At 41.6% G+C, this 1,153,433-nt stretch overlaps 4 protein-coding genes and 1 pseudogene across 26 annotated transcripts; 2 read left to right on the forward strand and 3 right to left on the reverse strand.

Moving 5' to 3' along the window:
- Positions 1 to 298: 298 nt before the first annotated feature.
- CREM (cAMP responsive element modulator) lies at positions 299 to 68,561 on the reverse strand. Of its 8 annotated transcripts, none has more exons than XM_060097656.1 (8): positions 68,369 to 68,561; positions 60,871 to 60,967; positions 50,389 to 50,512; positions 29,729 to 29,826; positions 29,447 to 29,589; positions 20,934 to 21,122; positions 4,757 to 4,913; positions 299 to 1,225 (listed from the first exon to the last, which is right to left on the reverse strand). In XM_060097656.1, the coding sequence occupies exons 2-8, from the start codon at positions 60,906 to 60,908 to the stop codon at positions 1,081 to 1,083; spliced, it is 894 nt and encodes a 297-aa protein (XP_059953639.1). In that variant the 5' UTR covers positions 60,909 to 60,967; positions 68,369 to 68,561; the 3' UTR covers positions 299 to 1,080. The 8 variants fall into 8 exon arrangements, with proteins under 8 accessions (XP_059953639.1, XP_059953641.1, XP_059953643.1 ...); XM_060097655.1 differs by having other exon boundaries at positions 1,132 to 1,641; XM_060097653.1 differs by lacking the exons at positions 50,389 to 50,512; positions 60,871 to 60,967; positions 68,369 to 68,561 and adding exons at positions 9,394 to 9,429; positions 32,574 to 32,720; positions 38,405 to 38,482 and having other exon boundaries at positions 1,132 to 1,641.
- A 38,472-nt stretch (positions 68,562 to 107,033) lies between these two features.
- On the forward strand, positions 107,034 to 187,091 carry CUL2 (cullin 2). Of its 3 annotated transcripts, none has more exons than XM_060097664.1 (21): positions 107,034 to 107,192; positions 121,208 to 121,348; positions 129,194 to 129,296; positions 137,067 to 137,161; positions 143,715 to 143,820; positions 148,062 to 148,144; positions 157,511 to 157,607; positions 157,704 to 157,814; positions 160,583 to 160,745; positions 165,640 to 165,764; positions 167,915 to 168,022; positions 168,747 to 168,806; positions 169,949 to 170,077; positions 170,179 to 170,265; positions 171,264 to 171,416; positions 171,700 to 171,777; positions 177,102 to 177,168; positions 180,994 to 181,196; positions 183,311 to 183,412; positions 185,678 to 185,794; positions 186,537 to 187,091. In XM_060097664.1, the coding sequence occupies exons 2-21, from the start codon at positions 121,230 to 121,232 to the stop codon at positions 186,666 to 186,668; spliced, it is 2,238 nt and encodes a 745-aa protein (XP_059953647.1). In that variant the 5' UTR covers positions 107,034 to 107,192; positions 121,208 to 121,229; the 3' UTR covers positions 186,669 to 187,091. The 3 variants fall into 3 exon arrangements, with proteins under 3 accessions (XP_059953647.1, XP_059953645.1, XP_059953646.1); XM_060097662.1 differs by lacking the exon at positions 107,034 to 107,192 and adding an exon at positions 107,266 to 107,461; XM_060097663.1 differs by lacking the exon at positions 107,034 to 107,192 and adding an exon at positions 107,266 to 107,406.
- A 38,177-nt stretch (positions 187,092 to 225,268) lies between these two features.
- Positions 225,269 to 226,496, reverse strand: LOC132488213 (ester hydrolase C11orf54 homolog). The gene is given in 2 exon segments (XM_060096152.1): positions 225,269 to 226,219; positions 226,275 to 226,496. Coding segments are annotated over 2 exon segments (1,173 nt in total).
- A 102,544-nt stretch (positions 226,497 to 329,040) lies between these two features.
- On the forward strand, positions 329,041 to 963,522 carry PARD3 (par-3 family cell polarity regulator). Of its 14 annotated transcripts, none has more exons than XM_060097665.1 (25): positions 329,041 to 329,210; positions 439,768 to 439,869; positions 574,171 to 574,351; positions 610,075 to 610,253; positions 629,028 to 629,159; positions 668,338 to 668,429; positions 670,607 to 670,690; positions 682,518 to 682,643; positions 683,787 to 684,166; positions 688,285 to 688,424; positions 691,055 to 691,183; positions 693,537 to 693,575; positions 706,025 to 706,213; positions 707,517 to 707,687; positions 717,454 to 717,613; positions 724,208 to 724,397; positions 729,030 to 729,181; positions 730,242 to 730,286; positions 736,993 to 737,220; positions 752,336 to 752,567; positions 783,145 to 783,255; positions 803,101 to 803,343; positions 943,669 to 943,789; positions 953,690 to 953,817; positions 961,249 to 963,522. In XM_060097665.1, the coding sequence occupies exons 1-25, from the start codon at positions 329,091 to 329,093 to the stop codon at positions 961,643 to 961,645; spliced, it is 4,071 nt and encodes a 1,356-aa protein (XP_059953648.1). In that variant the 5' UTR covers positions 329,041 to 329,090; the 3' UTR covers positions 961,646 to 963,522. The 14 variants fall into 14 exon arrangements, with proteins under 14 accessions (XP_059953648.1, XP_059953649.1, XP_059953656.1 ...); XM_060097666.1 differs by having other exon boundaries at positions 729,030 to 729,178; XM_060097673.1 differs by having other exon boundaries at positions 729,030 to 729,091.
- On the reverse strand, positions 542,064 to 542,553 carry LOC132487692 (deoxyuridine 5'-triphosphate nucleotidohydrolase, mitochondrial-like; annotated as a pseudogene).
- Positions 963,523 to 1,153,433: the final 189,911 nt, after the last annotated feature.

The following is a 1,153,433-nucleotide window of genomic DNA, read 5'->3' on the forward strand; positions in this document are numbered from 1 at the left end:
GCTCGCTGCAACTAGAGAAAGCCCGCGCGCAGCAACGAAGACCAATGCAGCCAAAAATAAATAAATAAATTTATAAAAAACAAAAAACAAAACTCCTGTGGTTGTTAGCCAAAACTCAAAATAGAGGGCCACCAGCAGGTCTCCAGACCATCTGCAGAAAGGCCTACTCCATCGTACCAGCTGAACCTCTCAGAGCTGCTCTTCCGTGTAAAAGCCCTGGGGCCGAGCTTCTGACGAGATAGCAGACAGAGCACTGCAGAGATCACGACCCGCCGTGGAAGTCGGCAGTGGACCCCCTTGAAGGTATGCAAATACGACTCTAACTTAAACCTTTAAATCAGGACAGATAGTAAACTGTGCGTTAATGTTCATCATGGAATAGCAAACCGACACTAAAAACTTCTGCAAGATCTTTTATGTTACACAAGAGTAAAAACTGTAGTATATGTTCAGATAGTTAAATGAGCACCAAACACTACAAAGTGTAACCAACATGGCTCTATTAAAAACTCTCTTCAACTATGGCATTCAAGGACAGCAATACAATATTTTCTTTACAAAGCAACCAATATAAAAATCTGCAAATGCCATAAGTTCATTTATAGGCTATTATTTTCACATAGGCATGTCATTAGATTCTTTCAATTCTTTCAGTTCTTTCCTGAGGTATTTTTTGTGGTTTACTTTTATTGTACTGCTGGATGCATTATCTTTGATCATCCTTTCCTAAAATGATTTTTAAAGACCTGCAAAAAATTTTTATTGCATAGGACACTGTTCATGACACAGAGATCGGGAACTGCAAATATGTGGCACTGGAACAAGCCTTACAAATGTTGCATTTTAAGAATTTGTTACATACTACTTTTTTTTTTTTTTTTACAGTTTGCCTCTTTTAAAAAATTGAAGTTACAGCTAAGAGTTAACTACGTACAGTGAAGCAGTTTGGGAATGTTAGAGATTAGAAAACACGATGAATGATAAACGGAAAAAAAAGCCATAATTCTTGCCGGCTTTATATTGTATTGCCTTCAAAAGCAACTGTACATATTGCAATCAGTTCATAGTTAAATATTTCTACTAATCTGTTTTAGGAGAGCAAATGTCTTTCAAGGTTTCCAGTTCCTCTATGAGCTTCCTGTTCTGAACTTCTAGCACTGCAACTCGACTCTCCAGACTTCTAACATATTCTCTCTTTCGACGTCGACATTCTTTAGCAGCTTCCCTATAAGAGAGTAGAAGCAAAAGGGCAAAAACAAAACATTTTTTTTCACATGCATGCTACTGACAGGAAGGCTGAAGTAAGCTTGGTAAATGTGATCATGGCGTTCCAAATCCTGGGACAACATTCCCAATGCGATTCCAAACCCTAAGCCAAACTGGGTTCTGAAGGGTCACAAGAGTCCCTTCCACAAGTCCACATGGCAATTAGTAAGACAGCTGCATCTCCTGCCTTGATTAGAGCTCTGGGCAAACAAGGCCCAAGTCAAAGACAGTCACTCTGCTTTACGGCAGTAAAGATCTTTGAGGGCCTTGAGTTCCTCAATGAGAGTCTTGTTCTGGTTTTCAAGCACAGCCACACGGTTTTCAAGACATTTGACATATTCTTTCTTCTTCCTGCGACACTCCCGGGCAGCTTCCCTGGAACCAACACAAGGCAAATGACAACAGGAACAACCTCTCAGCACAATCCAGAGCAGCTCGTGAGCGTCTGCCCCCCAGACTCAACCACCGGTCAGTCCTTGGGGATGTCTGCACGGAGCCGAACAACAGTTGTAACCGAGCACATGCCTCGTTGGGAGGTTCCCCTAAGACAGCAGGAACGACGGCAGAGCACAACAGTTCGCCCGGCATCTGTTGTAAAGGGTGTTTTCTTAGGGCACACGTCCCATGGTCACAGGGACCAGCAAGATTTTCAGTAACCAAAACGATAGGACCACATCCCCAAGTGGAATTTCTACAAAAACATTTACAGATCTTTTCAATTCTCTTAATTATTTTTGTCCACCAAAAGCCACATATTCCATCACAATGAGTTACCTTTATTTGATCAAAGAGGATTAGAAAAATTAATCCTTAGAAACCAGTGTCAGCACTGGAGATTTTAATTCTTCAAGACTAAATCTCAGTAAAACAAGATCAATCGTGACTGCAAGCCAACAGTTTGTCGGCTAGAAAACAACATGGATAAGAATAACAATAAACAAATCATGCACATTTTCATAAACCAAAATGGAAGGGACTCTGCTTCTGAAAACTAAGGAAGGAGAGAAGAGAGGGTACAGAATACAACCCTCAATAATTCAGATAACTTAAACCCAGAAATGTGAGACCACCACAACTGAAATCATGGAAAGGACGTGAGAGATGCATCTGCTAACCAGGATTTAAAGCACTGCAGACACGCCTGGAGAAAGGCCAGACCAGCAGCCAAAGCAACAAACACAAACAAACAGAGTAGCTGAGTTAGTCATTTTCACACATAACCCCGCCAAAAAACAATGGACACGGCCAACATTTTTCTTTCTTTCTCCTTCTTTTCAGGGTGGGAGGGGATGGCTACTACATCATTGAACTCATCTAGAGAATATACCCTCTGATAACAGCTTTATTTTGGAATGTTCCTTTGAGAATAACTGCCTTTGGGGTACCCATCATATCAAAAAGCCTACACTGAAACAGGTAATTCAAATATATATAAGCAAAAGTTGTGTTGAACATCTAATCGCCAGTTACTGTAATGCCAGTTAGCACTGCTGCAATTCTGGACTAGGAGTGACACATGCAACACATGTGGCCAATTCTGTTTTATTTTTAGGATAGTTGATGCTCACTAACAACTGGTTATCTGTGTTTTCTCTGTAGGAAGCAAGGGTCAGCAGAAGAGAGCCCTTGAAATCCCAACGAACTGCAGGAAAAGATCGAGCCCTACTCCCCAGCCAAGAACAAAGCCATCACCCTGTGAACTTGAAAGGTTCTCAGACTTCTCAACTGGTTAACAGAAAAATTAACAGTGTAAAAGTGAACACAATCTGATAAACATAGATGAATTTAATCTAAATGATGCACACGGCAACACCAAGAATAAATCCAAGCACACTTATACATTTGCCAGTTTGGGAACACAATTCAACTCTTCCACAAAGAAACTAAAATACATTTCTGAACACCAAGGTTTTTGTGATTAAATCATTATATTAAATTCTAGGTCTGGAAGGAAGATAGATAGTCATTTTACAAAACAAGTTACTACTAAATGAAATTTTAAATGTCGAATAGCGGTGTTGTGGGATGTCTAATGTTTCAAGTTTAATTTACCAAGCTGTGCTATTTCTTGTGAGTATGGATACTTTGTGTCTCATGCGCCTGCATGCATGTTACCAGAGTCAAAATATTCCAGGCACAAAGCTTTGGATGGCCACACCAGTAGGTGGTACATTCCTAAGTAGTCTCGGCTAAGGAAAACACCTGTTTCTTCTATTAATAGTTAGCTCCATTTTCAGGCCTTGCATTTGTCTGGATATACACTTAGCATGGAAAGGAAGTACATGGCAAAGAGGAAAAGCTGACAAGGTTGTTAAAGAAATAACAACTGTAGCTGGATTGGCAGAAATACAATTAAGTATCTATTATGAATGCCAGCCAAAGAATTTAGCTGAGAGAATGTATAAGAGGTCTTTGACATTAATAAGTAAATCCTACATACTCTCCATAAAGCTAAATCTGCAGCTGACACTGGGGTCTCTTTGAGGTGACCTGGTGTTAGTGCAGTGTGAGCTCTGGGGAAGGACGGCCTGACTGCAGTTCCAGGTTCTGTTCAGTTTGGGCTGTGTGATCTTAATAAGCTTGTTACCTGACCTTTCTGAACCTCAGTTCCTCATCTGTAAAGTAAGGGAGAATAACCAGACCTACTCTCATGTGAAAGCTATGTGTGAGTTAAAAAAATGGTAGAAACAAGCACTGAAAACTTGCTCAGCAGACACTGAGCAACCGAAGAGCCATTTATCATCTGCTTTTCTCTTGTCCTGCTCTGAAAGTGAAATTTGGAAGCTAAAATAGACCCTTCTCAGAATCCCGTGCACCTAGGGACTCTCTTGATTATTTATAGCCAATGAAATGTGTAAGAACACGTGAGAAAATGAGAGGGAACTGGAAGCGTATGTACGATAGGAGGCATCTCTATGCGGTGGGGCTGTGGGTAATTTTAATTCTTCCTCTTGCTTTGTACTTGCCCCCAGCTAGAATTTTTCAGAATAGATTGTACTTGGGTATAATAGAGAAAAAACAAGATTATTCTTGGGTATAATAGAGAAAAAACAAAGTTACAAAATAGATAAAAGAAAATTACATGTAAAAGACTTAGAAAATTCTGAACTCACACTCAGATTTATTTTGCTCACAAAGAAGCTAAAAATTATACTTACCACCTACTTCACAAAGTAAATACCAAGTACAAACTTAATCTTTATTTGTAATAAAGTCCTTCCATTATCATTTAAAAAATGAGTGTATCTTTTAGACATTACCCTAAAACACATGAGGATGTACCGCCTGCTGATGAAACAGTTTCATGCCTGGAACTCTGACTAGAATAGAAGACTTACTTATCAGCACATGCAGAGCACAAGCCCACATAAAATGCCACACAACATGTAACTTGGGAGAAATAGCTGAGGAAAAGTTAATTTTTTAAAAGCCCCAGAGAAATAAATTATATGTCCCCTAAGTGGTTGCGGTTTCTAGTGAAACATCTTACCTATTTTTCATTAGCCTCAGCTCTCGTTTGCGTGTTGCTTCCTCTGCTAGTTGCTGGGGACTGTGCAGGCTTCCCGGCGAGGCAGCCATCATTACTCCCTGTGGCAAAGCAGTAGTTGGAGCTCGGATCTGGTAAGTCGGCATGTCACCAGTGGTGGCTGCAATGAAACAAAATATCACATGTTATATAAACAACTTATGACTTGATATTTTACGTAAAATTAACCTGGAAATAACATACTTCTTTTTACATGTTTTTTTTTTTAAGTATTTATTTATTTATTTATCTATTTATTTATTCATCCATTTTTGGCTGCGTTGGGTCTTCCTTGTTGTGCGTGGGCTTTCTCCAGTTGTGGTGAGCAGGGGCCACTCTTTGATGTGGTGCGCAGGCTTCTCATTGTGGTGGCTTCTCTCGCTGTGGGGCATAGTCTCTAGGCATGCAGGCTTTAGTAGTTGTGGCTCACAGGCTCAGTAGTTGTGGCCCACAGGCTTAGTAGCTCTGCGGCATGTGGGATCCTCCTGGACCAGGGCCCGAACCCATGTCCCCTGCATTGGCAGGCAGACTCTCAACCACTGCGCCACCAGGGAAGTCCCCTTTTTACATGTTTTAAGAGGTGAGCTTGCTAATGTTTGAGATGATTATTCTGAGCATTATACAAATTTTAGGTATCAAAGATCCCTTCAGCATTTGGAACAATGATACTCAGCATGCTCTATACATCTAATTGAAAGGTTTTTATCAAAGGCTAAAGTAGAGAGGCTTTTCAACTGATAGTTCATTTAGCCTAAAATCAGTGGTGTGCTGATAAATATTTAACCAGCGGCTCTCTAGGGGGGGAAAAAAAAAGCCCTGGTCCGTAGTGTTTATCATTCCCATGATGTAAATTTCACCATGGCCAATTTCAAGCTACCGATATGACTTCACTAAATGTAGAGTGGGAAAGACATACAACAGTAAGTAGCACACCATACAGACAAAATAGATGTAAATAACCTCAAGAGCATAGATACAATGATTAGAAATGATGAGTTTTAAGTATTTATTAATGTTGTTTTGAATGTAATTTGTTAAATATATATGTATTTATGTCTTTAGTTTTTAATAATGGCTGTTTCTGCAACCAGTTCATAAAACTCCTGAAAACTTAATAATTGCCTCCAGCAAATGAGTGGGAGCTGGCCCTAGCACACCACTGCAAACCTTTTAATGAAGAAGAACATCTCCACCCTCTGAATACCCCAGCTAAGAGATTTTCCTAAACCCTGCAGCATGCCTGCAACAGTTCCTGAATGTCTTTAAATGCAAGTCTTATTAACAGGTGATGACTGAGGTACTGGAAGGAAAATACTAGCTTACTGTATTTTCAGCTTAAAAACAAGGACAAAATAAGAAACAGGAAAGCTCTACTTAAAACTGGTTTCTCTAGGGAAGGATAATTTTTGTCTTTCTTAGGTTTCTTGGGATAATAATACATTTCTAAGTATTCATTTTTTAAAACACATTTTCTAATTATAGTATAATCACAGTTAAATGACAGATTTAAATATTTATTTAGTATTCAGATTGAATACTAAAAGTAAGTCCTCAAAGTGTAATAATTGAATTTCAAAATTTGTCTATCTACTGCAATAAACACAGGTTCCTAGGAAGGACAGATGGCTTTAAGTGATTAAACATGTTTCTGCCACCAATGTGTCAACTTTGAGAATGTATGGTCCAGAATTAATTTGACGTTTTGATGAGATATTACAAAATACATGCTCTCTCAAAGCTAACTGCAAGAAAAAGGTTAAAAAAAGTTATCAAATCCTATAAAAATTGGTCTGATCTGTATGCCAATCAAAATATGAAATGAATGCATCACTGTTGTATGTCATTGAAATGTATTATACCTATTGAGTAAGAAACAAAATTTTACCCAAAGGGAAACAAAGACTTTTTTCATTTAAGTAGAATATTATCACTGAAAATAGCCAAGCAGTTTAAAATGTGAATCAAAAACTGATCTATGTGCTTCTTTTGGGTAAATGCCAGGTTTCTTCCCTCTAGGGCTCAAGAGTTAGGTGAAAGAATAAAAATATGGCTTTGGGTGAAGATCACTCAAGGTCTTCATAAGGTTTACAAAAATACCATTTATAAGGTTCTTCCTTCTATATATAATTTAATAAACAATGGTGATAAACAGTAACTGTGATAGATATAATGATCACCAGCAAAATCTCTATTAATAAACTTGGGGAAAATCCTAAATTTGTTTTCATGACTATTTAAAATACTGTACACACATATGTCTCATTAGGTGTCATAGAAATTTTTGAAATATTTAAGAAGATAACTTTAAAAATCAGTTGTAAACTGTTAACTTACTAAAGGTTTTTAAAAAAATATTTTAATCATATTGCCAGAGGAGCTAGAACGGTGCACAGAACAACATGGTTCTCTCCTTTTCTCTTTATCCACATCAAGGGAAGGTGGCTATGGGATAATAAAGGTTAAACAATGGAACCCTCTGGAGGCGACAGAGGCTTTCTAAAATTGGAACAATGGCCAGCAACGAAGAAGAAGTCCATGTGTCGTCATGCTGACATTTGCAGGCAGCAGGGATGCAGACCTTGGTCTAGGGTGGCTCTTGGCAAACACTGCTCACAAAGAGTGCAATACAATGAACAGAAAGGTACAGAGGGGTGTGCTGTGCTTGTTCGAGTTTTGTGTGTATCTGCTATGTTTTGTACTGTAAGTTAGAGCAGAGTGCTTGAGTAACCATTTTTTCAAAAAAGGAAAAAGTGGGGGTGGGCAGGCATACTTTGCAGGTGAAAAATAAAGTTCATTCACTGGTCTTAAAACCAGAAATGGTTCTAAACTTGTGCCGATTTCCAAAAGCTGAAACTACCCTGCAAGGACCAAACTTGGCACCATGAAGAAGAATGGCACTTTCCAAAGAAGTACTCTTAAAACATTTTGAGCAATAGCTCAGGAAAACATATCACTTTAAAATGATAACTTGGAAGGGAATGATATATTTGGATGTATTAGTTCTGGATGCTAGCCAACAAACTGGGTTTTATTACAAGTTTTCAGACATAGTATATATTCATTTTATCTCCTTCAACAAAAATCAGTTTGCAGCTCATTAGTTCAAGCCAGAAACAGGAATTAGTATAAATTAGTAGGAATTTGTATAAATTTCTGTAATATCCCAACAAATCTATATGACGGTCCTATTCTAATGGTCACTGAATAAGTATCAGTGCATGAATTCCATATATTCAAATATGATCACGTTAGCAAGCATGTTAATAAGATAATGGGCAAAGAGAATCTCTTGTTTTGAGGAAATCCAAATGTCAAAAAGTTTCACTTTTGAAACAAGTTATCAAAACGTTTTTATCTTAGCTTTAGTTTCCAGTGTTATGGATGCAGTGGTGATTTAAAGCAGGTTAGCTATTGAGGATCACAGTTCAGAGAACCGTACTACATTCTTTGATGACACATTCTTTTTTTTTTTTTTGGTTGTGCTAGGTCTTAGTTGCGGCTTGCAGGCTCCTTAGTTGTGGCATACATGTGGGATCTAGTTCCCCGACCAGGGATCGAACCCAGGCCCCCTGCATTGGGAGCGTGGAGTCCCATCCACTGCACCACCGGGGAAGTCCCCTGATGACACATTCTGATCCCTGTACTCTTATAAAGGCCAATTCCTGTTCCATCTTAACTACTGAAAGTGTCCAAATTATTTTTTACGCTAGGATTTCACTGTATAAATTATTTCTGAAAATAAATGGGCCATCAGTGGGGGCTTCAAACTCATGACTGAAGAATAAGAAAAATATATTTATACATTAATTTTATTCTAAGGCAGCAAACTTTAAAGGCAAGTCAGGGATTTTTTTTTTTTTTTTTGCTGTACGCGGGCCCCTCACTGCTGTGGCCTCTCCCGTTGCGGAGCACAGGCTCCGGACACACAGGCTTCACGGCCATGGCTCGCGGGCCCAGCCGCTCCGCGGCATGTGGGATCTTCCGGGATCGGGGCACGAACCCGCGTCCCCCGCATCGGCAGGCGGACTCTCAACCACTGCGCCACCATGGAAGCCCAGGGATATCTTTTTTACCCTAGACTCTAGCACAGTCCTTGGCATATAATGGGTGCTTTGTGAGTTTACATGTGCACCACAAAGTAAATTTTGAACTTCTCAAGGTTTTGCTAAAGCCCACTGCCATTTAGAATGTTTAAAATAAGCAATAGCTTATTTTAAATAACAATAGCTATAGCTATTGTTATTATAGCTAAGTCTTTAACACTAAGCCATGGAAAGCCCCATAAGCTGCCATGTATTTATTCAAACTGGCCTTTCTTGATAAAAGGCATTATTTCTTAAGTCTTCCCTTAAATATTACTTATCTACCCTGGCATTTTAGAAACAGAGGAGTTGTAATTACAGTGTGACTCCAACTATCTAACTCCTGACATGAAAAAAAAAATGTTTAGGTTTAGTGTCAATATTTCATGGGAAAGAAAATTCCTAGGACTCTCAACTCTGGTCAGTAACTTCATACCTCTCTTTGCAAGCTTTAAACACAGTACAGCAGAAAAAGCATGGGATTTGGAGTCTGGGTTCTAGTCCAGCTGTGCCACTTACCAGTCATGTGACTTGGGGCAAGCTCAGTTTCCTCATCTGTAAAATGGGGATACATGATCTCATTTAATACTCACAATAAACCCTGTAATGTATGTCAAAGTGTCTAGCACAGTGCCTGGCACATGGTAGGCTTTCATCAAATGTTAGTTCCCTTCCTCTTTCCTTCCTTAAGTTCTGAAGGACAGTGTTCCAAATTATGCTTATACTGTATAATTAAAAGATATATAACAACCATATTTTCCCCTGGAGTTTCCCTTCTAACAAACCTAGGTAATAGAATGACTGAAACATATGGCTCTTATTCCTTATTTTGTTTAAAAAATATGCCCCTTTTAAAATTTCTACTATATTTTATTATATCCCTTTAGAGAATAAATCATTAAAAGATAATATAAAATGTTCTTTTTAATGTGCATAATCATTTAAAAGAGAACCTCGAAGATGGAGGATCACAAAGAAACACAATACAATCTCATCAGACTGGTAATAAGAAAACTGAAAACCTCACAAGTAAAAGGTGTTTGTTTCTTTCTAACCAAGAAAGAAACAAGAAACTCAGCCAAATGCCTATCTTGATAGCTTCCAAAGTGAAACAATTTATCAACACCCCAAATGATGGTGATATTACTTGCTTATTGGTTTATTGAGATCTCTGAGCACATCAGCTGAATAGAAACGTTTTTCTATGTGCAGTTCCTCCCTTCATATGTCATTTTGCTCTACGTCACTAATCCCAAACACACTGAAGTAACAAGCAATGGAGGTGACTTAGGAGCCGTACTTGGTAGCAGGGGCTTCTTTCCCTGGCTCCAGCAAACCAAGGACATCTTCACTTTTCCTTTTGATCCTCTCCTCCCCGCCACCACACCAGTACTCAAAATGCCCAAATCAGGCTTGTCCTCGCCTGGTGTCTCACACTGTCAAAAACTTTCCCTCCTCCATTGCTCCACTTTTTCCAGGAAAATGAAATCCTATAAATGTAACTAAGTACTGATCATTCTCAAATTTGCTACAACTACTATAACAGACAGACCATGTGGAATTAAGCCAGTATTATTTTTTATTTTAAGTTACACATATAAGGGACCTTCCTGAGTTGTTTATTAAGTGAAACTCTGAAAGTGACAAAAAAAAAGTCTATGTAAAAAGATGAAATTATGAATATTGAAATTTAAAGTTCTCTATAATAGCAAATATATGTTCTATTGTCCTATGAAAGTAATAATAAATATTCTAGAAAAAATCCATTTTGACTACTTAACATGATGCTAACTTCATTTTGCATGTTTTATAAGCAGTGTGTAGTATGCTACTATAACTCATCTAACCGTAGCATTAATTTATCAATGTCAGGTGGATTTTGAGCACCAATGTAATATGTTGTGAAGAGAACCAGACAAGGAGTCTGAAAACCCAAACGGGTTCACCACTTGCTAGCTTTGTGAGCTACGAGAGCCATTACCCACTCCGATCCCTGTTCAGTTACATGCAAATGAGTGTAACAATATCTGTGCTAAGTGCCTCAGTGAGAATGCATGGAAAGTGCTTCTCCTCTCCGGTATTTAAACATGGTTTCTTCATTGAGGCTTGCCCTGATCATTTAACCCATATTACTGCTTCCTGTGGGTCTCTCATGATCTGACAGCTTCTTTGATAGCACTCACCCCATAAGTGATTTTTTTAATTTTAAAGTTTATGTAAATGCAAAGCATCATCATAATTATTTTACTAGGCAACATATTCATATAGGCATATAAAACTGGACAAAGTGAAACAATTATCTCAAACTATATTTCATTAAAAAATTTTCAGAAACAGTGAGGAAATAACACAGTGGCAATTTCAGTATACCTTCCACACAGGTTTGGAGTTTTATAGAAACTTAAGGTAGATGAGTGACTTGCTTTCATTTCCAACATGATTATAACTTGCTTCGCTACCAACTTCAAGAAGCTGTTATAACTTGATCCAAAACATTCCTTTACGCGAGAATTTCCAAATAAAAACCTTTTCCAGCAGCCTCTTTTCACAAAGGTAAAATGCATCCTTATTCTCATGCATCAAATATTAACTAAGATACTGTTTTCCAAATTTGAATAAGTTGCAATGTTTGTTTTTTAACAATTCAGAAATCCAGGCTGAATACAATTCATCAGAGTTTTTTAGACTTGGAGACTAAAGGGTATGGAATTAGGCTCCTAAACACAATCAGCTTATGAACAAAGCCAAGAACTATTTCTAATAAAACTTTAAACTATACCCAACAGAATCAATAATATAATTCTATAAACCAAAGATATTCACTTTCACATTCGATTCCATGATCCTATAAGCAAATGCTCCTAAAACCTTTACCAGGCCAGTCATTATTTTGGAGCCTGATTTTTGTCCAGATCAGCTTTTCAAACTATAAGTTGTAGACCATGAGTAATTCAGGAATTAATTTCATGGGTCAAGAATAGCTTTAAAAAAAGAATGGGAAAAAAAAAAAAGAATGGAATAGACAAGTATGAGTACGTCACACAGAGTAAGGATAAGCACTATTTTTGAAACTTGTTTTATATAAATGTACTTGTTTTATATAAATACACACACACACACACACACACACACACGGTCTACGGCATCATGCTGTAAAATGTGGGTCACAGTCAAAAAGTTTGCAAGTCAAATATCTAGCTCAATCCACTTGGTTCGCAATCCACATGGGGAGGGGGCGGAACTGGGACTCCAAAGGTGGGCCCCAAAACTGCTCTACTACACCTTGAAAAGGTCCCTTAAATCTTATGCTCTTTGGGCTCCTCGAAAAAGCAAATAAAATATGCTTTCCATTTTCAAATAGCATTTTAAATAGAACTGATTCTGTGAGAACTGGCCAGATTTCCAAAAATAATGATTTCCAAAGGCACAATGAGGTCTTGCGAAAAAAGTGACATTTAAAAAATTTCAACATTCTGAAAAATTTAAACTAGAATGGGTAAATCATGTATAAGCATTATGGGTAAAACTGTGAAAAAAATATTTTCAAGGATAGTGGTATGTTCACTCTGTAAACAAACGCATAAAAATGTTCATTTATTTTCAAGCAATGGTTAAACATTTATGTAAATTTTTACTTTAAAATTTAATATTTAAATATATTCTGGGTATTCTCAAATCATTTATTTTTTGTTATAATTCTCTCTCATGTTTGGTCATGAAAATTGGAATTAAAGGCTTAGTAAAGAAAGATGTAAGGGTGGGAGGGAGGGAGACAACAAGAGGGAAGAGATATGGGGACATACGTCTATGTATAACTGATTCACTTTGTTATAAAGCAGAAACTAACATACCATTGTACAGCAATTATACTCCAATAAAGATGTTTTAAAAAAGAAAAAAGAAAAAAGAAAGATATAAACCAACTAATAATTTTTAGAAAATACATGTATGCACAAAAATGCCTTTTGGTTCTAAGAATCATATGACATGCAGTATCTGAGATTATTTTAAGTCCATCTATATCTTACAATAAATCTGTTATCTGAGGGCTTCTGCATTCTATAGCCCCTCTAAAACCTCACGAAAACTTCTTTGAGAAAAACAATTTAACACAGGCTTTACTTGCTCAAGACAATGGAATGTTCCCATCCGGAAGAGAGCCGAGACCCACTAAGTGAAGAGCTAAGGTGTGGTGAAGCTGTTTACAGTCACCCACTCTTCAGGAATTCAACTGCGAGCTTAGCACCGGGCTGGCACTCAACTGCCGGTAACTAAGTCACCAGCATTACCTGTAACTGAGGGCACCACCCCCGGGAAGAACTGCAGGTGGGGCGGGTGGGTGCGGGTCGGCACGGAAAGATGCGCACTCCCCGGACCCGGCGCTAGCGGGCACTCCGGCCCCGCCAGGCACACACTTACCTCGAGCGGAACGTTAAGGCGAGGCTCACGGGACGTGCTAGGGGTCTACGGGCGCCGGCGGAGAGGGTGGCAGCCCCCACCTGCGTGCGGCCGGGCGGAAAGAACTGAGTCAATCACAGCGTGACTCGGGCTGACGTCAGCATGCTGCTTGCCTGCAGTTTAACTTTCCACTGCCCGCCGCACCGATTCCAGGAAATGTAATGACGTCGGCCCTTTGAACCCGGTTAGCTGAGAAGCAGACCATTTTAAACAGGACGGAAGGAACAAACACCCCTGACGCGCTGTGTTTCCTATTCTGTCCTGCAGCTACATTTGAACACAGCAAGAAAATCGGAAGCGTACTTTTTTTTTTTTTTTAACAACTCGAACAGAATGTGTGTTTGACTTGCAGCTGCACTGGATCTGCAACAGGTTGCAGATGAATCAACAGCTTATTTTAGTAGAGCAAATGGAGACGAGGTGCGGGGGGGAGAGAGAGAGAGAGAGAGAGAGAGAGAGAGGATACAGCCTTGGTCGGAGGAAGCAGCACAGTACTGAGCAAAGAAGCGGTTACACTCAGATGCCTTCACAGAGTGCCGAGTATATTCGGTTACAGATTAGAAGGAACGTCTTACTCCTCAGCTACTAGAAAGTTAATACTTTTTGAAGCACTCAGGGGTTCCTAAATAGTTTTTCTAAACTTCAAAAACAATCTTGCAGAATTTCAATCCCTCTTTAAAATTCTTACCTGTTTCGTCTCCAGTTACAGCCATGATGGGCTTCTGCATACAGAACTGTCTTGCTTCCCCTATCACAGGACCACATAAAGTGTTCCAAACCAGCAAGCATGTGCAGGGTAAGTAGGAGTACTGACATCACAATGACCTCACTAGCTATCACTGCCATCAATTTGCTTTGTCACAGACGAGTTCACTGAAACCAAACCCTATAAAAACCCTTCCTGTAATAAATCATCTCAATGTTCTTGTTTCTCATTTTTACATAAAAATCGAGTTGGGCTCTGGCAAAAAATACATCTCATTAGCATTAAAAGTTACATGGCTATTTCTTATGGGGCTATTTTTAAATTTTTGTTCTGTCCAAGGTTTCTAAGTAACCAAAGTAGGCATAAAGCTTATATATTTTTCATAACTCATAGGAGAAAAAACACAGATTAAAAACAACTGACAATCAACCCAGAAAAATGCTGTGAAACACACAGAAATGTATTTCAGACACTTCTAAATTCACCAAGAAATACCCAGCCACCTTAGTCTACTTGACACATTTTTATTTGCTACAATGACATAAAATCCAGCTGTTTCTAAGATGACATAGAATTTGCTAATTTCACTTGAAGGGCACACATACTGAAATTTTTAAAATTCACTGTGCCAAAAGCAGTAAGTATTATATAGCATTCCTCCATAAAAACTATGGAACCACATGAATTTGCTGATATTTAACATTTTGGGGCCACAGAAACAACAATTTCATGTGGCTCAATCTAATGCACTATTTTGCTCAATTAAAATCCCTTGAAAGAATTTTGTGATTTAAAATATTCATAAATAAATCACAGTTACTATTCATAAAATTTAAAAAATATATCCAGGGCTTCCCTGGTGGTGCAGTGGTTGAGAGTCTGCCTGCCAATGCAGGGGACACGGGTTCGTGCCCCGATCCGGGAAGATCCCACATGCCGCGGAGTGGCTAGGCCCGTGAGCCATGGCCGCTGAGCCTGCGCGTCTGGAGCCTGTGCTCTGCAGTGGGAGAGGCCACAACAGTGAGAGGCCCGTGTACCGCAAAAAAAAAAAAAAAAAAAAAAAAATATATATATATATATATATATATATATATCTCCAGTTTCATTTGGATCACTTAAAGAAGGTTCAGCACATGAAGAGCTGGATCACTATTGGAAATTTAACGATTACTAAGTTAGACCAAAGAGCGGCACATGTTCAACAGTAAAACAGACCACAGCCCAGGGGAAAAATGATCTGCATCTCTACTGTACAAAAAGAAGTGACATGTCACTGATCTTGTATCTTGATCAATGGGTTTACAAAGCCCATTCCCTGTATGATTAGGATCCAAACCATTCTTATGTCAGTGAAAGGGCATTCCACCACATTCTTGCCTTATTCAATGAAGTACCTCTAGTAAGGCAGGGACTTCACATTCAGAGGCTTAGGAGGCAAAACATGAGGGAGGATCCATGTTTCCAGTAATTCTCCAGGGCACATGAACTGAAGACATCCTGGCTAAGTAAAAAAGTCTGGGGACCAATGGAGAGTCCATGAAGGATTCTTTTCCATCCCAGCCACACCTAAGGGCTTGGTTCCAAGACTACTAGCCAACTTTATTTCAAATTTGAGAAAGTTCAAATTGATTTTAATCTCAACATTTCTTTACGGACTTCCCTGGTGGCACAGTGGTTAAGAATCCACCTGCAGGGCTTCCCTGGTGGCGCAGTGGTTGAGGGTCTGCCTGCCGATGCAGGGGACACGGGTTCATGCCCCGGTCTGGGAAGATCCCACATGCCGTGGAGCGGCTGGGCCTGTGAGCCATGGCCGCTGAGCCTGCGCGTCCGGAGCTTGTGCTCCGCAACGGGAGAGGCCACAACAGTGAGAGGCCTGCATATCACAAAAAAAAAAAAAAAAAAAAAAAAAAAGAATCCACCTGCCAATGCAGGGGACACGGGTTCAAGCCCTGGTCCAGGAAGATCCCACATGCCGCAGAGCAACTAAACCCGTGCGCCACAACTACTGAGCCTGCACTCTAGAGCCTATGAGTCACAACTACTGAAGCCCGCACGCTCTAGGGCCTGCATACCACAACTGCTGAGCCCGCATGCTGCAACTACTGAAGCTTGTGCGCCTAGAGCCCGTGCTCCACAACAAGAGAAGCCACCGCGATGAGAAGCCCGCGCACTGCAACGAAGAGTAGCCCCCGCTCGCTGCAACTAAAGAAAGCCTGCAGCAACGAAGACCCAATGCAGCCAAAAACAAATAAATAAAAAACCCAAAAAACCCACATTTCTTTAAATTGGCTCTTAAGTGCTCAATAACTATTAGTGGTAAAAAAGGGTAAAGGAAGGAAAGGAAGAAGGGGGGTTGGTTGCTTGGCTGACTACTGCTATTGGTACGGTTTTAATAAATCCCCTGGACCAGATAAACTCGGTTAATCAGCACACAGGAATAGTAACATTTTCACAGAGGGAGTGTATTTCACTGTCATTCACTACATGGTTATTGAACATTTATCATACGCTAGGGACTGTGCTAGGGACTAAAGATCCCTGTCCAAACAGAAGTCACCATGTGGGCAGGACACAGAGAGTCACAATACGGTGGGATACATGCCCTAAGAAGGTGCAGGGGTCACACCAGCCAGATTTGGAAGGTAGAGGAAGGCTTCCTAAGGAAGTGCTATCCCACATGAAACCTGGGTAATGCACACGATTGTGGAGGTGTTCCTGTCAGGGCACAAGGCTCTGCATGAGGCCTCTAGAGCGGAGAGGGGCCATGGCATCAGAGGAAATGAAAGAAATTCTGCACAAAAGAGGGAGAAGTTGAGGGAGAAGCCTAGTAACGGAAGTAAAGCCTGGATTAAACAGAGGTATGGTCTTTGTTAGGGATTCTGACTTTGTCTAACAAGTAACAGGCATTCACTGAAGGATTTTGAGCAGGAAGTTGATGCAATTACATGCATATGAATTTTAGAAGCCCCACCCCTAAGTGTAGAAGTGAGCGCACAATGGGGAAAGGGAAATGCTGGAGGCAGAGACTTTGTTTTTAAGAAATAGTAGTAGCTCCCAGAATCACTGGGAGGCATCAACAAAGGGAGCCTAGCTAAACTTTCAGGAGCAACTCCCCAAAAACCAGGCCAAAAAGGGAGCTGCTGCTGTCTCTGGCATGATCAGGAAAATCAGGATGCTCTTCCACAGCTACCAGCTTCCTCCGGGCAGCCACCCGGCAGGGACTAGGGATCATGGTAACACAGGTCAGAGGGCATGGCAGCCGGAACGAGGACTGTGACGGTAGGGGTGGAGAGGACTGGAGAGACGTGTGCTACAGGAAGAAGAATGGATGGAGAAGGGGTGGGAGAGTGATGGGTGACACCCAGGTTTCTGCATGAAGCAACAGGATGGAGAGTTACTGAAACAGGGTAACAAAAGGAGAACTGGGGTGGGAAAAATGGATGTGGGGTTTTGGACTTCAGGCGTCGGAGATGTGTGCCATGGGCAGGGATGAGGTCATCCAGGGAGGGCAATCAAGCCAGGTGGAACCGAGTACCAACACCAGCACCTACAAGCTGGGCAGAGGCGACTGGAAGAAGGGGTACAAGCATCCAGGAAGTGAAGGAAGCAGAGGTCGGTAGTGCTAAATGCTGTGGAGGGATGGATCAAGATGAGGGCAGAGAGAAACTGCTGTGGCCTTTCAAGGGGATGACAGGGTGGGAGGCGGACAGAGTAAGACAAGAACACTCACAGACCCCGCTATGTTTAACAAAAAACTAGAACACCTGGCCACCATTATTTTTAAGATGGAGAAGGTGAAGAGAAAAGAAAAGGCAAGGAGAAAGAACAAAAGGAATAAAGATTGGAAAGGAAAAAACAAACATCTTACTTGTATTTGATACAAACATTCATGTAGTATCACAGGGAGATTCACCAAGATTCAGCATATTATTAGAAGTAATTAGAATTTAGAAAGGTTCATAGATAAAAGGTAAACTTAAAAAGGTCAATACTTCTCTATACCAGGAACAACCAGAAAATGTAACAGAAAGCTACCACTCATAATAGCAAAACAAACAAACAAACAAAAACCCCAAAAAACAAAACCCGAATGGGTTAAACATTTTAAAACTAACTAAACAAAAAGTATGAGAGACCCCCATAGAGAAAATTTTAAACTGTTAAAAGAAGTTAAGATCTGGATAAGTGAAGACAGTCTGTGCTCTGTTGGTGGGAATGTAAATTGGTGCAGCCACTATGGAAAACAGTATGGAGGGTCCTCAAAAAATTAAAAATAGAACTACCATATGATCCAGCAATCCCACTTCTGGGTATTTATCTGAAGAAAATAAAAACACTAATTCAAAAAGATATCTACACCTCCACGTTCACTGCAGCAATATTTACAGTAGCCAAAACGTGGAAACAATCTAAGTGTGTCTTTCGACAGATGAATGGATAAAGATGTGGTGTATATATTATACAATGCAATTTTAATCAGCTATAAAAAAGAAGGAAATTCTGCCGTTTGTGACAACATAGATGGACCCTGAGAGCAGCATTATGTTAAATGAAATCTGTCAGAGAAAGACAAATACTGTATATCACTTATATGTGGAATATAAACAAACAAACAAACAAACAATCCCAAACTCATAGACACAGAGAACAGATTGGTGGTTGCCAAAGGTTGGGAATGAGGGGTGAGCAAAAAGGGTGAAAGGGGTGTCAAAAGGTACAAACTTCCAGACATAAAATAAATAAGTCCCAGGGATGTAATAATGTACAGCATGGCGACCACAGTAAACAATAATGTGTTGCATATTTGAAAGGTGCTAAGAGTAAATCTTAAAAGTCCTCATCATAAGAAAAAAAATTTGTAACTATATATGGTTAAGGATGTTAACTAGACTTACTGTGGTGATCACTTATTGTGACTATACAAATGTCAAGTCATTATGTTGTACACCTGAAACTAATAAAATGTTATGTGTCAATTACACCACAATAAAAAAAGACTTCAGTTCTCCCTAAATTAATGTATAAATTCAATGTAATCTCATCATTGGTTTTATTATTATATTACGTTATTATTATTTGGGAACTCAAACTTATTCCAAATGCATATGAGAGAACAATAGTTCACAAAAGATAAAACGGCGCTAAAACAAGTTAAAACGACAAAAAAGGGGCACCTGTTCTGTGACAACAAAACTAGTGTGGTGCTGGCACGCAGAACAGAGAATGCTGAGACAGATCGGTGCTGCATGAGGCCTACTTACTGCACAGTTAAGAATGCCCATAAATCAATGGGCAAAGGACAAACCGTTAGCAGGGAAAACTGGCTCCATATGCGGGGAAAAAATAAAAATGGGTTCCCACTCAACACTATACACAGAGGTGGACTGCAGGTAGATTAAGGACATAATGTGAAAGGTAAAACCGTAAAGCTAACAGGATCAATGCAGAAAAATATCTTTGTGACTTATGGAAGAAAAAGAGTTCTTAAAACCCCCAAACTATAAAACTTATGTATGTATTATCGATGCAAAACACGAAACATTTTAAAAAACTCTCCTTCTTAAAGTATCAGTAGTTTTTAGTAGATTTTCCATATAAAAAAATAAAATTGGAAGAAATGAGCATTCTTTATGATTTTTCATAAAAAATGTATTTCATATTTAGACATATAGGGTTCATGAGTACTGGGGAAAAAGAATGGGTACTTTAAATTTATATTTAAAAGAAAACATTAAAGCACTGGGTAAGTACTATGGATTTTTTTTTTACTCCATAAATGTCACCACTTTGGCTCTTCATACACTTTTTTTTTTTTTTTTTTTTTTTTTTTGCGGTATGTGGGCCTCTCACTGTTGTGGCCTCTCCCGTTGTGGAGCACGGGCTCCGGACACGCAGGCCCAGTGACCATGGCTCACGGGCCCAGCTGCTCCACGGCATATGGGATCCTCCCGGACCGGGGCACGAACCCGCGTCCCCTGCATCGGCAGGCGGACTCTCAACCACTGCACCACCAGGGAAGCCCCATACATTTTTATTATAGTCCATATAATACCTAAGAGTAAAGCTCCCCAAATACCTAAGAGTAAAGCTAATTATCAAGAGATTCATCAATTATAATCTGCTTTTTTCTATACTTGCGAGACTTTCAAACTAAAAGAACTGATATTACTTCCTTTGAAATTAGTGCAAATAGACCAAGGGGAATAGAATTAAACTAAAACACAGGATTTTTGAAAGTTGTATTGAACACATTATAGTTATTTGAGCACAAATGAATGAAATTAAAATAATGTATAATTCAATTTTAACTGAAATCTTAGGTTACCCTAAAAAGTTAGGGCTACATCCCAACTGCTTTATTTCACTACTCAGCTTTCATTAAAAGGTAGAACAGGTACCTCAGAATTCAAATATACTAAGAATGGTCTAAAGAAAGAACAAAGCCAGCATTTGTTTTGAAATGAGATGTCTAGAAAGCAGACTTGAGTGTAACAACTGGGGAAAACCCCAAATTCAGTGCCTCAAGGACTGGATACTTAAATCTTCCTACACTAGGTACTAAAAACATACTTAGTACATTTCTAACCCCCAAATGAAGAATATTTACTTAATTAAAAACTTCATTCATGTTTTCAACTCCTTTTTTCTATTATGCTACTCTGAATTTAACTTTTCTTTAGAGCCAATAAAATCTGCTAAAAATTGAAAATTGTACAATTTATTTAACTTATTGTTTGATATACTAAAATATTTCTTCTCCAAGCCTTTTTAAGTCCTCCCTCCCTCCCCCGAAAATCTACCTCCTGTATATTTCAGAAAACTATGAAATCACCACTAAATGGAGTGCTATAGTAACCCATGGGTATTCTAAATGTATTAGGTGAATGACATATACCTTGAACCACCACCTGGCTGCCTGGGACAAAGAACTGCTGTGTGCCATCTGCTGACTGTGCTGCGTACTGTACAATTGTAGCACCTGGCGGAGGAGCTCCTGAATTTGTCATTGTTAATGCCTTCAGTCCCTGAACACCATCAGATCCTGGGTTAGAAATCTGGATTGCTCCATCTTGGGATATAGCAACTTAACAGAAAAAGAAAAGAAAAATTAGAGAATTTCAAGATTCATTTTTAATAATCCAATATAGGAAGAATATATTCTGGATCTATTTACTACCAAAGCTTCTCATTCTCAAGTTACCCTTAACTCTCTATGCTGAATTGGTAAGGGGCTCCTCCTTCATGGGGCAACACTCTGAAAAAGCTCAAAACACTTGAAAATATCTTATATTCAGAACTGTTTGAAATACACAGAACTCATGGAGTTGTCCTCCTCTCTGGCATCCATCCAACTGAATTATTTAAGAAGAAGAGTGGAGATCAGACAGGGAGAAAGTCCAGGTTTTGATTTTCTCCAGTCTTTCATATATTTTTAGTTATAGATAAACAACATTCTTCTAACATTTAAGAAATGGTCAGTTAAATTCCATTGAGCATTATGATTACAATGAATTTATAATTTGTTCAGGTAACTACTTGTCTAATTTATCATCAAAAGAAAGTAGCTTTTAATGAAATATACAGTATATAGCTTTAAAACATATTTATTAAAATATACATTTCTATATATTTATATACTTATTAAAACCTATATATATTTTTAGACTTGAGGTTTTAAAGCTCAAGTCTACAAAACTGTAACCTTTGCAATTTTGACTATGTCAGGAGAATCCTGAAATATAAAATGTTAAGTTGGAAAGAACCTTAAAAGGTAACTGTATTGAAAGACTTTGTGCTACATTTACCTCTACAAAGTGTCTTGAACTGTAGCTAATGGCCACAAATATGAGGTAGACTTCCTTTAAATACTGAGACTTGCCAGCCATGTTTAAAAATTAACTTATTAACAGAAAGTTTCAAAAGAATAATTGATCAAATGTTATGTTTTTAAATTTCACTCTAATGGACAAATAAGTACTATTTAAAATATCTGAGAGTTCTATATATTTTAACATAAAGATGACAACTCCATGATTTAATTTAAACACTAGAGGTTAAGTGGAACAAGGGCTATTCTTTAAAAAAATCACATATAAACCAGCTAGTTAGACTTTACAATGAAGATAAAAATGACACATAATCAGAATAACGCAACACCTATAATTCAATGTAAATGCCTTACAGGAATGCTGTAGTAGTGTCTAAAATATTGTCTGAATATTTCTGAGTCATTCCCTAATTTTGTAACAGCATCTAAGCAAAGGTGACAATCTGATCGAATAAAACTATCAGAACTATTGGTAAGATTAACAACCACCACCACAACAAATCTTCAGTTCTAGGGCCAACAGAGAAAGATGGGTTAACATTTTTAAAAGATTTCAACACAGAGGCGCTGTCTGGTTTTAGTTTGTTGGCAGGCTGCTATACGATTGACAGAAACTAAAGAATCAGTTACCAAAATGTCAACAGCGCTGTGGTTGAGAAACTCTGAAGTAACCTCACTTTATTTGTCTCGCTCATCTAGAGCATTATATTCCGTACACATTTTAAAAACAAGATTTCACCATGACTCTCCAAAGATTTCAAGGTCTCAGGACTCACCCCTTAATAATAAAAGGGTTTGAAAGAAGTCTGAAAAAGAAGAGATATTGCTTCCTTGGATCTTCATGGCTGGACATGAATGAATTTCATATGTTATCATATATTTGAATGAATATTTTCAGTTGATAGTTTGTTGTCAAAGAAACAATGCTTTAGAAAGAACAGACATAGGCAGTGTAACCACAGTGCTAAGAAGCACAAAGCCTAGCATACAGCAGGCACTCAATAAATATGATGAATGAATGGCTATCATTTCAAGACAGAATATATAAAAATGACTTAAGCCACGTGTGAATCCATAAGAGTTAAATGAAGTATGGTTTCAAATTATAATTACAGAACTTAATTTTCCATATTGACAATTACTGAGCTTTTGAACTAGTAAAAAATCTGAGTAATTGCTTCAAAGGATAAGAACCATGAAATAGGTAGATAAAAATCCTTACTGTCTTCTTTTCATACTTCATTTTTTTCAATTTTTTTTTCATTGTTTCCCCATAGTTCCAACCAAACTTCTTTGCTTTCATACTGTGCAAAGCTGATATATCAAGAATCTGTTCCTCTTATCATTTTATTTTCTGGTCATCATATAATTAGATGTGGAAAACAAAAGACAAACACGCACACAGAAGCTGGCTCTAGGGGGAAAATGTTTCTACTGATGAGTCTTGTCGTTTAGCCTAACATTTCTTAAACCAAAGGCACTCTTGATTTTGGCACTATCAAATGACAGTGGACCCTCCCATGTAAAAATGTAGCCTCTCAATTGACAATATTCCCAATGCGTGAAGATTTCCCAATGCTTCAGGATATGAGAAATAGGCTGTGTGTGTGTGTGTGTGTGTGTGTGTATTCAAAAGATTTGAGGAGGAAACTTTTTAGGTTACAAAATATTCAAGGATAGCGTAATCTTTTTTAATAAATACACATCAATATAAATTAAATAGCAGGAAAAACTAAAATGAAATTAACTGAATGAGTTTAGTCATGTCTTGTTTTAGCTTATTATTTTTTTTAACTTATGGAACTTTTCTAGCGAACATAAAAGGTGAAAGAATTTTGTGTCATTTATTTTCCCTACCCACTCATTCCAAACCTTTTTCTGTATCTGGAGTATTTTAAAACAAATCTCAGACATCATATCTGGCAAATCATTTTAAAGTAAAATCACTGGCCCATATCAAGGCCATTAGCAACCACTGAAAATAAAACACCTTTGTATTTCCTACTAATTTTACCTTGGGGACCTAGGTTTTATTAATGCTTTCTTGGACTGATGCATGCAACTGAGGCATAAAAGCTTACACATATGGCCACTTTGTTGTTTGTAATGAAGAGTCCACACAAGTCTATGAATACTGATTAGGATTCAAACAGAAGTAAAAGTGGTTTATTATTTTAGAGTATATGCACATTTATTTTCCTCTTTTAAATAATCCTAATAACATTACAGCTTGATGAAATAATCTAAATTGAATTAAAACTGAACAAATAGATTATATAGTCAATTAAATTCTACTTCAATGTCCATTATTAACTGATTCAAGCCTGATAGTATGTTATCTGCTCATAGTAGTGAGGGGTAGAGGTTGAGCTCTGTTGTCCTAGTTGCTCTGGGACGTACCTAACTTTCTGTCCCGTAATGTCTCAGGTGAGCTATACTCCATAATTAAGTAGGTCGCTCTATATGCACAGACTGAATGTTGAACACACTGACCTTATGTTAAAAAAGAATTTGTCTAGAGAGAGTGTAATTCGTTAATTAACTAAGTATTTTTCTACTAAGTTAGTTTTAGTGGTTACACAAATGTCTTCATACACATTCTATACAGTTATGATATTTAGCCTCAAATCAGAATTAACCCAAGTATGGTCTCCCCATCCCCAACTTACCACATACAATGGTAACCAGGATGCTATCATATCAACTAGTCTAGGCAATAAATTCTTTAAAAATTCCTGGTATAAAAAATTGTGTTTAAAAAAATCTGCTACTTCTACTACTCATTGCCATTGAGCACTTCTCTCCTAGAGCGATTAATATCACTGAAGCAAGGAAAATACTACTTATAGGATGAAAATTCAAGAGTTTTGAATAAAAAATTTTTTTAATTAAAAAAAAGTTCATGACCAAATGAGGAAGGAGCAGAATTTATTTAAATTAAGATTTTATCTGACCTCTTTTCATGTGATGCTAACATCTTTTTAACCCTAAACCTGTATATATGAGATAATTCAAACACATAAACATGTAAATGTTTAATTACTTATGATTTAAAACCATCTTTATTCCATATTGCAATAAAAGGATTCATAAATAAAACTTCATCGAATGAACTTTAAAAAGGAATGGCAGACCTTATTCCAGTGAATTCTTAGATTGAAATTCAAAAAGTGAGCACAAAACAGAAGCTGTGAGTACCTGTGCCTTAAAGCCAAGAGGTGCCTACCTCTTGAATAAAGACTAAAGAATAAATGCTAAAGAAGAATAAAGACTAAAACAGCCTCCTGCTATAACAAGAACAGCAACACCAAGGTTAAAGAGCCAGATTTACATCCAGTAGATACCGTCCTAAGTTTGCTTTTAAAGGTAACTTGGGAACATGTAAGTCACTCCTAAGAGCAGTAAATGCAACTGCATTTACTTTAGAATGTGCAAGCCTATCGCACAAATTCCTCTTACAAAGAAATGGAATTGGTGTTTATTCATTTGAGTCTCCTGAGAATTCTGAATTCTTCAAGCAATCCACAAAGTTCACAGATACCTTTCTTCATATGGTGGATTTAGGATTGACCCACTTACCTATGGTGTATAAGATGCCAGTAAAGATGAGTTAATAGAGATTCACTCTACCAAGATTCCTAGTAAAATAAAGTAGGAGCAAGCAAAGAGACAGGGATATTTAGGAAAAAATAATTTGAAGTCTTAGGTGACAGTCCTTAATTGGTAAGGGAAGAAGTAGGGTAAAGTAGACGGGGGATTAAAAAAAACCCCAAAAAACCGTCTTTAGAGAAAATTTAATGAACTAAGAAGCTTCAAACATTTAAATTTCTTTACCTGCAATAGCACATATAGAAGAACCACAACTTCTACTGTTTGTGAATTCACTCCCATTTAATGCATGTCTTGAATGTCATGCAGCAAGTTAACATTCTTTGCTAATTCTAAGACTATCTGAACCACTATCGTTCAGAAATATTCTCTTGAGACAAAACAGGTTTTCTTTGACCAGAATGACTTAATTGGCATACAGCAAACCTATCACTAAGATCTGTACTTCCAGCAAAGTTTTGCAAGCGGAGGTCACTTTCTTGGTGTTACAATAATGAATCCCTGCCTATTTTAAGTTATTTTCCCTACTCCGGGAAATAGCCTGTTCTAACTTTCACTTCTTATCTTTGTGATTAAAAAAAATAAGTTGAAATAATAAGGCCCACTTCCATCATATCTCTCACTTTCAACTACTAAAAATGTGACTACCTGTATATGAGAAAACCTGAATTTTTATTTTACTTCAAGTTTGACTCACAAAGTTGAACACTCCTTTTACAGTTCTTTTGTTTTTAACTCCAACTCACTACAGCAAATTAAAAATAAAAGATCTAAAACAATAATTTTTGAAAAAAAAGAAACAAAGTAAAGTTTGGGAGAAAGTCATCCATGGATAAAAGTTGAAGAATGATTTGAAATTTTTTTTACAATAAAAGGCTATAAAAGGGTCTCAAAAATAGGTACATGCAAATACACAGAAAATCTCCAGAAATTCTAGTAAAATAAACTCTATTCTAAAAACCAAAGGACACCAGTAATTGTTTCTATTTCTAGATATTTAAGAATATTTAATCATTAATTTCTGTTAAGTTATTGCTAGTAAGAAATGGTTGATGAAAATGGATCTTGTATGTATAAATATACATTTAAAGCAAATGTCTTCTAAAGAAAAGTTTAAATGTTAGTATGCACTTTTCAAATGAAAGAATTATCAACATAAACAAGTGTCACTAATTATCATTTTTAACATAGGCAATATCCCTTCTTTTGAACCAATAAAATGGCAATTCTTAACCTGTGGACAGCACAGGTAGGACAACCACAACTTCTTATTAAAATAACTGCCAGGATCATACTGTATGGGTCCAAATTAAGAAAGCTAAGTAAGAAATTGTCCGTGACTTCTGATGTGGCAAATAGAGAAATGTCTAACTTCTAAACATTCGATTTTCTAGTTCTCAACCAGAACTCCTGACTCCACTCCCGCACACCCACATACCCCACACCCAAGGTAGTGACACTTACATCGAGCCCCCAGCTGCAAGCACGTGCTAAGAGCACAAGAAATAAAGGCTTTGATGCTGGCTGGGGGGAACAGTTGAACGACTGGGAGTGAGACGCTACCACAGCTGGCTTACATTTCTCTGTTTCATGTCAAAAGCAGCATGTCTCTCTTCCCCAACAGGTAAAATCTGTTATCTTCTTTTGTCCTCACATTAACCTCCGAGTTTGGCAATCTAGTAGTATTCACACTTCAAAGACTAAAAACTTGAGATTCGAAACTATCTCACTGTGATCCAGGTAGTAACTGGCAGGACCAGGTGCCACCTTCCCCACGTCATCTCCAGCTTCAACATCGTCTCCAAATTCTCAGCTAATAATCTAGGCAAATTCACCACAGCATCATCGCGCATGTCACTTATAACGAGATCAATTCCTAAGCAGCATCAGGATATGCCAGAGAAATGTTTCAGATGACAGACAGCATCTTAGGTCACCCTCCAAACTTTAAGATGTCTTAGCATTATTTCAGCAGTAATTTCCAACCTTTTCATGACACAAAACAGAAAATGATAATAGGTGTACAGCCCACTGCTCAAGGCCAGAGCTGACCAGCCAGGAGGTTCCAGCAGCTCCAAGCCCTGCCCAGCCACACCAGTCCTAAAACTCCCACCATCTACTCCCAGTGGGTCAGACAAAAAAGGCACAGAAATCAGCAAAGTAATAAAAGAGAAATGAAGGTGAAAACCTCAAGGTCTAACTTTGACAGACCATGGGGAGTTTTCTTTTCCTAATGTCAACTTTGGACATATTCATTCAGCGCCCTGTACAGGGTGTGGACAAATTATACGCCAGTTCTGTCAGGTATCAGCGTAGGAGCTACCCAAAGAACAGGAATCGCCAGAGCAGAATTCGTTTAATACTGTAAATCTACCACCATTAAAAGAAAAACTCTAAAAAACTAATGACCAAGGCTTCCCCATAGATTATAGCTTGCTTTAGCATCCAGGTCATAAGTTAAGACTTGAGATCTTTTGTAGGTATTGTTACTTTTTAAAGGGAAAACAGAAACTACACCTAAAATCTTAACACTGTACTTGGATCAACACAGTAATTAACGTCACACGTATTCCTGTACCTAACTAGCTTGTTTAAAAAAAAAAAAAAAAAACCTTTGTTTCTGTCCTTTTTCTCTCTTTTCCTCCCCACTTTTCTTTCTAGCTCTCATTTTAAACTGAAGTATTTTTATATATAAAACATTCTTGATTTGGGAAAAGACTAGTGCTTTAACTGAAGCAAAAAGCACAGAATTAACAGCCCATTAAAATGCACAAGACTAAATGTGAATGTATCTGTTTATTTACAGCTTTCGGTACTTAAAATTTTAAATAAAATGATCTGTCCAATTGCTTTAGTTTAAAAAAATCATTTTTCCATTCTCTTCTAGAAAAAGCTGCAGCACAAATTAACACAGTAGAGAGTAGTGAAAAGAGAATTACATTTAAAACATAGTTTAGAAAACATATGCACCTCTTTTAGATTATTAAGTATAAAATGTAATTGTTGGGGCTTCCCTGGTGGCGCAGTGGTTGAGAATCTGCCTGCTAATGCAGGGGACACGGGTTCGAGCCCTGGTCTGGGAGGATCCCACATGCCACGGAGCAACTGGGCCCGTGAGCCACAACTACTGAGCCTGCGCGTCTGGAGCCTGTGCTCCGCAACAAGAGAGGCCGCGATAGTGAGAGGCCCGCGCACTGCGATGAAGAGTGGCCCCCGCTTGCCACAACTAGAGAAAGCCCTCGCACAGAAACGAAGACCCAACACAGCAAAAATAAATAAATTAATTAATAAACTCCTACCCCCAACATCTTTAAAAAAAAAAAAAAAAGACCTCACTTATAAAAAAAAAAATGTAATTGTTGGTAACAAAAGCCAACAATAATGAAATACAGACATTTATATCTTATTATGTTCACATGTATCATAGAGACAAAAACAGTAAGTTTTAAACTTTTACTAGATATGAATATACACATATAAATAAGAAAAACCCTCCCTTTATCTTTACCCCAAAGTTTTCTTCTATTTTCAGTAAAAAAATTTTTTTACTTTTCAGAAGTATATGACAGGGCTTCCCTGGTGGCGCAGTGGTTCAGAGTCCGCCTGCCAATGCAGGGGACACGGGTTTGTGCCCCGGTCCGGGAAGATCCCACATGCAGTGGAGCGGCTGGGCCCGTGAGCCATGGCCGCTGAGCCTGCGCGTCCAGAGCCCGTGCTCCGCAACGGGAGAGGCCGCAACAGTGAGAGGCCCGCGTACCACCAACCCCTGCCCCCCCGAAAAAAAGTATATGACAACTGTCAGTACAAATCTCTCACTTCTTTAACATGTACTTTTCACACTATGATACACAGTTTAGGTATCATGATGCATTTTAAAATGGGTCAGTTTAGTGTCAAAACCTGAGATGCTTCAAGGAAACTAGAGAGACTTAAAGTTAGCAGTACGTCATATGGAATTGCAGCATACATACTGTATTGCCCCGTGCTAGTCTGATATATGCTAGTTGGCACTGCCATAGCAGCGATATTAGGTGACGTTCCTTCTTCCTCGGATTGTTCTTCTTCAATCTTGGGAACACCAGGCACATCAGAGGAAAGTGCATTCAGTATTTTTCTAAAATATAATTTAACAATATAAATAATTAAGATACATGAATGAGATTTAAAACAGAACAGCTATAATGGGAGAATCTGATGTATAATTATTCTCTTTTTTTGGAAAAAGTATCATTACAGTAGGAAACTTAACTTACCTGTAAGAGGGTCTTCGTGAAAGGATTCCTCTGCGTTTATGAAAATCAATTACACTTTCTGATTCTGCAGACTCATCTGTCTCTGCAATTGTTGCTACCTATAACACAAGAGTTCCTGAAATGCATCATAAAATCCATGGTATCTCGTTCATTCACAACACGGTGCTTAAGGGTCTCTCTGTGTGCAGCACTAAGCCAGGCGCTGGGGACAGAACACACCAAGACGCACTAACCACGCTCACAACCTGGCGCAGAGGAAGAGGAAGAGCAGACAACACTCAGCTGTAGAACGAGCCTGTGTGCAAAGGATGGCACAGATAACATATACTGCAGAAATGCAAATGAGTGTCAGGCAGCCTTCAGGAAAGCACTCAGTGTAAGATACACAAGACCTAAGATCCAACCCTGAAAATATCTCATAAATCCAGCAGGGGGTGAGCTAGCGAGTGACAGAGGCAGAAAACAATACCACTGCTGACTTACGCTGGTTCTTCAAATTAGACATTAGATAGGTCCAAAGAAGAAAGAATATTTAAGCAGGTAAACACGTGGGTAACAAGCCTGGTTAAAGTTACAAGAAGTAGGTGGGGTGGGCTTGATGGCAGTAGGTCTTGAAGGTCAAAATAAGGAATTTCTCCTTAAAAGAAAGATCAGAGTTTTAAATACAATTTCATTTTTTCAAGTAATAGTATAATAACAAATAGTAAAGAAAGTCAGGAAACTAAAATAATGAATCTCTCTACAACATGACTGCTCTCAATATATTCAGCCATCTATCATAGGGGCTAGGATAGTTCTGAGTTTGCAAAACTCACTTTACTTAATATTACAATTATATGGGAATTTGATTTGGGCACAGTCAAAAAAGCTTATTAAAATACCAACAATGGGGCTTCCCTGGTGGCGCAGTGGTTGAGAGTCCGCCTGCCGATGCAGGGGATACGGGTTCGTGCCCCGGTCTGGGAAGATCCCACATGCCGCGGAGAGGCTGGGCCCGTGAGCCATGGCCGCTGGGCCTGTGCGTCCGGAGCCTGTGCTCCGCAATGGGGGAGGCCACAACAGTGAGAGGCCCGCGTACACCAAAAAAAAAAAAAAATACCAACAATGCAGGCAGGAATATATACTTCCCAAGGCACACGGATGTACATATTTGTTCACCTACACGTATGACCATGCATCTCTGGTGATGAACACCCTACACATAAGCACACTCATCCATGAGGAGAACTTATTAGAGAAACTGTCGCTGCAAATCAGACAACCATATATCATCACCAAATATTTATCACTTTAAAGTGGGCTTCCACACATCTCTCGTACAATCGTAACAACTCCCTTATGCGAGGTAAGCTATTATTTTAGAAAGTGAAAACTGAAATTCATCATTCAACAGGTAGGAATTCTAACACAAGGTCCACAGACACCTATCTCTACAAAGATACTCATATCATCCATTTAACAAAATCCAAAAGAGCCTACTGATTATGAGATCTCTTCTTCCAGTACCAGCAAGGTTAAAACTAAGTAGAAATATTGATATCTGCACCCCAATAAAAGCCATAATACAATAAGGAGAGTGGAAAGACGTCCTTGCTTTATAATTAGGGTCAGAAAGAGTCAGAAAGTCCTGGAATCAAAGTTCATTGCAGGAAAGGAAAAAAAAAAAAAGACAATACTGAGAATCACTCTTACATTTTTGAAAGACACAGGAGAGACACCCGTGCTGAAAAGATAACCAAGCTTTTAACGCATGTGGATTTATTACTTCAAGTGTCATGTTGCAACTCTCACCCTTATTCTGCAACAAACTGGATTCAAATATGCAGGAAAAGGATAAGACTGATTAAGTATAAGAAACTACATTTTCCTCAGAGATCTTTTTGTCATCAATTAGGTTCAAATAATTTCAACATTTTAAAGGACAAAAACAAACTGACCTTAAAAAGGAACAAACATAAATTCAGTAGAAAGGTATGCTTTTAAAAATTCATACTTAATAATTTACATCTGTTGATGCAAAGAAATGTTTTAGCTTCAAGAAATGTTAAGAATTTATGACCAACTTTGATGACAATAAATAACAAAACACATCTCTGGATCACAACCACAACGCTAACCACATCTAAAAAACCCAAGGTTTAATCTGATGTATAAACGTAACACCAAGTAACAATAATATCATGTCACACATATTGAATTAACAATAAACATAAATTTCTACACTCTAATGTGAGTACTGGTGAAAACAGCATCAGTACTACAATATTTACATTACCATGTTTATCAGACATCTCTAAAGAATCCTCAAAATACTTTTAAGCATCTTTGGAGAGCATTGCTAAACAAATCTAAGTCTGAGCAGAGAGCAACAACTTAAAGGAGAATGACTCAATCTGTATATTAAGAGCTGACAATAAAACTACAACTCGAGTCAAATCTATGTATCTAGCAGGGCACAAGGCACTTCACATATAAAAAGGAAATTCATCTAAATGTTTAATAACAAGATTTGAGCATCAAAGCTACACAAAGAAAATGAGGGTAAATGAATTAGTAAAAAAAAAAAAAAAAAGCTCAAGAAAGTCCAAGACAGGGGCTTCCCTGGTGGCACAGTGGTTGAGAGTCCGCCTGCCAATGCAGGGGACACGGGTTCGTGCCCCGGTCCGGGAAGATCCCACATGCCACGGAGCGGCTGGGCCCGTGAGCCATGGCCGCTGAGCCTGCGCGTCCGGAGCCTGTGCTCCGCAACGGGAGAGGCCACAACAGAGAGAGGCCCGCGTACCGGAAAAAAAAAAAAAAAAAAAGAAAGAAAGTCCAAGACAAATCATCTGGGAAGGAAGCTAACCTGAACAGTTTGTATTTGTGGTGACTGAATAATGGATGGCTGTAGTGTCTGAAATACTCCCTGGACATGTACAGTTTGGCCTGAAGGTAACTGTACTAGAGTTAGAGCTGGGGAGCCTCTTCCAGTGCCTGACCGAGCTACAGAAACCTGCAAAAATGATCATCATTGAGGATTAAGGCTGGACCTTTTCTTGGTTCTTTACGTTTTTCTTAAAGAAATACCATTCACTATTATGACTGGCCTATTTTTCCTGCTTCTAAGAAATGACAAGCAAGCCAGGGTACTTACCATTAGGAGATGGTTACTGTCCTGAAACAGTCATTCCCTGATGTGATAGATATTAAGTGGCTAAGAATGTTCCAAGCACAAAGTTCTAAAGCAGTTAAACTACCTCACTAATGACCTCACAACTACTAACTGTGAAGCCTTATTTAGGCCAGAGTATAAACCACCCTCCCTAACTTCTTAAGAGAAATCGGAGACAGAACTTAAAGATGGTAAATTATTTTTTAATAAATGAAACTTCTGACATATGATATTATAGTATTACTCCAGACACAAGCTAATGCCTTGTCTCTATACTGATGAAAACTGCGGTCACTTTTATGCCCTAACAGTCACAAAAAGGGCACAGGCCAAAGAAATTCCAAGACCTCTCATGGCCCTCACACCTCCGAACCAGAAAAAGCTCATGCCTTGGAGCCTATGTGGCCCTGGCACACTTCTTTCCCCCCAACTTGAGCATCCAGAGGGGCCAGAACCATCACTTGGCTTGCACAGACAGGAGATAACAGCCATTTACCAGCTACCTTGGGTGCTTTTGACAAAGATCCCTACCAGTAAAACACAATAAAACCTTCACTTCTCTGGACTCAAAACCTGCCAAGTTTCTAATTAGTACACAACTGTCCTAGAGGCCAGTGTAATCTCACAAACTTTGCCTCACTTTACTAAGTTTCACTATTCATTATGACTTAACTCAGAACACCGAAGACTTTGGACATGAAAGAAGCTACTAGTTTCTATCATGAGTGGTGGCAGACCACAGAATCTAAAACAAATTTTGAAGAAAGCTTCCGTTGGACCTCACTTTAAGGAAAACCAATCATTTCCAATCTACTTACTCTAATACTTTAAAAAGAATTATTAAAAACTGGGTTTATAACAAATAATTAGATTTATTTAAAACATCATTCTCTGAGAAGGCAAACTTCTTCAGCAATCCAAAAGTAAAAACTCTTCTATCCATGCAAGAGAACCTACGCGGAGAGCATTGAACTAGGTGCCCTAGGGTGGAAAGCAGAATTGCTAAAACCAACGCCTAAGAAACAACAGCACACAAACAGTACAGAACTAATTGCTCCATTGTCCAGGTAATGAAAACCACAGGAGCACAGAACAGAAAGATCAGTATGGGCCTGAACAACAAATAGAGGCCTTGTGTAGAAGCTGCTGATTGAGCTGGGCCTTGCTGTGGCCTGGGTAACAGCTGGACAGAAAAGTGAGAAACCGGGCCGGAGACGCCCAACATGTAGCCCACGGGGCAAATTCAGCCCACCTGATCCTGGAGTTTTATTGCCTACTTTAGATTTTAGGGGAAAGAAAAAGGGCATTCCATAATGGAGCCAGCAGATTTAACAACCAGCAGTTTAAAAACCACTACATTTACTCTACAAATGTTCCCTGCATGAATTATAAAAAAGGATCCATCTCTTTGTGAACCAATTGCCAAAAGGTACTCCTTTGCCAAATGACCAATTCTCAAACTTTTTAGTCTCAGGACACCTTTCCACTCTTAAAAATTATTGATGACCTCAAATAACTTTTGTTTATGTGATTTATATCCAGCAGGATGCTGTAAACGCACAACCAGCTCCTGGGAAGGGAGAATGCTATGGGTAACTTTTGCAGATTTCTGTAATTTAAATACTCCTACTGTGGCAGATTTCAAGCTACCAACGGGTGACACTGAACAAAAAGCTGGAAAAAGATGTACACAATCGGCTCTCACAAGCCAGCTCAGCCCACTGTTGGTTATATGTACTGATATTTACCACATTAGAAATTAAAACTGAGAAATGTTTAAAATACTTAGTAACTCACTTCAAAATAACAATAATGCCGGGCCTCCCTGGTGGCGCAGTGGTTGAGAGTCCGCCTGCCGATGCAGGGGATATGGGTTCGTGCCCCGGTCTGGGAGGATCCCATATGCCGCGGAGCAGCTGGGCCCGTGAGCCATGGCCGCTGGGCCTGCGCATCCGGAGCCTGTGCTCCGCAACGGGAGAGGCCACAACAGTGAGAGGCCCGCATACCGCAAAAACAAAACAAAACAAAACAAAACAAACAAAAAAAAAAACAATAATGCCATTACATGCTAACATAAATAACATTTTATGAAGACTACTTTCCAAGACAAAATAATTAATGACAAGAGTGTCAATGTTTTACATTTTTACAAATTCTTTTAATGTCTGGTTTAACTTAAAACAGCTGGATTTTCATACCTATTTCTGCACTGAATCTGTTGCAATATGTTATTTTAATCGGTATGTGAATAAAATATGCCTCTTACACATGTATGATTAGAAAAGGAGGAGTATTTCAATGGCTTTTTCAGAGAAATGTGGGTATTCTTCTTTGATACTACACCAAAACTCAGCAAGTGGTTTTTCTTAAAGGTTAGTGGCCATGTGGAATCTGAAAACTTAGTTACGTTAAAATCCATTCATCTATATTATACTTACACATCGATCTATCTTATACTCTTTAGCCAGGCATGATTTTGTAACGTTATGCGGTAGTTATTTGGAAAATACTGGCTCATTGAGTTAAGCAGATCTCCCAAATGCTGACACATTTCATGATACACTATCAGAAAATCACATTCATTAAAATCAACATCAACTTCATCAGAAAACTATAAATACTGGGAAGCTATCAAGCTCAAAATGGCAGATGGAGATTTTCCAAAATTCAAAACTGCTGCTTAAAAGCCTGAATTCTATCATTGGCAATAAATACTGTTAATTGTTTTCCTTGACATGACAAGCTTACTTCATTTTTGTTTGAATTTTTGAATTTCATTTTATTTATTTTTTTATACAGCAGGTTCTTATTAGTTATCCATTTTATACACATCAGTGTATACATGTCAATCCCAATCGCCCAATTCATCACACCACCCCCTCCCGCCTCACCCCCCCACCACACCCCCCTCGGTGTCCATACGTTTGTTCTCTACACCTGTGTCTCTATTTCTGCCCTGCAAACCAGTTCATCTGTACCATTTTTCTAGATTCCACATACATGCGTTAATATACCATATTTGTTTTTCTCTTTCTGACTTAACTTCACTCTGTATGACAGTCTCTAGATTCATCCACTCATTTTCTTTTGAGAAAATGTTTTTCAAATACTCAAGTTTGAACAGTCATAGTTTGACTATTTGTCATTATTTCAAGAAAAATGATGTCCTGTTTGGGGGGGGAATGCAGCTAGTTCTTCTTGCCTCTCATTCAATAACTCAAGTGTTTTTTTCTCAAGATCACCGTTGGTCTTCAGTACGCAGCAGAAATGCTTTCAGTGAATGTCCCACTTCCACAGCACAGAATATTAAAACAACATGTACTCGAGGGTCAAGATTTAATACAATTGGTAATATTTGCTGATTCATCAGGGACAGTCTTAAGTGAAACTGACATTTTTAAAAAAAACTGCAAGTTAATGTAGTGAAGACCACAATGACTACTAACACAGTTTGGCACCACTACCACTGACTTGATCGTGCTAAAGTGCCAACAGTTTTACCCCCCAACTGTTTTTGCACCATCAGGGCAAATGCCAATACAGAGAAAAAAAGAAAATAAATCTTAGTATTACTGTGAAAATAGGTTTGTCATCCCAAACTTCCAGGCATGATTGTGTAACACCATGTGGGAGTTATTTGGAAAATACTGGGTCCTTGGGGTCTCCTCCAGGCTTCCCTGTACCACATTTTGAAAACTACTGCTCTATCCTCACGCAGCCCCTAGGTAGGCCCTGCTCACAGCTCAGAGCGCAGAGTGCTGAAGCAGGGGACAATTTCAGCTCCACCACAGCAGCACAGCCAAAACCCACCATATATAGTAACCCTGATAGAGCATTTGTATCGCAGAGATTGAGCAAAACAGAATATACATTATACCCAAGAGTATTACTAGTATTCCTACAGACTGGACCTGTGCCTTGAGATGGAAGATAGTGCCACATTCACTTTCATGGGGAAATGACCAGCTTCAAAGAAATTAGATATTTTGAAGAACTGAAGAACAACTCAAGAAAGATTCATGGGGTTTTGATAAGTATAAATCGTGCTTTAAGTTGCTCTAATTGTCTTTCGAGTGTAATTTTCAGGACTTCAAATTATTAAACAACGCTCTATCAAAACGGCTTAGTGAGACGAAAACCTGCTGTAGAAAGGGAGCTGTACCCACTAGTACAAAACTGTATTCCTAGAATTCTGGAGATGAGTTATACAAATCTGTAACTACAGTGAAAACTCTTAACCTCTGAACTCTGGGTAGTACAAAAAGCTCATGAGACAACTCTTTAGTTAAACTGTTGAAATAGAGGCTGAGAAGCAGCACAAGTGACATACCCTAGAGTCACAATTCCAATGTATCCTTAAAAAACAACAACACTCTTAGATCTAGAGAACCTGTCAGGCATTCTACATTCTTACTGGTTTTGCAAAACTGATCTGTGACTAGCATTAAGCTTATAACTAATTGTACTATTAGAGTTAACAGGATAAGCATCATCATTCATAGGAAAAAAATTCACGTGGCTCCCTACCTTTAACATCTTAACATTATTATTATTCTATTGATCACATGAGCCACAAGTAAATACAGGGTGCCCTTGAAGTAGGATGTGGTCCACAGATGGCACAGAAGGAACTCAGGCAATGATTCAAGAACGTGCATGGTAGCCCCAAAGCCAAAAATGGGTAAATAAAGAAGCATCTTTTTGTTTTGTGCAAGGTGGCAGATTCAGTTTTAGGCAGGCTAGGGTGAAAGCAATGGGAGGAAACCAGGTGGAAATGTTTAGTAGGCAAGGAGAATTATGGGACTGATGCTTGGGTTAGAGCTCAGGAAATAAAGATGTGAGATACACTGACAAAAAGCAACCTATAAAGACTAATATACTTACTTTATTCACAATGTGCAAATAGAATTCTAAAGAAGCTCTGGAAAGAGAAGGGAATTAAGTCTCTCCTAAGGGACACTACTGATAGAGACACAAATTTTAGTTCACTTGAACTAAAATATGCATACTTCACGTAGAAACAGATCTTTCTTATAAACATCATATACTCATTCCAAAACTCTTTAAGAAGTAAATCTCACAGAAACAAGTCATACTTATGAATTAACTCATTCTTCTGTTCACTTAACAAATGTTTATTGGAAGCCTGCCTCGTGGACCAGTCTACACAGCAGGGATATAGCAGTGAACACGAAAAGTCTGCTCTCCTCAATCAGGAGACAGAAAACAGATGAAGAGACAAAAACACAATTTGGGGTGGTGCTAAATTCTCAAAACAAAAAAGGGTAACTGATGAGGTGGCGGGAGGGTGGAAGGAAGCTACTTAAGGTATACCTACTGTATAAAGAAAAGTGGGAAAGGAAGCCATGGGAAGATCTATATTCATCACATTCCAACAACCAAGCAGGCAACTGCTCAAAAAACAAGCACACAAAATGGATGTATTTGATATTTCATAATTTTTATACCTCTTTTTATGAGGCTCTAAAAGTGTGTATAATGAACTCATAGTAGACACAGTTTACCTTTTCTTCCTGATCCCCTGAAGAATAATCCTCTTCTATAGGATGCCTGAAACATATGTTATGCTGATGCCACCACATCTACCGAAAACCCCACTATAGACAATAGTTAATCTGAAGAAATAAATTAAGATGATGCAATTGACAGCCTTGCTTGGCTTTGCAATTTAAAAAACTCTAGTAACGACACATAACTGGGAAAACCTCACATTGTTGTAACACAGCATTTGATTAGCACTTAGTGGACTTGCTCCAATCTGTAGCTAGTTTCCCTTATGACGGGGTTTATGATGTCACAGTGCAGCTGCAAATGTCACAGAGCCACTGAGCCTGTATATAAGACAGTTAATAAAGGATGAAAAAATGTGAATTCATGGAATAGCAGACTTCACTATCAACTCTGCTGCCTGAAAAGTCAGATCTATATATTACCTATCTTAATTCCAAGGACTACAATGAAAACCCAATTAACACTCTACGTGAGAAGCTGGAAAACTATACTGATTTCTGTGTATTAAGACAGGATTCTCAACAGTCTGTTTCTTCTATGGAAAAAAGAAGTGTTTAAAGAATATTTCAAATATTTTAAGGCTGAAAACAGGAAAATAATATTTTAAATGTGAACACTTTAATAAAGACACAAAATATTTCACTTCATTTTTAAAAAATGTTGTATTTACTTGTGCTAAAGGAAGACAAACACAAAAGGAAAAATGTAGAATTGGTATCATTTTAGTGTCTTTAGTGTTTTTCTTTCCCATATTGAGGTTCTTCTTTTTTTTTTTTAAACAGTGTGGCTAACAAATTGCCAAAATCAATGGAGTTAAATTTTACCTTGTGAATATCAACTGAAAACACTGATACAGAGGTGGCCACATAAGACTGATATTTTTATATCTACTATGTTAAAATTGTTAGAACTGTAATATGATCCTTGAATCCTTTGTGTGTGAGGCATGAAGAAATACTATCTGAAATCTATAATCTGAATTTAAAAAGGGAGAAGTGGATTCTGTTTCTGGTACTGTAATTATAAATGGCCAAATATTATGTCTCTTTAAAAAAATTCCCCTCTTGAAAGTAAAGCAAATGTTGGAATCAAGTCATTCTTAATTATATAGACTGATAATACTTCCAATAAGCAGTGGTGATCACTGTGATGATCAGTGATGACAAAATTAGGGGTAATTATGCTTTGAAAAACAATGTCCTAGTGAAATTTTTCCCTAGCTAATCCTTATAATTTCCTATTTATAGTACTTGGAGCATCATTTTATATTCTAACCAATACTAGATGTTTTACTTGTATTTATAAAGACTATGAACACATACATGGATCTTTATAGAAGTCAAAAATCCTTTAGCTCTAGATGTTTAAAAATCAATCTTATATCTTGGTTTCAGTAAGACAAACTAAAACTGATCAAAATTTTCTAGCCAATTGCATTACAAAGTAGTAAATGTACATAGTGAAGTAAGTTGCAGTGAGATCCTGAGCCAAAGATGGCATTTACCCAGCAGATGTCTTACAAGGGCAAACATTGGACTCTTAACAATGATACACATCATTTCTAGTAATGAATAGGAAATGCACATGCCAAAAGCCAGAAGCTACAGAATGAATGCCTAAAACCACTTATTATCCAAACTACATATCAATCTATTTCTGACCAAAATCAACTCAGGAATGTCTATGTGGGAAACTGCAATTCACTTGAATTATTCTACCTTAATTCTTCTACCAATCACTTGGTATAAGTCCTAAAGAGTACTGACTAAGCAAAAGCAACCTTAAAAAATAGTAATAATAAACAAAATGTGGTATACACATACAAAGGACGAAGGAATTCCTATCACATACTGTAGAGCTGAACCTTCAGGACATTACGCTAAGTGAAATAAGCCAGTCACAAAAAGACAAATATTGATGATTCCACCTATATGAGGTATCTAAAAGTAGTCAAGGGCCTCCCTGGTGGCGCAGTGGTTAAGAGTCCGCCTGCCGATGCAGGGGATACGGGTTCGTGCCCCGGTCTGGGAGGATCCCATATGCCGTGGAGCGGCTGGGCCCGTGAGCCATGGCCGCTGGGCCTGCGCGTCCGGAGCCTGTGCTCCGCAACGGGAGAGGCCGCAACAGTGAGAGGCCCGCGTACCGCAAAAAAAATAAATAAATAAATAAATAAAAGTAGTCAAATTCACAGAAACCAAAAGTAGAATGGTGGTTACCAGGGGCTGAGGGGAGGAGTAAAAAGGGAGTTGCTATTTAATGGGTATAGGGTTTTAGATTTGCAAGATGAAAAAGTTCTAGAGATCTGTTTCACAACAATGTGAATATGCCTAACACTACTGAACTGTACACCTGAACTTAAGACTGCAGATCTTATGTATGTTTTTTTCCACGCATAAAAAATAGCAATAACTATTGCCCCACATTTGGTGGATATGATAATTAACTGACTTATTGCCAGGAAGATACTCAATAAATTGATTTTACCAAAGGCAATGAGACTGACTTCCCCATCAGTTTATAAGACATAATTCTAAAGCTCTGGGTGTTCCCGTACTCTTGGCACCAGAATTACTGCTCAAGACATAGACTAGCTATTGGTGCCAGGATTTATATGGACCACTTACTAATACATCAAAATGGATAAAATTTAACTTTTCTATGCTCTTCATATATCCAAGGTCAGAAGCTGAGTTGGGACCTAAACATGATACTATCTTATCTGCCACTAAATAATGAAGGAGTAACAGTATACTGTATTATACAATAGTTACTGCATAGTACTGTGCATATATATATAGTATTATATATACAGTAGCTAGATGTTGCATATATTTATGATTACTCTTTGCTAACTATGCTTTTTCCCAGGTAATGCTCTCTGAAATGGTCTGGTTCAACACTGAGTACCTACGTATTACAAGTAATAGAAATGTTTAATGAAATCTAAAGCCAGGTGCCTAGGTTCTGCCTTTTATTAACTGTGTGACCTATGACAAGTTATTCACCCTCTCTGTACCTTAGTTTCCTCAACTGCAAAAGAGAATGAAGAAAAACAGTACCTTTCTACAGAGCTGCTGTGAGAGCTGAGCTATATGTGTAAAGCATGGAACAGTGTCTGGCACATACTGAATTTTCAATAAACGCTCACTCTTGTTTTTTTTTTTTTTTTTTTTTTTTTTGGCGGTATGCGGGCCTCTCACTGCTGTGGCCTCTCCCGTTGCGGAGCACAGGCTCCGGACGCGCGGGCCCAGCGGCCATGGCTCACGGGCCCAGCCGCTCCGCGGCACATGGGATCCTCCCGGACCGGGGCACGAACCCGCATCCCCTGCATCGGCAGGCAGACTCTCAACCACTGCGCCACCAGGGAGGCCCCTCACTCTTGTTATTTTTATTATTGTTACATTTCATTTAAATAATTTAGTCAAGAATGTAAAGCTTAATTTACATGTATTGATATTAATCCTTTGATTCGGAAAGATTAAAATATTTTAAGAAATATTCCTCAAAAGTAAGGTAGAGAAAGAAGAATCAAGGATTGGCATAAAAGTAGAAGTCAAAATCTGAATCAGTGACAAAACATGGCCAGACCAAATTGCATCCTTAAGTTTTTTCAGTTTTAGTCCAAAGGTCAGTTTATAAATAGAAAAGTCTAAGAACTTAGCTCCTAAAAAAACAGTATAATGAAACTTGGTCTCACCATGAAATCGAAAATCTAGTAATAAATTTTAGTTTAGATTTTCAGAGCCAAAATGTTGTGAAGGAATGCTTGCAACGTCTTAAAATTTCTAAAATAAATCCGAAGTACAAAAATTTAGTATAAATAAAATTTGGTATATATAAAATATACCAATTTAAATACATTCGTGACATTATATCAGAACTTTGCTTATAAAACAACTACATATCAGCTTTTCTTCTCTATACCCACTGGAGGCCTATTTAAGCATAAATAGATTTATATTACTTTAGAATGAATTTTTGATACAATATATTCTTATAAATTTATTTATTTTTGGCTGTGTTGGGTCTTTGTTGCTGCACGCGGGCTTTCTCTAGTTGTGGTGAGTGGGGGCTACTCTTTGTTGCGGTGCGCGGGTGACTCATCACGGTGGCTTTTCTTATTGTGGGGCACAGGCTCTAGGCGCGAGGCTTCAGTAGTTCTGGCACGCAGGCTCAGTAGTTGTGGCTTGCGGGCTCTAGAGCACAGGCTCAGTAGCTGTGGTGCACGGGCTTAGTTGCTCCACAGCATGTGGGATCTTCCCGGACCAGGACTCGAACCCATGTCCCCTGCACTGGCAGGTGGATTCTTAACCACTGTGCCACCAGGGAAGTCCTGATACGATATATTTTTATACTAGCATAAGCCACTTCATCTCAAAGCCTGGCCACTACTATTCTAACCATATGAGGTTACTATAATGAATAAAGCAAACGTTTATTGAACATGGACTTTGGGTCAAGCACGGTATTTGGGCTTCACATAAGTCATCTCATTTAATGGTCAACCGATGAAATTAGTATTTCAATTATTTTAGGTAAAGAATCAAAGAATTCAGTCTAATAAGTATTTACTTAAAACTATGTATAAAAATAAAGAAAATAATTGTGTCTTTAGTCTTAATCTACTTCACTCCATTACTTATAAGTAAACAAATGACTACTACACTTAATTCAAACTGTGTGTACAGGTATAAGTTAGGGCTCTTTTTCCTTATACCAAGTACAAAGCAGTAAACAAGCCCTTAGAAAAGGTAAAACTAGAAAGTTCTGAGGACCTGGGAGACCAACTTACACTGGCAGTACCTATCATGGTATATTAACATATTTGATATCAAATAAATACCTTTTTGTGTGTGTGTGTGGTACGCGGGCCTCTCACTGTTGTGGCCTCTCCTGTTGTGGAGCACAGACTCCAGACGTGCAGGCTCAGCGGCCATGGCTCACGGGCCTAGCCGCTCCGTGGCACGTGGGATCTTCCCGGACAGGGCCACGAACCCGTGTCCCTTGCATCGGCAGGTGGACTCTCAACCACTGCGCCACCAGGGAAGGCCCCCATTATTTTTTAAAAGGTATTTAAAGAGAGGTCTATTGCTTTATAAACATACCTACTGAAAGGCAAATGTCTTTTCTGAACTACTTCTGCTTGCACCATTGTCATCTAATATTGTCTCTACTTAGTATTTTCAACCCCATAACCAGGCTTTTCTCTTCTATGCCTTTTTGGAGAATGACATGTTATATCTCTGATAGGGCTCAGAAAACTCACATTTCTGAAGATCACTATTAAGATGTTGTCCTCACTATCAATGAAGTGAAAATTTCCCAAAGCCTCTGTGTTTTCCAAATGTAATTCCTTTAATAGTTTGGGGTTTACAAAGGTTACAGTAGCAAAAAAATGAAATAAGGCAAAGTAAATAATCTCTGAATCTTATTCAAAGAAGGAATTATAAAAATTAATGCTCCATTTTTAAAATTTCAATGTCTAGTCTATTTTTGTTTTTGTTTTTTTTATACATAATATAAAATTTACCATCTTAACCATTTTTAAGTGTACCGTTCAGTAGTAAGTATATTCACACTGCTGTGAAACAGATCTCCAGAACATTTTCATCCTGCAAATCTGAAACTATACCTCTTAAACAACAGCCCCCTTGTATCTCCTCCCCCCAACCTACTCTTTAACTAGAAGAAAAGTCAGAGAAAAGGATAAAGAGAATAACTGTTTACTCTCAGTTATTTTGACATTACCACTAGCGACAAACTACCTGTTACTAAAACTAAGAAGGAAGACTTGAACATCAAACAAAAAGTACCCAAATCTCATAGAAAATCAACACAAATGACAGAAAATCTCTAACAGTCTCTCAAACACTAAAACAGATTTGTATGCATTTTTTTCTGATTATAAGGTGTATAAAAACAAAACCTTTTTCTGAAATTTGACTTTGACCGCTTTATACCTACTGAAATTACCTTTGAAACACTGATTTTCATTCAAAGAAAAGTATCATTTAACACACTGGGATGAAAACACAGAGTATATTCTAAAGCCAAAAGCCAATCTTTAAAGAAATCTATTAGCTATTATATACAAAGTTATCAAAATATGAGTACAGATTATATAACAAATTCTTATTCAAATTGAATAAAATGGTGACTAATATTAACAGTTCACAAATTATTTTTACTTATATCCCTTCAACCCTGAATTACCTTCAAGAATGAGTTACATTTCAAAGCAGTACATTTTCTTGAATTAGTTGACTAAGCAACAACAAAGATTTAGCATTTACTGAAAAAAATTCACTTCTATTTTTTTCCTCCTAACTTTTGTTAATTTTTAGAGCTAATTCTAAGTGAATACAAATATTATGTTCAAAAAATTTAAATTAGGGCAATTAAAAATAACCAGGGGGCCTCCCTGGTGGCGCAGTGGTTGAGAGTCCGCCTGCCGATGCAGGGGACACGGGTTCGTGCCCCGATCCCGGAGGATCCCACATGCCGCGGAGCGGCTGGGCCCGCGAGCCATGGCCGCGGGGCCTGTGTGTCCGGAGCCTGTGCTCCGCAACGGGAGAGGCCACAGCAGTGAGAGGCCCGCGTACAGCAAAAAAAAAAAAAAAAAAAAAAAAAAAAAAAAAAAAAACCAGGGGAAGGAATACATAAAATTAAGGAGCAATAGAAAGTCAACAATAAAATGAAAAATTTTATTTCAAAATCTTAAGAGGAACTTTTTCTCTTTCAGTAAGAGCCCCTCAAGTCAGGGAATCAGCATATTGAGGTTTAAAAAACAAGATTCAATTAAACACTGAGCTTGGACTTCCCTGGTGGCGTAGTGGTTAAGAATCTGTCTGCCACTGCGGGGGACACGGGTTCAATCCCTGGTCTGGGGAGATTCCACACGCCGTGGAGCAACTAAGCCCGTGTGCCACAACTGCTAGGCCTGTGCTCTAGAGCCCATGAGCCGCAGCTACTGAGGCCGCGTGCCGCAACTACTGAAGCCCATGTGCCTAGAGCCCATGCTTAACAACAGAAGCCACCACAGTGAGAAGCCCGAGCACCGCAACAAAGAGTAGCCCCCCCGCACCAGAACTAGAGAAAGCCTGCGTGCAGCAATGAAGGTCCAATGCAGCCAGAAAAGAGCCAAGACAAAACACTGAACTTGAACTAGATGTACTCAGCCGACAGTAAGTATACCAAATCAACCTAACATGATACAGACCAACTTTAGTATACAAATATGATGTTGTTGACCAATTATCAATAGCAAATGTTGCTTGTATGTTGCTTGTTTTGTTTTGTTTTCTGATAGCCATCCATATTCTTCCTGGTCCTACTTAGGACCAAGAAGATGGATTTTTGGCACAGCTGGCCAAAACAATGAGAAATGCCATTCCAATTTTCCACCAGTTTGAAACAGAAAACACACAAGTCATACACTGAAACCTATCCCTTGTTAAATCATTCCTACTCCAATCCCTCACTGCATGCCAGGCCTGCTTTCTTCTAAGACGCTTCTTTATGTACTGTTTGCATTTACAGCAGAGAGGATAAGAAAGGAGGTTAGCAGAGTATAATCTCTGAACAACATTCCCTAGTGGCTTCCTCTGCTCCACAGAGTCTCCTTGTTTCCAAAAATACAGAGGTTCTCGGAAAGGTTAAATTTTATATTAGAATTAACTCTCTCGAGGCACTACGCTGACCCTGATAATCTCGAGTTTCCTTCCAGCTCTATGACCCCTGTGATTCTGCTCCTTTCACCTTTCCTTCCTATCTTTGCTGAAACTTTGAGAACTGGCCATTTACAAAGTAGGGTTATTTATCTTTCCAACTCGAGGTGTCATACTCGGGCCACAGGCTGCATCAGCAGCTATAAGGCATGAAGCTCCAGATAGCACATCCTCTCCTGAGGCTCCATCTGGATTACCGCGCTCACCCTGCGTTTCATGGCAGCATTATCAATTCCCAAGAAATGTGGAACAAGAAAAGTTCAAGGTGCTACCACTGTTGCCTTCAGAGTAGATTACACATTTGTGAGATGAATGGGGAAATGTGAGCATGGAGTGCATATTATACCAAGGAATTATGCTCGATTTTATTAGGTATGATCATGACATTTGGTTATATAGGAAAATGTCCATAACCTCTTAAGAGCTGCATACCCAGAAGAAAGTAGGAATGACATGACGTGATGTCTGAGATGTGTAGAGCTGCTTAAAATTCTTCAACAAAAAGAAAAAAAAGATAAATGAAGCCAATGCTACCAAGTCTTAATAATTTTTAAGTTTCTACATATATATGCGGGAGAATTATTCTACTCTTGTATATGTTTGAAATCTTTCATCACAAAAGAAATGATAACTTCCCATTACCCATTTAAGGATTATATTATTTCCAAAGGCTGTAAGTATGATTTTAAAAACTACCTGTACATACAGTAATTTTGCTTTTCACCGTTTTAGCTTTGGGAAAGGGTTTCCTCCTGGCTTGGTTATATAAAATAGACTCTTCCATTCACCACCAGGAGTTTTTCCAGCGGGGAAGAGTGGGGAGGGGGGTAGAATCTAGTCTTATATATGTATCAACACATACACTTACCAGACAAGATTCCAGCTTCAATTAAAAAAAAAAATCTACTTAAAAACTAAGTCAGGCCAGAAGAAATCCAAGTCACAGTACTCAACCTCGATGATCTGCCACTCCAGCCTCTAGCCCTTTGACACTGTCACCACATGACTTCTATTCACTATTGGATACAGTTAGAAGGGAAAGGCTCCACTGATATCTGGGAAGTTATAAAACAGAAAAACTGAAAACTGAGAACTCCAGCCTCCCTCAATCAGTCAGCAGAGCAGAGGTGTGAGGGCCAAGAGCAAGCTCAAGTTTTCAGATCTTCATAACTGGGACAATTTTCAGTGTTAACTTGATTAACAGAAGCTCTGGAAAGGCCAGGATACTCAAAACTACCACTATCAAATGACCAGAGGCAAAGGATCAAACCCGCTGAACCTTCCGGTTACACCCTTTGTTCCGACACTACTTAATGATAATTAGACCATGTAAAAAGGAAAGTAACTGTTATAAATTCCTCTTTATACAAACCTGAACTTAAGTCTAAAACATCTGGGAATTCACAATCCTCTAGTTTAAATGAAGTAAGTGGCAAGTACATACAATGACATTGGGAATTATTCAGAAGAGTCAGTCACTTTTAGCACACATTATAGGCTTAATAAAATTTCAGTTTGATTTCCTAATCCTTCTATTATATAATATTGCATAATAATGAATACTCATAAATAAACAGCTTCAGGCATCACAAGAATCTAAATTAATAATTACGTTTAGAAAATTCTGACTGCTAAGAACTGTGTCCTAATTCTGCAAAATACCATGATCCATAGAGGATTTATGGCCCCATATCCATGGAGGATAACTCTTAGTTAACCAAAAGAATCAATGACTCAGCATACAGATTTCTTCTTAATCTCTTAACATTCCTAGTATGTGAAAGACAAAAACCATAATTTATTTTTTGATCAACTATTTTAAATATAGAGAAAACAGAATAACATAGCAGGTCTATGAACTTGCTATCCAGATTTAATGACTATCAACATTTGATATATTTGAGATTTTTAAGGAAGTAATAAACATTGTAAATGTAAACCACAGCCTTTTTCTAGTTCTGTGATTCAGGCTTCTCACAGGTCTCTATCCCCCACTTCTATTTTACTTAACACTCCCAGCTTTCTCACACCCCAGTTCTCACTCCTTTGTTTCACAGACCTATCTTTATCTATTATTTCACAGAAAAACTTCTTGAAGAATTTATACTTCCAATTTCCTCTCCCTCTTATTTATTCTCTAACCTACTAAAGCTCGGTTTCTGTTCACTGGACTCCTATTCAATTCCAAAACCTCATAAATCCAAGGTTATTTTATGGACTTCATATTACTTGACCTCTTTAGCAACTTCTGACTGAGGCTCACAGGGCTGGGTGTCACCCAAGCTGAAGGTCCTCAGAACTGCCAACTATCACTGTTAGACAATGGAGATCTGTTGTTTTGACTGTGCAGGCCCAGAAGGCCAGAGGAAACTGCATGTGTGGAGGACAGGAAACCAGTACCTAAAGGGAGAGAAGTGGCGGCAGAAGGAAGATTTGCTTTCAACTACCACCTCAGCAAAAGGGCAGAATTATAGACCAAGAATCATAGTTATAAAAACTCTAGAACACCTCAAATTCACCAAAAGATATATGTGCATTCTCTTCTATTTTCACAGACAAAAAGACTAAAGGATAAACACCAAAATGCTAACAACAATTAAATTTCTGGATGTTAAGACTATAGTTAGCTTTAATTTTCTTCTAATAATACACATTTTGTCAATTCTGTACAATGAACATGCATTTTTTTAATAAGAAAAAGGCTGCTTTCTTAAAAAATAATGAAGGTCTGAATGCCTGTTTTCCGGGGTAACAAAGAAGGGTGTTGCCATGGAGATGTAGCTCCACAAAGCACTTGTGAGGAGAAAACCCCAGGGAGCAAGTGGGTGTCGGGAACTTGAAAGAGGAAAGAAAAGCAGGCTGGGTGCATGGGTGTCTTGGGAAAATAGAGGTCTCACAGGAGCCAGTCTGGCCGGAGACAACCCAGGAGGTGCCTGGAGCTCCAGAGGGCTCTCCAGGCAGCCATCCGGTCCTTTCTATTCTCCCTTCAAGATACTGCAGGAGTCTCTCCACTGCTCGCACCCCACATTACCATGATGCCACTCAAATGGTGTCCACCCCCCCGCCCCCCGCCCCGCTCCCAGCTCGCGGACGTCCCCATCCAACCTGCACACACTCGCTGGTGTCTTAAAACACGGTGAACATTGGAAAATGTCTCAGGAACATTTAGAACACAGGATGGTCCACACTCCCAAATGTTTACAACCCTCTGCTTACCCTGACCAGCTCAACTTCCCAGGCCAGACACGCGGCTCCACTTGGCCTCAACGCTGCAGCTCCCACCCCGATCCTCTGCCTTTGTACATTCTTCCCTGGCCTAGAATACGCTTCCCTCTCCTCCACCCGTCAACCTCTACTCACGCTTTGTGTCCCGCTCAAAAGTAAAATCCTCTACAAAGCACTCCTGGTCAACCAGCTGCTCCCCCTCTGCACGCCTCAATCATTCCTATGTAACATCTCACAGTACTTCTTTTTTTTTTTTTTTTTAACATTTTTATTGGAGTATAATTGCTTTACAATGTTGTGTAAGTTTCTGCTGTATAACAAAGTGAATCAACTCTATGTATACACATATCCCCATATCTCTTCCCTCTTGCATCTCCCTCCCACCCCACAATACTTCTTACACAGCGAGAATTACCCCTCAAACACCTCTACCCCACTAAACAGTGAGATGTCAAGGCCAGGATATACATACCCCACACATCTAGAATAGTGCCTAGATACAGGAAGGATTCAATAAGTATTTGATGAACTAAATAAATGTGATTGTTTTTACTACATATTTTTATAGATATCTAAAAATAAAGTTAAGAGCTGAAAAACAAACACTAACTCATATCGGTGGTCTCTAAATGAAACTAATTCAAAGTTTAAGACCTAACTAAAAAGAAAGTAAAGATTAAACCAAATATACACTGGACAAATGGCAAGATTTCTGCCATCTTTATAGCTAAGAATATAAAACTACTGAATAATTCAATGTGGAATTACTGACCTTCTCGAATAATAAATTGAGGATTACATACTATGGAGGGGGTTTTGTTTTTCCTTTACATAGTGTCTGTTACAATGCAAAAGTAATTCAAACACGTATCTTCTCTTCGAAGTCAAATCAGTAAGAATGGCTGATAACCGGGGAATAGGGGAAACTTAAGACCAAGTGCAAGAAAACAGAATCTGCACACAATTCTCATTCCCATACAGGCTAATTTTCATTGGTGCCTGCCTGTTGCCTACAGTAAGTTTACCTGAGCTAAAGTGGGGATTGAATTTTGACCAGTCTGCTTCTGCATGCGAGCAGATTTGCTCTCTGCCACAGAATGTGGTATACTTCCATCCTGCTGAGAGTCAATTGTTTCCATGGTCATTTGTCTGGAAAGACAATAAAAAGGAAGAAGTGTTAAGGCCCTATCTGAAATATCTGTTTTCACTTGGCTTTCTGATTGATATTCATTTCTATCATCCAACTGTACTACTTTATATTTTCAAGAAATAGACTCAGTGGCAGAGTCCTAACTCTCCAAACTTAAAGGCACCTTCTCTGCTCACTGGGTATGAACATTACCAAGGGAGCACTACAAAATGTTCCATGGAATTAGTTTATTTAAAAAATTTTTTAATCTTATAATAAAGCCTCCTTGATAATTATTTTAAGCCCTCTAGCATAAATTAGTGATAAAGTTAGGTTTTATATTTGACATGAAGTTTAAATATTCTATGACTCTCACGGCCTAATAAACCTGCTTTACATTATGATGTAATATGAAAGAACTTCCACATTGTCTAAATTAAATGTGTTACAATATAAAGATGTGTCTGCTTTGCCAGCACTAAGTAGTTTCTGATAAAAAAGCCTGTCAAATTGAATCACTCAGAGTTGACCACTTGTCCTGCAGCTCTCCCTTTACTTAAAGAGGAGAATCTAATTTTTCCAGGAAAAACTTATGCAATAATCTTTTTGCCTATAATTTCAATTTAAGTTAATGATTTCTATATAGACTCTTTCTAGATAGATGGTAAACCATATTATAATGTTACCCTACTACTAGAAAATATAAAATGCAAACAAAATAAGCAAAATCAAATTTTAAAAACTTATAGGAACTACTCCCTGCTATTGTACATCTTTTCAGTTGTCAATAATATAGTGTGTTCTTTTCACCTTAGTAGTCTAAATATATATCCAAAAAGTATGCAGGTAACTTAGAACTTTGAATTGACATGTCCAGATCTTTTTTCCCAGATTTAATTAGTAACAAGATCCTACAGATCCTTCATCTACTTAATACCTTCTTTTGCATTTCAACAAACATTACCTGAATCCAAGTCTTCTGTTCTCAAAGCTGTCTGCTGTAGTCTGTACACCTAGAATTACTTCTCCCTATTCAGACATTTTAATACTTACAACTGAACATGACGATTTAGAGCAATTATAAAAATAAAAATCTAGAGTCTACTATGAAAAAATGTCTTTCCCTCAACATTCCCCAATTCCTTTATCTCTTTTCTTATTATTTCCCAGCATGGACTCTCCAATTCTAGGTAAGTAGAGGCCATCCCCCTGCAAAAACTGCCAATTCCTGCGGTTCTACTTTTGCTGTGAGCAGTTCCCAAAGAGAATACCTAGAACATTTAATTCTGCAAGATATGAAAAGGTATTATCTGAGAAAAGAGGGTAAGGGGGAAACGCTTAGTTAGAGTTTGAAATAGCCGGGATTAAAAGGGTTTCTTTGCTGCAGAACTTTCTCAGAAGCTTAAATATTTCAGTGTGACTTGAGAAGGGTGGAGGCTGCAGATCCAATAGGCAGCATTTTCCAAAAGCGTCTGACTCTCCTAGACCCTCTTCCCACAAAGCAAGTCCTATAGCAGAAGTGTTTGGGGAAGAACTTGAGAAATGTTGTCTTATGCTATTTCTTGCACCATTATTAAAAGCTCTCTTTAGGGGATTCCCTGGTGGCGCAGTGGCTGAGAGTCCGCCTGCTGATGCAGGGGACGTGGGTTCGTGCCCCAGTCCGGGAAGATCCCACATGCTGTGGAGCGGCTGGGCCCGTGAGCCATGGCCGCTGAGCCTGCGCCTCTGGAGCCTGTGCTCCGCAACGGGAGAGGCCACAACAGTGAGAGGCCCGTGTACCGCAAAAAAAAAAAAAAGGCTCTCTTTAGGCTCTGCTAAGAACTTGAGTCTCCACTCAAACACTACATGCTGAAAGGTCTTCCCCACTTCAGAAACATTCCTTTAGCACCATCTACAATACATGACAGGCCCTGAGAATACAAAAGTTAAGTCACAATCCTTGCCCTGAAGGAAATCATTCACCACTTGGGCCTTGGTTTCTCAAAGTATAGTCCTCGCACAACCTGTATCAGAATTAACAAATACACTTGTAAAGACAAAAAAAAGGCAGATTCCCAGACTCAACCCCAAATCTACTGATTCAAACTTTCTGAGGGGTCTAATTTTTTATATCCAAGAGATTCTGATATATATTAAAATTTGAGAAAAACTTAGCTTATTGGTAAATTCTATCAGTTAGACCAGTAATGAACACTTCTTAAACTGTGTGAAGGATGTTATGTACGAAATGCTTTGGAAAACACAGGAAGGAATGTTGAAGTCGGCCTGAGGATGGGGCCATGTGAGTTGTATACTGAAGGATGAGAAGCATTTCACCAGGTAGAAAAGGACAGGAGGACCATGAGAGGAAGGAAAATACGGAGCATGTCTGGAAAATAGAGTAGCCGACTACAGTAGGGAATGTGGTGAGGCGTGGGGGAGCCTATCTACATCTAGGGGGGAAAAGGCAGAGCAGACAGGTGAAAGTATGGCCAGAAAGGCAGGGGGGATCCAGACTAAGAACTGCTTTTAATACTCTGGAGAGAAGAAATGACCACGTCACGCAGATGCTCCTTTACTCTAGCTCCTTCAGCATCTACACTGTACAACGTTTCAACTATTTGATATCTTAGAATTCAGTCAAGAACGAGACAATAACCAAGAGTTCCCTGTTCACAGGCAAAACAAATGGCCCAAAGTTCGTAAACTGAAACTTCTAAAATGAGGAGTACCTAGTTGGTACTCTAAACCCATTCAATTTAATTTTAAATACAATTCTCATTTATCTGGTTTCTAAACATACTGGATATAAGAAGTGACAGCTGGAAATAGCTGGTAAGAGGAGGAGAAAATATACAGAATATAATAAACAGGTCAAGAATTCCAAGTGTGACTGTGGGTGGGAATGTAAGTTGGTGCAGCCATTGTGAAAATGGCGTGGAGGGTCCTCAGAACACTCAAAAGAGAGCCGCCACATGACCCAGCAATCCCTCTACTGGGTGTATATCCAACCCCCCACACTAATTCAAAAAGACACATGCACCCCAGTGTTCACAGCAGCACTGTTTACAACTGCCAAGATATGGAAGCAACCTAAGTGTCCATCAACAGATGAGTGGATAAACAAGATGTGGTCTGTATACACAGGGGAATGCTACTCAGCCATAAAAAATGGAATTTTGCCATTTTCAGTAACATGGATGGACTTGGAGGGTATTATGTTAAGTGAAATCAGTCAGACAGAGAAGGACAAATACTCCATGATATCACATATATGTGGAATCTAAAAAATACAACAAACTAGTGAATATAACAAAAAAGAAACAGACTCACAGATATATTGAACAAACTAGTGGTTACCAGTGGGAAGAGGGAAGGGGGAGGGACAGGATAGGGGGAGGGGATTAAGAGGTACAAACTATTAGGTATAAAATAAGCTACAATGATATACTGTACAACACAAGAAATATAGCCAATATTTTATAATAAGTAAAAATGGAGAACCTTTAAAGATTGTGAACCACTGTATTTGTACACCTGTAACTTATATAATATTGTACATCAACTATACTTTAATAAAATTTTTTTTTTTTTTTTTTTTTTTCTTTTTGCGGTATGTGGGCCTCTCACTGTTGTGGCCTCTCCCGTTGCGGAGCACAGGCTCCGGACGCGCAGGCCCATCGGCCATGGCTCACGGGCCCAGCCGCTCCGCGGCATATGGGATCCTCCCAGACCGGGGCACGAACCCGTATCCCCTGCATCGGCAGGCGGACTCTCAACCACTTGCGCCACCAGGGAGGCCCCCTTTAATAAAATTTTTAAAAATTATTTTTAAAAAAAGTAATTCCAAGTGTGTAGCAATTTGGGCCCATACAGAGTAAAGTCTCCTAGTTCTTTATATTCAGGAAATTGAAGAATTTATTAGTTAAAATTCAATAACTGATATTTACAATAACTATCCTGAGTCATTAAGAAAGAAAATAATTATACTTTGTATAATTTAAGGAAATAGGAGTATACATAATAGAATCTAGGAAGACTCCCACCAAAAAAAGCACTAATGCTTAAAAAGGTAAAACTGGGCTTCCCTGGTGGCACAGTGGTTGAGAATCCGCCTGCCGATGCAGGGGACACGGGTTCGTGCCCCGGTCTGGGAAGATCCCACATGCCGCGGAGCGGCTGGGCCCGTGAGCCATGGCCGCTAAGCCTGTGCGTCCGGAGCCTGTGCTCCGCAACAGGAGAGGCCACAACAGTGAGAGGCCCGTGTACCGCAAAAAAAAAAAAAAAAAAAGGTAAACCTAAGCTATTCAGAAGTTGTTTTCTGAGATACAATGAAAGACTTCATAAGTTATTAAACATTTCAAAATGTTTTACACATGAAAGTGTTTTATACACACTATTTCATGCACTCACGTTCACTGTTCCCTTTTTTTCCTGGGTATTCCCCAGAGTTCAATCCTTTGCCCTTTTACTTTTTTCAGTCTACATACTATGGCTTCCTCAATCCTATATGCATTTGACTCCCAAATCTGTATTTGTGCTTCCCCCACCTAGTGAGCAACTTAACCTGGAGTTTTCACAGACACCTATCCCTTCCCTTATATTCCTTCTTTCAGTCAAGGGCATCACTATCCATTCAAGCTCCAAAGTTAGAATCATGTGTCTGTATGTGAGTCAGTACCACACCAACTACCAAAAAACCCATATAGCTAAATACCAGCCAGATCAGGATGCCATGAGGCCCTGAGCCTCCTAGTGAAGAAAGGCAGAAATGGAAGGTTAGCAGCACCACCCTCCCCCCCGCACCCCGTTCATCCTCCCTGCCACACTTGGCATCATCCACTAACCTCCTATCCCAGCACTGGACCAAGCAGCTGCACTGCTCCTCCTCACAACTGCTACCGTCCACTCACACATCACAGTAAGGTCCCCTGTAAGCCATGACTAAACTGCAATGCCCCTTCACCTATGCCAGAATCATATCCATTAACATCTCACGTTCTGGTTTCCCCAGCCACTGTCAAAGATACAAGCTCCTCCCACATTTCATTTTCACTCGCATAACCAGTGCTTCCTTTCCCCCCATAATAACAGTTGCTCGCTCCTGTTCTCCTCCGAAGCCTTTGCAATGTGCTGTCTGGAACTCCCAAAGCCCCCCACACCCCGCCTCAAGAGGGCGCTGTTTGTCTTCCCACACTGAATCAAGATCCCAATGTTGACCTGGCATCCTCACTGATCCCCACTATTTCCCAGCTGTGCTTCCTCTGCTCCTTCATAAAAACTCTTGTTCACGGAGCCTCAAGGTAGTTGGGTGTACCATCCTACACTACTCATCCATATGATAATCATCAGCTTCTACTTTCAAGGATTGACACTGAAGACTTTGGCACCTGACTTAAAAAAGCTTTCCTCTACACCATTCTGTGTTATGTTCCACCCTCAAAACAAAGGACCCATCCCTCACCCTGATGCCTCGGTTTAATGACTTCCTTCCCTCCCCTACAGCCTTCTACCTGAGGGGCTGGACGTACACTGGACCTTGTCAGTGTCCAAAACTGCTCCACCTCTGAAATAATTAATTCTGACATCCACACTAACAATATCCTATCCTCCCAGCTCACACCCACCCTCAATTACTCCCATCACGCCTGTATTTCCACCACACTGATCTCTAGACCACTACTTTCTCCCTTTCAATCAGCCTCCTCCTTTCTTCACATCCCGTCCTACTCAGCTTAGAATCCATAGTTTCTCATTTTAACTGTTGTTTCCCAATACCCTAAATTCCCTTGTCCCTTTTCCTTCTGTTTTATCTGCTTAGTAAATACCAATCTCAGATAAAACCTATTCTGTGTCCTCTATGCCTGCACCAATGAACAATACTGAAAAAAATTTAAAAAGAGAATATTATTAAGGCTACTGAATCCAGTTTTCAACCTCAAATAAGCAGCAATCTTACTGCTTCCTTGGAAGCTTACTCTCCCATTCTCTGCTACTGTTTCAATTCTCCCTCTTCTCAAATCCCTGAGCTCACCTACTATCACATTCCACATAAGACCTTGCCTCCTGCTTCAGATGAGAACCCCCTCAACTTCCTGCCACCAAATCAACAAATCCACTTATATCTACACCTGCATTTTCCCTTGCTTCCAACTCCCCAGACTTAAATTCCTGTCTGTCCTTGGGATCCCTCTTCATTAGGCTATGGGGGCATTACACTAACAATTACCCTCTGCCCTCCCCAATGGCTTCCTCCTGCCAAGATTTAAGCTTGTTCAAGTCTCCCCAACTACACACACACACACACACACACACACACACAACCACTGAACGAGAAGTCATTCTCTAGCTGCTCTCTCAAACCTCTCTTCTTCCTCTCACTGCTAAGCTACTTTAAAGAACTGCCAACACTATCTCCATTTCTTCACCTCCCACCTACTCCCAGACAACCCCTAACTGGCTTCTGCCTCACGAAGACTTCTCTAGTAAGGGTAATCTATCTCAGTCACTGAATCCAATGTTCATTTTAAGTCCTATCTTGTCTGTTCCCTCAGCAGCACTCAAAACTGCTGACATCTCCCTTCTTGGGACTCTACCTTGAGGTCACAATACTGATTTTCTGCTCTCATCCGATTCTCTGACAATTTCTCCCTAAGCTCCTTTGCCAATTCCTTCTCCTACTCGGTGTTAACCTTCAACACTGCATTCTTCAGGACTCTGGTTAGCTTTCTGGCCTCACTCTCAAATCTCTCCCTGTGTAATATCATCCATTTCTCTAGATTCAAGCACCAGCTGTGTAAGCTTATGACTCTCAGATCTAGATCTCTGGCCCAGAGGTCTCTCTTGAATTCCAGAATCATACAGCCAAGTGCCTATTTAACATCTCCAAATAGATGTCCTGCAGGTACCTCAAACTCAATGGGTCCAAAACTAACTCCTTTTCTTTCTCCACAAACATGTTCCTTCTCTGAGTTTCGTACCTCAGGAAATGGGGCCCCACCTTCAATCCATCTGCTCCAGTGGAAACCTGAGTGTCGTCCTGAAACCCTCTCCCTTCCACTCCCTACAGCGTCACCACCAGGTGGGATGATTCTACCTTCTAAAGAACAATTCAGTCCTCTTCTCTGCCACCACTGTCCTGCCAACACTTATCTTTCTGAAACTTATTTCTGCTTAAACCTCTTCAGGAGCTTCCTATTGACTACAGGATAAAACCCAAACTTCTCACAATAATCCTAACTACAACTATCATTTGTCGAGTGCTTACCATGTGGTAAATGCCTACTAGTTTTCATTCTTAACAACTTTATAAGGGCAATATAGCTAGTTCTGCTTTTAGAGGTGAGGAAAAGGAGACATAAAGAGGTTAAGAATCTGATTTTACCACAAAGGTACTGAGTGGCAAAGCCAGGTTTCGAACTAAGGTCTTTTTCAAAGTTCATATTCTCAATTACCAAACCAAACTGCCATTCAATTTCTTTCACAGTGTGACCTCATTTTATCTTTACAGCCTCATCTCCAGTCACCCCATTCCTTCCCACACGCTGCATTCCAGCCTCCTTATGAGCCATCTTTTGGTCAAATACACATCTTATTCCCCCAGTTCTAAGCTTTTATATCTGCTCTTCCCCGTTCCTGGGATGCCCTTCACTCCTTCTCTGTCCAACAGGCGCATTTCTACTCGTTCTGCAAAGCCTGGCTCAAGGACACCATCTTTCAAAGCCTATTCTAATAGCCTTGGGCTCAAATACTCTGTTCTGAGTTCCCAAAGCATCTTGTGCAATCCCCTCCATTTCAGCACTTATCTAGCATATACCACATCTGTCCACAAAGTACTAGCACAGTGTGTGCAACAGAGACCACATCTTAGATTTCAATGGATTCCCAGTGCCTAGTACAGAATCTACCATAATCATTAAATAAGCCAATTAATCAACTATTCTGGAAGACTATGCAACTGTTAGGTGTTACTAAAATGATAAAAATAAGGTTCAGAGAGATTAAGTGACTTTCTACAGAGCACACAACAGACGGCATGATAGAGGGTGAACAAGAGGTCTTGTGACTGTGACCTCAGGGGTCCTTCCACAGCCAGTGCCCTGAGCAGTAGTCCCGTTTAGACACATCTTAAAAAATGCTGTGCTTTTGAGTATGCTGCACCTGTTGTCACAATCTTCATTCAGACATGCTTTGTCTTTCCCACTAGGATGTAGAGACTCTAATCTTATCCCATTTTATTCTCCTGGAGTGCCTCGTACAGTGCCCAGTACATGTCATTCAGTAAAAGTTTGATACTAAATCAATTTATTTGAAGGTAAAAATCATCTACAGAAGAGTAAGGTCAGCACTACCAATTTACACACCCTGTCATTTTCAACTAAGTTCATTCTGCTGATCTATATCCAACTGTTCTCCAGTACCACCGCCTAAACCCACTAAAAACCAACCCAGGCCAGGACTCAGGGCCGAAGATTCAATTAACACTTAAGTGCTCAGCATGGGTCAAGCACTGTACTGGGTATTTTCAAACACTAACTCAGCAGGAAATACGGGACCCAGACCTCAGCTGGAAATGATGTACATCAACACTAACATCTGTAATTCAGCCTCAGTAGTCCTGATGGAATTTATTTAAAAAGTGTAAGAGAAAGATCCATTTTAATCTTGCATTGTTCACTTAAATACTTTATAGTGAAAATTAAAGAGGTGTACATACAATATTTCCCCCCAAATCTCACTTTTTGTAACAAATTTTAATCATAGTTATACTAGTATTAATAGAGTAATCTATAAATTAATTATGTAATATTTTAATCTTAAACAAATCCAAATTAGACAGAAAAAGACCAATTAGGAAATATAAATTACAGAATATTTAAAAATAAAAACATATGGGATAAAACAATAAAAAAAAATAAAACAAATTAAAAAGTCCATTAAGCACCATAAGCTAACAGTAAGCAAAATACTGGCAAACATTCAGTTCCACAATTCTAAAGAACAGATAAGGATTTGCTAAAATGGGCATATTTAAATTTATAAATGATTCATGGAAGTAGCAACATTCTTTTCTTATGAAAGCTAAATATTTCTTCTGAAATCTTTTTTATATTATTGGCAAACCATTTTCTTCTTCAACAGAAAAGTAAATGTTATCCCAATATTTTCTGAATATATTGGGATTCAGTTCAATAAATGTTAATATAACTAATGTTTTAAAAGAATAGGATCCATCCAGTAGCACAAGTTTCAAAGACTTCCAGGGTGAACTACTTTTAGGGGTTGGGGGTAGAATTGTATTTGTTTGCTTACTCTGTTATTTTCTAGGCCTTTAGTAGAACATCTATGTCATACTGCAAAAACTCCCGAAAATACTGAACTACAACAAACAGTACAGTACTGTCTGTATATGATTTGTATAATATACATTCAAGAAATGAATACAAAGGAATATATCTGTAAAAATGATATTTACAATTATAGAAATATTGAGGTAATTAATGACCAAAGTTATTTCGGTATACCTATGTTTCAAGAACACACAAGATATTTAAATAGAAGAAAAAAACAGAAGAAAAAGGAAAAACATTTTAAAGAAATGCTATCGTAAGTACCCAGGAAAGTGTTCATAAAAGATAGGAACAAAGAAGAGAAAAGGAATACAGACCAAAAATATCTAAATGAAAAATAAGACAAAGGCAGTTTCCTAATTATAATTAAAGTGTACAATGAACTAATAACTTCTAAAATCTTACTTAGTTGTATCCAACTTGCAAAGACAAATTACACTGCAGAGCGACTATATTTACCCTTGTAAAAATTTTCACCTCTTTTAAAAATAGGATCCAGCAGCAAAAGGAAAAATTATTAAAGTTGTTTCTATTATCTATTTTTAAATAGTTTTACCAAAACTGTCAAAGAAAATTCATTTTCTTTTTGACGCTAGACCCAACTGATGAACCAGAATGTCTCTGAAAGTAACTAAAAGAAAACTTGAAAAATAGTATTTGGATTTCTGTAAAACGCTTGGTAGAGACTTCCCTTTGTTTTACAACTTCAGGTACAAATGTAAGCAGAAAAACGAAAACTCTGTCCACATCCTTAAGTACAATCTCCTTTCTGACTGGAAAGACCAGTGCTTAGAATGAGCTGCCCGTGAATGTCCGCCTATCCTCTGCATTGCCTCACACAGCACATGGTGGAAGAGAAACTCCCTAATTGAGTAGCTGAGCAATTTGGGTACATATTATTATATTTTTCATTATAATGTGTATATATACATATACACATACACATATATATGTATGGTACATATACACCATTAATTTATCCATCATTTTAACTTTAAGCTCTCTAAGTAGAACTTTAAAAAGAATAGAAAAATAATATATCCACCTACCTTAGATTTGTTTTAATATATTTTTTTTCCTGCCACATTTTCTCATTAAGACATTTGTAGTCAATGCTTTGCTCCTTCGTTTTCTTCTTTATTTATCCTGCAGTAAAATTATAATGTCGAGTTGGCAGATCATAAGATTTTATTTAAAAAAAATTAAAATCTCTCACAACGACACCAGAATACCCCAATTTCCATAAAACAAAAAAAAACCCCAGCATAGAAAGGTGAAAACAACTCTGTATTTTTTTCAAACTTACTTCTATTCAATTTCCTTATCTTCTTAGGAAAAAATTCAAAAAAAATTAAATCATGTACTACTTACCATTTTCCACTGAAGAGAGTGCAGTGCTGCCTAAATCACTTCACACACACTACAAATTGCTCATAAGTATCAGCTCTATTTTAAAATAATAATTACTTAATAAACTGAATGAATCTATCATTTTCTCAAATTTCATTCCACTGAAACAAATTTGTCAACTATTTTTCATTTACCGTAACTTCAAAACTGGGTTTTGTCAAAGAATTTTAACTGCAAACAAAATAGTAACCGTTCCTTTAAAATCTCCTCTGATAGCCTTTAATACATTAAAAAAACTGTTTTAGACACTCTAGCAATTAAACCCCATTTTTTTTTTTTACTAATATCTCTTTAAAATACACATTTGACATGCTGAATGAAGTAAAGGTGGCAAAGAAAAAGACAAAAGGAGAGCAGTGAGACCTCAATTTGTTTTAGATTTGAAAGGACCAACACCCGCATCCCTAAGTTCCTTCCAGGCGTCTATGCCAGCAACAGAGGTGCTTGGCAACAAACATGCTATTTCCGGGGTTCCCTCCTAAGTGGTCCCTCTAAAATGATGTCACACCATCCCACCCAATTTGGAAACTGAGTCAGCAGGCAGGTGTGCTGCAACTTACTACGGGCACCAGGACAATGGTTACTGTTACCACCTGCCCCCACCCAACCATAGGGACAATGAGGAAAGGTAAGGCACTCGAACCGGGCAACCTACAACATGAACAAGAAACAAGGCTGGTGACACTCCTTCAGATTAAACCTTATTCTGTATTATAGGACACTGGCATTTTACATGGGGACATCTTATCTTCCATAACAACTGTGTAACCATGAGGGCAGGGGCTACTGATTTATTAAACAGTGATTGGCACCCAAGATACCCCAGCCTTTGTGCTTGGCACCAAGACACAGATAACAAGATGTCCCTGATCTCCAGCAGCTTGGGTTCTAATGAGGGAGACAGATGTTTAAACAAGGAATAATGATAATATCATCTGAATGATAATGATGAGCACGGCACCATATAAGAAGAGAGAAGTAACTCCCAATTTCTCCTGGAAATACCATATTCTTTGGTTTAATTTCTGAGTAAGTAATACATTATGATTCAGAACTCAAGAAGTAGAAAAAGGTATTTGGTGAAGTCTGGGAACAGCCACCCATTTCCTCTTCCCAGAGGCTGCCAGCATTGAAGACAGTCTCAGCTTCCTGCCACCCCGTCACAAGACATCAAGAGAGCAAATGACTAGCCTCACAACAGAATAATGACCATCAGATAAACCTGATCCTGACTCAGGCTCATCTGAGAATTATTTCATTCCAACTACTCTCTAAGAAGTCATCACTGATTGATCGCCTGCTTGCCAAATCTTCAAGAATGATCTTTAGTCCCTATCCTCCTTAACATGCCTACAGCATTTCCCACTCCCCAAATTTCGCCCTCCTTGAACTCTTCAGGACACCGCGTTCATGTTTCCCTTCCAAGTTATCCAGTCCTTAGCCTTAGTCTCCTCTGGTCCACTCTTTAAGTACTGGTATTCCCAGGCTTCCAGTCACAAACACCTCCACACTCTCCCCCTAGGCTGCCTCATCCCCCCTTGATGTGTCTCAAATCTCACCTCCAGCCTGGACCTCTCTCTCCTGAGCTCTAGCCTGTATGTATCTGCCTATTTGACATCTCTTAACAGTTTCTTCAGAGATCCTCAAGTCTAATATGTTTAAAACTAACCTCAACTCCCTTGCTCTGCATCTCACCTCTTGCTGTACTTTTATCTCGACTGGGGAGTGACATCCCCATCGGCTCAGCCACCCTATCCAGGAGTCCTCTCTCTTCATTCCCCACTTCCCTTGTCCCCAGTTCCTGAGGTGGCAACGCAGTCTACTGGTCGTAGCATAGCAGTGTACGATATAAACAGCGTGGCACTGGAGGTTGATCTGGGTGTTAACTTGAGTTCTACCCCTTATTAGCTATAGTTTTTGCAAGAAAGGCAAAATAAAGACCCCACTGCAATTAGCACGGTCAAAACACAAAGAAAAGAACGTGGAATAAAGGGAAGTACACCTCTAATGGAAGCAGGAAGAGAAAGAACACAGAAAAGTATAATCTGTTTCTTGAGTTCTGGATGAAGAAAGGTTTTAGCTCTTTGGGAAAGTAGAATATCCTCAGAGGTTAACTATGATTTAAGTAGCAATAGCAAGTAAGGTTTGAAAGAAAGTAGGAGAAGAATATGAAGCTTATATTGTAAAGCTGGTCCTCCTCAACCAAGTCAATTAAGAAACTGGGAAAAGGCAGGCTAGCTAGGAGAGAGAAGTACAGTTGACCCTTGAACAACACAGGTTTGAAACAGTATGGGTCCACTTATATTCGAATTCTTTTCAATAAATATATTGGAGGGACTTCCCTGGTAGTCCAGTGGTAAAGCATCCACCTTCCAATGCAAGAGACATGAGTTCAATCCCTGGTCAGGGAACTAAGATCCCACGTGTCATTGGGGGCACCTAAGCCCACACACCACAACTAGAGAGAGAAAACCCACATGCCGCAACTAGAGAGAAGCCCACACACCACAACGATAGATCCAGCACAACTCAACAAAGGTCCTGCGTGCTGCAACCAAGACCCGATGCAGCAAAAATAAATAAAAACAAACAAACAAATAAATAAAAATAAATATATTGGAAAATTTTTTGGAGATTTGCAATAAGTTGAAAAACTCACAGATGAAACTCATAGCCTATAATTATTGAAAAAAGAAAAAGGTATGTCATGAAAGTGTAAAATATATGTAGATACTAGTCTATCCTTACACAGGCATAAGGTGATATTTAGTATAAAATAATGTGTTAGTTTTCTTACTGTTTTATAAGTTTGCTTTCAAAGAACTACATTACTGTACAGTATTCCTCTCTCTCATAATTGGAGGAACTGCAAATCAGCTATCATCACAGGTAAGTGGTTTTTTAAAAAAAAATAACAATGTTTCCAATACTGTATTATGAATATGACTGTAATACTGTATGCCATAAATTTCTACAATGATTCATTCATTAGTGTTTGGACTAGGCTACCGTGAAGCAATCATATCAATTACACTAGGCAATCATATTGCTGCTTCTTCACTATTAATGTATGAATCGTTATACCTATAAATAAATACAGATTTCTTTTTCACATTATCTTTTCATTTTTGATGTCAAGTGTCAGTAATACATATTACATCTGCAGTGTTTTATATCATATGACAATACTGATGTAAGTACAAATGATTCATCTCATAAACTTATGGTATTGATAAATACAGTACAGTACTGTAAATGTATTTCTCTTCCTTATGATTTTCTTTTCTCTCGCTTACTTTACTGTGAGAATACAGTATATAATACATATAACATACAAAACATGTTTTAACTGACTGTTTACATTATTGGTAAGGTTTCTGGTCAATAGCAGGCTATTAGTAGTTAAGTTTTGGGGGAGTCAAAAGTTATACAGGGATATTCAACTGAGAAGCAGTCGGCGCCCCTAACTCCCATGTTGCTCAAGAGTCAACTGTAATTACAAAAAGCTAGGTATGTGAAGTTGAGAGGGATGCGCCTATGGTTATTATGCATTTTAAGGGAAGGAGATGAGTACAGGAAAAACAAAGCAATACAGTAGTAACAGGAAATTATGCCACTTTCAAAGTTTTGTAATCTTTGTGAAGTAAAGTTAGAATAACTTTCAAATAACCATTTTTACACTTTTGTGTAAAAACAGAAGTGGCCAGGAACAGTTCTTCTAAATAATTATTTGAAACACTTGTAAATACTGTCTTTACTATTTTGAATATGAATCATACAGAAAATCAGGCAGCGTTCTAATACAGATTCAAGGCCACTCCAGTTTAATTGCTTCCGATACCCATTATTATTTAAAAAGAAATCTAAACTCTTTACTAAAATCACCAGAGGATTAACTATTCAAGCATCTCTTTTCGGTTCATTCCCCACCTAGTGCCTGCTTTTGTCTATTTCAGTCAATGAACAGCAGAATCCGCTGCTAAGGAGGAAATGAAAAATGAAATTCAAATAGTCATGGCCTACCTCCACCTCTCCAAGCACACCCCGCCAGGCTGAGCCCCCGCCCCATTTCATGAAGGGAAACATAACTTTCAATCTATCGGGGAAGTTATTTGCTTGGCTAATCATTGTAGGGCTTTTCTTTCAACAGAACACTCCATTACCGCACTTTAAGTACATTTCAAAACATTTATTTACACATAAAGTACAACTGCATCGACTACTAACTAGCAAATCTGGGAAAGAGTATATAAGACACAGGAATTAGCTAAGGTTCACAGAAACGAATTTCAACGTTATAATAGTTCCTAGGTTGGTCCTATCTTGTGTATATGAACAAAACTAGTACCTAAGTGTAGAAACATGCCTAAATAAGTTCAATTTAACTCCTCCATCAATTTTAAGAGGTGCAAAAGCATCCCAAGTGTCTTTATGCGTGATATATAGTTGCCCCAATTCCAGAGCTGGAAGCTTTCATCATAATCAATGCTAGGATATAAATTCCTAAGCATTTCTAGGCAAAAAAATAATTTTTGTGCTACCAATGCAAAAAAAGAGGCTGTTTGAGAATATGAACAAAACTCTATGACATTTGACATTCTGAGTTAGGATGGTCTAATTTTAAATCTGCTGAGTTAAAAAAACAAAAACAAAAACTTCACTAAGATAACCTTGAAGAAACTGAGTTTGTTTTCTGGAATTCTCAAAAGTAAACAATGTCAGAATCACATGAACCCCACTGTTAAAATTTCACAGGGTTTCATTTTGACATTTGATTGGTCTGGTTGTACTTTTCTGTTCAGAAAGTATGCATGAAGATGCTTCCCATTTGGGGAGAACTGAGAGACTTCAAAAGAGCCTCACAAAAAGTTGCTAGTAAGGTTTTCTTGGAGGCAAGCATCCTTCTTCACCAGTGAGTTATTTAAACAGTCCTAAATAACATACTAGCTCATGCCTTCCCTCAAAATTGTTTCACATATACCTTGCCAGTAATTTCCCATAACACTCCTGGGAAGGTCAGTCAAGATTTGCAAACTAGATATTTTTTTAAATTGCTATAACTGTATTATACCAATAAGACTTGGCTTGTCTTCATGAGTAATATTAAGATAAATCCCAGCTAATGTCATCCTTAGGTTTTCCTCTTCATTCTCCCTTATTGGCTACTGGATATCCTACAGCATCATTAAAAGAAAACCCATGAATGAGAGATTTACTTTTAAGAACAGGGCACACTTTATTGTGTGATTCCCATGGTAAAAAGTATTTTAAATACCCTGTGCTCTTTAAAATGAAATTAACAAAATGATTTTAAATGTTTACTTCTACATATGTATAATGGATGAGAAACACTTTCCTTGAAATCTATATTTTTACAATGTATATACTTGTACTGATAATATTGAAATTGTATTCAATACACACACTGCTATTATCAAAGGTGACTTTTATATATATCGACATCTGTTCAATAAAGTAGAAATACTTAACAGAATTCAAAGACATTTCAGGCTTATTTCCTTAATGACCAATACTGATTGCATGTCAAAACATCAATGGTTCAACTGTTAAGTGTTTGCATTGTTCAGTTTTATGTTTAAAAGTCTACCTAAATGGGACTAGACATTTAAGCACTTTCCAATAGACTACCCACTTCAACAATAAACCTGAGTTACTTTTCTGGCCGAATATTAACCTGTAGAGAATACCAGGTTGGGGAAAACAGGTATATACGTCTATACTGGTAAAGATTCAGTCAGGATTCCTTACGTATGTTAACAACCTGAAACTCTTCCTTACTTTTCATGAAATGTGCATAATTTTAAACATGATTTCATATTTTAATCATGCAGTGATTTGCACCAATAGGAAACTAGAGTAGTCTATGGAGTCTGGAGTTTGTTAAACTCACCCAATTTCAGTAAACTGCTGGGACAATGTGAAAACAAAAAGACTAAAGAGCTCCTTTGTGTTTACACATTTAATAAAAATTTATTCATACATTCTTATAAAATGTGTACACAAAACATCCGTGTAATTACAACTTCACACTCACCAAAGCGACTCCAGGTTGAACAGCCAGTCACTGGGCAAGCATTTGCTTACACTGAACTATTCACAGATGCACCAAAAATGTTTGTGTCATTACCAACATTTAACATGACAATGCTTTCAGTGTTTACTCATCCAGGATCAAATCCACTGAAAAGCTGCGTTTGGATCAATAAGCAGCTTTTTAAACATCAGTATCTTAATACTTAGCATAAATTGGCCAAAACACATTGTTTGCAATTTGACTTTCTTTGGGGGAAAAAAAGTTCCTTTAAGTTCAAAGTTTCAAAGACTACGACTTTGAAGGGAAAGCTGCTTGTTATCCAAAAGTAGGATCGAGACTAGGAGAAACACATGGTACCCACAGGGAAAAAACTAGAGAACACGAATTATTCATGTAATCTAACACAGTCTTCACACTGGACCTCTAGCCCTGCGCATCTCGGTTTGTGTTTGTTTCCAGGGAGGGCGGCTGCACTCCCAGCAGCCCGGCGAATTAGGCAGGAAAGGAAAAGTTGTTCGGAAGCCGCTCCGGTGAGCCGCCCGGTTACAGAGCCTTCAGTGCGGACCGAGGCTGGTCCCGCGGGTCAGCATCGCTCTGACCCCGGCCAGCCGGCCGCCCCTTCCCGAGCCACGCAGGGAGCGTGAAGAGGCTCACACTCGGGACCGTGTCCGGGTCCCGGCGGGGACCGCGGGGAAGACGTCCGAGGACGCGCGTCCCTCTCAGTTCGCGCTCCGGCTCCGGGGGCCTTGCCGGGCTGGCTGGTCCCGGCGCAAAGGGGACGCGGGGCACAAGGGCGGCGCGCCTTCCAGCAGCGCCGCGGCAGCGCCCCGCTCGCTCGGTCTCGGGCCGCGAGGACCGGGAGGCGGCGGCTCTGACGAGCGACGGGAGAGGACGGAGCCACGTCGCCTGCCTGTCCGGCGGCCTCCGCTCCCTCGGAGCCGGAGAGGTGGCCCCTCGGAAAGCGCCCGTCGGGTGCGCGGGGCAAACAGCGGGAACGGCCGGGGCTAACCGCTCCGCCCTGCCCCCGCTCCGGCGCCCCCGCCTCAGGCTCCGCCAGCCCTGCCGGCCGGCGCGCCACTTACCCAACGCGAAGCGATTTACGTAGTGGGCCTCGTCACTGCTTACGGACGCAAGGAGGTGGGACGACGAGCCCCACCGGGACCGGCGCCGGCCCACGTCGCCCCACGTCAGCACTGATGTGGCCACCGCGGCCTACCCGCCGAGCGCGACCCAACGCGGCGTCGCAGCCGCCCGCCCGCGTCCTCGAGTCCGCCCGCCCGCCGGCCCCTGCCAGTGGAACGCCGCGTGAATCCACGCTCGAACCCCGCCCCCTACCGGCCGCCGGGGGCAGTGCGGCGCCGACAATCCAACAATTGAATGGAACGGGGCGGGAGAGGGGGGGTTGAGGGGCGGGGCTGAGGGTGGACTGGGGGCGGGGTCTGAGGTGGGGGAGGAGGAGGTCGGGGCCTGAGGATGGAGAGGAGGAGCGTTGCTGGGGGCGGGGCCTGAGGGTCGGGGGCGAGAAGGAGTTGGGTCTGAGAACGGGGGAGGAGGGGCCAGGGGCGAGGCCGGGAGGAGGAAGTAGGCTGGTTGGGGAGGGAGACCGCGTCGGGGGCGGGGCCTAAGGGGCGGGCGGGGAAACCGGAAGCTGTCCTGTGGCCTCTGCTCCCGGAAACCAATCGATTGGAAAGTGAACTAACCTAGGTTGCGGCGGTGTCCTGCGTGGAAGTCGCTTCACCTAGGGGCGTCCCCAGCTGCCAGCCGAGGCCAGCGAGCGCATCCTGCGGACCCCACCTCAACGCCGCCGGCCGCAGGGCCCGGAGGCCGCGCCCGCTGCCAACCTCCGGCGACCCTGTCTGTGCGTCAGTGTCACGGAGACACAGCGGGGTCCCCACTTGGTAATGTGGCAGAGGAGGGAGAAAGGCTTTTTGATAACAAGCAAAAGCCCCCGCCTGGAAGAGGGGAGAGTTTCGTTTTCGTCCAGCTGGAAACCCGGGGCTTTCCAGTAAGAGGGGCGGCCCCGGCCGGTAGAACGGTCACCAGTTGTACACCAGGAAGCCGGTTATAACGGTGACCCAACGCCCGACCTTCGGTTTTCAGGAGTGGGTCACACCGAGAACCACCGTCAAAGACACTACTTGAAAAGTTGCCGAGTAAAGAAAATAAAAGCATAATCCACGTAGTGCAGGTGGAGGAGGGCAGCTTTGTGAAATACTAGAATCCCAGTGGAGTTCTCCCAGTAGGGGAAAACCCTGAACTGTTCAGTGCTAGATTACGGCCAATCCGAACTACTGGCAGCTGTAATGCGTACTAGCTGAGATAAGAGGATAAACACCTGGTAAATTTACATCCTCCTTTCCACATTGGCAGAGTTTTGACATTCCTCCTTCCGGGGCGATAGCTGATGCCTGTCTCCACCTCCTTGTAAGAATGAATTTCTTAATGAGGAACACTGAGAAACTAATGAAAAAGTTAAATTTAAAAATTAACCAAGTCCTTTTGTGTGTGTGCTGAGGTAGGGCTGTCACAGAATATTTATTCGTAAGTAATCAATACAGCTCATGTTAGCTCAGAAAAAAAAGAGTCGTTAGAAGGAAAGAGAAGAAAAAAAGACCAGATTGCTAAACCTGAAAAATCATAACATTCGTTTTAATCAAGGGTGACCATGTGCTGGATGAATAGATTTTTAGCTTCGAGTGATTTAGGGGAAGTTGTGATCACTCTCCTTCCCAAAACATTGTTCTCCACGTACTTGTTTATTCCTAAATTTCTTTAACAAAGTATACATTCTTATAGGTAGAATCCATTCGATAAAGGTCTTAAAATGCAAGTATGAGTGCTAAGTCAATGTATACTAAGATGTAAATGTCATACACAATCCTTGAGAGCAGGCGGAGAGTACCTGCTCTTCTTGAGGACAGGAGAGAGTACCTGGGGTCTGAAGAGAGAGGGCAGGAGATAGCAGGAAAGGTACACGTAGTCACCTATTGCTGGTATGACAAATTCACACAAACTTAGTGGCTTAAAACACAAATTTATTATCTAGAAGTTCTATGGGCTAAAATCAAGGGGTTGGCTCCAGGGAAGAGTCCATTTCCTTGCCTTTTCCAGCTTCTAGAGGCCACCCACATCCCTTGGCTCGCGGCCCTTTTCCTCCCTCTTCAAAGCCAGCAACAGCTGGTTGAGTTCTTATGCGGCCATCTCTCTGATTCTCTCTCATACCTCTCTCTTCCACTTATATGAACCCTTGTGATTACAGTGGGTCCACCTTGAGAATCCAGGATAATCTCCATCTCAAAATCAAGTGATTAGCAACCTTATTTCCCCCTTTACCATGTAACCTAACATATTCGACAGGTTATAGGGATTAGGATGTGGACATCTTTGGAGGGGCCATTATTCTGCCAGCACACAAGGATTCCAAAAGAGGCTTGAGCTCCTGAGACAAATCACCTGCTTCTCAGGGTCATCCCTTGTAAAGAATTCAAGCATTTGATTGGAAATGCCAGTAACTGATTTTTCAGTTTCTCATATTTATACTTCAAGATTATAGTAAAATCTAAAATGGTTACCAGGGATACAGAAGAGGAGCACGGTTATATTCTCATTTTGTGTGATCAGCCACTGTAGTGTTAACAAGTGTCTTCGTAATTTGCACTGAGTAGGACCTAGTCTAAATGCCAGCTTTGTTCAAATCTAATTTTCATAGATGATTTAAAGGGGAATTGTATCCACAACAATTATCCCTGTCACAGAATAGGAATTCATATCAGGCCACAAGAATCAAAGCCATGCAATTTCTTGTTTTCAAAGTATTTTTAACTCTTTTCCCTATACTACCAATATTTCACTCCTAATGTGTTTGTTTTACTAATTTACTGCAGAATAGAATTAGAAAACAGATTTACTTTAAAATAATTTACACAATCCCTTTCTATTCAAGCTTTAGGCTTTAAGACTCTGACAAATACAGTGTGCCAATTAAAATATTTGAGCATGGTAAAACAAGTCCATGTAATAGGTACTTGACTTATGATTCTCTAATTTGCTGTTTGGCAAGAAATGTTTCACTCTACTAGAAAGTTAACAGTTCTAGGGTCCAACATAGAAAATATCCTTTTACGTGTGGGTGTGTGTACTTTGTTTTTTGAGTTTGGTAAACTTAAACTTCCAGAGCTAATGGGCTCTGAACTCAGCAGAATATTTAGAACGACTGTTAAAGGATGAATATTATAATACAAACTCAGGCCACTGAATTCTTTAAAACTATAAGATTATTTATAGCCATTAGATTATCCTGTCTCATTTTTAAAATAATAAATATATAATGAAAATCTACTTTCAAATATTTTTCTAGAGTTTTTTAATTGACAACAAATTCAGTTGCCTGCCAGCTGTTTCCACACAGAATTATATTGTAGCTATTGTCAGAGAGAACAGTAAGGACTGGAAAACTCTGAAGCTTGGCTAAAAAAAATTTTTTTTTAAATATTTTTAGCCTGGCCGCATGGCATGCGGGATTTTAGTTCCCTGACCAGGGATCAAACCCATGCCCCCTGCAGCGGAAGCGCAGAGTCCTAACCACTGGATGGCCAGGGAATTCCCTGAAGCTTGGCTAAAACTGACCTCTGTTCAACCCTGGAAATCGCAGGATAGGATTTGATAGAATTGCTGTAAAGACTTGGTTTGCTTTTCCTGAATATTTTTTGGTAGAATAATGATAATAATTAGCATTTCTCTTATTTTTATATTTTTGGGTATGTAGACAAGATGCCAGAGGAACACCAGCATGGTAAAGACATCAGTCATAATTCACAGAGCATATGAACTGCTTTTTAACTACTTTATCATTTTAATTATTTAAAAAATTTGAAACTAGTCCCAGAATTAAATCCAATGACTATTATATAAGACCCTTCAAAAGAATTGAGCCCCATTTTACAAGAGGGTTAAAATAAAACAGTGACTCCTGTAACAGAGAGCTCATTCCAACAACCGTTTGGTCAGGGACTAAATTCCATTGCATGGACATGGCAGCTATCAAAACTCAGAAGTCAAGGTGAGCCAAACTGAATACACGTGTCAAGAGCTGGAGAAAAAGCATCAAGTTGGATTGACTCAAATGTTAAGACAGATAATTGATCAGACCAAAAAGAGGGAACACAAGACCAGGTTAACACAGGGGAAGAGGCGTCAGTGCCATAACTTGAAATCAGGTACTCCAGAATCCTAACTCAGATTGTTGCAAAGGGGATTACATGTGGAGAGAAGGAGAGAACAGGAGGGAAAAAGTAAAAGGGTAGGAGGCTGTTTATATGTATACCCAGCCCCCTTCAAGTCCTTAAGAACTAGAGCAAGGAAGAAGCCAAGTATGAGGAAGAGAGATTGTCATTGTTAATCTATTTCATATTGGAAAAGAGCTCTGTGCCACATTTTTGCTCTGTGACCATAACCCTTCTCCCAGCCTACTTTTCTTTAGCTGTAGAAGAGGGATCATAATACTGACCCCAGTAGGTATTTGTGGAGAATAAATTAACTAATAAATAATGTAAAGCTTTAGTACAATACATATCACATCGTAAACACTCAATAAATATTAGCTATCATTATTACTTTATGTAGTTATACCCATAAAATAGTAGAAATGGTAGTAGAGACATTCAAAAATCATCTAGTAAAGTTTAGCACCCTAATACATGTACTTCTTACATTTTGACCTTAACAACCTGTGAAAATCAGATCCATAAGACTAGCCAGTTGTACACGGCCAGATCTCACCACCCTTGAGTCCGAAAAAGATTCTCATCTTGACCAAACTCTAGCCAGGCTCCTCTGAGCCTTCTTCTCAGCTAGGCTCTACCAACTTAGTTTCTAACAGCTGAAGGCCTTATCCCCAGGATGACCCCAGCCCCCCTTAGGGTACCTGCCTGAGAAAACTCAGAGCTGCCAAAAGAATTCACAGCTAGTTCCAGCTACACCTCAAGACAGAGACCCTGTATTCCTAGGAGCTTCCATAAGCACCACTTAACACACCCAAACAGGTCCACATGACCTAACCCTGCCTTCCAGCTTCTTACAATTGATCATTTCCCTGACTCTACTGAGCCCTGTTCAGCCCCCTCCCTATTCTTCCATTCTCCCTTTAAAACACCCAGTCACCTCTCTACAAATTGAAGTTGAGTTCAGTTTACGCTGGGCTCTTTTACTTATTGCTAGAGTAGATAGGTGATTAAAACCACTTTCACTAGTGTCGGCTTTGTTTATCTGACGAGTCACAGGAAGCCATTAAATCATTCAATATCCTTGACTGACACCACCGATGACAGGCTGGGAAACGGTGTGACCTCCCTTCCTTTTCTTCTATGACTTTCTTCACTGGAGAGATATTTCATACCTGCCACACTCCCATTCCACCCTGAGTGCTCACATTACAGTTAGGTCCACCACGGGCTGCAGTATTCTCCCTCTGTCATGCTGTGCCTTCCGCTTCAAGCCCTCATCTGTGCCTTTTTCTTACACCTCCACACCTGTGCCTCCCTCTTGCACCCCACACCTGTGCCTTCCTGTTATTCCCCCCATTGCCACATCTGTGACCACACCCCATCCCCACACTCTCACGCTGTAGTTTCTCCTTTTTTTCTTTTTGACTACCACTTAGTTGCTAGAGGAAAAAAACAAAAACAACTTTCTTCCTTACCTTCTCTGATTTTATTTCATTTAGAAAGCCAGAACATGAGTCTCATCATGCCCCTGGGGCGTAAGGGTAGATGTGGTAATACAACTATACCAAGGAAAAAGAAAGTTTCAAGTTTTAAAGTAAAATTCGGCTAAAAAAAGAGTCTATGCTCTCAACCTTTAAAGATCTCTTTAATGTGCATAGAAGTTCGGTTGAGAATTGCCACAAAAGCCTCAATTGATGACCTAAATGTTTCCCTAATTAAACTATCCTCCATCTTCAGCATGCAAAATAAAATTTTAAATTACTTCTACTGTAACTTTCTTCTATTTGTTAATTACAAATAATGCAGAAGTATCGTATAATAAGAATCACAGATATAGAGAACAAACTAATGGTTAGTAACGGGGAGGGGAGGCAATATAGGAGTAGGGGATTTAATAAAAAGGGTTATTATGGGATTATACGAAACCATGTGTGTGAAAATTTGAAAACTGTAAAGCACTATAGAATTTAAAGAATCTTTCACTCAATAAAAAAAATTAATTTTTTTCAAAAAGGGAGAGACATTGGTGGTGAATTACTCTCTCCAGGCAAGCAACTAGTCACCCTGAAAAAAAGCCTTATTTTTTTTGTAAATTATCTCTTCTTTTTTCCCCCTTTTAAAAACATTTTATTTTTAATTAATTTTAGACTTACAGAAAGGTTGCAAAAATAGTACCAAGAGTTTCCTTATATCTCCACTCCACTTCTGAATGTTAACATCTTAAATAGCCACAGTGCCATGATCAAGAACAGGAAATCAACATTTGTACACTATTATTAACTGTAGAATTTACTTGAAATTCACCAATTTTCTCCCTAATGTCTTTTTTTGTCCCCAGATCCTATCCATGATCACACAAGGTATTTAGTTTTCATTTCCTTTAATCTCCTCCAGTCTGTATCAGCTCCTCAGTCTTTCCTTATCTTTCATGACCTTGACACTTTCAAAGAGTACTGAAATGATCCCTTCTTTGAGTACCATAATAATACACTCATAAATACCACTAAGAATATTACAACTAAATGAAAACAAATGTAAGATTTTAAAATATACACCCATATTTCATGATTTATAGAAGGAAAATAATATATATCAGAGGCTTTCCAATTGATCTTGGTACATTGATTCTGATATATCAAACATACAGACGTGGCACAAATAGTTCAAGGAAATTTCATATCCTCTCTACCCAGGCTCAACAGGTGTTTACATTGTGCCCCATTTCAGTTTTATTCTCTCTCTCCATTTTCCTCCACTCCTTCTCCTATTATTTATCTATCAATGATCTATATATCTGTCTATCATCTATCTATCACCACCCCCAATGCCATTTAAGATTAAGTATATTAGTTTCTTGAGTTGCCATACCAAATTACCATTTAGTGGTTTAAAACTCAACTTGAGACACTTCCCTGGTGGTGCAGTGGTTAAGAATCCCCCTGACAATGCAGGGGACATGGGTTCGAGCCCTGGTTGGGGAAGATCCCACATGCCAGAGAGCAACTAAGCCCATACATCACAACTACTGAGCCTGTGCTCTAGAGCCTGCGAGCCACAAGTTTTGAAGCCTGCGTGCCTAGAGCCTGTGCTCTGCAGCAAGAGAAGCCACGGCAATGAGAAGCCCACACACCGCAACGAAGAGTAGCCCCTGCTCGCCACAACTAGAGAAAGCCCGCACTCAGCAAAGAAGACCCAACGCAGCCGAAAATAAATAAAATAAAAAATAAATTAATTAAAAAAAACCCAAAACTCAACTTGATAGTTTAAAATAATAGAAATTTATTCTCTCACAGTTCTGGAGGGTAGAAGTCCAAAATGAAGGTCTCGGCAGTATTGTGTTCCCTACAGAGGTTCTAGAGGAGAACCCATTGCCTCTTGTAGTTTTCGGTGGCACCAGCATTCCTTGCCTTGTGATGGCATCATTCCAGTTTCTTCCACCTTAGTCACATTGCTGCTGCTGCTTTTTTTTTTTTTTCTTTGCGGTACGCGGGCCTCTCACTGTTGTGGCCTCTCCCGTTGCGGAGCACAGGCTCCGGACGCGCAGGCTCAGCACCCATGGCTCACGGGCCCAGCCGCTCCACGGCATGCGGGATCTTCCCGGACTGGGACATGAACCCGTGTCCCCTGCATCAGCAGGTGGACTCACAACCACTGCGCCACCAGGGAAGCCCTGAACTAACTCTTTTTTTTTTTTTTTTTTTTTTTTTTTTTTGTGGTACACAGACCTCTCACTGTTGTGGCCTCTCCCGTTGCGGGGCACAGACTCCGGACGTGAAGGCTCAGCGGCCATGGCTCACGGGCCCAGCCGCTCCACGGCATGTGGGATCCTCCCGGACCGGGGCACGAACTCGTATCCCCTGCATCGGCAGGCGGACTCTCAACCACTGCGCCACCAGGAAAGCCCCTGAACTAACTCTTGACTCGTGAAAATCAAGATAGGATGGATTTGTCATGCTCTCAGTTCCTGGACGAGCCACTGCAGGCCCTTTGCACATGCCCATGCCATTCCCTCTGACTGTAATGCTTTTCCCTTTCTTTTGCCTAGTTAATTTCTATTCTACCTTCAGGGCTTAGCTCATTGTATCTTCTTCAGTGAAGCTTCCCTTTACTTGGCACACTGGATTCAGCCCCTTTAACCATTTATATGCTTTCATTTTACTTAGACTTCTCTTTGGTAGCACTTATAATTTTAACCATTTATATGCTTTCATTTTACTTAGACTTCTCTTTGGTAGCACTTATAATTTTAATTAAGTAATTATGTCAACGTGTATTTAAAGCCTATCTCCCGTGCCAGAATATAAACTCCATGATGACATCTGTCTTCTTCAACACTGTTTCCCTAATAACTTCTGAATTATTCCTCAAACTCAAAAATAGGAAGAAATGATATTATGGGTGATGCATTAAGTAGCTCCCAACACAGTTGCATATTAGGCTCTTAAATACCTGTTTGTTTGCTTTTCTTCTACTTATTCAGTTGAGGGCCATGTGCTAGCGATGGTTAATAACTGTTTTCTAAAAAGATGAGGACTAAGATCCTATTATCCAATGAACAGGAAAAAATGTTTAAAAAGCACTTGAAGTGAGAGATTAGCCAGTGTGTCTCTGTAAAACACAAGGGAAATGATATCCATATTATTTTGTATTTAAAATGCCTTATTTTTATGCATGCTCTATCAATAATAAGTACTTTAACTAGAATTTACCAAGTTCTTGCTCTTCATAAATTGACAGCCTCTTATTTTGTAGGTTATAGTGCCATCATGTGGATACTTCATTTTCCTAAAATAAAATGTAACATTTTTGTAACAGAGACTAGAAAACTGATTGGGAAACCCAGCCATTCCCACACCCAGGCACAACAACTTATAATTCAGTACTGGTTCCTAAGACTGGCTGTGTATAGATTCACTTGGGGACTTCTGAATCTGAGTTGTAAGCGTGCAGAATTTGGAAGCATTCATTTAAATGGTAAAAGAAGCCTTACAAGAAGATGTGGCACATACATACAATGGAATATTAGCCATAAAAAGAAATGAAATTGAGTTTAGTGAGGTGGATGGACCTAGAGTCTGTCATACAGAGTAAAGTAAGTTAGAGAAAAACAAATACCGTAGGCTAACACATATATATAGAATCTAAAAAAAAAAAAAAAAAAAAAAAAGGTTCTGATGAACCTAGGGGCAGGACAGAAATAAAGATGCAGACGCAGAGAATGGACTTGAGGACACGGGGAGGAGGAAGGGTAAGCTGGGACAAAGTAAGAGAGTAACACTGACATATATACACTAGCAAATGTAAAATAGATAGCTAGTGGGAAGCAACCGCATAGCACAGGGAGATCAGCTCGGTGCTTTGTGACCACCTAGAGGGGTGGGATAGGGAGGGTGGGAGGGAGGTGCAAGAGGGAGGGGATGTTGGGATATACATATGCATATAGCTGATTCACTTTGTTATACAGCAGAAACTAACACAACATTGTAAAGCAATTATACTCCAATAAACATGTTTAAAAAAAAAAAGAAAGAAAGAAAGAAAAAAAGGAAACCTTACAAATACAGCAGCTTGAAGATTCATGCAGTCCCTATGGATGGTCAGGTTTTTTTTTTTAACTTACGTTTATTGGCTTATTGTAAAGGATACAGATGAATAGCTAGACGAAGCTAGATGAAGAAGTACATAGGTCTGGAACGGTCCCAAGTGCAGGAGCTTCTGTCCCTTAGAGTTGGGGTGTGCCGCCCCCCCAGCACATGGATGTGTTCACCAACCTGGAAGCTCTCAGAATCCCATAGTTTGGAGATTTTAAGGAGGCTGAATCATGCAGGTAAACACCAGCTCCCTTTCCTCCCTGGAAGTTGAAAGTTCCAAGCTTCAAATCATGGCTTGGTCTTTCGGGTGACCAGACCCCATCCTGAAGCTATCCAGGAGGCCACCAAGAGTTACTTCATTAGAACAAAAGATGTTTCTACTTTTTATGGCTGAGTAATATTCCATTGTATTGGGTTGGCCAAAAAGTTCGTTCAGGTTTTTCTGTACCACCTTACTGAAAAACACGAACGAACTTTTGGCCAGCCCAGTATATATGTACCACATCTTCTTTATCTATTCCTCTGTTGATGGACATTTAGGTTGCTTCCATGTCCTAGCTATTGATATATATACACTATTGATACTATGTATAAAATAGATAACTAATAAGAACCTACTGTATAGCACAGGGAACTCTACTCAGTGCTCTGTGGTGATCTAAATGGGAAGGAAATCCAAAAAAGAGGGGATATATGTGTATGTATAGCTGACTCACTTTGCTGTACAGCAGAAACTAACAGAACATTGTAAAGCAACTATACTCTGATGAAAATTAATTTTTAAAAAAAGATGCATCTATCACTCAGGAAATTCCAAGGGACTTAGGAGCTCTGTGTCAGGAACCAGGGGCAGTGACCATATATATATTTATTATTATGTTACAATTAACCATTCTGTAGGTGCACTGAGGTATCTCACTGTCATTATTTTTTGCATTTCCCCAGTGACTAAGGATGTTAAGTTGAGTAATGTTTCATGTGCTCATTTTCCCTCTCTATATCTTTGGTGAAGTGTCTTTGCTCATTTTTTAATTGGTTTTTAAATTTTCTTACTATTGACCTTTGAGAATTATTTACACATTCTGGATGAAAGTCCTTATTATGTGTGTGTTTTGCAAGTACTTCCTCCCTGTCTCAGCTTGTATCTTTATTATCCTAATAATGGATTTTGAAGAGAAGTTTTTAACTTTGATGAAATCCAGTCTATTAATTTGTTATTTTATGGATCAAGCCTTCAGTGTCATACCTAAGAAATCTTTGCCTAAAGAACAAAGATTTTTCTTGTATGTTTTCTTCTGGAAGAATAATAATTTCAGGTTTTACTGACCAGGTTTTTTAAATTTCCTTTATTTATGGTTAGGAGGCTGTGAAAAAGAAATCATGGGCCAAAGTCTTTTTCTCATGTTCTGAAAAGGCAATATCCAAAGGTAATACTCTTTACATTAATATCCATTTTAATATAAAGAGTAAACAGAATCATCTCAGACTTGCCCAGGAGAGCAATAAAGTCTAAGGAAAAGTTTTCTTTATCTCAGCACATGGCAAACTCATTGCTTAGGCCAAAAATCTGATTATAATCCCTGAGGTTTTTCTTTCTCTCACTTAGAAGTGGCAAACCCATTCATGCTACCTCTAAAATAATTCCTTAATCCATCCACTTCTCACTATCTTCTATGCTAAAAGCCCTAATCCAAGACACTAGCATCTCTTGCTGAGACATTGCGATAATATCCTAACTGGTCTCTCTGTTTCCATTCTTGCCCCCTGCTACGGACTGAACTGTGTCTCCCCACTCAAATTCATATGTCGATGTCCCAACCCCCATTACCTCTGAATGTAATCATGTTTGCAGATAAGGTCTTTAAAGATGTGATTAAATTAAAATGAGGCCCTTAGCACGGGGACCTAATCCTATATGACTGGTATTCTCATAAGAAGAGGGAGAGATCCCAGGAGTGTGTGCACAGAGGGGTGAACGTGTGAAGAGACAGGAAGCCATCTGCAAGCCAAGGAGAAGGGCCTGGAACAGATGCTCCCTTTATGGCCCTCAGAGGAAACCAACCCACCAGCTCCTTGATCTTGGATTTCCGGCCTCCAAAACTGTGAGACAACAAATTTCTGTTGTTTAAGGCAACCCAGTTGTATATTTGTTGAGGCAGCCTTAGAAATCCAATACACCCTTCTACAACCTAGTGAATTTTCAAAATATGGCAAACCAAATCATATTGTTACCCATGCTTAAAAGCCTCCAGAGATTTCCCAATGTGGTTAAAATGAAATCTAAACTTCTTACCATAGCGTACAAGGTCCTACAAGACCTGGTCTTTGTCTTCCTTTTCAATTTCATGCTGTTATACTCTCCTCTTTGCTCGCTATGCTCTGATCATACTGGCTGTCTTTCTAGTCCACAAACACACCAAACTCATCTCTTCTTCAGGCTTTTTTCATTTGCTGTTTCCTCTGCCTGGAAATCTTGTTCTGTAGACCATTGTGTGACTGGCACCTTCTCTGTTCAGAGAGGGCTTTGCTAATTGTCTTAGCTGACACATTACCCCCATCACTTTATTCCATTACTGTGTTTAATTTCCTTTATTAATTGCTAGATTTAAATGATCTTTTTCATTTGTTTACCTGGTTATTATCTGCCTCTCCTCACTAGAATGTAAGTTCATTGAGGCCGGGACCCTATGAATGCTGTGCCTGGCACCTAGAACATTACATGACACATAGTAGGTATGCAATAACAGCACAGTGAGTCAGTGAATGAAAGAAGGATGTGTAAATATGTGTATAATTTGGCCTGGCTGAAGTGTTTAGGTGTTTTTTTTTAATTAATTCAATAAATATTGACCACCTTTGTGACAACTGACAAGTTCTAAGGAGACTCAGGCAGTCCTATGGAGAGGCCACATGGACCACATGGAAACAAGGCCTCCTCCCAGCAGTCATGGAGGGACTGAGGCCTTTTGCCAACAGGAACGCGGGTGAGCCCAGAAGCAGATCCTCCAGCCAGTCAGCCCTTCAGTGACTGGAGCCTAGGCCAGTATCTTGCTGAAATCTCATGAGAAACTCCAAGCAAGAACCATTCAGCCAAGCCCTTCTGAAATGCCTGACTCACAGAACCTGAGAGAAAATAAATATTTAGTCTTTTAAGCCAGTGAGTTTGGGGATAATTTGTTGCACAGCAACAGATAACTGATAAATTCACAAACCTGGAATCTAGGATTCATCCTTGATAACTTTCTTCTCCTTCAATTCCAACGTCAAAGCCATCTACCCATCTCCCAAATCTTCCATTTCTCCCTGTCTTTCCCTCCACTATCCTAGTCAGTTCCCTCTTAGGCAAGTGCAATAATTTTTAAACTGTTCAGAGTGCATCCATTTTGGCCTCCCTTTAGTTCTCCATGTGGAGGCTAAAGTGTTCTCTTCCAAACACACAAATCTCATGAACTCCTCACTTCCCCCTAAATAGTTACAATGACCTATGATAAGTGCTAAATTCAAGGTAATCTCAGAGATTACAAGTACACAAAAAGGAGCAACAAACTTATTGCGAGTAGGAATCAGGTCTCCTACTTTTTTATTAATAATTTTTCAATAGATAATATATGAACATGGTACATAATTTTGATGACACAAGAGGGCATACCATGAAAAGTACAACTCTCTCCTGTCTCTATGCCCCCAGGTCTCTCCAGAGGCTACACTTATGTAGTTTTTGAATATATCTTTCTAGATGTACTTTATAAATATCTATTGGCAATTATGGGAAGTGCTTGAAGTAACCTACCCTTGTCTCTAAAATCTTGACCTTCAGCCTGCTTTCAAACCCATTTCCTATAAATTCCTTTTCAGGTCATAACCACTCTGCTTTCAAAACCATGTAAAGGCAATGCAGATATATTTTATCCTTTTTCTTTATTGCCCGAAGGATTTATAATGATAAGGGCAATCCCACACATTTTGATTTAGCCTTCAGCACTCTAACCCTTTAATTCTTTGTTTCAATAATTGTTGAGGATATATTTTTTTCCTCATCTTTCATAACTTTCTCATCTTTCATGAGACATATAAAATACATTGTCTCATGCCAACATCTCATTTTGCGTGTGAAATTTTTTTTCTTATACTGTTTGTTGTTGTTGTTGTTTTTAATTTAAGGAGGCTGCTTCTTTCAGGATCCAGGTTCATGGCTTTTCATAAAGCTTGTGACTAACATTAATTGTACTCCCTTTATTGGATAAAATTATTTAATTTTTTTGTAACCTAAATCCAGGCCATCACACTTAACCCTTGTTAAATGTCATGCTGTTTGTTTCATTTCTGGAACCTGAGTATATCTTTAAGAATCTTGATTCTGCAATGACCTACAAATTGAATTAATTTGACATTGATTTATTGAGTGCCTAGTATTTGCACATTACTATGTTTTCCTAAAATTTCACCTATCTTTAGCACAACTAAGAACTAGAAAAGAAGGCCAGCAATCCCTTCTTCCCCACCACACCAAGGTTCTAGGCAACCAAGAAAAATGAGGAGTCAAAAAGACTGAGAAAGCAAAAAGGGCAGGAAATAAAAGAGAAGGAGGCCAGAAAGCCAAGAGGCTATGCTCAATGGAAAAAGTAAAGAAATGTCTTGCACCACCTTCTGGGGTGTGTGTTTCGTAAATGTGTATGTATGTTTGTGTCATAGTAACATTGTTTTTGTATAGCTAATAGACTGTATTTAAGCTCTTCCAGATGTCAGAGAGAGAAATGATTTACCATAACGTTAATGAATCTTGAATTTCCTTTCCAAGGCCCTCTGTGGGGCTCTAACGTTTTTTTAATTTGTAATTTTATATTCTTTTTCTTAAAAATGACCCTTCCAATCCCAGAGCTGGTGAGGTTACATTTTACCGTGAAGTTTTAGAGTAAATAGAGGGGGAAGGATGAATAGGGGACAGAATATGAGGTCAATGTTAGTTCAGACAGGCTGAATGAAAATGTTTTGAGTCAAGTAGATTTTCTGTGGGACTACCCGGAAGTCTCATTGGTTTCTGGCTTAGATCATTTGCAAAAATCCAACAGATTAGACACTGAATGAAAAAATATCAAGAGAGCTTTTCATATTGACTAGAGAGCTTTTCATATTGATTTAACAACTAGTTCTTTCCCTTAATAGATAGCATTATTCACTTTAGGTTTTATGGAATTTCAGCAATTTGGACTGGAAATAATGTTGAATGTCACCTAGTTCAAGTTTCTTATTTTATTACTGAGGCACAGACATTTAAATGACTTGTGTGATGTTACACCTACAAAACAGATCTCCTGTTTCTTGTGCTCTATTATGTCTACTCCCTCTAATTAGAAACTATTCCCTTTGGTGTGCTAAAATGAGAGCAATAAGCTGAACACTAGCTGTGCTACTACCAATGTCAAAAGCTGCTGCTCTATTCAACATCCATTTTTGATAAAAACTCTCCAGAGGGCTTCCCTGGTGGCGCAGTGGTTGAGAGTCCGCCTGCCAATGCAGGAGACACGGGTTCATGCCCCGGTCCGGGAAGATCCCAAATGCCGCGGAGCGGCTGGGCCCATGAGCCATGGCCGCTGAGCCTGCGCATCCGGAGCCTGTGCTCCGCAACGGGAGAGGCCACAACAGTGAGAGGCCCACGTACCGCAAAAAAACAAACAAAAAAACCCCCAAAAAACTCTCCAGAAATTGGGCATAGAGGGAATTTACCTCAACATAATAAAGGCCATATATGACAAACCCACAGCTAACATCATACTCAACAGTGAAAAGCTGAAAGCATTTCCTCTAAGGTCAGGAACAAGACAAGGATGCCCACTCTTGCCTCTTTTATTCAACATAGTTTTGGAAGTCCCAGCCACGGCAATCAGAGAAGAAAAAGAAATAAAAGGAATCCAAATAGGAAAAGAAGAAGAAAAACTGTCACTGTTTGCAGATGACATGACACTATACATAGAAAATGCTAAAGACACTACCAATTGTCAATTGGGGGAGACAGACATTAAATAAACAATCATGCAAATAATTACTTGATTATACTTGTGATAAGGGTTATAAAGAAAAGTACAAAAAATTATAAGGACGTGAAACAGGAACCCGATCATGTCTAAGGAGCAGGTTGGCTCTCCTGAACAAGAAACTTTTAAGCTAAATCTTGAAGGATGGTAGAAGTTATCTTGGGGAAGAGTCAGTACAGAACTGTTCTGGGCAAGGGATGCTTGTGGAAAGGCTCTGCATTATGAAGGAGTTTGGCATCTGAGGAAGTGCAAGAGCACCAATGTGGCTGGAGCATGGTACACACAGAGAGAGCAACCAAGGCTGGAAAATGAGGCAGGTGCCAGAGCACAAAGTTTCTTTTATTTTGCTGTATGCGGGCCTCTCACTGTTGTGGCCTTTCCCATTGCGGAGCACAGGCTCCGGACGTGCAGGCTCAGCGGCCATGGCTCACGGGCCCAGCAGCTCCACGGCATGTGGGATCTTCCCGGACCGGGGCACGAATCCATGTCCCCTGCATTGGCAAGGGGACTCTCAATCACTGCGCCATCAGGGAAGCCCACAAAGTCTCTTTTTAACTACTGTCTAGGAATTATAAGCTCCTCAGGTTAACTGGCTCATGCTAACCAGATTCACCTGAGGCCCATTTCCAATCAGAAAATTAATTTAATAATTGATTCCAAAGCTTACTTCCGAAATCAAGAACATTAGATTGCTAAATAAGAATATAGAATTAGACAAACGTCTGCTGTGGAAATACATAGACCCATATGGCCCAGTAATTTCCCATTTATTCAAATCATTCATTCATGCAATTAACATTTACTGAGTGTCCCATTAGACATGTTTCTGCCTTCTTATATATTCTCTAGTGTTTTGCATAGAGTAGTTGTTCAATAGCTTTTCAATCTAGTGTTGGCAGATTTTCCCCATGGGTCTCTCACATTTCTGCTCATCTTGCAGACAGAGGCACTGACTACTTTTGCTGTAGAGGATGTTATCAAGGATGTTGTATAGCAAACAGTCCATTATAAAGCCACTGCTTATTGAAGATTTGAGATTCCTAATCTCAGGGTTCCTGAGATATAACACAAACCCACTATGCACTCAGCGATCACCTGGGCTGCTTCATGTCACCCCTGTGGCACTTGTTGGGAGGGACATGGGAAACTCGTGTGAGCATGAAGCTCATGCTTCCTGCTGTGATGATATACATAACAAAGTCCTTTGTCTCTGACCCAGGAGTTTTTGTGTTTTCTGACAGCATCCATGAAACTGTGGCAACTTATCTGCTTCCTAATATAAATTCTCTGATCCTTCACAGTGCCTGACATATAGTAAGGATGACCTACATGTGAATAGGTATGTTACAGTATGAAAGGGAAGGTGTTCATATAGAAGTATGAATAGCAATACTAGCTCAGCTTGATGGTAGTGGTAGGAGGTTGGGAGAATACAGTCTTGTAGGATGAATAAAACTTTCACTCCTAGAGAAGAGTAAAGATATTCCTGAGAGAGGGAATATCTTTATTCCCAAATGCAGAGAGTCATTAAAGGGCCTGATGTGTCTAGAAATAGTTAAAAGTTTAGTAACAGGATAAATTGGGTCGGTAGCAGGAGATAATATTGGAAAGTATTAGCCCATTAAAAGCAGGTATTCCAAAACTATCAAATATGTTGTAATTGCACTGTTTTCTGACCTTATTTTCAAAATTAAATTTGCACTCAGGGAGGTAAACTTGCATCTCTGAGCAAACTTTGACTGTTCTGGACTAGTTTCAAATTCAGGTAGTGTTAATCTTTTCTAATAAACGAGACTGTTTAAATGTATAAATATGCTTGCTTTTTAAAAACCTTGTAAAACACATTAAACAAATAAATATTGGATTTTTGGACTTCTGTTTATGTCTCTTCCTACATAAAATTTATTGTTCATAATGTATATATATACTTCTAACACTTTGCAAAATGTTTGAAAAATGTCTATTCTAAGATCAAGTGCTATAGCTTAAGTTATTTTTCTTTTCAAATATCAATCGTCACCTTTATACTTTATATATTCTTTCCTAGCACAGATAGGTAAACCCTATACATAGAATTGTGAAATGTGGAATCTAAAAGTAAACTTAGGACTCTTCTAGTCTAGTACTCTCTGTATGCTGGATTTAATTATTCTACCACTAAAGGTGAAAAATAATTTTCTTAATTAATAAAAAGCATTACACTAGGAGACATAATATTTCAATTTTCTGTTTTTCTTCCCACAAATTTTTACACAATTTGTGCTTTCTGTTTTTAAAAATGGAATTGAGGAGGCAGTTCAACACGGTGGCTTAGGAAGATCCTGAACTCACCTCCTCCCACAGACACACCAAATCCCCAGCTACATATGGAACCCCTCTGAAAAAGCTCTGAAAACTAGCTGAATAGCTCCTGCACAACAAAGGATAAAAGGAACACATTGAGATGGGCAGGAGAGGCAAATACTCCACCCACAGTGTGGTGACCCACAATCGGGAAGGATCTCACAAGGATGGAGCTTCTCCCTAAGGAGCAAGGGGTTCACACCCCACATCAGACACCACAGCCCTTGGGACCAGTATCAGAGAGATGAGCCACCAGAACATCTGGCTTTGAAAACCAATGGGACTTACCTCCAGGAGGCCCAAAAGGCTGTAGGGAGTTGAGACTCTGCTCCTAAAGGGTTCAAGTGCAAACTCACTCACCTTGGGACCCAGTGCAAAAGCAGTGATTTGAAATCACCTAGACCATATGTGAAGGAGATTCATTTGCTTATCATAAATCGTCTGTCACTGGGGCAAGGGCCTGTTGGGACTCTCTCTGGGGACAGAGGCACTGGTGGGTGCCATTTTTGCACTCTTGCTCTACCTTGCTAGTGCCAGCAATGTGCCCCACCCTGGTGCTCTACTGCGGCACCTCTAAAGCTGGTGTGGTGCACGGAGTCCACCCAGGGGATGCCCCTTGAGTGACTGCCTCTGGTGTTGGTGGGAGGGGCTTGCGTTTATGGACCCCATGGGACTAAAACAATCAGAGAGACAATTCTTGGCATGCTACCACCCCCAGGGCATGGCACAGATAGCAGATAGCAGACTGAAACACACCCTCATTCTTCCTGTGAAAAAGGCCTATTTACTTGTCCTGGAGCCTCAGCCTGATGAGCAGGTTTACCACACATCTAGAGGCTACAGAGGTGCTATCAAAGAACAGAGGCCATCTTTGTGCTCTACCCTGGCCTTGCTACAGCTCACCAGTACCTCCCAGAAAGAAGTTTATACATTTGTCTGGAGTCCCAGATTTTGCAACTTTGCCAAGATGACACCTCAGTATCACGTTGTCTGGAGGCCAGCAGGGTTTACAATTGCAGTCCCACAGGGCTGTATATATTTTCATACTTTAAAGGATGCTGCCAGAGGGTGACTTCCAATCAGCCTAAGGTGCAAAATAAGATTCAGTCTATGCTCATGGATTGGAAGAATTAATAGTTAAAATGTTCATACTACCCAAAGCAATCCATAGATTTAATGCAATCCCTGTCAAAATTCCAATGGCATTTTTCACAGGAACAGCACAAATAATCCTAAAATTTCTATGGAACTGACAAAGATCCCAAATAGCCAAAGGAATCTTGAGAAAGAAGAACAAAGCTGGAGGCATCATGTGTTGTGATTTCAAACTATGTTACAAAGCTACAGGAATCAAAATGGTATGGTATTGGCATAAAAACAGACACATAGATCAGTGGAACAGCATAGAGAGGCCAGAAATAAACAACAAAGGAAACAAGAATATACAATGGGGAAAGGACAGCCTTTCTATAAATGGTGTTGGGGATAAACAACAAGGTCATACTGTATAGCACAGGGAACTATATTCAATATTCTGTGACAAACCATAATGGAAAAGAATATATATATATACACACACACACACATATATATAACTGAGTCACTTTGCTGTACAGAAGAAATTAACACAACATTGTAAATCAACTATTCTTCAATAAAGTTAAAAAAATGGGGTTGGGAAAACTGGAAGGCTACATGCAAAAGGATGAAATTAGACTACTATCTTACAGCACACACAAAAATTAACTCAAAATGGATTAAAGACTTGAACGTAAGACCTAAAACCATAGAACTCCTAGAAGAAAGCATAAGCCGGGGTGCTTCCCTGCTGGTCTAGTGGTTAAGATTCTGCCCTTCCAATACAGGGGGCATGGGTTCGATCCCTGGTCGGGGAACTAGGATCGCACATGCTGCAGTGCAGCCAAAAATAAAGAAAGAAAGAAGAAAGTATAAGCTGTAAGTTCCTTGACATCCGTCTTGGCGATGTTTTTTTTTGGATCTGACTTCAACAGCAAGGGCAACAAAAGCAAAAATAAACAAGTGGGACTTCATCAAACTAAAAAGCTCCTGCACAACAAAGGAAAAGGCAACCTACTGAATGGGAGAAGATATTTGTAAATCACATATCTGTTAAGGGGTTAATATCCAAAATATATAAAGAATTCATACAACTCAATAAGAAAAAAAAATCCAATTTAAAATAGGCAGAGAATCTGAATAGACATTTTTCCAAAGAAGAGATACAGATGGCCAACAGGCACATGAAAGGATGCTCAACATCACTACTCATCAGAGAAATAAAAAACCAAACCACATGGAGATATCACCTCACACCTGCTGTCATGGCTAGTAACAAAAAAACAAGAAATAACAAGTGTTGGTAAAGATGTGAAGAAAAGGGAATGCTCGTGCACTGACGGTGGGAATGTGAAATGGCGCAGCCACTGTAGAAAACAGTATGGCTGTTTTCTAAATAGTATGGTTTCCTAAAAAAATTAAAAATAAAACCAGCATATGATCCAGTAATTCCACTTCTGGGTATGAATCTGAAGAAAATGAAAGTTCTAATTCAAAAAGATGTATGCACATCTATGTTCATTGCAGCATTATTTACAATAGCCAAGATATGGTAACAACCTAAGTGTCCATCAATGGATGAATGGATAAAGAAGATGTGGGTATGTACACAATGGAATATAATTCAGCCATAAAAAAGAATGAAAGTTTGCCATTTGTGACAACAGTGATGGACCTTGAGGGCAATATGCTGGGTGAAATAAATCAAATGGAGAATGACAAAAACCAAATGACTTCACTTACATGAGGAATCTAAAAACAAAACAAATGAACAAACAAAACAAAACTCATAGATACAGGGAAGAGATTGGTGGTTGCCATAGAGGAGGGTGGTGAGTGTGGGCAAAAAGAAGGAGGTCAAGAGGTACAAACTTCCAGTTATAAAATAAATAAGTCATGGGGATGTAATATACAGCATGGTGACTATAGTCAATAATATTGTATTGCATATTTGAATGTTGCCAAGAGAAAAAAAATTGCAACTTTGTGTGGTGTCAGATGGTAACTACACTTATTGTGGTGATCATTTCACAGTGTATACAAATATCAAACCATTATGTTGTACACCTGAAACTAATATAATGTTATATGTCAATTACAACTCAATACAAAAATAAACGTATTAGCGCTAAATTAGTACTTTCCCATGACTTAATTAGAAGATAGTAAGATAATTGAATAGAGAATAACATTGCCACTATATGATTCAATATCACTTAATGTCTTGTCCATGTGCTTTTAAACTTACTTAGCATACAACTCATGGTATGTATTCTGCACGTTTCTGAAAAAACTGGGACTCACCGATGACCAATGATGAAGAGGTTCAGTGGGAGAGATGAGGGTAAATACTCACAATACACTCGCACACTTGGGACACTTGTTTCTATACTTTTTGCCATCTGGGCCATGGAACGTGTGAGTATCCTACTCCTTACTTGGTTCTGAAATTCACTGTAGAGTTTATGGAAATTGAAGAAAATATTTTTAGAGTGGTTTTCTACCCTTCCTGCACCTTCGCTTATGATGAGGAACAAGTGAGGAATAAATAATGCAGAGTAAGAAGAAAAAAGTGATTACATGTAGCAGTAAATCAGTAAGTATTTACAAATTTCCATAATGGACTCAGAATTGTCCTGGCACTATGGGGGGTCTGTAAATATCCATCATCATTCACCTGAGGGTGCTTGTAATCTAGTTGCAGAAGAAAGCTGACAAAATTGGTAGAGACCAATAGGAATGTTTGTGTTGCATTGCACATCACAGTCTATAAAAGTTATGAAAGATCAAAGGTGAGGAGATTCAATAGACCTAGAAGGGGAGGCTTCTGGAGGAACTGAGAATGTTGTCGAGTCTTCGTGGGAAAGAAGGAAATCCTGCCATTTGTGATGACTTGGATGAAACTTGAGGGCATTATGCTAAGTGAAATAAGTGAGACAGAGAAAGAAATACTGTGTGATCTCCACTTATATGTGGAATCTAAAATGTCTGAACTCATAGAAACAGAGAGTAGAGTGGTGGTTACCAGGGGCAGGGGGAAGGGGAAATGGGGAAATGTTGGTCAAAGGGTACAAACTTCCAGTTATAAGACGAATATGTTCTGGAGGTCTAATGTACAACGCGGTGATTATAGTTAACAATACTGCCTATATACTTGAAAGCTGATAAAACAGTAGATCTTAAATATTCCCACTACAAAAAGGAAATGTTAATTATGAGGTGATGGACATGTTAGCTAAGCTACGGTGATAATCATTTCACAATATGTAAGTGTATCAAATTAACACATTGTACACCTTAACCTCTTACAAGGTTATGTGTCAGTTATATCTCAATAAAGCTGAAAAAAGTAATATAAGAAAAATATGCAAAAATTTTTTAAAGAATAGAATCTACATAAGATAGCATCTGGGGCTCCCCTGGTGGCGCAGTGGTAGAGAGTCCGCCTGCTGATGCAGGGGACACGGGTTTGTGCCCCAATCCGGGAAAATCCCACATGCCATGGAGCGGCTAGGCCCGTGAGCCATGGCCGATGGGCCTGCGCGTCCGGAGCCTGTGCTCCACAACGGGAGAGGCCACAACAGTGAGAAGCCCGCATACCGCAAAAAACAAAAAAAACAAAACAACAACAACAACAACAAAAAGATAGCATCTGAATTAGGATAAAACTACATATCAACTGTTAAAATTGTAAAAAGTAATCATTTTATGATATTCCTTTAGGAATATCTTGACTTCCAGGTACTGTATCTCTTACACAAGTTTAACTTCTCCAACTCCTGACTTTCATGGATGAGGAACACGAGACTTCCTTGAAGGTTATGAGAGCTGCTCAGATGGAAGACTGAAAACTGTGTTCTGAATACATTCCCTGCTTCCCACTACCCAGAAGTCCTCTTCTCTCATTTCCTCTTTCTCCTCCTTGTCACTACCAGGTACCCATCCACACAGATAGGCATTGTCCTTCTCTCCTGTTCTTTTCTGGGGTAGATTGGTCAGAAATGACTGGGTAAACTGGAGGAAAACTTAAATGAGAAAGAACTTGGACAAGAACCCATGGTGACGTGGAAAGAAGCAGAGTGATATAAAGGAGTAATATGAGAGAGCTTGTCGGGGTGATGGAGCTCTTCTGAATCCTGATGGTGGGGCTGGCTATACTGTTCTGAACGTTGTTAAAACTGATAGAAATGTACATCTCTCCCCCAATCAATTTTACTGCATGATAACAAAATAAAAACAAATTAAAAAGTGTGAAACAGTGTAAGGAGGTCAGACTTCTTGTCTTTCCTATCTTCCTAAACAGTCATAAGGGAAATGTGATGAGAATCTAGGCTACAAAGTGGCTACTTGTTAGAAATATTCAATAGTATAGGTAAAAAGACCCACTACACTTACACATGGGCTGATTTCTAAGACTACATACATATTGTATGAATATGTATATGTTTCACTTTTTCTCTTTTTTTTTTTACCAGCAAAATACATCTTTTTCGAAGCAAGAGGTTGTTAACTTTTTTTTTAGGCACGTGTGATATGTGAATATTTTTATTAAATGATAAACCATTGTGCAATTTTCAGTATATTATTAGTCTTATTTGCTGACCTGTAGGGATCTAGATAAGCAAACCGTAAGGTTAAAAGGGTCAATGTTTTTTTTTCTTACTGGACTCATATTCTATTTGCTGGCTCTTAACCTTGCCACACCTAAATATCCTATCTTAGAAATCCCGTTGCATAATCTTGCATAGTTCCTATCTCCAACATTGGTGCTGAGCAGACTAAGCACTTAGGACGCACTGGGCACAACTTAACTCTATTGATTGACCTCCTTCCTTTGCCCAGAGATTGTGACTTTACCAGTTACCTTTTCACTAAATTAGCTTCCTTCTAGACTTGCCACATTTGATTTGCTCTGCGCTCTTTACCCCTTTCTCCTAGAATGGGATAGTCCACATTTCTTATTTTTATTAAGTTACAAGTTTTCCCATCGTCTCTGTTATCATACTTATTTGGGTGGATCATGACTCATGTTCTACTCTAGTGACACACATTTTTTTGTATTTAATTAAAATTTTATTAATTAGATTTTTTAACATCTTTATTGGAGTATAATTGCTTTAAAATGGTGTGTTAGTTTCTGCTTTATAACAAAGTGAATCAGCTATACATATACATACATCCCCATATCTCCTCCCTTTTGCGTCTCCCTCCCACCCTCCCCTATCCCACCCCTCTAGGTGGTCACAAAGCACCGAGCTGATCTCCCTGTGCTATGCAGCTGCTTCCCACTAGCTATCTATTTTTCATTTGGTAGTATATATAAGTCCATGCCACTTTCTTACTTTGTCCCAGCTTACCCTTCCCCCTCCCCATGTCTTCAAGTCCATTCTCTACATCTGTATCTTTATTCCTGTCCTGTCCCTAGGTTTTTCAGAACCTTTTTTTTTTTTTTAGATTCCATATATATGTGTTAGCATATGGTATCTGTTTTCCTCCTTCTGACTTACTTCATTCTGAATGACAGACTCTAGGTCCATCCACCTCACTACAAATAACTCAATTTTGTTTCTTTGAATGGCAGAGTAATATTCCATTGTATATATGTGCCACATCTTCTTTATCCATTCATCTGTTGATGGACACTTAGGTTGCTTCCATGTCGTGGCTATTGGAAATAGAGCTGCAGTGAACATTGTGGTACATGACTCTTTTTGAATTATGGTTTTCTCTGGCTATATATGCCCAGCAGTGGGATTGCTGGGTCACATGGTGGTTCTATTTTTAGTTTTTTAAGGAACCTCCATACTGTTCTCCATAATATCTGTATCAGTTTACATTCCCACCAACAGTGCAAGAAGGTTCCCTTTTCTCCACACCTTCTCCAGCATTTATTGTTTGTAGATTTTTTGATGATGGCCATTCTGACTGGTGTGAGGTGACACCTCATTTGTAGTTTTGATTTGCATTTCTCTAATAATTAGTGATGCTGAGCATCCTTTCATGGACACACATTTTTTTTTTTTTTTTCTTTTTGCGGTATGCGGGCCTCTCACTGTTGTGGCCTCTCCCGTTGCGGAGCACAGGCTCCGGACGCGCAGGCCCAGCGGCCATGGCCCACGGGCCCAGCCGCTCCGCGGCACATGGGATCCTCCCAGACCGGGGCACGAACCCGCGTCCCCTGCATCGGCAGGCGGACTCTCAACCACTGCGCCACCAGGGAGGCCCCATATTTTTAATATATATAACAGTTGAGAAAAATGTCATCTCTCATTCTTTCATATATCACATATTATTTATTGTAAGCCTTTACTCAGATTCACTCTCTCTTCCCAACTCTGGGAAATCAACTTCTAAATGCACTGTCTCAGATAGTGAACTTTATGGGTATTTCTTTTTTTTAAAATTTTATTGAAGTACAGTTGATTTACAATGTTGTGGGGTGTTTCTTTGAAATGAGCTCTCTTTCGACACAGCTTTGATCTTCTTAAATTACCTGTCTGAATGTGACTGCAAAGAAATATAAAGGATTCATAGGTAATTTTTTTTTTAATTTAAAAGAGGAGGACTTCCCTGAGGGCACAGTGGTTCAGAATCCGCCTGCCAAAGAAGGGGACATGGGTTCGAGCCCTAGTCCCGGGAGATCCCACATGCCACAGAGCAGCTAAGCCTGTGTGCCACAACTACTGAGCCTGAGTGCCCTAGAGCCCGTGCTCCCCAACAAGAGAAGCCACCGCAATGCAAAGCCCGCGCACTGCAAGGAAGAGTAGCCCCCGCTCACTGCAACTAGAGAAAGCCCGTGCACAGCAACGAGGACCCAACGCAGCGAAAAATAAATAAATAAATTTATATAAAATAAATAAATAAAAGAGGATACTTTTCCTTTTCTTTTAAAATAGCTTTCAACCAGAATTGTCTAGGAGAGGCATAGATGTAAACTTTGCATCTGGTTCCACCTTCCCACATGGAAAATTCTCATGGGCTCTCAGCTTTTCTGACTAGAGACCTTGGACTTTTTCTTTTTTTAAGTGTACAGTTAAATGACATTTTTAAAAATTAACAGACATTATTTTTTCGAATAGTTTTAGATTTACACAGAAATTGAGCAGGTAATAGAGTTCCCACATCCCCTCTCCCTTCACCCCCAGTTTTCCCTATTAACATGTTACATTGAGAGGGCACATTTGTTACAATTAATGATTGTATTTTGATACATTATTATATATCCATATAATCCATATGTTTCAAATTTCCTTAGTTTTTACCTGATGTCCTTTTAATTTTTTTTCTTTCTTTTTTTTTTTTTTTTTGGCTGCACTGCATGGCATGTTGGATCCTAGTTCCTAGACCAGAGATCGAACCTGCGTCCTCTGCACTGAAAGCACAGAGTCTTAACCACTGGACTGCCAGGGAAGTCCCCCTAATGTCCTTTTTCTGTTCCAGGATCCTCTCCAGAAACCCCATATTACATTCAGCAGTCATGTTTCCTCTTGGCTGTGACAGTTTCTCAGACTTATCTTGTTTTTGCTTGTTTGTTTTTGTTTTTCTGTTTTTTTCTTTCAGATTTATTGAGATAGGGCTTATCTTGTTTTTGATGACCTTGACAGTTTTGAGGAGTGCTGGTCAGGTATTTTGTAGAATGCCCCTCTACTGGAATTTTTCTCATGATTAGACTGGAATTTTAAGTTTTGGGGAGGAAGATCACAGGTGTAAAGTGCCAGTCTCATCTCATCACATCAAGGGGACATACTATCAGCAGTGAGTTATCATTTTTAATGTTGACCTTAATCTTCTGGCTGATGTGACATTTGTCAGGTTTCTCCACTGTAAAGTTACTCTTTTAAATTCCCTTTTTGTACTGTATTCTTTGGAAGGAAGTCACTTTTCCTGGTCTATACTTAAGCAGTGGGCACTTATGCTCCCCTTCCTTTAGATGGAATACCTACATAATTTATTTGGAATTCTCCTGCACGAGATTGTTTCTTCTCTCTCACGTAATACTTTATTCAGTCATTCATTTATATTAGTATGGACCCATGGATATTTACTGTATTCTGTGGGCTATAATCTTTGACTCCTTTATTTTCTTGCTCACATTATTCTAGCTTTGGCCGATGGGAGCTCTTTCGGTCAGCTCCTGTGCCCTTTGACATACTCCTATCAGTGTGGATGTTTTTATTTTTGAGCACTTCCTTACTTTCTTACACTACACTACAAGATGTCAGGCTCATCTTGTACATTTCCTGCCCTAGGCCTAAGTCAGATGCTCCTCCAAAGATGAACCTTGCACTTTTATAAGCACAAAACAGCTCCTTAATTAGCTATTCCAAACATAAAAACTGTTCTTCAATCTCTTTTTCTTTTTTAGTTTACTAGAAACAAAAGATGGAAAAATGTTTTAATAAATGATGCAGCCATGAAATGCAAATTTCCAGTAAAGGTTTAAGAAAAGATGATTCAGATTTAGTATGTAGATTATAAAAATGAGACAAGGGGCTTCCCTGGCAGCGCAGTGGTTGAGAGTCCACCTACCGATGCAGGGGACACGGGCTCGTGCCCCGGTCCGGGAGGATCCCACATGATGCGGAGCAGCTGGGCCCGTGAGTCATGGCCGCTGAGCCTGTGCGTCCGGAGCCTGTGCTCTGCAGCGGGAGAGACCACAACAGTGAGAGGCCCGCGTACCACAAAAAAGAAAAAAGAGACAAATTATTTGAAATCATAAGTCCCAGAGAAACCAGGGATCTTTGGGTTTCATGTCTATAAAGGAAGCTTAGAAGGAGAGAAAATGATTCTTGTTGGGCTCCTCACATAGTAGGTACTATTTGCAGATTATGAAATGAACTTGGAAAATTTTGAAAGAGGAAACTATGTCCACTCACAAGTGGAAAATGAATAGAAATAGACATACTTTGTTTACTGAGTTATGTAATGACAGTTTAAGGTATTCTACTTAAAATGTTTTTCATTAATTTATCTCTTTAAATATTAATTTATAAGTTACTTTACCTGTCTAAGGATTATTTAAGTGTTCTCATAAGGACCAAAATCAGAAAGATTTTGAAGTGAAGAGAGTTGGCTACAAAGTAGCATATCTATTGTTATATGATCTGATTTGTGTAAACATATTTAATCATATTCATAAAAAATCTTGAGGAATATTTATCAACTTAAACATGGTTATCTATTTCTGTAATATTGTTAGTTTTTTTTTTTTTTACAAAAAAGCATTTATTACTTTTGAAATTGGAAAAAAGTAAAGGAATTCAGTAAACATTACAGAAAGCCAAAATACATTTTTAAAGTAATATATGTAGCTTTTGCTAAAAAGTAAAAGAAGGAGAGGACTCAGAGATGAACTAGGGTTTGAGGTTTGGTTTGGAGGTAAAGGTCAAGTATTGCTTAAAGCAGTGCCTTGAAGGATTGACTAGAAAGGAAACTTTTTTTTTCTGGAATGATGAAGTAATCTCAATTTAATATTAGGGCTTTATATGCTATAACTTTTTTAGAAATGTAATTTCCCTATTACCCAGGTTGGGTAAGATATAAATTCTAGAAAGGTCTCTAGCATTTAGAATGGAGGAGTGTTACAGTGATTCATATTTGGCATTCTCTGTGTTAATCCACACCTCCAGCTAGAGTTTGCAAGGAAAATGGTGAGAGCAGAGGTGCTTCATGAGTTCAGGGCAACTGTTCTCCAAATTCTGGTCCCTGGACCACTTTACACTCTTAAATATTATTGAGGAACTCAAAGAGCTATGTTTATGTGGGTGATATCTAGCACTAGTTCCCATATTAGAGTTCAAAACAGAAATTAAAAACACTTAATTATTAATTTTAAAAAACTAACACATTTTAACATAAACTGCATGTCTTTATGAAAAATAATCACATTTTCCAAAATAAAAGAAATTCTTTGAGTTTTCATTCTTTTAGTGAGAAAAATGGCACTGCTTTCTGTTTTTGTGTTTCTCTTTAACATCTGGCTTAATAAAAGATAGCTAGATTCCCTACGATTGAGGTATATGAAGAAAATAGGAGGTCTTAGGAGAAGAATTTAATAGTCTTCTTGGGTAATTGTGGATATTCTTCTCTGATACTACAGAAAATTTGACAGGTGGACATTTCTTCAAGGTTAGTTGCAATCAAAATCTGAAACCATATCAGGTAATGTTTTGTATTCTGTTTTTTATATATGTATAAACACAGACACACACACCCCTATCTATCCATTGGTCTGCCTTTCACTTCGAATCAATCTTTAAACCATGCATGATTTTGAAATGTCCTGCATTGGTCATTTGGAAAATATTGGTTCACTGTGTCATGTACATCTTCCATATGTTGAGATATCTCATCATACAGTATCAAAAAATCACAACCATTAATAGTGCTACAATCTCATCAGAAAAGTCTTTAAGATGTCAAGCTCATGGCAGTGATAGAAGACATTTTCACGTATTGAGGTATGGTGAAAACATTCTGGCTTATACATGATTTGGCTTGAACTTTAGACTAACTAGAACAGGCTGTCTTGGAGATTGGTTCAAGATGGCGTAGTAGAAGGATGTGCTCTCACTCCCTCTTGTGAGAACACTGGGAATCACAACTAACTGCTGAACAATCATCCACAGGAAGACACCGGAACTAACTAAAAAAGATACTCCACATCCAAAGACAAAGGAGAAGCCACAGTGAGATGGTGGGAGGGGTGCAACCACAATAAAATCAAATCCCATAAGTGCTGGGTGGGTGACTCACAAACTGGAGAACACTTATACCACAGAAATCCACCCACTGGAGTGAAGGTTCTGAGCCCCACGTCAGGCTTCCCAACCTGGGGGTCCGGCCATGGGAGGAAGAATTCCTAGAGAATCAGACTTTGAAGGCTACTGGGATATGATTGCAGGACTTCGACAGGACTGGGGGAAATGGAGACTCCACTCTTGGAGGGCACACACAAGGTAGTGTGTGCATCAGGACCCGGGGGGAGGAGCAGTGGCCCCATAGGAGACTGAACCAGACCTACCTGCTAGTGTTGGAGGGTCTCCTGTGGAGGCGGGGGTGGCTGTGTCTCACCATGGGGACAAGGACATTGGCAGCAGAAGTTCTGGGAAGTACTCCTTGGTGTGAGCCCTCCCAAAGTCTGCCATTAGCCCCACGAAAGAGCTGTATAGGCTCCAGTGTTGGGTCGCCTCAGGCTAAACAACCAACTGGGAGGGAACCCAGCCCCACCCATCAGCAGTCAAGCAGATTAAAGTTTTACTGAGCTCTGCCCACCAGAGCAACAGCCAGCTCTACCCACCACCAGTCCCTCCCATCAGGAAACTTGCACAAGCCTCTTAGATAGCCTCATCCACCAGAGGGCAGGCAGCAGAAGCAAGAAGAACTACAATCCTGCAGCCTGTGAAACAAAAACCACATTCACAGAAAGATAGACAAGATGAAAAGGCAGAGGGCTATGTATCAGATGAAGGAACAAGATAAAACCCCAGAAAAACTACTAAATGAAGTGGAGATAGTCAACCTTCCAGAAAAAGTATTCAGAATAATGATAGTGAAGATGATCCAGAACCTCAGAAAAAGAATGGAAGCAAAGATCAAGAAGATGCAAGAAATGTTTAACAAAGACCTAGAAGAATTAAAGAACAAACCAACAGAGATGAACAACACAATAACTGAAATGAAAAACACACTAGAAGGAATCAATAACAGAATAACTGAGGCAGAAGAACAGATAAGTGACCTGGAAGAGAGAAGAGTGGAATTCACTGCCGTGGAACAGAATAAAGAAAAAAGAATGAAAGAAATGAGGACAATCTAAGAGACCTCTGGGACAACATTAAACGCAACAACATTCGCATTATAGGGGTCTCAGAAGGAGAAGAGAGAGAGAAAGGACCCGAGAAAATATTTGAAGAGATTATAGTCAAAAACTTCCCTAACATGGAAAAGGAAATAGCCACCCAAATCCAGGAAGCGCAGAGAGTCCCATACAGGATAAATGCAAGGAGAAACATGCCGAGACACATAGTAATCAAATTGGCAAAAATTAAAGACAAAGAAAAATTATTGAAAGCAGCAAGGAAAAAATGACAAATAACATACAAGGGAACTCCCATAAGGTTAACAGCTGATTTCTCAGCAGAAAATCTACAAGCCAGAAGGTAGTGGCATGATATACTTAAAGTGATGAAAGGGAAAAACCTACAACCAAGATTACTCTACCCAGCAAGGATCTCATTCAGATTCAATGGAGAAATCAAAAGCTTTACAGACAAGCAAAAGCTAAGAGAATTCAGCACCACTAAACCAGCTCTACAACAAATGCTAAAGGAACTTCTCTAAGTGGGAAAAACAAGAGAAGAAAAGGACCTACAAAAACAAATCCAAAACAATTAAGAAAATGGTAAGAGGAACATACATATCGATAATTACCTTAAACATGAATGGATTAAATGTTCCAACCAAAAGACACAGGCTGGCTGAATGGATACAAAAACAAGACCCATATATATGCTGTCTACAAGAGACCCACTTCAGACCTAGGGACACATACAGACTGAAAGTGAGGGGATGGAAAAAGATATTCCATGCAAATGGAAATCAAAAGAAAACTAGAGTAGCAATACTCATATCAGATAAAATAGACTTTATTTTATTTTTATTTTTAAAAAATTATTTATTTATTTATTTTTGGCTGTGTTTGGTCTTTGTTGCTGGGAGTGGGCTTTCTCTAGTTGCGGCGAGTGGGGGCTACTCGTCATTGCAGTGCGCAGGCTTCTCATAGCAGTGGATTCTCTTGTTGCAGAGCATGGGCTCTGGGTGTGCGGGCTTCAGTAGTTGTGGCACGTGGGCTCAGTAGTTGTGGTTCACAGGCTCTAGAGCGCAGGCTCAGTAGTTGTGGTGCACGGGATTACTTGCTCCATGGCATGTGGGATCTTCCCACACCAGGGCTCGAACCCGTGTCCCCTGCATTGGCAGGCGTATTCTTTACCACTGCACAATCAGGGAAGCCCTTAAAATAGATTTTAAAATAAAGAATGTTACAAGAGACAAGGAAGGACACTACATAATGATCAAGGAATCAATCCAAGAAGAAGATATAACAATTATAAATATATATGCACCGAACATAGGAGCACCTCAATACATAAGGCAACTGCTAACAGCTCTAAAAGAGGAAATCAACAGTAACACAATAATAGTGGGTGACGTTAACACCTCACTTACACCAATGGGCAGATCATCCAAACAGAAAATTAATAAGGAAACACAAGCTTTAAATGACACAATAGACCACATAGATTTAATTGATATTTATAGGACATTCCATTCAAAAGTAGAAGATTACACTTTCTTCTCAAGTGCACGTGGAACATTCTCCAGGATAGGTCACATCTTGGATCACAAATCAAGCCTCAGGAAATTTAAGAAAATTGAAATCATATTAAGCATCTTTTCTGACCACAATGCTATGAGATTAGAAATCAATTACAGGGAAAAAAACGTAAAAAACACAAACACATGGAGGCTAAACCATACGTTACTAAATAACCAAGAGATCACTGAAGAAATCAAAGAGGAAATCAAAAAAATACCTAGAGACAAACGACAATGAAAGCACGACGATTCAAAACTTATGGGATGCAGCAAAAGCAGTTCTAAGAGGGAAGTTTATAGCAATACAAGCATACATCAAGAAACAGCAAACATCTCAAATAAACAATCTAACCTTACACCTAAAGGAACTGGAGAAAGAAGAACAAACAAAACCCAAAGTTAGCAGAAGGAAAGAAATCATAAAGATCAGAGCAGAAATAAATGAAATAAAAACAAAGAAAACAATAGGAAAGATCAATAAAACTAAAAGCTGGTTCTTTGAGAAGAGAAACAAAATTGATAAACCATTAGCCAGACTCATCGAGAAAAAGAGGGAGAGGACTCAAATCAATAAAATTAGAAATGAAAAAGGAGAAGTTACAACAGACACTGCAGAAATACAAAGCATCCTAAGAGACTACTAAAAGCAACTCTATGCCAATAAAATAGACTACCTGGAAGAAATCGACAAATTCTTAGAAAGGTGTAACCTTCCAAGACTGAACCAGGAAGAAATAGAAAATATGAACAGACCAATCACAAGTAATGAAATTGAAACTGTGATAAAAATCTTCCAACAAAAGTCCAGGACCAGATGGCTTAACAGGTGAATTCTATCAAACATTTAGAGAAGAGCTAACACCCATCCTTCTCAAACTCTCCCAAAAGACTTCAGAGGAAGGAACACTCCCAAACTCATTCTATGAGGCCATCATCACCCTGATACCAAAACCAGACAAAGATACTACAAAAAAACAAAATTACAGACCAATATCACTGATGAATATAGATGCAAAAAGCCTCAACAAAATACTAGGAAACAGAATCCAACAACACATTAAAAGGTTCATACACCATGATCAAGCGGAATTTATCCAAGGAATGCAAAGATTCTTCAATATATGCAAATCAATCAATGTGATACACCATATTAACTAATTGAAGAAGAAAAACCATATGATCATCTCAATAGATGCCAAAAAAGCTTTTGACAAAATTCAATACCCATTTATGATAAAAACTCTCCAGAAAGTGGGCATAGAGGGAACCTACTTTAACATAATAAAGGCCATATACGACAAACCCACAGCAAACATCATTCTCAATGGTGAAAAACTGAAAGCATTTCCTCTAAGATCAGGAACAAGACAAGGATGTCCACTCTCACCATTATTATTCAACATAGTTTTGGAAGTCCTAGACACAGCAATCAGAGAAGAAAAAGAAATAAAAGTAATCCAAATCAGAAAAGAAGAAGTAAAACTGTTACTGTTTGCAGATGACATGATACTATATATAGAGAATCCTAAAGATGCCACCAGAAAACTACTAGAGCTAAACATTGAATTTGGTAAAGTTGCAGGATACAAAATTAATGCACAGAAATCTCTTGCATTCCTATACACTAACAATGAAAGATCAGAAACAGAAATTAAGGAAACAATCCCATTTACCATTGCAAGAAAAAGAATAAAAGACCTAGGAATAAACCTACCTAGGGAGACAAAAGACCTGTATGCAGAAAAGTATAAGACACTCATGAAAGAAATTAAAGATGATACAAACACATGGAAAGATATACCACGTTCTTGGATTGGAAGAATCAATATTGTGAAAATGACTATACTGCCCAAAGCAATCTACAGATTCAATGCAATCCCTATCAATTTACCAATGGCATTTTTTACAGAACTAGAACAAAAAATCTTAAAATTTGTATGGTGACACAAAGCACCCCAAATAGCCAAAGCAGTCTTGAGGGAAAAAAACGGAGCTGGAGGAATCAGACTCCCTGACTTCAGACTATACTGCGAAGCTACAGTAATCAAGACAATATGGTACTGGCATAAAAACAGAAATCTAGATGAATGGAACAGGATAGAAAGCTCAGAGATAAACCCATGCACCTATGGTCAACTAATCTATGACAAAGGAGGCAAGGATATACAATGGAGAAAAGACAGTCTCTTCAGTAAGTGGTGCTGGAAAAACTGGACAGCTACATGTAAAAGGATGAAATTAGAACGCTCCCTAACACCATACACAAAAATAAACTCAAAATGGATTAGAGACCTAAATGCAAGACTGGACACTATAAAACTCTTAGAGGAAAACACAGGAAGAACACTCTTTGACATAAATCACAGCAAGATCTTTTTTTTTTTTTTTTTTTTTTGTGGTACGTGGGCCTCTCACTGTTGTGGCCTCTCCCGTTGCGGAGCACAGGCTGCGGACGCGCAGGCTCAGCGGCCATGGCTCACGGGCCCAGCCGCTCCGTGGCATGTGGGATCTTCCCGGACTGGGGCACGAACCCGCGTCCCCTGCATCGGCAGGCAGACGCTCAACCACTGCGCCACCAGGGAAGCCCAGCAAGATCTTTTTTGATCTACCTCCTAGAGTAATGGAAATAAAAACAAAAATAAACAAATAGGACCTAATGAAACTTAAAAGCTTTTACACAGCAAAGGAAACCATAAATAAGACGAAAAGACAACCCTCAGAATGGGAGAAAATATTTGCAAAGGAGTCAACAGACAAAGGATTAATCTCCAAAATATATAAACAGCTCATGCAGCTCAATATTAAAAAAACAAACAACACAATCCAAAAATGGGCAGAGGACCTAAATAGACATTTCTCCAAAGAAGACATACAGATGGCCAAGAAGCACATGAAAAGTTGCTCAACATCACTAATTATTAGAGAAATGCAAATCAAAACTACAATGAGTTATCACCTCACACCAGTTAGAATGGGCATCATCAGAAAATCTACAAACAACAAATGCTGGAGAGGGTGTGGTGAAAAGGGAACCCTCTTGTACACTTGGTGGGAATGTGAATTGATACAGCCACTATGGAGAACAGGATGGAGGTTCCTTAAAAAACTAAAAATAGAATTACCATATGACCCAGCAATCCCACTACTGGGCATATACCCAGAGAAAACCATAATTCAAAAAGACACATGCACCCCAATGTTCATTGCAGCACTATTTACAATAGCCAGGTCATAGAAGCAACCTAAATGCCCATCAACAGACAAATGGATAGAGAAGATGTGGTACATATATACAATGGAATATTACTCAGCCATAAAAAGGAACAAAATTGGGTCATTTGTAGAGACGTGGATGGATCTAGAGACTGTCATACAGAGTGAAGTAAGTCAGAAAGAAAAACAAATATCGTATATTAACGCATATATGTGGAACCAAAAAAATGGTACAGATGAACTGGTTTGCAGGGCAGAAATAGAGACACAGATGTAGAGAACAAACATATGACACCAAGGGGGGAAAGGGGTGGTGGTGGGATGGTTTGGGAGAATGGGATTGACATGTATAGACTAATATGTATAAAATGGATAACTAATAAGAACCTGCTGTATAAAAAATAAATTAAATAAAATTCAAAAATTCAAAAGAAAAAAAGAAATGTATATGTACAATTTGTCATTTCTACTTGTATGATATTTTTGCCATGCTTATTTAAAAACAATAAACTCAGATTTCAATCTTAAAAAAAAAAAAGAACAGCCTGTCTTATGACCAGTGAAACATACATTGTACATCTGCTTTAACCATTAAAGAAAAGAATGCATTAAAAAAATCAAAATGGAGTAACTGTGGTTCAGGCATTCAAAATGGAGCCAGGTTGCCATTGTGGGTATGGTTTCAGACATATTATTGTAGCACTGAGAACTTGAATTTTCTGAATCAAGGACACCACCAGCAGTTCTCAAAACAATATCTTCTAGGAGCTGACAGCTGCAACCTTATGGTCTCAAGGTCTCCCCTTTGAACTCTGCAACCGTTTTGGACCCCAACCAAGTCTTACCTAACAAGCATCCTTACTTTTTGCTAGCTCCAATCCTAAGTCTTCACAAACAACTTAGGTAACTTTGTGGGTTTTGCCCATATCAGCTTCCCCCATTTTTGAGCCTGGAGGAACACAATTCAGGTGCTTCTGGAAGCTGTTTCTCCCGGACTATAGTTCTCAGTTTGGCTGGAAGAAAACTCTTTTCTATTCTGATTATAGATTGTTTATTGATTATTTCCATTGACAGTGTTGACACAAATTTTCGAAATTTCACTGGGAAGCTACATCTTATCATTGGCAACAAATACTGTCAGTTGTTTTGCTTGAAGTGTTAGGCTCACTTTATTCATTTTGGAGAAATGTGTCAATGCCCAAGTCAGAGTAACATTAGTTTTTCTGTCAACTGCTCTTTCAAGGAAAAATGGCACTCCATGAAAAACAGCTAGTTCAGCTCCCAAGTCAGCCGCTCAAGTGTTTTTCTTCAAGACGACCATTGTTACTTTGGTATACAGCAAAAGTGCGTGTGAGCTTCACGTTTTTTCCCTCACAATGTTAGAAAGACGTGTACTCAGGATTGAACTTTAAAAAACTCATATTTTTTACTACTTCATCCAGGATATTCCTAAATTTAAAAAAGAAAAACAAACTGGGAGAGTATGGGAGCAATGCAACGACCAGCGGGATAGTTTTGTACTACCCTCTTTTTTTTTTCTCGTCCAGCCACCGGGCTTGGGGGGAATCTTAGTTCCTCCACCGGGAATCGAACGTAAGCCCACGGTAGTGAAAGCGTCGAGTCCTAACCATGGGACCGCCAGGGAATTCCCTGTGCCACCCTCTTGACTCCTGCTGAGGCGATGTCAGCTGTGTTATGTGAACCCAGAAAAAAAGACAAAGAACATGTCATTTACAACGAAGATTGTTGTTGTTGTTGTTGTTGTTTGCGGTACGCGGGCCTCTCACTGTTGTGGCCTCTCCCGTTGCGGAGCACAGGCTCCGGACGCACAGGCCCAGCGGCCATGGCTCACGGGCCCAGCTGCTCCGTGGCATGTGGGATCCTCCCGGACCGGGGCACCAAGCCGTGTCCCCTGCATCGGCAGGCAGGCTCTCAACCACTGCGCCACCAGGGAAGCCCCGAAGATTGTTTTTAACATTGGGACCCCTAAAAAGCTCTTGGAGATTTCCAGAGGTCTGGGGATCACACTTAGAATTGCTGAATTAGAAGGAGAACATGTGAGAAAACAGGTCATATAATGGAATTGAATTTAGCATATAATAATAACTTTCTTAAAAGAAGGGCTGCGGACTTCAAGTGCAGCGAGAGGCAGATTAGAAGAGGAGAAAGACCGGTGGGACTTATCAGGATTTTAAGTGGGCCCTAAAGGACTGGTCCAAATAGTTTGAAGAAAAGAGTGTTGGAAGGGAAAGGCTTGCTCAGAACGCACAAAGAAGACTAGACTCTGACTTCTGAGATCTTGTAGATACGAAAGGCTGATAAGGAATAAAGCCAGGCTTTTGTTCCGTGCGGTGTTGTGTGTACTAGGAGGTGATGCGTGCGTCTGCCCTTTTGTCAACATCACCCTTAGAAATTGTATGCGAGGAAACCCTTGGACTGACAGGTGCGGAGAGGCGGAGAGTTGGGGTCACGGCTGTGAAGAGACGGGCCTCTACTGAAAATACACATTTGTGTCTCAGAATGGCTACAGATAAAAACCTACTACAAAAGGAATATGTCCGAGGAAACTAATTTTGCTAAGACATATTGATCTTTTGAAAAGCCCATAGAAGTAGGTGGCAAGGAGATGGTGGTGTATCAGAACATCCACATAGTTCTGAAAGAACTCAAGGGATAAATCCTTGTGTTGAGACCACTTTTCTGACACACTGTTATCAGCAGTCCCTAACTTGGGGGTCCCCGGTCCCCTGCTCAGCGAACAGCGAGGGCTCGTGGGCACCTGGAGCCACTCGCAGTCGCTCGGAGAACGGGTCCCGCGGCCTTCCGCGATCGCACAAGAGCGGCCCTCGGCACTCGCCGTACGCGGACTCTACCATCGCCGGCGCAGGGGGATCGGAGGCCGCGGAAGAGGATCCCCGAGGGCGTGTCGGGAAAGCCGGGCATCGGAGGACAGTTGTTTCACAGCTCGCATAGCCCGCCCGCCCTTCTCCCCTCTCCGCTTCCCACAGCGCCGTCCCATCCGGGAGCTCGGCCGTGTTCCCGCGGCGGCAGGTGAGCGCCCGGCCGCGGCCCCGGCCCGGCCCCCCCCCTTCTCGGCGGTGGCGGCGGCCGGCGGGGAGGCGCCTGCGCGCAGTAATGGCAGCGCGGTGAGCAGGGACAGAGCTGACAGCCGCCGCCGCCCACCCTCCTCGCCGGGCTTCGTCCTGCGCGCCCTCGGGCTGTCTCCCACCCCTGGCCCCTGCCCCGCGTCCCGCCTCTGCAGCAGGTAACCCGCTGAAGGCCCGGAGCCGGCTGAGAGCACCGGGAAACTTCCCTTCCCGGTTAGTGGGTGGCGGGGCTGGGGTGGGGAGAGGAGTTGGGGGCACGGAGGGGGAGGGGAGGGATGGAGGGGCGGCTGGGGACCGGGTGTCCTGTGGGTGACCCCGGCTCCAGGATCGCCATCCCCGGAGCCCGGCCGCCCCCGGACTGCATCCCGGGCCTCCCAAGCCGGTCTTGGCCGCCCCTCCCTCGGCCTCATTTTCCTCCTAGGGAGGGAAGGTGCGAGTGCGTGTTCTCTGCTTATTTACGTCCTCACGCGGGCACAGAGCTCTGTGTGCTTGCTGGGGGCGGGGGGGGGGGCGGCGGCATCAGTCTCTTATATCCTTACTACGAGTGTTTTCACTTTTGTTTCCGTAGACAGCGAAGATTGATAGCTCTGGGGAGTAGTGTCCTATGTGCATGCTAGACCTGTCTCACCACTTAGGGTTTGGTGAAATTAGATCCTTAGACTCTCTTAAGAGCACTTAGTTACACACCAGGGAGTCTGCACCATTCCCCATCACCCCGCAAATACGTGCATGTACATAAAACATTTGCGAGTTGCAAGCTGTTGTTACCGTTAAATCCTCTCCTTTCCCCAGGGATTACTATTACCAGTTGAAGGACAGTGCCTTGGAAGTTAAAATTTTGATAGTAAGATAAAAACTATTAACATTCGCTACAGGCTGTTTGACTTTACAGTGTAAGCATCTTTGAACTAGACGTGTTCCCAAATCTACACTCATAGTAAGGTATGGGAAATAATCACTTAGTTCTCATTTACTACCGACTACGTAATAGGCATTTAAAAACACTCAAAAGACTGCTCCCTCCTTTTTACAATCTCACAGTTCTTTCCAAGAGAGACAGTTGAACAAATTGTTTATATTTTGCCTCTTTTGCCCAAATATAGTGTTTGGAAGACCCTTCCAAAAGAGTCAGAGATGAAATAGCAGATGTACACAGTGTTTTGAGTTAATCCCCCCCGCCCCAGATGCTGTTTATAAGTTGGGGGAACATCTCTGTAGTGTGCATGCACAAAGTATGTGAAAAATACCTTTTCTATGTCTTTGAGTGTTCACATGCATCTGAAATACTCTTACTTCACTCTCCACCCTTTGGTGATTTTTTCAATGTTTTATGTGGAAAGGTAGTTTATTCATGTTTTTTTATTGTCACCAGTCTGTCACTAAATTAAATGCTGTGGACCTTCTTTAAAGTCAGTTTTGCCTTGTCTAACAGTTCAATATTTATTAAGCACCTGATTCGTATGCCAAGCATTACTGGAAGCATTAGGGATACAACCATAAACAAGACACATGAAATTTCTGCTTTCCTGGAGCTTCAATTCTGGGAGGTAAGGGAAAGTCGGAAAGTAATTAAGAAATAAAAGCAATTTCAGAGAATCATAAGTGCTATAAAGGAAGTAAAATAGGGAGTTGTGGTAGTGACTGGGGCAGACTGCTTCAGATGCTGTGGTCAGGAAAGACCCGTGTGAGGTGACTTTTGACCTGATATCTGAAAAGTGGGAAGGATTTAGCCTTTGGAAGTCTGAGGGAAGAGTGTTCCTGTCTGAGGGAACAGTAAATGGAAGTCCCTAGAGGTGGTTTCAAGCTTGGGTTCGGCAAATTGAAAGAAACTCAGTGAAGGTGGGCTGGGACCCTCGTGAGAGAGAAGAGGTTAGGTGGTAGCCAGGGGTCAGGTCATGTGAGGTCTGTTATCCAGAGGAGTTTGTTTGGCTTTTATTCTTAAAGTACATTGAAAAGCTATTCCCTTTTTGTGAAGCTGGGAGTGATATGGTCTGGTTTACAATCTGACTGTGAAGGAGATTGGATAAGAGGAGAATAGGGATACCAGTGAGAAGTCTGTGGCAGATTTGAGTAGTGACTGGAGTCAAGTAAAAAAGATGTTGAGATATATTTTATAGTTAAAAGTAGTGATTTGGCATGGTTGGATGGGAATGCAGTTGGTTGGGACAGGGGTGGCTCCTGGGTTTGGGGCTTCACCTGGGGCATGGTGATGCCACGTATTGAGATGGGGAAGAAGTGAGGGAAGCAGGTTGTTATATGGGGATAGGGTTGGAGGGGACATATTACATAGGACCTGTTAGATGTTCATGTGGAGTTGAGAAGCAGGCAGTTGGATATACACGTCTGGACTTCAGTGGAGAGGTTAGGGAGTCCTTCATTCATTCAGCAAATATTTTTCAAGTACTAGCTGTGGACTAGGTGGTGGGGATGTATAGTAGTGAAAAAATAGAAAAAATCTCTGCCTTCGTCAGATTTAAATTCTAGTGAGAGAAAGAGATGGGGAGTCATCCGCCCTTATCTGTTGGTTTATTATAATTATGTTTGGATAGAAACTACATTCACCTGGTTCAGAATTTGAAATGTTTGATGGGATATAGAATGAAAATCTCCTCTATTTCTTGTCCCTGCAGTTTTTGTCAAGGCCAGATATGTTAGTGGTTTCTTACTCATCTTTCCAAAGGTATATTTTGTGCACATGTAGGCAAATGTGTGTAGATTCTTCTCCCCACTCGGCAAAAGCGGCAGCATACTTTCCTTGCTTTGACACCTTGTATTTTTAAGAGTATTAAATAGTATTTAAAAGTTATGAAGCAGTATGAGACCACCTAAAGAAAGAAAGTAGAAAGAAGAGGAGACAGTCCGGGGGCACTGCAACATTTTCTGATTTGGTCCCTGCCCTCTTTGAGTTTGGGACCTGCAAATGTGGAGTTGTTTAAAGAGCTGTTATTTTTGTGAGGCTTTTTACAGAAGTTTGCACTGTGTGTGTGTGTGTGTGTGTGTGTGTGTGTGTTTCACCTTATCTGCCTGTTTTGTTTATATGCTAAAATAATGTTTGATTATGATTGAAAGCAGCGTTTTCATATATGTACTGTCAGTTAAATTCAAGTAAATTAATGACAAGATCAAGCCCTTGAATGTTAATATTTCGAAGAAGTTTGCCTGATGTTAAATCTTAGTAAAACAAGCAGAAATTTGGAATGTTATCATGAGACATAACAAGTTATTGATACTTGAGATGTATGACTGAATTCTCCCTCAGTAACCAGTTAATAATCAAACTATCTGTTCAGAGTGATCTGGCTCTTTGCCTGGGTTTGAATCTTAACAGTAATGTTTCTATTGCATTGCAGATGTTAACATAATCCTTGTGTTATTATCTTAAAGAATACAGACCTTCCCCAATTTGCGATGGTTTGACTTACAAGTTTTCAACTTTATGATGGTACAAAAGTGATATGCATTCAGTAGAAACCATACTTTGAATTTTGATCTTTTCTTGGGCTAGCAATATGGAGTATGATCATCTCATGATGCTGGGCAGTGAGCCTCAGATCCCAGTCAGCCTAGCAATTATGAGGGTGAACAACCAATATACTTACAATCATTCTGTGCCCATACAACCATTCTGCTTTTCACTTTCAGTACAGTAGTCAAAAAATTACATGAGATATTCAACACTTTATTATAAAGTAGGCTTTGTGTTAGATCATTTTGCCCAACCGTGGACTCATGTAAGTGTCCTGAGCACGTTTAAGGTAGGCTAGGCTAAGCTATGATGTTCGTAGGTTAGGTATATTAAATGCATTTCAACCTAACGATATTTTTAACTTCCGATGGGTTTAGTGGGATGTAACCTGATCTTAGGTTGAAGAAGATCTGTATATAGATTCAAACTATGTTACTACTGTGTATTTGGAAAGGCCTGTTGGAGATACTAGAACAGTGAAGTTCCTTTGATTCTTAAAAATTTTGAGACAATGAGTAGTGTTAAGATCATGATATTAGCATCTGCAACAACTTTTGGGTGCAGTTAAACCCTGTTGATTGACCTGGAGGAGGGGAGATGGAATATTCTGTAAGTTGCTTTAAGCTTTGTTATTTGGAAGAATTAAAAAATCCAGACTTATTGTGTTCTCTACTGAATTTATAATACTTTTTATATTGGTTGGCATTTTGATTTTTAGTTAGCTCTCTTTAGCCAGATAACTTCTTATGTAAATTGATCTACCTCTTTTTTTTCTGAGATTGTTCTTGATTTATGAACTGTTTTGTTCAGTTTGATTCTTGTGGTTATTTTTGTTATTGTTACCTTCTTTTTTTTCTTTTTTGTCTGAGATAAGTAAGCAGCTAGCTTCTAGGTTGGAGAAATATAATCTTTGGTAGAAAAAATTTAATATTTCTTTTTGAAGCAATAGACACTAATTACTATGAAACGTGTGGTGAACGTATTAAGCCTACTTAAACTCTGTGAATGTATAGATGTTAATGTCCTATTTGAAGATTTTAGTTATCCAAGGGATTTTCATTTATATACTTTAACATTGTAAATGATGTTACTGTTGTTATTTAATCATTGGATTATAGCCTGATTGTGTATGTGTCGGAATTTTTCATCAGTCAGGCTAATAGTTCATCATTTTTGTTTCTCTTATCATCTGTATGCTTCTTGAAGGCAGCATCTCTAGTACCTGGTAGAGAGAGGTCTGAATATTGTAAATACTTAATAAATATCTATTAACTCAATGACTTAAGTCCTGTTCCAATGTAGGTTGCTTTTCAAATAGTGAAATGTTGGATTTACCCTGTATAGATATTCCTTGAATTTCTCAGCTTTGTTTTACTTCAGTTGAAAAAAAGTACAGGATACTTAAAATTTTATTTATTTATTTAGTTAGTTTTGGCTGCACTGTGCAGCATGTGGAATTTTTGAATCTGTGCCCCCTGCAGTGGAAGTGTGGAGTCTTAACCCCTGGACCACCAGGGAAGTCCCCCCAATTTTTTAAAATGTTGGAGTAATTTTAGGCTTACAGAGAAGTTGCACAGATAGTACAGAGAGCCCAAGTATACTTTTCCCCCAGCTTTTTTTTTTTTTGCGGTAAGCGGGCCTCTCACTGTTGTGGTCTCTCCTGCTGCAGAGCACAGGCTCCGGACGCGCAGGCTCAGCGGCCATGGCTCACGGGCCCAGCCGCTCCGCGGCACATGGGATCCTCCCGGACCGGGGCACGAACCCGTGTCGCCTGCATCGGCAGGGGAAGCCCCTCCCCCAGCTTTTTGTAATGTTAACAGCTTACATAACCAGAGCACAATGATCAAAATGAGGAAAATTAACATTGTTACAATACTGGAATTGTTACAGTCAACTGGAAACATGGCAGAGGTATTTTGTGATTCTATTAAATATATTAAAAACGAAATTTCTGGGCTTCCCTGGTGGCGCAGTGGTTGAGAGTCCGCCTGCCGATGCAGGGGACACGGGTTCGTGCCCCGGTCCGGGAGGATCCCACATACCGCGGAGCGGCTGGGCCCGTGAGCCATGGCCGCTGGGCCTGTGTGTCCGGAGCCTGTGCTCCGCAACGGGAGAGGCCACAACAGTGAGAGGCCCGTGTACCGCAAAAAAAAAAAAAAGATAATTGATAGATAATAAGGATTGTAAGTTAAAAGTCTTTGAAGACTTGTAAGCAGAGGGTATGATATTATCAGACTTGCACTTTTGGAAAGCTTACATTGGCCACAGTATTTGGAATGTACCAAGGGGGCCAAAGAGGATACAGGTGGCTCATTCAGGCGGCAGTAGTTGGGTGAGAGGTGGTGTTTTGGATCAGGGTCATGTCAGTGGGAATGGGAAGCAGTGGTTGGATTCAAGAAATGGTTAGAAGACAGGGTTGACAGACTTACTGACTGATTTGAAGAAGAGAGTAAGAGAGGAATCAAGAATGATTCATAAAAGTTCTACCTTAAGGAGCTAGATGTATGATAATATTTATTAAGATGTGAAATATTGGAAATGGATGGACATGTTGAGTTTGAGGGGTCAGGTTTATTGAGGTATAACTTACACATAGTAAAATTCACCCTAAAAAGATACACAGTTATTCAAATTTTGACAAATTTATATGGTCCCATAACCACCACCACAATCAAGATATAGAATATTTTATCACCCCAGAAGTTTCCTATTTGCTCCTTTGTAGTCCATCCTGAGTCTCTGACAACCAGTGATCTGATGTATGTCCTTATATTTTTGCCTTTTTCAGCAACCATACAATACGTAGCCTAATGAGTCTGTCTGCTTTCACTTGGCATAATGCTTTTGAGAATCATCCATTGTTGTCCACATATTAGTGATTTGTTCCATTTTAATGCTGAATAGTACACCATTGTGTGAAAGCACCACATTTTGTTTTCCATTCACTAGTTGATGGCACATTTGGGTTTCTGGGTTTTGGTAGTTATGAATAAAGGTGCTCTAAAAGTTTGTGTTTAGGTTTTTCTGTAAATGTATGTCTTCATTTCTCATCTATAAATAGCCAGGAATGGGATTGCTGGGTCACATGGGAAGTGTATGCTTAGTTTTAATAGAAACTGCCTAAGTAGTTATTCCATTTTAAATTCCCACCTGCAGCAAATGAGAGTTTCGGTTGCTCCATGTCCTCATCTGCATTTGATACTGTCAGAAGTTTTGAGCCATTCTAATAAGTGTATAGTGGTATCTTGTTGAAGTTTTAATATGCCTTTCTCTAATGACTAATGATGTTGAGCATCTTTTTATGTGCTTACTTGTTATCAGTATTTCTGAACTGTCCATTTGGGTCTTTTGGCCATTTATTAATTGAGTTGTATGTTTTCTTTTGATTGAGCTTTGAGAGTTCTTTATATATTCTAAGTACTAGTCCTGTGTGTGTGTGTGTGTGTGTGTGTGTATCCATCCTGTATCAGATAAATATTTTACAAATATATTCTCCTACACTGTGGCTTTTCTTTCTTTTTAAAATTTTTTTATTGAGGTATAGTTGATATATAGCATTATATTAGTTTCAGGTGGACAACGTAATGATTCGATATTTGTATATATTACAAATGATCCCTATAGTAAATGTAGTTAATATCTGTCACCATACATAGTTAGAAATTTTTTTTTCTTGTGATGAAAACTTTTAAGATTTACTCTTTTAACAAGCTCAAGTATGCAATTTGGTATTATTAACAGTAGTCACCATGTTATACGTTACATCCCCATGACTTATTTTTTTTTTTTTTTTTTTTTTTGCTGTACGCGGGCCTCTCACCGCTGTGGCCTCTCCCGTTGCGGAGCACAGGCTCCGGACACACAGGCCCCGCGGCCATGGCTCGCGGGCCCAGCCGCTCCGCGGCATGTGGGATCCTCCGGGATCGGGGCACGAACCCGTGTCCCCTGCATCGGCAGGCGGACTCTCAACCACTGCGCCACCAGGGAGGCCCCCCATGACTTATTTTATAACTAGAAGTTTATACCTTTTGACCTCTTTCTCCCCTTTCACACACACCCAGACTCCCTCCCTCTGGCATTCATCAGTCTGTTCTCTGTACTTATGGGTTCAGTTTTTTGTTTTGTTCCATGCAAGTTTTATCATTGTTTTTTCTATTTCTGTGAAAAATGCCATTTGAATTTTGATAGGGATTGCACTGAATCTGTAGATTGTTTTAGGCAATATGGGCATTTCAACAAAAATAGTTCTTCCAATCCATGAGCACAGATATCTTTCCTTTTATCTTTTATTTGTATTGTCTTTGGTTTTTTTCCATTAATGTCTTATGGTTTTCAGTGTACAGGTCTTTCACCTCCTTGGTTAAATTTATTCCTGGATATCATATTCTTTTTGAATAAATCCCAGTTGATCATGGTATATGATCCTTTTAGTGTATCATTGAATTTGGCTTGCTAAATTTTTTTGAAGATTTTTGCATCTGTGTTCATCAGGAATATTAGCCTGTAATTTTCTTCTCTTGTGGTGTCCTTGTCTGATTTTGGTAGTCTTGATAATGCTGGCCTTGTAAAATGAGTTTGGGAGTATCTCCACCCTTTTTTTCTCTTGGAGAGAACCATCCTGGAGCCCTTTGTTCTGTGTCTGTGTAGACAGGTTGTTTTCAAAATCTGTAAAGCTGCTGTTCTGAAAAATTCCTGTTCCTCTCTCCTGTGTTAGCTCCCTCTGTTTGTGGGATCCCAAGTCTTTCTTGGTTTGTTCCATTTCCTCCTGATAGAGGATATCTTCCAATAGATTCCTGAGTAAAATGACTTCATGGGAAGTAAATTATTTGATACCACTCTTGATAGAGAATTCTAGGTGGTTAGTCATTTTCCCTGAGAATTTTGAAGGCATTGCTTTATATTACCTTCCAGCTTCCAGTGTTGCTCTTGTAAATCTAAAGACTTTATAATTTATATAGTCATTTTTTCTTTTCTGAAAACTTACGGAATCTTTTCTTTACCCCCAGTGTTTTAATGTGTCAAAAATAGGTGCCTTGTTATTTATTTTTAAAATCAAATATTCTGGGTATTCGGTATGCCCTTTTAAGTTGGAAAACTAATGTTCATTAGTTCTGGGATATTTTTTCTTTGATAATTACCTCTCATTCTAATTTTCTAGAATGCATATTAATTGAATGTTAGACCTTTTGGATTAATACTACTTTTTTTTAAGCTTTCTGATTTCTTTTATGTGCTTCCCCCTCCCCCCCCATATTTATGGAACTGTTAATGATGGTGATGGTGAAGATTTTTTTTTACCCTTTTACTTTGGAAAATTGCAAACATATACAGAAAATGTATATTATAATAATCCCTCATGTACTTATCACTCATTCTCAACAATTATCAATTCATAAGCAAGCTGTTTAATTTTTTTTTTTTTTTTTTTTTTTTTTTTGCGGTACGTGGGCCTCTCACTGTTGTGGCCTCTCCCGTTGCGGAGCACAGGCTCCGGATGCGCAGGCTCAGCGGCCATGGCTTACGGGCCCAGCCGCTCCGCGGCACATGGGATCCTCCCGGACCGGGGCACGAACCAGCATCCCCCGCATCAGCAGGTGGACTCCCAACCACTGCGCCACCAGGGAAGCCCCAAGCTGTTTAATTTTGAAGCAGATCTCAGACATCATTTATTACATCCATAAATATTTTGGCATGTGTCTCTGACAGATAAGGACTCTCAGTTTTAAAGCTCTCATAATTATTGTTATAAAAATTATTTTTTAAAGTCATCAAATATCCCATCAGTTTATAAATTTCCAGGGTTATCATAAATATAATTTTTAAAAAGAGCTTAAATCTAGATCCAAATAAGATCAGTCACACTGTGGTAGATGAATGTGCCTTTTTAGTCTATTTTAGTTCAGTTTCCATTCCACATATATCTCTCTCCCACTTTCATTTTCTTTTCTCTCTTTTCCTCTTATGTGTGTGCATAGTTTATTGAAGAAATCTGATTATCCAGTAGTTTCCTGCAGTCTGGATTTTGCTGACTTGCAGGTTGATGGTTAGTAATGCTTATATATATAATATGTATAGCATAGGAGGAATTCAGAAGGTATTTAGTAAACAGTAGTTAAAGATAATGATAATAGTGTAATTTTCTTCTCTTATCAACTAATATAGCAGTTGTAACTTAAATTGTGTTATTAGTATCTTTAGAAGAAAACCTTGTTAATGTCAATGTAAAAAGAGCTTACTAATTCATAAAAAAAACTATTTAACTTAAAATTACTGATATTAAACTACGCACTTCAATTTTGGAGGACTCATCACATATCATATCAAACTTAGTAGAATGAATCCAGATACAGCCAAACAATGAAATGCTATTAAGATTAAAGAAACCCTTGTGTATTAAAATGGAATACTTTCCCAAATATACTGTTAAGTGAATATATTGCTAAGTAAGCAGTGTAATGCCATTTATGTAAAACAAGTAGAAAAAGACCATCTCTATATTCATTTATGTAAAAGGGGGGAATAACAATATATATGTATATAATACCCCCAGACACATATAATATATGCCTCTGGTGATGGGAGCTGGTGACTAGAGCATGGGAGTGAGAGGGAGACTGAGATTTCAGAATTTGCAACCATGTAAATATACCTTTTCTCCCTCCCCTCCACGTTAAATTGCTCCAAAGTTTTTGATACGATTATTTCACCTGAAATGTCTAACAGCTTTATTGAGTTATGCTTCACATACCATTTCAGTGTACTCTTGAACTGTACAATTCAGTGGTTTTTAGCGCATTCACAGGGTTGTACAGACATGATGACAATCAATACTAGAACATTTTCATCACCTAATTAGCAGTCACTTCCCATTTTTCTCCAAGTCCTCTAGCCCTGTGCAATCACTAAAATACTTCCTGTGTCTGTGGATTTGCCTATTCTGGTTATTTCATATACGTAAGTGGAATCCTAAAATATGTGGTCTTTTGTGACCAACTCTGTTCACATAGTGTGTTTTCAAGGTTCGTCTGTATTGTAGCATCTATCAGTACTCCTCTCTTGTATTACAGAATAATAATCTGTTGTATGGATGTACTGCATTTTATTTATCCATTTATTGCTTGATAGACATTTGAGTTATTTCAACTTTTTTGGCCTTTATGAATAATGCTGCTCTGAACATTTGCGTCCAGGTTTTTTTTTTTTTTTTTTTTTTTTGTGGTACGCGGGCCTCTCACTGTTGTGGCCTCTCCCATTGCGGAGCACAGGCTCTGGACGCGCAGGCTCAGCGGCCATGGCTCACGGGACCAGCCGCTCCATGGCATGTGGGATCTTCCTGGACCGAGGCACGAACCCGTGTCCCCTGCATCGGCAGGCGGACTCTCAACCACTGCGCCACCAGGGAAGCCCCGCGTCCAGGTTTTTGTGTGGACATGTTTTCTCTTGCATAGGAGTGGAATTGCTGGGTCATATGGTAACTATGTTTATATAAATCACTTTTGTGATTATTTAACTTACTATTATTGACAGCCATGCATACTTAGAAATGGTGCTCTAAGTGAGAAAATCTAATCTAGGAGTCATTTTCAAATGTAATGAAAATTTTGTAAATGTTGTTGTCATAAAATATTGTCATAATGTTATCTGGAAACATAAGTAAACATGAATTTTTATTTTTCAATTTTTTTTTTATTTGGAGCCTGTGATTTATTTTTAGGGGCCATAGGCACAGTACCTGTGTGCCAAAGTGTTAAAAACCCTAACATTGCATGAATGGACCCAGAAGAAAGCTAGAGGAAACTGTAGTAATGTGAGATTTGAACTTTGCAGGTGCTCAGTAGGACATAGTCTCACTGACTGGGGATGGAAGTAGTCCTGACAGGACACCAGGTGTAGGACATGATGTGGCACAGGAATGAAAACGAGACTCATATGTATTCTTGTGAGTTGTCTGACAGTTTGGGAAGTGGAGAAGAACAGTGTGGTGGTCGTGGTCTTGTTTCTTTCTTTGCCCTCTTTCACATCCTTACATAAATTCTCCATGAGTAAATGATCATTTAAACAATTGAAATAAAATGAAGGCTTCTCTCACCTTGGTGTCCACATTTTCCACCCATCTAAGAATGGATTATCACTGCACATAAACCCATTCTATCAGAAATCTGTTGGTCTCAGCAGAGAAGTCAATGCCAGTCTGATTCTGCTAAAACTTCAATAAAGCTAAAAGGTAATCTGTGCAACCATTAAAATAATTTATAAGCAGGGTGTGTAGTATGATTCCATTTTTATAAGGGGAGGAAACGAATGTGAAGCAGACAGTGGCAGCTTTTTGATAGACAGTTACAAAATAGTCCCTACCTTGAAGAAACACTCAGATAATCACAGTTGAGCATGGTTTAATCCTCTAATAGAGGTTAAACATAGAGTTCTCAAGTAATGCATAAGAGGGCACCTTACCTAGCTTAAGTGGGCCCAGAAAATTTCTTGAAAGCAGATATTCTGGGCCAAGGCTGAACTATCAGTAGGAGTTAGGAGAATGGGTGGAAAGGGGGAGGCAAGGAGAAGAGACGAATTTTAGGTACAAAAAACAATGAGGATAAAAGGCAGGGTGTGTGAATCAGCCTGTTGTGTTCAGTGACCTCTAAGCAGAGAAGTTACCAGATTATGATGTCAAGGAAGGGAGTCCCATGAGAAGAGCAAGGTGGAGAGGTGCTTTAGTCCAAGGTCAAACCATGGAAGCTTGGTGGGCCATGTTGCCAATGAGCTTAAACCGGATGCTGTCTATAGTGGACAATCACAAACAGCTTTCAGTACCAGAGTGACATGGTCAGCTCTGTGGTTTACATAGGTTATTTTTGTTTCTGAGTGCCAGATCCAAGAGTCTAACCTTCTTGAAGGTCAAGAACTTTGTTTATTGACCACTGTATCCTCAGCCTAGTACAACGCCTGGCATGTATCTAAGTATTCACTAAGGATGTTAGTAAGGCAGTATAGTTGTATATCGCAGTTGAGGGCAGGGGTTACAGCGTGGGTCTGAATAGCTCCATGACCTTAAGCAAGTTTCTTAATCACTCTGTGATCAGTTTTCTTATCTAGAAAATGGGGAGAACATTGGGCCCTACCTAATCAGTTTGTTGGGAGGATTAAGTGAATTTGTATAAAGCACTTAGGTTTGTGTTTGGCTTATAGTAAGTACTGTGTAAATATTAACAGTTGTTAGTATTTCTTTGATAAAGATTAATACAAACTGGAACTGCTGAGGGCCTGATCTCAGAGCATTCATAAGGTTGCACAGGAATGGATGGATTTAAGAAATATTGAGTAACACAGTTAGATAGGATGTGTGAATAAGGGTGAGACGGAGTTAAGGTTAATTTTAATTTTCTGATTTAGAGCTAGAGCTTTAGGTTTCCCCCTTCCCCCAGTACACACACACACACACACACACACACACACACACACACACACACAGGAACTACTGCTAATCCATTCTCGGTAGTTAGAGGAAGTTTAAGGCTTGTAGGTGGAGTCCCTGGTATGTTGAAGAAAGAGGGTTGATTTAGTGTGGCACACCCTCTTTTGGGTTTTTGTTTGGCTTCTCTGATTCTTTTTCTTCTCTTCCTTGGACTCCTCTTGAGTTCTTTTCTTCACAAGACAGAAACGTAAGAAGGGCCCAGGGCCACCTCCAGTTTGTGGGCCGGGACCATGCAGCTGGTCTCCTCCCCTTGTCTCTTTTTTCCTTTCTCTCTATGCATTTTCCCCTTCTCCCCACTGTCTCCCTACCTCCTTTTTTTTTTTACCACAGCGGGACACAGGAGGAAGAATGTTTCCTCCTTGTTTGGCCCTGGCTACAGACTAGCTTGGTGCTTCACAGTCCTAGTAACGAGGGAAAACTTTGGGGAGGATGTGAAGGCATGTGCCGGAAAAGTGCTCCCTTGTGCAATTAAATTTAACTTTAAGAGGTTTCTCTTTTTAATTCTCTTCTTCTGGTGTGATATTGAAAAGGATTTGGAGTCTAGTTAAACTGATGCTCCAGGAAAATAAACCCTTTAATTGTCTTGTGTTTTCTCATATATGACCTCAGTCTCCAGTTTAAGGAGTGCAAACCACAAGGATTTGGAGCCAAAACCTTTTTATTGAGTATCTCTTGTGCATTTCTCATGATGGAAGTTAACTTTTTGGCTCATTAGGTCCCAGCTTCTTTCTCTCAGCAAATTAAATGAGGCTTCTCAATCTTTGGACCACCCTGGGTTATAAATAATTTGTGCTAAAAGCTTTTTATTTCCTAGAGTTTGCAGTGAATGCACATATTCTGTGGAATTCCTTGTCTGGACAGTCATGAAAAGATGGCAGCCAGTGTTTATTGTTCTCACCACGTGCCAGGTTCTGGTCTCACCCCTTCCGTGCAGCATGCTGTCTAGTTATGTGGTGCTTTAGAAACAAGTACCTGACCTTGTAGAATTCATGCTAACGTTACCGTTGTTTTTAATTAACAGATTTCAACACTAAACTTGCACAATGTCTTTGAAACCAAGAGTAGTGGATTTTGATGAAACCTGGAACAAACTCCTCACGACAATCAAAGCTGTGGTCATGTTGGAGTACGTGGAGAGAGCAACATGGAACGACCGCTTCTCGTATCCTTCCAGGGGCATGGACACCTGCACTGGTCAGCATGCTAGGTTCATAAGCTTGTTGAAAAGTGACACCAGGTTTAAGCTTTCCTAAGTGGAAGAACAGGCCAGTGTGACTATTTTCATATATATTATTGTTCCCATTTCCAAGTTCATTGCCTGTATGTGACAGTCAACAATCTTTGATAACCTTTTGCTCAACAAATACTCTGCTGAGCACTTAGTGTATGTCAGGCACTACTTTAGGCTCTGGGAGTACATTTGTGAACGAAACAGAATACTTTCCCTTCATTCTGCTAAAGGAAATAGATATTAAACATGTGTAAAGCACAAAACCTGATGCCAGCGCTTCCAATAACAGGTTACATCCCGTGGGGGGAAGTAAAGCAAAGCGAGGGCATGAGCGTGGTTGGAGTGCATGTGCGCGCGCCTCTCTAGATGGTGGTCAAGGAAGGCCTCCTTGAGGATGGCGAGGATGGCAAGGATGGCGAGGATGGCGATACTTGAGCAGAGGCTGGAACAGAGGGAGGGAGCAGGTCACACAGAAACCTGGGGGGGAGTGTTCCAAGCAGAGAGCAGACAGCAAACTCAGTGGCTATGAGATGGAAACGTTTCTTATTTGGGTTTTCTACATTTGTGAATTGGGGGTTTTATATGAAAATATAAATTTGTGGTTTCCCTAGGACAGTCTGAAACCTGCTGTCCTGCATTCCTACATGACAGCAATCTTTTTTTAAAAAAATACATATATATGTATATATATATATGCACACACACATACACACACTGTACATGATATGTATAATGTATGTATATTATTATAACATTATTAATAATATTATTATATATATACATTATATATGTAAAAAACACAGTGCAACCTCCAGCACCCAGGATATATACTCTGGCACCAAAGAAAAAAACCACAGTATTACAATACTGTAGTTTCTTAGTATTGGGGAGGTTAAAGGGGTCTCTAGGAACCCTCAGCCACAGGTAGCTGGAGCAGAGTGGTGGGTGGCAGCCTCATCAACTCTGCCCAGTGTTTGCCCGGGGCCACGGCTGGGAGGGCCTGAGGACGGCCTGTGCCCTGGCAGACTCCTGACCCGCCTCCGTCTTCCACCACAGGGACCACCACACACACCACATTCCAGGGCGAAGAAAGGGCATAGGGTCGAGGCCTGGTCTCTGGGTCTAAGTGCCATGGCAGTGCCCCAGGGCCCTAAAGGAGGCCTTGTGGACTGGGTGGATACTGTAGGAACCAGAGATTCTTTCCCCACAAAGGGAAGGTGAGATGTGAAGGTATTATTACCAGAGTGCGCATGGAGGTTCCGAGTCCTCTCGCACTGTGCCGCCCTCTCCAGCAGTGTCCTGGGGCTGAAGCATGGCTGCCCTCACTGTGCGAGGCTTGTATTCTCTAGAAAAGCTTGGATTTCATAAGACTGATTCAGCTTGTTCTCAGTGCCTAACCTAATTGTCAATATTAAACTGAATGTTGATGCAAGAACAGTGAAGTTCTTTGAATTCATTACAATTGCAGTTGTCAGTAAGAAACATTTGTTAGGGTACCTATGTTCTAGGCACTACAGATACAGAAAATGATGGTAACATTTCTAGAAGGCTTCAGAGTTTGCAAAGATCTTTTATATTTTTAATATAAAAACAAGCCTATAAGATCAGTGGGGCAGATATAATAGATGAGGAAACTGATACTCAGAGGTGAAGGGACTTGCCCCGGGTTATGCAGGTAGTCATTCACGGAGCACAGACTTGCATACAAGATGTCTAACATCTAATTTCCTGTACTTTCCGTCGTATCTAGATGATAATTGTTATGGAGTCTGCCTTTGAAGAGCTTATTTTTGAATTAGTCTCTTAAATTTTTTTTTTTTTTTTTTTTTTTTTTTTCGGTATGCGGGCCTCTCACTGTTGTGGCCTCCCCCGTTGCGGAGCACAGGCTCCGGACGCGCAGGCTCCGGACGCACAGGCTCAGCGGCCATGGCTCACGGGCCCAGCCGCCCCGCGGCATATGGGATCCTCCCAGACCGGGGCACGAACCCGTATCCCCCGCATCGGCAGGCGGACTCTCAACCACTTGCGCCACCAGGGAGGCCCAGTCTCTTAAATTTTTTTTGTGAAACATCATGAATTGTTTTTGGTGGGAATCAGTAAAAACTGAGAAAGGGTTTGTGTGTTAATGAGGTTGGGCTAGGCACATACTCAGGTACTTTTAACGCTGTTTTAACTAAAATAATGAGCAGAGAGAGGAGAGAAGGAGTTGGTCATAGAAGATTACAAGAGAAGAGAAAATGAGCCTAAGGTAAAGAAAATAGAGTCATTAAATGTGTTCTTATTCTTCTACAGAATATATAGTTAATTGCTGGTTTATAAATGGTTTTGAGATAGCTGACTTCCTTTGAAAGTGCCCCTTCAGTTACTGATATTTCTAAGATGTTTATTGTTTGATCCATCTAAGATGGTTCAGTTACTCTTTACCTGATCATGAGTTTTCTCCTCCTCCCCTGAAATAAAAAGTACCTACAGAAACAGTAAACTGAGGAGTGGAATATCATTTTAAATTTTATTATGAAAAATAAAGGAATGGAATATCATTTTAAATTTTATTGTGAAAAAAGTAGCATTTTATTATGGTTTTATTTATTATGTAAAGTTCCTAGTTGTTCTAAAGCCAGATTCCCTCCTTTTCCCTATTATTTTGCCCTAGAATATAAGGTTGACATCTGATACTCAGATATTTTAGGTAGAAATTTTAGAGGCTATAAATCTTTAATATTTTGAAACTGGAAAAAAGCCCTCCCTACAAATTGTTCACCACCATATATTAGTGTTTGATCTTTTACAAAGCATTTTTTGAAGTGTATGAAATATAATACATATGTAAGTAAGATATACATGTAGAGTTGAGCAAATTATAAGGCAGACACCTGCATTATCACCACACAGGTTAAGAACCAGAACACTGCTGGCATCTACCAATCTTCCCCCACCAGCTGCCCCTCTCAGTTCACAAGCCTGCTCCTTTCCCTTGGAGGTAACTACTACATATTCTCTTGTTTTTTAAAGAACAGCATAATTGCTTATATATACAACCTTAAACAATATTGGTTAATTGTGTTTTGAACTTTTTATAAATGGAATCATACTGTGTACATTCTTTTGTGTCATAATTTTGTCTTTCAACATATAATGCATGTGATTAATTTGTTACAGATGATCTTGTAAAATATATATTATTAGCCCACTTTACAGTTGAGAATATAGTGACCCAAGAGGGTTAAGATGACTTCCTGATATTGTAGGCTAGATGCTGAGATAAAAATGCTCAAGCCTCCTTACACCCTTGAAATGGGTATCAAAGAAGCCTGGTGTGCCAGCCAAAGTGTTTAACATGTGTAAGTGTGGAACTTAGTGAACCCCTGTCTACAACATTTTTACTAAATATAACCTCTGTAAGGGCACAGATACCTGTCTGTTCTGTTCACTGCTGTATTCCCAGTATCTGGTACATATAGACACCTAGCAAATATTTGATGAGTGAATAGCTACTGTCAACTGAATGCCATGAAGTATACTGTACAGATGAAAGAAGTAGCATTAATATTTAGCTAGTTCTCTTATTGTGTTGATAAGAGGGCTCTTAACCCTCATCCTTCATAAATGTACTGGGTCCAGTTATGTATGCAAGGCATTCTGGTTGATAGGTAATGTAAATAGAAGACATCAGTGTTTTCTTTTGATGCATAACAAATTACTACAAATGTAGTGGCTTAAATTTAGTGTTTCTCTCTTTTATTATCTCCCAGTTCTGTAGGTCAGAGTCCATGGTGTGACTAGGTTCCCTGCTCAGGATCTCACAAGGCTGAAATCGGGGTTGGCTGGCTGTGTTCTCATCTAGAGCTCAGGGTCCACTTTTAAGCTCATTCTTGTTATTTGGTAGAATTCAATTCCTTGCAGCTATAGGACTGAGGTCCCGGTTTCCAATTGACTTTTGGCTGGGAGCTGCTCTCATTGACTTACGGTCCCTCTCCAGTTGTTGCTTGTGACCCCCTTCCATCTTCACAGCCAGCAGTGGCAAGTCAAGCCTTTCCCCTTCTGCAGCTGGCACAGGGGGCAGGGGCTGGTAGGCATCTGCCTTTGAAGGGCTCATGCGATTAGATTAGGCCCATCAGGGAAGTCTAGGATAATCTTCCTATTTTAGAGCCAACTGATTAGTAATCATAAGTGCAGCTGCTAAGTCTCCTTGCCATGTAAAGTAACTGGGTGTGCTTTCTCATATTCACAGTCCCAGGGGTTAGGGAGGGAAGTCTTGAGAGGCCATTTTTAGAATTCTGCCTAACACAAGTAATAATGATGCTCTATAACAGAAGCTCTGTGACAGCTTAGGTGCAGTCTAGGGTCGTTTGGGACTTACCCTTTAAGAGGTATATCAAATGCTTATGATTTGATAGAGGCTAGGTGTAGATGTACATTTACTATTTGCTTCCCTGGGTTGGAGTTCTTTGGTTCTTTTGGTTTACGGTTGACCCTTGAACAACACAGGTTTGAACTGCACAGGTCTGCCCATACTCAGATCTTTTTCAATAAGTATACTGTCGGTCCTGTAACCACGGATATGGAGGGCTGACTGTAAGGGGCTTGAGCATCCTCGGATTTTGGTATCCACAGGGGGTACTGGAACCAATCCTCTGTGGATACTGAGGGACAAGTGTACTTGTATTCATGGTTTTCTGCCTTTTGGTAGCTGTTAAGACAATTCCCGAACCCCAGCAGTGTAATATAGACGGTCTCCTACTTAAGGACAAGATAGATTCTAGTGAATAAATGGTTTTATGTTTAAGTCCATAGTGACTCAGTGAGGGGTTATTTAAGATTGCTTCCCTGAATGTAATTCTCCCAGATAGGAAAACCTGGCTCTAAAACTATTGTCCTTATTTCAAATACATATTCTATGAGGAGTCTTTTTCAAACATAGAACAATTTTGACTGCATTGAAAAATGTTGAGGTGGGAAATCTCCATCCTTGATGATCTTCACAAGTGTTAGAAGGATGACCTCTTAGTAACCTTGGCATCTACACTTAGCAGCCCATCAGTCTTTCTTAGATTGTGTGGATTGGAAAAGGTTGTATCTGTAGTCATCCCTGGTTGGTGCATCAGTAGCAGTTTCACTCCCTTCTTCTAAATTAAGTCAGAGTTCTTTTATTTAATGAGTCATTTTTTTATCCTTGCTTGCTAATTGATGATTTTATAGATACTGCATTTTTTACATGTCACATTTTTATTTTTTCTCTTAAGAAATGTCAATAAAATTTTTCATTTTTTATAGTTTTGTTTTGTCAGTTCTTTTCTGATCATTATTTTACCATTTTCAATTTTAAGGTCATCTTTACTTTTATTCCCATTGCAAAACATTGTTTTTGACCCACTATGCAGTAGAGTTAATAGTGTTAAAACTAAAAATTAAGCCCAAGCATAGGAAGCATCTTGAACTAAAATAAGTAATTTGCTGCTGACCAGCACTGCCTTTTGGTCGTAACAGAATTCAGAGCGCTTGCTCCTGAACACATTTTGTTTCTGACTTTGAGAATTTGTAAGTGGAAAGTTCATACATACAGGTATCTTTCTATTCCAGCTCCCAGAAAAGATGACTTGGAGAAGAGAGTGTTTAAATCTAATTCTGACCACCTACATTATTTCTCATTTTTCGACTTTTAAAGCATCTTGTCTATAACCAGATCATAACTGAATGCTAGAGGGTTGGAAAGTGCTCCTCTTGGGTGCTCTTCCCAAGGCCTAACCATTTCCAGAGTGGTTGGGTATTTGAACAGGTTAAAGAAAAAGAACATATTTAGGTATATCTTTTAGGCCGTTGAGTGAAATTATGCAGTGAGACTCCAAACTATGCTGAGTTAAAATATTCATTTAAAAAATTTATTAAGGTGGACTCCATTAAAAGCAATACATGAGTACATTCTCACTGAGGGAGAGTCAAACAATATATAAGTCCTGTCTGTGGAGTGAAATGGGAAAGTCTCCCTGGATTCCTACCTTGCACAGATCCTTTTCCCTCAGCCGAGAGAAGGGAAGCCCTGTTAGGTGAATTTTGCTGGTCATTTTTGTTTACATATACATGCAGTGGCTATATTGAGACATTAACTTCGTTGATGTAAAACATTTGAGCACATAATTAGCATATCATGTTGAAATTATGGTACTGAATTGCTGATTTTTCAGTATCAAGTAAGTTGTGTATTCTAGAAATGTGTGTATATGGCTTAAGGGAAGATGAGAGGAGCAAATATCATCATCATGTTGGATGGAAGTTCTGGAAGTAGGTATTCAGAACTTAAAGATAATAAATGTATCACTTCTGATTGTTGATCTAGAGCCTGGCCAAATTTAGTCATTTAAAAAAATTTTGTTTTTTCTTTTTTTCTTTTTTTTGGCAGTGCTGTGTGGCTTGTGGGATCTTAGTTCCCTGACCAGGGATTGAACCCAGGCCCATGGCAGTGAAAACTCCGAGTCTTAACCACTGGACTTCCAGGGAATTAAAAAAATTTTAATTTAATTTAAATTTAAGTATGATATACATGCTGACTGGTGAATGTAGAGGTGAATTCTCACAAAGTGAGCACACCTGTGTACCCAGTAAACAGAGTGGTCCTACCAACCAGGAACCTCTGTTGCCCAGTCGCTGAAGTTAACTGCTGTCCTGGCTTCTACAACACCTAATTCTGACAACCCTTTTACATCTAGTTTTACTAGGATAGGCTTGTGATCTGTTAAGATTCAAATTATGTCATGAACTAGGACTTTTTTTTCTAAAGGCATTTTTAGCTGAAACCTGGAGGGACCCCAGGCTGATCCGGGAGCTCAGGTAATACCTTACTTGGAAGCTCCTTCTCCATTGATGCCTTGTTCCCTCTCCCCTCCACCAAACCATGTCAATTCTCTATAGAATTTGTGTCCAGATAAATTAAAAATTTTTTCTTTCTTAGGTAGTGTATATTCAAGTCTCTCTTTGTAATACAGGTGAATATTTTTTGTGTTATTGCTGAAAAATAGTTCTTATATCTATACTATTTTATTTAATCTTCCAGTCTATAAAGGTTCATTATGATATCTAAGTTGATTTAAAATAACTTAATAGTTTCTTTTTTTTTAACATCTTTATTGGAGTATAATTGCTTTAATGGTGTGTTAGTTTCTGCTTTATAACAAAGTGAATCAGCTATACATATACGTACATCCCCATATCTCCTCCCTCTTGTGTTTCCCTCCCACCCTCCCGATCCCTAAAATAACTTAATAGTTTCTTATTGTAACTTTTTTTTCTATAAAGAAACCTGGCACAGTGATATTACACTATTTGGGTGATATTTTTGCTTCACCATGTTCGTTTCTTAAATATATAAATAAAATTTTAAATATTTAATACAATAGTAATTGAACAAATATATATACATGGATACATGGAGATATTTTATTGGTTACTAATTACAATTAAACAATGAAAGAATTTGGAGGGAACATAGGAAAGTCTGACTGAGGCCTCCCAGACAATGACATCACGTGGAGAGGGCTGCTTGCTCTTTTTGGGGTGAGGATACAAGGTAAAGAGTCAGAGCATGTGAGGTTGATTTCCCACCTCCCTTCTATCACCAATGTGTTGGGTAAGTGTCTTTCATTCTGTGTATGTATCTATATAATCCTAAACTTCAAAAATGAAATAAGGATTTTTCATTTTTTAATGCCAGACTTGAGTTAAATCTCATTTGTTTTAAAGTAGTATCTTCAATGAATATGAAAACCTTAACAATTTAACTAGAGATATCTATGCTTTATGTGTGGCCTATCCTGAACCCCTTGGAGAAAGACTTTATACAGAAACTAAGATTTTTTTGGAAAATCACGTACGGCATTTGCACAAGGTAAGGATTGATATATACATGATGTAAATGTGTTTATGGCTACATAGTTACTTGACTAGTTCACTGTTTTCCAGTGCAGAACTTGTATCAGGTTAAGGTTATTTGTTTTGTTTTCCTAATTAGCATTTTTCTAATATGTATATAAGAGCTTTGGGTCAAGCTCTGTGTTGTTAGGTTCTCCAAGGGAAGTCAGTTTAGTTGCTCCAGATCATACAACTAGTAAGTTAAAGAGTAGGGTTTCAAATCAAGATGTGTTCAACTTGAAATCAAGTGCTTACATATCCTCTGGATGGTGTTTATAGAACCAAGTTTTCTTTTACTGTTGCTTCCCACCTCTTGGTGAATCTCTGTCTTTATATTCAACATTGTAGCTGCCTCTTCATATCCTATATAAGGTCTTTAAGAACCTAGAATTAAAAAGGAGAATGGTAAATTAAAAAGTATGGTAGAAAGTCTCTGTGACCAGTTATGTTGGTCAGTGTGCCATGTGCATGAGGGCAACATCACCGACTTGATCTGTGTATAGCAGTGAATGAATTTTGTCATATTTGGCTACACGCAGCATTTCTGACTTATTTTGGATTACTGATCTTATCAGGAACTGGAAGAGATCATTTATTCTTTGAACTAGAAACTTGACTACCTTCTTTTTTCCCCCCAGTATTTTATTTTATTGTATTTATTTTTTAAACTTTTTATTTTATATTAGAGTATAGCCAATTAACAATGTTGTGATAGTTTCAGGTGCACAGCAAAGCGACTCAGCCATACATATACATGTATCCATTCTCCCCCAAACTCCCCTCCCATCCAGGCTGCCATATAACATTGAGTAGAGTTCCCTGCACTATACAGTAGGTCCCTGTTGGTTATCCATTTATTTTATTTATTTATTTTATACATCCTTATTGGAGTATAGTTGCTTCACAACGCCGTGTTAGTTACTGTTGTACAACAAAGTGGATCAGCCACATGCATACGTATATCCCCATATCCCCTCCCTCTTGTGTCTTCCTCCCACCCTCCCTATCCCACCCCTCTAGGTCATCGCAAAGCGCCGAGCTAATCTCCCTGTGCTATGCTGCTGCTTCCCACTAGCTATCTGTTTTTATATATATGTCGATGCTACTCTTGCTTCACCCCAGCTTCCCCCTCCCTCAATGGTGTGTCCTCAAGTCCATTCTCTATGTCTGCGTCTTCATTCCTGCCCTGCCACTAGGTTCATCAGTACCATTTAAAAAAAAAATTCCATATATATGCGTTAACATATAGTATTTGTTTTTCTCTTCCTGACTGACTTCACTCTGTATGACAGACTCTAGGTCTATCCACCTCACTACAAATAACTCAATTTCATTTCTTTTTATGGCTGAGTAGTATTCCATTGTATATATGTGCCACATCTTCTTTATCCATTCATCTGTCGATGGACACTTAGGTTTCTTCCATGTCCTGGCTATTGTAAATAGTGCTGCGATGAACATTGGGGTACATGTCTCATTTTGAATTATGGTTTTCTCAGGGTATATGCCCAGTAGTGGGATTGCTGGGTCATATGGTAGTTCTATTTTTAGTTTTTTAAGGAACCTCCATACTGTTCTCCATAGTGGCTGTATCAATTTACATTCCCACCAACAGTGCAGGAGGGTTCCCTTTTCACCACACCCTCTCCAGCATTTATTGTTTCTAGATTTTTTTTTTTTTTTTCTTTTTGCGGTATGCGGGCCTCTCACTGTTGTGGCCTCTCCCGTTGCGGAGCACAGGCTCCGGATGCGCAGGCCCAGCGGCCATGGCTCACGGGCCCAGCCGCTCCGCGGCATATGGGATCCTCCCAGACCGGGGCACGAACCCGTATCCCCTGCATCGGCAGGCGGACTCTCAACCACTGCGCCACCAGGGAGGCCCTGTTTCTAGATTTTTTGATAAGGACCATTCTGACCGGTGTGAGGTGATACCTCATTGTAGTTTTGATTTGCATTTCTCTAATAGTGATGTTGGGCATCTTTTCATGTGCCTTTTGGCCATCTGTATGTCTTCTTTGGTAAAATGTCTATGTAGGTCTTCTGCCTATTTCTTTATTGGGTTGTTTGCTCTTTTGATATTGAGCTCCATGTGCTGTTTGTATAGTTTGGAGACTAATCTTTGTCCGTTGCTTCATTTGCAAATATTTTCTCCCATTCTGAGGGTTGTCTTTTCATCCAGTTTATGGTCTCCTTTGCTGTGCAAAAGCTTTTAACTAGGTCCCATTTGTTTATTTTTGTTTTTTCATTACTCTAGGAGGTGGGTCAAAAAAAGGTCTTGATGTGGTTTATGTCAGAGAGTGTTTTTCCTGTATTTTCCTCTAAGAGTTTTATAGTATCTGGTCTTACATTTAGGTCTTTAACCCATTTGGAGTTTATTTTTGTGTATGGTGTTAGGTAGTATTCTAATTTTATTCTTTTACATGTAGCTGTCCACTTTTCCCACCACCACTTATTGAAGAGGCTGTCTTTTCTCCATTGTGTGGTCTTGCCTCCTTTGTCGTAAATTAGGTGACCATATGTGCATGTGTTCATCTCTGGGCTTTCTATCCTGTTCCATTGATCTATATTTCTGTTTTTGTGCCAGTACCATACTGTCTTGATTACTGTAGCTTTGTAGTATAGTTTGAAGTCAGGGAGCCTGATTCCTCCAGCTCCGTTTTTCTTTCTCAAGATTGCTTTGGCTATATGAAGCCACCATCACCCTGATACCAAAACCAGAAAGAGATATCACAAAAAAAGAAAATTATAGACCAATATCACTGATGAACATAGATGCAAAAATCCTCAACAAAATACTAGCAAACAGAATCCAACAACATATTAAAAGGATCATACACCGTGATCAAGTGGAATTTATCCCAGGAGTGCAAGGATTCTTCAATATACGCAAATCAATCAATGCTATACACCAAATTAACAACTTAAGGAATAAAAACCATACGATCATCTCAGTAGATGCAGGAAAAGCTTTTGACAAAATTCAACACCCATTTATGATAAAAACTCTCCAGAAAATGGGCATAGAGGGAACCTACCTCAACATAATAAAGGCCATATATGGCAAACCCATAGTAAACATCATGCTCAATGGTGAAAAACTGAAAGCATTTCCTCTAAGATCAGGAACAAGACAAGGATGTCCACTCTCACCGCTATTATTCAACATAGTTTTGGAAGTCCTAGCCACGGCACTCAGAGAAGAAAAAGAAATAAAAGGAATACAAATTGGAAAAGAAGAAGTAAAACTGTCACTGTTTGCAGATGACATGATACTATACATAGAGAATCCTAAAGATGCCACCAGAAAACTACTAGAACTAATTAATGAATTTGGTAAGGTTGCAGGATACAAAATGAATGCACAGAAATCTCTGGCATTCCTATATACTAACAATGAAAAATCAGAAAGAGAAATTAAGGAAACACTCCCATTTACCATTGCAACAAAAAGAATAAAATACCTAGGAATAAACCTACTTAAGGAAGTGAAACACTTTTAATCAGAAAACTGTAAAACACTGATGACAGAAATCAAAGGTGACATAAACAGATGGAGAAATATACCATGTTCTTGGATTGGAAGAATCAATATTGTGAAAAAGACCCAAAGCAATCTACAGATTCTGTGCAATCCCTATCAAACTACCAATGGTATTCTTCGCAGAATTAGAACAAAGAATTTTATGATTTGTATGGAAACACAAAAGAACCCAAATAGCCAAAGGTTATCCATTTAAATTATATCAGTGTGTACATGTCTATCCCACACTCCCTAACTATCACTTTCCCCCCTCCTTCCCCCCTGGTAACCATAAGTTCCTTCTATAAGTCTGTGGAAACTTGACTACCTTTTGTTAGCCCTGTGACCCTGGGCAACTCACCTAACCTACCTTGTAGATTGAACTTCATGTTCCTTTATCTGTAAAATGGAGATAAAGTAACACAGTCTGTGTAATAATATGTCTAATCCCGTACATGACTAGGAGTAGATCTTTTTCAAATGGTAATACCCCATAAGTAGAGCACAATTGATCGTGTGATATTTCCCTTATAACATTTGAAGAAAAGCTCAGTTTTTCAAAGCCTGTTTTATCTATCTGTTTATTTTATTTTATTTTGTTTTCATTGAAATATAGTTGACGTACAATATTTTGTAAGCTCAGATTTTCAGAGCCGATTTTATCTGTTTATTTTATTTTCATTGAAATATAGTTGACATACAATACTTTGTTAGTTTCAGGTGAACTACATAGTGATTCAACATTTACATACATTATGAAATGATCACCAAATTAAGTCTAGTTACCATCTGTCCTTATACAAAGTTATTACAATCTTGACCATATTCCTCGCACTCTATGTTACATCCCCATGACTTATTTATTTTCTAACTGGAAGTTTGTACCTCTTAATCCCTTTCACCTTTTTGGCCCCCTACTCCAGCCTTCTCCCCTCTGGCAACCACCTGTTTGTTCTCTGTATCTCTGAGTCGGTGTCTGTTTTGTTTTGCTAGTTCGTTTGTTTTTCAGATTACACATATGAGTGAGATCATGTGGTATTTGTCTTTCTCTGTGTGACTTATTTCACTTAGCATGATACCCTCTGGGTTCATCCATGTTGTTGCAAATGGTGAGATTTCATTCTTTATATGGCTGAGTAATATCCCATTGTATATATATATATACCACATCTTCTTTATCCATTTGTCTATTGTTGGACACTTAGGTTGCTTATGTATCTTGGCTGTTGTAAGTAATGCTGCTATAACTGCTATGAACATTGGGGTGCATGTATCTTTTTGAATTAATGTTTTTTTTTTCTTCAGGTAAATACCCAGGAGTGGAATTGCTGGCTCACATGGTAGTTCTGTTTTTAATTTTTTGAGGAACACCCTGTTTTCCATAGTGGCTGCACCCATTTACAGTCCCATCAGTAGTGCATGAGGGTTCCCTTTTCTTTTTTTTTTTTTTTTTCTTTTTGCGGTATGCGGGCCTCTCACTGTTGTGGCTTCTCCCGTTGCGGAGCACAGGCTCCGGACGCGCAGGCCCAGCGGCCATGGCTCACGGGCCCAGCCGCTCCGCAGCATATGGGATCCTCCCAGACCGGGGCACGAACCCGTATCCCCTGCATCGGCAGGCGGACTCTTAACCACTGCGCCACCAGGGAGGCCCGAGGGTTCCCTTTTCTATAGATCCTTGCCAGCACTTGCTATTTCTTGACTTTATTTATTTATTTATTTTTGGCTGCGTTGGGTCTTCATTGCTGCACACGGGCTTTCTCTAGTTGCAGCGAGCGGGGGGCTACTCTTCGTTGCGGTGCGTGGGCTTCTCATTGTGGTGGCTTCTCTTGTTGTGGAGCACGGGCTCTAGGCACGTGGGCTTCAGTATTTGTGGCACGTGGGCTCAGTAGTTGTGGCACACGGGTTTAGTTGCTCCACGGCAAGTGGGATCTTCCCCGACCAGGACTCGAACCCGTGTCCCCTGCACTGTCAGGCGGATTCTTAACCACTGCACCACCAGGGAAGTCCTATTTCTTGACTTTTGATGATAACCATTCTGACAGGTGTGAGGTTATATAGCTCATTCTGGTTTTGATTTGCAGGAAGTGCTCTACTTTTTATTATATATTCCAGATACATTTTAGCGTTCTAGTATGTACATTTATCAGTTTATGAAAGTGGTTTTAATAACAAGTAATTTAACTTAGTCTTAACATTTTTCATATGTTAGTTTTGAAGTTAAAGTTCTGCTGTTGTGAGCTGGTTAGCTTTGGTTATAATATACTAGATAACTGTGTGAGTCATTTATAAATTTTGCAATTTTATATTTTAGCATAGGTTGTAAGTGTGATTTTTAAAAACTTTTTATTTTGAAATAATTTTAAGGTTATAGAAAAGTTGCAAAAATAATACAAAGACTTCTCAAATACTTTTTACCTAGCTTCTTAATATTAACATCTTGCATAACAGTGGTACAATTATTAAAACCAAGAAATTAACATTGGTATAATTGTGTGATTGAAAAATTACAATTGTGAAGTAGTTTTATGAAAGTTTAGAATACTTATATAATTGTATACCATATTTTCTCTCAAGTCCAGTTACAAAAAAAGAAGTTGGCTATTATGTAGATGACAAAGTAAATTGTTAATATAGCCAACAGAACTGAAAAGTTTCACCTGTGAGAACTTTTAAAATTACTAAAGTATTACATTATGTTGTAGATCATTTAGAACATACTGATGAGGAAAAAGAAAATAAACATCACCCATAACATACCTCCAGAATTAACCACTGTTAATACTTTTGATATATCTATTTTTAAATATATCTTTTTTGGATACATATTAACAAAAATATAATTTGATATATGTCTTTTGCATATTTTTGTTTTGTGTAGACTTCCGTTTTTTATTAGAAAATGAAGTCATGTTGTATACTTTATAATGTGCTTTTTACTTTTAATAATGTTGTAGGTCTCTTTCTTTGTCATTAAATAGACTTTTGTAATTCTGGCAATGATTGTAACATTTTTCATATTGTGGAGATACTGTGATTTGTTTAAATATTCCTATATTGCTGGGCATATAGATTATTTCCAGTTCATAAAGTTGTGATTATAAACAATACTTCCATGAACACCCTTGTAGCTAAATTATTCTTGTGTTACCAAGTTTTTTTATAGGATAAGTCCCTAGATGTGGAATTACTGGGTCATAAGTCATGAACATTTCCCTCCATATCTGTGTGTTCCGAATTAGTGGATATGGAGGCCCGGCTGTAGGGACTTGAGCATCTGCGGATTTTGGTATCCATGGTGGGATCTTGGTAACAGTCCCCACTGATGTTGGAACAACCGTAGTAAGAAATTGTTCCTAGATTTATATTCTATCCAACCAGCAGCAGTAGTTCCTAAGTGGGCCCTATTCCCCAGCATTATTAATAGTGGTTGCGATTTTTAATTTATTTACCATATGATAGGCAAAAAAGTACTATTTATAGGCTATTCCTATCATCCTGAGACTTAATTGGTAAAACTCCCAAGTTTAAAAGTATAGCTTTCATCAAGAGTTAATTGGATGAGTATTGAGGTCATGTCTTGCCTAAGGTCACACGGATGGTTGATGGAAGAACCGAAGTAAGAGCAGCGGTGGCCTCGGGAATGTCTGTCCTGTCTAGTGGATTTTTATTGTTAGACTGGATTTCCATTAAAATTAACTGTTTAAACATCAACCCTCAGATTTCAGTTTGATTTTCATTTTTCAAAAAATGGTAGGTTTTTATTAAATAAATATAATATAACTTATTTGGGGAATATGGAAAATGTGTCAATTTTCATAAGTAGTCTTATTCACAAAAGTGAATAATATGAGGTGATGACATAACTACAGGCTGATCAAAAGTGATGGATGTGAGGAAACACTATAGAATTACATTTTTGTTTTAATCTGATCTAATATTCTAGCCCAAAGAACAGCATCAAACCATTACATTTTGTTTTTTTATCTTAGAGAATGAAACATTTACTCTCTAGTATGGCTGCTTCACTTTCATATCTAAGATTCACATTTTTTTTCTAGCTCTTTAATTGTTACTAAAGGTAGTTTAAAATAAGAATATAATTTGTAAATATATAGTGCTTGAATTATGTCACTTATTTAAGAACATTAGTTTTTGATAAATTTCATAGCTTACAAATGAAAATGATTAGTGCTTTCTGAGGAAAAAATATTTTTCTTCTTTTTCTAGAGAGTTCTGGAGTCTGAAGAGCAAGTGCTTGTTATGTATCATAGGTACTGGGAGGAATACAGCAAGGGTGCCGACTATATGGACTGCTTGTATAGGTAAGTACACTTTTAGACTCTCGGCAGTCTAAACAGTAGTGCCTGCATTTGGTAATTGCAGGAGTTTTTTGTTTGTTTTTACTACCTGCTGCCCGTGAAAATGAGCAGAACTAAAGCATTACCTGATGTATGGACTTTTCTCTGCTATGGGGAAAGGTCTGTAGTGTGGGTCACGTGGGTATTTGGGAGCCAGGCAGTGTATGGAAACTTATTTTGTGAAAACGAAAACTATATTTGATGGCATAGCTCTGTTTCTTCAGTTGTGTGGGACTGTGTAACACACATTAAATCTTGACAGATCCGAAGTGAAACCTCAGCTTGGATGAAACTTTTAGTGAATCTAAGCTCGTGCCCCACTCCAGCCTGCTCTTGTTTGACTCTAGGATTCAGCATTTTATGTTTCATGGAAGTACCTGGCAGTTTTCTCTTGACGTTCTCCCGCCCTCTCCTCTAGACGTGCTGAATTACCGGCAGTGTTGTGATGCCTTGTGGTTTCACATCATCCCGCCTTTCCTTGTGCTATTCTGTCTGTCTGGATTGCTTTTCTTCCTTTCCCTGAATGACTAGTTCCCATTCCCCACTCTGAACTCCCCTCTCCTTGCCTCAGTCTCCTGCTTAGATCTTTGGTGTTAACTGCCACTCATGCATGTTCCTGTGGCACCCTGGGCTGGTCCTCTCTAACTCATTCACGTAGACGGTGGAAATAAGTACAGTACCTAGGTACACAGGCAGAGACCCATTTGTTGAAGGACAGTGGATAAATAGGGAATAGTGCTGTTAAGCACCTGGGCCTTGTGGCCTGTGATGGTTGCAGTGATAATTTTGCCCTGTGCATTGTGGCTTGGGCCACAGATGAATCCCTGCCTCAGTTTCTTGCTGGAAAAGAGGAATAGAGCTAGGTCTCAAAGCGTTTCCTGCACAGGTACATGGGGCCAAGGCATGGTCGCCTTGGTGTGTCTGTCCTTCTTTGCTTTACTGGTTCATATTCCCTTTGGTTTTTATAACAACACTGGACTTTACTAGATGTAAGCTGCCTATGTTAGAAACTGGAACTCACTTCTAAATGGCCAGTAGCTCTATTTCCTCTTAGAAGAGCAAAATATAATAAAACCAGAAACCAGCAATTGCTAACACGGGCAAGGTTTGCTGGGGCTTTGGCTTTTACAGAACATTTTTGCCATCCATTAAACATCCTGACATTTGATTTCCCCCCTCCATCCACCAAAGTGGCCTAGTCATAAATAGAACTTTAAGAATTCCTTAGCTAAACCGTGGGGGAGAGAGGGGGGTTTTAAGGATCATAGTGAGAGCCACACGCGTGTCTTTGTCACTGCTGAGAAGCTGGGGCCACGGGTACATGGATGACAAAACAGAGTGCTTCGACTGTGTGCCGTGCAGTGGATCCCTCATTAGCTGAGATACTTCAGTAAAGATGCCAGTTGTTTTTCTGTTCTTTCTTAGTTTTCTGGGGCACCGTTCTCTTGGTTCTCCTGCACCTCTCTTTACCAAAATCAATTTGGTATTATTGAAAGTAGTACTATAAATTGGTATTGTTGATGAGCTTTTATTAAATTTTGCAATATATATGATATATACACATATGTGTGCGTATATATAAAGCCATATGAGGTAGTTGGTTTTTTACAATGGAGGAAAACTAAGGGTCAGAGAGGTCAAGATCCCTGAGCTGGAAAAATTACAAGGGCAGAATTTAAACCCAGATCAGTCTGAATAAATCCATTTAACTTCTTCATTCTACCTAGCCTCACTCTAGGGAGTCATTGTAGTCACTTACGTAGGTTCTATTCTCATCCTTTAGCTACACTCTGCGTTCTTTCTAGGATGATCTCTATTACTCCTGGTTTTAACTACAACCTGTATATTGATAACCACCAAAATAAATGTTTATTGCAGGTGGTCTAAGTTTCAGAGGAATATTCTTACCTAGATGCCTGTACCTCCGGGATGTTCCATGGGTACATTGTACTACTGCAGATGTTCACAACTGAGCTTGTTATCTTTTACACACACGCTGCCCAGTAATACTCATTTTGGTTAATGGTAGTCCTGGACATCCAGATGTATATGCCGGAAGTCTGTTATCCTTCACCTAGGGTTATCTTCTCTACCTGACCCCTCTTGGTCAGATCCTCCAAATGTCTCTTAAATTTATTATTTCCTTTGCAGTGCTATTATAGTATTGTAGTTCAAGCTTTTTATTGTTTCTGACCTGGACTATTATTGATAACATCCCTGTAACCAGTCTCCCAGCCTTTGATTTCTAATTTATTCTATTTAGTAAACTTCTCAAGTGCAAATTTGATCACCGTCCGAAATCATTTAGTAACTTTGCACTGTCTGTAGTAAAGACTTAGAACCCATGGCTCATGGGATTCACTTATAGAGTGTTTTGTTTGACCTCTGTGGGGTTGGCTTCATGTGACTGATTTATTTAATTATATTGGTAGACTGGGTGGTGAGATCCTTCTCATAGAGGGCACATTTGGCAGTAATTAGATAAAAACTGCTTGATAGTCTTTACTTGTTGGGTAGTAGGTTATCCAGGCTATCTCTTGTTATTAATCTTAGTCTATAAGGAAATCTGTGTGAAGAAATGTAAAGGAAAAAAAATCAGTTTTATTTCAAAGCATTTTTCAGTATTATTGTTTTGAAGTAATTTCTAGCCTTTACTCTGATTGATTTATAAGATGGATGGATATGCATTAGCATAGGTGACTTAAGGATTCCAATTTTAAAGAAAAATAATGATGCTCCTACCCCACCTTTCCTGTCGCTACATATCTGTTTAGGCCCTGCGTGCAGGCCCTTGAAGTGGGGTACTTAAAGTATTAGCTTGAGAACTAACGACTCTTGAAATCCAGTAGGTATTAGCGTGGGAACAGTTCTTATAATGGATTTTTTTTTGTGTGTGTGTGTGTGTGTGTGGTACGCGGGCCTCTCACCGCTGCGGCCCCTCCCGCCACGGAGCACAGGCTCCGGACGCGCAGGCTCAGCGGCCATGGCCCACGGGCCCAGCCGCTCCTTGGCACGCGGGATCCTCCCGGACCGGGGCATGAACCCTCACCCCCTGCACCGGCAGGCGGACTCCCAACCACTGTGCCACCAGGGAAGCCCATAATGGATTTTTTTAAAGATAGATTGAAATGCCTGATTTCTTAGAGGCTTCACAGTTACCTTAGGCTATTAGTTCTTGTTAGTTAATACTGTTGTGTTACTGTTGATACTCCAGAAAAGCAAAGGATACTTATCAATCACTTTGTTGCCAGAATGAATTATAAAAACATGTACTACTGGGCCTCCCTGGTGGCGCAAGTGGTTGAGAGTCCGCCTGCCGATGCAGGGGATACGGGTTCGTGCCCCAGTCTGGGAGGATCCCATATGCCGCGGAGCGGCTGGGCCCGTGAGCCATGGCCGCTGAGCCTGCGCGTCCGGAGCCTGTGCTCCGCAACGGGGGAGACCACAGCAGTGAGAGGCCCGCATACCGCAAAAAAAAAAAAAAAAAAACAAAACAAAACAAAAAAAAAAAAACATGTACTACTGCATGAGTTAGACCTGAGCAGAACAGTCAGGTATTGACTGTGTGGTAGAGTATCGACTATTTAAAGAAATTATTGAAAGCTATTCTACTTTACGATTTCCTAGAATATATATCTTTATTTAAAAACAAATGTGTGGTTAAAAAATCTGATTGTAAAATACTACAGTGACTTAGAAATTAAGAATGGTGTTTGAATCAAAACGAAAAATTATGCTACTTACATTTTAAATTATATCTATAAATTATTTTAAAAGCTTCTCTATCAAGCTTAAACTGTCAAGAGTAGAAATCTGTAATGAGAAGAATATAGATAATGAAAGTTAGTTTAAAATTTATTCCATGCTGGAAAGAGAACAGTGGCTTGTCCTATCAGATATAAAACGTATAAAGCTCCACTAAAACAGTGTATTGGCTGTGGAATATACACACAGATCTCTAGTGAATCCAGGCTTCTGCAGATCTAGCAGCTACTCTTCAGAGTCAGCAAACTCCTACGCTGAGAAGTTTACACTTACTGTATAGGAATAAGGGGGCTGCTGAATAGGGAGTTGATATCCTGAAAGCAGAATTTTTAGGTGAATTGGATATGCCAGAAATGGGAAATAGAGATCAGTCATGAGAGTGTTGCACATGATCCAAGCAGAGAGTCAACGAATGGCATTGAAAGTGAAAAGGAAAATAATGGGAGGAGGTGAGGAATAGTGTAGGAGGACAGGAGGACCAGCTGATTAAAGGAGGTAAACGGAAGGATGAGATAAGTGATGCTAATGTTTTAGGTAGGATTACTGGGATGGCCATGGTACAGTGACCAGAAAAGGAATGGTTTGGAGCAAAGGGTCTTATAGAAAGGCACATGTAATGGTGCAGATATGACTAAGTTCCCCCTGCTCAGCACTTTGCACTGTTGAAATGTTATAGTTGTTTATGTTTTGATGTCCTACCAGATGGGTAAGCTCTCTGGGCAGAGCCTACATGTTTGTTTTTCGTTTTTCTATCCTCAGTGCCTTGTGGTACCTGGCATGCAGTACGCACTTGGTCAGTACTTGCTGAATGAGAGTGGGAGACCTCGTGAGTTTTCTGGCCCAGCTCTGCCACTTAGTAGCTGATGGACCTTTGCCGAGTTCTTTAAGCTGTCTAAGCTGCAATTTTCTTACACGTAAAATGAGGATCCTAATAGTACCACATATATCTACCTCCTAGTATTCAGCCAGCTGCAATGCCTACGCCTGTCTCTGACACACGATAGGCGCTCCATAAGTGTCAGTGATTACTTTTATTTCCTGACATTCATGCTTTTGTGATCTGGCTCCAGGCTGCTTTTCCAAGTTTGTGTTCTAATGTTAGCTTTTGCCATCCGTGCTGCTGGAACGTTACCCGTTTATTCATTTCGTAATTCGGAGAAGTATTTTTCGAGGACTGCCTATCTGCCTGCCACTGTTCTGGACACTGTCTGCCAGACCTCATATTCTAGAGAGGAGGTGGATGTACAAAACCAGTAGACAAAGAAAAGAACAGGATTATTTCACATAGTAGCAAGTGCTGTGAAGGAAACAGTTATGTATTAGATAGTTACTTCATTGGGGGTGGGAAGTGAAGGTTAGTTTGGTTTGGGATCAGATCAGGCCTGAGAGAGGTGTGTTTGAGCCAAGACCAGAGTGACAGAGGCCAGAGGTGAAACGCCCTACCCCAGGGAGTCTGTTTCAGGTAAAGCAGCCGTTTCTCTCCAGCTCTTGCTTCCGTCTCTCAGTCCTGTTCCCCTTTTCTCAGCTGGAAGGCGTGGTGGAAGCACAGCAGGAAATTATTAGGGTTACAGTAAGAATGGAAGGGAAAGCTAAATGACATTTTGAAGGAAATGACTTTGTAACCAGTGGACAGAAGAGACTAAAATGTCACATGGAGCACCAAGGTTGTAAGCCCTGGAATCCAGAGCTTGAAGTGAGTGAATGTGGGAGGGAACTTGTGTAAGTGGTGGTGGCCGTAGCGCTTTATTATTTTTCATCGTCTGCTAGGATTGTCAGTGGAGTTATGCAATTGAAATTTTTGTTTTCTTTGCTTGCAGTTTCAGTTGTCTAAACATTCAGCAGACCTTTCATTTTGATTCAGTGAACGTGGGAAAGTGTGTGTTTTAACACAGAGATTTTGTGGTTGTTGCCTAAATACTTGTATTGTCAATAGCTATTTTCACCTTGGCAGAAGCCGTCAAATGAATAGTTTTAGGTGTTGAGCATTAAAGGCCTTGTGGTGAAATCTGGGATGGTGAAAAGTGATGCTTGAATATTTCACGCCTTTGTACACATTTTATTTAATCTTAGAACTCTTTATTCATCTTAGTAGTTCTTAGAGTTCATCACAGTTATTAGTCTTTCTTTATAAAGCTGTTTACCCCTAGTAGACAAAGTGATCTTGAATCTGTCAGTTTTGCCCATACTTCTTACGGTAACAATCTATTGCATTTTCTCACCTACTGATTGTGATTTTTTTGTTTGTTTGTTTAAAAATGAAAAGTTACATATTTAATGGTGATAAAATGTAGAGAACTTTCTTGACTTTGATCTTTTAACCATTTTCTGTTTAATTCTTTGCAAAGTGAACTTGGATTATTTAACAAGAAGAATCTGGGAATGAGCAAATTAGACTGTAGAGGGTTGACCCTTGGATAGGAGCTGTTGGGCTATAAGAGTATTGGAAAGTTTGAGAACAAAACCCCTGAGTTTTTTTAAGTGAGACTGTGGTAATAGGTTTTTTTTTTTTTTTTGCTACTCTAGAGGTCTTACTCTTTGTCTCTTAGGACCTAGCAAAGGGAGTTGGGCTGGTAATTTTTATCTTTTTTTAAAATTATATTTCTAATTTATATATAATTAGTTTCTTTTGGATGTATTACTGAACTATTTTACAGTTGATTATAACCCTAAAATTATTGCTCTAAAGTTGCACGTTACTTGTTTTCCTACTGATTTTGACATAGTGTCTATTGATATTACATTTGTTTTTCAGGTATCTCAACACCCAGTTTATTAAAAAGAATAAATTGACAGAAGCTGACCTTCAGTATGGTTATGGTGGTGTAGATATGAATGAACCACTTATGGAAATAGGAGAGGTAGGACATTCTTTAAGTGACTGGCAAACATAAGAGTGCTTTTATATACTGAGGAAATTTGATTCACTGTCCTTTTCTTAAGGACACTGAGTGGACTATCTCAAAATTGTCAAGATTTAAAACATCCTAGGGAATAATTCCCTGGCGGTCCAGTGGTTAAGACTCTGTGCTTCCAATGCAGGGGAGGTGGGTTCGATCCCTTGTCGGGGAACTAAGTTCCTGAAAGCTGCGTGACCAAAGGGGGAAAAAAAAAATCCTGAATGTTAAGTAAATGAAATACTGTCACGATTTCCTAAGAATCTTCAGATAGATGAGAAGAACAGAAAAGATGTGATGAGTATTATTTTAATAGTTAAATTAATGATGGATGAATGACAGAAGGTTAATAGTTCTGCTGTATGAAAAATCTCATAAAAAGTATTTAGAAAATGTTGAGACTCTTATGGTTGAAAAGTGTGAAGGACATGGACTTAAAAGAGAACCTAAAAGAGAGGAAATAGAAATTTGTGGATGCGACAAATTTATTTTAACTTTAAAAAGTAATTAAAGAAATTCAGAGTAAAACAATAAAGTGTGCAGTTCAACCAATTCACTCAAATTTTTGAGGTACAGTTCAGATTTAAATGTGGAAAATTATAATAATATATATAACATATACTGACTATGCAAGAAGTACTCTAGTGCAGTGTTTTTAAAAATTTATTTATTTGTTTGTTTGTTTATTTATTTATGGCTGTGTTGGGTCTTCGTTTCTGTGCGAGGGCTTTCTCTAGTTGTGGCAAGTGGGGCCCACTCTTCATCACGGTGTGCGGGCCTCTCACTATCGTGGCCTCTCTTGTTGCGGAGCACAGGCTCCAGACGTGCAGGCTCGGTACTTGTGGCTCACGGGCCTAGTTGCTCCGCGGCATGTGGGATCTTCACAGACCAGGGCTCGAACCCGTGTCCCCTGCATTAGCAGGCAGATTCTCAACCACTGTGCCACCAGGGAAGCCCTAGTGCAGTGTTTTTTTATTCATGTCGTACATATTTATCGAGTAGCCAGACATTGGGGATACAATGGTGAACAGACAGAAGGTCCGCTCTCCTCATGGGGAAGCAGATGCCAACAAAGTAAAGAAATTAATGTTAAATTTTGATGGGTGTCAGTGAAGGAAATAAACAACTAAGATGCAGCATTAGTAGAAATTTAAATTAGAATAACCCCTTTAGAAAGAAATTAATCAGTGTCTTTCAGTAGACTTTAAAATGTTCAATACCTGTTGACCAGGTAATCCCACGTCTGGTAATTTGTACTGCAAAACTAATACGGAAAAAAAGGTTTAAACGTTTAAAAGTATTCCTTGCAGTCATTAATAAGGGTGACTAATGGGCTAATGGTCTAAATTTCCAATATCCAATAAAAATCACACATAGAAGACTATATACAATATGGTTTTGTTATAAAAGTAGGCAAAGGGATAAATTAGTAGAAAACAGTTCATAGAAACATTAACAAAGGGGAAAATGGATTTTGAAAACATTTGGACACGACATTATATGTTTAATAGGAATAAAGCTGTAGAGGGGAAAGGATGTAGAGAAACAGATCAGTGGGAAATACCAGAACCTTAATAGCAGTTGCTTTAGTTTGTAGGATTATAAGTGAATGTTTTATTTTATAATCGTTCCTTATCACTAACACCATCATGCCCACTCCTCTTCCCAGAGGAAATCACTATAAACAATTAGATTTATATATTTTCTGAATTTTACCTGTGCTTTTACATATAAATATATATATATATACGCACACATAATAGTTTTGACATCAGAGCATATATAAAATTCTGCAACTTGTATTAATTGCCTTTTTAAAAAGTAGGGCTATCAAATAATTATTAATTATTTATTAAACTATTCCCCTTAGTTTTCATTTTTTTGTTGTCACAAACAATACTGTGTGAACATCATTGTTCATTTGTTCACTTATTAAATATTTTTTGAATCCCTCTGTGTGCTAGACACTGTACTATATGCTGGGAATATGGTAATGAGTAAAGTAAACAGAAATCTTACAATCATGGAGTTACATTTGTGTATATATCTGCTTGTACATGAGCAGAAATTTTCATGGAGTGAGTACCAGGAAGTGGATTTTCTGGGTCAAAGCACAGCCTGAACTTTGATAGCCCTGCCACCTTGCCTTTCAAAGGCTTTACCAGTTTGCCCTCCTACTACAGCTATAAAATCCCATTTTCTTATGTATTATCTTCTTTGTGCTAATTAAAAAGAAAAAGAAGGCAAAACCTGAAGAATGTTCCTTGTGGGAAAACAGATGCTCTTACTTATTTTTATAAAATTACCAGTAGATCAGAAAAAAGTTATCCCAGGGAAACAGTAGAGAGGCTAAAAACAGAATCATAACTGTGTGGATGCAGCTACGTTGGAAACAGGAGAAATCAATTTTTTTTTTCTTTAGGAGCAATCAGTTTTTGATACTGGAATAACTTGTACTCTGTATGAGAAAAATATATTGGAGTTTAAAGGCTTTCATGTGAAGGCAAAACTTGAAAACTTTGGAAGGCAGCATAGGAGCACACATATCTCCTCAAGGTTGACCTTAGGGAGCGAAAGAGTTCTTAAAAGACACAAGAATGCAAACAATAACGGAAAAGATTGATAAATTTGAGCACATTAAAATAGAATATATTTTTACTTTAAAAATGCTGTAAAGAAATTCAAAAGTCAAGTCACAAACTATGACAAAGTGCGATATGTTAAACTGTCAAGGGATTAATTTCCATGATATATAAAGAACTACGAGGTCGCATTGAGAACAAGACAAACATTAATGGAATAATGGGCAAAAGAGATGAATGGACAGTTTACAGAGAAAAAGGAAAACTGAAATGCACAAAAATCATAAAAAGATGCCCAGCCTTATTCAGGAAATTACCAGTTAAAACCTGAAGGAGGTCCATTTTATGTCCATCACATTGGCAAAGTCTGACCGGAGCCTGGCAATAGCAGTTGTTGTCAGGATGTTGGCTTCAAGTGTAAAATGGAAAACCAGTTGGCTTTGTTTAGTAAAGCTGCACGCATGCCTGCTCCTGTCGGCCAGTGTCTCCACTTGTAGGTGTGTGTCAGGGAACCGCTTGCTTATGACCACCAGAAGGTGAATGCAGGAACAGCTGCAGTTTCTCAGTGGCAAAAGCTGGGATCACAAACAGTGTCATCAGCAGTAGAAAGTAAAAGTTGATCATAGTGTCTTCATACAAGACGATACTATATAGCAGTGCCAATGATTGAACTATAAACTCTTTATCAATTTGGTTGGATTTCAATAACAAAGTTACAGTTAAAAAATTATACATAAGGAATAAGATTAAAAAATAACAATAAATAAATAAAATTAAAAAATAACAACAAAACAAACCAAAGCAAAAATCATACATGGAAGAGCATACAATGTGATTTTGTTATCAAGGTCAGAAACAGTCAACTTCAGGACTTCCCTGGTGGTCCAGTGGTTAGGACTCCGCACTTCCATTGCAGGGGGCACAGGTTTGATAACTTGGTCGGGGAACTAAGATCCCACATGCCACGTGGTGCGGCCAAAAAAAAAGAAATAGTCAACTTCAAAAATATCATATGGGGATAGTTACACACTTGGTAGAGCTGTAAGGAAGGGAATGATTTAACACAAAACGCAGGATAGTGATAATCTCTGAGGGGAAAGAAAGGAGGAGGACATTTGGGGCAACAGTAATGGTGAAGTCGTATTTCTTAAATTGGGTGTTGAATACAGGTATGTTTATTTTATTTTTCTTTAAATTGACTTATTCTTTTATGTTTGTATGAGAGGTGTTATAATTTCAAAAACCAGCCAACAGCCAAATCACATTATTTTATTTAACATAACTCCTTTGTTTCCATTATAGTTTTGGTGTCTATAGCCCTTCCCGAATATTGGGCATTTAACAATCAATAAATTAAGGTTTTATAAAAATCAGTTATTTCTGTAAGATTTTCAATTAATGATAAAAACTTAATTCTGTTCTTTGTACAAGTCTGATATGATAGTCATTGTCATTTTAAATTAGAAATTTATTTTCCTTATATTCAATTTTTATTTGAATTTTGAAGTACAGTTATAAATACTTCATTTGATGGGTGTTTTTACTTTTAAAAGAAGTCTTGAACAAACGTTTAAATCAAATACTAAGTAATTCAGCCTTGATGATTTTCATTTTTCCTGGCAGCTAGCATTGGATATGTGGAGGAAATTGATGGTTGAACCACTTCAGACCATCCTCATCCGAATGCTCCTCCGAGAAATCAAAAAGTGAGTATTGACATTGATCTTCTTGAGTCAGTTCTAATTTGCTGTTTGAAATGGTCTAAAATAGTGAACAGTTGCATGGCTGTCAACTGCACATAGGCCTCATTTTACTGTAACAAGCCTCATTTTCCATTCTAATGCCAATATTTTAAAATCGTTTTATAATCTTTTGGTTTTGGGGGGCAGATTTCACTATGACCTAATATGCTTAGTAAATAAGTCCCTGAAGGAAATGACTTGTTTTGTAATCCTGAAACGTCTTGGATCTTGTAGGCAGTGCTGAGTTGTTTGAACATATTCTCAGCTGAAACCCTGATGACAATAACCTACTCCGGAAAACAGATTATTCCAGTTGTTGGTCACCTTAATAATCAGTTAACTTGTGAGGTAAATTTATGAGAAAAGGGCTTCCCACTGTCCTCATGGCCCAGAGTGGTTGACTCTTTACCTGACTGCTGTGTGAATAAGGTTTGGCACCAAGTAAGTTATCCTGTGGAGTCCAGAGTAGAACATTCTTGGTCAGCTCTGGCCTAGAAGGTTCTTAGTAGACCTCAGCTCTGGGGAATCAGAAACTGAAATCGCTCACACAGATAAATTTTAGGTGACGGAACTACTGTGAAAGGAATCCTGTAGACCAGTGAATTGCTGTGTGATAATGGCCACTCCCTCTGAAACTGCTTTCATTAAGAAGACCCAAATATGGAGTTTTTTATGTGAGGAAAAAAAGCAGAGCGTTGTTCTTACTATGGGGCTCCTAGTAAGAAATAAGAGGTTAAGAAAAAAAGCCACAAAAGGAGAGACTATTTTAATATTTAATGTTAACACCAAATAGAAAATACATGGTAGGAGTTAGTAACTTGGTTTTTAAAAATTGTCACTCACGCTTTTCATGATTCTACTGTTTCCAAAGGTGATGAGAGAGAGGAAAGGCAGTAGTGAAGCAGTAGGGTGGAACAGTTTTCTTCCTTCCTCTTTCTCCACTGAACTATGACTGACTAAAGAACATTTCCAGCGAGACTTACAGGCTCTAGTATAATTTCCTTTGCTAAGAAATATTAGCTTTCTTCTTGACTTGGAATTCAGCTATTTTACATGAAAAGTATAATGAAAATATTGTTATAATTTTCTAAATGCACTTTTAATGAAATGTCTCTTTTAATATAATTTTGATCCAACCTAGTAAATTTTCCTTAAGTGTGATTGTTAGCTTGTTAAAAATGAATTTTATGAAAAATTAAAGAAAATATAACTGAGAAAAATAATACAACAGTAGGATACTAATTCTGGAAAAGACATAGGGACTATATGTTTAGAGACATTAGGGCAACTTGTTTTGGTTTTGTTAAAATCAGTTTCCATTAAAGTATTATTCAACATGCTTTACTAATACCTCATTTATTTTTTATGTCTACTCTATGAGGTAGGTATTATCTTACATTTTACAGCTAAGGGTACTAAGGCTTAATAATAATAATAAAATATGGAAACTGTGTACCAAGCAGTGATCTAAAAACTTTACGTATGAATCCCATTTAAGCTTCACCCTAGGTGATTGGTACAATTTACCATTTTACAGTTGTGTTGCTCTATTCAGCTCCCATCTTCTTAATTCCAGAGATTCAAATCTGGAATTTTTAACTCTAAGTCCGTTATGCCTGTCATTTCAATCCACAGAATGTTTCTTCCACTCCTAGCTCCAGTACTTTAGCTGAATGATGAATATATTTTGGTTTTATAACGCTTTGAGTATTCTAGTGTTTTCACACGTATTTTCTTTATTTGATCCCAAGGAGGCCAGGCAGGTTTTATTTATAAGTAAGCAAATTGAACTTCAATAAGGAAAAATGACTTACTGAACTTGATGTAGGTAGGAAAGAGACTCCATGTGTTTTAAGTTTCCAATTTGGGTCTTTCGGCTACATTGCTTTAACATCTATTTACCCCTTGTCATGTGAGATATCATGGACAGATAGGGTGACAATAAAGCATGATGAGAGAGTGGTAAATTGCCCAGAGCACTGGGAAAAGTAGATTGAAAAAGGTGAGATGAAGTGGAGAGGATTATACAGTGAAAAGATTTCAGAGCAAGGACAAATGACATGCCAGCAATCCCTAACAGATAGATGTGGTTTTATTCCTGCCTAGATAGGTCTCCCTTAGTGCTAACATTATTTAATGTAGTCTGAGAGGTTAATTTTTATCATAATAATCAAGAGTTGCTAAAAGAAAAGACATGTGTCTTTCCTAGTTCTTAAATACATTTAGTACTTGGTACACTGTTTACCCTTGGACGTCAACATTTTTTAGATACTGCTGCTTTAAAACTGTTCCCAGGGTTTTACGTTTGTTTTGCCCTGTGATTCTTAAGCACTTGTCCTTTAGCTAAAATGCTTGCTTCCACCACTCAGGTGCTTATCTGATACTAATGATACAGCTCTTTTCCTACAACTTGGGTTAGATAATCCCTACCTCAGTTAATTGTTCTTTATTTTACCCAAGTAATATACTTTCTCCATCTTTTCACTGTGTGCTCTTAGCTTCATCAGTAGATGAATTAATTTGGTTAGCACCTTTAGGAAAAGAGTAGTTCCTAATGTGACTTTGGTTGTGCAGAGGTATATTTTATGCTGCACCATCACCTACATCTCTAGGAGTTTTTGTATAGAATCACACATAGAACTGTCCTTCCTTTTCTTATTGTAAGAGAAATATACAGATCATAAAAATTCCCCAACTCACAGGTAGTGTGTTGATCTTCTTGGAAGATTTCAGAAAGTTGAGGGCCATCTCAGCCTTGAAAGAGGTAAAGTTATCTGTCAAGTTAATGGAGGACTTGTGAAATCAAAATGTTCTGCTAAGTGAAAATTCTTACTAGGCATGAATGCTGAAATGCTCAGTAAACTGTAATACAATTTCATGACTTTTGAAAAAAGTTGTAATTGGGTGGAGTGGGGTTTCTGTAGATCAGAAAAGATGGTCTAAAAAGGCCACAGGCAGGAAAACAAGACAGCAACATAAAGTGACATAAAAGGCTAAACGACCATGTATCCTCTGCTTTTAAGGTACAGACTAGGTCCAGGCTCTTTTTTTGATTAATTGTATTCTATAAAGTTGGCTTCTTTTGAGGTATGTAAACGCTACAGGAATAATCCCAGCTTCATGCATTTTAGAGAAACTGTTTCAGTGAAGTACTAGATTTAAAAGTGGAATGTAGGTTGCAGAAATTTTTTGTTTGCTTAAGAGAGTCAATGAAACAATTGTTAAATTTTTTTTTCATGGTATCATGAAATCTGTACACATAAAATTTAATTGATAATCCAAAAGTAAAAGTGCTCCTCCTATATAAGGAAGAAAGAAACAAGTGATGTAATCATAGGTTGTGTGTCTGCCTGTTTTTCACAGTGTCTGCTTCACTAAGGAAAGATAAAAGTAATTCTATTCATATAATAACTTGTCTTTTATAATAAAATAGTAGAATTGCCAATTGGGACTTTCAGTGTAGTAACAACCTAACATTGTTTTTAATTTTAATAAATAAAATGCTGTAACTTTGTGGATCTACATGTTACAATGTAAGAATATGAAATTAGAGAGAAGAAAGTAGATACATTTTTAAATGCAGGTAAAAGGAATTGCTTAGATGCTTAAAGATACTGTTGAAAACACAGACTTTTTAATGCTAAATGGATTCAGAATTGCTTTCCTTTTTTCCAGTAGCTCTGCTTTCTAGTGTCAAGTAGTCTTTGAACAAAAATAGAAACTTTAATTTTTTAATTTAAAAAAATTTTTTAAAATATATTTTATTTATTTATTTTTGGCTACATTGGGTCTTAGTTGCTGTGCGCGGGCTTTCTCTCTAGTTGCGGCGAATGGGGTCTACTCTTCGTTGCGGTGGGCAGACTTCTCATTGCAGTGGCTTCTCTTATTGCGGAGCACAGGCTCTAGGCGTGCAGGCTTCAGTAGTTGTGGTGCCTGGGCTCAGTAGTGGCGCACAGGCTTAGTTGCTCCGTGGCCTGTGGGATTTTCCCAGACCAGGGCTCGAACCCATGTCCCCTGCATTGGCAGGTGGATTCTTAACCACTGTGCCACCAGGGAAACCCCAAAATAAAAACTTTAAATAAAATGTTTTCTTCCCCTTTGAATTAGGAACAATCTATAACATAGGCTGCTGTGGCTGATTTGTGTTTTCTCTGACATGTTCATATATTTGTTATTCTATTTCTTAACTGTGAAGAAATTATAGATTTCATTGAGGAAAAATATCTTGGATAAAAATAAAATTTAATGTAGTAGTTTTTATTGTTTTGTATCTCAGTTTCTGAGAGATGTTTTAAATTTCCCAGCTCATTTTAGATTTATGGATTTTCATCCGTGCAGTTGTTAGTTTTTGTTTTATGAATTTTGAGGCTCTGTTGTTAGTTGAATAAATATCAGGATTATTCTGTTCATGGTTAATTGTTTTTATTGTTATGTAGTAACTTTTTCTATCTTGTGCTCTTTTTCCATATTCTGTCACATATTAATATTGTTATAACAGTTTTCTTTTGGACTTTCGGGGATTTTGCTGTGTGTGTGTATCATTTTAGTGTGAAATTAAATATAGATACAGGAGGCCATACAACACAAATGTACAGCTTAATGAATTATTATAAGGTGAATGTGCTTGTTACTGCCACCCAGGTTAAGGACTAGAACCATGCCAGCCTCCCCTGAGACCCTTGTGTGTGTCCCACTCCTCCTTTTCTCCCATAGTAACCACTACCCAACTTTTGAGGCAATCACTTTCTTCTATTTCCTTATGGTTTTTCCACCCATGTGTGCATTCCTAGACTCTGTAGTTTAGTCTTGTCTATCCTAAAAAAACCTGCTCCAGACTGCACCCAGACTGCGCCCAAACTGCGCCAGACTGAGCCCAGACTGAGCTAGACTGCGCCCAGACTGCACCCAGACTGTGCCAGACTGCACCCTGATAGCTCCCAGACTGCCCCCAAACTGCGTCAAACTGCCCTCAGACTGCACCAGACTGCCCCCAGACTGCGCCAGACTGCCCCCAGACTTTTAATCTAATACATCTTTTAAATCTTTTAATCAATAGGTTTCTCCTCCGTCCTTTTTTTTTTTTTTTTAAACTTGTAACTTATTTGTTCCTGAATCCTGGCCATTTGATCTTTAGACTTTACCACCGTCTGGATTTTGTGGATTGCATGCATGAGGCCCATTTATACGTGTTTCTTTGTCCTCTGTTTCCTGTAAATTGGCAGTTCAGTGTTTTACTCAGACTCAGGTTGGTTCTTGCCGGCAAAACCATAGATATTTTGATCTTTGGTAATGTCTGATTTTTCACTCTTTTTTTGATGTAAGCAGCCACTGATACTAAATGCTGACATCTTTTAATATATTGGGGTTTGTAAAACGATGCCACCTTAATTCTGTCATTCGGTTTTCATTTTTTAACTTGAAAAATTTTATAAAAATATTCTTACCCTTATCTACTATTTGGTTATCATATAGGACGGGTGAAATAACTGCTTGTTTCTTTTCTTTTCTTTACCCAGTTGTCAGGATAATGAGTTGGTTTGCTGTCATGTTCAAAAAGTGGCCAATTAGCTTTTTTTTTCCAACATACTGTGGTGAAACTTATAGACTTAAATATATTTGATTTGTTCCTATTCATTGTCTAACTTTATTAAAGTTTAAATAGCCTCTCTTTGGTTAGTGGTGCCAGAGTCCTTTTGAAGTGACCCTAGTCATCACTGATAACTTTCTTGCTATCTACTATGCCAGTGTATTCCAGCCTTATCTTGTACATTTTCTTCCCCAGACCTGGTACCAGCTACTCAGTGAAAAACTTAGTTGCAAATACACAAATGATATGTAAATGCATTCTTGAAAAACTTTGAGTGTTCCAGATCCTTTCCTCAGTCTTACTCTCCACAGAGGTAATCCCTGTTATCATTCGGTTAACTGTCTTTTCAAACCTTTTCCTATGAATTTTTATATCTATGTAGAGAAATAAATATGATACAGAATACAATACAGAATATTGTTTTGTTTTCTTTTTTTAAGTATAGAATTTTTTCTTTTTTTCTAACTTCTGAAAATCATTTATGACGTACTTCTTTTAAAAGTCAATTTTATATCTTGATAATTTTTCTATGTTTGTACGTAGCGATCTTCCTCATTCTTCCTAAACTCTATATAATATTTGGTATGGCCCCACCTCATTTTTTAAACTCTTCTCCTAGTAATGTCTATTAGGTTGTTTCCAGTTTTTCCATTACTACAACTCTTTGGTTCTGTCATGCACAGGTGCAGATGTTTGGAGCCATAGAGTATGTGCATTTAGAATTAATGTTGCCCTCTGTAAAGTACCTGTTCTTCCAAAGGCAGAGTATGGGAACCCGTTTCCCTACTACTCATCAAGTCTTGCCTGTCTGAAGGTGAACTGTTTCCTTGATTTCCCAGTGCCTCCTGAGGTGCTCTGGGGTTGGGGCCAAGCAGTCTGGGCGCAGTCTGGCGGCAGTCTGGAGCGGTCTGGGCGCAGGCGCTTCCCTTCCTCGTGGCACCACACTCACGGCTCCTGCAGGGACACGCAGAGCAGCTAGTCTGCTGATGACCTTGCTGGTTTTGTGCCAGCCCGCTCTCAGTAGCACCACTTCTTGCCCGCCCTCCTTCACTATCTTCCACCCCCTCCTTTTAGCAGTTCTTTCTCTTGTGCATTTTGGTCCGTAATTTTGTTTTTCTGTGCTATCTAGTCTTCATTCTCTTTTTTTCAATTTCTACAGGTCCAAGGGCTACAGCCAACAACGGAGTGTTAAAAAGTATCCTTCCTGTCACTTCTCAGATTTGGAGTGAGAGCAGGAGGCTGCATTTAATTTGTTGGAACCATATTCTCATTTTAATCCTAGGGGGTGAATGGGAGCTTCACCAAGAGATTAATTTACCCATTGTCACATATCAGAATCAGGACTTTTGAGAGTTCCAGCCTCACTTTTAGTGACCACCACAAACGTGGTCTGCTCTCTAAAAGACCTTGGTTTTAAAATCACAGTTAGTGCTTTCTTTGGTCTCTTAGCTTTCTTCTCCTCTCTAATTTATTGAAAATACTTCCATTTTGCGCCTACCTGTACTTAAAATACTAGCTTATTGATGGTTTACTCATGTACCAGGCACTGTGCTACATACTTTCTTGGATTATGCGTAATCTTTACCATATCCTCGTGAGAGTAGGTACATTTCTTACCCCCACTTTACAGAAGGGGACATCTCTGAGTACTAAAGGTTAATAAGCACCTGCACAAGGTGACATATTAATGCAGCCAGAACTTGAACCTAGGTAGTCTGACTCCAAAATCCTGGTCTTAGGGGCTACAATAAACTATTCCTATTAGTTCCCGTCCTCCCAGCTGAGTGATTTCATTATGATTGTTGTAGGCATTTTCCACTTAGTTCTGTCAAGATCAAATAATGAGCCATATTCTAAAAATTCTTCATATTCTTTTCTCAAGGCTCGTCTCTTGGGATCACTGTTCTTAGATGAGACCAGAGCTTATTCAGATAACCAGCTTAGTCATTGCTTTTATATAGTACTAACTTAGCATCATTTCAGTTTATTTTCATTATCTGTCAGCCTAATAGAAATAAATTACAATGATTTTCTATTGTACCTTTTGTGCAGTTATCAAAGTGTATGGTGAATTGAATAATTATGCCTAAGAGTTTCTGAGTTCAGATGTTCTTCTTACAGGAGAGGACAATTTAGTTATTAAGCAGTAGGAATGTCAATGTTCTTTCTGGGCACTACCTTACCTGATTCCAGCTTCTCTGGGCCTTTTGGGGTCAGAAACAAATAGCAGGAGTGCTGAGAATAGCAGCAGTGGACGTTTTCCTGGTGCTGAGCAGGGACAGTAGGATTTGGTCATGAAAATAATTTTAGGTAACCTGATTTTCCAAATACCTAGATATTTCTCACTTTTGACTGATTTTCATTTGGTCCCAGACAAAGTTAAAAGGCAAAAAGTGATGCGCTCCAAATCAGTGGAATAGGTTATATCATTATTTCAGCAGATTTAATTTGGGCTTAAGAGGGAAGGTCAGCAGAGGAAAGGAGCTCACCATGTGTCACCTTGTATGAACTCGTCGTTCTTATATCAAAATGTAGACTTTGTAACTACATTTCTGTGACTGTCAGAAGGACTGTAGCCATGTTAATTCAAACACAACAAACTTTTCCCAGAATATCCAGATAATTAATGGGAGACGGAACGAGGATTAGAGGGAGGCAGAGGCAGGGAGGGACACTGATATATAAAGGTAATTGCCACAATACTTCTCTTAACTGTTAGAAAATCTTTATATCCCAGTACGAAAACCAGAAGATTTTACTAGGAAATGATGATAATATATTTTTCTGTTGCTTTCTTTGTAAAATAATTATTAATTCAAAGAAAAAAACTGTTTTAAAGTGAGGTGGAGGATTACCATGGAAAGGTAAACCTTTGACTGTATAGTGGTTTGATTTGAGCATTATTACTGGAGTCAGAAACTTCCAGCATAGAGCCAGACCATTTTACTGTGGCTTTAGGCCCACTCTTATTTTTTTTCCTATTTCTGTAATTATAAAAGCCAAAATTCACCTACATTTCTTATTGTGATTAAGACTTGCATCACAGTAGTACCCTTGACTAAGTAGGAACTTATCAAAATGTCACAGGAATAATTGAGATGATTTGAGATCCCTTTGTAACTGTAACAGAATATAGAAATATTAAAACATATCTCACTAAATTTCTAAGTAGAGAAATACCTTTGTGCTTAGATGAAAGCAACTCAGTGGCTCTAGCAGACCTCTTAGAGAGAGAGCAACAGTTATTAGTCATTTCAATGAGCGATATATTGTGTTAGAGTGTACCTTTGAGGAATGAGTCTCATCAGATTACTGTAGGCATACTTGTGATGCTTCAAAGACTGCATTCTCAGACCACATCCTCTAGTAATAGAGTTTGTGGTGAGTGAAATTCAAATATTCTTAACCACTGGTATTTAAAGTCTTGAATTGATGGGCTCATAGCTACTCTATTAAAATTGAAGAAGTATCATCTTAGTGTCAACATAGTATCTTTAATTTTACAATTAAGCTTTTCTGTTGTTTATTGAAATGACATCTAATGTGTACATAAACTATCATAAATATTAATTCAGCTGCAATATGAAAAATCATTTTTAAGTATCATGTGCATTGACCTTTAAAACGCTTTATACATAATGTGATTAGACCAATAGAATAAGCAGCCATATTGTGGCATACTTTGGTGTATTTCCAGAGATATTTGTATTCTTAAGAATGTTTTGTGTTATACCTTGTTTTAGTGATCGTGGTGGAGAAGACCCAAACCAGAAAGTAATCCATGGGGTTATTAACTCCTTTGTTCATGTTGAACAGTATAAGAAAAAATTCCCCTTAAAGGTAAAAAGCCTCCTTTAAAAACATAAATAATTAGACCTTTAATTTCTTAAGTTGCCTGTTCTAATTTTTAAAATATGATTTAATTGATTTATTTAGTTTTATCAGGAAATCTTTGAGTCTCCCTTCCTGACTGAAACAGGAGAGTACTACAAACAAGAAGCTTCAAATTTATTACAAGAATCAAACTGCTCACAGTATATGGAAAAGGTAAGAAAACATTATGTTAACTACATCATCTATTATATATCAGGCATGGTTTTATTTAATATTAGTTATCTTAGTTAATATATTTTTTTGGTGGAAAAAGTTCTGTTTTTTTGATCATTACGCTGAGTTATAGTTAATGTACAACACCTATTGATAAATCATTGTTCCTGCTATGGCATTTTCCATAGCAAAGGTGCTATTCCAGTTTTCCTTGTGGTTGATGCTTTCTGATAAAATCCTGATTGCTGGATTTGCTTGTCTTTAAAATTAATATATATTCATATTCTTGGCAAAATAAACTATATTTTGTGCTTAGTAGATAAGGGAATAGGATAAGTACAAAAGCTAGGGGTTGGGGTTTTTATCTTCCTCTAAAATGGAAGGAAAAAAATAGTAAAAATATAATAATTCTAGATACTTGGTCTTTTTGGTCTGTTAAGTTTGTGGAAGGCTGAGAAAAACCTCCACGAGAAATTTTAATCATTAAGCCAACACATTGATAACCATATTTATAATTCCATGTATATCTTCTCAGTAAAAGAATAGTGAGATTATAAATTCAGTCATCAGGTAAGATGTTAGAAATTTTAACTAGATTGTTTCATCGGCACTGTTGGATTTCAAGCATTTTATTATCAGATGATTTTTGTTAGTTTGTTTACCTTTAAGAAAGGTAAAATGGGGACTTCCCTGGTGGCGCAGTGGTTAAGACTCCACACTCCCAATGTAGGGGGCCTGGGTTCGATCCCTGGTTGGGGAACTAGATCCCACATGCATGCCACAACTAAGAGTTCACATGCTGCAACTAAGGAGCCCGCCTGCCGCGACTACTACCCAGTGCAACCAAATAAATAAATAAATAAATTTTTTTTTAAAAAAGGTAAAATGTTTCAAGTGGAATAGCTGTAGTGAGGCTTCCATAGGCCATAGGTCAGGAAATATCAGTACTTACTGATATGATACAATGGTGAATATTCCACAAAGCCCAGGTCCAGAAGTCTGAGTTGTTTAATGCTTTTCATGCTTTGTCACTCTTTAGCTCTGGGACCTTGAGGAAGTTATCTAGGACATTTTCCTCCATTAAGTGCAGGCTACACTAAGTCAGTGGGTCTTAGCACTTAGCCCTTTTTACATCTTAGACTCTTGTTAAAGGTTCTAGATCCAGTCCTGAGAAGTGCACACAGAATATCAGGGATACATACTCTCCTCGTTATATCTGGCTCTCAAAAACAGACTGTTGGCAAACAATAGAAACAACCCAAATGCCTTTCAGGAGTTGAAAAGACAGGCAAAATGTGTATACATACAATGGAATATCATTCAGCCTTAAAAAGGAATAAAGTTCTGACACATGCTACAACATGGATTAACTTTGAGAATATTATGTTGAGTGAAATAAGCCAGACACAAGAGGACAAACATCGTATGGTTCCACTTATATAAAATATCTAGAATAGACAAAGTCATAGAGACAGAAAGTATTATAGATTAGAAGTTATTGGGAGGGGAGGATAGGGAGTTATAGCTTAGTGGTTACACAGTTTCTGTTTGGTGTAATGAAAATGTTTTGGAAATAGTTGCACAACATTGTGAATATAATTAATGCTACTGAATTGTACGTTTAAAAATGGTTAAAATGACAAATTTTATGTTACATATATTTTACCACAATGTAAAAAAACTAATAATGTAATATACCAAAAACCACTGAATTGTATACTTTAAATGGGTGAATCATATGATATGTAAACTAGATCTCAAACTATTAAAAGGAAGGCCATTGGAGATTATATTTGGAAAATAACATTTATAAGAATAGGTCATTTAATTAACAGACAATTCATATGGCCTTCCTACTTCCCTTTCTGTATCTTTCCTCTAGTTTTGGCTTTCTCTGCCAGCTACAGGTGGTTTATTTGAAGCCCTGCATTGAGGCACTCCAAACTTAATCTACTTTTTATTGATATGCACACTGCCCCCTGTCGTTTTCATTATTTTATTTTTTTCCTTTTCTCATCCTCCCTTGCCTCCCTCAGACCCACATTCTAATTCCTTTTTTATTTAGTTAGTCCATAAACAGGTTAAAGTCATGTTTGTATACTAAACATGGCTAGGTCTGTTTTTCTTTTGAGGTAGAAATTAGCCAGATTCTCTGGCTATTATCTTTATTATCTGGTTCTTGTTGATGTTAACCAGTGTATTGTTTGTACCTCAGTGGTTTTTTTATAGGATAAGCTTTAATAAAGGTCTTGATTGAAATATTTGACTATGACTAAATTTTTTTTACTTAAAAAAATTTAATGGAATATTTAATGTGATAGTTACTATCATGTACATACTGTTTATGTTTTGTAAGATGAATCAACATAAAGTAATTAGCTTAATCTACATGATCCAGTTGATGTAAATTACTTTTTAGTTTGATAGTTAACTATCCATTAAGCGACCACCTATTCCGGTTTTTAATGATCTTTACCCATGTTTCCTATTGCATATATAGGTTGTCTATATGTAAGATGATTGGGGTCAATAAATGAGGGCAAAATGCAGACCATTTAACTTTTCATAAGACCGTGCTGTTCATAAGACAGTGCTGAAATGTCGGTGACATCTAGTAGCTTAATAAAATTTTGAAATGACTTATGGAATGAGAGTTTAAATTAGTTATATAATTCTTACTTGTAAGTTACTTTGCCATGTAAGTTACTTATTGATATTACAGGTGTTTTCTCATAGTAGTTTCTGACTGTAAGAATATATTTCTAAAGGTTCTAGGTAGATTAAAAGATGAAGAAATTCGATGTCGAAAATACTTAAATCCAAGTTCATATACTAAAGTAATTCATGAATGTCAGCAACGAATGGTAGCAGACCACTTACAGTTCTTACATGCAGAATGTCATAATATCATCCGACAAGAGAAAAAAAATGGTAAGTGATACCAAACATCAACGTGAATAGAAATTAAATTATAAACCCACTTTTTACATCATGTTCCAGCTACCTTAGACTTCAAACATATTTAAGTAATAGTCTCTAAAATATTCGATATGCCTTTTTACAGATATTAATAATCTATTTTAAAAGATTGTTTTGGAAAAGTATATTTTCAAACTGCATTCTAAAGTCAAAAGAAAAACTGGGAAAATATGTTTGCACATTTTTTTTTTTTTTTTTTTTTGCAGTACGCGGGCCTCTCACTGTTGTGGCCTCTCCCGTTGCGGAGCACAGGCTCCGGACGCGCAAGCTCAGCGGCCATGGCTCACGGGCCCAGCCGCTCCGCGGCATATGGGATCCTCCCAGACCGGGGCACGAACCCGTATCCCCTGCATCGGCAGGCGGAGTCTCAACCACTGCGCCACCAGGGAGGCCCTGTTTGCACATTTTAAAAAATCACAGAGGCTAATTTCCTGAATACATTAAGAGTTTCTAGTAAATAAGAGGAGAAAAGACGAAGAACATGAAAAGGAAATATAAATAGATTTTAAATATATAAAGATGCTCAGTCTCACTCAAAATAGGGGAAATACAAAATGAAAATACAATGAAATGTTAACAATAAGCAGTGAATAAAATGGAATTTTTTAGAAAAAAGCAATAAGGATTTTTAAAAAGCAGGGAATAAATGTAACAAGATATGTGTCAGACCTACACAGAAAACCAAACATTCTTGAAAGCAACATTGATTTATAGATCCAGGGCAATCTTCTCAAAACCCAAGATTTTTTTTTAAACTCTGAAACTCTTAAAGTTATACTTACTCTTCAAGACAATTTTGAAGAGTGTGATGCGAAAACTTTGCAGGATAGCATGACTTGTAAAAACCACAGTAATTAGGAATATGAGGCGTCGGTGCAAGGATAGGCAAAGAGACCAATGGAATAAAATAAAAAGCTGAGAAATAACCCATGCATATGTAGATACTTCATTTAAGACTAAGGCAGCCCTGCAGAGCAGTGGGTGAAGGATAGTGTTTTGAACGCACAGGTCCGTTGGATATCCATGTGGGAAAAAAGTGAAATTTGATCTGTACCTCAAACACCATATACAAAATCGATCAATTCATTTTGGGCTTTTGATCTCAATGTAAAGCAGTAACACTTCCAGAAGATAATATAGGAGAATAACTTCATGACCTTGGAGGTAGAGAAAAGTATTTTAAATAAGACACAGAAAGCACTAACCACAAGGAAAGATTAATCAAGTTGACTACTTTATCATTAAAAACTTTGGATCATTAAAAAACCATTAAGACCATTGGATCATCAAAATAGCCTCACAATGACAGTCAGGACAAAGGAGCCAAGAATACACAATGGGGAAAGGACAATCTCTTTAATAAATGTTTTTGAAAAAACTGGACAGCCACATGCAAAAGAATGAAACTGGACCACTGTCTTATACCATACATAAAAATTAACTCAAAATGAATTAAACACTTGAACCTAAGACCTGAAACCATAAAACTCCTAGAAAAAAACAAAGGCGATAAGCTCCTTGACATCCGTCTTGGTGATGATTTTTTGAATCTGACACCAAAAGCAAAGGCAACAAAAGCAAAAATAAACAAGTGGGACTCCATCAAACTAAAAAGCTTCTGCACAGCAAAGGAAACCATCAGCAAAATGAAAAGGTGACCAACTGAATGGGAGAAAATATTTGCAAATCATTTATCTGATAAGGGGTTAATATCCAAAATATATAAAAGACTCATACAACTCAATAGCAGAAAGACATTAAAAAATGAGAAGATCAGGGCTTCCCTGGTGGCGCAGTGGTTGAGAGTCTGCCTGCCGATGCAGGGGACACGGGTTCATGCCCTGGTCCGGGAGGATCCCACATGCTGCGGAGCAGCTGGGCCCGTGAGCCATGGCCACTGAGCCTGCGCGTCCAGAGCCTGTGCTCCGCAACGGGAGAGGCCACAACAGTGAGAGGCCTGTGTACTGCAAAAAAAAAAAAAAGAAAAGAAAAGATCTGAACAGACATTTTTTCTAAAGAAGACTTACAGATGGCCAGCAGGTACATGAAAAGGTGCTCAACATTATTAATCATCAGGGAAATGCAACTCCAAACCCCAGTGAGATATCACCTCACACCTGTTAGCATGGCTGTTATCAAAAAGGCTAGAAATAACAGATGTTGGTGAGGATGTGAAGAAAAGGGAACCATCGTGTACAGTTGGTGGGATAAAAATTAAAACTATCATGTGATCTAGCAATTCTACTTCCAGGCATTTATCCAAAGAAAACAAAAACACTAACCCCCCAAAATATATGAACCCTGTTCATATATGTTCATTGCAGCATTATTTACAATAAGCAAGATAAGGAAACAACCTAAGTGTCCACTGATAGGTGAATGGATGAAAATAAACACACACACACACATACACACAGGAATATCAGTCAGCCATTAAAAAAAAAAAAGAAATCTGCTATTTTGCAACAACATGGATCGACCTCGAGGGCATTGTGCTAAGTGAAATAAGTCAGACAGAGAAAGACAAATATCGTGTGATCTCACTTATACATGGAATCTAAAAAACAAAACACATGAACTCATCGATACGGAGAAGAGCTTGGTGGTTGCCAGAGTCAGTGGCGATGGGTGAAGGGAGTCAAAAGGTTTAATAACTTCCAGTTATTAAAAAAGTAAGTCATGGGGATGTAATATTGTATAGCATGATGACTATAGGTAGTAATACCATGTTGCATATTTGAAAGTTGCTAAGAGAGTATGATTTTAAAAGTTCTTGCAGATATCGTATAATAACGCTTATGTGTAATCTAGAAAAATGGTATAGATGATTTTATTTACAAAGCAGAAATAGAGACACAGAGATATAGATACCAAGGGAGAAAGGGGTATGGTGGGAGGAATTGGGAGACTGGGATTGACATTATTGATACTATGTATAAAATAGACAACTGATGAGAACATACTGTAAAGCACAGGGAACTCTACCTAATGTGCTGTGGTAACCTAAATGGGAGGGAAGTCCGAAAGGGAGGGGATACCTATATGTGTATGGCTGATTCATTTCTTGTGCAGTGGAAGCTAACACAACATTGTAAAGCAACCATACTCCAATAAAAATTAATAAAATAAATAAAATAAAAAAGTTCTCATCACAAGAAAAAATTTGTAAATATGTATGGTGACAGATGTTAACTGATTGTGGTGATCAGTCTGCAGTATATACCAATATCATTATGTTATAAACCTGGAACTAATATATGTCAATTATACCTCAAAAAGAAAAAGAAAAGGCTGTCATATGGTTATATATTTGCAATCCCAGAAAAAGGTTTATGTCCAAAATATAAAATAGTCAAGAAGTTTGAACAGGCACTGCAGAATAGAGGTTATCCAAATGGCCAATAAACATATAAAAAAGGCTCTCAATCTCACTACAACAGAGGAATGCAAATTAAAACCAAACTAAGGTATCAGTACTTAATCACATTTTGATATAAAATGAAAAAGACTGAAAATAATAAGTGTGTGGAAGCGTATAGAGTAACAGGAACTTGTTATACGTTGGACCTAGAGTATAAATCAATGCAACCACCTTGAAACACTGCCAGTGAGTGACTGCTAATGCTGAGCAAACACATCTCTTACGGTCCAGCTGTTGCTCTCGTAGGTGTTTCCCCGCCAACCCAAAATGCGTGCACACATGCACAAAAAGACATGCACAAGCATGCTCACAGCAACATTGTTTGTAATAGCTCCAAACTGGAAACAGCTCAGATGTCCAGTAACAGCAGAATGAATTAAAGTACCGCATATTCACACAATGAAATATTATAGGAGAGTGAAAAGGAACACATTATAGCTGCATACAGCACAGGTGAGCCTTATGAACATGTTGAACCAAAGAAACCAAACATGAAAGAATTGTATGATTTCATTTGTATAAATGGTTCAAAACAGGCAAACCGAACCTGTGGTCTGGTTTAGTTTAGTAAGTAACTAATCTGTCACGACAGTGATTACTGTTGCCGAAGAACAGGATGGGTAGTGATTGGGAAGAGGTATGAAGGGGACTTCTGAGTGGAGGTCATGTCTCTTTCTCACTGTGGGTGGTGATAACTTTGGGAGGGGGCTTCACTCATGATAATTCATTGAGATATACACTTACTATTTGTACATTTTTCTGTATGTGTGTTACACTTCAGTAAAAAGTTTAAAATAAAAACCACTACACTGAGATATCATTTTCCACCTCTCAGTGCAAAGATCAAAACATTTGTTGGCAAGGGAGCTCCTGGCCACTGGGAGCTCTATCTAGAAGGTCCTTCTACAAGACTAAGCTTTTCATGGCAGTCCCACTTCTAGGGATTTATACTGCAGATATTCTTGCCCATATACAGGATTATTCATTGTAACATTATAATATCAAGAGATTGGAAACAACCAAATTCCCATCAATTGTTAAGTAATTGTTGTAATGTAGCCATACAATGGAGTGCTAAGCAGTTGTAAAATATGAGGAAATGCTTTGTGTACTGATGTAAAAAGATCTCTAAGTTAAAATGTTGTTTATAGTGCGTGAAATACACTACACTATTTGTATAAAAAGGGGCAGAGGGAAGAAGAGCGTATTTGCTTGAATGCGTAGGAAGCAGCTTTGAGAAGATACTAAGCAACCACAACATTGTTTTCCCAGGGGAAGAGGCTGGGGTGATTGGGAGAAAGGTGTGGGGATCCGGCTCTGCATACTCTTCTGTAATTCTGCATTTGGAACCATATATTACCTATTATATTGGAAACATTTTAAAACTATTTGGAAATTTAATAATAAATTTCTTTTTCCCCTCAGACATGGCAAATATGTATGTCTTACTCCGTGCTGTGTCCACTGGTTTACCTCATATGATTCAGGAGCTGCAAAATCATATCCATGATGAGGGCCTTAGAGCAACCAGTAATCTTACTCAGGAAAATGTGAGTTACATAAGGAACTGGAAAATTTTTCTCTTAATCAGATTATCATGGAGTTTTTCTTTTGACTTTACTGTTTAAAAGCATGAAAGAAAAGTCCTACCATGCCAATAAATGAAACGTCTTTATTAAAATGTTCAGGGCTTCCCTGGTGGCGCAGTGGTTGAGAGTCCGCCTGCCAAGGCAGGGAACACGGGTTCGTGCCCCGGTCCGGGAGGATCCCACATGCCGCGGAGCGGCTGGGCCCGTGAGCCATGGCCGCTGGGCCTGCGCGTCCGGAGCCTGTGCTCCGCAGCGGGAGGGGCCGCAGCGGTGAGAGGCCCGCGTAACGCCAAAAAAAAAAAAAAAAAAAAAAAAAAAAAAAATGTTCAAACCTAGAAGTTGTTGGACACATTTTGGAATTATCAGTTATTAGAAAATCAATGAATAAGATAAACTTCTTCCTACACACTGTCGTGTTCATTTAGCAATTGTTAATTAATTTCTCACAGAAAAGTATGTTTGCTGTTTCTTTTTTTTAAATTAATAATTAATTTTTGGCTGCGTTGGGTCTTCGTTGCTGCACGCTGGCTTTCTCTAGTTGCGGCGAGCAGGGGCTACTCTTCGTTGCGGTGCGCAGGCTTCTCATTGCGGTGGCTTCTCTTGTTGCAGAGCACGGGCTCTAGGCGTGCGGGCTTCAGTAGTTGCAGCGCATGGGCTCAGTAGTTGTGGCTCGCGGGCTCCAGAGCGCAGGCTCAGTAGTTGTGGCTCACGGGCTTAGTTGCTCCGCGGCATGTGGGATCTTCCTGGACCAGGGCTTGAACCCATGTCCCCCTGCATCAGCAGGCAGATTCTTAACCACTGCGCCGCCATGGAAGTCCCTGTTTGCTCTTTCTAAATAGTCTTGTTTCTGTGTAACTGGCATTAATGTTTAGTTAGTTGTAGTGGTAATGGTATTAATCAGTGATAATATAGACAACTTACAATTTGATTTCCTTTTACATGCCCTGGATTTGATAGCCCGGGAAGCAAATTTGGATTAAAACTATCTTCCCTAAATATATGCTTACTACCCAAAATACCCAGCAGTGACCTTCATATCCTTACTCCCCATCTTAGGAGTTCCCTGCCATTTAAATTACTGTTTACAATAAGGTGTCTCCTATCAAAGTGTGCTCCTATTGTCAAATTTTGTTGGACCAACTTCTTTGTTTTTACTAGTGATGGTTGACAAATAAGATAGACATGACATCGCATGTCACTTCTCTTTCCTATGTAGAGCTGTTTGCTCCTCCTGTAATGCAGTGATCTGTGTATAGACCGCATTGTTCAGGAGCATTTATTAAATGCTGATCTCCTTAGTTGTAGATTTATTTGTCTTTGGCAGATAATTCTTAGATGTTATGTCCTGCCACAGTAATGCATAAACTTTCCCATTTTTTGTAAAACTATTAATTTATATTGCTTAGATCTAATAGCCTGTATTATTTATTAGGTTTCTTAGTTTATATTAGTTTTATAGATTCAGGGTGTGGAATGAAATTGGGCATAGAGGCATAGAGTTTGGTGTCAAGGCCTGGGAGATGCAAATACAAGAGAATGCGTTTGTAGGAGACTCACATAGTTTTAGCTGACTTAGAAGTCTTAGGTCTAACTTCATAGTTATCTCCATTAAGAATGAAAACTCACTTTTGCACTACTAGGTATTTCTTCTCTCTGAGATGTGGGGAACTGTACTGCCCAACTCTAGGGGTCTCAGTTTTCACAGATAATGGCTTTTTAACTTCTCTCTCTCTCAGCCTTCAGTGCCTTTGAAGGCCGTTTTTATTTACATAATCCTCTATGAAAGGGATAGGCCTGGTAGTTCTGAGATTGTATCTTGTTACACTTAAGATACAGAATTCCAGCACCAGAGAGAAGTGTTTTTTTCCATGGGTTCTTCTGGCAGAGGAACTACAGTCCTGCATTTCCAGTGTTGAATGACAGCTAATTTCAACATCAAAGTTTTAGATTTTTAAGACCGTCTTAGCTAAAAACATTTTTTGAGGGTGTGTGTCGTGTGTAACATTATTTGCTTAGGGAAAACTTTACTCTTAAACGACTCTTCACTAAGCCAGATTATACCCTTGAACTTCTTAAAATGTGGTTTTGTACTTCGTATTTCATATTTTTAGATGCCAACACTATTTGTGGAGTCAGTTCTGGAAGTACATGGTAAATTTGTTCAGCTTATCAACACTGTTTTGAATGGTGATCAGCACTTTATGAGTGCATTGGATAAGGTAACTTTTTAATACCTATATTCTTATCTATATATAATTTTCTTCATTTAATCATTATTCTTTAAGGTAGTTTCAGAATTAGGGCTTCTAATTGTGAGATTTCTAAGCTGGAGATGGAGATTCACCTTAACCAACCAATTTCATAGTGAAAGTCAAAATAGAAGTGTGTTACGTAACTTTTAAGTGAGCAGTTGAATGATTGAATTGAATGCTTGAATTATATGGGAATTGAATTTCCCATGATTTTGCTATAAAAGGAGACTTGTTAATACACTAGTATGTTCTGAAAAATGCATGTATAATTTTAATATTCTTTAGTGCTCATTTTTCCTTTGAATATAATACTTAGGCTATAATGAATAATATTTGAAAGAAAAGTATTATATTTTACAAATTTTAAATTTAAATTTGCCTACATGGTTGTTGTAAGATTTTTTAAAATATAGCCTTATTTTATGTGTGTTCAAATATCATTAATGAGTTATGAAGAGTATCTTTCAGTAGGAACAGGATTATATATAATCATTATATAATTACCATGAGGGACACAGCGAGAGGAGTTTACCCTGTGTTAGATATGACAACAGTATTAACAAACTACCCCCAAAATGCCATGTTTTATGTGGGGTAGTAATTTTTGGATGTACAGATTATAGCATATATAGAGCCAGCTGTGTTTTTACCCTATTAATGGTGGCTAATTCCTGATTTGTCTTCTCTGTAGGCCCTTACATCAGTTGTAAATTACAGAGAACCCAAGTCTGTTTGCAAAGCACCTGAATTGGTAAGTTTGATGGTTGCATAAGTGTAAACATATGAAAAGTCAGCATTAGAAAATGCAAACTGAGGTGAATGTCAAATTAATTTGTTTTTGTAGCATCTTTTTTTTTTTTTTTTTTTTTTTTTCTTTTTGCGGTATGCGGGCCTCTCACTGTTGTGGTCTCTCTCGTTGCGGAGCACAGGCTCCGGATGCGCAGGCCCAGCGGCCATGGCTCACGGGCCCAGCCGCTCCGCGGCATATGGGATCCTCCCAGACCGGGGCACGAACCCGTATCCCCTGCATCGGCAGGCGGACTCTTAACCACTGCGCCACCAGGGAGGCCCTGTAGCATCTTTTTAAAAAGTAGTTGAAATTAATTATTAAAAATAAAAACATCAATACTGTATATCATTTGGCTTTTATTTAAGGAATGCAGTAGGTCATCTCTGTAGCCTTTTCTTAAGAAATAATTGAAGGAGAAAATATTCCATTTTACAATGTTTAGGTTTGAAAGTATGACTGTTTTAAAATAATTTGCATTACTTTACATGGAGATTTTATTTTATCTGAGATCTAAAGGGAATTTGATGAAAAACGTTTGATAACCTTTAAAGGAAACTTGCTTACAAGGTTGTGAGATTTTTAAAAAGTACTCATGTAATGTCAGAAATGACAGAACTGCTCAAAACTCACCTAGGTGTTCCATCAAAACTTAATTACTGGGCTTCCCTGGTGGCACAGTGGTTGAGAGTCCACCTGCCAATGCAGGGGACACGGGTTCGTGCCCTGGTCCGGGAAGATCCCACATGCCACGGAGCAGCTGGGCCCGTGAGCCATGGCTGCTGAGCGTCCAGAGCCTGTGCTCTGCAACGGGAGAGGCCACAACAGTGAGAGGCCCGCGTACCGCAAAAAAAAGAAACAAAACAAAAAACTTGATTACTTATATGATTGCTGTATTGATCATTCAGGGTTGATTAGATTTTTTACTGTTTATAGTTTTCGAAACATTTCCCTGATGACATGTTTCAAGTTCTTTAGTGCATGTCCATGATTATTAAAACATAAGCGTGAGAATGGCAAAGACCGTGATCTTATTTTGTGTTGTCGCCACTGTGCCTCCTTTGAGAAGGGCCCTCTGTAAGCATTACTGTCAATTTCTATTTGAGCTCGCTAAGTACTGTGACAACTTGCTGAAGAAATCAGCCAAGGGGATGACAGAGAATGAAGTAGAGGACAAGCTCACGAGCTTTATTACTGTCTTCAAATATATCGACGATAAGGATGTTTTTCAAAAGGTAAGTTGTGAATCGAGAGGTTTTATGTGTCAGCTTTGATTTATGTTTGAACTTTAAATCATCAGAAAGGAAGTAATCTTTAAAAATATTTTTTAATGTAGTTCTACGCAAGAATGCTGGCGAAACGTTTAATTCATGGGTTATCCATGTCTATGGATTCTGAAGAAGCCATGATCAATAAATTAAAGGTACTGTAGGCCTTTGATATGATAATGTCCTAGAAATTATTCCACTAGCACACAAAGATGTTCATTGTAGCAATATGAGTAATAACAGGAAATAATTCATCAACAGTTGACTGGTTAAATGTAAAGTGGTGTAGTCTCATGGTGGGATATGCAAATGCTGTGTTAAAGGGCAAAGTCTCCCTATATGTTGATATAGAATCATCCACAAGATAAAGTGTTAACTTTACAAAAAACTTGTATTACGTATAAATGAACACGCCTAAAATATTCCTTTAAGTACAAGTTTTGTGGAGTGCATTTGAATTTCAGTTCACTTTTATGTCATTTTAGCTTACACACTGATGAGATAAGCAGTTGCTAATTTTTTTATCCTGAGTTATTCAGTAGTTGATAATTTTCCTGTATGGTATACATTGAATATGTGGTCCTTTTAAAATATACCAAAAATAACTTTCCCTTTAATTTTTAGAGGTAATGTTAACAAAAAGCTTTTTATATCCCAAGATTAGAAATCCAAATTTTCTGACCTGGTGATGACAGAGTTTTGAATAATTTCGAAGAAATAGATTTCTTCATTACTCAGTTAATAGTGTTAAAAATCTGCCTCAGTACCCTCCTTTTTAACAAATATTCCCAGTTATCTTTCATGTGTATTTGATACTATCTGTAAACCTTATAAGGTATCTTACATTCAGTAATGGAGCATTTTGTAGTGTTGAACTGATATACAGATTTATAGAAAAGTTCTTGTCTTAAAGGGAAATTTGTTGTTTCATAAATATTTGTTTTCATTCACTTATTTAATCTGCATTTTAAAAAGAAGGAATTTTTGAAAGGTTTTGAATAGCTGCTTTGGGTCATGAATAATACAGGCCTTTGGTGTAAGTGTACAAGCAGGACCTTTGACCATAGACCTAGCAGTAGCAAAGCATTCTTAATAATCAGTATGGTTTATTTTTATTTTTAAGTCATATGTTTTTTAAAACTTTCTTTTACAGCAAGCCTGTGGTTATGAATTTACCAGCAAGCTACATCGGATGTACACAGATATGAGTGTCAGTGCAGATCTCAACAATAAGTTCAACAATTTTATCAAAAATCAAGACACAGTAATAGATTTGGGAATTAGTTTTCAAATATATGTTCTACAGGTATGAATATGTGTTTCATTGTGAGCATTTACTAATCATTTCAAATACTCTGATACAAACGATTAATAGATTGATGCCTGATTACCTTTCTTTCAATCAGAATATTATAGCTTCTAAAGTTATATGTTATATTGATCTGGAATGAACCGTGCCTTGATAGTAATGCTGGTGGGTTTTATCAACATTTTGAGGAAGGAGAAAAAGGTGCTTTAGTTGCTTAAATCATTTTATAAACATTTACTTTCAAGTGAGATGTTTAACTATTTGACTTTTCTCCTTCTAGGCTGGTGCATGGCCTCTTACTCAGGCTCCTTCATCTACATTTGCGATTCCCCAGGAATTGGAAAAAAGTGTACAGATGGCAAGTTGGCAGAAAATATATTGGAAGACCTAAGGAATTTTAATAATTATCTTCACGTTATATCACTTTAAATATTTCTCCGAAGTCTTGAGGGCTCACGTGATATAAAAATATGGGCTTCCCTGGTGGCACAGTGGTTGAGAGTCCGCCTGCCGATGCAGGGGACATGGGTTTGTGCCCCGGTCTGGGAAGATCCCACATGCCGTGGAGCGGCTAGGCCCGTGAGCCATGGCCACTGAGCCTGCGCATCCGGAGCCTGTGCTCCGCAACAGGAGAGGCCACAACAGTGAGAGGCCCGCATATCGCAAAAAAAAAAAAAAAAAAAAAAAAAAAAAAAAATTCACAGGGCTTCCCTGGTGGCTCAGTGGTTGAGTGTCCACCTGCCGATGCAGGGGACACGGGTTTGTGCCCCGGTCTGGGAAGATCCCACATGCCGCGGAGCGGCTGGGCCTGTGAGCCATGGCCGCTGAGCCTGCATGTCCGGAGCCTGTGCTCCGCAACGGGAGAGGCCACAACAGTGAGAGGCCCGTGTACTGCAAAAAAAAAAAAAAAAAAAAAAAAAAAAAAAATATATATATATATATATATATATATATTCACAAATTATTGTTATTCTGCCTTGTAGGAAGACTGTAAATTATTGTAGTTTCTAATATTAAAACTAAAATGCTAAGGTTGTCAGTTCTTTGTCAAAGCATGTCTCTTATTCTTAGTAAACCTGTTATCTGTCTTAAGTAGTTCTAAATTACAAAGATTTTGATATTATAAGAAAGTTTAGAATCCAGTACTTAAAACAGTCATTTTCTAATTTTTCTTTTGAATATTGAGCCATCTTTATAATTCATTTATCCCTTATAATAGTTATTTTTATTCTGGGCTGTAATTTAGGTAAATATATGTAGAATGTGAAATATTCTAGAAAAAATAGGTTGAAGCTGGAAAATTCAAGTAAAAATGGCTTTAAAGTGTGACTGAATAGAAACCATAGACTTCTTACCCAGAGCTTTTAAAGAGACTGTGGAGACTACATCTTTAACAGCTGTTGAGATGTAACTTGTACCATACGGCTTTGTCATGTAGTCCTGTAGTCATTGTATCAGGCTGCCGTAACAAAATACCACAGCCTGGACGGCTTATGAATGACAGAGATTGATTTCTTATGGTTCTGGAGGCTGGAAGTCTGAGGCCAGGGTGCCATCACGGTGGGATGAGGGCCTAAGGTGACAGACTTCTTGCTGTGTCCTCACATGGTGGAAGGGGCTAGGGATCTCTGGGGGGTCTCTTTTATAAGAGCACTAATGCCATAGATGAGGGCTCTATCCTCATGATCTAAGCACCTCCCAAAGGCCCCACCTTCTAAAAGCATCACATTGGGCGTCAGGATTTCAACATGAATTTGGGGAGACACAAACATTCAGGCCACAGCACTCTACAGTTCACTCAAAGTGTACACTTTCATTGGTTTTCAGTATATTCACAGAGCTTTGCAACCACCAGCACCATTTTAGAACTTTTTAATTACACTAAAAGAAACCCCCTACGTATCAGTAGTCACTCCTCACCTTCCCCGACTCCCTCCCCTCTCCCTAGCGCTAGGCAATCTGCTTTCTTTCTCTAGATTTGCCTGTTCTGGACATCTCATGTAGAGCTATGTCACACGTGGTCTTCTGTGACTGCCTTCATTCACTTTGCAGAAGAATGTCAAGGTCCATCCATGTTTGAGTCTGTGCCAGTAGTCCATTCCTTTTCATTGCCAAATAATATTCCATTGTATGGAGACACCACATTTTATTTATCCATTCATCAGCTGTTGGACGTTTGGGCTGTTTTGACTTTTGGGTGTGTACGTAATGCTGCTATGAACATTCATGTACAGGTTTTTGAGTGGATGAACATGTTTTCGTTTCTCTTGAAGCTGACCCTTTTTGATTCTCTAACTCACCAAAGGAGGCTTATCTTTTAATAGTCTTTTACTTGGGCAGTAACTTGAGGTTGTGAACCAGTGAGTTATGCATATGTTTATGAAGTTTAAAATGAAAATGGTATTTCATTACACTGTTTACTAGAGATGTTCACAGTGTGTAGTTTGAATCATTACATTATGTATGCATGTTATTTTTGCTTCTTTCAAAATAAGGATTGTAAATCAAGTAACACAGTGTAAGCTCTGGAATCATAACTCCTGATTTTAAATGTCTGCTCTTCCGTTTACTGTGCTCTGTGACTTTGGGCAAATAACTTCCGAATTTTTTGTTAACTGATAATACTACTACTCAGAGTGTTAATATGAAGATGAAATATGCAAAGCGCTTAGTCTGGTGTATAAGAAGTACTCAATAAATGCTGAAAGTAGAAGTAATAGTTAATAGTGATCGTAGTGGTAATAGCAGAGTAGCCAGGTAGATTTCAAGATACCATGCATAAGGTGGACTTTCCGAATAGGAGTCTAATTTAGGACTTTGTGCGTCTTTGAAAAGGCTTGATAGTGCAAACCATCTTAGAAACTTCATGAAGAAGAGCATTTGTTTGGATGGGCAGAATATGATCCCAGGGCAGGGGATGGGGTAACCAGGTGTATAGCACTTTGATGTATTTGTGACCAGGCAAGAGAAAGAAAACTGACCCCTCACCTTTGACAGTCTTAAACCTTATTTCTTCTTCTGCTTTTCCAATCGAAATTAAGGGACAGGATGGGGGCTGGCAGAACTAAAATCTCCTTTAAGTTTGTTATTATTCTCTTTCTCCTTGAAATAATTATTTTCCAGTAATTATTGGAGTACTGGAATCAACCCCTTAAACTTTTATTTATTAACATATGACCTTCCCCAGGTTCCAGTGTCCTCATTTACAAACAGGAAGTGGGTTTCTTTCTGACTATAAATTATGGTTCCAAGCATATCATTCCCTCAGTTTGGACTTTCTCTAATTACCAGTAGAGGGAGTTTGTCCTTACATTTCTCCTGATAAATCCAAGTTTTCAGTCACATAAGAATGAAAATCCGTGTATTTAATAGTGTACATTTTTTCACATGTAAATTAATTCCTTTTGCTTTAATGGTCATCAGTATATGTCCCATCTTTCCCTTAAATATAGCTGTTTATCAGAAATCACATCCATTTTACATGTATCTTAAAACTATGGAAATTAAGCTTTAATTGAAAGCAATTTTTTTTGGAGACTTCCCTGGCGGTCCAGTGGTTGAGACTTTGCCTTCCAGTCGGGGCAGGTGGGGACGCGGGTCGATCCCTGGGTGGGGAGCTAGGATCCCACATGCCTCGGGGCAAAAAAACCAGAACATAAAACAGAAGCGGTAGTGTAACAAATTCAGTAAAGACTTTAAAAATGGTCCACGTCAGAAAATCTTTTTAAAAAAGTAATTTATTTTGCATATTAGACCAGTATATCTTAAATCTACCTTTGTACCTGGTCCACAAACCTGAATAATAACTAAAGAAATATAAGGTCATGTATATTAGTACAGCTCTCTGTTTGAAATGAATACGCTCATCAAATATGAAACGTTCATTTTTAAGGCCCCTTGAGTTTCAATTAATGCCTCAAATGGTATTTGAAAGATGCTCTCTGTTAGCCTATTATAACTATTAAGCCTGACTTTAAAATGAGCAGTTTAGTCAAGGTATATTTATTACTAATAAACTTTGATAACACAGTTATTTAATAGTATCATTAAGCAAGATGTTACAACTTTTGTATTTTAATACCAGATGAATTGATACTACTCTCATTTGGAACTGAATCTTTTTGTTCTTGACTAGCTATGGATATGAGAATCTTTATAATTAGATTTCAAATTTAAGGATAAAGGAATGCTTTCTTTGGCATATTGATATCATCATCAATAAAACTTTAATGATAGTACTAGTTGCTAGGGCTATAAAGAGGTAAAGCATGTGCTTTCAGAGCTTGGAATATACATCCTAAAGCTAGTTTTGCACTTACATAATTTATAAAGAGCATTTTAAAGTTTGGTTTTCTCAGTTTCAAAAATTTTATTTTGCTTTTGTCCATAACTTCCTTATAAATGTTTCATAATTACAAATTGTATAGTAGTAATTGAATTTTATTGACACCCAGGGAGATTATTAGAGCATACCTCTGGGATCCTTTTATGACATACTTTGATTTTTTCTTTGTCTAGATTAGGACCAGGCAGAAAATCATAAGTATTCCAGGTGCCAGTTATTTCCTATTTATCATGCCAAGGGGCTGGTGAATTTGCTCATAGAGGAGAATGCTGCACCATTGGAGGGAAAAAATGTTCAAGTTTCAGCTTCCCAGGACTATCTTGGAATAAATTGCTAAAAGAATTCACTAATTCTCCTGGCTGGCAGCTGTGAACTTTTGTTGTAAGGAGTGGGCATAGTGCAGCTTACAGGTCAAATGTTGCTGATTGCTTTATTTAAACTTCATTTTGAAAGTACAGAAAGTAAAGTACTTTCTGTACTTTCAAAATGTAAAGTAAAGTTTGAAGTACAGATAAAAGCTTTAGGTATATTACATATGGCTCGTTATGCTAAAAGTATGTCCTGAATTCTGAATTGTGATATGATGAATATATTTATTTTTCAGTTTTATATGGAAGTTGAGTTCTTACCTTTTTTACATTTCAGTATCATTTTCTCGCTGTAGATTATGTACTAGCTCTTTAGAAGATATGAACTCTATTTTTTGGACTGATGTCCTACATTCAATCTGAGGGAGGAATTTTTAAAATTTTAAAGCTGTGTTAATAGAATGTTAAATTTAATTTTTCACAATAATGTCAACAAAAGATACAAAGACAGGCCTCTGAAGCTTTTCTTGTATTAGTGTTTGACTGTATGTGGAAGTTAAATCGTGGATGTCATTTTTGGAGTGACCACTGATATTATTCAACCCGTCCGTTCAGCTAGGGTATATGTTAGCAAATAGGAGACTAGAAATGAAGGTTTGATTTATATTTTCATGTTGAAATGTATATGGTAGTGGTTTTGGTCAGGGATTTTATTTATAAAGTCCAAATTGATATCATTCAAAATGATAATTTCTGAATTTATACAAAAAGTTAAATTTGCAGGGCTGTGGTTTGGTGGAAAGAACCACAGACAGGGTTTTAAGTGAAAAGAGCTGGCCTGATATTTATATGATCTTTTTCAGGAACTTGCATAGATGTGTTTTCTCATCTGTAAAACGAGTAAATATACCAGATGGGCTCTAATGTCTTCTCTAACATGAATTTTTTTACTTTTTTAGTGTAGTGATAGCCAAGTAAGTTAGGTTGTAGTAGCTGAAAATAATTTGATTCCTTTTTTCTTTTTTACAGTTTGAATTATTTTACAGCCAGCATTTCAGTGGAAGGAAACTTACATGGTTACATTATCTTTGTACAGGTAAAATGCATTTAATTATATCTAGTTTAATGAAATTTACCTGATATGATTATGTTAAAAATTTGGAAAGCGATTTCATAGGCCCTAATTATAGTTGTTGTTGTTTTCCTGATGTTAGTTTTTAACGTTTTCTTCTTCATCTACCTTTCTGGTTACCATTAAAGCAACTAATAATGAAGTTCAAGTGAAGCACTTTTTTTTTTAATTTGTATTCCTTTTATTATGAGTAAAGTTGAGCACGTTTTTATATGGTTAAAGCAAGTGCAGCGTTTTTAATAGTGTTTTATAATTATACTACTTATAAGGAGTTTCTGAATTTTATAATGGTTTCCTACATTTCTGTAACAAACCACTTTTTATAGATATTAGGAATTTTATTTAGAAACCCAGACTTGATAAAACATATCTTAAAAACCTCTTGTCTCTAGATATGGCAGATATCCTCAAAACTTTCATTAACTATTATAGCATCACAAGGAGACCTAACCATTTGATTTTTATTTGTGGTACTGTAGTGAACGGCAGTAGTAAACGCTTTTTCCAGAATGTCCCAGTTAACTTCCAGTACTTTCCAGTTTTAGAAAAGTTTAATCAAAATCTAATCATTTCCTTAGCTTCCTCCTGGAACAGTGGGGTCTACTAATTGGAAAGTAGGATTAATACTTTGAGTGATTGGAGCCTGTATTTAATTTCTCTAAGCTGCCTGAAGATGTTAGCCAAAGCAAACACTCAGAATTTCTCTACTTTTGCTAAAGCTATGCTTTGAAAAGTACATTGAATCAACTTTCTCTTTGTATAAGAGGGAAAGGATGGCCATGTATGTTAATGTCTCTTAGAAATGATACAAGAAAATCTGATTAGTTGCCATACCTTTATTTAGGAAATTCACTCACCTAAGAGAAATTTCATCTAAGTAGTTTCTCGTAAGTACCATTTATTTGACTACTTTGTATTTGGAATATGATGTCTCATTGTGTTAGTAATACATATTAGTACATAATAATTAGTACATAGTAATACATATCTTTACAAGTTTATCTTTATTGAACAAATTGGGCATTTTAATTTTTTCAGTAGTTTGTGAAATAAAGAGATGTTCATTGATATTCTTAGTAAGTGGTCGCTTAGTAGTTGGCCTTTAATTTTACATCTATTGTGAATTTTTTATATTCTCATTTAGTAAATATAATTGATTTTAAGGAGAAAAACATTGCTGGACCAGTGTTTTAATGTACTTGGATTAAGTTTACTTTTACTTCCCCTATATCTATCTTGGGGAGTTTAAACTCCTTTGCATTACCTCAGCAATAATCAGTCTGTCTCCTAAAGTAGTTTTAATGAGGGATTTACTATTTTGGTGTTTGGCAACTAGTTATATATTCAGATTAAGATATTATTGGTGAGAATACTTCTTCGGTGGTCCTGTGTACTTGTGTTGCATTACATCAGAAGGCACATGGTGTCAGACTGTCCTACTGTGAGAGACAGTAAAGTGGTCACTTGGTTGAGGTGATGTTTCCATTGTGAGGAGACTGTTTCCCCTTTTCAATTAGCAGGTGATCTGAGGGGCGACACTTAGGTCCCAAATGAATACCATCTTCCAGGAACAACTGTATCTGATGGTTGTAGCACCCACTGGTGATCATTGCTTCCTGGTTGCAGATCAGTGATACTCTGTCATGCACTCAGCATTTAGTAGCTGACGCTCTTCTGTAAAAAAAAACTTTCCCTTAGAGACTAGGTTGCTGATAGGTAGTAGAGGAGTAACGTGGATTAAAGTCTTGTGAGAGTTCTGCCTACTTCTTATTTCTGGTAATTGTTAATTACCACTTCAATTATGGTTGTCTGATTTTTCAAGTATGTATGTATTAGAGTGTTTTATTCTAGTTTGGAGTTTCTTAAAGTTTGTCAACCTATTCTGAAGGTTAAATGACCTCTCTGTCATTTTCCTTTTCTGTGTACACAGCAGTAATTAAGTGAATCATCCAGATTTGGGATTTCCTTCCTTGCCCCACATGTCCCTCCACCCCTTCCCCAGTACTTCCAGCCATGAGCTGAGTAGTAAGAGAATGGTGCTGAAAAAAAGTAGAAAGAGGTCCATGTACCCCGACACCGATAATTTATTGAAAAATAGCAAGCAAAAGTCATAAAACAAAACTGACAAGTTTTCCTGTTTTTAAGGGTTGCAGAGTGGATTTGATGTCAGTAAATGATACTTAGACCCCTTACTTGCATTGTCTCCTAATGCTCTTTGGGATCTTGTGGCAGAAGACTCATTCTGTTTCCAAACCCATGGTAGTACATTGCAACATCTAGCTAGGTGATGGTCCTAGCTTAATCATATAGGTGCTTGAGGCATTATCTTATACTTGTGTCTGGGATATGATTAAGCAGTCATTGCACAAATGGTGTAATGCAGTTTACATGATTTTTTTTTTTTTTTGCCTCTCACCGCGTTTCCTAAACTTTAATGTTGAGATGAGGCTCTTAAAGTGCTCTTTATACTAATTGTTAGTAGGGCAGTCCTAATGACTGTAGTCTACTTAAACTCTACATGAGTTGGATATTCCAATTAATTAAACTTCCTTTCATGAAAATTCAGAGATTAGGAATTTTTTCTCTAGGTGTTCCTATCCAAATAATTTTGAAAAATATTTCTGAATACCAGTTTTAAAAAAAATAAGTCGAGGCATAATGCAAGTTAGAATAAGCATCTGTGTGGTCATAGTAAGCTGGAGAATTGACTTATATCCTTTAAAGTCTTTAATTACATAATGAATTAAATATATATTATTAAATAATAAAAGAAGCACACAATCTTGATCAGAGTTACTAATTACCACTAACAGGGAGAATGCAGCCTCTGGGGTAAGTTCATGTAAAATACAGCTTCCTTGAGTGAAAATACAGAGCCCTAAAACCAGATCTCATGCTGATATAGTTTATAATTCATTAACAGTCAAATAATGTAGGATGTGTGTGTGTGCTTGTGTAGGAGAGAGAAAGAGAAATAACAATCACTAAACCACAACTTTATTCTTTAGGAAGCAGTTCTTTGACTTGCATTAACTGTTTTTACATGTTGCAAGTGCATAACTGTTTGACACACTGTTTGTTAACAAGCTCTTCAGTGTGCTGCCCCCTGGGATGGGTAGAACTGTAGTTGGCCTAAGCCTGATGTATCTTTCTAGCTCTCAGGGTAGTGCTGGGTCCAGAACATCGTTATTCCATCAACTATTTCAACAAAATAATGCATCTGCCTGTTTGTCTCTCTTCCCATTTGTGTTTGTTCCTAGAGAATTACTGGGGAGAAAAACATTATTTATGAAACAAAATAGCATTGTTATATTTTGGCAGAAATTAACGGTTTAGACACTTTAGTACAGGTGTCCTCCTGTATGCTTGAACCTTCGCTGGGGTAGACCAGATACACACGTAGGAGGCAGTTGCTGGTAGCAGGCTGTCATGCTCTCCCTTTGTCTGTCTGTTTCTCCTCCTACCTCCACCTCCTCTTACTTTTTTTCTGCCCAAGTCTTAGCCTTCCTATTACTATTTAAAGACATTGTTTGAGCTTACTGGTAATGTTATGATAGCTTAACCATGATTTATACTACATACTCAAAACTAAGAGCTGTCCCCTGCATCCCCCCTACCCCCACAAACAGATGATTACATTGCTGGCAGGAATAGCTTTGCAACAATTTAACCAGGAGTTCTTGGTTCACTCTTTCAGTAGAAAATATCTGAAATAAGTATTACTGAGGTAATTTTGGAATGCTTCATTTGAATGATGAGTTTATTGTCACAATTTTGTTTTAATTGTAGGTGAAGTTAAAATGAACTATTTGGGCAAACCATACGTAGCTATGGTTACGACATACCAAATGGCGGTTCTTCTTGCCTTTAACAACAGTGAAACCGTCAGCTATAAAGAACTTCAAGACAGCACTCAGATGAACGAAAAGGAACTGACAAAAACAATCAAATCATTACTCGATGTGAAAATGATTAACCATGATTCAGAAAAGGTATGGGGTAATAGTTCAAGGAATTTAAGCATTATAAATACTAAAGCTTTTTCATGGGATGTTTGCAGTTTTAAAAGTAAGGTTATAATTGTTAATGCCCTTTGTTCTTTGAGAAGCACTCAAATCAGCTCCATTACTTCAGGCTTCTTATGGCCAAGAACTTGAGGTGTCACAGAGAAGGCTGTCTAAGTTGGTACTCGTGTGCCCTTTATAAATTGATTTTATTTGATTTTATTTGTCCTATACTGTGACAGTTTACTGAAAAATTATTAAAGAGTTGACAGCAGAAGGATTCTGGTTAATTGAGGTTTTAAAACTGTAGTCTGTCCTAAGTCTTGCTGGGGTTTTTTCCCCCATATGTTTAGTTAATATTTAATTACATGGTTCTGTGATAGGAAATGACAGCCTGTTGATATCTATTTATACACATATTTAATATGTGTAACTCCATCTCAGGTGCTGTCACTCTCATGTCCCTGAATTTCAGGACTCAACTAACCCCCATATATATATATATATATATATTTTTTAAATTAATTTGTTTATTTTTGGCTGCATTGGGTCTTCATTGCTGTGTGTGGGCTTTCTCTAGTTGTGGTGAGCAGGGGCTACTCTTCATTGAGGTGCGGGGGCTTCTCATTGCGGTGGCTTCTTTTGTTGCGGAGCACGGGCTCTAGGTGCACGGGCTTCAGTAGTGCTTAGTTGCTCCGCGGCATGTGGGATCCTCCCGGACCGGGGCACAAACCCGTGTCCCCTGCATCAGCAGGCGGACTCTCAACCACTGTGCCACCAGGGAAGCCCCATATGTTTTTAATATCTGTCCTGAGAATTAGCAAGCTGATAGTATATTCCTTTTTTTATTTATAACTTTTTTTTCTAGTAACATGTTTTTGTTTTTAAAGTATGTCTTGGATATTTAAATGGTTAAAAAAGCAACAGATATGGGTTAAATCTCCTGCTTCAGATTATTGTGCCCATAAGAAAAAAGTCTTGTAAAAGTTGCTTCGTTTTAATTTTGGTTCATGGCCTACGACTTCTCTCATGAGTTCATTTTGCTAATGATGACTTTTGTAGCCTATAATTGAACAGCTCTAAATGGCATATCTGCTGAAATTCAAATCAAGCTTTTCTTAATTTTGAGAAACGATTAATTTTTCTGACTTCAGAAACTTAACAGAATATTAAGTTCTTAATATTAAGGTTTTAATTAAGGCAATTAATTATAAGTAAAAGTTTTTAAGTTTAAAATTTTAAGTTTAAATTTTTAAGCTTAAGTGCCTAAAAAGTTAAGTATTTTTCTAAAGCATGTTATTTTTACTGCTCAGAAATGTACAAAATAAATATTGATAGGTTGTTTGCACATTAAATTTTAATTATGAAGCTGGCATTCTTTAATAGAGTTTCTTTGGTTATTATTGAGAAAGTGCCATCTGCCAAGTGCTTCGTGGTCCTGCTGGCGGACAGTTTCCACCGTATGACATGCGTGGCTTTCTTAAGCCCAATAGAGCTTAAGAGCCAAAAATTGGCTTATCAACTTCCACTTGAGAAAAGTCCACTCGCTTCTGGCAGAGTGAATAAAACGGGCATTGAGGGGTGATGTCAGAATCACACCAGGGTGGTGAGGAAGTGATGCTTGTGTGCCATTGGAACCAGCTGGCTTCTCTAGTCAGGTTATTTTAATGGTATTTTGTTACTGCAGCATTCAAAAAAAATTTTTTTTGGTTGTTTGGTTTTTCAAAATGTGATGGAAAAATTATGAGCCTCGCTATTTCATAAAAATTAAAATGTTAAATTCTGTTTAAGCCAATGAGCTTGACTCTCGTCAGATTTATCTGGTGGTAATGTATTAAACAGTTGGGCCAGAAAATAGCTTTATTCTAAATCTAAGCTGATTAAAATTCTATCAAGCATAAATTAGGAAAGAATTGTTTTTTCCTTCATTGTTTGACAGAAGACAATTATTTTTCTCTTAAATAATATTTATAATGGAAAAGATTACAAGAGTTGAGTCTTTTTTCCTTGGTCATTATTTAATTTCATGGCATATTATTTGCAGCAATTGTTATTTAGTGATTTTATTTTTATAAATGTAAATGAATTATTTTTAATTGTAGGAAGACATTGATGCAGAATCTTCATTTTCATTAAATATGAACTTTAGCAGTAAAAGAACAAAATTTAAAATTACTACATCAATGCAGAAAGACACACCACAGGTAAGTGCTTTCTAACGTCATTTCTTTTGGAAATATTTAAGCATTGGACTTTACAAGTGGTAACATTGAGACCAATGCAGAACTTTTCATATCAAAATTATGATACATCTTCTCTGGTTTATTTTTTGCATCGACTAACCTTATAAACAGTATTTTAGATTTTAAAAACAGTAGTATAATGAGTATCTTAGGAAAAAGCTGTCGTAGTTTAGTCATATTTGCTCTTTTGTTTTCGTTTTTTTCTCCCAGTTTTAATAATTGTCACACAGCACAGTATAAGTTTAAGCAGTACAGCATAATGGTTTGACTTACCTACATCATGAAATGATTATCACAGTAAGTTTAGTGAACATCCATCATCTCATATAGATACAAAATTAAATAAATAAGAAAAAAACTTTTCCTTGTGATGAGAACTTGTAGGATTTCCTCTCAACAGCGTTCATAGATAACACAGAGCAGCATTAATTGTATTTATCATGTTTACATTCCATCTCTAATCATCATTTATCTTATAATTGAGAGTTTGTACCTTCTGACCCCCTTCATCCAATTTCCCCTCTCCCCACCCCCACCCCCTGCCTCTGGTAACCACAAATCTGATCTCTTTTTCTGTGAGTTTGTTTGTTTTTGAAGTATAATTGACACTGTGTTAGTTCCTGTTACACAACATAGTGATTCAATATTTCTGTACATTTCAAAATGATCACCATGACCAGTCTAGTTACAATGTGTCACCATACAAAGATATTACATAAATTACCCCACACTGTACATTCCATACCCATGACTCATTTATTTTGCCACTGGAAGTTTATACCTCTTAATCTCCCTCACCTATTTTTCTCTTCCCCTCATCTCCCTTCCTTCTGGCAACCACCTGTTTATTCTCTGTATCTGTAATTCTGTTTCTGTTTTGCTGTGTTCATTCATTTGTTTTGTTTTTTAGATTTCACATATATGTGAAATCATACAGTATATGTCTTGGTGTGACTTATTTCACTCGGCATAATACCCTCTAGGCCCATCTATGTTGTCACAAATGGCAAGATTTCATTCTTTTTTTATGGCTGAGTAATATACCACTGTGTATATATATCACATCTTCTTTATCCATTCATCTATTGATGGGCTTTAGGTTGCTTCCATATCTTTGCTATTGTAAATAATGCCACAATGAACATAGTCATATTTGCTCTTAAACTGTATTAAAATATATGGATTTGTTTTGTATTTCTAAACATTTCTACCTTGAATAGTAATATAATCTCATATTTTTCATTTGTAAAACAAGGGAAGGTTTTACAACACATTTTTCAAAGAAAAGTTGTAGAAAATGCTTCTCAAACTTTCCTGTGCAAAGGAACCACCTGGGGATGGTGTTAAAATTCAAATTGTGAGCTTGTTAGTCTGGAGTGGGGTCCAACCCCGGGTGAGCCAGTTTGCACAGTGAACATCTGCTGTTGCTTGTTTTACCTCAGCAGCAGTTGTTCTGGGGCAGCCTGTTCATATCACTGAAGTTTCCTGATTGCCTCCTATGCGCCACCCTGACCTTGGGCCCGGGGCAGGATGTGAAGGTATCAGAGATGCCAGGCCAGGGACTTACTCCCCCATGGGAGACAAATATTAATCAATTGCTGTTAAATTTGAACGCTAAAATGTTCAAGATCTCATTTTCCTGTAGGCTAATGATAATAATTTGTAATATGGATTGTATTTTCTCTTTTAAAAGCTGTTATGAGATCCCTACTGATGTGGCATTGCCTGCTTGTGCCTCTCCTGCACTGTCTTTCCTTGAGCTCCATGCAGAGAGGCCCTTCTGGCCCATCCTTGCTGGCTTCTCTGCTGGAGTCAAATGGAGCCCTTCACAGCTCTTGCCCTTGAAGCCTGCTCCAGTGTGCACTTGGAGCCAGTTACTAAAGTCTACAAGCTTTGTGGTATAAGTTTTTACTCATTGATAGGACAGCGGTCTTGAAAACTATTACTCTGTGTCACTTAAGTTCTCCTTTATTGACTACTTACACTGAGTACAATTTACAATAGTGTTCATTTAAAAAAAAATAACCTTCCAACGTTAAGTTAAGAAATTATACATAACTCACTGTAAATATTCTTTTGGTAATGGTTATGTTATATTGGGCACATAATCATATAATTTGATTCTCCGTATTGATTGGAGATTTATTTAAACTCACAAACAAAATGAGTTAAAAACAAGTGCAGTGACTTAATGTCTCATTGGCTTTTTTTGTCCTTGTAAAATAGGAAATGGAGCAGACAAGAAGTGCTGTAGATGAAGATCGGAAAATGTACCTCCAAGCTGCTATAGTTCGAATCATGAAAGCACGAAAAGTACTTCGGCATAATGCCCTTATTCAGGAGGTAAAAGGGGGAAAAGTCCTCAAGACTTGGGGCAGAGGGTATTAGGATTAGGAATGTTTCTTTGTGAAGATGTTACAGAAATAATACAACTCCCAAATAACACGAAGAAATGCTTCATTACTTAATGAGAACAGTACCCACTTAAAATTTCAGTATTAAATTCATGTTTGAATTTAGAGGTCTAAGCCTCACCGATTCAGTCTTGTGTCCAGTTATTGAAGGACATGGACCACATCACACACTCACTCGTTCCATGAATACACGAGCATCTACCATGTGTGGAGCACTGAGCAGCTCAGGATGTGGCTCCTGGTGTTTTGGAGTTCAGTCTAGTAGGGAAGAAACGCGTTATTGAAATAATACGGGAGTAAATATAAAATTACACTCACATGCAACAAAGAAAAGGTATACAGTAGCATGAGAATGTGTATAAAGGTCTTGACTTGGGGGTGTGGCGGAAAGCTTTCCTGAGCAGGTGTTACTTCAACTAAGAGCTGAAAGTTGAGTAGGGGTTAAGTGGAAGCTTGAGGGGTGTATATGAGTAGTTAGATAGATGAATTAGTTTATGGTTTAATTTAGTTATATATGACTGTTATTAGATTTTGCTGTATCCGTGTTCTTCACAGTTTTTATCCCTTCACAACATAAAGGTTGGGCTTTTTCCTTAGTTTGCATAAAAAGTTATTTGCTCCAGTGCCCTCCTGGTGAGAAGAACACTTAAACATCCATGTCTCTCCCACAGGTGATTAGCCAGTCAAGAGCTCGGTTTAACCCTAGTATCAGCATGATTAAGAAGTGTATTGAAGTTCTGATAGACAAACAGTACATCGAACGCAGCCAGGCGTCAGCAGATGAGTACAGCTACGTAGCGTGACGCGCGCTCCCCCAGTGTGGATGTGAGAAGGTCATTGCCATCGCCATCCGGTGTGTCCTGTGGGAGAAAGCAGGCCTGTGCCTCCATAATTTGGCCATTTGGCAGCCCCTGTTTCTCTGCTGTTTACAACATCACCAGTGCCACGTCATGAGCGTCAGAGAAAATGCCTAGAGATATTTCAAGCTCATGTCATTATGACATTTCTTAAAACTTTATTAAAAAAGAATGAATGAAGTATTGCTGAAATGTGGGAATTTGGCTGGGTACCATGCTTTTTCTCCCCTTCACGTTTGCAGTTGATGTTTTTTTTTTTTTTAATGTATCTTAAAGGACATAAGATAAAAAACTTAAATATTGTAATATGACAGATAACCTAATAATTGTATCTACATTAAAATGACAGACATGATATTGCTGCTTGTCAAATAAAAAAATAAAGAAATAGAATGCCTTTTTTATGTGGATGGAATATCACAAAATAATACATATAAATGTCCCTGAGTTTTCAAAGCAGCTCATGCAGCTTTAGTTGCATTTGTATCTGAACAGTGTAATTCACTTATACTCCTATTTAAATCCTACATGAAAAACGTCTAGATTGTTGTTTTTGAATGCATAAAGATGCATTCAGCATAAAGAATGTTTTATTTTTATGGATTAGAACTACATTGGATTTGAGTGTTTTGAATAGTGAGGATTTAATTCCATCAAGAGTTTCTGGTGGTGTCCTGCTGCAGCTCAGAACCAAAAGTGAGGGGAATGTGTGTGACCTCACATCTGGCTCAGAAAGAGTTGTCATTCAAAGGCTGTCTTACTTCTGTTTCCACAGTACGTCAGTTCTAATGTAGACTGATGCCCCGCCTCTGCTGCTTCCCCTTATTCCTTCCTGTGGGTTGTAGGTGATCTTGTGTTCCTGGTGTATTCCTCCCATACTCCTGCCTGCCTGTTACCCTTCCACCCCCTACCACGCTCACACTAGAGTCACTCTCCGACGTCACAGGTGTTCTTCGCAGTGCATAACCTAAATACCTTTCTTTTTTTTGGTTTTTTAATCTGTGTGATGCGTTACACCAGCTGCCACTTGCATAGACATGAAAGTCCATTATTTTATTATATATATATCAACAGCACCATTAGAATGCTCTGGTCTATTTTCATATTTATTATCTATCTACCCTTCCCCCACCACAACACACACATACAAGTTTTTTTAAGCTGAGATATTTTAAAGTATATCCTACATGAATCATTTCACTTACAATACTTCAGTTTATGTCTCTAACAGAAAAGGCCTTTAAAAAAAAAACACAACCACAGTTACTTTATTACACTTAACAAATAAACAATAACTTCATATCATTTAATATAGGGTCCATATACAAATTTCTCTTATTGCTGCAAAAATGGCTTTTTCAGTTAGTTTGTTTGATTGCACTTTTTCTAACTCATGTTTCTTAAGTGTTTAAAAAATCTACTGAGCTTTTAATGACTTCTATACTGTATTTCTCATTTTCCCTTTTTTCCCCCAGAGAGAAAATAATGGCAAACCGTATAATATTGTACGTCCACTGTCAAAAAAACAAACCTTTGTTTTGATAACTTGTCGATAAAGTTTTCCAAATTGATTCCTTTTTTTCTTAAATATTTATAAATGTTAAATTAAGTCGTATCCTGATATCTAATTGTCAAGAAAATATATTGAAAAATGGACAAAATACTTGTGCCGAGGTCGACGGAAATGACTGACAGGAGTTGTTGTCCCACCCTTTTCCCCATTGCACCTGAAAGGAGACATGTTGGAGACATGCTTGTCATGCGCTTCCCCGAGCCCCCTCCCGAGAGGGGGCGGTGAGTAGGATGGGTGTAGCGCATTTTCTGCGGGGGAGCAGGAGGTTGGGAAGAGCTGAGGCTGTCTGGTGGGGTCAGGCAGTGGACGTCACGGCGCCAAACCTTGGCACACAGCTCTGTGCGTGGAGCGTGGTGCTGTGGGCAGGAGGGATCGGAGCGACAGAAGGGCAAGGCGAGGGAGGAGAGGAATGGCTCTCGACGCTGTAGCTTAGAAAACGAAAGGAATGTGACCAAAACTTTCAGAAGCTAAAAGAGAAATCTTGAAGACTGAGGTGGTTAACATGTGAGCCAGGGATGTATTTTACAGCCAAACAATGTGCAGCTCTTGTCAACACTTTGCTCTTTCCCTTCGAAACCAGATATTTTCATTGCTGCTGGAGGTGCAGGTTTATTCTAGGGTTTGCTCCAATACTTTACGACAATTGCCTTAATATAAACAAAAGGATAGACACTCTGGGGTTTGTGTTTTACTTTATAACTTACGACCTTGATAGGATTTTATAACCTGTGTATGCTATAATGCTATAACATTCCTGTTAATTGTTTTTAAACCCTTATTGAAGGCAGACTGTGGCTGGTGCTTCCACATCTTGTTTGATCTTCAGACAATCCTGTTAAATAGGCAGCGTTCCTCTCTTTTCACAGGTGAGGAAACTAAATGTAGAGTGTTTTCCAGGAGTCATTGCCAGAAACTGCAGAACTTGAATTTAAAACCCAGGCAGGGGCTTCCCTGGTGGCGCAGTGGTTGAGAGTCCGCCTGCCGATGCAGGGGACGTGGGTTCGTGCCCCGGTCCGGGAAGATCCCACATGCCACGGAGCGGCTGGGTCCGCGAGCCATGGCCGCTGAGCCTGCGCGTCCGGAGGCTGTGCTCCGCAACCGGAGAGGCCACAGCAGGGAGAGGCCCGCATACTACAAAAAAAACCCAGGCAGGACTGTGGACCTAATAAATACAGTCTATTTATATAGAGTAGCCTGTGAATTAGATAGAAATAACTTCATGTTTTACATGAAGAATAGTTTTTCCTGACTTTTCAGAATAAAAGTTTGTGTCTAGTTAATTTGCGATATAATAAACACTTTCTATTTTAGTTTCTTAAGGTACTTATTTAAGCTGTAAATATACATGGTTAAGTGACTTGGCTCAAAACTGATTCATGGCAGAGAGTACTTGTGAATTTAATATTTTACATTCACATGCACAAGTATAGAACATTTATTTCAAGTGCATATGTTAAATGCAAGCCTGTTTTCAATCAGAAGTTTTTGAGCTCTATGGCAGCAGTGGGTAATTTATTGAGCTCTTAATTTTTGGTCCCTAGGACAGATTCTTGGTTGAGCAAGGTCAGAGTAAAGATGTGAGCTTTTAAAATACTACTCCTGAAGGCAGTTGTAAATGCGCCGTAGCTAAATGAGTGGAAATTAATACAGAAAGGCTCACTGGTTGAGGATTGGTATGTTCATGGAGCATGCCTTAGGCTGAAGCAATTAAATCAGGCAATCCTAGGTGAGACATAAGCCCCATTGGTTGGAGTTCGTTAAAGGTGGGCTTCACTGATGGGCAGGAATGATTTTGACTTGCTGTGACTGTGCCCCCTGGGAAATAAAAGGTTTTCCTCCCCAGCCTTCATCCAGTGTTCAGGCAGTACCCCTTCCTTTGTCACCTAACAGCCATGCCCTGGGGCCAGGTCTTGTGTGGGTACCATTGCTGCAACCATCAGCAGCCAAGATACGGTCTGTGCCCACGTGGAGCGTTTAGACTTGAGACAGTCGGACGTGAACATGCCATTCCAAGTGTAAGTGCTCGCGAAGGGAACTCCTGGCTCTCGGAGGAGGTCTTGTAAGAGAAGTTGAAAGACAGAAAAAGGCAGGAGAGTGCAGGGGCAACATCATGGATCCCGAGCGGATCCAGAATACCTGTGTGCCTGAGCGGCTGGTGTTTACATGGGTGAACTCCATTTGCGTGAAAAGAAAAAAGATGATGGTCATGTTTTCTTAGGTGGTGGGTGCATGAATATTCCTTTAATTATGGTGTGTAGTGTGTATATTTCTATTTTTGGTGTTCGTGAACTGTTTCAGAGTATTTGCAAAGTTCAGTGGGAAATGGCTACGCTGCTTTCGTGTGCAGAATGGACTCTGGAGGGAGGGCGGAACTCAGTCGTGTGAACGCAGGAGGCCTGGGCAGGAGCGGCAGTTAGGAGAGGAGCAGTGGCGCCCTCTAGAGGGGGCAGTGGGTAGAGCTAACCCCACTTACCAGTGAGTTGGGTGAGCGAGAAGGGTGAGTGAGATGACCCCAGACTCTTTCTTGGCTGTCACAGTGATGCCATCCAGTGAGATGGGGGACCTGGACGGGGCCAGGGTGGAGAAGGAGCGGGTGAGCTCGGTTCCAGGCACCTCGCACGCGACGTGCCTGTCGTGCCTGTGAGATAACCCAGTGGAGCTGGCGGTTGTTGAACGGGCCTGGTGCTCCACCTTGTAGATGCTCTGAACCTGAACCTCAGAATCCAATCCTGGAGGCTGCTTAATCCATTCTCACTCCCCTGACTCTTTAGCCCTTGAATTAATGTCCAGGATAAATGCAACTAGAGAGTAAAAGACCTGTACTACCACACGAATACAGTACATACGTATTAAATCATGAAAACAAGAATGAACAGGGATGAGAATATCTAGTTGTTTATACACGTTCTAGGGTTTGTCTTCCTAGAACTTCCGACGGTGGTCTTTGTCATCCTACTTGGAGGCGAGGACACGTTTGTAGAAGTAGCAACATTGAGCCATAAGTCAAAGTGCCATATGATTATTTCTTCTGTTCACAATCTTTGTTAGTGTTAGGCAGTTACCTAGAAGGAGGAATATCCCCGGGTTTTGCATTCTCCCGGCAACTTGAACGGTACTGTTTTTCAGCAAAAGGAAGAAACCTTTGAGAACCAACTTGTGGAAAAGAACTTGAATAAGAAAGGCAGGGTTTTTTCAGTTTTCGTTTATTGTTTTCTTTTTTCTCCATTGTTTACTATTTCTAGTTACAGTAATTGAAGCATTGCAGCCTGTGTTGAGGTTCCCAGCCCTGGGGAGAGGGGTAAAGCGAGTGGGTTGCTAATTTTATCCTCTGTGGCCAGATCAGTATTTTCCTTGGAAGAACTTTGGTGTTGCAGGAAAACGATGGAAATGTTCTGTGACTTTTATAACCGCCCTGTTTAGGTATCATTACAGGGCAGTACTGCCCCAGCACAGCACTTGATCCTATGCTGAGAACCTGACCTTCTCAGTGTGGGTGGGTTTCATTAGTTTGTCTTCTGGGGTAGAAAGGATAGACACAGAGAAGCAAAGATCTACTTTTAGCAGAAATAAGCTGGTTTAACATAAACTGTACCTAACATGTGGCTCAAGGAGGTCGCTGATGCAACGGAAGTACTCTGACAAAGGAAAAGCTGAATGCTGAATAGAAAAAAAAAAAAGCCGTTTTAGCATTTTAGTCATACACTGCTGAGGTGACTAAATTCAAATCAATGCCGTGCATGGAGGAAATTTCTGAGACGCCTTGTTCAGACAGTACGTTTAAAAATAACCATCTCTCGGTGGTAGCAGCCAAGGAAGAGGTGGCTCTCCAGCCACCTGTAGAAATGGTAAACTGGAAATGCGTGGTGTAGGAAGGGACGGGGAAGGGGGGCAGGAAAGGAGGGGGATGCCGTCACTGCTTGGACACCACCTGCTCCACCTGGGTTGGGGCCACCCCGGGCACTGCTCCACAAAGCAGGGCCAGAGGCACTCAGGCGGAGGAAGAGGTGTCCACAGCCTGACCCCGCCTTCTCTGCCCTCTTCCACACTGGCATCGGCCCGTGTCCAAACAGAGAGAGCCGGTTTGCATTCCTTCACGAGGCCAGCCTTGATCTGGAGAAGTCAATCAGGCTCACTGCTGACCCAGTCATTTATTTTTATTTATTTATTTATTTATTTATTTATTTTAAACATTGAAGGTTTTGTTTTTGTTTTTATGTTTGGCTGTGTTGGATCTTCGTTTCTGTGCGAGGGCTTTCTCCAGTTGTGGCGAGCGGGGGCCACTCTTCATCGCGGTGCGCGGGCCTCTCACTGTCGCGGCCTCTCTTGTTGCAGAGCACAAGCTCCAGATGCGCAGGCTCAGTAGTTGTGGCTCACGGGCCTAGTTGCTCCGCGGCATGTGGGATCTTCCCAGACCAGGGCTTGAACCCGTGTCCCCTGCATTGGCAGGCAGATTCTCAACCACTGCGCCACCAGGGAAGCCCCTGACCCAGTCATTTAAATCCCAGCTGACTCGATCCCAAAGCTCTGGCACCAGTTGGAGTTCCCAAAAGTGACCAATCTGGGATTCTCTGGGAAGCCGAGCTAAAGGACCAGGCAGCTGGCTAATGCATCTTTGCCTCTGCCAGACCATCAGTCCCCCCAGGGGTGACTCATAAAGGGGCAAGGATGGGGCCAACTCAGGGAGCTCAGGGGGCTCAGTGGAGCACTGTGCTGCGGTTTCTGAAAAAACACTTGAGAGATGCGAGGTGTGATGTGAACTCACAGGATTAGGGTCAGTCCTCTTCTGCCTGAAGGGCTTACTTTGTTAACTGTTTTGCAGTGGGTGTGTATGTTCATTTTAATGAGACTCGTCTAATACCCTGTATTTAGTTACATATTGATTGTCGTTTGCTCTCAATTACTGCCCCAGGTTGGATAGTGTTCCCCCAAAACTGCATGTCCACCCAGAACCTGTGAATGTGACCTTATTTGGAAATAGGGTCTTTGCAGTTGTAATAAGGTGAGGTCACACTGGGTTGGTGTGGGCCCTGGTACAGTGATGGGGTCCTTATAAGAAAAGGGAGATTTGGGCACAGACACACAGGAGAGACAGCCACATGACGATAGAGGCAGAGATTGGAGTGATGTAGCCACAAGCATCAGAAATAACCAGTAGAGACCAGGAAGAGGCAAGGAAGGGTCCTCTGGAGCCTTCAGAGAGAGGCCAACTCTGCCGACACCTTGGGTTTGGGCTATTAGCCTCCAGAACTGTGAGAGAATAAATTTTGCTATTTTAAGCCACCAGGTTTATGGTACTTTGTTATGGCAGTCCTAGAAAACGTATACAGTTCCCTTTATATGCTTTTAAAATGGGTGTGCTTAAATTTTTGTGGGTTTTTATATTTTAAGTATTTTATACTTTAATTAGGAGATTACACTTCGGTATAAAAATCAACTAAATACAGATTTTTCTGATTTTTCCTTAAAAAGACATGGAGAAATAGCTCCCAAAGAATCACCATTTACCAGATGAAGAATATATAGACTAACAAGTCAAATGCCCACCTTGCATGTACGATTGGTCAGCGTATTTGGAGAGAGAAGCTTGTCCTTAAATCTTATTCAGTCCACCAGAGACTGCTCTGCCCCCTGGACAGAGCTTTTCCTTCTATTTCTGCTGTATCTTCCTGCAAGTGCTCACCACCAACCCCACACGAACCAGGAGAACATGGGGAAGGCTCGGGGCAACCCAAGTCTGCGGTCAGAACTATTCAAGAAGACCTGTGCTAATGGTGAGTATGTAGCATCTTGTCTGCATGTAAAGTATGAAACGCATGATAAGGACACTCACAAAGAAGAAACGCTCTGGTCAGATCCCAGCATCTGGATCAGCAGATTACTAGTTATCTGCTGAAAAAAGCAAGCAGTTTTCCAGTAAGCAGTCTTCTTGCTGGTTCTTCCTCTTCTCCCCAGTCTCTTAATGTACAAGTGTCTCAGACTTTCTTTTCTCTATCAACTCTGGTGATCTCACCCAGTGCAATGGCTTAAATGCCAACAGCATCCAAAATCATAACATCGAGTCCAGGCCTCTCTCCCACACTCCAATGGCCAACTCAGTCTCCATACCTGGATGGCCAGTGGGCGTCTCTGACTGAGCACATCCACAGCTGAATTCCCAGGCCTCCTCCGGCTGCCCCGCACGTGTGCTACTTACAACCTTGCCTGGCTTAGTTGATGGCAACTCCTTCCTTCCAGTTTCTCAGGCCAAAACCTTGGAGGTTTCTTTACTCACCTCTTCTTTCACAGCCCACATGTTGGCTCTGCTTTCAGAACCTATTCAGAGTCTGGCAGGCGGGTTGCCTGAGACAAGGACGGGATGCAGCAGAGACGCAGCAGGCAGTAGCTGCAGTCTGCACCCCGAGATGGCTGCAGGCTGAAGATGAGCGAACGCTGCCATCAGGAAAGGCGTCGGCGGACATCAGGGCCCGGCCACCGAGCCTGGACCGTACAAGCCGAGGACAGGGTTTCCATAACAGGTATCTGAGCATGGGGCAGGCGGAGAACCCATGTCCACCCCCTGCCGAGAGGTAATTCTTTACAACTTCCTTCCTTAACCCAAGAGGAGCCTGAGAGTCTCAGAAACAGGAGCACGTTCCCGCAGCAGACGTGGACACCAGACAGGCCCGAGCCAGCAGTGTGGACCAGATCCCTCTTCTACTACCGCAGGGACTGCTCTGGAGGCTGGAACAAGGCTGCGCCTGCAAAGGAGGTCAAGAGGCCCCGGTTTGGAGAGACTTTGAGAGAGCGGGTGGAGGAAGAGGTTGCCATGGGGGCCCGTTTCTGAAACATTCGATTCCAGCAAGGAGGCCAGACAGTGTGCATGGTGAGGGCCAGGGACAGCAGCTTCCAGGCCTTGTGTCTCAGGGGCCTCAGTAGGATCCACGGTTGGAGCTGGATCAGGCCCTAAGGGCCAAGTGGGTAAACTACTCACCCTGTAAGCCTGAAGGGCATCACCATGTCCTCAGGTGGCCTCTCCCATCAGCCCCTGCTTTCCTGGCTCCCGGCTTCCCAAGTCTCCCCAACTGCACACACTGCACTCCATCCCCAGGCCGCACGCGCTCTGCCGGACCCTCCCGGGGCCAGCTGGCCATGGGCCCCGCGAAGCAGCCTCAGGCCACGGCTCCTTTTGCTTCTCCTTTCTACCCTCGCATCTCATCCCACTGGCCAAGGCCTTCGGGCCGGGCTTTAACCAAGGGTGGGTCTGCTCCCTTCCCCCGAGCTGCTCCTAAGACTGGGCCTTGTCCAGAACCCGGGTGGTGATGTGGCCCTGCTGAGCCCCACTCCCACCCCCAGAGCTGTTACGGTCCTTGGAGGAAGGACCTTCGAGATGCTGTCTTGCACCCCCGGCTGTGGGGCCTCTCCCGCCCAGGAACCCCTGGTCCTGGGACTGCCCAGAGGGTGCTGAGTCCCCTGCGTTCTCTCACCCTGGGCTTGGGGTGCCTGGAAGCCGTTGCCGTGTCGGTTTTCTGTCCCCTGGTGCACCACTCTCCACAGGTTTCTCCCCTATCGAGCTTGCTTCTTTGTGCCTCATGCCCAAGCCCCCCTCTTGGTTCCAGCTTGGTTCTCTGGAGCAGCAGAGGACACAAGTAATCCCCTGCTGCGCGGTAACTCTTCACAACTTCCCTGCTGCAAGCTAAGCACCCTCGCTTATGCTGGTCTCCATACCGAGCTCCATGATGGCGTGCACTTTGCTGGGAGGCACCACCCGCGGGGACCAGACTAAGTGTTCAAGTGCTCAGAGCTGAGGAGGCTCACCACCTGCCTCTGAGGACTTGGGGCGAAGCAGGAGTCTACGTAAGACAAAGGTTTGCTTTTGAGTCCAGGCCCTAGTTACGTTTTTGGTGTAAATGCAATTCCTTTACGCTCAGCAGCAACACCCAGGGTGGCCCCTCGATTCTCAGCTCAAGTCCATGTTCTCGATGCTCCCATAGACCAAGTGAGGGGATCCTCCAGGCTCTCTGGAGGGACAAGAAAGGCTACCTGCTCTTTTTCTGGAGGGAAGAGTACTGAGGGCATCTTCCCTGACCCTGGGCTGCAATTGCTGGGGCAACAAGAAAGTGGTCTGCGGAGGCAAGCTGCCTACAGGCCGCTGTGCTGCTGTGCGCTGAGGGGTCTGCGAACGTCTCAGGCCAAACCTCCTTCCAAACATGACCCTGACCTCAGTGGCTAAAATTCCTCTATTTGGGGCTCCTTTGGGTTTGGTTGTGCAAACTGGTGTTCTGGGTGGGCTCCCAGGTTTCGAACGCCTCTGCTTTTCCACCAGACAAACCAGCAAGAGGCCTTTCTCTCTGTGCAAAGGGGTTGGGTCACAGGTCTCGAGCTCTGGTTGGAAGGAGACAGTCGGAAGGGCCCTGGAAGTGGGAGGGTCAGCCCAGGAGACTGGGAAAGGCAGGGCCATGGGGAGGAAGTGGGATTTGGAAGACAAATGTTTCCCACTGTGCCCTCCTGGAGATCTCTCTCCCCCTCTGGTGGTGTGAGTTCTGGCAGATAGAGGGTTTCCTAGGAAGTAACATGGATGGCAGCACTTTGTCATGTTGTGACAACTGGTGTGTGTGTGTGTCCGTGTGCACATGCGTGTGCATGTGTATGTGTATTACGTGTGTATGAGTGCAAACACACGTATAGATGCATGTCTGCATGTGTACACGCATGTGTTCTGTACACGTGTGTACATGTGTGTATGTGTATTGTGCGTGGGTGTTGTGCATGTGTATGTGTGCGCATGTGTGTGTGTGTGTGCATGCCTGCACGTGCACTGCAGGCTGCAGAAGCTGAAGCTCTGGGCCCTCACCTGTCAGGAGGCTGAACTGCAGACATCTAAAAAAATAATAATTTTGCTAGCTGCCTGAAATGACCCTGACCAGGTTACGTAGTACCTCTTGCTGAAAAATAACTGGAGCATTGTTGTGAGGATGAAATGAGACAGCTTCTCTGAGTGCCATTCACTGGGCCTGACATATTAATTTAAGTGTTTGATAAATACTATGTGCCTGCCACCAGCACCAATAAGAATCAGTACTCTAAATATTTCTCTCTTCTCTCTGCAGCCGAAGAATAAGTCCTTTCATGGGCGTCGTCATGGCTGCTTGCCCCTGGATGACAACAGCAAGCTCATGGCAGGCTTTCTTTCCTAACCCCTTTCAGCCACCAACTCCCTTTCAGATGCAGCAGAAGCTGAGGCCAGCAGGCGGGTGAAGCTGGCAGGCCTCCTGCTTTGCCCCCAGCTTCCTTTCCTGGGCAGAAGGTGAGTGGGACCAGCAGAAGGGAGCCCTTGGCCATGACCAGAGCTCTAAATCTGGAGAGAGAGAGGAGCTGGGGAAGACCCGTGTGCTTAACCCGTCTCCCAGGCAGCGGTCCCCCATCCCTGAGTCTGCGGAGGGTTCATTCTGCAGCGGGGGAGCCCAGACAGCAGAGCTGCCCTGTTCCCTGTCAGCCTGCGGCTGCCATAGCACCTGACACAGGGCAGCCAACGGTGGACCTTTCACTACTCTTGGGATTGCAAAAGTGTCCCCTGAGTGGGTCTGGACCCCAAGAGTATATAGAGCCATGAGTGAGCAAAGGAAAGGAACAGCCTGCCAGAAGGGATCTGGCCTGTGGAAAAGTAAGAATCAGCAGAGACATTCAACCAGTTGAAACAAAAGTAATAAAAAGTAAAATTGAAGAGAATTACAGCATAAAAATACTTTGTGGAAACAAGAAACATGACTCTTGCATTTAAAATTTCAATTGATGAATCGAAGTAGAGGACGATTGAGACCTGAATTAGTGGCCCAGAAGATTCAGTGAAAAAAAAGTCTCAAAATGTAGAACAGGGCTTCCCTGGTGGCGCAGTGGTTAAGAATCTACCTGCCAATGCAGGGGACACGGGTTTCGAGCCCTCGTCCGGGAAGATCCTACATGCCTCGGAGCAACGAAGCTTGTGCACCACAACTACTGAGCCTGCGCTCTAGAGCCCGCAAGCCAAAAGTACTGAAGCCCGCGTGCCTAGAGCCCGTGCTCCGCAACAAGAGAAGCCACCGCAATGAGAAGCCCGCGCACCGCAACTAAGAGTGGCCCCCGTTCGCTGCAACTAGGGAAAGCCCACGTGCAGCAATGAAGACCCAGCGCAGCCAAAAAATGTAGAACAAAATTACAAACAGATGGAAATATTAAAGGAAGAGATAACATACTTGAAAGTTAGATCCAGAAGACCTTACATGTGGATAGTAAAATTCCCAGAAAGGTAAAAGAACCAGGTAGAGGAGAAGCAATAATTAAAATAATAATAATAATAATAATAAATTCCTGTGTGCTAAAAAAAGACTTGAGTGCTCAAAGTGAATAAATTTACCAGATCCCAGTCTGGATTAATAAAACAGCCACTTACGGAATATCCTAGTAAAATTTCTGAATTCCAAGAGAAAAGAGAAAAATCTTTCATACTCTGGACTAAAAGGAAAAGAATCAGCATGGCACTGGATTTGTCTTCTAGAACACTGAAAGCTAGAAATGGTGGAATAACATTTAAAACTACTGAGAGAAAAGCAGCCAAGATTACTGTACAACTATTATGGTAAAAGACAAATATTCAATATTATGCAAAGATTCAGAGAATAAATCATAATCTACTTCCATTTGATGAAAATATTATACTTGAGGACTCTAATCAAACTACAAATAAAGCAGAAAAAACCTGAAGATTGGAGTGATGGGCAATGAGCTTTGCAGTGTGTGTGTTGTGATATATGTAAAATGATAGCGTGGTCAGGAATGTGTAACATAAGTGCTAGATAAGGATCTTGGAATAGAAACGATTCTACAAGCAAAACTGTGAGAATAACCGGGAACTAAAAGCATTAAACTACCTGATCGTGCAGTGGCCTGTGTGTTCCATCTGGGTCCAGGAACCTGTAGGGTAGTTGTAACGTTCTCAAGCTTCCTTCTTTTTTTTTTTTTTTTTTTTGCGGTAAGCAGGCCTCCCACTGCTGTGGCCTCTCCCGTTGCGGAGCACAGGCTCCGGACGCACAGGCTCAGCAGCCATGGCTCACGGGCCCAGCCGCTCCACGGCATGTGGGATCTTCCTGGACCAGGGCACGAACCCGTGTCCCCTGCACCGGCAGGCAGACCCTCAACCACTGCGCCACCAGGGAAGCCCTCAAGCTTCCTTCTTAATGAGGTAATGGAGTGCCATGGTGGAGAGACATTGTTTGCTCTGTGTTTTGTTTTTACATACAGTGGTAGAGAAATACTTGTCCCTGTGTACCAGGTGTAGGATGGTATCCACTAGAAAAATGGAAAATTATGGTAGAACTTTGCATTTCTCAAGTCAGCTAAGGACTGACAAAAATGCACACCTGCTCCTTGCCTCATCTCCACTCCCCAGCCCCACATCCTGGAAGGTCTCCATTTCCTTGGCTAAGGATACAGAAACTTGAAGAGACCACACAGGACCAGAGAAGTTGTGTGTTTTGGTGTAGCTGGAATCCTGGATCTGAGAGGCTTAGTTCTGTTATGCTTCACAGTCCTATATTTTTAGGACTTGCAATTCTGTTCAGGGAGAATTTATACAAACAACCCTAATACTTCCATTTCAGGAGTGAACACAAACATGCAGATCTGCTGGTTCTTCAGCCCAATTCAGAGCCGTCAAGGCCTTGTCTCTGGAGCTGGAGTGGGAGTCAGAGTCAGTGTCCAGGCACCCTGAGTGGCCCCTCAGCATCCATCTTTCCAGTAGGAAAGCAGCTTGCCTGTAAATCTCCTAACTAACAAGAAGGAAAAGGGAGACGGGAAGGAGAATGTGATCACATCAGCAAACTCAAGGAAAAGAGAAGAAACAACAGTATAAAGTAAATAGTAAACAAAGTAGTATGTAAGGTTTAAAATCTATAATCTTTGTTACACTAAGTGTGCATAGGCTGAGTTCCCTATTATATTAAAAGACAGAAATCGTAACCTATATGTTGTTTATAAGAAGCACACAAACCAATCAAGATAGGATGAAAATGAAGGAATAGGCAAAGTGATCCAGGCAAATACAGGGAGGAAAAATCCCAGAAGTGGCAATATTAACCTTAGACAAAGTAGTGTTTAAGATTACTAATACAAAACAAAATAGAAAGAGGCCTTATAATGAAGGCAGACTTTATGAAAAAAATGTAATCAGTATAAATCTGTATTCACCAATCAACATAGCAGCTAAATGTATAAAGCAAAAGTGATTAGGAATGCAAAGAGAATGTTGTAAAAGTGTGATTGTAGTTGAAGATTTAAGAAATAAACTTCTTTTTTTTTTTTTTTTTTTGCGGTTGCGAGCCTCTCACTGTTGTGGCCTCTCGCGTGGCGGAGCACAGGCTCCGGATGCGCAGGCTCAGCAGCCATGGCTCAAGGGCCCAGGCGCTCTGCGGCATGTGGGATCTTCCCGGTCCGGGGCACGAACCCGTGTCCCCTGCATCGGCAGGCGGACTCTCAACCACGGCGCCACCAGGGAAGCCCAAGAAATAAACTTCTTTTAAAGGAAATTTCCAAACATACATAGAAGAGGAGAGAATTACACTATGTTATAAAAGTGTTATGACTCCTGTGTTTTCATCACCCAGCTTCAAAAATTATCAACATGGTGCCAATTATGATAGGAGATTTTAATGTATCAATCTCAGAATGGCCAACCTATTAGATAAAAAAGTCATGTAAAAACAGAGAAATTGAACAAGATAATCAACGAATACAGTTTAATAGATACGCAGTTTTATATACAGAGAACTTTGCATTCAAGAAATACACTAGTCCCCCTTTATCTGTCAGGGATACATTCCAAGACCCCCAGTGGATGCCTGAAACCATGGACAATGCCAAACTCTATATATGCTATGTTTTCTCCTATACATACATACATACCTATGATAAAGTTTAATTTATAAATTAGGCACAGTAAGAGATTAATAACAATAAGCAGTAGTAAAATAGAAAAATTATAACAATATACTATAATAAGAGTTATGTAAATGTGGTCCCTCATTCTCAAAATGCCTTACTGTACAAATTTAATGCCTTTTCCATGTTAACTAAGCACTTATCACACACTGTGGCTGTAACTTTTGCAGTTTGAGTTTCAACAGCAAAACTAGCATGAATTTGTTTTTTCTTCTTCTCAATTTCATCGATAGAAGATTCATTATCTCAGCAACCTCAGCATACGGTTTTATTTCCTTATTACATCAAGAACTTTTGCCTTTTCACTTACTGAAGCATTTGCAGCTTCTCTTTGGCATATTCGCATGGCCAGCCTCACTCCTCTTGCATTTTGGGGTCAATATTAAGTAGAATAAGGGTTATTAGAATAAAAACATTTTGATACCATGACAGTCAGTCTGATAATTGAGTCAGCTAATGACCAAGAAACAGACATTTCTCCAAAGAAGAAATACAAATGGTCAATAAGTGCATGAAAAACATACCCATTATCATTAGTCATTAGGGAAATGCAAATCAACCAACAAAAAGCTACCACTTCATACCCACTAGGATGGCTGTAAGAACTAGTGTGAGCAAAGATGTGGAGAAATGAGAATCCTTTGCTGGTGGGAAGATAATAAAATGGTGCAGCTGCTCTGGTAAATGTGTCAGTTCCTCAAAAATGTAAACATAAAATATGATGCAGCAATTCCCTCTTGGGTATATACTCAGCAGAGTTGAAAACTTATATTCATACAAAAAGTTGTATACAAGTATTTATAGTCACATTGTTCGTAATACCAAAAAGTGGAGCAACAACCCAAATATCCATCATCTGAAGAGTGGAAAAATAAAATGTAGTGTATCCATACAATGGAATGTCATTCAGCCACAAAAAGGGATGGAATTCTGATATATGCCACATACAACATGGATGAACCTTGAATGCAGATGCAAAGTAAAAGAAGCCAGTCCTGTAAGACCACATAGTGTATGATTCCATTTATGTGAAATGTCCAGAATAGACAAATCCATAGAGACAGAAAGTAGATAAATTGTTGCTGTGGGCTGGGAAGAGGGGGATGTGGAGTGAACGCTACTGGCTATGGAGTTTCTTTTTGAAATGATAAAAATCTTCCATTCATAAGGGTGATATTTGCACAACATTGTGAATATATTATAAACCACTTAATTATATACTTTAAATGGTGAATTTTATGGTATGTGAACTATATATATCTCAGTAAAAGTTAAATATATGTATATTTCACATATAGATATTTATGGAAAAGATCAATGACAGAGAAAACCTTAATTTTAAAAAGCAGAAAGTTTACTGGCTACGTTATCTGATCATAGCAATTCAATTAGATAGATAAGAGATAATAAAAGTACACATTACAAAGATGGCCAAAATTATATTTAAAACTTGAAAGTTGGGCCTCCCTGGTGGCGCAGTGGTTGAGAGTCCGCCTGCCGATGCAGGGGATACGGGTTCGTGCCCCGGTCTGGGAGGATCCCATATGCCGCGGAGCGGCTGGGCCCGTGAGCCATGGCCGCTGGGCCTGCGCGTCCGGAGCCTGTGCTCCGCAACGGGAGAGGCCACAGCAGTGAGAGGCCCGCGTACCGCAAAAAAAAAAAAAAAAAAAAAAAAACTTGAAAGTTAAGAAACAGTCTCCACCATTTTGATCCAGTAATACGAAGTGCTGGTGAGGATGTGGAGCTACTGGAATGCTCATACATTGCTGGTGGGAATGCAAAATAGTACAGACACTGGGGAAAACTGTTTGACCATTTTTATAAAGTTAAACACAAACCTACCATATGACCCAGCAATCCCACTTCTGGATATTCACCTAAGTAAAACGAAAACCTATGTTCACACGAAAACTGCTATGGGGATATTTTTAGCAGCTTTATTGATAATTGCTGAGACCTGAAAACAACCCAAATGTCCGTCAACTGCTGCCTAGATAAACTGGTACATGCATACAATGGGAAACTGCTTGGCAATAAAAAGAAATGAACTATTGATACATGCAGCAGTGTACATGAATCTCAAATGTATCATGTTAAGTGAGAGAAGCCAGACTCAAAAGGTTCACATTCTAGGATTCCATTTATATGATGTTCTAGAAAAGGAAAAACAACAGGGATGGAGAACAGATCAGTGATGGCCAGGGTCTAAGACTCGGTTGAGAGTTTGACTGCAAAGTGGTAACACAGAGGAATAACGTCGGGGGCAGGGGAAGTGTGATGGACCTGTTAGTATCTCCACTGTTGTGGTTGTGAGATGGCATTTGTCAGAATGTATAGAACTGTAATTAAAAAGAGTCAATTTTACTGAATGTAAATTTGAAAAGAAAGAAAGAAGAATATCCTTCAAAATAACCCTTGGAACAAAAAAAACAAAACAAACAAAACCCACCAAAAATCAAAATTAACGTTTCTTTAACACTCTGTGCCAAAATATACAGGGTGTAGTTAAAGCTATATTCCAAAGAAAAGTTATAGCCTTAAATCCCTTCTTAAGAACAGTTCATTCCAATGTTATTTAAACTATTCCAGGCCATAAAAATAGTTCATTCATTCATGAGTCCTGCATCATTTACATCAAAACCTGATAGACGAATCCAATAATGAAGTTATAAATCAATCTCCCTTATAAATAGAGCTGCAAAAAATTTTAAGTAAAATATTAGCAAACTGACTCAAGCAACATATCAAAAATTGATAAATTCTGATTAGGAATGCAAGGTTGATTCAATATCAGGAAATCTATTGATATAATTCAATCACAAATTCAGAATACCACTAAAATCCTTATCTATAATCATACCAACAGATGCAGAAGAGTCATTTATAATAATCAGCATTTATTTTTTTTAAAAAACTAAATAGCCATAGAATGAAAGAAAATGACTTGTGCATAATTATACCAGATTCACTGGAGTGAAGAACAAAAATCAAAACAAAAACTAAGAAAAAAGCTGTGTCTATTACTGATAATATCTTACACTTTCATGGCTCTTCATTCTTGTCAAAACACTTTCAGAAACATCCTCCCACTGTTCTCAAAACTCTGTGAAGCCCGAGTTTGAGAACAAACTTTAGTGGTGCTGTGCTTCATTTTTCCCGTTTGGAAAAGAAGACTTGATCTAAGTGATGCCTGAGACCCACGCGGTGATGGACCCACTTCTGGCTGAAGTCACCAAGTCAGAGCAGCAGAGGACGCAGAGACCCGCGGTATCCAGCTCCACTTCCTTCCCTGTGCCTCGTGGAGAAACCAGGGCCTGAGTCCTCCTCATTCCAGGCAAGTACAGGCTCTGGACCCCCAGCTGTGGGGCTATGTTTTTGTTGCCATTTTGGAAGAAGAAAATTGAGAAAAACCATCCTGTTTAGAGTTTGCCCTTTTGGGGTGGGGGAGAATGAATTTTCATTGTAATTTCAAACATGCAAAAATGTTGGAAGCGTAGCACAAAGAACCCTGTTATGCTCCCTCTCAGATGCACCAATTATTTACATTTTGCTCAATTTGCTCAATTTGGTTTATTTGAGCAATAAATTACTCTATTACTCTATTTATGTAAACATTCTTCTTCCTGAACTGATAGAGAATAAGTTGCTGATCCTGTACCCCTTTTGCCCCTAAATACTTGAGTGTGTTCTCTTGCATAACCAGAGGGCAATCAGAAGCAGGAGACATTTATACACCACCACTAGCTAGTAACAATCCCGATTTACATTTCATATTTTTCTTATCTGGAATCAAAGCCCAGATCATGCAGTATCATTTCTCTTCAGTCTATTTCAATGTGGAAACATTTCTCAATATTCATTGTCCTTTGTGAGCTTATGGAAGAGCAGGAGGCAGTTCTATAGAATTTCTCCGAGAAGGAGAGAAGCATCCCCGACACCCAGGCACTGGCAGACCCCGCCAGTTGGGCCCTGGTGCTGCTCTGAGCAGCCGGCACCCACAGGAAGGGATCAGTGTTCTGCTGAAGCCCAGCGATATCACAGAACCCCAGGGCCACTCTGTGACCATGCTGGATCATGACAAAAACAAAACCACCTTATGACCACGTCTCAACACAGAGAAAACACGACCATTGCCAAAGCTGCAAAGTACCAGACACCCGCTCTGGCTAATAAGTGACAGCTGCTCTAGCCTGCCCTCCCCATAGACAGGATTAAGACGTCTGGGCATAACTTACCCCTGTGTCTCAACAGTAACCAACCCAGAGCAAAGCCCATGCCCTTAAACCCTCCTCCATACCACCTGTCCCAAATCCCATAGGTCCTCCTAACATGCTTTGATAGGATGAAGAATAAGGCTGGCTTGTCCAAACACAGGGATGCTGCTGGCCATCTTTGATTGATCCTCCCATCTGGGGCTGGTTTGGGGTTTCCTTGTGATTAGACAAAGAAGCTGACACATCTAGGATGGACACTGACTGAATTTTAGAAAATAACTTGGCCTGGGTGGCTTTTCAACAACAAGTTGAATACATTTTCCTTAAATGTGATCCGAGAGATCAAGGGGTCCCAGTTGTGGGCCAGAGGGGCCCTGCAGTCACTTTGGCCATCCTCAGACAATTCTCCAAATTATTGTGGAGTGTCTTATTGTCCCAGAAAGTAAGGATGCTTTCCCGGACAGGTAGTAGAAATGGCAGTTCCTCAGTCAGAACTGGCTCCTTTTCTCTGAAATGCTTGTTCATATCCTTTGCCTATTTTCTATTGGGCTGTGTTTTCTTACTTATTGATTTCTAGGAGATCTTTATGTATATTTGATAGTAATCTTTCATCAGTGATATTTATGGCAATACCTTCTTCCAGTTTGTAATTTGTCTTTTCACTTTCTTTAGGGTGTCTTCTATTTGTTTGTTTTTTAAATTGTGTTTTTTTTAATTTTTTACTTTTTATCGTGGAAAATTTCAAACACATAAGAGTCGAAAGTATAATATAATGAATCCCCAAATACCTGGATTTTAACAATACACCAGTTTTTAACAATTATCAATGAGTGACTGAAGGTATTTTTTGTTTGTTTTTTTGTTTTGTTTTGTTTTGTTTTGCAGTACGCGGGCCTCTCACTGTTGTGGCCTCTCCCGTTGTGGAGCACAGGCTCCGGACGCACAGGCTCAGCGGCCGTGGCTCACAGGCCCAGCAGCTCCGCGGCATGTGGGATCTTCCCAGACTGGGGCACGAACCCGTGTCCCCTGCATCGGCAGGCGGACTCTCAACCACTGCGCCACCAGGGAAGCCCTGAAGGTATTTTTGATGAAAAAAAGTTATTAATTTTAGGTAGTCAAGTTTATCGGTATTTTATCATTAGAGATTCTTTGGTCTTATTTCTTTTTAAAATAAATAGTATCTTTTGGGATAATTTTAGATTTACGGAAGAGTTGCAAGGATGGTAAGTGCAGAGTTCCCGTCTCCCCTGACCAGTTTCCATTTTCCTTAATGTTATCCTACATTACCATGGGACATCGTTAAAATTAAGACACCAACACTGGTGCATTACTATTAACTAAACACCAGACTCTGTTTGGATTTTGCTGATTTTTCCATTCACAGCCTTTTCTGTTCCAGGACCTCACGCAGGAAACCACAGTGCATCTGTTTGTCACATCTCTTAATCTGCTCCAGGACCATTTCTCCGGCTTTCTTTACTTTTCATGCCCTGACACTTTTGAGGAGTAGTAGTCAAGTATTTTGTAGATAAGGCCTTATTTAAAAATTAGTCCTTACTTGCAGGCTAGAAGAAGTCACCTATGTTTTCTTCTAAAAGTTAAAATTTTTTCTCTTGACATTCAAGTTCTTTATCTATTCAGGATTTACTTGTATAGTGAGGATCCATGTTCACTTCTTTTTCCATAGAGATAACCTATTTTTTGTCATTGAGCAGTTTCTCTTTTCCCCAAGGATGTGCCATGACCCCTAGGTCATATTTTAATGTTCTTCTTTTGCATGGTTCTGTTTCAGGCTATTTCATTCCATTGGTCACTTTGCCTGTCTGCCAGTAACACAGTTGCCTTAATTACTCTAGCTTTATCCTGAGTCTTTGTGTTTGGCAGAGGTAGCCTTTTCTCTCTCATCTTCTTCTTCAGAAGTGTCTTGGATAGTCTTTGCTCTTCCTCGTACATTTGTCATGTTTCATAAAAATGAACACATAAATTCTATTGTGAACTTTGATGGGGGTTGCATTAATGCTATAGATCATTATGTGAATTATGACACTTTTAGGTTAAACTTTCCTGCCCATCAACATATAATATCATTCCCTTTATTTGGGTCTTCTTTAATGTTTTTCAATAAAGGTATACAACTTACTGTGTATAGGGCTTGCATATCTTTTATTAGATTTATTTCTAGTTTCATTAAGGTTTTTGTTACTATTAAATGGTGTCTTCTTAAAATGAAATTTTCTAATTGGTTGTTGCTAGTGAGTACAATAAAACTGTCATTTATATGTTTATATATATATCATCTTGCCAAACTCTCTTTCCTTTTTATATCTAGTAATTCATTTGTTAATTCCTTTTAGTTTCCTATGAAGACAATCATATCATCATAAAATATTATAATTTTATTTCCTCCCTTTCAGTCCTTATGACTTGAATTTCTTTTTCTTGTCTTATTGTGCTGGCTGGGACATGTTGAATGGACATGGTAATAGTGGACATTGTTGCCTTCTTTCTGACTTTATAGGACACTATTCCTACTGTTTCTTTAAAATCAAAGTTATACTTGACTCATGAAATGAATTGAGGAGTAAACTTTTTTCTTTATTCTAGATATGTCTTTATAAAATTAGAATAATCTATTCCTCGAATAGGTTGACTTGCCTGTAAGACAAACTGGGCTTGGTGTTTTCTTTAATGGGAAAGAGCCCATTTCTGACATACATCATGTTTAGAAAGTCACTAATTTTTCAAATGAAAACCTACTTATGACATTTATTTTTCCAGTAAAAAAGACTCTCCTTATCTATCTATCTATCTATCTATCTATCATGAAACCTTTGTAGTAGCTGACTCTGATGTGTGGCTTTTGGGTTAAATATTAGCTGAACACTTTTGAAGGGCAAGTTTCTGATTAAAGAAACCGATTTCTTAAGTGCATTTTAAATAAACACACACACATTTACATCATATTGTTCTTACCAAAATACTTTTGTGAAAATGACGGTGTTTTAAAATAAATTAATTCTCTGTGTGTGGATTGTTAAATATCTCTTTTGTGATTCCAGGCTGACTTCTTTTTGACACTACATTCATGTCTCATCATGTCCCTCCTGACTTGCTAAAACATGATTACCTGGAAAGGAAGTTCTCCTAGGAACAGAGATTAGTTCTGTGAGAAAGAGGAAGACAGACAGGCATCCATAGCAAGCCTGGGCATGTTTCTTAGGTCTCCTTTAAGATTCAGTCCTTGAAGAATGGATTGAACTCTTGCTCCCACAGATAAGATCAACTTTTCAGAGGAAATGTCAAAAATTTAAGAAATAAGAACAAAGCTTTTATTAATCATACCTTCACTCACATAGCTGTTTTGAATGCCTCCAATGTGCAAGGTACCATAGTTGACACTAAGGATACAAGGAATAAATATGAAGCAGTTCTTGCCCTCAAGCAACTCACAGTCTAACAGTATTAAGTTGATAATTAAATATGCACAGGGTATTGTGGAAGGTGAAAGTGTGTGTTCAAAGACAGCTTCCTGGGGGAAATGATGCTCCAGAGTAGGAACTAAGCCTACAGATGGTCCACAGTACAGAATCAACACTTCGTTTTCAGTAAACAATGAATGATGTCTCTCTTCTACTACTAGGTCTGAGTTGAACTACCTAACACCCCAATTGCCTTACTGAAGCCAGCAAAAAAGCCAGACAATATGTTTAAAAAACATAGTCTTCCTAAAAGCATCAAAGAACTAAACAGATAGTGAAGAGTTACAAGGACAGGATGTGGGATGAGATAGGAATCCAGGGAACGAAGTCCAGTATTGGGACTGCTTTTGCCTAGAGGACACTTTTTGACCCAGAAGAGGTGGGTGAGTGGCTGGCAGCACAGGGATCGCCTTCCAGGGCTAGGAGGAATAGACTCAGAGATACTCTAAGGTGCAGTTAACTAGACAGAAACTGTAAAATCACAATACCTGTTATGTTCATGGAGATAAGCCAAATTTTAAAATTTTAGCAAAATATTATTTTTTAAAAATGACATTGCATATGTGAAAAAGAACTGCATCTGTCTGGATCCAGACAGAAAGTCAACCCCAGATAGGCTGTGCACTAAATGTGAAAGGTAAAACAATGAAACTTTTAGAAGATGAATAACATAGAAGAATATTTTCCTGACCTTGCATTAACACTATTTTTTTTTTTAAAAAAGATCAATACATTTGCCTACATTAAAATTAGGAACTTCTGTTCATGAAAAGACACTAGGGGGAGAGTAGAAAGGCCAGCACAGACTGGGAAAAAATGCTTGCAGCCTGTCTAGCTGACAAAGCAGCTTCTATCTAGAGTATTTAAAGAGGTGCTGCCAATCAATAAGAAAAGGACAGATAACCCAGCAGAAAAATTGGCAAGAGAATGAACTTTACAAAAACAGAAATCCAGAGGGTTAATAAACATATGAGAGGACGCTCAATCGCTTTAGTAATCAAGGAACTTAAAATTAAAATCACAATAATATACCACTACCCACCTACAGAATGGCTAAAATTTTAGAAACTGACTTCCAGGATGTGAAGCTACTGAAAAATTCATGCATTACTGGTGGCAGTAAATTAGAGCAATCACTTTAGGAAACTGATGGCTGTCTCCTAAAATTGAAAATACATATACATACCCTGTGACCCAGCAATTCTACTCCTACCTTTATACCCCCCACATATGCTCCTAGGAATTAACAGAGATGTGTCCGAATGTGCACAGCGGCATTGTTTCAAATAGCCCAAGACTGGAAAGAACCCAAGTGTCCATCCACAGCAGAATGAGTAGGTGGTGGTGTATTCGCGTACGAAATGCAAAGAGAGTTGTCTTCGCTGGAAGCCATGATGACAACGTGGATGGAGGGGCTCAAGTAACCGCGAAATGATGCGGAGGAGCAGACCCCGAGCTACAGAAGGGTGAACGCGCCCCTGGAGACGCCCCCAGACCTGAAGTCCTGTCTGCTTCCACCTCCCCCACCCCTTCTCCTTCTTGCAGTAAACGGGGTGTTTCTTTCCCCATCTGCCCCAGGCTCTGGATCCCTCTCACTGTAAAAAAATTATTTATTTATTTATTTATTTATTTTTGGCTACGTTGAGTCTTTGTTGCTGCGCACGGGATTCCTCTAGTTGCAGTGAGGGGGGGGGGGCTACTCTTGCCGTGTGCGGGCTTCTCGCTGCGGTGGCTTCTCTTGTTGTGGAGCACGGGCTCTAGGCGCACGGGCTTCCGTCGTTGTGACTCGTGGGCTTCAGTAGTCGTGGCTCGTGGGCTCTAGAGCCCAGGCTCAGTAGTTGTGGTGCAAGGGCTTAGTTGCTCCGCGGCATGTGGGATCTTCCCGCACCGGGGCGTGAACCCGTGTCCCCTGCATGGGCAGGTGGATTCTTAACCACTGCGCCGCCAGGGAAGAACCCCCCCCCCGCCCCCCCCCCCACACTTCTGAATCTTTAACTCTTCCCCTCCTCTCCCCGCCTCCTTACCTCGGCAGCCCTCTGTCACTGTTACCTCCCTGCTGAAATGGACGCTCCCTGTGGGCAAGGCACCCATCTGCCTGGACCACCCCATGCGGCGGGGGGTTCAGAGGGCCTGGGCACACCGAGGAGGCTCCGTGACCCGTGTCTGAGGGCTGCACGGTCCCACCGCTGCCTCGACTGGCAACGTGGTGCTTGGCAGGGCCCTTCCTCTTTGCTGGGTTCCCATCTCTTTGCCTGTGAATGAGCTCTCCTCCAGAGCTCCATGGCCCTCTGATCTTGGCCCTGGGCCCTAGGACCTGTGACCTGGAGTGCTGTGAACTGGAGGGCGAGGGGAACAGTCTCCCCACCCTGGTTCCTCCACCTCGTTCTCAGAGGAGGTGCTGGGATGCGAAGCAGAAGGCAGGGGGGCGTCAGCTCAGTTAAGCTGTGTGCCAGGGTCTGTGATAGGCTTCCCATATTTCCCCCTGTCTTTTATTTATTTATTTATTTACCTATTTATTTATGCAGATCAGGAAGTATATTAGTTGGCTGGGGCTGCCTGAACCAAATACAGAGACTGGGCAGCTTAAACAATAGAAATGTACTGTCTTTCTGTTCTGGAGGTGGGAAGTCTGAGATCAAGGTGCCAGTAGGGTTGGTTCCTCCTGAAGCTGTGAGGGAGAATCTGCTCCAGACCTCATTACCTGGCTTGTGGATGGTCATCTTCATTCACTGTCTTCCCGTCATCTTCCCTTTGTGTGTGTCTGTCTATGTGTCCAAATTTCCCTTTTTAATAAGAACACAGTCCTATGGGATTGGGACCCACTTAATGGTCTCATTTAAACTTGATTGCTTCTTTTTTTTTAAATTAATTTTTATTGGAGTATAGTTGCCTTACAGTGTTGTGTTAGCTTCTACTGCAAAATGAATCAGCTATATATATATACATATATCCCCTCTTTTTTGGATTGCCTTCCCATTTAGGTCACCACAGTGCATTAAGTAGAGTTCCCTGTGCTGTACAGTAGGTTCTCATTAGTTGTCTATTTTATACATAGTATCAATAGGGTATATATGTCAATCCCAATCTCCCAATTCCTCCCACCACCCTCTGTATTTTTTTAAAACTTTTATTTTTTAAATATTTATTTATTTATGGCCGTGCCATGCAGGCATGCGGGATCTCAGTGCCCCGACCAGGGATCGAACCCATGCCCCCTGCAGTGGAAGCATGGAATCTTAACCACTGGACTGCCAGGGAAGTCCCCCATCCTCTATTTTAAAAATAATTTAATTCTCAAATCAACCCCCTATGGTGGTTTTTACAGAGAGTGAGCTGAGGTTTAGAAAAGGTGAGTCAGGTCCCCGCCTTCCCCTCGCCCGGCTGCCTCCGCGGGACATGTGCCGGGACCAGCATCAGCCTCTATCCCGAGTCTGAACCTGGCTTCTACTTCCTGAGGCTCTGAGGCCTTGAGCAGGTGGCTGAGCCTCTCTGAGCCTCAATGTAAGTTAGGGAACTGGGTAGGACGCCCCCTCCCTGCTGGCTGGCGTCAACAGGCCCGGGGGGAGCTGAGGGGCAGGGTTGGGGGCTGGGAGTTGGGGTGCATGGCAGTCTCGGCCCTGTCCCGTGGCCAAGTTCGAGGGGAACTGGAGCAGGGGGGGCCTCACCTGCGCTGGAACCTCGGGGAAGATGGGAGTCCGGGGGTCTGCAGTGCCTTTCCTAACCCCTGAGTGGCCACCACAGGACATATAATGTAGGACATTCCTACAGGGCACTGGACACTCCAGAATCCCTCTCCTCTGACCCTCAGGCCCATTTCTATCACCTTTTCTAGTTCCACCTCAGGCCACACCTGTCTCTTGAGTTCAGAAGAGGCTGGAATCTTCCCAAGGTCTCTGTCACCCATCTCTCCTCTCACGGCCTCTCAGCTGTCACCTCCTTACCGTCTCCTTCCTTCTCATGTCCTCACACTGTCCTCTCAGCCGCTACAGATCAAAATCCTGCTCAGTCTTCAAAGCCATCTCTGCTGATCTCTTCAATCCGAGCTGAAAGCTGAAAACTCTTTGCTGGAAAGCCTCCGATGCCCCTTTTCCGCGGTGCGGGAACCATCTGTGTTCTGTCATTCTGTGGGTTTCTCTGTTTGCACACAGCTGACGGGGAACTCCTTGAGGGCTTTGTCCCTGTTGCCCCTCAGCCTGGCCTCCGACCTGCCTGAGGGAGCAGCACATGAGCGACCACAGAGCTGGTCCTTCTCTCCATGTCTGGATCCCCCTCCACGGCCGAGCAGCCTTCAACTGCATCGAAGCTTCCCTCCCTGCCCTTTGCTGCCGCCCCTCAATGTTTCTACTAATCACTCCCCTCTTTTCTTCTCACGGCCCAGTGCCCCTCACACAGAGCCGGGGCTCCGGCCAGGAGGCCGCGGAGGTGGCCAAGTGCCATCCTGGCAGCTTCCAAGCTTCTCCCACTGCCCTGCAGTTCCCCAGGCCCGCAGGTGAGCACCTGGAGCCCGTTCAGACGTCTCATCTGGAAGATGTTCGCTCTTACCAGTGGGGCGCCCAAAACTGCTTTCTCTCCTGTGCTTTAGAGAAGACCTTGCGGACCTTCTCTCTTCTCCTGTTTGGTCCTTCATTTCTCCAGGCAGAAGGTGCCATCTGGAGGGGACAAGGACACATCTTGGTCTCTGGGAACCTGCCCAGGAGGCGGTGCCCAGAACGCTGGCCTCTGCTCAGGCTGGGGATATCAGCAGCTCGCTTCCTCACTGCCTCCAACCCGATGTTGAAAGAGAAATGCTCCACTAGAAAGAGTTGCCTTGAGGCTGAGTTATGGGAGCTTTCTGGCAGTGCCAGGCTGGCCTGTGGTCACTGCAGGCTCCTACAAGTAGTAAAAGTTGACGGTAAGGAGAGTAAGACAAGGAAGCATGTTTCTTATTCCAGGAGGGGATGGGAGGGTATCTAACGGCTGCAGAGCATTCGTGAAAATGTCTGGATTCTCATCTCGGTTCATGGGGCTGGGGTCTGACTCCAAACATCTCCCAAGGCCTCGTCCCTGGTCCTGCTCTATTCAGGGTCTACCAACCAGCATCTGTGAATCTTTGCTCCTTGACAGAAGGAGGAATCCTAAACTCAGGGCATCAGCCTCTGTCCCAGGCCAGAGGTCACGACCTTAACAGTAAGTATGGTTTTGCCGATCCTTCCTGCCCTCAGGGTCTTCTCACAGGTTTGACCCTATTTACCCCACTGAACCCCAGGCCTGCCTGATTCTCCTTTATTTCACAAACCTTCTTGGCTCTGAACTTGGTTTCCCCAGTGAATGCTCATTTCAACTCAACAAACATTCCTTGAGCTTCCAAGAGAGCTGCAGTCTCTGCCTTCAAGGAACCTTTAACTCTGTAGTGAAAATAAGACAGTTCCACAAAAATCAAAATGTAGGTTGTGGTGTTTCAGCAGATGGAGAAGCAAAGTACTACTGGAGCCGAGAGGAGGTTAGTTCCAAATGAGTACAGGGAAAAAGAGGAAGGCAGGTCTGGGAAGGCTTCTTGGAAGAGGTGGCATTGAGCTGGGCTTGAAGGCTTCAGGAAGTCCAGATGGGTGGAGGAGGACACTGGGAAAAAGGAGGGTGTGCTTGGGGAATCACCAGCATTCTACTATGGCTCAAGTACAAGTTGAGGGAGAAAGAGAGAGACAGAGACACAGAGACAGAGAGAGATTATCAAAGGAAGGTTGAAATGATGTCATTGACGGTCTTCAGGTCAAGCTTAGAAGCTTAAACTTTTGTAGAAGAGGGGAAACCAGAGAAGAATTTTGAATCGAGAAATGCCCAAGACTCAGTCTGGAAGCCATTCTTTTCCCCAATCAGTCAGCATATCTACATCCGTAACCTCTTTAAGAATTCATCCTTCTCTCTCCATCCGTAGGGTCACCACAGCCTCTGTTCACGCCACCATCTTCTCTCACCTGGATTGACGCAGCAACGCCCTAACTAGTTTTCCAGTCTCCAGACTCCCCTCCACTCTGTCCACTCCTAATGTAGTCCTCCTCCAGCAGCCAACTTGGTCATTGTCAAAGTGCAGATCCAGCTGTGCCCATTTCCTGCTTTGTGACTTGCAAGAGCTTCACGTTATCCTTGGGATAAAGCCAACATTCCTTTCATAGGACCCACCTGTCCCTTCCTGCCTCTTGCCATTCCTGCTGCCTTACTAACTGATCTCTAATTCTGCAGTCCCTTTCTCCACAGGAATGCCCCCTCCGCTCATCACCTGGCTTGACCCCATGGGTCTCTGGGTCAAGTTCAGCCCTGGTGCCCGTCTCCTGGGGACCCGGCTCTGTCTCCCACCTCCTCTGGCTTCAGCTCCCCAGCTTCCTGTTGTTTTAACACTTATGGCGCAGCGTTGATCTATTATTTTCCCCTGGTCTCTGATTTTTTTTTTTTTTTTTTTTTTTTGCGGTACGTGGGCCTCTCACTGTTGTGGCCTCTCCCATTGCGGAGCACAGGCTCCAGACGTGCAGGCTCAGCGGCCATGGCTCATGGGCCCAGCCGCTCCGCGGCATGTGGGATCTTCCCGGACCGGGGCACGAACCCGTGTCCCCCGCATCGGCAGGCGGACGCTCAACCACTGCGCCACCAGGGAAGCCCCAGTCTCTGATTTTTGATCGGATCTGTGTTCCCACAGAGCAGGTGCTTGGAGCTCAAAAAAAAAAAAGTATTCTCAGAAGGATGAGTAAGTGTTCACTTCCTCCCTGGATTGATTGGCCTCTCCTGCCCACAAGCCCCACGCCCTCTGGACAAATTATTTGCTCCTGTTTCTTCTTCTCTTCTTCTCCTTGTCTTTCTATCCAAAGAGGTAACTATAGTGCCGTAGGAAGAGGACACATAAAGCTGTTTACGAATAACACCTCTGTGAAAATTCTGGAGTGAAAGGCCCAACGGTTAGCAGTGGTGGCCTCTGAGGAGCAGGGCAGGAGATGATAGTGCATTCTTTCCATTTTCTCTAATTTCTTAAATTGATCGTATTTTGTAATGGGGAAATACTCTTTTTTTCCTTTTTTTTTTTTTTAGTTAGAAAGACTGAAAGAGCTTGGTTTCAGGCAACTGTCTAAAACAAGAAAAGCAGAAAAAACCATATATTTATAAAATCTCTCTCGAAGGACATATAATAAATGGACAATGTCAATCACCTCCTCGGAGGGGAGCTAGGAGGCCAGGGCCTGGGGAGACAAACTCTTCACCGTACCCCTAAGTACCTTTTGGATTTTGAACCACGTGCAAAACATAGTGTGATTACAAAGAACTGAGTTTGACTTTTAACCCTCAGGTAACCGAGGGAACCTCACTTTCCCCATCTGTGAAATGGAGAGAAAACAGATGCGAATTCACAGGGTGGCTGCAGGGAGTGGGTTGCACGGCCGGGCTCTGGGGCGCCACCCAGAGGCAGGCTGAGGCCTCTGCCCTCCGATCCCCTAGTGCTCCCTCCCTCTCACCCCTGCTTGTCCTCCAGATGAAGCTGTCAAGGCCGAACTGTGTCTGCCAACATATCTCCCCGGGAGTTGCCTGCCTTGGCTCCCTGCCTGTTGGAAAACAGCTAATAGCATGGAGCAAAAGCCACCCTTGGAGGCTCTGGGCATCTCAAACAGCCAGACAGCTCTTTGTGTTTTCTCAGGTTCTCAGCTTGCCAACTAGTTCCACACATGAGAAATATTTTGGGTCAGCACTGCAGTTTCAACCACACAGATGCGTTTTGTTTCATGACTACTTCCTTATAATAGCTCTGGGAAAAACTGCGCTGGGCCCCGTCCCAAACCACGTTCCTGGCATGGCCAGCTACATTCAAGATGGTGTCTTTGGGTAGAATCATAAAAGAAGTTGAGATCTCCTGCAACTCACTAGGATTTGGTCTGGAAAAAAGGACTGTTTGGGTAGAGTTTCTAAAGGGCTGTCATCACCACGACCTTCAAGCTGTTTGAGGGAGGAAGAGGAGCTTAATTTGCTATGTTTCTGCCTGTTCAGATATCCCTGCTTTTCTCTGCAGCCCTGTGGAGTTTTTTCTCCTGTATGTGGATATTTATTGAGTGTTGATGAGAAATGTGATGCTGAAGGAGGTGCTGTCTTTGTTGCCTGGGATAGGGCTGCCAGATTTGGCAAATAAAAATACAGGGCACAGTTTAAATCAAAATTCCAGATAAACAATGAATCTTTTTTTTAGTATGTCCTGTGCAATATTTGGGACATGCTTACATTAAAGATTTTTCATTGTTGTAGTCTAAGGATGTCCCATGTAATATTTGCATACTTATACTAAAAATTACTCATTGTTGATCTGAAATTCAGATTTAACTGGGTGTCCTGTATTCTATCTGACAAGCTTGCCTGTGAACGACACAGACGAATCCTCCTTAGCTCCACAGGGGAGACCAGAGGCCCACTGCTCTTGCTCACAGGCTGGTCCTATACTTAAAAGCAGCCCTCCAGGGCCTCCCTGGTGGCGCAAGTGGTTGAGAGTCCGCCTGCCGATGCGGGGGATACGGGTTCGTGCCCCGGTCTGGGAGGATCCCATATGCCGCGGGGTGGCTGGGCCCGTGAGCCATGGCCGCTGAGCCTGCGCGTCCGGAGCCTGCGCGTCCGGAGCCTGTGCTCCGCAGCGGGGGAGGCCACAACAGTGAGAGGCCCGCATACCGCAAAAAAAAAAAAAAAAAAAGCAGCCCTCCAGGTGGGAGGGAGGCTCAAGAGGGAGGGGATATGGGGATATATGTGTACATATATAGCTGATTCACTTTGTTATACAGCAGAAACTAACACACCATTGTAAAGCAATTATACTCCAATAAAGGTGTGAAAACAAATAAATAAATAAAGCAGCCCTCCACCCTAGGCCACAGGCTCAGAACCCAAATGGGCCGGGCCCAGCGTGCTTGCTTGGTCCCCACGTCCTCCTGAGCACTTCTCCTCCCCCTGCCCAGGATCCACGTCCAGGATGGGATCCGCTCTCCTGGTTCCCATGACTCAGGCTCTCCCCAGATTTGTTCTGTCCTCTTTAGAGAGATCCACCCATTGCCTTGGTGTGAGGATCAGCTCGGAGAGGAATCTAGTAGAAATGCTATCAGTCCAGAGGCCCGAGTTCCACTGAGACCCTGTATCGGAAGATGTGATTGGATTCCAGAGGTGGGTGTAGACGTGTATCCGTGCTGAATTCCACCCAACACCATCTGCTGTGGGGCAGGTGGTGACTGGGGTGCCTTTCCTGCTCTTTCATTCTGGTCCAGTAGGTGAATCCCCAGTCTGGGCCGGAGTCCTCAGAGGGAACTGTGTCACCTGAGAAAATAGGATTCAAACTCACTTCTGAGTCACTTCATGATGCCAGATGCCCTGCTAGCTCCCAGAGACCTATACCCAATTGTGACTTTCTGCACAATTGTGACTTTCTGCACAATTGTGACTTGGACTGCTTTCCGGCACGGCCCTGATCTTCCTTCCAATGAGAGGCCGTGTGAAAGGGGCCATCAAGCCCTGCTGGTCAGCACGTGGTGTGCAAGATGCTGCTTGTGGCTTAGTGAGGCCTAACAGGACACTCCACATCGTGTTAGCCAGAGGCCATGAAATACCACATCTGTGCTGGCTGCTGGGGCTGCTGAATGAGGTACCACACCATATATTGTCTCTCGGTTCTGGAGGCTGGAAGTCCAACTCCGGGTGCCGGAAGGGCCAGGCTTCCTCTGACACCAGCTGCGAGGCCTCCCCAGCTTCTGGTGGTTGCTGGCTATCCTCGGTGTTCCTTGGCCTGCAGACCCATCACTCCAACCCTCCCCCTTCATTTGGTCCTCTCCCTGTGTCCTGTCACCAGATGCTGCCCATGACATGTATTTTAACAAAAACTGCTAGTTGCTAATAGATAAAAATAGAAAAGTTGACACCAAAAAATCTGGATTTGAGTAGGTAACAGTGACCAGTGTGCCAGCTTTGCTAGAGTGCCTACTAAAAAAAGATTCATTTTTTAATCTGGAATTTTGATTTAACCCGTGCCCTGTGACTGTCTTGTCACACACACGAGTGTAAATGAATTCATCATACCCTTTTCTGAGAGTAAACACAGAGAAAGGTGGGGGACACGGGATGGGGCACTCGAGGTCGGAGGTGAGAGGGGACACCTCTATCCGGGGCAGGATGAGGGGAACCGAGCCCCTCAGCACCTGGGGGTGCTCCACGGGCGGAGTGGACCTCAGATCCTGCCAGTGCAGGCCCGGCAGTGATGCTGATGCTCAGAGCAGCACCCTCACTCCTCGGCCTCTGCACCGCCCTCAGTCCAGCCTCTCAAGGTCCCCTCCTTCTCTGGAACTTTCCTCGGGCAACAGAAAGTTTTTCCATGGGATATTTTGGAGGTTTTTTTAATCACCTGTACACGTTTTGGCTAAGGTGGTGTTTTTTGTGACTCCCAGCCATGCCTACTTCGATCTGGTTTCTCGTGGTTTCCGGGACAGTCCTCGCCCCGGACCCCGAGGCAATCAGAGCTCTGATTTTCAGGAATATTTTTCACCTGCACGATTCTGCACCCCTTAGAGCCTCTGCTGAGGAGAGTTCTACAAATGCCGTCCTCATTCATTTTTGTTTATACAGCACAGCAGGAGGCATCTGTCCACATCCTTGTTCCAAGGCAACACATAGCTAAAATTTCACTCCTTAGTTTACCCCCAATTTTGAATTTCTTGGTTGAGGACCATCACTTTCTTAATTTTTAAAACATCTTTCACCACTGACACATAGCATTTGGCTTTTTTAAGGGCTATTTTTGACAAAGCTACTAATCTTTTAAAAACAATTTAAGTACTATATATACACACAAGCTAAAGGTTCTATCCCTGATGAGTTGGAACAATAATAAGAATGCGCTGAGTTTCAGCTGCTGGGAGGTCAGCAAGGTGGGGTCCCTGGGAGTCCCAAGGTTCTGGGTCCACACTGGGTGAGATGCACCCACACGAGCCTATGAGCCACACGTTGCTGTCTGTGTGCTGGAGAGGGGTGGCCAGAGCTCAGAGCCCAAGGAGCTTGTCCAAGGTCACTCAGCTACTACAGGGCAGAGCAAGACTCTGTTCCCTCACAGCAGAGCTGATTATTCACAGCCTCTGGCCAGGTGACCACACGCCTCATGCCTCCCACTCAGGGGAGTCTGGGAAGAAACACTCTCCTATAGAGGGTGGGGAGCAGGGTGGGGAGGGAGTTAAGAAGACACACCTTTATTTGTTTGTGGATTATTCAACTTTGATCCAGGGCCAATTTATTACCTTGGTAATTCTTAAGAAGCAAGCAAGAAAATTTAAAAATCGATTGATCCATCCATACGAATAAATATTTGAAGCCTAAGAGAAAATGAAAGAAATGGAGGCTTAGCAAAACATTATTCCATGTCATTGACTTTTATAATCTTTTTTTTGGTTTTTTGCTGCATTGGGTCTTCGTTGCTGCGCGCGGGCTTTCTCTGGTTGCGGCGAGCTGGGGATACTCTTCGTTGCGGTGTGCGGGCTTCTCATTGCGGTGGCTTCTTTTGTTGCGGAGCACGGGCTCTAGGCATGTGGGCTTCAGTAGTTGCGGCACGCGGGCCCAGTAGTTGTGGTTCCCAGGCTCTAGAGTGCAGGCTCAGTAGTTGTGGCGCATGGGCTTAGTTGCTCCGCGACATGTGGGATCTTCCTGTACCCGGGCTCAAACCCGTGTCCCCTGCATTGGCAGGTGGATTCTTAACCACTGCGCCACCACTCAATCTTTTGAGAATAGTTGTAAATCAATAGATGTTGAGAGTCTGTGGTGTTGGCTTGGCTGCCATCATCTTGTTGGAACAGAATTCAGTTCTAGATTTTGTCTCCTGTGTATCACTGCTGACCTTACGAATTTTGGGGGGTGTATTTTGTAAATTTTCATACCTGAAGGATGGCAAGCCCCTTCAGAACACAAACTACGTTCGCATTGCACCTTTATCATCTGTTCTCTGGGGCATCTTGGGCAAAGTCCGTAAACATTCTCATCTTGGGTCTGAGAACAATAGATCTTTTTTTGCTCAGAAAACTAAACAACTGGAAAACAGTTAAGACATAAAAGTCACATGAGAAGTACATGGCTTAACTCAACGGTCAGTATTTACATAGTTAATATAAAGTGGATCATTAACATATAAATATATTTGGAGAATGAAAGAGGAAAAAATAGAAGTAGGTAGTTGCGTTAAGTTCACAAAAATCCTGTGAAAAAACTGGCTCTAAAGTTAATATGTACCAGAATCATCGACTAAAATGGTTCCAGCGTTGCCACTGGGAGTGGGGCTTAGGGTGGGGCTGCTGTTTTTCATTAGGAACCCATAATCCTTTATTGTCAGGGTTCTTAGTTGAGATGACAGAATCCACTCTAGCTTTTTTCTTAAGAAAACAGGAGTTTAAGGAGTAGCTGGAGCTCCAGGAATCACGGGGAGATGTGAAGAGGCTGGGTTTCTACAGTGGTTCCACACTGGGCTGCAGAAACGGCCACTGCCTGGACGCCCACTGCCCTGCTGAGAGCAGCAGCCTCCTCGCCATGAGGAGGCGAGGCTCCAGGTCAAAGGTGTGGGAGGTCAGCCAATGGGCAGAACCCACGTCCCACGGTCCGGAGTGGTGCTGAGAACCAGCAAGGCTGAAACACTGCTGGGAAGCCGGGTTTTTATGACATGGAACTGTTCAAACAAATTTTATTTTTTGAAGCCAAGCATACATATTACTTTGATGAAAATAAAAAAAACTAAAAAAGAGAAGGGCTTTGTGAGCTGGAAGTAGAGCCAGCTTCTAGGCTTGTCAAGTACTTTTAATAGGATGAGTTGGCATTTTCACGTGGTAGGTGGAAAGTTATTTGAAGGTTGGTTTTTAGCTCACTTCATCTTAAGGGATGCGGTGTAGCCCTCTTGCTGGCTGTAGTCAAGTACAGGGGAGGCCATGAGCCTGGTCCTTACCCAGGAAAGAAAGGCATTTGCAAAGCCAGTGCCTCTCCCCCGGTTTTTTTTTTTTTTTTTTTTTGCTGTACGCGGGCCTCTCACTGCTGTGGCCTCTCCCGTTGCGGAGCACAGGCTCCGGACACACAGGCTCCGCGGCCATGGCTCGCGGGCCCAGCCGCTCCGCGGCATGTGGGATCTTCCGGGATCGGGGCACGAACCCGTGTCCCCTGCATCGGCAGGCGGACTCTCAACCACTGCGCCACCAGGGAAGCCCTCTCCCCCGGTTTTGTTCCGAGCTCCTGACCTCCCCCCTTCCCCAGTCCCCTTAAGATCGGCATGTGAAACTTGATTATCCTAAAGCAGTCATCTGAAATCGCACTGTGTCAGGTCAGATGGCTGACTGAGCCTGGCCAGGGACAGGTGTCCATGGAGGAGGGAGGAAGTGGACACTCCAAGGGGCGTATTTATAGCAATTGGAGTTAAAAATACAACCAGCCTGGTCCCAAAGCCTGGGCCGGACGCGATGGCGTGGACCTCTGTGGTGAGTGAACCTCACAGGGCCGAGGAGCAGAGTGGGGTGGGGAGGAAGGCCCCTTGCCACAGAAAGCCCCAAGAGACGGCTCGCCCAGAGGTCTGTGATGCCGTGAACACAGGCCCCGGGAGGTGACTAGTCACCAGCAACCCGTCTCTTCCCACGTCTGGCTTCCTCGCCAGCTAGAGCTTAGATTGTGGAACACCGAGGGGAGCTGCAGGAACGCATTGATGAAATCTGCAGGGCAGGGGAGGACCTTCCAAAGAGCTTCACATTTAATCACGGTGTTTTCCCCCCAAGTTTTACTGAGATATAGTTGACATATAACATTGTCTTAGTTTGAGGTGTACAGCATAATGATTTGCTATATGTATATTTATGTATCGAGGAATGATCATGGTGGTAAGTTTTGGTAACAGCCATCACCTCACACAGTTACTCTTTTTTTTTAAATTTTTTTTATTTTTTATTTTTTTATTTTTTGCTTTATAACAAATTTAATCAGTTATACATATACATATGTTCCCATATCCCCTCCCTTTTGCGTCTGCCTCCCACCCTCCCTATCCCACCCCTCCAAGCGGTCACAAAGCACCGAGCTGATCTCCCTGTGCTATGCGGCTGCTTCCCACTAGCTATCTACCTTACGTTTGGTAGTGTATATATGTCCATGCCGCTCTTTCACTTTGTCACAGCTTACCCTTCCCCCTCCTCATATCCTCAAGTCCATTCTCTAGTAGGTCTGTGTCTTTATTCCTGTCTTACCCCTATGTTCTTCATGACATTTTTTTTTCTTAAATTCCATATATATGTGTCAGCATACAGTATTTGTCTTTCTCTTTCTGACTTACTTCACTCTGTATGACAGACTCTACGTCCATCCACCTCATTACAAATAGCTCAATTTCATTTCTTTTTATGGCTGAGTAATATTCCATTGTATATATGTGCCACATCTTCTTTACCCATTCATCTGATGATGGACACTTAGGTTGTTTCCATCTCCGGGCTATTGTAAATAGGGCTGCTATGAACATTTTGGTACATGACTCTTTCTGAATTATGGTTTTCTCAGGGTATATGCCCAGTAGTGGGATTGCTGGGTCATATGGTAGCTCTATTTGTAGTTTTTTAAGGAACCTCCATACCGTTCTCCATAGTGGCTGTACCAATTCACATTCCCACCAGCAGTGCAAGAGTGTTCCTTTTTTTCCACACCCTCTCCAGCATTTATTGTTTCTAGATTTTTTGATGATGGCCATTCTGACTGGTGTGAGATGATATCTCATTGTAGTTTTGATTTGCATTTCTCTAATGAGCAAAGATGTTGAGCATCCTTTCATGTGTTTGTTGGCAGTCTGTATATCTTCTGTGGAGAAATGTCTATTTAGGTCTTCTGCCCATTTTTGGATTGGGTTGTTTGTTTTTTTGTTATTGAGCTGCATGAGCTGCTTATAAATTTTGGAGATTAATCCTTTGTCAGTTGCTTCATTTGCAAATATTTTCTCCCATTCTGAGGGTTGTCTTTTGGTCTTGTTTATGGTTTCCTTTGCTGTGCAAAAGCTTTTAAGTTTCATTAGGTCCCATGTGTTTATTTTTGTCTTTATTTCCATTTCTCTAGGAGGTGGGTCAAAAAGGATCTTGCTGTGATTTATGTCATAGAGTGTTCTGCCTATGTTTTCCTCTAAGAGTTTGATAGTCACACAGTTACTCTTTATTCACAAGTTGACTGATTGGCAAGTCTGTCACTGATGTACATTGTGTTGTATCTATTGAAATGTGCTTCTGGAAAGAGATGGAACATTGGGGAAAACTGCTTTTGTGGTGAAAACATTGTTGCAAATTACAAAAACCACTTTTTTTAAATGAATGTAAAATTTTTATTCATTTCTTTTGGTACAAACTAGAGTTTATTTAAAAATAATATTTAGGAATTTATACTCACAGGACATGTTATAGTTAACTTCCAAAGACAAAAAATATTTCGTGACAATTTATTATATGCTTAGTATTATAAAGCTCCTAAATCTGAACAGTGTTGGCATTACAAGATTAAAGAGTTGTTTTTGGCTAATGATTATTATAGGAAAACACTGAAGAAAATTTCAACCATTACAATCGGTAAAGGTATAATTTTATAGTTCATGAAGGACAGTAGTCATATTTAGCAATAGCCTCATTTATAGAGTATATTCACCTCGAGGTTGTCTTTTGATGCTGTTTCTTTTCAATTCTCTTCTTGCAAATAACCAACAAGGCAGAAACTGCTTCCAACTGACAGTCCAAACAAAGGAGGAATCATGGCTAACTGTCTGGTTGCTAATGTTTGTTAAAGGCAAATTGCAAACTTCTGAGTATGGTTCAACATCACCAAAAGGAGTAAAGTTGCTCCCTCTGACCACCTTATTCCATGAAAAGAGTGTACTTTGACTTCTAAAATGGATTTCAAAAATTCAGTAGAAAGATTTAACAACTATCAACATTTCCAACACTGATTTTTCTAATACCCAGAAACATCCACTGAGCAGTTGTAAGACTAATTTGAAAAACTGAATACTATTATACAAATGTAAATTATTACTATTAGCTAGTAGGAATAATCACTTGATTCTTAATCCTGTTTTTATTTAATTATAAACATAAGACTGATTTTTAGAATAAAAAGAATGAAGAGCATCTCCATCATGTGTCTTTGTTCCCAATAATCCCTTTCAGATAGATCTGTGAAGTAATACAGAGCACAGTGTCGACATACCTTTCATTTCAAAGGCCAAAAAAAATGGGCCTTAAATAGTGAGATCACTTCTGTTAGGCCTTATATTAGTATCAATTAGTGAGTTAATCAGTCAAACGAGTATCAGTTGATTTAATCTCGCCCAAATGAATGGGTCTCTGTTGGTTGATCAATGCAATAGAGAAACTCTGCAGGTAAGAAGTACCCAAGATATTCCACTGTGTCTGGAGTGGTGTCATAATGGTAGTGCCCACCTTCTTCATGATGACTGAAACAATGAGTGTGCTCCAACCACAAATCAAACCCTGGGTCTCTGGAGATAAAAACTGGCAAACCAAAGGAGGCTTCATCTCAAAAACGTAACCATTTATTCAAGTCTTCATCAGAGTTCAATGGGCAGGAAGAAAATTCTGCTGGCATAATGTGAATCTTCACTTTTCTCTTCTGAATCACGAAGGTACCTCCCATTCCTACAGGCTTATCTCCATAATGTTTTTCAAGAGTCTGTCTCATACAAGTCACAAACTTAAGTTTTCCAGTTCTTCTTTTGGCTTTCACCTCAATGACCTTTCCAGGTTGGCCTTCACTGGCAAAAAGAATAGCCAGTAATGCACACCCCAAATCATGATATTTCTCACTGTATTTCTCTAGTAGGCACCCTCCCTCTGCCGAGGTAACAGGAGCAAAGTAACTTCCATTCACAGGAGGTTTGTGTTCACTTTCTGTTTGAACAACTGGCATAAACTCAGAATTGAATCCAAGAGTCTGAAATGGGCCTGCTCCTGCTCCAAGAACAAAAGCTCCAGGAAGCTGGATTTCTTTTGCGATTTTATTTAGATCATAAACTTTTTTTTTATTTATAAGAGGCAATAAGTAAGGCGCACCTCCTACTTCTGCAATTCTAGTTTTCCCACAGATACCTTTTACGGGAAAGGTAAATGTCTCCTTAGTCAAATTAGGGCAATCAACTACAGACACCTGGACATCAGCAAAGTTATCCGATAGCAGCTGAACTCCAAACTCTGGAACTCCTCGCTCCAGCAGCTCTCCTTTCACGTGTTGCCCCTCCCTTCTGCGCAGGTCCTAAGCAGAGGCCCCGCCCCACGCTTGTACGCCCCCTGCTTAGGCCCTCCCCCACGCTCCAAAGTCCCCGAAACCGCTTTCTGAAGGAAGGAAGATGGCGGCTGGGAGAGGCGGGGAGCGGGCCTCTGCCCGCTTGCGGGGACCCAGTGCAGAGCGGGTCCCGCGTGAGGCCAGGGACGCGGATGCAGACCTCTGGGGCCTGTCGCAGGCCTGGATTAACTGACACACGTGGCAGAGAGACGCCAGCTCCCAGGTACTGCCCGCCACCGTCCACCATCTAGGGAATGCGGCCGGGGAGCCCCTCACGCACTGCCCTGGGAGCGGGACGGGTCTGAGAAGAGGAGAAACATGCAGGGATGAGGCCTGACCAGGGAGCGCCCGGGGGTCCCACATGTGAAATCTAGAAAAAGATGGGTGTTTTTTTTTTTTTTCAAGAGAGAAAGAGCTGGGAAGACGCACAGTAACAGGAGACCCGAGTGTGAGCGGACATGTGCCTCCTTCCCTGCCTCCTGCACACGCTGCTGGGTTGATTACTCACCGTGGCTGGGTCGTGGGGGGGGTGTCAGGCTTTGCCCTGGGGAGTTGGGCAATTACAGTTCTGAGTGTTGAAAAAAATAGTCTCATTGCGCCCATGGGCACCTCTGGATGCTCAGAGGGAAAGGAGTCAGCAGGGTCCTCCTCGTCAAGCTGCCCAGAGACCCTGACTAAAGGGGAGAATTATGTGTATTGAACTCCCTGCGTTCTCTCCCCCTTTACTCCTACCCACCCCTACTTCCTAGACCCCAAAGCAAAAAACAACACAAGAGTGACAACGGTGGCCAGCTTACAGATAGAGAGCTGTGCAAAAAATCCAAACTAGATTTTCAAGTCCACCCTGTTTATGCGACTTTCCAAGTGGTTAAGTCAGTGATTCCCAGCCCCGGTTTTAGGACACCCCCAGGTGTCTTCATGCCAAGGGCGATCGTGAAATTCCCAAAATAAAATGGTTTTAAGTCCCTGCACTTTAAACTAAGCTCACACCTTGTACTCGTTACAAGCACACACTTTCAGAGCGAAAGAGGTTGTGAAATCCAACAACAGTCTGATTCCAACAGACCGGCCACAGCAATCAAAATACCACTTTGTATTTGGGTAATGCTTTGCGGCTTTGAGAGCACTTTCTGATTCCTGGGTTAGTGACTAAACGTATGAATTAATACAAAAGATGACTGTTCTAGCCTCCACATTGCACTAGAGGTAGGAACGGAGACGGGCCCTTCCTCTGGCACGAAGCTATCGCTATGTAGCTCATCTGTGAAGTTTCAGTCTGTCAGCGGCTGGTGGAGGTGCTGTTTGGAAAAAGGCTGGTGGCCCAGGCCTGGGCGGCAGTGGCATTGCTTGGGCCAGGCAAACAGGGCTCTGCGGGGCCCGGGGTCATGGTCAAAGAGAAGGAAGGGCAGGCAGCTTCAGGCTGGCTTTCCCACTGGGCCGAGCAAGGCTGGAAGTTCTGGGGGCAGCGGCGTGGGCAGCTGGCCAGGTTATCAATGAGCTCATGAGCAGCAAGGCCCAGGCTGAAATCTGGGTCCATTTCTTCCAGAGCTCACTCCCCTGCCAGCCTGCGGAGATGCCTCTCGGTCGAATTCCTAGAACTGAGTTGTGTTCAGAGAAACTAGGGTCTGCTTACGTGGGGCTGCCTGCATCCTAACAGGTTGATATTTATTTTAAAGCAACACCATGGAAATTGAAGAACAGAGAGCAAACTTGGTTTTAAAGAAAATAAATATGAGACAAAAACTGAGAGAAACATTATGTGTCACGGAAACACAATTCAAAGAGGTTCAGAAGGCCTGAAGCAAGCAGAGCTTCTTCCTCGACTCCGACCTCTGGCCTCACCCTGTTCAGCACCGGCCTACCTGTTCACTACCCCCTGAGGGGCTGACGTGCTGTCTGCTTGTGGTTTTGATGCCTCGTGGGCAGGATGGCTCAGGGCCCTTCTCTGGAGAGGGACAACTCATTGAGAAAATGGCCAAGGGCAGAGAAGCAGCTCCGAAGGCTGATAAGACCAGCCAGGAAGAGTTAGGCTGTAATTAGTGGGGTTTGGGTATCTGTCTCCAGAAATCTAGCCCAACAGGTACACTGAGTGTTTAAAGAATGAACTAAAGTTAAAAACATAAAAATGCACATTATATGTGTGTTGTGAATGACATTCACACGCACTGTGTACAACTGTACTGAATGCAGTTTTCCAGTCCACACGTGAAACAATGTGGCAGATTAATAATTTTGGCAATCATATTAGCTGTAGATAACCAACACATAAACTCACATGCTACTGTAATTTGGCAGTTTATTTGTATTTTAGGGAGTCACAACTAACGCTGCATAAGTACATCAAGGTTCACTTTATCAATTCAGGGACTGACTGTTGTATTATTTTATATTTCACTCTGAAAGATAGAATTAAAACATCTTTAGGGTAGAAAAACGTATTTCAGAAAAAACTTTATTTCCTTTTTAAATTGACCATATCTGGCTATATACTTTTTAACTTATTTCAGTATTTTTACCATGGGTAGTTAGATCTAAGCAACAAAAAGGAATTGTCATTTCCCAGGATACAGTATACATGATAGAAAATGACTGTCCTTCTGTATTCACACTGACACAGACAATTACAAAAGGGGCAGTCTGGGATCTACTTTATTTTCTGCAGTTGTCATAAAAAGCAAATGTCTATTTTCACTTGGGAAATGGGATACATTATAAAAATCAGGTCAAAAGATGCAGACAGTTGTCACTGTTTATATGTAGCTTTAAACCCTGGAGAATGTTCTTAATGTTTTATTTCCCGTTCATTTAGTAGCTTCCATGACTAGGTTTGGGTGCAAGGAAATTTCTGGACATTTACTTCATAAAAAATCATGCACCACATATTCTTAGTATACACTTTCAGTAGTCAGGCATAGTCTCCAGATTTCGATTTTTCTAAAGTCCTGGCAGTTTGCTATACGTCAGTGATATTTGTTCATGCTTTATATACTATTTTATGATGATTCAGGCAGATTCAGGTTATAAGTATCTTTAGGAGAACTGCATCCTTTGTTTATTACAGAATATAGACAATGCTGCATGAATAATTTCTAGCCTAAATGGATGGCAACCGCATACTTCTACTTGCTGAGGCCAAACTTTCAGAATCATTTTTGATTCCTCTCACATTCTATATCCAAATCCACCAGACAGTGCTTTTGACGCAACCTGTGGAATATATCCAGAATCTTCCCAGGGCTCACAGCTTCCCCTGCCATCCTGGAGTGAGGCCCCGTATTTGGGCACTGTCCTCCTGTCTGGTCGTCCTGCCCCGGCCCTGGTCCTCTTTCAGTCTGTTTTCTGCTCAGCAGGCAGAGTGTCCCTTTTAGAGCATGAGTCAGATCTTGTCACTGTCCCAGCCCTGCCATGGCCCACCTCTCTCAGAGGGAGAGTCAAAGTCCCCACGATGGTCAGCCAGGCCCACACTCCTCGCCCCCAGCTCCACACTCAGCACCAGCCACACTGCCCTCTCCACCCTGCCTCCAGGCCTTTGCTCTCCCTTTCCGGATAGTCACTTGGCTGGTTCCTTCACCTCCTTCAAGTATCGGCCTAAATCTCGAAGCCTGGTGTGAATACTCCCATTTAGGATGGGAAACCGTCCTGTCACAAACCCGTTCCCCCAAACAGTGCTGATCTCCCCATGCCACACTCCTCCTCTTTCCGTAGCCCTTATCTGTCACCCTTAGCAAATGGTAGAACTTGCCTATTTATTACGGTTATTGTCTGTTTTCTCCCTAAACTGGAATGTACATTCTGGAAGGCAGGGATCTGTTCTGTTCACTGATGCATCCCCAACTTGATAAATACCTGTTTATTTCAAGCATCCAGAGGCACTTGATAAATACCTGTTGGAGGCATCAGTGGGATGCCTCAGTCTGCTTAACGGAGCAGCACCACATGGTCGCTCTGGTGAAGGCCTGTAGGGCTGCAGGCCATCCTCCCTGCGCTGGGCTATGGCTCAGTCACGTCTTACCTGGAGAAGGACCAGGGCCCAGCCTCCTTGGAGCTGAGTCTGCTGTCTTATAGATGGATTCATGGAGTGCCTGCTTTCCTTTTCCTTTTTAGCACCTTTAATTATCCTGAAAAACAATTTGAGTGTGATGGTAAATTAAAACATGTTTCTAACATGAGTAATTTATTCTGATGTATGTGCTCTTCCAGGTTTGCAGGCAGGGCTGACCTCGTGAGTAGACCACCCATGTAGTCTTGTGCAGTTGGAAGGGTCTGAGGAAGGCCAGCTTGCCCCCAAATATCTTCCTTCTGGTGGCGTGGTCCACCAGGAGGTTAATGGGCTGGAGGGACAGTTATTGAAGTTTGTGATGACTCCCACCTGGGGGAGGCAAGTCTTGATTGTTCACTTGGTTAGTGAAATCCTAAATGGTGAGAAATGGTATGGAAATGCATTAGGGAATGAGTTAAAGCTGGAAGCATGAGAATGCATATTAGAGCAATGGCTTGTTGACGGCATGTCTGACGTTCACAGTGCAGTTTTCCTTTAATGCCCTTCAGAATGGAACTTCAGCGTCTGCCTCGGTCAGGATGGGGCGGGAGGCTGCGTGGTGGTCCCTGGGCCAACCTGCCTGTGTTCCCTGAGGAGAGCTGGCTGGCTGTCAGCTGAGGCTCAGTTCAGAGAAGGAACGCCTTAGAACAGCAGTCACCTACCAGACAAATAGCAAAAGCTCTGGGCACCTGGTGACAAAGATGAGCACGGCAGTTTTTGTTTGAAGGATTTTCCCGGATCTTTCTGATCTATCCACCTGGAAGTTAATGCGAATGAATGCCGACCATTAGTCTGGACCAAAGGGTCTTCAGCCTTCCTCGGGAGCATTCGGGGCTGGCAGCTTTCCTACCAGACACACGATCCACTCTCACACCAATGAGGAAGGGAACAGCCTTGGGCCCTGAAGCCTGCGGCTACTCAGACACGAGGCCTCGGAGGCCCCGGGTGAGGAAAACAGGTCCCGCAGCATCTGTGACCGTAGTGCACAGACCGTCACCTTCTTTTCTCCCCACTGCAGTCAGGAAAGTGCATGGTCTGGAAGTGCACACAGTGAAAGAGGGGACACCCTGTTTGTACTGCGCACATCTGCGGTTTCCGAAGTGTAGGCTTGTCCACAAGTGTAACTTCTGCTACAACGCAACGTCTTTCTGCTGCTTCTCCCTGCTTGCAGCTGGGAGGCCTGGCAGGGACCGCCACTGGGCCTTTATTAGGTGCGTCTCACCAGGGCGCACGGGCATGGCCTCTGTTCTGAAGTCGCTAAAGCATTAGCGCAGGCCGTGGGTCCAGCCCTCGGCCCATCGCAGGACTGTCCGGCTCGCTTTCCAGAGGGCGGAAGTCCCTGTCCTGCTTCCCAGTGTCCACCAGGCCACAGGTTGTCTGATCGAGGAGCTTCCATCTCCAGACAGGCCTGGACCTGGGGGGCGGAGCCGTGGCAGGATAAGGAGGAGCCTGGAAGGCGCAGGGCCTGGGGAGAGGTGGAGCCTGGGCTGGATAGAGTGTGTCCTGGGTAGGGCCTGAACTCGGAGGGGCGAGGTCTCAACTTGGGCGGAGCCCGAGGTGGGGCAAGGTAGGCGGGACCTGAAGTCCCCACCCGGGTTGGGTGGGGCCTAGGAAGGGGTGGGGCCTGAACTGGGAAGGGTGGGCCCTGGGTGGAGACTGGATTGGGAGGGGCGGGGTCCTGGGTGGGCGGGGTCAGCCTCCCCTTGTTGGCTCAGGTCCCTCTAGGCAAAGCTCCCAGTCTGATCTGGAAGGGTTTCCTTGTGGAGCGATTGCAGGAAGGGTGATTGCAGAAAGGTGCTCTAGCCTTCTTGTGTTTGTCCTGTTCCTACCCTACACCCAGGGATAAGCTAACTGGTTCAAACAAACGGAGAAATGTGCCCCATCAGCGGCTCCAAGCGTTTTTCCCGGACCAGGCTCCTGGCCATTAGAGTAGGTGAGACAGACACAGGCCCCTTAGGAATGAGCTGCCTTACAGGTGAGATGAACTGTGACCTTCCACGAATCAAAATGCTTTTCAGTGGTTTTATGGTTTAAAAAGAAATACAAGATTATTGCTTAAAAAAATCAAAATAATGCTGTTGTATATGGAGTAAAAAGTGAAATCCTTCTTTATATTTCTTGCCCTCCACTCCCACTGTCCACATGCAACACTGTTGTAAGCACTGTTGAAAGGTTTGGTGCACCTTTCTGGAGGTTTTCCTGTCCATTAAGTGTGAGTGCACACACAATCCACATTAAACATACACATGATATATATTTTTTCTTTTTCTTATGTACATAGGGCTGTAGCTTACATACTCAAAACGAAAGCACTGCATCCGGAGGGTGTTCCTAGCAGTATATTTGATCCATCTCATTCTTTTCAACCAGGGCATACCATTCCACAGTATGGGTGCAATCATGAAAACATTTGGTGGCTGTATTAGTTTCCTGGGGCTGCCATTAAAAGAACTTACCACAGTCTTGGTGGCTTAAAACCACAGAAGTTTGTTCTCTCACAATTCTGCAGTCTAGAAGTCCAAAATCAAGGTGTCAGCAAGACTATGCTCCCGCAGGGCTCTGGGGGAAGATCCTTCCTTGCCTCTTCCAGTACTGGGGGCTCTAGGAAATCCTTGGTGTTCCTTGGCCTGCAACTGCATCAATCCATTCTCTGCCTCCATCTTCATATGGCCTTCTCTGTGCATCTTCTGCTCGTTTTATAAGGACATTGAATTTGGGGCCCATCTTCTTAACTAATTGCATCTGCAAAGACTCTGTTTCCAAATAAGGTCACATTCTGAGGTTCTGGGTGGACACGACTTTTGGGGGACCACTATTCAACTCACTGTGGTAACCATAGGTCTTGATGCCTTCATTTTACTGCCCATTGTCTGTGTCCCAGTCCAGACCCAGATGGAAGAGTCATAAGGGCCCATTCCTGAAGAACTTTCCATTCATCCCATGAACAGCAATGGACTGAGCGCCTGCTATGTGCTAGGCACCTAGATTAGAATAAGCTGTGGGCAAGACCGAGGCTGTGGCCTCACACAGTGCACTTGCTCTGTGACAAGGGCTATGTCTGTCGTCAGAGAATCCCCATGCCTAACACAGTGCCTGGAGCTTAATAACTAAGGGTTCAGTTAACGAATGAGTGAATGGATAAATGAGAGATACTGACAAACAAGCAGATAATAATAATACGTAGTGAGTGGTATGATACCGCGAGAGGGGCAAAGTACAGGGCAGCCAGAAGAGCAGCTGTAATCTAGACTTTGGGCGTTAGGGATGCTTTCTTGGATGAAATAACTCCTAAGTTGGGACCTTACTGGAGTTAGTTAGGCAGAGTGTGGGGTCGGAGTGGGTGGAATGTTCTAGGCAGAGGAAAGGGTGGCTTGGCAGCTGGTGTTGAAACAGGTGTAGAGAATCAGAAGCCATTAGCAGCTCAGGATGGGTCCTGAGCCATCTCCGCGAGGGACAGTGGTAAAGAAAAAGCTGCAGGGCCCTCTAGAACAGTCTGTCTAATAGAACCTTCTGCAGTGAGGGAAGTGCTCTAGATCTGGTCCATCCAAGGTGGCGGCCATAGCCACATGTGGCTAGTGAGCACCTGAAATGAGGCTAATGTAACTGAGGAACCGAACGCTTAATTTTATTAAATTTTTAAGAATTTAAATATAAGTAGCTACGTGTGCCAGGAGTTCTTGTATGAGCAAAGCAGCTCTAGATCCTAATATCCTAACTTAATCCAAAATCACAGTTTTGTCCATGAATTCAACTTCTTCCTGCACTACTAAGTCCTTTGCTAGAGTTATCTACCGTCGGGGAGCCAAACGGATCTGAGCTCTGCCTGCTGTCCAGGTTAACAGAGGCCACGTCAGGAGCTGGGTGGCAGAGGCAAAGCCAGGGCTCAGATCTGAAATGCAGTTCACATTTCTGAAACGTCTGCGGTAATCTAGACACACATGACCATTCTTTGAAACACACACTGTTACTTTTAATTTAAAAAACTATGTGTAAATATGTACCAACAGTGGGAAAGGCCCATTGCCTCTGGGTAGAGTCAACTGAGGATCAGAGGTCAGGAGGTCAGGGGGCAGGAGAGTTTCTTTTCACAAAATGCCCTTTTCTACTGTTAGATTTAATATGAGCACATGCTATCATTAAAAGTCAACCAAGAAAGCAAAACCAATGGTTTTTAGTGGTAAACAGTGGCTACTACAAAACGAAGGGAATTAGAATTCCCCTTGGCTCCGGGAGCCAGCCGAGCAAGGTCTAAAGTCAGTGAGATTTACTTGATGCACTTACTGTAGATGAGATTTTAAAAGCTCACCATTTCCCAGACACAGTGCTTCCTAGCTGTTGTCTGGAGAGGGGCAAGGAGGCTCCCCAGATTCCATAAGAAGCAGGCAACCTAAAATGTACCCCATGCCAAACAAGCCATGAGTTGTGCCATGTTTAACCTGTAACTGGGTGATGGAGAGTGAAGCACAACTGAGAAAATGTGGTCACAAGGAGAAGTCAGGACACGGGTTTGCTGGGCAACTCCAGGGATATGTCAGAAGCGGCTGCACCAGCAGGCTGACTCGGTCCTCCGGCTGCAGCCGGACAGCCACGGCCATAAGGACCGGAAAAGGGGATACTTTAAGGATATCGGGTCTCCTTTGTTCTGTCTTTATATCCAGTAAGTAGCGTTCTTACCTTCCTTTGCATTTCGTAGTGCGTTTTCCCACTGGGGAGAAACAGTGCTGACTGGTTGAAACAAGTATGCTCATGATACACAGGAGTGAATGCGTTGACGCTCTGCAGCGCCACAGCCAGTCCTCTGTGAACTTGGATTTCGGGGGCCACCGTCACATATGGAAGCAACACAGGCTTGGAATGAGAGGAACCCAGCTCCCATTCTCAGCTTCTCCCCTCATAAGTGTGTGATCTTGACCTTATTACTTAACCTCTGAGCTTCAGCTTCTCCTGTGCAAGATGGAAATGAGCTTGGGTAAAAATCGAGAAAATACGGGCAAGGCACTTGAGATAATGTCATGTGATAGACATTCGATAGATGGTTCTCTCTCGCTCTCCCATGTATAAATGAACATATCAAACCATACATATATGACACACAGTCCCCCTCAGGGAGCTGGACGGGACTCCAGCTACACACACAACCTCTAAGCTCCCCCAGAGTCCGTCGGCCAGCTCCGTCGAGTTTATTTGGGTTTGGGACATCAGATCAAGCTCTGAAGACAGGAGCCTGGATCTAGGCAAAGTCTGCCACCGGCTGGATCTGTGACTGAGCAAGTGACAGAGCCTGCCTGGGCCTCAGAGTCCTCATCTGTCAAATCATGGCGACACCTGAGCAAGAAAGAGCAACATTGCAAACCACAAAGAATAAAAGGTGGGAGTAATGGCAGAGGAAAAGGACTCAAGCCAAAGACGGTGACACTTGCGTCGTCGTCCCCTGAATCCTTCTTTCCTATATGCTGACTGATGACGCTGCCCCCGAGCCCTAGCCTTCGGTGGCTGCGTCTGAGCAAGTGCACTTGGTGGGATGGAAAGGGCCCCTGGAGGCTGTGCAGTCAGGCGGGGTCGGGGCGGGGTTTGTGCCTGGCGGGGAAGCTCCATTCAGGTTGCCTCTGTCATGTTTGACAATGATTTTCCCTGAATGAAAGACCCTTAAAAGAAAACATTTTCTGGCATGTAGTGAAATTTTAATAACTCTGTATTTTGTGTCAGAAGCAAGATGTAAATGTTACTGGATCACAAGGGAAAACTCAGTTCTGTTTTACTCATTCACACAACCCAGTGAAGAGTGTACAACGGAAAGGACTTGGATGGGTGTGATTCACCCTTCTTTCCCAAAGTAGGATAAGCAACAAGGCCATGTCGGAATGGACAGTGGTCATGGAGGCACATAACACTCATGTCCAGATACTGTTGGGAGGCGGTAAGATGCTCTGATATGGGTTCAGCAGGGGCTGGAAGCCAATAGCATTTGGAGAGAGGAGGGTCTGAACAATAAGGCTGTTTTTTCTCCCTGAGTCAGTGAAGACTAAAACCATGAGCTTCAGAAATTGCCTTCTTGGGCTGAGTCCCCACTCCTCCTTCCAGAACTTAGACAAAGACCTCAACTCTGTTCTCAGCTTCCCCACCTGTAGCTTAAGGGCATCCTTCATCATTCTCACAGGGTTGTTCTGAGGATTAACTCAGTGAGTAGCCGTAGAGTCTGGCCCTTAGTGCTCGTGAAGGTCAGCATCGTGCAGAAGAAGCAGAGGAATGGGGTGGCGGGGCGCGGTGAGCCAGACGGAGCCTAAGAGGCAAAGTTCGCTTTTGAGCAAAAGCCCAGTCACGGGCGGGGAGGCTGACACAGCTTCTGGTGTTCAATCAGGGAGAGAAGGTTTAATCAGTAATCGCCTAGTGAGAGAGGAAAAACTGTAGGTTATTGTCATCCTCCCTCCCTCTCCTGAACATACAAGTGCAACATTAATGACGTCCCCCAGAAAGGAATCCCCCTTTGACCCACACGCCCCTTCAGTTACTAACCCTCTGTCCTCCGTCCACTCCTGACTCCAGGGAAGGTCCCGCCGTCTCTCCTCCATCCACGGCAGGACTCCAGGCTGCCTCTTACACCATCCTCCTGTGCTTTCTCTTGTTCTCTCTTGCACTTGCTCCATCAGGCTTCACTCCACAAAGGCTACCAATATCAGGGTCCCCAGTGACCTTCGTGGGGCTACATCAACCCGCAATTCTTAGTCTTCCCCTTTCTTGACCGATTTGCGGCTCTTGTCACATTTGACCAATTCCTCCTCATTACACGATTGTTCTCAGTTGGCTTGGGGGACACCACACTCCCTTGGTTTTCTCCTCTGTCCCTGACTGCTGCTTTGGAGTCTCCTGTGCCGTTCCTCCTCACCCCCAAACTCTGCCCGTTGCGGTGCTCGGGGTATCATGGGTCCTCTTCACTTCTGGTGATCTCATTAGTCTCCTGGCCACCGGTAGGGTGAGGTCTCCCACATTCAGATCTCCGGCCCAGACCAGCTCCCTTAACTCCAAGTTTATGTCCAACACCCCAGGTGAACAGGCATCTCAAGCCTCCAACTCTTTTTTTTTTTGACATGGGAATACCAACTTCATTTTGTCCAGGAAGGATGTTAAAAGAAAAAAAAAAGACTTTACTATTTAGAATCACCTTCATTTCACAAGACGAAGGACATGTTAACATTTTAAAAATAGAAAGGGCATAATCTCAGAATCAAGCCTCCAACTCTTGCTCTTTCCCCCAAAACTTGCTGCTCGTATGGCTTCTTATTTCAGCAAATGACAACTTCATGCTTTTGGTTGCTGCTCGGTACTGAATTGCGCCCCCCAAATTCATATGTTGAAGCCCTAAGCCCCCATGTGACTGTATTAGAGAGAGGGCCCTACGGCGAATTAAGGTTAAATGAGGTTGTAAAGGTGGAGCCCTGATCCCATAGAACTGGTGTCCTTGTAAGAAGAGGAAGAGACACAGAGATCTGTCAGCAAATTCTGTCTTCAAAATACATCCAGACTTTATCTGCCACTCATAACCAGCAGGGTTCAGGCTGTCGGATTATTGCAGCAACCTCTTAGCTCATCTTCCTGTGCTAGTAGGAAGGAAGGTGCCATCCACCTGGTACCTGAAAAGCTTTCCTTGGGAATGTGGGGAGTTTTCATTCTTCTGAGGTTGGAATAATCCTCGGAGGAACAATATGTGGGGTTCAAACAGTCCCTGTGGTCTCCTTGGGACTTACCGTTAGGAAAAAAGGAAAGTTACCCGGAAAAGCAGTGGTTCCAGTGTCTGGCCAGGGTCGGCGTGGGCCCGCTGAGAGCGCTTGCCTATGATGCGGGTCACAGCCAGCTTGGCCTTGGCCCCTACATCCTCCGCCAAGCCCGCTCTAACCCCAGGAGGGAGTCTGACACTCACAATGCAGCCAAGAACTGTTACTGGAACTCCATGTTCTGAGGGCTCCTGCAGAGACCGCTGACAATTTTTGCTTCAGAGTACGCTCTTCCAGGAAAAACCTTCTACAGAACACATTTAAAATCACATCAAGTCACAAAAAGATATTCTTTCTGACAAAGAGGCAGGAGGAGCCAGGGGCTGCCTGACCTTTGGCGAGGGGTCAGCCTGGGCCTGCCTGCACCTACGTGCTTTGGTGCAGGAATTACCCCTGGCGGCTTCTTCCTCGAAGGCCAGAAAGCCCAGAGCGCTGAGTGTGCTAAGCCCACTGCCTCCCAGTTCCTGGTGGGCGCTGGTTACAGGGAGGCAAGGGGTCTCTGAGTTGGGCTCCTGCCAGCTGGGACTATGAGAGCTGATTGCCTTCAGAGCGCTTCTCTTGTTGAATGTTTGTGCTCATTCCTTAAAACGTCCTGCAACAGGCGGTTAAGAACCGGTGACTTCAAAGTGAAATGAAAGGCATAAGAGAAAGCATCCTGGGTGTTGTATAGCAACCATCTTCAAGAAACACGAAGCACTTCACATCAGGGGATGTCTTGACATACGGTCCCCAGACTCCGGAGGCCCAGGTTGCCTTCGGTCCCTTGCCATGGGATGCTGGGTGGATATAAATGATTTCTCGTCTCTAATAAAGTACTTAAAATGGCCACAATGGTACATGCATCTGGTTAAAAAGTGCCAGCAGCGCAAAGGCTTCGTGAAGGACCACAGGCTTTTCTTCAGCTGTCTCTCCCCTCCCACCACCCCTCCTCCTCTCTTGGTTTTTATCAGGGGACTTTTAGTTTTACACCGTCATGGTTCATATCCACGTTTGCCTCTAGAAACACAATGAAATGTGGTGCTCTGTCTGTAGATTTATTCCAAATGTTTCAAACATGTAAACAGTGTTTGATATGCAAATGTTAAGGTCTTTTAAGATCTTTAGGCTCTAACTCTCTGAGGCCTGGGTCCCTGTGTGATTACCAAAGAAAACCCTGGCTTGGTCCATTCAGTTATCTTCCAATCGTCCCCTTTGGGGTGGCAGGAACCATGCAGGCAGCAGCAGATCCCATCATGTAAAGACTTCATTCTGCACGGATCTGCATGGCTCCAGACCAGGTTTGCAAGGCACACGCAGATGTTGTGCAATTACCTGAGGTAATTACTGACTAGTCTTGCTGGCCGCCTTGCAATAAAATCAGGGAGAAGGGCTCCACAGCTCAACTCCATTAGGTCACCCGAAGGCCCAGTATCTTCTTCTGAGCGTGAGTTTAGGACAGGAGAGCTGGCAAAGATGGAAATACAGGCTTCTGTGTAGCTGTCAGGTCCTGTTGACATCACCCTGCAGAAGCTGCAAAAATAAAATAGAATGAACTAAAAGTGAAAAGATTTCCCAAAGCCTTTGACAGAAAAAGTACTTTTTAATCAGATGCAGAAATCCTCAGCAAACAGCGGTGCTGAAGCAGCCACACTCAGGCCACAGCACGGCGACGGCCCACGAAGCAGGACCTGCTTTCAGTGTCAGAGACTGTGGACCCGGGTGGACCCAGGTTTGGTTCTTGGCTTTGTTCCTTATGAGCTGTTGGGTCCTGTTAACTTACTTCCTCTCTGTAAGCCTGTTTCCTAAAGTGTAGGGGTACCTGCCTTACCCTTCCTGTGGGATGGTGAACCTCCACGCCCAGCAGGCTGTGCACGGCTGGTCACCACCACCCACCTCCCGTTCCCAGGAGAGGTTCCTGTCTTCGCTCTGGTCCATCCTGTTTCAGGCAGGGTTGAGCCAACACCTGAAGACGGACCTCATCTTCAAATGCATATTGTTTTAATCATCTTTATTGGAGTCTAATTGCTTTACATTGTTGTGTTAGTTGCTGCCATATAACAAAGTGAATCAGCTCTACATATACATAGATTCCCATAACCCCTCCCTCTTGCACCTCCCTGCAACCCTCCTTATCCCACCCCTCTAGGTGGTCACAAGGCACCGAGCTGATCTCCCTGTGCTATGCGGCTGCTTCCCACTAGCTATCTATTTTACATTTGGTAGTGTATATATGTCCATGCCTCTCTCTCGCTTCGTCCCAGCTTACCCTTCCCCCTCTCCGTGTCCTCAAGTGTGTTCTCTACGTCTGCGTCTTTATTCCTGTCCTGCCCTTAGGTTCGTCAGAACCGTTTTCTTTTTTTTAGATTCCATATATATGTGTTAGCATATGGTATTTGTTTTTCTCTTTCTGACTTCACTCTGTATGACAGACTCTAGGTCCATCCACCTCACTACAAATAACTCATTTTCATTTCTTTTTATGGCTGAGTAATATTCTATTGTATATATGTGCCTCATCTTCTTTATCCATTCATCTGTTGATGGACACTTAGGTTGCTTCCATGTCCTGGCTATTGTAAATAGTGCTGCAGTGAACACTGTGGTACATGACACTTTTTTTAAAAATAAATTTATTTATTTTTATTTTTCGCTGCGTTGGCTCTTCATTGCTGCGTGCGGGCTTTTCCTAGTTGTGGCGAGCGGGGGCTACTCTTCGTTGTGGTGTGCGGGCTTCTCATTGCAGGGGCTTCTCTTGTTGTGAAGCACGGGCTCTAGGCACACAGGCTTCAGTAGTTGTACGCGGGCTCAGTAGTTGTGGCTTGCGGGCTCTAGAGCACAGTCTCAGTAGCTATGACGCCTGAGCTTAGTTGCTCCACGGCATGTGGGATCTTCCCGAACCAGGGCTTGAGCCTGTGTCTCCTGCATTGGCAGGCAGATTCTTAACCACTGCGCCACCAGGGAAGCCCACATGACTGTATTTGAATTATGGTTTTCTCAGGGTGTATGCCCAGTAGTGGGATTGCTGGGTTGATTGGTAGTTCTATTTTTAGTTTTTTAAGGAACCTCCATACTGTTCTCCATAGTGGCTGGATCAGTTTACATTCCCACCAGCAGTGCAAGAGAGTTCCCTTTTCTCCACAACCTCTCCAGCATTTATTGTTTGTAGATTTTTTGATGATGGCCATTCTGACGGGTGTGAGGTGACACCTCATTGTAGTTTTGATTTGCATTTCTCTAATGATTAGTGATGTTGAGCATCCTTTCATTTGTTTGTTGGCAATCTGTATATCTTCTTTGGAGAAATGTCTATTTAGGCCTTCTCTCCAGTTTTGGATTTGGTTGTTTGTTTTTTTGATATTGAGCTGCATGAGCTGTTTGTATATTTTGGAGATTAATCCTTTGTCAGCTGCTTTGTTTCCAAATATTTTCTCCCATTCTGAGGGTTGTCTTTTCGTCTTGTTTAAGTTTTCCTTTGCTGTGCAAAAGCTTTTAAGTTTCATTAGGTCCCATTTGTTTATTTCTGTTTTTATTTCCACTTCTCTAGGAGGTGGGTCCAAAAGGATCTTGCTGTGATTTATGTCATAGAGTGTTCTGCCTATGTTTTCCTCTAAGAGTTTTAGAGTGTCTGGCCTTACATTTAGGTCTTTAATCCATTTTGAGTTTATTTTTGTATATGGTGTTAGGGAGTGTTCTAATTGCATTCTTTTACATGTAGCTGTCCAGTTTTCCCAGCACCACTTTTGAAGAGGCTGTCTTTTCTCCATTGGATATTCTTGCCTCCTTTATCAAAGGTAAGGTGACCATATGTGTGTGGGTTTATATCTGGGCTCTCTATCCTGTTCCATTGATCTATATTTCTGTTTTTGTGCCAGTACCATACTGTCTTGATTACTGTAGCTTTGTAGTATAGTCTGAAGTCAGGGAGCCTGATTCCTCCAGCTCCGTTTTTCGTTCTCAAGATTGCTTTGGCTATTCACGGTCTTTTGTGTTTCCGTACAAATTGTGAAATTTTTTTGTTCTAGTTCTGTGAAAAATGCTGTTGGTAGTTTGATAGGGATTGCATTGAATCTGTGGACTGCTTTGGGGAGTATAGTCATTTTCACAGTGTTGATTCTTTCAGTCCAAGAACATGGTATATCTCTCCATCTGTTTGTATCATCTTTAATTTCTTTCACAGTGTCTTATAGTTTTCTGCATGCAGGTCTTTTATCTCCTTAGGTAGGTTTGTTCCTAGGTATTTTATTCGTTTTGTTGCAGTGGTAAATGGGAGTGTTTCCTTAATTTCTGTTTCAGATTTTTCATCATTAGTGTATAGGAATGAAAGAGATTTCTGTGCATTAATTTTGCATCCTGCTACTTTGCCAGATTCATTGATTAGCTCAAGTAGTTTTCTGGTAGCATCTTTAGGATTCTCTATGTATAGCATCATGTCATCTGCAAACAGTGACAGTTTTACTTCTTTTTGATTTGGATCTCTTTTATTTCTTTTTCATCTCTGATTGCTGTGGCTAAAACTTCCAGAACTATATTGAATAATAGTGGTGAGACTGGGCAACCTTGTCTTGTTCCTGATCTTAGTGGAAATAATATCAGTTTTTCACCATTGAGAACAGTGTTGGCTGTGAGTTTGTCATATATGGCCTTTATTATGTTGAGGTAAGTTCCCTCTGTGCCTACTTTCTGGAGAGTTTTTATCATAAATGGGTGTTGAATTTTGTTGAAAGATTTTTCTGCATCTGTTGAGATGATCGTATGGTTTTTATCCTTCAGTTTGTTAATATGGTGTACCACATTGATTGATTCGTGTATATTGAAGAATCCTTGCATTCCTTGGACAAACCCCACTTGCTCATGGTGTATGTTCCTTTTAATGTGCTGCTGGATTCTGTTTGCTAGTATTTTGTTGAGGGCTTTTGCATCTATGTTCATCAGTGATATTGGCCTGTAGTTTTCTTTTTTTGTAACATCTTTGTCTGGTTTTGGTATCAGGGTGATGTTGGCCTCATAGAATGAGTTTGGGAGTGTTCCTCCCTCTGCAATCTTTTGCAAGAGTTTGAGAGGGATAGGTTTTAGCTCTTCTCTAAATGTTTGATAGAATTCCCCTGTGAATCCATCAGGTCCTGGGCTTTTGTTTGTTGGAAGTCTTTTTTTAAATTTAGTTTTTAGTTTTTGGCTGTGTTGGGTCTTCATTGCTGCACGTGGGCTTCCTCTACTTGCGGCGAGCGGGGGCTTCTCTTCATTGCGGTGTGCGGGCTTCTTATTGCGGGGACTTCTGTTGTGGAGCACGGACTCTAGGTGCGTGGGCTTCAGTAGTTGTGGCACGCGGGCTCAGTAGTTGTGGCTTGCAGGCTCTAGAGCGCAGGCTCAGTAGTCGTGGTACACTGGCTTAGTTGCTCCATGGCATGTGGGATCTTCCCAGACCATGGCTTGAACCCATGTCCCCTGCATTGGCAGGCGGACTCTTAACCACTGCACCACCAGGGAAGCACCTGTTGGAAGATTTTTAATCACAGTTTCAGTTTCAGTGCCTGTGATGGGTCTGTTTATATTTTCTATTTCTTCCTGGTTTAGTCTCAGAAGGTTGTGCTTTTCTTAGAATTTGTCTTTTTCTTCCAGGTTGTCCATTTTATTGGCATATAGTTGCTTGTAGTAATCGCTCATGATCCTTTGTATTTCTGCAGTATCAGTTGTTACTTCTCCTTTTTCATTTCTGATTCTGTTGATTTGAGTCTTCTCCCTTTTTTTCTTGATGAGTCTGGCTAATGGTTTATCAATTTTGTTTATCTTCTCAAAGAACCAGCTTTTAGTTTTATTGATCTTTGCTATTGTTTTCTTTGTTTCTATTTCATTTATTTCTGCTCTGATCTTTATGATTTCTTTCCTTCTGCTAACTTTGGTGTTATTTTTGTTCTTCTTTCTCTAATTGTTTTAGGTGTAAGGTTAGGTTTTTTATTAGAGATGTTTCTTGTTTCTTGAGGTAGGACTGTATTGCTATAAACTTCCCTCTTAGAACTGCTTTTGCTGCATCCCATAGGCTTTGGGCCATCGTGTTTTCATTGTCATTTGTTTCTAGGTATTTTTTGATTTCCTTTTTGATTTCTTCAGTGATCTCTTGGTTATTTAGTAGTGTATTGTTTAGCCTCCATGTGTTTGTAATTTTTACAGTTTTTTTCCTGTAATTGATACGTAGTCTCATAGCATTGTGGTCAAAAAGATACTTGATACGATTTCAATTTTCTTACATTTACCAAGGCTTGATTTGTGACCCAAGATATGATCTATCCTGGAGAGTGCTCCATGAGCACTTGAGAAGAAAGTGTATTCTGGTGTTTTTGGATGGAATGTCCTATAAATATCAATTAAGTCCATCTTGTTTAATGTATCATTTAAAACTTGTGTTTCCTTATTTATTTTCATTTTGGTTGGTCTGTCCATTGGTGAAAGGGGGGTGTTAAAGTCCCCCACTATTATTGTGTTACTGTTGATTTCCTCTTTTATAGCTATTAGCAGTTGCCTTATGTATTGAGGTGCTCCTATGTTGGGTGCGTATATATTTATAATTGTTATATCTTCTTCTTGGATTGATCCCTTTATCATTATGTAGTGTCCTTCTTTGTCTCTTGTAATAGTCTTTATTTTAAAGTCTGTTTTGTCTTATATGAGAATTGCTACTCCAGCTTTCTTTTGGTTTCCATTTGCATGGAATATCTTTTTCCGTCCCCTCACTTTCAGTGTGTATGTGTCCCTAGGTCTGAAGTGTGTCTCTTGTAGACAGCATATATACAGGTCTTGTTTTTGTATCCATTCAGCCAGTCTATGTCTTTGGCTGGAGCATTTAATCCATTTACATTTAAGGTAATTATCGATATGAAATATGAAATATGAATATTTGTAGTACCATTTTCTTCATTGTTTTGGGTTTGTTATTGTAGGTCTTTTCCTTCTCTTGTGTTTCCTGCCTAGAGAAGTTCCTTTAGCGTTTGTTGTAAAGCTGGTTTGGTGGTGCTGAATTCTCTCAGCTTTTCCTTGCCTGTAAAGGTTTTAATTTCTCTGTCGAATCTGAATGAGATCCTGCTGGGTAGAGTAATCTTGGTTGTAGGTTTTTCCCTTTCATCACTTTAAATATGTCCTGCCCCTCCCTTCTGGCTTGCAGAGTTTCTGCTGAAAGATCAGCTGTTAACCTTGTGGGGATTCCCGTGTATGTTATTTGTTGCTTTCCCCTTGCTGCTTTAATATTTTTTCTTTGTATTTAATTTTTGATATTTTGATTAATATGTGTCTTGATGTGTTTCTCCTTGGATTTATCTTGTACGGGACTCTCAGTGCTTCCTGGACTTGATTGACTATTTCCTTTCCTATATTGGCGACGTTTTCAACTATAATCTCTTCAAATATTTTCTCAGTCCCTTTCTTTTTCTATTCTTCTTCTGGGACCCCTATAATTTGAATGTTGGTGTGTTTAATGTTTTCCCAGAGGTCTCTGACTGTCCCCAGTTCTTTTCATTCTTTTTTCTTTATTCTGCTCTGCGGTAGTTACCTCCACTATTTTACCTTCCAGGTCATTATCCGTTCTTCTGCCTCAGTTATTCTGCTATTGATTCATTCTAGAGAATTTTTAATTTCATTTATTGTGTTGTTCATCATTGTTTGTTTGCTCTTTAGTTCTTCTAGGTCCTTGTTAAACATTTCTTGTATTTTCTCCATTCTATTTCCAAGATTTTGGATCATCTTTACTATCATTACTCTGAATTGTTTTTCATGTAGTCTGCCTATTTCCTCTTCATTTGTTAGGTCTGGTGGGTTTTTACCTTGCTCCTTCATCTGCTGTGTATTTCTCTGTCTTCTCATTTTGCTTAACTTACTGTGTTTGGGGTCTCCTTTTCACAGGCTGCAGGTTCATAGATCCCATTGTTTTTGGTGTCTGCCCCCAGTGGCTAAGGTTGGTTAAGTGGGTTGTGTAGGCTTCCTGGTGGATGGGACTGGTGCCTGTGTTCTGGTGGTTGAGACTGGATCTTGTCTTTCTGGTGGGCAGGACCGCGTCCAGTGGGGTGTTTTGGGATGTCTGTGAACTTAGTATGATTTTAGGCAGCCTCTTTGCTAATGGGTGGTGTTGTGTTCCTGTCTTGCTAGTTGTTTGGCATGGGGTGTGCAGCACTGGAGCTTGCTGGTTGTTGAGTGGAGCTGGGTCTTATTGAGCCAGAGATCTCTGGGAGAGCAGAGATGTGGGGCCAGGAGGTCTCTGGTGGTCCAGTGTCCTGAACTTGGCTTTCCCACCTCAGAGGCTCAGGCCTGATACCAGGCTGAAGCACCAAGACCCTGTCAGCCACACGGCTCAAGTCACCTTTGCCAGCAGAAGCCTTATTTCCGCTCTCCTATCAAGGAAGCCAGCCATTCCCAGATTAGGAAAAAAATCTTTATGCCCGTGGCCCAAATGAATATTTTTTTAAACTAAAGTCATTCTTTTAATATATATATATAATTTATTTTTTTGGCCACACAGCACAGTTTGCAGGATCTTAGTTCACAGCCAGGGATTGAACCCGTGACCCCTGCAGTGAAAGTGCAGAGTCCTAACCACTGGAGTGCCAGGTAATTTCCCCCAATGCATATTTAAAACTAGAGTTTCTAGGAAGAATTCCCGCTGTCTCTCCATTCTGTTTTGCCGACTGGGATTTTTAAGTTTCAAGATATTTTACCTTTCCCAGGTGGGCTACAGATAATATCATACTTTAACATTTCTTGACAGGCAATACCATAAGCATTTAAAGATATGTGTCTTAATCTCAGCCAATGTGAGCCTAAGTGAGTCGGAGGGAGATGGAATTGATAAAAATTCTGGTATTTTATGATTATCTAATAAGATGGAGATCCCAGAATGTGTGTATGGGTTCCAAATGAGGAAGCGTAATACCTGCACGGACCTCATTTTAGTGCCGGCATTAGTATCTTGGCCAAGTTTTTAAAAGGTGTCCATAAATAAGAAAACCTTTATAAGATCCTTCCAGTTTCTATTGAGTGTGTATAAGTACATAGAAGTGATACTAGAGAAAATACAGCTATCTCAGCCACTAAAATTTGCGTGTGTGTGTGTACATACATATTTCCATTTAAAACCCAGTGAAAATAATTGAAATAAAAGAACATTCTGGTTAGGTATCAATGTAGACAAAAAGTACACTGAATTACACCATCATTGCTAAGTAAATAGTGCAATTCAGAATTAATAAGTGATAAAATTACTCCCTTTCTTTTTAACTCACTTGATGTTTTAAAGTTCTGTTTCTATTACAAACTCACTGAAATACTCAGAGAAAACTCTCAAGGCATCTTCAAGCTGACTTTTTTATAGCAACTAAATCCAGGCACTGGGTTGTTCTGGCCTTTTCGGTAAGTTTCCTTTTATGACAATAGCTACATATCTCTTTTTTTCCTTAATAAACTCTTTATCTAGACATTTTTATTTATTTATTTACTTTTGGCTGCACCATGCGGCTTGTGGGATCTTAGTTCCCCGACCAGGGATTGAACCAGGGCCCGGGCAGAGAAAGCACTGAGTCCTAACCACCACCATGGAATTCCCTAGTAATTTTTAGATTTACAGAATTATTAGAAGGATAGCACATAGAGTTCCACACACCCTTTGCTTAGTTTCCTCTATTATGACCATCTTATATTAGTGTGATATATTTGTAACAAATGGTGAACCCATATTGATATATTAACATTTGAGTCCACACTTCAGATTCCCTTATTTTTAAACTAATGTCTTTTTTCTGTTCCAGTGTCCCATCAGATACCATACTATATTACTTGTCATGTCTCCTCAGGCTCCTCTTGGCTGTTACCTTTTTCAGACTTTCCTTGTTTTTCTTGACCTTGACAGTTTTGAGGAGTATGGGTATGGTGTTTTGTGGAATAGCCCTCTATTAGGATTTGCCTGATATCTTTCTCACAATTAGACTGGGGTCCTGGGTCCTGGAGTGGAAGGTAAAGTGCATTTCTCATCACATCATACCAAGGTATGTGCTCCCGACATGAATTATCACCAGTGATGTTACCCTTGGTCATCTGGCATGAGGTAGTGTGTATCAGGTTTTACCACTGTAAATTTACTTTTTTCCCTTCCCTTTGTATCCTTTTTTTATTTTTATCAAAGGAAAAACATCTTTCTCCTCACTAAACTCATCCATAGCATTAACTTTGTACCCATGGAGATTTAGGATACTAAAGTTTCCTTAAGGATTTAAGTCTCTGGAAATCCCTGAGAGCGATCTTTTAAAAATACTGATAGTGAGTCTGTTCATACCTTCTGTCTAGGATCTCATGGGTAGTAGTGGTCGTACTTTGGTAGGAGCACAGTGGGAAAAGATTTCTCAACATAAACATCCACGAGTGTGGAAGATACGCATTCTTGTGACTCCTTAAGGTTACAGTTTAGCATTGTCATTTTCTCCCTGTGTTGCATATAAGTTCTCCCACTTTAAAAAGAAACAATTCATTCTCTGCAGTAATCAAAATACGTTATTTAAATAGCCTTCTGTGTTCTCCTATATTCAATATATCTTCTGGCTAACGGCTGTGGAAAACTTAGCATATTTCCTCTCTTATCTGTGGTAACTAGATTATCTGGTGCAGCCCAGCATTTGCACTCTCTGCAGCCCAGCAGTTTCTGAGAGTGGAGCCAGGTCAGATGAAAGAAGCAACAGGAAGGTGTTTGGGAAGTATCCTATGGCTGCATCCCATGTCCATCCTGTCCAGCTGTGGTTAAAGCAGAAAGGGATTTAGTATAGGGTATTGGCTGGCTGAAAGGAGCACTGGGAGGACAGAAGAAGCAGACTCTGGCCTGAGCTGCCAGCTCCCACATTCCAGCAGTGGGTGTGAGGGAGTCATCGGTCCAACCGCATCAGAAAGCTGCCTGCAGAACTGGGAGGCCTCCCCTGGAGCGGTTGGCACCGGATCCACCCAGTTCGGCTGCAGTGCACGCTGGCAGGCTGGAGGCCCTGTGCCCTGCCTCTACCCCACCTAATTCCATTCTAAATTCAAGTCTTGCATGAGTGCACCCAGTTAGCATCACCTGAATCTCACGTAGAACCCTAGCTGCTCAGGAGCTCATGAAGTGACCTTTCCTGTCCTGGCTCCCAAGACAGGAAGTACATTAGAGTGAGGCTGGAACACAAACATAGCGAGTAAATCCCCAGTCACACCCCATAGCCCTACTAGCATTGCTCCTCTGACGGGTAGGGTAGCGTCACTCCCAGGGCCAGTGAGGGGAGGTGCTGGTACGTTCCATCAAGCCCAGAAGACTCCACTTGAGAAATGGAAGGTGGGAGCTGACAAGCGGAGTGAGTTACGCAGCCGAGACCTTAGGTGCAGTCCCAAAGGGTGAAGTGCGGAGCGAAGGGCTGAGCGTCGGGGTCCCCATGCAGTGGGAATCTAAATCAAGAGAAGGGGCAGACAGTATGTGTTCATTTCCACATGGCCTGGGATTAATTGGTAATGGCTTCTTGGAGCACCAGATTAAGAATTTTTAGGTTCAATGGAGAAGCAAGTTGTGATGTACTAGGAATATCTGCTGTAGGCACAGGTAGGGGTGACTTGAGTGTAAAGTGTTGACCATCTTTTTCATGACGGTCTCAGGACATCAGCAACAAGAAGTGAGTGTAGGAAACTCAAGCTCTTGCTTCTTGTGTCCAAGAAGAAAGAGGGTGGGGTGGTCGGAGGTCCTGAGAGCTGGAGGTGGTTAGAGGTCCCTCACTCAGAGAGAGAGAGAGAGAGAGAGCAAGCAAGATGGCAGCACAAGGTCCTTCCTGGCCTGGAGGACGGCTGTACATTTAACTTTACAAGGAACACCATGAATGCAATACAAAATAATATGCAACTATTCATCTTGAAGTTAGCAGTGAAAGCATTTTTTTTTTTTTTTTTGGCAAAGGGATAACCAAACTATGTTTAAGTGTACACGAAAAGGAGTGCTGGTACTCGACTTAAATAATGGAAATATCCGTCCTGAGTTGACTCCTAGTCTCAAATGATGTCAGCAGATGATGCAGCCACGTCCTCTCCAGCCTCACACCCTGACAGCAGCAGGGGGCTCCGCAGGGCTTGCCCCACACCCTCTTGAACAGCTGTAGACTGTGGCTCAGCGAGGCCGGGATTCCACACACTCCCATTGTACTTTCCAGTTCCATTAAGGAAAAGAACAATAGGAATTACAGATGTTTTAGACAGCTGCACAAAACGACCGAAATGAAAGGAGGCCAGAAGTGGCTCCACAGAAATTAACTCTCAGTAATTGCCGAGCACAATTAGTGGCTGAATATTTCCAAATTGTTTTAGGATGCTTGAAAGGTTGTTCTCTAAAGTTGCTCAGACAACCCACTATCAACCTTATTTTTCCTTCCTATTTTTTTCTCTCACTTTTCTCCGCTTTTTCTGTCTTCACTCCTATATTATATGACCACGATTGAAGGGGCTGGCACCAGATCCACCCGGTTTGGGGTGACAATACAGTACAAAATACCATTTTCATTTCAAAATATACAATGCCATTTTCATATGGCATACTTGGGACCTGCTTGGGGCAAAAAAAGTGAAACTGTATAAGTATATTAAAAAGCATGTAAGGAAAAACATGAAACTTCCTCCCCATACTCATCCCCAGAAGCAACTACTGTTAATAGAGGCATACTTGCAAAAAATCTTGTCTACAAAGAATAAAGCTTTTTGTTCTTTCCTGTGGCTATAGAATTTACCTTGTCCTCTCAAAGAAAAATTTCCTCAATCTGTTTGTTATATTAACCAACAACCCAGTAAGTGAGAGAATGCTTTTTAAAAAATCAGATTCACTTCTGTCTACCTATTATCTATCTATCTGTCTATCTATCTGTCATCTGCGTACAGTACACATACACACAGACATATAGATATGTATAATACAACCTTTAAAATGATCTAACAAACATTTTTTATGAGGATAGAAGCAATTATTAAAATCATAGCATATTATTACAACTACTGTTACCAGTTATACTCAGGGTTCCTCGTGCCTGGGTCACCATTGCTCACAGGATCCCCATCACTCATGGCCCTAAGGAAGCACCCATCAACTCAGGCTCCCTAGGAAGTCTTTCCATGTCTCTTGATGACATTATTATTGCTGCCTGCTCCAGTACCTACCTCTTCATAACGTGTTTATTACTTAAACAAATAATGATTTAAATTTGATGAAAATTTGCTCTTGAACTACATTTTAACGATGGCTCCAGGGTGTGAGTGATGGGCAGTAAGTCAGGCTTAGTGTGTTGTCCAGGACGACCCCCCAAGCCCGAGTGAGGCCATTAGGCGTGAGCTCCCTGTGCGGTCTCTCTCGTAGCCTGGAGTCTTGTCTGTTTTCTATAAAATTCAGAGTGCATTTCCAAAGCCCTGAAAATGAATAACAGCACACAGCGAAATCTCTGAAAGTGCCTCTGTGGATCACAAATCTAATTAGAGTCCAGTCAGCCCTGCCTGTCCCCAGACGCCCCACATGTCCAGTGTTTCTCTCCCCACTGACTGGGGGCGCCCACGCGGCAGCCCACCCGGTGCCCTGACCTCCCGCATCTGCTCACGTCCTTCCCCAGCGCCACGGTCACGCCTGCCTCTGGGTCAGAGGAAGAGCATCTCGAAAGCTTGAGGGCCTGTTTCTTAGAAATGGAAATTGGTCTTCTTGGCCTAATATTTTACTAAAACGTTTGTTCTTATATATTTTGTTAAGAGAAGGCTCCTTTATTCGTTGAAACGTTTACTTTGTGGCCAGTGCAGACAGTTGTCAACTGTCAGCTTTGGCCTTGGTAGCTGCTCTGCCCTCTGCATACCCGGGAAGCTGGGAGCAGTTCTGGCTCCTTCCTTGACATCCGTGCACTCAGGGGGTCAGTTCTAACCCAGAGCAAATGGCCATGGAGCCTCATCATGGAATCGCCTCTGCTTGCTCTGGGCCCACTATTAATACTGGTGTTAAAGAAAAGGCAGAATAAGAAACGAACTTACGGTGCAAGGGGAAACATCTAGTTGTTTTGCTTAAAGAAAAAGAAGTTGGTGAGATGGAACTAAATCCAGATTTTCTTCTGCAGTGTTCAAGAATAGACTTTAGAATCTCTGTCTCTTTCTTTTTCTTCGAACAGGTATCCCAACAGTTTCTTGTCAGATCCCATTTTCCACGTGATCACCTGACATCCTGTAACAGATCAGGGTTCTTGTAGGATAGACTTTTCCTAATAAGCTAAGTTGTTTTTTTTTTTAAACAAAATAAAGGGTTACCGGCTTCCTCCTCTGTCCGTAGCAGATAATTCCATGTATTTTAGTTGAAAATCTGTGAGTCTTTAGGACTCAAATTTCTGTGAAAGTATCTTTCTACCTGTGTGCGTTGAGACATTCAGCCAAACGTGGATGGCCCGGGGATGAGGGAGGCCTGGAGGCCCATCCTGGGCTCACATCAACCAACACAGATGAAGACGGGGCTGGGGAAAGGGAATCGTACCTGAGAGACACATTGAAGATGGAGCTGACACAGTTAGCATCTGACAGGGCAGTGGGTGAGGGCGGCCTGGGCCTGGGTGACCAGCGTGTCTGTCACAGCACTGACCCAGCACCAGGGCGCCTTTATCAGATTCCACCCCACTCACCAGGATGTCATACATCACGAAATGACAGGGCTGGGATGAGACCAGCCTTTCTCAGATGAGCCCAGCCCTCCTCTCAGGCCGCCACGCACCCTAGAGAAGGCCCTCAGCACCGCAGTCGCCCCCCACTTCTGCCTGCCCTCCCTGCTTGCTATTGACATTTCCCCTGCTGTATGGGCTCCCCGCACCCGTCATGCTGCAGACTCTGCCCCAGTGAGGTGGCCGGGGACCTCCACGTGGCTAAATGGGGCAGATGCTTTTGTGGTGTCCTCTTGAATGACTCCGGCGTCACTGGTGGAGGTGGCCCTCCTCGCAGACCTCTCCCCTCGACTCAGTTCCCAAGGCCGAGTCTCTGCCTCTGTGCCCACTCCTTCCTGCCTGTCTGTTGGCAGCTTCTTCTCCAAGCTCAGCGCCAGGCTATCTTCTCTCCTCTCTTCACCCTCATCCCCCAGTGGATTTTATCTGCTTCCTCAGCTTCGGATGCTGTCAGCACACTGCCAAGGCCCCAGTGTGTGTCCCCAGCCTCTTCCAGCCAGCTGCCCCCTCCACCTCTCTGCGTGGCTGTCTCGTGGACACTTCAGACGTAATGCGCCCCACATCTGGCTCCTTGCCTCTCCCCCTCACCCTGAGATCTGCCCCCTTGGGTGTCTTCATTTCTCATAATGTCACTGAAGGAATTGTTTGGTTTTTCTACAACTTTTTATTTTATATTGGAGTATAGTTGATGAACAATGCTGTGTTAGTTTCAGGTGTACAACAAAGTGATTCAGTTATACATACACATGTATCTATTCTTTTTCAAATTCTTTTCCCAGCTAGGTTGTTAAATAATATTGAGGAGAGTTCCCTGTGCTAGACCGTGGGTCCTTGTTGGTTATCCATCTTAAATATAGCAACGTGTACATGTCAATCCCAAACTCCCTAACTATCCCTTCCCCCCTTCCCCACAATAACCATAAGTTCGTTCTCTAAGTCTGTGAGACTGTTTCTGTTTTGTAAATAAGTTCATCTGTATCATTTTCTTTTTAGATTCCCCATATAAGCGATATCATACGACATTTGTCTTTCTCTGTCTGACTTACTTCACTCAGTATGATAATCTCTGAGCTATTCAATTAAGTTGACAATTAAGAGTTGTTCTTAATATCTTCCTCTCCCCTTATCCAGTCTGTTAACATGTCCACTGAGTCCACTTCCAAAATCCACCTTGTCCTGGTCCGCCCTGTCCACTCCCACCACTACCCTCGCAGCCCAAGAAACCATTTCTCTCTGGGAGGGCTGCGTGAGCATCCTGACTGGGCTCCATCTGGTCTCTCTACCACACTCCAAGCTGGTCTTTACAGAGCAACCAGAGCCACCACTCAGGGGGCCAATCTAAGCACGCACCAGTGTTTCAAGGACCTGTTGTGTGCCCCTCCTGCGTGAGCAGCCTCCTTGGAGCCACTGTCCCTGGGCTCACCACGCTCGTGCCCCCTTCTAGTCCCTCACTCCCCACGTCCTCCCTGCCTCACAGTCTTTGCACGGGCTGTTCCCTATGCCCACGACTCTCTTCCCCACACTCTCTGCCTGGCCAGCCATTCTTCATCCTTCAAGTCTCAGTTTAACAACAGAGAGCTGTCCCTAACTCTCTGCCACCCCCCACCTGATCCCCATGTCATCTCTCAGCACACCTTTTACTTTTTCTTGGTACCTCTCCTCACATTTAGCAATTATATACTTACTTACGTGATTTTTGGGTTTACTGTCTGTTTCCCTCATTACTTCTTATGCTTTGTTCATGTTCTTGTTTGCTATATCCTGGCACATAACAGGGACTCAAAATTTTGCTACACGCATGTGTGAATAAATGATTGCTAATGGTTTAGAATAAATGATTTCACTCCAAGTCTCTAGGAATAATATCATTTGTCTGAATAGGTGACATGGCTGTTCATGTCAAAGTCAGTTTTGTTAGAATAGCTCTACCCATGTGGGATGGTTATCTGCTATTTCAGAGACACATTCTTCCAAAATTACCGATTCATACTTACCTCCAAATGGTTAGTCTCTTGTTCTAATAGCCACCAACCCCACTTTTTCTTTTTTTTAATTTTTGGCTGTGCTGCGCAGCTTGAGGGATTTTAGTTCCCCAAGCAGGGATTGAACCCGTGCCCTTGGTAGTGAAAGCACGGAGTCCTAACCACTGGACCACCATGGAATTCCCCCAATTGCCCTTTTAAATCCAGAAACCCGTGGAATGGCAAGTAGACTCCTGGGCTTATTGTCAACCACATGTTTAAACCACGGTTGCCTACCTATTACCTTTCTTGTCATCTTTAGTTTTCCTTTTCTAATGAAACTATTTCTTACAGTTTTCAGTAAGAAACAAACAAACAGAAAGTCCCCTAAGAAGCAGTAAAAAGACAAAACCCAAAAACACGAGAAACACCTGCCCACAACAGTAAAAGCCTTATTACTTGGATCATTCTAACCGATTTGTGTGCTTCCTGACAACACACATTTTAGGGACATCCTGGCCTCCAACTCCCTGTGGTGGTTCTGAGCACGTCTGTGATATGAGTGTCAGCGTCAAGCAGATTGAGGTACAGCCTGAATTTACAGAGCCTCACGTCACTTATTTAAGCCAACACCCTTGATTACAGTTGGACGGAACCTAGAGAGAAGAGCTGGCCCTGGCTAAGTGGGGACTCAGGGCTGGCAGGGAGGCCACCATCACCAACATGGAGGACGCCACAGTCACATAAGCAGAGGTCCCATTTCAGGGACGGTTATGCTTCTCTGCAGAGGCCAGCTCGCCGAGAAGTTTTCCCCTCCATGTGAAGGTGGTTGAAGAGAACCAGGGTTTCAGGACCACAAATCAGGAAACCCATCATTTTATTTATCTTCAACCAGGGTTATTTTCTCCCAGCAAGTGGTCAGGGTCCTGGGCTCTGGCCTGAGCTGGGTTGCAGTAGCTGGTCCCTGAAGCTTCAGGGCAGGAACTGAAGAACAAATGACACTGTCCAGGGACAGGAAGAATGAGACACCTGGTACATCCTCCAAGATGGGTACATAAATAAGGGTTGTGTGTTCAGGAGGGTGGCCAGGTGCAGAGGCTGGAGAAGCCCCTGGGGTATTGGGGCAGAAGTGGAGCCTGTTTGCCCAGGACGCTGGCTGGCAGTCACCTCTCTGGGAGCCTTCCAGCAGTTTCAGTGTTGGTTGTCATCACCATCACCACCTTGTTCCCTCTGCCTGGCACAGTGTCCTCCACTTGGGAAGGAGGATAGTAGATCACGTCACTCTTCAGGGGGCTGTTCCTCTGATGGGCTAGTCACTGTGCTGTTGTTGCACCTGTTGGAATGTGTGCAAAAGTTCTGTGTCCCTGGTACTAGAACCACAGCAGGAACCGAAGGAAGGACTAGTCGAGGGATAGAGTTGGCTGTGAACATCACCGGACAGCACGCTTCACCTTGCTGCTGCAGGCTGCTCAGAACGTAGACGACCGCCGCGTGAGCAGCGTCTGGGCCAAGGTGGGAACGTGGCCAGATCTGCTTTCGCTGCCTGATCTATTCGCTCCTGAAAAAAGGCTGCTATTGGTCAAGGCTGAATCAGCTTCCTGCCACGCACATGCCAACAATCCACGTCTTAGAAGCCATGGGCCAGCAGGACTGACCCACTGTTTAGCCTGTTGATCAGGAATTCTGAAGAGCAGGCAGGCGACCACAACTTTGCCTACAATGGGTGCATTTAAAAGCGGGAGGCTGCAAATCTATGGACCCTGGAAACTGCTCAGAGAGTGTGTTCGGGTGAAATGAGAGTCCTCCCAGCCCCGGCCGTCTGGCTGTCTACTGCCCACGCGGTAACAGCTCATCGAGTATTTATCAGGGCACCTTCATCTCCGTCTGGTGTGCTCCGAGGAGCTACTGGAATAGCAAATGCCTTTTTGGCTGGTTAGACTCTTCCAATGAATCCCAGCAGAAAACTGGAAAGCAAGTGCTGTTTCTCCTTCCTCCTAGCCTTTGTCAGAACACAGCTGCCTTTGCTGAGGACTTGGGTTTCAATCTCTGGTTGAAGAACTAAGATGCCGCAAGGCATGGCCATTAAAAGAAAAAAAAAAAAAAAGATACACCTGCCCTGCTATTCAACACTGCCCCACTATCCAAGCCAGAGTCCACCTGCCCCCAATCCCTGCCCCACAGCCCCACCAAATGTGGGGATTCCACCATTAAAGATCTTTCTCTGGGGTTGCTTAGTGACTTCGGGACAGGTGCCTTAAAAACACCAGTGTGTGGCCAAAAGAGGGTAACAGTAAACCCAATTTTTGTTAGTCCAAATTCTGGAGACGCAGGGGAGGGAGCAGGAATGGGGAATGGGGAAAGCTTAGGCATGTATGTTCCCATGTGAAGAGCGGCAACAGGAGACAAAATGCTGGTGAGAAGACAGCGAGAAAGACCTTGGGGTGGTGGTGGGTCTCCCCACAGATAAAGCTCTGGCTTAAAGTTGTCTAAGGCCTCTAAACCCCACACCAGAGGACTGGCAGACTCCTAGAAAGGCCGTTGTTCCTATGATGTAATTCACCGTTTAAAAGATTCTGTTGGGTCTATTTCAGTTGAATCCAGCCGCACATCTGTTTGCTGTTAAAAGTGTCATCTCCATCCTAATGTTCTTCAGCTTGAAGGAAATAAATTCTGGGTATTGAAGGCAGATAAACTGGGATGGCTCATGTACAATTGCCTTGGCTCAAGTTCAAGGGCATTATGACTCTTGGCCTAATAAAACGCATGGGTTGTTTTCAGCTACTATAATAAGATGCCGGTTTTCCATTTAGTCTCCTATAAAGAAATTAGAAATTGAACATCTTTATTTCCTTCAGAATTTTTATATAAGGTTTAATTATATGGTGCCTACCATATTTTCAAAAATGAGTCACCATCCTGTCTAGCTGTTGGATTCCTCCAAGTGTAGAAACGAATAGGGTCAATGTTACTTGCCATTTGTACACCAGCAGGGTGTATGCTCAGTGGGGTCAACAGCAAGGAAAAAGACGTGATTGCTCTTTTGGCCAGTTTGACAATATTGACCTTGTTCTGCTGATCTGAAACCACACATGGGAAAACAAATAGGGAAGAGTTTTGGCTTTGATACTTGGTGCCCAAGGACAGTGACTGATAAGAAAAATTCCGGTACCCTTTCTTCAAAAATACTTTTAAAAGGAGTTTTGCAATGCAAGTGCCCATCTTCCCATGGAGGGTGATGCCCTGGGGCCCGCCCAGCTCAGTGCTGTCTCTAGCGGTCCCCACCTGGGCCTGCGAGGGCTGGACAGGCCCCCCGTGGGTAGCTCCTAGCAGCTGGTCCTCTCTCATCAGCATGTATGGACATGGGCCTTGAACACCAGCAGTGTGTGCTCATGGGGAGGAGGCACTAGATTTCCTGAGCTGGAAGTTTCACTCTTATCATCCAGTGCCTGTTGACAGCTGTTAAGTGCCGAGCACTTTCTAGGCATCATGGACATGACTGTGAACACGAGAGAAATGTTCCTGCCTCGTGGCGCTTACATTTCAGTGAGAAGACAAACAATAAACAAGTAAAGTAAGCAGACAGGTGTGAGTACTATGGAGGAAACGAAGGTTTAGTGAAGGGACGGGGGGTGTGAGCATCGTCTAGCATAGCAGCCAGTGGGGTTGTTTGCGTGGGTGTAACCATTTGTCCAGCCTGGCTTTTGACGAGCAGGGCTCCCCACACTGCCCTTCCCTGCCTCTGGCCGTCACAGGAGCCTGGGGGATGCTAAGAGCTTGAAGGAGATCAGTTTCTTTTGGACTGGAGGGATGCTGACTTGAAGGGTGCAGGGGAAGGTACAGGGTAGAGTGGTGTAGGACATGGTACCTGGGACATCCTATGTCTTGTAACATCAGAGGACGCAGTGACGTTGGTGGCCATAATTATGCATATTTTCCATAAGATAATAGTCTCCATGAATCTCAGAGAGAGTGACCCCATGGAAAGGCAAAATGGGTCCATTTTAAACCTAATCCCATTCCCACACCACAGTACAGCTGTGATTATTGTGCTAGTAAATGCTTAACAGCAAGCTCTCTAAAAAAAAAAAGTTTGTATATGTAAAGATTTTATTATAAACTTTACCAACATAAAGAATGTATAGCACACAATTTACAGATAATAATGAAATATTCAATTTTTCTTTTTCTTTTTTTTGGGGGGCCACATCGTGCAGCTTATGGGATTTTAGTTTCCCGACCAGGGATTGAACCCCGGCCCTTGGCCATGAGAGCGCAGAGTCCTAACCACTGGACAGCCAGGGAATTCCCATGAAATATACAATTTTAACAATACAGCTGACCCTTGAACAACAGAGAGGTTAAGGGCGCCAACCCCTGCACAGTGGCAAGTCCAAGTATAACTTTGCCGTCGGCCCTCTGTTTCTGCGGTCCTGCATCAACTAACTGTGGATACAACTAACTGAGTAGTATTGTAGCACATAATTTAGTGAAAAAAAGCCATGTCTAAGTGAACCAGTGCAGTTTAAACCCTTACTGTTCAAGAGTCAACGGTATTTACAATTTTTATTGTAAATTCCATATAGCCAATTAATTCTCACAGAATGGCTTCATTGATTTTTTTTAAAATTTCATTTCTTTTTTAAAAAAATGTATTTATTTTATTTATTTATTTTTGGCTGTGTTGGGTCTTCGTTGCTGCGCTCAGGCTGGGCTTTCCCTAGTTGCAGCGAGCGGGGCCTACTCTTTGTTGCGGTGCGCGGGCTTCTCATTGCGGTGATTTCTCTTGTTGTGGAGCACGGGCTCTGGGCATGCGGGCTTCAGTAGTTGTGGCTCGTGGGCTCTAGAGCACAGGCTCAGTAGTTGTGGCACATAGGCTTAGTTGCTCCGCGGCATGTGGGATCTTCCCGGAACAGGGATGGAACCCGTGTCCCCTGCATTGGCAGGTGGATTCTTAACCACTGCGCCACCAGGGAAGTCTGGCTTCATTGATTTTTGTCAAACTCGGTGTCCATAGGCAACCTAAGGTTACAACTAGAGAACAAGTGTGGTTCCATCAGCCATGTTGGTTGATATTTTCCTTTAAGTGAACAAGTTAAGATGAAAGTGAAACAAGCAAGATGTGTGTCATAACTTCACTCACTGGTTCACCAACAACACGAGTGACTGATTTGCTGAACTGGATAATGGTTTTTGAAAACTGAAAAATATTTCCTGAATTTTCTGTGCTTTTGGCAATGTAGCAGTTTTTTCTATTACTTCCTTAAGTCTAGACAATCAACAAAACAAAACAATCAAATCAAGCCCTGATTTGTAGTATCTGCCAATTTCCGAGGTGTAAATACTCCCACAGTGGCTGATTTCAAGCTGCCCAGTGTCCTCATTGAACTTGAAGATGAGAAGGGACATGTATTCCACTGTATATGATTTCCACCATGTGGATATAAGAAATATAAATAGCTTCAAGAGCACAGACAATAATAAAATGTAAAATAATTAGGAAGTGATGAATTTTGAGTATTTATTACCATCATGATGCTCATGAAAACTGATACAAACATGATTCCATCTAATTCAACTTTCAGGAAAAGAGCCCAAATCCAGCTTCTTCTCACCATATCCACTAGTATGACCATGGTTCAAGCATGGTCGTCTTTTGTTGGCATTATTTCACTCACATACTGCTATGGACTAAATTGCTTTTTTTTTTTTTTTGGCTGCACCGCACAGCTTGTGGCATCTAAGTTCCCCAAGCAGGGATTGAACCCAAGCCCCTAGCAGTGAAAGCGTGGAGTCTTTCCACTGGACTGCCAGGGAATTCCCATGGACTGAGTTGTACCCCACCAAAATATATACATAAGTTAAATCACTAGCCCCCAGTGTGACTGTATTTGGAGGCGGGACTTTTAAAAAGAAGTTTAAATTAAGGTTAAATGGAAGGGACCCTAATCCAATATGACTGGCATCCTTATAAGAAGAGGAACAGACACCAGACATGTGAGGACACAGAAGAAAAGCCCTGGGAGACACAGAGAAGGCAGCTTTCTGCATGCCAATGAGAGAGGCCTCAGGAGAAACCAAGCTTGCCAACTGGATCTTGGACTTCTAGCCTCTGGAACTGTGAGAAGATAAATGTCTGTTGTTTAAGCCGCCCAGTCTAAGGCAGCCCTAGCAAATGAATACAACTCCTGACGGGTCTCCCTGCCTCCGTCCATGCCCCCAAAAGTCTGCTTGTAATACAGCAGCAGCCTGAGCCTGTTGAAACGTGATCATGGCATGCCTCGCCTCTGCTGAAATCCTGTCGGTTTCTCATGCAGCTCAAGCCACAGCCCATGTCCTCACGCTGGCCACAGTCTGGTATCATTTGGCCCCTGCTCTCTCCTTGACCTCATCTCCTAAGTCTTCCCTTTTCTTGCATGACTCCAACCGCCATGGCCTCTTTGCTCCTTCCCAAACGGGCCAGGCACGTTCCTGTCTTAGGCCCTTCGTGATGGTCCTTTTGCCCTGAACAGATATGAGCACGACTCACCCACGTGTCTCCCTCTCCTCCAGGGCACTCCATCCTCTGGGTCAGGCCTTCTGACCAAACAACGTAAAACAGCAAACTGTACCCTCAGTTCAACAGTCTATCCCCTTATCCATCTTGTCTTCATAATTCTTACTACCTTCTGACATTCGATACATTTGTTTCTTTATTGTTTATTGTCCGAATTTGTTTATTGAATGAACAAACAAATGAATGAAATTTCTTAATGTTCTTTCTACTTGTAAGTACCCTGCTGTGATCTGATTTTATTCCAAAGGACTGCAGCTGGGAGTCTTAGGAGCCTGTTTAAGAAAAGGAATGAAGTCAGAAGATGAGGCTCTGTGAGTTTCGGTGGGTTTGATGAGATTATGAGGCTGTTAGGACCAGGGAAGTAGCAAAAGATAACAGATCATGAAAATGGGGACCTCATCACTGCCTTCCTTATTTTTAAGTCAGAAGGGCACACGCCACTTGACGCAGTGCTCCCAACTTTGAGTAGGAATGGATGTACGTGAGTTGCATATCATTAACATGAACTGGGGTGCCAGCTGCCACTGGCTATAATTAAAGTGGAGCATTATGGCATTATAATTCTGTTAATGCAAAACCATCTTGCAGTGGGAACCAGTGAAGGAAGAATCTCATTAAATGCAAGTACTCAATTCCTTAAAACTCCCTCAAATGCTGTATACTGTGTGCCCAGGAGATGAGGGTGGAAATGCACCTCCTTTGATGTATGGTACAGAGAAGCAGCTGCGCAGAGCGAAACAAAGCTTCCACACGTCCATCAGATGTCCAGCGCTGGTAGAAAATGCGGGGGGGGATGCACAGAAGACACAGCTGTACTCCTGAGCGGTGGGCATTTAGCGACATCTAAGGGGGCTTCTTTGCCTCTTAAGTTCATTAGTCTCTTGATAAGACTGTGCAGTGATTAGCAGGCAGATCTGACTTCTCAGGAAAATGGAATGAGAACAAAGTGCTTGGGGGAAGGGGCTCTTTCCTGGGGCAGCTGTGAAGTCCTATCAGGAGGCAAACAACTGATGACACAAAAGGAGAGCAGCTGCAGGGGAGCCTCTAGGGGGTGGGGGTCACTCTCCCAGACAGCCACCAACCTGGCAGGCCGGAAAGGCAGGGCTCCGGGTCGAGCTGCCAGGTGACAGCTGTAGCTGCAGCCCCAGCAGACCCCACAGGGCCACCTTCCAGGCCGGAAGCTGGAGAGATGTGGATGGCGGCCCCGATTCAGCTGTTTGGGGTAATTCCAAGCATTTGGCGTCACATCTGGTGTCAGTGATTTGGTTACTGTTTTACACATTTCATTTCACATTGGGTATTAAGGGATGAAGCCAGTCATCCACCAAGGCAGTGAGTGTGGAAAAAGAGCCCACTTCTGAGCAAGTCCTTAGGTCACAAGGTTAATCCACTCCTGTGGCTCCTGTAAAAACCGCTAACTGAAGCGTGGCTCAAGTCTGGGAACGCAGGCAGCATCCTTGCCTTGGTCATTACCGCATCCTCACGGACATTCATTCAGCGCCTGGCCCAACTGCGTTTCTGTGGATGCTACCTTGTACTGGGACAGCTTTTTTTTTTTTTTTTTTCTCCAGAAATGACTGTCAGAACATTAAGTTTTTAGTGTCACTCGCCCACGATTGAGTATTGGCTCTGTGAAGAGGAACTCTCTAATGCATAAATCGGGTGTAAGAGTGAACAGCTGGGTAAAGAGTCATGTGAGGTGCTGTGGTTATTACTAGACCACAAGTGGGAACGGCTTGGGCAGGAGCGACCTTTAACCCTATAAGCAGTAGGCCTCAGTGTAAAGAACACAGCATTTGGGCTTGAACCTGGGTCGTGTCCAGGTTCTGCCTCTTGCAAACTGTGTGGCGGAATCAGGGTCCCCACCAGCAAACGGGGACAGCACGCACCTCAGATGGTTATTTGAGGTTGAGTGAGGGGGGGTATGTGAACGAGATGGACGATCTGTCCACTTAGTGCCAACCGTGGGCATCCCTGGTGCTAGGGACCTGGGGCTCCTGGGGAATCCCTGTTGCCACCCAAGCTCCGCCCACATCCCGGCCCCCCATGCATCCCTGCTCTCCCCACTCATCTTCCTGCCACCTCCACGCCTTATCTTGATCTCCCATATCCTTTTTCTTCTTTTTTTTTGGCCATTCCTGGCAGCTTGTGGGATCTTAATTCCAGACCAGGGATCGAACCCCAGGCCCTCGGCTTTGGCCGTGAAAGCACGGAATCTTAACCACTGGACCGCCAGGGAATTCCCTTGGTTTCCCATCTCGTGGCCACCTTCCAGATCCGACTGTCACTGAGTTTTAGCTGCAGCCGTCCCCCGGGTCGAGGTGTCACTGATTTCCTCTGAATTTCACACTCAGGAGGGACAGCGTGCCCATCTCTAACTGCCCTGTGCATCAGTCGGTCTCCCTGAGTGGATTTTTAACCCCAAGGGTGGAAACTGCTCCAACTGTTTGTCTGGTCCAAGTGGCCAGTGGGGAGGCTCAAGGAGCACCTGAGCACCTGCTTTTTCTGGTCACAGGACAGAAAAGGGGGTGTTGACATTATATCATAGTTTTGCAGGGTTTCCTGTTAGTCTTACCCAACTTGGAATTAAGGTGACTGCCTTTGATAAGGTGGTAGGACCATCACCCCCTGGACAGAAGCGGAGGAGAACCCCAGGCTGGCAGATGCAGGGACCGGGGACCCAGGGGAGGTGGGTCCTTCCCGGGCTCAGCAAGCCCAGCATGCCGTCCGCATCTGAGCATCTGCAGAGCTCCCTCAGGACTGGGGAGTGGGCCAGGAGAAGCCAGAGAGTGCTTGTGTTTCCATCAACAAGGGACTTATTATGACTTTTCTTCTAATTCTAAAATATCTATTAAGCTTCCACAATGAGTCAAATACTATTTACAGGGTATCTAATAAGATGGTTCTTGCTCTCAGAGACAGTTTTGAAAGCACGGTAATCACAGTTTTTTAGATAGTAAAGAAAAATTTTTTCCTGGCTTCTGAACGGCTGGGCCCGCCCGTGCTGGCGTTTCCAGCTGGGTGGACCCATAGGGGCTGCTCTTGGTGAAGTGGGCAAGTGGACAGTGCCGGCCTTTCCCACCCAGGTCCAGCTCTCAGGTGCCTCTCCCCCGGGAGTGAGTGCCCCGCTGCTCACGGGAGCCTCCACTGCTGTCCAGAACAAGCCCTTTCTTCCCCCAGGGAGCTCGGCACAGCCATCTCTCTCCAGACCCCCTCTTGGGTCATGTTCTAAATGAAGTATCTTTTTCACTACTAGGATGGTCCATACAAAATTTAGGGCAACAATGGTCAAATATCAGCAATCTCATAGAGTTCACCTAATAGATGTCAGATTGAAAGAAGCAGATAAATTATTTTAGTTAATAGCTTAAGGGAGCATAGACGTGATAGGAACCCAGACTCAGGAGTCAGATAGGCCTGAGTTCAAACCCTGGTGCTGCCCCCCTGGCTGTCCAACACGGGTCACTGTTTCCCTCTGTTATCAAATGAAGGTAACAATACCGACCTCAAATGTTTGGTGTGATGGTTAAAATTCACAACCCAGAAGAATGCTCTTACTAACTGATGGGCATTTACGGGTGAGCCTCGATGATACGTTGGTAACAGAGCACATCTTAGGTGGTGTGTCCTTTGTCTGTTTGGAAGGCCTGCTGAATGCTGAGTGCACCCCACATGCCCAGCACTGATCAAAGTGGTTGACATGTATTAATATGCGGAACTCAATAACAACCCTGCAAGGTAGATACTATTATTATTGTTCCCATTTTACAGAGAAGGAAATGGAGGCTCAGAGAGGTGAGGTAACTTGCCCAAAGACACACAGCTAGAGAGGAACAGATCTGGGTTTCAAATCCATGCGGTCTGCCTCCAGAGTCCACGCATGTAATCTCCTTGTACCTGGTTTCTCTCTGGGTCCTATAATCGACTCGGATAAGAACTGGATTTCAAAAGACTATCTTATTAAAAAGTGGGCAAAGGACCTGAACAGACATCTCAGCAAAGAAGATACACAGATGGCAAGTAAGCACATGAAAAAGTGCTGAACATCACGTCATGAGGGAATTGCAAAATGAAACAATGAGATACCATTACACACCCTTTAGAATGGCTAAAATCCAAAACCCTGACAACAGAGGCTGGTGACGATGTGGAGCAACAGGAACTCTCACTTATTGTTAGTGAGAAGGCAAAATAGTGCAGCTACTTTGGAAGACAGTTTAGCAGTTTCTTACAAAACTAAACATACTCTTACCATACGATCCAGCAGTCACACTCCTTGATATTTATCCCAATGAAATGAAAACTTGTGTTCACACAAAGACCTGTACACAAATAGTAGCTTTATTCATAATTGCCAAAACTTGGAAACAATGAAGATGTTCTTCAGTAGGTGAATGGATAAATAAACCATGGCACATCCTGACAATGGAATACTATTCAGCGCTAAAAACAAATGAGCTATCAAGCCATGAAAAGACAGGGAAGAACCTTAAATGTGTATTACCAAGTGAAAGAAGCCAATCTAAAAGGATTACATAGGGAATTCCCTGGCGGTCCAGTGGTTAGGACTTGGCGCTTTCACTGCCAGGGCCCGGGTTCAATCCCTGGTTGGAGAACTAAGATCCCGCAAGCCGTGCGGTTTGGCCAAAATAAAAAGATAAAAATAAAAAAATGAAAGGACTACATACTGTGTGTTTCGAACTCTGCGGCATTCAGGAAAAAAATCTGTGAAGACAGTGGAAGATCAGTGATTGCCAAGGGTTGGGCGGAGGTGGCGCACAGAGGACTTTCAGGGCAGTGAAGCCAACTGCAGCAGTAGGTATCTGTCATTGTACACACAGACGTAGGATGCCAGGAGTGAACCCAATGTAAACTGCGGGCTTTGGGTGATAACGTCGGTGTAGTTCGTCAGTTGTAACAAATGTACCATCTGGTACAGGATGTTGATAGTGGGGCAGGCAGAGCACGTCCTGCGGGGACGGGTGTGCGGGAACTCTGTATCTTCTGCTCAGTTCTGCTATGAATCTAAAACTGCTCTAAAAAATAAATCCTAGGTAAAAAAAAAAAAAAAAGAAAAAAAAAAGAAAAGACTGTCTTTGGGGGCCAAAGAAGACTTTGAACTAACCCTCCCTTTAAGCCCTTCTAGGATCTAACTTCAGCACTCAGAAAGAAAAAAAAATCCCTAACTTCAACTCAGAGTTCACCAGACCAACACAACACCTTGTCAAAGGTATGCGCGTGTGTGTAAGGGAGAATTCCATGATAACACAGCGTCTGGGAACATGCAGCTGAGAGATGAGGACGTTTCTAGACATTCGAGTTGCTGGAAGAGCTTCCTGGTAGTCTGGGCTCGGGGTTTGCAGGACAAGGCTCTTAATGAATGAGGTCTTCGACTTATTTGTGAACAAATGGTGTATGGGCTCATGTCAGGCACCACCTGTGCATGAGTCAGAAGCACTTAAAAAAAATCCATGCTGTTAGTGAAATCAAGAAATCCAACACATGCAGAAACATCAGTGCTGTGTCACCCAGAGGCCATCCTCAGACACATGTGAAGTGGAACTAATAAACGCAGGTGCTGAAATAGTCATTCTGTCCTGGTTTTCTTTCTTGTGTTACAGTCTCAAAACTCAGAGCATGTATAAGTCTGCTCAACACATTGATTTGGACTCATGATTTTGGGGCCTGAGCAGAACTGGGCCAAGCTTTAAAAAAAACTCGGATTGGAAGAAAACTTGAAAATACCACTTGCTCTGTAGACAGGGGGTGGTTTCATGGTGCGGTCTCTCCTTGCCATCAAATACTACTTCTGTTCTACTTGGACTACACAAGGGGAGAACCGGCTAGAAGGCTTATAGGCTGAAGTTTTCAAGTTCTGTCTGTAAGAATCTGAGAGCATGTACCTAATAAGTCTGCTGAGTAAAAGCTCTTTTGTTGTCTGTGCAGGAATCCTGGTCTGCAGTGAGAGTAGAGGAAACTCACTTTTTTATCTTCTGGATTTCTGTCTTCTTTAAAGGGTACTTCTTCTGGATCCTTCTCCCCTTGTGAGGTGGTCACACATTGTAGCAATAAACTCACTATCCAGGACCCACCTTTGCTTTTTGCTTAGAGCAGACAAAAGAACACCCCCCAAAATTCTGAGGGCTTTTTCTGGTTTTATTATTGCTTTAGATGTAAATTACTTGGGGCTCAACTTTTGCTTCCATTCTTATCCACGTTGTACTAGACAGTTTTCCATGCGGGCAGGTTTAGTGTTCCCTAAGGACCAGTGATATCCTGTTCCCTGACTAACTAGTTTTGGAACGGAAAAGAATGGGTAGAAATAACTCATCATCTTTTGACTTCTTCAAAAAGTACTTACTGTCAGTGAGACTGGCCTTCCTCTGGTACAGAGAGTCATTTGCACCTCAAAGGGTTCATAGCCGGCAGGTTGAGAACATTCTATTAGGGCACAAAGGAGACTTTCCTACATATTCTCTAACAGGAAAAGTATAACAAGTTTTCAGTCTGCCCTAAAGGGGCAAGTAGACATCATTAAGGTGGTTTTCCTGAAAATTAGAGTACTCTTTATCTATGACTCTACTTAAGAGATGCTCAAGGAAATGGTTACATTTGAACTGCTTGATCATCTATCTACTCAAAATTGTCAACAAAATGATTTTTTTAAGAGTCCGGGTCATGTTTTCTGTGTGCATTTCTCTATTATGCTAGGGTATTAGGACAGATGGAGACTAATTTGAAAATACATTAAGATGAAACAAGATGATCATTTTTCATCGACATAGGAAATGCGTAGCCCTTTCACTCCTCCGAAGCATCCCACGAGCCAACCCCTCCTGTATGAGGCCAGGTGCTCAGCCATCGGGGAGGAGGCTGAACTAACACAAAGGTCCCGATTCCAGCCTGTGGTTCATGATGACAACGCCTGTCACTGTCCCTGTGAGTCCACTCTGAGGAGTTAATTAATTGTCAGCCAAACAGCCTCCGTTGGTGGCTGGAATGAAATTTGGAAGTTGATCCGTCGAGATAGTCGTCTCAACGGTCACCTTTCCTCGAAGCTCACAGTTGTGATGCCTCTTCGCCAGGGTTCACATCTAGATATTACGTGGCCCCTACCACTTGGTGGCACGGGCAGAGCCCCCTAAGTCCCTTCTGGCTGAGACCAGCCTGGAGCAAGGGGCTGGCACTTGCTGGGCCGGCAGGGCCGGGGGTCCTCTGCGCGTTGCCCAGTGCAGGCGGAGAGCTCTCGCCCCCGACTCTGCTGACTCCAGGGACCGGCTGCTCCAGACACACCGTGCGCCCTCACTGTCGTTCTCCTCTGAACACTCTGCCTTCCCCAGAACCACGTGCCTCACACTGCAGTGTTTGGTGTTGGTTCTGAGTTGGGCTGTTGGCGCTGAGTCAGCAACCACTGCTTTCTGTTTCCCGGTGGTGCTGCAGCCCCTCTTTTCTGCTCACTTGTTTCCACCTCCAGACACGATGTGCAGAGAGCAAGAGCTGGGCACTCGGCAGATGCTTAGTAAACACAGACTGATCGATTGGTTGATCAACTGGTTGACTGATTGAGTGGGTGACTAATTGGTTGATTGGAGCTCCCTGCTCTTTGCTTAGGTCATGGCAATGCATCCCCCTAAGGACGGGGTTATAGGCAACGTGCATCTGAGGGGTGGGCTGGGCTGCAACCGGCTTAGTCTCAGAAACCTCTTCCTCCAAGACGTCCAGCTCAGAGAGACTCACATATGCATGATTAAATCCAGAGGAGCATCAAAACGCTCAAAGCCTCAGGACTGAAAAGTGGTGGGGGAAGAGAGTTCCTTTGTGGTGGGCCCAGCCTGTTTTCTTCTCTGGCTCAGGGCCCTCTGCAACCAAACTAAAACAAGTGCTGGAGGCCTGCTGGCTTCTGGCTGAATGCACTAGTCAGAAATATGGTCAAATTTCCCCCCTCTGAGCTTCATAGCCCCTGCTTCAAGGGAGCTAGCAACTGTATACATTCGAACAGCACAGGGAAAGGTTGACTCCACTTGTATTTTTGACATTGCAATGTTTATTTTTGTCTGTAGGTTTAACCTGGAACAATGGGGATCTGAATTTATTATAAGCCAGTGACATTTTTAGCTGCCATCCCTATAGTGCAAGCTGACTCTGTATGTGTATGGGTTATGAGTTTTGAATTTACTGTGCCTGGCAAAAATAATTATGCATAGAAATGTTCCTTATTTTAAACTCTTCTTATATAGTAAAAGACAATTTGGTCAGACTAATTGCTAAATTAAGCTTGTCCCTAATCAAGCTCAGCTGATTAATTTTAAAGGTTTTTGACGATTGACATTTTAGGAGTGTTTAACCAGACTGATAAGTGCTCTTAAAATAGAAATCTTATGATAACCACACTCTAAGCTGGATAAGTAAAAATATGCAATGGACACCCCACCCATTAGCCACAAAGAGAAAAATTATAGCCTATACATACACATACATGTGGTATATATATATATATATATATATATATCTCCTTTTAGCTGAAATCCTATAATTTATTGTATATGATTATAGAACAGGAACAAATAAGGAAAAGGTTTAGGCTCTGATGAAATTTTAGCATTATGTTGGAATGGCTCGTGGTAGCATGTATAAATAAAGTTTAAGAGAACCCCCCCACCCCATCCCGATATATAAGCAATGCAGATATACACACTCTGTTTTCAAACGAATAAATTTAGATGCTCAGGGCTTCACCTCTAATAGCCAAGGCCTTCTTTAGCTATAAAAATATGGTTCTTTCCAGGAGATTTCAAAATTCGCTTCACATATACCTGAAAAACACGAATGCACAATTGGCAGGTTTTCTTTATGGGATAATAAAATGCTCTGTTCTCTAACCTCTCATTTTTATCATTGGCAGGAATGTGACTGTACTCTAACCCAAAAGACATCTGTTAGCAATTTGCAGTCTCTGAGTGGCCCATGGTTTTATAGGAGCTTCATCTAAAACTCTGATTCATTTGTTAAGAAGTCAGCTAACTGAAGTGGGGTGGGGCAGCCATTCCTGCACTGGGATGGGGGAGGGTCTGGTTGGAGTCTGGGCTAAGCAGAGGCTCACAGCTTGGGGCTGATCAGCCCCGGGTATCTGGGCTGCCCCAGGGCAGGCAGTGGTGGGCGGCGGCACTGCCCACCGTGGGCCTGAGGTTGGTTGCTGAGAATCTGGTCTCTTGCCTTGCCATCCTGTTTTCTGTAATGTGCTCTTACTTTCACAGAGGGGTCTATTCCGAGTTGACACAAGCATGTTTCTCAAGTCATAAAATCGGAAAACACACACTCGCACCCTGGAACTAATGGAAAAGCTCACCCTTGGATTCACACAGACACGGGTCCAAATCCAGATTCCTAGCTCTGTGACCTTAGGGAAGTAATGACTTTTCTCGTTATTTAGAAAGTGAACATGATAATGGCAACCTCGATGGAGATGAAGTGATCTATGTCATGTTCTGGGAGCAGAAAAGAGCATCATTTTGTAAGGCCAGGCGCCCCACCCTGCCACTGTATTTCTGTTAATCAGATCTGTTTTAGGCCCTGGTGTTTGCACAAAGCAGGTCAGCCCCCTCACGCTGGCTTAGCCTCTACCTCTCTCCTGGTGGCTCTGTCCAGTAAGGAGCCCCTGTTGCCCACTCTCCAGGGCAAACACTTCAGTTTCCTGTAGCTCTTTCTTCTAGTATTTACCTTCATATTTCTCAAACAGTGCCCTTACTCTGCTATTTCTCAGTTCATCAAGTTTAGACATTTTCTCTTGACTTCTGATTCTCACAGCTGAGCATTTCTCTATAATGTACCACCCACTTTCTCCCTCCCCCATGCAGTGGTTGTATCTTGAGAGAGGACTGTATTGATGCAAACTAGTATATAGAGAATGGATACACAACAAGGTCCTACTGTATAGCACAGGGAACTATATTCAATATCCTGTGATAAACCATAATGGAAAAAAATGAAAAAGAATATATATGTATAACTGAATCACTTTGCTGTACAGCAGAACTTAACATTGTTAAATCAACTATATTTCAATAAATTTTTTTTTTTTTTTTTTAAAGAGAGGGCTGGGGACTTCCCTGGTGGCACAGTGGTTAAGAATCCACCTCCAATACAGGGGACATTGGTTTGAGCCCTGGTCCAGGAAGATCCCACATGGCATGGAGCAACTAAGCCCATGCGCTGCAACTACTGAGCCTGTGCCTTAGAGCCCGCAAGCCACAACTAGGGACCCCATGTGCCACAACTACTGAAGCCCAGGCACCTAGAGCCTGTGCTCCACAACAAAGGGAAGCCGCTGCAATGAGAAACACGCGCACCACAACAAAGGGTAACCCCTGCTCTCCACAACTAGAGAAAGCCTGCGTGCAGCAAAGAAGACCCAACTCGGCCAAACATAAAAATTAATTAATTAATTAATTTAAAAAAGACTTCAAAAAGGGAGAAGACTCAAATCAACAGAATTAGAAATGAAAAAGGAGAAGTAACAACTGACACTGCAGAAATACAAAGGATCGTGAGAGATTACTACACGCAACTATATGCCAATAAAATGGACAACCTGGAAGAAATGGACAAATTCTTAGAAATGCACAACCTTCCGAGACTGAACCAAGAAGAAATAGAAATTATGAACAGACCAATCACAAGCACTGAATTTGAAACTGTGATTAAAAATCTTCCAACAAACAAAAGCCAAGGACCAGATGGCTTCACAGGCGAATTCTATCAAACATTTAGAGAAGAGCTAACACCTATCCTTCTCAAACTCTTCCAAACTATAGCAGAGGGAGGAACACTCCCAAACTCATCCTACAGGCCACCATCACTCTGATACCAAAACCGGACAAAGATGTCACAAAGAAAGAAAACTACAGGCCAATATCACTGATGAACGTAGATGCAAAAATCCTCAACAAAATACTAGCAAACAGAATCCAACAGCACATTTAAAGGATCATACACTATGATCAAGTGGGATTTATCCCAGGAATGCAAGGATTCTTCAATATATGCAAATCAATCAACGTGATACACCATATTAACAAATTAAAGGAGAAAAACCATATGATCATCTCAATAGATGCAGAGAAAGATTTTTGACAAAATTCAACACCCATTTATGATCAAAACTCTCCAGAAAGTAGGCATAGAGAGAACTTTCCTCAACATAATAAAGGCCATATATGACAAACCCACAGCCAACACCATCCTCAATGGTGAAAAAGTGAAACCATTTCCACTAAGATCAGGAACAAGACAAGGTTGCCCACTCTCACCACTATTATTCAACATAGTTTTGGAAGTTTTAGCTGCAGCAATTGGAGGAGAAAAAGAAATAAAAGGAATCCAAATCGGAAAAGAAGAAGTAAAGCTGTCACTGTTTGCAGATGACATGATACTATACATAGAGAATCCTAAAGATGCTACCAGAAAACCACTAGCACTAATCAGTGAATTTGGTAAAGTAGCAGGATACAAAATGCACAGAAATCTCTTGCATTCCTATACACTAATGATGAAAAATCTGAAAGTGAAATTAAGAAAACATTCCCATTTACCACTGCAACAAAAAGAATAAAATATCTAGGAATAAACGTACCTAAGGAGACAAAAGACCTGTACTCAGAAAATTATAAGACACTGATGAAAGAAATTAAAGATGATGCAAATAGATGGAGAGATATATCATGTTCTTGGATTGGAAGAATCAACATTGTGAAAATGACTCTACTACCCAAAGCAATCTACAGATTCAATGCAATCCCTATTAAACTACCACTGGCATTTTCCACAGAACTAGAACAAAAAATTTCACAATTTGTATGGAAACACAAAAGACCCCGAATAGCCAAAGCAATCTTGAGAACGAAAAACGGAGCTGGAGGAATCAGGCTCCCTGACTTCAGACTATACTACAAAGCTACAGTAATCAAGACAGTATGGAACTGGCACAAAAACAGAAATATAGATCAATGGAACAGGATAGAGAGCCCAGAGATAAACCCACGCACATATGGTCACCTTACCTTTGATAAAGGAGGCAAGAATATACAGTGGAGAAAAGACAGCCTCTTCAATAAGTGGTGCTGGGAAAACTAGACAGCTACATGTAAAAGAATGAAATTAGAACACTCCTTAACACCATACACAAAAATAAACTCAAAATGGATTAAAGACCTAAATGTAAGGCCAGACACTCTAAAACTCTTAGAGGAAAACATAGGCAGAACACTCTATGACATAAATCACAGCCAGATCCTTTTTTGACCCAGCTGCTAGAGAAATGGAAATAAAAACAAAAACAAATGGGACCTAATGAAACTTCAAAGCTTTTGCACAGCAAAGGAAAACTTAAACAAGATGAAAAGACAGCCCTCAGAATGGGAGAAAATATTTGCAAATGAAGCAACTGACAAAGAATTAATCTCCAAAACATACAAGCAACTCGTGTAGCTCAATATCAAAAAAACAAACAACCAAAATCCAAAAATGGGCAGAAGACCTAAATAGACATTTCTCCAGAGAAGATATACAGATTGCCAACAAACAAATGAAAGGATGCTCAACATCACTAATCATTAGAGAAATGCAAATCAAAACTACAATGAGTTATCACCTCACACCGGTCAGAATGGCCATCATCAAAAAATCTAGAAACAATAAATGCTGGAGAGGGTGTGGAGAAAAGGGAACCCTCTTGCACTGTTGGTGGGAATGTAAATTGATCCAGCCACTATGGAGAACAGTATGGAGGTTCCTTAAAAAACTAAAAATAGAACTACCATATGACCCAGCAATCCCACTACTGGGCATATACCCTGAGAAAACCATAATCCAAAAAGAGTCATGTACCACAATGTTCATTGCAGCTCTATTTACAATAGTCAGGATATGGAAGCAACCTAAGTGTCCATTGACAGATGAATGGATAAAGAAGATGTGGCACATATATACAATGGAATATTACTCAGCCATAAAAAGGAATGAAACTGAGTTATTTGTAGTGAGGTGGATGGACCTAGAGACTGTCATACAGAGTGAAGTAAGTCAGAAAGAGAAAAACAAATACCCTATGCTAACACATATATATGGAATCTAAAAATGGTCAAAAGAACCTAGGGGCAAGATGGGAATAAAGATGCAGACCTAGTAGAGAATGGACTTGAGGACACGGGGATGGGGAAGGGTAAGCTGTGACAAAGCGAGGGAGTAGCATGGACATATATACACTACTAAACGTGAAATAGATAGCTAGTGGGAAGCAGCCACATAGCACAGGGAGATCAGCTCTGCTTTGTGACCACCTAGAGGGGTGGGATAGGGAGGGTGGGAGGGAGGGAGATGCAAGAGGGAAGAGATATGGTGACATATGTATATGTATAACATTCACTTTGTTATAAAGCAGAAACTAACACACCATTGTAAAGCAATTATACTCCAATAAAGATATTAAAAAAAAAGACTTCAGCATGGATGCTGTGATATTGTGTGCATGCTAGTTAGTTCAGTTTATAAATAAATAAAAAAGAGAGGGCTGTATTAATAGTGTCAGCATTATTAGGACCTTTTTTTTTTTTTTTTTTTTTTTTTTGCGTTACGCGGACCTCTCACTGTTGTGGCCTCTCCCGTTGTGGAGCACAGGCTCCGGACGCGCAGGCTCAGCGGCCATGGCTCACGGGCCCAGCCGCTTCGCGTCATGTGGGATCTTCCAGGACCGGGGCACGAACCTGTATCCCCTGCATCGGCAGGCGGACTCTCAACCACTGCACCACCAGGGAAGCCCTATTAGGACCTTGTAAATACTGTCTGCTGCTGAGCCATAGAATGTGCTATAATTACGTTTCCTTTCTTACACGACATTTCCCTCTTTCCTGGAATGAATAATCAATGTTTTGTCTTTTTTTTTTTTGCTTTTTTATAAACTTAATTTGATCCACAAGCTTCATCTAAGATATTATAAACGTTTTAGTATTATTTTTCCAATAGTGAATAAGCTAGTTGATGAATCAATTCCATTCCTCCTGCCCTTCCCCCTCCAACCCCCTGGAAACCCCCTCCTGGACCTCTTCACTCTCCTGTTGCCATCTGTACTGTCCTGGACAAAGCTGTCCTCATAGAAACTACCTTTACTGTTTACTGCTCTCCTTTGAATCCCACTTCCTGGGTTGCTTTTCTTCTTCATCTGTGCTCTTGATTTGGAGGGGGAAATCCTTCCTTCTTGAGAAAGAATGTAGGGGAGGCAAATTTGAGTCCGTGCAAAACTCGTATTGGAGACTTTTCTCAGATGCTCTTTGCTCCTTGCCTATCCGTCCGTATTTGAGAGGGAGATGTTCAGGATGCTCTTTGGAAGCTCTCTATGCTGATGTAGCTTGTCTGCTCAGGAACTTCCACGTTGAATGATTAGGTGGCCATTTCATTGGCCCCAAAGTCAACATGTTCAGGGTGTTAGGAGAAGATTCTTGCAGTCCCAGCCCCGCCCCCCTCCCGCCCCTTTCCTTGGGGGCCAGAGGGCAACCTGCTGGGATTCTGGAAGCAGATTAGGAATGAAGGGAGTCAACTTGAAGAATTTCACTTAATAATCCTATGTTCAAGCCCCAGGCTCACCCTGCTTTCTCTCTATTTCCTTCTGGTCTCTTGGCATTTGGGGTGGTAAGGAGGGTGCCTGGGTGGGGTGGGCAGGTGCCTGATTTCTCGGCGTGGGGGAGTGAACTCCACCTCCCACCTCCCTGTCGTCAGTTCTGAGCCTTCCCAGGTCCCGCGGAAAAAATCGGTGCTCTCTTTAGCATCCCCTCTGCAAACCAAACTATTGATCCCGCCTCTCCTCTTTCACTCTGCAAATTAGCCGCCCCTCCACTCTTGGCTCTCAGAAATGTGTTCAAATCGTTCATCTTCTGATGTCTCCTCTACCAATATCTTTACCCTTATGGTTTTATATATTTTTTATTTTGAAGGGAAAGGAGATACATGTACATGGCTAATTCATCACATTTAACCAGGAGTCCCAGACCTGTCCATTTTGCTGAAGAAATTTCACCAGCACTGGTGACAGGAGGGAAGAGCAGAGGTTCCTCCACTTCTGGGTGGTGAGGCCGTCCCAGCTGAAGCAGGACGACATTTTGTTTCTGAACCCTGTTGTATCTTTTAGGCCTTCCCCCCTTCGGTCAGCCACATTCTGGCTTTGGGCAAAGATGATACAGCAGAAAGGCAGAGAAAAGTCTTTGGACTCACACTTTCTTCACTTGAGATCCGTGGACTGGTTGGGGGGCGGGGAGTCTGTGGTTAGAATGTGAGTGAAGTTGGATGGGAGCAATACCACATCTCTGTTTTCAGTAGCCTCTAGTTGAAATTCAATTATGAATGCTGCAACAAACCACAGAGGTAAGTAATGGCAATATTTGTGACTTCATTACCAATAAAAATCATAGATGTTTTCATATCACAAGACAGTAGTTGCAGGTGCCTCTAATGATCATTTACACTCATTGGAAATTGTGGTACTCATCAGACCTGTTGGTCTTATTTTTTTAATGGGTTAAAATAGAAGCATTATGTAACAACTTCATTTCTTTTTTTTTTTGGTGGCACCACGCAGCTTGCAAGATCTCAGTTCCACAACCAGGGATTGAACCTGGGCCCCAGCAGTGAAAGCCCAGAATCCTAAACACTAGGCCAGCAGGGAACTCCCCTTAAATGTTTTGATAAATATATTTCCATATATTTGGCTTATTTTGTAATCCAATGCATTATGTTTTTGCAATTACAACATTTTCTGAGAAGTGGTCCATAGGCTTCACCAGACCCCCAAAAGTTTAAGAATCCTGCTTCAGAGTTTCAAATGCTTAGCATTCAAGGCTGCAAGAGTCTAGGCTCTGAAGGGACCCAGAGCATGGAGGATACATGAGGATGCAAGAGGGACAGGGGCTCCAATCAGAAAGTATATTTCTATAATCAAAGAAATTAAAAAGCGTTACATAAAAGTGTTGTATTTCTTACCTACCTGAGTTATCAAATGCAATTTACATCCAATACACATGATGAGTGACTTTGGTTAAAACTGCACAGACCTGAAGATGTCTTTTTGCTACAGACTTGTTTTTTCTTTTCTTTTTTTTTTTTCTTTGCAGTGAACAAAATGAACAAGAAAGAGCACCAGATTGGCCACAGAAGACCTAGGTTCTGGTTTCAGATGGATGGCCTCCTGGAATCACCCAACCTCAGCTGGGAAACTGGACCGGGTGCCTTTCAAAGGCCTTCCATCTCTCTGGACATGTGAGATTTAAAAGTTTTCCTGTCTGGGTTTCAGAATCTTCTGAGAAATAGAAAGATAATGCGTAAATGAACCATGAGCATACTGTGAACCTCAAAATGCCTTGATTCTTGCAAGGAAATAGATTGGAGCTTTCTGACATTTTTTTCAGAGGGAATAAATCTTGATCTCCTTTGATAACTGCCCCACATGCTGTGTGCTGAGTATTTGACCAATGAATATCTTTTGACTCTTTGAGAAGCAAAATCTTAGTTTTATTTATATTAGTTTAGACTAGTTCCTGTAGGAGACGTAACTCTGGGAGAGGTCTACAAGTTTAGTGAGGTGGGCAGCACGTTCCCATCTCCCGTATTACTGCACTGAAACATCTGCCTTCAACTGTCTAGACTGTTGCCTACAAGTGGCAGCGGTATTTCTGCTTTCAAAACCCACCTTTCCCATCCCTCCCTCCCTCCCTCCCCCCTTCCTTCCTTCCTTCCTTCCTTCCTTCGGTTCGTCTGTATCAGTTTAGAATGATTTTGGATGCAAGTAACAGAAAACCCCTAAACTGTCTAACTCAACTGTCTAAAATAATTAGGGAATGTGTTCCTTGGCCTAACGAGAGGTCTAGAGGAGGGTGGCTTTGGGGCTGGCTCATTCATTGGCTCCACACTGTCACCAGAGGTCCCCATTCTTTCCTCCCTTCCAGCCTCAGTGAGAACTCTGGCTACTCACCTTGTGTTCACAAGATAATCACGGTAGGTCCGAGCCTCACATCCAGATATGGCAACACGGACAGAAGAAAAATGATCGTTCCTTCACTTGTGACTCTTTTTATAAACAAGAAGATGTTTCTTGGAATTCCCTCCCCATCCCCAGAAGACCTCCCCTTATATCACAAATGGCCAGAAATGGGCACAGGGACATCCCTAGATAAATCACTGCCAAGGGGAATGGAACCATTAGGACTGGCTTATCCAAGAGTCACAGAGGAGAAGCCCAGATACTGTGACAAAAGTAGGGCTCTCTCGAGAATTCCCTGGTGGTCCAGTGGTTAGGACTCTGAGCTTCCACAGCAGGGGGCACCGGTTCGAACCCTGGTCAGGGAACTATGATCCTTCAAGCCCTGTGGTCAAAAAAAAAAAAAGAAAGAAAGAAGAAGAAAGGAAGAAAGAAAGGAAGGAAGAAAAGAAGAAAGAAAGAAGTAGGGCTCTCTTGGCAAAGAAGAAATGGGGAGTGGTGGTGGTAGCCAAGCAGCAGTGCATTACACCGGCTGACAGTTTTGTCCTTGTTAAGATGATATGAATGGATTTTTTTTTAATTGCTCCACTTCCTCAGAGAGAGTGAGCGCCTCAACCCCTGTTATTTCACAAGTCTCCTGAGGCACGTGCTGAGCCTCTGGTTCCATCCTAGGGGCGAGAGAGCTGCCCTGGGGGCTCCCGCTGGCCACTGGCCGTGCTGTGTGGTCTGACACCGGTCTCTTGCTTTTTGCCACGCTTTAGGCACCCTGACCAGCTTGTGAGCTGGGACTTTCGCTCCACTGCTGTTGCAGGTCAGGATCCCATGCCCCACCCCCCGACCAAGATTCTTCATAGATGGGTCTCATGGGAACCAGGTTTATCCTAAACCACGTGGTCCCCCATGTTTGTAGTTGCACACTTGGGATCTTCCAGTGGAACGAAATCGATTTTAGTCATGTTTGTTCTTATGGCTTAAACTCAGGTGAACATTTATCTCAAGTTTGTTGATGTGATGCAGAAGGCAGCGCTTAGGATACATATCCACCCATCCTAAAGTGTCTTTGGATTTCCTTACAGAGGTGGCGCGAGCCATCAAAATACTCAGAAATCAAGCAATTCCTGTTGTTTCAAAATGGAATTTTCCTCCTGTCACGCCCTGGATGTTCTGATGGGACTGTACTTCCAGCTTATGGCCAGCGAGATTTTGAAAACTGATCTTCTAACACAGTCTCCTGTTTTTCTAATTCGCATGTCTTCCTTCTTCTGCCCGCAGTGGCAGAGGTTGCTGCCCCATCCCAGGAAAAGCCCTGGGCAAGCTGGCTTTCTCTCTGTGTCTGGCTGACGTGGCCAAGAGTCTGCCTCCTGAAATCTGTCCTAAAATCCTGGTACAGCTGAGATCCAAGAAGAGGTTATAGTCTGTTCGGAAGAACACAGGGCTGCAAAGCTCCCAGTTCTTTGCTTTTCTACCTTGTTTGTGTCTATAAACCTGAACATTTTTTTCCCCTGAGAATCCCCTTGTCCCCTTCACTCCCTGCTTCTAACACAAGTCGTTCTGTGCCTGGGGCTGCATACACAGCCCCCAGCCCCCAGGGGAGAGGAAGGATGAACAGAATAAACTAAAAAGCAAACCAACTAACCAGAGCTTAACCAACCTGGGGGAAGAAAAATACTCAACTCCAACCTTCCACGTGGAGATTGTACACCTCTCACAAAAATTAAATCAAAATGGATCATAGCCCTAAATGTAAAATGCAAAATTATGAAACTCCTAGAAGAAGACAACATAGGAGAAAATATAGATGACCTTGGGTTTGGGCATGATTTTTAGATACAACACTAAAAGCACTATACAAAAAAAAAAATTTGGTAAGTTGGACTGCATTAAAATTTTAAACTTCTGTTTAGAGAAAGACGCTATTAGAAGAATGAAAAGATAAGCTATGCTCTGGGAGGAAATCTTTGCAAAACATACTGATAAAGGAGCAGTATCCAAAATACATAAACTCTTAAAACGCAACATTAAGAAAGCATGCAGGGCTTCCCTGGTGGCGCAGTGGTTGAGAGTCCGCCTGCCGATGCAGGGGACACGGGTTCGTGCCCCGATCCCGGAAGATCCCACATGCCGCGGAGCGGCTGGGCCCGCGAGCCATGGCTGCGGAGCCTGTGAGTCCGGAGCCTGTGCTCCGCAACGGGAGAGGCCACAGCAGTGAGAGGCCCGCGTACAGCCAAAAAAAAAAAAAAAAAAAAAAAAAAGAAAGCATGCAACCCAATTTAATAAAAGGCAAAAGATCTTAACAGACACCTCACCAAAGAAGATATATAGATGGCAAATAAGCATATGAAAAGATACTGTACATCATATGTCATCAGGGAATTGAAAATGAAAACTACAATGACTTACCACTGCACAACTATTTCAGTGGCCAAAATTCAAAACACTGACAATGCTGGCGAGGATGTGGAGCAACAGCAACTCTCATTCATTGCTGGTGGGAATGCAGAATGGTGCAGCCACTTTGGAAGCCAGTTTGGCAGCTTCTCACAAAACTAAACCTACTCTTGCCATATGATTTAGCAATCACGCTCCTTGGTATTTACCCAAAGGAGTTGAAAACTTAAGCCCACTCAAAAACCTGAACGTGGATGTTTATAGCAGCTTTAATTATAATTGCTCAAACTCGGAAGCAACCAAGATGTGCTTTAGTAAATGAATGGACAAATAAACTGTGCTACGTCCAGACAATGGAATATTATTCAGGGCTAAAAAGAAACTAGCTGTCAAGTAACGAAAAGACATGGAGGATTCTTAAGTGCATATTACGTAGTGAAAGAAGCCCATCTGAAAAGGCTACAGGCTGTGTGACTCCCAACTACATAACCTTCTGGAAAAAGGCAAAACTGTGTAGACAATTAAAAGATTGATGGTTGCCAGGGGGGTGGGAGGGAAAGAGGAACAAGAAGGTGGAGCACAGGGAATGTTTAGAGCTGGGAAACTATTCTGTACTATTATGAAATGTTTACACACCAAACATCTGCCAAAACCCATAGAATGTAGAACAGAAAGAGTGAACCCTAATATAAACTATGGACTTTAGTTAATAATAATGCATCAATACTAGTTCATCAGTTGTAACAAATGTACCACACTCACACAAGATGTAAATAATAGAGTGGGGGTGGGGTGGGTGGGAAGGAGTTTGTGAAAATGCTCTGTACTTTGTGATCAATCTTCTGTAAACCTAGGACCGCTCTTAAAAAAGAAAGCTTATTAATTAAAAAAAACAGTTTAGGTGTGGGTTCATTTATCTACATGTCGATCCTTACTGCAATACCACACTTGACTACTTAGCTCTAAGCTAAGTCTTGAAATCAGATAGTGTGGTTAAGTCTGAAACTGAATCGGAGATGTTACCACCTTCAAAGTTGTATCTGGAGAGACAGATAGATAGATAATAAATAGATAGATAGCAGATTGGTAGATAGAGATAGAGGCAGAAGCACCAAGACTTTGAGTCAGAAAGCACATCTTTATTTACTTATTTAGGAATAATAGTGACCAGAGTGGCATCACAGTGTTGGTCCCCACGAGTGATATGATGTGAGCCAAGTAGATCCTGAACATTTGGTGAGATGGTACCACAGAAATATAGAAGCAGGAATATCTACCCCTGCCTTAGAGGCAGAGAGAGAGAGAGAGAGTTTATCTTTTCCTTATTTGGGGGAGGAAAGGAAGGTCCCTGCTCCAGAGTGTTAGCCGCCAGCTTTGTGGGGGATCAGAAGTTTCACCGCCCTTCGAGTGGGAGCAGATGGCTTTATCGTGAAGGCAGCAGGTGGATCAGGTTTAACACCCACAGCATGTGAAGAGCAAATGTTTCTGGGCTATCAGAGCAGACCTCATCTTTATAGCACGTTGATTTCTGTTGCTTAGGAGGCAGGACTGTGCAAAAACACTGAGAAATCCCGGAATTACTGCCTTGCACAACATAAATTCTCTAACTTTATTCTTTTTCAAGTGGTTTTGGCTATTCTTGTCCCTTTATATTTCTATATAAATTTTAAAATCATCTTGTTGATTTCTTTTTTAAAAAAAGTATATTAGAATTATAAATGGGATGGTGTTTAATCTACAGGTCAATTTAGGGAAGATTGGCATTTCAATGTTGGGTTTTTCCATATACGAACATGGGGTATCTCTCAGTTTGTGTAGGTCTTGAGTAATTTCCCTTTGCTGTGTTTTGCAGTTTTCCACATACAAAAGACGTGTGTCTTTCATATATTTCTTTAATTTTATTCTTAAGTAGTTTTTGATGCTCTTTTATAGTTTTATAGATTGATGTTATTTTATTTTATTTTATTTTATTTTTTTTGCGGTACGCGGGCCTCTCACCGCTGTGGCCTCTCCCGTTGTGGAGCACAGGCTCCGGACGTGCAGGCTCAGCAGCCATGGCTCACAGGCCTAGCCGTTCTGCGGCATGTGGGATCTTCCCGGACCGGGGCTCGAACCCAAGTCCCCTGCATCGGCAGGCGGACTCTTAACCACTGCGCCACCAGGGAAGCCCGATGTTATTTCATAGTTATAAAGATTTCAGTTTCTAATTATTCATTGGCAATCAATAGTAATACAATTGATTTTTGAAAACTGACCTGTATCTTGTAACCTTAATAAATTCACTTACTAATCTGGTTGAATTTTAAAAATAGATTTCTGGCGTTTTTTTCCTTTTCAGTCTCTATGTCTTTTATTTCTTTTTTTGTGCCTTATATCACTGGCTAGGATCACTAATAACATGGAGAAGTGGTGAGAATGAATATCCTTGCCTTGTTCCTGGTCTTAGGTGGAAAGGAGTAAGCTTCTTCCTACTGAGTGTAATATCAGCTGCAGGTGTGCCATAGATGCCCTTCGTCAGGTTGAAGTCAGTTCCTTTCTAGTACTAGTTTGCTGAGAGTTTTGATTTATTATTATTTTTTAAATCATGAGTTGGTGTTGAATTTAATCAAATACTTTTTCTGCATCAATTGAAATGGTTATGTGGTTTTACCATTTATTCAATTAAAATGATGACTTATATTGATTAATTTTTGGATATTAACCAAACTTGAACTTCTAGGATAAACCCCACTTGGGCATAATGTATTATCCTTTTTATATATTGTTGGATTCAATTTGTGAATATTTTGTTAAGAGGACTTATGTCTATATTCATGAAGGACATTAGTCTGCAGTTCTTGTTTCTTATGACATTTCTGTCTGGTTTTGGAATCAGACCTTTTGTGTACCCCGGCATTTACCAATATTTAACATTGCCATTGTTCTTCGTTCTGTTTTGAGGACCAGTTTCATTAGATTTCTCTTCAGTCTAAAAAAGTTCTTTTATCGTGTCTTATAGTGTAGTTCTGACTATGATGGATTCTCTTGGTTTTATTCTATCTGAAAAAGTCTTTATTTCACCTTCATTCTTTTTTTTTTTTTTTTTTTTTTTTTTTTTTTTTCTTTTTGCGGTATGCGGGCCTCTCACTGTTGTGGCCTCTCCCGTTGCGGAGCACAGGCTCCGGATGCGCAGGCCCAGCGGCCATGGCTCACGGGCCCAGCCGCTCCGCGGCATATGGGATCCTCCCAGACCGGGGCACGAACCCGTATCCCCTGCATCGGCAGGCGGACTCTCAACCACTGCGCCACCAGGGAGGCCCCTCACCTTCATTCTTAAAGGATGTTTTCACTGAGTATAGCATTCTGGGCTGACAGGATTGTCTTTCAGCACTTTAAAGATCCTGTTCCATTTTCTCCTGGCCTTCAGGGTTTCTGATGAGAAGTCGGTATTGATGGAATTGATATTCCTCTGTATGTGATATGTTGTTTTTCTCTTGCTGCTTTCAAGACACTGTTCTTTATTTTTGGTTTTTAACAGTTTGACTTAGATGTAACTCATAAGCTTCTTTGTGTTTATCCTGCTTGGTGTTTGTTCATCATTATGTGTTTAATCAAATTTGGGGAAATTTTTGGCCTTTATTTCTTCAAATGTTTTTTTTTCTGCCCATTCTCTCTCCTCTCCCTTTAGTATTCCAGTGACACAAATATTAGACCACTTGATATCATTTAACTAGTCCTTGAGCTTCTGTTCAAATTTTTAAAAAATTTTGTCTTTTCTGTTTTCTTCATTTTGGATCATGTCAATTGACTTATCTTGCATTTCGATTAGTCTTTAGTATGTCTATTGAGCTAAGTGTATTCCTGTGAAATTTTTATTTCAGAAATTGTGGGGAGTTTTTTGTTGTTGTTCTAGAATTTCCTTTTAGTTTTCTTTTTTTTTTTTTTTTTTTTTTTTTTGCTGTACGCGGGCCTCTCACTGCTGTGGCCTCTCCCGTTGCAGAGCACAGGCTCCGGACACACAGGCTCCGCGGCCATGGCTCGCGGGCCCAGCCGCTCCGCGGCATGTGGGATCTTCCGGGATCGGGGCACGAACCCGTGTCCCCTGCATCGGCAGGCGGACTCTCAACCACTGCGCCACCAGGGAAGCCCTAGTTTTCTTTTTTTAATGTGTCTGTATCTCTGATGAGATTCCCTGTTTTTCTGCTGAGATTTTCATTTGTTGAAAGCATGTTTCTTTCACTTCACTGACAATAGTTACAATACCCACTTCAAAATCCTGCCTGTGGGGTCCAACTTGGGTTCATGTGGGGATATGGCTTCATTGCTTTTCTTTTCTCTTGAGAATGAATTCCATTTTCTTGGTTCTTCATATGACAGGTAATTTTGGATTGATCCTGGACATTATGAATGTTAAGTTGTAGAGATTCTTGATTCTGCTATTTTTCTCCAAAGAGTGTTTTTCATATGTGTTCACAGGAGGGTTTTGTGTGAAAACTCATTTTTTCGATGTGAATTCTAGTCTCAGTCTAGATCTTATTTCCTTAGCTGAGCTGTCTTAAGCCTGTTTCACATACATGTGGCTCAGGGTCTGTCAGAGACACGGGCAGGTAGAGGTGGAGGGTCTGACCTCTTGAGTTTCTCCCTCCTGGGGCCCCTCCCCTCCTTCAGCATTCATGGTTTCCTGGCTTCACTCTTCCGGTTCACTGTCTTTATTTTTCTTGTTTCCCAGGGCAGAAAACCTGCGGGGTTTTCCATGTTTGCCACCAGTGCTGCTGTGCATGCTGCATGGACCACACTTAGCCACTGGCAAAAAGATACAGAGATGGGAATTTACTTGTATGGCTCCCGATCTCACCTTCCCCAGTAAATGTGCACCACCCCACCCCGGGGGTCAGCTTCTGTTCACTCTCCAGTACTTCTTTTCTCTCCTCCTCCCCCTCCCCCTCCCCTCCCCCTCCCCCTCCCCCTCCCTCTCCTTCTCCTTCTTCTTCTTCTCTTCTTTTTACTTTTTGGCCACACCACATGGCATGAGGGATCTTAGTTCCCCAACCAGGGATTGAACCTGCGTCCCCCGTGGTGGAAGTGTGGAGTCTCAACTGCTGGACTGCCAGGGAAGTCCCTCTCCAGTACTTCTTGCTTCATGTTCAGGTTTTATAGTCGTTTCCTGTAGCGGGGTGGGGGGCTCGTCTGGTTGTGTTCTAGTCCATCAAATCCAGAGGCAGAATCTTTTTTAGGGGAGAAGACATTCTATTGATATTTTGCTATAGAAATAGCTACAGAAGGCTGGAGGACCGAAGGGTGCAGCTGCCGTCTCCCTCTGCGCAGGTCACTACGGTACCCACGGGAGCCTGGTAATGACCAGCGGGAGAGAGGACACCTGAATGCCACCTAGTGTGAGGAGTCTGATGGGAGAGAGAGAAAGAGAGAAAGAAAGAAGGAAAGAAAGAAAAGGCAGAATTTTGATAGCAGTTTTGATATCAGAATGGATATGATTAGACTTTAAATACCCAAAACAGAGACTTCCTGCTGTTAGCTGAAAGTTACTGTGGGATCTGTGTGACCCTGTTCACTTGGGTAGGGAAAAATACTTCAAGTAGGTAAATTTCTTTGAGACTTCACATATCTAAAAATGTCATTATTCTTCTTCACAAATGATTGACAGTTTGACTGGGTAGACCCTTAACCCCTGAGTCTCTACTTTTATTATGGAACAATATTTACAATGAAAAAAAACAAATAAATGGATAAAGAAATAAAGGTATAGAAATAAGAAAGTTCTAGGAGGTTTCTCTATCCATTCAAGCAATGGACTTTTTTGGCTTTTGTTGAGGTTGTGAGTGTGCGTCTGGAGTGACCGTGCAGTATTTGTCTGAAAGCACTTCTTAGGAAAATCACCTTTCTCTCACTTGTGGGTCTGATCGATCATGGTGTCCTTCTCCATCTGACCACAGGGATAAGCATGGGGGCTCAAGCAAGGCCAGTCACATTTCTGTTGTGTAGTTAATAATAGATCTGCCTGGCTATCTTCTGTTGTCCTCTCCAGACACGTCCTTGCCCTGCGTTCACCTGCCCGCTGTCCTGGGAGGCTCCCTGATCCATCCGCCTCCCACTGGACTGAGCCTCTGGGGCGCTGCCTGGAGATCAGTGAGAGGGCCGGGCAGAGGCCAGACTGCGTGGCTTCACTGTGCCCCCCCAAATGCCACAGCTCCTGTAAGAAGGGCCTCTCCACACAGCTCCCCACTCCAGCTCCTCCAGATTGCTTCTTTCTCCTGCCTCTTCTGGCCTGGGAATAATATGTCCTGTGGTTTGTAGCACCAAGGACAGCACTAGCTTGTGCTGGTTTCCTTAAAACCTGTACTCACCACCGTAAATGACCCCTTTATTAAATTATCTCACATAGCCTAATTTAGAGTGTGCAATTTGCTTCCTGCTAGGACTTTGGTGGATACACTCTTTCGAAACCCTTAAAGGAGGTGAGGCCGGAATTTCTAGTCGCCACCAGCCAGGCAAGCAGAAACAGAGCCACGAGGTGGAGATGAGCCTGATAACATCCTCTGAGCATCTGGACTCAGCTTGGTCTGCAGCTAGCTGTATCCCAGTCTTCCCAGAAGTATCAACTAACAAATTCTCTTTTTAAAAAATTAATCTAATTGGTACAGGATCCATGGAATTTATGTGGAGCCTGCTGGCTGGCTGTGAAGCACAGGGATGTAGTTCTCATCTTGACTTGGTACTGTGTGGCCATGCCAAGTTATTGATTCTTGATTTTGTTATCTTCATCACAGCTACATATTCACCTGCCCCTACTAGCCTATCTTGTGGTATATTGAAATAAGATCTTCAGAGCACAATATAAATTCTTATTTTGTGCCCAGCTTATTGGCAGTGCAGTTCAAGGTTTAAAAAAAAAATCATTGGAAGGAATATGTATCATATTCCCTCAAGAGATCTAGAACATTACATAGAAATTTCATGTATGCATCCCTGTGCTGGTGATTCTGAAGCCTAGGGTCAGAGGACTTATTTTAAAAAAATGGAAAATGCTCTTCATCCGGGTCCCTGGGAGACTCCTTGGAGCTGGGTAGATCTTTGCTGTCGGCCTGTGGCAGACCCCATGATTTGCTTACTCGGTATCTCCCACTTCCTCCTTGCTAACAGAGCTCTGATTTTGTTGAGAAACCAGTAAGTCCAGCGCCAGGTTATAGGCATCAGAGACCTAATCTAACTGCTACCATCAATGTTTCCTACTACTCTGGTCTCCCTGAAAGCTGGGGTGGCCATATGCCCCGGATCTGGCCAGTGGCACCAAAGTGGAGGTCTCAGGGTGGTGAAAACAGGGTTGCTCAACCCTGGCACTTCTGAAGTTTTGAACCAGACAGTTCTTTGTTGTGGGGAAGCCATCCTGTGCACTGTAGAATATTTAGCATCATCCCTAGTCCCTACCCACTAGATGTCAATAGCACCATCTTAACTGTGACAACCACTAATATCTCCAGACATTGTTAAATATCTCCTAGGTAGTAAAATCACCTCCACTTGAGAACTACTGTTTTAGAGGCAAGATCGTGCGTTGCTGATAAAAGGGAACCAGTGTGTCTGGTCCCTCCTTCTCTGTCCTCCCTCCTATCTTGGACAAGGGTGTGAGCATTGTAGCTGCGAGAGCCATCCTGCAGCCATGAGCGAAAGGCCAGACATTTCCTCCAAAACCACTGCTGCTTAACAGCAACCACCTAGTATGTGTTTATGTCACTACAGCCAGATTTTCTGAACTTTTAACCAGATACATTCCTAATTTGATGGTGCACATAGTGGGCCTGGACAGGCATGCTCTCTACGCAGCACTGGAGGTGGAAGCATGTAAGATCAAGATGTAGAACTCAGTTGTATTCCTCTATACTAGCAAGAGACAATTAGAAATTGAAATGAAAAAATACCATGTACAATAACATGGGAGAATATTTAATACTTGAAAATAAACCTGACAAAAGATGTGCAAGATGTGTACTCCAAAAACAATCAAACCTTGCTGAGAGAAAAGACTTCAATAAACAGAGAGAGAAACCATGAGGTCTGAAAATTCAGAATTGGTCAAATGTCAGTTCTCCTCAAACTGATCTACAGGTTCAATGTAATCCCAGCAAAAATTCCAATAGGCGCTTTTGAAAATGTAAATTGACACTCCCACAAGGTGGGAGAAGAGTCAGTATGCATGTAGACCCCAGACTGGTTGCAACCAGAAGGTTGACAATGCTGACTCCCAATCACCTCACCACCAACCAATCAGAAGAATGTCTACGAGATGACCACGCCCTCTTTGAACCATTACTATAAAACTCCTCACTACCCGCTCCAGGTTGGGACACACAATTTTGAGAGGCACGAGCCCACTGTGTCCCCCTTTGCCTGGTAAAGCAATAAAGCTGTTCTTTTCTACTTCAAAAAAATATATATATATAAATTGACAGGCTGACTGTGAAATTTTATAAAAATGTAAAGGAGGGCTTCCCTGGTGGTGCAGTGGTTGGGAGTCCGCCTGCCGATTCAGGGGACGCGGGTTTGTGCCCCGATCCGGGAGGATCCCGCGTGCCGCGGAGCGGCTGGGCCCGTGGGCCGTGGCCGCTGGGCCTGAGCGTCCAGAGCCTGTGCTCCGCAGCGGGAGAGGCCGCAACGGTGAGAGGCCTGCGTACCGCAAAAAAAAAAAAAAAAAATGTAAAGGAGCAACAGGAAGCAAAACAATATTGAAGAAAAGGATAGGTTGGAGTACTTACACTACCTCCTTTCAGGTTTATTACCAGGTAATCAAGGCAATGTGGTGTTGATATAAAGACAGACACATAGGGCTTCCCTGGTGGCGCAGTGGTTGAGAGTCCGCCTGCCGATGCAGGGGATACGGGTTTGTGCCCCGGTCTGGGAAGATCCCACATGCCGTGGAGAGGCTGGGCCCGTGAGCCATGGCTGCTGGGCCTGTGCGTCCGGAGCCTGTGCTCCGCAATGGGGGAGGCCACAACAGTGAGAGGCCCACGTACAGCGAAAAAAAAAAAAAAAGACAGACACATAAACCCCTGCCACTGAAGAGAGAGTCCAGATACAGATCCACGTGTATATGATTAGTTGATTTTTGACAAAGGTGCCAATTTAATTCAATGGGAGATGGATAGTACTTTCAACAAATGGTGCTAGAACAATTGGACATCCATGTGGCAAAAAAAGAACCTCAATCTTAACTCATGCCATACACAAAAATTAAGTTGAAATCCATCGTAGACTTACCTATAAAAGCTAACACTATCAAACTTCTAGAAGAAAACAGAAGAAAATCACTACTTAGTTGGGGTAGGCAGATTCCTTAGGCAGGGAAAAAGCACAAACACAAAGGAGAATTCATAAATTGTACCTCATCAACATTAAAATCTTCCGTTCCTTGAAAGACGAAAATTAAATGGCAATCCATAGAGAGAAGAAAATATTTGCAGCTCATACATATGAGAAAGAACAAATATCTAGCATATATAAAGGAGTCTTACAACTCAATACTGAGAAGAAAAAACACTCCTAAATTAAAAATGGGCAAAAGATTTAAACTGACACTTCATAAGAAAGACATGGGAATTGCCAATAAGTACATGAAAACATGCTCAGTATCATTAGGCATCAGAGGAATGTAAATTAAACCACAATGAAGTACCTCTACACACGCACTAGAATGGCTGAAACGAAAAGAACTGACCAAATCAAACGCTGATGAGACTGGAAACACAGGAACACTCATACCCTGATGGTGGGAATGTAAAATATGGTATAACCATTTTGGGAAACAGTTGTGCAATTTCTTATAAAGCTAAGAATACACTTATCATATCATCCAGCAATTCCAGTCCTAGGCATTTACCAAGAAAAGTAAAAACATGTCCACAGAGACTTTTACATGAATAGTCCCAGCCATTCTATTCATAATAGTAAAAGACTGGAAACAACGCCAATATCTATCAACTGGTGAATGGACACACAAATTGTGGTACACCCATACAACGGGATGCTACTCAGCAACAGAATGTAAAAATCTACTGACATACAACAGCATGCATTAGTCTTACACATACACTGAGCAAAAAAGCAGTGAGACACAGGGAATATATATGATTACATTTACAAGAAATTCTAGAAGAGGGAAAACCAATCTCTAGTTGCCATCTGGGCATGTGTTGGGGTGAGGGGTGTTTTGCAAAGGGGCAGGAGGAAACTTTCTGGAGTAATGGAAATATTCTGTATCTTGATTGTGGTGGTGATGGATGCACAGATGTATAAATTTGTCAAAACTCAGCTATGTGCACAGTTTAAATGGGTGCGTTTCTTATACATTGTTGACTTAAGAAAGATGACCAGGACTGGTCTTTCTGCTGTATGGTAAGCTACAGGGGAGACTCTTCCCCTGAAGCAATAGTGGGGGTCAGGGGTTGGTTGTGGTTTCCTAGTTCTATGACGAAATAAGTCTTCCTTGTTAGGGAGACATAGGAGAAGGTTGATCTGACTGCTGATCTAACCACATTTTCTCACTGTCAGTATTAAAGAGATAGCTTCTGGGCTTCCCTGGTGGCGCAGTGGTTGAGAGTCCGCCTGCCGATGCAGGGGACATGGGTTTGTGCCCCGGTCCGGGAAGATCCCACATGCCGCGGAGCGGCTGGGCCCGTGAGCCATGACCACTGGGCCTGCGCGTCCGGAGCCTGTGCTCCGCAACGGGAGAGGCCACAACAGTGAGAGGCCTGCGTACCGCAAAAAAAAAAAAAAAAAAAAAAAAAAAAAAAAAAAAGAGATAGCTTCTGAAGCATGATACAGCTTACTGATTTCAACATTTACTTATTTCTGTCCCCATGTGTCACCCCCCTCACCCGTGTTATAATTAAGCTTTCATCTGCTTTTCTCATTGTGCCTGACACATCGTAGGTGTCAGTTAAGATATAACAGATGCCCAGCTGTCATCTTCTGTGTCTTATTTCTCAGCTGGTTCCAGTCTCAGAAGGGAAAGATGGAATTGTTTTTTATCTGTCTCCTAAAACTCTAACAGTCCTCTCCTTCTATTGAAAATCATAACACTAGCACAATAATAAACCATAAATTGGCCATAAATAAACATTTATTGGCTGTTTACTATGTGCCAGGTTTACTACACATGAAAATGCTTATAAAATGGCATATCTTTCTCATAATAATGCTCATAATAACTCAGTGAAATGTGTACCATTTTCATTTGCCTTTTGGAGTGGATAAGATTTAGGCAGAGAGAGGTTAAGTAACTCACCCACAGTCACACAGTTAGTAGGTGGCAGAACTGGGTTTTGAATCCAAGTAATCTGATTCCAAAATGTTGGCCTCACCCACCACTGCTTCCATTCTTGTCTGGCTCTAGTCCATTCTTCACACAGCAGCCTGAGCAATTTTTTTTAAGGTAGATTTTATCAGGTCAGTTCTCTGCTGTAATTCCTCCAGTAGATCCCCATCACCCTTAGGGGAAAAACAAAAACAAAACAAAACAAAACAAAATCCCCTTGATATGGTTCATAAGACCCTGCCACAACCTTTTCAGCCTCATTGGAGCCGTTTTCTCCTCACTTACTCTCCCTGGGCCGTACTCATCAGGCACATCACATGGCTTCCTGCCTCAGGACCTTTGCACACGCTGTGTTCGTTACACGGAAGGCTCTCCCCACACCTCTGGTTCTTCAGGCTGTGTTGAAATACCACATTTTTAGAGAGGCTTCTCTAAGCCCTTCTTCCCCAAAGCCAATGGTATCTCCCTTTTATTGTCTCACTTTTTTTTTTTTTTTTTTTTTTGTGGCACGTGGGCCTGTCCCTGTTGTGGTCTCTCCCGTTGTGGAGCACAGGCTCCGGACGCGCAGGCTCAGCGGCCATGGCTCACGGGCCCAGCTGCTCCGCAGCATGTGGGATCTTCCCGGACCGGGGCACGGACCCGTGTCCCCTGCATCGGCAGGCGGACTCTCAACCACTGCGCCACCAGGGAAGCCCCCATTGTCTCACTTTAACCTGTATTTTATAGCCATGGCACTTACCACATTTTGAAATTGTTTTCCTTTCCTGTGTGTAACTGGTACAACCTGCTTCACCAGCTTGGGGTGAAAAATAAATCACAGTGCTTCATTTTCAAGTCAGAACTGGCTCTGGTTTCCACGAGCCAGATTTCCAGGAAGCTTACACCCTTCCTGGGGTTGTGGGTATGTTCTTTTCCCATCAAGTTGCCCAATAACTTCAGGGGTTTACTCACCTCGAAGGGGCCAGTCCAGACCCCAAACACCTCGACAGGAGTGAGCTGGAGCCTCTGATGAGTTCAGGAGTTCGTGCCCTTATTTTAAATGGTTGTGCTCCTTGTTGAGAACTGACCCGTGCACTGCCCCCGGTCCACCTTTGTTGGCCGAGCTCACATTTTGGGGCTCACCATGTGGTGGCGGGGTGTCCGATGTGGCTCTGGGGCTCAGCTCCAGTGTCCCATCCCTGCCCAGTGGCCATGGGGTTCCTGGCTCTACACCAGGCTCTGTAGCTGGCGCTGCCCCTCCGTGGTACATTGGAAACTGGGTTCAGGGGTGATCCCTGAGGACTCCAGCCTGCTGCAGGGTAGACCGCTTACACTCCAGAGTCCCCCATGGGATCCAGCTGCACATCCTCCCTCCTTGTGGTCCTGCTTCCCCTCAGCCCACACCCCAGAACCGCGTACTGATGAATCCTCGCGTCTCAGGGTCGGTGGCGGCGGGAGGGGACCTGAGACCCGCTCCCCCACGATGAGCTGCCTGCGCACCCTTGACAGTCTCGCTGCCAGCTGATCACTGAAGCCATCTTATCCAGGCTGTACAACCTGCACCCACTGTCATGGTCTCCTTCCCTTTCATCCCGGGGAGGCCTGGCCCCTGTCTGAGTCACCCCCTCCCCTGCTTGCCTGGAGGGTTAGGAGAAGCAGCTTCTGTTGGGCGTACTCAGACACGGGCCTTCCATCCCCTAGCTCTAAAGCAAGGTTTGTGCTCTCCTCCTGCTACCAAGAAGGACCACTCAAGTAAGCCTTTCCAACACAAAGACAATTTGCTCCTGAAAAATTGAGAACTTTCCTAGATAGAAGCTGTGAGAAACTTTTACATGGAAGCTCATTTTTGATTTAAAAAAAAAAAAGCCTCCATCCTACTGAGTGTTTCCTCACTGCATGTCTGTCTCCTGTTGAAGCCTCGGGACCTCAGCTTCTGTGAACCCACTACTGGCACATGGCGGGCAGCCAATCAGCATTTGCTGAATGAATGAATATATCACCAACTCCTGAAAAAAGTCATGCCTGTCAGGAAACCAGGACAAGAGTTCAAGAACCAAAGGATTAGCGTGGAATTATCTAATCACCTTATGAAAAGCTGATCATGGGTAGATATGTTTGTGTCTATATACATGTAATTTTATCCAAGTTTTCTTTTTTATTTCAAGAAGGGCCGCTTCTTTTTTTTTTTTTTTGCTGTACATGGGCCTCTCACTGTTGTGGCCTCTCCTGTTGCGGAGCACAGGCTCCAGACACGCAGGCTCAGCGGCCATGGCTCACGGGCCCAGCCGCTCCGCGGCATGTGGGATCTTCCCTGACCGGGGCACGAACCCATGTCCCCTGCATCGGCAGGCGGACTCTCAACCACTGCGCCACCAGGGAAGCCCTGGGCCGCTTCTTTTTATTTGGAAACTTTCAAGTGAGATTTCAGGCATTCACCATGGTGTGAATATAAACAAGAAATAGAATATAACGAACACCAGGGAACTCACCACAAAGTTTAAGAAATAAACCCAAACTAAAGTACAGTTGCAGCCACTTGGGTATCCCTCCTCACTTTTCCTCCCACCAGAGGTAACATTGTCCTAATTTGGAGAAACTTCCACAGCCCTAGAAGCCACAGCCCAACACAGAGGTGATCTTTCCCCTCCCCCTCCAGCCACAGGGGATCCAACCCAGGTGGATGCTCCACACACCTGGGCCAGTCAGCTGCTGCTTCTCAGGAGTTTAGACTCGAGAGCCTGAGCTAGTTTCCTGTGATGAACAAAACTGACGCGTCATGCAAAGTTGACGGGCTTAGACTTATTTTGGGTGTGGCCACAATGAGCCTTGAGAGGGAAGAAGAGTGTGTAGCATGGAGGAATTTAAAGACTGAGCAGATGCTCAGAGAAGTGAGGGGAAGGGGGAAGGGGAAAGGGAGAGATGGGGAGGTAAAGAGAGGGATGGGGGAGAGGGAGAGGGGGAAGAGAAGAGGGGAGGGGGAGGGGGAGAGTCTTGTGCCCTATTTCAAAGTAGTTTCCACTTCCCTGTTCCACACCTCCCAGACCTGTCTGCTTTTCCTAATTGTGATCTGTGACAGTCCTTTATAACCTTCCCATGATTTCCATTTTACTTGACCTAGTTTGGATGGATTCTATTACTTTTTTTAATAAATATATTTATTGTATTTATTTATTTTTGGCTGCATTGGGTCTTTGTTGCTGTGTGCCGGCTTTCTCTAGTTGCAGCGAGCGGGGGCTACTCTTTGTTGCGGTGCACGGGCTTCTCAAAGCGGTGGCTTCTCGTGGAGCACGGGCTCTAGGCACGTGGGCTTCAGTAGTTGTGGCACGGGGGCTCAGTAGTTGTGGCTCACGGGCTCTAGAACGCAGGCTCAGTAGTTGTGGCACGCGGGCTTAGTTGCTCCGCGGCATGTGGGACCTTCCCGGACCAGGGCTCAAACCCGTGTCCCCTGCATTGGCAGGCGGATTCTTAACCACTGTGCCACCAGGGAAGCCCCAATATTACTTTTTTTTTTTTTTTTTTTTTTTTTGCAGTAGGTGGGCCTCTCACTGTTGTGGCCTCTCCCGTTGCGGAGCACAGGCTCCGGACGTGCAGGCTCAGTGGCCATGGCTCACGGGCCCAGCCGCTCTGTGGCATGTGGGATCTTCCTGGACCGGGGCACGAACCCGTGTCCCCTGCATCGGCAGGCAGACTCTCAACCACTGTGCCACCAGGGAAGCCCTCCCAATATTACTTTTAACTAAGTAATTCTTAAGATAAACTTTCCCCACAGAAAGAAGAAATATGATTCACCCAGTACAAGTGGACGAAGTTCCTAGGATCATAGAATTTGATTGATTGATTTATACAACAGATATTTATTGGGCTTTATGTGAATCTTTGCTCCAAACTTCCAGTTGGGGTGATCAATCCACTTGGTTTGCCAGGATTTTCCCAGTTTGGGTACTGAAAGTCCTGTGTACTGGGAACCACCTCGGTCTCTGCAAACTGGGACCCTGAGCCACCCTACTTCAGTGTGCCATCTTGGTCTTCTAGTTGTTCACACTGCACAGGCATTTGGCTAGACTTTAATGGCTGGAAAGTTCTTTGTGCTAAGTTTATTCCATCTTCATATAGTTTCTACTGCCATATTCTGCTCTGGATCTTCTCTGGTAAGACATGTTGTTCCAGTGTTAACATTTATTCCTTCCTGGCCAGGCATGAGCTATAATTTATGCCTGGATTGGTTACCCATGGCCTACCCCAGAGCAGGCAAAACTTAGGGTACTTCCCAGGCTCCAACAATCCCATGGCGCTGTGCCTGTGCTAGTCTCTTCCTTGGGAGGAACGTCTGAGAACCCCTTTCTCTGGCCAAGTGATCCCAAAGCACTACCCATACATGTGCCCCCGAATACGGCATCCTTTCACCAAACACATCCATCGAACCTCTGGTGCCAATACAAGAAGGGGAGATGGGTCCTGGATTCCAACGAATATAATACAAGGTCCTGAGCACCAAATTCTATAAGACAGACGGGTCAGATGCTAATGGGATTGGGAGGAAGCAGTGAGGACAGGCAGCTGGGGGAGTCAGTCACTTCAGATTAAAGCTCGGGCTGAAAAAGCAACTGCTCAATTGCAGTTTTCTAAACTAGCAGACCGAGCACACTGACCTCACTGTGAAGAGTGACCAACTTGAACAGGTCAAACTTTTGGAGAGTATTTTTGTTTCATTTTCAAGTCAAAGCACTTAGAGACCTCTGCCTGAACTGCCTTCGCTCAGGAGGTGCATGACCTACTCCCTAATTTAAGGAGGTGTCTTTTTTTGTTTTTTTTTAATGTTATTGAAGTATAGTTGATTTACAACATTGTGTTCATTTCTGCTGTACAGCAAAGTGATTCAGTGTACATATATACATAATACATTCTTTTTCATATACTTTTCCATTATGGTTTATCACAGGATATTGAATATAGTTCCCAGTGCTAGACAGTAGGACCTTGTTGTTTATCCATTCTCTATATAATATTTGCATCTGCTAATCCCAAACTCCCAGTCCATCCCTCCCCCAGTCCCTCTTGACAGCCCCAAGTCTGTTCTTTATGTCTGTGAGTCTGCATCTGTTTCATAGATAGGTTCATTCGTGTCATATTTTAGATTCCACATATAAGTGATATCATATGGTATTTGTCTTTCTCTTTTTGACTTACTTCACTTAGTATGATAATCTCTAGGTCCATCCAGGTTGCTGCAAATGGCAGTATTTCATTCTTTTTTATGGCTGAGTAGTATTCCATTGTATATATATCCCACATCTTCTTTATCCATTCATCTGTCGATGGACATTTAGGTTGTTTCCATGGCTTGGCTATTGTGAATAGTGCCGCTATGAACATAGAGGTGCACGTATCTTTGTGAATTAGAGTTTTCTCTGGATATATGCCCAGGAGTGGGATCGCTGGATCATATGGCAACTCTCTTTTCAGGTTTTTGAGGAACCTCCATACTGTTTTCCATAGTGGCTGCACCAACTTACATTCCTACCAACAGTGTAGGAGGGTTCCCTTTTCTAAGGAGGCGTCTACTTAAGCGCCGCCTTCGTTGAGGCCTCCTCAGCCTACCCTATCCAAATAGCACCCCAGTCATCGTTGTCTATTTTTCTTCTTAGCATTTATCATCACCTATTACATATTTTTTTGTTTGTTCATTTAATCTCTTCCTCATCTCTCATTAGGACGTAAGCTCCATGAGAGCAGAGGTGTTATGTATTTTATGCTTTGCTGTATCTATAGAACAATAGAAGATGCTCAGTACATGTTTGTGATGGTTGGGGTTGGTTGATGATGGTTGGTGTTCCAAGTCAAGTCTTTGTCCTGAAAACCAGTTTTTCAGACCTCCAGACCTCCAGAGTTTCTTTGAGGATCAAAAGAAATACTGTATACGAAGAAGTTCCTTTTAAGCCGTAAGTTGTATGTAAGGCTCTTATTATGATCTCCCAACTGCCCGAGGCTGTCTCTATATAGACACTTGTCCATCCTGTCCTCCACGGACTGTCCAAGCAGAAACATTGCTAGTTATCTGCATCGATCTCTGCTCAAAAGACTCAGTTTCCCCCGAATTTATTTTATATTATTATTATTTTTTTTTTTTTCTTTTTTTGCGGTATGTGGGCCTCTCACTGTTGTGGCCTCTCCCGTTGCGGAGCACAGGCTCCGGATGCGCAGGCCCAGCGGCCATGGCTCACGGGCCCAGCCGCTCCGCGGCATGTGGGATCCTCCCAGACCGGGGCACGAACCCGTATCCCCTGCATCGGCAGGCGGACTCTTAACCACTGCGCCACCAGGGAGGCCCTATTTTATATTATTTTAGCCTATTTTAATATGGGCATTTAGCAGAACAAATGTACTTTTCTATTATTCTGCATTATCATATTATAATTCCTTAAGGGAATGTTATTTGCTTTGGAAAACTGCCTAGTTTTTCATTATCCTCATCTTTGTTGGTGTAATTTCTTTGTCCAGTTTGCTCTGTTTATAAATATATTTATTACTTTGGCTCATTTTTACCCGTCATCCCATCCCTAATCTCCACAGCATGATCGCGATACAAGTTTTAGGAATATTTTTCCCTTACTCACCATTATTTCTTCATTCATTCAGTCATTTATTCATTCAACAAACAAAGTGCCCACTATGTGCCGTAGTGGACCGAGGGTAACACAGCAAACCGAGCAGATTTAAAACAAAGAGCTGTGGAAGAAACTAAAGCAGGGAAGGAGGATAAAAGATTGAACTGTCAGGGGTTTCAACGTTGGGATGGCCGGGCCGCGCCCACTGAGAAGGTGGCATTTTGTAAAGACTTGGAGGCATCAGGGGACAGTTCTAGAATTGCTGTCTTGCAGAGTATGTCACCTAAATTACACCCTCTGCTATATTAAGTGTGGTTTGCGTATCACTGTGCTAGAGTCGAGCTGGGCCTGTGTAACGTTATCCACCCAGGCTGCTGCGAGCCCCAGGGCTACACCCCAGGACTCCACCGGCATTTTGTTCTCAGGAGTTTTAAGTATCCAGTGATTGGTCTAGCACCTTGCCTGCATGAATACTATTTTGCTGTTTTCTCTTATAGTTCTTAGAGATGGGAGTGCTTTTCCCCCAACAATGAACGCACAACTTCATCTTGTGTGTCTGCTTCCCGTATTGCATGTGTTTCATGTTTTTCTTTTTCAAATACTTGAAAACAGAATAAAGAGATCCACACATTGTAGACATTTGGCTATAAAACCATCCATTACTCTGAGCGTGCACCACAGGAACTCTATGAATTATTAAGTTGATTATATGACACTGAATTTTGTCAACTTTTTGATACTCCTTACATTTCACCTCAGCATGACCCCTGAATAGGATCAGGATGTTTTGAAAATCTAGATTAAACAGCACTCATTTTCTAACCAAAATCAAACTAAGCTTACTTTCCCTTTACCCCAGAGAATATGGTCAAACTGCCATAGAATCTACATGGCTTTTAAAAGTTTGGGACAGAAAAAACCACTAAAAGCCCTTTTTGCTTTTGGTTTTGTTTTGCACTCTTCATATTCTTTTATTATTGTTTTTGCCTGTGGCAGATGAACAACATCTCAATAAAGACAGTCACCCCCAACCCACCATGTGAGGTGGGGTGTTGGGGGGATTGACACTGAGGGCCCCCAACCCACTTCATTGCTTGGTAACTTTGACCTTGGCCAAATGCCATCACGTCTCTGAACCCCAGTTTCTTCTTTCATGATGTAATACTGTTCCTCCTTCTCACAGGGCTACTGTAAGCCCAGGGAAACCAGTGGTCCCAGCAGAGACAGACAGAACTCAGGCCCTGGTGGGTCACTGGAACCCCTCTCCTAATGCCAGGGTCCTTCCTGAGGGCCTCATCTCTACCTCCCCACTTCCTACTTTGCTTTCAGTCACCAAACCTCCCCACCCCCATGCTTCCACAGATAACATCATCTCCATGTGGAGGCTCTGTGGAAACCACAAAGAGAAATCGTAGTGTCAGGGATAATTAACACTGTATTGGTTTTTTTAAAAAAATTCTTTCCTGAACTGCATTAATTTTTCCCCATTATCAGTTTCAGTTTTCCAAAAACTTATAGAAATTTTCAGTATTTGTTGGTAAAGAACTACTGCTTGCTAATTACTGTTGAAATTTTTCTTATTTTTTTAATTTAAAAAAAATGTATATATTTTATTTATTTATTTTTGGCTGCGTTGGGTCTTTGTTGCTGCATACGGGCTTTCTCTAGTTGTGGCGAGCAGGGCTACTCTTCATGGCGGTGCCCGGGCTTCTCATTGCGGTGGTGTCTCTTGTTGCGGAGCATGGGCTCTAGGCACATGGACTTCAGTAGTTGTAGCACGTGGGCTCTAGAGCACAGGCTCAGTAGTTGTGGCGCACAGGCTTAGTTGCTGCATTGCATGTGGGATCTTCCCAGACCAGGGCTCAAACCCACGTCCCCTGCATTGGCAGGCGGATTCTTTTTTTTTTTTTTTTTAACATCTTTATTGGAGTATAATTGCTTTAAAATGTTGTGTTGCTTTCTGGTGTATAACAAAGTGAATCAGCTATATGTATACATATATCCCCATATCCCCTCCCTCTTGCGCCTCCCTCCCACCCTCCCTATCCCACCCCTCTAGGTGGTCACAAAGCATCGAGCTGATCTCCCTGTGCTATGCGGCTGCTTCCCACTAGCTATCTGTTTTATGTTTGGTAATGTACATATGTCAATGCCACTCTCTCACTTCGTCCTAGCTTACCCTTCCCACTCCCCGTGTCTTCAAGTCCATTCTCTACGTCTGGCAGGCGGATTCTTAACCACTGTGCCACCAGGGAAGCCCCGAAATTTTTCTTTCTAGCCAACACCTAGTGAATATCTGCCTTTCTGCTACCATGATCACATTGCCAATCAAATTTAACCTGTGGAATACCCAAACATAGAGATAACTAGCACTTGTACATTATCAAGTGTTTTAACAAGTCAGCAAATGGATCAAATCCTTGTAGGTGGCAATATTTAGTTTGGGATTTGCTCTGTCTTCATGGCACTTTAGTTACTATGATCCTGGGGAATTTTCTAGACAAAAAATGCTCCCTGTTTTCAAATTCGTCAATCCATGTCTTGTCAGTGGTTGTGTGTATACTTCTATTGTCTGTAAATAAAGAATATAGTAAGGGGAAGCATTTGGGACAAGACATAGGCTTTCATGTAAAAATAATCAGCTTGAAGCGTTTAACTTGAAATGAGGATTAAGCACACTTAGACAACTGTCTCAAATGGTAATGAAGTGTTTTGTTTTATTTTTAAATGTCATTTTGTCTTAATGCAAACTCAAGGTCCTCCTGTGGAGTACTTTCATTTAGCAGGAAAGCAAGACCAGACATGAATTAATGCTCTCCTCTGAGCACCTACTCTTTCTCTATTCTGAGCTCTTCAAAATTCAAGGTGCTTCTTTTTTTCAGAGTAAGATTAATTCTGTTTTATTTTATTTCTTAATTGAAATATGGTTGATTTACAATGTTGCGTTAGTTTCAGGCGTACAGCAAACTGAATCGGTTATACATATACATATATCCAGTTTTTTTTAGATTCTTTTCCCATATAGGCCACTACAGGGTACTGAGTAGAGTTCCCTGTGCTGTACAGTAGGTCTTTATTAGCTCTCTGGTTTACATACAGTAGTGTGTCAATGTCAATCCCAATCTCCCAGTTTATCCGTCTGCCCCACCCCTTACCCCCTGGTAACCATAAGTTTGTTTTCTACATCTGTAACTCTACTTCTGTTTTGTAGATAAAGTTCATTTGCACCTTTTTTTTAGATTCCAAATATAAGTGATATCATAGGATATTTGTCTGTCTCTTTCTGAGTTACTTCACTTAGTGTGATAATCTCTATCTCTGAGTCCATCTATGTTGCTGCAAATGGCATTATTTTATTCCTTTTTATGGCTGAGTAGTATTCCATTGTATATATGTTCCACATCTTGTTTATCCTTTCCTCTGTTGATGGACATTTAGGTTGCTTCCATGCCTTGGCTATTGTAAATGGCACTGCAGTGAACATTGGGGTGCATATATCCTTTCAAACCGTGGTTTCCTCTGAATATATGCCCAGGAGTGGGATTGCTAGGTCATATGGTAGCTCTATTTTTAGTTTTTTAAGTAACCTTCATACTGTTCTCCATCGTGGGAGCCACCTTCTCTTTAATGCCCACACTATGCAGTTAAAGCAAGTGTTTAGAGAAACCATTTCCTGTAGTTTCTTGTCGCTCACAGCTCACAAATATTAAGCTCTTCCTTCTACCTACAGACTATCCCAGGCTGTTTGTATCGTTTCTGAACCCATCTGTTCTAACCTGTACTCGCCGCTGCTATTTAGAATACAGATGTTAATTACCTCTTTAACATTTCCCAGCTCCTTGCTAGAAGCCTGAAATGCCCCCAAGCATCTATTAGGTTCTCAATACCCATGCCTTTCCTCTTTCCTTTCGCAGCAACCGAACTCTTCCCTCCCATCAACTCTGCTTAGAGGGGCATGGATTTGCCCTCCAGGCAGAAGTACAGACCTGACGTTTCATCTGTCTGCACTGAAGTCCCAACTAAGGTAGACCTTCTCCCTCTAAGTTGAACAAAATAATCTGAATTCTAAACATCTTAAACATCTCGTTAACAGGATGAGTTCAAACATGTCAGAGAGGCTCCTTCCCACCCCAAGTCTGTCCAGCTTGTTTGGAAGCTATGGTTTCCCTCTGTGATGTACAACCCTGGCTGTGTTTATTCCCCTACTGGGCAGTCCATGGGTGAAGGCTGGTGCTTTATTACGGTTTGTTTTCATCTGTGGGTCCTATCATCTTTTCTCTCTGATTATAAACTCGCTAAGGGACCTGACATTAATTCTGAGATTGTTATTGGTTTGTCAACTGATTTTTTTCCTTGTTTCTTGTTTAAGGTTCAGAAAGTTGCCACTATAATGAATGAAACGCAGCTTCCAACGGGCCTCTGAGAGCACAGAGAAACCCTATTTATCAATAGAATGAAAACATCACTTTAAATCGTTATTGAGAATGACTCAGTCCTACCCCTTGAAAATAATTCATTTTAGTAGAAATTATTTGTAATCTGATGAGTCTTCTAGAACTTTGTACTAATTATAATGCCTCATTTTATTACCAAAAGCTTTAGGAGGAAGAGTGCCTTACAGTTGCAAAGAATGGAATTTTTTTCAGGTCAGTGAGTTCTTTAAGTTTATTACTTTACTTACTTCTAGTAGTGATAATTGGACTGAAAAGGAAATAAGTCAGAAAACAGTGGAAAAAGAAGAGAGCACAGTGCCAGGCAAGAATAGATTCTCAACAAATGTTTGCTGAATAAATTGAATGAAAAGGAGAAAAGGGAAATTTAAAAACAGAGTTACAATGGGCAGGATCTAAGAGCTCCTGGGATCATATTCAATTAAAAACATTCAAACCATCCCATTGTGAGCATGTGTATGATTTTTGTCATGGGGAAAACATGCCTCTTTTTTGAATAAAATTCTAGAGAACAAAAAGGGGGGAAAAGAACTTCCCTGGTGGCACAGTGGTTAAGAATCCGCCTGCCAATGCAGGGGACACGGGTTCGAGCCCTGGTCCGGGAAGATCCCACGTGCCGCGGAGCAACTAAGCCCGTGCGCCACAACTACTGAGCCTGTGCTCTGGAGCCCGTGAGCCACAACTACTGAGCCCTCGTGCCACAACTGAAGCCCGCCTGTCTAGAGCCCGTGCTCCGCAACAAGAGAAGCCACCGCAATGAGAAGCCCACGCACTGCATGGAAGAGTAGCCCCCGCGCGCCACGACTAGAGAAAGCCCGCGCGCAGCAATGAAGACCCAACGCAGCCCCCCCCAAAATTAATTAATTAATTAAAAAGAAAAAAATGGGGGGTAGGAGATGAATGTCAAGAGAAGTTGAATGAGATGAACAGAAGATGAAGGCAAAGAGGCAACACGAATGAGTCTGGTAAAAGGAAAGCTAACAGAAATGATGCAACTTCGCTCACGTTTCTGTTTTTCTTTCTTCTTATTCCCTTTCCTTCTTTCTAGTGTTTATACTCAGAATTCCAAAGGGAGATTTAAGAGCAATTTGGAAGTATGTTAAGTAAGGCAACACCAGGTGGCAAATAGCAATTTAATTCTCCTTGCCAACAGGGCTAAAGCCTTAGTGTGCTTTTTATTAGAAGGGCCTGGTGGGAGGAAGAGGGGAGGGAGTGGGAGGGAGGAAAAAGCCATGAAGTGCCCTGTGATGAAGGCTGCGCAGAGACTGATAGAGCTCGGATAAGAAATCTCTTACTACACGCCTGAATTCCCCTTTTCATCCTGCCGCCCGCTAGAGAACTGGGTATACAGGCCTTTAAGACATTTTCTCTGCAGCACATATTTGCACGGGAGTTGTGTGTTGACACCGTGTGGCTTTGGATTTCAGGGAGCAGGCTGATGCCTCTCAGGACATGTAGGTACAGACGGCAGGGCTGCCACACTAGCTGGTTTCAGTGGCAGCTCCAATAGTCCTATCTGCCCTCCAAACTGAGTCAAGGGCGGTACTTTTCATTTTGAAAATAGGATGAGGGGTCTGCTTCTGAGATCTTTCCTATAGTTATGTCCTATTTAGTTTTTGTCTGATGGAAAAATGGGATTTTCTGGAACCTTATACAAACTATTTAGATTGTGATACATATATGTCATTTAAGATAAACCAGTAGATCTGGCCGTTGCTATTGCTCTTACTTCAGCTTCCGTTCCCATCAGCCTCTTCATCCCCTTTCCCACTGTGGAGGTTGCTGAAGTTCTGTCTTCATTCTGGCTGGGAGGGTGGGGGAAGCCCAAACCCAGCCTACTGACCTGAATCAGAAGGAAGGAAGGTCCCTCTTTTTTTTTTTTTAAGTCACACACTCTTCCCCTTTGTGAAGATCAGTAAGTGTGAATGGAAGAGGCAGGTAGGAAGTTTTGTTCCCCAAGGGAGCTGAACATAAAGAGAGAACCGTTTGGATGCATCGAGGTGAATGTCATGAGCTCGGGGCCCTGTCTGACCAGACCCTCCATCATGAAACAGGAAGTGGTCTGCCCAGAGCAGCCAGACACATCCAGAAAGGCGGGCCCTGCTTTCCCTCTCCCCTCTGCCCCGTGGACAAACGGGCTGTATGGGTACGGTGCAGGGAGGGCACCCTCGGGTGTGAGGACAGTCTGTCTCCCCGTGTGTTTCTGGGGAGCAGCCTTGTCAGGCTTTAGACTCTGGGTCTGCAGATCTCACACTAATCGGAATTTTCCTTTAAAAAAAAGCAAGGTTGTGGTAGACAATATTAAGACTGTAAATGTAGTTCTCAATAGAGAACTTTTCAGTTCTTTCCCATTTTTTTTGTTTGTTTTTGTTTTGTTTTGTTTTTGTGGTATGCGGGCCTCTCACTGTTGTGGCCTCTCCCGTTGCGGAGCACAGCCTCCGGACGCACAGGCTCAGCGGCCATGGCTCACGGGCCCAGCCGCTCCGCGGCATGTGGGATCTTCCTGGACCGGGGCATGAACCCGTGTCCCCTGCCTCAGCAGGCGGACTCTCAACCACTGCGCCACCAGGGAAGCCCCTGTTTTGTTTTTTTGTTACAAAGTTAAGGTCCGGGGCACTAACTGGGGATCAAACTGGGGGTTTGTTCAGTTTGCTCGTCTGTAATTGGGGCTGTCATGACGGTTGCAAGGGTTGAACTAATTCACTTAAAGCGCTTATAATGCTTGTCTCATAGCCAGCATCAGATGCATCTAACATTAATCTCTTATTATTACTATCATTCACTTGCCATGAGGTTTAAAACCTCTTGCTTTGCAGGTCGTACAACACTCTGTTGAGGGAGGGTAGAAATCATTCCACATTTTCCTAGAGATTTGTTTTCGGGACCTCAAGTTTATTTCCCTAAAGCTCTAAAATAGCAGGAACTTTTGCATTTTATTGAGTTGGCCCAGAGGTCTAGATTCACATTGTACTACAACCTTCCAAGGCTCCCTTCTTGTCAGATGCCCAAGGATCTGGTCCTCACACACAACGCCAAACAGAGAATGAAGGTAGCTTTCAGATGGTTCAGGTTAGTGAGATTTATCTGGGAAATTGTTTCAAAGCCCTGGGAATTTGCCCTGGGAAAAGAACTATTTTCTACTTTCCCAGAACACGAGGTCTCGGAACTGTAATTTATCCATAAAGAAAAGGAAAAGAAAAACTCCAGCTTTCAATCATTTATCCATTCATCACATACTGATGTTTATTGAGAACTTACTATGTCATTTGCTAGGAGTTGGATGGCCAAAGATGAACAAGTTGTAATCAGTTTTGAGGAACTTAAAATTAGTGATGGAAGAAGCTGTACGAATGTAAGAACATGGCGATGCGAGCAGGCGATATCGTTGCTTGGAGGATGAGTTGGAGTTTGTCAAGGCGAAAATGGGAGAGAAGGCCATTCTAGAAAGATGGCATATAGTGTGTTAGATGGACCATCAGCCAGCCAAGACCCTGGATTACTGAGCAGGTCCACCCTTCCCCCACTCCTCCCCAGGCACATTGCTCAGGGCTCAATAAAAGATGAGAGCGTTGGTCACCCACAACTCTGGTGTTCAGGCCCACAGTAGGCCACTAACTCATTTCCAAGAGGGACCACCAAGCCTATGAGGCCCCAGGTACTTATGAACCAGCTTGCCCGAGTGGAGGTCATGGTGTAAACGCAGACAGCTGGAGGGGAGGGTGAGCCCGAGGGTCTGGCCCAGGGCAGTGCAGGAGACTGGAGGCGAGGGGGTGCAGGCGCGGGGCTTGTGAAGCGCCTTTGACGTCTTTCCAGGGTGTTGCTTTCTACTTTACCCTGCAGGTGACGGTGAGCTGGTAGACTGTCTGCACACCTTTGCAGTGTGGAGAACATCAAGAAGGAAAGAGGCTGAGACAGGAGTTGATGTTTAGTTAGGATGCTAGAGCGGTGCTTCCGGGGACCCTTAAGGTCTGAGGGAAGACAGTGCTTGTGGGGATGACAGGAAAGGTTGGTAGAACCTGGAGCTGTTTCTGGACTAGAAATGGCAGGATCTTGCAATGCTGGATGAGGCAAGGAAGGAGGATGGTGCTCGAGGGACACCCGGCTGGAGTCGTCCTGTTGGTTTCGGGGGTCTGGGTGTGGATCAGGAAGCAGCTTTCCGAGCAGCACTGAGCTGACACTTCTCATGGGTTTGTGCCATCAGTACTTACAGCAGCCTGGGGCAGGGGGGATCCCCAATGTGAGAGGGGGACAGGGACACAGAAGGGTGGGGTGACTCCCTACGTTTATACAACAAGAGGCCGAGCCACATCCAGGACTCATGTCCACACATCTCTCTCTTTTTTTTTTTCTTTTTTTGCGGTACACGGGCCTCTCACTGTTGTGGCCTCTCCCGTTGCGGAGCACAGGCTCCGGACGCGCAGGCCCAGCGGCCATGGCTCACGGGCCCAGCCGCTCCGCGGCACATGGGATCCTCCCAGACCGGGGCACGAACCCGTATCCCCTGCATCGGCAGGCGGACTCTCAACCACTGCGCCACCAGGGAGGCCCTCCACACATCTCTTGCTCGTCATCACCATGTATGTTTGCTGCCTTTCCAGAACGAGGAGGTGTAACTCCAGTTTGAATGTCTGAATTGTTCCAGGATTTTGGAGGACAGGGTGGGCAGATCCCTTCCTCCAGGCAAATGACTCACTGGAGGGAAGCCAGTGGGGGAGAGAAAAGGGCCCGACAGGAGGGGATGTGAGTGTCCAGCCCACGCTGTCCTGGGGGCTGGTACAGAAGTGCTGAATCGAGCAGGTGGTAAAAAAGAAAGGCCTGCTTCCCGGTTGGCTGCATAAGACGCTGAGGAGCAGGTGGTGAGGGGCAGAACACACGGCCGCCTCAGGGGGACTGGAGGCCCGAGGCCCAGGGTGGATCTGTGGGCTGTACAGCCCTTGTCAGTGTGCTTGGAGATGGAGGAATCACTGGGGATGGTTTCAGGGGCCAGACAGATGAAAATGAGGTCTCCTTTGTAGCAGCAAAGAGGGTTCACTTCTCAAACAGACCTACGACACTCCTGGGCTTCTGTGAACCACTGGGGCTCCTGTCTGCAAGACGTTGGTTCTTAAACTCTGCCAGTGGACAAGGTCATGGACATAGTACTTTGCTACTGTGACCCTATTTCCCCCTCAGGCAAGTGCACACAGCACAGGCCATGCAATAAATAGTAACAATGACAGCAACACCTGTGCAACGCTTGCCCTGCCCCAGGTGTGGCACTAAGTGTTTATTACATGCCCGATCTTACTTAACCCAGAATAATACCCAGAGGTCAGCACCATTACGGTCCTATCCTCCACATGAGAGAATGGGACAAGAGCTATCCCTGCATCTGTCCTGAGTTAAAAGGTTAGGAACCAAGGATCCTACAAGCTTACTTACTGTGATCATCAGCCTTTTCTTACTGAATTAAAAAGCCCAGTCTGAACACATCTTACACAAATCCTCAGGCTAAAGTGTTCTCCTTTTCTTCTTCAATTTCAACTTTGTTTTCTCAGCTGACAAGATTGTGGGCGAAGTGACATCACCATCTGATCCGCATCTAAAAACATTTTGGCTAAGTTCAAAAAACAGAGATCTTGAACGTGCTCCCTTAATTACATTTGACCATTTGAGCAGCTGCGTGAAAACCCCGGGTAGCCAGCCTGTTCTGCAATTTGTTTTGAAAACAAGCTTTTCCGTCTCTCAGCGGCGAGGATTCTGTGTATAGGGTGTACACTGTGAATCACAGTTTCAAAGGAAGACGACAAACACAGCTCTCAGCCAAGCAATTTGTAAAACTGGATTGCTGACAGAAACCCAGGAAGCAGCAGGAAAACAACCAAACACAAAGACACAGTCAAGCGCCTGGATATGAGCTGGAGCAACCACGTGGAAGGAGCCCCAGGGTGAAGGGAAGACGGGGAACAGAGACCCCGAGGGGCTGAGAGCACGGGGTCTGGGCCCAGGATGCCCGGCTCGCCTGTTTGGTACCCCAGCTGCCTTTGACTGCTCCTAACGTGTGTTCAGTTCACCGAGGGAACAGGGAATGAATGTTTCTTCAATTAGATTCACAGGTTTTATTTCATTTATTTATTTATTTTTAGAAGTTTCCACATTCTTTTTTTTTTTAATTTAATTTAATGTAATTTTATTATTTGGCTTCATTGGGTCTTTGTTGTGGCACACGGGATCTTTGCTGTGGCCTGCAGGCTTCTCTCTAGCTGCGGCGCACAGGCTCAGTTGCCCGCGGCTTGTGGGATCTTAGTTCCCCCACCAGGGATTGAACCCATGTCCCCTGCATTAGAAGGCGGATTCTTAACCACTGGATCACCAGGGAAGTCCCAGATTCGCAGGTTTTTTAATAGTCATGAACTCAGTCAGTCCACATCTCTTTAGTGATTACTTTCATGGATTTTGTGGTCTTTTTCTTTAATAATAACAGTAATAACAACAACAACAACAGCTAACACCTACTGAGCTTTCCACCTTCAACATGTGTCAGAGTCTCTCCGTCCTCACTTGAATGTAAGCTCCATGAGGGCAGAGGAGTCTCTCCTATCTGTTCAGTGATGTAGCTACAGTTCCTGGAATAGTGCCGGGCACACAGTAGACGCTCGCTAGGTGTTTGGTGACTGAATGGATGGATGAACAAACATACTCCTGTTGCACAGTGGCAGGTAGTACTCTAAGGGCTTCACTGGTCCATTTAGACTTCATCATTGTTCTGTGCAGTAGGCATTTGTTATTCTTCCTATTTTACACATGAGCCGACTGAGTCCCAGACGTGACTTAGCTTGTCCAAGGTCACGGGGCTGAAAGGGGCAGAGGCAGAAAAGGACCCGGGCAGTCCAACCCCAGAGTCCCCTTCTCCATACTGTTGGTCTTCAAGCTTCATTCACTCACTTTTAGTTTTTCCTACGTCTCCCTACGTTTAATTCCCTATAATGCTCTTCTAACAGGCCAAACTACTTTATACCAAAGCTTTCTTTACACACAAAAGAAAACTTTATTTTGCTCTTTTGAAAGCATACAGTATTGAATAGTCTTATTGCTTATGCCAAAGGGCCTTGAGTTAGTTTAGATGTAGAAGAAATTAAGACTGGAGAATGGAAATATGACCTCAAGGAGAACCTTAAATTTATATTTTCTTTTAAGAGATAATATAAACTATTATGATTTTTTTCATAGAAAGATCTTTATACTCAAGTTTTCTCTATGGAACAGTATAAAAAAATCATTTCTTAGAAGTAATATGAGACAAAGTTACCCAGGTCATAAATTATAAGTCTAAGTTTGTAATCCCTAAATTTTATATAGCCTTACTAATTCTTGAGGGCAATTTTCTCTCTTTAAGACAATGAGATAGATGAAAATGATACTATGTTCAGAGAAGTACAGGCTCACCACCAAAGAGATAGATAAAAACATATTATTTATCTCTCTCCTGGGCATATAACCGGGGAAAACTCTGATTCGAAAAGATACATGCACCCCAGTGTTCATAGCAGCACTGTTTAAATAGCCAAGACATGGAATGATATAAATGAGCTTATTTACAAAACAGAAACAGACTCTCAGACTTAGAAAACAAACTTATGGTTACCAAAGGGTGGTGGGGGGGGGGTGGGGAGGAGGGGAAGAGATAAATTAGGAGTTTGGGATGGACATATACACACTACTAGATATAAAATAGATAAACAACAAGGACCTATTGTATAGTACAGGGAACTATATTCAATATCTTATAATAACATATAATGGAAAAGAATCTGAAAAAGAATATATATATATTTATATGTATATATAACTGAATCACTTGGCTGTACACCTAAAACTAACACAACTTTGTAAATTAATTATACCTCAATTTAAAAAATGGTTAAGAAAACATATTATTTAACTACAATTGCAGCCTGTGCTGAGCTATATTTTTTCATGATAGATACTCCTTATATATTGGATATGTTTAGGTTTACTTGCTCAGGCAAAGGACAATCAAGGAAGATGTCTGTTTTAGCACTGTATACTGTTGAATTTGCTGATGGAAATTTTTCAGTTTAATTTTGCACTTAGGATTAATTGACAGCATTAAAGCTTCTTACGTGATAAAGCTCCACCCTCCACTTTCTCCAGCGATGTCCTGTCACCTCCTAACCCTGGTGCCCGTGCCAGTTGATGAAAATCATGCTCCAGCCATCACCAGCCCCCCAGATATTCATTCCTTTCGTATTTTGGAAAAGGGTGGTAAGGGGAGGTAGAAAAACTTTGCTGAGGGTGTGGCCATCTCCTTTAGGTGTTTCTTGGGTTTCTGACTACAATCCAGTGGAACCTGGAGGTGAAGATATAACATTAAACCCAGCCCTTCATTGGTAGTAATTTTTGTGACACCCATTCCTCACAAAAAGTTCATAAATTTAGAGCCATAGACTCTTAAGAGAGATCTTAATAATCATTTTGTACAACTCTCAGGTAATTCAGAAATCGTATATTTGCTAAGTCCTTACTGAATTATATTAGCAGAAGACTAACGTTACAATTGCGAGTTTCAAGTTATTTTTTTTTTAAGTTTCTGCAGAGATATTAACTGATAGCTTTATGGGGATTCCCTTGTATATGACTCTTTTTCTCTTGCTGCCTTTAAAATTCTCTCTTTTGCCATTTTTAAATTAAGTAATTCATTAATTAATTTTTGGCTGTGTTGGGTCTTCGTTTCTGTGCAAGGGCTTTCTCTAGTTGTGGCAAGCGGGGGCCACTCTTTATCGCGGTGCGCGGGCCTCTCACTGTCGCGGCCTCTCATTGCGGAGCACAAGCTCCAGACGCGCAGGCTCAGTAGTTGTGGCGCACGGGCCTAGTTGCTCCGCGGTGTGTGGGATCTTCCCAGACCAGGACTCGAGCCCGTGTCCCCTGCATTGGCAGGCAGACTCTCAACCACTGCGCCACCAGGGAAGCCCCCTCAAGTTCTTTTTAAAAATATTATTTTTCCTATTGGAAAATGTTTTATGATAAACATGGAAAATATGGCTCTATAATTTTTGTGTATCTCAAATTTAGCTGAGTTAGTGGAAACAGTCTTTATGGAATTAGATGAAGCCTCTCTCTTTTTTGGACAACCTCTCCATTTGACTTGACTAGGCTTCTCAGGCAACGCAAATGTGAAATCTGAATCATATTCGAATGTGTGGGAAAATACACCATGAAATTGTCAGATCCCAAAGCCCATTGCCACCCTACATACCAAATTAGAAGGATCTCTCCCAAGAGAAAGCAGTTCATCTCTTACTTTCATTTTTCAAACAAGGATCATGAACCATGGTTGAATATTTGTCTCACTCTAAGAGAGGCTCTTCAGCAGTTTTCTTTTTGCAATTGTAGAAGTTTCTTCCTTTGTAAATGTAGACACTGGGAAAACAAAAGCAAACATTTTCTTGCCAATTTTCATAAGTCTTAGTTCTGTCAGCTTTTCTTGTTAAAAACATTAGATTTTTATCTTTGATTTATTTTATGCTCCTTTGATTGGGTCTGAGGATATTTCAGTGGGTGCAGACTTCAAATTTTCTAATCCAGATCTCCACATCTTTAATTTTTATGGGGAAAACCCGTGTTCCTCTTCTGCATTTCCCCCAATTAATTCGACAAATCATGCCCTCCTCTAAGGAACATTTCCAAATATCTGCTGAGATCTCTTCTCCTCCACATCCCCAGGGTCCTCGGAAGGGCCGTCCCAGCACCTCCCCACAGCACATATTCACTGACCTAAGATTCATCCCCTCTCCCAGCCTCCAACCACCTTTCAGCTTTTCTTGGGGGGATTTTTGATCATTGAAAATAAATACCTCCAAATATGTATAACCTCAATAGGGATTATATTACAGCACCATAATGCACAATTTTAAAGCTGACTGAAGTGATGCAGTTGTTTTAAAAGGAGACCCATGGTAATGAGGTGACAATAATATTGCTCATTTATTTTCCAAAACTCCTTAGAAAATGAATCTACATAGTCACACTTTATAGATACTGTACTTTGCGATCACATAATGTAGCCGTGACTCTATCAACATCATTCAGCAAAGCTGGTGATGATAAAAGCTAAGGACATGATTCCATTCTATACAGGTTAGAACAAGTTTAATTTACCCATCTGTGTATATTATTCATTTTAAATTAATTTAAGGTGTTTTTCCTTTTGCAGCCTTTCAGATAGGGACACCATCTGCCACCATATAGAATCTATAGAATCTGAGTGGGGAAATATTCTTGATTCTTCCCTTTTTCTCACCCTTTCAACCCAACAAATCTCAAGGCTTTCTGATTATAACTGCAGAGTATTTCTCATCTTTGTCCGCCATTTGAAGATTAGAAAGGAAGAAATAAACCTCTTATTATTTATTGATGATATGCTTGTCTACCTAGAAAACCCAAAAGACTATATAGAAAAATTATGAAAATCAGTAAGAGTTTGGCTAGGCTGCTGAATACAAAATCAATGCACAAATGACAATTGCATTTTTATACACCAGCAAAAGTCGTTACAAAGTATAATTTTGAAAAAAGATGCCATTTACAGTAGCAGCAAAAGTATAAAGGAGCAAGGGAGAAATCTTCCAAAGTGAGCAAGCTCTTTATGAAAACAGCACTTTGTGGACTGACATTAAAGAAGGACAAAAAAAGTGGAAAGAAGTATTATATTCATAGAAGGAAAGCGTCAATATCAGCTGCTCCTATATTGACTCAAATTCAAATACATTAAAAATAAAAATGTTTGCTCGTGGTAAGACACATCTAGATCCCACACGCATGCCGCAACTGAAAGTTCGCGTGCCACAGCTAAGACCCGGCGCAACCTAAATAAATAAATAAAGTAGAAAATAAAAAGTAAAGTTTAAAAAAAGCAAAGAGAGCAGCAGAGAAATGGGAGCACTTTCTGGAGGGAGATGGGTGGGGGGGACCAAGGAAGATGCTGGGGTTTTTGTTTTTTGTTCCAGGTGTGAGACTGGAACTTGTCTGTGTGCTAATGGGAATGATTTAATACAGGGGGAACTACTGATGAAAATTTCGGGGACTAAAGTTCTCAAGACAAGAGAGGATAAGGAATATAGAATTTGGATTATTGTCAACCAGAGTGTTACTAAAAATTTATTTTGAAAAAAATCAAAGGCATTCCCCCATCTCTGGACTATAAAATAAATATTAATAACGATAATGACAATGGTGAAGTAAGAACTGTTTTTATCGTGCACCTTCTATAAGTCAGAGACTCTGCCACTTTCTTTATCATTCTGAAAACACCCAGATGAAAAAGTTATTATTTTTTTAGAAATGTTTACAAGTGAAGAGGTTGAGTCTCAAGAGAGTTTCATTGGCTTGCGATGAATAGGTGACAGGTGATGAATAGGTCACAGATCTAGGATCCAAATCCAGACTTGTTAATGCCCAGGTGCTCTGATTGCCCAACGATGCTCAGATCTGGGTTTTGCAAGCCCCCCTCCCCACGGCTCTCCACCCTTGTGCTTCCCCAAACCCCACAGGCCCTGAGGTGCTGCTACCACGGAACAAGATGTATGATGATTGCCAAGATGCTGGGAACCTGTCTCATGGTTCTATTTAGAAGCTGCTCCATTTTTTCCCATTTGAAATTGTTACGTTTTCTCTCCCAGGACCAAAATGGTTACCACTGTTAATGCAAGAGCTATTTTCGCATACCAGCCATTGCCTGAAAACAAAAAGTCCCTTGGGAATAAATATGACCTGTTCAGGACAAGTTCTAGCAAGCTGTGTTTAAGGTTATTTGTATTTTCCAAAGGCTTCTTATTTCGAGTTCATAAATAAATGTGTGTGTTTGTACTGCAATCTTCTGGAGATCAAGAATTGTGTTTTTCACTGTTTATATTTCCTTTATATATATATTATATATATATATATATATATTTCCTATATATATATATTTCCTAAGAGCTTGGTATGCAGAAAATGTGTTCAGTAGTGGAACTGCTGTCTGGTTGATGGCAAGTGTTTGTGGAAAGCTCAGACTCTTACTGAGTTTCCTCCTATCTAGGTCATGAAGAGCTCCAGGGAATGAGAACTTTATTGGATCGGACCCTTGATCGAAAAAGCCTTTCTTCCATTTTTAACATCAACCTGGGGAATGGTCGATTGATTGCTAAACTTTGAAAATCTTCCACTGTGCTTCCACTGCAGAGGGAGCAGGTTCGATCCCTGGTTGGGGAACTAAGATCCCGCATGCCGCATGGTGTGGCCAAAAAAATTTTTTTTAATTAAAAATTTATATTAATAAGGTTTAGATTAGGTCACATTATAATATGAACTGAGTCTTAGAATAAACCAATGAATTATTTATTTGGGGAGGGGGTGAATTTTCTGACACAACCGTACAATCCAGCATCCTTTGCTTCACGGCTGATTTTACAGTCTGACCGTGAAAAGAACTGTTTTTACAAAATATCCCCGAGCTTTGTCAGTTTTCCAAGGGCCCTTCTTAATCCTTTGATGTTCGAACCAATTTTTTCTGAAGCCCTGTCCTCATCACCCTTGTGGGCTTTCTTCTGTCTTCAGCAGTCTAACCTGAGTAGACCTTCCCTGGTCCACAGCGCTGGCTGTGACGGGGGTGGCTGTCCAACATCGTTTCCATGAAAACCCACCTATGTCATGGGATTGCAGTTTTGCTCTGTGCACACCTGCACCGGATGTTTACCACCTCAGACGGTCAGATCGTTAACGACTTAGGACCTCGATGACCTGGACGGCCATGGAGACATGGCCATTGAGCAGAAAGAGACATCATAGTGGTTGTGCCTGGAGCTCCATCAGTGGCCTGTTTTGGTGGTTGTTTCTCTAAGCTATGTAATTCTGGAGCTAAGATAAAAACATCCTGATTTGCCCATCCAAAGAGTGAAAAGAATTAGAAGGATTTGAAGTATTTGCTCTTAACTTTCTCTCCCACTTCATCCCATTCAGGTCTCTTGATGTTCCATATGTCGCTAGAATAACATCCTCCCTCCTGCTTCAACCCCAGTTCAATTAACCCCACTTACTAACATTTCCTACCCAACCACTCTTTCTCCCGACCCCAAGCAATGGGAGGAAAGAGAGGAAGCTTGGAAGGGCCTGGAGTGTAAAAGTGCTTCTCCAAGAGGCATTTGGGCTATTAAACAACAAGGAGATGGATTTAGGCCCTGAGAAAAGGTAGGAGGATTGCACCTTTAGCCCCCATCCCATAACTGAAATTCTCAGCACACCTCAGGGACCAAAGCGTAGCTCTGTGCAGCAGCTGCTCGAATTATAGCCCTTCAGGGAAAGCCGTCATGCTCTCTCCAAACTTCCCCTCCATCACCTCACCCACCGAATCACTGCCACCCAGCTCAGGCCCAGAGCCGCCACCTCCACTGCTTTGCCAAGGCCTGCACTGAGGTTAGATGACCATCCTCTTCTAGAGTACTGTCTTAAACCACAGTGGAATCCCTTTACGTCTGTACACTATAATAATCTACGTTAATGAGACGAATCTACTTGTACTGACACGAAAATCTGCCCGAGATATATTAAGTGAACAAAAACTTGCAAAATTGTATCCATAATAGAACATTTTGTTAAAATATTTGTATTGACATATATATTAGTTCATGGAACTGGATGTTAAAACTGAAGATTCAATAGAATTGACACGGTAGGATAGATGTCAGATACCACGTGGAGTGTGACACAGGTCACCCTGGGGGAATCTTCAAAGTAAATACTGAAAACTGATTCTGGGACCCTTGAATCCTGTCGCCCATTTTGAGAATATAAGCAAGTGGAGATACATTGGGAGGAAATGTATTTGAAGAGTTCTGCTACTGGGGGCCAGGAGCCAGGAAGTGCTTGGCCCTTCATCTGGAGCCCAGAGAGGATGGGATTCTACAGACACTTGTAGAGCTGGGTTTGTGTCTCTCGGAGTTGGGGAACCCCATGGATTGGTGCCTGATTCACGCGTGACAAAGCAAAAGTGGCTTGTGGCAGGGCAGAGAGTGGCTGGCTGCGTTTGAGAAGCAGCCACGCTCCCATGGATCCGTGTGCATGGACACGGAATGCATGACTATTTCTTCTAGATCCTGGGCCACGAGGGAGAGAGAGCCAGTCTGCAGCCACTTAGAGTCTATCTAAGTCCAGAAAGGGGGCTGGGGAGGGCCAGGGCCTCCATCAGAGAGAGTCTGAGTGAGGAGTGGATCCTGAGACCTGAGGACTGAACTGGGTAGGATCCAGTTGAAGAGGCATCCCCCTGGCCTGGGGGCCTAGCAGGGGACCCCCAAGATGGCCCCAAAACACCCTGGAAAGGAGATGTCAGCTCGAAGCATTTTTCTGCCCAGAGTGGCAGCCAGCAGCTGAGTAAGGAGGTCCGAGTCTCCCCTCACCTGTCTTCACCACACTTGACCAAGCCAGCAAGCAGGGAAGAGGAGAAAAGTAAGAAAACCAGATGATCACTTGCAGGAAAGGAAGTCTCTCCTTCTAACGAAGCCTGAATTGATGAATAAAATCTTGGACTGGATACCTAGTTTCTGATTTGCTACTGTGTTTTGTGATTGCACAAAAGTCTAGTTGCTAAAAACTGAACGAGAAAATTGAGGGGCCTGTCAAGTGTTTAGCCAGTGGCAGGGGAAGATTTCCCCACTGAATCAACTTTAAAGGGCTACAGGGAAACAAAAATACACGGACGTTTTTCTCACACCCCTTTATTGTGCTTCATGGAAAGACCGGTTTCGTAAACAAGGTAAGATGTCCGGGAAGTGGACACACCAGCCCCGGTTATCTCTAGGGGGTGGGGACAGGAAGTTGTTCTCTTTTTCTCTTATCTGTTTCCACTATGTTTGAATTATGGAAGCAGAGCATGGTGACTTTTGTAATCAGAAAAGCCATGATGAGGAATGTGCCCATCTAAAATATGAGGAGGAAAAAATCATCTCCATGAGTAAAAAAAAAAAAATAGGGCGAGAAAGAGAGCAAGCTGAAAAACAAAATGCCAATCGTCATAGCTAACATTTGTAGACGGCATTCCATTTTCCAAAATATTTTCATTGTAATGATCTCATTTGATTGTTACAGCAACCCTGGAGATGTGTATTTGAATTATTCACATTGTGCAGATGTAGAAACAGAAACAGTCATAGTGGTTGGTTACTTCGCTTGGCCAACAACGCTGCTAGTGATGAGAAGGCTCAAGTTCAAGACTTCTGGCTGTAAGTCCCATAAGGATATTAAGTTGTCAGGAAGCATCCTCCCAGCCCATTCCCCGCGGAGGGCACGTGGTCCCCTGGTGGCCATGACACAATAAAGCCACGTTGACGCAGCCTGCATTGACCGTACTTTTCCGAACTATATTCCACTTTCCTCTCTAAACACTGGAATCTCTATGTGTTTAACCCCTCACTTTCCCCCACCTTCAAACTGATATTCTTGCCGAATTCCATGCCTATCAATGACTCCATCATTTTTCCAGGATCACAGTCTCAGACTTCAGTTTCCTTTGATTTCTCCATCTCATTTTATTCCATACTTGGTTATTTTCAAGTCTTTTAGTTTCTCTCCTAAAGGAACTCAGATCTGTTCCATAATCCATTTGCATGGATTGGACCTCCCCGCCCCCCCTTGGTTCAGACATTTAATTTCCTGTGTGGCTCACTCACTGCCGATCATCCATTTTAAAAATTACCCTTTTCTGGAAGCTTTGTCTGACCACCTCTGGCCACTGAGGCTTCAGCCTTTGTGTTCCCATGGCAAACTACACACCGTGTTATAATGGCCTGTTTATATCATCAATCTCCGGCTCTCTCCCTCTCAAGTAGAAGGACATCCTTGAGGGTCGAGGTTACTTCTTACCTTTTATCACCATCATTTAGCACTGTGCTTGGCAAAATACTAATTTCCCAATAAAAGTTGAATGAGTGAATGAATAAATTTTTCACAAAAGGACATCTCTGGAGCACATGAAATCTGGGTGTCAGAAGTGGGAGGAGGGAAGCTGGGTGTCAGGAGAGGGAGGGAGATGGCCAAGGGAGGCACCAGGACCCTGGGCTGTGACCCAGTCACGCTGAGAAAGAGGAGAGGGTGCAGGCCCTGGGGAAAGCTAGCTGCTTCAGCCTACACATCCCCACGTATCGGACTCTGGGCAGTTTTCGGGGAAGGCAGCAGGGGTGAGCTGCAGGGGTGTGGTGGAGACACTCCAGAGGCACTGACCACGAGTCACTGAGCGGTCGTGCCTGGGAGGGCAGCAGAGGGAGCCCAGGCCCAGGCAGCTGCCCAGGGAGATGCTGTCCACTCAGGGTGAGGTGTTAATCCTAAGTCCTAACTGCAGGGGGGGGGCACTGCCCCCCGGAATCACCGCTTGTTGCCGTTTTGCTAGGATGCTGAGGCAGGGAGGCCATCCCAGCTGATCTGACTCCTTTCCGCAACCCACACTGGTACTCCAGATCCTTCAAAAACTCCTCACTGACCACTGAATAAAAGAGAGGTTTTAGCATAAAAGGCCACCCATTACTGGGTCCCCCAACACACCTTTCACCCTTTATCTCTAGCCACTCACTTCCAAGAATCCCCCACTTCCACAGGGACTGGCTGCTCATCACTGCTTCGCCCAAAGCCTTGTGTCATCTTGCCTCCCTGCTCCTGCTCAGTGGGACCCCCTTCCTGGATTACATGGGAGTCACCCTTAGGGTGCAGGCGGGAATGTCTCCATGCTATCTCTGGACTGAGCAGAGACCCAGGGCAGCAAAAGGAGGCTGTGCATACATGTGTGCACACGCATGCACGCTCACACACACACACACACACACAGATTGTAACAGCCCCTAGCATGTCCAAAGCAAGAATGTCAAAGGAAAAGCCATGGGAACCTGTGCATTACTTAGCATCCTAGGTGATTCTTAGCATCAGGCTAAGGTCTTAAGGAGAAACTTAGAATTTTAAGGTAATTTAAAATAAAATTCAAAGACCTTTTTGTGTAGATGTATTAGTTTTCTCTTGTTAGATGACAAATTGTTACAAGCTTAGTGGCTTAAAACAACACCTATTTATTAACTCACAGTTTCTGTGGGTCAGGGGTCTTGTCATGGCTGAGCTGGGTCCTCTGCTCAAGCTCTCACAGGCTGCTTTCAAGGTGTCAGCCTGGCTATGATCTCATCTGGAGGCTCAATTAGGGAAGAAACTGCTTCCAAGCTCATTTTAAAAAAATTTAAGATTTATTTTCTTTATCTTTTTGGCTGCATTAGGTCTTAGTTGCGGCATGTGGGATCTTTTGTTGCAGCGTGCTGGCTTCTCTCTAGTTGTGGCGTGCTGGTTTGCTCTCTCTAGCTGTGGCTCCACACCGTGTGGGCTCTGTAGTTGTGGCATGCGGGCTTAGTTGCCCCGTGGCATGTGGGATCTTTGTTCCCCAACTATGGATCGAACCCGCATCCCCTGCATTGGAAGGCGGATCCTTTACCACTGGACCACCAGGGAAGTCCCCAAGCTCATTTGTTGTTGGCAGAATTCACTTCCCAGTGGCTGTATGATGGAGACCTTGGCTCTGAGGGCACCCCCAGCTCCCGGCCAGATGGCCCTCTCTGTGGGCCATTCACAGCATGGGCAGCAGGAGAGTCCCCCTTGAGTGTGCTGGGTGGAGTCTTATAGGATGGAATGTCATCATTGGAGTGGCATCCCATCAGGTTTGCCGAAGCCTGTTGATCAGAAGCAAGTCACAGGTTCTGCCCCCATGCATGGGGAAGGGATTATACAGGGTGTAATTCACTGGGGTTGCCTCATAGAGCACCTGCCACAATAGATTAGGACATGGACGCTCTGAGAGATTATCTTGTCAAGGTCCCAGAAGAACGAGAGGCAAACGTGGAAGGAGAAGTCCTATCTCTTGCTTCCAGCCAAGCGTTCCTTCTATTCTACACCGTCTCCTGTCTTCTGATCACCGTGCATTGCTTTAAACCACAGTCAGCAAACTTCTCCTGTAAGTAGCCAGATAGTAAATATTTAAGATTTTCTGGGCCATATGGTCTCTGTTGCAACAGCTCACCTCTGCTGATGGAGCACAGAAGCCATAGATAATATGCAGCGAGTGAGCGTGCCTGAGTTCCAATAAATCTTTATTTATGGGCACTGAAATTTGATTTCATCGCATTTTCACATTAGAAAATATTATTCTTGTTTTAATCTTTTTTTTCTCAAACACTGAAAAATGAAAGAACCGTTCTTAGGTCACAGGCCACGCAAACAGGTGGTTGGTCAGATTTTGCCTGTGGATCAATGGACAGCTGTGCTTTCACAAGGACGCACCTGCTCTGCCAGGGAGAGCCAGACCCACTCAGTTGGTGTATCCGCCTGTGGTACCCAGCCCACAGTCAGCATCTGCTCTTTTCAAAATAACAGTAACTTAGGAACCATCATGACATCTACCTCACAAGGCTGAACTCTGAAGTGAAGATGATGCCACAAAGCCACCAGGTGACAAGGGTCCTGCTGGTCACTAGTGACTGAGAGGTACTTAACAAACCATACTGAGCATCTGTGTGGACTGAGCACTACTGCAGACGTGAAGAGTTTCTGCTTGAATGAAGATTACATTCCTTCGGAAGAGACAGGCAGTGAATTAATAAACAGGTAACTGGGTAATGTGTCAGATGGAGAAAAATAAGGCGGGGGGGTGGGCAGAGAGGGACAGGGCAGAGCTATTGTCATTCCATGTCGGGGGTCAGGAAATGCAACAGTGACAATGGGCAGAGGCCCTTAGGATGTGAGGGAGGAAACCAAGCAGATCCTGGGGCGAAGGGCATTCTAGCCGAGGGAACAGCAAGTGTGAAGGCCCCGAGGAAGGGGGGTCTCAGCCAGGTTAAGGGTCAACAAGGCCCACGGGGCAGAGTGGACAGGGAAGGAGGAGAAGAGCTTCGGGGATGCTGGGTGGGTCACGGAGACCTTGGAAATCACCGTCAGGGCTTCGGTTTTGCCTGTGCGCAAAATGGAAGGCACTGTGGGGCTCCAAACAGGGAAACGACAGGGTCCGGCTGACAAAACACATACGACGTTGTTTTGTCAGCACAGAGACTACTTCCTTCTGTGGGTTCCGGGTCCAGGATGGGACCCACTGCATCGTGCTCCGCCCGGGGGAACCTCCCCATCTGGAACAAGTGTGTAGCCTCTGCTGAGAGGCTGAGCAGATGACATTCCACAGCACAGAGCGAGCTTTTGAAATTGAAGCCCTAGCTTAACCGAGTAACTTGACAGAGGAGGGGAGGATGAGTCAGCCATCTAACAGCAGGGACAGGAGCAGCAGGGCTGGGTGCACGCTGGTCCAGCACACCTGGATTACTGCACAGAACGCCAGGGCCTGGGCACTGGATCTCATCAAAGAGCAGCCTCACTGCCACTCACCTTCTGACATGAGCAGGTCTGGCTCGGAGGGAGGAGGACGTCCCTCCCTCAGCTGGATGGGGTTGGGGGCCCCTGGGTGGGTCTCAGGCTGGTAACCGCCACCCAGAGGCCCTCTGAGAAGGCCCCACATGGTTGTTTAATTCCAAAACAGTGATGCAGTTCAAGCTTCTCCGTCACGCAGCCTTATTGTTTCAGGATTGGAGAATTTCAGGCATTTAATCTTGACAAGGTCAAGAAAAACTATATTGTTCCAATTATCAACCACAGTGCATTTTTTCTCTTTACTGAATGAAACTGCTCAGCCACATTTGCTAAAAAGTCTTTAAAAGCTGATTCACATCCCCTGACCAGAAGTCCTTTAGAGCTAGATTTATCTGTGCCTTGGTGTGAAGCTTTATGTGAATTCATTTCATCCTTTCCCTTTTAATCATCCAAGGTTAAGTGTCCTCTGGGTGAGAATTTCTCTTCTTAAGAAATGATTAAAATCATTGCCTTGATCTGCTCCCATTCCCACTTCATTTTCTCCAAGTTTTTTTTAGAAACTTGGGTCACAAAAAATGACCCAAGTACATTATGCCTCTAGTAGAACCAGGCCCACCTTGGAGAGAAGGCAGAATGGTCTACCCCGCTACGAATCCCGATTCAGACGAGGCATTTCACTACCTACGCCTCTGGTTTCCCCCAACACAGAAGGACAGCACTCTAGGCCTCGCTGGAGAACTTGACCCTGAACTTTGCCCTCAAAGATTCAGCTGAAAGAACCTCAGGTGGAAACACCTCTCCACACCACCGGCCGCTCCGATCTGCCTTGGGTCAAGTGGCCACTAGGAAGTAAGTGGCTCAGACTGCTTTGCTTGACCCTCCTGCAGATTTGTCTCCAATAGTTGGGTTTTAACATCACCAACTGTGCTGTCTTCACCCTGCTCTGTGCCCTGCTGGGCTGGCCTTCGAGGACTTGATCGACAAGTTCCCTCGTTCTTAGGCTTTGGAGCCTAGGAGGGAGAGAGGCATTTGACTAGGGACCTGGGCTCTGCCGGGTGGGTCATGATGTTGGACGGATGGATGGAAGGATGCAGGTGACGGCTTTCTTCAAGGAACCCGGGCCTCTCACTGCACTCCGTGGTTGGGTGACACGGGGACATGCTGAAGTGGTGATCTCAGCCTGGACTCCAGCTTCTCCAAGCAGGACAGTGCTGACATAGCTTCCAGGCATTGCTAGGGACTGGAACAGGACAGCAAGAATGTGGTGGATACTTTGGTGACTGTAGCTGATGGACTGGTTGAGGGTGATCTGGAGTATTTTGAAGGTGAGGACTTGGAGGCACCTGGTTGGGACATGAAAGTCAATACCACCCCATCTGAAATCACAAGCTGGTGATTCAGGTGCCTTACGGATCTCACCAGCCTTGAAAGTGAAGACACAGCGTTGGATGCGAGGGGAAAGGAGATGGGCCCACCCTGTCCTGTGCAATTTTCTTCTGTTTTGAACCAGGTCGTTCGGAGTACTTTTCATGACTGATGACAGTTTTCAGTAGGTTAGGGGGATTATTAAGGCTCCTCCTCTCTCTTTTCCTTTCCTCTTTTTTTCCCTTTCTTTCATTGGCTGTTACTCTCACCCATACAATTTATATGAGCTCAAAGCTTCAATAGAAAAACCACTGTTTTTAGACTTATATTTAATGTTGTACAACAGAGAAACTCTGTGGAGCCTAAGTGCTGTTCTTATTTTTCTCAATCTGCCTTTTATCCTAAGCACAGCTGTACTATTACAAGATTCATATCTATGTCAAGGAACCGTCTTTCCCCCATCCCTCTGTGTTTATTCACTCATTCATCAAACACTTACTGAGTAACTAGCGTGCGTCCAGCCTTGGGAGAACAATTCTGGGGAAGTGCTGTGAGTTATACCACCTCTGCCCTCAGAGAGCTCAGTCCATTTGTGAGTAAGTTTCTCGACAGTGCATGTGGCTTCCAGCCATTGGCAGTCCAATCCTCCAGAGTTGTGCCGTCCAATATGGCAGCCAAGAGCCACATGTAGCCACTGAGCTCTCACAAGGTCAGACATGTGCTAGTTATTCAGTGTTTGCCAAACGAGTGAATGCGTGAGTGAATGCGTATGGAGGGCAGGTTCAGAGTGAGACATGCTGTTCATTTAAACTACACATGGGGTCATGAAGAATTAGTAGGCAAAAAAAAAAAGTATGAAAAAATGTTGTTTACTAGACCCTTGGTTCTGTCTAAAACTTCCATAAGACATTCGGTCTATGCCAAAAGGTTCTCGATATTTGGTCATTTTTGGTCCTATCCAAAACATCCATGGAGACATCTGGCCCATGCCAAAAGGTTCTTGATATTTGGTCCTTTCCAAAACCATTTGGCATGGACCAATTATGCTCATGGATGTTTTGGACAGGACCAAATGTCCTGCAAGGAAAATATTCATTAGTATTTTTAAAAAGTTGATTATATGTTGAAATGATAATAGGATATACTGGCTTGAATAAAATGTATTATTAAAATGAACTTCATCTGTGGCTGGCTACTAGAAGACTTAAAGTTACAAATGTGGTTCTCTTGATGTTTCTCTTGGACAGCTTCGCTCTAGATGGCCTGCTTCCACCTCCTCCTCTTTCCTCTCTTCCAGGAGTGAGCACTTCCTCTGGGTACCACCACCATTCCTGATGTGTAGCGCCTATTATACTCTAGTGGCTGACCGTTCACGTCTGAAACTTTTTCCAGACTGGGCACCTCTTGAAGGAGGAACTTACTATCCAGCCTGCAGTGCAGTGCTTGGTATAAAATAGGTGGACAATAATTATTTGGTGAATACTGATCCAATTCTCCTATTAGACTAAACTTGTGTGAGGCTAGGCGTACAAGATTGTTAACATGGTCTTAAGTATAATATTGAGTAGGCATTCAATATGTGTGTGAAACATTTCAGGGATAATTTTAATTTCTAAAGTACAACTGAATTTTAAAAACTCCTATAAATATTTTCTTTATTCCTAATTATTAAAACTTTTAAGGGTAAGATGCTAGGTAATACAGTACTGTTCCCACACACATGGGGTGTGTATTTATTTCACTGTGCACATGAATGCTGCTGGATATAGTTAAATTTATAGTCCATGTGGTCCATTTGCAAAATAGACACGAAGCCCAGCTGGATTCTAATTAATTCTCAGGATTCACTGGTGTTTTCAAAGCCAATGTAATCAATCAATTATAAAGGAGAAGTACAATATAAGATGTCATAATTGTTTTACTCAAAGTATGCAGAATTTAAGACAATAAACACACCAGAAGATATTTATGTAACATTTGACCCTTGTCTTTGATGATTTTGCTTCTCACTGGGACTGGGTTCGATTTTACGCTCATCTCAGGCCAGAAGCAATTTGGTCAAGCTGAACACTTTGTAGATGTGAAGGTAGCCTGGCCCTAACGCACCTTTATGGTTAGATGTTAGGTGCGTATATTAGTGAAAACAGATTCATTATTTGTGAATTTGACCCAAGACACCAAAGTGTCTGGTGTCTTAAATTAACACAGCATTAGTTTTCCATCAGTTATTAATATAAAGGGAATCACTGCATCTAGATAAACTAGGTAGATTTAAATAAAGCTTAAAGGCTTTATCTAGTTAGTTAAATAGACATTATAATTATTAATCTTATGATCATATTTTTGAAAAACTGTCTAACCCCTTATTAACTTTTTTTTTTGAATGTTGAGCCTTCTTTTATTTTTTTTAAAATTTTTGGCTGTGTTGGGTCTTCGTTTCTGTGCGTGGGCTTTCTCTAGTTTCGGCGAGTGGGGGCCACTCTTCATCGCGGTGCGCGGGCCTCTCACTGTCATGGCCTCTCTTGTTGCGGAGCACAGGCTCCAGACGCGCAGGCTCAGTCGTTGTGGCTCACGGGCCTAGTTGCTCCGCGGCATGTGGAATCTTCCCAAACCAGGGCTCGAACCCGTGTCCCCTGCATTAGCAGGCAGATTCTCAACCACTGTGCCACCAGAGAAGCCCTAAATAGACATTATAATTATTAATCTTGTGATCATATTTTTGAAAAACTGTCTAACCCTTTATTAACTATTGAATAGTGGAAGGAATTGATGTAAGTAAAGTGGTACAGGGGTACCCGGATGCTGCTTCTTTTGTGAAGGCAGGCCTCCCTCCTCTGTACTGCTGTAAACACTTTGCTGGCACTTAATATTTAATGTCTTGAATTACAGTTATTGGAGTAGCTATCTTATTCTAAAATCTGTATTTTTCTTACTCACTTTGAAAATTCTGCTTTCCCCATGGAAGTTCTTCTCTAACTGCATGTGGAATCGAATTAAAGTGAAGTGAGTACAGGCCTGAGAGTCATGAGCCCTGGTCCAGACACTGAACAGCTGTATCACGTCTAGCAATTTCTCTGAGTCTTGGGCTCTGCCCAACCCCCCACCCCCGGTTCTCTCTTCCCCCTCAGCATCCTCCTTTGCTGTCTGGTCCTGACTTTGTTACCCTTCACCTACACTATGGTAACTGGACTTTACTAAACTACACACTCCCATGCGGCAGCATGTACTAAGTGTCTTAAAACAGTATTTTTTTAATCCTCATTATTTAATCTTCATAATCATCAGTCCCACTTTTCAGCAGATGAAACTGAGGCTAGAAGGAGATTGAATGCCATGCCTAAGGCACTAGTAAATGGTAGAATCAGGATCCGAACCTACATCCCAGCAACATCTGATTTCCTCTGGCTCTGCCTAAACTTGCCTTTCAATCAGAACTATTTTCAGAAAGCCCTACTCTAAACTAGAACACTCCTCCCTCCCCAAAGCATTAATACAGAAACAACATCTGTAATTATCAGTACTTGTTATTGTGGGTCCAAGTATTAATACAAGAAGCAAGAAGCCCTCAGCAAGATGTGTTGTCTTCGCTGTCACAAACTTAATTATTGGGTAGAAAAGTTGAACGTGGCCGCTAAACAGAAGAGGAGTATGAGAGCTTTCTCCGTGAAATGTGTGGAAAGAAACCTGGGGTCTCTTTCTGGGTCTGCCTCAAGCTTTCTCTGTGGCCTTGGGCAAGTGATTTCAACACTCCTTAGCATCCTGGGGTAAGGTGGGATATTGACACACAGTGCCTACTTATTGCACTGTTTCGCCAGGGCAACGGATTGTATTGGTCAAGTCCTGTAGATGAGCGGAAGTACAATGTTTTATATGACAAAACGCAGTATACCTGGGGCAGGGAAAGTGCAGGGATCCTGGAAAAGATGAATCTGTCCTGTTTCCTTAGTTTAAAAAGGGAGGTGGACGGTCACCAGCTCTTCCGGCTCTACCTGCTGAAGTTCTCCTTGAGCCCACGGAGCTGTTGATTGCTTTCACACACCCTAGAAACGCTGGCAAAAATGAATCCACTATCGTTTGGGACGACGTTGGGCCGGCGACAACCCTCCGCTGACATTTGCCATTCTTTCAACACAATGACACATAGTTGTAAGGATCACCAAGATTCCTGCCCTAACTGAGACAGAGGAGCGTCAGTTACTTTTCTTGACTCGGTCTCCGTTCCTCTAAACGGTCGCCTGTCCCCATGCAGGTAACTCCTTGCGGAGTTGCTTTCCTCTCCGCGGCTGAGGTGGCAGCGTTCAGCGCCGGCCTTCTCAGTGTATTGTTCATAACTTTGCGTTAAGATTGCTTGGGTTGCAGAATTTTAAGAAATAAAACGATGTGAGTTGCTGATGTTTGAGCTGCACTCGTTGAAGCGGGTGGGTCACCCGGGGTCACAGGAGCTTCAAGGTCAGTAGTGGCCTCGGGAGAAAGGCCTCCCCGCAGAGCAGCCCCCTCATTTCTGCTGGTAACGCGTAGGCTGGCCTCCGGGGGCGGGAGCGGAGGGAACCGGGCGGGAGCACCCAGCCCTCCGGGGCGCGAGAAGTCTGCCGCGGTTCCGCCCGAGCCCCTCCAGCCCGAGGAGGGGGGTTCACAGCGACAAAGGAAGGAGGGCTCCAGAGAGGCTGCGGGAGGTCGGGGGCTGCGGCGCCCTGGCTGGGGGTCGGAGGGCTGGCAGGGAGCGGGCGGAGGGAGACGTCCGCGCGCTCCGCCCCGCGCCCCGCGCCAGGTCGCCGCGTGTGCACAGTGTTGTGGGCCCGCCGCGCCCCTCCCCTCCCGTCCCCTCCCCTCCCGTCCGCTCCCCTCCCCTCCCCTCAGCTCTCCTCCCCTCCCCTCTGCGTCCCTCCCCTCCTCTCTGCTCTCCTCCCCTCCCCTCCCCTCAGCTCTCCTCCCCTCCCCTCTGCGTCCCTGCCCTCCTCTCCCCTCCCCGCGCCTCCTCCCCGTCCCTCCCCTAGCCGCCGTCCCCTCCCCCGCGGCCCGGAGCGAGCGCCGCGCCAGCGCCACACTGCCCTGCTGCCGAGCGCGACGACACGCCGAACAGGTGGCCGGAGGCTGCGGCGCCGCGCGGGCACAGGCGGGCGAGCCCCGGGCCAGGCGAGGCGAGGCGAGGCGAGGGCGGCGGGCCGGGCATGCGAGCCGAGCTGGTCCCCGGCCTCGGCCCCTAGCCTCGCGCCCGCGCCCGCGCCGCGCCCCGCGCCCCGCGTACAGCCGCCCCGGCCCGGGGCGCTCCGGCCTCTCCGGCCGCGGTCACCGAGGGGCGCGGGCCGGCCCGCGGCGGCGGCGGCGGCGGCATGAAAGTGACCGTGTGCTTCGGGAGGACCCGGGTGGTCGTGCCGTGCGGGGACGGCCACATGAAAGTTTTCAGCCTCATCCAGCAAGCGGTGACCCGCTACCGGAAGGCCATCGCCAAGGTGAGGGGCCGGGGGCGCAGGCGGGGGCGGGCGGCCCGGGGGGCGGAGGAGGGGAGGAGGAGCGGGAGGAGGGAAGGCGCCGGGATCAATATGGCGCTTCCTGGAAGGGGAGGAGGAGGCGGAGGCGGGGAAAGGGAGCGCGCGGCGGCCGGCCCGGCCTGCGCCCCCCGCTCGGGCTGCGGGCCGCAAACTTCCGCGCGCCCGGCCCCGGGGCCCCGGCCCCTGCCTCTCCCTCGGGTCCCGGCCGCCAGCGCCCCGAGCCTCCCGGGAGCCGAGCCCGAGCCGCGCCGGGGCGCGCGGAGCCGGGCCGAGCGCCTGTTCCCGGCCGCGGGTTGCGGCCCCGGCTCCCCGCCCAGGCCCGCGGGCGGAGGCCGGGCGAGGGAACTTTCCTGGTGGAGCAGAGTTCGCTCCGCGCGCTGCGAGAGTGGCTGGCTCGCTTGTGCCTCTGGGCCCCCGCCGGGCAGTGGGAGCCCCTCGTGCGTGCCAGGCGGGGGTCCCGGGCGGATGGGGGCGCGGCGCGGGGACCGACCCGCTCCCACTGGCTCGCGATCGTCGCTGGAGCCCAGCACCTCGGTGACCGAGAGGCGCCGGAGCACGGCTCCTTGAAGGAGCACAGCCCCTAAATCCGTCACCGAATATCGAGTTTTCCTGCAGGCACGTCGCGTTGACCTGTCTGCCACGAGCTCCATGTGGAGCCGGGGCCGCGCGCGGCCGGGGCCTGGAGTTGAGTAGCTTTCCCTTTTTCCCCGTGGAGTGATAACATTGTCTCCACTTCACTGCATTCCTGTACAATGTGTCAGAAGTGAAAAGGCATCTTGTTAAATTGTTTTATCGTCTGTGTCTGTTTGACAACAGCCCACGCCTCCCAAGTTTCTCCCCAGCACCTGAGGATATTTCCTTTGCGGCAGAGTAACGTTTGGTGGAAAGCATGTTCACTTTCAGAATTTCCTTTTTGTCCCCAATCTTGGAGTGGTTTGCGTCCTGGGGGTTTGGGGGGTCACAGGTGAGAGGGACGGTGGCTTTGGCAAGCCTGATTGAGCGTAGACAGGGTGCTGGGGTGACATTCTCCAAAGTCTCAGAAATTAAGAGGGGAAAAATACTTTTTACACTGTTGTTTTTAGTATAGAGAAAAATAGCATAAATTTGGCCTTTTAAAGATAATCTTGGGAACGTTTAAGAACCTGACACAATGATGGAAGATGTTGACTTTACTTAACGGCTCTAAAATGTTCTTTACAGTTGGTTGAACTCATTGAAAATCAAATAAAATTAGTGGAAATTGGGCACCTGTTTATCTTGAACCACTGTCAAGGGGGAAAACCCCTCTAAACCCATGTTTAGCATTTTAAAGCACTGTTTATGAATGACAGTTTGTGATCTAAATGTTCTATATCAATAAGTCAGGTTGCATATGTACTCAGGAAACCAACAAAATAAATCGTGCAAGGAAAGAGAAATACAGTAATATATACTCTGCAGTGTGTCCAGGTTCCTGAGTAGGGAGGGGTGATCGACATTTCTTTGCTTACATGCTTAATTTAAAATTTACATGCTTAAAATTAGTCATTTACATGCTTAAAATTAGTCATATTTCATTATGCACATGATGCATGTTGGTCGAACAGCTTGTTTGGGAGATACAAATGTAGTTGTTTGAGTCATTTGTATGTTCCACAGAAATTCTTAAGCGTTTGCCATGTCCAAGGCATTGTTCTGGGTGCTGGACACCTGCGGGACCCACTGGCTGCTTGTGGAAATTGGACTGTGGGAGTTTAGGAAAGGGTCTCCACAGTCCTCCAAGTGAGGGCGTTTGGACTGGCGAGTCGTGGTGCAGTGGGAAGAAGACAGGCCTCTGGGGTGTCTTCTAGATGGAGTTGAGAGGTATCGCTGAGAGAGCTGGACTTTGTTTTTAGGTATCAGTGGTGGTGGTTTCACAGTGACTGGGGAGCAGGAAAGGAAGCACAAGTTTTTGCAGGGTGCCTGGGAAGGCACCCCAAGAGGAGCACAACAGCTGAGTTGTGAAGGGTAGGCATGAGATTGATTACTTTTTCTGGTGGAGAAGGAAGGAAGGAAGGGTGATTCTCAGAGAGTGAGGGTATTGTTGGAGTTGGAGATAAATGACTCAGAGATGATTCAGGGGTTTCCAAAATTATTTAAGTTCTCTTTACGTGCAACTCACAGTTCAGCAGGTAAGTTTTAAAATGGGCTTTGTGGTCTACAAAGTTCACTCATTGGATCACAAGACTGTTGACTCTCACCTCTGGCACGAGCTGGAGTTTATTCCAGGTCCATTTGTATTTTTTCCTCTTAAATGATTAGGTAATGGCTAAGATTAAACTTCAGTCACTCTTCCCATTTCTCCCACCCTGTTTAAAATGATTATGAAGCAAACACTTATTAACACTTGTTTTAACTTTTATTCTCTTATCTCTTCCTTACCCCTTACTGTTGAATAGAACAAGATAAATTTTGTATGAAGAATTGGGTAACTGGGTAGCTGTAGAGTGGTGTTTGGTTGCTAGGTGACATGTGCCATGATGAACTCCCATCTGGTGGGGAAAAATGGGGGAAGATCATGTTTATGGCTTTGTATAAAAACCAGATAAGCTGGGGAAAAAAAGAAAAGAAAAAAAAAAAGAAAAAGAAAAGAAAAAGGAAAGAGAAAGAAAGATGCCAAGCCACTAAGACTTTCTCTGCAGAGAGCATTTTGTGGTGTGATGGGGCTAATTTTTTGGCATTATACTTGAGCTGTTTTCAGGTTAAGCAAATCAGTTTTTCTGGGCAGTGGAGTGGCATGACTTAATATCAGAAATGTCCTCAATAAGCAGATATTTGAAGGCTTACACTTATTCATAGCATTTTTTTTTCTCCAGTGAAAAAATAGTTTTCTGTTTATGATCACTGATGGGTGAAAATGCTTTGGCTGTTCTTCTCCATCCACCCATCCTCATCCAGACCTTCTCTAAGGAGGGTGCTCTGCTGGACACTGAGGACTATGTTACATGGACTTGCTGTGTATGTGACCCTTCTTCTCCTACCTGTGGCCTGACTCATCCATGATCCCCAATGGACACAGCGTGCAGAGCATCAACTGCCGGGACTCTGTAGTGTGGTGACTTGGCTTCTCAGGGCTTTGCCTGCTCCTTAATTCCGAGTGGATTGGGACTGGCTCTGAGAGTTCCCATTTTTCCTGCTGTGCATACCAGCTCTGGTTAGGAGAAAGATAAGAAAACCTCCATGCTTTTTTTTTTTTTTTTTTAATTGTTAATTTGTTGAAGGGCTACTGTATGCAAAATGTCATGCTCTATGAAGAAATGTAAGGCTAAATTCTTGCACTGTGGAAGAATGTAATCTGGGAGATGGTGAATATATTAAAGTATAAACAACAGTAGGCAGTAGCATTAATTAGCAACAGGGTGGTACATACAGACAGTAGTTGCTTCTGGATTTCAGAGACGGGAGTGGTCATTATGGCCTGGGGGGTTTGCCTTGGGCTTAGTATGTGGGAAGGCTGGCCTGGATTTAGGACGGTGCTTCCTAACTGGTTAGTGGGGTGACCTCCAGAAGCACCTGCCTGGCCCAGGTGTCCCAGTCTGTAGGGCTTCGGTAGGGTCCAGGCGTGTGAATCTGGAGAGTTGCTGCCATTCTGAGGCGTGGGAGAGAGGCGTTGCAGGTGAGCATCAGGGCTAGTTTGGCTCCTATGCTGCCTTCCTGTCGGATGGTGGGGCAGGACCAAGCTGAGGATGACTGGCAACGCTGGGGCAAGACACTGTTACTTCCTGCAGTCTGATGGTCCGGGGAGGACTGGGGTGTTTGGGCAGGACAAGTGCTCCTCTGGGAGGAGGATCACCAGGGTTGCGTTCATCCACAGAAACACTGCTGATTGCTGAGGAGTGGAGGGAAGACGGGGTAAAGGCAGAAGTGAGGGTGGGGGGTGGCTGGAGCCTCTTAGCTCACTGCCACCCCCCTGCCACCCATAGCCCTCTTCTGGCAGGGGGAGCTTTGGATTGGGTTTGGAGACCTAGCTGTTTTCCCTGTTGAACCTTGGGCACGCCAACCCTACAGAGCCTCATTTCCTCCCCTCTAAAACGGGTTACTCCCTTGCAGGGTTCCCGTGAGTACTGAGGGGATGATGAATGGGAAGCTCCTCAGCACTGCCTTGGATCCCTAATGGGTTTTACTGGGTGGATGGTTTTACTGCCTGCGAGGCTTTCCCAAGCAGTCTGCTCTTCCTGTTTGGGTTTTTCCTCTTTGCTTAAGAAGAAAGTGTGTAATTTAATTAAAGAATAGGTAGAAATGGTAATATTTGCCTAAGCAGCACCACAATCAGAGGAGCAAATTTGTGTGTGTGTGTGTGGTGTGTATGAAGCAGGGAACGTAAACGTTGTGGATATTGGCTTCACCCTAGGTGGCGTTCTGGACCTGTGGTTTTGGGGCCACTGCCTCTGTCCCTTGAGCATGGAAGAGTTATGTGAGAGTTATTTAATAGCAATTTGTTGTTATTAAAAAAAATAACAAATTTATGGGCAGTAACTTTTGAAAATGTGCTTTCCTTTTTTTGGGGGGGGAGGAGGACTGTTGATTACTAAAATCGTGTAAATCTTGGTTTTTATGACAAATCTTGTGGTTGGTGTGAGATTTCTCATGAACAGATGGATGACTGCATGTTACACATTCACGAGCTTATGGAAACTTTTAGGAAAATAGATTGTTGCAGAATTCGAATGACCATATTTTTGAATAGTGAAACGAAATAAATCTTATTATTTCATTAACATCTTCCCGCCTTCCCTTTCAGAAAGGAAAAAAATAAACAAACATGTCTGAAAGGCTGATCTTTCTAACATGCGACTCTCCGTGTACTCTTCTGCTTAAGGGCCTCGACACCCGCTTTCCCCAGAGGCCAAGGTCTGCCGCCTCAGCAGGGCCTGCCCCTTGCAGGACCCCTCTTGCCTCCAGCCTCTCCCTCCCCAGACCCCCTACCCCACCCCTACCCACTTGGCCTTGCTTGCACTTTGCTGCCTTTGCTCTGGCATTTTCTGTTTCTCCCACCTGGACCATTTGCTCACTTCCTGTCTACTCATCTCTGGAGCCCCAGCTCAGTTCAAGCTGGCCCTGCATCCCAAGGCGGCCTGAGGTTCTCCCCGCTGGGCGCTTGTCTCCGGAGCTTCCTGCACCTGGAGGAACGTACTTTGCTGTGGGTGCTTCCGTGTGTTTGTTTCGGAACAGAACTGTGCCCCTTCTCCTCCAGGTAAGGTGCTTGAAGGTGATGGCCCTACCTCGGTCTTACCTGTATGGCTAGTATCTGCCACGTAGTCATCTTACAAGTTGAGTAGATGGACGAAGTTGAGAACAAATACACGGCACGTATTCTCACACAAAAAGTGCACGTTTGCTTCGGAGACTGTGTAATTTTAAGGACTTCAAGGTTTGGTATGTTTGGCATAGTAGTACAAAGAGATTGTCATTGAAACTCAGATTTAGTGTGACTTTGGAGTATCTGAAAGTTATTCTTTTGTGTCGGCTGTTTTCAGGGAGTTTGGTCCCTTTTTCAGACTGAGCAGAGCGATCAGTCCTGGGGTTTGCATTGGGCCTGGGTCAAGGCAGGTGGCCAGGGCAGTGCGGGAATCTGGCCCTGAAACACACCTATGCTGCGTCTGGCGCCTCTAAAACTGTCAGCTGGGACCCATGGGTAAATTCCAGGAGTAAACAGAAATGTTTAGGATCTGAGAGTCACAGGGAGAGTCTGGCGATGGGAGGTGCTTCTTGGTTCACGGTGAATGCTGGTGAACTAGGTGCGGAGGTGAGGTTCAAAGCCCCATTTGCACAGAATCCCCGCCCGTCCTTTGAGGTTTGTACCTCCCTGTAGAGCTGGATGCAGGTGGGTGATGGCAGACACTTGAAAGATGAACAGAGCCTTCTGCATTTTTTCAAAGATGGAAAGAAATATGTACAATTGGTCCAGGAAGGTGCTTTCCACAAGTGGAGGTGCTTTTCCACGGGGTGGAGGTGGGTGGCTAGGCCCACACAGGGGGCTTTCCTCCTGCTCAGCCACTCACGCAGCAGTCCTGGCTGCCACCAAGGTCAATGGCAGTAGAGCAGGGACTCAGGAAATTTATACATTTTACCGATTTTTGGTATCTTTTCTGTTTTACATGGAAAATAGAAAAATCTTTATGAAAAGAAATGCAGAGCTCTGTGAACATAGTAGAAAGGTGATTATTTTTTGTCTTTCAGTCATTATTTTATCCTGTTGAAATTTTTTTTCCATTTGGAAGGATTATGTAAAAATGCCTTTCTTTCATGGCTCTGTGTCTTCCTGTGTCTGACCTGCCATCTGTATGTGGTTCTTGTCGTTAAATATTACTTTTGTCTATTCTTTTTTCCTCCATCAACTCATGTTGGAACTTAGAAATAAAATTTCCAGCTTCATTCCAAGTGACTTGAAATGTGAATTATTTAATTTTTTTCTCTCAGAAATAGCTCATACAGACATACACACACGAGAAATGAAAACACATGTCTAGGGCCTCCCTGGTGGCGCAGTGGTTGAGAGTCCGCCTGCCGATGCAGGGGATACGGGTTCGTGCCCCGGTCTGGGAGGATCCCATGTGCCGCGGAGCGGCTGGGCCCGTGAGCCATGGCCGCTGGGCCTGCGCATCCGGAGCCTGCACATCCGGGGCCTGTGCTCCGCAACGGGGGAGGCCACAACGGTGAGAGGCCCGCATACCACAAAAAAAAAAAAAAAAAAAAAAAAAAAAAAAAAAAAAACACATGTCTACACAAAAAACATGTACCTGAATGTTCATGGCAACATTATTCATAACAGCCAAAAAATAGAACAAGCCAAGTCTTCAACTGAACAGAATGTGGTGTATCCATACATTAGAATATTATTAAGCCGTAAAAATGAAGTTAGGATACATGCCTCGCTGTAGATGCACCTTGTAAACATTATTCTATGTGAAGGAAGCCAGTCATAAAGACCCACATAGTGTATGAGTCCCTATATACGAAATGACCAAAGTAGGCAAATCTATAGATATAGAAAGTAGAGTAGTGGTCGCCAGGGCTTGGGGGTTGAGGGTAATGGTGAGTGACTCTTTGTGGGGATGGGGTTCGTCTTTGGGGTGATGAAAATGTTCTAAATTTAGATAGTGGTAATGGTTGTATGCCTCTGTGAATATACTAAACATCATTGAATTGTATACTTTAAATGGGTGAATTTTATGGAATACTATTATGTCTTAGTAAAGATGTTAAAAAAATAGACTACATAAGCCACTATGAGCAAAGCTCCATTTTTATGTATTTTATAGTTCTGAGAGTCCCGTAAAACATGGCACTTTTCTGTGTTTTTCTGTGTCAGAGATACTCAAAAACCTCAAATGAAGACTGGCTATTTTTAGGAGTTTTCCATACAATGTGTGAACCTGCTTTCTCAAGCCTGCTTACTCTATCCTGGTGCTGTCTGCTAAGCCCCCGACTGCTGAGGCTCCAAGTCCCCTGGTCCCCCCTTTAAAGGCTTCACCAACTAACCGTTCACCTGTTCTGCCTTGTTCTCCCTCAGCCAGAGATTCCTTCCTCCCCAGCTCACCAGCTGCCCTGGCAGTTGATTCAGATACCCTAAGATGTCCATTGTGGAAGAGCTTCTCCAGTTTTTGGTTCTGGACAGTAGGTTTGAGCTTTGGCAAATCTCACAAGCTCTGTGAGCACCAGTTTTCCCATCTTCATCTTCTCATAATCAGAAGTTCTGGGATGGGCTCCTGATGTCTGTTTCCCGGTGACAGCCACCCCGAGTCTGCATGGTTGGTTGTCTGCCTGTGGGACCATGAGGCATGAGTGGTGTGCAGTGGCTTTTCAGAGGCGCAGACAGGGTAGATCTCTACTCCATCCGCCCTCCCTGTGAGAATGTTTTGCTTCTCTTACTTTGAAATGATGGGCTTGGCCCCCAGGTCAAACATACTGTTTGAAAGTTAGTATGTATTTCGCCTGGACTGTCCCTCAGAATTCCTTACTGTCATAAGATAAGTATCTTTTAAAATAAAATTACATGGTCAGAGGTAACTTAATAAGACTATTCATTTTGTGAAGCGAAACTAAATGTATGCTTCTGCACGGTTCTAAATGGTTGGTATATGTGTACATATACACGCACATATATATTCATGAACTTGGTATTTCTATGGTGGTATAAATTTAAGTGGTTTTAGAGATGACAGGTCAATATTATTCCCACTTTTAATGTTCTTTAATATACAGAAACAGTAAGACTTAATTTTTTGGAACCCAGATTTATTTTTTTCTGGTGTGTAGTTTTTCTTGTTATTGTATTACATCCTTGTATGATAGGGTTTCTGTTTCTGAAAAGGCCTCTTTGAGATATTCTACAATAAAAATCAGTGTTTCCTTCTCAATGTTTATTTCAGAAAACAAGTCACTGTATATCAAAAACCTAAAATTGCTGAATACTGAAAATATGTGGTATTAACAGATGAAAAACACAAAAAAGAGAGTGCCATTTCTGTGTAAGTGGTTGATATGAGAATGGGCTTTTTTGTTCTAGTTCTTTTAAGTATACAGTAAAAACTGGGAAAGTTTTTTCATGTTCGTGTTTAAATTTTTTTCTAAATCTAATATTGAACCCAGAATTAAAAAGCCATTTCCCAGTGACCACACAAAGGCATTTCAGATGTATCATTTGTAATTCTGAAATCCAGTGTGCAAAGTCATATGTGAATAATAGTTAGCCAGGTTCCTGCCCAGCAGGGTTATACGCTAACCTGAGATTCTCTCATCCCAGCCAGCAGCACCTGCAGAAGAACGAGGTGGAACGTGCAGGATATTGGTTCCTGGTGTACCACCGCACAGGATATGACTAATCACAAATCCATGAAAGTTGAGTGTAGGATTTGGAATCTTTACCACTTTGTTAGAGATCTGGAAAAAACCTTTCAGACAAATCAAGAGGATCTCTAAGTGAAAGTGCCTCATTTGGATTGATAACTCTTTAGACAACTGCATCTGGAAGATGGTGGCATTTCAGCATTTGTACTGCCTGAGGAATATGAAATGAGTCATATTTTCAGTTATGAAGGCACATACTATCAGGGATATTTTTTTCAAGGAAACCTGGAAAGCTGATAAAACCCTGAACTTTTTATGGTGGAGTCAGTTTTATCTTTTGTATTTTATGACCCACTTGTTAAAAACACAGATGTTTGCAAAAACACAATTAGCTGGAAGTGGAAAGTTTGGTGGTGGGTGTTTTTTTTCCCTCCTGGGAGGCAGACACATCAGTGTGACACACTCTGGGCCAGGATTCAGAAGAGCAGATTGCATCATTTGTGTGTCTGAGGGCAAGAACGGCAGCTTCTGGAAGGATCCTTGGCTTCTAATACCACGTCCTTCATGGGGTTGTTGTGAGGGTATGAAGAGAGAACGTAAAAAAGCATTGTAGGAAGTAAAACGGAGTAAAGGTGAACTGTACTGTTCTTTCGTTTTTGCGAAGAACGGTTGCCAGTGACTAAGGCTCACTTGAGTAAATGCTTCTAAATTGTTTCTTCTCATCCTCCTTAGAATTGCTCTAGATGTGGGAAATGGAATGTTTGGTAAAAAAAGTTCTCCCTTAAAAAAGTTTCGAAAACTTTCTTCTGCAGTTTGAGAAATAAAATCCCAGTGACATTGATTTAGATGCTCCAAAGGTGTCCATAGTGGAAGAGCTTTTCTAGTTTTTGGTTTTGGCCACAGTAGTTTTGAACTTTGGCAAGTCCCACCAGCTCTGTGAGCCTTAGTTTTCTCATCTGTAATTTGGGAATGTTTTATTTTGTGGGCAGTAATGAAGATCAAGGGATTTAATGTAGATAATCCCCCTGCCATATTATAGACTCTTAGTCAATTTTAGATCTTTTTCTTTGTCTCAAGTTTTACACATAGATTAGGCACACTTTTAATGGCTAATTCATAAAGTCAACTTGATTTTTATTTGATGTATGATACCAGTTGTCATTTTTCAAGATGATTTGTTAAAGAGTTACTACTTTCTTCATAAAAGTACTATAGAAATTCCAGTTTTAGTATTTACTAATAAATCAATTGGAAATAGGGAAAAAGAATGTTCTGATAACCCAGTAGTTAAAGCTGATCCTTTTACAGATAAAGAAGTGTGTTTGTCTATCTTAACTGTGTTGCTTTTTCTACTACTAGCCCTTGTTATTTTCTAAAATAATTGTGGCTGCCATACTGCTAGATGAATGGAGATGGAAAACTTCTTTGCTGTATTTACAGTATTTTAAAAGGCACTGGTTACACATTTTTCCATTAAAAAATGTTTTGAAACTTGGAAAGAGTAAAACTAGAAATTGTAGATACTATTGATATTTATAAAATGTACAGATGTTTTAAAGACCTTTAGCTTTTAATTACTAGTAGTAGTTCTGAGAATACCCTGGAGCTCAAAGAGATAATGAGTTATAAAATAAAATGGGAAAGTCGACATTTTTTTAAAATTTAATTTTATTTATTTCTTTATACAGCAGGTTCTTATTAGTTGTCCATTTTATACATATTAGTGTATATATGTCAATCCCAATCTCCCAATTCATCACACCACCACCTGAAAGTCGACATTTTTTGACCCCTCTAATCCTTTATTATATAGGCCTCTATAATTCACGTGCCCACTTCTTTAGATAACAAAGATAGATGGATAACACTTCTTTACTCCTCTGGATCATTAAGATGGTGATTCTGGGCAGCTGCATCAGCAGTCAGTGAACACAGAGCATCTTTTGCTTGGGTAGGTAGTTGTAAGGGTTGGCAGATTGATGCGACTTGTAATACCTTAGTTCAGCTAAAGGCACCCAATGCCAGTCACCTGAAGACTTCACCCAAGAAGAATTGACCTGTGTATCATCCTGAACCCAGGAGTGGAATCCAGGAGGCTTGCTCTGGGTGTGGCCGTAGTACCCTGTCAGTCTTGCCAAGTCATCACAACTCAGCTGGCTTTGTGCTCAAGGGGACCACCTCTTCTCATATACCTCTTCCCCACCACAATATTGAGAGTCGTCTTCCTGTCTTTGAGGACTTTAAACCTCTTATTAGTTAAAGGAATGCTTCCTCCCTCTCTGCATATGTTCTTAGGGAAGTTGCTAGGTAGTGATTAAAACCATAAAGCTTATCTAGTTGTGCAACATCCATATTTTGACTTTGATCCCTTCCCGTATTTGTTTGTAAACACCGTGTCACGTGAGTGCATTTGAAATCCAAAGCTTTTGTTTCAAATACAGGACATGAAAAAGAGATGCAGCAGCATGGGAGATTGGAATTTATACATATCTTTTCCATTCACAATTTCCTGTGTTTTTGTGCTTTGTAATGAAAGTGATGAATGGTGCTTTCAAAACCTTTCCAGAATACCCCAGCATTTTATAACGAAACTGTAGAGAAGTAACTCTGGGAGAGTTCCCCCCAACCCCAGCTTTATTGAAGTATAATTGACAAATAAAATTGTAGCATATTTAAAGCGTATACCATGATTTGATACATGTATACATTGTGCAGACTTTCCCCACCATCGAGTTAACTAACACATCCATCACCTCGCATATTTCTTTCTTTATGCTTGCTGCGAACATTTAAGTTTTACTCTTTTACCTGGGAGAGTTTTAGACAGATCCGCTTTGATAGGTGGTTGGTGTGGGATTTTAATCTAAAGCAGAGGAGTTTTTGGTCCTGGGCTGCTTTTCCACCTACGAGGAGGGAGGCTGCTTCCTCTACAGATCCAGGGGAGGAGTATTTTCAGGTCAGTCTTTGCTTTTGGTGTCAATAAGCTTTTTAGGTCAGGATGGATGATCGAAAGCTCTTGCACAAGAGGTGCTGTATCAAGGGCATTACTTTTCTGCCTATCAGGTTGGAGAGCTGCTGAGAAAGTACCTTTAACAGTGATCCCCATCATGTCTTCTCAGTCCTAATTCACTGAGGAGTTTCTGACAGGCAGGAGGGGAACCAGGACACAATGGTATCTGCAGATAGAAGCATTGATACCCTTATCATCAAGAGTCACGGTTAGCGCTTTGGGACATTTTGTGCATCAGGCCCTAGGTGCTGGGCTCGTGCTCCCAGTGTATTCCTTAATCCCTTGGGGTGGTAGTGATGCAACTCCGAGTTTACGGGTGAGGACGCTTGGGCTAAATTGGATTAAGAAAGTGGCAAAAAATTGTACATCTGATGTGACCCCTGTGGCTGGAGAGTCTGTGCTGTTCCAGAAGAAAGACTAAACAGTGCCCATCAGAGGGGACAGGTTGTTTTCTGACCCGGGTTTCCTTGAGTGGCTCATGCGCATAAGGAAGAAGTGCACCTTGAGGATGACAGAGTCGGTTGGGTCGAGGAGGCTCCTGTGTGCTTGGCTAGATGTCGAAGCCCCTTGCTGCTCAGGTGTGGTCTGTGGACCAGCAGCACCGGCTTTGCTTGGAAGCTTGTTAGAAATAGAGAATCATGGATCCCATCCCAGACTCTCTCAGAATCTGCATTTTGGCCAGATCCCCGGATGGTTCCAGAGCAGTTGCTCTCAACCCTGGCTGCAGGGTTTTAAGAACCAGATGCCCAGGCTCCCCACGAGCCACGGGAATCAGATCTCCAGGCCGGGGTGGATACTTATATTGCTTCGAAGCTCCTTGGGTGTTCTCTGTGCCGCCAGGGTGGAGAACCTCTGGTTTAGAGTAGCCTCCAGGCCTTTTGGAGTTGTTGTGTTATGTGACCTGGGACCTGCTGCCTTGTAGCTGTGCGTGGAAATTTCCAGAACACAAGTTGAGAGGATCAGCCAGGGTGCTCACAGGCTTGTCACTTAAGTGACAATGGCCCAATCTGTACATTTTCATTTCTTTTGAAGTCACTCACTTCTTTTTTTTTTTTTTTTTTTTTGCGGTAGGCGGGCCTCTCACTGTTGTGGCCTCTCCCGTTGCAGAGCACAGGCTCTGGACACGCAGGCTCAGCGGCCATGGCTCACGGGCTCATGCTCCGCGGCATGTGGGATCTTCCCGGACCGGGGCACGAACCTGTGTCCCCTGCATTGGCAGGCGGACTCTCAACCACTGCGCCACCAGGGAATCCCCCCCCTTTTAAAAAATTTTTTTTACTTTATATTGGAGTATAGTTGATTAACAATGTTGTGTTAGTTTCCAGGTGTACAGCAAAGTGATTCAATTATATGTATAAAAGCATCTGTTCTTTTTCAAAATGAAGTCACTCACTTTAATGTCTGTTAATTTTTGAGTTTTATTTGTGCACACAGTTGACAGCACCCGTATTAAGTATTCCTTAGGTTTTAGCCGTTAACTCTTAAGGATGTCTAGTCTGAGTTTAATAACATAAATGAGTTAAAGGGTCCAGGAGGAGCCGTAAAAAGCATGTGGGATAGAAATGCGGTGGGAAAGGAAAGGTCATATTGAGTAAAATATGTGAGTTTCGGTGTGAGTCACATGATGTCCTCTGGGTGCCTGTGATGTGTAGAGGCAGGGCAACTAAGATTTTTGGTTTTGGGTAAAGCAGGCTTGTGAGCAGTGGACTGAATGCTCGTTTTGCTGGAGTTTCTTTTCAAGCTTGTTTGTGGCTGAGCCTCCTGTGTAGGAGAGAAGGCATGCTTCATCAGGCCAGTGGGGCGTCCCTCTCACACACTTCCACACTCAGCTTGTTGGAATATTCCCGTCGAACAGTCCCCGTCCCCACACCAGAGAGTGAGGCCAAACATGTGTCTCTGGCCCGAGGCCTCGGGAACCTGAACATGGTTCAGAGGATATGCCTGCCCGGATCCGTTTTATTAACTTTGACACGGCATAATTGTTTTTGTTTCTCCTGGCATCATGGCTCGTTATACCCTACATTTTTATACATTTCCTCTGTTACTCAAAGTAGGGAAAAGAGGACAGATGACCAGCTGTCATTCTTTTTTTAAAAAATTAATTTAATTAATTAATTTATTTTTGGCTGTGTTGCGTCTTCGTTGCTGCGCCCAGGCTTGCTCTAGTTGTGGCAAGCAGGAGCTACTCTTCATTGCGGTGCACGGGCTTCTCATTGCGGCGGCTTTCTTGCTGTGGAGCACAGGCTCTAGGCACGCGGGCTCAGTAGTTGTGGCGCACAGGCTTAGTTGCTCCGCGGCATGTGGGATCTTCCCGGACCAGGGCTCGAACCCATGTCTCCTGCATTGGCAGGCGGATTCTTAACCACTGTGCCACCAGGGGAGCACCCAGCTGTCATTCTTCACATGGAATTTGCCAACCGACCTTCATTTGGATCATTTGCACGTGGGGCTGAGCTCCCGTGTTGCGGTGCAGGGAAGACCCAGCACAGGGCTCACTGGCAAGAGGTGATTAAGACAGGACATCATTTCCTCAAGGGAGCTTTCAGAGCTGCAAAGTGCAGTTCTCGGTAATAACATTTAAAACATTGTCTTCGGGGCTTCCCTGGTGGCGCAGTGGTTGGGAGTCCACCTGCCGATGCAGGGGACATGGGTTTGTGCCCTGGTCTGGGAGGATCCCATATGCCGCGGAGCGGCTGGGCCCGTGGACCATGGCTGCCGAGCCTGCACATCCGGGGCCTGTGCTCCGCAACGGGAGAGGCCACAACAGTGAGAGGCCCGCGTGCAGCAAAAACAAACAAACAAAAAAACAGAAACAAAAACAAAAAAACATTGTCTTCAAAGATGCTGCAGCTATAAGAACTTACCAGTACTGAATTTTACAGACCTGTTAGAAATTACTGTAGTTAAAGGTGTAATGTGTCTGGGAGCCGTGCCCACGTGAGAATGTTTTTCTTATTTAGCAGTTTCAAATAGCACTTAACCATAAGTTGGTTAATAAAAATGTTGCTTGAAAATTTGTTTGTCTAGGTATTGCTGCTTAACAAACCATCCAGAACTTCATGACTTAAATCAACAACTAATTATGTCTCATGATTTAGTGGGTCAGGGTTTGGGCAGGGCTCAGCCCGATGGTTCTTCTGCTTCACTTGGGGTTACTCAGGGGTATTCAGCTGGCAGGTGATCTGGTCTGGGGGCACCTAGATGGTTGCATTCACATGTCTGGTGCTGGTGGGGGTGGTAGAAGCTTGGGGTTCGCTGGGACTGTTGACCAGAGCATCGTGTCATTTCGTCTCCATCATGGAGGGCTCAGGGCTCTTGGAGTCAGGAGAGGAAGCTGTCACTCTCTAAAGACCTAGACCTGGAAGCCAGCACAGAATCATTATCCCTGTCTTCTCTGTGCCAAACTGGTCACTAAGCAGCCAGGATTCCTGGGCAGGGGATGCTGGCTGCACTTCTCAAAGCCAGGAGTGTCCAGGAACTTGTGAACTTGTGACCATCTTTATTCTGCTGTCAGTGTAGGTGTGTGTGTGTGTGTGTGTGTGTGTGTGTGTTGCATGTAACATCAAACATTTAGTCTTTTTATTGTTTTGTGTCATGTTTTAAAATTCTCCTTTTCTTGATCTGGGCACGGTAATAAAATGTATGTCCTGAACCTTCAAAGCTGAAAACCTAAGAAGGAGTTGGAGTTCCTACTTCATGAGTCCAAAGACCTGACAGCTTTTCCAGGCTGTACTGCAGAAAGAGATAATGATAATAACACCTTACGTTTATGTGGCATCTTCTCTAAGAGGTTCAAAGTGGCTGGGCCACTCATGATTCCTTTACTGGAATGTCCTGTGAGATAAATTAGCCATATACCCTCAAGTTCATGTGCCGATGAGGAAATGAAGTAATTCCATCAGTCTGCTAATGAATAGTATTCAGAATGCAGCTCTTCCAATGTTCTACATACTGATTAGAACTTGAGTATGAGTTTACCTTTCTTAGATAGGATTCTGGAAAATGGTGGAGACTGACTTTTGAACAACTGGTAATATTTTGAATTATATGCTGTTTGCCAAAAAGTGTCATGTTTAAAAAAGAGGTAGTTATTTTTCTAACGTGGATTTTTTGGGGGTGGAAGCTTATGGGTGTTGCGTCACTGGGGTGTTTCATTATCATGAGTTAAATTCTCTGTGCTCAGCAGAGACAGGCAGACAGTAGATGAGGTGAAGGTGGCTGCCCCCTCGTGAGTGTGTGTTGTGGACTGAGTGTGGCCTTGGAAGTGGGAGACGCTTGTCCCCTGTGGTGTCCATTCCTGAGTCCTCCCATCGTGGGAGCATCTCCTTGTGATTATGGGTGATTAAATGGAGTTTTCAAGGGTGGTTTAACCATATGTTAAGCTCATTTTATTCATGCTGTTGAGTGCCTAACCTTTGGGTAATATGCGGCTACACCGTAATGATCTAAATGTGGTATTGCTTACATTCATTCGGTTTTGCTTAAAATGAGACACTTTACGTATAATTGATAGGTATCAGGCTTTGGGAATAAAGCTCTCCAGCCACCACTTGTTAAGAGCATCTCCTGGTTCATGACCTCCCCCTGCCATGTGCGGTGACCCACCCTGCATGTTCCCAGCAGGGAAACTCCCCAAGGACAGCTTTCATCACAACACTCTCCAGCACAGGGAAGTCCACGGGGTCAGCAGGGCCTTCCAGGTAAAAACAACATATATCGGCCTGAAAACGGCCCCCTGCCTACCTTTCGCCTTGATCTCCCACCACCTCTCTTCACTCTGCCCGTCATGACAGAACGGACTCTCATGTTTCCCCAGAGTTGTGCTGTTTCCCGGTTCCCTGGCCTGGAGTCCTCTTGCCTTCGTTTCCCCTCTCACCGTGGTCCTCCCATTGTTTCCTCTGTACCGTTGCCGGAGCTGTAAGCTGTGCCTTTCTGCTCTGATAGATTTAGGGGCTCCCCGTTGCCCCAGGACTGTCTCCCTCCCACACCCAGGGGCATCAAGGCTCTGCCCTGGGCTTCTCCTCGCCTGGCACCACATGCAGCTGCCCGGGCCCTGCAGGGTCATCTCTGCCACGGCCCTAGGCACGGCCCCAAAGGTGTCCTCCCCCCACCCCCGAAACCCAGAGAGATCCAAAACTAGACACATCGTGTTACAGGGCTATAAAATGTAACTAATGCAAGCATGTTCTTTTTGAAAGGAAGTTACCACAATTATTTCAACTGTTATTACATTAAAAAAAAATCAATTTATCTATTTATTTTTGGCTGCGTTGGGTCTTCTTTGTTGCGCGTGGGCTTTCTCTAGCTGCAGAGAGCTGGGGCTACTCTTCATTGCGGTGCGCGGGCTTCTCATTGTGGTGGCTTCTCTTGTTGTGGAGCACGGGCTCTAGGTGGGCGGGCTTCAGTGGTTGCAGCACGCGGGTTCTAGTTGTGGCTCACGGGCTCTAGAGCGCAGGCTCAGTAGTTGTGACGCACAGGCTTTGTTGCTCCGCGGCATGTGGGATCTTCCCGGACCAGGGCTCGAACCCGTGTCCCCTGCATTCGCAGGCGGATTCTTAACCACTGCGTCACCAGGGAAGTCCCTATTACATGTTTTATTACTTGTGAATAATTAGAAGAGGATGCACTTTTAAGAGACCATACGCTGATACCATCAAGAAGGGTTTCTTGCATGTTCCTTCTGCAGTGTGGTGCTGGTTCCAGCAACCCATCTCCTCGAGGAATCTGTGGTGCTGTCCGCCCTCCCCTGCTGACAGCCGTGGCTTGACACGCTGGATTTACTGTGCTCAGATGTCACCGTAAAGATCACGGGTGGATATGCACGTTCCAGGGGTTGGGTGACTTTTCCATAAAGTGGATAAAGGAGGGGGAAGTGTGTCCTTTGTGGAAAAACAGGGTCCTTGGAAACTGCACGGCAACTATGACTAAAGCTGGAGTTAATTAAGAAATACTCCTCTGGCGGCAAGGAGCCACTTTTTTTAAAAAAAATAATTAAACCTGAATGAATATTAAGATGTGTTTTTTTGCATTTGCTTTGCGCTGAGGAGTGGAGTCTGTGAAGCACTGATAGTGGGAGAACAGGTGCTGCTGTATTAATGACAGTTTTTGAATCGAGTGAGGAAAGTGAACTGGCAGCCTGAGCTGGGTATTTGAAATGTTCATCTTTCCTTACTTGGGAGAATTGGCAAGACCTTCTGGACTCCGTTTTGTCATCACCGATCTCCTCAGCCTAGTGTTGGGCAGAGCAGGAGGTCCATGCAGAGTGAGTCGTGCACAGGCACCTTCCACGAGGCTGAGCTTCCGGCCTGATGGATCGGGACATTTAGGTGATGGGTCAGGGGCAGTTAGATGATGGATGGGTCAGAGGTAGTTAGCTGGTGGGTCAGGGGCAGTTAGACGAAGCTGCCAAAGCAGGAGGTGAAGGCGCAATCCACGTGTAGCCCAGGGCAGCTTGGAGCTGCTGCCCTTGAGTGAGTCTCGGTCAGGTCAGTGTGCCGGCTCCCCGGGAGGTGCCAAGGGCCCCTGACGGGGTGAGGTGAAGGATGAAGTGTGCTGACCCGTCCCTCATTCCTGTCTCTTCCCGAGAAGGCTGGAGCCCCACTGGGCTCCCAGCCCACCTTCTCGAGGAGGGTGCCGGCCCCTGTCCCTGCTCCAGGGCGCGGCCCGTGGTGGGCTCGTGGGCTCGGGCGCTCAGGGGCTTGGCGGGCGTCGGTTCGGGGTGTCAGGGCCGCCCAGGCTGAGCTCAGGGTACTCTGGCCTGGCAGGTGGTCTCCTGCATGACAGCTGCTCACTCAGAGGTGCAGGAGACTGCAGAGTGACAGTGTCTGTGTGGCTGGATTTAGGAATGGTCATCAAGGAAGAAAATCGTGTTTTGTATTTTGTCCTGTGTAACTGAACCGAGGAAGAGCGTGTTAGAGGTGAGTTAGGCCCTCAGTTTGCTTTCTTTCTCCCAGTGGGATGATTTTCTGTTTTATGATGCTCTCAAACTATCAACCACAGTGTGTGCGTCTGTGTGTGGCCTGTGTCCAAGTGTGTCCGTGGATCTGTGAGCACCACGTATGTGTCCACGCGGGAGGCTGGGATGGAGGGTAGTCACTGTACTGAGTTCTCTAGTGAAAGACTCGGGACTTAGTTTACAGTCCTAGGCTGGCTTTTGGTGTCTCCCAGGGAGTAAAAGAAATGCAGTCAGTTTTTGTGTGGTTCATTACATCTTTAAAAATCCATTTAGACTGGGGTACATTGCTGGAATATTTAGAAACCAATTTACAGAAAGCTTCATTATTTTTATTTTCAGTTTGTTTGTATTAACTCAGCTCTAACTTGATTTTTCCTGCTCCATTTCCAAACTTCTCATTTACGTACAAGTGCTGCATTGCGCGAACACTGGTTCTGCACAGGGTGGAGCCTCTGAGGCCCCTCTCGGCCCCTCAGCTCATCTGCGCGGGTGCTCTGTGCTCTCGCCTGTGAAGTAATTTCAGCATCGTTCCCCCCCTTGTTTATGCATCAGCATCATTACTGTGTCTGGCTCCTTGGGGATCTGACTGATTGGTAAATTCGTGCTGGCAGAGGAAGTGGAAGACAATGCACAAGTGTTTTATTTAAACAAACACTCGACCATTTATTTTATTGGATTTTGGCCTTTGAAGGAGAACACCACAAGTAATCCTATTACAGCCTAGAAACTGCTCGCTCACACCAGATTACAGGCTTCAGAGTGTGTTGCTGTGCCTTTGGAAGCACATAAGTCTTTAATAAATGAGGCAATTTCCAGATTCATCAATAATTAACCAGGAATATGACAAGTTTTATCCCAACCCAAGCTGCAGAGTGTTTGAGACAATCTGCCTCTGCAGATGCAATCTCTCTGTAGCTCATGGTTCAGCATCTGGGAACGCAGGATTCTTCCTCAGAGGTGCTGGTTTGAGCTGGTGTGATGAATGTTTTCTTGAAAAATGTTCAGCATTAATTGTTTACAAGAGCATAGATACTTATTATAGGGAATTTGGGATATACAGGTGATTTTGTAGAACATAATAAGTCACCTACATTCTCGCCAGAATGATCTAAAATTTGAGTATTTCTTTTCAGTCTGAATTTCTGTATGTTTGTGTGTATGTAAATACAGATGCTTTTTTTTTTTTTTTTTTTTTTCTTTTTTTTTTTTTGCGGTATGCGGGCCTCTCACTGTTGTGGCCTCTCCCGTTGCGGAGCACAGGCTCCGGACGCGCAGGCCCAGCGGCCATGGCTCACGGGCCCAGCCGCTCCGCGGCATATGGGATCCTCCCAGACCGGGGCACGAACCCGTATCCCCTGCATCGGCAGGCGGACTCTTAACCACTGCGCCACCAGGGAGGCCCTGTAAATACAGATGCTTTTTAAAAATAGTTGAAATCATGATGTATGATTGTTCCTACTTCGTTTACTTGCTATGTTCGCATTTTCCCATATCTTTTTTTTTGGCTGCGCTGTGTGGCATGCAGGATCTTAGTTTCCTGACTGGGGATCGAGCCCACGCCCCCTGCAGTGGAAGCGCGGAGTCTTAAGCACTGGACCGCCAGGGAAGTCCTTCCCCTGTCTTTTAAAAATTGTCATAATAAAATTTAAAGGCTATATAGAATTACATTGTGTGGATATATACATATTTATCTAACTATTTGCCTAGTGTTGGAAATTCGTTGCCCTATTTTTCACCATTTAAAAATATTGTAACAATCAGCACATAAAATTTGGTCTATGGTTTGGATTATTTATTTAAATTAGGTGTATAGTTTTTTGGGGGGTAGGAAGTCATGAACTTTTTTTTTTTTTTTTTGCGGTATGCGGGCCTCTCACTGTTGTGGCCTCCCCCGTTGCGGAGCACAGGCTCCGGACGCGCAGGCTCCGGACGCGCAGGCTCAGCGGCCATGGCTCACGGGCCCAGCCGCTCCGCGGCATATGGGATCCTCCCAGACCGGGGCACGAACCCGTATCCCCTGCATCGGCAGGCGGACTCTCAACCACTTGCGCCACCAGGGAGGCCCAGTCATGAACTTTTTTAAGGCTCTCAGTTTATGCATTTTGCCACTTTGCTCTCCAGAAGTTGTACCAGTGCACACATGGCCAGCCTGGGAGGTTCTTCCTGCCTCTGCCAGGGAGACCTCCTGGGTCAGTGGGTGACAAACTCACACTCACAGCTGTGGGCCCAGGAATGAGGTCCGCAGCCTCATTTTGATCGTCCGTTAGCTGGGCTGTAAGACCTGCACCTTCTCTTTGAAGATTGAATGAGAGACACGTATGTAAAGGGTGTGTCCATGAGCTTGTCCACTGTCGGCATCTGGTGCTTGGTCGTTGTGGAGGAGGTGCCTGATCTTACGTGCAGGGTTTAGATTCTTCCATGTTACTGGAGCAGGGCAGTGGCTTGGGAGGTGAGAGGTAACCACGGCAACTCGTCCCCCACTTTCAGGGAGACACACAAAGTGCTTCTCCGACCTGGGATTCTGTGTAAAACAGTTTGACAACCAATGTTTCATATTAAAAAAATAAAACAAACCAAAGCAGCTTTTTCTCCTGAGGATGCTATGTGAGTGGAATGCAAAGGTGTCCTTGTGTGTAGATAATTTCTGGCCCTTCCACACGGCCCCCCTGCGGTGCTTAGTCAGTGCACGTCAGGTGCCCCTCTGCCCTGTGCTTTGGGTGTGGGATGACATTTTCTACAACTTTCCTGCTAGCCTGACTGGGTTATGGCTGTGAAGTTTGTCTTTTCTCCACTTTAAGACTTACACGTTTCCTTTGCCTCTGTGGTCTTCAAGGATTCCTTCTATCTTGCCTGAGATACAAAAATGCCAAGTATCTGCACCATTGTTCATCCTGCTGCCTACCTGCTCCCAGATCTTACTTAGATCAGTTGTAAAGCACATCTGGTTTTAGCAGTTACCTGCCCACTCACCTTCTCACTGAGATGAGTTATCTGAGCAACACTCGTCTTCTGTTCAGATTCTGCTGCTGGAATTATAAGTGTTTCGTCCTTTTCTTTTGAGTGTGTCACGTCTCCCCATAATATGTGAAGAAGGTGTCCTTGTTACTGTTGCGTTTGGATTAGTCTGTACCGCTTCAGTACTCTTCATATGAACTGGGTTTTATCTTTGTATTCTTGAGGTATGTAACAGATTTATAAGGATTTGTGTTAAGTTTCCTAGGATTGAAAAAGTTGGGAAAGACCCAGTAGTTTTTTTTTTTTTTTTTTTTTTTTTGCGGTATGCGGGCCTCTCACTGTTGTGGCCTCCCCCGTTGCGGAGCACAGGCTCCGGACGCGCAGGCTCCGAACGCGCAGGCTCAGCGGCCATGGCTCACGGGCCCAGCCGCTCCGCGGCATATGGGATCCTCCCAGACCGGGGCACGAACCCGTATCCCCTGCATCGGCAGGCGGACTCTCAACCACTTGCGCCACCAGGGAGGCCCGACCCAGTAGTTTTTCAGTTACTTGACTCTGAGATGGATGTGGTGCTAGTTTTTGGACTAACTGCTTTTGAGAACTTTTTAGAAGGCTTGCAGCTGTGTGTCCCACTTTTGGGTGTTTGAACCCCCTGAAATAATGAGGCACAGTAGTCACTTTTTCACTGAAGTCTGCGTGACATCTTTGAACTTCTGAAAAGAAATCTATGCGTACATATTGGAAAAGAAATAGACATAGGACCCTAAAACCCATTTTTAAGTTTTTAATATGGCAGTGAGTGTCAGAAATGGGTAGATTTTAGGTGGATCTTTCGGGCGTGTTATTTGAATGGGGTTGGATCGGTGCGTGGCTGTTCTGCGCCATCAGACACTGGCAGGCGCCTCTTCCCTTTATAATCCCCAGATGTAACGGGATGCCTTTGTAGTTACTTCCAACTGCCATTCATAAAACTGCTGGCCAGTCCTCCCGGGTGGCAGTGGCGGTTGTAGTGCCTTTCAGACTGTCAGAGGACGTCTGCCATCCCCTCGTAGCCCACTTGCGCTTCCCTTGCGAGGCTCACACCGCTCAGACCAGTGGGGTGTTGTTTGTTGACTTGGGCTCTTCCAGCATCGAATGCTCTGCCATCACTTGGCCACGTTTAGTCAGTGATTATGGGTCAGAGCTATGGCCAGAACCAAAAATGGTTGCCAGAAAGAGTCAGTTGGATTATCCCAAACTGCTATCGGAGTATGGATTTCAAAGTGCAGAATTAAGGAAGTAAGGAGAAACCTGTTAAAAATCATGGATTTAGTTGTCTGGGGTCTCAAAACATAGCTATGTGATACTTGGGCAAGTTTTTGGAGACTGAGGTCATTTGAGATTGGAAAAACCATTCATTTTTAAAAGGATAAAATCATTCTTCTTTTGTGTATTTAAGTAAAAATGTAACCTAACATCCCAGGTAGCTTTGCTATGTGGACTGAAAGATTAACAGCATTTTTATGAAGCTCTAGCCATTATCTTCTAGTATGAAACACTTTAATATTCCTATAAATGAATTTAAATAAATTCCAGTGTCCACTTTAACCACTTCCAGCAATTCTAAGGCAACGAGGAAGCTTAGTTGGTGATTGGATTTCTGACACCAGCTTTTCAAAGAGGACATTGATGTGAAGATTGAGAGGAATGAATACTAGGAATTATTACTATTGTAATGCTTTTAATAAGAGGGTTTCAATGCCCATGGACAGTTATGTTCCCACTTGACTGTGTGGGAAAGTTCAGGATGCATTCCCAGTTCCACAAGATTACATAGAGACAGAAAAAGAAAAGGGAAGAAAATCTTTAAAAAAGTACATTTGAGGGACTTCCCTGGTGGTCCGGTGGTTAAGAATCTGTCTTGCAATGCAGGGATCACCGGTTCAATCCCTGGTCAGAAAACCAAGATCCTACGTGCCGTGGGGCAACTAAGCCCGCGCACCGCAACTACTGAGCCCACACGCTACAACTAGAGAGAAGGCTGCGCACTGCAATGAAGAGCCCACGTGCCGCAACTAAGACCCGATGCAGTCAAAAAATTAAAAAAAAAAAAAAGTACATCTGAAAATACCAGGAGAATGCTCATCTCCACTTAGACCTGCTCTTTTTTTTTTTTTTTTTCTTGCGGTACACGGGCCTCTCACTGTTGTGGCCTTCCCGCTGCGGAGCACAGGCTCCAGACGTGCAGGGTCAGCGGCCATGGCTCACGGGCCCAGCCGCTCCGTGGCATGTGGGATTCTCCTGGACCGGGGCATGAACCCGTGTCCCCCGCATCGGCAGGTGGACTCTCAACCACTGCGCCACCAGGGAAGCCCAGACCTGCCCTTTTGTTAGCATCCAGATCTTCACTGGACAAAGTGAAACATGCTAAAACACTTCAGTCCTTTTCTCCTGCCATCTCACAGGGAGCTAGCGTTTTCTTCCCTTAGTTTGTATTATTTATTATTTATGTATTTGTTTGTTTCTGGCTGTGCTGCACCGCTCGTGGGATCTTAGTTACCCGAGGAGGGGTTGAACCCGGGCCCTGGCAGTGAAAGCGCCAAGTCCTAACCACTGGATCTCCAGGGAACTGCCCCCTTAATTTTTATATCTTGCTATTTATATTGTATGGCTTGGACTACTATTAACTTTTTAGAATACTTACTTTAAATATTAGAATGATGGTTACAAAAACTGTAGCAGTTTCAGAAACCACTTATAAAATGCACATTTTATATATAGCATGCTTCCAAGTAGTTAAAGGAATGCATTAGATGATTTGGAAACATACTAAACCAATAACAGTTTGTTTTAGAGTGATGAAATATGGTGGTTTCCCCTTTTTTTTTATTCTAAAAATTTTATAATGTGGTTGTATGTTTGTGATAAACTAAAACTATATACTCTCTTGCTTTTATTTTAAATGTCCTGGAAGACTTATTATAGTTTTAAATAATATGCACCCTGAGGCAATTATTCTACATAAAAAGTTGATATCAATCAAATATCTAAAAGTCCAAGTAAATGTACATTAGAGAGAACATTTAAAAACCGAAATTTCTAGATGGGAGTTACATCAGTCCCAAATTAAAGCTTTGTAACTATTGTCCCTTGGATTAAAATAAATTCAACTTTAATCAAATCTTAAGTTTTAGCACACTGACAAAGGTGGTATTTTAAAAATGTTTTAAACTAAATGAAATTTAAATGCTTACTTTCAGTCCTTCTTGGAATAAAGCTGTCATGTAGGGGGAACCCAAGTGAACCTTTGTAATTCCTTGGGTAAAGGTGACACCACCGATGTGTTGGGGCGGTAATTCCAAGTACTGCAGGTCTTCTGAGCAGCCAGAAGTGAAGTGGCCAGCTATTAAGTGTGTTGATGTCATTGTTAGAATTGCAGGTAATTAAAAAGAACAGATGTAGGGCTCATCTCAACACTGGAGGTTATGAAAGATGGATCTCCTCAAGGAAGACCTTCCTGTGTGCCCCAGGGTTGGTTGAGCACCTCTGGCTCTCTCGGAGGGTGTTGGGGTCCTCCTTCAAGATTCCATGGTAGCCTTTCTACAACTTTTCTCCAGCGCTCAGTGGAGGAGGCTGGGTGTAGCCTCTGCTCTGCTAGGACTTCTTGGGATCTTCTGTGAGCACACAGGCAGGTCTTCTCACGCTGCTTGATCAGAATGGGTTTGGGTTGCACCCTGGCCTTAAACTGGGCCTCCGTAATTTGTTGGAGGCTTCTGCTATGATGCAGTTGGGTCCAGAAAATAGTTGGGATGATATATGAGGGAAAATTATATGGTGATAATGGAGTCAGGGTGTATTCCCTTCCTCTGTTCTCTTTACAAGTTAAAAATGTCTAAAAAGTATAGCAGGCGTGTCACAATTTTTCAGTAGGTGCCAGATTTAGGCATCAACTTTTAGAGTGCTTAAGTGCTGTGAAAAGAGAATTCCATTAAGTATACAGTTTTGTTTTTCTAAAAAGTTCAAAAACATCTCCACTGCTGTCTTGTGATTGCTGGGACCATGCAGTTCAGTCCCAGGTGTGCAGTGTGGCTCCTATGCTCCCCTGGTCCAGGAGCTGGCTCCCCCCAGTAGAACTGTGAGCTCCAGGCCAGGGGTGATGCTTTGTTTCCTTTACACTTTGTGAGTATGGACCTTGCTGAGAAATTAATTTGTGTCCGACTCCCCTCTCCACACTTCTCCTCCTAGAAACCCTTGTTTATTCAAATAACTGAAGTTAAATGCCTTATAGGAAAAGGCATGGTGTATTTAGAGAATCGGATTCACCTTTGTTTAAACATTCTATTACAGGATCACACCAACCTTTTCCTAAAAACACCACCAGAGGTTTTCGCCTGTTTTCCTTTTGCATCACGTACTAGCAATGAAAGAAAGCCGAAATCTGGTAGGCCTCTTTATTCTGCTCTTTTTTTTTTTTTTTCTGAATATGGAAACCACCAGAAACCAATAAAAAAGAATAGGAAGTGACTGGAGAGCAGACAGGAAATACCAGTTTCCCTAGCGAAGGACCGCAGCTCATCCAGAGCCTGAGGTCGGGGTCAGAGGGGCGAGGGAAATAGCACAGAGGGCGTCTCTGCTACCCGACCCACCCGCAGCATCTGCAGCTGTGCAGCCTCTCGGAGACGCTCGGCGTCACCCAGATTCCTAGATGGATGCTCCTGTGAGCCTCTGCACATGTGGGCGCTCTGGGGGCTGGTCGGGGAGGGGTGCCCCAGGTCCCCAAAAGGGCAGAGCTTGGCTGCTGTGCTGGAACGGGAAAGCTTGGGATGGGAAATTCATCTGCCCCCCAGGTTCAAGAAAAGTACAGAGAAAACGGAAGTACTTCCCTTCAAATACAGGAAATCCCCAGTTGCTTTTATGTTTCCCCTCACGGCTGTGTGAAATAATATCTTGCAATTTAGCCTTAATATTGAGTTTCAGCTGCTTTCACTGTGTAGCATCCCGAGGGTTGGTTTTCAGTATTTCCTTATTACACTGTACTGTATGTCTCGTCTGCACTGATGATTGTTCTTTGTTAGTTTAGAAGTCCTGTTTTACCCAGAGACACAGAACAGAAAAATAACAGCAATTTTGAATTGCAGCTCTTCCCGTTCTCATTTTAAAAAATACGGCTTCTATAAAAACGGAGGAAAGACGGGGCGTGCTGTTGTCCCTGGGGATAAAATAGGCAGGAGACCGAGGACAACTCCGTTTCCACTTAGTAATGATTTTATTAATGAATCCCCGTAGAGTTTTAACAGCAGAGCAGGATTTCCTCCTATTGTGATTCTTGATGACCTCCAAGATATAATTCTTTAGGATAGCACTCATGTGACCTCTTTCTGATTACAGGCTTGTAATAATTAGATGTTTATCCCCAGAAAAAAAATGCCATAAAATTTTATTACTTGTGCAAGGGAAATGCTTGTGTACCTTATCATGTAAATTGTTATCCTATAGTCTACATCATTCCAAAAATGTATTGAGAAGGCTGTTGACCAAGAGTTCTCCCATAAACCAGTTCTTGGACTTACAGAGAATACCTTCAAAGTGCCTGACAAATTGTACCCACACTTCCATTGTTGAATAGCATCTGGGTCTGGGGGGAGAAATGGAAAACCAGGGACGTATCTGGTGATTGGTTTTTAAGGTTAGGTTAGGTCAAGGGCAAAATAAATATTTTATAAAATATGTATCAGCAACTTTAAAACCATTCACATAAAAGACGCAGAGTCAAAATAAACTTCACAGTGTTTCCGTGGGGATAACCTGCAGGTGTAAGGCATCTCCTGTGCCAAGAAAATAATGGAGAGAAGACATGGAGAGTGTGATGGGGAATGTTGATTCCATGTGTCACTCGGTGGCATCCGTGTCACCGTTTGCTGATTTCTAAGCATATGGATCCTCAGCTATAAGGGACCCAAGAAAACCACCGAGGAATTTGCCCCTGTATACGAGTTTCTCTGAAATGGGCACATCTTCCGGAAAGTGCCAAGTGAGAGAGCTGTGTTGGATTTTTTCACGTGTGAATCTCATCTGGATAGTATTTGCAGTTTTACATGACACATGATTGAAATGTTACAACAGGTGAGTGTCTCCTACTGCTTGCACTGTCTGCAGGTCACTTCATGGAAGTAGTGAATCCAGTGGGTTCTTGTAGCAAATTCAGGAACGGTTGATCTCCGCATAGTTGCTTTATTTTATATGGGTGGTGGCTGTAACTTTATATATATCGATGTGGATTGATTACATGTACTGTCGATGCTATGGGGCGCTAGGTTACTCTTAAGTCAGAATCCGACACCTTTGTCAATTAGCTGTTATTTGGCCACATCCCTTGTGAGCAGAAATGCTGGTTGACCTGCCTCACGTTAAGGCAATGTGAGGGGCCAAACAACAGATGCATTTTTACCAAGGACGCACTAAGGAAAATCACACTAGGTCTTTTAAACAGCAAGCTCTTCATTAAAAATATGATTTGACATTTACATCAGTTCAGCATACGTACAATTCCCCATGTAGGTAGTAGAATAGAATGTAGGGCAGCACAGATCCTAAGAAGTCACTTTTAAATATGAAAGCCTCTGAGCAGTGTAGACCTGTTCTGCACCAAATGTTTGCCTGGGGATCACGCCTGTGGTGATGCACTCAGTGCCATTCACAGCAGCCAGTTCTAAATGTTAAAAACTCTTATTGGGGGGCTTCCCTGGTGGTGCAGTGGTTGAGAGTCCACCTGCCGATGCAGGGGACACGGGTTCGTGCCCCGGTGCGGGAGGATCCCACATGCCGCCGAGCGGCTGGGCCCGTGAGCCATGGCCGCTGAGCCTGCGCGTCCGGAGCCTGTGCTCTTATTGGAAAAGCTCTGTTGGCCTGATACCTGCTTCTTTTTCACCCTTGGCAATTCACGTTGCTTGTTGTTCAGCAAGACAGGCGAGTCTTTTTTTTTTTTTTTTTTTTTAGATATTGGGGGTAGGAGTTTATTAATTTATTTTATTTTTATTTTTGTTGTGTTGGGTCTTCGTTTCTCTGCGAGGGCTTTCTCTAGTTGTGGCAAGCGGGGGCCACTCTTCATCGCGGTGCGCGGGCCTCTCACTACCGCGGCCTTTCTTGTTGCGGAGCACAGGCTCCAGGCGCGCAGGCTCAGTAGTTGTGGCTCACGGGCCTAGTTGCTCCGCGGCATGTGGGATCCTCCCAGACCAGGGCTCGAACCCACGTCCCCTGCATCGGCAGGCGGACTCTCAACCACTGCACCACCAGGGAAGCCCAAGACAGGCGAGTCTTTTCCCCTCCATCTGTGATACCCAGGCCTAGAAGCTCAAAACCCAACATAAGGTTGAGGCAGCACAGAGACACTGCTACCTGCCAGACACGTGGATCTGAACCAGCTGCTGTCTTACGTTTGTCTTTGGCCAAGGGGCGCAGAATCGGACCTGGAGGTCACCTGGTGCTCTCTCCCTCCCTCACTGCCCACTTACGGGGGACACCTGGAGACCCCACCGGCTTACAAGTACGGTCCAAAGTGCCACACGTGTGGTTTTGACCAGGTTCAACGCCCAAGGACATTTACCATCCATTCACAGTTTCACCATCTAATATAATAATAGCAATTTGGGAAATTTAAAAAATACTTGGTTGACATTTGGCAACCATAGCATAAAAAACAAGACTAGTTTCATGAATGCGGCCCAAGCGGTCCCAGGGTAGGTCACGGTGTCCCTGGCTGATGCTCAGAGTTTACTGGAATCTGCTGCTCCCCCTCCACTCCCCAGCTCCATCTGAGGGAGAAGGGAGACGCTTTGGAGGCATGTGGATATGGGGTTTGGAACCATTTCTTAGCTGTGGGACCTCAGACAAGTTACTCAACCACTGAGTTGCAGCTTTTTCTTTTTTTTTTTTTTGAAGGGCACGGCGCTCCCTCCCTTGGAAGGATGTTGGAGAATAAAGCTCTAGCTCAGAGCCTATCTGGTCTCCTGCATCCTTGGGGAGACAGTGCTGCTCATCTTAATTTTCTGATCTCTTTCCTGGTCCCATGACCATTCTTCAGAGAATCAGTCATTGGTTGATTAATTAAGACATGAGCATCTCTTACTGAGTTTGTGGTGCTAGTGATGTGAAGATGCCCTCTCAGAGCCCCCAGTCCAGTGGGAAACAGCGGCAGCAGGGTGGGAAATGGGGTAGAGATCCAAGCACCATGTGTCGTGGGAACCCAGGGAGGGTCACCTTCGCTCTTCCCAGGCTGAGGGCAAGTAAGAGCCCATTCAGAGAAGGTGACGTTGAAAGTGGATTTGGGGGAGTCCACCAGGGGGAGAGGGACTGACCGTGGAGGGAAGGGGCTTATTGTCAAGCAGAGGAATTTGGACCTGCCTCCATGAGCATTTGAAGGTTCTAAAGTGGGGGAAATTACACGAAATTACTGAAAATGCTTTGGAAATGTTCTTACTTTAAATTTTTTTGGAGGGAGAGAGAAGCTATTGTTTTTTTGCTCAGTGTTGTTCCTTCTCTAGCTTGAAATTCTGTTATAAAAGACCAAGAAGAAATACAATTGGTTAGTAGTAGCCTACGTTCTCTGCACTGTAGCCTGTGTCTGTTCTGTGCTCCAAATATAGCTTAATTTCCTCCTTTAGTTACTTAAAAGAAAATTGTTCCTGCACTTCAGCTAATTCTTGGGTTTATCTTCCTGACAGAGTTCTTTGTGGTTTATAGCACATTTCTGTTTCCTCCTTGGTCATGTGCCTGCCCCTCCAGTTTTTTTTTTTTAGCATTAAATTAAATTAATTAATTAATTTATTTTTGGCTGCGTTGGGTCTTCGTCACAGTGCGCGGGCTTCTCACTGCGGTGGCTTCTCTTGTTGCGGAGCATGGGCTCTAGGAGCGCGGGCTTCGGTAGTTGTGGTGCACAGGCTTCGTTGCTCCACAGCATGTGGGATCTTCCCGGACCAGGGATCAAACCCGTGTCCCCTGCATCGGCAGGCGGATTCTTAACCACTGCACCAGCAGGGAAGTCCCCCCTCCTGTTTTTAGATATGTTGTTTTAAAAACTGAACTACCCAGTTAGATTAATTGCTTTGCATAATGCTGTGTTATCTTTCTCAGATTGTCATACTTTAGTGTCCCCAGAGCTGCAAAAACAGTGATCTCTTTTAGATGAGTAATGTGTTCTTCTTGGAGTTTTCAAAATTAGGTCTAGAGATGGTATCTGCTGCTGTGCTTCTTATTCCCTTGTCTTGTTATTTATTACTAGTTTCAAAACTGGATTCTCACTTTCTTCCAGGGCTTTTGACTGCCTGACTAATGAGTTCCTGTTTGGTCCAAATTATGGGTGAATTTGATTTTCTTCATACTTTTCCAACATTTCTACAATGAACTACATTTATTTTGTTAAAGAACAAAGTGTTATTAATTACAAAGAATGAAACTGAGGATGATAGCTTCTCTTACTGCTTCTTCAGAGGCAGGTCAAGAGTTCTTATGACATGCTCTTAAAATTCCAGAGTGATACTTGGAGGTTTCCCTCACATCTTGATTCTGTGCAAATCTGTGGTTAAAAATAAGAAAGTTATACATGTTTTATATGTATAAAACTTGGTTTCTCTGGATAGTAAGTGGCAAATGCTCATAGCAGTGCTTTGTCTATTTTGCTTCCCTCTTATTTGCACCCAAATTTCTTCATACTCCTGCAAGTACATCCAGCATTTCCTCTTGTAATACATTTTCTGAACAAAGGGTACCTTTAACTGGCAGACTTGCATTCCATTGTCTCTCCAGTCTTGATCCTGCAAAGAAATGTGTTCTTTTCGCTGGTCAGTCTTGGTCTAATGGCACATAAAGGTTAGAGTACTGCTGTATTTTGAGCAGGTTCTCTGTCACATAATCTTGAACAACTGGGTACTGTGCTACTTCTTTCTATGTTGTATCAGTCTCCAGAAGAAAGGGATTTTGGAGTTTAAAAAAATTCCTTTTTCCCTCAAAGTACGTTTTCTTTATCTGGTTGGCACTTGTCTTCAAAGCAGTGATTTTCAAAGCATAATTTCTGACAATGAAGATCTTGGGTTTCATATACTTTCATTTTTAAAAAACTAAGTAAAAATTTAATAGTTACTGAAATTTGTTATCTGTAAATGAAAAATTAGTGTGAGATTTGAGTTCAGTATTTTAAAGTATGGATGTCACTTAGTACTTGGCAAGGCTGCAAAACAGCGACAGGTATGTACATGCAGGTGATTTTAATTCAAGTAATAAAACTCGAGAAGGAAGTTATATCAGCATAAGATCAGTGTGGTCTTTGAGTTGGTTGTGGTTTTCAGTGGCTGCTTTTTTTTTTGCTTTTAAATTATAAATTAGTTCATTTGGTATCATCATTATCAATTTACAGTGGCATTGTGTCATGTACATTTAACTTATGCTAATTTAACTATAAATATTTGCTTAAAGATAATTAACAGTATATATATATATATTTTTTTTCCATGCAACATTTTCCTAAACAAGTCAGACTTGTGTTTACCAGACTTCTGGTGTTCAACCAAAGAAATAGCAGTCTCTTCCAACACTACAGGAAAAACTGGCAGCATTGGCCTTTGTGGGAGAAAATGCAATACTCAGAAACCCATATACGTGCTGTACTGTGTAGTCTATTTACGTAATTTTCAGGGATAATTTTGTCTTAACCTTAGCCTTGATCTTAGAAGCCCTGCATAAAAGGTGATGCCATGCGGTTTGCTGTGAATTCTTTGGCCAGATCTACAGGGTGTAGTGATACGCTTTATTATCAGCAGCATTGGGGGATTATAATTTTTTAATAATGAGAATTTAAGTTAGGTATGCTTTGTTGTTCAAGCATGACCCAATGTCAGTAGATGTGTATTTTCACCCTCCATTTGTTTGTACAGTGACAGTCCATTTTTGTCATTGACTTTGTTCTCTGTTGGGAAGTAGTAATGGTTGAGAATTGTGAGCTGTGTTAAATAAACTGGAGAGCCACTGGTTTAAAGCAAAGCAGTCTTTCCTTCCCAGAGGTGGGAGTCTCTGGGAGTAGTGATGTGTTGTTCACTTCTGAACATTCATCCAACTGACCAGTGATAGAATTAAGTCCCTATTATTCTTCTTCTAGTACGAAAGGCTTCTCACTGAAAACGCAAGGCACTTACGGGGCACTTTGACTCCATCAAATTAATGAGAAGAACATTGAGAGCCCAATGGATGCTTGGCCAAATGACTCAAATGAGCAGTTTACAAAGGAGAGAACTAACTAGTAAAAAGCCATGGAAAAACACTGAATATACCTACTCTTCACAGACTCACAAATTAAAATATTATCATTTATCTTATTAAGTTGGTGAAACAAAAAATGCATAACATACCCCATGCTGCAAAGTCATAGTGACCTGGTGCGTTTGGACCACCACGTTGCTGGTGCTCTTGTGAAAAAGTGTACATCTCCTTTGAAAAGCACTTTGGCAAGATTATCAATATCTACAAAAATGTTCTTACCCTTTCATTCAGTTCCTGGAATATTGTTCTCTGGGAAATTGTTTATCCCTAGGAAATTGAAATTATGGGTGAGAATTTTCAGCCAGCATTACTTAAATTCTGAAATCCTCAGAATGACTTCAAAGGTCCAACAGCAGGAAAATCGTTATGTAAGCCATGGTTTATCCATTAGAAGAAATGATATGTAGCCATTAAACGTATACAGAGACTTTATAGCAAAGTGAAAAAAGGTTATGCTAGGTTAAGTGAAAAAAAGGTACAAAATTAAATGTACCCTACAATTAGAACAATGTTAAATACGCTATAACTAAGGTAAAACCCAGATGTTATTTGTTGAAGGGTAGAGAGTTTATAGATGCATTTTCTGTTTTTTTGGTTTATAATTAAGAGCTTCATCAAAGTAAAGAGAAAATTAAAGAATTAGATAAGGCTATGGTAGGATGAAAATGAAATGCTGGGATGATTTTATTTTGAATCCAAGGGAATGTGTCAGCTCCTTTGGTGTGCCGCCTGGTTCTGCTAGCAATTCATTTGCTGTGTAAGTGGATATTGCTTTCCTAGATGCCCAGGTATGAATAAGAAGTAATTTTGGTCGTTAAATGAACATGTTAAGGCCATATTTTGTTTTATTTTATTTTTTAACATCTTTATTGGAGTATAATTGCTTTACAATGGTGTGTTAGTTTCTGCTGTATAACAAAGTGCATCAGCTATACATATACATACATCCGCATATCTCCTCCCTCTTGCGTCTCCCTCCCACGCTCCCTATCCCACCCCTCTAGGTGGTCACAAGGCACCGAGCTGATCTCCCTGTGCTATGCGGCTGCTTCCCACTAGCTAGCTATTTTACGTTTGGTAGTGTATATATGTCCATGCCTCTCTCTCGCTTTGTCACAGCTTACCCTTCCCCCTCCCCATATCCTCAAGTCCATTCTCTATGTCTGTGTCTTTATTCCTGTCCTGCCCCTAGGCTGTTCAGAACGTTTTTTTTTTTTTTAAGATTCCATATATGTGTGTTAGCATACGGTATTTCTTTTTCTCTTTCTGACTTACTTCACTCTGTATGACAGACTCTAGGTCCATCCACCCCACTACAAATAACTCAATTTCATTTCTTTTTATGGCGGAGTAATACCCCATTGTATATATGTGCCACATCTTCTTTATCCATTCATCTGTCGATGGACACTTAGGTTGCTTCCATTTCCTGGCTATTGTAAATAGAGCTGCAGTGAACATTGTGGTACATGACTCTTTTTGAATTATGGTTTTCCCAGGGTATATGCCCGGTAGTGGGATTGCTGGGTCATAAGGTAGTTCTATATTTAGTTTTTTAAGGAACCTCCATACTGTTCTCCATAGTGGCTGTATCAATTTACATTCCCACCAACAGTGCAAGAGGGTTCATTAAGGCCATATTTTAAAGCCTCAAGTTCCATCTGCTGAGTGTGTCTGTTTTCGTGAAGGTATTTATTGCAGCTTCCTTTCTCTATTGAGAATACAAGCCGGAGGACCATGTAGAAATAGATTTTCTTTCTTAAGTATTTTAGAGTAAATCTTTGAATCATCAAATATTTTGATTCTTACTCCTCATTTTGGATCGTTTTTATAATCCTGTTTGCAAAAGTCTGTCCTACCTTTGATATGTAATTGGTGTATTAGCGACTCATGCTTTTTAGCAAAGTATTTACTACACTTTTTCTATAGTACACGTCTCTCAAAGATGTTCAGTCCTCACTAAATAACTAAGATCGCATGTTTTTGGATGAAGGTTGAAATATGCATAAATGCCTATTCATGAAGTGTAAGTGGGTCTTAGTCAATAAATAGGCATATCTACTCTCTATTGGTGACCTCTCAGTTATGTTTTTTATTTGTACATATTTTCCTTACTGTTCTGACTTTATAGAGAACATGTTTCTTTGAGAAAAATATATGGAATCTTTCGATAGCTGGTTTTTTTTCCTTTAGTGAGGAACCATCTCATGAGCCATGAGCAGTGTATTTTCTGCATTTTTGTTTGTGTTTGGCAAGGATTACTTGGGTCAGCAGGCATAATGGTCACTCACAGCTTGGTGAGTTTTTCATTTAAATTTACATCTACTGAAGAGCCTCCTCATTAAATGAAATTTGCTTCTTGGAAGGTGAGGAGGAGAAGTGTAGGAGGAGCTAAGCTCTGCTTAGGGCAGATTCTTTCCTGAGTCTCTTTACATCTTCCTTTTTAATTTGGTTTCTTTGGTTGTTCACTCATGGTGTCTCTTTGTGTGATAAATGAAAAAAAAGGAAACCCCATCTGTTGATTCAACCAGTGTTTGTTGAGCACTTTTTTGGTACCAGGTACCATGTAAGGTGCTGAGAGATACATGGTATCCTAGCACTTGAGTATTTTAGAGAATATTTTAGAAAATAAGGTTAATCGCTGCTTTTGGATTGTAATCATTGGCATATTATAAGGCCTAAGTTTGGAAAATTAGTGAGGGGTACATACACTACCCTTATAAATATAACATTGTTGTGAAGAAAATCTCATTGAGGGATCCTTACCCGATCTCTTTCCCCTTCATCCAGATTTTTACTTGAGTTGGGTGGCTTTGGGTACCAGCTTGGAAGAAATTCCTTCCATTGCAGTTTTCACCAGTCATCACTTACTCTCCAGTGTATTTACCTACTGGGCTTGTCAACGTTAAAAGGATTCACAACACAGTCATTACCCTGACGGAACTCACTAACAGGACAGGAGAAGGAAAAGTGAATGTCTGTGAACATGAATTCTTCAGGGACACAGAGAGCTTTGGCCCCATGGAGGAGGTGGGACTTGGCTTTGGAGATGGGACCTTGTTAGAGTAACAAATTCCAGGCCAGGAGACAAGTCTGAGCAATGAGGAATCTGCAGGGTATCATGAACTATACTTACAGCAGGTGGGCTGGTGCACAGAGGGTGCTGTCGGCCATCTTGGGAGGTGAGGTGGGAGAGACCTACCTGCATGACAGGCTGCATAGGCAGACATGGGCATTTCTCCCTTATCCCCTAAGAAATGTGATCCTGTGAGGTTTTGAATAGGTGAGATTCCTGATGATATCTGAGGAAGACTGTGGGCAGGGACATGTAGGGTTATCTCAGTTGCAGAGGGGATAAACAGAGGACCTGGGGGAACGTATGTTGCATTAGGTAGTGAGTGATGAGCATCTGAACGAAGATGCCAGTGGGAATAGAAAGGGCTGATGCAAGCGACATGGATCCTTCTTTTGATACAACGTGAGACGAAGGAGCCAAAGATGCCATGCTGAGGTTAGGCGCTGAGACACAGAGATAGAGAATTATTCAATCATAACTCAATTCTAGGTCAGCAATCATCTTTGTAACCTTACATATCAATTTTCTCATCTGTAGACTACAGAATTAACCTGCAGGTTCCCTTAAACTGGGAAGTGTAATGATTATCCACTTTTATGTAATCACACATCTTATTTTCTGAGGATGGCCCTGGCTTTTAGTCAAGGATAATTTCAAGCCCCTGATTTTTGGTGTGCACATTTTGTCAATGGGATACTCTAGTAAGACTTGGGATTTTATCACTGCCACACATGGGAGGCCTGGTTTCATGAGTTATACTGTTTTTTTTGTTGATATTTCATTACATTGTTTTCTGTGTGTGTGTGTTTTAAAATTAATTAATTAATTAATTTTGGGGCCTTGCCGTGCTGCATGCCGGTTCTTAGTTCTCCAACCAAGGGTCAAACCTGTGCCCCCTGAAATGGAAGTGTGGGGTCTTAACCACTGGACCACCAGGGAGGTCCCTTTTTCCTGTGTTTTTAAATGCCATACTCCTCTAGAGCAGCGCTTCTTCAGCTTTCATGTGCACACTGGGGAACCTGTGAAAATGCAGACTCTGGGTCAGCAGGTCTGAGGTGGGGGCTGAGGGTCTGTACTTCAGACAAGATCCCAGGCATTGCAGATGATGCTGGACCTTTGATGATCGGGAGCGGCGGGCTCTGCAGGAAGGATGCTTCTACTTAAATTGCATGCTTTGAAACCTGATTTAATTATTGATTGTGGGAAGGAACTCCACTGCTTCACGTTTTTAGTGTTATTTAAATATTGCTGAGAAGGCAGATTTCATTTGCACCCTGCTTTCCATATTGCTGAATATCAAAAAGGATCTCCCCTACTTCCCTTCTAGAGCTTGCATTATAGAAATATTAATATTTAGAAAAAGTTTTATGTATTAAAGTAAACTCGACATTTGAATAGTGATACTTTCTACTGTTGAAGAAGCCTACGTTGCTTAATAATAGCTGCAAAATATAGAAAGTTTCCAAATGACTTTCTGCAATCTGCAATTCAGAGCAGACCCAGGAAAAATTAGCAGGGTTTACTTTGATAGTTTCAAATAAAATGGCTTCCTTTTATTTTGAATCGTGACAGCACTGTGGAATAAAATGTCCTGTGAAAAATATTGGAATTAGGTTAGTGAAATTTTAAACATCACTGTGTATCTGTCATATTTTGGTGCCAAATGATTTGAAGCAAAAGTGATTTTAACTGCTTAAGAAGGTAATCGTGAATAGAGAATGAAATTTTTCTTTGGGAGGTTGGCTCCTGATTTTATTATCTCTTTTAGATAAATATCTATAAATAGGCATTTTAAATAAAGGGAAATACAGAGAAATCAATTAAAAAAACAGGTTACAAAAACATTAAATTAGTCCAATTTCTAGCATCCATTTTCATTGAGTTGCCCGTGTGTTTTGGAAAAACTTGTCTGTTTATTGCTTAATTGCTAACATTTAAGGTACTTTATATATATATAATATATATTTTACATATATATATATTTTAATGTATTGGTAGTCTGCCTTAAAAAGGCTGACCTTATTAAATTGATATCTGTTTTTTATTGTATTGAGAATTCTTCGACTTCCCTGGTGGCGCAGTGGTTAAGAATCCGCCTGCCAATGCAGAGGACACAGGTTCAAGCCCTGGTCCGGGAAGATCCCACATGCCGCGGAGCAACTAAGCCCGTGCGCCGCAACTGCTGAGCCTGTGCTCTAGAGCCCGTGAGCCACAACTATTGTGCCCACGTGCTGCAGCTACTGAAGCCTGCATGCGTAGAGCCCGTGCTCTGCAACAAGAGAAACCACCGTAATGAGAAGCCCGCACACCACAACAGAGTAGCCCCACTTGCTGCAACTAGAGAAAGGCTGTGTGTGGCAACAAAGACGCAATGCAGCCATAAATAAAAATCAATCAATCAATAAATAAAATAAATTAAAAAAATCAGCCACAAATAAATAAATAAATAAAATTTAAAAAAGAATCATGGGTAATTAAGCAATCACTATAAACGAGGGCACAAACTGATTTAAAAGAAAAAAAAAGAATTGTTAAGGATGTGCACGTCAAAACTTGAACTATGTTCTTGATATGTGGAGTTGCAGATCCATTTCTGAAAAGGAAATAAAACATGTTGAAGTTCTGATAATAAAGTCACTTGGATGATTTCCCATTCACATTTTTAATATAATTGAATCTCTCAGGGAGCAACTTGATTTTTGCCAACTTTAGTGTAATTTCCTTTGTTCGAACATCTATCGTAGTTACGTTCATCCTGGCTGTAAAGAGTTATTGGCTCAAGGTGTACGTGTCCTCGCTCATAGGGGCAACAACAAAACAATATGTATCCATATGTTAAATGTAGTGAAGACATTCCTGCCACTCCAGTTCTGTTAGCACTGGCAGCTGCTCGTGGACCAGCCAGCCTGCCAACTGCTTTAGCTGCTGCTTCAGTAGCAAATGTGGGAAATTTTGCCCCAACCCAGAGGGTTTGAAAGATTAGCTGCCTTGAGAGGATGGGCTTCAAACCTGGTAACATGCACCACACAAAATCTGGTTTTATCTTCAGATCCTGTTTATATCCAACTCTCTATTCACTTGGTTTATTCATTAGATTCACATGGGCCTGAGTGTCTATTTTATTCAGGCATTATAATCTGATGGGTATATTTCTGCAGTAGACCGGACCAAGGCATTACAGAGTTGTTGGAAAAAGCAGAAACCCTTAGAGGCGCGCCCTTGTGCTTTGCTAGTTGGGAATAATAAAGGCGATCACGCCTTCCAGAGTGAAAAACTTCCTTGGTATTTGGTTCCACTTCTTACCACTGTCAAGGGCTGACCTGAACTTGTTTATAGGCGTGGACCCACCTTTGTTGGCTTATCCTGTGAACTGTTAGGAAATAGTGTCATTTTAATTTGCTCTATTTCTGTGAAGCTCCATTAAACAAGGTCTGAGCTCACCCCGTGGAAAAACTGCTTTGTTTCTGCCTAAAAGGACAGGGCGTTCATTTCTATCAGACTGGTTCTTTTAGATATACCAGCCTGGGCATGTGTGTGTCTTTGCCTAAACACCTATTACTTCATGCGATACACCACAGAGTTGAAAGAGGCAGTGACAACTGTTCCTTGGCTGGTATTAGAGCCAGACACCAGCAACAAAACAAAGGCAGCAAGTATTTGTAAGGCTTACGTGGGTGGGACTGGCTGACGTTATTTTTCTTTCTCAGTTCTGTGTAATGAGTTTTTGCTTTAGAAGGTTGTTTTGCGCTAACAACATGCGGACAGATGTACCCTGCTAGTTGCATGGCAACCATCTTGATAGTGGTGGTGATGGGAGCAGCAAATGTCCATGGCGCACGCCCATGTGCCAGGCACAGTGATACACACGGGGGATCCTGTCAATCTCACAGCGATCCTGTCTGGTGGGTGTGATTATTGCTGTTGTCCCCAGAAAATGAACCCAGGAGGCTGAGTGATACTAAGTCCAATAGCTGGGATGGGCAGAGCTGTGCTGTGCCTGCCTTCGGGGAACCTGCCCTGGTGAATGGCTTTGGCACTGCTGTGCTTTGTCCACATTTGCTTTCAGAGGCCAGGATTTTTTTTTTTTTAATTTATTTTTTATTGAAGTACAGTTGAATTACAATGTTATGTTAATTACTGCTGTACAGCAGAGTGACTCAGTTATACATATATATACGTTATTTTTCATGTTCTTTTCCATTATGGTTTATCACAGGATATTGAATAGAGTTCCGTGTGCGATACAGTAGGACCTTGTTGTTTATCCTGGAACATTTTAATGAAAGGAGTACAGACTTTTAAAAACCATTATGAATTTACTTATGTGTAGTTTCTCGAGGAAAATCGTGAATGCTCGCCATGTTTTACAGTGACAGATTTTTAATACCAGGTCTTCCTCGCTCCCTCCTTTTCCTCCTTTTCATCTCCCAGAGGAGCACTTGAACTTCATTCCAGAACAACCTCATAGACTTTTAGGGTTTTGAGTTCCCAGAGGAATATCACAAAAACTCCCCAAATCCAGTGATGTTAGACCTTGAAGGTCATGGCAAATCCATGGCCTCTCCTTGCTACCCCAGCTTTCCAGTCTGGTGGATCCTGAGAACAGGTCGTACGCTCTCTGTCTGGAGTCCCCACGTAACCTCAGTCACTGCAGGCGCCACCACTAGGACCCTGAAACTGGAACTTGACATGCAGTTTATTCGTCCCCTCTAATTTACTCTCAAAGCAGACATTCTGGGTTAGGTTCCTGTGGTCCAGAGGGTGAGTCATCTGTCCGCAGTTACATACCTGGTAAGTGGCAGGCGAGTATGGACTCCCAGTCTAGTGCTTTCCACTCTGGTAGGCCACCCTGCCCCTCTGAGAGTGAGCTCCAAGCCTGTGATACACCTGCTCAAAAACGTCTGTGCCTCTCTTTTACCTACAAGCTGTTCCTCCTGACACTCAGGGCCTCTGTAGTGAAAAGTTGGGTGAAGGATGCTTTATCAAGTCCAGGTAAGCCGTTCTGTGCAGGGTGCTTAGCAGAGGTGATGCGATGAGTCAGATGTCCAAGCTCTGTCTTCAGGGAGTTTATAGGCTAGCTCAGGGCTAGAGGTATAAGCTTAGTTCAGGAGTACCAGGCAAAAAGGGATAGTTTCAATCAGAGGGAGAGAGTGCTTTTGCAGCTCAAAGGCATGAGAGATGATCATCATTGGTTGAATAACCAGGAAAGATGTTGGAGGGGAGATGGCATTGAGTGGATCTTAATAGAAGAGCAGGTATGTGGGCATGTTGACTGGGACAGCATGGCGAGCCACAGAGGTGACAGGATGGCTCACGTCTGAGGTGCAGGGAATATTTGGCTGAATAATGTAGCTGTAAGGTGGCAGCCAAGACGGAAAAATGGCATCATGTAATAGAGGGTCTTGGATGTCAGACCATCCGCTGATACTTAATTTAGGAAGTAATTGGGAGCCATTGAAAGTTCTTGAGCAGGGGAATTAATTGATTGGGGCTGTATTTTAATAAGATAAAGCTGGCTTTGGTAGTAAGGGCGGATCAGAGCAGGGAACCTCCCCCTCCCGCCCCCCTCCTCATTCTGAATTAATGCCAGTTAGAAAAGAGCCACAGAGACTCAGCAGCTGGGCGGGCACGTAAAGAGGCACTTAGGCCTCGCACCCAATCTCAGACACCAATGGATGTTGTCCGTCTAGGAAGAGGATGTGCTAGAGCAGAGCCAGCGCTCTCTGCAAATAACTGCCGGCAATCGTGCTGCTGAGGCCAGTGTCCCCCATGGTAATCAGAAGGCACGGTGCAGGGAGTCGTCCTTCTCAGGAGTGTGGAGTGGCTGTGGGGTATCGTGTGTGAAGTGCATAGAAGTGTAACTGAAGAACGCTGGATACGGTTTTATACAGAGAAAAAATTGACGCTAAAGCGTTTTGTCTAATGTAACTCTTTAAAAGTCTCAGTAATCAGTCTGTCAGAGTTAATGACTGTGCTGATGTGTAACCTATTTTTTTTTAAAGACCTTTGAGTTATTTGGAACATTTTGGTTGCTTTCTCATGGTAGGTAAAGTGCTAAAAAGTATTGTTCTATTTTTCAAATGGCAGAACTGAGAAACATTGAGGTCCCTTCATCTGTAAAATCCTTTTAGAGCTCAAGTATGTTAATGGAGAAGAGAGCAATTAATTCTGTTGTTGCTGTTTTCCTCAATCTCCATCAGCGTTTGGTTAAGCCGTCTCTTTTGAACTAACCCATCCTCCCCAAGTGTCCCCTCCCCCCTCCTCCTTAGACACGCACGCACTCTACCTCTTTCTCACCCTTGCTCAGCCAGCCCTGTTGCTCTTTAGCGATCCCGTCGCATTTCTGGTGGCATTATACTGTAACACGTGGTTATACGCATTCTTACCCACTCGTGTTCTTATCAGACCGTGGACTCCATGAGAGCACAGCTCCCGTTCACTCTCCGCCCCGGTGTGTATGTGCTCGACAGATGTCAGGTAAATGGAGGAGCTAATATGCACCTACAGTGAGGCTGGGGTGGGCTTTTGGGAGTAAGTTGAACTACCGTAATTGCTGGAATATATGCAAACAGCTTCAATATATGAGGGAGGTTGATACTGTTGTGACATCCCCTGCCTCATTTTTATAGATTAGAAGAGTGAGGCTTAGAGGTCACCCAGAGAACATCAGAGGATACGGAAAGGGCACTGATGGCCTCTTCATTTTAACGCTTGTGAGAAGTCCTCAGATAGATTCTTTTAAAGCACTCATAGGATTCGCGGTGCCCTGTGAAGCACTGACGGGCTCACGGTAAACGTTAGTCATGTGCTGGTCTTCGAGGGGCTGTCGCTGCAGTGGTAGCGGAATACACAAATGCAAAGCCCATACATTTACAGGAGGGCGTCCATGGTCCAGGCACAGTCCAGCTGAAGAGTAGTTGACGACATTTCGGAGGGTGGGCAAGAGGTGGGCCGGCTCTCGTTCACCAGTTTAAAGACTGGCTCCTTCCAAATGGAGGCATAAACGTGAGTACGGTGGGAGGGAGGGAGTCAGAATGAACGCAGGGCTGGCTGCGTCCTTTGGTGATGTCGAATTTTGTGTTCAGAGGCTTTCAGTTAAACCAGTTGAAAGCTGTCTTTTAAGTGAGAACTTGGTTGTAGAGGTGGGTTAGTAAGTGGTGACAGAGTGGCTCAGGGTGGTGGTCCGAGAGCTGCGGCCGAGGCTGTGGTGTGCAGGGTCACTGGCAGAGCACGCGGTCGGTGCTGAGATTCAGCCGAGCCCCACACCTGTCGGACGGCGGCAGCGCCTACCTCGGAGCGCAAAGTGGGCCAGCTTGTTTTTATGGGGAGTCAGGGTTTGTTGACGGCGACTTCAAATTGAGATCAAGATCCAGTGGGATGATGGAATTCATTCAGCTTTGGCAGGAGGCAGACGTCGAGGGAGTTTACTGAATTTATTGATGGAAGGCTGGGAGGGGGAGGTGGGGAACATGCATGTTGTCAGGTTGGTGAGCAGTGAGGGCTGAGCACTGAGGTTGGCGGTGAACTCGAGCTCAGTGCTGAGAACTGGGTATTTACCTGTTTGGAACTAAGGGAGTCACACCCATCAGAGCTCTGTCTTGGTGGCGGCTGGAGCCACACCCCAGCTGTGCTCACAGGTGGTGACATGTGTGCAGGGCTGCAGCCAGGGCTGGGAGCCAGGGACCAAGCTGTTTGAGAATAAAGGTGGACAAGGGCCAAGTTAGGGCTCCTTTCCCTTTTCCCTCTGTGGTGACACTCTCAGAGAGACAGTTTCAGGGCTGTATGTGGTAAACTTAGACCTTGGAAGGTCCTTCGAGCACTGAAGTCCAGTGGAGTAATGCAGCTGGCAGCATAAGGAGACGAGGTTGGTAAAGAGTTTCAACGAAGAAAACATTTGCGTGTGCTTTTAAAAAACAAATTCATGCTTCTTACAGACATATTGGAATCTCATCACTTAACATTTTGTATTTTCATCTTTTTTTCTCTCATATTCTTACGAATTTGGAGGTCACACACTAAGATGATTATTTACTACTTTAAAAACATATTAATGTTTTCTTCTATTAATATTATTTTAAACATTCTTAATGGCTTACATATTTCTTTGTATGGATATACTATTTACATAACTTTTCTTCCTAGATATTTAAACTGTTTTTATAAATAACCCTGCACCGAGCTTGTTTATATGTAAATACTTATCTAAATATCCAATATTGTCTTTAGGTTCCAAAAGAAGAATTATTGGGTTAAAGGAAACAAAGTGTCTATATTGCCATGTTGCTTTTTAGAAAGGCTGTAATTTTGTAGTCCCACCAGCATACCAACATTTATGAAAGTAAGGCTTCATTTCACCTTTAACTACTGAATTATATCATTTAAAAAATTCTGCTAAATTTATTCAGAAATAATAATGAAAAAGTCTGCTGTTGTCCTCTGCTTCCTGGAACTTTACCAAGGGAGGGTGTCCACCCCTGCCCTTGTGTCCAGCAGTGTTTGGATTGCAACAGTAGCAGGAGTGGACGTGTTTGTCATCCAAAACCCCAAAGAGAACTGGAGGCCACTCTTCAAGATGCTGCTTCTTGTAGCAACAAGGAGCCGTTACTGGTCGCCTCTCATTAGCTCGGTTCATTGAGGTTGAATTAAAAAGACACGGAATCGGTTGACTTTCTCGGGATGCTCAGGTGGGCAGGGGCACTTCTCGGGGGCCTGTCTGTCACTCGGGCTCCCAGAGCTGCGTGTGTTCCTTGCTTCCTTGTGCCCAGAGGAGCAAGGTGTGGCACTGACCAGTCGCTGGGCTCCACCCGCCCTTCTGTGTCCTTACCCTGTTTCATTTTTCAGGGCCCTTCTTCCCAAATGAAATCATCTTACATCTTTGATTCTGTTTTGTCCCCTTAGAATCCAAGCTCTGTTAGAACAAACACTTGGTTTTTCTAGTTTGTGCTGTCCCCCCAGGATCTGACCTGTAAGAGGTGCTGAGGGAGCCCCAGAGGCTCTCTGTTGCCCGTGGAAACAAGTGCAGACTGTCACCCCATCTTCGGTTTGCCCCATCGGCTTTCCTGGACCGTCTTCCTGAATGACAGTGCCCTGCATCCCACGTGCGCCCTGCCTGTGGTGCCCTGCAGCCTGGGGGCCTCCTTTGCCTGACTGCCTCCTTTCACATGGGGCCCAATGAGGACCTGTTGAGTCTTTAGGGTCCAACTCAATGTTTTGTGGGTCTCCCCGATAAAAGCCTTTCCTCACGTCCTAACTGGCTCTAGTGCTTGCTTTTCTGAACCCCTAAAAGGCATCCTCTATCTTAAAAGTGCCTTCTAACCATGGGTGTGGTTGTGTCTGTCTTTGTGCCTTTGGGTTGGGGACCCCCTGCTCACCCAAGTTCCTGGCCCAGCAGCTGAAGGCCCACTGAACCTTTCACTCAAAGGTCTTTGTTTCCCAAACTGCTTTTTTTTTTTCCCTCTGAAAATTTCTCAACATTTCTCATCTTACCTCTTCAGTTGTATATATTTTTGGTCAATGAATTACTTAAAATATTACAGCTGGTAGGAATCTTGGCCAATATCTAGTCTCATTAGAATATGTACCTGTACTACGGTTTTTCCATTAACTTTTGCCCCAGGAGTTTCGGATCAGCTTTGGGGCTGGTCGCAAATGTAGATAATTGTTTCCTGATTAGGAATCAGATTTGACACTTCCTATTGAAGCGTTTTGCTGTCTGGGATACGAAGCAGATGGTCGCTTATGGCAGAACAGATGCCTGTGTGGAATCAGAGCACTTTAATCTGCTCTTGTACCTTGAGGTGTTTCCCTTGACAAACACCTACTTCTGACCTGCTTGTTTCAGTTATGGGTGATGTTCTCTGCTAAGGGGCTACATAGATCCTTACAAAGAAGTCTGATAAAGTATGACGAATGAGACATAAGTAATTCAATATCGGTTAATCCACATGCTTATTCGAGCGCAAGTCCAATGTCTTGATTGACTGGGTAAGCGGCAATTTGTTGATAAACACACCGTTAACACGAACTACTGTTTATAACACTAAAAATGTCATTTCACTAAATATAGTTTGATTCTTCAGATTATCTGTTGAACTCAGGCTGTCGGTGGGCTGCCTGGTTTTGAAATTTAGCTCTATCACTAAGACCTGTGTAGACTGAGGCAATGACCTCGCATTGCTGTGCTTCAGTTTCCTGATCTGTAAAACGGGAGGGAGGGAGGGCGGCCATAATAGTATTGCTTTTAGGATGGAATGGGGATTACATGAGTTCATGGGTGCTGAGAGTGCTTCCTGGCTCATAATCACCACTGAGATGGTAGCTCTGTCATTGATATCATTCACGTACCATCACTGTCCTCATCGGGGAAATCAGAGCTGTCGCTGCCCATGTGCACAGTAGAGAGGCTGGAAGAAGGGCCAGATCTGGATAACGAGTGTCCAGCCGAGACCCCTGCGTGGTCTACCCAGCTTGGCTTTGTTTCTCTTTCTAAGGCGCTGGTTGTGCCAGCTGTTCTCTGGGATGTGTAATGTCTGGGGATGGTTTTAGTTTGAAAGTATAGGTTTTTGAGACTCACAGACAGAGAACTTGTGGTTTCCAGGGGCTGGTGGGAGGGCTCAATTGGGAGTGGGGATTAGCAGATGCAAACTATTTTATGTATCTATCTATCTATATCTATATCTGAATCACTTCGCTGTACACCAGAAACTAACACAACATTATAAATCAACTCTACTTCAATAAAATAAATTTTAAAAAAAGTATAGGTTTGGACCTCTTGTTTAGGTTTGAGTCTTTACCCTTAGAGTGTTATATTATTCCTTTTGTGGATAGAGATGTTAAATAGAGGTATTAGAAAACCAGTGTGTCAAAGTTGAACTTTTCCAGGCCGTCTTTGCTCAATTTGCATGGTCACTGCACTCCTACAATATTGAGTGCCATTGAAACGGGGCAAAATTCCGTGTAAGACAGATTTAAGCTCAAGGATCAGAAATTTATAAACCATTTGTTACTTACCCGAGTGTCTAGTGGGACGGTCAGAAGCTGAAGATGATTTCTTCCCTCTGGGAGACTGTCCCCACCTTGCGGGCTGTCTAGCTTCCCTGACCTCTGCCACTAAATGCCAGCCGTGCCCCAGCGATGTGACAACAGAATTTCCAAAATGCTGCCAGGGAGGGGTACCTCCCCTTGGAGAACTACTAAGACAGAGGAAGAAATGTGAGTTCTCACGGCGGGATCTGTCCCTAGTGCCTATGTTGGAGAGAAAATGCTCAGGGTGTGGAGTGTTGGTTTGAACCAGTCTGATAATATTGACGTTCGGACGTACAGTGTTTCTTCTTAAAAATATAATACACCCTAGGTGTATGTTGTGTTTGCACAGGACAGATGGAGCGCTCTGCAAGGGCTCTGCTCACACCTAGCTGCTCGCCAGGTGTGAGAGCTCGTGTTCTCTGGGAGTGCGGAGCCCTGCCAGTCCCAGCGCCAATAGCTGCAGTTTCTTCATCAGCAACCAAATCACGTTTCCCTACCCTGGTCTCTAATATATCAAAGCTACTATGTGGAACATAAGAGCTTTCGTCTTGTATCATATAGATGGAAAGAAACTTTACAAAAGTAAAATGTTTAGTCAGATAGGTTGCTAAGTGTTCTTGCGTTTTGGGACCTAATCTGTTATTGGGCTGAACTGGATGACTTTCAGGCTTAGAGGCAGAAACAAGTTTCTGTTTTTATGATTTTCTTTTTTCAAGTTAAACTTGTTTCAATGTCATTAAAAGTATGAGTGTAAATGAAGGCATCAAAAGAGCCCCGTTGGGACTTCCCTGGTGGCGTAGTGGTTAAGAATCTGCCTGCTAGTGCAGGGTACACGGGTTCGAGCCCTGGTCCAGGAAGATACCACATGCTTTGGAGCAACTAAGCCTGTGCGCCACAACTACTGAGCCTGTGTGCCACAACTACCTGAAGCCCGCGCGCATAGAGCCCGTGCTCCACAACAAGAGAAGCCACCGCATTGAGAAGCCCGCACACCGCAAAGAAGAGCAGCCCCCGCTCACCGCAACTAGAGAAAGCCGGCGTGCAGCAACGAAGACCCAACACAGCCAAAAAAAAAATATCCCTGTTAAGTGAAATCAAGGTCTCTTTTGTGGGTGTGTGCACATATGCATGTATATGTTATGTGGATACATCTCATGGGTTCTCACGCAGTGTATACAAAGCTACCTACCCACGTGGAAGCACTTTTTCAAGCCCCATCCTCGAGACCTCTTCCTCCCTAGTTCCTTTATCATGGCATCCATAATTCCTTTGGTGTAGCACTTTGTTCCTTTAAGACATCATGTTCTTAAATATAAAGTAAATGTAAAAAAAGAATGTATCATACATAAAAAATTTTTTTAAATGTATCATACATAATAAAAAATAAAAATGAAATTAAAATACTACAAAGATATTACAGAAGGAAGGCATGTATCTTTGCTTAGAGTTGATTCTCCAGGGAAATCTACTCATTTAAATGTCATGGGAGGAATGCTTGAATCATTTTATGCAACTTAGTAGGAGAAAAGTGCCATTATTTGCCTCTGGAAATCTCCTAGGAATTTTATAATTTGGCTATATTTCTAAAATGCTTCACTGATCATTTTCCTAGAGTTAAAGAATAATAAATCCTAATTGTTTAGTTTTAAACTACCCTGGATACTAAGATATGTGTATAACTCTTTTTTTTAATGTTTGAAAAATAATAAATCCAAATTAGGATTCTTTTTTCAGTAAGGTCAGATACTTGAATACATTTGTGCCTTTAAAGAAAAAAGATTGGTTGAACCTTATGCCCAGATAATGTTATCTCTTCTATAACGGGCTCTATGTGAAAAAAAGTATATTAATCATCTTTATATAATTTATCCATTGTAGTATAAAAATTATCCCTAAACGTAAAGGCTTAAAACCCTGGATGCTTATTAACTCATCGTTTCTGAGGGACAGGACTTACAGTGTGGCTAGGCTGGGTTTTTGGCTCATCTCTTATGGGGCTTCAGTCTTCTGAAGGTGAGAGTGGGGTTGGGGAACCTGCTGAGGTTCACTCACGTGGCTGTTGGCAGGAGGCTTCATTTCCTCACCATAGTGAGTGAGCACCTAATACAGGAGCCATCTGCTTTTTATAACCTAATTTGGAAGTGACAGGCCCCCACTTCTGCTATATTCTCTTGGAAGCGATCACACAGGGCCCTGACAACTAGGAGGTGAAGATCACGGCGGGGGGGTGGTGGTGGCGGTGGGGAGGGGGTTTGGAGGCTGCCTCCTGCATTACGTTTACTTATAGAATATACAGTTTGCTGGAGCCTGGAATTACAGTGAACTGGTTGAAACCTGAATACCTCATGGCAACGTGAAAGATTTTGATGGGTAAAGTTCTGTTTCTGAAAATGAATAAAGAAATCTCCAAGGAAAATGAGGATTTTTAAAATTCATAAATGTTCTAAGCAGAAAGCTCAGTGGTGTACGCAGAGCTTCTCACTATATTAAAACATTACACCTTAAGACTCTTTTATTTCATATGTGAACTAAGTGACTTGGGAATTGCCACTGGGGGTGACCTTTCATTCAGTAATCCTCTCTAATAGTTTTTGACCTCAGCCTTATTATGTGGACTGAAATCCGTGTGCTTTAACATGTTGTTTGCTCAAAAGAATTTTGCCTTGGTTTTGGGTGAGTAGTGATATTGCCTGACTTAAATCAACTCTCTCAATTCTTTTTTTAGACTGATACTTTTTCTTTACCGTTTTTTCACTTGCTTTAACTTGGAATGTTTGATTGCTAAGTGTATCATTGTTAAGTGAAATGTTTGAGGCAGAAAGTTGTAGAAGTTTATTTTCCCTTTTTGCTGAGGTGCTGAATAGATGACAGTCTCTTGTGGAAATAACCTGGATGATTCTAACCAATGATGTGATGTTTTCATTAAGCAGGGCCGCTTGTGAAACAGCTCTCAAGAGTACATTGTATCTACTCTTAAGTCTATTAATTGTAGACACTTAGTATTTATTGGTTACATTTATACTTAGCTTTTCCTTGGAGGTGATACGGCCAGTTAGGTCCTAAGTTTAGAGACTTGACCATGTGGCTAAAATCCACTGCCAAACCCTTGCTGCTCTTTTCTGTGCAGTAGTGTATTTCTTTGGTTTCCTGTTTCTGGTCTCAGTATTGAGTCTTGATTAATGGAAGCAGTAATAAAGTATTTTCTCTTCGTTTATTTCAGTTCTAACTTATCTTCAGTGCCTCTGATTCCATAGCTTTTCTTTTTCCCTTTCTGCTCTTCTTGGGCAGCAGTGAGTGGATATCCAAAAGCATCCTTAATGTATCTTTTGTTTACATAACCTATCCTGTCAGACACAGAATTGAGTCTGTCATGACTCAATTTAGTTGTTTTTGTCACACCCATTATACAATGGGGGATTTCCAGTGTTGTTTAGCCCTCCTTGGCACCAGAGTCCAAGGTGTGCCTTTCAGGGGGCGGGGCTAGAACTCTCCAGGTCTTGCATTTTGGGTGGGAGCTGTTCTTAGGGATTTTTTTCTTCTGTGAATGAGTAACAGTGAAATTAATCCACGCTCAGGGCTTAAGTTAAAACACATTTGCATATTTTACACTGTAAGTTGAAGGTCCCTGTACTTAGCTGCCCCAATGACAAAGTGATTCATCCTTAGGTGTAGTTCTGCAGAGAGCGTGGCATGACAGAGGAAAAAGGAAATTGCAGGTGCAACAGTACTCTGATTGAAATTCACTTGGCTTCTCTAACGTCCTCTGTTTCAAAACTACTGTCCCGCAGTTGAGCGTGAGATGTAGTGCAGTGTGGTGGGGAGACTTAGGAATGATATTCTGTCACTTCCCAGCTTCAGTACTTGGAAAAAGTACTTAATCTCTCTGAACTTGGGTTTCCTCATCTGTAAAATGAGGAGAATGCCAATTTCCTTGAGAGATTTGCTGGCGGTTCATAAGAATGCATGAAATAACATCTAGCGCAGTGCGTGGTAATTGGTGGGTATTCCAAAAAACGGTTGGTGGAATTTTAAAACTCTTTTCCTTTATTCAGCTGACATTTCCTAGCCTGGCTCCTCCTGCATCAACGCTAAGACTAAGACCTGGGTTGTGTGAGGTTTTGTTAAAGTGGCCCATGTAGATGATGGTAATGTGTCCAGCATGGTGTAGGCAGCTACTGGATGACCGAGAAACACTGAGTGCCAACAGAGGAGGCGGGAACAGATGCGATTTAGGAGTAAAGAGCCAGGTGGGCTCGTAACTGAGTCGACAGTAAGGACTCAGCTTAGGAAATCAGATTTCATGCCTCAAAACGTCATGTGTAAAAAGGCGGCTTTGCCTTAAAAGAGAGAATTTTAGAACATCTTTGTGAAGCGCCAGCAGCGAAGCCCTCCAGGTGTAAGGGCAAAATGAGGCATCGCATGTTGGGTATTTTACAGCAGTTGTCAGAAAAAACGTGTCCCTTACGAGGGTAAGTGGGGACCAGAACCTTGGGCATGGTCTTAGTTTGTCCAGGAGAATTTGCAGTGGTTTTTAGGATATATTGTTTAAGAAAATAGATTGTTCCAGAGTCTCAGTGAGTGGATAAGAAGGTAGGAGATAAGGGGGAGGTCCCTGAGCTCACAGCTTCTGTGAATTTCCTTAACCAGATACTGTGGTATGAGGATGCAAACTTTAATTTTTTTTCTTTTTTCTTAGTTTAGACTGTTGTTCAGTTAGGAAGTTCAGTTACGATCTCTATATTTGAATCTGTCATGCAAACATCCTGGAAATACATATTTTTGAAGTGATAAAGTTTTTTTTAATGTAAATGAAGGCTCAAAAGTAAAGAAAAGGATTCAAAATGGCATCATAGACTTCCAGAATGGCTTTGGATCAGAAGGAAAACAAAACAAAACAAAACAACAACCCCTAACATTGTGCACTACAAAGGAGTCAAAGGGAAATTTTCTTTCACAAATATTCAAGAAATCATGTCATTTATCTTGTTTAAAAGCCTCCTTTTGGGAGAACGGCAGTACCTTTTTGTGACTTGAGTCTAAAACCTGAAACTGAGATTCATGCAGAAAGGCAAGTAGAAGAATAAAATTTCAAGAGGAGGATGGATTAGAAATGTACTCATCTATCTTCAACCTGACAGTCCTCTAGAAACTAGGAGCTTTGCACTGTAAACAGTTTATTGGTTCAAAGGGACAGAAACGGTCTGTAAAAAGGGGGTGGAGGGGGAGGGGAAGAAGGAGGGGAAAGAGTACTGCTTACCTGCCCAGGGCTGTCAATCCAGATGGGACTCCAGTCCCTCTGCTGGTTTTACTTGACATCTTGTTGTGAGTCAGTTGCTCCCCTTTGAGCCCTCGACAGTGACCTTGGTCATTTCCTCAATCACGGGGAAGCTCTCCACCCCCAGCCCTAGAGCAAGAGGGGCCAGTGAGCACAATTCTCACTGTTCCCTTTGAGGCAGGTAAACACAGCCTGTCTTGAATCTTGAGATTAGTGACTATTTGATTCTGTTGATCTGTCATCATTTTCTCTGTTCTGTGATTAGTTGATCAGCATGGAAAGGGAAAACTGGAAAAAAGCGTGTTGTCCATGGTTAGGGTGGGATGTTTTCTTTTTCCCATTCCTCACCTCAGTTCTCACTTTAACAACCATTCTTTGATCATCCACATCCTTGAGGAGAGACTATTCTTCGGAGGCATTTGATTAGAAAACTGCTAAGAAGTGGCTGCAGATGCTGACTGTGGAAGCTTGCTTAGGTTATCGTTAGTACCTAAGATGCGGGTCTGGATCACAGTGGCCTGGAGCCCAGACGGACCCTGACTAAGACCTCATGAGTGGCCAATGGAGCCTCAAGAAGGGAGGACTCCCTATGGAGGGAGTCCATCATCTACATGGGCCACTTTAACAAAACCTCACACAACCCAGGTCTTAGTCTTAGCATTGATGCAGAAGGAGCCAGGCTAGGAAATGTCAGCTGAATAAAGGAAAAAGAGTTTTAAAATCCCACCAACCGTTTTTTGGAATACCCGCCAATTTACCACTACCTGGGCTAGCGCTACACCCAACAGTTCTTGGTGGAGCTGTCAGTCCCTCCTTTGCCCAGGAAAACGTTGTCTTTGGCTCACCCCACTTGTTCTAAGGCCCTTGGAAAATGACAATAGCACCTTGATCGAAATTCTCAATTTGTTCATAAACTTGGGGGATTTCTGGCATGTGGTCCTGCATCGGTGCAGTCAGCCCATATTCTCACCACTGCTGACGTCTGTGTTGTTGGTTGAAGTGTCTCTTCCTGCTATTAGCTACTCATAAAGGCCATTTGTTAAAAGGGGGAAGGTTATTTCTATGAAAATTATTTGTGATGAGAGATGTTCCTATGTGTGTAGTTTAGGTCTGTCATCTGATGCAGTCTGAAATAATTTTTGGAAGTTGGCAGGGTTTCAGATTAGCCTGTATAATTTGTTCAGAAAAGTCTAGAATTTATAGATGTTAGCTGAAGGTGGAAAAAGAAAGTCTGCCTGATTTTCGAATCAGTGACTTTTAACAAGTGTACATACCCTATGAAAAGGACAGATTCATTGTAACAGAATATTCCTTATTGCTAATAAAGTATTTGAAGTTGTCTTGTATAGTTATATGGATGCACAGAAAATAGGTAAGTATAAAATATTGTTCTTGGGCTTCCCTGCTGGCACAGTGGTTGAGAGTCTGCCTGCCGATGCAGGAGACACAGGTTCGTGCCCCGGTCCGGGAAGATCCCACATGCTGCGGAGCAGCTGGGCCCGTGAGCCATGGCCGCTGAGCCTGCGCGTCCGGATCCTGTGCTCCGCAACGGGAGAGGCCACAACAGTGAGAGACCCGCGTACCGCAAAAAAAAAAAAAATATTGTCCTTGTTTTCGAGGAACTTGCTTATTTTGAGGGGTAAGGGATGAGATACAACTTGTCACCTAAGGCCGGGGTTATAGAAATAGCCACTGTGACTTGGAAGAGTTTTTGTTGATGCTGTGAACGAATGCTTGTATATTTCTCAATAAGTCAGTGATTCAGCAACATTAAAAAAAATCTATATGCTGTCTGACCTATGACAACTATTTTTTGTTTTCCCCACAATTTCCTGAAAACCACTTTACCTTATGTTATTCAGGGGAAGCCACTTTTGAAGTGGCTTCATTATAAGCAGGGCCGATCTGTTTTGTTAACATGCTGTAACAAAGCACGCCTGACAAGCACGCCTATTATCTAACATATGCTAGATGAGAAGTATCTGCCCCTTTTTGGCTTTGAGTTAGTTTTTTCTCCCTGTACTTCCGCCATGCACTTTGAGGTCGATTTTGTGCCTCCCTTGCCCACAGCACGCTCTCCTGTCTATGATTCTCTGCTTCTCCACGGGCTGGATTGGCCAGTCTAGAGACAGAAGAGGATTTGAAGCAAACGTCCTCTTGGATTTTATTAGCCAGGCATTTGAAAGTTCAAGTTCACAGCACTCTCTGCCGTGCCCCGTGGGGATGGGCTGCCCAAAGGATGTTCCCTCTTCTCTAGGAGTTTTCTGAAGTCTCGGGAACCGGGCTCAGACACTAGCCCTGGAAAGCAAGTGTCGGCTTGGAGGAGGGAGGGTTAAATAATCTTGTTTTCGGTGAAGACTTCCATCAAGTAATTCAGCCCAGATCAGTCGAGGATTTTGTAGGTTGGAAACGAAAATGCCCACATGCTTTAAACAAATGCTTTAACCGTGTTCAGTGGAGCTTGCATTTTGTGGTGTGGAATCACTGGTGTGTATACTTCATTCAGGTGGGTTAAGATTGAAGGGAGGGGAAGGAGAAGAAAACTTATTACTAAATTAATGAGAATCAAAACATTTCCTTTCACGCTTTCCATCTTGGTCGAAAACTTTGCTTCCAATCCTCTGCTAAAAATTATGCATTCTCTGACTGGTATCCTATTACAACTATTGTAAGTAGCTAAATACTTACTTTCATCCCGATTGGTATTTTGATAGGCAGCAATAAACCCTACAAATGCATTATTTAACCAGAGCACGAGTTAACTTTCTGTGTTACCTTCCACGCCACGTGGTAAGGTCTCAGGAATATTTGTGCCTTTGGCATTTTAAATGACTGCATTCACAGCTTCACTTGCAGTGATCTGGCCTTACATGGAGGGGGCGGGGATTAGAGATAAAGTCAGTTGGTGTGTCAGGCAGATGTGGCACCCTGTGGTTCACGGTTGGCACCAATACACCTGTTCTTCGAGGTTTGCCTGGAGCTTGGCTGCCAGCTTCTCCAAGGGTGCCCTGCAATCTTGGTTAGTTTTTCCATTTGTCAGTCCAAGCATCCTTGGGTCAGGGATAGTGTGTCAGCCAGTCCTGCTCCTCAGCTGGGTGCGGGCGGAGAGTAGAGGCTTTGTGCACACATCCAGCCGGGTCGGGTTCTGCGCACTGACCCTTGGGGTCTGATCCAGCAAGGCCGAGGCTGCCAAGAGTGTCAGGAGGGGTTTACCTGCTGCTCTGTTTCTTTTCTTCCATTCTGACAACTCGTGATGGGACATCTGGAGAAATCGGTAGTGGTAGAAGAAGAAAGCATTTCCACTCTGGCTTTGAGACCAGTCTCTGTTAGTATTCGGTTTAGTAATGATAGGCTTCCTGGGAACGAAACCTTTTGGCTTCGTGTCCTCAGACAGCCCCTGGCCGTGCACGTGGGGCGCACGGCCACACATCAGAGCACTGTCCTTTACCGAATACCAGTCTTTTCAGGTTTAGTTGTGTGACAGGTGACAACATCCCGCTGCCAGTTAAGGCCAGGTGTCTTGTAAGTCAGATCTGCCTCTTGCATTTTGTTTGGCCATTTTGTAAAGAGATTCTACTGAATTGGGAGACAGAAGTGTTTGAGGTCAGTGATAACACTTGACCCCATAGAACACTGTGAAGTGGTCTTCATATCAATCAGCTCTGATTTAGCTTCAGTATAAATACTTTAAAGTATAAATACCATATATATATATATTTTTTCCAGAACTTTCTTAGCTTTTGCTATGGTTTCAGAGGCATTTAAATGACTTCTTAAAAGTTTATCCCATAAATAATATAAAGTGCTGCTTTATGTTAGTGGAGCTGCCAGGTCAGGCATGCTGTCTGCACAAGCTGACGTGAATACCTTATTTTCAAGTTGTCCCATTGAGGTTTGAACTGGGGATAGGAAGGAGATGGCCTTTATCATATACTTCTTCTGTGATTAGCAGATGGGTTGTTCTCTCCTGGTTTAGCTTGTCTCCACTAGTACTTTCTAGTGTACAGGCACTTTAGAAGCTGGGTTTTTCTTGTCCCACAGAAAAATCTCCCACAAAAATAAATTGTTATTCTCTAAGGAAATATGACTGCCTTTTAGTTTACCGGGAAAAGCATTAGATTAATGAGTTAGGAGAACTGCATGTCTCAGATGTGTAGCCAACTCGAGCTCCCTGTCTCACAAGCACTCAGTAACTTACTCCGCAGAGCTGAGGTGCTCTTGCTGTCTTAACCCTAGTCCTCATCAGCACAGCAACTGTTTCCTTTCGGTGGGTAATTATGTGCCAGGTACTAGGCTGAGTATTTTTATGCGTTTAATACTTAGAGCAGCTCACGGAGGAATTCATCCTCATCTTGCAAATGAAGTTGTGTAAGCAACTTCCCCAAGCTCATGTGAACAGTGCCTGGAAGTGAGGGCTTTGAACCCGGTTTTGTCTGATGGCAATGCCTGTACTTCTCTGTGTGCCTCCCACCCCGAATTTACAGTACAAAAGAGTATAAATAAGAAAAGAAAAATGTTTCTTATCTCACTTCCAAGAATAATCCAAATGGACACAGTGTATAAACATTTCGACAACTTAATCAGTGCAAACAAGAAATGAAGGCTCCTGCCCCAGCACCTCACCTCCAAATGTAAACACGTTAATTGTGGCTGCTGCAGAGCCTTCCATTTTTCTAGGCTTTCAGGTAGGGGTGTGTGTGCGCGCGTGTCTGCTTGTGTGTGTGTGTGTGTGTGTGTGTGTGTGTGTGATGGTTTGGTAATACTAGAAGTATGCCTGTTGCTTTCTAGAAGTGGAAATGCTGAGCCATTTTTCTTTTCATAATCCTTTTTGCTTTTGCTTTTATCTTCCATAAATTAAGATATGTTTGACTCTCTTTCTGTATTCTGTATCTATTCTATTTTTTCTCCTTTTCTCTCCTCGGTCCCAAACGGTTTTTAATCCTGATAAGGCACCTCCACACTACATTTTGTTTTCATAATTTTTCTGAATTTTCCGTGTTTATTTTTCAAGATTATAACTTTAGTCTCATTTTGCCAAAGCTGACCCATTCCACAGAAACAAAACAAATAGAAATCTGTTAATATTGTAATTGAGAATGCACTGTAATTATCAGTTCCTTCATGGAGGGAATTGACATCTTTATCAATAGTTAAATCTAACCCCCCAGAATTTCAAGAATATATATAATTTCCCTTTTACTTACGTCTTTTTTTGATCACTTTTTAGAGTTCTAAATACGTGTAAGTCCAATACATTATATTGTTTCCTAGGTAGTAAACCCTTTTGATTGCTATTGTCAACTTTTTCTCATTATATTTTTAAAGTGGCTATAGTTTATATATAGGGGAGCAATTATTGTGTTTAATTTTCATAACATTTATGAATTATTTTTTATAATAATTCAGGTTATTCTTTTGGATTTTTCAGGTATATAATTTTATCATATGCAAATCATGATAATTTTGCCTCCTTTTCTGTATTCATAGCAAATACTGACTTCTCTTTTTAGTTGCCTGGCTAACACTTCCAGAGTAATGTTAAATGAGAGTGGTGTTAATTAGCATCCAGCCAACTATCTGCCAGACGACATGATGTTTTTGGTGTAAAAGCTATCAAGGTCTGGGCCTCCCTGGTGGCGCAGTGGTTGAGAGTCCGCCTGCCGATGCAGGGGATACGGGTTCGTGCCCCGATCTGGGAGGATCCCATATGCCGCGGAGCGGCTGGGCCCGTGAGCCATGGCCGCTGGGCCTGCGCATCCGGAGCCTGTGCTCTGCAACGGGAGAGGCCACAACAGTGAGAGGCCCGCATACCGCAAAAAAAAAAAAAAAAAAAAAAAAAAAAGCTATCAAGGTCTTCCATAGAGACACGTGACTGTTAAATTTATAAATGTGGAAAGAGATAAAGTAAATTGAAAGCAGAGGTACATGGTGGAGGTAAGAGACTAGGACTACTAGACTTTGGGGAGTAAATAACGAGGAAATCTAAGGGAAGAAAAGTAGGGAAGAAAAGTAAGGTCAGTCCAAGTGGAAGGGCTGCACCCAGTGCTGTGCTGAGTCGGCCAACATTTCGTAACCAGCTGTGCATGAAGGCACCGTTTCTGTCTGACGGATGCTCTGAAGGTGACATCCTTTCATGAATCGCCTGAGACAGAGGGGCGGCTCCGTAAATGTCTGCGAAGGGGTAAACGGAGGGAAGCGGAGGTGGGAGGAGAAGGAGAGGCTGCTGCTTGGAGGCGGAAGAGTTGGATGCAGGTGAACCATCCCCTACGGGGTTGGAGCGCGTGGCCCTGTTTGTCGCGTGGGGCTTTGCAGAGGTGCCTGGAGTGGATGCAGCGTGGAGAGCTCCTGGTGGCCGAGATCGGGTGGCAGCCCCCGGTGGGCTGGCCGGTGTCGGCTCCTGCACCCACGTTTTCTCGGTGTTCCGTGCTGTGAAGACAGGACAGAGGATGGTCCAGGTGCTGCCCCGACCCCGTGCCTGCACTCCATCCTGGGCTAGGATGGCTCGTGTTAGGTCTCCTGGGTCAGAGAGCAATGAACACAAGGTTTGAGCTTTTCTGTCCACCTCGGGGAACCAGCAAGGGCACGGGGTATTGGAGTGGATGGGTAGCCAGGCAGTCCCAGGGTCTGCTGCAGAGCCGTCCTGTAAGAGCGGTTCCTGTAACTATTGTGAACCCTTCTCAGCATCTTTCAGGAGCGGCTTTTCAGTCACTGTTAGTCATGGGCCCTTTGATTAAATGAACTGTTTTGAGGAGGGAGCCCAGTAGGGTGAACATACGATGACAAGACTGCTTTGGGTTCGGGGAAGAGGGCAGGGAAGAGCTGAGACTTTCTGTCTGGGGCGCAGTTTGAGGGCGTTGGCCCTGGTCTCCAGGATGCTGCCTGAAGCTCAGCAAGAATATCAGCAAATATCAGTGGACTTGTGACCTGATAATATTCACTTTTGGTCGAGTGGTGGAGAAGGTTAGCACGATGTAAAGTAATAGCTCCCAGTGTTTGCTTTTACGTTGTTTAAGGATGAGACATTTGACTTCCATGGTTTAAAAATAAATTACGTTTTCAGTATTCTGACAACAGTATTTAAGAACAGATTTTTTTTTTTTTAATTTAATCTTTTGGCCATGTGGCCTGTGGGATCCCAGTGTTCTGGGACAGACACTGGTGTTTATTGCCGGCTATATCACAGTCTAGGGGTTTTGTATACGTTATTTGATTAAGTCCTCACACTGATTCTGTGATGTAGGCGATATTATCCCCATTTTTAAGAAAAATTTATTTATTTTATTATTTTTGTCTGCAGTGGGTCTTCGTTACTGTGTGCGGGCTTTCTCTAGTTGCAGCGAGCGGGGGCTGCTCTTCCTTGCGGTGCATGGGCTTCTCATTGCGGTGGCTTCTCTTGTTGCGGAGCACAGGCTCTAGGCACGTGGGCTTCAGTAGTTGTGGCTCGCGGGCTCCAGAGCGCAGACTCAGTAGTTGTGGCGCACGGGCTTAGTTGCTCCACGGCATGTGGGATCTTCCCGGACCAGGGCTCGAACTTGTGTCCCCTGCATTGGCAGGTGGATTCTTAACCACTGCGCCACGAGGGAAGCCCGATATTATCCCCATTTTGATAGAAGATGAAATTGAAGTGTGGTGAGGTTAAGTAGTTTGCACCATCTCTCAGAGCCTGTGGGTGAGAGTCATGACTGGAACCCAGGAATGTCTGACTGGAGCTTCTGGCTGGGATGGGGGCAGTCAGGTCTCTGGCCTGTGAAGTGATGTGACCACTTACTGCAAAGCACACTTTGTAGGGGGGCTGCTGGCATTGAGGTGGAGGGGGAGCCTGGGATTTCTCCCTAGTCTGAGAATTCAAGGTTCTGTTACCTGTTCCCCTGAGATGATGTATGCTAAAGGTAACATGTATGAGAGCTTCTCAGAGGAATTATGGCCCACACATGATCACTCAGCCTGCGCTACAAAAAGCAACTTAAGGAGACTTTTGTGTTGCAACTTGCAGGTCTTTGTAAAATGGGAATATCTGCTAATTCCAAAGTGATTTTAAAAAATAAAACTTAATAATGCATTTTATAGTTATTTTTTATAATGGGAAACAAAAGGGAGAAACTTTGGCAGTTGAAGAAAAATGTATTGGTCACCTGATCGTCATACTGGGACAGAGAGAGCACTTGTGGCTGTTAGTGATAAATACCCGACATTTGCAAACTATTGGGCATTTTGCTGGCATATTACAAAACTGTAATCTGCTTTTTGAAAAGTTGCAAAGCATCAGTTCTCTAGTTTTTGAACTACAAGAGTCATATGGAGTGGTCATTCAACATGAGTACCAGTAGGTTAAAACATTAGAGATGTGTGAAAAAAGTTAAATTTTAAAAAGTTGCACGTGTGCATTTCCAAGGCTGTTCCTTCGGGAACAGGGCAAATATTTCTGTTAAAAGTTGTATTGTATTAGAGGGTATTATTTTTGTTACTGCTCTCATTTTGATTCTTGAAGAGTAATAATCCTAAGAGGACAAATGAGGAGAGCTTTTTGCATAGAAAAATTTAAAAGTTAATAAGTATCATGCAATTATCAATACATATTAACAATTTTAAAGATGTAGAAAAAGAAGGCGTGTCAATTGCCGAATCTCCTTGGATTGCAGCCCTGGGTGGGCCTGGGACTCCTGAGTTCTGGTCCCAGTCTTTCCACTAACAGTCAGTGGGCCCAGAGTGTGTGTATTCATTTCTGGAATTTACCCCTTTAACTCTCATTTTCTTATTTGCACCATGGTGAGTTTGGTGTCTTGGTTACCACTGTTGATTTTCAGGACAGAGAAGGTGCCTGGGAGGATGCACAGGTCCTGCTCACGTCTGCTTCCTCCAGCTGACTCTCCTCCCACCTGGAAGTGAAGGACTGCGGGGGTGGGGGGGGGCAGGTTGCCCTCGACAGAGGGTTGACCTGAAGCAGCAAATGCCCCAAGCGGCTGGGTCTCTAACCTGAGGCCTGAACTCCTGCCTGTGTGCTGATTTCCTGAAGCCCACTGACCCACTTCTGATCCCTGGGGGGAACAGTGTGGCCTGCAATTATGATGAACATTTGGAGGGAAGTTTCTAAACTCTCCTCAAATGATCCTGTTTTTATTTAAAATTTTGACATTTTATTCATCATGGATTTTAGGCATTAATTTTGATTTTTTTCAAAACTTGCATTAAAGTGTTTATGAGATTCTGGCCCCTGCTTAAATTTTGTCTCACAGGCAAGTCCCCCTTGTCTCACCCCAGTCCTGGCCCTGCTCTAGTCATTGCCTTGTAAAGACTACAATTCTTTGTTGTTTGTCATAAAGAGCGGTTATCAAAGCCAGGTAATTTGGAGGTTTAAACAAGAGATTGCAGAGATATGCTGGTAAACAGATGCCTGTTTATGCCGACTTAGTTGGTGGCTGGGCAATAGCAGTTGCAAAATCCTGAGGTAAAGATACAGAGTGAAGTAAGTCAGAAAGAGAAAAACAAATACCGTATGCTAACATATATATGGAATCTAAAAAAAAAAATGGTCATGAAGAACCTAGAGGCAAGATGGGAATAAAGATGCGGACCTGCTAGAGAATGGACTTGAGGATACGGGGAGGGGGAAGGGTAAGCTGGGACAAAGTGAGAGAGTGGCATGGACATATATACACTACCAAATGTAAAACAGATAGCTAGTGGGAAGCAGCCGCATAGCACAGGGAGATCAGCTTGGTGCTTTGTGACCACCTAGAGGGGTGGGATAGGGAGGGTGGGAGGGAGATGCAAGAGGGAAGAGATATGGGAACATGTATATGTATAACTGATTCACTTTGTTATAAAGCAGAAACTAACACACCATTGTAAAGGAATTACACTCCAATAAAGATGTTAAAAAAATAAAAATAAAACCCTTGAAATTTTTCAAGTGAAAAAAAAAAAAAGAACTGTAAGGCGGGCTGTGGTCAAGGTGCCAGTCTCTCCCCTTAGGGGTGAAAAGAAACCTTTTAGTCTTTCAGTCCTGGAAGGTGAAGATAAACAGCCAAATATTGGATTAACTTAAAAAACTTTATTACTTTTGAGATGGTAAATGTAATGTCGTTGCTACTGAATTCCTCTTAATGGTGAACTTTTTTTTAAAACTGGGATTTCCTGCAGTAAATATGTTAAGATTTACACAGATAATGCAAATCTTCCTCCAAGGTGAGTAATGTTAGGAGAAACAGACCCACCTGGCTTGTTGTCTTTAACTGTAAAGTTAAGCTGTTGCACTATTTATTATCATTTCTGAGTGATACCATGGGGGGGTCCTTAGAGCCGAATGAGATGCAGGAGTGGGGCTTGTGGTGACGGTCTGGGTCCCTGGGATTGCTGTGCTCTGTCTGTCGCCAGGATCGCCCAGGCCTGGCTGTTTGTTGCTGCTTGCACAGGCTCAGAGTGTCTGGGGATCTCTTTGACTAGCAGAGACATGCTTCTCCTTGGAGCAGTCTTGCGGGCGGCCCAGAGTGCCAGGTGCCCCGCGCTGCTCTATAAGGCAGGGAAGGGCTGCAGTGGGAGGGGCTGCCTTGCCCTCCCCCTCCCCCCATCGTAGGGGGATGCAGAGCCATCCCAGGCAGGCCTGTGGCTTGCCAGCCCTCAGGCCAGCTCTGTTTTCCTCTTCCCTCAAACCGTGGCATTGACTTCTGACAGCTGAAATGCAGGATCAGTCTTCACGTTACCTGGAATAAGTCACTTCATCTTCAGACAGTCATTCACAGTCGGTGCTGCCTGTAAAAACCCATCAAGGCTGGTGAGGATGTCTGCGTGTTCAGAGGACGTGGGTTTTAGGTAGGGGAGAACCTGGCCGCTTCCCTTTGGCTCAGCGCGCTGCATTAACTGGCAGGAGACTTCAGGATCTGAAATTTAGAGTCGGTTTCAATCCATTGTGAAAGGCAGGTGTGAGGGGAGGCCCTCTGTGTGTGCTGATTAAGTTGGGGTCTTATCAGGGTCCATTTACCCTACATTCAGCTGTCTGTCCATCAGATCTATCTCAGAAGCAGGTCTGAGGCTGTGCCACCACCTTCCCTGCGAGTTGACAAAGCTCTGTTGGGTCACTGACTCTGAGCCATGTTGACAGGAGGACTGAAGTTACTGACCAGACGTGTGGCTCTGGTTCCTTAGGAAACTGCTCACTCTAGAAGGCAAGGGCAGACAAGCACCGTGGCCTGGGTGGGGTTCTCTCTGGCCTCTGGTCCTTTCTGTGCATGTGCCCTGGAACCCAGACGTCCCCAGAGGTTTCCTGGTTGGGAGAAGGATATAGTGGAGAAAAATGAGAAGATGATGATACAATTTAATTGAATGTCTACTAAGTCCAGGGCCCTCTCCTAGGCCTTCCCGCGTGAATTGGTAACCCCCTGAACTAGGTGTTACCTTTACATCATACAAGCGGGAACTTCAGCATGGCTGTAGTGAGAAATGGAACCCGAGACCCCATGGCTCCAAAGCCTTTGCTTCCGGCAAAGAGCCTGTGGAAGGAGTGCGAGGGCCACAGTTTCTGGGCTTGCAACGTGCCCATCCCTGTTGCTGGTTATAGATTTTTCACTCTGGACACAGGGATGCCAGCCTGCATGGTTTCCTTCTTTCAAAAATTGGTTTTTAAACATAACACATATTTTTAAAGAACAGCAAGCAGTACGGAAGTAAGGACTGACCCTCTTCTTGCTAGTTTCACTCCCTGGCTTGAGAAGCCTGCCCTGCACAGGCAGCAAGGGAGTGGGTGTTGGGCTAGGGGCGGGGTAGGGGGTGGGCTCAGTAGATCATCTGTGAGCTTCTCTGTGTTCTTAGGGCGAATTAATGACCTCTGATCTGATGACACAGTTTTGCTCCTAACCTGCCAGGGCATTTTAAGGCCAGGAAAACTGAAAAGAAGTGAGGAGCTTGGGCTGTAGGATGTGAGATGGAGACCACCGATGGGGTGATGCCGTTCAGGGCAACCAGACCAAGAACCGGGAGTCGGAAGATCTGGGGTGGCAGGGGATCCAGTTAATCTCCTGGTTCTGGGGATGTCACGTGCCCTTTCATCCTCTCAAGGTTGTTATGGGGAGGTTGAGAAACCAGAAGTAAAAACATCCTGAAAACTAAAAAGGCAATTCTTATGCTGGGTGAAGAGAAGGAAATGTTTTATTTGCCTACTAGGTTTTGTCACTGACCCTGCTTCTAGGAGTTTGCCTTACTGTTATCTGTTTTAATGATTTTGTAAACTTTTATATTTCTAATGATTTTGAAATCTTAAGAAGTGTCCTGTGAGTTTACAAACAAAAGCCAGTCATTATTTTTTGCACTGAAGCAAGCGTTTTATCACCGTTGTTAGCTTCTCTCTCTTGTTCATGCTTCATCGTGAAGTGGTGAGCGATTTCTCAGTGAAACGTACAGTGTACTGATTCATACATGATAAGGGCTACTATTGTCCGGGAACCTCACACCGACCAGCACGGGCAGAATTTCTGTGCTGCCTGTTGAATATGCCATTTGGTTTCTGGTCCCTTGCAGATGGCCACGCTTCTGTGCGCAGGGGGCTGTCACTTCAGAGATTTGGAGGCATGTTCATTCAAAGCTGTTAGAATTTTTGGTGTCCAGGGAAAATGACACAAACGGAATTAGCTGTTTTTTTGGTCCATCAAAGATTTTCTTTTAAAATAAAAATAAATATTTGACTTGTGAAAACATAGCAGTAGACTTTTCCATAGGAAACAACCTGTTTCTAAGTTTGGCATTTTATTGTGTTTGGAGATATGGTGTTGAGTAGACGTTGGCCAATTGGTCTGTCCATCTGCAAAGAGAGCAGTCCCATTAAGCCATAGTACTCATTTTTGGGGAAAAAGTTCTGTGTAACTAAGTTCTATGCATTTATATTTAGGTGTGTTCCATTAAAAGTTGAACTTAAGAGACAGCGATCTGAGACCTCTCCAATGTTGTGTGCCCAGCAGATTATTGATATAGTGATGTTTCTGCATAAACAGACTTATAAAGTCAAGTTTCACATTTTAAACGTTTAAAATCACCGTTGAATTAATTGATTTTATTATGCTGTGAGGTCTGGATCTAAAAAAAAAGATATATGCCCATGAATTTTTCTTGGGTCAGAATCAAGATTCATCTTTGAGTCCCCAGGAGGAGAGGGGGAGGGGACAGAATTTGTTGTTCACAAAATATAAAAGAGGCTGGTGGGGGAGACATTTCGAAGCTTCGGAACAGATTGCCAGTGAACATGGAGGAGACCCGGGAGATGGCGGGTGGGAGGAGGCGGGAGCCAAAACAGCAGTCAGCTCTGAACACGTTTTTAACAGTCCTGCCAGGAACTGAGAATAAACCTCCGTTTTGTTGTAACTGCAAAGGTGATTGACAGAGGAAGTTATCTAGTGCCACTGCCACCGATTCAAAAGGCCGGTGACTTTGAGATACTTGGGTCATAAAAGAGGCCAAATCCTAATGGCACACTTGTTTACGGGGAGACCAGATCCACTGATATATATATATATATATATTTTTTTTTTTAACATTTTGCATTCAGAGCATCTGTGTCTGCTTGAATCAGCTACTATCTCGGCATCTAGGGGAGCTCTTAGAGTCATCTCCTGCCGCCCAGCTTGGAGGTTTTTCCAAGGACATGCGTCTGACCCCCAGCGCTGGTAGTCATCTGGGAAGGGGCCCCGCCTCCAAATCCCTCTTGCACTGGTTTCTTATTTCCTTCCCTTCTCCTCTGGGGGTAGGTGGGCAGCCTGGCTCTCACCAGCTGCCGTCTTTGTGTTTTGTCTCTTTAGCAAAAGCCCTCTGACATCCTCCTCCCTCCCCTTTGCCTCTTGTGAGCCTGTGGGAGGTGAACCTTAGTGGTTGTCTGTGCCCCTGCCTCTTCCACTGCTTGCCTTGTGTTACTTAACCGAACTCCAGATTTTGTTTGGTTTTCTCCAGTTTTTCCATAAATGTCCTCTTTCTGTTCCATTATAGTTAGTTATCAACTGTATGATAATAAAAACTTACATTTCAATGCATAGTAATTTTGTTTAAGTGGGGAGGGTGAGTTACCTTCCTCTGGCCGTCGTCTTTCCTTACTTCTTTGGTAGGTATTTCATTTAGATGTATCATTTATAGCCTTTCACTGAAGACCACATTTGTACTTTTCTGGTTTTATGTTCTGTAGTAGTGTGTTCTTTAAACACTTCTTTACAAGTAAAATCAGCAATACTTTGTGTGAAGTGGCAATAAGCTTCCCTCCATTTTAATGAGGTTTGAATACACAGTAGTTTTGATGTTCCATGGGGCTGATTAAAAGTGAGATTCTACCAATATTTTATAATAACCTATAAGGGAAAAGAATCTGTAAGAGGATATATATATGTGTGTGTATATATATATATGTATATATATATAACTGAATCACTGTGCTGTACACCTGAAACTAACATGAAATTGTAAATCAACTACACATTAATTAAAAAAAAAAAGTGGGATTCTACGTGTATGACAGATGTATCTAGTACCAGCTTTTCCAGGACCAGCGGTACTTGTCTAGCTGTCTAATAAAGGTATTTTCCATAAAATTATAGATGCGTATATGATGTAGGAGATTTAGTCCACCGTGGGAGGAGGGAGGGTAGGTTGTTTTTTAGTGGGTTAAAACTGGCATTAAAAAAAAAAGACTTAAAAAGAAAATAGTTTAGGACATTGCATATAGTAAGACCCATAGCCTTTAGGAAAAGTTCAGAGTCTCTGCTTCTTCAACAAGACACCCACACCTGGACTAGCCTTCCTCCTTCCTGGCTCTTAGCCCAGGTGCGTCCTGTGCCCCAGGTGCGTCCTGTGCCCCAGGTGCCTAGATGGCGTCTGTCCCAGGCTTCTGGGCGTGGCACCCTGCGTGCCTGTGTTCCTGTTTTCTTCAGTGTGCATCAGGCTGCCCTGCTGTAGTTTTGCCTCTCCAGATATAAGCTTGTTGAGGAAGGGGACCTGACTTTCACCTCTCTGTCCTCGGGGTGAGTGCCACTCAGTGATATTTGTGGCAGACATCTTTGCTGTCCCTGAGTGCCAAGGTTAAGGGCCTGACTTCACCTGTCCTTGAAGGCAAATGTAGCCAAGTACCTAGAAGGGCTTTCTGCTTTTGACTGTTGTGACAGCAGAAATAGGAAATCCTCCTTGCCTGACCACATAATCACAGAATAAACTTCGGCTTCTGTTAAACAGTGAACGGCAAATTGTATGAGTGAGATACCTTTGACCTCACAACTGTTAGCTCAACCACCTAAATACACAGCACAGAACTAGTTCTTGGACCAGATAAGCACCACGCACCCTGCTTCTCTCTCTGTCCATTCGTGTTCCTGGGACTGGATCTGGATCCTCCTGTTCTCAGCTGAGATTGTGGAGAGTCTCAGCTGTAAGAGGGGATGGAGACATGAGGCTGGGCGCGTCCAGCGTTCTGGTATGCCTAAAGTAACCTATTTCCAACATTTCAGGGCTTCCCTGGTGGCGCAGTGGTTGAGAGTCCGCCTGCTGACGCAGGGGACACGGGTTTGTGCCCCGGTCCGGGAAGATCCCACATGCCGTGGAGCGGCTGGGCCCGTGAGCCATGGCCGCTGAGCCTGCGTGTCCGGAGCGTGCGCTCTGCAACGGGAGAGGCCACAACAGTGAGAGGCCCGCGTACTGCAAAAAAAAAAAAAAAAAAAAAAAAAAACTCTGAGGACTCCAACATTTCAACATCATTCTTAAACTTACCTCTCTGTATCTGTCACTTTTTAATGAACATAGACAATAGTGCAGAAGTAATTATTTAAGCACTCTATTTCTATCCCATTTCTTCTGTAACACAGGCAGTTAATGAGAAGATCAACTCTAAATTGAGTTTAACCAAACACGAATTATAAATGGATGGGGTGCATGAAAGGTGGACTTAAATCTTTCCAAGGAAACCATTTTTCTATTCGTTCATTTCTTTCACAAACATTTATAACGCACGTACTCTTTGCTAAGCCCCACTCTAGGTGTTGGGGCTCTGGTGGTAAAGAGGAAGCACAGGCCCCAGCCTCAGGTAGCTGCCTCACAGCTGGTGGTGTGGCCACTGACTGGGGAGATCCAGGGAGGAGCAGGTTTGGAGGGCTTTCAGGGAGCTGCGCTTGGCTGTGTTGAGTTTCAGATGCCAGCAGTATTTTGTTGTGTTTTGTTTTGTTTTGTTTTTGTAAAGGCCAAAATTCAGTATTCACTTATCATTACCCCCTCTTAATTTTCTATTTCCTAAGTGTTAAAAATTTGCTATTTTGTTGCAGTTATAATGGTCATACGTTTTTCTTTCTTTGGTCATCCTGCATGCACTAATTAGAAGCAAATCTTTGGTTTGATTGTCTCCTCTTCCTTCCACTGGGGAGGGAGGGATTCCTGCCCTAGGGATACGGGGATGACCAAACCTATGACACCTGACACTGGACAGATGCCCTGGTCGGCAGGCCATTACATAAACTATAGCTTACATATACCCACAGCCCAGGGGAGGAGAACCCCTCATGCCGATCCGGGGGAGGGTCCACTTGGGAACAGAGTGAACAAGCAGGGGCCACAGGAGGAAGGCTTTGTAGGATCGAGGGGGAGGGGTGACCCCTGGTTCCCCCAGGAGGATGTAACTGGCTCGTTTGAATAATTTCGTGCGCTGGTGGAGAGCTAGAGGCGGCACCTCAGGGATGAGGGTGGGTGGGTGGGGGCCTTTTCCATGGGATCAGGGTGGGGAGGGGACTTGAGCTAGGCCATTGGAGACCCTCCTGGTTTTATAGATGTCAAGGCAGCACATAATATGGAGCCTCAATTTTAGGCCTTACCTCACATACTTGAATTAAAACAATGCTTTATACTTATTAAATGCTATGGAGAATGGTTTCTCCGTTTTAGAAGGCAGTAAAATATTTGAGAATATAAATGTACAGATAATTACAGTATCAGAAATGCACGTATCATGGAATGATTTAAGCGAGCCACGAGCAACATGTGGTCCATCCAGCTTCTTTGATCTGCCAGGTCTTGCTTAGGTCCAGAGGACTGACTGTTTGCTGGCAGCTCTGTGTGGCTGCAGGGGAGGCCAGGGCATCCTCCCAGGAAAGGGGGCTCTGTTTTGGGGCCAAAGGCCTTTTCTTTCTGTGTAAAATTTTAATTCTTATTACGTCTTGCTGAAGGAAGAAAACATGCCTGGATAAAAAAGTGTTTCAAATATTGATCTCTAATTAATGATATGCATGAAGTGATTGGGGAAAAGTTACTGATGTCTGTAACTTACTTTGAAATGCATCACAAAATGAGATGGAAAATGGGTGGATAGATGGATGGATAGATGGATAGATTTGTGATAAAGCAAATGTGCAAACCATTACTTGTAGAATCTAAGCAGCGGATATATGGGAGTTCACAGTCTAATTCTTTTAACTTTCTGTATGTCTGTATAATTTCATAATACAACAGTGAGAGAACAGTGTTTCAAAGTAAATGGAATGTGTTTCATTAGTGGATAAAAACAACATTAAAAAAGAGAGTTGAAAATATTTGAGTGCACATAGAGTAAGACTGTTCAATAGAGTTTTTTAAATTAAAAATTTAATTTTAATTAATTATAATTGATTTACAATATTGTGTTAGTTTCTGGTGTACAGCAAAGTGATTCAGTTATTTATCTGTTGTTATCTATTTTATATATAGTAGTTTGTATCTACTAATCCCAAACTCCTAATTTATTGCTCTCCCACCCCCTTTCCCCTTTGGTGATCGTAAGTTTGTTTTCTATGTCTCTGAGTCTATTTCTGTTTTGTAGATAAGTTCATTTGTGTCATAGTTTAGGTGCCATATATAAGTGATATCATATGGTGTTTGTCTTTCTCTGTCTGACTTACTTCACTAAGTATGATAATCTCTAGGTCCATCCATGTTGCTGCAAATGGCATTATTTCCTTCTTTTTAATGGTTGAGTAATATTCCATTGTGTATATATACCACATCTTCTTTTTCCGTTCCTCTATTGATGGACATTTAGGCTGATTCCATGTCCTGGCTATTGTAAATAGTGCTACTATGAACATTGGGGTGCATGTATTTTTTTTGAATTAGAGTTTTCTCCAGATATATGCCCAGGAGTGGGATTGCTATCAGTAGAGTTTTTGAGTTTGTGTGTGTGATGCAGGGTTTTCATGTGAAAAAATATACATTTTACAGTTTGAAAACACTGGTCTCAGGTGTTTTTTGCAATAAAGTGTGCAGTTGTGGTGTGAGGGCCTGGAAAGATGTACGACATTATGCAGCTCTCATTCTACAGGTAGTCAAGGGAAAGCTAGAACAAGTAAGTGAAATACCAAGTGTCTAACTTAACAATGAATTTTCATTCAAGGGTTTAATGATGTTGAAGAATTTGCTGTAAGAATTAGATCATATCATCAGCACTGGCTATTTTATCTTGTTCTGTTTTCAATTTTAGGCAAAAGAAAGGGAAACCTTTCATTGATGGGTCAAGAAAAATGAATGTGTATATTCAGTTGCTAATATTGCATTTTCTTTGCAAAATATATTTTTTTAAGAGAAGAAAGGAAAAGAAGATGAAAGCAACTCTTGGATTATTTATTTTTTAGGACTTTCTCCATTTCAGAATTATATATTTTAATTGCTTGTGCAAAATATTTGGGGAAAAACACACATGAAGGAAAAAATCTATAATTTTATCACTCCAAGAAAAGTGTTTATTACACAAATGGAGTGTGCACTGTATATAAAATATTTTGTTTAAAAAATCAGGATTACGAGCCAGGTGCAGGCTCTGACGAGCCGAGCAGTGCACGACTATGCCAGTCGGAGGTCGCCCCAGAGGCCTCGCACACTGGCAGCTGGCGGGCAGCAGGGGGTGCTGCGGAACGTCTGTCCCTTCCTGGGAGAACCCCTTCCCTGGCCCAAGTGGTTAGTGCAGCCCACCATGACCGGTCCCATGTTCTCTACCTATCTGTGTGCACTTCCTAAAAAAGACAGTAAACCCCGGGACACGCCAAGCACTGAATGAAAGTTCCTGTTGCTCCACATTCTTGCCAGCATTTGGTGTTGTCACTGTTCTGGATTTTGGCTGTTCTAATAGCTTGGCTTTTACCATTTGTCCTAGGGTTCTGTCTGTCTTTTTTTTTTTTTTTTTAAGTATACTTTTTAATGCTTATTATCATTGTTGGATTTGTTTTTTGGTTTGGTTGCTCTCTTCTTTCTTTTCTTAAATTACTTTCTATTTTTTTTTGTTTTTAATAATATATTTTTTATTTTAATTTTAATTTTATTTCATTTTATTTTTTCTTCCTTCCTTCCTTCCTTCCTTCCTTCCTTTCTTCCTTCCTTCCTCCCTCCCTCCCTTCCTTCCTTTCTTCTCCCTTTTCTTCTGAGCTGTGTGGCAGACAGGGTCTAGGTGCTCCGGCCAGGCATCAAGCCTGAGCCTCTGAGGTGGGAGAGCCAAGTTCAGGACACTGGTCCACGAGAGACCTCCTGGCTCCACGTAATATCAGATGGCGAAAGCTCTCCCAGAGATCTCCATCTCAACGCTAACACCCAGCTCCACTCAACCACCAGCAAGCGACAGTGCTAGATGCCCTGTGCCAAACAACTAACAAGACAGGAACACAACCCCACCCATTAGCAGAGAGGCTGCCTAAAATCATAATATGTTCACAGACACCCCAAAACACACCACTAGACACGGTCCTGTCCACCAGAAAGACAAGATCCAGCCTCATCCACCAGAACACAGGCACCAGTCCCCTCCACCAGGAAGCCAACACAACCCACTGAACCAAACTTAGACACTGCGGGCAGACACCAAAAACAATGGGAACTACGAACGTGCAGGCTGCAAAAAGGACACCCCGAACACAGTAAGGTAAGCAAAATGAGAAGACAGAGAAATACACAGCAGATGAGGGAGCAAGGTAAAAACCCACCGGACCAAGCAGATGAAGGGGAAATAGGCAGTCTACCTGGAAAAGAATTCAGAGTAATGATAGTAAAGATAATCCAAAATCTTGGAAATAGAATGGAGAAAATACAAGAAACATTTAACAAGGGCCTAGAAGAACTAAAGAGGAAACAAACAATGATGAACAACACAGTAAGTGAAATTAAAAATTCTCTAGAAGGAATCAATAGCAGAATAACTGAGGCAGAGGAAAGGATAAGTGACCTGGAAGATAAAATAGTGGAGGTAACTACTGCAGAGCAGAATAAAGAAAAAAGAATGAAAAGAATTGAGGACAGTCTCAGAGACCTCTGGGACAACATTAAACGCAACAACGTTCAAATTATAGGGGTCCCAGAAGAGCAAGAGAAAAAGAAAGGGACTGAGAAAATATTTGAAGAGATTATAGTTGAAAACTTCCCTAATATGGGAAAGGAAATAGTCAGTCAAATCCAGGAAGCACAGGGAGTGCCATATAGGATAAATCCAAGGAGAAACATACCAAGACACATATTAATCAAATTATCAAAAATTAAGTACAGGGCCTCCCTGGTGGCGCAGTGGTTGAGAGTCCGCCTGCCGATGCAGGGGATACGGGTTCGTGCCCCGATCTGGGAGGATCCCATGTGCCGCGGAGCGGCTGGGCCCATGAGCCATGGCTGCTGGGCCTGCGCATCCGGAGCCTGTGCTCCACAACGGGAGAGGCCACAACAGTGAGAGGCCCGCATACCGCAAAAAGAAAAAAAAAAAAAAATTAAGTACAAAGAAAATATATTAAAAGCAGCAAGGGAAAAGCAACAAATAACATACAAGGGAATCCCCACAAGGTTAACAGCTGATCTTTCAGCAGAAACTCTGCAAGCCAGAAGAGAGTGGCAGGACACATTTAAAGTGATGAAAGGGCAAAACCAAAATTACTCTACCCAGCGAGGATCTCATTTAGATTCAATGGAGAAATTAAAACCTTTACAGACAAACAAAGGCTAAGAGAATTCAGCACCACCAAACCAGCTTTACAACAAATGCTAAAGGAACTTCTCTGGGCAGGAAACACAAGAGAAGGAAAAGACCAACAATAACAAACCCAAAACAATTAAGAAAATGGTAATAGGAACACACATATTGATAACTACCTTAAATGTAAATGGAATAAATGCTCCAACCAAAAGACATAGACTGGCTGAATGGATACACAAACAAGACCTGTATATATACTGTCTACAAGAGACCCACTTCAGACCTAGGGACACATACACACTGAAAGTGAGGGGATGGGAAAAGGTATTCCATGCAAATGGAAATCAAAAGAAATCTGGAGTAGCAATTCTCATATCAGACAAAATAGACTTTAAAATAAAGACTATTACAAGAGACAAAGAAGGACACTACATAATGATCAAGGGATCAATCCAAGAAGAAGATATAACAATTGTAAATATTTATGCACCCAACATAGGAGCACCTCAATACATAAGGCAAATGCTAACAGCAATAAAAGGGGAAATCGAGAGTAACACAATAATAGTAGGGGACTTTAACACCCCACTTTCATCAATGGACAGATCATCCAAAAAGAAAATAAATAAGGAAACACAAGCTTTAAATGATACATTAAACAAGATGGACTTAATTGATATTTATAGGACATTCCATCCAAAAACAACAGAATACAATTTCTGTTCAAGTGCTCATGGAACATATGAGCACTTGAGCTCATATGTTGGATAGGATAGATCATATCTTGGGTCAAAAATCAAGCCTTGGTAAATGTAAGAAAATTGAAATTGTATCAAGTATATTTTCCGACCACAACACTATGAGACTAGATATCAATTACAGGAAAAAAAACTGTAAAAAGTACAAACACATGGAGGCTAAACAATACACTATTAAATAACCAAGAGATCACTGAAGAAATCAAAGAGGAAATCAAAAAATACCTAGAAACAAATGACAATGAAAACACGATGGCCCAAAGCCTATGGGATGCAGCAAAAGCAGTTCGAAGAGGGACGTTTACAGCAATACAGTCCTACCTCAAGAAACAAGAAACATCTCAAATAAACAACCTAACCTTACACCTAAAGCAAATAGAGAAAGAAGAACAAACCCCTCCCAAAGTTAGCAGAAGGAAAGAAATCATAAAGATCAGAAATAAATGAAAAAGAAATGAAGGAAATGGTAGCAAACATCAGTAAAACTAAAAGGTGATTCTTTGAGACGATAAACAAAATTGTTAAACCATTAGCCAGACTCATCAAGAAAAAAAGGGAGAAGACTCAAATCAATAGAATTAGAAATGAAAGAGGAGAAGTAACAACTGACACTGCAGAAATACAAAGGATCATGAGAGATTACTACAGGCAACTCTATGCCAATCAAATGGACAACCTGGAAGAAATGGACAAATTCTTAGAAAAGCAAAACCTTCTGAGACTGAACCAGGAAGAAATAGAAAATATAAACAGACCAATCACAAGCACTGAAATTGAGACTGTGGTTAAAAATCTTCCAATAAACAAAAGCCCAGGACCAGATGGCTTCACAGGCGAATTCTATCAAACATTTAGAGAAGAGCTAACACCTATCCTTCTCAAACTCTTCCAAAATATATCAGAGGGAGGAACACTCCGAAACTCATTCTATGAGGCCACCATCACCCTGATACCAAAACCAGACAAAGATGTCACAAAGAAAGAAAACTACAGGCCAATATCACTGATGAACATAGATGCAAAAATCCTCAACAAAATACTAGCAAACAGAATCCAACAGCACATTAAAAGGATCATACACCATGATCAAGTGGGGTTTATTCCAGGAAGGCAAGGATTCTTCAATATATGCAAATCAATCAATGTGATACACCATATTAAGAAATTGAAGGAGAAAAACCATATGATCATCTCAATAGATGCAGAGAAAGCTTTTGACAAGATTCAACACCCATTTATGATAAACACCCTGCAGAAAGTAGGCATAGAGGGAACTTTCCTCAACATAATAAAGGCCATATATGACAAACCCACAGCCAACATCGTTCTCAATGGTAAAAAACTGAAACCATTTCCACTAAGATCAAGAGTAAGACAAGGTTGCCCACTCTCACCACTATTATTCAACATAGTTTTGGAAGTTTTAGCCCCAGCAATCAGAGATGAAAAAGAAATAAAAGGAATCCAAATCGGAAAGGAAGAAGTAAAACTGTCACTGTTTGCAGATGACATGATACTATACATAGAGAATCCTAAAGATGCTACCAGAAAACTACTAGAGCTAATCAATGAATTTGGTAAAGTAGCAGGGTACAAAATTAATGCACAGACATCTCTTGCATTCCTATATACTAATGATGAAAAATATGAAAGAAAAATTAAGGAAACACTCCCATTTACCACTGCAACAAAAAGAATAAAATACCTAGGAATAAACCTACCTAAGGGGACAAAAGACCTGTATGCAGAAAACTGTAAGACACTGATGAAAGAAATTAAAGATGATACAAACAGGTGGAGAGATATACAACATTCTTGGATTGGAAGAATGAACACTGTGAAAATGACTCTACTACCCAAAGCAATCTACAGATTCAGTGCCATTCCTATCAAACTACCAATGGCATTTTTCACAGAACTAGAACAAAAAATTTCACAATTTGTATGGAAACACAAAGGACCCCGAATAGCCAAAGCAATCCCGAGAAAGAAAAATGGAGCTGGAAGAATCAGGCTCCCTGACTTCAGACTATAGTACAAAGCTACAGTAATCAAGAAATATGGTACTGGCACAAAAACAGAAATACAGATCAATGGAACAGCATAGAAAGCTCAGAGATAAACCCATGCACATATGGTCACCTTATTATTATTATTTTTTTTGTTGTATGCGGGCCTCTCACTGTTGTGGCCTCTCCCGTTGCGGAGCACAGGCTCCGGACGTGCAGGCTCAGCGGCCATGGCTCACGGGCCCAGCTGCTCCGCGGCATGTGGGATCTTCCCAGACCGGGGCACGAACCCGTGTCCCCTGCATCGGCAGGCGGACTCTCAACCACTGCACCACCAGGGAAGCCCGGTCACCTTATTTTTGATAAAGGAGTCAAGAATATACAGTGGAGAAAAGACAGCCTCTTCAATAAGTGGTGCTGGGAAAACTGGACAAGCTACATGTAAAAGAATGAAATTAGAACACTCTCTAACACCATACACAAAAATAAACTCAAAATGGATTAAAGACCTAAATGTGAGGCCAGACACTCTAAAACTCTTAGAGGAAAACATAGGCAGAACACTCTATGACATAAATCACAGCAAGATCCTTTTTGATCCAGCTCCTAGAGAAATGGAAATAAAGACAAAAATAAACAAATGGGACCTAATGAAACTTAAAAGCTTTGGTACAGCAAAGGAAAACTTAAACAAGATGAAAAGACAGCCCTCAGAATGGGAGAAAATATTTGCAAATGAAGCAACTGAAAAAGAATTAATCTCCAAAACATACAAGCAACTCATGCAGCTCAATATCAAAAAAACAACCCAATCCAAAAATGGGCAGAAGACCTAAATACACATTTCTCCAGAGAAGATATACAGATTGCCAACAAACACATGAAAGGATGCTCAGCATCACTAATCATTAGAGAAATGCAAATCAAAACTACAATGAGGTATCACCTCACACCAGTCAGAATGGCCATCATCAAAAAATCTACAGACGGTAAATGCCGGAGAGGGTGTGGAGAAAAGGGAACCCTCTTGCACTGTTGGTGGGAATGTAAATTGATCCAGCCACTATGGAGAACAGTATGGAGGTTCCTTAAAAAACTAAAGATAGAACTACCAATCAACCCAGCAATCCCACTACTGGGCATATACCCTGAGAAAACCATAATTCAAAATGAGATGTGTACCCCAATGTTCACCGCAGCACTATTTACAATAGCCAGGACATGGAAGCAACCTAAGTGTCCATCGACAGATGAATGGATAAAGAAGATGTGGCACATATATACAATGGAATACTACTCAGCCATAAAAAGAAATGAAATTGAATTATTAGTAGTGAGGTGGATGGACCTAGAGTCTGTCATACAGAGTGAAGTAAGTCAGAAAGAGAAATACAAATACCGTATGCTAACACATATATGGAACGTGAAAAAACAATAAAGGTTCTGAACAGCCTAGGGGCAGGATAGGAATAAAGACAGACATAGAGAATGGACTTGAGGACACGGGGAGGGGGAATGGTAAGCCGCGACGAAGTGAGAGAGTGGCATGGACATATATACACTGCCAAACGTAAAACAGATAGCTAGTGGGAAGCAGCCGCATAGCACAGGGAGATCAGCTTGGTGCTTTGTGACCACCTAGAGGGGTGGGATAGGGAGGGTGGGAGGGAGATGCAAGAGGGAAGGGGATATATGCATATGTATAGCTGATTCACTTTGTTATAAAGGCAAAACTAACACACCATTGTAAAGCAGTTATACTCCAATAAAGATGTTAAAAAGAAATCTGGGGATGGGCAAAAAAAATTGGGATCAACTATATATGTTGCCTTGCTCAAATGCTTACAGGCAAAGTATACTGACATTTGCCACTTACTTTGAAATGAATAAAAAAATAGGGTGGATTAATTGTTTCAATTTTCTCTATTATAAAGGATGTCATCAGAATCTTCCTGAATAATGATTGCATACATGAACTTTGTTTTCTTTCTTTTTTTTTTTTTTTTTTTTTTTTGGCTGTGTGGCATGTCGGGTTTAGTTCCCTGACCGGGGTTCGAACCCCCACTCCCTGCATTGGAAGCACGGCATCTTAACCACTGGACTGCCAGGGAAGTCCCTGGACTTTGTTTTCTTAGGCAAAATCTTTGAAGCCTGTTTGATAAGGTTAGGTTGCATTTTGATAGGCAATGCTGATGAAGTCAGGGAGATGGAATTCTTGAAGTATAAGCCAAGTTTGGGGGCTGGCAAGTACTTTTCAGTTGGAACAGATCATTTGAGGAGGAGGAAGAGTGGGAGATAGGCAGAGAATTTAGATTGTGGTTAGTTACATGAGGGTTCAATGCCAGACTGGGTCTGGATTTTCAGGTCCCATCTAGTGAGAAGTCTTGTGAGCGTCACCACATAACCCATAATATCTCATAGTATGGAGGTAGCCTCATTTAGATAATCATTCCTCTAATGATGATTCATATTTTTTCCAATATTCTGTTATAAATAACTACTGGTAGAGCATCTTTACAGATGTATTCTTTGTGTGGGAGTTTTTTCTATAGAGTATAAACGAGTTGCTTGGAGCAAAGGAAGTGCACATCTTATGTTTTATTAGATACTGACAAATTGCACTAAACAAGATAATTTATGCTCCTGGCCTCTTGTGAATATAAGTTATCTATAGATTATTATTATTATTTTTGTCGTTAATTTAGTAGTCAAAAGCTGGAGTATGATCTTTACTTTAGTACTGGTAGGTCTGAGTATTTTCTTTTTTTTAAGTTTTTTATTTTATATTGGAGTATACTTGATTTACAATGTTGTGTTAGTTTCAGGTGTACAACATAAGTGACTTAGTTATACAGATACATATATCTATTCTTTTTCAGATTCTTGTCCTATATAGGTTATTACAGAGTACTGAGTAGAGTTCCCTGTGCTCTACAGTAGGTCCATGTTGCTTATCTGTTTTATAATTTTATAGATACTATCTATCTATGGTAGTGTATATATGTTAATCCCAACCCCCTAATTTATCCCTCTCCCCTACCTTTCCCCTTTGGTGGGAGAGATCCCCTCAGTGTCTTCTTATATATTTTTATCTTTTGCTCAGAATTTCCTATTTATCCATTTTTCCTTTGGGTTGTTTTTTATGAGCCCTTTATAATAGTAACTTAGTGATACACACTGAAAATATATTTTCTGTCTTTTCTCTGTCGTTTAACTTTTTTTTTTTAATGGTGCATACTATACAGGAATTTTAACTTTCTGCCTTTTGAGTTTTATGTCTAGAGTCTTGCTTAAGAAAGCCCTACTCATCCCAAATTGCAAAGCTATTCTATGTTTGTAAATCTAATACTTTAAAAATAATGAAACAAAATTTTTAGAATCTAATCTTGAATTAATCTGAAATTGATTTTGTGTTTTGTAAGGTAACAATCTAAGTTCTTCTCTGCATCACCCTGCCTGCCAAGTGGAGAGCCAGTTGTTTTAACACAGTATCAAAAAGTTTTATTTTGTGTCTGTTTTGTTTTGAAAGTGCCCACATATTTCTTATGTACAAAAAGAGCAATTCTTCGATGGTGGGAATTTGTCTGATGTTTAAGTACGGAAGCATGTTGTCCTAGGGCTTTTGTCACGTACTTATTTGATATAATATCCTGTGTTTACTTTTTTGGATTGGGTAACACTGATGCATTGCATTGTGATAAAAGTTTTTAAGATAAATTATTTTTTGAGCCTGAGAAATAAGTTGTAACTTTCTAAGTCATAAATTATTAGATTAGGAAATATTTTATTTTGCAGATCATTCTTTATGACTTTTTAAATCACATGGTTTGCTTACATACTGTTTACACTTTTTTCTGAATAAGGGATGGTTTTGCTATTTATGGGGTTCATTTTGTCAGTGGGAAATAAGTGGAAAAGAGCTTTGATTTCACATTTACAGAAGCATAATTTACTCTTTTTGTGGATTGTAGTTAGCTTGATATTAGGGATTTTGAGAAATATGGTTCATATTAAGTTTGAATCTGCTTACTAGAATAGATACCTGATAAAAACTCTGATCATGCTTGTCACTAGCTGTGTTGTTTTTTTTTTTTTTAAACTGGATACTTTTTCTTATTAGTGACAACATGGAAATATGTTTGCACTAAAATCTTAGACAACTAGTAGTAAAGAAAATGGGTTTCTTTCTCTCCTTAAATTTTGTCTCCAAGAGAAAGAACCCTTTGAAGAGTGATTGTAATGGGATTTTTCAATACTAGTAGTTTCTGGCAGTGATGCTGTAAAGTTCAGCTTTCATATGCAGTCAGGAAACGAGTGGTTAAGTGATGACTTGGTTAGTCATGCTTTCACGCATGATTAATGGTGTTACCTTTGAACTTTGGTATAAAGTCTAAGTAAGAGGGAAACATATGTTTCATTGTACTAGTGAGACTCTTAGGTTTGCAGTTGACAGAGATTTATTGCCCAGCACCTGTGTTTTTCTTGAGAAACCTCACGTTTCTTTGTCTGATCCTGGCCGGCTCCTTTGTTGCAGTGTCACCTCATTTCCTCCAGAGGGCAGGAGAGAGGGAGATCCAAAGAGTAGGTGGGCAGTAGGGCAAGAGGCAGGAGACCAGGGTCTGTATGCAGGGACTCCTCCGTGAGGCCCCGCGTCTGCCTGGTGCTGAAGGCAAGGGTTCTCTCTCAGGTGCTGACCCTCACTGCTGGGGGGTACGGGGGGTGTCAGGGATGGTCATCCCTTTGTCCAGGGGTGCAGGTTTGTTTTATTAAGACAAATACGGATATTGTGGCGTAAGATACACATTTTATATGCATTTTAAAGATAAAACCGAGATACTCCAAAAGAGACTTGGAAGCCCTTTGTGCTGGGGGCAGGGCAGAAGAGGGCTGTGCAGTACATCTCAGACCTTCCTCCACAGGAAGAAAAGTGAGAACTGCATGTTGACGTTATCGGTGACTCTTCCGTAGTTCAGCGTCTTCATAATCTTGCACGTCCCTGTGGTGGTGTTGCTTCCATAATAGCTCTTTTGTGGAGGTCTTTTAGATTAGAGACAGGGACGCTTCCCTGCTGACTGTCTTTCAAGGAGGGATTAATAGCTGTGATTAAATCTTGCAAAAAGCTATTCGTTTCAAGATTTCGTCTTGCAAAATTCTTTCTCTTCCTTTTATTCTTACGCTGTCAATTCTGAGAAGCTGGGAACCCTGAGCCTTGGGCTTATTTCCCTTTCTGTCTGTCTCCTTTAATTTAGTTGGCTTACTTCTTTGTTCCCCTCTTGTAAATATTTGCAAATTCATTACAATATTTACTTTCCCTGTGGTTTAAGTTTAAAAAAAAAAGATTTTGGCAAAAGGTGTGGCATGCTAAAGAAATATTGGCATAGTAGTTGGGAGTTGGAAGTTTTTAGATCTTGCTCTCCAGTTAACATTTAATTTTGAGCCTTAACGTTCTCAGTTGTTATTCACGACCTTCAAATTCTTCGCATTCGTTTAAATCTCAGTGGTTTTAATGGCAAACAAAAAGTGTTTTATATTCTTTTATGGCCTAAAAAGTGCTGTTTTCGGAAGAACATTAATTTATAGGACATATAGGTATTTTGTGTTGTTTCTAAACAAACTTGGTACAGTAGTTCAGGTAATGTGACATCTGATTAGCACTCACTCTGGTCAGCACTATAGCAGGAACTGTTCTAACTGTCAACGTCAGCAGTTAGTGTCAAGGACTCATGTAAAAGACACATGTAAAAGAACAGCTCTCCAAATAAGAGTTGAGTGAAATTTATAGGGGAACTGAGGATCTCATACTAGAATACATTTTCTTTGCATACAGCCTCAAACTCAGACCTCCTCTATAGAAGCGTTCTTTTTCTTTTAAAAAATGTTTATTTATTTGGTTGCACCGGGTCTTAGTTGCGGCAGGCGGGCTCCTTAGTTGTGGCTCGCTGGTTCCTTAGTTGTGGCATGCAAACTCTTAGTTGTGGCATGCATGTTGGATCTAGTTCCCTGGCTAGGGATCAAACCTGGGCCCCCTGCATTTGGAGTGCACGGAGTCTTAACCACTCTGCCACCAGGGAAGTCCCGGAAGCATTCTTAAAAGAAGGTGATCAGTCATAATTTTGTACTTTAACATTTTTTCTGAATCAGAAAAAAATGATAGGCACAGAGAAAATAGTTTAAGAAATAGCTCAAAGCATATTTTACAGATGTTTATAATGATGACTTAATCATGTATGCATTCATGGGGATACAAATATCTTTACAATACAGAGACCCTGCCTATGGAAACTTGTAGCTATAAAATTCCTAAGTTTGGGTATCAGAGTTGAGTAACTTACAGTGATAGAGCTGTGTAACCAGGTCACATTATGGGCTCCTGCCCTCGCCCCCCGCCATTGCTTTTGGCATTAAGTCATTTCCTTTTAATTGGGAGACGATAAAATAAGCATACCTATGAAACTCAATGCTGGATTTATTAAAGAATGGTTTTTGAGGACATGGGTTTACTGTGTCTCACACAGCATTCTTCTTGAGAATCCACAGGGGAAATTTCTTCCTGGTGATATACACAGTTGTGGTTCTCTTCTTACATGTATGTACTCAGTGAGAGGGGCCCTCTCTTGCCCAGACTTCTAGAATCCTCACAGCCAATCTGGAGACTTCATGGAAGGCATTTTGAGTATCGCCCTTGACTTCATCTTTGTTTTCTAAATTTAATTTCTCTACTCTTGATTTCGGATTATTAAAAAATAATACTGCTGCATTCTGCAAATTTGTAGCTGTATTGTACAATATAATGTGGGTGAAAAGTTTTCAATCTGCAAACTCATTAATTTCCAGACATAGTTAATTTAACCTTTAGAAAACAAAAAAAGGTTTGGATTTTGGGGAAGGAGAGGCTTTTAAGAGTTGTGGTTGTGGACAAAATGCCTTTATATCCTGAGTGCTTTTATATATTGCTGGGTTTACTTTGCTAATATTTTGTTAAGAATTTTTGTGCCTGTGTTCATGAGGGAGGTAACATATATATTTTAATGTCTTTGTCTGATTTTGGTATCAGTTTTATGCTGGCCTTTCAACATGAGTTGAGAAGTGTTCCCTCGTAGTTCTCGAAAGAGTTTATATAAAATTGACATTAATTCTAACTTAAATGTTTATAAGAGAATTCAACAATGAAGCCATCTGAGCTTGGAGTTTTCTTTGTGAGGAAGTTTTAAATTATGAATCTATATTTAAAAACAGGGTTATTCAAATTTTCTATGTCTTTTGGTATCAGTTTTGGTAATTTGTGTCTTTCAAGGAATTGGTCATTTCATCTAAGTTGTCAAATTTTTCAGCATAAAGTTGCTCATAATATTCTATTATTATCCTTTTAATATCTGTATAATTTGTAGTTATGTCCCTTTTGCATTCCTGTTATTATAATTTGTGATTTTTCTTTGATTAGTATAGCTAGGGATTTATCACTTTTTATTAATTTTCAAGGACCCAGCCTTTGATTTGGTTGATATTCTGTATTTGTCCATTTTCCATTTCATTGATTTCTCATTTAGCTTTATTATTTCCTTTCTACTTACTTTGGTTTAATTTGCTTGTCTTTTTTTCAAGCTTCTTAAGGTAGAAACTTAGGTAATTGTTTTTTTTTTTTTTTTTTTTTTTTTTTTTTTTTTGCTGTACGCGGGCCTCTCACTGCTGTGGCCTCTCCTGTTGCGGAGCACAGGCTCCGGACACACAGGCCCCGCGGCCATGGCTCGCGGGCCCAGCCGCTCCGCGGCATGTGGGATCCTCCGGGATCGGGGCACGAACCCGTGTCCCCTGCATCGGCAGGCGGACTCTCAACCACTGCGCCACCAGGGAGGCCCTAGGTAATTGTTTTTAGACTGTTTTTTCTTTTTAAATATAAGCACATAGAGCTATAAATTTCCCATCAAGATTTAGCTGCAATCCACAGGTTGTGATATGTTGAGTTTTTATTATCATTCAGTTCAAAATCTTTCTAATTTCCCTGTGAGTTCTTTTAGCCTTGGGTTATTTAGAAGTATGTCCCTTAACTTTCAAATATCCAAACATTTGGAGATTTTCCAAATATCTTTATTATTGATTTATAATTTAATTCTGTGGCTAGGGAATATACGCTGTATTATTTCAATCCTTTGAAATTTATTGAGACTTGTTTTATGACTCAGCCTGTGGTTGAATCCTGGTGAAGTTTCATGTGCATTTGAAACCCTATTTCCTTCTTATTTTAGCCGGAAAAGGAAAGACAAGTTGGATTGAGAACAAAACAGCATCTCTCTCCTGGCTAAGGTGTGGGAGTGATGCAGGCTGCTGTGTTCACAATGACTTTCTTGGTGTATTTTATGTGGGAGGGGATCTGGGGGTCCCTTCCCTGTATGACTGACAGCAAAGCTATAATCATGAAACGGGAGGCAATTGTAGTCTATAGAAGGAAGATTGCTTCATTGGTTCCTTCCTCAAATTGCAAATTTGCTCACATTCTTCGGGCAACTCAAAAAATGATGGAAATATGATTCGTCGTACTGAAATTTCATGTTTCAGCAGTAGGATTTTTATGTAATATTATACAGTTGTCCCTCGGTATCCATGGGGGCTTGGTTCCAAGACCCCTTCGGACACCAAGATCCGTGGATGCTCAAGTCTCATATAAAATGATATGGTATTTGCATATAACCTAAGCACATCTCCCTGTATACTTTAAATTATCTCTAGATTACTTATTAGATTACCAATACAATGTAAATGCTATGCAAATATGCTGACACATGGCGAATTCAAGTTTTGCTTTTTGGAACTTTCTGGAAATTTTTTTTCCTATTTTTGACCCGCATAGTTGCTTGAATCCTTGGATGCAGAGCCTGTGGGTACAGATGGCCGACTGTATGTATTCTAAGGATGATAAATTCATAGGTGGATGGCTCAGACTGTTTTGTTGTGAAATAATTTATTCAGTATGCATTTTCTACTAAAATAAATACTAAAATTTGATGCCTTGAGCCTCTTCTATTTTAACTTAGAATTCTGTAGCTGGAGTGTGGCAGGTAGAATAAAACACCCTGGGATAGTCACGACAAAAATCATCATCACTTTCTCTTATAGAACTTAGACTAACAAGGGACTCTGTCAGATAAATACAACTACTTGTCAACATAAATTAAATTTTATTTTCTAGGAATATTGACCTAACTGAATTTCACTAATCCCTAAACATTGAATTTTTTAAAAAGCATTTTGCTCGTACTGGATGGTGATAGTTTTAAAATCATGACAAATCACAACTGCCACCAAAATTTTTACCTCAGTACTCATAATACTAGTGTATTGTTCAGCTCACATTAGGGTAAATAAAGGGCAAAGGAGGCACTTCTGTGAAAGTTTGATTTCACATTGATTTATTATCGAGTTGAAAGTTTTGAAATATTTACTATGTTTTTTGGAAACCTTGGTAATGTTAAATTTTCATTGTCTCTTGATGTAGTTTAATGTGTTTTCCAGGCTCAGAATCTCACTTTCAACAGCCCGACATTCCCACATCTGTACATTTATTTGTCCAGAAGGGCATAATTTCTAAAAGATGAGCTAAAACATTAGAACTGATAACGAGTGTCAGAAGTATCTCACATTTCATAAGATGAACCATGTGTGTTATGTGTTATAAGATGCTGCAGGAGGGATAATGCTTATCTTGGGTCAGGATACAGCCCTGAGAAATTATTTTTTTCAGTATTTTAAGAAACAATAAAATTCTTTATGAATTGCTCTTTAGTTCTGATTTAGACTATAAGACCTATTAAAATTCTCCAACGCATATTGAAAAGCTCCTGATTTTGCATAAGCAAGGCAAGGGGGATGTTGGATGTGGTTTTTATCAGAAGGATCCTCCGTTCTTTTCCCATCCTTTTAAATTGAATCTCTCCCTGGGGATAGATCACAGATGAGTGCACAAAAGCCAGAGTGAAGCACAGTGAGCTGTTGGGCTGCCGTCAGATTACTTTCTGGCTCTTCTAGAAGGTTGTTCGTTGCATAATGAGTTAATTTGTTGTGTGTAACTTCCTTAGTGTATCTTTAATTAAGTGGGGCTTTTGTGTGCGCACACTGGTCAGATTGGTTTATAGTAGTAGGCCTTCTTTAATAAATCAAGTCACACCGTTTGAAGATGTTTAGCTTCCATTTCACACATAGAATATTTTAAATTCTCACGAGAGCTTTTTATTCATAGCATTATCTCTTTTAAAAGAGTAGGCTGCTTTTAGCATTTGAAGGGTTTTACATATGAGGATAATTTGATAATTTTGCCAGATGTGAGGATTCAGAATATTGCACTACATATGACAAACTTTTTTTTTTTTTTTTTTTTTTTTGTGGTACTCGGGCCTCTCACTGCTGTGGCCTCTCCCGTTGCGGAGCACAGGCTCTAGACGCGCAGGCTCAGCGGCCATGGCTCATGGGCCCAGCCGCTCCGCAGCATATGGGATCTTCCCGGACCAGGGCATGAACCCGTGTCCCCTGCATTGGCAGGCGGACCCTCAACCACTGCGCTACCAGGGAAGCCTGACAAACTATTTTAAACATTAATGGGGGCTTCCCTGGTGGCGCAGTGGTTAAGAATCCACCTGCCAATGCAGGGGACACGGGTTTGAGCCCTGGTCTGGGAAGATCCCACATGCCACGGAGCAACTAAGCCCGTGTGCCACAACTACTGAGCCTGTGCTCTAGAGCCCGTGAGCCACAACTACTGAGCCCACGTGCTACAACTATTGAAGCCTGCACGCCTAGAACAAAGAAAAGGCACTGCACTGAGAAGCCTGCGCACTGCAACGAAGTGTAACCCCCGCTTGCTGCAACTAGAGAAAGCCTGCGCACAGCAATGAAGACCCAATGCAGCCAAAAATAAATAAATAAATTTATTTAAAAAAATTTAATGGACTTCCTGAAAATGTAGAATCTTTTGATTTCTGCTTCTAGGTAATGAGAAAGAAAAGATAAGTATAGAAATGGTTGTGTTCTGCTGGACAATAAGAACATTTTACTGCAGCCTGCAGTGATATCAGCTGATTGGGAGAGCACTTAAAAATAGGCAACAGTGTGACACATTTACTGTAAACCGGGTAGTAGCTTTAGTGGAAATGAATCATTTTAAAGTGGGAAGGCACTTTTAGGTGCATATGTTCCATTCTTTTATACTCATCTTTTAGGGGGTGTTTCAGGATTGAAGAGAATTTTGTTGCTTTTGTTTCTCAAGTGCCCTGTGTCGTTACAGTCCGTGGAAATATTTAAGATTGGGACTCGCTGGCTACTAACATGACTTTTTCTAATCTGTGAAGATGTTCACCAATGACACTTATTATCAGAGTCTGTTAAAAGTTTTATTTGCTGTGTTTTAATGTACAGGTTTCCCAAAGGCTATTTGTATGTATTTGAAGAACTGTATACTTTTGTTAAGTATTTGTGATACAAAATGTGAGAGCTTTTTCTAAAAAACTGTGCTTTATTAATTGTGATAAATTCTTAACTAGATTGAGGAAAACGGAGAATGAAGGGCTTTTTCTCTGCATGACCTTTACCTCTGATCCATCATACACAACACACTACTAAGCCTCAAACCTGTGGAATCTAATCAAATAGAAGGAATAAACATGGTCTTTGACCCAGAATGAGTGCAGGGATCTGGTGTTAAGGTTGAACATGACTGGTCAGATGTCAGGTGTACACGGTGGTGGTGGAGGGGCGTGTGCCGGGTGAGGTAGGGTGAATACTTCCACCATTCCCAACGAGGAAACCCGCCTTTAATTCTCAAAGAGAGTGTTTAACAACGGGGCCGGAAGAGTTTTATTCTGGCAGCAATGTAGCATCAGGGATAGAAAAAGAAGAGACCAGAGACAGAAAGAAAATCTAAAAGGCTTCAAAGTGCCCATAAGTCATTGTGCTTATGAACTTGGGTAGTTTTTGATTAAGAAAACAAATGTAGTGGTCTCTCTAGTGGCTGTGCTCGGACTTGTTCCAGTGAAATGAATTTCGACCTCTTTCCCAAGCACAGGGTGGGAGCTCTTCACGCTTTCAGGCTTAAGCCACCTGGAAGGACAGGCCTGCTTGGGGTCCGGTGGGGCTTGCCCTGCCTGCAAGGGGAGCTAGTGTGGACAGCAGTGCTTCGATGGCATCTGTCACGGCCACCTGAGCAGGTGAGAAGATGCCGCATGGCTCATCAGGACGTGCAGCTCCTCCAGAGACCCGGGGCCTCCCAGGCGGGAGCGAGCCCTCACGCCACACCCTTGATTTTCCTCTCCAGGCTGCAGGAACCCCCATCCGGCTGCCTTCATTTGCTCTCATGGTTCCCATAGGCACGTGAGCTTGGGACTCTTGTGCCAAAGTGTTTAAACTTGACTGCTCCGAATGATGGGCTAGCCCGGCACACTGTGAAGGGGGAATGGGTGGTCTGCTCTTTGCGGCTCAGGGGATGGTATATGTTTGGGGTAGTGGGGCCCTTACGTCTTGAGCTGCTCCTCTGTGATTACAGGTGGGGAAACGGCCAGAGCTTTTAACTGCCTGAGCTCACACTGCTGGTTATTGGCAAACCAGGGACTAGAGCTGATTCCAGTCCACAGAATCTCGTGGAAAGCTGCCAGCCTACTGGGCTCTGGGGCTCAGGGATACTGTGGTCTAGGCTCAGGGAGGATGCTGTACAGACGCAGTGCTGGCCTTCCCTGCACATCTAAGAGAGAACAGCTTTTGTTTTAGGAAACCACCAACTCCTAAGTATAAAAATAGTTATAACTGAGAGCTTTAGGGAGCTTTAGAAAGTTATATCGCATCTGGCTCACAGATGGTTGGCTGTTGATGGTTAAATTGAGGCGGAGATCCACGAGGTGCTAACGGATGACCTCTGCTGACCCTTAAAGCTGGGACTAACTTGGACCAAATCTCTGTCTAGAGAAATTTGCGCTTAGATACTACATTTAGCTGCTGCATGGCTGAGAATAGGGGAAACGGGATTTCTTTATAAACCAGGAGTGTACTCACCCAGGAGAGTAGAATCAGGCCACACCAAGCCAATCATCAAGCGAGGTTCCGGGTTGTACAGAACCTTGTTATTCAGTTGTAACCCTCATGGGAGGTGGGAGAGCTCCTAGTACTGGTTTCTAGACCAGTTGGTCTGGGTTGGGGTGGTGGGTAGCTAGTTAATAAACCTCCCTGGGTGCTTCAGATGAAGTGGGACTGAGAGCTCCTATGTATACCCTCACTCCCTTTTGTGGTACGTTGACCCTAGATATTTGCACCCCTAAAAGGGTAGGGTTGGGCTTCCCTGGTGGCGCAGTGGTTGAGAGTCTGCCTGCCGATGCAGGGGACACGGGTTCGTGCCCCGGTCCGGGAGGATCCCACATGCCACAGAGCAGCTGGGCCTGTGAGCCATGGCCGCTGGGCCTGCGCGTCCGGAGCCTGTGCTCCGCAACGGGAGAGGCCACAGCAGTGAGAGGCCTGCGTACCGCAAAAAAAAAAAAAAAAAGGGTAAGGTTTACAATGTACAATACCCGTCTTCACAGTTGAGGAAGGGGCTTTTTTGAAAATCCTGCCTATAATGATAGTATCCAAACTTACCGAGCAGTGACTAAATGCCATGAGCTATTTTTAACTGCTTTAACGTTTTCAACTCCTGTAATCGTTTTAACTACCCTGTACGTTGGGGACTCTTGTTACATTTCTCAGCCGAGGGGAGGAAGGCGGAGAGAGGCTCAGTAGTTGGCTCCAGCCGGGCGCAGAGTCTGGACGCTGACTCCCAGGCTCTGTTGCCTGTGCGGAAGCTCCCTTCATATTGATGATCAAGAAGCCACTTAGGGCTTCCCTGGTAGAGCAGTGGTTGAGAGTCCAACTGCCGATGAAGGGGACATGGGTTCGTGCCCCGGTCCGGGAAGATCCCACATGCCGCAGAGCGGCTGGGCCCGTGAGCCATGGCTGCTGAGCCTGCGCGTCCGGAGCCTGTGCTCCGCAACGGGAGAGGCCACAGCAGTGAGAGGCCCGCGTACCGCCCAAAAAAAAAAGCCACTTAGCGCCCGCGACTGATTCAGAGCGTCGGCATTTTGACTGCTTGGGCTTGTGCTCCACAGCATGTCTTTGTGCCTTGGACCGGGGCATCCAGAACCCTGTGTGATGTGCACGAGATCTGGAAACACCTGCTTGCAGGGTGGGCTGATCCCAGAGCTCTTCCCCACTGCCACCTATCGTGCTTTGTCTTGAGGATCAATACCACGGCATAGCGGCGAAGAGAAAACCAAAAATGTCCCATGGTTTGTGGCCAATTTAACTAGTGTGTATATATATATACATGTATATATATATATGTATGTATTTTCACTGTAGCATTTTCTATGGTTCTATGTGCTATGTTTACTGTGGTAGTAATCAAGTTGTTTTAAATAGTTTGTTGAGATTAGGAACAGGGCAGTTTATTATATATAATTTAATTTTTTACAAGCAAATTTAGAAATTTACTAATAAATTTAGAAACATTTTACTAACATATAGAAATGTATGAGCTTTTTAAAAAAATCTAGTCATGTATGGAATTGCAGGGAAATGAACAGCTCTGTCTCTACCATCACAGGAGAGTGGGTGGTCGTACAAGACTTTAAACACGGGCATGATTTGGAAGGACACTCTAATTGCATGGCTTCATAGATCACAATGCAGCTTCCAAATGCACTGCATTGGGGTTTCCTCCCTTCCCCCTTAAAAAGTGTTTTAGATAGAAAGATGTTTTAAACTATATAGGATTCGTTTTGCAGCATCCTCCAATTGCCTGTTTATTTTCTCGTGAACACATGAGTTTATTCTAATTTCTGATTAAACTGTTCCCATGCTGAATATGAAGCATCAGTTAAGAATGTGTTTGCTTTGATGGGATGAAGGCATCCGCGGAGGAAAGGAACCTCTGCTCGCAGAGTGCCCTCTGCTGGCGGCTGTGGGTTTTATCAGCAGTCACAGAGCCATCATCCTCTAAGTAACAGAAGGAACATGAACTTGAGAGCCAAAGGCACTTTAAAGCCACCTCCCAGCAGCAGCATCCCTCTGCCCTGTGGCCTAGAGTGTAAGGCAGCCCCCGAGGAGGAAGCAGCGCCATCCCGGTCCTGCATCCCTGTATCCCTGCGGAGTTGCCAAGCCCGAGCGAGCGGGTGCCTTCAAGTGCCTCTGCTGCATCACTGTGATCAGTACTTGAGCATATTTTAAAACACAATGTAGGGGGCTTCCCTGGTGGCGCAGTGGTTGAGAATCTGCCTGCCAATGTAGGGGACACGGGTTCGATCCCTGGTCTGGGAAGATCCCACATGCCGCAGAGCAGCTAAGCCCGTGTGCCACAACTATCAAGCCTGTGCTCTAGAGCCTGTGAGCCACAACTGCTGAGCCCGTGCGCCACAACTACTGACCCGCATGCCTAGAGCCCCGTGCTCCACAACAAGAGAAGCCTCGACAATGAGAAGCCTGCGCACCACAATGAAGAGCAGCCCCCGCTCGCTGCAACTACAGAGAGACCGCGCGCAGCAACAAAGACCCAACGCAGCCAGAAATAAATAAAATAAATAAATTTCTTTAAAAAAAAAACAAAAAAACCCACAATGTACTGGGATAATGCAAAATTTATGACATGGTTGGGTTCCCCCCCCCCCAAGCAGGGAACTAGCGAAAGTAGGAAGTTTAAAAATTATCTTGACATAATAAAGCCGAGGTTAATTACTCTGATCTGATTGATCCCTAATACATTTTGATTTTTAAAGAATTGTTTGAAATATACAGTGATCTGAGCTGAAAGAGGTTGAAAGAAGACCATCTTATCTGTGACAGATAAAATGTGGGGAGTCAGTAAGGCACCATGTTCGTTTAAGGGGAAGAAGCTCCAGAAAGTCATAATAGGTATGATGACTTTGCTGGTGTGTGTGTGTTTCTGCTGTCGTTGACGACTTTTCCTCTTAAGGTTTTATTGGAAACACGAGAGTCAGGGGCAACCTCTACCCTTAAGTCAATATATGTAGTTGGCAGACGAGAACACTGAACTAAAAACACCCTGCTTTTGGCTGTGCTTTGTAAAGGCCATTCTGTTTTGGAAGGGGTTTTAAACATGCTTTGCAATATCCCAAATGCAGAGGCAAATAATACAAAGTTAAAAGTTTTTGAGCTGGAGGCCTTGAGCATGTGTCCTGACATGAGGAGGGAGTGGTGTGACCACAGGGGCTGCCCTGTTGAACACCGAGTGTGAGTGCCTCTGTGCCCACCGGAGATGGAGCAGCCAGGCCTGTCCCTCAGTTCCTGACCATAATGGCACCTCCTTGGATGCTTCCTGTGATCGTGGTTGGCAGGGACCCTGTGCACTGAGCCCGTTTACTCTTAAAATGTGTGGTAGGAAATGTAAAATAGACAGCTAGTGGGAAGCAGCCGCCTAGCACAGGGAGATCAGCTCGGTGCTTTGTGACCACCTAGAGGGGTGGGATAGGGAGGGTGGGAGGGAGGGAGACGCAAGAGGGAAGAGATATGGGAACATATGTATATGTATCACTGATTCACTTTGTTATAAAGCAGAAACTAACACACCATTGTAAAGCAATTATACTCCAATAAAGATGTTAAAAAATAATAAATCACACCACATCTACAATGTTTAAATGACTATTTAGAAAATTGTTACAAATGGAAAATAGTATACAAAAATATCTGTGTAAAAAAAAAAAATGTGTGGCAGGTAAACTATGACTTGTTTTCTCTGAAGGTGAAGTCCACCCGAAGATGCAAGGGTGAAGGACAGGATGGCGATGGGTGACATCTTACTTATGATTATTTAGAAAATAACAAGCCAATGTTTTTCTAGTGTAGAGCTTATGTATTTGTAACTTAATAGATGCTTAATGGAAGGTATTGGTGTAACCCAGTACACATTTTTTTTTTCCATCTAACTCAGATTGGCAGTGATACTTAATGCTTTAGTTGTATCTTCCATCAGATACTGAATCATCCTACTTGTTAGATCTCCCATCTTCTTCTTCAGTCTTGTCCTGATTGGTGAAAGTGGGGCTTCTGACAGCTCCTGGAGATGCCGGTCCAGCAGCGTCTGTGACTTGAGCTGTAGAACCTCTGTGCCTTGCTCGCCTGTTGACCCTGCGGGGGTTGAGCACCCCGGTCACTTGCCCGTCCCTTGTGCACATTGGACACTCGCAGGGAGAGGGACCCCCCACGCGCGCCCCCCCCCCACTCGTCTCATCCAGCCCAGCGTGCTCGCTGGGGTTTGGAGGGAAGGGGTCAGTTCTTCTGTGTCCTCCTGCTTGCCATCCCCGCAGAGTCCAGATGCTAGTCAAGCGTCCCTGCAGCACTTGGGAAATGAAGCGCTGCTTCCTTTGATGATGAAGGAAAACCCATCATTTTCCTTCTTCACATGGTTTGCTTTACACTCTATTCTTTGCACAGTCGTTTGACTCTTTTCAAAGACAGCATGGAGATACAGGAAAGAAAGAAACAAACTTAATTTAAAGGTTAGAATTCTGTTATTTTTAGAATGCAATCTCCTCGCCTCTGGCATTGATTTCATTTGGTTGCCACTGGTCTTTGTGAAGAGTGGACCTTGCTTAGGATTTACACTTAACCGAGTCAAATTTGCTTCCGTATCGTATTCCTTTGTGTAAGCTTTGTCAAGGGGGCTTGAATATTTGGTGTAGATTTAGAATTAATGCATCACCCTTCTCAAGATACTTACATTGCCTTTCTGCTGTGATGGGGCCCAAAGTTTTATCAAACGCCCTCTAATTAGTCTGAAAATTTCTATCATCTTAGTTCATAACATTGTGACTTCTCATTAAATGAGAGTGACAGTCCTTAAAGGCAAATTATTTTATTTAAATTATGATGGATTTTGCCTTCCTAAATAACTGGGCACATTTTTAGGACTTTAGTGGTATATATTTGTGTATCTATAGGTTTTATTTTAGATGAGTTGAGAAGAAGTCTTGACATGGTACAAAATGGCATCATTTCAAAGGCAGCTTTTCTTTTTTTTTTTTTTTTGCGGTATGCGGGCCTCTCACTGTTGTGGCCTCCCCCGTTGCGGAGCACAGGCTCCGGACGCGCAGGCTCAGCGGCCATGGCCCACGGGCCCAGCCGCTCCGCGGCATATGGGATCCTCCCAGACCGGGGCACGAACCCGTATCCCCTGCATCGGCAGGCGGACTCTCAACCACTTGCGCCACCAGGGAGGCCCTCTTTTTTTTTTTAAAGAAAAGGAAGGAAGGAAGAAAAAAAAGAAAAAAATTGAGTGTCATTAGTCTACGCTCTATTTATATTCACTTGTGGGAGCAATTGTTTCCCAGCATACCTTGCACCACACACGGAAATTTTGGTGCCAGTTCCCTGGTGTGTGGGTCCATCCAGAACAGAGACAAGTTTTTGCAGGAATGTCATGTGACTGTAGGACAGGCCCACACAGAGGCTTTGTGTCAAAACAAACACTCACCAAGGCCAGATGGGCTTTGCCTCTTGTTCGACACCATAGATTTTCAGTAAGAATGGGCCCTAGTGTTCACATCTGCGGATGCGCTGGTGTTATGCTAATTCAGTCACTTCCGTGCTATTCATGGCTCTGCTGTGACGTGAGCAGGGCGGTATCTTTGTAGCAGGAGGAGGTCAGAGGGTCGGGCTGGACACGCCTGACGCCAAGGGTGCAGGGGCCGCTTCTCTTGCTCACATAGCACACGTCAGACGGGTTTTCTGTTTTCCTTGTCCAGTCTTGTTGAACTGCTATTTACTTTTTATTTATTTATTTATTTATTTATTTATTTGCGGTACACGGGCCTCTCGCTGTTGTGGCCTCTCCCATTGCGGGGCACAGGCTCCGGACGCGCAGGCTCAGTGGCCATGGCTCCGCGCTATGTGGGATCCTCCCGGACCGGGGCACGAACCCGTGTCCCCTGCATCGGCAGGCGGACTCTCAACCACTGCGCCACCAGGGAAGCCCAAATTCTTTTTTTTTTTGCAGTACGCGGGCCTCTCACTGCTGTGGCCTCTCCCGTTGCGGAGCACAGGCTCCGGACGCGCAGGCTCAGCGGCCATGGCTCACGGGCCCAGCCGCTCCGCGGTATGTGGGATCCTCCCGGACCGGGGCACGAACCCGTGTCCCCTGCATCGGCAGGCGGACTCTCAACCACTGCACCACCAGGGAAGCCCTGCTATTTACTTTTGTCTTTTGATAAACAGGAAGCACTGCTGCTGTGCTCGGAGGGGGTGTTGTAAGGACCTGTTATTATTAAACACATTTGAGGGATGGGAGTTTCACCTAGATAGGATTTAACTTCAAAAAGAGGAAGGAGGGATTGGGGGCGGGGGAGAATGTAGTCCCCAAATAATCCCATAAGCCTTAAAATTTTGGAATTAAACAAAATGATTGGGGGTCTTTGGAAATTCTTGTCCGATCTCAGATTGCGGGTTCACATGTGCTGCTTCTGTGGGTGACATCTTAGCTTGTTTCAATAGTTGTTTAGAGCAAACATGAAGCTCTAGATGGCATCCGGATTAGGGCTTGAGTGTCAGCGATTCCCACTCGGGTTTGGAGAGCCTCTTCTGTAGCCTGGCCCCCGGGGGTCCTGGGTGTGCAGCTCAGCTCAGCACAGCCCGGTCCTGGGGAGGGAGAAAAATCAAGTATGAGACAAGTGCTGATGGCGTGTGTGTCGAGTCTGGGCTTTATTCCCCGCTGTTCAAACATACCATGTATGTCTTGGCCTCCACCTTTGTCCTAAGATGTCCCCCATTTGAGGTGACACATAATTCCTTCATGAAGTGTTCTTTGTCTTTGGTGTTTTCTGAGTTTTTGTAATTCCTGTACCACTTGGTTGGCATTTAATTTTGATAACTGGATATTGTTAGTGAACTTTCCACATACCTATGGCTTGCCTCCCAAAGTTGATTTGAACGTCTTGGAGAACAGGGGCCTTACATAGACCTGGCAGTACCCGCTTTGTCCTGAAACACAAGTACTGCTTCCAGGCTGAGCGTTCAGTTCTTCATCGCCTGGTGGTGTGTAACGTGCCACCCTGTCATCCTGTTACACTGGGTAATGAGTGTACAGTGTTTTCAGTCATTGGGACCCTCCACGTGGACGGATGTTCTTCCGTATCCTCGACTGTTCCTGCTGGCAGGAATCTTCCAGTAACCTGGATGGGCCCGTGGCCTCGCTTCCTGCTCTTCTGCGTCGGGTGGTGCAGTCTTGTGGTTCTGCCGCCATCAGGCGGCTCCCTGGGTTTGGAAAGGTGGATGGGATCAACAGAGCTCAGAACTCTGCTGCTGCAAAGACACATGTTTGTAAACACATGTCAACAGAGACTGTTGTAGGGGCGGTTAGGTAGTTTTAATTTTGCATCACAAGTTGCTCTCAAGATTGGATTATGGTGGTTGTGGAAATGCCTATCTTCCTTCCACTTTGAGAAGGAGAGCTGCCTGGAGTGTGTTGAATTTTTGTGACTGCTTGAGCAGCGTGTGAACGAACCTCAGAGATAGCCCTCCTCCTCATTGGGACACACACGGCCTCAGGTGTTTGCAAGGAGGAAATGATTCTGCCGCGTGGGGCCACAGAGCCCGTGGGGTCCTTTCACTGCCCTTTTTCGTGGCTACTGACTGATGTATGGGCCAGTGGGCTATGCGCCCACTGGAGCCTCTGTCGTTAAAGCCAGGCTTCCTTGCCCCACCCACTCTATGTGTGCATCTTCCAAGCTTCACAGACCAGCTTCACTTCTGTTTTGCTGTCCCCCACCTTGTCTGATAAGTTTATAGTTACAAGTTCTATTGTTGTTTGAAGTTAGTCCGTTTCACCCTTGAATTACTAGTTGTGTAGTTGGATTTTCCCTTAGTTCCCATACAGCTAATTTGTTTCTTTGCTTCCATGCAGGATTTTTATCGGAAACTTTAAAGTTATGCGGCGGAATAGGGTTAGTACAGACTGCTTGGGTTTGGGCTGGCTATGTTTTCTGTTTTAGTGCTTCGATTGTGCTGCTTAGTGTGTTTTGGTTCGTTTGTTTGTTTGTTTCTGAGATACTGTGCACCATACTTTCCCAGAAGCAATGAATTGAAGGCACCGTTAACCTAAATTTCAAATACCTCATACGGGAAATCTTTACAAGGACAGCAAACTAAGCATGTATCTAAGGGATTAAGAAATTATACGGTATTAACCTGCATCATCTCCTTTATGTTATTTCATAAAGTGTCTTGGAGCCCTTCCTTTAAAATTCCCCTATTTCAAATGTACTTGAAATTGACCAGATAAACCCAGATGACTTTATGAGTCGCACTAGGGATTTTCAGGAAAAATCTAAGCGCCAACGCATTTTGAAACAAATGAGTCTGTAAAGGAGTACAAACTGATCTTTGGTTTGAGATCACCAGTAGCGTGTCGATGAGTTTTGGGCTCTGGGGCCGTGTTTAAGCGAGAGTCCCTGTTGTTTCGTCTGCTAGCGACTCCAGGGGGCAGGAACCGTTTGCTGCCATAAACCCTGCGTCTGTCCAGGGCCTGCCTGTAGCGTGGATGCTCCGCAGGTGTGCGAGGGCGTGAATCAGGTCCGCGGGCTCCTTAGCGGGGATAACCGTAAAGCGTGCACGCCTTCGAGACGTAGGTGTGCGTGCCGTGGAGAGACAGGACAAAGGGTGAAGCGGGATGGAAGGCCGATGCCGGGGAGAGGTAGAGGCTAGCGGCAAGTGGCATTTGGGTAAAGCTTTCCACAGGGGGAAGAGGTGGGAATGGCTTTCCAGGAGGGTCCAAACGAGCCCCAGCAAAAAGCTGAGCGGCAAGGAGATCCCGCGGACCCACCGGCCTGGATCTTGGTGTATGCGGGGCCTGTGTGCCCTTTGTCTGTCGCTAGTCTCCCTCCGTGGCCTAGCGGGAGGAGGACGCCCACCTCCGGCCTCAGCGGTCCCCGCAGACACTGGGTCAGGCCCCTCCTCCCTCCCTCCCGAGCGCCGGCGGTCTGAGCCGCGCTCTGAGCACCGCCCGTCCCGCCTCGGGGCCAGGCGAGCGAGGTGCTGGTGCCGCGGCCCTCCCTGCCTCGGACCCCGCGCTGGGACCCCGCGCGGCGGTGGGCTGTGCTGGATTTAGGTGTAGGGGCCACAGGGTGCGGCTGGACGGCTGCGTGCCCAGGCTTCCAACGAGGAGACCCCAGGTAGGTGCAAGTTCTCCATCAAAACCCACCGTTTCCTCACCATCTCCTCTGTTAGTTCAGGAGTATTTATCCTGATTCAGCCTGGTCGGGTACTGCCAGGTGTAAGGAATTAATTGTGGATTTTTTAAGCAATTTGAGATAACTTCTTTAAAGAAAAACTGGGAGGCGGGTTTTGGATTAAGTAATATGAGGGGGCAGTGGAGAGCTGCTTTGGGGTCAGATATGGTTGGTTCGTTTTAGAATTCTGAGCTATTTAGAGTTTCTCATGTTTCAGGGAGGCTTTCTTTCCAGGTCAGAGAAATTCCTGTTGGTTTGAGTCAGCCTCTCTTGTTGGCTGGTTGGAGAGTAAATAGGAAAGGGGAGATTTTTCTTCTGTTAGGCTGGGTGAGAGCCCTAAGAATCTCTTAGGTTGGTTATTTCTTTATAAACACTGGAAGAACATTCCACATTTTAGTTCGCTTTAAAAGATCTCAGTTATTGCCTGAACTGCACAGGTGCCGTGGGCCTCTGAGGCTGCAGAGTGGGTCCCTGCCCTGAGGGGACCGAGGCCCGGTTTTAATGGTTATGGGTTGTAGTTTTCTGCCGCTTGGAATCCAGCACTGCCAGGTGCATGGCTGGAATGAAATGCTTCTTAAATCAGTGTGTCTTTATAGGTAGCATGGGGTAAAGCATTACTTCCTCATACTGAAGTTAGTCAAGTCTGTTCATCGGTGGGTGATATATTTTTCATTTTTTTTTCCATTCTTTAAAAAATTTATTTAAATTTAATTTTGGCTGAGTTCAGTCTTCATTGCTGCGCGGTCTTTCCCTAGTTGTGGTGAGCGGGGGCTACTCTTCGTTGCAGTGCGCAGGCTTCTCATTGCGGTGGCTTCTCTTATCGCAGAGCATAGGCCCTAGAGCATGCGGGCTTCAGTAGTTGTGGAACGCAGGCTCAGTAGTTGTGGCATGCGGGCTCAGTAGTTGTGGCACGCGGGCTCAGTAGTTGTGGCTCGCTGGCTTAGTTGCTCCGCGGCATGTGGGAACTTCCCAGACCAGGGCTCAAACCCATGTCCCCTGCATTGGCAGGCAGATTCTTAACCACTGCACCACCAGGGAAGCCCTTTTTTTAAGCAAAAAAAAAAAAAAAAAAAAAAAAGAAAGGACTCTATCTTGATCAAATTTTCCCTTCCACATTTGTCCCCTTGACGAATCTGTTTGATCCTCGTGCAAGAGGCAGTGTGTCAGAAAGAGCCTAGCAGGAATTTAGAAGTCGGAGTCATGAGCTGAAACTCCCTTTCCTCTTCACCTGTAATTACATGTGTGACGATCTCAGACAGGTTAGGTTTCCCGCTCCCCTGTCCTCACATCTGCACATGGAGCTGAAAGCGTTTCCCACGAATGAGTGTCGTGAAAACAGTCACTGTGCATGAGTGGCCCCACCGCTGGCCCTTTGTGGAGTCAGGGCAGGGATGGGGAGGTCCAGGGGAGGCCCAGAGCAGGCACCTACCTTCAGAGCTCCGGTGGTCACCACGCATGGAAGGAGAGAGGCTTGGAGTTTGGGTGCAGAATCCTGTAGATCTACATTGTTTCTAGGGACTCAGGCTCATACGCTACCTCACACCCCTCCTCCGGTGTCTCTGGCCCATCAGGTGACAGTACTGCCCACACCCTGCCTTGGGACAGGACATGAGCAGGAAGAGCAGGAAGAACTTGGCTGATCCATGTGAGCTGCTTTCTGGCCCACCCTTTCATGGGTTGTAGGCAGGTTTATCCAGGCGTAAACTCACTTTTTCCTGGCCTTCCAGACCTGCGGTGGTGCTCGGGATGCAGCTCTGTGGGTGAGCATGAAGGTGTTTCTGCTGGAAATTGGGTTCCTTTACATTGGAAGGGTAGAGTATCTGGAAGGTTTCTTTCCCCATAGCTCACGTCGTCTGGAATGTCAGCCGGGATAGTCACACTGCGGTTCTTGAGTGAGCTCTGGGGTCTGAGGATACAGGGTGAAGGGGGTGTTGATCATGACAAGGCACCCGTGTCCACGGGGTTTCTCTTGGCAGTTAGGGGAGCACAAGCCTGCATTTGTTGATTATAGTCTCTGAGAAAGTCTTGTTGAAATTTTTTTCTTTGCCCAATAGGGTTATTACTTTATTCATATATATTTTACACATTATTTATACAACAGTATGGTGTTTTGTTCATCGTTCTGCGCTAAAGAGAGCAGAAGGTGCTCCCTGCCTTTTGGGAACTTACTAGAGATAACAAAACACCACTCATGTACAAGGAGATAGGCTGTTAAGTGACAGATTTGTGGTCTAGATGAACACCTTGGGGTTGGAGCACATTTCACACAGGAGGCGCTTGTGTTCTCCATCAGGAGAGGCACAGACAGCCTGGGCCGCTGGAGCCATGGGCGTGAAAGCGTGCAGATGTGCGGAGTGGGAGGAACTAGCGTTTACTGAGCACCTGCTCTCTCGGGCGCTGCTCCGAGCGCTGGGGATGGGATCCACGGAGAGCCCGGAAAGCAGGCCTGGAGAGAGCACTGAGTGCTTGGCCAAGGACGTTGGGTCTTAACGTTTAGGATGTAGTGAGTCACTGGAAGTGACTCATCACGGGGCAGGGACACGATGAAACAGGTGTTTTGTGAAGATGGAGGTGGTTGCAGGATGTGGACAGGATTGGGAAGGGAGCAGCCTGGAAGCAGTGAGATGAGTTAGCAGGTGATGCCATTATTGAGAACAAGAGAAGAAGGAAGGGGAAAGGAAGGGATGTGTTCACTCGTTATTTAAGGTGATACAGTTATAAGATAAGATTGCACATATATGTTTGCTATGGAAAACCAGAAGGTACAGACAAGGGCTGCCAACTGTGTAGCCGTTGGTACCTTTTGTCTGTGTCTGCAGGTTGCACTGTCTTCAGACTAAAGATGAGATGATACCTTCCATGATATTCTGTGCACAGCATTTACATTGCTGTATAGTGTTTCACTGATTGGATGTACTCAGCCAATTTCTAATTGTTGGGTATGTGGCTGGTTTCCTATTCTGTATTACTGTTTCTTAAAACATCTGATTTTGTATATACATCCTGACCATGTAGACAGACATTTTAAATTCCTGGGTTAATGGGTATGTTCAATTTTAAGCGTATTGATGCATAGTACCAAATTCTCCCTCCCTGCAACTCACCCCTAACTACCTCACATATCCCCTAAAAACAAGAATATTCCTTTATATAATTACTCTATACCACTCACATCCAGGAAATTTTCCAGTTATCAATTCTGTCACATGATATGACAGATTCTTCAATTGTCCCAGCACTGTTTTGTTTTGTTTTGTTTTTAAAAATAAATTTTCTCTCCAGATGCAGGATCCATTCTAGGATCATATATTGCATCCAGATATTAGACAACGTGGATTTTTTTTTTAAAGAAATCAATGCAGTTGTGTTATTAAAGGTCTCATATTCTGGACTTGTCTAGTTGTTTCCTTGTGGTGTTATTTGACTTGATTCTCTATCCCCTGTATTTCCTGTAGAGAGGCTAGGTTTATGGCTTGATTAGATTAAGTCCGAGGAGGATGTTGCTGCCAGTAGAAATGAAGATAATAAGTTGCTTTTACGGGGAAGATAAGGAATATAAGCTTCATAAATTAGAATTAAAATAGAACTTGATAAAAATATTGTTCAGTTATTAGTTGTTCCCAGACAGACATGCTTTTATTCATGGCATTAAAATTTCCTGGCAAGCAATCAAAACAAGCTCCCTGGGGAATTCAGATAGCTCCCAAAGTCACATACAGTGAGAGAGGTCGATGTCTGAGGCTGGTGTGTCTGGAGGGCTCTGGTCTAGAGATATGGATTTTGCTATTCTCTGCAAAGAGCTTAGAGGTGAAACAGCTCTGAGAAAGAATTTATATCTGATACTGACTGCGAAATTTGTATCTGACACTGTGAATATATGTATAGCCACCTGTATGGTCATCACAGGAACGTCAAACATATGTGTATGTATTCATGGTGACGGTTTTTAAGATGTAGTAACAAGCATCTGTTTGATTTAAGAAGAGTTCATGGGACTTCCCTGGTGGTCCAGTGGTTAAGACTCTGTGCTTCCATTGCAGGGTGCACAGGTTCCATCCCTGGTCGGGGAACTAAGATCCCGCATGCTGCGTGGAGCGGCAAAAAAAAAAAAAAAAAAAAAAAAAAAAAAAAAGTGTTTGTGATAAGCGTTAACCCATGTATTTATGAGCTAAAACATAATACATAATGATACATAGAAGAAGCACAAAGCATTTCAGCCTTGAGAAATGTCGATTCAGTCGGACCAGGGTAGAGCCTGAGATTTGGAACTTCTGATTAGTTTTCAGGTGATGCTGATCTGGGATGGAATCCCGCTTAGAGAACTACGGTTTCAAATCATGGATGAGATTAGAACTGTAGTATAATACTTAGGTGAGTGGTTTTTCAGACTTGATTTTTTAAACAGGCAAAAACTTTTTTATTAAAATAAATATTTTATGGACCTCCCCATTATGCAAAATGTTTTAAAAATGGTGCTGTTGGGAAGAGATTGGGAGGAAGGGCTGTAGGAAGACAAGCGCCTGTGGTGCTGTCGTTGCAAACCATCCGTGTGGGTCTGAGAAAGTGCTGGGAATGAGTCCGCAGACGTAGGGCCGAGTCCCGGCTGACAGCGTTTATTAGTTGTGACTTCTTGTCAGCAACTTACACGCTCTGAGTCTCAGTTTTTTCATCTGAAAATAGGGATTATAAACCCTCCCATCACATTAGATAATGCACATGAATGCAATGCAAATATAACCGGTGGTTACTGCATTCTCGTTCTTGCCTTGGCTCCGTCCCGAGCCAGCTCTGTGATCTCTTGTACATGATTTCTGTGGAGTGGGGCCGGAATCGGGGAGCATCCATAGCTCAAGCGATCTCTGTGTTGTTCTGAAAGTGATGTCACAGGTAGAGAGGTCAATAATGGGCAGCTTTCCCACATTACTGGGCTAATATGCGACCCTATGAGAGATTATGTGCTGGTTCTAATAAAGCAAAATGCCAGAATGTTATTTCCTTGAAGTTGGAATTCACCTTTGGTTTCAGGCTGCCTTTTTCTTTTTTGATTGACATATTGAATGAAGCCATCCACTCTTCAAGGGAGGCAGAAGGTTTGTGGTTTGCTCTGTTGTGTTGTGGTGATGAGGTGGTGGCATGGATGTTGGGTGTGGTTTGGGGTGGAAAAGTGGGGGGCAGTGGAGTGCACTGACCACGAGGCACTGGCTGGTATTTAATGGTGATCTGCTGTTGAACAGCAGCTATGTTTTCTGCCTTTATTGAGAAGGCAACAAAAAAATCTATGTAATGTTACTGCAACAAAATTGAAAATGGGTCCTGTGGTTTGAATTTATACATGATAGACATTTTTGAAGTGGAAATGATTACAGTAGCTAAGGTCAAAATCACACGTGTAGTCGGCCCTCTGTATCCGTTATGTGTGGGTTCTGCGTCTCAGATTCAATCTTTTCTTCTTCTTCTTTTTTTTTTTTTTTTGCGGTACGCGGGCCTCTCACTGTTGTGGCCTCTCCCGTTGCGGAGCACAGGCTCTGGACACGTAGGCTCAACGGCCATGACTCAGGCCCAGCCGCTCCGCGGCATGTGGGATCTTCCCGGACCGGGGCACAAACCTGTGTCCCCTGCATCGGCAGGTGAACTCTCAACCACTCCGCCACCAGGGAAGCCCTCAGATTCAATCTTATCTACAGATTTCAATTGAAACTATTTTTTTAAATTCCAGAAAGTTCCTAAAGCAAAACTTAAATTAACCACTTGCACAGGCAGCTATTTACATAGCACTTACATTGTATTCAGTATTATAAATCATCTAGAGATGATTTAAAGTAGACAGGGGGATGTGGTAGGTTATATGCAAATACTACACCATTTTGTACAAGGGACTTGAGCGCCTGTGGATTTTGGTGTCCTGGAACCAACCCCCCTACAGATACTGTGGGAGGACTCTACCACGTCTGTCTTGAAATACCAATGATTCATTAAAAAAAAAACAAAAAAACTTTGGAACGTATTTTAAATGTCTTGTTTTTCGTTTAAGTAGATTGGAGAGATACTTAACCAAGAGTATCTAGCATGAGGCATCAGTCCTCTGGATTGTGCTCTTCTATTAACTTGAACGAGGAAGTGCTTTCTATCAATAATTGTGATGTCATTACCAATGACTTGATTTGTCCCGAGACACAGTTTTCCTCGGCTCATGGGATGGACGGTTGTTAACCTTGAAGCCGTGTGCCATGCACATTATTTTAAGGAATTTTTCAAACGGTTTCTCGTCTTTTTGCTTCTGAACATTATAGATGTGCAGAGTGAGATAGTTCTACCAGGATTCTCATGAAAAAGAGCAGCACCTCCTACAGAGGCTGCCGTTTTCAACTCTTGTACCTGATCCTTTCCATATTCTCCTCCATATTTCTGTGTGAGTGCTTATGTCGGTTCTTCTTTTTTTTGCAGGGCCGGGAGTGGGGGGGGGGTCGTCTGTCTTTTGACTCAATGTGGAAGATTTAACACTGTTTCACTGCCCCAGGCATGCTTTGCCTCTCTGTCTCTCTCTGTCTCTCTCACGCACACACGCACACTTTTTAGACCTCTTTCCCCCCAAAGTAGTTATAATTTTGATTAAATACTTGACGTTCACACTACTTTCCGTATTAAAAGCTTCTCATAGCTGAACCATGTATGAAAGATACCTTGATTACTCTTTCTTTCCTTCACAAGTTTTGTGTTTTCCCTGAAATGAACAACTTTTTTTTTTCCCATTTGGTTGGTCTTCTGTGAATTTGCAGCTAATTCCATCCCAGCTCTGCCAGCTGTTAAGTAGCATTTGGGTGTGTTTAGTTGCGTTGGGTCCTTTCTGGGCCTAGTCTTGGGGATGGCTCCTGGCTGGACCGCCCCCTGGCAGTTCTCTCCTGTGTCTGCCCCCTGCTTCACATGCCGTGCCTTCCTCACTCACGGTTATGTCTTGGGTTTTGTTGGTGCACATCCTCTAGTGTTCACTTGAGGAGGGTACAGAGAGGGTAATTGTTTAGAGACACTGCATTTCTAGAAATGTCCTTTTCTACCTTTTCTGGTAACTGTTGACTGAAGTCTAGAATTCCCTGTTGTAGACCATTTCTCTTAGGAACTTTGAAGTCAGTATTCTATTATCATCTAGATTTTGGTGTTGCTCTTGAGAGGGTCCAACCCGTTCTGATTTCTGATTCCTTTTCCCTTTGATGTGGTGACTTGTATTTTACTTTTTGGAAGTTCCTTCCTTCCTTCCTCCCTCCCTCCCTCCTTCCCACCCTCCCTCTTCTGGCATCTGATTCTGCTAAAGCCTCACCACAAACCTTCCCCAAATCTTTTCAGTGAACGTAATCTTTTCCTCTTCTGAACTCACAAAGCATTTTTATGTTTAGTTTTCTTATGACTCATGGTCTGTCTCTTTTTAACTCTGTTATATCTGATAAATTTTAATTTCTCACAGTAGGTAATGATTGTCAGTGCTTCACACATAGGAAATACTCAATTCTTTTGGATCAACATGAAGTTTCTAGTCTTACGTTTACAAGTATATTCTCATTTGAAGATTTGACAGGATATAGACCATTGCTGTATGCCATGGTTAATGCAAGAGTAGGGTACTGTTTCTATTTGTAGATGTTTTTTTGAAACTTGCATGGGCATAAAATATGCAGTGCTTGTGTGTTACCCAGGTCATCACGCGCAAAAGCTCAGTATCTTGTTGTACAGTGTGACAATGCTCTTTATGGAGTGTGAGAGATTTCTTGAAATTTGGATAGCAGTCAGTCTTTCATTAGGACTTTTCCTGCACTGTATTCTCTTCCTGTGTCCTGGGATAGGGTGGGTATCAGCATTCTTTGCAACTTGCATCTTATCATATCTCTGTGCTTTCATTCTAGCTGGTCATAGAAATGTTCCCTCCATCTTTTTTCCCAGTCATCTTGGGGGAGAAGCAGTGATTCTGTGTGTGGTTTTGCCTCCCAATTTCTTCTCTGGGCTTGGATCCATCCTGGGGGGGGCCTTGTCTGGAGGGGACATTTGCTTCTTGGTAGCCCTCTCTCCAGCCACTTGTTGGACAAACCTTGTCTCTCATTTCTTGCTCATGTGTGATGGATTTTTGTTCATCATACTGTAATCTTACTATTAGTGTTTAAATCTTTGGTTATTTTTTTTTTTTTTTGCGGTATATGGGCCTCTCACTGTTGTGGCCTCTCCCGTTGCGGAGCACAGGCTCCGGACGCACAGGCCCAACGGCCATGGCTCACGGGCCCAGCCGCTCCGCGGCATGTGGGATCTTCCCAGACCGGGGCACGAACCCATGTCCCCTGCATCGGCAGGCGGACTCTCAACCACTGCGCCACCAGGGAAGCCCTAAATCTTTGGTTATTTTATATGTACATACCGTAAGTGAAACTTTTTTTAAAAAAATCGAGTGTTGTGTCATGTTTGTTTTTTAACCCACTGACAGGTCTACAGATTGTAGAATTAATGTTTTTGGTATTTTTAAAAGTGGCTTATCACAGCTTTCTATTCAGGTACATTTCTAAGTTTCTACAGCCAGGACAGCAATGATTTCTGTTATTATTTCAAACTTAGTGTAGACTGACACAAAGTGGAGTCAACGAATATGGTCTAAATTTTTTAGACAAGTTTTCCCTCACGAGTACTTGACTGTTCCTTGAAAGCACAGCGAGCGCTCTGGGTATCGAGAGAGCATTGTGTGCATGAAGGCTGTCAGTTAAAATCTCCTGAGAGACTACTCTTCCAAGGAGTTGTATTTCTCAGTGGCAAAAAGCCTCCTTCCTGGTTTTCACACTCTTGTGGGAGGAGGTCATTTTCACGTGCGCTGCTCAGATCTGATTTTTTAGTGTGCTGTGCTCTCTTGAGATTCCTGATGACTCCCTCTTGGTGCCTTCTCTCCAAATGGTTGTTTCCATTCAGCACATGGTGTGGAGTGACATTCAATAAGCACCAGCCTGATGAATGCCTTGATATGGTGTTGTCAGGGCTACTTGGCATACCTGGCTGTTGAATTAGAACCTCTCTGGAGGCAGAAGTCATCAACTGAATCTCAGAATTAGACAAGCCTTGATCAGATCGTTGAAGGGTGATAAGCCAGGTTTGCAGAGTGTTTCAAGGAGGAGGGAGTGACCAGCGGCCTTGCATTCTGCTGATAGACCAAGGAAGGTGGGTCTGGAGAACTCCTTCAGCAACATGGAGGCCGTTGGTGACCTTGACGGACAGTTTTGGAACCATGGTGTGGAGGAAGCCTGATTGGAACAGGGTTATGGGAGAAGAATCTGAGACGACAGATCTTTAAAAAATTTTGCTGTCAAGAGGGTCGAGGTGTGGTAGCTCGAGGGCAAAGTATGGTCAACAGAAGATTTTGTACTATTATTTTAGCATTTGGAAAAATACAGTATTAACAGCTTTTAAACGCTCAATGGCTTTTAAACATTTTTATTGAAGTATAGTTGTGTTGTGTTAATTTTTGCTGTACAGCAAAGTGATTCAGTTACACACACACACACACACACACATTCTTTTTTTTTTTTTTTTTTTTTTTTGCGGTACGCGGGCCTCTCACTGTTGTGGCCTCTCCCATTGCAGAGCACAGGCTCCGGACACGCAGGCTCAGCGGCCACGGCTCACGGCCCCAGCCGCTCCGCAGCATGTGGGATCTTCCCAGACCGGGGCACGAACCCGTGTCCCCTGCATCGGCAGGCGGACTTCTCAACCACTGCGCCAGCAGGGAAGCCCTACATTCTTTTTTTAAAAAAATATTCTTTTCAATTACGGTTTATCATAGGATATTGAATATGGTTCCCTGTGCTGTACAGTTGGACCTTGTTGTTTATCCATCCTCTATATATTAGTTTGCATCATACCATTATGGTTTTTCGAGACATTAACAGTGAGGCTGGAGATAGAGCTCTAACCTTTCTTGGGGTGTTCCAGTCAGGAGAAGCTCTTGGAGAGGAGGATGGCTGAGGAGTCTTGATGGATGGGAATGGTCAGCCTGGGGGGTAAGGTGGGTCCCCAGGCACTGGGCATGTGAGGAGGGGTGCAGTTTTACAGGGCGCAGTGCGGGCTATGAGAGGGGAAGTGGTGGGAGAGAGGCTGGACCGTAGCAGGTTTTCAGGTACCAATTTAAGAGGCTGGGAAATCTTTAGGAGGGAATTTATTTCAGAGGAGTAGCTCCAAGTGCTATGGGAAGGCAGCAGGTTGTGATCTCATGTGGAAAGAGTGAGGAGGACTGAGAGGCTGTAAGAATGTGTTTTATAAGCTACATTTCAGAGGTCAGCCTGCTTCTGTGTGCATAACGTTGTTTCAGAAGTGAAAGCTGATATTTAGGTTGATTAGGTCATCCTGCAGCTTGCTTGGGGGAAGTGGAGGGCAGGATGGATCAGTGGTAAGTGGCTGGGGATGATGACTTTCTCTTTATTCGCCCCCAGGTTATTCATTCTTCCCCATTTCTCTTGGAGAGTTAGTACCATTTGGTAAAGAAGAGTTAGGAGTATAGCTTGTTTCAGGACTTTGTTCTTCAACAGCTGAACAATTCTAGAAATGACAAATTCTGGAGCCTGGCTGGACTCACAGCAGCGGGTTTCTTAAGAACTCTCTGGATGACATTGTAACCAGGGAATTACACAGAGTAAGGACCAGTGAGTGAAGGGGATGCCAAGGGTGTGTGTGTGTGGTGTGTGGTGTGTGTGTGCGTGTGTGTGGTGTGCGTGTGCATGTGTGTGGTGTGTGCGTGGTGTGCGTGTGTGTGCGTGGTGTGTGGTGTGTGGTGTGCGTGCGTGTGTGTGTGTGGTATGTGTGTCTTCTACAAGCTTACCCTCCGTGCTCTGGATGAACAGTTGATTTCAGCACTGAATCTATTAAAGAAATCTAGATAGATAAGGGTACAGAGGGACTCTGGGTTATTGGCATAGTAGTTTTTACGATAATGTTTAATAACTTTGAGAATTAGGGTCTGGACTGCCTTCTGTGCTGGTTAGAAATGACAGGGATTGATAATTCTGCATTTTTATGTGTTCCATTTTTTGTGATTCTTAGCCATGGCTCTCTTAAAGATGCCCTTGGAGGGCTTCAAGGGTATGGATTGCCTGACCCCACCCCTGGAAGGTCAGAGTCAGTAGATCTGAGTAGGGTCCAGAATCTGTATCTTAACTCTCATTAATCTTGTGTCTCCTCCATCTCAGACTTTCCTTTAAGAAAAAATGTACCAAACATCACTGGTTAGGCTGGGAAAATGCAGTGTTACCTTGAATTGAACTTTTTATGAGTAATTCTGTGCTGTGGATGATTTAGTAGCTAACGGCAAAAGGTATAGTTTAGTATATTTTCATTTAAGTACACAAGAGAATGATTATAGAAGTTTAAGAACAACTATGTTCTCTCTTCACATAATTTTAGAGCTTGATTTTATGTTACATTGTGTGTATATGTATGTGTGTGTATATATGTGTGTGCACATGCATGAACATGCACACACACACACACACCCCAGGTAGAAGTGTGTGACACTTAAAATGAAGTCTTTTTTCTTCCTTCTCCCCCAGTCCCACCCCCAGGGATAAACATTGCAAATTTTGGTGTGCATCTTTGGAGACATTGCTGTATGCACACATACAAGTGTATGTAACTTTGTCTTTACAGAAATAGACTCAAGCACACATGCTGTTCTGAGCTTGCTTTGTTCACTTGTGGTCTTAACATTCTTCTGTGTCAGTATATTTAGACCTGTTTGTAGGGGTTACTTTGAGCCACCAAGGCAGGCAACCTCCTTTTCTTCAGATAAGCTGTGACATGAGTTTTTCAGACACACAGTATACGTTGCTTGCTTATTAGAATATCTCAGTAGATTGGATTGGGAGGATTAATAAGTATTTCATATTGGACCATGGGAAACCCAGCATACTTCAGAGGAATTAATATTTTGTGTGCAGTGAGTTTTGCTCGTTTCTGCAGTTCTTATCACAATAGTGTATTGGCGTCTGAGTCAAAGGGATGTACATGCAGGAGTGACTCCATCATAAAAAAAAGAAAATTGACTCAATCAAAGTTAGGGAGCCACTTGAATTTTCAGTCAGTTGGGATATTCTTGATGAGGTCGATTCCTTTTCATGGCAGGAGGTTATCCCCGTGTAAATTGTTGTGTTCCCTTTTGGTGATGCTAACTTGCTGTCTGTTCTTTCATACAGGATCCAAACTACTGGATACAAGTGCATCGACTGGAACATGGAGATGGAGGAATTCTCGATCTCGACGACATCCTCTGTGATGTGGCGGATGATAAAGACAGAGTGAGTTCAAGTCAGGAAAGCGGCTCTGAGTGCATTTTGTGAAGGCGGGGTGGGGGGAGGGCATGGGTGGGGGGAGCACTTTCCTTCCTGTTTCAGACACATGTGTTTTAAAGGACATTTGGGCCACTCATACTGGTATGTTTGTTTTATAATAAGTATCATGAATCTCCCCAGGGTATAATGATTTTCTTGATATCTGGGACATAATACTAGGTTTTGAACTTTTAAAATTGCAGCGTTTTAAATGGAAATATCTTTAAGAGATTTCCATGCCATCCCCCCCTCATTTTAACCAAATGTAACATCTTTCCCGACAACTCAGGCCTGTCATTATGCTCACTGTTTCCATGTGCGACATACAAGGTCTCTGTTCTGATCCCAGTGGCGGCCCATCCCAGCGGCTGGCATGGCCCGGCTGCATCCCAGCATCCTCCCGCGGGGCTTGGCTTTCAGGAAGCCGCCCTTTCCTCCGTGCCTCCTCTCCGAGTGCTGTCACACTGCAACGGCATCTTCGCTGTTGGCTGTGATGGAGGCATCACTGGCCTGTATCCAGCCTCCTGTCTGTCCTCCTTGAGGGAATGAGGCAGAGGAGTGACTCGGAATGTGTTAGGAATCTGTGGCGGGATGTTGGGCTCCGGCACAGGAGTCGGCGGATTCTTCATTGCTTGCATCCAACTTGAGCAGGCTGTGGCCACACCCCCTCGTATTTGACCTGCTGTGAGATGCTGGGAGGGCTGGCGGCCACATCCTCACCTGTTCGTCGCAGCCTGTGATAGCTCAGGGCGGGCTGCACAGCGAGGTGACTGCATGGGGTCGAGGAAGGTAAATCGCCCAGTGCCCACTCCTCTTCCTCCCGGGAGCTCTCCAACCGCTGGCCCCTTGCCTCCGGAGCTGTGGGCTGGGCGAGTGCGGCTGCTGTGCTTATTCACGCCTGCGTTCCTGACAGCATAGTGCCTGGCTCAGAACCGGCCGATGTCTTATGTGTTTTCTTGAAATCTTAAGGAAAATGAAAAATTCCAGGATACCAGGTGTTGTGTAACGTCATGGATGCTTGATTCACTAGCCCCTGCCGTAGTGGGGTTTGTTCCCTGCAGCTACCGTGGGCTGGGAGCACGTGGTGTCAAAAATGCAGAACTTTCCTGCCTGTCTCTGTGGTTTGCTGCTTTCTCCTGGGGTCAGTTCTCCTTGTCAGGCTCTTCTGTGAGCCAGGAATAGGGTGGCTCTCAAATCCTTTTCCTGCAGTCCACATGAAGAGCATCCTCTAGAGACTTAAATTATAGTCATCTTATTGTGCAGCTCAGCTCCAGAGCTTAAACTACAGAAATTTATGAAGAATTTAAACAGGTTGCCCTTTCCCAGCCATAATGCTGGAAAGAGATGAGCTAATGTGTTGTATTGATCTTTTAATATTTTCTCTTCTCCCTTCCTCTTTCTTTCCTTTTTCTTTTTTTGGTTGTTTTTCTTCTATAAAATAATACAGCTTCTTATGAGGAAAAAGAAACATACAAAGAAGGAAATAGTTACTCGTGACCCCCTTGCCGCTTAAAGCTCATTACTGCCGCTATTTGAGTGGGCTTTGCATCCTGACGCTTTTTTCCTTCAGAGACAGACACACACTTTTTTCCTCTTAAATAAAAAGGATTGAGTAGTAGCCTGCTTTTTTGGAGTTGATTATAAATACATTTCCACATCCATTAACCATAGCTATGCCGACATAGCCGCACAGTGTTTTCTTTTAGGGATTTATGTGCTCTTTCATTCGTCCTGTTTTGGACTCTTGGATTTCTGTGGAGGAAGCTGAGTGGTCCTGGGTGTGTCTTTTGCACCCAGCAGCAGTGGTGAGCATTCCTGTTTCTCCACCTGTTTCCTTCCTTCCTTCCTTCCTCCCTCCCTCCCTCCCTCTCTCTCTTTCTTTCTTTCTTTCTTTCAATTGAAGTGTAGTTGATTTACAGTGTATGTTAGACTCAGGTGTACAGCAAAGTGATTCAGTTATATACGTATACATATATTATTTTTCAGATTCTTTTCCATTACACGTTATGGAAGATAATGAAACCTGTTTCCTTTCTGATTGAACACAAATGTAGTTTTCCCCCAAGTTGGTGCCATCCTACTTTATTCTTCAGCCCACATGGTATAGCGCTGGGCAGGTTCATGGAGCACAAGTAACGCTCCTCCCTGCACCCCCATCAGCGTTCACACTCTAAACACAGTTCACATTTTGAGTAGGTAGAGTATTGAGATGTAGATGTTCAGCCATAGGATTTTAAAAAAAAGTTTAAAACCATATTGGGACTTATTTTATGGCCTTTTTGGTGGGCATTTCATGTGTACTTGAAAATAACGTGGACTGTGTGGCTGTTGGATCTATAAAGATCAACCAGGTTAAGGGGTTTGATGTTCTTGTTTAAATTTGGGGGCAATTTGTTACTCAGCAACTGAAAATAATGCACTCTTCTTTCAGCACAACCATTAGATCGCACATAAAAACCAAAGATAAAGGAAACTGTGTAATCTAAAACAGCTGCATATTGAAATCATAGGATAAACAAACCGTGTTTTAGATCTTATATTCTTATGTGAATTTGATGATAAATCTACATTTTCTGGAATCTTTTATTATATATCCTATGTAGGTTAAAAAAATCTTTTAACCTGAGAAAAAGGTTTTAAATATTAGTAAGTAAAATAAGTTTTCAGACAATTTTACATCATGTAGATTAAATTCAGGTTTCAAATAGAAAAATGGTAGAGAGTACAAGGTACTGCTGACTAAAATAGTTTTTAAATCATTGCTTTATTTGTTCAGAAGTATTTAAATATGTGTATAATTAATTTAAATTTTTTTTTTTTTGCTGTACGCGGGCCTGTCACTGCCGTGGCCTCTCCCGCTGCGGAGCACAGGCTCCAGATGCGCAGGCTCAGCGGCCATGGCCCACGGGCCCAGCCACTCCGCGGCATGTGGGATCCTCCCGAACCGGGGCACGAACCCGCGTCCCCTGCATTGGCAGGCGGACTCTCAACCACTGTGCCACCAGGGAAGCCCTAATTTAAATTTTTGAAGGAGCATCTTAAAGGACCCATTTTAAGTTATAACTATGAAAATATAATTAATCCAGAATCCCAGCACCCAGATTCACCAGTGTTGTTGGATGCATTATTCAAAATGAGGGATTGTGTGTAGTGAGTTGTATGGCTCTTTTCCATGGTTCTGAAATTTGATCCTGATTTAATCACCCTGGAGTGTTTTCAACTTTTCTTGGCAGTTTCTCTAGCTAAGGATCTTGATACCTATTTTGCTTTTAGGTTAGAAAAACATTCTCCTAAACAATAAAATTCCCTTTAAAAACACGTCCTGTTTTAGGATACTCCTCTGGGCACCTGAACTTTATTCCCCACCCCACCCCAGGGTGCTATTTCTGCTCACAAACTGTGAAAACAAGGCTTCAGTGGCCCTGCCTTCCTCTCAGTCTCTGTAATGGGGAAAACTCTCTCAGAGATACAGATTTTATACCTGGTCACTGAATTTGTAAAATTCTGAAAAACTGTTTTTTAATACAGGGAAATGAGGATTAAGAGGCAGTAATTCAAAGGATCACGGAAGAAAACTGAAGTATCTATTTAGCTGTAATTTTGCTCATTATCCTTTAGTTATTAGAGTTCAACTCACAGCACTGAGGAAGTTTTCATTTAGTGCCTATACGATTCCAATTCCAGGGTTTACCCAAATGTATTCAAAATGGTGTGAGTGTGGGTCGTCTTGTGTTCTTGGAGTAGGTTTGATTTTCTGGAATATCCTAGGTCCACTTCGGGCATGAAAACGTGCCCTGTTTGTTCGTCCCTTCTGGACATTGCTGCTTCCAGGCAGGGTTGTCATGCTGCTCTGTTTACTCTTAGGATCTGATTCTCAGTCTTCTCCTTGACATTCCTCCAAATTGTGAAAAGCCGAAGCGGATTTCACGCCATCCCCGGCATCGTTTACAACAGCCGTAATGCGAGCCTTCCTGAGTGCTGCGCTGCGTTCTGTCTGAATTTCTTCCTGGTTTGCTCTTCATTATTTATAATTTACTATCGGTGAGCCTCTCTCAGTTCTCTTTCCCTCCCGTCATTCCCTCTGTGAACTACAGTAAACTTAGTACATAGACGACAGAGTAAAAATCTTGGGCATTCACTCACTTCTCCCTCCAGTCTGGCACCTCGCACTGACCTTGGGTGGAAACAGGTTTCAGGGGGAAGTGACCAGTACTTAGAGTGGGGGGGGTGTGCTTTTGGCGGGGGTGGGGATCAGCAAGAAGAGTGTCTTTTTCTCACTCACGCCATTGTCTTCTCTTTTATGTCTTTGGTGCTGAAGGTCATTTAAGATGTGGCATCAAGCATTTCCTCTGTCACACTGGGATGTCATTTTGTTTTGACCTAGAATGATGTCATGTGTGTTCTGTTTTGGGGGTGACCTTGGGAAATAATCTTCCACTATCGGTGTCTTGCTTTTTGTACGAAGGGTTGGATGGGATAGCAATATAAATTCTTTGAAGAGTTTGTGTGTTTAGAGTGGGGTCCAGGCACCGTGAAGGGTTGTTGTGGAGACTGTTGATTGCTGCTTGTTGGAAAGGAGCCAGGATTCTCTGGGGGACAGTCTGGCCAGTGTCCTCACGTAGAAGAATGTGGAGAAAAAGAAACTTTTAAACTGTATTAGGATTGTGGGCAAGCAGCAATTTCTACATGTCAGTGAAAGCTAGCACAGAGGCATTTATGGAATAGACAAATCAAAGCTGCAATGTTGAACCAAAGCTGAGTGCCCCTCCCCCTGCTGGATAAAGGTTAGGTAGAGAATTTTTTCAAACCAGGGTGCCCAAATAATAATAATAATTTAAAAGATAGCACATATAATAATTTTCTTTGAAAGAAAAGACTTTTAGTCTTTTTTTTTTCTTTCAGTATTTTTAATTAATGTAACCTGTTTGCTGAGCACCTGTTGTGTGCCAGGCATTGTGCTTAGTGCTGTGATACATTGTTGAACGAAAGTAGCCATGTTTCCTGCTCTACTGGGGCTTATGATCTATTGTGAGAGTCAGAATTTCTGATAGATAATGATTCTGAGGAAAAGGAACGGCCCTGTGAAAGATGTGCCAAAGCTCAGGGTGAAGCAAGACTTGCCTTAAAAAAAAATGCGACCCAGCTGGAATCTGAAGGAAAGCCAGGCGAGAATGATTTACATTACATTAGGTGATCAGATTTACATGTGAGAAATATCCCCAGCTGAGTGTGTCAGAAATGAATGGGCAGGAGGCAGAGTGGACCCAGGGGGGCCAGCGTGTGGATTTGGGGGGAGGTGGGAGATGGATATGAAGGAGAAGGTGGAGAGGTGGGGAGCAGGTAGATCTGAGGTGGCTTAATAGGTAAATGTGACGGTGAGGTTATTCCCCAAGGCGGGGAGTGCGTGCTGGTGGGGGTGACTTGGGACCCACTGGGGAGATCAGGATTTAGTCCTGATTTTAGTCAGTTGGGGTGCCTTGGAGGAGTCAGTTAGGCAGTTGGATATTTGGAACAGAAGCGCAGACAAATGTGTGAATCTAATATAAATTTGTTAAAAAATCAGATTAAAACAGCATTCAAAATATGGTCTAATTTTAGTGCAAACAATTATGTACATTGGAAAGGGTTTAAGGGGCCGACTGAAATAGTTATCTCTGAGGGTGGAGTAGGTGAAAAACTGGGGATTTTGTTACCTTCTGTTTTTTAATTTCTCCATAATTCTCCTTCTGCCTAATTCCAATAGGAAGAGAGCATTAGGCAGTTCTAAATTGAGGTTAGAATATAAACATCTTTTTTTTTTTTTAACTTTAGTATGAATTGGCATAGGGAAGGAATGATTTAAAGAGTTTGCTAACTTGGAATTGAAATAATTTGTATAAACAGGCTTGGTTTAACTAGATGCCTTGATTAATTTCCTCCTAAATGGATTTCTTTGAGTTGGGTTCTAAAAAAGAAAATATTTAAATTAAGTGCCAAGTAGAGCATTAAATGGCTAATTAATTAACTCAAAGGGATTATTTCCCAACATGTAAGTATTTCACGAGTACCGGTTCACCCCCAGCTCGTCAATTTGTGGATGGGTGGGTCGAGGAGCACAGGGCCAGGTGTAGCAGAGGCAGTGATGGGTGAGGGGTGTTAGTGCAAGGGAATAGAAAAGGGGGCCCGGGCCCTGCACGGCCCCTTGGAAGCAGTAGGAGCTCTGGAGGTGGGGACTCTCTGTAGAGTCTTGGCTTGTCAGCCTTCCTGAGGGGGAGGCAGTGAGGACTTTGCTTGGCTGGAGCTGCCCGGTGAGTCAGGAGGAGTGGGGGACAGTTATCCTGTTACCTGTAGGCTAGGGCTTGGTTCCCTGGTCTGCTGCATGTGGCTCTTCTATTGCTCCATCGGCAAGGCGCGTCTTCTATGGGGGGTCGGGGGAAGGAAGCCACACTGCCTGTGTCCGAATTATGGCCCCATGACTTCTTTACTTTGTGAGCAAAGTATTTAATCTCTCTAACCTCAGTTTTCACATCCCTAAAGGGAGGTTAATGATTATACCTACCTTACAAGGTCATATTAAGTTTAAGCCTGAGAATATGTGTTAAAGTTTCAGCATTGTGCTTGGCAAAAATAGGACCCCAGGAAATGGTAATAACTGTCATCATTGTTGGTCACCATTGCTACCACCATTCATTGAATTAGGTGAACTAGTCATTCTTTAAATACCAGTTTCTAATGGTTTAAAAACAAACATAAAAGCCAGGCTATCGTAGGTATTTGTTTTATAAAATGAATTTCTGTAGATATTCATTTTCATTTACTTATTTTATATTCCTATCACTTTGAAGAGAGCTTGCCACATAATAAGTGCTCAGTAACAGTTGAGGGAAGAAATATGTTATTTTCTGCATCTTTAGAATTTGAGGATTCCTAGTAAGCTATCAGTATGTATATTCTTTCCTGAAAAGAAGCAGAGATCCCATTTTTGATTTTTAGTATTTAGGAGCCAACAAGGACTGTATCATTAAAAACCAAACCAAACCAAACCAAAAGTCTTGGAATCAAAAGCAAAGGCAAAAAAAAAAAAAAAAAAAAGCAAAGGCAACAAAAGCAAAAATAAACAAGTGGGAATACATCAAATTAAACAGCTTCTGCTCAGCAAAGGAAACTGCCAATAATAGGAAAAGGCAACCTACAGAATGGGAGAAAATATTTGGAAACCATATATGTCTAAAATATGTGAAGAACTCAAAAAACCAGTCAGATCAAATAATGGACTGAGGAACTGAATAGATGTTTTTCCAAAGAAGACATGCAAAATGACCAACAGGTACTTGAAAATGTGCTCAACATGACTGATCATCAGGGAAACACAACTCAAAACCACAGTATCACCTCACACCTGTTAGAATGGCTGTTATCAGAAGACAGGAGATGACAAGTGTTGGCGGGAATGCGGAGGAAAGGGAGGCCTTGTGCACTGTTGGTGGAAATGTAAATTGGTGCAGCCGCTGTGGAAAACAGTATGTAAGTTTCTCAAAAAAATCAAAACTAAAACTACCAGAGGATCCAGCAATTCCTCCTCTGAGTATTTAGCCAAAGAAAATGAAAAAATTGTCTTGAAAAAATATCTGCTCTCCCATGTTCATTGAAGTATTAGTCACAATTGCCAAGATATGGAAACAACCCAAACATCCATCCATGGATGAATGGATAAAGACACACACACACACACACACACACACAGGACTATTATTCAGCCATAAGGAAGACCAAAATCCTGTCATTTGTGACAGCACAGATGGACCTTAGGGAATTTATGCTAAGTGAAATAAGCCAGAGAAAAAGGAATATGTATTGTATGATCTCATTTATATGTGAAATCTAAAAAGGCCAAACCCGTAGAAACAGAGATTATAATGATGGTGGTTACCAGGGGCCGAAACATGGGAGGAAAGGGGTGATGTTGGTTGAAGGGTATACATTTAAGATGAATAAGTTCTGGGGAGGTAATGAACAGCATAGTAATTAGAGTTAGTCATACTGTATTACATGCTTGAAAGTTGCTAAGAGAGTAGATTTTCAATGTCCTCACCACAGAAAAGGTATGGTAATTATGTGACATGATACAGGTGTTAGCTAATACTAAGGTTGTAATCATTTTGCAGTGTAATAAGTGCATCACATCAACACTTTGTACACCTTAAACTTACACAATGTTATATGTCAATTACATCTCAGTTAAAATTGGGGGGCAGGGGGAAGGAAGGCCTTGTTTACAGTTTTAAAATATTACTTGGCCAACACTGACAATTCTCCAGAAAAACAGCACATCTCAAAACAAGTGCTCCAGAATAAATGCTGTGAAAAGCTGTTTTATAATAACTTTCAACTTTTAAAATGTTTAGCCTAGGTTTTCTTTTCTCTCCTATCTAGAGTGAAATGTATACAGTTCAACTTTTCGTGTATATAATAAACTGTTATCATCACAAAAAGGAAGAGAAGGAGGAAGGTAGATGACTGTTGGTTTCTTCCTCATTAATATTTTCTGAATAATTGGAGAAGTAATTATAAATGATAAACAAGATCATCCCATTCATTCATTCATACAGTTATTCATGTATAATCATGTAGAAAGTAGGAGGTTTTTTTTTTCCTCCTGGATTTTATAGTAAAAGAGGAGGAAAATAGGAAGAGCCTGGACCCTTTGATCCTCTTATAATTCCAAAATAAGTCAGCTAATAAAACTGAAGCCTCATGTGCTATGTACACTGTAGCAGGATACGGCTGTAACTTTGTATCAGCCCTGAGGGTTGGATAGACGGTAGTGTCCTTGGTTTGAGAAGAGGGAGAACCAAATATACTTCCTGAATCTGCAGATCTCTTTAGCTTCTTTGGGCGATTGACTGGTCCCAGATAACAAACATTTTTATCGCTGGTTGGGGTTGGAGAAAGAGGCTAGTTTAGCTAGTAAAAATATATTGATTTTAACGACTGTCTTTAATTTTGTTAGATTACTTATATGTAATCTTCTTTATGAGTGTTTGTTAAAATGCCAGGAGGTTAGTGCCATGTATAATTGTATCACAATTATTGATTATTATCACAGTTATGGATGCCTCATGTTCATGTATCAGACTAAAATTACAGCATCTATTTGAGCAAAGGTTAAGCAGATCTTACAGATTCACTCATTCCTTCATTCATTTCATCTTTCTGACATTCATTCAACAAACTCTTTGCAGTCTCTAATACACTGGAGAAACAGCTGGAGGTGCTGAGGGAATATCGTGGGTGTGTGTGTGTCCTCTTATCTCACAGAGCTCTCTTTGCATTGAGGAAAAGAGACTCCAAAGGCAGTGAGTCTGGGCAAGGACAGCTCCGTTTCAAAAACATATGGACATTTTCTGCACCATCAGTGGGTTTGTGAATGTTTATTATTTATTTGTATGGTTGTTTATTTTTTACGTGGGTTTAAATTACTCACTGTCACAACACAAGGTCGTAATGTTATCAGAAGATTCTGATTCCTAATACGAACTCTTCTCCTAAAACATTGTTTTAATGAGGACCCTCAATCTACCCAAACATCTCACTGAAAGGATTAGTTGACTTTTGTACATAAACAAAATATTAGAATAAAAGCAAATTAGTGTTTATATAATTTCATAGGAATATTGTTCCATAGGACTATGTGGAATTAAACTAATTTTTTCCTAAAAAATTGTTGGAGGCTATCACGTGGAAATATAAATGATAGGAAGCGATTCTGGCTGTGTGCTTTCTTGTTGTTTTGTTTTACTATCTATTTGTTGAGTATGTAACTTGAGGCTGTTCAAATAATACATAGCACATTTTGCTTTAAATAGTATTGTCTGTTAGAATTGAAAAGATTCCTCCTTAATATTAATATTTTTGGAGGTCTTTTTCTGTTACTAAACAACAATAATAATTGGTAAAAAGTCAACTAACATCTCACATAGAATGTGATTTTTTTTTCCTTTCATCATTTATTTTTGGACAAGTGCCATGGCTTTTGTGTGCCCCCCAGTGGCCTTTTGGTAGAATGGTTATTTTTGAGCTCCGTTAACAAGTAGTCACGATATCCAAGCCACTGCTAGGGGAAGGACTGTGCTTTTGACATTACAGAGGAGTGCTTCAGAACGACTTCCTCCATATGATTCAAATTCAGCTCAAATACGTGATATTTATTTGGCTAGTTTCTGAAGGATGTGTGTTTTGGAACATCTCTCAATGGTATATAGAAGTGGACACTGAGGGGCTTCCCTGGTGGCGCAGTGGTTAAGAATCTGCCTGCCAATGCAGGGGACATGGGTTCGAGCCCTGGTCCACGAAGGTCCCACATGCCGCAGAGCAACTAAGCCTGTGAGCCACAACTACTGAGCCTGTGGGCCTAGAGCCCATGCTCCACAACAAGAGAAGTTGCTGCAATGAGAAGCCCGCACACTGCAAGGATCAGTAGCCCCCGCTCGCCACAACTAGAGAAAGCCCGCGTGCAGCAGTGAAGACGCAACACAGCCAAAAAAAAAAAAAAAAAAAAAAGAAGTGGACACTGAAAACTCATATGTATCATCAGTTCTACACTTACTTTGGTCCTCACATGTCTGCTAAATCTTGAGTCATTTTAATTTCCTCTTTTTCCCCTTCTCTTCCTTGTTGTCATGGAGAACGTTGACATATCAGAAACAAGTCAAGTCTGAGACATTCCAAATCACTCACCTTTTTCCTCCAGCAGAAATCACAACCCTAACAGATGTTTGTTGGTTAGGAATTCTCAACAATCGTGATTTTTTTCAGTGTGACAGTTGTTTATGTGCAGATCAGTGTAATTTGAGTTGAGGACACAGATTAAAACCTGTTTCTAAGAAGTTAAACCTTCTTTATAGAGTATACAGAAAATAATACCAGAAATGAATGAGGAAATTAAGGGCACTGATTCAGTTGGCAGAATCTTTTCTCTTCCGCCTTGAAGAAGCATCAGATTGAAAACTCTGCTTGAACTTGAGCGCGGGGCCCTGCATGCTGGAATTCCGTGCTTGAGAATTTCAATGTGCGTGCCCTGTCTTGTCATTAAGGATTCCATAGCATTGTTTATAGAAGTAGGGTGTTCACCTTGAGTTCTCTGCCAAAGTCCAGTTTGTCTAATTAAATTCTGCCGAGCGTTTCAAACTTCCTGCCTGAAACGATTTCTAATTGCTTGTAGTTCCAGGGGTGGTAATAATAGTGATGGAGTTCTGCTCTCATGACATGCTTTTAAGAGATTACATTCCAAGCTGTTGGGTAGGCTGAGATTACTTTTCATGTTAAAGATGAGACGTGGTCTTTTGGAGGGTGCACGGGGACATTGACTGTGTCGGTGAAGAGCGGTTAGGTTCGTGCTCAGAGTCCCTGGGTCATTCTGTATGTGGCAGTGGGTGACACTCATGACAAAGGAAGACATGTCCCCTCCTCAGAGCCTTGTTTCTCTGATAGAGGCCAGCGTGTGACATTTAAGCAGCCATATAATTTCAGCTTTGTGCATTGTTTTGCTTGAGGAAAGGTTGCCATAGAAAACAGGGTTCAAAATCAGGGTTTGTATACTTTTGCGGGCCAAGGGTTAATGGTTAAGACGAGAGTATGATGATACCTCTGAGAGTTGTCAAGAGAGTTAAGATCATGTGTTAAGTGGAAAAAAACTAAGAGAAGCAGAAGTGTCATAGCTTGGGCAGTTTGCTGGGCTCACAAGACAAAGCATTCAATTTAAAGTGTGTGAGGCTGAAAAATCTGCCTCAGCCAAGACACAACCATTTTGGAGTAAATGGCTGGAATTCATGCATCAGGATGTGTGCATGGTCCAGTGTGTGGATTTCAGTCATTTACTACAAAACTATCATTGTGATCGTTTGTCTGTATGTCTCTGTCTCTATGCTGACTTTTTACATCTTGATTATATAGAAAATCACAATCTAGACATGGAAGTTAGCAGAATCACACATTCTGACAAGGTTGCTTAACGGTTGAAGAACAATGAAGCTAACTCAGAAAGTTAGATGGCTTTTTAATTCAACAAAAAGAAACCCTAAGAACTGTAAGTGATATAGACGTACATTTCATCTTGTTATAGAGCCTTCCTTTTAAAGTAGATGACACAGAACTCAAAAGAAAGCTGCTTTGGTCTTCTAGGGCCTAAAGATAATTATTTTGAACCCCTTTGTTAATTATCCTCAGGTACAAAGCAAAGGAAATTGGGTGGATTTTGTATTCAAATACACTAGAAATTTGTCGTATCCATCGTGTGTCTGTGTGTGTGTGTAGATAACTTGCTAAGGCTTTTTGTCTCATGCTTTTCCATGTTCTATTAAGAGCAACATGTAGAAGGACCACAGTTGATCGAAGTGAACTCTGTGCTCAAAGTTGTATTTTTGTACCAGTCATTCTTACCACGATAGACAGTGCCACTCCTCGTCAGTGAGAGATTGCAGTTCTGTACAAAATAATTCAAAGTACAACACTGTTTATCACAAAACACTAAAACGTGTTCTTCTTAAGTGCTTTTTAGAAAAGTGTCAGTACTTTAAGAATATGTAACAAGTTAGGAATATGTAAGTTCTATTTCATAAAATGTAACCACCTTTTTTTTTTTTTTTTTTTTTTTAAAGAGAGAATGACTTAGAAAGTAGAATGTATATGTGTGGTTAAGTTGGAAGAGTGTTTTGTTTCTTTGTTACCAGAATAGTTTCCTAATCATAGCAGAAAAGATAGTGCTGCTCACTGATGTCACCCAGACGGGAAGAAGTGTGTTCTTGGTAAGTTTTGTGACATTGCTTTGCTGTGTCCATATTACGTCATCAAGTTAGATTCCCTCTTACTCCTGTGTTGCAGAAGTTGTACATTCTTGCTTTTTTTCAATCCTCAATTAATAAGAAGCTCCTAAATACAGTTTATATTTTCAAGAATAGCTTATGTATATATTTAATATTACATTTAGCTTAATAATAGCTATGTAATTGGGGTGAAAATGTGCATATTATAGTACTCCAAGTATTAGTTTAAAAAATACAGACCTTTAGTATTTGCTACCCTCAAATTATTCTAGGGCAAATAAATTTTCTTCCAAAAACACACTGTCCCCAGATGGAGCTATTTCTATTTCTGATTTGGATTGAAGCAAGGCCTCTTTAGTTATTTTTAGGGAAATTTGTGCTGGGAATTAGGCATTAATTGTACTCCTTCGTTCTCCTTTGACATTTCTTGATTAGGTGGTTTGGTCTGAAACGGCAGCCAAGTTAAAGTAGGCTGAGATAATTTTGAATTTAAGAATAGATGAATTCAGAGCTTTTAATACTTAAATGTCAAAGAGAAGTGAAATGCGTGTAGGTGACCATGACGAACTCTATCATCCTTGAGGTGAGCAAAAAAAGACTGTTGAACACCGTGTTTTAGAAAGCATCAAGCAGGGCCTAGGTCTTTAACTTTACCCTTTTTTAAAAAAATTCTTGGGCTTCCCTGGTGGCGCAGTGGTTTAGAGTCCGCCTGCCAATGCTACGGGACACGGGTTCGTGCCCTGGTCTGGGAAGATCCCACATGCCGCGGAGCGGCTGGGCCCGTGAGCCATGGCCGCTGAAACTGCGTGTCCAGAGCCTGGGCTCCGCAACGGGAGAGGCCACAACAGTGAGAGGCCCACGTACTGCAACAACAACAAAAAATCTTTTCTTAATTAATTAATTAATTAATTAGGCTGTGCTGAGTCTTAGTTGCAGCATGTGGGATCTAGTTCCCTTACCAGGGATCGAACCTGGGCCCCCTGCATTGGGAGCTCAGAGTCCCAGCCACTGGACCACCAGGGAAGTTCCTAACTTGACTCTTAGTCTACACCCCTTACTGTAGTAAGCATCTCACCATGTTATAATGCCAGCGAAAACAGGCCTTGGTGACCAAGAGTCAGAAGGACCAGCATGAAACGTGGCTTGTAATGAATACAAAACTTAGGCCATGTAGTTGGAGGATTCATAATGTTCTTTCGAAAGGCAGCAGCTGTTTTATCAGAGGGTCTTCAAACAGGGTGGAAACAAAGCAGCCCATCAGTGGGGTGTATATGATTTATGTTGTGAACTGTTGGTTATACATGTTCCTGAGGAGGAACCATCTCTGTCGGTTGAGAAAGGATGGTTGTTCCTGCTGTGTGGGACATGCAGTTGCCTGGTTAGAGTGACTGGGTGCTCGGCTGGTGGTAAATTCCTTGTCTACCTTTTTGGGCTGTGAACTAAATGCACTGTAATTTATGTTAATTTGTACATTAAAAGTCTTCAATTTGGTACTTGATCTTAAGGCTGGGTGAGAAAGATGAAGAAATGTACATAAATAGCAGTGTTCCTGGGGAAAGGGGGAGCAGTTAACCTTTTGAATCAGTCATATGTCAATAAACCTAGGCTTTTTTTCTGTGATATATCTATTTTCAAGTTGTATCTTTAAAACCACAAAATGTGTTGTTTTCGAAATTCATGACCTGCTTCTCTGTCCCTTAGGAGCCCTGCTCCTGAGTTTACAGCACTTACAGCCTGTGCGGCTCTTCTTTGTAACAGTTGAAACGATTGACGTTCACTTTCAAAGAATCACTTCTCTTTGATTTGGAAACATATAATCATTTTGGCAAGCATTTTCCCTTTTCAGTTTCTCCTAACCCTGATGTTTCAGTGTCTCTTGTGGCATTATATGGTAACATTGGCCCTTAGTGTTTAAATTTGCCTTGAATTTAATTTTCATATGGAGTTTGAAATACATATTACTGTGACGCATATAGTAAAAATATTTTTTTCATGTTTTTTATCACTATGATCTAAATAACAACCAAGCAAACTTTTAAGTTTTTTTTTTTTTTTGAATTGTTTGAACCTTGTGGAGGAGATAAATGCATTACCTGAGGAAGCTGGTTTGAAATTCATTCTCTTTTAAAATTTGATTTGCATGCATTGCTTTATATTTATATTTCCATACTGAAATTGGCATTTTTATACAACTCGAATATCTGTTGATACATTTGAGTTCCCCGAGTCAAAACTATTTCTTAAATGCAAAAGGCAGTGGCTTGCCTTTATCATACATCTAACTCTTTGATTGGAGCCGTGACTGTGACAGAAATACGGGATATAAAACGAACCCAGGGGCACCTGTCTGATGCTGTGTGTAATGTAGGCCAAATGCTTATTTCTTTTGATTTGAAGACTGTAATTCCTACTGAGGTCTCAGCTTCTGAAAGAGTGGCCACTGGCAGGTGTCCTCCATCGTCTGACCTTGGCCAGTGACTCTGGATTCACTGTGGTCTCAGTTTTGTAGACTTGAATGGCTGCCCACGTATTGTTAAAGAAACCAGTCTAAAAAAAGACAGAAATGCGTTTCTGTGCTTTTTGTGAGGCTCAGTTACATAAAACTTCAGGTTCTAATGATCTCAGCTCCTTTCTTGCATTTGGCTGTCTCTTAAAAACAAAGTTGAAAGTGTACATAAAACAAGCAACAAACAAAATTCCTCTTGGATCAAGTGTTGTGGGATTGTACTTGGAGAATTTTTATAGCTTGATTGGACTTTAGATGTCATTTAACCTCAGGATTCTTTTTTTAAAAATTTTTTTAAAATTTATTTTTGGCTGCATTGGGTCTTCGTTACTCTGTGCGAACGTTCTCTAGTTGTGGTGAGCGGGGGCTACTCTTCATCGCAGTGCATGGGCTTCTCACTGCAGTGGCTTCTCTTGTTGCAGAGCACGGGCTCTAGCCGTGTGGGCTTCAGTAGTTGTGGCATGTGAGCTCAGTAGTTGTGGCTCATGGGCTCTGGAGCACAGGCTCAGTAGTTGTGGTGTGCGGACTCAGTTGCTCCGCGGCATGTGGGATCCTCCCAGACCAGGAATCGAACCCTTGTCCCCTGCATTGGCAGGCGGACTCCCAACCACTGTGCCACCAGGGAAGTCCCTAACTTCGGGATTCTTAACCATGGGTCAAACCAGATGTTGTAGACGCTTAGAGACACTCTCAAGCATGCTTGTGGGGGCCAGTCGGGGCCTCTTCCCCCCGCTCCCCGCCCACTCCCCGACAACCTCAAGTGAGTCTGACCTAAACCACTGAATGCTGACAGGTGAAGAAACAGCTCTGGAGAAGTTAAGGGACTTATGGAAGATAATAGAACTATGTAGCTGAAGATTTGAGAATAGAACTCAATGGCAATGAGCATAGGACACGTGCTCATCATAGGAAGAAACAAGAGCATGAGGCTCCGGGTCCTGCGAGTGACAGCTGAGCCAGCACGCTGGTGGTGTTGGTTGGTGTTGTGTTGGCTGGTGTTGTGTTGGCTGGTGTTGGCCTTCACGCAGGTGTCCCTGTGTTCTGAGGCAGGTGAAGGAGTGTCTACAGCTGTGTAGTAGGTGTGATCTCCGGTGGAGATAGGAGGCTGGCTACTAACGTCCCCTCAGATTCCCACACCAGGGATTTTTTATCTGCAGTAACAACACAGGTAAGCTCCTTTCTTTCGGATCAAGATTTAAAAGTCAAAATAAAAATATCTAACCTGGTTACTAAGTAAGACTCTCTTAGCTCCTTTAACAGAAAGTATGACCTTGTTAACAAAGTTATCGGACTTTGGATAGCTTTTCAGTATCAATCTGAGGAGGATACATAAGTCGCTTTGTCATATGGTTTATATATTTATTCTTCTTCATAGAATTTTAGGATTTTCCATCATAAGATTGAAAGCCAAATTTTTAATAAATAACTTTGGAATAAGTTTTTCTGTCTATATTGAAAACCATCTGAGGAGTCCAGATATCTTAGGTAAAATATTTATTTTTGGCTTTGCAGCTTGCGGGATCTTAGTTCCCCAACCAGGGATTGAACCCGGGCTCTTGGAAGTGAAAGCGTGGAGTCCCAACCACTGGACTGCCAGGGACTTCCCTAAAATTTTTTTTTTAATCACTTTTTTTTTTTCCGGTTAATAGGATTTTTTCCACTTTACCAGTTTTTTTCTTTTCAATTTTTGAATTTTATTTTATTTATTTTTTTATACAGCAGGTTCTTATTAGTTATCCATTTTATACATATTAGTATATATATGTCAATCCCAATCTCCCAATTCATCACACCACCCCCCTCCCGCCACCCCCACCACCCTCGCCACTTTCCCCCCGTGCTGTCAATACGTTTGTTCTCTACATCTGCTGGTTTTGGATGGGATGTCCTATAAATATCAATTAAATCCATCTGGTTTGTTGTGTCATTTAAAACTTGTGTTTCCTTATTAATTTTCTGTTTGGATGATCTGTCCATTGGTGTGAGGTGTTAAAGTCCCCCACTATTATTGTGTTACTGTCGATTTCCTCTTTTATAGTTGTTAGCAGTTGCCCTGTGTATTGAGGTGTTCCTATGTTGGGTGCATATATATTTATAATTGTTATATCTTCTTCCTGGATTGATCCCTTGATCATTATGTAGTGTCCTTCCTTGTCTCTTGTTAACATTCTTCATTTTAAAGTCTATTTTATCTGATATGAGTATTGCTACTCCAGCTTTCTTTTGATTTCCATTTGCATGGAATATCTTTTTCCATCCCCTCACTCTCAGTCTGTATGTGTCCCTAGGTCTGAAGTGGGTCTCTTGTAGACAGCATATATATGCGTCCTGTTTTTGTATCCATTCAGTGAGCATGTGTCTTTTGGTTGGAGCATTTAATCCATTCATGTTCAAGGTAATTATTGATATGTATGTTCCTATGACCATTTTCTTAATTGTATGGGTTTGTTTTTGTAGGTTCTTTTCTCTTGTGTTTCCCACTTAGAGAAGTTCCTTTAGCATTTGTTGTAGAGCTGGTTTTGTGGTGCTGAATTCTCTTAGCTTTTGCTTGTCTGTAAAGCTTTTGATTTCTCTGTCAAATCTGAATGAGATCGTTGCTTGGTAGAATAATCTTGGTTGTAGGTTCTTCCCTTTCATCACTTTAAGTATATCATGTCACTTCCTTCTGGCTTGTAGAGTTTCTGCTGAGAAATCAGCTGTTAACCTTATGGGAGTTCCCTTGTATGTTTGTCATTTTTCTCTTGTTGCTTTCAATAATTTTCCTTTTGTCTTTAATTTTTGGCAGTTTGATTACTATGTGTCTCTGTGGTTTTCCTTGGGTTTAGCCTGTATGGGAGTCTCTGTGCTTCCTGGACTTGGCTGGCTATTTCCTTTCCCATGTTAGGGAAGTTTTCGACTATAATCTCTTCAAATATTTTCTCGGGTCCTTTCTCTCTCTCTTCTCCTTCTGGGACCTCCATAATGCGAATGTTGGTGCATTTAATGTTGTCCCAGAGGTCTCTTAGGCTGTCTTCATTTCTTTTCATTCTTTTTTCTTTATTTTGTTCTGCGGCAGTGAATTCCACCATTCTGTCTTCCAGGTCACTTATCCGTTCTTCTACCTCAGTCATTCTGCTACTGACTGCTTCTAGTGTATTTTTCATTTCAGTTATTGTATTGTTCATCTCTGTTTGTTTGTACTTTAATTCTTCTAGGTGTTTGTTCTTTAATTCTTCTAGGTTTTTGTTAAACATTTCTTGCATCTTCTCGATCTTTGCCTCCATCCTTTTTCCAAGGTCCTGGATCATCTTCGCTATCATTATTCTGAATTCTTTTTCTGGAAGGTTGCCTATCTCCACTTCATTTAGTTGTCTTTCTGGGGTTTTGTCTTGTTCCTTCATCTGATACATAGCCCTCTGCATTTTCATCTTGTCTGTCTTTCTGTGAATGTGGTTTTTGTTTTACAAGCTGCAGGATTGTAGTTCTTCTTGCTTCTTATGTCTGTCCTCTGGTGGATGAGGCTATCTAAGAGGCTTGTGTAAGTTTCCTGATGGGAGGGACTGGTGGTGGGCAGAGCTCAATAAAAGTTTAATCCACTTGTCTTCTGATGGGTGGGGCTGGGTTACCTCCCTGTTGGTTGTTTGGCCTGAGGCAACCCAACACTGGAGCCTACCCAGCTCTTTGGTGGGGCTAATGGCAGACTCTGGGAGGGCTAATGCCAAGGAGTACTTCCCAGCACTTCTGCTGCCAGTGTCCTTGTCCCCATGGTGAGCCACAGCCACCGCCCGCCTCTGCAGGAGACCCTCTAACACTAGCAGGTAGGTCTGGTTCACTCTCCTGTGGGGTCACTCCTCCTTCCTCTGGGTCCTGATGCGCACACTACTTTGTGTGTGCCCTCCAAGAGTGGAGTCTCTGTTTCCCCCCAGTCCTATCGAAGTCCTGCAATCAAATTCCGCTAGCCTTCAAAGTCTGAATCTCTAGGAATTCCTCCTGTTTCCAGACCCACACGTTGCGAAGCCTGATGTGGGGCTCGGAACCTTCAGTCCAGTGGGTGGACTTCCATGGTATAAGTGTACTCCAGTTTGTGAGTCAACCACCCAGCAGTCATGGGATTTGATTTTTTTGTGATTGCACTGCTTGCACCAGCTCATTGTGGCTTCCCGTTTGTCTTTCGATGTGGGGTGTGTTTTTTTGTGAGTTCCAGTGTCTTCCTGTCGATGATTGTTCAGCAGTTAGTTGCGATTCTGGTGCTCTCACAAGAGGGAGTGAGCGCATGTCCTTCTGCTCCTCCATCTTGAACTGCTATCTTTAATCACCTTTTGATGCTGATCCTCGGAACACTCAAACTGCCAAACATGGGAGAACAGGCATTTTGTCAAGGATTGTGTTCTTTTTCATTAGTTCCAAACTAATCATCACCTCCTTTTATTACAATGCACTGTTATGTTAGTATTTGTTCTTCATAATATAAAACAAATCCTTTAATTTTTCAGGTGTTTAAAAAATGCAGTTTTATACTTAAGCCAACCTTGAAGATAAGCACAAAATTTGTGCTTAAATTTGCCAGTTTATTTATTTATTTATTTTTTTTTTTACCCCCAACACCTCAAGCACCCATTCTGTGCATAGAACTGTCCTAGGTGCAATGAAAGAGATTTTTAACTTTTGAAACATGATTGTACTTTCTGGAATTGTGTTATCTCCTTTTCCATAGGGTAAAAATAAATAAAATCACCATTGTTTACTACTGACCTGCCCCAAACCCACTTCTGGCTTACAGAAATGCTAGTTTCTGCCACATTTAAGATGTTTCAATGAACTCAGCTCCTAATAGTTATGTTGGTATTACAAGCATTTTTTCCATTCTCTTTTCTGTCTCCCATATTTTCATCTGTTGTATCCTCAACACCTAGAACAATGCCTAGCACATAGGAAGTGCTCAAATATTTGTTGAATGAATGAGAATGAGATATTACCCAAAGTATCTTTGCTTTGAGAAAGTCCAGTTGTGTGAACAAGTTTTTTCTTTTGCTTATCCATGAAAAGTAAATATTTACCATTAGATTTAAGTATAACTACAAAGAAGGCTCTGGAGATGCTGATACTGTGGGCATTTATATGCTGTAAAGCCAGGTTTGGAGGAAGAGAATTGTCTGTTCTCTCTCTCTTTCTCTCAGTTCTTCTTAGATTTTGATTTCTCTTGAAGTTACTCTAATGGATGTGAACTGTGATAGACAGTTTCTATTGATAATTCCAGTCTTCATGGAATGTAGGAGGAGTGTGGTGACAATGAAGCAGTCACTTGGGCTGAGTAGGTCAGTCAGGTGGAGAGCACGGACAAAATCCCAGTACAGACAATTTTATAATGGGAGGGGTTCTACATATAGGAAGGTGTTTTTATGCTGGTGGAAAGAGACCTTTTTTTTTTTATTATGGCCAAGAAATTGACCTGAGATGCGGTTTGTCTGGGCCTGTCCTGGCCTTTGTTGTTTTCATTTGTCTTTGTAGGTGAGGGCTGTGAACAAGTAGCAATTAGTCGTTCACCCATCTTCCACCTTAACCATTGCAGGCAACCGGCGAAAACCCATGTCCATCATCAGCCCATGCAGGAAGCTAAAGGACCAAGGAGAGATGTGACGTATCTCCTTCCTTCCTTGGTTTTCGGAAAATCCTTCCTCCTCACTCCCTTCTAATGACCTTAGAACAGTAAAGTGGCAGGTAATTTCTCCTTCAGGCCCTACAGATGAGAATGGAGCTTCTTTTTTTGTGTGTGTGTGTGTGGTACGTGGGCCTCTCACTGCTGTGGCCTCTCCCATTGCGGAGCACAGGCTCTGGACACGCAAGCTCAGCAGCCATGGCTCATGGGCCCAGCCGCTCCGCGGCATGTGGGATCTTCCCAGACCAGGGCACGAACCCGTGTCCCCTGCATCGGCAGGCGGACTCTCAACCACTGCGCCACCAGGGAAGCCCTAGAATGGAGCTTCTTATAATAGAGCTTATGATAATTATTTTCAGCAAAGTCATCACAGTGTAATAAGCATTTCCTGTGGAATTTAAGAATAAACACTAGCTACAGTAGCTGATGTTTACATTCAGCTTAATTTACCAAGACCAAGTGCACCTTGGCTGGGCATTCGGCTCAGTCATCCAACTGGACTGAACTAGAAAGGGGAGCACCCTGGCTTTGTCCCACGCCACCCACATGTGAGCACTTTGATGCTTAGAATTAACTACGGCAAATATTTCTCAAATACGCTAGATACAAAATCATCTAAAATCATTCGTCATTTTTCAGTGCCAAAAGCTGGCAGATAAAAATATCTCTTTGCATAATGTTCTTTCGGCTCAGTAATGAATAAGGTGACAACACTATAAGCCCCAGTTGTCATGCTGCTGTTGGTATAGCCACAGTGAATGCTATTGTAGGTGCTGGTGGTCTCACCACCATCACTTGCCCTGGATGTCGATGAATATGTTTTGAGAAACTGCGGAATGACACTTGGAGTACAACCCATTCTTTCTTTATATATTGAATTCTAATTTCTGACTTGTCGGTCTTGCGTTAACAGAAAGATCGCTTCTACCGGCTGGTTGGCCCTTGATGATTGGTTCATTTTAACATTTGGATTTTGTTCTTGGATTTCCAAACCAATATCTCAACCTATATGTCAATAATTATGTTATAATTAAGTTTAGAGTATTTCTGAAAGATCTGGAGCAGATGCTTTTGTTGTTGGACATGCATATCAAGTCTGGTTTCCAATTAGGTCCAAACAAGGTCTGGTTCAAAATGCCCATGTTTAGCTTCTGGAACCCTCAATCCCATATTATATGTGCATGCCCTACTCCCCCTCTTTCTGCCTTTAAGGGTGAGGGGAAGGTAATCAAGCCCAGGAGCAGCAGAACAAGAAATGAGGAACCCTCAGTGGACAGATGGTAGGAGGTGAATAGGACAAAACTGAGTAGCTGAAGTTGTTTTGTTGGGTCATCCCTACAGTGCCATGTAGAGTCTGCTAGTGATACTGCATTAACTCCTGAGCTTTGACAAAAAACGAAGTTGAGATTCTTACATACTGTGTATTGTATTGGGAACCAAAAGTAACGAGTCAGCAGAAGTTTCTTGCTACTTGATTAGGCATATAATTAGTCAATATATATTGCCTGAATACACATGTTAGGGTTTTAAAAAATCATGAATGCCTCAGTAATATATATACCTCCTATACTCACACTGGGGTTTTTGGAGGATTGGCTTTTATTTAGAAATAAATTAGGTGGTTCATGAGAATCTTTTAGTATGATTATCCTCTAGCTTATTTGAATTGCTATCCCTATTTTGTTAAAGACAGTCTAGAAATCTTTATTATTAATAACTTGCACAGCTTATATTAATTCAGGAAACTTCTCCAGGCAAGTTTTCTTTTTTCTTAAAATGTATGATTTTCCTGGTAGTTGTGGTTTTGCTTATGTTGTCCCTACTCAGTGGGAAGCCTTTGCAGAAAGTCGTGTGTTCCCTCTTATGGGCTATCTGTCTATCTAAAACACACACACGTAAACACATAATTTATGAAGCATTTCTGAACTGACCGCAGATTCTGTATAAGCTGTTACAGAGAGTAGGACAGAAGGTGCTTGAGAACCCAGAAATGATTAGAAAATGTATTTAATATTTTGCACAGAAAGACTTGCTTGAGATGAACCTCTTAACCTTGTCTGGGATGACAGATGCAGCGGCCACTAATTTGACTAAGAAAAAGGTTCTGATTGCATTTGCTGTTGATACAGACATTGACATAAATATATTAAGAGCACTCTTTTGGGAAAAAGAGTGGAAAGTGGAGCGTTTTGTGGATGAATAGGACGACACAACATCTTTAAAGTATTTGCCATGTCTGGCGCTTCCCAGGCGGGGTGGGTCACACACAGGAGCCTGTTCCCTGTGTTCAGTGTGCCCATTTGTCACATCGGTATTTGCCTACAATTGGGTGTCTGGAAGTAGAGAGAGGGAGTGCTTTGAGACCAAGGAAAGCTGACCATAGCGAGAGAAAGGGCCAGCAGTTCTTTTCGGCCACCCTGAGATGTCAGCTGAACCCGTTTTAGAGAAAGTGATTGCAGACGAAGTGGAGACACCGTTCTCTTGACATGTGTACCTCCAGGAATGTGTGGGTGTGGCTCTCTGCCTGCATGTTTTAGGCGCTGAGGTCCAAGGAGCTGGATCTGACCCTCTCTCCAGGGGGGTGCGGTCTTTGCAGCACGTGTGCCCCTTTCTTTGACTGCGCTGCTCGGTGATGGGGAACCTTAATGCATCACTGATGTGCCAGTCCCTCCCTCTCTCGAAGGGCTTACCTGAAGGTCAAGGGCTCTTGTCTGTGTCTCTCGTTGTTTCACTGCAGTGAAGTCCAGAAGTCCACCATCGCTGAGCTCTTTGCAAAGCCGTGGTGATAACAACTCTCCTCTCTGTGATTCTTTCCTCTGTGTCACTGAACCTGGGTGAAGGCCTGTGGACCATAACCCAGGCGCAGTTTTGGCTGCAGATGAATAAATAGATCATGCCCATTTTTTTTTCTTTCTGCTTTATTCTGTGTGAAGATGACACTCGATAGCTGTTACTTCCTTTCCTAACCTCCACAGAAAAGGGCTTGCCCCGGTTTCTCTGCTACGACCATCAAGCCTTCCTCTGACTAGATATGAGCAGTTTCGGAAAAACCACAGGACCTTCCTCAGGCCTGTTCAGGAAAAAAGTTTGCATTTTTGCTGCATGAATGTCCCGAGTTTCTTTACTCGTTCATTTGTTTTAGGATGTTTGCAAGTAGGCTTTGTTTTATTTATTTCCTAAGAAACAGTTGCTTTATTAGTTACAGAAGAACTAGCTTTGTCAGCATGTTGGGTATGCGAGATGCATCTTTTTTGTCTCTTGTTTCTCAGGGAGAGTAATTACAGCTTCAATTAAAAAACAGTTTTTGACTTGAGGTGCCTAGGATGTCCTGAAGGGCTATGTTATGTCTAAAGATGAGAGCATCTTTGTTAGATCAAATCCTCACATTATTTCTACTGGTCCAGTTAGTTATAATCCTAGCCCTTCTGCCGCATGTAAAAAGTGGCTTTTGGTAGATAATTTAATGTGTGAAAGAGCTCCTATTGTCGGTTCAGTTTTTAAAAGTAACATTTATTTCAGTTCCTCGTTGATGAGGTCAGCAGATTCCATTCTTGGGTGCCAGCACAGAATATGAGGGGTGAATTGGGATACAACATCCATCACCGCAAAAATGCCTTCGAGTATTGACCTAGAACACAGTGCTTCTGTGTCTTGCTTTAAAACAATTTTCCAGTCTGGAAGCAGCTGAGCGCTGCTGTGTTGGGTGGTTCAGCCCCCTGGTTCTTGCTGCCGGAGCCGCTATCCCGGGTGCTGACTGGGGCTCATGGGGGGCTGCTCCGGTCTGGCTCGTTCAGCCACAGAAAGCCTAGTGATTGCTGAACCCACCCGTGAGAACCTGAGGACCATCTGTCCATGTGTTCACTGCGGTGTATTTGGATCCGGGAGAGGATGACAGGCTCTGTCCTCACATGCATCTTCATTTTGCCCAGTTTAGTTGTGCCTTTCAGTGGCCGTGCACTCAGGGTCCTCCCCGGGGTGGGGATGGGAGCCACCCGGCCCAGATGCACGTGGCAGCCGTTTGCACAGTTATTTACTCCTCAGCTGATGCTCTTCTGAGAATACCCCCATGTTTAAAATGTCCTTTGTGTTCTAAAATTTTATTCTAAGTTTTAAATGGTCTATCTTTTGAGAAAAATAAACATACAGTGCAGGCATTTATGTAGATATTATGTATGTGGTTCAACCAAACTTCTGTCCTATGAGAAGCCTTAATTAAAACCAAGGACTTTTAGAAATTAGTTTCAAATTTGAAATTAAACTAAAAAGGGTTTTTATAATTATAAAAATTTTAAACACTGGAAGGAAGCTTAGAAATAGTTTTTTTATTGGCTCCCTTGCTTGGGGGAAGAAGCACAGGCCCAGGTGGTGTGTGGAGTCGTGTTGCTGGCAGAACCTGCCTGGGCGCTGGACTCCTGAAAATCTGTCTTGTTTTTACGGTTTGCTTCCTGAGGGTGTAGACCAAGCCCAGGCTATGTGTGCTCTTGTTTTGCATGAGAGTTTTCTGTGAAAGTGGATTTTGTGGGTACATGTTAACCAATAAAATTATACAAATTAAATAACAAATACTTGGAAAATAATGTCATGTATAAATTTAGCATTTATCCCTCGCCAGGCATGATTATAAGAACTTTTAAACAAACGTGATGATCGATCACCGTCTATGAGTGGAGTCTGCCATCTTCTCCAGTTCATGGATGAGGAAGCCGAGGCACCGTGATAACGTGCCAGGATTAAGCGGTTATTCGTCAGCCCCGACCTGGCCACCTAAGCTTTGCATTGTACGTCCTGCATTTCCTTCCTGCTTGTCCGTTGCTCCCTGTCGGGGGTGCTGGTGGGAGCCTGGAAGGAAGGACCAGGAGGTGGCACCTGGTTTTGCTTGTTTCCTTGCTCTTCCTGTCAGCATTGCCCAGCCAGGGCCATTCAGTGGCAGCTGATTCTGGTTTTCAGCTCTTTTCCCAGCATTCCCAGAACCAGCTTCATCAGCCTTCCGGGGGGGCTAGCAACACCCGCGAAGCACCCCGCTCAGATGCCCCAGCACCAGCTCTGCTTAGCGTTTCCTCCGAGCTCAGAGGGGCCAGCCCAGCCTGGCAGTGTCCCCGCCCCAGGAAGCCCCTCCGCTAAGTGCCCCACATCCCAGCCCCAGCAGGCAGCACCCTCTGCTCAGAGGCCTGGGTACCAGCTGCCCGAGGACCCTCTTCCCAGGCTCTTGGTTCTGTTAACGCTGGTCTCCCACCTCAGCTGTATCCCTAGCTCCAAGCTCACCTGTTTACCTGATTCCTTATACTCTCTGTTGTGATTTCTGTTTTCCTTACTGGGCCCTGACTGTACTTTTGGCATATATTAAATAATATTCAGGATTAAGCAAATTAGCTAATAAAATAATTTTGGTGAACTTATCCTAAGAAATATTGTAATTTAAACTAGTATCTAATTATGAATTAGTCCTAGTACATATTTTCACATAAATACCAAAGGGTATAAAACCCAAAAATCTTTTTTCAAAGCTGGAATGATTTCTTTATTGAGTTCCAAAAAAGGTAAAATGAAGCTGAAAGAAAGTAGGAGGTAGCCCCACGTATATTAACTAGTAAAAATCTGTGGCTTTTGGGAAAGATGCTGATCCAGTTAGAATAAACAAGTATTATTTGATTTTAATAAACTCCAAGTGGACTTAAAAAATTCTTTCATTAAATGAGTTTCAAATGACCACAAACCTCTATGTCTAAATTCCTTTCTCTTCACCCCAAATTTAAGGAAGCGTGAAACTGTGTGTGTGTGTGTGTGTGTGTGTGTGTGTTCTGGTTTTTCTTACTTGCACTTTTGCCAAGGATCTAGAAGACCTGGTCAGTATTGCAAAAGCTTGGGGTCCAAGGTTGCATCCGAACATAATTCCTTGCGGAGTGAAATGTAGAACTGTGACAGCTTGGCTCTTTCCCTCAGGCACAGTTTGGAATGTTCAATAAAAGGCTGTTTCCTCACACCGTGTTTCCATTGAGCTTGCATGCATGCCTTAGCTTGGTGCTTTTGCAGTTTTTATGTAGCATCTGCTCCCCAATCCGAGGGTGCTAACGAGGCCTTAATACAGATAGCAGTCAGGACAGCGGGGAGCTGCCCCTGTCAGCTTCTGACTTCTCCTGCATCTTGAGTTATTATTCATAACGTAAACTGTCTCCCCATTCCCAGCATGTACATAATTAATGGAAGAGACTATCCCAGGAAGTTCAGCAGCCACAAGTAGGTCACCATTACCAGATGTTTAATTATCGTCATTAGGAAGCATTTGGAAATACCTGGTGAGCTTTATAAAACCATAACAATAAGCAAATCCCTTAGGATTTTGGCAGATCGGTTCTTTTGTATCGAACGATGATTAAAGTGATTACAGGCACAGCGCTGGAGCCTTCCTCTGAACATCTTTATCAGAAAGAGGTAATAATTATGCTACACTCCATGTGAAATACACGCCATCTTCCTTTTCATTCGTTTCCTGATTTTCTTCAGCTGTGCCAAGTTTTAATTAATGTGCTTCAGTAGTATGAAAACTTGATCATCTATAATTACATCTTTAGTAGCAATATTTAAATCTTTACTGACAATATATTTATCAGGTAACACTTCCTGGAATTAAGGTCAGTTATCTGGAACCTCAAGAAAATATTGGAATGGAATGTGTTCCAGATTTTTTTTTTTTTTAATTTTGAAGGTTAAAAGTAAAATGCAAAATAGGAGAGGCCAAGAGGAATCTAATGTTAGAGAGAATGGATTTACAGCCACTCTGTCAACATTACAATTGTTTTGTGAAATGTGAGGGCGGTCCCAGTAACTAAATTTGACCGAAAGGAATTTTAAAGAAAATGCTCTTAATTTTTACTTTTTTCTTCAATCTCAAGTTTGTATGTCATAAAAATTTTTGATTTTTTACTACTGTGTGAAAGGGCTGTTTTCAAGCCATCCTTCTCAAATTTTGTTTTTGAGCTCACACTGAAGGTTACACTAAAAAGTCCTTTTGGTTTTTGAATTCAGTTCTGAGGAGCCCAGGGAATTTCTGTCTCTTGTTCTTTACTGCTTTCTTTCACTGCTCCTTTTGTTACTCTTAATATTTTTCCATTCCCTTTCTTGTGGCTTGTCTTAGTGGAATTTAAAGTTTCTGTTAAGGTAAAGTTTTGGTTTTTAAACCAAATTTCCTAGTCTCCAGTTACCTTAAAGATGGACCCACTGGCTCCCCCTTGTGGGTCCTCTCTGTATTGTCATTCCCAAGGCTCTTGGTAAAAGGGCACATGATGTAACATAGTTGCTGTTTTTAAGAAGTGAGAATGGCCATGTTCTTCAGCGTTCCCATTCCCTTATTCACTCTCCCCTGCATTCAGCCCTACTTTGCACGTTTTGTAGTGACATCATGCACATGACACGCCCCCACCCCACCCCAGGTCCTGTGTGATCAGGAAAAACACAGGCTAGGGCAATGCCTGTTGTCTTTTACAGAGAAAACACACAAATAAATCACTGAGAAATAATATGCCAGGAAGATTTATAGACGAACACTGTGTAGTGTGCAACAGCTAAACAGGTGGCCCTAGGAGAGAGATTCTCATAAAGCCTTTGTGTTATGTAAAATTCAAGCTCCACGTTTTAGGAGTTTGCAATGGTTTGATAGGAAACTAAGTTTACTTTTATTTTGAACAATGGAACACAGGTAAGATTGCAGAGTGAGCATGTTAAAGCACAGAAGAATCACTTGATTACATAAGGGAAATTGCTGTTTTCTTAACAGAGGGTTTGAATGGCAAATACTGTTCAGAATTGTGCTTAATGGACACTGGGCAGAGTTTTGGGCTCAGAAAAGCATTTGTCATGTGCTCTCCTATTTTCATGATAGGAAAGAATAAACGGTGATTTTTTTTAACCGCTTATTTTTATGGTTCTTATTACGAGGCCGTTGGTGTCTAGCAGGGGGTGAGCCATCAGGGATGGACTGTGATTTTAGAAAGAAGAGGTGAGGGTCACAAATGTTTTGGGCATCAGCCTTAATGAAGTATAGATGTGGAAATGCTTCTCGTGTGTCCATGTAGCAGCGGGCTGTGTTCATTAGGGAGCAGCTGGGGAAGAACCCAAATGGAAGATCTTTAAAGCCAGACGTCAGAGCCGAGCTTAGGAAAAAGTGCCACGTGCTGGTGAGGGAAAGGTTTTGTGATTGGATTTGGTGTACGACTTGATCTGATTTAGCAATGCGACTTGATCTGATTTAGCAATGTAGCAACCATGGCGCTATGTTTTTGTTTTTCATCAGTGGAACAATTGCCTTTCCATTGAGAGTCACAGATATTTTTTCCATAGAAAGGCTGGCAGTGCATCTTGGATTCTAGAGCACAGAGTCTGGATTCAGATGGCTTGGATTCAGGTTCAGTCCAGCTATCTGACTGTGTGACTTTGGGCAAGTTACCTAACCTATCAGTGCATCAGCAAAAAGGCCGTGATGATAATAATGGTACCATTTGCAAGGGGGTGGTTGTGAGGGTGAAAGCAGTACGTGGTGGATGAGTGTCACCTTATACATGTTAGCTATTATTATTTCATTGTTTTCTATCTGCATAGCCTTTCTCAGAAGCCAGTAGTGGAGTCATATTTATGATACTTCTCTGAACTGTTTTTCACAATTTTACTGGCACCAAATGTGTGTATTTTCACCTAATCCCTATTAGAACTGCAATCATATTCATATTTTGTAAAGGTTGTCAGTTTACTATTAGAGCAATTAATAAAGACAAGGCGTGAATTATTCTGTTAGCTCACTCCTCTGTGTGAAGCAGTTTTAAGGCTTCTACCATTGTCGGGTGTGCATGTGTGTGTTTGTACACAGGCATGAACACTTCTCTTCTAGATTTCTCTTCTTTCTGCCCTGTAATCTCATTTGCAGGTAACAGGCCGCAGAGATCAGACTCTTCCTTCACAGCCGGGTGTCCCGTGGACACCCCGAGGGCTGTGTCAGGGTCCTCTGGGCTGGCCCAGGCAGGGTTCCATCTCCGAGTGCATCTTTGTAGAGGTGTCCTGTGAGTCTGAGTTCCTTCTCTCTTCCTTCCCAAAGCCCCTTCACGGGCTCACGCTACACGTGCTCTTGTTATGTTCGTGTGGGAGCATTTTCTTTTCAGAGGAGGCAAAGGCTTGTCAAAACAGGGAAAAAGATGAAAAGATATGATTTTTTCAGTCCTTAAACATGATGAACAGATCTCTAAGGAGAACGAGAGTGACATGTATTAGGGAACGTGTGAGGGACAGGCTGCCCAACTGATCACAGGGAAGTACATCCAGTGTTTCCAGTTTAAGTATCTGACCCCGAGGCGTTGCTTATCAGGTGGTTCTACTCCCAAATATTGTCTCCTTTTTAAAGTTTGAAAATATTTTTTTCCCTCCTAAAGAACGTAGCCCTCATGACTGACCCCAAATATTCTTTTTCTGATTATTATTCCTTATATAAGACCCTTCAGATCTTTCTCTTCCTTAAAAGTGATCTAAGCTAACACATTTTTTTCCCTATTAAACACGTGATTCATCTTTTTTATTTATTCCTCGTCCCTTACCAGCCTCAGAGCTCTAGGGCTTGTCATTTAAATGAGCACTTCTGTTTTAATGCTGCCTTCATCCCCTTTGACTTAGCGACCAACTTTTTATTTGAAATGCAAATCTCTACATAACAAGCCAAAGTCTGACCCACTTATACAGTTTGTTACTTTCCATATAGGCTCCTTGTTACAACTGAGGAATTTACATATTTATTACATTTGGTTGCAGCTAGCCTGGATGTTGACATGTTTCGTTCTCTAGAATCCGAGTCTGTCTTTCCAGGCGGGATCTTTTGGTGATGCTGCAGGTTCAGAGCCGCCCTGCCGGGTGGTGAGACAAGACCCCTCCCACAAACAGCACGCACCCCAGTCAGTCCACTAGGTCCTGCCACATCTGTGCTCTTGTCTATTACTGGGAGGATGTTGGCCATTTTGGAATCTCAGCATTACTATCCTGTCCCCGCCTCTGGCCCCCAGCATCCATGTGGTTATTCAGCACAACATCTCAAACCAGGTGCCTTACCTGCTGTCTGGAATCTAGTGTTCGGATTTGGAAGGAAGTGAAAGGAAACCTCTGTCTCAAATCCCCTAAGGAAACAGGATTAGGAAAAAAGGTGTGAAAGCTTCTGGGACCATCACCTTGTTCTTGTCATTGGCACAGACCATCCCCATATGCTGACCTGTCTCTCCATGGCCAGCAGTGGACTGAGAAGTGGCCCTGTGTCCTGAGGTTATGCACGGACGGGGCGTGTCTGCACAGTCACAGCCGGCTGGCTGGGGGCTCAGGGCGAACTGGGAGGAAGATGCCGGAGGTGGGGCGCTGTTTGTCCAGTACTATGTCTGCTCCTTGGGACTTGCTTTTCCTTGGGGGACAGCCACCAGCCACGGGACTGCGCTCTGCGTGTGAAATTTTCAAGGAGGGTTGGTAGTGTGTGCCGGGGTCTAAAATGCGAGCGGGAGATAGGGGACCAGTTGGCCCACTTTGTTCTGCAGAAACACCCCCTTGTTATCCAGAATGAAGAGAGCCCGAAGTAAGTAATTTGCCGTGTATTTCCTAAAGCCCGAGTCTCTCACACAGTAGTACGAGCTCAGGGAAGTCAGTCTCCTGGGTGTGCCTTTGTGACCCAGCAGCAGGGTTCACTGTCTTGGTCATTGAAGGCGACTTGGCTCTAGAAGGTGCAGCCGGTGGCTTCATCACTTGCCAGGTCTGGCCGGAAGGTGGTCTCAGTGTTGTGTGGCCCAAGAATCTGGGAGGACTTGCAAGTCGGCTGTGCAGACCGGCTCCCAGGGTCCCGGGGGCCTGGAAGGTGCCACCACTGGGTCTGGCCGAGGACTCAGGCTGGTGGGGACCCCTCTGCAGGGACCTTCCCGGTCAGGGTGAGCCATCGCTGTGTGTGTGTGGGCTGCCCCTCCCCTTGTAGCTCCCCGGGGAGGCTGGGGGTGTAGGGGGGGCAGGGCTGTCCTGTGGGAGGGAATCCTGAGAGAGGAGGTGGCGGGTCACGCACCCTCGTAGGAGGGGTGTCGGCATGTGAGGGCGAGACTCTGCTGTTAGAGAAACGGTGTCATTCGCTGCTCAGACCAACGGAAAAGCACGTGGGAACTCTTTGGCTTTATTGATTTTTGCCTTTTGGAGCAAAAAAATCCCCTTTTTGTGTCAGCGCTGGCAGGAGCGTGTGAGCTGTGCCCGTGGGTCCCCAAGCACGGGCTGGGGCGTTGGGGATGCCCTTCCTCAACAGTCACGGTTGGAACACCGCGGTCAGACCACCAGGGTATGAGCACCAGGCTGTGACCACGGTGCTCTGTTCAGCCTTCTCAGTTTTCCCTCCCTGCCCCTGTGCTTTCCGACCCCAGTGCCGGTAGCAGCTGTGTTCCTGAGTGAGTTGAAGGTGAAGACAGTTTCTGAGCTCACCCTAAAGGCTCCAAGTTTTTCTAGGCTTTCTCGGATATTTAAGCAACTTAAGAAACATGCCCTTTTATTTTTGGGGTCCCTGCACCGCCCAGGCTGCAGCTCCGCTCCGCTAGAGTTCCTCACCCGAGATGCATTTGGTCTCCAGGCGTCGCGGTCACTCACAAGGATGCAAGTGCCGGGTGATGCCTTTCTTGCGGCTGCACAGGCGTGGGGCAGGGGAGGGGACTGGGAGTCCCGGAAGTTCAGGGACCTGTGGGACTTGGTCCCTTTAACTTGGAGCACACATAGCTCCGCCGCCATGTGTAAAACCAGTGACACGGCTTTCCATTTTGGAGGAGTCATTGGCCAGTGACTGTGATAAGTTCATGCCGGCTGCTCCCCAGGGGCAGCCCCCTGGGACGTGTAAGCTGATGGCCCGTCCCCTGTAAAAGCGCCACGCGCTCCGGGGAGGGGCCCCCAGTTTGCGTGGAGCTCCTTAGATCTCCATGTGTCACGGGGTCTTATCACAGACTCGTCACAGCGTGGCCAACATGAAAAGAGGAGATTTCACACAGCTCTTGGCATTTGTTTTCAGATGAAATACATCAATATGAAAAATAAACTATAAAACATTCATGAAAGTTTTTGGCGTTTCTTTTAAGAATTGCTTTGAAGATGATTTAACATTTTGCATTTATTACAGTCACTCTGCAGTTCAACTCAGCTTTACAGGTTTTAAATCTTGGTTTCCCATATGCGTTTTAAGATGATACAGCATTGCATGAAGTTTCAGTCTGTTTATAAAAATCAGACGCAGTCCTCAGACCCACGTGCGTGCCACATGGCAGTATTGGGATGAAGAACGTGTTTCTATTTATAAACAAATATGCTGGTGAGTATTTTAGGTGTGATTTGCATATTGAATGTCTATCTACGATTGGTGTCTGCAGAGAACAGTCATGAGGCCCCCTACTCTTTGGCCCTGTTCTTGGAGGTTTTAATAGAGGTCCCTGAAGCAACGCTTAAATGCTCCCACCCGCAACTGCAGTTTCAAGCAGTACAAAGCTCGGTTTCCAAATATGTTTATCATTTCTTGATTGAATATTTTCAGAAGCTGACATGTCCTAGGATTTCTCTCACATAGGTGTTAGCAGCTGCTCACATTGATTAGAAGGCAAAGAGTGAAGCTGTGTTATACTTGCTTGCATTGTAGCTCCAAAATCACAAGGAAATTAAGGCTACGTGTCAGCCTGGTGCCGACACGAAAAGAAGGCTTTTCAGATTTTTTTCTGGATTTTTCTGTCAGGTATAGATCTGTTCCTGGGGGCTTGAAGGGAAGGCTTTAAAGGTTCCATTGTCACTGCGTGGGTACTGGTTATGTCCTAGAATACAGAACAGTTTAAAATTGGTGGACCTGTATTGGTAGGCCACAGGCTTTCTGAAAGCTTCACCCAGCAGACATTCTGAAGTCGCCTACTTTATTTAATTCAGCCACACTTCCATTTGTGAAGCTTACAATATGCCTTCCAGACGTGGGCCCTGGCAGCAAGGGGGCCAGAGCCCTGCCCTCAGAGCCTGCATGCCCGCTGTGCTCACAGTCACGGATGGTTTGGTGAGGGATGCATCATGGCTGCTGTTCACAATGAGATTCTACCACGTACAGACGGAACAGAGTTCCACGTGTGAGCAGCTGTCTGGCTGTATTTAAAGCAACTCACCCTCCTCTCTTTTCTCTTAAAGTGTGTAGAAGCAGTCAAGGTGAAAGAGTAATTAGTAAAGCTCTCCACTTAAATAAGAGCAAATACTTCCACATTTCCAAAAAATAAGTACCAAGTGGGAGGCGTATGGCTCTGATGCTGGAGGGGACCGTGAGAGGTGTGTGCGCATTTGGAGAGGGAGATAGTAATGACATAAAAGATCATGCAGTTATTGCCTTGGAGATGTGACGGGGAAGTGTCCCCATCTAAGTAATGACCAGAGTGTGCTTAGGCGAAGAACATTCCGTGAGACACATGAAGTCCTGCAGGGCCACCATCTCGGGTTATTAGTGGACGATGATCACACTTCATTTTATTGCCCAATCACTGTTGTGCTCTCTGAGGTATGAAGTGATATTAATGACCATTTGCAATGAGAAATAACACTTTGTAGCATTGCTATCATTTACACATATTAAAATACATTGTAATGTGGGAGAACGCCCTTGCGGGTAGAGATGAAGACTTAGGAGTTTAACTTGAAATGCAGTTGGGAAATTATTTGGACAGGAGAGAAACCTTTAGGGCAAAATTTCAATTAAAAAGTACAATATTTTCTAAACTATTCATGAGAGATGAGAGTCTGTTTTTCATGTACCTGGACTTAATTATGGTTACCAAAAAAAAAAAAAAAAAAAGTTTGGGTACTTGTAGTCACTCATCAGTACTCATCCAAAAACAAACATGAAAAGTTATTAATGCAGTTATTTAGGAAAAACGTAATTGATTGTTTGACTGTAAACATTTAGATATTATAACCACAAATTGATACTTAGTATTTCTAACTTGATCCTTTTGTGAAAAATCATATTTCTGCACTCTTACTGTGTTTTGGGGGATTATGTCCTAGTTACTATAATATATGCTTTTATCAAGCCTCAGTCTTGTCCTAGTGATTCTCCAGAGAGCTAAGCAGTTAAAGAGATTTTCTTTTCCATTTCAGATTTTAGCCTAAAGTTTTATTCTTAGTATTCAAATATTCTCTAACTGTATAACGGAAAAATTAGAACATGTCAAATATAGTAACACACTTTAATAGTTTGCTCTAAAAATCTATTAATCAGTTGGTAATCTCTGCTTAGCTGCATTTCTACTTTTTTTCTTTTTCTTTTCTCCATTTCTTAGGGGAGTTTTTATTCGTCCGTTGATCCAATATTTTTAGGGGCCAGAGAGGGTCTGGCTGTGCTCTGTGCAAAGGCAGCTGCCCCACCTGCCAGCCTTCTCCCCTGTCACTGTCCACAGATACGGGCCTTGTTTGGGTCACCTTCAAAGCCACGTGGCAGGGGCCATGGGTCTGTGTTTGGGGCCCGAGCTCCAGAGGCAGTGCTGGGCCTGCCCTTGCATCAGGCGCTCTGGGATCACGGGGCTGGGGGTTTCTCGCCATCTCCCACCCCTAGTGCCTTGCAGAGGCCGAGGAGACCAGGTGGCAGCTCCGAATCTGCTTTCCCCAGAGGAGGGAGGATGGTAACCCTGAGGGGCTGGACAGAGACTCCTTGGAGCCCCAGGCTCCAGGGACCGGGACCAGGAGCCCGAGGCAGGCCCATTGCCAGGCCAGGCCACTCTTTCTAATTTTTAAAAACTTGGTTTCCTAGTGTGCTGGTGAGAACACATGCCCGCAAAAAAATTCTTGGTTGCTTTCGGTGGCAACACTGAGTCTAGAATCTCATGATCTTGGCTTCTCATTTACTGTATTGTCATTTTCTTAAAACTGTATGTACCGTCTGCTGGTCTGATCACGACAGACACCCCCCTTGGAAAATCAGGTGAGTATCCCAGCACCACAAGGAAACAGTGTAATACGTAGGCTTTCTTTTACTCATTTAAAAATATGTATCTTTACTCTCACTTATTCAGCAAATAAATTTCTTAAAATTCATAAACTGCTGAAGACATTGAATGCCAGTTTCCTTATCACCGAGAATGCGGTGGCACCAGCAGAGTCCCTCAGGACAAATGGGTGCCCAGTCCCGTCAGTCGGGGGGTATTTAATGTGAAGACGCATAGCTGTTGTGTACCCCGTGAACAGCATCCTGGAGAAGGGGTGTATCTTTTATCCTTATTCCATAGACTGGTGCCTGGAATGAGCTGCCAGGAAGCATCCCAGGGCCCCAGGCGCCTGGGACCTCGGAGACGGCTCTCCTCTGCAGCCGCCCTTGCCTGCTCCACTCTGTACCAGCCACACTCACATCTCAGCGGTCAGACGGTTGTTAGGGCACAGAACTGGGCCCTGGGGACCCAGCTGCTACTTGTGTGAAGCAGTTTTAATATATTAAGCTTGGAAAGCTCCTGCTGAGCTGGACAAAGACTTTCTGTCTTTCCCGCCCACATGTTTTATGTTTCCGGCTGCAGGGCAGACGTCTCTCCGGCTGAAGCTTAGGCCCTGGGATGTGCAGCTCGCAGATTTGACTCTGGAAGCCCCCAAAGACACGGAGAGATGGTACTGAATTTTGTGTATTTGTCTCAGAGTTCAGTATCCAGTCACTGTGGACAGCTTTGCAAGGTTTTGCAGCCTAAAAATATTGTGCAGGCAGTAAATGGAATGAAAGTCCGAGGGGCATGCACACACTACATACGTATCTCGCCACTGTGGAGTCTTTCACTTCTGTATGTTTCGTAATTCTCTTTTAGATTTATGTGGGAAATGATACTCTTTTAAAGTGTGGAGAAAGAAATTCAGTGGTATTGTATTTGTAAGTGTCAAAACACGAAGTAATGGAATTAGAAAAGGCCTTTGTGCCCATTTGACTTAATTATTTTATATTTCTGTCAGTGAAGGATACTTCAGTGTATTTAGACAATGTAGGACTAAAATGAACACAGAATCTCCTATTCACTCACTGCACAGATGTTCCTTGAGCTATTTCTTTTCCTCCACCTTTATTGAGATATAATTGACACATAACACTGTAAGTTTAAGGTGCACTATGTACTTAGTATATATTGTGTAATGATTATCACACTAAGGTTGGTTAACAAACCCATCATGTCACAGAGTTCCTGTGTGTGTGTGTGTGTGTGTGGTGAGAGCATTAAGATCTACTATTTTCGTAACTTTCACGTATACAATGCAGTATTGTTAACTGTAGTCACCAGGCTATACACCACATCCCCAGAACTTATTCATCTTATAACTGGAAGTTTTCACCTTTTGACTAACATCTTCCCTCTTCCCCCCAACTCCTTCAGCCTCTGGTAACCACCAGTCAACCTTATGTTTCTGTTAGTTCAGCTTTTTATAGTTTCCACATATGAGTGAGTTTCCGCATGTGAGTGAGATCGTACAGTATTTGTTCTTTCTCCGTCTGACTTATTTCACTTAGCCTAACTCCCTTAAGGTTCATCCGGGCTGTCACGAATGGCAGGGTTTTCTTCTTTCCCATGGCTGAATAATATTCCATTGCATACATATACCATACTTTCTTTTTTAGTGATGTTGAGCATCTTTCCATGTACCTGTTGGCCATGTGTATGTCTTCTTTGGAAAAATGTCCATTTAGGTCTTTTGCCCATTTTAAAATTGGACTTTGTTGCTGTTGCCGTTGAGTTGTATGAATTCCTTGTATATCTTGGACATCATCCCCTTACCAGATACATGGCTTGCAAATATTTTCGCCCATTCCATAGGCTGCCTTTTCATTTTGTTTATTTCTTTTGCTGTGCAGAAGCTTTTTGGTTTGATGTAGTCCCACTTGTTTATATTTTTTATTTTGTTGCTTGTAGTGTCGTATTCCAAAAATATCATCGCTAAGACCCATGTCAAAAAAGCTTTTCCCCTATTTTTTTTTCAATTGGTTTTAGGTCTTACATTTAAGTCTTTAATCCCTTTTGAGTTAATTTTTGTGAGTGGTTTAAGGGGTTCAATTTCATTCTTTTGCAGATGGATATCCACTTTTCCCAGCACCATCTATTGAAGAGACCATACTTTCCCCATTGAAAACAGGGAAGACTCTTTTCTCCCTTGTCAAATCTAGTTGACTGTATATGTGAGGGTTTATTTTTGAACTCTCAATTCTGTTCCATCGATCTATGTGTCTGTTTTTTGCCAATACCATAGTGTTTTAATTAAATATAGCTTTGTAATATAGTTTGAAACCAGGGAGCATGATGCTTCCAGCTTAGTTCTTCTTTCTCAAGATTGCTTTGGCTATTTGGGGTCTTTTGTGATTCTACATGAATTTTAGGATTTTTTTTTTTTCTGTGTTTGTGAAAAATGCCATTGGAATTTTGGTAAGGATTGGATTGAATCTATAGATGGCTTTGGGTAGTATGGGCATTTCGATCATATTAATTCTTCCAATGTATGTGTCTTTAATTTTTTCATCACTATCTTTCACCTCCTTGGTTAAATTTATTCCTAAGTATTTTATTGTTTTTGATGCTATTATAAGTGGGATTAGTATCTTTATTTCTATTTCAGATAGTTTGTTAATAGTGTATAGAAACACAATGGAGTTTTGTATTTTGATTTGTACCCTGCAACTTCACCGAATTTGTTTATTTGTTCTCACAGGTTTTTGGTGGGGTCTTTAGGGTTTCTATGTATAATGTCTTGTCATCTGCAAACAGATGATTTTACTTTTTCCTTTTCAATTTGGATGCCTTTAATTCCTTTTTCTTGCCTAACTGCCTTGAGCCCTTTCTTCATATGAGCTATGGGGGGACCCCAGGCCAACATCAGCACAAAGGACACACAGACCCTGCTGTGTGCAGCCCACTCAGTGCCCCTTGCACAGCAGAATCTCACCATTTAGGACCTGAGGTTGTACCTTTAGGTCACCCCCATGCTCCCCTGACTTCATCCTGGGGGATTGTCAGGGAAGCAGCCCCTGAGATGCCTGCTTTTAAACCAAAGGCTTGGAAAGGAGTCACCAGCTGGAGGACAGGTAAGGGAAAGGAAGCCCAGAGGGGGGAGGAGGCAGAGGAGGGGGGACTGTCCTGCTCAGAAGGCCAGTAGAGTTGGAGGCGGGGGAGAGGGGCCCAGGCGGGGCGGCGGGGCCGTCCGTCCACTCAGCAGACATCTGAGTGGCTGCAGGGGCCCAGCGCGATTCTAGGTTCAGTGAAAAAGCCAAGTTTCTGTGCTTGTGATCTTTATATTTTGGGGGCAGGCATGGACAGTAACAGAAATAGACACGCAGGGCGTCAGGAGGGCTGAGTGCTGTAAACAGGAGGGGCAGAGTGACCCCAGGTGGGGTGCTGGTCCAGTGGGCTGCTTGAGTCCATTTTCTCTGATGGGACCACATACCAGCAGAGGCCCTCAGAGGCGTGTTAGGGTTTCTGGATCAGTTATAAGAGCACAGGAAGCATGGAGCGGGCTCACTAGGGAGTGAACAGATGTGTCTTTATAAAGGTGGTCTGGCTCCTCTGCGGCCTGTAAAGCAGTCACGAGGCTCTTGCAGAATCTAGGAGAGAGGGGAGGGCAGCTCTGACCGTGGAAAGAGGGAAGAGAGGGCAGATTTGAGAGGCTTGTTAGGAGGTGGGGTGACAGGTCACGGTTCCTGGCCGGTGCAGCAGAAGAGGGCCGAGGTGCGGGGCGGGGCGGGGGGAGTGGTGATCACAGGGGAAATTTTGGCGCACTGAGTGGATGTGCTGTGTGGCGTTCAGATTGCTCTGTTGAGCAGGTGATCAGGTTTGGGGCTCCTAGGAGGGGTCTGGCCCGGAGTGATGAACTTGGGTGACTGAGGACCAGGCTCAAGGGTCCAGGGAGAGCCTAGGTCACATGAAGGTGACGGGGTCCTGGGCTGCGCCTTGAGGCCTCCGGTGAGGGTGAGCCCCACTGCAGCAGGGAATGGGGGAGAGTGGGTGGGGAGGTGAGCAATGAGGACCCGAGGGGGCTGGGTCTGCAGGCTGGGGGAGCCCTGGGGTGGCAGGGGCTTGGGGGGTCAGGGATGCAGCTGAGCCGCGGCCGAGCGGGGAGAGGAGCCAGGGAGGCAGTGGACAGTGAAGGGTCGTCCTGAGGAGGGTTGGTGATAACAGTACATTCACAGGGCCTTTGGAGGGACTGGTTGGTGGGGGAAGAGGGGGAGGGGCGGAGGCCGGCAGAAGTGGTGGACGGTGCAGGGCGCTCAGGAGGGGCGAGGGCCCGCGTGCGCGGGACGCAGGGGGCCGGTGCTGCCCCTTGGGTGCACGTCTGCATTTGCATGGGACCTCATGCCCACCGTGCCAGCAAGTCCTTTTCACAGCCCCGTGCGAAGGTCGTAGGTACGCTTTGCTGGGGAGGTGCCTGCCGCTAGGTAGGGGGACCTCAGTGCATCTTCTGGTCCCTTGAAGCCCGTCACCAGTGCCTCCCGCCCGCCTTCCGCTCTCAGCGCACCGCGTCCGTACACTAAATATCACACAGCACGGGGTTAAGGGTCAGTGAGCAGGAACCTGCCCAGTGTTGCTCTGAGGCGCCTCCCTCCCAGCCAGTGGGTCGTTGTCCCACTTAACAGACGAGGGGACCGACTCACAGGTGAGGAGCTGCGTGCCGCTTGCCCAGCACTATCCTTGGCCTTGGGGCACGGGGATGGGGTGGGGGTGGGTTCTGAGCGGCCCTGCTCGAGGCCTCCTGTCTGTTTCTTCCGCCCCAGTGTCTGGTGTGCTCCGAGGATCGATCGCCCGAGGGCCCCCCGAGACTCTCAGGTCGTGCAAGTTCAGGGCTCAGGGTGGCAGTAAAGGTGAGAGATTGGATTGGAAGGCAGAGCTCGGATGCTCTCAGATTCCCCCTTTGCGCGAGTTGGCGGGGGGAGGACCGCGATTTTCCGCGGAAGAAGCAGAGATGGGCTCAGCCTACACGCTGCCCGCCCTCCCCCCACGCCGCCGGGGCCGCGGCGCCGGCAGGAAGGCTGCTGCTGCATTTAATTGCTTTGCAGCTTTGGCCTCTGTGGTTTCCTCGCCGGCCTCAGATGTGTTTTGGCACAAGGAAGGATTCAAGTTGGGAGTTGTTTTAATTATACAGTACAGTGTGCTCATGATAAGGAAGTCATACATCACGGGGGAACGCGAGGAAGAACTCGAAGCGCCACCATTTCTGCGTCGCGCAGCCGGAGCCCTCCGCTCCCTAGACTGTCCCAGGCGAGGTCTGAGCAGTGCTGGTCCCGGAGGCCGGGTGGACCTCTGCTGGGTGCTTCCGAACGGGGAACTTTGGAAGGCTTGGAGGGGGCAGGGGAGGGGAGGTCTGCCCTCTCTGTGTGTGTTCACATCAAGTCTCCTGTGTGTCGAGTGTGAGATGTGTGCCGGGCGGGGTGCTTACATGCGCTCTCGTAACAGCCCTGCTCGGTCGCTGCTGTTTCCGGGTTCACAGCGGAGGAACCGGGGGCTCCAGCCACTCACCGGCGAGCTGGTCCCTAACGCTGCGCCATCCACGCGCGGACGGGGAGAGCTGCCCCAGGCGCTGCGCCAGTCCTGTTGGTTTAAAAGCACGTGTTATATTTCCCCCTGGATTTTCCTGTGCATTTAAAAAAGAGTAGTGGTCATAATATACACTGTATTTTCCCAGGCACACTTTTTCAAGAGGTTTTGTATCATCTTTATGTATCCGCCTTCCTGTCTCATCATTTGAAGCCAGAGAAAATCTTAGATATTACGTGAATGGCACGAGGACCGTAGGCATTCTTTGAAATAACCTCTCACAGGCGTATTTCATATTTTATATTTTTCTCTTCTAAGAATTGTGAAGGAACTTTATTTTATTTTCCCCGGAGGGAGAACTGTAAATCATATACATACTAACAAGACAAAGATGTTTGTGGGTGATTGAACTCAATTCATAACTGATTTCCAAGTCAAAGCAAACCCTCTAAAAAGCTAAGCTTTTCAAGTGCTTTGTAACACCAGGTTGAAGGGGCTATTCTAAGACTAAATAGTTGAGCTGTTTTGTGCTATTTTTATTTCAAAATACCCAGGAATGAAAGTCAATACTTTGCTAATTTTCAGGGTGTGATTCCTGGACCTTCCAGCAGAGGTCGCTGCCAGTTTGTGATTGAGTTCTACCGCTGGCAACTAAGTGAGCCTGTGTCTGCGGTGCTTTCCAGAGGAAACCGGTCTGAGTGTGATGTGAAAATAGTTAGACTTTATTTTAGAATGTTGTCATGAAAATTATTATAGGTGTCATAATAGCATGTGTAAGATATCTTAGAAGATATGACTGTTTCTTGCTAGCTGGAGGTACAGAACAGTTTCCAGTGAGGTTTGACATACAGTAGGGGCTGTTACTAAACGTGGCTTGATTCCCTACTTAGCCCGCTCCCCGCCCCCTACCCCCCCAGCTTGAGTTTTATAAAGGAAATCTTATTAGTTATGACTTTAGGGGACACATTTAATTTCTGGTGTGATTTTAATGTGTAGCAAAAAAAAAAAAAGAAAGCGTGACAATTCCTTATTGGTGGCTTTGTGATTTCCTGGTGATTTTTAATCGTTATTAAGTTTCAATTAGTATTGCTTTATCAGCTCCGGATCCTGGTAAATGATTGCATTTTAAGTGGAGACTCATACGGCCTCTGTCCCTCCATTCTCCACTTCCCCGCTCCCCACGGTGTCCGTGTTATCTTCCTGCGAACTTTGTCCGCTAGACCCAACCAGCCCTTGTATTCTGTGGAATTTACTTGTCACTGTTTTCTCAGTACAAGAGTGGTGGGTGCAGTAGATGTGTGTGTGTGTATATGTGTGTTTTGTCTATACATACGCATATGGATACAGATATATTTTGGCTTAAGTTTTGTAGTGTGAAAAATTTTAAGTAATGTGTCAGCATGTCCGTACATTGCTGAGGTTTGAGTATATTTCATGCTTGCAGTCTTGATTATTCGATTCCCATCAAATGCCGTTGAAATTTTTAGGAGAGACCCCTTTATATTTTTCTGGGGGTAACTTGTGTTTTCTGTTTTTTTTTTTTTTTTCCTTTATCCAGTTCTCGCTCATTTCACAAGCTTTCCCTGCCTGCCTGACCTCCAACTTTAGAGGTGCTGTGCCGGAGGCGTCCACTAGAGGGCAGCACGACCGCAGAGCGTCCGGCAAAGTCTCCGGGCTTTCTTTTCAGTTGGCAGGTGCGAGGGGCACTTGCGAGAACAAAGCACATTATTACTGAAGGCAGAAACCCCCAGCGACAGAGCATTGTCGTGAATTCAAATACCCGATCCGGGAAGTTCTCAGGGTCCCGGGCACTGGTCTCCAGGGCGAGCCTGAGACACTGATCACTTGTAATTAAAGCTCACACTTGTGGATGGGGCGAGCGCTGACGTTACCGGGCGGCTCATTGTGGGGCTTTTGTGGCAAACCCGGGGAGCAAGCTCCTCTTATCCCTTGAATACTTATGAGGCGTAAAAATAAGAGTTAGTTGGGAGGAGGCTTGCTCTCTGGATTCATCCTTGTTTGTGAAAAGAATGTGGAAATTACTTGCAAATAAAGGCATATGGATTACTTTATCCATCTTGCAGGACTACGCTCATAGCGCCTGATGGAGTCCTTGCTAACAGACTAATTTTACTTGTTGATTTCTGGAAACTGGACCATTTAACTATTAAATCCTTGCACAGGGGTGTAATTATAGTAGTAGATGTATTTCTATGCTGTTTGTGTAACTCGCGTCTTAGAATATTATCTTGATTTTAAGTTCCTTTCTTAGCTTTCATGCCTTCTTTTCAAAGTTCTTTGCACCTAACACAGAGTTTTGAATGTGATAGGTCGGAGCCAACATTTGTCTAATAGCTTTTTATAATATGAGCAACTGTGCCGTTCCTCCCCCCGGCTCGGTTTTCTTGTTAACATACTTTTTCCAAGCCGTGCTCTGCTGCTCCTGCATCCAGGCCTTCCCGCGTGTCCATCACGGCAGTGCACCGCTGCGCCCACCGGCTCTTTCTGCGCTGGTCCTCCCCGCGAGCTCTCAGGCAAATTAACGCAGGGACATAGCCCATCGTGAAGTAAATCAGTTGATTCTGCTAACTGGTTGACAACATCTGGCTGACGGGAACTGCACGGAGGTGAAATTTGGCTTTTGTTTTTCCTTCTCCAGCCCTGCAGAAGTGCTTGCGCGGTCACTGTCTCCGTTTTTTGTCTGAGGCTTTCAAAGCTTCTCACCCGCGGGTGTGAGATTGGGTAAGGTGCCAGCCATGAACCGGAGTCAGAGGCCTGGCCCCACCCCAGAGGCCAACCAGGTGCTGGCCGCAGGCCTGATGGAGAAGGTGGGCTCCTGTGGCCACGTGGATGGCCTGGGTGACCGAGGCCTGGAGGGACTCGGGCCGCCTGGCTGAGAGCACGGAGCTGCCGGGCTCCGCGGGGGCAGGGCAGTGCCGCGCCTGAATTTGGGTGTCCAGGGGGCTGCAGCCAACTGTTGTTTGGGCTGAAACTGACCAAGCCTCAACACACGCAAAAGCTTGTGTGTATCCTTCGGGCAGAGTAAGTATGACCAGTAGAGTTTTTGGCTTTTTTTTTTTTTTTTTTTTAAGAACAATACATGAAGACAGCATCCTGGGACTTCCCTGGTGGTCCAGTGGTAAAGAATCTGCTTTACAGTGCAGGGGACTCGGGTTCCATCCCTGGTCAGGGAACTAAGATCCCACATGCCATGGAGCAACTAAGCCCGTGTGCTACAACTAGAGAAGAGAAAACCCGTGCGCCACAACTAGAGAGAAGCCTGCGCACCGCAACGAAGAGCCTGTGCGCTGTGACAAAAGATCCCGAGTGCCACAACTAAGACCCAACACAGCCAAAAATAAATAAATAAATAATTAAATATTTAAGAAAAGGGGAAAAAAAGACAGCATCCTCATCCTCATTAGACCGAACCCCTACCATGGCATGTGCTGTGGCTTGAGGGTTCCGTTTGCCTAGGCCATCACCTCTGTGACCTTGGGGGTTCCAGAACCTTTCCCCGACTTCGTCCACTGTTGTGTGTGCTCTGATGCCCACCCAGCTCGTGGGACGATGTCACATCATGTTTATAAAAGCCCAGCACGAGGTCTGGTGTGTTCCAGCAGGTGCTCACATGTTCGTTTCTCTCTTCCCGTCATCCTTTACAACTGAATTAATAGAAAAATATCAGAGTTAAGACAAATATATTGAGTATTTCCTACCTGCTAGCTGTCTGATCTCAAGGAACAAACAGTTTAGTGGACTTGACTGATGAGCCTGGGCACCAGGTTCTGTCCTGAGTGCTTTCGTAGTTCCCGGAGTCCTTTTAACTAACCACCCTGTCGAGTTATTGCCCTCACTTTACCCCTGAGGTCACTCGGGACGGTCGGAAGGCTAGGAACCCTTTCCGTGTCGGGAAAAGAAGCAGTGGGGACTCAGATGTCCCCCGTGTGGCCCCAGGACGAGCCCTCAGCGGGCGCCCAGCCTCCCACCCACAGGGGTAGCCCAGAGCTGACCTCAGCGAAAGCGGGCTGACTTCTGCCGCACGAAATGCTGTGACCGCGGGCCTTTCCTGACCACAGGCCACGTGGCCGCGAGAGGCTCCCACGAGGGAGGAACCTGTGCTTGCAGTCCACGAGCCTTCACTCCTGGGGGCCTGGGTCCTCCGCCGTTTGGAGCCGTGTGTTAGCGGGCCCCCAGGGGGGGCAGCCTCGGGTGAGCTCCTGCGCTGCCCCGGGCCTGGCCCCCGCCTCCTTCACATCAGGGCGTCTCCTCAAGGCTTGTTGATGCCTTTTGTTGCTGGCAGCGCAGCTTCCGTCGTAACTAGAAATCACCTGACAAATTGAAAAGGCTCCCACTTCTGGAAATGGAATTTTGTGGCTTTCAGTCCATCCATGACATATTTGGAAGCACCCTTTGTAGGGTCTTCGGCCAAAACCAAAGCTGTCCCTGTCTCACTGGAGGTGTTTTTGTTGTCGGTGACTCCTGGTGTCTGTGAGGGGATTGTTAGCCATGGTTTTCTTTCTTTCCTTATTATTCAACAGAACATCTCTTAAAAATGTTGCATCTGCCCTGCTCTCAAAACCTCTCTGCTCCTTAAAAGCCTGAGCTGTTTTTTAATTTCTTTTTTCTTTTTTCAAATTGTAAAAGTAGTGTATACTTACGGGAAAAGAAAGAGAAGTGTATAAAGCGGAAAATAACACAAAATGCCCCAAATACCACACCCCTATCCTCCCCTGGAGGGAAAACACAATTATCTTTTTTTTTTCTTTTTTGGCAGCATTCTTCCAGAAATTTCTGCACATATATGAGCATTTTAAACACCCCCCCATACACAAATGGTTTCCTGCTATACATACTGTTCTGCCAATATATCTTGGATGTGTTTCCACATCAGCAAATATAGCTTGACTTCATCTGTTAACAGCTCCTTAGTAATTAGGGGATAATTTCTTACAACTCCCCTATTTTTTTGGTTCCAAAGCAAGATGATCTGGATCCATTCCCAGGGTTCTCCCCGTACCACTTCCTGTTTTCAGTGCTCTTCCAGCCCTGCTTCCTTGAGGGAGAGTTTCATTTACTAATGTCACCCACTCTTAACTTTCTGTGGCTTTCAATTGCCTAGGTGTGTTACCAATTAACTTCTTAATAAGAAAGGCGTGGGTCACAGAACTTGAGCTGGAACTAGAGGCAAATGTAGTTGAATAGGGAATTGGGCATCAAGACGGAGCAATAATATTTTTATTCACAGCGTCAAAATTGGAGCCTCCAGTGCAGGAGAACTTCTGGGGATAAAAGTTCTTTGGCCAGTGACCTGGGTCCCCCTCTTCTGCACCCGCCTCCTTTGTTCTTGGCTGAGTTGTCTTCGACCACAGGACTCCATTTCCCATTTGAATTTAATGGGAAATTAACAGACACACAATGCATTAGAAAAAAATTACAATTAGAAATGTAATTGACTCCTTGTATTTGAACCGATGTAAATATTATCAATATTTCTATGACAGTATAGCTTGCTAGGTTTCTTTTCTAGAGCTGTAATGCGACCGACAATTTGTGTATAATCAGTATAATTAGCTTTCAACTGCATAAGATTCTCATTTTCAAAATATGCACTTTTAGGTAACCCATTTTGAATTTCTTTCTAAAAGCATCATTTCTGAGTGTTATCTACCTGGTGTAAATGCCGTAGAAGCTAGTGTGAGTAGCGTTATCTACAATTATCTGTGTCAAACTATTCATACCTCCTTATTTACTTTTTCTTTCTGTATGTTTGGTGTCCGCCTCTTAAAATCAACGTTAATTCCTTCGTTCTAAGTAAGCCTGAAGCACCTGGGGGAAAGGCAGCCCCTTGGTCTACTAACTGACATGGAGGCTGTGATAGCCCCTTGGCACGGATTTTGAGTTGGATTCTGGGTGTGGGCAGTGGGGCAGGAGGAGACTCACAAAGTGGAATAGGTGAAGCCAGCAAAGAGCCTGTCACTGTGGTTGTGATAGCTGAGGGTTGTTTTTTTTGTTTTTGTTTTTTTTTAAATAACTTACAGCTTTGTGAATTTTTAGGTCTCTCACAGTGATGTTTGAGTGTAGGTGCCCAGTTATTCCAAGCCTCATCCCAGCCCAGTGTCCCACGATGTCAGAGAAGCAGGATTTGTTCTCCACTTTGGCAATTCCTGTTATGCTGTGGATACCAGTTACTGGGGCAGGAGCTGGCGGGAAAGCGGGGTCAGGTCCTCACTGGCACACAAATAGGAAAACAAGGCTCTTGGGCCCCCCCGTAACCCCTGGCCCTGCTGGAGTGAGGGTTGACTGCTTGGCCTGGAGAATGTTCTCTCCACACTACCCCTTGCTTCTCACATTCCCCTGATCAGTCCACTTGCCTTGACATCATTTACCTTTCCGGGCCATACATGACTGTGGTTTTGTACCAAATTTAGAAGGAAACGGCTGGCTGATGCTTGGAGGGCAACGGAGTGCGGCCAAGTGGGTACTTTTGACAAGTTGACCACATGGATGTTTAACCTCAGTGGTCACTCAGCCAGGATTTGGAATGTTGGAAAACTTGAGTGTTTGGAATGTTGGAAAAGAAAGATCTTCGTTCACAGAAGTCACTCTGTGTGTTTGCCCCTCCCAGTGGGTCTCAGAGAGAGGCTGAGTGGGGACAGAGGTGCCAGGCCTGGGCTCCTGGTCATGCGTTTGGAGGTTGGGAACCTGGACAGGTGAGGGGGGTGCCTTCCTCAGTGGGACCTGTGTGCGCCTGCCAGATCCGTGCAGTGGCACGTGATTGCCGCTTAACCTCCGTGAAACCAAACAAGGCCTGGCAGTGTATGCGGAAGGGAATCTGTTTTTCCAGTTTTGCTGATTGGGGACCAGCTCGAGGCCTATGGGGAGCTGAAATGTTTTTAATTTCCAAAGCCCTGGGAGACATTGTTGTGTCTCATTTTAGATCTCCTGTCCCACCACTGCCTCTTCTAGTTTGATGGTCTGTACGTTTAGGTGACTTCTGTGGGGGCTGCTCATTACCTGCAGGATCCAGGCCACCACGTTCACCCGACCACAGTTGGGACAGCTGCATGTATTCCCATGTATTCTGTTTCACGCATTAGATATTTATCGAAATATCTATATACTGCATATATTCAGTATCTAAAGATCTGTCGTATTTGCTTAGTGAATAAACACTTGGTCTATTGACCTCAGGAAAATGACAGATTACTCAAAAAAGGGTCTTAAAATCTAATGAAAACTGAAGGCCTTGAATATTTTGGTGCTTGTTTTAATCAGGTCACTAAACAGAGGTTATGACAACCAGATGAGTGTTTTATCTCAAGCATTTGAGCTACTTGGGTGGTCTCTTTTCCTTGGGTCCCAGATAATGCAATGTGATATTAATATTTTAAAACTTTTTATTCTGTATTGGAGTATAGTTGATTAACAATGTTGTGTTAGTTTCAGGGGTACAAAAAAGTGATTCAGTTATACATATGCATGTATCTATTCTTTTGCAAATTCTTTCCCCAGTTAGGTTGCTACAGAATATTGAGCAGAGTTCCCTGTGCTATACAGTAGGTCCTTGTTGATTATCCATTTTAAAAATAGTAGTCTTTTTTTTTTAATGTCTTTATTGGAGTGTAATTGCTTTACAGTGGTGTGTTAGTTTCTGCTTTATAACAAAGTGAATCAGCTACACATATACATATATCCCCGTATCTCCTCCCTCTTGCGTCTCCCTCCCACCCTCCCTATCCCACCCCTCTAGGTGGTCACAAAGCACCGAGCTGATCTCCCTGTGCTATGTGGCTGCTTCCCACTAGTTATCTGTTTTACATTTGGTAGTGTATATATGTCCATGCCACTCTCTCACTTCGTCCCAGCTTACCCCTCCCCCTCCCCGTGTCCTCAAGTCCATTCTCTACATCTGCGTCTTTATTCCATTATTATACGACCCAGCAATCCCACTACTGGGCATATACCCTGAGAAAACCATAATTCAAAAAGAGTCATGTACCACAATGTTCACTGCAGCTCTGTTTACAATCGCCAGGACATGGAAGCAACCTAAGTGTCCATTGACAGATGAATGGATAAAGAAGATGTGGCACATATATACAATGGAATATTACTCAGGCATAAAAATAGCAGTGTCTTAGACATTTCTCCAATGAAGACATACAGATGGCCAAGAGGCACATGAAAAGTTGTTCAGTATTGCTAATTATTAAAGAAATGCAAATCAAAAGTACAATGAGATATCACCTCACACCAGTCAGAATGTCTATCATCAAAAAATCCACAAACAATAAATGCTGGCGATATTAATTTTGATGAATGAGGGTACATAGGTAGGAAATGTGCTTAGTTGAGCCCTCTCTGTGAGGCTCTCCGCTAGCAGATTGGAGATTTTCTTTCTGGAGTTGCAGTCAGTTAGATGCTCTGAGCTGGGGAATGTAGCACCACACTGTCTTACCTCAGCTTGTGTGTGTGTGTGTGTGTGTGTGTGTGTGTGTGTGTGTGTGTGTGTGTGTGTGTAAGTTAAGGAGACCCCCTACACCCCTGTGCTTTGGGATTACTGCTTTTGTACATGGAGGCTGGAAGATGTCCTCTTTTTAGGACATGGGCTGTAAAGAGAGATCATGTTAGTATAACCTTTGCTCCCTAAGGTGTGGATGAGTGCGTTGTAGTTGGAATTTAATTTTAACAGGGTTTATCAAACTGCTGAAAGATATTGAAAATGTTTAGTATGAGAGTCGGGACAGTAAGTCACACGTGGGCTTGTTAAATCGGCATCCATGGGTGTGGGCGCTCGGGCCGCGGGTCCCTCCTGGGACCTTCGTTACTGTGCCAACTAGGACATCGTGGTCACGTTGTAACTCTGTGATATTGCATGGCTGCTGGAGCCCACAGTGAAGGGGGCTTTAACACCCTGTCTCCCCCTCCAGGGAGAGGGTTTAAGGACCTATTCTTAGATCATTTGGCTTTTCACCGGGATTTTAAAAATCATATCTGAAGTGTGTAGACTGTGTCACTGTGACCTTGAATAGTGTCTTGTGACCCCCTCCCATCTGTGATGCATTTTTTTCTTTTTGGTTCATCTTTTTTTCCTCTCCTTTGTATGCTTTTTTTTTTCTTTTCTTTTCTTCTCTTTTTGTTGACTTCCAATTTTCTTGCCGAAATTACACGTTTAGGATACAGGTATGGCCACCCTTCTCTTGTTGGAGATGCTCGTCAGGGACACCTTGCTGGTCCCTGTCTCTCAGGCTAGATGGAGCCTCTACCCTATCATCTAAGTCAGGGTGGCAGACTATGGCCCTCGCGCCAAACCCGCCGCATTGTTGGACCCAGCTGCCGTTCCTGTGCACTGTCTGTGGCTGCTTTCACTACCCAGCACTGGGCACTGTTGAGGAGTTGCCTCTGGGCCTAAAACACCTACTGTCAGGTCCTTCACAAGAAAAGATGGCCGACCCCTAATCTAAATCATAGCAGGTATTTAATAACTGCTGAATGAATTGATATATTAAAGATTTCCCAATCAGGTTTTACTTGGTATGGAAACAAAACCACTGGTCGCCGGTACTTGGGCTACTGGTGCACCTGTAGTAAAGATGCATCAGAGCATGTGCTTGGGTTTAGTCCACACGGATGTGTATCATTCCATCAGGTCATCGCTAAGTACAAATGTTGTGTAAGCTTCTGTGTGGTACCTCTCAATAAGAAAAGGGAAGACCTGGGGAAATGAGTTGCTGGACTTTGGAAAGTATTCCCAGGTAGCGTGGATGGGCATGCCACATTCATTGAGAAGTATAGTTGCTTACTCTTGGCTGTGCAAGTCCCCGGGGAGTCAGGCAGGTGAGGGCAGAGGCTGTGAGCTCTTGCTCCCCACCTGTCTGCCTTCAGATGGCGAGGCAGGCCACACCCACCGAGAGAGCTGGTGAACAGGTGCGCAGACGGCTTCCGATGTTTCAAAAAACTGATGAAGCAACTCCTGTGCGCCCCTCATTTCCTCCTGAAATCACTGACCTTCTTTCCCTTGTGAAATGTTAAAAACTGTTTCAGTCAGAGTGCTTATGGATGGTCTGTTAGTTTTGGAGGGGATGCTGTAACAAAGGGCCAAGAACTGGGTGACTTAAACCACAGAAGTGTGTCGTCTCACAGTTCCGGAGACTAGGAGTCTGATCAGTGGGGCTGTGCTCCCTCTGAAGGCTTTGAGAAGGCGTGTTCCACGCCCCTGCCAGGCTTGCGGTGTCTCATGTGTCCCTTAGCTTGTGGACACGTCACTCCAGTCCTCTGTGTGTTCACGTTGTCTTCCCTTGACGTCTGTCTGTCTCTGTGTTCAAACTTCCCTGTTTTATAAGGTTACCAGTCATATTGCATCAGGGCCCACTGTAATGAGTTCATTTTAACTTAGTTGTTTCTGTAAAGATCCTATCTCCAAATAAGATCATGGTCTGAGGTCCTGGGGCTTAGGACTTTAACATATCATTTGCGGGGGGGGGGGTCATAATTCAATGCATATTAGATGGGTGTCTAAGATCAATATAGTTTAAAAGGATGTTTGGCTTCAAAAATGAAGTCTTATAAAAACATGGTGAAGAGAAGGCAGCATGTCATTCTCTGAGCCCAGACAGTCTTGGGCATGATTGCTTAGGCTTCATCAGTGGGCTCACATGTTGATTGCCATCGGCCATGACGTCTCTTTTTGGATATGCATACTCACATGCTTGGATGTGGTTAGAAAGAAGGGACTGGTTTTTGAAAGTTTGCCCTGAAATTACAGTGCACACAAGTGTGTTAGATGTGAGGCTCGTAACCACGTTATTCTCATGTGTTTTGTCATTGCCTTGGCTAACTTTCAGATGTTTATATCCAAATATGAATTTCAGCCCTCAAACCAGTCAGAATTTTATTCTTGATTTTACATTTTCATCATAACCTATATAATGCATAGTCTGTGAGTGCTTTCAGAGACCATCTTCTGCTAGACGTAGAGTTATGAGTTAACCACACAGTCATGTCCAACTATATTGTTATTTTTGTTCCGTTTCCTTCCCCTGTCCTCTCTAGAAAGAAAGAGATTAAAAAAAGACAAGCTTTATGCTGACAGAGAGGATGAGAGTCCGAGAGCCAGAGAGACGGAGAAGACACTCCCCCACTCAGAGAGTAGGAGAGAGCAAGAAAGCACGCACAGATAGAGAGTGATTGCAAAAGGGTTGCCAGTGCACCTGCCCTTCTACTCAGTGGACATGATTGAGAACGAGCGTTCAGTGGAGGCTGGAGTCTGCTCTTCCCTCGATCCCAGCTCCTTCTGGCTGCCCAGTGTCAGCCTCTTGTTGCACTGAGTGAATTCCACTGTTCACATGCCCCCGTGCACATGCGCGTGCGCACACGCACACACACACACACACACGCACACACACTGGTTAATTATGCCCCTTCAACCCCGGCCTCCTACTTCACGTTTTGGGCAATCAACGCAAGAACAGTCTGCTCCACCACGGGGTAGTTTGAAGAGATTTTTTAAAAATGATACTGAACAGATAAGATCTTTGCCTTCTGTCCTGATTTAGGCTTAAGAACATATCCCCAACTTAGGATAGGGTTCTGGTAAAGTTGACTTTTAATCTTACTTTGAACGTCCTCAATATCACTGTTTTCAAAATTTGAAGTGAAGCACCCCCCATTCAGGTCACATTAATGGGAAATAACTGAACTTGGATTTCTCCAGCTGCAGCTTGGGCATCTGACCAGAGTCACTGGCGTGTGACACCTGGTGCAGCTGCACCTGGAGGGGCCCTTCCCTGACTTGATGCCACTGGTGATCACAGCGCACACCAAGAAGTGTGCCTGGTGCATAGTTGGTGCTCAGTGTGTTATTTAAGCTGCTTTCTGATCCTCAGCTGCCTGATCTTGTACGTGAGGAGAGTAATTCCTGCCCTCCCTGCTCTTATGATTTACTGTGAGAACAGCACGTGGATCAGCCCCCAGGCTCAGAGATACGCAGTGAGGTATCTATGGCTGAGCCAGGCAAGGACTGGGGACTCCACTTGAGGTCACCCTCTGTAGCTTTCACGTGTCTTCCCGGCCCAGAACTTGGGGCTGGTGACCCCGGCCCTGGCCTGAGGCCTGATGTCCCCTGGGCCCTGTGTGGTGTGACGTCAGGGTGGGGTGAGCAGGTCTCCCTGGGTGCCTGCCTCCCAGAGGGGCCTGCAACAGGTGGGGTGTCGGCTTTCATGAAGCCCTGAATCCCGGCCCCCAGGTCCCAGGCCAGCCTCTCTGCCGGGGTTCCCTCGGGGCTTGGTGTCCTCGTTGCAGGGTGGGCCTTGCTGACTGTGCTGGCCTTTCCACTGAGTTTCTTTTCCACAAGGTCCTCTTTCCTCACTGTGCTGGGACAGGGGTCCAAATATCACCCTTATTATGTAAAAGCGGCAGCTTCTGCTCCAACTCCTATGTTCCCAACAGAAAGGGTCAGTCCCCCTTTTACCCACATCTTCCTGCCTCCAACTGGAAGGCACAGACGTTGCTGCCGGAGATGCAAACAATCAGGAAACCAGTTTTTCACCGTGGGACTGTCCATTTTCCTGGGGAGATGACGTGAAGCACGACAGAGACACACGGCGGTGACAGCAGTGGCCAGCCGGCAGTACGGGGGGACCCGTGAGCTCCGGCCACAATTGGCCACCCACTGGCCTGTCCCGAGGACCTGGAGCGCAGGTTTGGGATTTGGAGGATGGATCAGGTGGCTCCTTGCGCTAAGATGTGTCTCGTTGAAATTTATTCCACTACAAAAACAAACCCAGAACAATTAAGAAAATGGTCATAGGAACATATATATCGATAATTACCTTAAACTTGAATGGATTAAATGCTCTGACCAAAAGACACAGGCTTGCTGAATGGATACAAAAACAAGACCCATATATATGCTGTCTACAAGAGACCCACTTCAGACCTAGGGACACATACAGACTGAAAGTGAGGGGATGGAAATAGATATTCCATGCAAATGGAAATCAAAAGAAAGCTGAAGTAGCAATTCTCATATCAGATAAAATAGACTTTAAAATGAAGAATGTTACAAGAGACAAAGGAGGACACTACGTAGTGATCAGGGGATCAATCCAAGAAGAAGATATAACAGTTATAAATATATATGCACCCAACATAGGAGCACCTCAATACATAAGGCAACTGCTAACAGCTATAAAAGAGGAAATCGACAGTAACACAGTAATAGTGGGGGACCTTAACACCTCACTTACACCAATGGACACATCATCCAAACAGAAAATTAATAAGGAAACACAAGCTTTAAATGACACAATAGACCAGATAGATTTAATTGATATTTATAGGACATTCCTTCCAAAAACAGCAGATTACACTTTCTTCTCAAGTGCACATGGAACATTCTCCAGAATAGATCACATCTTGGGTCACAAATCAAGCCTCAGTAAGTTTAAGAAAATTGAAATCATATCAAGCATCTTTTCTGACCACAACGCTATGAGATTAGAAATGAATTACAGGGAAAAAAACGTAAAAAACACAAACACATGGAGGCTAAACAATACGTTACTAAATAACCAAGAGATCACTGAAGAAATCAAAAAATATCTAGAAACAAATGACAATGAAAACACGATGGCCCAAAGCCTATGGGATGCAGCAAAAGCAGTTCTAAGAGGGAAGTTTATAGCAATACAGTCCTACCTCAAGAAACAAGAAACATCTCTAATAAACAACCTAACCTTACACCTAAAGCAACTAGAGAAAGAAGAACAAACAAAACCCAAAGTTAGCAGAAGGAAAGAAATCATAAAGTTCAGTGCAGAAATAAATGAAACAAACAAACAAAACAATAGCAAAGATCAATAAAACCAAAAGCTGGTTCTTTGAGAAGATAAACAAAATTGATAAACCATTAGCCAGACTTATCAAGAAAAAGAGGGAGAGGACTCAAATCAATAAAATTAGAAATGAAAAAGGAGAAGTTACAACAAACACTGCAGAAATACAAAGCATCCTAAGAGACTACTACAAGCAACTCTATGCCCATAAAATGGACAACCTGGAAGAAATGAACAAATTCTTAGAAGGGTACAACCTTCCAAGGAAGAAATAGAAAATATGAACAGACCAGTCACAAGTAATGAAATTGAAACTGTGATTAAAAATCTTCCAACAAACAAAAGTCCAGGACCAGATGGCTTCACAGGTGAATTCTATCAAACATTTTGAGAAGAGCTAACACCCATCCTTCTCAAACTCTTCCAAAAAATTGCAGAGCAAGGAACACTCTCAAACTCATTCTATGAGGCCACCATCACCCTGATACCAAAACCAGACAAAGATACTACAAAAAAGGAAAAGTACAGACTGTGGAACCTAGAAAAATGGTACAGATGAACCGGTTTGCAGGGCAGAAATTGAGACACAGATGTAGAGAACAAACATATGGACACCAAGGGGGGAAAGTGGCAGGGGTTGTGGGTGGTGGTGTGATGAATTGGCCTTTGGGATTGACATGTATACACTGATGTGTATAAAATTGATGACTAATAAGAACCTGCTGTATAAAAAAATAAAATAAAATTCAAAAATTAAAAAAAAGAACATTGGCACAAGAAGAAAAAATAAAAGAATATTCTTCTTCAAAAGTTAAAAAAAAAAAAGAAATTTATTCCGGCTCCTTTGGTTAACGGTGGGGAGTGTCATCTCTTGGTTTCCCTTTTTTTTTTTTTTTTTTTTTTGCGGTATGCGGGCCTCTCACTGTTGTGGCCTCCCCCGTTGCGGAGCACAGGCTCCGGACGCGCAGGCTCAGCGGCCATGGCTCACGGGCCCAGCCGCTCCGCAGCATATGGGATCCTCCCAGACCGGGGCACGAACCCGTATCCCCTGCATCGGCAGGCGGACTCTCAACCACTTGCGCCACCAGGGAGGCCCTCTTGGTTTCCCTTTAACCACTTGTTTTGTTCAGATGGTAAAACACTCTTGTCCCAGAAGTTTTCAATTCAGATGCCTTGTTCATGATTAAAGTTGAAGATTGAAGTTATTTAAAACGGAACATAATTATTTAGGGGAAGAAAGTTTGATAGCCTATTAAAAGATGCCTAGAAAATTCCCATTTTGGTTTAGTTGCACCGTTAAATAATGCATATTTAATGTGCATAAAAAAATTGTGTGTCTGGAGCAGGCAGGTCTGCTATAAATAGACGCTGTCAGATGGGGTGCAATGCTATACCTTCATGTGTGCGAACAGCCTTGGGGACTGTTCCGTGCCGCCCCCCGCCCCGTATGTGCTACAGACATGGCCGCGTGAAGTGTCAATTTTCACTTCTGGGCTGCTGAAGCCCATCTTACGTTCCCATATGCTTTTGTGTGCCTTTGAAGAGCACTAGGGTAGATTTTTGCTATTTCATCACTTTTAGTACCCTGCCTGCAGGGGCCAGAAACACTGATGTTTCACACGTGACCTGCAAGTTCTTAAACGGACACAGGGCTGAAGGGCCAGGAGAAAGAAAACAGTCCATTTGTTAGGAAAAAAAGAAATAAGTGAAAAAGCTCAATTCCCACTCTTCTCCAGTGATCATATCAGAAGGATTATGAGAAATACTATTAATATGGACTATGCCCCAGGCACTAAAAACCAAACCAAACCCAGGCACTATTGTCCTGTCATGCATTTTGTCCTAGCAGAATCATCTTGTTTTCCCCAGAGCTTCTTGTTTTCGTAAAAGACATTAAAAGCAACTGACTAAAGTTTATCCAGTATATTCTTTCAACCATAACTTATTCAGTGTTTTTACGTAGCCTGATGGGACTAATTATAATTGATATCTTGCTTACAGATACAAGTTCATCTTTATCTTTGCAGTGGCTCCGCCCCGCCCCCATAGAAGGGGGATAAAACCTTCCCTTGTGACAAATACTATCTGTCATCCTTTTGTAACAATTGAAATGGCTGACATTTTAGGTGAAAGTTATAGTATAGAATTATTTTCAGAAGCTCCTTTAAAGGAAACGTAATTTCCTTTCACACATATAATTTCGTTATTTGATAGCCCTTTCTGTGTTATTTCATGATACCTGGAGGCTTTGGGTTTTCATTTAAAACAGCATTGATCTGCAAAATTAAGCAAAATGTATAAATCAGAAAAAGTGAAGTTTTTCAGAATAAATCATGATCTTGGATTTCTGTCACTGGAGTGTTTTCCAAATTAAGTTCTATAAATGTATCTTTCTTTCTATATGTTTCTAATAGATGGGTAATATTGCCCTGTTTAGAGGAATTCTGTTTTTTGTTTTTAGCAAGGAATGTGGTCAGATGTGAGTTTGACTTGGGTTAATAAGTAAAAGTCTCTAACTGAAAACAAGTGCAGAATGGCCACCTGTAGAAGAACCTGGTTCTTCTACTGAATTTTAGGAAAGGTGTGAAAATTAAATAATGACTAAATAAATGATCGGGATTCACGTGTTGCTTGAGAACTCTTTTTCCTCAGCTGGCACAGAATGTTATATAAATGTGAGCACCACGGCTTGGATACTTATTTCATCAACATACATTTTAAATGAAAATATATTTAGGTACACAATCTTTATTTCAGTTTAGGTACCATAAAGTAGGTTTAATAAGACAAAAGTCTGACACTGAAAAAAAAGAAATCTGTGCATAATATGATTGCATTTGTTGTTATTGGTATAGCCTGCCATGGAAATTTATAGAGCATAGCAACATATTGCCCATGCCTCTTTAGAAAGCATATATTTACATAAAGAATTAGTATGTGCTGATTTTTATAAGGAGGTGGGAAGGCAGAGGTGCTGTTTATTTCAGGTCATGGTGTGAATTGGGTGTCTGGGTTCTGTCCTGAGAGTTTTCAAGCGTGTTTTGAGCTGCTAGGAATGTGCGAATAAGTCATGTTCCTGTTGTTCAGTGTTGGAACTATGAATTCTTTAATGGGTCCTGCCTGATTCAATATTTTTTTGTGCAAACCTAGAATACAGTGGGATTCTCCTGCCATCTCTGTTCAGAGGTTTCTCTTCACTGGATCACTACCAAGGAAGAGGTCACGTCAGCCCACTTGGGGGAGCAGGGACCTCCCGTGGGCTTGAGGGCACTTGCACGCCCGCTCAGTGTGGTGCCAGGGCATGCACGTGGCCATGTAGTGATGTGGCTTTTTTACCCTTTTCTAAGGTTTGAGTGCTTCTCATATCCTGGAGCTTTCATGAGGAATGAGAGCTGGTTCATGGTTAGGGATTTGGAATCAGAAATTTCCCACTTCTCTTTCAAGCTTTGGACTTAGTTTAATTAAAGAGTGCTCTGAAATTATAAGGTGCGCTTTTATCTGTTTATCGGTGAGACTTTTAAGCTGATAACATGGAAGCAGCACAGAGATGGAGAAACAGATTGGATTCTGAGGTGGATGAAACGCTCAGCCCAATTTCGACTTTTCTGTTGTGTTCATCAAACAGCATGTTGTTTTCTTCAACTGTCTTTTTAGTAAGAAAATTAATGTACATTCCAAATGAAAAGATAAGTTTATGCGAGTCTGGATTTTAGCTTGTCTGCGTATGAGGGTCTGTGAAGGGTTTTGTTTGCACACTCGTTCTCCTCCTGGTTCAGAAAGAGAGGGAGACCCTCCATGCCCCCAGACCTCTTGCTTTCCGGTGACAGTGAATTTGGAGTAAGTGTGTCTGGAAAAGAAGCAGGAAAATGCGAATGGAATCTGAGAGCACAGATGGGGGTGGGTTCAGCGGCTCTGGGCTGTTGCTGGAGAAAGAGTCACCTCTTGGTTGTTAGGGATGCAGGTCGTGTTTTCTTGCTTTTTTCTTTCTTTTTGGTAATAAGTTGATGGCATTTGAGAAGGAGATGCCAAAATGACCAAAGGGAGGCAAGATCATATCATGCACGAGTGGCTGGTGACCTGGGGACATTATCTCGTGTGTGGTTATCTGAACAATGTCTTATTTTTTCCAGTTATTTTCACTCCATGAGAGCGGGACCCATGGTCCTGCTGTGGAGGTGGTGGTGGTGTTCATTTTACCCCTGGTGCCTGGTGTAGGGGTGGGAGCTCATAGGAGGTATTCAGGAAGTGTTTGATAAATGAATAAACGAAGGCATACACCTAGAAGTTGGTTCTGCTGACACGCAGACCCAGAGATAGGCTTGCCCTGCACAGTGCCGAGGGGAAGCCTGGAGTCCTGTGTTAGGAAAACCTTCCTGAGTCAGAGCCCCCTGAGATTGCTGTGAGCTGCCTGGGGAGGGAGGGACTGCAAGCAGAGGGTGAGCTGTATAATAAAGCGGAGGGCACTCAAAGATTTTTAATGGGCAGTTAAACCAGATGATTCTAAAATGCTATTTATATTCTGAGACTCCGTGAAATATTTGAGCATCTCCTGTTTCCATAACGATGTGTGAGTCACCAGGGAGAGATTTGGCAGTGTGTGCAATGAGATGCCGACCTAGACTTGGGTGTTCCCAATGTCATCTTGGTAGTAAAATAAAATTTTAAGAATAAAACTTAGCGAATAACAAATTATACATAGATACAGTGAAATTCAGTATAGTTAAACCATTCATTCAATAAATATTTGAGTGCCAATAGGCATTATAGGTGCTGGGGCTGTCTTTGTAGTTGGAGAGAATAGCAAAACGTACTGGGAGGCTGTGGGGGTGGGACTGTAAAGAATTCCTAGAAGTTCATTGGCGGCCTGGAGCGTCAGGGGTTGCGCAGTGGGGGAAATTGGTGCCGGAATAGGGAGGTGCCCTGGACAGTGAGGAAACCTTCCTTAGGAAAGTAGTAGCAGGCAAACCAGGAAGGAGGCTGGGGTCACACTGTGGTTGACCTCAGGTATCACCCTAGCACTGAGTTGATCCTGTGATTGACTGTGGAGGGAGAGGTGTGTGTGGTTCAAGTGCATTTAGAAAAGTGATTGCCTCCGCCAGATAGGAGTATGGAGTAGGCAAAAATGATGTAATCATAGACACGGAGATCCAACTGGCCAATCAGGGCGGTATCATAGCTAAAAAGACACTTGACGTTTTGTTAGAGGCTCATCTGTTTGCTGGTTTAAACTTACAGTCGGTTCACTTTGGGTCTGTTCTTTTTCGGGTCCGTTTTCTTTTCAAGTGGATTCATAGGCATTGACCACTGTCTCATGTCTACACTTATTGTGACTGAGTTTGTCACTGTTATGGAAGTGTTCTCACATGCTGGCTTCACTGGTGTAAGATGTCACTTGATGTCACCAAGAGTTGAGAAAAGCTATTTTAAGTGGGGTGGGAAAGGAATGTGTTTCAGTTTTTAAAGGGGCCACTGAATTTTCAAACAAAGCTGAGAATTTTTAAGGAGCTTGGGCACTTGTGCATTCTGTAATGTTGGGAGGTCTTGTTAAAAGGCTTTGGATTTCGTTCTGGTTCTTTCTTTCTAGGTCACTGTTAGTGAAACATCATTGGATACTTATAAACAAATATAATCGAGTGTTAAGTCCTTAATATTTTAAAATAAAGATTAGGAAGCCTGAATTTTAGAGGAATTATGCCCCCCCATTTCTTCTTCTTTTTTGGGGGGCTTTGGCTTAAAAAGGCCATGGTTTTGAGGATCCTCTGTTGTAATAATATAATTTTGCACCAGAGAATACAGTTGAGCACCAATATTTATAGAGAAGCTGTAGCTAATATTTTCAAATATTTTCCTTTAAAAAAATTTCAAGGAAAATTGCATTTCTTTTAACTTTTACCTCCACAGTTTTACCTAAGCTAAGACGTTAAAGAGTTTAAAAATAAAAAAATTTGAAGAGTTCCTGGAGGCTAGCCCCGTACTCTGTGAGGGGGGCTGTTCCTTCAGTGAGTTCAGATGTCCAAAACTAGTCCTGTGAAAACTGTCTGCCCCGCCGTGTGTTCTCTGCTTCAGTTTGTGAAACAATTAGTTGACATGGTTCTGTGGGCCAGATTACTAGTTTATCTATAGACACATTGAAAGATACTTTAAAAAACTTTTTAAGGGAGTTAGGTAAAAATATTAATCAGTATTAACAGTTTTAAAAATACATGTTAGACATTTAGAGTATGGTGTAAAGAAGCGATCTGGATACCTTTAGATAATTTGTTGATAAATGTGGTCATTCTTAATGAGTTTTCTTATCCTTGAACAGCACACTTTTTTTCTTTTTGGCCTCACCCTGATTTTCCTTGAACTTTATAATTTTTACTCCTTTTTCTCTCATTCTTCTGTCAGAGAGCTTCTTGATATATTCAGATTTGTAGCCTCCAGAGCTTCAGCTCTTATTAGCTCTTCTTCAGAGGCAGCTCTGAGATAATTTCCCAGAGGATTCTGCTCCTTCCTCGGAGAGCCGTGGTCCTGCCCCCCCACGCAGGGGAGCCAGAGGAGGGGGAGGTCGTGGACTCAGATGACGGATGTTGGCTGGCTTAACCTGTCAGGAGAACTGTTTCCAAGAAGAAATAAAACTTCAAAGGAGGAAAAACATTTTTTTCCTTTCTCCAAATTTAGCTCTTTGCCTCTGAAAAGTGGATCCAGGAAAACAAACGCATCCATCCATACGAGTATGTGTATCCGAGTATGTTTGTTAGCACATTTCTGTGTTTATAAACTTGTCCCATTAGTATGACCAAGGAGTATATTCCTAGTGATTGCTTTAGTTTTAGTAATTTGTATAAGCTGGTTCACTGGAGGGTCTGCTGATCAATAGAGAATTACACATTTGCAGCTCGTGGTGCAACATAATTTCAAAAAGCAAATTTAGAATAAGAATTGACAAGGGTTTTAGAAAACCATGCGTTATTTTGTTTTTCACTACATGAGATTCATTTTCTAAAAAAATTTTTATTTATTTATTTTCATTTGCAAAATGTTATTGGCACTTTGACCCTAAAGGGTTTCCTGCATAAATTCAGAAACTTGGGAGCGGATTCCCTGGGAATATTGGGCAGAAAACCCTTTTTTAAAGCTTTTTTATTCTACAGGAAATGAATGTGTTTGCCCTTTTCCTGCGGTGCCATATTGTCTGAATTTTCTTTCTGTTCTTATAATGGGCAGAAAGAGTAAGAAGGCCACACATTTGCTAATCCTCTTGGTGCCGTGTCGTGCCATGCTGCAGGGCTGAATAATTATGATTAATTGTGAGCCGGACCATGTGCATTTCAGAGAGTGGATTGTAATTAAATAAAACTTAATGATTTTAACATTGGGCTACTGGTATGTATTTATGATACATAGCTCTATTATTCCTACATGATATACTTTGTAATTGCACAGATGTTGTTGAGCTCAAATTTCAAGCCATAAAAATGTTTTGGGACTGCTTTCTAATGACAGTAAGGTTTCATGTATCTTTGTGTTTCACAGATTAGACCTCAGAAAGGTGAAAACTGAGTGGTGAATCGAAAAGAAAGCAGGTGGCCAGTAGCACACATATGCACATACTTTAATCAGGATGTGAGTTGGCTTTCTTGTGTATTGCTCACTCGACTGTATTTTTACATATTTTTATAAAAGTGCAAATGTGAGTTTATGTTAATGATTTAAAATACTTGAAACGATCGAGCCATTGTGGGTTTGTTCTGAGCATGCCTTTAAATTCAGAAAAGAAGTTATTTTGTGTGATGGACTTTAAGTATAAATATTTATTAGTTTTTGTACGGTGAGTAGCTTTGGTTGAATTATTGTCACTTATATGGGTTTAGGTTTTATAGCTGCTTGGAGAATTATGTACATTAACTTGAGAGATTAATTACATTTAATTTTCATTTAAGATTAATTAGTATTGTTGACTTGATTGCCTGGCTAGGTACTTTATCATCTCCCCTTCAGCTGGTTTCCAGCCCACAGTTATTCTGTCATTTTGCAGGCGAGTAACTTAGTGTCCCAGGCTCTCATTTTTCCCCATGATGATAATAAGGATACCCGCCTTGCTGCATTGCTGTGATGATTAGCAATGCTAGGTTCCATTCACTGTGTCCAGTGCTGTACACCAGAAGTAAGAAGCTTTCTGCATCCATTATGTCATGAAACCTCGCTACTGCCCTTTGGGGTAAGAATTTTGCCCCAGTTTTCCCGATAAGGAAATTAATCATGCAAGTTTACCACAGCTTGACCAGGGTTGCACGCAGCTCCTAAGAAGCTGAGTTAGGACTAAGCACGTGGAGCACCCAGCACTGTCCCACTCACGTTGTGGTTGTTGTTGTAGATTCACAATGACCATTGGAGAAAAGTGTGTAAAGAGGTGAGAACTAATTTTTTTTTTTTTTTTTTTTTGCGGTACGCGGGCCTCTCACTGTTGTGGCCTCTCCCACTGCGGAGCACAGGCTCCGGCTCCAGACACGCAGGCCCAGTGGCCACGGCCCACGGGCCCAGCCGCTCCGCGGCACGCGGGATCCTCCTGGACCGGGGCACGAACCCACATCCCCTGCATCAGCAGGCGGACTCCCAACCACTGCGCCACCAGGGAAGTCCGGGAACTAATTTTTTAAACATTACATTGTCTTAGGCTTTTTTTTTTTTTTTTTTTTAAATCATGGTTGTCTTCTTCCTAAGGGATAATTTCTCTCTCACTGATAGGGAAAATGTCTATATGTTTAAGGATTTGGGGGTGTATTTGGAAAAGGATTTTATATGTTTTTAAATTTTATATTTTTAATGCATTTTAAACATAGCTTTAGAACACTTGGGTGTATACATACAATTATATACACATATTACTAGCTTATATCTATGTTTATGTATCGCTTGCACAGTGTTTATAGACGTGTACTATATTTGAATTACTTTATTCTAAATGTCAGGCATTCCATTTATTTCCCATTTTCGTCTACATGGATTAAGATAAATTTATCAGTTTTCAGCTGCCTCCCCCGATGTGATTATGCACAATCGTGTATGGGACCTCAGGGGTGGAATTCTTGTGGTTGGTCCAGGATCTAAATTTTTCTCTGGACCTCCTATGATTTTATTCTGATGTGTCCTATTTAGAAGTTCATAGGGAAGGGATTCTAAAAATGATATTAATTTTGTGATTTGCCAAGTTAATTTTTCTGGCCATGTTTGAAATTAAATTTGAAAAGGCATTAGGGGGACTTCCCTGGTGGTCCAGTGGGTAAGACTTTGTGCTCCCAATGCAGGGGGTCCGGGTTCCATCCCTGGTTGGGGAACTCAATCCCGCACGCATGCTGCAACTAAAAGTCCGCATGCTGCAACTAAAAGCGATCCCGAACACTGCAACAAAGGATCCCGCATGCCACAACTAAGACCCGGCACAGCCAAAATAAATAAGTAAATAAATATTTAAAAAAAGAAAAGGAAAGGCATTAGGAAAATCTAAAATTCTTCCCTTATGCTTCTTTTCCTTGCTTTCCTCAGTGTATGAGTACTCTCTGTGCCTTTTGATATTTTGGTTTTTAATCTCTTCTGCCTTCCAGTTTTGTCCAGATAATGCTTGGTTAGCTAATGCCTCTCTAAGAGTTATGCTCTCCTATTATTTTGTATTTCAAGAAAAAGTTTAAATTTCACATTTTGTTTAGCTTAGTTCCTTTCCATTTTTAGGTTGAGGACTACAGTTGTTTTAACAGTAAACTAACTTGGTTGTTAGGCAGCATTATGTTCCTAAAATGTCTACTTATAATGTACAAAATTGTGATGGAAAACATTCATATTTGTATTACCTCGTGTTTTACAAGTAACTGTTAAACACAGAATACCTCTGAAGACTATAATTAATTTTCCCAGCCACCAAAGATTTTTACTTTCATGTAAGCATTGAATAATGAATGTAAAAATAAATTGGTCCTTATTCTGCCTAATTGTAGATTCATGTGTTTCTTCTATTTTTAGGGCTGAGTTTGGCTGGCATCATGGCAATAGACTGATATCAGCTCTTCTAAATTGTTCAGGGACTAGGATGTTTTCAGCTACTAGGTATTTTTAAACAAGAAAAGAAAAACACCCATTTTTGTCCCTGTCTTTGTATGAATGTATTTCCCTGGGTGCTGCTCACTTTTTTTATTTTTTGCGGTACGTGGGCCTCTCACTGTTGTGGCCTCTCCCATTGCGGAGCACAGGCTCCGGACGCGCAGGCTCAGCGGCCATGGCTTACGGGCCCAGCCACTCCGCGGCATGTGGGATCTTCCCGGACCGGGGCACGAACCCGTGTCCCCTGCATCGGCAGGTGAACTCTCAACCACTGCGCCACCAGGGAAGCCCCTGCTTACTTTTTAAAGTCATGGAAGAGTTGAAAATTTTCAAGTTTGCTATCAACACACACACAGCCTTGTCAACTGGACTTGCAAATATAAATAAGCCTTGTGTATTTTCAGCAATCAAAAGCTATGGCTATTTTCTAATTATTCTGTTGAGTACCACACTTTATAAAACCTAGAATTAATCACATACAGTGTTCAGCAATTTCATTTTACAATCAATGATGATCATGACGTGAAACAAAACGAAATGCCCCCTCCCCACTACCATCATCAGAAAAACCTCCTAACGTAGCATATTCTAGGAACTACAAAAATATTCTTTGGTGAATGAATATAGTTCAACCCTGATCCTACTGGTTCCTTAGAATTTTCCTCCTATTCATTCTCTGTACTTGCCTCTTTTCCTTTGATTGACACAAGTCTACACACAACATTTTGGTTTATTTGCTAATCCTCCTAACTGTCCTCGAAGGCTGGGTGTCTGCTGAGACTGTCTGCATAATGATTTCCTGGTTTGAAGAGCATCCTAGTCCCACAGTGCCAGCCGGGTTTTGATGAGTGCTGCTGTCTTCTGTTGTTTTGAACAGGGACACAGCCTAGCATGTTTGACATGTTTGTGTATGGAAGAGTCTGAGTAGCAGCCAGAGACAAGTGAGCATCTGAGAGCAAACCAGACCCTCAGTCGGGACTGGCCGAGTAACTTGCGGGGACGCCCTGTGCAGAGTGAATGCGCCTGGTTCAAGAACTCACCATTCAAGACACTGACAACAGAGCATAAACCCAGTGTGGGGCTCTGTGCTGATGCATGGGTGGGTGCACCCCTTAGGCCTGCCCTGCTCTTCCTCTCATACAAATGAAGGAAGAACACCTAAATGTTTCTCACAAAGCTTTCTCGATTATTTTTTTTTAAAGAATAGTAATTTCTTTTATTTTTTTAATATTTATTTATTTATTATGTATTTGGTTGCATTGGGTCTTAGTTGCGGCATGCATGTGGGATTTAGTTCATGGACCAGGGATCAAACCCAGGCCCCCGGCGTTGGGAATGCGGAGTCTTAACCACTGCACCACCAGGAAAGTCCCACGCTTTCTCGATTCTGATGCTAGAGGGCTGAGCAGAGTAGGGTGTACCTAGCTCCCTCCAGTCTAGGTCTTGGAATCGGGTTTTTCCTTGCTGATTGACCCCTGGTCCTCTCACGGCTATAGAATGCTCTCTGAGGGGTGCCAGACCCATGAGCAGAAGTGTCTGCGATGTGCCAAAAGATGAATTTACCTTTCCTCCCTTTTCTCAACACATTTGGAACAGAAAAGGGATTATAAAAACAGACATCACCTCGGATAACTGCCATTCAGAATTTGTATAATTATTAGAGTTTGTATAAAGCACAGAGGATCCTTTTCTTTTAATCTGTTCATTTTCCATTCATTCTCTTTTCCCTCCCAATAATCCCAGGAAGTTACTTAATTATTTAACTGTTCTAGCTGTTAACACATTAAGAATTCCTGTTGTTGGCACAAAACCCTTCACTTAAGCCTAGTTTTGGGAATGTGCTCATCCTTGTTATTTCTGATACGACCGTGAGATGTTGTGGTTTGTAGCACATTTGTCTGTACCCTGGAGGGTTGTTTGCAAACACGGATCACATGTATTGTGAATTTATCTGTAAAATGATGGAATATTTTTGTGGTTTTAATGTATCTGGAGTAATGACTTTGTGGGTGGGATGGGGTGAAGCTCTGACAGTTTTGAGATCTGTAACATGCAGAAAACTTGGTACTGCCTTTCGAGACACTCAGATGGGCCCCCGAAGATTAAGATTTGTGCCGAAGTACGTTTCTCAAGTTCACCTTTCACCACAAAAATAATGCATCTATCTACGGACCTGGACCACTCTTTCCATGTCCCAGCTGTGTTAGGGCTCTCCCGTGGATACAATTAACTTGTTTGCCCCCTAAGACTTGCGAAGAACCACCAATCAACAGAAATCCTGGAAACGCATGCTGCACAGCGTGTGAACTTGGTGGAGGGCATCGGATCAGGAGTGCTTCTCCCGCTTCCAGCCCCATCTGTCTGCTCCTCTCCTTCCTGTTGGTTGCTCTATTGGTTTGAGGCACCCGGGGTCCCACATCACCTTCCCCCTCCTACCCTGAGCATATGCCTTTAGACACCCACCTGCACATGTGTACAGATGTAGTTTCTCCTATGAAAACTGGCAAGTCTAACAAGAAATTACTTGTATTCGTGGATTGGCTGGTCACAGTTTTATAACTCTCACAGAGGTGTATTTCATTGGGTGTTTGTCCTTTGCTTTGGGGGCCGTTTTGTGAAATGAGGGAACCAACTTTTTTTGTGTGTGTGGTATGCGGGCCTCTCACTGTTGTGGCCTCTCCCGTTGTGGAGCACAGGCTCCTGACGCGCAGGCTCAGCGGCCATTCACGGGCCCAGCCGCTCCGCGGCATGTGGGATCTTCCCGGACCGGGGCACGAACCCGTGTCCCCTGCATCGGCAGGCGGACTCTCAACCACTGCGCCACCGGGGAAGCCCGAACCAACTTTTTTGATAGGATTTTAAGGCAGCAGTTTTTTTGGGGGGTGAAACTAGATGGTATTTGAATTTCTTGTTCTTGAACGTGTCTGGGACTGAAGGCATCTTTAACAGCCACCTCGCTCCTCCAGGATTTGGGTATAAAGGGACTGATGGCCTGTGGGATGGTTTGCTGTGTGTAATTGTCTCTCACTGAACCCAGAGCAGGGGCCTTCCCCAGCTTAGCATCTTCCCACTTCTCTCTTTTCCCCATGACCACTACATGTATGTTTTCTGTTTTTGTGTGTTTTTTTCCCCTATTTCCGTTCCTTCCTAACTTCCTCTCCCCTTCTGGTCCTTCTACACCCTGTCTGGTGTGCTAGGTGCCTGTGATGGCCTCACATACTGTTACCCGCTTCTGGTTATGAAGTCTTTGGCAAAGAAGTGAGTTGTTTGCAGAGTCCCCGTCCTTGCTACTCCACGGCTTAGATAAATTGAGGTTCTGTTCTGAGTTGTGAACTCTGGTTGACTTGGAAGCCCCTTTCCCCAAAGGCAGGGTGAAGCGCCCCATCCTGGACTGTGTGTCTATTTTTCAACGTGTTCCTTTACCCCTTGCCTTCTTTTTGGGCTTTATTTTGGAGGGAACTAGGCAGAAGGGACAATCTTTGCAGATTAAACCCGGGCAAGTTAATGTTGTCATTGGGCAAAGACTATTCATCCCTGGGGTTCTTGGAATGTGTCAGCTCTTCTCTGCCAAGGGCAAGACGCCATCAAGGACAAAGAGGAGCTCTTAAGGGAGACAAGGATGCACCTTTATTAGCACCAGAGCTGCAAAGCACTAGGCAGGGGATCCTTTCTAATTTAAACTTGCAGCCCACCCAGGCGCCATTGCTTCACGCCAGGACACCTTGGCAAGCTACCAGCAAAGAGTAATTTTCAAAGCACAACATTATTTTTTCTGATATACTCTCTCAGGTCCTGTATACTCTGCTTAATTTTTATAGCCATTTGCTGCTCTAGCACTAGACGGTCCTTTCTTCTTTCCATTAATCTCTTTCTACCAAACTATCGCATTAAAGGGTACCACACTTTGAAATTTAAAAACTACAGCATAACTGTTTGTCAACTATTTTAAATTACAACAGTGTTTTAAGTACTAGGGATCTTGAATACATATTTTACATTTTTTGAACCTCAGTTTCTCTTTCTGTTCATTGTAGGCATTATGTGGGTCGTAGAAAAGACCTTTAAACATTGACGTGTATATATAGGGAAGGATTGAAGAACTTTTATGTATCTATAAACCCATGTAACTGCCACTCAGATTGAGATGTGGCACATTCCCTGCGCCCCGGAAGGCTCCTTGAACCCGTTTTGTCGATGGGCAGTTCATCCCTTGCCTGTTGTTCTGATTGATCACTCGACATTAGTTTTTCCTGTTCTTGAACTTCACAGAAATGAGATAATACATTATACACTCTCGTTACTGGCTTCATTTGCTCATTATGATGTCTGTGAGATTTATCCATGTTGTTGGGTTGTAGCAGCAGTTCGTTTTGTGTAGTAACCTATTGTATGATTATGACACAACTTAAAAATTTTATTTATTTATTTTTGCATTGCGTCTTCATTGCTGTGCGCTGGATTCCTCTAGTTGCGGTGAGCTGGGGCTACTCTTCATTGTGGTGTGCGGGCTTCTCATTGCGGTGGCTTCTCTTGTTGTTGAGCACGGGCTCTAGGTGTGTGGGCTTCAGTAGTGATGGCTCGTGGGCTCAGTAGTTGTGGCTCGAGGCTCTAGAGCGCAGGCTCAGTAGTTATGGTGCACGGGCTTAGTTGCTCCGTGGCATGTGGGATCTTCCCGGACCAGGGCTCGAACCCGTGTTCCCTGCATTGGCAGGCAGATTCTTTTTTTTAAAGCATCTTTATTGGAGTATAATTGCTTTACAATAGTGTGTTAGTTTCTGCTTTATAACAAAGTGAATCAGCTATACATATACATATATCCCCATATCTCCTCCCTCTTGCGTCTCCCTCCCACCCTCCCTATCCCACCCCTCCAGGTGGTCACAGAGCTCGGAGCTGATCTCCCTGTGCTATGCAGCTGCTTTCTACTAGCTGTCTATTTTACGTTTGGTAGAGTATATATGTCCATGCCACTCTCTCACTTCATCCCAGCTTACCCTTCCCCCTCCCCATGTGCTCAAGTCCATTTTTTTTTCTTTTAGATTCCATATGTATGTGCTAGTATGCGGTGTTTGTTTTTCTCTTTCTGACTCACTTCACTCTGTATGACAGACTCTAGGTCCATCCACCTCACTACAAATAGCTCAATTTCATTTCTTTTTATGGCTGAGTAATACTCCATTGTATATATGTTGCAGGCGGATTCTTAACCACTGCACCGCCAGGGAAGTCCCCATATGCCACAGCTTTTTAATCCATTCTAAATTGTTTCCAGTTTGGGGGTACTTCTGATCAGTGGTGTACCTAATGTATTTGACACCAGCATGGATCATTTTTATAGCACCTTACTATACAACAAAATTATTTTCATTAGTAATTACAACACAAAACACAAAATAAACTCCAGAAACGAAATGCAGTGAAAGTTTTCCTTTAGTGAATCTCCAATATTTAATTATGTCAGTTAAAAAAGTATTACAGTACAAAAAAAGGAAAAAAGAAATGGATGAATAGTTTTTAGTTACGCTTAACTTTATTTTTCCTGAAAGAAAAGTGAGCAGTGTATTCCCACCTATATATTGGTCTGTCACAGTAATGAGTAACAACATTGTGCTTTCTGTTTTTGAGACTTCTCCAATTTGAGGACACCAGGAAAGGAGTATTTACTCCAGTTGAGTGTAGGTTTTGTTCTGTTTGGGGAAGTGTGAAAGAGAGAGGGATAATGATGATGGTGGTGGTGAGTGGGGGAAGCTTCCAGACCTACCCCTGAATGTTGACTGAGTCAGGGTAGCTGCAGGGTCAGGGCAAGGCTGTTCCTGGTGGAGGGAGTGGTATTTACACTGGCAGAGGCTGTGTCGTGGTTCCGTATGGGTACCAGTTCTGGACCATGGGGGGCAGGGTGGGTAGAAGGCTGGTTGGAGCAGTAGCCAATGCTGGACCCTGGCAGGCCTTCCTTCTAAGTTGGGCTTTCAATGTAGGGCACAGCGGGGCACACGTGGGTTGGAATTTTAGATCATCAGCTTTAGCGCTGGTCCCCTTATTAGAAGCTGTTCTTAGCTCTTTACTCCTGTATACAGGATACTCCTGTATCCCCAGAGCTTATTGATGGTTCTCGACCTCTGCCCTAGTTTTTAACAGTTTCCAGATGTATTCGGTGCTGGGGCCAAACCCAGTTTACTCCTGAAGTCCTGGGGTGCACTGAAGCATGCCTGGTATCATTAATAGTTCACTTTAGTAAATATTTTGGAAAAAGAGCCTCTTTATGGACGTTCTCTCCTCCCTCACTTGAACAAATTTGCTTTTTCTTTCTCATGTTATCCAGAAAGTGCTCTGAAGACTTGCAGTGTTACATACATTGAACGTTCTATTTATTTTTACCTTTGAATGCTAAAATATCTTATACCAGGTTGGACAACTCCTTGTAATAAAGCTCACGTTTAAGTTCAAACTGAATTTGGTGCCAATTTTATGTTCCAATGGTTTATTTATATTTAAAATTCCAATTTCCCAATATTTGTGCTGTTTTTCAGAATTGTGTCTTCGTGTTCTTTCTTTCAGTGGGCGTTGTTTATTATGCCTCACCTCTTTCTGCAGGAACTTCAGAGATTCCTCCTTGCTCTACAGAACACATTAGAATTTCTTCTCTTTTTCAGTGTCTTAATTAGGTGATATAAATATGTGCATAATTAAATACATTCTGCAGTTCCTAGCCAAGGATTTCTTCTTGACTCTTGTAGACAGACATTTATGGGTAATAGTTGTTACTCGTGAGTTCATTTTTAAAAAAGATAAATGTCTGAAGTTTCAAAAACTGATTTCATAGTTCATGGGTTAGGTTTTGATAGGTTCTTATACAGATGGATACAGGGTCTGCAAGAAAGTTACTACTTTGGAGTCATAACTAAATCAGTTGTGATTGTCACCCACTGGCAACAATTGGAGTCTTGTTTTCTTTCAAGTGACTGTTCCTTAGAAACTGTTTTCTGAGTCTGTACCCCAGTTCACCCCAACTTTGTCTTCCCCACACATTGAAAATTAGATGATTTCTTAGACTGTTCCCCCTCAGAAAGAATGTTTTAAATCACAGAAAAGTGTTTTTCTTTTACTTTATATATATATATATATATACACACACACACACACACACACACGTGTGTGTGTGTGTGTGTGTGTGTGTGTATTTTCACTGTGTGGCTTGAGGGATCTCAGTTCCCTGACCAGGGATTGAACCCGGGCCCCGGCAGTGAAAGGGTCGAGTCCTAACCACTGGACCTTCAGGGAATTCCTGAAAAGTGTCTTTCTAAATAAATTGTCCCAGTAAAACTTGGGTATAATGGTAAGCAAGAAAAATATACAAATATGTAACACATTACATTATAGGATATATAATAATATTATATAAGCAAAACCAAAGAATCAGTAACAAATTATAAACATTGGTGACGAGGTACAGTCATCCTCTGAGGATACTGGCTTCTCTTAGCAGCCTGTGCTACCCTTGTTGTGCCATCACCGCAGTGATGTTGAGAACACCACGGTCTTCCCAGCTGTTCTTATTCCAGTATTATGTTGAATGCCTATCGTTGGCTACTAACTTATCCTTGCTCCAGTTTAATCCCCCAGCACTATTTCCATGACCTTTCTGTTAGGAACCTAGAGACTTCGGGGGTTTTCAGTGTTTCTTTGATAAAGCAGATCCTTGGAATGTTTTTGGCACTGGAGTGGGGGCGGGGTGTGAAATGTACCCTCTCTCCATTTCAACTCTACATCTGGGAGCCATTTCTTATTTATGTGCCTAAAAGTAGTCAGATCCCTTCTCTCTTTTGCAGTCTCTCTCTAGATTTATTTAAGATGGAGATAATGTATTAAAAAACTGCTGGACGCCTCTGCTGCTCTTTCAGGTTGCTTAAGGGACACACATGCCCCTGGCTTTGTCATCTTCCCTGCTCTAGAATTGGGTTAGGCACCTCTGCATGTTTTCTACAGGGCTTTGAAAATCTGTGTGCGTGTAATAGAAGGAACGTCCAATGCAGTTATGTTTCACCAAGCCCATTTTCCAAAAAGAGGTAAAAATTAGGGTTGGATGCGTATTGCTTGCAAACTTGAATGCTCCCAAGGTTATCTGCACAGACATGCCAAATCTCACCTGATCCATAGTGACTGTATAGGATTTATCTGGAATTAGAGCTCAGGAACAAAAGCAATGATTGGAACAACATTTGTTCTTAAAGGGTAATGTGGTGTCCACGTCTGCTCACACTTTTTTGTTTTCATGGAAAGAATTGGTAGGTACCGTAAGGATAAAATTACGTTTTTATCCTCATCATGTATTTAATGAGAAAGAATAGGAAAAAGAAAACGGAGATAATTCTTTTTTTTTTTTTTTTGGGGGGGGTTTTTTTTTTTTTTTGGCGGTATGTGGGCCTCTCACTGTTGTGGCCTCCCCCGCTGAGGAGCACAGGCTCCGGACGCGCAGGCCCAGCGGCCATGGCTCACGGGCCCAGCCGCTCCGCGGCATGTGGGATCTTCCCGGAACGGGGCACGAACCCGTGTCCCCTGCATCGGCAGGCGGACTCTCAACCACTGCGCCACCAGGGAAGCCCCAGAGATAATTCTATTGCAAAAACTGAGGCAGAATATTTTTTGCCCTAAATAATGAGCTCTTTCTATTTGAAGTAACTAAGTGAAAAATAAAATTTTACTTCGTGTCTGTTTCAGTGGAAAAACTTAATTTATTACACCACAGCATAATAAACTTTACTTTTTGCTCTAAAAAGTGACTTAGTTATGGTGACACACACCCTCCTTCCTTGAAGTCCTTTAGATGGGTAATTCTGAAAAGCATCACCATAATTGGTATTTGGTATGTCACTGGGTACACATGAGGATAAATAAGAAATTGTAGTGAAATCAACTTGAAATTTAACCAAATTGGAGACATTATGCCTTGTAGGGTGCTTTATGGAGTATAGTGATATTTTGTAGTACTTTGTAGTAGGTTTCAGAAGTTGTAGTTGCAAGCAAAAAATCTTTTATTCCTAACTTTCTGAAGGATTTATTTGAGACTGAACATTCAGTAAACACGTATGCCAATATTTTGCAATAGAAATTTCTTTTGTAGTACAGTATTTAGTATTTTCAGTTTATTAATCTTTGCTATGCTAAGAGAAAAATAAATCTCTTTCCCTCTCTCCCGTCCAACAAGAATTACTTCTCAAAAATTTAATCAGAGGCTGATTTGACTTCTTTAAAGCTAGAACAGAGGAATGAAGACAGAATTTCACAAACTATGGTCTAAGTCTGACAGCCTGATATTTTTAGGGAATATTTGGATTTTTAAGCCTTAAGAAGTTCTCATATATTCCTGGACCACAGAACTCCAACCTCAAGTTTAGAGTTTAAGAAACTGAATAATAATGATGAGGACAGTGGTCCTTCACTATGTGTCTATTATTTGCTTGCCCTGTCCTAGATGTTTTAGACATTGCTGTCTTATTCAAGAGGCAAACAGCCCCACGGTGCTGATCTGAAGAAAGTAAAGCTTCAAGAGTGACTTGGCCAAGATGCCTTGCATCTGAAAGGCCAGTGTTGGGATAAAAGCCCAAATCTGACTTGTTTTAGGGCCATGTCCTTTCACTGTCCTCATCTGCCTTCAGAAGGACTTCATGGCTAGGATAATCCTCTCTCTCTTTAAATTTTGGCATCACTTACTCCTCATTCTTGAGTTGTTTTGGTCTCTATCTAGCCAAGCCATGTGAGAGAAGAGTTGAAGAGCTTTTTGCACAGAGTTCAGTGATGTATTTGTGTAAATGGGTTGCAGAGTCCACCCAAGTTCACCTCCTCATGACAGAAATGATTGTATACTCTTTTTTTTTTTTTTGCGATATGTGGGCCTCTCATTGTTGTGGTCTCTCCCGTTGCGAAGCACAGGCTCCGGCCGCGCAGGCTCAGCAGCCATGGCTCACGGGCCCAGCCGCTCCGCGGCATGTGGGATCTTCCCGGACTGGGGCACGAACCCGTGTCCCCTGCATCGGCAGGCGGACTCTCAACCACTGCGCCACCAGGGAAGCCCTGTATACTCTTTTATTGAGGCTTTGTAGTACTACTTGGAAATAGGAGTTGAAATGTAATAGTCATTAAGTGTAAATTGTGGGTAATTTCAAAGCCACTGTTTTTACAGATTTATTACACACATGCTAGGTCCTTCAAACAGCATGCTTTGACTGAAGAGTCTTTACTAACAGCACGTGTTCCCCTGTGCTCGGCATTGTCCTTAGGGTGTAGGATTGACTTTTGAAGTAATAAACCTTTTCTTTGCTCTCTGTGATCTGAAAGGGAAGCTATAGTCTGAGTGCTCGGGAAGAAGCATAAGTCATTATTGTAGGTTGTAATAAATGTAAATCCATGAGAAATGGTTCAGCTTCAAACAGCCGAGTGGCAGAAGCTTGTAAACCCATGCCCCCATCCTCCTTTCTGGGGCCCAGATCATGGAAGAATTATTCATCTTTTTTTAGCCATGGGATTTCTAAGGCTTCTCACAATCTCCCGTCTCTTGGCTTCTAGCAAGAAAACAATATCAAGTCTTAAAAGACAGAAATGAATTCCTAAGTAAGTTACACTTTTTCAAGTTTTCACTAAATTTAAATAATAATAATACTCCTACAGATGACAGCTCAGGCCATCACTTCCTCAGTGGTGCTGAGCTAACATTCTGAATTCGAGGTGGCATTCTCTCTGTTCCCCTGTCTGGGTAATCGCTGATAAAACATTAATCATCTCAAGGTTCTATTCAAGTCCATTGATGGAAATGGTGAAATGTAATTTAGCTTGAGGAATTGAATTAATGTTTTCTAATAGCTCTGAGGTATTCAGTGATTTATTTATAGGTTTCAATGCTGGAAGGTGTGTGTGTCTGTGTGTGTTTGTGTGCAGTAGTTAATCTAAATAGGTGATTACAAATGATACACATCCTGTGTTACGAAAATGTGTGTTAACTCTGTGGTGAATGTTAGTATGGTTTATTTGTGTCTGTCATTGTAACATTTATTATATTATACACCGGGTACAAAGTAGTGCTCAATTAAGAACTATTTGTTGAATTTTTACAAAACCTTTAACTATGGATGTACATATGCAGATGTGGATATGGGTATATCTATATCTATATCTATATAATGATTTATTTTCGAGAAAAGTTCAGAATTCTTTTGTTTTTAAGAGTGTAAGAGTTTATTATTTGCCTGCAAAAAGATCTTAGAAATCAAGTACATACATACATTAAGTAGTTATTGTGAATGTCCAAAAGTAACAAAAATTAGCTAATTGTTGCATATCCTTACTTGCATACATAAATACTATTTTAAAGATATTACATAGGCATTTTAACCAAATATATCTTCATACTGCTAAAATACGTTATTAAGATTTACTCCTAAGGTGACTTATTTTAAATGTCCTTCTGTAGAATATTTTGAAATTACTTCATCATCTTTAAAGCTATAAGCTTATCTTAAACAATAGCATCAAAATACACTTTATAGAATTCATTATGCTAGATAGCATTTATTCATTACAGAATGTATTCTTATTTGATTATTTATGCTGTGAGCCTCTAGCGTGCAAGCATTAGCTTTCCAATCTATCATTTCCCTCCTTTACAGCTCTTTTATTTCTCCCATCCCCTACTCTCTACCCTATAGCATTTTTGCCTAAAACCCACATTAATAATATACTTGTGTCTTTCTCACTACTGATTTCTTTTTAAAAGTTACAGTAGGATGCAGGTCACAGTGCAGAATGAAAGTGTGGGCCCCTTGTTCAAAAATGATTAATAAGTTTGGAACTGCAGCAGCAGAGCATTAAACTAAGTGCGTGGGACCCTGTGCAGTGACACAAGTCGAACGCCCACGAACCAGCCCTGAGCTGTTGTCAGAGTGCTAGTGGAAGTAATCTTAGAGCACTTATTCACACTGATCTGTGAAATGAGTACCCTCATTGGCCCATATAAAATCCTTGTACTGCTAACCAGTCATGGTTTTACGTAGTGTTTGCACAAAACTCTCAGGATGGGGAAGCATGAACACGTGGGAGGTATAAATAGAGTTGCCCCGACCTCCACATATCTCTGTGTATAAAACAGAACATTGCCACCAACACCACAGTGACTATGATATATAACTCATTTTTCCTTTGGAAAGGCTCAAAGGCATCTAGGCCATGGCACATGAATTCCTTTGCCAAAAGGATGATTTTTCTCCTTTGTCCTTCAGATAGCACTATGCCTGCTTTTTATGGTTGGATTTAACTCTGGGAGCAAAATGCATTCCATTTTTTTGAGGTGAAGATCGTTATAATAATAATAATATAAAAATTGAGTTTTAAATGCTTGGGTTACTCATAACATGGATTTGTCAGTTTTTCTGTGCAGGGAATAAATCCACCTGTGTACTGAGTCATACATTTCAGAATTGTCTCCCCATTTCCCTGCTTGTTTCTCTTCCCCCCACTCCCCATGCTTTGCATTAAGGGGACTGTGCAGGTAGATAATTCTAGAAGCTAAGGAAATGTTTTTCATTTAGGATTAGCCCAAGAAGAAGCCTGAGATTTAATGAGAATGGTCTGAGGTCTCTTCCTGCTCATTCATCCTACTAGATTGCCTCTTGATACTTTTCCAAATCCTTGGTACTGAGTTCCTTTAATCAAGTAATTATTCCAAAGACAATGATCAGGTTCCTAAAGGGTCATTATTTCTTTTATAGTCTTGTTTTTTAATACCTCTTTCCTGTATCTTTATCTCTAGGTGTCTTATTTCTACATCTTTCAGTTGGGGCTGAAAACTAATCGGCATTAAAGTAGTAATTGTTGCTTGATATTACTAATCTATTTTCTTTTCATAGATATTGGAATTATGGGATTTTAGGAAAAATAGTTTGTTTAAAAAAAATTCTGGTAAACATCTTGTGGAGGATTCTGATTCTCTTGGTCTGGAATGATAACCCGAATTTTTTGAGTAAGTGATACTTGGATACAGCTCAAAATTCAAAAGTTATGACTGCCACCACCATCCTCAAGCCATTCAGTTCCTTCCTTGGAGGCACCCAGTGTTGTGTGTGTGTGGGTGTGTGTCCTTCTAGAGTGAGTTTAGGCTTAAATGAGCAAATGCACGTGCCCCTCCCTCATTTTACACAAATAATTTTTACAGTTTTGCACCTTTTGAAAATTACCTAATTTATAATGTTATGAGATTTTACAAAAGGCAATAACCTTCAGGACTGTTGTGCAACAGTTGTTCTGCAATAGAGGCAGAACAGTTTGGGGGATAGGAAGTATGTGCGCTCAGTGGCCTGAAATCACACCTGCGGGCCACGATCACCTTCTCTTCTCATAGAGTTGGTGCTATCTGTAGGCTTTTAGAGTTTTGCCAAAAAAAAGGGAATATTAGAAAAAGTGGTGGGCCTTAGTACTAGAAATAATAAAGAATTAGCAGGGGAAATTTAGTAGATTGTTTTTAAGAGAAAAATTAGCATCCAGTTAGTTTAATTTCAATTCTTAATAGACTCATGAAATAACATTAACAAGAATGTGTAAACATCTATAAGATAATGGAAACAGGACCAGAGATTTTAAAGCAGTAATCATCACACAAAAACCTGATTGCTTTCCTTGATAGTTTTGTAGAATTACTTGATTAAAAAAAGGCTAGAGATGTTAAATATTATGGTTTTGAGAAAATAGTTTCTTTTTGAAATCTTATATACCAAATTAACTGAATTGGATAAAGAAATGGTAAATGTGTAATAAACTATCCAGAGGGATAATGATTACTGAAAACATATCAAATTGAAGAGAACCATGGGTAATATGTATATATATTTTAATGATCTGGAAGAATTAGCTAAGCAGTATATTAATGGCTTCTACAAATAATAGTGAGGAGGAGGTGCCTTTTTTTTATGAGTATTAGTGAGAATGAAGCATAGTGTCAAGCATGCAAGTTTAGTATAATAGCAAAAGCTGAAAAAGACTTCTTTTCAAAAACCTATTGTATCTGGGGAAAAATAGTCAAATCCATGGGTCAAGGGAAGGAAAAACCTAGTGACCAGATGACTGTTTCAGGAGATGATAGTAATAAAATAACAGTTGATTATTATGTAAATTAGATATGATATTGAGATTATTATGTGAATTAGATATGATATTGATGTACAATTAACCTAAAGATTTTTAGTCCATATGGTGAACAAATATCAAGTGGTGGTCTTGGAGTACTATTATATATATTTGTCAGCTCCATTACCCTCCCATCATTAGATGGCATTATGACTGGGCAAAACAAGAACTTCTAATGCAATAAGGGAAATTTTCAAAAAAAGGAGTGTCTCTCAACTGAGACGGTAAAAAAGGTGGACATACATTGTAGAGACACGTGAAAATTCATGGAGCTAGATGACATTTGTTTTACTATGAATTATTGGGATACTCAACTTTTTGATGAGTTGGGTACCATGTTGCTGTCTTTCTCAAGGTACTGCACTCTGCTGCTTGAGAAAGATGAAGTGGGACCAAGGAGCTAGCCTCTGAATGCCCTTCACCATAACGTTGTTCCTATTTTACACGCTTAGGCTTTAGCTTCGAAAAGTTGCAGCACCTTACCAAGTGTGTTATACACAGTGCGTGGGTCTTTAAGCACACAGCTTTCTCCTCCTTACTAGACTAGAGAATGTTTGCATTAGATTTTCTGAAGTAACATCAGTAGTCATTCTTCATGTTAGGATAAAGTAGGAATATTATGTGTATATGGACAAGGAGGAGGAGAAGATTTCTGTCTCTAAGGCAGTCATGATGGGTTGCCCTTTTGACTTAAAAAGCCTCACAGCAACAAATGCATGTCTGCTTTGGACCAGGAAGAAACAATAGTTTGAAAAATAATAGCTTGAAGTCAGTAGGACCTGCCAGGCATCTTCGTGTCTTCAAATTCATGTATCAAGCATAGGTTTTCTAACCTGAGTTAAGGATCCTAAGGATTTGGCATAATGTATGATTCATGTATACCAAAGGCTCTGGTAAATAAAATACCTGGAAATGGTAGCATTATTGATATATGTTAAACTGGTGGAGAGAAAGGAATTAAAATTAGTCCCTCATTTGCACTGATTTTAGAAAAATCAATGTTATAGAAACTTTTGAAGTATTAAAGTGATAGAAAATTGCAAAGCACATTCTCCTTCTCCTAGGGAAAATGTTCTTTTTTCCTTTCTTGATGAGTTTAACATAGAATCAATAGTAATATCATTTGTATTGTACTTTAGTGTTTACAAAGGGGATTCACATATATTCTCATATTTCATCTGTGCAATGACCTCTGGAAGATAAGATTTCCTAATTGTGTTTTTTACTGTCTATTTCTTAACTCTGCCTAGAAGCAGATTGATTGGGCTCCATTTCCTCAATTTAGAAGGCTGGCCTGATTAACTGTGTGGCAGGGCATTCAAGGAGACGGAGGAAAGGAAGAAGCAGGGAACCTGGATGATAGGAACTACCCCTGAAATGGTTTCACCCGCAACCTCACTTCTTTTTCCAAAGGTTTAAGACAAAACACAACCCAAAGACAAGGAGAGCAGGGAGCATGCGTGTCTCCGAACTCGGTGGTGGAGTAGGGCTTTGCTGCTGTCTGCAGAGGAGGATGCTTTGGGTGTCTGTTCTGCAAAGTCAACTTTGTTTTCTCTCCTCAGTGTCTTGTTTAAGACATTCACTTAATGGCATTCGCTTAAACTCGGTTTACATTTCATAGCAGTAAAACAAAAACTGAGATCTCTGTGTCATTCTTTTTATATTTACTAAATATCTGGTAAATACTTTTTCGTGAATCTTTGACTTTATTAGTTAGGATTAAGCATGGCCGTATACAAACCCCAATTCCCCAGATAACAGCAGTGGCTTAAACATGCTAAAAGTTTATTTCCCTCTTACATAAAGAAGTCAAGCATCTGCATCCCAGGCCTGGTTGGTATGATACCCGCAGGGTCAGAGAAGCAGATGCCTGACTCACTTCAGTGTTATCCTCAGCCCATCAACCTCCTGGTCCAGAGTGCCTGCCAGAGCTTCAACCATCAGGTCCACATTCCATGCATCAGAAAGAAGGGAAGAAGGGCTCCTGGTTTCCCTTTCATGTAGAGGTGCATGTGGAGTATTAGGACAATCACCTGATTCGCTTAAACTAGGGGCTCCAGAAGGACGTTGGCGAGCATATTTGTTCTCACAAGTCACTTTCTCACTAGTAACCCTCACGCTAGATTTTTGTACTGCTTCTACTTTGGACATTATTTCCCAAGGCTTCAGGAGGAAATGTCAGCAGCTTGATGCTGCAATAGCTTTCTGTGTGATACCCCCTCACCCCCTGATTCTTTAAAGGAACAAAAAAGTGCCTAGAGAACAATGGGCAAAATGCCAGCCCACCATGCCTTTAAGGGTCTGAGATTTGGCTTTCGAGAATAGAAGAAAATTCCAGAAACACTCTTAAGAAAGTTATTATTTCTTTCAAATGTGATTTGGAACAGCAAAGGACAATATATTTTATAACACAACTTTTAAGACAACTGAATTGGCAATAAATTCACGTAACTTCCAGCAAGTCTTTATATTTCTACTGGGGAATCCCTTGGTTCTTGGTGTAAATTTTTAAATAGTTAATATCAGCTTTCTTTTTCTGTTCCTTTCGTTGTAGAGCTAATGGGGAAAAGGCTCGCTTTGTGACAAAGAATGCCTTCTAGGTAGCCTATGAATCAACTCATGCGTCTTTCAGGGTGAGGCGTGTTAAATAGTAGTTTTTAGGCACTTGAGGAATTGCCTGTACTATCGTGATTGTGAGATTCTCTTTCTCATCCATAACCAGCTGAAATCCCTCCTTTCTAATGCTGCCTCTTCCAGGCCCCCAGCATTCTGGTTCTTTCCCACAATCCATTTTCATCAGGTTCAGCTCTATACCAGCAGAGCAAGTCCTGGTTTCTCAAAGACCTGGATCTTAGTTTTAGAGTTCCTGTTGAGGGACAACATATGCATTTAGGCAAATTGATGTGTATCTTTTGAGGCCTCAGTATTCCCACATTTAAAACAAGAGCTTGAGTTACAATATTATTCTCTTCCACTTCTGAAATTCTGAAACTCTGTGCAGTGGTTTCTTTAAGAATTAGCTGAGGGGCTTCCCTGGTGACACAGTGGTTGGGGGTCCGCCTGCCAATGCAGGGGACACGGGTTCGTGCCCCGGTCCGGGGGGATCCCACGTGCTGCGGAGCGGCTGGGCCCGTGAGCCATGGCCGCTGGGCCTGCGCGTCCGGAGCCTGCGCTCCGCAGTGGGAGAGGCCGTGGCAGTGAGAGGCCCGCTTACTGCAAAAAAAAAAAAAAAAAAAAAATTAGCTAAAAATTTTTCTAGAACATATTTTCCCAAGAATCCCAAATACGTGTTAATTTATATTTAAAGATGCTGTATTTAAGAAATGTAATAATTATTAGCTTTTTGAAAGGAATTTAAGTCAAGAAGTGTTTGATATTTGAATATTTATGAGTTCAAGTAGGTAAGCTTATTGTTTTTTTTTTTTCTTTTTGCGGTATGCGGGCCTCTCACTGTTGTGGCCTCTCCCGTTGCGGAGCACAGGCTCCGGATGCGCAGGCCCAGCGGCCATGGCTCACGGGCCCAGCCGCTCCGCGGCATATGGGATCCTCCCAGACCGGGGCACGAACCCGTATCCCCTGCATCGGCAGGCGGACTCTCAACCACTGCGCCACCAGGGAGGCCCAGCTTATTGTTTTTTTAATGATACCTATATTTTGTGGGGAAAAAAGAAGTTGAAACAAAAATGTTACTTTCGAGCCCTAACCACATTCTACATTTTCTGTTAGAAATTAAACGATAAATGTGTTGGATCACATAAGTCAGTTAAGGAGTCATCTCATGGGGCAAACAGTCTGTCAGCCTCCTTGATGACATTCAACTTGATTTGTATTCAAATAGTGAGTCTCACTTGATTGGCAGCTAGTGTTGTTCTGAAGTTAGGTGCCTGTCCTGAGCACACCGTGTCTGTAGTCTTTGTTTACAATGTGAATTACGGTGTAAATCTTTATGTGCCCAAGTTTGATCAGGATTTCAAGCTTAAAGAATTTAAATAGTGGAGATTCTAGGTTTTTGGAATAAATTTTAAGGATAACAGCCAGAGTTAGTAAAAAGTGTGGGGAATAGATACAGCCTTTAAAAGAGAAATCTCATTTTGCAATTTTTAGCAAGCAGATTAAAGTGCTTTTTGAGATTCTATCAGGCATGTTTAGTCAGAGATTTAAAATTATTTTCTTCAGTGAAAATGGTAGGTATTATTTATTTAGTGCCTACTGTCTGGCAGTGAACTAGCCTCTTTCGCTTAATCTCTCATGTTTAGTCGGAGATTTAAAATTATTTTCTTCAGTGAAAATGGTAGGTATTATTTATTTAGTGCCTACTCTCTGGAAGTGAACTAGCCTCTTTCGCTTAGTCTCTCCAAAAGTTTCCTGGGAGAACACCTGTCTCACAGGTGAGGAAACCAAGGTCATCCAGGGTGAGTGGCAGGAAGGCAGAGTTGCAGGTGGGCTCACCCTCATTTGAGATAATACTTAGACACCAGGGTTTACTGAAAAGGATGTTGCTAAAGTGGTTTATTTAATACTTCGCTTTCTTGATTAAGCAGATCTCTTGGCATTGTATATGTCTGGCATATCTTCCCTCCTCCCCTTACCTCAGTACTTCCCCTCATAACTGATAGGAATTCAGCCTGAACTGATTCAGAAAAATTGGAAAATAAAAATTTTGCCCACATAAAAGTCTGATTAGTACGTGTACTTGGGTACATCCTAATACTCTTAGAAACGTAAGGCATGTACATTACCTCAGGGGTTGAGTGCGTTTGAGAAGTTGGAAATATGAGTGTGAATTGGTAAGGGCACAGCCTGTGTAGACAGAGAACCTGGGTTTGAATCCTGGCTTCACCTAGTACTTAACATGTGACCACCCAGAGCCTTCGTTTCTTCATATGTTAAACGGGCTGATTAATAGAACTCACTTCAGGGCTGTCAGCTTAAAGTGAGATGATAATTGTGAATCGCTAGCATAGCACTTGGCAAAATGTGAGTTGCTTTTGCCATTTTATAATGTCTTCTTTGGTAATTTTATTGTTCATTGCCACAGGAATACCTTCTCATTTGATTTAAGAAAAATGGCATGTCTTAAGAATTTTAAAAATAAGAAATAAAGATTTACTAATGAATATTGGGTGTCTTTTTATAGGTTATTTATTTAAAAAAGAAAACTGTAGAAGTCCTCTGAATAGAACCTTTTCAGTGTGCCCAGAATACGATTCAGTTAAAAATTATTTTCCTTTAAAATTTCCTTAAAAAATTTTTTTTTCAAATTTTCAAAAACTTTCTGTGATATTTTTACTGAGTAGTAGTTAAGGTATTCTGAGGAGGTGTTACAGTTTTAAAAAGTTTATTCTAGTTCTATGGCATTTTTATTGGAAAAAGTTATTTCTCATTCCCATTTTATAGGCAGGGGATGATACAAGAGCAACAGAGAGTGATGGATTTGTGCAGAGGAGGAAAAGGGTGTGAGGAGAAAAGCATGCTTGATTCTCATTCAAATTGGATTCGTTCTGCTGTGCTTTGTGGTGTTACCACCATGGCCAGCGGTTTGAAACGTTTTAAATTTTGCTTCTGGGTTGTCATATAGTTCCGTGCATGTGACTGGAAAGATCTCTTGGGCAAAGATGCTAATTTAAGAATGTTGTCAGTCTAAATGTTCCTAAGAGGATTAAACAAATTCCACAGCAAATAAATGGACATGTTTGGAAGGTTTTCCCTCCAAGTAATTTTCAGAAAACACACACAAATCATTTGTTAAACTAAATATACAGGTATATGAACGAGCCCAGCTCACATGGCTGGACAGTTGCAGAGGGAGCCTCATCAGTGGGCTTGGGTTCAGCTGTAGGAGCTGCACACCATTTTAATTAGAATTTATTTACAGCTAGCAGCTGCTCCTGTGTTTCTCTCCCCAAAGTCAGTAAGGAAGCTCCCCTCCTGGCATTAGTATTCAGAGCTCCATCAGCCCTCAGCTCAGACTCTTTCCCTTGTTTTTGTCAGGGAAGATGATGGAGCAAGGTTGCTTAGAAACACTTAGCCACACTCTCAACGGGAATTACCAATCTGTCCTGTGTGTTCACCTCTGCACGCAGGGGAGAAAATTGAGTTTTACTGCTGACAACATTAATTGATTGCAAGTTGTTTTAGAGGGAGTATGATGTTGAAAACCAGATTCCCTTTCCTTTTTATGCGTTGGATGCAGAGAAACTACACGGTGACTCATTGCACTGTAACTAAAATGATCATGGAGGTGTCTACATTTGGATTTGTACGTGTTAGTATTCAGATCTTGACACTGGTCAGCTTACAGGATTCTCCTTGGGTTTTGGAGACTGTTTCTGTAGTGATTTCTTTGGTTTTCAATAAATTTGCACAGCCGTCTCCTTCAATAGAGTTCTGATGAGTGCAGTCAGGGAGTGAAACATGAAATTGGGGTGAGATGAAGGCTGAAAGGAAAACCAGTCACCAGCCGGTTACCTCTCATTTCATATGGTCCAAAAATGCTTTTGTCGTTTTTTTGTTTCTTTCCTCCACCCCTCTGGTCAGATAGTCGTCTTCAAAAATTTCTTGCCCTAAAATGTAAAGTCATAAATGCAATGTGTTTCTGTGGTTGATTTCATTTGACTTGAATTCATTTTTAAAGATTTTTTCTGATTTGGCTATTATGAGCTCTTAAAAGCTGAAAGAGGTACAGAGCAGATGAGAGAAAGTTAGACAAAGCAACCAACCACCTCTCTGAGGTCAGGATAGGTAGACTTGGGGTAGGAAGAGGGGCCGGAGACAAGCAAAGGGCACTGCTTTGTTCTGGATCTGTAGCCCTCTCCTCTGTAGCACCTAAGCCAGCCTATGTGTTTCAGGCATAGTCTTTTGTCATTAATGTGTTTTACCCTGGACTCCCATTGAAACGAACGCATTGAGATTTGGGGAGGCCCTATCTTTTACCCTCTTGTCAAACAACGTTTTTATTTTTTTATTTTTATATGTATATAAAATATATATGTATTTTGGCCACGCCATGCGACCTATGGGATCTCAGTTCCCTGACCAGAGATTGAACCTGGGCCATGGCAGTGAAAGCCCTGAATCCTAACCATTAGGCCACCAGGAAACTCCCAAACATCTTTAAAACTGACTCATTTATTCAAGACGACACATAAAAATCACCTGCAGAGCTTGAAAAAGCAGTGCTTATTCCTTGTCTTGCTCTTTCTTTGCAGATTCTGATTTAGTGGAAAAGAAAGCTTTCACATTCTTAAAGGATATTATATTACTCTATAATGTTAACATTTATAAGATGTATTATATGCTAATTTGACTTATCAGGATAAAATTGCAAATACAAAGGAAGTTACTTATAAAAATATTAATCCAAAATGTCAATGTTCAAGCCTTACCTAACTGGAAAACAAATGGCTTCATAACGTCAAAAGACCTCTTGGAAACTCCTTGTTAAACTTATACTTCTTGATAGTGTTTCATGAAAAGTGGATGCTCTAAGCAAATTCAATCCAGAAACTACACAGAAGCTGATGCTGTGAAATCCTTCTAAGCCACAACTATAATAGATCCTTGAAATTCTTGATGTTAACTGCAGAGACTGTTTTAAATCTCCAAAAATTGTAATACCAGTGTGTGATATAATGAGCCTCACAAAATATCTTAAATAGGACAGAAAACATTAAGTGCTGCCTTTAGTATAGAAATAGGATATAAAATAAATCATTAATAAAAAAATGCTACCACCAAAATAAATTTTATATCACTTTGCATCATTAGATTAGACAGCTTCACTATCATTTACTTTTACTACCACATCTAGTAGTTATATTTTATTTATCTTTTTTTTTTAAAGAAAAAAATCATTTATGAGTTCTTGTGTAGGAGAGGAGAAGCAGAGAGCAGCAAAGCCACGAATGCGATGCTGGTTAGGCTGAGATGAACTCAGCCACAACTCAGTTCATCTCAACTCATATTATTGCATTTTTTTTCAAATTACCTTCTTACTTGGGAAAATCCCTGGATCAATTAGTTTTGTAAGTAAAACAAAACCCTTTTCTTACTTAGAGCATCAATAATATTTTCAAGATAATCCAAAAAAATTGTAGATGGTATTCAGAGTTAACAGTTGCTTGCTTTCATAATCCATAGTTCATACACTCATATGTATCAGTTTGAGAACTGTGTTTTCTTTGTGCAAATTCTCGCTGCGTTGGTAATGCAAGGCCAGATATTCTTACTAGATAAAGCATAATAGTATTGTTTGCATTCTCTCACTAAATATGGAGTCCTGTATTATTTTTCCTGTTAGCGAACTTAAAAAAAACAACAAATATTGTTGTTTACCTAAGGAGCTAACTTTATACCAGTGATGCACATCAAATTGGTCCAAATATGAATTCGTACATTAAACAAGAGAGTAATTTCACAGCCCAGTGTTCCAAAAAGTTGAACTGATGGTTCAATTTTGCTAAGGACATTAGCATTCTTAGTTGAATCAGTCATTGCTTTCTCCAACAAAAGTTTCCATTCCATCTATTCTTTTGGTTTATTATTCTTCGGTGTGTCATTTACTTTATTTCCCAAATATATAGGGTTCTTGCTTTTGTCATTTAAAATTATTGCTAGTTTTGCTACCTTTTGCTGAAGAGGAAGCCTTGTGACTGTTTATGTTTTATAGTAGCTGATTTATAATGTTAATGCTACCTCGCAGGGTTATAAAGACCAAATGAAATGTATACGTAACAGGCTTGGAGCAATGCTTAGCCTATACTGAGTGCAGTATTAATGTTAGCTGTTCACATCATCATCATAATTAATCTAAAAGCCAACGACTCCTGGGTCCCACGTGGCAGCCGAGCTTTGCCAACTCAGTTTGCTCACTGAGGCGTGAGGATAAAAAAATTAAAACCTACTTCTGTGCTACCTTTTATAGAATCCCAGAATTGAACGTTTTACCATCTAAAGAGAGGTGCTAATTTTAATTCACATTCATCTAGCTGTAAGAATAAGTTACTATGCCCCTGTCACAGTTTGGAACTTAATAACCGATTGGAGTTTTGGGTGGAAACAAAAGCAGTCCCTCACATCTTAATTTTTCCTGAATAGTCCTTTGTAGCCCATCTTCACCACTGAGAGGGAGAACATTGCTAAGCACTGTGGTAAACCAACAGAGTTGTTTATAAAATAACTCAAACAACAGGTAAAATTTTGAGTATATTTTTGAGAGTTTTGGCTAAAACTGGGAGAGGAAGCAACTTTTGGAATTCAAGTATGAAGATTCTTAAAGGATTAGATACATGTGTGTTGTTTTTCTATTTTTAGAAAATTTCATCTGAGACTATTTTTTGTGTCTGCTTGAGGAAAGTAAAAATATGTATTGGTGGCACTGGAATCACCTGTTCCTATTTTTATTTTAGCAAGATGTAAAACCTTTAATAATGGTATGGAAAATATTTATAATCTCACCTATTGTTTCTAGTAGAAAGGAAAGGCTTGTTTAATCAATGGTCAGTTAATCCTCATTCATTCAGGTATGGATGAACTTAATTTCACCATTTTTTCTAATATAATTTTTCTAAAAGTTTCGGTAGCATTTAGTGATGGTGACTTGTTAAAAAATTACTGTCACTTATAATGCAGTATTATATAGCATTGCATATTTATTTTGAGTCAGTTTCCCCCTCATGATTTGAAAATCAAAACTAAATTAAACATCTGTGTGAGTTTTCTTGTGGTAGTAAGATCAGCTCCCCCCAACCCCATTCTTCTGTAAAAGGATTTTCCAGTTTCTCTATAGTTTCCATATGCTGATGTTTAAAACTTAAGGCAGTAAAGCTTTTCTTATTTTGCACTTGGCTAATGTTGTGTTACTGTCTTTGTTTGCTCGGAAGAGCTCTGGGAATGATTTGGTTATACCTTAGATGATTATTTACAGAATACCGTTTATCTGCCATTTAAAAAGTTTTCATATATTTTTAGATAGTATGAAAAGTAGTATGATGAGTTTAGCTTTGAATATTAATACCTGTTAATTATTAATCATACTAAGGAATGATTCTTTGTTTTTGGAAGGTTTTACTAACGTTTTTATCTGGAGGTAATAGGACACACTGTAAATGTAATTGCCTGTGTCAGTTGAAGTATTTCATATGCAACACCATTAGAAATAAAAGTTCGGAAGGGAATTGGGCAATTGACATTTGAGTGCATCCTTCCTACAGCTGAGGGAATTGAAGTTCAGAGAGGTTAATTGCCCAAAGTCAAACAGCAAGCAGGTTCTGGAACAGGATTTTAGTGTCTGACTCCAGTGTCTCTGTTCTTTAACTTGCAAATTGCTGCATCTGAGAAGAACAGAGTGGGTTACCCTTGGCTCTGCTACCCCTTAGCTGTATGTCTCTGTTATTATATTATTAATTATCATGTTATTATTCTTATTCTTAGACCTCAGAGTTTTATTATTTATGAAAACATCAAAGGCTTTTTGAAAAATAAAATCCCCTTTATTTATTTCTTTAAAATTTTAAAAATATGATTTATGTTTTCCGGTGTAATTATCAGAGAAACAAGTTTTCTTTTTTATTGTATAGACACTTTCAAATTGAACAAGGTTTTGATTCATAACAAAAGTATTTAAAATCATAATGAATTAAAGCTTCTTCATAGGTGTCTCTTTTGCCAATAATGAATGACAAGATTCCTACAACAGTGGTTGACTATAAAAAAAGTGTGATCATCGTGGTGGAGGAGGTCATTCACATCTGTAATACCAACTTCAGCTGGGTGAATTTTGATTTCACTTTTCTGTCCAGTGATAGTCCCAGCCAGGATAAAATGCAGGTTTTTTTGGAAGGTAGTTCCTGAAACTCCTCTATTCAGTAGGAAGCATCGATAACAAACTGGAAGGTTGGTCCTGGTGGTGACCGATGGAGCCTGGAAGGGACGGCTGAGGGACGGTGTCTCTTTGATGGCTCCACAGGAAGAGAAGCGCAGAGTGAATGGAAGACAGTTGGTTTCCCTCCCTCTTAGCCCACCTATCCGTAATTCTCCGACAGGCAGAACTCGATTATACTCTGCAGTAAACTAATCGTGCTTGCTAGCTGTCCCCTCAACAATGACACATATCACACCATCTGAGGACAGATGGCTGGAGCATAAATCTGGAAATGTCAAGTCTATTGTGCAAGGCTTCTTGGTAAAATATTGATGGCTTAGTGTCCAGCTGTAACTGCTGGTTTCTGCTCTTCCTGTGTTTTATCTTATTGTTTAAACGAATAATGCTCTTACTACTTTAAAAGCCACTGGAAGTTTTAAAATTAGATTAAATTGTCAAAGTACATAACTGATGTTTGCATCTCTGTGTATTTGTGTTAATGAACGATTCGAAGTAGTACTCCGTGGATGAATTTAGCCTCTGAATGTTTGAAATTCTGACCAGACCAGTTGTTTAATGTTAAGTCAAATCAGTGTAAAAAGAAAATGTCAAAGGACACAGTCTTCTTAAGGTTTAAAACTGTTCCAGAAATGATTTGGTGATTTAAATTTTCATAGTACTCGTTACACCCAAGCAAACATTCCTGCATATGTACACACCCATATTTAGTTACTATTTTAATTTAAAATGGTCTCAATTCTTTACCACTATTTTTAAAACGAGTGCTTGTCTGTATTGACATTGTTTTTTGAATTTTTTTAGTAGATTAGTACTTCATTTTCAGAACACATACTAAATCAGTTCATGGTGTAACAAGAGTACTTACACTGATATTCACACTCTGTTGAATATCTTTTTTCTCTGTTGCACATTAACTAGCAATCCTGTTTTCAGGGAAGGTTGGATCCACAAGACCTCATTAACCTCTTGTTTTCTTTGCGTGGTTCACTGTACTAACAGCTATAAATTGCATTTCCTGTTAGTTTCCTGTGTAGCAATCTTCCTTAACTAGTCTATAGTGCTCTTTATTTCCAAGTCTTTACGGAGGAAGTGACTATAAATAGAGAAGTTAAATTTTATCCTAAAATACACTTTAAAAAAGCATCCGGAAAGTATCTGAACATTTCTAGAATTAAAAAAAAAAAAGTTTACCCCTTAAAATAGTACAAAAAAGAGTTTTAATAATAACATTTAAAGACATGTTCTTGTCTTAAAGCAATATTGGCTTTACAGCCGTCAGATCAGCATCGTGTGTGTTTGACCTGATGTAGGAATGGACGTACCAATTGCAAAAACTCTTGGATTAATGTGGTTAATTAATATCTAGATAGAACACTGTAAATGAACTACTGTGGGACTTCTACATGATATTTTCCATTGCAAAAGCAAAAACGCACGTAAGAAAAAGAAAGCACATAACTCATGTTTAAAGCCTGTTTTTTTCTTTGTTTTTATATAACACAAGTAAATTTTGCATTATTATCCATCCTGCCCCACGTGCTCTACCATTTTGGGTCAGATGTTCTCACTGCATTTCCTGAATAATGTATTTACCCTACATTTTACTCGTTACCCCCCTGAGTCTACACCTTGTTTCCCCCAGGATATCTTTGCACTTGCCTGTCAGAAGGGCCAAATCATGACCCTGACCTGGTTTTTAAGGATTTTAATCTGTGGAATTAGTCGCAATCTGTGTTTTGTTATAAGATTAAGCCTCTTTGTAGATGCTTATAACGACCTGTATAGAAATGTCCCTCAGGGGCGCTTCATGTTATGTTCACGTCATTTCAAGAATGCACAGCGCTATCTGTCAATCTCTGAAAAAAAATAGTTCAAAACTTTCTGCAAAGTAGAAAATTTCATCCTGCGCTCTGGCATTGACAGGGCTGGGCATTGTTCCTTACCCACACGGCAGGGGGTTGTTGACTGAGCCTTGAAATCCACACCCCCACCCCCATAGTAAGAAGAGCTCCCTCCCTGCTTTATCCTTGGGGTGACACCAGGATCGATGTTGGATTGTCAACGGTCAGTTCATTGGACTTTGTTTAATCATTGAAAAATCAAGGTTGGTATTTTCCTTTTGATAAAGTGGAAAAATAGTTGAATCATGACTTTCATTTTTTGCCATTTAGAAAATGGGACAAGTTAGGAAAAGCCAATTATCATGATAATTTGAATCCTGCATTTTTCAAAGTTTGTCTCCCCACACCAAACCGGGTGATCTAATTAGTGTTGTGAGCTTACACACTTAAAGAAAGGGACCATTGTCCTTTCGTGTTTGAAAGTGAAGTTCATCCATAATTACCTGAGGCAGAGGTTCCCAGGTGTACTCGGCATCAAAATCACTTTCTAAAAACTCAGATTTTAAGAATCGAAAATAAACTAATTACAACACAGAAGTTGTTAAAGAGCAAGTTGTTTATTGAGTTAAGAAAAACGGGATTAAATCTTTCAATGTTATGTCTTCTATCTGGCCATATGGTCTTCAATAGTGACCAGATGAAGAACTGTCTTGATGTAATTAAACTAGCTCTCATAATTGGGTATAATTGGACAATAAATTATCTTGGGTTTCTGGCCAGCAATTAATATCACTAATGGTCTAAATTTATTTTAATGCTATTCATTTGACAGACAGTATTGCTTAACAATACTGAGTGGGCTGGAGAGCCAGTTTCCAGAACTTAATTCTGGCTCGTCAAGTTAATAGTTCTGTGCATTTAGACAAGTTACTTACTTGGCTTTTCTGGACCTCAGTTGACCTGTCTCTAAATTGAGGATAAGAGATGTACCTACCTCATAACCTTGTTGTAAGAAATAAATGAATTACAGTGAGAAGTGTTGGTTATTTTTATTCCATCAATAAATGAAAAATTATCATATTAATGGCTTGCAATTATAGACTGAGATAATAAAATGTGTTTATATATTCTCACAGGACATGAGCATCCCAAATATCTACTCAACCTATATGCATATAATAGAAAAGCCACTCAGGAGAGAGTGAAACAATAGAGAATCTGTACTTTGCACAATCACATATCCTAAAATAGCGTGTGAGGTTTTGTTAGTTATGTAACTCAATAATGTTATGAGGGGCCCAGCTCTTTCTGTTCTGCCATCCTCAACGTCTAGGCTGGTTCTCCCCAGAATCACAAAAGAACTGTAGTGGCTCCATCCCACACATTCCAGCAACATGAGTTCAAAATCCATCCCCAAAGTCCTGGGAAGACTTGATCTGCTGACCTGTGGGCTAGAATTTGAGTTCCTTGTTCTTCCCCACGCAAATCCTGAAAATGAAATGAAATGACAAGAAGTCACATAGCCAATCAGAAACAGATACTGAAAAAATTGGGGTTCAGTTAGTGACGAAGGAGTTTGGAGAGGATATTGAGTAACTAACATTGTAGCCTTTCTTTTTATATTTTAAATAGATAAATAACATTTATTTATGTATGAATATAAAGGCTAACATTTGGGTGTATGCAGCCTACCTACCAGAGGATGAATTAATTGTTTTATATATATAGTTTCTCCTTATAAACTATTAACTTCCTCTTTCATGGATAAAGAAGGTCAATAGTCCAAGATGACGGATCCTCCAAGGTGAGGATCAGCTGACAGATACATGGGCCTCTGAAGTTTAAGCTCTTTCCATTATAAAATGCAATTTCTTATTCCTTTTGGGCATCAGGATATTACATGATGCTCTTAATCTTACCTTATTGTAATGCCGATTTACCTTATTTTTGAAGACAGGTATGACTTTTATGTATATACGGATTCTGTATACAAGACACAGTGTTCGATATTCTCATATTAGCACAATTTTTCCTAATGAATTGACTGTTTTATTAAATAGAAATTGGATGTGGAATTTGTGAAATGCCTCATAATATCTTATGGAGTAATATGTAAGTGCTTCTGTTGAGCCCTGTGGCTCCAGCAACTCATTCTAAAGCACGTATTTTAAACTCTAGTTTTCAAGATGTTAAAAACCCCCAAAGAGTCATTGTTGTCTATCCTTAACATATTACAGTATTAAGTTTATAATCTGGGTAACTAAAAGAATGGTGATACAAAATATGCTTGTATTTAGAAGGATGAATGATTGCAGTGTCATGGTTAGTACAGAGTAGAATTAACTGGTGTTCACGGAACTAGAAAGATGCATTAGTTTAAGTTAAACAGTGATTCATTTGGTTGAAATTGTTTACGTTCTGCTTGGTTTTGAAAAATGGTTTTAACAGTTATAGAAATGATAGACTTAAAAAAAAAAACTTAAATGGTAATCCTCCCTTAAAATTTCTGATAAGAAACTTGGAAGATAGAAAACCGAAATGGACCTATAAAGTAAGCAAGTGGTCCTGGCTGCCTGTCCTCGGAGCAGAGATGCAGTGAGCGCCACCAGTGGTTCTAAGTGTGCTTCACCGATTACTAGGCTGTCTGGTGGGAGGATGACATTTCAGCATGGCTTCCACCCTGTACCTGGTTTTAATGAATATGATTTTGGATAAGGATAAGTGGAAATTGAAACTGAGAAGTCTGATGACACTGGTGCGAAATTAGAGGAAAAATGCAAAGCAGTTGGTAAACTTTTAGCAAGATAAGATTCCCGTCATTTCACCTTTGTAATTGCCACGGTGAATGAAGATTAAGGCTGGAGTAATTTAATTCCTGCAACACAAAATGTTTGGGGTGGTGGTAAAGGGGGTATCTTGTTCTCATTCCTCCTCCCACCTCACCGTCCCCAAGATTGGAGACAGAGTGTAATTTGCATCAGAAATTTGGAGTAATCAAGAATATTTCCTGGTCCCTGCCCCCGTCACAGGATTGGAACCTCAGCTGTTGCTCTCTTAATGTTGAAAAGCAGTGCCACCTATTTTTACCACAAGAATTTTTTTTTTTCTTTAAAACCTTACCCCAAATAGTGGTTTGAGAGAGTCCTAACCTGAGTACATGCCCAGAGGGAAAGGATAGAGACTAATGTGACCTCAAATTCTGTTGTTTTGCATGAAAAAGCTTGAGTTTGTTGCAAATGCCTCAACACATCCAAAGAGGGCTGACACTTTGTGCCCTTGCTATCCTTTGGAACTCATGAAAACGTGATTAAAATTTAATACCATTGTCTCAAAAAAAAAAAAAGGAGTAAAAAGAACTCCTTGGGCATGCGTGCTTTCTGCCGTTCCCTAACCACTCCCCCACCCGCAAACCAGATTGCAGGGTACTGGCCCCATTCTTGAAAGGCTTTGTCTCCCTGGAAGTTTTAAAATAAAGTTCTTGCATCTGTTGACACTGACTTTCAAACATAGGAATTGTTTTTAATACTAGAGCTATGTATCAAACATTTTTTTAATCCCTTATCTTTGACCAGATATCTGGCATGTTCTGGAAAATTTTTGGTACACCCCTTAGAGAGTTACTTATTAATTGTTTTGCAGCTTACAAAAACACTCGGCTGTGTTGAGACTGACAGTATAATTTACACACATACACTGACAAACATTTATATTTGACAGAATAAACTGTACAGTCAAATATTCATTGACTTTGTTATTTTAAAGGATTTTCTAATTGAAGTATATCTCTGGTTAATCCTACTATGCTATACTGTCTAGTAAAGTAAATTTACGATATCTTGTGATGTTACATACTTAAGTATACCCTGGTATACCTAGGACAGGGCTGTTTTGTACCCATAAATAGCAAAATATTGTCCTCACTGATTCATGGATTAAAAAGATAAATGTTAAAAAATGCATTACAGAGGGGAAACCAAAAAAATGAATGTATTTCCATTTAGTAGATCGTTTTGGTTTTCTGTGACATTGTACTAGGCTTGTGTCCTTTCTTCATTATCAAGTCCTATGCATGTAACAACCCCTTAAACTCTTTAAGCATTAGAATTAGAATTAAAATATATAAAAGTATTTGCTTTTGATAAGTATCTGTGGTATCATTAACTTTTTCTGCATGGCCTAGATTTGAACAACAGTTGTTCTGGGTTTGAGAAATATTATTGCTATATGCTAATACCCCAGTATAGAAGCAAATGGAGAAAATATTCAGGATACAGTAAAGTCAGCCTTCTAAAGGTCTATAAAAAATCTCCCCAAATTCTGTTTTGGACTCTGATTTCTTCTTCACGGATCATGGTTAGTTATGGTTTCTCATGTTTAAGTCTTAGAAATTAAGCAATTTCTTTTGCCTGGGAAGCCAAACATTTACCACTATTTTGAATTACTCAGTAGGACATACTAGATTTTATGATGCACGTAATTAAGGCACATGACCTATGTCAGCTTCTAATTCAAACTTTTAAAATCCTTTACTTTGTAAAAGATATTTTGTTAAATAAGAAAACTCTCTTCACGGGCTCATTTTAAATGTCTGTTTCTATACAGCATGAAGGATCTCAGTTCAGCTCCCAGGATCATCTTAAATATACCCACTGTGTTCTTCTTCACTTTGACAAGCGGTAGAAGCCTCTCATGTGCGTTTTTGTTGTTATAATCACTTCTGTTCTCATCCAGTAAGTAAGGTCAGATGATACTGCTGTCCTGGGAGTCATCCTTTTCACCAGTCATTGTGTGTCTTTCTGTTTGGTGAGTAAGTCTATTTATTAAACTGTGGAATAATGATTTACAGGGGAAATTGTGACATTGACCAGTGGGCATTCACTTTAAGGAATCCTGACTTGCTGGGATGTTAAAAAGGTAGCAATCTTGTTTTCTCTTTCATTGGTATGTGTCTATTCTGACTGGTAACTATTGCAACTCAGGTAGAATTTACAACTCAGTGTTTCACTTTTCTTTTAGAAAGTGTTGTGAAAGCTCCAGACGCTTACAGTTTAAAATAAAATTGGGCTTAAAAACCATCTCTGGTTAATTCTCTAGAGTTTATGACACTTGCCTAAAAATGCGTGGGTACTTAGCAGTTACAGATAAGAGGGCAAGACCCCTAAGCCATGGGTTATAGAAAACCATAACAAGCTTGTACCAATTAGCCGACAAGCCTTTTTATCTTAGATCATTTGAAAATAGTACTTTGTCCGTAAGATCAATCAGATTGAGCTCTGGTAAGATGTGCACAATTAGCTGAAGTAAAAGGCAGAGTGTGGCACCAGTACTAAGAGGACATGTGGACCAAGGACAGAAGAATGACAAGAGGGAGTGCTTTGGCATCGGGTCTCCAGAAAACTTAAGACTTTGAAAAAAAAAGTCTTTTAATCCTTTACGAGTTGTTTATCTCAGGGAGAAGGAATAGCAAATGTGTGGGTTTGGAAGCAGCATTTAATTGATCCGTGGTTCCGTGTAACTGGAATAAAAGCTAAGTGTGTATACTTGGGGTGAGGGGACATCGTGGAAGGGAAGCTGTCTTTGCAGTAGGTAGCTTTACACTCTTGCAGATTTCATATTATAGAGTCAAGGGACCGTCAGAAAGAAGGTAGGACTCATTTCTAAGTTACTTAGGACTTGACACTTTGAGGAAATGAGTTTGTAGGCACGATAAGTATTTTATCGGTTGTTCTAAAGATCAAGGCAATGATGATAGTTTACAATGTGATTCTTGCCTATAATTCCATATGGCTGATAAAATGAAGCAGAATTTCTGTTAAGAACTATAACTACCAAAAACTTTGTAACAGCACGCACTCAAATTGGTTTTGGAATAAGCAAGTCATAAATGCGCCTCTGATGTGGCCGTGATAGATCATTTGGACTGTAGCAACGAAGGATATGATGACTCACTTTTGAGCCATACTTTTAAGCAAAGAGATGTGCAACCCATGTGTCAGTAAGTAAGTAGGAGCTGAGAAGTGTGTCCCTACAGGGAGGTGTGTTTGAAAGGTCTTACTTTGTCCAAATCTATTATATACGGCCAGTAATACCACAGTTGTCTGCATCTTTCTTTGATTGAGAAATAGTCTTGGCAAAATAATAATGATGATGATAATAATAATAATTATATCATCCCTTTTGTATTTTCTAGGTATTCTGATTGGTAATTATTTTCTATGCATGTACTATATACTACATGATGTGTTGGGTGCCAAGGATATAAAGTTGAATAAAGCACAATTCCTACTTTTCAAGAGGCTGAGTAATTCTCATCTGTATTCTTCCCCAAAGTACTCAGAGATAAAATCACATTCTAGTGATAACAGTGACCTACTTTGGAAAGGGTGCTGTTTGGTGATTGATATTCCTTTGTCCCGGGTGAACCAATGGGTCCACTGAGCATTGCTGTGCTACTGGCTGAGAAAGTGAAACCCATTATTATACCTTCCTTTATCACCCGTGCCTGCTGGTGGGATGGGGTCAGGTACATGTATGTGTTCAGAAAGTTTTTGTATAAAATACAGACAATCTGTGAACCAGAAATATCCTTGTCTAGATATTTTCGGGTGGGACATAGAAAAGTGAAGGGCTGTGGGTTAGTAGAAGGGAAAGAGTGTGTTGGGGAGGCTTAGTTATCGCCCTTGAAGTCCATGATTGGAACAGGAAAAACCCAGACATTTTAACTTTGTTCATCTAAATGATCTTAAGCCGAGGGATTGAAGAGTGGTAGCACAGTTACCCATGGTAAACCTTTATTGCACATAGGATGTGAGGCTGTATTCAGTTGAGTTTCTTGATGTTCCTCATAACAATAATCAAGTCAAGTTAGCGTAAGAAGAATGAAGTTGGGATGGTACCAGAGGGGTTCTGCATAACCTCAACTAGCACAAGAACAGGAACAGGGTCTAAAACGGCATTAGGAACACCAGAAGTCCCGCTTCTCAAGACGTGATTTCTTGCTTGCTTCTGGAATTCTGCTTTATTCTTCCTCCCCTAGAGCAGCTTTCTTTGCCCCTCTGTTTCCATGTTATAATTTGTCTGTCTCACATCCCTAAATGTGCCTTACGATAGTCCCAGCCTCTTGCAGTCTTTCAGTCCCACTTGCAAGTTCCTTGGGGAGATAGTGCAGTTGGTCCAGTTTGGATCAGAAGTCCACCTCTGATCTCATTCGTGTGGCTGGAAGGGGAGGGCGTAGGTGCAGTGATGGTGGCAGTGGCCATGGGGTTGAAGTAGAACCACTCAGAACGCCTGTGTTTACCAGGCGCCCACCCCTTTGGATGGGTGGTGGGAAGGTAGGTGTGCGGGGGAGTGGAGGTGTTTCTCAGAAAATGGGGGATGGCACTGAATCTGGGCATAGTGGCCTTATAAGATACATATGATTACAAAAAAGCTAAAACATCTTGACGATGTTAGAAACAAATAAGGATAGTAAAATAATAATGCAAGATAAGCGTTCAGGCATGTATTTGGTACGAGGCTTTCTAATAGTTAAAGCGAAACTTGAAGTATTCATTATTCTTTGATCCTATAACTTTGTTTTGTTCCTCAGTTATTTTGACTTATTTTTTTTTTCTAGGAGATCATTTTCCCATACAGGCAATATACAAGATTTTGTCTTCTAATTGAATTTTAAAAATATAAGTGAAACTTCCCAACATTTTCTTCAAGTAGAACAGTGGCAGCATCGTTCTATTTGAATGGGTCGGGACCACAGTCCATGTCTTGAAAGCTAGCATTTGAATTACTTTTTTTTTTTTTTTTATGAATTACTATTCTTAAAAGACTGCATCTATTTATCCAGTTTCAACCCATTAATAGGTCCTCAAATATTTTACTCAATGCCATCGAAATATCTTACTATTAGTATTCTAGAGTTTTCCCCATGAGTTAATGATTTTGCCTATTTTTCTCATTGTGAAAGATGAAAGAGTTGGTGTAGTCTTGATAAAAAATATATCAATTCCTACTGTTAAAAGTTTTTTGTCCCAGTCTTAAAGCTCAATACTTAAAAAATGGCCCCAATTCTGTGGGATCCTGATTCCTTAGGAAAGGCTGTTGAGTTGTCATTGATTAACTTGGCATATTAAGTTTCTTTCAGTTTATATTAAAATTCTTTTTTTAACTATGGGGATTACTCTGCTTAGAAAGTAAAATCTTTAAATGATGAAGAATTTATGTTCTTCTTTTTAGATTACTTAAGAAGAAAGCTTGACTTTAAGCCCTGTGCCAGGCACTCTAACTTTTCCTGTTGTTTAAAAAAGGCGAGCATTAAAAAGTTAGTACAAAGAAAGAACGTAAGCTACCTTTCAGAATTTTTCACATTCTTAGTTCACTGAAAGCATTTGTCAACACTTCATCACTAACATGGAGTATAAGTTAATGACGCACAAAGTTTAAAACCTCATATTCAGTTAGAAGACCTATTAGTTTTGAAAGCAGTAAATAATAATTGGCATTTACTGAATTTTAAATAGGATCTACGTGTTGTATTTTTGGTTTAGAGTGCGTATAGCGTTTTGTGTTATGCTGTGAAACTTGATGTTCTGAGAATGTAGTTACCTTTTAGCATTTAACCTAAAGTCTCTTCCTGATTTTAACGTGGAATATTTCCTCCCTTTAATTGCTAACATGTTTTTCAAATATTTACGCATGGTGTTTAAGGTGCTAATTGGCACCAGAATAGTTGATGGATGGTAAACTGTTGGAATCAACATTAACTTAAAGCACATCCATAGTAAATTTTTGTATCCTGGCCTGCTGGCATTTGTGCATTAAATGCATCCTGGCCTAGCAGTAAAATACATAAAACGGCAGTATGCAGTTTCAGATTTTATCTTTCCAGAGCCTCAGATGCCAGCCACTGGGTATGCTTCGGCAGAATTTGATGGAGTCTTTTGTAGAATTGTAAATGTTACAGTGAGGGTCTTATTTTTTTGAACAGAACAGTGCCTGTTTACGTGTTACAACTCATTTGGTTCAGTGGGGGGTTTAAAAAAACCCACCTTTCTTCTAAAACCCAAATACGTGATTAACGTAATCTTTCACGTCTCACTCTTGCTTTTTGTTTCATGCTTGTATTTCTTCCCAAATGTTCTCCCATTGTCATTAGCGTGTTCCATAAAAACATGCATCGCGGCAGATCGAACGTGTTCCCCTGAGCCAGGCATCCTGCCCCCTCACCTGCTCATCTTCCCTTACCTCTCTGTAGTTTCCCTGAGAATTTGCTATTTATCCAATACACCATTTTTGCAATTATTCTACTGTTCAGAGACATTTAAACAAAGGCCTTTTCTCCTCTGAATGCAGAACCTGGCCGGGAACTCCAGTCCCCACACCGTTTTCCTGTGTGGCCCCTGGGGATCCGCTCTGGGGACGTGGGTTCAGGGGACCGGAGAGGAGGCCTGGGGTTCCCTTGTCAACCGCGTCTGTGCGGGTTCTGACCCAGGAACCCTGTCTGGCGACCACTGTGGCTTGTGGTGAGTTACTTCCCAGCTCTGAACCTGGCTGCTGAGAAGGACAGGAGGGTTGATTAGTGGTGATTTGCTGCCATTCTCCGAAGTCCTCGCTAGCACGTGGTGAAGTCTGATGACAGTACCTCCCAAGTGTCACTGTCTTGTTGGATTATGTCGCATCGTTTATGGAGCATCAAGTGTGTGAAGCGCTGCTTTATGTAAGGGTATGGTCACTTCAGTCAGCACTGACGTAACATTTCAGTAGGTTTTCCCGTTACATTCTAATAATGGTTATTTTGACACCTTAAAGGCTTTCTCAGTCCATTTACTGAAGTTCCCTTAAAGCTTTACATCAGTCGTATGCAAGAGTTAAAATGTCTTTTCTTGGCATAAAGTTTTAATTATTTTCAGTGGAACCAAAACCTCCTGAACCCCTTTCAGCATCATCTAAAACTTGAACTTTTTCTATTTCTGGGTAAAAAATCCATTCACAAATGAGCTGTGCAATTCCATCACCCTTTTTGACTTCAGACTTCGCCAAAATTAAACAGTAGAACACCAACATTTCCTCTGTAATCTTCATCTATGACACCAGCCCCTACATCTATGAAGTATTTTGCAGCCAAACCAGAATGTGGAGCTTCTCTCCCATAGCACCCAGAAGGAAGAGCTATCTGAATGTCGGTTTTCACAAGGGCTTTCTCCATAGGTGGTAGTATGTAATCATAGGTGCTGTACAGGTCATAGCCCATGGCACGTGCATACCCCTTGGTCCAGGTGGTGGTGTGCTCCGAGAGCCGGACAAGGTGGAGCTGCATGTCGCCCTCCCCCGCAGGCCGGGCCCACTTGCTGGGGGAGATGACTTGTGCCTCTTGAGAGAAGGGCATGGCTGGGCAGAACGTGAGCCCAAGAGGGAGCGGGGGGACAAGAGAGAGCGAGCAGGGTGAGACCAGCGCACTAAACTTCTGTTTTTTAACTTAGAGTTAAAAGAGCAAAGCAACATTTTCTCATATCTGAGTTGGAAGAAAATCCTAATTATCTCTAAATATGGAATGATTGTAAAATATGTAAGCCCCAAGTTGGGACACTTGTTTTTCTTAAGCCTCTGCGAACGTGATTTCCTTGAAATGTTTTATGTTGCACTGTAATATATATATATATATATATATATATTTTTTTTTTTTTTAAGGGAAAGATTCAGTTTCTCTCTGGTTCAATACATAACGATGGAGAGCATTCAGCAATGATGTTCATGTCACATGGTGGCGTGAAGGGACCATATCTTCCTGGATGTGCATCTGTGCATCCAGCCATAGCACTTCCATGTGCTCCAGCTTTTTGTTAAGGAATCAACAAATGAATCATGACTCATTTCACACAACTTGTGGGATTTCCTTTTAACTAAGTTGGCTTAGATGTGAGAAAGTCCAGCAAAGTTCTCGCCTTATTCTTAGGTCGTTGGCAATGCTGACTGAAAACGGGGTGATTCTCCCTGACGGGAGTGGACCTCTGTCTGGCGGATGGTACCCCTCCTCGAGCTGTCTGGACACGGTCATCCAGAAGAAGCAGAAGCATGTGCTGGCTCAGACGTTTGTGCTGTCCAGTCTCTGACGCTAGGACCTTCTCACAGAGAGGTCAGAGAACCACAGCAGCTTCCCACATGGAGGGGATGAGTGGAAGAGCATGACCCACCCAAAGATAGATACACAATGAAGTTCACTTTTTGAGATAAAATTTGTAATTCTAGTGTTTCAATGAAATTTATTCCTGTTTGAGGATCGTGGGATATCTTTTAAAATAACAAAACCCTTCTAAGTCCAGCTCTAGCCAGCGCGTAAATTCAGTGTATTTTAGGAGATACTATAAATGTTCTGTTGCTAAAATGGCAGCCAACGTAATGAAAAAAAAGCAGAGCTGCATCAATGGGAAGCAGGGATTGGCTGGATTCCGACACAATTCTGAGAACCAACTTCAACAACAGTAACAAAACTTACACGTACTGGTCTTACTTTATATTGTGGATTCAAAACAGAAGAGATTCTGCCTCTACAAAGTGAAGGCAGGGGGCTATGTTTTATTTCTTTTCAACTTTATGAGGTACATCATAAAATCTTAAGACCTTCAGAAGAGAAAAATTATTGAAAGTTACCTTTGTTGTCTTATTTAAATAAGGCTTGTGGTCAAATGCTCCAAGTCAGAGGGAACCATCAGAGTTCTCTTGAGACAAATCCATAGCGCATCCCAACAGGGCTTCTAGTTCAGAGTTTCTTATGTGGGAATTGGCACTATTGCCAGCAGTTTCCAAGATACTGGATTTTAAAAGATATCACAATTAATGTATGGAAAAAACATACTGGCTTGAAGTTTCTATTGTTGGAAGATATTGGCTAAACATTAAAAAATGGAACTTTTGAGATGAGAGCTATCTGATGGTTGCAGTTCAGTTTTCCAGCTCCTGCCCATCCTCTTTATCGATGCTTGGGTAGTTTGGTTGGTTGGACTCAGCGGATGGAAGGTCCAATAATGGATATGCCTGGATCATTCTGTTCCCAATAATTGAGACCTGACTGTTTCCGATGACCTAACTTCTGAGAGTGATGAACTGGAAATAGGACTTGGGATGTGATAGAGACCAAAGAAAAACTTAGGAGGCAATCCTGTTCAAAGTATTTACAAAAATAAAGCCAATCAAAGGTGCCTCTTCTATGACTCTTTAGTTCTTGGTCTTCAAACCAAAGAGAAGAATGACACTTCCTGTTTGGAAGGCTGGAGCATTGAGGAGGATTTTTCATAAACCACTATGCTTAAGGTTAGATTTTAATGCTATTTGGGTAGTGAATTTCATGCTGTTTAAAACATTGGAGAAACTTCTGTAGGAAATGAGGTTTAAAAATGAAAGGAAGAGAGGAAGAGATTGTTTTGACTTATAGAAAACTGTTTCCAGGGTTAATCGATGTTACTGCTTTCAAATAGGTTTTTAAAGAACAGGCTGGCTAACTGGTAGAACCTAAAACATCAGATGGGGAGACTTTGTGCTTGATCACTAGAGACTGAGCTGTCCCAGGACGCTGACCCTGTTGTGTAACTCTTGTCACCATCTCATTAGCTTTTAGAGCCCACCGAAGCACAGCCACATTTATCGAGTCTTGGGAAAGTTTTTGTTTAATGTAGGCTAACTTTTCAGTAGTTAATGGAAATGATGATCAAAGTTTGCTGGTTAATTAGCCATTTTAAGCATAGTCATTGCCTGAAATATGTTTTTCCTGTCCACACAGTGTATTTTTTCTCTCACCATTAAGCAGTATTTTAATTTGAGTTGCCACTTGAGCAACAGGTGTCAGGTTATGCAGTGGGAATAAGACAGCTCCCTGTAGTAAATCCATCCGATTGCAAACTCACCCGAGTGCTTCGCGTCCCCTCCCTAATCTTGATGAGCATTTCTAGGTAATATTAAGAGCTAAACATGTGAGTTCCTTACAGAGCTTAAAAGCTATGTGTCTCAGTGTAATAAAGCTCTAGGTGAATTCTTGGCAGTGATGCATACGTTTTATGTGTGCCGTGATTATCTCCAGTCATAATTATTTAATACACGTGGTATGTGTAACATTTATCTTCCAAAGGGAAAAATGATGTGGCATAATTCTAGCAGATTATTTATGTTGTTTCTGCTTAAAATGTTTGGTAAAAAATGGTGTGTATCTGTCTTTGAAACCCCTTCTGTTCTATTTTTAAATGGCTGTATGAAAATAAAGAAACTAAGCAGAGTAAGTAATCTTGTTTCTTCATATTTCCTCTTGTAAATTACTGTAAATTTCTAACGTTCATTGAATTGATCTGCGGATGGGAACTGGCTGACGGTGAGGGTGTCCCCCTAACTGTTTGATGAGCAGTTCAGTAATGTTACCCATTCTATAAATTTGCGCAAAGATTTGAAAGTTTCATTTGCCGTTGTAGACTTGGAAAATTTGTGTGGTTTTTTTTTTGCGGTACGCGGGCCTCTCACTGCCATGGCCTCTCCCGTTGCGGAGCACAGGCTCCGGATGCGCAGGCTCAGCGGCCATGGCTCACGGGCCCAGCTGCTCCGCGGCACGTGGAATCTTCCCAGACCAGGGCATGAATCCGTGTCCCCTGCATTGGCAGGCGGACTCTCAACCACTGCGCCACCAGGGAAGCCCCAAAATTTGTGTTCTTATTATCAAATATTGAATAACTAAATTTCAGAAAAATAACTTATGGAATAAGTTAAAAAATTTAAAAACATTTCTTCCTTTTGTGTGTTTGAAAACTAGACAGCAGGCTAATAATTTCTTGCCTTTTCAGATAATTTCATTTGTGTTCCGGCAGTACTAAGTGTTTTATCTATCTGTCGGGTCCTTCTGCATGATGGTCTTAAATTCTAATGTGCTCATTCATTGTGTTGAACCAAAAGAATACATTAAATGTCTAAAACAATATGAAAGAAGAGGAACACCACTCGGTTAATACAGTGAAAATTAAAGCTATGTATTTATTCCCAGTGGAATCCTGAAACTTATTGATAAAATGAGTATTGGTAATTGCTCTGACCTGCAAAGTATTTATTTTTCTTCTTTGTACAAAAGTGTATTCATCTGGTATATTCAGCGTTTTAGTGAGTAATATAAAGTGTTAACTTCAAAATTTAAAACAATTTTTCATTATTACTTTACTATCAATATATGTTGAAAATTCAGTAGGTTCTAGAGGTATAGAACAAGTAATTTATAGTATTTTTTTCTAATTTCATTTTATCATAAATATATATTTTACATTAAAATGTGCTTATAGGGCTTCCCTGGTGGCGCAGTGGTTGAGAGTCCGCCTGCCGATGCAGGGGACATGGGTTCGTGCCCCGGTCCGGGAAGATCCCACATGCCGTGGAGCGGCTGGGCCCCTGAGCCATGGCCGCTGAGCCTGCGCGTCTGGAGCCTGTGCTCCGCCACGGGAGAAGCCACAGTGGTGAGAGGCCTGTGTAACGCAAAAAAAAAAAAAAAAAAAAGTGCTTATAGTGTAAGGCATTGAAAAACAAAGGAGTACAAAGTAGAAAATGTGTCTCCTGTAATTCTACAATATCAGATGTTTACTACAATATGTTAATCTTTTGGGGTGTGTCATTTGTTCTTTCCATGCCTGTGAATATATTTTTTAATAGCTATATTGGTTTAAAATACTTTGGATGTACAGTGATTTATTTAATGCATCTCTTGTGTATAGTTAAGGGTGTTGTTATGAATCTTTGATAGAACTGTTATCGGCGTTTTCCCTCTCAACCTCCACGTTGCTAGATTCTCACTGAGATCTTGTCCCCATGTTTCTCTCTGTTGACAAGTGCTTTCCAGCAGTGGTGGTGTTGGGCCCGTCCCATGAGTTTAAGGGGCCTCAGGCCACTTTGAAAGCTCTACTCCTGGAGTGCCTGTTACCTTCTGTCTCTCATCTCATCCCTTTAGATTGGGGCAGTTGAGATTTTGGTCAGAGATGAGCCAGTTGTGGAAACTTGGCCTTGACTCAGTAACAGGAGATCACATTGCGAAGATCACATTGCGAGATGGGCTGCACATAAGTTACTCGTTAAAAAAAAAAAATTATGTATTTCGGCTGTGCCGGGTCTTAGTTGCCACATGTGGGATCTTTAGTTGTGGCATGCAGACTTCTTAGTTGTGGCATGCGAACTCCTGGTTGCAGCATGCCTGTGGGAACTAGTTCCCCAACCAGGGGTTGAACCCAGGCCCCCTGCATTGGGAGCTCGAGTCTTACCCACTGGACCACCATGGAAGTCCCTAAGTTATTCTTTAGTCAAGCAATTAATAAAAATTTGAACTGATGCAAGAGGACTCCAGTGGTCGTCTGAAATTCACACCCTGCCTATTTTTTGAGGAGGGTAGTGTCAACACATGTGGGGCTTTCTATGATTGATAGAAGACTGAAATTACATCCTGAGGGAAGCTGTCCATTTCCACAAAGCTTATGTGAGTTACTGAGTGGATGAACTTGTACTGTGAGAGCAGAAAGGGAGGGACACACTCCTTGCGTGCTGTGGGTAATAGTGGTTAACAGTAAACTTTGGCTTCACACAGCTTTGTAGAGTCTCGGTTTAGTGCTTAACATGACTGAGCCAGAGCTGCTCCAGTGTAATGAGAATACGAGTTCCTGCATCATGAAATCATCATAAGGGTTAAATGAGCTAAGTCGTGGATGTCGCTTAGCACAGGACGTCTTAACACTCTAGCTGGTCTTTGTTCTTGTCACCTGCAGGTTAGGGCAGCGCTTTGCCAACTTGACTTTGGATTAGAGTTGCCTGGAGGGTTTGGGAAAACAGATTTCTAGCCCCCAGCCCCAGAGTTTCTGATTCAGTAAGTCTGGGTGGGGCCTGAGTATTCGCATTTCTACTGAGTTCCCACGTGGTGATGATGCTCCTGGCCAGGGATCACACTTTGAGTACCTCTGGGTTAGGGCATTATAAGGGCAGGTATTATTTTGAACCAATAAATGATATAACTTTTTCTTTTTGGCCACCTGCATGGATAACATTTAAATCACTTCAAACTTATCATCTAGTTCCATTTTTTGTAAGTGGTCAAATCTGAATTGTTTTGGATTATTGTAGAAATTTAAAGCTGGAATTACATAGTTATTTTAGAGCTAGAATGATGTAGAATTCTGAGGATTTTGATAGCCTTTAAGATTATACATAATATATGAGTATGTAATATTATATGAGTATATAATATTGGCTTAATTTTAATGAAAGTGGTTTAAGAAAAGTCATTTTCCTTTGATACAGACTCTGTATATGTTTCTGATGGATCTAGTTCATTAAAACATGGGATTTTTTTCAGAATATAAAAATAGATGCAGAATTTAAAACAATATTAGACTGTGAGCTTAAATTTTATTTTATTTTTTTTTGCTTCCTTGTGAAAAATCTGCAGGGACTAGGCTCCTTTTCACGGCATTATTTCTACCAGATGTTTAAAACAACTGGAATCGTCTTGAGTATTGTCATGAGTTGCCATTGATTGGCCATCATCTGTGAGAATGAAGCTTCACTCATGCAGTTTTCTTGATGAGTGCAAGACAGGGGCAGGCACTGAGTGTATGGTGTTGACACACTTAATTTAGTACTCCTTCTGAAAAGCTATTACATTGACTATTAATTGGCCTTCTGATAAAATTTCTGCTTAATGCAAATGATGAAAAAAATGCACCCTTGGATAGTAGCTGCTGCTTCTGAAATAATTCTCATGCCCTGAGATCTCATTAGTGACAGCAAGCACATCCACTTTCCTTGTGAACGTAATTAGGTTTCTTTTAAATATAATGATGAAAATATATTAGACTGTGACTAAAAAATATTTTAAGCAAAATCCTTAACTTAGAACTTTACAGTTTGTTGTTGTTCTGTTGCTTGGTCTCTTTCTTAGCAGTTTGAAAAGCAAAGAGGAGCTTGTCTGAGTTCAGTCCTTCACCAGGCTGTGCTTTTCCATGGCAGTGCCTCTGTCTGCAGGCACAAAATTTAGCAGTTTCAAACCCAAAACACTCCAACTTGCATTGTGGTTTGAAAAGCACAAGCGGTGAATAGGAAGTAGGTTTCTGCTTGTGTTTTCCTGGCTTAATCTTGTCTCTCCTTTATTTTTCTCTTTCTGGTTCTCCCTTTCTCACCATCTTCTGTTTTAGGATTTTTTTAGTCAACTCTAGTAACTTACTCTGGTGGTTTCTGATGATGTGAGAGCTGTCTTATTGTTAAAGTTCTTGTGTGAAAAATTGTGAAGTTTAAACCAAAAAAAGCAAAACCTGAAACCAGTGGCTTCTTCACAACGTGTAGAGCATAGGAATTTATTACTTTCTGGTAAAGGGTTTACAAATTATGAGACTGTCCTGCCTTGCTCTATCTTTTTATTCATTTGTCACAAAATCCTTTATTCTCTTTCAGTTTCACAACTCTCTGCAGCGAGCATCCGTCATTTTTATTATAGGAAAAAAAATTGGAACCAAGTTTTAACTGTGTCCATTGAGAGGCTACGGTTACATTTACTTCTTTTTTTAAAAAAAAATAAATTTATTTATTTATTTTTGGCTGTGTTGGGTCTTTGTTGTCGTGCGCGGGCTTTCTCTAGTTGCGGCGAGCAGGGGCTACTGTTCATTGTGGTACGCGGGCTTCTCATTGCGGTGGCTTCTCTTGTTGCGGAGCATGGGCTCTAGGCGCACAGGCTTCAGTAGTTGTGGCTGGTGAGCTCAGCAGTAGTGGCTCGCAGGCTCTAGAGCGCAGGCTCAGTAGTTGTGGCACATGGGTTTAGTTGCTCCGTGGCATGTGGGATCTTCCCAGACCAGGGCTCGAACCCGTGCCCCCTACATTGGCAGGCAGATTCTTAATCACTGTGACACCAGGGAAGCCCTACATATACTTCTTAAGTATTAGCAGATTCTGCTTACAGCGGTGCATACGTGGGCCCTGTAGGAGTGACCGTCAGATGGCGTGAACTACAAGGTCAGTTAGGGGTCTTGAAACTTGTGGCTGTCTCCAGTGTTGGCACTGGAGACATCTGGGGCTGGATTGTTCTTGGTTGCGTGGGACTGTCCTGAGCGTTGTAGGAGGTTTAGTGGTTTTCCCTGACCTGTACCAGCTAGTGTCAATAGCACCCTCCCCCAGTTGTGACAACCAGAAGTGTCTCCACACCTGTCACTGTCCCTGGGACAGACACTCTACAGGAAGAGCTGCATTTGACTTGGTGGCCCAGTGAACAAATATGTAAATCTGTAAACAGCCTTCCTACTTAAAATGTACATTGATATTTTCATTCTTTTCTGTTCCATTTCATTCATTTCATACCAATTTATTATTATTATTATTATATTTTGGCTGTGAGGCATGAGGGACCTTACATTTTTGGGGCGTTTTTTTCCTAACATCTTTATTAGAGTATAATTGCTTTACATTGTTGTGTCAGTTTCTGCTGTATAACAAAGTGAATCAGCTATACATAAACATATATCCCCATATCTCCTTCCTCTTGCGTCTCCCTCCCACCCTCCCTATCCCACCCCTCCAGGTGGTCACAAAACACTGAGCTGATCTCCTTGTGCTATGTGGCTGCTTCCCACTAGCTATCTGTTTTACGTTTTGGGTTTTTTTTTGCGGTATGCAGGCCTCTCACTGCTGTGGCCTCTCCCGCTGTGGAGCACAGGCTCCAGACGCGCAGGCCCAGTGGCCATGGCTCACGGGCCCAGCCACTCCGCAGCATGTGGGATCCTCCTGGACCAGGGCACGAACCCGTGTCCCCTACATCAGCAGGCAGACTCTCAACCACTGCACCACCAGGGAAGCCCTGTTTGTGTTTTTTACAGATTTTTTTCCTGTAATTGATATCTAGTCTCATAGCGTTGTGGTCGGAAAAGATACTTGATATGATTTCAATTTTCTTAAATTTACCAGGGCTTGATTTGTGACCCAAGATATGATGTATCCTGGAGAATTTTCCATGAGCACTTGAGAAGAAAGTGTATCCTGTTGTTTTTGGATGGAATGTCCTATAAATATCAACTAAGTCCATCTTGTTTAATGTATCATGTAAAGCTTGTGTTTCCTTATTTATTTTCATTTTGGTTGATCTGTCCATTGGTGAAAGTGGGGTGTTAAAGTCCCCTACTATGATTGTGTTACTGTCAATTTCCCCTTTTATGGCTGTTAGCATTTGCCTTATGTATTGAGGTGCTCCTGTGTTGGGTGCATAAATATATACAATTGTTATATCTTCTTCTTGGGTTGATTCCTTGATCATTAGGTAGTATCCTTTTTTGTCTCTTGTAATAGTCTTTGTTTTAAAGTCTATTTTGTTTCAGATGAGAATTGCTTATCCAGCTTTCTTTTGATTTCCGTTTGTGTGGAATATCTTTTTCCATCCCCTCACTTTCAGTCTATATGTGTCCCTAGGCCTGAAGTGGGTCTCTTGTAGACAGCATATATATGGGTCATGTTTTTGTATCCATTCAGCCAGTCTGTGTCTTTTGGTGGGAGCATTTAATCCATTTACATTTAAGGTAGTTATCGATATGTATGTTCCCGTTACCATTTTCTTAACTGTTTTGGGTTTATTATTGTAAGTCTTTTCCTTCTCTTGTGTTTCCTGCCTAGAGAGGTTCCTTTAGCATTTGTTGTAAAGCTGGTTTGGTGGAGCTGAATTCTCTTAGCTTTTGCTTGTCTGTAAAAGTTTTAATTTCTCTGTCGAATCTGAATGAGATCCTTGCTGGCTAGAGTAATCATGGTTGTAGGTTTTTCCCTTTCATCACTTTAAATATGTCCTGCCACTCCCTTCTGGCTTGCAGAGTTTCTGATGAAAGGTCAGCTGTTAACCTTATGGGGATTCCCTGGTATGTTATTTGTTATTTTTCCCTTGCTGCTTAATGTTTTTTATTTGTATTTAATTTTTGATATTTTGATTAATGCATGTCTTGCCGTGTTTCTCCTTGGATTTATCCTGTATGGGACTCTCTGCGCTTCCCGGACTTGATTGACTCTTTCCTTTCCCATGTTAGGGAAGTTTTCAACTATAATCTCTTCAAATATTTTCTCAGTCCCTTTCTTTTTCTCTTCTTTTTCTGGGACCCCTATAATTCGAATGTTGATGCGTTTAATGTTGCCCCAGAGTTCTCTGAGACTGTCCTCCATTCTTTTCATTCTTTTTTCTTTATTCTGCTCTGTGGTAGTTACTTCCACTATTTTACCTTCCAGGTCACTTATCCGTTCTTCTGCCTCAGTTATTCTGCTATTGATTCCTTCTAGAGAATTTTTAATTTCACTTATTGTGTTGTTCATCGTTTGTTTGCTCTTTAGTTCTTCTAGGTCCTTGTTAAACGTTTCTTGTATTTTCTCCATTCTATTTCTAAGATTTTGGATTATCTTTACTATCATTACTCTGAGCTATTTTTCAGGTAGACTGCCTATTTCCTCTTCATTTGTTTGGTCTGGTGGGTTTTTACCTTGATCCTTAATCTGCAGTGTATTTCTCTGTCTTCTCATTTTGCTTAACTTACTGTGTTTGGGGTCTCCTTTTAGCAGGCTGCAGTTTCGTAGTTCCCGTTGTTTTTGGTGTCTGTCCCCAGTGGGTAAGGTTGGTTCAGTGGGTTGTGTAGGCTTCCTGGTGGAGTGGACTGGTGCCTGTGTTCTGGTGGGTGATGCTGGATCTTGTCTTTCTGGTGGGCAGGACCACGTCCGGTGGTGTGTTTTGGGGTGTCTGTGACCTTATTATGGTTTAGGCAACCTCTCTTCTAACGGATGGGGTTGTGTTCCTGTCTTGCTTGTTGCTTGTCATGGGGTGTCCAGCACTGGAGCTTGCTGGTCAGTGGGTAGACCTGGGTCTTAGTGTTGAGAAAGAGACCTCTGGGAGAGCTCTCACCGATTGATATTATTTGGGGCTGGGAGGTCTCTGGTGGACCAATGTCCCTAACTCGGCTTTCCCACCTCAGAGGCTCAGGCCTGACACCAGGCCAGAGCACCAAGACCCTGTCAGTCACATGGCTCAGAAGAAAAGAGAGAAAGAAAGAAAGAAAGAAAGAAAGAAAGAAAAAGTTATTAAAATAAAAAATGAAAAAATTATTAAAAATTAAAAAATAAAAAGTAATAAAAAAAAAAAGAAAGAAAGAAGGAAGAAAGCAGCCAAACCAAAAAACAAATCCACCAATGATAATAAGCGCTAAGAACTATACTTAGAAAAAAGAAAAAAAGGAGAGACAGAACCCTAGGACAAATGGTAAAAGTAAAGCTATACAGACAAAATAACACAAAGAAGCATACACATACACACTTACAAAAAGAGAAAAAGGAAAAAAATATTTATCTCTATATATAAAAAAAAGGAAGAGAGCAACCAAATCAATAAACAAGTCTACCAATGATAATAAACTCTAAATACTAAACTAAGGTAAACATAAAACCAGAAATAAATTAGATGCAGAAAGCAAATCCCAAGTCTACCGTTGCTCCCAAAGTCCACCACCTCAATATTGGGGTGATTCGTTGTCTATTCAGGTATTCCACAGATGCAGGGTACATCAAGTTGATTGTGGGGATTTAGTCTGCTGCTCCTGAGGCTGCTGGGAGAGATTTCCCTTTCTCTTCTTTGTTCACACAGCTCCTGGGGTTCAGCTTTGGATTTGGCCCCGTCTCTGTGTTTAGGTCGCCTGAGGGCATCTCTTCTTCGCTCAGACAGGACGGGGTCACAGTAGCAGCTGATTCGGGGGCTCTGGCTCACTCATGCCGGGGGACGGGAGGTGTACAGATGCGGGGCGAGCCTGCGGCGGCAGAGGCCGGCGTGACGTTGCACCAGCCTGGGGCGCGCCCTGTGTTCTCCCGGGGACGTTGTCCCTGGATCACGGGACCCTGACAGTGGCGGGCTGCACAGGCTCCCGGGAGGGGAGGTGTGGACAGTGACCTGTGCTTGCACACGGGCTTCTTGGTGGCGGCAGCAGCAGCCTTAGCGTCTCATGCCCGTCTCTGGAGTCCGCGCTGATAGCCGCGGCTCGCGCCCGTCTCTGGAGCTCCTTTAGTCGGCGCTCTGAATCCCCTCTCCCTGTGCACCCCGAAACAATGGTCTCTTGCCTGTTCGGCAGCTCCAGACTTTTTCCCGGACTCCCTCCCGGCCAGCCGTGGCGCACTAGCCCCCTCAGGCTGTGTTCATGCCGCCAACCCCAGTCCTCTCCCTGCGCTCCGACCGAAGCCCGACCCTCAGCTCCCAGCCCCGCCCGCCCCGGCGGGTGAGCAGACAAACCTCTCGGGCTGGTGAGTGCTGTTCGGCACTGATGCTCTGTGCGGGAATCTCTCCGCTTTGCCCTCCGCACCCCTGTTGCTGTGCTCTCCTCCGTGGCTCCGAAGCTTCCCCCCTCTGTCACCCGCAGTCTCCGCCCACGAAGGGGCTTCTTAGTGTGTGGAAACCTTTCCTCCTTCACAGCTCCCTCCCACTGGTGCAGGTCCCGTCCCTATTCTTTTGTCTCAGTTTATTCTTTTTTCTTTTCCCTACCCAGGTACATGGGGAGTTTCTTGCCTTTTGGGAGGTCTGAGGTCTTCTGCCAGCATTCAGGAGGTGTTCTGTAGGAGTTGTTCCACGTGTAGATGTATTTCTGATGTATCTGTGGGGTGGAGGGTGATCTCTATGTCTTACTCCTCTGCCATCTTGAAGGTCTGCAGCATGTGGGATCTTAGTTCTCTGACCAGGGGTTGAACCAGCGCCTCTTGCATTGGAAGCAGGAGTCTTAACTGCTGGACCACCAGGGAGGTCCCTAAAAGTTATTGTAAGGCTATTTTTCTGGATGGAGTGGGTCCCTACGGCACTTTGTATTCACTATTTGTGGGATAAAGATATATTGTGGGTTTTCTTAAAGTGCGGTGCACCAGGGCTAAAGAACATGCTTTGTCCTGGGCTTCCTGTAGCTGCTGTGTGCAGAGATGGTTCTGAAAAACAGCAGCAGGTGAGGCAGCTGACCTGCCCAGAGCCGCTCCTCCCTGTGATCCAACACCTGCCACGCAAGATGGATCGTCCTGTTACAGACCTGTGGCTTCCTCGGTTCAGGAGCCAGAGGTTATGCTGTCAGCAGGAGAGGGTGTGCCGTCTTGGGCTTCAGGGGGTTTGCACAAGATTCAAATTGGAGGTTGCCCGTGGGGCCAGACTTCATCTGTGGAGGATCTATAGAATAAGAGAACTTTGTTATTCCTTTAGGAACGTAGATTAGATCTTAGGGCGGAAGGCTTTTTGAGTCTCGTACTACAGATCGGGGAGGTTTAAATTTCCATTTCTGTGAAGGAAGCATTTAGAATGTTAGGTGTATATGCATTGGAAATCCTTCCCTCCTCTTTGCATTTGTGTTTCTCATACAGATACCATGTGTGAAATATCAGTTACACACAGTTATGTACAGGATGATGGTTCTCTTAGGCAACAAATAAGAAACCTTCTGAGTGCCTTATAAATAATGTATTAAGATTAGGAAAGAAGCATTAACTTTATCTCCTGAAAAATTGGCTCCTGCATTTTCTATATTATTGTAAATATGTCTTTATGGAATGTTTTGATTATTTAATTGTTTTGAATGGTGGTTTTTTTTTTCTTTAAAATTTTACCTGTATCTCAAATTAAGGCTATATATATTTAGGCTTCTATATATTTAGGCTTCTATCTCCAACTTAGGAATGGATTTGTGCTCTAAAACCTCATTTTAAAATCAGTTATTTGGAACTCTGTTGTTTTTTTCATAGAAACAATATTGCAAGTAATAGTTAGATTTCAGACTCAAGCAAAACTGCTTACTTAAATCAGAAAGTAAAGGAAATTTCATATACTTCTATCTTTATAAATATAATAGAGTACTCAGTTTTTTCACCTCATGAATTCTTCTACTAGAAGAGGTTTAGCAAATGGTCTGTTTGGCACTTTTCCTTACCTTACGGGATTTGAAATAAAGTGTGTATTGGACCACAAGGTGCTTTGGAGGATTCATTCATTCCTTCAGTAAATATTTACTGTGTGCCTACTATGTGCAAGGCATGGGTTGAGGCCCTGGGGCCTTAACATTGAATAAAATGGTTAATCCCTCCCTGATGCCTGCTGGCAGTTGGGAGCTGACCTCTAAGTAATGCCCTGGGAATGGGGTAGGAGGCCATCAAGGAGGCTGCTTGCAGGGCTTATTCTCTGATTGCTAACAGAACCCTGGGAAAGGGGCCCTGGGGTTCCGGAAGTTTCTGCTCCATAGACCTGTTTCTCAAATTCCCCTTCTACGCTATCTGTTGTGCACTGGAGCCCGTTCTGCGCTCTACCATCGTGAGGTACTCATGGTTCATCTTTGTCTTCAGAGTGTCAGGAGAGCCTAAAGCACAGATGTGCCTGTAAATGTTCAGCAACCCACTGATTTGTAGAGCTTGTTGGTTTCTGTGGTGTGAATGCTCTACCGCGGCCCATTTCAAGAACCAGTGTGACGTTGTCAGTGAGTGTGGAGTTGGGAACACACCATTTACACCATTATGTAACATTTCCACCCTGTGGATGAGAGAGGCATGCATATCCTCAGACCACAGAGTGCAGTGAAACACAGTAGTGTAATTAGGAAGGGGTGAGTTTTTATTTATTTCTTACCTTTGATTTTAACTGAACTTATTCAATTGTAAGTTTGCATAAGTAAATTTTAATGATGACTTTGTTAGCAGTGGGTTTGCAGAATTCCTGACACTTTAACCGTGAGTTCTCGAGAGCCGGCACACCACTGAGACCGCCACGATGCCTTGCCAGAAATCCCTACGGCCAGATGTTAGGGTCCAGATTTTTTCCCATTTTAGAAAGGCAGTAGGGAAGTTGATCAGAACATGTACCATCCCCTGCGATGCTGAAGGCAGAACTCTGTAGTCCAATCATTGACGGCTCTGCAGGGACACGTGCCTTCTCACCAACATGCGAGTAAATGCATATTATAAATAAGCTTGCCTCGGTCCAGATTCGATTTTGCCAGCAAATGTGCTTCTCAGAAACTTACGAAAACATGTTTGTTTCTGGAGCCATTTGATGTTGGAATTGTGGATAAGGCATTGTGAAGCTGTATTATTTGTTTGCAAATCAAGGATCGTTATTCCAGGTCTATGAGAACCTGTGCCTTTGCTTTCTCAGTTTGAAAGAGGGTGGAAACTCAGCAGCCCTCCTGCTGGGATCAGAGCTGCCCTGCAGGAGGGGCCGTGGCCCCGCCTCCCTCTTCCTCCTCTGCAGCCTCTGGCCGGGTGACTCCCTTTCGCCCTTGAAGACACTTTTCTGTGCTTCATTCTTTCTGCACAGCTTCTCGGCCCCGCCTCTCGCAGGGTTTCACCCCAGTCGATCTGCTGCTCTGTTCACCCTGGCACCTGTGTCCCGCCTGGCACTGATGGTACAGAGACCGCAATATCTGGAGTCCAGCCCCTGAGCTCATCCTCCAGGAAGTGGAATGAAGCTGACAGCTACCTCCGAAGAGCAAATTGCCGGGGTGGAAGTGCGTTTCAGAGTGCTTGGAGTATTGGTGTTGTGTCTTTGCAAAGCTTCTTTTCTTTCAAGTCCTGTGACCGAGACAGCTTTCGTTAGATTCTCATCCGTCAGACCCATTTCTTTGCACACGTGTTGTGTCTTGTTTATCAGGGAGCGTATATCCCAGGGATGTCACCTGGTGGTAGCTTCCAGGAAGGTGGCCAGGTTAGGGCACAGCAGCCAGTCTTCCCGGAGCGCCCGTGCAAGCTGGCGCTCAGATTTCCTGACTCTCTTGTGGTTTTGAAGGCTCCCTGGGAATATTTGACGCCAGGAACTCTGGATCACTAATTTGAGGGGTTTTCCATTACTGTTATTTTATGAGGGGAAACTGATAAGTGGACTTACAGTTTCATCACATGTGGAAGTTTAATTCAGCCTTTCTTTCTTGGTGAAAGTATTGAATAAAGATCTTGTCTTTATACAGTCTTGTGCAACAGTCTGTTTTATTCATTTATGACACTTAGTGATGTCACAATTTGTGAAGTGACTTTTTTTCCCCCCTCCTAATTTACCACTTGCCTGAGTGTGTTTCACTGTCTGACAGGATTGAATCAGGCCAGTTTTAAGGTGGCATCAGTTTATAAATAATGTGCTTCTTCCAAAGAAAAAGCAACAGCCTATTAATGGTTTGTTGACATGAAGTGTGTGTTTGTTTCTGGCAATTTTGATGTTAAGTGTCTAATTAGATTTGTTTTACAATAAGCACTAATTTGGCCAGTTTGGGAGTTTGTATTTTCCTTTCTTTTAGGCTAGTACGCAAGGTTCTAGGAACTGTGTTTAAATGTCCCAGCAGTGGCCTTTTCTGCATTTGCTATCATGCCTGTGTAGACAGACTGTACGGTCTATGGGGTCTCTTGTGTGTGAGAGTGATTTTATTGTCTGAGCAGTTTCCAGCTTCTGGATCATTAAGACATTTCCAGCATTTTCATTGATTTCAGAGATACAACTCTTGGTGAGGAGTGTGGGCCCCATAGCAGTCAGGTTCTGGGTTGGTTTGCCACCGGATCCAGAATGCCCGGGGTCTCCTCGGCTTGCAGATGGTTTCCTGTTGTTACTTTCTTCTACGTTGTTGTCTCTCTCACCTTTTCTTGCAGTCCTTGGGTCATTCATACTGTTGTTTCAAATTCCTTATATCGTGTCCAAGGTATTGACTGTGTTGACTTCATCGGCGGAGAGCAGGGTGATGCGCTGAGACCACTGTACAGATGTACAGACGGGGCAAAGTGTCACAGCAGAGGTTCAACCAGGGACCCTGGAATCCAGGGTTCAGGATCCCCCCCAGTAGTGGTTGGTTTTCTGGGGGTGGATACTGTCTTCTAAAAAGGTGTGAGAGGGCTTCCCTGGTGGCGCAGTGGTTGAGAGTCCGCCTGCCGATGCAGGGGACGCGGGTTTGTGCCCCGGTCCGGGAGGATCCCACATGCCGCGGAGCGGCTGGGCCCGTGAGCCATGGCATCTGAGCCTGCGTGTCTGGAGCCTGTGCTCCGCAACGGGAGAGGCCACAACGGTGAGAGGCCCGCGTACCGCAAAAAAAAAAAAATAAAAAAATAAAAAGGTGTGAGATCCTTTTACAAGGAAATGTGGTGATCTATGGGAAATAATGTTTGTCCTGCAGGGATTCAGAGCGAAACCATTGGCTTCAAGCACATTTGGGAGGTTTTGCCAATTACAAGTGGTGGTGGACCACAGCCAGTTAAGGCAACCCTGTAGGTTTCTCGTTTCCCTGGGTGTTGAGAGGGTGTGATAGCAGTGCTCTTTGTATTTTGAGGATAAGAAGGGTCAGCTCCTGACATTAGTATCACTTGGTTGCTACTGCTGCTGCTGTTACGGTAATCACATTTTTAATTTAATTTTATTTTTTTAAATTAATTAATTTATTTTTGGCTGCGTTGGATCGTCGTTACTGCACGTGGGCTTTCTTTAGTTGTGGTGAGCTGGGGCTACTCTTTGTTGCAGTGCGGGGGCTTCTCAATGCAGTGGCTTCTCTTGTTGCGGAGCATGGGCTCTAGGTGTGCGGGCTTCAGTAGTTGTGGCACGTGGGCTTCAGTAGTTGAGTTGTGGCTCATGGGCTTAGTTGCTCTGTGGCATGTGGGATCTGCCTGGTCCAGGGCTCAAACCTGTGTCCCCTGCATTGGCAGGCGGATTCTTAACCACTGTGCCACCAGGGATGTCCCACATTTTTTAAATAGTCAGGAATTTTGTTTATGATTCTCTTCTATTCCAATTCATGTAAAGTGATTCCTTATTTCTGGGTTTTAACTTTGAACATTTACATAGTAAAATGGGAAGATGGAGCAGAGAAAGTAGCAGGAATATTTCAAGGAAATAAAGAGAATTTGAGGATATTGAGAAGAGATTTACACTGCTAATATATAACTGTGGTTATCAGAGTGATGTGATGGAATTTAAGAAATGTGTATTGATATTTAATTGAATGTTAGAAAATGTGTCTTTAATTCTGTCTTCTTTCTTTTAGAGGGGAGATCTGTGAATCTGCTGCAACCACATGCAGAATTCAGTGCCTCTGTGCATTTTGTTTTTTCTGTGGAGAAGGTTCATTCTTTCATTTCGTTCATTTCTTGGCACATAGTAGGTGCACGGTGTGAGTAAAAGAATTAAGTAAAGTGAAGTAGTTGATGGGCCTTATACGCCGGTGCAGCCTTGTATTATCAGCAGTCCAAGTTGTGATCCTTCCTATAGGAAAGGCGGAAACCGCAGCTGGAGGGTCAGGGACTCCGGGAACGTCCGTGGCTCTTTGTTTTGCATCAGCCTACTGTTTCCCGAGATTCTAGCTTTAGCCTACTTTAAAAGTACTTCTGGCTTCAGAGAATAAATAGTAAGATCTGGATGTTAGAGTGTTGAAAAAGTAGGAAGACGATGATATGGGTAATTGGTCTCATTCTGTGAACTAAGATACAGGCTGCACTGATCTCTTTCTCTCTTTTTGCAGGCTGTGGTTTTCTGGGTGTGCAAGCAGAGGCGTGAGGTTAGGGCATGATGCCCTGAGGACTTGCAGTGGTTGAGCTGCTGGTATTATCTTGCCTATACTTTTCAAAGGGGTTGCAAAATAGATATGCAAACTGATATTAATTCATTATGTATTTATTGGGGCACCTTTCAGGCAGGAGCAGGGTGGGACACGAAGATGAAAGAAATAGACCTTTTCACAAGAAAACCAAGAGCTGTTTACAGAATCCTCATCTGTTGAGACAAGCATAATGTGAAGACGAATTTATTTGCTTAGTGTTATTTGAACAAATATCTGAGTGTCTATTTTTTGTATATCAGTGGACTAAAAATTAAGGGTTTTTTCCTATTCTTCTACCATTCATTCCCTATTACTGAAATTATTTTAGCACGTGTACTGTAGTAGCTTTAGCTCCCACTTGTTGAAAATATGTATTGATGTCACCTTCCTTGAGAAAGCGCTAATATGCCTCCTGGTAGTATTTAAATACTACTGATCACTAACCCCGTGATACTTTCCCTTTCCTGGTTTCCTTGAGTTTACTTACATTGTTTCGTCAATTCTCAAATTTCTTCCAAAATGAAACTGGAGGAAGAGAAGGAGAAGCCTGCAATCTCAGCTTTGTGGCGGTTTGGTTCTGCTTTCACCCGATTGGGACCTTAAATAAACTCCTGGCTCCACCCACCATCCACCAATGACATCGCCCAGTTCCATGTCATTAGTCTTGAGCTCCCCTTCCCACCATGGACCCCCAACTCCAGGTGTCTACTGGGAATTGGATCCTGGATGTACCTCAGTCTGAATGCATCGTTTTTCGTCCCAAACTTCTTCGTCCTTATACTTGCCCCCTGCCCAGCCACCCAAGCCTAGACATCTCAGATTTGTCCCCCTCCTCCAAGGCGCCACTCACCCACCAAGCACCAAAGCCTTTTAAATAAGTCTCAGCTCTGCGTTTTAGTAGTTATTTGTGTTAATTGTGTTTTCACTCCACTGCTTTCCTATGAGTCTAGGCCCTCCTGACTTCTTCGTTATTGGACTAAGGAGCTGCCGTGTTTACCCTTCCAGTCCTTTCTCCAAACTCCTCCAAGCCTTCTGCAGAATAAGTGCAGATTACACTGCTGTGCATTCAGGGCAGCCCCAGGGTTTTCAGGATGAAGTTCACACGGCTGAACTTAGTCCCAGAGCCCTTCATCTTCCTCTGGTGATAACCTCAATCTCTTGACACTCTCTGAAATCATCATGGTAGCTGACATTTATTGAGTACTTGCGACCTGCAGGAACCCTTCCAAGCACTTGCTCAGAATTAAGGAAGATAACATATGCAACAGCCCCTTTGCAGCACTGAGACCCCAAATATGGAGGAGCTGTCCAGGTCCCACAGCTGGGAGGGGTCATCTCTCTGAGCCTCAGTCGTCCTGGGGAGCCCATCCAAGGCTGGCAACCTCGCCCTTATGAAAGGAGTGGAGGGCACTGCAAATGATGGGATGACCTTGACTTGACCGACCCCTGCCCACCGCCCTAGTTCCAGGTCAGCCGTGGGGAGGTTTTCTGTGAGATGTAAATGGAAGGAAAGCAGAGATTCTGTCTTCAGAATATGTTCTGCCCAAAAGTAAGGTTTCAAAACTCTTTGTGCTTGGCTAAATCCATTAGATGGCACTGGATTTCAAAAGATTTGTGTGAAATTTTAGTATTAAAGTGATTTGTGGATTAGGGGAAATGTTCAACTTCTAAGGTATTTCTTTCATCTGTCAAATATGGAGGAGAAAGGATTGACACACAATTTGTATTTATTCTGTGTTCGCTTTTTAAAAAAACATTGCTAAGCAGGTAATACTAATGAAGAGTAGTTGCTATAAAGAATTTTATTATTTAGTTACTTTTTGAATAAACCTGCCAGCTGATTAAAATGAGCTTAATTTATTCAGCATTGTCTTGCATACTGAAGATAATTTGGGATAATGTCAAGGACACTTTATCTCTCCTTTGTAGAAGGTGGTGAGATAATGAGTGTAGCAAAAGGAGTCAGAAAATGTTTGAAGTTTTTCATGTTTGCCTCTGGGTGGATATTTAAAAATCACACTTTGTCTTTTTGCATGCAAATTAAACTGAAAGGCATTTTGTAATGTAACATTAGTGTTATATTTTACAAAACAAATTTGTTGAACTCTGATCTTTTGCTAATATTGGCTTGTGGTTGTCAGAATGAAGACTGACTTTTTGTTGTATATCAGTATAAACTGAACTTTCGTTCAGAACTTGGAGTGAACGGAAGTGGTGCGTTTGATGCGTCTTCAATGGGAAACAAGTGACTGAGAAGCAGCGACTCCCAGTTGTTCTGCTGTGCTTTTCTTAGTCACTTTTTGCTCCTGTGTCCCTCTCCTGCCCCGCAAAGTCAATGAATGCCATAGAATCTTCTGAATTCCTGTCTTTTAAAGCAGTTAAACTCTCTTTTTTTCTGATGATGCTTTTAGATGGACGCTAAGATATCAGTGGGAGTCTGGTTCAAATTGTGAAGTCAGCAGTTAAGAGATTACTAACCCCCAAGTGAGTCCCCCATACAAATGGCAAGTTGCCTTGGAAACAAGGCGGGTTCCTTCAGTTGGAAGTATGATGTTGCCTGTAAATGCCAGAGAGGATGATTCGCTTACCTCTGTTGCACCATCTCTAGGTCTAACGTTGTGCCGAGATGCTTTCTGCTTAACTCCTTCTAAGTACTGATGGCTTGATGGAACCAGAGCCAAGTTTTCTTTTCTCGTGCTTCTAATTTTAAACATAATTTGCAAAATTTAGAACTAAGGAAGTGATCCTTTAAATTTCTGTTTTAGGATGGGAAGTTTTCCGCTACCAACTGCCAAAAAAATAAAGTATTATAGTTCACCGGATTTGACTGGCAAGGAATTTTAGTGGTGAGTCATTTTGTCATAGATTCAACAGTGGAATCAGGGATGGGTTGCTTAGGGAGAGTATGTGAACGTATTGTTCTGTGAGGTGGTTATTTGATGAGCCGTGGCAGATTTCTCCTGCGAGCCTGGAATCACCTGATACATACGCACTCCATACAGCATGGAGTCTAGGGTGCAGGTTGATGGGAGGCTTGCGACTTGAGGCTCAAATCGACTCCTGCTGCCCTCTCATGTAGACATTTGTATCTTGCTAGGTGCAGGGGTGGTGAGGGCATACGGAGACGAGGTTTTGAGGTCAGTGGAAGAGGCCCTGGCTTAATTTACCTGGCTAGCTGAGGAGGTAAAAAAGACTAGAGGGGCTTCCTAACCAAGGTCTCAACTCAGCTTCAGCAGACTCACCAAGGGGAGGCAGAAATCCAGAAGTGCAGGACGGTGGGCATGAGCAGTGGTCTTGCCTGGTGGTAATTGTGGTGCTGCGTTTCTGGGCTGAGCAATCACATTGCAGCCTCTCATCCCTTTGGTCTGTGGTTCAGGGGTTGGGGATAGTTGAGGCTGGTGCCCTAGACTGTGGAGTCCATGTACAATGGCATATCTTTGTGGGACAGAGGGGAAGTGTCACTCATGCATACGTACTCCGCAAAGCTCAAGTCGCATCGCTGGGGCTGTGGGTTTTCATCGTGGACCTTTTAATCACAGTTTAGAGTAAAGCATTGATTGAAAGGCTCTCTCTGTGTGTATGGTTTTCGCTTGTCTCATTGTGCCTGTCTGTTTCCTACGTGATGTTGGACTTTTGATTAATAATACATATATTTTTAAACTTAGATCCCCAACCCCCAGACTATGGAATTCATCAAAGGAGTCACTCCTGGGGGAGTCTCTCATTTACAGTTCATTAATGCAGCTCTTCCTGAGTCAATGTGTAACACGTACTGATTGTCAAGCTAAATTGTGTACGGATTAAAACACCTTGTTGTTGAATCCTGTTTCTACCACTCGCTCGCTTTTGGAGAGATGTATGTTAGGAGGTTGGCGGTGGCAAGGAGACGGGGGCAGGGCACCCATAGGTGAGAACCTGCTGCCCCTCAAATCTCAAGCCCCGGAGCTGGACGTTGAGACAGATTTGAGGTTGAGGCTCCAGGTACAGTGCAGGGAAGGGACTCCAGCTCTTTACCTTTCTTAGCTTAGGCTATGCCTTCAGCATGCCCATGGCGTTTAGAGTTCTCTTCTAAGCTGTGGGTTTTTTTTTTTTTTTTGTGGTACGCGGGCCTCCCACTGCTGTGGCCTCCCCCGCTGCGGAGCACAGGCTCCGGACGCGCAGGCTCCGGATGCGCAGGCCCAGCGGCCATGGCTCACGGGCCCAGCCGCCCCGCGGCATATGGGATCCCCCCAGACCGGGGCACGAACCCGTATCCCCTGCATCGGCAGGCGGACCCCCAACCACTGCGCCACCAGGGAGGCCCTAAGCTGTGGGTTTTTTGGTGTGGGGTTTTTTGGTTTTGTATCAGACAATATACACTTAATTTTTAAAATGCTGATGAAGCAGAGAATTAATCTTGCTTATATAATATTTAAAGTTTTTCAGTGACAAGCTTGAGATTCTCCTTCTGTTGTGAGTTTGTTTTTATTAGTACAGCTGTATTACTACTATTATAAAACACCATTGGCCCAAATATATTCTTTTGCTGTTGTTTTGCTTACTCGACCAGTAAAACTGTAGCTTTATTTAAATGAGCTTTTTTTTTTTTTTTTTTGCGGTACGCGGGCCTCTCACTGTTGTGGCCTCTCCCATTGAGGGGCACAGGCTCCGGACGCGCAGGCTCAGTGGCCATGGCTCAAGGGCCCAGCCGCTCCGTGGCATGTGGGATCCTCCCGGACTGGGGCACGAACCCGTGTCCCCTGCATCGGCAGGCGGACTCTCAACCACTGCGCCACCAGGGAAGCCCTTAAATGAGCTTTTAATGAACCACGAGAGCAAGTAAGGCTCAGAGAATGACTAAGGATTTAGTGTTGTCTGTGTCATTAAAGTGAGTTCAGTCATTAGAAAGCTTACAAATTGATTTAATAGGTTTTTTTTTTGGCCCATGTCTACACAATAATTCATTATTACATCATTACCTTTGATTCTGAGGTTCATAGGGCTTCTTTCCCAGTTTTACCATCATCTCTTTGAGGGGAAGCTGCATGTGCTCATGGTAAAATCACAACAAATGCCACCTCCTCCGATTTGGTGTCAACCCATATATGTGTGATTAGCCAATTTCAGATTCATTTTGTTCTGTCTTACTGTGCAGTCTTGCTTTTTATTAACACTTCAGCAATAGCATAATGTAGTTGTAACCTCATGGATGGGTACAAACGGAACCGTGGCCCTTGGTAACGGGGATGGGAGGGGGAGGGGTTTACATTATGTCTGACAAGTGGGTAAGCCAGCTGATGGCTCCAGCATTTGCATGTGTTCATTGTGGTTTGCGGTTGAGACACTCAAGGCTATTAGTTGAGCATAACTCTTAAATTGGGAATCTAATTAGTCTGAAGGCTCAGTGGGTGACACACTGTGTCACCCTGAGGGACAGCAGAATTAAATCCCAGCTCTGAAATATAAGCTGGGGAGTGTCGTAGGTGAATAGATTTCACTGTGATTTCCAGATGAAGCACAATATCTTTATTAAGCATCTCTGTCCATGAAATATTACCTTCTTAAAGGATGCTGTTAGCTTTTCTGGGACAATAACCTTTGATCATCCACAGGTAGAAGCTTGTGATGGTGTTGGTCTCCCTGGTTGTTCAGGTAGGGAATGTCTTACCCGCTCCTACATGGTACATTGTTTGAAATGACACTGTTAGATATTTACCTCGTTAGATTCCCTTCTTGTGAGTAGATAACAGACTGCACTAGTCTATATAACTGTGCCAGCGTCTCTTAGTTTTCCTTTTCTTTTTCCTTTTGGCTGTGCCACACAGCTTGCAGATTCTTAGTTCCCTGACCAGGGACCGAACCTGGGCCCCGGCAATGAAAGCGCCGAGTGCTAACCGCTGGACCATCAGGGAATTCCCTACCATGTTTTTAAAGGTGTATCCTTGAGTCAAAGGGCAAAAAAAAAAAAAAAAAAAGGTAAAGGTATCGATATGTGTGATCCTAACTATAGAAACTCCTAGATTGACCTATGGGAAGAAAAAGTCATTTTTGGAATAGTGATAGTTTAGAACTGTATGTTATGGAACAGCCTTACTTCCATCATAAAATACAGGTATCTCCAACTACTTGATTTTTACTGTTAGTTTTTTTGGAATGTTATACTGTGATAGAACTCTCACATTTTTACTGCATTTTCTGTCTGTTGCATTTATTCTTTACAGGCAAATCTGCCTATGAAACCTCCCTGCCATTGTTCAGAGATGTGTTGTTTTACGTGATGCCATCGTTATCTTGGGGGTTCAGAAGCATCATCATCATCATCGTCTGGTGTTAGGAAGAATATTGAAAAATGTGGCAAACACAGAGAGTTCCCCACCAGAAGCAAAATCAAGTGCATGTTGTCTTTTGTGTTTCTTGCCGATTTTGCTTTGATACCACAGACGAAGTGATTCAGTGGAGTCTGGCTTACTCATTGAGGCCAATCATATTCCTTAGGTGAAGAAAGGGTCTTAAAGGCATCTTCAAGTTCAGTGTCAGTTTTAGTATTTTTCCACATACTTTGGACCTTCTCCAGGGCCGGAAACATGATGCCTTTCTAAAGAGTTACAGGTCTTTATTTCAGAGTCAAACAATTTGATATATTAATGTTGAGCGTGCAAAAGATGTTCATGAGACCAATAATAATCAACTTTTTCTGGATATGTGCAGCCCTTATATGAAGAAATCAACAGAGACAGACGGATGACTCAATGGCTATGGCAGTAAAATGGCTTTGGAGGGCGTGTGGCGTCTGGGCCTAGAGTCTTGGTGACCTCACTTAGGCAACTACTTGACTTACGTCCCCTGCCATTTCCTGTATGAAGACAGAATCTGCAACGTCTTTGACTCTTTTAAAAAGCTCTTCTGATCAAGACTGAGTGATGATATCTTTAGCATGGTTACCCTCAGATATGTTCAGAAACTTTTAGGTAGTGGTATCAAAATTATGTTAACTTGGTAAGGTGGGGTGTTAGCTTTAGTTAATCAAGAATGAATAGAATTCGACTCCAAGACTTGTAGGTGCTCATAGCCTGGAGTTTCCCAGAAGGCTTTGCTGTCGACTTATTAGATGCTCCAGGGCAGTGAGGTTGGGAGAAAATAAGATCTCTGAAGCTGGATGGATTTGACTTCCAATTTCAGATTCATTCTATACTTACAGCTAAGCTCTAGTCATATTAATTTTTCTGAGTCTCAGTTTTCTTTTCAGTGAAGTGAGATGTAAAAAGCTGCTCTGTGTTTGTGTGAGGGGTTGAGGGGAGGATGGAGGGCACCTGCAGAACTTCACTCTGTGCTTATTGTGATGTTGAATTTTTCTAACAAGCCTTCTCCTTTCCTTTTCCTGTTGTTTTCCCCTCTTATTATTGGTGTATCGAAGAACTTTGCCTCAGTCTGTAGTTACTCTTGAAACTGATCCTCAGTTTTCCAGAAGTATATATTTATCAACCACCACACTATCACTTAATAATAGCTAACAGTAAGCATGCGCTTGTGTTCTGAAAGTCGACACGCCTTCTCTCTGATTTGTCACAAGTCCAGGAGGAGAGGTCCTGGCACTAGATTAGTTTCCTATTGCTGCCATAACAAATTACCACAAACTAGTGGTTTAAAACATCACACATTGGGCTTCCCTGGTGGCGCAGTGGTTGAGAGTCTGCCTGCCGATGCAGGGGACATGGGTTCGTGCCCTGGTCCGGGAAGATCCCACATGCCGCGGAGCGGCTGGGCCCATGAGCCATGGCCGCCGAGCCTGCGCGTCCGGAGCCTGTGCTCCGTGGCCGGAGGGACCACAACAGTGAGAGGCCCGCGCACTGCAAAAAAAAAAAAAAAAAAAAAAAAAATCACACATTTATTAACTTGTAGTTTGTAGGGTAGAAGTCTGACCCGGGTAACGTGAGCAGAGCTGCATTCTTTTCCCGGAGGCCCTAGGGGAGAATTCATTCTCTTGCCTTCCAGAGGCCCCCGCGTTCCTTGGCTCACGGCTCTCTGGCTTCGTCCTCAAAGCCAGAAGTGTAATCTCTCTCTAACCATTGTTGTATCTCCCACTGACCACAGCTGGGAAAGGCTCTCCACTTATCCAGACTCCTGTGATTAGCTGGGGCGCACTGGATAATCCTGGACAGTCTCCCTGTTTTAAGGTCCTTGATCTGAATCACATCTTCAGGTCCCTTTTGCCGTGGAAGGGCAACGTCCACAGGTTCTGGGGATTTGGGTGTGGACAGTCATGGGCATTATTCTGCCTACCACAATCACCATCCTCTTTCCAGATGAGGACAAGTAAGGCTTAGAGCTGGCCGAGAGGCCAGTGGATTAGGCCAACATCCATCTAAGAAGTAAGGTCAGAGCTGGTTTTGAGTGTAGTTCTCTTTGTGAATTCTATGCTCTTAGCCACTTGACTACACACAGTTCTGGGCTTTTAGCTCAGATTTTTACCCATGAAAGGCCACCCTTGATCCAAGTGGTTTATATATGCATTTGCGTGTGATGTTTATGAAATGGGTTTTCTTTTGGAGGGTTCTGATGTCTCAGGCAGCTGAAATGACTTGTTCTGAGAGAGGTGGAAATGTGCGGCCAAGTTTGGAGTTTTATTGATAGGCGGGTCATCGTGGGTGTTATCCTAAATTCTGCCTGTCTTTTCTCGTGGAGACTGGATGGGTGAATGGATCAGAAGAGCGATGAAGTAATAACTATTGAAAGTTAAAGTGAACTTTCAAAAACAGTCTACTTCATGGACAGCAGTGAAGATTCCATCTGTTAAAATATGGATTTGAGTCACATTTCACAAATTTAAAAGCAAGACATTTCCTTTATTTTTTGAAGGACATGATAGAGATTTTTAATATGTGATGTTTTTGTGAAGGTCTCGTTTTCTTTTGCTGTGCTACTGTGTATTCTCGTAGAGTAGATTTTCTAAAATCATATATCCTTCCCAGTTTAACACAAAATTACTTTATGTCTGCACCTGGCAGTTAAATTTTGGTTTAAATGAAAGCTGTAGAATTGTATGTTATTGGCATATTGCAAATCACCAACTGTGATTCTGCCACTGAAATTCAAACAGCATTTGTTCGTGGCACAGTCCAGATTTCATAATTCTTGTGTTTTCTAAAAATGCTGAAGATAATTATTGAAACTAATATATGTGTATAAGTTCTTCCATCATGTGTGGCATTTAAGGCTCGTTCTTTGTAATTTTTAATCTCCATTTTCAGTTTGCAGAAAGGACTTGATCCTTGAGAGAACACATCATTGTGAAAAGTTAATAACAAAACTTGAATTTCATTTGCTTCCAGTTAAGCGCCAAAATGTCAGAATTTAATATCTTCAAAATGCATATTAAGCCACACACCTTGTGAGAAGTCTGATGAAATTAAAATCAAGTACAGAAATTCAAAATCCTGATGAAGAGCTTGAAATGAATATTGTTAGCTTATCAGGCTTACCAAGGTTCCTTGACTTCTAGTTTTATTTCCCAAATTGAAAATTTTAAATTGGATGTTACTAGAGGGATGAGCAATCTAGTGCAGGATCATCAAACTATGGCCCATGGGTCAAGTTTGGTCCACTGCCTGCTTTGTAAATAAAGTTTTATTTAAACATAGTCACCCTCATTTATTCATGTATTATGTACGGCTGTTTTCACGCTACAGTGCAAAGTAGAATAGTTGTGACAGAGACTGTTTGAATTGCACAGCTCCAAAAATATTTACTATCTGGACCTTTTTAGAAAAATGTTTGCTGACCCCTGATCTGTAGAATGTCTGTGTTACTAATATGGGGGGATGCTTATCAGATAAACAGGCTGATTATATATATGTATATATACGTACATATATATACCTACAACACACACACATATATACTGTGTATGGAAACTTTAGTGTATATATACAAACACCTTTCCATTTTTTATAACTGCTAAGGATTTCTTTTCCTACTGATGTTGCTTATTATAAGGTTGAGTGGCCCAACTATTCATCTGACTTTAATTTCTTCTTACCACTTAACCTTCCTTCAGATTGTTTAATCAGGTAATTATATAAGATGCCACAGCAGGATTCTGAGCTTCTTGTTTGTCTCATGTCTCTACGACCTTATGGTGGTTTTCTTTTTTGTCTAATGAATTGATTGATGTCAATAGCATTTGTTCAAAATGACAAACTGTAATTATAAATACTTTTCATATTCTGTGAATACACCTTTTGGTCTGTTAACTGATCGGAGTACTGGCGTTGAAAAGGCTTGGATCGGAGGCAGAAGGTGTGGTTCTTTTTGTGTGCAGTCCTGACTCTCTTTTCTTGGAAGGCTGAGCTTAGTTCGCCAGGCATGGGATTGGAGCATGAATGACCAAGGTGTTCTGTGCCTTAGAACTTTATTACTCTTTGAGATTTTAAAGAAGTGCTGCCACTGTTTAGTTATAAGAAGAAGTAGGTTGAATTTTAATTTTTATGGTACTGTGTTATGCTGTATTATGAAAATTTTCAATTTTGAAATAGTTCTATGTTTCAGAAAAGTTACAAAAACAGTACAGAGTGCTTCCATATACCCTTCTTCTATCCCTCATGTTCACGTCCAATGTAATTATAGTGTAGTTTTCAAAGCTAGGAAACAAATAACATGGAGTCCATACGACTAACTAATCTATAGCCCTCATCTGAATTTTGCCTCTCTCCCACTAATGCCTTTGTCTAGCCCAGGAGCCAGGCAAGGGGCTCACACAGCATGCAGTTCATATTTCTCCTCAGTCTCCTCCAATGTACACAATTTCATCAGCCTTTTACTTTCCCGACCTTGATATTTTTAAAGAGTAGTAGTTATTTTGGATGTTCCTCAATTTGGATTTGTCTGATGTTTCTTCACGATTAGACCAAAGTTATGCATTTGGGGCAAGAGTACCACGGAAGTAACGTTGTATACTTCTCAATGCATTTTTCAGAGGGTACGTGATGTTGGTGACGTGAAGTGACAGCAGTTGGTGAAGTGCGGTCTGCCAAGTTTCTGCCCGCAGACACTACTTTCTCTTTTTAATTAAAAAGCATCTTATGGGGAGATACTCTGAGATGTGCCCATATCTCACCATACTCTCATCCATTGACGTTAGCATCCATTGGTAGATCTTGCCTGAGACGCTTCTGACTGTGGAGGTTGCCTAGTGATAATTTCTCTTTTAGTGATTTTTTCCATATTTATTCATTGGGATGCTCCAGGAAGGGAAAGCTGTCCATTCTCCACCATTTGTTTATTTATTTCTTCGATTATTTACTTCTATCACTATGAACTCACAGATGTTTAGTTTATCTTGGGTTATAATCTAATGCTCTCATTATTTGATCGTTCACAAGTGTCCCAGATGGTTTCGGCCCTTGGGAGCTCCTTAAGGCTGGCCCTAATTCCCTTTGATGTGCTTCCTTTGATGTGTTCTTTAGTATCACAAGGTGTTCCAGGCTCATCACGTATTTTCTCTGTCCCCAACCCTGGAATTAACTATTTTTCTAAGGAGTTCTAGTTCATTTATTGGAGAGTAGTATTGGAAACCATGATCTGGCCACTTGTGTTCATTGGCTCTTGGGCCAGCAATTTGTCATTGGAGCAGTGTCATTGCTTTTAGGCTCTCTCACTGGACAGAGCTAGGACACATGTATTCACACCCATCCACACCCATCTGCCTACCTGCTTACAAAAACCACAAGTTCATATTGATGCCTCTCATTCTAATCTAATACTACAGTATAGTTCCTTGCTTGTAACTTCTGTTTCTGGCGGTGAGAACTTTTTTTTTTTTTTTTTTTGCTGTACGCGGGCCTCTCACTGCTGTGGCCTCTCCCGTTGCGGAGCACAGGCTCCGGATACACAGGCTCCGCGGCCATGGCTTGCGGGCCCAGCCGCTCCGCGGCATGTGGGATCTTCCGGGATCGGGGCACGAACCCGTGTCCCCTGCATCGGCAGGCGGACTCTCAACCACTGCGCCACCAGGGAAGCCCTGGCGGTGAGAACTTTGGCTCTCATCATCCAAAATATTTTTCTTTTTCATTCATTCCTGCTGTGTGTGTGTGTGTGTGTGTGTGTGTGGAGGAGGAGTATGAATTTCTAAACCACGTGCTTGTAAGGAACAACTTTACTAACTAGAATACAATATTTCTGCGAAGGTTCTTTTTGCCTTTAGCCTTACGTTAAACAGTGAAAAAAAAAGTTTTATAAAGTGACTTACTTCTTTTTTCCCCACCCTTTTCGTTGTGGTTCTGTTTTTCATTTGCAACATAGCTGGGTTTATTTATTTGTGCTCCATTTTAGATTCCCGACCCCCAGACCCCACCTTGCCTCCTGGTCGATTTCAATTATTTATTTCTCTTTTAGGTATTTGAATCATTATGATGGTTCTAAGAGTCAGAGTTACAGAAAAATATATTCAGAAAAGTGTTTTTGCCCCATTATCTCCACTATTGTTCCCATTCTCTCTTTCTTTCAACCCTGTTCCTACTAACTCCCTGTAGCCTACCCATCTCATTAGTTTCTTGTATCCTTTCTTTGTTTCTTATGCACAAATGAGCAGATGCTGCACGGTTGTTAATATACCCTTCTTCCCATATGAAGGGTCCCTTATACCTTTTGCTGTATAAACTATATATCATGTATATGCATTATATATAGGTATATATGCACTTTCTTTTCCACGTGATATATCATTTACAAAAAGATTTAGGGCTTCCCTGGTGGCGCAGTGGTTGAGAGTCCGCCTGCCGATGCAGGGGACACGGGTTCGTGCCCCGATCCCGGAAGATCCCACATGCCGCGGAGCGGCTGGGCCCGCGAGCCATGGCCGCGGAGCCTGTGTGTCCGGAGCCTGTGCTCCGCAACGGGAGAGGCCACAGCAGTGAGAGGCCCGCGTACAGCAAAAAAAAAAAAAATAAATAAATAAAAATAAAAGATTTAAATCCACTCCATCCCCTTTAGCATTCTGTGATATAAAACCATTTTATTTTTATTTTCACCCAGAGAATTTTGCATATGAAGTGTACGACTTAGAAATATAAAAATAAAGCATCAAAACTCAGGGCTTCCCCGGTGGCGCAGTGGTTGAGAATCCGCCTGCCGATGCAGGGGACGACGGGTTTGTGCCCCGGTCCGGGAGGATCCCACATGCCGCAGAGCGGCTGGGCCCGTGAGCCGTGGCCGCTGAGCCTGCGCGTCTGGAGCCTGTGCTCCGCCACGGGAGAGTCCACAACAGTGAGAGGCCCGTGTACCGCAAAACAAAACAAAACAAAAACTCAGGGCAAGACTATTTCTTTGAAGTTTCTTTTCCTAAAAGGTAACATTCTTGGGTGTGTACATATCCATATTTTTCCTCTGTAGATTTACATCAAAGGTGGTGTAAGTGTTTGGTTGTCATTGTTTATAATTGCAAATTTACCTGTCATTTCTAGCTGGTAGCAGTGTTTGATGAGCAAGACCCGCATCACGGAGGTGATGGTACCAGTGCCAGCTCCACAGGCACCCAGAGTCCGGAGATGTTTGGCAGTGAGCTCGGCACCCACAGTGTTTCAGCCTTCCAGCCTTACCAAGCCACGAGTGAGATCGAGGTCACCCCTTCGGTCCTCCGCGCCAGTGAGTGCATGTTCCGTCTTCACTTACGGGGATGCCGACTGTGGCATCCAGCCATGCTCTTGTGAATGGAATTCATTGTCTGTCTATATCAAAAACTGATTAAGTTTAGAACCTGGGCGAGTGTCTTTTGCAAGAGAGGGAGGCAAGATTCTTTACGGTTTCATAGATTGGCCTTCCTTTACTTTGGCCTGGTTGACTTTTAATTGCTCACCAGAGGTAAACAAGGATAATAGTTAACGTTATACTACCTGCGTTTTTCTTTCCCTATGTTTTGTATGAACACTAGAACAGATAGTAATAACCAACATCCTACCACTGAAACCAAACACAGTGCGTTGGATTGACCATCAAGTTGGTTATGACAGTTACCTGAACTTCATCTGGAGAGCAGGGGCTGAAGGGACCTCAAGGATTGTTATCTTCAGGGATCTAGAAGAGCTGCTATTAGATGCCATCTCAAGAAACGAAAAGATTGGACTTAGTGAGTTTATAGTAGGAACCCTAGGATTCCTAGTGCCCGAGTTCCGGGACACGAGCTTGAGGAATTCTGTAGCCATTCCAGCCAAGCTTACTGTGAAGAACTTCTGCTAAACATTCTATTTAGCATTTGTAATTGTATAATCTTATCATTGAGCAATGGTTAAGACTAAGAAGGCCTATTTCAAGACGTTTATAACTTAAAAATCATTTATCTTTGAGGCACATCTCTCTAGAAACATTTCAGTTTTTCAAGTGGAAAATTTAGTCTTGTGTGACGTTACTGGTAGTCTTCAGTAGATCTTCACATAGAGATAGGTAATAATTTATAAAATAATATATAGAATATAGTTAGATAATTTTTAGAATATATAGTTTATTCTTATAAAATGCATCATTGTCCCCACTTTTCACATTGGTAGCAGTCTGTAGCGTTTTGGTAATTTGCTTCTAGATGTTCATAAACTATTTCTGCTTCCACTGTCCCTTGAGGATATATATATATATATATATATATATATATATATATATATATATATATATATATATAGGGGGGGAGAGAGAGAGAGAGAGAGAGAATATATATATATATATATGGGGAATAAGGAAAGAACGTCAATTTAACAGTTGACAAATCTGACGATCCATCAGAAACCACAGGGAAAGTGTGCCATATAGAGATGTAGAGGATTGAAAGGCACATTGCATGATGGGATATGTACATGATGCCCAGGGGATCGTGTATGGTTGCAGACCAATGTTAACCACTTTCTAAAATTGCTTTCTATCACCTGGACAAGAATAATCGTAGTGAGAGCTGGGCACAGTGGAAAATGTCTCCAAGGAAGCGTGGACAGGAACAGCCACTGTAAGGTGTTTTAGCTGGACCTTTCCTTGTATCCAGGAGACGTAGGTTGTTTGTGCACATACATGAACAAATATATTTTAAACTGATTTTGTGGAAGTAACATTTGATTACTACATGGATACACTACTGAAAACATGTTATGTAGGATTTACTTTGGGCAGTGTTTTTCACAAGGTGCGGTGTGTACCATGTGTGGTGTGTGAAGTAATATGCAGGGGGTGTGCAGGTCATTGTCCTTTCTTTTCTTGTATACTAGCTCATTAAGTCCATGCCTTAATGAGTATCTGCTTGGCACAAGCTTGTGTTTAAGAAATGGATTGCCTAGTTTTGATTTAAAGATTTTAATGAAACAAGAGTACAAGGATTCATAGGTGCCTGATGTTTGGAAAACAGCGTCTTTATGTGAGTAATTACATCTTAATGTATATAATGAAATACAGAGCTTTTGGTTGTGTTATTGATGTGGTTTTTTATTCATGTGTTTTACAAAGCAAGGTGCACCTTTAATTTAGCTGCACCTTAAAAATGTGTTGGAGGAAAGGCCCGTGCTGTCTTTAGGTTAAGAAGAATTTGAATGGCTTGCTGCCCATCCATTTATATCTTTTTTTTAAATTTATTTTTTACTTTTTGGCCACGCTGTGTGGCACGTGGGATCCTAGTTCCCCGACCAGGGCTCGAACCCAGGCCCCCTGCATTGGAAGCGTGGAGCCCTAACCACTGGACCGCCAGGGAAGTCTCCCATTTATATCTTTTGACTTCACTGACTCAACAAGATTTTTAAACCACCACCACCCATATTTGGCTGGCTCTGTGTGTTAAACTTTAAATGCTGTTTTCAACCCCAAACATCTCTTTTACCTTGTTTTAATTGAGAAAAGGAAGTTATATTTGAAGCATATGTGTTGTCTTGCAGTCATCAGTGGGAAAATATGCAAATATCCAGAGCAAGAAGCTCTGAATTTTATTTGCTACCGTTATTTAGATTTTATGGCCTTGGCAGGCACTGGGTAAATGCGTGTTAAACATCTACTAAGTACAAGGTTTGGTGACTATGTGAAAGTTACCCAATACCTATGAGTCATTTTCTACAGTATTAATACCATTCATTCGGAAATAAAACAACAGTAGGTCTGTGCTGGCCAGACCTTGCGCTAGGTGATCAGAGTTCAGAGTTGAGTTAATATGGCCTAGTCCTTGCCATCAAGGAGTTTATGTTCTTCCTCTTTTTCAGATACGGAAATAAAGAAACCAACAATATGTAGAGATTTGTTCAGTGATGGAATAATCAACTTCATTTAGGGGCATGGTTAATAAAGGATTTCAGATAAATAAGCCTCAAAATTTATCTTGAAGAAATAAAGTGATAATTTTCCTATGACTGAATTAACTTATCTCCTGCATTCCATAAAAAATTGATGGAAGCTAAGAAAACTGTGGAAGTATTTTCCTATGACGTGAGAAAAAAAATTAAAACATTTTGTTTTCCTCCCAAAGTTCATTTTCCCCTTCTGATTAAGAAAAGTAATTTAAAACATTTGGGCCTCCAGAAGTGCTGTGGGCCCTGGACATTGGACCTTCTCTGCCTTAGGACTGTCCACACTGGAGAAATGCAGCAGTTTTCAGGCCAATAATGCCATTTTAGGGAGTGGTGCATAAGGAATATGCTGATTTGACATCAAACCCTTTGAACTGTTCTGGCATTTCTTGGAAGGTCTCTGCATCCTTCACGCATAGATAGGTATACTTCAATTTAAAGATAAGCAGATATGGATAACCTTATATATATATATATTTTGCCAACCAGACTTTTGATAAGTTTGGGAGTATAGTCTACTTTATGCTTTTAACATGAGCTTGCTGTGCAGATACTCCTTTCTAGGATGGTGGTTTAGCACATTCATGGTTCAGAAAGAGTAAGGCAAAGCCACATCATACAAGGTCAGCAGTCTCACTCAGCTTCAGTTTGTTCTTCTCCAGGTACCTGGCCCAGGACTGTGAAGAGTAAATGAGATGTTTGAACTCCTGACACACGACAAGCACTAGAGTAACAGGAGTAACAGATTATAGACAGATGCTGGTGATAATGATGTCTCTTGAGTGCAAACCCAGTAGTTATGGGTGTTCTAAAGGCGTGAGGAGTTACAGAACCCAAGTAAATAGGACATGTCTTCCTGGACAGGAAACATTGCCTTTCTTAGGTAAGTGGGGTGGAGTGCTTTCATACAGGGTCAAAGTGGAACCGTGCTCTTTTTTTTTTTTGCGGTACGCGGGCCTCTCACTGTTGTGGCCTCTCCCGTTGTGGAGCACAGGCTCAGGACGCGCAGGCTCAGTGGCCATGGCTTACGGGCCCAGCCGCTCCGCGGCATGTGGGATCCTCCCGGACCGGGACACGAACCCGTGTCCCCTGCATCGGCAGGCGGACTCTCAACCACTGTGCCACCAGGGAAGCCCGAACCGTGCTCTCTTAACCCCACGGTTCTGTGATAGATGTTTAAGTGTATTTTTATTGTTCACAAATCCAGTTTTAGAGAGACCTACTGTGCCCAGGAGCACAATTTCCAGAGCAGATCATTGAGACCAAGTCTAGCATTTTTTTCCCCCACTTACGATTTTTTTCTTTTTTAATTCTCAAAGGCTTTTTATAGAGATCAGACATTCTGGGGGTAGCCTGGGTAGCCTGGCTTTAGAATGATGGCAGGATTTCTTTTCGTCCCCGAATACTGATTTAATATTTCCTTTGGAAGAGCCAGATTGAAGATTCGAGATTCCTTGGCAGTGGCATATATATGCCCTAGTGATGGAAGAAGTCCTAGAAATAGAATTGCTGTAGAAATTTTGAGAAACAAAGTATCCGATTAGATTGTCTTTTAACATTTTAACCTTTCTGAGCTATGTTAATTTTATAGTTAATTTGTATCTACGTCTGGCAAAATGTTGCTGAAAATGGTGCTCTTTAACTAATTGGTAAGATTTTACTAGCTCCCTACCTTTGAAAACTTACAGAGACATCAAGAACTGCTGTACAGGGCTTCCCAGGTGGCGCAGTGGTTGAGAGTCTGCCTGCCGATGCAGGGGGCACGGGTTCGTGCCCCGGTCCGGGAAGATCCCACATGCCGCGGAGCGGCTGGGCCCGTGAGCCATGGCCGCTGAGCCTGCGCGTCCGGAGCCTGTGCTCCACGACGGGAGAGGCCGCAGCGGTGAGAGGCCCGCGTACCGCAAAAAAAAAAAAAAAAAAAAAAAAAAACTGCTGTACAAGGCTTGTGTCATAAAGTTAGGTGCCCCCGACCCCGCTGCCTCTTTCTTGAGCTCTAAATTTTTTTTCTTACTCAGGAATATACGGATTGGTTTTGTCTTGCTACGAGATCCAATATCTTTGGTTTAGAGACCTATTCTCTTAACATTACCTGGTATTAGAATACTATTTTCCGGATTTTATTTAAACATATACTGAAAATAGAAATAATATTCCTATTGTATTTCCTTTTAACTTGTGAAGTGGAGCGTGGCATACAAATGGCATTCTCAGTATTTCAAATAATTACCTTCTTACTGTGCAAGTTCTGTTCAGCATACAAAACCCATCCAGTTTTGTTGTAGATGCAATCTGATTATTACATGTTGACAAGGTCATATATCTATTAATTGGATTGGAGATGGGATACAAAATTGCTGTAATTATTGTAATTTTCTAGCTAATTGCAGGGTTGGTGGTGAATATTTTACTTCTGCAAAATGAAAAACAGTATTCCATCAGAAGTTGTTTTATGGGGTTGCAGACATTCTGTTTCATATCTTTGGTGCATTTTGCCCACAAAGTATCTCTTTGGTATCTTTTTTGTGTATCGATCCGCCTCTGAATGTCAGAGCGCTCATTGGCAGCGATCAGTGGAAGCAGCAAAGACAGAGATCCTGGAGTACTCTCAGCTACCTCTTTGTTCTGGTTGCCACAGTACCTCTATTGTTTATTTATAAATTGGAGTACTCTCCTTTCAGACTTACAGTCAAGGTTGGATGGGTCAGATCCCATTGGAAGAGGACTCCTCTGATCTGCTCCGCTCTCTTGTCACCTGTGCACTCAGAAATACTCCATGAAATGAGCGTTCTTCACTACATTCAGACTGTTTATGTGTTCTTTGTTGGCATGAATAATTAAGTGAATTATTGGGCAGCCCACTTCACATTGTAATACGGGGCTTATGTTGCATGTTCTCTGTCTTTTGTAATTTTTTGCTTTATTTAAGCTAAGCCAGCTTCTAAGAGCTGGGAGCCGAATTGGCATTTTAAAAATAATGGTGTGCATACAAGGTGAGTGTGTGTGGAGGGTTGCAGGTGGCGGGGGGCCGGGCTACTGAGGGTGGTGTTGGAAGCTTGCTGCCGAGGATGGTGTGAGCAGACTGATGTTTATTCCCTGCTGGAGTATGAACTGGAGGCGCAGGTGACAATTGCCAGGCCTAATGAGCAATTTGGCAGATAAGAGGGCTGTCAGGCGTCAGCAGTTCAGCAGCAGGCACGCTGTCTGCGGACCAAGATGCTTGTTCCAGAGATGGCATTTCAACGCCATAAAGAAAGCCTTCTTTTTTGTTGATAGCTGGTGTCTCAAAGATGTGTGTTTCATCCTTCAATTTTCCAGGGAAGGAACCAGCAATCAACATATGGTGATTTTGGTTGCAAAATTATTTTTAAACTTGCCTTTTCATGTGGTCATCCATTAAGAAAAATGGTGGGGGGGGGGGCGACAAGATATATTTTCCCCACACCAGAACACAAGAAACGTTAGGTTTTAAAATGGTAATAAAATGTAAGCGATCAGTTGCTTCGTTGGGCTGAAACATTTCATCTGTGGTCTTTACATTGGAACTTAACACTCCACAAGGTAACAGTGTAGTCTTTTCATCATACTGTGTCATTTATATCTGCTTCCTTTACCCAGGAATCCTTTCCTTGCACAGAGCACACGAAAATCTAGACATGTGCATGGATTCTCCCCACAGAGGCTATGAGTATACTGTATTGCATAAGGGACGCTGGGGACAGGTTTCCACATCTTTGTAGGATGGAGCAGTCCCTTAGGAAACCTCCAGGTCCATCTCCCCTATTTACCATCAGGAAACTGAGGCTCAGTGGAGTGAACTAACACAGTCTGTGCTTATGGCATAACCATACATATCACACCTCTTCATATTCAAGACAAGTAGAGTTATTGCCGAAAATGTATGGACACTTACTGTATGTCAGGGTACCGTTGTGGCATTTCCAGACACCAGACTTGAAGTCAGAACATCTTTGCACTTCCCGTCTGACACCAGTATTTCCGAGTTACCTTTCTGCAGAATAATCATTTCCTTCCTACATTGTTTAACTACATCTTTGTGAAGTACTTAATTAAAAAAAATCTCCACACAGATGTATACAGCATTTTACACTTAATAATGGTGACTGTTGGGCCACTGGGAGGAGGAATGTATTTTAGAAACTCTCTGCCCCATGTAATCAGATGGACTTTGGCCTGTAGTTAGCGGGTGGTCCTTGGTCATTGAAAAGGCTTCCTGTAGTGTTCACAGCACCACCTGTGTGAGATCTCCACACCCCAGGCCTTATGGGACTGGAGCCCTTGTGCACAAGGTCTCTGTATCTGTCACACCTGCTGAAATCTAGGGAAGAATAGTTTTACAGATCCCTTCCCCACCCCACTAAGATTTCTCCACTGTCCAATCACTTCTGTATTTCTCACTTCTTTTTGTCCTTGGCTAGTATATTTTACTTGACCCTGAGGCCTTGCCTTGCAGTCTTGCCTTTGTATGGGGATATATCGTACGTGTCCGATTTTTTTTCTATCTATCAGGTGCAGAAACGGTTACTGACACTTGAAAATTTGTAAAAGTGTTATAGCTATGAATATATTAAGAAAGTACAATTTCAATCGAAGCAAGAAAGCCCATTTTCAAATGGCAATAAGAAGTGCATTACATAGAGAAAATAATTGTGTGAAAATGTTTGAGCAGACACGATTAGATTGTAAACAAGCTTTCTTTTTCACTTTCATTCTGCATTCTAACCAGGTATCTAGGTTCTTTTTTCTATTAGCACATGTCACAGAGAGGCCCATATGTGGATTATTTTGTCATCATGAAATCCTGGCAGATAACGTCTTCTCTTTTCTTCTTGCTGCTCTTGATACAGATCTCTTGTATAGATCTCCTTGAAACTGTTTGCTTATTTATTCTTTCATTGCTTTTCATGTCAGAAATGGCTTTGCGTTCCTCGTCTGTTGGCTGCTGTCCCCAGCTAGAGACCGGCTTCATCTCGCAGAATCGTTGTGTGAGTCCCACATGGGAAGGGCCCGAGAGGCAGCCCTGCAGGGACACAGAGTGCTTGGTAAACGCGCCCCTGAGGTTTTCACCCCTTCTGCCTTTTCCCTGAAATGGACAGCTAGCGGTCCCTGTGATGGCCACGTTTCGAAGAAAAACCACCTTACATCTGAATCAGTGTATTGATTCATTATACTATTTTGTATTTACAAATTTCATTTATATTGATGTATAAATGAACAATTTATTAATTATTATTTATCAATTCATTGCCTACATTTCAGCAAATTGTTTTTCTCCTCAGTAAAGAGCCTGGGCACTGCAGCATGTGCACATAGCGGCATGAGATCGTGTGCTCTAGGACTCACGTGAGAGAGGACAGCGCCTTCTCACAAAGAGATCTCTATCCAGCACTTTCTGTGGCTTAGATTTGAGGCTTCCTTTTTTTTTTTTTTTTTTTGCGGTACGCGGGCCTCTCACTGCTGTGGCCTCTCCCGTTGCGGAGCACAGGCTCCAGACACGCAGGCTCAGCGGCCGTGGCTCACGGGCCCAGCCACTCTGCGGCATGTGGGATCTTCCCGGACCGGGGCACAAACCCGTGTCCCCTGCATGGGCAGGCGGACTGTCTACCACTGTGCCACCAGGGAAGCCCTGATGCTTCCTTTACATATTTGCCTCCAGTTGGCATTTGACAGAACTTAAATAAATCTAGAATTTTTATAACTGCAAAAAAGGGGACTGTGCTTCCGTTACCTCACCTCCTGTTTCTCTCTCTTGTTCTGAAACATGGTCCAGACCAGGGACCTGGCTTATTCTCAGGTACTGTCACACTGCCTGTTCCTTGGTGGAATGCTTTTCCGTTTGTATTCTCTCTAAAAGTTGTAGAAAGTTTTCTATCCCTACATTTTTCTACATTACCCTCCATTTTCTATATGTTCTGGGGATTAAGCAACCACTATGTGTTATTTTTTCAACTCTTTCTTACAGAATTGAGAGTAAATACAGCAATTACAGCAGCTCGTTGCCTGGGCTGCAGTTGCATTTTGACCGTATTATACAAGCATCGTTTTCTTGTCTTTATAGTGGTACCCTAGTAATAAGTCTTTGTATGTACATATACACATATCTATGGCTGATATTTAGTGAGGTTATATATAGAAGGAGTATAGGAGCAGCATGTACCTTCAAGAAAATAAATCATTTTTTAGAGATAATTCCCATATTTAGAGATGGAAAATTACAACCGGAACCGTCTAGGACCAATCATAATATGGAAAAAGCAGGAGCCAAAGGGCATTTCAGACTGCTACTTTACTCAGCCTATCATCACATTTAATTAAAATGTCAGTTTGTGCCATGGCTGATCCACTGGTTAATTTGTTATTTAGATCAGCTTGAGAAGTGTTTATTTTAAATATAGAATTTGTGTTAATGCATTGGAAAAGAATATTCTGTTGCTTGGCAGAGATGTTGCAGCCTAAAGATTTATGACTTAGAACAACAAAAACCAGCTGGTGATCAGTTTGCATAAGTAGTATGTGGGTATCTACTAATGCTGGGTAATAACCGTTCTTGTGTAATCAGAGTAAGAGGATTGGGAATGGGAGGCAGAAGCAAGGTCAGTGATGAGTCACAGGGGCTTCCCTGGGGGTCCAGTGGTTAACACTCTGCTCCTCCACTGCAGGGAGCACAGGTTCGATCCCTGGTCTGGGAACTAAGATCCCGCATGCCACGCAGTGCAGCCAAATAAAGAAAAAAAAGAAAGAAGAAAAGATGAGTCACAAATCATAGAGCAGAACTGCATTGAATCCTGAGAATGGGTTTGTGATCCATGGTCAAGGCTTGGGGATCGTGTGTCCACTCTGAGGTGGGTGGGAGAGCCAGGTGGGCAGGGGTCTGTCTGGGCTTGCCCTTGGTGCTTCATCCAGAAAGCTTCCCAGTCTGCCTTCCTCATTTCTGTCCCTCATCGAAGACATGGCACCTCTTCTCTTCAAAATTGGGCAATTAGTTTGATCAGCGTTAATACATAAATTTTGAAGAGCAGGGTGTTTATAATTTTCTCTGTGTGTATATGTATCCGTTTTCTATTCCCGCTATAACAAGTTACCACAAACTTAGTGCCTTAAAACAATACAGATTAATTTTAGTACCATAAGTCAGAGTCTCATTTGGATCTCAATGAGCTAAAGTTCAAGGGTTGACAGGGCTGTGTTTCTTTTGGAGGCTCCAAGGGAGAATCCCAAAGAAGGGAGAATCCATTTCTTTGCCTTTTCCAGCTTCTGGAGGCCACCTGTGTTCCTTGCTTGTGGCCCTTTCTCCATCTTCACCATCGGCAACCTTGCATCCCTTTGACCATTCTTCTGCAGTCACGCCTCCCTCCCTCTCCCTTCTCTCCCATTTTTAAGGACTCGTGATTATGTTGAGCCCCCCTGGAAAATCGAGGATGATCTCCTCACCTCAGTCTTTGCCTTCATTCCACATGTACAGGCCCTTTTGCATGTCAGGTAACATGGCAGGTTCTAGGGATTAGGATGTGAACCAATCTTTGGGGGCCATTATTCTGCCTACACAATATACAGTTAATATATAATATTAATAATGTGAGGTCGTGTGAAAAAAATACCACTTCCGTTGCTCTATGTCTGGGGCATTATCTTTCCTCATCAGGTGACTCTGGATACAACACTCAGTGTCTGACCCAGCAACATTTATGTGATGATCATTTTGATGTAAGTACATTGGAAAGGAAAGTAATGAACATTGGGACAAACCATCTCATTAGAAGTATTCCTCTGAGACCATTTCTAATTTAGGTGAGCCAGATAGAGCAATATTTATAAAACCATCACTCTAGCCATTATATAATTCTGTTTGCTTGACTTTCATGTAACAATTTGTTTGATATTTATCTCTTTTGCATAATTAAAAAGAATTTTCAGAGTATTGACTTTTATACTCTAAGGGAGAATTTTTTTTTTTTTTTTTTTTGTGGTACGCGGGCCTCTCACTGCTGTGGCCTCTCCCGTTGCGGAGCACAGGCTCCGGACGCGCAGGCTCAGCGGCCATGGCTCAGTGGCCATGGCTCACGGGCCCAGCTGCTCCGCGGCATGTGGGATCTTCCCGGACCGGGGCACAAACTTGTGTCCCCTGCATCGGCAGGCGGACTCTCAACCACTGCGCCACCAGGGAAGCCCTAAGGGAGAAATTTTGATTAGAAAAATTATGTGCAATTTGTGAATACTGAAAACATTGGGCAGTTTCCTTATCTCATATGTACTCTCTCTTCTTGCTCAAGCTCTCCTTCTTACCTTCCTCATGACTTTTTGTATTTGTTTTTTTAAGCTTTAGTTTAGTTATGTTCTAGGCCTTCCCATAAAGTATCTGAACAGTGACTTTTAGGATGGTTACATAAACTGATGGAGCTTGTGAGTATTAGATGTAATTTTCATTCTTGAACCTGCATCAGTTCGCATTCTTGAGCTCTTTTAGAAGTTTCTAACAATTCTGTTTTGAATGGTGATAAAGTGACTGAAGACTAGTTCTAATGAGCCTTCATGAACACATTCATCTGAAGACCTTTTTTTTTGGTATTCACCTTGTTTCCTTCTTTTGCCTGTAAAGAAGTGCATTGTTGGGCGTTTACCAATCTTTTAAAGAATTAAAAGTTTTCTAAGACAGCACTCTTTCCTCTTTCTGGGTTTCCTTATACGCTGCTTTATTTTGTGGCTGCTTTATGTACCTCTCTGGCAGTTCAGTTTCTGAATAATGGAATGTGATAAAAGGCTGTTCATATCTGTGAACATAAAATTGCAACAGATCCAAGTTCAAATGTGTACTTGTTCTTTAAATTTTATTTACCAGGGTGCTAATATTCCTTTAATAGGATTTTTCTTTTACACTGAAGAAATGTTTTATAATATTTTCCACTGAACACAACTTTATATATATTTCAATTTTCGCACATTCTGCAAGATTGTAAATTTAACAGGCAACCTCGCAAACAACCTTCTACATCTGTATCCTCAATTGGATATGCTTGATTCGGGGCCAATGCAATACTCTTATTAGTGAAGAAAACTGAGACCCTTAATTAGAAAAAATATCTTCTGAAACCGCATCTAAAATGACTGCTCTCTGCTTGATGATTACGTCATCCATCTTCATTCACTTCCTTTATTATCAAGACATACTGAATCGCTGCATTTTGTTAAGGTCTTAATATAAGACTTAATTGTGTCAGAGGAGAAGTTTGGTTTAGCTATCAGTGGTTTCGTAGTTGTGGTTATTATCCCTTACCAACTTTAAAGACAGAGTATATACTTAGAGGGGAAAAAAACCATTTTTGAACTATAAATAAATTGAGTAACTACTTCTGGCACAGTTTTATTCTCTGGAACTTGGCTGTTGTAGACCTTGATTCCTGTATACTTATTTACAATGAATGATGCTTCACCATCATGGGTAACACAAATGCTGAGGCATGCAGTCTACTTTCTTATGCAAGAATCAGGACTGTCATGATAGTGGTGTACTAAACATGTCTGGACAAGGTGTGCGTGCGTGCGTGTGTGTGTGTGTGTGATTTGCAGTGATTCCTTGCCTTTATTTGTGTATATTTCGTAAGTATTGTCAACTCTGTCCTTGAAACAAGTACACATCACACACATGCCACACACCCAGACAGATTTTTAAGGAAGTTATTAATCAGATGAAGCTAATAAATCAGATGAAGCTCTCTACCTTCATCTGACTGCTTTTTATAATTTGCTTTCAGTTCCTGTGGGTTCCAAGCTTCATGTTTTTATGCTACTCATATTTGAAATTTTTGTTTGTTTTTCTGTCAGCTCATCTGCTAATCTTATTGGTAACTATTATATTTATTTATTTATTTATTTATTTATTTATTTATTTATTTATTTATTATTGTTTCTGTATGTGGTCCTCTCACTGTTGTGGCCTCTCCTGTTGCGGAGCACAGGCTCCGGACGCACAGGCTCAGCAGCCATGGCTTACGGGCCTAGCCGCTCCCCGGCATGTGGGATCCTCAGGGACTGGGGCACGAACCTGTGTCCCCTACATCGGCAGGTGGACTCTCAACCACTGTGCCACCAGTGAAGCCCGGTAACTGTTATATTTTTGAGCATTTTCTCACAATGTTAAGACATCAAAATAATATAAGAATATTTTTCACATTTCTCTACCATTACTTATTGTCTATCACTCCATTACTCCTTGAAAAGATTTACTAGGTGTTTGGTGGGAAAATGCAGCTGCTTTATATCTGTGCCTTGATTATCATCAAATATGCTTCATCCTTCTGAAAAATGGAAGAAATCAAACTACAGTAGTACTTGTCACTTAACCTTTTAAAAGTCAAGGCACATCTAAGTAAATGAGTTCAGGGTCACATCTAGACCCACTAATCATGTTGTTAAATTTCATGTTGCATCTTAGACCTTTAATTTGTGAGAAACAGCACTTTAGGAGGCTTGACTTAGCAAATCTTTTCGGTGAAACTGAGCCTCTTCTGAATAAATGTTGTATTGATATAAAATCAGCACAGTCTGTTCGGAGGAGATTCATTCAACTGTAGCACAGAAAATATTAAATAAACCATCATGATGAATATGCAACTTTACACAGCTTTCGTTTTTAAAAAATTTAACCCTGATTGGGGAAAAAGACTATTATTCAGTATCATTACATTGCATATTTTCACTTGTCTTTATAATTTTCTCCTTTGCAAGGTCACTTGTCTCCTGTTCAATTTTTTAATTGTAGAAAATTTCAAGCATATACAAGATTAGAGAGAATAGTGTAAAGAAATGCCATGCCCAGCTATCAGTTCTAACAACTATCAATTTATGGCCAATCTTGTTTCATCTTTACTTCCCCAAATGGGATTATTTCAAAGTAAATTCCAGATCTTGTATCATTTCTTCTGAAAACATTTCAGTACTGTATATATTTCTAAAAAGTAAAACTTTAAATATATAACCCCATACAATACTTTCTTAATGCTATGTAATGTAATATTATTATTAAAATTACTCTATTTTGTAAATGTGGTTTCATATTTGGCTACTTTAAATCAGCATCCAAAGAAAATCTACACACTGCACTTGATTGATATGTTTCTTTTAGTCTATAAGTTCCTCTTTCTGTGTGTGTGTCCGCATGTGTCTATATATGGGTATGAGTTATATGTATGTATATACACACACACATATACACATTGCAATTTACTCATTGAAATTGGACTGATTTTCTGGTGGTTTTCCTGTCTGAAGCTGAATCCATCCCTGTGGCATCTATTATGTTCTTACATACCCTGTGTTTCTTATAAACTGGTAGTTACTAGATGTAGAGTCTTGATTTGATGCTGGTCTGAGTCTTTGACAACAGTATCTCTAGGTGGTATTGTACAGTTCACTCAAGAGACAAAGTCTGGTTGTTTCTCATTGTGTGATATTAGCAGCATTGGTGATTATTGCCTAGATCCATTATTATTTTTTTTAATGCTTGCAGCATGTTGATATTACAGTTTTTTCATTTATTGGCCACATAATTTCTCTAAAGATAATTTTTTTTTTGTCAACTAGTTTGTTACCCTGAGATATCCTTTGTATAGTAAGAATAGACCACATGCCCAATTCTGTCTTTTTATCCGTTTTCATAATAATGAGTTTGTTTTCTTGGCTAGCATCTCCTGGTTTCCTTTTTCCTTTTTCCCTCTTTAAAAAAAGTCAGTAAGAACTCATAAGCATTAGTCTAGTTGTTATTTCAGTCTATTGCATTATTGTTCCTGTTGCTGCTCAGATCATCCATGTTCATGGCAGTGGGACCTCTCTAAACTGGCTCCTGAGTGTTCTTTTTTTTTTTTTTTTTTTTTTTTGCGGTATGCGGGCCTCTCACCGCTGTGGCCTCTCCCGTTGCGGAGCACAGACTCCGGACGCGCAGGCTCAGCGGCCATGGCTCACGGGCCCAGCCGCTCCGCAGCATGTGGGATCTTCCTGGACCAGGGCATGAACCCGTGTCCCTTGCATCGGCAGGCGGACTCTCAACCACTGCACCACCAGGGAAGCCCCTGAGTGTTCTTGATAACAGCATCCTTGCTTTCTGCCATGAAATGTGTTCTATGCTCGTCTTATATATTTTCTGCTCACATCTGGAATCAGTCGCTTCCCAAAGCAGTCTTGTCCTGTTAATGGGAAGAGGTATTCAGAGACTGCTATTTGGGTACATTGATTTTATTTTGCTAAGCCTAAAAGTAAGTTAAAATTAAGAGCATCCTGGTCAGGCTTCCCTGGTCGTGCAGTGGTTAAGAATCCACCTGCCAATGCAGGGGACACGGGTTTGAGCCCTGGTCTGGGAAAATTCCACATGCCACGGAGTAACTAAGCCCGTGCACCGCAACTACTGAACCCACGTGCCACAACTACCGAAGCCCGTGCACCTAGAGCCTGTGCTCCACAACAAGAGAAACCACCACAATGAGAAACCCGCGCACCACAACAAAGAGTAGCCCCCGCTCACCGCAACTAGAGGAAGCCCGCGCGCAGCAATGAAGACCCAACACAGCCTAAAATAAATAAATAAAATAAATAAAATTTAAAAAGAGCATCCTGATGTAATTTCAATTTTCAAAGTGATGCCTGAAAGTGTAGTGAATCCACTCTTGAATATTTGAGGGATGAACCTTTCTAGGGGCACTAATCAGCATGGGTTCTTCCTGTCAATTCCAAGTTTCCTTAATTTGAATTCTGATGAAGTTTTTAGACAACTATAAGACTAGTGTTGGGAGTTCCCTGGCGGCCCAGTGGTTAGGACTCGGCACTGTCACTGCTGGGGCTCGGGTTCAATCCCTGGTCAGGGAACTGAGATCCTATAAGCCGCGTGGTGCAGACACACACACACACACACACACGCACGCGCACACACACACACACACACACACACACGTTTCCGTGTTCCGTGGGCACTATGACTGTGAGTGTGATGAGGTCGTCCTGGGCAGATGTCAGAAGCACTGATGGACATTCTGCTTGTCTGTCAGTAGATGCCAGAATACAGAGCTGCCAGCATGCAGGTATTGGTAGGAATCCCTCAAAGGAAGCCAGGGCGTTTTTATAATGGCTTTAAGCCAATGGTTTAGGGCTTTGTTGTTGTTCTATTAGTGAAGAAGAACTGGCATCTCAGTTAGTGAGCTTAGCATTTATATGTGCCCCTGGTGAAACTGAGTGGCCGGAGCACTGTCTCTAGTGGACACGGTGGGGGCATTTGGTCATGGCCGGAGCTGCCGGGGTCTTTAAGGGTCTGTGTGAACTGGTGGTCCCTAGTGGCGTAGGCCCCAGCTCCTAAAGCCTCATCAAGCCTTGTGACTTCATGAGCGGCATTTCACCTTCCAAGGCTGGTGTCGGTGGCAGTCTGTGCAGCTGGGTCATGATCAGGGCCGTGGGGACACAGAATACTGAAGCTTTGCATGCATCTGTATTGTCTCGTAGTTTAGAATTTACCATTTCTTCTTCTTTTTTTAAAAATCTGATGGAAGCATTTTTATTTTTATTTTTTTAACATCTTTATTGGAGGCTTGTATGTGTTTAATAATGCTTCTGTTAGTTGAGCATGCGTTTAAATGATAAATAAATAAAAAACGATACTGCGGCATGCTGAAGAAGGTTTTTGCTATTAGTGCTCTGTTATCAGGAAAGTAAAGCTCCTGGGCCTGTCTCTGGCCCGTCTCTCTGTGTCCTCTCTTGGGCAGCCCTGGAGTCCGTTCTGCTCATAGCAGGAGTGATTATTGAGAAACCCACATCTCTTCCTTCTTCCCCAACGCTTCAAAACTTGCCGTACCTTCCCAATACTTTTTTTTTTTTTTTTTTTTTTTTTTTTGCGGTACGCGGGCCTCTCACTGGCCTCTCCCACTGCGGAGCACAGGCTCCGGACACGCAGGCTCAGCGGCCATGGCTCACGGGCTCAGCCGCTCCGCGGCATGTGAGATCTTCCCGGCCCGGGGCACGAACCCGTGTCCCCTGCATCGGCAGGCGGACTCCCAACCACTGCGCCACCAGGAAAGCCCCCCCAATATTTTTTAATACAGTTAATATTGGTAAGTTTTGGTAAGGTTTGCAAGAACTCTTTTGCTTCTGTCTTTTCTACCCTGTACTCAGCTCCCTTGCTTGAGTTTCTTGGGTGGGTCTCAGGCTCCGAGCACCCTGTCTCCCTCTGACTGTGGTAAAGCTGCATCTCTGTTCTCATGGCCCACCTGCCTCACCTCAGCGTATCCCTCAGGGCACTGCTCAAGTGACGGTCTCTCTGGTGGGTCTTTCCTGACGGCACAGACTTGCTGTGTGGTCCTGAAGTGCCTTGTGCTTTTGGTGACTCCAGGGGAATAAGGGATTTGTCCCCACATCCACTGGTGTGCTAGTAACTGTTTAACAGCTGAATCTCTGAAACCAAAAGAGACCTGGCTTGTAGCATTTGCCCATTTCCATGGTTTCTCACTGTGGCCAATTTCAAGTTTCCAATATCATGTCACTGAACACAGAATTGGAGAGAAATGCACCATTACAGTGTTTCCACCACATGGATGCAGTTGATGCATCACGAGTATATGTAACAACAACACGTAGTAAAGGAATTGGGGAGCGCTGTGTTTTGAGCATTATCTTTGTTTTTAATATAATCTATTATACGTTTATATAATTTAAATTTTAATAATGGTTCTGTTTAACGGCCAACTCTCAAAAATTTCTGAAAACTTCAGCTTTTCTCCTAAGATGTTTGAGCCAGCTCTGGAGCTCACCTGTGTGAAGCACAAACAAGTCACATGTTTTGAATTGATTAAAAACAGTGGAATAAGGCAAGTTTGGTAGGTATTTACTGCAGGCAATTCCAATTGTGAGGGGCCTGGAGCAATTTTGGGACGAGTCAGTGGAGGAGGAAGAGAGAATGTTCCAGGTAAATTAATCTGTAGATTAGCAACATTTAGACACTGGCTGGATTGGGGAAAGGAGGGAAAGAGAATGTTCCTATTTGACCATGTTTGTACTAAAAAATGTGTATAGCCTCCCTCCCCCATAGCGGGAGGATATGATCTTTCATATCATACCTATGCCTGTAGTTGTGTGAAATGGTAAAGATGGACCTGAGCTATGACTGTCTATCTTTGCAAACCCTTTGTGATGATTACCCTTTGTGACGATTACCCTTTCTGGGATGTGCAGTAGCATAGCTGGCAATTCACAGCTAGCCCACTCAAGTTTTAGCCTGATAAGAAGTAAAGGTAGGGTTCTTTTCCTGCTTGCTCTTTTCTAGTGACTTAGCTGTCATAGAAACATAGTTGATTTTTTTTTTTTTTGAGGTACGCAGGCCTCTCACTGTTGTGGCCTCTCCTGTTGCGGAGCACAGGCTCCGGATGCGCAGGCTCAGCGGCCATGGCTCACAGGCCTAGCCGCTCAGTGGCATGTGGGATCTTCCTGGACCGGGGCACGAACCCACGTCCCCTGCATCGGCAGACGACTCTCAACCACTGCGCCACCAGGGAAGCCCCAACATAGTTGATTTTTATTTTTGATATTTTAATTCAGCAAATGTATTTTGACATGGAGCCAGCTCTCTGATAGCCAGTTTATTCTTAATGAATCTTATGATTAATTTGTAAAGATACTGCATACTATTTCTTTTCAATAGGAGTTTCTCTTTTCTCTTTTTAGAAATGCAAGCACAAAAAGATTGTGGTTTGTCAAATCATTATTTAATCCCTTGTAAAGATCCTACACTTAGGTCATTATCATCTTTACCCATAATTTGCTTTAGAGCATATGAGATTTTTTGAAATTTGAGGTTTCAAAGGTTTGATGTTACTTTCTTTTTTTCTTCATAAAGGAAGACCAGTGTTCGGTCCCAGGCCTCTTGTGAAATGTGTGATGTATGATCGGAATACTGTTGCTTGGAATAAATAAATGCCAATTAACTAATTTCGTCAACATATACTTTGAGCATATTAAGTTCTAGACATGTTAGAATGAATTGGTTGTATATATCCTGCTAATTTTGATACTTTAAAGCTTACCATCCTTTGTATAAATATATTGTTGATACTGTATAGACCCAATGATGTTAGATATGTGCTCTGATTATCTAGTAGACATGGATTTATGTTGATCTCTAAAATAACAATAAAAACAATAATTAGAAAATAAAAATAGAGAATTGTGAAAAAGGAAAATGTAAGTTGAAAACTAAGACAAAGGAAAAGAAAATTTTATCTCTATGTAATGTATGTCTGTACCATCTATCACATAGTATACATTTAATTCCACAAAACTTTGGGCTTGCTCCCTGGCAGCTCATGTGAAAAAGGGAAGCAAGATCAATCTTTTAACATTTCCTTCCTTTTCAAACTTCCTGACCAAATACAGGCTTTGTCAGCCTCCTCGCAGACGTGCACATAAGTTTAGTCCGTCTATCTATGAGGTTCTTTTAGCATTTACTCTTTTCATTTTTCTTTTAATGGCCATATTGTTTAAATTTTCTTTCAGTTGATCTTACACATATCATGTATGAGGGAGCTTATTTCTATGGAGGTATATTGATACCCAGTGTTCTGAAGAGTGAACAGGAAAAGAATCTAGAGAGTCAGATGAAAAGCCAAAAGAAAAGCCAATGTAGTGAATGGAGGCAATTCCAGAGGAGCATGATGGCATTAAACAGGATCTAATGAAGTTCAGGGGCTCTGGGGAATGGATTATAATGTATTAACCTGGCTTTGTTGAATAGACAAGATAGAAAAAGAAAAAACAGTGAACATATTTTTGTTTGGAAGCCCCATTTTGCTATTTATTCCCTTAATTTACCAATCACTGAAAGGTGAGTTATCAGAAAAACACTTCAGTGACATTTGCCTGCAGCTACTACATTGGTAGTTTTGCCTGAATTACTTGATCAATTCAACCTAAGTTCCAATTGACTAAACGTTTGGCTGGAAAGACTCTTTGGGTGAAAATATAGACTATTTTACAAGCTTGTAGTGGCACATTGTGTGAAAATATAAATTATGAGCATCCAGCACATTTCTGTTAATCCAAGTAAATGTTCCTGACTTAGATATGAGAGCAAATGCCATCATGGTTACAAAAGCTGATGTAAAATGTAGACATTTTAATACCCGTGAAGTGGGACATTTATAGTATTATTTTCTAAAGGTTAACTGTCAACGTTTAGATCCTATGAAGAAAAAGTTTTAATGGCTTAGAATATAGTATTGGTTTTGTTTCAATGTTTTTAGACAAAAGAGCCCTTCTATACTGTATTTCTAAAAATCAAAAGCTGTTAGAGCCAGAAAGGTTTTTGAGTTTGAATCCAAGCCCTTCTTGTTATAGATGAGGAAACAGAAGCCTGGTGAGAATATGGACAACCCAGTGCTATTTTAATCTGTGTTGTGAAGTGTGTGGTTTACTTTTGTGTGTGTGTGTGTGTGGTTTACTTTTGAAGTAAGACCGAAGCATGTATGAGCATGTCTTTGTAACAGAGGATGCCCAGACGCACCCTGTATCCTGTGCTACGCTGTCATCCTGGTGACTCTCTTCTTTTGTACGTTGAATCAGCAGATAGTCACTTTTGTGGAGAAAAGTAAGGAGGCATATTAAAAATCTATACTAATGTAGATAAATTTTGTAAAATCAAACAAGATTGATTACCATCCCTACTTAATTCAGAGCAAAGGAAAGGAAACTAATTTTTCTATTTTTCCACACCTCGTTTGCCATAATGAAAATGGCATTCTGCTTTGAATCATTTTCAGTGAAGTGATTTTCAATATTGTTGTCTTTGTGGCATTTTGACAATTAAAATGTATTTCTCAAGCCCACTGGAAATGCTTCAATGCTTTTCCTTCTTTTCATTTTTTCCACTGGTCATATCTGTGCTTGTTGCCTAGGAAACTACTATTGGGTTGAATTCCCTTTGCTTGCTTGTCAGGCTGTCAGAGTTATGGGTAAAGTTCGTGGCTTTATAGTTGTAAAAGTGCTTCTTAAATATTAGAAATGTTTTATCTATATTAAAGTGCTTTATCTCCTCAATTAAAAAGCAGCCAAGCAGTTGTTTGGTTTTCTTAAAGTAATATCCCCCACCCCACCCCCCGATTATTATTGGGATTTTCTATGTTGTATACAGATTTGCAGTAGGATTTGAATTGTCACAGTGGGTTCATTCCAAATATAGCACTTTAATAAAAAATTTCTTCTGTAAATATTTGTTTTGTTTCTTTGGGGAGTCATGGACATGTATTATGATTCCCAAAATGTGCATATGCACACATGAAAATATTACATTAAAAAAAGTACAATGAGACCTTAGAAAATGTAGGTTATTTGCCTTATATCAAATAAGCTGAAAAATTGTTCTCTCTATGTAATGTTTTCAAATTAAAGTTAAAAAGAAGCAGGACTGCCTTATGTCTTATCCTTTCTTAGTGATTAGAAGTTAATAAAACTGAGAGTGTAGAATTAATGATTAATTATATTTTTGCTAAGCTAAATTCAGTGTCTGACAAAATTGTTTATATATAAAAAAATTTCAGTGATGTGTATTTTGCACACTGTGGTAGCCACTAACCCCATGCAGCTGTTGAGTCCTTGAAATGAGGCTGGGGAGACCCAGGAACGGGATTTAAGTGGCCGGGGTGGCTAGTGGCTACTTACTGGGCAGCACAGATAGGGGCCTTGCTACTCCAAGGCACCACCTGGGGACTTGTTAGAGATGCGGCCTCTCAGGCCCCGCCCTGGACCTACTGAATCAGAATCTGTATTTTTAACAAGATCTCTTAGGAGGGATGTGCAGTGCTCTCCAGCCTAGAGCAGTGATTCCCCGCCTTGGCTGCAATTACAGTTGCCTGGAGAGCTTGTAAAAATAACGCCCGAGCCTCATCCTAGACCCAAATTTCAGGATTTCTGGGTGGGGGGCCCAGGAATCAGCATTTTCCAGGATAGTCCCAGATCATTTTAATGACTCGTGAAGATTTGGAGCCACGGATGTAACTCAAAGAATGTACGAACAAGTGCAAGGTGGAGACGTGATAACCTTAGCACTGACCTGGATTTCCGACCTTTTACTAAGGTCAGATAAAGGAGGGCTGCAGGTGAGAGAAAGAGGGTTAGCCCTTATTGAGTGCTTAGTGTATTCCAGGCATTATTGTCCTAAATTGAGTATGTACTTGACTGAAAAGACTCTTTTGGTGAATATATAGCCTATGTCACAAGATTGTAGTGACATACTGTGAACATACAGATTGAACCTATTAATCCAGATAAATGTTCCCTCCGTAGATATGAAGTGTTTAGTTTTACACACACACACCTCTCCATGAGGTCCCCCCCTTCACTGTGCCACTCCTCATTCCTCCCCACAAATCCCCTAAGAATAAAATGAATTGTGATGAAGTTAAAGCATCATTTGTTTGCCAGTCCTAGCTAAAGGGAACCTGTGTCATTCTGAAGTTCTTTCAAGACCTTTCTCTTCACCTGTGGAAAGGATCGCAAAGATCCAAACATCAGGTGAGCCACTGGCTCAGGGACAGTGATGTTTCTGCAGCTCTGAGCCTCGGGGTGCGTGAGTGAGTGCAGCTCACATGCATTTGCTGCTGTCCTACCTCAGGTGAGACCACGATGGTAGGGGTGGGGGAGGAAGTTGTGAATAACTCAGAGCCCTGATCTTTCCGTTCTGGGTGTTGCAGGATTCCATGCTTCCTGGAGAGGGGCATGCTCTCTGTGGCCTGAATATCAAGGCTTGGGTTTGTCTCCACCACCTACTGATAGGTTAGCTTCAGCCAAGATATCTTAACCCTGTAACACCAGTTTCCCTACCTATAAGATGGGAGTAATAATGTAACCTGTTTTGTAGCCTTGTTCTGAGGAGATGATCAATTAATGCAATAAGGTTCTTAGCACATGCATGACCCATAGTAAATGATCAACGAATGTTAGTGATTACAGACTTAATTGGCTTGTTATAAATGATCAGGACGTATTTGCTTTACATGACTCTTTCCTCAAGGAGAAGGAGGAATGGATTAGATTAGCTATGAGAGACCTCTGCACTTTGAAGGTAACACAAACAGACACGCGGCCATATGTTTCGGAACCATCCAGTCTTATTGCCGCCTTGTAGCAGCCAGAGCCAAATGGCTTTATGAATAGCCAGGGTGTACAAGGAATTAATTTGAAACTGGAACACTCAGGACAGGAAAGTGGATAATGAGCTATTCAAATGCTTTCGCAGTGCTGCCGTCAGACTCCCCCGGGATAAACTAGCATTTCTCCACTTTCTGCAGCCCCGATGTCTTCCTCGGCTTCATTTTACTTTACAGTACTGATCACCTCGTGACATCATCTGCACTTATTTGTTTATCCATTGTTCTCCTCCTCTCAGTGAGGGAAACATACAAGGGATCTCTGGTGATCTACATCACCAGAATGTACAGTCCTTGAGGGATCACTTAATGGCAGCAACTGGAAGAGTGCCTAGCACACAGTAGGTGCTCAATAGATGTTTGAGTTGAGTGAATGACTTCTGATACATTCTTGTATGGCTTTTAGTACCACGAAGATTCAAGTTCAAGATGAAGAGTCTATATATGAGCAAAATGAAGGGTAGAGACTCTACTGGAAGTTTAACACCTGAGAGCTAAGAAAGGCCCTGCCATTGTGAAGTAGTTGATGATGTTTAATGTGCTAGTGAAATAATTATAAAGTCTAGTACAGTAGAGGACCTTCAGATGTACATCCTTATGGAACAGAAAATTGGCTCATGAAATGAGGGAAAAGCTGGTCCCTAGTTAGGAGAAAAATATTACACTTTCGTATAGTATTATGAAATAAAGGTTAAAGTAATAAAGGAACGGGAGAATAATGTTAATCAAAAGTTAACTTGACAGTTACTGAGGTACTTGAATCCTTAATAAAATAATAGAAGACAAATGTCAAAGGAGAAAGGGCATTGAGCATTTAGAGAATATCTCCAATGCAATCAGTAGTCAACAATTTTGAAAGACAAATGACTTGTCAGATGAAGTTGATAATTTCAAAACTTAATTTACATGATTGTTGAACTAAATTGGTACAGTGAAAGTGATATAAAGGATTTGATATGGATAAACATATAAAATTTTATGTGAAGAATTAATTTAGATTTGCTTGTACTCAAATATTCTCTTCGGAGAGCACACTGCGTGAAGAACAATAGTGCAAAGTTAATAATAAAAAATTAGTAGAATGTTGTTGAGATTCTTGGCCAGGGAGAGTTTATCACCAGTACATCAATTAACAATTCTCTGAGCTTCTCCCAGGAAACCCACCCCCCCTTTTTTGGTCTCCTCTGGCCATCTAATATCTGTAATTGTTTTTTCTTTGCTAAAAAGATTGCCCTTATAATACTTGAGACAATCAATGTGAAAAGGATGGAGATGGATGGATAGTCACATTCGTTCATCTCTTTTATTTATACAACAACATTTTAGCAAACATTTGCTGGGGTGGAACCTCTAAGATTAATGAGGGAGACAGACGAGAGAGTACTGGTTCTAATCAGTGAAATTAACATAAGGAGTGGTGTCACTTATGCTTTCAGAACCATGGGGACTCCTTAGAGAAGGTGGTACCCTCCAGGCTGACCTTAGAGTGGTGAAGATGGGGTGGAATGGGGAGGAAAGGACGAGGTCTGGAGGAGTATGTGGCCTCTGGTCACTTCAGAGCATTCCAGCTGGATCTGAGCGTAGGGTGGAGAGGTGCTACTCAGATCATGGGGGTAGGTGCCAGGGCTTAATCTGATGTCCTGTGACCCGACTGTACCAACCGTTCTGAGTCGTGACATCTGACGTGTGGTTGAGCAAAGGTGTTATGGGTGTTCTGTAAGGGATGCATCCAGATGGCCAGGCTGGAGGGAAGGCACACACGAGGTGATGAGAGTGCACCAGAAGTCTTGAGCACAGCTCAAGAAAGTTTTGGCATAGTGCAGTCCTGCTGCATGGAATCCTAAAGTGTGGTGGTGGACACTAGAAAGGCTGAATTTCATCTTCCATGAACCGAGATCTATGGAACTGTCTTAACAAGATCCCCTGGCGCGTTGCATACACATTAAAGTGTGAGAATTTCTGACTTACAAGACCCTGCTTGGCTCATCCAGGGCTCCCTCCCTGGCATTCACTTTCTACATCACTTCTTTCACTCTGCACTTTAGCCACATGGAATTGCTTGCAGTCCTTTTAATTCTGTAGAACTTAAGCGTCTGGCCTCTGTCCCTGCAGTTTTCTCTGGCTGCATGTTTTCTTCCTTTCTGTCCATCCCACTGGCCAAACACCACCATCACCACAACCAAACAAAACCCCAAACACACAAACCCAATCCTTCAGCATTGATGTCTTATTCATTCACTTCTTCGATGGTTCAGCACTTGTTCAGGGTGACCCCCTGGGGAGTGTGACGGTGACAAGTGCAGTGTTATTCTCTAGGAGCTGTGTGCTCAGGGGAGGCGGATCCCCAAACTCAGAATGACAGCGCAGCAGATCGCTGGTGGGCTCAGGCCATAAAAGGAGCCCCCTGTAGAAGTGGTCAGGGCTTCCTCAGAGAGGAGACGCCAAGAGTGTGAAAGGACAGCAGGGGAAATTTAGCCGTCCCTTCTGTCGTGAAGTCTTCGAGGATGCTCTTGGAAAGGTCCCCCCTTAGGTGTTCTGGTGGCTCTTTTTGTATTCCTCCTGAAGCACCATGATCACACTGCACGGGGCTGGGTGATCCGTCTGCCTTTTCCACCGAGCTGCAGCCTCCACGAAGGCAGAGGCCATGTCTGTGCCACACCCTGAGCTCCCCAGAGACTGGTGCTCAAAAGTACCCGCTGATAAAGAGAGGGGGCTTTCTAGTTCTGTATTGGTGGGCCGGTGGGGAGGAAGCCACATAATAGTGGGTTAAAGGAAAAGGGAGGGATGAAGCAGTCGGCTCTTCTTGCTCCGAGATTGCTTGTCAAGGAAAGAAGCCAGAGAGCAGTATCTGGGGAGGAACCTGGAGGGAGTGGGGGTGGTTCTCTTTTAAAGGTTTCTGAGTCGATTATTCATTTGACAAATATTTATGGGAGAAGGTCCAGTTGGACCTCACTCTTTGTGGAGGTTCCCACAGATATTGTTGAATCCAGTCGCACGTGTCCCCAGTTGATGGTGAGCAAGGACCTTCTGCTTCTTTTTCAGTGCTCATACTGTAAACAGGGTCCCTTTCATGGTCTGTTCGGTGCCATGCTTTTCACGTTTTTGTGCTTTTGGTTGGTGATTTTGCTGTTCAGAATGACCCCCGAACATAAAATGCTGTTCTGTGCTCCTAAGTACAATAAGTCTGCGATGTGTCTTATGGAGAAAATACACATGTTCATCTTCAATCAGGCATGAGATTTAGTCCTGTTGGCTGTGAGTTTCATGTTCACGCATCAACAATGTCTATGAAATGAGGTGTCTCTGAACAGAAACACATGTAAAACACGGCCATTCATGGATGGGTTGATGAAATTGCTGGGGGCAGAGGCTCCGACCTCACCTGTGGCCCCTCCTGGACCAGTGCGTCAGTATTTCTGAATTCTGGGAAGGTTAGCAGTGGTCTCACGGCACAGCTGCCGCGCACAACAGGAATCAGGTACTTTCTCTTCCAGGGGCCGCTCTGGGTCCCGGGATCAGGCAGTGAGGAAGACAGAGCCGGCCTTGAGGCTCGCGGTCCTCGCCCTCCAGCTGGGGCGACTGTCCCTGGAAATAGACGGAGGGCACGTGCAGGGCTCAGCACACATCTGGGAGGGAAAGCATCACCACTCGTAGTAACACAGAAGTCCCCCCGCCTTTTCCTGGTCTTTCTCCGAGTATTTCGTTCATTTTGTAAGAAGAGCTCGGGAGTAGCTCCTACCTGCTCCCCGCTGCCCCGTGCGTGCCCCTGCTCCCGTCTGCTTCTTCTCCGCTCACTGTCTTGTGTTGTCAACTTCAATCCCCTCCTTGCTCTCTTAAGGTATTTTTCTGAAAATACAGAAATTAGCAGCCAAAGTTAACCACGGTCTTGTCCTAGAGAAAGTCCCCCGTGCCCCCTGTGCACGTGGCTGTGCCGCTCCCCGCCCTGGGTTGTTTCGTCGGCACCCTGGGGTGTCTTTCCTCTTCTTACCCTCGCCTCCTCCCTTCCACTCACACCTGGTTTTACCTGTCCTCAGCCCTCGCCGGGCAGGTGGGGGTCTGCTCGAGTATTTGAATGGTCAGAGTGGGATTCACTTGGAGTGATTTTTCTGCAATACACAACTCTCAGAGGACCCTTGGCCCTGTATTCATTATTCTGTAGACTCTGTAGAAGAGCTGCGTCTAGTAGATGTTGGCAGGTGCGTGTTGACTTCACACCTGCCACAGCAGAACAGAAACGGGACCCCAGATCAGTGAAAGGGCCAAGGTAGCCCTTGGAAGCACTGTTTTCTCTGCTCTTGGGGCTGCCTGGGTGTTCCGCATGGGCCTGGAGGGAGCTCAGGGCCCTGACAGCACCCACCCTGTCCCCAAGTTCTGTCTTAGCACAGGATTTGGGGACACTGAGTTTTTATGTCCGGATTTAGTAGCCAGTGCACATTTTGATAAGCCCCTGGTCACTCCCATAATGGCCTCAGGCCAGCCCTCCCCTCCCCCAGGAGGCCAGGAGGCAACCATGAAAGGCTTTCCACCTCTGCAGCCAGACCAGAACCACTCTCTCCTACCCTCAGGGACCACAGGAAAGCAACCCCCGAATGAAATCTTTAACGGTTAGCAAGTTTGTTGTTGCTGACTGATGTATCTTTTTAAAAAATTAATTAATTAATTAAATTTTGGCTGCGATGGGTGGGTCTTCGTTGCTGCACACGGGCTTTCTCTAGTTGTGGCTCGCGGGGGCTACTCTTGCGGTGCGTGCGCTTCGCATTGCAGTGGCTTCTCTTGTTGCGGAGCACAGGGTCTAGAGCGCAGGCTCAGTAGTGGTTGTGGTGCACCGGCTTAGTTGCTCCGCGGGCATGTGGGATCTTCCCGGACCGGGGCTTGAACCCGTGTCCCCTGCATTGGCAGGCAGATTCCTAACCACAGGGAAGTCCCACTGACTGAGGTATCTTAACTAAGAAAAATTTAGGTTCCCACTTTGGGGGCATGTGCGCATGCGTGCAGGGAGGGAGGCGGGGTGGTTGCAATGATAGTGTGAAGACCTGTCCTCCAGGTGCACGCCGGGCTGATGCTGTTAGGAGGAGGGGCAAAGTGGAGTGGAAGAAAGGGGTAGAGGAATCCCAGTGGCGTCCTGAGCTCCTGCAGGCCCGCTGCTGCCGGCGGAGGAAGGACCGACCCTTCTCGGAGTGTCCGCGGGCTCCAGGGTCTCTCGTGTGGCCTGGTTAGGTGAGGGATGCACCGCACCGATGGCCGGGCGCTGATGGAGAGGGACGGGAGCCCTGCCCGGCTGGGCTGTGCTGGTGGCTGTGTCCCTGCAGTGAAACCCTCCGCTCCCCTTGCCTCTTGGGTACTTCATCCCCGGCTGCTTTTCCTTAATCCTGTCGTATATTTGTCCTTCCTTTAAACTTTCCTTAATTGCCCCTTTCCGAGTCAGCCGTCTGCTGCTGGATTGGATGGATTTGAGGAGTTGGCGCCCTTCGAGTAGCAGCCACGGGGCATAGGACCCTGGGCAGTGAGAACGGGGGTGGGTGGAGGCCAGAGGCTCCTTGGGGTGGGGTGGGGGGGAGGCACGGAGGCACCCGAGCGTGGAGCATATTGGAGGAGCCGTCGGTGTGGTTGGTCAGCAGGGCGCCAGGACGGGTGCGGCGAGCGGAGACTGTTCTAGGAGACAGGGTTAGAGAGATGCCTTCAGTCCCGGTGGCTGCAGCCCTTGACCTCGAGACATCTCGCCTGGGACCTTCTGTTTAATTCTTTGGAGGACTTTTATTTACTATTTTAAATTGAGATAACTGTAGAATCACATGCAGTTGTAAGAAACAATATAGAGGGATCCTTTGTATATTTCCCTTACTGGTAAGATTTTGAAGCACTGTAGTATTAGATCACAGCAACACTGAAACAGCCCGCTGACCTTATTCACATATGTCCACTTTTACTTGTACCCATATGAGTATTTTGAGGGCTCCTGATCAGGGTCGTTGTGTTATCGGTTTCAGTGAGAAAGAATTCTAATGATGCTAGTTTCGTATGCCTCAGAAAAATTCTTGGTTTTATTTTGTAAACGTTCATATGACATTAGAACATTGCATGTATATTTTCCCCTTGACTCTCTTTTCTCTCTTTTCCCTCCTCATATGTGTCTTAAGATTCAGTGGGACCAGTGAACGCATCCTCTTATCTATAGAGGTGGGTTTTAAACTCTATCTTTCCAAGGGATCACCCGTTATCTCTAGTGAAGTGTAAGCATATTGTGGCTTTGACACGTCTTAGTTCTTCCTGGACAGCAGTGCGGTCAGCTCCAAATGGCACAGGTGAGGAGTCTATTGACAGGCACTCCAGGGACAGCTGGGTCACAGAGGAGCAGTGTGACCTTTGACCCAGCCCTACAGTCTCTGTCCAAGCCTCAGTGCACTTATCTGTAAATGTGATATTTCAATTTATCTCTAAGGCGCCTTCCAACTATAGTATTCTTTATTTATTGCTTGTATATATATAATATATATATAATAACAGGGTGATAAAGTCATTTTATATCCTTCTCTCTGAGTCATTCATTGTTTTTTCAAGCTTATTTCCTGCCTTGCCTTCCCTAGATTTCTTCCAACGATTTTATCTCAGTACGTGAAATACTGATAAATACCTTTATAAAAAGGGGCAACTTATATTGGAAGGTGGACTTTGCAATCGTGATGCCAGGTTTTTCTCCCCGTGGCATGTGTTAATAACTTGGTTCTTCTCACTGTGAGATGTGTCTTTAGGAAATGTGTAACTGCCCCAAATATGGGGGAGATGGTCTTCATTTTGCATGAAGAGTAATTATGCCATTTGCATCATATGTTCTAATAGAACTTGTGTCACTGCATACATATTATTTTTAGAGTTGGTTAATAAATACCTTGATGACTGCTGCCTGTCTTATGGAAAAGGTTTCTTCATTGCCTTGAGTGGGTAAATAATTTAAAAATCACTTGAAGAATAAAAGAAGAGAAACATTGGGAAAGTTGATTACGTGTAGGGGTGCAATGTGTAACCATTAAAAATGTATGTATCTGCCCTTTTAGTATTTGTTCTAATTCATTATTAGATGTTCCATTTTCCCACTTATTTAAAAGACACCTAATCTAGAGAAGCAAATCAATATTTACAGTGCATTAGTGCCACAGAGAATTTGAGATCTTGTGATGAGGGGTTATTGCTGTTTTATCCACTCTTCAAAGGAAGGCACACATCAAACAGCTGTCTGGGATCTGGTGACATCGCACACCCCCCCCGTGTGCTTCATCCAGTAGCTTAATTATTGAAGATCCTCATCTTTGAATTTTCTTGTTAATATTTCAGAGGCTATACTTTGAAAAAATATATATATTAAATAACTCAGAAGATTATGAGGAGAGAAAGTTTTATTATCATGTTTTGAAAGGCATTGATTTTCCTAAAATGGAGGATGAGGAATCGTAATAATAATGACCAAATTACCTGAAATGAGAAGCTCCCATTATTTCTAATTGCTCTGAAGAACACAAATCACATCAGATTATTAGTAATGCTGAAATAGGCCGTGAGCCCCAGAAATATGGAGCAAATTATAGGCAAAAAGGCCGTATTTGTATTTTATTTCTCTGAGGCCAAGACAAAATTGCATTCTTTCTGCAATATTATGCTTTATCAGTGAGAGGTGGGGAGCTTGTCAGATGAATCAGGCAGTTGTGTTTCGTGCTTCTTTTTGTTGATAAGACCAGACGTTTGGAAGCATCTCTTTCCTTAAAATCAAGTGCGGTTCATCCAAAGACCTCAGCCAGTTGTGGCTCCTTCTGCACTGTTACCCCCAACGCCGTGCATCTTCATCCTCCTTTGTTGCTTGTAATACTTTCACTTATTTAGAGGCAACTGGTAATTCCTGTTGATACTATTTTGAAATGCTTTCCTATTTTTTTCTAGTACATCTTCATACCTTGTTTTAAGTTCTGTTAGGCTGAGGTTTGTTGGATGAATACTAGTATAGAAGTGTATCCAGTGTGGAATCACACAGTTTTTTAGCATTAAAAGGATCTTCTGTCCCCATTAGTGCAGCCTCTGGTTTTATAGATGGGGAGACTGAGGTCCAGTGAGGTGAACCAACATGCCAGGATTATGCGTTCAGGCCAGTGGTTCTTAATGTGTGTGGTCTATGGGTCCTTCGCATCAATAAGGCCATTTCAGGGAGACTGTGAGGCAAAACTCTTTTCGTGGTGTTCCAGAAACATTTTGTGTTGTTCGCTGGGTTGACGTCTGCACCAGTGGTGCCCAGACACTGATGGGTAAGAGGCAGGCTCCTTGGCACAAAGTGAGATGGTACCACTAAATGTATTCTTCACCCAACACACCCGCAGTTTAAGGAAAAAAGCCATTTTATCTACTATTCTTGATGAAGCAGCAAAACGATGACTTTCAAAAAATCCTGAGCCTTGAGTACACAAGTTAATATTTTGTGTGACAGCATAGACGGTAGGCATAAAGTACTTGTACATATTGAAGATCAGTGGTTTATTGAGAAAAACTTTCATGTGATAGTTTGAGTTGTAAGCTAAGGTAACCGTTTTTAGTGGAACACTATTTTTGTTTGAAAGAAGGCTGGAAAAACTGTGCTTATTCAGACTTCGGTGTCTGGCAGGGTTTCTAGAAAATGGATGAAGTGAGCCTGTCACTACATGGCAAATGACTGACAATATTTGTTGCCAAAGATAACATTCAAGCTTTCTAGTAGAATTAGATTTTGGAAAAACTTATATCCCACTGTGAGCATGACCGCTTCCCAGTACTTAATGATTTTTCTGATGGAATTGGTAATGATATTGACATATGTGATTTTCTGATATAAAGAAATATATCAACATTCAGAAGATTGGCAAAACCCAATTAATAATATATTCCAAATAACTAATGTTACAAAATTTGTCACGGGTAAAAGATCCATTCCAGGTGTAAGACAGACAAATGTAACAAAGAATGGGAAGTTTACATTCCATATTGTAGCTAACCTTTGAGAAACTAATTTCTCAAGTTTCGGTGTGGTATCAAAGAAGAAGATTTACAGTTATCTGAAAAGATTACTAACATTTGATTTCCTCTCCCAGCTAAACATTTGTGGAGCTTGTTTTCTCTTCGTATACTAGGTCATATTGCAGCAGGTTGAATGCAGAAGCAGCAGTGAGAACCCAGATGTCTGTTACCAAGCAAAATGTGAAACAGTTCTGCTACCCCACTACATATGCTTTATTTTGTAAAATTGTTTTCATAAAATTCCGTTGTTTATGTTAACATGTAATAGGTTTATTGTTGTTAACTTAAAAATGAATAAATAAATATTAAAAATTTTTTTCATTTTCACTTCTAGTATGGTAAATATCCCTAGCTATAACCCACATAAACAAAAGCTCTTTGGGGTCCTCAGTAATTTTTAGAGTGTGTGAAAGGGTCCTGAGGTCAGAGTTGAGAAATACTGGTGTAGGCGGGTCTCGCTTGGGGCATGCTACATCATCTTATACATCATGCTTCCTCTATTGAACCAGTAGAGGTTTTTTCTTTCCTTCTATTTTAGCATTTTTGAAATTGGGGCTCCAGTTGTTTCAGTCTGTATGTATAGCTGATGTAATAGTTCTTTAACTCTCCCAAATCTAATGATGCTATTAGTTAAAATCGGTGTTTGATTTCTAGGTGTAAGTAATTTTACTGTGAAAACAACAAAATTCTTCCCTTTTACGAAATTGAGACTAATGTTTAAATCTGCAAGTAGCTAGAAGTGGAGTTTGTTTTCCAATGAATGGTTGAATAATAGAATTAATTTCATGATTTTGGGTGGTGATGGAGCACTGACCCAGGCACCTCAAGTTCTGGACAGGAAACTGTCCCTGTGCTCCTCCTGTCACCTCTCCGAACCTCCGCTTACTCATCTGTGAAGCAAGTTGCATGTTTCTCCATTGGGACTAAGATTAAAAACAAAAAAATATTTAGATCCTTTCAAGTCACTGGTTTCTTAATGTTATTTAGTCTCTCTCTCTCTCTCTGTGTGTGTGTGTGTGTGTGTGTGTGTGTGTGTGTATAAACTGGATGAAAATGACATATTTTTCACACAACCATAAAACCAAAAAGAAATTATAAACCAATAAAAATGTAGATTTTCACCATCAGTGTGAGACACTGTGTCTAAATCGTAGGCAGTATGGGCGTGGACACGTGGTGTGTTACAGGGTCTTTATATTTGGACCCAGTTTTGCTGCCCGTGTGCACTCTGATACTCTGTTCTTACAGCTCAACAATTGCAAGAAAACCTTAACTTCAAGATCATCATGATGTCACTTGGCGTTCCTTTGTTGAGAACACGTTGTTTACTTTTTAAAATGAGTTCTGTTCTTTTCTCATTCGCCTGGTAATCAGATCTAGGACACCTTCCTGAATTTGACTGTGGCCACCACTGTAACCATGGGGTCTGAAACTGCACGGGGGTACTCAGTTACAGGATGGTACAAATGAAAGATCCAGACTGTCCTTATATTCATTTCTTTTATTGCTATCACTAAAATGAAAACAAGAAGTGGAATGAATTGTGAGCAACTTGTAGGAAGGGCTGCCTAGTAGCACGTCTCCTGGGACATCCTTTACAGTGTGGTTGATGTAGATGCTGCCTGGGGGCTGTGCCCCAGCATCTCCCCAGAAGGTGCAACCCAAGGGTCTGCAGTCCTGCTGTAACCCTCCTGGCCTCGAATCCTCTTTCTTTCCCTGCATCTAGAATTTTGAGAGTTACAGATACAAAGAGGTAGAGTGCTAATTATTTGTGTCTGTTTCAGACTAACAGATTAACACAGGGATCATGTCCCTTCAGAAGATGATGATCCTAATTATTCATCTAATCTGAATCATGTCTGCAATGTATTTCTCTTGGGGAAATTTTCAAAAACAAGTTGAGTAAGCTGTTTTATTGTGTCCAAGTGAATTTGGTGAAATTTATAGTCCCTGAATTTATTTGGGGGTTGAAATGGACTTTCATGCGGTTATTTTATTATTGCGGGTACTGCTTTTAGTCATTACCTCTGTACCATTTTTAAAGGCCTTTTGTGAACTAATAGTGCTTCTTTTAGACTTAACACACACACACACACACACACACACACACACACAAACTTGAGGGATACAGAATTCCTTAACAACTAAGTAATCAGCGACCCTGTAATTGGAAAGCAACAGAGCTCATATCTAAGGAGCATTATTGTAATTTCCCAGAAGTATTTTGTTCTTCCTCTTCCCCATTTTATTGCTTTTTCTGCTTACATTTTTGATTTTTGAATCTGGGAACAATTTTGTTAATTGGGAGGGAACTTTTTTATGGTAAGAGCATTGTACTATTAACACACATAGTTCCTTAGATGTATATTTTTGTGAACTTGTTTTGAGAGTGACTGTATAGTTCTTTGCTGTGTTTTATTTTTATTTTTTGGTGCAAATTATAAGCAGCAAGAGCTGTCACAAGTTTTTACACACACTTTTTACACACTGAAAATTGAAAATTATTCTTCCCCATAATTTTCATGTATGTGTTTCTCTCAGCAAGTTAAGATAACCACCAACAATATTAAATGTTCAGTATATTTTTTCCTCTGGTAGTGTTATTCAGGCTCTTTCTTGGTTATCAAATCCTTTATTGGAAGCAAATGTTAAATGCAATATTATTATGATTCATATGCTTCTGTTTTCTCTGGTTGTTTGTAATTTGCTTTAACATATTGGATTGACAATGGTTTAAATATAACCTTCAATGTATGTAAATAGTCTAATAGTCTGTTAGTTTCATATCCTCAAGGTTCTCCGTAGCCACACCACTGAGCAAATGCATCAATATTCCAAAAATGTTTCTCGTGGTAAATGAGGAGTTTACTCCTTCACCGCTAAAGCTGCTTTGTGAGAGGCTTTTTATAAATATTTAACTTGTATCCTAGTTTTTGAAAAGATTACTCTAAGCGTAATTTCATCTAAAATTTTTGTCTTATGTTTATTATGCTTTTCACTCTGTTGATGTGTGGGGCTTTTGGTTCTGATTCTCAGTGCTACAGACTCCTGGGCCTTTATTCTTCTCTCTGGTTTTGTAGTTCTGTTCCTTTTCTGTAACAGTGATCACATCTACTAGGATGTTCTCAGTGCTACCATTACAAATTTTAGCCTGGGTTTGTTGCTGATTTTGTTAGAGTCATTGCAAACACACTCCTCTTTCATTTGAATACAGTTGCTAAAACACCATCTTTTGTGTAATTGTGTATGTGAGTATATGGCAGACACTACCTGCGTATTGGTGTACTACTTTTAAGATTTCCGTTTTCTTAAGGATAAGAAACATGTCTGTGCTCTGTACTTTCTGATAATACTTTGTTGAACAAAGGAAATATTTTATTTAGCAGATTTCTTTAATAGCCGAGCCGAACCAATATCAGGATGATAAGAACAGCAGTGGTGATTACTGTCACTCTCTATTGAGTGCACACCGTGTGTCAGACACTGTCTTAGGCACTTCAGCTCATTCAGTCCTCCCGGTACCCTTAAGAGAGAAGTACTGTTTTATTGCTGTTTGTGTAGGAAGGGCCACAGGCAGAGGACAGGGAGGCCGCTTGCCCAGAGCCACAGAGGTGACCAGGGTGAAGTGCAGATGCCAGCCCGGCCTTCTCACTCCAGATATCCTGTAGGTACCGTATTTCTTTCGCAGTGAAGTGTGTAAAGGGACTAAGGGAATTTCTATTTAGGAGGCTGGTCCACTGTCCCCTGAAAGTGTTATTCTATTCTTTAATCTTTTGATGTAACTACCTTCATCCTAACATGTAGTTTTCAGACGTTAGGTTATCTGTAATAACGCTGTTTTGTGTCGTAGATATGCCTCTTCACGTCCGACGAAGCAGTGACCCAGCCTTAATTGGCCTCTCCACGTCTGTCAGTGATAATAACTTCTCCTCTGAAGAACCTTCACGGAAAAACCCCACACGCTGGTCGACAACCGCTGGCTTCCTCAAACAAAACACCGCCGGCAGCCCTGCAGCTTGTGACAGGAAGGTAACTGCTTCTAGTTTGTGTCTGTCAGTGATGGGAGTCCGCCGTGGACCAGGCCTTTGCTTCCATGGCGTCCCTGCTGCGTCCTCTGTGACCTTCACACCAGAGTTCAGATAACTTCTTATTTTGTATTGCCCTTGAATTTTCTGATTAAATCCTTGCTATATATTGTGTATCTATTTATGTATCCATTTTTGGAATGGATAATATGTTCCTATGATGAAAAATGAAACCTTTTAACATGAAGTATGTACACCTAAGGGCCCTCTCTTATCTCCTAGTCTGCTGGTCACCCCATGTCTCTTCCTGGGCAACCCCATCATGAGCTTTTTGCATGTCCTTACAGGGATCTTTGGCGCATGTATAAACACATATTCATGCTGGCCCCTGAGGTACATTAAAGAAATCACAGCATGTGAACCGTTAAGGATGAAAGTGGACGCCATCCATGGTCATTTACTGTCTCTACTCAATTGAAACGAACTGGAAGTGTACTGTCTAGTCTTAATAATATTCTCTTCTTTGACCAAATTTAATTTGTCCATGACCTAATTTATTTAGTCTAAATAAATAAGCTTTATTTTAGTCTATTTAGTCTACCTTTTTTCCAATTTGTGTTAATGCTCCTTGTCATATATTCCTACAGAAGCCGTACCATCCCGTTCTGTTATACCTCTAACCTTTTACTCAATGAGCTTTAAGCTGTGCTTGTCATTTTCACTGCTGAATCTATAAAATAGATTCTCAGCAAACATCTGTTGAATGAATTAATAAACATTTTTCAGTGCAGCCAGTAATTGAGCACCATACATATCGAGAAGTGTGGAAATATATTAATCACATATTAATAGTCGAAATCAATGTAGTTTGATATTTGCTTGATTTATCCTTTGTATCTATGTCAAAATACCTGTTTTAAATATTTCTTTTATCTTGGTTTCACATTTCAACAAACTCTTCTTCGTACCAGAAAGAAAAAAAAAAAGGGAATATGTAAGTTTAAACTGAGAAGAATCTACCAAGAAAATACAATGTACTATAGTCTGATTTTTTGGATGAGGGGTTTAACTCTTCTGTTATATTTTATTAGATGTGTGATGAGTTTCTTCTCATTGAGATTAGCCTGAAATTTTAGAATGCTTTATCATGCAGTAGACTATTCAAAGAATCTGGTTTCTGAATAGGCCTCGTGACCTTTAATTTGTGCTCGGAATAGACCTGATTTCCATGGATATTCACAAATATGTAACGAGTCAAGTTGGTCGTTTAAAAAATTTATTACTTTAAAAAAAGGTTTTCGCTTAGTTGAAGGATAGGGGGTCAGAAGTCACTGCGGTAATCGAAATTTTCTTTTTAACTCATTCAACATCTTGGGTGTATGAGTCAGCTTCAGTTACAGCATACAGAACCACAGGAGCTATTTTCAGCATAAAAGGACTTAACGTTGAGAAGTTGTTTTTCAGAAAATTACTGGAAGGGCTAGAAGAGCAGGCCGTAGGCTGGGCCCCCAGGACTTTCTGGACAATGCAGTACAGCGTGTCTAGCTGGCCCGGGGAGGGGCAGAGGTGCAGGACCTGGCGTCCTGCTGCCTGCGTTGGCCCAGTAGACGTTAGCACTGTCTCCACCTGTGCTCACCTTGCCGCCTGTCACCTGTGGAGCTGGGCCTGAACCCAGGAACACCCTAGAAAACGCCGTCATCTCCACGGCTTGCCACTAATAACAGCCCAAGAAAATCCCCGATTTCACAATTATCATTAAAATCTCAGGCTGTTGAATCCAAATGGGCAGAATGCAGTTTGCTCCAGATCCTTATGTCTAGGGCTGTCCGGGAAACGGACTTTAGCCTTCCAGGCTCTGCAGCCCAGGGAAGCTGCCTGGAGAGGATGGAGATGCTTATGGCCAGTGAACCATGTCCACCTCACTGCCATTCTCTTTTATTTTGTTTTATTTTTTGGCCGTGCCACGTGGCATGTGGGATCTTAGTTCCTCAACCAGAGATTGAACCTGCGTCCCCTGCAGTGGAAGCATGGAGTTGTAACCACTGGATAGCCAGGGAAGTCCCTCATTCGTTCTCTTTTAAAGAACATGTGTCTCTCATTTGTAAAAAATTGGGCAACTAGTAGAATAGAACAAAATTACATTATCCATAATTCCAAACTTATCAACAACCAGTACTAAGATATAAGTGAACACACACACACACAAAGTCGGAGTCATTCTTTGTCTACATATTTGCATCCTGATTATTTCTACATTTTTTTCATCTCATAGGGATTTCCCCTGGTGTGAATTTTATTAGAAAATATTTTTAATGAACACAGAGTATTCCAGGGTAGAGTATACTTTATCATTCTCTTATTGTTGGACATTTATGCTATGTAAGACAAACTTGAATATAATTTTGTTTTAAAAATGGTTACTTTACCCAACAAGCTTTTTCCCTATTGGGAGTGGTATTTAATGTAGCCAGATGCCTACACTTTCCCATGGCAGAGGCCTTGATTCACACACGTATCTCTAGATGAAATCGTATTCACATACGACACACATAAAAGGTAATGTGTAATGAATTTGTCTTTTGAATTATCTTTGGTTTTACTTTTCGAATACCTATTTACTAAGTTTCCTAGTCTAGATTTTTAAGCTGTTTGTATTTTAGTCTGAGCTGTTGTTTTTTTTTTAACAGGTATATGTCTGATAAATGCTGTCTTATTTTCAGTTATAAAATGAATTCCAATGTCTTCAGTATTAAGAAAGGATGCTTGGAGGAAAGCATACTTGCTTATCAGTATTAAATTTATTTATTTCTGTTGCGTCCATGAGAGTTTACCTATGCTGGGCAATTTCAAGATGTTATAAATTCTTATCAGCATGTAGAGGTTTAGGTTTTCTGTATAAAAACACGGAAATCAATTAGTTAAGGGTTCACAGTCCTGTGATTCATTGATCTCTAATGGTTAAAATAGGTTGGTGTTCTTGTATAATTCATCTGCATACGTAAGTAGCTTCTATTCTTCCAAGTTACATAAGCACAACAGTTTTAGTGTAATGTCACCAATCAGGTAAAATCTCTATTTCTGAATCACGCAGTTCCTTTCTCCTGTGTGAGAACACAGCCACGTTGAACTCTCCCTTGTGGTTCAAAACCACAGATGAGAGGTGGAGTCTTCCCAGTTAAAACAGTGATACTGTTTCATCCCACCGTCGAGTTTAGAGGGCAAAGTTCACAGATTTTGATGCTGCTAAGTCAGGTGAGGGCTCGAAGAGACCAAGGGTTTCGCGGGCTTCTGGATTTCTTAAATTCTGTCAATAGTTTTATCTGGCAGTGAGGGATAGAGGGGAAGAGAATCTTGGCTTTCTTTCAAAGTTCTATGGAACATTGGCTTATTCCTGTTACTGGCTTATTCCTGTTACCCAGCTCTTTGTGGCTGACTGCCCTTTTCACCTCTTAGAGACAGACCATTTTGCTCACAATTTGTGTGGAAAGTATCTTGCTAGAAGATGTATTTTCATTTGAGATTTTGTGTGTGCCTATTAGTACTTCATCTTGGGAAAGAGTATTTCAGTCAGTGTGAATTCTCAAGTCGTTCTGCCAACTCTTTAGCCATCCTTACTAGGTCCGTGTCCCTGTGAATGAAGAGGCCACCAAGGATGTGGACAGGGTTTGATTCATTCCACTGTAATGAGGCACTTATCAGAATCAGTCTGCCATGAGGTTTTAGGAATCAGGTCTCTGTTCTGTTCGTTGGGCAGTGGTTGTAAGCTGTTGTTCCTTCCCGTAAATAAGAAGAGGTGTTGTTTTTCTAAGTTATATTGCCCCCCAATTAACATAGGTAGAATTAGCATAAAATCATATTTTGACTAGTTTCCAAGGGAGATTCTTACCTGATCAGGGAAGGGGAGGAAAGTGGTAAGAGAACATATTGCCTTGGCATCCTTAGGTTAAAAAAATTTTTTTTTCCTATTTCTTAAAGAGATGTTTAAGGACATCTCCGGATGTTTCTGACCCTCTGGGTTTATTATTTCTGTTTGATTTAGTTGCTTGTCACATTTGATATCTTTCCAATACCCCTGATGCATGCAGACTCTTGGAAGAGGTGCTGTCTTGATTATGTCTTTGTCACCTCTCTTTCCATTACATTCAAAGCAATGTGAGATCTTCCTTCTAACTTCAGGAAATGATTTTTACAAATCTTTCTTGTGGTATATTTTGAGTCCCCAAACAGTTTTTTTTCCCCCTCTATAATAGTATTTCTTGCTCTTTGCATTTTCTAAAGAAATGAAACGTATAACGAAGCAGATAAGTAATTTGGGGTCTTGATGATGAGGAGTGTTGACATTTGGTGTATGAATTTGAGGACTTCTGTGGAGCATAGTATAGCTCTACACAGATGGTGGCTGTCCTTGGTACCAGTGGGGAGTCATCCAATCAGTACAGTTTAATTTCCTGACTTTTTCCCTAATCTGTGTTATACTGAGAGCATTTTCCTTTGTCTTGTAAATATCGATACTTTGCCAAGGTTCTATTATGTAATGATTTTTTGGAGTTGTTTATTAACTTTATTTGGTGATTTTTCTTGTTGCCTAACATATTTATACTTTAGCCTTTTTTTTTTTTGCACTTATAAGTAACCTTTAGAAGTACCCTTCAGAGAATATCCTTATATACCAATTTATGTTGACACCTCTGATTATTTTCTTAGAGTAGATTCCTTAAGTAGACTTATTTGACCAAGGAAGCAAACATTTTTAAAGCTATTGATAATTGCTTCCCATAAATTCATGAATAATAAAGTGAAAAGTACTTATGTTGTATAAAGAGCTCTGTGAAAAGTCCTAGATGGGGTGGGCTGGGGGATGAGGGGTAGGATGCTGAGCACCAAGAAGCAACTGGTACTGTTTCTGAGTTCCAGAACTTACTGTCTTACTGAATAGTTTAGTAGTTCCATTTGGCTGTGTATCAAAATTACCTGTGGACTTTTAAAAGATGAAACACACTTATACCAATAGATTCATTTACCCATTCCAGGACGTTTGTGTGTTTTTCTTTAAAGCTTCTCTGTTGATTCCGGGGCACAGTCTTTTTTAAAGAACTTGGGTCCAGCGGGAAGTGGAAGGTATCTTTGTCTGTCAAGAGATGGCAAATAGGAATATAATCGTTATTTTGATATGTCTTCATTTTGGGCTAATTTTTCTATCTTAGAATAGAATCTGGAGCATTTAGCATATTTGGTTTTGTGACACGTCACTTCTTTTCACACTTAGCTCAAATTTTTAAATGAAAAGCTATTAGTTTTTTTTTTATTTTTATTTTTTAAGTATTACAACACCCCATTAAGATATTAGATCCTATCTTATCAGTACAAGACTAGAACAGGAAATATTTTTCTAGATAGAAGCTATGATAAAAGCACTGTTTCTGTTTACTGTTACTTGGTGCATCCCACCTCCCCTCCAATCTTAGTTCAAGTGCATTTGAATATGTTAAGGTCAGGACACTGAATTCCCAGCATTAGGGTCACCAGTCAGGCACAAGAAACCTTCAGAAAATGTCTGCTCCCTGTTTTACCGAGAGCGAGAAAACTTTTGCAGTTGATACACAGACAGTACAATAGCAATGACATTTGAATCCTGTTCCACGTGTCTCTTTAAAATAGCTGCTTACTGGCTCATTCATTCATTCGTTTGTTCATTCATTGTAAAATGATATTCTATATATATAACTGAATTACTTTGCTGTACACCTGAAACTAACACAACACTGTAAATCAACTATGCCTCAATTAAAAAAAAAAAGAAATGGATATTTGCTCTCTTTAGAATTTAAAAAAAAATGAGAACTTTTCTTTTTATGTAGGACCTTTGTAAAAGCTTATAATCTTGATGAAGTAAATTATGTACAGACATTAAAAAATAAGTAAATAAAGTGATATTCTAAATTTACCTATTTTTTGCTTTCTCATCCTCTTCTCAAACCTTTGGCTTCTTGGTCTGCTTCTTCTCATCTTTTCTTTGTAATGTAGAAGGTGAGTCATATTGGTAAATTTTTTAAATTTTTGAATTAGTCCATTTGACCAGCTGGCTATTAAAAAAAAAGTTGTCTATCTTTTGGTTATTTATGGGCCAACCATAGCTGCCAGCTAGTTACAATAACCATCTAAAACCTCAAAGGATGGGCTAAGAAGTTTTTTAAAACTACATTTCCTTTGGGAGAGCCCTATAGCTGTGTTTAATTTTCTGGGGTATTTGCTTCAAGGGAAATCCAGCTGAGACCCAGGTCTTAGGCTATCCTGCTACAACATTTGTACTTCCTGTAAAAGGCCTCTAAAACTATAAATTTCACCCTTTTGTTTTGCATATTAAAAGATCTTAATTTGAATGCACTGCATTTTTGTTCAGTAAGTGATGGTTCTACTGATTTTTAAAATAGGCTAACCTCAAGGGCCAAGCTGCCCTAGCCTGAGCTGTTAATAACTGAGACTCATCTATTTCTGTGCCACATTTAGGAATATAATCCCCCTTCACATACTTTAAATATTATAATTTGTGTTCCAAGTTATGAAATCCTAAGGTGCTATTGAGAAAATGTTTAAGCCTGGGTGTGATATTTTTAGAGTTCACAAACCATTCCAGGAATATAAATCCAAAGCAATGTCAGAATCCTTGTTGAGCACCCTCAAAGTTACATATCATACAGAGGGAAATGAAGATGTTACACCTGTTTTTCTTGATTTGGGAGAGGAGACCAGGAACTGGCACTGATTATATTATATTGAACAAAAATTCACGTATTCTTTAGACACTTAAAAATATTTTGGCGTCATTTCATCTTTCTAAGTTGGTGTCTATTTTAAATTTTTAATACTTTAGCTTATAGACGTACCTACTCCGGGTCATGAAGTCATGTCCTGTTATTAAAGAGAAGAGCCTAGTGAGGTGCTGGGACTGAGGTACCTGGTGTTTGCTTTCCAGCTGCTGGGGCAGCTCTGTTTTAATTTTCATGTGTTCTAGGTGCCGTCATGTGCTGGGCTGCCTTTGGGGCAGTGTTTTTTACAGGGTGGGGATAAAAATGGTTTCCACCTGTCCCATCTCCAAACTGTACTGTTTCTGAGGTTTTGGTATTTTCGTGTAATGATAGCCAAGTTGATCTGAGTACTTGCTTCTTGCTGGCTGTGTTATGTGTTGTATCTCATTTAATCAGCTTCTGAAGTGTAAGTAGTGTGGCCATTCCCAGTTTATTGATGAGGAGGTAGAGCCTGAGAGAGTTTAAATAATTCACCTAAGAATTAAACCAACTGCTGAAAGATAAAGTTGTGTTACGAATCTCAATTGTCCTGTTTCATATTCTGTGCTCTTAAGTGTGCTACCCACTTTCCAACATACTTACGTTTACAGACTTTATATATTGCCCAGTGTTCATTTCGTTGAATATTTTAAACTGTAAAATATTTCATAACAACCTTCTCATTTCTATCACCTCTAAAACTTTCTGTTAAGCAATTAAAATAGGAATATAAGAATAACCAGCATTTGTTATTAAAACCAAAATAATTTTTAAAACCTCACCAAGTCATATTATATCTTCACATCTTAGTCTTGAGTGAAAATATGCTAGCATCATTAATATCACTACTAATAATCTGATTTTGTTAACTGATCTCTATTTCTTTCCCCCTTTTTGGGGGCACTTTTGTCTTTGTTTTTTCCAATCCTTGTGATTGATATTTTTATCATTGTTATTGTGAAATTATATACTCAGCCCTCTTCCTGATATTTTATGTGTGTTGTTCAAAACAGCTTAACAACAACAAAGTAAATAATGATATAATTGGGTTTTAATCGAAAGACCAGAATAAATATCCACAAGACTATGGTGATACTAATAAGTGATTGAATAAAAAATAAAATGGGGAAAAGTTCCAAATTTCCTCACAGGAGAATTCCAAATAATGTATGTTCTACTTCCCCCTCCAGAAGGTGGAGCTTAATTCCCCTCCTCTTGAGGATTGGCTGCCCTTAGTAATTTGTTTCCAAAGAATAGAGGATGGAATGAGAAAAACATTAACTCTATAGTGGGGAACTGTGGTGAACTGACCTGAGCCTAGTGGTCAAGGTTAGTTATCACTAGTGATAATTCATGGTGATGGCATGAGCCCCTGATGTAGTGTAATGAGATGGGACCTCAGTGGAATTTTCCCCAAAACTCTTGACTCCAGTTTAATCACAAGGAACCTTCAGACAAACCAAAATTGAGGGACGTTCTACACAATACCTGACCACCATTCTTAAAGAATGTCATGGTCGCAAAATACCAGGGAAGACTGAGAAACAGTCTCAGATCAGAGGAGTCTGCGGAGACACGCTAACTAAATGCAGTACGGGGTCCTGCCGCGAAACAGTGATGTTAGTGGAAAAAACTGATGACTTGCAGATCAGTCTGTAGTTCGGTTAACAGTGTCGTACTGATGTTAATGTCTTCATTTTGACAGATAAACCAAAGTTATGGAAGATGTCAGCATTGGAGGAAGTTGGGTAAAGAGTATGCAGGAGCTCTCTGTACCATCTTTTCTGTAAATCTAACCTTTTTCCAAAACAAGAAGGTACAATGTAGGTGGTACCACCCACATTTTGTGCCGAGAACCGGATGGCAGTTAATGCACCAGTAATGAGAATTATGGAATGAGGGTTCAGCCACTGGGCTCCATGAGCCTCCTCACACACCTCTTTGTTCCCTGAAACATGTTTTTTGCTTTGAAAATGAGTTCTGTTAAAAGTTCTTCAACCGATTTTGTTAAATATTGGTTTAAGGTTGGCCCCCTTTCCTGCTACAAGCCTGAGTTTGAGAAATGCGTCAGTTTTAGACACGCTGCATCTTCAGGACTGGGAGCTCCCACTTTGTCTTCACTTTTTATCCTGACAACCGCCTGCATCAGCTGTTTCTTTTTCACTTTATTCAGATTGTTACGATTTTTTTTTTAAGGTGTGTGTGTGGGGTCAACAGCAATCACTCAGAAATTTCCTAGAATCACATTTTCTAAAATTATAATTTTCAGTTATAATTTGAGGACCAAAGTAGTTTCCTTGAAAATTAATATTCTTCTCAGAGAACATGCTTTTTCTGCTGATGGGGTTTGGAGGGAAGGACTTAATTCTTTAGAAGTCTGAGCCATTAATTTCTTTATTCTAAATGCTTCTCTTGTGGAGGTAGAGCCTCAGAGATAACTTCTTTTGGTTTTGGGGTTATAACCCAATTATATCATTATTTACTTTGCTGTTGTTAAGCTGTTTTGAGCAATGCACGTAAAATATCAAGAAGAGGGCTGAATATATTATTTCTCAATAATAGTAACAACAATAATATCAATTACAAGGATTAGAGAAAATAAAGACAAAAGTTTCCCCCCAAAAAGGGAAAGAAATGGAGATCAGTTAACAAAGTCTGATTTTTAGTAGTGATATTAATGAAGCTAGCATATTTTTACTCAAGCCTAAGATGTTAAGATATAACATAGACTTGGTGAAGTTTTAAAAATGATGCCAGTTTTTTTTTTTTTTTTTTTTTTTGCTGTACGCGGGCCTCTCACTGCTGTGGCCTCTCCCGTTGCGGAGCACAGGCTCCGGACACACAGGCTCCGCGGCCATGGCTCGCGGGCCCAGCCGCTCCGCGGCATGTGGGATCCTCCGGGATCGGGGCACGAACCCGTGTCCCCTGCATCGGCAGGCGGACTCTCAACCACTGCGCCACCAGAGAGGCCCCTGATGCCAGTTTTAATAATTAATAAACTTTATTACTTACTGCTGATTAGTGCTGACTATTCTTAGATTCCTATTTTAATTGCTTAACGGAAAGTTTTAGAGGAGATAAAAATGATCTTCTACATTTTTCAAAAATGTTTCTGTGGAAATGGTTTACCTGAGGAGGCCATTTCACAATGAAGGGGAAAACTTTACAGAAACTAAATTGTAGATGGTACATGAGAACTTTTCACAGGAATGACTCAATTGTTCTGCTGATCCACCCAGTCCATTGAAGTTATGATTATAAACGGAAAAATGTAAGGAACTGCTAATATTTACCTTGCCACATTAATTATATATGGTGCCAATTGTAGTGATTTCTTTGGATATATATTGCTTTAAGATTAAGGTAAAAATGTTTTCAAATTTTAGCAATTTCTTTGAATATATATATATATATATAGCTTTAAAATTAAGGTAAAATATTTAGATAAGTAAGCATAAAAGATTCATCTTACACATTTGGATAAGATGTAAGACGGCAGATCTTTTGGAATCAGGCAACTACGTGTTTTACTCTCTCTCCCTCACCTCCTCGCATCTGTTTCCGCCCTCTGTTGTGCAGTTCGCTCCTGATGTCAAATGCGATCGTTATTTACGATTTTAGTTTTGAGATAGGAACATTTGGAGTTACGTGTCTTTGAAAGAAAATGAAATGTAGATGGGTATTTTGTACCTTCAAAATAAGAAGCATGTAGCACTTTCTAAAATGTTGGAAAATTGTTTTAGATTCCAGTTTGTTTCGCGGAGTTGAGCAAGCGCTGCTCACATTCTTGGTTGTCGTTGTGGAAAATGAGCGGCATCTGACTCGCAGCCTTGGTAGCCTGTGTTTTTCTCCTACACTTGCCCTTGGTGGAAGGAGTAAGGTCAGAAGTGGTGCTCCCGACCTTGCTGACCGTGGGGTGCAGGTGGCTGTAGAACAACTAAGCGACCATGGTGGTTTTTGCGAAATTCTGTGAAAGAAATAAAATGGGAGCTGCTGGGTTTTTTTGGTTTGTTTTGTTTTGTTTTTTTGCGGTACGCAGACCTCTCACTGCCGTGGCCTCTTCCGTTGCGGAGCACAGGCTCCGGATGCGCAGGCCCAGCGGCCATGGCTCACGGGCCCAGCTGCTCCGCGGCATGTGGGATCTTCCCGGACTGGGGCACGAACCCGGGTCCCCTACATCGGCAGGCGGACTCTCAACCACTGAGCCACCAGGGAAGCCCCGGAGCTGCTGTTTTTGCTGCTTCTCTTTTAGCTCTTTTCCTTAGTTCCTCAGAATACAGATGGAGATACCGTCTTTGTAACTTGAAAAAAGATGACACTTCCTCCCCATCTACCTTCTCCTCACCCCATATGCATGTTTTCGTAAGATAAAGGAGGTAAATCCCAGTTACATCAGACAAGAGATCATTGTATTTAAAACAATTTATTTATTTATTTATTTATTATGGTACGCGGGCCTCTCACCGCTGTGGCCTCTCCCGTTGCGGAGCACAGGCTCTGGATGCGCAGGCTCAGCGGCCATGGCTCATGGGCCCAGCCGCTCCACGGCATGTGGGATCTTCCCAGACCGGGGCACGAACCTGTGTCCCCTGCATCGGCAGGAGGGTTCTTAACCACTGCACCACCAGAGAAGTCCCTAAAACAATTTTAAAACAAACATTTTATGCTTGATTATTCCTAAGACTATGTAGTATTTATCAATGAACCAACCGTCTCTAACATAAATAGAAGTTGTGATTCAAGATTGTGTAATGGCTTTGCCCTACTTGACAAGCAAGAACTTGGGAGATACCTTCCCATGGGAGGGGGTCATTATTTATGAGTGGCTGGATATCAGAAGTTATACCCAGTTACACCCAGGTAAACTGTGCTTCCTGCTTAGATGGAGAATGAGAACTTGGAAATGTCCTCACTCAGAAATTGGGCGTTGAAGTGGGGAGGTATAACTGTGGGATCTGGTTAGTCATCCTAATCTCCATAGAGCATTTGTCATAACTTCTCTGAGTCCCTGTTTCTTTTTTCAGACAGTGAGAGGTTCAGCTGGATGTTCTCTAGCTTTTTCCTTCCAGCTTTTAAAATTCTGTATCTAAAGTTTTTCATGGCATTCTGAACTGTTGAGGTGGGTTAGGAACAACTGGGGTAATTGGTTCCAATAAGGAGCCTGAATGAGGCTCGGTTTTGCTGATCTTTTTCTTCTTGGATTTCCTGGTCTGCTCCACAAGCAGGTCTGGTAGCTTCAGAGACCTTTGTGCTCTGATGGTCACCTCTGGAAACACCATGGCATTCATAAGTTGGTGTACCTCCATGTGAGATTTGACCAACCCCTTTTATGCCAGATCCTTTATGTTATAGCCTGATGCGTATCTGTTCCAGGGGTTATTTTTCTTACCTGATATCAAGACTGTTAACAAGGTCAGCTGTAAGTTGTGAGATAAACCTATAATGTCAAGCTTCTGGTTTTGTGAACATGTCAACTTGAAGCATTTGCTTTGCAACAGGAAACTTATTTTCAAAATTAATTTTAGTTCTCAAATGTGTTCTTCCATATTGGAGAGTTCCAACATGATTTTTTTTTTTTTTGGTGTATTTAACATTTTTGAGTGTCCCACTGATCTAAATGTAATTTTATGATCTAGAAGCTATTGAACATGTATTTATGATACATGCTGGAATAGACATGAGTTATAGTTCAGAATTTTTAAAGCCAGAATGAGTTTTGAGAACTGTGTATGGTACCTTTAACATTTCAAAGGAAAAAGAAAACGATTAAAATTTGATGTGCATGCTAGGAGATTTTACTTCATACATTAATAAAAAAAATTTGCTTGGCTAAATTAATATTTTTCAACTTTTTTAACTAATTTCTGTTCAAAACATAAACTCGGTTTAAAAAGAAAATTAAAATAGTTAAAAATAAAGTATTTATTACTTATGAAATTTGAGCTAAAGAGGTGCTGTGGTAAATGTTTTGGCACTCAAAATCTTTGGACTTTGACCCTTTTGTTTTTTAATTTTAAACAACTTACAATGTCAGTGTAATCAGTGTCTCTTGTTGCAAATTCTACCACATTTTAGTAGACTATATATCGTTTATAGATATTTATAGATAAATAAATGATAGATATATAGTCTACTATTAGACAGAATTTTGTTTTGACAAAAAAATCTTTGAATGTTTGAATCCTCTTTGTCCTGTCATAGTTCTGCTCAGAAGTAGGAACAAATTTTATTTTATTTTATTTTTTATACAGCAGGTTCTTATTAGTTATCTATTTTATACACGTTAGGGTGTACATGTCAATCCCAGTCTCCCAGTTCATCCCACCACCACCCCCCTGCCACTTTCCCCCCTTGGTGTCCATATGTTTGTAGGAACAAATTTTAAACACACATTATTTTCTTTATCTCCTCCACCCCTCTCATTAATAATGATTAAGAATGTGGAAGAAGGCAATTATCAAAAACGAAAGTAAGATGTATACATACAGGTACCAGTACTTACGCTCATTTAGGGACAGGAATTACTGCTAATATGGAAGCGATTGTTTGATCTCTGATCAACAACGTTAGGCATTGCATGCAAGATATTGGTCACCATGTATTTCGAATAATGCTTTTTAGTTCATTACACTTGAAAATAGCCATGTGCCTAAGATAAGTGATGATAATTACTGTGTTTGGAATAAAATCCTGTGTTTCCTTACTTTGAGAAATGCCTTAATAGGTACGCAATTGGTTTAAACTGATAGGGACTGCCAAACTTTCTGACTTCATTTACAAGTTGGCTATTGAACCTGTGTTTGTGTGTGTGTGTGTGTGTGTGTGTGTGTGTGTGTGTGTGTGTGAGAATTTATTTATTTAACTCCCCCCTCCCCCCAATTCTTATTTATATCTAGAGGGTGGGTTGAAGGTCAGAAAAGTACATTGACAACAATCTTGTTTACAGACCATTTTATGGTTGTTATCTTTAAGCTTTAGCCTTGGCATTGCTTCCAAGGTCGTACTCTGGTATAGCTGTCAGGAGGCACAAAAGACAAACTCTGGCCCGGGAGCAGGCATGGGGCTGCCACACTGAATTGACAATATGACTACTGAAGATTTTAGCAAGCTTCCTTCAATTAAAAAAAAAAATTGTCCTAAGCCATAATTACTCATTTCACTTCAGCCTCATAATTTCAGGTTAGACATGCTGAAAATGGTTTCCTTTGTTTTTTGTCTGTCTTTTCTTGTGGAAATGATAAAGCGGAAGATTGAGTTCTCTTTGACCACAATTGCAGAGTTGAAAAATATTGTAAATTTAAAACCTTAAAACCACATAGGAATATTCGAAACCATAGGATGCATAGAGGGAGCAAAAATGAAACCTATATGCATTGGGTGTTTGGTGTTTCAAAATATGGCACAATTCCTAGTGATTTTTAAAAAGATGTTTGGAATTTTTACATTGAGATAAAGTGGAAATATAGTTGGGTTTCCTCTGCTAACACAAAAATATCCATTACTTCTATGATGTTTATGAAATATTCCTGTATTTCTGCAGTAGGGATGTAGGTTTGCCAGGAAATCTGACCATCAGCTAAATAGCTGTTTCTGAGAGATAAAGCCTTGGAGCTGCAGCTTAGTATGCCAGGAATAAGCCTCTATCCCAAGACATTGGGTGGGTTCTGTGTTATTTCTTTTTATTGGCTCAGGCAGGGGGCAGAAAGGACAGTCACTTTCCCTACCTTGGAAGAGATTTACTCCATAACCAAGCTGTTGCTACTCGGGAGCAGCAAATTAATATGCATTTCTCAGCCTGGGTGGCTTTTTGACACCTGATGATATGGCAGTACATTTAGATGATAAGGAAAATGCCTGCTCACACCAGGAACATCTGGTTTTTTTTCTGGCAAGAGGGAAAGTTTTCTACCCAGTGCAAAAGCTTGAGTGGATGTTTGGGCCAGTCTCTTAAGTGGAGGATTAAAATTATAATTTTTAAAAAAGGAGAGTAATTCATTATGGTATTTTTCTTATATAATCTTTTAGATGTAAAGTAGCGGCTTTAATGATTTTTTATTGTTAGCAAATTCAGTAATTTTTAGGGTTTTCTATATTGGTCCTACTGCTAGATTTTTATAAGTCTAAAGAAAAAGATTTCTTTCTTTCTTAAGTTTGCTCATATACAGAATGGAGACATTAATTTGATCATAGAATAAAATAGATTTAAAATCCCATTCTCCAATTTATTATAAATTCAACACTAACTTATGAAAATATCAATGATGAAAAAATCTGTTGGTTTATTTTTTTCTTCAGGTTATGAAATAGTTTTGCAAATACATTTAACAAACATTTTGACTTTTTCGTAGTTGACTATAGTTTGGTCCATGAAAAATGTAGTCTTGCATAGACATAGTTAAAAGTACCATAATTTTAAAATCATTTACACTGGAAAAAGTATTTTCAAATTGAAAATAGAATGCATTGTATCCATTTCAGTTGAAAACAGTGACTATCCATGCATATATTGTAGAAAATACAATGTAAGTAGAAAATACATTGTATGTTATTAGGTTTATGGATGTGCTCACATCACAGATACTAATCACAGCTTTATAGGACTATACTCTGTGTGTGCACTTGATCCAAACTTCAGACAGGATTTTGAGGACGAACATTGATGAAATCCTAGTAGCACCTGCATGGTGCTGTCAACAAAAATAACAGATATGTTGCATAATGATTAGTAATATATTTTAGAAATTCTTCACTTACCTGGTGATGACTAAGGTGACTGTAACTGGACTTTTCATACATCATAAATCAATTAATATATGCATTTATTATTGACTTTACCGTATCAGCATTGAATTAGAATTTTTTTTTGTTATGGGGGTATGTTTTATTTTTCTTACCAATTAAATACTCAACGTTGATTCTATGAATATAAAATTGTAGAATTTTTCAGATGGAGTTCAAAAGGACAGATCTTTTGACTTTTTTTTTTTAGCCCTATCTGCCTTAATATGATTACTTTGTGGTGGCCTGCTGCATGAATTACATGTCATAATTGACATAGAGAAATGCCACACTACTTTTTAGATGCAATTGGAAATAATCACATTTTTCCGCAGACACTGTATACTGTAGGTGCGACATTAGATTGAAATAGGCATCTAACAGTGGTATACATCTTTCAGTGTAAATTTAAAAGTACAGTCATTGTATTTCAGTGAAAGTGCGTTTCCACTGAAGTTTGTCGTGATACCTGATTAAAGCATTTCCTTATTGATTTGATTTTTAAAACAACGGATAGAAATGTTCCTTTAAAATTCTGGGATTTTGAAACCTTGTGAAAGTAGGAAACATAGTAAGTATTCCAGAAAAAGCCATCCACGTAGGTGCAGGCCACTGAGCTAAGTGCTAGAGTTTAAAGGTGACTGACTGGTGATCTTCTGCCTAGGTGTCACTGTGATCATGGAAATATCCATCTTAAAAATTAACTAAATTATAAGTTAGAACTATAATTAGGAGTAAAATCGGAATTTAGTAGTTCAGAAAGCATGACGTTATCAGTTTTGTTGAGAGTCAGGAAATGCTTCTTAGAGAAGGCAGCTTGGGAACTGGGCCTTGAAGAGCGGTGAGTATTTTCACAGAAGAAATGGTGCTGGGAGTCTGGGCTCAGGAAAATCCTGACGGAGGTGAGGAGGCCTGTGACACCACGGGTCCCCAGGTCTGCCTCATGCTTGTTCCAGGTGTGACCTAACGGGCATTTTAGAAGAATCCTCTGTGGAACCTTGTTGGAGAGGAGAAGGTTTGAGCCAGCCTCCAACTAGAAGGCTGCTGTAATGGTTCAGATGAGAGGCACGTCGATCCTGAACTAGGATGATGGCCAAAGGGTAAGATCTTGGCCATGAGCTTTGGATTAACGAGACCATGGAGATTAGGTACATACCTTTGGGACATCCTATTGGAAATTTAGATCATGAATTCAGAAAAGCAGTTTAGTGTTGGTGACCTGTGTGTAGAAGTTGTCGGGGAGGAGGTTTTGCCCTTGTACCTTTTTGAGCTTGTTCAGGGAGACTGTAGTGAGTGGTCCATAGTAAGAGCCCGCAGGGGCCATTTAAGGGAAGACGAAGAATGATGGAGATTCAAAAGGAATCAAAAGGAAGTACCAGCAGCTTTTTGGATTCTAGACATCAGGAAAAGAGAGTTTTGTGGCATCTGGTCTCTTTACTTTAAAGATATATTTTTCCCTTTGCAAGTGGTGTTTTGTCACTATGCATACATCCGGTTCATTATCAACTTTTCACCTAATGGTTTTAGCATCCACTGATTATCTTTGCCTGAATGAATGATTTCATTAGGAGTTGAAAACGGTGATTTTTCTAATACTATTAATTGTTCTACTTCCATACCTCAGCATTTTCCTGAAAAGACAAGCCTCAGTAGTTGTGGCTCGTGGGCTCTAGAGCGCAGGCTCAGTAGTTGTGGCTCGCAGGCTCTAGAGGACAGGCTCAGTAGTTGTGGCACACGGGCTTAGTTGCTTTGAGACGTGTGGGATCTTCCCGGACCAGGGCTCGAACCTGTGTCCCCTGCATTGGCAGATGGATTCTTAATCACTGTGCCACCAGAGAAGCCCCTATCACAGCTTTTTTGAGCCATAGTGACCAAAAAGGTACAGAGTTTTACTAGTAAAAAGTACTTGCTGCTAGTGGTTAATTCTCCTGTTGAGTTTTTAAAGTTTATTTTCTGTAGTTTGATTTTTTAAAAATTACAAAGTTTCATGCCAAAACTATACTGGTAAATCTTTATAGGTTAAAAAAATTTCTTTTTCATATGTCACAGCATTGGCATAGGTCCAGGACAGTCAATTCATTCTTAAGTTTTATTCTCTGATGAAACAGAAAACAGTATCCTGGTCTATTGCTAAGGTCTATACAATGCAAATCTATTATATTATACTTTTTTGTTTCTATGTGTGTGCTGACTGCTCATGTGGTTTAAGTAATAAAGAAGAAGGATCAATCATGTATATGATGATATTTACAACCACGCTACCCTTAGCAAAGTTTTTAAGGAAAATATTTGGGTACTTAAAGTGGGGCTCTGATGTCAGTGGGTTAAAGTGAGGTTAACATTTTAAATTTATTCTTGTAGGAGATATTTGGATTTAGTTATTGAACTAAAATGTTCGACTTTCCTACCTTATCCTAGCCTTCTCATTTCTTTTCAGAACATTGAAATTAAGTTTTGCAGCTCTAAAGCCAAAGCAAGTTGTTATAAATTATTATTTGAAAGAGATACCTTGGTTGCTCTGGGGTGTATTAAATAAATATTTATCAGTTGACTAGGTTTTTATGTGAAGACATCACTCGTCATAAGCATGTCGGGGTGAACAATTATGTGTTTATTATGTACCATGTATTGGGATAGACTAATTTTTTTCTCTACTTGATATTTGAATTAATGTTTACAACTAGCTTGTGAAGGAGACAACAGAAGAACCCAGAGTCTTCAATCTCTTGCCCAAAGTTACAGAACTGCGAGGATCTAAATAAAGAGCAAATTCATTCGTCTTCCCTGTTTTAAACATTTTTGATGAATTATAGAAAATGTCTCACAGTATTATTCTAAGATTGGAAGGAAGAAGAAAAGAGAAAATGCCGTGATTGAGTGATGATAAAAGTCTGGTATAGAAGTATTTTCCATTTTCTGGTGCATGTACTTGGCTTGGGGAGGTTGATTCGAGAGGAGGGCAGAGTGTGTTCTTCTGTCTATTGTGGGCCTGCATGTGTGACCACAGCCCTCAGACTCCCTTATCCTAGGCAGGTGACTGCATTTCTGAGGTCTAACCTGGAGGCAATGTCCTCAGTCAGCTTTTTGGTGTAGACTTGGGAAAAACATTTTAAATATGTAGAATCATTTTTCTGCTACTTTTGAAAAACCAGGTACATCATTAATTTGCAAGATCTGGTTTTTTACAAGACACCTTTTTGTTTCTTTTTGAATAGAAAGATGAAAACTACAGAAGCCTCCCACGGGACACTAGTAACTGGTCTAACCAATTTCAGAGAGACAATGCTCGCTCATCTCTGAGTGCCAGTCACCCAATGGTGGACAAGTGGCTGGAGAAGCAAGAACAGGTAACACAAACGAATCCTTCTACATGCGTCGGTGGTGTAACTTCCTAGCCCATCCCCCAGACGTTTCCCTCCATCACAGTGATGATTGGAGATAAGTGATTCTGCTGAACTGTAGTTAAGGACCAGGCTCTGTATCAGAGTGTGTGTAACATAAATGTAGACTATTTCGGTGGTGGTTCCTGATCAAAGATTTCTCATAAGCAGGTGCTGTAGATTCTCAAGTATCACCACCGTAGAGCTTGTTAGGCTGTGAGGCACAGATATTTGGTGTGAATAATACGGTTTATAGGTAGACTTTCAAGACCGCCCATGGGCTCTCCTCTTGACTGAGAGGCAATTAAGTCAAAGGATCTGAAGAGGCAAAATAAATTTTCTGTTATCCCTGACTTCACTTTATGGGAAAAATATAAGCTGTAGTGTTGTTTCAGCATTTAGACTTATCTTGTCAGGTCTGGGGACTTGTCTTTTCCTAAATGTCAAGGACCTGTTGTAGGTGTCTACGTTTTCAGAGTAGCTTAGTTCACTCTGTGGAGTAGTCACCTCCAATTCATGAAATCAGAATTGTTACCACTCAGTATACATAATGGCTTCCTGTCTTGGGAAGAGGACTGTTTGCAACAAAACTGTCGGTATGAAGACTAAGAATTTATCTGGTAAGTTTTGATGTATAAAAAATTCTTGCAGTGTTGTTTTTTTAAAGTGTTAATTGTTTATTGTTAGTCACAGTGTTTCTCTGTAGTGGGAACACCAGTGTTTTCTTTGTAGTTTTAATAGTTTTGATATTAAAAATGCACTTATTTGGTTCCTTTGTCATCTATATTCTTTAAAAAGTTCATATGGATCACAAACTAGGTGAGTACTTAGTGTCAGAATGTTTTGTTGTGTATCAGTTTCAGTAATTTCTAAAATTATTGATAATTCGGTTGCCTAGATACTGGAATAGCTGTTTTTCAATTTAGATTAATGATAGCAGTGGAAAGAAGCCCTAAGTGTTTTGCTGAATTCATCTCAGTCTATGTTTTACAGCATAAACCTCCTAAAATAGTTCTGTGTATGTGGGGTGTTTGATTATGAAACAATAAAAAAGGACAGTTTGCCTTTGATACCTGTGATGGAATGATTTTTATCCTATAGTAAGGAGCATAAAACTTTGTGTGCTGGAAATAATTTTAAGATTTTTTTTTTTTTTTTACGGTACGCGGGCCTCTCACTGCTGTGGCCTCTCCCGTTGCGGAGCACAGGCTCCGGACGCGCAGGCTCAGCGACCATGGCTCACAGGCCCAGCCGCTCCGCAGCATGTGGGATCCCCCCGGACCGGGGCACGAACCCGTGTCCCCTGCATCGGCAGGCGGACTCCCAACCACTGTGCCACCAGGGAAGCCCCAAGATTTTTTTTTTTTTTTGATGTGGACCATTTTTTTGTGTGTGTGTGTGGTACGCAGGCCTCTCACTGCTGTGGCCTCTCCCGCCGCGGAGCACAGGCCCCGGACGCGCAGGCCCAGCGGCCATGGCCCACGGGCCCAGCCGCTCTGCGGCACGCGGGATCTTCCCGGACCGGGGCACGAACCTGCGCCCCCTGCACCGGCAGGCGGGCTCCCAACCACTGCGCCACCAGGGAAGCCCGATGTGGACCATTTTTAAAGTCATTATTGAATTTGTTACAATATTGCTTCTGTTTTATGTTTTGGTTTTTTGGCTGCAAGGCATGTAGGACCCCAACTTCCTGACCAGGGATCAAACCCGCACCCACTGCATTGGAAGGCGAAGTCTTAACCAGTGGACCGCCAGGGAAGTCCCTGGAAATGATTTTAAATAGTTTAAAAACCGTGGAAGTTCTACTTAGGAAAAGCAAGTGATAAAAACAAGTGAAAACCCAGTGATAATGAAATAGTAACACCAATTAGTTTAAAATTTGTATTGTTTTGAGAAAATTATCACTTTGAAGTAACTTTTTAGGATTGAGATAGTTCACCTCGGGCCTGGGGTCAGACTGGCTGCTGTCGACTCTTCACCACGTGTGGGGTTTGGGCACTTGCTCACCTTGTCTGCCCCTCAGTTTATTCACATAGTGGACATAGCGGATGGGGTAATCATAGAGCTGGCCTCATTGGTGATATAATACCTGCTGAGGGCTTAGAGTCATGCCTGGTACCCAGACAAATTCAGTGTGTCTTAATATATTTGTTGGAAAAACATTGGGTGCTAATAGAGAACATCTAGACTGCATGATAAGGAACTACTCCTTGCTCCTTTAACAAGAAGTCAGAGGGGAGGGAAGGTAGGGGTTCATTTCTGGCTCAGTGACCTTCCTGAGGGTCAAGGTTCCCCAGCTTCTCATGGAGCCCCGCAGGCTTGGCTAGTCCTTTCCTGCTGGGTCCAGACCATCACATCCTTGCAGAGGAAGGGGGCCGGGCCCTTCTCTTCACTGTGGCCCATTTGAAAGCAGATAAGCTTTTCCTGTCACCACCACCTCCCCCTTCCCCCGCCCACCAAATGCCCTTTGTGTTTTGTTGTCCAGAATCTCATGACTTGCCTACCCCTTTCGAAATCAAAGGCAGTAAAAGTACCTGTGTTGGTTTAGACTATTTGCATTTGACCTCCTGGTGCTGGGGGTGGAAATGGGGGTTTACCTTCCCTGAAACACAATTGCTCATCATTAAACACAGTCAGGGCTCTGTTCAAGCTAAAGATGCTGAATCTGACCATTTTTATTGCAAGATTAGGAGAAAAAATTGGCAGCCCGGAGTTTCTAAAATATGATACATTTAATTACTTCTAAAAATATAACTTTGTCTTACTATTGCGGTTGTAGGCCTGTTTTTAAGGGAAATAGTATAGATTTTCTTTGTAATTTGGGGGTTTCTTTTTAAGCAAAAGGGATGCATTGAGACACAAACATTTTTTTCCCCAAAACTAAGCCTTGATTGGCTTTTGTTGAAGTTATTTGAAGTATTTGTTCCATGATAAGAAAGTTAAAAAAGAAAAAAAAAGTGCTTTCTTAGTATGTGTAGCCCACTGTAAATGACATTAGCTTATTGACTCCTGATCCTGCAGTCATCTTCTTCCTTGGCTTCAGTTTAAGAAATGCCGATCCATTCGTTAAACTTAATGATTTCCCATCAGCAGGATAATTAACTAGCCTGAAGTCTATTTAACTGGACAGGAACAGCAAAAACAAAACAAAACCCATATTAAAACTTTGGCCAAAAGTAAGCACAATCGTTTGGGCAGAAGAGTACAAATAGGTTGTACTGGATACACTGGAAATCTAGTCCAGCCATTCTCATTTAATTGTGGATTTATTCATTTAACTGTTCCCATGAGTCATTTGACTTTAATGGCCTGATGTTTCTTCTGTGTGTTTTCTTTTTTTGCCATTAAAAATATAGTAAAGGAGTGGCATCATGTAGATAAAAGAATATTTCATATGGTTAAAAAAAAAAATCAGCCCTTGCCTATATGCTTTGGGATCACCGGGGTGGAACTGATGTCTTCTTTTAGTTATGCCATCTGGACTGAAGAGGTCAAGAGAGTTCTAGATTGTATATGCCTCCAGTGGTTTTGTTTTTGCTCTATTTCCTACTAGAGTGCTTGTTTCTCATTATCTCTGTTTTTTGAAGGCAATTATGACCACATCAGCTTTGACAGTGGGAATAAACAGTAGGGATGAAAAGGACAAAGGAGGGTGTGAGTGCTGAGCTAGCAGGCGCCTCTGGAAGCTGAGGTGCTTTCTTTTGGGGGATTGATAAGGGGACCATTGAATCTTCCTTCCCTCTGTTAGAGTGTTGGTAAGTCATACCTCTGTCTCTAAAGGTGGTAGATGGTGTATCTGAACTCTGAACTCTGACCCAGGAAGCACTTGGAGTGAAAGTCAACATGATTCCAGAATCATGACTGACTCACCTTGCTCAGATTTGCCTGTAGCAGCATCCTACGTCAGGGTCATCTCAGAAGGTAGAGGACTGAACGTCTTTCAAAGACATGCTTTTCTTACCTCAATCTTGTGACTTCCTTCTCCTGGGATCTCTCAGAGGAAGCACAAAGGATTTGAAAACTAAGTGGGTTTCTGTCGTGTTGCCTTAAAAATGTTCTCCTGCTTCCGAAATTTTGACTCTGAGACCCAAGAAACAAAAAACACGGCAAACCCCCCTCAGTTTTTTTTTCTTTTTTGTAATTAATTAATTTAATTTATTTATTTTTGGCTGCGTTGGGTCTTTGTTGCTGCACGTGGTCCTTCTCTAGTTGCGGTGTGTGGGCTTCTCATCGCGGTGGCTTCTCCTGTTGCGGAGCACGGGCTGTAGGCACATGGGCTTCAGTAGTTGTGGCACATGGGCTTCAGTAGTTGTGGCACACGGGCTCAGTAGTTGTGGCGCACGGGCTTAGTTGCTCCACGGCATGTGGGATCTTCCTGGACCAGGGCTCAAACCCGTGTCCCCTGCGTTAGCAGGCGGATTCCTAACCACTGCGTCACCAGGGAAGCCTCCCCAGTTTTGATGTATGACAATGCTTTAAGAAATCTGAATTCCTTGTAACAATGACCATTTCCTTGACTCTGCACGGACTCTAAGTTAATATTGGCAGATAATAGATCATAAGCTGCCTTTGTTCTTCTATCCCCGCAGTTTATTGCAACTAATAAATTCCACAGAAGAGGAGGCAGGAACTTTACAATACATGATTGGGAGAATTTGGGACCAGAATGTAGAGGGACCTTAAGGGAAATTTAAGCTAATTGGGAGCCTGCCATTTTCACTACCTTGTCTGGGTGAACAGGCCTGAAGCCAATTAACAGAAAACACTAGGAGGTGGAAGGCACAGTCCAGCCACCACTTACGCTCTGTTACAGGGGATGACTGCCCTGACCTTTAGAGAAAAGTCCACGCTTTAAGGTTCTTTCCATCCAGCAAAAACTGCATCTAATTGGCAGATTATACCGAGGGAGGCAGACCCAGGAAAAGACCTTAACTGTGCGGTGATCACGAGGTTTAGGTTTGACATTGAACGGGCCGTCCCCTCCCCTTTGGAACCTGTGAGGCCGTGAGTTTTAGAAGCACTGAACTGCCTTTTTCCTTCTTATTTTGTGCACTTCTGTCACTGTCTCCAGCCACGATGCCTTTGCTCCAGGCTTTTTCATGCAGACAGAACATTGCTGAATTTTGATCACTTATTCCTTCTGAAATGAATGTGGCTAATCCAGGGATAGGTCTGTTTTTACATCAGCCTGTATTTGTTGCCTCCTAGAGATTATAATTAGAAAATAGCTGATGGTTAAATAGAAAACCTATGTAATAAAATAATGCCAGGGAATGAATGCTTATCATTGGTCCTGTTCTCAAAAAAGAAGAGTCCAACACTGTCTGCTTATCCTGATACTTTTTAAACTTTTGACAGTATTTATACATTATGATTGCTATTCACGTGCTACACAGTGAGTATAGTCACAAATCATGGAAAAGGTAAGTTACTGTGAAAGTGTTTCATTTTTACATTTCACTGTAATTTGATTAAAGCCAAAGTTTTGAGGAGCTAGAGCAGAAGTAAATTTTAAAAATTAGAGCCTGTTTTGGATGTGAGTAAACAGCGTAGTGAAGCAATGTTTTTAAGCTTATCCAGATTTTATATGGGGGTAGTTTTAAAAAATGAGTAAGTCAGTCAGTAGGTCCTCGTGTTCCTAGGCTTTGCCCATGTCACCCTGGCGTGATGAATGACAGGGTCGGGGTCATGCTGTGGACCCTCACCTCTCTCCGTGTTTGGTTTTTCTTCCATCCACCTTCACAGGGAAGATCCTCATCCTTCCCCAAGTGCTTAAAAACCTTTTCTAAATGGGGAAAAAAATATTCTCATCTCATTGACACTTAGAACCATCCAGATGACATAAATAACTTGTTTTCCAGAATATGAACTGATCATACTTTCTTAATGACAAAATGAGGAGGTGGCTTCTTCGGAAATCTGATTACAACAGCTGCAAACCGGTCAGTGAAATGACTGCAGGGTCAACCCCTTAGAACAAGGAAGAGCTATGGAAATTCTGACATGGGAACTGGCCGGGCTTCGTGGTCTCTGCCACACTAATGGGACAGGAGGTTAGGCTCTGGTCCTGCTAAACAGTAACTGGGATGTGGTTTGTTTGTTTATTCTTTAGCACATAGACACTGAGTAACCAAAAGACTTGATAATCTGGTTAAAAATAATCAAAGGCCCCTGCCTCCCAATTCTAAAGTTCTACAGTTTTCTATTAAAAGGCAGGGGATTTATTAATATTATTTCCTAGTTGGCAAAGTTTCGCAGAACTTGTGCCAAAGCTAATAGAATTGTGTTCACCTCTAGCAGCAGCAAATGTAGAAACTAAAAACATCGATCGCTTTAAAAATTAAGTTTAGTTTTCATTATAAAATGCCAGAGAGTTTCTTTATAGCAGAAACATGTCATGTTCACAATAACACCAAAAATGAAACCAAAACAACCTTTGAAGAGAGGTGTCGTGTCTCCTGGATATGCCAAGGGCAGATTATCTTGTGCTTTGATAGTGGGATGTCTGCCATTATAATACATTAGTTGAGGTTTAAAACTGATAGCGTCATCTATGTATGTGACACATATTATTTTTCAGAAGCCCTACACATTTTCTACTTGTATTATCAAAGAACAGTGGACTCATAGCATCAAATATAAGAGCAGGACTGGAGCGCAGGGGGCTGGTGGACATTCTTCCGAGAAGGAAACACGAGTTTCCCAGCGAGCCTTGCCAGCCACGTGCAGGGCCAACTTTGGATGGTGTTTTCTCCTGAGAGCGACAAGCAGCGTTTTACCCTTACGTAAATTCAGTGGCACATAACTCACTGGCGTGGCCTTTTCTCGGTTGAATAAAATCTGCAACCTTCATTTTCACTATAGACAAAATGGGGAAAATAACACCCGCTATTGGCTTCATGCGTGAAGATTGAGTGAGTAGCACATATCAAAATGCAGATCCAGTTTTTGGTGCATCGTGGGCACTGGTTGGGTGCCGCTTTCCTATCTTTATTTTGGGTAAGAATAGCCTCAGTAACTCTCCCTGTGTCACAACAGTCGCTGGCTGTTTTTCTCCTGGCATATTGGGGGTACCATTTGGGGTGCTGTGCTGGTTCCTTTTCATCCCTGGTGGATTTCTAATGCCCTCATCATCCTTCCAGAATTGGATTCTTGCTTCCATGGCATCTTACCAGAATTAAAATAAAAGTTAATCATTTAAAATCATCTCTGGTTCTTTTCTGAAGAACATAATCTGACATAAAAATGACATTAGTGTTCATCTCTGTGTCTGTGTCCATTTTTTATATTCCCTTTTGGTTTTGGCAAGCACGTGTGGTTTTGATACGATTAGATCTAAGGATGCCATTTAAGAATGCTCAGTGTCTTACTAGGGTCTCTGCTTGGCCACTTACTAAGCTTCTGGGTTCCTTTGTGAAGTGAATGGAGCTCGGGAGACACAGGGCTGCCCATGGGCTTTTAGAGTGAGGGGTGCAGTTTAAGGGGTACTAGTCGATTCTCCTGTTCCTTTATGACTGGCCATTTTTATTGCTTCTTTGGCCTATGGAGCTCAAAGCCTGCAAGCAGCAGGGAAGTGCTTCAGAAATTCTACCGAGTGACAAATCTTTGGTGGTGTGTGGATTAACCTTCACGGGGCGTCTGTTAGTAGCTGATGATTTTCTTGCCTGTGAATACAGCTGCCAGAACTAGATGTTTCGAGCTTGCACTGTGGATAAAGGCGCATTTTCTTTTTTAGCTACAACCCTCAGGTGCCTTTTCATAAATTCATTGCAGGCAGTCTTCAAGATTTTGTCATGAGCTGTGTGATTAAATATGACCATGAAAAAAATACAGGCTTTCTCCTCTCTCTTTATCCCTACCCATCTGTATGTCATTTGCTTTTGAAAAGTTGTTCTTTATTTCTACGTTCAGTGAGCAGGGGAACTGCTATCCTTGAAAAATCCTGGTTAAGAAATTGCATTAACATCTTTGGCTTACAGTATGTTGTTTTCACTACCCGTTTCCTGCAGCCTGCCTGTAGCAATTGAATCCCTCTAAGCCATTTAAAATTTTGCAATGTTATGATCTAGGTAGGTATACTTTTTCAAAATCAGTCTTATACAGGCTTTTTCCAGCTACCTTCAACAGGATTCTGGAATGGTCCTGAAAAAATGGCCGTTTTTAAGCACTAAAACATTTTGCCCAATGGTTTTATGTTCTTTTTTCTGCCACTGAGGCCTGGGTATATGTGCCCTGTAGTATTTTCATTGGGTCTGTGTATCTATGAGACATTTTTTTAAAATTAATTAATTAATTTATATTTATTTTTGGCTGTGTTAGGTCTTCGTCTCTGTGCGAGGGCTTTCTCTAGTTGTGGCAAGCGGGGGCCATGCTTCATCGCGGTGTGCAGGCCTCTCACTATCGCGGCCTCTCTTGTTGCGGAGCACAGGCTCCAGAGGCTCAGGCTCAGTAGTTGTGGCTCACGGGCCTAGTTGCTCCCCGGCATGTGGGATCCGCCCAGACCAGGGCTCGAACCCGTGTCCCCTGCATTAGCAGGCAGATTCTCAACCACTGTGCCACCAGGGAAGCCCTATGAGACATTTTTTTCCCTTCATTTCTTCCTCCCTCCCTCCCTTCCTTTCTCTCTTTCTTTTCTCTGCTCTTATGGTTGAAAGGAGGTTGTTGATCAGCTTCCTTTTTAAAGAAGAAAATACTGAAAAATAAGCATGTAATTTCCACAACATACACCTGATGGTATTGCAAGGCGGGGGGTTTGTTTGGGCTTTTAGGTTTCACTTTATGTATTTGTAGAAATATATACTCCTTTGCATGAAGAACATATTACTTGAAATATTTTATTTTTAGTAAATCAAACTTCATAAGATTAGAAGATGGAGTAACGTTCTCCTCTCTCTCTCTCTCTCTCTCTCTTTAATAAATACCATAATTCCCAAACTGTAAGATAAAATGGCAATGTGGATATTAATCAGAATCAAGTTAAACCCTTTGAGAAATGCAGTGTCTCTTCCTGCCTGCGGTAATCCCTTATTTCTCTGAATTCATTCTTGTATCCTCCTGTTCCCATCATTACATTTACAAACCTTCCTGGGCTTGTGCTGCCTGTCCTCATACCTGGAAGAAGCTTCCCTAAGGCCAGCTGTCTTCACCTCTGTTCTGTCTGCCATCCCTTCTCAGTCTTAGGACTTTGCCTTCGTATTTAATTCCTCTCTACACAGTCCTGAATGTGTGTGTGTGTCTCTGCACTAGATCTTTCCACCCAGCAGATATGTGCTCCAGTTAACACTCCCCCTGCCCCACACGCCCTTGTCTCCCTTTTGCCTCTGCCTGGCTTACTGTCCCTCCCAGTTCACAGATTTGGTTCCTTCTTACCTTTCATGTATCCAACCCCACGCATCCCCCCCCTCCCAGGGGACCCTCCCCTAATCCTCATGCTTGCAGGAGGGGGACATTCCTGCTGCCCTTACATTATTGTCTCTTCTTTCATCAGCCTTCTGTTTATAACATTTATGAGTTTGAATTTATCTTTGTTTATGTGTGTTTCCATGCGCTAAAATGGCACAGGCGTTGTCTTGGTTACTGTTTGTTTGTAGCTCCGAGTCATCCCCCATATGTTTTTTTTTTTTTTTTTCTGTACGTGGGCCTCTCACTGCTGTGGCCTCTCCTGTTGCGGAGCACAGGCTCCGGATGCTTAGGCTCAGCGGCCATGGCTCACGGGCCCAGCCGCTCCGCGGCATGTGGGATCTTCCCGGACCGGGGCACGAACCCGCATCCCCTGCATCAGCAGACGGACTCTCAACCACTGCGCCACCAGGGTTAAGCTCCCCCATGTGTTTTTGAGTGAATAAGTGTTGTGATAAATTGAAAGGAAAATGTCTATAATATTTTTTACTTTTTCTGATACCGTGTATTACAGTTGGATTCTTTGTTGGGTGGACTAGATTGGCCATTTTTATGTCATATGATATGATATTGTGATTTTTATTAGTTACGAGCTAAAAATGACAGATTATAGGTAAAGCAAAGAAAACCTGTTAAATATTAAGTCATGTATATAAGTAAACCTTAGAAACATGGTCATACTTCTGAGTCATCAATGTTTGGCTGCATCCTGGCTTGTGTTGCAAGTGGTGCAAGTTTTACTTCAAAAACCTTGACCTGGTGGAGAGCGCGGTCTTCCTCATCCACTGATTCAGTCACTTCTGATCTTCCCCTGAGAACATCTTACAACTGAGCATGGATTCAGGTGTTAAAAGGTGAGCACCATCAGTCTGTTACTAACAGTGTCTCTGCATCCTTATAATTTTTGCTGTATGACAGTTGGTCACAGTTGCCCTGGGAAAGCCCCCTGAGGCTTTTAAGGCTTTGTCTAGAAGGTCATGGTCTTAGAGGGTAAGAGCTGCTGGAATTTACTTAAGTGAGGCATTAGTGCGACATGAGGATAAAAAGGCAGCCTAAAATGTTGCTCAAGGTCCAACATAGTCATTGATTCTATTAGCTCTAAAAATTTTAATTACTTGAATAATTTAAGTATTTGATTATCAGAAAATATTAAATTACTCTGTTTATAACTAAAGTGACAGATTAATTTTCCATTTAATTGGAAAAACAATATTTGAACAAACCATTTGATTATATTTAATATTTTATAAGCAAGTGAGTTGAAAGTAATATATTCTCTGCTGAATATATATTTTATTTGTTTCAGAGCTGTTTTCTTACTGTTTAAAATTTTTTTTGCAGAGAGTGCTGAGGTTTTTATTGTCATTAGAATGAATATGAATTATACTATTACTCTGGGACCCCAGCCTGGCAAAAATGTTTTCTTTAAGAGACTAATTTTCTTATTCGAGGAACAGTGGAGTTTGGAATTTACATGTTCAGTATATAAAATATGGATGTTGTAAATTTTGATCTACCATTACCATTTTAGATCTAGTAGATAACTTTTTTTTTTTTTTTCTTGCGGTACGCGGGCCTCTCACTGTTGCGGCCTCTCCCGTTGCGGAGCACAGGCTCCGGACGCGCAGGCTCAGCAGCCATGGCTCACGGGCCCAGCCGCTCCACGGTATGTGGGATCTTCCCAGACCGGGGCACGAACCCGCATCCCCTGCATCGACAGGCGGACTCTCAACCACTGCGCCACCAGGGAAGCCCTAGTAGATAACTTTTTGATATGGTTTTCTTCAATTCTCTGAGTAAAGTTTCTCTTCTTATACATGTATATTTCATATAAAATTGAGTTTTAGAAATTATTTTCAAAGAGAGGAGTGATATCCTTTGTGTCTTATGGAATTGCACAAAAAGTTTTTTAGTGAAAGGAATTGATTCTTTTTTTTTTTTTCGGTACGCGGGTCTCTCACTGTTGTGGCCTCTCCCGTTGCGGAGCACAGGCTCAGCAGCCATGGCTCACGGGCCCAGCCGCTCCGCGGCATGTGGGATCCTCCCGGACCGGGGCACAAACCCGCGTCCCCTGCATAGGCAGGCGGACTCTCAATCACTGCGCCACCAGGGAAGCCCAGGAATTGATTCTTATAGAAAGATAACCTCACATAGGTTGTAGAGAATTTTTTTTAAAAATTAACGCTTATTAGGTGTCCCTATTTATTCCTTATCATCCTCTGGGCTCATTGAACATCTAATGAGATGAGTGATTAGAATTATGGGGTCTTCCCTGCTACCTTGGAAGATAGTATACTCGTTGGACTATATGGGGATTAATTTGATAGCATGATTTCTTTTTTAATTAATTAATTAGTAAACATCTTCATTGGAGTATAACTGCTTTACAATGGTGTGATAGTTTCTGCTTTATAATAAAGTGAATCAGCCACACATATACATATATCCCCATTTCTCCTCCCTTTTGCGTCTCCCTCCCACCCTCCCTTATCCCACCCCTCTAGGTGGTCACAAAACACCAAGCTGATCTCCCTATACTATGTGGCTGCTTCCCACTAGCTATCGGTTTTACATTTGGTAGTCTATATATGTCCATGCCACTCTCTCACTTTGTCCCAGCTTACCCCCCACCCCATGTCCTCAAGTCCATTCTCTACGTCTGAGTCTTGATTGCTGTCCTGCCCCTAGGCACAGCACAGGCTCCAGACGCGCAGGCTCAGCAGCCATGGCCCACGGGCCCAGCTCCTCCGTGGCATGTGGGATCCTCCCAGACTGGGGCACGAACCCATGTCCCCTGCATCGGCAGGCAGACTCTCAACCACTGTGCCACCAGGGAAGCCCTATTTACTTGATTTTCGCAAAGTAATATATTCATAGCTCCCAAATCAAACATTGTATATGGATATTACACAATACTTCCTTCCAGCCCCCAGCTCACCTCCCCTTATTGCAACCACTGTTACCAAGTTCCTGTGGACCCTTTCAAAGAATACCATTCTTGCATGAGCAAATATGAAACTATATTCTGTTTTCACATTGTTACTTAAATACTACCTATCATCTTCTGGGGTTTGATTTTTCTGCTGAGAATGGCTGGGCCATCTTTGTATATGGAAACATAAAAAGGGTCTATTTTTTAAACTGTTTACTAATTTTCCTTTGTACAGATGGAATGTTGTCTCCTGATGAGCACGTCGATTGTTTACTGTGGTTTTTTTTTTTTTTTAATTTATTTTTGCGGTACGCGGGCCTCTCACTGCTGTGGCCTCTCCCGTTGCGGAGCACAGGCTCCGGACGTGCAGGATCAGTGGCCACGGCTCACGGGCCTAGCCGCTCCGCGGCATGTGGTATCTTCCCGGACCGGGGCACGAACCCGTGTCCCCTGCATCGGCAGGCAGACTCTCAACCACAGCACCACCAGGGAAGCCCTGTTTACTGTGTTTTGTTCTTGCAAACAACAGCCCAGTGAATAACCTTTGTCCTTCAGCCACTTGGCATTGAGTATCTCTTGGATGGAAACCTAAAAATGAATTGTATATTTGTGGGTTTGTACGAGAGTATATACATGTATAATTTTGATGGATGTTTCCAGACTGACCTCAGTAGATGCTGGACCAAGTTACACTCCCACCAGCAATGCCCAGGAGACCCCGTGCACTCTGTCATGTCACGTTACAACATGAGGTTCTGTGAAATCTGTTCAGCCTATGAGATATGCCTTTGAAATCATTCCCTTTCCCCACTCTCTAGAGCATAAGGCTGTTGACATAGTTTGCAGCTTGTGAGCTGAGAGTGGGCTTCCTTTCCTCTTAGGGAGAACAGGTCACTCAATCCCTGTCTTCCTGGGAGGAAGAGGAAGCCTTTGCGTGCACAGTGGGGTTGGGGTGGGGTGGGGAGGGTGTTCTTGTTACTCCTTCACAAAGTAACACGGAGGAAACACACCACAGTATTAGTTTTGATGCTACTGTTTCTGTTGTGGGTGGATCTTCCTGCCCCCCCTTTATGGACATCCCAGCGCTTTTCCCCTACACCCACAGCGCTGCCAGCTCCCCTGAACTTGTTTGGTCTCCAGATTCATCTTGGGCTTACATCGCTGGCCTTTTGAACGTGCTCATCCACTCTCCCCTTGCCTCTTCCTAAGTCCTCTCCCCCTGGTCAGAACTTGGAAGTCTCCACTCTGGAGATGTCCTGACTTCCTGCCTTCCGTGGCCCATTATCCTATCCACCTACTCCTGCCCAAACCAAGGGAAGGAGCACCCAGGAGCTTTTATTCCCTTTCTTTCCATCATGGCACTTACCATGTTTCATTTTAATTACGGGTCTTTCTCTTTTAATGAGAGCACGGCCCGTATTTGTTGCTCAGGGTTTCTGTTTGTGAGGGAGGCATGCCTAAACTTCTGGTGGCATTAAATCTCTTTTTCAGCCTTTGCATCTAAGCACACCTTACTTTCACTGAATGCTTTTGTAATTGTAAAGGGCTACATACTTATAATTTGTGTATCTAAACGGTTCTTCTGTTAACACATTTTTATAGCCAACATTTTGATAAAAAATATATTATTCCATAGAGAGTATATCTTTCCTTACAGTGAATGTTTAACTTTTCAAGAATCTCTTCTAGATTAAATTGGGAAAATTTTGAGGGGAGGGCAAGGAAAGTTAGATTATATCAGCAGAAATCTAGGCTTTTGGACTTACTCCTATTTTAAGTCCCCAGAGGGACTAATTTTCCTGAGAACTTTGTATTTTAATCATAAACATACCCGATTCAGTAATACTTTCATAAACCTTTGGCTGAGAGTTTGGCATTAATGTCCTGAACTCATAGAAAGAGAAACATATTTTTGTGGATTGGCCAAGAAAAACAGGTCTCAATTCAAATAAAAATAATGTTTCTTATTTTAAAAAGATTTTTCCACTGAGTTATGTGTTAAACTTTTTGCTCATTTAGTTGTCTAATATTGCACATGACTTAGGCAGTGATTTGATATACTTTCTGTGGCTCAATATAATGCCTATCTGAATTTTTTAAATTTTGCTCTTCAGTAGGAGTTAAGTTGAATTAGGGTACACATAATTATTTAACTAACTTTTATTATTTATTTTGTGGATTTTTATAAAATGATAAATCCCACGTCTTATTTCTTTAAATATATTGGAAATTGTAAAATATGCAAAGGACTTTTATTGATGGTGAAAGTGCCTTCTTTAAGGTGCACGTGCATTTTCCCTTCTGTAAGTGACTGGACCAGCATTTTGAATCTACTGCATCCCTAGGGAATCTTTCTCTTGGCCTCTCTGACGTTCTGTCTCTAAGCTCAGTCATTGTTTTATTTGCAGAAATGTCTTTCTTCTGCTTTTCCCGTGTGCGTGCATGCAGGTCATTTTTCTAAATGGGTTTTTACGTGCTCTTCCTTGGCATGACCTTTCAGTTTCTCTTCCCGTCTTTCCAGCTTTGTGTTGCCCACAGATACTAGCCGACTACTTCTGTCTAGATGTCTTTGAGCTCTCTTTACACTTTCTCCCAAGCAGAGGGACGTGGTCCCTAGTCTAAAGGGCAGTGCGAGTTGAAACCCCTTGCTCTGGACCTGACTCTCCATCCATCTGTGCAGTCCATCACAGCCTCTGTATGCCAGAGTGACTTCACCTCCTGTGAAATTGTCTGTAGTTAATTTTCAGATGTTTCCTAGAGCTAGAAAATTCTATAATTGTCAGTGACTTTCTTGTTTTTTGTCATTTTGCCATGGGTCTCCCAGGTTTCAAACTTACTTTGTGTCTTTCTCTTTCTACTGCTTCTTGTTTTATCTCTTGCCAGGTACTACATATTATACCTTCAGTCTTGCATATATACGTGTTCTTTCTACCTTCTAGCACCTGTTCTCACTTCAGCCATACTTCTTTCGACTGGACTGATGTAACATGTGTCTCCCTCTACCATCTGTCCCTCCTTTAAGTCAATGCTGCACATTCCTATTTGCTTAATATTTCAAACCACTGTTTGTATTGCATCACCTCCAAGTTTAAAGGCATAGAAAAACTCCCTCCTGCAGTGATTTAAAATTAACCTCATTAGCTTGGTGTCCTGTATACTCTGCAATCCAAAATCCAAGTTAACTTCTTTAGACTTCATCTCCTACTATGACCTCATGCATATCCTATGCTCTGTTGGACTTCTATGCATTCCTTTTAAATAAATATTCCTTCTATTAAATAAATATTCCTTCCATTTCTTCTATTCCTCCAATGCCCCCCCCCCCCACCTTTTGAATCAGTGTTGTGTCATTAATTACTTAATCCAGTCTCTGGTCACATGTGTTTTGGACGCTCGCTTTAAGATCCTGCCCTGCTTGAGGATGGAGTGCTTGGAACAGGGAGGAGACCAGAACTGAGGCCTAGTTCATGCTTCTTAATGGGAATCTTGCATAAGCTGCTTAACCTCTAGCTTCCTGGAGGGGCAGAACCTGGATGGAAATGGTCACTTAAGGAAAACCAATATTCCAAAAGTCTCTCTGGAAAACAAGGAGTCTGGTAAAATTTTGAGGAAATCTAAATCATTGATTTCAGTTAATCTTTTTTTTTTCTTAATTAATTTATTTATTTTTGGCTGCGTTGGGTCTTTGCTGCTGTGCGTGGGCTTTCTCTAGTTGCGGCGAGCGGGGGCTATCCTTCGTTGTGGTGCGCGGCTTCTCTTGTTGCGGAGCACAGGCTCTAGGCGCGCGGGCTTCAGTAGTTGCGGCACACGGGCTCAGTAGTTGTGGCTCGCGGGCTCTAGAGTTGTGGCACACAGGTTTAGTTGCTCCACGGCATGTGGGATCTTCCTGGACCAGGGCTCAAACCCATGTCCCCTGCATGGGCAGGTGGATTCTTAACCACTGCGCCACCAGGGAAGTCCTCAGTTAATGACCTTTACACAAAATACCGATCCGTTTTTATCCCATGACGTCGGGGGTTATTTTCTTGCCTTTGAGCCAAAGATGTTCTGGTGCTGTGTGTGTGTGGAGCCCCGTATGAGGAGGCTGTGTCATGTGCTCCCAATCAGAGGCTCAGATTTGATTCCTGCCTTGAGGGATTTGTTAGTCTGACTGCTCTGAACCCCCCTTTCCTTATCTGGACTATTGGAGGAATTACCTCTTTCTTACTAATAAAGTTCAGAAGCTTCAGTGACCTTATCACAGTGGTTTACAAATTATGCTCCTGACCAGAAAAATTTAGATTTCTGTTGCCCTTAGCTGTGTGACCGTGGTCACTTTGATTTGACTCTTCAGTAAAATAATATAGCTCAGCAGTCAATAAGTGTTACTTTAATTACATAATATGTTAGTCAAAACCTAATATAAAAGTTATTGCTATTCTTTGTCACACACCCTGTCCTAGTGATTGCTTTAAATTGTCAATAGTCATGTTCTATCATTAGGAACTCAACCTGCTTCTTATCTTTAAATATAAGGCCTTGTTGGATAGAATAATAAGCGAATTACATTCAACACTCTATTCTACTGTCAAAAAGTGTAGTTTTTTTTTTTTTGTATGTAAAACAAATGTGTAGTATTTAGTCACAATAATTCTGTCCCTGCTCTCAGATGCCTTGTAGTCTCTTGGGGCAACAGAGCACTGTGATCCTTTTGTGCTTCTGCTGAGTAAGAGGTGGGTGAAAGGCATCACATGGACACTCCAGTGCATGTGACAGTTGGATGGATATTCAGTGACTCCACCCCAAAACACTGGGACTGCTTTGGATGAATAGATGGTATTCACTTTGGGTCTTGAAAGAGGACAGTGGTACCCCGGTAAAGCCAGGTTACAGGAAGATGAGCATAGGGGAGGTTTTGTTGGTGAGAAGTCGGGTGTGATGGGAGTTTAGTGTTCATGTGTGGACAAGATAGATATTAGAAGTTAAATTGGGTCCAGATTGTGTGGAAGTATCCAAATAGATATTATGCAAATACAACATTGGTGATGGAGAAAAGGGGTCAAATCTGTCACATTGGTTCAAACAGCAAGTTTCTTTACCCATTAAAGTACACTGAAGATGGATTTGAGAAGAGAACCCCCCATTAGAAGGATAAGAAATGATGTCCTAAATCCATGCTGTTGCAGCAGAGATGGAAAGAATAAATTTGATAGGTACTAGGAGGTAGAATCAATTGGTCTTGGTAGTAATCAAGATGTGATTTCCTATGGTTGAGATATTAAAAATGGCTCACAGCAATTTCAGTAGAACGAAGGGCCAGGCACCAGATTTCTAGGGGGTTGAGGGATAAATGGAAGGTATAAAACATGAAAAACTAAGAGAAGAAGAGGAAGACGTTTTGTTTTTTTAAATGATGGGAGGAATTGTTGCTTAGTTGCCTGCGGATATGAAGAAGTCATTGCTCCTTGGGATAGGGCTGTTCGCTCAAAATTTAAAGTTAAAGAGAACCTTGATTACCTTGCATTAATAAGCCAGATTTCATCAGGCTTCATATTTGATTAGTTCCTCCTGGAATCTTTAAAAGACCCTTCTGGTTGCTACTGACCTGAATGGTTTTGTGTTACTGGAATATATCTTATTGGCTGTTTCTTCCAACAGATTACTATGAATATATTAAATAACATTAGGCTTGATTCTTATCCCAAGGAATTCTGACTATTAAAATCTCTGTTCATTCTGAGGAACTTTTTGTTTAGCAGAAAATAGGATATGGCTGGTGATTTTTATTTTTTACCCTCTGCATGTGTTGCTCTACATAATGAATATGAGTTGCTCTACATAATGAGATGATGGAACTGTTTATCATCAAACTTCAGCTTCTTTCTTCTATTGTTTTTCTACTATTAGGTAAGATGTTAATGTATAACTAATTGTACCTTATGGTATATACCACTTGCAAGTACAGAAATATATCTGAGCTTCAGAATAAAGGGGAATTTAAGAGTTAATCTTCAGTCAGTGGTGAGCTGCTTTTTGCTAGAATAATATTGCTTAGGGACTTCCTACGAATAAGAAGATAAAAATTGGGCCAGGGTTTCATGGTTTCTTTTCAATTTCTCATGTGACTTAAAATTTGCCAGGTTGTTAATATTTGAATTGTAATAATGATTCTGTGAATTTTAAAAAAATCATTGGGATTTTAAGGTGGTCTGGAAAACGTGGGTGATTGTTATATAATTTTTTTTTTTTTTTTTTTTTTTTTTTTTTGCGGTATGTGGGCCTCTCACTGTTGTGGCCTCTCCCGTTGCGGAGCACAGGCTCCGGATGCGCAGGCCCAGCGGCCATGGCTCACGGGCCCAGCCGCTCCGCGGCATATGGGATCCTCCCAGACCGGGGCACGAACCCGTATCCCCTGCATCGGCAGGCGGACTCTTAACCACTGCGCCACCAGGGAGGCCCTGTTATATAATTTAATGTCTTGATACTCAAGTTCTCATCAAAACAACTTTAATAATAACAAAAACATGGGCTGACTTTTTTTTTTTTTAACCCCAAGAGTCTCTCTGTGTGTGTGTGTGTGTGTGTGTGTGTGGTTGTATATGTGCATCTCTGTGTTGTATTTAGTTAAGGTAATTAATTTTTGGTTAATAATTACAAGATATACTATTTCTTGACCTTTAGTATGCTAAACTTTTTTTAAACTAAGAGCTTGTTTATTTTATTTGTTTTTTACTGAGATAAAATTGATGTATAAGATTGTGTAAATTTAAGGTGTACAAAACGTTTATTCGATACATTTATGTTTTGCAGTATGGTTACCACTGTAGAATTATCTTACACCTCTATCCACATCACATAGCTATCTTTTCTTTTTTTGTGGTGAGAACAATTAAGATATAGTTTCTTAGCACCTTTGGAGTTTGTAATACAGTATTGTTGACCATAATCACAATGCATTAACCCCCAGTGCTAAGCTCTTAATATGCATTGTCCTTATACAGAACCTATGAGGTAATGTTTAGCATTATTATCCCCATTTCCTGGATGAGAAATGTGAGCCTTAAGAGTCATACAACTTGCTAAGGGTCACACAGGGAGTACAACACTTTGCATTCAAGTCAAGGTCTTCCTGGCTCTAAAATCCATTCATTCTATTATCTAGTTAATGATAACTGCATAGACAAAGATAACTTCCCCTTAAACTGAGATTCACAAGGGTGGAGCTGTTGACCTGGGGTGTGTTTTGGGAAGCCTGTGAGGTCTGTTCCTTGATTGCACAAGCTTTCTTAGGGTCTTTTCTCTGCTTCTCTGCCTGGAATGCATTTTCCCCAGACTTACCCTTGCTTAACTCTCCCCCGTCTTTCAAACCTGTGCTCAGATCTCACCTTCTCACTGAGACTTTCCGAACCCCTGTTTAGGACTGTAAGGGGTTGCTACCCCTGCTGAACCCCCGACTTTCCCTGCCTTTTTCATTCCCAGTTCCCCTGGCCGTACTCTATTTTTACTAGCACTTTCTTACCTACATGTAATTTGCTTATTTATCACACTTACTGTAAATTTTCCATTCCTGCCTGTTAAAATATGTTTCAGGAGGGCGGGAATATTGCCTGTTTTGTTCACTCCTGTGTCCCCAATGCCTTGGACAGCGCCTGGCACATCATAGGCATTCAATCATTGAATAAATAAATAAGTGGCTAGATGCACGAGAACTCCCTGAATTCATAAGGAAGATACCCCCCCCCCTTTTTTTTAATGAGCTTGTTCCTAGGGAAAGCATCGATGGCTTTTCTCAGGTTCTTACTTTATTAGACTACACCCTGCGTCTATCCCAAGGGGTGGTGATTCATATGCTCATTAACTGAATTAAAAAAAACATGGAAACAAAATCACTAACTTGAAAAAAAAATGCATCCCCATGTTCATTGCAACATTATTGACAGTAGGCAAGGTATGGAAACAACCTAAGTGTCCATGGATGGTTGAATGGATAAAGAAAATGTGGTATGCACATAACACACACACAATGGAATATTATTCAGCCATAGAAATAAGGAAATATTGCCATTTGTGAAACATGGATGGACCTTGAGGGCATTATGCTGAGTGAAATCAGTCAAACAGAGAAAGACAAATACCACATGATCTCACTTATATGTGGAATCTAAAAACAAAAACAAAAAACCAAATTCATAGATACAGAGAACAGATTGGTAGTTGCTAGGTGCAGATGCATGGGGGTGGGCAAAATGGGTGAAAGTGGTCAAAAGGTACACACTTCCAGTTATAAAATAAATAAGTCCTAGGGATATAATGTACAGCATGGTAACTACAGTTAACAATACTGTATTATATATTTGAAAGTTGCTAAGAGATTAAAGTTCTTACCACAAGAAAAAAAATTTGTAACTGTGTGGTGATGGACGTTAACTAGAGTTGTGGTGATCACTTTGCAATATATACAAATATCAAATCATTATGTTGTACACCTGAAACTAATATGTTATATGTCAATCATATCTCAATTAAAAAAATAGATACCACGTTTTCAGCTGTATATGATTCAGAGAGATCAAAAATATCAAGAACTAGCATATACTAGTTCATTTAAAATTTTTCCTTGGAATCATTTTGAAAAGATAAATTGTGTTTTACATGTTAAAATTACAGATTGAAGAGTAACAAGATTCATGTTAACATGTATATATGTTTGAATGTCATCATTTAAGACAGCGGACCAAACTGTGGGACCGAATGCTTCATAAATGCTATAAATACACAGTTGAAGTGACCAGTTGTGGTCTCTATCTTCTTTCTGAGAATGTACATCTATGATGTGTCTCAATTCAATTCTGCAAGAATAACTGTACACGTAAAATATGTAACAAACTGAGCTGGGCAATGAGCATCTCCTGGTCCAAGGGACGATTCCTTTCCTTAGTCATGTAAATGGCCTCAGTGCTGTGTAATAAGTAAGAAATATCAGGAGCATGTGTGCAGCTGTAGACATATAGTTGAGGCCCGCTGAGTTCTGGGGTCTTGGTCATGAGCCATTTGGTCACTTATTCTATTCCCTTAATGATCATACACCCTTGTTTTGGCTATCTGTCTCCCACACATGAACTGGTTGTTAAAAGGTTGAATGCTGTTAATCAGAGTATATCATTTAATAAAACAAGTAGGAATAAAAATTCCTCTTCACTTCGGTATATTGGCTCAATGAAGCCCTTTTTACTGAAATATTTTTGACTCATTTTCAAAGAAAATAAGAGTAATTGTCTTCTTATAAATAGATGCTCACCCTCACTGGGAATCATGGAAAAGCAAATTAAAATATTGATTTTTTGGCTATAGTTCAGCAAAAAAATTTAGCCAAAAAATTTTAGCAATCCATTGGTTGCAAACATGTGGCCCTATAGGCACACTTGCGTGCTATAGATTGGAAGGTACTTGATGAAGCCTTTCTGAAAGTGAATTTGGCAATATCTCTCTCTGATTTCAAAATTTTACTAGTGGGAATATTACCTACAGAGAAATGTTGGCTCATGGATAAGTATGTTAATTGTTACAGTAGTAAAAAATATAGAAACAAGCTACTCTTGTCCATTAATGGAGGAGTAACTATGTCAATTATTCTATATTGTACTAAGGGATACTCTGCAGCTATTAAAAGAATTCAGGTTAAAATACCTGTATAAATATTGAAAGATTTCCAAGACATGTTAAGTTAAAAAAACAAGTTTCACAGGGCATATATAATATGTTTCATTTCATATAAAAATTACACCTGCATATATGGGCATCTCACATATATACTGTTATAGAGAGGGAATTGGAGGGATATTTTCCAAATTACAACTGTGATTCATTTTAAAGGGGGGACTTGTGGAGGTACCGTGGGGCTTCCGTGTTGTATTCTGTGCACATTAGCACCAGTTTAATCTTTTATGAGTCGACGTGATGATGGGGAAACACTCCTCGTAACATTAAAAAAAATTGCTAAAGAGACACATACACTCCAACGCTGAGGTGGGTTGGTTTCCCTTGCTTCAAAGAGCATTTCTTTCTTTTTTAAAAATCATTCATTCATTCTTTCATTCATTTATGGCTGCGTTGGGTCTTCGTTGCTGTCCACCGGCTTTCTCTAGTTGTGGCGAGCGGGAGCTACTCTTCATTGTGGTGCGCGGGCTTCTCATTGCGGTGGCTTCTCATTGCGGAGCACAGGCTCTAGGTGCGCAGGCCTCAGTAATTGTGGCACACAGGCTCAGTAGTTGTGGCTTGCAGGCTCTAGAGCACAGGTTCAGTAGTTGTGGTGCACGGGCTTAGTTGCTCCACGGCATGTGGGATCTTCCCGGACCAGGGCTCGAACCCGTGTCCCCTGCATTGACAGGTGGATTCTTAACCACTGCGCCACCAGGGAAGCCCCCAAATAACATTTCTTTGTATTACTTCTCTCCCATTCTTCCCTCAACACCCAACATCTTCTTTAACATTTACTTGATGATAAATTTTAAATTAATATTTTAATATTTAAAAATTACCCTATTATTTTTTATATTCAATTTTATAAATGCATAGCACCTTTTATTTAAAAAGTTTAATGCATTCTCAGAGGACAAGATTGGAATCACTTGCCCTCTGAAAACGGCACACGACCAGATAAATGTCCTCATGTCTCGTGCCGTGATTTGAAGGTAGTCACTCAGTAAACACTAATAAATTAAAGATTTCTAAACAGATTAAATTAATTTTCTGAAGAACTGTAATCATGGATGTTTAAACAGACCATGAATTTATTTGCTGTCATTTATGAGACAAAAGATTAAGTCTGGTAGAATAAGTTACTCCTAATTTCCATCAGGAATGTGGATAATGTCCAAAATAAAGAATGTATAATCACCAACCATGGTACTTAACTGCCTTGAAGAGTTTCATGATAAACACCTAAAAATTTACTTTTTAAATCTCAAAAATTATCATCCATTAATCTAGCATGTAGAATAATTTTTTTTGAATTAGTACATCTAAATCTTTGAAAATATACAATTATGAAATGGATTTATTTTTATAGACTTAAGAAAAACCTTTATAAGTATGCTTTTAATAAGCAAAAGTTATTCTTTATAATATGATTTTAGACTTGCCTTGCTACTTTCCTACCACATACTCTGAAACCAAATCTTATCCTTTCTAGGTTGGTCATGGGTCATTTCCCTCTGTGGAAACTTTTGTAAAATCACACTGTAATCTGTTAAACCAAGGGTATTTTAATTTGTATCATATGGGAAAGCACCTGTGAAATCCTTGCCTAAATTTCTAATCTTTCATAATTTAAACTTAATTTGTCTCTCTCCTTTTTTCCTTTTTTTTTTTTTGGATGGGGGCAGTTTAAAATATCAGCAAAGCTGAACAGAAATAAATGCATTTGGTAATTGAAAACAATTAAGATGTATACTCATCATTTTTTTGCAAAAATTTCTCCAAATTAAAATTAAACCTAGGGCTTCCCTGGTGGCGTGGTGGTTAAGAATCCGCCTGCCAATGCAGGGGACACGGGTTTGATCCCTGGTCCGGGAAGATCCCACATGCCACGGAGCAACTAAGCCCGTGCGCCACAACTACTGAGCCTGTGCTCTAGAGCCCACGAGCCACAACTACCTAGCCCGCGTGCTGCAACCACTGAAGCCTGCACGCCTAGAGCCCATGCTCCGCAACGAGAGAAGCCACCGCAATGAGAAGCCTACACACCGCAAGGAAGAGTACCCCCTGCTTGCCGCAACCAGAGAAAGCCCGCGCACAGCAACGAAGACCCAACGCAGCCAAAAATAAAAATAAATAAATAAATAAAAAGTTAAACCTAGCCAGTTGTACTCCATTTTCTGTTTTTATCCTCAAGTCACCTTTAAGAATATCTATGGGGCTTCCCTGGTGGAGCAGTGGTTGAGTCCACCTGCCGATGCAGGGGACACAGGTTCGTGCCCCGGTCTGGGAGGATCCCACATGCCGCGGAGCGGCTGGGCCCGTGAGCCATGGCCGCTGAGCCTGCGCGTCCGGAGCCGGTGCTCCGCAACAGGAGAGACCACAACAGTGAGAGGCCCGCGTATCGCAAAAAAAAAAAAAAGAATATATATGGCAACTTAAGCTCAATGGTTCAAAAATAAAACATGTGAGAGAGAAGACAGATGTTAGCAATTAGTGAATTTAGGTGAAGGGTCTATTGAGTGTATCCAATTTTCTGTAGGTTGGACATTTTGCCCAAAAATTTGAGGAAAAGGAAGTTGCACGTAATCCAAATTCTTTGCATTTTCTTTAAAACAGCAAAGTCAATTCATTCTTACCATTGCGGCTCAGGAAGTAAAAGTGTTTCACAGTCTCGAGATCTTGATTTAAGAAATATTTGGCCAAAAACTCAGGTGCCGTTTCATCTGCAGCCCCTGTTTGTTTATTGTCTCCCTATCCACATTCTGACTTCAACAATGGATGTGGATGTTGGTATCTGTCAGGGTTGGGCCATGTTTTCATTTTCATGTTGCAATTAGGTTGTTACCTTGGTAATCCCAAGCTGTCCAGGATAGCTGAGCCTTACGTTTAGGGCCCTGGAGTCAGGAACCGAGTTAGCTGCTGTGAGTTTGTAAAGATGCCTGGTGACTGTTCGGTGACTGCTGGGTGTGCTCAGGAGACCTTCTCAGCTCTGCAGGCCGCCTCAGACCTGGCTCAGCAGTAGCTGACTGCTGAAAGACAAGGGGGGTGGTTGTGGCTGCTCTCCTCCTTCCCTGCCTGTAGGCTCTCTTTGCATTTCAGCTTGTGGTGCTGAGAATGTGTGTTTGCTCCCTTTACAGGTCACCTGCCCTGCCCCTCCAGGAGCTCTCCTTTGAGTCTGGTAGATTTACATGTGGATTGATAGCTGTGTGACAAAGGATGGGTTCCTTAACCACTCTGAGCTGCAATTCTCTATTTGTAGAACAGGAACAGCACGGATATAGGGCCTGGCTCATTCGTGAGGATGTTTAATATTATCACCACTGTCAATAAATATTTTCCCTTTTCCTACCCATCTTTATCCTCTGAGGTAATTATATAAAGTTCTTTTCAGTGTTTAACTAAAATATCTATAAGATAAAATAAAGTGCTTTGTTCAAAATGTATGCACTTAACAGGTATAATTATTAAACACTGAAAAGCAGTGTTATGCTCAAGGCCACTGCTTGTAGTTGTTTTGCAGAAGGGGAGAACTGGGGTGAAGTACAGCCTGTGCTTTGCACCCCAAACCAGATTCTTCAAGGGGACCCCTTTCTCTAGTCTCACGTAGGCACCATAGAGGTGCCAGATGCACTTCGGTGTCTAGTCCCTTTATAACTGGCCTTTTAGGAAATTCAAGTTCCATTTTAGATACAAATTGTCCTTTGCTGTCAGAGTGGTGGCGGTCATTGTTAGAAAGTCGTTGCTTGATGGTACACGTGGTTCCCGACTTAGGATGGTTCAGTACACATTCATCAGAAACCTTACTTCGAATTTTGAACTTGGATCTAGTCATGGATGTTTGCATCCGCTCTCTCCTCTCTCGTGTTGCTGAGCGGTGGCAGCGAGTCGCAGTTTCCAGTCAGCGTGATCTGGAGGGTAAACAACCAGAACACTTGACAACCATTCTGTTCTTCTCATTTGGTACAGTGTTCAATAAATTACATGAGATATCCAGTACTTTATTATAAAGTAGGCATTGTGTTAGACAATTTTTCCCAACTGTAGGCTAATGTAAGTGTTCTGAGCACATTTAAGGCAGGCTTGGCTAAGCTGTGATGTAGGTTAGGAGCATTAGATGCATTTTGGGCTTATGATATTTTTGACTTACTATGAGTTTATTGGGACAAACCCCATCATAGGAGATCTGTAATTCATTTGTTAGTTGGTTCAAAGAATAGTTAAACATCTGTTACATGAATGGCCTTACTAGGATATAAAATAAAACTGAGCAGTAATCTGGCCAAGTATGAATAAGTGTCAGACAGAATGTTGGTACTTTATATTATTGATATTTTTAATTAATCTTCTAAGAATCCTTTCCTTTCTTTCTGATCTTCCCCAGTACCACCTGAGTAATTATAGCCGGCTTCTGCCTGATGGTCATATGTCTTCCCAACTCTGTTAAGTGACATCATCTTGGTAGTTTTCAGTCTGCCACAGGGGGAGTATTTGTATCACAGGTGTTGGCGAACATTACAAATCAGATCTTCTTTTCCCTTAAAATTTTTTTTTTCCTTTGGAGAGCCAGCTCTTAGACAGTTATCAGCGCACTCCTGCGTGTATCACATCTTCACGCCACTTCCTAGAAATCATTGGTTATCCGTCCAAGTCTCTGCTTTGACAGCCCGTCATTGCATTGGGTTTTGTCTCTAACCTGATGAGACTTCTCTTTACTCCAAACAAGTTTTTGCGTGTCAGCATCTGTCCCCACCTTCCCCACTGGAGCCCCCAGAAGAGCTGGGCTTAGGATTGTTCAGGTCCATCTCCCAAGTGCTTTCTTAGTGACATTGCTCTGATGGACACCCCAGGACTGACCTGAGGATGTGATGTCAAACGGACCCTTTCAAACTTGCTCGTCCTATCAGAGAAGCAAGGCAGGGCCTGAGTGTTCTTTGGGGTCACAGAGTGTTAAGTCTTGAGAAGACCCCTGCTCCTTAGCTGAGTGCAGAACAATATATGTTTCTATTTTTAAAATACATTTGTATCTTGATGGTATCTCTTGAGACTGTCAGAAGTGAGGTCTGTAACTGCAGGTCTCTTTGACCTCCTCACATGTTTGACTCAACTCACTAGTAATAGTGTCTGTTTAATGATTCTTTTAAGAAGTTGGAATTTTATTAATATCTGGCTGCTACCCTCAAGAGTATATATAGGCACAGAAACCCCCTGCAGTTCCATTTTACAAAGAATTCTCATATGTGGAGGTGATTTTAGGAATGATAGAGAATAGAGACAGAAGATGGGTTCCACATTTAATGCCCAAGGGAGAAAAGCCACCCGCAGACACACGTCCAGGAATCCAGCAGCTAAGGCTCACGTAGAGAGAAGAATCCAGGTGAAAGGGCTGTGAGACTTATTTTAAGAAATTGCCTAATGACAGATTCAGGGTTTTGAATAGGAAATAGTATTTGGTATTCAAGATTTCTCAAATAAAGGAAGAAAGGTAGCTCTGGCCCTTGAAAAGCTAATCTGAATCACAAAGGCTGAGCTGACTTTACAGGAAAAGTGTGAAAGACTTCTGAATGTGCTTCCCTTGTACTGTCTTTATCTGAAGATACTACAAGTTGTTCACCCCCGAAATAAGCCCACGCTCTGGGTCGTGATGCTAAAGATAGCTGTTGAGCTTTTTAAAAATACATGGACTGTCTAATATCTTAAAATCTATTTCAGTTTATTATTAGTTACAAAGTCTGTTTTCTTCCGAATTGTAGTACGTGCCCGGTAAAACTTTTTAAGAGAGGAAACTCCTACCACCTATCAGTCCAATTCAACCTGTCTATTATCTGGAGAACAAGTAAGCAGACAACTTGACCCTCTTTTATCTGAACATTCAGGAGTAAATATTTCAAGAGTCAAACAGTTTCTATCCCCATGAATGACCTAAATGAATATTTCAGAACTTTTACTTTTGTAACTGAAAGTAACCAGTATCTGTTATGTTTTCTATTTCTATTTGTCCGGTATATCACTGCTGCAATCATTTTATACTAAATATTGTAATGAGTCTCTTACTCTGAAAGCATCTCTTTCTGGTAAATACTAATAAGACGGTCTTTCACATAAGATGAGCTCAAGTTTTTTTAGTCCATTTGCAAATCACAAATTCCAGATTTAATTATATCCCAAGGGAACAACCTGAGGAAACCAAAAGAACTGACATAATTGGATCAAATTGTGTAATCAAAAGCAAATGATATGGTTATTAAACCTAATGAAATGACTTCCCAGTGTTTAATTCATTTCTCTGACTCAAGAAATTTTAGTAATAAGCAAGTGTGTTGAAAGGGATACTCTGAACAATCACCCTTCCTAAACAGTCCTTTTCTCCAAGACTGTTTTTGGTTGAAATATTTCTGAAAGTTACACATTAGAACAGATAGTTGTTATCTTCTGGGACGTGAGTGAAAGGAGAGGTGGCAGGAGGTGACATCTGGGTCCTTATTAAACCCAGGAAGAAAGCAGTGAAAGGGGCAAATGCTTTTATAAGGTAATGATCTCTTGTATTACCACCTCCATTTTACATAAAGTGAAAACAAACAGTAATTGGTAATAGCTATATGGCATCTAAAGGATTACTATCACTAGTTTATAAAGATTTTGTTGAAATTCATGGAAAAAAATAGGCTTCTGATAAATAGATGAGTGAGATGAGTAGATAAATCAACCACATATTTTACATATTTTACTTATGTTGTAGGCAGTGTTCCAAGCATTTTCTGTTAATTAACTCATTTGATCCTCATAGAAACTCAGTAGATAGTATTATTCTTCCCAGTTTATAAATGAGTTAACTAAGGCAGAGAAGTTGCCAAAATCATTCTGCATGGAGATTCTGTTTTTAACCACCCGGCTAAAGTGCCATACCAAACATAACACATGTTTATTGGTTTAAATTAGTGTATTTGTTTAATGTCTTAATTTTTGTTTAGCATTTGTATCAGATCCCAGGCATTAAGGGCAATGCAGCAATACACAGCTAATTAGCTTTATTAATGTTAACCTCTATGTTTATTATAAACCTTTGAACCATGATTTTAAATTGAGCATTCAGACTAATCTTTGTTGCCATGTACCTTGTGTCAAAATATAATAGATTTTGTTTTGTTTGAGAGAATACAATCTCTTGATCCCCAGAAAATCTACCAACTAGCTTTTTTTTTTTTTTTTTTTTTTTTCCCTTTGCGGTACGCGAGCCTCTCACTGTTGTGGCCTCTCCCGTTGCGGAGCACAGGCTCCGGATGCGCAGGCTCAGCGGCCATGGCTCACGGGCCCAGCTGCTCCGTGGCATGTGGGATCTTTCCGGACCGGGGCACGAACCCATGTCCCCTGCATCGGCAGGTGGACTCTCAACCACTGCGCCACCAGGGAAGCCCTACCAACTAGCTTTTGCTTCATTGAACTTAACTAGAAAATTGAGTGAAAACGAGATTTTTCTTTTTTTTTTTTTTGAAAGCCACTTACTTTATTGAAGCCATTTACTGGTTTCAAGTAAGTTAATGACTGCATTTCATTTGTGAAGTTATAAGGTTGCATTGGAAAATAATAAACCAGTGCAAACTCTAATAGATGTTTAGAGTGGATTTTGTTATAGGACCCATGTGTTGCTCTTTACTTGCTTATTAACAATTTAAAATAATGAGGTGTAGAACTTTGGGGACTACAAAATGTTTTTTAATAAGCCCTTCAAAATTAATAATGGTAAAGTATGTATTTATCATCAGGGAAAAAGGATAAAATATATACATCTTGGTCCCCGTTGGAAGCCATGTGAGGTTTTTGTGGGCCACAGAGCCCAAAGGTGAACTGGCTTAGCTGTGACTCTTCTTCACTCTTTATTCTTTCTTTAATTTTTAATTTAAATTTCTTCTAATTTTTTGATATGGCATCTTACCAGTCTTTTGCTCTTCTTCTGCCATTCAGACACTATACCAAATCATTGATTTTTTTAAAAAAACTCTCTACTTGATTTCTAGGACTGATTCAATATGATATACATCAATATCAATGACCATTTCCATCTTTTTACTTCCCTATAATGTTCTGTTTTCTTTCTAGATCCTTGATTCTTTGAAAAGTCACTTTCCAGAGAAATTATAAAGCAGCGATATTATGTAATAAAAAGTACTTTATGAAAGTTTTGTAGGGTTTTATTAAAAAATAAAAATAACCTTTCTTTATTTCTAAAAGATTTTATGCTCATTGTAAAAATACTTAATGTTATAGAGACACAGTAAAAGTCACTGTAACAGTTACACTGTTACACAGATGTAACAGCTGGTAAGATTTCCTGATGTTCATTATTTATGTTTCTCCTGAAATGAAAATTCACACACAAAAATATTTTAATAGTAATTCTCACTCTATGAAAGTACATTTATTATATGTTCAGAGTTTAATATTTTTTACAACATAAATTTTATTTTATTTTCATTTCTCACAGGCCCTAGCCCTGACTAACTAGTTAGCTAGGGTCACATCAGTACTGGATAGTTCTGGATTACTCTTCCCTGAGTGAAATAGAGTGAAAAAACATGGTAAAACTGAAGAACCACAGGCCATGATGCTGTTTTCAAAATCCCAGGGCTGCTGCTGCAGAGAAATCTGAAATCTTTTCTAGGCCTAATTTCTTCATAATAAGAATTCCTGCCTTGTTGTGAGGATTAAGTGAAAGATTGTATATGTAGTTTGTGGTGTGTTATAGATGTTTAGTAAAATTGGTTCTTTTTTTTTTCCTAAAAATTTTGTTTTAATATGTAAGGTATTTTGCATGTAGTGATAGCCATGAGTCAATCCCAGCAAGTTTATGAGATAGAGAAAGTCGTATTTCCTTTATTTGGATTAAGAAAGTGGGGCTCGGTGAGATGAGTAATACATGGCAGAGGCAGGCCTCTTACCCAGGTTGGTTGTTCATTACACCCGTGCACGTACTGGGTGGATCCAGTACATTTCTATATAAAGTCTCATGTAGAGCATTCAGTAAACTTTATTAAAGAATGCTTTGCAAGGCTTCCCTGGTGGTGCAGTGGTTAAGAATCCACCTGCCAACACAGGAGACACGGGTTCGAGCCCTGGTCCGGGAAGATACCACGTGCCGGGGAACAACTAAGCCCACGTGCCACAACTACTGAGCCTGCACTTTAGAGCCCGTGCACCACAACTACTGAGCCTGCGCTCTAGAGCCCGTGCTTGGCAACAAGAGAAGCCACTGTAATGAGAAGCCTGCGCACCGCAATGAAGAGTAGCCCCCGCGCGCAGCAACAAGGACGCAACACAGCCAAAAATAAAAGAATAAATAAATAAATAAATAAACAAACAAATAGATAAATTTATTTTAAAAAAATGCTTTGAGTGTCAACAACACAGCTCTGTTATCCAAGCTATGTTGTGCTCAGAGAGCTGGAAGCTTGTCACATGGTTACATGGCTCAGTTATATTTGGAAAAAAGATTTGCACAAAATTCATTTAAAAAATCCCATGTGCTTTGTTTTTTGGAATATGTTTAAGGGTTGTGTTGTTAAGGATTAAATTGAGGTTGTATTGAGGACTAAAGAAGTGGGTTCTTTAGTAATCGGCACATCAGAAGTCCTCGGTATATACTAGCAATTATTTTATTGTTAATTAAAACTTGTGAAGTTTAAAAGTTGTGTCTTGCCTTTTTAAGAAGTGATTTATACTTATCTGTAGCAAGAAATATTTGTTTAGATTTTTTCTTAATGATCTAAATAAAAGTTTAAATAATTACTTTAGTTTCTCCATTAACAAATCAGTGGTTAATTCTGAAATCATTTTTAAGCCAAGGAGAAATCGATTTTTTGAAAGAAAATAGTTATAAGTGTTTTTTTAAAAAATAGGTCTGAATAAGTATTGTTTACTTACCCATGTATTACTTATTTCACCCCAAGGGTAAAGCATTTTAAAGTGTCACCTCAGTAAGGTTTAAAACTTTATTGTTAGGCAAGATTGGTCAGATGACAAAATCAGTACATTTCAACAGTCCATACGTCAGAGTATTTTTTCAGTAATGTTCAAAAGAAAACCAATGGGTATTAGTCTCATAAGGAAGCCACACCTGAACCAGATTGATTAGGCTGATTAAAATCATGTCATGATTAAAATCAGTGTACCTAATGGGTACATTTGGGCATTGGTGTGTGGTAGGGAAACTGAGCAGTGTAGAGGTACTTCCTGCAAAACGAATGGCCTCTGTATTGTTGAAGTGGTGATAGTGGTCAAGTCTTTGGGATAGAACTCTAATAATCTATGAGAAGCGGGCTTACGTTTTGGAACTAAATTTCAAGATTCCACTGTGCATGTAACAGGTGCAAAGATACATACTATTTGCTGTTCTCTGTGGTTAGATAGCTTCATAAATCAGCACCATCTGTTCTTCTTCTCAAAGACTCTTCTCTTGCCTTGGGTTGTGTGGAGTCATGTTGTGTATGTTTCAAGACAGGAAATGTTTCATTTCTTTGGTAAATGAAAATTTCATGGACTGTGTTCAGGACTATGTTTGCCATTCCATTTGATCAGTATTAGCTTGAGATGAGGATGTTAGGTATCCGGTTGAGGGCATGCAGCTCACATATAACATTCAATATCACAGGTACTGAATACTTCTTCATTTAATCCAAAATTATTTGGCGTTGAGCTCTGGGTTCTGTGGAGCAAGTTTATATTATAATGAACTGCACTGCCTTTAAAGGTATAACAGCTATTAATTTCCCTCTATAATATAATACAAGAAGATATTTTGATTCTAAAAAGTCTTGTTTATTATCTCGTCTGTTCTTAATAGTTTTTGAATTCTTGTTTCTATATAAATGTTTTTACTCTAGTAGAATATAATGATCTTTAAGTAAAATTATATTACACATTTCCTGATTTTATTTCTTTAGAAGTTGGCTATAGATTTATCATTTTCAGTTGTGAAATTCCCCTCACCCCCAAATGTTTTCAGTTGTTTTCCACATATGATGGGAAATTATTTTTCCCTGGCGATTTGGCCAGTTAGTCAAGTAGTGGAAACCTTAACACAAGAGCCTTCTGGAATCCAATTTGTGATACTTAGAGGACTTGGAAACAGATTCCCCTTGGAATTTGTTTTCCACCATATGTGATCCCCCCCAAAAGTGGTTTAATTCATGCTGTCAACATTCAAATAAATATTTTCTCTGGGATGCTATGGTTCACTAATAGTTAATGTCTCACATTAAATTCAGAAAATTTTGCAATTCTAAAATTCTAAAAAGGTGACAAAGATCATTTGGTTGAGCATTTGTGTAGCAATATAACTGAACCAGTCAAATTATTTTACTCTAAAAAATAATAATAAAAACACTTGAGGAAGAATATTGTAAATTTGTTTCCCAGGGTATCATCAGAACTTTTGTTTCTTTTCTTGCTTCCTAAACATAAAAATCAAAGTCAAGTATGCAGGAAATTTACATACACAAGTATAACCTAAGTTTGTAAAAAACATTTTAAAATGATTAAATTATTCCTTCAAATTGTAGGCTTTTCTTTAAAGTAGTAACTATTCAAACTATTTAGATCCTTGGAACCCAAGAGTTTGAATGTTGACATGCAGGTGATTGCTTTCCGGGTGAAGTTTTATTATGTTCCGTAAGGCAGACAGAGTGCTTTTGCTTTCCTTGTTTGCTAACCAAACCAGTTACAAAGCTTGTCCTCTTAATACTTTATATGAGTGATGGAGGGCAGGATTCAGATTTTAAGTGTTCTAATTACAGATCCTGTACTATTTTGCAATGGCATCCACTTTGGTATTTGGATATCATTAAAAAAAAATCTGTGACTGCAGAGAAGATATATAGTGCTCATTAGGAAAAAAATACAACTAGATAATTTTTGAAGTTAAAAAGATAATTAGAGGTTTAGCCAAATTTGGTTTTCTTAAAGACATAGTTCATGTGAGTGCTTGTGATTTCAGAATATATCATCCATTGGTCCTTCAAGGACTTTTTCAATTGAAGGTGAGTCTTTATATTGTTCATGTTATGGAAGAGAGTAAGATTATTAATTTTTATGAGAAGCAGAGAACAAATAGGTTCACATGAAGCTTTTATCACCATTTGTCTAATATGAGTTTCTAACCTGATCTAAAACTCACTCTTCTCACCCAAGCTTATCAAATATTCATTTTTCTCCCACTTTTTTCTCTTCTTTGACTACTTGTCTCCTCCATCTTTAAAAAAATTGCTTAGATCAATATTTTACGGTAGATAAAAGGTTAACAAAATCTTTTCCCCCTCTGCATGAGAATGTAAACTTTGGTGGGTTTTTTTGGCTCCCTTTTTCTGGAAAACTGTTAGTTTCCGTAAACTATCTTTGTATGGTAATTAAATTATTTTGATTGGTAATTTGCATCTAGACTCAAAAAACTGTAACTAGCTGGCAAACAGCTGTCCCTATGGTGGTGTCATGAGACATACTGGCTTCTCTGAGACAGGAGGCTCCCAAGCCAGGGTAGCGCTTTGCATCCAGCCCATGTGAGTCTCTTCCCCCGCACCTGAGCTGTCATCTGGGGGACACACAGGAAGAGACCCTGGACATCTTCAAGGATGGCTCCTGCCAAGGAGAGAAGCGAGACACTGCCTCGCTGGCAAGTTGGGTTTCCTGCCTTTTATCCTTTGCAGTAAATCTGATGCCAGGTGGCATTTGGGGGTCTTGAGAGTCTGGATGTTTAGGTGGATCTAAAGAGCCTCTCTTGGTGGGTATTTCAAATATGTAGTCAGAATAAAATAACATATATCATGCTGGAAGGCGTTTAATGAAAAAGCTAGCAGTCTCTGTGTTCTCCTCCTCTGTGTTCCCCCAGCCCCTCTCCCCAGAGGCAGCAACTCCCAATTTATGCAGACGTTGGTTCTGCTATTTACTTCCATGTTTCTGAATAAAATATTTATGTTGCTCTTTCCTGGTTACCAGTTATTGACATCTGTTGACTTGCCATTTATGGAAGATGGGGTTTTTCCTTTTATGCCACTTTCACTTTCCCCATTCCCATCCTCTCAGTATTGTTACATGAAAAGTCCAAGTGAAATCAATAGCCAGTGTCACATTATATGGTGATGTAAGAACTGCTTACTGCATAACCAAGTAGGTACTCTGATTACATGTCCTTTCCTACACATTTTCCTTTGTTGTGCTTGGAGCTAATTGCTTTGACTTCTAAAAAATTTGTTTTGTTTTCTCTATACATATCTTTAATTCCCCTCCCCCCATTCTCTATCAGGTCTGTCAAAATGTTTCCCAAATGTTCAAAAATATTGAACTATTATTTTTTTTTTTTTCTCATGGAGATTGACTTCCCAGACCTCTCCATCCTGCTGCTCTAATCTGAACTTGTTTTTGCTTCTCTGGACTGTCACCATATTCTGGGACTTTCCTTGGGTTTTGTCCATTGTTTTATTGAATTTTCTGGATTTTGCTGGAGCACATCCAAAAATAGCTTTATGTGGAAGGGTCCATGGGAAGTAAAGACTTTGCATGGCTGAGAGGTTTTTTGAATTTTCACACTTGCTTTTTTTGTTTGGTTGGGCATATTGTTCCACATTGAAAAATTAGTTTTTCCTTGATATAGAAGGTATGACTCTTTTATCTAGTACAATTTAATGTTACCATTCAAAAGACATTGTTATAGAGCATTTGTTAATCATATTCCCAGTTTTAGTATGCTAGTGATCATATAAATGCTACCACTCGGCAATGCTCAGATTAAACTCTGTTGTCGGGAGATAATTCTCCATGGTTCCCTTGCATTTTTGTACATCTTGAGAATAAAGCCCTTTGTTCTGGACTCTTCTTTCAGCAATGTGTTGAAAGAAGCCTTGGAAGATAGGCATAGTGTCTCTCTCCAAAGCAGTGGGCAGACAAGCTTACTGCCTATGTAAAAGGTTCGAGTTCCCTGGGCTTATGTTTCTTCTGTGTGGGCCCCTGAGAATTTTAGCTTAGGAATCAGTGCATAAAAGGATGATGCTCTGGTTAATGCTGTTGCTGTAATGAGCTGTCCTTTGTCTCCGACCCGGGAGTCTCGTGTCCTCTGTGACATCCGTGAAGCTATGGCAGGCTCACTATGAGCTTTCAAGTAGGGTGAAATCATAGGCCCTTCATGGTTCTTCACATCTATTTTATCTTTGAAAAGTTCCTCAACTAACAACCCATAGTGTTTTCTTCTTCCCACCATTTACCAGATTGTATACAGCATTAGTTGTTTATATTTTTTAATATGTTTTCTCATTCTGGAGGCCTTTTATGATGAAAGCACGTTGTATACAGCAAAGTGCAACAAATGTCGGGTTTTATGCAACTTTATAAAATGCAGATGATACAGTTTGTAATTAACTGAGTAGGTAATATGTTTAATATTAAATTTTACTGCAAGGCACAAGGTATGTGTGGACAAATAGATATTCTCAAAATATTTTAGAGCTGTGTAACATTACCCTAAAACAATTACTAAGGTATGTTTTATATGTCATGTATTTATTGTTTATTTCTCTTTTCAATAACAACATTTATTGTCAGTTACCATGTGTCAGGTATTATGTTATGATTGTGATGTGGATTATCTTACTTATTCCTCTCAGTAGTCCTACAAAGAAGATGCTTTTATTGTTCCCAGTTTACAGAAGAAGGGATAGAGATACAAAAGGGGTATATAACTTTCCTAAGGATATAAAATTGGCAGATGGCACACTTAGTGTTCACATCTCGGTTTGTTTAATTTTCTAATCTGAACTCTTAACCACTACACTCTGCTGTAAAATGAAGAGAAGGAAAGGACAAAAAGTACATTGACTCCCCTGAAAAAATTTTTTAACACTATGTAGCTTAAATTGATACTCTTAGACCTTCCATCTTGATTTGACATATATAATAACTGAACTTCATCTACTATGGTTATGATGGAATTCAGTGTATAACTCCTACTAAAAGTGACTGTGTTCAGCTGCAGCTTTAAAAAGTACAAAACAACAAAATAAAGCAATATAGGAGCTGATCTGTACACATCCAGACACTGTGGTTCCCACAGCAATTGCAGCTCAGCCTCAGGGCGGTGAATTTTGCAAAATAACTGAACACCATATGCAGCTACATGAAACAATATTCTTCATGCTCTTGGGGACCTGATAATGGCCACTGTGGGAACAATGAATGTGTCCATTATCAGTTACTGTTTCATCACTGTAGTTTAGGGTGTTTCATTTATGTGACCATTTCACAGTGCCACATAGGTGTTTCTGTTGGTTATACATCATGGTGGTGTTTCAGCAGTGTTTACATTATTAATGAATCCTGAAACAAACTGTCTTTAACCCATAAGACTGTTTGTATGTTTTCCATCTGATTTATATAAATACAATCCCACTTCTCTCCTCCCTACCCCCACTCCCAATGGAAAAGCATAATTTGGGGAGTTCTTGTTTACATTAAGTGTGGTTCTTAGGCAGGTTCAAGATACTGGTTAACCTTTGAAATGTGTTATGTGCTGGTGCTTAAAAGAGATAGGTGACTAAGAACTACATATTAGAGCCTCTCAGAACACAGGGTCATCAATCTTCAAGTAGCTTGACTTCATGCAGTGCCTTGCCATTGAGGATGCATGGAGCCTATCCAAATTCAGAGAAAAACTTGGTGCATTCAGCTTCTTATTTTGGTAGATTCTCAGAGGAAATGTCCGTTGGGCATTACCAACTGCCCTGCCTTGCCTTCCTATTGCTTCAGTAATTTGAAATATTGTTTGATGCTGTGTCTTGAACCTATAACCTTTGCTTATCATTTTGTTGATTGAAGTCTCTGTTGATGGTGTATATATTTCTACTATGATTCTGTTAAATACATGGTTAAAAATATACAGTTTTTCTCTAATGGTGTACTCTCATTAGGTGGTTTAGTTAAGCTCACATATAAACTCACTGTTTTCAAATTTACACAGTAGAAAGGGTAAACCTAACAAATTGTATGTGTACATAAATTATGCACATTGTGGATCCAAGGTGAAACCCTCATGAACCTCTTAGCCACTGTGTTTGGAGATTTGGAGTCTTTTCTGAATATTCTAATTTGGATAATAAGACCATTGATATCATCAGGCATGTTTATCCTTATTCAAATGATCCTGCAAAGCCAAAGTCACTGTTAGTGAACTGCTTAGTGAAAAGACAGTGACCAAGATTAGAAAGTAAGGCATATTCTTGGGTGACATTTCATTTACTTTTATGAACCATCACATTTATTCCACATGCACCTTTTGAAACACCAGCATGTTTACCCAATTTCTACAGCATGTTGGAATATAATTTTTACAAACTATTGCCTTTCTAAAAGGAAGAATACAATGGTGGTTATTGGGGTTGGTTATCTTACTCTTCGTGCCTTTCCCAGCACTGGGTCCTTTGTAACAGAAGTAAACACAAATGGTTCTTCATGGCTAAGATCTTAATGCCTTTACCTCTAAATGATCAGTCGATTGGCTTAGGATAACTTTATGTGAGATTTCACAGGACGAAGTATCTAAGTCTAGGATTGTGCTTACTTGATGTTCATTTTGACAAGGTGTGTTAATAGGAACTGGGGAACTGACAATAGGACTGAAGATTTTGCTAGTTGTTAAGGTTTATAATGATCTCAACTGTTTGGATTAGTATAAATGTTAACCATGCATCCCCAGTGTAATGTACATTTATTTATTAGTTTATTATAACATTGTAGTAATATATAATTACTTCCTAAAACATACACCGAAAAGTGAAATAAAAATGATAAGAGGGTTAATATAAGTTCTAATGTTTTCTTTCCTTATTGTGGTGGCATCTTGTTCACCCCCGAGGATATACTAACTCAGGAGACTGTTGCTTTAAAATGCAGCTTTTCACATGTACAAACCCACAATAGTACAAACTATTAATACTAATTAATAGTATTAATCTTATCATTAAAGGTCATCCTTGCTAAGGAGAGATATTGTTAACATTATCATAATGCCTCTTAGACTCCAGTTTTATTCAGTTTCCTTTCATTCACTGTATAAGAATAAACCTGACTCAGAGTGTGCTTCTCTTTGTGTTGCGCCCTCTCTAGGATGAGGATGGCACGGAGGAAGACAGCAGCCGTGTTGAGCCTGTGGGGCACGCCGACACTGGTGTGGAGAACGTACCCAGCTTTTCTCTGGAGTAAGTTACTGACAGTTTCAACTAACTCTGTAATATCCATGTAGCTTCACTGATAGCAGCAAGTATTCCGAAAGCATATGGCATGCATTACGTTTGTGCTTAGTTAAAACATGCCTTGCATTGGTTTGTTTTCCAAAGAGCATCTTTCATCAATTGAGTTAATGATCTAATGTAAGAACTATAGCATGGAAATTCACATGTACCTGCCCTGAGTTTCATGCCTTGGCAAATACTATTAAATTATAATATAAAATAGTATTTGATTGAAAAAAGTCTGTTATGTTCACAGCACTGTAACTGTTTTCAGATTGCTTTTGTATGTCAGTCAGTATTTTGGTCATTTGTTCTTCAACTTTGCTAAATTAGAAAAGAAATTGACATAATTTACTTGAAAAGCTAGTTGAATCATGTAAGCATTACTCATTTTAGTGTATATTTTTTCGATTTGAAGAAATAGAATCTCTCAAGATATTTGATAAAAATTTATAGGTTAGGGATCTTGAATGATTTAAAGTGTAAAAGGTCAAAGAAAAACTTCCATATATTGTCACAACTTTACAACTATCTTAAATAATGGCAGGTTTGAATGGAAGATGTTTTCAAGACTTCTTCTAAGTTACCTTAGAGCAGGGAGGGCAGTCATTCTAAATTTTTTCTTTGATTTTGGGTAAAAGTTGGGGTCCAGATATTAATAATTAAACTCTTAATTTTGTCTTTTCTTGGTCTTCCACGGAAGGGCTATAAGAACTTTCTCAATGAGATTAAACAGGCTTCGAATCAGATTATGTTTAGATATTCAGCAACCAGCATTTTCTAAGTATTTACACACTTAAGAAACACTTGCACTGTCATAGTTCTTTTGAGAAAGAATATAAAATAAAATAAATGTATTAAAATTACCATACTAGTTGGCAAACCATCTTAGTTGACAAACCAGTCATTAAATACATGTTCAAATGGTATTAACAGCATCTCAAATAGGATTTTAGGAAACTCTATGAAAATAGAAAAAAATTAAATATCCATTTAAATAGTATTACTTTAGTAAATATGTTGGCAATATGACAAAATTTCAATTTTGTCCTAATTAGTGTATGTGATTGAATCTCTACACATAGAAATACAGTTGTAGCATTGGTATTTTCCATTGCATAAAAACTATATTGTGATCTTGGTCAAGTCCATTGGTAATCACTTACGGTTGTCCAGATTGCTTAAAACTAGATATTGAAATAGTATTGAAATAGTATTTGAAATAGTATTTCCAAATATTGATTGTTAGATCAGGACTGCTTAGGTTTCTGTGGAGTACTCACACCCACAGAAATACCTACAAAGTGGAATCTCATTGAAATGGCGTAGAACATTTACATTCTCCAGATTATACCAATTGCATTAAACTCGGGCTCTTGATATTAATATTAAAGTACTGTAGTTATGTGGTAGAAGTAACTTCATGTTACTTCATATAAATAGCTTAAAGACTTTAGAGTTCAATTACAAACACCCTTGGGACAATCATTTGATTTTTTTGCGGGTATCCCGTGGGGTTGCATTGCCTGCATATGCAGTGAGCTTACAGCAAGTAGGATGGCGACCTTCCGTGGAGCTCTGAGTTGGGAAGTAAGGGTGGCTGTATCCCATCTGGATTGCCACCTCCCGGGGCAAAGCTTTGACCTTACTGGACTTTTGCGGGAGGGGATCAATGATGTGACATGTGTAAGAGCACTTTGTAAATTATAAAGTGCTGTGCAGCTGAAGCATCTTTATCCCATTAATCTTCGTAGTCCTTGAATAGATATTAGGATGGGAAACTTCCAGTGGAAGTCTAGAGATTTGATCACGAAATGTATACTTGGACCACACAGAAGAGTGTGGTCCGAGAGCACAGGTGCTGTGTCATGTTTAATGTAGTTATCTCTGATGATTGCTCCCCCCTCCCCACCCCATGCCATCAGACTAGTGTGCAGGTATGTAGAGTTGAATGTGCCCTCATCACCATGCTTCTGTTCCAGAACGTGTATGTATATGCGTGTGTGCCTGGTGGGATTTTTCGTTTTGTCCTCCTCTGTTGTTTATTGTGTCTGTGTCGTTGCGGTTTTGTGTTTGGTTTGGTTTCAGTTTCGGTTTGTGATGGTCCATGTTCATGCTCCCTCATTCATCATATTGTCTCACAGTGATATGGTAAAGCTCGTACAAGTCCCCAACGATGGAGGGCCTCTGGGAATCCATGTAGTGCCTTTCAGTGCTCGAGGCGGCAGGTAACGTATCTTGCAGGTTTTTAATTGAATCATAATGTGGAGTGTTTTATCTTCATTTATGCTCAGATATAGAGTGGTGTTGACTTAGCATATGCTTAATAGAAGGCTTTTCATTTGGGGGCCACTGCATTATAATCACAGAAAGCACTTAGGCTGATGAAGAAATCGGGCATTTAAATTATCCTAATAATTTTATCGTTCATCACATCCATGCAAATTGATGATAGCCTTTAGAGCCAGAACTCCAGCTGAATGTGCAAAGGTAAGGGAGAGCTTAAAGCAATTTTCTGGAAAAAATGTATCCAATAAAAATTATCTAGATAACATAGAAAATGATTCATTTAAAATTTGCTTTTATGTTTATTTAGTTCTTATAAATTTTATATGATTTTTATGATTATGTTTGAAACTTTTTTAAGTTAGACAAACTATAGATTTATTTTCTACTGTGTGACTTGTGTCTCCTTCTCTTCAATCTGCCCACTCAAATATCAAAATTTTGTACTATTTGTTAGTGTGACTTCATTACTTCATAGAACATATATCCTTTAAAACATCAAATGTTACATGAGTTTCTTTTATCCTGCTGCTTTCTTTTTGTGAAAGAATTAGTGTATGTTTGCTTTTATATGTACTCAAACACTATGAACTGAATTTGCAACTAATCAAATGTTTGATGAGCCTCCATCATCCACAAGTGAAATGCTGCATCCTTCCCCATGGAGGTGGGGCAGGCATTAGCCTTTGAAGTTTACTTCCATCCTCTCTTATTTACCCATCTAATTATTACCCAATGAAACATATTTATGAACTATTTGGCTTCTTAGTTTGAACTTCTTTCTTTTATTGTTATCATTTTATCTATTTTTTAACTTCTTTTACACTGGGAGAAGAAAAGGGGGAGCTGGGAAGTCACCTTAGGCCAGTGACCAAGAACAGGAACATAGTTTCAACCCTTGTCAAGGAATTCCAAGCGTCCAGTATATTGTGAGAGATGGAGGAAACATCAGTTACAAGCATGTGATTGAGTTATCTACTTAATTGTTCAAAATAAGTATTTGAACAATTGTACTGCCTTCCTGGTATATGTTCCTGACAGTATCGAGTCCAGATTTCATGTCTTCCGTAAAGCACACGCTTTATGGAAGGTCTGGAAGCTGACACTGTGATTTACGTAGAACTCTGCTGGAGTACGAGGCTTGAATGTGAGCGTTATATCTAACAAGATGTGAAATTCACCTTGAATTGGGGATGGGGGTGTGTTACGTTCACAGAGTTATGACTGCTTTCACTTCTTTTTTTTTACAACTCTGGAGAAACATTGAAATGTCTTCAAAGGACTTTCAGTTAAATAAGCTTTGTTTCTTTCAAAATGGCCCTTGCCTTTATCTCCTTTAAAAATTATAATTTTAAGTGATCTCAGAAGTTAAACCCTTTTTCCATTTATTTCATGAGTAGAAAAGTATGAGAAGAGGGTAAAATGCATGGATGATAGCCTCCCAATATTAGTGTGCCTTTAACTGCTTGTGGAATATAACTCATCACAAATGAGATTTAATTGTGTATGTACCAGCTTTAAACCAGTATATCAATTACAAACGTGTTATTTTCTGTCATTTATTACACATTTCCTACCTCAGTGTGAAAGGATATGAGGATAAAATAGGTTAGAAAGCCTAAAGCAAAAGAAGTATAAGATAGAAAAAGAAATCTACTGCAAATTAATTCAGTGGAAGGCATTTCACAAAATCGACCACAGTTGCTGGTTACCATGGCGTTTCGTTTCGATATACAGAACACATTCAGGGAGACAAGGATCCCTTTACAGAACTAGAAGGTGTTTTATAGCTGAGTCATTTTTAGTCCCTGTTGATGTGGCAGCTTAATGAAGAATATCCTGTACAGCTTCCCTATACAAGGGACAAAGAGATTAAGAAAATGAGATTCTTTAGAAATCCTTTTTTGGCATTACTAGTTTTCATATTGGGAAACAGAACAGAATTCTTTCCCCCCAACACCTGTGATGCATCTTTGAGCTTCCTCATCACCTTGACAGTCATGGTTCTTCAGAGTGAGGCTGACAATGCGAAGAAGAGCAGGAGGACTGCTGAAGAATCATAGACGCCAGTCTTCAGGAGCCAGAGGCACCTATCTCACTTGTTCTCAGAAATGCTGACACGTGGTTTCTTCTCAGTCAGTCAGAAACCTCCCCAAGCATTTACCGTGTGATGGTTCCTGTGTTAGGTGCTGGGAAACAAGGATGAACAGGACACAGTCTCTCTCCAGGGGTTTGCAGTCAAGGTGGAGTGATAGCCAAGAACCCACACTATTATAAATATGCGATAAATGCCGACATCCCTGTATCGTAGGTGTTCTGTGAGCTGATGGAGGAGGGATTGTCTGAATTAGGTAACTGAAGTTGGCTTGTTGTAGAAGATGATTTTAATTGTGATGACAGCTTATAAAGGGAGCTACATCAGCTCAGTGGTGGCTGCAAGGGCAAATTAAGCAAGGCAGTATAGCAGAAAGGAAGAAATTAATCAGGACTCGTGAAGAAATTGCACACATTATCCAGTGGGAATACAGGAATACATATTCATGGGATATAAGTTGAAATTTCCAAGAATAACTTTCTTTGTACAAAATTCCAGTCATACTTGGGCCCTCTCAGTTTGGGAGATGTAACTAATTGAATAACACTTACTGAATACTTATTTCCTAAAAGTGACATATGCATGTCAGTATTGCTTTCTGATTTCAATTTCTAAGTCAGAAAGTCTCAAGGAACAGTGCAGAATGGGAATTAAACATCGTAAAGAGAAGAAACTCAATGCTGAACATCTCGAGTATCAAATATAATTCAGGAAAATTGGAAGAGTGTGAAGTCAACGTTAGAGAAATTTTTCAAGCTGCTTAGGTATTATTACGGCCTGAGGTATAATGAAGTTTTTTGTATAAAAATCCTGCTGGACCAATTTAAAAAGGCTATTTTCTAGAGTAGGTTGAATGTTGTTCCCCGACTGGGGACATTAGTGACCGTTGGCTTGTGGCTGCTGTTCCCCCAGCCACGGTCTTGGATGGTAGAAACGGAGACAGAATAAATGCATGGGAGAGACTATGCTGTCTCCCCCCTCCCCCCTTTTTATTTAAGATTTTTTTTTGATATGGACCATTTTTAAAGTCTCTATTAAATATGTTACAATATTGCTTCTGGCTTTTTTTTTTTCTTTTTTTCTTTTTTAGTTTTTGGCTGAGAGGCATGTGGGATCTTAGCTCCCCGACCAGGGATTGAACCCACACCCCCTGCACTGGAAGGCGAAGTCTTAACCACTGGACTGCTAGGGAAGTCCCTGCGCTGTCTCCCCTTGATGCTCTGTTTTTCTCTAGTCACCATCTTGTATTTTATTCAAAAATATAAAGTTAACTGATCCCCACCCCGAACTCTTTATTCACAGTTGTGTTACCTTGAAATTGATTTTCACTTCACACATGTAATTTCATTTCCTCCTGATTTAAATGTCAAACATAACCTCCTTATTTAAATCACAAGTGCTACTGTTTTCAGGAAAGCTATGCCAAGTAATTTTCATTTCCTTTGGCAGAAAAACCATGTTTCATGTTATTTTTTTTATATTTCTAGGACCTAGCCCAACGGTATTGCTCAGTGAAGCTTACTGTGATGACCCCTATTAGCCCTGCCTTGCTGTATTAGAAACAAAACAATAAGAATGTATCCTGCCTTGATGTTAATGAGTTTTCCTGAGCCTTCCTAATTACTTAGGAATACGATTATGTTATAATGTTAAGTATTTAGAAAGCAGAATATAAAAGTATATTCAGAAATAGGGGCTGGGCTTGTGAAATAAGGTTTTGTATTTAGTTTTAAGGGCCTTAAGGTCTAATTGAGAAATATGTATGTAAAAAGATCTATACTATGTGTCTAAAGAACTCAGTGCACATGTGCCATAGGGTTTAGAGGAAATAGGGCTATTGACTATTGGATGTTATGACGCAGTAGAACTTGATCTGTTCTTTAAAGGAAATATAGGACTTATGCTAGTGATGTTCTGGAAAGATAGTCTTTCTAGGAAGAGAACATGTGAAGGGAAGATGCTCCATACAAATTTGTGTGATTTGCTGAGAAATAATGAGTCAATGATTTGAAACTGAGTGTATTGGAAGATAACACTGGAGAGATGGTTAGAAAGCACTTTATGAATGGCCTCTGAGACTTCATTCAGTAAATAATAGAGAAATTGTTGAAGGTTCTCGAGAAATACCATTGTATTATTTTAAAAAATAACTATTATTCCTCTGCTTGGACTCGCAGTCTAACTTATAGTGAATATTCTTAATCTTTTCCCCTCTGGAAACACGAATGGCTAAAGCATATTATTCTTAATAAAGTGCAGCCTGCTTCTCCGTGCCTTTTCTGTAATGGACCTTTTCCCATTTATATACATTCTTTATTCTTAGCCCCGGTGGCCCTTGGAATTTTCTTTCACTGTGCTTTTTCTTATGCAAATAGTAATTGTATGTTTGTTTATTTTATTAAGCAAGTGTTTTGTTGTTGTTGTCTGTTTGTTTTTAAAGATCTGGTATCTCCTAGGCACCACTCTTGGTTCTAGGCAAACTCTCTGTAAAGGGTCAGATAGTTAATATTTTGGGCACTGTGGGCCACCGAGTTTCTGCTGCAAGTATTCAATTCTGTCATTGTAGCGTGAAAGCAGCCATAGACATGGATAACCCAACAAGCCTGGCTGTATTCCAAAAAAGCTTCATTTGCAAAAACACGTGGCAGGTCACATTTTGGCTCATGGCCTGTAATTTGCCAGCCCTGCTCTAGAGAAGCAGACAAATAAAAAATGCCTGCCATCATGGAGTTTACATTCTATTATTTTTCATATCTAAAATTCCTTCTTCTCTGTTTCCTATTCATATTGTTTTGGGGGCTAGAGTCCAGAATTTTATTTACACCTACTTGGTTGATGAGAAAGCCTCTTTATTGTAACCATATATTATTTCCCATCATTCCACCCTACTTATTCTAACAAATTCCCAGGAGGAGGGGAAATAGAAAAAAATCAACCACATTTAACATCCTCCAATGAGTAATAGGCACTCACAGATTTCTTCTTCCCAATATCTGATTGTCAACCATGAGACCTAAGGAAAAACCTAAAGTCTTTAATTAGGAAAACAGTCCTTGGTAAGAAGGAGTGTGTGTGTGTGGGTCTGCATGTTTTAAGCTTTCTGCTGCTGCTTCATGCTGCCAAATGCCTTACTTATTAATTGCTCTCAACTTTCTTTTTACAGATGTGCCATCGTTTGATTTGTCTGATTAATTTTGATTTGTATCCCAAATGATTTTTTTCAGCCATTTATCTTCAGTTTGATAGAGTATCAGGTGAAGGGGTCAACACCAAACCTTTCGATTGCCATATTGTTTCTTTTCATGACTTCTTTCCTGGACTTATTTTCTTACTTGTATTACTATCCATAAATTCTGCCACGTAAAGCTAAAAAAAGTCACATCCCTAAAAGAATATTTTAAATGTTTAGGTTTTGGAGTTGAAATAAAAGTGACCCTGTTGGAAAATATATATTCCTGTGATCAGATTAATATAGAAAAGGAGTGAAATATAAATGTTTGTTTTCTGTATTGTAGATGCACATATTGAATAATTTTCCTCTCAAATAAAAACTGAAGTGTTTGTAAAGTTTTTAACTATTCTGTATACAAGAGTAGTTAGCAAACATCTTTGGAAAGTCTTAAGAAAAAGCATACTCCTACTTAATTATTCAGTGAAAATCTGTGAACTTGGCTACTCTGATAATTATTTACCTGGGTTATAAATAATGTTAGTTATAACTCTTAGCTCATCTAACCTTTATTTTATTATCTTTTGCTCTATAACATCAAAAACAGACAGTTCATCTTTTTCCAGAATTTCCAGTTAGCTGTGCTGTCTTCCCTCTTTGTGGCAGTCAGTGACAGCCTGGACCACATGCTGAGTCTTCGTGTTATTGGCAGAGGGGTTGTTAGGAATCACCCATGTTTTGAGACCAGAGATGCCTGGGACAGAATCTGGCTCTGTCTTTTTAGGAAGTGTGGTCTGGACAAGTTAGCTTCACTTAGCCTCAGTCTTCACATCTGAGGGCTGGGACACTCCTCTGACTTCGTCTGGTTAAAATATGAAAATACATGTACTTATAAAATACATGTAAAATACCTTTAGTGAGGTACTTGGCAGTGGCAGCTAAGAAGAATGATATTTCACCTTCCACGTATGTTCCTGTGATGTGCTGTTAAAATTTCCTCCAAATTCTGGGAGTTCTGGTTGTCTAGGCAAGTGCTGATGAGTCTTTGTAACAGTGGAAAACGATCTCTTCTGTCATGAATGTGAGATGAGAATTTACTCTTATATCATAAGTTTGAGAATCCCAGTACACACTTATTTAGTTAGTTGGGTGTATTTGTTAATAAAGAATTACAGCCAATTTAAATTTCATGGAAACAACTCAGGTGTTAAGAGATTTATCCAAGGCTTGTATACTGTATTTCAGTTCACTGTAGAGTTTTAAAGTTGACTGTTCATTTTTAAAAGAATAAAAATGCACTTGAACTCTGTGTACTTGATTTTAATTTAAGTATTTTCCAAGAAACACAATTTAACTTTACTGAATCTGTAGCCTTTCGTCTGTAAGTCTTAGGATGTGCATTCTCAGTTGCAGACTTGCTTTGTTCTAATAAAGGGACACGCTAGATGCATTTGTTTTAGAGAGGAAAGTCGTATTTTACATTTAGATAAATCTTGCTTCTTTAAATGTAGTGGTACGATGCCTATCATTTCTGCACTAATCTAAAGGAATTCTCTACTTTTACTTTACCATTTTTGGGTCTACTTTATCTCATCCACTAAAGATTAAAAAAAAAATCAAGATGTTATATTAAGTTGGCATTCTGGCTGTGGTTCTGAGGGATAGAATATAGGTCATTGCCAGCCCGCTGTTTAGTACTCAGTGAGGTGAGAGGGTCTTGCTGATGCGAGCCCATTCTGCTCATGCCTTCTCTGCCTTCACTGTAGTTGTGGTGTTTATTCTATGTCAGATTTTATTAAGATGAATTATGATCATTTCCATACAGCTGGGTGGCAGTTGTGGGAGTTTACATTATCAAAGCAAAACTCAGACTTGCTCAGCCAATTTAGATGTCAATAAAACATTTGTTACTTATTTTCAGTTTTATCATTGGCTGTAATTTATACTTAGAATTGAAAATGTTAACATGTGTGACTGAGTTTGTTTTAATTAAGTGTATAATTAGGCTAATGAACCTTGTAAAAATGTAGTGGTGCAATCCTTAATATAATCTAAGCAGTTAAATTTCTAATTATGCATCCAAAATCATGTACAGAGATGCCGCCTTTCAATGGCTTGCTCTCTGGGGCTATATTCTTCTTCTTTGCCCTCTTTGGGGGTTAAGAAACATTGTACAAAAGCCATGATGAAAGACTGCCAAGAAACGTGTGTATTTACCTATTTTTTCTTTTAGGAAAGTTATTCAGAAGTGGGATTTGTTCATAGTGGGCATAGTATCTTTTTCCCTAAATTTTTGCAAAGGTAGAGGGACCAGGGAAGAGGAGTAGCTTTGGGGATGTTTCCGATTTACCAGAAGAAATCCACTCGTTCAGAAAGCTTCTTGCCAAGTCGGGTTCACATGAGATTCATGCAGGAGGTGAAGAGGTCTGTCCCCTGTACCCCTGAGCCCTGTAGCCGTGGCTTCACAGAGCCGCCCTCCCTGCGATGTTAATAATACACCTGCTCGTCCTCCTGTGCCAGCCAGCACAGCCAGGCTGGTGTTTCTGCCCCTGGACTGTTCCCCACAAGCAGAGCGTCCACCCCTCCCCCAACTCCTTTGCTCCTGCTCCCCTCTCTTCTATTTTTTTGCAGTGGCTGCTTCTTCTGATGGAAAGTGGTTGCCCTAGTAAGGAATTCTGGTACTAACTGCCGAGAAGAAAATCCATTGTCCACTCCAGTAGAGCGACATGCCAAAATGCTCTGACCTTTATAACCTTCAATTATTTTCTCTAATAAGAGTGTTATGGGAACCACAGCACCACTGGTACTCAATTCTTTATTCCTTTAGAAGGAATTCTAGTTGCTGGTTGAATTTGCAAAATAGATCCCTAAAATGTGTTTCTAATTGTGCTCTCCGAGTCGCCTTTCCCAGGGCGGTGGCGGGTGTGGAGACGTAACTGCTGGCACACACACGTTTTTCAGGAAGATGAAAGTCTCTGTTATTACTTCCCATTGATTTCCCTTCAGAGGACCCTCTTCATTCACAGTCTGGCTGTTATGTTATCAGTTCAGTTTTCCTGTAAAGCTTTTTTGATAGTTCATCCCCATTCCTTTTGTAATCACTTTCACCTAGTGAAGCAAATGAGATAATTTTGCAGATTGTACCATTTCCCTTTTAAATTAATCCATTCTTTTTGGAGAGGGTGATTCTAATAGTGTGGTCAAGTACTTAGAAATCAGCAGGCTACTAAGTTCTCCTTAATTCAGTCTGTTCCGTTGACTCCCTGATCACTTGCTGTGTCAGTCAGGGTGAAATTCTTCCCCTTCTCCTCCTCTACCCGTCCCCCCCAGCCCACCCCCATCAGCTCCTGAGCCTCTAGTGCTGAGAAAGAGGATTCTGAGGTTTTTGCAACTACTTTTACAACATTGGATTCTAAAACCTCATTTAATAAACGTCTGCAATATTTCATGTAAATGCGATAGCGTATTCGTTTTGTAACATTTTTGTAACAATTTTGTAACAATTTGTAACATTTTTACTGTATGTTAGGATTACTCATGCATTTGGCCATATATGAGGGCTTGTATAGAAAGACAAGTCATTCAGTGAATGAAGCATGTCAGGCCTTTTTACTGTGGATTATTATTGTAGAATGATTCCCATGTGGAAAAAAAGTAGATTTAAGAAAAGGAAAATGATTACCTAGATGAATATAAATCTATAGACCTATTCATCTGAAAAATATTAATGCCACTTGTAGAATTAAATTACAGATTTCCAAGTTATATTATTTAAATTGTCATAGATACTGAAAGGTTCTATTGGAGATAAATTTATAAATTTGAACAAATGACTGGTACTAGTTACCTGCTAAGTAATTTCCATTAAACATAGTCTCTCTCTCTCTATTTCTCTAAAAATATTCTGTGGACTATTTTGGGATACACAAAACATTTCAGAATACATAAAGGCATAATAATTTTCAGTCACTTTAGATCACAGAAATGTTGTAACCATATTGAGAAATCACTCACGATCTCACCAATTAAAAACTAATTAATTAACTGGAGTGACTCTTGGTAGGGCATATTTTTACTCAGGGGCTGAATACATGAACTTGAAAGAAGCCCTGTTGGTCTGCAGAGGCAGCTTTTAGCAACAGGTGTGGTACCAAGCTGTGGCTCTGTTAAGACTGCCCATGGGTGGCCAAGTCATCTTTGCCTTCCCCTGTGCTCTCACATGGCTGCTTGGATGGCGAAGTGGCCCAATGTCTTCTTCTGGTTCCACTATTACCAACAACTGTGATTTAATTTGATTTCTCTAATTATTTTGTCCCATTCAACAGAGTCATAGGTATATCTTAATGATGGGATGCTTTTGATAGAACACTTTGTTCAGTCGCCCATAGAGACAAGTGAACAGTAGGGAAGCTTGGGGAGATAGATTGTGGGCTTGGTGACATTTTAGCGGTCACTGAATTATTGGTGTGGCACATAAGAGATCACTTCCTGCCAAGTAGGAGCTCAGACAGTTAAGTTGCTCATGCGGCTGTGTCAGTGTACTTTTTCTTATCTTTGAGCTGAGAGAATTTTTATATTTATTTATCAATGGTTCCAATATATGGTGGCAAGTAACTAAAAATGACTTACGTCATATTTTTTTTCATTAGTCACCAAGCTTCTTAGACTCTACACTAGTAGGTGCTAATCCCCAAATAGTAACATGACAAAAGGCAATTTAAATGTTAGCTCCTCTTACTCTTATAGGTAGGTATGCTTAACCATAGTAAAACACCATGCCTCTTTATTATATTTAATAATAAAGATTAGAATGAAGTTAAGCAGTGACTCAGTAAATGTTTATGAAAGAAAGAAGGTTAAACTGCAAAATAACAAGCAAAAGAAAAAGGACCTTTGCTTTAATTCAGTTCATTTCAGCTCAGTCCTATATTTGGTATAAGTGACACCGTCATGAAAAAAAGGATCCAAATCTGGATTTTACTTCACTTATTCTATTTTGCAAAAAGCTTATTAGAAATAGGAGACTTGTTTGCTTCAGCTAAACTCAAGCACCCATTCATTCAGTTGTCATTTGTCAAGACCTTACTGCGAGCTGAGTGCTGGAGCATGTATTGCTGAGTCCCACCTTCCAGGAGCTGACAGTGCAACAGTAGAGATAAGGCGTGTGTACAAGTAACAGTAGCAGGGGAGCAAGATCAACAACAACAATTACTGGTTTAAAAGAAGGACGCTATCTATTGGAATATCTTCCTACTAGAAAGCATATGCAGGGTACTGCAAATTGGAAAATACAGATAGGCGACTGGAAATGATGGTGTCTTCAACTTTAATTTATTCAGGATTCTAAATGCTGGTTTCTTTTTTTTTTTTAATTTTTTGGCCGCATTGTGCGCGGTGTGGGATCTTAGTCCCCTGACCAGGGGTTGAACCCGAACCTTCTGCACTGGAAACACAGAGTCTTAACCACTGGACCGCCAGGGAAGTCCCTTAAATGCTAGTTTCTGTATGGGCACTTTTTTTTTTTTTGTCTCTAAATATTAGGATTATGAAAGAAAATGCAAGCTTGGGACAAGCCAAAAATAAGTTCATAAAAATTTTAACATGATCATAATACAGATTATATGCTAACTGTCAATTAAGTCAGAGCATCAGAACTAGGTGGAGATTCCTATTTCGTGTCAAGCTGTGTTCATATATAGTGTTTGTTATTTGTCCCAGGGTATAAAGAATGTCCATCCTGTCCATCAAGGAGTTAGTACTCTAGACCAAGTACATTTGTAATAATTTTTTTTTTTCTCCATCTTGGTCTCTAAAAGTTCATTTGGGCTTTTCTTTTGACTCGAAATTTAAGTACACATGGAGGGGTGAATGGTGACTGGCATTATTGGAACCTGTCGCTGGCTTTCTATTTTCTTCTGATGGGAATAATGGCAACAACTTACTTACTTTGGGGAGACCTAAGAAGTTTTGAAATTCAGAACATGAGGCATTACCAAATTCAGATGCCAAGAATGGAAACTCTTCTATTTTTGGAATCTTCCCAATTTTCCGTCTCATGTACAGGTTAGCCTCTCCTTGTTACCTTTCCTTTCATGGAAAGGTGGGGCTGCCATTAGCACTGTACCAGCTAGCTTAAAACAGAAAACTGCCAGAGCTGCTCGCAGCCCATGCTCATCCATGCTGCCCACTGCCACGGCCAGGAGCCATCAGGCCAGCTCTGCCGGGAGCATTTTTAAGCATAGAGAGAAGTGTACGATTTATTTCAGAAGCATAACACTGACACACCAGAAACGATTGCTCATATTTATTGAAAGGATCCCTTTCTACACACCATTTATACTGTTGTGATTTCTGTGTTGGTGTTATTTTTAAATGTCTGAAGAGCAATTTAACGCACCCCGTTATTAGGCAGTCTTTGTAAGTATAATCCCGCCATGAAAGCAGTAGGGCATTGTGCACGGTGGAAATATTACATGTGTAATGATTTGCATTCTTAATGTTCCAGAACCCTGGGGTTATTAGTAAAACGATTGGAGAAAGGTGGTAAAGCTGAACAAGAAAACCTTTTTCATGAGAATGATTGCATTGTCAGGATTAATGATGGCGACCTTCGAAATAGAAGATTTGAACAGTAAGTGTGTGCTGCTTCATTGCTGCTCTTTTCCTGCATCAGGCGTGACAGAGTGCGGGCGATTGGGGTACCTCAGACCATATGTCTGTGGTCTCTGCCTTCATGCTGGAGAGGAATATTTTCTGCCATTATCTAGCTTTTAAAAATTTCATCAAACTCCAGGTAATCGCTGTCATTAGACTATGTTTCTAAATGCCCTCTGACTGACGCAGCACTTCTTAAAATATCATGGGCCCAATTTAGGCTTTACGGCTTGGCCACTTCCTCGCCTTTTGGAAAATTCATCAGGTTGCTAGTTTTTATTATACTTTTAACTCCCACGTCCAACTTTGTAACATATAATGTGACAAATAGGAAGACAAAGCTCCTTGGACCTGCAGTGTCCACTCAGATTTTCCTTATCCTGACTCAAGCCCTTACTCCATTAAAAAGATAAAACTTGTCCAGTTCCTATAAAACAAGGCAAAAATGAGCAGAAATCATAAGGACTTGGTTAAAGACCTGACTAGGGATCCAGATAAGATGGAGTAGCTTCTTGGGCTGGTCTTGGAATAGCACTGTGACCAACAGCTCTTAACATTTTGAGTTATTGAAGCTGCATTGGCATTCCTGAGATTTTTGCGTGCACAAACTTGGATGAATTTTTCTGATAAATAATGGATAGTCACTTTCTAAAGTTTTCTAAGTATACTTATAAATATATTTCTTTAAAAACTCGACTGCTCCCCTTGTAAGGAAATACTTTATGATTTTTAAAAGTCGTATTGGATAATGTTGTAGAGAGAAGGTTATATTTAATTTCTCTTAATATTGAAATGATAATACCTGTTGTGCTTAAATTTAACTACAGTATGATTGAATGATTTACAGTGGAGGGCATACCAAAATACTGGTATTTTGCCTGTAGTTGTACATAACTTTGTCATTTTTATCTAGAGAATGAGAAATTTATATCTGGAGACACAGCCCTGCTGCTCTCAGAGCTTGCAAACCCGATTGATAAATGGGTTATGAGAATTTTGTTTTCAGTTTCAACAAAGTCTGTCCGTCCTTGGTGCTTAATGAGTATACTTAATTAAGCTCGTAACATCTTCGAGTCTGCCAGTCTTCACTTGCTAACTTTCCATTCCTTCTCAAACCCAGAGCACAACATATGTTTCGCCAAGCCATGCGGACATCCATCATTTGGTTCCATGTGGTTCCTGCAGCAAATAAAGAGCAGTACGAACAACTGTCCCAAAGCGAGAGGAACAATTACTATTCGAGCCGCTTCAGCCCCGACAGCCAGCATGTGGATCACAGGAGTGTGAACAGTGCAGGGCCGCAGGCTCTGCCGAGGGTGCCCCGGCCGAACCCCCTGCCCGAGCACGCGGACCCTCACCCCCGACTCCTACCTCAGAGCGCACAGCCCTCGGGAAAGCCGCCCACTGCTCCGGGCCCAGCCATACACCACGTGTTCAGTCCCAGCAGTGGTTACAACACCAAAAAAGTAGGCAAGAAGCTTAACATCCAGCTTAAGAAAGGTATGACCTGCCTTCCAGTTTTTCACGGAACTTATTTTCAAAATCAACCAACTAACCCAAAGCATCCTAAGTCTTATCTCATTATTAAGAACTGATACATCTTTTTAAAAAAGCATTTACAGCTGTATATTTTTTTAATGCTTTTCAGATTCACTTTGCTGTATAAAAATTAACACGTAGAAGATCAGAGGATAGGCCTTAAACGTTACGTTTCTATGAAAAAAGTAACAGCTACGACTGCCGTAAAATTTTTGACACCGAAGGAAGTGGGTTTCAGGATGTTACCATCAAACCCTAAGCAACAGGGAGGCTCTGACTGTTTTGAGTGCCCCACTTGATGTCCACATACAGCCCCCCTAGAGGACGTTAGAAGTCCTTCCTCCAATTCAGCCCGTCCTTTGGTGACGGGAAGGGATTGACTCCTTGGAAGCTGTTAGTGGTTCCTGGTGAAATGCTGAGAAGCAAGGCCACTGGCCCCTTGTCTCCTGCTCTTCCAGAATATCGCATTCTTCCCTTCCTCAAGGTGACAAGGGGAATCGGAATGGGCCTTGCTAATACTTTATTACCTTTGCCTTACATCAGTGTGTTTATTTAAGGATCCCCCGCCCTTAGATGGTGCATCCTTGTGTACAGGAGGCGTTCATTTCTGTGCTGGCCTCCCTGATGACTCAGATCAGGCTCCTAGGCTTGACTTTTCTCATTCCCAGTCACCGTCCCCTCCAGGCACTGAGATATACTTTTGCTATTAATCATCCCTTTTAGCTGAGCATTTTTATATATTTTTAAATCATGTCCTTCAAATTGGTGTCATTATAAAGAATATTTCTCCTTTTATGAGCTCAACCAACTCCTACAGTTAGTTGGAAATGAACCCAAGAGAGGCTGAGCGACTTCCTCAAGTCATGTGGCCACCAGCAGCAGATTCTTACTGGAACCTTTTCCGTGTCCTGACATTGAGACTGTTCTTCTTTCCATTCGGGGTAGAGTTTACAACTCTGTCAACTCTGAGATTCCTATTTCCTTTCTAAGTCATACTCTTTCATTGAACTTTATGTGAACCACAAATGCCTTCTTTCTGGTTACTGGCTTTTTAAGCTCCAAATACTTGGTTGACCTGATCAGGAATTGACAACCTCACTCCACTTTTGAAACCTCTTACAGATATAGAATCACATCAGCTTAAACCCCTTTTAACCCTGTTGATGCATAAGTGAGAGGAATATCAGATTCTCTTTCTTCCTTTGTCTACACTCAAATGAAAGGACGTGGTTTTTAAGCAAAAGCATATCAAGAAACACAAAGAGGGCTTCCCTGGTGGCGCAGTGGTTGAGAGCCCGCCTGTCGATGCAGGGGACATGGGTTCGTGCCCTGGTCCGGGAAGATCCCACATGCTGCGGAGCGGCTAGGCCCGTGAGCCATGGCCACTGAGCCTGCGTGTCCGAAGCCTGTGCTCCGCAATGGGAGAGGCCATAATGGTGAGAGGCCTGCGTACCGCAAATAAAGAAAGAAAGAAAGAAAGAAAAAGAAAGAAAGAAAGAAACAGAGAGTTGTATAAAACATAAAATTCTGCTTGGGATCTTTCAAAAAAGGAAGACTATTTTCCATTCTCATAAAGATTTTAGTTCATAAATATCTTTGCCTTTTTACTCTGATATAGGCATATTCATTGTTTAATTACAGTTTTCCATACAATTATTATATGTTAACACCTTATGATATAATATGAACTTTTTAAATGAAGTGAAATTTTATTTGCCATTAAAAGAATCACTCTTTTGAATACAGAAATCAATAGTTTTATTTTGGTAGCATTTAAAAATATATGATTATATGTTACAGAAGTTAATTTAGAAAGATTATGCTCAATCAACATAAAAATAGAAATAATAGTTTTCTTTTAAACATTTTCCAGACCTTGAGTTATATAACTGATACAGAGCATCATAGATCTGGCCTGATTTTAACTTATTAACTATGAGAATGTATGGCAAAAGGTGGAAACTGCCTGTGCATTCTGCCAGTACTTACAAATATAAAAAAATAATGTTCACTATAAATAAAAGTGACAAAGAATGCTCATTGTCTGTGATTAGTACTAAATACAGATGTTTTAACGATTGTATGATGTTGAACAAGTTTTCATTGTAGTTAACAGGCAATGTTTTTACCAGTTATAATTGTTACATTTAACATTTTTTAATGAAGTACATCAAAAATGTAGGGTTTGTCAGTGTTAAACTTTAAATTCAGTTCAAAGTGAACTGACGATTTGAATGACAGAAGCTCTTCATAAACTGAGGTCAAAGCTAAGTACTAAGAAAGCCTTTGTTATAATGATTCTTTGGCATAATTTTGGAACTATGTCATATAATATGTCAAAATAGAAGAGCCCCTATGTACCTACTTCCGTAATTATGATTTCTTAATATTTATTGTCACTTTGGCATTCTCAAATACCCTGCTCTTTTGTAGAAATTAGCTTTTTAATAAAGTCAGAGGAGAAGGTCAGTGATCTATTTCAGTCAGTGCAAAATGTTTTGTTGGCTTTGCTAAATGAAAATTGATATCTGTTTATCTTTCTTTGAAAGGTCATTGCCTGAACTTTTGGCGTACAGATTTAGGGGTTATTGCTGATATTTTAATAGTGTTTTGTTTCATATAACAATCAGTCCTTGTAGTTCATAGAAATTAATATTGCAAAAGGAGAATAATTTAGAATTCTTCCTTAATAAATGTTATTGCAAGTCATTAGAGTTTTATGAAAGCACAGAAACATATGGAAATGTCCCAGCAGAGTAATTAGGAAAATTTCATATAGACAATATGCCATTCAGGCCTTCACAGAAGACTTAAGAAATTAACAGCCCAGGCACATTAAAGTGATTTCAGACTTGAAGTAAATGAATGTTTTGTTTGAATTTGAGAATATTTACAGTAGGTTTTTGTTACATGTACTGTGTTTTCATCATTTCTACTTTGTTTCTTCTTTAACCCACATTTTTATTCATGTTTATTTGCCCATATTTGTTTACTTAGAGATTCATACCCTGACTTATAGTTTTTTAGCGAGTGCTGCATCACATTAATGAATTCTTCTGTAGATTTTTCACCTTTACATATCTCTTTATTCTTCCTTTATTGAGCAAGTATTTGTCCTCAGATCATTTTAATTGGAATGGAACCTAATATAGTTTTTAAAAGCTCTGGTAGAAATGAATCATTATTGGAAGCGTTATAAAAATTCTGTTGATTCATTAGAAATTTATCATTATCTTCACATTTTTTCTTGGCTTGTTCTGGCTCCCTGCATGTTGGTTTCAGTGACTTAACCCTTTTCACTGTATTGAGCTTATAAGGGTCCCTGTCGAGAAAGCTGCCAAAGAGCCTGGAATTGAAATTATACACTAGCACAGTAAAGTACAAATGCCTCATTAGTTTCAGTACCTTTAAACATCATATGGTGATCCTCAGATTTGGTAGCTATGATCTCAGATGGGTAATTTGCCTTATTTTTTTTTTTTGAGAAATATAAACGGTAGGATTTAGGTGAACTAGAGGAGAACTAGGCAAAGATAATACGGTTCATCCTGTCAGTTTGGGGAGGTTCTTTTATCTGTATCTAGAAACATTTCTCATTTCACTATTTCTTTTCCATCTCCCTGGACTTGTTCTCTTCCTTTTCTTTACTGCTTACCCTTCAAATCTGGATACCATTATTGCACAGTAATACTTGATACTTGAGATACTGTGGGTTTTAACAGAAGGTTTTTTTGTGGGTTTTTTTTGCATAGAGAAATTGTTTATTTTCATAATCAAATATTTAGACAAATTAAAAAACTTTCAGCAGGCATATTTGTATATTATTTTCATCTGACTAGGTTCCCGTTTTTTCTTAGACTAATGAATTTTGATATATATACCATTTAAACCTTCCATAATTCAGTCTATGTTGAAAAATCTTACAAGTCTTAAAGTATTAAATGTGTAGGTCAGTGTGAAAGTTACAAAATATCAAGTTGAGGTAGAGAATAATAACAAATCCTTCATGTATGATATACTTGTGAAATTCAAGATATCTCATTTTGTTTACCTCTCTTTTTTTTCTGTTATATATTCAGGTACAGAAGGTTTGGGATTCAGCATCACTTCCCGGGATGTGACAATAGGTGGCTCAGCTCCAATTTATGTGAAAAACATCCTCCCACGAGGGGCTGCCATCCAAGATGGCCGACTGAAGGCGGGAGATAGACTCATAGAGGTGAGTGGCTTCAGATGTTCCATAATTCTTGAAAAGTTCCATTTTCAAGGGTCAGAGTCTTTTTAACATTTTCATAAAATATGAAATTAAATTATATATTTTAGCAGAAGTATGCATCCTAAAACATAGTATTTCTGCTTCACTTTTACATTTCTCCGTGTTATTTGATGAGAAATGTCTTTTCATTTAGTTTACTCATAAATTTTTAGTTACTTGGACATTTGGTTTATGAGATAACATAACATTTGTCATTATGTAAGTACAGTGTCTGTTAGGTTATATTTCTGGATGACTTTAAATTTATGTCTGGCAGTATAGAAATGTTATCTCCTCTGGAATCAGAGCAGAGACAAATGAAGTAAATGAAAACAGTGTGTCTTGATGAGAAGAACAAGGAAATTTGGAAATGTCAGCGTGGAGAATGAATTGAGACATAAAAATCAAATGTCAGGAAAAAAAAGAAATAGTTTTTCAAAATTTCCTTTCTGTACCTCATGGGTTTCATTCGGTTCATTGGTCTTTGAAGCTATCTTTGACATACATAAAGATACATAATTTCTTATATATGAAGTTTGTGTGAATGTTGTGCATGTAGAAATAAAGGGGAGAAAGATGGAGAAAGAGGATACTTTGTTAGTGGTTTTTCTAGTGTTTTCTTTAGAAAACATAGTCTATATTTTTAGCGGCAGGCACTGTGTTTCATAATTATTAACTAGCATTTAAGTACTAGTGTTAAATATATTGAATGGATAAACAACAAGGTCCTCCTGTACAGCACAGAGAACTATATTCAGTATCCCATGGTAAACCATAACAGAAAAGAATATTTAAACAAAGAATGTATGTGTATGTATAACTGAATTATTTGGCTGTACAGCAGAAATTTACACAGCATTGTAAATCAACTATACTTAAATTAAGAAAAAGAAACAAGTACTAATGTTAAAGTAAATTTTTATGACATTATCCTTTTTTCTTAACTTGTCGTTTCATATGTAGTTTTGAACTCTCCAGCTCCAGCTCTTATTCTAAAGATTTCTTGAAAAGTAATGGAGCAAAGGAATAACTTCCAGATTTTTTCCTGTGTCTACATTTTGGGCCTAGATTCCTTCAGTCTTCCTCTTTCCTCTTTGTCTTGTTTGCATGACACCATGTTTTAAAGGGAGAGTGATAAAGGCCCAGTAAAAGGGAAGGTTTAAGTACACATTGTGTGTAGGGTATTGTTTCCAGAAAGGGCCTCTTGTCCTCGGGCTGTAAGTGGGGTACGCTTAGTTCCCGTTTGTAGTTGTAGCTTGTTTCATTTAGGAAATGTATCAGCTTATGTTTGCCTCTAAATCATAAAAAAGTCTGTCCTCTTCCTCCCCCTCTCTCCCTGCAGGGCCCCCGCCCTTCTTCCTTGCTAAAGGTAATCGCTTTGTTTTTGTGTCTCCCTTTCATCATGTAATTACTTTACTTGTGACACATTACAGAGGCTTTTGCTTTTCTTTTTGAGGAATGGAAGGGTCTGCGATCTGTATCTCTTCAGAATTAGGCTTTATCTTCTGTAACTCTCAGGCGTATTTTAAACCTACCTCTCTAGTATCCTTGGTTGTATTTCTACAATATCAGCAGTTCTGTGGGCAAAAAGTTTTTCTGAGTATCTGGATATTTGCAAGCCTATATTTAAATCAAGTATCAAGTGACTAATTTTTAAAAATTATCTAGAAAAGTTCTGCTTTCTTTGAACCTATTATTACTGACCTATTTCCTACAATCCCTTGATAGTAATGCATTGAGCTATATAAGAAGGTTTTCAGTGGGGGAAAGGTTCCAGAACATTAAAGCTACAGGAAAGTTTTGATATTACAATTTAAATGATATATTTAATTGCCTTAGACAAATGCTATTTCTGTCTAAAGAGAGTAATATAGAATACTTTGAAAAAGAAATTTCCTCTCTCATTTCTGTTAAATGTGTAGTGCTTGCTGATCATATTCTACTTTCTACAAAAAATGATGAGATTCCCCAGGAAGTGGTATTTTCAAATCTCTTTTTTTTTTTACTGGTAAAATTTTTTTTCTTAAAACATTGAAAAATCTTGAAGTGAAATACTGCAAGCCCTCCAAAAATATTATTTAGTAGAGATTCTTCTTCAGTGTTTGCTTTTTAGGGATTAAAAAGTTATCATCCTAATTTTCTGTAAAATTTCAGTGAAAGCTAAAATGTTTTTACCAAAATATTCTTAGTGTGTTTTTACTGTCTTCTGCAAGGGTGGCATCTTCTTATTTTGGTGTAAGGAAATCTGTGATGCACAAGGGCATCAAGATATCCCAGTTCAAAGCCAGGAAGTATTGTGTTAACTTGGCATTGTAGATATAGTTGTATCTCTGATTACTTGTTAATGCACTAGTGGCTGTGCTTTTGGTTTATGGATAAGACCCGAAGGATTGACTGCTTCCTGCCTCACTTCTAGGTAACTGGTCTGTATTTCTTTATTAGCCCCAGCAGCCTGGTGGTTATCAGATCAGGGCAGAATGTACCACGCAATGAACCATGTTCCACGGCAGACATGATCAGTTCTAGAATGTGTGTCTCGTCTCTTGTTATCTGTTTGCCCAGTATTGCAGCTGAAAACTTTTTGTCTGTTTTAGGTAAATGGAGTTGATCTAGCAGGCAAATCCCAGGAGGAAGTTGTTTCCCTGTTGAGAAGCACCAAGATGGAAGGGACCGTGAGCCTTCTGGTCTTTCGCCAAGAAGATGCCTTCCACCCAAGGGAACTGGTGTGTAAATTCAGAGCAGATGAAAGGTTTCTGATGCACATGAGGCAGGGATCTGGGCTAGCGACCTGCTGGCCAGTGTTTATTAAGAGATTTGCCAAGCAGTTTCTATATTTTATATATCTTTTAGCCTTAGCATAATACAAGCATTCCTTCCTCATATTTCTTCTGTTTTGGAAACAGATATCCACAATGTTGAGTGCAAGAGTGTTTGAAAATCAGATTGCAGGGATATTTTCTAGGACAGCAAATGTTTATTACTGAATGCTTTTAGATGGACTGATTGAATACAGAGACGTCGATTATTCCATAACTGTCACTTCAAAGGCTGTTGTTGAAAGCTTGCCATCTTCTCCACTACATATGACAAATTTTCATATTTCAAGTTTTCATGGTACGTGTAGCTAAGCCAAATAAAGATGCTTGCTTACTGTTGTATGAAAAAGAGGACCTTAATTAAATACTCTTATTGAAAGTAAAAAGACCTGAGTTGCAATAAGCCCCAGGGCCATTAATTCCTAACATAGACATTATTTAGAATGACATAAATGAAATGAAAAGGCATTTGTTTGCAAACTATTTATTTCACTTTTTATACATATGTCAGTGCATCTAAATATTAGATAGGGGTATTTACATAGTCTTTGTGTGAATGAAATCTGTATATTAAATTGACATAGTTCTTAATGTTTTTCTGCAAAAAGTGGTAGGTTTCATTTATGTGTAGAAATAATATAATTGGAGGAATCACCTTTATCTTTTGTTTTGATGTGGTAGGAAAATTGTTTTACTTCAAGTACAAGTGGTATTTTAAATATTTCAAAACAGATTCTAGTTGGGTCATTTTAGGACATTTGACCTGTCTTTCAGATAGCTTTTAGCTTTATCTAAACAATAATGAATCCGTATATACTAGAGTGGTTTTAGGGACGCAGTAGGTTTTAGGGACGCAGTTCCCAAATTTGTCCGATTGCCCTAATTCTCTTACGCTAATCCTTCAAGTATGGATGTGTCATGGTTAATAAAAATTTCCTTTTATTATAAAACAGATAAATTTTAGTCTTGGGACTATCCCATCTCTTGGTTACACACACACTGACAATTTACTATGATTTCATGGAAATTTCAGATTGTGATAGGGCTGAAAACTGAACACTTGTGTTTTAAGTAGATTTTGAGAAATGATGAAAACTTCTTTATTTCTATTTAGAAATGTTTAATGCATTATTTCTCAATTTAAATTCGGTTTTCCATTTTCCCCCCACTGTTATCCAATTCTGTGCTTTACATGCCACCTGATCCTAAATCTGGAGTTGTCTCTATTAAATTGTAAATGAGCAGTTAAAAAAAATTTAAAAAGACACGAAGCTTTAGATGTGATGAAGCTTTAGTCCTTCCTCAGTGTGTCTGAGCCTGGGTGATAGTTGGCATTATTAGGTTGCCAAAGCTTAAACACTGCTCTTACAGCCGTTCCCAAGCTAGTGCCAGCACAGACCAGCTTAAGGTTATTCCGGTTCTTCTGGTCCAATTTTGATCTTCCAGGCTTCTGTTTTCCCCTTCTGCTGCCTCCTTTTTTTTTTTTTTTCTTGGTTATTTAATTTATTGCTTGTGAGCTTTTCATTAAGGAGCGAGCCAGTAGGCCGTCAGTTTATTCACGTTGCAGCTGCTATTCAAGGTTTAAAAGAAAGAAAATTCTGAAAACTTAAAGGAGTGCATTGAAAATGATCTTTCAATCCAATTAACAGAGCTCTTTTCCTCTGTTTGGGGTGTCTGTGTTTAAATTCTGTGTCTAAAACAAAATACTTTTATCAATAGGTGCCCTTTTTTTTTTTATAAGTCAACCTTGTAACTATCTGTTAATTAAAACTCTATAATACATGAAAAAAATCACATTTATAACCTGTGTAATATTGTAAAGTATAATGCTTGTGATTCAGACTGTTATTATCTGGTCTAGCTATCAAATGACAATATACCTTATAATTTAGACTTAGTTGGGAAAATGAGAAAACAAAATTAGAAACAGTGCCAGGAATAGAAAAGCAATTTCGTGAGATTTGTTTTCCTCCCAATAATAAATTCATGATATACTGTGAATAAGCAAGTAAAAATTTACATCTAGAACAATTTTTTTAAACAACCCCGCCCACACACATACACACACATAAGATAATATAACCACATCAGTGAAAGTTTGCAAGACAGAATAATATATCAGCCATAATATAATCACCCTCTATATATTTTGTAGATTTTAAGAACAAACAATTTTTCCTTGAGAGTAAAGCTTTGTGTCCCTGTGTGTTAAAGATGGCTTTGGTCAGTCTGTATTTATGTTTTTCTTCAATTCTTCTAGAATGCAGAGCCAAGCCAGATGCAGATTCCAAAAGAAACGGTAAGAGCTTTGTCTTTTGCAGGGTGCAGAGATGTTGGAAAGATAAATTGAACTAACTTCTTACTAATTAATTATGAAGTTATTTGTCCTCTCTTTTCTTGGCTCATAATAGATCCTAATATACAAAGATTTATTAAATCCCAAAGTGGTCTTACCTTAAGTGACTTATTGCTACTACCCCAAATGAAGAATATTTTGTGATTATTTTTGATCAGATAGGGATAAAAAAGAGACATTAAAGACTTTCCTATTCACCTGCATATTAAGAGGGAGCAAAATTGGTGAGCTTCGTAGTTTAACATCTGTCTGTCTATCTAGCTATCTATATATAGACTTCATGAGTTGTGAAGTGCTATAAGTGGCTACAAAAATGAAAAAATGAAAAAAGAAAACAATTCAGGCATAGAAAAAATAGGGAGGGCTAAAAGTACAATAAAAATGTATCATAGGGGCCTCCCTGGTGGCGCAGTGGTTGAGAGTCCGCCTGCCGATGCAGGGGATACGGGTTCGTGCCCCGGTCTGGGAGGATCCCATATGCCGCGGAGCGGCTGGGCCCGTGAGCCATGGCCGCTGGGCCTGCGCATCCGGAGCCTGTGCTCCGCAACGGGAGAGGCCACAACAGTGAGAGGCCCACATAACGCAAAAAGGAAAAAAAAAAAAAAAATGTATCATAAACATGAAAAATAAAATATCAGCAATTAGACTAAACATATTATCACAATAATTTATATTTAATGTTATTTATTATCAGTTATTATAGTGTATTTTAAGGGGCTAATTCTCCTAACCGAAGTAAGTTTTCACAGCTTAGATTAAAAAGCAAAAAATAGGTGTTTAGAAGATAAATCCTAATACAGGCTGAAAACAAAGGAATAAGTTGAGTACTAACAGGTGGTACTAACATAATGAAAGTAAGGATTGCCATATCAGTCTCTGAACTTACCTTCTTTTTTGTGTGGGTGCATTGCATGGGGAAAAAAGAGAGGGTGTTTTATATTGACACATGATATCATCCAGTAGAAATTCCAACAGTCAGGATCTTTTATATATTAAACAGCACAGCACAAACACATGTCATTCCCAAACCTTTGTGAGTAAAATGAAAATTTAGCAAAACCATACCCATGGTGGGTGATGCTAATACATGTTTTTCCAAAATTTAGCATGTTAGTCAGATAAAGTAAGAATATGAAGAAATTGAATAACATAATTAACACTAATAATAGCATTACATAATTTAATTTTTCTTGACACATTCATAACCAGACAACTTTGAACCTAATAAACAAACAAAATGTTATTTTCAAATATTCCATCATTACAAAAATGGATGAATAATCAGACCTCAGAGGAAAATCGGTAAACAACCTTGAGAACATTACACATTCATAAGTACAGGTTGTAGGAAATTCACAGCCTTCATTTTTTACCCATTAAATCAATAGGTCTGTGATAGTTAATCAGAATCACAATAGTATGTGTGTGTGTGTGTGTGTGTGTGTGTGTGTGTGTGTGTGTGTGTGTGTGGTGTGATGGCGGGTATGTTGAGAGGTGAGGGGAAATTGGACAAGTTGATTCTGAAGAGTCAAGTGGGGCACAAGAATGATTTATTTTAAAAGACAATAATGATAGCAAAAATGTACTTTAAAGCTAAAATACTTAAAATAGCACGATATTGTTATAGGAACAGACAAGTAGATCATTGAAACACATTGATGATGTAAGCAGTCCCAGTGTTTACGTGTGTGTGCATGTTTGTTAAAGGAGACATTTCAAAATAGCGGTAAAGAGTGGTTTGTTTAGTGTTTAGAACAATTGGCCATTCACTTTAAAAAGTTAGATTCCTTTTTCTCACCATACACCAAAATAAATCCCAGTTAATTATGAAATTAAACCTAAAAACATACCAAAAAGTATTGAGAAAATATGTGAAAAATTTCTCTGTTAACTTTGGAAAGTAAATGCTTGTCCCAGCATGACAAAGCCAAATGTCCTAAGAGAGTAGATTGATAGATTTGTTTACATATATTAAAAACCTTTCAGAGCAATAACCACACCATGCAAGAGTTGCAAGATAAATGCTAAGGGCATTTTGCAACGTGATCCTTGGATGAAGAACCACTCTTTGGTGTTTGGAATCTTATCATAGAACTTTTTTGGAAAAGCAAATGATTTCACACATAAACTATATCTGTTTATGCCTAAGATGATCTGAGATGGAAAATGATGATATAAGCAGTAAAGATAGGTGTGTTCTTTCAAAACATTTAGTCAGTCCTTGTGAGGAGACTGAGGATTAGCTCTGAAGTTTTCAATCGCTAACGGGAAGAAGCAGCTTTGGCTTTAAATGTGGTATTCCGTTGAGAATGTCTAGGTTTGTTCTACTCCACTCCTCACCCACAAGCTTTTTGTGTTCTTGATAGCATGCCAGAGCAAATGACAGTTCAGTCACCTTAACAAAAGAGGTGATATATGTGTATGTGTGTCTGACTTGCAATTACAAATGGGAATTTTTTTCTGATAAGGGTTTTCCAAGCTAAGTTAAAGAAAGTACAGTTTTTTTGTTTGTTTGTTTTTGTTTTTGTCTAAATGTTTTCTTTTCAGTTTCTTGTTCTTTCTTTTCTCTCTCACATCTGGGCCTCTCTTTCTGCTCCTGCTAGGTGATACCATTTTGGGCTGTTAAAGGCTTCATGTTAAAATTATAATTAAAAATTGAATTCCAGGATCTCTGCGTCTCTCTGTCTTTTGGTGGCAAATCATTAAATTTATTCAAGTCACAAAATTCTCTGATATTACTTAAGCTTTCCATGATTGTAAGCACTTTGAGAATGGAATGTCCTCAAGCTCAATTAGTTTGTTTGTTAGTTGATTATCACAATGACTCCCAGAACTGATTAAGTCCGAGAAATTTTAAAAAAGGACATTTAGGTAGATGAGTAGGGCTGTACCAATAGTTGGTAGACCTTTTAAATATCTGAGATGCAGTTTTCTTGTACATCTTCTAAATATTGTATTAATTAGTGAGAGTGGGCAACTAGAAACCCTACTGAGTTTTAGGTTATCTATCCATTCAAAATTGGACAGAAAGCTGAATTATTTAGCAGAGGCTCAAGCTCACTTATTCCATGTCCTGAACAAACTCGTTTGCCTTTGAAAAGTTTATTCACTTGATAGTTTATTCCTGTGGATGTCCAGGTTGGACAAGACAATACATGGGTGTATTAGTTAGGGTTCTCCAGAGAAACAGGACCAATGGAATGTGTAGATATATAGACAGAGATTTATTTTAAGGAATTGGTTTGTGTGATTATAAAGGCTGGAAAGTCCAGATCTGCAGTGTGGGCCAGCAGGCAAAGGCCTGCAGAGCCCATGGTGCCGATGAAGTCCAAACGCAGTCTGCCGGAGGATTTCCCCTTGCCCAGGAAGGCCTGTCTTTCTGTTCTGTTTTCTGATTGGATGAGGCCCAGTCACATTGTGGAGGACAATCTGTTTTATTCAGAGTTCACAAATGTAAATGGTAATCTCATCCAACAACACTTTCCAAGTGGACACAAAAGTAACCATCACAATGAAGTAGTGAATTTACCTACAGGCTATCAGGCCTTGACTTACCAAAGTGCCAGTTTCTTCTTTGGGCTTCAAAGAACTATGCAAACCTGCTTAGGAAGGCCCCCAAGAACTCTGGTAAGATCCATGTAAGAATATAATTGTACATAAAACATATTCAGAGCTACTGGATAGAAGTAGGGCTTTAGAAAATAATAGTGTTTAGAGATGATACTAGACCATACGGATAAGACATAAAACATGCTTAAATGTCAAGAATTCAGCATTCATTCTAAGAGTTAGTGAGATCTCCCTGTAGAAACTGCAAGGATACATTGAGGAGATTTGCGGACCCTCCCTAAAGATCAGAAAGCATCTTGATAAGCTAACTTCAGACAGGTTATAATCTTGATTTGGAAATTTAATGAGCTTGTCAGTAAGCATGGTCATAGACTTATTAAACTAATGGTTGTGGTATATCAAATAAAGCCTACCATGTTGACCCTACTGTAAATTAAGAAAACAGTTGAAGGAATTAAGAAAACAGTCCCATTTACAGTAGGAACAAGAAGAATAAAATACTTAGGAATAAATTTAACCAAGGAGATAAAAGACCTGCACACTGAATGATGTAAGACATTGATGAAAGAAATTGAAAAAGACAAAAAGAAATGGAAATATATTCCATACTCACAGATTGGAAGAATTAATATTGTTAAAATGTCCATATTACCCAAAGCCATCTACAGATTCAGTGCAATCCCTGTCAAAATGCTGATGGCATTTTTCACAGAAATAGGAAAAAAAAAAACCCTAAAATTCACTGAAACCACATTGAATCTATTGGATCTCTAATAGCCAAAACAATCTTAAGAAAGAACAAAACGTGGAGGCATCACAATTCCTGATTTGTCTATATTACAAAGCTATAGTAATCAAAACAGTTTGATACTGGAATAAAAACAGACATATAGAACAGAATAGAGAGCCCAGAAATAAACCCACACATATATGGTTAATTGATTTATGACAGAGAAGCCAAGAATATGCAATGGGGAAAGGGTAGTCTCTTCAATAAATGGTGATGGGAAAACTGGACTGTCACATGAAAAAGAATGAAGCTGGTCTTCTATTGTACACTGTGTACAAAAAACAACTCAAAATGGATTAAAGATTTGAATGTAAGACCCAAAACCATAAAACTCCTAGAAGAAAACATATGGGGTAAGCACATTGACATTGGTCTTGGTGATGAATTTTTGGACTTGACACCAAAAGTAAAAATAAACAAATTAGACTACATCAAATATAAAGACTTCTGCACAGCAAAGGAAACCAATGAAATGAAAAGACAACCTCTGGAATAGTAGAACATATTTACAAATCATATATCTGATAATGGATTAATATCCAAAACATACAAAGAACTCACAACTCAATAGCAAAAAGATAAACAATCTGATTAGAAAATGGGCAGAAGAAGTGAATAGACGTTTTTCCAAAGAAGACATACTGATGGCCAACAAGTACATTAGAAGGTGCTCAACATCACTAATCTGCAGAGAAATGTAAATCAAAACCACAATGAGATATCACCTCACATCCATTAGAATGGTCATCAGAAGGACAGGAGATAACAAGTTGTGAGGATATGGAGAAAAGGGAACCCTTGTGTGCTATTCGTGGGAATGTAAATTGGTGCAGCCGCTGTGGAAAACAGTGTGGAGTTATCTCAGAAAGTTAAAGATAAAACTACCATATGATCTAGCAATGCCACTTCTGGGTATTTATTCAGAGGAAAAGAAATCTGGATCTTGAAGAAATATCTGCACTCCTATGTTCACTGCAGCACTTTTTACAATAGCCAAGATGTGGAAACAACCTAAATGTCCACCAGTGGATGAATGGATAAAGATGTATGTGTACATATATATGTGTGTGTGTGTGTGTGTGTGTGTGTATACACACACATACATGTTATATGTATACATATATATATTGTATATCACTTACATGTGGAATCTAAAAAAGCCAAACTCATAGAAACAGAGACAAGAATGGTGGTAGTGAGGACCAGGAGAGTGAGGGAAAAAAGGAGATGTTGGGATTTCCCTGGTGGCGCAGTGGTTAAGAATCCACCTGCCAATGCAGGGGACGTGGGTTTGAGCCCTGGTCCGGGAAGATCCCACATGCCACGGAGCAATTAAGCCTGTGTGCCACAACTACTGAGCCTGTGCTCTGGATCCCACGAGCCACAACTATTGAGCCCACGTGCCTAGAGCCCGTGCTCCGCAACAAGAGAAGCCACTGCAATGAGAAGCCTGTGCACCACAACGAAGAGTAGCCCCTGCTCACCACAGCTAGAGAAAGCCTGCGCGCAGCAATGCAGACCCAACACAGCCAAAAATAAAATATAAATAAATAAATGTACTTAAAAAGAAGATGTTGGTCAAAAAGTATAAACTTCTAGTTATAAGACGAGTAAGTTCTGGGGATCTAATGTAGAGCATGGTGATTATAGTTAATAATACTGTGTTATATACTCAAAAGTTGTTAGGAGAGTAGATCTTAAATGTTCTTGCCACAGAAAAGAAATGGTAATTTTGTGGTGTGATGGAGGTGTATTAGCTAAGCTGTGATGGTAATCATTTTGCAATATATAAATACCAAATCAACACTCTGTGCACCCTAAATTTACAGTGTTATATGTCAAATATATCTCAACAAAGCTGGGAAAAATAGTCAAATCAGACAAAGCAAATAAGGAGCCCCAAATGGGGGATTGAATTATGGTTTGTTACATCTTCATCCAAAACTTTGTATAAGTTATTTGGGATAAACTGATCATCAGACATTTCTTTAGGCCTATAATGTAAATTAATTTCAATATCCTAGGTAACACAGATGAAAGAGTACAAAATTCTCTAATTTGAGTTTTTGTTGAAGATTTATACTGTCACACACTAATCATATGCTGACCTTAATAGTTTGGTTTTGAGCATCAAATGTAGCTATTATCACAAAGAATTTTATTAAATGTGTTCTGTTTCTAGTGCTTTAAATATTCAAACTTATTTTAAAGTCATGATTCAATGAAATACTTTTCAATTCAAATGACTCAAACTTAGTTTAAAACAATCTTATTCCAAGATTGGGATAGAATAATATTTTCATGATCTTACAAAAATAGCAATGATTTTTTTTTTTTTGCGGTACGTGGGCCTCTCACTATTGTGGCCTCTCCCATTGCGGAACACAGGCTCCGGACGCGCAGGCTCAGCGGCCATGGCTCACGGGCCCAGCCGCTCCGCGGCATGTGGGATCCTCCCGGACGGGGGCACGAACCTGTATCCCCTGCATCGGCAGGCGGACTCTCAACCACTGCGCCACCAGGGAAGCCCAGCAATGATTTTGTATAGTGAATCTCTATCAGTTTTTAGGGGATTCATTTGAAATTCCCTACTTCTACTATAATAAGTTAAGGATTTCCTAATGTTTGGTGTATTTTCCTTTGGGGAACATATCTTAGTTATTTTTTATTGTCCTACTTTTGTAGTATCGTGGTAAAAATTAATATCTTTAAAATTTATTCTATGATATTTTTTGTTATTGAACTCAAGTTATTTTAAAGATTATGTTGGTAGTAATGTCTGTTTTTAAAATGAGAACTGTTTTAGATATAGCAAAACTATTCTGGATTAATTACTACGTGCAATTTTTATTCTAAAACATCATGCTGTCAGAAAAGTTTTAAGAATAGCCTAAGGAACTCCAGTATACCCTTCTCCCACATTCCCCAATTGTTAATATTTTGCCACATTTGATATGTAATTTTCTTCCATCCCCCCTTTCCCCTCCCTGTAATTTTTCCTTCTTTCCTTCCTACTATATAAGTTTTTTCAGAATTGAGATATATTGTAGACGTAACTCCCCTTTATCTGTAAATCTTTAGTGTGTGTACTAGATCATATGGTAGTTTTATCTTTAATAAGAACAAGGACATTTTCTTATGTAATCATGTTTAGTTACCAAAGCCATGAAATTAACATTGACTTAACAGTGTTGTATTACCCGTTGTCTCAGTTAGTGTCCTTCATGGTGTGCAGATGTGAACGAATGAACGAATACATAAGAAACAAATCCTTTGGATCACACCTGGCATCTAGTTGTCATGCCTCTTTAGTCATTTTTAATCTGGAACATTTCTTCAGTTTACCTTTGCTTTTCTTTCTTTTTTTTTTTTTTTTTTTTTTGCAGTACGCGGGCCCCTCACTGTTGTGGCCTCTCCCGTTGCAGAGCACAGGCTCCAGACACGTAGGCTCAGCGGCCATGGCTCACGGGCCCAGCCGCTCCGCGGCATGTGGGATCTTCCCAGACCGGGGCACGAACCCATGTCCCTTGCATTGGCAGGCGGACTCTCAACCACTGCGCCACCAGGGAAGCCCCGCTTTTCACTTTTGAAGAGCAAATTACTTTGAGAATGTCCCTCAATTTGGGTTTGTGTGACATTTCTTTGATTGAGTAAGGATTTTTCTGGCTTCACATTACAGATTAACAACTGTACAAAACCTTTTTTTTTCTCAGAATTTGTAGCATCAAGCAAAAACATTTTAAAATTCTTTAAATGTTATTTATTTTACGTCTACTGTTTAAATCAGAAAAGAGCACAATAAAGCCAGATGTGACATTTTAACTTTGCTAATAAGAATAATTAAACTATCAACACAAATATCATGCATAAACATTCATCTCACATATGGGATAAATTAAAATATATAGCTTAAAGAAACTGGAGGGTTATTCCTTTATGCAAAAAAATAAACACAATAACTTCTCTATTTAAAAAATCCTCCTCTTGATTAAAACTGTAAATGGTTGTTATCATTTGTCTGCTCTACCTGCATATTATTTAATCTCTAGATATAGAATAAGTGTATTTTCTCTTTAACTTGTATGAAAACAAGTGTTAAGTGTGAGAATATGATGGCATAATTGCTTTTTAAGATCCATCATAAGGTTTTCCTTCCTAGCCTGTCATCCCCATCCCAGCACTGATCTCTGCCCAACGATTATGTTTCGGCCACGTAATATAATCAACTTTTACTTCCTTGTTACCCATTTTGCAGATTAACTGCAGACTTAGAGTGGCCTGTGGGCCAGCTGTCTGCCCTTAGCAATTGGGGCTTGTTTGGAGAGGAAGGAAAACTGGGCTTTAGTGCTGATCATTTGTGGCTGTTTTTCTGTCTCGCTGCAGACATGTGTGTATCTTTTCTGCTGTTCTGAGGATAGCTGGAAAGTAAACAGCTTTCATACTGCCCATGCAGTAGGTTCTCTGCTTCTAATATGCTTAGCAAAAATGCCCTGTTTTTCTGGATATAAGAAGGCAAAAATGCCAATGGAGTAATGGCCAAGGGAAAACATGACAGGTTGCACTGATAGAAAATCACTTGGGGTACATACATGTCTGTACATGAGGGACATAATGTGCACTTGACTGACGTTCATGTCCAAATGGCTTGAGGAGCAAGTTAAAGGGAAACAAAATATTTATCATGTTTCCTTAGAAAGAACTTGACTCAAGAAACAGTTGAGATAGTACAGAATCTGGATGGAGTAACAATCGAAGGTGATAGAAAATTAGCTTCTCCTTTATATCAGAATGAAGAGATCCCCATACTAGTAAGATTTTGGAAAAATTCTCTATAAAGTAGCCTTAAAAATGGTTTTTAAAGAGCAAATTTTTTTAAACATTTTGCTGCCAGATAATTAAGTTCTCAAAGTTGGAATTAATTTCAGTCTTATGTCAAGAGCCAAATAGATTGATAATGCAATATCAAAGGAAAAGTACAATCTCTCACTTAAATGTTTTTAATGATAATAATGACTTAAGACTAGATAAGAAAGCTGAAAAAGAATATTATTCCCGTCTGCTGTTTTCATAAGAAATGAAACTTTCCCATGGAGAATACAGTCTCCTTTAAGACAGGTTCAGAGCAGGGCACGTCAGGAAGTGACTCGAACTTGATTAAAATTTCTCTTCATATATTCAGTCAGCTCCTTATCTTGATTTTTCAAGTAGAAGAAAAATGAGAATTTTAAGCCTTTGTAAAACATTATGGAAATGTCAAAATCAGTAAACGTTAAAAAGCCAAACAAGATATAAATCAGTAAGTGACAATTAAGAACCTTCCAGATTTGAGGCAAATAAACGTACTGAATAATCAGATCTAAATGTGCCCAGTTAAGGACTATCTTTGGTTTCCGTGTCTTTTCAGGTGCAACTTTCCCAGGAATATAAATACTGATTCTGATTCACAGAGTGAATTTTGTCTTTCAGTTACTTCTGAATTTAAAGTAGGAGGGGCTGTAGTATGTTTTGATACTATTTTGTATTTCAAACATCAGAAATAGATTTTATATTGAAGTAGCTGTATCCATTCACACAAGGTCTTTATTTACTACTCTCGAATTGTTTTGAACCATATGGATGAAAATAAAATTTTAAGAGCAAAACAAGTATATAAAGATAGTATAGGGCTTCCCTGGTGGCGCAGTGGTTGAGAGTCCGCCTGCCGATTCGGGGGACGTGGGTTCGTGCCCCGGTCCGGGAAGATCCTACGTGCTGTGGAGCGGCTGGGCCCGTGAGCCATGCTGGTGAGCCTACGCGTCCGGAGCCTGTGCTCCGCAACGGGAGAGGCCACGACAGTGAGAGGCCCCGTGTACCGCAAAAAAAAAAAAAAAAAAAAAAAGATAGTATAGTAAATATGATGTCAATAGTAAATATGTCATAGTAAATATGATGTTAATATTTTGATATGAGTATTTAATGTTTATTTCTCCCAAATCCATGGATTTTATTTGAGCTGTAATTATTGTCTAGGAATATTTTAAGTGTAAAAAGGCTTTTATAGGGGCTTCCCTGGTGGCGCAGTGGTTGAGAGTCCGCCTGCCAATGCAGGGGACACGGGTTCGTGCCCCGGTCCGGGAAGATCCCACATGCCGTGGAGCGGCTGGGCCCGTGAGCCATGGCCGCTGAGCCTGCGCATCTGGAGCCTGTGCTCCGCAACGGGAGAGGCCACAACAGTGAGAGGCCCACGTACTGCAAAAAAATAAAAAATAAAAAAATTTTAAAAAGGCTTTTATAATGGGCAGGTATAGGCTTTATTTTGATTTTGATACTGAAATGTATTTACTTTGTATAGTAAACATACTATCCCTCTGTATCTTTTCAAGTTGTTCTTTCTGTAATATTCTTTATTATATATATAGTTTTCCTGTTTTTAACATATTAATGATTTTTTTTTAAAACACACCTTGTCCTGATAACTGTGAGGCTATCTTTTGAGATGGCACAAAGAATGTGAACAGTGAATATTAGTAAATTAGAAACTTTAAAAAATCATGTTATTATGGATTTGGAGATTTAAAAATAACATATCTTTTGTATTATGATAATCTTTAAAAAAAATCTCTTACTGATACACTCTGTACTTCCAAAAATTATTTCATCTAATTGAGATATCTGAGATTGCATGTTAAATCTCCAATTATTAAAAATTAATATTAAAAATTATTTTATCATTATGTTAATTTTGATAATTATTAGAAAATTTTTTAAAATGTGTTGAGAGACAAAGAAAAAAACTGAAGTCTACCTACATTTCCATTGCTCTGCAATAGGCTTTCATGTGTGTAATTGAACATTCTTTAAAAGTGCAATCTTTAAAGAATGCGTTATATTCCAGCCTAATTATGTACCATTAGATGTTGAACCATTCTTCAAGTGTAATTTGATACTTCCAGCTTGAATGAATAGGTGGATGCTGGAGAAATGTTCCAAAATTACAAAAAGAAAAGGAGAAAAAGTTGTAGGACTAGATGAGGCATTTAGTTGTGATTCCAAGAGTTTGTGCCACATGTCTGTTATGTGACATAAAATGAAATGCTGAATTTGATAAAGAATTCTGGCCTCATCTATTTGGAGATGGCCAGTGTAGAGCTGGGATCCCTGAAGAGGATTACAGAAGGCAGATGGCTTCCTCTTCCGGCATCCGACATGTTATCTCACTGTCTTTCATCAGGTTATCCTTGAAGCATTCATTTCCTTCCTGCTGTTTTAGGGGAGCTGAGCAAAAGTGTGTGTGTCTCAAATGTGTCGGGTTCTGCAACAGTCTCCTTATGCACTCGATGGCTACAATTTCGAAGTCAAAGCTGGCATATACAACTCTTTAATTAAACAATATTGCTTGAATAATATCCCCAGCTGTAGATGTATCATACAGTACTGTGGAAAAAGATTTCTCTAATGTTGTTTATCTCTACTTTGTCTCACAGATGTCGAAGTTATTAAAACTCTCTAGTGACTCTCTGAAAATGCATACCGTTTTTTCTGCTGACTTTGTATCATCAGGATTTGTTACTGTTTGTGAATAAAATGATACACCCTTAGTGAACATTAAACTATTAATAACATTGAAAATTCTAGTGAAAAACAAAGGGACAAATGACTTATATTTATTTATTTTGATTTCCTGCTGTTACTGTTTTTCTCCTGTGGTTTAGAATATATAAAGAGATTTTTTAAAACCCCACAAAAAACAAAAAAACAAACCAAAACTCTGAGTCTACATGACTTTAGTCCTTCTGCTACATTTTTTTCCCTATATTTCTCAGAATCTGGTTTAGGTTTGTTTCAATATTGAAACAAGTACCACATAAAAATATTAGCAGCTGGTTCCCGGAATCATCTGGAGGGGGTGCAGATGCGCTGTTATCATGGATCTTGTTGTGGAACTTTGGTGGAGATACTGTGCATGTTATGATTAAAGAACTGCTCATTAGCAGTCCTTAAAAATAACAGAAGGAAATGTTGGAATTTAATGCGCGATTTTGTTTCCTGTTAGAAAGCAGAAGATGAGGATACTGTTCTCACACCTGATGGCACCAGGGAATTTCTGACGTTTGAAGTTCCGCTGAATGATTCAGGATCTGCTGGTCTTGGCGTCAGTGTCAAAGGTAACCGGTCAAAGGAGAACCACGCAGATTTAGGAATCTTCGTCAAGTCCATTATTAATGGAGGAGCAGCATCTAAAGTAAGCAAACGTCAACATTATCAAGCTTATGCTCATTCACAAAAATGTTTAATTACAGCCCTATTCTTATTTTGGAAACATGGAAGCAGTAGGGGCGAATTCTTTCCTCTACCCTCTTAGATTCTGTTTCTGTGGCCTGTGAATTAAACTGATAAAAGACAGGTTAACAGGAGAAAATGTTTACAAATTTGATTGATGGGGGCTCCACAGGAAAAGTGAAAACCTAAAGAAGCAGTTAGACTTGGAAGCTTATATACCATTTTAGCAAATGCTGATAAATTGTGGAGTAGGGATTAGACAATGAAAGAGGGTTCGGACTTCCAGGTGTGGTAAATAGTGGGATGGTAAATGTATGAAGGAAACCGATGGTAGAAAAGGCTTATTTTGTAGGCTCATCTCAGTGCACCTCTGTCTCTGGTGGTGAGGGTCATTCTCCCCTTCCAGGTTTTGGAGAAGAGAGGGGGCACCTTCACAAGGAGAACTTTATGCCCACATTCAGCCAGAAGCAGGGAGGTCAGAGCCCCCTTCCTGTGTCTGCCATTTCTCAGTTGCCTTCTGCTAAAATAATCCCCATGCCAAAGTGGCGTGTTTTGGGGTAGTGTATTCTGATACCCTGTAACACTTAAACGTTTTCTGTTTTCCTCCTGATGCCCCATCCATGATCAAACAGCTAGTGCGATCTCGGTGATCTCTCACTGAGAGGAATTCATATCTTCGACTCCCCGTTTTTGGTCTCCCAGAATTCACAGCCCATGGTCATTACAGTGAAATGGAGGTTATCTCTGCAAAGACTTAGCTCAGGTTCTGGCACAGAGCTAACCTACTGGAAAGGTTACTCTCTTCCCCTCCCCTCTCATCCCCTCCCATGGGTCACTTCTCCTGTTTCCCAGTCTAGAGAAAATTTCCTGGCTGTCTGTGAAGGGGGCACTTCTCTGCAATTGTCTAATAGCCAGGAGCTTTTGCATGTTGTAAGTAACCTCTCTGGGTGTAAATAACCTCTCTGGGTGTCTCTGGAAGCAGGAAAGTAATCACTTTGTGTCCTATGAATTAGTATGCTATTTTGGTAAACAGATTATGATAATAACTTGATTTACAAATGTATAAATGATTGAAGTAGACACAGGCTGCAAGGGCCGCTTACACATTATTATGCTGGTGTTCAATTGGGCATAATCCATTAGTATTAAAGCCCTTTTTCTTTTTGCTTTTTATTTATTTATTTATTTATTTAACGAAAGGGAAAGCAGCTTCTTTTATCACAGACTATTTAATGGCACTTATTTTTAACCTGCCTCCTTCCCAGGATGGGAGGCTTCAAGTGAACGATCAACTGATAGCAGTGAATGGAGAATCCCTGTTGGGCAAGACAAACCAGGATGCCATGGAAACCCTCCGGAGGTCCATGTCCACCGAAGGGAACAAGCGAGGAATGATCCAGCTCATTGTGGCGAGGAGAATAGCCAAAGGCACCGAGGTAAAGAATGAGAAAGACAAAAGACATCTGAAATGGTCGTAGGACCGAGTTCTTCCCTAACATTGGGCCAAGAATGGCAGGTCCAGGGGCTTTACCTTGAAAGACTCTCAATTATCTTTGCTGGCTAGAGTTTATTGTACTGTCAGTGGATTGTGATTTGTTTTCTTAATTCTGTGATCAGAATATCCCTAAGTGTGCAGTAATATTTCTATTGCCACCTCAACAGATAACCCTGGGATCTCGAAGGCACCTTTAGCTGGGTTCAAGAAACAGGGCCACGCCTTCCTGCTCAGAGCCCGCACTTCCTCTTCTGTTCAGCATTGTTGAACCAGGAGGGAGAAACATTGAAGTGATTGCTTGTTCCCTTGCTTATCTAAAATGGGTGCCTCTTGTAAAGCCCCTCACAGGGGAGAGTCTGTTTCTCCTGTGACATTGTCAGAAGTGTAAGCCCCGCTTCCTACCCCCTGGCCCCCTTTCTCCTTCACTGTAGGGCTGAGTATTTTCCTCCGGAGGGGCTGCCTTTTCAGTGGTATCTCCTGCATAAAGCCACAGTGGGTTCTGCACATGTGCTGCCGTCTGTAATCAGGCAATGGGTGGGAAGGTTTCCTCTCCCAAAGGGTGTGAGCATCTGTCTTCCCAAATAGTAAAAACATACCAAGTAGACTTGCATAGCGGGGCCTTTGAGAATTTAAAGGTAATTATATACAGATTTGTTAATTAATATTAGAACCTGAAAAAAAGTTTTTTCAAAGAATTTTTATAAAGTGTGTGCCACCTCTAGGAAACAGGTGGGACCTGCTTGCTGAAAGTATAACGTTTGTCGTTTTTGTTTTTATTGATGCTCAACTCCTCACATTTTCAAATCACCTGAGAGAAAATGATAAGCAAATGGTACAAACTGGAAAGTATATCTAAACTGCTTAGGTGTTTTTCTTAATTTTAAAATCTGTGTTTAATATATAAAGCAAGCCGTCGATGATGGCTCATCTGATCCTTTAATACAATAGGATTTTGCCTTGAGCTCAGTGGGTAGTCAGTGGAGAGGTGACCAATTTTTGAAAGTTTACTGACCGTAGACTTATTTTTACACTTGTTTTTATTTTCCAAATGGAGAGTGGCTTAATGCTATTTAACAAATTAGTTTCCACAACAACAAGAGAACAGTGTCACCTTAAAAACCGCAGAGTGGAAAACTGTGGGAAGTAAAACATTTACTTTCTTATTATAAATATAAATGCTAATCCCTCAGGGTAGGCTACTGGATTGGCTTTCTTTTTTTTTTTTTTTTTTTTTTTTTTTGTGGTACACGGGCCTCTCACCGTTGTGGCCTCTCCCGTTGCGGAGCACAGGCTCCGGACGCACAGCCTCAGCGGCCATGGCTCACGGGCCCAGCTGCTCCGCGGCATGTGGGATCTTCCCGGACCGGGGCACGAACCCGTGTCCCCTGCATCGGCAGGCGGACTCTCAACCACTGAGCCACCAGGGAAGCCCCTGGATTGGCTTTCTTGAATGATAATTTTTATTGGTTTCCAAATCATTAACTGATGTTTTTTGTTTTTTTATAAATTTTATTTATTTATTTATTTATTTATTTATTTGGCTGTGTTGGGTCTTCGTTTCTGTGCGAGGGCTTTCTCTATTTGCGGCGAGTGGGGGCCACTCTTCATCGCAGTGCGCGGGCCTCTCACTGTCACGGCCTCTCCCGTTGCAGAGCACAGGCTCCAGATGCGCAGGCTCAGTATTTGTGGCGCACGGGCTTAGTTTCTCCCTGGCATGTGGGATCTCCCCAGACCAGGGCTCGAACCCGTGTCCCCTGTATTGGCAGGTGGATTCTCAACCACTGCGCCACCAGGGAAGCCCAACTGATGTTTTTAATGTAAGTCCTCCAAAGAGCTATGTGAAAAATTCTCCACAGTAAGTTCACAAGACACATTGTTCTTTATTGGGTCTTTTTCAAAAATGGAATAATTTCATATACCCTAAGACTGTATTCTGTGACAGATGTTCATTAAGCATCTACTACATTCAGAAAATAGGTTAGATCCTGGGGATCTGGTGGTGAATAAAGACAGATGGAGTTCCCTCTCTGGGCGTTCTCCTGGACAATAGATCATATTCTTAGTCTCTTTAAAAACAAACTAAAATTTCTCAAAGTTTTCCTTTAGAGAGAAACATTGAAATGTTATAGGGGGACTTAAAGTGTAAGAAACGGACTGCAGGGCAGCATCCTGAATCCAGACGTGTTTTTGTCTGGCTCAGGGGGTTCCCTCTTGTTCCCCAAACAAACCTGTACCAACCTGAAACTGTTTTGATAAAAGCACTGATTTGATCCCCTGTTGCCCTATAAAACACATGGAATTGGAATCCCACTGCAATATCTCTGTCTCATTCACTTCTGCATATGAATTTATGTGAATGAAAATGATTTAAGTAAGGGAACAGAGGCAATAGGCAGTAATAGACTTTAATATTCAATATTCTTTATGGTATCATTTTCATACATTGCTGGTTATTACTATTTCTTAGGATAGAGTAAGCTCATAAAGCAATTATGTCAAAAAAAATCTTATCACGAGTGCTGTGCTCTCTTGTAATACCAGCGAAAAGCCTTTTGTACTGACAGGGTTTAACTAAAGAATTCCGTGAAGACAGAAGAGCTCATTTCAGCTTCCCATAAGTCTTAAGACATGACTTTGCTGCTGTTGTATTTATATATTACCTTTGGAGAAACATCTCCCTGAATTACTGGGAGGGTACATGTAAATTATGTTACCGTAAATATTGATATAAGCATAGGGTGTCTTGTCACGGATGAACCTCAAGCCAGAATAACATGCTGAGTTCTCTTGTCCTGGGTCCGTCTGTTAGCCGTGTGGTCCGGCCTTTGACAATATCACAGAACTATATTTTACTAACTCATCTTTAAATCAAGGGTTTGCATACTTATTTTCAAGCTAGAGAAGATGAAAATTCGCAGAAGAACATCTTTTGTGCTTTGTCACATCTTCCCTTGCCCTCTTCTTTATGTGGGAAGTGCTGTCTGTTATCTTAGTATGTTTTCTTCAAAATTGGCAACTCTCGGCACGAAGTATCATCTTCCCTTGCACTTCCCTGGTCTTTGTCCCCATACAGCACATTTGAGACATTTTCTAGAAGATGCTTCTCAATCCCTTCCACTTGACTTCTCAGGAGTCTGTGAACACTCTCGTTCTTGAATCCTTTCCTGCCAGCTCTCTCCATTTTTCTCCTGCTTCACTCTGGCCCTCTGTCTCCTTTAAGGTTCCTTTCTTCTGCCTGTTGCTTTTTTGGTTAGTATTCCTCAAGGCGTTTTCTGGGCTGTGTCTTCTTCTGCACATGCTCCCTGGGAGACCTTCATTCCTTGGTCTTCAGGTAACACTTTCCTTATGATGAATCCCATGGTCCTGTTTTCAGCTCAGGACTCTACTCTAGTTCCAGATCCCTCTGTCCAGCCATCCATGGAGATGTCCACTGGTATGTCTCTCAGGCACCTCTGCTTTTTCCACCAAAACCCATTCCTCCCTCAGTTCTTCATCTACCTTGTCCTCCTTCCCCCCGAGATAGCTCCACTGTTTCTTTACTTGTAGAAGCTGGAAATCTGGGGTGGCTCTGACCTCTCATATGCCTTTCCTGTCTCTGTTGCCTCCTCCTCTGGAATCTTTCTCTCCTCCCTCACTCCTCTCCATCCCCCTGCCCTTACCCCATCCTCTCACCAGGCTCTCTGCTGCAGCTCCCTGAAGGATTTCTCTCTCATCCCGTTTTGTCTACACGGCAGTAAGGCACATCTTCCCACAAAACGAACTGATCGTGTCACTCCCAGCTGAAATCTCTTCGGGAGCTTTCCTTCCTTTCCAGGATGGGTGCCAGTCTCCATCACGTGGCCACTAGGACGTGCACAAACCAGCCCCTGTGTCCACCAGCCTGTCCCTTACACGACCTGAAATTTCTCAGATGTCTGATGCTGCCTTTCACCTCTGGATTTTCCACGTGAGTCAGTTCTGCTCCTTGTTCTAGCAAAGTCAGCCTTTAGGTTTTAGTATCCTCTCTCCAAAGCCTTTCCTTAGCCCTGGGTACTCACCTTCAGGCAGCAGCTGTCACACCATCATGGTTCCTCTCTGGTTTTCTTTGGTGGGAACTGCAAATTCTGAGATGGCTGGGAGCTTGTTCATCTCTCCATCACTGGGGTCCAACCCAAGGCTGACACCTAAACATGGACTGAATGATGAGGGAAATAATCTCAGAGATTCGAGCCTTTTTAGAAGAAAAAGATTAACTTAGTTAGTGTTAGGCACTGAAGCTCTAACAAGGCAAGGTAACAGAATTAATATTTTAGCAGTGATTCTGGATTTCCTTCACTTTCCTTAGCTGTAATGCTCTTACTTAAGTATTTAAAAACATTCTGTAAGCAGTAATTGTTTCTTTAAAAAAGAGAGAGAAAAGAAATGCCTTTCCTTTGTTTTGTGCTCCTGAAGGATGGATGAACTTTTTTGGCATCTTTTCCATTGGAAAGAATACATAAATCAAGAGGCAGAAACATTGGTATCATTGCAAAGGACAAATTTGTTGAGGACTTGGAAGGAGAACTTTGGGAAATGGGTTTTGAAAATCACCTGTGTAGGAGAATTATGATAATTCTAAATGTTCCAAGGAAATTAGTATTTGTAGGAATTACTGCAATTTAACCTGGTTTGCAGTCACTGCATTATATCTTTGTTAGACATGATTTCATTTAAAGCCTGCCTTGGTACCAGTAGAGAATAAGACCAGGTAAGTTTTGTCTTAGCCCCCATGCTGAGGAATTGAAGAAATAAAACTTTTTATTTCCAGATAACATGATTTCTTTGTAAAAAATCCTAAGGAATCTACAAGGCAATTACTTTAGAACAAGTAAGTGAATTTAGCAAGATCATAGGACAGTAGGCCAATGTACAAAATCCATTTTATTTGTATGCACTAGGAATAGACAGTTTGACAGTAAAATAAAAATCAATATCATGTACCGTAATATCAAAAATCATAAAATACTTAGGGATAAATTTAACAACACAGGTAATCTCTGTACTCGTAATTCTATAAAACGTCACTGAAAAATTAAAATAGACCTAAATTAGTGGCGTGATATATGATTAGCAGACTCAGTATCACTGAAGTATCAGTTCTCTCAAATTGGCCTATTGATTTAATAAACTCTCATTAATCATCCCAACAGGAATTTTTATAGCAATGGACAAACTATTTACCAATTGGGATTATTAATTTTTATATTATTTATTATTAATGTTATATTATTATTAACATTATTTAATTTATATGAAAATCTAGAACTGGAAAAACTATTCTAGGATGAAAATATCATTGGTTGCTTTTGGGCGGGTTGGGATTAAATTCCTTTACAATTTAGGAAGGAATTTAATGAGTTGATGGCAATGCCCTTTATCCAGAGAGGGGTGTACGTTACATGGGTTTATCAGTTTGGCAAAACTCACTGAACTGACCAAGGACTACTTTAAAATGAATTCTCTCTCTATGTTTAATTCTCTTAGAAAGCTACATTAGAATAGGAAGGGGCCTAAGGTATCGTTTATGCTTCTCTTTATTTTATATATGAAGAAATAAATACAGAGAGGTCAAATGAGGTGCTTAATGGCTGCAAGGCCAAGGTAGTGGCAGAGTAATTTATTTTCTTTTCTTTTTTTTCTTTTGCGGTACGCAGGCCTCTCACTGTTGTGGCCTCTCCCGTTGCGGAGCACAGGCTCCGGATGCGCAGGCTCAGCGGCCATGGCTCACGGGCCCAGCTGCTCTGCGGCACGTGGGATCTTCTGGGACCGGGGCACGAACCCGTATCCCCTGCATGGGCAGGCGGACTCTCAACCACTGCGCCACCAGGGAAGCCCAATGGCAGAGTAATTTAGAAGCAAGGTGTCCAGCCCTCTTATGCACATGAGAGGGTCTGATTGCCTGTGAGGGTGGGGTTCAGGCAGTTGATACTCTGGCTGTGTTGGGAAGAAGTGGACAGTAAACCCATGAGTCCCAGCGTCAGGCAGGCCATCGCATTCTGGGCCTGCCACATCCAGGCTTACTTCACCCTCTGGTCCGTGCTGTCAGCCTCATGGGAACGTGAAAGACATTAGCTGTGGTTCTGCATGAAAGCAGAAGCTGGAACTGAACCCTGTAACTCCGGCCACTCTTCTCCAAAGAAAGCTAGACCCTGTCTTACTATTCATTGTCCTATGTTAACTTGTCCTTTGGATGTTAGTCCTTTCTGCAATGTGTGATTGTAATCTCGATCAACTTTCTTTTACTTTCAGCCTTGTGCTGTGCCCTTAGCTTTGAAGGCCCGCTTCCACATGGCCTATACGTATAAGATCTCTAAACCGATTTAAGGAAACTCTGAGTCATTCACTCAGAAATGAATTTATTCATCCAATTATTCACCCAGTGCCTCCTCTGTGCCAGGAATTGGGGATAGAATAGAATAAGCTTATAAAGACTGAAATATCGGATAATAAGATCGTGCCAATTACTAACTGAGACCCAGTTTTAGGTTTGCTGGAGGGGATTAGGGCCATATCTATTCCAGCTTTTCACCGTTTCTAGTTGAGATGGTGGGATACATTTTCTTTATGTGAAAGACATGAGTTGACCCACTATTGCACACTTATAACAACTTGAGATTTTATTAAGCCCCACAGATATTGTATTAGTTTTTTAAAAGAAACCAATATTTTACCTTTTCCTAGGAAGAATAGGCCAATTGTATAATATGAAGCATATTCATTGGACAATATCCAGTTCTTTGTTATTGAATAGCACTTATTACTTTCTGATTATAAAAGCAATATATGGGGGCTTCCCTGGTGGCGCAGTGGTTGAGAGTCCGCCTGCTGACGCAGGGGACGCGGGTTCGTGCCCTGGTCCCGGAGGATCCTGCGTGCCGCGGAGCGGCTGGGCCCATGAGCCATGGCCCCTGGGCCTGCGCGTCCGGAGCCTGTGCTCCGCAACGGAAGAGGCCGCGGCGGTGCGAGGCCCGCGTACCGCAAAAAAAAGAAAAAAGCAATATATGATCATTTGAATATCTTTCTAAGAGCGTACTACATTACATTGTTTTTAGATATGGGGTAATTCCCAATTTTTATGTCTTTGTAAATGAAGTTCTGATAAATATTGATCAGCATGAATCTTTATGATTCACTTAACTTACTATTTTGTGAGGATAGTGACCACAAAGTGAAATAAATGGCCTGGTCACAGAATATAGGATATTCTTTGGCCTGTGACATATATTTCCACATTACTTTGGGAGGAGACTGTATCACTTTATGCTGATCCCCAGTATGAGTTATCTTGCTGCAACCTAGTTTTCTTTAATGGGTGGAAAGGCTTTCCTATTTTCCTAGGGATGGAGTTGAGGGCGTCCCACACAACTGTCCCACTTGGGACTGAGTTCCTTTGGATGGAAGAACATTTTTTGCAGTTAAAACGACAAAGTGAAAATTGCAGTTCTTTTATTTTGGTGTCTTCTTCGAATTAAGCTTAATTTGATAAGGTTTTTATATATGGAGATCAGAAGGGCCTGGGAGCAGCCCATAGTGCAGGAAGGCCAGGCCAGTCTTCCAGGACTGCCCTCCTTGGAGTGGCTAAGCTCCCACTCCAATGATGGCGATGCATTCCTCTTTCTTAAACTCAATTGCTTGCAACAAAAAAAATCATCAAAAGATTTAAAACAAAACTCTGTACCCCAATCAGTTTTTTTTTTAAGAAATTAAAAGCATTGTGTCTTCTGTTAAATATTTATGTATTTGGCCATTGATGTCTTCATTTAAATCTGTCTTTTGAGGTGCAAATTAGACATGGTTAGGGAGGTGGGGAGGTACAGAAGCTTTCCCATGAAAGTGTTCAAGTACAAGGTTCCTAATGAACAGGCATCTTATTGTTTTTCTCTGGAAAGCCTGCATGTGCTATTTTTTAAATGGAATTTTTATTTGACTTTATAAAATTCTAAAATAGCCTCTTGGGGTATTTAGGGATTTCTCATAAAGGTGCTTTATAAAGATTTTATCATCTAGAAAACTGCAGTTATATGCTTCAATTAAATGTATTATTTGTTAAGCAAACTCGAGGATGTGTTGTCTGTCTTATGATTAAATAAATTACTGTGTAGGATGCAGGTCTTGTGTGTCGAGACTTGTATAGCAGGTCTCTAATGTATGTGCTCATTAAAAAAATTCACACATGCCTGTTTTTAAAGGTATTGGGTATTTGTTGTGTTTGTTTTTACTTCTCCAAAGTACCTTGGAATTTAGGAATAATGTTCTTTCAGAAAATGTTCTTGTATTTTTTTACATCTAAGACCTGGAATACTTAATTTACTTTTCAGTAAAGCTGTCAGTTGTAATCTGCAATTAAAAAAAAAAAAACTAATAAAACAAATCCTCATTTCACAATTTAAACCTTATTGAGTCTAATTCACTAGCACTGCAAGTTTATTATTCTCCTGCAGTTTGACGTGCCTCCAATTGTAATTGTGTTGACCCTTCAATGCATTAAATCTCCCCGGTGCTTATCAAACTGGGCGAGATAAGTCTACCATTCGGAACTTCATTAAGTATCTCATTTATATTAAACAGATGATAGCTTCTAACAGAAATCATAATTTGTTCAGGTGAAGGAGCCACAGCTGTGGTTTCCTGTGTGTGGAATGTGCAGCCCTCTCTCTACTTTGGTAGGCTCTGCCCCCTGCCTCCACACGGGCCCCTCCACCCCAACCCCCAGCCCTCCCTGTCTCTGGCTGCCGGCCAGCTCCAAAGCATCATAAGATTTTAGTTGGTGGGGTTAACCTCAGAGCCCACACTGGGAGGATTTGTGTGCTTTGTTCCTCCTTGTTTCATGGCTTTACTAGCATGGAGTTCTCACTCATATTATGTTTATGAAGTATATGACTTTATAAAGCACAGCTGTCTTAAAGAACGCCACATACTATTTTAATTCTTGGTGATAGGAATCCACCTATATTCTTTGCTTATCTAGCAGATCCTATGTATTTGCAAAATAGCTACCTTTGCCTGCCTTATTAGAATACTCGGTTTTTACTTCTGTTTTGTCAATATCCTGTGTAGGTTATTTTCTCTCAGTTACTATCTCATACTTAAGATCACAGTGAGAGACTAGGATGATTGTTTCTAATTTCAGCAGAAGAAACTGAGGCTCCGTGTATTGTTGAAGACACCCGAACTGACAAGTGGTCTTTAGGTCTTAGAGAGCGGGTGGTCATTCTCACCCCACACACACCAAGGTGTGCTGTCAGGTGTGTTTATGCACTCTAAGTGTAAAAAGTAGACTTAAATCCCAGCTTCCATTCTGATCATGATAAAGCATGTCTAGCGCAGGGCAACATCACATAAAGAATTCTGAATTAAACCATAACTCAAATTGACTTCAACAGATACTGCTGTCAAGCTGAAAAAAAATAAGCAACAAGGTGAGTTTGGAAAAAAAGCCTTTAATATACATATTTTTCTTCCAGTGGTTGAAATCTGACACCTTCATGGGAGGCACAGTGTAAAGTGGCACAGAAAGTTGGTCATTAGGCAAAGCTGTCATCACAAACTATTTTGGTACAGGGTGAAAAGTTCTAGCTCATTTGGTACCCAGTTCGATGCAGACCCTGGGCAAGTTGGTCTAATTCCCCCATGCTGCTCATGGGCCTCCAGTTCTGACTTTACCTCACCCCCCACCCCGCTCTCTGCAGCTGAAGTCACCTGGGAGCCCCTCTGGACCTGAGCTGCCCATTGAAACGGTATTGGATGATAGAGAACGAAGGATTTCCCACTCCCTCTACAGCGGGCTTGAGGGGCTTGATGAATCACCCACAAGAAATGCTGCGCTCAGCAGGATAATGGGTGAGTCAGGTAAAACCCTGTTGATCACATCTTGTTTTTATGCTTTTACTGGTTCATGGAGAGGTTATTAATGTAATATTAATGTAAAGGAGGCCCATGTTTTCAAGGGGAAGAGGAGCAGGTTCATTATAATCATTCAGGAAGCGTTAATGTGAAGAGAGGAAGTCAATACATTGATTTGGTTTAAGTGAGTTTTGGATCCTGTAACGTGGGAAAGAGAAAAAAGATGGGGATCACACAGAACTGTTTTCCAGTGATCAGGATATTCTTAGCATGTCTGAGAGGATAAGTGAAGCTCTGTTTTTGTTTTTAAATCAAAATTTAGTGGCTTATGGCAAGAAGGATTCAAAAGTTACATGTTTACAATAGCACTGTTGGAAGGAGGGGAAGAATATGTATATGCATGTATGTGAATATTCACATTTTGTGGTTTGTACTTAATAAGGGGTTACCCTTGTTTAATTGCATCTTGACTTTTTCAAAGCCTCCAATTGAAAATCCCAAAACTAGTTTTTCACATCCTTTGTTTGCATTCAGCACCATACTGTCTGCCTGGCCCCCAGTGGGGAATGAGGTGATGAGCATTTGCTCTGCAGTCCTGCAGCTCTCTGCTAACAGATCCGGTTAATAAAGACTTGCTTTGCCACCAGAGTGGTTTGATTTACTGAGTTGCTCATCTTGGGATTAGCTTGTGAGAGTTGTCAAATTTAACACATAAGAAGCTGTTTTGATTAAAATAGCACGTGACATAAAACACTTATTGCTGGTGTGTTTTGCAAGCCTCTAATATGAAGTACAACCTAAACTGAACTCCATTCTGAGCACACTTAATGGAGATTTAATACAATTCACGTCTCCATTAGGAAGCTTCACTGGAACAGGAATTTGTTTCCTTCATCAGTGGATGTTTATGGAAAGCCTGCTGTTGGCAAGACATTGTGTATATACTTTTGCTGTAGATACAAAGACGAGTGAGAATCAGTCTGCCGTCAGAGCACTTTCTACCGGGCATGATAGGAAAAATACGTGAACATGACTGGTAGAATTTTCTGTTGTCCTTCCTCTAATCCTTCTAGCTTTCTTGTTTGGAAAAATTGCTAAATTCCTCATTTCTTAGTTTGTTACGTGTAGAATGAAGAGGTGCCAGCTCTCTGGTTTAATTTTGCCAACAGTTTTCTTTTGGCCTGCTTGACACGGTGCAAGTCGGGGAAGGATGCTGAAGATATTGCACACCTGTCAGGTGACAGGCACTGCACATAGTTTGTCAGATTAACCTTTGCTTATTAATGATCACTCTCCTCACTGCGGTGGGCTTTTTCCTACTTTCCTGGTTTTGCTGTGACACTTTATCTCTGTTAAATACTTTTTTTTTTTTTTTTTTTTTTTTTTGCGGTACACAGGCCTCTCACTGTCGTGGCCTCTCCTGTTGCGGAGCACAGGCTCCGGGCGCACAGGCTCAGCGGCCATGGCTCACGGGCCCAGCCGCTCCGCGGCATGTGGGATCTTCCTGGACCGGGGCACGAACCCATGTCCCCTGCATCGGCAGGCGGACTCTCAACCGCTGCGCCACCAGGGAAGCCCATTAAATACTTTTTCACTGATGAAAATTCAAGACCCCTTGAGTGAGAGAGTGTATGTGTTCCCTGGATCTGTGTGCATACAAAGTGATTCGCTGTAATTTCCCCTTTATTATAGGAACATAGGACTTGCCATACTGAATCAGACCATTGGTCCACCAGTTCCTGTCACCTGCGTCCTGACTCCAATCCCTGATGCTTCAGAGGAAGGCGAAAAACTAAAACTAAAAAACAAAAACCCCCCAATTCACCTAGTGACCTTTGGAAATGCTGTATATATGGGTTGAGGATTCTTTCTTTTTCTTCAGTCTATTGCTCTGACTTTATTAGCTGTGGCCTCGTTAGTCCTCTTAAGTTCGCATTAGAGTTGGCATTGTTTTCCCTTCCCTCTGCTAGAGATGTAATGGACTTTACAATTCCAGATGCTTCTGCTGGGGCAGTAATCTTCCAGCTCTGTGCTTTGTGAGGTACTGTGCCTGGCCTTTTGGGCTGGGGTGGGGGGCAGTGACAGACTCCTTACTCTTCGTTGGTAGGCCAAATTGATGTTGAATGATTTGAATATTTTCTTAAGATAGTTTTTTACATGTTGTATGGGAAACTAGGGATCCCATACATGTTTACTCTGAGAAATGTATATGCTTAATTTGATTTATCTTGAGTTTTACAAATTCGAGAATTCCTCAGTCTTCGTCAGTCCCTATTTCAGCATCATTGGCCCTAAGAAACAGACAGTGTTCGTAACATCACTTTCCACTTAAAGTTAGAAATCTTGCAAAGATAGTACCTTGCAACAAGATACCAAAGCCAGGTACCAAATATAAGAAATTAAAGCATTGACTTTCAGCTAACCTAAACCAATAGCAACAGTATTTAGCGCTGGGCACAGTATCTGGGTGCATGGAAAATTTTCAGATCTTGTTTGGTTAGCGGTTGTCTTCTATACCTTTAGGATATCTCCTGTGTAGACACCAGTGGAGGTGGTGGTATCTGCTTCATGATCTGCTATGATTCAGATAGAACTTTGTATTGAAATTCCAGCTGACTACATTAAGAAGTGATTAATTTTATGTGGACAGGGTGAATTTTCATGTAGCATATTCCTCCTGTGGGACTCTAGACCCAAAAGGAGCTTTGAGGCTTTCTGACTCATTTCTTTGGGAACCTAACCCAGGAGAGAAGCTTCCAAAAAATAGACCAAAAAAGGAAAAGAGATTTTAGAGTTGGAAGCGTGTCAGATGTCATCAGCTACACTTTCCCACTTAACAGATAAAAGAACTAAGTCCCAAGATCCCATGACAATTTTTGTTTTATTTTGTTCTTGGCTATTTCCTCTTTCTAAAAATAGCCGTCTCTGGGGAATACTGGGATCACACAGTAAGTGTTAGTGACATTCATCCTTTTTTGACATCCATTTTTAAGTATCCACATGTTCAAGCAACTGGCTTTAGACCGTCTAACAGAATCTTCCATTCTGGCAGCCACTGTGATTTAAAAATCAAAGAAGTTATCTTTGAAACAACCTTACAAATCGTGTGCTCCAACCTACTAAACGTCTGTTCAGGGAAATTCTGGCCCAAAGAAGTTAACTGACAGGTCTGAAGCCCCAGACTTCTGTGTTTCTGAACCAAAATTACGATGCATATTTTTCTGAGTCACGAGTCCCACGTTACTGGAACCTGATCGATCTCCTTAGCTTTTGGTGGGGTCAGCCAGAGTCACAGCCAAAGGCAAGAGTTCTCCAGATGTCATCTGTATTGGCTGACTTTCCACTATCATGGATTTTCAAGGAGTAATTTTGGACATTTATCAAAAAGAAATCTGTAGCAAGGCTACATAGGATTTCTTCCTTTTAAAAGCCTTAAAAATATTTTACAAATTGCTGGACTGTCTTAACTAGTACTACTAATAACCATAGAGGTAATAGGTGTAGCTAATTTCACCAGCATGTTCACTTCGTAGGACATATCACAAACTGACATTTGGGAGCATGGAACCTTAAATGTTTTCCAACTTTTTTGTCTGAAGAATTTTTCCGTTTAAAGCACAACTGAAATCTGTGGTCTCCATTTTTTAATGTAATCTCAGTAGTTTTTATATTGATACATTGTGGTGAGTTTAAAAAATAATTCTGTTCAGCATACTTTGATCTTGTTAGAAAGTCAACATAGAAAAATGGAACATTAAGGTTGTTTTTATTGTGAGTCAAATCTCTGGCAAAAGGTTTCTCATTTCACGTAGTGTTGCCTTCTATGTAAATGTACCAATGAATAAATGTTTAGTAAGCAGTCATTCTGCATCTCATTGTTTCACTCGGCTGCAGTCTAAATCTTAGTTTGTTGGTTAACTAGTTGAGGAAAGGAAAGTTTATTCATCAAAAACCGGATCAAAGGTTTCTGAAGTCACCCTTCGAAGGGTTCACATTTAGGATATGCCAAGTACCTGCAAACATAATTGAGAGTTATTCTAAGGGGAGTTTGGTAGAATATGTAGTTTGATAGCTTAGTTCATTACCCCCAATATATTCTTGGAGCCGCATCCCAAAACACTGTTCGTCGCAAGTATGTTAAGAAGTGGAAAATTGATGGAAAACATATATTCTCAAGTCTTTTGAAATATTAGCCTCCAGAATCATAGGGAAAAGAAAAAAAGCTGAATCCTTGTTAATAGGGACATTTCCTGCCATTTCTTTAGGTATAAATTTTTAGATCACCTAAGGAACAATATTTCTACTTAAAACAACATAAAAAAGGACTGGCACGTGAAGAACCATTCTGTGTTCCATACTGCTTGCTAGGCTGTCTCTCAGAATATATTGCATAAGCCTTTTTGGTTTTGTGTTTAGAAATGAATGTGCTATATTACACCAATATAGTTTCTTCCAATAAATTTTGCCTGTGTGAGGACATGGCATTTAATGCTGTGACATGTGCCTTGTCAGTGGTGAGCTACCAGGGTTAACTTGGATTTGTCATTCTATACACTTTTGGGGGAAAAAAGTATGTTTTGGGAAGGAAATGTTTCTTTAGGTAATAGTGCTGGAATGTCCCATCTTATTTATGAATGATATTTTATTGGACAGATTTCTGTCTTTCTGTACTAGTATCCTAAAACTCAAGTAGGCATAGAGGAGTGATTTGAATTCAGGAAAGGGAAGCAATGAAGTATTAAATTTGATTTACATTTTTATCACGAGTGTTTATAAACAGTTGCTAGTTTTCACAATTTGTCAAAATGGATGCATTTCAAATCAAAATAGAGTATTTTTCATGATAATTTGCTGAGTAGAGGTTTCAGTGAACATATACTATTTCTGTAATAGAGTAGTTGATGCTAAGTAATGATCGCATTTGAAATTTCTAGCAAGTTTGCTTTTGTGGGTTGTCCTGAAAAGATCAACTTAATGTTTGCTCCTTTGTTGAAATGTCTAGAATAATATATATTTTTAAAAACCCTTCAAGTCTCATATGCCATCTCCCAGTTTCCAAAATGGTGTTAAAACGAAAATTATCGTTTACACATTCTTGTGAATGTTTAAAAATTAGATCTTAATACAGATGGGAAAATGTTCATGAACTGTCTTCACATTGCTATTGTGCTATTTTTAAAAGCAATTACTCGTAAAGGACAAGGCCACCCTGTTTGAAACGGTGGTAGGATTGGGAAAGTGCAGCAATCCTTTTTACTTGCATAGGAACCAGGAGAGCTGACTTAACAGCTGTGGACACGGGACTTGAAATGTCAGTGTTTCCATCCTCCCGTAAGGTGACAGGGAAACTGTCCGTTCTCCTTGCTCTGTTGGGAGAGACAGGCCAGTAGGGCGACACCACACCGTGATGCATGTTTCTCTGAGGACAGCCTTTCACAAGATATCCATGTGAACCGAAGCTTCACCCATGAGTTCTTGCTCAGAGGAAATATGGCACAAGATTTGAGGAGGAAGCCAGAAGAACTATAGGTGTTTTGGGGAGGAAGATGGTAGCATTTGGACCCCAGCTTTATCTTTAAGGATTCAGGCCTCTGAATTATAATTTTATCCCAGGAAAGATAAACGCCTATCATGCAGATCCCGGAACCTGAGCAGATTTTACTGAAAGAAACTGATCAATGTGGACAGTTCTGGGACTTCTCTTACCGAGAACACTATATCCTAATTGAATAAATCAAAATTTACAAGCTCCCCTGTCTTGGCCTGAAAAACCTCTGGGCAGTGAGATCCTAATCTGTTCTCTTTAATATCACTCCTGCCATCTCCCCACAAGGCCCCGGTTCTGCATGCACTCATCTTCGAAGTGTCACCTGAGTGCACTGTGCACTATTCTCCATCGTGCATTTAATGATGTTGTTGCTGATGTCTAAAATCAATGTCGTCATTTCTTACAGTAGAAGAGATCGTATTAATCATGCACAACCCATCTCGGATGTTGACTTTTTTTTTGAGACTCTCAGCATCCTCTTCCTTCAGCTACCCAGGCGATTACCAGCACTAGTGAATGCCAGAGCACTTCTGGCACATCACTCAGAGCACCAATCAGTTACCACTTTATCTCTCTCCTTCTCTGAGGTGTGAGCCATTGAGAGGCAGAGATTAAGTCTTCCTTACAAACCTGCCAGGTGGTCGGTGCCCAGCTAGTGAATGAGTGAATGAATGATGTAAGTGTGCAGGGCTTCCCTCCAAATTTCCTGGTAAAATGTTTCAAAGGACTATAACAACTTCAAATCTACGTGGCATTTTCACATTAGAAGTCATTCTGGAGATCAGCTCTGGCCTTAGGAAACTTAATACCAGAGACATTGACTACCACACCCAGAGCACTATAGCTGTCGTGTCAGAGGAAGGAAGAGACCGGAGGCCTCCATTTGACATTCATTTATGAAAAATAAGTTTACTTAATTCTCTTTTGTCCTACCAGGTTGAGCAGATTTTGGAAATTTAGACTTTTTCTAATGTAGCAAAGTATTAACATTCATATACATAACCCTTAGATGGATGTCTAGAATTTCTCTTTGTTTTTTTTCCACTGGACAGGTAAATACCAGCTGTCCCCCACGGTGAATATGCCCCAAGATGACACTGTCATGATCGAAGAGGACAGGCTGCCAGTGCTCCCCCCACATCTCTCTGACCAGTCCTCTTCCAGCTCCCACGATGATGTAGGATTTGTGACCACGGACACTGGCGCGTGGGCCAAGGCTGGCATCAGTGAGTCAGCAGAGTGGTAAGAGCACTGTTGGGGAACATCCGTTAATTGCAGTCACACTTGATTTTAGGGTCAAATGGTCTGTCACATAGCACAGTGAATCAGTGTCTTTTATAGCGGTGTTCTGATTTCATAATAATGATTTAATACTCGTAGTTGTCACTCCTCAGACAAAAGATGCCCTCCAACCTCATAAACCTGCCCAACTGTGTTAGCCTTTCCAGGGCTATTGTTAAGAGTTTAGCCAAACCAACAAGAAAACTACCACTAACCCCCCCAAACCCTACTCATTTAAGTTTCACAAGTGAAACTTTTATTTTAGATCTGTGTTAATTCGACAAATTGTTTTTCTATTCCATAAATAAATTCTAAGCAAATCCCTTCGGTGACTGAGAGTTTGTAACAATTAGATGACTTTGGCCAAATTAGTAGTTGTTACATTCTGGGAGTGGGAAGAGGCTTTTTCAGATTTTCTTTTTAGAGTGCTGTAACTCTACTAGTCTTTGTACTTACTTCTAACATTATGACTTCAGGGGCAGTCTAATGCTATTTTTTCTCCTGTATCTCTCAAAATAGAAGAAAGCATTTGATATTATTGAGCCAATGTGTGGCAAATAAATGTGGATGAGTGTCTTCATTTGCGTGCCTAGTAATTATACACATCAATAAGCGAAGGGAAAGTCCCTCCTAGGGATGACCTTGGAAGGCTGCAGTGATAATGAACGCAACCATGTGAAGCATTATACCAGAATCTTCTTATTGGCCTTTCTCTGGGGTCTTTTAAGAATCCATCAGCAAAATGATATTTCAGTGTTGTGGCATTGAGCCACACTCAAGCCCGCGTGATAACAGCTTATCTTTGAACGAGTTTTTTGGTTCATCGTAGAGGGGGAACTACCATACAAAGTAAAAACCCACTTGAATCAGATGCTGTAGCATTTACCGCTGCAGTTTATATCTCTTTCTGAAAGTGTAAAGCAATGACAGAGAAAGTAAGGATTAGATATTTGCAGTATTCATCGAAGGGACAAAAACCTTTTGAGTCTCCACCGTGATGAGGAATTTTGAAGGCAGCCGTAGGAATAGATGTTTGGGGCCTTAAGAAATGCTGTATTGGTGAAAGTCAATAAACAACAAGCAAGCCTGGAGTGTGGCATTAATTTCCCTAAGGGGATTCATAAAACAGTGAGGACTTGTATGATTTTGCTGTGGGGAATGTGCAGGGGCTGGAAAAGAATATGAATGAAGGGTTATCCAAACAAGAATGGCAGCTGTTCTGAATCACAGCAGAAAATGTAAGCTTTTCCAGCCTGACAATATCTCCCTAATCCTTGATGAAAATGTTATGAAAACAAAAGGGCAATAAGGCAGGATTAATAACTGGAATTTTAATAACTTTTGGGGGGTGGGGTCAGGGTATGGCTGCATTCTTTAAAGAATCAGCTGTCAGTCCTGCAGACTAACTTGCTAAGTATGCCAGCGTATTGTTTCTTGTGTCTGAAATTCGTTTAATGGGTATATTGATAGGGAAGAATTAATTATGTTATGGTTTAAGAATATTTAGTTATTTTAAGATGCTTATTCACTCAAAAACTCATTTGCCGTTTTCAGTTGTGTACGTGTACAGTTCGCTGCACGATTGTGGAAGGCTGAATATGTCAAATGGCTAAACTTTGCATTTCTTAACTGATAGAATATACTTGTTTTCAATCCATGAATTGACTTAGGGAACATAACAACGTTTTGAAGGTGAAGAAGGTAAAACAGCAAATTCTAATCTTAGTGACAACATAATTCCAGAGGATATAAAATTAGTTTAAAAAATAGGCCAAGATGTGGCTTTCAGGAACAAAAATTTGTACTTCTTTGAAAAACCTTTAACCAATAATTTTTATTAAAAATGTGTTGCAGATTCACTCTGTTCACACATTTGATGCCTACTTTGGAATTCAGGTTTTAGTGTAATTCACACGATACGGAAAAGGGTTGATGAGCATGTGCAGGATGGGCGGAGAGATCAACTTTCAGTATCTAAAAGAGTTACCCTTGGACTTCCCCGGCGGTCCCGTGGTTAAGACTCCGAGCTTCCACTGCAGGGGACATAGGTTCGATCCCTGATCGGGGAACTAAGATCCCGTATACCGCATGGCGCAGCCAAAATAAACAAACAAACAAAAAGAATTACTCAGTTCAAATATAATATTTAGTGTTTATTGTTGCAAAATTGGGTCATAGTTCTCACCATATAGGTTTTAATTTTTCACTTCTAGGACTGTGTTTTCGAATTGGGGTGGATGTGCCCTGGAAATTATAAGCATAGTAGTATGTGGATGCTACTATATAAGCATAATATACACACACATATATATTTAAGAAATATGTAAAAGCAGTCTATACTTATATACATAATATATGCTGGAGCTATGCACACATATGTATATACATCCATACATAGGGTCTAAGCAGAGTCATATGAGAAGGGGCACCTAAGGCTTCAAGGTGAACATGACCCTGCTTCTTCCTGGAACGTCAAATTTATTCCGGGCTTTACAGATGAAATATGATATATTAAAAATGAAAAGATTTAGTGTAGGATGCAAACAAAATAACATTGATTAGGATATAATGTAGTGTTTTACATAAAAAAATCGTTTTTGCTTTGGGCTGAGCTCCCAGTCCCTGGGCCAGAACAAGGGTTAGCAAGCTAGGTGCCCAGGGGAGCAAACGCAAGGAGCTTCTCACTCTCAGGTGTGGCCTCTGAACTCACAGGACCCTGAGATCAGAGCTCCCTTGAATTCTGAGTCCCAGACACCTACGTTGCCTCCTCCCCGGGCCCTGCTCTGTGATTGGTGGAAAAGATGGAGAAGGATCGTTCATTTCCTTTTTGAGGTTTTGGTTGGTGGTTGGTTTTTAAGTACCCTGTTTCCGTTATCATAATTTTCATGACTTTGAAAATTTGAGATAGCAAGTCTTTGTTGGCTAATAATAATTTATTTTGCATGGTGGTTTGCAGTTTACTGAGGGCTTTCCCCTTGTGTCCTTGAATTCTCTCAGTGGCCCGGCCAGTGGTTGGGGCCACTCTTTTCTTCATGGAGCCAATGAAGACACAGGGGCTCAAAGCCTTCAGGCCACATCACCTGATGGCGAAGCACTGCCTGGATGTCTTCCTTGTCGCAGTTTTTGGTTTAGCCTTTCCCTAATGCCATCTGTCATTTCACGCACAGTGAATGTCAGCTAAATTTCTGATGTATATCCAAACCAGATCATTCCCCTTTTATCAATATGCATGGTCATTCCCATAGGACCAATACAGGGTTAGAGAAGCTGGTTTCCAGCAGAAGCATAAGGAGGGCTTGTATAGTGGAAGCTGACGTAGTGGAGAGGCCGCCACATTCTAGTGTGTCCAGTGAGCTGTGGAGGGATGTTCTCCTACCTGGCCACATAGGCAAGGTGGCTCCACACTGATATAGGAGAGCTCTCTGTTTACTCACTGTGCTCAGCATAGAGAAAAACCACTTCATTGTGGGGCTGGGCTCACAACACCTGGTGGTGCTTCTGAAAGTGTTAGTGGGATTTTACAAATAGGACCGATTCCCCTGCCACTTCCATTGTGAAAACACTTGATACTGTATCCTGTTACCACTGATCTGCCCTGTGCTTCATCATCTCTGCTGGAGCCACTGTGTTGGTGTCACACAAATCAAATGCCATCCAGACTTAGTCATGCTTTTCCTGACTCCCTGGAATACCAGTCAGTCTCCCATCCATGCATCACAGAGTCTTCTGTGTGCTTCTGGTTTGGTATTTTTCTTAGGGAATAGAGATCTTTTCTTATTTATTACTTTGACTTTGGTACCCGGCACCACACTTTCATCAGAATAGGTTCTAATCGTGATTTGTTGAGTTGATTTCTTCTCAGTTGATTAAGTATTGAAGAGAAGCTACATCCTCATAAAACGACATGCCATAAAGGTGTGGTTTTTTTTTTCTGAAACACAAGATAAAGGATATATAAGATGACCAGAACATATACTTTTTTAAAAAATATTTATTTTACTGAAGTATAGTTGATTTACAATGTTGTGTTAATTTCTGCTGTACAGCAAAGTGATTCAGTTATACATATATACATTCTTTTTCATATTCGTTTCCATTATGGTTTATCACAGGGTATTGAATAGAGTTCCCTGTGCAATACAGTAGGACCTTGTTGTTTATCCATTTTGTATATAATAGTTTGCATCTGCTAATCCCAAACTCCCAATCCATCCCTCCCCCATTCCCCTCCCCCTTGTCAACCACAAGTCTGCAGAACATACTCTTTTCAAAACTTCTATTCAGTTGCAATTCATATAGTCACTAATTTGCTGCCAGTATTTGTATTAATATATGAAAGTTTTCCTCAAAGATTCAATCTTTCTCACATGGAGAAGGAATTGCTCTAAATGTAAATTAATGTCATATTTTCCCATCACCTCCTACACAACCACAGTTTTTTTGATGGACTATATTTGTGCTACTTAGCTTAAATATTTCTGAGGAATATCCATTTACACACATTCATACACACAGGTGTAGATGAACTTTCCTGAACGTCATGTCTCTTATTTTCAGTAAATGTTTTTATGTTTCTCTTTCTCTTCACACCAGCTCTTTGAGTCCAGACGTCGATCCAGTTCTTGCTTTTCAACGAGAGGGATTTGGACGTCAGAGTATGTCAGAAAAACGCACAAAGCAATTTTCAGATGCCAGTCAATTGGATTTCGTTAAAACGCGAAAATCAAAAAGCATGGATTTAGGTAGTGAGTACAATCTCCATGAATCTTTATCTAAATACGGTTTAGATGCTTTCAGATGAAAATTGATGGTCCCAAACACATGTCTGTTTACTGTGAGCAATAGAGAAAATAAATGCGAAATGAGGCAATTTGGCAAAATTAGTTTTTCTCCAAGTTTGAGATAACCATACTTCTAAGTGGCATGTTTACATCATGTGCAATATGTTAATATATATGTTTTCTGATGAGAAAAGAAACAAACACATGTGCATATCATGCTCTACTCATGTATCTTTATTTGAAAAAAATGAAATGTTTTAACACTTTGGCTGCTTAAAACCAATTTCATTGGAATATGATTTGGTTGGTTGTAGGGATGCTTGAACCAGAAGAAGCAGTTTTGGAGAGAAACCATTATCTCAATCCATGTCTAGAGTTTGGTTACTTCATGATATTTTCCTTCCATTGCTGTCCTTTGAGGTTTATTTGATAGAAACTCTTATGTGTTGATAATTAAGGCCTTTAACTGGAGTCATAATTTGAGAGCATATTTATTGTAGGAAGTATTTGGAAGCAAATGAGAGGAGGAAAATAATCCCAGTTGTTCAATCAAACACCAATCACGTAGTGTCTCTTTTTAAATCCAAATCCACCAAAAACCAAAACAAACAAACAAATTAATTAATTAATTATATCCATACACCAATTGAATGATTAGAAAAAAACCTTTGTTAATCAACTATAACGTATTTATGCTGTTCTCTGGTGGCTGTTTGTACTTCGAGACTAAAAGCATTCATTTATCCCATGCATAAAAGAAAAATCGGGCTATTCCTTGCCTAGCTAATTATGATATGCTAACATATCAATAACACACATGTCTGTGAAATGAGATGACTGGCATTGCATGGAGACACTGCTTTTCCCCCCTTTTTTGATTATGAATGTTTGCTTGATATTTCATATATTTTGCATGAAATATTACCTAAGAATTATCACCTAACTGAAAAGATCTGGGAATGGTTGAAGCATGTTGGGCTGTGGGACTAACTGGGCTAACCATTATACATTTACCTTTTAACAGTAGCTGACGAGACTAAACTCAATACAGTGGATGACCAGAAAGCAGGTAAGAATGGACACTTAGACTGTTGCCATAGAAACTGTGGTCCAAGGAGCTTATCATAATTACAGAGCTGCCAATCACATAGCACGTAAACATAAATATTCCAGGCTGGCACGGATGTTTTCATAGTAGGAAATCAAATGGTACAAGAAAAGGAAAATTTTCTGTGAGAAGAAATTTAGCACTGTAGTACATACTAAATGGAAATATAATTTAGTGCTTCAGAGACACTAAAACAACCTAGATCTTCTTAATTATATTTGTGTAGGAATGTTTTGTCACAATTTATTAAAAAAGTCAAAATCCTGAAAATGTGATCTCTTAGGGTGGATTCTTTGTTTCGAAGTCATCTGTCTGATGCTTAGGTTAATATCCAAAAAATGATTCTCAAAGTGGTGATTTTTCATTTGACGGATAATGGCATAAATATAAATATTTTCACTGAAGGACAGTGTCTATTATTGCTTTCATTAGTCACTCAGAAAAGCTTAGATCTTTTTCTGATGCAGGCATTAGTTTGTAGTTACCTAACATTGAATTAGACTATATATTGCATCCTTATCTTTGTGAACCTGCTTGAAGGTTTTGTTTTTGTTTTTGTTTTTTGTTTTAATGTATTTATTTTTTGGCTGCGTTGGGTTTTCATTGCTGCGTGCGGGCTTTCTCTAGTTGCGGCGAGTGGGGGATACTCTTCGTTGCTGTGCGCGGGCTTCTCATTGTGGTGGCTTCTCTCGTTGAGCAGCACAGGCTCTAGGCACGTGGGCTTCAGTAGTTGTGGCTCGCGGGCTCTAGAGTGCAGGCTTCAGTAGTCGTGGCTCGCAGGCTCAGTCGTTGTGGCTCATGGGCTCCAGAGTTCAGGCTCAGTAGTTGTGGCACATGGGCTTAGTTGCTCCGCGGCATGTAGGATCTTCCTGGACCAGGGCTTGAACCCGTGTCCCCTGTATTGGCAGGCGGATTCTTAACCACTGCGCCACCAGGGAAGCCCTTGTTTTTGTTTTTGTTTTTAACTATTTAGGGCTTGCTTCTAAGATGCTGCCTAAATCATTCTGTAGAAACAATGGATTATTTTGAACTGGGTTTTACATGATAGTAGATTTTATATGTTATTTTATGACAATAATCAGAGGAAAGTCTTTATGTGTAATTAAAGTCATGTGCTTTGTACAATTGAGCGTTTTGATTTATTATTATAAGTTTGGAATAGAGTTTTAATTATTCTAGCTCCAGTATGATGTAGTTACACCACTTAGCACTAATTAGCTTCAATTCACCTTTTTAACCTGCAGTAGTAATTAGTTTTAGGCTCCTTGAAAAATGTGTATCCCACATACATATGTAAAGATAATTGTGGACATGGTTGGAGTTTTCACATTCTGTAAAGATAGATTATAAAAACTACATCCAATAAATCATTGGACTAACTGTAGTGCAGGGCAATTAACAATAGCCTCAGCCCTTATTAAGTAGTTATTTCTTTTATCAAACATAACATTCATTGGAATTTTGAAGCAGGGCTAAAGAAAAACATTATTTGATAGTTTACATATGTAAATTAGTAATTCATTTTTGGAGTTAATGGTATTCAGTACTTTTCAAGAAGTAACCCCTGTTCAAGTTAATGTTTATAAAAAACAAATTGAGCTGCTCAGATTAAAGAACATGACTTTATATAATATGCCAATTAGGCAAAGTAAGGAAAATAGTTAATTTAACCAACTCACTAACAGGAAAAGAACAATTTATTATGATGAAAAAATAATAATATCCAGATTTCAACTGAAAACATTAAGTAACTTTCATGGTGAGAAGGCAGATTTTTATCATCTAATTGAATCATCTGCTTTCATAGTGCCTTAGAATGTTAGTTAGATCCTAGATAAAAAGCATTTATAAAATACTAAGTGCGATCTATCCTACTGAATTAAATTGGAAAAACTTGGGACAAAAAATTATTACATAGACATCAAAGTACTTTCTGTTCTATTGCTTTTAAATCTACAATGAATAAAATATCTACACTGAATCCTTCCCATCCTCCAGTATTAGACAGTGGACAGATTTTCAGTTATTTTTCTTTCTTCACTTCACTTGAATTGCTAAGATTATCATGATTTTACAGTTTAGTCCAAAGGTTTTTGGTAGAGTCAGAGTGGCATTTTATTGTAGATCATCTGTCTAGCTGTAAGCCTTTCATAATGAAAATTGAATTCCATTTCCCTTTGCCCTTGCAAAAGACATCCTCTCCTTTTTTTTGGTGAGAGAGGTATTAGTAGGTAAGAGTAGAAAAATAGACCTAAGGAAAATAGTATGATTATGATTTTCCCCTTTATTCCTGGATTTAGGAATCTTCTATGATATTTGGGGGGTAAATTTACTTTCTGCAAGAAAAGAGGGAACAGGAATAAGAGAATTGTGTTTCCAATAGTTTAATCCTTGAGTATAAAAAATAAGCAAAGTATCCTAATGACCTAAACGATTTATATAAGGAGCTTCAAAATACTATTTTTATTTTTATTTTATTTATTTATTTTTTATTAGTTTCTGCTTTATAAGGAAGTGAATCAGTCATACATATACATCTGTTCCCACATCCCTTCCCTCTTGCGTCTCCCTCCCTCCCACCCTCCCTATCCCACCCCTCCAGGTGGTCACAAAGCACCGAGCTGATCTCCCTGTGCTATGTGGCTGCTTCCCACTATCTATCTACATTACATTTGGTAGTGTATATATGTCCATGCCTCTCTCTCGCTTTGTCACAGCTTACCCTTCCCCCTCCCCATATCCTCAAGTCCATTCTCTGGTAGGTCTGTGTCTTTATTCCTGTTTTACCCCTAGGTTCTTCATGACATGTTTTTTTTCTTAAATTCCATATATATGTGTTAGCATACGGTATTTGTCTTTCTCTTTCTGACTTACTTCACTCTGAATGACAGACTCTAGGTCTATCCACCTCATTACAAATAGCTCAATTTCGTTTCTTTTTATGGCTGAGTAATATTCCATTGTATATATGTGCCACATCTTCTTTATCCATTCATCCAATGATGGACACTTAGGTTGTTTCCATCTCTAGGTTATTACTTTAAATTTAAAATAATTTAAAAATTATTATTTTACATTTAAAATAATTTAAAAATTATTTAAAATTTAGAGACATTGATTTTTTTGTGTGTAAATAGAACTACTCTCTTGCCCCTACTTTATATAGTGAGAGATATTTTCAGTTTTTATTCCTGCTAAATAGTAAGTTTATGATGTTAGGAATCTCAGTGATCCTCATTTAGGAATCTTATTAATTTATTACTTAACAAAATCTCTGTTAAAATTTCTTTGACAAACATACCACTTGCATGAATGAAATCCAGTTATAGGTCAAGAGTCAGCAAGCTCTTTCTGTAAAGAGCCAGGGAGTAAATATGGTAGATCTTGTAGACCAAACAGTCTCTGGAGCAATTACTTAATTCTGATGTAGTGTGAAGGGAAGCCATGAGGATATGCAAATGAATGGACATGGCTGTGTTCCAGTCAGATTTTCCAGATTTGGCCCATAGTTTGCTGATCCCTGTTATAGATGCACAAATTATAGATGTTATGAAAATTTTCAACCATATATAAAGACAGTAGTTTATTAACCTACCATATACCCAATACCCACCATATATAATTATCAACATTTTGCCAAAATGTTATACTACAGTGTTAAGAATTTAGAGAAAAGAGTAGATAGGTAAGCTCCCAATTATGCTTACAAAATATCTATTGCTTATTTAGTTACAATTCTATCATTTTTTTAATCCCTGATTCGCTTGTGTTTTGTTTCTTAATAAAGACATATATACATTTATCTATACATGTATCAATATTTATATACATGTAATATATATACATTTATTTGAATAAATACTCATGCCATATCTGAAATTATTAGAGCTTTTAGTGCTCTGAGTATCTTAAGTCAAATCTCAGCTAACTTTTCATACATAAATTATGTTTGTTTTTTGTTTTTTGTTTTTTGGCTGCGTTGGACCTTCGTTGCTGCATGTGGGCTTTCTCTAGTTGCGGCGAGTGGGGGCTGCTCTTCGTTGCGGTGTGCAGGCTTCTCATTGCAGTGGCTTCTCTTGTTGTGGAGCACGGGCTCTAGGCACTCGGGCTTCAGTAATTGTGGCACGTGGGCTCAGCAGCTGTGGCTTGCGGGCTCTGGAGCACAGGCTCAAGAGCTGTGACACATGGGCTTAGTTACTCTGTGGCATGTGGGATCTTCCCAAACCAGGGATCGAACCCGTGTCCCCTGCATTGGCAGGCGGATTCTTAACCACTGAGCCACCAGGGAAGCCCATAAATTATGTTATTATGTTTTTATGATAATCTTTACTGGAAGCATCAAGTCTTCATTGGAGGTATATACATAGATACATATAGATGCATACATGCATACATACATATATACATAAACATGTCCTTTATGAAGCCAAGAAAGTACTGAATATTTGCCTTATAAATGTTTATAGGACCTAAATGAAACTAGTAAGTTATGAAAATTGATAGGCATGATTTATTCAGAAAAAGATCTTCCTAGTGCTAATTCTAGAAAATGTGAATGTAAATGTCCCTACCCAGGAATCATCTTTTCCCATTCTCTTTGATTTCTTACTTTTTCTTTCATTCTTCTGAAAAAAATTCATTTTATTTCCTGTCACATGACTTTTATGGGTATTTAAAACATGAACTTGTCAAAAATTATAGGGCTATCAAGAGAAAAAGTAAGATTGATCATCCTAGAAAGAAATATTTCTTGTGAATTTTTGTCATAAAATAAATAATCAAATATACACAAACCTGCATGGAAAAAGTTAAATAAATCATATTTTTCTCCCAAGCACAATGATTTATAGAATATTTTTTCTTCTTTAGAGTCATCTGTCTGCCTTTCTGCCTATGTTACATTTTAACATACTTATTCTAACTTAAAACTGCTACCCCATTGTGAAAATTATGTGAAAGGTGTCATGTAAATGAATCTTAAAAAGATAATTCTTGTTTTGACTCTCCCAATTTAATTTTTATTCTGTTTTATACTCTGAGCAATGGAAAGCCCATGTCAGAACTATTTGTCTTCTAAATGATAACATATCAAGGCTGCTCCTTAATTATTGATCCACATATGGGCTGATGGCCCCACGTGGAGAGAAACTATCCAGCCTCTCCTACCCTCCCTTTTTTTTTTTGCACCTGTCTTTTTTTTTTTTGAAGTATGTGGGCCTCTCACTGTTGTGGCCTCTCCCGTTGCGGAGCACAGGCTCCGGACGCGCAGCCTCAGCGGCCATGGCTCACGGGCCCAGCCGCTCCGCAGCGTGTGGGATCCTCCCGGACCGGGGCCCGAACCTGTGTCCCCTGCATCGACAGGCAGACTCTCAACCACTGCACCACCAGGGAAGCCCTGCACCTGTCTTTTTAACAGTATAAGTGAAGAACTAGTTCTATAACCTGGATTGCCCAGCTGGTGGTTGCTGGCGTTTCAACCATCTAGACGCTAAATTCATCTACCTCTGAGTGCCAGGTCAGGCAGTGATGGATGAGGTTGTCTTACCTGGTTAAAAAAATCTGTTTTGATTGCCTTCTAAAGCTCGGTTACCATCTCGGAACTTCCTGCCCTAGATCCTCAGGTCACAGAGCCACTTTTTTTTTTTTTAATATTTATTTATTTATTTGGCTGCACCGGGTCTTCGTTGCGGCACAAGGGTCTTCGTTGTGGCGTGCAGGATCTTTTTTTAGTTGCAGCATGTGGGATCTTAGTTCCCCGCCCAGGGATTGAACCCAGGCCCCCTGCATTGGGAGCGCAGAGTCTTAACCCCTGGATGACCAGGGAAGTCCCCAGAGTCACATTTTTAATCCTCTGAATTCTCCCCTGCCGTCCTACTGAAATTTTCTTGGTAATCGTGATGTCTTGTTCCTTCTGTTCATCACCTGTTTCTCTTTGCAGGCCTGGAGATCTAAGTACTCACATCCAGCTCTTGAGTCCTTTCTCCCTTACTCCTCTCTCTCTCTCTCTCTCTCTCTCTCTCTCTCCCCCTTATATAGTTTGTTTCTATTCACATCTTGTGTTGCTTTTCCAAGAGAACTACCATTTTCCAGAATTAGGTTTCTACCTGGTGCCAGGGTGCCGTTTGTATTGGTGACACGTCGTCTCTTGTGCTTTTCTTACTTGCTGAGTTGTCCGAGCCTGCACCATGATGAGGAAAAGGCTTGATGAAACTCATTGAGGTGAAAGTTTCACTTCCACTGTAAATAACTTTAAACTGCCAAACAATGATTTCAGCTACATTTTGAAGCTTACTCTTGGTTGCTTCCCTTAGCCTTCTCATCATTCTGCTTTTTAAATGAGCTCCTGGGTTATTCAGCCTCTTTTATATTGTTGACATAACTTGGAGCAAATGATTTGACAAAGATTTCATCTTTAAGCTAAAAATGGAAACTAATAACTCAGAGTGTTTCCTAATGAGAATAGAGAAAATAGACCTACTTTAATATACATTTGGGAAAAGTTAAAATTAGTTACTGTTACTTTACTTTTTATATCTTGCCACCCACATTCCAGTTGACGTTGAGCAAATAATTTATGTGCCTGATATTTTCCACAATTTGTAGATATTCAGACATGTAATTTTCTCCACTCATTCTAACTAAGATTTTGTTTTTGAAAACCTCCAAGGTTCTCCCAGCAGAGATGTGGGGCCTTCCTTGGGTCTGAAGAAGTCAAGCTCTTTAGAGAGTCTGCAGACAGCAGTCGCTGAGGTGACTTTGAATGGGGACATTCCTTTTCATCGCCCGCGGCCGCGGATAATCCGAGGAAGGGGATGCAATGAAAGCTTCAGAGCTGCCATTGACAAGTCCTATGATAAACCTGTGGCAGATGACGACGATGAAGGCATGGAGACATGTAAGTTTACAATGTCTGAAAGAGTAGCCATGCCAGGCATCTCTATAGAGCAGCAGTTCTTAAAGTGTGCTCCAGGGAACCCTAGGAGTTCCCAGCATCCCTTCAAAGGGATCTAGGAGATCTAAATTATTTTCATAAGAAGAAGAAGATGGGGCTTCCCTGGTGGCGCAGTGGTTGAGAGTCCGCCTGCCAATGCAGGGGACGCGAGTTCGTGCTCCGGTCTGGGAAGATCCCACATGCCGCGGAGCAGCTGGGCCCATGAGCCATCGCCGCTGAGGCTGCGTGTCCGGAGCCTGTGCAGCGGGAGAGGCCACAACAGTGAGAGGCCTGCGTACCGCAAAAAAAAAAAAAAAAAGAAGAAGAAGATGTTATTTACCTTTTTTACTCTTATTCTCTCACAGGTGTACAGTTGGGTTTTCTAGAGGCAACATGTCATGTGATATTGCAATAGACTGAATGCAGAGAAGATAGAAGAATCTTTTCAGCTAGATATTAAAGAGATTTGCCATTGTTCTCAATAATTGTTTTTGGAAAATACAGTGGTTTTTTTTGTAAAAACCATAATTTCTGTTTACATGAAAGCTATTATTTTTTATAAAGTAATTTGTATTTTTAAACTTTCTCAGTTTTAGTTTAGTAAATATTGATAGACATAATCCACATAAAATTTTGAGTCCTTAATAAATTTTAGGAGTATAAAGGTATCCTGAGACCAAAATATTTGAAAACCACTGCTGTATAGTATGTCTTTAATATATCTCAAGTGAGTACATGTAATCATCTGTGATTTTGATAACATATTTTTGTTTTGTTTTTATAAATTACTCTTGCTTTCCTTGAACTGAGCTAGCAAGACATATTTGTGTATGTGTATTTCCAAATTGCCAAATATTTTAAGTCAAGATTATTGAACGTCAAAGGTTACCATGAATGAGCAATGTGTTTTCCATAGTATATTGAGAAAAAAGTAACATGTATAAATACGTACAAACATATGCTTCAGGGAGTTGTCACTGTAGTTAAATATTTATGGTATAAAAATAGCCATTCAATTTAAACATAAGGAAGAAACTCAGTAGCGTATTTACTTAGAAGAGAAAGGACTAGAGTTCTAATAGAAAAAATTGTTGATTAATTTATACTATTCATATCTACTAAATCACATTTTAGTTTTCTAACTTCAAAGTGACTCTACCCATCTAACCATTGTAAGAAAAGCTAGAGGGGGGAAAAAGGAGAAGAAAAGCTGGAGACACCACTGCCCAAGGTTAAAGCAGAGATCATTTAGGTGGATTGTAAACAATTACAATTTAACTTTTGGGTGAACCACTTTGATCACACGTACCTAAGGAAGACTGTGCTGGGGAAGGAGAGTTTTAAATGAAAATCACGTTCTGAGGAGATTTAAAGCAAAATTATATAATCTTTGCATATCAGATATAATGTGTTTCGGAAGATGAATATTTCTGCCATAATGTAACACACAAAGCAAAGCTTAGGAGAGGATCACTGCTTTCTCCCCCCAGATTTCTTAGTCTAAATCTGGACAGTTGTTCACTCCATGCAGCCAGTGATTTCAAATATATGCAGCTCATTGTTCCCAGATGAAGAACATATTTCCTATTTTTGCTGCCAATCCTGGTCTCCAAGATCCTGAGTCATATGAGCTTTCAACCCTCTTGGGTTTTTCCTGGCGTATCAGTGGTTCCTTGCCAGCCTTACCAGTATACTTGTGCTGCCTTTCTAGGGTGGGGACCCTGTATCACTTAGAGATCTTGCCTCTGTCCTGGGTGCATATTTAATAAGAGATACAGTGCTTTGGCACCTCCATATTTGTTTTTGTAAGCACAATTTATGCTTCTGAGCTTTTTTCTTGTTCTGGTTAAAATGTTATTTAAATTCCCTCATAAATGCAATTTTCTCACATATATCACTTATTTCAAATGTGCAACAGGGGACGGACTAGCTATCGGTACCAGGCATGTTCTTAATTCTGTAGCCTCCAGAGCTTCCCACTGGTGTGAACATCTAAATTTGTCCCTCTATACACTTAGTTTCCTTTTTTAATCGGAAAGAACAGATTTAAGTATTTTATATGAAAACTTTTGTATTCAACTATCATCAAGACAAAACCAAGTAAATAAACTACGATTTGTGCAGGGCAGGGAAAGTTCTGGACGAGAGCTGAGGGAGACACTGTGACAACGTGCACCTGCGACCACAAAGTGCTGGGTTTTCCCAAAGTCCTGACTCTATGATGTATTTTTCCAGACCAGTCTGGTGAACTTTGGATATGGCCAGAGAAAGGCAACTCTTCTACATTTCAAATGTTTGCGGTGTGGGTTGTCAAAACTGTGTGAGTAGGGTGATGTGAGCCTGGGGTCCAGATGACTTACATCCCATCCACATTTTTCTCACCCATTTGGGATTTGGGTCAAGTTGCTTAACATCCTTGAGCTTTAATTCCCTCACTTGTAAAACTGAAGCTTTGGACGCCCAGGTCATTAATGCTCAGATTGTGTGTGGCGGCGGCCAGTGAAGAGGGGAGCCTCGGTGGTCTCAGGGAGTCGGGCAGCACATGGGCGCCTGAGTGGATGGGCTCTGTCAAAGTCACCAGCCCCCCCGCACCCCGCTGTTGCCTCAACAGTCATGTGTTATTTATTGATTTACTTATATTTTTGGGGGGGGGGGTTGCTGCACGGCTCATGGGATCTTACCCAGGGATCAAACCCAAGCCCCCTGCAGTGAAAGCGCCAAGTCCTAACCACTGGACCACCAGGGAATTCCCAGTCCTGGGTTTTTAAAATCACTTTTCATACATTGTGGTTCTTTGTCAATTTTCAGTCTAAGAAAGAGGAAGGTTGCAGTTTTCCAGAAAAAGTTTGAAAAGCTCCGGTGTAGATGGTTCCATTCCTGAGGTTCTTTCCAGTTTTAACTTTGCATGACTCTGTTTCCCCCTTCACTTACTGACCTCAGGCCTGCCTGCCTGCTCTCATTGTCTGTAAAGTCCACAAAGAAAGACGCCACCGTGTCTTATTCCTGCGTAACCAGGCTCAGAGCTCGGCAAAGCATTGGAGTCGGTGACTGCTTGTCACATCAGTAAATGGACTCCTGCTTAACTAGCCCCACTGTTTGTGAGAGACACACACCCAGACACAGCGAGCGCCGGGCTGTAGCACTCGGGGCAGCAGTCACATTTCACTCCTCCTGCTTGTGTCCCACACGCTGGGCCTGCATGTCTGAGACCTCCAGCGCCTCAGCAAACTGTTTGTTTTTCTTAAAAAAAAAAAAAAAATCTCTCAAGGCTGGTGTTACTGCTGGTGGTCATGAGACTGTCACCTTTACGTATGACTAGGTACAGGTGTGAGAAGGAAGCCCGCTTGGCTAGCTCCTCCTCTAGTTCCCTAAACACCGTCCTTTTCCGAGTCAGGCTGTGGATTCTCATGGCGTGATCCACACACTCTCTTCCACTGTCTGCATTTGTGTTTCTGCTTATGCTCCTGGTCCTCTGCTTGTGCTCCTCCCTCGGGCATCCGTGCCTGTGCATCCCTCACCTGTGCAGCCTCGCCTGGCATCCTTGCCGTATGGGAGCTGTCCCCGGCCACATGTCTAGGCCCTGCCGTCCTCGTGCTCTGTGGGACACTCCGTACAAGAAAGGGCCTTGTACGAGGGCCTTTCTTGTACGGAGGTGGGACTCAGGGGACCCAGTTATGGCTGCCGTTAAATTAAAGACGCCAAGTCACTGTTGAGCGGTGCTCTGTAAGAGGACCCTGTCTGGGCAGACAGTCTTTGTTAGATGGCTGTCCTGTGAGGATGCCGTCCGTGCACCCTAGAAACATGGGGGCGGCATTACCTGTACCACCCAGCTGCCTGTTTCTGTCCCGTGCAGCCCTTTCCCACTTAACAGGAAAGTCGCTTAGGCGGAGGCCTGGTTGATTGCTCTTGTCAGTCGGGTCGAGGTCCTCCCCGGTGACTCTCTTTCATGGCTCAGAACAGGCTTGCCTCTTCTCAGCAGCATCGAAATTGTGGCATGCACACAACAATGGGGGCCAAGAGACTGGGGCGGGATCCATGTGGTATCTGGTATCTGTCATCTTCTGTAACACTTACGTGCTTCCTGTGGAGATGGCAGAAGCCAGCGTTTTTGTCTCTCATTTAATCCATCTGGCCTCTCCATGTTGTGTGTGTCTGTCTGGATCAAGATGGAGCTTTGTATTCTGGGACCCATTATCTCCAAGGTCCTACCTGTGTTTGACAGGTCAGGGCATCTACAATCTGCTCCCTCTTCTATGCAAATCACACTCGCCGCCTGGCTCCCAGCAAGCAGCTCCTACATCCCCCATAATAAATCTGTTTCTGTGAAACCAAGAACATGGATGCTATATAACATTGCTTTGTTTTATTTTTGAAAATATAGAGTCCCATTTTTTTTCTCTATTACAAGTTGCCAAATTGTCAGCCTTACTATCAATTCAGTAACAGCTTTTTGTCCGGGTCAAGGAGGTGAAACACAACAAAACCAAAGACTATCCTATTAATTGTACTTCTCAATTTTAAGATCTATCCAGTTTACAATTTTAATGTGAGAACTGTATGCCTTGAAAACGTAGAGACAGATTGCTTTGGAGTAGCTTGCCTACTTTCTTATAGTACTCTTAACAGATCAGAAAAAAAGCACTGCTCTAAAATATACATAACTTAGGTTAGCAATATGAGATTTGAAGAAACTGAATATGTTAGTAAATCAGCTAATCTGAAAGCTTCCAGGAGAATTTTTATTTTATTAGCTTCAAATAGCATACTGTATGAATATCTCAGATTTTCTACTCTCAGCATCCTCCACATTTCTAACCACCTTTTGTCATTACATTTTGAGCAAAAAAAATGCAAGCTAGGTTGTTATCTTAAGAAACCCACTAGATTACTGTTAATCTGTAGTGGAAGAATTCAGTATAGGGGTTTCAAAGTCAAAGTACTTTGTAAAAGATTTCCCATTTGATTAATCTGTCTATCTTAATGGATAATTGGGTGTTGATCTATAAAAAATATTTGTTCTGAAGGGCTGGGAATAAGAATAACCTGTCTTATCCTCTTATGCCAATTTGTATACTTAAGTATCACTTGCAGTTTAAGAAAAGGAGCTTTGATTAATTTTAGGAAATTTCTGAATGCAATAGAGGTGTAAGCATGTGAAATAGTCGAAGCTATCTATTCCTTACATTTCTTTTTCTAGGTGGAAAGTAAGTTAAGCTAAAAGTATGATGAAAAGTCACATCTGAAGTGTTTGAATTATAGAATCCTCATTTTAAGCTTTTTTTTTTTTCTCTTCTGTACGCGGGCCTCTCACCATTGTGGCCTCTCCCGTTGCGGAGCACAGGCTCCAGACGCGCAGGCTCAGTGGCCATGGCTCACGGGCCCAGCCGCTCTGCGTCATGTGGGATCTTCCCGGACCGGGGCACGAAACCGTGTCCCCTGCATCGGCAGGTGGACTCTCAACCACTGCGCCACCAGGGGAGCCCCTAAGCATTTTTTTGATAAGGAAAAAGTATGTAAATAGATGACCAAGATTGTACTTAGGAACAAAATCATAGAATGCATGCCTTCTGATTTGCAGTCCTGTGAGTTTTCTAGAATATTCAACAAACTTCTGAGTGGGATAAGCCATTACACTGAAACTACTATAGAGTATGAATGAGTTGTAGTACCTAAAATCTGATATCTAAGCTCTAAGTTCCTGAGGGGCTGTGGGTGGTTCAACCCAGTGGATAAACTGACACTTGAGAAGCAGTCTGGTTAATAGTTAAGGGCCATTGTAGTGCACAGGTTACCATGGCACCAAACCGTAGGGGACCCACTCAGCCCATGTGGAAGTTGAGTGGGGTGGGAGATAGTAAGGAGAAGGCTTCCCAGAAGAGGTATTGTTTTAGATGAGTAATACTGCTTGAGTGGTCTTCAGTGGGTGCGTAGGAAATATGGGGAGCCGGGACCACCTCTGGACTTCCGTCATCCTGTTAAGGTTCATGTATGCACTGCGGGTGAGGGCATGGTGAGGAGTGAGGTTTAAGACGTAGTCAGAGAACAGATCACGGACAGCCTCGTTTACGTTATTTTTGTCCATACTAAGGACCTTAAAGAGCATTTGAAGAATTTCAAGTAAAGGAATATGCTTGTTAGGGTTGTACGGGATGGCTTATTGGGAATGGGATGGTAAGTCGCAGCATTGGTGGCAAGACTGGTTCTATGATCATAATGCAAGACTCCAGGTGAGTAATGATGCTTGGCAAAGCCAGAGGAAAGGGAGAGACTGTGTTTACATGCTTAGCATCTCACATGTAAAGATGGATGATGATGATGTGATTTTTCTCATTAGTACCTCCAGGCTCAGAAACTTAGAATCATCATCTCACTGTGTAGTCACTCCATTACCGAATTTTCTTATTTTTTCCCCCATGAAATCTCCTCATTTCTCTCCTTCTGCCCAATCTAGCCCCAATCCTCATTTTTTAATATCTGAAGTGACTATTAGGATCTCCTAACTGGTCCGACTGTCTCTAGATTGGCTGAGTAAGCTCTGGGATCACGCTGTCCTCACAGTCCTTCAAGCTCCTGTGTGCGTTCTCACCCAGACTATGTGCTGTCTGTGAGGCTTATCTTCTCACTGCCCTGACTGTCCCCTACCCTCTTGTGTACATTGGACTGTCATCTTCCTTCTTCAAGACACTTTTTCCCAAGCAATCTAGTTTTCCTCTGACTTTCTAAAGCCCCAACTGGGGATGGACGCTCCCCGATGTATGGTGGTTCCGCTTAGGATTTTTGGATTTTACGATGGTTTGAAAGTGATGTGCATTCAGTGGAAACCGTACATCTAACTTTGAACTTGGATCTTTTCCCGGGCAGGTGATATGCAGATCCTCTGTGGAGATGCTGGGTAATGGCAGCAGCTGCAGCTCCCAGTCAGCCACGTGATCACAAGGGGAAACAACCGATAGGCTGACAACTGTTCTGGTTTCCACTTTCAGTACTGTATTCACTAAATTACATGAGACATTCAACACTTTATTATAACCTAGGCTCTGTGTTAGATGACTGAGCCCAACTTAGGCTAATGTCAGTGTTCTGAGCACATTTAAGGTAGGCGAAGCTAAGCTATGATGTTCAGTAGGTTAGGTGTATTCTTTTTTTTTTTTTTTTTTTTTTGCGGTACGCGGGCCTCTCACTGTTGTGGCCTCTCCCGCTGTGGAGCACAGGCTCCGGACGCGCAGGCTCAGTGGCCGTGGCTCACGGGCCCAGCCACTCCGCAGCATGTGGGATCTTCCCGGACTGGGGCACGAACCCGTGTCCCCTGCATCGGCAGGCGGACTCTCAACCACTGCACCACCAGGGAAGCCCATGTTCAGTGTATTTTTGACTTACGGTATTTTCAGTTTATGTTGGGTTTAACAGGCCGTAACCCCATTGTAACTCAAGAAAAATCTGTGTATAGATGTATCTGAGACTTTTTAATATAAAATATTTTTTTAACATTAAGAAATTTTGAGTCTCTCCCAGTTTGGATTGTAGGGCCTGGCAGTTAAGAACACTGGCTTTTAGGGGACAGTTGCTTTGATTTCTCAGTAAATAGCAAAACAGAGCACTGCTCTCCATTCAGTGTTTCATCACATTTGCACATTTTTATGTTGTTATTTATTTTTGTTTTTGTTTTTTCACTTAAAAGAATCAGAGCAGTGGCCTGGACACTCTTTCCTTGACACCGTAATTTTTTGATATATTGTTAAAATATACATTTGACACCAATTCAGTCCTTGATAAAAATAAAATTCTTAGTGGCAGTTCCAACAGCAGGGTTACGAGTGCTACCATTTTCATTGTGTAGCCAGTCCATTGCATCTATTGAAAGGAAAGCATTCAGCTTCTTTATACATTGTCCCCTGTGCACAGGAAACAGTGTCTATTGTGGACCATCATTTGTATGTGAAAATCAATTATACACTGAAAGCAAATTTGCAAGCGTTCAGAAAATGGAGGCTGTGATCCTCATTGTATTTGTTCTGCAGCGTTCTCCTGGGCAGGGGGGGATAGTGGAGGTAGCATTCTACCAGGATCTTCAGGAACATTCTACCTGTTTGTTTGGCAGTATGCGTTAAAGAAAACTTTAGACTGTGAAGGAGAAGTAAAGAGTGGTTTTTGATAATAAGTCTTAAACTCTTCGGCAGTGTGGTTTTATTGTTTTTGTCTCTCTACTCCTTACCCCAATGTAAACTAAGAGGTTGGCTTTTTTTTTTTAATGAAATAAATCTAATTTTAGAAGAGTGGGTTTTAGGAATCATCTATCTGAACATTCCTCCAGTTGCTGAAAACCCTTCTCTAAGCCTGCTGATAAACGTCACCCACTTCCTTCATGGCTTTTTCTCCTTTCACTGTCATGTTCTCTGTTCTTCATAATATCAGTTGTTACTCCCACCCCCACATTTCGTATAAAAGCTTCTTAATTCTTCTTGCCAGCTTTGTGTGTGTATGTGTTTTTTTTAAACGTTCTGAAAAAGCTAAGTTTTTCCATTGCCAAAAGCTCATCATTCTAATGTTAAAAGTCAGGGTCCAGAAAAGCAGATCCTATTATTCAATACCATCTGTGTCACTAGCTGTTCATTTCTTACATCTTTTCTTCCTTTTCCAAAGTCAAATATTCAACTAAAATAAGAAACAAAAATAATATGTGTATACATATATAAAAATATATCTGTATATATATATATTTATTTATAATAAAATGTTCTCAAATCCTATGCAGGATTGGCAGTGCCTGGGGGTTCAGTCCTCATTTATTTTTATTACATTGTATTTTACCTAACATTCGTCAATAGAAATTGGTAGTGGTCAGTGGATTTGCTAAGTCTAGTGAAATTTTCCAGTTACTAATGTCTCATTTTAACTCACTCATTTTAAATTTTAAGAAGATAGATTCTGAAGACTGCATAATCCTGTGTCCAATTATTACGTTTAATCCTTTGTCTTCCAAAGTAAATTGGAAATTACTCAAGAATATGTGCTTCTATTATTAGATATTCCTAATTCCTAGAGTAGTTCTTTCTAAACAGGGAACAGTAAAGGATGGTTTTCATATGATGGGCTATTTGTTCAGTCCACTCAGCAAATATTTAATAACACTTCTTTGAGCTATGCCCTCGGAGAAGAGTACTTGCTTACTGGCAAATAAGAAGTAATGCTGTCATTTTCATTTTGTATTTCTCTGTTTTGTATTTCTCCGGATGTTTGTACCAATTCAGTTAACACTAGTAACAAGTCTGAACAAAATAATTCTAGTAACATTGTCAAAGCTGCCTAGAGTGACATTAACTGCTCAATCTTACACTTGTGATACATAGTACTGTGGTTATTCCACAGCTGCTCTAAAGTTTGATTTATATAACGTACCTAGTAGGATGCTTTCCGCTGCATTTAGTAGAAAACCCAGCTCAGACCAGCTCAAACCATGAGGAAATACATTGTCCTACATAACTGGTTCTAGAGTTGGGTAGCTTCCAGGGTTATTGATTCCACAGCCTAACGGTGTTATCAAAGCCCCGCCATCCTTCTGACCCTCTGCCACACTGTCCACAAGTCAGCTTCTCCAGAGGTAACTGCAGGGCTCAGAGGCCTCGTGCTTTCCTGATCACATCCAACTGAAGGGAGTGAGCCATCTCCTCACGCATGGAATATGTCCATTCGGGGTGATGGGGCCATTCTTGGACTAATAACATTGGACTAATAAATCAACAGGGGCAGGGGCCCATAGGTTGGTATAAATTTAGTAATGAATTCACCCCTTGAAGCTGGGTTGCGTTCCTGAGCACAATCAGAGTTCATTAGGAAGAAGAAATGGAGAAATGGATTTGGGATAAGCAAGCAATGGAGATCATTACGGTCCCAACAGTAGTATTGCTTCTCAATGGAAGAAAAAGACCATGTGGCTTAGAGTCAACTGTTGACAATGAAATGTGTGTGATGACCAGATCAAAGTGTTTATTTATGGCAGAAGCTACAGGACTTTGAGGTTCAATTGACGCCTAAGGTCATGTTCTCCATAATCATTACCATGTATGTGCTCAGTCTTTTCCAAACTTCTTGGTGACCCAGTCCTAACGTGATATCTTGCAGAGCTGAGTAGCTGAATTTGTCGCATGGACTAGAATTTTAATTGAGCTGTATTTGCATCTGTTGAAAACATGGTAATTAGGTATGTCTTAATTATAGAATGTGCTGCCTGAAAGAAAAATAAGCAGCTTCACATTATACCTTCTTTAAAAAGAGAAACTTGAAAGTATCTGTTTTTATAGGTAATCACATGGGAAAGTAGCTGATAGTGCAATGCACAGAGCAGAAATGTTAGTCAAAAATAGAAATTTCCATTTGTTTGGAAGGAGGTAATCATCTTTCTTTGTGCAGACTATCTGCAGAAGGAAAGCAAACAATCTGCAAAGAGCAAAATTAAAGAGAAAAAACGTAAAATTTATATAGCATTTAAAATAGTCAATTACCTAAATGTAGGTTTATGATTAGTCCGTGCATTGTAATTTATTGTATGAACGCAATAGATCAAGCCATTTACGGGTGATATATTACCAGTACTTTTCTTACTTGAAAAATTGTTTATCTGAATATCTTTTGTAGTTTAAGAGAATAAAAATATTTTATGTACCTTATTATAAAGCTAGTATTAAATGTACAAAGACTGGTTTTAAAACTGAAAACAAAATCTGACTACCACTGACCTTGAATACATACATTTTTTAAAAAAAATTAAGCACGTGTAACCAATTTACTAAGTTTTTAAAACCACAGTAATTCTGCATAGGGATGGGGTAAAGTGAGATTCTTATTTTTCTCTATCAAATAATTTTAGCGTTTGAAGCATACACAATGTAATACTCTAAAAGAACATCTTATGTTTATGCATATGAAGGCACATATTGCTAAATATTTTTAATTAGTTGGCATTCAAAGGGATTAGTTACATCAGTACACCCCCAGAAGAGTTTCTGTGATAGTGTATTACCTAAATCAGAATGTTCAGAATAAGCATAAAGAAATCTCAAATGTGCAAGTGTGATTGTAAAACAGTCCACTTGCTCGGGGCAGGAAACTGAGCGAGGAGTTTTGATTTTATAAAATGAGGTTACAAAACCTGAAGTTAATAAATGACTTAATACTAATTTTCTCTGTTTCACCCAGTTTAGAAAGTAAGTTGTATTACATACACCAGGAAATTATTGTGAATATGAAAGGAACTGGCAACAAATGTGACTTCAGCATATAGTTCGTTGTGAAGGCTCTGCCTTTATTCTGTGACGGAGCCAAGAGCAGACATATGTCCCATGTGCTTCTCCCAAAACTATTAGGCAGAAAACTAGCAGAATCGCTACTGATCTTTCCATTCATGATTTATGATAATGGTCCCTGTGGAAGACGAAGTCTTTTACATGTATTGAGCTCATTTTATTTTGTTTATAGTCTCAGACATTGTAGGGGGCCAGGCAAGCCACCGGATAATACATAGAGCACAAACAATAATAGCATAAAACTCTACCAGAAACTGATAAGAGCTTAACCAAGCACAGTGGCCTTCCTGGGGTTGCTGTCACCGGGGTGTGGCATGTGCTGTCAGGCCTCATTGGAGGAGTGTAGACATTGTTCTGAAGCTAGAGGATGGTGATGTACAGAGGTTGGATGAAAGTCTGTCTGGTTGGGATAAAGTCACGAGTCAGGCTCACCAGTAGTCTTCCAGTTAAACAGTCGTTTACGGGCAGCCGCTGTCTGCTCAACAGTCCTCATTTTAGAAGTTAGGGAATGGGAAACGGACCTGTGATCGTATCATATGAGAAGTGCAATAATAAAAGTTTGTACAAAGCACTATGGATGGATAGGTAAAAGGAGTTTTGTCTGCGAGACTTGTAGAATAATCACCAGCATCCATTTGTCTAACTTGAGTGTACCAACAGACACACCTAGGTTTTGTAGTTCCCGGGAACTTTTGAGAACTGTTTTATCCTGATTTGGTCCATTACCTCAAAGTTGAGGCCACACCCATTTCCCATAATGTGGAAGCCATGGTTTACCATCAGTTAGAGCACAGCCAAGTTCAAGGGTGTTTTCAGACAAGATGCTCCAACCCTGCATAAGCTATATTTACATTTTCTTGGGGAACTCCCCTTGAAAAGGCTACACAGCAAGCCCCCCGGGTCAGGAGTCTTTCCCTGCTCTCTGTGCACCACCCAAAAATGACAGCCTTAACTCAGCATTTATTTGTAAGGCTATGGATTTTCACTAGCAATGCCCATCTGAAAGCTGTAACTGGCTTTCTCTAACAAACCCGCACAATTCCTTTTCCATATGAACTGACAGAGAGGGAAAGAAGCAACTTTTTAAAAAGCTGCCTTGTCTCTTGCAAGAGGAGAGTGGCTTCCAGTTAGATACCCCAGTACAGAGGGAGGCCAGCCTTTCTGCTCATTCTGTGGCTGGGAGCCGGTCCTCGAGTCCCTGTGCACATTTGATCGAGCTTCTGGAATGATTTCCTCAGTAGCAGCTACAAGTCACGGCGCTGAATGACTACAGGATTGACAGTGGGTTTCCTGAGATGCAGTGCTGGCTGCTGGAATGATCTCCTGGGCAGACCGTGGAGTGACTGGATGATAGATGACCAACATCCATGCTGTTTGAAGCGTGGAATTGAGCAATCACAGAGTTGATCAAAGAAATGCATGAAGGTCTGGCTGAGGTACAATTGTACCAGAATAAAGTAGTAGAGCGAGCCCTGTACTGGCGATGTGCTGGCCCCAAATCTCTCTGTTTCCTCAGCAAGAAATGGAAGAAGTTGGTCTAAATGACCTCCAAAGTACCTTCCGGATTTAGACACAGTGGTATTTTTACTCTTTGGCTGTACCCGGGTCATGACCTGCGGGGATGGGAAATATGTTGGTTTGTATTTTTAATCAAATGTGAAAACAAAAGAATTCTACACTTTTTCTGTTATTACGTTAAATAATTGGCACTTTGTAAAAAACTGAATTACTTGGTTATGGTTGTGCCATCATTTGATAGCATCTTCTATGATCTGTGAGGGTTTAATAGCAGAACAAAGATACTAAGATTGTTTTTTTAATTTAATTTTTATTTTACATTAGAGTATAGTTGATGTACAATGTTGTGTTAGTTTCAGGTGTATGGCAAGTTGATTCAGTTATACATATACATATATCCATTCTTTTTTAGATTCTTTTCCCGTATAGGCTATTACAGAGTATTGAGCAGAGTTCCATGTTCCCTGTTGATTATCTGTTTTATTTTTATTTTATAAATTTATTTATTTATTTATTTTTGGCTGCGTTGGGTCTTTGCTGCTGCACGTGGGCTTTCTGTAGTCGCGGTGAGCGGGGGCTACTCTTCGTTGCGGTGCGCGGGCTTCTCATTGCACTGGCTTCTCTTGTTGTGGAGCACGGGCTCTAGGCACACGGGCTTCAGTAGTTGTGGCACGTGGGCTCAGCAGTTGTGGCTTGTGGGCTCTAGAGCTCAGGCTCAGTAGTTGTGGTGCATGGGCTTCGTTGCTCCACGCATGTGGGATCTTCCTGGGCCAGGGCTCGAACCTGTGTCCCCTGCATTGGCAGGCAAATCCTTAACCACTGTGCCACCAGGGAAGCCCTGATTATATGTTTTATATATAGTAGTGTGTGTATGTTAATCCCAAATGCCTGATTTACCCCTCCCCCTGCCTTTCCCCCTTGGTAACCATAAGTTTGTTTTCCAAGTCTGTAAGTCTGTTTCTGTTTTGTAAATAAATTGATACTAGTATTGTTTTAACTGGTCTTATTATACTCTTGATTTTGTGTGTTGCTAACTCAAGTGCTGGTGGAGAGGCAAGACTGTATTTCATTTGAAGATATATTCATTTGATCTAGAGGTCCGTTCTTTGTGAAAGATTTCTAACTGTCTTATATATTTCTCTGTTAGAAGAAGCGGAAAAACACTGATTCATACTTTATTTGTTGATGCAGGGGGAAAATTACCTCAGATTTCAAGGGGTAATCTGGAACCCCAATAATTCTTATTATCAATATATTTGTAAGAACAGCTTAGGCAGCTAATCTGGAAAAAGGTTTATGAGAATGGCTGTTGATGTGTGCATCTATGGCTTCTTAATATAGAAATTCCTGAAGTTCTTTTGTAGGTAGAAACCTACTCTAGTTACTTGTCATTCTTTCAAATGCAAAAAGTTGGCGGTATGCACTTGGACCATATGCTTACTAAGTGTTGCTTCAAAGGATGGAACATCGTTATCACTAAGCAGAGCTTTTATCTGCAAAGTTCAAAGGAGTGTGAGGCTGTGGATTTATGCCTTCCGTGTCTCCATCCGCCTCTGTTCACCTGCCATCGTGTCGACCGACATGCAAAATTATTTTGGATTAGAACATATAGGAGCGTTGGCTTATGATGTTGGCCTTTTAATGACAATATAAGGAAAAATTAGACAGGCTGTGAAGATCCAGTCTTCTCTATGCAGAAATCACAAAGGGTCATACGTATTTGGGAGGCTGAGGAAAGGAGTCCTGTGCTGACATTGGGGTGCTTACTAGGGAGTGGTGCAATTGAACAAATTCATCAGGGGCTGGGGTGGAGCTACATCATCCTTACCCAAGAGGAAAGGAAGCTCTTGGCGAGGGGCTGCTTGTCTTCATTTCACCAATGTGGTACACAGGACCCTTGGGCTTGGCTGTGCGATGAGGGCTTGCTTATCCCCCCAGCAGTACAGGCTCTATATCAACGCGAGAGAATCCATCCGGCCCAGGAGCCAGATTACTGTTACTGTTACTATTACTGTTACCGTTACTCTCTTACTGATGGCCCATCATCCTCACGCAGGAGTACACATGTGCATAGTAATAATCCACATCACGCATTCAGTCTAATTCACGCGTTCATTCTAATTCTACTCAGAAGTAAACAGCTTTGCAGGCCTAGTTGGAAATGTGGGAAAGAAAACCCTCACACGACTTCAGCCTCCTTATTTTTGTCCCTTTGGTTTCCTGTGTTCCTTATCTTTTTTGTGTGTTTGTTTCCTTCCAAGTGGAAGAAGACACGGAAGAAAGTTCAAGATCAGGGAGAGAGTCTGTCTCCACAGCCAGCGACCAGCCTTCGCACTCTCTGGAGAGACAGATGAATGGAAACCAAGAGAGAGGCGAGAAGACTGATCGTAGGAAGGAGAAAATGGGGAAAGAGAAGAAGAAGGACAGAGACAAGGAGAAGGAGAAGATGAAAGCCAAGAAGGGGAAGCTGAGGGGCCTGGGAGACATGTTCAGGTAGGTGCTGCCAGCCAGGGCCAGCTGGCCCCCGTGTGAGTGCCAGGCCAGTGCAAGCACCGCTTTGATGACCTTGTCTTTGAGGTCAGTGGAGATTCTTCTCTAGTTCCCAGGCTTCGCTGCTGTGTTTTTACTTTCTTAAGGATTGCACTTGAACTATTTCAGACCCTTTTAAAGAGCCTGAAAGATGCTATCTTGCCAACCATGTAAATAACTGTGGAGAGGAATGAGGGCCAGAGACAAAGGGCCCTCACAGCCGTGTTTGTTCTTTTGTGCGTGTGAACAATTGTTCATTGTTGAAGTTGAACATCAAGCCCAAGTTCGTGATAGCATATAAAGGTTCATTAATAACAAGTCTAATAAAAAAAATGTTACAAATAGAGCTTCAATTAAGCTGTGTTGATTAATGTAATACTTATTACTTCAGTCGGTAAAGATTTCATTAAATGCAGTCTCTGGCTGTTTCCTGACAGTTGTTTTTGTGCCCCTAAATTATACTCTAGGATTACTTAGCATATCATTTTTTTACAAATCATGGCTGCACAATAAAAGTGACAAGTCGTTCAGAAGTTGCTCTGAAACTCTCCCATAAACGTTCATTGGAGGTGATTTATAATATTCAGGTATTTAATGTTAAATATAAAGATTGCTTGATTGTTCCATAAATTAAACCCCTAAACATATCAAGATGATGGTTTAAAATTGAAAACAGATGGCATAGCCCCTTGACTCTTCAAAAAGTAGTTATCCTGCGTTATGAATCCCTTCCTTTTAGCTTTTTGTTAATTGCAAAATGTGAACAAGAGTTTTTATTTTCATAGAATTTTCCTGATTTATGGTCCTGAGGTTGACCTCAATAACTCAGGGAGTTATAGATAAGTCAAGGCCATGAAGCGAGGACTCGGGCCCAGCCTGCAGGCTACACACATACCAGATGTGTCCTGTGGATGTCTGGCTAAGTCAAGTGCATGGAATAAGTAGGCTACAGACACAGATCACACAGGGCCCGGCCCACTGGCAGTATCAGCTTTAATTTAAATACGGTCACATTTCCATCTTCAGAACACTGGGATTTGCATCCTTTCACGCCAGAGTTTTTCTTGTTCATATACTGCTCCTCCTGAATGCATTTGCCGTCAGATCATCATCATTCATCATTATATTCCATGTCCAGGAACACTTACGGATGGAATTGAGCTAACTGCCACTTCAGTTTCTGTGTTAGGCAGAGAGCTTCTCACTCTATATATGCAAACTGACAGCTCGTAATCAGGCACCTACATATTGCACAGAAATAAAGCTGTTGTCTATCCATTAACATTGAGGGAATTTGCACCCCTGTTTTCTTTAAATCAGAGAATATGAAGTAAGAGGAAACCTCCCCTAGGATATACACATCCCGCTTGGAGCCCAGTCTCACTTCCAGGTGCAGCGCCCCCCCCCCCATGAAGTCTTCCTGAAGGCTAATGGCTTGTAGGTTTCCTTCATCGGCCAACATTTATCTGATGGGTTCAGCGCTCTGTTCTTATTGAATAAAAAAGTAAGCAAACTTCTAGATTGTTTATCATGATTTTAGAAATTATACATTATTTTAATTATACATTATTTTTTCTGTAGCTTGGGACTCCAGAGTAAGAGAGGCTTTATGGTAGAGTTTTCTTTTTGGGGCCAGAGGAGTGGTGAGTGTGGGGACCATGGGGAAATATATATTGTTTCAAAGGGACCCTGAATGCAATCCAACCCAGCCCCGTTTTTACTAAAAGTTCTGTAAAACACTGTATGATGTTTTCTCTAGATCAAATTCTACAGATTATACCTCTAATACATAGTGAAAGCCAGCTTTGTGATAAAGAAGTTGACCCATTTGTAACTTCAAAGGCCTGAGTATTCTGAAAAATCAACTTCTGTGTTTAAGTGCAGGGGCTGAAGGTATTTTCTAAAACCTGAGCTCACAGTCTCCCAGTGTTTAAGAATGGCTACTGAGAAAATGGTGGGTGTCCACACTTTTCTCGGACCAATTTGCCGGAGTCAGCCCATGTTGGCTTGTGAGGGTCAATTGTTCAATTTTTAGAAATTTTGCCAATTGAGTGTTAAACCCAGCCATTAATAAAATTAGATAAGTTCTATAAAAATCAAAGGTAATTAATAACTCAAAACTCATCACTTCCTAATTATTTTATTACATTTCACTATGATCTCTGCTTTTGAGGTTATTTACACCCACTGTATTGGCATGGTGCTGATACCACACGCCGGTAGCTTAAAATCAGCCGTGTTGGGGGTACTTATACCCCAGGAAGTGTATGAATTCCACAAAACAGGGCTTCTTCTTCCAGGAGAGCCATATACCACCACATGGAGAATGCAAAGATATCCTAACAGGTTGCAGTGTCTTGTCTAGTTGCCTTGAATGTGGCCATCTTCTCTCTGGTTTCCCTTTGGGAAATGGTTGAAGCTTGCGAGTATTCCTCCTTGAAAAGAAGTTGAGAATCCTTTATTAGACTAACAGAAGCTTTTTGTTTGGTTGTCTATTGCCTCTAACTCCTTCACAGCATTATGAAATGTCCTTAGTATTTGAGAAGACTCTTAAAGCATTGTTAGACTTTTCAAAACCTTTTTTACCACCTTCCATACCTACTGGATCTAATTATTTGAGACTAATAGACTTGCAGGTTGATTCTTTTATGTTTCCTTTTTTTTTTTTTTAATTAACAGAGGGGAATATAGTAAGATTTAAAAATTAGTCTCTTCCTCCCTCTTTGTTCTTTTGAGGAGAATAGGATGTGATTCCCTTAGCAGTGTTGCTTTAAAATACCTTAATCAAAATGTGTATGTGCATATAATTTCTTAGAGCACTTTGTAAGAAGATTCAAGTATAGCTGCCCAACGTAGGCCTGAAGTACAAAGCAGGGGTCTGTGTGTGTGTGTATGTGTGTGTTGGGGGGTGTTGTTATGATTTGTTTCTGCTTTTTGGTTCAGTTATAACAGAAAGAAGAAGGTAAGGGAAAGGGGAATTAGATGTTGGGAGTGTAGCTTTTGAGGCATATGAGCTTTTCCCCTTTAGTCTTTTGAGGGAATAATAATATGGTTTCCTTCAAAAAACAGGCTTGCAGGTTCTGCTCCCCACCGTCTCTCTCCCCTTGACCCCAAAACACACACACTCTATTCTCACCCCTGTGAGTTGTCTGTGATTTTGTTTACCTTTGATGAGGGCCACATAGATGTACCATATCTCAAAAACTGTACCAGAGGAAACCACGGCACCTTGAGTCGGTATTTTTATTTGTTGGTCTATACAGACGACATGGTTTTCTACTTCGTGCATTGAATGGTCGTCACAAAAACAATTTAATTATTGATAAACAGCTCTAGGAAAGAATGTTGGGAGTCACGTGAATCACTCCTCTATTTATAAATTATGGAGTATATGAAGTGCAAAAGCTGCCTTAATGCAAGTTTTAAATCACAAATTTAAATCTACAGGGAATCAAATGGCAAATGTAAAGGGTCCCGTGTTTGTATGAATTTCTCCTTGTATGTACTACATCTTCTTTTGCCCCTAAGGCGCTCCCATTGCCTTAATTAAAATGGCTTTGGATCTGAGAAGGCTGAGTTTCTCTACTAAAAAGGTAAACTTGACTTTGTTGATGTGATCGTTCTGTGTGAAAAGTGCAGGGCAGCGTGAGGGTCTGAAACGTGGAGCCTTTGTGTATGTCTGATTCTCGGATGCATGACTATTCAAATTTAATACTATAAAATATTTCTGAGTATTCTGCAATTGTATGAAATTGTCACCAAAGAGGGAACTGAGTCCGTGCTGTAGAAGGAGAGAGATCTGTTGTTTAATGTTTGAAATGCATCCATTTTTAAAGGAAGGCAATAGCATTGCTAAGCAGCGTGTTTTTGTGTGTTTCCATCTCCAAAATGAAATAATAAGATAATAAACTCCCTTATTTAGGACAATATTCTCAGACAGTAAGCATTTAAAATTATGTATTCCCCTTTTTTTCAGCCCTTGGATAAGTGTAATTCGATGCGACTTTGCCTGAAAAATTAGAACCGTTTTCTTTTGAATGTCATGGAATTGCCTGCCCTCTGAAACGGAAGGTTCCTGGACGTGACCCCACTCACGCCTCAGGTGCTTTGTGTGGTGCTGTGACACATGATGGCCGAGGGCCTGTCGCCCCCTGGACCACTAAAGCAAAAGCCATGTTGCACTGTTACCGTTCAAACTGAATCCTCCAGTTACATTGAAAATGATTCCCTGGGTCCCTACAGCATGGTTTTATTCAGTTCTGTACGAGGAAAAGGATAATTTAGTGTGAAAGCTTGTTTGGTTGAAATCAGATATACGACTGTCTTTCCCTTTTTAGAATATAATCGTCTTCAGAATGCAGTGAACACGATGAGATTTTAAAACTCGATGTCATAGTTTGGCTCACACCTTGTAGGCTTTTGAGAGAATAACAAGCACGCGTCTCGGTTGCCTCCCTTACCTGTGCTCACTAACCGTGTGTCTGTACCGTGTTTCTCGTTTAGCCTGGCCAAACTGAAGCCCGAGAAGAGATGAGCAACAAACGAGAGTCCAAATGTCTTGAGAAGCACATATTGCACAGTTCTGTTTTTTGTTTTTGTTTTTGTTTTTTTAAAACAAACAATAAATTTACTTTCAATGAATTCTTAGTGGCTGTTGACAGATTTTGTTTACGACATCAGCAGTTTTGATGGTTTCGTAACACCCACAATAATCGCTTTGGGACTTTCTGTTCTTGATGTCAAGCTTGGGGGTTTACTGCTTGACAAGGCAGAGAAGTGTTTTTTCCTCTCTTTTCTTGGCCCATTTTCATAGTGGAAAACCAGAGTTCTCACTGCTGGTGTATTCAGAACTCACCCGCCCACACCCATCGGGCGTGAGGATGGGTGCTTTGAGAGTGCGCAATGTACCGGGTTGGTTTTGTTGTGCGACATGGCAGCTGGGGACACAGGCAGGTAGGGGAACAGTCTGCGGGCGATGAGGTGTGTGGGTTGGGATAGTCACCCATCGATGGACCAATGGGCCAGTGTGAAGAGGACTTTTTGGCAAAGGTTCTTCCCTTGATGGGTTACACAGTTCAGACAAAAAAATGGAGGTGGGGGGGCTGAGAAAATAGATATCTTTGCTCAGGGATGGCTGAACCAGCAAGTTCTTCCAGGGTGAAAAAGTAGAGAGACGTTGGCAAATAATGATCCTGAGGTTGCTGGGACCCCAGGGAGTGAGAGTGCACACTCTTTTATAAAAACGTTCCTGGAAAGAGCTGCCAGGTGTTGTCATCACAGGTGTGAAAGCTCGTGCAGGTGGATCTCAGACTGTCCTTCCTTTAGAGCAAAGCCTTCATCCACAACCCCCTCATGCTTCATGGCCCCCTGGGATTTCAGAGAAACTGTAGAGTTAGCTCTATTTCCTGAGAATGGTAGAATTGCATCCCGCTCAAAGAGAAATGTGATGATGAAGAGGAAAACCATGTCATAAGTGGTATTACAGTACTGGGATGGGAGCCTGTGAGAAGGATTCACCTCCGCTCTGACCTGGTAGCAGTTGGCAGCCCGACCCTCGCACCCTCCCCGGCTGAGCGAACCCTCCGGTGCTGCCGGAAGGAAGCACACAGAACAGTGTCAATTTGCTCACGTCAGAAATAGCAGGACGTGTGGATTTTTGCCTCGGGCCCAACTGCCCTGTGGATTAATGTGACCGATTTCTCGTTGGCAGAATTGAATGACATCCAGTGCAGCCTGCTGGTGATTCAGGGGATGCAGTTAAAATAAATGTGGAGAAAAATTAGGCCTACTTAATGAAACACAAGAGCAGTACTTTGTCATGGGAAAGAAGGAGCTGGAAGAGAATGGTTTTGCATATTTTTATTTGTTTTCTTGTTGGTCACCTGGACAGAGAATGGGTCCTTTATATAAGTACACCTACTGGGAGGTTTCCTTGGAATAAGTTCTGAATTTGTAAATCCGATACTTAGTATATGCTTCTTTTAATTTGAAAGGAAACAGGTTCCCGTTTTTAACAGAGGAAAGTAAGTGCCAGACTGACTTCTTAGCAAAGATGAGTCCTAGGGCAGCTGATAGCATCCTTGGCAAGGATTCTTCTAGCTGAAGCAAAGAGCCTCTGACATCTCCAGCGTGGAAACTGACTGCAGAGGGAGCTGAGGGGCGCCGAGCGTGACGGCCGGGCCTTGCTAAGACCTTTTCTGACGTTCTTTAACGCTGCTTTTCCAGAGACCCGCAGCCTGAATACAGAATGCAAGGGTCAAGGATGACACCTACTTTATAGTCTCGGTAAAGCAAACCTTTTCGTAAAAGAAATTTTTGACAGTTCTGAGATGCTAAGTCAATTTCAATACCAGACTGTGTAGAAAATGGCATCTTTTTTCTGCAGTTGATGTGAAAATTGAAGGCTAGTGACTATTCACTCCTTACTAACACGGTGTAAATAAATACCACACACTGTTGAAAACTGCACTAGAAGACAAGGTTGGCTAATGACATTTACCACAGCATAGATTGGAAATATTCTTTCTGAATGTTTTTTGTTACCCTTAGAGACTCTCTATCTTTTACATTAAATATCGTGGATCAAGTACATGTTATTCCTCAATGGATTTTTGTCAAGCCACAAAGTATTATATAAAAGTAACTGTTTGATCCTTTCCAACAGTCTTTTAAAGAATTCACTGGGGGAGTGACCTCTTACCTAAGTGCGTGTTGGATGGTTGTCTTCTGACCTATGTTTAATAATGGCCAATTGAGAAACAAGAGATGGGTTAGATTTCCTATCATAGTGAAATAACCTATGGTCTCCTGTTAACCTTTCTGCTTACTTTTTTTTTTCTTTTGAGGACGGATGAGTCACCCATGCCTTAAGCTCAGGCCAGTCCCCCAAAGCTGTCTGATCCTTTCTTACCTAGGCTGGGACGTTGCTGCAGCAATTCTTTCTTCTCTCTCCTGCACCCTGATGCTGGCCCTTCCCTCCTGGATCATCATCTCTGTCCTACCCTCCACCTTAGAGAAAAGTCTGTCTTACCCTCCCTCCCCTTCCAAGTACTCCCTCATTGTCCCATTTCCTCCTTTCTCCTTTAGCAAGCCCTGGGATCAATTTCTATCTGCTGCCTGTTCTCTCTTAAACTCCCTTCAATGACGCCTTCGTCCCCCTTGGCTCCCTAAAGCCTGTTTTCATCCGGCCACCAGTGGCCTCTCCTGCTGCGTCTTCCTGCTGTATTCGCACCCTCTCCTGGGTCCGCGGGACCCTTCATTCCTGCTCCTCTCTGAGATCACCCTTCCGGGGTCGCCTTTCTCCCCGCCCACCCCGTCACTGTCTCCTTTGCCACTTCTGCACCTGCCCCGTCCTCCAGATATTGGAGTGCTCCAAGCTCGGGCCTCAGTCTCTGTCTGTTTTCCTCTATTCTGCAACACAGAACGTGTGCATTCTTAGGAAACAGAGCGTCGGGGCTCTAAAGACAGTCTGCTGGCACATGACTACCAAATTCACATCCCCCGCTTGGGCAGCTTCTTTGAACTCTAGATCCGCAGAGGCTACCTCTTCCCAGGCGCCTGAAACCTAGCGCGTGGGGAGCACACGGCTCAGGCGTTTCTCCGGATTGTTCCTCTCTGTCTTCCTTTCTCACGTAATGGCAGCTCTGTTCTTTCAGTTGGTTAGATCCAAAAGCTGGCAGTAGTCCTTGATTCCTATTTTTCCTTATACCCTGCATTTAATCTGTTATGTACAAAAGCAAAGGGCCATTTGATCTGTTTTTGACACATCTCTGTAACCCTCATGCTTTTCAGCATCCCCCTCCCCTCCTGGATTTGGGCAGTGGTCTCCCAGCTACACTCCCTTGCTTCTCTTCTGTATATTCTGAACTCCGAAGCTAGACTCACGGCACGTCCCTCCTCTCAACCCCCAGCTGGCTTCCAGGTCTCTCAGAGTGAAAGAGGAAATCCTGAGTCTCCCATTGGATGCTACAGGATCCACCCCTCCCCCCAGTCCCTCGGACCTCATTTCTTCTACTCTTTCCTCTGCTGACTTCACCCCAACCACCCCGGCCTCTCTTCCCTGAACTGCCAGGCCCTCTCCAGCCTTGGACCTCACCCATCCCTCTACCAAAATAATCTTTTCTCAGACGGTCACGGACGGGTTCACTCTTGGACATTTAACATCTTCACTCAAGTGTCAGCTTTCACGGGGCTCGTCCAGCACCGCAAACTGTTCTCTCTCCCACGGCACACTTCCTGCCCCACTTCTTGGCATCCTTTTTCTCCTTTGCACTTACCACCCCCTAACATATGATCCATCCCACTTACCTGGTTTAATAAAATGTCGACAGTGTCAGGGACTGTTACCCCCTTTTCCCTGCTGCATCCTGTGCAGACTGCCTGGTGCATCATCAGTGCCCAGGGAATGTACCAGATGCCTGCTAGCCCGGATCCCCCAGCTCCACAGTGCAGAGTTGCCGGCAGTGCCTGCAACAAGGCCTGCTCAGAGCAGCGTCAGCGATGACCCAAGGAAGCCCGTGTGAACGCATTCCAGGCCTCACGGCCTTAGGGTTAGAACGCTGAGGTGGAAGTCTGTGCCCTTAGCCCTGAGAGCGCATGGCAGGCCCTGGGAGCCTGGCAGAAATGCAGCATCGCAGGCCCCACCCCAGATCTACTGACATCAGAATCTATGCTTATCAGCCCTGGGGAGCCCCGTGCATGTTACTGGTGGAGAGGCTGTCCCTCCTCCAGCTCCCAGAGTTTGCCCTCGGCATCACCCTCCCTGCCCGCGGTGGAAACAGGCTTGGGAACCGTCCTGCCGGGCTGCCTTTCCTTGCCTCGGTCCCATCGCCACCTCCCGACCAGAGTTTCTTCAGCTTCCGTCAGACCATGGCCCTGAGCCCTTGTCTCAGGATTGGCTTCTGATGAAACCCAGACTAAGATAATGTGTTTGTTGTGTGAACAGATAAAGAAAATCCATAAAATTGCTAGAGTAGGTGGTGACGGTGCACGTGAGGAATTTCTACCTGGAGTGGTTTTGCATGTTATGAGCAGTGACCGAACCAGGGCAGGGCTGCTTGTTCCCGCCTTTGGGAGATGAAGTCACCTCCCGAGTTGGCCTGTGACCGAGGGGATGGTGCCCAGGGAGCAAGTCTTTTCATGCTCCGAGAGCACATCATGTTCTTTGGTTTGTTGTGGAAGTGACTGTCTTCTCCGCTCTTAGTAGTCATAAATGATTTAAGGATTTTCTGTTCCATCAGACTTGCAAAAAAGATGATACAGTTTCCAAGTTAAGTCCTCCTGTTGGGCAGGCCTCAACCTTCAGTCTGGGGGTGGTATGGTTGAGGGGTTATAGGTTCAAACACAGAGTAAGTGTTAACATTGCCCTGTGGATGTCTTCCTAAGTCTCAAATGTCAGGCTCTGGGCGATGGTGTAAGATCCTGTCCCTAAAAGAAGTCAGAACCTTGGTTTTACTCTTCACAAGTCTCTGAACAGCTGCCTCAGAGAGAATTACCTGGTGGCTGACCTCCCCCTTCTGGGGGCCACTCCCACCAGGTTTAGTTTAGAGACGGCCCCACCCCTAGGTGGCGCTCTGGAGCTTTCCCCTTTTCCCTCCCAGCCCCACGGGGCCTGGAATGGTCCTGACCAGTGTGAGGTGTGGCTTGACCAAGATGGGGACATCTCACCTCCTCTGTTTCTCCTTCCACACTGTCTGTAATGTTTATAACTTATCTTTCACCTGTATTGAAAACAGCATCTCTGTTTCTCACGATCTTTTGGCTTATGTTACAATTCCAGTCCTTAAACAAAGAAACTAAAGGAACAACTTTACATTCTCTGTCCACACAAAGGAACAGAGACTTTGAACTGAACGGACACAAACTAACTGGAAAATATCCCCACTTTCTGTCCTAAGCTCTCTCCGTCTCAGCTCTTCCAGTTAATTTAGAGGGCTGTCCATCCAAGACCACTTCTTGGCCCTCCTTTCTGATTTTGGGGGTGATGGGCTGGTCGGTACAAATTTAAAGAGAAGAGCATCCTTTGGGTGGCGTGCAGTCACTGAGCGCTGGGGCCCGTGGGCAGGCTGCCCAGAGCCCTATTCTCAATACTCCTTTAAATCCTCAGAATCACCTTGTCAGGTAGGTGCTCTTTTTAGCCCCATTTTATGGATGAAGAAACTAAACCCACAGGTTGGGAGAGGTGAACTAGTCACAGAGGCCACCCAGTGGGTGAGGGCGGGGCCACTGGGTTCGAAGGCCTGTCCCCCTTTAGGGGCAGGTTTCCACCCCTCTGCTGGACCACCCGGCCTCCTCAACCTTTTCCTGTGGGTTCTGCTGCCCCAACCCCATGTGGGAGCTGCAACGGCTGTGAAGGTCATCGTGTGAAGTGGCCACTGCTGCTGCGTGCTCTGAAAATGTAGACCCCTGCTGCTAGCAGGGAAGCGTGGAACTTAGTACCTTTGGAACCTGGCTTTTGTTCCTATTTGACTTCTGAAGCTTCTTCTGTCTGTGGTCCTCTCTCTCTCCAAAATAAGTCTTAAGGACTCAGGAATTTTACTGTTAACTAAGAATTACCGGCTGCCACATCCCCTTGCCCACAGCTGACCCTCAAACTGGAACGCTAGCGACGATGATTCTGAAAAGGCTTTCCTCCTGCTCTGCTCTCAGGATGGCCCCCTAGTCCTGTGAAGGCTGTGACATCCTTCCTGTTTCCACACCTCATTTCCCTTGCCTTTCTACACACCTTCGCGATGGATCCATCACTGCACTCTCGTTTATTTTTTTCTATTAAAATAATCGTGGGGCTGTTCTTCCTTTCCTGGGAGCAGGCTCTCAGCGTCCACTTCCTCTTCTGATCCTCCGGTGTTTCATATGCCTCCTCTGTCTCACCCGTGCCCCGTCCCTGCTGCCCACATCAGCACCTGCCTGGCCCTTGGATGTGCTCAGCCCTGGGCCTCCCCTGGGAGGCTCTCCCGGCTCCGTGCCTCCTGCCTCGGTTCCTCCGCTCATTGTGTCCATCTGGGATCGTCATCCCTGGCGTTGCCAGATTCCCACTGCTGCTTGCAGGGAAATAATTTATCTAATTCCTGCTTCTATAATTGATTTTAGCTGTCAGGAGAGCATCTCAAGTGTACTTTTGAATTCCTAGAATTTCAGGTTTCTTTTCCTTCTTTTTAAATTTTATCTCCTTTTAAAATACAATGCCAAAAACATTTTTAATTGAGAAAAATGAAAGCATCTATTTTATCTCAGTATAGGTTGATTCTGGAACAGTTTCAGACAGGTACACTAAGAAGAGGGCGGTTTTCCTTTGGTGTGTCTCTAGAGCCTAGCTGCAGCCGCTGGACAATGGCAAAGCACTGATAACCAGTTGTGTAGAACTCTCTACTGTGCACCCAAGTTGTCCTAAGCACACCCGGGAAAGGCGATTCCCCTGAAATAAACTTGGTGTGATGTGTCTCCACATTCAGGTAAGTATAAACGAGCAGTAAACCTCCTGATGGGCCATCATATTGGATAAGTAATTCTATTAAAGATGAACTTTCACGGCTTCTTTGCAAACTGGCGGGTGAGAGTGGAGATCTGGGGCCAAAGAAGTCTTGTGAAGGACAGCGCGTTCCCTAGATGGTGCTTCGGGCAGGAAAGGCACTTACCTGCTGGGGGGTGCGACGTGGACCTCTGGTCCTGATTACTTCTCTTTTGTTGTTTATTGAAGGACAGTTGATTTACGGTGCTGTGCCAGTCTCTGCTGTACAGCAAAATGACTCGGTTTACACAGATAGACATTCTCTTTTTTCTATTCTTTCCCGCTGATTACTTCTTAAGGGAACTGCCTCTTCCTCCCACCATATCCAGCACCCTCTCTGTCACCCCGTCAGCTGTGCTGTCGGGTGACTCGGAAGCACGTGCAGTAGGTTTGTGCAGCCACGCATCTCACACAAGAGTCACCTGGGCAGGGAAATGAATTCTGAGTGTTTCACTCCTCACCTGGAAAGAATTGTTTCCAACCATGAGGGGGTGGATTCTTTTCAAGTCTGTTTATGGAGCGTGTATGATTCTCCGGTAATTGTGAGGTAGAAGCTTTAATCCACACATTCCATGAATACTTACTGGAGGCCTGCTCCAGGCAGGCTAGGCTCCATGCCAGGTGCGTGGGATTGTGTGATGGGTGTAACGGGAGCCCGAGGGGGCCCTGGGCCTCAGGAGGGCGCCTGTAGGGGTTGAGGGGGGCTCAGAGAGCTGGTGGGTCCAGCCCGGGAGGCAGTCAGCCTCCTTCCAGAAGATGACCTCAAAACCGAGGTCCTACAGATGTTGTGACTTCTGTATCTGAAGGCGCTGTTGGAGGAGAGTTTTCATCAGTGGGATTCAGACTCCTTTGATGTGGTCCTCAGCAAGAGACACGCGCCAACAACTCCAGTAAACATTTTGCCGTCTGATCCCTGCCGTTCCTCCTCGTGATGGGCTCTAACGCTGAGAGGCATCGGAGTGTAGAGGCTGAGGGCCTGGACTCTGAAGTCAGATGGCTCGGGGCCAACTCCCAGCGGTACCCTCAGCAGCCTTGGGTTTAGGGCAACTTCGTGAACACCTTTATGCTTTACTTTTCTCAGTTGTAAAGTGCAGATCATAATGGTAGCTGCTTCACAGGGTGGCTTGGAAGCTCAAGTGAGCTGATATGTGCAAAGCACTTTAGAACCCCTCCTGACACAAAGAATGCGCTATGTAAATGCTAGCTGTTGTAGACATTATTATTGTTCCGTAATTCCATTTTCAAAAAAAATGTTGGGTCCTACCAAATCAGTTTTACATCTTTAATGGGTTGCAACACCCAATTTGAAATATGCTGTTTAGGTGGTAGAAATCCTCTAGGTTTGCAGAGGTGTGGGGGGGAGGAGCCTGGAGGCATTTGAGAAGCAGCGTGGCTCATCGTGAAGCACTCATGACTCAGTTAGGACCGTATCCTGAGGACACTGGGAAGCCTTTTGAGAGAATGGCTTGATAAAATTTACATATTTTTAGAAAATTATAATTTTTAATTTTAAAAATGAAAAGGGCTGAAGCAGAGAGAACACAGGAACTCTGTTAGGTCTCTGTTGTAGAAGTCACGGCCAGAAATGGTGGTGGCCGAGGGGACAGAGATACAATATACATTTCTCAGGAGGAATGTAGGCGACTTGATTGTTTGGTTAGATATAAAAAACAAGAGAGAGAAAAAAAAAAAAAAAAAAACAAGAGAGAAAGAACAGTAAGAAATAATTCCATGTTCTGGCCTGATCAGCTGGGTGGATTGTCACGTGCAGACAGGAAAACCCCGGAGGAGGATCGTATTTGTATACTTGGAGGAGAGTGACATGTGGAACCTGGTGTTTACTTACCTGCAGGTAAAAGTGGAGGCGACAGAGGCAGAGGAGGGGGAGGCCTGGCGAAGTGGAGATTTGGGAGCTGAAGACAGAGAAGGTGACTCTGAGCCCGGGGCAGTATCAGTGGAGGGGCTGCCCGGGAATTGTGTGCAGGGGCAGGGACCAGAGCTCTGAGGACCCTTCAGACGCCCGGGTGCTCAGCGTGGGGATCAGTTGGCAGGAGGAGATGCTCGTGATCCAGGAGAGGCCGCTGCAGAGAGAGGAGGAAAACCAGAAAAGTGTGGTTGTCAAAGCCAGAGCAGGAGTATGTTTCTTTTTTTTAAATTATTTTATTTTATTATTAAAGTATAGCTACTGTATAGTATTATATGTTACAGGATGTCAATGTAGTGATTCACAGTTTTTAAAGGTTCTACTCCATTTACAGTTATTATTCAATATAAACTATAGGCTATATTCCCCGTGTCGTACAGTATATCCTTGTGTCCTATCTTACACCCAGTAGTTTATACCTCTTACTCCTCTATCCCTAATTGCCTCTCCCCGCTTCCTCTCCCTACTGGTAACCAATAGTTTGTTCTCTATGTCTGTGAGTCTGCTTCTTTAAAGAATGAAATTTTGCCATTCGCAGCAACGGGGATGGACTTGGAGGGCGTTATTTTGCTAAGTGAAATGAGTCAGACTGAGAAAGACAAATACTGTGTGATATCACTTATATGTGGAATCTAAAAACACAACAGACTACGAGTGCATTTCTTACTCGTTAGAAGGATGTACTCCCACCAAGGAGTCACAAGTGCTCATGGCCTCGGCTGCATGGGAGCTGCTGACGTCAGGAGGTGTCCCTGGACCCGTGTTGAATGGTGACTGTTGTTTCGTGCTGTACTTTAGTGTCTCTTTGTGATGCCAGTACTGACAATCTCCTGACGCTAATTCTTGTTCCAAGTTAAGGATATTATATATCAACTCCTATTTCAAGAAGCAGAGCTCTTTTTTTTCCCCCCAACACTCTCTACACAAGCACAGAAACCTGTGCCAGATTTCCCTGTTTTTGAGCAATAGAAATGATGTTTTAAGTGGCATGTTAATCCCAACTGCAGATTTTCACAAAGGTTTGTAGAAATTAGGATTCGAGGAATTAATTTTTTTTAAGTAAGTTACTACCAAAATATAACTTGGAAGAAAGATGAATAAAATGATGAAATGGTTTTGTTGACTGTGGGGTCGCTCTTTCCTTCGAGGTGGGAGAATTTATCATCTCCCATCTCTGTCCTGTTCCCTCCCGTTGGCAGTTGTGGGGTTGCTGTGCACGTGACCCGAGTGGGTGGACCCTGATGACTCAGATGCTACGTGACAATAGGGCCCTCCTCCACTTTTCTCTCAAAACAAGAAAAATCCTGAGGCCAGATAAATTACTTGCTTCATCAAAGAACCAGCTTTAAAATTACCTTGTGTGAAAGATTTTTTTTTTAATATTGTGACATTTAACCATTATGATACATACTCAGGAGTCCTCATTTTCAGACTGTGCTTTCCCAGGACCTATTTTCCCAAGATTCATGAGTGCTTCCATTCCCGTGGCTTCAAAAAAAAAAAAAAAAGAATTTTTTTTTAATAAACTGTGATTTGCAGATATCTTTGTTTTTCAAGGCAACACTGCTCATGTTTTATGTTCCATCCAAGGGGATATGAAGTTTTGGCTATGTTCAAGCTCTTAATGGGTTTATATACTGTTGAACTGGTATATTGAGCATGCCCGTGATTTTAGTTTATTGCCCTTTCCTGAAGGGTTCCTGGCTGTGCTCTGCTTATATGCATCATTTTTAAAAACCTTTTTATTTTTTTTATATGCATTTTTGCTATCATGAATCATTCTGTGTATTCTGTACTTTATAGCCATTGCTGCATTCAAAAACATTGCAACTAGATTTCTTTCTGGAAATATATTTCCCAGGAAAGTGTAGAATTATATGTATTCCCTGCTGTGACACAATTTTGACTTCTTTTATATTTTCAGTAATAAGGTATTGTAAACTAAGTAATTTTTAAAAAGCAGAAAATGTAACTAGTTAGCTATTGTTTGGTCATGTTAGAAACCATTACAAAGCTTTAGAAGGTTATTACTAAGATTTTAGATCTGTCTTCTCAACTTCAGTGAACAAATAGAAAAAAAATTATACATTTTTCCTATGGAACTCTTTTCTTGAAAGGTCCCATATTTAAATATAGTTTTATCCATATGGGTCTTATTATCTTTACTGTCAAAGTTTTACGCTTTTTCTCTTAGAGTAGACCCCCGTCTAGTCTGGCAAAACTCCTTTGAACATTATTTTTCTTGTGAGATGGGAGTTATATAATTCACTAAAGCAGGGTTTTCATACTGTTTCCAGATACTCTGGTCAGCAATAGAACAGGATATTTTCTTCTAGAGGTGTCTTCCACTGTCCTGAATACATGCAGCTGAGCTGCAGCTGTCTAATTAGAGAGAAACACCATTAACAGCCAAATAATAAGAAGTGTGTGAAGGTGTCTCTGCTCCCCCACTGGAGAAATGCCCACATAGCATCAAAAACAATGAGGGGAAATGAAATCACTTCTGACTCAGGGAGTGCGGTTTGCTTCTTGTTTTCTACCGAGAAGTCTTTGTCAGCTCGAATGGCGGTATTGTCCTGAATGGAGGAGGCTCCTGTTGGTGGGTTTTTTGGTTCTCATTTAGTTCTGCTCTTTCCCTCTTGGAAGGCTGTTGGCCCCATCCTGCTGTCCCTTGGCCACCATGGACTGACTGTGAGGGTGACATCTTGAGGAGAAAGTTAGTTGCTGGGAACTGTAGGACTGAACCAGTTGAGGTATTGATGTGAAGGTGGGATCCTTTCCAAAGACGTTGCAAAGAATATAGTCTCCTTTCCTTTATTTGGGAATCTGAATACCTGAAAGGAAACACTCCTTGCCTTCTTATCTCCGTGCTTTTATCTGTGAGAAATTGTTTTGGTTGTAGCACAATAACTGTGGTTAAAGGAAGACACGGCTTATTCTTCTCTAATTGAAAGGAGGTCTGAAGATTGACCATCCAAGTCTTGTATGGTGGCACCATAGCATTAGCAATGTCACTACCTCTTTTTACTCGGCCATCCTTAATACGTATTTCTTTATTTTTTTAATTGTGGTAAAGTATGTATAACGTTTACCATCTTATCCGTTAAAAAAAAACTTTTTACATTGAGGTATAGTTAATTGACAATGGTGTGTTAGTTTCACGTGTACAGCAAAGTGATTCTGATATATATGTATATATTCTTTTCCAGGTTTTTTCCGTTATAGGTTATTATAATATACTGAGCATAGTTCCCTGTGCTATACAGTAGGTCCTTGTTGTTTACCTATTTTATATATAGGAGTGGGTATATGTTAATCCCAACTTCCTAATATGTCTTCCCCTTCCTCAACCCCTTTGGTAACCACAACTTTGTTTTCTGTGTCTGTGAGTCTATTCCTGTTCTGTAAATGAGTTCATTTGTATCATTTTTTTAGATTCCACATAAAAATGATCTCATATGATATTTGTCTTTGTCTGACTTACTTCCCTTAGTATGATGATCTGTAGGTCCATCCATGCTGCTGCAAATGGCAGTATTTTCATTCTTTTTTATGGCTGAGTAGCATTCCATTGTGTGTGTGTGTATACATACACAAATATGTGTGTGTGTGTGTGTGTATATATATATATATATATATATATACACACACACATATATATATATATATATTATATACCACATCTTTATCCATTCTTCTGTCCTTGGACATTTAGGTTGCTTCCATGTCTATCTAAACCATTTTCACATTGCTGTGTAACCATCACCACAATCCTTCCCCAGCACTCCTTTCATCTTGTAAGATGGAAACTCTGTCCCCTTTAAACAGTAACTTCCCGTTCTCCATCCCTCACCCCTAGCAACCACCATTCTAACTTTCTGTCTTTCTGAGTTTGACTACTCAAGGTATTTCATATAAGTGGAATCACGCAGTAGTTATCTTTTTTCGACTGGCTTATTTCATTTAGCATAATGTCCTCAAGTTTTAAACATGTGGTAACGTGTCAATATCTCCTTCCTTTTTAAGGCTGAGTCATATTCCATTGTATGTATCCACCACATGTTCTTCATCCATTCATCCATCCACAGACACTTAGTTTGCATCTGCCTTTTGGCTGTTGTGAAGGATGCTGCTATGAACACGAGTGTCTTAACGTGTATTTGTGTCCTCACTGTCACTTCCTGGTGACACCTCTGAGCATCTTGTCAGAATCCGAAGCAGGAAGAAGCAGGAAGGGCAAGAGGCAGCTGCTAGTGGTGGGAGCCCCCTTTGTAAGGGTCTTCCCGGAAGTGCCGCCGTCCACCTCGATGAGCCAGAAACGGAGACTCACGATGATAATGAAAGTGCTGGTATGTGCCAACACCGGGAGTGTATCGTCCATTTAATTCTCAAAATAAATCCATGAGGGTGGTCGCATTTCATCCAAGAGGTTTAGTGAGTTGTCCAGGGGTAGTGAGTCACATAGCTAGTAAGAGGCAAAGCTGGGATTTTAACCCAGGAATCTGGCTCCGATGTTATGCTCTTAACTACCATCTTCTGTTCCTGTTTTCAGAGGAGCTGGGGAAAATAGTTTTATCTCAACTAGGCGTATTTCCTCTCCTGACCAAATCGGGGCTCCACTTCGATGGAGGGGGAGGAGAATGGATATGGGTAGGCAACTAGCAGAGTCTGCCCTGGAGCGCCTGCCCCTGGGAGCTGCCTCTCCATCTCACGGTTTCTGAAGCCTGGTGGCCTCTGGCCTCTGGAATTGCAGCTGCTCCGTAGCACTGCGGTGCTGGCCACCGTCACGCTGCCGTGCCAGCCAAGCCCCACCACCGGCCAGATCATTTTGGCTTAACCCAAAAGACGGGGAGTAGACCACAAATCCTGGAATACCTGATTATGTCTACCACTTTAAGTGGTCATGATCTCCCCAACGTAGGGAGCCTAGAGGAGCTAGCTGGAAACACAGGAGGAGGGGCTGAATATATAGATATTTTTGTTAGAAAATTGTTTCTGTTATTTACTGAGTAATGATTTCTGCCAGCAGTGCATTACCTGTTTAAAAACATTGTATTTAATCTTTGCTACTACTACTTTTTATAGTTAGTATTTTTATTATTATTTAATAGTGCCAATTGCCACACATCAGATAACCCATGTCTTATTATTTTTTTACAAATTTATTTATTTGGCTGCGCTGGGTCTTCATTGCCACGCGCAGGCTTTCTCTAGTTGTGGTGAGTGGGGGGCTACTCTTTGTTGCAGAGCACGGGCTCTAGATGTGCGGGCTTCAGTAGTTGTGGCACGCGGGCTTCAGTAGTTGTGACTTGTGGGCTCTAGAGCGCAGGCTCAGTAGTTGTGGCGCACGGGCTTAGTTGCTCTGAGGCATGTGGGATCTTCCGGGACCAGGACTCGAACCTGTGTCCCCTGCACTGGCAGGCAGATTCGTAACCACTGCGCCACCAGGGAAGTCCAACCCATGTCTTTCTGATTTTGGAGTAGAAGTTCTCAGTCAGTGTTCTAATGTTGATTGTATAAATTTGGTGCCTTTTTAACCCTCTGATTTGTATGGATATATTCCCCCAATATTCCAGCTAGATCTTGTCTTCTGGGACTTAGATGGTCATCAGCATTCAACCTTAACCCTCTCTGTAGAAAGAGCTTTCCTTCTTTAGTGTGGAGGAAGTAGTCCTGAAATAATGATTGGTTAAGACCAATCACCTTCTCCTATCCTTTGAATCCTCTTCTTTGTAAATAATAAGGCTATCACATTGAACTTTGTTGTTTGTCTTAAACCCTAGCCCAGTAGTTCTCAACCCCCAGGAATTTGCCCCACAGGGGACTTTGGCTGGTGACTTATATGGTTGTCACAAGTGGGGAGGGTGTGTGCTGGCAGGTGGTGGCTGGAGGCCAGAGATGCTACTCAACAGCCTACGATGCACAAGGACCCCCTCACCCCACACACATAGGATTATCTGGCCTGAAATCTTGACAATGCCAAGGTCAAGGAACCCTGCCCAAGCTCAACGGCTGTCCAAGATGCAACTGAGTTGTTGACCTTCAGATAAGTTTCCCTGGATGCTTTGCTGTTTTGTGTCCGATTGTCTCTGGTCCATCTATCAGCCATCATTCTGTGTGGAGGACCCCTGCTTAAGAGTTATAATTACATCAACCACTTTCGAGTATTTTACAGTCTAGTTGATGTTACGCCATTTAAGAAGTTTACGTGGTGACCTTTCTTACAGTTTATTTTGAACGTGATTTCAGTGCAATAAAGATTTTGCTTTACTTTTTTTTTTTTTTTTTTTTTGCGGTATGCGGGCCTCCCACTGCTAGCGGCCTCTCCCGCCGCGGAGCACAGGCTTCGGACGCGCAGGCTCAGCGGCCATGGCTCACGGGCCCAGCCGCTCCGCGGCACGTGGGCTCCTCCCAGACCGGGACACGAACCCGTGTCCCCTGCATCGGCAGGCGGACTCTCAACCACTGCGCCACCAGGGAAGCCGTTAACATATAAATGAACATGAAGAACCTAAGAGGCATTCAAAGGGGTTGAGGTCAGTCTAAGAGGGAGAAGGGTATTCTGTAGTGGAAAGAACTTGGGGTTTAGAGTTTGAAGCCTTCTTTTCCCAGCCCAGCTCCACCATCTCTGGCATTTAGCCCATCAGCCTCAGTTTCCTGATCTCCACTTGCTTCACATTTCGTTTTAAGAACGAAGTGAAAGACTGTGTATTGAAAGCTTTTTGAAATCTTAAGGTGCTGCGTATCTGTCAGCTCCTGTTGTTTAAGTTCTTTTCTCATGGGCTTTTCTCCCCTTAGATTAATTATTCCTGTGTTAGTTCCTAGATAAATATTCTGAGTGCCTTTGCTAACAAAAAGATGTATAGTTTATTTCTATCCAGAAATATGTGTGTATACATATATGTGGGGGGGGGCGGTGTGTGTGTGTTGCCCTCAGTGAAATGAGGTTTACTAATATACCATGATTATACTAGTTTAGACCAGACAGGTCGAACTTCAGCCCAGGAAAAGCAACATAATGATATCCTGTAACAGCTGCTGTAACTGGGGAGATGTGGGGATTTAAACCGACTGTGAGTAGTGTTGGCTCCGGTTCCAGGAGGGTTTGTTGAACAAACATGCGTGTTCTGACAGAGCCCCACTTACGCCTTGTGTTTGCCAGAGAGTCATGGAGCCTCAGACCACACAACAGGCAGTGCAGACGTGACAGTTCTTAGGAGGTGGAAGTGAGTTGGGATGAGAGGAATTCCAGGCCAGTGCACAAATCTACAAGTTCTGTAGTGGAACGCTTGTTGAGCTCTTTAGCCAAATAAGGGGAAATGTGGTGGTTGGCCATTTGTCAGATTTCATGTCCCCTTCCCAGGAGGGGCGTGCTGATTGGAGGGGAGACCCTAAACCTGTCTCTTCCTCCTGAGCCCCTGTCATTCGATCCCTGAACCTATCCCAAGATTGTGGATCGCAGTTACCAGCTGGGTTCTTACCTACGGGCGAGTCATAAACAATACTCTGCGCTGTGCGTCCTGGTGGAGTGAAGCCCCAGCACAGAAGAATAAAGAAAACAGCCGTTGCCAGTTTTTGGTGTCACACGGTCACCTTCTGTATGTGTTAGACTTGCCAGGACCCAGGTGCACTGTAAGAACACCGATTTTAACCAAGTCTGTGACCTTAGTTGCTTTGTTCTTTAAGAGGGTGATGTGAGTCAGGTAGATGGTGGGTGTGGGCGCTGAGGCCTGAGGAGCCAAAGCCCCTGAGCGGCATTGCTCTGTTTTTCCTGGTCTAAGAATTAGGTGTGGCCTCCAGCTCTTGGTAATTTGCCTGCACAGCCCTGTAGGGCCTTAAAAGAACGGGTCAGCTCCTTAATTTTAAATCTGAATATGCAAATCAACTGAAAGACAAAAAAAAGGAAAAGCTCTGACTCCTAATTTACTCTGCAGAGTATTCTCAGGAATGTGAATCATCAGAAATTGTTTCCTATCATCGACAGAAAAAAGTGCTGACTGACACCTTAACTTTACAGATAATGAGATCTTTGGGGAAGTTTTAATCTTTCATAGTTTCCCGGAGTTGTTTCCTTCCTCCCCTCCCCCAAACGCCAGTGACCACATTATCTATCTGTCTTTACCACTTTCATTTGCTCTGTAACCATCAGGATAAGAATATATTGGAGGGTGTGTTAGCTGTACCTGTAGTTAGGTATCTCGTATCAATAGTCAAAACATAGACTTTGAAGCACAATACATATTTAACTGAGGGTGAGTATTTCTGAGTCAAAAAAAAGATACCCTTAAGCTGTGCGTGTGTTTGCATGACTTTCTCAGCATTTATAACCTGGATGCCAGTTTGAGCATCAGATAGGCAGATGGTAACAGAAATTATTAGAATTATCTTTGTTACTAAATACTCCTGACTTTGTCCTAATAGAAAAAAAAAAGGTATGTTGTAAAGTATCATTCTATCTTTTACTTTTTCTTCTTTCAAGTGCCCTTTTACATAGATGTGTTTTTTGACTTAGGTCTCATTAACATTTCTTATAAGAACTGCCTTTGGGGCAGTACCACTTATTAAATTGTTCTGATGCTTTAGGAAAAGGAAAACCATGGTAACCAGATATAGGGTGTGATTATTTGCCTCTAACGTGGCAAAGTGTTGGGTTTAACAAAAGAAGCTTAATATAAATGTTCCAATTGACCCTTCTCATCACTCAGGCTGCTTAGAGCTCAATCAATCTCTCATTATTATCAGAGTTATTCTGGCAAAGGCAGCAGTGATAGTATTTTTCATAATCACTCCTTGAGCCAAATGTAATTTGCAATTTGTAGTATTGTATTATGAAACAATAATGCATTAAAATGAACAGTGCAAGAATTAGGAGTATAGTGGTAAAGAAAGGATCCAGAGAAGTAGTTGTGAGACAGACTCTCTCAAAATCATTTAAAGTGGACATGGCTGATTTCAATGCCAAATTAAGCAGTTAGAAAAATCAGACTTGTGTCTTGTTTTTACTATATTTAATTGTGTGTCTGTGTGTATATATATATATATATATATTTAATCTTATATGTAATAATATATATATTATTTATTATAAAGTCAATGTAGTAGCTGGGGAAACAAAAAAAAATACTTAGCATATTATTTGCCTTGCGTGTTTGGTGTTTTGGGTTAGTGTAGTTTGATTACCTGTGTGGGTATGTTTTGAAAATAATGAGGTATATCAAGCTTTATAAAAATCCTGTATGGAACAGTCATTACTGATTGACCCCTTTTTACAAAGAGGAATTTATTTACTACAGAAAGTATGTAGTGTGGTCCATGGACTAGCTGATGTCAGGGAAGCTTTAATATCATAATTAAGATATACTTTCACCCATCTTCTGTCATTTGACTTGAATGGCTCTAAATATAGATTATAAATATTATTTCAGAGTTATTTATGTGTTCATCTTGTGTTTTGAAGGATTACTGTGCTTGCTTTTTTTTTTTTCCTTAAGCCTTTATATCTGGATCCTGTGCTTTTTGGGGTGTGTGTGTGTGTGTGTGTGTGTGTGTGTGTGTTTGGTTTGGTTTTTAAGATCTTTGGAGTTTATGATGATTCTTACAAAGTCAAAATCGATAATGTGCTGGGTTCAGTTTCTTAATTGCTTTACTATTTCCTTGTCCGGATCCGTCCTGGACTCCTGCAGTGTTGGGTTACTAGGCATATCTGTGCATCCTTGATTCGATAACACAGGCTACGAAGACGCAGGGGAAGAATGCACTTCTAAGGGCATTTAATGGGGGTCCTGAGAAGGATATGTTGTCCATTAAGGGAACATCACATGTCTGAAGGCTGTTCTAGCTTGGTTAAGTAGAAGCTATATTTTCTTTAAAAAAAAAAAAAAAGTCACTTATTTTTTTCCTGGATGCCAAGCAACACAAATTTAGTTTATTAAATCTAATCAGACTAGCACTGATGAAAACCGTACACAATCAAATAATGATTCTCAAGTTTGCAGATTTCCTTTTAAAGAGAACCCCTGCTACACTGTGCTGACTTAAAACTGCATCCCATTTGACAAAAGCACTATCAAGTTGTCATGTACTCTTTCCGAGGCTGCTTCTCATCATGGTTGATTACCAAGATGTTTTTTGCCTAAATGGGAGCTTTCTGCTTTTCCTAATCAACCCTCTTTTCCCTGATTGATCCAGCATTGCCACAAGCCACTGCTGAGCAAATCGGTACACAATCATTGTAGCAATTTCTTTAAATGTCACTAAAATATGGAAGATCCTGTATGGGAAGGACACATTAGAAAGGACCTTTTGGGCTTCCCTGGTGGTGCAGTGGTTGAGAGTCCGCCTGCCGATGCAGGGGACACGGGTTCGTGCCCCGGTCTGGGAAGATCCCACATGCCGCAGAGCGGCTGGGCCCGTGAGCCATGGCTGCTGAGCCTGCGCGTCCGGAGCCTGTGCTTCGCAACGGGAGAGGCCACAACAATGAGAGGCCCACATACTGCAAAAAAAAAAAAAAAAAAAAAAAAAGAAAGGACCTTTTTCCCCTCATTTATAAAATGGAAGCTGAGGCACACACACAAAAAAGGTAGGGCCAGAAACCACGAGCGCATCATCATACAAGAGAAATGCACGCAGTGGCTTCTTGCTGTTTTACCCTCTGATTGGGTTTGGGCGGTTTGACACGCTTCTGCTGTTGCCTGGCACGATTTGCATATATTACGCAGACAGCGTTGACTTCTGGAGTGTCGTTGCACTTAGAAATATTGGCAATGTCCTAAAAATGAGTATGTGGCAGTTTGTGTGATCCTTTCCAATGATTGGAACCAGTTCTTGACCTTGCGTCTGAACTCCTGGCCTTCATAGAAAAGTTCATGCAGGAACAATGTCCCTTGGACCTCCTTGCTGCCAGCAATACAAGATTTATCTCATTGATTTCACCCAAGATGTGTTAACCAGATGCTCTCAGTATAAAAGCATAGAGTGACTGGCTGATTTGGAGGTGGCTGGGTGTGGTAATTCCGTCTTGGGCCGGAATTCTGGTTTTGCTGCTTACTTGCCAGATGACCTGTTCAATCACTAAATCGCCCTGTGCTTCCTGAGTTTTCCCCTAAAGAACACATACCTAATATGCCAGTTATTGGAATCAATGAGATCAAGTATGCATAAATAAGAATTCAATAAATTCTAGTTAAGTGTTGTTAAGTGAGCAAAAGAGCCTTCAACAGATGCTCAGTTCTACGTCTCACTTAGGAGTGAACTTCATGGGTCTGGGAATTTCATTTTCTCTAGGAGTGTCCAAGTTCAGACCCACCAAGGTCTCTTTTTTTTTTTCTTTTTAATAAATTTATTTATTTATTTTTGGCTGCATTGGGTCTTTGTTGCCACAAACAGAGGCTACTCTTCGTTGCGGTGTGCGGGCTTCTCATTGTGGTGGCTTCTCTTGTTGTGGAGCACGGGCTCTAGGCGCGGGCTTCAATAGTTGTGGCACATGGGCTCAGTAGTTGTGGCTTGTGGGCTCTAGAGCACAGGCTCAGTAGTTGTGGCGCACAGGCTTCGTTGCTCTGCGGCATGTGGGATATTCCTGGACCGGGGGTCGAACCCATGTCCCCTGCACTGGCAGGCGGATTCTCAACCACTGCGCCACCAGGGAAGCCCCCACCAAGGTCTCTTAAACTCACTGAGGTGAACTGAGTTCTGTTCCTGACTCGCAAGGTGACTTTGCACAGCTCTGCGTGCAGACCTCTTGGGCCTCAATTTCCTTGTCTGTCAAATGAAGACATTGGACAAGGTGACTCATCTCTAGGCTTCCATCTTCAGACATATGTGCATGTGGAGCTTCAGTGCACTTGGACAGGAGTGCACTAGAACAATCTGCAGAGACACGTGGCTAGATTTTTATTTTCTTCAGCTAAAATTTAGAGCAGTTACCTTTTAGGGCTTTAAGGCAAAACTCAGTTCCTAGGTTCATCACCGGGGTGATGAATTAAGGGAAGTCACCGCTGGCACCAGGAATGTAGGGTAAGATTATACGAGATTTAACTGATAAAGAGTTTGTAGAGAAACTTGGATCCAAAACCATTTAGGAAAAGTATCACTCAAAGGACTACAGAGGAATGAGGTTAAAAGCTGGTGATTTTGCTTTGGTTTGAGTGAACGTGTGTTCTGAGGCATACAGGTTGCTGATGGGGATGCAGGAATGGCACAGGACACGGTCTTCGGTTTTGCTCTGCAGGTTCTTGAAGTTGGCCCACTGGGCAGCTGGCATCTCTCAAGGATCTTTAGGGCCCTGGCACATTAGTAAAGCAGGCAGTGGTCAAAGACAGGGTAGCACAATGGCTGTACCAACACATGTGTCCACCAGAAACTGGAAGGTTCCAGAAAGAGACAGCGAGTTCCTGGAGAAAGGGGTGATTAAATCACGTGATGGTGCACATATGTAGAAATGAGGGGAAAACATAGGGCGGGGGATGGAGTTAGAAGGCTGTGTTGACCATACCAGTGTGGGAGTTGTTGGGTGGGGGGAGGGGGACGCAAGGCTTCTGGTAGCTGACACTGAATTTGAATTTGTGCCATTTTCACTTCTCTCCCCAGCCAAGCTGTATCACTTAATCTATACGTTTCTTAGGGTGAATAGTCATACAAGTCTTACAGCAAAGCCCTCCTTAGACATGAAGACCTCTGTAATTAGCAGTGAGAAATACCAGACTTCTAGGTGACATTTCAGGGAGTTATTTTGGAAGAAAATCTTATTTTAAAAATTATTTCTCAAAACTTACAAGGTAATTGGTTCTAGATAGTCTGTTCATCTATTTTTAAATATGGCAGCAGATTTTTTAGACTTTCTTTTTTCCTCTATTGTGTTTTCAAATATGATATTAGGAAAAGCCCTTTCATTACAAAACCAATTTTATTTTCATTTTTTTATAGCAGGATGCTGTGTGTTATCATTCAGCCTAATCTTTCCTAAAGATCTGTAATTTTAGTAGCAGTAGAAAATATAGTAAAACTAGTTCAGTGTTATTTATACCACAGAGAGAATGAGGTTAATTTGCTAAAAACCAAAATGATGGTTGAAAAGCACAAAACTCTTATCAGTTAATTTTTCATGATGGCTCTTTCTATATAAAACCAGCAGAATTTTGTTGCAATCCATTGTGACTGTTGGTTGGTTTGTTTTTTTCTTCCCGCATTCATCAACAAGTGCACATCTTGCCCATCACTCTTTGCAATAATAATATATATGGCTGATCTGGCAGACGGCAATGATCTTATTTGTAGCGCGTCATGGTAGAACCCATTTGTCAGATTACTTGGAGATTAGCTGAATGGAAACATTGCTGTATCCTTTATGAAGAAAACCATATGTTTAAGCAAAGTTGCAATCAATTTCACTCTGATAAGACGGGCTCATCCACTGTATCCTTCTGTGAAAGGAGTCTTCAGTGGCTTGTTGGCACTTTTTTCATTGTACCTTCTGTCTCCATGAGGCAGTACCTGTAGAGAAATTTTTCCCTTTCAATTTTTTCTCAAGCTCTCTATTTTTCTTTTTGTCTCTATTAAAAAAAAAAAAAAAAGGCCATTCTACTGTATTCATACATCCTAAGATTTGACCAAGAAGTTCTTCTAGAGGTGACAGACATTTCTCTTTGAACATGTGTATGGGGTAGTCAGAAGGCAGTTGATGAAACTGATTCTTTGCTGGGAATGGGTTTGCTTCCTGGACATACTATTAACACAATGTTTTTTCAGCTATGCTGTTCCTTGGGAAATGACCCATTTGAAATTTATCTGTGGCTTTTAAAAGATAATAAAATAAGTGTAATTGATGTCCTCCAAGTTTCTAAGCATCTTGCTATTAAATGATTGTCTTCATAGGTTGATTACTGATTTCAGCTGTAAAATTGACTTTGTGAGTACATGTGTAGCTGAAATTTTTCAATGACCTCCCCTGTCCCCCTTTCAGAAAGAATTAAGCAACTATAAATTAAGATGAACACTAGAATAAATTGGTAATTAGAGTGATGAGGATATAGCTAATTCCTTTTTCTTTTTATACTCTAGAATGGTTGGTATATTTTTTTCATTTACAGTCTTTATTTCATTCTGTCAAAAACTTATAGCTGAGGGATCCATTTTTACCCCAGTTAACAAGTAATGTGCTGTGCTTTTATAGTATGCCTTAAAGAAATCACATAATTTATTAACTAAAGCAGGCATTAAGGGAAATGTCCAAATGCTAACCTATAAACATTTTATCTGTGGTTTGTTCAGTTTTTCATACATTAATCTTGAAACTGTAGTTTTTAAAAGGAAAATATAACAGTTTGATAATAAATTTACAAATAATAAAATAGTATATTCTGGTGATTATGAGGCAGCCGAGGAAACTAATATTTTGGCATCAAATATAATGAGAAAAAAATTCACTTCCTCAATATGAGTTGGGATTCATAGGTGTTTTTTTTTCTTTTTAATCATGTGTATTTGAGATAAAAAACTGAAAGTTGGTAGACTGAGATAGAAAACTGAAACTTTCTTCACAAAATAGGATGAAGACCATTTAAAAAAAGATTTTAACAATAGCTGATTAAATTCAGTGTTAGGTTTTGGGTTGAAAATATCGAAACTGCTTTAAAACATGGGAAAGTCAACCACCTCAGTTTTTCCCCACATTATTAACTCAAAGGGAAGATTCTTCTTGGAAGATTAAACTGTACCTTTTGGTAAAGATAGATGATATATCTTGTATCATGGTAGTGTTTCTCAAATATGGTACAGGGTTGAATGTATGTAGTCTAGAATGTGAACCAGCAACACAAACAAAACAGGTCAATATGGCAACGTTGTATTGTTCGAAGGATATTTATGAACTGAAAAACTAAATGGTTAAATGATTTACCTTTAGGAATCTGTATTATAAGTAAAATGTCACATATAGCTGATTCACTTCATTGTATAGCAGAAACTAACACAACATTGTAAAGCAATTATACTCCAATTAAAAAATAATAAATGTCATGTATTAAGATTTGAACTTGACACTTTTCTTGAAGTTAGAATTTAATACATTTATATTTCCAGGTGCCTCAATGTTGCAGAATTTTCATGATGGGATTCATATGGGCTTTAAATACCATCTAAATGCTGATGACACGCAAATGAATTTGTCTAGCCCTGTCCTTAGATGCTCAATAAATTTTTGTCAAATGTTGGCTTCTCCTGGGACATATCAGTCGTTTATGTTTGCTCTTTCATTTATTAATTCATTCTATAAAGATAATCATTATGCTTAACTCTTAGGCATTATCGATATATTGACAAAAACAACAGAAAGAGAAAGTTTTTATTTTTAATGCTTTGTATTTATTAGTTTTAAAAGCATAGTACATAGTTTCTCCCCTGTCAGACATCATCAGTTTGGAGGTTAAGTTCCCAGGGAGTTTTTCTTTTCCTTTTTTTTTTTTTTTTTCTTCTTTTTTGCCACTGAAATGGTCTCCTAATTTCTTTTTTTTTTTTTTTTTTTTTTGCGTTACATGGGCCTCTCACTGTTGTGGCCTCTCCCGTTGCGGAGCACAGGCTCCGGACACGCAGGCTCAGCGACCATGGCTCACGGGCCCAGCCGCTCCGCGGCATGTGGGATTCTCCCGGACCGGGGCCGAACCCATATCCCCTGCATGGGCAGGCGGACTCTCAACCACTGCGCCACCAGGGAAGCCCGATCTTCTACTTTCTAAATAACATTAAAAGTTAAGGGTAGATTTGCTTTATGGAAGTTAATTTTACAGGCAGTTTTCAATGCCATTTAATAATACACATAATTTTGAAGGAATAGTGGTGGTGAGACTTTAACTTTTTTCTATTTTAACATCTTGAGAATGCTTTTCCTTACTTATTTCCAACATAGTGTTACTTTGGTGAACCCATGAGATATTCCCATGTACACTTCCTGCATAGACCAGTATTTGACATCAGATTTATATCAAAAAAGAAAGACATATGCTCCCAACCACACCAGTAATTGAGATACTTTTTTTCTCTTTTATATCAGCTTTGGACCAACTCTTTTACTCGTCTCTTTTTCAATATGATTAATTGTCACCATAAGCCAGATTCCTACTTTGTGCTCAGAAAATGCTTGGTATACTTTATATATTTATGAATGCTTAGTTGAGTAACTGTCTATAAAAGATTTCTTTTTTGAAACATCTGGTGACCAAATCACTACAGATGAATATTATTTCAGGGGATGGAACACATGCCTTCCAGGCAACATGTTCTGGAGAAAAGTAGAAAAAAGTAACAGAGCAGGAAAAATAATGGATACCAAGTCGGAGGTTTCTAAGGTATTTTGGATGCCCGAAGGGAATAATATTAGTGTTTTTTTGGAGAGCCTCGAATTCAGTGCCCATATGTGGAAATGGGTGTGCACTGTTTTTGAATTGCGTGTTTGTTCCTCATGTTTGTTTTTGATCAGATACAGATTTCCAAGTCAAAGATGCCACATTCGGCGATAGCTTTTCATCAGATTTAGGAAGAGTATTTGTTGAGACTTCCTTAAAGCTTTCAGTTTAATAAGCCCAAAGTACAATCACAGTGTAAATTATCCTTTTTACTTTGAACCTTGCAAATGTGATCTTGTTTATCAGTGTTTAAACTATGAGGAATGTTGCCAATAAAACTGACTGTGAAAATAAAGAAGAATAGTTGTTTATGGAGAGATCATTAAAAAGATGATTGTGGATTATCATTCTGCCGTCCTAAGAGAACCCCACTCTGATGCAGAGTTTTATCCTCCGCACCTGCCGTACTCAGCACACTGTTCTATACATTTATGGATTGTGTGTTTAATAAGAATGAACTGCAAGGATTTTGTTGTTATTTTTGTGTTGCCTAAAGAAAAATGGGTATGGAGGCCATTTCCAAAAAGGGTTTTCTCTGGAAAGTTCTAATTAAAAAGGATTAAAGTAATCTGATTGAAAATATTAATACTGGGCAGGAGACATTGGGGCCTCATTTTGAGGATGCTCACACTTCATTGAGTGCATAGGTCTTTATCCCAAAAGAAGGACAATGCGTTTTGTATATATTGACAAGTTAGAATTTTTTGTTATCAACAGGTTTGGCAAACATCGAAAAGATGACAAGATTGAGAAAACGGGTAAAATAAAAATGCAGGACTCCCTTACATCAGAAGAGGAGAGAGTACGGATGAAGCAGGAGCAGGAAAGGTAGATTTCAGTTATTTGGTTGAACCTTATTAGAGGTAGGCTCTTTTGTTCCTTTCTACTCTTTCTTTCTTTTTTTCTTTTTAATATAAAGAAATTGCATTTATTTTATTTTTGTTTTTTTCTGTGTCAATCCAGATACTGATGGTTGGATGAATACAGCATAAAGAATGATTAAAAGAAAAAACCTTATATTTATTTGAGGCATTAAAATGAATTTTGTTGGTTTTATTTAAGATCTTTGTATAGGAGATGGTAGGGCATATGAGATGAATAAATCAACTAATGATCAATAAATCAATGAATGATCACTTAAAATCACAAAAAATATGTAAAATTCTGTCTAATTCATCTGTGAGTATTTAGTATATTATAATAATTTTAAAGAAATGCTCATCTGGAAATAAAACTCTGAGTTTTTATATCTCATTTAAAATATTTTGATTTCTAATAAGAATTGAAGAGGCTGTTGTTTTTTTATTATGCTGTTTTCCTATCAAATCTGACATCTATTTCTTTTTCTCCTTCTATTTTGCTATCATATTTTGTGTGACATTTTTTACTTAAATTTTACTCCATCTCTTCCAGAAAGATTATTATCTATTGTTTGAGTCATTTCATGTTGGGAACCCAAACACCAATGAAATAAATGAGAAGTTACTTGAAGCAGACACTTGAAAACCATTTTATGAGCAATTAGAATTTTTCTCATTATAACTCGCAGGGGGATGAGAGAATCATCTCACCCTTGTATTATTAGAGTTTGCAGGCTTGGAGTGAGCTTCTCTGTAGCAGCTATTTCATTTCAAGCTGCCATAGCAAGAACTACTATGCCTCTTTTACTTTTAATAATCTGGGGTATCAGGAGTATCAGAAGCCTTAATCAAGGTTATAAAGCTAAATATCATCCACAGCTTAGGATTGTAACCCAGCATCTCTAAGACCAAGTGTGGTATTCTTACCATAATTCTAGAGTAGTACCTTTGATCTCATTCTGGTTTTTTTGTTTATTTTTTTTTAATTTATTTTTGGCTGTGTTGGGTCTTCGTTGCTGTGTGCAGGCTCCCTATTACATAATTATTGACTATATTCCCCACACGGTACATTTTATACCTGTGACTTTTTTATTTTGTAACTGAAAGTTTGTACCTCTTAATCTCCCTCACCTCTGACAATTTCACCTCCTTATTTCTCTCCTCCCTGCAACACCCTCTCCTCTGACAATCACTGTTTGTTCTCTGTATTTGTGACTGTTTCTGTTTAGTTATGTTTGTTCATTTGTTTTGTTTTTTTAGATTCCACATATAAGTGAAACCCTGTGGTATTTGTCTTTCTCTGTCACTTAGTATAATACCCTTTAGGTCCATCCATGTTGTTGCAAATGACAAGATTTCATTCTTTTTTATGGCTGAGTAATATTCCATTGTTATACCACATCTTCTTTATCCATTCATCTGTTGATGGACACTTAGTTTGCTTCCATATCTTGGCAATTATAAATAATACTGCTAAACAGAGAGGTGCATATATCTTTCTGAATTAGTGTTTTCATTTTCTTGGGATAAATACCCAGAAGTGGAATTGCTGGATCATATGGTAGTTCTATTTTTTGTCTTTTAAGAAACCTCTATTTTGTTTTACACAGCGGCTGCACCTACTTATATTCCCACCAACAGTGTACAAGGGTTCTCTTTTCTCCATGTCTTCTCCAACACCTGTTATTTGTTTGATAATAACCATTTTGACAGGTGTGAGGTGATATCTCATTGTGGTTTTGATTTGCATTTCCCTGATGATTAGAGATGTTGAGCATTTTTCATGCACTTGTTGGCCATCTGTAGGTCTTCTTTGGAAAAATGTCTATTTAGGTTTTCTGCCCATTTTTTACTTAGGTTTTTTTTTTTATATGTTGAGTTCTTTGTTTGTTTTGAATATTAACCCCTTATTGGATATATCATTTGCAAATATCTTCTCCTATTCAGTAGGCAGCCTCTTTGTTTTGTTGATATCGTTTCCTTTGCTGTGTAAAAGCTTTTCACTTTGATATAGTCCTATTTGTTTATCTTTGCTTTTGTTTCCCTTGCCTGAGGAGACATATCCAAAAAAATATTGCTAGGAGCAATATCAAAGAGCACTCTGCCTATGCTTTCTTCTAGGAGTTTTATGGTTTCAGGTCTTATGTTTAAGTCTTTAATCCATTTTGAGTTTATTTTTGTGCATGGATGGAGAGAGTAGTCCAGTTTGATCCTTTTGAATGTAGCTGTCTAGTTTTCCCAACACCATTTATTGAAGAAGCTCTCTTTTCCTTGTTGTATATTCTTGCCTCCTTTTTAGTAGATTAATTGCCCATATAAGTGTGGGTTCATTTCTGGACTCACCATTCTATTCCATTGATCTGTGTGTGCTTTTGTGCCATTACTATACTGTTTTGATTACTATAGCTTTGTAGTATAATTTGAAATCAGGGAGAGTGATACTTCCAGCTTTGTTCTTCTTTCTTAGGATTTTTTTGGCTGTTTGAGGTCTTTTGTGTTTCCATACAAATTTTAGAATTATTTGTTCTAGTTCTGTGAAAAATGCCATTGGTAAGTTGATAGGCATTGGATTGAATCTAGATTGCCTTGGGTGGTATGGTCATTTTAGCAATATTGATTCTTCCATTCCATGGACATGGTACATTTTTCCATCTGTCTTTGTTGTCTTCACTTTCTTGCATCAGTGTCTTATACTTCCTTAGTTAGATTTATTCCCAGTTTTTTTTTTTTTGCTGTACGCGGGCCTCTCACTGCTGTGGCCTCTCCCGTTGCGGAGCACAGGCTCCGGACACACAGGCTCCGCTGCCATGGCTCGCGGGCCCAGCCGCTTCGCGGCATGTGGGATCTTCCGGGATCGGGGCACGAACCCGTGTCCCCTGCATCGGCAGGCGGACTCTCAACCACTGCGCCACCAGGGAAGCCCTTCCAGTTATTTTTATTTAGATTTTATTCTCTTTGATACAATTGTAAATGGGATTGTCAGAGTTGATTGTTTCATAGAACTGTGAGCAAGTTCTGAGCCAGTGCTGTGACCTTCCTCTACTTTATGGCTTCTGTTTTGGGTACTTATGAATCTTATCCCTGAAACATCTTTTTTTTTTTTTTTTCCAATTCTCTCTTTCCCACATGTTTCTCATCTGTTTAAAATATATATCTTTTTAATGTCTAATTCTAAATTTATTCTAATTCTAAATCTACAGAAAATTTGAAAAAAAAACCCATAAAATAGGAAAACAAAAATTTGTCTGTAATAACACCACTGTTAACGTACTGGTCTATGCCATTCTAATTTTTTTCCTATAAAATACATATTTCCACACATACGTACTTCTAAAAAGCTGACATCTATTTTCAATAGTTAACAGCTATTTTTATTTTGATTTATTTTGCATTTTCATACAGTTTTAGAAAGTCATGGTAAATGTTTTCTGGAACAAGGCCAAGGTTGTATGAACAGGATGGATGGGAAGGAAGGAAATAAGGTCTGAAAGATGAAATTTTAGCTGTGATAACTGGCCAAATTCCCCAGTTCTCAAATAATATTTACCTCATATGTTATTCATTCTATTAAATGAGATTTATAACTTTAACCGGCTTACATTTTGTAGTTACTCAGCAGGGGATACCCATGATGATATTATTATCTATATCTACCCTTGTAAGTTGGAAATATTTTCAAGGAGACTGAATGCTTCTAGTTGAGACATGAAAAAGTTAATGAATTTCTTATGAAATTCTTCCATAATATGAAGATTATTTATAAATCTGCTAAGGACTTATGGTTTGAAATGTTCCATTATTCAAAGTGATAATCACCCTTAAAAATTAAAAGCCTTGTGTTTTCAACACCTGGCCATTGAACTATCTTTGTCCGTAGTGGTGCACTCCCAGTTCTGGGTGTGTCATTTTGGAATGCTTTGTGGCATTTTTGCCTCCAGTTTCCAATCACTGGCATTTCTCTTTTCAGTTTTACCAACTGTTCCCAATATCTGCTTTGAGTAAGTACTTGAAATTTTGATAAAAACTTTTTTGTGGTCTTTCTTAGTTGATAAGATCCTTTTCAAAGATGATATATGTTTATCAGTTTTTGCAGATATTAACATTTAAACAATATGTATCATAATGTAGTAGTAAAGTTTCTTTAAAGTGCATGAATAAAAAATTAGTGAAATTACAGAAGGATTAAACTGTATAGCAATAATAGGTGCATTCCCTGTGCATCTGAAAGAATAAGTAATTTTCACTCCTTTTGGCTTGAAACTTAGTGTTCAGATTCCCCGAATTCTGGCATCAGAACCCAGATATCCTGGATAATTTTTGCATGCAGGTCACATATTGTCATTCAAACACAGCTTGACTTTTAAAATTTAACCTTTTATTAGAAAAAATATATTTTTCTATCATCTAGCAGAGTTCTTCATATTTTCTCTGACCTCTTAAATCCTTCAGAAAAGTCAGTTCTAATCAATGAGATTAGTTCATCAGACATATTTTAAGAATTTATTGTGCAAGTGAACAGATTTTTAAAGAATCTATTAACTTTGTGGAAGTCTAAAATAGACCAATACTTGGGCAAATTGGAACAGATTTTATTGACAGTCTGTAACTGGAGTAGGAAAGGCAGTTTCATTTTTGATGAGAGCTGTCTTAGATGTATTTGGCATTGTAGCTTCTCTTTGAGTTGGAAATAATTGTAGGTGCTTTGACGCTTGTGAAAGCTCGAACATGATGTGAGTGAATGAGCAAGTATCTATGAGAGAGAGAGAGAGAGTGTATGTGTGTGTGTTTTGGTTAGTGAAATATCATTCTAGTGTTTTATTAGTGTAAAAGAGAAATTTTTGTTGTTCACGATATGTTAAGTACATAAAATGATGGTATAAATTTTTTTATTATTATAATTGTTCCCCTCTCAGGGATTCCTTGCCTTTGTTAAGAGGGAGAAAAGATTTAAACCTCATAATATTAAAAAATCAACGTAAGACATATAATCAATTGTGCAAGTTGGTGGCCACAGAGCTTTGGGAAGGGAAGAGGTTGGGGGGCTAGAGTTAATAATGAATACTTATTAGAGATGGTAATTTGGGGTCTAAATCTAGTTCCCAAGAACTTATGAATTTAGCAAAATGGAAAAATTCTACATCCACACTCAGGTACAGGGCTCATGGTGGGTGCACATTCTTATAACTGCTTAGATTCTGGAAAAGTTGTGGTTGTATTAGTGATTAGTACTGTCTCTATGAATGCTGTTCTTTTATCTCTTTTTCAACTTTTAACCATTTTATATTATAAAACTGCTATTATCTCATTTTAGCTTTGAGGGATGAAATTTAACACACACACCCCCCGCCGCCCCCCACCTATTTATTATAAGGTACCACTGTGGATTTCAACAACTTACCTTCTTCCCTTGAATGGAAATGTATCTTTAAAACAGTTGTTCCTGCTCAATAATTTTTTTTTAAGGCCCCAATCAGAATGTGGAAAGCCTTTCTTTTCAAATCAACTTTTGCCCCAATATTACACAAGTATTATCCTACTTAAAATTATAACTATGTTTTCAAATTTAGTGGGATATTGGCCTTCTTTTGGGAATTCAGCATAGAGACCTCATTGGCAGCTTACATCTTGGTAGGTGGCAGTTGTTAGATTTGCCCAGCAAGGTAAGCTGAAAATTGAAGATTTCTGACACCTGCCATTTGCTGAAGTGTTTTGAGGGGCAAATAAAACATTCAGTTGAACACAAACTGCTATTAAATTGAACTGTTTTTTCCAGTTGCCTTGTAGCTTAAATTTCATTCTCCATGAAATTGGGTTTTATTTGACGAATTTCCGTAATACTGATTTTTAGAGAGAGGAAATATTGTTGGGAAAAGATCCAGGAAATTTATTCCCAGACTGAGGCTTCTGGATGGTAGTGCAATAAGTTGGGGGTAAAATGTTTCCCAAAAGAGTTGATTTCAAGCTCTTAAATATTCTTTTGACGATAGTTAACCCTTATCTAATATGTAGCAATCTGAAGTTTATTTTAATTTTTATGTTAAACTAATATTAGTATGTTTTATCTTCTGTAGATATTAAAAGTGTTTTGTTTTGTTTTTTTAAATTAAAATCATTAAAGGTTACTTTCTGCTTCTTGGAGTCTTTTTTAAAAATGCATGATTCAATACATTCCATATATTGAGGCTTCATAGCTTTGGAAGTAGAAGTATTTTGGATACAGCAGAGTAATTTAAGTAACCATTGATTTTTCCATCCTGAGAAGTTGTTCTACAGTCGTGCTTCTCAAGCCTTATATCTTTTCTGGCTATAGAAAAACTATACTTCATAGTCATAAAAAAGTTATTTTCATTTTACTCTACTGCAATTAGTGCTAGAAGCCATTTATTGTAAAAACAAAAATTCTAATAAATAGAAATGTTACAAGAACAGAAGTCTTGTGTGTTTTATCCTCCTCATGCATCATCCATTTTAATTAGAGAAAAGGGTAGTGAACACTGCAATGAGTCTGGAATGAAAATCATTAATTGATGTCAAGCTGAAGAGAGACCGTTAGCATGAATTTAGTGACAGCAGGAAAGAAATTAACCTTATTACTTTATTTAGTATATTACATTATTTTGTGTATTTCTTTCTGTGCAGGTTCAAGGCAATTTCATTTTCATAATGGAAAAGACTGTTATTTTTCTAACAAAAAAGAAAGATGTGAATATTTATGTTTGAACATACCAAATTGAAATGATGAATTTTTTACTGACATTTTAAAAAGTCTTAGTAAAAAGTTTAAAAAGTTTTAATGGTTGTTTTAATATTTTTGTTAACATTCCAAGAACAGGGAAATAGTGCGTGAAGATGTTGCCCATCAATGTCAGAACAGCTGTCTGCCATCATTTAAACCTCAGAATGGTTCTCTTGTTTATGGCTCAGAACGACTTTCTGGACTGCTTAAAGCAATAGACATTTATTTCTTTGGCTAAGTTTTGGGCTAATCAGTTACTTTTGTCATTGGTGAGGTTTGGCCCGAGATAAATTAGATGGATAATGCTAAACAACAACCTGACTGTTCAGAAAAACGGATGACTCTTACATCTTAGAGATAATTTGTGACCCCAGGGTCACCGTAAAAGGGTGGAGGGGGTGTCCTTTTATAGCATTGACCATCTGGAACTGTTAAGGGCTACACTGCAAGATACCCTCTTTTTGAAAAGTTTCCTTAAACTATGCTATTCTCCTTAAACAAAACTATTTTCTCCTCTGAGCCAAATATTTTTTTCTGAAATAAGAAAAATATGAAAATGAAAATATGAAATGTAAATGTGAACATGAAAATATACAACATGTATATATAACTTTTGGTTGTGTTGCAAAGTCCCTTTTCTCACTTTATAATAAACAAGACATTCAAATGTAAAAGTATATAATAAAATCATTGTGTGTCTTTTGTTGACTGAACTATCACTAAAATGCACCAAAACCACAGTGCATTCCTCCTTTTAAAACTCTACTTTTTAGTGCCATTTGCACAGCAAGCTTCATTAGCATTGATTTCTAGGATGACTTTGAAATACACATTGGTTCAGGCTAATAACCAGATTTGTCAGTCCTTTGTGGCCAGTCCCACCGTCGGTGGCCGCAGTTATACTGTAGTTTTATTCTAAGGTTTCCGTCAAAAGTATGAACCACTAGCATGGAAAGGAGGGATACAAACAGCTTTTATAACTTTGGGGATAAATTTATTGTTAATGACAAGGTAAACAATAAAAATATAATTTCTTATGTTATTGGAGCTTAAGGAAAAATAATCAATGTTTTTAGAAGGTACTATAGATGTGACTAATGTTTATTGGATGTAGTGATGAGTGACAATTAGTAATAATGTGCAACTTTGGGTAAAAGAAAGCAATTGAGAACTGGCATTTATGATTTGTTCCTCATGCCACTAAGCATTTCTTCTGAGCCATTGACTTGTCAGAAATTGACCTCCAGTCAACATGAGTTTGTGTAATTTGGAACAAAAGAATATTCAAATCCAAGACCCATCAATAATACATTGAAACTGATGTGTAAGTAGTTTGGGGAGATTATCTAGGTTTCATGCTTCCCTTGAGAATAGACTGTTCCTATTCTCTTTTTCTGATGGCTTAACAGTGCCACACTTTCCAACCTCAGTAAGCAAGAGTAGTTTCACTTTTAACCAACCACAGGGTTCAATCATTTTTAAACCAATCCAAATCACTCCCTTTGTTTTTAAGAGGTTCTCCAAATTCAGAAGTTTTGGCTTTATTTCTAATAGAGCCCCTCAAATTGCTTTGGGTTCCCAAACTTCAAGACTTGTGTGAATGCCCACTCACCCTGAATATTACCTATGATTAGGTGATTGTCCGATGGTGACCAAATATAGTAGTAAAGTGGGTTGTGAGATAAGTGATCCTAATTGAGCTTCAAAATAATACCCCAGGGCCTCCCTGGTGGCGCAGTGGTTGGGAGTCCGCCTGCCGATGCAGGGGATGCGGGTTCGTGCCCCGGTCTGGGAGGATCCCATGTGCCGCGGAGCGGCTGGGCCCGTGAGCCATGGCCGCTGAGCCTGCGCGTCCGGAGCCTGTGCTCCGCAACGGGAGAGGCCACAGCAGTGAGAGGCCCGCATATCGCAAAAACAAAAAAAAAATAATAATAATACCCCACTGAGTTGAAGAAAGAAGTCATTTTCCTCTCTTGAAAGTTTTTCTGGCTGAATACAGAGTCAGAAAGACAGTATGGTGCAAAGAATAAAATTATCTCTGAACTTATAAACTTTTTCATTGTGGATATCTAGTATTTCGTGGTAATCAGCTTCTATAATGCCATCCTTGACTGTCATATTTGTTCCTAAATGAATAAGTAGACTATAATAAAAAATCCACTATAAATTTAGATAAATTTGACATTAGAATTTGAGTTCCTACTTCTCTTATGGGTGTTACAACTTACATAAGTATAATACAATATTGAAACCAGGAAGTTGACATTGATACCACCTGCGTGTATAGTTCTGTGTCATCTTATCACATGTGTAGATTCATGTAACCACCACTGCAATCAAGAAACAGAATTATTTAATCACAAATATCTCCTTTTATAGTTCCACTCACCCCTTGCTTACAGATTAGCACCAATAATCTGTTCACCATGTCTATAATTTTGTCATTTCAATAATGTTACAAAAATGAAATCTTTTTTTTTTACATCTTTATTGGAGTATAATTGCTTTACAATGGTGTGTTAGTTTCTGCTTTATAACAAAGTGAATCAGTTATACATATAAATATGTTCCCATATCTCCTCCCTCTTGCGTCTCCCTCCCTCCCACCCTCCCTACCCCACCCATCCAGGTGGTCACAAAGCACAGAGCTGATCTCCCTGTGCTATGCGGCTGCTTCCCACTATCTATCTACATTACGTTTGGTAGTGTATATATGTCCATGCCTCTCTCTCGCTTTGTCACAGCTTACCCTTGCCCCTCCCCATGTCCTCAAGTCCATTCTCTAGTGGGTCTGTATCTTTATTCCCGTCTTACCCCTAGGTTCTTCGTGACCTTTTTTTTTCTTAGATTCCATATATATGTGTTAGATTATGGTATTTGTCTTTCTCTTTCTGACTTATTTCACTCTGTATGACAGACTCTAGGTCCATCCACCTCACTACAAATAACTCAATTTTGTTTCTTTTTATGGCTAAGTAATATTCCATTGTATACATGTGCCACATCTCTTTATCCATTCATCCGATGATGGACACTTAGGTTGTTTCCATGTCCTGGCTATTGTAAATAGAGCTGCAATGAACATTTTGGTACATGACTCTTTTTGAATTATGGTTTTCTCAGTGTATATGCCCAGTAGTGGGATTGCTGGGTCATATGGTAGTTCTATTTGTAGTTTTTTTTAAGGAACCTCAATACTGTTCTCCATAGTGGCTGTACCAATTCACAATCCCACCAGCAGTGAAAGAGTGTTCCCTTTTCTCCACACCTTCTCCAGCATTTATTGTTTCTAGATTTTTTTGATGATGGCCATTCTGACCGGTGTGAGATGATATCTCATTGTAGATTTGATTTGCATTTCTCTAATGATTAATGATGTTGAGCATTGTTTCATGTGTTTGTTGGCAATCTGTATATCTTCTTTGGAGAAATGTCTATTTAAGTCTTCTGCCCATTTTTGGATTGGGTTTTTTGTTTTTTTGTTATTGAGCTGCATGAGCTGCTTGTAAATTTTGGAGATTAATCCTTTGTCAGTTGCTTCATTTGCAAATACTTTCTCCCATTCTGAGGGTTGTCTTTTGGTCTTGTTTATGGTTTCCTTTGCTGTGCAAAAGCGTTGAAGTTTCATTAGGTCCCATTTGTTTATTTTCGTTTTTATTTCCAGTTCTCTAGGAGGTGGGTCAAAAAGGATCTTGCTGTGATTTATGTCATAGAATGTTCTGCCTGTGTTTTCCTCTAAGACTTTGATAGTTTCTGGCCTTACATTTAGGTCTTTAATCCATTTTGAGCTTATTTTTGTGTATGGTGTTAGGGAGTGTTCGAATCTCATACTTTTACATGTACCTGTACAGATTTCCTAGCACCACTTATTGAAGAGGCTGTCCTTTCTCCACTGTACATTCCTGCCTCCTTTATCAAAGATAAGGTGACCATATGTGCGTGGGTTTATCTCTGGGCTTTCTATCCTATTCCATTGATCTATATTTCTGTTTTTGTGCCAGTACCATACTGTATTGATTATTGTAGCTTTGTAGCATAGTCTGAAGTCAGGGAGCCTGATTCCTCCAGCTCCGTTTTTCGTTCTCAAGATTGCTTTGGCTATTCGGGGTCTTTTGTGTTTCCATACAAATTGTGAAATTTTTTGTTCCAGTTCTGTGAAAAATGCCAGTGGTAGTTTGATAGGGATTGCATTGAATCTGTAGATTGCTTTGGGTAGTAGAGTCATTTTCACAATGTTGATTCTTCCAATCCAAGAACATGGTACATCTCTCCATCTATTTGTATCATCTTTAATTTCTTTCATCAGTGTCTTATAATTTTCTGCATACAGGTCTTTTGTCTCCTTAGGTAGGTTTATTCCTAGATATTTTATTCTTTTTGTTGCAGTGGTAAATGGGAGTGTTTTCTTGATATCACTTTCAGATTTTTCATCATTAGTGTATAGGAATGCCAGAGATTTCTGTGCATTAATTTTGTATCCTGCTACTTTACCAAATTCATTGATTAGCTCTAGTAGTTTTCTGGTAGCATCTTTAGGATTTCTATGTATAATATGATGTCATCTGCAAACAGTGACAGCTTTACTTCTTCTTTTCCGATTTGGATTCCTTTTATTTCCTTTTCTTCTCTGGTTGCTGTGGCTAAAACTTCCAAAACTATGTTGAACAGTAGTGGTGAGAGTGGGCAACCTTGTCTTGTTCCTGATCTTAGTGGAAATGCTTTCAGTTTTTCACCATTGAGGACAATGTTGGCTGTGGGTTTGTCATATATGGCCTTTACTATGTTGAAGAAAGTTCCCTGTATGCCTGCTTTCTGCTGGGTTTTTATCATAAATGGGTGTTGAATTTTGTTGAAAGCTTTCTCTGCATCTGTTGAGATGATCATATGGGTTTTCTCCTTCAGTTTGTTAATATGGTGTATCACGTTGATTGATTTGCATATATTGAAGAATCCTTGTATTCCTGGAATAAACCCCACTTGATCATGGTGTATGATCCTTTTAATGTGCTGTTGGATTCTGTTTGCTAGTATTTTGTTGAGGATTTTTGCATCTATGTTCATCAGTGATATTGGCCTGTAGTTTTCTTTCTTTGTGACATCCTTGTCTGGTTTTGGTATCAAGGTGATGGTGGCCTCGTAGAATGAGTTTGGGAGTGTTCCTCCCTCTGCTATATTTTGGAAGAGTTTGAGAAGGATAGGTGTTAGCTCTTCTCTAAATGCTTGATAGAATTCGCCTGTGAAGCCATCTGGTCCTGGGCTTTTGTTTGTTGGAAGATTTTTAATCACAGTTTCCATTTCAGTGCTTGTGATTGGTCTGTTCATATTTTCTATTTCTTCCTGATTCAGTCTTGGCAGGTTGTGCATTTCTAAGAATTTGTCCATTTCTTCCAGGTTGTCCATTTTATTGGCATAGAGTTTCTTGTAGCAATCTCTCATGATCTTTTGTATTTCTGCAGTGTCAGTTGTTACTTCTCTTTCATTTCTAATTCTATTGATTTGAGTCTTCTCCCTTTTTTTCTTGATGAGTCTGGCTAATGGTTTATCAATTTTGTTTATCTTCTCAAAGAACCAGCTTTTAGTTTTATTGATCTTTGCTATCGTTTCCTTCATTTTTTTCTTTTATTTCTGATCTGATCTTTATGATTTCTTGCCTTCTGCTAACTTTGGGGGCTTTTTGTTCTTTCTCTAATTGCTTTAGGTGCAAGGTTAGGTTGTTTATTCGAGATGTTTCCTGTTTCTTTTTTTTTTTTTTTGTGGTACGCGGGCCTCTCACTGTTGTGGCCTCTCCCGTTGCGGAGCACAGGCTCTGGACGTGCAGGCTCAGCGGCCATGGCTCACAGGCCCAGCCGCTCCACGGCATATGGGATCTTCCCAGCCTGGGGCACAAACCCGTGTCCCCTGCATCGGCAGGCAGACTCTCAACCACTGCGCCACCAGGGAAGCCCCTCCTGTTTCTTAAGGTAGGATTGTATTGCTATAAACTTCCCTCTTAGAACTGCTTTTGCTGCATCCCATAGGTTTTGGGTCATCGTGTCTCCATTGTCATTTGTTTCTAGGTATTTTTTGATTTCCTCTTTGATTTCTTCAGTGATCATTTCGTTATTAAGTAGTGTATTGTTTAGCCTCCATGTGTTTGTATTTTTTACAGATCTTTTCCTGTAATTGATATCTAGTCTCATAGCACTGTGTTCAAAAAGATACTTGATACAATTTCAGTTTTCTTAAATTTACCAAGGCTTGATTTGTGACCCAAGATATGATCTATCCTGGAGAATGTTCCATGAGCACTTGAGAAAAATGTGTATTCTGTTGTTTTGGGATGGAATGTCCTAAAAATATCAATTAAGTCCATCTTGTTTAATGTATCATTTAAAGCTTGTGTTTCCTTATTTATTTTCATTTTGGATGATATGTCCATTGGTGAAAGTGGGGTGTTAAAGTCCCCTGCTATGAATGTGTTACTGTCAATTTCCCCTTTTATGGCTGTTAGTATTTGCCTTATGTATTGAGGTGCTCCTACGTTGGGTGCATAAATACTTACAATTGTTATATCTTCTTCTTGGATCGATCCCTTGATCATTATGTAGTGTCCCTCTTTGTCTCTTCTAATAGTCTTTATTTTAAAGTCTATTTTGTCTGATATGAGAATTGCTACTCCAGCTTTCTTTTGGTGTCCATTTGCATGGAATATCTTTTTCCATCCCCTTACTTTCAGTCTGTATGTGTCTCTAGGTCTGAAGTGGGTTTCTTGTAGACAACATATATATGGGTCTTGTGTTTGTATCCATTCAGCCAGTCTGTGTCTTTTGGTGGGAGCATTTAGTCCATTTACATTTAAGGTAATTATTGATATGTATGTTCCTGTTCCCATTTTCTTAATTGTTTTGGGTTTGTTATTGTAGGTCTTTTCCTTCTCTTGTGTTTCTTGCCTAGAGAACTTCCTTTAGCATTTGTTGTAAAGCTGGTTTGGTGGTGCTGAACTCTCTCAGCTTTTGCTTGTCTGTAAAGGTTTTAATTTCTCCATCAAATCTGAATGAGATCCTTGCTGGGTAGAGTAATCTTGGTTGTAGGTTTTTCTCCTTCATCACTTTAAATATGTCCTGCCAGTCCCTTCTGGCTTGTAGAGTTTCTGCTGAAAGATCAGCTGTTAACCTTATGGGGATTCCCTTGTGTGTTATTTGTTGTTTTTCCCTTGCTGCTTTTAATATGTTTTCTTTGTATTTAATTTTTGACAGTTTGATTAATATGTGTCTTGGCGTGTTTCTCCTTGGACTTATCCTATATGGGACTCTCTGTGCTTCCTGGACTTGATTAACTATTTCCTTTCCCATATTAGGGAAGTTTTCAACTATAATCTCTTCTAATATTTTCTCAGTCCCTTTCTTTTTCTCTTCTTCTGGAACCCCTATAATTCGAATGTTGGTGCGTTTAGTGTTGTCCCAGAGGTCTCTGAGACTGTCCCCAGTTCTTTTCATTCTTTTTTCTTTCTTCTGCTCTGCAGTAGTTACTTCCACTATTTTATCTTCCAGGTCACTTATCCGTTCTTCTGCCTCAGTTATTCTGCTATTGATCCCTTCTAGAGTATTTTTAATTTCATTTACTGTGTTGTTCATTGTTGCTTGTTTCATGTTTAGTTCTTCTAGGTCTTTGTTAAATGTTTCTTGCATTTTCTCTATTTCTATTTCCAAGATTTTGGATCATCTTTACTATCATTATTCTGAATTCTTTTTCAGGTAGACTGCCTATTTCCTCTTCATTTGTTAGGTCTGGTGGGTTTTTATCTTGCTCCTTCATCTGCTGTGTGTTTTTCTGTCTTCTCATTTTGCTTATCTTACTGTGTTTGGGGTCTCCTTTTCGCAGGCTGCAGGTTCATAGTTCCATTGTTTTGGTGTCTGTCCCCAGTGGCTAAGGTTGGTTCAGTGGGTTGTGTAAGCTTCCTGGTGGAGCGGACTAGTGCCTGTGTTCTGGTGGATGAGGCTGGATCTTGTCTTTCTGGTGTGCAGGTCCATGTCTGGTGGTGTGTTTTGGGGTGTCTGTGGACGTATTATTATTATTTTAGGCAGCCTCTCTGCTAATGTGTGGGGTTGTGTTCCTGTCTTGCTAGTTGTTTGGCATAGGGTGTCCAGCACTGTAGCTTGCTGGTCGTTGAGTGAAGCTGGCTGTTGGTGTTGAGATGGAGATCTCTGGGAGATTTTCGCCATTTGATATTACGTGGCGCTGGGAGGTCTCTTGTGGACCAGTGTCCTGAAGTTGGCTCTCCAACCTCAAGGCACAGCACTGACTCCTGGATGCAGCACCAAGAGCCTTTCATCCACACGGCTCAGAATAAAAGGGAGAAAAAGTAGAAAGGAAGAAAGAGAATAAAATAAAATAAAGTAAGGTAAAATAAAATAAAGTTATTGAAATAAAAAAATTATTATTAAGAAAAGAAAAATTTTTAAGTAAAAAAAAGCAAAACAAAAAAGGATAGAACCCCAGGACAAATGGTGAAAGCAAAGCTATACAGACAAAGTCTCACACAGAAGCATACACATACACACTCACAAAAAGAGGAAAAGGGGAAAAAGTAATAAATCTTGCTCTCAAAGTCCACCTCCTCAATATGAGATTATTCGTTGTCTGTTGAGGTATTGCACCGATGCAGGGTACATCAAGTTGACTGTGGAGCTTTAATCCGCTGCTTCTGAGCCTGCTGGGAGAGATTTCCCTTTCTGTTCTTCATTTGCACAGCTCCTGGGGCTCAGCTTTGGATTTGGCCCCGCCTCTGCATGTAGGTCGCCGGAGGGTGTCTGTTCTTCGCTCAGACAGGACGGGGTTAAAGGAGCAGCTGATTCGGGGGCTCTGGCTCACTCAGGCTGGGGGGAGGGAGGGGTACGGACGCAGGCCGAGCCTGCGGCGGCAGAGGCAGCGTGACATTGCACCAGCCTGAGGCACGCCGTGCGTTCTCCCGGGTAAGTTGTCCCTGGATCCCAGGACCCTGGCAGTGGCGGGCTGCACAGGCTCCCCGGAAGGGAGGTGTGGAGAGTGACCTGTGCTCTCACACAGGCTTTTTGGTGGCGGCAGCAGCAGCCTCAGTGTCCCACGCCCGTCTCTGGGGTCCGCGCTGTTAGCCACGGCTCGCGCCCGTCTCTGGAACTCCTTTAAGCAGCGCTCTTAATCCCCTCTCCTCGCGCACCAGGAAACAAAGAGGGAAGAAAAAGTCTCTTGCCTCTTCGGCAGGTCCAGACTTTTCCCCGGTTTCCCTCCCAGCTAGCCATGGCGCACTAACCCCTTCAAGGCTGTGTTCACGCCGCCAGCCCCAGTCCTTTCCCTGCGCTCTGACCGAAGCCCAAGCCTCAGCTCCCAGCCCCGCCCGCCCTAGCAGGTGAGAAGAGAAGCCTCTCGGGCTGGTGAGTGCCAGTCGGCACCGATTCTCTGTGCGGGAATCTCTCCGCTTTGCCCTCCGCACCCCTGTTGTTGCGCTCTCCTCCGTGGCTCCGAAGCTTCCCCCCTCCACCACCCGCAGTCTCCGCCCGTGAAGGGCCTTCCTAGTGTGTGGAAACCTTTCCTCCTTCACGGCTCCCTCCCACTGGTGCAGGTCCCGTCCCTATTCTTTTGTCTCTGTTTATTCTTTTTTCTTTTGCCTTACCCAGGTACGTGGGGAGTTTTTTGCCTTTTGGGAGGTTTGAGGTCTTCTGCCAGCGTTTAGTAGGTGTTCTGTAGGAGTTGTTCCACGTGTAGATGTATTTCTGGTGTATCTGTGGGGAGGAAGGTGATCTCCGCGTCTTACTCTTTCGCCATCTTACCCCTCTCTTCCATAAATGAAATCTTGTAGTCTGTGACCTTTTGAGATTGACTTTTTTTTTTCACATAGCACAATACCCCTGAGATCGAGTCAAGTTGCCGTGTGTAATGGTAGTCTGTTTATTTCTATTACTCAGTAGTATTCTATGCTATGGATGTTTCTTCAACCATTCACCTATCATAAGATATTTTGGTTATTTCCAGTTTTTGAATATTAGAAATAAAGTGTTTAGGAACAATTGTGTACAGGTTTTTGCATGGACTTCAGTTTTCATTTCTTTGGGATAAATGCCCAGGAATGCAATTGCTGAGTGGTATGATAAGTACATGTCTAGTTTTGTAAGAAACTGCCAGACTAGTTTCCATGATGGCTGTACGATTTTACCTTTTCAACAGCAGTATGTGAGAGATCCAGTTTCCCTGCATTCTTCCCAGCATTTGGTAGCATCACTGTTTTATTTTAGCTGATCTAATAGGTGTGTAGTGATAGCTCTTTGTGATCTTAATTTGCATTTCCGTAATGGCTGATGTTGAACATCTTTTCATGTACCTATTTGTCATCTCTATATTCTTTTCAGAGAAATATTGCTTCATGTCTTTTGCCCTTCTAATTGCATTGTTTTCTCATTGTTGAGTTTTGAGTGTTCTTTATATATTCTGGACATGAGTCCTTTGTCAAATATATGGTTTGCAAATATTTTCTCCCAGTCTGTACTTGTCTTTTCATTCTCTTAATATTTTTACAGAGGAAATGCTTTAATTTTGATGATGTCCAGTTTATCTGGTTTTTCTTTTATGGATCATGCTTTTGGTATCATTTCTAAGAATTCTTCACCATTGCTAGGTCCTAAAAATTTTCTTCTATGTTTTCTTCTAAAGTTTTATAGTTTTACATTTTACATTTAAATTTATGATCCATTTTGAGTTAATTTTTGTATAAGGAATGAAGTTTAAATTCAATGTGGGTTTTGTCCTGTTGTGTTTTGTTTTCATTTTTGCCTATGGATGTCTAATTGCTTCAGCACTGTTTGTTGAAAAGACTGTTTTATTTTATTGAATTGCTTTTGTACAATTACGAGAAATCAGTTGGCCATACTTGTTGGGTATTTCTGGGTTCTTTATTCTGTTCTATTGATCTAAGTGTCTATCACTCCACAGAAACCACACCATCTTGATTATTACAGGTGTATTACCAGTCTTGCAATCAGGAAGTGTGATTCCTCCCACGTTATTGTTCTCTTCACAATTGTTTAGCTGTTCTATCCTTTGCCTTTTTATATAAATTTAAAAATAATCTTGTCTATATTTACTAGAATCTTGTTGTTTTTTTCTAGGAATTACATTAAAACTACATATCAGCTTGGGGAGAACTGACTTTACTATGTCGAATCTTTCATCCGTGAATACCACTTGTTTCTCCAGATTTTAGATCTTCCTTGATTTCTTTCATCATCGTATAGTTTTCGGCATATAAGTCCTATACATGTTTTGTTAGGTTTACATCTATGTATTTTATGCATATCTATAAACCAACCATTATAATCTAAGTATTTCATTTTTTATTGATTGTAACTGACATCGTATTTTTAATTTTGGCATCTGTGTTCATTGCCAGCATATAGAAATACAATGGATTTTTGTATACTAATGTTGTATCCTGTGACCTTACCAAACTTGCTTTTTAGTTCTAGGAGATTTTTGTAGATTCCTTGGGATTTTCTACGAAGACCATCATGTTATCTACAAATAAGAACAGTTTTATTTCTTCCTTTCCAATCTGTATGCCATTTATTTCCTTTTCTAGGCTTCTTTCATTGTCTAGAATTCCCAGCATCCTGTTGAATTACAGTGGTGGGAGCAGGCATCCTTACCTTTTTCCTAATCTTAAGGGAAAGCATTCAGTCTTTCTCCATTATGTTACCAGTAGGTTTTTTATAGATGCTTTTTATCAAGGTTAGGAAGTTAGTTCTGCTCTATTACTAGTTTTTTGAGGATTTCTGTCACGAGGGTGTTGAATTTTGTCAGATGCATTTTCTGCATCAGTTGATATAATCATGTGATTTTTCTTCTTTAGCCTATTAATATGATGTATTACATTGATAGATTTTTCAATATTGAACCAGCCTTGCATTCCTGCAATAGACATCACTTGGTCATGGTGTGTAATTCTTTTTGTATATTTCCAAATTCTATTTGCTAATATTCTGTTAGGGAATTTTGTTCTATATTCATGAGAAATGTTGACCTGTAGTTTTCTTTTTTATTATTGGACTGATTTTTCATCTGATTTTTTATCTTTTCTATATTTTTTGAATACATTTATGTATCATTTATGCTAGCAGTGGTCTACTTCAAGTATGAAAAAGGTGAATAACTTTGCAATAAAATACTAAACACAGCTGAAAGTATTGCTTTTTATAGATAAGACTTCACTTTTAATTTAACATTTAAATTTGTAAGTATATAATAGAAATATTATTTTCCCATCAAAAGTTATCAAAATTCTATCAAGGGTAGTTGAATTATCTTCAGCTAACTAAGACCATCTTAGGACATATATTATTTCAATAGGTTGAAGAGGACTTTGTACCAAGTAGCTTAATAAAATCTTAGGAAATATTTAAACATATCTTCAGTCAAAGGGGTTATTTAAGGTCTGTTTCTTAGTTATAACACAGGCAAGTTATATTTCAAAATTTGATTAGATACATGCCTTCTTGTCCTTTATCTCAGGATTTGCCAGTTCTGTATACGTCACATAAAATCAAAGTCACTATCATTAAACTGAGATCTTCTTTTGCCATTAATAAAGAATTGTGGTGTGGATTCATGGTTAAGCTTCATAGTTTGTCGAATGTGTATGGTATATTTGTAATGAGTAAGATTGTACATGGTGCACCCACACATAAATGTATACATAGATAGTATATGTGTGTGTAACTTTTCAAAAAGTAACTTTTTGCCTCAAAAAATTTCATGAGTAAAACCCAAGTGGATGCCTAAAACTACTCCTAGTGAATTTTAAAAGCTAGTTAATAAGTGATAATTTAAATTAAGATGTAAATCATGACTGTGTCTTACTGACATGAACAAAGCTATCTGAAATGATAATTTTTGAGCATCCATGACATTACCTTGACAATCTAGAATGAATATAACATCGTTTATCCTATCTGTCTTCTTAGAACTACATGAAATAATAGGTATTTTACAACGTATTTTGAGGAATGTTTCTATGTGCAGTTCTTAGGAAAGGCATAGTTTCTCTTGTTCCAACTTGTTCTAATTTTACAGGATTCAAGCGAAAACTCGAGAATTTAGGGAGCGACAGGCTCGGGAGCGTGACTATGCTGAAATCCAAGATTTTCATCGGACATTTGGCTGTGATGATGAGTTGATGTACGGGGGAATTTCTTCCTATGAAGGTTCCATGGCTCTCAGCACCAGACCCCAGAGTCCGAGAGAAGGGCATATGATGGATGCTTTGTATGCCCAAGTGAAGAAGCCACGGAATTCCAAACCTTTACCTGCAGACAGGTAGGCTCCTGGAGCAGTCAAGGTATTGCTTCCAAATCAACTTTTATGTAGTTTGTGACAAGGGAGTAGATTGTTCATCAATTCTCAGACTAGAACTGCCTTTTATTAATGGCCTTTTAAAAACCCTTGTGTCTAAGAGTATTGAGTTTACACAAATCAAAGCCTAATGGAAGAACAGTAGAGATTTTGATAGCTTGTCTCATGATCCCAAAATATGTCATCTTGTTTTAAAATGGTTTCAGATGGGAGAACTAACCTGTAGTTTATAACTCAAATAAGAAGCAAACTTGAAACTATGGTTCTTCTATTTAAGGCATATTTCCTTTTATTGCTAGGAGAGCCTCTAGTCGTGGTAGTTAAATAGATGGGCAATGACATGATTTGTTCCAATTATGATTGATTTGGGCCACTTTTTTTTTTTTTTTTTTGGTGACATGATTTCATATCATGAAAGAGTTAGTGAATGAGATGTATAGTATAGCCAGTCTTCAAATTGCTTGTTAATAGCCACAGACCACAGGTCTGACTGTGTATATTAGTGTAGCACAGAGGAGTGCAATGCTGACCCTATGTTAATGGTTATATATTTATTTCAAATTTTATCTGAAACAATTTAGAAACAGATCTTCAGCTCCTTCATTTATGTATTCAAGCACCATATAAAGTTTAGTTCATGAAGAAAATAATATTCATTTCTTTTTATTTGAAACACATGCATGCTGTCATCATAAACAATACACTCATTCCATCCCATCTTGTAGTGATGTCTTATAATCATTGCTGTATAGTGAAGCTAGGCTTTAAAAATAGTAGGTCTCACTTCAAACTAGTGGTTCTTTAACACACATCAGATACCTGGAGGGCTTCTTAAAACACAGTTGGATTAACCCTTCCCCAGAATTTTGATTCCGTAGGACTGGAGTGGAGTCTGAGAATTTGCATTTCTAACAAATTCCCGGGTCTGATGCTGGTGCTGTACTTTATGAACCCCTACAAGACTAGAGATGTGTTGGAATTCCTTTGTCTCTAGCACCCATGTGTTATTTGGCTGCTTTATTTTGCAAGCTGTCTATGTTTTAGCTATTTACTTGCAGCTATTTTTAATAAGGGTTTGCAAAGGCAACAGGTAACCCTCAGGCAAACCCAGATAGGAGCGTTTTAAAGAGTAGCAAAAGGAGAAGCAGATCTTAGGGAAAGCTAGTCAGATTGTTTTTCTGTTCTTTCTTTTTGGTTTGGTTTTGTGTGGTTTTAGGGTTTTAAAAAATTGTTTTATGAAGATCTATTTGGTGTTGATTGTAATGAGTGAGCCTTGTAAGTTAACATAGGAGGCTTATGGCTTATTTAAACCCCTTTGGTGTTCAGTGTGCTTATTATCTAATATGGATGTATCAGGATTCAAAGAGTAAGGTTATTATCAGCGAGTGACATTTTCTTAAACTTTTACTAGGTTTTTGCTGTACTTGTGAAAGCTGTTTGTCAAAGGTCAAATCGCACTTGAAGGCCATGGATACCCCATGGAAAGTGTTTTCTTGGGAAAAGGCACAGCAGCAACACTGGCACTGCCAGTTAGTAACTCCTGGAGGAACTAAAAGAAAATTAGTTAACGTGTTATTGATCATTGATAAAAATATTGATCATTTTCGGCACCTTCCACATCTAGTTTGAAAATCTAAAAGTTAGTGACTTATAGTGATTATTCACATGACTCAGAAGTCCCCCCTGACAGAGCTGGGAGTCAGAAGGGGTCTCTCCAGCTCCTGGGGTCCAGAAATGGTTGCTTTAACCCCCCATTTAAACCCCAGTGCCCTACAAGAGTCTAAACCTCCTGAAGATCTCTGCAGATTTTCAAAAGGCCTTCTGTGTCCAGGGTCCTGACTGCTAGGGTCCCCAGCATCCCAGCCTGCAGGCTCAGTTCTGCCCCAAGCTGACCTCAGACTGAAACTCAGCCTCCTAATTCACTTCCATCAAAATCCCACTCAGCAACACATTCCAGAGGAGGCTTTGGTCTTGGGGAGAAGAGCTCAGAATCATATCATACACATCGGTATGTTCAAAGCCCCTCTCAGCCTCACTCAGGCACATCCCAGACAACTGTGTGTCAGAGATTTTACAGTTCTATGTATTAGTGTCCCAGAAGGGTGATTGGACTACAGACTTTCTAAGATGTGTCCAACTCAAGAGAGATATAATTTATTTTTTTTAAATGGATCACAGAAATTTATGTTTTGTGTTTTTGTAATTATTATTTTTTCAGAGAATAAGCTGTCCATTGAACAATGATTTCACTAATCCAAAAAGTTGGACATTATGGCACCTGTAAAGTATTTCTTCATCAACCTATAATTGAATTTGCATTTGGTTTGGAAATAGTGGCATCACCTCCATTGCCATTTTCTGTCAGAGTAAAAGCTGTAAAAAAGAGTTTCTCAGACTTGAGTAGCCTAGAGACTCTTTACAAGATGATCTCTTGATACTGCCGCATAGAGTTAAGTTGTTTTGATTATAATGTTACTTAAATATGTATAAAAATAAAATAGGGCCAAACTCCTTCTGTTTACAGCCATTATGTAACTATAAAACCAAACATCTTTACAAATTAAATACAAACAAAACAGTAAAACCATTACATTCAAATGAACAACATTAATTTAATGTGGCCAATAATGTTTTTTTTAAATCTAAAGTCTCACACAAATCATGAATATGGTGGTGGATGCTCCATGCCTGGTTCATTTCAGTTTGTTTGCTCCACAAGCCAAGGGCTGACTCAGTTCAGCCATCACTCTTCTCAGTTAGATTCTGCAGTTCTTTTGCATGTCTGTATCCCATGACCTTTGACCCACGTGCTACGTCCACGCATCCTAATGCATGAAGTCCAACCTGCTTCTGTTACTATTAACTCGAGACAGTAAAAGTAGCATTTCTTGGTGCCTCTGTGTCTGTAAACTTAAATTCAGACCGTGAAATAACACATAAGATGATCTAGAATATGCTTCTGTTAACTTTCTAAAAAGTTAAATGATGGAAACATAAAACTTGAAACTCCTCAGAGAGAGTTTTTACCCCATAAAGAAACTCCCATCAACTAACTACATTTCACCCGAGTTTGCCGTTGGTGTCAGATGAACTTTACTGTTCAAATTTTTGGATTTCATGGGAGCATCGCCAGTCTGTTGACAGTCTGAAGCGTAGCCTGAGTCTGTTCTGGGATTTTTATTGTTCAGTAAGAAAGCCATATTCTGAATGTCATTGCTTATAATTCTGATTGATCTAATGGAAATGTGGATCTGGTAGTCCCACGTGGACATAACCAGGGATAATTTATTAAGTGCTGTGAATTTGATGTCAAAATGGGACACTTTCTCAATTTCCATATATTATTTATAAAATGCTTTTTTACAATAGCTTCCTACTCTGTCTGGCAATATTGTCCATGCCTGTTTAATTGGATTGACACACGAAATATTATCTGACTGTACCCTTTGGCCATTGTTACTCCTATTTATAAATGCCCTTGGTAACATTCTGAGTTTTCATATTGGGTGGATGCCAGAGAAGTCGCCCCTACCCTTCTGTTTTCTATGAATAACAAAGCTCAAACTCACAAAAGTGTTGGTGAACTTACTTTTATCCTGCTTATAACCAGAGACCTCAAAGATGTAGCTATTGTAAATGATTCCTAGTCCTATATCTCTTTGGCAGAGTGTATTTCCTATGTGATTGCTGTGTCTTCTGATGCAGCGCCTCTGTGTTCCCATGTTTTTCCCACCATGGGAGACACTGCTAGCCGCCTACCCAGAACCTCTTCCCCCCTCTTCCTTACCTAATAGGATCCCCATTTTTTTCAGGCTGGCAATGTGCCCAGCTTAAAATTTTCAATTTCCCGGGCTCCCTTGCAGTAAGAGGTGACCACGTGACGTTATTCTGACTAATGAGCTAAGTGGGACTCATTTATAGGATCCACAGTCTCAGAGGATGGGATTTTCTGCCAAGCTAGGTTTTTCCTGATGAAAATAGAGCCGACACAGCTTTTTCCCTTTGCCATTTTCCCTTCTCCCTGCCTGGATTTGGATGGTGCCCTTAGATGGGGCTCATCTAATAAGCCTGAGGATGAAGGCCACATAGAGGAAGAGGGAAGCAGCCTGGTCCCTTGAGCAGTGGCTTCAGTCCTGGGATGCCCGCCCTCTGCTCCTGTTACCTGGGAACTGAGCCCCTTCCTTACCTAAGTCTCCCTCTATCAGGGTTCTGTTTCATGCCCAACACCATTCTGAGTTAAGGGAATCATGCACACAAGAGTCCAAGGGAATCATCATCTTCATATCAAGGTTGTCCACACATTGGAGAACTACCCCCTAGTCAAATCATTGCCACAATATTTTGTGAAATTAAGTAAGAATTGTGAGATTCTTCAGTGTCATTCAGTAATCTCTTCTACCTTTCATTTTGCTAGCCTCTACTTAAAGAAATGTTATCAATCAAATGTCTGCTAGATTTATCCTTCTTTTTTTATTGATGTATTTGAAGTATAATTGACATACAATATTGTATTAGTTTTGGGTGTATGACACACTAATTCAACATTTGTACACATTGTGAAATGATCAGTGCAATATATAGTTACCACGTGTCACCATGAAAAGTTAAAAAAAATTGTTTCCCTTGTGATGAGAACTTTCAAGATTTGCTCCCTTAGCAGCTTTCAAATTTGCAGTGCAGTGTTACTGACAGCATTTATCATTCTTAACTCTGATATACCACTCTCTCTTACCTCTATCAATAATCCTGTTATAAAATCAGAAACTTTTTTTTTTAATTTCATTTATTTATTTATTTGGTTGCGCCGGGTCTTAGTTGCAGCACGCAGACTTCTTCGTTGCGGCATGCGAACTCTTAGTTGAGGCATGCATGTGGGATCTAGTTCCCTGACCAGGGATCGAACCCAGGCCCCCTGCATTGGGAGTGCAGAGTCTTACCCACTGCGCCACCAGGGAAGTCCCCTGTTATAAAATCAGAGGCAGCTAAGTGTGATGTCCAAGATACACACTGCCTGACTCTGGTTCTGGGCTCATCCACCATTAGTGTGAACTCTGTGCTTCACTTTCCTCATCTGTAAAATGGAGATAATAGTGGTACTTACCTCATTAGGCTTGGGGTGGACTAAGTCTGTTAATATCTTCCAAGCACTTAGCACAGTGCCTGGTCCACAGTAAGCACTATTTAGGTGTTTGCTGTTGGTATTATAAGTTGGGAAATGGGCACTTACTCTCAGGAAAGGACAGCATCCCCACCCAGATACAGAAATAAGCAAGGAATGAAAATGGAATGAATAAAGATGGTTTTATTCCTTATACTTAACATACATATAAAAGTGTGGGGATGCAGTTCTCTGATGCCCACAGTTCAGTCATCAAGTAGGTTGGTCACTTAAGTATTCTCCATAAATCACATCATATCATGAACCATTTCTCTTTAAATTAGGACTTACTGAGTTCAGTGTGAGTCATACCAGATTGCTTCTATAGTATAAATACTTGGAAGAAAAAGTAGATGGTGGGTACTGAAAAAATGCCTTATTTGAGAATGAGTTAGGGGGATAGTGGTGTCAGGACATGAGTCATCAATTTCAGTCTGTTTTTTGCGAATTTGAAGGTTTTGTTTTGTACTTTCATGGAAGTCTTTGAAGATCTTCCTGTTTTACTTTCATGAAAGTTTTGCTGATTCCAAGCTTCAGTGCTCCATGGAGATATGGAGGCTTGGACTTCTCAAACCTTGGCGAAAATGTTGACATTACTCTTTACATCAGATTGTCTTCTGGTGGGCTGGGCAGGTAGGGATCGTGCTCTTAAGAGTTATGAAAGCCTGCATTCTAGAAAAGTGATCTTTCAAATTTTGACATGTATATCAAGAACGTGGAGTGCTTCTCGCCAGTGTTGACCTCCACCCATTGGTATCCTGATGCAGTAGATCTGGCTGGGGTCTAAGAACTCACATTTTCAACAAGTGCCTCAGTTGACTAATGCAGTTGGTCCATCCACCCTTTGAACAGTACTATTCTTGGGCTAATCAAAAACAAACTGGAACTCCATTATCAGTTAGTTTAGTAAGGTCTGTTTACAGTGAAGAGGTGAAATAATTTATAATTTCCATATTGGGTACAGCTTTAACTGAGCATTCATAAATGCCCATTTTTCACCTATGACCGAATCATCATTTTATTCAAAAGGTCAGACTGCAGGTGTGTTATTCATAAACTTTATCCAGTGTTTCTTGACACTTACCAAAAAGTTTCTTTTCATGTAAATTATACAATTTCAATTCAAAATTTCGTGTGCTTTGAATTCTAGCAAAGAATTGATGGAATGTCTGTCGATAATGTTTTTTATTTATTTGAGGACATGGTGCAATTCATTTTTTTATAGTCAGATCCCAGAATCTGTAGTTAAAAACTCCACAGAAAGACAGCTCTAATGGACATTTGCTGACTGTCACCATGCAATCATTTGCCACCAAGAGAGCATTGTCCTCAAATATAATTGAAATAAAACAGTTACTGTGCTGCTGTAAATCTAAATAGCAGGAAAATAGTAGGCTAGACTCCCCCAGCTTGCTGAGGACACCTTAATGGAAACATAAATACCATAATCATATGCTTTTTGCATGCATTTTACGACTAAAGAGAAAACGCCAATTTTAAAAGAGAAGACCTCTGTGAACTTGTTTTTTCCCCCATTAAAAACCGGAAGCCAGTTGTGTCAAAAGGAAGTCTGGCAAACACAGAACAAAACTAATTTTCTTAGCTACAGGCTGTTATTAAACAAGTGCTCTTTTTTAAAAGGTTGGGTCATATAACAAAGTTGTATTTGCTATTCAAAAAGTCAAATACAATTTTATTTACTTACACTTACTTAGTTATTTTTTTTTAATCTCGGCTTTTCTTGAGATGTGAGAAAGTAATTTTCAAATGGAATCCATCTTATTGTAACGTGTTTTGCACATGTTTTGCTGATGAACGAGCTCCACCCTGGCCCCAGCTAAGTGTCCCCACTACACATCTCTGACCATGGCCAGCTCCATCCACCTCCTCTGTCTGTGCCCGGACCACCTCTCTCTCCCTGCTTGCTGAGGATGGGTTTTCCTTCTTCTTGGCCGGCCCTGGGAACACTCTTCTGGATCCCAGCCCCACCCGTGCAAGGAGCCTGCTTCTCAGGGCCTCCTCCTGGTCCCTTCTTAGCCTGTGTGTCTCTGCTGTCACTTCTACGTAGCTGGTAAACATGATGTCTTGATCATGCTGTTTAAAAAAAAAAAAAATTGTTTTTTAACCTCTGGCTATTCTCTGCCCTAGTTTTCCTCTTCACTTCTAATCCAGACTTCTTGAAAGATTAATCTAGGATTGATAGAGACTGCTGTTTCTTCTTTCCTACATCTTGTTCACTCCATGTGGTAGGCATAATAATGGTCCCCAAAGATGCCCCTGCCCTAGTCCTGGGAACCTGTAAATATGTTACTTCATGCAAGAAAAAGGACGCTGCAGATCTGATTACATTAAAGATCTTAAAATGGGGACGTTTCCCTGGATTCTCCAGATGGGCCCAGTGGATCATAAGTGAAGGAGGTGGGAGAGTCAAGGTTGGAGAGAGACTTGAAGATGTAGGCTGTTAAAAAAGGAAATCCTGCAATAGGCAACAACATAAATGAGCCTTGAGGACGTTATGCTAAATGAAATAAGTCAATCACAGAAGAAAAAATACTGCATAACTCAAATTTATATGAGGTATCTAAAATAGTCAAACTTAAAGAAGCAAAGAATAGAATCATAGTTGCCAGGGCTTCGGGAGAGGGAAATGGGGGATTGCTAATATATGGGTATGAAATTTCAGTTTTGCAAGATGAAAAGCTTCTTGAGATCTGCTATACAACATTGTGCCCATAGATCAAAACACTGTATTGAATGCTGGTTGAAATGTAAATTGAAAATTTGTTGAGAAGGAAGATCTCATGTTAAGTGTTCTTACCACAATAAATTTTTGAAATGTGCAAAAAAAAAAAAAAAAAAAGAAAGAAAGATGCAGGCTGCTGCTGTGAAGACAGGAAGGAGCCTTGAGCCCAGGAGGGCAGTGGATTCTAGAAGCTGGTAAAAGCCAGAAAGCAGATTCTTCTCTAGAGCCTCCAGAGGGAACCAGCCCTGCTAGCACCTTGGTTTAAGCCCAGTGAAACCAATTTCAGACTTCTGAACTCCAGCACCCAAATATGATAAATTGTAGTTATCTTAAGGCAGTAGGTTTGTGGGCATTGGTTCCAGCAGCCATGCTGTGTTAGTTTCCCAGTGACCTCCTGGACTCCTGGTTTAGTGAACACTTCCGTTCTTTCCCTCTGGGTCACTCTGGCCTCCGTGAAGCTCTCTTCTCTTAGTTTCTATGTACAATACTGCTCTCTCTTGCTTCCTCCTTCCTTTCTGACTATTCCTTCACTGTCTCTTTAGAGAGTCTCTTCTATTTGTCCCCTAACTTTGGATCCTCTAAGGCAATAGTTCTGGACCACTGCTATTCTCTACACGTTCCTTCTGGGATTTTTTTTTTTTTGTTTGAATTAACACCTTTAATAAAAGAAGACAATTTCAGCTCTTAGAAAAACAATATTAATGTCAGTACTTGTAATGAATAACTCATCCTATTTACATATTATTAATTTTTAAAAATTTTAATCAAAATTTGAAATGAAGAAGAAATTATAAAATTAATAGTAGAAGGCCATTTTCTTTTTAAAACAATTTTTAAATTCTATTTAATTTATTTTTTTCATAGCAGGTCCTTATTAGTCATCAGTTTTATACACATCACTGTACACATGTCAATCCCAATCTCCCAATTCAACCCACCACCACCACCACCCCCTGCCGCTTTCCCCCCTTGGTGTCCATACGTTTGTGCTCTACATCTGTGTATCAATTTCTGCCCTGCAAACCGGTTCATCTGTACCATTTTTCAAGGTTCCATATATATGCGTTAATATACGATATTTGTTTTTCGCTTTCTGACTTACTTCACTCTGTATGACAGTCTCCAGATCCATCCACGTCTCTACAAATGACCCAATTTCATTCCTTTTTATGCCTGAGTAATATTCCATTGTATATATGTACCACATCTTCCTTATCCATTTGTCTGTCGAGGGGCATTTACATTGCTTCCCTGATCTGGCTATTGTAAATAGTGCTTCAGTGAACATTGGGGTGCATGTGTCTTTTTGAATTATGGTTTTCTCTGGGTATATGCCCAGTAGTGGGATTGCTGGATCATATGGTAATTCTATTTTTAGTTTTTTAAGGAACCTCAATACTGTTCTCCATAGTGGCTGTATCAATTTACATTCCCACCAACAGTGCAAGAGGGTTCCCTTTTCTCCACACCCTCTCCAGCATTTGTTGTTTGTAGATTTTCTGATGACGCCCATTCTAATTGATGTGAGGTGATACCTCGTTGTAGTTTTGATTTGCATTTCTCTAATAATTAGTGATGTTGAGTAGCCTTTCATGTGCTTCTTGGCCATCTGTATATCTTCTTTGGACAAATGTCTATTTAGGTCTTCTGCCCATTTTTGGATTGGGTTGTTTGTTTTTTTAATATTGAGCTGCATGAGCTGTTTATACATTTTGGGGATTAATCCTTTGTCTGTTGGTTCATTTGCAGATATTTTCTCCCATTCTGAGGGATGTCTTTTTGTCTTGCTTATGGTTTCCTTTGCTGCGCAAAAGCTTTTAAGTTTCATTAGGTCCCATTTGTTTATTTTTGTTTCTATTTCCATTACTCTAAGAGGTGGATCAAAAAAGATCTTGCCGTGATTTATGTCAAAGAGTGTTCTTCCTATGTTTTCCTCTAAGAGTTTTATAGTGTCCAGTCTTACATTTAGGTCTCTAATTCATTTTCAGTTTATTTTTGTATGGTGTTAGGGAATGTTCTAATTTCATTCTTTTACATGTAGCTGTCCAGTTTTCCCAGCACCACTTATTGAAGACACTGTCTTTTCTCCATTGTATACCCTTGCCTCCTTTGTCATAGACTAGTTGACCATAGGTGCGTGGGTTTATCTCTGGGCTTTCTATCCTGTTCCATTGATCTGTGTTTCTGTTTTAGTGCCAGTACCATATTGTCTTGATTACTGTAGCTTTGTAGTATAGTCTGAAGTCAGGGAGTCTGATTCCTCCAGCTCCATTTTTTTCCCTCAAGACTGCTTTGGCTATTCGGGGTCTTTTGTGTCTCCATACAAATTTTAAGATTTTTTTGTTCTAGTTCTGTAAAAAATGCCATAGGTAATTTGATAGGGATTGCATTGAATCTGTTGATTGCTCTGGGTAGTATAGTCATTTTCACAATATTGATTCTTCCAATCCAAGAACATGGTATATCTCTCCATCTGTTGGTATCATCTTTAATTTCTTTCATCAGTGTCTTATAGTTTTCTGCATACAGGTCTTTTTTCTCCCTAGGTATGTTTATTCCTAGATATTTTATTCTTTTTGTTGCAGTGGTAAATGAGAGTGTTTCCTTAATTTCTCTTTCAGATTTTTCATCATTAGTGTATAGGAATGCACAAGACTCCTGTGCATTAATTTTGTATCCTGCAACTTTACCAAATTCATTGATTAGCTCTAGTAGTTTTCTGGTGGCATCTTTAGGATTCTCTATGTATAGTATCATGTCATCTGCAAACAGTGACAGTTTTATTTCTTCTTTTCCAATTTGTATTCCTTTTTTTGCGGTATGCGGGCCTCTCTCTGTTGTGGCCTCTCCCGTTGCTTAGCACAGCCTCCGGGCGCGCAGACTCAGCGGCCATGGCTCACGGGCCCAGCCACTCCACAGCATGTGGGATCTTCCCGGACTGGGGCACAAACCCGTGTCCCCTGCATCAGCAGGCGGACTCTCAACCACTGCGCCACCAGGGAAGCCCAATTTGTATTCCTTTTATTTCTTTTTCTTCTCTGATTGCCGTGGCTAGGACTTCCAAAACTATGTTGAATAATAGTGGCGAGAGTGGACATCCTTGTCTTTTTCCTGATCTTAGAGGAAATGCTTTCAGTGTTTCACCATTGAGAATGATGTTTGCTGTGGGTTTGTCATATATGGCCTTTATTATGTTGAGGTAGTTTCCCTCTGTGCTCACTTTGTGTACAGTTTTTGTCATAAGTGGGCGTTGAATTTTGTCAGAAGTTTTTTTGGCATCTATTGAGATGATCATATGACTTTTAATCTTCAATTTATTAATATGGTTTATCACATTGATTGATTTAAGTAAATTGAGGAGTCCTTGCATCCCTGGAATAAATCCCACTTGATCATGGTGTATGATCCTTTTAATGTGTTGCTGGATTCTGTTTGCTAGTATTTTGTTGACGATTTTTGCATCTATATTCATCAGTGATATTGGTCTGTAATTTTCTTTTTTTGTAGTATCTTTGTCTGGTTTTGGTATCAGGGTGATGGTGGCCTCATAGAATGAGTTTGGGAGTGCTCCTCCCTCTGCTATATTTTGGAAGAGTTTGAGAAGGATAGGTGTTAGCTCTTCTCTAAATGTCTGATAGAATTCACCTGTGAAGCCATCTGGTCCTGGGCTTTTGTTTGTTGGAAGATTTTTAATCAGTTTCAATTTCATTACTTGTGATTGGTCTGCTCATATTTTCTGTTTCTTCCTGGTTCAGTCTTGGAAGCTTATACCTTTCTAAGAATTTCTGCATTTCTTCCAGGTTGTCCATTTTATTGGTATAGAGTTGCTTGTTGTAGTCTCTTAGGATGCTTTGTATTTCTGCAGTGTCTGTTGTAACTTCTTTTTCATTTCTAATTTTATTGATGTGAGTCCTCTCCCTCTTTTTCTTGATGAGTCTGGCTAATGGTTTATCAATTTCGTTTATCTTATCGAAGAACCAGCTTTTAGTTTTATTGATCTTTCCTATTGTTTTCTTTGTTTCTATTTCATTTATTTCTGCTCTGATCTTTATGATATCTTTCCTTCTGCTAACTTTGGGATTTCTTTGTTCTTCTTCCTCTAGTTCCTTTAGGTGTAAGGTTAGATAGTTTATTTGAGGTTTTTCTTGTTTCTTGAGGTAGGCTTGTATAGCTATAAACTTCCCTCTTAGAACTGCTTTTGCTGCATCCCATAGGTTTTGGGTTGCTCTGTTTTCATTGCCATTTGTTTCTAGGTAGTTTTTGATTTCCTCTTTGATTTCTTCAGTGATCTCTTGGTTATTTAATAACATAGTGTTTAGCCTCCATGTGTTTGTGTTTTTCCCCCGTAATTCATTTCTAATCTCATAGCATTGTGGTCAGAAAAGAAGCTTGATATGATTTCAATTTTCTTAATATACTGAGGCTTGATTTATGACCCAAGATGTGATCTATCCTGAAGAATGTTCGGTGCACACTTGAGAAGAAAGTGTAATCTGCTGTTTTTGGATGGAATGTCCTATAAATATCAATTAAATCTATCTGGTCTATTGTGTCATTTAAAGTTTCTGTTTCCTTATTTATTTTCATTTTGGATGACCTGTCCATTGGTGTAAGTGAGGTGTTAAACGTCCCCCACTATTATTGTGTTACTGTCGATTTCCTCTTTTATAGCTGTTAGCAGTTGCCTTATGTATTGAGGTGCTCCTATGTTGGGTCCACATAGATTTATAATTGTTATATCTTTTCTTGGATTGATCTCTTGATCATTATGTAGTGTCCTTCCTTGTCTCTTGTAACTTTCTTTATTTTATTTTAAAGTCTATTTTATCTGATATGAGTATTGCTACTCCAGTTTTCTTTTGATTTCCATTTACATGGAATATCTTTTCCCATCCCCTCACTTTCAGTCTGTATGTGTCCCTAGGTCTGAAGTGGGTCTCTTGTAGACAGCATATAGATGGGTCTTATTTTTGTATCCATTCAGAGAGCCTGTATCTTTTGGTTGGAACATTTAATCTGTTCACATTTAAGGTAATTATTGATATGTATGTTCCTATGACCATTTTCTTAATTGTTTTGGGTTTATTTTTCTAGGTCCTTTTCTTCTCTTGTGTTTCCCACTTAGAGAAGTTCCTTTAGCATTTGTTGTAGAGCTGGTTTGGTGGTGCTGAATTCTCTTAGCTCTTGCTTGTCTGTAAAGCTTTTGATTTCTGCATCGAATCTGAATGAGATACTTGCTGGGTAGAGCAATCTTGGTTGTAAGTTCTTCCCTTTCATCACTTTAAGTATATCATGCCACTTCCTTCTGGCTTGTAGAGTTTCTGCTGAGAAATCAGCTGTTAACCTTATGGGAGTTCCCTTGTATGTTTGTCATTTTTCTCTTGTTGCTTTCAATAATTTTCCTTTTGTCTTTAATTTTTGGCAGTTTGATTACTATGTGTCTCTGTGTGGTTTTCCTTGGGTTTATCCCGTATGGGAGTCTCTGTGCTTCTTGCACTTGGCTGGCTATTTCCTTTCCCATGTTAGGGAAGTTTTCGACTATAATCTCTTCAAATATTTTCTCGGGTCCTTTCTCTCTCTCTTCTCCTTCTGGGACCCCTATAATGCGAATGTTGTTGCGTTTAATATTGTCCTAGAGGTCTCTTAGGCTGTCTTCATTTCTTTTCATTCTTTTTTCTTTATTCTGTTCCACAGCAGTGAATTCCACCATTCTGTCTTCCAGGTCACTTATCCATTCTTCTGCCTCAGTTATTCTGCTGTTGATTCCTTCTAGTGTATTTTTCATTTCAGTTATTGTATTGTTCATCTCTGTTTGTTTGTTCTTTAATTCTTCTAGGTCTTTGTTGAACATTTCTTGCATCTTCTAGATCTTTGCCTCTATTCTCTTACGAGGTCCCGGATCATCTTCACTATCATTATTCTGAATTATTTTTCTGGAAGGTTGCCTATCTCCACTTCATTTAGTTGTTTTTCTGGGGTTTTATCTTATTCCTTCATCTGGTACATAGCCCTCTGCCTTTTCATCTTGTCTGTCTCTCTGTGAATGTGGTTTTTGTTCCACAGGCTGCAGGATTGTCATTTTTCTTGCTTTTGCTATGTTTCCTCTGGTGGATGAGGCTATCTAAGAGGCTTGTGCAATTTTCCTGATGGGAGGGACTGGTGGTGGGCAGAGCTCAGTAAAAGTTTAATCCGCTTGACTGCTGATGGGTGGGACTGGGTTCCCTTCCTGTTGGTTGTTTGGCCTGAGGTGACACAACACTGGAGCCTACCTGGCTCTTTGGTGGGGCTAATGGCGGACTCTTGGAGGGCTCACACCAAGGAGTACTTCTCAGAACTTCTGCTGCCAGTGTCCTTGTCCCCACGGTGAGCCACGGCCACCGCCCGCCTCTGCAGGAGACCCTCCGACACTAGCAGGTAGGTCTGGTTCAGTCTCCCCTGGGGTCACTGCTCCTTCCCCTGGGTCCCGATGCACACACTACTTTGTGTGTGCCCTCCAAGAGTGGAGTCTCTGTTTCCCCCAGTCCTGTCAAAGTCCTGCAGTCAAATCCCACTAGCCTTCAAAGTCTGATTCTCTAGGAATTCCTCCTCCCGTTGCCGGACCCCCTGGTTGGGAGCCTGACGTGGGGCTCAGAACCTTCACTCCAGTGGGTGGACTTCTGTGGTATAAGTGTTCTCTAGTCTGTGAGTCACCCACCCAGCAGTTATGGGATTTGATTTTACTGTGATTGCGCCCCTCCTGCCGTCTCATTGTGGCTTCTCCTTTGTCTTTGGATGTGGGGTATCTTTTTTGGTGAGTGTCCAGCACCTAGTTGTGATTCTGGTGTTCTCACAAGAGGGAGTGAGAGCACGTACTTCTACTCCGCCATCTTGGTTCCTAATCTCTCCTTCTGGTTTTAATTGCTGCGAGGCACTGGTGATGCACAGTCTGCACTAGCCCAGCCCTCTCTGTAAGCCCCAGGTTCTCGGAGCTAGCTACCAACACATGCTTCCTGTGCCTCCCAGTCACCTGAACCCAACCCATCCAAAACCAAATTCACTGTTACTCAGTCCAGACCTCCTCTAGTATCATCAGCCTAATCTCAGAGCATGTTGTCACCACCCACACATTTACTCTAGACCAAGCCTTTCTTCTGCAGCCAGCCTCCCTCCCCAGGCATCAGTCAATGACAAAGGCCTACCAATTTTACATCCCAAATAATTCCAAACCCTTTCTCTCCTTCTGTTCCGGTACACATGGAAGCTGACAGTAATCTTGTAACTCTTCCCTCAGCCTCCCGTCTTGTTATTCTCAAATCCCTACTTCACCCCATACCTGGAGTTTTCTATCTCAGATTAAAATCTGACATCTCGTTCTCTTGCTTAAAATTATTCTGTGGCTGTTTATCATCTCCAAGATACAGTCCAAGCCCTCAGCATGAGGTTTATGGGCCCTAAGACCTCCTGTTTCAGCCTCATCCCTAATTATGTCAGGCTGTGTCATATTGGCTCACATCGTACTTTCCTAATAGAGGATCAGTCTCAAAGTCTAAATCCAGCTTCATCTAATGCATGGATGAATTTAGTGGCTCTTTGGTGTTATATGCTCTGCAACTGTTAAATTTTGGTGAGTAAAAACAAGCCATCACCATTCATTAAGCTATTCGAATATAGTTAGAGATGCAGCAATTAAAGGCTGAGGTGACATCAACAACCCAACAAGTGAAATCTCGAAAATCATGAAGCCATAAATAAGGTCATGGCTAATTTTAAGGACTGATTTTTTCATTCTTTTTGTTGATTAACATTGCCTGAAACCACAATTTATTTGGAGAAGTCATGCGTAATGGGGGTTGTTTATTTATATATTTATTTTAGCCTTAGAGAAAGTTTAAATATTCTGCAGAAATATGAGGATCAGCGGAAACTATTTTAGACCTTGGTACCTGTCAGGCAAATAATCCTCCAGCAGAGCGTGTTTGTCTTGTTTTAATATCTTTCCCTCTGCAAGGCACTGAACTTTGGGGTCTTTGATGATGAGCTGGCCACACTGGTGGACATTCCCCTTAGCTGCTTGGTATTTCATTTGATTTTAGCCTCAAACAGAAGCACTACGATCCTGCTTTCCATGCAGCTCAGCCAGTAACTCATCTTTTTATTTTGACCAGCTGCTTGGTTCTTCTGTCCTTTAGACAGTCCGAACCTGTGGATTCAAGTGCCAATCCTATGGGTATTCAGTGGTCTTAGGTTGGTGTTTTTTTTCCTTCTTGCTCTTGCACCAGGATAGAATATCAATCAACTCAATATAAATTCATGAGGATTTATGGGGAGCCCTGTTGTGAGATGCATTTTCAACTTCTTGGGAGACTTATCAAGATCTGAATCCAAAATCCATTTTTAAATTAAGTTCCCAGATGTTCTAGAGCTTTTCCTTGGGCACCCCCGCCCTCAGTGTGGGTAACCGTTGGAGTTTTCTGTATTTGCCGTTTCATTCCTCTCCTTCCTTTAGTGCACCATTGGTTGACTTTGTGTAACTTTGTGTAAGCAGTAGTTGATTAAAAATGATGTGTGTTGTCTTTTCCAATCAAGGAAGTCCTTAGATTCTTCCACTAAAATGGATGTGTAGATAGAAATGTGAAAATTCCAAAACTTCTGTATTGTCACAGAACAGAAAATGATTAGATAATTCATATATCCTGTGGATCTGTAGTAATTATTTAATATGCATTTAGAATTGCATAAAAGGGACTCAATAAATAGAATGAATAAATATTATTATAAATATACATTTCTGTAAAACAACTTTCTTTTTTTTTTTTTTTTTTTTTTTTTTTTGGCTGTGTCACACGGCTTGCAGGATCTTAGTTCCCTGACCAGGGATCGAACCCATGCCCCTGCAATGGAAGCACAGAGTCCTAACCATTCGACCACCAGGGAATTCCCCAAAACAAATATTTTTAAAACTCTATTTTCTGTATCACTTTATACCTTTCATTATTATTTCTAGTCAATAAGCTACACAGGGATTATATCGTTGAATCCTTAGGGATACAGAGTTTTGAAAATATTTGTCCTTGAAACAAAATGCCTTGGGCCCAGGTAAGCATCTCCAAGGTGGTTCCTTTTGGTAGGGCAGGTGGCTCTTTCAGCTTAGCTTTTTTTACAAATTAGTTTAGTATAATTTAAAAAGTTAAGCAGATGTTATCGGCAAGAAACTAGCCTTAGCCTGGATTTGCATATCTTTATTGCCCATGTTTTGAGGGAAATTCTTGGTTATCTCCCAGAGAGGCCTGCCTGGCCCAGACTCTGGAGATGTTAACCTTCCGTGGGTGGAGCCTGACTGAGCCTGGAGCAAACCAAGGAATAACAGGCCAGTGATCCTGGCTCATATCAAAGCTCAGATTCTCCAAATGAAATGAAGAACATAACATCTTCAGGAGTCTGGAGGATGTCCTGGGTGTGCATGAATCCGAACTAAACCGTGCTTACTTGGAATGGATCGGTAATGTCAATCTGAATAGAGGAAATAGCATAAAGCCTGAATTAAAGGCTCTGTTCAAAGATACCATACTTTAAATTTTAAAGAGCACCCAGCAACTCAGATAAAGGGCTACCAGTGCTCCAGTGAGCAAACCTTTAGTTTTTAAACATTATAAATTGTTTTTACTATAGGGGCTGTTATGAATGGAATGTGTCCCCCTAAATTCATATGTTGATATCCTAACCAACAATGTGATGGTATTGGTAGGTGGGACCTTTGGGAGGTAATTAGGTCATGAGGATTAAACCTTCATGAATGGGATTTATGCTCTTATAAGATGAGACAAGAGAGCTTGCTTCCTCTCTCTGCTGCTAGCTATGTGAGGATACAGGAGGGCAGCCATCTGTCAACCAGGAAGAAGGCCTTCAGCAGACACTGGATCTGCTGGCACCTTGATCTTGGACTTCCGGCCTCTAGAATTGTGAGAAATAAACGTGTGCTGTTTCAGCCAAAAAGAAAAAGAAAAAAACAATTGTCTTAATTCTCATTTAGGTATATATCCAGTTTGCTTAAATTTTGTTTAGATGAGACACATTTTTTGATCTCAACACCACTGGAATAGAAAAGGATTATCCTAAATTCCCTTCAAAGAAATCCTCCTAAAATCCCATTTCTACTATAAATGTGTATTTAAAAAATTTACTAGGGGAAAGACAAATTTCTTCATAGATTTTCAAAAGTTATAAATGGTGGTCTCTAAAATAATTACAAACTACCTGTCTAAGAAAAATCCTGCTATACTTTCATGCAGACTTCATATAATTCTGGAACTGTGAAAATATATTTAAAAAAATAAAAGTATAGTGTTGTCTTTCATGAAGGAAAATGTGACTTTAAGGAAAATGTTTGGCATATTAGAACTTACCGATTATCATGACAAGTCTCTCCAGATAATCTGCATGACCACCAAATACCAGATACCTTTTGCTTCTCTTCTCTGGTCTCTGCTTTGATACTTAATGGGTCATTCAATGCCAGGTATGAAGTTTGAAAAGCAATAGTTGCTTTGTCTTTTGAAGGTTGTATAATCAATTGGACCAGCGTCAGGCGTGTAGGCAGAGAAGTGGTAAAGTAAAATGTTCACTCCAAGTTTGCTTTAAATTCAGATGGCGCTTAGAATTCTAAAGAACACTGGAAGCAGAGATGGACAGGATGCAGAAGGAACTGGGGCTTACTGGGGGACATGGGGTATCTTTGGAACAAGTTACAGACTCCAGAGAGTTCCACAAAACTCCCAGCCATTGTGGATTCGGACAAGGATGGTAAATTCTGTCAGGTGGCACTCCGTGTCTTGAGGAATGAGGGTTTTCTCTAAATTTCACAGTCACATGTGGCCTATGGAGGAAGGAGGACCTAGAAATGACTTCGATTCTATAAAATTCTAATTCCGATGCAGGAGAGTTCCAGTTGCGGTTTTGGTTTTGCAAGCTGCATTAGCGTGACTTAAAAAATCACCTGCTTTGTGACAGAAACTAAAGCTGAGGATAAATACTTATTTCGAATTATTCTCTTTTTCTTCCATTTCCTTCTTTCCTTTCATCTGGTTGTTTAAGCTTTGTGAAATCTTCAAGGGCTAAATCTTTAAGGGCTCTTTGAACAAGCCCCAGATTCTTGTACCTGTTCTTCTTCCAGCCCCCATGGCTGTCCATTCCCCTCCCCAACAATTATTTGGCAGCTGCAGTGTACAGGGATGTGGGAGGTGTCTGGGATACAGAATTGAATAAGAAATTCACCTCCCACTTCCTCTTACTCGGTGTCACATGACAGACCACGAAACATATTGTACCCAGAGTGATATGAATTCAGTAGGATGCTAAGGAGATTGGCTCAGGTCAGGGAAGGAGGGGCTTCTAAGAGGTGTTGTGCTTGAGCTCCATGCTAAATGGGTCAGCACTATAACATGTACATAATATATAATGTGAGTAATATAATTATATGTGTATTTATAGAGATTTGACTGATGGTGCAGCCCAGTTGGTTTACGTGCTGGATTTATAGGCTCCTGGCAAATATTAAATATGGTCAACACTTTACTGTATAAATTCCTTGATTCCCTCCTGCCCCTAAGTGCCAGTGGCAGAACTGTTGTCGCTTTTCTCTGAGTGGTCTATGCTTTGAAAAGTGCTATGGGATATCAGCAAGGAAGGCTCACCCAGCCCCTAGGGCTCTTGGTACCTTGAACCCTCATGCATGTGGCACACTGAGGGCTGCAGGATAACAAGATGGAGCCGACGTGGGAAGAGATGGTGCAGACCCTACTGGGCAGCAACCAGGTGGTTTCTGTGTGGGCTGCTCAGGTACTGTGAGTGATGTTGCCCTCATGGGTTAGTTCCAAAGCAGGTTCGTGAGGATAGTAATGTCTTCAGTGTAGCATCGGAGGAATCTGAAATTCTTGTTTTGGCCATTTGTGACTCTGAATGACACGGGATTCGCAATATTGCTCCTTCTGCAGGCTCTGCTGGAGCACCGGGGGTACAGTATCTGTTGAGCATCTTCTAGCCACAATCTACCTTGCGAAAACAGTTCAGGAAGATGGACAGATCTCGTGGAGTCATCGTCTAGTCAACGTTTTCCTTCTAATGTGATTTCTAAGGAATTTTATTTGCCCCTGGGAGAATCCCATTCACCCCTCTGTGTAATGAATGAACCCAAAACATACTACCCTGGTTTCTTTGAAAAATCAGCACATCTTTGAATGGTCTTGGTTTTACTACAAGATTTCCAGCCTCTGTACTAGATCAAGGCCACCTGGATGTAGGTGTAGGGTTATCCTTGCCGACTGAGGAACGGACAGCCTCCAACAATCCCATCCGCTGATAACTGAAGCAGTGGGTTGATGGATTTGGAAGGGTGATGATGACCTGGTGGTGTACTGGGACTTCCTTTACAGCAGTTGCATGAGACCATCACTTCTCCACTTTCACATCTAGGCCATTCTTAAAAATGCTTAAAAGTCAAATGACTGTGCCAGTTCCGCCCACATGTGTGTACGCAGGGGTGGAAGAGGCTTTGTTCCTGGAGAGATGAGAAAACATGGTGAAAGTAACGATGATGCTTCCCCGTAGGCACTGGTGATACACTCTGCCTTCGTGGAAGAGCCCAGGACTGAGGAAGGTACAAGCAGGTCCCTGCCGTCCCCCCATCTCTGTGGGGACATCTCAGTGGGGACAGGCCGGTGGAGCCAGGCTTCACCCTTTCCCGTGGACTGGTGTCCTGCTGGAGCGCTCTCTGGGCTGTGCCCCATGCTGGCACTTGGCCGGCACCGTAAGTTTTCTCCTGGGCCATCACTGCCGACAGTGGGAAGGGGGCCACTAGGAAGACGGTTAGTCAGGGAGAGGAAGGTAGGCCAGGTGACAACAAGTCGCTTGTCATCCCAAGCGAATTCTGGGGCATCGCTGGAACCTCAGGCCTGAGGAGGGAGGGAGTCCCAGGTGCTACCACCTGGAATGCTCTCATGGTCACTTCTATGCCAAGAGCCCACTCCTCTGAGGGACCCAGGCTCTGTTCCCGCAGCAGTGGGGGAGGGGCTTTAGCTGCTATGGGGACACAAATAATTTAAAGTCACTAATCTCCCCCCCACCCCGTCCTCCCCTGACCTCCCTTACCACCTTCCCTGCTTTGTTTTTCTGACTAGTGCCTATGACATGATAATATGGCAGATTCACACTTGAAAAATTGTGTTTGTCATTCATCTCTAGCAACTAGAATGGAGTTCCATTTTAACGTGGGAGTTTGGGTCTATTTTGTTCATGGCTGTATTCCAAGGCCTGGCACATAGACATTCAAATATGTTAAATCACGGCACGAACGAAGAAACCAAACTCCGCAGCAGCACAGAAAAGGCAGTCGTCGGGGTGTAGTGTATGTCAGGACAACCGGAAGCGTGTGTTTGGGATTTCAGAGAGGGCCTGCTTTAGAAACAAATGTGGGATTTCTATCAGCCAAATGCAGTTAACCGTTTTAATTGTTAAAATGTCTTTTGCTTATGCTAAATCCATGATGCTTGCAGGTTTCCTAGAGCTTATGTAATTTGAAGAGAAAGAGAGAGAGTGGAGACCATGCAGTGTGACCTGCTAAGAGCGGGTAGGATACAGGTGTGGTTGACGCAGGTCCGGGGCCAGCCTGAGCTCACCTCCCAGTGCCGCCTTCTGTGCCTCACTTTGCTGCATGTGTAAAATGGGGATGGCGGTCCTTACCTCATCGGGTTTGTGTGAGGATTGAATGAATGAGTCCATGTAAGGCACTTTGAATACTGCCTGGCCCATAGGAGGAGCCCAGGAAGCATTAGTTGCTGTTATCATTATGCTGCCACCCCTACCGCCGTCGGCAGCAGCCTTTGTATTCTTGAGTTCATGGGACATTTAGAAGCTAAGAGTTTGCTGCATAAATTGTTTTTGGGTATGATATTGGATGATTCTGTATTTTTTAAAGCATCTTTCGTGTGTAAAACTTATAGGTTTCTCGACTTTTAATTTGGACGCTACAGTTGATGCCTGCAGCTTTTTTACATTCTATACCAGGGGTCCCCAGCGGGGCCCGTTAGGACCCTGGGCCGCACAGCAGGAGGTGAGCACTGGGCTGGCGAGGGAAGCTTCACCTGCCGCCCCCCATCGCTCGCATTACTGTCTGAACCATCCCCCCCCACGCCCCGTCCAGGGAAAAGCTGTCTTCCAGGAAACCGGTCCCTGGTGCCAAAAAGGTTGCGGACCGCTGCGCTATACTGCTGCTAAAGGGTGCCTGGCTGAGGACATTTGATTGATTTCTGTAATTAGGCAGCCACTTAACCTGCAGAAATTTGGTATAGTATTGAAGCTTGAATAGGCACAGATTCATTTATTTCCAAAACAGGAGACTAAGGTGACAAGGGTTGTGATATTTGCGGCCATGAATGAAGATGGTGCAGGCTTGGGGCTGCAGTCAGATCCTCCCATGACTTGTGATGTGACGTGTGGGCGATGCCCACCTTTGGAGATACTGTCTGTGCCTCTTCCTTCTGAAGGTGTGGGCTGGAATAATAGAGCCGTTTTCAGTAGCTCTGTGATATACTTAAATAAAAAATAAAAACTACCATGTAATTACATAATATTGGTATTATAAATGCCTTGTATTCATTATATGATAATTAATGAAAATAGGGTTCAATATTAATAAGTATGTAGTAGAGCATTATAGATGTTTTATTTATGGTACACAGGAAATGTCCCTTGTGATTTTTTTTATTTCCAGCTTGGAAACGATAAATCAAATATGAAAAGGAGCTAGATTTTTTTTTTTATGATATGTCTTTTTCAGGCACACTCATCCACGTACCTGGCATCAGCTACATACATACCTCACAAAATGAAGTCTGACTATACCCAAGGATAGCTAAATGCCTATCAAGGAGTCAATGAATGCTTTTGAGTTGTTTTAATTAGCTAGGTGTGATTTAAAGGTTGCCGAAATCAAAAAGGCTTATTCATTTTTCATCAATAATCACTTACCTTACTATTTCATTAGAACCTGCTGATTTGCAGACCTCCTTCTGGGCTTTGACTCGTTATGACTGCAGACATCATTTAACTTTCCCTCTTTTTCTCATTCTGTATGATACTCTTTCATCTCCAAGACACTGTTAGGATGTTTCCAACATTCATGGGGCTGCTAATTGATCCACCCTTCTTTTTTTTTTTTAAACTGTACTTAAAGCTAAGGGTTCTAGGCTGTGCAAAGCTCTGTGTGTGTGTGTGTGTGTGTGTTTAGGCATTTTTCTTTCATCATTTGAATATCTGATAATAACGTGCGAATTTTCTATTTCCTAGCTTCTGAGAGTAAGGACTGATTTCCCATATGCAGAAGTCGAGAAGTAAATAGTTCGGGAACCTTCTTAGACTATGACATCAATCTTCCTCTTCTGAAATTGTCCACTGACTATGTGCGGATGTCAGCCAGAGACAGCCCGTGCGGGGCGTGGGGATCTGATTGGAACCTCTTAAAACCCCAAATTCCAACCACCTCTCCTTAAATGCATAGAAAATCCTAGGTTTTTTGGAAGTCACTAATCTAAAACATGGAAGAATCCCCAACATAGACTGAGATTCTGACAAGCTATTGCTAGCAATGAAAAAATATATAAATATATGAATAGATAGATATTTTCATTTTTCCAGATTAATTATGGAATACTCTATGTCTGTCGCCTATAGGCATGTTAAACAATTTGTATACATTGCATATTATTAACTTTCACCAGCTGTACCAGTTTTGAGGCTGAGCAAAAATTGCTTCATGTTAAGAAATAAAAATTGGCGTGCTTCAAAATTTGGTAAATGTATATGTGTTGAAAATTATAAATATTTTCATTGGATGGGAACCTTTTTTTACCTTTTTAAATATTTCCCAGAAAACATAGCGCCGACTTTCCTCAGGTCCCAGATTTCTATTACAGAAATATCTGAAAAAATTAATAAGCCACCAGTAAACATATAAATATCTACTAGTGGAGAATTAAAATAATGCTTCTGTGTTAGGAGATATTAGCAACCATTAAAAATTAAAAGTCCTTGTTTGCCCAGAGCTACTCTTTACATCTTGCTTAACTGTGGAATGTTTGTTGAGAACCCTTTCGATAAAATAAATACTTTAATATGTTGGAGTTAACATGACTTGCTTTGGGTAAGTATGTAGATTTCAATAATTCTATTCTTTGCACGTGACTCTTCACGATTCTGGGGGGAAGTTCTGAGGTAGTGTGGACAATGTCTCTTTTCTAGGCTTCTCCTTTACCTCTGTTATCTTCTCAACCTGCCTGTCCTGCTTTACAGCCTTTGTTCCTCCTGCACGTGAATGCAGGTCTGAGGAAGCACAGCAGGTGACATTGTCTGCTGATGTGGCTTTAGATTTAGATCTTGGCTCTGCCACTTGCTTGGATGTTTGGCAAGTTATTTAACCTCTGTAAGCCTCGTTAAACTCCACTGTATTTAAATTTTTTTGTCCCATTGTTGGACCATATGTCAGCTGTGTCCTGATTTTTATATTTAGAAAATTCATTCTTTATAACCACCCATCATGATCTGTGTTAGCAACTATTGTGGGTAAAAGAGAACTACAGGTCCAGCCTCTGATAGTAATGCTCTTCTAGTCTTTTGGGAGAATAACAGACGGATTTAAATAACACAACCGGTTTTATGGACCATGCTGTTTATTCTAATAGCTAGACCAGAACGGTTTGATTGACTTTTTAAAAATCTGGTATGTTTTTTACCATATGGCCAAGGCCATATCTAGAGTGCCAAGCTAATAAGCCTTCTTTTCTCTGCCAGTGAACCATGAAAGTTGTTAGCAAAGCGTTCTATTTTGAATTGATCCATTTTCCAAGCTCTTGGTGATATAAACACCCATCTTAAGAGATAAGGTGTGGATTATGAAGCATTAGTCATTGGAAATTTGTTGCACCAAAGAGTCATAGGCAACCAGTATGTAAAATGACCCAGAATAGAAGGTACATAGTACGGTTGAGGATGCCTGAAATGTTATAAAACTACCCTAAGTCAGTTGGTTGTGGGTACACAGTACAGGTTACGTTCTTTTGAATGGTGTTGTAACACAGGAAGAATGTAAAACGGAGTTTAGTAATACTTAGCAATAACATGTTTTTCTAGATAGGGTTTAAAGTAGAATGACCTTGTGCTTCCCTCATCTATATAAAGGGCTCAATGTACAAATTCTTCTGAATCATAACCACTAATTCCTGTGTGTAGCAGTGCAGTAATATAACAGGATTAGGTTGTCGTCTAATCTAATCAATCAATTCTTAAAGAATTTGTGGCTTCCCTAGCTTCCTCGGTACCAGCAGAATATTTGTATCTTTCATTTCTCTCCTCCTTGTTTGTGTTTTCCTTTACATCCTTTAGCATATATACCATATTTAAATCAGCTTTTAAAAAGTCCTTTTGCCTCACAGCCCTTTCTGCATCTGTTTCTATTGACTGATTTTTCTCCTGGTTCTGGGTCACATTTTCCTCCTCCTTCTTATGTCTAATAATTTTTTCATCAGCTGTCAGACATTTTGAATTTTAGCGTGTAGAGGACTGTGTTTTGTTCCATCCGGTCAGCATTACCGGAAGTCTAGTACTAAAGTCTAGTCTGGGTGGCATCACTTCTGCCCCCAAAAACCTGACTGCAGAGTCAAGTCCAAACTTCTTAGTGTGGCATATTCTCCTCCCAGAGAACCAGCCCGGTCTTAACCCTCTGTATTTGTCCTCATCAAAACTCTAGTCACTCCAGGCTGTTTCCCATCCCAGAGTACATCAAGCATTTCCCTACCTCAGTTCCCATTACAGGTACTTTTTTGTTGTTGTTAAATCAGTCTGGAACTGATGCATACATCCCTCTTTATCTCTATTGTTAAAATCCCAATTCTCCAAATGCCATCTTTCTGCAATTTAGTACAACTAGTTGGACTAGTTGTACATTTGTAGAGAATTTATAAGTGGGTATGTAGGATGAATGAATGAAAAAATTTTGGCTTCAAGTTGTTTAGTGATTTGATTGATTTAAGAAGATTCCTTTACCTAATAGCTTCAGCATGTAAGGATAATTCAGTTCATAAAAATTAGCTATCTATAACTTTCCAGTAATGTGTCAATGACATGGAACAGAATAGGATTGCTTTACAAATCCATTCTTACAGTATATTTTTTGGCTAGGACTTTTTTTCCCAAAATAACTATAATTCAGTGTTAACAAAGTTGCATATATATTTTTTCTTTGTACATTTCTTAAGCCAGTGATGATGATATGTTCTTCTACTGATAATGCTGGATTCAAGACCAGGAAACGAAGAGCTTAGGTTATTTTGGGACCCTTCAGTATCTCTGTAGTGTCTGTTTTCTTCCTGTGCAGCTATTCAGACACTACTGGCCACTGTATTTAACTAGGCACAACATTTTGCTGATTTCCTTTGTTTCCTGAGTAAGAAACATATTATCCCTTAATCAGCTTCTTTTGAAATGTCTGTTTACACTAAACAAAGTCCTATTCCAATTAATTTCAAATTCTAAGCAAAAGCTCTGGTAATTAAACATTGTCTGAAGGAGCATCCTGTTACTGTACTGCAATGTTGAAATTGAGTTGAGGTAGAAACAATATTAAGCTTATTAGCACATTCATCAATTTCATTGGTCAACCGCACTGAAGGACTATATACTGACGTAAGGAATTTTTTTCTCTCAAACTTAAACACTATGGGACTTTGGGAAACTTAGCACTTCTCTCCCCTCTTCTGTAAAATGAAATAGCTACATACAAATAAATAATAATAATCACTCTCTTGTAGGGTTGTGTGGGATAAATGAGATAATACAGGTAAACCATTTGGTACAATGCCTGCTTGCAGTATTATAAATACATATATTTAATGGTGGTGGAGGTCAAATCTCATGTCAAAACTATATTATGGGGGCCTCCCTGGTGGCGCAGTGGTTAAGAGTCCGCCTGCCGATGCAGGGGATACGGGTTCGTGCCCCGGTCTGGGAGGATCCCATATGCCGCGGAGCGGCTGGGCCCGTGAGCCATGGCCGCTGGGCCTGCGCGTCCGGAGCCTGTGCTCCGCAACGGGAGAGGCCACAACAGTGAGAGGCCCACATACCGCAAAAAGAAAAAAAAAAAAAAAAAAAAAAAAAACCTATATTATGAGATGCAAACTATCATATGTAGGATGGATAAACAACAAGATCCTACTGTAGAGCACAGGGAAGTATATATATATATATATTTTTCTTTTCTTTTTGCGGTATGTGGGCCTCTCACTGCCGCGGCCTCTCCCGTTGCGGAGCACAGGCTCCGGACGCGCAGGCCCAGCGGCCATGGCTCACGGGCCCAGCCGCTCCGCGGCATATGGGATCCTCCCAGACCGGGGCACGAACCCGCATCCCCTGCATCGGCAGGCGGACTCTCAACCACTGCGCCACCAGGGAGGCCCAGGGAACTATATTTAATATCCTGTAATAAATCATAATGGAAAAGAATATGAAAAGGAACATATATATATATATATATATATATATATATATGTATATGTATAGATATATATATAACTGAGTCACTTTGCTGTACAACAGAAATTAACACAATATTGCAAATCAACTATACTTCCATAAAATTTTTTTAAACTATTATGATAAAAAGCCTTCTAATAAGTAGATCTTGAAAATTCAGTGAGAAGCACAGTTACTTGAATAAGCATTCTGTTTTAGCACATGATAAATTTCTGGACAACTTCTTGGACTTAATTTTAAATGGAATTTAATCTGTATAAACTGCTGGCCAAACTGTGGAGTAAATAAAGTGAGATAATCCCTGACTGTGACATAGTGGGCAGTGTACTTAATATGTGTCACATATGCATGATAACAATTTTGTATCTCTCTAGTGTGTCCTGAGTATGGTATTATAAATGTTGGCATCAGCTGGAATGAGAGCTTTTCAAACTTGGACTGTCGGTAGATGAACCACTGTAACATTAATTGGCGATAGAATTTATTTCATAACGTGTGTGATCTGTTACAGTAGTAAAATAGATTATTTTCAGATTCCCATATAAAATTGTTTTCTCACTAGATAATTATAATTGGCTCTCTGTGTAACACAAATTTTAAAGCTTTTATGTTATTAGTAACACCAACATAACACGGGAATTAACAAGATAGAAAGGCAGATATAAATTTCCGTTTCTTAAACTGTGGCTGCAAAACGGAGAATTGGTTCTGTAAATTATTTTTAATGTGAACATTTTTAACAAGGCTCTTAAAGTGGTAATCACTTCTTGGTTTCCAGCGTCGAGGGGTAGTGATGGTTTGACAGCCATACTGTTGCTTTTGTGGGCGATGAAATATTGGTTTTCATTAAATTTTATGTTAAAAACCCTTATTTAGAATCAAAGATTTCTACCATTTTAGAGCAGGAAGGAACTTGATTTAACAGCCTCCTGTTTTACAGAAGTGGGAACAGAGGGGTGGGGCTGTGGAAGAAGCTGGGTGCTCCTTATCCCCATCTTTCCAGTTAAGAAAGTCTTGGTACCGTGGCAGGAATGCCTGACACGGGGGCAGGAAACGTGCGGGCTGTGGGCCTGCTGCCCTGTGTAGAGGCCTAGCCTTGGATGAGTCCTGATCATGAGTAGCCTTTTTACAGATTTATAAAACAGGGATAATCATTCCTGGTTTGCCAGTTACGGAAGAAATATATATTCATCAAATAGAGTATATATGTGAAAGCATACTGAAAAACACAAATCCCTACCTGTGTGTTGTATCCTTTTTACAGATTTATAAAACAGGGATAACCATTCCTGGTTTACCAGTTACAGAAGAAATATATATTCATCAAATAGAGTATATATGTGAAAGCATACTTAAAAACACAAATCCCTACCTGTGTGTTGTATCCTTTTTACAGATTTATAAAACAGGGATAATCATTCCTGGTTTGCCAGTTACAGAAGAAATATATATTCATCAAATAGAGTATATATGTGAAAGCATACTGAAAAACACAAATCCCTACCTGTGTGTTGTATCCTTTTTACAGATTTATAAAACAGGGATAATCATTCCTGGTTTGCCAGTTACAGAAGAAATATATATTCATCAAATAAAGTACACATGTGAAAGCATACTGAAAAACACAAATCCCTACCTGTGTGTTGTATCATACTGTTATAATTACCCCGCCTGTTGACCTCTGTTGTTTGCGACCTGTAGAATTATGTTGAGTAGGTGAATTAGTTCAAAGATGGATATGATAGCAGCTTTGAAAAGGAGATATACCTCACCATGCCAGAGGGTTATTGGAATAGTCCTGATTTTAGATATAAATATATTTTTTATAAGCACTACCAAGTAAGAGTCTAACTGGACTTCAAGTGAGAAGAGATTTTTTTTTCTGCTTTATAACAAATTTAATCAGTTATACATATACATATGTTCCCATATCCCCTCCCTTTTGCGTCTCCCTCCCACCCTCCCTATCCCACCCCTCCAGGCGGTCACAAAGCACCGAGCTGATCTCCCTGTGCTATGCGGCTGCTTCCCACTAGCTATCTACCTTACGTTTGGTAGTGTATATATGTCCATGCCGCTCTTTCGCTTTGTCACAGCTTACCCTTCCCCCTCCCCATATCCTCAAGTCCATTCTCTAGTAGGTCTGTGTCTTTTTTCCTGTCTTACCACTATGTTCTTCATGACATTTTTTTTCTTAAATTCCATATATATGTGTCAGCATACAGTATTTGTCTTTCTCTTTTTGACTTACTTCACTCTGTATGACAGACTCTAGGTCCATCCACCTCATTACAAATAGGTCAATTTCATTTCTTTTTATGGCTGAGTAATATTCCATTGTATATATGTGCCACATCTTCTTTATCCATTCATCCGATGATGGACACTTAGGTTGTTTCCATCTCCGGGCTATTGTAAATAGGGCTGCTATGAACATTTTGGTACATGTCTCTTTTTGAATTATGGTTTTCTCAGGGTATATGCCCAGTAGTGGGATTGCTGGGTCATATGGTAGTTCTATTTGTAGTTTTTTAAGGAACCTCCATACCGTTCTCCATAGTGGCTGTACCAATTCACATTCCCACCAGCAGTGCAAGAGTGTTCCCTTTTCTCCACACCCTCTCCAGCATTTATTGTTTCTAGATTTTTTGATGATGGCCATTCTGACTGGTGTGAGATGATATCTCATTGTAGTTTTGATTTGCATTTCTCTAATGATTAAAGATGTTGAGCATCCTTTCATGTGTTTGTTGGCAGTCTGTATATCTTCTGTGGAGAAATGTCTATTTAGGTCTTCTGCCCATTTTTGGATTGGGTTGTTTGTTTTTTTGTTATTGAGCTGCATGAGCTGCTTATAAATTTTGGAGATTAATCCTTTGTCAGTTGCTTCATTTGCAAATATTTTCTCCCATTCTGAGGGTTGTCTTTTGGTCTTGTTTATGGTTTCCTTTGCTGTGCAAAAGCTTTTAAGTTTCATTAGGTCCCATGTGTTTATTTTTGTCTTTATTTCCATTTCTCTAGGAGGTGGGTCAAAAAGGATCTTGCTGTGATTTATGTCATAGAGTGTTCTGCCTATGTTTTCCTCTAAGAGTTTGATAGTGTCTGGCCTTACATTTAGGTCTTTAATCCATTTTGAGTTTATTTTTGTGTATGGTGTTAGGGAGTGATCTAATCTCATACTTTTACATGTACCTGTCCAGTTTTCCCAGCACCACTTATTGAAGAGACTGTCCTTTCTCCACTGTACATTCCTGCCTCCTTTATCAAAGATAAGGTGACCATATGTGCGTGGGTTTATCTCTGGGCTTTCTATCCTGTTCCATTGATTTTAGATATAAATATATTTTTTATAAGCACTACCAAGTAAGAGTCTAACTGGACTTCAAGTGAGAAGAGATTTTTAAAAAAGAACTCAAAATGCACAATCTTGAGAGTCATAACCAGATTTCCTTCAAAGTTAAATTAAGCAGACACAGCTGTTTGTGAGTAAACAGTGCATGTGTGATTTGCATGTTTACCATCCTTTTTATTGAGAACCTGGTCAGATGATCTGGCCTGGGAAGTCCAGGTCTATTTCCTCTGAATCCCACGTCGTCCTTGCTGCTTCTGCCAGCCAGGGATCGTGGCGCCCTCAGCTCTGTCCGTTTTCAGTCTGTTACAGGGTCTCGCTCAGCATCGGGGTGTCCCTTCACTGCACATGGGCCGAGGCACATGACTGGCTCTGTATCAGGTGCTCACCCTACCCCCCTGCTCCCTCCGTCCTTCAACCGACTTGGGGCTACTTCCCACTCTTCTGTTTGGTTCTTTTCTTCATTTCTTCCTTGTTGACGGAGCTCTGGACGCTCTGCTCGACTTCTAGCGAGGCCGGCCTGGACGCATGTGTTCCGGCCAGGCCTCCCAAGCTCACCCCACGGGCCTCCTCAGGCCTGTCGTGCGTCTGTAAGCTCCCACACGGTGGCTGGCAAGCAGCAGGTGCTAATGGATATGCGTATGTGCGTGTGTTTCATGTATGTATGCAGGTACAGGGTATGTTTATGTTTGTTTAGAATGTGTTTCTGTGGGTTTCTATGTATGTATGTTTGCATGTGTGTTTCATGTATGTACTGTGTGTGCTGTGGATGTTTGCATGCATGTCTATTTGTGTGTATGTTTATATGTTGTATGTCTGTCTGTAGGTGGGGTGTGGGCTCCCTGCCCCTTGCTCGGTAAGCACTCTCACCTCCCAAAAATCCTGCTGGGGGTGGGGATGGGTGACTGACTCCTGGCTGGGCCACCGAGAAAACCATCCCCATCAGGACCAGAGCAAACCCTCTCCTTATGATGCTTCCTGTTGCTGGTTTTCAAAGCACCTCCTTATCACCAAATCTAAAAATCCTACCTTACCTCCAGGTGGCTATACATCAAAGGCTATTTATCAAACATTTTGCTTTAAACCCTTCTTTTTTTTTTTTTTTTTGTGATACACGGGCCTCTCACTGTTGTGGCCTCTCCCGTTGTGGAGCACAGGCTCCAGACGTGCAGGATCAGCGGCCATGGCTCATGGGCCCAGCCGCTCCACGTCATGTGGGATCTTTCTGGACCAGGGCACGAACCCATGTCCCCTGCATCGGCAGGCGGACTCTCAACTACTGTGCCACCAGGGAAGCCCCTAAACCCTTCTTGCATGCCTTCTAAAAATTCTCCTTCAATAGTATATCATGGAGAGCTTCTAGAAGCTGTTAACATGGAATAACACACAGTAATGGTATGATTCCTTTCACTAAACCTGAAAGCTATCTTATTATGAAAGTAGAAATTTTTCATATAAAACTTAGAAAATACAGAAAAATTAAAGATCTCACCCCGAGCCAATAATTTTTAACATTTTGGACTATACACACACAGACTGCTATCTGCATATGTGTACTTATACACAACTAAAAATAGAGTCATACAGCATAGCTCCTTAGAAACCTGCCTTTTTACTTAATATGTCACAAACAAGTATTCTCTTACAAAAGCATGTTTTTAAATGGCAACAGTATTTCATTTCATGGATTTATCTTGGTCAAATTGCTGAACTGCCTGAGCCTCAGTTTTCTCATGTGTAAAAGGAAATAATAATAATGCCTTAAACGGTCTCAGGGAATTAAACGAGATAACACACAGGAAGGACTGAGAATAATGCCTGTCACAGAAAGTGCTTGATTGATTATTAGCTGCAGTTTTTATTTATCCATTTCCTACTCTCTTTCAAGAACTTAAAATGTACTGTGATCTATCCTACTACGATTTCTTTTTTCTTTTTCTTTTTGGCTGCATTGGGTCTTTGTTGCTGCGTGCGGGCTTTCTCTTGTTGAAGTGAGCGGGGGCTACTCTTCATTGCAGTGTGCGGGCTTCTCATTGTGGTGGCTTCTCTTGTTGCAGAGCACGGGCTCTAGGCATGCAGGCTCAGTAGTTGTGGCTCCCAGGCTCTAGAGCACAGGCTCAGTAGTTGTGGCTCACGGGCTTAGTTTTTCTGTGGCACGTGGGATCTTCCTGGACCAGGGCTCCAACCCGTGTCCCCTGCATTGGTAGGCGGATTCTTAACCACTGCACCACCAGGGAAGTCCATAAGGTATTTTTTGTTTTTATTTTTATTTTTTGGCTGCAGTCTTAACCACTGGACCACCAGGGAAGTCCGGTCCTACTACAGTTTCTTGTGAATCTAAATATGTACTTGTATTTTATCAATCAAATATTTTTAAACTCTAAAAATGTTCTTCATTTTCAAATAGTATTATCAAAAGATTGTAGGACATTTCTATTTAAGGCAAATCCCAAGTTCAAAACACTTTGGTGTTTGCCCTACAGGTTACCATCTGAAGGTACAAGTTCCTCCCACTTCCCTCAGTCTGTCTCATCCTCAGCCTCTAACACCTCTTCACCCGACCTTTAGCTAAAGGTTGATGTTCCCCTAGGATGTTACAGACAGATGCCCTGGAGTGCCCCTCTGTTGAATCTGGACAGCTCCCCTCCTAGACTCTATTTCCTCTCTCTCTCTCAGGGCTCATTGGGCTGCTAGCCTCAGAGTGATATTGGACCAAAGAAATTGTCTATTAGAGTTGAGGAATTCACCAATATTCTTTCAGAGTTCACATGACCTTCAATAAAAAGTAGTTTGATTTAATTTAAACCTTCTTGACCTTCAATAAAAAGTTGTTCTATTTAATTTAAACGTTCTTACTTTGAGTCTTTTCTCTCATTAGATGAAGTATGTAAGTAAACAAATTTAGAAATGTTGGAATGCTTCTGTTATTTTGGGTTATGTTTTGAAATACCCATCTCTACTTCTAATGAAGATTTAGTCCCCTTTTAAAATATATCAAAGTTACAGGGAAGACAGCAGAAGCAAGAAGAACTACAATCCTGCAGCCTGTGGAACAAAAACCACATTCACAGAAAGATAGACAAGATGAAAAGGCAGAGGGCTATGTACCAGATGAAGGAACAAGATAAAACCCCAGAAAAACAACTAAATGAAGTGGAGATAGGCAACCTTCCAGAAAAAGAATTCAGAATAATGATAGTGAAGATGATCCAGGACCTCAGAAAAAAAATGGAGGCAAAGATCAAGAAGATGCAAGAAATGATTAATAAAGACCTAGAAGAATTAAAGAGCAAACAGAAATGAACAATACAATAACTGAAATGAAAAATACACTAGAAGGAATCAATAGCAGAATAACTGAGACAGAAGAACGGAAAAGTGACCTGGAAGACAGAATGGTGGAATTCACTGCTGCGGAACAGAATAAAGAAAAAAGAATGAAAAGAAATGAAGACAGCCTAAGAGACCTGTGGGACAACATTAAACGCAACAACATTCGCATTATAGGGGTCCCAGAAGGAGAAGAGAGAGAGAAAAGACCCGAGAAAATATTTGAAGAGATTATAGTGAAAAACTTCCCTAACATGGGAAAGGAAATAGCCAGCCAAGTCCAGGAAGCACAGAGAGTCCCATACAGGATAAACCCAAGGAAAACCACACAGAGACACATAGTAATCAAACTGCCAAAAATTAAAGACAAAGAAAAATTATTGAAAGCAGCAAGGGAAAAATGACAAATAACGTACAAGGGGAATTCCCATAAGGTTAACAGCTGATTTCTCAGCAGAAACTCTACAAGCCAGAAGGGAGTGTCATGATATACTTAAAGTGATGAAAGGGAAGAACTTACAACCAAGATTACTCTACCCAGCAAGGATCTCATTTAGATTCGATGCAGAAATCAAAAGCTTTACAGACAAACAAAAGCTAAGAGAATTTAGCACCACCAAACCAGCTCTACAACAAATGCTAAAGGAACTTCTCTTAAGTGGGTAACACAAGAGAAGAAAAGGACCTAGAAAAACAAACCCAAAACAATTAAGAAAAAGGTCATAGGAAGATATATATCAATAATTAACTTAAATGTGAATGGATTAAATGCTCCAACCAAAAGACACAGGCTCGCTGAATGGATACAAACACAAGACTCATCTATATGCTGTCTAAAAGAGACCCACTTCAGACCTAGGGACACATACAGACTGAAAGTGAGGGGATGGAAAAAGATATTCCATGCAAATGGAAATCAAAAGAAAGCTGGAGTAGCAATACTCATATCAGATAAAATAGACTTTAAAATAAAGAATGTTACAAGAGACAAGGAAGGACACTTCATAATGATCAAGGGATCAATCCAAGAAGAAGATATAACAATTATAAATCTATGTGCACCCAACATAGGAGCACGTCAATACATAAGGCAACTGCTAACAGCTATAAAAGAGGAAATCGACAGTAACACAATAATAGTGGGGGACTTTAACACCTTTAACACCCTTTAGCACTTACACCAATGGACAAATCATCCAAAATGAAAGTAAATAAGGAAACAGAAGCTTTAAATGACACAATAGACCAGATAGATTTAATTGATATTTACAGGACATTCCATCCAAAAACAGCATATTAAACTTTCTTCTCAAGTGCGCACCGGACATTCTTCAGAATAGATCACAGCTTGGGTCACAAATCAAGCCTCAGTAAATTTAAGAAAATTGAAATCATATCAAGCATCTTTTCTGACCACAATGCTATGAGATTAGAAACAAATTACAGGGGAAAAAACGTAAAAAACACAAACACATTGAGGCTAAACACTACGTTACTAAATAACCAAGAGATCACTGAAGAAATCAAAGAGGAAATCAAAAAATACCTAGAGACAAATTACAATGAAAACAAGACAATCCAAAACCTATGGGATGCAGCAAAAGCATTTCTAAGAGGGAAGTTTATAGCTATACAAGCCTACCTCAAGAAACAAGAAAAACCGACAGCAGACATCATTCTCAATGGTGAAAAACTGAAAGCATTTCCTCTAAGATCAGGAAAAAGACAAGGATGTCCACTCTCACCACTATCATTCAACATAGTTTTGGAAGTCCTAGCCACAGCAATCAGAGAAGAAAAAGAAATAAAAGGAATACAAATTGGAAAATAAGAAGTAAAACTGTCACTGTTTGCAGATGACAAGATAGTATACATAGAGAATCCTAAAGATGCCACCAGAAAACTACTAGAGCTAATCAATGAATTTGGTAAAGTTGCAGGATACAAAATTAATGCACAGGAGTCTTGTGCATTCCTATACACTAATGATGAAAAATCTGAAAGAGAAATTAAGGAAACACTCTCATTTACCACTGCAACAAAAAGAATAAAATACCTAGGAATAAACGTACCTAGGGAGAAGAAAGACCTGTATGCAGAAAACTATAAGACACTGATGAAAGAAATTAAAGATGATACCAACAGATGGAGAGATATACTATGTTCTTGGATTGGAAGAATCAATATTGTGAAAATAACTATACTACCCAAGGCAATCTACAGATTCAATGCAATCCCTATGAAATTACCAATGGCATTTTTTACGGAATTAGAACAAAAAATCTTAAAATTTGTATGGAGACACAAAAGACCCCGAATAGCCAAAGCAGCCTTGAGGGAAATAAACGGAGCTGGAGGAATCAGACTCCCTGACTTCAAACTATACTACAAAGCTACAGTAATCAAGACAATATGGTACTGGCACTAAAACAGAAATATAGATCAATGGAAGAAGATAGAAAGCCCAGAGATAAACCCACGCACCTATGGTCAACTAGTCTATGATAAAGGAGGCAAGGGTATACAATGGAGAAAAGACAGTCTCTTCAATAAGTGGTGCTAGGAAAACTGGACAGCTACATGTAAAAGAATGAAATTAGAACACTCCCTAACACCATACACAAAAATAAACTCAAAATGGATTACAGACCTAAATGTAAGACCAGACACTATAAAACTCTCAGAGGAAAACATAGGAAGTACACTCTTTGACATAAATCACAGTGAGATCTTTTTTGATTCACCTCCTAGAGTAATGGAAATAAAAACAAAAATAAACAAATAGGACCTAATGAAGCTTCAAAGCTTTTGCACAGCAAAGGAAACCATAAACAAGATGAAAAGACAACCCTCAGAGTGGGAGAAAATATTTGCCAGCGAATCATTGGACAAAGAATTAATCTCCAAAATATATAAACAGCTCATGCAGTTCAATTTTAAAAAAACAAATAACCCAATCCAAAAATGGGCAGAAGGCCTAAATAGACATTTCTCCAAGAAGACATACAGATGGCCAAGAGGCACATGAAAAGCTGCTCAACATCACTAATTATTAGAGAAATGCAAATCAAAACTACAATGAGGTATCACCTCATACCAGTTAGAATGGTCATCATCAGAAAATCTACAAACAACAAATGCTGGAGAGGGTGTGGAGAAAAGGGAACCCTCTTGCACTGTTGGTGGGAATGTAAACTGATACAGCCACTATGGAGAACAGGATGGAGGTTCCTTAAAAAACTAAAAATAGAATTACCATATGATCCAGCAATCCCACTACTGGGCATATACCCAGAGAAAACCACAATTCAAAAAGACACATGCACCCCAATGTTCATTGCAGCACTATTTACAATAGCCAGATCATGGAAGCAATGTAAATGCCCATCGACAGACAAATGGATAAGGAAGATATGGTACATATATACAGTGGAATATTAGCCATAAAAAGGAACGAAACTGGGTCATTTGTAGAGATGTGGATGGATCTAGAGACTGTCATACAGACTGAAGTAAGTCAGAAAGAGAAAAACAACATTGTATATTAACACATATATGTGGAACCTAGAAAAATGGTACAGATGAACTGGTTTGCAGGGCAGAAGTTGAGACACAGATGTAGAGAACAAACATATGACACCAAGGGGGGAAAGCCACAGGGGGAGGGGGTGGTGGTGGTGGTGTGATGAATTGGGGGATTGGGATTGACATGTATACACTGATGTGTATAAAATTGATGACTAATAAGAACCTGCTGGGGGCTTCCCTGGTGGCGCAGTGGTTGAGAATCTGCCTGCTAATTCAGGGGACACGGGTTCGAGCCCTGGTCTGGGAGGTTCCCACATGCCGCGGAGCAACTAGGCCCGTGAGCCACAACTACTGAGCCTGCGCGTCTGGAGCTTGTGCTCTGCAACAAGAGAGGCCGCGATAGTAAGAGGCCCGCGCACTGCGATGAAGAGTGACCCCCGCTTGCCACAACTAGAGAAAGCCCTCGCACAGAAACGAAGACCCACCACAGCAAAGATAAAGAAATTAATTAATAAACTCCTACCCCCAACATCTTAAAAAAAAAGAACCTGCTGTATAAAAAAAAAGGTACTAATAGGGAAGAACTCTAAGACACATCAATAAGTGATAAAAATAAGGTGAGAACAGAGAGTTGTAATATGCTTCATTTGCATAAAATAAGAATGATTTTTCTGCTTTTTGAACTATGTGAATAAATTATATAATTTAAAAAAAATATTGAGGAGATGTTGGGATTATATTATCTCTAAAATTACAATAAGATTAAAGTTTTATCAATTAAAAAAAATATGTCAAAGTTAAATTTCTATTCTGAAGTTCCGTATATTAAAAAATCTAGGTTCATGGTCGTATAATGCAGTTATTAAGAGTTGGAAAGAAAATCCTGTTTAGGCTTTAATTAAGTTGAAACGGTGTATCTGTTATTTTTTTTCTTCATTTCATGAGTTACTCAATCTTTCTTATAAGAGGTGGGGAGTGAACATCTCTTGCCTGGACTCCTGTTTCCCAGATAGAGAAGATTGAAAGTGTTTGGCATGGCCTCGCTTTTTAAGAGCACTTTTTCTGATTTTGAAAATATTTTCTTATGTTTTCCCTTAAAATTACACGTCTTTTTTTCGCCCATATTTCTCTTTCTTAGCCTAAACCAAGTGTTGGCTGCCGGTTTCTCTGTTCTGGGCCCGTATGTGTGGGAGATATTTGGGACTGAGGGAGTTTGTCACCCTCCTGACATCTGTATTGTGGAAGTGGGACTGGCCATTGAGAAAGGCTAACACAAAGACTCCGCCATTCCTTTACCGATGCATTCGAGATCCTGACCACATTTCAAAACCAGGAGAGCCTTGTTGAGCCTGAATCTGTTAGACTCTGAAATGCACCCTGGGTTTTGAGGAAGAAGTGAGCCCATTTATAGCTTTAATTACTCATTTGGGATACTACAGGCTGTTGCCAAAGCCAGTTATCATCAGCTTTGATTAGAAATCAGGAAAGGCAGCTGCTGAAATGCAGAGTGAAAAGAATTGTATTGGATTAGAAAGGCGTTCTTTTGAATCTGAAAGAGAAGGCAAGCATCTTTGGGAAACATCTGAATATGCATTTATTTTAATAATTGAATAGCTAGAGGTATAGTACAGTACATTGTAGCTTGGAGTGGTTTTCATTATTAAATTAAGTGCCTTTGTTCAGTTCATGTAGATTTTCCTATTGGCTGCTCTAGTCTTTTCCCTCTTTTAGCTCCATTTTGATGCAGTGTTACATCCCAATTTGTGGGTTGAAATGTGTCAATATTCATAAACTAAATTCATGAACCATCCTCCCAATCATTTGGGCTGATGAAATACCATTTACTGGTGTGAAGCCAAGCCAGGAGAGGCATATAAAAAAGTGCATTCAAATGCTAAGCTTAAAAAGACAGTGTTCTTTATTCCCAATTCTGTGTGTATTAAATACTACTTTGAGTCCTATTATTTTAGCAATGTAATTTCGGATCAGAACATATATCAGAATAATTTCATAAGTAAATGCTCATAAGTAAATCAGTATTTCAGAGTTAAATTCACATGTATGTGTCCATAGCTTGTAAGATCAAAAGAAGTGTCAGGAAGATTTACTTTCCACTTTTTGAAAGCTGTTTGAGATGCTGTATGGAAACTTAAATAAGGCTTTATCCTCCTATCTTCAGTTAAACTTCGTTAAACGGTAGCATTTCTCCTGTTTCCACAAAAGATGATCACAGTTGTTTAAGGAAATAGATAAATAAACAATGTATACAGAAGTATGCCTATCCCTTAAATAACTGTGTAAGCACTAAGAATAGTTGGATTTATATTCATATTTGCTGGAGAGTAAACAGTTATGCAAATACACTAAGAAAAATGATCAAACACTTCTCCTCCATGTGCTCTGGCTTCAAAGTAAAGCTGAGAATTTTCACCCAATTATTTAACTCTAGGCAGTATAATGCTTAAACAAAACAAAGATAACATTCTGTACCTACACAGTGGATCAAAACAGCTTTCTTCATCCTCACTTTGGACCATCTGTTTAAAAAAAAACCAAAAACCCTCAGGAAGCAAGCCTCTAATCTGTGGTTAAGGGTTTAAAGACTCAGGCTCGTTCTGACAACCCGGCGCTCTGTACGGAGCGCTGTAATAGATCTCGTATTAGCTGTAAAAGGCTGCGTGGTTTGACCTCGGCATCTGTCACTTACAGTTTCTCTGCTTTTAGTAGGAATTCTTCAGTTCCCTTTATGGAGCATCTAAATCTACGTTATTTTAATATCCGCTGTTATAAATGTTGGCAATAATATTTTCCAGGAGTTAAATTATTCTTAAAGTTTCCAAAAGCTTTAAGAGTCATAATTCTCAGGGATAAATTGGGAGATTGGGATTGACAGATACACACTACTATATATAAAATAGATAACTAATAAGAACCTGCAGTACAGCAGAGGGAACTCTGCTCAATACTCTGTAATGGCCTATATGGGAAAAGAATCTAAAAAAAAAAAGAAAAGAGTGGATATATGTATATGTATGACTGATTCACTTTGCTGTACACCTGAAGCTAACACAACATTGTAAATCAACTATACTCCAATTAAAAAACAAACAAAATCTCCAAAAACCTAATCAACAACAACAACAAAAAGAAAAATAGGGTAGGACCATGCTTCTACAATAAACTATCTTGAAGTCATTAAAAAAAATTAAAACAAGAATCGTAGTTCTCAGTCCCTCTCCACCCCCCAGCCCCAATCAATAACACATCTGTGTAATGGAAGTCACTCAGACTTACTGGAGAACAGACTTGATTGGTGCCAAGAGCATTGTGAAGATCGTTAGCCCACATTATTCCTTCTTGAATTCCACTAAAACTTTCGAAAGTTTTACCTTGACTCAAAGATTTGGGCATCTGTTAACATTTTCCAAACGTCAGCATCACAATGGGTTTAGGGCCTTTCCTTCCTGTGATCGAGGGTTGCAAGACAGTCAAGTTGCAAGACGATCTGTACATAATATAAATGGGAAAACAACAGCAACGGAAAGGCTTCTAGTTTACTAGAGGTGAAAGAACATTTTTCATAATCAAAGCTTTTAATGTCTATCACACTCATTATAGGAAAATGCTATAATATTATTTTTAGTTTTATATCTGACACAGTTAAATGAATGACCTCTTCTTTATTAGAATTGTGGGAAAACTCAATATCCTTAGTCAGAATATCCTTAGTCAGAACTCCATGAGATCTGATTTCATGCCGGTCACATTCACACACACACACGTTTGTTTGTTTATGTAAGTCATTAGAGATCAGTAACTAAACGGCAGTGGTAGTTAATGTGGCATTTTATAAACACATAAATGAATCAGAAAAAAGTGAATTGTCCGCAAAGAGTGACCATTTGTAAATAATGCCATGTCCATTGCAAAAATTCCTGTGAGTAGGAAAGAACAGGACAAAGGCCACTAATTTGAATGCGGTTATACAAAAAAGTCCAAGTGGGAGACTGGAAGAAGGCCTAGAACCTTCTCAGTCCTTGAAGTCATCTTCATCCTTGCACAGCAGGGGGCTGACTTTGCAAATCTCTTATCTGCTTCTTCCTTGTCTCACCAAACAGTCTTATGTTTTCAGGATAACTTTTTGTGACATTCTAACCTTTGGAATTAAAAGGATTTTTATACTTCTATAACAGAATAATCTTACTTTTAAAAAATGAATGCAGAAAGCACAGCAAAACTTAATAAATTCACATTAAGTAGAAAAACCTAACTAAATTAGTGGTCTGAATTATAGAATCTTAAAAGATTTAATAGTAATTTAATTACTTTCAGACTCATGGAGTTCCTTGGAGAAATTGCTTTGGTAAATAGATAAGAAAAATTTATAAATTGCATATCAGTGAGTAAATAAAGCACTGTTTCTAAAGAATCCACCATGGACTTGGATTTTTAAGTGGTTTTGCTCCCTGAAGTGAATGCATGTTATGAATTTGCCTTGCAAAATCATTCTCTATGAGACATAAGGAGAGATATTCCTGATTTTTAAACTACTTGTGGTGTTTGGAAGTCCTTCATTTACCCATTCATTCCTGCATTCATTCACTGAGCAAATACACGTTGAGGTCATTGTGCTGGGGACCCAGAGGTGAGTTCAACAAAGCCCCTGCCTTCCACATCCTGTGGGTTGGAGTTAAGGAAATATGGTTTAATGAATAAATATTTAATTGCAAATGATGTTAAGGACAGAATCAGGGCTCTGAAATACTTCAGGAAGAAAGAAATTTCTTTGAGAATATGCCATTTGGGCTGAATCCCGAAGAATACAGAGAGGTCAGACGTGAAAGATAGAGCAGTCCAGGCAGAGGGAGCAATACATGAGCCGGTGAGAGGCAGGGAAACAGCGTGTTCCAGAAATTAGAAGGAAGCCTGTAGGGTCTGGGATGAAATTGGAGAGGTATGTCGAAATCGAACCTGTCCAGGCAAGGCTTACAAAATGAGCTTTATTCAGTGTCATGGGGGAGCCATTATAGTGTTTTCTAGATTGTAAGCCCAGTCTGGTTTAGACTTTTTAAATACCCCAATGGCTGCTTTGTGCAAAGTAGATTGTAAGGTGGGTATGTCGGCCAGGAAAACAGAAACTACACTAGACGTTCAAACAGGTGGGATTTAGTATGGGGGCCTGGTTATACAGGGGGTGGAGAGGAGAAAGAGAACACAGAAGTTTCTAGGGATAACAAGTGCAGGAAGCAGCTCTCACAAGACAGAGTGGAGTAGAAGGTGGCTTTGGAGCAGAGACCATAGAGAAATACCCAGCAGCGAGCACAGGAAAGCTGTTGCCCTGTTGTGGAAGTGAAGCTGTTGCCCCATCCTGGAGGCTTGGACTAGCTGGTGGGATGGAAAGGGAATCGATTTGAGAGCGATTTTGGAGCTGGAACCAGTAAGACCTGCTGTGATGGCGTGGTTTCACTGAGGACAAAGTCAAGACGCACTCCCAAGCCTCTGACTGATGGAGCTAGGGAAACCAAGAGGGGCAGGTATGGGGAGGAATGTAAGCATTGAGTTTAGAACATGTTAAGTTGGGATGTCAAGTAAACCATTGGGTTTGTGAGTGTGGTGGTCAGAGTTGTGTTGCCAGAGATACAAATGTGGGAATCATCAACTTTCAGACAGTATTAAAAACTATGGAACTGGATGGTGTCATGTAGGGAGGGGATGGAGAGAGAGAAGGGCTAGTTCTGAGCCCTGGGGGTCTCCAGTCTTGAGGGGTCGGCACAGGAATGGGAGAGAGTGAAGGACACAGGATGGAAAGAATAGCAGGAGGGAAATCAAGACAGTGGGATTCTATAGAAACCAAGACCGGAGGGAGGCAGTGGTCACCTGTTCGTAACGGTGCTGAGTGCGTGGAATGAGATGTGGACGGAAGGATGACCGTGGGTGTAGCCACATGAGGACATTTGGCTACATGCTTGATGGGGTGAAAGATGGAAGATGTCACAGAAGGCCAGGGCCCTCCATTCTGACACAAAGCGTCCTGAGGGTACAGAAAGGCCACACTGTTTCCTCAGCTCAGGGCACCATGCAGAGATGGGCCCCCAAAAAAGTTATTTAGATCTGGGACTGATGTACGTGAGTCCTGATAGTTTCCTAGCATTTATTCTCTACCTGCCATGAGATGAAGATCCCATCTATGCCTTCAAGTTGCTTTCTCTACAATATAACTTGGGGACCCGAGTACCCGGTGTATACATTGCACAGGTCCATTACTTAGTGATTTTTATGACCAGCTTTCTTCAATCATACTGCTCAATAAATGAGTAAAACTCCATTCACAGGCTAAAAGTCCTCATGTTTGGAAAAATCTCAGAAAAGATGTTGTTGGGAGTTTCTATCTTTTAAGAGCTAATGAGGGACTTCCCTGGTGGTGCAGTGGTTGAGAATCCGCCTGCTAATGCAGGGGACACGGGTTCGATCCCTGGTCCGGGAAGATGCAGTGGAGCAACTAAGCCCGTGCACCACAACTACTGAGCCAGTGCGCTTAGAGCCCGTGCTCCACAACAAGAGAAGCCACCACAATGAGAAGCCTGCGCACTGCAACAAAGAGTAGCCCCACGCTCGCCGCAACTAGAGAAAGCCCGCATGCAGCAACGAACACAGCCAAAAAATTAAAAAAAAAAAAAAAAAAAAAGCAAATGAAAGACTTGCCTTTCCCAAGTGCCAAAGTGAAACCACATTGCAGCATTTTAGCAGGTTTTCTAAACTTTGTAGGTCTGCTCTGGACGCCAAAGATCAGCACTGTCACTGTGACCTTTTCAAGCTTTGCTGCCTGCCTGTCACACCCAGGTGAAGCCAGCTTTACTGAACGGTCAGGGCGATAAAACTGCCATTGATTGGAGTCTTTGGAAACTGACATTTTGTCAGCTTTATCAGGTCCTAAATATCCCATCTGGACTAAAAGCATAATTGAGATGTTGCTCTTGTGCACATATAAGATGTTTTTTCTAGTAACACCTGCCTCTGCTCTTGGACCAGGATTGGGAAGGGGATTGTTTGCTAAATGATCAATTAATATTTGGACCTTTATTAGAGTCTATAAAATGCCTAACATAGCCCTGAGAGTTTTAGACTATTATCTCTTCTTACAGAATGTATCTTTCCGTTTGCTTTGCTGCCGTAACTCGAGGGATGAGAGCAGAAATCCTATTTCTTGGTCAAAGTGCTATTTTTATAGTAAGACAGAACATGCATTGTTTTACTTATCAACAGGCCATACTGCTGTTCACTCAGGTTGTGTTTAATAAGTATGTGCTCTTGGGCCAAATGTCAACTATATCCCTAATGAGTTCAGGGACATCACGGAGCATGCTTATGTTCCCTGCCAAAGTCAGCATTGTCTGAGCAGGTCACATTAGCTGGCCTTCAAGCACAGATGCCAAGGTCAGGGCATTAACATGCAAAAACAGATGAAGATTTAAAGCAAAGTCTGTCCAAGTTAGAGAACGGTGGATGGCTGTTTGGAGAGAGTGGTGGAGACTGTCCAGAGGCGGCCTTCGCCTCAGACAAGTTTTCTGTGTGTCTCTGCATTGTGAAAACCATTTAAGTCAGTGACAGACCTGAAAAACGATCACCCTTAAGGCACACCTGCCACTTTGAATGTTGAGTTTTGGAATATGCCATGGACAGCCCTGATGTTCTAAAACTGGTCGAAATTTTATGACCTTCAGAGGTAACTAATATATTTCCAGTTAGTATGACTTCTGGAAATAATGAAGTTCAGCCACCAGAGGTTGATTCTTCACAGCAAATAGTTCATGAATAAGTTCTTTATTTGTCTTTTAAGATTGTAGCACTCAAGCACGTGTCCGATGAAAGGGGGAAAAAATCTCATGTTGTTTAACACACATATTTTTTTCCTGTAAGACTGGAGTTTATTATTTCGTTTATTTCAAGAAATGTTGCTGTGTGCGTGTGTACATATGGATGTCTGAATCTCATTTGACAAACTTCGGCAGTTTTTTATGGCTGGGATTAGCCTCTCCTTTGGATGCAGGTGGAAGAGACTAAGAAAGAAAAGCAACGTTAGAGGAGATTTATGTTTTTTAAAGTTATTACTTGTACATTTTCTCCTCTGCTTTCTAAATTTGTTGTCATTTTAGGGAGACTAGAAAAAGGGGTTCTCGTTTTGCAGGTGGCTGGTTTGCATTGAGCAGTTAAAGGGCAAAAGAAGGCAAGACATCCCAGTACCAAGCTGATTAAAAGAAACACAGTTTCTGGTGTACAGCAAAGTGAAATATATATATATATATATATATATATATATTTATATATATATATATATATATATATATATATATCCATGTTTTTCTGATTCTTTTCCCATATAGGTTATTACAGAATATTAAGTATAGTTCCCTGTGCTATACAGTAGGTCTTTATTAGTTATCTATTTTATATATAGTAGTGTGTCTATGTTAATCCCAGTCTCCTAATTTATCACTTTCCCCCCACATTTCCCCTTTGGTAACCATAAATTTGATTTCAAGATCTGTGAGTCTGTTTCTGTTTTGTAAATAAGTTCATTTGTATCATTTTTTATTAGATTCCACAACCCTAACACAACATTGTAAATCAACTATACTCCAATAAAAAATTTTGTTTTTTAAATATAAAAGAAACACAACATGGAGGAGATAAACTCATTCCAGGGCTGCATTCCAGTGTGCAGAGGGAGTTGCTGGGCATGGTAAGCGTCCAATCTCTGTCTTCCCTAAGCAAACAAACACCTAGATACTGGCTATATGGAAGTATCTTTTTACTATCGCTTTTTGACACATATAAACAAAATGCTTAGCTTTACCAATGTGAATTTAGAAAGAAATCTGTCTTCATGGAGCAAGCTGGGATAGAGATACACGCAAGAATGGGACGGGGATGCAGCGCTTCTGGTACCAGCTGGTGTTGTGGTCTGGACTGGGCTGTGCCTGGTGTATTTCTTTCTATCCAGGAAATCAGCAGGTCGAGGCTTTCCTGGTTTCTGTGGCCCGGGTGGTTTATATTCTGTTGTTATGTATTTCTTTATTGGTTGCAGTGTTTGATTTGTGGTTGCTCCATGTATTAAATAGAGCCCAGATGCCAAATGGTTTCCTCCACTCAGGGCTTCCCAGAGCTGGGTGAGGAGAGGTCATCCATATTTGGCATTAAGGTATTTGAACCTCATAGCTGACCAAATGCCTAATTATGAACTAAAGCTATGGTGTTTTCAAACTGTCCACATGTAGATAGGAATTAATATGAGAACCACGTGATAAGTATTTGTGGATAAAGAGTTTGCACTTAAGACTTTTCTCATGTAACCAAAAGTATTCCAATGGGCAAATTGGATGAATCGTTTAAAACGAAAGAAATGTTTTCTTTGGTGCCTCTGCCTTCATTCATTCATTCCTTTGGTCATTTGTTCATGCATTGCCCAACAACAGAAATAATGACGATAGATTAGGTGTGTTGGAAGCATCAGAAATACTGGGGAGAACGTGGTTTGAGATCTTGAGCTTTCAATCTGGTTACAGACACACACACACACCCCCAACTAGAGAAGAATGACAAAAGGACATATGAATAAGAGCAAAATAATACCATTAAAGAGACATATCTAAGCTTCATTGTCGTGGGATGAGTTTAAAAAGAAAAATGCTACACCACCTTTGGAGGAACAGACGTGAACTGCCCCGGAGAGAAGTGGAGGTACCCCATGTAGGAAGAGTCCTGTAGCTGATGCTGAGAAGCTGGGCTTGGGAGCCACTGCCCAGGTGCTGTGACATGGAGTAGCTGTTCGGGGGGCTGAGGCTTTAGACCAAAAGTAACAGGGCGCCAGGTACTGGAAGTTTTGAGGCTGAGGAAAATGCTAAGGAAACACTGCTGGTAACCCTTGGACTTGGATAATTTGGCTATAAAGGAAGAAAGCACAATCACAGGCAAAGTAAGGTGACTATAGAAACAAAAGCAGAGAGGAGAGAGATCTCAGAACAATGCCAGAGTTACCCTCCAGGCACGAAAGTACCTGTTTTCAACAGAGGAGAAGGTGAAAGAGTTTTACGTGATGGGGTATTTATCAGCGTATTTGGGGGGCATGATGATCCTTCTTTTATTTCCCTCTTCATTTGTTTAAATATGTTTATCACGCTCCAGGCTAATCAACCGTCGCGCTGCCTCAAAATCTGTATCTTTCCCTACTTGCACCCTAACCAATAATTGTTAACAACTGTATTGAGGTATAATTTACAAACCATAAAATTCACCTGTGTTACGTGTACAATTCATTTATTTTAAATAAAATTTACAGAGTTGTGCAACCATCCCTCTAATCCAGTTTTAGAACATTTCCATCATCCCAAGAGGTCCCCCATGCCTGTTGGCAGGTAATCTCTCTTCTCATCCCCAACCCTAGGCAACCACTGACCTGCTTTCTGTCTTTGTAGAGTTACCTTTTTGGACATTTCATCCTTCATCTAAATGGAACTATAAATTATAATTTTTGACATTTGGTTTCTTTAACGTAGCTTAACATTTTCAGGTTCATCCATATGGTAGCAAATATTAATAGTTCCTTCCTTTTTATTGCCTCATAATATTCCATTTTGTGAATATTCTACATTTTGTTTATTCATTCCCCAGTAGATGAATATTTGGATTTTCTTTGGTGTGAGGCTATTATGAGTAATGCCATTATGAACTTCTGCTTACAAGTTTTTGTGTGGACACATGTTTTAGTTCTCTTAGGCAGATATCCAGGAGTGGAATTGCTGGGTTGTATCCTAAGTTTATGTTTAACTTTTTAAAAGAACTGCCACGCTGTTTTTCAAAGTGGCTGTACCATTTTACATTCCTATCAGCAATATATGAGTTTCAATTATTCACATCCTTGCCAACACTTGTTATTGTCTGGTTTTTTGATTATAGCCATCCTTGTGGGTGTGAAATAGTATCTTATTATAATTTTAAGTTGCATTTCCCTAATGACTAATGACGTGGAACATCTTTTCATCTGCTTATTGGCCATTTGTATGTCTTTTTTTTTGGTAAACTATTCATATCTTTTGCCTCTGTTTTAATAAGATTCGTTGTCTCATTGGGTTGTAAGAATCCTTTTTATATTCTGGATATAAATACTTTAAGAGATATATGATTTACCAATATTTCTCACAGTTTGTGGCTTGTCAGTTTTCTTAATGATGTCTTTTGAAGTGCAGAAGTTCTTAATTTTGGTTAATCCAATTTATCATATTTTTTCTTTTCTTGATCATAGTTTTGGGGTCATAGCTAAGACCTCTCTCTCTAACCCAAGGCCTTGAAGAGTTTCTCTTACATCTTCTTCCAGAAATTTTACAGATGTAGCTCTTACATTCAGGTCTGTGGTCTTTTTTTTTTTTTTTAACGTCTATTGGAGTATAATTGCTTTATAATGGTGTGTTAGTTTCTGCTGTATAACAAAGTGAATCAGCTATACGTATACATACATCCCCATATCTCCTCCCTCTTGCATCTCCTCCCACCCTCCCTATCCCACCCCTCTAGGTGGTCACAAAGCACCAAGCTGATCTCCCTGTGCTATGGGGCTGTTTCCCACTAGCTATCAGTTTTACATTTGGTAGTGTATATGTGTCCGTGCTGTGGTCCATTTTGAGATGACTTTTGTGTGTGGTGTGACATAAAGAACTAAAGTAATCTTATTTGCCTGTGGATATCCTAACCAACAATCAACTCGAGATAGGCAAGAGTCTGCCTGGCAAACTCCATTCATTCATTCACCTATTCATCCTTGAGGACCCAGCTTGGATAATTAAGTTATCCAGTGCATCTCTCATGTATTCGATGTCCACTCTCCTCCACTCTGATAGAACTTGCTTCTCCTCTGTGTCTTTGTGCATTTGCCTCTTGTTGAGAGTAAACCCTGTGTGATGACAGTGTTTTATGTCGGGCTTCCCCATTAGCAGAGGAACCTCTTCATCTCCAGAGCCTCAGTGCCGGAAACGTAGTAGGACCTAAAATACTTGGGGTTGAATTTGACTAAAGGTCAACCTCTGCGAACTTTGAACATCTCTCTCTCTCTTTTAAAATTTGAAACACACTAGCATTTGAAACAACAACAACAATAGTCCAGGCAACCAGCTTGTTCAGGAAAAGAAATAAATCATTCTAGCTGACAGGACCCAGATTTCTGCAGAGCTGCTTTGCAGCTTTTTGAGATAGACATATAAAAAGGGACAGTGATTTGATGGGGCTTGAACAGGGTAATGGATAACGGCTACAGACCTAATGAAACAGCATATCTATAAAAGCCTGGAACCCCTCAGACGACAACAGACCTGGTGGACCAGGTCCACCTCTATTATTTACTCGCGGTCCTTTTGTGCTCTGTCCGCTGAGGGCCTTCCTTGTCCCTGTTGATCGAGAGACGCGCCTTTCTCCAGCTTCCTGTCCTGCACACTTCCTGCTGTGGCCCGTGACACACCGTTTTTCTACTCCACAAGGTGAAACAACAACCAGTGCCTTAAGGATTTATTTTAAGTTTGCTGCAATAAAGGTTTGTTTATATTTCTTTGTAATCAGGTGAAAGAATCTAGCTCACTTTCTCCACAGATATTTATTGAGGATTTAATATGTATTAAACTCTATTCCCTATACCCTGTGGAAGATTGATACACACACACACACACACACACACACACACACACACATTTGAATGAGACCTGGCCCTTCCACCACAGGGGGTTTTCAATATGTTTAGAACATTGATGAAAGAAGAAGAAATGTTCCCCAATTCCCCCATGTGCCTCTGCAAAATCTGGTGAGATTTTCCCAAATCCAGCTGAGAAATAATCTTTCCATATTGTCAATGTAAGCAGGATTCGGACAGCAGTGTATCTGGATATTGATCTTCTTAACTATGTCTTATGAAAAGCTTTTAAGTCAATTTCTTAAGGTTTGTTGTTTTGAGACAGGAATGGGAGGGCAGCAATGATCCTAGGATTCTCCCCTCTGAGGCTAACCTGCTCGGGAGGTTTGAAACATATCAAACACATTCTCACGGTTTAAGAACGAGCTTTTTAATATCTACCTCTATGTCCTCACCTTTCCTCTAGTTTAAAACACACAGTGTGGGATACTGATCAGGCTGGGATTTGGAGCCATGAAGATCTGGGTTGGAATTTTGGGGCTGTGTGTCCTTGAGTACGTGACACGATCTCTCTGAGCCACGGTTTCCTGTTTCATAGCAACGGTGTTCACACCTATCTCACAGAGAGGTCGTGAAAACTGAGGAGTACATAGAAGGTGTGCGGATCTAAGCCTGGTGCATAATAAGCTCTTATTAGACGGCCATCGTTATTAACATTTTGGACTACTTTTGTGCTGACTTGAACTTGATTATGTTACACCTGTATGATCTCAACATAGCATTCTGTGCCTCACATAGTGTCCCTTGCTCTGATTCTCTTTTTTATGCTATAGATTTCTTATTAAAGGAATCACGTATTTCAGATACGGTCCAATGCATCTCCCATTCCGTTCACCGTCCCCCTTAAAGACATGAGCCATGTCCTGAAATTGGTCTTTGTCCCCTAACCCATTCTTTAAAACTCACCTCCTATATTAATATTGACTCAGTGGTATCTGATGTATAATCCATGTTCAGGTTCCCCCAATTGGTGCAGTTTGTTTTGATCCAGGATCAGTTCAGTTCTATGTATTGCATTTGCTTGCACTGTCTTTCTCAGATTCTTCCCATCTAGAACGTTCTCTCCCACACGTTCCCTTTTCATGTCTTTTTTGACGGTGCCATTTGTGCAGTCCAGCTGGTTGTCTTGTATAATGTCCCGGGTTGCCACGCGCCTGTGGTTTCCCGTGGCCCGGGAGCCCTGGGCGGTGATGGAAAGTGCAGCTGCAGAGTCCTCTGCATTTCCTGTACCCTTCCTGCGTTCTCTGTGACACTACATGTGTCACCCCATCTCTCAGAACCTGCATCTCCCACGTGGGACTTGGGTTTATTGTGCTGGGCTTTGACATCCAGAAGGAGCAGGACAGCTGAGGTCTTAGAGCAAGAGACGGAGGCGGCGTATTCCCAAGGGCTGAGAAAGCAGAAAAGCTTCTTTAAAGGTGGAAGTTAGGGAGAGGCATTGCCGGTGGCCTCTGTTCCCAAAGCCAATCTGCTGGTCCAGTCCTGGGCCTCTGGCAGGCCCTTTCTAGACGCCAGGGATGCTCGCGGACCCAGTGTAGCCTTCAGGTAAGTAAGAAGTGCATTCTCTCCCTTCACCACCACCAGGTGGATCCCTCCTTCTCTCCATGTGTTATTATCTGGTGGAGCCAGAAAGCTGCTACTCTACTGTTGCTTCTGTTATCACATTTATTGCCAGAGCTGTAGGGTCTACGGAGGGTTCCTGAATCTTTAAGGCATCTCTGCATTTGGAGCCTGGTGCTCTCAGCCCCCAGTGGGAGGAGCCCTGAGCTCTGCTTTCTGCAGGCAGGGCAGCTCCCGTCCTCCGTGGGCAAGCCTCAGTTTTTCCCAGGTCATGCCGAGGACAAAGACGTGTGCTCAGACACCAGGCTCTTGGTCAGGGCCAGCTGCATGCTTGGTGAGGCCCGATGCAAAATGTAAACATGGGGCCCCTTATCTGAAATGCAAGAAAAATATGCTGTAAAAGGCACGAAAACTCAAAGCGCCTTTCTTCTGTAGTCTCTCTTCTGACTTGTCATGATGTTTTCAATTTGCTTATTGAATGTTTTTCCAAATAAAGAAACACTGACATTTTAAATTGTTAGCATGAATTTTACCGTTCATCTTTATACTGCATGATGCCAGCCTTTTTATTGCGGTCAAAACCACAAAACATAAAATTTACCATCGTAACCATTTTTAAGTGTTCAGGTCAGCAGTGCTAAGTACATTCACGTTGTTGTGATCAATGCCAGTAATATAAGAACATTTAACTCATGCACAGAATCACTGAAATTACATAATTTGTTTTCCCTAAAGCATACATGCAGGTGTATTGCATAGTTGGCAGGGCAGTGAAATACTGCACAAAACTAACTCAGCCGTTTGTATCTCTTCTTGATGAGTGTGTTGTACCCACACGCCCTGCCTTTGACTTACTGATGAGTAAGGAAGGATTCCAAGGAAAAGGAACTATGGTTGCCTTATCTCTCCCTTCCCTTCGGTGCCTCCTTTATATTGTATGTGGTTAATTACAGGAGTTAACACGAGTAAGGAAGGATACAGTAGGACTCCTTGGTCATTCCTGTTTCTTAGAATGTTACCTCCTTTCTGCATTTGAAGCAAGTTCTGGTTTGAATGGCACGTGTGGCTTCTCAGGGCTGTCAGCTCCTGAGCTCGGGGAGCGTTCACAGCAGGACATGGAAATGGGGTGAGGAGGACCCTCAGTGGACACAACGTTGCTGGGATCTCCTGTCCTCACACACATGATCCATTGTCCCATCAGATGTCACTTCCACAACAGAAGCTCAAAGATAAATGATCAAGACAGTCAAAGCAGAGCCCTTTTGCAGCACAGGCCCTGAGTGCCTGCTCGGTCACACACCCGTGGAGCTGGTCCCGCTCTTGGTTGGTATTTTACACATGGTTGCAGGAACGGAAGATTCTGGGGACTGCCTTGCTCTTGGAAGTTCTTAAATCAGACCACTTGGAATCTTGAAATCGGTCTCCCAAAGTCTGGCCCTGTCCCCACCTTTTTCCCTTTCCTCATTTCAATAGGTCTTTCCCTCTTACCCCAGATGTCACGTGGCAGCTCCAAGAGGTGGCACTGGTTATGCTTTATTAAGCAGAATACATTTAATTACTTCAAACTGTTTTGTGAATCACAGAACCACAGTTTTCTAAGATGCGTAAAGCATGGGTTATCCAATGAATATTTTATTAAATATGTGCTGGGAGGTGCCTATTCACAACTATGACCTAAGAAGAAAGTATCATCAGCCCATTTTACAGCTGAGGAAATAGAGGCCGAGGGCGGGTGAGGTGGCATTTGGTATTCCTCACTTACATGACAGATCCCCATATTCTGATTTCAGAGCTTTGTCGATAACCCCCTAATGTGAGGGCCGAAAGAAAGCTTCCTTCTCTGCCGAGTCACCAGTCCCCTTGAAGCAGTTCGTGTTTGAGCATTAAAACATACGGGTAAAATGCACTCTGGGTGTGAGGAACCAGGTGGTATCCAAGTGGAGGAAAGCACTCATTAGTTTGAAGGTTGCAAGTGGATTTCAAAAGTGGGACTGTCCCTTTCGCTTCCTTGTGGAGATGAAAGTGTACAGTTTTCACAACATATTTTTTTCAAAAGCTACATGAGAAGCTTCATATTTTTCTTTAAAATGCAACGTGCCACTCCCCATCCCTTCTGTAGTTCCCCTGTGGTTGAACATTTTAATCAGCTGTTTTTGTGCTTTAAAGATTTTTCATTTGATTTACAACTTGTAGGAGTGGAGTGGCAGTGAGTAATCAGGAAGAATGCCACACAGAGGACAAAAGGAAGGTGAAACACAGCGTTAATAATTTAGTTTCAATAACCTTAAAAGGTTTACTGTTCACTTTTAACCTTGTATCCCAAAAAGCAAGCTACTGCAGTGAATCAGAAAAAATGTTTCTTTTAACTTGCAAGTCATTTATTTAAGTCCGCTTACAGGGACTGATGTATTCCTTAAACAAAAAGGTTGGGAAGCGGCCACAGCTGCTGGGGTCGATTCTGGCTATTTGAGGTTGCTTTGCCTTTGACGGGAAAGATCTTAGGGTTTAAACTCTGCAGAGATTTGCCTTCAAAATGTATGGATTATTAAAGTGTCAAATTATTCATTTAATAGCATTTTAGTTAGTGCCGGGCAAATCAAAAGAGACTCACACTGGCAGAGAGGCAGGCAGGGAGCAGAAGCGACTGTTGCTGAAGGCAAATTGACTAAGAGGTTTACAGGTGATATTTACTTATTTTTTATTTGATTTTGTTATACGTCTTTATTGGAGTATAATTGCTTCACAATGTTGTGTCCGTTTCTGTTGTACAACAGAGTGAATCAGCCATATGCATACATATATCAGAGGGTGGGAGGGAGGCTCAAGAGGGAGGGGATATGGGGATACAGGTGATATTTAGAATCTACTGTCAAGACGAGGGAGGGGCTGGGGCCAGGTTGGCGAGGAACTTCGAAACACTTGCCAACTAGAGTTTTAACATCTCAGGAGGACTGCTAAATTAGCAGAGAGATTTTTCACCCAGATCTCATTACCAGCCCTATTAAAACAATCCCTGTTGAACACTGTACTACGCCATTGCCTAGAAAATCGTCAGGTGCGTAAAGGTGTACTTTGTTTCATAATTACGGGGAGATGCATAGTCCAGCTACCATGAAAGAGCTAATGGCATATTTCTTTGGGGTTCTTCCTCATCTTTAATTAAGAATATGTGCGGTAATAAATGGAACCAGTTTCTTACTAGGATTCTTCTTTTGTTTCTGGTTCGTAGGCATTTTGTTTCTCAGTTTCTTGGAAAACATTGTGTGACCCTTCCTCCCTCGCAGTTGGGAGATTAGCCTCCTAGGATCGCCTTGTCTGATTCACCCTGAAGAACCAGAGAGGCTGAGATTATTTAGAAATCCAGAAGAAAGTTTACTAGATTCTTTCTTTTTGATTTTAATATGTTAAATGGGCAGACCCAGCTGAGAAGGGGAATTAATCATTCCTAACCCTGCCGTGGATTTTGATTTCTAAGGTGAACCTTTAAAGCGGTCTCTTTAGCCTTCTCTGGGCCCGTGAGTGCTGTATCTGCAGCTCGGCCTCTGCCCTTTGGCCTTCAGTACCGTGGCCAAATCTCTTCTCATCCCCAGTCATGACTTATTCCTGGGCTCTTAGTCTGGGCACCAGCCTTGACTTAATTTCTTCCAACTGGACTCCCAGCTCTTTCGACTGGAACTTTCTTGGATGCTTCAGCTCTCGTGTGAGCTTCACTTCCAGCCCATATTTGGCCCGGCTTCCTTACTGTCTTGCCTTAGAAAGTGTTGGGCTGGTTTAAGTTACGTAGAGGAGCCCTTAATTAATTTCCAAACGCAGACCTGATCTTAAAATATCCTTACACTCTGTCGTTCTTAGATGCCACTGATCACAGAATGAATCGGCTTTTTACCCTCCCCCTTCCTCCTCCTGCATCCCTAATGCTCCTTGCCCGCTTCTTCCCCGTCCTCCACGCCCTCTCCACCCATAAGGTGGGATCACATCTCCTGTTATACTTTTGTAGAAGGTCCTTTTAAGGATGACTGTGATAATGAGTTGTCATTTCCAAAGCCTTACAAAAGTAGGGAGACTTGTACAAATGGAGCGGTTTTACACGTGTGCAACGTGGTTTGTGTCCTTCCTGTTCTAATAGTTGAAGGACAGCTTGCACCAGCACTGCGGGCACTCTCAGGTCCTTAGCACTCACCGCCATCTCCCGGGTGATGATGTGGTATCTCGTCTGCCTTCCTGGAGAGAGTGATGAGCACTCAGGGACAGTAGGGTAGTTGGGTGGCCCACCCCAGCCCGAGAGGGTGAGGTCTCAGGCAGGTCTAGAATTCAGGATTTCAGACTCTCATCCTCCATGGCAGAAATGCTCCCTTCCCCCAACGCACCAAATCTTATCACCCACACCCTTCTGAGGAATAAGAATGATGTTTTGATGGGTAATTACTGGAGGTTTCATAATGGAAGAAGTCATTTGTCCAAAATATAGTTAAAGAAGAAACAAATATGTATTTAAAATGAAGAAGAATGCCACTGACTGGGGGTGGGGATAGAGTTTAAACGTGAGGTTAGCTCAGAACATGTGAACCAGAGCAATTTCCTCTAAAGTGTGATTGGCTGTGGTGTTAATCGCGATGTCCACGGTCAAGGAAATCACCATTATAGTTGTCACGTGGGAGGGAAGTCAGAGTGCCTTGTTTACATTACTGCCATTTAAAAAACATTTAAAACAGCTATTCTGCTAAATAAACATTCAAGAGCCTAAAGGATAAGCATATCACTTAAACTTCTTAAGACTAAACTTTCCAAACCATTTCCTGCCAGAGGGACCCAACAGCAAAATTGCAAACTCTGTGCCCCGAGATGAGATAGGCCGAATTAGATTAAGCCGCTTACTGTTGACATGTCTATTGATCTGGGTTCAGTGCAGTTTCCTGTCCCTGCCAGCAGTCAGATTGCTGTATACAATAACACAGTGGCCTGGTTTATGTGAAACTGGGGACTCCAAGCATCAATTACTCCAGGAAGGCAGTGGCACTGGGAGATAAGCTTAAGCTGCTTGCAGTGTTTAAGACCACTAAAATCCAAGCAACATATTTGCTGTCTAAAATGTTGCTTATAAATTTGACAGTGTTCCATTTATAACATTTCCAAAGAGATCATCCAGCGTTATTCTCTGCAGGTAGTAGTACAAATAGCATTATGAACGGTTATTGTTAAAGCGGTGTAACCCACTTGCTCAATTTCATGCGTGTTTCTTAAATATTTGCATAAAGAGATTGAATTGGGTGGCGGGACATCAAAGGTTTTGTGGCGCCATCTTAGACCACGGCTGTGCCCACATGAGAGAATACAGGTAGTGCCAGAAATAAGTGTCAGCCATTTGACATGGATTTTCTTTTTCTTCTTCTTTTTGGGGGACCAGTTGAGTAGACTGAGTCAACTAACCTTCTTTGTATTTCTAATATCTACTCAAGTTTTCAGAGAGCACTTATTTTCCTAAATACTACATACTACATCTTTAATGCCAAAAGCATGGAGAATACAGAAAGGCACAGTGTATCACCTTCAGTGATGATGAGTTCGTGGCTTTGGATAGCGTATTGCATGTGTTATTCTTGAATACGTCTCTCTCCCTCTTCCCCTTGCCTCCCCACACATGTACACACACGCAGACATTTCTCTTCTTCACTAAACGCTCATTTAATTGTGCATATGATTTGTTTTCATTTTCTTTCTTTCTTCTCTCTGGTTAAAGGAAATGTGGCTTTTCCTGTCTTCAAACATTATGGAAAGGAGAGTAATTGAGCATATGTTATATACTTCTGTAGAGAGTAACAGAAGGGCATTTTTATAATCCATGAAGTTGGGACGCTTCAAAAATTCTTGATGGATCAGCTCTTTGAGGCTGTTCACACAAGTTGTTAAGTATCATACTTAAAATGCAACTCCTTTTTCCTGTAAGAGACATTCACGTGGCAAATTCCATGCTTTCTGCTAAGACATATGTGCTAAGAATTGGATAAAAGGATAAGCTTTTTGAAAGTGACATTTCAGTATGCTTATCATGACATTTTATGTATGTTTCAATATGTGTATTTATCTCAGAAATCTCTCCCTTACTTTATTACAGGTAGAAACAGAGTTTCATGTAAAACTTAGGAAATCCCTGAAATGTGGCACTGATGAAAACCAGACCTGGAAATTTGACAAGTCTGGGTACATTTTACTAATTTAATTGTATTTTCCAGGTTGACCTGCTGAGATCAGCACCATCCTCAATAAGGCTTTGCAACATTCACACCATTCTTTTCCATTTTATACCCTCCAAGAATGATGCAAAATGAATGCATTTAAAGTGTGTTTAGCATTTATTGGCATAGTTTTAGGTTTTATCTTTTAATGAGATTTTAATTGGTTTTATTGCAGGGTTTATGCAAGGTGCCTGGAATGCCAATAGGTGAGGGGGACCCAATAAGTCAATGGACCTTTAATGCTAATATGACATCGGTCAGCAGAGCTCGTGTGTTAACTTCCTCACTGGGCTGATCCCTAAGGGAAACCAAGCCTGATCATTTGAGGTTTTTCAAAAAGTAGTATAGACTCTCTGAAGTGCTGAAAACTCATTTCATAGCTTTCCTTTCCTGAAAAGTCCTGATTTGGTCAAGTTTTTAATTATCTTCGAAATGTCGCTTTCTGATATTAGACTTCTCCCGAGGAAGAGTTGTTAGAGGCCCGTCTGTATATGATACTTGCAGGCATTCATTAAAGGAAAACCAATGTATACAACCACAGCTTTTTCCCCTTTGGATGATGGTGGTGGCAGCCAGAAGGAAGGGCTAGTGGGAGACCCACGGGCTGGTCTCTCTTGTGTGCACAGAACAGACACACCTTCCTACCCACCCCACTTTGCTTGAAACTGCAGACTCCTCTGTGGTCAATTTAACTTGTCACTGACAATGGGGAAGGAAGAATTGCTGAATTCTTTCATACAAATTGCATGTATGGCTAGATTAATAATGCCAGTGACTTCACTATGGCTTCTGAAATCACAAACACCCACCCCACTCCCAATTTGTAGACCCCGAAGAGCTATAAATTAGGGCACTCTACTTAATCAAAAGAGTCCATGTACAAAAGTCATCATGAAAAGTTACCCTGTAAAAAAAATCACAATAGGTTGGAAAATGTATAACAGAAAAAAGTCAGCAGTTTGTGGTCATCAAATGAAACAGTTCTAGGATGTGGAGTACCAGTGGCTGCTTTCCCTCCTGTCCTCTGAACTGCTGGTTTGTCCTTTGACCTTATCCCTGTTATTTATGTAACCATCTTAGCTCTCCCTCAGGATGTGAGCCCTTGAGAGCCTCTCTTGACGTCCTCTACACATAACCAGACGAGCAGGAGGCCTGCACTTAGCGTTCTCAGTAAACATGTACTTGAATCAAGTTAGGCCAATAGGTTTTCTAGGTCTGAGTGGAGAGTAGGGAGTCAGGATGAAATAAAGGTGGGCTTCATCTGATAGAAGACCCTGGGGCAGTTTTGTAAAGGCCTGAGGTCGTGTGAAGAATGAGGAGAAGCCAGGGAAACTTTAGGTTGATTTTAAGATGATTTTAGGAGTGGGATAGAAGAGGAACATTGGAGATGAAAGGGCTTTCAGGAAGAATGTCCCGATGGGTCTGATGCACCTGAGGTTGGAACAGTGTTGATGGAGATACAGCTCTTTCGTGGACTCCTGCAAGAGCTTCCTAACTGGTTTAGTCATGAGTTTCTGGTCCCTCCAATCCATCCTCAGTAATATGGGGGTTTGCTGATTCATGAATAGCCTTTCTTAGCCACCACCCCCCCAATTAGTTAAAGGATCATATCTAGACATCTCAGCCTCTTACAATGAACTGAGGCCCATCCATGGTCCATGATCCTCTCCTCCCACTGTTGTATCCCACACCCTCTGTGAACCCTCCCACCCACCTTCCCATCGTTCCCTCCCCCACTGGGGGGCTAAAGGACATACAAGACATGTCTTGGTCTTGTTTCCCTTGTATATATATTTTTTTCTTCCAGTTTTATTGAGATATAATTGACATACAGCACTGTATGAGTTTAAGGTGTACAGCATAATGATGTGATTTACATACATCATGAGATTATTATCACAGTAAGTTTAGCGAGCATCCATCATCTCGTATGGATACAAAATAAAAGAAATAGGAAAAAATTTTTCCTTGTGATGAGAACTCAGGGTTTACTCTCAACTTTCATATATAACATGCAACAGTGTTAACTGTATTTATTGTATCGTACATTACAAACCTAATACTTACTTATCTTATAATTAGAAGTTTGTACCTTTTGACCCCCTTCATCCAATCCCGCCTCCCTCAACGCCCTGCCTCTGGTAACCACAAATCTAGTCTATTTTTCTATGGGTTTGTTTGTTTTGGAAGTGTAATCAACCTACAGCACTGTTAGTTCCTGTTACACAACATAGTGATTCGATATTTCTATACATTTCAAAATGCTCACCACGGTAAATCTAGTTACCATCTGTCACCATGCAAAGATATTACATAGTTATTGACTGTATTCCCCGCACCGTACATTTTATACCTGTGACTCATTTATTTTGCATCTGGAAGTTTGTACCTCTTAATCTCCCTCACCTATTTCTTGTCTCCCTTATATTTCCCTACCTAAGTGAGGCCCTTGTCTGAATATCTTTCTAGCCCTCACAGCCTAGCAGAGTATTCTCACTTTTAATGATGGAAACAAAAAGCTGGAAAAAAGAAAGCAGAGAACAAAATAATGATGCTCATTTGGGCTAGAAGAGATTGCCGTCAGGGATCAGGCTAGAACAATGTGGACGTTGCAGGGTCACTTAGGGAGGCAGCCACAAGGTCCAGAAGGATGAGCTTAGATAACAGGACTTCACATCCCGACGTGAGTTTATTAAAGAGGTTTTAAAAATATTTTTTGGCGAATTGTGAGACTCTAGGGAAATAAAAGCATGGGGGGAGGAATGATAATTTTGAGTGTTGGATTCCCCAGTATGGTTCATCTGATAGTGTCCTAAATTCAGCTAGAATGATGGTGATTTGAGCACACTGCAATAGGAAACACAAGAATGGGATGAGTGGGCAGAAATATACATGGGAGCAAAATATAGAGCAAAAATATTTGGGAGCAAAAAAGAAAGGTAGTCTAGGGCACTGACACATTCTAAAGAAATAACCTCTTACATGGAACACCAAAAAGTGGTCTTTTGTGATGATGGAAAAGAGGAAGCTCAGCCTCCCCAAACTCCTGACAGCAGGAGTGGGGAAGGAGTGTCGGGTAAGGGGAGAGGGGCTGCTAATAGAGAAGGGGGCTCTTGGGAAAGGGACCAACATCTCTACTCAGTTTTCCAACTGGAACTCTGCTTCCTGCTCTTTTTTCTTCTTTCTCCCTCCACCCCTTTCTGCTTTGCCTTTGTCCCCACCCCTCCCCAGATTCTAAGCATTTCTAAGTGCGCAGTCATCTCCTGATACCAGGACTCTGATCTTAAAGAGGATACACATACTTTGGAGGAGCTGACTTGGCAGAGGGAAAAGGGCCTGCTCAGACTTGGGGTCACCTGGGCCCAAACTGGGCATAAACCCTTACTCAGTGACTTCCTGTCTTGAGTACCCAGGATTTGTACGGAGATACACATTTCTGTATCTATGGGTTGGGAGTGATTACACTGACCTCACAGAAGGGTAAGAATTAGGGGTCAAGAGCAGAGAAGGAATGCTTATCTGTGCTTAGAATGTGCCAGTCAGAGGCCGAAGGGCTGTGCATGCATTCTCTCTCTTTCTTTTATTGTTAAAGTATAAGGCTTCCCTGGTGGCGCAGTGGTTGAGAGGCCACCTGCCGATGCAGGAGACACGGGTTCGTGCCCCGGTCCGGGAAGATCCCACATGCCGCGGAGCGGCTGGGCCCGTGAGCCATGGCCGCTGAGCCTGCGCGTCCGGAGCCTGTGCTCCGCAACGGGAGAGGCCACAACAGTGAGAGGCCCGCGTACCACAAAAAAAAAAAAAAAAGTATAGTTGATTTCCAGTGTTATGTTAATTTCTGCTGTACAGAAAAGTGATTCAGTTATACATATATATACATTCTTTTAAAACGATTCTTTTCCATTATGGTTTACCATAGGATATTGAATAGAGTTCCCTGTGCTATACAGCAGAACCCTGTTGTTTATCCGTCCTATATGTAATAGTTTGCATCCGCTGATCCCAAACTCCCAATCCACCCCTCCCTCAACCCCCTCCCCCTTGGCAACCACAGTCTGTTCTCTATGTCCATGAGTCTGCATCTGTTTCACTGATAGGTTCATTTGTGTCATGTTTTAGATTCTACACATAAGTGATATCATATGGTATTTGTCTTTCTCTTTCTGACTTAACGTCACTTAGTGTGATAATCTCTAGTTGCCTCCAAATGGCATTATTTCATTCTTTTTTATGGCCGAGTAGTATTCCATTGTATATATGTACCGCATCTTCTGTATTCATTCATCTATCAGTGGGCATTTAGGTTGTTCCCATGTCTTGGCTCTTGTGAATAGTGCTGCTATGAACATAGGGGTACACATGCATGCATTCTCAATCCTCCTGACAACCCCGTGAAGCAGGCATTCAATGAGATCACACACATGACCACCTTGACACAGCAAGTAGAAAGCAGTACACTGCCGCCTTCTCCTAATAGTGGGGAGAGGGGATCACAGCAGGTCTGGCACTACCCCTCACTCCCTCCCTGTGTTGAAAAACTAAGTCAAGAGGAAATGGTCAGTTTGTGAATGGCCATTGTGGACTGAATTCTAGTTTTCTTGGGGATCAGAGGGTTGGGGTCATCCCAGACCATCGCAGGTCCTGGGAATGATAAACCATTTTGTACTGCCGGGTAGATCTTTCCTCATTGTGTATGGAGGAGCCATAACAAGTTGAGCTGTTTCAGGTGCTACAGGAGCCCTGGGCTTGCAAGCAGAGGTGGTACCCTACCAGAAGTACTTTCTGTCTCCTCTGGTCTCATCAAACACCTCCTCCAAAATTCACAAGCAAAACATGTGGGGCAATCCACCCATGAAAGAGCCATTCTGATTTAAGTTAACATGTCACTGAGGTTGTGAAACCACAACCTTCCTGAACAGAGTAAAGAAGCAAAACCCAAATACTCTTAGTATTGTTCCAGTTTCTCTTCTCTTCACCACCTCTAAACACACACACACGTGGACAACACATATGGGCTCACACACACAACCCATCTTTACATTTATCATGGTAACAGAAGTGACATGCGAGATATTTTCTTATGTTATATGTTGGGAAATCCTTAGTCCTGGTCCTGCATTGAGCATGTCGCAGAAAAGACAATATCATGCAGATGTTCACAATTTGGTATGAATTCTAAAAAATCCTTCTATCCTTGCAATATGTGGATAATTTTAGAAAGATATATGTTATAACTTCAGTGAATCTAATCTCCACTAGGGAGGATTTTTGGTAACTGAGGCTGAAGGTTACATGTGACTGATAATCAAACTGGATACCTATTTTGGATTTCTGTCCATGAATATCTCACCTAATATAGTTTTATCATTACCACAACTTTGTGGTAAAAATGAGAATGTTAATGATAACTAATAATAGCTAACATATTAAGTGCTTTCTTGTGCAAGAATTTGCATGCATTTTCTCATTTTGTTTTTGCCTCATCCCTGGGAGGTGGGCACTTTTTTTAAACCATTTTTACAGCACACAGAGTTTACAGAGACAGAGAGGTGACTCAGCCAAGCTCCCATGGCCACTAAGTGGTTGAGGCAGCATTTGAACACGGGTCCCTCTGAATTTGGTCTCTTCACTCTTGGTTAAGAAAACTGAGTTGAGAACTGTTTTCCCTATTTATAAAAGGTGTTAAATGTTTACTCCCATGGTAGTTCTTCCCCAATACATTAATATTAAACATTAACTTAATTTTGTTTTCATTTTTTTAAATTGTAGTATAATTGCTTTACAACGTTGTGTTAGTTTCTGCTGTACGATGAAGTGAATCACCTATACGTATACATATATCCCCTCCCTCTTGGACCTCCCTCCCTCGCCCCGACCCCCATCCCACCCATGTAGGTCATCACAGAACACCGAGCTGAGCTTCCTGTGCTTTATAGCAGGTTCCCACTAGCTATCTAACTAACATCAGTTATCTCACAAAGAACAGAATCGGCCAGGCTTTGCTTCTCAGAACGCTTCTCTTCCAGGTCCAGACTCTAACCCTGGCACTGACAACATCTCCATGTAAATTCCACCCCTCCTTCACCTCTAGACTGTTTAATAGCATGATATTAAAAGAAGCTAAGTAAGACTGAATCCTTTTGGCTCCCAATAACTACATAACCCTCCAACTAAATATTCTGCTAGACTTTTGATGAGAAGATGTTTCCTGTGAAATGAAGTTTGTTTCTCATGAACACAACCAGTGCATTCATATATTCTTCCTCTCTTGACCCAAGAAATGGAATTTAAAGGAATCTGGGATTCTTAGGTTACTGAAGTAGAAAGAGAATCTGAAGTCATTTTTTTTTCCTTCTAGTTAATTTTAAGTGACAGGATTGAAGTTTGCTTTGTTTTACCTCTTTTTTCTGGGAGGGGAGGTGTCAAAATATCATATGTGAACATCTAGTTTGCATTAAAATGGTCATCCTCAAAGAGTATTGCTTTTCCTCTTTAAATGTTCCTGTATATCAGACAAGTATATTTCTGAAATATAGTCAGTAAAGGACCGATTGCTGGGTGCACAGCTCCTGCTCACTACCCAGCTGTCCTGAGAGGGGTACCTTGGAACCATCACGTCCTGCCATCTTTGCTGCGTCTCTTCTCTGCTTTGTCTGTTATCTGTAACCTGGTACAAAATGAAACTCACAAGAAATCAGCCTTAGGTGAGCCTATGCCATGAGGTGTGATGCATTAGTAAACGACCTTGTTAAAGACGTATTTAAAGGCCTGGCAGCCCCTGGTGGTGTTGGCAAGGATTTTGAAGATTTAAGACAAAAGGGTCATTGTCAGTAATGTTAGATGAGAACTCAAAAATATTACTGTTCTCGTCTTGAACAACTGAATAACGAGTCATGCAAAGCCTCTATAATTTGGTTCAGCGTCCCACACTCGGGCCACCTGCAGGCAATCTTCACTTACGCGTCATCCTTATGGTCAGTTACTTTTCTTTGCTAAAACACTTCTTCTTTAATGAACGCTGTTATTTGCACTTTAGAGAATGGCTCATTAGCCCTGATTTGACTTGTGTCCGTGACAAAGACTGAATTTTTTAAAAAATGATACATATACAGAAGAAAAAAGGTAAATCTTATGTTCATGGCTATGTGTTTCTAAAAAATGCAATTCTGGTGATTTATAGCTAAAAGCAGCTCATTAATTAGCAAAGGTACTTACGATTGTTTTACACCATAGAGAATATTCAAGCTTTGAAAAATTGGAGCAGTACGTTCTTCGGATGAGAATCCCAAGCATATTTTGTCCAGAGAGAGCTCATTACTTTTTTTCTTTTATAAAAAGTTAGACCACTGCCTCTTTTTTTTTTTTTTTTTTTTTTTGCCGTACGCAGGCCTCTCACTGCTGTGGCCTCTCCCGTTGCGGAGCACAGGCTCCGGACGCGCAGGCCCAGCGGCCATGGCTCACAGGCCCAGCCTCTCCGCGGCACGTGGAATCCTCCCGGACCGGGGCACGATGCCGTGTCCCCTGCATCGGCAGGGGGACTCTCAACCACTGCGCCACCCGGGAAGCCCCCACTGCCTCTTTTAACATCAAATTTCTGTTTTCTGAAAAAACGGGCTTTAAAAAAAATCAGATATTTGAACTTTTCTGATTTATATCATCTTAAAAGCTAAGATCATACTGGTTATTTTTATTTAAAGTTGGAATTGAGAAATTTGAAATGAAACCCTTTTGATAAATATCTATTGGAAATTCCCATAAGGTTTACTGTGTGTCTTTAATAGTGTGTGCTTTGGGGGATTTGTATGAACGGGGGAAAATCATCTTTTCATGGTGAAAGAGAAGGTGGAGCATGCATTTAACCCTTTGGTGACTCTAGGCCTTATTTATGTAACCAGCTTTGTCCTGAGAGTGAAACTCAATGCATGGTGTCCCAGCCTATGGTGACCTCTGACACTCACTCCCTCTGAGGACCGGGGGCGTTCTCCACCCACTCAGGAAATGCTTTTACCAGGAACCCCACGGCTGGGCTTTCACTTTCTCTAGTCTTGACTTGTTTACATTAAATTAGCTTGCAGAAGATCAGTCCCACCTCCCAGCAGTTAATGTTAAGAGTTGCTTATTGAAAACACTCACTGCTGTGCTTATTTTTATTTATTTTATTACTGATGACTTTTCTTTTTACCCAAGAGATGCAAAACAAACAACCATCTGAATGAGAAATAATCAGAAGACTGAATCTTAATGAAGTATGCGTCCCTCTATAAGATAAAGGGGGAATATATTTTAGGAGCGAATTGCTGATGTCAGCTTTATAAGTCTTGTTTCTCCAGTTAAACTGTAAACAGGGAGACCTTACCTGTCCCAACTCTCCCGCTACACAGACCAGCAAGCACACCTGCGGGCACTCACACACCGCGGCAGATGGTGGTTTCAAACTGGGCACAGGGCAAGGGACAGCTGGATGCCTGTTGGTTGATGAAACTGTGTAGACTCCTGCGTTGATCCTCTTGAATTACACGGAGATACCACAAGTTTTCTCTAATCTCAGGAGGACTTCCTTCAGAAACATACAAATGGGACAGGCCTGGACCTTGACAGGTTCCCAATAGCAGAAGGAGGGGCGTAACCAGGGCTTTAGGGGCTCACTCAAGGCAAACGTCACCTGTTTCCTGCTTACAGACAGTGCTGGATTTGCTGGAGCTCTGTCACGACAGCCGATACCGCCTGTGAGCCTTAGTCTAGTTTCACACCCCGCTTACTAGAGATCTGCGATTGACAGCCAGGGGGCAGTCGAGCTCTCGACCCACCGGCACGCTGTTCTGCCCTCGTGGTCTCCGGGCCATCACGGAGGCGCGCGTCTCGGTCCTTTTCAGGCACAGCCACCGCTCGCAGCTGCTCCTGGACCACCTGCCGTCTCCTCTCTCCCATGAGCCTGAAGTAAGTGTCCCATGAGATGCTGCATGGGATTGACGATCAAGTTATGTACCTGTGCGCCAGTTCTCTCCATCATCCTGTCCTCCCTCGCGCCCCACCTGCCACCGTGCGTGCGGCTGCCCCTCCTCCCATGCTCAGCATCAGTCCTCAGCCGCAGCCTATCGGGGTTTGGTGACAGTAGCCCTCAGAAGCCCAGCCCCGGGGGGTGGGGGACTCCACCCAGAGCAAGTGCCTCCTCCCAGTCCAGTAGCCAGAGCAGACAGAAGCCAGAGAATCCTTGGGATCTGCTGCCTTCACTGGGCCCTAGATGAGGTTTCAAAAGCGGGGAGCCCTGAGGAACAGTATCAGGAGGTGAGTCCTTGCATTTCTCCAAGATCTGGTCTCTGCTTCCTTCAGCACTTCACCCAGGCTTTGCCTTCTCTGTCCCAGTGCCCTCTTTCCCTCCCTTTCCCCTTTCTACCTTGGAGCTCGGCATCCTTTTCCAAAATCCAGGCCTTTGCGTCTGACAGTTCACCAGAGTCCTAAGTGATGACTGTTCATGGATTTACTTCTGCAAACGGATCAAGAGAATAGAGTGGGAAGAGTTTGTTTTTTCATAAAAAAATTTTTTTAAAAAACACTACAGAGGGCTTCCCTGGTGGCACAGTGGTTGGGGGTCCGCCTGCCGATGCAGGGGACACGGGTTCGTGCCCCGGTCCGGGAGGATCCCACGTGCTGCGGAGCGGCTGGGCCCGTGAGCTATGGCCGCTGGGCCTGTGCGTCCGGAGCCTGTGCTCCGCAACAGGAGGGGCCGCAACAGTGAGAGGCCCACATACCACAAAAAATAAATTAATTAATTAAAAAAAGATAAAATAAAAACACTACAGAAAGATTTGAATACTTTATTAACTTTTTTTCTAATACATTGAAAAGTTTTTCCTCATGATACCTGGCCTATGTAGCATTTCAAGAGAATTTAGGCCAACATAGGAATATTTTAAACTTGAGTTCAGTTATGACAGACTAAATATAGTCAGATTAGGCAAGTTCAACAAGCAAGCGCTATAGTTCTCAGCCCCCGCTGATTCTCACCTGAAAGTTCCAGTGACTTCAGCATCAGATGTCTCTTAGTTGAGAAATACAGAATCAAAGATTTTTTGTCCATTGTTAAATATATAACACAGCTAATTGATTTCACTGGAGCCCTGAGGCTGCTGTTGACGAAATGTGCTTATGATGCAAAAGGTTTACAGTGTGTTTTTTCCAATTTTTTTGAAGATGGTTGTCCCCAGACTCAAATTATGCCTTGCATTTGCCAGTAATGATGCTGGTACAATCATTTTGCTTAATTACGGTTGACTGTCTAAAACTGCCTTTCCCTTGAGTCACTGAAAGTTTTATTGGAGTTCTTTAATATGACTGTAAAAATTAATGGACTTGTAGTTAGAAGAGAAGCACATCCAAAGTTTGCCAAACAAACAATTTTTCTACTTATAAAGTTACATTTCAGACTATATAGATGCCAGAAATATACATGGCATGAGCTGAAAAAATCTTACGCTGGCTAAAGTCCACATCAAGAAAGATAATTTGAAAATTAATCCAGATCCTCCTGTAACTTTCATTGTTACCATCATTGAAATCAATACCATCAATAAATGTTGAGATAGCAAGTTTTACTTTCCATACCCCTTCCACTTTCTACATGAGATCTAGGCTTAGTCAATACATTTACTATTCGGAAACCTCTAATCAAGGGATAGAACTCTAATTATGAATATGATAACTACAATCTAGCAGCCATTGATTTTTTTTTAATTTATTTATTTTATTTATTTTTGGCTGCATTGGGTCTTTGTTGCTGCATGCAGGCTTTCTCTAGTTGCAGCGAGCAGGGCTACTCTTCACTACGGTATGCGGGCTTCTCATTGCAGTGGCGTCTCTTGTTCCGGAGCACGGGCTCTAGGCGTGCAGGCTTCAGTAGTTGTGGCACGAGGGCTCAGTAGTTGTGGCTCGCAGACTCTAGAGCGCAGGCTCAGTAGTTGTGGCGCACGGGCTTAGTTGCTCCGAGTCATGTGGGATCTTCCCAGACCAGGGCTCAAACCCATGTCCCCTGCATTGGCAGGCAGATTCTTAACCACTGCACCACCAGGGAAGTCCGGCTGCCACTGATTTTTAATCATAACATGAGAGGCATCTTTGACTTATTCAGAACATTCTTTAAAATAGATCAGACATCTCCCCAAATTCTCTTGCATATAAACAAAACATATTCACATTATTCCTATTTCATAACTTGAGTATACTTTCTACTGTAGCAAAGCCAGTCATTGCTAGATCAGCAGACTCAGATGTGTGGATTCCAGGCGGTGATTTCTCTGATGATATTTGGGAATGCTGGCTTCAGAAGCTTTGCAGATGATGAAGAAGGCTAGGAGTCAGGGGCAGTTTTACCAGCCTCAGAGGTGCCATTCATTTGATCTGAGTCTAGGAGAATTTCTCTGGAGGAGCTGTTGGCGATGAGTCCATTTTGCCTTCATTCTTCAGGTGGTTGGCTCATACATTGAAGTGTTTTGCTGTTCTCTCTCTTGGTAGAGTCAGAGGGAAGCAGAGCTCCCTTCTGCATTATGACCAGCCCCAAAAGGACATTCAAAATTAAGTTGTCCTGTTGTCTTGACACAGGAGACACTGGAGATGTGTCCCGTGGGTTTGCAGCTGACAGCAGGGCCTGGGCAGTGGGGAAGGCAATGTTAGAAATCCCTGCCTTGGTTGTCTTCAAAGGCAGACCTTGGTGGATTCCAGCTCTGGACCTTCAGAATGACAGACATTCTGTTTCAGCCAGCTCAGGATGGCTACCGTCACTGAGAGGACTCACTATTTTCTTTTTTTCTGGATCTAAGCCACTTGTCTTTTATGTGTGTTATCACAATAAGAGAAATTGAATCATGTATTATGGCTTAAATATTGCCAGGAAAGTAACATATTAAACACACATTTCGACTATTTTCCTTTTTCGTCTTCTGTCATTAAGTTGGAGATAAACTCATAAATGATAAGTAATGGATTCTCTGATGTAATTGCATCAATGCATATAAGCAGTGCCACCATATGCAAAATATCATTTGAAATAAAAGGAAGAGAAAGTTTGTCTTGTTGAGTTTTCAGATATGTTGGGAAGGAGTTTGGTCTCCTGCCAAGGCCCTGGTTCTGGATCCACTGTGTGAGGTCACTTAGCTTCTCTGTACCTCTGTTTTAGTCTTCATTATACAATGTGATGTTTGGACAAGAGGTGATGCTTTCTTCTTCCAAAGAGTGGATATCTCAATCTTTGTAAGCTCTTTCTCGCTTCTCATCTGTAACGTGGTAAAGGGATGTGTAATGAATATGCTTGAAAAGTCTTTAAACTAAATACTTTGGAAGCTTTCTGGCCTTTCTCACCAACAGCAGCGATGCTCTGGGGTGCGGGTCCCCATCCTTCAGCTTCACGTCCCTAGTTACCCTAGTTAATACCCGGCACACCCAGCATGAGTGAGCATTCAGGGAGTGTCTGCTAAATAGACCACACTTCTCCCCTTTGAATTTTTAGGCTGAAAGACCCTGGATCCTGACTGTGGGATACTTACAGGAGTCTCTTGATGATTACAACTCATTTTTAAAATTAATTCCTTTTACTATAAAAACAGATTCATTTTATTTTAAATTTATTTTTGATGTATGAAAAGGCATTTTATTTCTAAAATTATTTTAATGAATTTTATTTTTAAATTAACTTTTAATGTATTTTATTTTTAATTAGTTCATTTTCTCTTTTAATTTTATTTTTATTTAATCTCTTGATGTATAAAAAATTAATTTTCTTTTCTAAGAGTAGAGTTGACATTTTGGTGTACAGCTCTATGGATTTTAACACAGAGAACCACACAAGTCACTTTTACTCTATGTTGATTTAAAATTTAAAAAACAAAGTCTCCCCTTTTGAAAGTGTCACTGTCAGCACTCTGAAGAGATGAACCAGCAGCTGGAATTTCTCTCTCCAAAATACGCCAGCCCTCTTAATACATGTGGCTTTTCGTTTCTTTCTAATTTTAAATTATATTTCTCTGTGGTTTTCTAATAATTTATTTAAATAAAGTTTTACTTATGCTGAGATAAGGGTCTTCCTTTGTTGTAAAATATTTTTAAATAATGAGAGGATACCTGTTTTCTTCCCAGAAGGTTGTCACAGTGGAAATAGAATGTGATTTATCAGCATTTCTTGAACAGCGGCTCCTAACAATAGTATTAGTGGTGGCAGTCACCGAGTGCACTGTGTGCATTGTGACTTGACTTCATCCTCAGAGCTCTCTGCAAGTAGGTGAGTGCGTCCTTCTTTGACAGGTGGGAGATGAGAGATGTACAGCATAGTCATTTCTGGGGACAGAGATCAGACTGGAACCCAGTTCTCCCTCTGTCTCCAAACTCACACCTTTCCTATTCCAGGCTGTCTCCCATGAGCAGATACAGGGCTTAGAGATAACTTGGCAGGTGTGTGTGTCTGCTGCACACACAGACACTCACACATCTATTGGAGGGAGAGAAGGGGAAGTTTGCCAAGAAGCTGCCAAAGAGTTTATCCAGCGTCTGCCCTGTTCAGGAAAGAGCAGAGACTGATGCAGGGACAGCCACACTCGTCCTGGCACCTGCGTTGACCTCGCAGCCAGCTGAAAACCATCTGCTGTTGTGGTCCTGCTGTCTGTCTGGGGCCGTGGTTCCATGATGCAGCAGGAGCCTCGGGGTGGACAGAGGCAGTAGCCTACCAACTGATGCTTTGTCCCTTCCTTCCTATTGTCACTGCTCGGGGTCTACTGATACTCAGCCCCCTAGCTGGCCTGTTCTTTACTGCACATCGAGCTGAGCAGTTGGACTCGCCCCGATGAGCTGTCGATACCTTATTGGAATTCAGTAGGTAGCAAGCTGTGTGATGGATGGGCAGAGGGCAGCTAACAATTTCCTTTTTCTGAGACAGGCTGAGGCTCCTCAACTAGAGATGCGCAAATAGCAGATAGGTCCCATGTACTGACACAAATTCCTTTCCTGATGTGTTTCTTCTCTCCAGCAAGGTTTTAACTCCCTACGTTTTGGGCAGAAGTTCCACAGGGCAGCAGCCATGGTTTTATTGTTTGTTTTTTGTTTTTAAGTTGATTTTAGTGAAGTACAGTTGATTTACAATGAGGTGTTAATTTATACTGTACAGCAAAGTGATTCAGTTATACATATATATACATTCTTTTTCATATTCTTTTCTATTATGGTTTATCACAGGATATTGAATATAGTTCCCTGTGCTATACAATAGAAACTTGTTGTTTATCCATTCTGTATATAATAGTTGGCATTTGCTAATCCCAAGCTCCCAATCCATCCCTTCCCCCACCCCCTCCTCCTTGGCAACCACAAGTCTGTTCTCTATGTCTGTGAGTCTGTTTCTGTTTCATAAATAAGTTCATTTGTGTTATATTTTAGATTCCACATATAAGCAATATCATATGGTATTTGTCTTTCTCTTTCTGACTTACTTCACTTAGTGTGATAATCTCTGGGTCCATCCATGTTCAGCAGCCATGTTCTTTTTTTTAAATTAATTTTTATTGGAGTATAGTCACTTTACAATGTTGTGTTAGTTTCTGCTGTACAGCAAAATGGGAACAAAATCCAAAAAAGGGGAGATATATGTATATGTATATCAGCCGTGTTCTTTTAACTTCCACTCCCAATCAGCGAAAATATCGCCCATCTCTCAATAAGTTAACTGTCTGCAGGAAATCTATGGTTTGCTTTTCCTGTTGTTAAGAGGTTTGGAAGTCAACACTCTTAGGGGCTCACTCTTCCTGACCTGAACTTCAATGGGTGACATTAGACCAGTGACTCAGCCTGTCTAAGCTGTACTCCATGAAAGAAGAATCGTGATTCTCCCCGTCTCCTGGGTTGATCTGGGGATTAAGTGAGACAATGTATAAACTGCTTAACAGAGACATAAGCTTTTACTGTCATCACTATTTGTAACAAAGATCCACACAATCATAGCCTCAAAGATAGTTCATTTATAAAATTCCACTTTTTTTGAGCAGGTCTTTACTTATCAATCCCGTTTCATGGCTGTCTTGATTTCCTCGCCTCAGTGAAATTCAGGATGTACACATAATGTTCAGGAATCACTAGACCATTTTTCATGGATTTAATATTCTGACTTTTGATGGGGTCTGCCATCGCTACTCACATTTGAAGGGTAGTCTTTGTTGTTAAAGAACCTAGGAGAATACCAGGGTGAACTAGGCTGTAACTAAGAGCTCACACCTTCTTTTGACCCAGCTACTGATGCTCCTGTTGTGTAATCAGGAGAATTGGCTCACAAGAGAAAGTTTGCATCCTCTGTTCTCAGAAGTACGAGAGGGGTGCTTTATTCTCATGTTGTTATTTGGGCTTCCTGAACACGACAGGCAGCCTTTGCTGACAGGTAACTGGAGTTGGGGGTGTTCTCAATGGCTGTGGGCAGAGCAGGCTGCGTGGTCACCAGCTTGAAGCTGTGGCTGTGGCCTCATTAACTCTGAGCTCCGCCTGCGCTAACCAGCCATAGGGCATGGACGTCAGCTTAGAGCATTCGCGGTTACCTCGTGGTCCTCACGCCTGTGCTTCTGGGAAGGCCCTCCTTGCGGGCTATGTGTGGCATGTCCATGGCTCCGTGGAGCCGGCCTCCATGTCTGTGGCTTCTTCAGGCTGGGGCTGGTCCTCTCTTCCCACCTGGGGAGCAGGGCATCACTCACGTTTGTCTGAGCCCAAAGCTCTCAAATCCTGCCCAAGTACTTTCAAGGTCTGGGGTTCAACCTGGCAATTTGGCTTTCCCTTTGTGTTTGCCTATTTTATGACACCTTTTGAAGGAATTAACTGCTTGTGACAATTTTGTAAGCTGTAAAGGGATATCAGGGTGCATCTATGGTTCAGTTGACTGTCCTTCCCATTTTGCTGTACAGTGGTTCAGTAGAAAATTTTCCACCATCTGGAATAATTTTTTAATAATAAAAGGTATAGTGTTCATTATAAAATTCAAAAATGCAGAAAAGCATAAAGAAAAAAAATAAAGATGATCCCATATCCTATCAATATCCTTCTAGGGCCATCCTTCCAGATATTTCCTTATGTGTGTATACACATGCCAACCAGTGATTTCAAATGGGCATTCTTCTAGATTTTAAATTAATTTTAGTTAAAATTGGTACCCAGGTGGAATTTATTGAAATACAATAAATCTTCATTAAGTCACCCCTTGAATGTTGACGACAAGCATTCCTTGGAGGTAGTGTGGGCTGGGTTTTGGACCACTGCAATACAGCAAATATCACAATAAAGCAACTCACAAGAATTCTTTGGTTTCCCAGCACACATAAAAGTTATGTTTACACTATACTGCAGTCTATTAAGTGTGCAGAAACATTATGTCTAAAAACCAGTGTACATACCTCAAAAATATCAATACTTTGTTGCCAAAAATTGCTAACCATCATCTGAGCCTTCAGCAGTAATAGTAGTAACACCAAAGATCACTGATCACAGATCATCAAGCAAATATAATAATAATGAAAAAGTTTGAAAGAGTGTGAAAATTACCAAAATGTGACACAGAGACACAAAGTGAGCAAACTCTGTTGGAAAGATGGTGCCAACACACTTGCTCCAAGCAGGGTTGCCACAAACCTTCAATCTGTAAAAAACGCAAAGTGCAATAAAATGAGGTCTGTCTGTATAAGGAAAAAAGACCCAAACATTAAAATCATAATTGCCGGGATTATGAATGATTTCTGTTTTCTTCTTTTTATATAGCTGTATTATCTGAATTTATTATGGTTCTTTGATAATCAAAAAATAATTTTAAATAAGTTGGCCAGAAAATATGCACATGCTTGGCTTATAGAATTTTTTTTCACAATTTTAATGACTGCACCATCTTCTAAAAATTTGCTGCTATCATTATTGTTAAGAGCTGTGTTGTGAATGTCAGGGTCCAAGAGAATTTCTCATTCTTTCATGAAATAATCACAGATTTGCATTCTTCTGCAGTAACAGCTAAGGTTTGCATGGTAAACAATAGTGGAGAATTCAAGCAAGTAACTAGTTGGGTTATGTTTAAAAAATCTTTGATGTGTTAACCTAGAATCCTGGATTTGGTAGTTCACTCCTCATGCACCTGGTCTAAGTCGGAGAGCAGAGCTGAGCAAGTTTTATGTCCCAAAGGAATTAAACCCAAACGAATGATGTTTACATTGTTGAAGGGATCCATGCCAGGAACTTGGAGGTGGGTGGTGGGGTGTTTCTTTTGTTTGTTTTTTTGTTTTAAGTTTGGTAGAGGCAGGCAGGTGGTCTGCATTTTTTCTTAGAGGAAAACAATCCGTTGTCCTAAGAGTTGTCTGAACACAGTGCTGATGGAACAAAAAGCAGGAGGTTGAAGGTTTCATTCCAGTTCTGGTCCAATCAGTCCCTCAGACTGAGTAATTAAAACATGAAGACCATCTGTGAATACTCAGAGGCCAACTGAATCTTAAAAACAAATGTTTTCCTAAGAATACATATGTAGTGTTTGGTCACTACAAGAAATTGTTCAAGATTGTGGGCTAGCTGTCTGTGCATCTGTGTTTGTGTGTGCAAGTGTGCACACACTCTTTAAATGTGGAAAAGAGCACGTTATTTCAAGACACTGAAACAATTTTCAAATTCACTGAACTTAGTTTCGAGCTGACTATTTCCCCATCTAGTGAGTACAGGTAGGAAAGGACAAGGTGATGAAGTATGATGACTACCTGCTTCCAGGCACAACCAGCCATTTCCTGAGGGGGACTCCCAAAGCTCAGATTGCCAAGTTACATCAAGAACAGAAGTAGGGCTTCCCTGGTGGCGCAGTGGTTGAGAGTCCGCCTGCCGATGCAGGGGACACGGGTTCGTGCCCCGGTCCGGGAAGGTCCCACATGCCGCGGAGTGGCTGGGCCCGTGAGCCACGGCCGCTGAGCTGGCGCATCCGGAGCCTGTGCTCCGCAACGGGAGAGGCCACAACAGTGAGAGGCCTGCGTACCGCAAAAAAAAAAAAAAAGCTAGTATCATGAAAATCTATACGACAGAATGAGTTCCAAGCTTCCCCTGTTTATTTCACACATTGTTCAATTTAAGACGGGTGGTAGGATCATCCCTGTATTGTATCAAAAATGGTCATAAACACAAGAACCAGTCCATGATATAAGGAGATTCAAAGATCTTAAGAATAAAAGTGATAAAAAAGTGACTGTCACCCTAGGGTGCTCTTTAGTTAGATTTGATCAGGGATAGATGGGTGTGATTGCATCCGTGTCCTCTGTCTAAGACCGTGTGTCACAGAGCTGAGTCATCCTGTGTAACTGTGTGGAGCACCAACACCGAACTCTGCCTGGATCACTTGTTTCTCGAAAGTGTAGACAAGGGGCTCCCAGGCCAGCTACAAGACTGATGATGAGAACAAATCAAATGACCTAAGAGTGAATAATGGGCTAAGAGGGGTGAGGTAAGTTTAATGTAAATCAGTTCTGTTATAGCTAATATTTCTTGAATGCGTGGTCCATGTACCAGCCCTGTGTAAGCGCTTTACATGGATTCAGGTGGCTCTTTCTACATTTCGCTTTCACAACAGCTCTGTGAGTTACTACTGTGATCAACATTGACTAGATCGGGAAACTAAGATTGAGAGAGATGGTGGAGGAGCTTGCCCAAGTCTTCATAGCTCGCGAGTGGCCAGCTTTTGTTTGTGAGGATGCGAGGATGTTTGTGTGTATACATAGAGCCTGTCCTATTTTGTTTGCTGACGTCACACACCTCTTCCTAAGCTTCTCTTTGGGATATTTGTGCCCATCTGCATGACTCTAAATACATGTTTAAGCATTGCTTCTTCTGGCAGCTTCTGTCCCTCTCTTTTGCGTGTAACATACGATGCCTTATATTCTTAGTAATATAAATAGATCTTGTCTCCCAAACTGGAACTGGTTTCTTGAGGATGGTGAATGTGTCTCCTGCCCCAGTACATAAACACTCCATAAATGTTTGTTTATGATGCGTAAACTTATGATTTGTCTCTTTTAAAGAAATTTTCTCTGACAGGCACCAAGCGTGTTGCTGTGTATCATCAGTTAATACTCATTTTAGTACCTTGAGGGGTGTGTGTGTGTGTGTGTGTGTGTGTGTGTGTGTGTGTGTATTCATAGCAAGTTTTCTGTGAATGTGCATATTATACATTTTATTCACGGAATGCCTGTTCTAAGGGCCAGACGCTGCTAGAACAGCACAGAAAAGAGCAGACACCTTGCTCAGTGTGGTGAAGAAAGTCCACCGTCAGCACTGAGGATCTTATTATTTGTCTAAGTCTGAAAATGACACATAAAAAATCAGTTTTATTTTGAGGTTGGAATTAGATAAGATGAAAATTGAAGGAAGAAGCCACAAACATTGGGTTAATTTTATTCAATTCATTTTCAGCTTATTCTATTTAATTGATTATCAATATGCTTTTCCATAAGAGACATTGGCATATTTATTTGTAAAATAAAACGACTTGGATTCTCCCATTTACTAAGCATGGAGAAATCGCTTTGGCACATCTTGAGGTATTTGAACAGACAATTCAGGAAGTTATGAAATCAGGACTGGGGATTTGGACTGCTGGACCAAAAATAGCAAATCTGTTTTATAAATAAGCATAAGTTGACATTTTAACTTAATAGATAAGTTCATCAAATATTACTTTCTCAGATGTATGTAATCACACCTGCTATAAAATTTAAGTTTACGAAGTTTTCTTAAGCACTTAGATAAAAATGGTGTTTCTTTTTTCCTCTGCTACAATTCCACTGGTACCCTTCAGGGGCTATGGTGATACCTTAGACCTTTAATCGCAATCCGTCTCCCATCATCCCCCTAACAGCGCCTTGAGAAGGGAGGGAGAAAAGCTTTTTTTTTTTTTTTAAAGAAAAACAACAACATAGCTTTGGCATGTTGCAGGATATTCACAGTGATTTCTTGAATTATTTTAGGAAACTCAGTTCTTGCTGATTTCCAGAGACCACAGCTGACATAAATTCCCTAATTTGTTTACTTTAGAGAGATCATCTTAAGTGCAGCATCTGTTTTTGCTTTCTCTGTGAGATCTTGGTTTTACATCAGGAGGACTGAGGCACAGGGGAGTCATGTGACCAGCGGAGCCCACACAGGAAGCGGCTGGAGCCTGCTGTGGCGGGAGCCGCCTCCAGCCGTGGGCTCCTGGCCTCCCTTACTGCTCTACAGAGGCAACTTCCACCCTAGCTTTTTGATTGTCTTTCAAGGATAAACTCTATCTGCTAGTTCATGTTATTTTACAACTAGAAGATTGTCAAAACTCTCATTCTGCTTAGGTACGTCTTCTTTCCGACAGACAGCTTTCTTTCCTGAAGCTCAGAGCAGTAACCTAGAATTACTTTCAATATGTAGAGGGGAGAGCCTTCTGGAAGCACAGTGGTTATATGAAGCTTGGGTTGGGGCGGCTCCCTGCCATGTTCCAGTGAAATTAGAGAAAATTTTAATGTGGAAGGCACTTATAGTTTTAAGCGTGTGCTACCATTTTGCTCCCTCTGCAGCCCTGCAGAAGTGGCTGCCTCAGGAAATCTCTTCCCAGAGCCCTGGCAGACCCCATGCTCAAGGTCACAGGGAGAGGAGTACCCCATATTTTGTGATGTTAGTGGAAATACAAGGCATTGAAAACCCGGGAGGTAGCGACAGCTTCCATCTCTGCAAAATAACCACCTTGAATCTTCTCACATAAAGAGTGGCCCGAACTGTGCCTCTAGCTTCTTGTAAGGATGGTGGAGTTATTGTGAATATAAATTTAAGCTCAAGAGGAGAGAGAGATGTGGAGAAAAATCCAATTAACTGGAGTGAAAGTCATACAGAATCAACTACCCATCGCTAAAAGAAATAGTTTTAAAATTGGATGACTCTTTAGAGGAGAATTGATAAACTATGTCCTTATTGTATGAGAAGATGCGCTTTGCAAATAATATGTTTGAGGAGACATTATCCGCTCGAGGATGTTTCATGTTCATATTAAGAAGGCGATTAGAAGTTTGGAGGCTTTTTCATCATTCTCATTAACTTGCAGGAGAAACTCTTCCTATTGCAGCATTCATTAAATGGATCTCTTTGTGTGTACAAATATTAAAAGTAGTCTTGAAAGTACTGTAGGTAAGCAAGGAAAAAAATGCACTGTTTGTTTCCTAATAGAGTTGACATTTTTATTTAGGGAAAAAACCCATGAACTTACAATCTCTCCCTTTCCAGGTTTTTCAACATTTCTTGCAAATTGTATGTAAATGAATGCAAATAAGCAATCCTCACTAGCAAGCTGCTTAGAAGTGTAAAATGCATAAAATTAAGATGCTGAGAGAAACGTGCATCTAATTAAGGTAGCATGTAAAGAAATGTTTAAATTCAAATTAGATACTTCAGTGGGAAGAATTACTTGTTTAATTCAAAAGATGTTTTGTATAATTAAGGGAAGGCTTCTTCTTAGCAGTGTTCCCATTTCCTTCAAAAATTAGTTTTAGGAGCTGTCACTGGCTCAGCCAACTTTAAAACTGAGTTTAACCGAAGAGTGAGAATGCCATCAAAGTGCATTCTGGTTGTAATGCCTTTACCCCTAACAGACTGGAGAGTGAGGGTGGCAGTGTGGAGGTCACTGTTTCTACCCAGTCACATGAAGCTCCCATGATGCTTTCAAAGCTTTGATACGCAGACCACAGCCAGCCCGCTATCCCTAGATCCTAAGGTTTTTTTACACAAGCCAGGAAGAATGCCAGCCTAAGCCATCAACAGGCATCTTCCAGCCTCACCAGGGACAGAAGAAGAGGAGAGGAATTTGATCTCCATTTGGTAGCCCTGAAATAAATGGAAGACATTTTTGCAAAGCATGAAGCAATAAGGAAATCATTGAGAAATGTGAGATCTGTGTTGAGAAGATATGAACTCTCTTCTCAGATTACTGCTGTTTCTGCCTCAGACACATCCACCCGAAGGGCAGACAGGAAAGTCATTGATGCTTGATTCTGAAGCGTTCCACGAAGTTCCACTTCCCATGGTGAAGTTCTAGCTTCCTACCGGCTTGTGTGTGCAGACCAAGTCCTCTGATTTCAAAGGAGCCCATGTGTTAGCCCAGAGTATATATTTCCTGGCTTCAGAGATAAAAATCGTTCCTTGTTATGAAACAGTTTGGATCACATGTCACGTACAAAAATCTCGCTTGGACTTGGGTTCCCTCATCTGGAATCCTCCGTGTCTGACACAGGGAATTAGCGGGTGATGCTGATACTGTCATTCTTCATTTGGGGGCTTGGCTCTGGTCCCTCTTTCCAGCAGGGGCAGAAATCCCTTCTGACTCAGTGCCATCCTCTTTGATCCTTCCCTCCCCCTGCTGACCCAGACCCGTCCTCACCCCACCCACACCCACAGGACTGAGGCACATACTACACTGAGCCTTTGGGATTGTGAGTTGGAAAACATCTGGTTGGTAATGTGCATCTTCGATCCAACAAGTCAATTTAGGTTTAATCAGAAGGGTCATGGTTGTTGCTGTTCCCTCCTAGGACCAGGGGATATTTGTGATATGGAGCTTGGAGTATGCCTTCCTGTGTGTTAGTCCTTGTCCTTCTTTCACTCTGATTCCTTAGTACTTTCCGTGACTGCCTCTCCATCAATTGGTTGGTTCAGTGATGGGTACAGTCAAGCCCAGAGTCCATCTAGCTGCCCACCTTTCCTGCAGGTCCCACATTCAACACAGTCAACATACCCCTATTCAACTCGGGAACTTTCCTCCTTCCCTCCCCAGTCTCTCCTGGCTATTGATGCCTCCGTCTCCTCTCCTCTCCCTCTGAATTGTCCATGCCATCACTTGGGCTGCTTTATTTCTTACCTAAACTTTTCTTTTGGAGTGCAGTTGCTTTACAATGTGGTGTTAGTTTCCACAGGTGTACAGCAAAGCAAATCAGTTATATATATATGTATGTATACACATATATATGCATACACATATATGTATGTAACCTTTTTCAGGTTCTTTTCAATTATAGATTATTACAAGATATTGAATACAGTTCCCTGTGCTCTATAGTAGGTCCTTGTTAATTATCTATTTTACATATAGTAGTGGGTATCTGTTAATCCCAACCTCCTAATTTATCCCTCCCTCCACCACCTTTCCCCTTTGGCAACCGCAAGTCTGTTCTCCATGTCTGTGAGTCTGTTTCTGTTTTGTAGATAAGTTCATTTGTGTCATATTTGAGATTCTACATGTAAGTGATATCATATGGGGGTTTTCTTTCTTTCTCTGTCTGTCTGATTTACTCCACTTAGTATGAAAATCTCTAGGTCCATCCATGTTGCTGCAAATGGCATTATTTCATTCTTTTTCGTGCTCTCTTCTGTTGCATCCCAGGCCTCTGGTCACATGCTCATTGCATGGTGCTCTAAGCTGCCACCTCCTGGTCTGTCTCCCCATTAGGCTGTGAGCTCCTGGGGGCAGGAATAGTGTCGAGTGAGATGGTGCCCAAGGATAAGACTGGAACAGTGGTTCTCACATTTTCTGGTCTCAGGCTCCCGTTATACTCTTAAAAATTACTGAGGCTGTCAAAGAGCCTTCTGTTTCTTATGTGAGTAAACAGGTATTGTTAGTTACCATATTTGAAATGTAAACTGAGACATTTTTAAATTATTTATTCATTCTTTAAAATCAACAATAATAATCTCATTACATGGTATTATAGATGCTACATTTTTATATAAGATAACTATTCTTCAAAATAAAATGTACCAAGAAGATGGACATTGTTTTACATTTTTTCAAAACTCTTTATGTTTTTAGAATGTCTGGCTTATTAAGAGAAGACAGCTGGATTCTCGTAACTGCTTCTACATTAACCTTGTTTAGTGGGAGGTTTTGTTTAAAGTATATGAAGACAGTGCGCGTTGACTGTGGGTAGTTGTCTACACCAAAACTGACAAGTGGTAGTTTCATGCGACTGTGATGTGAAACCTGAAACCACAGGGATGAAATTTTCTCTGTTACCTTGAAACTTTTGATCTCTCCTGCTCTTAAAAATCTTTTTTTTTTTTTTTTGACCCCTGCATGATTTAGTTACACCAGGCATTGGTCACTTTGAAAATATGGGTTCACTAAGTTCTAAAGATCTTCCAAATGCTGATACATTTTATTACATTTCATTCAGCTTTTTTCGAAAAGATGAAAGTATTAGGAAGCTATCAAACTCATGGTGAGTTTTCCAAAGTTTGAATTTTTACTGAAAAACCCAGATTTTATCATTGGCCATAAATATTGTCAGTTAATTTGCCACAAAGGGACAAATCCATACTTTGTTTATTTTCAGGAAAATGCCTTTTAAATACCTAAGTCTGAATAACAGGTTTTTGTCACTTGTTCTTTTTAATTAAAAATGGTGTTCTGTCGGGGTGGGGGGGCATGGGGCAAGGCTAGTTCAGCTTTCAACTCCATCCCATAAGTGCTTTTACTTGAGACAGACATCATACTTCGGTATGTATGTGACACAGCTGCTTTATGCATACTTGCTTTAATATTCTTTCTCAGGAAAGAATATTAAAAAGAGGTGTACTCAATGTCCAGTTACTAACGTTAATATTTACTGCTTCATCAGGATTATGCCTGAGTGAAACTGGCACTCATTTTCCTTCAAGTGCTTGGAGGGGAAGAACTCAACGACCACCAGTATAGTTTGGTGTCTTTGCCTTGATCTGTGCCAATTGCCAGCTGTTACACCAGCTCCCTGGAGCACTGTCTTTGCACCATCAGTGCAAATGTTAATCCGGTGAAGAAAGCAAGTGAGGTCTTAGTATTATAAAATAGTTCTGACCTTGTGGACCCTTTGAAAGGGCCTGGGAGACCCATGAGTGCACAGACCACACTTTGAGCACCATGGGGCCAGAGGGTGAGGCCGAGGCCCTTGGCAGGGGCTGCAGAATTAGTCAGTGCTATGCCGGGAAGGACGGGAGGGGAGGAACCACATGGTCAGATTTGTACTTTCGAGTGACCGTGGTGGCCGCAGGGTGGAGCATCTTCTGGGGAGCTGGGAAATTGGAACTGGACATCACTGCCAAAATTAGCCATGTTTTTTTGAGTCGCCAAATGCATGTATAAGATTAAGTAAGCTCCCCATTTTTCAACACTTTGGAGTGGTGTCTTTATTCAAATCACATTCGACTGCATGAATAAATTAGGTTGCAGGTATTTCTGGGTGTTCTTGTGTCTACTATGTGCGGGTTACTTGGTGGATGAATCCTAGGCATATGTTCACGTGTCCGTGTGTATAAACTTGGATGTACAGGCACCGTTGGCTGGTCAGCCTCCCAGCCCATTACTTTCTGGCCCAGTTTGTTTTATCATCAGCAGTACATTCCTTGGACTATGCACATTCATCCTGTATCATATGTGGAAAACATTTGTTTACCATGGAGACCTCCCACTCAGGGGAAGTGTGGGAGACTCATGACTTAGTTAAAAGGTCCAGGTCAATGTATATTCAGAAGTCGTCGCCGATCATTCGCTCAGGCCAGCAGTGCTCACCTAGGATTCCATTCAGAAGCCCTGCCTCTCTGTGGGTCTCTTTAAAAATACTAAGCAAAAGACAATGGACCTTCAAACTCAGCTGATTCCATTGTGATTGATCTCAGCCAATTTTTAAGGTAATTGATGATATTGCCTTAGTTGAGTCTGTTAGTGCAAATAATTATTAATCAATATGCTCTCAGCTCTTACTTGAGAGGATCATTCGAACACATGATTTATTCTGAATCGTTTCAATTGAGCTACCTTTACAAGAGGAAAATCAATGGGCGAGTGGTCTAAAGCACTTTAATTATCCGCTGCTCCATCCTCCTTTCCCAGCCGTATCTACCCGCTGGTTTGCTGCCCCACTCTGGCCAGGGTGACAGGAAGGTTTTCATTGCCATGGGAGAAAGGTAATATATAGCTCATCTTTGATTGACTAGGTTGATTAAAGTGAATTAGTTAAATGCCTTAGAAACAAAGCCTGGTGGCTTCACTTTTGGAGAGTGTAGTTAATGCTGCCCTAGAAAAAGAAGGAACACATTGCTGATTTCCCTCCAGTTGGAAAGCAGTTTACTGTTGTGGGTATGAATGTCGTGTAAGTCCGTTTACCCTGAAAACACAGGGAGACCAGGATCACAGAAGGAGATTCAGGGGGGAACATTTGGGGCTGCGCTTCTATTGCCACCCCCCGGCCACATGACTGCTTCCATCAGTTGTTGAAGATGCTTTGTGACTTCCTTATGCTAAGACTTTCCAACCTGGGATTCATTGTTTTACCGTTTCAGACAGTGTCTTATGAGTGTTGTGGTCTGATATTTTTTTCTGTGAGACAAGATGCAGAAGAAAATGATCCACATCAGGACTGATCCTGCCTTCGTCCCTGGAAGAGCTTTCAAGCATCTGTTTTGGTTGTGCTTGGGAAGGGTACAGGAATGTGTGGGTCTTGGCCGAGGACTTTCAAACGTGATTCTAACAGATGGGAATTTTCAACGACACTTCCCTGCATTTTCCTTGTAGAAGCATCGAGATGTTCTATTACATTTCTTGCCCAATACCATGCCTCTTGCTGCTATTATGGTGTCTCTAAATGGCCAACTGTGAAGGCGTCCAGCAGCCTTCAAGACCAGTCCTTGAAGCCTCCGCTCCCTCCCCCTGCCCCATGCCCTCCTGGGACCAAGACTGCACACACCAATAAACTGAAATCCAACTCATTGGTAGCTGCTGGTGCAGGGTCCTTTCTCCAGAAGGAAATGTTCTTACGCATTGAATAGAGTTCATATTATCAATTAAACAGCGGGAGAGAGCAAAGGTGGGTTCTGAAAGGACTTAGGGTTTTTCAGGAGCTAATGCAGTAGACAGTTCTGGAATGTCTGGCTTGGAATTAGTACACAGGGAAGACCAAGAAAAACGAAGGCCTGCTTCTGGCCACAGGAAGTCACAGTCCTGTTGGGAAAGGTTGGAGTGGAGAGGGGAGACATCAGATGTTAAGGATACAGGAGACAGGGGCTGACCCCAGAAGGGCAGTGGGGAGGCAGATGTCTGGACCCTCAACACCCAGCAAAGAAGAAGGAGAGGCTGGGGGGTTGCATGGACCCTTGAGGTTGACACTGCTCTATGCCCCTTCCCACCCCTGCCCCAGCTGTTCCACTCAGTGTTCTCTGGGGATAGCAACTCACTCTAGGCTGATCAGAGGGCAACATAGGCATAAAATCTGGGGCCAGCCATGGTCTCTGAGATGACTTCTTCCATAATGACTCTCAGAGTCACCCGTGGAGGCCAGGGGACCAGAGTGAGGTGCAACTGAGGGTCAGACCTCATATTCCAACTCGTATAAGCAGATCCACGTTGGAAAGTCTTTCTGACGGGGGCGCTGGTGGGAAGCTGGCGGGTGTCTGGAAGAGTTGAGTCTCCTTTCCGCAAACATTCCCCGCCCTGCTCCACCTGTATTTCTTCTCTCTTACGTTGTCTTCCTCCGTGCGCATTAGTTGAGTTAAAGCATGAGAGGCTGACCCCTCTCCACTGCTCCCTGGAGGAGCTCCCTGGTCCAAGTTCGGGACGTGCTCCTTGACTGGCTCTGTGCTCTTAGGCACGGCACCCACTCCTCGGAGGCAGTTTTCCTATCTCTCAAACGGTTGTAATACTTTACTTGGGGGTTTTTTGTGAGAGTTAAATGGGTCACATCTTAATGCACCTTCTAAACTATAAAACTCTACAATATAATATACAGTAGGTACACATGCGTGTGTATGTAATACGATATGTAAAGTGTCATTTTACTTTTTCAATCTTGCTATTCCTCCTTACCTACTCTGGGGCCCGTCAAGGTTCCCGGTAACTGTTCCGGTTCCGAGATGAAGCCCTGAGTGGGAGCTGTGGTCACTGCTTGCCCTGTCACCTTGTCACCAAAGCTACTTAACTGTCCTAGAGCTGAAAAGTATCCTAAAATAAATGCCATGTCTGGTTCCATAGAGAAGTTCAATAAATATCCAGCAAATTAAGGCGTTACTTACAGTGATTCCTTTTTCTCCCTTTGTTTTTGTTTCTGTTTTTAACATACAAGAAGACTCATGTAAAGCCTTTTCTCCTTCCTCTAGTGTGTTTGGAGGCCTCTATGACAGTGTGCCCTAATGTTGTGTGATAGTGATGACATGATCCAAAAGAGTGTTTTTTCAGTACAAAGGAATGGATTTCTCAAAGACCAAAAAAAGTTGCCAAAGATATTTGTGGATCAGGACTCTGGGTAAGGCTTACACAACCTCCCAACTGTATTCCCAGGTTCAAAGTGAAAATAACAGAGATAAAGGCGGACAGTACATGTGTAAAGATGATATATGAATGGCTCCTCCAATCTACATAACAAAATAAACCAGGGGTCTAGACCCTAAAAGTGATGGCTGTGGTGGCTCCCCTAATTCCAGAGGAAGGGCTGTGGTAGGTGACCAGCAGCGCTTGTTTAAGCAGAACAGAGGAAGGCTGCAAAACATTCAAGGCAGGAAGTGGCAATAAATACTACCCGCAGTTGGAACGGCAGGAGACCTTGAGGTGAGCAGAATGTAATCGCTCAAAGTGGAATTCGGCCACAGCCTCCACCGAGGGACACGGCGAACTTTCCAAACAGCCAAGACCTCTGTCTCATCTCCTCCCAATGATGAGAAAGTGAGATGTGAAATTCCTTTCTGGAGGTGGGATTTGCTTTTCATGATCAGTTCTGATCTCTTTTGCAGGCTTTGAGTCTGATAAATAACCAAGGGTCCCAGAATAGATCCTTGAGAAAAAAGTTAAAAATCCGAAGGCCTGCACAGACTGACGTGCAGGCGTTGGTGATCTGGGTTGTATGTAAATCCACAGCCCATTTAACAGAGGAAGACCTAGGTAGGGAGACTTGGTGTTCTTATAAGGCATGAATAAGTGCTCTGGTTAGTCCCTGTGGAAAACAGAATAATGCTAATCATTTGCATTTATATAATACCCCTTGGCTTGTGGATCTACAAGCATTTTGCAAACATTAATTAATTCTCTAAACCCCCTGTGAGCCAGGGGTGCCTTCGGTAGCTAATCACGAAGGGGGGGCCAGAGATTCTTGCCGGAGTGGAGATCCAAGTTAGTCGAACACTGCAGGCCTTGGGAGCCAAGGAGGTTGCGTGGAATTTTTATGAGAAAGAAGCACAAAGGTAGAATGTGTATCAGCCTGTGTGGGAAATAAACCTGGATTTTATGACCAGGTTGAATGAAGGTCTATCCACTAAGAATTTAGTTTCTGTCCTATGATTCCAGGCATTTGTCGTTCAGTGTGCTGTGTGACTGTTTTGCCTCTCGCTGTTCCCTCTTCATTATGAAAGCTCTGCTTGTATTTGGTCTGAAAACCCCAGAGATCTGAGTTCAGTTCACCTCTGCCCAGTGTAGGAGGACGGGCAGCAACTGGGCCATACTGGAAATCAGTATTTCCTTGGCGGTTTTAATAGTCAATTCAGAGAATCATTCATTTGTTGATTCATTCCCTCAATCACTGCTTTATTTGGCAAACACAAGTTTTTGAAATTTCCACTTCCTATTAGACATTGGATTTATCCCCAAGGACTTAAATATGAGGAAAGCAATTCCTGCCTCATGGTCTACCGGCTCCATGCTATTTTCTTTATTCTTACCAAATCAGGTAAGTATTTTCGTCTCCCCAGCTTGCTTATCTGACAGAGACGTTAGGATCATTGAAATGTTTTTGCAATTTGGATGTAATTTACCAATAAACATTATGGACTTGAATTTCTTATGAGAAAGACACACTTTGCATGGAAGATAGCAATGGTGTGGCATAAAAGATCCCATTTACGTGTGTAGTGAAATCTCACTTATTCTAGCCTCTTAGAAGGAGTGTTGGAAATTGTGAAGTTCAAGTTTTAACTTGCTTTTTAAAGAAATATAATTTTTTTAAAAAAGAAGTGCATCAATTTGAAGCTAGGCCAACAAAGTGTTGCTTATTAGGGGGACTGGGAGTTTGCTTGTACCGAATAGATAAGATTTGTTCGTGAGCTTCTGGCCTGCATCACCTGGGGCAGATGGGTACTTTTGAAGTGCTTTTTCTTTTTTTTTTTACTGGAGTATAGTTGCTTTACAATGTTATGTTAGTTTATACTGTATAGCAAAGTGAATCAGCTATATGTATACATATACCCCCTTTTTTGGGGATTTCCGTCCCATTGAGGTCAAGGCAGAGCATTGAGTAGAGTTCCCTGTGTTATACAGTAGGTTCTCATTAGTTATCTATTTTATACATAGTATCAATATATTGGGAGGTGTCAATCCCCATCTCCCAATTCATCCTACCCACCCCCTTCCCCCTTGGTATCCATACGTGGGTTCTCTCCGTCTGTGCTTGAGAGCTGATTATAGCAGTTGTTTCCTATGATAGATTCCCATTGTGTTTGATTTTTTAAAAATACAAGTAATTGCACAACAACCCTTTATAGATTCGTGCACAAGCCAACTTCAGTCTGGCTCTTCCCAAGTTATAAGAACGAGCGATATATGAATTGCTGAAATAGATCCTGTGTTCACACACGTGTATATCTGTACCGTGGTGCAAATCAGATGAAATGGTTAAATCATTGTGGGAGAGTTAAATCATTTTTATGTTACTTTCAAGTTAGCATATAAGGAGAGATCTATTTGGGGGGAAAATGTATATATTTTTTCAAGTATTTTTGAGCTCTAGGAAGAAGGATGAGGTTATGCTATTGCTCCCAAAGTCTTTGCTGAGCTGGCTGTCAAGACAGTGACACAGGCGTGGACTGAGGAAGAGGAGACCTCTGTTGGGTGTGTGTAGAAGATCAAACAGGCTGGGGCCCAGACTCCTCCAAGAAAGACACACAGTATCTTTCAGGATGTTGCCAGCTGGTTTTGCTGTGCAGTGGTGTTAAGCTTTACAGATTGAAAACATCTGGCTTTTCACCAGCCGTGTGTACTCAGAAGGAGAGCAGTGTTAGCCGAAGTAAATTCACCAAATTCTTATCTGACACATTTAGTTGACCCTGATATGATAAGTTGGGGCAATTTCTGAGGATGAATCGTGTTTCCAGCAGTGCAACTTTTCGATCCTTCCCCTGCCTTTGGAAGAATCTGGGTTTTAAAATTTGGAGCTATGCCTTTATTGGGGGCTTTCAAATGCAACTGTCAGGTCAGTAGCCATGTCTGAAAGTACCAGTGTTAGTTGCATAGAGGTCAAACACAATGTTTCCTGTAGGGACGTCCTGAATTACGACGCTCCAAAGCAATCGCTCGTAACCAGATGTCAGCAGGTTTCAGGAAGATGGCTTGTTACCTATGGCTGTTAAGATTTCTGGTGTTAACTGATTTTGGAGAAAAGAAAGCAAATTTGTAGATAGTAGAAAAGTTTGTATGTATCTACCAGACACATACTGAGAAACAAGAACGGATTATAATGATGGGTCTCTTGGTTGTGTTTACCTTCTGAAAACATCCTTTATTGGCTTGGAGGCTCTTTGCTTCTTCAGCACTTTACAGAAGTGGTGGGGTGATGTTGAGGCGGAACCTTTCTCTAAGTCTCTCTCCTAATTTTAGCATGTGAACGTGTTTTAGCTTGAAAAATGGACATTATACAGATGTGTATTTTTGAACAGCGATCCACAAACCAAATGTTGGTGAATTGGATCATAGCTTCCTACTGAGTTAAGGCTTCAGAGCTGACTGATCCATGTTGATAATTGTTCTGCCATTGTCATTGGCCTTGGCACTTTAGCTTAAAGTGTCTCCAGAAGTTAATGACCTGTTAAAACAAAATCCACTAGAGAAAGTTCTTAAAAGAGACTGGTCAAGCCAGGAATATTTATATTGTGTCAGCAGTAATTTTGCACACCTATTGTGTGCCAGGCCTGTATCCGCACAATAATCCCATCAAGGTGGTAGCAATTATCTTCATTTTACATTGAGGCTCAGAGAGGTGAAGTAGCTGGCCCCAGGTCACACAGCTAGTAAGTTCCCGTGTCAGTTGCCTCCCTGGTGACCAAAAATATGTTGGAGTTTAGGTAATCATCTTGGATTACTTAGCCTAGCCCCTTTTCCAATTTTAAAGAGCTCAGAAGATGAAAAGGAAGCCCTTGAGTATGCAGGGTGAGTACCAAGCACTGAGCTGAATACTCTTCCCCTTGCTAATGAGGCTTTTCTTGTTCCACAGGCACATTTTTTGTTGCCCCAGGGCCTTTGCACTTGTTTTGTCTGTCTGCAATTCTGTTTCCCCAGATCACCGTGTAACATAGATATACTTTTCTCCTTCTTGGAGAGCCCATCGGACCACACTGCCTCAACAAAACTTCAGCTCAAACCACTCCAGAGCCTGTACTCCCTGTGGATGCTGAGAACTGGCTTCCCCTGTTTCTCTACCTGCTTAGGTTATTGGCATTCTGTACTAGTAAGGAATTTTAGCCACAGACTGGCCTAAGCATACCTGCCCCCACTGCACACATGCCCATTCTTCTTTTTTTTTTTTTTTTTTTTTTTTTTTTGCGGTATGCGGGCCTCTCACTGTTGTGGCCTCCCCCGTTGCGGAGCACAGGCTCCGGACGCGCAGGCTCCGGACGCGCAGGCTCAGCGGCCATGGCTCACGGGCCCAGCCGCTCCGCGGCATATGGGATCCTCCCAGACCGGGGCACGAACCCGTATCCCCTGCATCGGCAGGCGGACTCTCAACCACTTGCGCCACCAGGGAGGCCCCCATTCTTCTTTTTAACATGTTCCTAAAGGAAGCAGTTAAGAAACAGGCTCTATTTAAAAATATGGCATGGTTCTGTTTGATGGATATTGTGACTATTTTCATTGATTTTCATCCTGGATTTCGTTTTCCCTATTCATAAGCCTGAATATGTGTTTTGTGTAGGTTTGCTGGATTAGAATCAGATAACAACTGGAAGATAATTTCATTTAGGACAGATGTAGCCAAGCACGTGGTATTCGCATGAGTTATATGAAGAAAGTCAAGTCATGTTAAGAACAAATGAGTTCTGAGTTTCTTTTGAGTCTGGGGACATTTATTTATCTTGGATTGTTACAGAGATTTTCTGGACTATTTTTCTGTAATTACCTTGATTAATCTTTAAGTGGTATGTTTACATTTTGAGTTGATTTATGTGACGCTTTGCTTTTCCTCCACTGAAACACCCAGGTTTCTCACGTTTCCACGTGATAGAAACCATCTCCCCACTCCAGGTCTCCAGTTGAGGGATGGCAGCACACCCACGCGGATATTCTGAAGCAGCAGCCTTCCCACAGCCGAAATGTTCCACCAGAGGGCTGCCCTGCCAGATCCCCATGCTATTTATAGATACCTCCACTCAGGGCCTCTGTGACCTGCAGTAAATTTAAAAATACACTCTCTAAACTCCGTGTGTGTGTGTGTGTGCGTGCTGTAAACGAATCACCTGTGTGTTATTTTCCTGTTAGAAGGGCAGGGGGAAATGTTGGCATCTCCCCCCTCCTCCACCCTGGTGTCTTCCTGGTTTTGCTCTCCCTCAGTTTCTGTGGGAGGGGGGCCTTGGGGCAGGGGCAGTGTGCTTGCCTGGCTGGCTGGGTGACCTTGCAGAGGCCACCAGCCACTGACAGCTCCAGGAACCTGGTAGCCAGTCCTGATTCCAGTGCTTCTTTCATATCACATTCTAAAGAAATCACCTCTCATTCCATCATTAGTGAAACAGTTCTAATCATATACTGTGTTCTTGTTAAAGTTACGAAAGCACTGTGTTAGCTGACCACCATGCAGATTATGGGAAGTGAAAAGGATCATATCTGTGATCCCCCAATTGTTTTTTCCCTTCCTTCTATCCCAAAGCATTCTTTTTTTGGAGCTGGCAAATGTTCATCTCTTTATACACTCCAACCTCTACGCCTCAAGGTCCAGCATTTCATGACGAATTTAGATGGAGGCAGGTCCATCCATTTCTACCTGGTGATTGCAGATAATTCCATAAAAGCCACTCAGTAAGAAGGATCCGTGAGGGTTACTTTCTTATCCCTGTTTTTCCTTAGGAGACTTTCTTACGCTAAAGGTCAGTGTTTGTGAAGCATTCTGGCTCATGGGTTTCTTCTTTCACAGAAACATGAAAACTCATTATCTTGTCTTAAAAAGAAAAAAAAATGTTGGCATCCACGTCTCTGTGGTCTGGTAGAAAGTGGGCTGTGGGCTGAGCTGACCTGTCCGCTGGACGCCTTGACTTTCATAATCTCTGTTTTTGCCGCTGAAATCTTAGGTTTTTCCATTTGCTGAACTTGGATGTGAATAAAGAAACCAACTTTGCTGTAGGTAATTATCTTAGAGGAGAGTTGATTGGTGTCATGTTATTTTGTTAGAGAAATCTCAGCCTATTCACGATGCATCTTTTATCCCCTTGTCTCTATAAATGCACAATTTACAGAGATCTGCAACCCAAAAGTTATTGTTCTAATTAAATCACTTTGATCAAACATAAAAATTTTATATATGTTACTTTTTACAGCAAAGACAATAGAAGATACTTCTGCAGAAGTATTCTTCTGGATACTTTAGGTTATATTTTATTATTACAGTACATTCTCAGGACCAATGATAGTAGTTTGTGGAAATAACTTTATAAAGTTGGAAGCACTTGAAGACCTTAGAGTGGCCGAGGGCTGCAAGCCCCCATCGGGGAAGAGCTGCCGCAGCAGATGAAGGGACAAGGACCAGGGAAGCGAGGACTCCCTCTTCCTGGTGTCACTCTGTTAACTGTGAGGGCGGACGTTGCAGCATCTTGAAAGCGGCTGTGATGTTCCCCAGCCCCGTGCGGGGCTTGCTTTCACGGGAACTCCTTGATCAGGCGTTCAACTAAACCGCGGCGGCTGGAAAGCAGTGCTTGTGTTCTAATTGCCCAGTGGGTTGAGGTTAGGGGACAATAAGTGGATATCAAGGAAGGGTCAGGCTTGAAAGCTGGCAGCCCAGCGAGCAGACCAAACCGGAGAGAAGAAAGGATGACTTTTTTTTTCTTAATTTATTTTGTCTAAGATAGAGGTTTTCTTAAACATTTTGAAATCTGCTTGATGAAGACTCGTCAAATTGATTTGGGGGGGTCTTTGTCTTATTTTTTATCTTCTTCCAGGAGCTGCTTGGGGGGGCGGGGAGGTGGGGGGAAGGCGCAGGTCAGAGCAGTGCCCGTCGCCCGGTTATTTCCTGCTTCCGCTTCAACGTCTGCTGTGCCAGAGGGCAGTGTCAAATATTTGGTGTATTTTTAAAAGACTGCATGTCCTTTTGCTACTTTCTTGCCTTCCATATGCATATATATAATATAATGTATATATACATATGTGTTTATACATATTAATATACATAATGTCTATGTATATGTGTGTATATATGTATATCCATACTAGCCTTAGATTTTAAGATCAAGACATTTATAATAAAAGCAAATAATGGCACAGATTCCTCCAATCCCAATCCTTCTAGGAAGGATTTTTAAAGAAAAAAACCAATTTGTGCACAATTGCAAATCACTTCCCACTGACAATCTTGTACCAAGGAAGGCCCAGTGACTTCAGTTGCTTTGTCATTTAGGGTTTTATGATTGGCTGGCTTTCATCCCTATAGCGGGGCTTACCCCTTGCAAGCTTTTTTTTTTTTTAATTGTAGTCATTTTCGGATCTGACTGCACCAACCTTTGCAACACCGAAGTCCCTCACCCCAGAAGTCCAGGCCTCTTCCAAGACATCTGATGGTGTAGAGAGTGATTGGCAAGCCTAGGGTGGACTTGGGGGTGGGGTCTGCAGTGACTGGTACAGGTGGCAGGAGCTGCCCTAGAGACTAAACACAACTCCACTGGGCCCATTATTTTGGTTGGAAATAGGTAAGAAAACGTTTCCTCAAAGTGGAAACAATAAACAAATTATCCACTTCCACCATCAGCTCATTGAGGCTGTCTCTGAAGAAGCAAGTGGGTTTTCTGCTAACGAGCACTTCTACGAGTTTAATCTCCAGTGCTCTATTGCCCTCGCCCCCATTTAATTTATGCTCACTAAAATTTTTCATGGTAACATTACACATTAGTGATACTGTCCCGATTTTTGCATCCTCGTGGCTTAAAAGTCTGTACTGTCATTTAATTGCCAGACACTTCTTGTTGATTGAAATTAAAATTAAATTGATTCAACTCTTTTATATTTTCTTGAATCTAATAAATCAAGAAAGGGAAGCGGCAGCTCCCGCAGTCCACATGCAGACAAGCCCCAGTCATTTTAGGAGCATGGTGACAACCTCCTGTTTTATAATAACCTCTTATTTTAAAATCATGTCAAGGAGATGACTTGTAGTCCCAAAATAGGAAATAAAATTTTAGAGAAATGTATTTGTTGAATATTTGAATAACCTTCTCTTTATCTGTTTGTGGGTTGTTTTCAATCACCCTTGTATGAAGGATGCTCAGCACCTAAAGTCACTATTTGAAAATTATTTTAATACAGTGAGGGGAAAAGAGTGGTGTAAGTATGAAAAATGTAGCATAAGAACTTAAACACCTCTTTTCTGTTTAGCAGTATAAGGGGATTTGAATGAACTGACACATGGGGATTTAACACTTAAATTGTTAATGTAATTTTGCTTTAAAACTCTCAATCACCCCATAAAATTGATTGTTTTAAATTCCCTTTCTTATATCTCCTATATTCTTCACTCTATATTACCTTCTAATACAAGGGAAAGTAGTAGCTTTATTAGACTTTTTAAAATCCAGAATGTTCATTTATTAGAAATTGTCTGATACTTCAACATCTAAATAAAATACCCCATTGCTTGTCTGAGGAATATTTTTCCCCAAGTGGAAATTTATTTTATGTGATTGTGATGATGAAATTGCTTAGTACACTTTTTGAATCAAAAATTCATGGAGACCATTTAAATGTGCAATTTTACGATCAAGTCTCTGGGACCCTGGCACTGGCATATGGAAGCATATTTAAGTTTATTTTTAATTTCCTTTATGGCTGGCATGGTTTCTTTGGGTTCACACACACACACACTAGCAGAATGCATAAACAGGGCTTTTCCAAGTTATCAAGGCAATTTTCTGAATGAGCTGCAAAACTGAAATTAATATCTTTCTGTAGAGTCATCAGGACAAAAGCCCCATCATCTGCCAGCACTGCCTGATGCTTAACTCACCGTGAAGTTCATGTGGATTCTGTATATATAAGGAAGTGTGATCAGGGGAAACAGGCGATTCTTTTAGACTGTGTGCAGTTAAATCCCATTATGGTACATATTCCGTCTTAATTAGTTCTCATCATATAATGTGATGTGGCCAGATTGATACCATTAATAATGATGATGCTGTAATAACTTTGCCATTATAGGTACTAGGAACTCCAAGTGTCAAATGAAGCATTTGTATTATTTTAAAAATACAATGAATTTTAAATTCATTTTGAAGTGATTTTGTATTATAAATAAAGTAAAATCCTTGAAATTTAACAAATGCTGTTCTTTCCTGTGATAACTAAAAAAGGCAGCTCTCCCTTATCAGTTATTCTTTTTTCTCAATGAAACTGTATGTAGAAACTTAGTATATAAAACTAATCAAGGCAATCGTATTTTATTAACATAAACTTTGTTTTAAGGTCAAAGGTATTATATTTATTTATTCTTAATGTAAGTCATTGAGAATTTTGAGTCACCTCTGCAGAATCTTAGAATTCTGAGAAATATATTTTGGAAAGTGTCCGCTTAATGGCTGGAATCCACACTCTTTGATTTGATGATTTTCTTACTTTCGCCACAACCTAAATTTCTACCTGATGTGTTGTCCCTTTTGCACCAGCCAGACAGGTGAGCATCAGGGTTCCAGGACTGCACACCCTCAGTCTGGAATGCTTTTCCCTCCTCTTTCTTTCTACATTTTTCCTGACCTTCAAGAATAACTCAGAACCTTCTTTCTTGTAATTCGTACCATTTCATGACATCCCTTGCATTAATATCCTTGGCTATGTAAAGCTGCTCAACTGCTTACATGTGTGTATCTCGTCTCCCCACCTAGATTGCAAACTTCCACAGTTCAAAAATAAGAAGAAAAATTAGCACTGTTCCCAAACTCAGCCTAGCACTGTGCTGTGCATGTAGTTGCTGTTCAGCTGATACTTGAAGGGTGAATTTGACAGTCGTATCTTCGAAAAGTCCATTTTGAACAGTCCTACTCAAATAGGTAGCACTTAAGTTTATTACCATTTGGCCGTGTGTAAGTTGGGGTACATTTTCCTCTAGAGCATCATTATGCTTCAGGACCCATGCTTGGGTCAACCACCCAACCAGCACAAGGGACATTGTTTCCATGTCCAAGCGGCCAACCGTGTAACATGTTGGAAGGAGGAAATGCTTCCTATCCCTGCCTGAGGGATGGGAGGCTGTGGCCTTGGGGCCTCAGCTGCAGAAGAACTCAGAGCAGGGATGGGAGCCCATAGCTAGGACTCTGAGGGCCACTCTGAGGGCTGCCTTTCTTCACTTGCTGTAAGAAGAGGACCTTCTTTCTTGGAGCCCAGGTGCTCTCGTGTGGAAAGTGAAGGACAGTGACCGGGTGACTCCTTCAGCGGCAGGGTGTGTGCGTGGGTTTTCCAGAATCTGGGATGACCTCGCCCTTGGAGATGCAGTCAGATAGCATGGTTTGGAAGTTGGAGGGCTTGCCAAGTCCTTTTCCTAGCGTTGCCATTGTGGTGGGATGCTCAGAAAGCTGCTTCTCTTCTTTCGTTTACCCGAGAGGAGAAAGGTAGCATTCTTCATCTTATCAAGGTTCCTGTAAAGCTGCATGTATGAAAAATGGGCCCATTCACCCCCTAGGGGAGGAAAGAAGGTACACATTTTTCATCAGACCTTGTGGGGAAGTAGCGAATGTTTTCTCAGAGCATGTGTGTTTCCTTACCCAGCTCCAACTTCAGCCACTGCCCTCAGCCCCTCCCTCGAGGTGACAAATAGAATCAGCATTATTGCATGCTGAGCAGCATGAATTCTGACATTGTATAGAAACGGCTATGGCTGTTGGTACAACCTTGAAAAATTATCAGCTGAGATTTACCAGGACCCTATAATATGGTTATACAGGACGTGCAGGTGGTTTCATGGTCAACTCAGAAAGCATGCTGAGGGTTCTGGAGAATTCAGGAAGGAAGGAGACAGTCCACACCCTCACAGAGGTTAAAATCTAGTTGTGAAAATAAGACATCCATATGTGCAAAACTCAGGCGTGCAAAAGACCAGCCGATGTCTTACTAATTAGTCATTTGGTAAACAAAAAGTGCTTGAATTCAAAACAGGCCGTCTCTCCGATGTCCGAAGTGATTTGGAAGATTTTGTGAAAGAATTCCCAGTCGGATTAGGATGTAAAGTGCTAGCAGAGCTGGTAATGAGGAATATTTACTGTTTCTTATTTGTTTTCTCATTGTTCGTGTGTCATAATGAATGCATTACTTCTAATCAGTGAATATTGTTATGTAAATTTCAGAGCAATTATCTATACCTTTTTAGCAGGGTATTTTAATTCTCATTTATGTAATTTTGCTTGTTTTTTTTTGTGTGTGTGTGTGTTTTTTTTGTCACCAAACAAGTAGGAATCTCAGGCAGCCCCGAGATCTGTAAACATGGTATTAAATGACTTATGTGACGAGCAGCGTGGGTGGTTACATCCTTGCCGCTCTGATGGGGTCCATGGACCAGTGGCATTAGCATTACCTGGGAGCTTGTTATAAACGCAGAATTTCAGGCCCTAGCTGAGACCTGCTGAATCAGAGTCTGAATTTTCACAAGGTTCCCGAATAGCACACGTACAGTTTACTCCATTCCATTCTCGCTGATTCTGTGGGAGCTTTTTACAAAATTGTGAAGGTGGGTGCTTCTCCATATACATATAATCACTATTCCCTGAGCATGACACATCATTGAAAAGAATGAAGTTTTAGAGTGTTCTGGATGACTGATTTCTGGCTATAGTTAAAAGTTAAGTGAGTACCTAAACTATTTCCCCAGCACTTGAAATGTTTCAAAACTCAAACCATCCCTTGGAAAACATTGTTTTCCCTTTTATATCTGAGTCCATATGAATTCAATTTTTGTGGGAAATTTAAGCCACATGTTTCTGATTCATTTGCACTTAACCCTTGAGAAGGTTGTGTTACAACAGCAGTTGCCTGTCCAAAAAATCTCAGTCTTGGAGTAAATCCTTCGTAAGGGCATAGAGAAATGGGGAAAAGTCACTGGAAAGACCCCAGAGAAGTTGGGGTTTGGGTTCCAGGCTCTGAGCCTGGAGACAGATCTGTGCACCCTCCCTGTGTGGACAGCTTCTGTTTTACACATCCTTGGTGGGGTGACGTCAGAGGATTGTACAGGCTTAGGTGCTGAAAAGGAACAGGACACGTGTAGGTCAGGCAGCCTAGCCCAAATCCATACTTTTACTAACCATACATTGACATTTCTCTCCCTTTCTTCTACAAATTGAATTTATATCATTTTGTGAGATTTCTGTGTTTTGACCCCCCGGCAGGAACCTTATCCACATTTCCCATTAGCGACCTCTTAGCCATGCTGACAAAGTGGACAAAGGCTGCTGGGGAAGCCCCAGTGGGCGATGAACCTACAAAAAGCAACCTTGGTTACCTTTACTCTGAGTATTATAGTTTGAGCTGATGTATACCAGAAAAATTTTAAGATGCATTAAAGCTTCTTTTTGCCTCTTGGTAAAGCTTGAGTTCTAGCTTGCCGAATCATATATTCAATGTGACACCTTTTTTTCCCCTGACTGATGGATAGTGTGTATAAACACATGTGTCCACATATGAGAATATATGTCATGAATAAAAAGTTGAGTGTTTACAGTGGGAGAAAACAATGATCAGTAAATCATGTTTTCTGTTTAGGCATCTACCCTTACATTTAGTGAGTTTTGTTTAGATAAGAGGACTTGGCTTGATTACAGTTCTTAGTAGCCATTGATAAATGAAAGGGCATTTGAATTCCGTGTCTAACACATTATTCTAAGGAGCCAGCAAATACATATTCATATGACAGATGCTCTAATCAAAGCTGACGGTCTTACTTAAATATTTTAAAAAGCAACCTTGGCTCTGGAAGGCAGAGAGAATGCTAGCTGAGATTGTGATGGTGATTTTGCCAGATTTCCCCATGCTGTAGGCTTTCGCACAATCGTACTTTGTGGCGGCACCAAAACCTTCAAACATGCCCTGCCCGTTTTCTGGAAAGAAACCTTTTCTGCTCTGTTGTCAGCTGCCTGACTCTTCCTCCCGGGATCACTCCACGTCCGCCTGTGAGTCTTCTGTGTACCCTCTGCCTAGGGTCAGTGTCCACCATCTGTGCTCCCCACACATTCTGGGCTTCCCTCTGTCCTAACATGTGTCACTCTGCTGTATAATTAACTCTTTACGTGCCTGTCTTCCCCAGGGTAGTGACTCTGTGTTGCCCTGTGCCTACCACCTATACACATCTGAGTTGTTGGATGGATAAACATCCATCTGAGCATCTAAGTTGTTGGATGGATAAACCTGTGACCTCAATAGTATATATATATATATATATATATATATATATATTTTTTTTTTTTTTTTTTTTTTTTTTTTTGGCTGTGTTGGGTCTTCGTTGCTGTGCGCCGGCTTTCTCTAGTTGCTGCAAGCGGGGGCTACTCTTCGTTGCGGTGCACGGGCTTCTCATTGTGGTGGCTTCTCTTGTTGCGGAGCACGGGCACTAGGCACACAGGCTTCAGTAGTTGTGGTATGTGGCGGGCTCAGTAGTTGTGGCGCATGGGCTTAGTTGCTCCGTGGCATGTGAGATCTTCCCGGACCAGGGCTGAACCTGTGTCCCCCGATTGGCAGGTGGATTTTTAACCACCGTGCCACCAGGGAAGTCCCTTCAATAGTATCTTAAACCAGCTCTTAAAAGCTAAACCTCTTCTAAGGATGCTGGACTTAAAATTTGAGCCTGTGGATTAAGTTTGTGGAGGATTCTGCAAGCAAATCTAGTGTTGTCGGTTCATGTCATACGGAAGCTGAACCTTGATTCTCTGCGTTTGATCTGGGCTCTTCTGGGCTGGTGACCTCTCAGACGCCCTCTCTGGGTCGTAGGTCACTGTGAGGGAATGTGGCGGTTCACTTGGACCATCAAGACTAGAGAAGGAATCCAAGCAGAGGTGGCCAAGGAACCTTGGTTCTGTCCTTGGAAGTTAATGCTATGTGGTTTCCATTCGGTTAGTCCACTCCATACCTCACTGCTCCATACTTTTTTTTTTTTTTTTTTTGGGTACGCGGGCCTCTCACTGCTGTGGCCTCTCCCGTTGCGGAGCACAGGCTCCGGACGTGCAGGCTCAGCGGCCATGGCTCACGGGCCCAGCCGCTCCGCGGCATGTGGGATCTTCCCGGACCGGGGCACGAACCTGTGTCCCCTGCATCGGCAGGCGGACTCTCAACCACTGCGCCACCAGGGAAGCCCCAGTGCTCCATTCTTTAGGTTGTTGAAAATGTATCCCAATTTTAAGGACTTTCACAGATGACATTTTCACAGTTTCCTTCTCTAACCTCTTCCATTATTCACTTAAGAAGTCTCACTGTCGGAAATGTATTCTCTTGTTCTAATCTAAATCCCTCAATGCCCATTGTCCTCCATTCAGTCCCCAGCAGAGAGGTGGAAACAGCTGGCCACCTCCAAGTGGTCTTCTCTGGCCATCTCTTGGATCGTGTATCATCTCCTTAGGGTTTCCAAAAGTTTCTCATTATATTTGTGAGTAAAAACAAAACTTGAACTTTCAGCTCCAAGTTTATCACCAAAATATCCAGCTTGCTTTGTCATCTCCTGCCCTCCTATGAGTCTTCTCCCAGGCTGTTTTCCTGTCTCCTTTTGTCACCATCTCGGGACACCAAACTTACTCCTGTGCTCTGTCCTGCATCTGGTCTTCCCCTGCAACTGTAAGCTTCTAGAAAGCAAAGATTGCATGCCTCCTCTTTGTGTTTCCTGCTACACACAGTATGTTGAAATTGAATTTTCAGCAGCTGTTCCTTTCTTTGACATGCGTAGCATCAGTTCATCAGAAGTTAATTACAAAATGTAGCTGGCAAACTTAGTTCCTACTCACAGGGAGAAGTCTGTATAGAGAAGAGGCATTTTAGAAAAAGAAGTTCAGCAAATTTAATGTGAAAAGTGCAATGTGGAACAGATAAGATTCTGTGGTATGCATTTCAGAATTCTTTGTTTGTCAGCAAGGCAGCAGACATTTCTAGATAGCATTAAAGCATATTCCATTAAGTGTATCTCCATGGTGCAGTCCAATATAGAAAGTGGATTTGTCGGTATTATGGATAATTAGGATACCAGTAACACCAATAATTACTGTGAAAGGATTTTGTATGGCATAATTAATGCCCTCAAACTATTAGAAATTCTTGGATGAAAGAAGTGGGAGTTTTGGTATTGAAAAGACAAAAGCAAACCGTGTTTGAAATATGTTACCAAACATCATGTTTTGTGAGCACAGATTGGTAAAACATCAGGACACAGCTGTTGATTATAGATGCTCTTTTTAGTAACTACCTCAGGGAGAGCCCGTCAGGACAATCAGAGCAAAGCACATCACCCTTGCGATGACTTACCAAATCCTATGCCTGTCCTGGAGATTTCCCCCCACCTCTCAGAAAAGTATTTGGCTAAATGGAACCACATAGCAATGTGTGGGCTTGAATATTTAACATCAAAACCAAGCTTTGGCAAGATGTGTTGGCATAGCCCAAAAACATGCTCTCGGTTCTCTGGATTAAAGAAAAAAATTAAAAAATTAGAAACTCATTTTAAAATGAGTGTTTACTAACACATCTTTTATGCTAACGTAATTTTGCAGAAAAAGCCCACCATTTTAAGTAAAAGTGTACATCAAGGGAATTAACTACTAAGCTTTCATACCAAATACAAAAATATTACTAAATAACTATTTCTGAAACATAATGTATAGTCTATCATGTATTAAATTATTAACATTTCTATTGGAGGAGGGATTTTTCATAAAATATTTAAGCTACAGATCTCAGAGCTATATTTTGGCAACTAATACCAAAGCTATAAAATGAAGATAGCTCACATGTTACAGTTCTGTCAAATATTCAGCCTTTTCATTAAGGAGCAAAGAAGAAAAGAAAAACCGAACACCAAGCCATTACTAGTGACATGACCTTTGCTCCAAAAGATCCATGTTTCAACATCATACTCTTGCACCCCTGGGAGCAGTGAAGGCCAGAGGGCAGCCCTTTCTGTTGATGGTGGTACATGATTTTAGGACACAGGGTCAGTGGATATGTCAGTACCAAGAGTCTATTATTGTACCAAAGGACACGAATGTGTAGCTATTAAAATAATTAAATTAGAAAACAAATTAGAAATTCGTGTCTTATAAAACTACCTTCCATTACTAGAGTAGAAACATGTTCAAGCATAAACAAGTTATTCTGTTTGAAATTGACAGAATACGTTTAGAATATATCACAGATAAATTACCCTTAAGGAAGACACTTTCTCTATTTTCCTTAGTTCTGCTCTCTCTGTGCTTGCTATTTTTTTTTTTTCATTTCAGAAGATGTTCTTTTTTCTATTTACCTGAATATTGCTTTTTTCCATTTTCTACTACTAACCATAGGAGTAGTTTCTCAACTTGAGAGGTTTTTTGTTTTGTTTTTTAAAAGTATTTCTTTAAAGAATGAAGAAGTCTTGTCACTTATGGAGCACCTTTTCTTGAAAAACGCTCACTACTGCTCCTAGTATGGAGTGTATAATGAAAAGGCTTTCCTGGGAGCCTAACTGTGCGTGGCACGGCATGCATTCAGGCGCTACAGCCCATCACACCAACATGCACATGCTGGTGGAAGCCAACAACGATGGTGGACTTTCTCAGTGACCCTAAGGTGCTCAGTGTAATTTTGTGCTAAGGATACTCTATCATAGTCAGACTTTTGGTAAGTAAGATCTGGATGAATAATTGTTAGTGAACAATATTTAATACGCCGCTGTGGAACAGTGGGAGCTTTCCGTAGCCAAGCTCAGCCCCTCCCCTGCCTGAGGTTGCTGCCTCAGACAGATGTAGCCCGCCAGCAGCTAACGTGAAGGCGGCAGAAAAACTGAGCTGACGCCGCAGCAGGTGTAAATCTTTAGTGGGGACCAGGTTTGTATCATTGCTGCCCAGACAAATTGGCCAGGCTTATTTTATTTGTTCTCACAAATCACTCTTTTAATTGGCATGATAGGTTTTTTTTTTTTTTTTTGCAAATAGTGACCCCAACATACTGCATTGTTTCAGATGGAACGTTCAGAATGTTGGTACGGAATTATAGCAGCCACCCTTCCTTAACTAGAAATGGAGAGAAACACAGGTCACAAAGATCTTCAAGGTTTACTTTTAGTTTATGTTTTTAAACTTACAGTTACAAGATCAATAAGCTCTGGGGATGTAATGTACAATATGATCTGTATAAAAGTTGTGAACAGAGTAAACCCCAAGAGTTCTCATCACAAGGGAAAATCTTTTTTGATTTTTTTCCTCTTTTTCTTTCTTTTCATTGTGTCTGTATGAGAAGATCGATGTTTGCTGAACCTATTGTGGTAACCATCTCACAATATATAAAAGCCAGACCATCATGCTGTGTCCCTTAAACTTATACAGTGATGTATGTCAATTGTTTCTCAATAAATCTGGGGAAAAATTAAAAGAAGTGTTTAAGGAGAATTATAGGTTAGATATTGTGTGTGTGTGTGTGTTGTGGCTGTGTTTATCCAGTGTTTTGTGACTGTCCTCTCTTCTAGAGGGGTGAAGAGGCCTCAAGCTCACATACATGGGCTCAGAGTCTTTGAGACTTTCTGAGCTCTCTTTAATGCAAGCGAAATTTCTGGTGTTTCCATTCATCAAGGTCAAAATAGAATTTTCCTTGAGACTCAGGAGAAGAATTAACATCCACCAGTACTTCTTAAGAAAGAACATAGTCCATACTTTGGAAAACACCAAGCTTTATTACTAAATTTAACTTTGTTTTCCAATTAATTTTACCCAATAGAGCAACTGTTTTTCATAGTTTAATGTTTTATCAGCAATAAAGTAAAATCCCTTATTCCTACTTCATGTCTTTGAGTGTAGCTCATTGAATTTGTGGCAGGGATTAGGGAAAGAAATTTTTAAATGGCTGATTTTAAAGACAGAATATAGGGATAATAGATGGAAGGGAAGCTCTGGGGAGAAAGATTTCATTTTTGTATGGTTGTCCCTCGGTACCCATGGGGGATTGGTTCCAGGACCCACCACTACAGATACCATAATCCACAGATGCTGAAGTCCCTGATATAAAATGGCATAGTGTTTGCATATAACCTACGCACATCCTCCATGTACTTTAAATCATGTCTAGATGACTTATAATACCCAGTACCATATTAACGCTATGTAAATAGTTGCCTGTGCATAGCAAATTCAAGTTTTGTTTTTTAGAATGTTGTGGAAATTTTTTTTTCAAATTTTTTTTTGATCCTCAGTTGGTTAAGTCTGTGGATGTGGAACCCGTGGGTACGGAGGGCCGACTATGTGTAACAGGTTCGAAATGTTGTCAGCATATGCAGGTGAGATACCCAGCAAGCAGGTAGTTCATTAGAATAATGGATGTGGGTTTTAGGAGAGAGGTCAGAGCTGCATGAAATGCATGGGCCAGCCTATGGATGCAGCAAATAAAGATAAAAGATGAGTAACAGGGACTTCCCTGGCAGTCAGTCCAGTGGTTAAGATGCTATGCTCCCAATGCAGGGGGCACGAGTTCGATCCCTGGTCAGGGAACTAAGGCTGCACGGCACGGCCAAAATAATTAATTAATTAATTTTAAAAAGAGATGAGTAATAATTTCCTCAACAAATATGGGGAATTCTTGTTTTTGCCAAAGGAAGAGAGTCAGCAGCGTCAACTTTTGCAAGAAACAAGCCCCCGAAGAGCCCACTCGCTGCTATAACTATTAGAATGTCATGTGAGGATGCAGTGGGCACGGCCGAAGCCAACCCGCTGGGCGCTGAGAAGACAGTGTGAAGTGAGGGAGTGGGGGGTAAGTGGCTCCTGGGCAACGCTGGGCACGAAAGGGTAGAGGGGGAACTGGGCACCTATAACAATTGAATAGGAAGGTCAAGGAAACGCTATTAAGCTGAGTTAAAGCAACCAGCAACGAAGGAGGCGTTGATGATCTAAGAGGAAAATAACTCAGGTAGGGACGTCCTAATTGCTCATCCAGGATGAGCAGGGGTGGAGAGGGCAGTGTGCTGGCAGGTGGGTGGAGGAGGGTATAAAACAGAGACACAAAAGAGAATTATTATGGGGGGAAAAATCGAAGACGATTTTTCCTTTGAGCCATGATTAAGTTTGTCTCCAGACAGCATCTCGCAACATGCGAGATATTCTGTACGGTTCCAGGAAACACAGAGTCTGGCTTTTTACATTTCTGATTTTACTGATTATAATAGAAGGATGTTCTGGCATGCTGGAGATGTGATGGAAGGCCAGAGTGAAATTTGATGTCCGCTTATCGAAAGCGACTAGGAGGAAGTGGCAGGTTTCACCGGCAGGGCTGAAGGAGTGGAGGACAGGCTTCGTGTCAAAGCTGGAGAACTGAGATTTACTCAGCTTATAAAAGAGAAAACTGGATGGAGATCTAGCTCTTATTCTCAGAAACACAAAGAGTTTTATGAGGGTGAGTCTGACCAGTTTTTTCCTACTCTTCTGGAGGCCAAAATAAGGGTGAAATGAGTTTAAATGAAAGGAGATTTTTTTTTTTTTTTTTTTTTTTTGGTCATGTCTTAGAACTTGATGAAAATGTTAGGGTGGGATTTTTTTTTTTTTAAAGAAAAAAGACTCATCTGTTTTAAATAACTGCTATTCAATTGGCTGAAGTCAAGGGTCAAGGCCAGGTGATTTCTTGAAAACTTTCCGTTTAGTGACTTGATAACATCTATGGATGTTTTCAGTCAGTTTGTTTCAGAAATGCTCCCATGTGCCTTTTATTTTTTAACCCAAAGGACTATGAAATTAAAATACTGTGTGTGTGTCTCCATCCAAGGAGGAGAGAAACTAGAAGTAGTACTTTGTGAATTTTGAAAAAGTACAATTTCTTTATATGTAAGCCAGCTTTAGATTGTTTGCCCACAGTAAAACTACAAGTCCTCTTCAGCAGTGGCTGTAAAACATCTGCAAAACTTGTTGCTGGAATTGGCTTAATGTTCCTCAAAGTTAAAAAAAAGGACTGGTCTCCAGTTCTCTCTGCTTCAGACTGTGATTCTTTGTCTTGCATTGTCCTGTATTTTGGTGAGAATAATTCAACAGCTGCTATTCCTCGTTGAAAGCTTTGGCATATTCCTTTCTAGAACATTCTGATATGTTACAGAATATATTTATTATAAATGTATTCTTATGGTATTGAATGACCTGAAAGTATCCCTGTTGGGTTAATTCCTGGAAATTACAAGCATTACAGCAGTTCACGCAGAAGCTGTTCGCACTTGCCCACTGTAGCAGTAAACCGCGATCATGCTTGAATGTGTTCAGCGATGTTAACGGCTCAGTGGAAAAACTGCCCATTTGAGATAAACAGAAACTTTCCCACTCATCTCTCACAAGTTAGTCAAAAACAGGAGGAATGGCTTTTATGGCCATGTCATCCTTTTCTTCGTTGTTTGGTAGCTCTCTGGAATACAAAGCCTTCTACAAGCTACTTACTTCTCTGCTTTACAGAAGGTCTGTAGCAGTGATTTCTATTCATTGCCTTCCACAAGTCGACCAAGGTGTGTGGTGTTTTATTTAACCATTTTTGGGTCTATGTTTATTCTTTGTATATTAAAAATATAATAACTAGGCAAAGTAACATGGAGTAATCATCCACTTTAGTTCCTTTGCTCCTTGTTACCTCTTTCCCTCGGATATTTATTGTTTGGGGAACCCTTTGGTATATGTAATGACAAGAATCCTTACTTCAGGGGCTTCCCTGGTGGCGCAGTGGTTGAGAGTCCGCCTGCCGATGCAGGGGACACGGGTTCGTGCCCCGGTCCGGGAAGATCCCACATGCCGCGGAGCGACTGGGCCCGTGAGCCATGGCCGCTGAGCCTGCGCGTCCGGAGCCTGTGCTCCGCAACGGGAGAGGCCACAACAGTGAGAGGCCCGCGTACTGCAAAAAGAAAAAAAAAAAGAATCCTTACTTCAGATTGTCAGCGTTACTCAGTGGACACACCCCCCTCTCCCGGTCTTACTGCAGAATATCCCTGATTCTGATCTGCTGTCCCAGTGGCCCTCCCAAAGCTGTGCTGAGCAGATCTTACCTCTCTGAAATCCTCTAACACAGGGTCTGCCAACTATGGCCACAGACCAAGTGTCCCGCCTGCCATTTGGGGGGATATTGTCTGTTTGTCCGTGGTAATTTGCCTCCCACAAAGGCAGAGCTGAATAACTGAAACAGACTGTTGGGCTGAAAATATTTGCTATGTGGCCCTTTATAGAAACATTTGCTGGTGGCTCTCAATCCCACTGTACATGATTTGTCCCCTGTGTCTTCCCACTTTCATCTCCCACTCTCCTGTCTCTGCATTTGGGCCTCATGTGTCTCAGGCTTATTATTGACTGACATTCCTTTTTTTATCCAACCACATCATCCTATGTTATCTTTTCATCTCATGTCCTTTCCTAATCTTTTCAAATTCTGCTTCTAAGATCCAACACGCATGCTACCTCACCTAAGAAGTCTCCTCTGATTCTACCAGCAAGGATTACTCTACTTTTAATCTAATTTTCTATCCTGCACTTTGTGGCACTTCCTTTCCCAGCCCATAGAGTGTCCAGGAGCTCAGGCCTCTCCCCCAGACTTAACTTCCAAGATAAGGGCTCAGCCCTTCCCGGGGGTGGCTGCTCTGAGCCCCAGCCTGGGTGTTGGGCTTAAACCCCTATCATCTGTAGTCTAGTGGGTGACACATCACTTGCTTCTGAAGTCAAACGTAACAGATTTGATCACCTGATAATCACAGAAGCATTTAAACTAATTTACAGTGATGTGAAAAGCCACCCTTCATGGGCGTCATAAAGTGAGAATATGGAGTTGTTTCTGCTCTGATGGTTCATATGTGCCCTGCATCCCCTTAGAACTCAACTTGCCAGTTTGGGGATGCGTTTCCAGCTCTGAGATTATGGGGTTTCAGATTTCCACGTGGTGGTGGCCTCTATCCGAGCAGCTCACTCCAGGGTTGGGGGGATGAGTCTGAATTCTCACAGTCCTGTCAAAAGTGTATGGCCGGTAGCTTTAAACGCCCATCTGAGAGCACTTCTATTGCTGAGGGGTCCTTCTAGCCTATCAGGGCAACATTTAGTGGAGTTTCTTTTAACTAATCATTTCAACCCATTTCATGAAGTTGGAATTCGGGTGAAGTTGGAATGCCGGCTCACCTCAGTGCAGGCGCGTCTTGTTTTTCTCCTTCCTGGCACATAACACAATTCTAGTTAAATTTTATTATGGGCACAGTTACTCCATAAGGACAGGAAACATACCTGTCCTAGGCATCACTTTATGCTCAACACGTAGCACACTAGGTTCTGCTGAGAGGCATATAATGACATGCATAGGTTCACACACCCAAGTGTGGACCTTTTCTACTCTAGCGACTGTGTCTTATTCATCTTTTTATTCCCCATGGGTGTAACACAATGCCTTTCACTCACCATATACCATAGAAATGTGGGAGTGAATCGCATTCCTTAGCCTCTTGGCATTGAATTTCAGATGAGTACCACCCCCCAATTCTCCCTAGTTTGCACTGGCCTAAAAAGGAAATTCACATGGGGTGATAAGCCTTCTCCATGTGCTCTCTCAGCTGGGCCTGCGTCCCAGAAACAGGCTCCAAAGGCACGCCACTCCTTTTCCCAAGAGCATTGCAGTAAGTCCTTCCGCCCAGCTGGTCAGTTAGCTGCACACGGAAGGGGCAGTTTCCATCTTGGCAGGAGGTCTGGGGGATGCACACCCTCGTTCTCTTGCTTTCTTCCTCCACTGGAAAGCAATGGTGTTGAACACCCAAAAACGATGACAGAAGATGATGCCTTTGAAAGGCAATATCTGCACCTTGTTCAGTGTGAGAACACAGCCGGGGAAATGGAGCGTGACTAGCACAGCAATTACTCACCTCGTTAGATCTAATTTCAGAATGCCTCCATGGCCCATTATTTTAGCACATTTTTTTAAATGTACCCAACAGCAGTGTTGAAACTGCTGTTGTGTTGGTGCCTACTGATTGCACCAGGCTGTAGACTCTTTTTGAATATAAGCACTTAGAGGACGCTGAATCCAGTCTGTTTTGTTTATTGAAGTCTTGTTTGTTTTGTATAACTATTTCATGTGTTCATGGGTTTCATGTGTATAGTGAATCTTTCAAATAACCAAAGCTTACCATTTTTCAGAACTAAAAATGTTCCCTATATTATCTGCAGTATTGAATGGGAATTCTCTTTAAGTAAATGTGATGATTTCCTAACTTCCCCCAGCAGTTATTCAAATGATAATTGAACCTTACTTAATGGTTCTAGGTCATCTATTTGCATTAATTTTTTCATTGGATTTCTAAGATATAAAGAACTGATTGCTCCTATATTAAATCACTTCGGATTGTTAAACTATTTCAGCCTGTTTTTATAAGACTTCTTCTATAGTCATCTACGATTTCTCACTTCTACCATTGTGCCCTTGATGCAGTTAAGATGCTCGCTTATTTTAAATACAACTTCCTGGGTGAAAATGTTAAGATGACTATACTCCATAAAAACCCACTCTTCGTGTAAAGGCAGTTTTGTGTAATGATTAAAACTCTACACCCTACGTTTTAATCCCTGTTCTGCTATCAGCTAGGTGTTGATCTTGGGCAAGTTACTTAATTTTTCCATTTCTTTTCTCACTATCTCATCTGTTAAATGTACATAACTCTTCTCACTTCCTAGAACTGTGAGGATTAGGTGCCTAGGACAGGCCTCGTGTGGGAAGAGCTATACAGCGGTGTTAGCTGTTTTTGCTGTGGATACACTAATGGATAAAGTGGTGCAGAGAACTGATTTTGGCCAGCTGTATTCTAGGTTTAGGGATTTGCTAATGGTGTAAGATTGTACACTGAGGGATTTCTATTCAGATTATCCTATGTCCTGCAATTTTTAGATGACCCTCCTTTTTTCTAGGACTTACACAGATGTCGGATAAAGTCAGCCTTCTTTCCACCTGTGATTGAATCGGTAGTTATCCTGAAATTGACTAAGAATTATTACCCACCTGCCTGTGCGCACACATTGTGGAGTTTTGTGCTGTAAACCACAGCGCTGTGCTTCCCTCACACCGACTTTCTTCCTGCTCCCAGCAGCCCCTCAGCATCCATGGGGCTAAAAAGAACATTCAGAACATGCTCTGGGTCTTAGAGCCAGTAAGTGACAGCAGAATCTAGACTTAGGTCCTTCTGAAACCTTACGGTGAACTAGATGCTTGCCTCCTCTGCCCCTAGAAGCACATGCAACTATTTCTGCAAACACCCTTCACCACAGGTGTAGTTGGAAGGAACTGCTTATTACTGATGACAGAATCCCAACTTTGAAACTCTGTGGTCGTTTGGTTCCGTAGACTCTGTTTCTCTTTCAAGATTTGAGAATGCAAATGCCACAGTTCAATCCTCAATCTTGGAAATATCTGATGGAATGATTGGGATTAGTATCTCCAAATTCTTACCCGCCCCTAGGCCTTCTGACCTCACCTCTCAACCCATGTTTAATAGGTTCCAGGGTCTCACTGTCCAGTATGGAAGCCACCAACCACATTTGGCTCTTTAACTTCCAAACAATTAAAATTAAATGAAGTTAAAAACACAATTTCTCCACTGAATTACCCAGCGTCAAGGGTTCAGTAGACCCACGTAGCTAGTGGTGACCATACAGTCCAGCACGGATGAACAGCCCTTCTGTTACGCTGGAGCTGTGTTGCATGGTGTCGTAGAGGGATAGTCACAGAGGCATGTGGCACATACACACTCTAGTTCCAGCTGAGGTCTGGCCCCTGTGCTGTGGAACACAGGACAGGTCTCAGGTGAGCTCTCAGGCTTCCTCTGGCCTTTGAGATTAAAGCCCGGTGTGCCCAGAGTCAGACCTGAGCACAGGCTGCTCTTCTATTTCCCCTGGGCTCGCCTACTTCCTGCTTAGTCTTAACCACATGAGCAACATGAAATGGAAGAGAAAAGAGAATCAGAAGTTATCCAAGAACCACATGAGGCGTGAAGATACCAAAGGGAGAAGAAGCATGAGAGAGATTTCTCCAGAAGATTCTAGGTTCTTTAGCTTCTTCCATGAAAGTTATTTCCTACCTCCTGGGTCTTAAAGACTCTCTATTGCCTTTGAATCCTATCAAAACTTCTCTCTTGAGACGAAATGAGAGATGGACAACTTTAGCTTTTAAACCATAAGTCACTTCCCACGGTCAGGTTATGAAATCATCTTAGTTGGTTGTTACCAGCAGTTTTTAAAGAGAAAGTGGTAGAGGAGAATAGAAACTATTAGAGTATATTAGCAATAGAAATGGTTTTGTTTCATAATCTCTATTTCAGTTGTAGATTTACTTACATTTAGTGTACTGGTAGCTATGTAAAATACTTTTTATTGTGGGTTGTGGTCAAACCTGAATAATACTGGGTTTGACTTGTAGCTCACACAGTAAATAGAATTCTTTTTCTCATTTTCCAATGCCCATTTCTGTAATAGTGTTAGACTTGCTTTGTCATGTTTTATGTCATCCTTTTCTGGTTATCAGAACCATGAAAACTAAGGGCTTCATTCTGGGGGTGTGTGGTTGGAGTGAGGAACCCTGTGCAGGAAGCATGTGATGGTCTCAAATCTTTAAACATGAGTCACAAGTTTGGAAATCTCGGAAATACAGGATGGAAAGAGTTTTGTTGTGAAAGTTGCAGATATGAGTAGAGGGAATCCTTTCTGGTTGGTTTCACGGGGGAAGCACTGTGTATGACCTCATGATGTTCTATGTTAGGAGGTACAGACGTGGAATATAACTACTTATCAAGAAAATGGGAGAAAAGGGGAGCATATCACTGGAAAGCATAGATCAGAGGTTCTCATTCATTCAGCAAATTCAGGCAGCACATACTTCCCTGGCATTGGGATCAGGGCTAACGGAATGAAAATGAAAATGACAAGGTCCCTCCACTCAAAAAGCTCACTGCCTAGTTCCAGAGAGAGCCAGTCCAGTAAGACAGCTAGGCATGGGGGGCTGGGGGCGTGGAAGGGTATGTTCATCCTCAGGGCCTTGCTGGTTCAAGTAGGATCTTCTGCCTCACGTCACTCTCATCATCTCAACCAAGTCTGAGAATCCCTGCCCTTGATGATGCGTGTTCTAGTGTGGAGTTCACTGGGCTCCATGCACAGCCATTCAGAGGATTTATAAGTAGCTATAAATTGAGGTTTTAAAATTCAGCTTGAATCTTTTCATATCATAATCATGCTCATGATTCAGCAGAGATTTTTTTTTTTCATGTTGCATTCATACTCAAGGGCTGGTGGGTTTTTTTTTTTTTCCCTCCCTTTTTTCTACTGTAAGAACGCTAACAGGAATAAATTGAGTGGGATGAGCCCTCATTGTCACCTTTTTTCTTCACTGAGGTATTTATAGTAAGAAGATTAAATGTGCCGAAGCTGTTCTTCCCATTCATGTACACCAAAGAGATGAGTTTAGTGAGTGCCTGGGCGGCAGTTTGGTCTAATGAGAAGAGCATGCCCGTGGCAGCCCGGCGACTTGGATCCCAGCTGAGCTCTGTCCCCGCGGCTCCGGGAGGCTCCTCCCTCCAGAAGTGGAATCTAGCAGCTGTGCTCCTGCCCAGAGCTCGGGTGGGGCTAGAAGCAGGACCTTCTCACACAGAACCTTGACTGCAACTCACCTGTCCCTCCTGAGTTCTCTTGAGGGAGCACTTGCCTTACCCCAGGCTGACCAGCTAGGTCCAGCTGAAAAATTGGGGCATGTAGTTTGACCCTGAGCAGTCTGTTTATGGGCAGAGTATTTGAAATTGTGCCTGTCCAGCAAAATCTGACTTGTGGCTGCTCTATTAAAAATAGGAAGTTGAACCATGCAGCGTAATACTGACTTCCTGCCTGCGGACCACGTGCCTTGCAACCCCTTGCTGTCTTCCTGCTCAAGGACCGTCATCAGAGGGAGGTAGCTTCCGTGTCAGAGGTGTGAGCCACGGCCCTTTGGACTCTGCTGAGCAGCTGGGTGTTGCCCTGCTCGGGCAGAGCAGCAAGTTGTGCACGGGCGACGTCACATCTGCCCCCTGCCTCTAAGCATGACGGTCCATGCAGTTGGTCCCCGTGCAGATGCCCAGTTCCCAGAGGACCTGTCTGTCCACCGGTGGCCACATTTCTCCACGGAGCTCCTTTCATCGGCCTTGTTGCTGCTGCCATGGGAGTTGAAACAATTAATATAAATATATACATATATACGTATGTATACTCATACACACGCGCACACACACACAATCTTTTTTTATATATATAAATTTATTTACTTAGTTTTGGCTGCGTTGGGTCTCCGTTGCTGCGCGTGGGCTTTTCTCTAGTTGCGGCAAGCAGGGGCTACTCTTCGTTGCGGTGCAAGAGCTTCTCATTGCGGTGGCTTCTCTTGTTGCAGAGCACAGGCTCTAGGCACGTGGGCTTCAGTAGTTGTGGCTCCTGGGCTCCAGAGCGCAGGCTCAGTAGTTGTGGCGCACAGGCTTAGTTGCTCCGTGGCATGTGGGATCTTCCCGGACCAGGGCTCGAACCCATGTCCCCTGTGTTGGCAGGCGGATTCTCAACCGCTGAGCCACCAGGGAAGCCCCTTACACATGTATTCTTAAAGGGCTTGTGGTTTCTGAGGATGGAGAAGGGGAAAAACTGTGTAAAGCAAAAATGCCCAAAGGGTCATCTTCTGCTCTGGCTGACCACTCATCTTCAGAGGTTCCTGGGCCTCCATTCCTGAGTCTCTCTGGGGTCCTGCAGAACCAACGTTTTGCCTCTTGGTGTCTTCCCCCAATGAAGGCTGTGCTTTCCACCTTTTCCTATGTGCTAAGTCCCATCCCTTAGCCTTCCAGCTGCTAAAATCTTACCGTTCATTTATGTATTTCAGTCTCTTCTATCGTTATTTTTTTTTCCCCTGTGGTCTTAAGACTTTTTATTCCTCTGTTATTTTAGTGGAGTTTTGGAAGAGAGCTGAGCTGCCTGTCTCTACTCAACCTGTCCTGTTTGTTTGGTGTCTCAGTAGCTTCTCTGTAAGAATTGTCAGCATCCATTTAGGGACCCCTGAACCACTTTCTTCTCAACCCTGACTCACCTTCCCGTGGTCCATCTCTTTGCTGGCCGACACCTGTTCCTCACTCCAAGTCCATCCCACATCCAGGGAGCCTGTGAAAATGCACCTGGCCCAGTCTCTGCTTTTCCTGAAGAACTGGTCACTCCCTCCTCTTATTTACACACAAAAAAGTATACATTTACTTTCTAACTTAAGACCTTATCTATTATTATGTTACTTGACTGTTGAGTGTAGGAACCATTTTTCACCCCTTGGTATTCTCAGCAGTTGGCAAGGGACCTGGCATCTGACAGGTGATCAGTAAATTACAATGGTAATTGTTGCTACAAATTACAAATTACAGAAATATGTTATAGCAGTTTTAAGTCTCAGCGGATCTTCCCATATTAACTGGGAAAAACATTCTCCACCAAAAGCAAAGACGCAGCTATGGCCCTGCAGGTGTGGTGTTGGGGAAGCGGCTGGAGGGTGCAAAGAAATAAACTATAGGTAACTGCCACCTCTCTCCCTCCCTCTCTCTCTCCCTCCTCCCTCTCTGTCTCTCTGGCTCAGGCATTCAGCGATTAGAAATCTTTGTGGCTGCTCATCTGTCTGCGGTTGCCCCTTATTGATGGAGAAGATCAGGTGATGCTGGTCTGGGACTGTGTCATCCTTTGCTCAGAATCCAGGCAATCTCAGTTCCAGGCATCCTGAAGTCAGTCCATTGCCAGGAAAGCTGTGGGTGCTAAGGGGATTCACCAATGGCTGTAAAATTCACAGTATTTCTTTCCATTCGAACTCGCTGAGGAGAGAGCTTCACTTGTATTTGCCCAACACATATTATTATTATTTTATGTTTCCTCAGAGAGTTTTCCGTTGAAGCCTCCCTTTCTGCTTCCCGTCCCCACCACTGTACACACTGTCATTTCAGTGGCAAGTCTGTTTGTCAGAAAACTCTAATTGCTTTATGTGTGAGAACATTAAACTGCGATAAATTTATGTACGCAGCTGCTCCATTACTGCAGAACAAGTTTTATCTCCTAATAAATTGATGTTTCTTTTTAGTGTCAGCTAAAACCAAAATTTACACACGAGGAAGTGAACCTTAACATTAAATAATGACTTCAATGCCACGCGTGGTAAGAAAGGGTCCACACTACCCAACTCTAAAAAGGCTGGAGCCAGGGAAATGGTTTTTTCCTCTGTTAATTGTTTCTTGAAAGCATAATTGCACAATGGCTTTAATTGAAATAGGAATGGAAGCTATGCCCTTTTAAAGCAGATACTGTAAATAGTGTCATGGTTTGGTCTGAGTTACACCATCAGGGAAAAGACTAAAAGGCTTATTTATGTTGAAGGGTTAGGGGGAAGGAGAGAGACTTGCTTTGGTGGTTTGTCTGGAGTTGCATTTAAGATAATGGGGTAGATGCTTAAAATTTGCTGGACTTTGATTAATATTTAATTCATCTTTTCTACGAGACTTTGAATTCAACCAACCACTAATAAAAGACAGAGCTTGGACAAAGGACTTCTATAAATTTGACTGACTTTTAGAGGATTTGAGTTAAAATGGCCAGAGGCTGGTTTTCTTCTTATTTTTGTGTTTATTATACCTCAAATATGGTGCTCTTTTAGGAATGATATACATTAAAGACTTTACTTGGCTGATCCCATGTGGAATAAATAAGAAATCGTATTATGTTTATTTTTATTTTTTTTACAAATAAAAAAAATATTTGTACAGTGGATTTTTTAAAAATTGAAGTATAGTTGATTTACAATATCATGTTAGCTTCAGGTGTACAGCAAAGTAATTCAGTTATACATACATGTATATATGCATATATATATATATATTCTTTTTCAGATTCTTTTTCCTTATAGGTCATTATAAAATATTGAGTGTAGTTCCTTGTGCTATACAGTAGGTCTTTGTTGGTTATCTATTTTATATATAGTAGTGTGTATCTGCTAATCCCAACCTCTTTAGGGTGGATTTCTGCAGAGGGAAGAAACTGTTAAGAGAGCATTTACAAAGGCTGGGCTGTTCTTTCTGTTTTTCTTTATTTAATCCCCACAGTGAGCCTGCAAAGAAATTCCCACTTCACAGAAGAGTTCAGAGAGTTTGTCATCTGACTCAATTCACAAAGCTGATCAGAGATGGAAGAACCATGATGGAACCCAGCTCTCTGCTTTCACACCCCAGGCTACACCTGCCTCTAAAAAGCTCCCTTTCCCTGGATCTGAGATTCTTTCCAGATCCCTCTGGGGGCTGCTTTTGCCACAGCCAGATGGTGGGTGGTGTGTGGAGGTCTCTGTGTATGAAGGGCCGGCAAACACCCTCAGTGGGTGAGACCCCTGCAGATACATATGTTTACTTTGAAGTCATATTATGAACTGAAAATTTATTATATATACGTGTGTGTGTGTGTGTGTGTGTGTGTGTGTGAGAGAGAGAGAGAGAGAGAGAGAGAGAGATCCCCTAATTCAAGTACGGCACAGATTAGAAAGCTTTTTCTCCAATTTCTATGCATCAGGAAGACAATAGCAACATAGTGTTAAAATGTGGGCCAACCCAGCATAGCCCTGGGCTGAGAATCTGTATATTTGCATCATCCTGAGTCTGCCATCTCCTAGTTTGTTAATAACCTTGGCATATCATTTTATCTCTCTGGGCCTCAATTTTCTCATTGATAAAGAGAAGTTGGTCCCAGTGATCTCAGTGTTACCTTATGATTTGAGTGTTCTTCAGTTCTTTTGGGGGGAGGCTCAGTACTGATTAGCTATAACTATTGTCTTTTTTTTTTTTTTTTTTTTTTTGCGTTACGCAGGCCTCTCACTGTTGTAGCCTCTCCCGTTGCGGAGCACAGTCTCCAGACGCGCAGGCTCAGTGGCCATGGCTCACGGGCCCAGCCGCTCCGCGGCATGTGGGATCCTCCCGGACTGGGGCACAAACCCGTGTCCCCTGCATCGGCAGGCGGACTCTCAACCATGGCGCCACCAGGGAAGCCCCTATTGTCATTTTTTAAAATTTAATTTTATTTATTTTTTATACAGCAGGTTCTTATTAGTTATCTATTTTATACATATTATTGTATATATGTCAGTCCCAATCTCCCAATTCATCCCACCGCCACCGGGGCACCCCTCAGGCCTGTTCTTCAGTTCTAAAAGCAATGGTCCTATGATCCTGGAGTAGAGACTGCAGCATAAGAGTTATTTGAGTGCTGGCTGTTTATTCCCTACTGTGCAAGAAACAGTTACGGTTTCCTTTTCTTTGCCTTTAATCTTCCCAGCCTGCATCTGACCTAGAAGACAGGAAAGCAGACAATCCAAGGACAAACTGGATGTTGTTCTATGCCAGTTCTATCAATTATCTGGGAAATGATTGAATATTCCTTTTTTTAAAGCCGGCTTTGTTTTTTAAATGGCATTTGAATAAAATGTTAAATGCCACGATGGAGATCAACACACACCCAAACACTTAATTGGACAATCTGTGATGTCCTGGCTCTAGCATTTTGGAAGAGTTATGAAGTTGATGGTATGGTTTTTTTTTGAAAGTCTCTGTTAGCTACAGGGAAATTTTTTCAAAGTAACAGAAAGATCCTGTGAAAAATCACATAAAAAGCATGTTGGGTCTACAGGGTAAAATTGAAGGATTTAACTAGAAGATGTCCCTCTTTGTCTTCAAAAAAATCTGGTCTTAGTCCTTTGTAAAGCCATTTTAAGTTAAAAAAAAAAAGCAGAAGTATTATGGTATTTAGTTGGGATGTTCATTTCATGCTGAATTTCTAAAAATTTCTTAGTACTATAGATAGATAGATAGATAGATAGATAAAGCTTGCTAGCTAGCTATATATATATATATATATTCTGTAGAATCTTGTGTTCTCTTGTATAGGGAATACATAGACTGTACTTAAACTCGTTTTACAGTATTTGCAGTCTACTTTTACTATTTAACTATAAAGATTTAGAATTATTATATCTTTCCTTATGTGATCCATTGTTACTATATCATGGCCTTATCTGGTGCCAACTCCTTGGTCAGAAACATAACCTCCAATTATAACACTGCTCCTATGGGAAAATGTGATTCACTTTATGATGTGGTTTCTAGGAACACATTGTGGGGACAAGTCGAGAATGCCTGCCTTTTTTAAAATACAGGCTTTTCAACCTTTTATACTATCAGTTACACGTTGGCAAGATGTGAACAATGTGTCTTAGATTGGAGGCTGTTCATGGATTGGATTTGAGTGGGGTCTCAGAGCACCACCCCCCCAAGTGCATACAAAGGGGATAACAAATGTATACGTCAAGCTTAAGTTTCAGCTGGAAAGTTTGCTACAAATATATACACTCATGCTTTTGAAATGAGAGTTTTATTTAAAATGTTATAAAGTAAAAGATCTCTCTTCTCTGTGTTGCCAAACATCTTGATCTTCCAAACATAAGCTATAGTCATAGTTACTGATAAATCCTGGCTTTTCTCTCAAAGATGCAAAAGCTCGTTGTCCTTTTGTGCTCCTTTTCATCAGTAATTAGAATTACATGATTGGTAAAAATCTTTAACATACTATTTTAATTACTTCTAAGATCCTGAAATCTTAGTTATGAGATTCTCAGTTACAAGGACAAAAAAATAAAGCTTATTAAGTTTGGGGTTTTTTTTTTTTTGGAAAGTGCTTAAATTAATTGAATATGTCCAATCAACTTAAAAACACAATCTCTGTCATAATAATATCCATTGGGACTTAGAAGTAACTCATCAAACTAAGTAACTCATCAGAAATACTGAGAATATAGTGAACAGTAGCCTTGGTCCTGAGAGGGCACATACTATACTCTTTCTTTCATTCTTTTCATGAGAAGAGTTAGCCAAACTCTCAGTGGAACAAGGAACATATTTGATAACAGATATTAACCTAACATCAAGGAAATGAGAAGGTTAATCTTACAGGCTTGGATTTAGGATAATCCTGACAACAGTACATCAGAGCTGTCACGTTTAGTTCATTCAAACAAAATTTTAATTTTCTTTAAAGTTTCTTTCAGTTAGTGAAACCTTAGCTCTCGTGAAAGGAACTAGATCGACAGCCCCTGAGGACACTCTTTTGTATCACCAGCACAGCAGCGTACCTGCCAGCATCCCAGGTATAACAAGCCCAAGTCCCAGCCTGGAGGGGGCAGAGAGGTTGGTGTTTGGACCCACAGGGATTCCTTGCAATAGCCTTGAGCAGCAGAGCCTGGCAGGTTACTTGAGTTGCTGCTGAAACAGAGCACATTTTTATATCCCATTAGAGCCCCCCTTCATAAGCACTTCCAGCCTTCTTTTTTGCTTCTCTATTGCTGTGAAAAGTAAAAACAGTCCTTTCCTAACAATATTGGTTGGATTTATCATATATACTCATCCTTCTTCTCTTTCAACATGTTCTTTCTGTATCTGATCCACTGTTATGGCTTAAATTACACCTGTGCATGTGTTGGTGGCAGCTGAAGCTCTCTCTGCAATTTCACTTCTCCCCTGGGCTGCAGGCCCAGACATATAACGTACTCTGTGCCTCTCTCTAGAAGTCATTGTCTTCAGTGTTTATCAAGTGCCTGGGTTAGATGCTTTCTTAGACATCATCTCACATTATTCACATACACACAAGCCAAATATTTCTGTTAGAAGAGTCAGAAGAAATAACTACTCAGAATAGGGAAAGAAATTCTAGGCTTTATATTCCATACTCAATAGAGTGGTCATTGTGACCCTCTAGGAACTGTGGTTAATGAAATAAAATTTATTCTTGTAGGAGTACTAACCACTGAATTTCCAAAAATTATTGTAAGCAGTTCTTTAAAATAGTTATTAAAATGAAGCTTAAAAGGACCAAAAAATGTAAAAAAATATTAGAAAATTGAGCTAGTAATTATAATTGAACATTAAGTTTATCTCAGTTTCCTGGTAGCCAAGGCAAAAAGGACAACATGAAAACTTTACTCTGTGACAAAAGGAAATGCATGAGTTTATCTGGAGAAATGCTCTGATTAGCAATTAATTCTAGGAGTCATTTTTAACATACATACTTGTAAAAGGGAAATTGCATAACAAAATGACCATTTTCAAGTGAAGGGTTATATAAGATCCATGAATGCTCTTATTATGATCAACTGTTTGGGCAATAAATGGAAATATATGAGATCATGTGTAGAATATCTTCTCTGGTGTTATATGTTAGGAGTAATTTCTCACATATACACTTTCTAAAATAAAAATTGTATAACGAATTGGATTACATTTGTAAATATAGGGTTGCAAAGAACACAGAAATGTTCACATTATGACCATTTGTCATGTTGACTTTTGACCAAAGTTGAAGATATAACATTATATTGTAGAGACATTTTCCTGATAATTTAAGGTAATATAACCTAGAAGTATTTAGCTTTCTGGATAAATATTCTTGGTCTTATTAAGAACAGTAAAATGTTCATAGATAATTTTGTAAATCCAAAAGAAGGGGGAAACTACTAGGAAAGGGAGAATCCTTTGTCAGGAATTTCACCAAAAATGTCTACCTACAACTTCAAAATCAGCTTAAGATTTATGTTTTTATCCCATGATTTTTAAGAAAAAATGTTCAAACTATCATAAGTTTTTTTTAAAATCACCATTTTGGTAATTGATTTTATCAAATGCCATACCACTGTACTTTTCATCAATTATAAGATTCACATTTTTCACAATTTAAAATCTCCAATACTAAGATACTTCTTACAACCAATTTTAATTGGCAGCATTTTCTTTCTGTCTCAGAGATATATAAAATGTGTCATGATTTAATGGTTTCTTTTTTTCCCCTTTTTTGTTTAGTTGAAGTATAGTTGATTTACAATATTGTGTTAGTTTCTGGTGTCCAGCAAAGTGATTCAGTTATACATATATATATTCTTTTCCATTGTGGTTTATTATAGGACATTGAATATAGTTTCCTGTGCTATACAGTAGGGCCTTGTTATTTATCTATTTTATATATAGTAGTTTGTATCTGCTAATTCCAAATTCTTAATTTATCCCTCCCCACCCCCTTTCCCCTTTGGTAACCATAAGTTTGTTTTCTATGTCTCTGCGTCTGTTTCTGTTTTGTAAATAAGTTCATAGGTATCATATTTTAGATCCTGCATATAAGTGATATCATATGTTATTTGTCTTTCTCTTTAATCTCTAGGTCCATCCATGTTGCTACAAATGGTGATTTAATGGTTTCTTAAATTCAGCGAAATATACCTATAATTGTATACTTCATACATATTTCTTACATTTTAGTTCAGTTTGCAACACAAAAAATCAGACTATATTGATTAAAAGAAAAAAAAAGGGCCTCCCTGGTGGCGCAGTGGTTGAGAGTCCGCCTGCTGATGCAGGGGATACGGGTTCGTGCCCCGGTCTGGGAGGATCCCATATGCCGCGGAGCGGCTGGGCCCGTGAGCCATGGCCGCTGGGCCTGCGCGTCCGGAGCCTGTGCTCCGCAACGGGAGGGGCCACAACAGTGAGAGGCCCGCGTACCACAAAAAGGAAAAAAAAAAAAAAAAAAAAAAAAAAAAAAAAAAAAAGAAAAAAAAAACTAGATTCTGGCAACAAAAGGGTAGTGGAGATTACTTCTCCAAAATTGTTGACATGTTACTGGAAAGATAGAGAATCAATTCCTTAACTGAATCCATGTTGTAATAAACCCTAGTGACTTGATGGAAACAATTTTGCAAAATTTGCAGTAAGTATCATATAAATTTGTGTTTATCAAAAACACCCTCAAGGGCCTCCCTGGTGGCGCAAGTGGTTGAGAGTCCGCCTGCCGATGCAGGGGATACGGGTTCGTGCCCCGGTCTGGGAGGATCCCATATGCCGCGGAGCGGCTGGGCCCGTGAGCCATGGCCGCTGAGCCTGCGCGTCCGGAGCCTGCGCGTCCGGAGCCTGTGCTCCGCAACGGGGGAGGCCACAACAGTGAGAGGCCCGCATACCGCAAAAAAAAAAAAAAAAAAAAAAAAAAAAAAAAAAAAAAAAAAAAAAAAAAAAAAAACACCCTCAAGTTTATTAGATGTTTGGCATTTTACCCATCTATTCCATGGACTCCATACGACTTCATAAAGTTCTCTAGATAATGTCATGCCAAGACCATGGAGATGACATTTTGATGTCAAAACAAAATAATATAGCAGAAACCTATAGAAACAATGTTGCAGTGACAAAATGAAATGTCATTGGAGGTCTGTTGTAGCATAATGTCAAAACAAAATGTCAGCCAAAATCCATGGAGACACTATTATGATATCAAAATCAAACAATATCAGTGCCAGTCTGTAGAGACATTACAATATGAGAAAAGACAAAACAGAATGATATCGTTGAGATCTGTGACTTCTGAGTCTCAATGTAGCTTTATGTCGGATAATTGGCTTGTGACAAACATGGGTTCAGTATATGTTTTCTACATCCTTCTTTTGCAACTCAAGAAAATATCCCAAACTGGTTCTTTAGTATAAATGCCTATGTTAGAAAATTGCTGATGTTTACATCTAAATCTGTGTCAAAGTCTGTATCTATGTTCTGGGCTTCTGTTGCTACCACACACATAATTAGTTCTATTTGGTCTTGGCTTAGCTTCCCTGCACACTAGTACTTGGACATCAATTGAACGTAAAAATATGGGAAAGGCGGTGTTACAGTCTGCTTGTAAGGGATCATACTGGGTTTTAGCAGATGCTTTGCTCCATTTCTTTCTCCTCTGTCCTCAGGTATAGCTGACACTACCCCTGCCTTGGGGAGCCTTCAGGCATCAAGGCTGGTTTTGAAATGTACATCTGAATTCCCATGACTTTTGCCCCTTCCACTCATGGTTCAGTAGCACCTTGGCTGGGTAGTTACTCTGTTTTCCAGCTCTTCAATATTAATTGAAAGATCAAAAATTCTTTGTTTATTGCAGAAAAACAAATCTTTAAAAAATCTGTAATCTTGCTAAATAAGGATTTTGTCCCAAAAGAAAGTTATTTAAATTAGTAAAGTATCAGATTAAAGTCTTTGAACAATATTTTAGACACAGAGAAGTGAAAATTTCACCATATGAATCACCTTATAAAGGTCAAAAGGTTTTTATCCACATTTTAAATGATTTGTGTCTGGAATTCAATATTACCAATTTTTTTTTTTTTTGGAAATTTGAAAATCCCTGAAACTGAGAAAAAGTCAAACTAGAGAAAAGAAGCTCTTCTATGAATACTGTGCCCAGAAAAGAAATTATATTTTTTCTCATTTTATTCAGCTAAAGTATAATTTAAAATTTTTTTAATATTTAAACAAAATGATACAATAAAGTCTTGATTAACTAGAAGCCAACCAAGCAAACCCACAATTAGCCAATGTGTTTGCAAATTGCACTTTTTAGGAGAAAGAGGTAGATGCCTACAGAAGTGCTACTCTTGGGAGTTTGTAAAAAAAAATTGTAAAAAAAAAAGTGAAAGGGCTTTGGGATAATACCTATAGTCAGTAGAGTAACATTCAACTCAATTTCTTCCTTTTGTTTCCTACTCAGAGTAGTCAGTAATAAGAACTAAAGGTCAGGACTTCCGTGGTGGCACAGTTAAGAATCCGCCTGCTAATGCAGGGGACATGGGTTCAAGCCCTGGTCTGGGAAGATCTTATATGCCGCGGAGCAACTAAACCCGTGCGCCACAACTGCTGAACCTGCGCTCTAGAGCCCGAGAGCCACAACTACTGAACCCACATGTCACAACTACTGGAGCCTGTGTGCCTAGAGCCCATGCTCCACAAGAAAAGCCACTGCGATGAGAAGCCTGCGCACCACAACGAAGAGTAGCCCCTGCTCACCTCAACTAGAGAAAACCTGCGCACAGCAACAAAGACCCAACACAGCCAAAAATAAATAAGATAAATAAATTTATTAAAGAAAAAAAGAACTAAAGGTCATGAGAATCTTGAAACTTTTTTAAAAGTTAAATGATATTCATCATTCCTTCTTTCCAAGATGGAAGAGAATTTAGTGCTTTCTAGAAGGATTTTCAAACATGAGGATTGAAACAAACAAAAAGGGCTTTTGATAAACTTTTAGTTCTTCAGAGTATCAATTGGTTCTCCTAAGACTATGATTGTTCGGGCTCTTATACTAGGTTTAATTTGCTTGTATTAATTCACATGTAGTAGCCACAAAACTATGCTATCTCCTGAAAAATGACATCAGCTTTGTGTGTGGTGGGGTCTCTGGAGTCTGGAACTGTATTCTCAAAGCATGCTCTGTAGCTGAGGCAGGACTGTACTGTGGGAGAAGTCAGGACACATTCTTTATCATGAGCACAAGTGGAATGATTTTAAGAGATACAAATGGAAGCTGGTCACTATTTGGCAGGAGAATTAAGAGTGGAGGCCAGAAAATATTGAAGCAGAGAATTAATAATTATAAATCATAGCCACCACATTGACCAGTGGGGGTAAACTTGTGTAATAAGCATAAAGCCAAGCTGTGAATTTCATCACATGTCAAAGAAGGAAAACTGTTTCGAGTATTAATGTCAGAATGTGCATTTGGGGGGAGAAAGTTTGGAGGACTTGGGTAAATCATTAAAATATGATTTACTTATATTTGGAGCTTTGTAGATTACATATGCAATGCTTTAAAAATTTAGTCTCGGGTTTCCCTGGTGGCGCAGTGGTTGAGAATCCGCCTGCCGATGCAGGGGACACCGGTTCGTGCCCCGGTCCGGGAAGATCCCACATGCAGCGGAGCGGCTAGGCCCGTGAGCCATGGCTGCTGAGCCTGCGCGTCCAGAGCCTGTGCTCCGCAACGGGAGAGGCCACAACAGTGAGAGGCCCGCGTACCACAAAAAAAAAAAAAGCTGTAGAGAGGGAGAAAATATTTGCAAAAACCCCCACATATCTGATAAAAAAAATACACAAAGAACGTTTAAAAAATCGTTTAAAACAATAAGAAAACCAACAATCTGATTTTTAAAAGGATCCAGGGCTTCCTTGTTGGCGTAGTGGTTAAGAATCTGCCTGCCAATGCAGGGGACACAGGTTCGAGCCCTGGTCCGGGAAGATCCCACATGCTGCAGAGCAACTAAGCCCGTGTGCCACAACTACTGAGCATATGCTCTAGAGCCCGCAAGCCACAACTACTGAGCCCACTTGTCACAACTACTAAAGCCCACGTGCCTAGAGCCTGTGCTCTGCAACAAGAGAATCTACTGCAATGAAAAGCCCATGCAATGAAGAGTAGGCTCCACTCACTGCAACTGGAGAAAGCCTGCACGCAGCAACAAAGACCCAACACAGCCAAAAATAAATAAAATTTTAAATTAATTAATTAATTAATTTAAAAAGAGCCAAAGACCTTCACAGGCATCTCACCAAAAAAGATACAGAGATGGCTGATAAGCATCTGATAAGATGTTCCATACCATATGTCATCAGGGAAAAATGCACATTGTGAGATACCGCTACATACCTATTAGAATGGCTAAAATCCAAAACACCAACAATGCAGTGAAACCATTCTATGTGATACTGTAATGATGGATCCATGTCTTTATATATTTGTTCAAACCATAGTATGTGCTGGTGAAGATGTGGAGCAACGGGAACTCATTCATTGTTGGTGGGATACAAAATGGTACCAGTACTGTGGCAGACTGTTTAGCAATTTCTTACAAAACTAAACATACTCTTACCATACAATCTGGCAATCGTGCTCCTTGGTATTTACCCAACAGAATCAAAAACTTACATCCACACAAAAACCTGCCCACAAATGTTTGTAGCAGCTTTATTCATACTTGCCAAAACTTGGAAGCCACCAAGATGTCCTTCAGTAGGTGAATGGATAAATAAGCTGTGATATATCCAGACAATGGAATATTATTCAGGGCTAAAAAGAAAGGAGCTTTCAAGCTATGAAAAGACATAGAGGAAACCTAAAGGTGTACTACTAAGTAAAAGAAGACAGTCTGAAAAGGCTACGTACTGTATTATTCCAACTTTATGACATTCTGGAAAAGGCAAAACTGTGGAGACATAAAGAGATCAGGGGTTGCCAGGGGAGGGGTGGTGGGAAGGGATGAATAGGCAGAGCATAGAGGACTTTTAGGGCAATGAAACTACTCTATATGATACTGCAGTGATGGATCCATGTCTTTATACATTTGTCCAAACCCATAGAATATGCAACACCAAGAGTGAACGCTACTGTGAACTGTGGACTTAGGGTGATAATTATGTGTTAGTGTAGATCCATGAGCTGTAACAAATACCCCACTTTGGTGGAGGATGTGGATAGTGGGGAAGGCCATGTCTGCATGGGGGCAGGGTGTACATGGGACAGCTCTGTACCTGCCTCTCAATTTTGCTGTGAATTGAAAACTACTCTAAAAAATAAAGTGTTTTTTTAAAAAGGCTGTAGGGACAGGCTCTAAGAAAATGAAGCAAAAGAAAAACCATGAATGTCATAGAAGAAAGGAAATGTAACCATGATGCGCCACTTGAATGAGCAGTGAACAATATACGAATAATGTAAACACTAAAAAAAAATCATTGAAAAGTTGTGCTAGAGCTCTACTGGGAGGAACTGGGAGTGGGAATTGGGGTTGCAGTGTGTAAGAGAGCTAATGTTTCACCAACCTTCAGAGGAAGTCAGCAGTGTTTTTTATTTTATTTTATTTTATTTTACTTTACTTTATTTACTTTGCTTTATTTTATTTTCTTCCAGTTCTGTTGAGATATAATTGACACACAGCACCGTATAAGTTTAAGGTGTACAGCATAATGATTGGACTCACATACATCATGAAATGATCATCACAATAAGTTTAGTGAACATCCATCGTTTCATACTGATGCAAAGTAAAGAAATAGAAAAAAACAGATGTTTAAAACTAATGAATCAGAAGATAGCAGTAAAAATGTATCATTCTGAAATATGTAGTTAAATACCAGAGATATTTGGCTAGATATGGATTATTGTTAAATCCCTAGTTTTTGTTTTGTGTAATGAGTCATACTGATAATATTGATAAATTTTAATAATATTGAGTCCAGTATTAAAAATCACTAAGTGAAAGAAAGTGAGTCATGCAGAAATCATCAAGAGTATATCACAACCTGGGAATGATGATCGATCCGTTCTGGCTATCTCAGGCTGAGTTAAAAAGAAATATCATAGAAAACGGCTAAAAGCCTTAAAAAGTGGGGTTTTTTTTTGTTGGGGGGAAGGATTGGGTAGTCAGAGGGACAAGATGTGATGAAAAAGGAGATTCTTTTATTTTAAGCTTTTTCTTTAGCATCGTAACATATAAACTATACATAGGCGAGTATTACTGTGAAAAAATGTAATTTACAAAAGAATGATGTCTACCATTAATTCCAAACCAATATGGTCACACTTTTTGTGCTTTCTCATAATAATTCAGTTAAACCTAAATGAGAAGTTAGTTGATTGACATTTCTGTCTCATTTATTTCCAGGTAAATAATTTGTAAATTAGGTCGTGGTCAAATTGTGAATAGAAGAAAGGCCTAAAAAATTATTAACTAATAATTATGAAATTAATTTAGAGCATAAATAGAAGTAAAAACATTAATTACCAGTCAAGAAAAATATTCTAATAATCTTTAAAATGTTTAAAAATAATAGATGCAGACTCTTTATTTGGGCCCATCCAATGTTGTTTTTTTAGAAAATGAATAAATTTATGTTTCAGCTTTTATTCTAGGCATCAAAAATGTTTGGGTTAGCCACTCATGAAACCTACAGGCACTATATCTCCTGTTACATTATTTTCCACTTTAAGTCATTTCAGAAAAGCCATATAGAATGTAACCATTATTTAGAATTATGACATGAATATTAAGCACTGCACTGCATTGGAATTTTTTTTTTTTTTTTTTTTTGCGGTATGCGGGCCTCTCACTGTTGTGGCCTCCCCCGTTGCGGAGCACAGGCTCCGGACGCGCAGGCTCCGGACGCGCAGGCTCAGCGGCCATGGCTCACGGGCCCAGCCGCTCCGCGGCATATGGGATCCTCCCAGACCGGGGCACGAACCCGCATCCCCTGCATCGGCAGGCGGACTCTCAACCACTTGCGCCACCAGGGAGGCCCTGCATTGGAATTTTTATCCTAAAAAAACCATAGCTTAGTTTTGTATAATATTTTGCAATTATGCTGTCATTAAAGACAGAGAATGCAAAAACACAAAAGATGTTAGCCTTAAATTCTATGTAATTATTTCATGATTAAAGAATTAAAATAATGGTTCTATAATTAGTTTCTATACTTGTATGATAAAACCTCTGTAATGTGAAAAAGAACATGATAATCGTTTTATTTTGTCATCAAAAACCATCAGTTTTGGTAATTTAATTTTCATTGTGTTTTTATTTCATATTTCCTTAATATATTCCTGATTTTCACTCTTCTTTTAGTTCTTCAGGGTTTTCACCTATAATATTAAGATCCATTTGCTCTTTATTCAGACACTCAAATGTATATTTTAGTTTAAAGCACAGACTTTAACTGTAGGTCACCACTGACTAACCTTTGTATCCCCAGTGGTTTTATTGAATGAATAGTATAATCCATAACCTCTCCTCAACTCTCTAACCCATTAGAATAACCTTCCATGTCCTTGCCGTTTAATAGACAGTTCAAGAAAAATCACACGATTTATGAAAAGTAAGTGCACTTTGGGTATTAACCCCAAATTATAACTGCTTCTTGCATTGTGCAAAGAAAAATGACATATGTGGTTTCTTATAGGCAGTAACATTTTATTTTCAAGAGTGCATTTAAATTCATAGGTATACCTGGAAAGCATTTTCTCTCCCATCATTTATTTGTTTAAAGCCACACAGAGTTGCCTGCTAGGAAGACTCATGCCTGCAGAACTCCACTTCTGTCCACGGCTCAGCCCCCATTTCTCACAGGGGCTTGTGGAAGTTCAGTCTGGATTTCTCCACCATCCCTGGGGTTTTAGATTCTACCATTCACCCTCATAGTATTCAAAGACTGTCTGTTTAGAAAGGTTTATTAGAATACGATCTCTTTGATAGTTTTATGTTGATAGTTTTTGAAAGCTTGCTAAATAATATTACTTTTGTGCTGAGTTTTGCCATATGCCTCCCTGGAAGTGTGGCCTGAAGACTGATCAACCCTTTCTGGTAGAAACCAACTTGTATTATTTCTGTGAAATTTACTAGTTAGGAGGAGGCACCTCAGGCTCACAGTGGAATATCTTTTTTCATGTATTTATTGTTGAGTCCTGAAATTATGTATGTCTGTGCATGTGTGTGTTCTTTGTAGCTGGAGGAATTCCCCTTGAAAAAGTAAAGCTAAATTTTTCTCACTCCTGCCTGAGCCCAGTGACAGGCTAATAAGGAAGAATGATGATAGTAATAAAATGAGGCGAGGGGTACATTCCTGAGATTTTGCTGCTTATGAAATGATAGCCCTGTTACCGAATGACCACAGAGGGGGACTTGGAGTGAAACCCGGTCCCAAGTCTTTCTGATGGAGAGAGATGACCCTCCCTATGACTCATCACATCAGAAGCAAGTGCAGTATTAACAGCTTTGGTGACCACCTTTTCAACCCAGAGAACATAACTGTACATTTTTAATTTGTTATGATTTATAACACTGAAATTGGTGTGAAATGGACCACAAATCATGGGTGTCAGAATCTGAAAATGAATTTTATCAGCTGAGGAAAGTGAGTGCCTCTGGGATTTGCATAAGTTTCTCATAATTCTCTTCATATTACAGATGATGAGTATAACTGAAAATAAACTGAAAATGACACGAAATTTCCTAAGTAGCTAATTTCACATGTACACGTAAACATATATAAATATAGCCATTTAGCCTCACTTTAGACTTTCCCTATAATTCAAGGTGATTTGTACCTACCCATTGAAATATTTGTCTAAAATCCTTATAGTAAATATTAAGACCATGTGTTACATCTCACAAATATCTGGGATTATCTACAGAAAAATGCGAACGTTAAAACAAGGTATTCACCAACTTTATTTTTTCACTGTACAAACTTGGAAGAGAGAATTTAAGATTGAAGAAGGATCTATCCCCAAATTTCAGATGTTGTAAATACCTTTCAGCATCACAAAAGAGCTGCCCTTGTTAGAAACTAACTTTGCATGCATAATTAATTTGAGCACCACATTCCTCCTTCACAACCAGAAGAGAAATTGAATTCAGGTGTTTGGTGAACATATGGAGGATTTACTGAGAATTTATGACCTGTGGTTTGAGTGTAAAACCCCAAGATACTTGCTGATAAAACTTAATGAAGCTTGTGCAGAGGAGGTATTTTTATCTGTAGTTTGGTAATTGATACATTTCTTGGTTTAACCCTCCCACCCTTTCCCCCATTCCCCATAAATCTTCCAGTCTGAGGGGTAGAGCCACAGCAGAAAGCCAGTCTTCTCAGCCTGGTCCCACTAATGCGTACCTAAGCTGAAGTTCAGAGTTGGCTTTGTCATGGCATTTTAGCCTGTTCCTTCCCTTTTAATTTAGAAATTTATGCCTCTTCGCCCGCACAGGTGACAGGAGGCAAACCATGGGCCATGGGAGGAAGTGCTTCCAGGTTCCTCTAAGAGAAGCAAAAGTTTTCAGAGGAGTGATACCACTTACTCTGCCTTAAGGAAGCAAAGATGAGGCACAATGGAGCCCGCTGTTAGAATTTAGGCAACAAATTCATTGCCATTTAGAGGCTTTTCTTTTTCCCCTAGAGGAAGCACACTTTGGGGGACAGGAACCCGCCACAAACACACCCTAGCACTCTCTCTCTACTGCGCTGTCTGTCCCTAGGATTTCACAAAGAATGCTCTTGATTTGAGTGCCAGGAAAGAGAACATATGACACGTGCTCCATTTTACCATACGGGGTGTAATGGGTTTAATGAGAAACCTGGGTTTGCTCACTAATTTACAGCAATTAAGAACTCAGTTCTGACATCTGTAGATTATTACTACTTGTCTGGCGATTACAAGATCAGGAATATTTTATGGAATTGCTAATCAGTGGAGAAAAATATCTAAGTGAGAAGAGCGTTGTTTACCTGCAGCCTCTGAATGGCGTTGGTTCCTGGTCCCTGAGCTGGCATCCCTTCTTGGTTCAGTAACATCACCCCCCCACCAACACTTTAGTCATCCCTGTTCAAGAACCTGTTTATATCCACTTGATCATGCTGACAATCTGTCTAGTTTGAAAGGATTACAACTCCGTACATCGACGCGTAACATCACAGTAAGACATTGCTTAATGATCTGAGACGCTTGTGGTCATTGCTGGCTGCCTGTTTCCAAAGCTATGTGACAGATCTGGCCTACATATGTTTTCTCCAGTGTCACTTTTTGCCTGCTCCAGTTCGGTTGTCTGTTTTAAGTGACATCCAGGAAATAGTTGAATTTTGGACTTGCCAGTGGTACTAATAAAGGCACTAAAAGCTTTTCCGTTCCTAGGATGTAAGAAGAATGAATCAAGCGAGGGAGGGAAATACACTCTAATTTCTCTCCAATGAAAATGTTTCCAAAAATACGAGTAGTCTTGCAGGATAGGTTGTTCCCATACTGTGCTGGATCTTTAAGTCTTTCCGTCTCTGTAAATACCAAGAAAATTAATAAAAAGATAACATTTCCCTTAAGTAAGTCGACTAAAACCCAGAAACCTTGCACGAAGTTTGAGTTGTTAGCTAAAGACATCGTCAAGGCTTGGAGAAGTCAGAGGTCAGCAGAACAGGATCTGAGTATAAATGAATGGAGTCTTGGAAGCTTTAACTTACTATCGCCTTTCTAAGTGTGGTGCTGGGACGCAAACCATAATGATGTTACAGCATCCTGACTGTGGCATCCCAGGATCTGGAGAGGATAGGTCTTTGAAGTGCCGGCAGGTGGAGGAGAAAAAGTTCCTTAAGCAGAGAGGCTGGCACTTTTCCCATCTGGTGTGCCCATGGAATACCTGGGGGGAGGTGATAGAAATATATCAACAGGAAAAAGCTTCAAGTGTGGAGCTGCTTTATTTCCATGGTCTCAGATATAATTTGGATATCAGCTTTCGCATTTTTTTTAATTGGGAAAAAAGAATAATGTCCTTTTGCATCCCCAGTAATTGGATGCCAAGTACAGGTATGAAATTCACTAGCATTTGGAATAGAATTTTGTACTTAGCCCAAAAAGTAAATTGCTAGGGCTGAGACGTATAGAGCAAAATTGAAGAGGCCAGAGGTATGAGCTGATACGGTTAACCAAAATCTTTACTGTGTACCTATTCTTTTGCAAATTGGGGATTTGAAGGAGATCTGTTACAAACTGAATCTTTGGCAAAGTAATAAAACCCGTTTTAACCAGGAATATCTCCTTGTGGGTTGTGTGTTGACCCAGATCCTATCAGGTCACCAATTTCTGCCAGAAAGAGAAACTAGGATGAGTCCTTGAGTTTGGCTTTACCAAACCACCTGGTTGGTGGGTCTGTTCTCCCCACACTCGGGGAAAGCATTGTTGCTTTGGCCTTATGAGGGCTGATTTTCAGAGATCACAGAACCAGAGTGGGGCGTTTTGGTGAAGTGATGGGGAGGTTGACAAAAGGAGTTACCCTAAGCCATTGGGTAGATTTCCATGGGGTGTTCTTGGCTGTACACTAGTGTGTAGTGGAAAGTGCACTCCATTGGTTTCACATGTTAAGATCTGGCAGTTACCATCTTTCAGTGACATCTTGTGCAATAGTATTTCCTTTGTGTAATTTTTCTAGGAGACCAGAACTTTGGAGTGATTAATCATATAAATGATAGTGGTAAAACTCATTCATCAAGTATGATTCCTCTCTTTTACTCTGCTCTTCTAACCAACAGGCTTTGCAACAGGCAATATTTATTAGGTTGCAACTGTGGACAAGGCATAGTTCTGTGAGCCCTTCCAGGCTACTTGATTTCATTTAATAGTGTACACGCCCTCACATTGTTTAAGGTGCCATGGTGGTGATAGTGGTGGTGTGTGAGTGCATGCTAAAGAGAGGAAGGTTTAGGGAGTTTAGGTGTTATCTTTCATTGTCATCAGAGGGAGACCTGCCATACAATCACATTGCAAACCCCTGTTTGCATCATATCCACTAACGTCATACCTGCCAAATCAAGTCACACAGCCAAGGCCATCATCAGTGGGTATCAGTTTTTGCTGCAGAGCAAGTGAACACAGACTTAGCTTCAAACAACACATGTTTATTGTATCGGTTTCTGTGGGTCTGGAGTCTGGCAAGGGCTTAGCGGAACCCCCCTGCTCGAGGTCTCATCCCGATGCAATCAAGGTATCAGCCAGGCTGGGTTCTCACTTGGAGGCTGTGCTAGGGAAGCCCCATTCCCTGCTCCTGGAGTTGTTGGCATTATTCTGTTCTTTGAAGCTGTAGGATTCGTGACAGCTTCTTTCTTCAAAGCCAGAAAGGGGAAAGATGGACTAGTAAGATGGACCCTGTGTTCTTATTTAACCACATACATATAGTCATACACATTTCTTGACCTTTGCCTCATTTTACTGGATAGAAGCAAGTCACAGGCCCTGCCCACACTCATGTGTTTGGGTTGCACAAAGGTTGGGATCCCAGAGGCAGGGATCATGGGACACCTGAAAGTCTGTCCATCATAAATATTTGCTAACAATTTACCTGCCACAGGGATGTGACGTACAAATATATATATATATATATATATATATATATATATATGTATGTATGTATGTATGTATGTATATAACGTGATTATAATGAAGGCCTAAACTTAAGGAAGAGAAACACACACCCATCTAAGTACCAAACACTGTACAACAGTATTTGGGTCAGAGGACAAGAATTATTGAGGAATTGAAAGGAAAAAATGAACATGGGCTGCAGTAGTTAGGAAAGGCTTCAAGGAGGTGGAATTTGATTTCTTTGACTTCCTGGTAGAATTGGAAAGATGGAAAGGAAAAGAAAGGGTATTACAGAAAGAAAGATACGAGCAAATTTATCTCCTCTCTTCCTTGGGAGTGTCTCTTCTCTTGTACTAGAGTCTAGAATCATCTCCCCCTTCTGAGCCCATGGATCCATCCCCTCCCTCGGTCTTCCTCCTCTCTTCACTTCCCCTCTCTCCTTCCTTCTATAGGAAGGAAAGTGTGTACCAAGATGGTACGTCCTTGTTCAGAGCAATGAGTGGTTATTCTCCCTTCCATTGGATTCTGGGTCTTAAGGCTATGCCCTCTATTCCAGTTTTCTGGATTTCCCTTGCATAATTAAACATGCAAATGTTAAAGTATTTTTAGTCCATAAAGAATTCATCAGTCACGTCACAAACACCTCTCTCTCAGCATATGATGGTCTGAAAAGATAGGTCAGAACTCAAGCCTGCAGGCCAGGGTGCCCAGTGTTAGATCAGGAGCAGAGGCAAGGCTGCATGGACAATGCCCAGTGGTCTTTTTTTAAAAAATATTTGCTTCTTGGGCCTGTTAGTAGGGGTCCACTAGCCTTATCTCTGTGCAGTGAAAGTAAATAACCTAGAAAAGCAACATATAAAATAGGCAGCATCTGTAGAATATAAAGTAGAGCTTACAAGCTAGCAGGCAACAGACATTTTTTTTGTCTCACCTAGGATTGAAAAATTAAAATAAGCCAACATTTAAAATTAGAAGGTAGGGGGCTTCCCTGGTGGCGCAGTGGTTGAGAGTCCGCCTGTCGATGCAGGGGACGCAGGTTCGTGCCCCGGTCCAGGAGGATCCCACATGCCCCGGAGTGGCAGGGCCCATGAGCCATGGCCACTGGGCCTGCACGTCCGGAGCCTGTGCTCCGCAACGGGAGAGGCCACAGCAGTGAGAGGCCTGCGTACCACAAAAAAAAAAAAAAAAAAAAAAAAAATTAGAAGGTAGGGTGGGGACTATAATTCTGACTTCTCTCAGAAAAGTTAGAAGGCAACATCAGACCCATATCCTTTCAGGGCAATAATCTCCTGGAACCAAGTAAGGGCCTCCCTTTCTAGACCAAGCATATTTCTCCCAGTTGTCACAGAACATACTTCGTGCTTCCAGCGCAGTGGGTCTCCACTCTTTAGTTAATTGCCCCGTAGGCGTTGGAATTTGTCCCAACTATGAAGCCTGCAGGCCTTGTTTTCAAAGTGTTGTCCATAGAGCACTTGCAGTGCTTTCAAATGCATGCAGATTCCTGGTCCCTGCACTAGCCGGGCTGACTCAGAAGATCTCAAGATGAGTCTCAACCAGCATTTTTTTAAAAGCACTCTGGATGATGCGATTCATACACAAGACGTGTCTAGTGGTGAGACCCACGATTCTGAAGTTTCTTTCCTCATTCAGTGCACCTGTGCAGCACGGATGCAGGGCAGGCTCGGATGCTTATCTACAAACAGGATTGTGGCTGCAGTTAGCATGGATTGGTGTTTTCTCAGCTACTTTTGCTTGTGAAGCACATCGCAGGAGTCCAATCTGAAGGTTTTAATACTTAGTACTCTGTGTGATCTACCTCTGATAGGAGAGAGTACATTCTCACGGTAATTGGATGGGAAAGATTTAGGTTCCGTCTAAATCAGGGTTAGGTTGTACATGTGTGTTAGGGATCTCCATAGTGTGTGATCCAATGTACGCTTTCTTGACCCTGTCAGAAAAAGTCCCAGATCATTACGGGACCAAAACCCTCTTCATTTAGTTTAAAATACACACACACGAGTGTGTGCACGTGTATAAACACCAATGTGTAAGAAAGGCTAAATGCTAATGTTGGACATAAACCGTGTAGATTTTTTTTACCCAAAAAGCACCTCTGTCATTCCCATCCTCATCCCTCCTTTCTGTACACTGTTGGTAAATTATGGTTTACTGACTCATTAAGAGTTTTATTGTCTCATTCACCCATCTGATCAACTTAGGTGATATCTTTATTATATTCCTCACCAAAAAAATAAAAATAATAATGAGCAACTTTAAGTTGGCAGTGAACCCAAATATAAGTTGATTGGGGTTTGCAGGCATTCATCACGAATGTTAATGAATATTTCAAATTTCCTTTGGCCTTCTTGGCAGAAGAGGTAACCAAGAGCTTTAGAAATCCAGATGTGAGTTATTGGCCCTTAGAGCCTGGCCTGAGAGGCAGAACTAAGCAGTTGCAGTGGTTCCATCTCTAGAAGCCAGGGTTTCACCTGCAGACTTCCAGCTGTTATTCCCCAAGGATGCTTGATGGGCTTCCAGTCTTTGGAAATCTCCATCCATCAGAAAACCACTGCAGCCTTCAACCCTCGGGTGCTTGCTAGTCTTAGACAGGTCAGTCTGCTTCCTCTAGAGCATAAGAAGAAAGGAAGCAGGGAAAAGAGAGTGAAACAGTGGTCTCGCCAGCTGCTCAGATTTGGAAGTAAGGTCAGAAGTGACTTCCAGAACTTGTCTTGTCCTATGAAAAGCATGAAGGTCACCAGAACTTAAAATTAAGGACCTGGGTCCACTTCCCTTGTTGTGAGACTGAGAATGTAAATTGGTACAGCCACTATGGAGAACAGTATGGAGGTTCCTTAAAAAACTAAAAATAGAATTACCATATGATCCAGCAATCCCACTCCTGGACATATATCTAGAGAAAAACATGGTTCAAAAGGATACATGCACCCCAATATTCATTGCAGCACTGTTTACAATAGGCAAGACATGGAAGCAGCCTAAATATCCATTGACAGATGAATGGATAAAGATGTGGTACATATGTACAATGGTATATTACTCAGCCATCAAAAAGAATGCAATAATGCCATTTGCAGTAACATGGATGGACCTGGAGATTACCATACTAAGTGAAGTCAGACAGAGAAAGACAAATATCCTATGATATCGCTTATATGCGGAATCTAAAAAAAATTTATTTCATGATGCAAAAACTTATTTACAAAACAGAAACAGACTTACAGACTTAGAGAACGAATTTACAATTACCAAGGGGGAAAGGTGGGGGGGAGGAATAGATTGGGAATTTTGGATTGACATGTACACACTGCTGTATTTAAAATAGATAACCAACAAGGACCTACTGTATAGCACAGGCAACTCTGCTCAGTGTTCTGTAATAACCTAAATGGGAAAAGAATGTGAAAAAAATAGATACAAGTATACGTATAACCAAATCACTTTTTTGGGAGACTGTGCATTCAGGTAATCACAAATAGTAAGAAGAGGTCCGTTTTCACCAACGGTTTGGACTTCATGGACCTAATAATTATGTGGTTAAAACTGTCTGTGCTACATGAAAATAATAGGGAAATATTTCTACTAAGACCTGTAAAATATTTCACCATGCAAGCCTCCTACAATCCCCCTATTAAAAGCTGTGAAGTATGCAGGGGACAAAAGAGTCACAGCTGGAAAGAGGGCAGTGAGGTGAATGAATGTTCGCTTTCCTAGCCTTTGTCTTATGAATCTATCCACGTACCTACACCATCACAGGTTCACATGGAGGGTGAGGAATTCTGTGGATTGGGCGTTCCATCCGGAAAACGTATCTGCTGGGACAAGATAAGATGCTGTATATATGATTTAAAAACCAGTAGGAATAACACCCTGCTAGGCTCAGGAGTGTGGAGGGGAAGTTTAAAGTGGTACCCACATGTAGACAGAAGCTTCATGTTGTCAACTAGCACATTTTACAGATTAACTTTCCATGTTCTCTGGCTGATCAGTTCCAAAGATCTATCAGAAGAGGAACACAAGTTTTCATTGACTGGGAAAATCATCAAATTGAATGTATCGACAGGATATTCCAGAAGCTCTCATGAAATTGAAAGAAACATAAGGGTGACAGGAACCCACCGAGGAGTTGAAGTGATGGAAGACAATCCCCTATTCTTAGAAGATGTCCATGTTATAGTCCTGGATGTGATCATTTTCAATTTGAGATTTTCAAACGCTTGGAATTCTTGAAAATATGTGAAATTATACAAAGACATGTTAGTTTGAGAATTTTAAATTTTATAGGCTCTCCTCTGACAGACTTTCTCTTTCCAGGCCACCTCTCACAAATGACATTACCCAGGGGGCTGTGCAGCCAAAAGAACTCAGATCCACTCTGAGTCATCAGGGCAACATGTCTTCAATGAAGGGACCCATCCTCCTATTGGCTGACAGCTTCCCATTCTGCCAGCAGCTTGGAGGGGTATATGTGATAAATATAAGACTTGGTTCTTAGAAAAAAAAAAAAAAAAGGGGGCCTCCCTGGTGGCGCAAGTGGTTGGGAGTCCGCCTGCCGATGCAGGGGATACGGGTTCGTGCCCCGGTCTGGGAGGATCCCATATGCCGCGGAGCGGCTGGGCCCGTGAGCCATGGCCGCTGGGCCTGCGCATCCGGAGCCTGTGCTCCGCAACGGGAGAGGCCACAACAGTGAGAGGCCCACATACCGCAAAAAGAAAAAAAAAAAAAAAAGACTTGGTTCTTGTCCTCAGGAAGTCTGAAGTTTTGTTGGAAAACTATATACCTAATGTGCTTGAATAGCTGTCCGGATTGGATGTAATTTTGTGCTTAGGGAATGGAATCCACCAAAAGTGCTGTGAGATTTAAGATTGATTTTGGTTATATCTATTACTCTTGCAAAGTACTGTTTTAAATATGTATGTAATTTAATAGGGGAGGGGCTTTGGTGTCTGCTGTGTGTTTTACTAAATGAAACAACAGGGTATAGTGAGATGAGGCTGGGTTAGTGGCCAGAAAATTCTGGATTCTAGTCTCACATTCCCCACTGGCTAGAGAAAGACTGGAGACTTCAAACAAGTTACTTATCTTCTCTGAATGGCAGTTTCTACCTTTGTGTGTGTGTGTGTGTGTGTGTGTGTGTGTGTGTGTGTGTGTGTGTGTGTGTGTGAAATACTACTTTCTGCACCTATCTTATAAGCTTTCTGTGAGGATAAAACAGAATTCAAAACTATAAAAAAGAAGGCAAAATGATTAGGAACTCATTGATTCAATCAAACTATCACCTGAGGTTATTTTTTAAATGCTTTTCATGTATACTGTGAGTGTTGGATTTTGTGTACAGATGTGGGAGAACTCATAAATAAGAACTTCATATAATGGCTTTATGAAAGTCATACTGCACATTTGTGAGTCTATATTTTATGGTGTTGTCTCACTTGATTGTTACAACTGTTATATTTAGAGCAAAAAGGATTCTTAGGTGCACTTCCTATATATATATATGGAAGCCACAGCCCAAAGACGTTAAGTGTCTTACTTTAAGAAGGTGGAGAAGCTAGGACTGGACCCCGGTATTTCCGACTTTTCATGCAATGTCCTTTCCAAAAAAATTTTGCTGCCAACACCTTGCCAGATTACCGAGAGGAAATGAGGCTTTTAAAGAGCTGCGTAAAAAAGGAATGTCTAAAAATACCACTTGCCCTCTTGAATATCTAAAATCACCCCAGTAAGCCTTAATCATGAGAACAAAATGAAAACATATTTCAAATGCCTAGATATTGTCTTAAAATTTCACTTCCTCTCAAACAGCACCGTTTCACAGCAAGCTGCCATTTTTTCCTAGCAACTGCCATCCACAGACTGTATTTCTGAAGGGTGTTCACTGTTGCCTGTTTTGTCTTTTAGCCACAGATCAACTCCTAGCAACCATGATCGGATACAGCGTCTCCGGCAAGAATTTCAGCAAGCAAAGCAGGATGAAGATGTGGAAGATCGGCGACGTACCTATAGCTTTGAACAACCCTGGGTGAGTGTTTGGTGCCTTGGCACAGTTGTAGGAAGTCCTGCAACTTCCCTGCAGTAAAAGCCACTAAGCTGTGACCTCAGACCTTTATGAAACAAGACAAGATGGAGCCAAATTCCTTTGACCTTTAGCATACTGACCTTTTCCTCATTTCCATCTGGGTTTCATCACTGCTAATTTCATTTTATATCTTGTTGCACCATCTGTCCGTTGCAGAATAGGTTTCATTTGCCTGATGACAAGACAGAGCAGGAGTATTCTGACTCTTAACTATGCATTTTTTAAAGTTTAGTTAAGTATTTTTCTATATACATTTTTCTGAGAGTCAGAGCCTGAATAAATCAGTTCAACACGTCTATGGTGTATCTGCTCTACGCAAAGTACAGTATTTAGAGATTCTTGATTCTCCCCCGTCTCCTGTGTGCATGTGTTGAGCCCCTGCCAGGTCTCTGCCTCTAGCCCATCTCCAATCCTCCCTCCCATCGCCGCCAGAGGGACCCTTCTACAGCAGCGCTCTGAATGGCTTCTCAATGCCCCCAAGATAAGTCCAGATTCCACAGTGTGGCGGGCTAATTAATCCTCCCAATCCAGCCCCAAACTTGGGCTCTGATCTTGTGTTTTGCCTTAGAGATGATGTCACTTCTGGGAATGGGAGGCATTGGAGCAGATTTGGGGGTTCAATATGATGGGAATTGTGAAGGCTTTCTTTGGAAACCTGAGAGAGTCAACTAGAGATGAGTAAATAAGCTGCCTGAGGCAGGAAAATCTAACTGAGGGTATTAGTAAGTCCAGTCAACATGATAGTGTGACCATAGCCAATAATGCTTTGAGGACAGGGAATAGAAAAATAATTTTTTAATTAATTAACTTACTTATTTTTGGCTGTGTTGGGTCTCCACTGCTGCATGCGGGCTCTCTCTAGTTGCAGCGAGCGGGGGCTCCTCTTCGTTGCGGTGCGCGGGCTTCTCATTGCGGTGGCTTCTCTTGTTGCGGAACACGGGCTCTAGGCGCGCAGGCTTCAGTAGTTGTAGCATGCGGGCTCAGTAGTTGTGGCTCGCGGGCTGTAGAGCGCAGGCTCAGTAGTTGTGGCGCACGGGCTTAGTTGCTCTGGGCATGTGGGATCTTCCTGGACCAGAGCTTGAACCTGTGTCCCCTGCATTGGCAGGTGGATTCTTAACCACTGCGCCACCAAGGGAAGTCCCGGAAAATAATTTTTTAAAAAAATTTATCTTATTGAAGAATAGTTGATTTACAATGTTGTGTTTATTTCTGCTATACAGCAAATCGACTCAGTTACACATATATATTTTTTTCATATTCTTTTCCATTATGGTTTATCACAGGATATTGAATAGAGTTGTAGGACCTTGTTGTTTAGAAAAATAATTTTTTAGTTGAATTCTGTGACGAGGATTGGAAAGACAGACATGGCAGAAAGTCAAGGAAGGCAAGCCTGGTGAGGATACTGGTAAAGCACTGCCCCGTGTGGGCAGGGTGGTCAGTACAGCTCAGGGATGAACCGGTGGTCAGTACCGCTCTGATAGCCTGGGAGGCTGCTGGGAGTGGAGCTGGGGGTGCCAGCGGTCTAGGGTTATAAAGCTTAGGAGGCTGCGGTCAAGAGTGTATTTTTGGAGTCCAGGAAAATCTGGATGATGTTGGGATCAAAGGTGTCCCATCCATGCATGGGAGTTCCTGAAGTGGAGGAGTGATTAGGGCCCAAAACGTGTGTTGAGTTCAGTTCAACGTGTTGGGGATATGATCACACTCGATATGTGGGAGAGTAGGGGCGGACGAAGAATGGTGTGAGAAAAGGCTGACATAGACCCGAGTGTGGTTAGATCGTAGGGAAAGAGAGATGAAAGTGGGAAGGTTCCAGGAGCTTTCAATGCTAGACTGAAAGTCTGAACAAAACTGGTGTCAGGACAGAATGCCGGCCCACTAGCCACGTTAGAAAAAATAATTTTAAATTTTTTCTCCAGGCCTCAGTTTTCTTACTTGTAAACCAAGGGGGTTAGAGTAGCTGATTGTCAGTTACTAAACCTTTTGTTAGAATGAACATTTAAGAGGAAGCTGGGGGTATAGAGTAAAGCAGATGTCAGCAGAGCTCCTTGGGTTGAATACAGAGGCTGCTGCCGTGGGTCTGAGCTTCTCCAAGTGTAGTCCGCAGACCAGCACCTTCAGCTTCTCCTGGGAGCTTGTCACACGTGCACGTTCCTGGGCCCTGCCTCGGACTTAGTGGATCTGAACCTCTGTGGGTGGGGGCCCAGGAATCTGTACTTTAGTAAGCCCTCCACATCCCCTCGAAGGATGGTCAGCTCTGGGAGGCATTGCTCCAGAGTTTAGATCGTCGCTGAGGTCCTTTTTGGTCCTAAAATCCAGCACCCTCAGTACACTCCACACAAAGCCAGAAAAGGTTCTGATCTGGGGTTTGGTGATCAAGTTGGAGTTTGTGGAAGGTTCATTTTGCAAATGAAAGAAGAAGAAGGAAAAATTGGAGAAGCCGTCCCAGTTTGAAGGACCTCACCTTGGTTCAAGTGAGGAAGATGGGACCTTAGAGCAGGCAATATGCGACCGGCATCCCAGAGGAAAAACTCAGGAAATCAATCGTAGCTGACTTTGGGAGGTTATAAAACATGTGCAACAGATTTAATACGTATGAAAATCTCATTGTCCTCTGCAACAATATCACTATTAATAATATTTAGTTTATTTTTCTAGATGATCAAGGAAACTGAGTTATTCCCGTGTAGCAACAGGATGGAATTATGTTCATCTACTTCTGTTGTTTGGCTTAATGACTCAACCTAGTCCTGCTAGGTTTCCTAAAGCAGGCTTCTTTTGTGTTGCGGGGTAAACATCCTTAACTGTGTGTATTTGCACAAAGGCGCTGAAAGGAAGAAAGAGGCCAGTGGCAACCTGAAGGGATAAATAGCCGCTGCATATGGAAATGGTTCTCACACCCCGTAACTCTAGCAGCCCAGGCCCTCCAAGGGCTTTTCACTCCTCGTCCAGCCCAGGAGGGGCAGTGTCGTGCCATTTTACTTTACCAGGGAAAGTGGATTATCCAACCAGCATGTTTTAGTCCGTAATGAATCATTTAACTCACCAAATTTCTTGAGTGTTGATTATGTTCTGTTATTGTGTTTGGTTCTGGAAAACAAAGAAAGAATGCCCTTAGGATCCTACAGTGGAGCTGATACAAAGGAAAGGCATGCTTTTACAATCTTGAGAGGGGGATGCAGGGACTGTTGAACACAGAGAAACCACACCCAAATTGATTGTGGGTGGGCACAAAAAAGCTTGAAAGAACACCTCTTTGAAGTTGGAAAATATTTTAAATATATAACTTTGAGAAACAGAGGAATCTATCTTTGGGAACTAAAATTAATTGGAATTATTTCTGGTTAGTTATCTACATACAAGATCTCCAGGTTTGTTGGAGGCTAAATGAGCATTTCCTCCTTCTTAGCTCTAGCAGTTTTGTGCTAGGAGATGTGGCAACCATTTGGTATCCATTAGGTTTCTTTATAAGTTTTTTTTAATGCGGGGCATGAATATTTTGGTACATGTTTCTATGTTATCTGCTTAATATGAGCAATCATGTTGGGAAAAAAATGTTTGAGAATGTCTTGTACGTTAGGAAACTCGACTACTGAAGGTCATAGGCCAAATTATTGTATATCAAAATGCTGTAGCAACTTCAGATGGACAACTTGGCTTGTATGATCATTTCCTGTGATGATTGAGCGGGGAATTATTTGGATGACAGGCTGATTACCTTGGGAATGGAATAATTTCCTAAATTGTGGGTCAGAAGTTGACCTTCTCCATTTATTTATTTATTTATTTATTCATTCATTCATTCATTCATTTATCAAACAATTGGGATCTTGCTGTGTACTCTCCATTCTACAGATCGTGTAAATGAGTGTAAAGTGACTGTAATTCTACTCAGTGTATTAATTTTCATACAGATTCTCATTGTTGCCTTATGAAGAGCGGCTCAGTTGTTCAAAATGTAACGTAGCCTATAGTTTTTATTATCTGTTTTACAAAATGAGCTTTGAATATCTTGGTATCTTGATTCTTTTCCCATATGTATTCTGACCTTGAAAGATAACTGTGTTTGGAAAGGATGAGGCCATGATCTCACCCACTGGAATTATTTGTAATCACTTTAGTGTTAAGGAACCACAAGCCCATCTTCAAGCTGTGTGTACAGCTTAGACCATATTCATTGAAACTGTCCCGCTTGTCAGAAATGCCCACACATGAAGTGCAGTCAGATGTATCATTTAGAAAAATATCCAAGCCAATGGCTTTACATACAGAGAGAGATGCTGCAGAAAATTCTTCCAAGGGGCCCTTTTCAACTTATCCATTTTCAGAATGTTCTCTCTACTCTAGCAGAACAGTACACACCTGTTCCTGGGCTTCTGTTCAAAATAATGGTTTGGGCCTGAGGGAGCTGATTTGTGACACAAAAGGTCCTTCCATGAGCAGAGGCCCAGGACATTTCCTTAGCTCCATAACGGAAGTGAATTCTCTCCCAAGCTGAGTAAAAGAAGAAGAAGAAAAAGGAGCTTCCTCCCCCAAAGCAGTGCCAGGTGCAGCATAAATAAAGCAGCAAGTTGCTGTAAATCTTTCTTAAGATAATGGAACAAGAGCTGAGGTTAGGGTTATTATCACAGAGCTCAGATATGGACAGGACTTAGTGTTGCTTTTAAAAGAATTAAATTGCAGGCTGCAGACCTAAGTACAGTATGCTGTTAAAACTTTACAGATACCTGAGTGTTGCCCACAAGCAGACATACTGGCTGAGACTGTTGATGGATGGGATAATGGAGCTTTTAATAGCCGTATTGCTAAATCCTTTCCATCCTGGGTGGGTAGTGACTGAAAGTAGTTTAGTCCTTCAGAGAGAAAATTGATCCTCCACGATATGAATATCCTGTTCTCCCCCAAGCTTTCTTCCTAGCTGTCTGTCCTTAAACAAATTAAAAAAAAAAAAAATCTGTCCCTTTCTCCATTTTCCTGCCTTGGACTTTTAACGACCCCCCTTTCCCATTTAGGTTCTTGCCTGCTTTAGTAAGAGGGCCAGTCACACTGCACAGCCATCCTGCACCCCTAGACTGCCTTCCCTGGACCTGGGGAATTTGAGGAGATGATGCTTCTCTTTTTGTCTTCCTTTTTTTAAGACTTCAGAGGTATCTGCTGTCATTTCCTCCTAATGGGCCTCCATGCCTGGACTCAAGAAATACCTTCTTAGTTGATAGCCTTGCTGTGTGTAGTGTTACTCCAGTTCAAATTGGGTGGCAATCACCTCTCTTGAAAATCCACTTGGAGGAAACCATTCTTGCAGCAAAGGGGTGCCCTTTAGTTATGGCAAGGGTGTTTCTGTGCTGCTGCAGAATAGACCCTTTTCTTGGAGTCCCATGACCCACCCTCCCAGCCAAAGCCTCCATGACCCGCAGGCTGTTCTACCCACAGAACCCTCCAGTGGTGAAGTGCATGAGGCTGCCTGCCACCCATCAGTGAGGGACACTGGAGGGCTGCTCCTTTATTTTCAACCTACTTGCTGATTAAGGTGGGAAAATAGATCCAAACCCTGGTTGGGAAAGATGAGAAGAAGACAAATAGCATGTTAAGACCAAAACACATATTTATAAAATCTTGATGAGGGAAATTGGTATGTGTGGCACTTTTTCAACCATTACTCACATCATTAGTAGCAATTAAGCTTTTCAACATTCAGAACCCAGAGTTCAATCGATAGCTGTGTAAGTACAGTGTGTGATGGGTAGAGGGGAGGGCAGGGAGGACAGGATCTAGAAACAAAAGTTAACTTTATTTGGATTAGAGGTTGGCAGTAAGTCCTCTATAGAAAACCATTACCAATATTAGCAATGGCCACTTTTAAACAGAGTAAACAACTTACACTCTTAACATGGTTAAGTGACTATTTGTTATCAGAATGTGGAATTCATACTAGGATTGCAGTGCATTTGAATTGCTAAAATAAGGACTTTAAATCTCAAGGGATATCATTGTTCTTTGTTTTATCATTATCATCATCTTCATCATAGGTTTTCATCCAAAGCACAGAAACTTCTTGTATTTTATTTTTGTTTTCTCTACATGCCCTGGACATATGTGAAGATTTGAAATTTTTTATTATTCATAATTTAAGTAGAAAACCCACCCTAAATTCTCATTCATAAGACTATTACATATATGTGTATGTGTGAATATATACAAGTGCACACACACATATGCATACATGCTCTTTTTCTTATCTATATGAAGAAAAATTAGATTATTTAAACAGTATTAAATATTAATAAAACTAATGAATTTTATTTCATAAGAGATACACATACACTTTTATACGAAGCTCTAAAAGTCTTATAATACCACCTAGTTCAAATTAGTACTGAAACTTTGTACAGTATACATTTATTTTTGTTCTTTCTTTAGTCTATTAACAGTTTGGGTTTTGTATTTTTATTTTTTGTATTGTCTATTTTTATTTTGGAAAAATAAGGATGATTTTTACTTAATGGAGAGAAATGCATAAGGACTTAATTTAGTGAAACACTGTACAGAAGATATTTTCAATATTTTGTTCTACATTAGTGATACCAAAACTGTTCAGCTTTTGAAGCTTTATGTAATTTTTTATATAATATAAATTGTATCTCTTCATAATCACAGTAAAGACCAGTACTTTGCAGCTCATTTACAAAAGCAGCCTGCATCATTTTCACTTGTGGTTTTAAACATAAGCCATGAAGACAGTCACGTATCGTGGTTCTCCAGTGTATTGTATAAGAGATAATCATGTATATACTTCTGTCTTATAACCTCTGTCATTATTATGGCCTTGGCAACCTGGGCTATTTTTTTACTTAAAAGGTAGCTGCTTGTCACCAATTTCATCACAAACAAGGCCAGGGTTATTTATAATTTTCACTCTTAAAGCTGAGCTATTGCCTTGCTGTCTGGTGAATCTCTGGAATCATTACAATTATGTCTTCCCTGCATGTTTCCCTGTATAGATGTTGCTTTGTTGTTGTAGTTGCTGATGCTGTTTTATCTGAAAACATGCCCTTCTCTCTGGGGTTAAACCTGATCTCTTTCTTCATTTCTATCTTTATTTTTGTGATTTTGGACTCTAGATACATTATTCTATTTTTGCTGTAGGGATGAAACCCACAAAACCACAGTGTCTTAAAGTTGGGGCTGTCGGTGGTAAGACTGTTCCCACAATTTACGTTTTTATGAGATCTTCATTGAAATCATGAATCAGGTTATTTTTGATTCAGGCCGAGTAGAAAACTTGCCAGGACGACCTTCTCTCATTGTTGCTCTGGACCCGTCATGCACACAATCTTCCTTGAAATCTGCGGCCCAGTCAACTTTCATCCTAAAAATAAGGGTGATTCTTTATTTCTTTTCTTTTTTTTTGGCTGCATGGTGTCTTCGTTGCTGCACACGGGCTTTCTGGCTTTCTCTAGTTGCAGCAAGCAGGGGCTACTCTTCGTTGAGGTGCGCGGGCTCTAGAGCTCAGGCTCAGTAGTTGTGGCGCACGGGCTTTGTTGCTCCGCGGCATGTGGGCTCTTCCCTGACCAGGGATCAAACCCACGTACCCTGCATTGGCAGGTGGATTCTTAACCACTGTGCCACCAGGGAAGCCCTGGTGATTCTTTCTAATAACCTACTCTTTTGCATGCTCTGAAAAGAGAAAGAGAGTAAAATATTAATAGTAAGGCTGAGGTTTGTATTTCATCAGAGTGAGCAAACAGAATGAAATATGTCAGTTTGCTGATTCCAAACTCATCCCCTCATTCTGTCTTCAGATCCCATGATAATTGCATTACTGGGGTTCATCCAGACCCAACCAGATGTGCCACTGATAAACAGTATCAGAAAATGCACAGTAGCGGAGGCAAAAGCCCTTCAACTTTTTTTTTTTTTTCCTCCGTCAGAATCAGATTTTCAGGCCTCTGGGAGAAACAACTTTCTACAAGACCTTGCATTTTCTTTTCACAGCTCCACAAGCAGCGTGTCACAGAATGGCGTGAGCTTGAAAAGCTGGTTACTAAATCCTGCAGCAGAATGCCAGGCCTTTCAAGACTGTTTGACACATGTGTGTAGCTTAGACTGGGTGTAAAGGAAAGGAAAATGGGGTTCTTTTTGAAGGCGTATTTCCTTGCTTCACTTTCCCCGTCCAGTGGCCCTTCCCCGGGCTCCCCACCGATAAGAGGTCAGCTCAGTGCTCTTCAGGGCCAGCCTCATCAAGGGTCATGGAAGAAACTGTCTGTCTCCTTAATGTTGCTGATGAACAATTGCTTCATGCTCTGGTTGTATAAGCAGAGCTCACTCGGCAATGTGTTTTCGTTGCTGAAGGCACCACTGATGTTATTTGAATGGTGTTGTGGAGTGGGTCTCCGCACACACATTTGTTCCAAGGCGTGTGGTTATAAACATCCACTAGTAGAGACTGGGGTATTGTAAAGCCTAATCTCTTCACCCATTATTTTTGTATCAGGATATTTTTAATATGCTCGCTGATGATGCACATATGCTTTGAAATTTTGTCCTGCATATTGCCTCATCATTGCTTACCAACATATGGGATATGCTAGCTAGGCAGAAAGGGGACAATAGAGATTGCGTTCTTTCTCTTTGCACAAAAGCCAACCAGAGGAGCCACTCTTTAAGGAACAAACCCACGTGTTATCTTACCAAATGAATGCTGAGACTCAGAAAATGATTATTGAGCCCAAGTCTCTCATTGGCTTTCAACTCTAAAAGAAAATCAATAACTTGTTTATAACAGACAGTCTTCATTCAGAATAAGCCTATTGCACAATGTTGCATAACACAAAGGGGGCAGAGGTCGGCGAGCACTAAAAAGGATTACTTAAGAGTGACTGCCATTGATGCTATGATCAACCATTCATTGTCAGCTGTTTTGTAAAGTTAGAGGCATCGTTGTCTATTTTGCGTGGAGCTACTTTCAAAAGGCCAGATCTCGAAGGTGAGCTAAACGCTGATGGTGAGAAGCTAAAGCATCCACAGGGGCCCAGCATCATATATCACCCAATATCTGGTTTTGGTCAGTGGCAGCCATGAGCAGATGACCTGATTTAGCCAGAGGATGGAAAATTTCTCTGTAGCCTATAATTAACCTAGGTAAAAATGCCATATCCTCATAACTAAGGCAAAATGTATTATTTCATAACCAATTCCAGTAGCTGTTACCTTGCAGATTCATTCTTTGAATAAGTGTTTCTTGTTCACATGTGGCTGCCATCCGTGGATTGGAGGACCTGTACGTGGTGAACGCTGCCTAGTTTCAACTAATCTTGGTTCAAAATTTAACTGTTATCCTTTAATAAAAGGGGGATCCGCTACATTGTATCCTACTGCTAGAGTAAAATACATAACTACTGAAAAGATTCACCAACACGGCCAACTTTCAAGTGTGTACCCTTGGACTTTCCCACTGTTGTGAATTATTGTAGCAAATTTTTATATTTTTTGGCATTGACTTCTAGATTTCTGAGCAGCCTCACTCCCCTGTATTTGCTGTATATACAAGGGATGTAAACTAGTGTCTAATGTCAGCATTTACCAAACCTCACTTAGGCAGACTAGAAAGGTGGACATCTCAATTTTAAACCATTCTAAAGCTGTAATTAAAATTTAGGATGATGGGATATTTGGGGCTCACGAGATCAATGAGACGCCTCTTGAGAAAATTGCACTTGATTTTTAAGACATTCACGGAAGTTGCAAATTGTTTCTAAGTCAGTCTGTGAGAATGGAAATAGTCACCGGTCCTGTGATATTCGTAATTCCTTTCTCGTGACTCGTGTTGCGTTTTCCCTCCCGCAGCCCAACTCCAGACCGTCGGCGCAGAGCGGCCGGCACTCGGTGTCGGTGGAGGTGCAGATGCAGCGGCAACGGCAGGAAGAACGCGAGAGCTTCCAGCAGGCCCAGCGCCAGTACAGCTCCCTGCCGCGGTACGAGCGCCCCACCTGCACCCCCCGCGCGTCACCATCCTCCCCGTCCTTGTCCCTTGGGAAATCCCTCCTCCCCAGTGCACTGTCTTCTCCAATAACGAAGACCCGCACATAGACGGTGGGAATCATCGCTTACTTAGAGGCCACCTTACCACGTGGCAGGGAGACCCGGAGGGAGGTGTTTCAGGAGATGGCCACACCTTCACCGGACAGCTCCCTCACTGGACCTGAAGTGGCTTGATCCACGAGGACTGGGCTTAGGGGTCAGACCTGGGTTCTGGTACAGTAAGTCCCCTACATATGAACGAGTTCTGTTCTGAGAGCATGTTTGTAAGTCCAATTTGTTCATAAGTCCAACAAAGGTAGCCTAGGTACCCAACTAACACAATCAGCTACATAGTACTGCACTGTAATAGGTTCAGAATACTTTTCACACACATAATACCTAAAAAACAAAGACAAAAAATAAACATCTTTAATCTTACAGTACAGTACCTTGAAAAGTACAGTAGTACAATAGCTGGCATCCAGGGGCTGGCATCGAGGGAACAGGTGAGAAGAGGTACGGACTGGAGGAGGGAGAGGAGGTGGGAGATGGTAGAGCTGAGGGGTCGTCAGCAAGAGGAGATGGAGGGCAGGCTGCCATTTCCCTCACGTCCGACGTGGATGGCACAGGTTCTGGTTCCTTGCTGGAACCAGATGCAGGTTCACATCTTTGAAAGTTTGCACCTTGAAGGTTCGTAGGTAGGGGACTTACTGTGTTGGTTCTGTGACCTCCCATGGGGCTGGAGACAGATTCCTCAACGGAGAAATGAAAAGAGAACTTTGACTTTGCTCAGCTCAGGGGTAACTAGGATAAATGATATCTTGTAAATCTAGAGTTCTCCAAAAGGATAGGTGCCAAACGCTCCAGGCACCATATTTAGGGGGCATCACTGGTCCCAAACCCGCCTCTCTTGCCGTCCTGCCATCCCTGCTTCTGCTCAGTGTTGAACCTCGGAGAGTCCTGGGATGTCCACCTGCCTAGCTGGTGGCTGAGCCAGAAGGGTTTCCCTGCCGGGCTCCCCACGTGGAGGCCCCTCTGCCCCAGGGCTTCTCTGCCAAAGGCCTGGAGAGCCCTCAGGTAACGGCGCCCTAAGACGTTGAAATAATAGCCATTTTCCATCTAAGTATTGTAAATAATGAAAGTGTTTAAAAACATTCAGCTTTCCAGACTTCCCCAAAGAAGTCACTCCTATCATCCCAATTCTTACAGGCGTTTGTACGGAACACGATTTCAAAACCAGGTGACAAAAACATTTCGGGTGGAAAACGGTCTACTTACCATGTTGATATCAAGTAGACCATTTTGAATTTGGGGGAAAACAGTGCTGGGGTGGGGCAAATTTGACCGACTGATATAAAAGTGATCCTGATTCTAATAAAGGTGAGTCCTTTTCATGTTAAATAATCACCATAACAGCCCTGGGGGACTTCACTGCACTGACCCGGGTCAGCCACGCCCACGTGGGTGTGAGTGCAGCTCTGTACCAGGAGGGGCACTGCCTAGTGTGGGAACTTGATCACTCAGCTGTCCTCTCTCAATCCGTAAAGCTGTGTCTCCTGTGACTACAGAAGTCTCCTTTCTTTTACATAGGAGCATAACTAACAGTTATTTAGCCCACTCTAGGCAAGAGTCATTGAAGTTTAGGTCTAGACAAGTCCTTGGAGAGCACGTCTTACAAGGAAACAACTCAGAGAAATTAAGGTACGCCCCTTAAGGTCACACACTAGTATGTAATTCCACCAGAATTCAAACCCCACCCTGCCCAACCCCTGACCCTAAACCACTATTTTGTAATGCTCATTGCTACCGAGGGCTTTGGTGCTCACACTTGGAATGTGAGCCGATATGGATATAAAGGTCTCTGTGCTCTGCTGCCCTTAGCACTTGGGGGAAGGCCACCGCCTGAATCACCCCAGAGCATCAAATGGGCAACACTTCAAGGGTTACACAAAAAGCTTCTCCTGTGTAAGTTCCCTTCTTGCGGCCTGTCGGCTTGCCTTCCATCAGAAAGACGAGCGTGATGATGGGGATGACCTGACACGCGTGGTGTGGCCCTGCCGTCCCAGCCACGCAGTGGCCATTGTGCATCACGGCCCACGCGGATGATGTTGTCCGGGCAGGGGCTGTGATCTTATCTTATTGGCAAAAGGTTTGGCTTCTTATATTTTAGTTGTGTTTGAGAGTATTTATAAGAATTGGAGGAGAGCTCTCATAAGGTGTGTGTAAGAAGAAAGTGAGATGGGAAATGGCCAGGACTAGGGAAGGGAAGGAGGAGGGATAGGGGCGGGAGGGCCTGGTGGGAGGAGAGACTCCGGGGCCCCATCCTCGGGAAGAGGACCAGAGAGAGGCAGGTGCACCGGATGCCTCCTGCTCACCGTCCAAAGTCGCTCAGTTCTCCACACGGCTCCTTTCATCCTGGCGCCCCTCTCCATCTCCACTCCTGACCCTCTCCAGCTCTCCCCTCCTCTGTGCTTCTCTCCCTCCTCTCCCCCTGAAGCACAGGTAGAAGCACCTGTAAGTCCATGGACCAGAGGCTTGCTGCTGCTGGGACTATTGCTGTCAGTTAGTGTTTCCCTAAAGAACCAGAACTTTCCCTCTGGTCATTTATAACTCCCTTACTATTAGCCATTTTATTCTGTATGGATAGGAGAAAAGTAGAAATCTTAAAACTAAAGAGCTGTGTGAGTGGGGCTGGTCGGCCTGTACATCACATTCACTTCTTTTAGAGAGTACAGTTGGGGGTTAATTTGCATATAACTTATTGTCAGCCCTCCGTATCCATGGTTCCATCCACGACTCTTCTGTATCCATGGATTCAACCAACCACAGACCCTGTCGTCCTGAGGTATTTACTCTTGGAAAATATCCATGTGTAAGTGGATCCATGCAGTTGAAACCCATGCGGTTCAAGGGTCAACTGTAATTCCTCAACGTGCATCTCTGAGTGAGGGAATTAGGAATGCAGGGCCTTGCACACCTCTTGGTTCCTTGCAGGGAACCTCACTCAGCCAGAGGCTGGAGATCGGAGGGGGGCTGTGACCCTCACGAGCTGGAGGCGCATCCCCGTTTCTGACATGTGATATTCCTCAAAGACACTTGACCTCAGCTCTTCGGATGTGGACAATTAGCGGACTTCAGTCTAAGCAAGTTGCTGTGGCATTTGATACCAAAACGATTTCACGCACACACAAAGGGTTCAGTGGCAAAGTGGAGCATAAAAGAAAACAAATGGTCGAGACTCTGTATCAGGCGCGCTAGGTGAGGTGGTTTGAATTAGAGGGATGTATACGCACCAGAGGGGTTTGTAAATTCTCACTGTGATTAAGGAAACCTATAGGCAGAATTCAGGTTGCACCGTGAAATGTCAGTAAGAAACACTAGCCAGGTGGTAACACGAGATCGGGGGAAAGGGGACACGAGTGGTCACACACTTAATTCTCAATCAGAGGGGGATTTCTTTTTTATTTTTTTATTCCTAAGTTAGTTTTCTTTTTTCTGTTTTACTTTCTTTTTTTAAATCCTTTTAAAAATGCCTAGCTTAGTTCCTTAGTATCCAAAAGGCAGCTCTAAATCTGAGTTGTAGAAAAGTATGTTGGGTCATAGTCACTGATAGAAAAACATACTCAAGATTCTTTGTTGAATGCTTTTCTTTACCTTTCCTCTGCATCTTTCCTCCTGCCGTTGGTGGCTTCTTGCTCATCCACCTTGCTTCCCGGCTGTGTCTCCACGCCCTGACTCGGTCTCCCCAACAGGCCCGTTTATTACGTGTCTCGACTGCCTCTCACCTTGTCAGCTGTGGTCTGTCTTTCTTCATCCCTGTGTGTCCTCCTCAGCGCAGTGACTGACGGCTTTCCTCAGGTGCTGGGGCTTTGCCGGGTGTCCTGTACATGACAGTGGTCTTCAGGCGTCATCACTAAGAGGCAGTTATTGCCACACCAGGGTCCGTGCTTTGGGTCGACTCACGAGTCTCCAGTGAGTGCATTCAAGGACCCAACAAACCTGCGTGTTGACTGTAAAGACATATTGGAAGGAATGATGCTTTGTGGCTCCTGTGGTTATTCGTGGCCTTTGAGCAACGCTGGGACAGTGGAAAGCTTGCTTCTGATTCTAACTCTGGGACGTGTTTGTGAGTTGCTTCCCCGAGTGAGGGTTCTCCAGTTAGTCTTTGGTGCCTTTCTCTGCTCCCTGATCTCTACCAACCCTTCAGACAAAGGACAGAAAGCTGAACTTTTTGTTTATTTTTTTCCCTTGGTCAGAAAGATGCCCTCCCAAACCCAGAGCCTAATGATTGGAGGCCAAGTCACTTGAAAGTCACCCAGTAGTGAACCATGTACTATATGCCACACTTTTGTGAGCATTTTATGTCTGTGATTTCATTTATTTCTCCCCAGAACCCTATGAGATTAGAGATTATGCCTGTTTCACACATGATGCACCTTGGGCCCAGGGAGGATAACCCTCCCAGGCTCACACAGCCACACACGCAGACTCAGGGTTGGATCTGTGTCCGCGGGACGCCCAGCCTCTCTCACACTATGCTCCGCGCCTGTGTGCCTCATCTTCCAGTGGAGGAAGCTCTCTGTCTGCTGCTTTCTTGTGTTTCTCTACAACCTGCTCATTTCTTGTCCTCTTCTTTAATCAAGAGCTTGTTGCTACGCTAGCTTCCTTTCTGAGGAAGCGTGTGTGTGTGTGTGTGTGTGTGTGTGTGTGTACGTGTGTCCATGCATCCATGTGTACGTATCTGTGTGTATGTACTTTCCTCAAGTGTCTTACTTCGAACCTCAGGGAGGTTTTCTTCCTTCTCTCTAAACTGCTTAATTTGAAGAAAATTTTACCTTCAAGAAATTCTTTCTCCCACATTGTCATAATTTCCATCCTGAACAAACCGTTAGTGAATTCTCCGTGTGTTTGAATACAAAAAGACTCTGTTTTCCTGGACTGATTCAAAATGCAACTTCCAGTACGTGATTACGTGGAGCAAAGCCTCCGGCATCATGGAGTTGGAGACGGGGATGGACAGGGCCAGTGGATCCCCGTGGACCAAGGATGAAGAAGCCTATTGACGGTTATCCTTAAACTGATAACTGACCTGTGAAGGAATCCCGCGTTGTTGCTGTAACATCAGTAGCAAGTTGGTTGTTTTAATTAAAGTTTCAGGATTAATGTCAAATCCCTTGCTTTCATGCTGGCACTTTCCATCATTCATTGCTCTAAGCAGATTAATTTATGACTCTTTAAGTGAAGGTAATCAGTGCTTTAGGCAAATAAACTGTTCCATCAAATATAAGGATCCTTGCCTGGGCTGATTGTACACATGGCCCAGTTCCCATTAAAAGGATGGACACACTGTAGGCTGTTCAATTAATCAGAGTCATATCCAGGGAGGATTCTGGACAGTAGTTCATCTTTCTTATTGAAAATACCCTTGACTACATTTTAGGTCCTATGGAAAAGGGGCAGATTTTATCCCAGACCATGTGGACGGCACTTCTGAATGTTCAGGGATGCAAATGGCTTCATTCCTGTGGGAGACCCAGTGCTGCATAGACCTTATTCTTCCTCTACTGGTCTTTCTGAACACTCTGTCATGTTGTGTGTGTCGATGGGAAAAGCTGAACAATACATACTGACACCGAATGATTTTCTTACTGATAAATGGAGCAATATATTTTGTTTTATGGCTCAATTCTCGCTCCTTCTCTTCCATTTTTAAGGCAAAAAAATTAGGGCATGTCTTCCTTCCTGGCACAAAATTGTTTTACTTTATCATAGCCAATCTTACTGTAAATTCATAAAGGCATCTAGAGACTTGATAGTAAATTAAAGATGTTTCAAAACAATAATATTTCCTGAAAATGATGTGCAACTTTATTGCATAAGGGATAAGAAGCTGAAATGTCTATAGGACTCTGATTTATTTCCCCATCCTGGGGTGACAGAAAATGAATTGAGTAAGTTACCCTGGGCTTGGGTAAGGATACCATGGGCAGGAAAATAGTGCTTTCTCCACACATGTCCAGGTTCTGCAATCTTTTTTTTTTTTTTTTTTTTTTTGCTGTACGCGGGCCTCTCACTGCTGTGGCCTCTCCCGTTGCGGAGCACAGGCTCCGGACACACAGGCTCCGCGGCCATGGCTCGCGGGCCCAGTCGCTCCGCGGCATGTGGGATCTTCCGGGATCGGGGCACGAACCCGTGTCCCCTGCATCGGCAGGCGGTCTCTCAACCACTGCGCCACCACGGAAGCCCCAGGTTCTGCAATCTTGATGAGCATGTATTCCGAAGGGTGTTAGTTGCTCACATATACAACTCAAAAGCCGGGCTTTAAGGGACTGCCTGTTGCATTTTTAATCATAAAGCAGTCTAGACTTAAATCTTTCATAACTGAACTCAAATCGGAATCCATCACACGTACTTCATATTAGCTAGCGTCTCTGGCACGGTGGTGGTGGCTGTGTAAAATATTTGTTTGGCTTGTTTAGAATTGAATTGTAACGTTCTAAAGCAAGAAATTATTGCTGGTGTAGAAGCTGCCAAATCGCTAATACCCCTAACAGCATTCTGCCAATGAGTCTAAACTGCAGGAGATATTGTCACTCTGAGCAGAACAGATAGCACCACCCAGACACAGAAGGAGGACCCTGTTTCTGAGTAGCTGCAGAATCTGTTAGCTGTCTCTCCTGTGTAGCCGTTGTTTGTGCAGACTTGTCTCAGAGTTGAACTTGCCAGGGACAGTCACGTTTTCATCCTCCCGCCCCTATCACAGTGTCTGGCACGTGACTGGAACCAAATACAGTAAGTCCCCTACATTCGAACGAGTTCCCTTCCAAGAGCATGTTCGTAAGTCCAACAAAGTTACCCTAGGTACCCAACTCACACAGTCAGCTATATAGTACTGTACTGTAATCGTTTTATACTACTTTCCACACAAATAATACATTAAAAAAACAAACCAACCCCCAAAGCAAAGAAAACATGTTTAGTCTTATAGTACAGTACTTGAAAAGTACAGTAGTACCAGCTACAACACTGCTGCTTTTACGCTTGCTTCCGGACATCCTGGGCCTGAAATGAAGATACTGTACTACTGTACTCTACACAGTACTGTACATAAAGTACACAAAAGCACAACCGTTTGTACAGGATGCACACACGTGACAATGTACGCCAGACACGTGAAGTAACTTTCCGTGATTGGACATGCGAACGCACGTTTGCATGTTTGAAAGTTCACAACTTGAAGGTTCGTATGTATGGGACTTATTGTAATATTTGTTGGGATATAGAAGTGCTATTTTGGCTCAACCCTGACCCCTCACTCCGTCCTTCCATCTCTCTCCCTCCCCTTTTCCCAGCCCTCACACTCACCTTTGGGCTTTGCTTTCTAGGCAAAGTAGGAAAAATGCCAGCTCCGTCTCCCAGGATTCTTGGGAGCAGAACTACTCCCCTGGGGAAGGCTTCCAGAGTGCCAAGGAGAACCCCAGGTATTCCAGCTACCAAGGCTCCCGGAACGGCTACCTGGGTGGGCATGGCTTCAACGCCAGGGTCATGCTGGAGACCCAGGAGCTTCTCCGCCAGGAGCAGAGGCGGAAAGAGCAGCAGATGAAGAAGCAGCCCCCTCCCCCCGAGGGGCTCAACAACTATGACTCATATAAGAAAGTCCAGGACACCAGTCACATCCCCCCCAAGGGGCCCTTCCGGCAGGACGTTCCCCCCTCCCCTTCTCAGGTCGCCAGGCTGAACAGACTCCAGACTCCTGAGAAAGGGAGACCCTTCTATTCCTGAGCAGGAGGAGAGCAGACTCTTCGTGTCACGCAATAAAGGACATTTTCCTATGAAGACTTGTACTTCGGGAGTTTTTTTGAAACCTCGGTGGTAGTATGGAATACTTCTGTTGCTGGTATTAGTGCCTTTAAGCAGTGTGGGCAATTCGATGGAAGGCCTTAATGTCTCTGCCACTGTGTCCCAAGTGTCTGTTTCATGGAAGGATTTCCCGCCATCTGACAATCACCTGTTCGAGGCATCCTACGCTCTGCATCTCTCAGGTACTGGGAATCTGGCCCAGCCCGGGAGACGTCGTGGCTTCGTGTTACCGCCCCGTACAGCTTGTGGCAACAGATTACCCTGAAGTCAAGGGTGACGTTGATCCCTCTTTTGTCCCCTTAAGTTTCTTGGGTGAGGTGACATCTCCATCTCTGGTGGATGAAAGTGGGTGACATACACCAGAAACTGGGACTCCGTGGTACTTCCCGGCACAGTCATTTTTAATCCTTTGTAACCAGTATGGTTTCCCTGTTCTTTCTCAGCCCCTTGCGACAAGAAAGTTCCTTCATCTAAAAGAAGCTAAGCCATATTCCAACACTGTCTGTTTATCAGGGGGGGTCCTTTTGTAACTGCCTTATAACTCAGTGTTACCAATAAAGTGATGATTCTGTCCGCGTGTATAAATACCCTTGCTCAGTCCTGATCCTCACATGTGTGTTGGGTCACCATGGCTCTGCGTGGGAAACAGGGGAGACAGGCGTCAGCCCTGGTGGGGCAGGGGGCCGCGCACCCGCCGGCCCAGTGTGTGTCATGACACGGTGGGTGGTAGCTAAGGAAAGAGAGAATTCTCCCAGGATGAGCGTCTGGCCCAGTACATCCCAGCCATTCTTTTTTTTTTTTTTTTTTTTGCGGTATGCGGGCCTCTCACTGTCGTGGCCTCCCCCGTTGCGGAGCACAGGCTCCGGACGCGCAGGCTCCGGACGCGCAGGCTCAGCGGCCATGGCTCACGGGCCCAGCCGCTCCGCGGCATATGGGATCCTCCCAGACCGGGGCACGAACCCGTATCCCCTGCATCGGCAGGCGGACTCTCAACCACTTGCGCCACCAGGGAGGCCCCCAGCCATTCTTTTTAAATTAGTTTTTGTTTGATGAGTTAGCAGGAAGGGCCCAGCACGGAACAAGGATCAGTCGGACACTCCTTTTGGGATTCCAGAACCTCACCTGCTTTCTCCGGTTTTTAAAGTCGGTTGCAGTGGATGGTTGTCTATTCATCCACCTGCTGTCTCTCTGCCTGGTGATGTCATCCAGGTTTCTAGATAATTCTGCCATGAAATAGAAAAGGTAAATAAGAAGAAAGCTGTTCCACATCCCACAGAACATTCTGGTGTCCCCAAACAGGGATAACAAAAGATTGCCCTGGTGTCAATATGTTCATGTACGTGCGGGCCATGAGGACCTGGGTTACTCCCGTGTTCCCATCTTCTCATTTGTTGGTCTGAACATCCTGTTGTAAACCGTGGCTGGATGGCTAAAGTGCCTGCAAATCCCGATGTGAAAAAAGCTTGAGATGAAAGCTCAGCATACTGTGTGTTAACAAAAAAGAAAAAAAAAAAAGACATGTACTGATATGCCTATTTTTTATTTTTACTGGCACATTGTATTTTTGTGTCCACTTCTTTTTAGAAAATATGTGAGGGGTTCATCCCCGTACCTACGTCTCTTACATTTCTGTGTAATGGTTCTGTTTGTTCACGGAACATAGCGATGTTGAAATGATGTGACCAGTGTAAGCGTGGTGACCTCCGACGACAGTTGCTCTTCCTCACAGCCTCCCCTGTGCTGTGAGAAACAGCTTTCCCTGTACATATGAGACTTCTAATAAAAGGCATATTTCTTCCTGTTCTCTGTGTGTCTGTAGTATTCCTGTGAAAACTCTCCTAGCTGGGTTTTTTTAAAGTCTACTAGCAGATGTAATTTTTTTCCCCATATTTAGAGAAAGTTGAACGTTTCCTCATCTCTGTCTGTGCAAACACGGAAGTGGGTGATTGATTGTTTATTTGAACACCTGAGGAGAGGGGACAGGAAAGAGAGAAGGACCTAATGAATGAGTCCACGGGAAGGCCCAGGCTGCCCAGAGTAACCGGGGAATTCGGAATGGAAGGAACCGATACGCTAGAATAAATAAAAGAATAATTATACAGAGAGCGATGTAACATTTCCGTTGTTGCCCTTTGCACTATGGACGATTTCAACAAGACGAATGTTCTGCTTGAGTCCTAACCACGTGTACCTCGATCCCAGAGAGGAGTCCAAATTCAAGCCGATTTCCAAACTAGCCTGGTTCTTACTTCCCAGATTACACGATGAGGCTTTGCTCCTTCTTCCAGAGGGACACTCATTAATATTTGTATGGTGTTTTGAAGGCCCAAAGGGCACTAGATCCCTGGGTGGGTCTTGTGCATCATTATGGTCGTGGTCCCCACCCAAAGGGCAGGCTTTGCAAAGACCTCCCATGGAGGACCGAGCATCAGCTGGTTGTCATAGCAACCCTTACCCTGCCACTAAATCCAAACTCTGTCACCTCGAGATTAGTAATGAGAGGTGTATAGCAAGCCAAGGAGATAACACGTCTTTGGTTCTTATATGCCTACAAGGTGTGGGAAAGTAGAAAAGCGAAGATGGACAGATTTGTTAATTTTCTCACTGACCAGGAGGCCCGCTGCAAATGCCAAAACTCACAGGTTATTTATCTCAGCTGACAGTGAGAAGAGAGACTGTACTGAATGTTGTGGGAGCCTAAATCACAGAGGATTTGTTGATTAAAACTGACAGTTTGAGCCACACAGAGAAGAGGTGGAGAAATAGATGTGGGTCAGCACAGAAGTGAGAATATGCCCCACGAAGCAATCTTGTCTAAATGAACTGGCCTCTGCTCCAGCACATCTCACAGGGACTTGCTGGGACCAGAGGGAGAGTGTGTCCACAGGGGAGAAGTCTCAAGTCAGGAAAGGGTGCAGGTGGCAACGCCAAGGTCCTCACACAGCTAAGGATGGAGGTGCAGTCACTCAACTGTCCCTCAGAAAACGTGGTCCCCCTGTTATCACCTCTCTTAGGCCATTAGGACTACAGATAGTCTTATAAATATGTATGTGTAACTATACATTATAAAACAACATTATATAATGTAGCAATAGTCTGTGTAACTCAAGCACCACACCCACCTCCTTTCCTTGGAGTCAGTTAGACCAAAGGCAGCTCAGAGGTGAGCGGATCCCAGGTATCTCACTAAAAGGAAGGAGAGATGGACCCGGGCTCCTCAGATTTTCTGCCAAGGAAGTCAAATCTATCAACTCCGAGACGGTAAACCAAATGAGTTTTGTTTCATCGAGTGGGGGCCACTGGTTTTGTTGCAAACCCTTTTTGAAAAAGGGCAGAAAGTAAGCAAAGATTGCTGACCACCACTTAGGTGGCAGTGGGCTTTGTCATGATCTGCCACCATGAGTCTGAACACGAGGCCAGAGGGAAGAAGAGACCAGGGGTCCGGAGGCTTCTCTGTCCACATCACTTACCCCAAAAGGGCACTCATCTCCTGGGCTGCTCCCTTTCTCCGATTGTTTTCATTAGGGAGTAGACGTTGTTCGTGTATACACGTGACAGGCACATGCAGCAGGTGTGAAATGCGTACGTAATTCTATATTTAGCTGGTTATTTTCATGTGTCCCTTATTTCATTCTTAAAACCCAAGTCTTACCTCCAGTTGATATCAACCTGAGCTGAAGCAGATAGTAATTTGTTTCTGGCTTTGTTTGCTGGTCCTGGCAGAGGAAGTGACTGAGGTTCCATCACGCTTGTCCCATCGTGGATGTCCTTGTACAACATGGTGTGCTGTACATTTAAATGTCTATTTAACAGTCAGTTCTTTTCTTCTTCTTTTTTTTTTTTTTTAACAAAGATTACTCTGACAATGACATGTCAGGCAAGGGGATAATCTTTTCTTACTTCAGAGACAGGATATCATCTTAATAAGGCAGCTAATAAGAATGTTCACAGGTCAGAAAGTGAGAATGATGGAGAGACTTTAATGGAAAAACCATCTTCAGCTCTGAGTAATGATTAGATCACAAAACTGGTTGAATTAAATTGACTTTTTTATTTTTAATGCAAGGAGGATGAAGGTTGTAATTCTGAGCATAAGCTTTTTTGTTTGTTTTTTTTGAACAAGAAACTGATATTTTACTTCAGATTTCATAGAGAAAAGGTGGGATTATCCTTGCCTTCCGCACAGAAGGAGCTTATTTTCCCGTTAGATGGGTTGTTCCCTCCAAAATTCATCATCTTCCCAGTCAGCATACATCTTCCTCTGCCTCCTTTTCCTTTTCCCTCAGCTTTCATATTCATCAAAGGAAAAAATCGATGGGTGCCCTTTGTCCATAAATTTAGTTTTTTAAGATTAAACCCTATAGTGGAGAATTTGATTTTTATAAAAGATTCCATTATGAGTCAGATAAGATCAAACGTCTTTGCTAAAGAGAGTACTCGCCTTTCCTCGTGAGTTTTTTTTTTTTTTTCCTTTCTGAGTTTAAATTTCAACGATCCGTTTTTATCTCCTCATTTTTAATTTTTTAAAGCAAGTTATCTGTGCACTGGCCTGTCACTCCCTACATGTGTCTATTTCATTCCGGACACGGGAGAAAAGTGCAAGAAACAAGGACTAAGGCTTCCCACTGTGAAGCTGAACAATTACTCACTTTTCATCCTCAACATTTATTTCCTCACAGGATCAATTAAATGTGTGAAAAAAGGGCTTCTTTGAATTGCTCAACTAACTGCTGAGTCACCTTGCACTGGCGTTGGCTTAGAAAAACCGTTTGGAGTTTGTTCCCATCCCTGCATCTGCAGATGCAGTCTCGTGATGATCTGAGTCTCCTCCTGGGGTGTCATCAGCTCTTGGATCAGCGGCTGGAACGTGGTGTCAGGGCAGGAGCCCTTCTCCCTTCTCTGAAGGCAAGTTGCTGCTTGCTAGGAGGCTCCTTCTGAAACTGAAGTTTGGCTTCCATGAGGGACTTTACGATGCAAATATTTTAAGTACAACTTTGAAGGTTTTGCCATTAAAAACAGTCTCACGTGGCTCAGGGCCCAGCCGACTGCAAACTACAAGGGGGAAGTGCCATAAATTGCTGGCAAGGGACAGGAAGGAAACAGCCCAAATTTCTAAACCAATCGTGACCTTGGTGAATGATTTGGTTTCAGGGTTCAGCTCATATCTGACTTGCTTTTATTTGGCTCTCGTTGTCAGTGGCAACAAACTTATCACGGTTGTTTCTGTTGGGATGAAATGGGAGCAAACATTAGCCTGACAACCCAGACAGAGGTGGAACGAGGACTTGCCCTGAAAGCCGGGTATTTTGGAATCATGCAAAGCTTTGAACTTGGCTCGTGGGGCCTCCAGGTGAATTTGTCCTGCACGTGCCCTTGACTTTCAACTCCATTTCCAAGCCTTCTTTAATGTCATCTGCATGGCTTGCCTCCCATCTGAGCCTAAGGACCTCGCCCTCTGGTCCAGGCAACCAAAGCGTTAACACAGAATCTGAACCCGCCATCAGAGGGCACAGCAGCCCCTGGCTCCCACGTTACCGGGTTGACTTATGCTCGTAGTGCTTTACAATTTGTACAGCATTCTCTTCTTTCACATCCCCAAACCTTGTGAAGCACGTTAGGGAAATGAGAGTCCAATTTCACACATGAGGAAATGGGGATTCCGAGAGTCTGTGACTTGCCGGTTGGTGAACAGCCCAATCACAATGTGGAACCCATTGTCCTGAACCTGTGACGTTATAAGGGTTTTATCAAAAGGATGGTTTTTTTGTTTTTAACAATTTAAAATTCCTTACTTGATGGTAATTCATTCATTGGGAAAAGAAACACAATATAATGCGTAAAGAGTTAGGAAATTAACAATGCCCTGAAAATAAATTTTATTGATCATAATACTATTTGCAGGCACTTACAAATACATATGTACATATATTATATACATTATGTGAGACAAATATAATGGTTCTATAATGGCTTACTTTACTCCAAAAAATGCCTTTTGAAATAGACAACCAGCCAGGCCTCTGTGTGGATCTGCAGACCCCACTGGGTCCCTTGATGGTAACTACTGTTCCATGCTCTGGATCCTTTGCTTCACTATTTAAACCTCTTAGACCAGAAAGTATGTCTTTCTAAGCCAGGTTTTAATGTTGAGAAAAGGAAGAGTCCTATGAGATTAAAGGCAGACAAATTAAAAAAATAATAAAATAAGGGTCTGTACCATGGAGAAAGCAGGATGCATTAGAACACAGGCCACAACAGAAAGCCAGTCCTAGCAGGCGAGTTTCTGAAGCAGATGCAAAAGAGACTCCCAAACGCTAATACAAAATAGAAAAGATCGCTGGGAGATTGTGCAAAAACACAATGACAATTTGCATTAAATCATCAGCTGTTTTCAGCACAGATGGGAAAAGCCTGTTACAAAATGTTGTAAGACATTTGCGGCGGGTTTCAAGCTGGACAGGCATTAAAAACATTCTTAAGCTTTTCATGTTGGAATAAAAATGTAAATCAGTTTTAGTGAGGAGTTCTTCTTTACCTCTCCTTTTTCTTTGTATTTTATTTTATTTTTGGTAAAGAGATGACATACTAATGGCCAAGGGGAAACAATCCATTTACAGAGTTGGATAGATAAAATTTATCTCCAAAGAGGTAGAGTATTAATTATGCATAGAAAGAAACTTTTACTCTGAGACATTCCCAATGAAACCAGTGGCTTATTTCACTCCAGATCCTAATCAAACACAGTCACAGCATCCGGAGAGAACCACGGGAGGTTGCTGGGTGTGTTTCAGGGCAGGGGGCAGGGTTGGGCGGCTCCGAAGGATGGGACACCTCTTCCAGGAGGCCCTCTGGGGTTTGCCCGCTGCTTCACCGTACAGCTGTGTCCATCCTCTGCTCCTTTACATGGGCTGCAGGGGTGTGAAGCAGGAGCCAGCCACTGATGCTGCAGGGCACACTCCTCTGATCCGTGCCCCTGGAGAAGAGATGCAGACAGCCACAGACTTCGCATCTGGAAGAACTGGCTGGCCCAAGGATACGAGTTTCCAATAACTAATCCAGCTGAACGAGGCACTTCCCTTGGCTCCAGCTCTCCTTCCCGTAAGCCAGGAAATGTTCTCTCCATTCATTAGGGGATGGCTCATCAGGGACTTCTAATCTCTGATTGGCTACTTCATACACTGTGGTAGTATCTTCCGCTGCCCATCTGAAGTCCTTTTAGGGGTCCCTCCGGATTAATTGAAAGCCATGGATATCCTGTTTGTGTGATCTATTCAAGGTAATTGTAAGGCCATGAAGAGGCCAATATTGATTTTTAAAGAAGATGCCACTTTACAAGGCATGAAATGGACAATGTGTAATGTGGAGTCAGTTTAGGGAAAATCATTCATTCATTCACGCACTCGTTTGTAGTTCCCACTGTGTGCCGAGTTCTGGGTTAGATGCTGGAAACACTCCAGCAAGTAACACAGTCTTATTCTAAATGGAACTTGCTGATAACAGTCAGAGGGTGAAACTAGCATGAGGAGAATGAAGCAGGGTTAGGGAATAGAGAATGAAAGGAAGCCAGGGATCTTCTGTTTCAGGAGATCACAGCTGAGCAGAGGTCTGAAGGGGTGAGGGAGCCCTGGGGCTGTCTGAAGGAAGAGGCTGCCTGGGAGAAGCATCCATAAGTGCAAACTTGAGGCCACCGTGTGCCTGGTGTGTCACGGAGCAGTCAGGAGGCCAGGTTTAACGATTTGTCAGGTGAATGGGCTGGGGAAGAGGAGGGCGGTGATCAGAGCTGGATGAGGAGGAAGTGAGGGCTGGAGTCAGGTGAGGACAAGAAGTGATACGGGGCCCGCGGGGCCAAAGGATGGCTGGAGTTGGGGATTAGAGCTGATGAGTGGGGTGATCCGAGGAGCGATTGTGGAGGGGTATGGAGGGTGTGTCCGTGGGAGAAGGTGGCCGATGTGAGACAGTGTGGCAGAAGGATCTTCTTCGTGGGTGTTGAAATCAATTACAGCAACAAAGATGGTTGCAAGACAGTAGTGCAGGTGCTAACGTCGTCCCAAGATGGAGGTCTGGTAGAAACCTGCCACCAAGAGTGGAATAGCACATATTGTAGCCAATTCACAGCTGCAAAGAATTGGGGGAGGGTTGGGGAGAAGGGAGGAGGAATGCCCTGGAGCATCAGCAGGGGTGAGAGGGACACCTCGCCCACGGCCAAGCCCGAAATATGCACAGTGTCCGGGGAAAACAGCCACCCTGGGAAGGCCGTGGGGTCGACAGGAGGAAGAAGTGGTGGGGATGGAGAAAGCCCTCCAGGGATGTCATATGACATTAGGAGCACAACCCAGACACCTTGGGCATCTTCTGACGAAGTGAAAGCGGGTGCAGAGCAAGATAAAGTTCTCTGGTCTCTGAGTGGGAGGTAGAAATTCAGTTCTAACCATTACCTACTTCTCAGATGCCAGAAAGCAGGAGTCTTGCAAAGTGTTACAGTCCCCTTTGCCTAGCAGTGGGCTGCTATGACTGTTTGCATCACAGCAGCTGAAATGCCCAAACCCACTTGATGACAATAGACGCATCCATCCATCCATCCATCCAAGGGCTGATATATACCAGACAGTGTGCCGTCACTGTGCATTCAGTGATCAACTAAAGAGACATGGATATTCTCATTAAAATTACAGTCCAAAGGCAGAAGCAAACACTAATTAAATAAACACACTAATAGACGTAGTACGTTAAGCTATGACAAGGGATCTCAAAACCAAGTTGCTATGAGAGAAAAACAGGAGGAGGGGACATAATTACGATGGGGACAGTGAAAGGTCTAGTGAGTTGAGACCTGAAAGATCCTGAAAACCCAACAATTTGGCAAAATATCAAGAACCTGGAAACTTCATAACCTATGGTGTTGAGGTTTCGTTTTCTAAAATGGAACTAATGAAACAACCCAAAAGGTGGACAGATTTATACCCAAAGCAGTTTTAAAAAATTGTTTATTACAAAAATTGGACCTAAACATGCAAAAATAAGAGAATGGTTACATAAATTACAGCATGTGATGTACTCGTATGTTATCAGTTATTAAAGTGAATATAGCATATATATCTAGGAGATTAATTTTTTCTCAGTAAATCACTCCATGCGGATCATGAAAGCTCTAACACATGAAGATCTCTGATACACTTTACTACGTCACTTAGTATTGAGTAATGAACTTGGAAATACTGTTGATGTGGAATGATAAAAGTGTGCCACATTTTAATCAGTTCCTTTTCTTTTTATAAGGGTCTTATTGTACCATAATATGTAACAAGAAGCCCCAGAGAAAGAAGAGGGCTTCAACCAGGTGACCTTTGACAAAACTTTGAGTTTTGTTATTTATGGACTGAGAATAGTAGAGAGTCGTATGGCCTCTGTACCTCAAACAGCTGCTCTCATGGGTCCCCAAGTTACTGCCAGTTTAAAGCCCTTGAATGTTTCAAGTGGCTCCTGCCTCAGTTTCCTAACAAGTAACCATCCCATGTTCTCTGGGTAAGTGTCATTGATCAAAATTATTTTGACCCCTCTTCAAATCTGCTTGCTGCGTGGGAATTTGTTGGTATTGACCAGTGACTTAAGCTAAAGAAATTAATAGAGAAACTACCTTCCATCGAGCATGTGTGAGAGGTTTGGGAGAGTTTTATTTTTTTTCCTTAAAAAAAAAAAGCTGCGTGCAATAAAGAGGAGCCCGAGAAGTTTTCTAAACCCTCAGGTTGGTCCAGCAACAAAAGCCTTACAGCCTGTTTTCTTAACCATTTATTCAGTACCTGGAACAAGCTGACATCTCTTACAATGATGAACTCTTGGCCTGATCTTTTCTGATTGGTCTTTATCAAAAGATTTTAAAGTTTAATCAAGAAAAGAATTGTTTAAAAGCTTAGCTGTTACAAATACCGGAAGTTAAGAGCTCTCACTTAGCTACGGATTGATCTTCAGGATGGACAGTCGGATTCTAGAGGGAGAAGAGCGTCGGGCGTTCTCTACAGGGTGGGGACCTCCCTAGGATCTCTCTCCTCCCATTCATGGCTCAAATCACAACTTTTCCAGAACGCGTCCACCAGATGACTACTTTTCACTAGAGCTCATATTGAGGGTGAGCCAGAGACCCAGAGAAATCACGTAACATACTGGGAAGTTTAGGTACAAGTTTTCCAGCCCATCCTTGGGAGGATGAGGGAGGTGGGATGAGTAGCAAGTGCCTGGCGCTTAGGCAGTCTTTTGAATCCTGAAATGACAAGATGCTAAGGCATCTAGAGCCATCTGATTACTATTTAATAACGTTGGCCATTAGGAGACTGTCAAAGATTCACGCTCTGCTCAGGAGTGCCAACTTTCCTTTTGAAACTTGGAGAGACTGGCGAAAATGTTGGCTTTGGCAGATGGGCTCTTGGCATGCGTGGGAGTATTGATCACCCTTGCAGGGTAGGAAATGCTACTCTCTCTCTGATTAAAAGTTTCTTACAAAGGAGAACTTAAGGTGGTCAGCACCTTAAGGTGGTCGGCATCGTTAATAGCCTACATTTAAGAGATCTCTACGTTAAGGAGTGTCTGTTGCCAGAGTGTCCATCCGACTCTAATGGATCTGACGGCGTCCTTTTCCCTTTCAGATGCTGTGCCCTTCTTTAGTTTGACTCAATCATCGTGCCTCTTCGCTTTGCCCATTTTCTCTATAAACCTTTCTTTGCTAAGATCTATGGTTTTTCATGTGAAAATGGGACCATCAGTTGGAAAAAACCCACGAATACTAAGACTTTTAGGGACACGCATGTTAAATCCCATTTGGGTGAATCTGAAGGTGAGATACTGCAACACCTTGCAAAGTGATCCTTCCACGCTGCAGGACTCAAGTCCATTCAAATCCAGATGAGACTTCGGCCCATTGTTTTAAAAACAGCTGGATCCCTTCAAGACCCTAGAGGTGCACCCTGAATCCTTGGTCTTGGGCGAGCCCTGAGGCCTGATTCTGATGCTTAAATCTCCACATTGATCTTTTCACCCAGTTAACCTCAAGGATTTGTTTAATCCCAGCCTTGTGTTTCAGGCTTATTTCTGGCTTTGGTTTACGTCTCCTCTATGCAAGCCCTCTTTGGTGACCCAGCCTCCACTGTCTTTTGGTTTGACCAAGCAGCTCAGCTGCATCTCTCCAAACATGTTCCAGGCTTGGATCACACTTTGCTGTCCCCAGATGACACCCAGGACACTACATCCAACACCTCTGATAGGTTAACTTCGTGAAATTAATTGACCTTGAAATTAACCTGGCTTCTTTCTCATAGTAGACAATAAATGTTTGTTGAGTGAATGCTTCGCCTGAAACTTTATTTAAAGGACTTGAAGTTTTTGCTGTAGTGTCTTTCTGATTTCCCTTTTTGCACTTAAAGCAAGCGTGTAGTGTTTCTGTAAACAATGAGTGAGAGACAGAGAGAGACAGACCAAGGAATAAGAAAACAGACGTAGGTACATTTGAAGTAGAAAATTTTTTTAAAGGCAAATACTCCTAGGCTCTTGAGTGACTTTGAGAGTTATTCCTAATGAAATTTGACATGTTTTAATAAAATTCAGTGGATAGAGTATTGACCCCCACCTTCATCCCTGAAATGTTCCTCTGGGATATGTCCTGGGCCCTCTTCTCTTCTCCCTTTTGTCCCCTTCCTGTTCATCCCTTCTACTGCCACCTGTACATTGAAGACACCTGGCCCCCATGTCCCTGGGACCCTCACTTCTCCCGTGGTCTTCGCTCTGCTTTGCTCTTGTCTACGGCGCTGAGGAGCCACTGCCTCTGCTGCTGGCGCCCTCTCTGGGTCTACCAGTGCCTGTGCCTGAGGCCATGATCTCTGGGGGCCCTCAACCTCCCACTGGGGCTCACTGTCCCTCCCCATTGCCCCCCATTCTTGTTTGTGACACAAATCAGTGCAGTGTCAAGAGGCATGGGCTCGAGTCAGCTGACCTGGGTTTGGATCCCAGCTTTGCCACTTACTCACTGGATAATCTTGGCTTTTAACCCCTGCAAGCCTCAGTGTTCCCATCAGTGAAATGGGGACAGTACCCCATTTCAGTACCTACCAGATAGGGTTGTTAAGATGATTTATCAATAACACAACTGCTTAGTCCCATGCTTAGAACCTAAGTGCCCCCCAAATGGTAGTAGTTTTTCTTCTTCACAGATTCCTTTGTGAGAGTATCTCCTTCAGTTTTTCCTGGCAGCCCCCCTCTATCCATGGGACTCAGAGGGAGTTTGCAGGGATGTTCAGAAAACTGGATCTTAAATAGTCACTAGGCTCTTGGGAAACTTGCAGCTCGTCAATCCTGTAATTCCCTGCCTAACCGCAGTGCAGAAAGGCAACACGATGGAATCCATTTCACTCTGAACGAGGGGGGAGAACTACTTCAGATCAGCTTGGCAGGCACTGAGCAGATGCTATGGGCTGCACACTGTGCCAGATATTTTTTTTTAAAGATACATTGGCTGCGTAATATTCCTTTGTGTATGTATTACTCAGCCATAAAAAAGGATGGAATAATGCCATTTGCAGCAACACGGATGAACCTAGAGATGATCATACTAAGTGAAGTAAGTCAGACAGAGAAAGACAAATGTCATATGATATTGCTTATATGTGGAATCAAAAATATGACACAAATGAACTTATTTACGAAACAGAAACAGACTCACAGACACAGAAAACAAACTTATGGTTAACAAAGGGGAAATGTGGAGGGAGGGATAAATTAGGAGTTTGGGATTAAAATATACACACTATATACTATATATAAAATATAGATAAACCAGCAAGGACCTACTGTATAGCACAGGGAACTGTACTCAATATCTTGTAATAACCTAAAAGAATCTGAAGAAGAATATCTATATATGTATAAGCTATACACTTGAAACTAACACAACGTTGTAAATTAACTATACTTCAATTAAAAATAGAAGATATATTGGGTGCAGCTTTTCCCTTCAAACAGCCCACTGTTTAGGAGACATTTCTGACATGAAAGAATTAGGAAACACTTGGCCCAAAATAAGAGGCTGTATACGTTCAAGTGCTAAATTCATTGAGCTCCAAAGTCCAGACGAGTGGAAGAGGTAATAAGTGGTGTGGGTTCCAGGATGCCGGGGAGCAGAGAAGGGAGCCTCAGAGGGCTCTGGGGAGGAGCCAGATGTTTCAGGGGGTAAGAGAGGACTGGCGATGCTTTCCACTGGAGGGACATCAAATGCCTCAAAACACAGGGTGAGGAAAAGAAAATGACTGAGTGCACGTTATACAGCAGGCGTTACGGAGATGCCAACTCATTTATTCCCCATGTCCCTGCAAGGCTCACCTTACCTTCCTATCACAGAGGAAGAGTCACTAGGAGAGGTTGAGTGACTTGCCCAATACACGGGCAGTACTGGTAGCCTGGCTCCGGTTCAGCCCATCACCAGGGAGCCGGTGCTGAGTGAGGGGTCAGAGCTGAGGGAGGGAATGCCCTCGCTGGAGCAGCCCCCCTCCCCACCCCTCCATGTCCAGGACCTACTCGTCTCTTCTAAGTTGCAGCTCGGAAGGGAGGGAGTGTTCAACTTAGGAAAGAGACCTGTTCTCAGCCGCTTCTACGATGGCTCCCCCATGATCCCCACCGCCTGGTGTTCACCCCCTGTGTGATGCCCCCCTTCCCCTCCCCCTCCATCCGTCTGCGAGCTGCACCCGGTGACAAGTTTCTGGTGAATACATTACAGCAAAAGTGATGGGCTTTTCCACGACTAGGTTATAACAAAGGGTAACTTCAGTCCTGCTGGCACTCTTTTGCTTTGGCTTTCCTCGTGCATTCCCTCTGATAAGACAAATTGCCATATGGAGGGGCCCACATGGCAAGGAACCAAGGGCCTCCTTGGTCCAGCGTGTGAGGGATGGATGCTGCCAGCGACCATGTGATGGAGCAGATCCCTCCCCAGTTGAGCTCTCAGATGATAGTGCAGCCTCAGCCAAAATGATTGCAGCCTCGTGAGAGACCCCGAAACAGACAACACAGCTAAGTCTTACCTGGATCCATGACCAACCGAGACAATGAGATAATAAATAGTGTGTGGGAGTGATTTGTTATGGGGCAATATTTAAATAATATAAGACCCCTTCTGAATGCGGGCTCTCCTACGGCTGAAGTCTGACCTGTCATTAGAAACCTCTAACATTTGTCACTTCAATTGAATTAGACAGTTAAAAAAATACTATCTGAATGGCATGCCAATCCATACGTTTGATTGGATTGCCTGGTCCCAGTAGGTGCTTACGTGAGGGAGGCTGAAAATTCTAACACTTTCTTCCATTATCAGAAATTCTGGAAAGAGGCTAGAGAATCTGCCTTTATAAAAGCACGTCACGTGCAGCAATATTCTATTTTGGTCTGGATGGTAGTTGCTTCATGAAAATGTATGAAGCTGTACAGCTATGCTTTGTGTGCTTTTTCTATGCTTACCTCATATTTCAATAAAAAGTTTACTTAAAAAATTGTTGCCAGTTGATGGTAAGGTACACACGTCTGAGATCCATCAATCTGCCTAATTATCATTTAAAAGGAGCAGATAATAATCATAACTTGTATTTATTCTTAGACCGGTCTAAATGCTTTAGACACATTCATGCACAACAGCCCTATGAGGTCGATGCTATCTATTATGGTACCCATTTTATAGATGTGGAAAACTGAGCATAGAGAGGTTTATTATTTGTCCAAAGTCACGCAGCTAGCGAGTGGTAGAGCCAGGATTCACACTGAGGTGGTGGGGCTCTCCATAGAGCCAATGCTCTCAACCAGATAAAATTAGAGACTGAACCACCCTTTCTCAGGCTCCCTTGGCCTTGATTCTACCGGGTTCTCCGTCGTGCTCCTGCCTCAGCGCAGCTCTCTGAAAGGCCATTTAGAGGGAGTGGTGCAGCTTTCTGCAGGCCTGTGCCTGTTGACAGAACCCACACCGTCCACTCCCTGCTTCTGGTGGAAGAGGGCTGGACGGCCACCTCCAGCGGTTTTCTGTTCCTTGTCCAGGACCAGCTCCAGACCCCAGCACTCTACCCCTCCGTCTGCACCACCCAACCTCGGTGAAGAAAGATAACCCATCTCTCCGTGTCATCTTCTCCCAGCACGGTCAGTCACAGGCCCACAAAGGGTTTCCTCTCTTTCACAGGGATGTCTTGAGGGCAGAGGTGGGTTCACAGGGCCACTCACGAAGCTTCAGTTCCAGGCCCCTCCCTTGCAAGGCCCCTTCCAAGGAGACCTTGTGCCTTGTGGGAGAGTCATAACTTTCTATTCTTTTCCTAGAGCTCCCCTGACTGTGTGAGTTTCACACACTAGTTTCAAAACCTAGATTTGTCCCTGCTCCGGGGATCCTTCTAGGCGTTGTCTCCAAAAATGAAAACTCTAGTTCTACTCCTCCTCAGCCTGGCTTTCGGGGACTTGGTGACCAGCCCTTAAGGACTGTTCTCTCTGCCCTGGTCTCTCCCACTCACTGGGACTGCGTGCTCTGTCCTGGCTTCCACTTTTCCTGGGTTGACAGTGAGATCCAGGTATCAAATTCCCTTTTCCTTCTGGCCTAGAACAACAGGTAAGGCTCATCTCACCCTGGTTCCCAGAACACAGTCAGGTCCCCTTGCTGGAGCAAGGAAACCAGACCCCAGATTTCGCCTCCCTCCCCCTGACACTCTCCCCCACCCCGTGAATCCCCATCTCTGGCCTTCCAGGGGCCATGAGCTAATGTTCTTACAATGCAGCCCACATCCCACGTATTAGGATGCAGGAAGCACCGTAATTACCTCTGCAGCTGATTTAAGCTTCCAGGTTACACACAAAATGTTGGGAGCTTGCGGGAAAGGACTCTACTCTGCTTATCTAGAACGTGCATTGTGGTGGAATCTTGTGATAAAGAAAATCATTTCTTTTCTGCCCTGGACTTCGGCGAGGAGAAATGTCGAGAAATTCTTTTGTGAATAACCATTCACAGATTTCAACAATTGTTCACTCTTGATGCTAAAGTCTCTGTGCATGAATGATTTTCTCATCTTTATGCAGAATTTTTCCACATTTTTGTTGACTAAAATATTACTAATCTAATTTCCTATTAAAAAACTCATTTCCAGCATCGCAGAGCTGAAAGGTGCTACCAACCATTTATTCTTCAATTTTCATACAACAAATCCTGTAATGTGATGGGGGCTTTTACACAAGGGTGGCTGCAAGCAATTACATGGGCAAAGAAATATTTTAGTCCAGAGCTGTGTGCTGTGTTAATTTCATCTGTTGAACTCCCATTGAGATTTCTCCTATTGTTAAATTGCCTGTTGATGTGGATTTAGAGGAAACTCCACCAAGTATAGCAATTCAATGTTATAATGCTGTTTGTGCTCTAATATTTCCCTTTTAATTATAATTTGGGAAATTGGGGTTTATTAGCAAAAAAGAAGGCATCAGACTGGAATAATTTATTCCATTTTTCTCCACTCAGCACCATGACAAAGTAGAACATTTTCCAGGTGAAATATTGATTTGGAAAGGCCTGGAAAAATTCCTGATGTCACAACAGGTCTCTGGGGTGGACTGGATCTCATGATGCCTGGCATGGAGGGAGCATGGGGTCTGGACTGCTGGCCTGAGGGCACTGTGGCTACTGGGAAGCGTTCAGGGGGAGATTTCAGAAGCTAACTCCAGGTCATGTGGAATTATAGCCTCAGATGCTACAGACTCAGGTGTGGTCAGGCTAGTGGATCCCATCTGTCCGTCCATCCCTCCAACCATCCTTCCATCCGTTCATCCATCCTTTATTGAATGTTAGGCATATATTATGTCCCTACTTTTGTATCTAGTGTTTTAGAAGATGCAAAGTGAATATTTAAAATTCTTTCATTTAGTCATTCAACAAACACTCACTGAGCATCTATGTTCCTGGTGCCATGGTATGTGCCAAGGACACAAAAGTGAAAGCTGGAGCTATCATTATCAGGAAACCACTGATACTTTCTGTCAATACAGATTAGTCTGAATTTTCTAGACTTTGATATAAGTGAAATTATGTAGTACGTGTTCTTTTTTGTCTGGCTTTTTTCACTCAGCACAATTATTTTGAGATTCATCCATACCATTGTATGCACGAATGGTTCAGTCTCTTTTTTTTTCCTGGGTGCTATTCCATTGACTGGATTTACCATCATCTATTTATTTACCTGTGGATGGACACTGGCATGTTTCCAGGTTTGGCTGTTATAAATAAAGCTGCTGTGAACATTCCCGCACAAGTCTTTGTACGGTAGTAGCTTTCTTTTCCTTTGGGAAAATACCTGGGAGTACAATGGATCTTATGGGGGGTATATGTTTAACTTTTTAAGAAACTGCCAAGCCCCAATGTTCAAAGCAGCATTATTTACAGTAGCAAATATATGGAAGCAACCTAAATGTCCATTGGCAGATGAATGGATAAAAACGTGTATATGTATGCAATGGAATGAAATTCTGCCCTTTGCAACAACATGGATGGATCCGGAGGGTATTATGCTCAGTGAACTAAGTCAGACAAACAAAGACAAATACTGTATGTTATCACTTATATGTGGAATCTAAAAGATAAAATGAATGACTATAACAATACAGAAACAGACTCTGATAATAGAGAAAAAACTAGTGGTTACCAGGGTGGTGGGAAGCTCAGACAGGGGCGGGGGATTAAGAGATACATACTACTCTGTATAAAATAAATAAGCTACAAGGATATATTGTACAGCACAGGGAAAATAGCCAAGATTTTATAATAACTTTAAATGGAGTATAATCTATAAAAATATTGAATCACTATGTTGCACACCCGAAACTAATATAATATTGTTTAGTATAATCAGCTATACTTCAGTAGGAAAAAAAGAGAAAGAACCTTGCTAAGCTGTTTCCAAAGCTGTTTTAACCCCCCACTAGCAGTGTAGGGGAGTCTAGTTCTTCTACATCCTCGTAAAAGGCATATACTTTTTGTCTGTCATTGAGTGCAAAGGGTCCCGAGGCTCCAAGACGTAAGTGCCTGGAGCTGTCAGTCACAGAAGGTCCTGCCCGCCCTCCTCTGCCCGACCATCAGTGTACCTGGCTCATTTTAGAACAAGAGCAACCTTGGTGGCTCGTGCTGGAAGCCTGGCGGAGGGCACTGGCGGTAATGCAGTCTCACAAAGTGGAGACCAGGCTGGTGCTTTTGTTAAACAGCCCTTCCTAGAAAAGCTGGTGCACTACAGACACTGGGCCTTTATGGGTTTTCCTCATGGGAGGTTTCCATGGTGTCTACCTCGAAGGACCGAAGTCCTTCCCAAATGGATGTGACTATCCGTGAGGAGGGTTATGGAAAACAGCTCCATGAAGCCCTAAAGCATCTTCCCCTGTGTGCTGGTCAGCCACCCACCTTGCTTTGTCCTGAGTCTACTGCAGAGTCACACCCCAGGCCCCGGCAGAGCAGACAGGCACATAAAGGACTCCTGCTATGTCCCTTTGACCAGCCTTTACTTCAGAAACCTTTTAAAGCTAATTTTTCCTGACATTTCCAATAGGCCTTTGAAAATGTGGTGACTGAGAGGCCAACGTGTACTCCCTAACATGCCTCCAAAGCAGGGGGGGTTATTACAGCTAATCCATACCCTCCGCCTCGGACCTGAATCATCGGGGCAACGAACAGCTAAGAAGATTAAGAAGCAAATGCTGGAAGGCCGGATGTGTGTGTCCAGAAAACGCAGTGGTCGGATCTGCCAACCAAGTGGGCATGAGTTTTCCAAGCACTGACCTGGGAGCACTATTCCTCCTCTTTTCACAACCACCCAGAGCAACGCGAATCGCTGTCTTTGGCCTTCTCTCCACAGTCCTCTGGCTTCCCTTCTTCTGGGGAATTTGGATTCAATTTGTGTTTTTGTGTTTGTACCCCCAAGGTCTCCAGGGATTAGGTTTATGGGAAATATGCTAACAGAGGAAATCAGAAAAGTGAAAGTCGATGTTTGCTATCACACATTCCCGTGGTGAGCTAGCCTTTGGAAATTGGTATGTTGGTCTGGCAGTCCAGGTTGGAAACGTTGGGGAAAGTGGCTCCAACCATTCCTTGCCCAGAAGCAAGCTAGGGACACAAGAGAAGCATGGTCTGTGATTCCAGATCAAGACCAGAAGCCCAGGGGTGGTACGGGGAAGCCAGGTGACCAAATAGGCTGATATTGCCTGGAGTAGCTATGGTTTCTAAATTTTGTGGGTATTTTTTTTGTCAAATTCCCAAAGATCTGCCTTAAAGGGGGTCTCATCCCCCTGGAAAATGTTCCTGTATTTTTTCATGTCTAGATGCAGCGAGGAAGAGAAGGTATTGGTGAAACTCATGGTGACAAAACGGTAGCACTGGAAAAGAACTTGATGATCCTCATCCAAACTCCTGATCAATTGAAGCGCAGGGAGAGGGGCTCAGTGATTCTCTTGAGCTGGTTGATTTGCAAATTACATGTATAAGATGTGGCTATAAATAGCTCTGGGGTAAAAGCAAATCCACCATCAAAGAGAATCATGACACATGGGGGGCACCCCAACAGAACGCACTGCCCTAAAGGGAAGGCCTGAAGATTCTACACCATTTTCATAAGAATATGGTGCTCTGTGCTGACTTCGGAAGGCAGCTGCCATGTTGTACACCTGCTCTGTACCTTTCAGTTCCTGCGTCTTCAGCACTTGGCTTGTCGTGACCCCAATTGTACCTCCCAGCTCCTTTTATCCATAAACATGTGGAGCTTCCACTGTTCCAGGAGCATTTTCCTTGCATCTTTTCCGATACTGTTCTTGCTGCTTGCTTGATATGGTTTCACAGTTCAGATATCTGATGAGCCCATCCCATATTTTTTGAGGTGGATGTCACTGACCAACAGAGACATTGGCTCGCCCATGAGTCGGTTGTCTTTCAGTGATCCAATATGATCTAGCTGTGGAGAGGGGCTACGTTATCTTAAATGTGGTTGTTTAAGGTGCTATGGGCAGGGCACGCTTTGGGACCATAACTCCAGCACCGTCGTGTGTGTGGATAGCAGGTTAGTATATCCAGCGTCTTCCCCCAGTTTACCAAACGCCAAACCTGTTTGCAAAGTAATTATACAGTCGCTTCTGGGCAGAGGGACCAATCAAAGCCTGGATGTATTCACTGCTGAGAGATAAAATCTAATGTTTCAATCTGTTGGCTAGCTTTGGTTGCTTCTGTTTGGTTCCTAAACATTGCTCAGATTTTCACTCAATTCTTCCTTTTTCTCATAAAGCAAGTTCTTAAAGTGACCAGGAATCTTCATTCACTATCAAGTACCATCTATATGTGAGGCACTGTGCATTGCCCTTAACAGATGACAAAGAACGTTTTGCCTTGTGACCCCAAAGGACAAATGTTGAGTGGTTCTTTTTTTGTAGAAGCTGCATCTTTCTTCAAATAAGATTTGATTTCAAAAGGTAAAAGTCTGTTGGCTTCTATAAAAAATCAAATAGACCTACATATTTTAAGAGCTTGAAAGGGAAATATAATCTGCCACAATACATACTAGTATGTTTCATTTCCCATATTTGAGGTCTTCCTATCCTGTTCTCTCCTGGGTATAAGAGTCAAAGGAAGAAAAAGCAGAGAGAGAATTATTCTTCCTGTGGCTCTGTGGTGACCTTGGGGGTTTCTGTTCTCATATCCATTCCATCTCAGATGAGGAGTTTAATACAATCACACCAGTTCCATTCGTCTTGCCAGGTTGACCAGGAAGGTGTCTGAGACCTGATTCTGGCCAGTGAGACATGAGGCAACATCTGTTGGGGGCAGAATCCCAAGAAAGAGAGAGTGGGTCCTCTGTGTTTCTGGACATAGCCACGTGTGTGTATGGTAGGGCTGCCATAACAAAGTACCAGACTGCGTAGCTTAAACAATAGAAGTTTATTGTCTCACAGAAGTCCAAGCTCAAGGTGTCGGCAATCTTGGTTTCTTCTGAGATCTCTCTCTTTGGCTTGTAGGTGGTGGTCTTTTCTCTGTGTCTTTACATGGTCTTCCTTCTGTGCGTCTGTGACCCAATCTCCTCTTCTTATAAGAATGCTAGTCTGGGGACTTCCGTGGTGGTCCAGTGGTTAAGACTTCACCTTCCAATGCAGGGGGTGTGGGTTCGATCCCTGTTCAGGGAGCTAAGATCCCATGTGCCTTGTGGCCAAAAAACCAAAAGATAAAACAGAAGCCATATTTTTAACAAATTCAATAAAGACTTTAAAAATGGTCCACGTCAAAAAAAATAAAAATCTTTAAATAAAAGAACACTAGTCTGATTAGGACCCATCCTAATGACCTTGTTTTGCCTTAATTACCTTCTTAAAGACCCAATCTCCAAAGACAGTCAAATTCTGAGGTACTGGGGGTTAGGACTTCAGCGTACGAATCTGGGGGACACAGTTCAGCCCACGCACCACGTCTGACATGATGCCTGGAACAGCCGCGGCCGCCTCGCCACAGCCCCGGGATGTGTCCAGCACAGCCGGCAATGGGAGCCCAAGAGCCGGGGGCCTGAGCTGCCTGCTCTCCTCCCTCCCACCCTGTGGGATGACGAATTTCCTTATTGTTAATCCAAGTGGAGTTGGGGGTTTCAAAAGCAGCCTCTGGGAGGGACATAAAACCTGAAAAGTGCAAAGTTGAGCTATTGGCGTTTGCAGGGCTCCTTTGAAGGGGAGAGAGGAGGATACTTTGTTTCGTCTTTTGGAGGCTTGATTGCTTTCCCCAACTTGTGAGCATGTGCACACACTGCCCAGGTCTCTGCTCACCCCTCTCCCCCTGGCCACTCATCCCTGGCTTCCAGGAAGGGGCCGGAATCCCCACCTCCATCCTCAGTCATGACCCGCGTCTTCCTCCAGTCCTGGCTCCAGGCAGGCAAGAGCCTCTTCGTGTCCCCTGAAACACACCTTTGCTGTGCTGCGTCAAGTGAATTGAATTCTGTCACCTTCTCTTTTTCCTGCCAGGCATCGACACAGAGGGGATAAGCAAAGACTAAGAGGAATTCTCATCCCCCTAAAGGAGAGATCCTGGGCATTTTCAACACAGAGAGATGTAGTTGGTGCTTCTACAGTAAGAAATCACAAAAATGAGCATAGGCTGTTCTGAAATCCTATGGAAGGATGTGTTAGGAAATCTGGGGTTCAGGGAAGGGCCTTAAACCAAGTGTCTCAAACCAAGTGTCTCTGTCCTATTCTGCCCCCCAGAGTGTAGGGTGCCTGAAGAGGGGGAAAAAATGGGTCTCCTTTGCAGCCTGTGGCTGCACTCAGAATCCCAGTCTGAGAAATCTTCATGGGCTAATAATTCTCTCTCCTCACTTGCTAGCAAGTCGGATGTAAGTAGGACCAAGGGTGGGGAGTCAGATGCTCTTTCCTGGACTCTGAACTTCAAGAAAGTGAGTTAAAGATAGGGCGAGAGATGGAAAAGCATCCACGGCGCGGGAGTCCAGGGTCTCCATCCTCCCTTGGGAACTGGTGCTGGTGCCAGGATCTCCCGCTGGGGGAGATGGTGGGGATACCGGCGACGCGCCGGGTGATTTCGTGGTCTACATGGCTCTGTTCATGTCCTCTGCCTTCCAGTCCATTTGCCAAGCCTTGTTCCCTAGTTCTGATCATAGATTCTATGAGCTACTTGGTAGCCTTATATTAAACTCCTTAATGGCTTAAACTAACTAGAGTTAGTTAGACTGCAGCAGAGCGCAGTCACGGGCACTCGCACGTCAGCTTCCTGTATAGGGGCTCCTTTGCCTGGGTTGCTTTTTGCCACGGACTTTTTCCCTCTCTCAGTGTGCGTCTCCAACACTCGGCAGAAGAAGTGGAAGTTGACCTGGGTCTGGGAAGAGAGAGAGAGAAAAAGGTGTCAGGAGAAAAAAAAGCAGTGTGAACAAAGCCACGACGGCCGGAACCAGCAAAGCATGCACAGGAGCCAGGGATGAGCACCTGCTGTAACACAGCAGGTCTGGCCTCCCGGCGCCGAAGAGGGACAGACGGGTGTGTAAGGGGCCGGGAGAGCCATGGAATCACAGTGCAGCGGAAATGGAGGGGCCGAGGAAGGATTCTGAAGAGGGGAATGACTTGAGGGAAGCAATGTTAATACAAGTCAGTAGATCTTATAAAACCCAATTCCTAAGTCTCAGCCTGGGAAACTAGATGGCAGAGTGGTCCCTCGTGAGGCATCCACGGTTTCATGATGCCATTGTGGGTCCTGGTGCAGAGTTCCTACAGTGGGTGGCATTGAGGGTGAGGTGTTAGTGAGAAGAAGGAACTTGACCATCACCATGGAATTGGCCCCCTCACCAGGCTGAGATTCCCGTTACTCGGAGTATTTAAGCAGCCCGGATATCCAGCCTGTCGTCCTGTGGATGATCTTGGGAGGAAGGAGGCATTTGACTTCAAAGTTCAATTTAACTTCTGTGCATCTATGAGTCAGTGAAATAAGGAGCCATCCAGATTTTAAAAATATATAACACAACGCTATTTGCATGTAATAAAGATACCTGTGCACAAAACAGTATGCATTTTACAAGAATATATATTTTGTAAGATTACATACACATTTTTTTTGTGTGTGTGTGGTACGCGGGCCTCTCTCTGTTGTGGCCTCTCCTGTTGCGGAGCACAGGCTCTGGACACGCAGGCTCAGCGGCCGTGGCTCACGGGCCCAGCCGCTCCACGGCATGTGGGATCTTCCCAGACTGGGGCATGAACCCATGTCCCCTGCATCAGCAGGCGGACTCTCAACCACTGCACCACCAGGGAAGCCCTACATACACATTAAACACAGTTGAATGGCTTTTAGTGGGGAGCAGGAATGATGTATGAAGATAAAGGGAATTAATTAATTAATTAGTGAGAAAGGAAAGAAAAAGATGAGATCCAAATATGTATTTTGGGTACTCATAAAAAAAACATGAAATAGTGGAATGCCAGTTTCTGATTTAGTTGGTAGAATAAACTCCTCAGTAGTCAGCAGTCGGAATCTTATTTTTAAGCTCTCATTATTTTTAAGAATACTAGACTTGGCTTGTAAATGTCTCTTTTATGCTGTGACATTATCATTTATTAAAGCAATCAAAGGAGAAGCACTTCTGATACTGTCATGCCCCAACCAGATCTCTACTTGAGAACTCCGTAAGTTAAATCACCCAGCCACAGTTTGTTTTAGTTTTCTACTCGTGATAATATGAGAGAGAAAATATAGTTGATTTAAAAATTTGTTTTAGGAGGTTTTTCTAGGGCAATTTTCTCGAGTGGTTTTTCACAATTACCTATATCATCAGGGAAAGGCAATAATCCTTAAAAGACTGTGCATCATTATACAATGTATTTGATTTTGAAAAGAGGAGGGAAAGTCTCTCTCTCTCTCTCTCTCTCTCTCTCTCGCCCTCTCTGCAATGATATTCACTCTTTCCTGCCACGTATCAAAAGCTGGGTTGCAAAACTGCTTTAATGAGCCACCACAGCTAACTCAGCTTCACTTAATTTAAAAAGAGATGTGAAATTACTCCCATGTAAAACTTGACATTCAGATTCTTTACCAATGTGTCCTCAACAAGATCAGTCACTTTCTTGACTCTGTTTTCTTTCTTGTATCTCAGACAACCCATATGGGATCACTTTCCTTCTGCCTAAAGTTCATTCTTGAAAATTCTGCTACGGAAAGTGTAGTCCACAGAAAGATTGCCAGTCTTCAAACTGTCAGTTACCACCACAAAGTACAGAACTTGAGAATCTAAAACTTGTATAGCAATTTAGCATTGCCAAATATCCAAGGGATGATCAGTGTACTTGACCAGTTGAGCAAGGAATAAACCGAAGGTCCAAGACTATGACAGATTGAGCATTTAAAAAAATACAAAATAAAAAACCTGGTTCTTCACCATGAAAAATTTGAGAAACACTGCTTTAGAAATTCCTCTAATGAAGGTATGCTGGTGACAAAATCTTCATTTGTATTTTACCTTTATATTTGCAAGATTGTTGTACTGGCTATAGAATTCTACATGGACAGTAATTTTCTTCAGTACATGAAAGGTATTTTTCCATTGGCTTTCAGCTTTTATTGTTACTTTTGAGAAGTCAGCTGTCACTCTAACCATACCCTTTTTTATTTTCTTGTTCTTAGATGCTCTCTTTGGTTGTAGTTTTCTGCAGTTTCACTGTGATATGTGGAGGTGTCAGTCTTTTTATTTACTCTACTTGGGATTTGTTGTACTCCTTAAATCCGTAATTTGACATCTTTCATCATTCTGGAAACTTTCCATTATTATTTCCTCTAACATTGGTTCTTCCCCCCTTCTCTTTCTTCTCCCCCTTTGAAACATCAAATAAAATGTATATTAGATATTATCAGTCTGTTCTCTATGCCTCTTACCCTTACTTCTGTATTTTCTGTCTTTTTGTTTCCCTGTGCTGCATTCTGGATAATGTTTTCTGACTATTTAAGATAATGAGCACTCTGTTGATAATTATTGTCTGATAATCCACTATCTGAAGCTTATTTCTGATGCCTCTTGCTTCTGTTGGCTGCTACTCATGGTGTCTCACTTCCCTGTTTGCCTGATTATCCTTGATGGCAATCCTATCTCACAAGGGGTTTATGTTTGCTTCTGCTAAGTTCTTACCAGTCTCAGATGCTTAAACCCAGTGTAAAGCTTTAGGTAGTCTGAACTGAGATGCCAATCTTTAGGTTTTGGTTACTTCTGGTTCACTTTTACCCTAAGACTGCCCTCTTTGGGGTTCCAGCTTATCTGGGGGCCACCACATCTTTTGTAAACTCTGGACTATGATTTGTATCTTCCTCCATCATGAACCTTGCAGGATGAAAATTCATATTTGTCCAGATTGGCAAATGTGCTACAGATTCCTTTCTATCTTATCACCTCTTTAAGAAGGCAGTTTCTTTATTTTAATCTGCAAATTTTGGTTGTTTTCAGCCTTATGATTGGTCCAAATAGCCCACTTTACTATTCCTCAAAATATCATGCACCTCTATTCCTTATTTGGAGCAGAGAAATGACTAACGTAAGGAGTACTTCAGGAGGGGACTTCCCTGGTGGTCCAGTGGTTAAGACTCCATGCTTCCACTGCAGGTTCAACCCCTGGTCGGGGAACTAAGATCCCAGATGTGCTTCAAGAGTGGTCAGCAGGAGAGAATGACCATTGGAGTAAGAGACTAGAGGAGTCATGTGGGAGAGGCATTTACTTACCCTCGTTGCTCCAGGACACAAAACAAAGTCCCCACTTTGACTCTTTGGGTCACTTGGGCACAAATGTCATGTGAGGTTGGGTCAAATTCAATACATCAGCAATGATCCATTTAGTAGAATTTGTGGACATTTTTGTCTGTCCTAAAAGATATTTTCAAAGACAATTTAGACTGTTCATGCCCATTAAAACAAAACTCTCATTTTCTTTAGAAGAATCTATCTGAAAAGGGGGCAGCTGGGTCTTATTTCCCACACTAGAGATTTCAGGCTAGAATTGCAAACTGTGTGAACAGTTCATTTGCAATTCTGGGATTGGTTCCTTGAACAAACAAAGTTGCCTCAAATGAGAGTTGCCAAAATGTCGTATTACATAAATACTGGAATTCTACAGCAGTGTTTCTCAAAGATTAATACATTTACAAATCACATGGAGATCTTGTTAAGATGCAGATTCTGATTCAGTAAGACTGGGGTGGGCCAGATATTCTGCTTTTTTTTTTTTTACAAGCTCCCAAGTGATCCCAGTGCTACTGGTCCCCAAACCTCTCTTTGAGTTTCAAGGCCTATAGCTCAGAACATTTCAAAGTGAACCTGGATCTGTGTTCTTTCCCTAAACCAGGCTTCTCCACATATGGAAAGATTTTTTGAATTTAATAAAAACTGGAATGTCAAGAGAAGAGCCATCTTAATTGGCAATGCTGTAAATGGTACTTACAGTTGTGCAGCAGGCCCATCTCTTCACACGGGCTTATCTTTTGGGGCCCCAGAAATGTGGGCAAAGAAGAATGCATCGTGATCCTCTATGGAAGCAGAAACCCAAGCCAAAATCAGTCAGCAGTTTCACATTTCTGTCATTGAACATACTAAAGAATGGTTGTTTTTATTATTTTTCTTTACTTTTTTTTTTCCAGATCAATCATTTTGTTTTTATTTTAATCAACCCTCTGTATCTTAATCCTTGCTTGCTCTAAGAAAACACTTTTATTTGAAAAGCTTTGTCTTTTGGTTAAGTAAATAGTTAGATGGGAAGAGAATGAGGGGTGGGGTTGAGGGGCAGTTCCTTCCTGTGAAAGTCAGACCTGCCCTTGGCAGAACTGACCAGGTAGCAACCTGCAGTGCAGGGCCATGTGGAGAGCAGAAAAGATGCTGGAAATCTCGGGACTACAGATGCCAGCTGCCCCAAGTCTTAGGTGAGGCTCTGTTAAACTGGGGACAGGTGGGGTCCCTTCCTCAAAGGTCAGCTCAGATGGGGAGGAAGGCAGGTCAGCCAGTTTGTACTAGTGAAGAAAGTCCCCAAAGTAAGACTCTAAATAGTAAAGCTAAGCCACACCTGAAATTCTCCATCCTCCAAGAGCATAAAATGTGAGCACCCCAGGATGGGTGTGCAGAAAAAACATTGGAAGTATTTTGCTGAGAATTAGGTGGTGTGTTGTTGGGGAACATCTCCCGTGAGAGGCTGGATGGGGCCACATATGGACTAAGTGGTCCAGGAACCAGAGTATACATTCTTCTTCCAGGCTCTGCTCTCCAGCACTGCTTCCTCCCTCTAACTCATTGGGAGCCACTTCTGCATAAGGTGGTACCAAGTTCTCACACTTGTCATCACTTAGGACCTTGCTACTCAAAGTTGTGGTCCACGGGCCTGCAGCATCAGCATTGTATGGGAGCTTCAGGAATGTAGGTTTTCAGGCCTCACCCCAGACCTCCTGCATCAAAACCTGATTTTTAACAAGATCCTCTGGAAGTTTACATGCATATTAATGTTTGAGAAATGCTGACCTAAAAAACAGATAAGTTGTTGTAACTGAAGATACCCTTCCTTAGCCAAGTTTGGAGAACTGACTTTTCCTGTGGCCTGGCCAGGAAAGCAGATGAGGGCTCTTGGTAAACTCCTTCCTGAGACAGAAGGACCTCTCAAGGAAACCTAAGATTCTGGATCATCAGTGTTTATAAGGACTCATTCTCATGCTCCAACTTGTGAGTTTGGAGTTGCCTGAATCTTTTTTTTTTTTTTTTTTTACTTTGATATAATGAGATAAATATATGGTGTGGGATTATCTTACTCTTTCTTCTCTAGACTGTTCCAGAAATAATCATCCATAAGCCTTCGGGGAGTTGAGATGAAAGCTTTTGGAACATGAAATTTTGGTTTAAATGGGATTTTTGCTGGTGTTACTAATTAAGATTCTTGTCAAAACTAGGCCAGCTCCATGCCATCCAGTTGGCAGTATGTTTAGAATCCCTCTGTAAACACACAGCGGCTTGTACAAATAGGGAGGCTTTTCTTTCCCATCATAAGGAGGGCCTGAAATAAATCCCTGACAACTGTAGAAGTTTGTCTTTGCCATAAGAATAGTGGAATTCATTAAAAGCTACCTCACAGCACGGGCTGGCCAGTTAATTGGCCCTGGGAACAGGTGGGTGGTGGGTTTCATCCTAGTCAAGCTGCAAAGGGGAGAGCCATCTTAGCTTTGCTTTCTGGAGCATTTAAAGCTTTGCGGTTAGGTGATGCTAGTATCCAGATAGAGTAAACGAGATGCCTGATTTTCATTAATGACCCTGGAGGACACTGTTGTTGCCCGTCATGAAAAAATTCTCCCAAGCTTTACATGGCTGGTGGCTGGTATCACTGTGCTCCTCTTTGAAAGAGAAATCACTGTCTGTCAACTCCTGACTTCTGTATGGTTAGTTGAGAGAAAGGAAGAGTTTAACTCTTTTTTCTTTAACAGACTGTGTGGCAGGCAGCGATCATGGGTGGCCAACACAGCCTATAAAGCTAAGTAGCTGGACGGAGCTGGGGTTGGAAGAGCCATAAGGGAGCAAATGACACCAGCCCAGGGCTTTGTATATTGTATCAGCAAATAACCATGTGTTGAGTGAGTGAGCAATTGATTCTCCACAGGGACAGAGATTTTGTTTGTCGTGTTCATCTCTGTATGCTCAGAGGCGAGAACGGTGCCTGATAAGTAACAGACTCTTGATAAATCTTTGTTGAATGTGTGAACGGATTGGACCATTCGCCTTTGGGAGGTAACTCTTGAAACTGAGTCCATTTTGCATCACTTAAGTTTTTTTTTTATATATAAGATGATGTACGGCGAATAATCTACCTTTTTTGTGGAGCTCTGCTCTCTCTCTCTCTCTCTCTTTTTTTTTTTTTTCCTGTGGTACGCGGGCCTCTCACTGCTGTGGCCTCTCCTGTTGCGGAGCACAGGCTCCGGAAGCGCAGGCTCAGCAGCCATGGCTCATGGGCCCAGCCGCTCCGTGGCATGTGGGATCTTCCCGGATCAGGGCACGAACCCGTGTCCCCTGCATCGGCAGGCAGGCTCTCAACCAATGCGCCACCAGGGAAGCCCTGCTCTCTCTCTTTTTTTTCTCCTGCCAAGCATTTCTTCCCATTTCCCACTGCCTACAGAATCCCCATACTTATTTCCCCTGCTTACTTGATGGGGTCCTCCAATACCTGAGCTCATCCAAGGACTATTGCTGGGTTAATGCAAACTGCTTGTTTATCAAAGCGGGACATGAAGATACGGGCCAAAATCCAGTATCCAGTTTACAGACTTTTTAAAAACAACGGCTGTAGGGATTTTCCTTTGGAAATTTGCTAAGAGCTAATGTAAGATCTAAGTACATCTCACAGAATGGCGAACAATTTCCCTAGTTATTGGACACTGCTCTGGCACAGTATAAAGACCTGGTGTGTTCAGGCTTTAGAACTGCTTGGATAGAGAAGCCATGTGAGGGTGAGGCCGTCAAATTCTGCCCGATCACATTTACTCTGAAGCTAAGCCAGTGATATGGCTGATTGCAGGAATCAGACAGCAAGTAGCGCGCATCCAGCATGAACAGTGGGGACAAGCCTGTCTCCTCTGATGGCACATAGGCTGGCAGGCAGGGAGAACTCAGGCTCCTACCCGGTGCTGCCGTGTGATTCCATCAGTGAGGGAGGGGAGAGCTGCACCTTCTGTCTCCTTCCCAGGTTGGGATAGTGATGATATGTCTTGACACTGAAGTGACATTGCTCAATTCAAAGGTGCTCTGATGGAGAAAGGGTTTCTTTTTGAAAAGATCTTCATATTTTTCTTCTAGGTCTTTCCTACCAAGGGAGTAGGGCTTGTGCAACTGAGTGAAGGGTACCTGGGAGGGAGGGCGATCTGGCCTCCATCCAGGGTCAGGGAGAGAAAGTACTAATGACATTTCTAGCTGTGTGACCTTGAGCAAGAACCTCAGCCTCTCTGAGCCTCAGGTGGACAGGTTATTACCACTTAGGGGGTAATTATATTTCCCTTGATAAAAGCCTTGTTGGCACACGGTGACAAGTGACACTTGCTGCCATTTATTGAGTACCTGCTATTATTATGACCTAAACTTTGAGAATTAACAGTATAGATTACAAAAGGAGTTATCAGCCTTGTGTGCTAATCTGGGTACCTTATCATTAAGAGGAGAGACAGCGAATGCTTCTTTGCATTAACCCATTTTTCTTTTGAACCCTTCGCTTGTGTTATAATAATAGGTGAACATAACGACAGGCCAATTCTGTGGTTCAGTATCAACGTCTCCTTTCTAGAGCTCACTTAGCTTAGATTAGTGGCTAAATTTGGTTACTTCTCTATATGTATGTGTGTGTGTGTGCATGTGTGTAGGATATGTATGTGTGTGTTTTGAAAAATTTTGAAAATTTTCTGTTATGCTTGTTGGCCTAGGATTACTATTCAGAAAGCTGCACTGCTGTATTAATTTATGCAAAATCCTCGTAGAATTTACCTATCCCGTAAGATGCTTTTAAAACATTTTTTGAAAGAATCTCAAACTTAACATTGCAAATACAATATTTTTTTTAGTGGGACTGTTTGAGATCAAGTTGCCAACCTAATAGTTCATCATTTCTTTTTTTTTTTTTTTTTTTTGCGGTACGCGGGCCTCTCACTGTTATGGCCTCTCCCGTTGCGGAGCACAGGCTCCGGATGCGCAGGCTCAGCAGCCATGGCTCACAGGCCCAGCCGCTCCACGGCATGTGGGATCCTCCCGGACCAGGGCACGAACCCATGTCCCCTGCATCGACAGGCGGACTCTCAACCACTGCGCCACCAGGGAAGCCCAATTCATCATTTCTGAATACCTTAGTGTGTATTTCTTATAAACAAGGATGTTCTTCTGTGTAACCACAATACAACCATCAAAATTAGGATATTAGAAATGATACATTTCTATAATTTACCTCTGACCTCATTCCAGTATCACCAACTGTCCAAATAATGGCTGTATAGCAAAAGGATCCAATCCAAAATCATGCACTGCGTTTAGTTATTATCCCACATTAGTCTCTCTGTCTGGAAATTTTCTCAGTCCTTGCTTAATGATCAGGAGGTTGACATTTCTGAAGATGACAGACTAGTAGCATGCAGAATATCCCTCAGCCTGGGTTTGTCTGATGTGTGCAGCCTCCACTGAAGCCAGCCCCCCATGGATACCCTTCACCCCACAAGGGCTCACATCCCCTGGGCTGGACCACTGCCTGACACCCCTTGCAGGGGACCCTTCTATGCAGGTGTCTCCTTCACCCTCTCTGGCTTCTTCATCCCACTCTGGGCCACTGTGACCCCTTCCCTCCAGCCCTTGCTCTATCTCACCTAATATCTGTGGGACTGGGTCGTTCAGAAAAGGTTGGAATAAGAAGGACCATACCAGTGTTTTATGATTTGGAATACAAGCCTTTCCTTAGTTTGAAAGATTGTCCCAGTTAGTTCAAATCACCCTGAAACCTGAGCGGGTGTCAACCCCATCCCTGGAATGAGACAGAAACCCCAGAGCTAGGATGCCCTCGAGTCGATCATCAGGAACAAAGGTTTCCTTCCCCAGCCTCACATTGTTCATCAATTGCTTGTCTACTGCTCTTGTTACTGTGCTCAGTTCTTTGCTTATGCTTCTCAAATCCAGCAAACAAACAAAACCTTCACAACCATCAATGCTTTCTACTGAGGAAGTGGGAAAGGATTACAACACTACAGTTTTAGGTGAGAAAAGTAACAAAGCAAAGCAAAAGTCCTTTTCAAGCGATGTATTACCCCAAAGACTAGGATTTCACTCAACCTCACTTTAATCTCTGGTGCTTTCTGTGTCTTACTGCAACCGTCCCACCTGGAGGGGACTTCTAGCACCCACTGCTGTTCAGATCTGTACCCCTTTGGGATGCGTTGGCACCCAGGCTTGCCCCACGTCACGTGTTACTAGAGCGGGGGCAGCCTCCTGCAGCAGTCGCTGTTCCAGGTCACACTTGAGCTTTGCTGCTTGCCAGCTTCCTGTTTCATGGCAACACCACTCATCCATTTCAGAACAAGCTTCCACTTAAAAATACGACCGTGGCTACTTGTGTTCAGAAGTGTGAAATCAAAGTAGATGTTTTGGAAAAAGCTTCCTGAAATAATAGGAACTTTTGACTGCTGTTTTCACATAATTTCTTTCAAAAGCATTCCTGATGTATGGTTAAGTGTTGATCGAGGCAATGCCACTTGAAGTGGGAGGGATGGTATTTTAAAAATCCTCTTACCTGTTGACATTAGCTTCCTGGATTTTTTTTCTTCTTTTAAACAAATCTTCATGGAACAAATGACATGACAAAATACTCTGAAAGTATCTGCAACACGAGCTGCACCTACACACGCCTTCAGTTAATCATCTCGACAAGTCTGAATGCCCGTTTTCGGTGGGTGTCTCTGGGGCTGACTCACGGCTCCACGCTCTGAGCCCAAGGTCTCCGAGTTCATTCCCTACATACTTGTGTCTCTTTCTTTAATGTAATCGGGCAAGGCGAAGCAAGTGCCCTCTCAACTGTTCTGAACCCCTGCATCTTCTGTCAAATGAGTTTGGCTTTTGAATGGTGCCTGGAGGGAAGAATTTCCTAGCACTAGGTTTACATTATTTTCCTGCTGTGCTTTAGCTATCATTTTAAAAATTCCATTCACACTAGCAGAGGAAATCGTTTCAAGGAAATAAAGGGGTTGAAAATCTATCTCCTCTGCACACGCATAATTCCCACTCTGCCCCACTGTCAAAGAATCAAAGAATCAGGCCCGCAGACGTTGGCTAGAAAGACCTTCTCCAGAGGTGAAAACACAGTAGGAAGGAGATGTGGATCCTTCAAACTGCTTTATTCTTCTCTCTATATGGGCAGGAAAGTTGCTTCTCAGAGTGGGATGGAGTGTGAGAGTGGTGGGTATGTGGTCTTGGGAATGAGACCACTCTAAGCCATTGCTCATCAGGGAGAGAAATCTGGGTGGCGAGACGGCATGGTGCGTGGTGTGAGACAGGTGACAGTAACACAGGGCTCACCTGGAAATGAGGGGAAGATGTGTCCAAATCCTTCCTCAAGCTGGGGGAGATGCAAGACGTCAAGAACGTTGGGGCTCAGCTCTCCTTAGGGAAGCTGGGAACTTTATGTCATAATTTTCACAAAGCTAACCTCATAGCATCTGTAGGTAGCAAAGTGCTTAAATTAAATCCAGCTCAGTCAAGTGTATCTAGAGAATCCCTTGAAGAGATGCTGAGAGAAGTGATCGATATATCTGATCATGATTCTTAACAAGGCTGATTTTCAGACTGGTGTGGAGAGCAGACTCCTACCGTTGTGAAATTGGACAGCTCATGATCAAGTGTTGGTTCTGTGTGTGAACCAGGTCCCCGTTGGTGGACAGGGTCGGTGGGCACAGCTGCCCGAGTAGGCCTGTCCAGTAGGAAGGACGTGCCCACTTTGCCAGACTGACAGACTGGAAGGTCCAGGAACATTTTCTTGTCCCTATGGTCTACGTATTTGACGCACCGCCTAGGCCTAGAGACTTATCATTCCCATCTGTGTTGGAAAGATCATGTCATGGGAAAATCAACTTAATGTTTTGATTCTATTGCTTAAGAGTAAACACAAGGACCCACCAAGCAGTTGACGGTCATCTACCATCACTAATTTGGGTTCTGAAATATTTCTTGCACTGGCCAGCTCTCAACGCCCTACTTTTCTGCCATTAGGCAATACTTTTAGTGTTAAGATATTGAAGGGACGACCTAGGTCATGTAACCGCATCTTGATACTTAACTGAACCTTTAAAGCCAGTCGAGGCGGACCCCAAAAGAACAGTACAGGAGGCAGGCACTTTTTGGTTTAGTGGAAGGAAGAGAAGGCCTATAACTGGGTCGCAGGAAACCAACTTCCAAGACAGATGCTCTGAAATATCGTCATCTCTGGAACAGTTAGCTTCCTGCTGGCCTGACGTGAGCTGGGCAGCTCCCAAGGTCACACCGTGGCACAGACAGGACAAAGCTTCGTGGAGTTCATCTGCCCCCCTGTCTCCTGCCCCATCCATCTCTCTGAATGCTTCTTGGCTTGGGGTATGCACCACACATTAGTGATGGGTAGAGTTTGCCATGAGAGTGCTTAGAAATATACATGAACTTGAGGCATCGAATGCTGAGCAGGAAATGAGGGCCGAGTAGAGGGATGAAAGCTCTTTTGGAAGGAGAGAGCATTCCCTCAGCCGTCTTAGACCTGCCAAGCCCAATGCTGTTCTCCGAGTGGATGGCAGGACTCAATAATCACGTGTGACTGTCTGCGCTCAGGCCCCACTCCCCGTAGGAAAGTCTGTTGTGGATCTAAATTTAGGAATTTGGTAACATTCTGCCCTTGGGGTTTGTGTGAAGGGGAAAATCATGCAAAGCCTTTTTTAGCTTTGACTTCTGTGATTCTATGGAAACAAGGCAGCAGTGCTGAGAATCCAGGGAAATAAAGAACAGCTAAGGCAGAGAAACTTCGGGGTGGGGCCGGGGAGAAAGCAGAAGGCACAATAGGATGCATTTGAGACGATGCTTGGCTGTTCACTTTTGTCTCTGAGATCTGAAGTAAGGAAGTTTTTCAGTGGGCTCTTGATTTGGATCTGAGGGGGAGGCTTATTGGTAGTGTTTAGAGAACAGCTTTGGAGGAGAGGGAGGGGTGTCTGGATATCCTATTGTCTGGGCATTTTCAACCTTGTCTTGTTAATAACGTCTTGGCATTTCCCCGCCCCGTTAGATACAATGGCACAATAAGACAACATCTCATTTGAATTGTACTCTCTATTTATTGTAATCATGGGATGGGAAAATCTCAAAGGCTCAGAAATGTAGCTCTGGGATGGTCTGCGTGCTTGAGACTGGGGCAGAGATGTGCGGTGCGTACTCCGTCTCCAACTGCGACGCTCCTGTATGGTTGAGACATACACTGAATTTGTGGCAGATGGCCAGACTGCTCTCAGAGTTTGGAGTGAGTATATGGATATTTACATATACACAAACATGCCTGGAGCAGCTGTCTGTCCTTGTGTCTCCCTGGTGAAACCGGAGACAGGGCCCCCAGGTCAGCAGCGCCGGGCCATTGTCACTGTTCCTTCTGACAGCATGTTCAAGGTACAAGTCCCACAAGGACCTTCCTCTGAGGGTCCGGGGAGCCATCCTTCACTCTTTGATCATACAAAGTGGTGCAGTTGGAGAGACAGATTGGAGATAAAGAGGGCTAGTGAGAAAGTACAGCTATTGATCTTGGTGAATTTGAGACTCCAAAGAACATAACCAGTTGTTCCGCCCAGCACCTTGATTTGAACTTCAGAAGACCAGCTGAAATTAGCCCAGTGTCCCTTCTGTTCATCTGCTTTCTTCCACACTGGTGTCGTTTGATGTTAAATTATCTGATTAAAAAACAATAGGTGACAGGAAACCGTAGAGAAAAGGGCCTTTTATCTAGGACTGGATATAAATGAGACAAACTGACAAGGATTGTACTTACCAATTTAACAATCTACATGTAACCTGGTGCAGGAAAGATTTTTAAGATGTTTAACCATGACTTGCTCATCAGTGTCCCCACCAAAAAACATTCCAGGGCTTGGGTGGCTGCCACCCTCTGGGATGAACAGGCGAGTACACAGCCCGAGTCCCTGCTAGGAATTCACGGTGTGGAAGTGATGATACAGATACGGGTGTTGGTGTTATGATCGTCATATACTGAAATCTGTGTCGAACAATGAACAGTGTGGATATGGCAGGACGTTTCTGGCCAGCTGGTACTAATGTGATAAACACTCTTCTTTTTCTCTAGGTTGCCCAGCACAGCTGCTTCTATGCTCAGAACAAGGTAGGTGTCACCCAGAGGAATGGTCCTGTGCTGTCTGGTGAATGCCTCTCTGCGGGGGGTGGGGAGGGTGACCTCCCCAGCTTGGATTGCCAGTTATGTTCAGAGGTAGATGGGCTCCAAGATGACTGTCTCTTTAGTTCCTGCTCACATCCCCAGGTGTGTGTTCCAGAATGCTGCACTGCACTAGCCTCGTGGGTCTGGAGGGGGTTAGAGCATGAGGCCCCTGCTTGGCTGGGACCAGTTCATCCTATGACTCTCACCCTCGGCTGACCTCAGGTCACAGGTACAGACAACCTTCTCCCTTGTGAACTTCCTATCCGGGTCCTTGGCTTCCTTTCTGCCACAGACCACAGCCAGAGTGCCCTAGCCAACGTCGGCTGGCCTCTCCTATGTTCAGAATTGGGAAGCAAGTCTGGCCACTGGCAACAACCCCTCTGCAGAACCCTTCACTAAGGGTTCCTGGGGATGCCTTCCTCCAGCCATGAGTGTATCTTCTGGGTTTCCCTTATGCTTGTGGCACCTGCTGGCTCTACAATTGTTTAACTAAGAAAAGCAACCCAAGTTATTCCTCTCGCAGGAGTGAAAAGCCGGCTTCTCTTTCTCAGGCAGAGTAGGGCTGAGCGTTGGTTTAAATGCTCTGCCTTTCTCTGTACCTTGTAATGACCCTGAAGAATCAAGCAGAACCTCCCAACTGAGGAATGGTGTTTGCATGTGGAGAGAGTGGATGTAAGCGTGTCCACGTAATACCGACCCACAGCAGCCTGCCGGCCCTTGCGTAAGCAGGCCCCAGATGTTCCGGCTCCCTCCTCGACCCTCTGCCATCTGTCACAGCCCTGCCTGTCTCCGGGGCCCACGTAAATCACAGCCCTCTTTGGGGAGCCTCACTGAAGCCTTCCATCTGCCCGTGAACTGGCCGTGGTACCTTGCTCCATCCTCCCCGCCCCCCATGGCTCTCCACTTGCTTGACACCATGAGTGTCTTTCTGTGCTTGTCTAGACACCCTGGAATAGAACTCCCTTGAGGAAGGGCCATGGTTTGGCTCATCCACGTGCCTCCCTCCCATGGCCCAGCCCGAATCACCCCCACATGTCATGCAGCTGATGCCCTGCAAATGTCAGCTCCATGAACTGAGGAATGTCCAGAAAAATGAGCAGAAAGTGCTGTGCCTCGGAGCTTGGGACTCCTGCCATGGGGTCCGGTTTGGTGAGCTGGAGGGGCATGGGAGACAGCCCTCTTCTTGACAGTAACACTCTCTAGGGCTTGGGAAAGCCATTTCCTGTCATCAACAACGATCAGAAGAGCTACCGTGCTGGGGTCTTTCCTTCCGTATTCTGATTTCTTCCACACAGAAAGCTGGAAGCATTATTACTTCTGATTTTCAGATGAAAGAGAAACTCAGACTCAAGCTCTGGTCATTGTGGAGCTAAGGTTCAAAGGCACTTATGTCTGTTACGTTTGTATTACATCAAACTACCTCCACCGGCCTTTTTGGGACCCTGCTGTTATACAACCTCGAAGTCCCCCCCGTTCCAGCACCTCTGAGGTCCTGAGTGGTGAGGTCAGAGGGGAGCCAGAGAAGGCTCTGCTGTCGTGATGGGACCAGCCTCTTTCTCCCCTGACCCAACCCCTTCAGTGACGGTCTACATTGAAGTGTTATTTTCTGGTATCACACACACACAAGCAGAATGTGTTTGACCACAGTGACATGTATCACCGTGTTGCTAATGAGCCTTGACTTAGCGCCAACGAACTCTACAGAGTTCTAGCTGCCTGCTTTACATAACACCCCTTGATGCTGCTGGAGGTAGCATCTCACTTTTCCTGTTGATTTTGAGAACTTTGGGCCTGGTGTCCTGAGAGCTCTAAAGTGCTTCAGTCACATGGAGGTTGGGATCCCACTGGCAGATGCAAGTGACGGGATGCTTCCTGGAACATTGCTAAACCTCTGACCATTCAGGAGGGTCCTACTCGGCCATGTGATGCTAAGAGACTTGTGAGCTAATCCAGAACTGGAGAACAGTGGGTAGAGGAGGAGGAATTTCAGTGATGAGTAGGCTTAGTGGTAAATAAGCGATATTTGTTCTCATGGCCCATCTAGTCCAGAGATACCAGTGTACTCTCTACACATCCACCTAAGAATGGAATCAGACCCAAGAGTGCCCTGGACTGTCTGCTGGCTTTTATTTCTCTAGTCCCTTGGAACTGCAATACACTCTGGAGTTTTTCAGTTCACTGTTCACTGGAAACTAAGTGATAAGCATATCTCTCCATTACAAGGTGGAATTTATTGAAGGAAAACTAGTGTGAGAGCAGACAACTATCCTTCTAGTTGCTTCCATGGCTTGCAGGGGAAACTGGGAAGCATGGTGGCCTTGGGTCTGTGGTTTGATGTGGTCAAGGAAGGTGGTCACTTCCAGCTGGAGGGTGGGCATGGGAGGTGGGGAGGGGGCAGCAAGAAGAACAGAAAAGGATTTGTTTCTCCACAACTTAAATCTACAAAACAGCTACAAGATAATCCCAACATACCTTAGATTTACCAGTCGTGAGCATTTAGCCACGTTTACTTTCCTTCACTCTCACACACACAAATATACTACACAAATATATTTATATAGGGTTATTTTTCTGAACCATTTGAAAGTAAGTTGAAGCTGTCATGACACCTCGCCCCTAAGTACTTCAGAATTCGTCCCCTCAGACGAAGGGCATTCACTTACATAACCACACGACTATCATCACACACAACTAAACTGATAATTCTACAGTAAGGTTTAGTATATAGCTCATAGTCACATTTCTCCAACTCTCCAAAGCTTTCTTTTGCAGCTTGTGTTTTTCAATGCATAAGAGGGAAAGAATTTTAATAGATACATACGTTTTTGAGAGTAGAAAAATTGGAGGAGTGGGAGTGAGGTCTGAAGAGTCACTGGGGTTGTTTTGGGGTAAATTATTCTGTGAGAGTCATGCCCTGTCGTTGTCCTGATACCTGCTGTAACATAGTTCTTCATGGACTGTGGTATCAGGCGGTTTCTTTGCATGGAAGTCCACAAAAAGACTAAGTCTTTTTTTTTTTTTTTTTTTTCTTTTTGCGGTATGCGGGCCTCTCACTGTTGTGGCCTCTCCCGTTGCGGAGCACAGGCTCCGGATGCGCAGGCCCAGCGGCCATGGCTCACGGGCCCAGCCGCTCCGCGGCATATGGGATCCTCCCAGACCGGGGCACGAACCCGTATCCCCTGCATCGGCAGGCGGACTCTTAACCACTGCGCCACCAGGGAGGCCCAAAGACTAAGTCTTGAGAGACCCCAGGATTTTTTTGAGGGAGAGTTCATTTTTTTGGTGGAGAGATTACATAGGCCAGGATAATAATAGCTATTATTAGTATTTAACTTAGTGGTTCTCAGACTTTAGGGTTTTTTTTTTTTCCTCTCATTTGGTTAGTTTATTGGCCCCTTTTCCAGTTCACTAATTCTTTCTCCTCCTCTGTCTAATCTGAGAAACAACTCAGCTATCAAATTCTTAATTTCAGCTAATTTCTTTTCTTTTTTAAATTGAAGAATAGTTGATTTACAATATTATACTAGTTTCAGGTGTACTACATAACTATTCAATATTTTTATAGGCTATACTCTATTTAAAGTTACTATGAAATAATGGCTATAGTTCCCTGTGCTACAGTATGTTCTTGTAGCTTATTTATTTTATACATAGTAGTTTGTATCTCTTAATCCCCTACCCCTCTGCCGCTTCCATCTCCCCACTGGTAACCACTACTTTGTTCTCTATATCTGTGAGTCTGTTTCTGTTTTGTTATAATTATTCATTTGTTTTATTTTTTATATTCCACATATAAGTGATAAAATACAGTATTTGTCTTTCTCTGACTTTTTCACTAAGCTTAATACACTTTAGGTTCATCCATGTTGTTTCAAATGTCAGAATTCCATTCGTTTTTATGGCTGAGTAGTATTCTATTATATATATATACCACATCTTCTTTATCCATTCATCTGCTGGTGGATGCTTGGTTGCCTCCATGTCTTGGCTATTGTAAATAATGCTGCTTTGAACATTGGGGTGCATGTATCACTTCAATTTAGTGTTTTTGTTTTCCTTAGATATATACCTAGGAGTGGAATTTCTGGATCATATGGTAGTTCTATTTTTATTTTTTTGAGGAACCTCCATACTGCTTTCCATAGTGGCTGCACCCATTTACATTCTAACAGTGTACAAGCATTCCCTTTTCTCCAGATCCTCTTCAACATTTGTTATTTGTAGATGTTTTGATGATAGCCTTTCTGACAGGTGTGAGGTAATATCTCATTGTGGTTTGATTTGCATTTCTCTGATGTTTAGCGATGTTGAACATCTTTTCATGTGCCTGTTGTCCATCAGTATCTTTTTTGGAAAAACATCTATTTGAGTCTTCTGCCCATTTTTTTAATTGTGTTTTTTGGTTTTTTGAAATTGAGTTGTATGAGCCATTTATATATTTTGGATATTAACCTCTTATCTGTCATTTCATTTGCAAGTATTTTCTGTCATTCAGTAGGTTGTCCTTTCATTTTGTTGATGGTTTCAGACTTCATGGTTCATAAGAAACCCTTAGAATGTTTGTTAAAATTACAGATCTTTAGCTTCTCCCACCAAAGATTATGATTCCATAGGGGTAGGACCTAGAAAGCTGTAGTTTCAAAGAGCATTCCAGGGGACTCTGTTACTTGAAGAAACACTGACAATCAGGCCTGTTAGAGGTATACTAAAAAAATTCCTTCAGAGTCAAGCATATACACTTTTTTTTACAAGATAAATTATCAAGCTTTATGCATAAATTTTTTCTTTTTTTTAATTTTAGAATTTTATTTTTTTTATATAGCAGGTTCTTATTAGTTATCTATTTTATACATATTAGTGTATATATGTCAATCCCAATCTCCCAATTCATTACACACCATCATAGTCAAGCATAAACACTTTTTAAACTCCAAATGAGTGATTTACTAATGACAGGCTTCTAGGAAAAAATTGCTCACATACACACACATGCATACACACACACGCACACACATGTGCACACACACACACATGCACACAAGAGGCACTCAGTCACTTGTGCAAAGATTATGTTTTGAAGTGATGAAGGGCTTTCCTACCTGTCACCACACCATGTGAATAACAATCCCACTTACATATAATTTTGGAAAGAGCACTGTCAGATGAAAATCAAGCACACCAAAAAATAACAAGAAATATGGCTTTCTTTAATTTCAGTTAATGTAAAGCAGAATGTAAAGAACCCAAGTCAAGGGCATCTTTCCCAGACCATGCTCTTCTGATTGCCAAGAAAAGGCCTGGATTGGATGACAAGGCAGAAGGAAGAGTTTTCAAACATATGTGCATTAGATCCAGAAAAAATAAAGCCAGGGCAAGAATCTTCAGTGGACTGCTTCAGTGGCTCCCTCTCACTCCTGGAAGAGCTTCCTTCAGGTGCAGGATCTATCTAAAAGTGATCTATCTATCTAAACGAGTGTGCAGGATCTATCTAAAAGTGATCTAATGAGGGTTCAGGGTCTATCTAAAAGTGATCTGTCTAAAGAGGGAAAAAGGCCTATCACACTATGGGTACATCTTGAAATACAACAGCCTTGGGGTCACTGGGACATTCCTAGGTGGACCACAGTGAGGGTGATCCTGTTCAAACATTTTGGACCATGTCATCTAGCAGAACAGAAATAAAACCTTCTGCCACTTTTTCAGCAGGTGAAATATGATGCAAGAACAGTATTTTGGCACCTGGAAACTTTACCCAAAAAATTGGGACCTCCGGGATGCCGTGTCAGGGGTGGGCACTCCAGAATTGGTTGGGGTCCAGGACAGACTTCACGTAACCAAGTATTATACCCAAAGAGACATTTTTCAGAACTGAGCAATTTTTGAAAAGAGATACAAAAGCTTACGGAACCTAAGGAGACTATTTAAGAGAGATATGAATATACTTAAACTGGATTAGGATTTACAGATGAGGGATGGAGTGAATTATCTCTGTGCCTTGAGCCCCTTTTTCATAAAAAAAGATGGTTTGCGAAAATATTTTCTATGCACAATTATTCAGAGTAGTGATGTCGTTGGGGAGGAACCAGCCAGCTGGTTGAATGATTGTAATAAGCACTCAAGTTTTGTCTGCATGGAAATATAACTGCATTAATTAGGATCCAGATGGATTTACTAGTATTTGCTGGTCTATAAATACCTGTGCTCTGGTGACTTGGATATGTTTCAATGCCTGTAGGAAAGTATTTGATGAATTTCAAGAATTTTGCATTTAATGCACATAATACATATATTAATAAAACCCAATAACATTGAAAGAATCCCTTGGCTATAGGATATTTTTGAGATGTGAAACAACTTTCCCCCAGTCTTTCTTTTCTTTTTGTGGGAAAAACACCAGAAATTTTTTTTTTTTACTGAAGTAGTGTTGATGTACAATATTATATAAGTTACAGGTGTACAATATAGTGATTCATAGTTTTTCAAGGTTATATTCCACTTACAGCTACTGTAAAATATTGGCAATATTTCCTGTGCCCCAACCTCTCTTTTTTTAATTTTGTCCTGTTCTCTGTTCAAACTTTGGACTATTCTGTGACTCTTGGCTCTCAAAGGGGAAATGAGAGTAGAAAACAGAGAAAAAGAAACCTCTTCCTGGATTGTTTTTTCTTTTAATGAGAAAGGAAAGGACTAACCTAGGCAAGATTAGGGAAGAAAACCTCACGAGTAAACACAAGGCCCCCACCTGATCCTCCCTCTCCCTCAGCCCCTGCACTAGGACAGATGTCCAGGCTCAGAGGTGGAGGTGGGTGGAGCGAGAAGATGGAGACCACGAGGAGAAGAGACCAGGCAGACAGGAGAGAACAGGGACGCAGACTGCCCATCCTCCCTGGGGCGAGGCTCAGCCAGCCTCCTGCCCAGCTGCTCAGCTGGCAGGGACTGCCTGGGCCCTCACCGATGCCTTCTGGTCTGATTAACCCCAAGTGGAGAGCTCCCCTGAAAATGGTCAAGAGAAAGATGTGGGGTTCTGAACCCCCAGCAGGGCAATAGAAGGGAAAAGGACATGCCTCTCTCTGTACATGGCTGGGCTCAGGAACCACCTGAAGGGCCCCCTGAGCCAGGGCAATGTGATACACACCCCTTTACATAGGCGCACCAGTGGCACTTGAATTTTTCTTGTCATGGTGCCATTTTTGTGGCACCACATTGGTATTGGAGGTGAGAGAGTGGACCCTCAATCTCTTGTAGTTCATTAACAGGTGAAAGTAATCCCTTTTCTAAAATGCAGGTGTAATCAGGTCCTTACCCATAGAAGATCATAAAGGGGCCTCCAGGAAGTCTCCTGAGCGTGGAGCACAGTGTCCTATACAGTCAGACCCCCTGCATCCCTCCAGCCCTCTGGCCCTCAGCACCTCTATACAGCCTACACTGAAGACACATTGGGTCAGCCAGGCTCCCCAGGAACCCACGTGTCTTCACCCTTCCAGGTCTTTGCTCGTGGCTTTCCTCTGCCGGGAACACTGGTCCACCATCATTCCCAGCCCCACCCAAGCCCACACACCTGACATTAAGGAAAATCTTAACCTTCACTCAGAGCCCAGGGAAACATCACTTTCTAAATCAACCTTGCCTTGACGTTAGCCACCAACCCCACCTCAAGGAAGACTCATGCTAGTGGCTGTCACCATCCTTGGGTCTCAACACATCTTTATGAATTGTCAACTCACTCTTCTCCTGATACAGTTGTGCTCCCAGAGAGCAGACACCGTGTCTTTCTCATTCTGGTCTTGAACTTGGCACAGAGGTTTGCATACAGTAGTCACTTAATTAATGTTTGCTGAGTTTAATTGAAATGATAAGGAAATAATTATTTGATGGTTACCCACCTATGTGTATACACATCATATATGAGATACTGTATTCTTTTTTTTTATTAGAGTATCATTGCTTTACAATGTCGTGTCAGTTTCTGCTGTACAGCAGAGTGAATTAGCCATATATATACATATACCTCCTCTTTTTTTGGATTTCCTTCCCATTTAGGTCACCACAGAGCATTGAGCATTGAGTAGAGTTCCCTGTGCCATACAGTGGGTTCTCATTAGTTACCTGTTTTACACATAGCAGTGTATATATGTCAATCTCAATCTCCCAATTAGTCCCAACCCCCCCTTCCTCCCTTGGTAAATACTGTATTTTTTCCCATGGTTCAAGAGTCATCTAATTAACATGATTCCAGAGGGATCCTGTAAGGATGGGAGTTCCCTATCAGTCTTTCAATGATGCTTGAGAATGCATCCCAGTTTGTGGACCAAATATTTCAACATCATTTATAGAGCGTCTTCTATGTACTAGACATGATTACTCCTTTTTCTACTTCCACTGAGCCAAGGGAAGGCTGGGTGGTAGCAAGGAGTGGAGAAGGGAACGAGGAAAGCTCAGCTCCTCTGAGTCCTCATGCTGTCATTCTCATCCAGCTCGCAGTGCCCCAAATATTCTAAGGTGAGAGGAAGCTTGGGCTGCTCTCCAGGGAAAGAGAGGAGACACCATGGCATAGAAATCTATGACTGTTGGCAAAGCTGAGCCCGAAGTGGGCCGGTGCCTTTGTGCTCCCGCAAGGAAGGTCACCTGAGGGTGGAGGGGAGACTGATGCTGTGCAGAGTGGGAAGTGGGCAGAGAGAAGAAGAAGTGAGTTCTTCCATCCTGCTCTTGGCACGAGGCCACTGCAAGTGACAGGCCTTCCTGGTCTTTCGCAAAGATGACCCGAATGAGTCATCTTTGGCTGGAGAAAAGCTCTGCGGTGGGGAGAATTTTGGCAAACTCTCACACTCCTTTGCCACAGATGGAAGTCATATTTCCATCCACAGAGGACAGTCAGGATGGGAAATGAGGCTGAAGAGCAGAGTCTTGATGTCCACGTGTCCACCTTCAAATGCTCTATTCCAGGACATAGCTGGCCCCCTGCTCCACGCTGTGTGGGAAGTCACCACCACTGGGACACCGTCCTCGTCCTTAAAGAGCCTATATCACCAATGCAGAGGAAAACGTGCACCAGTCATTCATCAGCCATGCCACTGAGTAAAGTCAAGGGCCATAATAAATAGCTGTTCCTTTGGCTTGTGGAATATAGGTGTCCCCCACTTTTTGGAGGTTCCCTTTACACCACTTTGCTTTGATGAAGAACTCCCATGAGTCCCTGTTTTCACCAGCCAAAAGAAATCCAAAGAGGATTTTCCCTCTTACAAAAAGAGGTCATTGCTTCTTCACTTTACGCCATTTCAGTTTACAAAAGCTTTCGCTTTTTGGACAGTGGGGGAAACATGGAATGCAGGCCTGAGCCAAAGGTGCAAGAGCCCCAGGGAAGCCCTGATTCCTTAGCGGCAGCTAATGTCCCATCTGCCCAGCAGCCGTGCCCGCCCTCTAGGGCCACATGGCTAGACATGGCTCCATGGAAACATTTGCTCTGCCCAGAGCAATGCCCAGTGGATGGAGGCCATGAGAGGGCCGTGGGGAGAGGGTGCCCATGGCATCGTCTGCAGCTCAGCACCCACGTGCCTGAGGGAGCAGAACCTCTCCGTGGACACTGCTTGTACTTGTACCACAGGTGCGCCAGGATGGTCAATAAAAGGGAAGCCACTGGGAAATATTTTGATGACGTGTCTCACTCTGCTATGATGTACTCAAACTCCCAGTTCCATCATCTGTGTCTCTTGCAGGTCTGCAGGTGGACCGGTTCTTGCAGCCACAAGCTGAACAGAGTGTCCTTGGCCTGTGTGTTCCTGGTTATGTAAAACCACTCACTGGTGTTTTCAGTATTCATCCTCACTTGTCTTCCATCTATCTTGATCTTCACTGTTCTTTCATCAAATTGTCTCCTTCTTCTCGTTTGTTACTCCAGCCCTTCCTAACACCATTTTCATTCCTACTCCTTCCTAAAATTTTTCAGGACCTGATATTTACACTTGAGAATAGAGAAGTAGAGGAAAAGAGATCTTTTTTTTAATCTATGTAGACAGATTCCCTAAGCAAGGTTGAGATAATCATTGAAGCAAAGCCATGTGGACATTGTTCTTTATTCTAAACCCTAGGGTGGTGCTCAGGGGTGATGCTCTGGGGTGACAGAGGGAACCCCAGTTCATGGACCAGGTGGAGTATTTGTAAGTCGAATAGGGAAGTTTTCCCTTTCTGACATTTTTTCACTCTTCTCGATATCAGAGGCCAGCACTGTTCCTAGGGCAGGAGCAGCTGCTCCCAACTTCTGTGCCAGCGCCTGGCAATTCCTTCCCAGTGGGGAACTCCTGGTGACACTCACATTCTCATTACCTCCCTCATCCCCTGCTGACTGACCCTGAAGCGGGGCAGTCCTACTGCAGGACGGGGAGCACAGATTGCTTTGGTGACTCATGTCTACACAGAGGCCACCAGGGTGTTGGAGTTGGGTTAATCCCAGGAACTCAGAAGCAAATATGAACTTCCTTTGTGGTAGTTCTCTTCCTGTAAGTTTCAGGAGTGTGGAGATGAAGGCATGACGTGTCAACTGGCTTGTATTGTCCTTTCTGACAATGACGCTGAAGGACAGAGGATGGACCCCTTGGGGAAGGCTGCCATACTTATTGACACAGCAACTGAGCAGGTCTTTGCTTAGAGTAGACCCTTGGTATTTAGAGAAAAATGGATGTTGGCACCATATATAATTCCTGAGCTCACTCACTCATTGATTCAGTAAACACATCCTGAGGGCCTACCCACCAATGGGGCATCATGCTTTGGGTGGAATTGAGCACACTCAGCAAGGGGTCAGCAACACTGACAGGTAGAACAGGTGCAGAAGCCAGGACCAGGTAGATGAGGAGAATGTCCGAGCTGTGGAGGCTGCTGCCGAGAGGCAGCTTGATGAGCCAGGAGTAATGGCCAGGTGGGTGGTGAGCTCAGGTATAGCGGCACAACTCAGCTGCAGTTTCTCAACTACTTATTATGTGCCATTCAATTCTCACAACTAGACCATGAGGTAAGTATTATTCTCTTCATTTTGAAGATGAAGCTGCTGAAGCTTAGAAAGGATAACTTTCCCAAGACTTTGATGGAGGTAGAGTCTGAACCCAGGTGCTCTGAATCTAGAGCTTTAAACTACAATCCACACAACACCCTTGAGTGTGGTTAGGTAGGTATCAGTGATATATGACATACCTCTATGTATCTATGTTTGTATCTATGTATGTATATATCTATCTATCTATTTACTTATCCATCATATCATGGGCAGTGCATGGCCATAGGAGTCAAGAAGACAGGCAGGGAAATGGCATTGAGTCTCTTCCGTTCATGGCAGGACCCATCCAGCCCCAAAGAGGAAGAGAATTTTCAAGAACATGGCAGGGTATCAGGACACGGGCTTGAAGACTAGGCTCCAGTTCCAGTGGGAAGAAGGAATAACCGGCAGGGGAACTAAGTGGACACCCCATTGTGAAAACTCACTGGAATGACCTGAACAGGCAGGTGGGTGGAACAATAGAGCCTGGTACCTACAGGCAAGGTTGATTCCAAGTACTTGATTGTTCCTATACCTCGGGCCCAATAAGTCAGAATGGACACTAGATATAGCCTTGAAGCAAGGTCCTGGTGAGCCTTGCTAACCAGATGAGTCGGACACTAACCCTTTATTTGCTGGACAGTGGGGCTCTGGGGAAGGTTAGGGTGCTGGGGCAGAGGTCAGACCTCTTCGTCACACTGCCCCAGGCTCCCTCCTGCCGTAGTGCCACAGGCTTGACCATTTGACTATGTCCCTGCAGCCACACTTGTGTCCTCAGTGACACTGGCTCTGTGGGAGGAAACTCATTTCAAATTCATCCAGCCTCAGTGAGATCAAGGCAGCCAGCGCCTGTCAGCCCCTGGCAAGACCCACGGGACCCCAGGCAGGGACATGCTTCTGGGACAAAGGCAAGCACAGGCTGCCCCCGGGAACTGGGGGAGGAAGGCCAGACAAAGGTGTGGTTATCCATTTTAATCACCTTAAACATTATAGTTTCACATTCACACAGGAAACTAAGGGGTCCTAGACGTTGACTTCTAGGAACGTCAATTCTGAAATGCATAGCTACTTGGATATGCACTTACGTAGTGCTTGTTATAGTAGAAGAAACATCCAGCTGTCCTAACAGGACCAATATAAAGGGTATCAGAAGACAGAAGTTTATTTCTCTCTCATGGAACATTCCAGGCTGATATGTCAGCTTCCCTGTGTTGGAGACCCAGGATCCTCCTGTCTGCTTGCTCTGCCGTCCCTAAGGTTTCAGTCTCGTCTACATGACCCAAGTTGGTTTACCACCCAGTCTGCACATCAGCTGTCAGGAGGAGGAAGGAGGAGTGGAGGGCATGCCTCTCCCTTTCAGGCCTGTCCCGTAGGTGAGCATGTCCCTTCCCACATACTCCACTAGCCCCAGCTTAGTCACGTGGGTTCTCCAAGCTGCAGGAGGCTGGGATATGTGTTCTTTTTTTTTTTTTTTTTTTTTTTTTGCAGTACGCGGGCCTCTCACTGTTGTGGCCTCTCCCATTGTGGAGCACAGGCTCAGGACGTGCAGGCTCAGCGGCCATGGCTCACGGGCCCAGCCGCTCCATGGCATGTGGGATCTTCCCAGACCGGGGCACGAACCCGTGTCCCCTGCATCGGCAGGCGGACTCTCAACCACCGCGCCACCAGGGAAGCCCGGGATATGTGTTCTTTATTCTTTCTTCTCCAGTGGTCCATCCAGATACTGGGCATTCTATTAAGAAGGAGGTATTTGGGAGGTATCAGCAGGCTCTGTCACAGGCCCGCAAGCACCCACGTGCTTTCTTCCCTCATAGAACACAGCCAGCCCTTTCCCAAGAGAGACCACCATAAAGTCCCATGGAGTCACTGCACCCAGGAAGGCCCAGGGTCTCTGGGGGAGGCATAGCCACCTCAGTCCCATCTATATAAGGTTCCTCTACACAGTGAAATGAGTCATCCGCTCCCTCTTCACAGTCAACACACAGTACAGGGTGAGATTAATGATGGTAACCAGTAAAAACGCCCATTCAGAGAAAGGAAGAGCGGGAAACACACAATGGTCATTGGACCGTAACCATGATTGATCCCACCAGGCAGAAACAACATGAAATCCTCACCCTGGCCATGCACTAATGTCCTGGCTCCCTGGTCCCCCCCAGGGAGAAGCAGCCTGAGCCCCTGACAAATTCACAGGGCAGAGTGGCAAACCAGCTTTGAAATTTTACCTGTGAGTAAGAAACTGTTCTTTCAAGGTCCTTTGACAGCAGAGAAACCCATATCCCAAGTAATGCAGTGCTTTAAAAGTTTTTCAAAGACACAGAGGGCCCAGAGAGATGAATTCCTAGCATTCTTGTTGTTAGGCCTTTTTAACTTTATGTAAGATAAACCCACCCCAAGTGAGCTCAGGGGTGAGGGAGATACAGTGGTTCATATACCCACGCTGGGGGGAAGGGCAAAGTCGGATCTAAACCTTGGGAGGATGGAATTGGAGCTGACAGTCACTGGGTTTTCTGATCCCTGGTCTCTGTTGCTCTGGGTGTGTCTGAGTCCTATTTTCTTTTTACAAACCTGCTACTTGGTGGCACATGTAGTCACTGGTGGCTCCTAGATTCCCCTACAGAGCCCAGGGAGACATCCTCTCTTAGTTCAAGGTCAGAAATTCCCAGGGCAGCTTGGGTCACGTGCAGTGAGCACCCCAATCCACATCCCCACTAGAAGACGTGCTTGGTGGCTGGGAGGGAAGAGCATCTCCCAGAAGAAACAGGGGAGGAGGCTGGGCAAACATGGAGGTGCCTTGTATGGACCCAGGGTGGCCCCTGAGGACCAGATTCAAGTCTTCTGATTCCTGATGCAGTGCACTTCCCAAGTTCCACCTTCTCTTCTGTTGTCTGGCTCCGTTGATTTTTATTTCCGTGTCAGTGACACGTGACATAGTTGGTGTTGGTTGGGCTTGAGCCATCACATTCCACACTCAGCAAGGATACACAAGTGTCAGGTCATAATCCTTCTCAGTCTTGTGAACCAGTTAACACTGCAAACAGGCAGAACCATTAACCTGCTAACTTACTTTCCTAATATAATCATCCTCCGGCAGAATGAGCTTTACTGATTGATATTCAGCCTAATAAAGCTGATCTGGATAAGCTTCCCTGGTCTCCAAGGACATGATTCTAACTGTGAGGAGTAAAAAAAAAATTTTTTTTTTGTTAAAGTAAGTTTAATGTGTCTACAGAAATACGCTTTCCAACCTCCTTGCTGGGCCTGACTCATCTGAGCATCTTCTGTTACAGACTGTGTGGAAACGTAGTTCAATGGCTGAGGACCCTCTCCGTCCATCCGCTGGATACCTTCCTGGCCAAGGGCTGTTGGTCCTGCCTCCCTCCCCTCCCCCTCCTCTCCCCTGGAGTAGAAAGATTCAGTGGGTTGATTCAAGCATCCAGGAAGCTAACAAGGAAAGCAAGCAACAAAATGGCAGACAGAAGAAAGGAAGCTGGCAAACAGTAAAAAAATGGCAGTAAGGTTCCCAGCCCATCTGTAACCCATTAGAATGTTGTGCACCGTTTTCCAGGATATTTTTTCCAGTGTTGTTTTCAGCTTCTGTGCTTGTTCGGAAGAGCCCATTTGGGAACAAGGACAGTGCGACTGAGTAAATGAGCCCCTTTGAGGCACAACATTCCCTGGAAGTTTCTTTGAAGGGTCTTGCTGGTATTGGTAGTAAAATGACAGATAAGAACAACCCACTATTAATGTCTACGTGCCCTTAAACCAACTTCCACAAAACTGGGTTTCTAAAGACCCAGTGTGTTTAAAATTAAAAACAGAGCTTTCAGGTGAACGAGTGAAATACACTTTTTTTTTTCCTGTGAAGCTCTCTGATTCTGGTCCTGTCGATTGGCCAAAAGTGCTAAATACACATTTTAGTGAATGGTATAGGAAAAATGTCTTTTAAAATTTTTTCTTGTGTAGATGTTACTTATGTTTTGAATTGTAGATCCCATAATTCTTGGTCTAAAAACAGAGAATTAAATATGCTAGCTGGGAATAGATCTGTGAATTTTACCCAAGTCCGCTAACTATTATCAAATTCAAATGGAATAATGAAGAAATGTTGGATGAAGGAAATTGGATCTAGGAAGTTTAAATAATGTTTCCAAAATTTTTTAAATGGACATATATGATTTCCATTTTGAAAAAAGTTAAATTTGGGGAAAAGCTTAACAAGCAAATTGCTCTTAAGATGGATGTGAAGAAAGGATTTTATATTCCTGTTTAAAAGTTGTTTTTCTATTTAAATGTATTTTAAGATATATCTTCCGGAAGGAAAAGGGATGTGTATGGTCATTTCAAAATTGAAAATATTTGGGAATACCTTTGAAACCTGCCAAATGTGATACAGGAAACGTGTGGGTGTGTGTGTTTGTGTGTGTTTATGTGTCTATGTGTGTCTGAGTGTGTTTGTGTGTCTATGTATCTGTGTGTGTCTGTTTCTGTGTCTCTGTGTGTGTGTTTGTGTATCTCTCTGTGTATCTTTGTGTGTGTGTGTCCCTTCCCAGTGAATTCCAGGCTTGGATGCTTGCTGGGGGAAGAACACTTCCATAGGATGCAGCAGGAGGGGCACAGGCTCTGGGATCTGACATTTTCTCCAGACTGTGAGATTTTCTTCTACAGGAGTGTGTGCTTCTCCTTGCCATGGGCAACTCTCTCAACCACTGGGGACCACCGGGTCCTCGCCTGTGAAATGGGGAAACCCCAGGATGCTTCGGGTGATGCAACAGGGAAATGTGTACACGTGTTTGGCCATAAGGAGTTTTCAGTGAGTGTCGCTCTTACTCCGATCACGACTGCTCCCGTGAGTCAGGACCTCATCTGGGTGCGGGTCTCTGCTGGCCCGGCATCTGGGTGTCAATTTTCAGCTGGGAGGCTTCCACCTCCCCGACCAGGGTCCAGCCAGCACCCACTTCCCTGGGCAGGTGGAAATTTCAGAGAGATGGCATTGCATTTGTTTTTCATCTTCTCTTTCTCCATCCAGCTTGGTGTGACTGGGAACAGGCTCTCCTCCTGCCACCTGTCGGGGGACCGCCTTTGCCAGAGAACAGGGTCTGCTCCCCGCTCCCTAGCCTGCTGGCCCGGCAGCTGGTTTCCATTTTCTTCACGTGCGGGGCTTTAGGCCAGACTCGCCGGGGAACAGCAGAGCCAAGGGAGCAGACTGAGAAGAAGAGCGTCTGGATGCGGTGGCGTCTGCTGTCTGGGCATCAGGCTCTGTCTCTCCTGTGTGCTGGTGCCTGGGTCCCCGTGAATCTTGCCCTTGATCTCGTTGTAAGCGGTGGACACTTGGTCTGTTTCTCCACCAACCTCCCTCCTCCGCCACCGCTATCGCGGACGCTCTTTGCTTGGACTCTGGGTTTCTTGCCTTGACTTGACTTTCCCATCTGCCCTCTTGAACTCTATTGGCTTGTGCCGTTTGAGAACACATTGCTGCCGGGTCCTCCTTTCTCCTTTTCATGCTCTTTCCCCAGCCCTTTCCCAGCTCAGAGACAGCAAGTTAGAGCGAATCGGTGAGAGGTGATGAGTGTCACATGGAGAATGAGCTTTGTAACCATGCAGACCCACGTTTGAATCCTAGCTCAGCTGCTTTCTTGTCCTGGGCACCAGGGGAGGTCCTCGACCCCTCTGAGCCCCAGCTCTTTCACAGGTAAAGTCACAATAACAGTAGCCCTGTCACAGAGGTCACCCGTGTCCTTTGCGTGTGGTAAGCAACACAACCATGCCTCTCCATCGGGGACTGGCTCAATAATTGATGAAATGTCATAGCAAACCCAAATCTGCAAACCCACAGTGAAAAGAGGTCTGCATTGTGTCTAAATCAAGATTTGTCTCAAAGCCATTTGCTGTTTGGATGGAAAATGCCACCGTTTCCTACATGTCCCGTTCAGGGAAAGGGTCTGTCTTGTGTCTCTACAAAGCCAGCCTGAGGCTATGACCCAGGAGTCTGGGTTGAGTGGCATGGTGACCATGGGCAAGTGTGGACAGGCCTCCTGGGAGTCACAGAGCCTAAGAGAAGTGTCAACCATGTTTGGCCTCTCCTTTTCTTTTGAGTTCTTTCTTTCAAATTGTATCTTGTTTCCTGTAACTCCTTGCAGGTTGTAAGTGGGCCAATGGACCTCAACTGAACATTTTATTCAGTGAGATTACCTCTATAAGAGAAGTTGAATTGTGGTATACCAAAATCTCCATTACCTTAGGAGACATTTAGGAAGGACCAAGAATTCCAGCTTTTGAAACTAAGAGTCACCCTCTAGATGTTTCCCCCAAATCATGACAGAGCTTCATTAGAGTGACAGGGCCCCAGGTTCATGCTGAGCTAACCCAACCCCTCATTCACAGCAGACCTCACATCCTGTCTTTATACAGTTTATGGTAGTTTGGGGCCCTGTGCTTTTTTTCTGCCTCTGTATTCCTAGAAAGGGCATTTAGATTATACCCTATAGCTGATTAGAAAGAACCCCATTCAGTCAAGCTTTTAATATTGAGTTATTACCCAAGCCTGACTCTGAGAAATAGACATTGATCCTGACCCTGAATGTGGCAATGGAACAAACAGTGGTATTTTCTGTTCAGAGAAGAGCGGGCAGTGTTTTCCGCTCCTCTGTGCTGTGGTGGCACAGAGGTGGCACCGTCGTTAGGCTCCAGGCTACACCCCTGGAGAGCCTACCAACCAGTCCTAAGAAATGAAAGATGACATCTCGAAACATACTTTTCATGATAATGTCTTTCAAAAGTAACACAGATAAAGGTCTCCAAAAGCTATCAAGGCAACTTATGACAGAGATGAATGTGAGCAATACCCTGTTAAGTATATCCATTAATCACTATTTTTAGAATTTTTTTACCAGAAAAAATATTTTTCTTTTATTTTTAGTTTGACTTCAAACAAAGATATCTGGTTCACTATTTAAGTGAGACTTGATGCGATTAACTCTTTCTCTCCCATGGATTTAGCCTAGAGTGCTACAGGAACTCAGCACGTTGCAGCACATAGTCTAGAAAACTCTGCTTGATCATATGATTCTTGGTATGTCACCAGAATCATGAAACGGCATTTACTAGGCAGCCTCCTGTGTGTGATGCTGTGTATGACATGGTCACATAGGAAACAGAGAAGTATTTGCTCTATGGGAAAACATGCTTGGTTTTACCACTTTTGAAAATCCAGCAGAAGGTGAGGCGTATATTCCACTGGGGAGTAGACTGCAGTAAGATTAGTGCTGCAAGATTGTGAAGCACAGGAATAGTCTGTTTCTATTTTCCCCCATTTGTGTTCTTGTCAAACTACGTAGATGACCTATATTTGGGCTCAGAACATGAGGAAGTAACGTGTATATGTGTGGGCATGTGTGTGTGTGTACACATGCATGCATGAATAGGGACCCACATGAACATGTACACGTACACTAACCATGATGTACTTACTACTTCTCGGCTCTGGAAAGGTAGAAAGTAGTAGCCACTCTTCTAAATTACTTCTCCAGATCTTAGACAACACGTGGGATGACTAGGAATCAGAAAAGTAGGTCCCTGAATCTGAGGGATGGCTCCCAATATGATGGGTTAGACTTGTCTTGAACTGCCACATTTTCTCCTCTCTTGGCAGGCAGATTCTCTCACCACCCCCCTTAAACCTTGGGCTACAACTGCTGTAGGCTTGGCTCCTGACCTCACGAGAAGCCTCCCTGGAGCTGCTGGCTGATTCAGAGCTCTGCCTTCACATCCAGGGCACCTCAGCATCCTCTGAGTGTTGGTGCCTCAGGGTGATTGTCAGGTCTGTCTGCTGCCCAGCCTCACAGTGACAGCCTGACCTCAGAAAACTCTGTGCTCTGGACCCTCCCCTCACTTCACCCCCATGTTCATAGAAAGTCTGTAATACACAGTATTTCCTTTTCAACTGGCGTGCTGCACTAAGACTTCCTTTCTCCACTGCCCAGGTTGTGCTCCCTTTCAGACCACAGTTTGCTTGTTTTTATGGAGTATCTTTTGCTATGGGGCCTTCCTGAGTGGCATGTCCCATTATTTAGGGTCTGATTTCACTGCAGGCTGAATGATAATCCACCTTTAAGGCCTTCTGATCCTCCCGAGACCCCAGCTTTATCATTTACATCCCATGATGTCCCTTGACTGTGAGGAAGGACCAACCAATACAGGGACAGTGGAGGACTGCCAGGGACAAATCAAATGACATGTCATATCCCTGATGGACATACATGCAAAAATCCTCAGCAACATGTTAGCAAACTGAATTCAATAATGCATTACAAGGATTATACACCATCATCAAATGGGTTTTATTTGAGGGACACAGGGCTGTTTCAACACCCACAAATCAATCAATGTGATGCATCATAAACAAAATGAAGGATAAAATTATATGTTCATCTCAGTAGATGTGGAAAAAGCATTTGAAAAAATTTGTCATCCTTTTATGATAAAAATTCTCAACAAAAGTATAGATGTAACATACCTCAATATAACAAAGGTCATACATAAAAAGCATACAGCTAATATCATACAAAAGAAGCTTTTCTTCTAAGATGAGAACAAGACAAGGATGCCCACTATCATTTTTATTCAGCATAGTACTGGAAGTCCTAGCCAGAACAATTAAGCAAGAAAAAGAAATAAAAGGCATCTAAATTGGAAAAGAAGAAGTAAAACGTCTTTATTTGCAAATGACATTGTATTATATATAGAAACCCCTAAATATTCCATCAAAAAACTGTTAGAGCTAATAAACAAATTCAGTAAAGTTGCAGTATACAAAATCAACATGTAAGAATCAGTTGTGTTTCTATACACTAAAAATGAACTAACAGAAAGAGAAATTAAGAAAACAATCTCAATCACAATTGCATTAAAAAGAATAACATACCTAGGAAAAAATTTAACTAAGGAGGTGAAAAATCTGTACACTGAAAACTATAAAATACAGATAAAAGAAATAGAAGACTCACATAAGTGGAAAGATCTTTCACACTCATGGATTGGAAAAATTAATATTGTTAAAATGTCCATACTACCCAAAGTGGTATACAATTTCAATGCAACCCTATCAAAACTCCAATGGCATTTTTCACAGATACAGAAAAATAATTGTATAATTTGTAGGAAACCACAAAAGACCTTGAGTAGCCAAAGCAATCTTGACAAAAAGGAGGGGGCATCACACTCCTGGATTTTAAGCTATATTACAAAGCTATAGTAATCAAAACTGTTTTTATTGGCATAAAAACAGACACATAAATCAATGAAACAGAATAGAGAGCCCAGAAATAAACCCACATATATGATCAAGTAAGTTACAACAAAGAAGTCAAGAATATACAATGGGGAAAGGACAGTCTCTTCAATAAAAGGTATTAGGAAAACTAGACACTCACAAGCTGAAGAATGAATCTGGATCCCTATCTACACCATACACAAAAATGAGCTTAAAATGGATTAAAGACTTGAACATAAGACCTGGCTTTGGCAATGATTTTTTTGGATTTGACACCAAAAACAAAGTCAACAAAAGCAAAAATAAACAAGTGGGACCATATCAGACTAAAAGGCTTCTGCACAGCAAAGGAAACTGTCAACAAATGAAAAGCCAACCTACATAATGGGAGAAAATATTTGCAAATCATATATCTGATAAGGGATTAATATTCAGTATATATAAGAAACTGATAAACCCAATAGCAAAAAAGCAGTCTAATTAAAAAATGGGTGGAGGATCTGAATAGATATTTTTCCAAAAATGACATACAAATGGCCAACAGGTACGTAAAAAGGTGCTGAACATCACTAATCATCAGAGAAATGCAAATCAAAGCCACAGTCATATACCACCTCACACCCATTAGAATGACTATTATCAAAAAGACAAGAAATAACAAATGCTGGTGAGGATGTGGAGAAAGGGAATTCCTGTATACTGTTGATGGAAATGTAAATCGGTGCAGCTAGTATGAAGAACAGAATGGAAGGTCCTTAAAAAATTAAAAATAGAACTACCACATGATCCAGCAATTCCACTTCTGGGTATATATTGAAAGAAATGAAATCACTGTCTTGAAGAAGTTATCTGCAGCCCACATTCATTGCAGCATTTTTAGTATAGCTATGCCTTAGAAACAATCCAGGTGTCCGTCAATGGGTGAATGGATAAAGAGGATGTGGTATACATATATATATATACACAATGGAATATTATTCAGCCATAAAATTGAAGGAAATCCTGCCATTTGTGACAACAGGGATGGACTTTGAGGGTATTATGCTAAGTGAAATAAGAGAAAGATAAATACTGTATGATCTCACTTATATGTGGAATCTAAAAAAATGAACTCATAGAAACCAAGACCAGATTGGTGGTTGCCAAAGGCAGGGGTGGGATGAGTGAAATGGGTGAAATGTGTCAAAGGGTATGAACTTCCAATTCTAAGATAAATAATGAATGTAATTTACAGCATGGTGACTATAGGTAACAATAGTGTTTTATGTTTGAAAGGTGCTAAGAGAGTAGATTTTTGCAATATATGCATATATCAAATCATTATGTTGTATAACTTAAACTAATACAATGTTATATGTCAATTATATCTCAATAAAATGGCCAACTGGGAAAAATTATAGCAAAACAAACAAACAACAAACTGTATTTATACTGGTATTTCTGGCTGGTTCTGCTCTTTTCGGATCTGGAACTAGGCCTTGACTTGCTTCACTGCCCTTGGGCCCTGTGCTCTGGTTCTCTGTACTTCCTGTTACCTGATTCCTACCTCCCCTCCCCTCCCCACGCAGCCACCAGTCCCTGGACTCCACACCTACAAATCCTGGCACCATAAGATGGAGCAGAGCCCCAGCAGTGGGTTATTTACTGACACAAACTCAGGACCAAGCATCCAAAGGTTGCTTCTCAGTTCCCACAGATTATTAGCTAGATTGGCTCTGATACTTTGTGATCCTTTGGGAAGGCAAATATCCCTGCACATTTTACAGAGTTTTGTTGGCAGGGTTGAGCTTATATCCAGGTTAAGACAGGAATGCTATGGGGTATGACACGGGAACTAGGGATAACTCACCCTATAGGATAGACACACAGAAACTGTGTGGCTCTGGAGCATCGTGTTGTGCAGATTTACTACATTATCTAAGGCACCGAAGTCCTCTGTTAAAATGCAAATATACTATCTGGAGGAAAGCCTGCCAGACCGGGTATCAGCAAAGTTGGCTTCTGCTCTTCCTAGTTAAGTGACCTTTGTGTGGAAACACAGAATACTAACCATGGAAAGTGTCTTGGAGGCGTGGAGTGACACTCCCCACCCAAGTGTGTGAAATCCCCCTAAAACCTCCTCCACGTTTCCAGTGACAGGGATGAATCACAAAGTGAACGACAGTATTCACTGAAATGTCCAGGTCGGCTTTCTGTCATCGTGCATGTGATTGCCACCTCTTTTCTTTTCCAGCTGAGTCCCCTTTGTTCTCACGCTGCACTGCCCATCCCCGGCGAGTTTATTTCTGTTAAATGGAAGCAACCAGGGTGTTCAGGTGCTCATCATAGGTCATAGGTGCCCTAGGAAGCCTGGAAGAGGAGAGGGGCGCCACTCTCTGGATCTCTGAGAGCTCCTGTTTGCATTAACTTTCAGGGAGCCACATCATATTGTCAATCCATTTCAGTTAAAATCAGCGGAAGCCTCTGAATTTTTCCTGTTGAGCTGTTAAGTCACTCTTCTCCCTTCTTGTAGGGAAGCAGATTTTTGACGCTGAGGGCAGGATTTTAAATGTATTTCAAACACCTTTATCTTACTTAATGTTGAGCAAGCGACAGATTTTTTTGGAATCAATTTTCTCATCTCCAAAATGATAAGGATGCTGTCCCTTCTGTCCACCCCTCCTCCCTGTTGTGTGAATAAAGAGGTGATGTACATGAAGGTTGCAGGCTGCCTGCTTTAGTGCCGGCTCTGAGCCATTGGTGGTGGCTTCCTGAAGGGCTGTATTGAGATGATTTCTGAGGACCTACCTGGAAAGAGACCTGCGATAGATTTGTGACGTCTACCAGGGTGTGTATGTGTGTGTGCACGCAGGCTACATCATTCTTGACACAGATTTTTCATACTTGTACTATACCTATGCAGGAAATGTTATCATTATTAATTCATTAACATTGAACACATATTAACCATCCAACTTGCATTAGAGGGCAGATGCATTTTGATGAGGAAGGAGCATGGCTCTTTACACGGATACCCGAGGGCATTGTGGGTGGGGGTGGGGTGCACTGAAAGGAGGGAAAGGAATGCCATGGTCTGATTCATGTACCCCTTAAATTTGATTCGAGGGACAGTCCTGGGCTAGTAACATGGGTCAACGTAGGTTCTATAGACTGCCCTTGCAAGGACTTTAGACCAGGGGTTGGGAACTCTAATGCCCACAGGGGAGGCACTGGTAACATCAATGAGGCAGTGGACCAGGGAGCACTGGGGAATTGTGTGAGGTGATGTGTACACGCTCCATCCAAAGGGAGTGGCCGGCCCCCACTTCAGTCATTTCCTCTCAGATGTGAGTACAGGCTCATTGTTGCCAGAACACTCTACTTTTAGAGAAGCTGAAAATCTGGCATTTTATGTAAAATATTCCATTGAAAAATGTTGACTCAATTAAAAAAATAACTGTGGATTCAACAAAACACATCTGTGGGCCAGATTCAGCCTCTAACTGCCAGTTTGGGACCTCTGTTCTAGATGCCACTAGGAAAGAAAAAATTAACTCTTATTAACAAATGCTTACACATGTGCAATGGAATCTCATTAATTCAGGCCAACAGACAATTACTACCCACCCAAAGCCCCGGGTTAGCAGACATGGATTTGTCCTATAGGAATCTTGGACTTCAGTAGAGGGTGATAATTCTGAGATAAAAATGATTATAATTAAGGTAAAAAAGAACCCCCAAAACAGTGAGTGCCACAAGAGAAGTACAATAGAAATGCTATGAGGAATTTTTTTGGGGTGGGAAGGACATGTTGGTGGAGAGGAGTTGGTGGTGGGATGGGGTTGGAGATGGTCCTCATGGAATAGAAGGATTTTCAGAGAGAAAACGTGGTGGACAGGAGCCAGATGAGAAATGTGGGTTTAATTCCTTGAAAGGTGAGCAGTCTAGTTTGCTTGGGACTTAGACCAAGTAGAGGAACAGTAAACTGGAAAGGTGGGCTGTAAAGTCTCAAGTTATGGAGGGATCTGAAGGGACATCGGAGAAGTTTGTACTTAATTCAACAGGCAATGGGGAGGTGTGAATGCCTCTAAGCAGCAGAAACATGAGTGGAGCTGGACTGTCCTCCAAAATGTACAGCCTGTTGAAGAGACAGACTGTGAAGACAACCGATTAGAGATCTGTTGTCAAAGAGTAAGAATGGCCTAAGCCCGAATGAATGGCAGGTGTGTGATGGAAGATGGGGAAAGACGTGAGCAAAACTGGGCACATGAGGTAGATGGGATCTCTCCACAGATTGGACTCAGGGACCAAAAGAGAAGTGAGAAATAGGAAGATGGAGGAACAGAGGCATTGAGAGGTGGGAAGAGGGGTTGTGCAGGTGCAGAGTTCAGTTGGGCTACCTTGAGTTTAAGGGGTTTTCAGCTGATGGAGTTACAGAAGCAAAGTACACAGGAGTCTCTGACAGAGTTGGAGAGAGAGGGATGGGGAGAGAAGAGAGACACAGAGACAGAGCGAGAGACAGAGGGAGCCAGAGGCTTGGGGAAGCAGCTGCAGGAGATAAGGTTTGGCCACGGAAGCGATGAAGGTGTGAGGATGGGGTTCTTGACAGGGGTTGGGGAGGGGAGAGGGAGGAAGGAGCAGGGTAGTCTGGGGGCTGGACCTTGGAGAGTGCCCATGCTCAGTGGGCTTGGGCAGGAGAAAAGAGTCCAGGAAATGAACCGTCTAGGATGGAAGAGAAGGCAGAACCCAGATGCCAATGAAAACTCGTGGGAGAGATGGTGGGCGGCCATTGCTAGTCCTGTGGAGAGATCTGAAAGGCAAGCTCTACCGTTTGGCTTTTAATCATCTCTTTACTAGATTGCTCTCAAAAAGGCTTCTAGTGACCTCTTTGCCCTTGAACCCAATGGCTGTGATTTAACCTTCATCTCTTAGTAGCACTTGGCACTGTCCGTCTCTTTTTCCTTCTTGAACCATTTTTTTTTCTTTGCCTTTATGAGAACATACTCAGTTTTCCTTCGACTTCTCCAGCTCTTCCCACTCAGTCAGCTTTTTCACTTCTTCTTCCCCAAACACTGTTAAATGTTACTTTTAATTAGGTTTTTGTCCCTGTTGCCTTCTCCTCTTAATTTCCTCTTTCTGTCTCCAATGACTTCAGTCGCCATTTCTATGTTAATGATTCCCAGATCCCATCTCCAAGTCAGAGCTCCTCTGATCCAAGTCTGAGCCCTTGTCTGGTCAGCCAGTTGCCAACCAGTCACTTCCAACTGGGATGTTTCACAAGTACATCAAACTCAATACCACAAAAACTCAACTTATCTCCTTGCCCTCCCCACTTCTCCTCCTGTGTTCTCTGTCACAGTGAATGATGTTATTTGCCCAGGTACCCAAGGCAGAACCCAGGGTCTTATCCTTGACTTCTCCACCTGCTCTCCCTATAGTCAACCAATCACTGATTCCTCTAGATGTTTCCTCAATGTCTGGAAAGGCTGACCACTTCTCTGTATCTCCATAGGAACTGCCGTTGCCCAGTCACACCACCTTCTCATGCTCCTAACTGCTCTCCTTGGGCAAGTCTTCACTATCTCTACACTACAGCTTCATACCATTTGATCATTTTATTCCCGTATCTTAGGACACTTCAATGGGTTTTCCCATTACCCAGAAGATAAAGTCCTAACTTCTTAATATGGCTCACAAGATCCTGGCCTGATCTTACCACTGCTCATGCTCATTTCTCTGGTTCCGCTTTCCTTTCTCCCTCCCTCCCTCCCTCCTTCCTCCCTCCTTTCCTTCCTTCCTCTCTTTCTTTCTTTCTTTCCTCCCTCCCTCCCTCCTTTCTTTCATTTGTTCATTCTTTCTTTGTTTCCTTCCTTCTTTCTTTCTTCCCTTCCTTCCTTTCCTTCCACCTCTCCCCACTCTACACCTTTGGACTCCAGTCCAGCATAAAATTGTTCCCTAACAACATGTTCTTTCTTACCTCCTCTCTTTTATATGACCAGTTCCTTCTGACTAGAGAGTATCCCTTGACAAAACTATCACATCTTGCTAGATTCTGCTAACTCTTCAGATTTCAGCTGGTATCTTTTCCTTCGGGAAGATACTCTTCCTTAGGGAAATATTCCTGAGACCAGGAGAGTCTGCTGCTCCTCTCTATCATGTGACTGCTGAGTCTTGGCTGCTTGTATAATTCTGCCTACCTCTCCTGAATCATAACCTAGTTTATAAGTTTTTCTTGACTCTAGTGTGGAGTACATTGCCTGAAATATAATAGCCTCTTAGTAAATATTTATTGAATTGGTTATGAATGAGCTATCAGATGTGGGTAAAGAGAAAGGATAGCTGATGACTTGAATAGTCAATTCAATAGAATCATTTGGATATTTTCTACCTTGTAAGGTTTTCAAAAGGTTGTGGGTCTTGGGGAAATAAATCAGTAACTGAATCCTGACTTTGTCCCTAATTAGGTGGAGTGAAATCCACTTCAGTGATTCAGGCACGGACTCACAGACTATATTTTTTAAAAATATAATTTGCTTTAGTGCAACCAAAGGAAACAGAGTTATCAAAATGAATAAGGATTTATAATTAAGTAACCAATTTGGATCAAATAGATGTACTTGAAGTGTGAATAAAGGAAAGAGAGAAAAGAAAGCTTTTGCTCAATCATTTTCCATGAGTCTTGTTTGTCAGACTTTAAGTTTTTCAGCAATTTTTTTTCTTATACCATGCAAAGATAAACCTTAGTGTAACATTTGATTGCAAATTAATGAATAAGAATCATAGACAATTAAAGCTCAAAATAAATTTAAAGATCATCTAATATAAATGCCTGACTTTGTAGTTGAGTAGTGAAGGTTTGACTCTCCAACAAAATACCTTACATACATATGTTTAACCAACAGATTTATTGATTATTTACTATACAAGCTATTGTGTTAAGTGAAGTTGCAAGGAGTTAGAGAAATATATGACAGTAATCACGCTATCTCATTTGAATGGCTCCTGTGTCTATTAGTTTACCTTCTACTCTGACAGCATGACAAGTTTACATAAATAGACAACTAACCTTACCAGTTAGGGCAAGTACCTAGTGAATGTTTGAGATAAGAGCTGGTGGAGAGAAAGGAAGAGAGCAGGGACTTCAGGCTGGGCTGGTCAGGAAAAGGCTTGCAAATATGAGACTTCACTGTATAGCGTGTCAGCCCCAGAATCAACCCTTCTGCTCCTTGTCTGTTTTCCCTGAACATTAAATCAACAATCCCATGTTCCCAGGAGGGACTGGAGTCATGCTGAGGGAGAATTCAGATGTGACGCCATGAGTTGGAGGAAGGGCTTGATGAAAAAGATGGTTCAATGTGAACAGTGAGGTTCCCCAGGCTGAGTCCTTTGTGCAAAGCTTCACTCTGTCAAGGTATGTGAACGGTGGTCATTAGGTTGCTGAGAGAGTAAATCATTCTTCTGTTTATAATAGAACAGAGAGAGCTTAACTACATTTCTCATTTTCCTTATTAAATCCAGGGTTTTTTTTTGAAAGTTGATTATTTGAATGCTCTGAATGTCAGCGTTATCTCTTTCGCTGTTGACCTTTTCTACTTTCTCCTCATCAGTCAGAGCTAGAAATATGTTCTCAAGGAAAACAATTTGAAGGATATTCATCAAATCATAGATTCCATTTATAAGCCCACGTGTCTGTCGCAGACACAGGAAACAAACTTAGGGTTTCCAAAAGAGGAAAGGGCAAATTAGGAGAATGGGGTTAATTGATACAAACTGCTATCCATAGAATAGATAAGCAACAGGATTTACTGTAGAGCACAGGGAATTATATTCAATATCTTATAGTAACCTATAATGGAAAATAATCTGAAAAAAATATACATAACTGAATCACTTTGCTGTACGCCTGAAATTAACACAATACTGTAAATCAACTATACTTCAATAATAATATTAAAAAGATAGAGATGTACATGTCTTGACTTTTCTGTTGGTGTTTCTCTCTGGGACTTCTTCCTAAAGGTCTCTGGAATTTGGAAGTGGTGTTCCTCTAGCTTGATGGTGGTACCATTAAGTGGCCCAGGATTGAGAGAAGTAATTGTGTTGTTTGCAACAGTCATACACCTTGGTCCCAGAAGCTATGAAAAACATGAGGGAGTTTATTTGTAGGGCTGAAGATAGGGGTAATCCTTTAGAGAAACTGAGGTTTGAATTACTGACTTTTTCATAGACGTAATTAACAGATTTCTCATGCTTGGCTGTCAAATCTCCATCCTGAGCCTTTATAACCCCTGCTTGTTCTCTAACCTCTCTACTGGTTAGTTGCCCTTTCATTTTTAAGAATGGCCTTCTGCGGGTGAGTATTTATTGGAGAAATGCTTAGCATTCAGGATCCAACCTAACTTTTTAAATGATTGGTCAGCCAGCCAATCATTAAAAAAAGATGGTCCTTTACCATCTTCTCATTTTTTAAACGGAGTTGAGGATTGTGTTTGGCATATACAGCAGCCTGGCAGGAAATCAGGATCTAAACATATTTATAGAAAAGGGTTGAATTCTGAACTAGTGGTGATGCTTATCTGTCAGCTCTTTGATGCTGCTGTTGTCGAAATAATTTGTTTTATAGGAGCTGACTCACCAAATTCCTATTTAGAGGTGGTAGTTAATCTTTAATTAGTAATGGTGCAAAAATGAAACTGGGAAAAAGATAAGTTAATTTAGAATTTAGTGTTTATTCACAAATGTCCACTTACATGTTGAACAGCAGTTGTGCCTTATACTTAGAATGCAGACCAAAAAGGAAAGAGCCATGTCTCTTAAGACTGTTTTATCCTGCAAAGTGGTGGTGCAGTTCAATGATAGAGTAGTTAGGCTGTGTTAGGTTTTGGGGTTGGGGAGGCCCCCCTGCCCCGAGGTGCGAGTTTTACTGACTGTTGGGGGTGCCATGAGAGAGTCTCCTTTCTCCTCGTGCCTTTTAAGATCATTCTTCTTGTTCTCCCTTTTGCGGTTATTTGTGATTGTTCCATCAGATTTTATTTGGGGGAGACTACCCTCTCTTCCTAAAGCCCTCATACTTCTGGCCCTGATTTCCCAACTTTCTTTCCTCTGAGCCCCTTGACAACATACAGTGAAATCAGATCATTTTCCTGTCCTTCTGGATTCTTGGTTGATGAGGTGCTATCATAATCTTGTGTCTTCCTTTCAGGGGTCATACTTATTGGGCATAATTAGGTGGAGAGGTTGCCCTTTGGACTGCTTTTCCAGAAGTACTGATGGGTTTTGGTTGAACCCTTGGTGCTGGGTCCCCATGTGACCTGACACGTTCGCTCCTGAAGCCAACTTGGCCATGTTTACCATTTCTCCCTCTCCAAAGACAATGAGCCCATATGGGGTTTGACCCTGCCACCCTGCCACCATTAACACTGTTTTCAAAACAGCTCAGCTAACCCAGTCACAGCATTCGTGACTCTGTTATCCAGCTCAACTGCCCCAGAGAGGAAGTCATTTCCACTCAATTGCTTGTGAATTGCAACTCCGCAGTCCAGCAAAAGGGCTCCTGGTGTCTGTTGGGGTCACTGACCTGCCTCCTAGGTCATCTGTAGCATGACAACTTTCGGGCTGGTTTTGCACCTGGTGTCCAGGGGCTTGACTGATAAGATTAGCAAGTTTTCTGAATGGTATCACTTCATCTACTTTTGGATCAAATAATATATTAATTATTAGGATCAAATTCCTCTTACTTCTTACAGATCGAGTTTATGCCTTTTTATTTGATTCATTGGGTCTTGGGTCTTAACATCAGAAATGAGAATGTGTGTCTTGTTATATTTGGTGAATTCCTCTGTGTAACCATCTTTCTTAACCAGACCATTCAAACAATTTTGTTTACAAAGCCTGTTTTGCAGTACTCTTGGAAATGAGTAAAGCAGTTGCATGCTTGAATGCTTGTTTGAGAGAGCAAGCTGCATGTTTACCTTTCCTATCCCGTGGAAAGCTTTCTACACAAGGCACACATGATCCATTTCAGAACAGAAACCAAAGGGATGGGGCAGGGCAAAGGGAGCGAAGGAGACATCAGGGTCAAGGGAGGGGACTGTGTCCTTTCAGGATTTCCCGTGTGATTTACCAACTGCTGAGGAGCAGAAACAGTCTCTGTTTCAATGTCATGGTGGGAAGGGTCTCCCTGATCCTTAAGAGGGTCGTGCACGTCGTTCAGCTCAATTAAAAGGCTCTAGCTCTGGTGCCCATAAAACATGGCTTAAGGAGCAGACAGTTTAATGCAGAGCCTCCCTCGCCTCTCAAGGACAGTAAGTGGCTCCCACTTGGCTGAAGTTAGAAGCCACTTCTGCAGGAAGCTCGGGCCACTCCGACCTTGCATTTCTTGGTCCCCTCCATCTTTGGGGCTCAGTGATGCACCATTCCTGCCACGTTACAGATGATCCTGACACTTCAGCCGAACCCAGCTGATTTTTCTGGCTGGCCACTTTCTCTTTATCTCTCCCACCGATCCGAGGGGCAGCAATGTTCCCATTTATCATGCACTGTTCTGTGCTGTCATTTAGAAATACGCTCGCCCAGTGAATATTGATAAGATACCTTTGGAATGAGATAAAACGTGGTAAAGGAAGCATATCTTTCCAATGGGATAAAGAACTTTAGAATGTGTGATAATATGTGATAAAAGCACCACTACAAGCCCATGATTGGGAAGCGCCGTCTGGGGTGCGTGCTCTGCGCTCTGGGTGGGGGGCCAGGGAGGATGCTTATTGTTTGGATCTGCTCTTTCAAAGGTTTGAGGCCTTTCGTTTGTGTTTCTAAGGGAAAAGCTCTTTGAAGGTCATGTTTGAATTAAAAGCGGTATTTATTATCAGTTTTTCCATGTTATCTATATTACAATTGCATATCGAATTTGGAAGCCCAGAATGTCCTGAAGGTAGCTATTTTCTAATTCCATTTTTATCCTACCCTCTGGTATAGTATTTGTCAGTGCATGCTTGTGTCTGCTGGGGCTGATAAGGTAGAAACGGCTACCTGACTAACATTATAGTTCTCTCACTCTCCCTCTCCTGGCTAGTTTGAAATGATGATCGCCTCTGGACTCGGGTCACCTGCTAAAAGATAACATGGTTGCCAGCTGCAGCTCAACCCCAATCACTCTGAAGTAATGGTGGCTCCATATTTTCCCGGCTGGTAGACTTCAGCAAGAAAGGGAAAGGATCTGAGGGAGGGGTCAGAGTGGGACTGAAATGGATGGGATGAGAGTTGGTTTTATAACGTAAAGCCAGGAGCTCACTCCTTGTTCAGATTTCAGAGAAGGCAATTAATCTCTCTCATTTGAGAATAGTGCTGTGTGGACCATAGGGCTGCTGTGGTCGCTCTAGGGATGGGTAGGCTGGGACCAAGTGTGGCATCCTAAACTGACCTCATTATGGACATATTTTCTCAGTCTAGCTAACGTTTTTAATTTAGGAGAGAATAATATTAATAAATAACAGCCCATCTTTATTTTAAGCCCACCACTTGCCAAGCATTAGCGCTTACATGACTCTTAGAAACCACCAACGAAGTAGATCCAGCTAAAATCACAATTTTACAGACGGTGAAAGCAGATGCTTGCTTAAAAAGATTAAGTGACCTGCCCAAGGTTACATAGATGTGTGAGAGGGAAGTTGAATGCATGCAATCCTCACGCTTTTCTCGGTGGAGTAGCTCTTATGGTACCTTCTGCATCTAAAAGAGATAATGTTGCTTCTAAATGCACTTTTCTGTAGGCATTGGAGGAATCTGAGGGATTGACACATAGGTTTTTTTCCCCTACCTTTATTGACATATAACACTGTGTAAGTTTAAGGTGTACAATAAGTTGATTTGATACACTTTTATATTACAAAATTGTTACCACCATAGCTTAGCTAACACCCGCGTCACATCACATAATTACCATTTCCTTTTTGTGGTGAGATCATTTAAGATCTACTGTCTTAGCATCTTTCAAGTATATAATACCCTATTTTAACTATAATCACCACGCTCTAGAGCCCCAGAACTTACTCATCTTATGACTGGAAGTTTGTACCTTTGACTAACATCTCCTTATTCCTCTCCCTCCCCTCCCCAGCCCCTGGTAACCACCATTCTACTCTCTGTTTCCATGAATTTGGCTTTTTTAGATTCCACATATAAGTGATATCATATTTGTATTTGTCTTTGTATTTGTCTTTCTCTGTCTGATTTCTTTCACTTAACATAATGCCTTCAAGGTCTACCTATGTTGTCCCAAATGACAAGATTTCCTTCTTTTTAATGACTGATTAATATGACATTGTATAAAAATAACAATTCATCCATTGATAGACACTTAGGTTGTTTCCATATTTTGGCTATTGTGAATAATGCTGCAATGAACATGGGAATGCAGGTATCTCTTTGACATCCTGTTTTCATCTTCTCTGGATATGTACCCAGAGGTGGGATTGCTGGGTCATATGGCAGTTCTATTTTTAATTTTTTGAGGAATCCCCAAACTCTTTTCCATAATGGCTGCACCAATTTACATTCCCACCAACAGTGCACAAGGGTTCCCTTTACTCCACACCCTCGTCAACACTTATTATCTCTTGTCTTTTTGACGACAGACATTCTAACAGCTGTGAGCTGATATCTCACTGTGCTTTTGATTTGCATTTCTCTGATGATTAGTGATGTTGAACATGTTTTCATGTACCTGTTGGCCATTTGTGTGTATTCTTTAGAAAAATACTTACTGCCCATAGTTTAGTTGGATTGTTTGTTTGCTGTTGAGTTGTATGAGTTCTTTGTGTATTTTGAATATTAACCCCTTATCAGATATATGATTTGCAAATATTTTTTCCCATTCCACAGGTTACCTTTTCATTTGTTGCTTGTTTCTTTTGCTGTTCAGAAGACTTATAGGTTTTGAGACTCTAGGGAAAATTCATAATGAGTTCAAGTTCTGACCTATCCCTATCCTCATGTCTCCTTCTACCTGATTCTGCAGTAGAATGATTACATGGAGTTTCCTTTTGAGCTCAGGGATATCAACTGCTCATTTAAATGTGTTGTGATCTAAAAATTGTTTCTAAAACAGACTTGGATCTTTATTATGAATAGGCACCTGTTTCCTTCCATTTATCTCAAGGATCACTGGCTAGAATTAATAAATAATTTAGAATAGTTGCTGAGCACTGACTGAGTGCCAGGCCACATTATCTAATTTAATTTCCATTTTACAGATGAGGGAATTTAAGCCTAGAGAAGTTAGCTGACTTTCCCAAGCCTGGATGTGAGAAATCTGACTCTTATGTCTGACACAGTGCTTGTCATGGGGCCTCTGAGCAGTGTCTCTGTCACCGTTGGGGGAGGGGGAAGGGGGGAGCATAGCCAGACTTTGCATGTGGCTTTGTGTGTGCATGTGCTTTGACAGTGCATGTGCTTTGTGATGGCCGCAGGGTGGGTGTAATAGGTGATCATATGCTCAAAAACAGCATTGCCGTTTGTTTGGAGAACTGTTTTCTTTAACTTATTTTTCTTTCCCTTGAATATACCCAGAAGAATGGATAAAACTTCTATAATCTTGATGAGAATTTTCAAATTAAAGAAAACAACAACAGATTCCTGGTTTGGTATTGTTTTTGTTTTTAAATTAAGCTGGGATTAAGATTTTTCCAGAATTTCTAGTTTGTGGGGAAAAGCACAGCCACAGTTTACTGTAGTAGTAAAGGCATGTCTTGGTGGAGAAAATGCCACACAAAGACTGAGGTATCAGAGCTACCACCTGGCATAACCAGCAGACGCTCTAGTTTCCAGACCTCCTGTCCATTTTCTGATGAGCTTCGCATGGGTTTAAGTTACTTACGTGAAGTTTCCCGAGGCCCTGGAGCTGGATTGGAGGAATTTTTAGTTCCCACCTTCCCATTCTGTCTTTCTTTGCCCTCTACTCAGAAACACCATAGAAAGAGGAAAAATGAAGCAGGGCAAGAAATGAGTGTATTCCTTCCAAAACACGCACACATTACCATCTTGGTCCCAACACACCAGGCCTATCTCTCTCTGTGATCCAAGGGAACTCATGGAGTATAGGAAACGCACAGAGAGAAAAATATTTTCAAAGAAAATTCATTTCTCAGAAGAACGTTAAAATGTGAAGAGGGAGGCAGAAAGAAATGCCTTGAATCTTTGTTTCTCTTTTGGCTTTTATTTCTTTTTGCTAAAGGTTAAAGAGAATCCTGCCTTCTTTTGCGTTTCTTCCTTTGCATTATATTTATTTGTTCATTTGCCTTCAAGTCTTATGTTTTTAGATATAAGGTATTTTGGAAATACAAAGTATTTGCTATTAATGTTTATCCGTTACTTGCTTCTTTTAATTTTCAAAAGTATTCATATTCATCTTGTTTATGTACTTTCTTATATGAGCTCATTTCTGCTTTAACGGCAATTTTATTTCATAATTTAAATTTTCTCTAATCTTTACTACTGAATGGATTACTTTAATGAAAAATGGAAATAATTACTACTTCTACTGAAGAAGATGTCTTTATTTCACTCAGAACTGTCACTTTTACTTGAAAGATAAGATAATTTTAAATGGGATGAAATTCTATAAAGCTGACTGCACTAAGAAATACTGACAAGCAGTGATGAGAGGAAACGTCTGTTTCTGATTGAAATCAAAACATTGGGCATATATTTTACTAGCCTTGTAAATAATTTAAAAAGAATAACAACACAAAACTTCCCATAAAATTCTCATTCTCTCTTCTCCTCCCTGGAATTTATGTAGTCAATTAAGCTGATAACATTTACGATACTGAAATACATAATAGAGAATATTAATAGATTGGTATCTTGTACTCCCAGTAATATAAAGAATAAAAAATACCGTTCCAGAGACCTGGAGGACCTGGATCTAGAAGTAACCTATGTTAACAGGTGTTGCTGTGAAGATACTGAAACGGTAACTTTCCTAGACAAACTTTGATTTGTCTATTTATCTCTCACACTGTTCACAGCAAGCTCCCAGGCTAGTAGAGTGAGGGAAGGACCTGTAAAATACAGTGTACAGAGTTTTCAGTTGTGGAGAAAAGTCATTCAAAATGTTTGTAATGGTTTGCAGTGCAACTTAGGAAACACGTTCGAGTGTGTTAATTGTCAAGTGCATCCATTCAAACATACTTTTCGAGTGTTGTTACTCTGCTCAAATGATTATAAGGCAAGATGGAATGGAAAACACACCCTCATGATTAAATGTTTACCTCAAGACCTTTAAAAGATCCAGTTGATGTTTATTTTAAAGAGAAAAATAAAGGTTTGTTGACTATTTCAGCATTGGGTAGGGAGATAGACCAATGACTTCCTAAATCTTTTGGACATTTTGTAGTTAAATTTGGCACATTTTATACCTTTAATTGTAATGATAATTAAGGAAGAGAACCTTTAGTTACACAAACTTGTTTCCTTTGGTCTCCTCCACACAGCCTGTGTTCTCTCCCATATTAGTTCTCACTGTCCCAACCATTTGGGACATACTGTCTGTTCATGATGGAGGAAGAACAGTAGCTCATTTATGGGACAACACATCTAGCCTCAGTCCTTGGTGCTCCCCTAGTCTTTCCTTCCCTCCATCTGTGGCCACTTGTCTCCCCGGTCTGCCCTACAGTTAGTAGACTTTGACTGTGGGAGAGATTTTGTTCCCAGGAAGACATTTTGTCTACTAGAAGTATTATACAGGTACTTTCTCATTTCATTTCCACTAAGATGAGATGACCTGGAGAATTTTTTAGAGTTGCAGTTGTGGTTATTTGTAGACTTTCAGGCACAGTCCTTTACTTAGTAATACACACATTTAAATTACTGCATTTTCCTTTGGGGAAGACAATGAGAAAAAGAGAAAGAAAACAAGATCAAGCTTGATATATACTGTTAGGTGAGAGTATTATAAATCTCACCTGTGCTTTTGCCTAACCATTCAAGTTTTACAAGTGATTATTTAAGGTTATTCTTTCTCTAGAGAAAGTGGCTGACAGAAAAATTGAATAACTGGTAAAAATGATAGGAAAGAGAGTGGAATAACCAGTTATTATAATGAAAATTATTATTGATTGTAATACTTCCATTAGGAAGTTTATTACTTTATTCCTTTGATAAACATTTATAAAACACTATTTATCGTGGCACACCAGGTGACAAATACAAAGAATTGTGTAATGTAGGCTCTGGCTTTGGAGTTTGTAGAAATGACGCTCAACAGGCACAATGTGTCAACCATTATCAGAAAGGTAGGCACGGGGAATTCCCTGGTGGTCCAGTGGTTAGGACTCCACACTTTCACTGCTGAGGGTGCAGTTTCAATCCCTCGTCTGGTAACTAAGATCCCACAAGCCGTGCAGCGTGGCCAAAAAAAAAAAAAAAAATGTAATTGGAGTTTGGACAAGAGATAAATGATTGTGAATGGAGATGAATTGAATTTACATTAAAGAAGTAAAATTTGAGCTGGGTCATTTTTACTGACATATATGTCAATTATACTGATATTAGTTTCAGGTGTACAATGTAATGATTCAATATTTGTACATATTGCAAAATGATCACCACATTAAGTCTGGTTAATATCTAACACCATACATTGCTACAATTTCTTTTTCTTGTGTGAGCTGGGTCTGGATAAATAATCTGGTGGATACTTATTGTTTTTCCTTCCAGCACCCATTTCCCTTTCTCCCTGTGACATCTCTAGATTCTTGGAGAAATCCAGCCTTTTCCTACCCTGCAGGGGAAAAGGTTGAGCACTCTCCAGATTTAAGCACAAAAGGAGTTCACGTCAAAGTGGGATTTAAATCTAGTGGTCCATGGTTAAGGACTACAGACATGAGTCCAGCTGAGAAGGGTTAGTTTTATGGGATGAGTATGGAGAAGGGCTCTACAGGTTGAATCTGGTTGGAGGAGTGTGTACAGTTAACGAACACCCAAAGGTCCAAAAGCAAGAGACAGGGGTCTTGGTTTGGATTACCAAGTCCTAAACACATACCCGAAGTCAGTGGGCATGAGGATGGACCATGGGAGAGACATCAGGGGCAGACCAGGGAGTGAAGACCTCTGCAGACTTGTTTCGAAAACTCCCTCCATCAACAGTTATTGAGTATCTACTTACTATGTAGTACTGCTAACAATAATAATAATAATATGAGAACTACCATTTATGATGTTGCCTACCATAGTCAGACATCATGTCACATTATTGCATCCTCCATACAGCCCTTGGAGGAAGGACTATTATGATTCCATTTGATAGAAAAGGCACTAAGGCTTAGATGAGCTAAGCTTCATGCTCAAGGTCCCACAGCCAGGACCAACCAGGTTCTGTGTGACTCCAAGTCACGCTCTGAGTCATCAGATGCCCTCGTTTTGCACAAATTGAACAGCAAGGGAACAGAGACACATATGACAATTTCTTTTTTTTTTTTTTTTTTGCGGTACGCGGGCCTCTCACTGCTGTGGCCTCTCCCGTTGCGGAGCACAGGCTCCAGACACGCAGGCTCAGCGGCCATGGCTCACGGGCCCTGCCACTCTGAGGCACGTGGGATCTTCCTGGACCGGGGCACGAACCCGTGTCCCCTGCATCGGCAGGCGGACTCTCAACCACTGCGCCACCAGGGAAGCCCGACAATTTCTGTTTTATAGAAAGTTGTTGAGGATGGGCTCTCTCCACATTAATCACTCATTTCAGAACATTTAGGAATATTTTGAGTAACATTTGCCTAGATGTGGTTAGCCCTTTTAAATTTGTATTCCTTAAGTAATGGTATTCTAAAATACCCTTTTGTCTCTGGTGTTTGAAAATCCAATTCACTCTGTAGACTGACTATAAACACAAATAAGAGCATTGATTTCCTCATTTCATCACCTCCAGAGAACAATTCATAAAGCATGGAAGTTCTAACCAGCCAATCAATAGTCACTACTTAAGTCAGAGACTCAAAGAGTAGTTTATTATTAAAATGCGTTCCTCTGAAGATGATGTTACATGAAAATAAAGGAACCAATCTGGGCTATGATCTGTATTCAGCTTCAGGAAATAGCCTGAAGGAAAGGGTCCTGTTAACTGTATTTAGAGCTTTTCCTGTTTCTGGTTCCTGCCTGAGGAAAAGTGGGGAAAATCCAATTTCTCAAAAGCCACTTAAGTGTAATTAAGCAATTCGTGGAAGCGAGCAGGGGAATTGGCAGGGCTTTCCCCCAACTATGATGTACAATTCAAACGCTGTCTGTCTCATTTGGACGTATATTTGACCACAGAATAAATACAGATCTGCATGAAATGTTCACTGCATCCACCAAGACAACCATACTCATTAATTATTGAAAATGCTATTATCTTGCCCATTCTGTAATCCTATTTCTGGAGTTAGTTATGTAATTTCACCCGATACAGAAAAGGAAACTTTGACCCTCATTACATTTAAAATGAGCTTTTCACTAAATCAGGAAGAAGGGTTTTTTTCCTTCTGAATGAATCATAACTGGAAGGCTGTAAGAGGTATGAGGGTGAACATGGGAAAGAGGAAGTAAGGATTCCATTCGTTATTCTGAATAGTTCAAATATTTAAAGCCATACTTCGTCTCTCCAAGTTGGGGTTTCAGCTGGACTGTTATTCATGTTTGTCTAATATTGTGTTCTTAAATTCAAGATGCTTTTGGTGCTGGTGGGGATTTTAAAAATCTAGTTCTCCATCTGGATGAGAATTTTAGATCCTAGCCCAAGGAGATGTGATTTGTTCGAGATCTCATAGCAGGAGGTCCATGATTTGAACTTATAACTTTGGTTCTTAGTCCAAAATTCATTTCATTCTACTTTCTCTTTTTTCTGGGAATGACTCTAAAATTGGATAGTTGACTTGGCAATCAAGTCAATGGAAAGTCTGTTGTTCTTTCGTGCCCATAAGATGTCTGTAGATAAAGAGACCAGTGAGGTGGCCTGCAGTCTACAGAGCTTCTCCTCTTCCTCAGTTCAGGGAAATTTCTTTTAGATAAACAAAGAAAATGTGTTAAGTGTTTTGCCTTCTGTATTTTGAAAAAGCACGGAGAATAGGAATGCTGCTTGTATAATCAGATTGTGCAACATTTTGCAAAGTGCCATTCTGTAACGTCAAACTGAAATACTTTGCCTAATATACACTTATGAATAATAGCAAGATCTATGCTTAAAATGGAGTGCTTTGCTGTTTTTATAAGAGTAAGCCTTGTCATTGACAGAGAAGCATGGAAGACCATTAAGGGTGCTGCTTGGAGCAATTCTGGACCAAAAAGTCCTTCTTTGGCTGGCCACGAGAACTAGAAATCTCAAATTTAGCTTCACCTTTTCCAGGAATGTTAAAAATTCCTTATTAGTGCACAAATATCCCTGGAAGAGGTAATACCGAATGTTTTGCTGCATTTGCTATAAACACCTAGTCAGTATGGGTCTAGATTTCCCCACTAGGGGAAATTTCTACCAATGGGGAAGGCACCAAAGATAAGTTTTGCCTATTTAACCATTTTGCCTAGAGCTGAACCCGAGTATTACTATGAATAATAAGTGAAAATAGCTTAAATTCCATTAGTAATATGATTCTAGCCAATAGGTTCTACACTAGGAGAGGATGCTATTATTATAAATCATTATTATTTTATGTTCAGAAAATGAATACACCGATGTTTCCAGCAAGGGAAAAATGCAAGCCAGCTTTCACCTTTCCTCCTGAGGAAAGTGATGAACTAGTATACATTTAGAAAATGCTGAAAGTCTTCTGAGTCTAACCAACCCCGTCCCTCCTAAAATGTCCATATCTGAATGAGGCACTTTGCAGATCTTTTTTAACTCAGCATTTACTGATCTTAAAAAGAATTGCTAGTGTAAAAATATACCTTACCTTTGAAAGAAACCTGTTATAAGAAAAGGTGTGAACAAAATGCATTATGTTTGTCTGACATATTGGAAGTGGCTTATTTCATTCAAAGGTATTTTTTCCCTTCCTTTTTAATTTTATTTTATTATTATTATTATTTTTGTAAAGTTCAGGGTAGCAATGCAATTTAACAGGTAGGTGGTCAATAGCCTTCCTGGCAGGGCCCGTTTTCTATGACTTCTTTCTTAACATTTCTTTTCCTAAAAGGACCCAGCATTAACTAGTCAGATAATGGAAAAGAGAAGGGTTAGTCCTTAGCCATTTGTAGTACGGGAATTTTGTGGAACAGAGACCATAGTTATTCTTCCTTTCTTCTTACTTTTTGGTGTCTAGGAGGTGGTAGGTCCTTAATATTTTGGAAACAAATAACTAATCTGATAATCAAGTTCTCAATAATCTAATATATGATAAATTCCCAAGGTTTCTTTTTTAAAAGGTATATCTATTAAAACCAGGAAGGACAAAATTAGTATTATTTTGCTATTCAATACATGTTATAAAACAACACATCAATCTCCATTGGATATAGGAAACTTATGAGATATCTGTGAAATGGCATTATTAAGGTTTTTCTGTGATCCATTTGCCAAAATACACAAAACTTGAAAAACAGAAAATAATTGTCTCTAGGCTGGTGTACCATTGTTGGGGAGGAAAGCGGTGAGCTGCTTTGTCCTTTACTCAATAAATCAACTTTACCTGGTAAAATTAGGACAGAAATCATAACACAAAGCAACATTTTGTGAAGTATTTTCTATGTCCCAAATACTTAGATAGAATATCACTATTTTTCTTCTAAGTAACACTACCAATTTGTCTTTGTGTCATGTAGACCCTTCCCCAGGTGTGTGTAACAGATGATTAATGTATGGTTTTATGTCTCAGTGATTCACATAGAAACTCTCGTAAACATTGGATGCAAAGATTTGATTTTTTTTTAATTTAATAGGGTCTAAGTAGGGGGGGTAGATTCTTTAGATGGGCCTTTTGGGAGACATTTTTAGCAAAGACATAAGTGCACGGATTACCTTAAAGCAGTGAGAGTTAGACTAGACCACTTGTCTCATCTTATGTGTTGAAAGCAAGATGTTAGCAAGGGGATGTCAATTCTGAGAGTGTTTGTAAATCAACGGCCAAAGAGCCAAACTGGGGAGGGACCAACCAGGAGAGCTGTTGATTCTAGATGCAAGTAGCTAATAAAGTCAACTAATTTTGTATGTGCTACTTGCACCTGAGGGCCAGCTTCTGTCCTCTTTATAAATCTTCATTATAATCTATCAGCTGTCAGAACATTTCATGACCCAAAAACATGAGTGGAGAAGGATAACATACTCTTTTTTTTAACCTTTTATTTTATATTGGAGTACAGTTGATTAACAATGTTGTGTTAGTTTCAGGTGTACAGCAAAGTGATTCAGTTATATACCTACATGTATCTATTCTTTCTCAAATTCTTTTCCCATTTAGGTTGTTACATAATATTCAGCAGAGTCCCCTGTGCTATACAGTAGGTCCTTGTTGGTTATCCATTTTAAATATTTATTAACATTTGTCTATCATGTCAAAACAGATGGAGCCAAGAAGAGACAATGTCCTCCTTAAAAGAGATTACATTCTAAAGGGAACATGACTCCTGGTCTAGAGCGGGAAGGCAGCGGTTTCTTATCAGAGAAATAGTTATTCAGCTGACATCAGCTGAGATGGTCAGAAACCGTCTGCCACTTGAAGCCAGTTTGTAGGAAATGGGCATGGTTGGTGTTCCACCAAAGCTCAGCCCAAGAGTAAGGAGAAGTAAAACCATGGTAGCCTGAGAGCGACTTTGAAAACAAAGACCAACGATTGCCCAGTTGAAATGTGGCTGCCCTTTTTCCCTAGAGAAGCTTCTCCGGGTCACAGATTAGGTGCTGTGGCTTTCCTTCCCTCTGCAGGCTCAGCTGTCCTTTGGAGGCACCGTAGGGCTGTCGCCTCCAGGTCTGGTCATCTGTCACTGTCCAGGATAACTCTATTTCAGAGGGGTGGTCGAGTGGCCAGGGAGGGAGCAGGGCTGCCTGCTGTGGCCCGATATCTGGGCCTGACAAGACCCCTCCCTCCTGGCCAGGCATTGACCTGAAGTCCTGGGCTTACGGCCATGACCCAGAACCAGAATGATCTGCATCTTGTTCTGTTCTATTTCATATCGAAGCTGTACTCTGCTAAGCAGGAAGAGATTGTGTAAGAAGCAGACAGAGCAGAACCGGACGCAGGTCGAGTGGCACTTAATGTTGAAAAAGCAAAGGACAAAAATCTGTGCACCTTTCCTAGTCCAGTAATTTCCGATTGTTTTTGTTTGCTTCTAATATTGTTTGGCTTCACGTGGCTCTTCAAGTCCCTCTTTTCTTCTGCAGGGGCTTTTTGAGACTTATACGTGTGTGTGCGTGTGCACACACACACACACAAATTTAAATTAATTTTGCCCAGAGAAATTAGAGATAATTACAAAGTTAGAGTAGAGCCAATGATGTTTTCATTTAGTTCATGCATCTCCAAGAAGTTCCTTTGTTGTCATTTGATTGATTGATTTAAAGGAATATTTTCTAGTGCAAAGTAAATATCAATAAATAGGTTTTCTCCTTCAAGGGGATTTTAAGGCCAACTTCACTTTGACTGGTTTCCTTCAGTTCAACTACTTGCATTCTATAGGGAATGAAATGTTATCTGTGGGACTTCTATGGTCTCCATGAGTTTTGTTGACAATGAATTTTGTTGACAATGAGTGGGGGGCAGTGGGTCATGTGAGGAGATGCCGACAACCACTGTCAGTGGACTGGATCCCTTGCTGGGATGCAGGACATAAAGATTTGGGTTGAGAAATACAAGTGCCTACATCAACTTTTAAATAAAAATACCATCCAGTGAAGTAAAGAAAATGGGATAGTTTTTCAGAGTGGAATCAAATTAAAAGGTTTTGGGGAAAGAGTCTCTGGCTTAAAAAGATAAAAAAGATATTTATTTTACCACAAAAACACAAATTTCATTCCATTTTTGAGCTCATGACAGGCTCTCCCCTTTATCAAAATGGACTTAATGGCAACATTACAGCAAAGCAAGCTGCATTTCCATCACTGGTGTGGTAAAGATGGCCCAGATAATAAATTGCAGACTAGCAGAGGGCTAAACACTCCTTAGTACAATTTAAGATGGGTTGACTTCATTGCTCTTAATCAGATATCAGGAACCAGAAATAAACATAAAAATAAAATTTCCAGGAAAAAGTAATCTGCCAATTAAACTCCAAGACGTGAAAATGGTCATTATGGAAAGCCATCTTCATTCAGGCACATATCGCACTTCCCAAAGGGTCCATGGATTCTCACTCCAGACTACTCTGAGCCATATTTTAATCACTGGTTCTGACCCCCAGTCTTCTTCATTTGCTTAAACTGCCTTCTGGAACTGGTTAAGCTATTACACGTTTACTTGTTCTGGTTCCCAATGGATCCTAGACACCTTCTCCAAAAAGTGCTTCCCTTTTATATTTCATACATATCTTTCCCAGCTGGTCTCACATGCACTCAGCTAGCCAGTGCATCTTAAGGTGTCTTTAGGACACTTCTTGTGCATTCAAGAGGTGGAATAGGACTGTGCCCTTTAGCTGTGTCTAACAACCTCCGCGGTTGGTGAGGGGGGATGCACTGCTGAAGGGTAGAGGGGTGGAGAGAAAGTTCTAGAACCATCAGCAACAGCACTGGGATTCCAGGATGTGAGGGGGAGGGGAGAAGGAGGTAGAGTGTGGAGAGAAAATGGATGGGTTAGTACATATTTAATTAGGCATTTTCTATTTTAAGCAACAGTCACTCTAGATGGATGTTGGTTAGTATGGAAGCCATGGAAATAGAGATAGGTCAGGTGCTCTCTTAAGATCTGCACAATCTTCTATCATGATGTGTCTCTTTCCCTTTGTTCCATTCTACTGTGATACCTACTGACCATTCCCTGCACGTTCAGCCCAACCCCCAAAACCAGTCTGGTTAACTCTTTACCACTGACACTGCTGGCCAGAGCTATCTGTGACACAAAGCTGGGCGCTGGTGCTTGTGGGATGTCTCTGCTTGTCCTGTCACTGGCCACCTCCAAAGAGCAGCCTGAGGGCTGTGCTGCCGGGCAGTCCTGGAGGGCAGGGCAGTTAGCTGAAGGTGGAGCCTAGCTGTGACTTGCTCCATTGACACCTAAACACTGTCCAATTCGGCGTGGATATGCAACATTTTACACCAAACAGAGAATGGAGAGGACACAGGTGTTATGCTACTTTTGTCAAAGGAGCAAGTGAAAATCTTGGAATGAAAGAAGGGAGGGATTCTCTTGAGGCATATTCTGGAAGAAGTAAAGATGGGGGGATGGAATGGTTGAATCGCTTTCTAGATTATGCTGAGGAAGGTATTTGAGGTGTGTATTAGAGGTCAAGAAAAGAGAGGCACTTAGAGCAAGAAAGACTTGGAGATGAGGAGAAAAGAAGGATGAACAATTTCTCCACATCCTCTTTGGAGAATCCGATCTGCCTTGAATTCTCTGCCATGAGTTCCTACAAGGGCAGGTGATTTCTTATAACAACCTTCCACAGAAATACTGGGGAGAGAATAGTTTCCCTTCTAAGTACTTTGAGGGAGTCGGCTGCATTCTATAAAGGAGATTGGGAAAGGGTAAGGAGAAATATTCCTGGGTGGACCATTTTGACCATTTTCCTTTGTATGGCAGACTGCGTCATTCCCACGACCTTTCACCTGTGAGGCCCTTCTCTGGGTTGGGGCCTGACTCACAGCAACTGCCCTGACTTGTTCTCAAATGATGAAAAAAAAATCTTTGACGAGGAAGAAGTGCAAGAGCTTTAAGCAACTCATCATAGGTAACTAGAGGTATTACTGCACTCAGAGTCATTTTATTAATATAAAGCCTTACAATCTTAATATAAAAATGTAAGTTGAACTAGAAAAAAATGAATGAGTCTGAATAACTATATGCCTTTTTTGCCTCTTAAGAATTTTCTGGGAATGATATTTGGGTAGATAAAAGTAAAATATTTCATTAAAAATTTAGTCTGCACTTGAAAACTGAATGTTGACAAAATAGGATCTTTCATGGTGTGTGATTTGCAGGAACACATTTAAGCTTCCTCAGACACAGTTGAGATCTGCTGAGTACTCAACAGAGCCGTACCTGCAGGTGGATTCTTAATAGATGTTGCCTGGTGAGGAACTCTTACTAAATGTGCAACTACATGCTTTGGTTTTCCTTATATTAAAGGGGAGAGGGAGATAAATTAGGAGTTAAGGATAAGCAAATAGATAACTAACAAGGGCCACCTGTATAGTACAGGGAACTATGCTCAATATCTTGTAATACCTATAATGGAAGAGAATGTAAAAAAAGAATATATATATTTATATATATGTATGTATAACCGAATTACTTTGCTGTACACCTGAGATTAACACAACATTGTAAATCAACTATATTTCAATACAAATTAAAAAAATAAAATGCAGAACTGTAATGTTGGTAAAATTACTCCCTCCAAGCCAAATGATAAGTTGCTTAATACGGTCACATGTATTACCATTTTCTGGGCACCTTAAAATGAAAGATGTACAGCCTGGATTGAACCACACATGTGTGGGATGGAGTGTGGGATGGGATGTGGGCTGGAACTGGCACACTTGAATCAATGTGCTTGCATCATTTTATTTTTCTATTTTGCATTTTAAAAATTCAGTACAACTGTTATGAGACCTATTTTTATCATCTCTGAAGCCAATTACAATTTAAGCTGGACCAATTCAATAAAAATGAATTTGAAAAATATAATCAACACAGAAAGAGGAAGCTAAATGTGCATTCAGTTCCCCAAATTACACATTTCCTTGCTCTGCAGAGAGAGGCTATTGGGTGAGATATTCTTGGCATTTGTTCATTTAAAGATAAGGATAACTCCCTTCACACCAGCCCTGCGAGCAGGATGCAATGAGACTTTCATCAGAGCCTGTGTGATTCTGCAAACACGTTCTTGGGAGTTATAGAAATTTTTACCCTCCTCACATCCTTTTGCATGCGCCCTCCATGGATGAGTCTCCTCATTTGTCTTGGATGAATGATGTCTTTTTCTAATTAGGCAGATGCTTCCGTTTTAGAGCAGGACCAGAAGACAATATCTAATTGAGCTTTTTTTTTTTTTTTCTTGGTTTTTGTTTTGGACAGTGCTAGAATTAGCCTTGGAATTTAGTCTCCTGATTGACTCATGTCCTAATTAAAGCCCAATTTGATAGACTCTGCTTGTGCCTTTCTGTAGGGAGCACAGAACAGCTTCCCACATTGACAGCATGTTGGATTTGGTGACGGCTCCTGATTCCCTGATACGTTCTGACATTCACAAGCCCCCCACAGAAGCCCAGGCTGCTGTGGACTGTGTGTCTCTTCAGCTCCAACACTAACAGAGCAGCATCTCACCTTACTTTTCAGTATTCCTTTTGCTGTAATATAGATTCAAATACAATTACGAAACAGGATCTTATGAAGTAAATATAGTGATGTCCATAGTTTCCATCATCTTAATAGTTTACATAAGAGAGAAAAATCATTCCAGAATCCAAGCAAGTCTACGCTGGTTTCCTCCCTTCTTTGCCTGTAGCTTTGAAGGCTTGGAAAATCCTAAAAGTTAAATTGGCTTCTTCTAATGCATACAGATGGCAATGCCTTGTGCTGGGTCCAGCTGTCATTTTCTTACTCAAAAGAGAGGAGGGGAAAGTACATATCATCAGAGCACCTGCAGCCCTGAACTTACAGCAGAAAGGTGAGCACTCTGCAGAGAGCAAGGAAGTCTGTCTGATGTCATACATCTCCGTAAAAGAAGATCTCCGTTTCTTTTTTGGAAAAAAAGAGTTTTCAGTGTAACTCATCCCCCGGGTTCTTCCAAAAAGACTTTCAATTTTAGTAAAACAGCAACAAAAACAACAACAGATTTGTATCTCTCCTAAGCAGACCATCATTTGAAAGCTTTCATGTTTGCGTAAGGAAGACACGATGTTTATAGAATCAGCCGGGTAGATTATCTCTCCAACGTTTTCTATTAAATATAGGAAGAGTCCAGCCACCGTCTGGCCCAAGATAGAATCAACTTCTCTCCGGAGGGCCCATCGATTTCTCTTAGACTGTGTCATGTCCAGCCCGCCATTCTACCTCCAGTTTATTTCTTTCTACCTTTGGTAAGGTTCTTACCTAGTCTTCTTAGTGTTTGTTAAATGTTTATTAAATAAATGCATGGACTTTTACACATAGATAAAGCATGTCATCCACATCTTCATATAATCTGTATGCTGTCCTGTGTTAGTGAACATGTTTTCAGGGAAGACATCCATACCGGGTCTGCTTCCTTATTGTCAAGGTCTAATAAATTCATAGCTTTAAATATGGTCCCAGGTTGTGCAGTTTTCATGCGATAATGCAAATGAGGTGAACAGAGAAATGATCATACTTCAGCTAACGGAGGGGAGAGCTGCTCACTTAGCAAGCACCTCCGCCAGCAGATTGCTGAATATTTTCTGAGTTTATTTTGCAGTGTGCGTAGGCCCACTTTGCTGGAGCAAGGCGGCTGAGATGCGTTTTGCCAGAAATCTGGAGTAAGGCTTATGTTGGTGCCATAGAGGAAAACTTTCTTTTAGGGCATCATGTAAATCTGTTTTGGCTATTTTTCTTTTTTCTTTCTTTATTTTTTTGCGGTACGCGGGCCTCTCCCTGTTGCGGCCTCTCCCGTTGCAGAGCACAGGCTCCGGACGTGCAGGCTCAGCGGCCATGGCTCACGGGCCCAGCCGCTCTGCGGCACGTGGGATCCTCCCGGACCGGGGCACCAACCCGCGTCCCCTGCATTGGCAGGCGGACTCTCAACCACTGCGCCACCAGGGAAGCCCTCTTTTTTTTTTTTTTTAACATCTTTATCGGAGTATAATTGCTTTACAATGGTGTGTTAGTTTCTGCTTCATAACAAAGTGAATCAGTTATACATATACATAGATCCCCATATCTCCTCCCTCTTGCGTCTCCCTCCCACCCTCCCTATCCCACCCCTCTAGGTGGTCACAAAGCACCGAGCTGATCTCCCTGTGCTACGTGGCTGCTTCCCACTAGCTATCTATTTTACGTTTGGTAGTGTATATATGTCCATGCCACTCTCTCACTTCGTCCTAGCTTACCCTTCCCCCTCCCCGTGTCCTCAAGTCCATTCTCTACGTCTGCGTCTTTATTCCTGTCCTGCCCCTAGGTTCTTCAGAACCATTTTCTTTTTTAGATTCCATATATATGTGTTAGCATACGGTATTTATTTTTCTCTTTCTGACTTACTTGGCTATTTTTCAAGCCTGCATTTAAGCCTGGGTCAATAACAGGAAACAAATCTGTTATTAATTACTATAATTTGAAAGGAAGTTACAGTTGACTTCCAGCAATCTGGCTTGGCCGCATGAAGACTTTTACCACTCAGATTTTTGGAATTTGCCCCAGCACAAACATTATCTGCTGACCACAGTGGGAAGGTTTTTGTAGAGATATACCAGCTCCATGTAAGTACTGTGTTCCAGGAAAGGGAGTGAAAAAGTATTTTTAACTTTTTGTCAATGAAGTCCTATTTTAGAGTGTTTAAGAAATGTCCCTCTGTAAAGGAGTTGGTCCTATGGTATAGTAACAATTCACCTGAGTGTAAACTTAGATTTCCAAATATCAGTTTTACCTGAAATGACGTGCTTCTGTACATGAAGATAAATAACCGTTTGGTTACAGGCACCAGAATTAAGCAATTTCAGGAAATGAATTACCATATTGACCTTGTATAGACCTGGGAGGACAGCTTGCCAAGATGGGGTCCTTGCCAAGTTCCTGTCTCATGTATGTGACTTGGACTGCACCTATTCCTCTGATTTATAATCAATCTGCTTTGATAAAACAGATTGTTTGAGTTATATATTTTTTGAATGTTCATTTCTTCAACTTTTCCTTTAAATGTAGGTAACTTAAAAAATCCAAGCGTCTCCTGGAAGGTGGAGTCGAAAGACACTCATCCTTGATTGTGTACATAGACTCAGAGATAGAAAAAACTAACAAATAATGAGGTGTCAAGTGGGAGGTTGGACTAGATGGTCCCCAGCTTCCCTTCCTGCTCTGTGGTGCTTATCTCCCATATTCCAGAAGAAGTGGAAAACCCACCACACTCAGGCTCTGTCCTGCATGTTCACGGGAGCCCAGCATTCGGGGATGACTTCTGGGGCCGCCATCTGTCCATCATTGTGGATGGGGAGGTTACCACACAGATGCTCCAGCTTTGTAAAGCTGTCCCAGCCTAAGTTGCCCATCAGGCAGGTATGAGCAGAAACCTCCCTAAGATAACATGATGTTCTCTTTGTAATCCTGCCCTACCCTGAACTATCTCGGCATTCTGTTCAAGCCCCTCTTCCAGCATTCCTCACACCTGCCCTGGGTTAGAGTCATCTGTGTCTGTGTCCGCCTACCTCTCTCTCTACTAGCCTTTGCACTTTCCTAGGGCAGAAGGCAGGTCTCAGACATCCGTTTATTCCTCACAGATTCTAGGGCAATTCTAGGGCATGTGGTAGCTACTCAGGACATATTAGTTGAATATGCAAAAGAATTTGGATGTGCTCTATGCCAGGCATGGTGTGAGATGCTGGAGATACACATGAAATGGTCCTTCCCTAAAGGAATTCAGAGTCTACCAGATGAGGACAAGGACATCAACATCTGAGGTTTGTTTAGAGCTTTATCTTGTATTTGTAAAGTGCTTTGAATAAAACTTACTTTCAATTACATGGTTTCATTTGATCTCGCAATCTAGTGAGGTTATCAGCGCAGTAAATTATTTTTCTTGTTTGTCAAAATGATAGCTCTTTTCCCTCTTCCCCTTAAATACAGATGTTTTCCTATTATTTCCATGTATCTTTACTATAAAAAATACAAGAAAAAAAGGAAAGATCTATATCTATATATCTGTGTGTATGCACACACATACGTAAACACACACACATACACACATAAACACACACACATACACATATTCTATATTTTACTTTCAGACCTTTTTCCTGATGCCATCTTTGTTTTTTACATAAACATGGATTAATACCCACAGAGTTCCAGGCTTTGTCAGAGGTTTTGGTGAAATAAAGTCAAACATGAAGTTTCTGCTCTCAAACGTAGAGTCAAGTAAGGCAGTCAAAATTGAATCAATAATGTCAATGGAGACCTGTAGAAAAGAAAACAACACATTTTATAGAAACAAAATGAACGTGATGTGAGATTGGGTGAAAACTGGAGGGAAGGCAGTGTTGAAGGCCAAGAGGAGAGAGAATTTCAAGCATTGAGAGTATCAAGATCGACCCCTATCTCACACCATATACAAAAATTAACTCAAAATGGACAAAAGCCCTGAACGCAAGGATGGAGGATCATTGGAATTCCAGAAAGGGAAGAACTGGAGACCAGGTTAGTGGATGTATGTTATACCAGGACAATCATGCCATCAGGAAGGTTGAGTAGAACTAGGCTGGAGGGCAATGTTGTAAAACAGGTGCCAGAATGCTCTTTAAATGTGTGGGAGTATTTGAAAAATCAGCAGATAACAGTGACTAGGGGGGACAGAATGGCCTTGTTGTTTACCCCATCTGTGTATTTCATTTTCCTAATACTACAAAAGTTTCCCTTGTTATTATCTACTTTATATACAGTTATACTTTTATAACTGATGGTTATAACATAATTTATGAATCTCTTGCTACATTCAAGTTGTTTCCAATTTTTCAATATTAAAACTAATGCTATGGTAAACATAATTTAGCCCCTTTTAAATTTCATATACATCTGCAAGCAAAATCGAAGGCATTTTGGAATTCAAACGATGATTTTCCTTTTTAATTTAATGACTGTTCAAATTTGGTCAAATCACTTTGTTGACTGTTCAAATTAATTTCATTCCCACCATTCAAGAAGTTGGCCCTGCTCTGGTTATTGTTTCAGATTCCCAGCCCACTGAGAGAACATAGTAGATAGATAGGTAGAGCATCTTCAGATGGGGCAGTTCGGTATTCTTCTGGTTTCCAAATTGAGAATAAAGTTTTCTGATTTTCTTCTGACCAGGGAATTTTCCAGATCTGATCTGTAAGGTAATTTAAGCTGTAAATTAGAACTTCAGGCACAAATATGTCTGAGTGTGTGATAGCTATTTGGAGCTATTTGGAGTGATTAATGATTATGTCTTGATGAGGAATATAAAATAGATTTCTGTGTTAATTGTTGGAAAATCAGAAATGGTTCTGAACCCCTAAGAGAGGAATATGAGTCCAGAAATCCCAGTTAATCAGTGGAAACTTAGGCTTCAAGGGGGGAAGCAGAAAATGGTGAAAGAAAGAGAAATTTATATCAGCAGATAGACTGCTAAGATTACCAGGAAGAAAAGTTCCACTGGAAGCTGGAGGAGAAGGTCCTTTTGTGGTTTCATATTGGGAGGGAAAAGGGGAAAAGGGGAGAGTGTCAGCAGAACGTTAGCATGTTCTGGGAATAAAAACTGGATTCAATTAGAACAGCAAAGGACTGAACCTTTACTGAGAGCCTGCTATATGCCAGGAATGTTAATAAATTACTCTATTTTATCTTTACAATGATTACATAATAGAGGTATTCTCATCAACTAGAATTAGGTTTGGCTGCTGATAAGAGAAAATTCGAAACAAGGCTGGCTTAACCAAACAGTGTTTCTTCTCTCAGTTAGAAGAGTGTGAATGAGTCAGTCCAGGGCAGATGTGGCAGCTCCATGGTATCACAAGGGACTTGGGCACCAGCTTTTCTTTTCTAACATTCTTAGAGAGTGGCTTCATTAAGATCCCAAGATGACTGCTGGAGCTCCAGCCATCACATCTGAGTTCCAAGCATCAGGAAGGAGGGAATGTGAAAGGGTTTTTCCTCAACTATTCCTGCTTTTAAGAAGTCTTCCTTGAATGTAAATTGGTCCAACCACTGTGGAAGACAGTATGGAGGTTCCTTAAAAAATTAAAAGTAGAACTACCATATGATCCAACAATCTCACTTCTGGATATATATCTGAAGGAAATAAAATCATCTTCTCAAAGAGATATCTGGCGGTGGGGAGTGGGCAAAATGGGTGAAGGAAGTAAAAATGTGCAAAGTTCCAGTTATGAAATAAACCAATCTTGGGAATCTAATTTTCATCATGGCAACTATAGTTAATGATCCTATATTGCATATTTGCAAGTTGCTAAGAAAGTAAGTCTTATAAGTTCTCACCACAAGAAAAACATGCTATAACTATATATGGTGACAGATGTTAACTAGACTGATTGTGATGATCATTTCACAGTGTATATGAATATTGAATCATTATGTTGTATACCGGAAACTAATATAATATTGTATGTCAATTATTCCTTAATAAAAAAAGAAAGAAAGAAAAAAGTGATCTCAGTACTCCCATGTTCATTGCAACAGTATTCATAGCATCCAAGACAGGGAAACATCTTGTGTACATCCATGGATGAATGGATAAAGAAAATGACATTTAGTTATTTATTTTTAATTTAAAAAAATTTTTTAATTTAATTTAATTTATTTTTTAATTTTGGATTCTTTTTTTTTTTTACAAATTTAATCAGTTATACATATACATATGTTCCCATATCCCTTCCCTTTTGCGTCTCCCTCCCACCCTCCCTATCCCACCCCTCCAGGTGGTCACAAAGAACCGAGCTGATCTCCCTGTGCTATGCGGCTGCTTCCCACTAGCTATCTATCTTACGTTTGGTAGTGTATATATGTCCATGCCGCTCTTTCACTTGTCACAACTTACCCTTCCCCCTCCCCATATCCTCAAGTCCATGCTCTAGTAAGTCTGTGTCTTTATTCCTGTCTTACCCCTATGTTCTTCATGACATTTTTTTTCTTAAATTCCATATATATGTGTCAGCATACAGTATTTGTCTTTCTCTTTCTGACTTACTTCACTCTGTATGACAGACTCTAGGTCCATCCACCTCGTTACAAATAGCTCAATTTCATTTCTTTTTATGGCTGAGTAATATTCCATTGTATATATGTGCCACATCTTCTTTATCCATTCATCCGATGATGGACACTTAGGTTGTTTCCATCTCCGGGCTATTGTAAATAGGGCTGCTATGAACATTTTGGTACATGTCTCTTTTTGAATTATGGTTTTCTCAGGGTATATGCCCAGTAGTGGGATTGCTGGGTCATATGGTAGTTCTATTTGTAGTTTTTTAAGGAACCTCCATACCGTTCTCCATAGTGGCTGTACCAATTCACATTCCCACCAGCAGTGCAAGAGTGTTCCCTTTTTTCCACACCCTCTCCAGCATTTATTGTTTCTAGATTTTTTGATGATGGCCATTCTGACTGGTGTGAGATGATATCTCATTGTAGTTTTGATTTGCATTTCTCTAATGAGTAAAGATGTTGAGCATCCTTTCATGTGTTTGTTGGCTGTCTGTATATCTTCTGTGGAAAAATGTCTATTTAGGTCTTCTGCCCATTTTTGGATTGGGTTGTTTGTTTTTTTGCTATTGAGCTGCATGAGCTGCTTATAAATTTTGGAGATTAATCCTTTGTCAGTTGCTTCATTTGCAAATATTTTCTCCCATTCTGAGGGTTGTCTTTTGGTCTTGTTTATGGTTTCCTTTGCTGTGCAAAAGCTTTGAAGTTTCATTAGGTCCCATGTGTTTATTTTTGTCTTTATTTCCATTTCTCTAGGAGGTGGGTCAAAAAGGATCTTGCTGTGATTTATGTCATAGAGTGTTCTGCCTATGTTTTCCTCTAGGAGTTTGATAGTGTCTGGCCTTACATTTAGGTCTTTAATCCATTTTGAGCTTATTTTTGTGTATGGTGTTAGGGAGTGATCTAATCTCATACTTTTACATGTCCCTGTCCAGTTTTCCCAGCACCACTTATTGAAGAGACTGTCCTTTCTCCACTGTACATTCCTGCCTCCTTTATCAAAGATAAGGTGACCATATGTCCGTGGGTTTATCTCTGGGCTTTCTATCCTGTTCCATTGATCTATCTTTCTGTTTTTGTGCCAGTACCATACTGTCTTGATTACTGTAGCTTTGTAGTATAGTCTGAAGTCAGGGAGCCTGATTCCTCCAGCTCCATTTTTCGTTCTCAAGATTGCTTTGGCTATTCGGGGTCTTTTGTGTTTCCATACAAATTGTGAAATTTTTTGTTCTAGTTCTGTGAAAAATGCCATTGGTAGTTTGATAGGGATTGCATTGAATCTGTAGATTGCTTTGGGTAGTAGAGTCATTTTCACAATGTTGATTCTTCCAATCCAAGAACATGGTACATCTCTCCATCTATTTGTATCATCTTTAATTTCTTTCATCAGTGTCTTATAATTTTCTGCATACAGGTCTTTTGTCTCCTTAGGTAGGTCTATTCCTAGATATTTTATTCTTTTTGTTGCAGTGGTAAATGGGAGTGTTTTCTTGATTTCACTTTCAGATTTTTCATCATTAGTGTATAGGAATGCCAGAGATTTCTGTGCATTAATTTTGTATCCTGTTACTTTACCAAATTCATTGATTAGCTCTAGTAGTTTTCTGGTAGCATCTTTAGGATTCTCTATGTATAGTATCATGTCATCTGCAAACAGTGACAGCTTTACTTCTTCTTTTCCGATTTGGATTCCTTGTATTTCCTTTTCTTCTCTGATTGCTGTGGCTAAAACTTCCAAAACTATGTTGAATAAGAGTGGTGAGAGTGGGCAACCTTGTCTTGTTCCTGATCTTAGTGGAAATGCTTTCAGTTTTTCACCATTGAGGACAATGTTGGCTGTGGGTTTGTCATATATGGCCTTTATTATGTTGAGGAAAGTTCCCTCTATGCCTACTTTCTGCAGGGTTTTTATCATAAACGGGTGTTGAATTTTGTTGAAATCTTTCTCTGCATCTATTGAGATGATCATATGGTTTTTCTCCTTCAATTTGTTAATGTGGTGTATCACATTGATTGATTTGTGTATATTGAAGAATCATTGCATTCCTGGAATAAACCCCACTTGATCATGGTGTATGATCCTTTTAATGTGCTCTTGGATTCTGTTTGCTAGTATTTTGTTGAGGATTTTTGCATCTATGTTCTTCAGTGATATTGGCTTGTAGTTTTCTTTCTTTGTGACATCCTTGTCTGGCGTTGGTATCAAGGTTATGTTGGCCTTGTAGAATGAGATTGGGAGTGTTCCTCCCCCTGCTATATTTTGGAAGAGTTTGAGAAGGATAGGTGTTAGCTCTTCTCTAAATGCTTGATAGAATTTGCGTGTGAAGCCATCTGGTCCTGGGCTTTTGTTTGTTGGAAGATTTTTAATCACAGTTTCCATTTCAGTGCTTGTGATTGGTCTGTTCATATTTTCTATTTCTTCCTGATTCAGTCTTGGCAGGTTGTGCATTTCTAAGAATTTGTTCATTTCTTCCAGGTTGTCCATTTTATTGGCATAAAGTTGCTTGTAGTAGTCTCTCATGATCTTTTGTATTTCTTTTTTTTTTTTTTTTTTGGTGGTACGCGGGCCTCTCACCGCTGCGGCCCCTCCCGTTGCGGAGCACAGGCTCCAGACATGCAGGCTCAGTGGCCATGGCTCACAGGCCCAGCCAATCTGTGGCACGTGGGATCCTCCCGGACCGGGGCACGAACCCGTGTCCCCCGCATCGGCAGGCGGACTCTCAACCACTGCACCACCAGGGAAGCCCCTATCTTTTGTATTTCTGCAGTGTCAGTTGTTACTACTCCTTTCTCATTTCTAATTCTATTGATTTGAGTCTTCTCCCTTTTTTTCTTGATGAGTCTGGCTAATGGTTTATCAATTTTGTTTATCTTCTCAAAGAACCAGCTTTTAGTTTTATTGATCTTTGCTATCGCTTCCTTCATTTCTTTTTATTTCTGATCTGATTTTTATGATTTCTTTCCTTCTGCTAACTTTGGGTTTTTTTTTTTGTTGTTCTTCTTTCTCTAATTGCTTTAGGTGCAAGGTCAGGTTGTTTATTCGAGATGTTTCCTGTTTCTTAAGGTGGGATTGTATTGCTATAAACTTCCCTCTTAGAACTGCTTTTGCTGCATCCCATAGGTTTTGGGTCATCGTGTCTCCATTGTCATTTGTTTCTAGGTAGTTTTTGATTTCCTCTTTGATTTCTTCAGTGATCACTTCGTTATTAAGTAGTGTATTGTTTAGCCTCCATGTGTTTGTATTTTTTACAGATCTTTTCCTGTAATTGATATCTAGTCTCATAGCATTGTGGTTGGAAAAGATATTTGATACAATTTCAATTTTCTTAAATTTACCAAGGTTTGATTTGTGACCCAAGATATGATCTATCCTGGAGAATGTTCCATGAGCACTTGAGAAAAATGTGTATTCTGTTGTTTTTGGATGGAATGTCCTATAAATATCAATTAAGTCCATCTTGTTTAATGTATCATTTAAAGCTTGTGTTTCCTTATTTATTTTCATTTTGGATGATCTGTCCATTGGTGAAAGTGGGGTGTTAAAGTCCCCTACTATGAATGTGTTACTGTCGATTTCCCCTTTTGTGGCTGTTAGTATTTGCCTTATGTATTGAGGTGCTCCTGTGTTAGGTGCATAAATATTTACAATTGTTATATCTTCTTGGATCGATCCCTTGATTATTATGTATTGTCCTTCTTTGTCTCTTCTAGTAGTCTTTATTTTAAAGTCTATTTTGTCTGATATGAGAATTGCTACTCCAGCTTTCTTTTGGTTTCCATTTGCATGGAATATCTTTTTCCATCCCCTTACTTTCAGTCTGTATGTGTCTCTAGGTCTGAAGTGGGTCTCTTGTAGACAGCATATATATGGGTCTTGTGTTTGTATCCATTCAGCCAATCTGTGTCTTCTGTTGGGAGCATTTAGTCCATTTACATTTAAGGTAATTATTGATATGTATGTTCCTATTCCCATTTTGTTAATTGTTTGGGGTTCGCTATTGTAGGTCTTTTCCTTATGTTGTGTTTCTTGCTTAGAGAAGTTCCTTTAGCATTTGTTGTAAAGCTGGTTTGGTGGTGCTGAACTCTCTCAGCTTTTGCTTGTCTGTAAAGGTTTTAACTTCTCCATCAAATCTGAATGAGATCCTTGCTGGGTAGAGTAATCTTGGTTGCAGGTTTTTCTCCTTCATCACTTTAAGTATGTCCTGCCACTCCCTTCTGGCTTGCAGAGTTTCTGCTGAAAGATCAGCTGTTAACCTTATGGGGATTCCCTTGTGTGTTATTTGTTGTTTTTCCCTTGCTGCTTTTAATATATTTTCTTTGTATTTATTTTTGACAGCTTGATTAATATGTGTCTTGGCATATTTCTCCTTGGATTTATTCTATATGGGACTCTCTGTGCCTCCTGGACTTGATTAACTATTTCCTTTCCCATATTAGTGAAGTTTTCAACTATAATCTCTTGAAATATTTGCTCAGTCCCTTTCTTTTTCTCTTCTTCTTCTGTGACCCCTATAATTCGAATGTTGGTGCGTTTAATGTTGTCCCAGAGGTCTCTGATACTGTCCTCATTTCTTTTCATTCTTTTTTCTTTATTCTGCTCTGCTGTAGTTATATCCACTATTTTATCTTCTACGTCACTTATCCGTTCTTCTGCCTCAGTTATTCTGCTATTGATCCCATCTAGAGTATTTTTAATTTCATTTATTGTGTTGTTCATCGTTGCTTGTTTCATCTTTAGTTCTTCTAGTTCCTTGTTAAATGTTTCTTGCATTTTGTCTATTCTATTTCCAAGATTTCGGATCATCTTTACTATCATTATTCTGAATCCTTTTTCAGTTAGACTGCCTATTTCCTCTTCATTTGTTAGGTCTGGTGGGTTTTTATCTTGCTCCTTCACCTGCTGTGTGTTTTTCTGTCTTCTCATTTTGCTTAACTTACTGTGTTTGGGGTCTCCTTTTTGCAGGCTGCAGGTTCGTAGTTCCTGTTGTTTTTGGTGTCTGACCCCAGTGGCTAAGGTTGGTTCAGTGGGTTTTGTAGGCTTCCTGGTGGAGGGGACTAGTGTCTGTGTTCTGGTGGATGAGGCTGGATCTTGTCTTTCTGGGGGGCAGGTCCACGTCTGGTGGTGTGTTTTGGGGTGTCTGCGGAGTTTTTATGATTTTAGGCCACCTCTCTGCTAATGGGTGGGGTTGTGCTCCTGTCTTGCTAGTTGTTTGGCATAGGGTGTCCAGCACTGTAGCTTGCTGGTCGTTGAGTGAAGCTGGGTGCTGGTGTTGAGATGGAGATCTCTGGGAGATTTTTGCCGTTTGATATTATGTGGAGCTGGGAGGTCTCTTGTGGACCAGTGTCCTGGCTCTCCCACCTCAGAGGCATAGCACTGACTCCTGGGTGCAGCACCAAGAGCCTTTCATCCACATGGCTCAGAATAAAAGGGAGAAAAAGTAGAAAGAAAGAATTTGTAAAAGTAGAAAAAAAGAAAGAAAGAAAAAAAGAGGGAGGGAGGGAGGAAGCAGGGAAGGAAGGAGGGAAGGAAGGACAAAAAGAAAGAAAGAAGATAAAGTAAAATAAAATAAAGTATGATAAAATATAATAAAGTTATTGAAATGAAAAATAATTATTAAGAAAAAACAAACAAAAAATGGATGGATAGAAAACTGGGACAAATGGTGGAAGCAAAGCTATACAGAGAAAATCTTGCACAGAAGCATACACATACACACTCACAAAAAGAGGAAAAGTGGAAAAAATAATAAATCTTGCTCTCCAAGTCCACCTCCTCAATTTGGGATGATTTGTTGTCTAAAGGAGGGAAGGAAGGAAAGAAAGAAAGAAGGAAGATAAAGTAAAATAAAATAAAGTAAGATAAAGTATAATAAAGTTATTAAAATAAAAAATAATTATGCAGAAAAAAATTTTAAAAAAAGGATGGATAGAACCCTAGGACAAATGGTGGAAGTAAAGCTGTATAGACAAAATCTCACAAAGAAGCATATACATACACACTCACAAAAAGAGTAAAAGGGGAAGAAAATCATAAATCTTGCTCTCAAAGTCCACCTCCTCAATTTGGGATGATTTGTTGTCTATTCATGTATTCCACAGATGCAGGGTACATCAAGTTGATTGTGGAGCTTTAATCCGCTGTTTTTGAGGCTGCTGGGAGAGATTTCCCTTTCTCTTCTTTGTTCTCACAGCTTCCGGGTCTTAGCTTTGGATTTGGCCCCGCCTCTGCGTGTAGGTCGCCGGAGGGCGTCTGTTCTTCGCTCAGACAGGACGGTGTTAAAGGAGCAGCCGCTTAGGGGACCCTGGCTCACTCAGGCCGGGGGCAGGGAGGGGCACGGAGGCGGGGCGAGCCTGCGGCGCCAGAGGCCGGCGTGACGTTGCACCAGCCCGAGGCATGCCGTGCGTTCTCCCAGGGAAGCCGTACCTGGATCCCCGGACCCCGGCAGTGGCGGGCTGAACAGGCTCCCCGGAAGAGGGGTGTGGACAGTGACCTGCGCTCGCACACAGGCCTCTTGGCCGCGGCAGCAGCAGCCCCAGCGTCCCGCGCCCGTCTCTGGAGCTCCTTAAGCAGCGCTCTTAATCCCCTCTTCTCACGCACCAGGAAATAGAGGGAAGAAAAACTCTCTTGCCTCTTCGGCAGTTCCAGACTTTTCCCCGGACTCCCTCCCAGCCAGCCGTGGCACACTAACCCCCTGCAGGCTGTGTTCACGCCGCCAACCCCAGTCCTCTCCCTGCGCTCTGACCGAAGCCCGAGCCTCAGCTCCCAGCCCCGCCCGCCCCAGTGGGCGAGCGGACAAGCCTCTCGGCCTGGTGAGTGCTGGTCGGCACCAATCCTCTGTGTGAGAATCTCTCCGCTTTGCCCTACCCAGGTACGTGGGGGAGTTTCTTGCCTTTTGGGAGGTCTGAGGTCTTCTGCCAGCATTCACTAGGTGTTCTGTAGGAGTTGTTCCACGTGTAGATGTATTTCTGGTGTATCTGTGGGGAGAAAGGTGATCTCCATGTCTTACTCTTCTGCCGTCTTCCCCAGAAGTCCCAGAAAATGACATTTATATTTTATTTTTATATTGCACATTATACAAATGCTATACACACACATGCAGAAATATTATTTAGCCATTAATAAAAAGGAAATCCTGCTATTTGCAACAATATGGGTGGACCTTGAGGGCATTATGCTAAGTGAAATAAGTCAGACAGAGGATGACAGATACTGCATGATATCACTTATATGTGGAATCTAAACAAGAAAAATTCATAGAAACAGAGAACAGACTGGTGGTTTCCAGGGGTGGGGGCTAGAGATTGGGGGGAAATGGATGTTGGTCGAAAGTACTAACTTGGGTTAGATGTTGAATTTGTCCTGGAAAAACGGATACAACATGTTGACTATAGTTAATAATATTGAATCTTATACTTGAAAGTTTCTAAGAGGGTAGATCTTAAATGTTCTCACCACACATACGAAAAAAGGTAAGTACATGAGGTGATGGGTGTGTTAACTAATCTTATTGAGGTGACCTTTTTGCAATATATATGTGTATCACATCAACATGTTGTACACCTTTAACTTACATAATGTGGTATGACAATTATATCTCAATAAAGCTAGGAAATAAAGAAGTTTTACCAGGAGTCCCACAATTTTCCCCTACATCTTACGATTAAGTTCTAATACCTAAGACCGCCTCTAGCCACATCTAGCTGCCAAGGGAGATTGACTTTGTCATAAGTTCACTGGGTACAGTATTTCCCCAAATGAAAAACAAGGTTCCAACAGTAAGGAGGAGGGGAGAACAAATATTAGGTGGCTAACTAGCATTTTTGGATGCTTCCTTCTTTTATCTTCACTATGTCTTTGGAGAAAGCAGGGCTCAGGGCATTAGCCAAGGTCACGTGGCTGACAAGTGAAGGTGTCAGGTTTAGAACACAGGCCTGTCTGGCTTCAAAGCCCCTTTTCATTACGTGGCACCGACTCTCAACAGAAGAGTCTTCTATAGAGTGGAAGGTATCAGATCCATGAACCAAAAAAGTCAGGGCTGTGCTTTGAGGCTGAGAGATGGTCACCTGGTCTTCATCTCCCTAAATGAATGAAGTTAGACTCTGGTCTGTGTATCATTTTTCATCTTCACAATACTCTTGCTTTTTAGTATTTGAGCCATTTCACTTCTAGGAATTTCACACATGGAAATAATTACAATGGGTGCAAAGATTTATGTGCTAGGATGTTCACTGAAGCTTTATTTATAACAGTGGAAAATTAAAATCAACCAAAATACCCAACAAAGGAAATTGGTTAAATTACAGAATGCTGGGACATCCATATGGTAGAACACATTGCAACCATTAGAAATCATGTTCTTCAAGAATACTTAAGGACATGCATGATAGAGCCCATAAGTTATGTTAAAAAGATTAAAAATAGTAATTGCCATGATCCCAGTTTTGTAATATATGTGAATAGAGGCATAGGAAGAAACCTGGACTAATAAGCATGTTCACAGTGGTTCTTTTGTAAATGATGGGAGTATTAATTATTTTACTTTTTATTTATGCTTTTCTGAATTTCCCAGATTTCTACCATGAATATGTATTACTTCTGTGATCAGAAAAAGCTCACACGTGTCATTTGGAAATATGCTTCCTCCTAACAAAACAGTTATAACAAATACAGTTTGTTATAACAATACAGTTACAACAAATAACAAAAACAGTTTTGTTATTCTCAAGTTGACTGGCTTAGATGTTTAGCATCATCAAGGTGCTAGCATGAAGAAGGTTCCAGCAGGTTGACCCCAATGAATATTTATTGAGTGCCGGTGGTGTGGGAACTGCTGTTCTGGGAACTGTGAGAGAGGCAGGGTACAGGGTACAAGCTACAGAGATGCACAAGCCAGGCTCCCTGCCCCCAGACGAGTCTCTCTCTGAGGACGACGGTCATAGAGAAGGGCCTCAGGCCGTTGTGAGGTGACAGCCAAGGCAGAAAGGCATGATCTGAGACTGTGTCTTAAGAATGCAATAAACATGTCATCTCGTTATTAAATGCACAGTTCCCCTTTCTCCACGTCAGGCGTAGCACGTACAGACTGAAGTCAGCTTGGGCTGCTCGTCAGTAGAACTACCCACACGGTCTCCCCACAGGGGCCCAGGACCCTTGATGGAGAGAATCAACCAGTCAACCGTCCTAAGGAAGACGCCGTCTTGCTCAAAAACAGCAGCAATATGACAAGAACAACAAGAATCAAGGAGCGAGTGAACCCACGGATGGGATGAGCATTCTGTGTGGTTTCTATGTAGTTAATAAGGCATCTTTATGCAACAAATGAGCTGGTCTGTGTTCCAGTCCTTGTCCCACTATTTATCAGGATTTTGGCAAAAAAAGAAAAAAAAAATCCAATCTCTTCTTAGTTTGAATTGGTGAGAATGCTGAGCCTCGTTTGGGTATGAGAAGGCTCTGTTAGAATCCGGGCAGTATTTCTCCTGCTTTGTTTCTCACCAGATTTGCTTCTCCATGGGCCTCTCTCAGTTTTGCCTTTGGCCCTGGAATGTGAGCTTCAAGTGGCAGGGTCCCCAAAACCAGCTGCAGGAGAAACTCATCCTCGGTCTGTGCCCCAGGTTCACCATAACGACCAAATATCCACAAACACACTCTCCAAGGGCTTTACTTCTCCCACGCTCTCATCAATCCCATGCCACCAGTGATGACCGGGGAACGACCTCTTCTTTACCTGTGTGGTCCTGTAGCTTTCTCGTTCTGAGTATTTTCCAGGTTTTTGCCCACAGCTGGGGTGTTTTTATGTTGTGCTTTGGTAATGGGAGGGGTTGGAAAGCTCATTCCTTTGGGTGGATGATTAAATTCCCAACTAGGTCAGAGTGGAAAGGGTTCTTTCTACCCATGGGGAGAGGTGTTAGTCATCTTGTAGACCTCCGGCCTCCATCCTGCCTGGTTGTGCCACTGGGGACCAAGGCCGCTGGTGACAAGGAGGCGGTGGGGTGAATGGGAAACCTTATCACTTCCAATGTCAAAGGAATGACACACTGACCCGCATTTCCTTTTTAAGGTTTTTTTTTTTTTTAATGTGAGCTGGTTTCAGAAAACATCAAACCTGGTCCGCACACCTGTCTTTTAAAATTATTCTTGAAAACAATTTAGCCAACTCACTACTCTGTTCAACACCTTTTTCCTCTAAAACTAGAGCTCTTTTAGAACCCTTTTTTGTGGTACACGGGCCTCTCACTGTTGTGGCCTCTCCCGTTGCGGAGCACAGGCTCTGGACGCGCAGGCTCAGTGGCCATGGCTCACAGGCCCAGCTGCTCTGCGGCATGTGGGATCTTCCCGGACCGGGGCACAAACTCGTGTCCCCTGCATTGGCAGGTGGACTCTCAACCACTGTGCCACCAGGGAAGACCCTTCCATTCTTTCTTTCAGGAAATTAGACCGTATGTTTTCTTGGCACGGAGTAGCTCTCCCTGAGTTCTCCTTCACAACAGGTGAGCAGCTTCTAACTTGCCTTGAAGTGCAGGAAAGATCCAGGCACTTACAAGAGGCCAAGGGGCAGGGGGGCAATAGGGTGACCATGTAGGTGCAAATGCCAAGCGTGCTCCTGTGAGGGTGCTCAGTGGATGGGCCTGGCTTAGTATATCTGTGCATCTGGGATGCTTTGGAATCTGCCCTTCCAAGCTGCAGGGGAGGGCACCATCTTTACAGGATGCCCATTTGCAGCCAATATTGGCAAGCCACAGGGCATTCAAATGGGTGTTGTTGTTATCCTGAGATAGTTCTTCCATCTATTACATGGGAAAATACCCTACAGGGCTGTCGTGATGGTCCACATAGTGACACTTAGGAGATGCTGCTGTAATGAAACAGACGCGGATTCTTTGTTCAAGTCAAGGAAAAAGCAAAGTTTTTTTGTGTTTTTTTTTTCCAGCAAAACTCTGCTTTTAAACAGTACTAAATATTGAAAATTAAACATTCATTGAAATAAATGTCTGACTGTTTCGTGATTGAAATATGCTATTTTCTTAGGCTAAAGGGAAACCTTGCTGTAGGTGGCCTTAGGAGTCCAAACAGCGAGGCAGACACAGTTTGGGCTTTGGCATCTGTTGCCCTCAATCTCTGTCTTTCTTCCATCTCTTAGGAGTTTGGGGATCTTGGATAAGTGAAAGGAGCCTCACATCTCTTTTTCTTCCTCAGTAAAGTGTGTTTTCCTCATCTCATCTTTTTTTTTTTTCTTTCCCCAGGGGCCAGGGCTGTGCTGTAACCACACAGTGTCTCTACTGAGGATGCAGCCCCGAGCATTCACACCACGTGCTACACTTCGGCTGAGCAAATAATCCTCCTGAAAATGAACTGTATCCTGATTACGGCCGGTAGGTGAGTTCTTCTTTCTTGGAACAGGTAAAAGGTAGTCTTGGTAGCTCAGGGATTAAAAATAAACAGCTCTCTCTATTTGATCATAATCAATTTGTGTTGTCTTCCCTCCTTGGGTAAAGGATAAAGAGCATTCAGGTTTTGTGTAATGTGTTCTAAATTGGTGGGGGGGAATGGGAGAGGGGGTCCTCAGGAGGGAATGTTCCCAGTGAATTCGGGTGGAAAAAGCAGCGCATGGCAGCCCGGAGTCCCATGTGGCTCCAATCACAGCAGGGTGGCTGTTAGCACTTTGTTTTTTTTAAGCTGAGTTGCCTTTCTGTTTGTGTGGGGAGTTTGGCACACTGCTGTTCCAGAGCATTTGTTTGAGACATTTCAAACATAGCAATTTAATGAGTGGCAATAAAAATATCTTTATTCAAGCGATGTCTTTGGTTGTGCGTATAGTATATCTATGCATTCATATTTTGGGGCTTTCTGGGCGTGAAACAATCTGAGTTCTGAGTGCAACTGCAGGAACATGCACCGTGGGGGAATCGCTAGGCAAAGAGGACGGCCACTGCTGTAACATTGCTGCAGATGTTTAAAGTGTTTGTGCAGAAAGCTTGCATCTTTGAGGCACCGCAGTGCCAGTCCAGACAACTCACCTCTAGGTTTCCTCATCAGGCAGCAGCAGAGGTGTATTTTTCCTCTAACACATCCATTCAATTTGTGTAATAGTTTGTACTGTGAATGGAATGCTTTGATATGAGATTAAAAAGAAAAACAACTCAGTGTTAAGTGAAGGGAGATAGAGTGTGTTGGTTTAATTCTAAAAGAGTAGGTTGAATTTTGAGAAACTCTCATGTGTGGACAAGGACCACACTGGAATCGTGCCATCACTAAAAAGACTAATATTTATTATTCCCACTTATGCAATCTTCACACAGCCCTAGACATGTATCAAGTAGTTAGATGATGCCAGTGCCATAGATCACTGGATAAAATGGAGGGTAAATTACTTAATCCTTAGTTTTTAAGTGAGTCTAATGGCACCACTCCGGGATGCATCAGGAAATCCACAGGGCATTTTTCTTGAGTAACCCTCCCACGATGGGAGGACACAGATGATTTGCCGGGTGGCCTGACTTCACAGAATGTGGAGAATTGAGAATCGTCTCTTATCTTGGAGTGGCTCCAGGGGACATGGGTGTAAGACTTGTCCCAGGCCTGGAGGTGAAGTGAATCCCTGGCCTCAGCTGGGGGTCAGTAGAGTCCCCATCCCAGGAATTTGGGACTGATAGGAAAACTAGTTATTTCAAGTAATCCTTGCCTACAACCAAGGTGATCTAGAGAAAAACAATGGTGAAATAGTTGGGCAGCATTTTCCAAGTTTGTGTCCCATGAAGCCTAAAAGAAGCTGAAGAGAAGAGAAAAGGAAAGGGGTATATATGTTCATGTAAATATGGGAAATGCTCTATACCAGATTCTTTTTTTGATATTCAAAATTAACGTTAACATGTAAAAACTTCTGAGAATCAAATGTAATCAAGAAATCAGTTTTACTTTTCTCAAGATGGTGTTTCCAAGCTTATTTGACCCTGAAATCCCTTATTTGTGTAACCATGTATCAGAATCCTAAGGAATGTTCTTTAAAATGTCTGTACTTTGTATTTCCCTTAAAGCCACGAGTAATAAGAATATTTGTTATCATCTCTAGAACTTTTTGGCTATGCAGTAAGTTGGAGAAGGAGTTTGGCAGAGAGGTGTAGCCATTGGAAAGGAGAGATTAAGTAATCATCATCTACAGAAACCCCAAGATAATCAGTTGAAAAATAATTAGATGTAATGGTGAATACTATTATAAAGTAATGAGTTACAAAACCATTACTAAAGCCAGAAGCTTTCTTGTGTACCAAAGTGGCAATCAGATAAAAAATACATTTGGCAAAAAGATTCTAATTCATAACAGCAACAAGAAAACACAACTCCTAAAAGCTGGCCTCGCAAGAAGTATATGTGATTTACACGAAGGAGACAAGCAAATATTGCTGAGGGGGATAAAAGAGGGTGAAAATAAATGGAAGAGCAAACCATGTTCCTGGTTAGAGGATAAATATGGTACAAAACATCAACTGTCCACAAATCCACTCATAGACTGAATTCCATTTTAATCAAATCACAATAGGTTTTGGATTTTGAACTTATCTGGGCATATCCCATAAATAATGAGATCCAATTGATTTGCCCCCTAAATATTTTCCCTGTTTCTCCACATCACATCATCTCTCCTACTATCCAGGCAACTGTCATTTTTTGGATTGCCTCCTAAGTAGTCTCCCTTTTCAACCATTGCCCACGGCAGCCTCCATTCTTTATTTTTTTCTTAAACAATAATAAGAAGGGGGATACCTGATCTTGTAACTCCACTGCTTCCAGTCCTTCCAGAGCTTCTTATTATTGTACACATACAAGCTCCGTCCTCCTGTGGTCCATAGGGTCCTGTATCACACAGCTCCCACGGACCTTGCCCGCTGCATCTTGGCTCCCTTGCCTGACACATGCCACGCTCCAGGCACGGTAACTTTAGTCTACAAATTGCTAGTATGTTTGCACCCCAAGGTCTTTACTATTCCTTCTGTTCGACTCTCTCTTTCTCTTCCTCTTCCCCTGGGTATGTCTTCCTTGTCCTCTAAGAACCAGTTCAACATCATGTATTTCAAGGCAGACTTCAGTACATCCCCTCTTGTTGCGTTGTATGGCCCCATACTTCATAGCATGCATGAACATTCCAATGAATAGTTTGTGTAATTAACTGTTTAATGGTTGCATATCCTGCTAGAATATAGGCCTCATGTCTGCAGACATTCTTGTATAGTATTCATCTGTGTGTTCTTTTGCCTGTCACAATTGCTTGCATTAGCGGTTTTGTGGAAAACTGAATGGAAATAAGGAAGAAAAATACTGAAGAGTAGCAGAGGAAATACTGTAGTAACAGAGAAATGAACACAATAAAGCCATAGTGATTAAAACAAGTATTGCTTGTATCAGAACTAAAAGAAAGATCATTGAAACAGAATACAGTCGTCCCTAGGTATCCATGGGAGATTGGTTCCAGGACCCCCGAGGATACCAAAGTCTGCGGGATTACTAGATAAAGTAAAATCTATTTAACATATGGTGCTAAAGCAATTCACTAACTCTTTGGATTACAGATATAGAACTCTATCTCCTGGATAACAGCATAAATCCCAAATAAGAGAGAAAATAACAATTCCTAAATGTGTTCAAAGGAACTCTTACTTGTAAGCTGTTAATAGGGTTAATATGGAAAACTAGTTCGATGGATGCATAAGTTTGGGAGGTGCCAAATTAAAATAAATTAAGCTGTTTTTCTTTACTGCAAAAACTCTAAAAATGAAATTAATGTGCATTGTGAATTCACGAGCTGCATTAGAGTGCAGCACTTGGCATAATTACGTAGAACTATTTATATTTTCAAAATATAATACCAATTTGGGAAATTTGGATTTAAAAACTAGAGGACAATTCCAAGAAACATTTTTATAATTTTGGTATTTGGAAGGCCTTTCTAGACATATTGAATGTAGATCTCTGAAAGGAAAATTTTATTATTAAAGGTTCTTTGGTTCTAAGCAACAGGAAACCTCTCCAATCAAGTGAGTGGAGTCGACACTAATATTGTTTCCAAATATTCACACTCTCTCCTTGGGTAAGGTTTATACTTTTCTGCCTCTGTAACATCTGGCTTGGTCATGGGACTTTCTCCGATCAATGAAAAGTAAGCAGAAGCGATGGTATGCCACTTCTGGGCAGAAAATTTCAGAGAGGTTTAACTTGCTATTTCCCTTGGCCCTAGAGCCACGGAAGTATGTATTAGTATGAAAATTCCGCCAGTTCGGAGAGGAGCAGAACTTTCTTGCCAGCACAGAACTTGAGTGAGAGATGAACTTGGGTGAGGTTTGTCGGGTTCTTTGTTACGTTGGCACAGCATTGCTTACAAGGACTGATTCATTAAGGAAAAAGATAGTCGTTGGGTTAATATCAGGAGCTCCCAGAGTGGATGCTTGGAAATAGGCAGGCTTGGCAAATGGTAGTTATCCTAAGAGCTTTGGAGACAAAGAAATCAAAATGATAAGGATGAATTTGTAGCAGGAAAAAGGAGGGCCCTTCAGCTGGAGTTGGAGGAACTCTAACCTTTTTCAGTTTCTTTGTCCCCCAGCTAAAATTTTAAATTTCAAAGAAAGCATGTACTAAAGGCCTAATTTTTATCACGTATCCACCCTCTGGCTAAGGGAGGGGAGGCTTCTAATTGGGTCCCTCTAGAGGATACCCAGTGAGAGTGGAGGAAGGAATTGGAGTGCTGTTAAGGACAGGATATGGATGCTGGGAAGCCAACATGCAAATATTCACTACCTAAAAACCAACAGATTTCACCACTAAAAAAAACTCAGTATACCAAACACACCTTTTAATACAATTAAAGAAAAAATGAACAAAAAATATTTGTAACATGTGAGAGCAAAAGGCTGATATCCCAAATATATAAAAACACAAATGAAAAGTAAAAGAAGGTGACATCAATAGAAGAGGACAATCCCAACGCAAAAGACATAAACAGAAGTTTCCAAAATATGAACTCTAAAAAGCCAGAAAATATGCAAAAAAGTTCATCACCAGCATTCAATTAAATGCAAATTAAAACAGAGATATTTTTCATCTGTCAAAATTTTCAAAATGGATACTACTCTTTTTTTTAAAGGAGGAGGAACTTTCCCCAGACTAATATCAGATTACAGAGAAAACAGTATTTTTCTCATACTCTGTGGCGAGTGTAAATTACCCAGTCTCTCTATAGAACCATTTGGCAGTATACATTCAAAATGTTAATAATGAAATATTCTGTAATAACCTAAAAGGGAAAAGAATCCGAAAAAGAATATCTATCTATCTATCTATCTACCTATCTATCTATCTACAACTGAATCACTTTGCTGTATACCTGAAACTAACACAACATTGTAAATCAACTATGCTCCAATATAAAATGATGATAATCAAAAATAAAGATAATTATAACCTTTTTAGATTAATAAAAAAATAATACTTACAACCTTTGACTAACTAATTCCACTTTGATGAATTTAACCTAAGGAAACAGCCTCAGATTTGGGAAATTTATTCATAGGAATGTTTATTTCAGCATCATTTATAATAAAGAAAAATGAGAAATATCATTAATGACCAGTGATAGAGAATTTGTAAAATAAATTATGGTATACCTGTATACTGTTGCAGCCAACAGAAATGATGTTTTAAAAAACCATTAATGACATGGAAGATCATTTATGTTATATTATTAATTATGTCAAAAAACCATGTTACAGAACAGGTACTATAAAATGCCAACTGGCTAGAAAAATATTTATTGGGAGGATATAATAAAATGTTAGTGAATTTATTTGGGACATGGTCTTGGGATGATAATATAAAAATTCTTCTTTGTGTTTTTCTTTTTCCTTGTGTTCTTCCATATTTCTTAATTGTTCTATAATGAATTGTAATGTTTGCCAACAAAGCCTAATTAATAAATGTTAACAAAATGTTATCACTTTTAGCACATTTTAGGAAGCTATTGATTAACATAGTAATTTTCGCTTTATAGTTTATTAATACAAATAACACGTGCCAGAATTTTGCTTTAACATGCACTATCCAGTAATTAGAAACTGAAGTCTACAGAAATATTTGTTATCACTGGAAGATTTTAATGTGAAAATTAAATGTAACAAGTATATGTCAAGTGCTTTTATGTGCCTGATACCATGGTATAGGATGGTACAAGATGTTCCCTTGAGAAACCTACAGCAGGTAGATAAGACCTGCCATGCAGAAGAGGGTCAACCTCAGATAGGAAAGAAGAGGCATACAACTTTCACTTGACATGGTATACTGACGTCCTTTAGGATGCCAGCTCCCAATGTGGGACTGCATTTAAACTTTCATCGTTTGTATATATGGGTAGCCAAGTTCTCTATGTGAGGTTTATATGAAAGATCTATAGTTCTAGCAATTTTATTTTCAGGTACTCTTCCTTGGGAAATTTTTTTTTGCCCAATTTTCTAAAAAAAAGATACTGTTTTTAAAAATGATATGATATTTGTCTTGGGAAGTTGCCTTCTTCTTTGAAGAATGCATATGGGCTTGCCATTTATTTCTGGTAGTCCAAGAGACTTATTTCTCTGTGGACTCATGTATAGTTATTTTCTTTTTTCTTTTTTTTTTTTTTGCGGTACGTGGGCCTCTCACTGTTGTGGCCTCTCCCGTTGCGGGGCACAGGCTCCGGACGTGCAGGCTCAGCGGCCATGGCTCACGGGCCCAGCTGCTCCGCGGCATGTGGGATCTTCCCGGACTGGGGCATGAACCCATGTCCCCTGCATCGGCAGGCGGACTCTCAACCACTGCACCACCAGGGAAGCCCAACTCATGTATAGTTATTTTCTACCTCTGTTTTTATGGCTATATGACAATGGATATTTCTCCAGAAATTTCCTGGTTTTGCCTGTTTTTAGGTCACTGCTTTAGTCATCATCAGTAATTCAGAAATACAAGCAAATGTGACCCATATTCTCCAATTAGTTAAAATATTATGTTTATTGACAGGTGTGCACACACAGGTATCACACTTCTGTGAAATGAACAGTACAACATTCCAGTTGGTAAAGTGTTAAATGAATGACATATATGATAGGGACGATTAGCATTCTGAGAAGATGGAGAGTAATCAAAAGGGATTTTAAAGACCATTGCTTCATAATGTAGAACAATAATTCAGATATGAAATATTATTACAGATTTGCTGTTATCCTGAGGTAAGAAGCTATATAGTAAATCTAAATTTAAATGTCTATTCTGAAAAATCACTGTTTCATGGCTGGTTCCAGAAGTGAGGTATATTGTCTAGGAGTAATTTGCTTCAGGCAATAGATGCGTTCCTGAAAAGTCAGGTGAAACAGTGATTTGCTGAATTAAAATTATTTCCATAAAATCTGCAATTTGGAATAATAACTCCAGGGCTGTTCTAGTAATCACATGTGAATTTAAGAAAGAAGCCAATCTATTTTCATCATTAGAAAAGAATGAATATAAAGAACCACATGATTAAACTTGTGCATTTCTCCTTCATCTTCGTTGCTGAGGATTATGGAGGAACCATCCTTGATCTTTAGCTAAAGCCAACTGTTCCCTTTGTCCACTAGATCTTATCCTCTCTCAAACTAGGGCATTGGTCTAACAATTTTCCTCTCTCCTACATCATCATTCTCCCTTTCTAGTCGATTATTCCCATGAGCACACAAATAGGTGATTATTTCTCTCATCTTAGAAAAAACAAAGCACACAAAAAATCCTTCTCTAGAGACTACTTACCCTATTGCTACTATTCTGTCTCTCTCTTTTTTTAAAATATAAAAACAGAGTTTCCCATATACACTCTCTTTAATTTCTCTCCAGTCATTCTCTCTTGCATCCTCACCATCAACTTTTGTGTCACCACTTCTCCAAACCTCTATCTTCAAGGTCATGGATGATCTCCATGTTGCTAATCTCAGTGGTCAGTTCTTGGTCATCGTTTTACCTGACCTACAAGCAGCATTTGATATATATATATATATATATATATATATATATATATATATATATATACACCACATCTTCTTTATCCATTCATCCATCGATGGACGTTTAGGTTGTTTCCCTGTCTTAGCTACTAGAAACAGTGCCGCTGTAAACATTGGGGTGCATGTATCTTTATGGATTAGTTTTCATCTTTTCCAGATATATGCCCAGGAGTATGATTGTTGGTAACTCTATTTTCAGTTTTTTTAAGGAACCTCCAAACTGTTTTCCATACTGGCGGCACCAATTTATACTACCACCAACAGCGTAGGAGGGTTCCTTTTCCTCCATACCCTCTCCAGCAGTTATTATTTGTAGACTTTTTTTTTTTTTTTGTGGTACGCGGGCCTCTCACTGCCGCGGCCTCTCCCGTTGCAGAGCACAGGCTCCGGATGCGCAGGCCCAGCAGCCACGGATCACGGGCCCAGCCGCTCCGCGGCACGTGGGATCCTCCCGGACCGGGGCACGAACCCGTGTCCCCTGCATCGGCAGGCGGACTCCCAACCACTGCGCCACCAGGGAAGCCCTATTTGTAGACTTTTTGATGATGGCCATTCTGACCAGTGTGAGGTGATACCTGATTGTAGCTCTGATTTGCATTTCTCTAGTAATTAGCAATGTTGAGCACACTTTTTTTTTTTTAACATTGTTTCACTTGACTATATTCTCCACAAAGGCAGAGATTTTCGGCTGCTTGTTTCCATCATTAAGTCATTCATTCACCTATATATTTGTTTTAAGTCACTCTATATATTTGTTTTAAATCACTCAGTGAGTTGAACACTGGGATTCCAAAGATAAATAAGATATAATCCTTGCCTCCAAAATTTTTACAGTCTACTGGGGAAGATAAACAGAGAAACATGATCTTAATTCCCACATACTATCCTTAGTATCAGATCTTTACCTCATATAAGATTTCTATAATAGAGGTTCATATTTCTGTGAATGAATTGACATGTTATTTTTGTCATTTGAATTTTTTGTGAGGAATTCTTTTGTAAAGTGTAATCATCATCTAGTTCAATCATAGACTGTTACAGCTGGATGAACCCTCAGATATGGACTCACACAGTTATGTTATAGGGCTGAAGAATTTGTTGGCTAGAAATAATGTCTTAGGAGAAATAATGATACCCATTACTTATTGGGTGTTATTATCTACTAGATGCTGTGCTAAATGCTTCCCATGCATTATTGCATGTAATATTTACAACGACCTCATGAGTTGGTTACTATTATGGTCTCACTTTTATAGATGAAGAAAACTGAGGCTCAGGGAGTAACTTGCTGAAGGTCATACAGATACATGTGGTAGAGCTTCCGTTCAAACCAGGGTCTGTCTCATTTATTAATCCCAGGCTCTTGTCCAATGAACGTGCTTAAGTAAGTGACCGATTGGCATCTGAAACCCTATTTCTGATTTCCAGTCCAATGGTTTTTCTACAAAAAATTACTATTTTTGTTTCCAAAGTGTTTTTTATGATGGTTTTATCTTTTTTTGTGTGTAATTGACATGTGCAGATATACTAAACCTTAACAAACAACTAGGCTAGTAGTTCAACGGCCATTGCTTCTCAATCCATTTTCCAATGATTTAGGAATAAGAGAGAAAATTGAGATGAATCACATCTTTATAACAATGTCAATAAGCTCTTTTGTTTATGTGCCATTAGACCGACATTCTGCAGGAGAGCCAGACATCTTCAACAGTTCAATAGTAGAAGGGCAACAAAGTAGCTCTATCACGTCAATTTATATGGCACATGACTGTTTACACACAGACACACAATTTGCTATAGTCAGAGAAAATGATCATAAAATTTTTCCTTTCCTTGCATCACTCAAAAAATCATTTACTCCTCCTAAGGACAGAACAATCTGTGCATTTTTGCAGTTGCAGTGAGTAGCTGTAAAAAGCATTGTGATAACATCAATAGAAGCACAGGATGGTAATGTAAAATTAGTGAGCGAGATGACAATCTCCTTTTTTAGGCAAATTGTACTTTATAACACAGCACATGCTCTCACCTAGTCTGTTCTCAGGAACCAGAGACTATGGGTATTGTGGTGAAGTAGGTATCTAAGGAAGAGGGTTGTGAGTGATGGATACTATACAGTGGCTGAGTACAGACATAAAGAACCTTGCATACTATGTATGCATTTACTCTTTTTGAATTTATTTTTTGATTCTCTCATAATGGCCAACATCATGATGGAAACTTAACTGACTTGTATTTAGTAGAAATAAGTAATGAAATAAAGTAAGTAAACAAATAGGTATGTGCCACCCGAAGTTTTTCTGCTTTCCAAAATGGTATAAGTTCAATGATTAGCAAGACTAGCAAAATGCATAGAGATCTAGCTTTGCTCACCCAGTAATTAACCAATTTCATCATTGAGGCTGAGATGCTGATTCCCCTGACTCTTGTCGAGGTCCAAATTGCTTAATAAATACTGAACTGCAGTTTGAACGAGAAGGGCTGTAGTGTGCTTTCAGACTCACTGTTCAGAAGGGTTGAACTGCAGAAAATCAAAAGAGATCAAGAGGAATGTTTAGAAAGTAAACGTTTGATAAACACTGTAAGAATTGTGTCGCCTCAAAATAATTGAGGAGGTATGATCTGACTGAGGTTTCAAACAAAGAAAAAACATGGCTCTGTAGGGTTTGCTTTAATTGCCACTTAATTTTCTTCTCTAAATTATGGTTTCTCTTAATACGCTTGTGGGCTGTGGAAAAGCAACATGAGATGAACTTCTGTGTTCCTGGCAATGTTTTGTTTCTTGATCTAGATGTGAAATATACTGTTCATTTTATGAATTTGCAGTGAGTTGTACACCTATGCTAACTTCTCTGTTCTATATTATTTGTCATTAAAAAGCTAAAGAAATGGAAAAATAAAAATTTAAAAAAATAGAGAAAACTGTAAGCAAGGAGGAAGGAGTATGTTTCCTTTTCTTGTCTTATTTGCTAGGATTTCTAGTATGAATAAGGGTGGTGAGAGAGGACATCCTTATCTTGTTCCCAGTTTTGGGGGTGGGGGAGAAAGGGTTTAGTTTCTCACTATTAAGTATGATATTAGCTGAAAGGTTTCTTACGTATTCATTGTGAAGTTGAGGAATTTCCATTCTATTCCTAGAAGGCTGATAGTTTTGTTTTTAAATCAGGAATGAGTGTTGGATTTTGTCAAATGCTTGTTCTTCATCTATTGATATGATTCTATGACTTCTCTTTTAGCCTGTTGATGTGATGGATTACTTTAATTGATGTTTGAATGTTGATCTACCCTTGCATACCTGGAACAAACTCCAATTGGTCATGGAAAAAAATATATATATGCTTGAGGGCTGACAGAGAAAAATGTTGAAAACTGTGAATGAAGTCAACTAGCTTTAAAATGATTATTGTTTTAAAATACTTTTCTTCAATTTTTTTTATTGAAGTGTAGTTGATTTATTATACAATGCTGTGCCAACCTCTGCTGTACAGCAAAGTGACTCAGTTTTACACAGATAGATATTCCTTTTTTATATTTTTTTCCATTATGGTTTATCACAGGATATTGAATATAGTTCCCTGTGTTACACATGAGGACTTTGTTATTTATCCATTCTAAATGTAAGACTTTGCATCTACCAACCCCAAACTCCCAGTCTATCCCTCTCCCTCCCCCTGCAACCCTTGGCAACCACAAGTCTGTTCTTTATGTCTATGAGTCTGTTTCTGTTTTGTTGATAGGTTCATTTGAGCCAGATTTTAGATTCCACATATAAGTGATATCATATGGTATTTGTCTTTCTCTTTCTGACTTATTTCACTTAGTATGATAATCTCTAGTTGCATCCATGTTGCTGCAAAAGGCATTATTTTGTTCTTTTTTATGGCTGAGTACTATTCCATTTTATAGATGTAACACATTTTCTTTATCCATTCATCTGTTGATGGACATTTAGGTTGTTTCATGTTGTTTAAAAATTTTTTTATAGGCCAATTGTAGGAAATGGGAAAAACGTATGTGCAAATACAATAGAAAATTATTTTTAATGTTACTGCCCAGAGAAAAGCAATCTATACAGTGAGCCCTCTGTATCTGCATGTTCTGCATCCGTGGATTCAACCAATGATGAACTGAACATATTCAGAAAAGAAAAATCCAAAAAGTTCCAAAAAGCAAAACTTGAATTTGCCACACGCCAGCAACTGTTTACATAGCATTTACATTATATTAGGTATTATAAGAATCTCTTTCTCTCGGCTTTCCTGGCAGAGTCTGGGGCTACTTCTTTGTGTCTTTCCATCACATGGAACATGCCTCTGTTAAGCTCCCTTCTCACGCTAAATGCTAGTTTACGTGTCAGTTTCTCAGCCTAGGCTGAGAGTTCCTCGAGGGCCATGTCTTGTCCATCATTTTATATCTAAAACCTAACACAGTGCCTGGCAATTGTCAACTGCTTGAACAAATAACTAGTATCATGCTGTAGACACTAGAAGTGTGCAGACTTTGCTGAGCAGCTACAGGAGTGGCATTACCCACATGGTTGTTCTAAAAACTCAGGTCATGTCATTGGTCTCCAAGTCCTTTGGGTTTTAAATGTATAGAAACATACTGGCAATTTGAACATACCAGCTCTGATGCCAAACAGATGGTTCTTTACTCATAGAGCACAAGCAGCATCTCAAAAAATCTCCTTTCAAATAGTTGCTATCACAATGGATAAACTTCCATGCTTTTAAGACAGGAAACTAGTAATTTCTCAGCTAGTAACGACCTCCCTTTATCAGTATGCTAGAGCAAAAAGAGGAAATCTTTTAAGAGTGGTGTAAATCTTACATGAGCATTTAATAGAATTGATTGTGGAGGTCTTGTATCATTTATATTGTATGAATTTTTGTATGTGTTGTTTTACCTGGACTTCAGTTGGCATTTTAAACGTAGTGGTCATTTAATAATTTTGTTCCAGGGAAGTTTGCCAATTGCACCCAGCAATGATGGGATAGGAGTACTCACATGTAGCTACCCTAGTGATGCTTGATAATTGTGGATTAATTTATCTGAGGAAAACCTTGCTTTCACACATACTACCTAAGTACTATACTTAAGAAAACAAAAACTTGTGCACACACCATTGATAGTAACTAATATTAATTATAGCTTGGTTCACATCTCAACTCTATTTTATTTTTGTATAGACATCTTTTGAAGCCAAGTTACTTGCCTCCCTCAAGGAATGTTGAGAGCAAAATTTATAGCTGTTTAAGAAAGAATAGTCTATTATTAGCAAAGGCGATGCTAAGGAAGATTTATTCATTCACTCATTCATTCATCTAGTTAGCTGATGAAAACTTTTCAAATGCCTACTGCATGTGAGACATATTTAACATGGTGATGTTTACAGAGAAGTATGTCAGAACTCCAGGGAAGGAACTAGTGGAAAAGCTGAGCTATGTGCAAAAATTACAACACAAATATGGTAATTATAATACTTTGAGTGTGTGACACCATCACCTACTTGATATATAATCTTAGAAAATACATATATAGAAAGGAAGAGACTACGTATTGCTGATTGATTGGGGGAGAAGCTTAGACAATAAAGACACATTTGGTTGGATCTTTAAGAATACACAGAATCTTTTTTTTTTTTTAATTTTTGGCTGCATTGGGTCTTCGTTGCTGTGCGCAGGCTTTCTCTAGTTGCGGCGAGTGGGGTCTACTCTTCATTGTGGTGCACGGGCTTCTCATTGTGGTGGCTTCTCGTTGTAGAGCACGGGCTCTAGGCACATGGGCTTCAGTAGTTGTGGCACGTGGCTCAGTAGTTGTGGCTCATGGGCTCTAGAGTGCAGGTGCAGTAGGTGTGGCACATGGGCTCAGTTGCTCCATGGCATGTGGGGTCTTCTTGGACCAGGGCTCAAACCCGTGTCCCCTGCATTGGCAGGCAGGTTCTTAACCACTGCGCCACCAGGGAAGCCCAAGAATGCATAGAATCTTTATAACTGGAAGTAGCCGGAGGTCTTCAACCCAGAGAGATGGATGGTGGAAAGTTAGAGTGAGTGATATATCCTCGTAGTCAGGGACCATGAGACAAATGTGAATAGGTGGAAGATTTGATGGAACAGAGCAGTTGAAGAAATTTGGGAGGGCTTTAACCATGAGGCTTAAGGTTGGACTCAGTTCAATGGGAAGTCATTATCTGAGCATGTCTGAGTAGGAAATTAACACAAACAAATCAATATTCTATGACGATTCACCTGGTACCATTGTATACAATGGGTAAGGATATCAGGGGACTGGAAGGCAGTTACAGATCCTAAGAATGAGATAAAGAGTCTGGTGAGATGGTGAATGAAAATGAACCTGATGGAGAATATGAAGCTCCCAAGTACAATGGAAGATGTTCTCTTTTTTCTAATGAGAAGGGGAAATTGGGTCTGGTTAAATATGCAAGAAATTTGGGGTAGTGAGGGAAAGATGTAGATTGAGGGCTTTTGTGGGGGAGTGGGAGTGAACTTGTGAAAATAGACCTGGGAGGAAGATGCTATAAACCCAGAGGGAGTGGGGAGCCCAGCATCCTCTCTGAAGACAGAGCAGCTGAGTGGGGACCAAGGAGAGGCTGCAGACCCACCTTCCCTCTTGCTTTCGTTTCTCATTCTTTCTCCTCCTCCCCTTTGCTCATTTTGTCAAACTCTCTCCTCTGAGTTTTTACCGATGATGAAAAAATTGCTACAGGGATTCTGGCTCTAGAGTGATCCCAGATTCGGCTCAAAGGCATCAGCTTCAGCAGCTTAATGTTGTTGCTGTTTGGGACTGGGGGTAATGGGAATGGAGAGGAGGGGAGACCCAACAAAGCTGTGTAGAAGAATCACTAGAACTTGGTGACCAATTAGATGTGGAAGGAAAAGGAGAACCAGGGACCATGGGGACCTCATGATTTTGAGTCTGGGAGACAAGGAAAATTGCAAAAGGAGAAACTGGTGTGGGGGAAAAGTAATAAATTATAGAATCTCATTGTTGACGGGACCTTGACTAAGTTCATGAAGTCCAACCTCACATCCAGTGTTTAGATCTTCTCTGTATCAATGTGCAAAGGGAAAGTTCAACCTAGGATAGGCATCTCCAATGATAGGCAAGGTCTATCTCCTCAAAAAGCATCTACTAACTTTGGAGATTCATTTTAGATTTCTTGAGTTTGTGGTCAAGAGAGGCTGTTCAGATTATAGGAAATGAAGGATTTTAAATTAGTAGAGAGACCGGAGTTGGAGATAAAGATCTGGAGCCAAGGAAATGAGGTGATTCTGTGACTAGTAGTGAGGAAAAACAGTTGATGGTAAGAGAAAGAGATGAAGAGAGAACCATGATTGGCCTTTGGAGGACAGGGCAACAGAAAAGGAATTGTAAGGCAGAAAGAGACCAAGGGAGGAAAAATGAATTATATATAATACAGTATCATGGAAGTTAAGGAAAGAGAGTTTCAAAAGAGGGCAAATAATGGCAAATACTGCAGAGAACAAGCAGAAAGGACAGGATCAGGAAACTCTTCCCAGATTCTTCTGGATCAGGTCTTCAGAATGTGACTTGGTTACCTTGTTAGAAGTCATTTCCTAGAATATCAGACATAATCATGTTTAAATTTCAGGAGAACATCATATTCCAAATCCAAATATAAATGGCTTATTCTTTTCAAATCATTTGAAATTTGTGCCTGGACCAGGTTCAATCGTGTATTGTATAGCAATTGCACTGGATTGTGTATTTGTCTAGTGTATTGTATTGGAACCAATAATATAGCTTCTTTCTTCTCAAAGACGAACATTTGAATATTGAGCTCAGGGAACCCTGAGATAGTACATTGTATCCAATAAGAACAATACCAAGGGTTTGAGTATCCTGTGTTATGTTTTTATTTGGATGCTTCCCCACGTTATTTTATGCTATTTTAGTGGACTCCAAGGTGAAGTGGTCTGAGTTATGAATGTACTTTTGGAGAGATGGTTCAAGTCTGTCATAGGTTGTCAGTGTGGGACTGTAAATGATTTCATTTTAATCCATACTGGACATTTCTCCATATCATAGACTCACTGACCATGAAATTTGGCAGAAATGGCCATTTTGTTCACTGCCGGTCTAGCACTACGAGGGTACAGGTTATTACAGGTCAGATGTAAAATGTTTAATTGCTGTTCCCTGGGAAAGTTCTCTGGTACCTAAAGCTATTTCCTACAACCTGTAACTTAACCTATAAACCTGATAATTGTGGCTAAATCATTTATTTTGTTTTATGTGGATAAAGATGCTGTCAAACCACCGGCCTAATCTGACTAGGAGGTATAATTGGAGGGGTTCAGAAAAGGAAAAAAGTTCACCTAAATGACCTTGCTATTAAGCCTTGAAATTCACACATTATTTACATTTTTGTGGGGTTAAGGTATTGGCTCATGAATAAGTTGATCTGATTAGTTATTTTTGGCAAGAAATGTTCCCCACCATGGTGGGATGTAGGATGGGGACATTTTGATGGAAAGAAAGTTTGGGAAAGACCTAGGGTTTAGGATGTCATGTGGAAGGCATGCTGGGAACACCAAGGTGAGGGTGTGAGGACCAGAGGGCAGTGAGGACACGGGGCTCCTGGAGAGACAGTGAACCCTAAAGAGAGGAGGGTGCAGGTGAGGTTAGGGAAGCACAAAGTGTGCTATTTCAATCACCATACTCATCCGCTCTTTTCTTTTAATATCTTTATTGGAGTATAATTGCTTTACAATGTTGTGTTAGTTTCTGCTTAACAAGATGAATCAGCTATATGTATACATATATCCCCATATCCCCTCCCTCTTGTGTCTCCCTCCCACAGTCCCTATCCCATCCCTCTAGGTGGTCACAAAGCACCAAGTTGATCTCCCTGTGCTATGCAGCTGCTTCCCACTAGCTATCTATTTTACATTTGGTAGTGTATATATGTCCATGCCACTCTCTCACTTCGTCCCAGCTTACCCTTCCCCCTTCCCGTGTCCTCAAATCCATTCTGTACGTCTGTGTCTTTATTCCTGTCCTGCCCCTAGGTTCGTCAGAACCGTTTTTTTTTTAGATTCCATATATATGTGTTAGCATATGGTATTTGTTTTTCTCTTTCTGACTTACTTCACTCTGTATGACAGACTCTAGGTCCATCCACCTCACTACAAATAACTCAATTTCGTTTCTTTTTATGGCTGAGTAATACTCCATTGTATATATGTGCCACATCTTCTTTACCCATTCATCTGTCACTGGACCCTTAGGTTGCTTCCTTGTCCTGGCTATTGTAAATAGTGCTGACAAACACTCATCCACCCTTTAATTTTCCTCTTTCACTCAACTGAATAGGTTTGTCTCTAGTGTTAAGAAAGGGTGCTAAGAACAGGCTTTTCTGAACCTATGGAACACAACAGTGAGGGCAAAATTTGGGAGAAGCCAGATCGGGATTCAGATCCAATCTCCATCACTTTTAAGTTGTAAAATTTGGGAACGCTGCTCTGTTTGAGTTTCTTTCATCTGTTAAATTGACGTACCTTCTTTGGAATGTTGTTACAGGAGTTCATTGCAATAGCAGGTATTAAATACAACCATCCCGTGTCATGCGAGATGCTGATTGATGCTCTTCTCTTCCTCTGCACCAGAGGTGAGGTGGGCTTCATGTGCACGGGACCTGAGCTGAGACAGGGCCTGGGCTTGGTTTCATGGTCCACTGTTGCCACCTGGAAATTCTTAATCATTTTTGAAATAGGGGTTGGTGTTTCATTTGGGTTCGGATCCCACACATTACGTCTTGGTGGAGGATGCTCCCTCGGTGCGTTGTCCTGTCCCCCATGCACGCATGTGCACTATTTTCTCTGCTTTCTAAGGAGATGAACCATGACTAGCCCAGCTGCCTGCTGTGGGGAAATGAAGGAGGAGGATGAGAAAGACTCAGGAAATCCTTTTTCTGGAGTGAAAGAATTTTTTAAAAAAGGAACGAACAAAGCATAATTTCTGCTAAGGTTTACTTGGTCAGTGAAAGCATTGTGGTATGTCAGGATGAATATTTAAGGATATTTCTTCTCTCTCTTTTTTTTACATTACATATTTGGAGCCTTAAAATATACATATTCACATATCCTAAAACACAAACCAAATAATACAGCTGCCAAAGGATTTTGATATTTTAGGACACATTTGTTTCTCTTACATTTTGTTGATGTCTAAACACAGGCCTTCAAAGTGAAAATTCCCTCATCTAATTTAATTTATTCACATCTTTACATTGACTCCCTGAGTGGTTTTGAGATGGGTTGTGCTGAAGCTTTGTTTTCAACCTCTGAAAGCAAAGACAAAAACCCTGTAGAGTATTTCCACTGAAGAGACGAGACACGGGTGGTTTTCATAAACTTGGCCATCTATTGTGCTGAACCGGGGCCCAGCCTACCAGAAAACGGCTCCCTGACTGAATGAACAAAGACTAGGAATCACGGTGCTTTTGCAGCCTGCAGCCCCGAACACTAGCCCAGGATTTGGGAGTCAAGTGGAAGGTGGTGTGGGGTGAACTGTCAAGAAGGACCTGAGTCAAAACTAAGACATTAACCACTGAACACAGCTGATGTGGCTCACAGCGGTGTTGACAGCAAACGTCCTGTAAGATCTAAGGAGATGCTTTGTCAGAGCCTCTCTTTACTTGCTGTCTGGAGAAAATTTCAAAGGCCTTGGATAGGCAGAAAAAGGCATCAAGATAAGGGTGAGCCCGGGAGCCTCTTCAGCTCGGCCGCTGTCTTGGCAGCTCTGTGACATGACTTCCTGTCAAAGACCCAGAGGGGCTGGAATGGAAGAAGCAAGAAAAATGTTTTTTTTCCCTGGCCCACCACCCCTGACCAAGGCTCATCACCTGTAAAATGGAGCTCTGTGTAATTTTCCTCTAGATTTCTGACCAGGCTAAGGATGGAAATGCCAACATTACCATGTGAAAGCCTAGTCACTGGACACTGTCTCCTAACTTAAAGCAAAATGACCGAAGACAGCACCACGAACCTCTTTCCCGTGGTTCAGATTTTTGTGAGCATGGCGTCATAAGCCAAGGAAGTTTGAATGAGCATCCAAAAGTTGAATTAAATGAGTGAGTGGACATGAAAGGACTTTGCAAAGTATAAAGTGCCATTTAATCGCCTGGTGTTATTATTAATTAAAATCAATTCAATTTCTATTTGAAGCTTGTGTCCTTTTCTGAGAAATATGCAAATTGTTCTTAGATGTAGGACTTAATTGGAGGATAAGAGCAGTTTTTATCAGGGAAGGTAAACAAACTGGGACCTATTGAGAAAGACAGAACCAAGATTACTGTGAAATACAGAAAAAAATGGTGATGGTTAAAGTCAGTTCTCTGAAACTAAAAAACCAAATGTTCATTCCTAATTTTAAAAAGGGGGGGAAAGTTTTGCATTGGAATGCTGACAAAACCAACAGGAGGCTATCTACTGGTTTGGGAAATGGAGAGAAAAGTTAGTACCGTGTTACTAGGCAACAGATTTCCAAGCTGAGTTCTTTTCCTTTCTTGAAGGGCTGGTGCAATGTTTTAGTTCTGCAAATACTAACTATTTATTTACTTCTTGTGAATTAGAAGGGTTATTCTCAGAACAAGACTGGCAAAGCCAGAAAGAGACCAAATGCAGGAAAGTAGAATATGATTAGGAAGGCAACACTGGGTACGGAATAAGGCATTTGCTATGCGGGGTGAAATAATGGCTACTCTGACCAAAAAAAAGTTTTATATGACCAAGATGATTCCTAATTAGAGCTTCAAGTCTAAAGGAATTATAGTTGCCCAATAAAAATTTATTGCAAAAGATAAAATGACTGACAGAAGACAAATGGCCGAGTGGCTGACAGCAAAGAAAGTGAAGAGTTGCTGTTCGGAGAAGGATCCGGATGTGTGTTGCAGGGTCAAGTCCCCCAGGGGGCTGCCCCATGTAGGTCATCGCTTCACAAACACACAAGATTGGTCGCTGCCAGTTCTCAGGTGTGGACTCTGACCCCGCAGTGAAGGGGCTCTGAGGGGACGGATAAGGCACAGCCTGATGGTTTGCTAACCGGGAGATGGAATCTGTGGTCTCAGAGATGAAAGCCCTTCGAGTCTCCCTCACAACAGAGCCACTCCATCAACTTTCCTAATATGGACTCAGACTTCAAGCTAGAGGGAGGGAAGGAAAACACTCTTGGCGCTTGAGAAAAAGGGGAGGATTTGATTAATGTACAGATAGGGAGTGAACCCTTTCTCAGGAAAAAGAATCTTTGATCAGTGGTACGAAGAAGCATCCTTCAAAGCCCCCTCCGATTCCAGCCACTTTAGAAGGAACAAAAAGAAGCTGATTCAGAGCCCAGCTGTTGTTATTAAAACCAAAACCAAACCAAGAAAAGAAAGACTGCAAAATATCATCTCAAATGGTTACCTGAAACACCCACAAATGATGTTCCTCATCAGAATTCGCCTCAAAATTGGAGGGGGAATGTTTGGGCGACTGTGTTGGAATAAATACAGGTTTTCTGGGAGAGCTAAGCGGGATTTTGTTATTGGAACAGGGCCTGTGTCTGTGTAGGTGGACATCTTCTGAAAAGAGCAAGTTGACCTATCAAGTAATAGGAAGGAGTCTAACTTCGATCAGTTGGCTACTGTGTGTAGGACCCCCTCACATGGGTTATCTGGTTTAAACAATAATTTTTTCCAGAGCATCCATACTGTATGAAATTGCTGACAGAAAATACGGATCCTCTGTGCTTACATTAGCAACTGATAGGCAGATGCATTAGAGAGAGTGAGTAATCATTACATCTCCTGTGCTCCATGTGTGAGTTTGTCCAAATGGATTATGTTGAATTGAAATGTTAGTTTTTGATGTCAGCTTTTTCTAGAAACCTGCTTTGCTCCTTAATTATTTTTTATCTTTTTTTAACATCTTTATTGGAGTATAATTGCTTTACAATGTTGTGTTAGTTTCTGCTGTATAACAAAGTGAATCAGCTATATGTATACATATATCCCCATATCCCCTCTCTCTTGCATCTCCCTCCCACCCTCCCTATCCCACCCCTCTAGGTGGTGAAGAAGCACCGAGTTGACCTCCCCATGAGATGCAGTGCTTCCCACTAGCAATTTTACATTTGGTAGTGTATATATATCAATGCTACTTTCATTTCGTCCCAGCTTACCCTTCCCACTCCCCGTGTCTTCAAGTCCATTCTCTACATCTGCATCTTTACTCCTGTCCTGCCCTTAGGTTCATGAGAACCTTCTTTTTTTTTTTCTAGATTCCATATATATGTGTTAGCACACGGTATTTGTTTTTCTCTTTCAGACTTACTTCACTCTGTATGACAGACTCTGGGTCCGTCCACCTCACTACAAATAACTCAATTTCGTTTCCTTTTATGGCTGAGTAATATTCCATTGTATATATGTGCCACATCTTCTTTATCCATTCATCCGATGATGGACACTTAGGTTGCTTCCATGTCCTGGCTATTGTAAATAGAGCTGCAATGAACATTGTGGTACATGACTCTTTTTGAATTATGGTTTTCTCAGGGTATAGGCCCAGTAGTGGGATTGCTGGGTCACATGGTAATTCTATTTTTTAGTTTTTTAAGGAACCTCAATACTGTTCTCCATAGTGGCTGTATCAATTTACATTTCCACCAACAGTACAAGAAGGTTCCCTTTTCTTCAAACCCTCTCCAGCATTTATTGTTTGTAGATTTTTTGATGATGGCCATTCTGACTGGTGTGAGGTGGTACCTCATTGTAGTTTTGATTTGCATTTCTCTAATGATTAGTGATGCTGAGCATCCTTTCATGTGTTTGTTGGCAATCTGTATATCTTCTTTGGAGAAATGTCTATTTAGATCTTCTATCTATTTTTGGATTGGGTTGCTTGTTTTTTTGATATTGAGCTTCATGAGCTGCTTGTATATTTGGGAGATTAATCCTTTGTCAGTTGCTTCGTTTGTAAATATTTTATTCCATTCTGAGGGTTGTCTTTTCGTTTTGTTTATAGTTTCCTTTGCTGTGCAAAAGCTTTGAAGTTTCATTAGGTCCCATTTGTTTATTTTTGTTTTTATTTCCATTTCCCTAAGAGGTGGGTGAAAAAGGATCTTGCTGTGATTTGTGTCATAGAGTGTTCTGCCTATGTTTTCCTCTAAGAGTTTGATAGTGTCTGGCCTTACATTTAGGTCTTTAATCCATTTTGAGTTTATTTTTGTGTATGGTGTTAGGGAGTGTTCTAATTACAATCTTTTACACGTAGCTGTCCAGTTTTCCCAGCACCACTCATTGAAGACACTGTCTTTTCAACATTGCTTCCTTTGTCATAGATTAGTTGACCATATGTGTGTGGGTTTATCTCTGGGCTTTTTATCCTGTTCCATTGATCTATATTTCTGTTTTTTGTGCCAGTACCATATTGTCTTGATTACTGTAGCTTTGCAGTATAGTCTGAAGTCAGGGAGCCTGATTCCTCGAGCTCCATTTTTCTTTCTCAAGATTGCTTTGGCTATTCAGGGTCTTTTGTGTTTCCATACAAATTGTGAAATTTTTTGTTCTAGTTCTGTGAAAAATGCCATTGGTAGTTTGATAGGGATTGCACTAAATCTGTAAGTTGCTTTGGGTAGTATAGTCATTTTCACAATGTTGATTCTTCCAATCCAAGAACATGGCATATCTCTCCATCTGTTTGTATCATCTTTAATTTCTTTCATCAGTGTCTTATAGTTTTCTGAATACAGGTCTTTTGTCTCCTTAGGTAGGTTTATTCCTAGGTATTTTATTCTTTTTGTTGCAGTGGTAAATGGGAGTGTTTCCTTAATTTCTTTTTCAGATTTTTCATCATTAGTGTATAGGAATGCAAGAGATTTTTGTGCATTAATTTTCTACCCTGCTACTTTACCAAATTCATTGATTAACTCTAGTAGTTTTCTGGTAGCACCTTTAGGATTCTCTATATATAGTGTCATGTCATATGGAAACAGTGAAAATTTTACTTCTTTTCCAATTTGGATTCCTTTTATTTCTTTTTCTTCTCTGGTTGCTGTGGCTAAAACTTCCAAAACTAAGTTGAATAATAGTGGTGAGAGTGGACAACCTTGTCTTTTTCCTGATCTTAGAGGAAATGTTTTCAGTTTTTCACCATTGAGAATGATGTTGGCTGTGAGTTTGTCATATATGGCCTTTATTATGTTGAGGAAAGTTCCCTCTATGCCTACTTTCTGGAGGGTTTTGATCATAAATCAGTGTTGAATTTTGTCGAAAGCTTTTTCTGCATCTACTAAGATGATCATGGTTTTTATCCTTCAGGTTGTTAATATGGTGTATCACATTGATTAATTTGCCTGTATTGAACAATCCTTGCATTCCTGGGATAAACCCCACTTGATCATGGTGTATGATCCTTTTAATGTGCTGTTAGATTCTGTTTGCTAGTATTTTGTTGAGGACTTTTACATCTATGTTCATCAGTGATATTGGTCAGTAGTTTTTTTTTTTTTTTTTTTTTGCGGTACACGGGCCGCTCACTGTTGTGGCCTCTCCTGTTGTGGAGCACAGGCTCCAGATGCGCAGGCTTAGTGGCCATGGCTCACGGGCCTAGCCGCTCCGTGGCTTGTGGGATCTTCCCGGACTGGGGCACAAACCCATGTCCCCTGCGTCGGCTGGCGGACTCTCAACCACTGCGCCTCCAGGGAAGCCCTGTAGTTTTCTTTTTTTGTAACATCTTTGTCTGGTTTTGGTATCAGGGTGATGGTGGCCTCATAGAATGAGTTTGGGAGTGTTCCTCCCTGTGCTATATTTTGGAAGAGTTTGAGAAGGATAGGTGTTAGCTCTTCTCTAAATGTTTGAAAGAATTCGCCTGTGAAGCCATCTGGTCCTGGGCTTTTGTTTAGTGGAAGATTTTTAATCACAGTTTCAATTGCAGTGCTTGTGATTGGTCTGTTCATATTTTCTATTTCTTCCTGGTTCAGTCTCGGAAGGTTGTGCTTTTCTAAGAATTAGTCCATTTCTTCCAGGTTGTCCATTTTATTCACATACAGTTGTTTGTAGTAATCCCTCATGATTCTTTGCATTTCTGCAGTATCAGTTGGTACTTCTCCTTTATCATTTCTAATTCTGTTGATTTGAGTCTTCTGCATTTTTTTCTTGATGAGTCTGGCTAATGGTTTATCAATTTTGTTTATCTTCTCAAAGAACCAGCTTTCAGTTTTATTGATCTTTACTATTGTTTCCTTCATTTCCTTTTCATTTATTTCTGATCTGATATTTATGATTTGTTCCCTTCTGCTAACTTTGGGTTTTTTTTGTTATTCTTTCTCTAATTGCTTTAGGTGTGAGATTAGGTTGTTTATTTGTGATGGTCTTTGTTTCTTGAGATAAGACTGTATTGCTATAAACTTCCCTCTTAGAACTGCTTTTGCTGCATCCCATAGGTTTTGGGTCGTTGTGTCTCCATTGTCATTTGTTTCTAGGTATTTTTTAATTTCCTCTTTGATTTCTTCAGTGATCACTTCGTTATTAAGTAGTATATTGGTTAGCCTCCATGTGTCTGTATTTTTTACAGATCTTTTCCTGTAATTGATATCTAGTCTCATAGCATTGTGGTTGGAAAAGATACTTGATACAATTTCAATTTTATTAAATTTACCAAGGCTTGATTTGTGACCCAAGATATGATCTATCCTGGAGAATATTCTATAAGCACTTGAAAAGAAAGTGTATTCTGTTGTTTTTGGATGGAATGTCCTATAAATATCAATTAAGTCCATCCTGTTTAATGTATCATTTAAAGCTTGTGTTTCATTATTTATTTTCATTTGGATGATCTGTCCATTGGTGAAAGTGGGGTGTTAAAGTCCCCTACTAAGATTGTGTTACTGTTGGTTTTCCCCTTTTATGGCTGTTAGCCTTTGCCTTATGTATTGAGGTGCTCCTATGTTGGGTGCATAAATATTTACAATTGTTATATCTTCTTCTTGGATCATTCCCTTGATCCTTATGTAGTGTCCTTCTTTTCTCTTGTGGAATCTGTTTTGTCTGATATGAGAATTGCTACTCCAGCTTTCTTCTGATTTCCATTTTCATGGAATATCTTTTTCCATCCCTTCACTTTCAGTCTGTATGTGTCCCTAGGTCTGAAGTGGGTCTCTTGTAGACAGCATATATGTGGGTCTTGTTTCTGTATCCATTCAGCCAGTCTATGTCTTTTGGTTGGAGCATTTAATCCATTTATGTTTAAAGTAATTATCAATATGTATGTTCCTATGACCATTTTCTTAATTGTTTTGGCTTTGTTTTTGTAGGACTTTTCCTTCTCTTGTGTTTCCTGCCTAGAGACGTTCCTTTAGCATTTGTTGTAAAGCTAGTTTGGTGGTGCTGAATTCTCTTAACTTTTGCTTGTCTGTAAAGGTTTTAATTTCTCTGTCAAATCTGAATGACATCCTTGCTGGGTAGAGTAATCTTGGTTGTAGGTTTTTCCCTTTCATCACTTTAAATATGTCCTGCCACTCCCTTCTGGCTTGCAGAGTTTCTGCTGAAAGATCAGCTGTTAACCTTGTAGGGATTCCCTTGTATATTATTTGTTGCTTTTCCCTTGCTGCTTTTAATATTTTTCTTTGAATTTAATTTTTGATAGTTTGATTAGTATGTGTCTTGGCATGTTTCTCCTTGGATTTATACTGTATGGGACTCTCTGCGCTTCCCGGACTTGATTGACTCTTTCCTTTCCCATGTTAGGGAAGTTTTCAACTATAATCTCTTCAAATATTTTCTCAGACCCTTTCTTTTTCTATTCTTCTTCTGGGACCCCTATAATTCGAATGTTGGTGTGTTTAATGTTGTCCCAGAGGTCTCTGAGACTGTCCTCAATTCTTTTCATTCTTTTTTCTTTATTCTGCTCTGTGATAGTTATTTCCACTATTTTATCTTCCAGGTCACTTATCCATTCTTCTGCCTCAGTTATTCTCCTATTGATTCCTCCTAGAGAGTTTTTAATTTCATTTATTGTGTCGTTCATCATTGTTTGTTTGCTCTTTAGTTCTTCTAGGTCCTTGTTAAACGTTTCTTTATTTTCTCCTTTCTATTTCCAAGATTGTGGATCTTTACTATCATTACTCTGAATTCTTTTTCAGGTAGACTGCCTATTTTGTCTTCATTTGTATTATCTGGTGGGCTTTTTCCTTGCTCCTTCATCTGCTGCATATTTCTCTGTCTTCCCATTTTGCTTAACTTACTGTGTTTGGGGTCTCCTTTTTACAGGCTGCAGGCTTGTAGTTCCCGTTGCTTTTGGTGTCTTCCCCCAGTGGGTAAGGTTGGTTCAGTGGCTTGTGTAGGCTTCCTGGTGGAGGAGACTGGTGCCTGTGTCCTGGTGGGGAGGCTGGATCTTGTCTTTCTGGTGGGCAGAGCTGGGTCCGATGGTGTGTTTTGCGGTGTCTGTGAACTTAGTATGATTTTATGCAGCCTCTCTGCTAATGGGTGGGATTGTGTTCCTGTCTTGCTAGTTGTTTGGCATGGGGCATCCAGTACTGGAGCTTGCTGGCTGTTGGGTGGAGCTGGGTATTAGCGTTGGGACGGAGATCTCCGGGAGAGCTCTCGTCAAGGGATGTGACATGGTGCCGGGAGGTCTCTGGTGGTCCAATGTGCTGAACTCGGCTCTCTCACCTCAGAGGCTCAGGCCTGACACCAGGCCAGAGCACCAAGACCCCGTCAGCCACACGGCTCAGAAGAAAAGGGAGAAAACAAGAAAGAAAAATTAATTAATTAATAGTAAAATAAAAATAATTATTAAATTAAAAAGTAATAAAAAAAGAAGAGAACAACCAAACCAATAAACAAATCCATCAATGATAACAAGCCTTAAAAACTGTACTAAGATAAACATAAAAATCAGAAACAGTCAGTTGCAGACAGCATATCCCAGGTCTACCGTTGCTCCCAAAGTCTGCCGCCTCCATTTTGCATTGATTCGTTGTCTATTCAGGTATTGCACCGATGCAGGTACATCAAGCTGCTTGTGGGGATTTACTCCACTGCTCCTGAGGCTGCTGGGAGAGGTTTCCCTTTCTCTTCTTTGTTTGCACAGCTCCTGGGGTTCAGCTTTGGACTTGGCCCTGCCTCTGCGTGTAGGTCGCCGGAGGGCGTCTGTTCCCCACCCAGACAGGATGGGGTTAAAATAGCAGCTGATGAGGGGGCTCTGACTCACTCAGAACAGGGGGAGGGAGGGGTACGGATGTGGGGCGAGCCTGAGGTGGCAGAGGCCAGCGTGACATTGCACCAGCCTGAGATGAGCTGTGCGTTCTCCTGGGGAAGTTGTCCCTGGGTCATGGGACCCTGGTAGTGGCGGGCTTCTGGAAGGGGAGGTGTGGATAGTGACCTGTGCTTGCACACAGGCTTCTTGGTGGCGGCAGCAGCAGCCTTAGCGTCTCATGCCCGTCTCTGGGGTCTGTGCTGATAGCCGCGGCTCACGCCCGTCTCTGGAGCTCATTTAGGCGGTGCTCTGAATCCCCTCTCCTTGTGCACCCCGAAACAATGGTCTCTTGCCTCTTAGGCAGTTCCAGACTTTTTCCCAGACTTCCCCCCAGCTAGCTGTGGCACACTAACCCCCTTCAGGCTGTGTTCATGCCACCAACCCCAGTCCTCTCCCTGGGATCTGACCTCTGAAGCCTGAGCTTCAGCTCCCAGCCCCCACCTGCCCCAGCGGGTGAGCAGACAAGCCTCTCGGGCTGGTGAGTGCTGGTCGGCACTGATCCTCTGTGCGGGCATCTCTCCGCTTTGCCCTCTGCACCCCTGTGGCTGCGCTCTCCTCCGTGGCTCCAAAGCTTCCCCCCCCCGCACCATCCCCTGTTTCCACAGGTGAAGGGGCTTCCTAGTGTGTGGAAACCTTTCCTCCTTCACAGCTCCCTCCCACTGGTGCAGGTCCCATCCCTATCCTTTTGTCTCTGTTTATTCTTTTTTCTTTTCCCTACCCAGGTACGTGGAGAGTTTCTAGCCATTTGGGAGGTCTGAGGTCTTCTGCCAGCGTTCAGTAGGTGTTCTGTAAGAGTCACTCTAGTTGTAGATGTTTTTTTGATGTATTTGTGGAGAGGAAGGTGATCTCCACATCTTCTTCCTCTGCCATCTTGAAGGTTCACATCCCTATTTTTTTCAGTTTAACAGCCAAGAATGAATTTAAAGGTTTTGGATGTTTGACTCTGTTGTTCCAATCATTTCTATGAAGTATTACACATACATGCAGATTAAAAAAAAAAAGAGCTATTTGTGGTTTGTCTTCAGAAGATATAAAAGCATAAATCCAGGAATGTAGATACCTTCTTTCTGTGGGCCTAGGTGGATCATCCATGCCTACCTGCTAGAATGTTCCTGACTGCTACTTTTCTCTCACTCTTTTGTCTTTATTAAAGCTGGTTGATCTATTACTGCTACTTGCAAAATGTTTAATGAGTTTCAGAGTTCTCCCTCAAAACTGCACAATATTTGCAAAGTCGGTTCCGTGTGCCATTCAGAAGAAGGAACCGTTTCTGCCTTTTTACATACCTGTCCCACGAAATAAATCCGAGTCTTACCCAGCAGAACTGTAACATTGGGGGTCTGGCTGCGACCAGGACTCTGCCCTCCATAAGTGTCTGTTGCCACTTGTCCTGCAAGGTGTTTGATCTGCAGGGTGTCTTAGGCTGAGCCCCAATACTTGGGGGTTGTGGCTGCAGTGATGCTTCCATCCCAGCGGCCAGTCAGAGCAAGCTGTAGGGAGTGATCACAGGAGGGCGAGGACTGCGTGTAGCTGAGGAGCGTTCTGCGAGCCCACCTCGAGGGCAGGCTCCTCAGCTGGCCCAAAAGAGCCTTGTGCTTCACAGACCCTTTTTGGCCAGATGTCAAGTCCAGGTTTTCCGCAAGGTGGGATGGGCCGCTCCAGGGCTGCGTTCTGTCGGCTTTGAGGTGTGATCCTGGGTCCGTGATGGTCCCCAAGGATCTCTGGTTGTCTTCATCTGGTTTTCCCCTCTGCCTCCTGGGGCCTGGCCTGTCAGTGCACTGCTGAGAGGGCATAAATCAGGGATGCTCTCTGGTCTTTATCTCCAATGAGGATCTCCACTGCGGGAAGGGCCCCTGGTTGATAACCGAAGGTATCGATCGGGGCCTGCTGGAGTCTGGGCCTGATGCTTATGCTGAAATGGAGTTTGCCGTCATGTGTGGAGCTAAATAGTTCATTTCCTGCTGTGGGACAGAAAGAAATCGCTCAAAGAAAGCTTTGGGATTGATGATCCCAATAGCTGAGAAGCTAGGAAAGAAAAAAAAATTAAGTTTTTCAGAATTGATTGCAATATTTCGAAAGATATTCTTTATCTCTTCCCAAAAGCAAACTTTCCATTTGGACTTGTCAGAGTCAGCTTTTAGCGAGACCTATTTTTATGGTTCTTTTTGATTAATGGAAAGGAGCCGTTTTCTCTTCCTTCACTGTAATAAAAATCAAGCCGTCGGAGGGTGCCCTTCAAAATAGAAATCAAGAGGTGATTTGAACAGAATATTAATACTGCTCTTTTAAACTCCTGTTTTCGTATTCTGGTTTAATAAACGAAAGTTTCAGCCAATCTCTCCTCTAAAAGGCAATCTACATTTTGTGAAAATATGAGTGTTTCCGACAGAACTTGATCACAATCTTTCATACATTCTTTCCTATTTACAGATAGCAGCGAGAAGAAAGGCTGGGACTCATTCTTTTGTGCTTGAATAGGCCAGACAGAACATGTGATTAGATGAATTTGGGCATCTCAATCATTTTATTGTAGCTATTGTTATCGTTCAGAATTCATGGGGCATAATTTTTAATTCAAGAAGACGGAGTGGATTTCTCTCTTGGAAAAAAATGATTTCTCAGTTTCCAGCAATAAGGCTCTTTAGAATCAGGCCATGAGCTAACTGACAACACAATGGAGTGTACTTTACTAGGCATTGCTTTAATTTCACCCCATCCTACAGCCCGTCTTAAAACTTTTGCCAATGATGATGTCTTCCAGAAGCTCTGAGGCCCCCTCGGAATCTTCAGGAGGCATCAGGATTATTTTAATGGATCTGCCTTAAAATCTCTTTTATCTGAGCATCCTGAGTTTTTTCTGCCACCAAATCTGCATCAGCCTAGTTCACTGAAACAGTATCTCTCAACCTTTTCTCATTAGTATCCTCCTACACTACCCTGCCAAGTTTTTTTAGACATTTTTTTCCCCAATCACTCCTTTTCCCCATGAAATTTTAATGCCTCAAATATGCTGTATATCTGTTTATGTACTGTAGACCGCTATATGGGGGACATGGCTGGACTCAAACTGGACATCTAAAACTGGGTCTTGGTCTACAGGGGTGTCATCAGAATTCAGCCCAATCCACTAAGGAAGCGAAAGTGCCTTCAGCCAAGCCTAGTAAGGACGCTACTCATTCTTTTGTGGGGTTTTCACAGTAGCATGGCTTCAAAGTAGCAAAGATTATCTCCCTCCCAGCCTCCTCCTAATCTTTTCAACCAGGATCAGCTTCCCTTTCTCCACTTCGGTCCCACTATGGGTAAAACAGAAGAATAGGAATGACAGAGGAAAGGAGAGAAGAGAAATAGGAGACATTGGGAAAGGCAATAGAAAGTGTCTGATAGGAGGGGGATGGATTACGGAAAAGTGTCTGGGAATTGTTCTAAAAACTTAGAGACACTCACAGAATCTTCCCAGCAAGGCTTTGCTTACCAACATCCTCCTTTTACAATGGAGGATATAGATTAGGAAGAAGGTATTATACTTACAGGGAGGTTAAGTGACTTGCCCAAGGTTACCCAACTAGTAACCAGCAGAGCCAGGATTTGAACCCAGACAAACGAGTCCTGGGGGCCATGTCACCATCATGTACACCAAGAACCTGCCCAGTTTCCCAAATGGCTCCTTTTCCCTAGCCCCATCCTCTCGGAATTCTCCAGTAGTTGGTGTTATTATCTGGAACAGTGTTTTTCTGATTGTCCTTAGCAGAGTGATGTTCAGTTTCTACTGTTTCAAAGAGTTCTCCAAGGATCTGATTTAAAATGCAGATTATCATTCTCCATGCCTGAAAGAAGAAGATCCAGAGGTTCTAAGTGGAGCCCAGAAGACTGTCATTCTAATAAGCACTCCCAGTGACTGTCCTTCAGGTGACCTCTGTATCTTCTTTCCTTGGGCCCATGGTCCCACTTCACTCAGGTCAACTCCTTGTTGTGTCTGGTGCATTCTTGGGCTTCTGCCTAAGATTTCTTTCAAGGAGAGGACTCCAGCTGTGACAAGCCAGAAAACCACTGGTCTCACTGGTTATGTACCTGGAGGTCACAGTGCTCTTTTGAGGACATTATGAAAAATTATTTTTGATTAATAAATTACCAACTTTAAGTACAGAAATTAAGTATAATGTATATAGTTTATTGGTATTATCCTATTTGCATCCTGCCATATTGGGCTAATTATTCAAATCCATATAATACACTAATGTGTTAAAAGTGAGGAATTCATTCTAAAGAGAAAAATTGGTTAGAAAAACAAGATAAAAATGGGATGCATTTCCATAAAATATATGCTGTGCAATCCAATATGCTGGCTAGATCTGAACAAATTGGCCAGTGAACTTTGTAACAGCTAAAGAAAGAAGGAAAGTTATCAGTGTTATTCTTTGTAATAAGCCACTTGCCCAGGAGGACAACCATTCCTACGATCAAGACCCCAGAGAAATCACTGCCCACTGTCAAATAGCAGCGTGTGAGGTTCTGGGTGGCATCTTCTCGGTAAACCCAATTGTGAAGTTCATCTCCCATTTCTACACTTCCCTTTGTGTAGTTTGATGGAATTGCAGCAAAGCCAATTCAGTAGACGTAATCTAGCCATGGGCCAAAATGAAGGAGTCAGGCACTCTGTTCTCCAATGATCAAGGATACATTTGAAAGCATCTAGAACTTAGGGTACATTGCCAAATTATGGCCTGTGGGTCAAATGTGAATTTTTTTCTTTTTGTATTTATAAGTAGTTGAAAAAAAGATTTTATGACATGAAAATTATATAAAATTCCAATTTCAGTATCAGTCATTTAAACTTTATTGGAACACATACTATTCATTTATTCATGTATTTTTTATGTCTGCTTTTGTGCTACAACAGCAGTTACACAGTTGGGGCAGAGCATGTTGCTCACAAAGTCTGAAATAATTACTCGCTGGGCCTTCACTGGGAAAGCTTGCTCCTGCTTTAGATTATGTAGAAGGGGTTGGACTGCCTCTCCTTCAGCCTTGTTTTTCTCGCTCAGTCTTGCTCACTGCAGAGAGGCAAGGAGTGAAAAGTTACAGTCCCTGATGAGTAAGTAGAGGGTGTGTGTGCTCTTTTCCTTCTATTAAGGTAAGACAGGTATTTTTAAACAATCAGTTGAACTGGGGGGAGAGACATCCCCCCTTCTCTGAAACTTGAAAAGCTGGATGGAGGCATGTGACGCGTTCGTAAGACACAACCACAATCATGAGCGCACATGTACATGGGAAAAGAAACAAGCTGTTGAATCAGCAGGGTCCACTGTTACTGAGTCTCCCTGACTACTTGCTATTTGTTCATCCACGTTGTCATCGGCCAGCATACTCTAACAGCCACGTGGGGAGCTACCATCGAGGCTTTTAAAAAGATACATGTGAGGAAACCTACTTGAGAATCATTAACTTCAACTTTTTCCTAGTAATTTTTTCTGTCTAACTTGATGGAATGCTACTTGTGGAATACTTTGGCCCAGCTTCTGGAGCGCTATTATGTTAAAGAAACAGTTTGAGAATGACTAGTTTAAAACAGAAGTGGACTCTTAACTCCTTTATTGCAAGACTGGCGTCTGAAATTTTCCAGACAGAGAACCTCGAAGTGATGCCATTATCAACAAACGACTATATAATTGTATCACGATAATGATTCTTATACAGTCTGGGTGCCTGGATATGCATGTTCTTACAAGTTCAAAACATGAACATCACTGACAAGCCTGTTTGGGGTTCTTTAGAGTAAGCATATGCCAGGCCCCTGGGCATGAGTCAGTGTGGTAACAAAATTCTTAGGATGCATTTTTTTTTATATTGTAGATTAGAAAAGTTGGGTGGGGCATCTGCTCCCTAATCAGATTCCAAGGGTGAGGAGAAGGCTGCCCTGTCTCCAGCTGTCAATCTGTGTCTAGAAATGTCACCAATAATTTGTAGCCTGGAAGTGCTTGGCTTGTGGACCCCTGGTGCTAATTGGATCCACTGATTTCTATAAGATCCCCACCTGTCATCAGCTCAGCAGTAGGTATGATACTGAAGCTCTAATGAACCCCGGGATTACTCTGAGTCTGTCTGATTTCTTTTGATTTAATTATTGGGCCAAAATTTTGGATTTTTAGGGAGGAAACTTCTTTGATTGTCTCTTCTAACCTTTCATTAGGATCCAAGCTGTTTAAGAAGGAGGTCAGGTTTTATCCTGGAAGACACCCCATTCTTGTGAAAGGTTCTTAGAACTTAAGGACTTGTCAATCAGGTGGAGCTTGGTTAGAACCTGCAAGGAAAATGAATCCGGAATTCTTGTTAACTAGGAACCGACTTGTTTCGCAACAGCAGCAGCAAAGTCCATGCCAGGAAGTGGGGAGCAGGTGACCTGGGGCTCTGGGTTGCTGCTGCCTGAGTTGTTTTGTTTTGGTAGTTATTTTCTTTGGTCCTTCCATGTTAGAGCAGGATTCACTTGCAAACCTATTTTATCTCGCCCTTCCAGTTCCCTGTCTCTAAAAACAGAGACTGTCTTGTCATGGGGTACCGTCCTCTGGGAGAGACACGAATACATTTGGATGGACTCTAGCCTGCCTGGCTGTTCTTTGATACCACAAACGAGGCTACCAGTGTCCTTTTCTTAGCAGGGCACTCGCACGAGCTGTTTGTGATGAAGGGGACGTGGGCTGAAGCACTGTGGTCTTTGTCAGAATATTCTCCTTACGTTGTCTATGTCAGAAAAGTATGTGCTTACATTCTTAGGTTTAGCTAGACGGATAGAATGTAAAGTGCCTCCCTTCCCCAAACATACCCCATCAGCCACCAGAAAACCCCACAAGAACCCAAGTGTTCTTTAGAAGTTTGTGTTTACGGTTGAGAAGCAGCTTGCTTTCATGGTGATGGAGAACTTGGATGCCAGCAGGGAAAACACGCTTGTATTGTGTTATACTGTTTGCCCAAACTAGCAATTTAATATGCTGTCTGCATCAACCAAGGTCCAATCACTATCAACCAAATGATTGTTCTTGTTCGTGGAGCCCTCGGGCCCTTGCTGTGGCTCTCATCCAGCCCTTGCTGTGGCTCTCATCCAGGCAAGGAAAGACTTGTTAAGTCATGCAGCCCGGTCATCTGATCCCAGTGGTGTGTCTTTCTGATGCCCGGACTTGCCTGGATTTGAATAATGACAGCAAAGGGTCGTCAGCATCTTCCCTTGGGATTTGATAATATATTATCTTCTTGATTTGGGCATATTTTTTCATTTCGTGATTTTTTTCAATCATTCCTGAGAAGCTGGCTCTCTGCTTAGGGCTCCCTTTCTCCTCCTCTTCTGGTTGTTTTCTGAGATTTACCCATCTAGGGGATGTGGGGTTTCTTAGACCTCTGCTCCGTAGTCATCTTTTTGCTAAATGCTGTCTGCTTTGGATTCCTTTGCGACGCCAGCTCTCCTCCCCTGCACTGTGAGGTTGCTGCATGACTGTACATTCCCTTCAGTTTTTTTCAGCCCCTTCACTCTCTGTGCTGTTGATGGGTTGGTGCGAGAGAACGGGAGTGTGGGAAGAGAGATGTGCGGGGACCAGGGGCACCCCTCGCTAAGGACCCGTTGAGCCAGTTGTTGGCTCAGGGCTGACTTGGAGTCAGAGATGCCTAAGTGGAGAAAAGACTGAAGATGCTGGTTTTCCAAGATCTGAGATGGAAACTGTGAAACTGAAAAACCGGCTCTTACAATCCCACCACCTGACATTTTTTTGGGATCACCTCGCTGGCCTGGATGTTCAGCAATTGAACTAGTTTTCTTCCAGGTCACTGTCTCTTATCTTGGTTCTCTGTTCTCCCGATGACTGTGCTTCTTTCCTGTAACCACAGATGATGATATCAGGGGTGGAGGAGATCCTTGAGATCATCCCGTGCAGCCCCCTTCAGTTAGATATGAAGAAGTAAGCCTCACAGAGGCAATGACTTCTTCAAGGTCACACAGCAAGCTGGTGGAGGAGCCGGGACCAGCAGCCCAGATCCTGAATCCCAGGCCAAAGCTGTCTTCTCTAATGGATCGCTGGTTCAACCTGTGGAATTCAGAAAAGTTAACTTCTGCTGAAGCAGCTGCCTCCGAGGGTGCTCAGAAAGTAACGGTGTGCATCCATTTGTCAGAGAGAAATGGCAAGGAAAAGAACTCACAGCAGCTGAGAGAAGAAATATCAGATAAACCTTCAATTACTCTTCTGTAGGAAAACTGAAATGAACATAGCACGTGATACCAAATTAAGTGATTTGACTTGGAAGCTACTGTCATTCACATCTTCTGGGTTTTCTCCCCTTCAAAAAATAAGGTATTTTCTATCTTTTTAAGCAATAAAGAATGGTCTAGGCATTATTTAATCATCCAAACTTTCTTTACGTACAATTCTTGAACCAGGTGGTACATAATTGGATAATTATAATTTGGAATCTGGAATAAAGTCTTTTAAATAGCTCCTATGGTAAGCAGCAACATGTATGACTAATAATAAGGTGACATCCCCTGGTTGTAAATTCCTTTGCCTCTGATACTGTTTATAATTTGCCCTTGAGCTGTCCTGTGGTCTGTTACCCAGTCATCATTTTTTTACACTGGTACGTACACGTGAGAATGGGCTGTTGAAAATGTGCTGTTCCCTACGTGGAGACGCCTCTCAACCATAAATGAGCTTTTCTAGGGTGTTAATTATATAATTTCCTGATTCTTAACCCTAAAATGTTATCCATTAATGGCAATGTCTCAAAATAAAGGTGAGAAAAGATACTTATTTTCTATTTTGGTTCTGAATACTTGAAACTAAGAACCTAATCTTTTTCTCATGTTATAAAATGTAAAAAAGAAAGAAAAAATCAACTGAAAATTTCTCCAAAGATCTTTTTGGCTTCATACTCTAGCTTTGTTCCCTGTAATATAAAAATACTGTTTCTAAAGTGATTGAAAGTTGTCAATGTCTTCTGCCTAAGGCATCAAAGAACTGTAAAGCAGATTGAATCAAGCATCCAGACAAGAAATGTTTTAGTTGTGAGGTGGTGGTGGTGAAGAAATGTTGGGATAACGTGGGGATTTCACCTGAGATGAGGAAGTTCTTTCTAGAGGCTTTGCAGGATTAGATATCAGCAGATATATGTGTCACTTTTGCCTTTCGTGTATCTCAATGCCTGAACAGCTATATGTGTCCTTGTGTACACTAGATATTTACACCCTTCCTTTGGAAGCCATCTTTGGTTGGACTCATATCCTTGTCACTGAGCGTAGCCTCTGGAAGTACTTGTAGGTGTGTGGACAGTGCCCGTCATCCCCCTCCAGGGCACACACCTTGTACATCTTCCTCAATGTAGTGGTACAGACTTTTATTAAACAAAGATGTATAGCATGATAAATCTGTGAACTGGGTATACAAACTAAGAACCTTGGCAAGTGGTCTCAGTCTTTTAAAAGTCCGTCTCACTTGGGCTCTCTGTTCTTTGGGTGCTTTCCTTCCTATTTTGGGTCTTTCTGTTTTTACCAAGCATGGTGTTTCTGGGTTGTAGGTACCTGCACTGGGAAGAGAGCAACTCAGCCCTTGCAAGGCTCCCCTTGAAAAGACACCCAGATTCCCAGGCCTCACAAGGTACATCTTACACCATCTCACTCTTGTTGTCCCCGAGCAACTCTGATAACACTCCCAGTTCACCCCTCTTCACCTGAAGCACCAAGACGCTACTTTCGTGCCTTGACCAATCCCATTTACTGAGAGCTAATCTGATTCCCAGCCTAGGTGACTCTGTGGACAGTGGTTTGGGGAATGCTTCCTTCCTCACAGTGGTGGAAACACCCTCACCTGGGAACTGCCCTGATGAGAAGCCCAGAGACTCAGGCAAGGCTCCATCCATGGGGGCCTACCAGCCATCTCATGCCGCTGGGCCAGGCACACCTATTGGAAAGACAGACTCAATGGAGTCCTTGAAATTAGCCTCCAGTGATTTTCTTTTTCCTTTTTTTCCAGTTTTGCTTATTTATCTTTTTAGTTTTTTTTTAATTTAATTTTTATTTTATATTAGAGTATAGTTGATTTGCAATGTTGTGTTGGTTTCAGGTGTATAACAAAGTGATTCAGTTATACATATACATATATCCGTTCTTTTCCAGATTCTTCTCCCATATAGTTTATTACATAAATTTCCCTGGGCTATACAGTAGGTCCTTGTTTATTATCTATTTTATGTATAGTAGTGTGTATATGTTAATTCCAAACTCCTAATTTATCCCTCCCCCCACCTTTCCCCTTTGATAACCACAAGTTTTTTTTTTGAAGTCTGTGAGTCTGTTTTGTAGATAAGTTCACTTGTATCATTCTTATTTTAGATTCCGCATGTAAGTGATATCATATGATATTTGTCTTTGTCTGTCTGACTTACTTCACTTAGTATGATAAAGCCTCCAACGATTTTCATTCTCAGACTGAGAGGACAGACCCCAAACCTCCTCTTCCCCAAGGTATTAGGATTATATCAAAAATATGTGTGCTCAGTACCACCCCATGTGATCTGCTCCTCATCCTTCTGAGTTTCCTTCTGGAAAGGTTCCATCAAAGAAGGATGTGCCAGCGCAGTTGTGTGCAAAGAATGCATCCAGGTGATGTCACATGAGCTCTTGGGGACTGAGGCAGGAACAGGCACTGACACGTGGCATTTAACTCTTGGGAAAGATAATGATGAATATTTCCATGTCCGTTTTCTGGAGATAATTCTTCATTGCTTCTTGTTACCTGTAGAATAAACTACAAACTCCTTTCCAAGAGTCACAGACGTCTCTTTATGACTTTCCTACTCCTAAAGCCTTGTTCTTTGACATTGCCCTCCCCCAATTCTGTGTTACAGATGTATAGAACAATCAACATTTATTCATTCAACGAGTATCCACTGATGGCATACAATAAGGCAGGTCTGTGCTAGAACTGGGGCAAAGCAGTGGACAAATGGGACCCATTGGTCCGTTCTCTCTAGAGCAGGCACATCCCTTCTGGATACTATGTTACCTGCTCACCCTTCTCTGACAGATTCACATACGTGCTAGTGATTTCTCTTATGATCCACCTGCTCCCAGAGGTTTCTCTGACTGTGAATCTTAGGTTTCCTTCCTTTGTGCTACTCCACCATGGAAGGCATACCTCTGTCATAGCAACGGTCACTCTTATTTTAGCCAATTGTTTACCCCTGTGACCTGCTTTCTCTACCCCATCCTTTCGTTCAACACTCCACTCATGTTCAAGTTTCTTTGCAATTTTAAAGCAGGATCTATGTCTTATTCACATTTTTTCCTTAGGGCCTTGTACAGCATCTGACATGTAAGTGATATCATATGATATATACTAAACATTCAATAAATATGTTGTAGAATCACTGAATGATTAACGTACAAATCAGAGGCTACTCTGATTTGGGGTTACCCAATGTACAGAGTCATAGATTGATATACCTGTAGGCATGAGAGAATTTTGTAAGACCATTTCTAACCCTCCACATCACAGATGAGGCATTTCTTAGTTGAATCACAGGAAGCAATACAAATACCAAATACCCAGTGTTTGGAGCTGCAGAAAATCTGTGAACAGAAATAATAATAACTGAAGTCGGAGGACATACTTCTCTTCAGCAGTTAGTCTAAGTGCTAGTCAGTAAACAGGTAGGAGTTTGTGTAATGATAGGTTATGTTGAAGTCTGTTCTACTTTGTTGAGCTCAAGCTTCAGAGTCAAGGACCATAAGACATTTACTCAACTGTGAGCTCAATGATGAATCATGAGTTAACTCATCTGCCATCTTGCAGCCTTGTTCAATGAACGACTCCAAGATGCGGGGAGAAGAACCGTTCAAGGTTAGGGTAGAATGCCTGGGATGGATTTAAGTGGAGAGGGGAGGGATGGAAATGGTTTTTATTAGGTGACTGGAGGTGAGACTTGAGTCTGGTGTCCAGAGGAGATGTTCTGGTCAGAGCTGTGAGGCAGGAAGGAAAGGGAGGAGTTTGCTCCTCTAGAGGAAATTAATTTTTTTTTATCCTCTGATGTATCCTTTCTTTTCATTATCTCTTGCTTTTCCTTTTCTTTTCTCCTTGTATTTCTCCCATAGAAATTGCTGTTTCTCTTTAGCCACAGTTCAGTTCTTTAAAATGCAGCCACCTGTGTGTGTTGAGGAGCATATGCTTTTCATCTTCTTGTAAGTTGCACTTAGAGTTGGCTAAGTTCTACCATAGTGGAATCTGCCCAAGAAAATGTCCAACAACTTGTGGAATGTGATTTGATAAAGGCAATTCTTTCATTTTTCAATTGAAGTATAGTTGATGTATAATATGATATAAATTACAGGTGTACAATACAGTGATTCACAATTTTTAAAGGTTATACTCCATTTCTAGTTATTACAAAATACTGGCTGTATTCCCTGTGTTGTACAATATATCCTTGTAGCTTATTTTAAACCTAATAGTTTGTACCTGTTAATCCCCTAACCCTATATTGCCCCTCCCCTCTTCCCTCGCCCCAGAGGTAACCACTAGTTTGTTCTCTATGTCTGTGAGTCTGTTTCTTTTTTGTTATATTCACTAGTTTCTTGTATTCTTTAGATTCTACGTATAAGTGATATCATACAGTGTTTGTCTTTCTTTGTCTGAATTATTTCACTTAGCGTAATGCCCTCCAAGTCCATCCATGTTACTTCAAATGGCAAAATTTTGTTCCTCTTTAAGGCTGAGTAGTATTCCATTGTATATATGGAATATATATATATATCTTCTTTATCCATTCATCTGTTGATGGACACTTAGGTTGCTTCCATATCTTGGCAACTGTAAATAATGCTGCTATGAACACTGGAGTGCATGTATCTTTTTGAATAAGTGGTTTTTTCTTTTTCAGATATATACCCAGGAGTGGAATTGCTGGGTCATTTGGTAGTTCTAGTTTTCGTTTTTTGAGAAAGCTCCATATGGTTTTCTACAGTGGCTGCACCAATTTACATTGCCAACAGTGTATGAGGATTCCCTTTTCTCTACATCCTTGCCAATGTCTTTTATTTGTGTTCTTTTTGATGATATCCATTCTGACAGGTGTGAGGTGATAACTCATAGCTGTTTTGTTTTGCATTTCCCTGAGGATTAGCGATGTTGAGCATCTTTCATGAGTGATGAGGGCAATTCTTAAGCTAAGAACTGAGTTTTCTCACTGACAATTCATGACCAGGCCAATTGGGTGTTTGAAGTATGTCCTCCACTGGTGACTTGCTTCTCTAACTGGTGGCTACTATCTTCATCAGGCCTTTTAGTGCATCAGCTTATAATTGTTAAAACTGGCCAAAAAAGGAAAATAAAACACCAGTTTTTTTTATGTCTAATTAAAACAAAAAACTCCTTTAACGCGTTAAGGTCTTGAACCAGGACCGTTAAAAGAAAATACCTTTCAAGATGAAAGTGAGATGTTAACAAATCTTCTGATAGTTATAAATGCAAAACAGTGACTTTAAGTTTAGATTTTATATCTTCAAGAAAAATTTACAAAGAAGTACTCACCATAGCCTAGATGTTCTTTCTCTGGGTTACAGAGCTTTTTAGGGCTGCTCGGGGGTGACTATACCCTTAATCTATTTTATCATGTGCACTTGTTTATGGCCTATATACTTCCACAAACTTACAGGTAATGCAAATGGGGTCCTTTTGATAGATAGATATTTACTTTTCATTACCTAGAAATTTGACAAATAAAGTATTTTTAGTCTAGTATTTTCATGCCGGTAAAGTGTTTTATCCCAGTAAACATGCTCTTTCATTCATGTACAATTTTAAATGGTTTCTTTTCTCATATTCCTGATTCTCCTTCCTTTATTGGTCAGACCAACCTATTTATTAATAAAAGATTAATAAATGCCAGGCAACCCCTGGGTCTGAGCTTCCTAGAGGAAGAGGAGGGATGGCAAGGAACTAAGTATCTTCTGTTCAGGAAAGCTGTCATGATTTTTTTCTCAGCACGGGAAGCTAATGAGCCCAGCAAGGAAAGCACTGTAACTCCTTTGTTTCTATATTTCCAACTTTGTGTTAATAATCATCCATTTTATCAGAAACTTCTCATTTCCTTGAAATATGCAATTTTAACAGGATTTGGTACATTCTTAAGTATCTCTACTCCATCTCCTAGCAAGTATTTTTTCCTGCAGCCATGTCAAAATTTATAATAGAGTTTGATAAAATTTTTAATATTTGATAGATTTTTAATTTTTAATATTTGAATAGCTTATATATTCCATAGTAAAATATTCAAAGCATGTAAAGGATATATATGAAAAGTAAACCTTTCCCCATTCCCTGCCTTCAGTTTCCTATTTCCAGTTCTCTTTTCCAGAAACAACCAAGATTACTCATTTCTTAGGTATCCTTTCAAACATACAATTATATATGCAGAGTATTTATACTTGCCCTTCCCCCTTTGGAAGAATAGGAGTATATTACACACTGTTCTGCATTTTGTGTTCCTCACATATCTGCATTTCTCAGAAAATGTTCCAGATTGGTATTTACAGAAGTACTGTCTCATTGTATTTATAGCTGCCCTTTATTCCAGTGTATGGAAATACCATAAGTTATCCAACAGATTTCCTATTGATGAACATCTAAGTTGTTTCCAGTATTTTGCTCTTACCCTCCACTCTGCAGTGACTATCCTTGTACATGCGTCTTTGTGCACACATGTGAAACTATCTGTAGGATAGACTACTAGATTCAAATTGCTTGGTCAAAGGGAATAGAAGTACAATTCAATTTCAATAGGTGTTGCCAAGTTGCCCTTCAAAGGTGTTTCCCCAATTTATACTCACAATAACGTGGCTTGAGAATATGGGTTTCTCTTTAAAATGTGCACCATCTATAAAGAGAGGTAACCTGTTCAGTATTTGCCATTCCATCTTGCAATCAGCAACTAAATGAATCTACCAGACACTACATGTAATTAAGAGCCCATTACAGTTACGACTGAAATTAGTCAGTGTGATGCTCTGTATCACCTTCTGCAGCTGATTAAATGCATGGTTAACATCCATGCCTCAACTTGCAATCCTGCAAGTGTTTAGTGGCTGCACCCAGAGAATTTGACAGCAGTGCTCATTGATGGGAGAGAGAATGTTCTGTGTGTTTTAGAAAAATAAAGGTCAATGTCTTCAGCCAGATGCTCTTTTGTTAGACAGGTATTTAAACTGTGATCTTATATCTCAAAATTCAGCACAATATTAACCATGATGGGAAGTTCAGCAGATGTTTGCTCTCCCTGCTGAAAAATGTCTGCAGGTTTGACGATGGCTCGTAATAAGATCGTTTAGAGTCAACCTGAAATGATTCTGTCTGCTTTTCACGTCAATAAAAATAAAAATGGTTTCAACCTCTGATTTTAGAATTAGAAATATTAGTTTTATTATTATTATTGGTGGAATAAATATTTTATTTTATTTTGAATTTCATTTTATTTATTTATTTTTTATACAACAGTTTCTTACTAGTTATCTATTTTAGACATATTAGTGTATATATGTCAATCCCAATCTCCCAATTCATCCCACCACCACCCCGACTCCGCTTTCCCCCCTTTGTGTCCATATGTTTGTTCTCTACATCTGTGTCTATTTCTGCCTTGCAAACCGGTTCATCTGTACCATTTTTCTATATTCCACATATATGCGTTAATATTCAATATTTGTTTTTCTCTTTCTGACTTACTTCACTCTGTATGACAGTCTCTAGATCCATCCATGTCTCTACAAATGACCCAATTTCATTCCTTTTTATGGCTGAGTAATACTCCATTGTATATATGTACCACAACTTCTTTATCCGTTTGTCTGTTGATGGGCATTTAAGTTCCTTCCATGACCTGGCTATTGTAAATAGTGCTGCAATGAACATTGGGGTGCATTTATCTTTTTGAATTATGGTTTTCTTAGGGTATATGCCCAGTAGTGGGATTGCTGGGTCATATGGTAATTCTATTTTTAGTTTTTTAAGGAACCTCCATCCTGTTCTCCATAGTGGCTGTATCAATTTACATTACCACCAACAAACAGTGCAAGAGAGTTCTCTTTTCTCCACACCCTCTCCAGCATTTGATTTTTGTAGATCTTCTGATTATGTCCATTCTAACCAGTGTGAGGTGATACCTCATTGTAATTTTGATTTGCATTTCTCTAATAATTAGTGATGTTGAGCAGCTTTTCATGTGCCTCTTGGCCATCTGTATGTCTTCTTTGGGGAAATGTCTATTTAGGTCTTCTGCCCATTTTTTGATTGGGTTGTTTGTTTTCTTAATATTGAGCTGCATGAGCTGTTTATATATTTTGGAGATTAATCCTTTGTCTGTTGATTCATTTGCAAATATTTTCTCCCAATCTGAGGGTTGTCTTTTTGTCTTGCTTACAGTTTCCTTTGCTTTGCAAAAGCTTTTAAGTTTCATTAAGTCCTATTTGTTTATTTTTATTTCCATTACTCTAGGAGGTGGGTCAAAAAAGATCTTGCTGTGATTTATGTCAAAGAGTGTTCTTCCTATATTTTCCTCTAAGAGTTTTGTAGTGTCTGGTCTTACATTTAGGTTTTTAATCCATTTTGAGTTTATTTTTGTGTATGGTGTTAGGGAGTGTTCTAATTTCATTCTTTTACATGCAGCCATCCAATTTTCCCAGCACCACTTATTGAACAGACTCTATTTTCTCCACTGTATATCCTTGCCACCTTTGTCATAGATTAGTTGACCATAGGTGTGTGGGTTTATCTCTGGGCTTTCTATCCTGTTCCATTGATCTATATTTCTGTTTTTGTGTCAGTACCATACTGTCTTGATTACTGTAGCTTTGTAGTATAGTCTGAAGTCAGGGAGTCTGATTCCTCCAGCTCCATTTTTATCCCTCAAGATTGCTTTGGCTATTCAGGGTCTTTTGTGTCTCCATGCAAATTTTAAGATTTTTTGTTCTAGTTCTGTAAAAAATGCCATTGGTAGTTTGATAAGGATTGCATTGAATCTGTAGATTGCTTTCAGTAGTATAGTCATTTTCACAATATTGATTCTTCCAATCCAAGAACATGGTATATCTCTCCATCTGTTTGTGTCATCTTTGATTTTTTTCATCAGTGTCATAGTTTTCTGAGTACAGGTCTTTTACCTCCTTAGGTAGGTTTATTCCTAGGTACTTTATCTTTTTGTTGCAGTGGTGAATAGGATTGTTTCCTTAATTTCTCTTTCTGATCTCTCGTTGTTAGTGTATAGGAATGCAAGAGATTTCTGTGCGTTAATTTTGTATCCTACAACTTTACCAAATTCAACATTTAGCTCTAGTAGTTTTCTGGTGGCATCTTTAGGATTCTCTGTGTATAGTATCCTGTCATCTGCAAACAGTGACAAATTTACTTCTTGTTTTCTGATTTGGATTCCTTTTATCTCTTTTTCTTCTCTGATTGCCATGGCTGGGACTTCCAAAACTATGTTGAATAATAGTCGTGAGAGTGGACATCCTTTTCTTTTTCCTGATCTTAGAGGAAATGCTTTCAGTATTTCATCATTGAAAATGATGTTTACATATGTTGTGGTTAGAGTTCATAGTACAGAGTGCCAGAGAGGAGAGAGCTGCAAAGAGAGAGAACTCTGGAAATCTGCTGGGTTGCCTCCTCAGGTATTCTACTGAAAAGTGACCAGTGCATGTCTGTGAGGAAACTGTCCAGGGTTGAGGAAGAACTAGAACTAGGAAGAACTAGAAGGATTAGAATGAAAAGTTCCCAGGGCTCAATTAGGGCCAACAATAATGCCCATTCCCAGCAGACAGAATGCAAAACCTCATAATTTATGGTTCGTTGAGTAAAGTAGTCAGTAGTCTAAGTAGTGAGAAAATTTTTCCATAGACGTAATGCTCCCCTGGTCCTGCCTTACCATGCTTAAAAACATGACCCAGGAGGATCAAAATGTTTGCAAGTAATTTGACCATGGGGGGAAAAACGCAAGAAAATTTACAGGAATACAGAAATATTCAACAGCCAATAAGATAAGAATAACAATGTCTGGCATTCAATCAAAAATTACCAGGTAGGGCTTCCCTGGTGGCGCAGTGGTTGAGAGTCTGCCTGCCGATGCAGGGGACATGGGTTCGTGCCCCGGTCCGGGGGAATCCCACATGACACAAAGCGGCTGGGCCTGTGAGCCATGGCTGCTGAGCCTGCGCGTCCGGAGCCTGTGCTCCGCAACGGGAGAGGCCACAACAGTGAGAGGCCCGCGTACAGCAAAAAAAAAAAAAAAAAAAAAAAAAAAAAAAAAAAAATTACCAGGTATACCAAAAAAAAAAAAAAAGCATGGAAGTACAGCACATATTGAGGCTAAAAATCAAAGCTGACTCAGATTTGATACTGATGATAGAATTAGTAGACAAGAATATTAAAATAGTTATTATAACTCTATTTAATATGGTCAAAATCTAAAAAAAAGTTTGAATGTATTAAGTAGAGACAGAGAAAATATTTAAAAAAAGAACCAAATCAAACTTCTAGAGATGTCTGAGATGAAAAATACCCAGGATGTGGTTAACAACAGATTAGACACTGCATAATAAAAGATTAGTGAGCTTAAAAGCATAGCAGTAGAAACTCTCCAAAATGAAACAAAGAGAAAACAGAGTGAAAAAAAGGAGAGCATTAGTGAGCTCTGGTACAACTTTAGGAGGTCTAATACTGTGTAATTGGGGTAGGACAGGAACATTATTTGAAGAAATAATGGCCAAAATATTTCCAAATTTGATAAGTATAATCAAACAGATCCAAGAAGCTTTAAAAACAAGAAACATGAAGAAAACTACACTAAGTACATCATATCAAATCATTTAAAACCAGTGACAAAGAGAATATATTAAAAACAGCCAGAGAAAAGGGACACATTAAATGCAGAACGAAGAAAAGTCATCTTCTTCCCAGAAACTGATGTAAGTGAGAAGATAATGAGAATTTTAAAGTTCTCAAAGGCAAAATATGTCAACTTAGAGTGTTCACCAGTGAAAACAAGATCTTTGAAAGATAAAGGCACATAAAGACTTATTCAGACAGACAAAGCTAAAAGTAATTTGTTAGTAACATACTTACACTACAAGAAATATTAAAGGAAATCCTTTAAGCAGAGAAAAATGATTCCAGATGGAGATTTGTGTCTACACAGAGGAATGAGGAGCCCAGGAACTTTGTAGTTAATATAAAGAGTTTTTTCTTATTATTTAAACCTCTTGAAAAGAGGATCAACTGCTTAAAGCAATAGCAATGTATTGTGGAGTATGTATGATATGTAGAAAAAAATGGATGATAGCAATAGAATGAAGGCTTGGAGGGAAAAATGAATGTATACTGCTGCAAGGTCCTGGTCCTATATGTGAAGTGATATAATATCATATGAGGGTAGATTCTGTTGAGGTAAAGACGTATACTATACTGTAAGCCCTAAAACAATTACTAAAATAATTCCATGGAAAGTTATAGCTAATAAGTAAACACAAAAGGTAAATGAAATTGTTAAAAATAAATACTCAGTCCAGGGACTTATGATCTAGGCAAAATGGTGTAGACTCATTTCTCCCTGTTAAGTACAACTATAAACTCTGGCACTAATGCAAGAAGCAACCAATGGAGAACTCTGAATGGTCGAAAGAGGAAGGTAAATGATTAGGGGCCTCATGGCTAGAGGAAAAACTGCATCAGGGTGTCTTTTGATCCCCTTGCCTGACAGAGGAAGGTGACTCACTGACCCCCAACACCAACAGAAGGTAGCTTCAGATAGTCTCACTTGTGCCCTGGATTGAATGAGAGTCCTGCCAGCAACAACAGGAAGCTTAGTAGCACCAGCAGGGGGACTGACTAAGAGCCCTGTAATGATAAGTGACCAGGGGAAGTGCTCTCCTTCCTCACTGGTGGCACTGGCAAGGGGGATCTCACTGCAAAAAGCAACTGGCCAGGGAAGTGTTCTAATTCCCCTCAAGGCCTGAGACTCCCATCTTCCACCCAAAGCCACAGAGTGGCTGGGTGATGCTAAAAAAGGGGACCCATCACAACCAGAAACTGGTCCAGGATGTCTCTTTGTCCTCCTGGATAGAGAATCCCTTTCCCCACCTAAAGGCACTAGATACCTTGGCTTGGGGAAACTATATCCCATAACCCCAAGCAGTACCATCAGAGACTAGTGGGACCCCCGGTGATACCAAAGAAAACAAGCAGACAAAATAATAACACATGGCTCTGAAAAATAAGTTGTCATTGGAACCATAACCCACAAAACTAGGCCAGGACCTGTATGCTAAACCCAAATGTGGTGACTGCCTACTATCATAAAAGATCTAAATAGAACCCAGAGTGTGATAACATAAAAGCCAAAATGTCCAGGATATAATAAAAAAAAAAAACTACCTGTGCACCAAGAACCAGAATTTTAAAGCAGTGATCATAAAAATGCTTCACCAAGGTATTACAAACTCTCTTGAAACAAGTGAAAAAAATAGAAAAACCTCAGCAAAGAAATTAAAGTGATTTAAAAAGAACCAAATGGAAATTATAGAACTAAATAATGCAATAAGAGAAACAAAAAACTAGGTGGATGAGCTCAATATTAGAGTGGGTATGATAGAGAAAACAATCAACGAAGTTGAGGACAGAGCAATAGAATTTATCTTCTCTGAACAACAGAGGGAAAACAGCCAGAAAAAAAAAAAAAAAAAAGAACCACAGAGACCTGAGGGACAATAACAGGAGAGCTAACATTTGTATCAGTGGAGTCCCAGAAGGAGAAGAAAAAGAGAGTGGGACTGAAAGAGTATTCAAGTAAATACTGGCTGAAACACTGGGCAAAAGACCTAAACCTACAGATTCAAGACACTGAGCAAACTCCAAGTAGGATGAACTCACAGAAGTCCACATAGAGACATATCATAACTAAATTCCTGAACATTAAGGCAAAGAAAAAATATTGAAAACAGCCAGAGAGAAACATGTTACCTACCTACCAATTTGAATGACGGTGGATTTCTCTTCCGAAACCAGGGACCCCAGAGAGAAGTGGCACAGCATTTTTCAAGTGTTGAAAGAAGAAAACTATCAACCACAAATACTATGCCTGGTGAAACTATCCTTCAAGAAAGAATGGGAAATAAAGGCACTCAGATGAAGAAAAATGGAAAGACTTTGTCACTAGTAGACCTATCCTTAAAGAATGACTAAAGGAGATTCTTCAAACAGAAAGGAAATGACAAAAGAAGGAATTTTGGAGCATCGGGAAGTAAGAACAATGGGAGGAGCAGAAATGGATGTATATACAATAGACCACCCATCTCTTCATGACTTTCATAAATCAAATCTGATGACTAAAAAATTGTAACACCATCTGATACTAAATTATATTTAAAAGTGGGGAAGTTCAAGGGACTTAAATGGAGGTGAGATTTCTAAACTTGAAGTGGTAATATGTTAACATAAATAGATGAGCCTAAGATAGGTATGTCTTATATGTACAATACATATATAGATTTTTTTTTCTTTTTTTAACATTTTTATTGGAGTATAATTGCTTTACAATGGTGTGTTAGTTTCTGCTTTATAACAAAGTGAATCAGTTATACATATACATATATCCCCATATCTCTTCCCTCTTGCGTCTCCCTCCCTCCCACCCTCCCTATCCCACCCTTCTAGCTGGTCACAAAGCACCGAGCTGATCTCCCTGTGCTATGCGACTGCTTCCCACTAGCTATCTATTTTACATTTGGTAGTGTTTATATGTCCATATATACACTATCACTCTCTCACTTTGTCCCAGCTTACCCTTCCCCCTCTCTGTGCCCTCAAGTCCATTCTCTGGTAGGTCTGTGTCTTTATTCCCATCTTGCCCCTAGGTTCTTCATGATCTTTTTTTTTTTTTTTTTTTTTTTTTAGATTCCATATATATGTGTTAGCATAAGGTATTTGTTTTTCTCTTTCTGACTTACTTCACTCTGTATGACAGACTTCAGGTCCATCCACCTCACTACAATTAACTCAATTTTGTTTCTTTTTATGGCTGAGTAATATTCCATTATACATATATATAGTTATTATTGTACACATGTATATATGCTCAGCGCAACTTATAGGAAAACTATATATAAAGCTCTCAAAAACACTATAAACAAATCAAGATGGAATCCTAAAGTTAATTTGGGTAAGAATCCAAAAGAACCTCCCATGATATAGCTGCTGTATAAAATCATCTGCCCAATTCAGATGATCAGAGAATTTTATGGCTGGAAGATCATTTAGTTCACTGTTTCTCAATCATTAACATGTATTTTAATCACTTGGTGATCTTATTATAGTGCAAATTCTGATTGATTCGGTTTGGGTTGGGACCAAAAACACTGCATTCCAAATAAGCTGCTGATCCAAGGACCACACTTTAATAGTAAGGATTTCTTTCCATCCCTTTCTCTAGCAGATGAAGGATGGATAGCCCTTCTCCTGGCTTTTTAGATCATTGCAGTGACTTTGGAGGACCTAGCACAATTGGACCTGAGTTTTATTAATAGCAGTTTCTCAAAGTCTTATCGTGGAGATCTCTGAGCTGGCCCTGGATACTGCCCTTCCTGTGTCATCGTTTCCAATATTCCATCAAGTCTGTGACTGTATTGAAAAAGTCCTTTAATTAATTTCTTCCTTATTTTATTTTATCTTATTTATTTTATTTTTGCTTTAGCTATCCAGAGTCAGTTTCTGTTGTATGTGATCAAAAGAAGAACCTTCACCAATACAGTATAGGCTGTGTGTTGCACTGGGAGTGCAAAGAAACAGCACATATGTTTCACAAGAAAATAAGTTCTTCTTCCCCCGGGATATAGCAATTGAAATATTTTCTTAAAAGTTTACGCAGCCCCCTGGTGACTCTGAACTATTCCTCTACAGCATGACTGTTCCCCTCATCTTCTAGGCTCCTATCCATCATCTTAATTGACCTCTCCATTTGAATATCTAATACACATTTCAAACTTAATATGTCCAAAACAAAACCCAACCTACTGCAGCAAATGACACCAGCTTTTGTGTAGTTGCTCAATTAAAAACCTGGAAATCATCCCTGATTTCTTTTTTCCTTTCCCAGATCCAATCAATTAATAGTTTCTGTCAGTTCTACCTTAAAAATATAGCCAGAATCCAACCACTTAACATCTGAACTGCTTCATTCTGCTCTACACCACCACTCTCTCTCCCATGGAAAACTGCAACGGCCTCCTAACTGCACTTTCTGCTTCTACTCTAGCTTTGCCACACGGCAACCAGTTATTCTTTTAAAATGTAAACCAGATCATGTTTCTTTCATGCTCAAAACCTGTCAGTAGCTTCTCATCACACTGAGAATAAAATCCTAATGCCTTACCATGACCTACAAGGCCTTATGTGATCTGACCCTTGACTGAACCTCTTACTTCAGTTTCCTCCCATCTTTTCTTTGTATACCCTGCTCCAGTCATCCTGGCCCCTTGTTATCTCTCCAACTAGAGGTTATGTCTCAGAGGGCAAGGATTTTTTTCTGTTTTACTCACGGTTGTATTTCCAGTGCCTAGAATAATGCCTGCCATAGAGTAGATGTCAATGAATAGCTCTTAAATAAATAAGCAAATTTACAAAATACTGAATCCAAAAGAAAGCAGAGAAAAAGAAAAAAGAGAGAGAGAAATAGACAGGACAAATACAAATAAATAGTGAAAATATAGATATAATTCAATCACTTAACAAGAAATAGATGGGACAAATAAAAATAAACAGCGAGATGTTGGATATAACCCAACCATTTCTATAATTACATTAAATCACAAGGGCCTAACTCTCCAATTAAAAGGCAGAAATTGTCAGATGGGGAAAAAAAAAAGCAAGAATCACTATATGCTTCCTTCAAGAAATGCAGTTTAACTATAAAGGCATAATTTGGTTACAAGTAAAAGTATGGGGAAAGATATATCATGTTAATACTAATCATAAAAAACTTCAGTGGCTATATTAATATCAGGCAAGACAGTTTTCTGAATAAAGGATACTAGCAGTGATAAAGAAGTTCATTTCATAATGAAAACTAGGTCAGTTCATTCTAGAACACAACCATTGTAAGTGTTAATGCATCTAATAACAGAACTTCAAAATATAGAAAGCAAAACAAATAGATGGGCAAGGATAAGTAGACAAATCTTGAAGAATGTCCATAAACAAACCCGCACATACATGGTCAATGAAGTTTCATTGCAAAGGCAATTCAGTGGGGAAAAGAAAAGATAACTTTTCCAACTAATTTTACTAGAACAATTGGGTAACCATACTTACAAAACAACATCAGTTCATACCTTGCACCATATACAAAAATTCACTCTAATTGGATCATAGATCTAAATATAAAACATAAAACTTTATTATAAAACTTTAGAAGAATACTTCTATCTTCATAGGAGAATATTTTTGTGATGTTTGATTAGGCAAAGACTTCTTACATATAAAGTCAAAAGCACAATCCCTAAAAGAAAGAAGTTTGGTAAATTAGATTTCATCAATTTAAGGACTGTGTTCTCTGAAAACACTGTAAGGAAAATGAAAAGACAGCCACTGACGGTGAGAAAATATTTGCAAATCACATATCAGCTAAGGAACTTGAATTCAGAATATATTAAGAAGTTTCAAGACTCAGTAATAAGAAGATGAATAGCCAAAACCAAAATGAACAAAGTATTTGAGTAGACATTAATCAATGAAGATATATGGATGGCAATTAAACTCATGGAAGTATACTGAACATAGGAAAATGCAAATTAAAACCACAATTACATATCAATACACAGCGATTAGAATGTGTAAAATTAGGAAGACTGATGATACCAGTGTTGGCAGGGATGTGGAGCAACTGGAACTCTCATATTCTGCTGATGGGAATATACATGCACACAATCCCTGTGGAAACAATGTGTCAGTTTCTTAAGAAGTTAAAGATACACTTACTATATGATCCAGCCACTCTGTTCCTATAAATGAAAATATATGTCCAAAGATTTATACACAAATATTCCTAGCAGCTTTATTTGTAATAATCCCAAACTGTAAACAACTGCGATGTCCATCAACAGGTTAGTGGATAAACAAACTCTGATATTTCCATACAATCGAATACTGCTCAACAATAAAAAAGGATAGCTTATCAATATTTGCAAGAATATGGATGAATCTCAAAATAATTATACTGAGTGAAAGAAGTCAGACCAAAAACCAATTCATACTATATATATATATATTTTTTTTTTTTTTTTTTTTTTTTTTTTTTTTTGCGGTATGCGGGCCTCTCACTGTTGTGGCCTCCCCCGTTGCGGAGCACAGGCTCCGGACGCGCAGGCTCCGGACGCGCAGGCTCAGCGGCCATGGCTCACGGGCCCAGCCGCTCCGCGGCATATGGGATCCTCCCAGACCGGGGCACGAACCCGTATCCCCTGCATCGGCAGGCGGACTCCCAACCACTTGCGCCACCAGGGAGGCCCTATATATTTTTATATATAAAATTTGTATATAAAATTCTAAAAAATACACACTAATCTGTAATGAATAAAGCAGATCAGTGGTTCCCTGTGGATTGGAATGGGGTTTGAGGAGAGGAGTGACAGGAAGAGGGGATTACAGAGAAGCATGAGGAGTGTGGGATATGGATATGGTCATTATCCTGATTGTGGTGACCATGGGTATATACATCAATCCAAACTTATGTTTAATTATGTACAGTTTAGTATTTGTTATTTATAGCTCAATATATGTTTTTCCAAAAAGGAAATAGAAGCTGACCTATTTGAATGTCTCATATGCTGCCATTTGACCTACGAAATACTAACATTTTTTAAAGGTTGTGTCTCTTTGACTACAATACAATTATGCATTCTTGAAGGTATCAGTGGATCAAATTCATAATCTTATAAAATATATACCAAAGAGAACTTAGAATTTCAGCACTAATATCTTTTAGGCGAAGAAACTAGCCTGGATGGGGTAAATTGATGTGCCCTGAATCATACAACAATGCAATGTGTCTAAACCAGCTGAAAGAAATGAGTTTTGATTTTTCTGCCCCCCATAAAGCAAAGGCACAGTGACATTTTAACAAATGGTCAAAATGTCATGTTCATGTGATCTCAAACCTGACTTCCTGATGGTGAAATCTACTGATTGAAAAATCTAAGCAATCTTTTGAATCGTTGTTCAATATAGCACAAAATAAGCAAGAGTTTCATCTGACCATAAATCTCAAAATATTTTGGTATATTCTGTAGACCATATCGATGGCTTTAAATGGAATGCATTTAATATCTTTAGTATTTGCTCCTGTGCAAATTAGAAAAAGCCATACTTTCCTCGGGATAACTTTGCTTTCTACTCGCAGAAAATTGCCACAGTATGCTGTTTCTGGTTTGTTTAAGATCAAAAGAGTTTAATTCCATTTGCTGGAGAATGGTCATAATAAATACACAGATCTATGATTTTTTTCAATGTGAGTGGCACCCTACAGAGTTTGGCAACAGTGGAGACCCTAGATGTACATTTATCAGAAAAGGGAATGTACCACTAGGTTATTAGAAGTCTAACTGCTATAATTTCAACCAAAGCATTTAAATATTATTAACTCTGAAATTTTAATCTTCCTCAACTGGCAAGCAGAAGTGTATTCTCATACCTGTGTATATAAGTAATTTTTAAATTAATTTTATTCACATTGAAGTTTTGGGGACTTTTGGGAATTAGAGACAAGAATTTTCTCCCTCTTTAGGAAGAAGTGCTTTAAACCCTGTCATTTATGACTTGAATATATGTAAACAAGATCAATTATATTTTAGAAAATACTTTTTTGCAGTAATAGTCTTTCTAGTTTAAGATGACTAAGGATGATGTCATCGTGGCTCAGCACCATGTTTTAGTTAAGACTGCACTCAAGAGAATTTGATTTGCTTCCCAGCTCTACAGTTGGGCCAAGAAAAGTAATTACAGTGATTAATAATAATATTTGATTTTCTAGTCCCCAAGCCCACTCCTCAGAGCTGGTATTATCTGGAGGCAGAGAAACAAATTGCAGGAGGGAAATGGGAAGAATGCCCTACCATTTGAATTTGTAAGCATTACATGGTCCCAAAGCTGCCACTGCAAACCCTGCCTGTGTCACCCATGCATTTTTACATGAGATTTTCAGCACCTTGTTTTCCTGGTCACCCCAAAACTCAGGGCAGGGCAGAGGTGGTGTTTTCACTCTTTAGGGACAAATTTTAATGAATATCCCTTAAGGAACACCTCCTCGTGTTGGTTAAATGCTGTTAAGGAATTTGTAAGTGGTCATGGAGAGTACAGATTTAAGTGAGTCAGGGCCTCTGCTTGGAAACCCCCAAACGAAACAAAACAAAAATAATGCATCTTTTGCCCTCATCTTTTGTCCTCAAAAGGATCTCACGTTCTCATGTTCTCATCTCTGGCAGGATTTTGATGGCCAATGTAAGGAGAGTTCTAAAATACCCAAGATTTAATATAAACAAGTAAGTGGAGAGAGAGAGAGAGATAGAGGTGGGGGGAGAAAGAGAGAGAGAGGCTGCCCTGGGCAGGGCTGAGTTTCAAGACTCCAGTAGCCTTCAGCTCTACCACTACCAGGAGGAGTTGCTATGGGAACCATTGCAAAGATTAAATATATCAAGATACATGATTGTGAGAAATGGGTGGGGAAGGGGATTATATTAATGTTGAAACGATGGTTCTTCTATTTGTGGGGTTTTCACATTATTTTTTTCTAAATCATACAAAAACTCCTTCCCAAGCATGGAACTCATTAACAAAGAAGTTTGCTGTAGGCAAAGCACAGAGAAAATAAAATGTTCATATTTCACAGTAAACATTAAAGGGTTATGATTTTTTTTGTAGTGCTTGCTTGTTTTCTGACCCCAGTATCACTTTTGGAGTAGACTCTGCCATCTCCCTTTAACTGGTAAAATAACCTCATAGGATTGTTGGCAGAGGGTTCTGGAGCGGGTCAGCAGGAGGTTCCTCACTTTTCCTCTCATCCTTGCATGTAGCACATACACCATATTTATGTTGTCTCTAATTGTAGAAAAAAAATTTTTTAACCTCTGTTGCTCATTGCAATGCTCCTTAGAAAAAAATTTCCAGGGAAGTCAAAGCTAGAAGGATAAGTCTCTTAAGAAAGTTTTTTGAAATAGTGTAAATACTATGATTTGAATTAGGATTCACCAAGTTCAGAATTTTTCAAAAGAAGCTTTCTCCTCTTCCTCTTCTTTCTCCTCCTCCATTTTATTGTTATTATTCTTACTATGACTTTTTCTCAGTCTATGAGAAGTCAGTTGTTGAATCTCACCTTGCAAGTAGGGAAGCTGGATCAGAGAGTTTCACTAATTGACTCCTGGGGTCCTTGTCACCCAGAGGCAGAACTGAAACTCTGCATTGTCAGGCCATTGTTTTGTCTGTCACCATGTTGCCCCTTTGCCCTCTTGGAAGAATTTATTTATTTTAGGAAGTAAGATTTAAATTAGGAAAGTCCGTTGTTCCTTCATTTTCAATCAACTTGTTCAGATGAGGTAGGTTTCTAAAAAATGACAGGGAAACGTTTCCCTCTTTTGCAATTATTATGGGTCACGGTTCCAAGTAAATCCCTGTAAGGCACATATTGCACTTTTTTGGTTTACTTTGCCTTTTTCCACCCTTTATTATTGCTGTCACAGTTGGCTGAGGAAGAGCCGTGTGTCTGATAAGATGACGCTCTCCGAAGATTTATTCTCTACAAACATTCTGTTCTACAGAAATAGTGTAACAACAAGATATTTATTTTGAAAAACTGTAATATTCACCACATATAGATGTATCTACATTGAAGTGTTTAAAATTAAGAAGTAGACTAAGTAACGTGTCCATGCTTTTTACAATATGGCCTCAAGTTATTTCAGAAATAATACATTTTTCACTTGGAAAATAATGAACAATCAGAAGGACGAAGAGGCACCTCAGCCAGGAGGGAGCAGTGGAATCCGTCCCTGCCTTGAGCGGCCCCTCAAGGTTGGGTCTTCAGAATACATTTGACCGCTCCTTCTTTTGCCCGGTGCAGCTCTTTGGCTGTTTTAGAAATATGCTCAGGGTGGCGAGGGACATCGAAGGCTGGGGATAAAAGGTTGGAGATGGTCCCCTGGTGGGATCAAGGGGTAGTATCTTGGGAGAATATGTATGGAAATCATGCACAAAGATATTTTTGTTGGAATAAAAATGGATCACCAAGCTTTCTTCTATTAATCAATAAATAACACTAAACAACAACAATACCAACAAGCCTGACACGGAGGTTGCTACTAGTTGCCATTTGCTTCTCAGACAGAAGCGTGACGACCACCTTCCATTCATGTGTATAAAGGCCATTCATATGTACAGACTGCATGGTTCATGAGCTAAAGGCACTGTAAACAAACGCCTCCATCCCACCTACAAATTTTGGGAGGTGACTGAAAGCAAGGTTGGATAACTGACATTACCTTTATCTAATAGTGAAGGGTCTTTGAGGGCGGTGGCCAGTGACATGGTCCTCTCCAAATCAAGCATCACCAGATCTTCTCCGCCACCCTTTCCTGAGCACTTTTGGTGTTTTCAGCACTACAAACAAGCCCACACTTATTTCAAGATGATGAGAGTTGGGTAATTAAATTAATCTTCCCAACACCCTTTGCCAGAGGGCTTTGACGAGAGCATATTAAGTGTACACTCCTTGTTCCTTTCATAGATTTGCTCCAAGTGATCTCACTGTGGAAGGAAATCAAATGCAAAGTCATATTTTAATGCATTTAAGACTCCAGGTTTACATTCAACACGCTTCTGTTTCATTTGTGGGTATTTTCCTCCTCAAGTGCTGTCAATTGCCACTTGGTTTGATTCCTTTCAAATGCAGCTTGGCAGTAATGCTGACCACATCAATTTCGTATTCTCTTTTATCTAACTCGAGGATATCAGAGCCTGTTTCATCTTAATGAGGTCTAGTTCTATTCCTATTACCAGGCAATTTTCCTCTGATAAATCACAGTGTCCTGTGGTATCACTGCACCCGTAATAGTAGGCAGGTGAAGAGCGAACCTCCATGCTTCTTGCCTAACTGAGCTATTGCTCTTTGGCAGAGCTTCCTGGTTTCAAGATCTTGAGCAAATTCCTATCCTGTGGATTTCCCTGTGTCATGCCTCGACTCGCCCCTCACAGATGCTCTGATTCGTGGTGGGAAACAAGGTCTCCTTAAGAGGCTACGACATGTGGCTTGCTTGAAAGGTTTCTGCTCTCTGTGAAGGGCCACATATGAAAGCTCTTCGCTTTGGTCTTTAAGAAGTGCCAAAGCAGGCCCAGATGACTATTTTCCCCTGAAAGGATTGTGTTAAATTAATTAAAAATAATGAAAAAGTTCTGACTTTTCTGCCTAATGCAGCCAAGAGAAAATTCTGAGGTGAACATTCATGCATTCATTTATTCACTCAATATTAATTGAACTCCAACCTTGGGCAAGACATTGCTCTAAGTGATCTGTGGGATACGTAGCTGACAGGCCTTGAACGCTGGGTGGGATTAGGGTTTCATTTCGGTTGGGATCAGAGAGTTATTTCAACTGGAGGAAACAGTGTGAGCCTTGGCAAAGAGATGGAAAGGGCAGAATTTGTATGGGATAAGGATGTTTGGAAAGGCAGGTTGAGATCCAAACATGATACAGCTTATTCTGTTAGGTAAAAGAAGACCATACTTCTAAACTCAGAGGTGTGCTTTAGAAATCTGCAACTTAATTCGATCCAAACTATTCCAACTCTTCTCAAAGTGTCAAGACTGAAGGAGCTTAGAGTTGAGTAATTCCAGGGGAGATGCAGTGATGACTTGACCTAGGGCAGGAGTGGGGAGAAGACAGAGAATGTTGAGATCAGGGGTTGAGGTTTCAGGAAGACCGTGAGGACGACTGCATTTTTTAAAGCTCTCCAAGTGAAATGCAGGAGGAGGATTATGTGACATTGTTCAACAATTTATAAAGGCTTGTTTTCAAGATAATAATATCTAGGGATGATTGCCTTAAGTATATGCAATCCATCCATTTTTCTAAATAGACCACATGGTCTTGGATTAAACCAGATGAGGGGACAGCGGATTCTCTGGAAGGCTCTGGAATTCTCTGGACCTCCTCTTGGCATTCTCTGATTGAGCTCTCTTCTGGGGTTGAGCCATTGGCATGTATTCAGGGATGTATAGAACTGAAGTCTTTTATAAGCCATGATTATATCATGTAGGACAGCTGTTGAGAATACAGAGAATTCTCTCTAAACTGACCCGGGTAAAACTTTTCATGCGGGTCTTAGTGCCAGGCCCAATTATACTTCTCTTGAGCAATTGCTTTCTCTTCTAATAGTTTCAAAAAGAGTGTTTCCTTCTTTGAGTTGGCTGCTAGAAAATGAAGATCCCAATATTCAGCAGACTTCTAGTGAAGTGTACTTATAGCAATTATTGTTTCTTCTTTCCTCATTTTCTTGGCGTGCTTTTAAAAGTATTGTATGTACTTATGTAAGTCACAGCAAATCATTTTAGGAGTAAGAAGTGACATAAGTAATAACTAAAATGTGAGTTACAGAAAACACTTAATCTTTCAAATATATTCTAGGCTAAGACTTGAACTTTCTCCATTTTTTTCCCCAAGGGTTGAAGCTCTGAGTCATAGTATCATTCATTTACTGGAATCTACAGTAGAAAAACAATATTGGATGAAAATTCTAGACTTGTGGAGGGCCAGACATGTTCCCAATTCATATTGTCTTTTGGCATTGTCTTATGTGACCAGGTTCCAAAAAGTTATTTAAAGAAAGTTCTCAACCATAAATATGAATTAGGAATGAAAGGATTTGGCAACTTTGGGACTCAGGAATTCCAAGCAAAAATGAGGATAGAACATTAAATTGTTCCATTTTCTGATGCAGAATTTCTGGTATCAAGAGCTATAAAACAAGACAAATTTGAAAACATGCTTCTCTTTTCTCATATACACCAAGAGACATATACTATAAATAGGAGAATAGTTCACCTTATATATATTTAAACTAATTTTCTTCTTTCAGGCCAACTTGGTCAAAATTTTGCCTACACAATTTCTCCCGGAAAATATAGGCATTAATCTCAGAGTCAGATACATCTGTAAATAGTTGAAAATCAAGCAGTTCATGCCATTTACACTGCCAAAGTGACACCCCATTTAAATTTTTCAAAAATGTTTTCCAGATTTGCAAATCCTCTTTGATGTTTTAAATTTAATGAACAAGGGCTGAAATGGTTTTACAGTGGAAGTGAGGCTTTTGAACCAATAGCTAAAGTGGCTGTCTCACTCAGATCACCTGGGGACACAATTTCTAGATGGCCAAACGGAATATAACTGTCTGGGAGTCACTTTTTCAGTTAAATGTAGTGTGTGTATTACCATAATTTCCTGTGGAGAGCACCTGAGCCCGTCCCCACCAAGTCAAATTCAACACCAAACACCCAATGTGTTGAGCAATATCGGCTCTTTCCAGAGCTCGTATGATTCTCGGTTCTCTGGGCAGGTGTTCGGATGTCTCCAAGGACTTTTAATAAGCTTGGATACAAACCATTGCTGGTGAAGAAGGGGAGGAAAGACATCCTCATCTAATATGTAGGGATTTCTTGAGTTGTTTTGACACTGAGAACACGAAGCAGTAGAATCATGGACTAACGAGGCTTTCCATTAGTTTAGAGAAGGGCTCGAAAAGCTGTGTATCTATTTGAACCAAACTTTCCCCTGTGGCAGAGATGACTCTGTGGGACGGAAACAACCAATGAGCCCTCTCCTTGGTTCCTGGGGGCTTGGGTCCCACTGTGGTGCATCCCCGTGGTGAGCACGTTAACGTCATCCTCTGCTAAGAGGCCTAACAGAATATGCTGTTGCACTGCCCGTTTAAGGCACGTGGACACCAGGTTTCCCATCATAGTTCTCCATAGTAACCAAGCTCTCTTGCAGCACTCGTCTGACAACAGTACCAGGAGCACTGACACCACCACCGGGGAGGTTGTTAGACATGCAGATGTACCGGCCTCATCCCAGGCCTGCCAAATCAGAATCTCCGGGGCTTGAGGCCCTGCTCCGCCCCCACCACCCAAGGCCTGAGGACAGGTGATCCTGTGGATGTGGAGCCTTCTGCTCCCTGGGCTCTTTATGCCTTTGGTGTTGGCCTCTGCCAGTGCCTTGCTCTCAGCTGTCCAAAACAGGGTACCCTCATTCACAGACTATCCCTGGAGATGCCCTTCAGCTGTTTCCTCCCTCGCCCCACCCAAGCCCCACCAACAATGCCATGCATCCTCCATTGTTTCTTCCTAATGCTGTGGCCACTTTATGCATACCTTCTCCCTATTGTGGGGAGAGAAGAACCCTTGACTATTCCTGGAAGTGGAGAATAAAATCCCCCTTCAAAAAAAGGAAACTTTTTTATTTTCACTTCTTTCTCTCCATGCACTTCAGTGGCTTTTTCCCACTTAGTGTGTTCTTAGTCATAAAGCTTGAATAACTCCTCTTCCCAGAGCTGGAGGTGGGGCCTTATCCAGTTTGAAAACTGCATAAAACAATCAAATAATCTTCCACATTCAACGTGACTGAGCTAGTGACTCACTGGACGGAGGCCAGGGGCATCCTTCCCCTGGTACCCACAGCTCTCCCCAGGCCAGGGCTGATGTGTATCTGTTTATAGGGGGACTGGCTTCCTGCTCCTCGTGGCATGAGTGTATGGATATGGGTGCCCGCAAGTATACCTATCGGGTAACAAAATGGAGGAAGAAAAAGAAAAAACCAGAAATATCATTGTCGGTAAGACTCCCTGAAGTTCATGGCGAGGCTAGTGGGTGAGTATTCAGAGACAGACTTTGGGGTTTGGGTAGGACGTGGTTGGCTGCACATTGGGAAGTGAAGGCTGTTTCCTGGTCCTTTCATTAGAACCTCAAGTTCGTCGTGGTTACATAGACTGCTTCCAAACTTTTTTTTTTTTTTTTTTTTTAGGATCTTAAAGAATTTACCTTCCCCAAAAGAAAGTTTGGACAAAGGTCAGAGAGTTAACTGCATTGCCCCTTTTGAATATACAAATTAAAGAATCCATTTCCCCTGAGCTGGCTTTAATTATTCATCATACAGAAGACTTGGGATCCTAAGTCGGGAATCAGGATATTACGTCGTCTTTCTATCAGACTGTTTTGAATCTTAACAGACTGATTCAGTTAGTTGCTCCTTCCCACGTGTTGCTGTCTTCTGGAGGCATTATTCTACCTCTTTTGAACTTCACTTCCTGCTCACCTCTCTAGCTTCACAATCACACACAGATACTCTTTTTTTCCCCCCTTCCCCTTTGTCTTGAACTCTTTTGGTTTAAATATCTTTCCAGACCCTTGAAGAAACACTTGAATTGCATAAGGATGTCACCTGTGTGCTGTGTGTCCTAGAAAAAAACGTGTTGTTCCTTGCAGCCCCAGCGCTAACTTTCTCTGACCATAATTAGTTCATCCACCAAGTACAATTAAAACTGTGGTCTTGGTGGCATCACAGAGCAGCTTAGTAGCCGATCTTACTTCCCTTCCCTTGCAAGCTTTTAAACATGCTCAGCCCTATTTGTCTCTTTCAGTACAATCTTCCCATCCAGCCTGAAGACAAGAAAGTAACTTGGGTATAACTCCCAACCAATAGGCTTTGTCCTGACACCTCTCTCTGAAAGCCTGAGATCTTAAAACTGGTACCACTGATGATGTGCTACTTATATTCATGACCAGAGTATGATAAAGAGAAAGGCTGGGCTTCCCTGGTGGCGCAGTGGTTGAGAGTCCGCCTGCCGATGCAGGGGACACGGGTTCGTGCCCCGGTCTGGGAAGATCCCACATGCCGCGGAGCGGCTGGGCCCGTGAGCCATGGCCGCTGAGCCTGCGTGTCCGGAGCCTGTGCTCCGCAATGGGAGAGGCCACAACAGTGAGAGGCCCATGTACCGCAAAAAAAAAAAAAAAAAGAGAAAGGCTTACTGTTTTAGGGTTGTTGTCTTAATCCGTTTGGGTGGTTATAACAAAATACCATAGACTGGGTAGTTTATAAACAGCAGACATTTATTTCTCACAGTTCTGGAGACTGGGAAGTCCAAGATCAAGATGCTGGCAGATTCAGTGTCTGGTGAGAGTCCTTCCTAGTTCATAGATGGCTGCCTTTCCCTGCTGTCCTTGTATTGTGAGAGGGGTGAAGGGGTTCGCTGAGGCCACTTTTATAAGGGCACTAATCCCACTCATGAGGGCCCACCCTCATGACATCATCACCTCCCAGAGGCCCCACCTCCTAACATCATCACACTGGGGGCTAGGCTTTAACACATGCATTTTGGAGGGACACAAATATTCTGCCCATAGCAGTCATGTATTACTATGTGAATTTTAGAGAATTAATGGGTGTTCTAATTGGTACTCTTTTGGTAAAAACATGTCTAAGTATTTGGGGAAACAATGAACAAAACTAAGGAGAAGACAAAGGAAGGAAAAGATGCTTGTAACTAACTCCTGAAGCTTCTTGATGGTGAAGTGGAGGAGGCCCAAGCCGTGCACTTGACCATGGTCATGCCAAGGCTGACCTTCCTGGTCCTTCTCCCTGCCCTTTTGGTGTCTCTGACACCATCCACACCCCACTCAAGCATGGCCTCCCTGTGCCCTGAGCATCCTTCTCCTGCCCTGCTGTCCACATGCTTTCGGTACTCAGTTAGTCATCAAGGGGTGGGGTCCCTGTGACTACCTGTCACTCTCCTGTCTCAAATGTTTGCATTTTAACAGGGGTGGGTACTCCCATCTGCAAGCTTCATGAAGGCATGGAGCTTGGATCTATAATGGGTGCCAGTAAGTATGTGATGACTGATGACTACAGCTGTGAGTGGCTTATCTTCAGGCCACCAGGAGAGTTGGTGTCATGTTGGGCTGCAGATGGGCAGAACAAAGGTCCTTGGGATGTACTTTAGCTCTTACTTGGAACGGAGAAGCTGATTCTGTGTGTCTGTGAGTGGTAAGCTGCCCTCAGGGTGAGCCATCCTGGGGAAGGGGAGTCAGCTTTGGGAATCAGGTGAAGCTCAGAGCATGTGCAGGGACCATAGTCAGGGGAGTCTCCTAAAATTCATGCTTGGCTTCCTCCTTTATGCCCTTCCATATTTTGTCATTCTATTAAGTGACGGGTTGGAAATAGGGATCCAGACTGGGGTGGGGGTGAGGGGTCTCAGGGCTGGTGATATAGTTCTTCGACAAAGATGAGCCACAAACTGGGCCATTCTCAAATCTCATTGGCCTGCAATTCGCAGGTCTATTCTGCTGTGTCTCCTTCACAGCTTTACCAGCTGCAGGAAGGCTTTGGAGAGCAAGGACCAAGAGAGTCCTGGGTCTGGAAAATCCACTGCTCTGCTGTGGACAGGGAAGAACACCAACCAGGGCTTTAAGAAGCCAGGCAAGTTTCCCCAGCCCCTGGACCACAGGAAGGTCTTTATCAGCAGCTGTCACATGACCTTCTTTGTATTGAATGGATGCTCCTCTCTTTGCTCCTGGCTTCTGTATCTGATTGGGTGGAGATTGCCTTGAGCTTTGTGTATGATATACTGAATTTCCACACTGCAGGCTTTCCATGTGTGTTTTTATTAGACACTAAAGGACCAATATACAGATTAAATTATTTATGGGAATTTTAGAGTACCGTGAAGATTATTATAATTATAAACTACCTCTTTACACAGATCTCTGAAGACTAAACCTGTTGAAAAGACAAAGTTGATTTTTTCTAATTCATTTTAGTTCAGTCCTTACTGTATCTGGGACATCTTTGTTATGTTCTTTCTTTGGTATATAATGAAAAATGTTGTCTCTGGTCCTTTTATGGGTGGAGGAATAAATTGTGTTGCACAATTACACTATAAATTTTTTATTGTGGCCAATTTTTTTATAGACACAGTTAAATTGCTGTTGTATGAACTTCACATCTGAAAGTGACCCTCAGCCATGGTGTGAATATTGGTTCAGAGCAGAGCTGTCCAATAGAAATTTCTGTGAAAATGGAAATGTTCTTTGTTGTCCAATATGGTAGCCACTAGCCACGTATGGCTACTAAGCCCTTGAAATACAGCTAAAGTGATGGAGACTCTGAATTTTTAATTTCATTTAATTTTAATTAATTTAAACACCCACTTGTGACTACAGGTTACAATAATGGACAGTGCAGGCTCAGAGGTGAACAATGGCATGTGGCCATCTAGATGGAGTGATTTCTGAGGTATTGGGAAGGGCTCTTTCTCCAAAATCACTGTCCCACCCATCAACTCATAATGCTTGAAATAGCTTACACAATGACAAAGCTGTTATGGACTGAACATTTGTGTCCTCTCCAAATTCATATGTTGAAATTCTAACCCCTAAGGTGATGGTATTAGGAGGTGGGGCCTTCAGAAGGTAATTAGGTCATGAGGGTGAAGCCCTCATGAATGGGATTAATACCCTTATAAGAAAAGACAAAAGAGATGCTTCCTCTCTCTCTCTCTCTCTCTCTCTCTCTCTCTCTCTCCCTCTGCCATGTGAGGACACACAAGAAGTCAGCCATCTGCAAACAGGAAGAGGGCCCTCACCAGAACCCAACCATGCTGGAACCCAGATGGTGGACTTCCCAGCCTCCAGAACTGTGAGAAATAAGTGTTTGTTGTTTAAGCAACTCAGTCTTTGGCAGTTTGTTACAACAGCCTGAGCTAAGACAAAAGTCCTAAAAGCAAGTATCGGTGGAACTTAAATTCCTGCTAAGGTTAGGGAGGTGGTGGCTATAAAGTAGGGGAGGACCTGGTTTTCCATACCTCGTGCAAGGAAATCAGCCTCCTGGCTTTAGAGTGACTGTCGCTTGTTAGGGATGCATCACTGTGTTCTGACCCGGAGAGAAACATGTGGCATTTCTTGTCCAACCACCGATCTCATACCCTTTCCTGAGAGATGGGAGGGAGGTGTGAGCCAGAGGATGGTGTTTCTGAGACAGCCAGTGAGGGAGACAGGAAGCGGCATCGTGAAGGAGAGAAAAGAGCGGGGCCAAGAGAAACGAAATAATTCACACTTTTTTTTTTTTTTTTTTTGCGGTACACGGGCCTTTCATGTTGTGGCCTCTCCCGTTGCGGAGCACAGGCTCCGGACGTGCAGGCTCAGCGGCCATGGCTCACGGGCCCAGCCGCTCCGCGGCATGTGGGATCTTCCCGGACCAGGGCACGAACCCATGTCCCCTGCATCGGCAGGCGGACTCTCAACCACTGCGCCACCAGGGAAGCCCTAATTCACACTTTTGCCCTGTCCCTTCCCTGAGCTGAGAAGAGGAGATAGTGGGAGGGTTGCAAATAGCCAAGGGGGCCCAGAGCAAAGGTCCCTTGGCCCGGCCATTTCCAACAGTGGCAACAAGTGGGGAGCTTTGTAGTTTCCCCCTTGATATATTTTCTGAGGGAAGGAGTTGTCTTTAATTTATTTTTGAATCCCTCACTAGACTAGCTCTCCATGAATGTCTGAAGACTCAGAGGAAGTGTGTCTGAGCTGGGCTTTTCCCCCTTTGCTAACTCCCCTCTCATAACTGGAATAGATCCTCAGGGAAACTACCTGATAGGCCAGAAAGGCAGAATTGTTAGGGCCTCGGTCTCCTCCTCTTCTGAGGGTTTGTGGCAGTGGGAGAAAGACAGTGGCTGAGAGGGATTTTTATTTATTTATTTTTTTTTTCTTTTTGCGGTATGTGGGCCTCTCACTGTTGTGGCCTCTCCCGTTGCGGAGCACAGGCTCCGGATGCGCAGGCCCAGCGGCCATGGCTCACGGGCCCAGCCGCTCCGCGGCATATGGGATCCTCCCAGACCGGGGCACGAACCCGTATCCCCTGCATCGGCAGGCGGACTCTTAACCACTTGCGCCACCAGGGAGGCCCTGAGAGGGATTTTTAAATGTCTTAGCTGCCAACTTGTCTGAGAACCACACAAAAGGATGTGAAAGTTGAAAGGTGCCTGGGCTTTTACAAATGATTTATGAATTCCATTAGCTGGAACTCATTTTACCTTATCTTTCACAGCTGGCTCAAGAAAAGGTGAAGACTCAGACATTTCTGGACTCCACTGACAAGTTGGATGTCCATCTCTTTGTCTGTCTATTGATTGATTGATTGAATGATTGATTGATAACAGTTAAACGTTGCATATGGTGGCTTCCCTATACAATTCCCATCTCCCAGCTCTCACCCTCCTTTCTACCTCTGTCTCCCCACCATCACTCCTGTGGCAAAATTATTTTCTTTCAAAGTGAAAGACCATGATTCTTCAAATCATTAATCTGCTTAGGCCTGCAGCCAAGGGAACTTTAGTGCAAGTCATTTCAGATGAGCTATTCACCGTGGAGGTTTAGAAAGAACTGACCATTGATGAAAAGAGGACTCAGATTTAAGAGTTGACATCTTAATAATACAGTTTATTGGTAGAGTAGAGAAAGTCCTTTTGACCAAGCTCAAAAATCTCTAACATGAAGACCATCATATTTTCCATCTACACTGGTATTATGACATAGTTCTAAAACCATCCTCAGCTCTTTCAAGTGAGGATGCTGTAGAAATACAAATTGTTAATATTATTACAGTTCCGCATTTCTTCTCTGCTCCTGACAATTTTTTGGACACGTACACACACTTATCTTCCACTAACACCCAACCTCTCAAGAAATGAGAAAAAAATCAACTGTTTGAAGAAATAACCATTGTCTACAACTTCACTGCTATAACATCCTGCTAGTTTCAGGAGGGAAAAAAATACCCAAACAAAACTATTTACAGCAGTTGAAGACCTGAAGCATTGTTCTCAATGAGAGATTCAAAAGATTGGACATCCCACGTAATAAGCCACTTCTGGCAGCAGGGTGCCTGGATTCTCAGATTCAGAAATACCACTGTTTTCGGAAGAATGCCATAGGTCCATTTTGATTACATAATTTATTGAACAGAGCAGTACTCTTGGTACTTTAAAAAATATTCTTGGATTTTGTGTTTGTTGTAATTCATTAGTGCAAGTTATGCTCTATTATATCATTACATCATGTTATGCCAATTTTATTAAGTAATTTCTAGATGGCAGGAACGGCTTCTGTTTAACTCAGCATTTTCAGAGCCCCTGCTTCCTCAGGTCTTTTATGCTCTCCAGCCTTTATTTGTATCTGAATTTCATTGATTCTATCTTTGCTGTAAGTGGGGCTAATGAATATATCTTCATATTTTTCTCCCTTTCTCCCTCTCATTCATTTAAGTAACTGATACTTAGGAAGTAAGCAGCACCCTGCCATTGACCTGGGGTCCAACATTATGCAGACTCTTCCCCCAGCCTCCCTCAGAAAATAGAACCAGAACCATTTCTGGTTCTTGTCTATTTTCTCTCCTGCAGGCCTGTGTCTTCAAGGCTGGACTTGGATGTCTGGTTGTCCCCTCAAATGAAACATCTAGGACAGGTTCCCCGGGTCCATCCTCGATGACATAGCCATCCTGGTCACTTGGACTGGGAACCTCAGAGTAACTCTGCAGTTCTTTTCTCAGCCCCCAGGTTCAACTCCTATCCAAGTCTTTGACACATCCTCTGTCCCCGACCTCCAGCCCCACTGTCCCCGCTGACTCAGACCTTCACTTCCCTTGAGCTTCACTGCGCCAGCCTCCCAGCTGCCGTCTGCTTTGCCTTTGCTACCTCCATCCCACCTGTGTGGTCAGATTCACCTTCCTAAGGATCCTGCTCTGAGTATGACAATCTCCTGCTCAGAAACCATCAGGGGCTCCCCTTTGTCTGCAGAATAGCCTACCCACTTCAGCATGGAAGTCAGACCAACGAACGTGAGACCCTCCAGCTGCCTTCCCAGCTTTTCTCCTCCCCCCTCCCCCTGCGGCCCCCTCGCCTTTGCTGCTACTATTTCTTCTTCTCACACCCCTGTGTGACGCATCCTTATTCTGCCTTTTCTTCAAAATCTTGCTCAAGGGTTGCCTTCTTCATACGGCTCTTTCCAACTTTCCTGTAACCCATAATATGGAAAAAGTTGAACCTATTTTAATTGAAACATTATTATTTGCTAGAGATCTAACGACACTGTATTGTTCTCGAACCAGCATGCCGTAGCTCTGTCTAAAGCACAAACTCACTTTACATTTACCTCCAACATCCCCTGGCAGGCAGATCTTGACCAGGACAGGTGTTATTCCTTGGTTTGCCCCACTGGGCCACAGAGAAGACATTCGCTTTGCTGTGATTACCCACTACATTATGGCAATGCGCTTCGCCGCCATCATGAAGTAGCGATGAGGCCACTGTTGCCTGCCTCGCTGTAGGGAGCCTCATGTGCAGAGCAGACCTTGGGGCTGGGCAGGATGGGGGAACAGAGCTAGCCAGAGGAGGCAGAATCAGGAGGAAGCTGTGCCTGCAGTACTTTATGCAGAAATTAAAAGGGAGAGCCAGACAAGGACCACGCAAGTCAGATGCCACAGGGAGGATGTCTTCTGGGCATATGAGCTTTGTGGCTACGTTGACCGAAACAAGTCACCCTCTTAACGGGATGACTCAGATCTTCCCTTATTGTTCCATCCAGGGGCTTAGAGACCACGTCTAGAAACAGGAGACTCTCAGCCCTTTAACAAGGAATATAATTCAGTGCGTATGTTGCCATCTATCAGTTAACGATGAGTAATGTGATAAAATACATCTTGAAGTGAGTCTGACTCCACTGCCCTGAGAGATGCCCTGGTAATCAGCACAAGTGATCATCTCCTGTAAATGATCTGCATGAGGAACCATACAGAGTGACTTGGCCACCTAGTCATTTATAAAGATCAAGAAAAAAACCCTAGAATTATGGATTTAATCTTACCAACAATAGGTAAAAATAAAATGGTTAATGTCTTTTGTTTGTGAATAGTAACTTGAACTAAGTAAACTGACCAAAGAAAGTCACGGACGCTGTGCTTGTGAGAGGGTCACCAGGATTTCCTTACGGATTGTTTATTTCTATGAAACTGTTCTTTCCATTTCTCTCAGCCCTCCTTAAATGAAATACTTTAGTAACTTCTACATAGGTTAAGATTGTGTTTTTCAGCTGTTTGCCAAGTGGCAACATTCTCTTCCTTGGCCTCTTAGCATCCCATGAGCAGCACATTTTGCTGCAGACATTTCTTGATACCTTTAGATGTTGGCTCTAAAGGAAATGTTATTTAAAATGGAAGCTTTTTGGAGAGGAAACTAAGTGGTCCACTTTTACGGGTGTAACTGGACTGAGTTCTCTTTAAAAAAAACACAAAGGACTAAGCTTTGGGGCACTTCAAACCTCATCAACTGCATTTGATCCCAGATATTATCTAGGCTTATCTTGAATAGGAAAATGCCAAAGGCTGGAGTGCTGAGACTCTGAGAACATTTTCACTCATCAGGAGGCTGATGACGCTTATTATTTGCTGTCCAAAAAGCTTCAGGTGCTTACTGACCTGGACCAAACTTGAAACACTAAAAGGAGAAAAGAAATGTTCTCCTAATTGAAAGTCCCAAGGAAACCACAAAGTAGAGATGGTCACTTCTTGGTGCAGATTGGGGAGTTGAGTTTTTCTGCCAAGAGTCTGCAGCTTGAGAAGGCTCATTTCCCATCACCTACTGAGACCAGTGACATCCGACACCACGTTTACAGAAGCTCAGCCATGTTTTCACACCTGGTTAAGTGTCCATATTTCCTTGCATCCAAACAAGAAGAGTTTTATACATACCTTTTCACTCAAGTGTTTGAACTCTCAGGAGAACCATCCAACAGCCTCGTTCTAGAGTTGCTCAGCTCTGAAGGTCAAGTTTATTCAATACCCACAAAGGATCCCAGTGCTTGCCAAGAAAAACAGCCCAGCAGCTGCATCCTTCCATGTGCGGTGCAAGCTTTAAAATATTATCTTAAAGTCATTGCTTTGGGGAAGATAAAAGAACCTTCGACCATACTAGTATTTTTGAGGACTAGTTAGTGAAATACCTCCCCCCAAATTATCACTTTTTTCTTCCATTTTGTTCCATTGGCTATAGTTCTCCCAACTGATTAAACTGTCCAAACTTTCCTTTACATAAATTACTTCAATTTTCCTACAGAAATTACAAAGATCCCATATTTACCAGAAAAAAAATGTCGATGAAAGAATTATTTGAAAGTCACTTCTGGGAAAAACTATGCTGTTGTTTATTTATTTATTATTTATTAATTTATTTTTGGCTATGTTGGGTCTTTGTTGCGGCAAGCGTGGGCTTCTCTTGTTGCAGAGCATGGGTTCTAGGCACACGGGCTTCAGTAGTTGTGGCTCGCAGGCTCTAGAGCACAGGCTCAGTAGTTGTGGCGCACGGGCTTAGTTGCTCTGAGGCATGTGGGATCTTCCTGGACCAGGGCTCGAACCCTGCATTGGCAGGCGGATTCTTAACCACTGCACCACCAGGGAAGCCCCTATGCTGTTATTTTTATTACTTTATTCACAATTGGATATTAATGGTGAAAACTCTAATTAACTCAGTGTTGTGATTGGGCAAAAGAGGCTGTTTTATTTTTAAAAAGAAGGGGCCAAATCCTGAATGGTCTGCGGCTGGTATAAATTCCTCTTGTTCAGTCTTTTCGGAGAGTAAGTTTTGGGGAGGTGGCGGTGCGGGAGACATTTAAAGAACGTGCACATCTTCAGTCTTTCTATGAAGTATCTGATGAATCAAAATGTATTTTCTTTCTTTTATTCTGAAGGGCGAGTTTTCTTATCTCTTCTGTGAATTCAGTATTTTTCAACCCAAGTAAAGGTCAGAGATGACATACGAAATTTTAGCAGCCAAGATAAACAATCTTCTATTAAAGCAAAATATTTTGTGGCACTGGCGAAGCTCGTCAGCTCACTGGGAGGTTTGCTGAGGGACAGTGGGAATGGAGAGTTAAATCAACCAGGGATTTCTAACTTGAGATTTTGCCAGTGTTTCTTTGTATTAAACTGTTACAGTTCAGGAGTTTTCGGCCCACAGTGTCTTCCCTTAAATTATTCCATTATTGAACCTTACTCACATACTTGCATAATTCACTGTGTATCTTTTCCTAGGTTGGTCTTGCAGTATGGTCTCTTGGTAGAAAGAAAGTTGTCAAACAATTACCCTTTTGCTCATGTCACCTGAAGGTGCTGTACTTTTGCTGTCCTGCCTTTGATATTTCTTCATGTTTTTTCTCTGTCCTTTCACTCCAGAGCTGAAAGCTCCTACATAAAACCAGAAGTTTCAGTGCATGACACACTTTTTTAGGGCACTGACATCTTTGCAGTATATACATAAATAAATAAGCTGAAGAATCCCAAAGGCAAGGGGAAGCCTTCAAAAGAGCAGAGATCTCATTTGCAACCAGAATTCCAATTCTCTCTGCAGGAAGATTATGCAGTACTTAGGGAGAAAGATGGAAAGACACAGGAATGGAAATCGATGCTTTCTTCAGAAATTTGAGTCCCTGTATTCAAAGGTAGTTGGGGAGATTGCCAATAATTCATATTCCAGGCAAAGAAGGGATTTTGGCTTGTCCCAACGAACAGCTCCAGGTTAAGAGGGGGAACAGCCGTCCCGATTTTTCTCCATCTGTGTGATCCTGGACAGAGGTGAGGTCTCCGCCGCCCTCGGTGCGGCCTTCCTGCTGTGCTTCCTCTATAAGCTCAGGTCAGAGGGCACCCTGGGTTCCCACCCCTCTGATTTGGATGTGCCCAGTTTTCCTTCACTGCTTGTGTGTGGAATTGTTTGAAACATTCTGAGAAGCCATTGTTTGATCTTATTTCCTGTATTATGTTCCCCTCCACATGGAGCCTTTTCTCTGAGGAGCTCAGGACCACATGCCACAATTAAAGGACTTAATTTGAAGTTCAATTATGCCTTGCTGGGTCAGTGCTCTGTGAGTCGAATTATCGAGATCCTGCTGATGACCTGACAAGGAGAAAGCCAGCCGGGGCAAGTGGAACCAGGAAGCGGTGAAGGAAATGTGGAAACACTAAGATGGGTTTGTGAGAGAAGGACTTGCCAGGAGCCAAAGTGTTCACAGGGAGGTCACATTGTAGTCAGGGGTCTATTAAAATGTGACTGGACGGCTTCCCTGGTGGCGCAGTGGTTGAGAGTCCGCCTGCCAATGCAGGGGACACGGGTTCGTGCCCCGGTCTGGGAAGATCCCACATGCCGCGGAGTGGCTGGGCCCATGAGCCATGGCCGCTGAGCCTGCGTGTACGGAACCTGTGCTCCGCAACGGGAGAGGCCACAACAGTGAGAGGCCCGCGTACCGCAAAAAAAAAAAAGTGACTGGAGGAAAGGAACCCAGAAAGTTTGGGGAAAGCCACTGAAAAGGTGCAATTTTGTTGAGAGGGAGGAGGAAGAATTTTCTACCCCTGAGCTGTTCAGAGCCAGGCTGAGATACACAAAATATTCCAGGTTCTGACTTTTCACCAATAGCCCTTCTCTTTTTAAACTACTTTATATTCACGGTGGCCAGAGGACATGAGCAATGGTTATTATAATAGTAATATGAACTAATAACTTTATTATGTATTAATAATAACAATAGTAAAATACCATTATTCAACATCAAGGTGTACTGAACACACGTGGTTGGCTGTATTCCCTCCAAAGTGCTTCAAAGCTGACAGTAAATAATTTTAAGAGGTTTAAGATCAAAGGACAGGGACTTCCCTGCAGTCCAGTGGTTAAGACTTCGCCTTCCAATGCAGGGGGTGCGGGTTTGATCCCTGGTCAGGGAGCTAAGATCCCACATACCTCGCAGCCAAAAAACTAAAACAGAAAACAGAAGCAGTACTGTAACACATTCAATAAAGACTTTAAAAATGGTCCACATCAAACAAATCTTTAAAAAAAAAACTCATTTATTTAAAAAAAGTAAGATCAAGGGACAAAGAGACTGAGAGATGGCACAGAGGGGACGAGAAGTATCAGTGACATTTCAGAAGGATGGAAAGCAGGGGGGAAAGGAAAAGAGACTTATCTGAAATCTCCATGCCTCCAGAGAGAAATAGCAATAAGGAGTCCTTTTATTATCTCATAGGATCTGGGACTGGCTCAAGGATTGGCAGAAAAGGTACTTCAGTAAGCTGGAAATTCTGTTTATGGAGTAGTTAGAACCCCATCTCCTCTCTCTCTCATTCTTCCTGACCTGAGCAGGGGGCAGGTGGAGTCTCTGTAGAAACTGGAGCAGAGACTCTAGTTCCATGCTCACAAGGCAGCTGATGGCGGGTATGTTGCAGAAGTGAGAGCTGGGAGATTCCATGACTATGTCTTACTGAGAGACGTACCTCCCTACCCCCAGCTCCCTCCTCTGCCGAGGTCCCCAGCACCCTCGCAGTAACTAGAGACTGGAGGATCTCTCTCCAGAGAAATTGAAGGTTCCAGGAAAAAAAGACTTGTTGATGTTGATATTTGGGATCATCCTTTAGAATTGCTGGTCCTTGTTCTGCCCTCAAATGCAAAGCTCATAAGCCCTATGGAGGCACCCTGAGCTTATAGTTAGCTCTCTAGTTCCTCTTTCTTAAATGAGTGATGGCTAAGAACCACCAGTTCCTTAGGAGAGACTCCCACATAAAGGGTAAAATAAACCAAAAGAAAGAAAAGAATATGAAGAAAACAGCAATGTGAGGAAGAAAAGAAAACTGAAACAAAACAAAACAACACCCCAATAATTATTATATTCAGATCGAGAAGGAAGATATTGTATTTATGAAATAAGAACAGTATACAATGGGAAAACTAGAACTTTTAGAAATTAAACAATAGTAAAAATAAAATAAAATATTTAATAGAAAGGCAAAAAGTTGAAAATTGTTCAAAAAGTGGAAGAAGAATGAAGATGACTTTTATCCTTATAAAAAGAGAAAAAGATAAGAAAAGTAGAGGCTTGCTCCAGTAAGTAAAATATCTAATTGATAAGAATTCCAGAAAGAGAAACAGAGAAGAAAGAAGGGAGAAACTTATCAAAGATATGATTCAAGAAAAAAATTTAAACTGAAGAACATGAGTTTCTACACTAAGATTCCAAAATAATAAGCTAAAACCAAAAAAACCCCCAAAATCAGACAAAAACAAAGCACCCAAGACTCATTATGAAATTCTAGAGCAATAGGAATGAAAAGAAAACCTCAGAAGCTTCTACAGATTAAAAAAAACACAAAACCAAACCAAACACACACACACACACACACACACACACACACACACACACACACACACACACACACACACACACACACACACACACACACAAGATTGAATTTTAGAATTGCACCAGACTTCTTAGTAACAACAGTGGAAGCTGGAAAAACAGTGTTATGATGCCTTTAAAATTGTAAAGGAAATGTTTTCCAACCTGAAATTCTTGAGCAAGTCAGATTAGCAAATGAAAGTGAGGATTTTTAAAGACCTATTAAAGTCTCAAATAGTGACCTTCCCTGTGTCTTTTTTATAGAAGCCACTAGAAGATTGTTCTAGGAAGACAAAGGAGTAAAGAGAAAGATAGAAGATCAGGAAACTGTGCATCAGGTGCAAAAGAGAGAAAAAAGAAGTTCCCAGGTTGATGATGAAGAGAAGGCACAAAACTGCAGCCGTGCATAGTGAAACCAGAACAGATTAGAGCAGGAGAGAGAAGGCTCCAGGGACGTGAATCAAAAAAGGGTTAGACTTTATGACGCATGTGGCCGTGTTAGGAGACCCCATCTCTATCAAAGAATGATTGAGTGATGGGGCATAGAAAACAAATCAAACAAACCAAACTGAGGCAACTATGAACTGAAAAAAAAATTATACGAGAAAAGGAAATGTTGTCACAGTTCACTGTGTGATTCAGCTGGAAACAATAATTACACAGAGTAACAAAGTTATATAATGTTATGGGAGGATGGTGGGGGACAGAGACTCTGCATGTGTGTGTGTGTGTGTGTATTTATTGGTATAAAGAGTTAAATCCTCCCCTGTTTTAATAGGGAACTGATACATCAAGTCTGCATTTAATCATAGTATTTAGAAAAATGGAAGCAAGTATCAAAAGAATCCGCTAAAAAGCTGAAGCTCTTGCCACTGGGCAGTAGGACTCAGTGGAAAGAGGTGTGAGGAAGGGAATAACTAGTTACTCACGATAAACTTTGTAGTACATTTTTGTTTAAATTATGCACAAATATTGATTTCATAAAAACAGGCCATCTAACACTCTGCTTGGCATTATGCATTCTTTTTCATAACTGTACGTGAATCACTACGTTATCTCCTTCCAGGCCGTATTTACTCAATGGTTAGGTAGCTTGAAATTGTATTCTTTAGCATATCAATGTTTCATAAAAGCGTGATTCTAGAGAGCCCAGTAAAAATGCTTAATGGCAAAAGTTGAAGAATTTCAGAAGAGAAACGACAGGATATGGTTTTAAAGGGGATAGAAATAAAACAAGTCAAAAGTATGCTTCACTGAAAATAGGGGGTGGTGCTGGGGCCCTGAGCCAGGTCTCAAGATCCAAAATGAAGTGCTCGTCCGTGTCACAGAGTCTCCCATCTGGGTGACCTGCCGAGCAGAGAACTAGAAATAAGCAGTTCTGTGATTTTGTCATTCTTACTGTTGGATGAATCTCAGAAAATAATGACTTCTTTGAAGTCAGGACCATGAAATTGCCATAGAAATCATTCTACGCCTCTCTGGATGATTTTGAATAATTATGAATAAAATAAGCGAAAAGCAGTGTGAATGCAGAATGTGTCTTAAGTGCAGAGTCAGAATTAATACCTCGTTTATTTATTTATATCAGCAGATACATTATTTGGGGGGGGGGTTGATCACTGTGCAGTGTCAGAATTAATACTTTGCTTACTTATTTACATCAGCAGATCTTTTGGGGCGTGGTCATTAGTGAGGTTGAATTTTTTTATTTCAGTCGCATGTACTTAATCTGCTTTTTGAGCCAAAAAAGGAAGATGATTGCCTTGATGTTGCAGAGCGTTTGCTGTAAGGACAGCAAGAAGGGGAGCTCACAGAAATCTGTCCTTTCTTTGATTTCATAAGAAAACTTAGCAAGATTCCACAGCACTGAAATATTGGAGGTGAGGCAATTGCCACTCACCTGCCCCTATGGCCTCCCTAGCGCCCTGGGTTATCTCTTTCGAACCAGCCCTGATTTTGATATTGAATTTTTTAGGCTTACTGCCTAAGTAATTACCCGTATCAACTTTTTAACCCCTCGTCCCTGAGCAGGTCTAGACTTTCCCCTCACATTCAGTGTCTTCCATTCTGCATTCTCAGCAGGATGAGAATTTACACAGCAAGGATCGTGTTGTCAAAATCAGATGTTAAAACTTTATATACTGTCAGTGCCTTGGACTCTATAAAAATCAGTTTTCATGCCCTGCTTGGGTTTGACACCAGACTAGGAAAAGCTGAACTCTGGGTCCTGAGGAATCCTCTTGCCTTCTCAACCACAAACTCACGTCCACTGGAATCTTAGAAGTAGCCTAAGCGGTCTGGTTGTGATACCTGCTAACATTTGCCTCAAGCAAGCCCTTAACTTCTTTCATAGTTCACTTTTTTTTTTTTCTTTTTTTGCGGTAGGCGGGCCTCTCACTGTTGTGGCCTCTCCCGTTGCGGAGCACAGGCTCCGGACGTGCAGGCTCAGCGGCCATGGCTCACGGGCCTAGCCGCTCTGCAGCATGTGGGATCTTCCCAGACCGGGGCACGAACCCGTGTCCCCTGCATCGGCAGGCGGACTCTCAACCACTGTGCCACCAGGGAAGCCCCCCCATAGTTCACTTTTAAGATTATGCAGTCTCTGTATGTCGATGAGACTAAACAGTGTCAGCTGCTGGCTTTTGAATCGTTTCTCTGATGGTGTCTTAATATTTCTGTGTTCTCACCTCCTTCCCCTGGAGGCATCATCTCGTATGACTAGAGCTATTAATTCCACCCAAGACTGTAGTCTAAGGTAGACCAGACATATGATGGATGCAGAAGACAGATGTCTCTGAATCCACAGTCACAAGCTTTAGACTATGTCCAACACCCAAGGAAAGGGCTATTATTCTGTCTCACTTATACATTCAGCATTTGGGTTCAGGTGGGGTGTGAGACACAGACGAGCTACCTGTCCATGGAAAACAGAATATTCCGGCTTCCCTCTCCCCCGGGTATCTCTCTGTTTCTGTTTATTGCTCTATTTTTCTTTCCCTCTCCTGGGAAGAATAGCTCAAAACTGGGATGCCTCTCTTGTGAAAGGTTTTCTCTTTTTTTAGAAAGTTCAGTTATGAGCTCATCTTTTAGATTTGTGTTTTAAATTGCTTTCCTTTTAATCTGGATCTTGGCTTCATTCAACATATTAAACCACAGCATTAGAATGGTAACTCAATTCATTTTTAAGGATTTTATTTTTCTTTCCCAAACAAGAATCTAATGCAAAGACACTTCTACATACTCTGCAAGATCATTTGTTGTGTTAAATCTTCCTTTCACCAAAATTAATTTCTAGATTTTGATAATGACTTTTATTAGATAGTTTCAACCTCTGAATATTCTTTCCAACATACTGACAGAGCTTTAAGAGAAACAATTTCTGAGTAGGGGAGATGGAGATTTCTGGATTTTCTTTTGATTTGGGGTTCAGATCATTTGTCTGGGTCAGACTCAGAGTAGAAAACAAAGTTTTGGGTCAGTCATTCTCTGGGAACGCCTCTTCATCTCCACCCCCCAGCTTTCCCCACAGCAACGTATGAAGGCTTATTAAAGTCGAGAACGTCGAAACAGCTATGGGCAGCCGTGTGGACAAGGCAGTGGTCTGTTGGAAGATGTCTGCAGTTACGTTAAGCTGAGATTCTCCACACTGGGTGATGCTTTCAACAACAGTGCTGCTTACAGACCCACCGGATGAAGGAGGGATGCCCTAATCCTCCCCAGTACAGTTTATTTTCTATGTGGTTACTGATAAAGATAAAAATCTCTATGGTCGAGGGGTTATTTTCCTCTCATCTCTCATTTCCTCTGCTTAGGGAAACCTCCCTTCTTATTAGCACAAGTAGATTTACGTAAACAGAGGCTGGGGGAAGAATGTGTGGTTTTAAAAGATCCACCTCTTGACCTGTTACCACTAAATGGTTTCATTAAATCTTCCCACTGACGTCTGCTCCTGATTTCCAGTTTTGCCAGTTAAGCTGCATTGATGCACCTGCGGGGACAGGTAAGGCCGGCTCTCACTTGAAGACAAAGACTGGACCCGACCTCTCTGATAGATCCGTTCTTCCTTGCTGCGTCCACTCAGATGCTTACCACAGACATCACTACTCTCTAAAGAAGCCAGGGAGGAGAGTCGCACCCTGAGAACCTGGTCATGTGGCCAGGAGGACAGGATGTGTATCATCCTATGGCGGGTTTTACAGCCAATCACCAGCGTCAGAGGGAGAGACTCAAACCAACCATGATAGTATTTACAAGTGAGATCAGCTAAAAGGAACATCTTAAGTAGCCTTAAGTAGAGAAAGAAGTCACACCGGGCAGCCTAGAGAGGTTTGGTGGCAATGAAGGAGGGCTGCATCCTTTCTCCTTGGGAGAAGCTGTGTACATTTCTGTTTGTGCACACGAGAAAGGGGAGGTGGACCAGTTGATCCTAAACCACATGGATGTGTCCATCTCATCTCTTTTCACATGGATGTGTCCATCTCATCTCTTTTCCCCAGTGGTGAATCGTGTGGGGTGTAGACGGAAGGGAAGAGCTGGGGGATAAACAGTGCAACAAAGGCAGCGGAACTGGTTCTTGGTTGCTTAGAGCCCCTGATAGGGGGGCGTGGATCTGGTATGGCTCCTGACACCTCTCAGCTTTATTCCCGTCCCCAGACCCCCGCGCCCCTCTCCTGTGCTCCCATTCATCCAAATGTATTGTCCCGGGGTGAAGTCCACCCCGCTAGACAGTATACACAAACCCCTTCCTGATCTGGCCGTTTCCGTTCTCCAGGTTTTTTTTGTTTTGTTTTGTTTTTGCGGTACGCGGGCCTCTCACTGTTGTGGCCTCTCCCATTGCAGAGCACAGGCTCTGGACGCGCAGGCTCAGCGGCCATGGCTCACGGGCCCAGCCGCTCCGCCATCTCCGACCGGGGCACGAACCCGCGTCCCCTGCATCGGCAGGCGGACTCTCAACCACTGCGCCGCCAGGGAAGCCCTCCGTTCTCCAGTTTGATCAGCCAGCTAAGCCCGAGTTGCTCCCTAAGCGCCAAGCACGCCCATCCGGGTTCTCAGTTCTCCCTCCAACGTGCTCATCTCACCTCCAGCCTCCTAGATGTTCTTTATTGTTCTTCTCTTCTTGGAACCCAGGGTCAGACTACTGCTTCCTTGTTTCCTGGGGAAAACTTGAATAGACAATCCTCTCTTAAAGATGCTGATTTCAAAGATGCAGAGAGAGAGAGATCCAGGCATGCGTAGTGTCAAAGGCTCCCCTGGAAATTCTGAGAGCTTGGGAACCATGTGTGAACATCACTTCTCTGGGAATCTTCCCTGATCTGCCCCTCCCAACTGAACTACTGTGTCTTGGATTGTGTATCTCTCCGATCAATGTCCACTTCATGAGGGCAGGGACTCTGGCTTAGAAGTGGTTCAAAAAATAACCATTGAACTGAATTGAAATTGGAGAGTGTTTCCATTATTCCTCTTCTGCTCTTGCTAAAACAAAAGCAAACTTCTTTTTGGCTAGCTTTTGCTGGTTTTTAGAAAAACAGGACTTAAAAAAAAATAAGACAGTAGGAAAATTACAAATCTGGAATAACAAAATTCTTACAAAGGCTGGCAATATTGGTCCCTGGTTGGTGTTTAAATGTGAATGATGCCAGGATCACACTTAATTAAACTTTTTTTTTTTAAAGATTGAATCCAGTGAAATCCCTGCTTCTCATTTTTTCAGTCTTTCGTACCATGATGTGGAAGATGTCGTTTTCTCAGGAAGAAGACTCACATGCTTGGTTTGCTTCCATCTCTTCCAATGTATCTCTTCTCTCTCTCACTCTCTCTCTCTCTCTCTCTCACTCACACACACATACACACACACACACGGGTGCACATGCACGTGTGCAATTTTCTGATAGGTCGTGCCAGGATTGAGACACCCAAGCTGAACTTTGTGGGTTGCTCAAATTTGCAAAATCCCATCATCTTCCTTTGCTTCCTCACTGTCCCGTTTTCAGCACACCCTTGCTTCTAGAAGTGTCCTAAGGTAAATGTATTTCATGGATGCTGAGAAGAGCAATGCCTGATCCTGACTCTTGATTCTCTGCAGGTCTAGAAGACCCGATTTTATGTTATTAGCTGTTATTTTTGTTGATGCACATTCTATTATCTGATTTAAACATCGAAGGGATTATTTTGTTTTGTTTGTGCCCCAGAGGCTTAAAAAAAAAGAGGGAAGAAAAAAGCCAGCACCATTTTGAAAAGGAAAGCATCCAGTAATTAAATATACTTTCCCAGAGAGCTGAAGAACAGATGTTCTGTCTCTTCCTGGAGTGGGAGGGTGTGGGCTCTGAGAGGGTTGTACCCAGAGTATGTTTCATAATCTTAAAAAGTCAAGGGGTTTGAGGAAAGTCCCTAAGCATGGGAGGTCTGGTTGGGGTAAATTCCTACTTGTGCAGCAACACAAAAGGGAATTTACCACAGTTTTTGGCAATCATATATTCCTTGAATTTTTTTTTCACTGAGCTCTCAAGATGAGAAGGATTTTTATCACCACAAATTAATAGAGATTTTGAAATTGAGAAAAAAAGAGAACCTTTTAGACTTGGCTAAGACAGTTTTACTGAGTAAACTGTTACAGCGATTTCCTTAACAGCCTACTCCGTAGAAGGTAAGTATGGCCATGTGAGAAGTGAAGCCAACTTTGGAGGAAAAATCATTAACAAAATAGATTGAAATGAAGGAAAATTCTTTTTATTCTATTTTCTGTAAAAATGATTCTGAAACAGATAAGACTATTAGAGTCACCTGAGGAACCTTTTCAAACACACTCCTGCCTGATCACCCCTCTCCCACCAGCCTCCCCTCAGACTCTCCCAAAGTACATGTAATTTATTTTTTACTTTTAATTTAATTTTTTTTACATGTTACTCCATTTATTTGGCATATGGAGTATATAATTATCATCATTACAAGTAATGATAAGATGAATAGCTAAACCAGGGTTCATATTTCAAACTATTTTGTTGGGACAAACTCCATAAAATGGAATTATTTGGTCAAAGAAAAAGAACGTTTCAAAGTTCTTGATCTATTGCCAAACTGGAGTCCAAAATAGTGTGCATTGATTTATACTGCCTATATCTTTGTCAATAATCCTTGAAAAATTTGAGAAGGAAGAGAATATTTCACTGTTGTCTAATTTTTTTATTTCTTTGATTAGAGAACGAAAGAAAACATTCTTTTGTCAGTTATATGAAAGGACATGTAATTTAGAAAGACTCCCAGGTTAATTCCAAAATGCTCTCTCCACACCACCTAGCACCCTTGTCCTCAATTTTAGAACCAGCACTACAAAATATAAATTACTGAAGAAAGTACAGCTTCTTAAGGCTCTTTTAGATGGAGGATGACTTGATTTTTCTGATAGCCTGTCCTATGGCCACTCTCTGAAATGGCTCCATGGCCCTGGTCCTTTCCTGTTCAGACAGATCAGCCTCTGAAGATGAAACAACCACTCCTGATTTCCTTAGGCGCTTGCTTCAAAGTGGAGTCTCAGCTGCTCATTTTGTGTGCTGTGTCCATGATTACATTCCTTCTGTATCATTTACAATGTTACTCTTTTCTGATCTCTCTTTCACTGAACGTGAAATATCTGTGTGTCTGAAATCTTCTGGGACTGAAATAAATCTCCAAAGTTACACAATTTTTAGAGTTGGAAGGAGCACGAGAGATTCTCTACCACAGTTTTGCAGAGATTCATTTTATAGTATTCTAGTCGGTCACTGCTTGTCTATTTGCAAAAATTAGGCCTGCATTACTTCATGTGGAAGCGTGCTTGATTCTGGGAGAGTGCAGCATTGAACCAAATGAAATGCGCTTCTCTTAAGGTCTCGTGCTATGAATCGCAGAGAGAGATGGTATGTCCTGCTTCGGTAACTGCTTCTCCTGAGCCCAAATCAAGCTGTCGGTCGGCTTAGGAGTGGAATACACTCCCATTTGGTAATCACGGACTTCACGCCCTCTGCTGAATTTGATTTTTCTGCAGACTCCCAATTCTCCTGGTAATTGAGCAGTCCTCTTAGTGATGTTTACATGACCCTCCTACGGCAGTCAGGGCGGGGAAGGGAAACAGGACTGTACTTCTGACCACAACAACCACACGACAGTTGGACATTTGGGATTATATAGAACAAAGATCTGTTCATGGAATTTGTCCACTACCATCTGGTAGTTTGGGCATTACTGGGAAGCAGTTTTAGTTTTTTTGTGTCGAGAAAAGCCTTTGAATCTGGGCTTCTGGGGTCATTTCTCACGTTTCTTCTTCAGAAATTTGTAGCCTAAGGATTTTAACCTAAGGACTTTAGCCTAAGGATTTTAGTCTAAGGATTTGTAGCCTAAGGATTTTATTTTTCTTTCCCAAACAAGAATCTAATGCAAAGACACTTCTACATACTCTGCAAAATCATTTGTTGTGTTAAATATATTGGTAAATATATTTTCACTGCTAAGACTAAACTTGTTCACTTTTCTATTAAAAGTTTGGACCTATCTCCATTCCAAAATCCTAGTCTTCTTAGAAACACTAGGATGGTTCCCCATCCTGACTAATGTCTGTCACCTAAATACTTGCTTTGTATTCTGTTTATCCTCTTCCCTGACACTTAAGATTTCAGAAACTCTCTACTGCAGTTTCTTCCAAAATTCTATGTGTTTGAGATTGATGAGCTTCTTGATAAAAAGATGCCACGTGGAGCCTCCTTTGTCTGTGTCCCGGGAGACACTGTGTAGCCTGAATTCAAGACCAAGATGGAAGGACTGGTTGATTCTTAAAGTAGTTCCCATGTGCACCACATGACTAATCTAATCAATGCTTTGGGGTTTGAATTTCTTCCGCCAAAAGAGATGTTGAAGTTCTAACCCCAGTGCCTGTGAATGGAACCTTATTTGGAACTAGATACATTTATAGATGTATCACATTCAGATGAGGTTATCCTGGTCATATTGGATGATGGGATGGGCTCTAATCCAATGACTGGTGTCCTCATAAGAAGAAAAGAAGAGACACACAGACGTACGCAGGGGAGAAGGCCACGCGAAGACGGAGAAGAGATTGGAGTGATGCAGGTAGAAGCCAGGGAGCGCTGAGGATGCGGCACCACCAGGAAGAGTCTAGGAAAGATTCTTTTCTAGAACCTTCAGAGGGAGCACGGTCCTGTTGACAACTTGATTTCGGCCGTCTAGGCTCCAGAATGTGAGGGAATACGTTTCTGTTGTTTTATTTTATTTTATTTTATTTTATTTTATTTTTATTTTTTATTTTTTTTTCCTTTTTGCGGTACGCGGGCCTCTCACTGTTGTGGCCTCTCCCATTGCGGAGCACAGGCTCCGGACGCGCAGGCCCAGCGGCCATGGCTCACGGGCCCAGCCGCTCCGCGGCATATGGGATCCTCCCAGACCGGGGCACGAACCTGTATCCCCTGCATCGGCAGGCGGACTCTTAACCACTGCGCCACCAGGGAGGCCCGTTTCTGTTGTTTTAAATCACTGAGTTTTGGTACTTTGTTTTATGGCAGTCTTAGCAAACTAACACAGCTCTCAGAAAGGGCTTTCGGTTTCCCTGGATTACAGAGGAAGAGACTTGGAACTCCTGTTTGCAGACCTCCTGGTGTTAGAGGCAGAGCCTGGAAGGAAGAGTCCCAACACCCAGGTCTGTGGTCAGTTATGTACCTGTGACCCTCAGGCTTTTTCACTCCCTCACTCCCTCACCTAGCAGGTGTCTGTTGAGTACATGAGTCCTGGGATTGAGTCCTGGACCTTAATGAGCTTTCATTCTAGTAGGAAAGACAGACAATAGATGGAAAAATGGGTTCAAAAGTAAACAATGATGTCATTGCATTAGTGTTCAGGGTCAGGGAGAAAAGAGTGTCCCTCATTCCCGTCATAATTCCTGAAATCTTTGGCCTCTCCAGAGTGCTGCTGAACCGAACTTGGGTCCACTTGCCCACAAAACCAATCTACTGACACCCAGTTTTGGCGAAGAAAAGTGTAGTGTTCATTGCAGGGCCCAGCAAAGAGAACAAGCAGCTTGTGTGCAAAAGACCCGAACTGCCCCATGGCTTTCAGGGAAGGGTTTTTAAAGGCAACATTTGTGGTTGCACTTCATGGACTTTCTTCTGATTGGTTGGTGGTGAGGTGACAGGGTGATGTTTCAGGAATCTTAATCATCAACCTTCTGGTTCCAACCAGTCTGGGGTCTCCTCTGTGCTTGTGGTCAGCAGGTAGTCACCATCCTTCACCTGGGGGTGGGAGGAGATATTAGTTCTTGCAGAACAACTCAAAGATACATGTCAGATTCTTGTGTATATCCCTTGAGGAGAAACTAGGACTCTGTTTTATCGCTGAGCTATTGTTTAAGTTATCATTACTTTTCTTGCTTGACTGCTTTTCCTTTATTTCTGCTCCCCCACTTCCCTAATTAGTAACTGCTTGAGTCTGCTCTTTGGAGCTCAGGAAAGGCCTAGGAGTCTAGAGCCTCTTTCTACAAACAAGAAACAGGGGACATGGAGGGGTTTTAGTACCTGAGAGAGCCCTGTGGGGTCCTGCTCGCTTTTAAGAGGAAGAGTATATTTTGTGTGCTGTCGAGATGGCTTGTGGCTGGGACCCCTAGATGGCTTCAGGATGAAGGATGATTGTGAGAAGGACCAAGGCATGACTAGAAGGCTGACACCTCAGCCCCAACCCCCAGCTGGGGAGGGGAGAGGGCTGGTGACGAGTTAATCACCAGTGGGCCACGATTTAATGGATTGTGCCTGCATAGTAAAGCCCCCATGCAACCCCTACAAGCTGATGAACACGTTGAGGTGGTGGGAGGGCAGTGTGCCTGGAGAAGGCAGAAGGCCCCACCCTCCCCCCAGTAACTTGGCCTGACGGTCCCCTAAGTAGTGAGAAGCCTGAGCCAGGAGAATTCTCCTCAGGCCTGACCTGCTCCTTCCTGGGAGAAGCGCTCGTGAAGGGACCTCGGCCGTCCCCTTACTGCTGTCCTGGACCCTGGCTCTGTCCTGACTCCTACCCTGGAAGTGGAGAGTCTGGGATACTCAAAAGTGGCCTCATTAAAAAGCCCTCGACGTTCAGTATTCAGCGAGTGTCTGCTCTGTGCCAGGCGTGATGCTCACTGCCAAGGATGAAGCAATGAAATCAGACATGGTCCCTCCCTGAAGGAATGCACCGTCAGATAAGGGTGTCACATGGGCCCCCTGCAGCGTGAACAGCACACACCAGCCGGATGCAGGGACTACTGGGGAAGCATAAAAAAGGGCCACCTAACCCAGAGAGGCCTCACTTTTTCTAAACAGAAATGTCTTCAGGACAACGGGGCATAATCGAACCCACATTATGGATTGTCTCAGCATAGAGGACTTTGACATGAGAAGAAAAGCTCGATGATGGAGGTTGGATGGAGGGTGTAGTCAGGTGTCTCTTGCTGCCTTTGTTTTGGAAATGAGCAAAAGATTTCCATCAATCTTTTGAACTTCTAGGTTTAATCTCAATATGATTTGCTCTTGCTGTACCAACGATTCTACTGCTCTGTAATCATTTGCAGGTAGAATGGTGAAAAATGGAATTTATTCCCCCATTATCATGTAAATCCCGTATTTGAATATTTCAGTGTCACTGTATTTTTTTCCACTTAAGTTTCTTTTCTTTTAGGCCTGTGGGAGAGAGTAAGTTCTGATATTATCAACTGAATTTTTTTTTTTTAACTTCAGGCTAATGAATCTAAAGTTTGCAGAAAGCTGCATTTAGAGATTCGGTCCTTATTATTTGTGTACGGATGGAAGGTGAGAATCCCAGGGCGGCAGCTGAGGGTGCTGACTGGGCAATCCCAGCAGAGGGGCTCGTGGAAGAGACCGAGGCTGCAACACACGTGCTCAGAGACGGGCCACTTCCCTGAGTTGGTTTGTGTTTCAAATTGCCTTATTATGGGTTGAGAGATGGCTGAGCCAAGGAAGATTGGGAGCTGGAGGACGGATAACTGCTGTTCTCGACAGAAATAATTCCTGGAAGTGGGGGCAGATGAATAGTTAGGTGGAGAAATGGATGACTAAGTGTGTATTTCCCAAAATGGGTTGGCGGCCTTATGTCTTTATTCATGTCTGATGGGCTAGTTATCTTGTTTGAATTTATGAGAAAGTGAGTTCAGGTAGGAAAGGGGTAAAGACCAAGAGTTCGTTTCAAAAGCAAAAGGCTTGGACTCTTAAAGTGACCTTTTGTCTTTGCAGAAACGTGCAGCCCAGATCTGATGTCAAGAGCTTTGGGAGTTTTGCGAAGCACTTGGCAGATATGGAAACCAGCAGGCGTCTGTGCTGGCCTTAGCAGGACGGGCTTCCATCGGTGCTCAGAGAAAGCACACAGAGAAAGGGCTGATCTCTAGTACTCTGCTCGAAGACAGGCCCTGTAAACACAAGAGTTTCTCAGATGTTGGGGGGATTTTCAAGGTTAGTATCTCAGCCATAGAGGCGAGGTTAAGCTAGGGTGGAAAAGCAAGGTTAAGCTAGGGTGGAAAACATCCTTTAAATCTCAGTAGTGTGAAAAAATAGGGGATATTTTCTGTCCATGCACTCGTCTGTTTCCTGCCTTGTGCCATCTCTAGGACCCAGTCTGATAGAACCATGCCAGCTAAAAGAGTAGCCAGTCAATGTGGCAACTTGAGGAAAAAGAATGCGAGTCACGCACTGGCTTTGCAAGCTCCCCCTCGAAGGGAGGTGTGTTACGCCATTCCCTTTCCTGCCAGAGCTGATCACAGGCCCACGCCTGGCTAGGAGGGCGAGGAATTGCAATCCTACTCTGTGCTCAGAAGAAAATCCAGGAAGATATGTTGGGCATCTCTGATGATGTTCATGGCTATAAACAATGCACGCAGGCCAACTCCAGACAGCCTGCAAAACTCCAGAGAACCCTTCCTAATTTCCAGTGAGTGTGTGTGCACTTGTGTGTGCATACAAAAGTAAAGAGCTGAGAGTGAATATAAACAACCCTACAGAAAGACAAACGATACCCTCCCTACCCCCAGCCCCCCTCGTAAATCTCTTACGCATCCAGGTGTTTAACTAGTAGAAGTGCTTAATTTATGTTCTAAGAACCCCTGTCTGCTGGGCTAGAAAGAAGCTGGGACAGCTTCTGGGTATGGCTGGAGAGCATCTCTGCCCCAGAGAGGACAGAGGAATCGAACTGTCTCAGGGAGGAGGTGGGAAGCCAGACGTCCACTCAGGTCACTTTTCAGGTAGGGAAGCAATTCCCACCCTCTGCGTCTCTAATCTTGTGTAATGATTTTATCTGGCACGGAAGGAATTGGGGGAAATCAGCATCTTTTCTTTCCTCTTCACCCAGAGGGTAATCCTTAAGAAGAGAGTGATTGTTTTTGATACATCTTCTCAGCTCTAACCCATCTTTTGAATGGTTAGTGCTTTATGGAGATTGCAAGCTGTTCTGGAATCCGGTTCGACACATCAGCTGCTACCACTTGTGCAGCCAGGAAGATGTGGACAGTTTGCACATCCTCAGGTTCGCGGTAATTACAGCTTCGCACTGCCCTGTCTGCTTTCTTCTGTTACTCACATGGGTTTTTGTGAATCATGCTATTTACAAATCAGGCTAAATCCAAATGCCACCCTTACATCTGAGTGTCCAGATCCAAGTCCATTCTTAATTGCTGGGTGCAATGAGAGGGGGAATCAGTGGACAGAGATGGTGGGTCTCCTGAGATGGAAGAGCCATACAATTCAATTTCCTGTAAAATAGCTTCAAGAGCTGTATACACCTCCCTTTGCAAACTGAAGTTTCTGGAAGCCAAATGTCTGAGACGTACTAACTGTAAGTTTGCCAGTGTTCATAGCCATTTCCTCAAATTTAAGATTTCACTTCCAGGATGTCAACGTAAACAACTTACTTTGTGTAAAATCTGAGATTCATTACGTGGGTGTGTGAACATGGGGAAAAATAAAGAAACCACCTAAAACTTAAAAAGTATTTTGAAACATGAGGCTGACAGAATCCTTTTAATCTGTCAGTCAGATGGTGTAATGTCCAGAGAGCAAAGCTCTATTGTGCTTCATTTTACCCACACAATTCCTCTGTTAAAAATGGAATAGATTTGTGAAGTCTACTTATATCAAATTTTAATGATTATTCATTAAACATGTTTGAATGAGATTAATGTCAATTTCAAATATACATGAATCAATTCCACCGGATTCCCCCACTAATGAGAAAACGGTTTCAGAGTTCCTGGCGCTAACCTAAGTTGTTCAGACGGATGAAAACTTCAAGACAGTTTTATATGGTTACGTTCACAAATTTGTCAGCAAATTTGTAATTTTTTCCTTGATAGTGGACCTGCTGAGCTGGGTAGAGGGCACTGCTGTAAGGAGGCCTTTAGTGCTGTGATGGTGAGGTTGGGTGTGGTTGGTGAGGAATGTGCTGTGGTCCTAGGATGAGGTCTCAGTCTTGGTGAGCCTACAACTCTGGACAGTGAACTTTACACATGCTTCTTGGCTCCACCCTCTGTCCCTTAGATGGGATAGGATGGTGGGCTGGAGTTGGGTATTTCCACTCCCCCTGGTCAGTGAGGTCTGATGAAACCTCAGCAGATGAGGTTCAGGTTAACTAGTCTCTCCTGAGGGCAGCCCTGGTTAATAGAACGGAGTGTCAGGGATATTTCACGATGCTTCCTCTTCCCTCCCTGGCTGAAGCATTCAGGGGCTTTTCTATGATCTTCACTATGAGAACCAGATAGAGCTCTAGGAGGCAAAACTCATCAAAGTGTGGGAGCACCCTCCCCCTCCCCCTCCCCCTCCCCCCCATGCCCCCCCCATGACTGGGCCTCCCTGGAGGTTTTTTTTTTAAATTTTATTTATTTATCTATGGCTGCGTTGGGTCTTCATTGCTGCGGTGGGCTTTCTCCAGTTGCGGCGAGCGGGGGCTACTCTTCGTTGCGGTGTGCAGGCTTCTCACTGCGGTGGCTTCTCTTGTGCAGAGCACAGGCTCTAGGTGCACAGGCTTCAGTAGTTGTGGCAAGTGGGCTCATTAGTTGTGGTGCACGGGCTTAGTTGCTCCACGGCCTGTGGGATCTTCCCGGACCAGGACTCGAACCTGTGTCCCCTGCACTGGCAGGTGGATTCTTAACAACTGCACCACCAGGGAAGTCTCCTCCCTGGAGTTTTTGACTCTCAGACTTGTCCACACTGAGGCTCCAGCAATTCAGTTCAAGTCCAGTCCATTACAGTTGAGGTTTTCCTGCCCAGCACTGGTTCCCAGGAGGGTTGTGGCTTGTGGGTTTCTCTCCAGTAAGTCGTGATTTTCTGTATTTGCCTCTCAGTATCTCTAATTTGGAAGGCAGCAGTTTGTCCTGTGACCTCACTTCTCTGCTGGCTCTAAGAAGAGTTGTTGATTTTCAGTTTGTTAACCTTTTACTTGTTAGGATGGGGTGGCATCTTCCAAGCTCTTTACAGTTTGGACTGGAAACCATAAGTTTGTCAGAAAATTTGAAATCATGTTTCCATGCCTGTCCTACATGGTGAACCAGTGTTAAAATCCACATCTATAAATGATCACAGCTCTTGATGACTTTTCCTCCATGAGGCAGACCCCTAGTACTTAACACTCTTCCCAGTGCAAAATGGTTGTCAAGTCAACATTTGTTGACAGACCAGCTGGCAGATCTGAAAGGATGACTTCCCAACAATCAGAAGAGATTCTAGGAATCAGAGCAGATGATGTCAGGAATAGCCATCCAGCCACTTGTGACCCTAGGAGGGAAGGAAAAACAGAGAGTGGGAAAAAGAGAGAGAGCAAAGGACAAAACGAAAAAATGAAGAAAAGGAGATGCAACATTGGAAAGAACCTAATATCATGGTGCACAGCAAGGTTCCCATCTCCACTGCCCTCCCGGCCTCACCGTGGACTTAGCACCCAGGTCCCCAGGCTCTAAACCCCCAACCGGCACATCAGCATCCTCCACATCCCACTATTCTATCCTCATTCATCGACTTCCTGCAGCTAAGATAGATTTTGACATCGGCATTGCTAACAATGCCATGGAGTTCATCACCTAAGCGGGGTCACCTTTGAGAGTGTAAGGGGTGTTCTTAATAATTACTATGGAACATCTGGTGCCACTTCCCAAGGATCCTGGGAGCTGGGGTGACCCTGCTAACAGCCCATTCTGCCTACAGTTAATTTCCCTTTTTCAGCTTGAAACATAGGTATACCTATTGGTACTCCAATAAGACTGATAA

The sequence above is a fragment of the Mesoplodon densirostris genome, chromosome 4, assembly GCF_025265405.1.
Source record: "Mesoplodon densirostris isolate mMesDen1 chromosome 4, mMesDen1 primary haplotype, whole genome shotgun sequence".
NCBI classification, from domain to species: Eukaryota; Metazoa; Chordata; class Mammalia; order Artiodactyla; family Ziphiidae; genus Mesoplodon; species Mesoplodon densirostris.

Coding starts and splice junctions, on each gene's coding strand:
- CUL2 (XM_060097664.1), top strand. CDS start 121,230: ATGTCTTTGAAACCAAGAGTAGTGGATTTTGATGAAACCTGGAACAAA. Junction 129,297..137,066: donor ACGTACGGCATTTGCACAAG/GTAAGGATTGAT, acceptor TTCTTTTTCTAG/AGAGTTCTGGAGTCTGAAGA. Junction 157,608..157,703: donor AGAAAAAATTCCCCTTAAAG/GTAAAAAGCCTC, acceptor TGATTTATTTAG/TTTTATCAGGAAATCTTTGA.
- CREM (XM_060097653.1), bottom strand. CDS start 38,482: ATGTGGTGGCATCAGCATAACATATGTTTCAGGCATCCTATAGAAGAG. Junction 4,914..9,393: donor TGCCCCAAGTCACATGACTG/GTAAGTGGCACA, acceptor GTTTCATTGCAG/CCACCACTGGTGACATGCCG. Junction 1,642..4,756: donor CTGAGGCTAATGAAAAATAG/GTAAGATGTTTC, acceptor TGTTGGTTCCAG/GGAAGCTGCCCGGGAGTGTC.
- PARD3 (XM_060097665.1), top strand. CDS start 329,091: ATGAAAGTGACCGTGTGCTTCGGGAGGACCCGGGTGGTCGTGCCGTGC. Junction 670,691..682,517: donor TTCAGTGCTCGAGGCGGCAG/GTAACGTATCTT, acceptor TTAATGTTCCAG/AACCCTGGGGTTATTAGTAA. Junction 706,214..707,516: donor ATGGAGGAGCAGCATCTAAA/GTAAGCAAACGT, acceptor CCTCCTTCCCAG/GATGGGAGGCTTCAAGTGAA.